This window comes from Pseudorca crassidens, chromosome 1, assembly GCF_039906515.1.
Source record: "Pseudorca crassidens isolate mPseCra1 chromosome 1, mPseCra1.hap1, whole genome shotgun sequence".
Taxonomy (NCBI): Eukaryota; Metazoa; Chordata; class Mammalia; order Artiodactyla; family Delphinidae; genus Pseudorca; species Pseudorca crassidens.
The window spans coordinates 31,121,834-32,275,266 of record NC_090296.1 but is presented as its reverse complement, the minus strand read 5'-3'; the positions used below and the strand labels follow the sequence as shown (position 1 = coordinate 32,275,266).

The window sequence follows — 1,153,433 nt, the reverse complement described above, 5'->3', positions numbered from 1 at the left end:
CTTTTTTACCTATTCACAACCAAGAGAGTCCCTAGGTGATGCCATCCAGTTCCATGGATTTAAATAGCTTCTATAACCTAACAACTTCCAAATGTACATTCTCAGTGGGAAACATCCCACTGAAGTGAAGACCTGCCCTCCTACTTCACATCTCCACTTGAAAGTTTAACAGGTATATATAAATTAACATGAAAAAATTCTTGATTTTTTACCCCAACACTCTTTCTGCCCCAATCTGCTGCTAATCAATCTTCCACATCCCAATTAAGGTCAAATACTTTCATCCAATTACTCAAGCCAGCTTCTCTGGAGTCATCTTTAGCTCCTCTAATTCCTATCTCACATCTAATCCATCACTGAGTTCTGTCAAAATATTTCTTAAATCTGACAATTTCGGACTATATCTTCTTCTAATATTCTAGTCTAGGCCCCCATCATCTCTTTTCTGCACAACTGCCATCGCAATACCCACGTGTTACATAATAAAGAATTTGTCTGGTCTTGGTCCTGGGTTCTTGGGAGGGAGCTACTCACTTGGAATTTCCTGAGTGACAGGAGCATCTTTGTTATTGGGACCACAGCTGAGTTTATGCTAATGAGATGACTCACTGTGGGTCCCTAGATAGTCACAGGATAGAGGCTGGTCATGCGGGGATGGTCAACCATGTGACTAGAGGGTTGGGACCTTGAGCCATGTGATAGCCACCTGACCTCCTGACCTCCAAGGAGGAAAGTGAGGCAGGAGATTGAGTTCAGTCACACAGCCAATGATCCAATCAACCATAGATGATGAAAATCCCAATAATAGAATCCCAATAAAAAACTCTGGATGAGCTTCCTGGTTGGTGAACACATCAATGTGCTGGGATGGTGGCATACCCTGATTCCACAGGGAGAAAACAAGGAAACTCTGCCTTTGGGACCCTCCCCAGACCTTGCTCTAAGGGCCTGTTCTTTCAGCTGTTCCCAATTCATAACCATTATGATAAAACACTAATCCTAAGTATAGTGCTTTCCTGAGTTCTGAGTCATTCTACTGAATTACTGAACCTGTTTTCGCTCAGGAACTACCTGTTTTCGCTCAGGGCTATCAGGAACCACTGAATTTGTAACCAGTTGATCAGAAGCACAGGTGGCCTAATATCGCACAGCTTTCAGCTGGTGTCTGATGAGGGGAGTTTTATGGAGAACTGTGCACTTAATCTATGAAGTCTGTACTAACGCTACATAGTTAGTGTCAACATGGCACTGTACTACCGACCACTCATTACCATGGTATCTACACTCCTAGCTAAATATCTTCATTTCTGCACTAGATCCCAACCATCTTATATACTGAAGGGCAGTGATTCATCAAAAATCTTGCTCACCACACTGCATGATTCATCATAAAAAATGCTATCATTTCTCCCATCTTATTACCAGATTTCTCTAGACCTTACTTCCCCATGTTCTTAGCCCATTTCTTTGTTCTCACCTGCAGTAAAATTTCTCAAACAAGTCGTCTGTGCTTGCTGCTCTTTCCACTTTCTCTCAGACCCATTCCAACCATCACTGACATCATGTTACTAAATGCAACGTTTAGCTCTCTGTTCTCATCTTATTTCATGAGCAAAATTGGACACCGTTGATCACATTTTCCTTCTCTTCCCTTAAACCTGGTTTTCCTTTTACCTCACTGAGAACCCTTCTCAGTCTCCTGTATTGGTCCCTCCTGTACACCCCAACCCTCTGAACTTGGAGTACCCCCAGGGCACAGTGTTTGATCTACTCTACCTACATTAACTTCTATCCACAAGCTTAATGCAAGCATGGTGACCGCTGCTAAAGTAGAAGACCTAAAGAGAATATAAAGTTTCCTAACATACTATACAGAATGTCCAAGATAAAATAAACATTCACTTGTTACAAGAATCAGGAAACAGCAACTTGAATTAGGAAAGACTATCAAGTGACATTAGCAAAGATTTTAAAGGAACCATCATAAAAGTGCCTCAAAGAGCAATAAACAAATGAAAATTTATAAAAATCTCACCAGAGCCCCCCCAAAAACAAAAAAAGTGACATCAGTGAAATGGCAGAGTAAGAATCTCCAAAACCTTCTCCATTAACGCAATGAAAACACTGGCAAAAGTTGTCAAATCTATTTTTTCAGAACTTTGGAAATTAAAAAAGGCCTGCAGTGATGTTGGGAACATTTATGTAAGGAGAATGACTGAATCTCGGTTAAAGCAGAAAGCTTGGTGGCATTTTTAGCCTACCTGTTCCCACGACTCGACCCACACTCCTTGGTAAACATGAAAACCAGCAGTCTAAAATCATGATATAAAGCAGTAACCGCTGGAAGGGGCATAATGGGGTGGAGCTCCTTGAAGTCTTATTCCCTGAGAATTTTCATTATTTGACCAGTCTGGTGGTTCCCTGGAAGACCCACTCACAAGGCTGTCTTTAGTTTTCCTGACTTGGAGTTCAACTAGTGCAAACAGACTTCTCCCTGGAAGTGTTTGCTGAAAAAATTCAGAGGCCATTGTTTAACATCATACTGCCTGAGGTGGTAGAAAACAGGGCAAGGAATAGTCTAACCAAAAAACTCAAAGGAAAATATGAGGCATAAGGTGTCCATAGCGGACTCTGAAAAGCTCAAACATATTCCTGACACCCTGGAAGGACATGCACATGAGCAGAACTGTCCACGTGCCCAGAGCAGCGCGTAAGCTCAGGAGAGATCTGAGAAGGACCTAAACACTCACCTGTGGCTAACCTTGAGGCTCTGAGCAAGCAAGAAGTAACAGCTTAAGGCGAAGTGTAACCTGCCTGCGTACTGAAGGCATACCCAATCAAGCACACAGAGCCCCTTGACAAACACTGGGAAACTTACTGCTTCCAGGTGTTTAAGAAAACCTCTGCCCAATAAAAACAAAAACAGCCCCATTTAAAAATGGGCAAAGGACTTGAATAGACATTTCCCCAAAGAAGATATACAGATAAACAATAATCCACTGTATGAACGAATGTCCTGCATCATTAGTCATTAGGGAAATGCAAATCAAAACCACAGTGAGATACCACTTCACACCCACTAGTAAGGGTTTAATTTTAAAAAAAAAGTGGACAATGAAAACTGTTGGCAAGAATGGAAAAATCAGAAGCCTCATATATTGCTGGTGGGAACGTAAAATGACGTAGTTTTTGGGAAATAGCTTGGCAGTTCCTCAAAATGTTAAACATGGAGTTACCATATGACCCAGCATTTCTACTACTAGGTATTTACTCAACAGAAATGAAAACACATCCATACAAAAATCCGTACATGAATGTTCATAGCAGCATCATTCATAATAGCCAAGAAATGAAAACAACCTAAATGTTCATCAATGAAAAATAAATATTCCAACTGATGGAATATTATTTAGCCATTAAAAGGAATGAGGTTTTGATACATGTTACATGAGTGAACCTTGAAAACATTATGCTAAGTGAACAAAGTCAGTCACAAAAGACCATAAGTTGTATTATTCTATGAAATCTATAGACAAAAGTAGATTAGTGGTTAACTAGGACGGGAGAAGGGTAGGGGACAACAGGAAGTGGCTACTAGTGAGTATGGTGTTTCTCTTAGGGTGATGAAAATGTTCTAAAATTAGACTGTGGTGATAGCTGCATAACACTGAATAAACTAAAAACAACTGAACAGAAAACATTAAATGGGCTCATTTTTTAGAATGTAGAAACCAGTAGTCACTGGTCAGATTAGAAAGGTAAATTCTGCCGACTAAATGCACAGTGTGGAAACTGAAACAACAAATATACTCTCTTTTTCAAGTGGTTTGGGAGACAACAAATATATTCTCTTTTTCAAGTGGTTTGGGAGAGCAGGGAAGGACAGTATTATTGGCCTATACCTGGTACTCTAAGTCCTCTTCTGTATGTTGCTGAATAAAGATTCTTATGAAGCAAGCATTAACATTTATCTAAGAGAGGAAATAATTTCAACTTGAAGTATAGTAGTATACTATAGTAATTACGGAATATTTGACTGATACATGATGAAGAGATGTATCTTTTGAGGTCTTTCTAGTAGTATTGGGTTTTAGAGTACTGAATTCAACATTTTCCTCTACAAAAGTAGTTATATGTCTAGGACCCATATTTTGAAACAGCACAGACCTAGGTCCAGTATAGTACAGGTCCAATATAGACACAGAGACCAGTATAGAGAAATACACTTGGGAAGAAGTCTACTGTGGTAGTCTCCACTCCATGAAATAAAACAAATGAGGGAAACCTTAGAAGGTACTTTAATACTACTGGTTTTAAGAGCTTAGCTTTGATGATTTTGAAAGATAAGAAACAAAATCAAACTGTCTTCCAGTGGGACATGCAGGTGACCTCAAGGTAGTGACTACAATCACAGTATTTTTGAATGGATCTCTATTTTGTGGCAGGGGAATCTACAGGGAGGATAGTTTTTACACATTCCCCACCAGCTACATTGTCTTATAGCTTTCTTTAAACTTTTAGAAAGATAAAAAGGAGTTTCCGAAGATGAGCAAGAAATCCGCATTCATCAAAGATGAGTAAAAAAACTCATTACTTTTCTAAGGTCACTTCCTTCCTTTAGTCCTGCTTAAATGCAAAAGCTAGTAACTTCAGCTGTACCAAATCCATACCAAAGTAATAAACTATTTAAAAGAAAGTGGACTTTGTCCACATGCTTTTTATTTAAATTGTTTCATTTACTATGACATCAAGGCTTGCTGAAGCAAAGTAACTTGCCAAGGTCAAACTGAAAAGAAACGGAGTGGTCTCGCTGGATTCCCACTCGGGTTGGTGGTGTGTTAAGCCAACAACAATCTAAATTTCAAGACGAACGCAACCTTCTGGGAACTCCGCGTAGGAACAGATGCAAAGAAACAGACACCAAAACTACTTTCAACGTGCTTTAAAAATATCAACTATAATTCAGCGACCATGTTTTGAGGGCTGCTACAACGTGCTTCGTTCAATTCACAAGGATTTATTTAACTCATCACAACCCTGGAAGAATTAAGCCAGTTCACAAACTAATAAGCTGACACCTGAAGATGCCCGAAATTATACAGTTAAATTAAGTAAATACAACTAGTTCCAATGCTGCAGAGTGTCGTCAAGCTGTAGCTGGGGGCGGGCGGGCGCGGAGCGGGGTAGGATGGAAGGTTAGTAATCACCCAGACTTGGGTTAAAATCTGGTTCTCACATCACTCCAGAAGCACATCCAGGTAACTACCAAAGAGGTAAAAGGGGGACTCGAGATCCCACTACCAGCGCGGGGAGAGACTAGGACCGCCTAAACGCCAGCCCCTTCCTAGCCCAGACTGCGGTTCCCGGTCGCACGCGCTACAGTTTCACAGAACTCTCCTTCCAGCCAGACTTGTGGTCCCACCCCTTCCGGAATCCCTCCCCCACTTTTTTCTCACGGCGCTCACCAACGTGGGAACTCCGTAGCGAAGGGTCTTATTCTTGCGCAGGGCGCGCGTCACCGCGTGGGCGAACATGACTGAACTCTCCGACCCGCTTGGATGCCCAGCCAAACAGGCCAGCTTGGCTTCGCTAATCTCAGTGGCTCTGGGTCCCTCCCGAGGAGTACGGTCCTTGACTGACCTCCTTTTCTTTGCCTTCCCAGTGCAGGGCCCTTCCAGATAGGTCTCCGCCAGGCAAAAGCAATCGATCCGTAGTAACATACTCACGCTTCCCCCCGGAAATTCGAGCGTCAGAGATTTGGTCCGGCAAGCTGGTTTGCAATCGGGACTTAGGGATTGAAGTCGTGTGTGTAGTAACCGTCAAAGGATATAGAAACCTGTACCTCCTGTGTTGTGGGTCTCTTCTTAGAACACTCCCTGGCACATAAAATCAGCTCAATAAAATCAGGTTTGAAAAAGTTACTTTGAAGCCAGTACTCTAGCCTCTATAGTTACGTGTGGGATAAGGATGAGGCAGGAGATAGATGGGCTCCAGGCTAGGCATTTACAACTGGCCTCCTGTTCACACCTCCTGGGGTAAGAAGATGAGCTCCAGGCCGGACATTCATTACCAGCCCCCTGTTTGCAATTCCTGAGGCAAAAGACAAACGGGCTCCAGACTACATATTTATGACCAGACTCCTGTCTATATTTCGAGATCTGCACTTCAATATAAGAAACAACAACAGGAATAGAGTAGATAACTGGACATTGGACACTTTTATGGCAGGGACAGAGAGAGGCTAAACCCTGTTAAACGATCAAGAAGTCATACATTTCCCATCCTTGGGGCAAGGGAGACATTGCACATGTGCAGAAAGGCTCCTTGGGGGTTAAAAAGGAGGGGACACTATCCCATAATATTGTGATGCTAAGGCCATCCCATAGGCCTCTGGGCTGTAATCCATCTCGGAAAAAAGTTGCCCACTTATGTTGGGGAGGGTCCTAGGGCAGGTCAGGTGTGAAAAAAGAAATCAGATAATTGGCCAAAGGTAAACAAAGACCTGGAAGAACCTCCCTGTATAAATGACTTAACTGCCTCTTTCCTGGGCTCCTCCTCATTAGGGAGGCTGCCCACACCCTTTCTCTCCAGGTGTGCATCTCTGCCTTGCTTCTATCTTAACTAACCAAACTTTCTCTGTGCGCTCCCACTTGTTTTTGTGCTGTGTCTCTAATAATAAACTTGTACCTATTTTTACAGGTTTTGTCTCCATGAGAAATGCATTTTTCACTGGGGGTAAGAACCAGGGGCGTGGTGGCCAGGATTCCTGGTTTTCATCCAGGCTACCCAGGTTCAGTTCCTGGGCAGGGAATTAAGATCTTGCTTCACACCACCCCTCACTGCTGCCTCCCTGAGATCAGGTAGTTCACCATCTTAATAAAAATAGGGGGGAAAAGTGCTATGAGAGTTTAGGTTGAATGGTAATTGATGTAATGTCTTGGTGTCAGTGAACCTTTAATGCTAGTGCTTTTACTGCCAGATAGCCTGTAATCTTCAGTCATTTATGAATGTCTAGTTTCCACTCAGTCACCAACCATTCAGCACACCTTTCTGTAGGTCATTAGGAACCTCGAGGAACACAGAGGTGAAAAGATGATCCCTGCCATAAAGAGGCTGGCAATCTAATGGGCAGCAAATGAACCACAGGTAGCTTGGCAAACAGCCCCCCACGTGTGCCATTTGCCAGGGTGAGTCAGAGGAAGCCTCAACTGTCAAGTGTTTGAGATCACATAATAGTATAGAGAGCAGGTGACATAAGACTCATGCTATCCCTGAAATCTTTCCATCTATCCCTGCCTCTCTGTTGCCACTGAAATATTTCTGGTTTAATCCCTTATCACCTTTCTATCTATTAAATTCGCCCCTAAGTGTCTGTAGAAAAGAAATTCCTGATCTCCTTCCTGCCTTTAGGCTGATCTAGTTAACACTCATATCTAGGCCCACCGGGTCTAAAAGAGCAACACAAACAAACAAAAAACTTAATTATAGGGGGACTTCCCCGGCAGACCAGTGGTTAAGACTCTGCACTTCCAATGCAGAGGGCGACAGTTCGATCCCTGGTGGGGAGGAACTGAGATCCCACATGCCATGGGTGCGGCCAAAAAACTTAAAAAACAAAAACAAAACCTTAATTATGAACTCAAGTCTATCTCCCACACTGCTGACAGTTATCTAAGAGACATAAATAATGATGAGATTCTCTTTTTTTTTTTCTGCCTACAGTAGTCACTCCAATTTTCTTAGCAAGTAATTGAAGGGCGTTTGTAATATTACTTTGGCCTGCCTTTACGGCAACTGTTCTTCATTCACTCCATGCTCCATCCTGGAGGAGATATTAACTCCGTGAGTATTGCATGAACTTCCACATCTTCCAGATGCAGCTTTAGGGACACCAGGTTCTTGAAGCCTCCCTTACTCCACAGGCAATGTAAATTATTTCCTCGTCAGAGCTCCACTAGTCTTTGACTAAAATATATCACAGAGCTCTATCACACTGTATTGTCGGTTTTGGTGTACAAAGTCATTGTTGTCCAAACAGTATATAAGAAAGATGAAAAAAAGGAGAGTGGAAAGAATAGTTCAGGGTTTGAATTTGAACTTTGGGGTTTTGTTTTGAGTTTTGGGGCTGAGCAAATGTATCAACACCCTCCCCCAGAGCATCACCTGAACTGAACCAGGAAGATTATAAAGTGATCAGGGTAAGGTTTATTAAAGTAAGACTGCTAATCCCTTCTCTTACCCCTATTTCTCCAATCTTCCCCAACCCCAATCTCTCCAAAAAAGAGACACCTTGCAAACCTGGGGACTGGAGCAGTAAGAAAGGTGGGAAGACTTAGCCTGAGAGGTTAAGTCACACTACATGGTTGCTGGGAGGAAATTATTTGGATTCATGGGAAAGAGTCTGGAGCAGTTGTAGAATACAGGAGAATTTAGGATTGCAGAGATGGTCTTGTGAACAGGGTTGCTAAGGTTTATGAATAGTCTCCTTCAGTGCTGTGATTCCTTTGTATTTTATTTTGAATTGTTTGGCTTACATTTTTTGTTGTATGTTTGTTTGTTTAACTTATCTGTGCAGAGACAGAAACATATAGGGCCATAGGATTTATTAGAGAATGTATTGTGAAGTGTGCAAGAATTTGTATATGGCATTGCCTCTCGCCTTAGTCACTTCTTTTGATACTTCAGAACTCATACAGCATCCAGGTTAGTCAAGTGTATTACTTCTCCAACTTTTCCTCATATCTTAAATGCCGAGGGAACTGTTCTAAAAGTCCAGACCTTTACTTACCTTTTCACTACATAAAATGTCACCTTATGGATCTGACTCCAATAAAGGCTGGCACTCAGCTAATAGTCAATAATGGATTAAATCATATACATGTATTCTAGGTAATGCCATAGCTAATAATCTGTTATCCTTATCAGATAAAGCATATATTCAATTTAAGAGAATATAGGTCTTCAGTCTCCCATTCATTCCATCATCCAAATAAGCACTTATTAAGAACCTTGAAATGATCTTGAAGGAGCAAATAAATAGTAAGAATTACAAGTATGCTGGAAGATTTTCATGAAACAAAATTTGGGGCAGTGAAAAATTTAAGCACCTAACAAATAATATATATTCTCACTTTAAGCATCACTACTGTATACCTTAGTACATCTATCTGTTAAATCAAAGTGATATTTGTCATCATTTTACAATTCTCACAAAAAACACAAAATAACTCATCAGTATGGCTTCTGTTGCTTTCCCATAAATATGACTCAAATCTCAACTGTGTGTTTCTAGTGTTAATAAACAGAAAAATAGTTAACCCAGCCATCTTAACTGTCACGCTTCCACGTGGCAGTTTATAAAAATTTACATCCAGAAAACAAGGCATCTCCACCGTCCATGCCAGTCCCTCAGCACTAGTATGTTCTTGATATCTAGCCAAGTTACATAATCCTCCAGTATCTGCTCTGCCATCACTTAACTCATGCAAGTATATGGGAGTGTTGTTATCAAAATCACCAATCCAAGGGGCTTCCCTGGTGGCACAATGGTTGAGAGTCCGCCTGCCGATGCAGTGGATGCGGGTTCGTGGCCTGGTCTGGGAAGATCCCACATGCCGTGGAGCCGCTAGGCCCATGAGCCATGGCCGCTGAGCCTGCGCGTCTGGAGCCTGTGCTCCGCAACGGGAGAGGCCACAACAGTGAGAGGCCCGCGTACCGCAAAAAAAAAAAAAAAAAAATCACCAATCTTGAGAGCTTTAATACCAAAGTTAGGTTTTAGAACTATGGCCAAATTTAATAACTATGGTAGAGAAAGATTACTTCATGAATCATCTGGTTTCATAATTGACATCTAGTATATAATTTAATTCACTAAAAATCTTAAAATTTTGGAAGAGCATGATTCCAGACTCATTTTACAGGTGCACAAATTGAGGCTCAGAAAGGTTAAGAAGCTTGCACAACAGTTCACATCTGTACTATTTGTGAACTAGTACAAATGCCCCAACTTGAACTAAACTTCCTATAACATTTGACAATACTGACTATCTCCTTCTTGAAATTCTCTCCTCGCATGGCTTCCATGAATGTTTGGCTCCCATGGATCCTCTCCAACTTTGAGACTTCCTTTTGTCTTCTGCAGCCTTATAAACCTTCAACTGGGGTCTTTAGCTCTCTTCCATTTTTTTTATTTGTCCCAGTGACTCTCAAACTGTAGTGTGCACAGGATCCCCTGGAGACTTTATCAAAACACAGATTGCTGTGTTCCATCCCCAAGGTTTCTGATTCAGTAGATCTGGAATGGGACCTGAAAAACTGGGTTTTCTAACAAGCTTCCAGATGCTGCTGCTGGTGGTGGTGGTCCAGGGACTACACTATGAGAACTATTGCTGTATCCTCTTTGCTGGGTAAACTGAACTTTCACCTTAGCTTCAAATTTTATCACAGTGTGCATGACTTCTGCTACATTTCTAGTAGCCTAAATGGTTTTCTAACACCTCAAAGTCAACATTCCACAAAGATCTCCTTTTGGAGGGGGTAAGGAGTCTTTCCCTCCATTCTAACTAATTTCTATAGCTAGAACTAGAGAGTTGGCTACTCAGTTTCCAATTCAGTCCAATTTCAAACCACTTAAAATTAGTCCTTGACATTATTCAATTAGGAAATTCACTGTTTTGCCTTTATTGCACATTTCTCCTGATAGTGATCATTAACAATCCAGTTTTAGAATTATTCATGTAGTTGTCTTATTACTTTTTATAGAGTATAGGCTACGAGATGAATGGGACTGTGTCTAATACATTTCTGTCCTCCATGACTTTTTTCATAGTCCTAAACCATAATTCATACTTTTTGGAAAAACAAATGAAATGGCAACTGGAAAGGTGGCAAGAGTTTCCCATACCATGCTATACAGTGAAGAATCCCCCATTACTGATTCCTAAACCAAACAAAAATCTGCTGCATAACACTTTGCAGAGAATCAAAGGTAACTCTTCTATACAAAAGTGCTAGAGATCTCTTCTGTACAGATTAGTGAAAGCAAAAAAATTCAAAGTTAATTGCATTGTCTTGAAGTACACTTACTACGTTGATTAAAAACAAGTTTCATGAAGTAGAGAAAATCAGGAAAATTCTAACTTTCCAATTGCCATGGGACTATAAAGCCCATTGAAAGCTTTCTGAATACTGTCAATTAAGCTAACCAGGGCTTCCTTTCTGAGCAGGTGAATGTGTGCTTTTATGATATAAGTCAATGGTGAAACAGGATTTTATCTATTGAAATTTATGTTTACAAACCTTTGCAGAAAAACATATTTAGAAACGTAAAGACAAATCTTTGAATCCAGGGCAAGTGAAGTGTATTTTAATCTAAAGATAAACTTTTTGGAAAGGAAACCATTAAAAAAAATGGCCTATCTGTGGGCTTCCCTGGTGGCGCAGTGGTGGAGAATCTGCCTGCCAATGCAGGGGACACGGGTTCGAGCCCTGGTCTGGGAAGATCCCACATGCCGCGGAGCAACTAAGCCCGTGAGTCACAACTACTGAGCCTGCACTCTAGAGCCCGTGAGCCACAACTACTAAGCCCGCACACCTAGAGCCTGTGCTCCGCAACAAGAGAAGCCACCACAATGACAAGGCTGCCACCACAATGAAAGAATAGCCCATGTCACTGCAAGTAAAGCAACGCACAGCAACAAAGACCCAATGCAGCCAAAAATTAATTAATTTTAAGAAAGTCTAGTGCAAAATTTTATTCCTCCTCTATTAAGATCTTCTTAGGGACTATTATATAGGTACTTTTACTGGTTCCTTAAAGGAATTTACCATTTCATGGATTCAAGAGCCTTTTCCCCGACACTGTATCATCACCGACCTGATATCAACTTCCTTTGCCAGTTGTTTGAAGGTTTCTGGAAGAATTTGAGTTCTTATGGCTTGTCCTTTATGTCCTCCCTAGGTGCAAAGCCCTTTACTGTCTACATATGTTGGGTATCCCTCAAACAAAAAAGTATCACTTTTTGTGGAGCCCCAGAGTGGATGCCCAGGGAAAATTTAGAAACCCAAGAGGAAGGATTGGAGTCTAGAGTGACAATGAGAAAATAAGGCAAATTTGAAAAGAAGCATAAATGAGTAAGTAGTTGGTATTAGAATGGACTGATGGGTGGAGAAGCTAGATGTTAAAGGGGAGCTGGAAACTTCTAGGGGATTTCTAAGCAGGGGAGAGATGGGAATACAAGCCACCCCACCCCCTCACTGTCCCCCAGAGCCAGGTGAACAAGGGGTGTCCCATGGGTGGCAGCTGCAAAAACCAGGCCACCAGACATAAAAAACTAAGTCACCAGCAGTGTGGTGGAGTAAAACTCCCCTCCAGGAGACACAGGTGCACTGGAGTGTAGCAGAGGGACAGCTTTAAGACAGTGCCCGCCCTCCAAGGTCTCTGAAAAGGATTAGAGTCAGCCCTTAGATGAATGTTTAGTTAGAGGCCTGCCCCTCAGATCGCAGTCATGATGGTTAGCTAATAGGCTTCCTTCACAGAAAGACCAAGCATTTGGGTCTGTTGCCTTTTGCTGTGTCCTGGGGGCGGTAGCTGTTTAAGAACTCTTTCTCTCTTGGCTACAATCCTGTGGGACCCAAGATTATAGGCCCCACTGTCCTCCAGAGCCAGGCAATGTAGAGGTGTCTCCTGGCAGCAGCCACAAATATCTGGGTGCCAGACAGAGGGGTATGAGCGCCTTTCTAGGTGACATCAGTTATTACAGTCCCACGGGACAGGAACACAAACTCCCCTGGCCTCCAGAGCCAGGCAGTTAAGATGCACGCCTTTGGCAGCAGCCGCAAAGATCTGGGCAGCAGACGCATGGAAAAGGTCCCTTCCAGGAGAAACGGGTGCTCTGGAGCATGGCAAAAGGAGAGTGCAAAGATGGCACCCACCAGTCTCTGTCGCTGGAGAGTATTCCAGCAGGCTCCCGGATGTATGTGTTAAATTAGATGCCTGCCCCTCAGGCTGATGCTTTAATATAAGCAGGTGAGCCTCCTTCACTTTATTTTTAATTTTTTTTAAGTTTTATCTATACAATTTTTATTTTATATTTTTTAATTACAATGTCTTCTTCCAATTTTATTGAGATGTAATTGAAAAACAGCTCTGTATAAGTGTACAGCATAATGATGTAACTTACATCATGAAATGATTACCACAATAAGCTTAGTAAACATCCATCTCGTAAAGATACAATATTAAGCAATTAGAAAAAATTATATTTTCCTTGTGATGAGACCTCGGGATTTACTCTCTTAATGACTTTCACATATAACACACAGCAGTGTTAATTATATTTATCCTGTGGTACACTACAATCCTGGATTTACTTATTGTAAAACTGGAAGTTTGTACTTTGTGACTACCTTCATCCCTCCCCACAACCCTGCCTGCGGTAAGCACAAATCTGATCTCGTGTTCTGTGAGTTTGTTTGTTTGTTTGTTTCGAGGTATAATTGACCAAAAACGCTATATTAGTTCCTGGTATATAGCATAGTGATTCCATATTTCTATACATTTCAAAATGATCACCATGATAAGTCTACTTACCATCTGTAACCATGCAAAGACATTACATGATTATTGACTATATACTCCACAGAGTACGTGTCATAGCCATGACTCATTAGTTCTGTAACTGGAAGTTTCTACCTCTCAATCTCTCCTCCCCTGCCTCCCCTCTGGCAACCATCTGTTCTCTGTATCTGTTCTCTGTATCTATGACTATGTTTCTATTTTGTTATGTTTGTTCATTTGTCTTGATTTTTATTTATTTTTATTTTTTTATAAATTTATTTATTGTTTTTATTTTTGGCTGCATTGGGTCTTCGTTGCTGTGCGTGGGCTTTCTCTAGTTGCGGCGGGCAGGGGTTACTCTTCGTTGCAGTGCGTGGGCTTCTTATTGTGATGGCTTCTCTTTGTTGCAGAGCATGGGCTCTAGGCACACAAGCTCCAATAGCTGTGGTGCGCGGGCTCAGTAGTTGTGGCTTGCAGGCTCTAGAGCACAGGTTCAGTAGTTGTGGTACCCAGGCTTAGTTGCTCCACGGCATGTGGGATCTTCCCAGACCAGGGATCAAATCCATGTCCCCTGCATTGAGAGGCGGATTCTTAACCACTGCACCACCAGGGAAGCCCTGTCTTGATTTTTAGATTTCACATACAAGTGAAATCATATAGTATTTGTCATTCTTTGGGTGACTTGTTTCACTAAGCATAATACCCTTTAAGCCCATTCATGTTGCCACAAATGACAAGATTTCATTCTTTTTTATGGCTAAGTAATGTTTTACTCTATAGATGTATTGTGTGTATATATATATATATATATAATGCATACCACATATATAAAAATACATATATATAAATACATATATATATATATATATCACATCTTCTTTATCTATTCAACTATGGATGGACTCTTAGGTTGCCCCCCATCTTGGCTATTGTAAATAATGCTGCAATGAACATTGGGGTACATTTATCTTTTCAAATTAGTATTTTCATTTTCTCAGGATAAGTAACCAGGAAGGGAACTGCTGGATTGTACGGTAGTTCTATTTTTCATTTTTTGAAGAACTTCCATACTCTTTTCCATAGTGGCTGCACCAATTTACATTCCCACTAACAGTGCACGAAGGTTCCCTTTTTTCCACATCTTGCCAACACTTGTTATTTGTTGTCTTTTTGATGATAGCCATTCTGACAAGTGTTTAATATCCCTAATGATTAGTGATGTACACCTAAAACTAATAGAATATTATATGTCAATTATACATCAATACAAATTATTTAAAATGTACTGGTGCAAGGGGCAACATCATCTTTAAGGTGTTCAGTTGAGTCCCTCATCTGTAGAACAGTCTGATGATACATTGTCACAGACCAGTGTTTGTTAAGAGCTCTGAGGATAATGAGTTCTCCCAAGTAACAGAGGTCAGGGGCTGCACTTAAGAGCCTGAAACTACAGGACCAGAATTAGCATCAAAATTGCCAATATTGGAGGGGCTGCTGAAGTGATTTACCTTTCACCTAAGGACTTCTGAGGTGCTAACAGACAATGTCATTCTAAGACAAACAGATGAGTACCCAGAGAGTGCTGCTTAACATCTATAATCAGAAGAAGGCAAAGTGGGAGGAGCAGGAGACTGAGAATGGTCGCACCAAAAAAAAAAAAAAAATAGTGATGCCTGCTCAGTTCATGTGGCAAAGCTAATTTTCAAATACAGAATCTGTTGACTAAAGAGATCGCTGTGCTCCTAGGAGGAAGGACATATCAACATCATGACAAATAGATTATGTAGTGATTCTCCCAGTCCTTTCCCCAAGAAACCTACAACCATTTCCTTGGGAGACAATATGATAGGGATAGAGAAACAACTAGAATTCAGAAGAAACAACTAGAATTTGTTCACCGTGGGAAGGTAGACACAAGCGTCACCATTAAAGACTAAAAGAGGCAGTAGTGGTTATACGTTTCACATCACCATTGAAATCACCAATCCAGCCTTTACAGGAAACTTATCGATCCTAATGAGTGATTATAGACAACTAACTCTCCCAAGTATAATGTCTTATTGTGGCTTCTATGTCAGATATACTATCATTGCTAGAGGATATTAAAATGGCCTCAGGTGCATAGCATGCAGCCATTGATTTGGTTAACTACTTAATTTCTATTTGGATCAGAAAAAAGCATCAAAAGAAGGTAGCATTCATGTGGCATGGATAACCATATTTGTATATTTGCCTCCAGGGCCATGTCCACCTTTCTACATCTGGCATATTATCTGAACAGATTTAGACCCTCAGAACATACAGAGGACATCGTACTGATTCATTATATCAAGAGCATCATGCTGATGGGACCAGGCGAACGTGAGTTGGTTAGTTCATTAGAGGGCTTATAAGGAGATATACATTGCAAGGTTAGGAGATAAATCTTACAAAGATTCAGGGACAATTCACATTATCAGAGTATTTAGGTTTACAGTGGTATAGGTAATATTCAGACATACCCCGAGAGTAAAGGCAAATTGCTTCATGGTGCCTTCCTTACCACAAGGAAGGTGCTGGCTGATATATATACTTCTTTGCATTACTGAAGCAAACATTTCACACCTATGAATATGATGCTGGATGATAATGAAGGTGGCCATCTTTGAGTGGGAACACAAGGCAAGAAAGGGCCTTGCTTTCTTGCTAGCCTGTGTAAGCAGAAGCCATAATTTGGGCCATAAAGTCTGACACGGCTGATGTCTTTGACCCTGTGGGAAACTGGTGGTAGGGGTGAAGATGTGGTGTGGAATCTGTGGCAGGCCCCAAAGGAGAATCACAACATAGGCTGTAGGGTTTTGTAACAAGGCCATGCCATCAGACTATGGAGAAACAGCTCTCTGTGCATTGGGGGAACCTGAGCAAAGTGAGCTTTTAGTCCATGTGGCCCCATATGAGCACGTGTCCTGAATCATTGTGTATCAGCTAGGTTTCTCTGGGCCTGGCAATCCATAAAATCAGATGGATCTGGCAGCAATTCACAGAAATCTCAAAATAGAACATCCAATACCAAGCTCATACAAGAGGAGAAGACGTGTACGTTGTATGAGCAGGTATTTGAAGTCATCATATCACTCACCATGGTTTCACCAGTCACTTCACTCAGCTTCCATATATGCCCACATGGGGGTTTTGTTCAGTCAGCTAAATGAGGAATAAAATGCCTGACTTTGGTGCATGGTTGGGTGGGCTTGGTATGTGGGTTCAAACCAAACATGGAAGATGACTGCATAATATTCCTCTTCAGAGATGACTCTAAAAAGAGAAATAACAAAAACTAATATTCTTGGGCAGTTTTATGGCTAGTACCTTGGTCGTCTACCTTATGTGGAAGGTCTCCAATTAGACTATTTCAGGTGGCTAAGAGCCTTGTGAGCTGGTCAGGGCCTGAAATAAAAAGGACTAGAGTGTCAGAGAAAAAGGTGTTCTAGGGTAGAGCTCTGTGGCTGCTCATATAGCTGCAATCAGGAAGTGTGAAGATTTTCTTTTTTAAGTATAGTTGATTTACAATATTATGTTAGTTTCAGTTTATAGCAAAATGATTCAGATATATCTCTCTATATATCTCTATGTGTATCTGTCTATCTATCACTATATGGTGCAGATTATTTTCCATTATAGGTTCTTAGAAGATATTGAATAGAGTTCCCTGTACTATATAGTAAATCCCTTTTGCTTATCTATTTTGTGTATAGTAGTTTGTATCTGTTAATCCCATACTCCTAATTTATCCCTCCACTCCCTCCCTTCCCCCTTTGGTAACCATATGTTTGTTTTCTATGTCTGTGAGTCTGTTTCTCTTTGGCATATAGATTCATTTGTATTATTTTTTAGACTCCACATGTAAGTGATATCATATAATGTTTGTCTTTTTTCTGCCTGACTTACTTCACTTAGTATAATATTATCTAGGTCCATCCATGTTGCAGCAAATGGCAATATTTCATTTTTTATGGCTGAGTACTATTCCAGGGTATACACATATCACAGGTTTTTTTAAAAAATCTTTTGGCCACGCCACACAGCATGTGGGATCTTAGTTACCCTAACAGGGGTCGAACCCGTGATCCCTGTGCTGGCAGAGCAGAGTCTTAACCCCTGGACCACCAGGGAAGTCCCACATACCATATCTTCTTAAATCAATCGTCTGTAGATGGGCATGTGGGTTGTTTCCATGTCTTGGCTATTGTAAATAGTGCTGCTATGAACATTGGGGTGTGTGTATATTTTTGAATTAGTGTTTTCATTTTATCCGGATATATACCCAGGAGTGGAATTGCTGAATCTTATGGTAGTTCTATTTTTAGCTTTTTAAGGAATCTCCATACTGCTTTCCATGGTGACTGCACCAATTTACATGCCCACCAACAGTATACAAGCGTTCCCTTTCCCCCACATCCTCTCCAGCATTTATCATTTGTAGACTTTTTAATGATGGCCATTCTGACAGTTGTGAGGCGATACGTCATTTTGATTTTGATTTGCATTTCTCTAATAATTAGCGATGTTGAGCATCTTTTCATACGCTTCTTGGCCATCTGTATGTCTTCTTTGGAGAAATGTCCATGTAGGTCTTCTGCACTTTTTTTTTTTTTTTTTTTTTTTTGCTGTACGCGGGCCTCTCACTGTTGTGGCCTCTCCCGTTGCGGAGCACAGGCTCCGGACGCGCAGGCTCAGCGGCCATGGCTCACGGGCCCAGCCGCTCCGCGGCATGTGGGATCTTCCCGGACCGGGGCACGAACCCGTGTCCCCTGCATTGGCAGGCGGACGCTCAACCACTGTGCCACCAGGGAAGCCCTTCTGCACATTTTTGATTGGATTTTTGTAGCACAGCTTCATGCCTATCAAGAAGCATCCATCCTGGAAAAGGCCCTGAGCAACCAGGCAGACAAAATGACTCAGCCAATCAACATTAGACAATCTTCACCATTAACCACCATGGAACTGGCACAATGGGCACATGAACAGAGTGGCCATGGTGGCAGACGTAGTGGCTACAGTGAGCTCAATAGCATAGACTCCCACTTGCCAAGAAAGTCAGTCCAGGTACTACCGTCTCTAAATGTCCAGCTTGCCAACAACAAAGATCATTGCTGAAGTCCTGAGAAGTCATTATTTCTCAAGAAGACCTAGCAGTTAATTGGTGGGAAGTCAACTACCGTGGGCCCCTTCCAATCTGGAAGGGCCAGCATTTGGTCCTCGCAAGAATAGATAGCAATTCTAGATGTGATAAGTAGCCTTTTGTGCCTGCAGAGCCACAGCCAGCATCAGTATTGGGGGCTTGCTTATGAAATGTGTGATCTTTAACCATGGAATCCCACGTGGCTTAGGATGTGAACAGAGACCTCAGCCTTCAGTGAATGAATGAGGTAAAGGAATGGGCCCATCCCAATGGAATCCATTGTTTGCACCACATCAAATATTCACTGGCAACCACCCGCACACTGCACTGCAATGAGCTACTGAAGGCACGGCCGAAACATCAGCTCAGAAACAATATCCTGGAAGGATAGAGTGCCATCCTTCAGGGTACAGTGTGTATGTTCAATCAAAGACTGCTACATGGTACTGTATATCCATTATGAGGAATATATGGGACCGGGAAGCAAGGAGTAGAAGTTGGGTGGCCCTACTTACCATGACTCTTAATGATCCACTGGTGGTTTTTCTGCTTGTCCTCCCAGCAACTGTGTATTCTCCAGGGCTGTAGGTAGGTCTTGGTCCACAGAGAATGCACTTTTGCCAAGGATACAGCATGAATGCCATGGAACTGCAAGGTACAGTGGCCATCAAGGCCCCTCAGTCATCGTATGTCCAAAGACTAGCTTGTGAGAGCAGGAGTCACCATTATGGATGGAGTCATTGACCCGGAGTAGCAGGGGAGTTAAGGCTGCTATTCCTCAGTAGAGGCTTGGAGGATTACCTTTGGAACCCAGGTGATACTCTTGCCAGACTCCTGGAACTTCCTTGCTTGGGCAATGGTAACTGGAATGGACTTGTGCAACAATCTTGGCCTGAGAGGTCTCAGACTCCTCGAGGATAAAGATGCAAAATTTTTTAACAAACAATATAGAGAGTCTCCTGTTTTTCCTGTATGTTGTACTCTTCCCCATCTACTTTCTCCTTTCTTATACTCATACCCCATGAGTATCTAAAACTACCACAAGGCTTGCAGAAACAGTTCTCAGCAATAGTGTTCTGTTGGTTATCGGGACTCCTTCAAGGGGCAGGATAACAGGAAAGAGCCTCAAGCACTCGTCTTGGTTAAAGGTGAAACTGCTGCTAAAGTTAAAATATAGGACAGTTCCTCCGATTCTTCCTCTTACAGAAACCCTGAGCCTGCTTCAGCTGTGAAGTCACCTGGTCTGCTGTTGTTCTCTGTTATGCCTCAACTCAGTGAAGGCTTTATCCTCTATTGGAGTCACAGAAATCTTAAAAAAAAAAAAAAAAGTTGGTGCCATTGCTTGGGAGAAGGTGGAAGAATTTCCAGCACTGCCTGGTGGGGTCAAAAACAGAACTGATCAACTGATCTTTGGTGTGGAGGTAAGTCCTCCATCTCTTCTTATTATTTTTTGTTTGTTTTTGGTTTTTTTGTTTGTTTCTTCATAGTTGGAGTTGCGGGGCCATGACCATCCCTTGAAGGTCAACCTTTTGTCAGACTGAGGTCAGTAATTTTCTTCTGCTTTCTGGAGAATTTTGGACAAGCAGAGAATTAGGCATTTTTCCTAAGGTAGGTCATGTCCCTCCTTCTACCTCAGACTTCTTTTACCCGGGCAAACTCCTCTTTTACCCAAACTGCTGGTCAGATTTACTCTAGAAATATGGTCTGCCAGAAAGATCCTTACTCTATTAATTTCTTCTCAAAGTTGCATGGTTTCATTGAGTACGATCTCAAACTGTAGTGGCCCTTTGGTTCCTTGGGCATGTCAGACTTGTGAGTGTGGCACCTTAGAAGAAAGGGCATTAGAATAGCCATCACACCATGGGCAGTCTACCTCAGTTTGAGGTAGAGATAGATGGGCCCCTGGGCTGCACAGCTGGTGTTTGTCAAGTGGAGTAAAAGTGAAGCTTTGTTCTCGCCCCAGACACTCCAAGGGCAAAGCTAGTGGCAGAAGCTGAGCTCTGCTGAAGTAAAGAGATAAGATGACCACTCCTGAGGTCAAGGAAAACTTCCCTGTCTGCACATGCGCAGGAAGGCTCCTTGGGGGTCAAAAAGGGAGGGGCGCCACCCCCTAATAATCTGTGGACATACCCCCAGGGGCCTCTGCGGTGGGATCCATCTTAGCAAAATGTTGCACGTGCATGTTGGGGAGGGCCCTAGGACAGATCAGGTGTGAAAAAAGCAACAAGATGATTGACCAAAGGTAAACAAAGACCCGGAAGAACCATCATATATAAGTGATTTAAATCACCTCTTTACTGCACTCCTCATTAGATTAGAGAGGACACCCATACTCCTTCTCTCCTTTCTCTCTGGGTGTGTATTTCTGTCTTGCTTCAGTATTAAATAAACAAACTGTTTCTCCGGTGCTCTCCCATTTATTGAGCTGTGTCTCTAATAATAAATTTGTACCTGTTTTTGCAGTTTTTGCCTCCTTGAAACATTCTTGCTTTCAAATGGGGGCAAGAGCCATGGGGACTTTTCTTCTAGCCTCTAGTCCCTGGTGGTCTAGTGGTTAGGATTCCTGGCTTTTCACCCAGGCTACCCAAGTTCAATTCCTGGGCAGGGAACTAAGATCCCTCTTCAGGACAGCTCATTGCTGTCTCTCTGAGATCAAGTTGGTACAAAGAAGCCAAGAAAGGAAAGATTTTGAACAGATTCTAATATTCTGTGACCCCTAGTATACAACTTTCACATTGCTTCTTCCTGTCCCAGAGACCTTGTCTTTCTATGTCTACCTATGTTTGTGTGTCTCACAACCCCACTCCTTTCTCACCTTCCTCCTATCCTTGCCCCTGTTTTCCTTTCTGCCCCCTTGATTCTCTTCTTCACCTTCTGGTGCTCCCACTTACCTTTGTTCTGGAACTTCACCCTTTCTTGATATGCCATAGCCCTAGCAATAGGAAAAAAAAAAAATCTTCTAAGGCTATCCCTGAGCGTGTCTGCCCTTATTTGACTGGGAATAATCCAACCACATGAACTTGGCTGTAATGATTCAGTCTCACATATCTGGCACCAATTAGAAACTGCTTTTCAGGAATACCCATGTTGGAGCTTAACACGAGACAGCCACCTTTTAAAAGTATGGCCTATACCTGGAATATCAAATGTTGTTTAGAAACATAAAATAGACTGGAGATCACACTCAGCCTCAGGGTAAAACACTTAGGTCAAGATTTTGGAGATAGCCTGGTAACCAAAGAGAAAACATACACAATTGACTGTATGGTACTACAAATTAAACACCTTGAGGGAAACAAAAGGTCCTTCACCAGTGCAAAAAGACCAATAAGGACATGAATAGATATCAGAAAAATAGAAATAGAGAAAAAAAGCTATAGGGGCCACAGTTTTCACCTTTTGGCAAATGGACTGCTAATTTGAAACAAAATCACCCCGACCACACACCCCGACCCACAGGAAGAAAGATACTTTGTTTTCATCAGGTGCCTTTGGATCAAGGAGAAGTAACCATGTTCGTAAATGGTCATCCAACTTCGATTTTAATAGATATTGGTGCAAAGAGCGAATGCAGTAACATATGTTTGACAAGGGTATAGTAAACTGGGTCTCAGACCTGTCAAGGATGAAGATCCAGATTACTCTACTAGATAAGCTCTGTGGACAAGAAATGCTGCCTAAGAGAACTCTATAAAAGTTGGACAAATTAAAATGTCACAGAGTGGCAATCCCATTGATTCTCTACTGCTGCATCCTTCCTCTTCCCTTAGGTAGCTACCCTCATCTGGACTCCATATTTAGAAAGGGATTTGATCCAACGTCTGAGACATTTTAATAGCACGAATATAACACATCTCACTTATGAGACCTGCTTCTAATACTCTCTGATGAAGCGATTGCTTCCTGTTTCCTTTTATGTAAGTTTTTGTTCCTGTACGTATTATACATCAGGCACGCAGTTTCATCCTGTACTTTATAGACTGGCTGTGCTTGGGCAATTCCTAGGATTTTAAATGTGAGATGGTATGACATTAATAACTAGGGCCCATAAGAAGTGATAAATCAGTGATCAATGGCTCCTTGTGTGATGGCTTTACAATAAAAGATATCAAATGCCGAAGTCCTTATACTTGGAATACTTCTGTTTTAGCACTACCCAAGATAATAATGAGAATGAAAGAGTCAGCATTTATTAAGTGCCTAACATATTCCAGGCCCTTCTTGGGGCCTTTCTTTGGACCATCACAAAACCCCAGAAAACTATATTTCATCTCTCAGTGTAACGTGTCACATATAACCTTGATCCTCTGAAAGCCTATGACTTTGGACAAGATCACATACTTAGCAGGTTGTTGAACTACTGTTGATATTCATGCACTTATGAGCCAAAATTTTTGATCTTCCTACTGTATCTGTCAAGGTGTCTTTTATGCTATCTTTTATGTTAGGCTTATTTAACACTAGCAAAAACATGAACGAATGACACAAATCTAGTACATAATCAAATAAGGGAAAGTCTAATAAACTATTAAACAAGTGCATACCGGTTCAAACAAGGAGTGCTACAGGCATATCTGTGAAACTTTAGTATGCACAACATAAATAAGTATAAGTCCTCTTGTTGTTGAATCTAACAGTTCCCACTATCATCTACAGGAGTAGTAAGACTATGATCAGATATAAAATATTAAATGCATTTAACCACACAGACCCTTTTTAAATTGCCAAGTCATTTTATTTCAAGATAACAACTTGGGAAGAGTTATAGAATTACGTAATTAATCCTGTAAGAGTGATTATCGATCATTTCTTCCAGTAAGTGCCAAAGTAATTTTCTCCATTTTGTGTGTTCCAGTTTGTATTTACTTGGGTTCAAGAGGTTATTTTTTCCAACAGTTTATTTTTCGTTTTCCATAGTATCTTTTACATAGAAAAAGGCACCTATCACCGCTGAAAGCAAAAGAAGGGAAAGACGAAGAAGCAGTAGAGCTGTTCCTCTGTTTATATTCTCTAGTAGCCTGGCTCGAATACCTATTTCTCTGGCAGGTGGGGGGCCACTATCTACACTGCCGCCTGGTCCTTTCTTGCTACAATTTGGTGGTTTCCAGCCTCGCTGACAGTGACAATGTCTTCGGTTGTTGCATACCCCTCTGTAATTGCACATCTTGACATCACAGTCAAAACGCATGTCTTGAAAAGAAGTACAGTTTTGGTTCTTACAGTATGATCCTGGGCCACATGATGCACCATCCACTACAAGCCCCATTTCTGGTGAGTCTGTCCCAAAGTGGGCATCGTACCCAAAGCAGCTTTCTGGTTTAGTACCTTGTACTACTATATGATGAAATGTAGTGTGCTCCCCACCACCAGGAAGTACCTTCACATTAGCACAGTGCAGCATTCCACACAGAACATCATCTTGTTCACATTTTACAGGTTTTCCTCCTCCTCGAATCACCCTCACACCACAGTTCCCAAATCGGTCACCTATGATATTCAATGTATTATAGCATGCTGGTGCAGCATCTTTTACCTTATAGCCAAAGAGGGCTTGACACTGCATATCACGGTCACTACAGTTTCCCTTCACACAAACAGCTAATGGCGAACATGGGGTTCCATCCTGGATATAAGTGTCAGCTGCACAAACATGCGTTGTCCCGTTACAGTATTCTGGTAAATCACAAATACCAAGAGTATCTCTGCAAAGAGTTCCAGGTTGAGCATATTTACACTTAACACAGCAACTTCCTTCATTGCAATCACTGCCACGGGTGAGGACACAATTGTTCTGACAACACGGATCCCTAGCACAGTCTTTTAAGGTGCCACAGTCACATTCTTCCCTCTGATTTATGATCTTGTCACCACAGCGAGGAGCTACATAAGGAAAATTACGGTATGGTACATTTGGTATACTCAAACAAGGATCCCACATAGAAACCCGCTTATACAGTTGGCTATATGTACAATTGCTCATCATATCTAGAAGACCAGGCTCAGGAGCCATGATGCAGTGATCTCTTCGAAAACAGTGACAACCTGGACCATCGTGTACACAGCCCAGAACATGACCTATTGCATGTGCTGCAACAGTTGCAGCTAAAAATATGTGATAATTTGAAACAAATACAAACGATACTCCCCAATTGGGGTTGCATATTCCTTCATGGGAGCTAAAATATGAGGACCCAGCGATTTTATGTCCTGTGAAAAGCATTGAAGTATCATGAGGAATTTGGTTAAACCATCCCCACCATTTCCATAAACCAAATTCCCTTACTGCAGCTGCAGCATTAGGCCACTCATATAAATTCATCCTATCCACGCCATCCCATATGCACATAAGACGAATCAAAACCTGAAGTTGACCCTGGTAGAAAATGGTATGCAATATGTTGTTTATAATCACTACATACTCTATTATATGTGTATGATTAGTGTCCTGAACAACTAATGAGTTAGAAACTGTGTAGTGAAGTTTTAAGTATTTCCTATGCGGCCACCACAAATACACAGGAGCTGCTCTAGGTATCTCAGCAGTCATCGCCTCCTCATATGCTTGATTTGTATCTTTCCTTTCAATCTTACATTTTGCATCCTCTGCTGGTGTTTTTTGCGACACAAGATGAGAAATCACATGCTCGAATTTGGAAGAAGCCTCCAGTGGTTTGATTTCGTAAGTGAAGTCATCCACCTGCAGCATGCCACGCAGACCCCCATAGCAGGTGTCCAGTGTGCCCATGGACCCAGGAACCCCTTCCAGGTAGCTAAAGTAGTAACAGTCTCGGGGGATAAAAGGGTAGTCCTCCTGCATGGCGCCTTGGTCGTTATCGGTGATAACAGGAAAATGCCTGGGCAGCAAGCTCTTCTTGACTCTCATGTGAAGCACGTGTCTTTGGCCACTGAAGCGAATCTTGTAGGAGAGCTGGCCTTGTGTTGCAGCTCCACGCACTCTGTGGGACACCTTCCTGGGGATCACAATTTCAGAGGAAGTGAAGCGCCAACCTGGGGGGTCATGGGAGCAGCAGGTCGGAAACAGGAGTAGCCAGAGCAGAGGCAGCCAGAGATCACCTGCCAGGTGGGCCTGGGCCCAGGCAGGCCCCATGAGTGAAGAAGCCTGTGACCAAAGAAATCCACTCCAGCGGGAGGCAGGCAAGACTATCCCTGCAACAGCAACTGCTAAACAGCAGTCTAGTCCTGAGGAGAGCAGAGAGAGGCTGGAGGCTGGGCCTCCCCAGAGAGGTGGAGGAGGGAGGGGGAAGCTCTTACATAACAATGGTGTATTCATGAGGGGGAGGGGCTGTGCTAAGTGATCCTGGGGATCCTGGCACAGGGCTCTTAGAGAGGAGGAAACATGGGAGAAATTAGGAAAAATGGAGTGTATAGCTTGGGCTGAATGGTCCCACGGTCTCTTGGAGAAGTCACAGGGGAAGAATCAGTGGTTTGGTGCAATTTTAAGACAGTGATTGACATTTTTTCCCTGAAACCAAAATGAGACAAGGCTTCAATTTGTAATCAAGAAATTACGAAATGGAGAGGAGAGTGGAAGCTTCTTTTTGTAAGAATTTTGAGGAAAGAATCAGATTCTCTCATACTTTATAAAAATGGAATGTGTTGGGGGTGATTAACGGAACAAAAGAATAAATAGTGTCACGAGTAGAAAAGGTAGGCTGGATAATAATAGTTTCTAATAAAGTTAAACTTATATTTGCCCTACGTCTCAGTGATTCCAGCCATAGGACGTTCCCCACAGCGATTCGTATGTGGATATTCATAGCAGCATTATTCACAAGTTTATTCCAGAGACTGGAAACAAACAACCAGTACTCAATAGATGAATGGCAAACAAAATGGCATATTCATTCAGTGGGATAATCCTCAATAAATCTGAACAAGTTTCCAACATGTGTAAGAACATGGATGTATCTATCTCATAGATATTATGATGATAGAAAGAAATCAGACCAAAGAAACTTCATATAGGACTTCATTTGTATGAAGTTCTGGAATAGTCCATAGTAATATAGGGGAATAGAATTTAAATCACTGTTTTCCTGATGTGAGGGAAGGGAGGGATGGAGGGAAGTTTCTGGAGTGATGGGAAACTTCTGAATCTTGATTGGGGTGTGCTCAAGATGAACGTTTGAAATCCTCACCCCCAAGGTGGTGGTATTAGCAGGTGGGGTCTTTGGAAGGTGATTAGTGCTTTTATAGAAGATGACTCAGAGAGATCCTTCACCCTTTTACCCTGTGTGGTTATGGTGAGAAGATGTCATTTATGAGCCAGGAAGTGCTTCTCACCAGACATTAAATCTGATGGTGCCTTGATCTTGGACTTACTGGCCTCCAGAACTGAGAAATAAAGTTCTCTTATGTATAAGTCACCCAATAATGGTGTTTTGCTGCCTTAACATAATATAACATAAAATCGGTTCCTGGAAGTACTGTTGTAGGTAACAGTTACCTGAAATTGTGTGAATGGCATGGAACTAGGTATTGGATAGAGATTGGAAGAGTTTTGAGCAGAAGACTAGAAAGCCTACAGTGCTGTGGACAGACTCTTGGTGACAGCCTAGAAAGAAAAGAGAAAAGTTGCATAGAAAACCCCCAACCTCCTTAGAAAATACCTTAGAAAATACCTAGGTAATCTTGAACAGATTGGTAGGATATGGACTGGAAAGGCCATATTAATGAGGCAGAAATGGGGATTATGTTATTGGACAATGGAGGAAAAGCCATTTGTTATCAAGTAGCAAAGAAATTTGGCTGGAGTGGGTTTGGCTGGAGTGGGTTTGTGTCCTAGTGTTTTGTGGAATGTACAACTTTAGAAAATAAGTTGGATATTTAACTGGGGAAATATCTCAGCAAAGTGTTGAAGGAGTGGCTGGCTTATTTCCTTTTGCTATAAGCTTCTAGTAAAATGTAGGAAGAGAAAAGTGATTTAAAGATGGAATTATTCATCAAAGAAGAGTGGAACTTTAAAGATTTGGAAAATTCCCAGGCCATCCATATAGAAAAGACTGAGAAAGCATGGTCTGAATAGAACACTAAGGATGTGGTCAAGCAAACCACTTGATAAGATTAGTAAGTCATCTCCACAAGTCAGGAGCTATGTACAAGACAATAGCAGAATCACCCCCTTGCTCCAAAGGGTGATCCAGAGATCATCAGATCAATTTCAAAGGAGGGGTCTCCAGTGCCTTCAGGACCTTTTCATGCCTTATCAGAGGCATGACAGAGTTGCCACACACTTGGGTTCCATTCCCAGCACTCCACAGCACAGGCAACAGTAGCCACTCCTCTAGAAGGCACAGACAGCAGGCTTTGGCAGTGTCCACGCTGGGCATTCTCCATTGGTGTGCAAATTCCACCCAGATTTTGAAGGATGGAGATTACTGGAGCCGAGGGCCTATGACCCTGGAGAGGCGGCCACCTTACAGAGCACACACTAGGGTAGTACCCAGCAGAGCCATGGGGGCAGGCCACTTCCAGGACCCCAGACTAGTAGAACCACTGCACATTATTTAAGCCTGGGGAGCCACAGGCATATGACTTCAGTCCATGAGAACTGCAGTGTGGGCTGTGCTCAGCAAAACCATGGGGCAGGCCTCCAGGAGTCTTGGGTGTCCAACCTAGAACTGCCAGCCCAGTGTATCTGGAAGGCAGGACCTTCACTCCAATGGATCCGGAAGTGAAACAAAATCCCCAGTGTGCCTAGAGGGAAGAACACGGAGCCAAAGAGAATTAATTATTCTCTTGCCTTAAGATTTTGGACATACTTGGGACTGGTCGCTCCTTTCTTCTTTCCTATTTCTCCCTTTTGGAATGAGAGTGTCCATCCTGTGCCTGTCCCACCATTGTATTTTAGAAACATATAATTTGTGTGACTTTAAAAAAAAATTATTCAGGGAGTTCCCTGGTGGCCTAGTGGTTAGGATTCTGGGATTTCACTGCTGTGGCCTGGGTTCAATCCCTGGTCAGGGAACTTAGATCCCACAAGCCACATAGTGTGGTGAAAAAAAAATTATTCAGAAATATCCCTATATAATTTAAAGATAAAGATTGAGGCTTTGGGGAGGACCTTCAAGGAGTAAGGAGGAGTAAGACGTGGTGATCACCTTCTTCCCCACAAATACATAAAAAATACATCTACATGTGGAGCAACTCCTACAGAACATCTACTGAACACTGGCAGAAGACCTCAGACTTCCCGAAAGGCAAGAAACTCCCCACGTACATGGTCATGTGGCTGACATGGTCTTGGTGCTCCAGCCAGGTGTCAGGCCTGAGCCTCTGAGGTGGGAGAGATGAGTTCAAGACATTGGATCACCATACACCTCCTGGCCGCACTTAATATCAATCAGTGAGAGCTATCCCAAAGATCTCCGTCTCAATGCTAAGACCCAGCTCCACTCAAGGATCAGCAAGCTACAGTGCTGGACACCCCATGTCAAACAACTAGCAAGATAGGAATACATCCCACCCATTAGCAGAGGGGCTGCCTAAAATCATAATAAGTTCACAGATACCCCAAAACACACCACTGGATGTGGTCCTGTCCACCAGAAAGACAAGATCCAGGCTCATCCACAATAACACAGGCACCAGTCCCCTCCACCAAGAAGCGTACACAAGCCACTGAACCAACCTTACCCACTGGAGGCAGACACCAAAAACAATGGGAACTAGGAACCTGCAGCCTGCAAAAAAGGAGACATCAAACACAGTAAGTTAAGCAAATGAGAAGACAGAGGAATACTCAGCAGATGAAGGTAAAAGTAAAAACCCACCAGACGAAACAAATGAAGGGAAATAGGCAGTCTACCTGAAAAAGAATTCAGAGTAATGGTAGTAAAGATGATCCAAAATCTTGGAAATAGAGTGGAGAAAATACAAGAAACGTTTAACAAGGACCTAGAAGAAAAAAACCGAACAAACTATGATGAAAAACACAATAAATGAAATTTAAAATTCTCTAGAAGGAATCAATAGCAGAATAACTGAGGCAGAAGAATGGATAAGTGACCTGGAAGATAAAATAGAGGAAATAACTACTGCAGAGCAGAATAAAGAAAAAAGAATGAAAAGAATTGAGGACAGTCTCAGACACCTCTAGGAGAATATTAAACGCACCAACATTCAATTATAGGGGTCCCAGAAGAAGAAGGGAAAAACAAAGGGATTGAGAAAATATTTGAAGAGATTATAGTTGAAAACTTCCCTAATACGGGAAAGGAAATAGTCAATCAGGTCCAGGAAGCACAGAGAGTCCCATACAGGATAAATCCAAGGAGAAACATGTCAAGACACATATTAATCAACATATCAAAAATTAAATACAAAGAAAAAATATTAAAAGCAGCAAGGGAAAAGCAAAAAATAACATAAAAGGGAATCCCTATAAGGTTAACAGCTGATCTTTAGCAGAAACTCTACAAGCCAGAAGGGAGTGGCAGGACATATTTAAAGTGATGAAAGGGAAAAACCTACAACCAAGATTGCTCTACCCAGCAAGGATCTCATTCGGATTTGACGGAGAAATTAAAATCTTTACAGACAAGCAAAAGCTAAGAGAATTCAGCACCACCAAACCAGCTTTACAACAAAGGCTAAAGGAGCTTCTCTAGGCAGGAAACACAAGAGAAGGAAAAGACCTACAATAACAAACCCCCCAAAATTAAGAAAATGCTAATAGGAACATACATATCGATAATTACCTTAAATGTAAATGGATTAAATGATCCAACCAAAAGACATAGACTGGCTGAATGGATACAAAAACAAGACCCGTATATATGCTGTCTACAAGAGACCCATTTCAGACCTAGGGACACATAGAGACTGAAAGTGAGGGGATGGAAAAATATATTCCATGCAAATGGAAATCAAAAGATAGCTGGAGTAGCAATTCTCCTATCAGACAAATACACTTTAAAATCAAGACTATTACAAGAGACAAAGAAGGACACTGCATAATGATCAAGGGACCAATCCAAGAAGAAGATATAACAACTGTAAATATTTATGCATGCAATATAGGAGCACCTCAATATATAGGGCAAATGCTAACAGCCATAAAGGGGGAAATCGACAGTAAACAAAAATAGTAGGGGACTTTAACACCCCACTTTCACCAATGGACAGATCCTCCAAAATGAAAATAAATAAGGAAACACAAGCTTTAAATATCACATTAAACAAGATGGACTTAATTGATATTTACAGGACATCCCATCAAAAACCAGCAGAATACACTTTCTTCTCAAGTGCTCATGGGACATTCTCCAGGATGGATCATATCTTTGGTCACAAATCAAGGCTTGGTAAATTTAAAAAACTGAAATCTTGTCAAGTATCTTTTCTGACCACAATGCTATGAGACTAGATATCAATTACAGGAAAAAAATCTGTAAAAAATACAAACACATGGAGGCTAAACAATACAGTACTTAATAACCAAGAGATCACTGAAGAAATCAAAGAGAAAATCAAAAAATACCTAGAAAAAAAATGACAATGAAAATACGATGACCCAAAACCCATGGGATGCAACAAAAGCAGTTCTAAGAGGGAAGTTTACAGCAATACAATCCTACCTCAAGAAGCGAGAAACTTCTCAAATAAACAACCTAAACTTACACTTAAGGTAATTAGAGAAAAAGAACAAAAAAAACCCCAAAGTTAGCAGAAGGAAAGAAATCATAAAGATCAGATCAGAAATAAATGAAAAAGAAATGAAGGACACAATAGCAAAGATCAATAAAACTAAAAGCTGGTTCTTTAAGAAGATAAACAAAGTTGATAAACCATTAGCCAGACTCATCAAGAAAAAAAGGGAGAAGACTCAAATCAATAGAATTAGAAATGAAAAAGAAGTAATAACTGACACTGCAGAAATACAAAAGATCATGAGAGATTGTTACAAGCAACACTATGCCAATAAAATGGACAACCTGGAAGAAAAGGACAAATTCTTAGAAAAGCACAAAATTCCGAGACTGAACCAGGAAGAAATAGAAAATATAAACAGACCAATTACAAACACTGAAATTGAAACTGTGATTAAAAATCTTCCACCAAACAAAAGCCCAGGACCAGATGGCTTCACAGGCGAATTCTATCAAACATTTAGAGAAGAGCTAACACCTATCCTTCTCAAAATCTTCCAAAATATAGCAGAGGGAGGAACACTCACCAACTCATTCTATGAGGCCACCATCACCCTGATACCAAAACCAGACACAGATGTCACAAAGAAAGAAAACTACAGGCCAATATCACTGATGAACATAGCTGCAAAAATCCTCAACAAAATACTAGCAAACAGAATCCAACAGCACATTAAAAGGATCATACACCACAATCAAGTGGGGTTTACCCCAGGAATGCTAGAATTCTTCAATATATGCAAATCAATCAATGTGATACACCATATTAACAAATTGAAGGAGAAAAACCATATGATCATCTCAATAGGTGCAGAAAAATCTTTTGACAAAATTCAACATCCATTTATGGTAAAAACCCTCCAGAAAGTAGGCATAAAGGGAACTTACCTCAACATAATAAAGGCCATATATGACAAACCCACAGCCAACATCATTCTCAATGGTGAAAAACTGAAATCATTTCCACAAAGATCATGAACAAGACAAGGTTGCCCACTCTCACCACTATTATACAACATAGTTTTGGAAGTTTTAGTGACAGCAATCAAAAAAGAAAAAGAAATAAAATGAATCCAAATCAGAAAAGAAGAAGTAAAACTGTCACTTGCAGATGACATGATATTTTACATAGAGAATCCTAAAGGTGTTACCAGAAAACTACTAGGGCTAATCAATGAATTTGGTAAAGTAGCAGGATACAAAATTAATGCACAGAAATCTCTTCCATTCCTATACACTAACAATGAAAGATCAGAAAGAGAAATTAAGGAAACAATCCCATTCACCACTACAACAAAAAGAATAAAATACTTAGGAATAAATCTACCTAGGGAGGTAAAAAGCCTTTACTCAGAAAACTATAGGACACTGATGAAAGAAATCAAAGATGATACAAACAGATGGAGAGATATACCATGTTCTTGGATTGGAAAAATCAATATTGTGAAAATGACTATACTACCCAAAGCAATCTACAGATTCAATGCAATCCCTATCAAACTACCAATGGCATTTTTCACCGAAAAAGAACAAAACATTTCACAATTTGTATGGAAACACAAAAGACTCCAAATAGCCAAAGCAATCTTGAGAAAGAAAAACGGAGCTGGAGGAATCAGGCTCCCTGGCTTCAGACTGTACTACAAAGCTACAGTAATCAAGACCATATGGTACTGGCACAAAAACAGAAATGTAGATCAATGGAACAGGACAGAAAGCCCAGAGCTAAACCCATGCACATATGGTCACTTTATCTTTTTTTTTTTTTTTTTTTGTGGTACATGGGCCTCTCACTGTTGTGGCCTCTCCCATTGTGGAGCACAGGCTCTGGATGCGCAGGCTCAGCGGCCATGGCTCATGGGTCTAGCCGCTCTGTGGCATGTGGGATCTTCCCGGACTGGGGCACGAACCCGTGTCCCCTGTATCGGCAGGGGGACTCTCAACCACTGCACCACCAGGGAAGCCCTGGTCACTTTATCTTTGATAGAGGAGGCAAGAATATACAATGGAGAAAAGACAGCCTCTTCAATAAGTGGTGCTGAGTAAACTGGATAGCTATATGTAAAAGAATGAAATTACAACACTCCCTAACACCATACACAAAGATAAACTCAAAATGGATTAAAGACCTAAATGTAAGGCCAGACACTATAAATCTCTTAGAGGAAAACATAGGCAGAACACCCTATGACATAAATCACAAGATACTTTTTGACCCACCTCCTAGAGAAATGGAAATAAAAACAAAAATAAACAAATGGGACCTAATGAAACTTAAAAGCTTATGCACAGCAAAGGAAACCGTAAACAAGATGAAAAGACAACCCGAATGGGAGAAAATATTTGCTAATGAAGCAACTGACAAAGGATTAATCTCCAAAATATACAAGCAGCTCATGCAGCTCTATATCAAAAAAACAAACAACGCAATCAAAAAATGGATGGAATACCTAAATAGACATTTCTCCAAAGAAGATATACAGATTGCCAACAAACACATGAAAAGATGCTCAACATCACTAATCATTAGAGAAATGCAAATCAAAACTACAATGAGGTATCACCTCACACCAGTCCGAATGGTCACCATCAAAAAATCTACAAACAACAAATGCTGGAGAGGGTGTGGAGAAAAGCAAACCCTTTTGCACTGTTGGTGGGAATGTACATTGATACAGCCACTATGGAGAACAGTATGGAGGTTCCTTAAAAAACTAAAAATAGAACTACCATATGACATAGCAATCCCACTACTGGGCATATAACCTGAGAACACTATAATTCAAAAAGAGTCATGTACCACAATGTTCATTGCAGCACTATTTACAATAGCCAGGACATGGAACCAACCTAAATGTCCCTGAACAGATGAATGGATAAAGAAGATGTGGCACATATATACAATGGAATAGTACTCAGCCATAAAAAGAAACAAAATTGAGTTATTTGTAGTGAGGTGGGTGGACCTAGATTCTGTCATACAGAGTGAAGTAAATCAGAAAGAGAAAAAAATACCATATGCTAACACATTTATATGGAATCTAAAAAAAAATGATTCTGATGAACCTAGGGGCAGGACAGGAATAAAGATGATGACATAGAGAATGGACCTGAGGACATAGGGAGTGGGAAGTGTAAGCTGGGATGAAGTGAGAGAGTGGCATGGGCATATATACACTATCAAATGTAAAATAGATAGCTAGTGGGAAGCAGCTACATTGCACAGGGTGATCAGCTCGGTGCTGTGTGACCACCTAGTGTGGTGGGATATGGAGGGTGGGAGGGAGATGCAAAAGGGAGGGGATATGGGGATATATGTATAGATATAGCTGATTCACTTCGTTATACAGCACAAAGTAACACAACATTGTAAAGCAATTATACTCCAATAAAGATGTGAAAAAAATTAAAAATAAAATAAAAACAGTAGTGGGAAAAAAAAGAGATTGAGGCTTTCACTGAAGGTGGTTTGAACTTATCTGGGCCATTATGTGACTGATGTCACCTTTCAATCATCTTTTCTTCCTGTTTCCTCAGGTCATGATCTCCCAATGTCCAGTGTAGCATCTCATTTATTTCTAGAGTGATTAAATTTCTGGAGGCTTAGAAGTCTGAGATCAGAGTGCCATCATGGTTGGGTTCTGGTGAGAGCTGTCTTTAGGGTTCCAGGCTGCTGAATTCTCCTTGTATCTTCTCATGGCTTAAAGAGACTTGTGTGTGTGTGTGTGTGTGTGTGTCCCATAAGAAGTTTATTGTGTCTTCAAGACCCTACAATGTAGACTCTTCTCCCAGAGAAGGGTCTTTCAGAGACAGGGACCCATTATCCATATGAGTTGCTCATTTGTCATTTTCATAAACAGCTGGGATCCTCCTCTTGTATTTCTTAACCTCCTGGATTCCCCATGTTACACATGATAAAACACTACAAATGGCAACGTGATGTGAAGGATGGACACCCAAGTGCAGTGCAGTGTGTTGAGGATGCGCTTGTTGAAACACTGCAGTAAGCGTGCTGCTGGAAAAGGGGAACAAGGTCATCATGTGCTGCATCCCCATCAGATTCCCAGACTTGCAGCAGACCATGATCACAGTGGTGCCTGAGTCATCTCACCCACTACGGTTGTGGGAAGCCACCTGCTTTTTTCTTTTTTTTTTTTAGTATTTTCTTTTCCACTTCCAAGGTAATCAAGGCAGAAGAAAAGAGAACTTACTGTCTTATCAGAGAGCAGAAGGTATTTTGTTGAATAATATAAAGAGTTAACAGTCTGGCACTGTGTCATCTTAAACATGAAAGGATGTTGTAGTGAGACATATTGAATATTCCAGTAAAACTATTGTGATGATAGTCCCTCTGCTAAAAGACCCCCACATTTTTTTCAAATTAAATCATAAACAGTATTTGAGTATTGATATCTTTATTCCCATTCTACCAAAAAGAAAACAAAGAACATGAACAATTTATCTACTAGTCAGAAAAAAAAAGGTTTATAACTAAAAAAGAAAAACAAAAACAAATCTTTACTCTCTAAGAGCTGTTGATTGCTGAAATCACTTAAATTAGAGATGTCACTGGAATTTTAGCAGTAAATAAAGTAATTCCTATACATGTTCATATGGAGACAAAAGGCAGCTGCTCCAATTTACTGATTCTCTTTTGAAATTGTTTTTTGTATAAAAAATTTTTAATTTTGTTACAGTCAAATGTGTCAATCTAATGTTCTTTTATATTTACTGGGTTTTATATTTTCGCTTGAGATAACTTTGAGATAATCCTTTTTATTTTCTGGGATTATGTTGACTTCAGTTTTCATGCTTAAATTTGGAATTTATTTTGCTATAAAAAATTAAATAGAAATCCAACCATATGTTTTTTTCAAATGGCTAGCCAGTTAGCCCAATACACTTTACTGAATAAGTCATTGTTCACTGCTTTAGTGGTGAATTAAGATTCTGTATTATATTTTAAAGTTAATTTGTTAGAGTCATATTATTTTCCTTGCAAATTTTTACAAGAAGCTGTAACTTTTGCAATATTTCTAATTTGAGGAAAAGCTGCATTGTTATTTTATGTTGGCTGAGTTAATTAGGGCTGAGTATGTCAATTATATCAAGATTAGTGGATAAAATTAACCTCCTTATAACAAACATAGAGTCTTACCTACTCTCTAAATTTGGGTTCCCCAAAAAGCATGTGCTGAGACCAGGGTTTAGGTGGAGTTAGTTTATTTGGGAAGCGCAAAAAAAAGTATATTATGAGCAAGTTTCCACTGTGGGCTACTGGAGCCATTCCCTGTGGACTCTCTAAGTCATGTGAAACACACCTTGGAATATTCCTCCATGGTGTAGGAGAAAGCTGTCAGGAAAAGAAGTGAGATACAGCATTTGAAATAGGAAACTGTCAGAGAATGGTAACTGTCTCCTGCAGCTGCCAGTGAACTAAGGTGGAACAGGGGGATGTAGAGTGGACCATCATATACTGTACCCAGATTCTCTAGAAAATAGATGCTGAGGCAAGGATTAAATGCATATGTATCTTCTGTAGTATGGTGACAATTCCTATACAGACTAGTGGCTTCCTACTTTACAGGAGTGTATTTGGCCCATCCATGGAGCAGGCTAGGAGCAAAAAGGAGTGAATACATCTGGAAGCAACTCTTAACCAATGAGAAATGTTTTGCGAATAAATCTCACAGTTTCCCCAGTCCTCATGGGACAATTCTGAGGTATCTGACAGTGTCTCTCAGAGAGTCCACAGTAGAATTGTGTCCTAGTTGCTCATGTGGTCACTCACCCATTAATGTATGCTTGATTTGCTTTTATCCCTTTCCTGTCTCAGTTTCCCACTCCTTTACCATGCACTCAAATCTTGGAATTTCATCCCAAATAAACTGCTCATACTCAAATTCTTGTCTCAGGATCCATTTCTAACAGTTGATACAAGAAGTGTTCCTTCAAAGAAGGATCCATAAGATGTGAGATTTTAGGGCTTCCCTGGTGGCGCAGTGGTTGGGAGTCCGCCTGCCGATGCAGGGGACACGGGTTCGTGCCCCGGTCCGGGAAGATCCCACATGCCGCGGAGCGGCTGGGCCCGTGAGCCATGGCCGCTGAGCCTGCGCGTCCGGAGCCTGTGCTCCGCAACGGGAGAGGCCACAACAGTGAAAGGCCCGCGTACCGCAAAAAAAATAAAAAAAAAAAGAAGATGTGAGATTTTAGAATTGGATCAGTTACTTAGATTGCAACTAGAACACATAGTCCAGCCAGTAGAAACTAGTGTGCAGTAACATTGTAAACTAAGACTCTCACTTGTGGTGTGCTGGGATGAGGTACAGACAGAAGTAGTGCCCTGGATTATACATTACTCCTGGTATCTGAATTAGAAATGCAAGAATTATGAGGTTAGTTAACTAGTGAAGAAGCCATGAAGAAAGAAAATTGCAGGTTCAGGTTAAAAAATGTGAGTGTGGTGTGACTGTCCCAAGACCTCTATGACAATGTTTACAGAGAATCTCATCCTACAGACTGTACTGAAAATAATACCCAAGATTTGTCATAAATGTGCAGAATTATAAAGATCACTGGGTTTAGATGTCTGGTATGTTCCCCTAAAAAATCAAAGGTCCTATTAGAGGAGAATTGTTATCCTAAGATTTTGGATGAGGACATCTGAGGGGATGCATTTGAAAACTTGAATTGTGAGGTTTTCTTGAACACTCTGGGCCAGGAGAACTCATTCCCTAACACTTGCTAGAAGAGAGCAGTCTCTCATTGCCTGGAGACCATGCTTCACCAAAGACTACGCTTACCCTCCTGAAGATCTGTCCTTAATTTCCCCTCATAGCATCTAGACCTATAACTAGGGTCAGTCCTCAAAGTGGCCCAAGTGGGGCTGTACAGTTCTTAGTATGAGAGGAACTGGATCCTTTCTCAAGAGAATGTAGGGAACTGGCTAACATATACCATTAGAAGCCAGAAGGATATATATAGGAATATATCCTGAGGATACTGGATCAGGAGAAATAGAATATAAGATTATATAGGGGAAAGCTTTTACTTGTTAAATTTTTTAATTTTTTATATTTCATTAATGTGTCATTCATTCTTCCATGAATGCTATAGATTTTAGCCTAATGAAATATCTTTTTCCAGTACTTCTAATTGTCCATGCTCTTATTTCTATTCATGTTTCATTAAAAAAAATTTTTATTGGAGTATAGTTGATTTATAATGTTGTATTAGTTTCGGATGTACAGCAAAGTGAATCAGTTATACATATACATATAACCACTCTTTTTTTAGATTCTTTTTCCTTATAGGCCATCACAGAGTATTGAGTAGAGTTCCCTGTGCTATACAGTAGGTTCTTATTAGTTATCTATTTTATATGTAATACTGTGTATATGTCAATCTCAATCTCCCAATTTATCCCTCCCCACACTTATCCCCTGGTAACCATAAGTTTGTTTTCTACATCTGTGACTCTACTTCTATCTTGTAAATAAGTTCATTTGTACCCCCTCTTTTTTATATTCCACATATAAGTGATATCATATGATATTTGTCTTTCTGTGTCTGACTTACTTCACTCAGTATGACAATCTGTAGGTCCATCCATGTTGCTGAAAATGGCATTATTTCATTCTTTTTTTATTGCTGAGTAATATTCCATTGTGTATATGTACCACATCTTCTTTATCCATTCCTCTGTTGATGGCCATTTAGGATGCTTCCATGTCCTGGTTATTGTAAATAGTGCTTCAGTGAAAATTGGGGTGCATGTATGTTTTCGAATTATGGTTTTCTCAGGGTATATGCCCAGGAGTGGGATTCCTGGGTCATATGGTAATTTTAGTTTTTTAAGAAACCTCCATACTGTTCTCCATGGCGTCTGTACCAATTTACATTCCCCCCAGCGGTGTAGGAGGTGATACCTCACTGTAGTTTCGATTTGCATTTTCTAATAATTAGTGACGTTGAGCATATTTTCACGTGCTTGTTGGCCATCTGTATGTCTTCTTTGGAGAAATGCTTATTTAGATCTTCCCCCCATTTTTTTGATTGGCTTATTTGCTTTTTTGATATTGAGCTGCATGAGCTGTTTGTATACTTTGGAGATTAATCCCTTGTCAGCTGCTTTATTTGCAAATATTTTCTCCCAGTCTGAGGGTTGTCCTTATATAGGGAAAAGCTTTTAAATAAGGAAGTTCTTAGGACTTAACATTCTTGCAAGGATGCCCAGAGCTTATCCTCATGTGCTGCTGGAATTATTGCATCTTCATGACTTGGAAATGTTGGTGGACTATAATAATTGAGGTGGAAATGCTAGAACTACTTTGGCAGTTAAGTGAATTTGGGGGTCAGAATATTCAGGGAAGAAGGCTTGTTAGGAAATGGATTTACTACAAATGACCAGAGAAATCACTGCTGACCTTGTTTATCTGGAGGTCCTAGAGGACACTATCTTCACTCAAGCTGTAAGAAATTCACTTGTCAGAGGAAAGCAGGCATCATTGGGACCTCAGTGGTAGCTGTCTTTGTAGGCCAGATATGATGGCCTACAATAATAGTAGAAAAAAGGAGACAGCCCTTAACTAAAAACAACGGTGGACATAATTACTGTAATGGGCAGTAAGACTGTAATTGCAAACATTGGGCCCTGACATAAGTGTATTTGATGCTATCTCTAATAGATTTTGGTTCTCCTAGGGATGAGATAGCTGGGCAGGTAATGAGGGCATTTATTACTTTACACAGCCAATAAAAGATCAAAAGCTGGTGATCAATAGACTAATGAAACTTCTGCAATGGGCATCTCTTGTCCAGTTTTCAGACCGAAGTCAGAATATCACCGATCTTTTATTGCCAATTAAAGGAGAGACCAGGTATTTTTTAGGAAGGACCCTGAAATGTCATCACAAATATATAAAATAAATATTCCCCTGACTTGTTCCCCCAACAGGACCTTGTTTCCCGAAGGGGCATGTTCGTCAAGTGGATACACATGTACCAGAGTAACCACTCAATGGGGAAAGAGGGAATACTCAGACTAGCAGATGCAAGGTCTGACCTGACACAGATACCACAGAAACCAAAATGCCTCATGAAGGAGACCATATAAGAAATAAAATCCTGATCCAACGGCATCTCACAATGGGTCCAATGGGCACATGAACCCATTCTGTGGTAATTTCCCTGGGTCCTGAGTGCCTAAACTCAGAAGTTGACAGTATCCTCAAAGTGGTTCTTTGGTCTATGGAGTAAAAGTTATAGTGGAAGGAAATACCGAGTAAGAGGACCTAAAAATTTTCCCCACATCCATGCACCTCCAGCCAAAATAGTAAAACAGAAGGACTAATACATCATGAGTGAAAGAGAAGATCACTAATGACTTAAAGGTTGAAGAGTGGTGATCCACATCACATTCTCATTTAATTTACTGCTTTTCTGCTGCAAAGATCAAATAAGTCTTGGTGAATTACCATAAACTTACCCAAGTAGAGGCCTCAAACATGCATAGAATGCTGGGTATATTAACTTTACTGGAAGAGATCAGCACAGTATCTGGCACATGATATATACCCATTGATCTGACAGATACATTATTTTCAGTCTCTATCAGGAAGGAAGATCAAAAGCAGTTAGCATTCTCTTGGGATAGAAAGCAGTACACATTCAAAATCTCACTTCAAGGCTATGTTAACCCTTCTCTTCTCTGCCACAATATAGCTTAAAAATAATTTGATCATCTTGACACTCCTCAGAACATCACACTTGTCCACTATATTATGGTATCAGGTTAATCAAGGGAATCCCCATAAGGTTATCAGCTGAATTTTCAGCAGAAACTCTTCAGGCCACAAGGGAGTGGCATGATATACTTAAAGTGATGAAAAAGAAAAAGCTGCAACCAAGATGATTGTACCCAGCAAGGATCTCATTCAGATTCGATGGAGAAATCAAAAGCTTTTCATACAAGCAAGAGCTAAGAGAATTCAGCACCACCAAACCAGCTTTACAACAATGCTAAAGGAACTTCTCTAGGTGCGAAACACAAGAGAAGAAAAGGCCCACAGAAACAAACCCAAAACAATTAAGAAAATGGTAATAGGAACATACATAACGATAATAACCTTGAGTGTAAATGGAGTAAATGTTCTGAACAAAAGACACAGGCTGGCTGAATAGGTACAGAAACAAGACCCATATATATGCTGTCTACAAGAGACCCACTTCAGACCTAGGGACACATACAGACTGAAAGCAAGGGGGTGGAAAAAGATATTCCATGCAAATGGAAATCAAAAGAATGCTGGAGTAGCAATACTCATATCAGATAAAATAGACTTTAAAATAAATACTGTTACAAGGAATAAGGAAGAACAATACATAATGGTCAAGGGATCAATCCAAGAAGAAGATATGACAGTTATAAATATATAGGCACCCAACATAGGAGCATCTCAATACATAAGGCAAATGCTAACAACCATAAAAGGGGAAATTGACAGTAACACAGTAATAGTGGGGGACTTTCTAACACCCCACTTACACCAATGGACAGATCATCCAAAAAGAAAATAAATAAGGAAACACAGCTTTAAATGACACAATAGACCAGATAGATTTAATTGATATTTATAGGACATTCCATCCAAAAACAGCAGATTACACTTTCTTCTCAAGTGCTCATGGAACATTCTCCAGGATAGATCACATCTTGGGTCACAAATCAAGCCTCAGAAAATTTAAGAAATTGAAATTATATCAAGCACCTTTTCTGACCAAAATGCTATGAGATTGGAAATCAATTACAGGAAAAAAACCCTGTAAAAAACACAAATACATGGAGGCTAAACAGTGCAGTACTAAATAACCAAGAGATCACTGAAGAAATCAAAGAGGAAATCAAAAATTACATAGAAGCAAGTGACAACAAAAACACAACAACCCAAAACCTATGGGATGCAGCAAAAGCAGTTCTAAGAGGGAAGTTTATAGCAATTCAATCTTACCTCAAGAAACAAGAAAAATCTCTAACCTTACACGTAAAGCAACTAGAGAAAGAAGAGCAAAGAAAGCCCAAAGTCAGTAGAAGGAAAGAAATCATAAAGATCAGAGCAGAAATAAATGAAATAGAAATGAAGAAAACAATAGCAAAGATCAAAAAAACTAAACGTTGGTTCTTTGAGAAGATAAACAAAATTGATAAGCCTATAGCCAGACTCATTAAGAAAAAAAGAGAGAGGATGCAAATCAATAAAATTAGAAATGAAAAAGGAGAAATCACAACTGACACTGCAGAAATACAAAGGATTATAATAGACTACTACAAACAACTATATGCCAGTAAAATGGACAACCATGAAGAAACGGACAAATTCTTGGAAAGGTACAATTTTCCAAGACTGAACCAGGAAGAATTAGAAAATACAAAAAGACATATCGCAAAATGAAATTTAAACTGTAATTAAAAATCTTCCAACAAACAGAGTCCAGGACCAGATGGCTTCACAGGCGAATTCTATCAAATATTTAGAGAAGAGATAGCACCTATCCTTCTCAAACTCTTCCAAAATATTGCAGAGGGAAGAACACTCCAAAATTCATTCTATGAAGCCACCATCACCCTGATACCAAAACCAGACAAAGATATAACAAAAAAAGAAAAGTACAGACCAGTATCACTGATGAAGATAGATGCAAAAATCCTCAACAAAATACTAGCAAACAGAATCCAACAGCACATTATAAGGATCATACACCATGATCAAGTGGGATTTATCCCAGGAATGCAAGGATTCTTCAATATATGCAAATCAAACAATGTAAAACACCATATTAACAAATTAAGGAATAAAAACCATATGATCATCTCAATAGATGCAAAAAAGCTTTTCACAAAATTCAACACCAATTTATGATAAAATGTCTCCAGAAAATGGGCATAGAGGGAACCTACCTCAACATAATAAAGTGTATATATGAGAAACCCACAGCAAACATCATGCTCAATGGTGAAAAACTGAAAGTATTTCCACTAAGATCAGGAACAAGACAAGGATGCCCACTCTCGCCATTCTTATTCAACATAGTTTTGGAAGTCCTAGCCATGGCAATCAGAGAAGAAAGGAAATAAAAGGAATCCAAGTTAGAAAAGAAGAAGTAAAACTGTCACTGTTTGCAAATGACATGATACTATACATAGAAAATCCTAAAGATGCAACTAGAAAACTTCTAGAACTAATCAATGAATTTGGTAAGGTTGCAGGATACAAAATCAATGCACAGAAATCTCTGGCATTCCTATACACTAATGACAAAAAATCAGAAAGAGAAATTAAGGAAATAATCCCATTTACCATCTCAACAAAAAGAATAAATACCTGGGAATAAACCTACCTAAGGAGGCAAAATACTTGTACTCAGAGAACTATAAAACACTGATGAAAGAAATCAAAGATGATATAAACAGATGGAGAAGTATACCATGTTCTTGGATTGGAAGAATCAATATTGTGAAAATGACTATACTACCCAAAGCAATCTACAGATTCAATGCAATCCCTATCAAACTACCAATGGTATTCTTCACAGAATTAGAACAAAAAATGTTACAATCTGTATGGAAAAACAAAAGACCTTGAATAGCCAAAGCAATCTTGAGAAAGAAAAATGGAACTGGAGGAATCAGGCTCCCTGACTTCAAACTATACTACAAAGCTACAGTAATGAAGACAGTATGGTGCTGATACAAAAACAGAAATATAGATCAATGGTACAGAATAGAAAGCCCAGAGATAAACCCACACACATATGGTCACCTAATTTATGACAAAGGAGGCAAGGATATACAATGGAGAAAAGACAGTCTCTTCAATAAGTGGTGCTGGGAAAACTGGACAGCTGCATGTAAAAGAATGAAATTAGAACACTCCCTAACACCATGCACAAAAATAAACTCAAAATGGATTAAAGACAGAAATGTAAGGCTGGACACTATAAAACTCTTAGAGGAAAACATAGGAAGAACACTCTTTGACATAAATCATAGCAAGATCTTTTTTGACTCACCTCCTAGAGTAATGAAAATAAAAACAAAAAACAAATGGGACCTAATGAAACTTAAAAGGCTTTGCACAGCAAAGGAACCCACAAACAAGACAAAAAGACAGCTCTCTGAATGGGAGAAAATATTTGCAAATGAAGCAATGGACAAAGGATTAATCTCCAAAATATACCAAGAGCTCATGCAGCTCAATGTCAAAAACAACAAACAACCCAATTAAAAAATGGGTGGGGGGCTTCCCTGGTGGCACAGTGGTTGAGAGTCCGCCTGCTGATGCAGGGGACACGGGTTCGTGCCCCGGTCGGGGAGGATCCCACATGCCGTGGAGAGGCTGGGCCTGTGAGCCATGGCCGCTGAGCCTGCACGTCCGGAGCCTGCGCTCCGCAACGGGAGAAGCCACAACAGTGAGAGGCCCACGTACCGCAAAAAAAAAAAAAAAAAAAAAAAATGGGTGGAAGACCTAAATAGACATTTCACCAAAGAAGATGTACAGATGACCAAGAGGCACATGAAAAGATGCTCAACATCACTAATTGTTAGAGAAATGCAAATCAAAACTACAATGATGTATCACCTCACACTGGTCAGAATGGCCACCACCAAAAAACCTACAGCAATAAATGCTAGAGAGGGTTTGGATAAAAGAGGACACCTTTGCACTGTTGTTGGGAATGTAAATTGATACAGCCACTATGGAGAACAGTATGGAGGTTCCTTAATAAACTAAAAATAGAACTACCATAGGACCCAGCAATTCCACTACTGGGTATATACTCAAAGAAAACGATAACTCAAAAGGACACATGTATCCCAATGTTCATCACAGCACTATTTACAATAGCCACGACATGGAAACAACTCTAATGTTCAACAACAGATGAATGGATAAAGAAGACGTGGTACATATATATAATGGAATATTACTCAGCCATATAAAGGAACAAAATTGGGTCATTTGTAGAGATGTGGATGGACCTAGAGTCTGTTATACAGAGTGAAGTAAGCCAGAAAGAGAAAAACAAATATCATATATTAACACCTATATGTGGAATCTAGAAAAATGGTAGAGATAAACCTACTTTTAGGGCAGGAATAGAGACATAGATATAGAGAATGGACATGTGCACACATTGGGGGAAGGGGAAGGTGGGACTAATTGGGAGATTAGGTTGCCATAAATACACTACCATATGTAAAATAGCTAGTGGGAACCTGCTGTATAGCACAGGGAGCTCAGCTTGGTGCTCTGTGATGACTTAAATGTGTGGGATGGGGGGTAGGAGGGAGGTCCAAGAGGGAGGGAATATAGGTATACATATAGCTGATTCACTTCATTGTACAGCAGAAACTAACACAACATTGTAAAGCAATTTTACTCCAATAAAAAATAATAATAAATGTTAGCTACACAAACACTAATCATAAGAAAGTACAGTTGATAAATTGACACCAGAAAAAGTTGACTTCAGGACAAAAAATTACTACCAGAGATTGAGAGGGACATTTTGCAATGATAAAAAGGTCACTTCATCAAGAAAACATAACAGTTCTAACTGTATAGGTGCATAATAATAAAAACATAATAAACATAAAGCTTAAAACTGGCAAATTAAAAGGAGAAATAAACAAGGCCATTATAAGTGATATGATGATTTCAACACTCCTTTCTCACTAATTGATAGAACAAGTAGAATATCAATAAAGATATAGAAGACTTGAACAGAAGTATCAACCAATTTGACTTATGTGATATTAGGAAACATTCTACCCAACAATAGGAGAATACACGTTCTTTTCAAGTGCACATGGAACATTCACTATGCTGGTCTATGAAATAAGTCTCTGGAAATTTAAGAGGTTTAAAATTATTCACGGAATGTTCTCTGAACAAAATGTAAATAACTTAGAAAACAATAACAAAAAATTTAGGAAACTCACCCAAATATTCCGACATTAATCAACACACCTTTAAATAACTTGTGGGTGACAGGGCAAATCATGAGGGAAATTAGACAATATTTGAACTGAATGAAAATAAACTTACTACATATCTAGATTTATATATTTAAATATTCAAATAAAATATAGAATATGTAGTATATAGAATATTGCCTATTCTAGGATTTCATATAATTTAAAGAGTATGCATTCTTTTGAGAATTGCTTCTTCCACTCAGCATATTTTTGGAGGTTCATCCATTCTACCTATTCATGAAGTCTCTGTAGTTTTGTCATAAGAAAAGACATATAGATCAATGGGACAGGATAGGGAGTCCAGAAAGAGATCCATGCATACATACTCTATTGATTTTATGGCAAATTTACCAAAGTAATTCAACGAGGAAATGAAAGTTATTGACTCTGGCACAACTGAATATCCTTTTTTGGACTTTATTATTACTACTTTAAATTAAAATATAGTTGATTTACAATGTTATTAGTTTCAGCTGTAGAACATAGTGACAATATTTTTATAGATTACACTCCATTTAGAGTTATTATAAAATAGTGGATATATTCTTTGTGCTTTACATTACATCGTTGTATGTTGCACATCCTTGTATCTTATTAATTTTATACCTAGTAGTTTGTACCTCTTAATCCCCTTCCTCTGTTTTCCCCCTCTTCTCACCCCTCCCCTCACTGGTAACCACTACTTTGTTCTCTGTATCGATGAGTCAGTTTCTGTTTTGTTATATTCATTCATTTTATTTTTTTGATTTCACATTTAAGTGAAAATATACAGTATTTGTTAGGTTGCTTCCATATCTTTGCCATTGTAAATACTTCTGCTATGAACATTGGGGTACATATATCTTTTCAAGTTAGTGTTTTAATTTTCTTTGGATATATACCCAGGAGTGAAATTTCTGATCATATGGTAGTTCTATTTTTACTTTTTTGAGGAACCTCCATACAGCTTTCCATAGTCGCTGTACCACTTTACAGTACCACCAACAGAGTACCAGGGTTCCCATTTCTCCACATCCTTGCCAACATTTGTTATTTGTGGTCTTTTTGATGAAAGCTATTCTGAGAGGTGTGAGGTCTTATTGCATGGTGATTTTGATTTGTAGTTCCCTGATCATTAGTGATGCTGGGCATCTTTTCATGTGCCTGCTGGCCATCTGTATGTCTTCTTTGGAAAAATGTCTCTTCAGGTCTTCTGCCCATTCTTTAATTGGGTTGTTTATTTGTTTGTTTTTTATATTGAGTGGTATGAGCTGTTTACATATTTTGGATATTAACCCCTTATTAAATATATCATTTGTAAATATCTTCTCCCATTCAGTAGATTGTTTGTTCACTTTGTTGATGGTTTCTTTACTGTGCAAAAGCTTTTAAGTTTAATTAGATCCCATTTGTGTGTTTTTACTTTTAGTAAAAGTTAGTTGCTTTAAAAGAAAACAACAGATTTCTTTTGTTTCTTTTGCCTGAGGAGACAGATCCAAAATAAAATTTATTTTTAAGACTTATATAAAAATGTGTACTGCCTATGTTTTCTTCAAGGAGTTTAATGGTTTCCAGTCTTACATTTAGGTCTTTAATCCATTTTGAGTTTATTTTTGTATATGTTGTGAGGAAATGTTCTCATTTCAATATTTTACATGTAGCTGTCTAGCTTTCCCAGCACCCCTTTTGAACAGACTGTCTTTTCCTCAATGTACTTTTGTGTCTTCTTTGTTGTAGACTGTGACAGTTTGCTTCTGGGCCCTCTATTCTGTTCCATTGATCTATATTTCTGTTTTTGTGCCAGTACCATACTGTTTTGATTACTGTAGCTTTGTAGTACTCTCTGAAGTCTGGGATGGTGATTCCTCCAGCTATGTTATTTTTTTTCTCAAGATTGTGTTGTCTATTCAGGCTCTTTTGTGGTCCCATATGAATTTTAGGAGTATTTGTTCTAGTTCTGTGGAAAATGTCATGAGTATTTTGAAAGGAATTGCATTAAATATGTAGATTGCTTTGGGTAATATGGCCATTTTAATATTAATTCTCCCAATCCAGGGACACAGGCTATCTTTCCATTTCTTTGTATCATCTTCAATTTCCTTCATCAGTGTTTTATGGTTTTCAGAGCACAGGTCTTACACCACCTTGGTTAAGTTTAATAGGTATTTTATTCTTTATGGTGTAATTTTAAACAAGATTGTTTTCTTGCTCTGTCTTTATGATAGTTCATTATTAGTGTGTAGAAAAGCAACAGATTTCTGTGTATTAATCTTGTATCCTATAACTTTACTGAATTTATTGATTAGTTCTAATCATTTTTTGGTGGAGACTTTAGGATTTTCTCCATATATTACCAGGTCACCTGCAAATAGTGACAGTTTACTATTTTCTTTCCAATTTGGATAAATTCTATTTCTTTTTATTGTCTGATTGCTGTGGCTAGGACTTGCAATAATATGTTAAATACAATAGAAATGGTGAGAGTGGGTATCCCTGTCTTGTTCCTGATTTTAAAGGAAAAGCTTCACCATTGAGTATGATGTTAGTGTCGGTTTGTCATAAATGGCCTTTATTATGTTGAGATATGTTCCCTCTATACCCAACTTGATGAAAGATTTGTCTTGAATGGGTGTTGAATTTTGTCAAATGTTTTTTCTGTGTCTATCGAGATGATCATGTGATATTTTATCCTTCTTTTTGTTAATGTGGCATATGACAATGATTTTTTTCAAATGTTGAATCATCCCTGCATCTCTGAAATAAATCCCACTTGATCATGGTATTTAATCCTTTTTACATATTGTTAAATTCAGTTTGCTAATATTTTGTTGAGGAGTTTTGCATCTATGTTCATCAGAGATATTGGCCTGTAATATCGCCTGTTTTTGGAGTATCTTTGGTTTTGGTGTCAGGGTAATGGTGGCCTCATAGAATAAATCTGGTAGTGTTTAGTCCTCTTTAATTTTGGGGAATAATTTGAGAAGGATAGGTATTAATTCTTTATTCATTTGGTAGAATTCCCCTGTGATGGCTTCAAGTGCTGGACTTTTGTTTGCTGGGAGTTTCTGGATTACTAAGTCAATTTCACTGCTAGTGATTAGTCTGTTCAGATTATCTTTTTCTTCCTGATTGAAACATTGTATGTTTCTAGAAATGTATTCATGTCTTCTAGATTGTCCAATTTGTTGGCATATAACTGTTCATAGTATTCTCTTATGATTGAGTTTCTGTGATATTGGTTGTAATTTCTCCACTTTTATTTCTTATTTTGTTTATTTGGGTCCTCTCTCTTCTTTTTTAATATCTTTATTGGAGTATAATTGCTTTTAGTTTCATTGATCTTTTTATTGTCGTTTCTTTCTTTCTTTTGGTCTCTATTTTATTTATTTCCTCTCTGATCTTTATTGGTTCCTTCCTTTTGCTGAATTTGGGCCTTGTTCTTTTCTAATTCCTTTAGATGGTAGACTAGGATGGTTATCTGAGATTTTTCTTGTTTCTTGTGGTAGGCCTGTATCACTATAAACTTCCCTCTTCGAATTGCTTTTACTGCATCCCATAGACTTTTGAAAGTTATGATTTCATTTTCATTTGACTTGAGGTATTTTCTGAACTTCTATTTAATTTCTTCATTGACACATTGCATTTTTAGTGGCGTGCTTTTTTTTTTAGTTTTCATGTGTTTGTGTTTTTCCCATTTTTCTTCCTGTAATTGATTTCTTGTTTCATACCATTGTAGTTGGAAAAATGCCTGATATAATTTCTATCCTCTTAAATTTGTTGAGACTGGTGGCCTAGCGTGTGATCTATCCCAGAGAACTTTCTATATGCACTTGAAAAGAATGTGTATTCTGCTGATTTTTTAAAACATCTTTATTGGAGTATAATTGCTTTACAATGGTGTGTTAGTTTCTGCTTTATAACGAAGTGAATCAGTTATACATATACCTATGTCCCCATATCTCTTCCCTCTTGCATCTCCCTCCCTCCCACCGTCCCTATCCAACCCCACTAGGTGGTCACAAAGCACTGAGCTGATCTCCCTGTGCTATGCAGCTGCTTCCCACTAGCTATCTATTTTACGTTTGGTAGTGTATATATGTCCATGCCACTCTCTCACTTTGTCCCAGCCTACCCTTGCTCCTCCCCGTATCCTCAAGTCCATTGTCTAGTAGGTTGGCACCTTTATTCCCATCTTGCCCCTAGGTTCTTCATGACCTTTTTTTTTTTTTTTTGGTTCCATATACATGTGTTAGCATACGGTATGTGTTTTTCTCTTTCTGACTTACTTCACTCTGTATGACAGGCTCTAGGTCCATCCACCTCACTACAAATAACTCAGTTTCATTCCTTTTTATGGCTGAGTGATATTCCATTGTATATATGTGCCACATCTTCTTTATCCATTCATCTGTTGATAGACACTTTGGTTGCTTCCATGTCCTTGCTATTGTAAATAGAGCTGCAATGAACATTGTGGTACATGACTCTTTTTGAATTATGGTCTTCTCAGAGTATATGCCCAGTAGTGGGATTGCTGGGTCGTACGGTAGTTCTATTTTTAGTTTTTTAAGGAATGTCCATACTGTTCTCCATAGTAGCTGTATCAATTTACATTCCCACCAACAGTGCAAGAGGGTTCCCTTTCTCCACACCCTCTCCAGCATTTATTGCTTGTAGATTTTTTGATGATGGCCATTCTGACTGGTGTGAGATGATATCTCATTGTAGTTTTGATTTGCATTTCTCTAATGATTAATGATGTTGAGCATTCTTTGATGTGTCTGTTGGCAATCTGTATATCTTCTTTGGAGAAATGTCTGTTTAGGTCTTCTGCCCATTTTGGGATTGGGTTGTTTGTTGTTTTAATGTTGAGCTGTGTAAGCTGCTTGTAAATTTTGGAGATTAATCCTTTGTCAGTTGCTTCATTTGCAAATATTTTCTCCCATTCCGAGGATTGTCTTTTCGTCTTGTTTATGGTTTCCTTTGCTGTGCAAAAGCTTTTAAGTTTCATTAGGTCCCATTTTTTTATTTTTGTTTTTCTTTCCATTTCTCTAGGAGGTGGGTCAAAAAGGATCTTGCTGTGATTTATGTCATAGTGTTCTGCCTATATTTTCCTCTAAGAGTTTGATGGTGTCTGGCCTTACATTTATGTCTTTAATCCACTTTGAGTTTATTTTTGTGTATGGCGTTAGGGAGTGTTCTAATTTCATTCTTTTACATGTAGCTGTCCAGTTTTCCCAGCACCACTTATTGAAGAGGCTGTCTTTTCTCCATCTGCTGATTTTGGATGGAATTTCCTTTAGATATGTATTAAGTGCAGCTGGTCTAATTTGTCATTTAAGAGCACTGTTTCCTTATTGATTTTCTGTCTGGATGATCTGTTCCTTGATTTAAGCAGGGTGTTAAAAGTCCCTTACTTTTTTTTTTTTTTTTTTGCTGTACGCGGGCCTCTCACTGCTGTGGCCTCTCCCATTGCGGAGCACAGGCTCCGGATGCACAGGCTCAGCGGCCATGGCTCACGGGCCCAGCTGCTCCACGGCATGTGGGATCTTCCCAGACCGGGGCACAAACCCGTGTCCCCTGCATTAGCAGGCGGACTCTCAATCACTGCACCACCAGGGAAGCCCTAAAATTTATTTATTTATTTATTTAGGCTGCGTTGGGTCTTCATTGCTGTGTGCGGGCTTTCCCTAGTTGCAGTGAGGGGTTACGGTGAGGGGGAGCTACTCTTCACTGCAGTGCATGGGCTTCTCATTGAGGTGGCTTCTCTTGTTGTGGAACATGGGCTCTAGGTGCACGGGCTTCAGTAATTGTGGCACGTTGGCTCAGTAGTTGTGGTTCATGGGTTCTAGAGTGCAGGCTCAGTAGTTGTGGCGCACCTGCTTAGTTGGTCTTCAGTGTTTGGGATCTTCCCGGGCCAGGGCTCGAACCTGTGTCCCCTGCATTAGCAAGTGGATTCTTAACCACTGCACCACCTGGGAAGTCCCCTGTATCATTATTTTAGATGCGCATTTAAGTGATATCATATGATACTTGTGTTTCCCTATCTGACTTACTTCATTTAGAATGATAATCTCAAGGTCCACCCATGTTGCTGCCAATGCCATTATTTCATTCTTTTTTATGGCTGAGCAATATTCAATTATATATATAATGGAATATTTTTTATATATGCATATATCCATTCATTCTTCTTTATCCATTCATCTGTTGATGGACACTTAGGTTGCTTACATGTCTTGGCTACTGGAAATAGTGCTGCTATGAAAATTGGGGTGCATGTATCTTTTCAAATTAGAGGTTTTGTCTTTTCTGGATATATGCCCAGGAGTGGGATTGCTGGATCATATGGTAACTCTACTTTTAGTTTTTTAAGGGACCTCCATATTGTTTTCTAAAGTGGCTGTACCAATTTGGAAACTTTGTAGACTTTTTGATGATGGCCATTCTGACTGGTGTGAGGTGATATCTCAGTGTAGTTTTGATTCACATTTCTCTAATAATTAGTGATGTTGAGCATCTTTTCATGTGCCCATTGGCCATCTGTATGTCTTCTTTGGAGAAATGTCTATTTAGGTTTTCTGTCCATTTTATTTTTATTGGGTTGTTTTTTTGTTATTGAGCTGTATAAGCTATTTGTATATTTTTTGAAAATAAGCCCTTGTCGTTCATGTTGTTTGCAAATATTTTCTCCCATTCCATAAGTTGTCTTTTCATTTTGTTTATGGTTTCCTTCACTGTGCAAGAGCTTATAAGTTTGATCAGGTGCCATTTGTTTATTTGTAGGTTTTTGATTTGTGGTTACCATGGGGTTCAATATATTATTACATCTACTTGTTTTAAACTGATAGTCATTTAAGTTCAAACACATTCTAAAGGATCTACAGTTTTTACCCCCCTCCCCAAGGTTTTGAAATTAGATGAAACAGTTAACTGTCTTGTGTTTTACATCTTTATACCTACCCCTTAATTGTTTACTGTGTTACAGTTGATTTAAAAATTTTTGTATTTTAAACTTTGCACTAGCTTATTTAAGTGGTTGATTCACAGCCTTCAGTATATGTTTGCCTTTACTAATGGAATTTTTCTTTTCTAAAAATTCTTACTTCTTGTTGTAGCCTTTCCTTTTCCACCTAAATAAGACCCGTTAACACCTCTTGTAGGGTTGGTTTAGTGCTGGTGTACTCTTTTAGTTTTGCTTGTCTGAGAAGTTCTTTATCTCCTTCAATTCTGAATGTTAACCTTGCTGGATAGAGAATCCTAGGTTGTAGATTTTCCTCTTTCAGCACTTTAAATATATCATGCCACTCCCTTCTGGCCTATGAAATTTCTGCTGAAAATTCAGCTGATAGCCTTATGGGGGCTTTCTTGCATGTTACTCTTTGTTTTTCTCTGCAGCCTTTAAAATTCTCTATCTTTAACTTTTGTCATTTAATTATTATATGCCTTGTTGTGGGTCTCTTTGCGTTCGTCTTTGTTGGGACTCTGTGCTTCTTGCGCCTGTTTCTTTCTTCAGCTTCAGGACATTTTCAGCCGTAATTTCATCAAATATATTTTTGGCCATTTTCTTTTTCTCTTCTCCTTTTGGGATCTCTGTAATGTGTATATTAATACATTTGACATTGTCTCAGAATTCCCTTAAAATTTGGGGGTTTTTTTCTGTTCTGATTAGGTGATTTCCATTATTCTACCTTCCAGATCGCTTATGTGTTCTTCTGTATCACTGTGTCTGCTGTTAATTCCTTCTAGTGTATTTTGCATTTCAGTTATTTTATTCTTCAACTCTGGTTCTTTTTTTTTTCTAGTTCCTTATTAAAATTCCATGTTCATCTATTCTTTTCCCAAGTTCAATTAGCATGCTTATTACTAAAGTTTTGAACTTTTATCTGGTAAATTATTTATCTCTTTTTCATTAGTTGGTTTTTTTCAGGTTTGTTTTTTCTTATTCTTTTATTTGAAACATATTCCTCTGTCTTCTCATTTTGTTTAATTTTCTCTATTTCTATGAAATTAGGTGAAACAGTTAACTGTCTTGGTCTTAAAGACATGTCCTGTGTGGGGGCATCCCTATGCAGTCTACATGTGCCCAGTGGCTTTGCTGGGAAACCGGGATCTGAAGTGAGCACTGGCTGTGTCATCCTCTGGGGTGTGCTGGCCACCACTGCCTTGGTGGGAGGTATGGCTGGAGTTTCAGGGGCTAGAGTCAATTCCAGGTGTAAGCCTGAGCCTCTCCCATGCTTAATGTTCAGCACTCCCTGTCAGGAGTGGAGGCAGTGTCCAAAGGGCTGGAGCAGGAGCCCTGAGGGAGTTGGGTTTCTCCAGGTTGTGATGGCAGTCCCCACTTTGGTTTGGGGTGTGGCTGGGTCCTGAGGGCTTGGGACTGTTCTTCTGTGCTCATTTCACTTTTTCCCAGGTGTGCATACCCTGGTTAGAGGCTAGGTCAGAGCTGGAGGGGTTGGCATCACATTACTGAGTTTATTTCACCCCCCACTCTCTGAGTATGCACAGGGACACACGCTCCAGTGATGGTGTTTTCCGTCATGGAGTTAGTTTTGCTCCCTCCCAAGTGTGTGCACTGATGCATGTGCTGGCAGTGGCTGCCTCTGTCCTGGTCAGAGGCAGGGCCAGCGTCTGAGCCAGCTCCATTCCCTCTAAGTGTGTACACTCTTGTTGGCAATGGCAGCCTCTACCTTAGTGGAGAGAAAGAGTGGCTGGGCAGGAGCTCAGTGCAGGCTGGGGAGGGGAGCTGGGAACAGGTGCCGGGGCAGTTCTGGCAGGCCAGCCAGAACCCCAGGCAGTTTTCAATCTGCTGCCTCCACACTGTGACTGTGAGTGAGCAAGTCTGTGCATGTGTTCTTTAAGAGCAGAGTCTCGGTTTCTTATAGTCGTCTGGTTAAGTCTCACTGGTTTTCAAACCAGCTAAGGGGGCTCATCTTCTTGGTGTTGGACCCCAGGGCTGTGGTTCCTAAGATGTGGCTCAAAGCTCTCACCCCCCAGGAAGATCCCCGAGCCTGTGATATCCCCCTCCTCTTGTGTGTCCCCTGCTAGGGATGTGGGTCCCAACCAAATCACTTCTCCTCTCTTCCTAACAGACTCTGGGTGGATCTTTATTTACATTCTTGGTTGTGGAAGAGCTTTCTTGCTAGTCCCCAGGTCTATTTCAGTGAGAGTCTCTCTATATGCACTTGTAGTTTTGATGTGTTGATGAGGGAAGGTGAGCCCAGCATCCTCCTACTCTACCATCTTGATCTCTGCCACAACTGAATATTTTTATTTAAAAAAAAAGAAGAAAACCCGCCACCACCTTCCATAGTAAACAGAAATAAACTCAAGATGCATCACAGATGCAACTGTAAAAGTTAAAACAAAAGAACTCTCCCCAAAATAGGGGGAAATCTATGTAATATTAGGGTAAGCAATAATTTTATACAGCATACAAAAAGCACTAACCATAAAATAATTGGTAAATTAGATTTAATCAAAATTAAAATTCTCTGTTCTCCCAAGACACTGGTGAGAAAATGACTGGGAGAAAATATTCAATGTACATATACATGAAAACACTTCCAAAAGAAGACATAAAAATGGTTAGTAAATACATGAAAAAAATGCTCAAGGTCATTAGTCATAAGGGAAATGCAAGTTAAACCACAAGTATATACCACTACAAATCTACCAAAATGGTACAATTAAAAGTCTGATGGCACCAGGAGTCTGGAGGGTAGAGTAACTGGAGTACTCAACCATTGTTGGTGGGAGTTTCAACTGTTATAACGACTTTGGAACACATTTTCGGCAGTTTCTCATAAGATGAAATATACACTTATTCTATGCCCAATAACTCTACTCTTGGATGTTTACCCAGCAAAAATTAAACACATGTTCTCCAAAAGACTTGTATATGCATGTCCATTGCAGCTTTACTTACAAACAGGTAAAATACTGGAAACAACCCAAAGATTCATTAACAGATGATTGAAAAAACAAGTTTTGTTAGAATCATATAATGGAATACTGCTGATACAAGCAACAACATGGATGAATCTCAGAAAGAAAAAAAAAGCCAAGTGAACAAAGCAAGACTCAGATAATACTATTTGATTGAATTTATATGAAATTCTAGAATAGGCTACATTCTATAGTGACAGAAATCATATCAGTGGCTGCATAAGGTAGAGAATAGGGGCACTGACTGCTCAGGGGCACAAGGAAATTTGGGAGGTAATGGTATTGATCCATATGTTGATACATATGTATTATGTGTCAAAACTCATCATACTGTTACACTTAGAGTGGGTGCATTCATGATATTGTATATAAATTATACATGAATAAGTCGACCAAAAAATCATGAATTCATATTAATACTTTCTTTCAAAATGAAAGATAATAAAATTTTAATTTGACTTCTTTGATTCCTTACTTGTAACTTTTTTCTGTTACATTAACTTTGCTACCTTTTGCTTTATCCTATGCTGTATATCAAATACAGTCAAAGTAATTATACCAATATTATTACTAACAATAAGACTGTTTGAAAGTCACTTGAAACAATTCTTTTGTCTGTGTGGTTATGTCATCAACATGATATGTGTTTAGGTTTATTTATTTGTTTCTAATTTTGAGTAATTGGTATTTTAGGGGTCAATTTTTCTTTATATCAGTCATTTACATGATCCCAAACTGAACCATATAACCAGTGCTGTTCAAATAAGTCTTATTTCTATTCTGAACTCTCCCCCATCTTATTTTCCCTATTCCCCTCTAAGTAACCATTTTATTAACTTTTGGTTTATTTTTCCAATCTTTCTTTTTTTTGCAAATAAAAGAAAATAAATGTGCCTATCTGAACCAATCCTCTTTCTTACAAAAAGAGCAGCTGTATATTACATGTAACGTGATGAATATAGCGTTGTATCCCTTAAGAACAGGTCCTGGAGATCATGTCATATCAGTGTATGGAAATCGTGCTTATCCATTTTAAATGTTGCCACGTATCCATTGTGTGGAAGTATCATATTTTATTCAACTAGTCCTCTGTGGGTAGGCATTGGTGTGGGTAGGCTCCCAATCTTTTGCCATTATATGCCACAAATAACCTTATACCAAAGTAATTTCAAAGTTTTTAAGTATATCTTTAGGATAAAATTCCAGAAGGATTGCTGAGTGCAAGGTTAAGTGCACATGTATTTTTGCTGAATATCAACAAATTCCACTCCATAGAGGTTCTACCAGTTGTCTTTACCACCTGCACTGTATGTGAATCTTGTTCCCCATAATCTCACCAAGAGAGTGTGATACATTTGGTAGCTTAGAGAGGGCTGCAACTTCTTTGACCCTACTCCCCTTGATATGTGGGGTCTATTTATATCCCTGTAACAGTTAATTCTATGTACCATCTTGACTGGGCTAAGGGATGCCCAGATAGCTGCTAAAACATGATTTCTGGGTGTGTCTGTATTTCTGGAAGAGATTAGCATTTGAATCAGTAGACTTAGTAAAAAAAAAAAAAAAACGTCACCCTCACCAGTGCAGCTGGGCATCATCCAATCATTGAGGGCCTGAATAAAACAAAAAGGCAGAGAGGAAGGGTGAATTTGCTTTCTCTGCTTGAGCTGAGACACCCCTTTATGCCACCCTCGGACATCAGTTCTGGTTCTCAAGCCTTCAGATTTGGACTGGGTCTTACACTTTCAGCTCCTCTGATTCTTAGGCCTTAGACTCAGAATGAATTACACCACCAGCTTTCCTCGTTCTCCAGCTTGCAGATGGCAGACTGTGGGACTTCTTGGGGTCTATAATCACGTGAGCACATATACTACCAGTTTTATTTCTCTAAAAAACCTGGACTAATATGGATTTTGATACCAGGAGTGGCTTTAGAGGAACAGAATTTTAAAGATGAGTTTTCTGAATTGGTTCTGGCGTTGCTGAAATTGGCTCTCTAATCTGATTAAAGACTCTAATAACTCTTTCCAGTAGTAAAGAGAGTACTGATAGTCTGTGGTGAACTGTTGATTAAAGATAGGTAACATATCTGCATCGGAAACTCCTAATCAACCACTCTATGAAGCAAAGAGAGAAGTGGATACTTTTGGATATTTTTTTAAAACTAAGGGATAAATGACATTGGTTGGTTGCCTAATGTTGCTGGACAAAGTGGTGAAAGAAAAGCATGAACCCGGGGATTCCAATTCCCAGCTCAGGCACTCCGTAAGTGCTCTAAGAGCTCCTACGCACGCCCTGAAGTAGAGCCTTATCTCTAGGAGTCACAGGGCTGAAACTGGTGAAAATGAAATACAGAAACTCATTTTGAGATAGGCTGAATTACAACACAAATTGAACTCCCAGCCTCACTGTTCAAGTGAAGGGACTGATTAGGAAAGAACGAGATCCTGTAAGTTGGGATGGGATGTGTGAGAAGACCCTGATGAAACTGCGGAAACTGAGCCTTCTCTAGTGAGTCTTCCTAACCAGGGGAAGAGTTCTCCCCCACACACACACCCAGTAGCAGCAGCCTCCCCACCCACAGTGGTAGCAGCTTCTCCATCTCTATCTGAGGGGATTAACCCTGCATTGCCTGAGGAAACAGTAATGGCCTCCCCTGAGATAGCTGCCACGGAAAACAATGCTGATTCTCCTCAGGACCCACCCCACTACACGCTCTGCTTCTGGACCTACAACTAGAGTCAAGACTTAGCAGACCTCTAGAGGTGAGGTACAAAGTGTGACCCATAAGGGTGTGTACTACACTTCATGAGAACTATTTGAGTTTTCTAATCTATACAAGCAGATGTCCAGGGAACATGTGTGGGAATGGACTCTGAGGGTGTAGGATAATGCTGAAGGGAATGTAAAGTTGGATCAGGCTGAATTTATTGGTATGGGCTCACTAAGCTGAGATTCTGCATTTCATGTTGCAGCTTGGGGAGTTAGAAAGGGCTCTAACTGGAAATACCCAGCCTCTCTTGGTTTAATGTAAAGGAAGGGATTCAGAGGCTTAGGGAGACTGAAATGTTAGAGTGAACTTGTCATTTAAGACTTACTCACCCACACTGAAGGGGTTCAGAGGACATACCTTTCACTAATATTTTGAGAAATAAATTTATGAGGGGAGCCTAACATCCTTGAAGGGCTCCATGATGGCTCTTCCCTGGAGGACAGATCTTAGAGTGGGAACCACGGCCACTCAATTGGGAAGCCTAAATGCAATAGGAATATACGTATCCTAGGGTGGCAGGGGCCAAGTGGTGGCACTCAAGCACCAAAGACAAGGAAGGCAAGATTACCATAATGAACAGTAGAGACAAAGCAGCAATCAGAAAAGTCAGACTCATGCAAACTTTTGGTCTTGGTGAGTTAATCACGATGCTCCTAGAAGAGAAATGGAAATTCTCTCTTGATCTAAATAAGCAGAAAAGCTCTAAGTCAAGTGAACAAAAGTCACTTAACTCAGAAAAACAGAGAGTCACAGCCATTCAATCAATTCCCAGAGTTAAGCCAGTTTACAGACCCCAAACCCCTTGAATGAATGGGAGACCAGTTCCCCTTGAGGAAGGACCCTGATACACTAATGAAAATTTGTACAGTTAACTTTTCTCCCAGCCTTCCCTAGAGGGACCTGTGGCCCTTTACCAGGGTAACTGTACATTGGGGGAAAGGAAATAATCATACCTTTCAGAGACTACCAGACAGTGGATCTGAACTGACACTGATTCCCGAAGACCCAAAACATCACTGTGGCCCTCCAGTCAGATTAGGTGCTCATGGAGGTCAGGTGGTCAATGGAGCTTTAGCTCAGGCCCATCTCACAGTAGGTCCAGTGGCTCTCTGAACCCACCCTGTGGTTATTTACCCAGTTGCAGAATACATAATTGGAAAAGACATATTAGCAGCTGGAAAAATCCTCACATTGGTTCCCTACTTATGCAGTGAGGGCTATTATGGTAGAAAAGGTTAAGTGGAAGCTATTAGTACTGTCTCTACCTAGGAAAATAATAAACCAAAAGTAATACTACATCCCTCGAAGGATCACAGATACTACTGCCACTATCGAGGACTTGGAAGGATGCAGGGGTGGTGATTCACACCACATCCTCATTCATCTCTATTTGGCCTGTGCAAAAGACAGGTGGATCTTGGAGAATGACAGTGGATTACTTTATTGTAAGCTTAACCAGGTGGTGCCTCCAATTGCAGGTGCTGTACCAGATATGGTTTCATCGCTTGAGCAAATTAACACATCCCGGGGTACCTGGTATGCAGCTATTGATATGGCAAATGTCTTTTTCTCCATACTTGTCCATAAGGTCCGCCAGCAGCAGTTTGCTTTCAACTGGCAAGGTTAGCAATGCACATACACTGTTCTCCCTCAGAGGCATATCAACCCTCCAGCCCTATTCATAATTTAGTTTGCAGGGATCTCAATCACCTTTCCCTTCCACGGGATATCATACTGGCCCATTATATTGATGATATTATGTTGATTACACCTAGTGAGTGAGTAGTAGTAACAACCCTAGGCTAATTGGTAAGATATTTGCGTGTCAGAGGGTGGGAAATAAATCTGACTAAAATTCACTTCTACCTCAGTGAAATTTATAGGGGTCCTGTGGTATGGAGCATGTCAATATATCACTTCTAAGATAAAGAGGAAGTGGAATCTGGCTTTCCTACAACCAAGAAAGAGGCTCAATACCTAGTGGTCCTCTTTGGATTTCGGAGGCAACATATTCCTTCCTCATTTGGTGTGTTACTCCAGTCCATTTACTAAGTGACCTGAAAAACTGTTAGTTTTGAGTGGGGCCCAGAAGAAGAGAAGGCTCTGCCCCAGGTCCAGGCTGCTGTGCAAACTGCTCTGCCCCTTGGGCCATATGATCCAGCACATCCAATGGCGCTTGAAGTCTCTCTGGCAGGTACGGACACCGTTTGGAGCCTTTGTCAGGCTCCTATAGGTAAATCACACTGCAGGCCTTTAAGATTTTGGAGCAATGCCGTGCCATCACCTTCGGATGACTGCTCTCCTTCTGAGAAACAGCTCTTGGCGTATTAGTGGGCCATAGTAGCTACTGAATGCTTGATGATGGGCCACCAAGTTGCCCATCATGAAATGGGTATTATCTGACCCACCACGCCATAAAGTGGGCCTGCACAGTACACTCCACCATCAAATGGAACTGATATATACAAAGTCAGGCCCAAGCAGGGGAGCCTCATGGGGAGTTCCCTGTGATCAGTTGACAGGGGAAGAGAAGATCTGGGCCTGGTTTAGAGATGGTTCTGCATGATATACATGCACCACCTGAATGTGGACAGCTGCAACACTACGGCCTTTCTCTGGGACATCCCTGAAGGATAGTGGTGAAGAGAAATTCTCTCAGTGGACAGAACTTTGGGGAGTTCACTTAGTTGTGCACATTGCTTACAAGGAGAAAAGGCCAGATCTGTGATTATATACCAATTCATGGGCTGTGACCAAAGGTTTGTCTGCATGGTTAGGGACATGGAAGAAATATGATTTGAAAATTGGTGACAAAGAAATATGGGAAAGAGGTATGTGGATAGACCTCTCTGAATGGTCAAAAAACATGAAGATATTTGTGTCCCATGTGAATGCTCACCAAAAGCTTACATCAGCAGAGGATTTTAATAACCGAGTGGACAGGATGACCCATTCTGTTGATACCAGTCAGCCTCTTTCCCCAGCCACCCGTCATCACCCAATGGGCTCATTAACAAACTGGCCATGGTGGCAGGGCAGGGTTGGCAGTTATACATGGGCTTTGCAACATGGACATCCACTCACCAAGGATGACTAAGCTACGGCCACCAATAACTGCCCAATCTTCAGTGGCAGAGACCAACACTGAGCCCCAAATATGGCAACATTTCCTGCAGTGATCAGACAGCTACCTGGTGGGTGCATGCCAGAAGAGGGTTCATTACACTGGACTGCTTCCTGTACAGAAGGGGAAGCATTTTATTCTTACTGGAGTAGACACTCTGGATGTAATTTTCCCTCCCTGCACCCAATGCTTCTGCCAAAGATACCAACCATGGACTTACAGAATGCCTTATCCACCACCATGGTATTCCACACAGCATTGCTTCTGATCAAGGAACTCACTTCATAGGAAAAAAAAAAGTGGCAATTGGTCCATGCTTATAGAATTCACTGGTCTTACCATGTTCCCCACCATCCTGAAGCAGTTGTCTTGACAGAATGGTGGAATGGCCTTTTGAAGACTCAGTTATAGTGCCAGCTAGGTGGCCATACCTTACAGGGCTGGAGCAAGGGTCTCCAGAATGCTGTATATGTCCTGAATCAACGTCCAATATATGGTGCTGTTTCTCCCAAACCCAGGATTCATGAGTCCAGGAATCAAGGTGGAAATGGAATTGACACCACTCATTATTTTTTATTTTTTAAATTTTATTTATTTATTTATTTTTGGCTGTGTTGGGTCTTCATTTCTGTGTGAGGGCTTTCTCTAGTTGCGTTGAGTGGAGGCCACTCTTCATCGCGGTGCGCGGGCCTCTCACTATCGTGGCCTCTCTTGTTGAGGAGCACAGGCTCCAGATGCCCAGGCTCAGTAGTTGTGGCTCATGGGCCTAGTTGCTCCGCAGCATGTGGGATCTTCCCAGACCAGGGCTCGAACCCGTGTCCCCTGCATTAGCAGGCAGATTCTCCACCACTGCGCCACCAGGAAAGCCCAACACCACTCATTATTAACCTTAGTGACCCACTAGCAAAGTTTTTGCTTCCTGTTTCCATGACTTTACTCTTTGCTGGCCTAGAGGTCTTAGTCCTAGAGGGAGGAATGCTTCCACCAGGAGACACAACAATGATTCTATTAACTGGAAGTTAAGACTGCCATCTGCCATCATCAAAACATCTACAAACAATAAATGCTGGAGAGGGTGTGGGAAAAGGGAACACTCTTGCACTGCTGGTGGGAATGTAAATTGATACAGCCACTATGGAGAACAGTATGGAGGTTCCTTAAAAAACTACAAATAGAACTACCATACAACCCAGCAATCCCACTACTGGGCATATACCCTGAGAAAACCATAATTAGAAAAGAGTCATGTACCACAATGTTCATTGCAGCTCTATTTACAATAGCCAGGACATGGAAGCAACCTAAGTGTCCATCATCGGATGAATGGATAAAGAAGATGTGGCACATATATACAATGGAATATTACTCAGCCATAAAAAGAAACGAAATTGAGTTACTTGTAGTGAGGTGGATGGACCTAGAGCCTGTCATACAGAGTGAAGTAAGTCAGAAAGAGAAAAACACATACCGTATGCTAACACATATATATGGAATCTAAAAAAAAAAAAAGAAGTCTCTGAAGAACCTAGGGGCAGGATAGGAATAAAGACGCAGACATAGAGAATGGACTTGAGGACATGGGGAGGGGGAAGGGTAAGCTGGAACGCAGTGAGAGAGTGGCGTGGACATATATACACTACCAAATGTAAAATAGATAGCTAGTGGGAAGCAGCCACATAGCACAGGGAGATCAGCTCGATGCTTTGTGTCTACCTAGAGGGGTGGGATAGTGAGGGTGGGAGGGACATGCAAGAGGGAGGAGATATGGATATATATGTATATGTATAACTGATTCACTTTGTTATAAATCAGAAACTAACACACCATTGTAAAGCAATTATACTCCAATAAAGATGTTTAAAAAGAAAAGAAAAGAAAAAAAGACTGCCACCTGGCCAGTTTGGGCTCCTCATGCCTCTGAATCAATAGGCAACGAATGGAACTATGGTGATGGCTGGGGTGATTGATCCTGATTACCCAGGGGAAATTGGACTACTTCTCCACAGTAAAGGTAAGGAAGAGTAGGTCTGGAACACAGGAAATAGCTTAGGGTGTCTCAGTATTACCATGCCCTGTTATTAAGGTCAATGGAAAACTATAACAACCCAATCCAGCATTGGCCCAGACCCTTCAGGAATAAAGGTTTGGATCACCCCACCAGGTAAAGAACAATGATTAGATGAAGTACTTGCTGAAGGCAAAGGGAACAGAGTGGGTGGTAAAAGAAGATGGTCATAAATACCAGCTACAACCATGTGACCAGTTATAGAAACAAGGACTGTAATACGTTGCGAGTATGTTCTTATTTTTATATGAATACATTTGCATTCATATTTCCTGTTTGTTTTCTTTCCTTTCTTTTTCCTTGTTATTTCCTCTTATTCCCTTAACATGTAGCATAAGACATATTGAATTTATATCATAGTATCTCATTATTAATTTCACATCATAGTATTTAAGTTACCGGATATCAGGAAGAACAAACATCCCTGAGGGCTTTACCTCCTCTTCTGGGGAAAGGATAAATATATAAATCACCATATCCTGTTGGTTCTGTTTCTCTGCTGAACCCTAATACAAGTACCATTCCATGATGGGTTGTACACACTAAACCAGAGGCCTCTACATGGGTGGGAACCAGGGGCTGGAAGGAGAAGTGGCACCACTTACCATCACTACCTATGACTCACTGAGGTGGTTTGTGCCTCCTGTCCCCTGCAACTCTAGGCTCTGCAGGGTCACCAAATGGGTCATACTTTCACAGTGGGACAAAGCTGGAGTCCCACCTGGGCATTTGGGGCTCCCTGTGTCCCTGCAGTAGCAAGAAGAGGTGTCACAGTCTTGACAGGCATACTGGAGCCTAATCATTGAGAGGAGGTAGGGCATATGTGTGGAACCCAGGTGATCTCCTTAGGTGCCTCTTTGTATTTTCTAGCTCTATTGCTACTATAAATGGATAGATTCAGCAATCCGAGCCTGAGAAAGACATGGTGACCAGGCACTCGGGTGCTTTAAAGATAAGGGCCTGGGTAATAACACAGGGTTAACATCCAACCCAAGTCATCAGAATGCTATCTAGAGATGAGGAAAACTAGAACAGATAGTGGAGAGACAGTATCAACTTTAGCCCCAGAACCAAACACAGTACTAGGGTCTCTGCTTCATCCCACTAACCTCCCTCTTCTATGGTTCCCCACAGGCAGAGATGCCTGCCAGAATCCTGGAGGAGCTGTTTCCAGAACATACAAAGAAAAGTTGATCAGAGCAATGCAAAGACCAGACTGTGGAATTTCCCAATGAGCCACCTTCATCCTCCTCCCAGGAAAGTCTTGCTGACCAGCTGCTGGGATTATGATCAGCACAGAGCCTCCAGATGTTAGCTCTTTGGGGTCAGTCTCAGTTGCTGGGAGGTGCACGGCCAAGCTCTTACCCTTCCCAGGGCACTCACATCCAGTGAATAAGCAAGAGGAGGGAATGAAGACCAGGCCATTTTGGACCAATTCAAGACTAGTCTGTCAGGCAATATTCATCCTAGAGCTTGCTGCCAGGTTGGCCAAGGCTGAAATGTGAAATGGCCAAGGCTATTTCTCATCTGCACAACTGACTTCATCAACCTTTCTCTCTAACCTTTAATTCAGTGTCTGCTACTGGAGAACTCAAACTATCATAATGAAGTAACTACTGAAAGCACCTAGATGTCCTAGGGCCAAGGGAACAAAGGAAAGAGGTTGGGTTCATTCAAGTACTGGTGATTTAAGGAGGCCCCCTGCAGAGCAGGCACCAAGACCTCTAAGGAGAGCAAGTGACTAGCTGATGCTGGTGCTTCAGCAACTCAGAGGAGGACCACACTGCTAACCCCAGAGCTGCAACTCTGATCTCTGAAAGTATCAGTGGTCATCTGGTGCTGGTACTTCTAATGAAGAATGAGGGTAGTTCTAACAGGGTCAACAAAACTGCAATACAAAGCCAAATGTGGCTACCAAAATGACAGAGTAACTTTTAGCACACAAGAAAGTAAACTCCCTGCTCCCTTCATCCACCATTCCAGGCTACTTCTACTGCCCCCTTTTGGCACAGCTACCTGGAAAAGAGCTGGCAAAGCAGCAACGGGGTATGTAGCGGCACATCCCGGACATTACATTTTAAGAATACAAAGGTGGGAGGAGGTTTACAACTGATGAGACATTAGCTTAAAAATGTGACTTTGCCATGCCTTTGCTCAGGAAACATAAAGAGATGACTTCCAGGAAAAAAAATGAACTTTTAATATTGCTTAACACACTGAAGAGTAAGTAAGAACATGCTAGGAATCCTTCTGTGAAATATTAATGCTTATGATTCTGACATGAGGGATCCTTAAATTTTTCTTGAAACAGTCAGACATGCCCTAATACTTCTCTACTATTAAAAGAAAAACCAGAGATTTAAAAAAAAATGAAGCAGGAGCCTTAGTCACCTTCTTCCTCCTCAGTCTCTTTTTCTTCCATCGTTTCTGCCTCTTCCTTTTTATGTTTCTCATAAAGCACAAAGATGCAACGTAAAAATAAACAAGTCAAAGGAATAAGCCACAATAATGGCTGTTTTCCCTTCTCCTTCAGTCCTGTCTCTTCTGCTTGGGGATTAAAAGGTGGGCCACTACTATTACTACCTCCATTGCCTTGCTGTTCACAGTAGGGAGGTGCCCATCCAGGATTGCAGTGGCATTGCTGTTTATTATTGCAGATCCCCTTCATATGGCAGGTCTCAGGCTGACAGGCTTGTGGTACACGAACCATACTGACACACTTGTTGCGGATACATATCTTTCCTGGACCACACATTGTGCCGTCTTTCACTTGACCGATATCAGATATGGACATCCCTATATGATAATCAGTGCCCCAACAAGTGGTGTCATTGAAGTGAAGCTGATGCACTGTGGAATGTTCTATCAGATTAGGAATTACTCCCACATTTTCACACTGAACTCTCCCACACAGGATATCAGGGGATGCACATTTTACGTACTGTGTGTCTTTGATACCACAGTGACCAAATCGATTTCCTTGGGTGTTGATTTCTTTGTAGCAACTCTGAGGTGCACTCCTTGCATCTTTGCCAAATATCTCCCTGCACTGTTCATCATGGTTATTACAGCTCTTTTGATAGCAGTAGGCACCATCACTACAGGGAATCCCATCCTGCACATATACATCTTCTGGGCACTGATGGGATGTCCCATTGCACCACTCTGGAAGGTCACATTCACTGACCTGTTTTCTGCACAAAGTCCCTGATGACATGACCTTGCAGTCTTTACAACAAAGCCCGAAAGCACAAGCAGCTCCAGGCTTCAGAGTGCAATTCAACAGACAGCAGGGATCATTTCTGCACTGCTCTATGGTTCCACAGTCACACTCCTCTCCTTCTTCAACCACTAGGTTCCCACAATACTTCAGCCTAAAGATATTCCCTGGATGTGGAGGAGAGTAAAGACATAATCCATTACTGATAAGATTGTCCCAATACTCGGCATAACTGCAGTTGCTGAATTTATTTGTCACCTCTCTGGCAGGAAACATTATGCACCACTGAAGTTCACACACACACCATTCAGTATCATGCTGCATACCTAAATTATGACCAAGTTCATGGGTCACAACAATTGCAAAAGCATACAGACTCTCGTCTTCAAAAACATTAACTCCACTATTAAAAGGACGCTGGCATATTCCACCAACATAGGCAAGTCCAAGCGTTATGCCAAACGATTTCTTTATGAAAAGATGGGCCGCATCATGTGACAGTCGGTGATCAAGGCTAAAATACTTCCAAACAGAAAAATCCTCCAAAAGCTTATCTATGTTATCGATGGGAACTGGGTTTCCTTTAGTCCAGACTTCAAGCCCAGTTAAAATTACAACAAGTTCCAAAGAGTGATACAAGCTACCTATTATATTGACAACATCAAGTATTTCACGCTGCACTACTGACACATTACTTTCCGAGTGAACGAATCGAAGATGGTCCACAACCACTACCAACTCAAGAAAACGCAAGTGGGTCCACCAGCCTGTGTAAGAACTTTGCATCAGAGTGAAATTATGCAACTCTTGCAACTCCAGTTGGCGTGCTATATCCTCTTCTGTTAACCCACATCTCATAGGTGGGAACTGTGTATCATCACTGTCTATCTTATACACCCAGTGTTCAAATGTGGCAGAAAACCTAACTGGTTCAATTTCATAAGCAAGATCATTTATCTGTAGTATTCCTCGAAAACCTCCAGAACAAGTACTGAGGGCAACCAGGGACTTGGGAACCCCCTCCACATAACCATGATAGTAGCAGTCATCAGGAACAAAAGGCTGATCCTGGCGGAGGGCACGCTGGTCTGTGTAGGTGAACACTGGGAGGTATCTGGAAACCAAGAACTTCTGGACCCTCATGTGGGCAATGTGTCTCTGGCCCCCAAACCGCAGGCTGTAGGAGAGCCAGCCCGGAGCCTTTGCATTTCCGCCCCTGCCAGTCACCTTCAAGGGGATCACCAGTTCTGGAGAGGAGAAGTGCTGGGAGGCCCTGGCCTGAGAGTGGTCAGAAATGAACAAAGACACCCCAAATGAGAGCAGCAGAAGAGTGGCTCTGATGTGCACCAGGGCCTCACCCACTGCCATTATGGAGGCATCTGTTTAGGGCTGAAGAGGGCAGGGCATCAGGCGCTACTGGTCTGGCTCCTCCCTCTGAGCTGTTCAGGGTGCCGGGCTGACCTTTATGGATCTATGTCCTGGAAGAGGTGAACCATCAGAGCTTCAGTGCTGAAAGTGAAAACAGAAAGAAGAGCTAGGATGGGGTGGTTGGGGCAGGGAGGGTGGGGGGCTGGAGAGAGAGAAGAAGGTGATTTCAATTGGGACAAGGCTTGAATCAATAAAATTCCTGAGATTGTTTCATATATAAGTAAGGGCAAGGGGTGGGGGAAGAGCAGGTTACCTGGGAAAGAGATGAAGGAAATGCATCATAGGTTGGTAATTATTGAACCTGATAAAGATTCATTATATACTGTTCTCTAAACATGTACACTGGCATGACATTTTCCCTACTAAAAAGATTGACATCTGACTCCCAATTTCTCCTCTACCCAAAAATCTACTGATACTCTGCTAGCTTCAGTAAGCATGTAGACAGCCCATCCAAAGCTCACCATTTTTTTTATCCCTTTATTCAGACAGTTTGATCTATCTTTCCTTCTCTTCTACAGACATCTTATCTAGCCCCCATTTCTGTTTGAGGTTAGCAGTCAAACTAAGCCTCACTTAATGGACTCATTAGTTTTGTGAGACTCCTCCAATCAAGACAAATTTTTATTTTATAACGCATTCTTACCTGCAGAAAATCCCTGTACATTCAAAGGAAGGCATCCATACTGACGGTGTAATAGGGAAAGGGGCTGCTATTTGGGCACAGCCCCATTGCCTCCAATCACAGCATGGAAGCAGCAGCCTTCTCTCCACCCAGCCCAGCTGCATCATGTTCTGAATCATTAGAGACTCATCTTGGCTGTGTAAATACAGATTCCATTCTATATTTTACATGGCTGGTGAGTTAGCTGAATTCTCTAGAGAAAGCTGGACTGAAGAATTTAAAACTAGAATCAGTTCACTAAAATGTTCAAAGACTACAATTTGAATGGACTTTCTTCATACCTGTTAAAAACATAAATTTTACCTCAGGTAAAAGCTAATTTCACTCATTTTCTGATTTTCAGTTAAAAGTATCAATAATTTGTGCTTCCCTGGTGATGCAGTGGTTAAGACTCCACCTGCCAATGCAGGGGACACAGGTTCGATCCCTGGTCTGGGAAGATCCCACATGCCATGGAGCAACTAAGCCCGTGTGCCACAACTACTGAGCCTGTGCTCTAGAGTCCACAAGCCACAACTACTGAGCCCGTGAACCACAACTACTGAAGCCCATGTGCCTAGAGCCTGTGCTTCGCAACAAGAGAAGCCACTGCAACGAGAAGCCCGCAAACTCGCAACAAAGAGTAGCCCCTGCTCACTGCAACTAGACAAAGCCCATGAGCAGCAACAAAGACCCAACACAGACAGATAAATAAATAAATAAAATTTAAAAGTATCAATAATTTGCTTAATATTTAAAAACAAAAGTTAAAAAAAACTGGAGACACATTTGAACACATATTGGTGGCCGAATATTCTAAATAAGGACACAAATGGGTTCAGTAGTAGAGAGCGTAAGAAATATCCTCAGCATTATGATGTCAAAAACACCTGTACACTCCTGGATACTTTTCCAGAACTAATGTATGAATACTGGAAGCCAAGAATACTAGATGAAACCTCTTAGGGAAAGCACCTCTGATATAGGTGAAATCCTAGTGACCAGATTTCCTTTCCATGTCTCTCTTCATGATATCCCTGGCTACAGATTTGGGAGTATTAAGATGGAAATGTGTGAGTTGGAAGAGGATTATTAAAGCATTATAAAGAGGAAAATAACCTATATTAAGCTTCATCAGAAATATGTGGTAATAATAGAAAATTTCATTGCCAAGAATCTTTGAGTCATACCAGTCTTTGTCACTATTGCACTATTCCAAAGACAAGTCCTGAAGGACCATCACATTACCATTAATTACGTGAACTGGTGTCACACAAAAGCCCTTCCTCTCTAGCATTACCTGTACTTCAAGCAGTGTAAGAATCTTCTTCTGTATCAGTAATTAACTCTTCTATTTCCAGCAGCTATTTCAAACTCCCCAAAACCCCTATTTTACCTTGTCTCCACACACTCTTAGTCACAGCTATTTCAGTGTTTCAAAAACTTAGGTCACAAACCATTCAGGGTCACGAAATCAATTTAGTGAGCCACAACTAAATAAAACAACAGAAAACATCAGAGAGCTTCACACAGATCAGTATCACCTGCTATTACCTGTCACCACAGAAGCTACAGCAGCATTCTGCTGACACATCTTACGCTGATTATCAATTATTTTCTGAACCCCAAAACTAAATTTTTTTTTTTTTTTTTGCGGTAGGCGGGCCTCTCACTGTTGTGGCCTCTCCCGTTGCGGAGCACAGGCTCCAGACGCGAAGGCTCAGCGGCCATGGCTCACGGGCCTAGCTACTCCGTGGCATGTGGGATCTTCCTGGACTGGGGCACGAACCCGTGTCCCCTGCATTGGCAGGCGGACTCTCAACCACTGCGCCTCCAGGGAAGCCCCCAAAACTAAAATTTATACTTTGTCTATGTAGCTGAAGATGGGAATCTGCACATTATATTACCCCATTTCTAGCTGGCTTCCTGAAGAGTTTTGTCAAGAAGGGCATGAGAGGGAGAATAAAAGGCAAAACGAAAGGACATGGGGCTCTACCTGTTTGCCTGCTGTTACTTTCAGTGACCACCACCTGCAATGGGATCTTGCTCTGGTGGCAAGAGTCAGTTACCACATTCCCAGAACCAGCTCCATCAAGCCCTATCAAAGGTACCCAGGGGACAGTGCCCCCTCCTCAGAAGTCTGAAAACCAGATGTACAGAGCCATCTTCCAGTACCCTGGGCAACCCACACCAGCCAGCCAGTGTCTCTTTCTCAGATGTTCCCTGGCTATACCACAAATCTCCTTGATACAAGCCCCATAAAAGAGCACACACCCCTTCTCTGATATCTGAGTCAGAGTTTTAGAGGACCTTTTTCCAAGTCCTTAAGGAACCAGCACCAGCTCAGCATTACCTTATAGTAGGTACAGCTATCAACTCCACAAAAGCCCTTTTCTGAGTTCCAAAATTACCAGCATCACCTGGGCTTGTAATGCCCTATCTTCAACACTCCAGGTCCAGACATATGAGGCCCATTGTGACAGCTTCTAGGTTATGATAACCCCAACCTCTTTCCTTTGTTCCCCCAATCTTACGGGTAGAACTCCTTCTGGCAACTCATACTTCTGTGTACCTCAGTGTCCCCTTTTTTCCCTTTTCAGTCCTCTATTACCTTTTCAAGAATTCCCTATAGTAATTGCTCTTGGTGGGTTTCTCTTTTCTGAACTAGATCTTGACGGATACAGGACTTGGTACCAAGAGTGCTGCCAAGAGAGACAGACAAGATGGGACTCTGGGATTGGCTTGGGTATGTTCATGGCCTTAACACAACACTGAACTCCTTTTTTTTTTTTTTTTGGGCGGTACGCGGGCCTCTCACTGTTGTGGCCTCTCCCATTGTGGAGCACAGGCTCCGGACACGCAGGCTCAGTGGCCATGGCTCACAGGCCCAGCCGCTCTGCGGCATGTGGGATCTTCCCGGACCGGGGCATGAACCCATGTCCCCTGCATCGGCAGGCGGACTCTCAACCACTGCACCACCAGGGAAGCCCTGAACTCCTTTTGAATGGGGAATGGGCACATAGTAACACCACAATTAATTAAATTACTACTCACGTTGATTGTGATGAAGTGCCCTACTGAAGCAAGTGTGTGGGGGACCAAGGGAGGGCTGTGATGATGCCTGTAAGTATCTCGAGGACTGAGGTGTGGAATAGCTATACTAAATTCTAATGGAGATTTTGCAAAATGAGGTTCAAGGCTCTAAATTCTCAGCTCAGATTTCTGATAATGGTGGACAACGCCCCCGCCCCCCCTCCCCCAAATCTCTCTTTTAGCCACATGGCCAACTTCAAAGAAAATCAAAATTTAACTGTGGAGTTACAGAATCACAGAGTAAGCTGAATACAGAGATTTGCCAAGACTGTAGTGGGAAATCTGATTGAGACGGGAAAAAACCTTGACACTTGAAAAGAGGAATTCCAGGTGGACTGGATTGGTTCTGAGTATCTAGATGCTCCCAAGTACCCCTGATTCTCCTTTACCAGGGACGGAGACTACACCTTTCCTGTCTGAGACATCTAACCACCTCTAGCTGGAGATGCTGTAATTATCTCAGCTGGGAAAATTTTCCTGCTAGGGGATGCCTAGTATCCTCAAGACATACTCCTACTGCCCCTTATTGGCTCTAAATGCAAATCAGAATCTAATTCAACATGCTCCAGAGAAAAAGGTTCAACGTCTGAATTGAGAGGAAAGAAAAGGTACTCTAAAATAATAACAATAGTTCACTAATTTATATTGGCAAAAGAAAGGAAATAAACCATATTAGTAGCAGAAAAGACGAAGTGGTTACAGAGATAAAGATATATCTAATAGGATAAAATTCAAGAAGAATTTGTATCTACTTAACAAATAGCTTTGAAATACATAAAGCGAACACTGACGAAACAAAAAGGAGAGGGCTTCCCTGGTGGCGCAGTGGTTGAGAGTCTGCCTGCCGATGCAGGGGACACGGGTTCGTGCCCCGGTCCAGGAAGATCCCACGTGCTGCGGAGTGGCTGGGCCCGTGAGCCAGGGCTGCTGAGCCTGCACGTCCAGAGCCTATGCTCCACAATGGGAGAGGCCACAACAGTGAGAGGCCCACTTACCGCAAAAAAAAAAAAAAAAAAAAAAGGAGAAAGAGAAAAATTCAAAATCTACTTGTACGTATTAGCACACTGTCAGCAATGGATAGAACAACCACCCCCCCCCAAAAAATGAATAAGGAAGTAGAAGATTTAAGCAAAGATAATCAAGTTAATCAAGTTAACCTAACTGATACATATAAAACACCCATCAAAAAAAGTGAGATGACAAAGAAATATGTTAAAGATGAAGGAGCAAGGTAAGAACCTACAAGACCAAATAAATGAAGAGGAAATAGGCAACCTACCTGAAAAAGAATTCAGAGTAATGATAGTAAAGATGATCCAGAATCTCAGAAATAGAATGGAGGCGTGGATTGAGAAAATATAAGAAAAGTTTAACAAAGATCTAGAGGAACTAAAGAACAAACAAACAGAGGTAAGTAACACAATAACTGACATGAAAAATACACCAGAAGGAATCAATAGCGGAATAACTAAGGTAGAAGAACAAATAGTGAGCTGGAAAATAGAATGCTAGAAATAACTGCCAAGGAGCAGAATAAAGAAAAAAGAATGAAAAGAATTGAAGACCGTCTCAGAGCCCTCTGGGACAACATTAAAGGCACCAATATTTGAATTATAGGGATCCCAGAAGAAGAAGAGAAAAAGAAAGGGTCTTAGAAAATATTCAAAGAGATTATAGTGAAAAACTTCCATAACATGGGAAAGGAAATAGCTACCCAAGTCCAGGTAGTGCAGAGAGTCCCATACAGGATAAACCCTAGGCGAAACACACCAAGACAAATATTAATCAAAATAATAAAAATTAAATTCAAAGAAAAAATATTAAACGCAGCAAGGGAAAAGCAAAAAATAACATAAAAGGGAATCCCCATAAGGTTATCAGCGGATTTTTCAGCAGAAACTCTGCAGGCCAGAAGGGAGTGGCAGGATATATTTAAAGTGATGAAAGAGAAAAACCTACAACCAAGATTACTACCCAGCAAGGATCTCATTCAGATTTGATGGAGAAATTAAAACTTTTACAGACAAGCAAAAGTTGAGAGAGTTCAGCACCACCAAACCAGCTTTACAACAAATGCTAAAGGAACTTCTCTAGGCAAGAAGCACAAGAGAAGGAAAAGACCTACAATAACGAACCCAAAACAATTTAGAAAATGGAAATAGGAACATACATATCGATAATTACCTTAAATGTAAATGGATTCAGTGCTCCAAACAAAAGACACAGACTGGCTGAATGGAGACAAAAACAAGACCCGTATAAATGCTGTCTACAAGAGACCCATTTCAGACCTAGGGACACATACAGACTGAAAATGAGGGAATGGAAAAAGATATTCCATTCAAATGGAAATCAAAAGAAAGCTGGAGTAGCAATACTCATATCAGATAAAATAGACTTTAAAATAAAGACTGTTACAAGAGATACGGAAGGACACTACATAATGATCAAGGGATCAATCCAAGAAGATATAACAATTATAAATATTTATGCACCCAACATAGGCGCACCTCAATACAAAAAGCAAATGCTAACAAAAATAAAAAGGGAAATCAACAGTAACACAGTAATAGTGGGGGACTTAACACCCCACTTACACCAATGGACAGATCATCCAAACAGAAAATTAATAAGGAAACACAAGCTTTAAATGACACAATAGACCAGATAGATTAATTGATATTTACAGGACATTCCACCCCAAAGTGGCAGAATACACTTTCTTCTCAAGTGCACATGGAACATTCTCCAGGATAGATCACATCTTGGGTCACAAATCAAGTCTTGGAAAATTTAAGAAAATTGAAACCATATCAAGCATATTTTCCAACCACAACACTATGGGATTAGAAATCAATTACAGAAACAAAAAAACTGTAAAAAGCACAAACACATGGAGGCTAAACAGTGTGCTACTAAATAAGAGATCACTGAAGAAATCAAAGTAAAAAATACATAGAAACAAATGACAGTGAAAACACAATGACCCAAACATATGGGATGCAGCAAAAGCAGTTCTAAGAGGGAAGTTTATAGCAATTCAATCTCACCTCAAGAAACAGCTCAAAAAAATAATTTAACTTTATACCTAAAGGAACTAGAGAAAGAAGAACAAACAAAACCCAAAGTCAGTAGAAGGAAAGAAATCATGAAGGTCAGAGCAGAAAGAATTGAAATAGAAATGAAGAAAACAATAGCAAAGATCAATAAAACTAAAAGTTGGTTCTTTGAGAAGATAAACAAAATGGATAAACCTTTAGCCAGACTCACCAAGAAAAAAAACGGAGAGGACACAAATCAATAAAATTAGAAATGAAAAAGGAGAAATTACAATGACACTACAGAAGTACAAAGGATTAAAAGAGACTACTACAAGTAACTATATGCCAATAAAATGGACGACCTCAAAGAAATGGACAAATTCTTGGAAAGGTACAATTTCCCAAGTCTGAACTAGGAAGAATTAGAAAATATAAATAGACCTATCATAAATAATGAAATGGAAACTGTAATTAAAAGTTTTCCAACAAACAAAAATCCAGGACCAGATCGCTTCACAGGCGAATTCTATCAAACATTTAGAGAAGAGCTAACACCTATCTTTCTCAATCTCTTCCAAAAAATTGCAGAGGGAGGAACACTCCAAAATTCGTTCTACGAGGCCACCATCGCCCTGATACCAAAACCAGAAAAAGATATCACAAAAAAGAGAAAATTACAAACCAATATTACTGATGAACATAGATGCAAAAATCCTCAACAAAATGCCAGCAAACAGAATTCAACAACACATTAAAAGAATCATACACCATGATCAAGTGGGGTTTATCCCAGGAATGCAAGGATTCTTCAATATATGCAAATCAATCCATGTGATACACCATATTAACAAATTAAGGAATAAAAACCATATGATCATCTCAATTGAAGCAGAAAAAGCTTTTGACAAAATTCAACACCCATTTATCACAAAAACTCTCCAAAAAACGGGCATAGAGGGAACCTACCTCAACATAATAGGCCATATACGACAAACCAACAGCAAACATTATTCTCAATGGTGAAAAACTGAAAGCATCTCTTCTAAGGTCAGGAACAAGACAAGGATGTCCACTCTTACCACTCTTATTCAACATAGTTTTGGAAATCCTAGCCATGGTAATCAGAGAAGAAAAAGAAAAAATAGGAATCAAAATTGGAAAAGAAGTAAAACTGTCGCTGTTTGCAGATGACGTGATACTATACATAGAAAATCCTAAAGATGCCACCAGAAGACTACTAGACCTAATCAGTGAATTTGGTTAGGTTGCAGGATAGAAAATTAATGCACAGAAATCTCTTGCATTCCTATACATGAACAATGAAAGATCAGAAAGAGAAATTAAGGAAACAATCCCATTCACTACAGCAACAAAAGGAATAAAATACCTAGGAATAAATCTACCTAGGGAGGCAAAAAACTTTACTCAGAAAACTATAGGACACTGATGAAAGAAGTCAACGATGACACAAACAGATGGAGAGATATACCATGTTCTTGGATTGGAAGAATCAATACTGTGAAAATGACTATACTACCCAAAGCAAACTACAGATTCAATGCAATCCCTATCAAATTACCAAAGGCATTTTATACAGAACTAGAACAAAAAATTTTAAAATTTGTATGGAGACACAAAAGACCCCAAATAGCCAAAGCAATCTGGAGGAAAAAAAACGGAGCTGGAGGAATCAGACTCCCTGACTTCAGACTATACTACAAAGCTACAGTAATCAAGACAATATAGTACTGGCACAAAAACAGAAATATAGATCAATGGAACAGGATAGAAAGCCCAGTGTTAAACCCACACACCTATATCAACTAATCTATGACAAAGGAGGCAAGGATATACAATGGAGAAAAGAAAGTCTCTTCAATAAGTGGTGCTGGGAAAACTGGACAGCTACATGTAAAAGAATGAAATTAGAACACTCCCTAACACCATAAACAAAAATAAACTCAAAATGGATTAAAGACCTAAATGTAAGGCCAGACACTATAAAAACTCTTAGAGGAAAACACTCTTTGACATAAATCACAGTAAGATCTTTTTTGACCCACCTCCTAGAGTAATGGAAATAAAAACAAAATAAACAAATGGGACCTAATGAAACTTAAAAGCTTTTGCACAGCAAAGGATACTATAAACAAGACAAAAAGACAACCCTCAGAATGGGAGAGAATATTTGCAAACCAATCAACAAAGGATTAACCTCCAAAATATATAAACGGCTCGTGCAGCTCAATATTAAAAAAACAAACAACCCAATCAAAAAATGGGCAGAGGACCTAAATAGGCATTTCTCCAAAGAAGACATACAGATGGCCAAGAGGCACATGAAAAGCTGCTCAACATCACTAATTATTAGAGAAATGCAAATCAAAACTACAATGAGGTATCACCTCACATGGTTAGAATGGGCATCATCAGAAAATCTAAAAACAACAAATGCTGGAGAGGGTGTAGAGAAAAGGGGACCCTCCTACACTGTTGGTGGGAATGTAATTTGATACAGCCACTATGGAGAACAGTATGGAGGTTCCTTAAAAAACTAAAAATAGGGCTTCCCTGGTGGCGCAGTGGATGAGAGTCTGCCTGCCGATGCAGGGGACACAGGTTTGTGCCCCGGTCCGGGAGGATTCCACATGCCACAGAGCGGCTGGGCCCGTGAGCCATGGCCACTGAGCCTGTGCGTCCGGAGCCTGTGCTCCGCAACGGGAGAGGCCACAACAGTGAGAGGCCTGTGTAACGCAAAAAACAAAAAAACAAAACAAAAATACTAAAAAATAGAATTACCATATGACCCAGCAATTCCACTACTGGGCATATACCCATAGAAGACCATAATTCAAAAAGACACATGCACCCCAATGTTCATTGCAGCACGAGTTACAATAGCCAGGACATGGAAGCAACCTAAATGCCCATAGACAGACAAATGGATAAAGAAGATGTAGTACATATATACAATGCAACATTACTCAGCCATAAAAAGGAACAAAATTGGGTCATTTGTAGAGACGTGAATGGACCTAGACTGTCATACAGAGTGAAGTAAGTCACAAAGAGAAAAACAAATATCGTATATTAACGCATATATGTGGAATCTAGAAAAACTGTACAGATGAACTAGTTCGCAAGGCAGAAATAGAAACACAGACGTAGAAAACAAATGCATGGACACCAAGCGGGGAAAGCCGGGGGAGGGTGTGACTTGGGAGATTGGGATTGACATATATACACTAATATGTATAAAATAGATAATTAATAAGAACCTGCTGTATAAAAATAAATAAATAAAAATGTTTAAAAAAGAAAGAAAAAAAAAACTTCTGATCTGTAAAGACCTTGTTAAGAAAGGAGAAGAGACACAGACTGGGTGAGAATATTTGCAAAACACATATCTGATAATGGATATTATGCAAATTACACAAAGAACTTCTAAAATTCAAAAATAAGAAAATAAACAACCCAATTTAACAATAGGCAAAAGACTTGAACAGACATCTCATCAAAGAAGATATACAGATGACAAGTAAGCATATAAAAAGACGCTCCACGTCATATGTCACCACGAAACAGTGAATTAAAACAACAAGATGCCACTACACACTTAATAGAATGGCCAAGATCCAAAACACTGACAACACAAAATGCTGGCAGGGAAGTAGAGCAAAAGGTACTCTAGTCCACTGCTAGTGGGAATGCAAAATGGTACAGCCACTTTGGAAGACAGTTTGGTAGTTATGTACAAAACTGAACATACTCTTACCACACAATCCAGCAATTGTGCTCCTTAGTGTTTGCCCAAATGAGGTGAAAACTTATGTCCATACCAAAGCCTTCACACAGATGTTTATAGCAACTTTAGTCATAACTGCCAAAAGTTGGAGGTGACCAAGGTGTCCTTCAGTAGGTGAGTGGATAAATAAACTGTGGTACATCGAAACAACAAAACACTATTCAGTGCTTAAATAAAAAAACTATCAAGATATGAAAAGACACAAGGGAACTTAAATGCATATTACTAAGTGAAGGAGCCAATCTGAAAGGCTGTATATTGTAAGACTTCAACAATATGACATTCTAGAAAAGGCAAAACTTTGGAGACAGTAAAGAACATCAGTGGCTGCACAGAGTTAGGGAGAGGGAGGGTGAACAGACAGAGCACAGAGGATTATTACAGCAGTGAAACTATTCTGCATGATAAAATGGTGAATATATGTCATTATACATTTGTCCAAACTCAAAGAATGTATAACACCAAGAGTGATCCCTAGTGTAAACTACAGACTTTGGATAAAAATGACATAGCAATGTAGGTTCATCGATTATAACAAATGTACACTCAAGTGTGGGATGTCGATGGTAGGGAGGCTGCACTTGTGTGGAGCCAAGGGAGTGGGGTATGTGAGAACTCTGTACTTTCCACTCAATTTTGCTGTGAACCTAAAACTGCTGTTAAAAAAAAATATACAATCTATTGAAAATTTCAATGACTAAACAAGGGAAATTAAATACTATTTTAAATTAAAATAAAAACAAAAATCACAATATACAGAATGCCACTAGAGCAGTATTTAGAAGGAAATTTATAGTATTAAATGCCTATATTAAGAAATAATAGGGAGAAATAGACAGCAATACAATAATAGAAGGGGACTTCAATACCCCATTTTTATCAATGGCGAGATCATCCAGACACAAGATCAACAGGGAAACATTAGACTTAAACTACACGTGATATCTGATGGACTTAACATCAGATATAATACATATACAGAACATTTCTCCAAAAACAGCAGAATACACATTCTTGTCGAGAGCACAGGGAACATTCTCCAGTATAGATCACATGTTGAGCCAAAAACAAGTCTTAATAAATTTAAGAAAACTGAAATCATATCAAGCATCTTTTCCAACCACCATGGTATGAAACTAGAAATCAATTACAAAAAGAAAACTGGAAAATTCACAAATATGTGGAGATTAAACAACATGCTATAACAACCAATGGGTCAAAGCAGAAATCAAGAGAGAAATCAAAAAATATCTTGAGAAATGAAAATGGAAATACAACATACCAAACTTTATGGGATGCAGCAAAAGCAGTTCTAAGAGGAAAGTTCATGGCAATAAATGCCTACATTAAGAAACAAGAAAAATCTCAAATAACAACCACCCTTTACACCTCAAAGAAATAGGAAAAGAAGAACAAACTAAGCCCGAAGTTCATAGAAGGAAGGAAACGACAAAGATCAGAGTAGAAATAAATGAAATAGAGACTAAACAGATAATAGAAAAGATGAATAAAACTAAGAGTTTATTTTTTGAAAAGATAAACAAAATAGAAGAAACCTTTAGCTAGATTCATAAAGAAGAGAAACAGCACCCAAATAAAACTAGAAGTGAAAGAGGAGATGTTACAACTGATACTACAGAAATACAAAGGATCATAATACAACAATATGAACAATTATATGCCAACAAACTGGACAACCTAGAAAAAAATGGATAACTTCCTAGAAACATACAATCTACCACCTACTAAGACTGAATCATGAAGAAACAGAAAAAGTAGACAGATCAATTACTAGGAAGGAGATTGAATCAGTAATCAGGAACCTCTCAACAGAGGGCGGAGTCAAGATGGAGGACTAGGAGGATGCGAAATTCATGTCTCCACACAACTAGGGCACCTACCAGGCACCAGTGGGGGACCATGGACACCTAAGGGGATGGGAGGAATCCCCAGTGACCGGGTAGGACGTGGGGCATGGGGGGAGTGAAGCGGGAGGAGAAGTGGAGATGGGACGGGACTGACGCCCCTGAGGGGTGGCTGAGGGAGGGGAAGGGATCCCACGGTCGAAGGGGGAAACTGAGGGACGGTTGGGAGGACAGATCAAAAGGCAGCATGGTCAGGTTTCCCCTGCCCACATGGGTCCCTGGGAGACTGCTGAGACCCTGGACCTTATCCTCTGCCCACCAAGGGCCCCTCCAGCCACGTGGGTCCTGAGGGAGTGGGAGGGAGGGAAGGGGGAGCAAAAGTGAAGGCCAGACCTCTGGGACTGGCACCCCTGAGGGGTGGCTGGGGGAGGGGAGGAGTTCTTACACCCAGAGGTCCCACCCAAGGTTAGGAGTCCAGTGGGGATGAGGGATACTCTGGGGGAGATGGTGGGGTGGGACGTGGAGGAACAGAAGGGAATGTGGCCAGCGCTTTCCCCATCCACTTAGGCACCGGGGAGCCTGTTGGGCTGCTGGGCCTAATCCTCTGCCCTTGGAGCCTCCCTCCTGCTGTGCAGAGCCCAAGCCCCGCCCCTACACCCCCACCCAGGGCCCCACCTCTACACTCAGAGACCCCCTCTGACACCCCCTCTAATGAGCTGGGCCTAAACCCCACCCACATACAATGACCCAGGGCTTTATCTCCAAACTCCGAAACTCCGCACTCCAGAGGCCCTCCTTTGAAAGCACTGCCTCCCCTTCTGCACAGGTCCTAAGCAGAGGCCCTGTCCCAAGCTTGAACATCGCCCTGCCTAGGCCCCGCCCCCAAGGCCTTTTCTGACTGCATGGGTCCTGAGCCTTGGCCCCACCCCACCCTAAACCCCACCCCTGCTTAAGTTCCACCCCTGTCTAAACTCTGCCCCCCATAGTCAAGGCTTTTTTTTTTTTTTTCTTTTTTCCTCTTTTAGATTGGGGTTCTGTTTTACCTTGTTGATTCACTGTTGTTGATTCATTTATATTTTTATTTTTTCTGATAAATATTTTATTTTTCTAATTTTATTTTATTCTTTATACTTTGTTACTGTTCTCTGCTTTTGGCTTGTTCCCCCCACCCACCCCACCCCACCCCCCCTTTTTCTTTTTCGTTTATCTGTTGTGGTTTTATTTTACCTTGTTGCAGTTGTTTCAATTATATTTTTATTTTTCCTAATATATTTTTTATCTTTTGAATTTTATGTTGTTTTTTATTCTTTGATATTGTACTGCTCCTTTTTTTCCTTCTCTCTCTCTTTTTTTTTCCCGCACCATGCAGCTTGCGGGATATTGGTTCCCAGGCTGGAGGTTGGGCCCAAGCTCCTGTGATGGGAGCTCTGAGTCCAAACTGCTGAACTAACAGAGAACCCCAAAACCCAGGGAATATTAATCGGAGTGAGGCCTCCCAGAGGTCCTAATCTCAGCAGCAAGACCCAGCTCTACCCAATGGCCTGAAAACTCGTGCTGGATGCCTCAGGCCAAACAACCAGTAAGACAGGAATATAGCCCAACCCATCATAAAAAAAAAGAAAAAAAGAAACAACAAAAAAATATATTACAGATGAAGGAGCAAGGTAAAAACCTACAAGACCAAATAAATGAAGATGAAATAGGCAATCTACCTGAAAAAGAATTCAGAGTAATGATAGTAAAGATGATCCAAAATCTTGGAAACAGAATGGAGAAAATACAAGAAACATTTAAGAAGGATCTAGAAGAACTAAAGAGCAAACAAACAGTGATGAAAAATACAATAACTGAAATTTAAAATACTCTAGAAGGAATCAATAGGAGAATAACTGAGGCAGAAGAATGGATAAGTGAGCTGGTAGATAAAATGGTGGAAATAACTTCCAGGAAGCAGAATAAAGAAAAAAGAAGGAAAAGAACTGAGGACAGTCTCAGAGACCTCTGGGACAACATTAAACACATCAACGTTTGAATTATACGGGTCCCAGAAGAAGAAGAGAAAAAGAAATGGTCTTAGAAAATATTCAAAGAGATTATAGTCAAAAACTTCCCTAATAAACTCATCAAGAAAAAGAGGGAGAGGACTCAAATCAATAAAATTAGAAATGAAAAAGGAGAAGTTACAACAGACTCCGCAGAAATACAAAGCATCCTAAGAGACTACTACAAGCAACTCTATGCCAATAAAATGAACAACCTGGAAGAAATGGACAAATTCTTAGAAAGGTATAAACTTCCAAGACTGAACCAGGAAGAAATACAAAATATGAACAGACCAATCACAAGCACTGAAATTGAAACTGTGATTAAAAATCTTCCAACAGGGCTTCCCTGGTGGCGCAGTGGTTGAGAGTCCGCCTGCTGATGCAGGGGACACGGGTTCATGCACTGGTCCAGGAAGATCCCACATGTGCGGAGCGGCTAGGCCCGTGAGCCATGGCTGCTGAGCCTGCAAGTCCAGAGCCGGTGCTCCGCAACGGGAGAGGCCACAACAGTGAGAGGCCCGTGTACCACACACACACAAAAAAAACCTTACAACAAACAAAAGTCCAGAACCAGAGGGCTTCACAGGTGAATTCTATCAAATATTTAGAGAAGAACTAACACCTATTCCTTTTCAAACTCTTCCAAAATATAGCAGAGGGAGGAACACTCCCAAACTCATTCTATGAGGCCGTCATCACCCTGATACCAAAACCAGTCAAAGATGTCACAAAAAAAGAACACTACAGGCCAATATCACTGATGAACATAGATGCAAAAATCTTCAACAAAATACTAGCAAACAGAATCCAACAGCACATTAAAAGGATCATACACCACGATCAAGTGGGATTTATCCCAGGGATGCAAGGATTCTTCAATATACGCAAATCAATCAATGTGATAAACCATATTAACAAATTGAAGGAGAAAAACCATATGATCATCTCAACAGATGCAGAAAAAGCTTTTGACAAAATTCAACACCCATTAATGATAAAAACTCTCCAGAAAGTAGGGATAGAGGGAACCTACCTCAACATAATAAAGATCATATATGACAAACCCACAGCCAACATCATTCTCAGTGTTTACAACCTGAAACCATTTCCTCTAAGATCAGGAAGAAGACAAGGTTGCCCACTCTCACCACTATAATTCAACATAGTTCTGGAAGTTTTGCCCACAGGAATCAGAGAAGAAAAAGAACTAAAAGGAATCCAAATTGGAAAAGAAGAAGTAAAACTGTCACTGTTTGCAGATGACATGATACTATACATAGAGAATCCTAAAGATGCTACCAGAAAACTACTAGAGCTAATCAATGAATTTTGTAGAGTAGCAGGATACAAAATAAATGCAGAGAAATCTCTTGCATTCCTATACACTAATGATCAAAAATCTGAAAGAGAAATTACAGAAACACTCCCATTTACCATTGCAACAAAAAGAATAAAATACCTAGGAATAAACCTACATAAGGAGACAAAAGACCTGTATGCAGAAAACTATAAGACACTGATGAAATAAATTAAAGATGATACAAATAGATGGAGAGATATACCATGTTCTTGGATTGGAAGAATTAACATTGTGAAAATGACTATACTACCCAAAGCAGTCTACAGATTCAGCGCAATCCCTATCAAACTACCAATGGCATTTTTCACAGAATTAGAACAAAATATTTCACAACTTGTATGGAAACACAAAAGACCCCGAATAGCCAAAGCAATCTTGAGAAAGAAAAATGTTACAGGTTCCCTGACTTCAGACTATACTACAAAGCTACAGTAATCAAGACAGTATGGTACTGGCATAAAAACAGAAATATAGATCAAAGAAACAGGATAGAAAGCCCAGAGATAACCAACACACATATGGTCACCTTACCTTTGACAAAGGAGGAAAGAATATACCATGGAGAAAAGTGGTGCTGGGGAAACTGGACAGCTACATGTAAAAGAATGAAATTAGAACACTTCCTAACACCATACACAAAAATAAACTCAAAATGGATTAAAGACCTAAATATAAGGCCAGAAACTATAAAACTCTTAGAGGAAAACATAGGCAGAACACTGTATGACATAAGTCACAGCAAGATCCTTTTTGACCCATCTCTTAGAGAAATGAAATAAAAAAAAATAAATAAATGGGACCTAATGAAAGTTAAAAGCTTTTGCACAGCAAAGGAAAACATAAACAAGATGAAAAGACAACCCTCAGGGGCTTCCCTGGTGGCGCTGTGCTTGAGAGTCCGCCTGCCAATGCAGGGGACACAGGTTTGTGCCCCAGTCTGGGAAGATCCCACATGCCACAGAGCAGCTGGGCCCGTGAGCCATGGCTGCTGAGCCTGCGCGTCCGGAGCCTGTGCTCCGCAACAGGAGAGACCACAACAGTGAGAGGCCCGCGTACAGCAAAAAAAAAAAAAAAGACAACCCTCAGAATGGGAGAAAATATTTGCAAACGAAACAACTAACAAGGGATTAATCTCCAAAATATACAAGCAGCTCATGCAGCTCAATATCAAAAAACAAACAACGCAATCCAAAAATGGGCAGAAGACTAAATAGACATTTCTCCAAAGAAGATATACAGATTGCCAACAAACACATGAAAGGATGCTCAACATCGCTAATTAGAGAAATGCAAATCAAAACTACAATGAGGTATCACCTCACACCGGTCAGGATGGCCAACATCAAAAAATCTACAAACAATAAATGCTGGAGAGGGTGTGGAGAAAAGGAAACCCTCTTGCACTGTTGGTGGGAATGTAAATTGACACAGCCACTATGGAGAACAGTATGGAGGTTCCTTAAAAAGCTAAAAGTAGAACTACCATATGACCCAGCTATCCCACTACTGGGCATATACTCTGAGAAAACCATAATTCAAAAACAGTCATTTACCACAATGTTCACTGCAGCACTATTTACAATAGCCAGGACATGGAAGCAACCTAAGTGTCCACTGACAGATGAATGGATAAAGAAGATGTGGCACATATATACAATGGAATATTATTCAGCCATAAAAAGAAATGAAATTGAGTTATTTATAGTGAGGTGGATGGACCTAGAGTCTGTCATACAGAATGAAATAAGTCAGAAAGAGAAAAACAAATACCATTTGCTAACACATATATAGGGAATCTTAAAAAAACAATGTTTCTGATGAACCTAGGGGCAGGACAGGAATAAAGACACAGATGTAAAGAATGGACTTGAGGACATGGGGAGGGGGAAGGGTAAGCTGGGATGAAGTGAGAGAGTAGCATTGACATATACACACTACCAAATGTAAAATAGATAGCTAGTGGGAAGCAGCTGCATAGCACAGGGAGATCAGCTCAGTGGTTTGTGACCACCTAGAAGGGTGGGATAGGGAGAGTGGGAGGGAGATGCAAGAGGGAGGGGATATGGGGACATATGTATGCATATAGCTGATTCAGTACGTTATACAGCAGAAACTAACACAACATTGTAAAACAATTATATGCCAATAAAGATGTTAAAAAAAAAGAACCTCTCAACAAAGAAAAGTCAATGACCAGATATTTTCAACTGTGAATTTACCAAACGTATAAAGAAGAATTAATACCAATTGTTCTCAAAGTCTTCCAAAAATAGAAGAGGAAGGAACACTTCCAAACTCATTTTATAAGGTCCTCATTACCAATACCAAAAACAGACAAGGACACTATAAGAAAAGAAAACTACAAGCCATTATCTCTAATGAACATAGATGCAAAAATACTCAATAAAATATTAGCAAACCAAATTCAACAATATATTAAAAATGTCATACACCATGATCAAGTGGGATTTATTCCAGGATAAGTCAGACAGAGAGAGACAAATATTGCAGGACCTCGTGTATATGTAGAATCTAAAACCAAACCCACTGATACAGAGATCAGATTGGTATTTGCCAGAGGCAAGGGTGGGGGCGTTGGGTAAAATGGGTCAAAAGATACAAACTTCCAATTATAAGATAAAACAGTCCTGGGGATATAACATACAGCATGGATACTATAGTTAACAACACTGTATTGTATATTTGGAAGTTGCTAAGAGAGTAGATCTCAAAAGTTCTCATCACGGGCTTCCTTGGTGGTGCAGTGGTTGAGAGTCCACCTGCCGATGCAGGGGACACGGGTTCATGCCCCAGTCCGGGAAGATCCCACATGCCGCAGAGCAGCTGGGCCCGTGAGCCATGGCCGCTGAGCCTGCGCGTCCGGAGCCTGTTCTCCGCAATGGGAGAGGCCACAACAGTGAGAGGCCCGCGTACCGCAAAAAAAAAAAAAAAAAAAAAAAAAAAAAAAAAAAAATCATGGAAAAAAATATATATATAAGGAAGAAGAGAGAACAATTCTATACAAACTCTCCAAGAAAACTGAAGAGGAGGAAATATGTCCCAACTATAGTCCTTTGCAGCCACCATTACCCTGATGTGGAAATCAGATTAAAACGTACATTAATACAAAAATTCGGATCAATGTTCCTCATGAACATAGATGGCGAAATCCTAAACAAAATGTTAGCAACTGAATTCAACAATATACAGGGCTTCCCTGGTGGCACAGTGGTTGAGAATCCTTCTGCCAAGGCAGGGGACACATGTTCAAGCCCTGGTCCAGGAAGATCCCACATGCCACGGAGCAACTAAGCCCGTGCGCCACAGCTACTGAGCCTGCACTCCAGAGCCCGCGAGCCACAACTACTGAGCCCACGTGCCACTACTACTGAAGCCCACATGCCTACAGCCCGTGCTCTGCAACAAGAGAAGCCACGACAATGAGATGCCCGCGCACCGCGACGAAGAGTAGCCCCCGCTTGCCGCAACTAGAGAAAGCCCGCACGCAATGAAGACCCAACGCAGCCAATAAATAAATAAATTTATTTTAAAAAACAATATATAAAAAGGATAATACACCATGATCAAATAAAATTTATCCTATGGATATAGGGTTGGTCTGAAAATCAATCAATGTATGTTACCATATTAACAAAGTTAAAATGAATAATCACATTGAGAAAGGAAGACAAAGAGTACACAGCCATTTTGGAAAAGGAGCAAGGGAACGGCCTGGAGCAAACAGGCCTAACAAGCCCAGTAAAACAAAGCACCTGAAGGCTTGGGTCTTTGAGACAACAACTAGAGACCCACAGAAGCAAAAGATTATCTCTGTCCCACTGATGTATGTACAATTTCCAAAGGACAAAAGCGGAACTATAAATCCACCAGAGAGCAGAATCACTGAACTCCCAGCTCCCTAAAAGCTAGAGATACAGGCCTGACACACACTCCTAAGCTGTTGTTTCAGGAAGCAGACCCCCACCCGATGAAAACTGCTGACTGCAAGCACATGGACCCCAGACCAACAGAAACCAGAACGCTGATGACATTCAAAACTTCACTTTGATGCCAACCAAACTGAGAACTGAGCACAAGCTTATCAGGCACCCTGTGGCCCTCACACTGCCTTTAAAACCCTCTCCCTGAACATCCTTGGGGAGTTGGCACTCTTTCACCATCTCCCTTGTGCACAAGCTATCCTTTCAATAAAAAGTATTGCTTGCCTAAGAATCTTTTGGGAGTGATATTCATTTCTGTACTACTGCTGTCCAAGAATCCGGAGAAAGCCCAGTAACAATCTGATCACATCAATAGATCAGAAAAATCATTTGACAAAATCCAACATCCATTCCTAATAATAACTCCCAGAAAACTGTCAATAGAAGGGAACTTTTCAACATGATAAAGGGCATCTATGGAAGAATCTACAGCTAATGGTAGATTTTAATGGTAAGACATTGAATACCTTCCCCCTGAAATCAGAAACAAGACAAGAGGTTCTGGCCAGTGCAATCAGGCAAGAAAGAGAAATAAAAGGATTCAAGATTAGAAAGGAAGGTTTAAAATTGTCTTTATTTATAGATGACATTTATAGATGTCTATGTAGAAATCCGAGGGAATCTATAAAAAAAGGTACTAGAACTAGTGAGTTTAACAAGCTCAAAGGACGCAAGATGAATATGCAGCAGTCAATTCTATTTTTATATACTAGCAATGAACTGGAAATTAAAATTTTTAAAGAATACTATTACACAGCCAAAAAAAAAAATTAAGTACTTAGCAATAATTCTGACAAAAGCTGTGAAAAACCTGTAACTTAAAACTATAAACATCAGTGAGAGAAATTAACACCAACCTAAATAAGTGGTGAGATCTTATTCACTGATCTGAATAATTAACATCATTAAGATGTCAATTTTCCCCAGAATGACCAATCAGAAGGTTTTACTTGTAGAATTTGACAAACTGATTCTAAAATTCAAACAGAAATGCGAAAGATCTAGAATAGCCTATCCACTTTGAAAAAGAAGAAAAAGTTGGAGGACTACCATTTTCTGATTTCAAGACATATGAAGTTAGTCTCAAAACAGTGGGTTATCTGTGTAACAATAGATCAATAGAACAGAATAGAAAGACTAGAAATACACCCACACAAATTTGGCAACAGATTTTTGACAAGTGTACAAAGGTAAATCACTGGAGAAAGGATAGTCTTTTTACATACAGTGCTGGACAACTGAATGGAAAACAAAAGAACTTACTTTCATACCTTGAACCACATACAAAAATCAGTCCAAAATAGACCACAGTCCAACATGTAAAACTGAAAACTATAAAACTTCTAAAAGTAAACAGAGGAGAAATGTTTTTTTCTTTTTAGGAGAAATCTTTTAAACCTAGGGCCTAGGGTTAAGCAAAGATTTCTTAGATATGGCAGAGAATGTAAAATCCATAAAAGAACAAATTGATAAGTTGAACTTCATCAAAACTACAAACTTCTCTTTAAAATATTTTATTAAGAGAATGAAGAGACAAGCCACAGATTGGGATAAAATATTTTCAAAACATATATTTGCTAAAGGACTATTCAAAATATATAAAAAGCTCAGTAAGAAAAGAAACAACTCCTCAAGAAACAGGCAAAAGATGTGAACATATACTTTATCCACTCCCAAGTTTTTACCCAAGAGAAAAGAAAGATCAGGTTCATACAAAGATTTATACATGAAGGCTCATAGCAGCTTCATTTGTAATAGTCTCAAACTAGAAACAAGCCAAATGTTCATCAACAGGAAAACAGATAAGCAAATAATGGTGAAGGTTTCAGGGGTGTACACATATGTCAAAATTTAGCTTGTTACACAATTTAAATATGTGCAGTTTATTATAGATTAAATAAACTGCAATAAAGCTGCTTTATTAAAATAAAAATTTTAAGGGGTGAAAAAATGATACTATATTAAAGTATTGGCAGTCCCTAACTCTCTCTCTCTCTCTCTCTCTCTCACAAGCACACACACACACACACACACACACACACACACTTCACTATCTACTTCAGGTGTTTAGCAAAAATGCAGCAACACCCTCTTAGTCTTCCTCACGGAAGCTCACTTACGTTGTATCGCTCTTACAAACAACCAGCTGCTGGCTTTAGCAAACTTTTATCAGCCCACAGTGGAAACAAGTTAATGAAAATTTAGTTTTGCCTTTTTGTTCAGGACCGACACCAAGAAGTGAACCAGGCTTGGGCTCTCAACTTCCATAGCCTCTGGTTCCAGAGTGCTAAGATTCCCTAAATTTCTCTCTTCTGAATTGAATTCCCATCACCCCAGTGCGCCCTTTTGCTGCTGTCTTTCCTCTACTGTACACCCTCTCACTCCTCCCCTCCAAACCGAGTGATTGCCTGCTCAGTTCCCTCTTGTTCTCACTCTGCTTTTCCCCTTAAGTCTCTCTGTGGCCACCTTCCAGACCCTGGAACCTTGGCGCCAGTTCCTTATAACGGACAAACACTGAGGAACCGCCCTTTTTCTTTGGGGCGGGGCGGGGCGGCGGCCGCCGAACCCAGGAGGCTGGGTTACCGCCTTGGAAGAGGATTTGCCTCGGAAGCAAGAGTTTCAGACTCAAGTCTCCAACACCCACCTTCCTAGCACAGCTGACAGCTGCCCCCAAGCTCTCCAAAAGGCCGCATCCTGGAAAGCGAAAGCGGTGTGGGCCGGGTGCCTGCCGCTGGGCGCCCTCCTGCGGCTCAGGCTCCAGGTACTCCTGGCCCCCGCGCGGGCTCCTCGCAAACTCAGCCCAACGGGCACTTGGTCTCCCACGCAGTGCTTCCCCGGAAGGCCTCCAACGCCCCCAGAGCACGTGGAGCCTTCGATGTGTCCCGCGGGCTGGCCGACAGCTGGCACCCACGTCATTCGTCTACAGCCTAAGAAGCTCTTGGTTTCCAGACACCTACCTACATGGAGCAGGGCGGCTTCCATGAGAATCAGCCCTTCATCCAGAATACCTGCTACTCTCATGGTTATGTGGAAGGGCTCCCAATTCCCTGGTTGTCCAGCATTTGGGGGCCTTTCGAGGGATGCCACTGATAAATGATCTCACTTATGAAACAGAGCCCTTAAGGACTCTACCACATTTGAACACCAGCTGCATAAGACAGTAACAAGGTTCAATTCCCATGCAATGCAGCTTAGAAGAGGAAATAAATATGTCAGAAGCTGGAGTTCAAGGCAGAGAATTCAAAACTGCCACAATGCCACAAAATAGCTACTCCCATGGCTGGTGGACCCACTGGCCCTTTGTGGAGTGTGCTTGTGGTGGTGGACAATTACAGTTTCAATTATTCAAATAACAATGTCTCAAAGGCAACAGAAGTTATATTAAATGTGATCAATGTAACAGATTCCATCTACCTATGGCTAGGCCTTCATGTTTCTTTAATTGGGATTGAGATTTGGAACCAGGGGAATCTTATAAATGTTGAACAACACATGAGTCAACTTCTTGACAGCTTCAGTGAATGGAAAAGTATTCATCTTTATCCCCGTCTGCCACCTGATTTGGGGGATCTGTTTGTGTGCAAGGATTTTCCTAATATATTTAAGTTGGCCTGAATCTCAGGAATGTGCTACTGTCATTTTGGGCTAGCAGTTTATAAATTCCTCAAAGATAAATCGATTGCTTTCATTTTGCAGTGGTCATTACTCACCAACTGGGTCATAATCTTGGTATGTCTCATACAGAGGAATTCTGTTCATGTAGGAAAAAACATTGCATCATGAATGCCTATAATACAAATACCAGTGCTTTTAGCAACTGCAGTTATGGAAGTTATTTTAACCTCATTAACCACAAAGGAGTCTGTCTGATGAATACACCAGCTTCTCAAAACATTATCCCATTGGAACAATGTGGCAACAAGGTAGTGGAAGGTGAAGAAGATTGCTGTGGGCTCAGAATGTCGGTGCAGAAGGGATCTGAAACCTTGGGCAGACTGTGCTTTTGGACCTTGCTATGTAAAATGTAAGTTTGCTTCTCTTGGAATGCTCTGTAGAGCACATGTCAGTGAATGTGACCTTCCTGAGTGGTACAATGGAAGTTCAAGGTGATGCCCAGACAATTTCTATGTGCAGGATGGGATGCCTTGTGGTGACAGCACCTACTGTTATCACAAAATGTACAACAGCCACAATAAACAATGTCAATATATTTTTGACCAAAAAGCAAGGAGTGTCCCCCAAGCTGCTACAAAACAATTAATGTGCAAGGAGATTGTTGTGGCCAATATGGCGTGGAAATTCAACATACAAAAGATGTCTTCCTTCAAATATTTTGTGTGAAGGAGTGCAGTGTGAATATATAGAAACAATTCCCAATCTAAAATAACACAACGCCATAATTCAGATAACACTGTTAACGGTACCAAGTGTTGGGAAACCAGCTACCACTTTGGGAGGGATACAGTTGATATTGGAGAAGTAAAAGATGGCACCTTGCATGCTCTAGGCAAGATATGTACGAGAAGGAGCTGTGTCAATTATTCAACCCTCAACTCTGCAAATTATAGAAATGTCATAAGAGAGGAGTATACAACGATGAAAAACATTGCCACTGTAGATACAAGTGTGCTCCTCCCTACTGTGACTTTACAGCCTATGGAGAAAGCTCAGACAGTGGTCCCGCTCCAAGGGGCAGTGTCCTTCCCTCACTATTAACAATTCTTTACACAGTAATTCTAGTCCAACTCATTTTCCTTGCCTCAGTATCATTATGTTTTTATCAGAGTACTACTCTGTTTTTAAGAGTCCCTACTCAAGAAGAGTAAAAGAACTTAAAACAGGAAATAGAGTATTGCAAAATATTCACTGATTTAAAGAAAATGTCTTTGGAAAGAGAAGACATTGCATGATCATTGTCCAATGACCCACAGTTCATTAATTTAGAAAGTCTGATTAAAGGCAGATATTCTTGGTTCTCTGTATTTAATCAAAAGATAAGCAGGCGCCTAACTTCCAAAATTAAATGTCTTTTACTTTTCCTTAGTATTTAGTTCTTTCTATTTAAGGCAGGGTTGCTCTCAGCAGGAAACCCTGGAAATATGTTCCAGTGTTTTCATTATACTAGCTCTGTGGCTACACCCTTTAACCAGGTATAAGGGAATAAGTGTGTGGCATAATAACTAAGACAAAGCATTAAAAGGTATAGGCTCCTTTGTAATATCTGAAGTAGAAATGGTAGAGGAAAGAATAAGGCTAATAAACAAAGAGCCAGAAATGAGATGAGAATTACAAAAAGATATTAAAAGGCAAAACTCATGGAGTCAAAGGAAAGCACAGGAAAATATGCTTTCTGTTTCTATGGTTTTCCTAAAAGCAGGTAATGGTCTGAAAAGATCTCCAGTGAATTAGTTTCGGAAAGGAATCTGGCGAGAGAGAGAGAGAGAGAGAGAGAGAGAGAGAGAGAGAGTGTGTGTGTGTGTGTGTGTGTGTGTGTGTGTGTAGTGCCAAGTACACTGTACAGAGCTGTGGAGACTCTCCTGCCCTCTAGAGTTGCTCCATGTCTAGCTGGGATGAACAGATGTGAGAATTTACAGAATTACAGTAGAGGAGGATAAGTGCTCTAAGATGGTGTACACAGGGTTCTTGGAAGCATAAGTTACTGGAGGGGAGAAGAGGCAATCAGAAAGGTTTCCTAAAAGAGGTGACAGCTAAACTGAGTCACCTCAGAAGGAAAAGTGATAATGAAAGTAGCCAACCCTTACTGAATGCTTATCAAGTATCAGGTTCTAATGTAAAATAATATTAATTAATTTAACTTTCAAAAAACAATCCTCACATGTAGGTATTGCTGTTATCCCCATTTTATAGTTGGAGAAACTGGGCACAGAAGGATTGGATAACATACTCAAGGACACGGATGGCAAAAAATGAAGTAGTATTTGAACCTAGGCTGTATTCTTCATCATTAAACTAAGAGTTAAAATTATGCATAGCAGAGAAGACAGTGCACAGACTTTAAAGTTGGAGAATCCGAGTTCTGCCACTTATTAGCAATAGTACTTCCACATTTCAATCTCTGCAAATTTTTAGTTCCTTGATTGTAACACCACTATCAGTTGCCTACAGGATTGATGTGAACATTAAAGATAGCGCACGTAAAACATCTGTCGCATAGTAACGATGGTGGTGTTGCCTTCCACACTCTCTGCTGTTCCTCATAGGCAAAAGTCAAGGGCAAGCATGGCACAGGGAGATCAGCTCGGTGATTTGTGTCCACCTAGAGGGGTGGGATAGGAAGGGTGGGAGGGAGATGCAAGAGGGAGGAGATATGGGGATATATGTATATGTATAACTGATATACTTTGTTATAAAGCAGAAACTAACACACCATTGTAAAGCAATTATACTCCAATAAAGATGTTAAAAAAAAAATTCAAGGGCAAGAACTCAGCATTTTGCTTTGCTGTTACTCAAGTTCCAAAGTATGAATCAGGCCAAGAGTGTTAGGGTGGAGTTTTCTAAGTCATCCTAAAATGTGCTAGTCATAGCATACATGGACCTGGGTGTTCATTCATTCATCCTTTCATTCAGCAAACATTTACTGCTGTTGGGCACGGTGAGAAATGCTGGGGATGTAGCAACAATCAACTCTGATATTGCTTATGGAAGTTAAAGTCTAATACAGGAGGCAGACATTAAACAAATAAGGACAATTGTGTTGAGAACTCCCAAAAGAGAATGTTAGGGCCTGTGAAAATGTATAAACTAGTGTGAGTCAGAAAAGGCTTCCCTGAGGAAGAGACACTTGATCTGAGACGTGAAAATGAAGTAAAAATAAGCAAGCTGGGAGGTAAAATGTAAAAATTTCACGAAAAAGGAACAACATCTTCAAAAACTTATCATTGGCATTTGACAAAGTTAACCACTCCCTCCTCCTTGAACTGCTTTCTTCATTTGGTTTTCAGGGGCTCACTTCTGGCTGCTGCTACTCATATTCACTGCTATTCTTTCATATCTCCACAACCCTGAATGATGGAGTGTTTTAGTGCTTAGTCCTCGGGTATTTTCCCCTCTCTCTGCACTCATCCTACAGGTGATCTCATTCCACCTCATGGTATTAAAGACCATATACATGCAGATGACTCCAAAATGTGACCTCCAGCCTGAGACTTCTTTAATATCCAGATACATGCTTCCAGCTGCCTACTTGTCATCACCACTTGAATGTCTAATTAACACCTCAAAATAAGTATGTCCAAACTGAATTATTTATCTCCCCCCTCCCATCCGCATCCCTAAATCTGCTTGTCTCAGTCTTCCCCATCCCAGTTAATGACAAATCTATCTTTTGAGATGCTCAGAACAAAAGTCTTACAGTCATCCTTGATTCTTCTTTTTGTTACTTCATATCTAATCTGTAAGCAAATCCTATTGTTGCAACCTTCAGAATATACACAGAATCTGATTACTTTTCACCACCTCCACTATTACCACATGGTCAAAGCTACCATCATCTTTCACCTTGATTACTGCCATAGCCTCCTAATTTGTCTTCTGCTTCCATTCTGATCTGCAACACTCAATTCCCACACAGGAGACAGAGTGAATTCTTCTACAAGTAATGATGCGTCATATCATCATTACTTTGCTCAGAATCCTCCAAAGATTTCCCATCTCATTCACAATAACGGTCTACAGAATATTCTATAAAGTCCTACCCAATACAACTCCTGCCACCACTACCCATCCCTTCCACCTTATCTCTCTGATTCATCTCCTACCTATTCTGTACTTTGTTCACTCCTTTTCAGCTGTTCTCCTTGCTGATCCACTAACACACCAAAGCATGACCCCACCTCAGGATCTTTTTAATCCTTGTTACTTCCTTGACCTGAGTGGATGGAAGGAAGGAGAAAGGGAGACAAAGTAAAGGGAGCACACAAAATCTCACATACTCCTGGATGCAGAACAGAAGCAGTTATTTGAAAGGAGCCTGGGTCAGACCTATCTGATGATCTTGGAGAGTCTCTGGAGAGGCAGGAGGCAACTGGAGCTCACCCTGGGGACACAGACACTGGTGGCAGCCATTTTAGGGAGGTTGTCTACCACATGGACACTGGTGCTGGCAAGCGTCATTTTGGAATCCTCCCTCTAGCTTATCAGCCTCAGGACCCAGCCTTGCCCCCACCCAACAGCCTATAGGCACCAGTACTGGGATGCCACAGGTCAAGCAACTAACTAGGCAGGGACACAGCCCCACCCACCAGCAGGCGGGTTGCCTTAAGAACCCCTGAACCCACAGCTGCCTCTGGACACGGCCCTGCCCAACACAGAGCCCAGGACCCAGCCCCACACACCAGTGCACAGGCACTAGACCTGATACCTCCAAGGTCCTGCGGCCAGAGGAACTGAGGCCAAGCTCCTCCCACCAGTGGGCAGGCACCAGCTGCAGGACAACTGCAGCCTGCAGACCCAGCCCACCCACAAGCAGGCCAACACAAGCTTTAAGACACCTCAGACACTGCAGCCAGCTGTGTCAGGAACTGGCCCCACCCACCAGCAGCCAGCAGCCTCTGCACAGGCAGGGCCTGGCAACCAAAGATACTGGAGGCCAACCAAGCCTACCAGACCACCCACAGTAGTCAGCCCACCACAACAGAACGACCCACTCAGCCCACATAGGGGGGACCCCTAGAGCATACAGCTCTGATGACGAGAGGGGACTGCACTGCTGGGACACACAGGATGTCTCCTACAAAAGGTCCCGTCTCTAAGGTTGGGAAACATAACCAATCTACCAGTAACAGAAATGAAAAAGCAAGCTAGGCAAAAATGAGGCAACAGAGGAACACATTCCAAATGAAGGAACAAGATAAAACCCCAGAAGAAGAAATAAGTGAAGTGGAGACAGGCACTCTACCTAAGAAAGAGTTCAGGGTAATGATTATAAAGATGACCAAAGAACTCGGAAGAAGAATGGATGCAGAGCAAGAAGTCAGAAGTCTTTAACAAAGACTAGGAAAATATAAAGAGCAACCAAACAGAGATGAAGAACACAATAACTGAAATGAAAAATACACTAAAAGGAATCAACAGTATAGTAAATGATACAGAGGGACAGGTCAGCAAGCTGGAAGACAGAATAGTGGAAATCACTGAAGCTGAGCAGAGAAAAGAAAAAAGAATGAAAAGAAATGAGAACAGTTTAAGAGTCTCTGGGACAACATCAAACATACTAACATTCACAATCTAGGGATTCCAGAAGGAGAAGAGAGAAAGTGGCAGAGAACATACTTGAAAACATAACAGATAAAAACTTCCCTAAGATGGGAAAGGAAACAGACATACAAGTAATACAAGTACAGGAAGCACAGAGTCCCAAACAGGATCAACCCAAAGAGAAACACACCAAGACACATTATAAGTAAAATGGCAAAAATTAAAGGTAAAGAGAGAATATTAAAAGCAACAAGGGAAAAGCAACAAGTTACATACAAGGGAATTCCCATAAGGCCATAAAGCTGACTTTACAGCAGAAAACTTTGCAGACAGGGAGAGGCAAAATATAGTTACAGTGATGAAAAAGGAAAAACCTACAACCAAGAATGCTGCACCCAGCAAGGCTCTAACTCAGATTTGATTGAGAGATCATAAGTTTTACAGACAAGCAAAAGCTGAAAGAGCTCAGCACCACCAAACCAGCTTTACAAGAAAAGTAAAAGGGACTTCTCTAAGCAAGAAAAAAAAAGGCCACAACTAGAAACACGAAAATTGCAAAAGGAAAAAGGTCATCGGCAAAGGCAAAAGTACAGTAAAGGTAACAAATCAACCACATGCAAAGTGTGTAGGAAGGTTAAAAGACAAAAGCAGTAAAATCATCTATATCTACAGTAAACAGTTAAGGGATATCAAAACAACTAGATACAAAATATGTCAAAAACAGTAATCATGACAGGAGGAAAGTACAAATGCAGGGCTATTAAAATGTTTGAAATCAAGAGATTAGCAACTTAAAACAGCATAGATAGATAGACAGATAGCTACATATAAAGCTCATGGTAAACTCAAACCAAAAATCTGTAAGAGATACATACACACAGAGAAAGGAATCCAAACATAACACTTCACCAGACCACAAAAGAACAAAAGAAGAAACAAAAAAGAACTGCAAAAGCAATAAAAATGGCAATAAGAGCATACATATCAATAATTACTTTAAATGTAAATAGTCTAAATGCTCCAATCAAAAGACATAGAGTGGGGCTTCCCTGGTGGCGCAGTGGTTGAGAGTCCACCTGCTGATGCAGGGGACACGGGTTCGTGCCCTGGTCCGGGAGGATCCCACGTGCCGCGGAGTGGCTGGGCCCGTGAGCCATGGCCGCTGGGCCTGCGCGTCCGGAGCCTGTGCTCCGCAACGGGAGAGGCTGCAACAGTGAGAGGCCCACGTACCACCAAAAAAAAAAAAAAAAAAAAAGACATAGAGTGGCTGAATGTATACAAAAACAAGACTCATAAATATGCTGCCTAAAAAAGACTCACTTCAGATCTAAAGACACACGTAAACTAAAAGTGAAGGGATGGAAAAAGATATTTCATACAAATGGAAATCAAAAGAAAGCCAAAGTAGCAATACTTATATCAGCGAAAATACACTTTAAAACAAAGACTGTTACAAGAGACAAAGAAGTACATTACATAATGATCAAAGGATCAATCCAATAAAATATAGCAATTGTAAAATATACACACCCAATGTAGGACCACCTAAATATAGAAAAAAAATATTAACAGACTAAAAGGGAGAAATTGAGAGTAACACAATAATAGTAGGGAACTTTAACACTCCACTTACATCAATGGACAGATCATCCAGACTGAAAATCAGTAGGGAAACAAAGGCACACTTAGACCAGTAGAACACATATTCTTTTGAAGTGCACATGGAACGTTCTCCAGGATAGATCACATGCTAGGCCACAAAACAAGTCTCGGTAAATTTAAGAAAGTTGAAATCATATCAAGCATCTTTTCTGACCACAACACTATGAGACTAGAAATCAACTACAAGAAAAAAACTGCAAAAGACACAGACTCGTGGAGGCTAAAAATATGTTACTAAATAACCAATGAATTGCTGCACTAAAGAGAAGTTTATAGCAATACAACCTTACCTCAGGAAATAAGAAAAAATCTCAAACAACCCAACTTACACCTAAAGGAACTAGAAAAAGAAGAACAAACAAAACTCAAAGTTAGAAGGAAAGAAATCATAAAGATCAGAGCAGAAATGCATGAAATAGAGACTAAAAAAAGAAAGAAAAGATCAATGAAACTAAGAGCTGGTTCTTTGTAAAGAGAAACAAAAATGATAAACTTTTAGCCAGACTCATCAAGAAAAAAAGAGAGAGGGCCCAAATCAGAAATGGAAAAGAAGTTATAACCACAGAAATACAAAGGATCATAAAAGATTACTGTGAACAACTATATGCCAATAATGAAGAACCTACATGAAATGAACAAATTCTTAGAAATGTACAATCTCCCAAGACTAAACCAGGAAGAAATAGAAAATATGAACAGACAAATTACCAGTAATGGAAGTGATTACTGGTGAAAAAAGTGATCAGCAATTTTTTAAAACTCCCCAAAAACAAAGAACCAGACAGCTACACAGGTGAATGCTACCAAACATTTAGAGAAGAGTTAACACCTATCCTTCTCAAACTATTCCAAAAAACTGCAGAGGAAGGAACACTTCCAAACTCATTGTTCGAAACCAACATCACCTTGATATCCAAACAAGACAAAGATTATCAGAAAAAAATAAAATTAGAGGCCAATATCACTGATGAACATAGATGTAAAAGTCTTTGACAAAACATTAGTAAACCAAACTCAACAGTACATTACAAAGATCATACACCATGATCAAGTGGGATTTATCCCAGGAATGCAAGGATGGCTCAATACCCATAAATCTATAAATGTGATACATATTAACAAATTGAAAAATAAAAATCATATAATCATTTCAATAGATGCAGTAAGACTTTGACAAAATTCAACATCCATTTATGATAAAAACTCTCCAGAAAGTGGGTGGTATAGAGGGAACAAACCTCAACATCATAAAGGCCATATATGATAAGCCCACAGCTAACACCATACTCAATGGTCAAAAGCTGAAAGCATTTCATCTAAATCAGGAACAAGAAAAGGATGCACACACTTGCCACTTTTTATTCAACATAGTATTGGAAGTCCTAGCCACAGCAATCAGACAAGACAAAGAAATAAAAGGAATCCAAATTGGAAATGAAGAAGTAAAACTGTCACTGTTTGCAGATGGCATGATACTATACTTAGAAAATCCAAAAGAAGCTACCAAAAACTACTGGAGTTCATCAATGAGTTCAGTAAAGTTGAGGGATACAAAAGTAATATACAGAAATCTGTTGCATTTCTATATACTAACAACAAACTATCAGAAAGAGAAAATAAGGAAACAACTCCATTTTCAACCACATCAAAAAGAATGAAATACCTAGGAATATACTTACCTAAGGAGGTAAAAGATCTGAACTCAGAACACTGACACTGATGAAAGAAACTGAAGATGACACAGATGGAAAGACATACTGTGTTCATAGGCCAGAAAAATTTATATTGGTAAAATGACCATACTACCCAAGGTTATCTACAGATTCAATGTACCTACTGAAATACCAATGGCATTTTTTCACAGAACTAAAACATATAATTTTAAATTTTGCATGGAAACACAAATGACCCTGAAAAGCCAAAACAATCTTGAGAAAGAAATGAGGTGGAGGTATCACACTCCCTGACTTTAGACCACATCACAAAGATACAGTAACCAAAACAGTATGGTACTAGCACAGAAAGAGACACACAGATCAAGGGAACAGAATACCGAGAAAGTCTAGAAATAAACCCATGCACTTATGGTCAATTAATTTACAACAAAGGAGGCAAGAATATACAATGAAGAAAAGACAGTCTCTTCAATAAGTGGTGCTGGGAAAACTGAACAGTTACATGTGAAAGAATGAAATTAAAACATTTTCTCAAACCATATACAAAAATAAACTTAAAATGCGTTAAAGATCTAAATGTAAGACCAGAAACCATAAAATTCTTAGAAAAAAACATAGGCAGAACACTCTTTGACATAAATCATAGATCTTTGGATCTGTCTTCTAAGAAAAACAAATAAAAGCAAAAATAAACAAATGGGACCTAATCAAACTTATAAGCTTCTGCACAGCAAAGGAAACCATTGACAAAACAAAAAGACATCCTACTGAATGGGAGAAAATATTTGCAAATGATATGGCCAATAAGGGGTTAGTGGGGAGAAAGTGGGGAGGGGCAAGATAGAAGGGTATTAAGAGGTACAAGCTACTATGTATAAAAAAAATAAGCTACAAGGATATATTGTATAGCACAGGAAATATAGCCAATATTTTATAATAACTATAAATGGAGTATAATCTTTAAAAATTGTGAACCACTATGTTGTACATCTGAAACTTACATAATATTGTAAATCAACTATACCTTAATTAAAAAATATTTTTAAATGTGCCAAAGCCTTGAATAGACATTTCTCCAAAGATATGCAAATATTCTGCTTTAATTTTATAATTAATTTTATTAAAATATTTTATGTAAAAACAAATACACAAATGACCAATGAGCACATAAAAAGATGGTCAACCTCACTAATTATTAGGTGTGATTTTGTGATTTATAATAAGAAATATATATTTGGTCTTCTTCCTGGCACAGAACTCCTAAAACCCTTGGAATTTCCTGAGGGGAGAACCATAAAGGTGTCTTTTGTGATGTTAATGAGGTGACTTTTGGAAAGCCCCTATGTCACCTAAAAATGGGAGCTGGTCACCAGAGGAACCAACCTTGTGATTAGAGGGTTTCGATCCCACCCCACCCCCACCTCTGGGGATGGAAAGGGGGTTGAAGTTGGGTTTGATCACCAATAGCCAATAATTTAATCAATCATATCCATGTAATGAAGCCTCCATAAAAACCTTAAAAGGACAAGGTTCTGAAAGCTTTCCGGTCAGTGAACATGTGGAGATTCGGAGAGTGGTGCACCCAGAAAGGGCACGGAGGCTCTGCACCCCTTCCCACATGTATTGCCAGATATTTGTACATCACTGTATGTAGCAGCATTATTTTTTAAAAAATATTTATTTATTCGTTTGGCTGTGCTGCGTCTTAGTTGTGGGAGGTGGGATCTTCATTGCTGCGTGTGAGATCTTTAGTTGCAGCACAAGGGTTCTTTAGTTGCGGCATGCAGGCTCCTTTAGTTGTGGCATGCGGGACCTAGTTCCCTGACCAGGGATCGAACACGGGCCCCCTGCGTTGGGAGCGCATAGTCTTAACCATTGGACCACCAGGGAAGTCCCTGTAGTAGCATTATTTACAATAGTGAAAAGGTGGAAGCAACTCAAATGTCCATGGACTGAGGAATGAATAAACAGAATGTGTGTGTGCATTCATATATACATACAACAAAATATTATTTAACCTCAAAAAGGAAATTCTGACACATGCTAGAATATGGATGAACCTTGAAGACCTTATGTTAAGTGAAATAAGCCAAAAAACCAAATACTGTATGATTCCAGTTATATGAGATACCTACAGCAGTCAAATTCATCAGGACATCAGTAGAATGGTGGTTGCCAGGGGCTGGAGGAAGGGGAAAAAGGGAGTGTTTAATGAACAGAGTTTCAGTGTGGAACGATGAAGAAGTTCTGGAGATGGATGGTGATGATAGCTGTGCAACAATGTGAATGTAGTTAATGTCACTGAATTGTATACTTAAAGTGCTTAAAATGGTAAATTTTATGTTTTTTATATTTTACCACAATTTTTTGAAAGGTATACAGATTGAAGATAAAACTCTTTTTTATTCCCAGATGACACTGATCATGGATGTAGAAATTCCTAAGCAATGCACAAAAAAGCTACCAGAACTAATTATTGAAGTTAGTAAAGTAACAGGATACAAGGTCTATATACTAGAGACAAACAAATGGAAATTAAAATTTTTTAAACATCTTTTACAACAGCATCAAAAAAATACGTTATGCTTAGGGGTAACTTTAACAAAACATGTATAAGACCTGTACTCTGAAAGCTCATAACTTTACTCTGAGAAATTAAAGAAAACCTAAATAAAAGGAGGAATATAACAAGTCGGTGGTTCTGAATACTCGATATTGCTAAACTGCTAAATTGTCAATTCTCCCCAAATTGATTTATAGATCAATCCCAACCAAATGGACTATACTCCTGAATGTGAAGTGTAAAATAATAAAGCTTGTAGATAATCACAGAGGAGTATATCTTCATAACCTCAATGTAGGGAAAAAACTCAGACAAGACACAAAAAAGCATTAACAATAAAGGAGAAGATTGACAAACTGAGCTACATTAAAATTAAGAACTTCTGATCATTTTTAGGTCACCATTAAAGGGTAAAAAGGCAAGCCAGAGTGGAGAGAAGATACATTTAAACACAATACATGTAACCAACAAAGGATTCTTATCCAAACATACAAAGGACTCTTCTTACTCTATAAGACAAACACAGACAAAACAGTAGAAAAATGTGCAAAAGACACACTTCACAAAAACGGATATTCAAGTAGCCAACAATCACAGGAAAAAAAGCTTAACATCATCAGATCACCAGGAAATACAAATTTCAGCCTCAACAAGATATCACTGTATACCCATCAGAATGACTAAAATTTTCTTTAGTTGACAGTATCAAGGGTCAACAAAGGTGTGGACAATAGGAACTCTCACACACTGCTGGTGGGAGTATAAACTGGAAAATAAAACAACAGAAATTTATTATCTCAAAGTTCTGAAGGCTAGAAGTCCAAAATCAAGGTATGTGCAGGGCCATGTTCCCCCTGAAACCTACAGGGGAATCCTTCCTTGCCTCCTCCTTGCTTTTGGTAATTTGGTATCAATCTTTGGTATTTTTAAGCTTGTAGATGCAACACTCCAATCTTCTATCTTCACATGGTGTCTCCCTTTGTCTCTTCATGTGGCATTCTTTTTATAAGGTCACCAGTCACATCAGATTAGGGTCTCAGCCTACTCTAGCAAGACCTCATCTTAACTAATAACATCTGAAATGACCCTATTTCCAAATAACGTCACATTCTGAGGTACTGGGAGTTAGAACTTCAACATTTTGGGGGTGAGATGACACAATTCAGCCTATAATATACACCAAAAAGAATATTCATAAAAGCAATTTTTCACAATAGCCCCAAACTACAAACAATCCAAATGTCCATCACCATTAGAATGGATTTTTTAAAATTGTAATACATGTATATAAAGGAATACTGTACAGAAATGAAAAAAAAAGAACTACAATAACATGAAACAACTATGATAAATGTCACAAACATAGTATTGAACAAAGTAAGTCATACATGAAATACACATACTAAATCTATTCATACTAAAAATAAAAAGTAGGCAATAAAAACTAAAAATTTATTTAGGGATGCAAGGTGATGTGGTAAAAATGTAAAGAAAATAAGTGATTACCATAAAACAGGATAAGTGTGACCTCTAATCGGGACAAACATTGTGATTAGGAGGGGACATAAAGGAGCTTCTGGGGCATTGGCAATGTTCAATTTCTTTACCTGCATGGTAAGTTACACAGGTACAATGAACTGTACTATTATTTTGTGTACTTTCTGTTAACTGATATTTTAAAATAATGTAAGTGAAAGAAAAAGGAGCTTTGCTGGAAATAAAAAGTTGAAAAAATACTAGAGTTAATATCTTTATGTCAAATCAAAGTTCATGCTTAAATAAGTGGAAAGTAAGCAAAGTGCAAAAGTTCATATAATATGTTGCCTTTTGTGTTAGAAGGGGAAATAAGAAAACATCTATTCATTTGTGCAGCAGAAATACAGTAAAGGTAAACTAGAGACTAATTAGGTTCATTTCTGTGAGAGGGGCAGGTAGGAATAAGGTGGAAAAGATAGAAGAAATGAGGAAGGGGTATGATACTTAGAATCTCTTTTGGACAGGTCTGACTTTAAGAACTATGCTAATAACTCACACATCCCACAGTACAACAACAAAACAAAATAATCAATAACAATGAGGGGAAAAACTAAAATGGAATTCAAAGCAGAACCAAATGAACTGGAACATCTGATAAATGAGTAGTGTAACCACACTGGGGGAAAAAAAAATTAACCCAAGTGATTTTTAAACACAGTATCTGAACTATATATCTACAAACTAAAGACAAAAAGAAGTCTAAGCAAATACTGAATTCTAATTAAGAGGTTTTTTTTGCAGAGGTATAGGTTAGCAATTCTAAAACAACTTTCTGTTATTCTAGGATTAAGCAAATAAGTACAAACATTGTGTATAACAAGAAACAGTTCTAATCAATGTGGAAGAAAGTTACAAATGTGAAAGAGAACAGCGTAAACCCTGTGATGAATAAACTGGAATTGGTGTTATCAGTGTGAATTGGTTCCTTTTAATATATATAGAATAGGGCTTCCCTGGTGGTGCAGTGGTTGAGAGTCCGCCTGCCGATGCAGGGGACACGGGTTTGTGCCCCGGGAAGATCCCACATGCCGCAGAGCGGCTGGGCCCGTGAGCCATGGCCGCTGAGCCTGCGCGTCCGGAGCCTGTGCTCCGCGACGGGAGAAACCACAACAGTGAGAGGCCCGCGTACCGCAAAAAAAAAAAAAAAAAAAAAAAAAAATATATATATATATATATATATAGAGAGAGAGAGAGAGAGAGAGAGAAGACAGATATGTGTGTGTGTGTGTGGACATATGTGTATTCACTCATGTCACACACATATGTACATATCTATTTCTTTTTCTTTTCTTTTTTTGGCCACGCAGCATGCAAGATCTTAGTTCCCCAACCAGGGATAGAATCCATGCCCCCTGCAGTGGAAGCACAGAGTCTTAACCACTGGGCCACCAGAGAAGTCCCAGTATATATCTATTTCTTAACTCTATCAGCTGACAAAGCCCAGAAGCCATGACACCCCAGTAACAAATGAACACACCTTGCACAAAGATCTTGATTTCCAAATATATTCTCCACCAAAAGGAACTAGGGGTCCTTAGAGAAATGGCTGACTCCAGGGTTGGAATGAGCCTGGGATATCTTATTGTGCCAAAACATAAAGAAAATCCTCAATGAATGACAAGGTCATGTCAAAAGGACCTAAGAATCAGCTTGAAACGGTTCCCATTGGCCCAATCTCGGACAATTTGAGCATCAATATAAATTAATGAGAGTAAAGAAATATAACTCGTTGAATAAATAAGAATCCAAGAGTCTACAATGATATAAATAAATAAGCAGGGGGGGAAAGGAAAGCTCTTCTTTATAGCAGAAAGCCAATTAATAAACACAGAAGGAATGAAGGAATTAGAAAGAAAATCACCATTCGGCAACCATAATAGTAATAAATGATTTAGGCAAGAATTATCAGTGAATGCTACTGGAGGGTAAAAGTTCTGAGCAATAACAGGGTATTTACAGACCTCGAACTACTTCCCCCCCCCAAAATACCTATAAATTAGAAAAAGAAAAATTCTAACTTTACAGTGGAGTAACCTGACAAACACTACCTTAACCAAGTGATCAAAGTTAACATCACCAGGAATGGGACAAGTTGACAGCACGTGCCTCCACGAGCATCTTTTCCATGGTATTCCTAACAAAAGTGTATTTTTGCAATTAATATGTTAATTCAGAGTAATAGATCCAATTGTTGAATCATTCTCGTAATCCTGGAATAAACAATGCTTGGAATGTGAAAAAAAATGTTTTTAAGTGCATGAGGTGAATTTAATTATGAAAATATATCAAACAAACCCAAATTAAGAGACATTCAACAAAATAACTGGCCTAAACTCTTTAAATATCAAGTCATGAAAAACATGGAAGATTAAAGAACTGTTTCAGATTAAAGGAGACTAAAGAGCTACGACAACTAAATCTAATGCACAATTCAGGATATTCTTTTGCTGTAAATGACATTCTTGGCATCACTAGCAAGATCTGAATAAGACCTACAGATTAGATAATGGTATCATACTGGTTTAATTCTGATAATTTTACCAAGGCTATGTAAAAGAATGTCCTTGATTTTAGGAAATGCACACTAAAGTTCTTAGGGAAAATGGGCATCACGATTGCAACCGACTCTCAATCCAAAATAAAAGGTGTATATATGTGTGTATTATATGTGTATGTACACACACACACACACACACACATACATAGAGAGAAGGAGAGAGAAACAGCAAATGACAACACGAGTTAGAGACAGGGAAAGAGAGACAGAGACTAAAGAATAAGACAAATATGGAAAACGTTAATATATGGGGAATTAGGGCAAAAGGTGTATATAGAGAAATTCTCTGTACTACTCTGACAACTCTTCTGTAAGCCTGAAATTATGTCAAAATAAAAAAACTAAAAAATCTTACACAATACAGAAAATCAGATACTTCATAAAAGTAAGAATCAAAGATGAGAAATTATTCAACCACTTAAAATAATGAAACACCACTTTTTTGCTACGTAATTGGCACTAAAAATGTAGGTGACAATACTCAGTTTCAGCGAGATTCTACAGAACTTGGTACTTTCATATTTTGCTGTTAGAGTAATAACAGGCCAAAAAAAAAAAAACGTACAGATTCTAATGATTCTATGGCTGGGACTCCATACTAAGGAGATAAATACTAAGTACTGAAAACTCATGATACACTACAGCCTTATTTAAATAATGTAATCACTACAGCCTTAATGCAAATTGTAAATTGGTAAAAACTTAAGTACAACACAGGGAGAGTTTAAGAAAACAGATATAATCACTCATAGGAATTATTCAGTTAACAAAGTATAGTCTATAAAAACTAAGTAAACATGGAATAGCACATACAACAGACATAATATGATAAAGTAAAATTGTATGAACAGAATAATTACAAACTATGGTTTTAAAAATATCTACACACAGGGACTTCCCTGGTGGTCCAGTGGTTAAGACTCCATGCTTCCATGCCACAACATTGTTATAGTATCTGTAGGGTGGTGATATTGCTTAATGAGGTTGTTTTCCTTTTCTTTACCTTTCAAACTGTTAGTAACCTTACTATTTTAATACTGAGGAATATGCAACTAATAATAGAAAATAAGCTTAGCTACTATTTTAACATTAATCCTTTGTGTTTACAAAATGCATCTGGAAATATTTCAGAGGGAAAATAAGGGGGAAAACGTCATGATAAACTAATTTATACAAATACCTTTATCTTATCTTTAAACATGTATCACAGTAAATATGTGAGGGAGGAAGCTGCTCAAGTCCAGTAGGGAAAAGGTTACAAAAGATACATTAAAAATATTCAGACTGAAAGCATGAGCATCCTTACATCCTTTCTCAAAGAACAAGCACATTCTATACAAATGATTGTGACAAAGAATTTTAAAGTTCAAGAGCCTGTCACAGTAATGAGGTAAAATGTGGACAAGAGGAGTCTTGCCAAGCGTCTCTCTCGTCCAATACTCACTGAAGTCTCATTCGTTTTTCAGGGGGGCCTTTAGTACCCACAGTCTGTTGAACGTTCTTTGTGGTCTCCTTCTCCTCAGATTTTACAGTTTCTGGTATAGGTTCTGCCTCTTTCTTTGTCTGATCCACTAGACATCAAAAGCAGATATTTTTTGGAGGGGGAGGAGGGTGGAGGGATAAGACCAGTTTAGACAACAGTTAATGTGAATGGTTCAGACTCTCAAATTAATTTAGAACTACTTATCTCAAGTTCTAAATTTAGCTGTTTCATCAGGCAGATGTATAAGAACCAATTTACAAACAAAAAACCTGATAATACAAGCAAATTATGATACTAGACAAAAACACATGACATTTAAATAAGACATTATGCATAAAAAAGATACATAATTATTCTATGCCAGGTCAATGGACAGTCCAATACCTATTCTCAATGATGAAACAGAAGGCCTTTTTTCAAACTTTTGACAACCTAGAATCACCTCAGCTTCTCCACACACCCTCAATACCTGTTCATCCCACTCTAATGCATCTTTCAAATACTAATATCACTACCACAAAAGCACCACCTTTTGGCAATCAGCAGATCAAAGGTTAGGAGTAACAAACTGGCATTAGAGAGTCTAAAAGGACAAAATGATCATAATTCACCTCACATGTTATGATTGTTACTGAGTTAAACAGGCTGTTTGGTCTTATTTCAAGTTTGATAAGAATTATCAGATGAACCATACCTGGGACAGGCTTTTCTCCAGACTTTTGCTGTAATTAAAAAAAAAAAAAAAAAAAAGTGGGGAAGAGGGGTGAAGGAAGAGGAAGAAGAAAACAGGGCAGGTTAGCAAAGCTTTTTGCTTCTTGACGTCATAATTTTCATTAAAATTACACCTGCATGCAAATTATATTATAAATGACTTCATCAAGAGAAACTACTATCCATGTACCATAAAAAAGTAAATTTATCATTTTCTACTTCTTATTCCTGTTCCAGAAAAGACACAAATCTAAAACTAGAACAAAAGAGTCAAACATAAAAAAACCTTTGAGCATCAACAAAGCCCTTTGCCTCTGCACCGAGGCTACAATGCTTTATAAAAAGTTGCTAAGGAGAATCCAATGAGAGGGAATAATGGAGCCTTTCAAGACTCCAGAGGCTTATTTGCACAGGCGATATGAGCTATAAGTAAGCAGAATGAAATTTGGATGTCTGACTTTTAAAGTTGGCAGGTATGGAACGTAAAGAAAAAGAGGTATTTTTCTATGAATATAAGGCTTCTGTTGAGTGTACTATTAGAAATCAAACTGCAGGAAAAAATGATGGGGGCACTAGGAGTCAGGAACAAGGTCAGATCCTTCATTCTGCACAGCAATTCTTTTACTTCAGTGGGCCCTGTCATCTCCCTGTTCTCGCTACCCAAGTTAAATGCTTTAAAACACTTTCCTCCTCCTCTCCCTCCTTCTTCCTCCTCAAGGCTCACAACCTACCCCTCACCCTCAGCCAATAAGGGTGTCAATGTTCTCTCCCATCCATCTACCTCCAAACTTATTACACCTTTATATACAGACATATATACATAAAAAATACCTCTCTATACTTCCCTGTCATCTCAGAATAAAAGTGTTCTCTTTATTTTTATAAAGTTTAATGCCTCCATTTGTTTTCTGAATTTCTTTCTGAATTTACATGCCCTCCTTAAGCTTCTTATCTATTCCTATGACTAGCGACTACACAATTTTCTGATGTCACATGATCCAGATTCATGCTACAAACTGCCTACTAGCCCACTCCAACTACAAGTTCTGGGAACCATTACATTTAATAAGACCAAAACTGAGCTTCCCATTATTACCCATTGTACACAAAAGGTTAATATAGAAGGTCTGAGCTACTATCCTTAGAAGGGCCAGGCTGCAAGGTTGGCCTTTGGCTGGTATCTGGAAATTTGGATGTCAGGAGGGTTCCCACCATTTTGTAACTGATAATGGCAATTCATTATGCCTAGACTGTTTGTATAAAAAATGTTGTTTTTGCTGAATACCTGCCTTCCTTCAAAGAATGTGGAATTTTGGTATGTGCTAGATTGAAAGTACCTACCTGAAAAACCTCCCCCAAAAACGTGGGCACCAAGTCTCTAATGGACTTCCTTAGGCAGAAATATCACTTACATGTTGCTGCATTTTCACTGTTGAGGCAAGAGTGTACTCTGTATGACTCTTCATGGGAAGAAGAGAGTGTAAGGAAGCCTGCAGATGGATTCCTCCAGACTCCACTAATGCCTTTTTTCCTTATATCTGGCTGTATAGCCCTACTATGTCACTGTAATAAATCCTGTGAGTGCTTCAAGCAAATCTCCAAACATGGGGGTGGTCATGGGAATCCCCAACACAACAACATTATTACCTGTTTTATGAACATATTAGGACTTAAACATGTCTAAAGTAATTTGAGGGAACAAATAATTTTTCCTTACTTTAAAACAGGAGAGGATATAGATGGTGTAACATTGAGGAATGAGAAATCGAGAGGGGATATTCTTATACTGCTAGCACTGAACCACTTGAACTATACTGGACACTGGACCATATCCAGACATTGAAATAATGTCATTACCTAATTAGTGCACACTGTCTAATCTTTTCTAGTGAACACTGTCACACAAACTAGTAGGATGTGGTTTAAGATGGGAAAATAGAACAGAGGCGGCCTTTCTGACAAAATTTATCAGGTAACTTTGGAATAAACCTAACTGAAGCAATATCCTATGGTGTCCTAGCAGCTTCTGAAAACAGCACTGAAAAGACATTGATAATAAAAGGCACTGAAGGCCTGAACTCCTATCACATCAGTTTTGGTGTAACTTTCAGTAGTAACAAAAGTTAAAATATGGAAAAAGGAGCTTCAAGGAAAAATGCAGGACTTCTCCAATATTCTCTTGAGCACCCCCATAAAGGGGCAACATCCCTCGGATCCAGAAGTCCTAAGCTACAAATGGTTCTGGGAGACAAAATGGGTAAATAGGGGCTCACAGAAGGCTTCAAGGAGACCAAGAATCTATTTTCTTCTCCAGATCTGAGGAGAAATGCTGTGGGTTGGAGAAACAAAGAGATTATTAAAAGTCCTAGAGAACTTTGATTATTAAAAGTTCTCCTAGCTCTGCTACATAGAGTTGACATACTCTCTCTCTTTGTGAGTTGGCTTTTGGCCCCTGGATGGTTAAAAGAAGGTGAGGTTCTGGAAAATGACAACTTAAGGGTGACTACGGCTAAACCTTTACAAGAAAAATGTAAAAACTCATGGAAGCAGGTAGTCTGCAACCTGCTTAAAATAATTGGGAGGAAATAGGGGAAGAAGAGAGACAAGATTGGCCACGCCTGATAACTGTTGAAGCAGGATAATATCAATAGGTACATGGGGGCTTCATTTTTTATTATTCCCTCTGTTTTTATATGCGTTTCTAAATTTCCATAACTTTCTACAAAGTGAAGTTTTTTTGTTTTAAGATTCAAGAGAGTCTTTGAGCTTTCTACAGTGTCCAGCCTAGCTCACCAGGATAGAACAGTACATGGAATTCAAGTCAGGACCCCTAGCCAGAGAAAAAGGAACTGTCAGTCAGCTGGAGTACCACAGAACCCAAACACAGTAGTAAGCTACTGAATGTTCTGGAGGTTGGCTAATGAAAATAGAACCCCTAACAACTATATTTACCCCAAATCTGTTTCTTTTCCTATATTCTGAATTTGGGTTCAACACCAAGTTGATTCTAATCCTAGGCCTGAAACCTCAGAATCATCCATAATGCCAATCTCTCCATATCCAACCACCAAAGTTAGGCAATGCTAAATCTGAAATATACCTTGAATCTGTTTCCTCTCTATCTATGGCCACAGAATTAATTCAGGCTTTCCATAATCTAACTTCTTTGACTCCAAACATCACATTTTTTTAAACATCTTTATTGGAGTATAATTGCTTTACAATGGTGTGTTAGTGTCTGCTTTATAACAAAGTGAATCAGTTATACACATACATATATGCCCATATCTCTTCCCTCTTGCCTCTCCCTCCCTCCCTCCCACCCTCCCTATCCCGCCCCTCTAGGTGGTCACAAAGCACCGAGCTGATCTCCCTGTGCCATGCAGCTGCTTCCCACTAGCTATCTATTTTACATTTGGTAGTGTATATATGTCCATGCCACTCTCACTTTGTGCCAGCTTACACCTTCCCTCTCCCCGTATCCTCAAGTCCATTCTCTAGTAGGTCTGCGTCTTTATTCCCGACTTGACCCTAGGTTCTTCATGACCATTTTTTTGTTTTGTTTTTTAGATTCCATATATATGTGTTAGCATACGGTATTTGTTTTTCTCTTTCTGACTTACTTCATTCTGTATGACAGACTCTAGGTCCATCCACCTCACTACAAATAACTCAGTTTCATTTCTTTTTATGGCTGAGTAATATTCCACTGTATATATGTGCCACATATTCTTTATCTGTTCATCTGTCAATGGACACTTAGGTTGTTTCCAAGTCCTGGCTATTGTAAATAGAACTGCAATGAATATTGTGGTACATGACACATTTTCCTATGCATCTTCTATACCATGAATGGTTATCTTCCTAAAACAAACAAATAACTACATTATTTCGTTGCAACTGTTTTTAAACACTTAATGGGTCCCTACTACCATCATCAATAATTCACAGCTAGTCAGTGCTGAGGGTCAAGAAGATGAGGTAGAGGATATCTAGGTTTACTTCAAGAGAGGGTGTATTTGAAAAAGAATGTACAAAAATTACCACTGCTTTCATTTGTCTTTAGTGATGATAGTTATTGTTTTAATATTTCAAATAACATTTAATGTACCTGGAAACGTATATTTACAGGAGTGGTACCAGGTTATGGGTTTAAAATAGTGAATAAACACACTGGACCACAGAACTAACCAAAACTCCTTTGTCGAGCATATACGATTCTTCTCAATATGACCTTAATAGAAACTTTAAGTCTCATATTTCAGTACTCCTCCCTTCACAAACACATAAGAGTAATAAAACTTCAGAGTATTTTCTGGTTCCTTTCTTTTTTTTTTTACAGGTACACTGAGGTATAACTGATACATGAAAAATACCTGCACATATCTGATATACACAATTTGATGAGTTTGGACATATACATACACCTGTGATACCATCACCACAATCAAGGTAATAAACATATCCATCACCTCCAAAAGATTTCTTCTGCTCCTTTAGTTTGGGGTTTGTGTGTGTGTGTGTGTGTTAAGAACACTCCATATGAGATCCACCCTCTTACCAAGTTTTTAAGTGCACAACACCATATTGTTAACTGTAAGCAGTATGTTGTACAGCAGATCTCTACAACTTATTCATCTTATATAACTGTAATTTTACAGCCTTTTTAGAACTCCCTATTTTCCCCTTCTTCCATCCTCTGGCAACCACTATAATATTTTCTGTATCTGACTATTTTAGATACCTCATGTAAGTGAAATCATATAATATTCATCCTTCTGTGACTGACTTATCTCAATTAGCACAATATCTTCCAGATTCTTCCATGACACCACAAATGGTAAAATTTCCTTCTTTTTTAAGGCTGAATAATATTAAACTGTATGTATATCCCATAGTTTCTTTATCCATTCATCTGTTGATGGACATTAGGGCTATTTCCATACCTTGGCTATTGTGGATAATGCTAAATATTCACAAAACTAATAAATGTGGGAATACAGATAGCTCGGGTTTCAAACTATATTACAAAGCTACAGTAATCAAAACAGTATGGTATTGGGATAGAAACAGACATAAATCAATGGAACAAAATAGAGAGTCCAGAAATAAACCCATGCATATATGGTCAATTAATTTACACCACACAAAAAAATTAACTAAAAATGGATTTAAGACTGGAATGTAAGATCTGAAACCATAAAACTCCCAGAAGAAAACATAGGCAGTAAGCTCCTTGACATCAGTCTTGGTGATGAGTTTTTGGGTTTGACATGAAAAGCAAATGCACCAAAAGCAAAAATAAACAAGTGAGACTACAGCAAACCAAAAAGCTTCTGCACAGCAAAGTAAATCATCAACAAAATGAAAAGGCAACCTACAAAATGGAAGGAAATATTTGCAAATCGCATATCTGATAAGAAGTTAATATCCAAAATATATAAAGAACTCATATATCTCAACAGTGAAAAAACAAACAATTCAATTAAAAAATGGGCAGAGGACCTGAATAGATATTTTTCCAAAGAAGACATACAGATGACCAACAGGTACATGAAAAGGTGCTCAACATCACTAATCATCAGGGAAATGCATATCAAAACCACAATGAGATATCACTTCACAGTTGTTATAATGGTTACCATTGAAAAGACAAGAAGTAACAAGTGTTGGTGAGGGTGTAAAAAAAAGGGAACACTTGTGTACTGTTGGTGGCAATACAAATTGGTGCAGCCAATATGGAAAACAGTACAGAGGTTCCCCCAAAAATTAAAAACAGAAATACCATATGATCCAGCAATCCCACTTTTGGGTATATATTTGAAGGGAATGAATACAAGATCTCGAATGGACACCTGCATTCCCACATTCACTGTGGCATTATCCACAATAGACAAGGTATGGAAACAACCTACATGTCTGTCAACAGAATGGGTAAAGAAGATGTGAGATATATATATGTTTGTGTGAGAGAGAGACATATGTGATACACACACACACGCGCGCGCGCGCGCACACATATACAGGAATATTGTTTAGCCGTGAGAAAGAAGGATATCCTGCCATTTGTGAGAGCATGAACCTGGAGAGCATTATACTAAGTGGAGTCAGACAGGCAAATATGATATATCACATCACTTATATATGGAATCTAAAATGTTCAAACTCCTACAGAGGGTACAGCGGTGCCTGCCAGCGGCTGAGGGGGTGGGGGAAATGGGGAGATGTTGGTGAAAGGTATAAGATGAAATAAGTTCTGGAAATCTAATACACAACATGGTGATTATAGTTAGTAACACTGTATTATATATTTGAAAGTTGCTAAGAGAGTAAAACTTAAATGAACTCACCATAAAAAAGAACAGTAATTATGTGACATGACAGAGATGTTCGCTAATGCTATGGCGGTAATCATTTTGCAGTATATAAGTGTATCAAATCAACAGGTTGTACACCTTAAACTTACACAATGTTATTACACCAATTATATCTCAATAAAGCTGATAACAAAAAGTTTATCCCTAAGTATGTTTTTGATGCTATTATAAGTGGGATTTTCTTGATATCCTTTACTGATAGTTGTTAGTATACAGAAGTGCAACTGATTTTTGTGTGTTGATTTTGTATCCTGCAATTTCACTGAATTCATGTATTAGTTATAACAGTTTTTTAATGGAGTCTTTAGGGTTTTCTATGTATAAGATCATATCATCTGCAAACAGACAATTTTACTTCTTTTCCCATTTGGATCCCTTTTACTGCCTAATTTCTCTGGCTAGGTCTCCCAGCACTATGCTGAATAAAAGTGTGGAGGGTGGATATCCTTGTCTTGTTCCTGATCTTAGAGAAAAAGCTTTGTTCTTCACCACCGAATATGAGAGCCGTTTGTTTGTTATACATGGCTTTTATGATGTTGAGGTACATTCCTTTTATACCTAGTTTGTTGTTTTTACCATAAAAAGGGTTTGTTATACGTGGCTTTTATGATGTTGAGGTACATTCCTTTCATACCTAGTTTGTTGTTTTTACCATAAAAAGATGTTGAATTTTCCCAAATGCTTTTTCTGCATCTATTGAGATGATCATGTGATTTTTATCCTTCATCCTGATAATGTAGTGTATCATACTGATTGATTTTAGTATGTCGAACCATCTCTGCACCCCAGGGATAAATCCCACTTGATCATGATATATGATCCTCTTAATGGGCTACTGCATTTGATTTGCTAGTATTTCATTGAGAATTTTTGCATCTATTTTTATTGGACTGTAGTTTTCTTGTCTTGTAGTGTCTTTTGGTCGTTGGTATCAGAGTAATGCTGGCCTCATAAAATGAATTTGGAAGTGTTCCCTCCTCTTTAATTTTTTGGAAGAGTTTGAGAAGGATTGGTGTTAATTCTCTTTAAATGTTTGGTAGAATTCATCCATGAAGTCATCTGTTCCTAGACATTTCTTTGGGAGGTTTGTGATTACTGATTCAGTCTCCTTATTCATTATTGGTCTGTTCAGATTTTCTATTTCTTCATGACTCAGTCTTGGTAGGTCATATGTTCTAGGAATTTCTTATAGGTTACCCAATTTCTTGGCATATAAACTGTTTATAGTAGTCTCTTACGGTCATTTTACTTCTGTGGCATCAGTAGTAACGTCTCTTCAATTTCTAATTTTATTTATTTGAGTCTCCTCTCTTTGTTAGTCTAGCTAAAAGTTGGTCAATTTCGTTTATCTTTTCAAAACACCAACCCTTAGTTTCCTTGCTTTTTTGTTGTTGTTTTTATTGAAGTATAGTTGATTTAAAATGTTGTGTTAGTTTCTGGTGTATCACTGATTCTTTTCTATTGTTTTTCTAGTCTCTATTTCATAATTTTTAATCTTTGTAATTTCTTTTCTTCTGCTAACTTATAAGTGGAAATTAAACAAAACACTCCTGAACAACCACTAGGCCAAAGAAGGAATCAAAAGGGAAATCAGAAATTATCTGGAGAGAAATTAAAATGAAACTACATCATACCAAAACTTATGGGATGAAGAAAAAGAAGTACTAAGAGGGAAGTTTATAGCAATAAATCCTACATTAAAAAGGAAAGATCGCAAACAACCTAACTTTACACCTCAAGAAACTAGACAAAGAACAAACTGAGGGATTTTCTTGGTTTCTGAGTATGTGTTCATTGATCATCTTTCATGTTTTTGGTTTTGCATTTTCTGTTCCCAATTTCTAGATCAGCACTGCCCAAAATATAATGTGAGCCACAAATACAAGCTATATATGTAATTTAAATTTTTCTAGTAGTCACATTTTCAGAAAGAAACAGATGAATTTTATTATTTTTAACCAAATGTATCTAAAAGAGTATCACTGACATATAATCAATATTTTTAACTATTAATGAAATATTTTATAAATTTTTTGTACTAAGTGCTTGAACCCAGTATGTATTTCACACATAACACAACTCAGTTTGGACTAGTTGTGTTTCAAATGCACAATAGTCACATGTGCCTAGGGGCTACTGTACTGTGCAGTTCTAGGTGTTCTGCCACAAATGGCCAACCACACCTAACCTCTTACACTCTGTAGTCACTACTCGTCATCTTACACAGAGCTATAATTCATTTATTTATTTATTCAACAGACATTGTTTCATCTTCACGCGCAATTCATGAGATTTCTCTAAACTGGCTTTTTGGTCCTGAGTTCCAACTGTGGCCTCTGCTCCCTTAACCACCACGTCACCATTCCAACAGTACACCTCATCCAGTAGAGTCAGGGAAGGGGGAAGGAAAGGCCTATTCTAAAGTCATCTCAGGGTGTGAAAAATCTCAGTCTAAAACAACCCTTGAAAATCTCTTAAATAGGCCCTCCACAGGAAAAACATGACCTTGTGTGTACACAGCCCTGTAAAGATAAGTAAGAGCTGAGGCAAACCATAAGAATAACATGTTCACATATTCCATCTCACACTTACTTCTCTGCAAAAGCTCATTTAGTACCACGGTACGTGGACCTGCTATTGCTGTTGGAATGCCCAAGACAACATAATGGAATTCATATAGCTCCAATGTATGTTATAAGTCTATTTATTATTACTCCTGCCTCCTCCATTTATCATGCCAAACCCTCCACATCAAATGTACTATTCTTTTTATTACAAAGTTTTTATTATTCTATCATTTAAGGACTTAAATACCCTCTACATCAGGGTGGAAGGCAGCACATACAGTAAAAACAGCATGAGTTTCAAATTCTAGTTTTGTTACCATCTACGACACTTTCAGCAACCTTCTGAATGAGAATATTATTATATTCAGTCCTCACAGTTTACGAAGATTCAATAAGGAATTAAACTTAAGCGCACGGAACAGTACTAATTCCATTCCCTTTACCACCTCCTCCATTAAGTCCTTGAAAAACCTTTCTTTGATTCAGAGATCATTTTTTTAACTAACAAGGAAAATCAGTATTTTTAGGTCACATCTGAAACAGTCCTCAATTAAAAATAAATATGCCAGGAAAAAGTGTTGAATCAAAATTAACCACACGCATTCTCATTACCTGCACAAATCTGGGTGGAAATTTTTGTCTAAGGTCTAGGAGTAAAGCATCCACACGCTGTCTCTGGAAAATAGAGCTCGGTTCTTCTTTCCTTTTGACTTTAGGTTTGACTTTATCTATTAAAATATAAGGTCCAAATCAAAACATTGTCTAAACTACTTTGGTGCCTTATTATTTCACAAATCTTTGTCTGCCATGAATATATTCAAATTTTATTATTTTTAATGGCTGCTATTCCAAAGATAATCCCCCCAAATACGTTAAATATAGCATATACAGAGAAGCATTCAAACTCTCCCTCTGAAATGAGGTTAAAATTCTAACATTTAAAAAGCTGATATATCTTTCAAAGACATTTCGGTTTTAGCATGTAAACATGGATAAACATCGTTCTTATGTTTCCATAATTACTTAATTATGGAAAACTTTAAGGCTAAATTTTCCATAATTACCTAAGTCACATTCAGATTATTGGTTTGAAATTATCTTGTGTATATTTTAAGTGTATTAAACAGACTTTTCCCGTAAAACCTAATAGGTACAAATGGAAAATGCAACTTTCATAAGCTCAAGTAACCATACTCAATTATGAAGACTATAATCCACTGAAAAAAATAGGACAAACCAAACAACAGAAGATCATAAAGACAAGAGAGAAAAGAACTTGCAAGAAAAACTATGAAGCTAATCACGTGTGGGATTTTCCCTGGGAGGGGAGTGTGCTGGTGGACTGTCTATAAAGATAGGGTTCCAGTTAAGTTTTACTCCAAACATTTCATTAGGGTAGGGGCAAAGAGCTCTTGGGAGAAGTTTATTCAACTGATGCAAACTTTCCTAAGTCAAATGTTGTCGCCGGGACCTACTATTACGAATAAATATAACTGTATCTCAAAGACCATTCATTCCACGGGTCTGAATTTTATTTAAAGGCTACCTTTTCCATAGTAATTCATTCTAAGTTTCTATTTCTCTAGAAAGAAATGCAGAATATAGGTATACTGCTATAGATACATTTCTAGAAGTACTTTTATTAGTAAAATATGGTACAGAACAAGTAGCAGATTAGCAGCTATGGCAACTAGAGGACCTGGCATCACGACAGGCGGTAACATAGAAAGATCAGAAAACAGACTGTTCATCTGGAGATAGGGCTTTAAGAGCATCTCCCCTATTTCAAAAACTTGGAAGACTTGGGTTCCAGATTTCAAGATGACTCAACAGTTTGGTAAGCAGGAAATATCATCATTACTCATTCCTCATCACTGATTTCCCCTACATGTCCTAAATATTTTAAAACCTTGTATCAACTTATCAAAGATTATCATGTACCAAAGAGATTAAAATTTGTACCTGTTCCTATGGGAATGCTATTATTACCACATCTAGTTACATGAATCATAGCTCTGACAATGTCATCATCCTATGAAACCTTCCCACAGAGAAGTAAAACACAGCTAGAAATCATCAATAGCCATCTTCCGAAAGAAAGCAGCTTCATTCTCTGAGTAACAAAAAGTGTTTTAGGAGGGTCTCGGTGTCCCACCTACCTTGCTCTTCGTGATCTTTGAAGTGCCACCAATACCCTTTGGAAGGATGATATCGACAGTATGACATAGCTTCATCAAAAGCTGACTGAATGCCATGTACCACAGTAAGCTTAGAAAAAGAAAACAAATTCTGAATTTCTCATCAATCATCCAAAATTTACAAAGTGAACACAAAATATTACATATGCAAAGACAGTAAATCTTCTGCTTTTCAGAACCTGAATCACTATGTATCTAGGGGTGGCATATACTTTGAACATGGAGTTGGCCCACAGGAACCAATGCTTAAGATATTCTAATAGTCAACACTTTATACCAACGTACACAAGGGAGAGGAGTTCCTGTTTAATTCTCGGTAGCAAGGTAGTTCGGTTAGAAGTTTTCTTTAATGTTTAAAGTATGTAAAGACACTCACCACTCTAGAGTTTATAACTGATCCCAAGTCTGGTGCCTGATAGATCACTCCGGCAATAATATAGTAATCAGCCAGTGGGATAACTAAAGCAGCGAGGAAAAAAAATGTTTATCAATATAGCTATGCACACAAACTGCTAAATATATTTCCATAAAAAGAACAACTAAAGTTTAACATTTTCCCACACTAAAGCTTAAGGTAGGGTTTGGCAATTCCTGTTTTTGTAAATAAAGTTATATAGGAAAATAACCACACTCATTCATTTGCGTTATTATCTAAGGCTGCTATGGTACTAGTTGAATAGTTGTCTCAGAGACCATGAGGCTCCAAAGCCTAAAATATTTAGTCTCTGGACCTTCACAGAAAAAGTTTGCTAAAAAAAACGTTTGCCCTAGGAGCAGTGCTTCTTAAACTTTAACGTGCTTTTGAATCACCTGAGTATCTTGTTAAAATCAGATTCTTACTCAGTAGGGACGATGCATTTCTAACAAGTTCCTAAGTGATCCGATGCTGCTGTCAGTCAACCACACTTTGGGGAATAAGACCTTAGAGCAAGAGAGATTTAGGGCCCAGGATGAAGATACCAGACACACTGAACTTGCCTCTGTGCCCCAGTCCGAGGTCCTACGGAATAAAACAGCGGCTAGTGAGGCTGGTGCCATCTTCTGTCGCTTCTGTACCTGGAACCCTTCCATCATGGAACTCTTGTCCCCAGCCTTGTCTTTGTTCTAAGTTTCTCTGGGCAGGGACTCTAGATCTTTGACTTTTTTTTTTTAATTAATTTATCTTTATTTATTTATTTTTGGCTGTGTTTGGTCTTTGTTGCAGTGTGCGGGCTTCTCATTGTGGTGGCTTCTCTTGTTGCGGAGCATGGGCTCTAGGTGCTCGGGCTTCGGTAGTCGTGCCTCACGGGCTCTAGGGCGCAGGCTCTGTAGTTGTGGCACACAGGCTTAGTTGCTCTGCGGCATGTGGGATCTTCCCGGACCAGGGCTCGAACCCATGTCCCCTGCACTGGCAGGCGGATTCTTAACCACTGCGCCACCAGGGAAGTCCTAGATCTTTGACTTTGAAAGTAAATTTGGATTCTTGACTCTGGAACCACAACTTCAGTAGCAAGTCATTCTCTGGAATCAATACTAGGGTGAAGGTTATTCTCAAAGGTCTTGATGAGAGTATCTAATTTAAGAGATGTAGCTGGTCATCTCTGGAATAGGTGACTAGCTCTTTGATTGAAAATCAAGTCTGAATTCTATACTTTTCAGTATGATTTCTAAAGCAAGTTTTTGTCTGGTAATTTTGATTGAATGTATCAATGAGGATTTTCCATTGATCTTTTATGAATTTGGTGCAACTGCATCTGCCAAGAATTAAACCTGATTTCCTTCTGAGAGACTAGAATTTGACAGGCAGAGGACGTCTACATGATCAGCCCTCAATAAAAATTCTGGACTCAGAGTCTCAAACGGTCTTCCCTGAGCTCTGAGCAGACATAGTACACACTGCATTTCACTACTAGAGGGAAGGTGCACTTGGTGTGGCCCCTCACAGAAGGGAAAGCATAGGAAGCCTACACATGGATTCCTACAAATCCCTAAAACAGAACCCAATCCACAAAAATAAGAACATATATAGCTCAGGAGTAAATAAATCATGGTACTTTAAGAAGAAAATAATGCCTAAAGTTTACATATTTTACCTTGAGTAGGGGACTGCCGCTGTTGCTTTCGAATGATAAAAAGAATGGGCTCTTGGGCATGTAAAAGGATGTATTCCACTCCAACCATCTGACTGAAAACAGGACACAGACACTCAGAGATCTATGAATGCCCTACAAACAATTCTCTAGAACATTCAAATTATCACATAAAAGTATAGCAACATTGTAAACAGGATAAAACTGCCTATGTTTGATATGAAAAATTGGCTGTTCAATAAAACTGGCTATTTTTCCCAGGTAGGTGGGGCTCAAATAAAGTAAGATTTCGTTTTTAAACAACAACAAAATTTCTCTACAAAAATTCATGATGAACTTAAATCGGAGTATTTTCAGTCATGAGAGTACAATGAACCTACATTTCAAAAAAGGCAACCAAAATACCAGGATGCTTCCTGACCAAGGAGATCTATAAATATATATAAAATATTAAAATACACATGAACACTATACCTGTCTTAATATAGATCACTACTATATATTGTACCCAACCAGAAAACATCAAAAACCTTATCCTCACCCCCAACATATTTTTTCCTGACATACTATGTTTAAAAGCAACACCAAGGTATCTCAGTAAATGTAAATATTTACCTCAAAACATAAGCTATTTAAAATACCAGAAATTTAATTTCTTAGAACCCCTGCTCTCCATGTTTAGCTGACAGATGAAAAACTTCATTACACAGTTGTTTCAGAAACTTTTATAATAGTAATGAATTATTTAGCATCCCAAGTCTGAAGAATCTTGCTAAATTTGGCTAAAATTTTATTTGTCAAACAAAGGAAAATCTACTATAAACTCGACTATGGTTTAAGACATCAAATTACATGTAGAGGAGACAACATATATAGTTACCTGGTTAAGGTAACAGTTGCATTGTGGAAATCAATGAGATTTACATCTAAACCTCATAGTTGCATTTTAACTAGACAGTAATATGTGCAGTTATAAAGAAAAGACTTCCCAGGTTACAAGTGACTACTAATAATTCCTTTGCATGTCAAATCTGCACAAACCCAAACAAAACTCCGGTTCTTCCAACACTTCTACTCTGTACTTCATGATTCACAGCTTGAAAGAACTATTCATTACAAAATCTGCAGTTGGCAAAAATGCTACCTTCTTATAATAACTTACTTTAAGTGTTCTAATGTTAGCCTCTGCATTTTGACCACTTCATTATTACATGTCCTGTCATAAAAAGGATTACTTCTTTCTGAAAAGTAATCCAGGACACTTCCACTGTTCAAAATAGGGATCCAGGAACTGTCAACCCAAGAGATTCCCAGCAGATTATCTATAGAAAAGAAACAAAATGATAAAGGATGAGAAAAGAGAAAAAAATCCAATCCAACAAACATTTATTATGCATATAACGTAGGAGGCACTATGAATATAAGGATGACGTGGATCCTAACCTACATACCCTCACAGTCCCGCAGAAGAGCTAAGTATGCAAGAAAGCAATGACAACACAAGATCCATAATAAAGGTATGAATAAATGTGTTATGAGAGCACAGTGGAGCAAGCAGAATACCTTACCTGAGGGAACAGGAATGGTTTTTCATGGGATGAGGAGGAGGTGGGTTTTAGCACTATATGTTAAAGAATAAATAGAGGCTCACCATGGAGAAAAGAGAGGCAAAGTAATTCCAAGCAGAGGTAATGCATATACAAAGGTAGGGAAATATAAAAGAATATTATATGTTTAATTGGGAGATTCTGATTGACATATATACACTAATATGTATAAAATAGATAACTAATGAGCCTGCTGTATAAAAAATAAATAAAATTCAAAGATTCAATAAATAAATAAAAGTACATTATATGTTTAAAGAATAACTCAATTAGGTGAAGAAGTTATAGGATTTGAAATCTAGAGAGGTCTTTCAAAATATCGGAAATCCTGAGTTTTTATAATGTTGGCAACTAATTCAAAAATTTTCAAACAATATGTATGCCAAAGAAAACACATCCATCGCCACTAATGGGAGATCTTCCAATTAAAGAGACAGAAATAAGTTAGGAATCTATTATTATAGATGAGATAATAATTATGTAAAAGGGGCAAATGAAAAGTAGAATCCCCTTAATTACAGCCATACAATTTCACATTTTAAAGAATTAAACTTTAAATTTTTCAAAATGGAAAAAGAAAACAAAGACATGATAAGTAGGGCTAGATAGCTTTAATTAATGAGCTTTTATTGGGTACTGGCTGCAATGTTTCATACCACTGACAGTACTAAATCCCACTAGCTGTAAGTCATGAAACATCAAATTGCCTATATAATTACTGGTTGAAGAAGGAAGAATGGAAAAGTTCAACCTCCCCATGCCTTAGTTTTCTCATCTATAAAATAGGGATTATAATAGTATCTGCATGCTAGATTATATATGTAAAATGCTTAGTACATTGTAATAACCCAATAAATGTTCATTATGATGATGGTGGTAGTGCTGGTAGTCAATTTCTTTTAAGATTAATATGAACAAACTTATTTCTGGCTTAACCAAAGGCTGTCCTAGTTTGTGCCTCTTTTTTTTTCTAGTTTATGCACTTCTAAAAAATATAGAAACGTCTTTCATTCTAAAAACGTATAGGTTTACTAGATATTCAAATGGTCAAGCTAGATTAAACTCATTTTAAATGTCACTAATCTCTGCAAAGCCTTTCTCTACTTTGCAAGGCAGAAATAATGGTTTCTTTCTCTATGTCCTCATAGCGGTTTTTATATAGTTTTATAATTGATTATTAATAAACCACAAGTACAAATGTTTTCCCATTAAATGCTGAGTTTTTTAAGGAACTGGGGCTGTGGGTTACTCATCAGAACTAGCACAGGACCTGTTTGGTAAGAATTAGAAAATGTTTATTAATTCATGATTAAGGGCTAAGGACATAAATTTACACACACTCCAGTATCCAAGTATGTTCAGTTACAAACTAGTTAACTGGGGTTAAGAGGGTGGTGTGTGGCTGTGAAATAGGATATATTAGTTCTCCTACATAGAAGCTACCTGTGATCACAGCCCAATAGACTACACTACCAAAACAAGCAGACTCCAACTATTTCTTACCATCTCCACTGTTACCACCCTAGTCTGAGCCACCCCCAAATCCCCATGCATTACAAAAATGCCTTCCTAACCGGTCTCCCTAATTCTACCTTTGCCCTCCTACGGTGTTCTCAGCAGTCAAGGTGATCCTAAAAAAAAGTAAGTCAGGTTACGTTCATCCCTTCTGGTCAAAACCCTCCAGTGGTTCTCTATTTTACTCAGAGGACAAGCCAAAGGCCTTACCACGGCCTACAATTCCTGTATGAACAAGCCACCACACCAATTCTCTCTCTGACCTCATCTACTTCCCGCCTCCTCGCTCACTGTGCTTCAGCCATACTGGCCCCCTTGCTGTTCTTCTGACATGTTCCCACCTTAGAGCCTTTGCAATGGACCTAACAAATCTAAATAAAAAGTAAAAAGTTATGAAAGCTAAACAGCCTCGTGGACTAAATGTTCCTCTTTTTTATTCAGTAGCAAGGGAGAGCATACTGACATGGCTCTAATACAGCTCTCTAACAGTCAGCAAGTAATGAAATTAGGTACTTGATATTCTCACTTATAACGAAAGACAAACATATAGTAAACATTATCCAGAACTGCTGAAGATTACTGGACATTCTGACAATATATAAATGACAATATATTTGGAATATGTGTGCTAGACTCCAATTTGGTTAATATAGAAAAAGGAACCTCAAACGTCAGGAATAAGGTAGGCCCCAGGCCAAGTGCCAAGAATGAACCAAACACTGTCGGCTCATGACCCCACCCCCTTCTCTGTCGTTCCTTCACCTGGACAGAACAGCCCCAATACTGCTGTAGAGATACGTATGTAGGACAACACCACAGGGCTCAAAGCCCAGAGCTTATTCCAACCCCTTCGTTTTGACTCTTCTAAGAGACTCCTGAAAAACTGCGAAAATCTAGGCAATTTTTCGACAGATTGGCGCTTTGGGTCGTTCACAGAAAACATTCCAAAGAGCTTGGGAGACATCACAAGGGAACCGGAATCTTGCCCCCAAGAGCTATAAATCCCTAAACCAGCTCCCAAACAATCAGGAAACAAAGGGGACAGCACAGGTTACCTCGGATATCCACCGCCGCCATAGTCCCAAAAGCGTCCTCAGGTTCTTCTTCCGGCGCAGAGTAAACGTAACAAGTCTGAGACGAAAGAGCTCGCTGCAGAGCAGAGGAATGTTAAGCAGGAACCAAAAGAGGGGAGGAGACTGCAAGGCCAGGAAGACAGGGCAGGGAAAGGGAAGAAGCGGAAAGAATAGGAGGTGGAGCGGGGCGGGGCTGAGGGGCGGGGCTGAGAGAGGGTGGGGCGGGGAAGAGGGGAGGAGCGGAGAGAAGGGGTGGGGCGGGGCTAGGAGGTGGAGCGGGGCAAGGAGGAGCGGGGAGGGATGGAGCCGGGAAGTAGAGTTGGGTTGGGGGGAGAGGGGTGGGACGAGGCAGAGAAGGGCGGGGCGGGGCTGGGAGGTGGAGCGCGGTGGGTAGGGAAGGGGTAAGAAGGGGAGGGAGAGGCTAGGAGCTGCTAGCAGGAAGGAGAGAGCAGCGCCAAAGGAGGGAGAGGTAGAGGCAGGGCATACTACCGGGGTAAAAATTTGGAGACTTTGAGGAAAAACAGAGTGAGCAGAGCCCTGCCCAACGTCCACCACTGAGGGATTCGAAAATTCGACCTTGGGCTTCCCTGGTGGCGCAGTGGTTGAGAGTCCGCCTGCCGAGGCAGGGGACGCGGGTTCGTGCCCCGGTCCGGGAAGATCCCACATGCCGCGGAACGGCTGGGCCCGTGAGCCATGGCCGCTAAGCCTGGGCCTCCGGAGCCTGTGCTCCGCAACGGGAGAGGCCACAACAGTGAAAGACCCGCGTACCGCAAAAAAAAAGAAAGAAAATTCGACCTTGATCTCCTGTGATCGTTTATAAGAACAAATTCTGATTGTGCAGAGTTGTGGGGTGGTAACATCTTTCATTTTAAAAGCTCTTTCAGGTGTATCCAATGAACTGTTCAGTTTAGGAGCTACTGGCCGTTGTTTTTCACCCTACCTCAAGTGTGGGGATGGGCAGGACTAAGCAGGAAAAATTTGACAGTCATTAGCTTTTATGTGACTAAGCCCATTAAAAGTCTAAAGCCATTGAAGAAAATATTACATGCCTCAGAGACAAAATTTTCACAAGACAGGAAATGCTTCTGAAGCAAAATATTAAAAAGATTAAAAGAAAGGGAATACCCCTGGGTCCCTAAGTAAAGACCTAATGTCTGCATTCCGGCTAATCTGGGCTAGATAGCAAGATGCCAGAGAGGGAATAATTCTGTGAAATGCAGAAGCCATAGGAAGCCTTAGAAAGATTTTCAGGCTCCATAAAAGCAAAATGATGAGGATATCTGCAAGCAAGACCCAGATGCCAAGAAGAGAACCTGCAAATCTGAAGAAGCCCTTTTCATGGTGATGAAGTGTTAGTGCCTGTATCTGTTCCAAAACTTAGGTACTATGAAGGTTCCCCCAGAATTTAACCACAAAACAGAGGTAAGGGGGTGGGGGACCATGAATTTATTGGAATTTTCTACCTCATAGACTGGGAATTCAAAAATTTTAACTCTAAGTGGCATACAAATATATTGCTTTGTTATACTCCACTTTTTGAACTGGGATTTTATACTTGAGATGGTATGTATACAGTACGTGTCCCAATAAAAGCATGCACATGCACAGAGCAGAGTTTTCAAAGGAGAAAGGCGTGGTAGGGTCCTGGTGGAGAAGGCATTCCAAAACAGGCGTTATCATGTCCAATAAACAAAAGTGTGGAACATGAAGCTTTTTGCTTTGTTTTGTTGGTTCTGTTTTCTTGTGTTTTTATTAGAAGAGGATTAGGAAGAAGTACAACAGAACACAGATCTGTAGGTAATAAAACATATGGTAAGCATGGTAGGCCAGACCTGGGAGCTCAGCCTTTATCTTGTAGACAGTGGGAGAAATATAATTGGGCTTCTATTTTAGAAAGATTGTCCAAGGAGCATGAGTTGCAGGCATTTATAAGACTGAAAACAGGGAGTCCGTTTAGGAGACTCTTGCAAACTAAATGATGTCTACACTCATACAAAGGCAGCAGTAGCTGAGGGAAGAAAAACGATGACAGATATTTAGGAGATAAAATCAAAAGGGAATTAGTGACTAGTAGATGAGCTTGAGGAAGGAAAGGCAGGAAATAAAAAATTATTCCCAGGATACTGCTCTATAAGACTAAGTGTTGTTAATCAAATTAGGAATAACAAGTAACAAGTAAGTAGGTGAAAAGGGGAGTAATGATTTTTTTTTTTTTTTTTTTGCGGTACGTGGGCCTCTCACCGTTGTGGCCTCTCCCGTTGCGGAGCACAGGCTCCAGACGCGCAGGCTCAGCGGCCATGGCTCACGGGCCCAGCCGCTCCGCAGCATGTGGGATCTTCCCGGGACCGGGGCACAAACCCGCGCCCCCTGCATCGGCAGGCAGACTCTCAACCACTGCGCCACCAGGGAAGCCCCATGATTTATCTTTGAACATGTCCATCTTATACATGAAGTGTCTGCAGGACATTCTGTATACTAGAGTTCCTTAGCCTTTGCATTATTGACTTTTGGGGCCAGATAATTCTTGGCTGTAAGTATGGGGAGCTGTCCTGTACATTGTACAATGTTTAACAGCAATCCTGGCTTCTACCCACCAGATGCCAGTAGCAGCAACCCCGTCCCAGTTATGATGACCAAAAATGTCTCCAGACATTACCAAATATCCCTGGAGGGCAAAACTGCCCCCAGTTCATAACCACTGCTTACAAAGGTATCTATAGTAGTATGAAGTCAAAGCAGAAAAGTTTCAGGAAGAGAGGAGTACTCACAGTGTGAAGCAGATATGTGAGATAAGGGCTACGAAGCAGGCATTGGATTCGGTAAATAGGAAGCCCCTAACAAGAATAGTTTTTGTGGAATGATGAGGGTCAGAGGAGAGTATGTTCAGGAGTGAAGGGAAGTGGCATTGGGTATAGTCTGTATTTTCAAGGCTGAGAGGGAAGCCTAGAGTGCTACCTGGAAGCTGTATGGACATAATAATACTGAAATGTGAATATGTGGATAGGCTAAGGTAAAAGACCCAGAGAAGATCTTCAATTACTCTTCAGCAAATTCATTCATTCATTCAGTCAGCCACCAATCATTTAATACCTACTCTGTGTTTTGCTCAGCTCTAGTTGCAGAGGATAAAGCAGTAAACAAAGCCTCTGACTTCAAGGAGTCAACAAGTCTGATGGAAAAGACAGACGATAAACAAGTACATAAATAAAGAAGAGCATTACAGACTGTGATAACAAAAATGGGGGGAGATGAGACAGCGATTAACTGGAGGAAGCCACTTTGGATACGATGGTCAGGACAGACCTCTCTGAGGAGGTGATATATCTGAGCTGATACCTGGAGGATGAGAATGAATCAGCCACATGAAGAGCTGGGGCTCAAGCTTTTCAAGCAGAGAGAAGAGCATACAGACCCTGCAGTGGAAAGTGGCTTGGTCTGGGAACCAGGAAAAGGCCAGTTTAAACTGAATCACATAAGTGAAGGAGGAATAGTGGGAAGAGACGAGGAAAGAAGGTAGGAGTCAGATGATAGATGGCCTTGTAAATAAGTTTTTTGTTTTTTGTTTTTTTGCAGTACGCGGGCCTCTCACTGTTGTGGCCTCTCCTGTGCGGAGCACAGGCTCCGGATGCGCAGGCTCAGCGGCCATGGCTCACGAGCCCAGCCGCTCCGCGGCATGTGGGATCTTCCCGGACTGGGGCACGAACCCGTGTCCCCTGCATCGGCAGGCGGGCTCTCAACCACTGCGCCACCAGGGAAGCCCAATAAGTTATTTTTTTATTCAAAGGAAATGAGAAGCTATTAAAGACTTTAAGGGGTAGAATGCCACAAAGGTATTAGTTCTAACTGGAAATTTGCACTGGATGTCAAAAATAGTTGCTGTTTATTGAGCCACTTACTATGGATCAGGCACTGTGCCAAGCCCTTTGATGAATTACCTAGTTTTCCCCTAACAATTTTATGAGGCAGATGCTATTATTACTCCCATTTTGCAGATGAGGAGACTGAATGAGGCAAATGAATTAGCTGCTCACAAATTATTATCTATGTGAGTACATCGTTGATCTACTTTTCCACTCCCCTTGTATGTAGATGTAGCTACCTAGGTAGTTCTCATCAATGGAATATGGATGGAAGTGATTAGTGTCATCCCCAGGCCAAGCTGCTTAAAAGCATGGGTGCCTTTTCCACTCTCTCTCTCTGCTTCCACTTGGTAGATATCACAGAGACCTTCAAGTCATGGATTGAACATGGGGAGAGCCAGGATCTCTGAATGGCTGACCATGGTGCTGAACCTCCCTGCTGACCTACATCGGACCTTGATAAAAATAAGAAATAAGGTTTTATTGTGTTAAACCACCCCCCAACAGACACACACAATTTGCTTTGTACTCTCTCTTCTATAAAGTCAATAATGGTGATGTAATCTACTCCCTCTTCTGTAGGATATGCTAAAAATTTGTACCTGCCTCCCCTATATACAATATGGCCCTTTGAGGCTTTGTGGTTTGGGGACTTACATCATTTGACATGCAAGTGTTAGAGTGCAAATGAAAGAGAAAAACAAAAAGCTCTTCAGTAAGAGGGTAGGAATGATTTTCTGATTGGTTAAAAGAAATTCATAGCACATTAGAAACAATTACCTGCTCGCACCTTCCTCCATATGGCTACGATCTAGATTCCTCACATAGGTGCCTTTTAAATACTTGACACACTGCTCCTCTTTACCATGTTTTACCTTCTTTAACATTCTCTCCAATAGTCTAAATTCACACACATCATATCCTCCCACTTCTTTACCTGTGTGCCCTTCTTTATAGGGATACCTCTATAATTCCAGGGCCTGAATTAAGACTCATTCCTAAAAAGAAGTTCTCTAGACTGTAAACTCCACAAGGACACGGTCAGGTATGTGTTTGCCTGATATAATTGATCTAGTCCCTGGCATGGTGTCTTCCATGTACTAGGTGCTCGACAAATATTTGTTGAATTAACAAATCATGTATAAATGAATGGATGATACAATGGCCCTCAGATCAATAACAAACTTCTGCATTTCAATAATGGATAAATGTAATGGGATTGTTAAGTGGAAATGGATTTATGGGAAGTTATAAGAAAACTTAAAATCTCTCTTGATCTTAGAACAATGTAGAACAAACAACAACAACTTCATTTATGCTAATGTTCTGGAAATCCACAGAATAAAAAGAAAAACACAAGATTGTATTTTGTGTGATATCCTACCAGAAAAATGTTCTAGGAAATATTAAAGTTGTGTGAGTTTTTTCTTTCTTATTTAATGAGCAAAAAGCCAGCTACTTCAAAATACAGAACAGGACAGAAAATCACCTCAGAATTACTTAGGAGGTATCTCTGAAAAGTTACCCTGGAACCTCTGGGAATGGACTTGATGGTCCATGGAGAGATATGTTACCAAATATTTCGTATTTTAAGGGTTGTGAGAAAATCTACACTACTCCTGCATGGCAAATACCAAAACCTGACCCTGGGCAGTACCTCTGAAGGCAGCTGTTCACCTTAGGAATTAGCTATAATTGTAGACCAAAAAACCCGATCACTAAGAGTTCAACCCTAGAATCCCAAACATAGAGTACAGATAGGCTTAGTCCAGAAGAAACAGAATCTTCTTCCCTCCAAGAACCTCTCCTTGGATTTTGTTCCCATTGCAGGACAGTGGTCAAGTATCCATGAGACTGGGCAGTACTAAACCTCCAATAAGACTCCATGCAGCATCACAAAGCAATAGCAAAGGCTGACTGGGACTTCCCTGGTGGTCCAGTGGTTAAGACTCCAAGCTCCCAATGCAGGGGGCCCAGGTTCGATCCCTGGTCAGGGAACTAGATCCCACATGCATGCCGCAACTAAGAGTTCGCATGCACAACTAAGGAGCCCGGGAGCCGCAACTAAGGAGCTTGCCTGCCACAACTAAGACCCGGCGCAACCAAATAAAAATAAATACCAAAAATGTTATTTTAAAAAAATTGCAAAAGCTGACTAAATTGATTAGACTTCACTATGACATTCAAAGATGGCTAATAAGTCTTATCCTGTTGGGCGGAGCAGGCTGCTGAGCTGTTTTGTTAATTCTGGAGTGAAGCAAAGAGAGTATCCCAAAGAAGATCGTTAGCTAACCACAGCAACTAGGGCCCCAGAAAGTGATGCTGAAAGTCAAATTGCTATATCTCAAGTGACTATGCCAGCAAACCTTGGGAAAGGAGTGGCTGAGGCAATAGCTTGCAACTCTGCTGGTAGATTTTGCTTTACTCTTAGGGACCTACAAGTAAAGGATTTGGTAGTTTCCTCAATAAGATTACAGGAAAGAAAGAAGTAATTCCTAGGCCTTATTAGTGATAAAATTGTTCATAGTATTCTCATATTGTCTTCTTAATCTAGGCTATAGCTGTACATATGTCCCCATTTTTAATCATATCTTTTCTTCTTTTTTTTGATTAATGTCACTAATGATTTACCCAATTGGATTGTATTTTTTTTATAAATTTCTTTTTTTTTTTTTTACTTATTTACTTTTGGCTGTATTGGGTCTTCGTTGCTGCGCTCAGGCTTTCTCTAGTTGTGGCGAGCAGGGCTACTCTTCGTTGTGGTGCACGGACTTCTCACTGCTTCTCTTGTTGCAGAACACAGGCTCTATGCATGCAGGCTTCAGTAGTTGTGGCTCGCGGGCTCTAGAACACAGGCTCAGTAGTCATGGCACATGGGCTTAGTAGCTCCGTGACATGTGGGATCTTCCCAGACCAGGGCTCAAACCTGTGTCCCCTGCATTGGCAGGCGGATTCTTAACCACTGCGGCACCAGGGAAGCCCTGGATTGTATTTTTTAAAGAACAACATTTAGCTTTATTAACTCACTCTGTGGTATCTTTTCCTTCTCTCTCTCTCTCTCTCTCTCTCTTTTGGTATCTTTTTCTATTTCACTTATTTCTGCTTTGATTTTTTTTTTCTTTCCTTCCTTCTACCTTCTTTGGCTTTATTCTGTTGTTCATTTCCTAATTTCTTGGGATGAACATTTAGTTCATTAATTTTCAGCCTCTACTTATTTCTTCAATAAGCATGTAAGGCTATAAATTTTCCTTGAAGAAACCTTTTCACTGTATACCTCAAGATTTGAAGTATAGTGTTTTCATTATCATTTGTTCAGTGTTCTTTAAGTTTTAATTCAGTTTATTCTTTGACACATGAGTTACTTATATGTATTTTTTTAACTTTCAAATCTATGGCATTTTAAAATTTATCTTTTTGTTGCTAGCATCTAACTTAATTGCATTGTTTTCAGAGAACATGTTCTCTATAATAATGTTATCTATAATAATGTTCTCTATAATAATATTCTTTGATATTTGTTTAGGTTTGCTTTATGCCTTATATGATCATGTATGCTTAAGAAGGAAATGCATCCTTTGAGTGTTGGTTACAGAATCTGGAAGCATTAGACACCCCCAACATCTCAAAACTATCTTTTTCTGGTCTCCATAGCATTACCTTCCTAACATTTCTGCTGCCTCTCAGACCATTCCTTTTCTACTTCTTACATTGGCTTCTCTTCCTCTATTTTACCCTCAAATTCTCTAATCCTTAGTTCCATGTCTCATTGTTTCTATCTTCCTGCTTTTCACTCTCCTCTCTAGATGATCCAGTTCACACTGTGGCTTCAATTTCCATCTATGTTATCACGGTTTACAAAGTAGCCTAATCTAGATCTCTCTCCTAAGTTCTAGGAACATATTTGCAACTGCCTTCTGGACAGCTCCAACTTGCTGTTTTGCGTCCCATACTGAAAGATTTTCACTCCTGCCTGTATTCTTTTTTTTTTTTTTTTTTTTTGGCGGTACGCGGGCCTCTCACTGCTGTGGCCTCTCCCGTTGCGGAGCACAGGCTCTGGACGCGCAGGCTCAGCGGCCATGGCTCACGGGCCCAGCCGCTCTGTGGTATGTGGGATCCTCCCGGACCGGGGCACGAACCCGTGTCCCCTGCATCGGCAGGCGGACTCTCAACCACTGCGCCACCAGGGAAGCCCCTGCCTGTATTCTTGATCTTAGCTGAGAAACCTTGCCTCCCCTCTTCGTGACTTCACCAAATCTCGTCCATTCTCCTCAGGCACCTCCCTTGTATCAGGCTCCTCCTCTGCGTCACCATTGCTGCGCTTTTCATCTCAGCCCTCGTTCTGTCTTGCCTGAGCACTGTTGCTAGGGAAACTTTTCTTTGAAAAGTGTTTTCTTGTTCTAAAATCTCTACTGACTCCCTATTTTCTGCCCACAGAATGAAATGTAAGCGGGCCTCAACTTGCTTTTCAGCTTTATCTCCAAACCACAAACCACCACTCACACTCTGAATCCCTCCTACAATACTGAGCTTATGGAAGATTCCAGAACTGCGGAGGGTGTTTATGTCTTTGAACCCTTGGAAGTGGTTCTACCTGGAAACTTCGAATGCTATTCTCTCCCTTCCTTCACTCACGCTCTCAGCTCAGTATACAGGAGAGCAAATGTGCATGGGTACACGTGCACACACACACGAACACACACATTTACCTGGAAAAATCTGCCTATGTGTAAGCAAGATTAGAATGGGGGGAAAGGTTTATATTCTGGGTTTTTTTAAGTTTATTATTTTGCAGATGCTGCCAATGAGTGATGAATGTGATTTCGTTAGAGGGGAGTAGGTACAGGGAAGAGTCAGGAAATGGTTAATAAAATCTGTGTTTGCAGATAGTTCCCTTCTCTTTATCCTCTCTCTGCTGACTTAGGACATTTTCTTTAGATTCCACGAAATGATAACACGTCCATTTTCACTCCTTCTCAGACACCTAATTGCCCAGGTATTTAGATGACTCCATCTCCTAATCCACTTTCACGTTACTTTCCCTTGGGATTGGTTGCCTGGTAACTCTGATACCAAGCTTGCTTTCCTAGTAATTATGCTCTTCGTATTCTCCAATAATTATCTCCTGCTGAGTTTTCTTACAGTTTATTTCTAAATTTCATATATGTGGACCTAAGAAAATAATTTTATTTTCATAGGGTCATGTATAAAGTGTATTTATAAAGAACATTTACCAAATGTTTATTGGTAGAAGGAAAATTTCTGGGTTCATGTTCCATTTCCTGCCAGATAAAGTGACCCTTTGCTTCACAGACTATCTGTCCTTGTGAGTATGGCTTTATGTGAACCTGACATATAATGTGAGCCAATTCTTTACCTTCCTGTGAGTGCTCAACTGTAACATTCAATGTCATTTCACAGAACTGGATTAAAACAAGATAAAAAATTCACTAACAGCCAAATAAAACTTAAAAACAGAAAAAATGTATGAGATGATAGACTTTGTAATTAGTGTCTTTTCTTGTGTCTCCAGGCCATGCCAAAAGTTATTCCCAAGTTATATGCAAGAAAAGTATCAATGCATATCCTATTTGGATATGCCATATACCCATGTAAAATGTAAAACCAAATTATACATGTGCTAGCATTCAGGGCTTTGTTTTTTAACATGCTATATACAAACATGGAAATATCTGTCTGATTTGTGGACAAATCACTCAGAGAAACAATCTGTCTTCTCAGTGATCATTCATCTAATCATTTGTATTTATCTATTGAGCTGTCAGTGGTGGGTGAGTACAAAATGGCCCCGTGACCCAATATTGTAATACAAATTGAAAAGTGATGTAATAGATGTTACTATTACAGGCTTACAGAAGACAAATCTACTGTAAAGTTCATGGGGAGCTCATGGGGAGCTGTGGAATAATGGGGAAATCCTTTTATGCTTAAGACATTTAAGTCTGTATTTTTAAAAAATATTTATTTATTTATTTATTTGGCTGTGCCAGGTCTTAGTTGACACATGCAGGATCTTTTGTTGTGTCATGCGAGCTCTTAGTTGCGACATGTGGGATCCAGTTCCCTGACCAGGGATCTAACCTGGGGCCCCTGCATTGGGAGCGTGGTTTCTTAGCCGCTGGACCACCAGGGAAGTCCCCTAAGTTTGTATTTTTAGATGATAAGACATAGTTGTACACATGTATACACTCAAAGATGAGATAAGTAATTCATAATTAATTTGTGCTGCAAATTTTATTACCCTTCTTACCAGAAACTTATATTTACATAAAAGAGTTTGTCGGATCTCAAAAGCTAGATTAAAAATCACAATGTATCTGTGGCATTTTGATATAGAATGAAAATAAATTTAATTTTGATGCGTAGTTAACATTGAAATAAGTCAAATTTTAAATTAGAGTCAGTTCAAAGTGGTATTTAAAAATCACACTTGTGTGTATAAATTCGGTAAAAATATTTTTCTCCATTAAGACATAGCAAACATAGGTAGAAAGAGTTTTACAAAGGTAGAGTGTTGAAATTATTTGGTTATGTTAATGTTGTTTATTATGAATGCAAAGCATTAAAAATACCTGACTGGACTCTAAGAATGCCCAAAATAGAAAAGTTTGATCCTGGCTTAAAAGTTCTTGGTGGAATCACACTTAAAAGTATCACTGTTACATGGCAGTTCAATATCACTTGTTCAACCATATTCCATGAGATACAGCTGTGATAAATGCTAAGGAATAAAGGAACTAGAGTTGGTAATGACTATTACCTTTCTCATTCAATTCACCCAAATTAATATTATTCTAGGCATAAAAGGCTGGTTAAGCTGAAACATAACAAAGTTAAAATACAATCAAGTTGGAGAAAATGTCAGCAAACATAGGAATAATAGTTAATATTTACATATTAAGTACTTACAATATGGCGGGTACAGTGCTAAGCACTTTTAAAAGATTGCTGCACTTAATCATCCCAACAACCTCATGTATTACTTACTATTAAATCTACAACTCATAGAACCAGACAGTAGAATCGTGGTTGCCAGGAGCTGAGGAAAACTGGGGAGATGTTGGTCAAAGGGTATAAACTTTCAGTTAAAAATGAATAACTTCTGGGACTCTCATGGTGATTATAGTTACTAGTACTGTACTGTATACTTGAAATTTGGTAATAGAGTAGATCTCGTGTTCTCACCATACACCCCCCCCCAAAAATGGTAACTATGTGAGGTGATGGATGTGTTACTTAACTTGACTGTGGTATTCATTTCACAGTGTATATGTATCACCACATTGTACAACCTAAATATATACAATTTTTATTTGTCAATCATACTTCAGTAAAGGTGGAAGGGAAAAGTTGCTACCTTACATATGAGGAAACAGAAGCTGAGGGAAGTTAAACAAGTCACTTGAGGTTACAGTGATCAGTGGTGGAGCCCAAGTCTCCAGTCCCCTTACTCTTTCCCATTTTTCTGTTCTGCTTTTTACATATTGAACACAAAAACCGAAATTTGAACTTGTATGAAAAGATGAGTATGATTTTTTTTTTCCTAGAAGACAAAAGGCAATGGGCACTTTGGCTGGGGGAATAGCTAATGCAAATTCAGATGTGGAAGGGATTTTGTTCAAAAGAGAGCAGGTATATTGTGCATTGAGCAAACAATGTGATGATGCTGGAAGGTGATGTTGAAAGATAAGACCCTTGTGCCCCATTTGTTTCAGATCTTATTTGCCTAAGAGTTTTGACTTGATCCTAAAGGCATCGGCTAGTCAATGGAGATTGTTATTTGATCATGGAAACTCAGATGTCAGTGTGGAGGCTGAATTTGATGATTACTAAGGAATAGCTCCTAACAACCCAGACAAGAACTGATGATGGACCAATCTAAGGCAGGAACTCCCAAAGTAGTGGAGATATAGACCTTGGAGAGGTAAAAGAAATTTGCTCTCCTCCTCCCAGATGCAAGCACTTCAATCAGCTGTTGAGTATGCGTAAAAATGGGAATGGTCAGCAAAAAAGTGCAGTCCTGAGTTTTTCCACACATCAATAATATTTCCTGATGTGGGTTCTTCTTTACCAGTCCAGATGGGGAATTATCACTTGCAGACTTCAGAGGAAAAGGTAATTATAAAATTCATTAGGCTTCCTGAATGAAGAAGTATAATTAAACCACCATGGGCAAAGAGCCTCGTCTGTATAATTTAAAGCTATGCAGCGGGTCATTGTTTATGTCTCCAATCTCATCTACATGTAGCTAATTCATAATCATGCTCCATCTGGCCAAAATTGGTTACATTATTCTGTAGGCCAAGCGAGAATATTTGGTTTTTTTAAAGAGGTTTCAGTATCCTATCCAGTGTAGTCTCACGTGCATCTGAATTATCCATTCTCCTTTTCTCGAAATATTTGAATCTTGCTAGAGTGAAAAGTAAAAATAGAATATATGGAATGTATAAGAAAAAACTCTTGTTTCAAGAGCCCAGCACCCTTAACAGAATGGGGTTAGGATAGGATATTCTTATACCTATTTAAAGGACAGAGAAACCAGGCAGGTCTGTGCCAAGCTGCCAGATGTTGAGGTGTTCAATTAGGATAACAAGCCAAAATGAAAGCAACAATCAAACCTCTTTATTCATTTACTGCGACAGTGCAAGCAAGAGGCAGAAGCGAAAGGCATTGGCTCCCTAGTGTTGCATTTTCCTCCATGGAATGGCCCCAGGCAAGGATCAATGGAAGCACAGATGGGAGATATCATCTCCCTGGCAAGGAGCCCTGAACAAAAAGCTCCTGCTCTTTTACAGACCTGTGTGTCTACAGGAAGGAAGAGGGGAAAGGGCTAGGTGTGAAAAGTACTGAGTCAAAGTGAGAAAAACAGCCTCATCACCTCCCTGATAATGAGGTCCTGGTGGAGGGGCTTGGAAAATGTCTCAGCCAAAGCCCCGGGTAAAAAGACTTCCAAATGGAGGTGCCCGGGCTGGAAATGAAGATATGCATATGAGCATGGCTTGCCCAAGAAGGCCTGAGTCACTGACTGCAGCTCCCTCCAGAAAACTACAATGCACAAGTACGATGTGGGGAGGGCAGCTTCCCGCATGAGGCCTGCCAGGCAATTACCAAAGTCCTGTAATTCCCTGTGGTCAAACCTGACCACACAGAGGATTTTGTCCTGGAGCCACACTACTCAATGTGAATCCAGATCTGATAATAAGTTGAAATGGGTTCACGTGTCCAGCATATGCCAATCTGCTAAAAGCCATAAACTGTGAATAGAGAGAATAAAGGAAAGTTTTTGGTCTAATGTTATGCAACTGCTAAGGGTAGTTGGCAGTCTTGATTTTATATGTTATATCTGAGAAGCCCAAGTACAAAGGTTAGGCCCGGGGCTTGGGTAGGGAAAGGAGAAACTGGGATTTTCCCTCTTGCTTCCCAACTTTGCTGATTTCTCAGCAATCTGTACATTGGAGTTTGAGAAGAGAAGGGAAGAGAGAAGGAGTGGTGCTCTGAAAATACTTGACCTTCTCAGGCCAGTGAACACTCATTGTGTCAGCCTTCACCATTTGGGAAGTAGACATCAGCGCATGCTGTGTAATTTCAGAGCAGTGGCAGGAATCTCCTCATCTGACCTGGAGGCAACTCATTTCTCCGACGGCTCTTAAATTTTTCCCCTAATTTCCATTCTCACTGCCTCTCACTTAGGTTATTATAACAGACTTTGGATTACTGTCTCTGCCTCTGGTTTATTTTTCCCACTGGACTATCTGATAAGCCTTAAAAGACATAGAACCAGAGCTTCTTCGGAAGTCAGTTATGTAGAGTTGGTAACTGAAGCCCACGGGAATGAATAAGCTCTCCTAGACAGTGATGTAATATTAAAAACAAATAACCAAACTCTTCTACTAACGAACTAGGGAAAGAGCACACACCCATCTTTCACTTATTCAATAAATAATTATTATGAATATTTATTATTATACCATTACTACATTCTAAGGATTAAGAAATTCTACCCAGGAAATAAGGGGAGCAGTGGGGTGGAGTTTTCAGCAAAGGTTTTATATGACATTTGAGCTGACATGAAAGATGAAGGGTTTTTTCCAGATGAGGTAGGGAGGGGAGGAAAGAGAGGAGTACGGAGGAAAAAGGAAGTGAAACAGAAATATTTAGACATGAAGCATCCTGGAATATTCAAAGTATTGCAAACATTTCCCTATGTCTGGATAAGGTGGATAATGAGTGAGATGAGTGAGTATAAGAAACAGTAAGAGGCAAAGTGAAGCCCAGTAATTGGAGGGCTCGTAGTCCATGATAAGTAATTCGGGCTTTATTCTGTAGGCAATTCGGGCACCATTGGAGAATTTTTTTACTTAGAGTAATAATAAGGTAAGATTTTCATTTTAGAAACCGCAATCTGGCAATTGTATGAGACAGTTTGAAGGGTATAAGTGACTGGAGAGACTATTGCCTATGGTGTAAGTGAAAAAGAATATGGGCGTGAGTAGGGAAAATAGCAATGGAATGAAGAGGAAGGAATGGATGCGATGGGCATCAAGAAAGTAGAATTTAAAGAACTTAGTAACTGAATAGATGTGGGAGTGAGAAAAGTCCAGGGTGACTCCTAGTTATTTGGCTTGGGTGAATGGTTTGATATCATTCACTGAGACAGGGAATAAAAGAGGAGAAGGGGAGTTTTGAACATATTAAGCTTGAGATGACTATAGAACATATAAAACTGTGCGATCCAGAAGGCAATTGGAATAAGAGCTAGAGGTCAAGGGAAAGCTGTGGACTAGAGTCTTATGTGCCTGGGCAATGTTTGAAGCAAAGAGAATTCATCTTTCCTCTGTAGCCCTGCCAATGACTTTGTTCATGACCTCATCATCTCTCTTTTGGACCACTAAAATATTCTTATTGATCTTCAATCTCTACCCTTGGCAGTTCATTCTTCGTATTCCCATCAGAGTGATATTTCTAAAATACAATTATATATATTCCACCATTTAAAACTTCTCATGGCTCCCTACAAGTCTGCAAAAGAAAAATCTATACTTCTTACTTTGGCTTTCTTGGCAGTGAGAGAATTGAGCAGCCTTACTAAAGACACTTATTTTTACATCATACGTTGTAAGGCTCTAACACTTTACAGTTATCCCCCAGGATATCTCGCAGAAGTGGTTCCCAAACATATGTATATTGATTACCCTCCGAAAAGACAAGGTCAGATGGCCAAGATCCTGAGCCCCCATATTCTTCACAAGTTGTCTTCAACTTTAACCGTAAGATCTCACACATACCACGAAAATAATTGCTTTTCATTACCAACCTATGACTTTGGCTCCAAACCCCAATGCATTATCCTGGAGAACTTGAATGGACAACATAAGAGCCACCTAGAACAGGCAATTCTCAAAACTCCAGGTGAAACACAGGTGGAGGGCGTTCCTTGGCCCCTTGCCCCTAGACCTACTCCCTGATCATTACCCTCAACTATTTGTCATCCTAGTGACAATAAAAAGCGACTAAATAAATGACCCAAGGGAACGGAAGGTTCTCCCTGCTCTCTAAATCACTAAAACGTGGGCCAGAGATTTTACGCCGGCAGCTGCTACAGCACACGCCACTTGCAAGCATCTTTTGTTAGCCAACACAGTGAGGCCCCACACAATATTTTTTAAAAAATCTTCATCCTTTCCTTGCCATCCAAACATGAAAAATGAACTTGCAGAAGGGGTGGCGGTGCTCTTTGCATTTTGACATTCGACAATCAACTGGAACAAAAACAGTATTCCTCCTTCGATGGGATATTTATCTTCCAGTTCATCACCTCTGACCCAGTTCTCTCATGGGCGTTAGGCCAGTGCTTTTCAATCATTAATGCGCCTGCGAATCACCTGGGGAAACTTGTTAAAATTCAGTCTCTGACTTGGTAGGTCTGGGGTGAGGTCTGAGATTTGCTTCCAGATAATGCTTCTGCTGCAGGCCCAGGAACCACACTTCGGGTGACAAGGAATTACATAGGTAGCACAGTAGTTAAGTGCTTCTCTGTGGAGCCAACAGTCTGGTTTGGGATTCTAGTTCAGCCACTTACTAGTTGAACCACCCTGGGAAAAGTTCCTACATTAACTGTGCCTCAGCTTCCTCGTTTACAAAATGGTGCTAATAACAGTTCTTAATTCAAAGGATTCTAGAAAAGAGAGTGAGTCCTACGTGACAATCCTCAAAAGAGCGCCTGGCACACTGTAAGAAACCAATGAGTGCTAACTATTATTATTCATTATTGAAGTTATAGTAGGTCCCTCCCCTGCTTAAAATTATGAACTGGTTTTCCATTGTCCTCAGGATGAAGTCCAAACTCCTCGACATGGATTACAATGCCCTTTGTGACCTGACCTCTGTTCTCCTCTCCAACCTCATCTCTCTCCTTTTGCCCCTAGCCATGCACTCTAATCTCTCTCATCTTGATCCTTCTACTCATGGAGTTCTCTCTACCTAGAATAACCTTCCCTTTCTTTACCCAGCCAACTCCTAGAAGTCCTTCAAAACTTAGTTGAGGCAACTCGAGTTAGTTGTGTTGGAATTCTTCCCAGACCCTCCCCATCACCACTGTGAGTTAGGTAGCTCTCTTAAATGTTCCCATAGCATCCTAGCACTTCTCTGTCACAATATTTATCACATTTATATTGTAATAGTCAAATTGTCTCTGTCTTCTTTGGGGCAACTCCTGTGGTCATAAGCTTTCAGTGTGTCCAGTGTGGCATTAATAAATGAATGAATGACCAAATATGTTTCTTGGTGCTGCTGTAGATCTCTGTTGGCCCAAATCCTTTGATTAGACCTCTTCTTTTATGGGTTGTGGATCACTGACCTTTAAGGATCCAGACAAGCTATAGCCCCATCTTCCCATCCCAGGGATGCACACATATTCACCACTGCCATGACCCCGCCAAGTAACTGGTATCATAGCAGCCCTGTGGGTAAACAATACACATACGCTGCTGAAGTTCTTGCATTTCCAGATTTAAGAATATGGCTCATTGCAGTATGGATGTGGGGCTCAATCATTAGCTAAATTACTACACAGCAAAGTAATTTTAAACCTAGAGTTAGTGGCTTCAGTTCCAATTCATGCTAGGTTCTTTCTGTAAGCCATATTCATTTAACCTTTTTATCTCATTTTCATGGCCTGTGAAACTGCTTATGATCTAGCTCCAGTTCACCTCTCCAACCAAGTTTCACTACACTTGCTATGCTCCCGCCACATTGGCCTGATTTTGGTTCCTGGAATACCCAGCTGACCTCTGCAGGATCTTCCCACCAGCTAGTTCCTTGGCCTGAGATGTAACTCCATCCCACCCACCACTCCCACACACTCACAGACTGTAGACCACCTCTGCCCCCTTTTCACTTCCAGAATGCAAGCTCCTTGAGGCCAGGACTTTGGGTTTTTTCCACTGCTCTATTTCTAACACCAAGAGTAGTGCCTGGCCCACAGGAAGAGCTCAATAGTTATTTGTTGAGTGTTGAGTGAATTAAAACTTCCTATCAGGTCTCTGCTTGACTGTATCCTCCATGCTTGCCCCATGTAAGGGCAGCCTCCCTCTCCCTTTAATTCATATGAGCTCTCACTGGGTTTGTCTGTTTTATTTTATGGCATCTATCACTGCTTGTAAATATCTTCGTTTGTTTGTTCACTCCCCTCCCCCCACCCCGTGTTCTCTCCAACAGATTCTAAGTTCCAGGAGGGAAGAAATGATATTAGTTTTGTTCAATGTCCAGCACCTAGTAATTAGTTGATAAATATTTTTTTTTCTTGAATTGTTCAGTGAAAATTAACTGGCCAAAGGAGAATAATGGCACTATTATTCCATTTTATTTATCTGATATAAAAAATCCTACAAAAGTTTCAAGGGCTATTTGTAGCTTTAAAACAGAAGCAATTAGTATTAACCATAGAACGTTGGAATGAGAAAAAGTCTTAGATGTCATGAGGCCCATTTTCCTCACTTTGCAAATAAGTAAGTTAGGGCACAGGAAGGAGAAGTGACTTGCACAACTAGTTAGTAGCAGGATTGGAAGTACAACCCAGGGTTTCTAATGCATGGTTCATCTACCAATGAGTAAAAAAATATATGAAGTACCTACCCAGTTGAGTAATTTTGACTTATATGCTCACCCTAGTGACATCTCCAGGTATCCATTCAAAGGCAGATGCAGGTAAAAGATGGAGTACAGATTGCTACTTCTAAGGATCAGTTTCTTCCATTTATAAAGGCATATTTGGGTTGAGTCAGAAAAAGTGTACCCACTCCTATTTAAGCTCATGAAGAGTTCACTTGTAGCCAAGTTCTGAAGGTGGTGGTAGTAATTAAAACCAATTACACAAAGACCTCATTTTGATAATCATGTATTATCAACAAATGACTCACAGTTTTGATATCTGCAACTGGTTAGGAAAATTCTGTGTAGAAACTAAGTGTCGCATAGGGTCATGCGTTCTCAATGGGGCAATGAAAACTGGTTCTTGGGGGTGTGTAAAAAAATTTCACTCTCTTTATATATAAAGCACAGATATATATGCAGTACATAAATAAATGTATAGTGTATCTGTCCTATGACCACATATTATATAATTCCTTTCATAGGAAATGTTCAGAAAGGCAGATCTATGGAAATAGAAAGTGGATTAGTGATTGTCTGGGGCTGGGGGGAATGAAGGTAGGGGCCTGGGGTGATAATTAATGGGTACAGGGTTTATTTGGGGGTTGATTAAAATGTTCTTAAATTATTGTGGTGATGACTGTAGAGCTCTGTGAATATACTAAAAGTCATTGATTTGTGCACTTTAAATTGTGAATTTTATGGTATGTGAACTTATCTCAATAAAATTGTTTTTAAAAAAACACCTTCCCTCCTTAAAAAGTCATGGGGAAGGATGGCAATTAGAGGAAAGCCTCTAAAGAGGCTCCTTAAGGGTTCAATAATGAAAAAAAAATTGAGAAACGCTGCCTTGGACCAACAAAATGAATTTCATTTTAAATCTCTGTATTCCCAGTTCAAACATCCGTGATGACAGTGCATCCTCACTTAGCCTGAACAGTTCCTGGGTTAATCCTACCCAAGCCAGTCAATGTCTTCTGGGTCTCATCTCTACCAATAGGTAGAGTCTGGAATTAGGTTTGCTGCCCAGAACCTGGTCTCTGAGAGCAGTGGGGCTGAGAAAAGCGTTTGGGGGAGGCACACCTTATAGGGATCAGAAACCATCTCCTAAAAACTAGGTTGCTTGAGACGGCCAGAGGGTCCTTGAGCACTTAACTGTCTAACTCAGTGTCACAGAGTAAGCTCTCAGGGAGACAGACTCTGAGGTGTTTAGCAAGCATGGCTTGGGAATCAACTTCCGTGGAAAAGAGGGGAGGGAAACAGGAGTCAGCCGAGGGAAAGGTTGAGCTCTGATGCAAGCCTGACAATGGGTTTAGCCAGCCTCAAGAGAAGCTCTAGCACTGGGATAGCACTTCAGAGTTGTCCCAACAGCTGAGTATAAGCTCTTCACTCCTGAAGGGGTGTCTGGGTGGTGCGTCATAGCGTTCATCCCACTCAGCATTTCACAAGGGTCTGACTTGGTGTATTAAAGAGCACCAACAGAAGCTCGTTGAGACTTCGTGGTTGCTGTAACTAAAGTTGACTGCAGAAAGTGACCTCCCAGATGAATTCATCCCTTCAGTGACAGAACCATAGGGGATGAATCTGTAGAGTGTTGTAATGAATATGCAACTAACATTAGCTAATATCACAAATGTATATGGATATTATGACAAAATAGATGAACCAGCCATTATCACAGAAGCCATGTCCATCAACATAAGAATATTTAGTAAATGTTGCCAATAATGTACATTTTAATACCATGCATCTGTGTGTTGTGTTATCTGGCATGCAATGTATCAGGTATGATACGCTATTTCTTTAAGACATATTGCCACATGATAATATAAAAAACTGTACAAATATGTTCAGTTTTTTCATATATATTTAAGAATGCTGCAGCAACATGGATGGAGTTGGAGGGCATTATGCTAAGTGAAATAAGCCAGACAGAGAAAGATAAATACTGTATGACATCACTTACATGTGGAATCCAAAAAATACAACCAACCTGTGAATCTAACAAAAAAGTAGCAGACTCACAGATATAGAGAACAAACCAGTGGTTACCAGTGGGGAGAGGGAAGGGGGAAGGGGCAATATAAGGGTAGGAGAGTAAGAGGTACAAATTATTCGGTATAAAATAAGATATAAGGATATATTGTACAACATGGGGAATATAGCCAATATTTTATAATAACTATAAATGGAGTATAACCTTTAAAAATTGTGAATCATTATATCATATACCTGTAACATATAATATTGTACAGCAACTATACTTCAGTTAAAAAAAAAAAAGAATGGGGACTTCCATGGTGGCACAGTGGTTAAGAATCTGCCTGCCAATGCAGGGGACACGGGTTCATGCCCTGGTCCAGGAAGATCCCACATGCCACGGAGCAACTAAGCCCATGCACCACAACTACTGAGCCTGCACTCTAGAGCCCACAAGCCACAACTACTGAGCCCACGTGCTGCAACTGCTGAAGCCCATGTGCCTAGATCCCGTGCTCTGCAACAAGAGAAGCCACCGCAATGAGAAGCTGGTGCACCGCAGCAAAGAGTAGCCCCCACTCGCCACAACTGGAGAAAGCCTGCATGCAGCAAAAAAAAAGTTTATATACACACACACACACACACACACACACGTCTAACAAAGTCTTTCTCACAGATGTTACATTATGATTAGTAATGAGGGGTTTAGCAGGTTTGGTTTGTCAGAGGATTAAGTAAACCACAAGAATGAAAGCTTCTCAAAGGATTTTTGTCTGATGTTTAGAATAGGATCCAGCACATAGTAGATGCTCAATGAATATCTGTTGGTTGTTCAATGCAAACATAGTGTGTCATATGTCATTTCTAAATATTTCAATAAGAAGCCAATGAGTTTATAGGTTCTTGAATCTGTAAGGGATGGAAACTTTTGACATCTCAAGCTATTACCATAGTCAGCATTTCAGCAGTCCTGCATCAAGCAATTGGCTCACTCTTTCGTTCTACAGGCTACCTGCACTGGACTGAGCATGTGATGGGATGGCAAGTCCCAGTGATGGACTTGTAGGAGATGCGGATCAAGAGAGAACTTCAGGATCTTTCAATTTCTGATTACATGTTGATATCTCTAAGTATGGCTGATTTTACCTTAAGAGAGCTGCAATAATTAAAAAAAAGAATATTTTTGTGTTATTATTCAAAAGTCATTCAAAAAACAGTTAGAATGTAAACTCCTGTGCCAGCCACTGTGCTAGATGACAGAGAAATAACAGTGAATAAGATAGACATGGTCTCAATATTTCAGTCTAGTGAGAGATATGGACAAAAAAAATCTGAGAATTAAACTACATTATAATTGGAGCTATGATGGAGGAAGCAGAGCAATCTGAGAGCATAAAAAGAGGATACAAAACACAGGAGGGGGCTTCCTTGGTGGCGCAGTGGTTGAGAGTCCGTCTGCCAATGCAGGGGACACGGGTTCGTGCCCCGGTCCGGGAAGATCCCACATGCCGTGGAGCGGCTGGGCCCGTGAGCCATGGCAGCTGAGTCTGCGTGTCCGGAGCCTGTGCTCCGCAACGGTAGAGGCCACAACAGTGAGAGGCCCGTGTACCGCAAAAAAAAAAAAAAACCACAGGAGGGAGATAGGGAAGACTTCCTGGAAGAAGGCATGTCTAAGCAGACACATGAAAGAAGAATAGGAGTTCACCAACTGAACAGGAGAGGTAAGAAAATGCAAGGCAGGGAATTCCCTGGCGGTCCAGTGGTTAGGACTCTGCGCTTTCACTGCCGAGGGCCTGGGGATCAATCCCTGGTCAGGGAACTAAGATCCCACAAGCCACGCAGTGCGGCCAGAAAAAGAAAATGAAAGAAAGAAAAATTACAAGGCAGAAGGAAGAGCATGAAGCAAAGCCAAGAGGCAAGAGAGAACAAGAAAGTGAATGTTCAGAATGACTGGAGCATAGAATATATGAAGATTGGGAGAGACAAACCTAGAGCAGAACTCAGGGGCAAGATCACTGTAAACTACATCGAGGAATTGAGAGCAGTAGGATACTAAAGAAAGGTTCTAAGGAACCGAGTGACAAGGTCAGACTTGAACTTAGAAATTGGTTACTATAATCTAAGCCTGAAAAGAAGATGACCTCCACTAAAGAAGTAACAGTAAGAAATGAACTAAAATGATAGATGTGTAAGAGGTGGAATTGATAGGAATTGATGAAGAACCCAGGGTGAGGCAAGGCAAAATTCAAGATAGCTAGCTTGGCAGTTGGGTGAATGATTTACTGAAATAGGAAAGGAGGGAAAGCAGTTTGGAGAAAGGAGTAGAATAGGTGGGTTTTGTTTTCGTTGTATTTCACGTGCCACTGAATTATCCAAGTGACTATGTCTACTGGGCAGATAAAACCAAGTAAAATCCATAAATCCCATATGTAAATGTAGGAGCTCTGGCAGCCATTGAGTATATAGTGGAATGCTGGGGCTGTGTCAAAAATATTAAAGGAAACAGGTATGATGGATACTTTTATTGTCCCATCATGAGCATGAGTTGATTTAATATTCTATTCTGGCTTCCTGCCCTTACTTGTTGAATAAAGACCTCTCAAAACCTTGTGTTTGGGACTTCCCTGGTGATCCAGTGGTTAAGACTCTGTGTTTCCACTGCAGGGGGGCGCAGGTTTGATCCCTGGTCAGGGAACTAAGATCCAGCATGAAAAACAAAAAACAAAAAAACCCTGGTATTTGTTAAGAAGCAGATCCTATCTGTTAAACTATTCTAGATCATTTTCATTCCAGGCAGTTACCTGGGCTACATCTGAGACAGGTGACTCAAAGAGGGTGGTAATGAAGTCACATGGTTTTCTAGAAACAACACAAACAACAATTGATTTTTTAAGTGTTTGGAACAGGGTAATGCCTAAACACCCTTTATAGCTGTCAGTCTCATAACTCCCTCTTCTAATCCAAATTCATCATTGCAAAAACTTAGGTGTTCTCCTAGGGAAGAGCCCAGCCTAAACTAGAATGATGATATCCCTTGCCTGAATGTAAGTTAGGTTGGCCTCTATTGTTTAAAAAACATATTAGACCTTTGAATTCAAACTTTAGGGAGCTTGTTTCAACTCCAAACTCCTCTACATCCCCCCATTTTTAGAAAGCACTGAGATGGTTTTCTAGTTTGGCACCAAACTTCTCTATATTTCAGTTCATATCTCAGTTGCTCAGATATTGAGCTAATTACAGACAACGCTTTTTTTTCATGTAAACCCCACAATGACCATAGAGAGAATACTGGGGTTTAGAGAGGTTTCCCAAGGTTATGGAGCCCACATTCTTTAGCTATGCTGGCTACCATTTTCTATCTATTATCTCAGTCTTGATGGTGACAATAACTACCACAAAAATAACTAACATGTATCAAGCATTTATTATGCCCTAGAAACTCAATGAAACACTTGACATGAATTTTGGCATTTAATCCTCTCAGCAGTTTTATAAAGTACTATTGTCTCCAATCTTAAGATGGGGACTCTGAAGCCTAGAGAAGTTGTCACTTGCCGAATGCACCCAAGTGATCAACGACAAAGCCAGGATTTGAACACAAAAGCTGCCTTCAGAGTCCTCACTGTAATCACTAGAGTTCGGTCAGGGTAGCCTCTGAGGTCCCTCTCCCACTACCTAACCCCTGCTGCCACCTATTCAATGATTCAGTGATTTGTTCCTGTACCATGGAGGCTTATCACATTTGATTTCACATAAGTTACATCAGTAAAATTATGGGGTTTGAATGGTTGTGTTGAGTTTATCTTGTTTAACAAGTTTTTGTCTAGCTTAAACACTATAAGTAGCTAAGGAAGAAGAAGCAGGTAGAGCCTGTCACAGGTTGGCCCAAGACCAAGCTGAGGCCAAGAGGTTTAATTTTCAGTCCTGAAGGTACAGGGAAAGGGCTGATTCTTGGCTTCCCACTCCACAGCTTGGGAGAGCCGAGTGCCTCCCCAGACAGCAGAAGTCACCTTTGCCAGCAGGAGTCTCTGCTTCACAAAGCAAATATTCTACTTGGCTCTTCTTTTGGCTCCAGAAACACGAGGCTGGCAGGACTACCTTCTCAGGGCTCAGGAGGAACTCCAGAGCCCAGATAAAACAACACTTCATCTTTCTCTGGCTTTTTCTTTTAACTGAAAGAGGATTGGTACAATAGGCAGCTATACTTTTATAAGACTTTTTTCAAAAAAATCCTGAGCATTGTGCTACCCAAAGTCTTCAAGCTAATGTGCAAGACTTGGAAATGAACCCTTGGCTTGCTATTTTGAACTTGCTCCCTAGCCGTCCGATAGTCCTCAACTCATATCATGATAGCCCTCATAATACCTTTGTACTGCTCTTCCAGCCCCACATTCGGGTCTATCCATTCTGATTCTTAATTCTTCACTAGACCTCGCCTCTTCTCCCACATAGCCAACTCAAAACAATAGTACCTTACCTTTTCAGCACAAAAGAGTACTTGGTGAATATAGAATAAATCTATCAGCTACAGTACAACTTGGTTGCTGGAAAATAGAAGTAAAGAAAAATTGGAAGGAGAGGAAAAGGAAAGAGGTAAAGAAAAAAAGGGGAATTGTTAATAAACTTTCTCTATGTGGTGTAATATATGCTTTCACATGTTTCTCTCTTAATATTAGCCATAAGCAGCCTCCTTAAATCCCACCAGTGAGCCTGAACTTTGATTTATCGAGAAAGTTCAGAGAGCCCTGGATTTCTGGTCTTAATAGGTCAGATATTTTACAACCCCAGTATAAGATTACCTGGTACATGTAAGAAACAGAAGTATAAATGAAGCTTCATTGTTCATCCTAATTCTTTTCCTCTGCCCTACCAACCTTTACAACCAAATACCTCCCTCGCAGGCCTACACCTCAGCTCTGAATTTACTGACAAAGCCTTTGCAGTCTGTGAGTGGGAGGGCTGAGGCACAGTGTAAGGAAAGGAAATAAATAATGATAAGCTTGGCTGGTGACAGATTGTTGCCACAGCAGCAGAATCTGCAAGAGTTTAGATGCAATTCTGCAGATCTGAAGAGATCTTGAGTACAAGAGAAGGGAAAGAAAATTTGGTCATCTTCAACAGCTCCTTACGAGCCCACACTTCACAGGTGGTGGTCACAAGGCAACAGACAGTCCCATAAAATCCAAACATTTGTGATGGCAAATAGTGTGATTTGAGTTGCATAAGAACAGTTACCTGCTCAGGAAAAGCTCTCTTCCTTGGCTTGAAATGTTCCATTCATTCATCAGACCTTGATGGTTTCCCAGTTCCAACATCACAAAACCAGGGCAACAATATTGTACCAGTCAGGTACTCAAATTTGAGTGATTTGAGTAGAAAAAATATTGATTAAAAGGCTATGGGGGGGGGGGCTTCCCTGGTGGTGCAGTGGTTGAGAGTCCGCCTGCCGATGCAGGGGACACGGGTTCGTGCCCCGGTCTGGTAAGATCCCACATGCCGCGGAGCGGCTGGGCCCATGAGCCGTGGCCGCTGAGCCTGCACGTCTGGAGCCTGTGCTCCGCAATGAGAGAGGCCACAACAGTGAGACGCCGCGTACCGCAAAAAAAAAAAAAAAAAAAAAAAGGCTATGGGGGGAGAGAGTGATGTCAGCATGATGGTGGACTAAGAATCTTCAGGCCCTCCTTCCCCACGGAGACACCAAGTTAACAATACATGGACTAGACTACCTCTGTGAGAACTTTAGAGACCAGTCAAGAAGCCACAGCAGCCAGGTCATTGTAAAACCAAGAAGACCTTCCAACAACAGGGGTAGGTAAATTTGCAGCATTTCGCAAACCCATGCCTGCCCTTCCTCTGTGCAGCATAGTGCTGAGCAACTGGGAGGAAATCTCTCAGACCAGAGCTCCCTCTTAATATGGAAACAAAAGAGTGGACCATGTGTCCAGCATTCTAGCTTGTCTGGGGGGGTGCCTGAGGGAAAGATTTCTATCTTGCCCGACTTGTACCAGAGTTTGGAAACTCTGAAAACGGAGGCAAGAAGCATGTTAGAGCTGCAGACCACAGGTAGACACCAGGGGGAGCAATAGATCAGAAAAAGTTTGAGATGTCCTAGAACTTGCAGTTGAGCTGATTGGTGAGCCCACAAAGACTGGGAGAGGTGATTATTTTTTCAAATCCCCAATCCTAGCTAAATATTATAAGGCACACAAAGAACATTGGAAACATGGGCCAATTAAGGGACCAAAATAAAACTCCAGAAACTGACTCTAAAGAAACACAGAACTATGAGCTGTGTGGTGAGGAATTTAACTGTCATAAAGATGCTCAATGAGATAAAAGAGAACACAAATAGAAAACTAAATGAAATCAGGAAAATGATGCATAAGCAATGTATAGAAACTATAAAAAAGAACCAAACAGAAATTCTGGAGCTCAAAAAAACAAACGTGTGGAAAAATTCATCAGAGGAGTTCAACATTAGACTTGATAAGGAAAAAGAAAGAATCAGGGAGCTTGAAGATAAGTCATTTGAAATCACTGAGTCAGAGGCACAAAAAGAAAAGAAAAAGAATGAAGAAAAGCAAAGAGAACGTAAGGTACTTATTGGACACTATCTAGAGGACTAATATACATACTAGGGATTCACAGAATAAGAGAGAGAAATGGCCTGAAATCTTACTTGAATAAATAATGGCAAAACTTCCCAAATCTGAGGACATAAATGGACATACAGATTCAAGGAGCTGAAAGAATTCAGCTAGGATAAATCCCAAAAAACCACACTGAGATACATTACAAGCAAATTGAAGTCAAAGATAAAGAGAGAATCTTGAAAGCAGCAACAGAAGATGATTTATAACATACAAGAGCGCTTCCTTAAGATTACTAGTGGATTTCACAGTGGACACTTTGCAGGCCAGAACAGAGTGGCATCATATACTCAAAGTACTGAAAGAAAAAAAAAATCTGGCAACCAAGAATATCATACTCATTAAAACTGCCCCTCAAAAATTAAGGAGAAATTAAGACTTTCCCAGATAAACTAAAGCTGAGGAAGTTTAACCACTAGACCTGCTCTACAAGAATTATTAAAGAGTCCTTCAGTTATTTAAATTGATAACTGTCATTATCAGTTTAAAATAGAATGCTATCACCCTAAGATGTTTTATATAATTGCAATGGTAACCACAGGAAAATATTATGTGAGGTACCTAGTCAAATTCATAAAAACTGAAAATGGAATGGTGGTTACCAGGGGCTGGGAGAAAGGGGAGGTGAATTGTTTGATGAGTATAGAGTTTCAGATTTACAAGATGAACAAGTTCTGGAGATCTGTTTCAGAACCATGTGAATATACTTAACGCATCTGAACAATACACTTAAAGAATGATTAAGATGGTAAATATTATGCTTTTTACCACAAGAGAAAAAAGACTATGAAGGTGAAGGGAAAGTTCCTGTTTAATGGGTATAGAGTTTCAGTTTTGCAAGATGAAAACAATTTGGGAATTGGATGGCCGTGGTGGTTGCATAACAATATGCATGTACCTAATGCCATGATGTTATATGTATTTTACTCCAGCACAGTTTTTTTTAAAAAGCACTGAATCCAAAATAACCAGTAAATGACCAATTCACTTCTTTCTAAATTGTGTTTTATTCTCTTTAGCATAGCGCCTTCACATCAATTACATAAATATTCAGCAAAATTTGCCAATAGAAACAAGCAAAATACGGCAAAAAAAAAAAAAAAAATGCTATGGGGTAGCTCACAGAATTACCAGGGCAAGACCCAGGGCTATGTAGGCAAGAACAATGTCTCTAAATCATGCCACTAAATAAATCTGCAGTGTGTGCATCATGCTACCAGAACCAGGTGCTGGATGCTGTAGCCTGCACCATTATCATCAGATTCTGTCACTGGCAACACTTGTCAAAGCAATCCATGACTCCTCCACGCAGAAGGTTAAGACCCAATGGACCATAAGGTAGCTAATGACAGAATAATCTTATGGAAAACAATCTCCTATCAGCAGAGTAGCTTCAAAGTGATGTTCCAGGAACCAATGATATTTTAACATCTGAAAAGTGCATTGATAATACTTTCCAGTTTTAAAATTAGGAAGTTAAATTTACAGGAAAACAAAAAACCGAAAGAGCTTTGAGTTCTAAATTCCTTTCAACATCCTGAATTTCATGTGGCTTTTGTAATAAAAATGCATGCTTTTAGAGATTGGATAAAGATGGTGGAGTAGAAGGATGTGCTCACTCCCTCTTGCAAGAGCACCAGAATCACAACTAACTGCTGAACAATCATCGACAGGAAGACACTGGAACTCACCAAAAAAGACACCCCACATCCAAAGACAAAGGAGAAGCCACAATGAGACGGTAGGAGGGGCACAATTACAATAAAATCAAATTCCGTAACTGCTGGGTGGATGACTCACAAACTGGAGAACACTTTTACCACAGAAGTCCACCCACTGGAGTGAAGGTTCTGAGCACCATGTCAGGCTTCCCAACCTGGGGGTCCGGCAACAGGAGGAAGAATTCCTAGAGAATCAGACTTTGAAGCCTAGCGGGATTTGGTTGCAGGACTTCGACAGGACTGGGGGAAACAGATACTCCACTCTTGGAGGGCACACACAAAGTAGTGTGCACATTGGGACCCAGGGGAAGGCGCAGTGACCCCATAGGAGACTGAACCAGACCTACCTGCTAGTGTTGGAGGGTCTCCTGCAGAGGCGGGTAGGGGTGGCTGTGTCTCACCGTGAGGACAAGGACACTGGCAGCAGAAGTTCTGGGAAGTACACCTTGGCATGAGCCCTCCCAGAGTCTACCATTAGCCCCACCAAAGAGCCAGGTAGTCTTCAGTGTTGGGTCGCCTCAGGCCAAACAACCAACAGGGAGGGAACCCAGCCCCACCCATCAGCAGAAAAGCGGATTAAAGTTTTACTGAGCTCGGCCCACCAGAGCAACAGCCAGCTCTACCCACCACCAATCCCTCCCATCAGGAAACTTGCACAAGCCTCTTAGATAGCCTCATCCACCAGAAGGCAGACAGCAGAAGCAAGAAGAACTACAATCCTGCAGCCTGTGGAACAAAAACCACATTTCACAGAACGATAGACAAGATGAAAAGGCAGAGGGCTATGTACCAGTTGAAGGAACAAGAAAACACCCCAGAAAAACAACTAAATGAAGTGGAGGTAGGCAAACTTCCAGAGAAAGAATTCAGAATAATGATAGTGAAGATGATCCAGGACCTCGGAAAAAGAATGAAGGCAAAGATCGAGAAGATGCAAGAAATGTTTAACAAAGATCTAGAAGAATTAAAGAACAAACAAACAGAGATGAACAATACAATAACTGAAATGAAAACTACACTAGAAGGAATCAATAGCAGAATAACTGAGGGAGAAGACCGGATAAGTGACCTGGAAGAAAGAATGGTGGAATTCACTGTGGCGGAACAGAATAAAGAAAAAAGAATGAAAAGAAATGAAGAGAACATAAGAGACCTCTGGGGCAACATTAATTGCAACAACATTTGCATTATAGGGGTCCCAGAAGGAGAAGAGAGAGAGAAAGGACCCGAGAAAATATTTGAAGAGATTATAGTGGAAAACTTCCCTAACATGGAAATGGAAATAGTCACCCAAGTGCAGGAAGCACAGAGAGTCACATAAAGGATAAACCCAAGGAGAAACACACCGAGAAACATAGAAATCAAATTGGAAAAAATTATAAAGACAAAGAAAAATTATTGAAAGCAGCAAGGGAAAAATGACAAATAACACCCAAGGGAACTCCCATAAGGTTAACAGTTGTTTTCTCAGCAGAAACTCTACAAACCAGAAGGGAGTGGCATGACATATTTAAAGTGATGAAAGGGAAGAACCTACAACCAAGATTACTCTAACCAGTAAGGATCTCATTCAGATTCGGTGGAGAAATCAAAAGCTTTACAGACAGGCAAAAGCTAAGAGGATTCAGCACCACCAAATCAGCTCTACAACAAACGCTAAACAAACTTCTCTAAGTGGGAAACATAAGAGAAGAAAAAGACCTACAAAAACAAACCCAAAACAATTAAGAAAATGATCAGAGGAACATACATATTGATAATAACTTAAACATGAATGGATTAAATGCTCCAACCAAAAGACACAGGCTCGCTGAATGGATACAAAAACAAGACCCATATATATGCTGTCTACAAGAGACCCACTTCAACCTTAGGGACACATACAGACTGAAAGTGAGGGGATGGAAAAAGATATTCCATGCAAATGGAAATCAAAAGAAAGCTGGAGTAGCAATACTCATATCAGATAAAATAGACTTTAAAATAAAGAATGTGACAAGAGACAAGGAAGGACACTACATAATGATCAAGGGATCAATCCAAGAAGAAGATATAACAATTATAAATATATATGCACCCAACATACGAGCACTTCAATACATAAGGCGACTGCTAACAGCTATAAAAGAGGAAATCGACAGGAACACAATAATAGTGGGGGACTTTAACACATCACTTACACGAATGGACAGATCATTCAAACAGAAAATTAATAAGGAAACAGAAGCTTTCAATGACACGATAGACCGGAGAGATTTAATTGATATTTATAGGACATTCCATCCAAAAACAGCAGATTACACTTGCTTCTCAAGTGCGCACAGAACTTTCTCCAGGATAGATCACATCTTGGGTCACAAACCAAGCCTCAGTAAATTTAAGAAAATTGAAATCATATCAAGCATCTTTTCTGACCACAACACTATGAGATTAGAAATGAATTACGGGGAAAAAACGTAAAATGCACAAAACACATGGAGGTTAAAAAATATGTTACTAAATAAACAAGAGATCACTGAAGAAATCAAAGAGGAAATCAAAAAATACCTAGAGACAAATGACAAATAAAACACGATGATCCAAAACCTATGGATGCAGCAAAAGCAGTTCTAAGAGGGAAGTTTAGAGTAATACAAGCCTACCTCAAGAAACAAGAAAAATCTCAAATAAACAATCTAACCTTACACCTAAAAGAACTAGAGAAAGAAGAACAAACAAAACCCAAAGTTAGCAGAAGGAAAGAAATCATAAAGATCAGAGCAGAAATAAATGAAATAGAAACAAAGAAAACAATGGGAAAGATCACTAAAACTAAAAGCTGGTTCTTTGAGAAGATAAACAAAATTGATAAGCCATTAGCCAGACTCATCAAGAAAAAGAGGGAGAGGACTCAAATCAATAAAATTAGAAATGAAAAAGGAGAAGTTACAACAGACACTGTACAAATACAAAGCATCCTAAGAGACTACTACAAACGACTCTATGCCAATAAAATGGACAACCTGGAGGAAATGGACAAATTCTTAGAAAGGTATAAACTTCCAAGACTGAACCAGGAAGAAATAGAAAATATGAACAGACAAATCACAAGTAATGAAATTAACTGTGATTAAAATTCTTCCAACAAACAGAAGTCCAGGACCAGATGGCTTCACAGTGAATTCTATGAAACATTTAGAGAAGCGCTAACACTCATCCTTCTCAAACTCTTCCAAAACATTGCAGAGGAAGGAACACTCCCAAACTCATTCTATGAGGCCACCATCACCCTGATACCAAAACCAGATAAAAATACTACAAAAAAGAAAATTACAGACCAATATCACTGATGAATATAGACGCAAAAATCCTCAACAAACTACTAGCAATCAGAATCCAACAACACATCCAATCGTACAACATCATCAAGTGGGATTTATCCCGGGGATGCAAGGTTTCTTCAATATATGCAAATCAATCAATGTGATACACCATATTATCAAATTGAAGAATAAAAACCATATGATCATCTCAATAGATGCAGAAAAAGCTTTTGACAAAATTCAACACCCATTCATGATAAAAACTCTCCAGAAAGTGGGCATAGAAGGAACCTACCTCAACATAATAAAGGTCATATACGACAAACCCACAGCAAACATCATTCTCAGCGGTGAAAAACTGAAAGCATTTCCTCTAAAATCAGGAACAAGACAAGGATGTCCACTCTCACCACTATTATTCAACATAGTTTTGGAAGTCCTAGTCATGGCAATCAGAGAAGAAAAAGAAATAAAAGGAATACAAACTGGAAAAGAAGAAGTAAAACTGTCACTGTTTGCAGATGACATGATACTATACATAGAAAATCCTAAAGAAGCCACCAGAAAACTACTAGAGCTAATCAATGAATTTGGTAAAGTTGCAAGATACAAAATTAATGCACAGAAATCTCTTGCATTCCTATACACTAATGATGAAGAATCTGAAAGAGAAATTAAGGAAACACTCCCATTTACCATTGCAACAAAAACAATAAAATACCTAGGAATAAACCTACCTAGGGAGACAAAAGACCTGTATGCAGAAAACTGTAAGACACTGATGAAAGAAATTAAAGATGATACCAACAGATGGAGAGATATACCATGTTCTTGGATTGGAAGAATCAATATTGTGAAAATGACTATACTACCCAAAGCAATCTACAGGTTCAGTGCAATCCCTATCAAATTACCAATGGCATTTTTTACAGAACTAGAACAAATAATCTTAAAATTTGTATGGAGACAAAAAAAACCCCAAATAGCCAAAGCAGTCTTGAGGGAAAAAAATGGAGCTGGAGGAATCAGACTCCCTGACTTCAGACTATACTACAAAGCTACAGTAATCAAGACAATATGGTACTGGCACAAAAACAGAAATATAGATCAGTGGAACAAGGTAGAAAGTCCAGAGATAAACCCACGCACCTATGGTCAACTAATCTATGACAAAGGAGGCAAGGATATACAATGGAGAAAAGACAGTCTCTTCAACAAGTGATGCTGGGAAAACTGGACAGCTACATGTAAAAGAATGAACTTAGAACACTCCCTAACACTATACACAAAAATAAACTCAAAATGGATTCGAGACCTAAATGTAAGGCTGGACACTATAAAACTCTTAGAGGAAAACATAGGAAGAACACTCTTTGACATAAATCACAGCAAGATCTTTTTTGATCCACCTTCTAGAGTAATGGAAATAAAAACAAAAATAAGCAAATGGGACCTAATGAAACTTAAAAGCTTTTGCAAAGCAAAGGAAACTACAAACAAGATGAAAAGACAACCCTCAGAATGGGAAAAAACATTTGCAAACCAATCAACAGACAAAGGATTAATTTCCAAAATATAAAAACAGCTCATACAGCTCAATACAACCCAATCCAAAAATGGGCAGAAGACCTAAATAGACATTTCTCCCAAGAAGACATACAGATGGCCAAGGAGCACATGGAAAGCTGCTCAACATCACTAACTATTAGAGAAAGGTAAATCTAAACTACACTGAGGTATCGCCTCATACCAGTTAGAATGGGCATCATCAGAAAATCTACAAACAACAAATGCTGGAGAGGGTGTGGAGAAAAGCCGACCCTCTTGCACTGTTGGTGGGAATGTAAATTGATACAGCCACTATGGAGAACAGTATGGAGGTTCCTTCAAAATCTGAAAATAGAATTACCATATGATCCAGCAATCCCACTACTGGGCATATACCCAGAGAAAACCATAATTCAAAAAGACACATGCACCCCAATGTTCCTTGCAGCACTATTTACAATAGCCAGGTCATGGAAGCAACCTAAATGCCCACTGACAGATGAATGGATAAAGAAGATGTGGTACATATATACAATGGAATATTACTCAGCTATAAGAAAGGAATGAAATTGCGTCATTTGTAGAGACGTGGATGAATGTAGAGACTGTGATACAGAGTGAAGTAAGTCAGAAAGAGAAAAACAAATATCGTATATTAATGCCTATATGTGGAACCTAGAAAAATGGTACAGATGAACCGGTTTGCAGGGCAGAAATTGAGACACAGATGTAGAGAACAAACGTATGGACACCAAGTGGGTGAAAGCGGCCGGTGTGCGGGAGGGGGTGGTGGTGGTGTGATGAATTGGGAGATTGGGATTGACATATATACAGTAATATGTATAAAATGGATAACTAATAAGAACCTCCTGTATAATAAATAAATAAACAAACAAACATAATGGTGCTGACATGGGAAAAAATGCATGCTTTTATACATATTATGAGCAATGGTCAGCTTATCTCATTTTATTTTTCTTTTGATAGTACTCAAATTCCCCTTTAGCGCTAGCAAATAGATAGGTACAATAAAAAAACAAATACCTATTTCTCTCTTGACGTAGCCAGGCTCCAAAGACGTTCTCCCAATATTCCCTACCCCCTAGTATTTACAACCTGTGTAGTCCCCTACCACTTTGTACCCGGATTAGTCTGTGTGACCAATAGACTATGGCAGAAAGTATGATAAGTCACTTCTGAGACTAGGTTTTAAAAGACTATGGATCTCTTACAACTCTCGCCTAGGCAGAAGCCAGGTAGCATGTCATGAGGACATTCAAGAAGCCTATGAAGAAACCTACCTAGAGAAGAACTAAGATGTCCAACCAAAGGGTAGCAATGGACGTGCACCTCCCAGCATTGATGTGAGTGAGTTCGGGACTGGAATCTCCTCCCGTAGAGCCTTCAGATAACTTCAGTGCTGGCCATCAGCTTGACTGGAACTTTCTGAGAGACTTGAGCCAGAATCACCTAACTAAGATGCTCCCACAGAAATTGTGGGACTGTTTAAGAACAGTAAATTATATTTTAAGCTGCTAAATTTTGAGATAATTTGTTACTCAGCTTTGGATAACTGATACATCTCTCCAGCAATCCTGTAGGGGGAAAAAGTTATGGGTGTGTGTTTCAGAAAAGGCTGTTAAAATGTTAAATGACTCCCGATGCACACATAAAATTATGAGGCACAGAACAAAGAGAAAAAATCCATATACGCACAACCTCACATACCAACAGCAGAGCAGGTCTCAGCGTTTGGCTGAATAGGCTGCTGCCAAGCAGATAGAATTTGAGAGTAAAAAGGTTGTGATTAGCTCCAAATAGCTTGCCCTATTAATGTGAAATTTTACCAGTAAAGACAAATTTCGTTGGGTCTTTTTAAAAACAGTTTTTTTCTATTTCTTTCTTTATTTTATTTATTTATTTATTTTTGCTGTGTTGGGTCTTCATTGCTGCATGCAGATTCTTAACCGCTGCGCCACCAGGGAAGCCCTCGTTGGGTCTTATAGTATCAGGACTACAAGTCTGGGACCCTTAAAGACGGCATCAGGTCTTTAAGGGTCTCCTGAAAGGCATAACATCTTAAAACAATATTTATAATAGGGTCATGACAGAAAACAAAATCTAACTCTAATAATGGTTCATCTGAAAAGACTTTTAATACTGAGATTACTTACAAAAGTGTGGGCACGGTTACTGGCACCAAGAAAGAATGTTGAAGCATCCAGAGACCATAGGAGAGGCAAGATATTTGGGCAAAAGGTACGAATTGTGTTATCAGAGTCCACTGACAGGTGGACCCAAGGAGGAGGGGGCACTCCATCATAACTACCACAATGTCAGGACATGGTCACCCCCAAAACCATGGTTCCCCAGGGAGAGAGAAAGTGGGAAAGAAATTTATTCATCTCTGTCTTCCCCCATCCTCCAGTCTCATGTTGGGGCTTTCCTTTGGGCAAAGCTGACCGGCAGCAAGAGGGCAAAGGAGCCCAGCTGGTGCAGGGGTCAGTCTCCCAGGGCAAAGCCAGACAGAAAAGGACAGAGAATGGATGGTGAGGCATGGCACAGTATTAGAGAATTTCTAGATTCTTAAAGAATTTTAAGGTCATCTAAGACAGTCCACCAGGCAGTCTGTGTAAATCCTATTTACTTCACCTCCAGCAGATGTACCAAAACTTCCAATGGTAGCAAAAAGCATGGCCTCTGGAGTCAGGCAGGCCTGCTCCCCACTGCCAAGTTGTGTGACCTTGGGCAAATGACCTAACCTCTGAAAACTCAGGTTTCTTCTTTGTAATGCAAGCATCCTAATAACAACCTCACTGGGTTGTGGTGAAATTAAATAATAAACACAAAGGTGAGGAGACTGGACTCTTCCCTGACAGGGAGCTGTTGACCTAGTTAAGCGTGAAAAATTTGATTACCAGATTCACAGTGCTACCCGACTTCCAAACTAGTTGAGTGGTTCATCAAACCATCTTCGTTTCTACTTAAACACCCATCAGCTGATGCCTGGTAAAAGCATTCTGATACATCCATATAAACAAATACTGTATAGGTATATTTTAAAATGTGGTAGTTCTCTATATACTGAAGTACAATGGCTTTCAAGATAATACTTATAATTTAAGATAGTTATGGAGATAGATAGATAGATAGGCAGGTAGATAGATGGATAGGTAACCTCTGGAGCGATTCACAAGAAACAAGGAACAGTGGTTCCATTAGGAAGGATTTGGGAAAACTGAGCCCAGCGGTAGAAGGACATTTTGATTTTTATTATATAATCTTGATACCTAAAGTCTTTTGAGTTATATTCTTCTGTTTATTCCATTTTTTCCACAACCATTACAAAACTACAAAAAAAAAAAATAAGACACTATCCCTACTTTCCAGTAGCTCCAGTCTAGTTGACAAAAAAGCAAGTAGATAACCATTATGCAGTGTAATAAGTGTGGCCTATCTGATTTTCCTTATTTAAAACTTGAAGACACACACACACACACACACACACCCCAATTGCCCCTTAAACTCCCTTTTTTTCATTGTAATCATCACATTCTAACATCTTATATAATTTATTTATTTATGATATTTATTGTCAGTCTCCCTCCATTCTATGAATGTGAACATTTTTGCCTGTTTTGTTCATTGATAGATCTCCAGTGCCTGAAATGGTAAATTTTTTCAATGGGTGTTTGTTGAACTAATGCTGAATGAATAAATGTTATATAATATAAAATTATGAAAAAGGAGCTATCAGAACACAGCAGAAGGAACACAAAATATGTACATGGAGGTCAGTAAGGCTTCACAGTAGAAGTGACATTTGTGCTGTCTTGAAGAAAATCTGAGTGACTTTGCCTGAAAGGCCTAATGCTCTAAGAGCAAGTAAATGAGAAATACAGAAAGATGAAACACACAGGGAACTGGAAGTCCAAAGGTATAAAGATATGAGAGAATGACATGTATGAGAAACTGAACATATGGCAACAAGTATGGGTTGCTGTTAATTGTTTATGATGGTGGGATGATGGGTTCTTGAAGATTTTTTACATTGCTATTTCTTCTATGTATGTTCAAATTTTTTCCATAACACAAAGTTAAGAATAAATGGGGGCTTCCCTGGTGGCGCAGTGGTTGAGAGTCCGCCTGCCGGTGCAGGGGACATGGGTTCACGTCCCGGTCCGGACGGATCCCACATGCCGCGGAGTGGTTGGGCCCGTGAGCCATGGCCGCTGAGCCTGCACGTCCGGAGCCTGTGCTCCGCAACGAGAGAGACCACGACAGTGAGAGGCCCGCGTACCGCAAAAAAAAAAAAAAAAAGAATAAATGAATAAGGGGCTTCCCTGGTGGTCCAGTGGTAAAGACTCCGCTCTCCCACTGGAGGAGGAACGGGTTCAATCCCTGGTCGGGGAACTAAGAGCCCTCAAAGATCCCGCATGCCGCAGGTTGCGGCTAAAATAAATAAATAAAGTTTTAAAAGAATAAACCTTTGTATAAAAAAAAGAATAAACGAATAAGTAAACCACTTCTGAAGAGTGTAAAAGAACTTTAAAAAATGTTTTCTAGGCAGGGGGACATGGCTGTGGTTACCAGCCACAAGTAACAGCAGCCAAACTAGGGTGGCAGTAGGTAGTAGGTGAAAAGGGTAAATACCAGAGAAGGAACATAAAAGTCCATAGTTTTTCAGTTGTAAATGACAACTCAAACAAGCTCAAGTGTAAAGGGGAATCATGATTGGTTCACATGCTAGGAAGTCCAAGGAAGTATCTGGGCATTAAAAACTGCAGGATCTAAGAACTTAATGGATATCACTAGAGCTTTGTCTCTCCCTCATATCCTTTTTATCTCTGTTCAACTTCGGTTTTCAGATAGGCCTTCCCTAGGTGGTAAGCAAGATGGCCATCGATAGCCCCCACCTCAAATCCTCCCAACTTAAAAAACCACTCTCTCCCAGTGTCCGTATATATCTCTCAGGGAAAATTCTGATTCTCTACTTGGGTCACGTGCTCCTCCCTGACCAAACACTACAGGGTAGAGAGATGGTACGGAATGATTGGCCAAGCCTAGAATAGGCACTAGCAGAAGAAGATGGAGGCTCAGACACTCTTTTTGGTGTTCTGAGCACCCAATTCCAGTGTAGGGGAGGGGAAGTTCCACCCGACACCAACAAGCAATACTTCAGACACCAGCTGCGCGTCCTACAATTAACCTCAATTCTGACACTGTCTACCCAAAGATAGCATCAGACTCCACAGGTCCTACAAGACTGCCACCCCCGCTCCTACTTCAGATGCCAGTCGCAAGTCCAGGTTGTTACCTGTACTTCTGACCAACAAGCTGTAAATCAGAGGTTTCCATGATTCCCCCCCACCCCGCCCCTCATGTTTGATAAATGTGCTAGAGAGGCTCACAGAACTCAGGAAATCCATTTACTCACTAGATTACTAGATTACCGACTTGTAGATTACCGAGTTGTATCCTTAGAAGGATACAACTCAGGAACATCCAAATAGTAGAGATGCATAGGGCAGGATATGTGGGAAGTGGCACGGAGCTTCCATGCTCTCTCCAGGCATCCCGTTCTCCCCAAATCTCCATGTGTTCAGCAACCTGAAAGCTCTCTGAATTGTGTCCTTTTGGTTTTCTTATGGAGGCCTCATTACATAGGCATGATTGATTAAATAATTGATCATTGGTGATTGGACTCCAGCTGCAACTCCTCCCCCTTTCCCCAGAAGTTGGATGTCCAAGGACTGAAAGTTCCAGTCCTCTAATCACATGGTTGACTCCACTAGCAACCAGCCTCCAGCCTTAGGTGAGCTCAAAAATCATCTCATCAGCGTAAAGAAAAGACACCTTCGTTGCTCTCATTATTCAGGAAATTCCAAGGGTTTTAGGAGCTCTGTGCCAGAAACAGAGATGAAGACTAATTATATATTTCTTATTATAAATCATAATATCTAGACTTCCCTGGTGGTGCAGTGGTTGAGAATCCACTTGCCAATGCAGGTGACATAGGTTCGATCTCTGGTCTGGGAAGATCCCACATGCCGTGGAGCAACTAAACCCATGCGCCAGAACTACTGAGCCTGTGTGCCACACTACTGAAGTCCACACCCTAGAGCCCGTGTGCTGCCACTACTGAGCCCACACACCGCAACTACTGAAGCTCGCTCACTCTAGGACCCGTGTGCCACAACTACTGAGCCTGTGTGCTGCAACTACTGAAGCCCACGCACCTAGAGCCCGTACTCTGCAACAAGAGAAGCCACTGCAATGAGAAGCCTGCACACCACAATGAAAAGTAGCCCCTGCTCACCGCACCTAGAGAAAGCCCGCGCACAGCAACGAAGACCCAATGCAGCCAAAAATAATAAAAAATAAAACAATAAAAAATGAATCATAATATAGACACCATGATTGACAGCTCTACCAGGACCACATGGAATAGGGGAAGGAAGAATCCCTTAAGGAAGACAGGGTAGCAGATCCAATAACTGACATCATAGCCCCCATGGAGGGCTACAACTGATATTGGGGATGGGAAGACTGGGGGGTGCAGAATGGACTGAGTAGCAGGAGAGTGTAAGGATAGAGAGAGAGGGTTTATTTTTCTAAATAAGACCAGACTGAACCAGGTTCTGGAATGATAGAGAAATTTCCTGTTGGGGTGGGGGTGGGGGTATGAAAATATGAAACTCACATTAGCCTCATATGGTTAATGTTACATCTGGGGATGAGATAGTTAAAAATCTCCCACTTGTCCATAGAGGGATTTTTGAAGGTTGAATATGGATTAAAAACTGGTGATGGAAATGCTGTAATTTTCTCAGGTAAATTGTGAAATTGAGTGTCATTAGAAAAACATCCCGAAAATAGCATTGGTTTTGTTGGCATGTGACCAAACGCTGAACAGCTTAGATTAGTATAAAAGAGATTCAAATATATGTCTTTCACATATGCTTAAGAAACTGAGCTGAAGGAAGAGAAAAAAGCAGCACATGCCATCTGTTTAGGAGGTAAGAAAGCTCCGGAGAGAGTTTGGAAAGAAAGGGAGGCTTCAGTCTTCTAAGACCTGTAGGCAGTGAGAAAGGCAGAGACGCAAAGAAACAGAAACAAGGTCAGGACCAAGGGCACATACAGAGCCTGAGGCCCGTAAAGCCAGCAGGAGCGCTGTGCCTTCTGCTGTGTACCACACCAAATTCTTCCCATCAAAATAGTCCACATACATCTCTAAGAAATCCTGCAACGTGTCTCAGCAGCAATGAGCTATTACCATTAGTGGTATGATCGATCATGCATAGGACTCATTGGCCTATGCCCCGTGCTTGCCTGTTAGGAATGAAGGAAGAGGTTTTGATGACATTGGGCCAAAGAATCAATGAAACCAACCGTGTAGTAGAAACCTACTATGGCTCAACCATTGTTCTCCCTTGTGAGGTTCATGAGCAAGCAATACATTCAAGAACCATCTATAGATGAGAAGTCAAAATATTACTTTATTTCCACCTGAATAGGTGCCCAATTTCTTAGTGCAGGGTTCTCCTGTAAAAACAAGATTGGAGAAAAAGTAAAGGCCAATAGTAAAGGCCTACATGAATGCTTCCCTCCCCATTACACATCAAAATCTCACCCTCTGTCCTGCCATACTGGGCCAGAAAGAGAAGCAATAAAAAGTATGGTTGTCTATGCATTTGAGGAAGAGAAAACAAGATGGCGAGATCCCAAGAGGAAGCTCTAGCTCAGCTTACCTATTCCTGCTGCACGAAATAGAAGAGGAAACTGCATGGAGGTTCAGAACCCTGCCCTTGTGAAATGTGGACCAATTAATTTCCTGGAATCTGCCCAATCTAATGAACAAGTCTTCTCTGGGAGAAAGCAAAGACCAGGAGAGAAGGGGAGAGATGGAATGTCCCTTTCCTTTAAATACTTTCTCCCCAAAATGTGGGCCATGGACCAGCAGTATCATCATCTACTGGTAGTTTGTTAAAAACACACATTCTTGGGCCCCACCCTAAATTAGTAGAATCAGGGAATTGCTTTTTTTTTTTTTTTTTTTTTGAGGTACGCGGGCCTCTCACTGTTGTGGCCTCTCCCGTTGCGGAGCACAGGCTCCGGAAGCGCAGGCTCAGCGGCCATGGCTCACGGGCCCAGCCGCTCCGCGGCATGTGGGATCTTCCCGGACCGGGGCACGAACCCGTGTCCCCTGCATCGGCAGGCGGACTCTTAACCACTGCGCCACCAGGGAAGCCCAGGGAATTGCTTTTTAATAAGATCTCCTGTGGAGTCACATGCATGTTAAAGTTTGAGAAGCACTGAGTTTGTGAATCCTAAATCCATGCCCAAATTGTCTGTCGTTTGGATCTTCACTCGCTGAAATAGTGCTCTGCATATAGTCAATAGTTAATGAAAAGAGGTTTGAGAAATTCCCTTTGGCACCTAATTAATTCCATTTGAAGGGAGGAGGCCATTTCTGAGAAACCAGCACACACTTACCAATGAGTGGCTTAGACAGAGAGAGAAGCATACTAGAAACAAGCAAACAAAACTGTTCTAGACATACACACACGGCTCTGCAGTGTGGGACAGATGGGCATAGTCAGTTTCCTCTCACACCATCCCCCCCGCCCATAATATTCCCTCCCTTCCTCACTCATGCTCTCCTTCATCCAAGCTAGTCTGAAGCTCTTATGTTGAGCTCTGTTTCCTACACAGGATAGTACCACGTGTGTTACGTGTCTTTTGCAGCTCTGTCCTCAAACCCAACATTGAAGAATGAGACACTGTACCATTAAGCCAGGACACAGAAGGAAAACAAAAAGCAATTGGGCACATCAGTACTTCTCACATTTAAATACTGTGACCATCACGACCCAATTCGCATCTTATCTCTGACCGTAGCCAAATTCCAGGCCTGGATGTTCATCTGATATTTGCTTTCAGTGGCTCCTCCTACCTAAGTAGGAAGGTAACAATAAAAACTCAGAGCACCCCACTCCCAGTTTCTTCTCTTTGCTCTACCTGACACAATACCCTAAAGTGAAAAGGGCCAGGGGTTGGCAAATATGGACTGAGTCTGCCGTAACATTATTATGTAATCCAATAATGATAAGATTTAATGAGTCATAATTAAAGTCATAATGTGTTGAGCACTTACAATGTACTTCACAACAACTCTATGAAGTGAGTAGTAACCCCGTTTAATGAGTGAGGAAATTTGAAGTTGTCAGAAGTTGAATAACTTGCTCAGGAAGCAGCAAAGTTAGAATTCCAACCCACACCTGTCTAAGTCCAAAGCCTCTTAACCACTGAACTAGTATGATCTCTCACTGATCAGAAACTACTCTAAACTCACTGCATGAGTAGAAAATCATTTTCCAGTTCTGAAGAACCTAGGGGCAGGACAGGAATAAAGATGCAGACATAGAGAATGGACTTGAGGACATGGGGAGGGGGCAGGGTAAGCTGGGATGAAGTGAGAGAGTGGCATGGACATATATACACTACCAAATTTAGAATAGATAGCTAGTGGGAAGCAGCCGCATGGCACAGGAAGATCAGCTCGGTGCTTTGTGTCTACCTAGAGGGGTGGGATAAGGAGGGTGGGAGGGAGACGCAAGAGGGAGGAGATATGGGGATATATGTATATGTATAGCTGATTCACCATGTTATACAGCAGAAACTAACACACCATTGTAAAGCAATTATACTCCAATAAAGATGTTAAAAAAAAACCATTTTCCTTCTCTGGGGCTATGAGGAGGATTAGATGAGAATAAAGATGTTCAAGCACTTAGAAAAGTAAGGTGCTGTAACATATAAGGTACAATTTAGTACATTAAGGCTGTGTCCAAATAAAAACCCTCACTACCATACAAATGGTAAGTACACCTGTGAAAAGTGTTCACCCTTGAAATTAGAGATATCCCAGTTTGTTCGATACACAGTTCTTATTTATCAAATTAGAAAATATTTTTAAAAATTTAATCCTCCATGGTGGCAAGGATGTTGGGAAACTAGTACGTTGCTGGTGGGAGGTCAAGTTAATACAACCTTTCTAAAAAGCAGATTGAAAGTATGTTCCAAGACATTTTTAGACATTAGCATAATTTCTTGCAAGGAAAAACAAATTAGGACAAAAATTTAAGTATAAATATAGTTAGTTAAGAGCATAGATACTGAGACCAGATTGCCTGGATTTAAATCCCAGCTCTACTTCTTATTAGCAGTGTGACCTTGGGCAAGTCTCTGTGACCTGGTGTCCAAAATAGGGATAATAATAGCACCTATTTCACTGGATTGTTATGATATAAGTGGTATCTATTATTTGTATTATCTCAGTGTTTTTTGTAATACCAAACAATTGGAATCAATCTGACCACAGAAAAATGATTAAGTACGCTATGCTGTAGACACAAAGGGAATATTATGAAGTCATTAAAAATAAGGCTTTAAAAGACTATTTAATCACATTTAATGTAAAGTAAAAAGAGCAGGAAACTGTATATATCGTCCCATACCACTCATGTTCATTAAAAGAGCACTTTGTACAGATACAGATGTATAGAAAACAACCAGTAGGAATTACATCAAAATATTAACAAAGAATATATCTGGGTGACGGTGTAGGGTTGGGGGTTTCTTTATACGTTTCTGTACTTTGCAAATCCTCCAGAGCAGTGTTTTTCACACTCTTCACAGGCATATGAATCACCTGGTAATCTTGTTAAAATGCAGATTCTGGGTCAGTAGGTCTGGGATTTTGCAGATTCTCCACCTTTAACAGGTTCCCGGGCGATGCTGGTGCTACAGGCCCAAGGTCTCCACTTTGAGTAGCAAGGTTTTGGAGCAGGGGTCCTCAAACGTGAGTGTGCATCTGAACCAAGTGGGGGTGGGTAGATCCCATGCCTAGAGTTTCTGATTTTAGTAGGTCTGGAGTGGGACCCTAGAAACTGCATTTCTGTTTTGCAGGTGATCCTGATGCTGCAGGTCTGGAAACCATGCTTCAAAAACCACTGCTGTAGACTATATATACATATACTTTTTTCTCAGCATCATAAAGGAGGGGGGAGCACTAAAAAACAGGCCAGCCTTCTCCACTGTTTACAAAATCAAATGCAAACGCTTCATCCAAATGCCTCCATAATCTAACCCGATCATTTCCAGTTACTTTTGTTTAGGCCATAAAAATCACACCACTAATGCCCTAAACACACTCAAGATTCCGAACATCATGCCCTCTGCTGTTTCCTCACTCTGGTTGAGATGTCATTTCCTTCTATCTCCTCATGCCCAGATCTTACCCATCTGTCAAGGCCTTCGAAGGCCATTTCCGGTACAAAGCTTCCCTTCCTTGGGGCTCCACGGGACTTTCTGTTCCCCCCTGATGACACTTACCAATCTCTGCCTGGCAGAGTGACTCTGCCGGTGGGTGGTGTATCTCCCCCAGTAGACTGGGAGTTAGTTAATGGTGAGCAGGGCATCCCTTCCTTGACTATCTTTGTCTGCCCCCTGACCTCAGCAAATCCCCAGTAGACAGCCGCCGCTCAGGGCAGACTGAAAGAATGAATGAACGAAGGGATGGAACCTCCCGAAGCAGGGCAGAACTGTCCTGTAAATGGAAATTCGAATGCACGCCCAGCCTTGATGACCGACAGTAACAGGTGTTTTCCATCTCTGATGTCTGATTCATTCTGCACAACTGCCTGCACACCCAGGCTTCGACACACGGCGGCTCCTGGAATCCAGCGCCCTACACGCTGAAGTGCCCACTGTGTTCTGGGCGTCTGGGCAGCCACACACGGAGACACACCTCAGCGACAACCTGCATCCACAAAAAAAAGAGGCCCTGCCACCTTAAAAATATTAACGCCTCACTGCAAAGAACACGCGCGCGCGCGCACACACACACACACACAGACCCCCTCCCCCGTGTGCCTCTTTCAGACTAGGCGCGTCTCCGAGGGCTGGATTGAATGGGAAAGAAAGGGCCAGTCTTTGTCATTAATCCTCCCCTCCTTCAGGCGAGCCAAGCTTCTTCCGGGTCAGCGACAATCACCGCCAACCCCAGCAGGCCCTCGGTCCCCCTCACCGCTAGCCCCGGAGCGCGCGAGGGCCAGGTCGCCACCGCCCGCAGGTTGAGGGAGGGGAGGAGGGCGAGGAGGAGGGCGGGCGGCGCGGGAGGAGGGGAGGGAGGGAGGGAGGGAGGAGGGAAGGAGGGGAAGGCAATCCGAGGAGGAGGAGGAGAGAGCAGCCTCCCGCAGCTGGCGAGAATGGGAGTGCGGGACGACAGACCGCCGCGGGGTGTCACGGCCGCGGCCAAGCTTGCCAGGCGTGGGGCAGGCGCCCGGCGCTTTTAAACCCGGGAGGGCGCGGCGGCGGCGGCGGCGGCGGGCGGATCGCGGCGCGCGCTGGGCGTCGGGTGGCGGCCGAATGGAGAGGAAGGGCTCGGCGGCCAAGGGGAACCCGAGCCCGCCGGCAGCCGGCGAGGCTCAACGGCCGCAGCCGCCACTGTGCGTCCCGGGCGGCGGCGGAGGGACCCCGGCGCGGGGCCAGGGTGGCGCGGCTGCGGAGCCAGCCGAGTTCATCCGGCGAGCGCACGAGTTCAAGAGCCAAGGGGCGCAGTGCTACAAGGATAAGAAATTCCGCGAAGCCATCGGCAAATACCACAGGGCGTTGCTGGAGCTGAAGGGGCTGCTGCCGGCCTCCGGGGAACGGGAGCGGGACTCGCGCGCGGCCTCCCCGGCCGGGGCCCCCAACCCCGGGAGCCTCTCGGAGGAGCAGAGCAAGACGGTGGAAGCCATCGAGATCGACTGCTACAACAGCCTGGCAGGTGAGCCGCGCCGCGCCCCCGACCCCTCCTCTCCCTGCCCTCCCGATCTCCCGCCAGGCGCCGGTCCCCGTTCCCCAGCCCCGGGCCTCCGGGTCACAGCCGACCGCCGCGGCGCGCCGCGACGCACACGCCCCCGCTGGGACCGTGCCGCTCTGGGAAGGAGAACCTGAAAGGGGGGCGCTTTGGGAAAAGTGTGACTTTTAGGATTATACCTTCCAAAACTCGTTGTCATCTCGCATTCCTCCCCCGCATCCTCGTAAATCTCGCCTATAAATAACTGGACAGAGAGATGGGGACCCAGCCGGCCTGGCGGCGACTGCTACTGCTACTACTGCTCGCCAGTGGCCCTGGGTCCAAATGCGGGCAGCAGCACCCAGGGTGGGCCACCCGCACCCACGGCATGCCCAGTGGCTGCTTGCCTCAGGGATCGTTAGCACCAGAGCTCGCCCTCACCTTCCCCGCAGCTGACCGCATCCCTCTGGGTCAAGTCCTTCCCCAAGTTTCTTTGGCCCCAGTAGCAAAGGGCAGTTTGCTACGATGCCTTCAGCATCTCAAGCAAAATGGATTCCAAAATGCACTTTCTTCTCTCTGAGCTCTGCTGGGGCCCGGGTTGCCAGGTGAAGAGAGCGATCTCAACGGAAAGCTAGTCCAAGGTTGGGCTTGAGCTGTGCTGCATTCTAGCTCTTCTCCCTGCCTCACTTCGTGTAGCGCTGGTTCTCACACCAGCTAGCTGCTAGGCTTGAGGAAAACGGAGCCCTTTTATTGGGATAAGAAGGTGAGGTATACATTCCCGAGTACACTTTGGGGGTTAAGGTCAAAGTCGGGCGTTTTAAAAATTAACTTTGGCACAGAAAATTTTAAAGTCTCTAAAACTGGAGGAGTCGGGGTCACTCCAGGGGCTTCATGTGAGAAAGTGGAAGATGTTGGCAGAGGCAATGGCCTTATATTTGAAAAACACTCTCTCTCCTCTTCTCCCACCCCATTTGGTGGGATCTGGGCATGATGCAGCTCCTCTGGCCAGATAAAGGCCATCGCTCCTAATCCTTAATCCTTGAAGTTGCCTAAACTAGCTCTGGACAGTTGTAGCAGAGTCAAGTTGGGAGAATGGGTGTGGTTGGGGACGGTGGATTTGTCTGGGGCCCAGACAGCTGGGGATGAAAACAAATGTATGGACAATTCTGCTCTGTTCCTAAGTGCCAGTCAGCTCAGTTCCCTTTGAGATCTCTGGCGCCAGCCTACCTCTGCCTTCCCATAACGCCACGTCCAGTGTCATCTCTAGTCAGGCAAAGCCCAGGCACTTTGTAGATTGTTAAGTAGTTTACAAACTTAAAGGATTAATGATAATAGTAGTAGTAGCAATTGTGGAAATGGTGGTGCTGATAGCAGTACTAGTAATAACGGCAGCAGATAAAGTAGTAGGAATACAGCATAGATGGACTATTTCAATCCATCGCAAGGTACACCATGACTCCCTTTATTTCCCGTAAGTCTCTGGCATATTCATTACTGCCTGATGAATATAAAGGGCAGAGTGGCCATGGGGGAAGGAGGGGGCGCTCTGGATCACTAATGCAGTGATTTCAGAGTGGTAATAGAGTCTTATATTCAGTGTTTTCCATGGGCATTCTAGAGTTGCCCCTCACCCCATGCTTTGGCTGCCTGCCGATGGCTAGCACTGCCTACTTTCTACCCCAGAATTGGTTACATTTCCAAGGTGAAACCTAAGCTGTGCCCTTGGTCAGGCCAGCCCACTCAGGGCAGGGCTAAGATCTGGACGGTTCCTCCACTTCCATACCCACCCCTCCACACACTTTGGAAAACTTTAGTGGCGAGAGAATGGAAAGTAGCAATGGCAGATTTCCCCCTCTGCTGCCTTCTCCGGTGCTCACCACTTATTAATATTAATAACTTGTGGATTACAAAAGTAATGCTTACCTATAAAATGTATTTTCGTTTAGAAAATACAAAATTACCTTTAATCCCACCAACCTAAAGAAATCCATTGTGATATATTTCCTTCTGTATTTTTTTCTATACCTAAACATAAACTATTTACAAAGCTAAGGACCTCCCATATCCTGTTTTTATTCCCACTTGCCATCATTGTGTCAGAGCATTTTTACGTTTCACTAAAATATTTTTGTGAAGATTATTTTAAATGGCAACCCAAAATTTGTAAATGTGTGTTTACAATGAGCATTTGATGGAAAGAGAAAGAAAGATGATCGCTGTTATTGCTGTTAGAACCAGAACAGTGCAGCGTGGCCCATAAGATAATCTACCCCCCCCACCCCACCCCCGTGCCTGATTAAAGGGAGGAGACAGCAACTGCAAGTTTGTTCCAGCAAAAAGGCAACTGGCCCTTCCACTGGGGCTGCAGTGCTGGCTGAGCAACCCAGTGGGCTTCAGGAGAGAGCAGTCTGAAGATGTTGGTTCTCTCAAGGACCTGTCCTTCCACACAGCTGTGCATAGAGGGAGAGGTTTGGGGTTTAGAAGCAACATGAACTAGCCCAGAAACACCTGGAGGATTAGGCTGTGTTGCTAAGGGCATCTCAGCACCTAACAAAAGACTATTATGAGGCTTCGGGAGGAAACCTAGGTTCAGTGGACCCTTGCACTCTTAATGGAAGACTCGAAGAGAACAGCAAGGGGGCGGTTAGAATCTGTTAAGAGATGTTAACCTAAAAATCCATTTGGATGACTTGAGGTGACCACTTGAAGGGTGTGCAGGCAACGTGCAAAGTGCCTGTGGCTGTGGTCTGTTCTGCCTCGGAGTTCCTTCTGATTAGTAGGGATCTGGCCAGGGGTGCAAGACCCCCAGATTTGATTTTGCATGTCTTATTCTCTAAGAAATTCAAGGCAGGAAATGAGAAGCATCTTCTTCCTTCAGAATTTCTAATGACTTTGATAAAATGATTAGAAAAGATATTCTGCCTGGGAAGATGTAGACATGTGATTCTTAGCAAGGCTGCAAAAGAAGCATGTACTGGCCTGTCGATCAACTCCCACTGACCTTGAGCAAGACACAGGACTCCCCTGGGGCCTTGGAATGTTCTGTGCAAAACCTCTTGAAGGACAGAACCTTTTGCTTTACAGCTGTTCCTGTGGGGCTGTAGTGGCCCCAGCTGGGTTTGATCAAAATGTTGCAATGCATGACTCTGTTGGTATTTTCAAATGATGTTCAGGACTCAAATGCCCACAGTGGAGATGGGTGCTGACAGGCCATGGCATTGGATCTGAAGGCTAGACGAGAGTCAGCTTATGTCCCTATTCCTGGCATACCTCGTGACTTTGTATTAGTACCTACCACATCATTTTACCTCCATTTTCTCATCCATTTAGAGCTGTGTTTGGGCGGGGTTTTTTTTTGTTTTGTTTTGCTTTTTACCAGAGGGGCAGATAATATCCATTGATGCCAACTGAAAGTCCCAGGACAGGGGAGTGACAAGGCCTAAAGAAGTCACGCAAGAAAAAGGCCTGGATGGGAGCCAGCTTTATCAGTGCTTGTGGACGTGTTTTGAAGCCATGGGACCGGGCCAGCTACATAATTTGTGAGGCCCAGTGCAAAATGAAAATGTGGGGCTCCTTGTTCAAAAAAGCAGGAAAAAGTTGTCATTAAAAGTTTTAAAAGATAAAGTTTTTCCCCTTTCTTTCATGGTTTCTCTCTCGACTGGAATGGTGTTTTTATCTGCTATTTAATGTCATTTCAAGAAAATTACAATTTTAAATTATTGGCATGAATTTACTATTCATCTTTATAGTGTGCAATGCCAGTTTTAAGTGGAAATATAAAAATGCTTAACTGGTATATGAAATCATGTCAGTTACACAATTCACGTTTCGTAGCTTGTACATGCATATGTAGTTTATTCTTTTTTTTTTTTTTTTTTTTTGTGGTACGCGGGCCTCTCACTGTTGTGGCCTCTTGTGTTGTGGAGCACAGGCTCCGGACGCGCAGGCTCAGCGGCCATGGCTCATGGGCCCAGCTGCTCCGCGGCATGTGGGATCTTCCCGGACCGGGGCACGAACCCGCGTCCCCTGCATCGGCAGGCAGACTCTCAGCCACTGCGCCACCAGGGAAGCCCTGTAGTTTATTCTTACTGAAACCATGGAAATGCTGACAAAATGAACTCAACTCTTTTATTTCACTTTTTATATGCATACTTTATAGGTGCCCTTTCTACCAGTCTTGGCTTTCTGATGAATAAGGAAAGGAAAAGGAGCTATTCCATACTCCTGCCCTAGTCTTTCCTCCTCTGTCATCCTTTTCAGCATAAGTGGTTGGCTAGTACAGGGCACTTAAGCAAGAAAGGATGTGATGGGGTTTTAGGTTATTTTTGTTTCTTAGAACACCATTGCTCTCTTTCTGCATTTGAAGCAATTTCTGGGTTGAATGGAAAGCCTGGCCTCTTCGGCTGTCAGCGTGTGTGCTTACTTAGTTATTGACCTAAGCCTCTTGTTTGTTGCTGAACTCCCCTGCATTGTGGGTCCACTGGAATTCTGAGCTCATGGGGCATCGTGAATGCTATATACTACATGGGCCTGCAAAGAATAGTTGTACCTCTGTCTTCTGCTCAACTTCATGCTCCATTATCCAATCAGGCTTCACTTCCAAAACACAGTTTCAAAGGTAAAATAATTAGAATTTCAAGAAGTCAACAGCAGAGCATTAAACCAAATACAAGGCCCTTCTGAGCATGGGTCTTATGTGACGGCACCCTTAAAGCCGCCCCTGCAATGGGACACCAGAAGATGACTGAGCGTATACATCTAAGGTGGACAGAATTAGATATAGACCCTGAGGCAGATTCTAAGACAAAAGGTACCCCACAGAAATTGGTGTGGGAACCAGAGAACCAAGCAGGAAGATGGATAAATTACAAATGCAAGAACTCAGTGAGAAAAAAAAAAAAAGAGGTCAAGAGCTAGAGACAAGCAGTAACCTGGTAGCCAGAAGATGAATTGTTGGGATAAGAGCTGGCAAAGGAGGGGAAAGAAGAGGGGCTTCATGCTAAGTTGCTCAGCCAAGATACTGCCATCTGGATGGGAGAGTTTGACTGGCCAAGCCATCGTTAACCTGAGGCTATTCCTCAGGCAGCCCCTTGGCCAATAAATCTTAAGCCTGTAAATGTGGCTTCAAAGATCATCTTCCAAGAAAGGATGTGAGAATTGAAACTTGTAGAATGCTTTCAAGGAGAGAAAATTCTGAATGTGGACTTTGGGCTGAGTTTCTAAAGTGGATTCTGAAGTTCCTTAGTTTACCTGCAAAAGTAATGAGTTGGGTGGCTCGTAGCCAGAAACTGTCTAAGATATCTTGAAGTAAGAGTCCCTACAGCCAAAAGGCATGGGAGTGCCCCATCCAAGGCAAGGGGACTTGGCTGCAGGATGGACAGGAGGGCCAAGGTGTGGAGCAGCCCAAAGCTTCACAGAGCTTCACAGGTTGGGAGTGACCTTCAGATGGGACATCCTCTCCTGCCAGCTCTTCTCTTTCTTCACCAGGTTGTGCCTCCTCCAAAGAGCTGGGATAAAAGCCAAATGTTTCAACCAACCAGCCAACCAGCAATTTCCTAATTCCCAGATATTTGGCTTTGGGAAATCAGAGGTCCATGCTGGGACCAGAGTTTGCCATTATCACCAATGCGATTAGTGTGGTCCATTCCTAATTACATAGCAGCAAGCACAGCTCTAGCACAGACAGTGGTACCAGACATTTGAAAAGCCAAAGATAGGGGCTTCCCTGGTGGCGCAGTGGTTGAGCGTCTGCCTGCCGATGCAAGGGGCACGGGTTCGTGCCCCGGTCCGGGAAGATCCCACATGCCGCGGAGCGGCTGGGCCCGTGAGCCATGGCCGCTGAGGCTGCGCGTCCGGAGCCTGTGCTCCGCAACATAAGAGGCCGCAACAGTGAGAGGCCTGCGTACCGCAAAAAAAAAAAAAAAAAAAAAAATTGCCAACGATAGGGGAATTCCCTGGCAGTCCAGGACTGGGCTCGGTGCTATCACTGCCGGGGCCCTGGGTTCGATCCCTGGTCAGGGGACTAAGATTCCGCAAGCCACGTGGTGCAGCAAAAACAAACTTTAAAAAAAAGCCAAAGATAATACGACAGAAGATTAAAAGAGTTTAGTCTTGGCGTGCATATGGCCTTGAAATGATCATAAGCAGTGTAAAGCTCATTATCTTCCTCTTAAACATACACACACATTTTCATATCAGCAATGAAATGATGCCATGTCTGGTAGGACTCAAAACCAACAGTTCCTAAATATTTTTTAAAAAGAAGCAGGATGTAGGAGCTATGCTCAATATTTTGTAATAACCTATAAGGGAAAAGAATCTGAAAAAGTATGAGATTATATATAATATATATATATATATTATATAAAACTGAATCACTTTGTTATACACCTGAAACTAACACAACATTTGTAAATCAACTATACTTCAATTAAAGAAAAAGAAAAAAAAAGGAAGGGGAATGTGTAAGTGCCAAGGAGAGCTGACTTGAACTAAAAGAATCCTGGGTTGAAATATATCCAAGTGGACCTTCTCTTCTCTTTCAGCCAAAAGGAGTTTAAAACAGCACTGAAATTACAGACAGGGTTTACAGAGAGGAAGCTTGTGGAGCAAAGTTTCCCTGCCACAGTGTGTCTGTGGGAAAAGAACAAAAGTGCTAAGGAAGTGCTAACTAGCTAGCTCGAGAGTTATGGAAAACCAGAATTACGATTTCAGATTTGGTTATGACTCCATACCTTACAGAGGTGTGTGAATTTCCTTGTCAACATTACCACCTTGTTATCAGCGTGAGCTTAGGCATTTCCAAAAATAGGGATACCCACCACTACCTATAGTGACTTATTTAATAACCACCACCACAAAACAACAACTATAATAATAATAGCAGTAACAATAATGGTAGTAAAGACTACCGTGAGGAGCCCAGCTCCTGGCAGCCAGTAGATGTTCCACAAATGTGTTTGAAAGGAGTGAAAATGCTTATCCCAGCATCTGTCTCATTAAGGATCCAAGAAATTCAATCATTTCATTAATATTCATTGAGCAACTAATAGGTGCTAGACGCTGGGCCTTGAGGGCTGGGAACACAGGAGTAAACATAAAGAACAAGGTCACTGCCTTTCATGAACTTACATATGTACCTGTATAACTTTGTGAGAAAGAAAACTCAAGCTGGAGCAGTTAAGTCCCTTGCCCATGGTCACACAGTAGTATGTGGCAAACTGGGATTTCTCATCTGCCAGGTCTGTAATTCCAAAGCCTATAGTCCTAACCATTCACCCCACAACCTCCATCTTTAGAAGTTTCTTCCTTAGGTACTAAAATTTGCCTCCTTGAAATTTCTATCAATTCGTCCATATTCTATCTATCTTTTGAAGCAACAAAAAATACATCTCATCACTGTAACAAGGAAAAGCCTTGACAGTTTTAGGGCAACTCGCTTGCCCATCCTCCAGTCTTGTCTTCTGTAAGTTATTCCTTTTACCGTGATTATGCCTTGTGTGATTAGGATTCCCATTCCACGACCATCCTGGGTGGTTAAGGGGAAACTGTCCTGCTCTCTGTAACCAGGTTCTGTGTCACTAGGAAGGTGACCTGAGAGGAATGAGAATCTGATGAGTCATAATTTCTAATGAGCCTGGAGGCTTACAGAAGCCCCACCCATACCTCCCCTAGTTTTTATCCCCTTTGCTCCAGAGTGTGTGAATTCCAGTTAAGAGGTCTTGAGAAATTTAAGTGGATGTGGTAAGAGTAGGAATTCATTTCAGCCATTACTTTTCAGTAACCAGTTTGTGGATACAATGACGGGAAGTGACCCATTAGAAAAATAACATCTGGACTTGTGCAGATGCATTACTCCAGACCTGGTCAGTTTTAATGTCATGAGAGTGATGATACCATCATTTAAAAATATGTTCTGGTTTAAGTGCTAAACGAGATTGGACACAGTATTATTCTGTGTGGCATGGAACATTTTCTCTCCTAACATCCTGTAAAGTAGTATTTATTTTTTAGTTTGTGTTTTTATGACTGGCTGATAAGTTCTAACTTTGTGAGCGGAAACCTCATCTCCCAAGAAACAAAAACAACCCCTCCCCCAAACCCAGCAGTAAATAGACCAGTTGGCCCTGTGTCTAGTGGGACGGGAACTAAGGGAGACTCGTGTGACAGCTGGTGGCACATTCGCTACATATGTGAACTTAATCTGGTCTTGAGTTTCCTCACATATTAAATGGGTATAATCATGCCAGCCTGACTCGCAAGATAAGGGTGAAAAGCAAGAAGATAACGTATGAATGTACTTTATAAACTACAAAGTATTAGAAGTGTAAATTATCCTTTTAAGTGGGCAGGGATATTTAGGAGAACAAAAAAAAGAATAGAAATAAGAAGTGGGAACTGAGGCTTCCCTGGTGGCGCAGTGGTTAAGAATCCGCCTGCCAGTGCAGGGGACATGGGTTCGAGCCCTGGTCTGGGAAGATCCCACATGCCGCAGAGCAGCTAAGCCCGTGCGCCACAACTACTGACCCTGCGCTCTAGAGCCCGCGTGCCACAACTACTGAGCCTGCGTGCCACAACTACTGAAGCCTGTGCGCCTAGAGCCCATGCTCTGCAATAAGAGAAGCCACCGCAATGAGAAGCCCGCGCACCGCAACGAAGAGTAGCCCCCCCTCGCCACAACTAGAGAAAGCCCGCACATAGCAATGAAGACCCAACGCAGCCAAAAATAAATACATTAAAAAAAAAAAAGTGGGAACTGCCCAATGAAGGAAATTTTCACCTTTAATTCTAACAGTTTTAAGACAAAAGAGATACTTGAGTAGTACCTACTAGGAAAACTCTCTTGATGCGTGGTTTCTGCATTAAATATCTATTGATGCTGACTCTCCCATTTTGTTTCAAACGCACACAAAAAACTGCTCCCCAAATGCACGTACTCCACCAAAAAAAGCACTTGCTAATACAGTAAAACAAAAGCGTTCCTGATGAGCAGAATGCGAGGGACGTTCTTTGAAAGTCTTCAGACGTCCCCATCAAAGACACAGCGGAAGCGTGACTTGGTAAAGAGTGACGTGGACAGCAAGTTCTGTCTCTAACTCACCAGCTGCCTTGGGTCAAGGAATTTTACCTCTTGGGCCGTAGTTTTCTGATGTCTAAAAACCGAGGGTTGGAGTCCAGGATCTCAAAGGTCCTTTCCAGCTCTGGAAAGAATAATTCTCCATTCTTTCTGAACTGGGTGGCCATTATCCAGAATGGGAGAGTTCCGTGTGGACTGATAGAGACCAGTCTCCAAAATCTTATTACGTGAAAAGGCAGAATGCAAAACAGTGTTTATTTGCTTTGTGTCTGAAAAAAGAAAAAAGGTATAAACTAGCGTCAACATATACTCTAGTACAATACTTGCTTTCAAGAAGATTATCTGAAATTATGCAAGTGAAGCTGTTCGCTTCGCTTGAATAGGGACTGGGCAGAGAAATTGGGGAGAGACTTTCACTTCTTTTTTTTTTTTTTTAAAGATTAAGACTTGATTGTTTTTAGAGCAGTTTAAGGTTTACAGCAAAATTGAGGGGAAGGGACAGAGATTTCTCATATACTCCCTGCACCCATACATGCCTAGCCTCCCCCGTTATCAGCACTCCCCACCAGAGGGGTACATTTGTTACAGTTGGGGAATCTGCACCGACACGTCATGATCACCAAAAGTCCACAGTTTACTTCGGGTTCACTCTTGTGTTGTACATTCTGTGGGTTTAGACAAATGTATGATGACAGGTACCCATCACTGTGGTACCATACTGAGTGCTTTCACTGCCCTAGAAATCCTCTGTGCTCTGCCTCTTTATCTCTTACGCCCCACCCTTGGCAACCACTGATCTTTTTACTGTCTCCATAGTTTGCCTTTTCCAGAATGTCCTATAGTTGGAATTATACAGTGTGTAGCCTTTTCAGACTGGCTTCTTTCACTTAGTCATATGCATTTAAGGTTCCTCCATGTCCTTTTTTAACTTTTTATTCTAAATCTTTCCATAGTGCATGACTTTTCTAAGTATATGCATTATTACTTTTATTTTTTACGAAAAACGATGACAGGATTATCTGTGTAGAAAGATTATGGGTAGTTTTGCTTTCTTCTTTTATATTCCCGAAGAAAACCTACCTCATACACATAATTTTTAATGCCGTTCTGGACATTATCTGTGCCTTGTCTAATCCTGTCAGACTGTAACACCAAAGATGTCAAGCAAACTTACCCCAAGCCTCAGACTTTCTCTTAGTTTCCCATAATATGACTTATCCTTTCTGCAGTGCCCACCACCCCCATGCACACATAGGGCTGGATCCTGGCAGCATGGTACCCCACAGTAGGGAGATGCCCCTTTGGACTCAGTAGCACGTGAGTGACGGTTTGCTGGTGAGGCAGGGAAGAAAGTTGGGTCAGAGCTTGTGATACAAACTGGTCCTGAGCATTAGTGATGTGCCGCTGGTGTGGAGGAAGGGACCGTATGGGTGGTCCATGTCCAAGATGCTTGTTGGCCCCTGAGCCTAGGAAGTCCTGCCCATCGATAGCTCAGACACAGCACCCAGAAGGAAGCTCACTCAATCATCAGATCTTTATTGGATACTTGCCATGGCTCTTCACAGCCCAAATCTCAAATCCACTGTGTTCGCCTCAAAACATGGCATGCGGTTGTGGGAACAGGGTTCTAATCTAGAGTCTGCCGTCAACTTGCTCCGTGACTTTGGAAAAGTCACATCACTCTGAGCCTCAGTTTCCTCATATGTAAACAATCGGTGTTGGGTCACATGCCCTCCGAGTCCCCTTTCAGAAGTGCTGAACTGTCTAGGAGTTTGAAGACCCTCTAGCTCCCCTCTCCCCCACCTTCTAGCCTCTCTCTCTGGAAGCAACCAGATTTAGGAAGGAAACAGGAAACGAGCTCTCTTTTGTTCCCGTTTACTGATATGTGCTGACAAATAGGCATAAAGATCTCAACTAAGATTTCCAAGGTAACCTTGCAAATCTGAGGGTAAACCAAAGTAAATGGCAGTCTCCCCGGACGACAGAGTCAGACAGAGGGTCTCAGAGAGGAACCAGAGTAGGAGTGGGAAGCCTCTATAAAACATTGCCTGGGCCCTGGAATCTGAATCGATGGTACCAGAGATTACATACTGCTGCTACACCTTCTCAGATTATTCCAAAATTCAGACTTTGGTTCTAAGCAGGCAGTCGTTCACCATAAGAAATCTGGCAAGACTAGCTGTATTAGGCCAGGAAGTTCTGATGGAGGGAAAGAAAAAAAAAAAAAGAAAAAGCTGTTAGGAAATGAACTGGCAGCGGCAGGGCCAAGAGTTTCAGGGAGCAGTTGCTGGCTAAGCTATAGCATCTCAGAGAGTTGCCACCATTGGCTCAAGACTGGAGAGCCCTGAGGAGTCTGGGCCAGATCTGAGGATTTGGGGGATGTGATTCTAGGCCAACTGCTCATGCTGAGTCAGAACGGAGCTCCTTTCTTGAATGGACCTGAACCTCAGGCTGTAGGTGCCACTGGGTCATTGGAACGTGTGTGGAATTCTCCCTGATACTTAGAGAGAGAGAGAAGGGCTGTGTTCCTGTGTGTGCCAGTGAAGATGGGAGGGAAGAAAGGGAGCACAGAAAACCTGTAGGGCAAGGTGGCCTGATGGAAAAGATCTTTACTTAGTGTAAGAGGATCTGGGTTTGACTCCTGACTTCCCATCGACTCCTCCGTTAACCTTGGGATGGTCCTAATCTTGACAAGCTTCTGTTTCCATTATAGCGTGGGAGTAGTAGTATGCACCAAACAGGATTGTGATGGTGATTGAAATTAAAGGATACATGCACGCATGCCTAGCACAGTGCCTGGCACGTAACAGATGCTTAATAGATGATGGCTACGGGGACTTCCCTGGTGGCGCAGTGGTTGGGAATCCGCCTGCCAATGCAGGGGACACGGGTTCGATCCCTGGTCAGGGAAGATCCCACATGCTGGAGCAACTAAGCTCGTGGGCCACAGCTACTGAGCCTACATGCCACAACTACTGAAGCCCGTGCACCTAGAGCCCGTGCTCTGCAACAAGAGAGGCCACCACATGAGAAGCCTGCACACCGCAATGAAGAGTAGCCCTGCTTGGCGCAACTAGAGAAAGCCCGTGCGCAGCAATGAAGACCCAACGCAGCCAAAAATAAATAAATTTCAAAAATAAATAAATAAAATATAAAAAAAAATAGATGATGGCTATGTGTAAATCTAACTCCTACTCCGGTAGGAACTATGGCGGGAAAGCGTGCAAGAGGGGAGGAGAAAGGACTCAGCAAAGGAGGCTATGGGGGAGCATGGGAAGCAAGTGAGCAATAGAGGGGTCACACCTTGCTCACCTCCCCTGCACTGTAGCCACTTAAGAGCAAGTTTCAGCTCTTAAGTGCAGGGGAGGCAAGCAAGGTGTGAACCAACAGTCTTTGGTATGGATGTTTCCTACCTGGGCCCACGGGGCTGGATGAACAAGTAACCCATCAGGCTTCCTCTGAAGGGCAGCTGAGCTCCAGCAGAACCAAGGACCTTTGGGCCCTGAGGTCTATGCCTGCTTCCAGCTTCTCAGGATATAAGGCGGTCCAGAAAACACTTAGAAACTGCTGAGTTGGGACTTACCTGGTGGTGCAGTGGTTAAGAAACCACCTGCCAATGTAGGGGACATGGGTTCGAGCCCTGATCCAGGAAGATCCCACATGCCACGGAGCAACTAAGCCCGTGCGCCGCAACTACTGAGCCCACGTGCCGCAACTACTGAAGCCCACACGCCTAGAGCCTGAGCTCTGCAACAAGAGAAGCCACCGCCATGAGAAGCCCGCGCACCGCAATGAAGTGTAGCCTCCGCTTGCCGCAAGTAGAGAAAGCCCGTGTGCAGCAGCGAAGACCCAACACAGCGAACAATAAATAAGTAAATCAATAAATGAGAAACTGCTGGGTTCTAGGCAGACATGTCTCTGGCCTGAGGTTGTGCAAGCGAATAAGCCTCAGTTAGACGGTGTCTGTTCTCTGCCACTTTCCATCCTCTGCCCCAGGATTCTCTGACCCGTTCTTTGAACTGAACTAGTAGGGAAAGAACTTCGGATTCTCTCACAAGTTAGACCAGTTCAGAGTCTGAGAGCAGAGAGCAAGGATGTTCCAGGAAGAGAAGATATATGCTGTGATCAGCTGGGTTCCCCGGGCAGCTTCACAAGCAAGAAAGTTGACTGGTGCTCTGGGGAAAGGAGGCTGTGGAGGAAGGCAAGGCCCCTGCAAGAGGGAGAAGCTGCTAAGCTGGCAGCCTCATGCCTGCTCTGCCTGTTCTCTTGTGTCTTATGCTGGCGCCAGTTTCCTGAGCTGCCTTCCTCATGTCGGATGAGGAAAGCGCCTGGCTTGATCAGGTGTCCTGGGAATAAAAGCACTAGCAGCCATGTCCCCTGGAGCCTCCTTTCAATCCCGCCTTACCGGCACTCCTCTGCCACAATGCCTGGAGTCCTCTCATGACCCTGGGTGTCTCCAAATTGAACAGCCAGTGCTTTCTGCTCAGTAAACCCTTCAGAAGCCTTTCCTGCATCTCTCCTCCCAGGTTCCCCCACTTCTCTCTTTGAAGACATAATGGGCAGAGGCGATTTTTTTTTTTAATAAAATCACAGTTGATGAGGGTATTCTAAAAAAAGATAATTTCTTCCCTAAGAGGAACTCTGATGCCTGTTATCACACATTCTTCACCCTGATACACACACACTCACACACACACACACACACACACACATTTATTTTTCACAAGATTCAGGTTGTACTGCACAAACGTTCACAACTTTTTCCACCAATATTTTACACTAAAAACATTTTTCCGTGTCATTATTTTTCTACAGCATGATTTAATGTACGCGTCATGTTCCATCATACCAATGCCCTGTTATTTATTTAGCCAATCTCCTACTGATGGATCTTCAAGTTATTTCCAATACTTTGCTAATACACACAGTGCTGCCACAGAGAGGCCACAAAGGTGCTCTTTCTGCTACACGTGTGCCTGTTAACTAACTTATCCCCAAACATATCTGGTTACGTGGTATTTGCCCTGTTGGCATGGAAAGATGGCAGGAGAGGCAATAGGAACAGGAGGGGTGTTGCTGGGGTCACAGAAGGATGGAGGGAGAGGTGATCAGAACAGGAGAGGTATTTTTTAAAGTCTAAAAAGAGAACAAGATGGCATTTTGGCTTCTGAGATTTTCCCCCATCCTGGCTCAGAATTCCTGCCAATGGGCATGACATGTGTCCTTGGCCAGAGCTAACAAGGTAAAGATACTATCAGGCAATGGGTTTCTTCTGAATGTTTCTGGGTATATACTCATTGTCATATTCCAGATGGCCCAACTGGCCCTTCCAAAGTCCCACTTCTAACCCAAGAAAGGGTGTTAATGAAGACAAACAGTAATCCTGTCCTACCTTCTTCCTACTACTCCACTTCTCTCTGTGTATATACCGCAATAAAGTCGATAAGAGTTGGGGGCCGTGGATGGGATAACTTGTAAGTATGCTGCTGTAGCACCCAAGACTGCTCCTTCCCTCATGAACAGGAGCATGTGACAGGCACCAAAAGGCTGAGCTGACCTCAGGCTTTGGCATTACAACTCTCTTGAGCAGATTTCGATATCCCTTAAAGGACTATCAACATAAGCTTTTAGCTTATAAGAGTTTTAGACTGGTTTTTCACTTGAGCTCTTTCAAATGCCACTTTCACAGCCAAGTAGTGGCCAACAGAGGGTGAATAAGAAGAATATAAACTCCTTGAAGATATCAATATCTTTTGAATGCTCTCCATTTCCTTACAAAGCCCCGTCACAGGCCGTGATGAATGAATCCTCATCGAATAAGTTTATGAAGAGCCTGTACCCAGGATTGTGTGGTGATGGTGAGAGGGATGCAGCAGCCCTTGAATGCTGGGGACATCCATGTGAAGAATTCGAAGGGTGGGGAACAAAGGGCAACTTGGGAATGGTGTAAAGAGACCTCCAAGAATAATGTCGCTAAAACAAAACAAAAGAAACACTTCGCAATGTTTATTTGAATCCATGTTAAGCATGTGCTAGACTGGAAAAATAGAAGGTCAGAAATTCATGTGAATGGAATCAGAGGAGATTTAGCCCATGGGATAAAGGCAGACGATCCCTGGTCATGGGAACAGCATCAGCAGTGATGGGGGAACTCTATCTAGGCGCCAGGCAGGGCAAGAATGATGTGAATGAAGATACTGCCACTTGAAGGGTGCTGGCTTCCTGAGTCAGCAGGAAGTTGTCATAGCTTCCCAGTGCCTTAGACTTGGAAAAGACTTTCAGGGATCAGTGAGTCCAGGTCTCTTTACCCACCAGCTCTGCTGGAGGGGAACCAATGTGGGCTTGGGCTTAGACAGTCCTGGCTCTTTCCCTAAAACTCAAATGGCCTTAGCAAATCACTTAACTTCTTTAAGCCTCAGCTCTTGGAAGCAGGACTAATAAGACCTATTTTCCCAGAGTCGCTGTCAAGGTCAAGTGAGTCATGAAACGCTATATAAGTGTTTGGTATTGCTACTTCCTGAGCATACGATATGTGTAAACCAGTATGATGTAGTTTTGCTGTGTGAGGGTTTACAGATGCCCTACAGATGCTTGTCTGGAAAGCAAAGAAGGTATGTGTCATAAACAGCTGCCATGATGGGCATGAGCTGAGTCTATGGCTGTGAAAAATGATTTTATTCATTGGGAAACAAAAGGGCCCACCTGATGACTGTACCTGTAGATCTGGCCTCATTAGAAAAAGACCACCCTACACGTTCTGTGAAAGTGTTACCATTAGGGAGGGTTGTACTATAATTCACAGGTATTAGAAAGATGGTAACTTCTCAGCAAGTTAGAAATAGAGGGAAATTACCTGATCTTGATAAAGAACATCTACCAAAAAAACTAAAGCTAACATCATACTAATGATGGTGAGAGACTGAATGCTGTCCACAACTCTTCATAGCAGCAGCATTCATAATAACCAAACACTGGAAATGGCCCAGATGTCCTTCAACAGATGAACGGTCAAACAAACTCTGGTACGCCCGTACCATGGAATACTACTCAGCAACGAAAAGGAATGAACTATTGATACTTGTAACAGCTTGGATGCATCTCAAGGGGATTATCTCAAGATTATGCTAAGTGAAAAAATAGCTACTTCTCAACAACTTCATACTATATGATTCCATTTATGTAACACTTTGAAATGACAAAATTTTAGTAATGGAGAACAGATTAGTGGTTGTCAGGGGTGAAAAAGGAGGTGGGGATACAGGAGAGACATGGATGTAGTTATAAAAGGGCAACGGGATCCCTCCTGTGATGGAACTGTTCTGTAACTTAACTTTGGGGGTAGACACAGGAAACCACGTATGTGATAAATGGTATAGAATTAACACACACACAAATGAGTACAAGTGAAGCTGGAAAACCTGAATAAGATCTGCAGATTGTATCAGTGTCAATATGGTAGTCAATATATTATACTATAGTTTTATAAGATGTTATCATTGGGGACACTGGATAAAGGGTGCAAGGGATCTCTGTATTATTTCTTACAACTGTATGTGAATCTAATATTATCTCAATAAAAATTTCAATTAAAAAATAATACTGTTGGTGTTAGTCTGGCCAGCAGCAGCTAAGATGGATGTTGTTTCAGGAAGAAACCAGAGATGTGTCATGTCAGCCCTATTAGGATCACAGCCGACTCTCAATGGAATTGGAGATGCAGGTGGTTTTAGGACTTAAAAAAGAGAAGCCTTGGTGGAAACTTTGCACTTGGTTTTGTTTGTTTGTTTTTGTCTTTGAATGCAGAGACATAAGAGGGGTAGGGGGTCCCGGAGAGTTATATAGGAAGCTTCCAAATGAGATGTATACAGATAAAGTATACAAATAAAATGAGAACAGTTTGGTACCAACAGAGTCCCACAGTTGCACCTGGCAAGAAGCAGAACTCAAGCCTCAAAGCTGTCTAATGAAGGAACTGAATTAAAATTCATTATAGGCAGTTGAACATTCTAAGACGGCACTGTGGGTAATGCTTAAGATCACGGTCTCAGGTGACAGATGGCTTAGAATCAAATCCCGGCCCTGATGCATATTAGCTTTGTGACCTTTGGCAAGTGACTGAACTTCCTTGGGCCTTAGTTTCCCCATCTGGAAAATGGGCAAAATACTAGAACCTACCTCATAAGCTGTTGTCCAGATTAAATGGGTTAATGCTTAGAACACTCCCTGGCCAATTCATGCTTGATCAAGGTTACCTGCTCTTCCTCTTACTACCCTTCTGGGAGGATAGATGAATACTGCCTATGGTGCAAGGCTAGATTCTCCCGAGCTCATCAGGAAGCATCTCAGCGTTCTACCCTGTTTCTTCATTTCCTTGGCCTGGGCTCCTATTCACCAGTCAGAAGTCTCTAATCACTAAGAAGGAAAGAACCCAAAATGTCACATGCTGACTGTCGGAGAACAGCTGTTTGCCTACATGTGCAGATTTCCTGGCTCTAGGGCATGGCTTTCTGGGACCTGTTTGCCCTTGTGGGTAATCCTGGGGCCTCCCATGGTTATCCTGGGCTCTTGTGGTTTAACCAATAGATGATCCTGAAGAAACATACATCGAAAATGGTAGAATGTAAAGTACTAGCTCAGGTGAGGCGGCCCACCTGCAGGTGCTCACTGGCGACTTTTTAAAAATGTGGATTACGGGGACTTCCCTGGCAGTCCGGTAGATGAGACTCCACGCTTCCAATGCAGGGAGCGCAGGTTCGATCCCTGCTCGGGGAACTGAGATCCCACATGCTGTGCAGCTCAGCCGAAAAAAACAGACTTAAGAAAAAAATGTGGATCACAGAGTTCCGGAATCTCCATGTTAGCTAATGATGATCAGTTAGCGTGGATGATTTAATGAGAAACACTGTGGGGTTCTCATCAGATGTCAGGGAAACCCTGACTTTTCTCAGCCCGCTCACAAGCCTTCAAGGTGGGGAGCAGCCATAATTACCTTCATTTTTACCCACTTCAAAACTGAAACTCTGAGAGGCGAGCTGTCTGAACCCAAGGATGCCAGGTGAATGCTAGCGCTGGGGACATTGTCTTGTATCCACCAACTCAGAGGCACTGAAACTGGCCAGCGACTTCTCCATAAAAATATTTCCGTCTTCTCTCGAAGGCTCTTTCATGCCCTATAGAGTCGGGAACAAGGCCTATTCATTTTCCTGCCACAGCTGGCTTTTAGAGCTCCTAGCTTTCCCAAATTATTAGGACTCCAGAGGAGCCCAGCAACTTTGGGTCTGTCTGCCACCCCATCCAAAAAGCTGTCAGTGGAATATCGGCGGTGGTACCCAGTCATCCACTCGTGATGAGAGAAGGGCTGAGAGCAGGCAGGAGGCAGCATTCACGTCTGCAGTTTAGGGATGGAGATGGGTGGGAGGAGGGCACAACCAACTGTTGACTCAGAGGCTGTCTAATCTATAAGTGAAAAGAAAATAGTCCCAGAACCCTACCCCATTCTTTCCCTAAGCCCCCTTTTCTGGCTGCAAAGCTGCTTTTATCATGTTCTCTGCACATACCCACCTACCCCCGATAGGAAAACACACCTTTGAGCACACTTTTGAAAGGAAAACTGGTAAGTAAAACCAAGCATCAAACCTAGGTGTGGGAAACATTTGTGGCAAGTGTGAGTTTATGTACATCCGAGACCATGAAAGGAAAAATGAGAAATCGGGGATGGGCTCTGCCCTCGCCGCACAGGTTTGGGGGCGGAGCATTTTTGCTGATCTCTGAATCGGCTCATGTCCACGGAGCATTTGCTGTGGGCCCAGCACTGCATCCAGCGTTGTGGTGCACTTTCTCACTTCATCCTCAGAACAGACCGGTGAGTTCGATAGAGTTGCTGTCTTTATTTCAGAGACGAGGAAACGAGTCTTAGAGAGGGCCAGTCACTTTCTAAGGCCGCATAACTGGCCAGGGGCAGTCAGGATTAGAACCCAGGTCTGCCTTACCCCTAAATTCTTCATCTCCCTTAGAAAGTACACATCTCTTTGTGCAAACTGGGGTTTGCCCATCTCCTTCCAGCTGTCTTCTTTGCCCTCCCCACAACCCAGTGAAATAAAAGCAAGCCAAACATAGATTATTTCTGAAATGAAGATTCCTAGGCGTTTGGGAGGGCCCAAGGCTCTAAGTAAACAGCCGCTGTCAAGGGGAAAGATCTGTGTGTTACGTGGCAAAGGCCACGCAGACAGTCACACACCCTGACCTAGTAATTGTAACCCTGGGATTATAGGTTATATTTAACATAAACAAAACCTCCATGAGTATATTTATCATAAAGTTACTTCAGTATCTAAAATGTAGAGGCAACGTAAATGTCCAGAAAGAAAAAAAAAGAGAGAAATCAAGAAAAGAAAGTTGTTTTCAGAACTCTGAGTGTAAGCATTCGTGTACAAAGAGAGGAAAATCAGTACTTTTATGGAAAGGTAAAATTGGGTGGGTCATAGCAGTCCTGGATATGAAGCCTAATAAGTAAAAATACCCATCATTTCACTGCACACACTACATTCCCATTGCTCTGCCACAGAAAGACCCTCTGTCATTTTGCAATATATACAAACATCAAATCACCATGTTGTACACCCGAAACGAACATCATGTTATGTCAACTTTACCTCAACCTTTTTTCAATTTTTTTTTTCTTTTTTTCTTTTCTTTGGCCACACCGCACAGCATGCAGGATCTTAGTTCCCCGACCAGGGATTGAACCTGCACCCCCTGCAGTGGAAGTGCAGATTCTTAACCACTGGACCGCTAGGGAAGTCCCTACCTCAATTTTTTAAAAAAAGAATCAAGATGCTAAAAAAAAGAAAGAACCTCTAAATTACCCTCCAAAATATATCTGACCTATTCTTGAAAATTGGCTTTAAATTAAGCTGTAGTTTCCTGCACTGTGTGTAGGATTCAAAATGGAAATTTCCTCTGGTTAACAGAACACGTTGCTGGGGAAACCACATTCGACCAGTGATTTCCTAAAGAACTAGCATTTATGAGAATCAGTTTTTGTGCCCAGCGCTGTGTGGGGCATATAACATATATTAATTACTTCATTTTATCATCACAAGAGTCTCTACAATGTAGGTATTATTATCTTCATTTAACACATGAGAAGAAGGAGACCGAGGGAGAGGAAGTAACCTGCCCAAGGGCCAGGGCTAGTGCGTGGCAGAGCTTGGATTCCAGCCTGGGACCGTATCTCCAGATCCAGCACTGACGCAGCCAGAACACCCCAGAACCGGCACAATCCCATGTGCCTATTCCGTGTGGTCAGGACCTATACCAGTTGTTAAATATCCTGAATGTCACCTCTATCCTGATCCAAGCTCTTTCCACTTGACTCCTATGCCAACGCCCCTTGAAATCAATTTGAAAATGGGTCAAATAATTTGGTTTGGGAAAATCTCCCCCAGGAACGTCATAGCCAATTCCTGGGCCCACTTCCCAAAGAAATGACCAGCAAGGTGTATTCGTTTCCTAAGGCCACCATCATAAAGCACCACAAACGGCATGGCTTAAAATAACAGAGAAACACTGTCTCACAGTTCTGGAGGTTAGGAGCCCAAGATGAAGGTGTTGGTAGGGTTGGCTCCTTCCGAGAGCTGTGAGGGAGAATCTGTTCCAGGCCTCTCTCCTAGCTTCTGGTAGCCTCTGGCATTCCTTGGCTGTAGGTGGCCACCTTCTCCCTGTGTCTCTTCACATCGTCTTTTCTGTGTGTGTCTGACTCTGTGTCCAAATTTCTCCTTTTTATACGGACACCAGTCGTACTGAATTAGGGTCCACCCTACTGACCTCATTTTGACTTGATCACCCCTATGAAGACTCTCTCTCCATATGGGATCACATTCTGAGGTGTTGAAGATTAGGACTCCAACATACCTTTTTGGGAGGACACGATTCACCTCCGAACAGGGAGCAGCCTCGTGAAGCAGGTTCCCCCTCCTCACTCCTGGCCCCAGATGGGTCTCTCCTTCCCTCCCATCCAGCCCATGCTTCCCTCCCGTCCAGCAGGTAAGGGCAAATGGTAGTGAATCGGCTGTCAGAAGAAAACCAATGGCTACATGAACTTGGCCTTCCTCCTCCCATCCAGTTTCCTTTCATCTCATGCCAACAAGTGGCGTTTTGCCCGGGCTGTCACCATGCCCTGCATGCACCAGGAAAAACAGAAACAAAACAGGTGGCAGAGCCAGGAGAGCCTGACGTGTTTTAGCCTGAGGTCTCAGTGAGGTTGCCTTGGGGAACATCAAACTTATGATTTCCTCTGTCTCTGTGTGTGAGTGCTTGGGGCTGTTTAAGTTTCTGATTCTCTTTCTCCTACTGAAGAGTCCTCTGCGGAGCTAAGAAAGCCTGCCAAGCTCTTTCCATAAAATCATACCCTAACCACCCAAGGTTGGCAACGGAAGAGGAATCTCCACATGGGAGGAGTGATTGAGGACTTACCGCCCCAATTTTGTCCTCCAAGTTTACCTTTCTCTTGTAAGTTGCACTGGCCACTACTGCTGCCCCCACGGTAGGCTCAGGGAAGGCAGTTTCCCTTCTAGCACTCCTTTCCAAGTATGAATGGAAGCTTGTCCTAATTCTCCACAGCTTGGTTGATTCCAGGATGCAGCATTTATTCAAACTTGTCAGAAGACCGAGAGACCAGAAAGTTCATAATATTTCTCTGAAAAGAGCTTCTAGATATGGTGGTCTGGGAGCCCGGGCCCATCGCCACATGTCTACTTTGGACATGTCTCCCCACCGGGCATCTGCTGCTTAATAACTGCATCTTGGAAGCCAAATATATACTCAGAGCCAAGACCACGGACAAGAACAAGCTCCCTTTCCATCTAGCCTGAGGCCTGCCTTCCCAAGTCCACTGTCTCCTAAGCTGGGACTGGCCAACAGCGGCGGTGCTTACGCCCTGCAGGGAAGATCCTGCCCCAGAGCCTTGGCTTGGGAAGACCACATCCAAACATAGTCCAGTCTCTGTGCCAGAACAAATCTCCACATGGCAGGACTGTCTTAGACGAGCCCTTCAATCGCTGCCCCCCCCCATTTCTGATTGTCATCTGCAGCAGAAGATGCCTTTTACCAAAAGTAATAGAACAGAAGTCCTTTTGAAGAGGAACCAGTGAAACAATTTCATCCTTCTATTAAGTGGCAAACATTGATATTCACAGGTTGTTAGGTATGGTAGAGATGACTCAGTGAAGTGTGGGCCCCTCGTTTTTACTGAGGCCCCGAAAGGGAAAGTGATTTTCCTAATGTTGGCTAGTGGCAAAGGTGGGACGAGGATCCAGCTCTTCTGATTCCCAGCCCAGTACTCTTTAGAATAGTGATCTGTGCCGTACAGTAGAGCACAGAGACTCGTATTTTAAACCTTATTTCAAACGGAGACCAGGTTGCTACAATGTGGAAGAGAACTCGTGGATCCTCAGTGGATCCAAAATGGCAAGCTAGGATCTCCCGGGATGACGGGATCCAAGCACGTGAGTGTAACAGCAGAGGGAACATGCTTCAGGGGTTCCCTAATGCTAGTCAGTTCTGACTCCTGGGTGCCGCTTGAATGAATCCCCTTCTCCTGCCTTTCTGCCTCAGCTTGAGTCAACCGAGTCACCATTATTTTATCATCCAAATCCACTCTTGCCCTAAGAATAAAGTCCCAGATCCTCAACATGAACCAGAAGGGTCTGTGTGTCCTGGTTTCATCTTGCTTCTCTAGCTTTATTCCCTTTTACCCTTCCCTTCAGTCTCTCTGCTCCAGCTGGGCTTGGCTACTCAAACCTCCTCAAATAAGCCATAATCTCTCTTTCTTTCTATCTTCCTTCCTTCCTTCCTTCCTTTCTTTTCTCTCTTTCTTTCCTTCCTTCCTTCCTCCTTTCTCTTTCTTTCTTTCTTTCCTTCTTCCTTCCTTCCTCCATCCCTCCCTCCCCCCCCCCATAGAAAGATTTTTCTCCTTTCCACCTACATCAACTGTTCTCACACAAGCGTGATTCCCCCCGCCCCCCACCAGGGGACATCTGGCGATATCTGGAGACATTGTTTTGCTTGTCACAATTGGCATCTAGTGTGTAGAACACAAGGATATTGCTAGACATCCTACAATGCACAGGACACCCCCCCCCCCAACAAACAATTACCCAGGTTAAAATATTTATGGTGCTGAGGTTGAGAAACACAACCTTTGGAACCCAGCTTAAACACCACTTCTTCCAAGAAGCCTCCCACGATACTTGATCTTGGTTTAGGGCCCTCCCCCCTCAGGAGGCTCCCACTCATCACTTCTCCTTCACAGCTCTTGGCACACGGGGGTATTTGAGATAACGCACCATCTGCCCTCCCCAGCAGTCCATCAGCTCCAGGACGGGGCAGGGCGTTTGGTTCACCACCTCATCCCAGTGCCCTGTACAGTGCTCTGTGCAGTTAGTTTTTGTTTTGTTGACCCTGGGACCCAAAGGAAGGCTGTTTACACAGGTGCCCTGTCTTTTACGAGGGGTGATGTGGTTTCTAAAGGCTTCACACGTAGACCCACAGGTACCCATGGGCAAGAGCACAGCCTTGGGAGCCAGACAGAAGTGGGAGGATATCGTAATTCCGCCACCTCCTAGTTGAGTGACCTCCAGCAGGTTACCTACTTTCTCTGGAACTGGGTTTCATCATCAGTAAAAGAAGCATAACGGAGAACCTGTTTCATAGATTTGCTGTGAAGATGAAAAGACATAGTATATGTAAGGTACTGAGGTAAGGTAAGGTATCCTCTGACACAAGGTAAGGGATTAACGACAGAGAGGAAGAAAGGGCAATGGGACAAAATGACCTAGTCTCAGGGTTTCCTGCAGCCCCCAGGCCCTGGGTAGCAGGCAGAGAAACATGGAAGAAACATCAAGAGACTGCTGGTCAACCTCTCCTTCTTAACTTCTTCAACTCTAAAATGTGCCTACAAACATCCCATTTTACTTATCCCATGGACTTGTTATATGTACCCCAGATAACTCCCCACCCAAACAAGAGAGGTACCTAAACATCACCCGCAGGTAGGGCTGAGTGCAGCCCAGACTGTCTCTTGCCTCCTCCACCCTGGGCCTTCTTAAGAGCTCTGGCCTGCCACCCCTTGTTTCTTATCTGGATTCTCCCTCTGGGTGCAGACTTTTGGGAAGGCAGCCCATCTGGACCCGAGCTAACTCCAGATTTCTCCATCTCCCTGGGCTCTGCCTCTGGTGCCAATAGGGCCTCCACACCCTGTAACCTGCCGGGCCCCACCTCCCCTGCGGTCTGAACCCAGGTCCACAACCAGGTCTCACAGTTCACACCAGATCTGCAGGGGAATTCCAGACATTTTCACTGAATGAGTCCTAGAAATCGACTGCTATCCTTCTTTTGCCCAAGGTGGGGGGATGGTGTGTTAGCGGGAGGACTTCCCCATTTCCAGGCCTTTTTGTTTCCCCCCCCACCCCAGTTTTAGACATTCAAACACTGTTTTTTTAAAACAAACAAAGATCCATTTCCTAGACTGCTCAGGTCAGCAAACAGAAGTGTCTGAGGATGGAGGGCTGGACAGGAAGAGGGCTCTCAGCTGAGAACAGTGGACACGAGATGGCCTGTGGAAGCTTGGACAGGAAACCCTTCAGTTCTGGGGGCAGCTGTTAGAGCCAAGTCCCACACAGGTAGCAGCCAGTGAGGTTCCCAGGCGGGAACCTCATGACAGAAGCCCTCCCTGTCCGCAGAGCTGTGAAAGCACCAAGGCAAACTCCAGCAGCAACGGGGTAGGGCAGGGGGGCAGGGGGGCCTCCACCCCACAGCTGAGGGAAGAGAGGGCAGGGAGCTGGTGGCATCAGCTCGGCAGGGTGGACCCCTAGTGTGCCAGCAGGTCTGCGTGTCTCTGAGACCACAGCCACCCACGCCCATGCCCACGGGGTTAGCAACCTGCTGCTTCTGTCGACTTGTTTGGCTTCCTGCCCTGTAGCGAGTGGAACGTGATGGGTCAATTTCCAGATCTGGGCTGATTCTCTGCCACTTCCTGGTTGTCATAGCGCCAACTCAGCCTGCAAAAGGATGTTTTTTGTTTGGGTTTTTTTTTGTTTTTTTGGGTCTAAAATGCCCGATGAAAGATCTGGTCTCTTAATCAGCAGTTCACATCCCTGGGAAGTTATTTAAGGAATCAAAGCAGCAGAAGTTAGACCCCTGAAGATTAAAATCAGTGACTTGACTCTATCCCGAGGATGATTCTTCCAACGTGGGAGAAACCTGGGTGCAAAGGAGCAGCGCATCAGCATCCTCCCACGTCCCACGTCCCACCAGCCAGGTCTTGGCAGGAAGCAGCAGTTTGACCTGCTAAGTCTGTTTTCATTCACTTTGAAGAAGCAGACAGGTGCCCTTCCGCCACCGCACCCCACCCCCTTTTAAAAAATTCCTCCAGTGTGTTTGACACCCCTCTTTGCCTTTAGTCAACGCCTACTGAATGCTTGAGGGGTGGAATGGAGGCCGAGGTAGCTCAGCAGGGCTGGGATTAGGGTGAGGCAAGTGAGGCCCCTAGGGCACAGTATGTAAGGAGGTGCTCACTCAAGGGTACAAGCTTCCTCACCCTCGCCCTAGCCCTGGCCCTGTGACTGATCGCTGTGAGAGAAAGCTTCAAGGGGGAGACGGTTTACTCAGAGATAACTGACTCTGGAATAGGAAGGAGCCCCACATAGGCAGCTGCCAGCCTCAGCTTCCTCTTGCCTGGGACCCCCAGGTCTCTCACGCCCAGAGGTGTGCTCTGTATAAGGCTGGTCACCAGCCGGTCAGAGGCCCCTGCTCCCAGGGACTGCAGAGACAAACGTGTGGAAGAGAACTTGAGGAAAGTAGAGGCAGTTGTCACCACGGGATTGCAGGGGCTGCAAAGAATTATAATGACATGAAGTAACAGTGTGGGTGTTTACTATGTGCCAAGCCCTGTGTCAAATACTGTGCCACCATTTCATATAATCCCTTCAACAGCTCAGTGAGGAACCTGGGCTCTGGAGCTGGACAGTTTTGATTTAAATCTCAGCCTTGCCTCTTTCATGTTGTGTGTCCTTGGGAAGTTACTTAAACCTCTCTGGGCCTCAGCTTCCTCATCTGTAAAATGGGAATACTTGGACCTTCGTTATAGTATCCCAAAGATTCTATCAGGTGAGACAAGTAAAGCAACGAAGCAAGCATCCGGCACAAGGGAAGCGTTTGACAAATATTGGCCAAGGTTAGTATTGTCATTGCCTCTTGTGGCTTGTCCCTACCGTAGCCACAACAAAAGTGTCACAGACTGATGGCTTATACAATAGATACGTTCTGTCTCATGGTTCTGGAGGCTAGGAGTCCAAGATCAAGGTGTTGGCAGGGTTGATTCCTTCTGAGAGCTGTGCCTCTCTCCTAGCTTCAGGTAGCCCCAGGCATTCCTTGGCCATCTTTTCCCTGTGTCTCTTCACATCGTCTTTCCTGTGTGTCTGTCTTGGTGTCCAAACTTCTCATTTGTCTTAGTCTCTTTGGGCTGCTGTAACAAAAGTATTGCACAGTGGGTGGCTCAAACAACAACTACTTATTTCTCATAGTTCTAGGGGCTGGGAAGTCCAAGATCAAGACATCGCAGATTCAGTGTCTGGTGAGGGCCCACTTCCTGGTTCACAGATGGCTGTTGTCTCACTGTGTCCTCACATAGCAGAAGGGGTGAGGGAGCTCTCTGGGGTCTCTTTTATAAGAGCACGAATCCCAGTCATAAGGGCCCCACCCTCAATACCTAGTCACCTCCCAAAGACCTCACCTCCAAATACCGTCACTCTGGGAATTAGTTTTCAACATGTGAATGTTTGGGGGGACACAAACATTCAGTCTATTGTACCCTTTTTATAAGGACACTGGTAAGATTGGATTAGAACCCACTCTAATGACCTCTTTTTAACTTGATTACCTTTGTAAAGACCCTATTTCCAAAGAAGGTCACATTCTAAAGCACTGGGGGTTAGGACTCAGCGAGGGGGGCGGGGGGCACAATTCAATCCATATTACAAGGTCAGGTAACTTGCTCAAGGTCACAGAGCTTGTTGAAGATGAAACTGGATCCTAGAACCCTGGATTATTTGATGACAAACTCCACGGTATAAACCCCACCGTAAAGCCCCAGCACTCGTAAACCTTCTCCGGTCAGAGAGGAAAAACCAAAGGGAGACATTCAGAGCCTGCTGCTGTTGTGGTGATGACACTATCCCTTCTTTCTCCCTTCCTCTGTAGCCTGCCTGCTCCAGGCTGAGCTGGTGAACTATGAACGAGTCAAAGAGTACTGCCTCAAAGTCCTGAAGAAAGAAGGGGAGAATTTCAAGGCCCTTTACCGGTCCGGCGTGGCCTTCTACCACCTTGGAGACTACGACAAAGCACTCTACTACCTGAAAGAAGCAAGGACCCGACAGCCAACAGGTAAGGCAGCAACTGCTCTTTCCTTACCACCAGCCCCCTGGGGCAGCTCCCAGGCCGTCTCATTGCCGTGGTCAGAGTTCCTGGCTGGCAGGGCCAGGCAGGGAGGGAAATGGCAAATGAAGGGTCAGGTGTGTGCTAGGTCCTGGAACAAGGAGAACACATAGTCCATGCCTTTGCCTGGGGTCTGAGTTCCAGGGAGCTTGGGCATCTCTTCTTTTCAAATAGAATATGGAATTCTTCATTTCTCCAACCGAGAATCCAGCCCTCTTTACTTATTCAACGGGTACATATTGTATTCTTACTATGTGCCAAGATTTGTGCTGGGTGCCAAGGATGGAGATGAGAAGACGCGGTCCCCACTTGTGAGGAGCTCACATTCTGGTTGATGAGACAGAATACAAATGGATAATCTGGGGGCTAAGCCCAACATCCTCCAGGAAGCATGCTCCAACTCCTTCAGTCAGATCCTAGTCCTTAGAGCAGGTGTCATCTGTACCATTTGCTTAAATCACATCCACTAGCCCCGCCATTCATTCATGCCACAGGTATATATTGAGCAGGTACAATGGGCCAGGAACTCTTCTAGGTGCTGGGTAAATAGCAGGAAACAAAAAAAAGTTGCTACCTTCAAGGACTTTATGTTATAATGGAAGGAGATGGACAGTAAACAGACAAATGGATAACGTAATATTTAGTAGTATTAAGTGCTATGAAGGAAGTAAAGCAGAGTCAGAGGATCAAGATTAAAGGGGGTGCTATTTCAGACCAGGTGGTCAGGAACACCCTCTCTGAGGAGGTATCATTTATTTATTTATTTTTTAATAAATTTACTTATTTATTTTTGGCTGAGTTGGGTCTTTGTTGCTGCGCAGGGGCTTTCTCTAGTTGTGGTGAGCGGGGGCTACTCTTCGTCGCGGTGTGCAGGCTTCTCATTGTGGTGCCTTCTCTTGTTGTGGAGCACGGGCTCTAGGCGCACAGGCTTCAGTAGTTGCTGCTCACAGGCTCCGTAGTTGTGGCTCGCGGGCTCTGGAGCGCAGGCTCCGTAGTTGTGGCGCATGGGCTTAGTTGCTCCGCGGCGTGTGGGATCTTCCCGGACCAGGGATCAAACCCGTGTCCCCTGCACCGGCAGGCGGATTCTCAACCACTGCGCCACGAGGGAACACTTGAGAAGGTATCATTTAAACCATGACTTTGACTTGCTGTTGCCGTGGTTGTTCATATGGATGATTTCTTTTTAATGCAATTCTCCTTCCAAGGAGTCTTGCTAGGATGAATTTGCAAATACCCAATATGCTTTTTTCTTTATTTTTTTAAAGAACACTAATATCTTTATTTTTATGTGTTGTTGATTTGTTTTCTGTATATAAATCGTGTTCCCCCAGCTCTACTATAAGCCACTTGAGGACCAAGAATGGGACTCATTCAACAGAGTTTTCTTGAGCACCTGCTATCTGCCAGTACTGTTCTGGGTGCCCTGCCAGGCATTCTGGAATATTATACAGCATTCATTTGTGCTTGTGGAAGTAAACATCTCAGGCAGCCTAATTCATATTTTGGTGTGTGCAGGGCTAAATAGTTGTTCTATGTTTAGAACACTCACTAATTTAAGGGCTGGAACTGGGGGGAAATTCCCCAGTTTGTGGTGAGGTGGTTGCCTAACCTTACTAGTGAGAACGAGATAAGACAATGAAGCAAATTTCTTCCAAACTCTCCAACTGAAAAACATTACAGGGGCTTCCCTGGTGGCGCAGTGGTTAAGAATCCACCTGCCAATGCAGGAGACATGGGTTCGAGCCCTGGTCTAGGAAGATCCCACATGCCGTGGAGCAACTAAGCCCGTGAGCCACAACTACTGACCCTGCGCTCTAGAGCCCGCGAGCCACAACTACTGAGCCCACGTGCCACAACTACTGAAGCCCGCGCGCCTACAGCCCATGCTCCCAACAAGAGAAGCCACCGCAATGAGAAGCCCGCGCACCGCAACGAAGAGTAGCCCCCGCTCGCCACAGCTACAGAAAGCCTGCGTGCAGCAACGAAGACCCAACACAGCCAAAAATAAATAAAATTATTTTTTTAAAAAAAACATTACAATCAACTAATATTTATTGATCATTTGGATTAAGCCCTTTTAGACATATCTACTTTGGTCCTCATAGCAATTTTATGAGGAAGATATTATGATCCCTGGGAGAGGCAGCCTTTGGATTCAGATGCAGCAACTATGTGTGTCTCCTTGGGCATCTGACTTAATCTCTCCGGGGCCCAGTTTTAACTTTGGTCACAGTGAGGATGATGAAACATACCTTACAGGATTATAATGAGGGTTCAGTGAGACGATGAAGGTTAAAAACATGGCATAAAGTAGGCACTCAAAAACGGAGGTTGTTTCTTGCAGACGAGACAGGAGGCTCAGAGAAACTTCTAAGTTGCCTGAGGTTAAACTCCAACTAACTGTGCTGACTCAGGACCGCTGGGGTTTGCTGCTCCATAGACATAAGGGGAGAAATTCCCCTGTCTCTCCTCTCCTTGCCATCTGTCCTCTGGGTCACAGGGACCTGTCCACGTGGAGACGCGGAGCAGTCAGAGAGAGGAACCACATCCTGGTTGCCCTTCAGCCACACTGGACCTTGGCTGGGTGCGTCTGGCTTGTCCATGGTCTGCAGATACAGCTTTGGTCTGATTCTCCACAGACCCAAGAGTTCCCCTCACCAGCTGTTCCCTAAGGTGTGTTTCTCTCCTCACAGACACCAACGTGATTCGATATATCCAGCTGACGGAGATGAAGCTCAGCAGATGCTCCCAGAGAGAGAAGGAAGCCATGTAACTGGAACACCTTTCTAGAGCCGAGCCTAAGCCGGGACATCCAGGCACCTGCTGGTGGAGAGCTCTTCCCAGAGTTCTGTTCCTTTCTCCCCACTTCCTCCTCCTATTGCCCCTCAACTCTTTGTCTACTCCCAGTGTGAAAAGAAGGAGACGTGCAGATTTGGAATCTGGTGGGTTGCCCTGACAAGGGACATCCTCTTTCCGGTAGGGCAGCCGCTGAGAGGGACCTAACTTCAGCGGGAACAGCCGGAGAGGACTGTCACAGGTTGGGAATGCCATTGCAGCTTTGACTTGGGCCAGTGCTTCCGGCAGAGGCAGAGCCTGGCAGGTGCACCATCCCAAAGGCGTCGGGCACGGAGCCCACGGGCTGGACCCCTCCACAGCTGCCTGACAGACTGCAGCATCTCAAGGCAACTGTGACAAATCCAGGGATGAGACAGACACCAGAAGCGCTGGTTAAGCCAACAGAGTCTGAGAGTCTGTGCACTGGATTCCTGCACACAGACCCGCTCCCCACCCCCAAAACCTCAGGCCCTGCCTCCCTCCCTCGCTCGTTGTCTTGGTGTGTGCTTTCTCCTCTCCCACTTGGGGATCTGAGACTCTGCCAGGATTCACATGCCATCGAAGCCCACTCTCAGTGCCCTCTGGTGACCACACATACCATTCTCCCAGACTCCCAGCCAGCAGGCAGCTGTGACAGCAGAAGGGCAGGGTAGAGTGGGCCAGGGGCTGACCACATAGGGATGGGGAGAGGGAGAGATGATATCTAGGGGAAAGAGCATTGTATAGACTGGGAGACTGAACTGCGGACGAATTAAGTGTAAATAAAAATAAATTAACAGGCAGCAGTTCCTGTCATTTCTGTTGAAAGCGGCCCACTTCCTCACTTTTACTCCCTCCCGCAACCCTCGGTCAGAGCTGCTTGCAGCCAGGTAGGATGGGACTTCCCCCAAAACAATGAGCCATTTGCGCAGTGGTGTACAATGCTGGCTGCGCCTTTGTGCTTTTAGAGTAGGCTGGCATTGTGGAGACTGCCCAGGGATTTGGCTGTGCGGGAGCCTGTAGCCTCTCTTTTGATGAAATTACCTGGACTCAATATCTAGCACATAGAATGTGTTCAACAAATATTTGTTGAATGACTAAATGATGACTGCAGACTGGCTCTCCTGCCTTAAACTAATTTTATCCCAGCCTAGTCTCCCGATACCGATGCCCTTTTTGCGATGCCATGTTGCTTCAGTCAAATCAGAGACGCTTACTGAGGGCTTCTTGTTTGCCTGTCATTGTACAGTTTGCCCTGGGACGTAGGATGTAGTCCCAGTCTTCAAGGAGTTGGAAGAGTTGAGAAATAGTCATAGGAGGTTATTACCAATGATACCTTTAATTTATATGATGCTTTAAAATTTTCGAAGCACTTTCATGTATTTTTGTGTGATCCGTGAGATAATATTGTACAAATTAAAATATATACAGATGCAATAATATTAATAGTGAGCATTTATTAAATGCACTATCCTCAGATCTTTACATGTATAATCTCATTTCTTTTGTGCAATTACCCTACTATTCCCATCTGATGGATAAGAAAACTGAAAAAGAGAAAACTAGCCCAATGTTGCATGGCCTTAAGTGGCATAGCTAGGATTTGAACCGAGTCTGTCTGACTCCAGAGCTTCAGCTGTTAACTACTCTGTAGTTAGTTGCTGCCCTAAAAAGTATAATATTGGGTAGTTACAACCATTCAAAAGCAGGACAGTATGTGTGACAAACCTTGACTACGTCAATGATGGTACGTGGGCTGCCTTTCATATTTAGCCCAAGGTGAAAAATTGTCCCTAACACTTGACTCCCTAGTGGCGGAAAAGGCAGCTGAGACCCAGCAGTTATTTCTGTGTATTGTTTATTCTCCTTGCTGACGGGCCAGCACGTATCCAAACAATCCACCCAACATTCCTCACCCCATCCCCAGCTTTGGGGAAGAGTCACAGTTCCAGGTAGAGATTGAAAGGAAACACAAAGTTAATTCTGGCTTATTTGTTTAATCAGAGGCTCCAACACTGCAGGATCCAATCACTTCTGAGGGGCCCAGAAGCCGGCAGCACAGTTTATATTCACATAGCTCCTCAAAGGCTTCCAACGGGGGCTGCAAGAAGGTGCTAGAAATATCCAGGGGCCCCCAGTTGGTTGCCTATAGCTCACCCTCTGGAGAAGGGAAAAAGGGAAAAACGCTGATACTGCTGCCACATCCTCCCCCACCCCTACCATGTCCTCCTCTCTGCCCTCTTCCCCCAAAATGATTTCACATGACCCTAACTCAAATCCACCCCGCAGCACGCATCGTACAGGCAAACGTGCAGAACTCCCCTCTTCCTGAGGCTCCAGCCCAGAAAGTTTGCGAGTTGGCAGACTGCTTGTTAGGATCTGAAGGATGAAGTTGAGGTCAGAGGTGGTGTGCAGAACCAGTTCAAATGGGCAGGGTCTTCCTTTGGTCTTCGTGCCATGAAGAAGGACTCAGAGTAACTATTTGCAGCATGGAACAGGAGAGGGGTCTTGCCTCACCGAGTGAGTTGGGGCAGAGCTGGACAGATGGAGATGATAAGATTGCTGCCATCCTTCCAAAGAAAACGGTTGAAAACCAGAACTAGGTGAGGACAACCTCATGGGACCTCATAGAACAAGCGACCAGGTCTTCTGCTTGTCTGGTAACGTAGGTACGCGTGCTGGGAACTCCATTCACTGTGACCCAAAGTTAAATGATCCCAAAGAAAAAAGCTGCCTGGGACTTGTTTGAGATGGTGGGACTGAACTTCCTGTGCGTTTGTCCAGAGACTTCAGAGAGCCGGTAGGCAACATCAGCTCTGTTCCCCTTAACAAACCATCAGCTTCCTTCTCCTCGTCCCTCCCCCAAACAGGGACTGGTATTTAATTATACGTTTTGTTTGCAGATATCACTGCTGAGCTATACTTGGAGCGCTCATCCTGGATCTGACCTGCTTTGCCATCTCCCGCTTGGACTTTTGTGATAGACTCTTTGGGGAAAAAATATTATACTTTTATTGTAATTATTATGAAAGCCTCACATGTGTATTGTAGAAATATTAGGGGAAAAAAAAGATAAATTCCGCCCCATAATCCTACTACCAGAGACAGATATTGTTATCCTTATGGATGTATCTTTTGGTTGTTTTTGGTATAAATGTACACATGCACATGCATTTTTTTAAACAAAGATTGGATCATACTGTACATACTCTTTAATAACTCACTTTTCAAAATGTGTATTTATATTGTAGAATATGTAATGCATACACAGGTACAAAATTCAAGAATTACAAAAAGATCTGGAGTCGGAAGTAACTCTCTTTCCTGCCCTGTCTGCCAGCCTCTAGTTTCTCTCCAGCTACTTGTATATCCTTTCAGAGACAGTTACGCATTTTCAAATGTATGTATCTATTTTGTCACAAATGGTAGCACATGGGACACACTTTCTGCACCTTGTGCTACTTCACCCACTATAACACGAACGTAACATTTTTTGCTGGTCTCGCAAACTGTTTCAACAGCGTCCTCATTATGTGGGTGGACCCTCATTTGGTAACCAAACTTCCAATAGTGATTATCTCATGCGTTCCCAATCTTTATTGTAAATAATATTGCAACAGACATTCTTGTAGCTAAATTTTGCACATATCTAGGACTATTTCCTGAGGATAAAATCTGAGAAGGATGTCGTTTGGCTATCTTTAAGAATTTTGATATATTTTACCAACTGCCCTCTGGAGAGTTTGTACCAAAGCACTCTTCTACTTGCAGGCTTGAGAGTGCCCTGTTCCCTGCACCCTCACTACGGGTGGGTATTATCACTTACCAAATCTTTACCAATTTGAGAGGAAAATAATAGTATATCAATGTTATATGAACTCACAATTCTTTATTAGTGAAGAGCATCTTCATATGCTTATTGACCATTTGTACCTCCTTCTTTGTGATTTTTCTATTTATTTGATATCGGTATGTTTATTATCAATATGTAATTTTATTAAGAGTATGATTTTGGGCAAGAAACACTGCCAAGTATGCTTTCCAAGTGCTTTGTTTTCAAATTTTGTTTATGGTGCTTTTTGACATACATAAATTCTTAATTCTGCAATTCATTTGTTCCTCTGTTGCCAGCTTCTTCTGCCTACGGTTCACCTTTTCATTTCTAGCAGAGTGGCCCTTCTAAAACACCATCTGATTATGTCATGCCACAGCTTAGAAATCTTTAGTGGCTGCTCATCACTTTTAGAATAAAGGCCAGACTCAGCATAACACACAAGGTCTTTCATGTGATTTCTCCCACTGACACCTCCTGGTCCTCTTCCCAAGGTTCCCTACATTCTACTGTTGCCTAGCTTCTTGTGATTCCCCGAACCCATTGTTCTGGGGTCTCTGGGCCTTTCCATGCTGTTCCCTCTGCCCAATTGGCTATGCCTCACCCCTCCAGTCCACTCTTTGCCATGCTAACTCCTATAGGACTTGTTCAAGTCATCACTGCTTGAAAGCCTTCCTTGATTCCTTAGTCTGCATTCCAAACAACATGAGTCTACCTCTGCCTGGCATCTGCTACAAATAGGAATCAGAACTTCCTATTCCTATTCGTCTGGTCCACTATCCGGATGTTCCTCAGGGCAGACACTGTGGTTCATCTTTGCAGCTAGAATGCCTAGTACAATGCCTGGCACATACTAAGTGGCCAATAAACGTTGAGCATTGAACCTGGGATGAATGATGGATCCGGTGGCAAATGTTACTTGAAGTAAGTGCAGGGCTCACTGGATCTTGGCTTCTGAGGACTGAAGAAATCCTAGGAGACTTGGGTTAGAAGAGAAGCTATGGGGCTTCCCTGGTGGCGCAGCGGTTGAGAGTCTGCTTGCTAATGCAGGGGACGCGGGTTCGAGCCCTGGTCTGGGAGGATCCCACATGCCGCGGAGCAACTGGGCCCGTGAGCCACAACTACTGAGACTGCGCGTCTGGAGCCTGTGCTCCGCAACGAGAGAGGCCGCGATAGTGAGAGGCCCGCGCACCGCGATGAAGAGTGGCCCCCGCTTGCCGCAACTAGAGAAAGCCCTTGCACAGAAACGAAGACACAACACAGCAAAAATAAATAAATAAATTACTAAACTCCTACCCCCAACATCTAAAAAAAAAAAAAAAAAAAAAATTCACTTCTGTCATATAGTCACAAGCCCAACCAGATTCAAAGAGAGGGGATATAGACCCCATCTCTCAGTTAGAGGTGTGTCAAAGAATCAGTGACCACGTTCTAAAAAAAAAACCACCTAAAAAAAAAAAAAGAGAAGAGAAGCTATGTGCTCCAGTGCTGTGCTTTTTCCAAAACATCAGAATCACTTGAAGCAGCTTTTTAAAAATACGTAATCTCAGTCTGTGCCTTAGATGCATTGAATCATGGGGATGATGCTCAAGCTACTATAGTTTTTTAACGTCCTGAAAAGTTTCCGCTGACCAGCCAGGTTAAGGAGCCACTGCTGAGGTAGCCCAGCAGGCAGTCAGAACACCCAGCTCCACTATTTCAAATCCTGTGATCTTTCGGCGTGGATAGATGGAGTTTTGTTTGAATACCAGCTTTGATGTCTACTAGCTGTGTGACCTTGGGGCAGTTGCTTGACTTTTCTGATCCTCATTTTCCTCACCTATACATGGCATAATGTCACATTTCTTAAAAGGCTGTTGGGAGGATTAAGAAGTACCTGTCTCCTAGCTCAGTACTTGGCACAGAGTAAGCATGGAATAAACATTCATTTCTTCCTCCCACCCTGCTCAGCCTCAGTTTCCTCATTTATAGTGTGGCTACTAATACCTGTATGTTTATCTTCTGTATTTCCCTACACTGCACTCTAGAAGAAAGTGAACTTCCAGCAGGCCCCTGGGTTACTCTCTGATCAAATAGAACAAGTATAGATACTTGGGGGTTAGGGGAGCAGAGGAAGCCCCATACTCCATCACATGCCTTCTGCAAGCATATATCAGACTCCACAACAATCGGTTGGAATAATTCTGATGGTTTGCAGAACCAGGTGTTTCCTAGTCACACCCAAAGATCAACACAGTTTTCTTGCTGCAGTTGCTCCCACAGGCTAGCGGCTTCTGCGCTGCAAGAAGAAGGCAATTGTCAGGGAAAAGGATAGCCATCGCCCACTCTCCTTCCAATGCCATGGTATCCACATCCTGTGCCTCAGAGCAGGAAACACAAAACTGGCTGCAAGGCCAAAACAGCTGATCTGCAGCTGCTTAGATTAAAGTGCCCCTGCTTCCCACTCCCAATGCCTGCACTTTCTCTTCCCACCAGCCCAGAGCGGGTAACACAGGCAGGGAAAATGCATTCAGTCCATCAGGCATGACAGAGTTCAAATTACCAAGTCAGCATGAAAAGTACCCCTCTAAATGGACTGAAATTGGATTCTGTAAAAAAACCACCCTCAGTGAGGCCCTTGGCTATTCATATTTGCTAAGACATGGAGAAGGGGGAGAAGGCAGAGGCCCCTGCAAAATGTTGGGAATCTCAGCTGTTCTGTTGAATTACTTGTCTGGAAGTAAGCCAACAATTGAAAGCCAGATTTGCCCTGTCTTCAGCATCTCACAGAATATTAGGGCTGGAAAGGATTTAAAACTGAATACTTCAACCTCTCAACTTACAGATGAGGGATCAAGTCCAGAGAAGATAAGTGACTTCTTCAAGGTCACACAGCTAGTAAGTAACAAAGCCAGAACTAGAACTCACATTAGTTTTCACATCAGTTTTCTAACAACAAATTTAACTTCTACCCAGTGAACCAAAATACACTTACAAAGCATCTTTCTTTTTTTAATGTGATGCTGTGACATTACTCTCTTCTAAAGAAAGAAGGAACATAATACTCACGCAATCATTCCCTCACTCAATATTTATCACTCCCATTACTTCACTGTAGGTGGTTAACAAGGTATTGTCTCTGCTTGAGAAACTCACAGTCTATAGGGAAGAAGGAAAAGTAAACAGGCAACTTCAAATCTGTGTAATAAATATTACAGAAAACACCAAGGGCACAGCAAGAAGGGGCATCTATAGCAATCCTGAAGGATCAAGGAAGATTTTCCCGAGGGAGTGCCAATGAGAGGAGCAGAAGTGGTAAGAGGGGTCAGCTTCAGACCAGGGTCAACGGCAAAGCTCTGTTACTCCCTTTCCTGGATACCATATGAAAGGATTTGAGGCCGTCAGCATGAGCTGTCTTTTCTCACCCTTTCCCTGTTTCCTCATGCCTGAGCTCAGGCAATGGCAATGTCACTTTACTACCCTTATAGGCCCAAGGGCTGAGAAGTCACAGAAAACTCTGCAGACTCTTATCTGATTAAATCCCCTCTGTGCAGAGTAGGGACAAGTACACCTGTTATCTCTGAGTGCAATCAGAAGCTCTTCAACACTTGTGATTTCCATAATAGGTGAAAATTCTACACTAGGTTTCACAAATGTAGCTCCAGAGCCATCACGGCATGCATACTTTTGATATATTCCATTGTTTTATGTTCCTTTTTTCCTCTAATCTCAGCCTCTTTATTCTAGAACAGCACTGTCCATAAGAAATATAATGTGAGCCACCTGTATAATTTTAAATTTTCTAGTAGCCAACCTTAAAAATAAACAGAGAAAATTACTTTTAGTAATATTTTCTAAACAAAAATAAGATTAAGAAAACAATCAAAAAATTAAATCATCAGGAATAAATTTAGCAAAAGCGCAAAACTGATACTCTGAAGACTACAAAACATTGTGGAATAAAATTAAAGAAGACCTGAATAAATGGAAAGACTTTCCATATTCATGAATTGAAAGTCTTAAGATTGTTAAGACAGTAATATTTTCCGGGACTTACCTGATGGTCCAGTGGTTAAGACTCCACCCTTCTACTGCAGGGGGCAGGTGTTCGAACACTGGTTGGGGAAGATCATGCATGCCTCGTGGCGTGGCCAAAAAAAAAAAAAAAAAAAATAGTAATACTTTCCAAGTTGATCTATGGATTCAACACAAACTCTATTAATATCCCAACTGATTTCTTTGCAGAAATTGACAAACTGATCCTAGACTTCATATGGAAATTCAAGAGACCCAGGATATCCAAAATAATCTTTAAAAGGAAGAGCAAAGTTGGATGACCCACACTTCTTGATTTCAAAATTGACTACAAAGCTACAGTAATTAAGACAGTGTGGTACTGGCATATAGATCAATGGAATAGAAATAATAGTCCAGAAATAAACCCTCTCACTTGTGGTAAATTCATGTTCGACAAGGGTGCTAAGACAATTCAATGGGGGAAGAAGAGTCTTTTCAACAAACATTGCTGGGACACCTGGATAACCATATGCCAAAGAATGAAGTTGGACTGCTACTTCACATCATATACAAAATATTTACTCAAAATGGATTGAAAATCTAAATCTAAGAGCTAAAACTATAGAACTCTTAAGAAAAGAACTTTGGCGTAAATCTTTATGATCTTGGATTAGGTGATGATTTCCTGGGTATGACACCAAAAGCACCAGCAACAAAAGTAAAAATAGATGAACTGGACCTTTTATCTATTAAAATTAAAAACTTCTGTGCTTCAGAGGACACCATCAGGAAAGCAAAATGACAATACACAGAATGGGAGAAATTTTTGCAATCATCTATGTGATAAGATAATTGTATCTAGAATATATAAAGAACTATTAAACCCTATAATAAAAAGACAATGGGCAAAAGCATCTGAATAGACATTTCTCCAAAGAAGGTATACAAATGGCCACTAAACACATTAACAAATGCTCAACACATCATTAGCTACTAGAGAAATGCAAATCAAAAGTACAGTGAGACACCCCTTCATACCCACTAGGATGACTATCATCAAAAGACAGATAACAAGTGTCCTGATGCAGGGAATTGGAATCCTTATACACTGCTTGTAGTAATATAATGTGGTACAGCTGCCGTGGAAAACATTTTGGCAGTTCCTCAAATGGTTAAACATAAAGTTACTGTATAACCCAGCAGTTCCACTCCTAGGTATATACCTAAGAGAACTGAATACATATGTCCACACAAAAACTTACACACTAATATTCGTAGCAGTATTATTCATAAAAGCTAAAAAGTGGGGAAAATCCGGATGTTCATCAACTGATGAATGGATAAATAATATGTGACATATCTGTACAATGGAATGAAATTAAGTAGTGATACATTGTACAACATGGGTGAACCTTGAAAACATTAAGTGAAAGCAGCTAGTCACTAAATACCACATACGTACGATTCAATTTTTATGAAATTTCCAGAATAGGCAAATACTAGAGGCAGAGAGGAGATTAGTGGCTGCCCAGAGCTGGAGGTTTGGGCGTGGTGGTGGGAGGATTGGGGGGTGATGCCTCAGTGGTGCAGGGTTTCTTGCTGAAACGTGATGAAAATGTTCTAAGATTGATCATGGTGGTGGATGCACAACCCTGTGAATATACTGAAAGCCATTGTCAAGTACATTTTTTTTTTTGCTGCACTGCCCGTTCCCCCACCTGGAGTATTAGTTCCCCCACCTGGGAATCAACCTGGACCCTCAGCAGTGAAAGCGCCAAGTCTGAACAACTGGACCCCCAGGGAATTCCCTCAAGTACATTTTAAATGCGTGAATTTTATCCCAATAAAACTGTTTAAGTAATGTATTTTATTTAGCCTAAGATATCTAAAATATTACCATTACAGCATACAATCAATATAGAAATTATTAATGATGAATTTACATTCTTTTTTCATAATCCAGTGTGTAATTTACACTGACAGCACATCTCCATTTGAACTAGTCACATGTTAATTGCTCAATAGTCATGCGTGGCTAGTGGTTACTGTATTGGACAGCAAAATTCTAGAGCTTCAAGGACCGTCCTATGTCATCAGGGGCCTTCCTGGTTATTTTAATCTTGCTCTTTCATAGAGTTTCCATGTCCCCCAACTCCATACCCTTCCGTAGCTGCTGCCACTGAACCAAGGCAGAGGGGCAAGGATTGCAACATTGTAGGAGAGAGGGCAGCAGGGGAGAAGAGAGCGCAGTCATCTGCTCCCTGGGCCTCTACTTCTGACCCCACTCTGGCTCACACACCTTTTGTAATGTGAGCCAATCAGAGTTCAACTTCAGACTTTAACACTTATTTGCTGTGTGTCTCATTTCTGAAACTAAGGATAATAACAGTACCATTCTCAAAGATTTCCTGTGAAGATTAAATGCAATAATGGGGGTAAACTGCTTTGGATGGCGTCTGGTACAAAGTAAGCATTCTTTAGCATTAGCTAATTATTTAATGATAATAATAATAGTAATAAGATGAGAAGGAGGAAGAAGAAGGAGCAGAGGAATATTTTTTAACAGAATATATAATTATATACATTATATATGCATATTATATATAAATATATAATATAATGTAGTATATTCCTTATCCATTCATCCTTGTCCGATCTTTGTCATCCGTTCATCCATTGATGGACACTTAGGTTGTTTGCATATCTTGGCTATTGTAAATAATGCTGCAATGAACGAGCAGAGGAATATTATCATTCCTAACGTCTCTAGGTTTTAGCAGAGTGCCTGGCATACAATAGATACTCAGGAAACCATAGCTCTCCACCCTGGAAGCTTATGACATCCCCAACAGTTGGTTCTCTAGTCTCTGCGTGAATGCTTCCAGGGAGTTTCATATCAAATAGAGCCCATTCCATTTTTAGGTACTTCTACTTGTTGAAATCCACCATCTTATATTGGACTGGAACTTATAAAGTGCACATATCTCACGTCTTACCAAGTATGCAAACTGATAAGTCCTAATAATGAATACTCCCCTGCAACCAACACAACAATCATGATATAGAACATTGCTGTCACCCTAGAAAGTTCTCTCATGCCCCTTTCCAGTTAATCTCCTCCCGGAAACCCTAGAAGTAACCACTATTCCCATTTCTAGCCCCGTAGATTGGTCTTGCAAAAATAAAAATTGCTTTTAAAGTTCATGTAAATGGAATAATACAGTATCGTCACATTGTATCTTTATCTCAATGCACAATTTTATTCCTATTGCATTTAATCGTATTGATTTCAGTCTTCCCTTACAGCTTGTTGTGAGCATTTTCATCTTGATCCCATCACCCATATCTGCTCATTTCTCCCACTTGGTGCCACCTACAGATTTGATAATAATTCTTTCTTGTCCTTCGCCCAGCAGGACACAAGAACAAAGATGGAGTCCAGCAGTACCTGACTAGAAATCTCCACTAATTTGAAAACGTAGGAGATGAGAAGCATTGTGGAGGTGCTGCCAAAAAGGGGGCATGAGGAGAGGCTCCATGTTGATGGAGAAGACTGAATTCTGCCTGGATTCATGGAAAGAGGGCAGTGCTGACATGGCATCCTGCTGGGGAGAGCGCAGGGCTGCAGAGGAAGGGCTGAGACTCACATGCATAGAAATGAGTGCTGAGCTGGAGGGAGGAAAAGAGCTTGGGGCGGGGCGTATGGAGAACCGAGGACCCATCACTCACCCATAGTTAGAGGGCCACGAAAGTTTCCAAGGTCATCTCAGAAGTCCTGAGCTAAGGTTATTGTTTGGTCTGGTTTTACGTTTGGTTTTATTTGTATTGATAAGTCCCAAATGGAGTCTGGCAGCTTATAAGAAAAATTATTTTCCTGGATTTAGAATCTACTGAAATTGTTAAAACCATGGAGCGCTCTTAGTCTCTCCCCAGCTTCAAATCAGTGAGGCTTTGGGTACCTGCTGAGTGCAGGCTGGAAGGTGGAGCTGCGGGAAAGGATGTTTGGGACTTGTTGGTTCTTTTCATCTTTCAGTCAGGGGATAATTCTGGTAAAGTAAAGCCCACCTTATCAAGATGTTCTTTAAACTTTCACTTTTTGATTACTTTTGATTCAGCATCATAGGGGCTTCTGTTTCTTTGACACACATGTGAACTCAGAAATGTAGATAGGTGCATGACCTATAACAAAGGAAACCTGACCCTCCACCTGCCATCATTGGCTTTGGTACCTTGAACGTGTGGCAGGCCTCATCTACCTTGTCCTCAACTATAAATGGGTGAAGGTGAGTCAGACTCCTGTCTGGGTGTCAGGAGCACCCAGCCAGCATTTAGAAAATACAGATGTGGGGTCCTGGAAACTGCATTTTTTTAGAAGCTAAAATTCTGATAGAGGGTCACAGAGTCATATTTGGGAATTGCTGAAGTATTGAGGTCTCTGGCAGTTCTAATAGTCTATAAATATGTGGTAGGAGATCCTAGCTGACACCAAACAGAATTGGTCCTTTCTGGTCCGTGTATTTATTTCGTTTATTTGCACGCATCAATATACATATTGGTCAAAGTTGAGAAAACGCTTTTTTTTTTTTTTCCCCAGAGATTTAGAGAAGATGGAGAGATAGACATAAAGACAGTAGGGATGGAGTGTCTGACCATCAGGTATGGTTATAAGTTCATGGTAGATTGACATTTGATGGAAACTTCTATGATGAGGAAATGAGGAGATTAAAAAGGTATGCCAGGGGAGTTCCCTACTGGCCTAGAGGTTAGGATTCCAGGCTTTCACTGCTGTGGGCCAGATGCAGTCTGGTCGGCGGAACATAATTCAGCATAAGCAAGGTACTGACACCTCATCCCCAGTGGACTGAACTGTGAAACCTTTGAGCATGAGGTTACTTAGGCCTCTTAGGTACCATCAGAGCCGTCATTGAACTTGTAGAAGAATTAGATTCTTTCACTTCCTCCATTCTCCTTCTGCTCCTTGTAACCACAGCTACCTTTTAAGCCACTAAGTCCCACTTTCCTAGACTGGGTCTAATCTTACACCTGCCCAGGTTTGCACCAGTTTCTAGTTAAAAGAACCCAAGGTCTTAGCCGAAGCGTGTTCTGAGATCCAGAAAAAGGAACGGTAAAACAGAAGAGGAAAGGGAGCTGAGAGAAGCTAAAACTCTTTGTCAATCATGTTGCTCACTTTGCAGTTAAGAAACTGAGGCACAGAGCACTCATGCACAGCAAGAGCGTTGCTAGCCTGGTCTTCAGTCTTTCTGGGATTCACTGTACAGAGACTTCAAAGTCTCTCTTTAGGACTGCTGGAGGTTGCTTAAATTGATTTCCTACATCCCCTGGCAGGTGGCAATAGGGGAATTTTGAATAAGACTATTAATAGAAGGTATGCATTAGGGAATGTCTAGTGAACCCACTAATAGAGGAATTATGTCTGGTGACTTAAAAAAAAAAAACTCATACTGAATATTGCTGGTGTTAAACTCTGAATATATGCCGAGGCCAAGAATGTTTGATGTGGCAAAGGCGTACTGGTGATGTGGCTCCCTCTTGCTACTGGTCTATATGCAAAGACTTTATTCAAAGATGAGCTCACTAAAGTATAAAGTTAATTTCAATATAGAATGTATTCCAGTTCTTAGCATACCTGATGGCATTATATCCTGGCTTAGAGTTTAAAAATCGTAGCAGTTCACACATTCCCTATGGAGAACCTGGGACCTAGATGGGTGAACAGCAGTGCTTCTCAAACTTTGATGTGCCCAAGAATCACCTTGGAGATCTAGTTAAAATGCAGATAAACTACTGAATGGGAGAAAAAATCTGCAAATGATATGAGTGATAAGGGGTTAATATCCAAAATTTATAAACCGCTCATACAACTCAATATTGGAAAAGGAAAACAACAAAGAACACAATTTTTAAAATGGGCAGAAGACCTGAATAGACGTTTTTTCAAAGAAGACATCCAGGTAGGCAACAGGCATATGAAAAGATGCTCAGCATCGCTAATCATCAGAGAAATGCAAAGCAAAACCACAATGAGAGATCAACTCACACTTGTCAAAATGGCCATTATCAAGAAGTCTACAAATAACAAATGTTGGTGAGGATGTAGAGAAAAGAGAACTCTAGTACACTGTTGGTGGGATTGTAAATTGGTGCAGCTGCTGTGGAAAACAGTATGGAGGTTCCTCAAAAAATTAAAAATAGAAGTACCGTATGATCCAGCAATCCTACTCCTGGGTATACATCCGAAGAAAACGAAAACACTAATTTGAAAAGATACATGCATATGTTCATAGCAGCATTATCTACAATAGCCAAGATATGGAAGCAACCTAAGTGTCCATCGACAGATGAATGGATAAAGAAGGTGTGGTATATATACACCACGGAATATTACTCAGCCACAAAGAGAATGAAATTCTGCCATTTGCAAGGACATGGATGGGCCTAAAGAGTATTATGCTTAGTGAAATAATTCAGACAAATACTCTACATTATCACTTATATGTGGAATCTAAAAAATAAAACAAATGAATGTATATAACAAAACAGAAACAGACTCACAGATATAAAAAGACAAAATAGTGATTACCAGTGGGGAAAAGGTCAGGGGAGGGGCAAGATAGGGGTATGGGATTAAGAGACACAAACTGCTGTGTATAAAATAAATAAGCAACAAGGATACACTGTACAGGACAGGGAAATATAGCCATTATTTTATAATAACTTTAAATGAAGTATTATCTATAAAAATATTGAATCACTATGTTGTATAGCTGAAATTAATGTAAAATGGTAAGTCAACTATACCTCAATAAAAAAAAATGCAGATTAGGATTCAGTAGGTCTGGAGGGAGGCCCAAGATTCTGCCTTTCTAACAAGACGTGGGAGATGCTCTGCAGCTGGTGTTTGGGCCATGCTCTGAGTAGAGAGAGAAGAGAGTAGCCTGACTCCTGAGCAGAGACAGCCAGCCTGCAGAGTCAGCTATTCCTAACCCTGCATCCAGATACTCCTCTGACCATATCTTTATCTAGCTACACGTTGTTTATAAATAAACTACTGTATGCTTAAGTCTCACTGAGACTTTTGGGTATTCCAGCTCTCCAAACATCCTGGGAATCAGGATCTGAACCCCACAAGCCACCTCTACTTCCAACCCCTTTTGCTTACCTCTAAGTTCTTCTTTGCGCAGTCACCCAAATCCAAACCCTATAATCCATACTCCCCAATTTACTTTATTTCCCTGTTTTCCTCCCTGTGAAATAATTTGCTTCTATAATAGGAAACGTCAGTTGACTTCTATGCGCCAGAACAGTGTTTTACGGTCCTATCAGGTTTGTAAACATCATTTTATGAGACAGTTATTATTAGAACAACCATTTTACTGACAAGAAACTTGAGACCCAGAAGGGTTAAATAAACTGCCCAAGGTCGTGGAATTAATAAGTGGAAATACCGAGATGTGATCCCAGACCATCTGACTCCAAAGCCCACATTCTTGGCCACTGTAATGTGGGAAGTTGTCCTGGGAGCGTGAGCAATCCATTCTCCCTGGGATGTCAAAGACTCTTACTGCCTCTTCTCAGCCAAATTGTATCTGGTCCTAACCCACTCTGGCTGCTTTCATCTCTCGTTAGCCTGGAACAAAGTTACATTAGGTCCTGAATGTCCGGGATCAAAGTCTGGGTTAACCTTTGAGCCTCTTCAACACTAGAGAAGTTGGCCAGATTGATGTCTGAGACCCCCAGCCTCCTCTTCCTGACCCTCCCTGCTGGCCCCCATGGGACCACCTTTCAGTCCGCTCGTCCCTCTCACTTCAGGAGCCTCTGCTTTCCTTTGTTCTCTACTCTCCTTTCCTTCTACATCAAAGGTGGCTTTTAGAGAAAGATCTGAAAAGAGTTCTCAGTGTCTCCACATGCATGAGTTTTTCGAGGCAGTTTGCATTTTAAGCCTTATCACTTCATCAAGGGAGAAAAGTTCTGGGGCGCTTAGGTCAGAAGGATACATGGCTGTTGATTAGGCCCAGGCTGGAAAGGGAAGTGGGCAAGGAAAGGGCATTCCAGGCAGGAGGACCTAAGCTTGCATATCGTAGTTACTCAATAAATGTTTGTTGACAAAACACTGAAGAAGAAATGGATACGTTTAGGTCCACTGGGACCAGAGAGGGATCTCCCTGCAAAAAATCTGGCCTCCCCTCCTGAGCCTTTATCCAACTCTAAGAGAGTTGGACAGAATATGCTTAATAGATAGGGTTTTCCCCCTTCTCTTGGCCACATAGGTTGATTTTTCCTTTAATTTAGTATTCTAACAGTAAAAATAATAATTCCACCAGGTACCACTTAAACAAGAGGAAATCTCTGACATTCAACCAAAGGTACTTGTTATGATGGAACGGGTTGGAATTGCCTCCTTTACCTTCCCACTAGCTCGTTTGGTTATTCGGGCCTCCACAGTTTCTCCTTCTAGAAGAGTGACAATAATCATTAGGAGTCTGGCCTCTGACCTTTGGAGCCTCGTCAGGAATAGGAACCAGAGCCTAGAACTTTGCCAGGGAGGCTACCTATCAACCCAGTGCATGAACTGGCAGCTCCACCCATTCTTTCATTTTTCTGGCCCTCGCTCTCCAACCCCTCGGCTTGTCCGTCATGAGGACCTGTGACCACTCCTCTAAGAGAGCAGCAAGCAAGGAGACAGCAGCGAAAGCAGCTTTAGGGTAAATTTCAGGCAGCAGGAGGGCTCTACCATTAGTTGATGCCTGTGTACCGATGAATAGAAGTGTATTAGACTAGACTAGAACGGAAGATAGAAGTGTGAGGAGTGGGGACCTGGGGACGCACTGGGATCATATGTACAGGCCAAGGAACAAGGGTCCAGACAAACCGTCAACTTCTTATCATCTGCTGAAACATCTCCCCATTGTCTCTTGGGTTGAGAACCAGGGACACTTGGCTGGTAAGGGTCTACTTATAAGAACAAAGAGCAAGATGAATGTGTTAGCACAGACATTTAGAAGGAAAATTCTGAGCTTTTATATTGTCAAGTGTGGCATAAGAGATGTTAACCAGTAGAACATCTTGCTAGAAAAACAAAAGAAAGGTTCTCATCCACAGAACGTTTGGGCAGCGACCTGGAAAAGAACTAGCTTATTCCAGGAACAGCCAGGTTCAATTTTTTTAAAGTTATCTCTGGCTATTCAGTGAAGGTGATCATCCAACTATAAGTCTTCATGTTTCTGTCCCCCATTAGACACAAGTTCTTCAAGGGCAGAGACCATGCGTCATGCTTGCTTTTGCATCCTTGATGACAGCCATACAATAGTGTGGGTAATCCACCGACCTTTAATAGCCAGGGAAAAGAGTTCACAATAAATATCAAGGGCAAGAAAAAGAAGTTGAATAGTTAGAACCGCTTCTGCATCACCTACTTCTGCCCAAAGCTAAAGGCAAGGGAAGACCTAGGCCCTAAATTTGCCCTAATGGAAATGCAGCCTTCCCTCAGCCTCTACTGCTCTCGTGTTGAATTTCACCCACGTCACTGTTTTTTGGTTTTTTTATTTTATTATTTTTGGCTGCACTGGGTCTTTGTTGCTGCACGCGGGCTTTCTCTAGTTGCAGAGAGCGGGGGCTACTCTTCATTGCAGTGCGCGGGCTTCTCATGGCAGTGGCTTCTCTTGTTGCGGAGCTCAGGCTCTAGGCGTGTGGGCTTCAGTAGTTGTGGCACATGGGCTCAGTAGTTGTGGCGCACGGGCTTAGTTGCTCCGCGGCATGTGGGATCTTCCTGGACCAGGGCTCGAACCCGTGTCCCCTGCATTGACAGGCGGATTCTTAACCACTGTGTCACCAGGGAAGCCCTCACCCATGTCACTGTTGCCTAAGCATTACAGCTTTTCCCCCTCAAAGCAAAAACTTCTAATTCTGACCTCTTTGGTCACTGAGTCTCAGTCGGGAAAAACCAACTATATGGCATGTGACTCCTCCTCCGATAACCCCATAAACAGTCACCGGCAAACCAGTGTCACTCGTTCAAGCGTCATTTAGGAAACACAGTCTTAAGGGTGATGGCGACCAGTTCAGAAAGATCAGAGGGAGAATTTGGGCTTTCCCATCATTGGCTTGAAGGAATAGCTCCCAGGCTGGCTCCAAGACAGCTGGCAGGCTCTGTGTTGCCACAAAAGAAAGATTCCCCCCTGTCCAAAGCTAGGAGGGCTCAAATTCTTTCTCTACAGACCCTCCTACCAGGCTGATGACCCCAAACAGAACCAGTTAGAGAAGGGTGACCTGGTGACGCCCAAGAAACGATGGGACACTTCACATCTTCATGCCTTGTCATGCCTATAGCCCTGGGGCTGACAGAAAAATTTCATTTGCTTTCTGAAAGACAACACACAAGAAACGAGAATAAAGACACCTGGCAACAAGAAAACTAAACCCTGCTGGCATCACCTTCTCTCATCCCTCCTTTATCCTGACTTATTCCTTCTTGCCTCAAAGATGAGCATCTTCCACTCAGGCTGCCAAGCGAGGCCCACTGACAGGAGGACGATGAGCTCTCCAAGCCTTAGCCTGGTGATCTAGCTTGAAGGCATCCTCTCTGTCGTCAGGCCATTTTGGAAAACTGTAATTCACCTAGCTATCCTGATTTGTAGGAGGCGAATCGTAAAAGAATGAGGACTCTGAAGGAGTCATGGCCAGAGAAGTACATATCTCAGTTAACAAAATGCTTTTATTGCATAAACTTCACAGACCTTTAGAACTTAAAAGAAGCTCATCTAATTGAACCCTTTATAAACAGATGGAGGCCCGTGGTGACAGGGCTGGGACTCAAATCCATTTCTTTTGGAGCCCGAGCTCCATACTTCTTAGTGGCCCTGGACCTTCCATGTACTTCTAGATTGGCAACTTGTTTCCTGGGTTGGGAACTCCCTCCTGGAACCCCTCAATGTGTACCTTAAAACTAAGAAGGGAAGGAAGAAATGAATTTTGGGCTTCACCGTCAGGTCCCTGAACTGAAAGAGAGCTGCCACCATAATAAAAATCCTTCATGCCTCCTGTGGGAGTCTTGGCTTCAGAGTTTCCCAAGCACAGGAGCCATGGCTGTGACCTTAGAGATCTTAGCAGTTCTCTATACCTTGGGTTGCCATGGAAAGGGGGTGACCCCTGAGCATATTTGACAGAGATGTGCATGGGAAGGATTGGCTGGCAGGAAGGACCATGTGCCAAGTTATACTTGAGGGCCTGGAATTGGAATTTACGTCACTGCTAGCAAAACACAGCAGTAGTTAAGCTGAGCAAATCCCATCACTTCTACTTTCAAAATATATCTAGAATCTGACAACCTCTTTCCACTCCTATTAGTACCACTCTGGTCTGAGACATGATCTCTAGCCCCCTTAACAACACCAGTTGGACCCAGTACTCCTGTGCTTGACTCCCTCAGTCTATTACAAAGTGATTCTGTAAAACTTGATTCCAGTCATGTAACTCCTCTGTGCAAACCCTTCCACGGCTTCCCTCTCACTCCGAGTAAAAGCTGAACTACGAACCACTTACTGTGAACGACAGGATCCTACAGGATCTGGATCTGGAGTCTCTGACTGCATCACCTACTGCTCTCCATCTTCTCCAGCAACACTGGTCTCCCTGGGACTCCTTCTTGGTGCCCACCTCAGGGCCTTTACACTGGCTGTTTCCCCTGTCCGGAATTCTCTACCCACCCCCTCACCCCAATAACATGACTAGCTCTATCACTTCTTTCAAGGTCTTTAATCAAAAGACACCTTCTTAGTGAGGCTCTCCCTGACTAGCCCCCTTTAAAATGTTAACACTCATCCCAGCCGGCTGACATTTCATACATCTCTTTCCCGTTTTATTTCTTCTCCTTCACACCTGCCAGTGACACATTACATACTTTACTTATTTATCTTATTTGTTGTCTTCCTCTCCCACTAGAATACAAACACCATGAGGGTTCACTGCTGTAACTCCAGCAACCAGAATGATATCCAGCACACAGTAGGTATTCAATTAACATCAGTTAATTGTTGAAAGGCCAGTGGATTACCCCCACTGTTGTATGCTTATCATCAAGGATGCAAAAATGAGCCTGACACATGATCTCTGCCCTTGAAGAACTTGTGTCTAATGGGGGACAGAAAAATGGAGACCGATAACTAGATGATCAACTTCACTGAATAGCTAGAGAAGACTTAAAAAAATTCAACCTGTCTGTTCCTAGAATAAACTAGTTCTTTTCCAGGTCACTGCCCAAACATTCTGTGGCTGAATGAAGGAAAGTGTGGTTTGGGTGCCCATGACATGGTAGCACTGACCTGCGCCTCAGCTGGGAATGAGGAGTCAGGCCCCCTGAAATAGCGACATTTGAGCATCCCCATCCCCAACTGTTTACAACTCTGTCTCCCTCTGTAGGTGATGAATAAAGACACGCTCCCCAGGGACTTCCCTGGTGGCGCAGTGGTTAAGAATCCGCCTGCCAATGCAGGGGACACGTGTTTGAACCCTGCTCCGGGAAGATCCCACATACTGCGGAGCAACTAAGCCCGTGCACCACAACTACTGAGCCTGCACTCTAGAGCCCGCGGGCCACAGCTACTGAAGCCCACGCGCCTAGAGCCTGTGCTCCGCAACAAGAGAAGCCACCGCAATGAGAAGCCCGTGCACGGCAACGAAGAGTAGCCCCTGCTCACCGCAACTAGAGAAAGCCTGCACATAGCAACGAAGACCCAATGCAGCCAAAAGTAAATAAATAAATCTATTAGGAAAAAAAAAAAAGACATGTTCCCCATATTCCCAAATCCCATCCCTTCAGCCTGACCCTCCTGTCCTACCCAGGCCCATCCAGCCTCAGAGATTCTCCTGCCAAGTCCAGTGAACCTCAACTTGAATAAGAGCAGTTGTTCAAGGGGCAGCGCTTACTATGTCAGCCACAATGATAAGCACTTTTCGAACAGTATTTCATTTCATCCTCATGAGGTAGGTAATATCATTCCCATTCTCATATGAGAAAACCAAAGCTTAAAGACTGCACTGAACACCCAACTGAATGATTTTCCACTTCTTTGAGGACCTGCTATCTACCCACAAAGGTGGGTCATTGCTGGCATGCTGGTACCAAGCATGCCCCACACTCCTCAGGCCACGGTGGAAACTTGACCCCAGAGCAGCAGGTTCAGTTTTTTTTCCCAGAAATGTAGATGTGGATATAGAGACATTACTGTAAGGCCCTTCATGACGGGGGGACTGGAACATCAGCCTGTGGTCATGTGTACCATGAAGGCTAAGCCAGAAAGAAGAAAGAATCAGATGCGCTGAAATTCAGGTGCACAGAGAACTTTGCAACTCCAGGGAAGAAAGAGGAGGAAGAAAGAGGCCACGCCACGGTCCATGGTGACTCTTCCACTGGCTCCCAGATTTTCTGAGACTCTTTCAATTAGGCACTCTATTCTGATTAAGACAAACCAAGTGGCTTTCAATTATTTGTAACCAAAGGGGCGTGACTCAGAGAAGTTAAGTAACTTACCAAATTCCACATAGCCCCAGAAGGATGAAGCTGGACCTTCAAAGCCCATGCATTTCCATAACTGCCAAACCACTCGGGCTGTGTCTTCTCCCAGAGGCTGGCAGGGCAGCTGGAGGGCATTCTCTGCCAGGTCACACTCTCCTTGTCCCTCCTTTCACACCCAATACATTGTCCTAAGGAAAACTGAGGTCACAGTAACCTCCAGGGCAGCCTCAAATGAGATGATAAGAATCTGTAGCAAGTAGAAAAGAGCAGAACCGTATTGTGGGTAGGGAGGAGACATCATGGGGTAATTAATGTTTTTACCAAGTCTCAGGTCTTTGGGGGGAGCAGGTGAACCGTTTCCTTCCCTCCATCAGACCCAGCTAAGCAGATGGCTAGGGTGAGGAGGGGAGAGCCCAGGAAGGAGTTTGGGGACAGTCTCTGGAGAGGGGACTTTGTCCATGGGGCCTCCAAGCCCAAATCCCCCATGAAGAGAACTGCATTCAGACTTGTCCCCAAATACGCAGTCAATCCAGGTGAAGCCCAAAGAGAAGTGGGCCAAAGGCTTCTCGGGGCAGATCCATCAGAGGTAGCCACTCCCTCGGAGCCACTTGAAGTCTGCAGCTCCTGGAGCTCTGGTTATTGACTCTCTTTATTTCTCTAATTTGTCAAGTACCGTCTGCAAGCATGTGCTTGCCTCCTAAGTGCTCAGCTTCTATCCTGCCTCCCAGGCTTCTCCAATTTGATTAGTATACTCTGCACTCCATCTTTTGAGTCATTAATGAAAACACTGATGAATATTGGCCATAAGTCAGATCCCTGGGAGGCCTCTCCTTGGCTGCCACGTCTTCTTGACTTGCTAACAACCCGGCAGGGATGACCCCTCTTTTCAGACAGGCTTTGCCTGTTGTTCAAGGGTTTTTGCCTCCTATTTTCATTTATCCATTTATTCAATCACTCATTCGTTAATTGTGCTAGGGCTAGAGACTTCCCACAATTTCTGGCAAGTGCAAATTCATGGAAAATGCTTAACAAATACTAGTTATTACTACTATGAAGTGCTGTGGGGACACAAAGATGCATGGGACAGACCCCAGCCCTCAGTAATGAGAATGAGGATAAGAATAACAGCTGCCTCCCGCCACTGCCAGGTTAAGTATCACACAGATATTATCGAGCCTGTGCTGGACATTATCCACCCTAGGGGGGCAGTTGTTGGTAAGGATTAAGAGTAAGGATTCCGGGCTTCCCTGGTGGCGCAGTGGTTGAGAGTCCGCCTGCCGATGCAGGGGACAGAGGTTCGTTCCCCAGTCTGGAAGATCCCACATGCCGCAGAGTGGCTGGGCCCGTGAGCCATGGCCACTGAGCCTGCGCATCCGGAGCCTGTGCTCCGCAACGGGAGAGGCCACAGCAGTGAGAGAAAAAAGAGTATGGATTCTAATCTTATAATAGTCTATAATGGAAAATAATCTGAAAAAGAATGTGTGTATATATATATATATATATATATATATATATATATATATATATATATAACACACATATATTTATATATCTTTGAATCACTTTTCTATATATCTGAAACTAACACAATGTTGTAAATCAACTCTACTTCAATAAAAAATAAAAGTAATAAAGAAAAGACTAAGGATTCTAAAGTCAAACTTTTTATTCTGGCTCTTCCACTTACTGGCTTAAACCTTCTTTATCTTAGATTCTTCTTCTGTAAACTTACTAAATTGGGTTGTTATAAAGGATTTAAATTATTAAGTAAGATAATACAGAAAAGGTGCTTAGAGAACAGCCGAGCGCATAATAAGCACTCAGTAAATGCTAGCTATTATTATTATTTCATGCCATACAACTACCTGATATGAACTACTATTATCTGGGTTTTACCAACAAGAAAACTGAAGATTAGAGAGACTAATTTGCCCAAAGTCCTACAGCCAATAACAGAACTAGGATCCAAGTTTGATGCCAAATCCCATTTGCTTAATTATTATAACCTAGAAAGGACAAAGACGTGCATAAATAACTATTCAACAAGATAGAAAAGCAGATGAAACTGTAAGGCACAGAATATTGTCATGACACAAATAGATTCTCAATAAATACTACCAAGTGATGATGATGATGATATAATTATAAGTGCCACACTAAAGTTTTAAAAGAAAGTGTTTTAGGGTGTCAGAGGAAAGAGAGATCATCTCCGGACAAGGAAATAGTTGGGGACTTTGAGGGAGGAGGTGCCGTTTGAGTAGGACTTAGCATATGGATAAGAGATGGACGCAATGAGAAAAGAGAAAATGATCCCCCACGTAGAGGACACTGCATGAGCAAAGGCAAGAAGATGGGGAACATGTCGGGTGTGTCTGAAAAAAAAAATAGCAAGAAGTTCCCTTTAGATAGTATGTGGTATATGCAAGGAAATAGTTGGGAATGAGCTAGAAAGGAAAACACACGCGCGCGCGCACACACACACACACACACACACACACACATACACTACCACACCAGTGGCCTCATTAAATAAATGAGGGCTTGAACAAAAAATTGGCCAAAGCAGAGAGATTCGCACATTCCAAGAGTCTCCTGGAACTCATACTGGGGAAGGAACCATAGTGGGGATTTGGGAAGGAGGAATGGGATTTCTTTGATATTCGGGCAAGAGTAACTTCCAGGACTCCTGTACAACAGGGCTTAAGTTTGAGGTGGAGGCTGGGCAGGGCTGACATGCAGCCAACACACGTGCCTAAATATGGGTCCTTAAAAGATCAATGTGCTTTGAACCTCGAGGACATGATGCCAAGTGAAATGAGCCAGTCACAAGAGGACACATGCTGTATGATCCCACTCCTGTGGAGGATCTAAAGGCATCCAAATCATAGATGTAGAAACTAGAAAGGTGCTACCAGGGGCTGGGGAGAGGCAGGAGGGGGGAATTCGTGTTTAGTGGGTAAAGAGTTTCAGTTTCACAAGATGAAAATGTTCCAGAGATGTGTTGCACAACAATGTAAAGATACTTAACACTACTGGACTGTACTTTAAAAATGGCTAAGATGGTACATTTAATATTATGTGTTTTTGACAATAAAGGAAAAAAACGTGAATACCACCTCCCTCAAAATAGTGTTTCCCTTTTAGACGGTAAGTGGCACTGCCCTGCGCCTCCTTCCCCTGGACCTCCCTGACATCCTGCTATAAAAGGATTCGTGTCTGGCACTATTTTGAAAATCACCCCTGGGGCTAGGGGACTTGGCTCAAAGACGCTTTTGCGCTGCATTTTTCTTAAGATGGAAAAACACAACCATTATATTGATGAATGGGGGAGGTGGGCAGGGCTGCTGCTGAAGGGTGTGGAAAAAGCAAACAGACCCAACCACTGTACTCTGGCCTCGGATTTTCCTGAGGCGGGATCCCTGCAAAAGCGAGTAAGCACTGCCTGGAACTCTCTTCCTGCTGAGTCACCAGGGCGGTAACCCCACCCAGCCATGCCACTGTGCTCTTTAGGCGTCTGGAGGTACAGACCCTGAGATGGTTCCTTCCTGAGCCCAGGATGATCACGAGGACCATATCAGGACATGAGGCGTCGCCACCCCGCTGGGCACACACCCTGACTGTTCACCTTGCGGGCACCTGGTTTTCCTGATGCTCCCAGTATCAGATACCCCTGACCCCTCCATTAGCTTGGAAATGCTGTGGAAGGTGTCAGAAAGCAACAGTCCAGAAGAGTTTGTTCTTGGCAGCTCTGCCGCCATCATTTCTCTCCCTAATGAACCAGTGGAAAGCCGGATCTGTCCGCGCATCACAGCTCCTTGCCCGGCTCCCGGTTCATCATCTGTCAGGCAGGACAGAAAGGGAGGGGAGGTGAAAGCTTAAGGCCCTGCTCTCACCTCTGCTCTAACTTCCTCCTCCTGTCCTGAGCAGCGGCCTCTCTCAGTCCTGCGTGTCAATCTGATTCCTCCGACTTCCCACAATCACCTCCCGCCAACCCCCAGTCCTTCACAAAAAGAGAACCAAGAACAGGGAGGAAGGGATCCTGAGCCAGAGTCCCTGACTGGCCAGGGTCCGAGGGGTGATGCCGGAGGTCAGATGTGAGTGGTGCTCCAGGATGGACGGTGCCCCCAAGCCCTGCCTTCCGGGGGCCGTGCATGCCACATGCTGCTCCTCGCTTGGGAAGCAGTAGGAAGAAGCCTAGACCTCCAACATCTGCCCTCCTGCTGGGTGACGATATTCTTTCTTTAATAAAAGTCAAGGCCTTCCAGTCCTCCCATAGAGAAAACTTAGAAGACACATAGAAGACCTTATCATTCACCCTCAGCTACGGCTGCTCTCAGGGCTTTTCCAAGGGGTCTCCCCTGGGAGGGGAAAGGAGAGCCCATGAATGGCATTGAGGACCTGAACAAGGGAGAAAGGGCACAGGAAATGGAGGGGAGGCAGTTGTGACAATTAAAATGGTCTTTATTACAGTATGGAAGCTCCTCAAAAACCTAAAAATAGAACTACCATATGACCCGGCAATTCCACTCCTGGGTATATCTTAAAAAAAAAAAAAAAACGAGAAACACTATTTGAAAAGATACATGCACTGCAATTGCATAGCAGCATTATTTACACTTGCCAAGGTATGGAAGCAACCTAAGTGTCCACCAGCAGATGAATGAATAAACAGATGTGGTGCACATACACAATGGAATACTACTCAGCCATAGAAAAGAATGAAATTTTGCCATTTGCAGCAACATGGATGGACTTAGAGAACATTATGCTAAATGAAATAATTTAAACAGAGAAAGACAAATACTGTATGATATCATTTATATGTGGAGTCTAAAAGATACAAGAAACTAGTGAATATAACAAAAAAGAAGCAGACTCACAAATATAGAGAACAAACTAGGGGTTGGCGGGGGACTGCAATATAGGGGTGGGGCTATGGGAGGTACAAACTATTAGGTGTAGGATAGGCTCAGGGATGTATTGTGCAGCACAGGGAATATAGCCAATATTTTGTAATAACTGTAAATGGAAAGTAACCTTTAAAAATTGTATAGAAATTAAAAACAAATTTTAAAGAAATAACAGGAAAAAAAGGTCTTTTTTGGCACATCAGTCCTGCTTACGCAGTGCCTCCTGCCTGCCCGTCTCCAGCAGCTTCCTAGGGAAGCATATGTGTTTTCCATTTTGGCCATCCCTCCCCCTGCAGTGGCACACACTCTCTGTTCCCCAGCCCACTGCTGGCCTGATGCTCCAGTGAGTGCTGGAATGACGTCATCCCTGCCCGTGCAGAACCCACCTTCCATTCCCTAGCTCAGCTCCCCTTCTCTACGGCAGTCCCCACGTCTCAAGACGACGGTGCTGATTAGGGGATTTGGCTCAGCCTTTCCTGGGCATCACCAATGTTGGCTTGGCCACTCTGATGGCAGCAGACACTGATCAGCCCCCCCCCCCCCGCCATAGCCTGGTCACCCCATCGTGTCTCGTGATTCAGCTCGTCATGGCTGGAAGGCGGCCTTTCCTACACACAGAAGAACTCTTGTTGAGCTATGGTACTTCGACTCATATTTATACAGATAACAACACCTAATTTTTCTAGAACTTCTCAAGTGCCAGGCACTACCCAAAGTGTTTATATGTATTATTCATTTAATCCTTCAGCTCCGCAAGTTCTATACTGTTGTAAGCCCCGATTTATGGACTAAGGAAACTGGTGTCTAAACGTTTGCTAACATACCCAGAGCGGCATGTAAGGAAGAGAGCCTGGATTCCAACCCAAGCTATTAAACTCCAGAGTGCAGGCATTTTCCGAAACATCATGCAATGAGGCCACCGAAGGTACAGAGGACTGGTACCCAATTCTTTCCTCAAAACAGGTGGCGATGCGGTGGATGGAGAAGCATACGAGGAGGCAGATACCTGAAAGAGGGAGAGGAAAGAGCGCAGAAAGGGGATTGGAGCCAAAGGCCAAAGATTTGGGATTTGCTTTCCTGTTCCCCAAGACCTGGCTCCCATGGCAGACGGCAAGCTGTGGGGTGGGAGTGAGGAGAAGAGGAAATTAAGGACCTGGAAAGAGAGTAAATGAGCAGAGGGGGCCTAGAGGCGAGGAACGCAGGCAGGCTTGCCTGAGACAAGCGGTGAGATGGATACGGCACATCCGGGAAGCATGATGGGAAGAGGGGCTGGGGAACCAGTGTTGACCCTTCTGTCGAGGTCGTTGATCCCGGGCAGAGCCAGGCAGTCGCTGACTTTAGCTGTAAGCCATGAAAGCAATCAGTTTATCACTACAGCCCTCTTATTGACCAAATGTTTCCAAACGCATGAGACACCAGTGACCTCAAAATGGGTCTTGGGGAAAGGAGGGCCAGGGATGCAGAAATGGAGACCAAACACTAACATTTCTGCCAGCAGGGCTCAGGGCCCGCCTGGCAATGCTGGTTCCCTGGCCCTGAAGCAGGCTGCAGGCTGCCAAGCCAGGCCGGGGCCTAGGAAAGGGAGGAAGGCCACCCTCCAATGCCCTTGGGAGACCTTGTCAACGGGCTAGCGTCCTTTGGAAAACAGTCCAGAAAAAACAGCAAAAGTGAGACAGAGGATTTCCTTCCTCCTCTGACCTGTCAGAAATTCCCTTAGGGCTATTCCGGGAGCCACGGGTTCTGTCTTTATAACAATCCTAGACACTGGTCAAATGTTTCAATCCACCCTGCAAACAGGAAATGGAGAAGGAAGCAAGATGGAAAAGACACGTCAGAGTCTGTCACTGTTGCTGGTTCCTGTCACGGGGGATAAAGCTGAGGAAACAGATTTTTCCGAGTTGTACTTGATGGAGGTGGAAGCTGAGACCCACAGCCTAGAACTGGGGGTCAGGGGGAAACAGAGCAGACCTTTACAGAAAAGGGTTAGCAGGAAAGAAAGAGAGTACCAGAGGCAGATGGGGGAGGGGCTGCAGGGAAAAGAGGGAAAAGGGAAGGATGGGAAAGGAAAGATGGGCAGAGGAGGAAGGGGAGGGAGGCGGGGGGGAGGGGACGGGGTGGGGCGGGGAGAGGGGAGAGGAGAGATGGAATCCTCATTGACTAGCCTGTCTTTACTTCTTGCTGCCTCTCCCATCTGCTATATGCTCTCAGTCAGCAAGTTCTTGCCATGGACACTTAAATTCTCTTCACTTTATCGGCCCCACTGCCCAACCCTCCAGGTCCTTCCTGCCTCTCACCTGGACCTTGTCAGTGGTTTCCATTAGTCTCTTAGTTTCAGTTTCTCCCATCTCCAGCTCATCTTTCCACCCCTCTAGGCTTACCTTCCTAAACTAATTTTTTCATGACTTTCTTACCCTACCATATCATTTTTTTCATAACCCCCTCTTCAACTTTCACCACCCAATTTGGTGTAATGGAAAGAACATGGGATTTTTGTAGAACAGACCTCGGGGGCTGTCAGTCTCAGCGCCATTGACGTTTGGGACCCGATTATTCTTTATTGTGGGGGGCTGTCTTGTGCACTGTTGAACATTTAGTGCATTCCTATTACCCAGTAGCACACCCCTATCTCCCCACCTCCAACTTGCTACAACCAAAAGTTTCTCCAGGCATTGCCAAGTGTCTTCTGGGGGACAGAACTGCCCCCAGTTAAGAAACACTGACCTAGATCCAAATCCTGACTCTGTTACCTACTAACTAGATTCCCTTGGTGATATGATGGATGGAGAAGCATATGAAGAGACGTAACTTATTTGAACCTTTAGTTTCCCTGACAACACAGGGCTGATAATAGCTACCTTACTGAGCCATCGTGAGAATTAAATACTTCTAACACGTAACACATACTTAAACCTAACACAATGCCTAGTACACGATAAGCACTCAGCAAATATTTGTTTCTTTCCCTAATCTCCATTCTCTCATCCAAAAGCAGTTATCATTGTATACAGTCCAAACCAGAGGTCCCACCAACATTTAGCCCCATCCTGTATGTATCAGTTAGCCATCTGTCTGTTATTATAAGGTACAAACAACAGTAGATTAAACAACATAGGAGCTTCTCTCTCCAGTTACAGTCTAAGCGAGATCCGTCCAGGCCTGACACAGCAGCCACGTGTTGTCTGCGTCCAGGCTCTGTCTATCTCGTTCCTGCCATCTTCAACATCTCATGGTTTAAGACAGCTGTTCCAGTGCCCACCAGCACATGTCCACTTCCAACCAGGGATGAGGAAAGAAGGGTGAAAGGGGAGGGTGCACTTCTTATTTTAGACAATTTTACAATTGGGAGGTTGGCCGCATCACTTCTTCCGCTCACATTTTATTGGCCAGAACCGAGTCACATGACCACACCTAACAGCAAAGGACATGTCTGGCCAGAGAGCCAGGTGCTCAGCTAAAGCTTCTATTAGCGTGGATGAGAGGAGATCTCGGGAGGACCTGTGGCTGTCAGCGTCTGTGGATAGCCCCATCCTCCACAGTTCTACCGGAGGGGCCGCATCTTCGGCCAGCCTGCACGACAGACTATCTCCCTCAACACCTCCCACTTTCTCCTCTCCACCCCTTTGCTAGCCTTGTCCCCCGAGGGGGGCTTGCCTTCCCTTTTGCCCTGCCAACCCCAATCCTGTACATGCTTCGAGGCTGAGCTCAATCGCACCTACTCCTTTATTATTTCTTTTTTTTTGGCCGTGCCGTGTGGCATGTGGGATCTTAGTTTCCCTGACCAGGGATCCATCCCATGCCCCCTGCGTTGGGAGTGTGGAGCCCTAACCACTGGACCACCAGGGAAGTCCCCCACCTCCTCCTTTAAACGTCCCCCACCCAGAGCAAGGGCTTGCTTCTCTAACCTCCAAAAGGGTTTATTGCCAGCCTGATTACCCAAATCTGAGTCATACTGGCTAGAAGGGCCAGTTGCCAATCTCTGTGCTTCTTCCCTTCCTAAAAGACTTCTAAGTTCTCTGAGAGACTTAGCCCGTGGTGTTTGCTTTTTCAAGTCCGATGTACAGCACTGTATTAATTTGCTAGAGCTGCTACAGACTGGGTGGCTTGAACAACAGAAATCTATTTTCTTACAGTTCTGGAGGTTAGATGTTGGAGGTGAAGGCGTAGGCAGGGTTGGTTTCTTCTGGAGGCCTCTCTCTTTGGCTTGTAGATGGCCATCTTCTCCTTGTCTACACATGGTCTTCTCTCTGTGCCTGTCTAAGTCTTAATCTCCTCTTCTTATAAGGAAATCAGTCCTGTTGGATTAGAACTCACATATACGACCTCGTTTTACCTTAGTTACCCCCATAAAGTCCCTATCTCCAACTACAGTCATATTCTGGTACTAGGGTTTAGGGCTCTAACATATCGTTTTGGGGGGACACAATTCAGCCCATAACAACCATACTGTAGATGCTCAGGAAACATTTCTTATCTATCTGATTAAAAGACACAGAAGGAGAAAGAATAATCATGCTGTTAACTAACTCCTGTGTCCAGGACCTCTCAGTAATGTTCAGCGTGGTTACTTCTCTTGCCTCCTCTTAGAACTCAATATTCTTTGGCTTCTATGACTGCACTCTCTCCTAGGTCTCCTTCTTCTCAGACCACTCCTTCTTCATCTCCTTTGTGAATTCTTCTACCTCTATCATCCTCTAAAACGTCAGTGTTTGCTGCTGTTCTTTTCTCCTAACCCTAAGCTCTTTCTGTGGTGATCTCATGTACTCCATTGCTGCAGTCATCTTCTGCATCCAGATGGTTCTCAGATCCATAGCTTCCACCAAGACCTCTTCTGAACAACTCATTCAAAGCACTGTTGCAGGAAAAAAATGGGGCACGAGGGGATGGTTGTGTCCCAGGTCTCGAGTGAGTCCCTGGGATGGGCTGCTAAGTGAGGGTCCTTGGCTTCCAGCAGGAAAGAATTCAAGAACGAGTCATAGTAAAGTGAAAGCAGGTTTATTTAGTGAGATACACACTCCATAGACAGGGTGTGGGCCATTGCAGAAGGTGGGAGCAGAAGGCTGGAGCCACAGCCCCAGGGAATGGGGTCATCTGGGAATGTGGGAGCAGTGGAGGTGTGGGGTGGTTAGTTTTTATGGGTTTAGTAATTTCATAGGCTAATGAGTGGGAGGGATATTCTAACTATCTTGGAGAAGGGGCGGGGATTTCCAGGAATTGGGGCACCACCCACCTTTTGGCCTTTTATGGTTGGCCCTGGAACTGTCATGGCGCTGGTGGATACGTCATTTAGCTCGCTAATGTATTATAACGTGCATATAATGAGGCTCAAGGTCTACTAGAAGTAGAGTCTTCTGCCATCTTGGGCTTAGTAGGTTCTAACCTGTTTTTGTCGTATCCTGTACTTAATGGTTGTGTCATTATTTTATTTATTTTTTTTTTTTTGCAGTACGCGGGTCTCTCACTGTTGTGGCCTCTCCCGTTGCGGAGCACAGGCTCCGGACGCGCAGGCTCAGCGGCCATGGCTCACGGGCCCAGCCGCTCTGCAGCATGAGGGATCTTCCCGGACCGGGGCACGAGCCCGTGTCCCCTGCATCGGCAGGCGGACTCTCAACCACTGTGCCACCAGGGAAGCCCTGTCATTCTTTTAATGGTTGTGCCTTGCCCCCTTCCTTCCAGTCTCAGCAGCAAGCTCTGTTTGGCCACCCTGCTGGTGCCAAAGCTGGATTATTTATTAATTCCTTCTATCTTCTCCATCATGACACACTATCTTCCCCAACACACACACACACACACACACACACACACACACATTCTTCCTTCTCTAAAGATCCTTATCTCAGTGAACTGTATCACCATCTCCCCAGGACTAAACTCTCCCTCAAGTTTTACCTTCTTAATACTCCTTTTCATTGCCTCTTTTACCAGTTGACTTTAGGCCACTGTCACCTCTCACTTAGATTACTGAAAGCAGCCTTCTTTCCAATCTCCCTGCCTTTAATCCACTCTCTCCTCTTCAACCAAAGCGATTTTTCGGAAACATAAATACAATGATATCACTCCCCTGATTAAGACCTTTTAGGAACTTACCACTGGCCTTAGACAAAATTCCAAATTTGTTAGTCTGGCAAAAGAATTCTTCATGCTGTGAGCCCTTTTCAATTCAGCTTCATCTCTCACCCATCCCCCCTGACACTATTATGTTACATTACTTTATCACATTACATTACCATATTACATTACTTACAATTTCTCAAAGAGGTCTATACTCTCCTTCAGCCTCCAGCTTTTACACACGTTTTTCACTCTGCCTGGACTCCTTTTCTGTTTTTTCTTCTCCTGGTCAATTCTTATTGATATTTCAGGTCTCAGTTCAAGATACTACTTCCTCCAAGAAGCCTGATCATCATTTGAGAAAGAGTTTGTCTGCAAACTCCTTCCCAGGAACCAACCACCTCCCCCTACCTTCACACACATTAACACCCTCCCCCGCAGATTTCATTTCCTGACCCTGAGCTCCTCCTGTCCTTTGCTCATGTCTTTGTTAAAGCATTTATCACACTGTAATTTGCACTCCTGTCTCCCATTCTGGTATGCAAGCTCCTTGAGGACGGAGGCTGTGCCTGATTTCTGAGCTAGAAATCTGTTTGTCCTTCCAGATCCCCACTCTGCTCTTCTCTACCCTGCTGTGAACCCCAAGAGGCTGACTCATACCAACTATATCAACAGAGTTCAGCCAATGGAGGGAAGTGAAGGAGGTCAAGGTTTTCACCCCACCAGCAGGATAAGTCCTTCAACCTAAGGCCACACACAGCTCCTGCCAGGTGGCCCTCTCCACGTGGCTCTCTCTTTTTGGATTCTGGGAATGTTCTCTCCTCTTACCCCTTCAGCCCAGGGTTGATAACATCATCCTTATATTACTAGCTCCAGGGTACTACACTATGCCTTGTTTTTCTACACTCTATCCACCTTTGAAAAGTCCCTTTAGTAACTCTCCTCAAATGACTAATTACCCAATTTAAGTTTGCCAGGATTTGACTAGTTTCCTCTCTGAATCCCTTGCAAATAATCTAGGACATAAAAGTTGAATGAATGAATGATGAGTAAGTGAATGACTCAGTGAGAACAACCCAAGACCTCGGCTAGCGCGGCTTGATCAACCTCCATGTCACCTCCATTTCACAAGGAGGGGAAGAAATCCCAGTTCAGAACTTGGTACTAAAGTGAGACAGTTCTAGGGTTGGCAAATAAGGGGATCCCGGGGGCTCTTTTGGCGGGACGTGTGGTGGGAAATCGGAAAGGGGCTGTTGGGCAGATGAGCTTTTACAAGCAGTGCCCAAGCCCTTCTGCAGAGCTTCCGGAGGGCTGGGCATATCTCCCCCGTGAGCCCACAAAGGAAGTCCATTTCCTGCAGTGATGCTGTCCCAGGCAGTGACTATGGGTGGGAAGGGCTCTCAAGCCTTCCTTTTATTTCTCTTGGTCTCACCCCTAGAGAAGTGCTTAGAAAATCACTAGATATGTTGCTTCCTCCATCCTCCCCCTCAAATCCAGCAGCCAGAAATTCAAGCTCTAGAGGTGTGGGAGGGGAAAGGCCAGCAACTGTCAGAACAGGATAGACTGTATTATTGAGGAGAGTGGGGTTAAGGCCACAGCCTGGGGGCAGGATCTTCCGTCATGATTCATACACCACACAACCCGGTGGTGTCCTCCACGGTCCTGAGGGCTGTTTCGAGCTGGGAGAGACCTCAGTGCTCATCAAACCAGTAGAACCTGGGGCCCAGGGAGCGGACGTGATTACCCAAGATCACACAGTAAGAACAAACCTACTGTCTCCTCTGCTACATTTACCACGATGCCTCCCGAGGACAGGCGAGGCTTCCAAGATGTCAAGTTTCAGTGGGAAGGACAGGTTCGCAACAGAAGAGCGGGCAGACGGGCCACAAGCTTCTTACGCTCTGTGACTTGGAGAAGGGAATTAGCCCTGGCCAAGCCACAGCTACACAGCAGGCCCTGTGCACGATGCTGTCAGGGTTAAGAGTGCTGGCTCTGGGCTCAAACAAATATGGACCTGCATTGTGTGTGACCCTGGATAGATGACTCAACTTCTCTAAGCCTCAGGTTCCTCTTGTGTAAAGTGAAGATAAAACGAATACCTCATAGGATTTGGGGGAGGATGAAACAAAATAATCCCCATTAAGCATTTAGCGCATTTGAAAACTGGCACTGAATAAGCAAGTACGAAATACATGTTGGCTGTTATTTTTATCTCCAGCAGTTGTCTTACTTAATTCTCACACCATCCTTTAAGAGAGGGAGGACATAGGCTCAGAAAGGTAAGTGACTTTTGCTCAAATTGATGTATCCATTTGTATTTGTTAAGTTCCTACCAATAGTCAGGCACTGTTCCAGACACTGGGGTTGGAGCCCTGAACAAAGTCGACGAAAATCCCTGTCCTCGTGGAGCTTACATTGTAGCTGGGGAAGACAGACAATAAATAAGAAATATAGGTGAATTGTACAGTATGCCAGAGGGCGATAAGTTCTGTGGAGAAACAAAGCAAGGAAGAAGATGGGGTGAGGGCGTGGCGACTGCAATTTTAGAGAGCGGCCGTGAAAGGCCCCCACCCGATCACATTGGGCAAAGGCTTGAAGGAGGCAGGGGTGTAGGCGTGTGGATCTCTGGGGGAAGAGCATTCCAGAGAAAGGAAAGCACACGTGCAAAGGCCCTGAGTCAGGCACCAAGGATTAGAGGGGTAACCTGGAGGCTAATGGGCTGAAACAGCCTTAGAAAAGGGTTGTCCATTATGATGCTGGAAGCTGGGGTTTGAACCCAGAACGGATTCCCAAACCCAGGCTCACAAACACACTCTGCCTTGCTGGGTCCCGTCCCAGGCTCCCTAGATAATTAGCTGGTGTGATTGTGAGGGCGAGGTGTTGATTCTGTTCTTTGTGTGGTTCAAAGTCAGATACCAGGAAGGGGGTGAAGAATTCCACTTCCAAATAAATGTAGTGTCTCTATCTTTAGAACCAAAAACGGGAATGTAAATTTCGGTTAAGTACATGAACTTATAAAGACAGAATATTTGAAATCAGGGCATCCAAGACATCCAGGACACGGTCACCGTAAACAAACAAAAATGCTTTTCAATCCCAAAGATCCTCAGCTATTTCTCCTTTATCCACCCCTAATAAAGAGCATATGAGAAACTCCTCCTTCACTGGCCCGGGGAAGGGGAAACTGGGTCTCGTTCAAATCCTCTATCTGCTGCGGTAGCAACAAGGTCCAAATAGGCAGCATGAAGGAGGGGTGGCTGGGAGGCTCAGAGACCCCGTCCTGACCTCTGGTCACTCTCGGGACCTTCTGTGTGCCTTCCTTTTCATCCTCTAGGAAGAGGCCCTCCACCTGCCCCCACCCACCCACCCACATTTCTGAGCGCATTGCTAGGAAGGATCGAAGAGAACCTCTTGAAAGGTTCCCACTCCAGATTATTGCCAGGTAAACACACAGTGTATTTATAATGTAATGGGCCTGTGCAGGCAGAGCTGAACAGAGGAAATTGCTCACTTTGGGTAGGGGCAGGAACTCTTCCAGGCCATTACGGTCCACTAAGTAAGTTGCCTTTGCCAAGGTGAAATGGTTCCCTCGTGACTTGAAAAGTGAACTATCGTCTACCATTTCATAAAGCATTTAAGTTACCTGGGCTGTGACCTTCCTCTTCTCTCTCCTTGAAACATCTGCAGCAGGGCTGCCATACTTCTGGTCAAAAGACTGGGAGAACAGCAGTATTTCAAGAGGGTGGGAGTTCATGTGGAAGGAGGTTGGGCAGGGAGCAGGATGGAGAAGAGACAGCCTAGAGCTATGGGAGGGGCCTCAGGGTTATACCAGAGAGGACCCTGGGCCCAGGTTCCGGTCCCGGGCATTTCCTGATACCACCCATCACCTGAGTCACCTTCAGGAAGTCCACAACTCTGGCCTCAGATTTCTCATATATAAAGTGAGAAGGTAATTGCCAAGTTCATATTCAGCTCTAAAATGCTGTGACGATAATCCAAAGAAGAAATTGCACGGGAGCATTTGTAATGACTGGGATGCCATGGTTGGGCTGAGATGATCCATCTTTGTTTCCGATCCACAAACCCCTTCAACTGAATGTTACTGACGCAGGACAGACTGAGACCTAGATGGGGCTTTCATCCGGGCGCCAAAACAAACCACATGAAGGGAGCTGGTCATTTTTACGTGGAGCTTGGAGGCCCAGAGGAAAATTGTACCAATAGGAGAGGGACACACACACGCTCAGCCCCTGAAATTTTAATATCAGAAGATCATAAGCTGTATCAACAGCCTGGTATCCCAGCTGGTGCCAACTAAGCCCGCTCGCCTAATTACATGCCGAGAGCGCTACAATTTAAAATTCTGGCAACCGTGTTCTATGCAATTAAAAACAAACCAACAGGCCTTCCTTGCGCCCCAGGATTTTGTTAGTTTGCTCCTGCTGTTCTCCCACATCCCTGGTAACACAATGCTTTTCACCAAACATCCTCACTCCCCTGTTCCCCTAATGCCTGCCCATCATTCTCTGACTTCACACAAGGGGCCCATGGTCAGCTATGATTTATTGCCGTAAACAATAGCTTTGCTTACTCCCAGCCCCAGCTGCCAGGTCACTGTGCTTCCATTCTTCCCCATTAAGGAACAAGATTCCTGGACTGAGTTGAGGATGCCGAGTGGATTTCGCATCATCACTGGCTTTGAAAGTGAGAATTGAGCATCCAGCCTCAGTTAGCCTCCATTCATTAATCAGCTCTGCTTTTTCTGCCTTTCCAGGTTTTTGAACAGAAATCTTGAGTGCCCAAGAGATGCTCTCCATCGGCCAGAATCACAGGGGACAGAGAGCCCTGAGCCCAGCACGCACACTTCCAGGGATCATCCCAACCAAATGTTAATGCCACATACATATTCTCGCGAGAGCTAGGAACCAGAAGCTATTGGGTCGGGCGTGAAGTTTAACATCTCCCCAACCTCCCACCCCTTCCTGCCCCAGCAAATACTGACACTTCACCAGGGAGCAAAGGAGGCCCCATGGGGTACGCTTAGGGATGGAATCTCTACATCAAATCCATCAGCAAGACCTGGGTGTTCTCCTTTTCTTCACCTCCGGTGCCACAGCCCCAGTCCAGGCCTTCCTGGGTGTTGGGCAGACAACTGTAACAGCCTCCGTTGACAGCTGTGACTTTCTGTTACTCTAGTTAATCCACCCTCCACTCCACAGCCTGGAGGAGCTTTTCAAAATTCAAAGTAGATGATGTCACCCATGACTAAAAACAATGATTTCTTTCTACTTAGAGTAAAATCCAAACTCTACTATGGCCTCAAAGACTCCCCAATGCAATCCTCTCTTGAGAGACTCCTTATCTTTCGGGTCTCAGCTTAAATCAGTGCTTCTCAATCAGGAAAAATTTTGGTCCCAAGGGATGTTCGGCAATGTCTGGAGTCTTTTTTTTTTTTTTTTTGGTTCTTAAAAATGGGGGTGGAGGGTCCTCCTACTGGCATCTCGTGGGCAGAGGCCAGGGATGCTGCCAAACATTCTACAATGTGCAGGATAGTCACCAAAACAAAGAAATGTCTGGCCTGAAATGTCAATGGTGCTGAAGTTGAGAAATCTTGGCTTAAATTCATTTTCTCTCAGAGGCCTTCCCCGACCATCTTTATCTCAAGCTGGTTCCCACCCCGTTGTCCTTCACATCACTAACCACAACCTGTCAGTATGTTTTTGGTGTTGTTTACCTACTTGTATTGTTGTTTACATACTTGTATGCTCCACTAGGTTAGAGACCAAGTACATCTTGTTCAGCTCTTTTGCCTCAGCACCTATCACTTAGTAGATGCTCAGTAAATATTTGTGGGTAGAAGAACAGGAAGGAAGGGAAGAAGGAAAAGAGAAAGGGCAGCCAAGATTGAACGGCATCGCTTCCTATCATTTATGAGCCTCTTGCAGTGTCACGCCCACCTTCATCTTTATGTGGGAAATCTTCCGCTCAACTTGGCCAACTGCACTGATGGTTTTACTAGAGAATAAGCTTCCTGACCTTCGAAGTGTTTAAAAAAGTCTGTACTGGGTGGTGGCATGAAGATATCTAGATTTCTTCAGTATTGACCTGGTTTCCATAAGATGTTACTGAAAACCCGAATGAACTTTTTGGCCAACCCAATATGAGTGGAAGGCACATGTAAACCCCCAGCCTAGAGGGGAGGGATGGGCGATACCACACTGCATCCATTTCTCTAGCAGCTGGTAAACCCATTCAGAGGGCCAGCCCCCAGTTCAGGCTCTAGTTCCTTTTCTTTGTGGCCCTTAAAAGAGCGTTGCCGAGATAAGCACTTCACCTTCGGAAGAGCATTCTGTCCTTTGTCAGCTATCTCAGGCTGCCCTTGAAGGAAAAATAAATTGGCTTCAAGTTTTCCCAACGCCCATTTATAATTCCTCACACAAAGCCCAGCCATTTACACTATTTTGTCCTCCAGAGGCCAGCTAACTCTCTCAAAGATGACCTTCTCTCCACCTCCACCGCAACGACTCCCAACCCAGTCACCTCTCCGCCCACTCAGGGCCACCAAGGACCTGTGGGAAGGAGCTGCCAGCTCGGAGGTTACTACAATGTGCTCCTTACTGGAATGAATCTGCCTACATTTCCCTCTTAAACCCCAGAGATTAATGTTATCTTATTAACAACACAAAATGGAAAAGACGGAGCTCTTTCAGTTTAATCTGCTTAGTTTCCAAGGCTGCACAGAGCTTCTCCGGGGAATGCACTTGGCTTTTGTTAGAGGAAGTAAAAAAAAAAAAAAAAAAAAAGAAAAGAAAAGTCTAACATATTATGAAAACCCACTGATTAAATCCTGGGCCTGTCACTTTCTTCCTACGGAGTCTACAAATATCATTGCTATTAGGACGTCTCACACCATAAAACTCCCTACTGCAAATCCCACGTTTATTCACACACACACACACACACACACACACACACACACACACAAGATCTGCTCTTTATTTTCATCAGCGCCATCTGGTGGTCTCTCAAATCCTCTAGGACTTTTAAAAATTGTTGAAGCCCCCAAAGAGTGCCAGTGTATATATGTGCTTTCTATCTATCGTATTTGAAAATGAAACCAAGAAATTTTTTAAAAATTATTGATTCATTTAAAAATAACAATAAGAAACTTGTTAAATTTTAAACATAAGGTATCTTAATGAAAAATAACTATATTTTAAAAAAATTCTATGAAAAGAGAGTCATTATTTTACATTTTTTGCACATCCCTCTAATGTCTGGCTTAATAAAAGGCAGCCGAACTCTCCTATCTGCTTCAGCATTCAGTCTGTTTCAACATCTTGTTTTGGTTGAAACATATGAAGAAAACCTGGCCTCACACAGATATGTAGTTGGAAAAGAGAGGCATATTTTAATAGCCTTTTCAGATAATTGTGGGTATTCTTCTTTGATACTATACCAAAACTCAACAAGTTGTCGTTTCTTCAAGATTAGTTGGAATGTAGAATCTGAAACCGTATCCATGATCTTTTTATACTATGCTGCATTAGAACCCATTGGTCTATCCTGGGCTTGGAGTGGATTTTTGTCTTGTTTGTTTGTTTTGCCTGCACCCTGCAGCACGTGGGATCTTCCCTGACCGGGGAAAGAACCCACGCCCCCTGCAGTGAAAGCACAGAGTCTTAACCACTGGACCACCAGGGAAGTCCCTGAGTGGATTTTTTTTTTTTTTTTGGTTTTTTTTTGCGGTACGCGGGCGTCTCACTGTTGTGGCCTCTCCCGTTGCGGAGCACAGGCTCCGGACGCGCAGGCTCAGCGGCCATGGCTCACGGGCCCAGCCGCTCCGCAGCATGTGGGATCTTCCCAGACCGGGGCACGAACCCGTGTCCCCTGGATCGCCAGGCGGACTCTCAACCACTGCGCCACCAGGGAAGCCCCTGAGTGGATTTTTGAATGCTTGATTTTGTAGCTCCATTCACTGTATTATGGAAAATATTGGTTCACTGAGTTATGCAGAACTTCTAGAAGTTGACACATTTCGTTATATGACATAAAAAAAAATCACAGTCATTAATATTGCCACCGACCTCATCAGAAAAACCTTTTAAGTATCAGCAGGCTGTCAAAGCACATGACAGACTCAAGTTTTCCAAAATCCTAATTTTTACCTGAAAGCTCAAATTTTATCATTGGGTAACAAATACTGTCAGTTGTTTTCCTTGAAGTAACAGTCTCACTTCATTCATTTTCGAGAATATATCCGCCAAATTCTCAAGCCCGAATAACCGTAGTTGGCTTGACAATCATTCTCTTGAGTAAAAATGGTGACCTATGACAAAACAAAGCAGCCAGTGCAGCCAGCAACTCAATCACACGTGCTTTCCCTCGAGACGACCTCTACAGGCAGCAGGTGTGCTTTATGGGAACTTCACATTTCATCACACAGAACCTTCAAAAGATGACCTCATGAGTCAAGATGTCATTAAATTGGTAATATTTACTGTTTTATCCAGGATGTTCTTAAGTGGAATTGGCACCTCCTCCGTTACTGTAAGCACGTGGTGGTGGAGAATACAGGGAGTTCTGTGCAGTTTGGTGTCACTGCCACGGCAGGTGCTAAGGTGCCGGGAGTTTTACCTATCATTGTTTTTGTACTCCCGGTGCAGATATCAACACAGCAAAAAGACAATTCTTTAATATTATTGGGAAAATGGTTTTGATCTCGCATACCCCGGGACGTCTGTGGGCCACACTTTGAAAACCATTGCTGTATGGGCTGTGGGACGAAGGAGGGAGGGGCCGTTATATTCTGTCATTAACATCGTTTGCTCAGAGATGGCGTCAGCAATAAGATCCCCATGCCCAGAACCCACCTCCTAAACCCCACATCCCATGTTATTCCCATTGTCCGCAGCCTTTTCAGATTCCCTATAGAAAGTCTCCTTAGAGATACATTTTTTCCTCACTCCTGGGCAGCCTAAATAGCACAGGTGGGAACCCAGGTGGAAGCATCCCCCCCCCATACCCCCACACCCCCGTTTATCACCTAACCTAACACAATGATAAAGAAAAGAGGACAAGAACAAAGTACCCTATGAGGTGAGGAATGCAAGATAAGCAGTTTGGCAGAGGCTAAAAATCCCCTTTACATGGGCTGCTCGCAATCTTGGAATCTCAGTTACCTTCACCACCCAGTGCCTATTTCAGCCTTACTCAACTTTCAGGTCTCAGTTTAGACATCACTTCCCACCTCTCCTCTCTCCCTGTCTCCCTCTCCCTCCCCCCACCCCATTTCTCCCTCCCCCGTCCCTCTCCTTCTCTCTCTATGTATATATACATACATACTTAGAGAGAGAGAAGCAGTATATTCTCATAGCGCCTCATTTGTCCGTAGCTTACCCGATTTTCCCCACTAGATGGTAAACTCCCAAAAGGGAGAAGTCATTCACTCTTGGGGCTTAAAACACAGAGGGGACGCGTTTAACACGTTTTTTATTAGTGGATGCCTTTAGATGGGGCTTTGCCTCTCATGTGCCACAGTTCCCCCAGCCCCGCCCCCGACTGCATCTTTTTGTCATAAGAATGCATCATTCGTTGACCTGCCTGACCCCCCAGCCCCCCACCTCCTGCATCCCAGACCAGAGTAGGCCCTCCATAAGCATTTATCAGAGGGATGATTTTTTTCTCTTCAGGTTGGATAAAGCACAGAACAAGATGCGAGTCAGTATTTCTTTAACGACCCCTGCCCCTCACTAGCCATGGCCCTCAAGACTGTCTTGACCTGCAGGAGTCCTGATACCAAAAGCTCAGCCTCTCTGTACACCTGTGCCAAACTGAATCTAAGAGACGGAGTTTTGGGCGAAGTAGAAAAGGATAGCTTTTCTGCTTTGCCAGGCAAAGGGGAACACAGCAGGATCCTGCCTCGAAAAACTGTGTCCCAGCCCAGGAGGATTTGATGAGAAGTTTTATAGCAACAGTTCAAGGGTGGGGTTGCTGACAAGATTAGGGTGTGTGCAGGGCCTCAGGTGGTCGTCCTAATCTTGATGAGCTTCTCTCTCCCAGTAATCTGGCCTCAGGTGGTTTCCTGATGCTCCTCCCTTGCTTAGCAAATGTTCAAATGTGCTCTTTGGAACTCAGGAAAGATCATGGAGGCTGGAGTCTTGCCTACAAGAAACAGGGGACAAAAAGGCCTCCACGCCTGGGAGCCCCACAGGGCCCCACTCGGTTTCACTCCCATTGTAAACTTCTTCAGTGCATCCTGGCATATTTGGTCTCACGAGGGGGACTATGAACTTCGAGGGGCAGAATCCAGCCTCTCTTTCTCTGGCCCAATTCTCCATTGCTTCTCCCCTCCCCAACCCAAATGTGACCACTTAATTTGTCAACCACTTAAGGTACAGTCAGCTTCGACACCTGGGTAGATAGCAGAGCGTCTGCTTGAAACAGGAGGGAAGGGGGCAGGGTACAACTTTTAAAAGAATGACATAGACATAGGACATGACAAAAACTGGCTAGAACCAACTAAGTCCAAGATGGCGGAAGATTTGACTTCCAGTAGACCTTGAGCCCTCATTATACACTCATTGTAACACATCAGCGTATGCTAAATGACACCCCCACAGGCACCACGACAGCTCCGAGGCCAACCATAAAAGGCCAAAAAGTGGGCAGTGGCCCAATTCCTGGAAATCCCCACCCCTTCTCCAAAATAGTTGGAATAATCCTCCCACTCGTTAGTCTATGAAATTACCCAGCCCATAAAAACGAACCACCCCATATTTCAGGGCCACTCGCCTTCTGGGATGGCCCACTGTCTGTGGAATGTGTTTCTCCCTTGACTGCTCTCACTTTCCAAGATGACCCCATACCTTGAGGCTGCTCTTGCCTTTTGAGACAGACCGCATTCTGTCTATGGAATGTGTCTCTCTCTAAATAAATCCACTTCTTACCTATCACTTTTTATCTCACTGAATTCTTTCTGCGGTGAGACATAAAGAACCTGAGCTTCACTGAGTCCTGAGACCAGGTGTGTGATCTCAGATGACTACGGGTTCAAGTCCCAATCTGGGTTTCAGCTGGGTTCAAGTCCCAGCGCATGGGGTCAAGTCCCATATGAGTTGTGCAGTTTCCTGCTCATGAAGAAGAGAATTCTCTTCAAGCAGGAGGCCTCTGTTCCTGGAAGATCGAGTCTTACAGAAAACAGAAAGGGGTATGGTCTTATGTGTGGGGAAGGGCTGGGGGCAGGGAAAGTGTGGTAGGAGTTGGGGAAGGTAGGTTAGGAGCAGATCGTGAAGGCCGTGCTAAAGAATGTGGCTCTTCTACAGACGTTGGGGTGTAACATGATCAGACCTGTATTCCGTGAGCGTATTCGCTAGGGCTGATCTTCTGTCCCAACCCTCCCCCTTTTCCTCTTATCACAAGGAAGTCTCCAGCGCCTGCCATTGAGACTGCACAAGAGGCCCTCCTGATTGGGTGGTTGCCGTGTGACCAGCGTCTGAGAGGAGGGGCAGGGCAGACGCCCACCCTTCACCACCACCACCCAATGCCCCTACGCCAAAACATGTTCTCCAACTCAAGCTGGTTAGACTAGATCGGGTGGGGACCCGAGGGCTCAGAGGATTAGTACATCCCAGCCTTGAATGAAGCACATTCCATAGTCAAGTAAACAGGGTGTGGTGTACCTTGGTCCAGCCCAGCTCCTTTCATGGAGGGGTGTGTCCATGTGTCACAAACCTAAGAGCGCACTGCAGGCCCGTCCAGGACCTGGCATTCCTAACCAGCTCTGCCCTCCAGGAGGCCTGCATGCGCCTTCTCTCTTAGCACTTTCTCTGTTCATGTATTCTCACCAGCTGCTGCTTGCATTGAGCAGGTGGCTCCCCTCTCTCAGTTGGGAGGAAGCGATGAGGAAGGGGGTGAGGAAGAGATTCCATTAGGACCAGGAAGCGGGTCCTGGCCCTGGCCCCAATTCTACTTTTCAAGAGCAGGGCTTCTGTAGTTACCTTGCTATATTACTTGGGGCAGGGGGCAGCCTCGAAGCAAATGACCTCTGGAACATCTGCAGAGAAACCTGAGATCATGAAGAGGTGCCCTCAAACTGCTGTATTCACCGTGGTTCTGCTGACTGTAAAAGTAACGTATATTCATTGAAAAAAAAAAGTCTTCAAAGTGCTGAAAGTAAAGAACCTTTTTAGATTATCCATGATACCCCTCCATAAAGATATCAGTAACTGACTGTTTCCATCTTTTTCTCATGCCGACCAAGTGGATATTTTTTTTAAAAGATAGAAAGGAAAGGAAATATATTTTCTGTATATAATTGGGATCAAGTTATTTTCGAAGTTTTTGGTATCCTGCCTTTTAACTTTTGAACACTTCCCTATTTCCTTAACTATTCTTGAACAATCTAATTTTAATGGCTATGTAACCTCACATACGGTTGAATAATAAAATCAGAGATAGGAATCGAGGGTGAGGTATCGCCTGGGGCCACTTTCACACAAAGAAGAGACAGGCGTGTGCTGCTTGCTCTGAGAGGAAGCCACCTCAAGCCTTTGTGCTCCCCCTTCCCTTAAGACTCAACTCAGGTGTCACCGCCTCCCTGAGGCCTGTGAAGCCCCAGCTCAGGCACTTCCCTGGTGGCGCAGTGGTTGAGAGTCCGCCTGCCAATACAGGGGACACGGGTTCGTGCCCCGGTCCGGGAAGATCCCACATGACACGAAGTGGTTGGGCCCGTGAGCCGTGGCCGCTGAGCCTGCGTATCTGGAGCCTGTGCTCTGCAACAGGAGAGGCCACAACAGTGAGAGGCCCACGTACCACAAAAAAAAAAAAAAAAAAAAAAAAAAAGGAATCAGCCTGCCAGTGCAGGGCACACGGGTTCGATCCCTAGTCCAGGAAGATCCCACATGCCGTGGAGCAACTAAGCCCATGCACCTCAATTACTGAGCCTGCACTCTAGAGCCCGCGAGCCACAACTACTGAGCCCATGTGCCACAACTACTGAAGCCTGTGTGCCTAGATCCCACATGCCATGGGGCAACTAAGCCCATGCACCTCAACTACTGAGCCTGCGCTCTAGAGCCCGCGAGCCACAACTACTGAGCCCGTGTGCCACAACTACTGAAGCCTGTGTGCCTAGAGTCCATGCTCCGCAACAAGAGAAGCCACCGCAACCAGAAGCCCCCACACTGCAACGAAGAGTAGCGCCCGCTCACCGCAACTAGAGAATGCCCAGCAACGAAGGCCCAATGCAGCCAAAAATAAATAAATAATTAAAGTTAAAAAAAAAACCATGCTCTCATGTTCTCAGAGCCCATGTTGACTGAGGAAGAGGGTAGAAGTAGACCCCCCAAATCTTGTTTGGGTCATTTAGAACCCTCCTGTAAATAAAGTTGAGACGACTTGTTAAACAAGTCTTTGCATCTGACTCATTCTTTGATATGAGTGCAGAGGCTAGAATCAGACAAATCTCGGCTTCACCGTTGGAGAGTTCTGTGGCCTTGGGCCTGTTACTTGACTCCAGTCTTCATTTTTCTCAGTATACAATGGAGAGAATAATGGGATCTGCTCTTAGGATGTTGAGATGTTGTAAATGAGATAATGCAGGTCAAGTCTTAGCACAAGGCTTGGCGCATTGTAGCTAGTTGTTATTACTAAATGAAATTTCTGAGTCCGCGTTATAGAATTAATGCCACATGGGCAAACCGCTTTGCAGAAACATGGAGCAATTTATATACATACTCCTCTCATGGCATCTTCTCAAGCAAGGAGTTGGGTCAATTTTTCATCTTTGCCCAATCAGCCTGACAAAGGTTATGTGGCCCTGGTCACACCTACTTTGAAGTCCAGCACAAGGTCACCTTTCCCCCCACAGTCTTAGCGCCCAGCACCCACCACAGTCACCGTCCGTGGGTAGCAGAGGAAGGGGCTAAGAGGGATGCAGTGAGTGAAGGTCACAGTATTAAAGCACGAACGGGTCAATATAGAAATTCAGAAGCCACTTTTCCACATGCAGCTGAATAATGAAACAGTGGACTAAAGTGCCAAAGAATGCCCCCAAACAAGATTCTTCTGTCTGTTTTCACCCTCGTCCCCACCCAAAGCACAATCACGGAAAGTGCGAGCACAAAGCCTGCTTTGTGATCAGCCTCTGCTCCAGAAGAGGCCCAGAGAGATTAAGTGGTTTGCCCAAGGTCACAGAGCTCGCAAGTGCCATTAAGAGTTATCAAGACCGCGAGGAACCCGTGACTCACAGCTGGCAAACCTTGTCCACAAGTGTACAAGTCCATTGGTGTTTGTCGTCTTAACCACATTTGCAGCTTCACCAGGAATGTCAGTGTGGACAGTGATGGGGGTGAGAGACAGCACATACTTGCTAGGAGCTCTGAAAGCCAACATTCACGACCTGGGCGAAAGGAAGTTATGTGAAGAAACTGAACTGCCCGGGCAGGCATTGGTCAGTGCTACGCTTCAGAAAGGCCCCTGGGGTCCAGCTGGGGGCTCTAGGACCTTCAGGGAGGTTCCTCAGCCACCTCCTCTTTCCTGTACCATATCTGCCCCTCTCTCCAGTTATTTCACCCCTACATATGGAAATTCTCAAGAAACAGCCAGTTACTTGGACATCTTGTATAATCACCAAGAAAAGAGGGGAAAGGACAAGTTTACAAAGCACCACAGCAAACCAGAAGTCATTATTGTAATCGTTTTATTCAAGTCTGTGTGTGCTCTGGTGGTGAGACCAGGCTGAGATCAGCATCACACTGTAATACGATAAGAGGTTTAGCCATTGATCCAAGCCTGCTTGGCATCCCTAGTTAACAATTTACAGTACCTTGAAAAAAAAAAAAAAAAGCCGAAGAAAAGAACCTGATAAGTTTCCTTCAGGACTTTTCTATTTTTAAATATTGTTGACAAATTACAATAACTTAAATCCCAAAGCAAAATGGGAATTCAAGGACACGGGGTCATCACACATGGACAAGACACTGGAGCAGAGAGGGCTTAAGATGAAAACTAGGAGCTACATACTGAGGAACAAAACTAACGAGTATGTGAACTTCCACTTTACCTAGACTTGAAGGCTCTAAGGGGGAGGAAAATCCCAAAGAAAGGTTTTCTGTGAATTAAGTAAAACCCATCTCCAACTCCTTTCCTTAACCCTCTAGAAGATACAGATAGTCTCAGACTAAATCTCCGTGTGTGTGAACATGCGTGTGTGAGATTGTGAGTGTGTGAGCGTGAGTGTGTGTGTGTGTTTATCATGGGTAGTTAGAGGAGAAAGTCGACAGGTTCACCACCTCCCTTCTTTGCTACAACTAGGTATTAAGAGCTGTGGCTCAATACAATACAAAGACAAAAGCCTGATTTCAAGTTCCCAAGAGGAGCTACAGTAAGGCTTCCAAACTCCAGAGGCCCGGGAGGGATGTGGGTTGAAGCTGTGCTAAAGGGCAGTAATGGGGCAACTGTGGGCTGGAAACAGAGGCGAGAGGCCCATGGGCCTTCAGTGGTCCTGGGAGAAGAGCTACAGGATGGACACGCTCAACCCTCGCCCCCGTGGAACAGGTCCCTGAACAATTGTGGAGAGGAAATGATGGACGAGGAAGCAGCAGGAGCAGAGAGGAGGTCGGCTGAGCTCCAGGGAGATTGCACGTCCTGCTGGGTGTCTCCAGTCACAAAGGGAGGTGATGGCTTAGCCACAGGACAACTCCTCCCCGGACAATGAGCTACCTCAGAGCCTCAGTGGACCTAAGCTAGGCTGATTTTATCCCAGAACTTCTAAACAGTGCCCTAAAATGTGTTCGGAGGAAAATAAGACATGGCTTTGGAGCCAAACAGGTCAGCAACACTGCTCCCTAGCCATGTGACCTTGGGCATGTTTCACAACCATCTGAGCCTCAGTTTCCACGTCCTTAGATGGAGGTAATATCCCCCACCCCACCCTCCCAGGATTATTGTGAGTCCAAAAAAAAAAAAAAAGAAGAAAGAAAAGAATATAAACCTTTAGGACAGCACCTCTCACCTAGAAGAAATATAATGGTTTCATATAATTTATTGTTAGTCCCCATACCCGGGCCAGGATAAACCCATGCCTCATTCAGTGATGAAGAAAAGAGCCACAGCCAGCATGGCTTCTGGAACTGGAGGGAAAGATAAATGATGAGAGTAAAATAAAGATGACAGAGAATAATAATGGTAGCGAAAAAGATCCCAAGGGAGGTGATATGACGGCTGAAGGTCACTGTAGGCCAGGCACAGTGCTAGGCAGGCACGGGAGTAAAAACACCTCTAACTTCTGTCCTTTCTGGAACTGGGAGAGAGAATGATTTATTCACTTCTCTGCAAGTCCAAAGATGGCCCAAAGAGGTTTCAAATGTACTCTGAAGAATCCTCTCCACTGTAATCCCTTCCCTTTCCCTTAAAACACATACACACCTCTAAGTGGCCTCAGGGTTTCAGAGAGGCTGAAAGGAAGCTGGGGGACATCCAGGAAGAGTCACCTCAGTCACAGGTCCAAGGCTGAAAACTGCCCTAGGTGTTTCACTGCTGTTAAGTCAACACATTCCTATTCAAACGCAAACACTTTCAGAGAGCTACCACCCGACTCAGGACTGAAGGGAAGGGCAACCAGGAAAGACCTAACCCTACCTCACAGCTCTGCCTGAGCTTGTTCAGGGGAGGAACAGGTAGGGCTGAGACTAGGATAAGGTGAGGCACTCGCCTTGTACACAGAATTTAAGGGGTCACCAAAAACAAAACAAAACAAAACTCAGTTATCCAGATGAATCATTATTTCAATGCAATACTTTCAAAAGTTAAAGTTAATGAAAAGTGCACGATGAACACAATATCAAAATTTTAAATAAAGGCGGGATCTGGCAAAGCAAGTACCTGGGTGTGAAGGATTTCAGGAACGTGGGCAACACGTCACGGTCTTGGACTACAGGGAGTGTAGAGCAAGACCACCACATCCACGGGGCCATCACTCACCAGGACCCCTCTTGATAAATCAATCTGACCTCTGGGTTCAGATTTCCTGAATGTCTAGCTCACACATCCCAATAGGAAAGGCCTATCTCTGAACCTCTGAAATTGTACTCTGGTGTCTGTCCTGAGATACCTATCTAGCTGCCAGGTTCACGCATGCCAATCAGGCTAGTAAAACTAGGTTGTGGGTGTTTGCAGGGAGGGGGGGGTCAGACCAGTCAGGAAGGAGATTGGGTCAGGGAAAAGGCAAGTCTGTTTCCAAGAGAAACAAAGAGAGGAGTAGAAAAGCTCATGCCTCAGCTAACCAGCTGGGCCCCGAGGCTCTTTGCAACTAGCTGTGGTCATGAGTGAAAGACCCAAAGGAAGGCCATGGGCAGGGGATGCAGGGAACCACACAACCGGTAAGAATCAGGAAGAACCAGTCCTACTGGCTCCAGAGCAAGGAGCAGCCCAACCTCCGGCAGGACAAATCAGGGCTCCCTGAAGTGGACAAGGGACGGGGTGAGGCCTGTCAGTAGTGTAACAGGACAAATGGAAAATAATCTAAGTGAATGAGAGGCTCACCTGGCCCGTACAGCCAACCAGAAGCCCGGGCCAGGTCAGGCTAATTAGCCACCTAAGCCCCGTTAATTAGCCTTAATCAGCTAGGACTCCAGTTTCTGCCTCCTGCCCTTCCAAAGCCAGTGCCTGGGGCGGCAGGCACCCAGGAGGCAAGGCCAGGGCAAAGCCAGGGACTGAGGGCTCCCTGGAAGTAGCACTGGGTTTCCCCTTCTGATGTGGACTTTTATTCATTTGAATTCCTGATCTAAGAAAACAATGATCTGTCTGAACAAAGAGAGACATTTGGGAATGTGTTCCTCACAACAGCTGGAGCTTGAAAGGAAGTCATCTCAGGCCTGAAGCCAAGGAGAAGAGGCAGGTGGTCTAGTTGGTCAAACCACATGAAATGGCCAATATTTGACTGTTTTTGACTTCCAACCGCACGCACACGCACGCACACGCACACACACTGTTCTCCACAAAAGGAAGCAACCCAGCAAGGGGAGGCTTACCAGTGCTAGACCAGGGTCCCCAGGACCACAGATTTTCAAGCTAGAAAGGCTTCGTGCTTCATCATCCTCAGTTCACAGCTGGGCTCAGAGGTCCAGAGAGGGGAGAGATGTTTGCGACATCACACAACATGCAGGCGGGTAGCTCCGATCACCAGATTCCTGCTGCTCGTGCCACCACGTTCACTTACAAGGCACTGTGAGCTGCTCTCCCCCCGACCCCGGTCTACAGTCTCTGGCAGAGTCCTCAGGAGAAGCCTGCCGCTACAGAAGCGGCAACACCTGCTCCTTCCCCGAAATTCTTCAGGAGACAATGGTGTTTCTGACCTGCCCGACCCACACCTGAGTCAAAGGCACAGGCTAAAAGAAACACACGCAGAAAAGGTCAAGGTCCTGCATTCACAGAGGGGCCTGCTGCACGGACATTTCAACCGTGCGGTGTACCACTCAGAGCACCCAGCCCTCGGCACCGCTGCTCTGTGCTTTGTGAAAATCGAGCTGGAAGAATTAGGAATGCTCGGGAGGGCTCCTTCCCTGTGGGGGAGGGAGCAGGGAAGAAGCCTCCAACGGGGGGCTGTGAAGCAAGACTGTTGATACCACGTTAGGCCTAGATGCCCTTGGGGTGTCTTATGGCGTCCCTGAGCAACTGTGGTCTGAGGGGAAAGGGGCCTTGTGAGGAAGCCCACACCATGACCCATGTCCCCCTTTCCCAAGGATTCCTTCTGGAACCGGGCTGCTTCCAGCCTCTAAACACATCAGAACTTGGGAATGACTCCAAGAAACAAGAGACCCCGAATCATCACCGGGATGTTGCCTCCAGCTCCCCGTCTCCCATCGCCCCCTCTGTAAGACACTAATGGTAGGACCATCAGCCTGACAAATCAGGTGGGGGAATTAGGAGGGATGCTTGTGAACACCAGGGGCGACATAATGCAGTAGAAGAGCATGTGCCTGACCACCGTCCCCATCAGTCATGCTAAGCCAACTCCAAATCATTCCTCTTCCAGAAGCCAGAGGAAGCAGGCAAGTCCCCTAGAGGCAAAGGCGGTAAGAACTGCATCGTCAACTTCAGCGTTTGTCCTATTCGCCGGCAGGGAGCCACGGGCTTCACGGACCTGCTCTGATGCACACTCTCTTGCCCTTGTGAGGGAAGCAGGTGATGGTTGCTTTTACAGGAAGGAAATTTGAGAGGGACTAAGAGACAAGCCCAAGGTCAGACAGCAAAAGCAGAACGGAGAACAGAGCCAATCTGTTCAGGTCTCAGGAGTCTGGTGCCCGACTCAGCAATCAGTCCAAGCAGCTTTTTAACCTCTCTTCACTTGAATCTTCATCTTTAAGCACTTCCCCTTCTCTACCAGTAAGCATAACAAATGTAGAAGGCAAATAATGTAATTTTGTAAAGGTCAAGAGGCAAGGTTAGCACAATTCTGAGTCAAATGCAAGGTCCCACCACCATCATCTTCACTACCAGACCTCCGGATACTAAAAGATGTGAAGATAAGAGCGTCTGTCAAAGCATCTTAGACATAACATATGAAAATAACTGGGACATCTACTCAGCCCCTGGCAGTGGCCTGGATCCCCAAGGACAGAGGACAGTCCTGTGCAAAATCAGTGGAAGGAACTGAAGGAGTCAAGGAGAAGTGGCAGAGAGCAGTATCTGTTTCCCATCACCATCTTCCACGTGGCAGCACCTGCCAAGAGGGGTGGGAAAGTGTCTGAGGAAAGGGAAAGGGGGTCAGCTACTGCTGCTGCAGGGGTTTGATCCCCCGCTCCCAGGCCTGCCCCTGCCCATGACCATGGAGACAAGGGAAGCTGAGTGGACAGAAAGCAACCCAAACCTGTTACTATTACAGGATCCTTATCCCACCTGAGCCTTGCCCCACAGAGAGAGTGTGGCAGGCAGGGGCCCCTCGGAGACCCGGTTTGGAGGAGCTGCGAGATGGTAAGTCCTCCATCTTCGTGGAAGTCCACAGAAGCACCTTCAGAATAACCTCGCTTCCGCTTCTTGCGGGTATAATCGCTCCCTTAGCAGACACCCAGCCTTCCCTTGTCTTGCCCTGGATGCATGAGGAAGAACCGGGTTCAACCTCTTACTCGGCGGCAGCGAGCCATCAGTCTACTCCTCACCAGTTACACTACACTTCCAAGACAGACAGCTGCAATCCAACAAAATGACAGAAAGCAGAAAATGAGCAAAGGAAGGCTTCCTGCCTCCTTCCACAGAGCACTGTCCAGAGCCAGCATGGTCTGGACGACACTGTATGCTGCACCCACCGGGGGGCCATTTAGTGGGGCTAAGGGTTTAGAGATGTGTTAGTGGCTTAGGGCCTGGGGCCCTGGAGAGTCCTGGGAAAGGGCACAGAACAGGCCATCTGTGTCCCTCTCCCCATCGGGAATGAAGGGGAGTCACGTGGTTGGCTGGAACTGCTGACGGGATTCACACTTCCCCCCTCCTAGCCGAGGAGTGGGGCATGGGGGCAAAAATAATCTCTTACGTACTGTCTTCGCTGAACAAAGAGACGGAGAGAGATGAGACGCAATAACAGAACCCTGGACAACAAAACCAACAGTGCCTCCCCGCCCAAGACTACACGGGGCCCTTGAACCAGAGTGTCTGCCAGTGGGCTCGTAAAACAACGAACAACTTGAAAGCCAAGGTCTTCCCCTTTTGTCCTCCCCAGGGCAGGACTTCTATTGTAGTTACAGAGCAAGCAATGACCAAATCCATCCCTCGTGCCCGGATGGCTGCTCTCCTGTCCTGGCATCCAGGCAGCAAACGCAAGGAACCTGCAGGTGGCCCTCCAACACCTGCAGAGAAATAGTCCAGGACAGAAGACAGTGATGTGTAGAGTCTTGAGGGGGGAGGAGCGTGACCTAAGGACTCTACTCCTGTCAAGCTGTTATTCCCATGCAAAGACAACTGTTCACACTTGCTGCAGGAGCCTAAGGGTAAGAGGAAATGTGGAGATACACGTCAGAAAGCTCCAGAAGAAGCTCAACATTCAAGTTAAGGAAACAAATTCCAGAAAAGCCGGGGTTGGCCTCTGTTGTCCTTCCTACCCAGCTCATGGTCCAGAGCCCAGCAGGAGGGCTATCTGTGCACAGAGACAAGAGGCCTTGGTTGGCCTCCAGTGCTCGGAATTTGAAGGTTACTGTACATCAGGGGCTCACTGAGCACCTTACAGACATCATCACTCACCACATCCATTCACACAAGGAACTAAAAAGCGCTCCGTTCTACTTCAAGGGCATCACAGAGTAATGATGGATGAGAAGGAATCCCCACAGTTCCAACTCCCAGGGTCCAGGACCCACCCCCATATGCTATTCTGGTGCAGTGCAGAGATATCTCCCCACCAAACACATAACCTGAAGTCCACTAATTCCAGGGGCTGCAAGAAAGATCAAGGGAAGGGAAGAACACATACAGATCAGATGACCAAACGGACAAACACAAGAACTTTGTCTCTGGTTTCAGAACTGTCACCAGTGAGTCTCCCTGGAAACTATTCCTGGGATGAGAGTGTGTTTGTATCAGAACCTGGTCTGACCACATCTGGAGCCCAGGTAGGAGATGGGTGCCGTCAACAGGTGCTGGTTTCTGCCCTTCTTTGAGTGTTTACAAAAGGAGTGAGGACAGACAGACTCCGTTACCCTCTTTGCTGCAACTCAACTGTATTTCCTAACTCCCTCCCCACCCCTGTCTCACAGAGGCAGGTCCCTACCACTGGGAGGCTCAGATGAATAAGTGGGGCGCCTGGAAGTGCAGTAGGCGGTACTAGCTGCATCGACTCCTGTGCCCAACACTGGGGCACTTTGCCTTTAGTCCTCTGGCCGGCACCGAAGGGCTCAGGACACAGAGAAGCTCACAGCTCACACCAAACGAGATTCTGATTCATGAGTATCAGGGAAGAATGTGGAAGAGGTGCAAAATCAATCACAGAACATCCAATACTGGTGTTTGGAAAGGCTGAACTCAGGGCTAACAGAGGGAGCCCAGGAGGGCACACCCAGGGGGCTGAGGAGAGGGGGCAGCAGACAGATTCGGCTGAGGGACTCTGCAGGGTCACCTCGAAGGCAAGGAAGACTGTGGAGGGTGGAGGACATGCACGCACCCCTCCCTGCCCTACACAGCCACGGCCCTTCCAGTGGACCTGGGGAGAAGGGCCCTGCAGGGCACGAAGCCCTCTCAAGGGGCCCTGCTTCCATCCCTTCCATCTTCAAAGTGCATTATCAGTGCAAGAAGGAGGGCGGGAGCTCAGGGGGTCCAATTCTGAGACAGGGCTGCGCCAGCCGGCTCCCCCCATCTCCTGCTTCCCCCTTGCCCGCCCCCAACCCTTTTCGCGCTAAGACCAGAACTCTTGCTGGATCTCGTAAGGGGCAGGCCTGTGTGTGTTCAGTGCGGCTCTGCACAGCGGCACGGTGCCGTCCTGACTCTGGCCCTCCGCGTCCAGGTCCAGAAGCGTCCGCTCGGCGGGCGGCAGCGGCCCCGCCTGGAAGGGGGGCAGGGCTGGCAGCCCAGGCCTCTCCTCCACGGTGCTGCTGCTGCTTGCCAAGCAGGAGTCCAGGTTGCTGGGCGTCTCCGTGCTGGAACTGTTGGCTGGGGAGGCGCTGCGGGCGTGGCTGGGAGACACGAACCACCAAGGGTCCAGTCGCTGCCGGTTGGCAGAAGGACGCGGCCGAGGCAGAAACTCCAGGGTCTTGGGTCTCTCCAAGGCAGAGTCCTGCTGTGTGTTCCAGCGCCTTGGGGTCGGGGGAAAGACCACATTGGGGTCAGGGAGACGGGGGAATTCCCCTGGGTCTCGGCTGGGGCTGGGGGTTTTCAACATTCCTGGTCAAAGAGACAAAGGGAGAGGCGTTCGATCACGGCGCCACACACGCTGCTTCCTCCCCACCTCGCCGCGTCCCTGTCCGCGCTCGGGGTAACGTGAATTGCGAGCGCCTACTATTTTTCATGCAGTGTGCTGGCAGGCACCGGGGATGTAATAGTGAACTACAAGGCCACGGTCCCTGTGATCTGATAATAATGGGACACACGGGGCTCGTATCTGTCGTGAAACTTGAGGAAATGTCTGTTCATTCGCAGTTCATCCATTTAATAAACGTGTGACAAGAACAAAGCTAGGTGTCAGAAACCTAAAGACGAGTAACCTAGGGGTCTCTTTTCCCAAAGAGGCCACCTATCTGATTGTAACCAAAAAACCTAAGCAGGGGAAGGGCAAGCTGAATGGTCCAGTACTACTGTCGTTCACACTCAAATCTCACTGAGAGGGTATTGCCATGTTCTCTTCTCCTACGGGATCCGAGGTGGTTTCTAGGTCAGACTGCGGTCTTCTAGGGCGCAAGGGACAGGGTGGGGAAGGCCCAGAGTGACAGTGCACGTCAGGGTGTGCTGGACGTCAGACGGAGAAGGCGAGCGCGTGCACCGGCACAGCGGTTCACCTGGACACATCTCCGCGTCTGAGCGATGGGATGAGTGACTAAGGGATGAGTGATGGAGGGCGTGATGCCCGGGCGGAAGCTCGCCTTCTGAGAGTGTCTGGACTCACACTGTAACGAGAGACAAGAGCCCAGCTGCGTGGCCGAAAATACCCTCCTGCGTGCAGGGCAGGATTGCTCTCGGTAACTGCAGCCTCCTCTGCAGGGAACAGAGCTGGACTCCTGCCCTTGTCCTGAAAGCACCGCGCCACACGCTCCCAGACCCAGGGCCTGAGCATCCCACTGGAGTCCTGATGGGATTCTTCCCAGAGCCTGCCTGTCTGCTCTCCCTCCTCAGGGAAGACCCCCTGAGGCACAGGACGGAGAGAAGTCGGCCACCTCCCGCGGCCCAGAGCGGCCTGTCTCGACTGGCTGAGCCAGAGGAGAAACGGAGCTGACCCCGATATCTCCACTCCTGGGGGAAGCACGAAGGCGGGCAAGAGGAAGGAGGGGGCGGGCAGGCCTCACCTGCTCCAGGGCTGGGGCTCAGCCCGTTGCTGGAGGGGCTCCTGCTGGCTCGAGGGGCCGCCGGCTTGAGGGCCCCATCGGAAGGAGTCCGCCGGTGAGCGCTGGGCTCGGCGCGGGGGGCCGTGAGGGTGACGTGGGTGGGGGTCAGGGACTGCCTCGGGTCTCGCTTGAAGCGCTCCACTCGGACATTGACCAGGGGATTGCGGGTGCAGGGGCTCAGGGGTGGGGCCTCCCCGGGGCTGACGGGCATCTCGTACACCACAATCTCATCACTGTCGGAACGCAGCAGGGAGCGCGTGGAGTTGCACTCGGAGATGGAGGAGAGCGAGAGCAGTGTGAGGGAGGCAGAGGGGTCTCCTAGCAACAGCACGGGCTCCTCCTTCTTGAAGAGCTTCCGGGATGGGGGGCTGGTGCTCCGACGGGGACGGCTGGCTCTCTGGAAAAGGCCCTCGCGCCTCTTCTTCTCCTCCCGGGCTGGCGGCTCGGGCTCCTCCGGGGGGAGCAGCTGGCACTTGCCAGCTTCCAGCAGGTCACAGCCGAGGCCCGTGGCTGCCAGGACGGCCCCACAGCCGAGCAGAGCCACCTCACAGCGGCGGTGGTGGGGGCCGCCCCGCTTGAGGCTGTTGGTTGGCGTCAGCTGGGGGGTACTGGTGGCCGAGTTGACTGGGGTGGGCTCCTCGTGGACGCCGTCGCCGGGGGGGCCGTCCCCATCCTCTCCACGAGGGAATGGGATACAGAGGTAGGACTGGTTGGGTGACGGCTGTGGACGACTCTCCCCACTCCGTGGACCTTCGCTGTCCTCGTCCTCTGCGAAGATAAGAGGAGTGGAGGGGGAACAGAAAATGGGAACGAAGCGGCAAGAGTAAGAACCTGGTCCTTCTCCCCGACCCCAGGCCCCTGGCCTAGTGCCAGGGATGCAGACGTTGAACAGTCTGAGGTGCAGGACAAAGAACCAACAGGGCTTCATGCCTCCACACTCAACTGTGACCAATGTGGGGAAATCACTCTCCACTCCACAGCCTGTTTTCCTATGTGCAGAAAAGACGATCTGCTAATTTGCTCCTTCTGTCGTGGGGACCCTCAACACAAGAAGTGCGGTATGAGTTTCCTAGAAGAGACAGATCCCTAATTATTTTACAACTTGAAACTGGAAGGGACCTTGGATTTTTAGAATAATGGCCTACAGACCTGTCTTAAGACTAGCGTCCTGCAGGACGTCCCTGGTGGCCCAGTGGTTACGACTCCGCACTCCCAAGGCAGGGGACCCAGGTTCGATCCCTAGTCAGGGAACTAGATCCCACACGCATGCTGCAACTGAGAGTTCGCATGCCCCAACTAAAGAGTCCACGAGCCACAACTAAGGAGCCCACCGGCCACAACTAAGGAGCCGGCAAGCTGCAACTAAGGAGCACGCCTGCCGCAACTAAGAGCTGGTGCAACCAAAATTTTTAAAAAAGAAAAAGACTAGTCTCCTGCAAAGGATTAGAACCCCCTGCGTGGATGAAGGCCCATCTACTCTGTGGACTGACTTATTATGATCTTGGAATTCTAGAGAGAAGAGTACTTTCTGAGAGAGCCTGGAGAAGGCCTTACCCATTCAGTAATCACAGGGCAACACTGGAAAAGCTTCCTTGGAGGAACACTGAGGTGTCTTCTATCACCATCTCCCATTCTGTGGACTCCCCACATTAAAATACACAGAAATAGACCCAGGAAAGGAAACTGCCTGATTCTAGGCCTCCCCCTTCTTCACTGCCCTAAGAAGACTATAACTGGCCCCTTGGGATAGGAGGCCAAAGGCAGGTTCCATGGCAGCAGTAGTGATTTGAGAAGACTCAATGGAATGAGAGTAGAGCAAACGGAGAAGGAACAAGCGGGGTGGAGGGTGGGGGGGACCAGGAGTTGAGGAAAAGAGGAAACACCCCCATGAAGCAGTACTAGGGGTCCTTAAAGATTCCGAGAAGCTTGGCCAAGAATTCCCTGAGGGAACAGGAGGAGAGTCAAGACAAAGGCAGTACTTACCCATCTCCATAAGGCTGGTGAACCCTGGCAGGGCTGGACTATTCCTCGGCCCCTTCCCCAGGTTGGGGGCACTGGACGACCACTGTTTGTATCCATCTACCAGGGACTTGAGGCTGAATGAGAGGAAGTGAGGAAACTGTGAGAACTGGTTACTTCCTTTACCCTCAGCTCCCTGGGCCTATGGAAATGCCTCTCCCTGTCTGCTTGATTACAGCAAAGCCCAAGAGCCTCGGGGTATAGGCAACAAGCCTTACTGAGCCCACCCGCTTCATTAGCAAAAGTGCACATGCTCTAGGGAATGAAAAGCAGAGACATAACCCACCCCTCACATGCGGCTATGGAGCTGCGGGAAGACCTGCTGGGCAGGCTGGCAAGAGGACAGCGAGAATAAGGACTGCCGGGCACTGGCCAGGGTCTTGCCGAAGCCCAACTTAAGGGAGAGGCAATCACTCCACAGGCGCTGACTATAACACACTGGTGACATTAGAAAAACTGCAGTGCTGAGATCTGCAATGCAAGGCAAGCACCGGGCAATGAGCTAGCAGAGATGGGCCAGGCCAGGCCACTCCACTCACACCCTTTCTCAATTTCTCCTTCCAAGCTTACGGCATGCTCAGGCAACTTTCAAAGCCATCCATGTTTCAAAAACAAAAATCAACCAACAGGGCTGCACCAACCCAGTGCACTTTGGGACAGACCTATGTGGGCAGTACATAAGGCTGGACTCGAACCCTCGGTTTGTCTGGGAATGGAGAGGAAAATGACAGGCGCTTGCTTTCAAAACCCTGTAATCAGCTCACAGTGGCAAGCCAGTAACTCCAAGGTCACTGACTGGGTACCCCGCCAACTCTCTTATAGGATAGGGGCATCAAAGGCCCAGAAGCACTGGTCTTTCCCCTAAAGGACAGTAAAGAAGGAAGACTGAGGAATCTGTGGGCTATGACTGCCCTGGAGATACCAGTATATAACCAGGGTGGCTCTCATTTTAGGGCTAGAGAGAGCCATTCAACTAAAACCCACTCTTCCCAGCCCATCTTGAGGGAGGGAGAAGGACCAACTTTTTCCCTGACTGCAGACCTCTGCTTCAAGTGCTATCAGAAATACCACTGAATTAAAGTACCTCCCAGCCACCAGTGGTTTCAACCAAAATACACAGCCAGAGAGAAGCGTGCTGCCCAACCCACAGCCTGAGACTTCTCACTGGAAGTCTTATAACATCACCTCCAGCTCTGGGTCCAAGGAATCCAGATCAGCAGAGTCAAAGCCAGTGCTGACGACCAAAGGATAAACAGCCATGGACTGTCTCCCTATAACTAAGGATGCTGGGAGAATCCCAACAGGAGTGGTCAGGGGAGCAAAGGAAACGTCAAGTCAGACCAACACAGGAATTTTCCCAAGGTGCACGATGGTACCGCTTCCAAAAAAAAAAAAGGAAGTCAGCATGGCCCTGGCAATAATGAGGCTTGATTCTGCGGGGTGCGCTGTGAGGAGAAGGAAATGGAGGGAGGGTTATTACCAGTACATGTGATGAGAGGGTGAAGATTAGACTCACCCCAAGTGGAAATGTGGAGATTCTGATGGGGTACTTAAACCATTAGCTTTCTCACGTCTCTGAGGGGATCTTCAATGAATAAAGAGAATCAGTAGCAGGCAACAGTGGGTACATGCAGCTCAGCCTCTCCCACGTGAGAACCCTCAAGGCTGGGCCCCAGCCATGTTGCCAGCTGCCCTCCCCTTGTCTGGTCAGCAAAGCGCCACACCATGAAGGAATCTTAACAAGATGACCAGGCCGGAACTACCACGGGCCCAGGACCTCCCAATCTGTGGGACAAACATCGCTGGGCAGCCACAGCTTAATTACAGGGGGCTTGTGAATCCTCAGATCCCCGCTGTCTACAGACAGTGCATACGTTTCCTACAGATATGTACTATTGTTTTCAAGGATGGAGATGCAAATTCACTTAACGTTACTGAATTCAATACAGCTTTTTGTCATTACATATTTTCTTTAGTCAACAGGGACTAACATTAGAAATAGTATCCTATAGAGGCTCTCAACATTCTCTGACATGGAAGAGGTCTTTTCTTGAGACTCGGTGGATTTTCCTTATTTCTTCAATAGGAACTGAGAATCATGAAAAATTAAGTCACATATTTTGAACTGCTTCAAAAGTTTTGAGGGCAGATCTATGTAAGTTAATGTAATGTAAGAAAATTCCGAAGTTAATGTTTTGTGTGATGTGAAATGCAGTTAATTTACTAGCAAGACAAAAAATACCTTTAAATGAAGCAGAACCAGAGAAACTATTGGCATCCATAGCCAGCCTGGTAAAGTCTATCTGGAAACACACTAGTGTCAGAAACACCAAGGGACTCAGGGTGACGGAGTTCCTCAGGCCCGGCTCAACCCTACTTCCAGCCAAGGCTCAAAGGACAAACTGAGGAGTGCTTGTACCTACAGAACTTAGTAGAGCAGAGCAACCTGCAATCCCCAGAGGACTCAATCACTGAATTCTTATACAGCTGAGGCAGTCTGCCCTACATATCTAAATATTCTGTTCTAAGGTAGCTAGTGATTTCCAAAGCCTGGCTTCAACTTCACGAACCAACCTGTTATTTTCACCTTCGGCACAGATCTGACATGGGGAAGTAGATTTTGGACATGAAATCGTAGTATTCAGAGAAATACCCAGGCTCGTTACAGGTTCAGGGCACCTCTAAGTCTAACAGTCAACCTTAGAAGCTCTTTGAAAAGCCACTAAAAAGGATGAAGGGGGCTACTGCTTATCCTCCCACTTGGAAAAGTCAAGAAATAGGGCTCTAGATTCTAACACAAGAATAAGAAGTATATCCCATGACATGCGTTCTTCGAGTATGAAGGAGAACTGCATGAGAAGCACGGACGAATCATGAGAGCAAGTATTTACATATGCTTACTACGAGCCACCCCATCTTCTAGGGACTTCCCAAATATGAGCTTATTCATGATCAACTCCATGAGATGGGTATGGAGAGAATCCCCATTTGATAGATGAGAAAACATAAGGTCCCACAGCTGGGCATGGAGGAGCCGGGATTCACACCCCGGCAGCCTGGGCTCAGCAGCCATGCTCTTCACGACTGCACTACAAGCAACTGGTCTGTGAAGCACTAGGACCACAGTGAGAACACAAGCACATCCAAGGCACCAGGGCGTGCCATGTGCTTTGCCTAGAGGGGCCACTCATACATGGTAGGCGTGGCTGGTGGGTGGGGTCATAAGGAAGTACCAGTGGCCCCGGAGGCACCTCCACCTGCACCTCCAGGGCTGGGTTATTCTGCCTGCCCCTGCTCTAGGATGAGCCTCCACGCAAGGGGCGTGTCACCTCTGTCCCTCCTCCTCTCTCCTCTGGGCAGAGGTTTTAAGGGGAAGAGCCAGGTGTAAACAGAACACTCAGGCTGAACTCCTCACACGCAGTGAATGCTTGGGCTACTTGCTCCTCTGAACAGGAGGCCTCCAGGGCTGGGCCAACTGTAACTCATGGGCTAAATCCTGCCCATCCCTTGTTTTTGTACAGTTTTACTGGAACACAGCCATGCTCGTTCATTTACATATTGTCCATGGTCCGTGGCTGCTTCTGTACTACCACAGTGGGGCTGAGCAGTTACTACAGAGACCACGTGGCCCACAAAGACTAAAATACTTACTATCCGGCCCTTTATGGAAAAAGTATGCCAACTCCTGTCCTAGGGGCTTCCAGGGAACAAGGAGATTGAAAAACCCTATTGTCAAGATCAAGAAGCTTGTCATTTCTCTGAACGCGGCGAAACACGCAACAGAGAAAAAGGTATTCCACATCATAGTTTTAAAGGATTTCCCATCCTCTGGCTCTTACCCTTCGTCTCCTGAGGCAAACTCCTTCTGACCAAGTGTGCCCGGCCCCCACGTCCGTCCCTTCTTCTTGGGGGCCCTCTTCTCCTCCTCTTCCCCCTCCTCCTTGGGGACGACACAGCTCCGTCCCCAGGTTTTGCTGCTTTCGCCTGGTGTCACTGTGAATAACAAAGGTCGAATGGGAGCTGGAAAGCAGAGAGGTCCCCCCAAACTAGCCTCTCCCCGACCGGACACGCACACTCACATAATTGGAGCTGCGGGGGATAGTCAGACCTTGTCAAAAACTTTGTGCCCGAGTGGAGCCTGCCAGGTAAGTAAAGGAGTTCCCAGCCAGCACTCACTCAGTGCTTTCCAAGTACCAAACGTGAGAAAACCTCCCAGATTCTCCCGAGTCCAGCATAAAGTGGGCACTCAGGCCGGCCAGTCACCAGAGCTCCAAGCAGACCTGACTTCGGGAACATGTTTTGTTGCTGGGGACTGGCTTGGGGGGGGGGGGCGAGGTGGCGGGTGAGGAAGTAGGTGAGAGATAAGGGGTAAGGAAGATGCAGAAGTGAAGACATTTTGGTAAGAAAGTGCTGGAAAGGAAGAAAGTGAGGAATTCAACACTGTGGAGAAGGAAGTCAGGGGTAGGAGAGGGGGAAGGAACAGGCCTGGAGAAATGTAACAGACAGGAGAGGAGGTGCCTTCTTCTGACCCTGATGCCTTAGAGCAAGGGTTGAAAGCCAAATGCTTCAGAGACTGGCCTTATATCATAAATGGACGGAGTGGCCCAGGTCCCAGAAAACAGGGAGTTGAGGGGACTGAGGCAAAATACAGAGCGTACGGGAAAAAGAATCCACTGGTTTGATTTGATTTTTCAAGGAAAGCCAGAAATCCAGGTCTTGGGGGGGGTTTGATGAAATCTCTCTCTCTTTAAATTAGGGCATACAACACACTTTACATATATGCATATATGTGTGTCTGTATAAGTTCTTTTTAATAAACACCGTCATAAAATAAAATTGGTTCGGATTCGGCCTATCACAAAGTAGCTGGCAAGTTTACCTTGGAACCTACACTTTGACAAAGCCCTTTCCTGGGAAGCATGGAAAAGAAAAACCACGATGCCCCAAACGTGGCAGCGAGGGCACAAGGTCCCCAGGCCAGGGTACCTTCATCGCATCCCAGATTGCTTTGTAATCCACTAAAGAGCCCGCTGGTACCCACAAACCCCTTTGCTGGTGTCTCACTAAGAGTGAAAGGGTCAAGGTCATGGAGAGACGAGGCGGGGGGTAAGGGTCTGCGTACACATGTGCGTGTATATACATATTGTGGAGGAGAGGTGGCAGAGTTATGGACGGAGACAGCCTGGACCAGCTGGTGGCTGGACAGAGCAGGGGACAGGTGCCCCTGGTGTGTTCTGGCCCCAACTAATGTGGGAAACAGCCTCACACTGGATGGCTCGCAGGCGAGGAATGATGGTGGGGCTCGCGGGAGGGCTAGAGCGGCTGTTGATGAGACTCTTCCTTTTATCCATGGTGGGCGAGGCCTGTACCGTGAACTTGTGCTGGAAATCTGCTTGGGGAAAGACAAACAGATGCGTGTACATTAGGATTTTCCCATTCTCAAATTCCTATGAGCTACAAGGATATATACTGCAACACAGGGAATACAGCCGATATTTTATAATAACTCTAAATGGAGTATAACCTTTAAAAAGTGTGAGTCACTATGTTGTACACCTGAAACTTGTGTAATATTGTACATCAACTATACCTCAGTTAAAAAAAAATTCCTATGAGAGAACTGACACTTCCTGGCAGACTTGAGGGACAGGCCCTATTTCCTGAGAAGCTCCTTTTCACCTGGGAAATGTTCTCTTTCAGAATCATTTCTTTTTCCCATAGGGACATGGCAAGATGGACGTATGAAGAGAAGGAAACTTCATTACCCAAGTGAACTTCATCATATCGTTTCCATAAAGCCGTCTATATAATGTACATATGTCTATATAATGTATATAGGTGTAGCAAGTACGTGCTTAGAATAGTTTTTAAAAATATCATGAGACCTTGTCGATTATTCTAGGAAATCTAACTTAAAATTCTCCATCTCATACAGTCTATCCGTACACGCCTCCTTTTCTCAGGGACCAAAGCAGGGAGACTGATGCTCCTCGATAAGTGCGGGGTACCAGGACTAACCCACAGAACCTGGGGAAGTGAGGGAGATGCGGTTAATGGTCCAAATTCTGATGTATTCCAAAGGCATTTACAGCGTACATGAGGAATGTAAAATGTACATTCTCTGAGTTTCTGAGCTTCGTTCTCCCCATCTATCAAAAGGCTATAAAAAAGATCTGCATGTTTGCGCCTAGGTCTCCCCTCTAGACTGTGATCTCCCTGTAGGGGAGCTCCATGGCTTTTCTATCTGCTGCCTTAGCACACAGCAAGATGCTGGCACGTGCCAGATGCTCCAGAGTGCTTAAAGACTCTGTGTTGCTTGAAAAGAAAAAAATGTGCAACGACACATTCACTGAATTTCACGAGGTGGATTCTCTTGTCTGTACCTAAGCCACCATCCCAGTGCTTAAAGTCATCCACTACTACTCCTATTATGCCATTTCCCCTTGGCTCCTTGTACTTCTAATAAGCTTGCTTCCTGGGGCCTTACAGACTCAGAATACAATGAACTTTATTTACATAACACACACTTGAGTACTTACCTCCCTCCGTGGGTACGTTACGCCCCACAGAGATTCTAATTCATAGTTTCATATTTCTTTGCATTTTCCCAAGGCTGTACCTGCTGCAAATGTACCTTTGTTCAGCTAATGTGTTTCTGAAAGGTTATGTGTAAATCAAATCCTTAAACGTTCATCCTAATCTCAACCGCACACAGAGAGCTAATTATTTACAGAAACCCTGAGATGAGTTATTTTGCAGACTCACACGCACGTACACACATACCCTGGGGTTCTTTTCCCCCCGTGACATATTCCTTCTCCAGGTTTGCCTATAGTGAGATGTGCCTGTGTGCACGGCCGTGCTACTCGCAGCCTGCAGCCAGGCCTGTCACACTCACGGCCTTCCCCTCATATTCTGTGTGTAGTCAAACTACAGAATCCCCCTGGAAGGCGGAAGCTTTCCATCAGGCCACGCTTTCCACGGAATAGAATGGACCTTCCTAAACCAGCTCCGTGATGAGCCCTGGGGTCTCACGTTTCTGAGCTCAGTCCCTGGTTCCCACAGAACCCCTGACACACCAGCCCCTCGGTCCACTCCCACCTCCCCCAGGTCCCCGGACACCAACCGGAAGGGAGGCTGATGCGGTTTCCATCCTTGAGCTTCAGTCGGTTCTTCCTGAACTTGCCCTTGCGTTTCTTGACCCGGGGCTTCTCCTGGCACAGCTGGTGGATGATGATGTGGAGCTCCCGCTGCAGGATGTCGATCTCCCGCTCGGCCAGCTCCCGCTCCCGGCGCCGGAGCAGCTCCTCCTGGTTCTTCTGCTGGAGTGCGGCCCGCGTCAGCTCCTCCTCCCAGGTGTGCAGCTCCTGCCAGGCAGGTAGAACCATGGCGGGGGTGTGTGTGGCAAGTGGTCCGTGCAGAGGGGGCTCGCCCCTGGGGCGCCAGTGCTCACAGCAGCCTGGACAGCTCTCCTCGGACACCCCACGTTTCAGTCCCCAGCGGAGGTGGGGGCTCAACAGCTGGCTGGAAAAGGAACACCTGACCACTGCAAACGGAGGCCAGGCAGGCTCCGAAGAGCCATCCTGAGGATACAGCTCGAGGAGCCACAGGCCAAGCCCTGGAGACGGGGGCTGATAGTTCCCTGTGCCCCTTGATTGACTGATTAAAATTACCTGTGACCAGGACAAACGATGGCGTTTGGGTGGAAAATATAATCATATACTCAAATTTTACAGATTTGGTTCTATTTTGATTTTTTCTTTCTGTTACATAAAGGAAAGTTTTTTAAAACCAGAGCCAACTTACTGTGATCTAGCTTAAAATGTGCGTGCTGTGAATGAATCACCCTCCAGGCATCGCCTAACATTCAAATGAAAATAAATATATTTCCAGGGTGGCTGTTCAAAAGGTTCGTGAGGCGCGTCATCTAAATCTTTGTTCACTTGGTGAGTGAATCCACTGAGCGTGTGGTTTAAACTGGCACCTTATCTAAAAGGACAACCATTTGCTCTGGAAGGATGGGGACAGCACAGCAAAGAGAAGAGGGAACATTTCCTGAAGTCTTTGCCAGGCACTTTCTCTAGAAGGTGGGCAGAACCTCTTCCCTCCCTCCCCTTTTTCCTCCTGCATGAATTCACAAAGGAACTCACCATGGAATTCCTGGAAAGAGGTGGGGGCCTATGGCATCAGGAAATAGGAGAGAGCCCAGGAAAGAGAACAAAGCATGCGTATAAAATTTAAACATGTGGACTCTAAACTGTTAACACTGGTTACCGCAGGCCTAGGATCGAAGTTGGGTGGAGGCAGAGGACTAAAACTTAAGAAGCTTTCATGTCAACAACCTGAGAGAACCATGTCTAAAAAGGGAGAAGTTTTCTTCAAAAAAGTAGCCAGAGCAACACTTCTGTGGTTGAAATTCAAAATTCTCAATGAAATGCTCCCCTATAAGAAGTCATTCTGGACTAGAACAAACTATAGAAATGGAACCCAGGGCTAGAAAATAGTATGTGAACACATATCGGGGAAGCAGAGCAGCGGGCAGAGAGCAGAAGAGAAAACAAACAAAATGGGAATAAAGTATTCTGATGAAAGGAGTTTTCCGTTCAACTTGCCTTCTATTCTCAAGAGTATATGAAAATGACCATAAAAATGATAGAAAGGAGAAAAATGAGAAGAGGATGAGCACCTTGAAAGTTGTCTGGTACGTGGTAGGTCCTCAGTAGTTGCTGATTAACTGCTGAGTCGATGAATGAATGAGAGAAAGAAGGAGGAGGAGAGAGAAGACAATTTTATAAATGCAGGTCCTTCGTTATGGGAACATGGATTCATCACAGTGCCTGAGAAATGAGCTTGAACTTTTGAACTTCTCCTTCTTTGATGAAATAAGCCCCAAATAAGCCCCAGAGATTAACTGTTGTGCATCCTCCACCTCCTTGGCTTCCCGGTCCCACTGCTTTGTTTTCACCATCAGAACAAAAACACATCGAAGATTCAGAAAAATTATTCCTGGTTGGTTATTTTGCTGCTAAATGGGAAAGCTGAAAATTAGTTCGAGCTAATCTCAGCCTTCCTAAGTTCTCTCTCCTGCATGCTTTTGTCTAAGGGATGACTTGGGTTTAAGCTCCTTCCTTTAAGGGAACTTGAACCCCAGCCCAGAGACCAATCCATCCTCACATACACAGAAGCAGCAGTAGGTTGAGACAACCTGAAGAGTGAATCATACAGGAAAACAGGACATTTATGGAGCCCTCAACTATGGTACCATATACCTGGAAACCCTCCAGCGTGGTAAATCCCCTTCTTGCGAAACACCTATTTGGGTATCAACTCCATAGTATGCCAATCACATCTTCCACATACAATGATTTAAGAGGAATCTCTCCAGAGAGAAAGCTAATGAGCTTTCTTGCCCAACTCCAAGCCTTATAATGGAGAGGTATCACAGCATGGGTGTTAAAAGCAAGGACTCTGGAACAAAGTAGCTGATTTGTGGCCTTGAGCAATTAAAATGGGCATCACATGTTATATGGAGTTAACAGCACCAATATCACAGGACTGTAATACATCAGGCAATTATTACCTTATTATGCAAGATTATGTAAGAATTCATATAAATCACTCATAACAGAGCATGGCAAATAGCACATGCTCTACAAATGTTAGCTATTACGAGAATTGGTTTGACTTTTTCTACTAACTACCTCCTGACAAAATCCAACTTTCATTTTTCTTATTGGCTGGTACCCTTATAATTCCATCAATCAAAAGAAATAACCATGGAACTATATTCAATATCCTGTGATAAACCATAATGGAAAAGAATATGAAAAAGAATGCATATATATATATATATATATAATATATAACTGAGTCACTTTGCTGTATAGCAGTAATTAACACAACATTGTAATTCAACTATACTTCAATAAAAAATAAATTTAAAAAAAGAACAAGGAATAAGCAGGAGTCAGTGATTTAGCAATCTCAAAAAAGGCCAGGAACTCTGGGGTTCTTCTAGTTGGAATAGAACTAGTAATTGGAACAGTCTCTTTTAATCATTCTGCTCAATGGTCAGTACAGATCCACCCCTCTCTCCCCCGGGTCCTTAAAGAATTGTCATAAGCTCACTGCATCCCCCTGCAGAATGCTCCTTGACTTGCCAAACAGCACAAGGATTGCTATGTTGCATCAAAAGAGTTATATCTTCAAATCAGCTCCAGAAATGATTTTTAAGTCCTTTGTTTAGGGAAACGATGATATTGGAAAGAAAATGGTTTTGGAATCAGAAGACCCCAGTTCAAGATTCTGCCTCCTCACTTACTAGCTGTGTGACTTTAGACAGACACTGACCCTCAGCTCTGAGATGAAAAAGTTAATAACACCTGCCCTACATGCTGGCAGCAGGGGCCATAAGACTCCTGGATGAAATGGGTGAAGAGGTCTCATCAGACCTTTCAAGTGAAAGAACTGGGAAGCCATAAAGATAATTTTACATTCTACTATTATTATACTGCTTCCCAAATTTCCACAGAGGGGAGTGAGAAGGGAAAGAAGAAATTAACCAAGTCTATCCATGGACATCCCTTGGGCCCCTAGCCACAGGCCCCACAGGATAAACAACATAACTACTTTGATTAGCTTCCTCTGTGTGATGCTGACTGCTAGCCAGACACTACGGGCATAGAGAGGGGCCATTTAAGGAATGGTCTCCAAAACAAAAAGGCAAATGGGCTATGGGTCTCTGAACTCCTCAGTTGGTTCAGCCTTTGAGCCCTTTTCATAAAAACATGAAAAATGCCAAACAACTTCAGACTCATGGTATTTTTAGCCCATATGGTGTTTCTGATTCTGATCCCCAAAGACACTGGCAGGATGTTCTGATAATTGCTCTCAGTATTGAAGTATCCCTACATCCAGTTAAACCCCTTCTACAAGTCCACTGCAGAACAAAGAAAGCTTTCTAGAACGCTCTCGTATTTCCAGCCGGCGGGGCGAGACACCCTGCTGGTACTTGCCCAGCCGTGCTCCTCCTCCAGTTTGGACAATAAAGTAGATACTCTGCAAGGACAGCTTTGGATTCATGACTCCCCCCACTTATTCCTGCCACATCCCAAAAAGAAAGAAAACTTCTCCATCGTTTCAGGTCACACCTGAGGCCTGGAGAACTCTCCATGTTAAAGCCAGAAAGGAAAAAGCTGCTCTGTTGCCACAAACCAAGCAGGAACGTGGTCGTGTCAGAACCGGTCCAGAGGCCCCAGTGGAGAAGATCCACTAATTCAATGCATGCCTTTTGCTTCTCTTTCTTACCTTTTCTTTGGCCCTGAGTTGGTCAAACATCTCCTGAATCTCATGTTTCCAGTCATCTTGCAGGCAGTGGAAGGAGTCCTTGGGCATTTCAAAGAAACCAGACTCCTCTATGGTAGTTAGCTGGTCCAGGATATTCGTGAAAGATGGTCGTGAATGGGGGTCAGGATTCCAGCAATCTGCATGGGGCACAGGAGTCAGCAGGAAACATCAGCGGACAGAGGCAAATGTAAGATTTAGGGTATGATGTGACCTCATTTGACAGAAAACCACTTCTCATTTCTCCTTCCAGAAATAGAGACTGGGACTTAGGGAACCCCAAACAGGGCTCAGGAAGTAAAGCAATCTGCCCAACATCACAATCACCAACAGTGAAGCTGGAAACCCAGTGCAGCAGCTCTGCACCCATTCCATTCTCACTATTGATTTCACACAGGTAAGGCAAGTCCAAAGCGTTTTCTTGCATGAACTACAGCTACCACAGTTTATCAAGTTACTACACGATTCCAGTCCTGACAATGGGTAACTACACCTTGGGCCCCAATTTCCCATAAATAAATGAGCTACCCTACCCCAACTCAATGAGCTGATGAGAAGGCAAGGATGAAAAGCATGGGAGTCAGGAAAAGTGAATTCTATCTACTCTCAGCTGAGCCACTAACCAATGGAGTGACCACCTATCCATTTAACCTCTCTCAGCTTAGGATTTCTCACTGACAAAATCACAGGGCTTGCCGAGATGAATTTTAGAATTCCTTTCTTCATAGATCTTCATTTCTATATGTAAGACACTCCGAGGTCTTGAGATAAAAGCTGCTATACCTTCTTACTTTGGATTAAATAATAGTATTCTGAAGCACTGGATAGCAGCCTTCAGTTTCTAAGCTACGTTCTGCAGTCACTAGATGGACAGAAGGGACATCGGTGACACCAGTGTAGCAGGGTGCTGACATCATCTTGTAGTAGCTCTTCCAACCATCTTCAGGATTCCTCCCTGACTGACTCATACTTCACCTCCTCTTTCAGTTACTGACCCTGCAGAACTGGCCACAATCTATCGAGTGCCGATAGAAAAATAAACGGTCTCCAGTTTTGTTCCAGCCAGGGGGCACTCACCTTCCATGAGTTTGGCAAAAGGTTCCGGGCATGTAGAAGGAATGGGAAGGGCAAGCTTGTTCATGGCCACTCCATAAGCGACTGCTAAGCCATCGATTCCTCGGAAGGGCACCTCACCGGTCAGGAGCTCCCAAAGCAGCACCCCATAGCTAAGGAGAGGAAGAAGACAGAAGCCGCACCATGAACCATAGGTGCAACTTCATGCAAATATCTCGCGAGGCTTTGACGAGCATCCCACATCCTCTCTGACATGTAGGGAGACTAACAAAACAGAAGTACTGCTATAATATAAAAGGGAGACCATAAAGCCTATCGGCTATAAGCGAACACTCTGGAGTCGAGCACACTTGGTCTTTTTCCTCAAATTCCTTATGTGTGAAGTGCAAATAACACAAGCAGTCTGACAAGGCTGTCCTGAAATGAAATGCACTGCTCTAGTGTTTTAATCAGTGCTCAAGGGCCACGTCTATTTTGTGGTTGCTATTGTGAATGTAATAAACTGGGAGAAGAGGCAGGCTTCTGGGAATACATTTTTTCCTGCTTTAAGAAAACTTCAGCTTAAGTCACAGATACATTATTTTTTATTTTTTTTAATTTTATTGAAGTATAGTTGACTTATAATGCTGTGTTTAATTTCTGCTGTATAGCAAAATGATTCACTTATACATATATATATTCTTTTTCATATTCTTTTCCATTATGGTTTATCACAGGATATTGAATATAGTTCCCTGTGCTATACAGTAGGACTTTGTTGTTTATCCATCCTGTATACAATAGTTTGCATCTGCTAATCCCAAATTCCCAATCCTTCCCTCCCTCCCCCCCTCCCCCTTGGCAACCACAAGTCTGTTCTCTATGTCTATGAGTCTGTTTTTGTTTCGTTGATATGTTCATTTATGTTGTATTTTAGTTTCTACATATAAGTGATATCATACGGTATTTGTCTTTCTCTTTCTGACTTACTTCACTTAGTATGATAATCTCTAGGTCCATCCATGTTGCTGCAAATGGCATTATTTCATTATTTTAATGGCTGAGTAACATTCCATTGCGTATATATACCACATCTTCTTAAACCAATCGTCTGTTGATGGGCACATGGGTTGTTTCCATGTCTTGGCTATTGTAAACAGTGCTGCTATGAACACAGGGGTACATGTATCTTTTCGAGTTATAATTTTGTATGGATATATGCCCAGAAGTGGGATTGCTGGATCATATAGCAACAGATACATTTTTTTTTAGCTTTATAAAAGCAGAGAGATGACCACTCAAAACAAACATATTTTGCTCCTGTGAAAGATTTCTTTCAGTGCCCACTAGGTTGAATAGATTCCTGCCCCCGTCAGCGTGAGTGCATCCTTAACGGTGACCTCTGTCTGATTCAAAGGGGGAAGTTTCACAAGGGTGGACTGCATCGGTAGAGCAGAGCAGCACATCAGCTGTGAGGGCTTCAAGTTCTTTCCCTACCTTTCAAGTCCACATGAAGAATTTCTTTTCACACGTTCTGTGAGTTAGGGAATGGGGAGCACAACGCTTACGGAATAATTATTCTATGAATTCACAAGCAGAACCAGGCAAACTCATGTAGTGTTTAATCCTTCCAGGAATAAGTCAGGACCAGAAACCATAAGGCCATGAACAGTTGGAAGAGGGCCTCTCCTTATATTTTCAACACAAAGCTCAATTTTTTGGTAATACTCATCAGTAGTTTACAACCAACAAGAAGACATATTTATTTAAAAAAAAATAATAAACCCAGCAACTATTCGATCATGGTACCTTGTATGTGCAGCATGCTAAGACATTTACAAACATGATCCTCAATCCCTACAACAAACCTGCAAGATAAGTATTATCATCATTTTGCAGATGAGGAAAGCAAGTTCTAGATAGGGTTAGCAGCATATATTAAGGGCATATGTGGAGTAAGTCACGGTGGACCTGGACCAATTCTCAATTCTTTCTCCCTAGAATGCCCTTCGACCAGTTCTCTGCTTGGTAAACTCTACTAATCATCTTTCAAGATATGATTCAAATGTACCATCATTTATTCACTCATTTTAAACATCTACTAAATATCTACTATGCATCAAACTCAATGCCAAGAACTGGGATACAGGATAAAAAAAACACAGATCTTATCCACAAAGAGACTACCAAGAGGAATAGAAAAAGCATCAATTAGAATATGGAAAGAGGAGTCACAACTGAGATACTATGACAGCACAAAGGAGGGTCACCTACACCAGATCAGGACGGAAGCAGGAGGTAGCTGAACCCTGAGTGAAACTTTGCTAATTGAGGGAGGAGCCAGGGCTCCAGAGACAGGGATCAGAGAGCACAACAGCATGGGCTTGCCCTCAAGGGATCCCATGGCATGGCCTGGCATGGCTCCAAAGGAGAGCAATGTGCCCACCAATGTGCCAGGACATCCCGGGGGTCTCTACAGAGGGACCCTCGGAGTGGACTGGTCAGTGTCCTTGGACAATGGCTTTCCCCGAGTGAGCCCCCCAAATACTGTAATTTTCTTTATGTATTTTGACAGAAAAAAAAAAAAAAAGCCTAGTAGACTGGTAGTTGCAGGTCTTGTCTTGTCCTGACAAGAAGGCGGATCTTAGTCTGAGGCTGATGGGAACAACTGGACACTTTAGGAAGCCTCCTGACACCACAGCATGTTACTCAGCCCTTGTTTGCGCTGTCAGGTATTCTAGTCGTTTGTTTACCAGCCTGTGGGCTCCTAAAGGGCAGGGACAGTAGTTCCTAATCTTTGCATTCTCAGGGTCTTGCCCAGGCTCTGGGATGCCTAGGCCCTCACATCATGAATGAAGTGGTGGGTGGGTGTAAGAGTGAGTGTGTAGTCAGATGGTCCTTCAGGCTGCCCTGGGTGCCCCAGAGTAAGCCCCAAATATCATCAAGAACTATACTAGGACACTTCCTGCCAAACCTTTCATGTGACTTATCCAGACAGCAGTCATGCTGGGCAGTGTCCACCCAGTGACCTCTACGAGCTCTCAGCGTTGCTAACTAGATTCCCGGTTACAGAGACTCCCATCTTCAGTTGCCTGCTCTCAGCATTACTGCCCACTTCCACCCTGAGGAACAAAAACTCAAGGTTCCCGAAACCCCTTTCTTCCATCCAGGCAAAAACAATCGATGTCCCAAGCCTAACCACCTGGAAAGACAGGGTGTTTTCGAAGATCCAAACACGCGTCCTGTTTGTGTCCTGGCGTTTCCTCTGTGATGGTGTTTACACTGAGCTCTACTCCGTGGAGATGTCTCAGGCCACCTGGAAGGGAAAGAAGCCAGGGACCCTCCCCTCCCAGCTTCCACAAGGGCAGCTCTGCTCTCACCTGGCTTGGTCCTTTGTTAATGGGCATTCCGTTCCATTTGAAGGGCTCTACAACTAGGAAAAGTGGGAGAAGTGCTACTCAAGAAAGACTTAGACAGACTTGAGTCGAATGCCTGCATTACCACTTAGAGCCGTGGGACCTTCAGAAAGCAAGTTCACCTCTCCAAACCTGTTTCCTCATCTGTGTAACAGAGACAGCAATCCCTACCTCATAGAAGAGCTGCAAGGTAAGAATAACAATAACTACCCCGCATCCTGAAACCGCCATCTATGGTTCGTAAACACCGTGTGCTTCCCTCTCGGAAAGGCCTGAAATGAGAAAGTGGCTGGGGAGAGCCGTGCCGAGGGGTACCAGCATTCAGGGAAGAAGGCTTTCTGGGGATGACTAAACCAGTCGAAGTGTTCCTCTGCCAGCGTTCCTCTGTATTTTTATAACAGAAGGTGGGTGATGTAAATGAAGGCTTGCTGCTCCTCTGTCAGGAACAGAGTCCAAAAAGGGGGCTGGAGAAACACACATTAGATGGATCTGAGCCTCAGGGAGAGGTGGACAGGAGAAGTCCACATGATTCACCTCAGGTTTAGCCTACTTTCTCGCCCTCCCAGGGTTCAGAGAAGGTCAAGAGGTCTGTTCAAGACTGTTTACAAGCAGCCTCGAAGTACCAGCTCAGCTAGAGCTCTTCCTCGGAGTCCCTCCGCCCCAGAGAAGTACCAGAGCCCACAGTGCTGCCAATGATTTCCCAAGAGTCAAAGCCTGAACCCAACCCTCAGAAATGCTCCCAGAGGTGCAGTCATCTTTTCCACTGTTTGATAATATCACAGGGGGGGAGGGATGTTTTATTTTTTTCAAAATGAAGAAGAGCCCTAGAGTGAATAGCAACCCTTCCCAACCGAAGGTGCAGCAATTCTGTACCTGTGCTGGGCCAGGGCTGTTTTTCTTATTAACCTGCATGGACTTTAAGACTGTCAACTCAGGGACCCGCCCTCCAAAAGGAGAGGGTGTCCCTTGAATGGGCTCCTGCACTTGGTCATCAGCTTGTGAGCCCACATCCCAGGAACCAAGCTGACTGTTTAATAATCTTTGGCAAAGACAACTGAACTACCATATGTGAAGGTACTTTGTAAACTGTTAGGTAACACACAATTTACTATTCTTGCTGTTAACCAGACCCACATTCAAAATGACAACATATTTACTAACTTATGTATAAATGTGTATGTTAATATATTTATTGACATAATAAATACTTATTAACATGGCAATATGTTCATGCTCTGTTACATTCAAAAAGCAGCTTACAAAATAGAATGATCCCATTTTAAGGGATGGGTGGGTGATCACAGGAACAGGAATAAACACACCAAAATGTCAACATAGATTATCTTTAGAAGTGCGTTGTGGGTGATTTTTTCTTTTCTTTCCTTTTCTTTTTTTGTTTATTCATATTTTCTATTTTTTTCTATAGTGAACATGTTTTCCTTCCGTAATTTAAAAAACGTAAAATGATTAATTAACAAAATGCCTCCACCTCATCCTACACACGACAGGCAGAGAGTCACCGTGGCACGATGGCCTCTGGCTGTCACCAGTGCCCTCCCTGCACAACACAACCAAAGGGCAGGCACTGCTTTTCTTGAGGGGGTCTGGGCCATTCTTAGCTTACGCTCCACCACAGCACAGAGGAGGCCTAGAGAACTATACTCGAAGAACAGTGAGACAAACTCAGCTGGCCCTGGGCACCCACCAACTGCAGAGGCCCAAGGCCCCGCATGAGCTCCAGGAGGGGAGTGGGAGGGAAGGGGGTTGAATTCAGGCTCAGCCCTGTACCTGACAATGAAGCCATACCCTTACCTTACACACTCAAGGCCCATAAGGTAGAAACAAGATAGAAATAAAATGATACGTGGAAGACACCAAGCCTGTTTTGCAGAATACCAGGGAAACCACAGATATGCAGACAACCTGCTGACAGCCCCTTCAGGCACGCTGAGGGACTAGGACAACCAATGGTGAACTTTGATAGTGAACTTTAGACATCACAGGCTGAAAATCCACCCCATGTAACATAGGAAACCCCCCTGAATTTGCACATGCAACCCATGAAGAGGCATGAAGAACAGTTGAGCCTGGGCAGAGAACTCCAGAAACGTACAAATTACTTTCCACCGACCGTTTCCCAGCACCCACCGCCCCTGCCTCTTATTCCCTACTTCCATGATAAACATCCTGCTCAACAGCTGATCAACTGGGGAGACATATCTGAGCATTGCCTCCTGCCTCCTTGCTTGGCCACCCTGCAATAAATCCTTTTTCTCTCTGCAGAAGACCGTTGCCTCGGTGTTTGGTCTTTCCATCGTACAGCGGGAAGCAAGTCCACTTGCTTGGTCATAACAGAGTAAGTATGTATTCAACAAACATTTCTTGGAGGAATAAATGCATTAGAAGTCAGTCTGGGAACCAGCTCTGCCCCGAGTTCCTAGACATGCTTTGGCCCTCTTGGGACAGGCTGCTGGGTCCCAGGCATGGTGGGCCAATCACCCTGGAAGAGGGTGCCCAAAGCGCAGGAGTAAGAGTATATAGATGGTGACGTGGCTAAAAGCACAGAGTTTCAAGAGACACATGTCTAGTTCAAATCACAGCTTTACCTCTACCACCTGGGTGAACCTAGGCAACTGATTTCAATCATCTAAGCCTTGGTTACCTCATCTGTAAAATGGAAATAATAATAGCTACTTTTGGAGTCATCTCCAAATTAAAGACAAGCTTCTTGCCATGGATAAGCTCTCTTTCCCCTTTTCTGTGGGATGTAATTATTCTGAAGTCACTTTCACTCAGATGTAACCATTCAGAAAAGAATAACACGCCGAGGGATGCTGAAAGGACCTGAGTTCCTGAATGATCTCAAGGTGCAAAGTTGCCCCACCAGCCTAGACAGGCTGGACTACTCTTGAAAAAGAAGTACATTTCTACCATCAGTAGGTCTCTTTGCGATAGCAGATTAGCTTAATTAATACATTAACTAATCTCATTAGCCTACAGTCAAGCAATGAAAGTGTAGGTTGAAGCATATGAAATTGCTGCTTTTGTGGGTGAAAAACAGTTGAATATCAGGATACAGCTCAACCTAATGAGATCTAGTCAGATATTTTAAGGAAAGGAAAACTCTTTTCTTCACAATAGGTACTTCACCCATAATTAATGTGTAGTGAAATAAGATTCAATATACAGAAGCTATAAAACATCATTGAAAGAAATTAAAGAAGGTCTAAATAAACAGGAAGATATCCCATGTTCATGGATTGAAAGACAATATTATTTAGATGGCAATACTCCCCAAAGTGATCTACAGACTTAACATAATCCCCATCAAAATTCTAGCTGCCTAATTCTCAGAAACTGACAAAATGATCCTAAAATTTGTATGGAAATTGAAGAGATTTGGAATAGCAAAAATAATCTTGAAAAAGAAGAAAGTTGGAAGACTCACACTTCCTAATTTCAAAACTTAGTACAAAGCTACAGTTCTTAAAACAGGTGGCACTGGCAAAATGGGAGACACATAGATCAATGGAGTAGAATTGAGAGTCCAAAAATAAACTCTTTCATTTGTGGTGAACTGCTTCTTGACAGGGATGCCAAGACAATTCAATGAGGAAAGAAACAGTCTTTTAAACAAATGGTGCTAGGACAACTAGATAGCCACATGTAAAAGAATGAAGCCGGGCTCCTACCTCACACCACATACAAAAATTAGGTCAAAATGGAACAAAACGGAACAAAATGGACCTATATGTAAGAGCTAAAATTACAAAACTCTTAGAAGAAAACATACGTATAAAACTTCATGACTTCGTTTCTTAGATATGACACCAAAAGCACAAGCAATCAAAGAAAAAACTGATAAACCGAACGTCGTCAAAATTAAAAATGCTTGTGTTTCAAAGGATATCATCAAGAAAGTGAAAAGAAAACCCACAGAATGGGAGAAATTATTTGCACATCATGTATCTGATAAGGGACTTGTATCTGGACTATATAAAGAACGCTTTCAACATAAAAATGGAAGGACATATAACCCAATTTTAAAATTGGCAAAGGATTTGAACAGATAGTTATTCAGAGAAGATATACAAATGGCCAATAAGCACATGGAAAGATGCTCGATGTCATTAGGGAAACACAAATCAAAACCACAGTGAGATATACCACTTCACATCCACTAGGATGGTTATAATAAAAAATAACAAGTGTTGAGAGGATGTGGAGAAATTGGAACCCTCATGCGTTGCTAATGGTAATGGCTGTGGTAAAAACTGTCTGGCAGTTCCTGAAGAAGTTAAATATAGAATTACCATATGAATCAGAAAATTTCACTCCTAGGTGTATACCATCCAAGAGAACTGAAAACATATGTTCACACAAAAGCATGTAAACAAATGTCCACAGCAGCATTATTTACATTAGACAAAAAGTGAAACAACCCAAATGTCCATCAACTAAAGAACAGACAAATTGTGGTGCACCCATACGATGGAATATGATTCAGCTATTAAAAGGATGAAGTTCTGAAAAACATATATGAACCCTGGAAACATTATGCAAATGAAAAAAGCCAGTCACAGAAGAGCACATACTGTATGATTCCATTTATATGAAATGTCCAGAAGAGACAAACCCATAGTGACAGAAAGTAAATTAGTGGTTGCCAGGGGGTAGGGGTAGGGGTAGGGTAGGGGGTATGAGGGAATGACTACTAATAGGTATTGAGGGTTTTTTTGAGTGATAAAAAATATTCTGGAAATAGTCAGTGGTTGTCATGGGTTGAATGGTAGCCCTGAAAAGATATGTCCATGTCCTAATACCCAGAATCCTTATTTGCAACAGAATCTGCCCCAGAGTCTCTGGAGAGAGTATGGCCCTGCTGATACCGATTTCAGACTTTTGGCCTCTAGACTATAAATTTGTATTGCTTTAGGCCACCAGGTTTGTGGTAATTTGTTACAGCAGCCTTAGGAAACTAATAACAATGATGATCAATGTAAAACATTGTAAATTTACTAAAAACCACCGGCTTATACATTTTAAAAAGTGCACTTTACAGTATGTGAGTAATACCTCAATAAAGCTGTTATTTAAAATATACACACACACAAGCTCACTTTACAACAAGTAAAATATACACACACAACAAGCTCACTTTACAACAAGAAGCAACAACTTCATAGATGAAATACGATGATAATCTACAGTCCTTTCTTTTGCCTACCAAGGTGATGCTACTGTCTCACAGTCATGAGGATGCTTACTCTGTAGATGCTCATCCTCCCATCAGTGGGAGAAAGATTTTTAGATCCAACATGTCCTTGAGACCTCTTGGGCTGACATTAACTAAGGGGAACGGTTGGTCTAATCTTTGACTCTGCAGTTCTGGGCGCATGCTTGAGACCTATCTCTTCCCATTTCTATATCAATGCTCGACAGGCAAGACAGAGCCTTGACTAAAAGCTTAACTGGATAACTGGAAAGGATAATTTCCAGCCCACCCAGAAAAAAGAGACAGCACAAACAATACTCATCAGCTGAAGGGCTTATAGTGAGAACAAGTCCAACAGTAACAGCCACTGTTGCTGAGCAAGCCAGGGTGACCGTGGGGAGGGTCTCCAGGACTGTCTGGGTACCCTCACCACCCTAGAGGTCAGTACGCACTGCCCCTAGAATCTCCTGGTCCTTCCTAGGGAGCAATCACCAACACAAAGGGGGCTACACAGAGGTGGTACTTGCCCCCTAGCACTGGGGGGATTTCTGGCAGATGAAGGTGTTAGAAACTGTCCTTTGGCAACGTGGGATTTAGTGTAGATTGCTCTGAAGGGGTCACCTAGACCTACCTGGGGTGCCTGGGGTTCTATGCAACCCCAATTCTCCAAGTCCCGAAGCATCTGTGCAGCCAAAATAGATCTGGGGAGCGCTGACCCTGCACCTCTGGACCTTACCTCCACACGTCGCTGCCTTTGGAAAACATGGAGGCACGAATGACTTCAGGTGCCATCCAGGCATACGTCCCTGCTGCGCTCATCTTGGTGGTTCGGTGCCATTCCCGAGCCAGGCCAAAATCGGTGATCTTCAGAACCTTTTTGCTCAGGTCTCCGTTCTCCACCTTCTGAAGGATCAGTACTGGGCAAGGAAAGGAATACAGAAGAAACCAGAGTCTGCGTGAATCACGGGGAAACCACACAACATAGAGCCCTCCCGCCATCCTCTTGTCCTCTCCTGCAGGCTCCATCATGTGGCTCCCATGGGTGGGTGGTGGGAGCCGCCATCTTTAAACACCTAGGACGCACCCATTTTGGCGCCAAGTACTTCACAGGCATTATCTTCAACCCTCGCAACAACCTCATGAGGTACATACGATTGCCGTCGCTGCTCTACAAACAGGTGAGGAAGCTGAGATACAGCACCACTAAATAAATCTTCCAAGGCCACTCAACTAATAAGCCAGGACTGAAACCCTGGCAGCCTGGCTGGAGAGCCTTCCCTGCTGCCATGCCACCATACGGCCCACTCACAGCCTACCCTTCTGAGGAGCGGCTACCCGGCCTTCCTGACCTCCAGGCCACCGCTGGGCTTTGAGCACTCTCACAGCACCAGGAGTGGAGGTTGCCTGCTGGGCTTCTAAGGTTTCCGACAGTGTCTCAACAGTTTCCATGAACCTCTCCACGTGACTTTATTTAAAGTCTTAAGAAAGCATGTCTTAGTTTCAGGTGGCCAACATTGTTAACCAACTATCCTCCAATATAAAATAAAAACTAAAGAAAAAAAAAAGCAGGTCATTTGGGCAGAGATTTTCCCTTAATCCAGGAACTCAGCAGCACCCACTGGGGAGTGGCTGACAGGCTGGAGGTCAGAGGGCACACACGCTGAGGCTCACCCAACATGACGGCTCCAGCGAGAAGCATGCCCTCGTGGGAGCCAATCTCCCCCAAAAGAGCAAAAATGCCCATCGACTAAAGTGCTGTAAGCAAAGGCCAGAAACCCTGCCTGAGTCGGCAGCGAGCGAGCTCCTGGGATACGAGGAGGCTGAACCTCCATCTCCACAGGTGGGACGGTTCCAAGGGCCCTGGGTCAGCACCACCTCTGTGGGCCAGACGCTGAGCCACCGGGAGTTCAGAGCTCTGTACACGGGATTTCAGGGAAGGAAGGAAGATTCTCTCTGCTGTTCAAGTCTAAATGGGGAGAGTGGGGTAAGGGGGCTGGATTTGGGGGCAAGAGCCGCAGGGAGTCCCTCAAGTCACACGACGGTACTTTTCTCTTCCTGCTCCCCCAAACCCCGCCCCGGCACACGTCTACTGAAGTGTTACATAATGAAAGGACGTGGGCCAAAGATCTCTACGTCCTACATGCTTCCCAGAACATCAGCAGTAAAGAGGGATTACAAGCAGCTGTAGGGCTGGAAGCATAAGAGAAGTCAGTGCCAGCCACTCCCTAGATCTAATGGACTAAGCCTCCTTCCTCCACACCCTCCCCCCTGCTCCCCTGACACACCCCACCCGCTCCAAGCTTCCAGCATCCTGATGGGTCCAAGCCTCTAAAAGCTTGGGCAGATGAAAACGAACAAACAAAAAACAACTTCCTACATCTCATCTAATCACAAAACTCTTTCCAGATTCTTCTGTGCCTCTCTCCCCTTCTCTGCGGGTAGACAGATAACGGACTGACATGCATGCAGACTGCTGGGGAAGTGGCACCACAGAAACCCACCATGCCCTCTGCAGTGGCGGCAACCAGCTGCTGAGCATTTCCGAGTCGCCCTTAAACAGAGGATTCAGAGAGAGCCTTTCCCCTTACAGATCTAATGGGGCTCAGTCCTGTCACCCGAGGCCACCAGGTGGCTGGGACAGGGTGAGGTAGGAGCTGGGTAACAGTTTCACCATGCTGTATGGGTCCAGCTGAGCTTTCTCAGAGCCTCTGCAGGAAAGGGAAGGCAGAGAGGTTTAGATTCTGCGACAGGAAATTGGTTTTTACAAATGGGATGGCATGCTGAAGATGATTTTTAAAATACATCAGTCTGTCAGATGGCTTAAGAGGGATGGCCGAAAGATGAAGACGGGGCAAGAACCAGCCCAGGGGCAGTCTGTCTAAACTGGAATGCATTTAGACAGTGCACGTCCAGCCCAGTTGCACCTAATCTCCATGACTCCCTGATGCCTTACATCCAGCTGACCTCAAACATTTATCCCAACAGGATAAATGCCCCTGAAGGCATCTGAGTTAGAAAGCCCTGGCCTAGGGATTCTGCCCCCAGCAAAGGAGAGCGGGCTATAATCCTGGCAGCTAATAATTCCAGCAATGATTCTCAAGAAAAGTGTCCTGAAATACTGATATCTACCAAGTACGCATTACTATTAACAATTAAAGCAACAAAGTTTGTGAAAGCTTTACTTTTTTTTTTTTTGGAGATTTTAGAAATTGAGATGAAATTCACATAACGTGAAATTAACCATTTTAAAGTGAACAATTCAGTAGCATTTAGTACATTCACAACGTAGTACAACCATCCCCTCTACCTAGTGCCAAAACGTTTTCATCACCCCCAAAAAGGAAATTCCACACCCATTAAGCATTGTTCCCCATTCTCCCCTCTTCCCAGCCTCTGGCAACCACCAACCTGCTTCCTATCTCTATCGATTTACCTATTCTGCATATTTCATATAAATGGAATCATACAATATGTGACACATCTGGTTATTTCACTTAGCATGTTTCCAAGGTTCATCCACATTGTTGCTCATACCAGCACTTTACTCCTTCTTCTGACTGCATAATATTCAATCATATGTATATACCACTATTTGTTTCTCCTTCTGTCCATTGACAGACATTTGGGTTGTTTCCATCTGTTGGTTACTGTGAATCTACTATGAACACGTGTACACGTATACTTGTTTGAGTACCTGTTTTCAATTCTTTAGGAGTGGAATTACTAGTTTATATGGTAATTCTATGTTGAACTTTTTGAAGAATCACCAAACTATTTTCCACAGCAGCTGAACCATTTTACGTTCCCATTAGCAATGTATGAAGGTTCCAATTTCTCCACATCCTCACCATACCTGTCATTTTCCTTTTTCTTATTATAGCCATTCTAGTGGATGTGAAGTGGTATCTCACTGTGGTTTTGATTTGCATTTCCCTAATAACTAACGACGTTGAGCATCTTTTCATGTGCTTTCTGGCCATTTGTATGTCTTCTCTGAAGAAATGTCTGTTGTTTTGTTGTTGAGTTATGAGTTCTTTATATATGCTGGATACTAGACCCTTATCAAATATGTGATTTGCAAATATTTTTCCCTCTCTGTAGGCTATCTTTATACTTACTTGATAATGTCCTTTGATGTACAAAAGTTTTTAATTTAGATGAAGTCCACTTTATCTATTTTTCCTTTTGTTGCTCATACAGTACTTTTGATGTAATACCAAAGAGCTGTCAAATTCAAGTTCATGAAGATTTGCCCCTATGTTTTCTTCTAAGAGTATTACAGTTTCAGCTCTTATATTTAGGTTGTTGATCCATTCTTCTTTAATTTTTGTATATCATATGAGAAAAGGGTCCAACGCCATCCTTTTGCATGTGGATATCCACTTTTCCCAGTACTGTTTGTTAAAGGGGAAAGCTTTACTTTTTAAAACAGAGTGGAGCATAGTTCTCTCCAAACACGTTTTCCTGGGTAGGAGAGAAAGGTTATATTCACAGCAGCTTACTTATCTGTACCACTGCTGTGAGCCCATTCCAAGCTTCTACCGCTGACAAGCAGCTGCAGCAGTAACAAACTACTGTGCTTTACTTCTTGGAAAACGTAAGGGTGTTTTATCAAAATCTGGTGAAGTCCATGAAAGTGTATTGTGTAAGCCTCCCCTTTCATGGGGGGCAGTGGAACAAATGCTGAAAACTAACAAATCCAAGTCAAGAGGGGACCAGCCAGGATAAGAGAAAGAGGGAGAAAAAGATGCATTTGAACTAAAATCCTAGTGATTAACCAGATATAGGGGCTTGATGGAGAAAGGAGACATCTCCCGCCTTTCAGACATGGGTGACAAGTAGAATGGTCGCGCCCCTGACTGAGAAGTTGAAAGACAAAGCCCATTTGAGGAAACCAAGTTCAGTCTGGGACATAATGGATTTAGGGTGACAGTAACAACAGTCATGCAGAACAGAAAAAAGAAAAAAAAAAAAAAAGAGCAGACAATCTAAATCCCAGGCTTGACATTTTCTATGTAACCCTGGGTAAGTTTCATAGACTCTACATCTCTAGTCCTGCTTCTATAAAATGGGGATAAAGGTTAAAGGCAATACAGTAATAAAGCACCTAGCAGAATGCCTGACACATAATTAGGAGCTCAGGACATTACAGCTATCATTACTACGATTACGACTAAGTGTCTCATACATAAGTGAAAACCATGGGACTCCAAGTTCAAGGTATTGAGAACCCTGGTAGGAAGCCTGGCAGGCCCTGACACATAATAACCATGTAATAAATTTTTACTGTATAAATAAATGGAATGGTTGATTAAATAATAATGATAGCTACCCATTATTGCTCATTTACTATGTACAGGCATACCTCGTTTTATTGTGTTTCACAGATATTGCATTTTTTTACAGATTGAAGGTTTGTGAGAACCCTGCACTGAGCAAGTTTATTGGCGCCATTTTTCCAACAGCATTTGCTCACTTCCTGTCTCTGTGTCACACGTGGCAATTCTCACGATATTTCAAACATTTTCATTATTATTACGTCTGTTATGGTGATCAGTGATCTTTGATCTTACCGTTGTAATTGTTTTGGGGAACCACAAACCATGCCCACATAAGATGGCAAACTTAATCGGTAAGTGCTGTGTGTGTTCTGATTGCTCCACCAACTGGCTGTTCCCCCATCTCTCTTCCTCTCCTCGGGCCTCCTTATTCCCTGAGACAAAACAATACTGAAATTAGGCCATGTAATAACCCTACTATGGTTTCTAAGTGTTCAGGTGAAACTCTCTCACTTTAAATCAAAAACTAGAAATGATTAAGCTTGGTGAGGAAGGCATGTCAAAAGCCAAAAAAGGCCAAAAGCTAGGCCTCTTGTCTCAGTGAGTCAAGTTCTGAATGTAAAGGGAAAGCTCTTGAAGGAAATTAAAAGTGCTACTCCAGTGAACACACCGATGATAAGAAAGCAAAACAGCCTTAGTGCCAATGTGGAGAAAGTTTTAGTGCTCTGGATAGAATATCAAACCAGCCACAACATTCCCTTAAGCCAAAGCCTAAACCAGAACAAGACCCTGACTCTCTATGAAGGCTGAGAGAAGTTAGGAAGCTGCAGAAGAAAAGTCTGGAGCTGGCAGAGGTTGGTTCAAGAGGTTTAAGGAAAGAAGCCGTCTCCATAACATAAAAGAGCAAGGTGGAGCAGCAAGTGCTCATGTAGAAGCTGCTGCAAGTTATCCAGAGATCTAGCTAAGATCGTTAATGAAGGGGGCTCCACTAAACAACAGATTTTCAGTGTAGATGAGACAGCATTCTATTGGAAGAAGATGCTACCTAGGACTTTCATAGCTAGAGAGGAGAAGTCAATACCTGACTTCAAAGCTTCAAAGGACAGGCTGATTCTCTTTTTAGGGGCTAATGCAGCTGGTGACTTTAAGCTGAACCCAATGCTCATTTACCATTCCAAAAATCCTAGGTCCCTTAAGAATTATGCTAAATTTACTCTGCCTGTGTTCTCTAAATGAACAAGGAAGCCTGGATGACAGCACATCTGTTTATAACATGGTTTACTGATTACTTTAAGCTCACTGTTGAGACCTACTGCTCAGAAAAAGACTCCTTTCAAAATATTACTGCTCACTGACAATACATGTGGCCACCCAAGAGCTCTGATGGAGATGTACAATGAGATTCTTGTTGTTTTCATGCCTGCTAACACAACATCCATTCTGCACCCCGTGGATCAAGGTGCAACTTCGCCTTTGAAGACTTAAAACTATTTAAGAAATACATTTCTTAAGGCTAGAGCTGCCATAGTGATTTCTCTGATGGATCTGAGCAAAGTCAACTAAAAACCTTCTGGAAAGGATTCAACATTCTAGATGCCATTAAGAACATTCATGATGTTCAAAATATCAACATTAACAGGAATTTGGAAGAAGTTGGTTCCAACCCTCATGGATGACTTTGAGGGGTTCAAGACTCGGATGGAAGAAGTAACTGCAGATGTGATGGAAACAGCAACTAGAATTAGAAGTGGAGCCTGAAGATGGGACTGAATTGCTGCAATCTCATGATAAAACTTTAACAAATGAGGAGTTGCTTCTTAATGGATGAGCAAAGAAAGTGATTTCTCGAGACGGAATCTACTCCTGGTGAAGATCATTGAAATGACAAAGGTAGAATATTACATAAAACTTAGTTGATAAAGCAGCTGCAGGGTTTGAGAGAACTGACTCCAATATCAAAAGAAGCTCTACTGTGGGTAAAAGGCTATCAAAAAAGCATTGTATGCTATAGAGAAATCATTTGTCTATAGATGAGAAATAAGAGTCAATCAATGCAGTAGACTTCACTGTCTTATTTTAAGAAATGGCCACCCTGATCAGCCAGCAGCCCTCGACACTGAGGCAGGACCCTCCACCAGCAAAAAGATATGACTCACTGAAGGTTCAGATGATGGTTAACATTTTTTTAGCAATAAAGTTTTTTTTTTTTTTTTGTGGCCTCTCCCGTCGCGGAGCACAGGCTCCGGACGCACAGGCGCAGCGGCCATGGCTCACGGGCCCAGCCGCTCCGCGGCATGTGGGATCTTCCCGGACCGGGGCACGAACCCGTGTCCCCTGCATCGGCAGGCGGACTCTCAACCACTGCGCCACCAGGGAAGCCCTTGGTTTAGTCTTCCTTTCTTTTAAAGTTTACTGTCAAAGGTATATACACATAAAAGAGTGTATTAAAAACACGATTTGGGGCTTCCCTGGTGGCGCAGTGGTTGAGAGTCCGCCTGCCGATGCAGGGGACACGGGTTCGTGCCCCGGTCCGGGAAGATCCCACATGCCGCGGAGCGGCTGGGCCCGTGAGCCATGGCCGCTGCGCCTGTGCGTCCGGAGCCTGTGCTCCGCGACGGGAGAGGCCATGACAGTGAGAGGCCCACGTACCGCAAAAAAAAAAAAAAAAAAAAAGATTTAAAGAAAATAAGATGAAAACCCATATGACTCCATCCAGTCCCTCAGAAGCTCCACACGTTCCTCTCCATCACATCCCTTCCCTCTCCCCAGACGTCTCACAATCTTGACTTCTGTTATTTATCCGTTTACCTCACTTTGTCATCTTACCACCTATGTATACATCCATAAATTAAGATATTGCTTAGTTTTGTAAAAGTGAGTGACAAGCACAAATGTAGCTGTGTATACTAGTTTCCTAGGGCTGCCTAACAAATTAACACAAATGTGGTGGCTTAAAACAACCGAAATCTACTGTCTCTCAGATCTGACGGCAAGAATTGTAGTCTAAAATCAAGGTGTCGGCCATGGCCATGCTACCTCCAAAGGCTACAGGGAGAATCCTCCCTTGCCTCTTCCAGCTCCTGGTGTCTGCCGGCAATTCTTGGTGTTCCCCAGCTTAGGGCAGCATAACTCCAACCTCTTCACTGGCCATCTGCCCTCTGCATCTATCTCTGTTCTTCACATGGCATTCCCATCGCCATGTGTCTGTATCCAAATTTCCCTCTTCTTATAAAAACATCAGGCATTGGACGAGGTCCAGTCCCTATCCAGTAGGACCTCATCTTCACTTGATTACAAAGATCCTATTTCCAAATAAGGTCACATCCACAGGTTAGAACTTCATCATGTCTTTTTCAGGGGGACACAATTCTACCCACAATACAGTAAAAATACTGCCTTTTGTTAGATGAAGGCTCTCAAGGAAATAAGCTAAATACAGCGTCTGGCCATGGTCCCAGAGAGCTGACTAGAGCCCTTTCTGGGAAAGTCAGTAAGCACGATCATATATGAGTAGTAGAAAAACTGCATAGATGACCACAGTGGGGACATGTGGCAGCAGGGAACTGCGGGGAGAGATGCAGATACTGGACATCCATCAGAAATTTGGTTGGGGAGTGGGCTCCCTGTATTTTCTGTTTCTAAATTCACTCGGGTTCTTGGGGTTGGGCAAAGAAAACACTTCCGTCTGTCCAGCCAACAGGACAAAGAGCTTCATCAGCACATGAGCAAGACAGCCAAATACAGAGAAGAATCCTGACCAGGCTCCCCAGGTAGTCATTCTTCAGGTTAAATTGACGGAACACCAGCAATAGGTGAGTTGGTGATGAGCGTCCTGAGTCACACTACCGGATCTAAACTGCCCCCCTCTATGTCCGATGCACAGCTGCTCGCCTGGGATCTCCTTTCACAGTCCTCGGGTTTCCCTTTATCTATCTCCCACGTCCTGTGCCCCACTTTCTCTTTCTGCTGCTTTCCTCTTACTTTGGTGATATACATTCTCCAACAGCTCTTTAGAAAGAACGCATGGAAGGTACATTTTTTTTTGTTAGAAAATGTCTACATTCCATCCCCATACTTGGCATAAAAATGATTGGAGATTTTCCTTCATCGTTTTGAAGGCATCGTGCATCAATTTCTTGCTTCCAACACTGCAGTTAAGGAGCCCCGAGCCATTTTGCTTTCTGATGCTCTGTATGTGACATGTCTTTTTCTTTTGGGAAATTTTTAGTCTCTTCTTAATCCCCAGTGTTCTGAAATATCAAAGGAATAGGAATACATCTTGGGTGGGGACTTCGTGAGTACTTCCAAATCTGAACTCTCATGCTCTTCAGTTACAGGGAATTTTCTTGAAGTATCTTACTGTTATTTTCCTCCCCTATATTTCTCTGTTTTCTCTCTCTCTAGAACCTCTATTATTTAGGTATTAGTCTTTCTTTACTGGTCCTCCAGTTTTCTTATCTTTTCTCCTCTATTTTTCATCTTTTTTGCTTTTTGATCTTCTTTCTGAGATGTCATCACTTTGTCTTCTAACCCTTCTATTGGGTTTCTTCTCATTTCCCCTATCATGATTGTAATTTCTAATGGACCTCTGTTTTGTTCTCTGAATTTTTTTTTCAATTGAGTGGCAAGAGCACATGTAGCCGTGTAATGCCTTGTTTCTGTAATACGGGCACAATATCCTTTCTTTTACCTGAGCATATTACTAATGGTTCTTTTTTTATTTCTTTGTTTCTCCCAGTGCAGTCTGTCTCAGCTGCTTTTTCTATTTGTGCTTTGGTCTCTAATACACTTTTGCTCAGAGTTGCTGTACTCCTTGATTGTCTGTTCATGATCAAGAACCAAATTGGGCTTATGCTTTAAAAAGGAAATCCTTATGTTTCAAAGGTACATACTGAAATATTTACCCAAAAAAACATAATGTCGCAGATGTACTTCAAAATAATCAAGGGTGGAAATGAGTGGGGTGACTGAAGAGACAAGATTACCCATGAGTTGGTCATTATGGAAACTGCCTGAGTACATGGGGGTTCATCATGCTGTTTCTCCTTCCTTGTGTGTGTGTTTTCCATAATAATAAGTTTGGGCGGGGGTTGGGGGCAAGGAGTGAGGGATCAAAAGCTAACTAGAACCTCTAAGCACACAGAAGGAATCTGTCAACTTCCAGCTTCTCTGTAGGGAGAGCCAGGGAAGCCTAGACAAGAACACCTGTGGTCATTCTGTTGAGCTGGTCAAGCACTCTTCCAACTGTGGGAAAATAAAGGTCTGGCTGCCAGTGTGCTGGGAATCAAGTTGGGGGAGGGCCAAGGTGGTCGCAGGCTTCCGTATGTAAACAGTTATCTCATCACTCCATTTTTAAATTAAAGTCTCCATACCCATACCCTGTGCCTGCGTCCCCCAGTCCAGAAACCAGTTTCCTCTTCCAAAAGGAAAGGCAGGCAGCTGGCGGCACGGAGTGGAGGAGGAATGCATTTCATATCATCGCTACCTGACCCGTTTTATTTTAGCACCCGCTTCACTCCAGTTCTGGAGGTACCAGGTGCTGCCAGTTCCTAGACTTTTAGGGATTCTGTGATATAAATTCGTTCTTTGCTTTCCTCACTGTCAGGTTAAAATTATCTTTCTCAAACCTCCTAAGTTAGTTACGGCTCATCTGTTTTCCAGCTTCTAAAACTTCGCTACTGTTGTCTACTCTGCTGTTGGTCTTGTGAGTTCCTGTAGTTCTAGCTGGGTTTTAAGAGAGAGCACAAGCTGAGGTAGTATTTGTATGTGTTCAGCCTGCCATCCCAGCCCAGATCCTGCCTTTGCTTTCGTTAGTTTGCTGGGGTAGGGAGAAGGAAACTGACGTAGTCTGTATCCAGAGGTATCCTGCAGGGGCTTCCAGCTTTCCTTGGCTTGGGTCTTCTATCTCTCCCAGTTGGAGAAATCTGTCCTCTTGCTCGCTCCTGTCAAAGCTCAGAGTTCAACCACCAGATGTACGTCACAGCATCCTCTCCCACCTTAACCAGAACTATCTCTGAGCTTCAACAAGGCAGAAAGGAAAAAGCAACAGATGAAGACCCAGAACGCCTGGGTTCTGGCTTCAGCATTGTGCGATCTTCACCAGGCCCCTGTGCCCCCATCTCTGACATTCTCAGAGTCTATAATTCCCTGAAAGCTGTGTTGGTTTCTCCTGGGGTCAGCCAAGCTCCACCACCCACCTGAGCTGAAGCACAGCTACACTCAAGGGCGAAGAGGAGTTAGGCCAAATGATTCTACCCCAGAGAAAAGCTCCACTCACCAGACACAGCCAGGCCTGAGTCAGCACTGGAGACGCTAGCTTCCTGCAGCCCATTGCCTGCAGTGGAGGTGGGAAGAAGACCTTGGGCTCCAGCCCCACCCAGCAGCCCAGGGTACCAACAGGCCAGCAGTAAGCACACAGCAGGCCCTCTGTGGTGCTGAATCAGCCAGAGCCACATAGAAGAGCCTCACTCATGGGGCACCAGCATGCAGTGAGAGCACGGCCAACATCCAAGCCCCAGCCTCTCCTGCGCCCTGGCCCTCAGCCCACTGTCCCTCCAGGCAAGACCAAGAGAGGCCAGACAGACTTGCTCGCCCAGGCAAGTGATTCACCACCTAGACTTCTTGACTCTGCGTCTCAGCAGAGGTGTGGTGCTGCCATGCCGGCAGCCGCTGAGGACCCAGCCGCGTTCAGCACTGTCAGCAGAGCCGCGCTAAGCCAGCATAGAAAACCGTGCTTCCCAACAAACATTTGGGCACAGGCAGCCAGAAATCCCTGTCGGAAGAACTACAGAAAGGTGGGGAGAACCGGGTGCTTGGGGATTTAGGTTCCACCCCCTCTTGGTAAAGAAGAGGAAACCAAAGTTAACGGATGTGTGCGATGAACTCCTGGCAAAGCCAGAGAACAGTCAGTACAGTGAGTGACCTTGTCCTATGACCCAGAGCCAGGGCAAAGCTGAACTGTAATGACCTCCCTTTCTGGGCCTGTAACCTGAAGAGGCATAATAGGCGCTCAATAAATACTTGTCCTGAATGAATGAATACAAACCACCCGCAAAGGTTTCTAATTAAGTCAGTTAAGGAGTGGCCCCCAAATACCTGTTTGAGGGTTGACTACACTGGCTTCACCAAAGAAGCTACGGCAATGATTCCTAATCTTTTAAAACATGTCCGTTCAGCTTACAAAATGTTATTATGATGGCAGATGTACTTTTAGTGTGTGTTGATTAAGAAAAAAACAATAACCAGAGCTCATGTTCGGGGGGGCCTTCGTGTGCGCTGCAGCTGAGCTAAGTTATTTAAATGCATAATCTTTTTTTTCTTTTTTTAAATAAATTTATTTATTTATTTATTTATTGGCTTCATTGGGTCTTCGTTGCTGTGCACGAGCTTTCTCTAGTTGGGGCGAGCGGGGGCTACTCTTTGTTGCGGTGCGCGGGCTTCTCATTGCGGTGGCTTCTCTTTGTTGCAGAGCACGGGCTCCAGGTGCACGGGCTTCAGTAGTTGTGGCACGCGAGCTCAGTAGTTGTGGGGCACGGGCCTAGCTGCTCCGCGGCATGTGGGATCTTCCCGGACCAGGACTTGAACCCGTGTCCCCTGTACTGGCAGGCGGATTCTTAACCACTGCGCCACCAGGGAAGTCCTACGTGCATAATCTTATTTAATTCTCTCAACCATTCGGGAAGCCACTTCAGACGTGGAGCGTGAAATTCAGAGAGGCTGGTCCACAGGTGCAAGAGGCAGGGTCAGGACACAAGCCAGGTCTGGAGGAAATCACAATGAGAGCCCAGGACCACCATGCTGTATTAAACACCCCGATGAAAAGTGCTTTTAAATGAATTTGTATTTTATCAACACAACAGCACCTACACACCTTTGAAAAACAGAAATAGGAATAGTTACACTTTCTACAATGCATTTAGATTCAAAGGCACCTAGCAGTAGCCCCCTCCCCAGGGGTCTGCAGCCCACCACTGGGAACTGCTGACCACAGTGCTGCCACTGGAAGACCGTTCTGCAAAACAACAGCCAGTAACTGTCCCTGAGGAAAGGATCCACCTGTCTGCCATCATCTCGCATCCAAGCAGGTGTCCCAAAGCCTGTGCTTCCAGAGGAGTGGATGGGAGGGCATCTCCAAGGAAGGGTTAAAAGAGAAGGACAGAGTCAGCAGCATTTGTGATAAAGAGAAAACAAAGTGAAAACACAGCAGAAACGAACTGCTACTTTAGCAATCCTGGCAACGTATCATGAAAGGACTAACAAGGGATTAATGGTAGGAAAAGAGCCTAAAATCTGTGACCTAGACTGCTAGTCGCCCTGCAGTGGTTACTCTCCCCTCCTCCCATAGTAACAGAACCCTCCATTTCAAGATGGGCACCTGGCCACGGATAACATTAACATTTCCCAGGCTCCTTGTTCCAAGGTACAGCCAAGTGACTAAAAAGTATCATGTGGCTGCTTTCTGTAACCTGTCTTGAAAGACATCAGCTCAGGGCCTTTGGCCCTTCTTTTCACCCCTTCCTACACTGTGCTGCCCAGAACATGAACGTGATAGCTGGAGCTACCATCTTGGACCAGGAGGAGTAGATCGTGCCCAAAAGTTGGCAGAGCTATGGATGGGAAGGAGTGTAGGGCTCGTGGAACAGAGATGCCATGCCAACCATGGACTGTATCCCGTCCAACTTTTACATACAAGAGAAGAACTTCTTATTTCAGCCACTGTTACTTTGGGTGTCTGTTTCTCAGAGCTCACCTAATCTAACTAATACAAAGTTCAATTCCACTACTACAAAATCTCTTTATAGCAGAACAGAAGTAGACATATTAAAATTGAAAATCTAAACCAAAAGCAATATTCCAGGCAATAAAATCTCCATAAGATATAGCCGAAGATTTGGACGGCCTCTCCAAGCTGCTATAAAATGATTCAACTTGAAACGTGTTTCAGCTGCATATTTTTTTTAAGTAGAATGTCATGTTCTATATTAAGTGTTTACTTAAATCCCTCCCCCCCAGAAGCCCACGTGTATAGAGGGCCCATATGTATTGTGTTAAGTACTGAGTGTTCAAATATAAATTAAACCAGTACCTTCCCTCAAGAAGATCACTAACCAAGAGGGAGATTCAGGGAGTAAGAAAAGCTAGAGCAGGAGGTCTTTATTTTTTATTATGAGCCTTGGGATATAATTTGGCTTGTTAAACTAGATAATGTACATGCATTACTTTAAAAATACGTGTAAAAGAGATGCAGTAGGCAATTTAATAATATATGTGACTATATTATAATAAAGTATTAGTATACCAAAATACATAATTTGATCATACTACTTTTTGTTAAGAATATGCTATCTATCACATAGAAAAACACCTGAAGGATATATACCTAAATGCTATCAGTAGTTATCTCTGGGTACTGGGATTTGGGGTAACAAGTTATTTTTTTCTTTTATGTTCATCTATATTGTTGAAATCGCTAAAATAAACATGTATTTTTTTGTTAAAATTATGTCATTTAATAATAACAATAGCTACCATTTCTTGCATGCCTGCTATGTCCCAGGTATAATACTAGGAACTTCACATACGTCACCTCATCCAGTCTTCATCGCAACTCTGCAAGGGGGGTAACATCCTCATTTTATAAATGGGAAAGCTGGGCTCAAAGGTTAAGTAACCTTTCCACATCTAGGCAGAGAGAGAGGCAGGAGGTGACTCCTGCCCGTGCTCCTTCCCCTATACCTTGCTGCCCCCTCCCCTCGGGGGTCCCAGTGTTTAATAGTTTCATCTCTACAATACCTTGCATCTCCACAGTGCTGGTCTCTCCTATGCCACGGTGTATGAACCACATCTGCATCTGATGTGTCTTGGGGTGGGCTCAGATCATAAATTAATTGGGCAGGCTGCTCACCTAATCCTATGTCCTGTATGGACAGAGCCACTGCTAAGAGTGGTTTTCTCTGTCAAGTTTATGGCTAATTCTCACTGGGAGGGACAAGGAGGGATAACTGTGTCCAGAGCTGAAGAAAACTGGCAGAGAAGCCCCGGAAGCTAGGAGTCAAACCTAATTCTACTTGAGTCCACTGTCCTTTCCACTAGAACCCTGAGGGTCTCTAAAACCAAACCATTTGAGTATTGCTCTAGATCCTTCTAAGGGAGGGAACCGGTCCCTTTACATTTAAATGGGAGTGCTTTAGAAGTAAAGGCTGTAAATACTTGAGGAGCTAGAAGACACGCAAAGTGGGACAGCTTTGGCAAGGTGCAGTGGCAAAAGCTTGCTGGGGGGCAGCCTCTCACCAGCCTTAATTCAAGGCACAGGTGTGCTAAAAGCACTACGGCTGAGACAGTACATTAGCTTGAGGGTTGGGCGAAAGGTATGGACGGCGGGCAGGACAAGTCACCCTCCTGCGCCACCATTTTAGACGTTTTGAGTTTTGCTTTGGGTGATACAGGCTGACCCTGCAAACTCAATACCACTGACCATCTTTAAGTCACAGCCCTCTAGATGGTATAGCTAGGCAAACCATCAGTAAGGTCAGTGGGAGAGCTGGGGAGAGAAGACTTAAATGTTCAAAAGTGTGAGGATAAGAACTCATAAAGCAGAGAAATCCCAGGATCCTGAAGTTCCGCTACCAACACTTCATCCTCGAGACAGGTGTGTATCTGGTGCTAAGCAGTAGCAGGTGGGCCCAACACAGTTGTTCAGTGAAGCCCAAAACAAAAGGTTCTCAATCCAGAATCTCCACTTCAATTTACAGAATCCTCTCCCATCAGCCCTTCAGCCACTAGGCTGTAACGACCATGAAACACCCAACACTGACCCATCTCTAACTTTCCACCCACCTCTAGGACCCCTGGTGCTTGGCCCAGTGCGTATCTAACTGTCCCTTTCACAGGGCAATCTTCAGTTCCTGCCCCCACCCATACCAAGCCACCATCAGCATCTCTTCTTCCTTTTCTAAAACGTGTGCCCTACCCAGTGATTCACCTCTCGAACAGCAGAAAGGCCCTCCACAGAGCGGTAAGAAAGACTGAGTCTCATATATCAGAAAGGCAAAGAATAAGCATCAGCTCTGAAACTCTGGACCTGGGTTCCACTGCCACTAACAGGCAAACGTTACTCATTGCTCATTCATCCCAGAAAGGACCATTCTTCTTATTCAAAAACAGGGGAAGAGGTTATTTCAGAGAGGAAGATTCTCCTTGCTCCATCACAGTCCAGGGGTCAGAAAGTCCCCCCTATAAGTCCAGCCTGGAGCTATTAAAAATGGCCAAGGTGCACTGGATGGAATTCTGAGGCGCAAGGAGCAGCCCCTCACCAGAGGGTCACATGCCCCAGCAAGTCAGCTCTTGAGATGCTGGGCTTTGTCCACAGACCTCAGGGCCCCACCCTGAGGAACTGGAGCGTCCACCTCCTTTCTGGGAAGGAGGCACCACCACCATGGGTGGAAAGGGATCTGAGGTTAACTAAAGCCTCTAAAATACAACCGACGTCCAGGATCACACCTAGAACTGGGAGAGTATCCAGGTTGTTACTCCTAGGGATCGACACTCATCCCCACTAACATTCCTGCGTGAGAATCCACTGACTTTGGCCAGTAGAAGATACCAACTGCTTTGGTTCCTGGAAAAAGTCAGCAGACACCCAGATAGGCAAAAGGGGGAGGAACACAGAGGGATGAAGAGATGATCTTATAGAGGAAAACAGGAAGGCACGTCCCTCATTCTCACGTCTCTACGCCCATTCATTCTGGCCACAAGGCTACATCTGTAACCACTACCATCATCATTGCTGGTATTTACGGAGCATGCCGGGCACTGTGCTAAGCATTTTACGTGCACTATCTCATTTGAAACACTCAGGAGATGGGTAGTGTTTTCATCTCTATTTACAGATGAAGAAACAAGCTGTGGCTGAAGCAAGTGAGGATCTGCCTCAAAGTCACACAGCCAGGAAGTGGCAGAGCTGAGATGACTGGCTTCAGCTGCCACGCGCTTACCGATGATCTGATTCTGCCCCATCTTATTTGAGCACCTACTGTTGAGGACTCTGGAAATGACAAAGGGACCTCCTCCGAAGATGGTCACAAAATACACATGTGCTCTTGGAGCCGTAAAGAAGGGTCAGGGCTTAGTCCAAGGGAGAGCATCAGAAGGCCACTCTCGGTAGGCGGAATAATGTGATTCCAGTCCAAAGAGAGAAAAAACCTTGACGCCTTGGAGAAATAGGAAAGAGTCCCTTGTAGCTGGAGCAGAACCTTCATGAGGGGGAAAAGGAAAAGATGGAGCTGGAGTGCACTGGGCTGGGGCAGGAGCGAAAGACGCAGGCCACACGGAGGAGCTGGGATCTACCCTGGAGTCACAGGCAGTTTTTAAGCAGGGAAGTGGTGTGATCAGATTTGTGTTTTAGCAAAACACGGTTGCAGTGAGACAAATGGAACTGAAAAAGCAAGAGGCTGGCAGCAAGGACACAATAAGTAACATATTACAACTGTCCAGGGCACGTGGTGAAGAGTGAACTAGATACTACTGGGGATGGAGATGGGGATGATGGGAGAAGAGGCAGAGTCATTAATTACACGTACGGGGAGAAGGAACGGCTGGCTAGTCACAGGAGGACCCTCTGGCTTTGCACGGCCCACGGGAAGGTATGAGCATCCAGTGAGTACAGGGGCTTTTAGGGGCCCTATTCCCCTACGTCTGCACCAACATCCTCCCACCCACCCTTCCCTTCCAACAGGGACCAAAGCTGCCCATCCCCCCCCAGCCTCTCCACAGCCACGGAGGAACACGGCTCCTTCGCTTCCAGTTGTAGCCACCGACACACACATCACTGACTGCCACCGTCTGGACCACGTGCAGCTCCACGGTCCTGGCATGCCGAGACCAGACGTTATTTGCCAGAGCGGCTCCGTCCTGCACTGATCTGGCACGATGGGCCAGCCCCCGATGCCAGGGCCCCGTGCTTCACAGCGTCGGCCAAAGGTGTGCAGCTGAGAGCTCGGGGAACGGCCCGGGCTAAGAATCAGGCCAGAGGGGATGGATTTGATAGATGAGCTTTCCAGGGCCGGCCAGGGTGTTACTCTGGAGAACCAGTCCTCAGACAGGCACATGGGCCTTAAGCACAATTCCGACCGGCTGGGTAGTTACCACGACTGCGATACGGGGGCAGTATCGCAGTACCCCAGGAGTGTCCAGGCTTCCGGGCCACGCCCGACTCTGGCTGGCTGTGTTGTGACTATGCGCCACGGGGAATAAGGGGAATCATGGGCACCTGTGCGGACCAGCGCTTGAGAAACAGCTCAGAGCACCAGCCTTCTTCAGAAGGCGCCCGCATGTGTGCTTGGCACGCAATTCAACAGCAAGACAGGTGGATTTCTGCTGCCTTTTTGAGCTGAAGGATAGAAGGGGACATGGTAGGGAACTACTCTATTTAGAGACTGACAATGGCTGGTCTCAGGCAGGCACAGCAATTCATCAGGCTGTTTCAAGCTATTTTTCAGTGACCCCTTGACCAGCCCCAGCTTTCCACAGGAACTTCCTTTTCATCTCTTCTTTGGATGCTCTACCCCCTTCCCACCTCACTCATGCCGCTGAGGAAAAGTCTTCTTACAGCCAAGCTTCCTGTGATTAAAACAGAAAAGCCGGTGCCACCTTGCTGGCCAGAGTCCCCAGCGTGTGTTTGCCGGACACCTTGCTGTTGGCAGAATCCTAAAATATGACTATTTCAAAAGACGTCCGTCCACTTGGGCACCTATAGCCATTGCCATCTTGTGCAAATTAAGCCCAGATAACACAGCTGGGACTCCAGCCCTGAGCTCGTCCAGACACGGCACCAGCAGGAGATAGAAAGCCAAAGGCAGAGCCCCCCTGCAGCCACTTTCCTTATTAAAAAAAACACCTCCAACACCCGCCTGCCCTGAACACTCCCACCATCCTGGCTCAAAGTGACTGAGGACAGATGCCAGATCTCTGTCAGGCCTCGGACGCACCCAGCTACAAACTAGATAAAAATAATCACAAAAGAGTCAGCATCTCAGACCGTTGATGATTTTGTCAATAAAGAGTCATTCTTCTTTCTTGGCATGTGGGTGTGGGGTGCTGCTCCATCACCGGCTCCCCAGAACCTTGTATCCCCAGCTCTGCCACCAGAGTTCCCGGGCAGGCACAGGAGGTTGACTTTCAAAATGGCACAACAACATCTCCCATCTTATATGCTTCCTCCAGTGGGACCCTGACACCCCTCCCACTGAAAGGTGGGTCTACTTCGCCTCTGGGTGAATCTGGGTGGGCCTGAGACTCACTTTCACTGCCAGGATGCAGAGGAAGTGACACTGTGGGACTTCCAAGCCAGGCCAGAAAAGATGATGCAGCTTGTTCACCAGATCACCTGTGCTTGAAGCCTTGAGCCCCCACATAAGTAGTCCGAGAGCCCTGAGACAGCCACGCTCAGGGAGGAGCGACACACAGGCAACCCCACCAGCCATCCTAGCCTTCAAGTCCTCCCAGCCCAGGCACCAGACATGTACACAAACAAGGCTTTCAGAGGATTCCTGTCTCCATCTGTGGCCTCACCCAGAGCCTTCACATCTTCCCAGCTGAGGCTCCAGACGCTGAGAAGCAGGAACAAGCCATTCCTACTGAACCTTTTCCAAATTCCTGACGCCAAACCCCACGAGCATAAAGAAATGGCTCTTGTTTGGGGTGGTTTGTTCCGAGGCAATAGGAATGGAAACAGTTGGTGACATACTTGTGAGTCTATTCTCATATCTGCTGCCACCAAAGAAGCAGCTGCTCTTGGAAACAGAATTTTAAGAAAAGGAAAAGCTCCCTTTTATTGAGCATTTACTTTGTGCCAGGCATTATGCTAAGGGCTTACATGCATAAGTTCACTTAACGCTCATTACAGTGCTGTGAGTTAAAGCTAGGATTATTCCCATTTGACAGAAGAAGAAATGGGCTCAGAGGCTGAGGACCTTGCCCAAAGCCAGATCTGCCTGACTCAGAGGCCCTAACACTGTACCACATTCTGCTCTCCAGCCACATAGAGACAGGAGCTGTATCCACAGGGAAGCCTCAACTACTTGGGAACCTGGCTTTCCTGTTCAGTAGCCCAGGTCTGGGAATTCCCTAAAGAACCCGGGTGACAGGGACACAGTGTCGACAAACACTTGGCCTTGTCTGAGCTGGGACAGGCCCCTTCCCTGGAAAGTCATTGCTGTGGCCCACCACCCTACTACCAGTTCCCCCTGAATCCTACTCCTTCTTCTCCCAACTCCTCCATCAAGGCCTTCCAGAGGATTCTGACTGCTTCAGACACCATCTCAGATTCCCTTGGCACACCATTCCACACTGCTTCATACTGTCCTGGTTGTTGGGTGTGTTTACACAGTATGGCTCCCGAGGGTGGGAAGAACATGGTGGCAGAGACATCTATGTAGGCCTATGATAAAGTGACCTGTCATATTGCCTACAGCATCTTTATAATGGCAGACACATCCATTTCTCACAAGGATCTACTGGGTTGAGAATCATCACCCAGGCACAAGGCAAACACTCCAGGCTCTGTGACCTGCACTTCACCCAGGGCATCAAAGGGGAGAAAGGATTTTTTTTTTTTTTTTGCGGTACGTGGGCCTCTCACTGTTGTGGCCTCTCCCGTTGCGGAGCACAGGCTCCGGACGCGCAGGCTCAGCGGCCATGGCTCACGGGCCCAGTCACTCCGCGGCACGTGGGATCTTCCCGGACCGGGGCACGAACCCACATCCCCTGCATCGGCAGGCGGACTCTCAACCACTGCGCCACCAGGGAAGCCCGGGAGAAAGGATTTGAGGGCAGAGGAGGAAGCAGCACGCCCACTGCAGACACCCATCACCATCACCTTGCAAGCAAGGAATCCCCAAGCACAAAGTCTCAACACAGTGGAAGTTGCCACTTTGAACCACCAGTCCTTAACAGTCCTGGAAAGCTAAGAAACACAGATTAAAGTTTCCTGTGAGTCATCCCTCAACCTCTCTGCCTAAGAGTAGGAGTGACCAACCTCCAGGCCTCCGCAGGTCACACTATCTTTGTTCTGACTGTCTTCCTCTCTATGCTATGGATGTCCTTCCTAGTACCTTCCTTCCTCCTCCGTGCGCACTGGGCTGGGTGAGACAAGGTATGTGCCTGCACCTCTCCAGCCTACCTCCAAAGAGTACTCTACAAATCCCACTCCCTGTGGGATGGAGTTGAGGATCTTACTATGGCTGGGAAAACTCAAGACCACACAGATTCTCAAGGTGGTACAGGTCAAGTTTCCAGGGGAAAGCCGGTCTGTTCTTTCCATCCCTGCTATGCACCTGGGAAGGTGCGCATATCGGGCACAGCCAGAAACTGCTGGGAATAAGCTCAAGTGCCTTATTTGCTGTACTTAAGGGATGTCCTTCCTTTTTCCTGAGCGGGGACATTCTTACTCTTCCTAGAAGGTCATTATGGTTGACTTTCCCATCTCAGCCGCTCCTCCTATATACTACATACCAAATCGAGCATCAGAAAGTTTATGAGGGGCCTAAAACTGACCAGATTCATGGTCCATCCAACCTAGAGCCATGCATATAAAGCCAGACTCACATGTTAGAATCACAGGGCAGAGATGTGTTCATTGCAGGGAGGATCCTAAAGGAAATCTAACTTAGGTGGATGTGACTTATTTTGTCGGGCACCAGAGGGCTCACAGCAACACTTCTTAAATCCTTCTTTTTTCTCCCACTCATGGCCCTTCCACAAAGAAGCTCGCAAATTTCCTGCTTAGAATTCCTTTTTAAAAAGTGTTTCTGTCGGGCTGAATGTGTCGGATTCTAGGCCTTGTCCCCTCTCCTTTCCTCCCATCACAAAAGCTCGAAAGTAGTAGTAGTAACAGAGTCAAAATTCTCTTTGCGAGGCAGGCAGGAAAAGGGAGCAGCTGAGAAGCTTTGCGCATAAGAGTCTGGGGGCTGTTCCCCCAGCAATCAATCCAAATCAGAGAACTAAGGAATGAATGGTGAAAAGTCAAATTTCTTTTTCATAGCGTTAATCTAAAAATATAAGTGGGCACCACAAAACATGCCTAGCGGTCTGTCCTCCTTGGGGCATGGAATTGCCACACTGGTCCAACACGGTCCATCTGGTTACAAACTCAGCTGCAAAAGCAACGCCCCAGGAAGGCCTGCTCACCTCCCAGATGACACGGAGCTAAGAGTCAGGGCACCTGAAAAACCACGAAGGGCTCTGCCATTAACAAATGTGTCCAAACCCTTTCTGAATGTTTACATTACTCTTCTGGTTAGAAATTTTTAAATTCCATAAACCAGCAACTGTGAATTTATCTGAAATCTATACATACGTCCCTTGTTTAACCAAAAACAAAACCACAACACAAACACAGGCAAAAACAAGAGTCAATGAAGCAGAAACTTCTGTTATGACCCAACTTTTGCACAGCTGTACGTAAGCATAATTTTGGTTCAGGGCCAACACTAACAAGAAGCAAAGCTGAGGCAGGCTACAGAATGACAGCTGAGGCGCATGTTGTGCTTCTGGAGGGGGAAAGGAGAAATGAGAAACTAGTTCCCAGCTCCTGTGTATTTTAGGACCTCAGGTCTACAGGTGTCAGAGGCCCCTGAGCTGGAACAGTGAAGGATCCCCTCCCTGCAATTCTAGATGCGGGGATGATCTGCCCGACAAATGCCCAGGATTCAAGTTCAGGCACCACCATTCTCTAGCTCTATTCTTGCGCAAGGCAGTAAACCTCTCTGAACCCCATTTTCCTCTACTGTAAAATGGGGGTTATCACCACCTCTGCCCGGAGTACTTTAGATACTGTTCCAAACAAAATTCTATAGCACCAAATACAAAATGGGATTATTCTTCATCCTATCTCTAAGAATACTGGGGAGTGCCATTTACTGCTTCACCATGAATAATAAGCTAGGGGGAAAAAATCAGATAATGCCACATTACACTAATAATCTTAAATCAACTGAGAGAAGTTTTATGGGAAAAATTTACGTTGATTTTCCATTACCACCCATGGGACTCGATGGGGCATCCTTCCTTGTCACTAGCTGCTATGCACATGGGACAGACAAATAATTTAATCCAAATATTAGAAAGGGTAGGTCTCCTATGGGGGGGGGGAGCAGGGAGAGAAGAACCTCCAGTCGCAGGGAGATTGTTACTGATCCACCCCCGGGACTCCTGTCCCTAAGCTCAGGTAGCCAGGAGTTGACTGCTTAAGATATAAAAATATTTTTCAATCTGATTAAAAAATGGGTAGAGGACCTGAATAGAAATTTTTCCTAAGAAGATATACAGATGGCCAACAGGCACGTGAAAAGGTGTTCAACATCACTAATACCAGGGAATTGCAAATTAACAACCACAATGAGATATGACCTCACACCTGTTAGAATGGCTATTATCAAAGACAAGAAACAAATGCTGGAGAGGACGTGGAGAAAAGGGAACCCTTGGGCACTGTTGGTGGGAATGTAAATCAGGGCAGCCACTATGGAGAACAGTATGGAGGCTCCAAAAAATTAAAAAATAGAACTACCATAGGATCCAGCAATCCCAGTTCTGGATATATATCCAAAGGAGATGAAATCACTATCTAGAAGAGATGTCTCCACTCCCATGTTCATTATAGTGTTATTCACAATAGGCAAGATACATAAAAAACTAAATGTCCATCTGCGGATGAATGCACAAAGAAGATGAGGTGTGTATGTATACATACACACACACACACACACACACACACACAATGGACTATTATTCAGCCATAAAAAAAGGAAATCCTTCCATGTGTGACACCATGGATAAACCTTGAGAGCATTACACTAAATGAAATAAATCAGAGAAAGACAAATACTGTACGATCTCACTTACATGTGGAATCTTAAAAAGCCAAAGCCATAGAAACAGAGAGTAGAAAGGTGGTTGCCAGGGGCTGAGACATGGGAGAAATGAGGAGAAGGGTACAAACTTCCAGTTACCAGATGAATAAGTTCTGGGGATGTAATGTACAGTACGGTGACTCTAGTTAATAGCACTGTACTATACACTTGAAAGTTGCTAGGAGAATAAATCTTAAACGTTCTCACCATACAAAAACATGGTAGTTATGAGAGGTGATGGATGTGTTAACTACCCCTACTGGGGTGATCATTTCACAGTATACATGTGTGACATCACATTGTGCACCTTAAACGTACACAATGTTATATGTCAATTATATCTCAGTAAAGCTGAGGGAAAAAAAGAAGCAAAATGTTTCTACTGGTTTTTTTTTCCTGAAAATTCAACTACCTAGAAGAGCAGTGAATACTGTTATCCTTCTACATAACACAGTGAAGAAAATGACCAAGTTCATGTTGGCAAGCAGGAAAGACACAGACTTCACCCCTCAGCTTTGACCTCTGGGCCCTGTAAGTCAGTCATGCCTGATTCCTCAGATGGTGTCTAGAGCCTCGTGCCACCACTGTCTACCATACTGTGGACTGGCTGGAAAGCCAGACAGAGTAACCGGCCACTGTCAGGGTCTGGGGGTGGCTGAGAGAAAGAACACAGTCACGAGACTCAGCAACCCCGAGGGCGTGGCTTTAGGCAAGCTACTCAATTTCTCCAGGTCACAACCGAAGGCTCCTTTAAGCTCTAACCTTACCAGTAAACACAAGAGAAAATTAGAATCACTGGAAACAGAAGACTATCACTATTTTCCCCAGCCATGCCGCTTTCCCCTTCCTCTGGGGTTCTGAAGGTTAACAGAATGCAGAAACAAAAACATACAGGAAGTGTCCAGACAGCAATGTGCACTACGGCTAAAATGGCAGGAGAAGATGAGGTATACTGAGCAAATCATATATGACCATTAAAAAAGCCAGATTCGCACAGCGGAATCTGGGATAACTTCTTGTCTTTTTTCAATCATCCTTCTTCCTGTTACACTGCCTTATCAGACAAATCAGGTTGCAAAAGTCTCAAGGATTTGCAGGGAGAGGTCTGAGCTACAAGACCCATCACTGCCAGGGCCCTGCAGCCCCACTGGTGGGGCGACAGGTCTCGCCCCTGCCTCACCCACAACCGTGCTCCCAGGGATGGGTAGACAGACGCAGCCTTCAGAGGTGGGCGATTCCAGAGGCAAACAGTAGGCTTCTGACCTTCCCAGCAACTCCAAGGAACCCCTTCCTTAGGGTCCCAAGATCCTGAAAAGTTTATGAAATGAATAGATAAAAGCCAGGGCTGGACAAGAGCAAAGGCAGCTCACTCAGTAAAGGAGTTTGAGTCCATCCAGAAAGGAACTAGGGACAGAAAAGGCAGGATTTCACAGCAAAATTGGAATTTCTGCCAAACATAGGGAGTGCCATATGCAAGTCCTGTATTAGGCAGGATTCGAGGGATGGGGGAGGTAGGGAGCAGGGAAAGGTGGAAGACGGAAAAACAACACCTCTGCTGTCAAGAATCCTAGTGGGGGGAGGAGGGATAAATTAGGAGGTTGGGATTAACATATATGCACTACTATATATAAAACAGATAGGGGCTTCCCTGGTGGCACAGTGATTGAGAGTCCGCCTGCCGATGCAGGGAACACGGGTAGGTGCCCCGGTCCGGGAAGATCCCACATGCCGCGCCATGGCCACTGAGCCTGCGCGTCCGGAGCCTGTGCTCCGCAATGGGAGAGGCCACAACAGTGAGAGGCCCACGTACAGGAAAAAAAAAAAAAAAAAAAACAGATAATCAACAAGGACCTACTGTATAGCACAGGGAACTATACTAAATATTTTGTAATAACCTATAAGCGAAAAGAATCTGCAAAAGAATATATATATATATGTATATTCTATATACCTGTAACTAACCACGACATTGTAAATCAACTATACTTCAATAAAATTTTTTTTAAAAAGGAAAAAAAATAAATTCTTCAAGCTCAAGGCTTAAGATATATATACTTTACTATATGTAAATGTTATGCTTTAATAAATTCAATAAATTTATTTAATAAATAAAAAATTAAAACACTAAGAAAGAAACAAACACCAAAAAAAAAAAGAATTCTATTGGGATTCTTGTTTTCACGAAAAAAAAATTGTTAAAGGAGACCAAAAAACCCCTTAATTTCCTTTGCTTCTAAAAAATAAATTTAGGGTAGGAAGGAGACTGACTTTTCTTTATATTTCAGTTGTACTATTTTGACCATGTGTATGCAATGCATTTTGTATTGTAAAAATCTATAGTGCAGGGGAATTCCCTGGCAGTCCAGTGGTCAGGACTCTGCACTTTCACTGCCGAGGAACTAAGATCCCACAAGCCGCGCAGCGTGGCCAAAAAAAAAAAAAAGCTTACTGGAAAAAAAAAATCTGTAGTGCAATTGGAGAAAATATGATTAAAATATTGAAAATGCAAGTGTAAGACAAATTATACTCAAAAGTACAAGATCACAAATGGTGGATCTAAATACTGAGGGAATAAATATAGCTGCTGGAATTACAATACTACTGATCACTAGATATATGGACAACTTACTTTGTGCCAGGCACTGCTAAGAGCTGCACCTAGGTGATTTTATTTAATCCTTACTTCTACCCTGTAAAATGAGAGAGGTGGGATTATGATTATTCCCATTTTACTTTTACAGAAACTAAGCAAGTACATCCTTTTCTGAAGGTCCCAGCTAGCAACAGAGCCAGGACTCAAACCCAGTGTCACCCAGAGCTCACGTGGGTTCATCTCCAGCAGAAAATGGGGTTTACATCTCAAGTGCGGGCTCTAAAGGAGGAGAGTTTTGGCATTGTTTGGAGCGCTGGGGGACACTGGGAGGCAAGGGGGTTCATGCATGGGAAAAGGCACAGGGCTGGAATCTGTGATGATCAAAACCGCAAACATTTCTTGAGAATCTTTTAAGGGCTGGGCAAACCCAGATTTGGAAATAAAGCTGCAATACAGAGAAGGAAAGGAGACAATCACACTCCATTCTCCTTCCAAAAAAAGACAATAATGCTCAAAATAAAATCTCTGAATATTCCAGAGTCTTAAAAGATACTGTGCCACAAGAATGCTAAGTTGATTTGGGGAACCCAGGAGGGGGATATGAGAAAGGGCATTCTCTTTGACCCTGGCAGCAGACAAGGGAGCGACAGGAATATACTGCCTTCCTCCTGGGGCAAAAGCATTTTAATTATCAGCTGAGAGGCCAGCAGAGCCATAAAACTGGCCAGCTGTCCCATGCAATCAGGCCAAAGGCCATAACAAGACGAGGCAGCATTTCTCAGGGGGCCGAGCACTGCCAGTTAAGGCTGGGTCCAGAGAGAGCAAGAGGCACAGGCCTTTCCCACAAGAGGCCCACGCACAGTAGGAAGGAGCTGCAGGGGATCGATGCCTTTCTGTGGCTTCCACTGAAACAAATCTGCCCACCCATAAAACTACCCCTGGCTGACTCAGGAGAAGGCAGCTCAGGGCTGCCTAAAATCCCCATACGACTTTAAAAAGGGAAACCCAACTGTACCCTGTGTACGCCTAAAATAACAAGGGATAGAAAGAGGGGGAAAAGGGGTGGCCCCTTCACTGAATGTGGTTCCTGGGTGATACCTGCTAGACATCATTTCATGCCATCTTAAGACAGCACTGCTCTCTTCTGTCTTCTCCACATTTTACAGATGAGAATCCTGGCGCTCCAAGAGGCGTGCCCCATGTCAGGGACTCAAGAAGTAGTTTAAATCCCAGTCTCTGACTCCCAAGCCGGTGTTCCTTCCATCAGGCCACAGTGGCTCCCGATGCCAAGCTTAAGGGGGAAATGCTTCCTTCTCAAATCAAAACCTCCAAGTTTCCCACTGAGAGCAAAAATCCCAAGGAAGTTAGAAGAGAAGGGGACGCGTGACCCACAGCTTTAATGCCTCGTTTCTGTGTCTCACGGCCACGTCTAGTGCACTGCTCAGGCACAGCCTCCCGCTATCCTGTGGGGGAGTGGGCACAGAGGCACACGATTAAAACCGTCTGAAAAAGCCTTATGTTGATTCAGAGAACTGAGTGGGAAAGCAGCAGCAGGGCTCTGAGACACCAGGACGCCCCTCGCTTAGCTCCAAGGACAGAAGTGGCATTTGACTGACTGCGCCCTGCTTCCAGGATGAAGGCTGCCCTTGGTGTACTGCGAGTCCCCGTCGTGATTCATGTGACCAGAGTATCTTGTCTCGGCAAGGCCATCTGTCACGCCCCGGGGAGCAAAGGGGGAAAGGAGCACCTGTGGGCTCCTGTCAGCTGCTTCCCTGCTGAACCGCTTGGCGAAGACTCCCCATCAGAAGCTTTGGCCCCTGCACTGAAGCCAGGAAGTGGGCAGCCTGGGTGTGCTGTAGCCTGACACACAGACTCAGATAGACCGTGTGGTCATCACGCACTCCCAAACACACACATTCACACTTCAGGTCACATCATGTCAGTCCTGGGAGGGAAGGACTTCAGGGACCATCTTGTCCAAACCTCTCATTTCATAGATGAGGAATCTGAGGCCCAGCGAGATCACCAGATGTGCCTGGGAGCGCCTAGCCGGTGCTCTGCCCCCATCCTCTTCTTACCCAGATGTCCAATTAAAAAGTTCTCCTGGGCATCCCTGGTGGCACAGTGGTTGAGAGTCCGCCTGCCGATGCAGGGGACACGGGTTCATGCCCCGGTCTGGGAAGATCCCACATGCCGTGGAGCGGCTGGGCCCGTGAGCCATGGCCGCTGAGCCTGCACGTCCGGAGCCTGTGCTCCGCAACGGGAGAGGCCACAACAGTGAGATGCCCGCGTACCGCCAAAAAAAAAAAAAGAAAGTTATCCTTTCTTCATAACCTTCTCTGAGTCTTAGATTAATAAAAACTGTAACCCTCTTCCCCCAAAATGAGCCTACACACATTTTGTACAGATCCTTGCTTAATAAGAGGAGTATGTGTGGTTCAACAGGAAGCCGATGGGGTTCCTGACAGGGACTCCAAGGTAAAGAGATGGGTGATTTGGGGAAGAAGTTACATTTTTCTCTTGCCTCAACCAGACCGCTGTCACCACTCTGTGTCCCAGTTTCCCCATCCATAAGTGACCCTGAGCTACCTCACGGGAATGAGGGAAAGCACCAAGTCAGGAATGGAAAATTTTCCAAGAGTTGTGGACAAAAGGAGACACAGGCAGGCTCTTGTCTCCTTTGAGATCCCGAAGCACAAATCTTGACCCTGAGCGATGACAGTGCCAAAGGCCACCTGCGAAAAGGGGAGATCGCTACTTAGCTGTTACCAAATTTGCTTGGGGAGGATTGTGGGGAAGGGAAGACATAATAATTTACCTGACTTTCAATCGTGGCTCAAATCAGAGGAAACAGAGGTGACGGGGAAGAGACTAAAGAATCATGTGGACATCAGAGCCCGTACACCTTGCAAAGCCCTTCTTGCCCTGAACCCAACCCCTCACTGTGGCTGTTTCGCCCAAGCTCAAGGCTCAATCACAGTCCAGAAATACCTACCAAGATCCTTCACACAACACAATCCTCTGCTCCAACTCCAACACAGGCTTTCTAGGTGTCTAAATGCTGCCCAGGGCCCCAAGCTTCTCCCTGCCCCTGAGTAAGCTGCAGAGAAGTCCCCAGAGTCACCAGAGGAAGGAAAGGTAGGCAGCTTCCCCAAGCAAGCTGGGGGGAATGAGGGCAAATGTTCCATGAAGAGGGCAGTTACCCTCATGAATCCTTAGAAGGGGTCCCTCAGCCCCACAAACTTTGGGAAAGGGCTGAGGCAAGAGAATCCAGGGGGATTGTCCAGGGCACCATCGCCTCCTGGAGAGCCACGCTCGCACTGGGCATGTGTGTGCTGGTTTTAGGTCCTCCTCTGTGACCCCACAGGGAACTCCTCGAGGGCAGGGACTGTGTCTGGTTTTGCTTCCTGTTATAGTCCCAACACCAAGCGCTCAAAATGACACACAAATGAGAACCATCTCGGCACAGGAGACAGCCACGGCCAAGCGAAAGGGGGAAAGCAAGGCTCCCAGGCAAAGTTAAAGAAGCGAGAGGTGCAATGAAGCCTGCAGGTCAGACCTCCTGGCCTCGCCAGCTTCTCCTGCTGAGTCACCTGACTGGTTATTTGCCTCACTTCAGCTTTATTCACTTATGTATTTATCTTGACGTGCAGAACGTGTCTCTGTACTCATGGAAAATGCTACCCATCAACTGAACACAATACTTTGGGACATGCCTGGTACCTGTTGGCCAACCTTAGGTATAGCCTCCTGTAACCAAAGGAGAAGTCTAATTCATTGAGTGAGTGCTTGTACACTTTTGCCAGGAAAAACTCTCAAAACATGTCTGACATCCTCCAACTCTCCGTGCAAGGGAACTTGTAGCAAAGAACCACAAAGAGCAGAAATGGGGAGAGAGACTTGGCAGTGCCTGAGCCAGGTGCTGCTGGACGTATCTCATTTGGGGATGCGTTCAGGAGGCACCTCTCGAAAAGAACTGGGAACTGGGTGCTCTGCCTGATACTCTGCTGCCTGCTAGATCTACCCTGGGAACGTCGTATAGTTTACCTCATTCTCCTATAGGAAAATAACAGCTACTCCTCATTCTTGTCTAAGTCCTTTCTGCCACATGGCTCCTTGCCGGGATGCCTGTGCCTTAGCGGCTGCATCCCTCAGGCAAGAAGGGGTTCCACCTCAGTGTACAGGAGAGAGGACGCTAGGGCGTGGATTCAGTGGGTCACAGAGCTCCACAAGCCTCACAGCAGGCAAACGCTCAGCCTGGAGAAATTCTGCACAGGAAACGCAGTCAGGGGCTGTGGCCAGTATCCGGTCAGGGGGCACTCCAGGGCTTAGAACATGATAGCCAGCCTGACGCCAAGGGCGAGATGGACGCTCTGTCCTCCTCACACTTTAAGAAAGCAGGTCTTCCGCTTCCTTACCTTGGGAACTTTGAGAGAAGGCTGGAGAAAGGCACAAAGCACATGCTGGGTGGCAGGGGGGTGCTCCCAGGCATCCAGTTGCCAGAGGATCAGCCAACTGAACAATTCAACAAAACTGGAATAGATGTGGCGAGGAGAACCGCAGGGAATTCACAGCTGGGAACAAAAGGAGAGCTGAGGCTGGAGGCGACAGACAGGCAGTGGACCCAGGTGACGGGGGGAGTGGCCTGTTCCTGCAGCACCTGGCAGCCTGCACCTGGCCACAGGGGAGACGTCGGCCAGTGAGAGTTATTCGGGCCTGGCATCCGGGAAGGGTGTGGGGAAAGAAGAGGGCAGGGGCGTTAGAGGTTGGAAACGAATGCCCTGTAAAAAATGCCACACTTGGCGCCTGAAACAGGTTGACATTAGGAAGGATCAAGGGCCTGGAGATTATGAGGAGGAAGAGCAACTTCCACGCGAGTGAGGCATGAGGGATGTCCTCCAACAAGACAAGGGGAACCTTTACCCTCCGAGATCCTGCAAGTAGACTAATTCAAGCGATACTTTCTTCACTCGTTCATTCATTCATGTGCCTGGAAGCTAAAGATACAAAATCCATTTGGAGATGTAGCAGATGCTCCTGACAGCACAGGCAACAAAGAGAGGAGGCCGGGGGATGCGACAGGGCAGCGGGCTGCAGGCCAGCATGGTGTTTCGATCTGTCCTTCAATGGCCTGTGCTGGGTAGAGCCTGCACTCACTTCACCATCATGCCCACCACGCCCTACGGCGTTACACCAGGTGCTTCCCAGACTATGGGCCCTGAATGCAAGGCATCTGAGCTTGCAGCCACTGGACTAGCGGCTCTGGTCCCTTGTCCCCCTAGTATTCTTCTGCATACTATCAGGTCATCTAGATTTAGCACCAAATGACTACTTAGCATTGACTCCAGTGACAGGCCAGTGGGAAGGAGAAGTGGCCAGGTTTGAGTTGAGCACAGGAAAGTGAGTAGGGTTTGGATAGGCAGAGAGACGAGGCGAGGGTACTCCTGAAAGCAAGGTTATTCCCATAGCAACAGTAAGTGTGATGAGGGCCCAGTGGTTGGGAAGTAGTACACAGTGTATTCCAGGGGAAGGAGGAAACCGGCTTGGCTTAAGGGGTAAATGCCTTCAGAGGAAGAAGAGGGCGATAAGGCAGCAAAGACCCAGGAGAAGTTTACGTTGACATTTGAAAAGAGGAAGGCAGGGATGGCTAGTCCCAAACCAAACACGGTTCACCGCTCACCTCTGCTCTTCCGGCTATGAAATTAAGAATGAGTTCATCACACGTCAATGAAATGTGGATGCTCCCTGTGCGCAGAGGAATATTATTCCTAATTATATAAAACTAAAGCACTACAGGGTCACACAAAATAAACAGGGGGGCAGTGAAACACCCTGGCTGCCCCACTGCAGAGTGCCGGCAGCAGTGCAGCCATGAGGAGTCAGACCTGGGCCCAACATCTGGTCTTAGGACTGGCAGTGACAGCCTAGAGAACTGGCTGCCCACTCGGACCCTCCACTTCCTCATTTGTAAAATAAAGACATTCACAGTCTTCACTCTGCAGGGCTGCTGTGAGAATCAGATGAGAAGCCACATAAAATGCTTAAGACAGTGCCTGCCCTAAAGAGAGCACTCAATAAGCATTAGTTGCTTCTTGTTGTTATTATTATACAGGGGTTTGGTGGTGGTTATTATTATTACTATTATTACTATTATTATTATTTAGGGCTTTGGTTATGACGATGATTAGACAGGGGTTTGGTTTAGTTAATATACTGTATCTAAACAGTGGAATAATGTAAAACCTATAAATATCTTGTGGCAGAAGACCATTTATTTAATAAGAAAGTGGTCACAGTACACCAAGCAGTCGGGGGCAGTGGGGAGGGGACAAAGCACACTACAAGCAATGGACTTCTTAGGGTCTCCTGGGTAAGATTTAGGGGTGAAAACAAATATGCATAAATGCCAAAAAAATGGAAAAACATACACTGTGTTTAGCTCTATGTTCTTCTGTGCTTTCTAAGGGGAGGAAAGAAGTTATTTAATAATAAAATAAAAGTAATAACACTACCCTGACTTGGAGTAAGGCTTTTCATTTTCCAAAGCTTTTTCACATATCTCAATTTTATACTAATTTTATTTTTAATGGCCCCTATTAAACTGCTATTCTGCCAAATGCCCTTAAACCAGAATCCTGAAATCCACTTATCTACCCCCAAAAGGACAATCTTTCCACGAAAAGACCATCTTTCACTTACACCTTTGCTAACAATCAAGTAGCTGGTTTTCCCCAACGTGAGGAGCAGAGACACATAAATCCACTTTTATAGCCAGGGCTTTAGTGAGTAGTTTCAGGAAGAGATGTTTAAGTTAACGATGCACTGTAATAAAGCAGTAGAAACCATCGGTTAAATCAGGGGTCTGAGCCACACGCCCCAGGGCCTGGCTAAGCCTGCTCGTTTGGCTCTAAGATGCTCCACATCTAGGATAACACATCCTCCCAATGCACGTCCCCAGATTCCGTGGTAAGACTGCCAGCTGCTTCCCCACCAGCCGTGTTCTCTCTCTTCCTTGGTAACAGACCCTGATTATTAGCTAGGCTCCACGCCATCCAGAATAAAATCCTCCATCTCCCAGCAGCCCCTGCGCTAGCCATGGCTGTGGGACTCCATTCTGGCCACTGAATACATGCAGATGCGTTGTGCTGGACTTCTGGGAAGTTAATGGGAGTCGACTCAGCCACCGGAGCAGCTTCTTCTGTGCTTCTGCTTTTCCTGTTCCTTCAGGCTTGTGACTTGGACCAAATAACTGGCATTTCACCAGCCATCTTGGACCATACGACAGCCCCAAGATGCAAACCATGGGATGATGGAGAGAAAAACAGGAGCCTGGGTCCCTGATGACATGTGGAGGTGCTCTAAAACCCCATCCCGGCCTTCTTTTCAAAGACAACTTACTACAGGTGATATATGAACGTAGGATATTATATGCTATACACATCTGGCAGACAGCACATGACTTTTTTAAGTGGGTCATCAGGATAATGAAGCATTTTAATAAATCACTTTTTTACTGAACCTTTTGTAACAGCTAGATGTTTATCACCAACTACTTTCTTTTTACACAAAGACAGCCCCCCATATACTTCACTCTTTTCTCTAGTGGTTCAAAGTCAACTAATACATATAATTCACAGAATTCTGCCGTCACGTGACTGTGATCAAAATCCAACTCTCTGGAGCCCCTAATAAAAACCAAGAGAACCTGGCCAGTATCCCCAGGTCTGCAAAACACAAAGAAGTTATGACACTCAGACTGGAGGCAAACAAGCAGCATAACATTTCTAAAATGATTTTCAAGTCATGCACACACAGCAATGGAGCAAGAGCAATGGTGTCATCAGGGCTCATGTTGGATAAATTCAATCCCAGGCAAACACCCGCCCACAGACAAATGTCAAGGAGCCACCCCAACTCACATGTGAGATTTATAGCAGGCATTAACATCAGCACCACCCATGCAGCCCAGGGCGCTATGGACATTTCAGGGCCTCAACTGTCTTGACGAGGTCCTTTAAAATACTGCCCTATGTGTAAGTCCAACTTCTACCACCATACACTATACCTGAAGGTCCCCCTCAGCAATCCTAAAACCCACATAAGGACAAAGAAGGACCAGGGTTTTGTCTCCAGGGTGACAGAACGACATTCAGGTCCCTTGTTGTCTCCTGCAAACAGCATAACCTCGGCAAGTTAGCTTTTCCTTCACAAGAGCCTAGACTTCTAAACGCAAGTCACAAAAGGTAAAACCTTGTACTTACATCTTGAAATGACACCCAGATTTAAAACTTCGCAGAGGAAATTATTAACTTTTACTATCATCCTATCTCAAGTTTTTAAATGGGCTCAATTACATAAGGTTAGTGCACTTAGCCTTATCTCCCAGATAAGGATGTAAGAAAACATTTTAAAATTCAGCTTCTATATCACATTTTCTACCAACGCATCCGCTTGTGCTTACCCCATCATCCAAAGCAATCTCTAGGTAGAAATTATTTTGAGAAGCGGGTCACCAAAAATTTTAACTTATTTAATACATTTATAGAACAGAATTTTGCAGGAGGGATGAGAATAATCATACAGTAAAGAGATAGAATATGGCAGAAGGAAAAGAGAGACCAGGTTTTATTTTATGCAACTTAAATCCTTCACATGCATTACGTCTAAAATACATATCTAATGCTCCATACTCTCAGAAGGATGAATCTTGCTTTTATTAAGGGGGAAGATGGTGCAGGCAGGAGAGGTAAGGGTAATAAATGCTATTTTAAAGTAAACCAGAAAGTATACTTGTGTATATATAGGCCATATATGCTTTTTATTTTTATTTTATTTTATTTTATCTTCTGGCCGCACCACAAGGCATATGGTACCTTATTTCCCTGACCAGGGCTCGAACCCGTGCCCCCTGCAGTGGAAGGAAGCACGGAGTCCTAACAACTAGACCGCCAGGGAAGTCTCCACATATGCTTTTTAAATGTCTGGAAAAATTTGCCAAATGTAACCACTGGGAGGAAAACATGACGGGTGATCTTTCTCTTCTTTTTGTTTATCTACACTTTCTAATTTTTGTACAACAAAAACACTTACTACCTATGTAATTTAAAACGTATTTTTTAAAGTTAACAGAGTCACGATAGCATCAACAGAAAAATAAGCCACATCTGGAACAGCTCTGGACAGAACAAAGCCTGAAGGATTTCTGGGCTCAAAGCTGAAGGATGCAGACAGTGAAGTTCCTGGGGCACCAAAGTCCTAACGCCCTCCTCTCTGGACAGGATGCTCAATGTGATTTTAAGCATATGCCATTTAGCAAACTGTATCCTCTCTACCATGCAGTTTAGGCGAGGGAAAGTCGAAATTACCACACAAAAGCGGCATCCTCCCAGCGCCTGCTGATTCACCCAAGGAAAGAGACTGAAGTTTCTACCAACTTGCCATGTAATTATGTGTAACACTCGCTTTACAGTCCAATTTATGGGTCCTAGATGTTTAATAAAGTTACCTCTCAGTTCCCTGCTATTAAACACTGGGCAGTTATGACAATTAATTAATACCACCCCAAGGCTACCAGGAGGGCTGTAGTTCTACCAGCCAGGTCGCACTCTCCAAGTTGAAATGGCCACCTGAATGGGCCTCCCAGCTTGAACAACATGCCCCTTCTGGCTTATACCCCTTCTCTGGTGGGGACCTCAGGTTGGGGAGTTAGGTAGAAACGCAAACAGGTGGTATTGGTTTGCTTTACCTGTTGCTCCACCGAAGAGGAAAACCCCCTTTGTGATCACAGGCACCCCTTCCTCAAGTGGAAAAATAAATCTATATGTTTTGTTTGCACAGTACATCAGAATTACATACTGCCAACCACGCCTGCTCATGAAAGCTCAGAATTATCCCAACCCCCTCCGGTGCCTCATTCTTCTTCTCCTAAACCAATTTTTCCTGGCATTCATCCCACCCCCTACATCTCAAGTCAAGGAGGGACTGGTTTTAAGCAAAGCGTTTCACTGCCCCCTAAGATTCCTGAGGAATCCACTCCAACCGAAGCCATGGACTGAGTCTGAAAGCGCTTGTAAGCCCTCCAGCCTCATCTCTCCGTACTCACTGTTGCTGGATTTAAGGTCGCGGTGGATGATGGGGACAATTGCCTCATCATGTAAGTAGTTCATCCCTCTGGCAATCTGCACGGCCCAGTTCACCAGGATGTCTGGGGGAATCCTTTTCCCAGATAACACTCTATTCAAAGGCCCTCCACGAGCAAACTCCATGACCAAGCAGAGGTTGGGCTCCTTCAGACACACCCCCCTAAGGGCAATGATGTTGGGATGCTTCAGCATGGCGAAGAGCTTGGCCTCCTGGCGAACATTCTCTATGGTCTGGCTGATGTCCTCGTCCGGGTCGTGGCGAGCTGCTTTCACGGCGACCTCATCCCCTATCCAGAAAGCACGGTAGACCTTCCCAAAGCCCCCGATGCCAATAATCTCTTCCAGGGTTAGCTCCGCAAAATCAATCTCTAACACTGAGAAAGAAAAGAAAAAAAGAAGCAAGTCAAAAAAATGTGAAAAACACCATTTTATCACCCATTTACCTGGGTGGGTAAACACAGCAAGTTGTCTGTGCACTTAGATTTTCTGTCTTCTCACTATAAACTCCCTAAAGACAGGAAATGTGATTCACTTTTTTTCTGTTACGTTATCCTTAGCGACTAGCACAGAGCAGGCATTCAATGCGCATTCATGAAATAAGTTCCACTTGGGAATTCACGCAGAATCCTGTACCGAGGGCAACCATTCTAACTAAAAGGAAAATTGGGGGAGATCATTTTCATGAGACTTATTCACATTTCACTGTGTACATACTGGGTAGTGAGAAGCATAAAATCCAGTGCCGCGGCAGACACACAACAACCAGACCACTTTAGTAGCGGTATGATCCAAAGATGAGGAAAATCACTGATTCCCACCGCAGGACAGGGATTAAGGGCGAGTGGGGAAGGGATTCTCAAGGAAGGAAACATTTGAAATGGGCCCTAGAGAATGAGTGGGAGGGATCTCATCAGGCAATGACGATCAGGGTGGAGAAGGACAATCCAGGTAGAGGGAAGGTCATGAGCAAGAACCGTGGGGCATGGAGAACATTCACAACAGCCAAGACGTGGAAACAACCTAAATGTCCATCGACAGATGAATGCAGAAAGAAGATGTGATACATATACACACTACTGTATATAAAATAGATAACTAATTAGGACCTACTGTATAGCACAGGGAACTCTTCTCAATACTCTGTAATGACCTACATGGGAAAAGAATCTAAAATAGAGTGGATATATGTATACGTGTAACTGATTCACTCTGCTGTACAGCAGAAACAACACAACATTGTAACTCAACCATACTCCAAAAAAATTAAAAAAAAGAACAAATAGCATTTAGTTGAAAAAAAAAAAAGATGTGATATATATATACAATGGAATACTACTCAGCCATAAAAAATGAAATAATGCCATTTACAGCAACATGGATGGACCTAGAGATTATCACCGTATGTGAAGTAAGTCAGACAGAGAAAGACAAATACCATATGATGTCACTTATATGTGGAATCTAAAATACGACAGAAATGAACTTATCTATGAAACAAAAACACAGATACAGAGAACAGACTTGTGGTTGCCAAGCAGAGGGTGGGGGAGGGAAGGATTGGGAGTTTGGGATTAGCAGATGCAAACTAGTATATATAGAATGGATAAACAACAAGGTCCTACTGTGTAGCACAGGGAACTATATTCAATATCCTGTGATAAACCATAATGGAAAAGAATATGAAAAAGAATATATATGTATATCTGAGTCACTGTGTTGTACAGCAGACATTAAACACAACATTGTAAATCAACTGTACTTCAATAAAAGGAAAAAAGAAAAAAAGAACATAGGCCATGAGAGTATATGGCCTATCAGGAACTTCAGGGAGTCCAGGGCAGCTGGATTATAAGCACTAGGGTAGATGAGGCTCAAAGCCTTGCTGGGGTCAGCCAGGTCATGAAATGTTGTTAAAGCCATTCTGAGGGGCTTAAACTTCACACTGTAAACGGTAGGAGTCATGTATCTTTAAGAAGGAGAGTGTTGTCAGTCTTGTGACTTAGAAAGGAAACCAACTCCGGCAGCCATGTGGAATATAACAGCAAACGGAGGCCACTGCAGTAACCCCGGAGCACAAGCACAAGGGTCTGAACCTCAGCAGCCATGATGACAGGAGGAAAAAGTAAGGAGGAAATTGGGAGATCTTCAAAACTTGGTTCTACCAAGACCTGGTGACTAAGATGCTTGAGGAAGGAGTCTCCTAGGCAACATCTTACCCCAGCAGTAACCTGGGCCACAGGTCCACCCCTGAGATTTCCAGTATCACACCCAACCACTCATTCCCCGTCCCAAATCCAGAGCTTGAATCTACGGTACTACGATTCTATCTTTAGCTCTGCTTAGAAAGGCTTCCGTGGATAGTTAATAATAACCACCAGTGATTATAAATCTTGGGCTAGATACGGTGCTGCTATACGAGCCAAGTGCTATTTCATGTTTCTCTCATCAAAACCCTATTCTCTGTCTTCTAAGTCTCTTTCTTTGTCTTTACCTAGCTGACTCATAGGCATCCCTCAGGTCTCAGCTTAACCATCAATCTAATAGAGGAACTTTTCCTGACCCCCCGACTAAATGAGGTCAGGCCCGAGTCAAGCACTTCCACAGCAGTCTCTATTTGGCAAGACTCAACAAGGTTATAATTACTTGTTCATCGCCTATCGTCCTGCTAGACTGTGAGATGCACAAGGGTGGATCCTGTCTGCCTTACTCACCACTGTCCTTATCGTGCCAAATATTCAGCTGGTGACCAAAAGACAGGGAAGTAAAATGAGGGAAAAAATCTATCTCAGTATGAAATAAACCAAACTCAGATCTGGGGGGAAGAAACTGAATTGGACCTCCTGAAACAAATACAGAGAATAGTCACACTTTGCTAAAAAAAATAAGAACACAAAGATATATTTCTGAACTCTTGGCAAGACCAAAAGAGGAACTGCCCACCGCTGACTGTTCTCTTCCATTCTCAGCCAGCTCCATGAAGCCTTCATTCTCCATTCAGATGCTGGTGGGGCTCAAAACTCTGTTTTTGCTTAGCTATAGCACTTCTATCCTATCTAGGGCTGATCATTTGTATTTTGTAATGCACCCAGCAGTCTGCACAAAGGAAACTCTTAGGAAAACTTAGTTGGACTGCCTTTAGGTATACAAAAGATTATCACCTCATCTAGCACTCTTTTTGAAGAATAAATGGTGTGGCAGGTCCTGCAGACTAGCAGTCAGCATCCATTCTACAATCCTCCAGCACACCTTTCAGTACTACAGAGGTCAGAAAGCTAAAACACTACATTTTCCAGACTCCTTGACAGAGTGCTGGTTAGCCAATGAGATGCACAAGATTCAGAAGGCAGAAGTGAGACGGAGACCATCTCCTTGCTGCTTCTTCTGGCAAGCATGGCTATGGAGAAGTGGGGTTTTTCCTGCAATAGCATGTCGATGTCCAATTAGCTCTGTGGATGTGGAAAGGAATGTTGCAAGGCCAAGCAGTCACCTAATCGGACAGCAACTACGACAGGGTGTTTGAGAAGTCAGCAGCTTCAATGGCAACTCCTGATTCTGTACCATCTCAGTTAGAGAAGCAGCAGCTTGCCTGGTGGGCCAGGTCTGCAATGTTCTGGGAGTTGGTCCTCTAGGTCCAGCCGACAGCCCCTTCTCCCCAGCCTTCCAAAAAAATCTATAAGCAACTAACTTCTTGTGCTAAATCATTTTCTGCTTAAAATAGCTTGAGTGTTTCTGGGTCCTAAAATGAATCCTGACTGATTACTAATTCTTGCCTTATCTCATCTATATGAATGAGAAAAATATGCCAATGTCAAAGAGAGATTAGAAACCCTCTTGGAGAAAACTGTAAGTTTTCCTAGGAGTCCCCATGGTCATAGACGGAAGAAACACTTGTTTTTTCTGCCAGATTTTTCACTGATGAAAAGTTTGTGCCTTTCTAATAAATGTGCATTTACATACCTTATGTCCTCAACTGAATATCTGAACTCTCCTTAAGGGAATTAACTGTTGTATTTTCTCTTGTACCCACCCTCTTCTTTCCTCTGGTCTGAAGCATAGCTGTGAACACACAGGACGTGTTAGATATTTATTTAAACATATGGGGATTTAAAAGATGTGATTCTGAACCAGGGTGCTGAAAGGACAGCTCCTCCAATGGTATTTCACAGAAGGTAGAAAACCTCTGTGGGGAAGGCGAAGAAGCAATGATCTCTCTCTGGGTAGAACATAAACTCTCAGGTTCTTGCTATTTCGTCGAGGAAATATTATGACCAGCCTTCAGAAAAAGTACAGAACAGAGCTTACAAGAAGAAAGACAAAACAGTGGGGGATGTGGGGAGGGTCCTTTCTTTTCCCTTCCCTGCTAAGAAGTCCCTTTGGATAGAAACTAGACCTTCACTGCAGCTGCGAGGATGTGGGACTCTCCTCCCTTTCCCTGCCCCAGTCAAGACCTGGTTGTAAGTAAGAATCAGGTCAACTCTCACACAGCACATTTTTCAGTTTCTGTGGAAGAATATTTCCAGGAATATCAGGAAAAAAACCTTATCTCTTTCAGTCTTGGAGTCAAGATGTTATTTCCTCTCAATTATATCCCTGGAAACTAAATATACAGGCACATTCTGGTGAGTTTGGGGCAAGTGAATGGTACATACCTCACTCATTTAAAAATCTTAAGTATGTCTGAAAATACATCCTTATATTGCTAGTGAAGGCAAGAAAAAGAAATGTAAATTAGTAATACCCTTAATTTATGCCCTGCTTGAAAACTGACACAACTCTCCTGTAAGAGAAGCTTTTTTGTAATACCTAGGGTTATATATCTCTGAAGATGATACATTTGGAACTTTACATGTTCCATCTTTCACTAAAATAAAGAAGATGAGCAAGCTCCTGGGTTATTTATATTTGTCAGCCCCGTGGAGAGCTAAACTCTAATACCTACATTGGAAAGGATAAAAGCGCTCTATAAACGTTAGATGATTTATAATATCACTCTTATATGCTTTCTTTGTCACAAGATTTAGTAATTTCCCCCTCTTCCGTTTTGATTAAAGTTTGAAACAGAAGTTTCACTTTGAAAAGCAGTATTTGAAAGTAAAACTGAACATTATTACTTCACTTTGTGCCTTCTATTCACAATCTAATATCAAAATTCACGTCCCAGAGAGGAAGTTGGAAAAAAGTAACTGGGGAAAAGTTGTCAGAGGCTCAATTTCATTCTAAGTCTCTGGAGACCAGGTCAACAATCACCTTTATTTTCTGAGTGACACGAAATGAACCAGTGGACACAGCATACAGACCAGAGGCCCTTTATCAGATCACCAAGATTTGCTCAAGATTTCCTTGAGCAAAGCACTGCACTGAAATTATATATTTACATCACCAATTTCCCTCACGTGTGACTTCTAAGTACCTCCTCATCTTCTCATTTCCTTATCCCCTGGTATTTAACACAGTATCTCTCTTTCACTAGGCACTCTAATTGGTTTTTGACTAGAATTAAATTTTCTGAATTATCAAAAATTAATTCCAGTCAAGATCAGAATTTAGTGTGGCTAAATAAAATAACTTACCAAGACCTTCAAATGCTGTTGTTCAAGTCAATTCTTTCAATAAGTACAAGGTACTTCCTACTTTCTCATCATCTGAGTTTTAGATATCAGAATCTACTCTCTCCAAGGTAACTTTTGTTACTGTCTGGGTGAAGTCCTGGGCACCCAATGGAGAAGAAGCTTCTAAAGTGGCACAGTGTAGACCTGCCTGGCTTTCTGTGCATGGGTTCTTCCCACCTAAGTCACATTCGCTCCTGACTGCTCTCACAGCAGCGAGCACAAGATATTAAAGAAACTCAGCTCCCGTTCATGAACCTCACAGAGCTCTTCTACTCTGATATTAGCTGTCTCTGAAAAAAAAAAAAAAAAAATCACCAAACCTCACCCACAAAGACCCTCAAAATCTGACATATTTAAAACTACATTGTCTTCTAACATGCCAGGCCAACATCTCTTCCGGTATGTGACCAAGTTCATCTTCAACACTATTTGAGACATTATCTGCTAGGACCCTTAGCCTTGATCTTTCCAGCACTAAGGCAAAAAGGTGTAACACCTAGGAACAACTTAAAGTAATTTGTCACCTGCAGGTATTATAAAGATTAACTGTAGAAGGAGGAAGTTTTAAACTGAATAAGAGGGAGAGAGAAACAAAGGAAATTAAACATTTGAACATCAATTTGATAGTCAAAGCACCAATAAAAAAAGGACAGGAGAAAAACAAGAGGTTATGATTTTGATATTAATAAATGGTATTTAATAAACATCTTAAGATATAATTGTTCAGGTGAAAATAAGTTACAGGACCAGAAAAATAACTGTTACAAATAAAATTTTAAAATTAAATGTTTAAAGTTGGCCCTTGGTAATGACTTTTTTAAATGAGCTAAGAGACAAAGTATACAAAATATGGAATAAACAATGATATAAGTGAATTAACAATACTTTTTTTAACAGGAAAGAAATTACGGAAACCCTCAAATACAAAATAGTGTAAACTGCACCGGAAGATACTTACATCTTTCTTCTAAAACCACCTAGCATCACTGATTAAAGGATTCTAATGGCAATTTAACTCCTTTGAAAAACAAAGAAAATTTCATTTCAGGGTGTGGAAAAGGGGAGCTCCTGGGAAACTGGTGAAAACAGGACCCTAGAAGAAAGGCCCTGGGAGGGACCCCTGGGCACGGTTCCCCTGAGATTTGGCAAATACCAAATATAGGCGAGGATCTAGGGTGAGAAGAAAGGAGAAGATATATTGTCTGGGTGTCAAGGCCCTGGGACTTAGCCACTATATCTTGTGCTCCTGATCTCTCATGGGGGAATGACATACTTTTCCCTTGCTAATCATTTCTCCACTCATCACCTGCCCCTACAGAGAGACAGACAGACACACACACACACACCCTTATAGCACATTATTTGCTGAGACTCCTTAAGGGACCACTTTTTAAATACAAGATTAGGATCCAAGAAGTCAACACCGTATTTCAAAGATACTTCAGCCTTGAGTTCACATAGGCTTCCGGGACTTGTGAGCCAGCCCAGCCCTGCGGGAGACACCCCCGTCTCCTTTAAAGCAAATGCCTTTCAGGGGCGGGGACAGGCGGTAGAAGAGGTCGGGAAGGTCCCTGATTTGGGAACTAATGTTATGACAGAAACCACCAGCTTGCCTAAAATCCTTCCAGACTGGAGGGGTGGGGAGGTTGGAGACAGGAAGATTCTCCTGCTGGGGCTTCAAGATGTGGGATCAGGAGCTGCTGCTGAGGCGGTCGCGTGAAGGTGAAGAAGCCCAAGCGCCCGAGGTTCCAGGCGAGGCCTGCGGCATGTCTATCTTACTGATTGCACCCGCCAAAGCCCCTGCAGCCCGAGCCCGCGCACACACACACCCCCCCAGGTCAATCATTGCCCACCCAAGCTTAACCCTCGAGGAGGGCTCCCCTCCCCCTGCGACCACCCCAAGGCATCCATCATACCCCCCACCCCGCTCCCCGCCGGGCTCCCGGGCCCCGCCTTCGCCTTACACTGAATGGGCGGGTAGCAACTGGGGTCTTCGCCTCTGGGCTGGCAGCGGCTGGAGAAGGCGCTGCGCGGGGTCACGTAGTTGCTGGGGAAGATGCCCACCCGCTGGTTCAGCTGCCCGGTCCACCAGCCCTCGTCGCCGGACACCTGCGAGTCCTTGGACAGCACCTCTACCACGTCGCCCAGCCGCAGGGTCAGCTCGTCCTCGCCCGCCGCCTCGTACTCGAACACGGCCGTCCAGTAGGGCAGCGGCGCGTCGGAGCCCAGCTCCCTGGGGACTGCCGCCGCCGCCTCCTCCTCCTCTTCCTCCTCCTCCTCGGCCCCGGCCCCCGCTCCATCCTCCCCCGGCGGGGCTGCAGCGGCGGCGCTCGCCAGGCAGCCGAGAAGCGCTCTGGAGGGCTCCATGGAGCGGCCGATCCATAGGGTGCGGGGCTGCTGCCGCCCGCAGGAGCCGCCGCCGCCTATTGTTCATGCGGCTCCGCAGAGCTGGGGGGACCCCCCTCCCCCGACGGCGGCCGCAGGTAGGGGCCGGGCTGGCGGGGCGGGGAGAGTCGGCTCGCTAGGGCTGGGGCTGGGGCTGGCTCAGCGCGGCTACAAGTGCGCGGAGCGCGTAGTGCTCACCGCAGCATGGGGGCGCGGCGGGCCGGAGCCCCCGCCTTCGCGCTCGCCCCCTGGGGCGGCCTGGCCACCTCCGCCGCGGGTACCTGCTCGCGCAGCTGGTGCCCGGTGCCGCCAGCCGGCCGCCGCTCACCGCTCGGCGCCGCGCCCCGCCCCCTGCGCCGTCCGCACGCCCGGGACCACCTGACGCGGACCTGGCTCCGCCCCAGCCCTGCGGACCCTAGGAGGCGGGGCTTCACGGCGCCCGGGCCCGCCCCCGCACCATCCTGCCTTCCCATTGGCCGCCGCTGACCGGTCCGCAGGTTCCTCCAGCCGCGGTTGGGGCTGCCCCGCCAGCCGCCCGCCCCGCCCCTCTCCACCCCCTGCGCCTACGTCACCCTCCCCCCCTCCTCCCGCCCCAACGTGCGGGCTCTCTCATTCTCAAACCCCAGGTTGACCCATTTCTCTCTCCCATTGGACCCCCGCATCTCCAACCATTGGTCCGAGGTACCTGTCCGTTTCCTGGGAGAGTTCAACACCGCCCGTCAGGAAGAGGCTGCGGCCTCATTGGGCGCCTGAGGAAGGATGGGTGGATACTCAAAGGTAAAGCCGAGCCCTCATTCAGACCAAAAAGGGTGAAGGAGACCGTTCCCTTTGTTTGCCGCTAAGAGGTAGGGATTCCACTGGGCAGCATCTGTGTTCTTCATCCTAAAGTGAGATTTTGAGAGTGAGCAGAGGAGAAGCGAGCTGGGTTGCGGGCCCCGGGAGAGCTCTTTCTTCTCCAGCGCCTTCTTACCTTTGGATTTTCCCTTCTCTCGGAGCTGCCTCTGCCCTAGTCCTACCAGGTGGATCAGCTTCCACTCCAGTCCGACTGAATTGCACCCCGACTCCTTCCGTAACCTTTCATCTAGTAAGACCTTCAGGCCCACTGGAATGTTCTTTAGAACTCTTAAAACTACAGTTCTCGCCTCTGTGAAGACTGCATACAGCTCGCCCTTTCCTAGGTTCCTGTAAGAAGATATTCCAATACCGTTGATTTTTAGAATTCAGACGAAAGACCACTTTACTGGAGCGCAAACTGAGGGTGGGAAAGCTGTCGGTGATGTGGGCTTGGTCTCTCTGAAGAGGCTCAGTTTCTCTACAAATCTTGGAATTTTTTTGCCTGGGGGGAATTGCACTTTGGATCACAGTGACCTTAACAGAAATCAGATTAAGAACCAAAGCTGAATATATATCAAAACGATACTGCAGTTCATGAGCAAGGCTGACTTTTCTGCATCCTTTCGTTGTCCTCCACTTCTCAAACATGAAAGAAAGAAAGAAAGGAAAGAAGAAAGAGATGGCCCCTAATATTTCTTCTGTGCTTTAATCCTTTCACGGCAATATAGATTTCCAGTGAGATGGTTCTCTGACATTTCAAAACAAGCCCATGCTGAGAGATCTAGCCTGATCTCTACTAAACTTTTCCCCTTCCATGGTAGGAATAGATCCGATTTATTTGGCATCCACTGAGTGTTTTTTGTCTAATTATAGCTTGGGGGTAATTGTTAGACACACTGAAGACAGTGGGACAATTTGGAAAGAAAGCCAGGGCTGGCATCTCCAGCTTTGCTGCCACCAGCTGCAAGATCTTGGGCAAGTACTCAACCGACTGCTCAACCTCAAAGTGAGGGGGTGGACTGGAAGATCTCCTATGATGTTGTAGGCCTGACATTCTGTGGTTTGTACATGAGTATGGCTACACTCATGTGTCCCACCCATTTCAGGCCTTGAAGAAGTTAGGGTAGAGTGCCATACCAAAGGTCAACTGCAGTAGGTCTTGAGAAAGAATTTCTGAGTAAATGCCCTAAAAGAGTGTTCAGATTCTTATTGTGCATAGGATCAGTGAACTGGAAAAGATATGGATGAGTCTTTGAGTAAACTCCCTAAATTTTGTTCAGAATAAAACTATGGCACTCCCAAGCAGAAGAGATCAAGTAAGGAGGGGGTAGAGGTATTTCATGTTTTACAAAAGACCATAAGAAGAAAGGTTTTCTTGATAAAAATTTAATTTGGAGGAAGAAGGAATTTTCCAGAATGATGTAGACACACGGAGAGAAACAAACAGAAAAAAAAAAAAAAAACACTAAAAAGATATAGAGAAAAATTGTCAGTGGTGATCTCTTTCAAGTGGTAGGATTATGAGTAATTGGGCAATTTTTATTGTCACTTTGCTTATTGATAATTTTGTATGTTTTACTATACAGTTTTGATCTCTACTTCTTCCCCACCCAGAAAAGAAGAAAAAAAAATCCTTGATCCCTCTCAGTAGGAAAAGTCTAATTACCCACATAAGTTAAATCTTTCATGAAGTGTCATTCATCAAACATTTCAAGAAGTCATTCAGTAAATATTTGTTGAATGGATAAGTGCTAGGAATTCAAATGAGGGAATATCCTTCAGGCTAAAGCTGTCTAGCAGAAGTTGTCTAGCCAGGTTTCATGGAAGAGGCAGAACTAAAGCCAGTCCTGGAGGTGGATGTAGGGGAACAGGGAGGAACCTGCATTCAGGATTGGAGGGTGAACATGGACCCACCACAGAGGTGGGGAAGCCTGAGTAAGCCCAGGGATTACAGTAAAAGGATGAGAAAGAACTCTGAAAAGATAGGTTGAGACCAGATTTGTCGAGGGCCTTGTAATTACTTGTTTCAGACAAGTAAATATTTAATTGACTATTTGTAATTATTTAATGTCTAGCTTGTTCACCATGAGGGCAGAAACCCTCTGGTTCTCCACAGTTATCCCAGCACCTAGAGGGCTCCTGGCACATAATTGTTTCTCAGTACATATTTGTGACTGAATGACTGACTTGAATACCAGGCTGAGAAAAAAAAGTATGTGTTTGGTTTAGCAGATAAAAGTTTAGCCCTGAAAGCTTTTGAGTAGGGCTGGGAGGTGATCAAATGTTACCATCTCTGAGGATAAGAATAGATGAGGAATGGATGAGGAGGTGCTTAAGTGGGGCATCCAAAGGTGTATACAGCTTGATTAGTGGAGAATAGGAAGCGTGGAAATGGAAATTAATGCAGTGGATAGAAATCACAGAAATATCAGCTTGAGAAGAGGTAAGAGAGCAAAAAGGGAGTGATGGAAAATAAACTTTACTAAATAAAAAAAGGGCAGATTGCAAAAGACTTTGAAAGGCAAGTAGAATTACCAAGATTTCACAACTATTAAGCAAGGGGTGACAAATGTCACCCCAAAAAGAATCATTTTCTCTACCACACTGAAAGGTATAGCATAAGGCAGGGAGAAAATAATAGCAATTGGTGATGTGGCTTGCCAATGGACTTATGTCAGAAGATCATGCTTTCTCCTGGCTCTGTCCTTTGAAATCCATGTGACTTGGGGCAGGGTACCTGTTTGAACCTCAGTTTCCTTATTTTTAAAGAGATGTAAAAATAGAACCTTATTTTTATAGAGGTTTGTAGGATTAAATGAGACAAGTCCTACAAGAGCTCTTAGCATGCTGCCTAGCACCCACTAGATATTAAACGTATTTATTTTCTTCTTTCTTCTACCCATCACACTCAGAAGCACTTAAGGGAAGTAATTAGTTAATTGCACCCTAGGAAACTGCCGAGGCTTCTTTTTTCTTTTTTCTTTTTTTTTGCGGTACGCGGGCCTCTCCGGTTGCGGAGCACAGGCTCCAGACGCACAGGCTCAGCGGCCATGGCTCACGGGCCCAGCCACTCTGCGGCATGTGGAATCTTCCGGGACCGGGGCACGAACCTGTGTCCCCTGCATCGGCAGGCGGACTCTCAACCACTGCGCCACCAGGGAAGCCCTGCAGAGGCTTCTTGACTGAGAGTTAAACCAGGATTTTTCCCTTAAAAAAAAAAAAAAGAAAGAAAGAAAAGGGAGAAAGAAGGAGGGAGAAGGAGGGAGGAAAACACCAACAGGCATCATAGACTGATGATTAAAGTTTGGGGCCTTGGCTTTTAACTGAATCGGAATCCATACTCACTGTTTGCAATTACGCAAGTTAATCCCCTGGTCCCCCTAGCTCCCTCATCTGGAAATTGGGGATAATAACTATCTCACTGGGCTCCTAGAATGATTAAATGACAGGATGTATATTATGTGCTTAGCACAGAGTCTGTCAAGTAGTAGCAGTTATTGTTATCATTTGAGCCTAAAGCATGATTTGGTAAATGAATATCACTCTCTCCTCAGGTCTTCTGGGAAGTATTTTAAATAAGTACTTTGGTGCTAAAATCCCTCAGGCAGATGTTCAGCTTTTCCAAGAGTCAGCCCACCCCTCTCACCTCTCACAGTACACCATTTCAGGAGAGGAGCCCTAGTTCCTGATTCATAAACCCCATTTGCAGTAATATGACATTCAGTAAATGTTTGGGGACAATGTGTGGTAGGGCTGATAGGACAGAAGTTGGAGCCAAACATTCGGGACCAAATCATTGTCAATGTCACTGTCATTGTCACTGTGGACAAGGCACTTCATTCCTCTGAGTCTCCATTTCATTTGTTATAGAATGAGGCTGTTTGGTTTGGTTTTTTTTTGTTGTTTTTTGGGGGGGGGTTTTTGCGGTACGCGAGCCTCTCACTGTTGTGGCCTCTCCCGTTGCGGAGCACAGGCTCCGAACGCGCAGGCTCAGCAGCCATGGCTCACAGGCCTAGCCGCTCCGCAGCATGTGGGATCTTCCCGGACCGGGGCACGAACCCGTGTGCCCTGCATCGGCAGGCGGACTCTCAACCACTGCGCCACCCGGGAAGCCCTAGAATGAGACTGTTTTGAGGATTAGATGAAGTCAGGAGGACTCCCTGCAGTACCTAATACATAATAGGTGCTCAATAAATTGTAAATGTTCTTATCACAATCGATAGTATTTTAATTCCTGTCTTCTGAGAGTTAATGGGGCTTGAAACAACAAAATGGTAAGAAATCTTCCCTCCTTTCTTCTCCCTTGCATCTCCTACAAAAACCTCAGTTCAGAAAACAACTGTACCATGGCAGCTCTTTGTTTATTTCTCTTTTTAAGATTTTTTTTTGATACGGACCATTTTTAAAGTCTTTATTGAATTTGTTACAATATTGCTTCAGTTTTGTGTTTTGGTTTTTTGGTCACGAGGCATGTGGGATCTTAGCTCCCCAACCAGGCCTCGAACCCACACCCCCTGCATTGGAAGGCGAAGTCTTAACCACCAGACCGCCAGGAAAGTCCGATGGCAACTGTTTAGAATGTCTCGTCTCTGGAGACCAAGTTGCATTTTAACAATGATCAGAGTCTTTTAATCAAGGAATAAAGATCAAATGTAATTTCTGCTTCTTTCAGCCTGGTTGCAGAGCTAGCCCCGTGGGACGGCTCTCTATGAAATTACACCTCTTACAACCATGCTGGGTCTGCAAGAATTTCATTTAAGCCTTTTAATCAGGGACCCCAAATAGGTCCAATCAAAAGAGAATTAAAGGGAAGATTATCTGTACAATTGGGGTTTTTGAAGAACATGAAATGACTGGGAAAATGATCACATAAAGTGGAAAGGAAAAAAAGATAGAAAACTATCTGTTGTAATCTTTAAAAAAATTTAAAGTAAATTGGATAAATCAAGAAAAAACTGTATATGTAATATATTTCTTATTTTATGGAATGTATATTTACATTAATATTATTGAAAGAAATATATCAAAATGTAAACTGGGCTTCCCTGGTGGTGCAGTGGTTAAGAATACACCTGCCAATGCAGGGGACACGGGTTCAAGCCCTGGTCCAGGAAGATCCCACATGCCACGGAGCAACTAAGCCCATGTACCACAACTACCGAGCCTGCGCTCTAGAGCCCGTGAGCCACAACTACTGAAGCCCGCATGCCTAGAACCCGTGCTCCACAAGAGAAGATCCCCACATACCGCATAGCCACTAAGCCTGTGCTCCACAACTACTGAGCCTGTGCTCTAGAGCCCGTGAGCCACAGCTGCTGAGCCCACACGCCACAACTACTAAACCCCACGCACCTAGAGCCCGTGCTCCACAACAAGAGAAGCCACAGCAATGAGAAGCCCGTGCACTGCAAAGAAGAGTAGCCCCCGCTTGCCGCAACTAGACAAAACCTGCGCGCAGCAACAAAGACCCAACTCAGCCAAAAATAAATAAATTAATAAATAAATTTTTTTTTTTAACAATGTGAATAATTATCTCCAGTCTAGATGATTATCTCCAGTCTAGGAGTGATATTTTTTCTTTGTCCTGTACTATTCAGTATTTTCTACCATTAAAATGTACAGATTTTCTAATCAGAAAAGTATGTTATTATTAATGATCATTATGAAAAATTTTAAGGATGTGGAAATGTGCATAGTATAACAAATGAAAAAGTAGTGAAAAAATCCTTCATACAATACGATGACAAATGTGTGTGGGTGCATGCGTGCGTCTGTGTGCATCAAGTGTAGTACCCAAAATCTCATTATTAGTTATTTCTGAGCTGAGTGGCGGAGTATGGGTAATTTGCATTGCCTTCGTTTTACTTTTATTTTCCATATAGCTAAAATAACCATGCAATACTATTAGAATAAAGAACCACAAAATCTTTTTTTTTTTTTTTTTGGTAATAATGAAATAGATTTCAAGCTGAAAGCATTATTGCGAGTTAGAGAGATGGTAGAGGAGGTAAAAAAGATAGACCCCGAGGATTACAATAATAATAATATTAATAACAATATTGATAATGACTCCTATGAATTGAGGGCACACTGCGAATGCCATCACTGTTTACAATCATTTTTATTTTTCAGAGTCTTTAATGACTCTTCCAAGCAAACAAAAATTCCTGGAATATAAACAGTCCATTGCTTGCCTATCTTTTCCACCTCCTGGAGGGAACATTCTTAGTTATATGCAGACAGACATGTGGCTAGGTACTTTTAGAACTATTCAGTAATTTAGCTTAGCTGTGGTCTTACTCACCTAACACAGGCATAGACTTCTTTTATTCTTCAGCTTTTCAAATCTCCGTCTTTAAATCATGTTGGTGACCAAGACTTAACTGAAACTTCAGCTCACTGTCTCGCTTTTGAGATTAATGCCTCCTTATCAGAAAAAATAAATCAATTTAAAGATTTTTGTTATTTCTTATTTAAATAAACCAGTAAGATCTGATGAATGAGCAACTCTCACAGTTGTTCGTGAAAAATAGATTTTATGAGAGCAGGAGCTGTGTAGTTACAGATGTGGCACAGCAATGCCCTCTTAGAGACCATGGTGGACAACCTCGCCACCGTGTGGTATTGAGGAGTATGGCGGCCATATTTCTCTCTTTTTTAATGACATTTTTTTCTAGTTTTACACTTCTTTTTTAAGTAACTTTATTTATTTTTAATTTTTGGCTGCGTTGCGTCTTTGTTGCTGCGCATGGGCTTTCTCTAGTTGCAGCGAGCCGGGGCTACTCTTCGCTGCGGTGCACAGGCTTCTCATTGTGGTGGCTTCTCTTGTTGCAGAGCATGGGCTCCAGGCACACGGGCTTCAGTAGTTGTGGCACACGGGCTCAGTAGTTGTGGCACGCGGGCTCAGTAGTTGTGGCTTGCGGGCTCTAGAGCGCAGGCTCAGTAGTTGTGGCGCTCGGGCTTAGTTGCTCCATGGTATGTGGGATCTTCCCAGACCAGGGCTTGAACCTGTGTCTCCTGCATTGGCAGGCGGATTCTTAACCACTGTGCCACCAGGGAAGTCCCTAGTTTTACACTTTAAGTGCTGAAAGTAACCTTCGTGATCACTGGGTGGAGCCTCTTCAATTGTTGTGGAAACCAAAACCTAGACCATGGATATCACTGGGGCTTGAACCCAAATCTTCAGACCCTCTTCTGGCCCTTTCTTGCCACACAATTACTTCTAGTTCTTCGAGTTCGCTCAGAGACTAGCTGCATGTCATTTGCGGAGAAACTTAGCACCATCTAATGCAATAACTCAATTTTACATCCAAGGAAGCCCAAGTCTAGAGAGGACAAATTACTTGCTAAAGGGTCCACAGCTAATTCTGTGTCCCTTGTTTTTTATTCCATTCATTCATTTACTCACCAAACATTTACGCATGTGTCTACTATGTGACAGGCACTATTCAAGGCACTAGAGATACAATAGTGAACAAAAATAGACAAAAGGCCCTTCATAAATCACATCTTCTAATAGGAGAGACAGACAAATAGAATAAGCAAGTAAAATACACAATATAATATTACAGAGGGATCAGTGTTAAGAAGGGAAAAAAGGCAGTGGAGGGAGAGAGTGGAAGATGTAATGTTAGAAGAGGTTATATTTCAGAGTGGCCAGAGAAGTCCTTAGCAAGGTGACTTTTGAAATAAAGATCTGAAGAAATTGAGGAAGCCAACCATACAGATATGGGGGAAGAGCATTTAGGCAGAGGAAACAACAGTGCAAAGGCCCTGAGGCAGGATCGTACCTGTGTATTGAAGAAAAGAGCAAGGAGACCAACCTAATGGGTATGAGAGTTCCAGGGTAGCAAGAAGTAGGAGAGGTAACGGGGTGCCAGATCATGGGGTACTTTCCAGTCAAAGGAGGACTTTGGCTTTTACTTTTGTGAACAAAGAAGAACAAAAAGCATTACTCATCACCCAGTTCTACCAGGGTGAAGTCGCAACCCACTGGGGTCTCCCACTCACAGTGTGCCCTGAGAGGAATTCAGAAGGCGAAACAAGATGAGGCACTCTGTGCTCAGGATAAATGGGCCGCTAGATAGTAGACACATGTCTCAGGAAGAATTTCAATGACCCCAGATTCTTGCATCTTCCATACATAGAAAAGCACTAAAGTCATTAACTTGAGATGTCTGTTCTTTGTGACCAGTAACACTCTTCTACCAAGATGCATGCTTGACTGCATGTGTTCCCTAGCCCCCAAAATTTGTATGTAAACTGACTCCCTAATTTGGAGCAGTTCCTCAGAGCTCAGTGGCTGTCTCCTGGGCTACAGTCCTTAGTAAGTCCCTGAATAAAACTGAAACTCAACAACTCTTACGTTGTGTGTTTTTAAGTTGACACTTTGAATGAGATGGGAGCCATTGAAGAGTGCTCAGCAGGGGAGTTGCGTGGTCCAACTTTAACAGGAACACTCAGGCCACTAGGTTCACAATAGGCTGCAGAAACAAGGGCAGGGGCATGAGATGGGGAGGCTCTTCAATAATCCTGGCAACAGATAACAGCAGGTTAGGCGATGGGGGTGACCAGGAGTGTGGTGAAGGGTGGTCAGAATTGTAAACTATATTTTGAGGGTAGAGCAGCTAGCTTTGCTGGTGGATTGGAAGAGGTGGGGAAGAAAGAGGGGTCAAGGATGACACCAAGGTTTATGGCCTGAGCAACTGAAAGCGTAGCCTTGCCATTAATGGAAAACAGAGAGCATCTCAGCAGCTCACTGCTAGGCATGCTCAGTGTGAGATCACCGCCCCACCCCCAAGTGGAGACGTCGGGTGGGCAGCTGATTATGTAGGTCTGGAGTTCAGCCAAGAGCTGTTAAGTAGTAAGAGTCCAGTCCAGAAAGCATGAACTCCATAAAGTGACTAAGGGCACCATAGAAAACATTCAAGCCCAAATGGTAAAATACTTCCTATTTTAGCATGGAGTTTTCCAGATTTCTACCCCCCAAAATTTGTTTTTTGTTTTCACTGAATGAAAGGTTCTTTAAATTCTATAGTGCTTTACACTTTTCAAAAGTTTCACACACATGATTTCATATAATCTCATAATAACCCCTTTTTCCCCCACCCCTAGATTCCCCCTCCTACCGCCACTGGTAACCACTAGTTTGTTCTCTATATCTGTGAGTCTGCTTCTTTTTTGTTTTATTCACTAGTTTGTTGTATTTTTTATTTACTCTTTGTTTTTATTTTTGTGGGGGCTGCGTTGGGTCTTCGTTGCTGCGTGAGGGCTTTCCCTGGTTGCGGCGAGTGGGGGCTACTCTTCGTTGCGGTGCACAGGCTTCTCATTGCAGTGGCTTCTCTTGCTGTGGAGCACGGGCTCTAGGCGCCCGGGCTTCAGTAGTTGCAGCACACAGTCTCATTAGCTGCGGTGAGCACGGGCTCTAGAGCGCAGGCTCAGTAGTGTGGCGCACGGGTTTAGTTGCTCCGCGGCATGTGGGATCTTCCCGGACCAGGGCTCGAACCCATGCCCCCTGCACTGGCAGGCGGATTCTTAACCACTGCACCACCAGGAAAGTCCCATTTGTTGTGTTTTTTAGATTACACATATAAGTGATATCATACAGTATGTGTCTTTCTATGTCTGACTTATCCAAAGAAACTTTTTAAACGGCTCTGCCTTGCAGAGTTGAAGGCTGTTCACCTTTTGCTCACAGACGTGACATGAGTCTCGCGACACTGGTCAGGTCTGTGGGATGACGTTTGCATGTTTTCTGGGTTACAGAATGGAGCCCCGCGTGGGCCAGTGGGAGCCCCAGAGGGCGGCCTGTCAGGCCAGTGGAACGTCAGGGAAATGATCTTGTGCTTCCTGTTGAACTAAAGGTGGCTCGATGCCGATTTGAAGACTTCCCTTCTTTGTTTCTTTGGATTGTGTTGATGCCCAGGTAAGGTGCCATTGCTTGCAGCAGTGTGATCTGTCTCTTTATTATTTTATTACTTGCCCTTAACCCACCCCCTACTCCACCCTCCCATAGCTTTATACGCGATGGAATTGACATTCTTTCTTTTGCGTCTTGTCGTCTCTTGGGGACAACAGCAAGGGATGGCAGAGTGACTGAGAGCTTATTGAGTACCAGGCAATAGGTTAGGAGTCGATTCACATGCCCTCATTTGGCGTCCAAGGACAATGCCGCTGACCTACCAACGAGGCCACCGCTTGTAACAACAACCAACATGGAAACAGCATTTTCAGTTCCCAAAACACTTTTACATATAGGTGCACTGACTAGGAGTATAGCTTCTAGAACCAGACTGTCTGTGTTTGAATCCCAGTTCTGTTATGACTGGCTGTGTGTTCTAGGACAATTTACTTAACGTGTCTGTTAAACCTGTTTCTTCATCTGCACAATGGGGAATTAAAAAATCGTACCTACCGCCTAAAGTGCTTTTCTATAGCTTTACTGCAGTATAATTGATATACAAAGAACTGCACATACTTAATCTTTTAAATTTGATAAGTTTGGCTGTATGTAAACGCCCACAATCTGAAGTGGTTTTAAGGATTGAGGTAATGCACGGGCAGCTCTAAGAACTGTGCCTGCAGTCTAGTGAACCCTCAATAAAGGCAGATGGGATTATATTACCTCTTTGGGCCCCCCCAAAAAAATTCCTATAAAGCAGGCATTCCTTTTAACCAACTTTGCTAATAAGGAAACTGAGGCTCAGGGAAGCTATTTAATGTGATAACTCAGTAATAAGTAGCAGAAGCCCTAGACCCAGTCACGGGTAACAGCCTTCGATCCCCAAACTTTTCCTAGTTGGAATCCATTTCCTCCAGAGGGTTGGTTTTTGTGTTAACTTTCTCACCAAGTCTTCTGGTGTCCGCTGGCTTTGTGAAAGAACACACTGAGATTGGAGGAGAGTAACAGCAAAAGTAACCTTTCTCGGACACCTCAGTGTGTCAGGCTGGTGTCCAGCACTTCTCATGCCTTTCACATTTCATCTTCACCAAAAAACTATGTGCTGGGTACTTTTAAATAACCCCTTTGTATATAAACTGGGGCCCAGAGCCATTAAGTTACAGCAGTGGTGTGAGTTGGGGCAGAATCCAAGATCCACCCTTTTATGCACAGGAAGACTTTCAGGTTCCGATATGGGAAGGCTTTTAGATCCAGACTGGGGGAGGCAGATTGACTCCCGCCCCCTTATGCTAACCGGTCCCCAAGCCAAGCTGTGACAGCCAAGCAGTGACACCTGGGGCAGCCCCACCCACCCTTCAAACTCAAAGGCTATGCAGGCTCTCAGCCCTCCCAGCCCAGTGCCGGGCCAAACCCCTCCCCTTGAGACGCAGAGAGTCCCTGGTCCAGAGGGTGTCTCCAGGCGTGGAGGATGGACTGAAGGTGTCTGTTTGGGGCCAAGGAGAGCGCAGAGGAAGTCTGAGATTTGGACTCCATCCCACGCCCCGTCACCATCCCCATCGCAGGCCTCACCCACCCTCCCGGGTCAGGGCTGGCAGTCTGCGCTTATTCCTTGCCTCCTGGCATTTAGATTCCCTTGCTCCTCTTCTGGGCCTCCAGCATGTCATAAGTAGAATTTCTCATGGGTAAATGGGACAATTTCCCCACTCAGACGTGAGGCTAGGTGTGGGAGAATAGAAACCTATGGGGGCTTGGCCTGAGCTTGGGTTTTAATCTGAGCAACCTGGTGTTTCTCTCTCTTGATCCTTCCTTCCCCTCCCTCCCTTCCTTCCTTCCTTTCTTCTTCCCCCCACTCTTTCCTTCTTTCCATCCTTCCTTCTTTTTACAGAGAGAGGCAGAACCACAACATACAGCTTGAGCGAGCTCCGATCTCCCTACTCCCACCAGAGGCAGCCTGCTTCCTATCCTGGGCGAGCTGGGTTCAGAACAGGCACTTTGCACACTTCAGGTGTCTTTGGTGCGGGGCGCGGATGTGGCCGGGTGTGACTGTTCTCCCCCTAAGTAAAGCCACTGATCGTAACTATATGTCCGAGTGCCTATTAATAACCGCAGGCAGCCCACTTGTCCCCTGTCACTCCAGCTGCTCCAACAGTGACCCACTCTCTGCCCTGCCCTCCTCCCTCGTGAGCTACAACTGGGTCTACAGATGCCATCTGCTCCACATTCCCCTCTCTCACGTGCCTCATCCTCCATCCCTGTGTTGCTCTCTTCTGGGGCTGTGACACCAGGTCACTAATACGGGAAGTGAGAAGGAAAGGAAAGAAGGAAATAAAATAATAACAACTGATTCTGATAAACCCTCCAACCCTTAACATTCTACACCCGGGTTCCTTCCACTCATTGACGATGAAAATAGCGCTCCTGGGTCTCAGAGTTCCCAAGGCCTGTGGTTTGGATAAGGAGCCTTTCCACTGGGTAGGCTTGCTACAGATGCTGAACCCACTAACAGCCGAGGACATTTATCTTCTTGTTGGTGAAGCCTTCAGCCCTCCCATTCTGTTTGTTTCTTCCCTGACTCAGCTTCTCTCCTTTTTTATAAACTGCTACCAAGGAAGGACTTGAAATTTGAAGTATAAATAAATAATACCTCAACTATTACCTGAAATGAAGATTTGAAACTTAAAAGGGACCCAAGAAGAGAAGCATCTCAATAGAGAACAAAAGCTCTAGGAGAGTCGGCTCTGGGTTCTACGTCCCCAGTTACTGACTGGAGCATCTCTCATGCACATTCACATAGTCCATAACACCAACCCATTCCTACCTTGGAGCAGAGGATGGCACCAGATCGCCCTCAAGATCTCTCCTAGCTCTGAAGAAATGGAGATGAACAGAGGAACGGACGCCACCAGCAAGCTGGGGAAAAGGAATCTTAAGAGCCTGTGATTTCAAAGAGCCTTCTGGTTGGGACCCCTGAAATCAGATGGCCAAGTGTGGCCTATACAGCATAAATACTATGACGCTGACAGTAGTGATATCAGCCTCAGGCCCTTTTGTAATTCCATCTCTTCAAAATCATCCTTCTCTACTTCCTGCAAACATAACTTCCTCTGCCTAGTGGACTCCTACCTACCCTTGAAGACCTAGCTCCAAAGCTCCACACTCTGGGAACACTTTCCTGACCATCCTGAAGACACACAGGAGGTTTCCTCTCTGGGTCACACAGGACTGACCCGCACTCAGAGCCCTCGCCACTTTGCATTGCCATCTCCTCCCCTCCCTTGACCATCAGATCTTTGAGGAAAGAGACTTGGCCTTCATCTTTGCCTGGCACATTCCTGGTTGTCCTACTTTGAATGGAGAGAGGTAAGAGTGGTTATATAATGATCTACCGTCATGAAGACTTTCCCTACATTTTCTCATTTAGCCTTCACACAGCCCTGGTGACATGACTTGCCCAGGTCATTTGGTAAATAGTAGAACTGGAAGATCTCACCCAGTTTGGGGACCATCAACCCCAGCTTGTAGGTGTCCCTGAAAGCCTCCTGTCATGTAGGAGTCAAATATTCTTTTTTTTTTTTTTTTTTTGCGGTATGCGGGCCTCTCACTATTGTGGCCTCTCCCGTTGCAGAGCACAGGCTCCGGACGTGCAGGCTCAGTGGCCATGGCTCATGGTCCCAGCCGCTCCGCGGCATGTGGGATCCTCCCAGACTGGGTCACGAACCCGTATCCCCTGTGTCGGCAGGCGGACTCTCAACCACTGCGCCACCAGGGAAGCCCTCAAGTATTCTTAAAGCACTGCGAATGTAAGCAAATATGTTATTTGTCTTCTGTAGGAGACACCAGATGTGTTGTGTGCTCAGATCTCTCCTTTTCTAAGAACTGCTCCTATACCCAAATCCACATCATAATGGTGACGCCCCCCCCTCCAAGCGCCACTTTGGCCATTTTGGTTGATTGAGCCAGACGCAGACCCCTGGCCCAAGCTGGGCCACATAGCCTCCCTGCTCTAAGTTTGGAGTGGGAATGAAGGTAACTCAGATTCAGTCACCCTGGCCTCTTGATTAGAGCAGATACAAATCCTGGAGGCCCAGACAGCTATTTTCTGACAAGGTGGACTGAAAAATTAAAGAATGCCAAACTGCCACATCTGAATGGAAGAGTGAAGCAGATTTAGAGAGGAGACAAGACAAGGGCAGAGTCTACCTGGCATTCAGGCCTTAGTTCAGGTCTGTCCCTGGCTGCCAGAAATGGCATCCCAGTAAGGACCAGCTTTTGCTAAACAGCTCTGATGGCCTTCAATCCCTTGCGACTAAAAGATGTGTCATTAAGCAGTTTCTAAACAAATTCAATTCAGGCTAATGTAGGACAGAAGTCCCTCCCTAGCCCATGTAAGAGCTGTGCCATTCATTCATTCAGTCAGTCAATTAGTCAATGAATATTATTGAATGCCAGCTATTTACAAGATTCATAAGAAGTAGAAGAGAAGTTGGCTGTATCTTCTATGATATAAACCAGGCACTGGGTGTCAGCCTTCAGGCCAGCCAGCTCTCAGAGCTCCTGAAATTCCCCAGTTGTGCCCTGGGAGCCCTTTGGTGGCACCTGATGGTGCCGTCACTTGCAGTTATTCCTGAGAGGCTCTGGAGCCTTGGACACCATGACATTTGTCTGCGCATCACCCCTCCCCTTCTGGTAGCAGCCACTAGACCCTACTCTTACCCCCCCCCACAACATACACACATACTTTTGGGGAGCTGCCCTACCCCATTCCATGGTCTTTTGGTGAAGCTGTTCATCACAGGACTCCTCCCCTGATCACGGTGTGGACACAGGACCTAAGTGGGCAATCAGAATCTCTTCCTGGGGAATCTGGATTTTGAGTTGAGACAAATACAGAGAGTCATCTCATAGCAGCACCCCATAAAACAGATTCCCCCGGTGCCCTGCTGAGAGCAGGGCAGCCCACTCCCTGGACTCAGTTGTTCCTTTAAAGCTGTAGCCACTCCAGTATCCGTCACTCAAAAAATAAATATCTTCTGAACTAAATCGGCCAATCAGTTACTTGTAATCTAAGAGTCCTGAACTGTCTCCTTTTCAGATCAGTGCTCATGGATGAATGAAGAAAAGAGAAGGAAAGTAGAAGAAAGAGGAAAGTTGCTTCAGGTTCCCTACCCAAGCCTACAGCCCAAGCCCCGATCCTATTTTTAAGACCCTTTACTGAGCCTATATTTATCATGAGGTTTTTTTATTATTATTGTTGGAAATCTACACAAGTAATTTGGCTGAAGGCTGAAGCTTATTTCAGGAAAGCAAGTCTTTCATTTCTCCAAAGCCCCTGTTAGCTCCTCCCGCACCTGTTCTCTCTTCTGTCAAGCCACCTATCGCTAATTTCCAGAGCAAAAAGAACCAGGATCCAGATTCCAAAGCAGGATGTAAGTGATGCTTAGAGAAACAGGTGTGTGATTTTTGTCATAAATTGTCTTAATATAATCTTTCCAGTCAACACATATGCCTCATGAAAATGCATTTCTTATCTCACAAAGGTTGCCTCCCAAAGTAAGACTCATAGAATCCCCCCAAATAAACCACAAATCCAAGCCCCTCATTTTACAAATGAGGAAACTAAGGTGCAGAGCAGGTAGCTTGCACACTCGATAACATGGAGCTAACCAACAGCAGATCCAGGACCAGAATTCATGTCCTTTCGCCACTAGGTCGGAGTTTTCCCACTATTTCATGCCTCCTCTCACACTACAACTCACTTTCTTTAAATATAAGAATTTCCTTAATCTGTATATATATAAATATTCTATTGGGCGATAAATACCTGACAGAAGTTCTGTATACAAAACCCGGAAGTATGTGCCTCCACTAGTATTCAAGACCATACTTTATGCAAGTTGTCAGTACGGATATAGAATTCAATTGCACAATTTAATGGACACTCAACTCTTAACTAAATACAATGTAAACAAAGTTACCTGGTACTCGGTTATTATTTTTTTTCACTCCCCAAAGTGAATGGTAGAATTAGAACCAATGAAAGAAAAATGACAAGGAATTTGATTTGGGCAAGACGTGTTTAAGCGGATGCTCAGAGGTGGTGAGTTCTCCATCACAAGAGGTCAAGCAGAGGTCAGACAAGCAATCATTTTTCAGGGATGTTAGAGAGCACTGGTTCTCCAACTCTTTCATAAGCACCAGAATCATCCCAAGAGCTTGTTAAACAGAGATTGCTGGGACCTACCCCCTGAGTTTCTGACTCAGGGAGTCTGGGATGGGGCTTGAAGCCGTGCATTTCTAACCAGTGCCCAGGTCATGTGATGCTACTGGCCCAGGACCACACTTTAAGAACCACTGCGGTGCTTAGGATGAGACATTTCACTCCAGCTAAGGTATACAAAGCTAGGTCACATTTCTATTCAACGTCTTATCAGACAGCTTGGATTCAGTGTTGCCACATGAAACTGGGCTTCTTTCTTGCCTGGGGCTACCTTTGGTGATAGTCGAAATCCTGCACATACCTCTGTGCTCACCTTGAAGCTGGGACAAAGAGAGCCTCCTTGAGGCTGACAGACACCTAAAGTTGCTCGTAGTGTAGGATAGGCGGCCAGAGACACAGTGTTATAGCTTGCACCAGGACATGACAATCCTCTGAAATCAGTACCATGGGCACTGGAACACACTGTTGATGGTCATGACGAAGCACCAGTCCTTACTTGTTCCGAGTGCCTCTCAGAGGGAGAGCCAGAGAATCCGCCATTGCTGCCCATGGACCCACAGTTGAAAAAAAGGACATTTTCTCAGCCCTGTGATCCTTGCCTACACCTGTGAAAGGACACAGCCAACATTTACTGATCTTTCACTCCATATGAAGTATTGCTATAAGCAAGTAACACGTAGCTCTTATTTAATCCTTTTAACAACACTGTAAGGTAGTAATTGGTAGAATTGAGATTTGCACCCAGGTACTTCAGTTCTACACACCACACTCTTTTTTTTCATTGAAGTATAGTTGATTATAATGTTGTGCTAATTTCTGCTATACAGCAAAGTGATTCAGTTATACATGTATATACATTCTTTTTTATATTCTTTTCCAGTATGGTTTATCACGAGATATTGAATATAGTTCCCCGTGCTATACAGTAGGACTTTGTTGTTTATCCATTCTATTTATACTAGTTTGCATCTGCTAATCCCAAACTCCCACTCCATCCTCCTCCAACCCCTGAAACCACAAGTCTGTTCTCTATGTCCACAAGTCTGTTTCTGTTTCATAGATAAGTTCATTTGTGTCATATTTTAGATTCCACATATAAGTGATATCATATGGTATTTGCCTTTCTCTTTCTGACTTACTTCACTTAGTATGATAATTTCTAGCTCCATCCATGTTGCTGCAAATGGCATTATTTCATTCTTTTTTTATGACTGAGTAATATATCTAGATCTATATATAGATATAGATAGATAGATAGATAGATACCACATATTCTTTATCCACTCACCTGTTGATGGCCATTTAGGTTGATTTCATGTCTTGGCTATTGTGAATAGTGCTGCTATGAACACAGGGGTGCATGTATCTTTTCAAATTATAGTTTTGTTCAAATATATGACCAGGAGTGGGGTTGCTGGATCATATAGCAACCCTATTTTTAGTTTTGTGAGGAACCGCCACACTGTTTTCCATAGTGGCTATACCAATGTACATTCCCATCAACAGTATAAGAGGATTCCCTTTTCTCCACACCCTCACCAGCATTTGTTATTCGTAGACTTGTTAATGATGACAGGGGTGATGTGGTATCTCTGTAGTTTTGATCTGCATTTCTCTAGTAATTAGCAATGTTGAGCATCTTTTCATGTGCCTGTTGGCAGTCTGTATGTCTTCTTTGGAGAAACATCTATTTAGTTCTTCTGCCTATTTTTCTATTGGGTTGTTTGGTTTTTTGTTGTTGAGTTGTATGAGCTATTTGTATATTTAGGAATTTAAGCCCTTGTTGATCTCATTGTTTGCAAATATTTTCTCCTTTTCCATAGGTTGTCTTTTCGTTTTGTTTATGGTTTGCTGTGCAAAAGCTTGTAAATTTGATTAGGTCCCATTTGTTTATTTTTGCTTTTATTTCTGTTGCCTTGGGAGACTGACCTGAGAAAACGTTGGTATGATCCATGTCAGAGAATTTTTTGCCTATGTTCTCTTCTAGGAGTTTTATGTACACCCCACACTCTTAATCAGAGATAAAATTGTTGTCAGTGTAAGGAATAGAGAAAGAACTTGTCCTTCCTCACACTGTTACACTAGGTCAGAGTTTTAGCCCCTGGTTGTTATAACGGTCTTTCCTCACCTCTAAAAACCTGGGCTCCTGAAGTTTCATCTGTGTGTTTCACACATGCACACAGTTATTGATTCCAAAGCTCACTCAAAGTACTAGGTGACTAGGTCAGGAAGGGTTTCCAGCCTTAGACACATTCTGCCCACAACAGCCTTTCTAATCTGATAATCTCAGTACTAGTGTTGAGCCCAAATGGCCATTCTAGGCTCACCCTTGCCATTGATTTAATTTACCCTTTGGGGAGCCTTGGTGTCACATCCTGCCTGCTGACCTTAGCTGGGACCATCTCAGGCATCGGAAGTGTTGAATAATATTAAACTGTAAAGAGATGTAGTCTGAGTATTAAATCCCTTTCATTCAGGTAGACTCCTTGGCCCCTGATGCATATTTCTCCAACCTCTTCCCAACAGTCAACCACACACAAGGCATCAGACCAAACCCTAGCCACAAAGCTTGCCATATTTGCTTCCTTCCTCCAGGACAATGGGCCACCACTGGCTCTATCTTTGCATAATTAAAGGGACAACTCAGACAATTCTTGCAAAATAGGATTTGCCCCAAGGTCCTTTGTAGTACCCATCCTAGACTTTAGCATGTGCCTCTTTGAATAGGCAGCTTCTCTCTCTAATGAAATAACTAAACTTTTACCTTCCTTAGGCCCTTCTATCCAAGCATTGGCAGTTTAATAGTGTCATCATTCAACATACATTGAGCACCTATTATATGTAGGGCACAGTGCTAGGAGCAAAAGATAGAAATAAGATAAAAAGCTTTCCTAAAGGTAAAGGACAAAAGCTGTACAAGGCTGCAACATCCCCAGGTCTCCTGCCCCAAAGGTGACAGGAAGGGCGTGGGGAGGGGAGCAGTGGTAAACGAGAGGGAAGAGACAGTAATCAGTAGTCTGAAGACTGTCTGCTAGTAAAACCGGAACAGGCTGACATTAAGTCTATTTAAGAACAGCCTCAACAAAGAAAACTTATTAGCCAACACTATCAAAATAGACCCACTTTCTAAATATGTAGCTAAACTTTTCACTCTCCCACAACTGCATATAGAAACATCTCACAAGAATAACTTTTTACAACACACCCTCTGCAATACACGCCGCTGTTCCCATCTGAATAGCAAAATAATTGAAGTGCAGATGGTAAGTGACTTGCCTGCTATTGTGAGGCAAGGCAGTGAAAACCCTAGAAACTGGTTCTAAGGAGCTTCCTGGGAACTGCCTTAGATTTCACAAAGGGTCCTTAGATAAGCATTGCAGTTACCCGTGACTGCACAACAAATAACCTATCACCCCCAAACTGAGCCACTTACAGCAATAACCATCTTTTGCTCATGATTCTGCATTGGGACTGGGCTTACGAGGGCAGTTCTCCCAGTCGTGCCTGGGGTCTCTCATGAGTTTGCAGTCATCTGGTGGGTTGACTAAAGCAGGATGATCTCAGATGACCTCACTTACAGGACCAGGGTCTTGATGGTAGCTGCTCCTCTCCAGTTGATGTCATTCAATTGTCTGCTGCAGGCTACATGGCTGCAGAAGCATGCCAAGAGGGCTAAGGTGGAACTGTAAGAGCCCTTAGGCCTAGGTTCTTGAACTTGTACAGTGTCACTTTTCCAACATCTCATTGGTCAAGAAGCAAGTCACAAGACCAGTCCAAATTCAAGAAGTGGGGAAATAGACTCCACCTTCTGATGACAGGAGCTGCAAAGTATTATGGCCATGCTTTTCACAATGAGAGATAGCTAGGCCTCATTTTTACCAGGCTACACGCATTGGCTGTTATTGTCACAGCTGGGACCCAACCAGCATCCACAAGGCCCTGCTACCTATGGGGATGGTTGCAAGAAACATCTTCTACGTTGGAGCTTGAGAACTTGGGGACTTAGCTTTAGCCCCTGGATGATGCCTGAACTCCTGGGATATCATCACATATATATGCTGAAACTATAAATGAAGTTGCAGACCAGCAATCATTGAGTAGACACGTTAGTGGTTATTGCTGCCATCAACACCCAGGTACACAGAGCAGACATCATACATTCATAATCACATCATCACATGATTTCTCAGGTGATAGCCTCGCATCCCCAGACATGGCCCATCACTTCTTCAAAGACAAGTTAATACAGAGCAAACTAATTGTCTTCAGATTTCACAATATGTTTTAGAAGAAAATACTTTGCTAGATCTGATTATTGTTTTTCTTCATAGGCAGGCCTCTCAATATTTGGCAGAACACAAGAAATTCCTGGCTCAGGCAAGGAGATGAAGGAGTGAGGAAGGAGCCAGAAACGGCTCTGTACAAGATACCTAAGAGAGGCCAACCTTGCTACAAATGGATTAAACTTGTCCAAGTGAGGGCTAATGAAATCTAAAAGTTTTACAGCCTTCATTGAGATATAATTGATACAGTAAACTGCATATATTTAAAGTAGACGATATGGTAATGAAACCATTACCTAGGAAACCATGGACACAATCAAGATAATGAGCATACTCACCAAGCCCATAAATTTTCTCATGCCGCTTTATCATCCCTTCCTCCTGTCCCTCTCCGCTTTACCCATCCCCAGGCCATCAGTAATCCGCTTTCTGTTGCTAATGATGACTTTGCATTTCTAAATGCAAATAGGAAGACCTAGTATACATTCTTTTTTTGCCTGGCTTCTTTCACTCTGCATGATTATTTTAAGTTTTATCCACAGTATTGAGTAAAGCAATAGTTTATTTCTTTTCATTGATGGGTAGTATACCATTATATGGCTACACCATAATTATTTGTTTATTCCCCTGTTGATGGACATTTGGGCTGTGCTGTGTACTGAAGTATGTCCCGCCAAAATTGAAGCACTAACCTCCAATGTTACTGTATTTGGAAATAGGGTCTTGAAGAGGTAATTAAGGTAAACTAAGTCATAAGGGTGGGGCTCTGATGCCATTCAATTAGTGTTCTTAGAAGAAGAAACACCAGAAAGCTCTCTCTCTCTCTCCAAGCATAATCAGAGGAAAGGACAAAGCAGCCATCTGCAAACAGGGAAGAGAGCCCTCAACAGAACCGGAACCCTGCTGGAATCTTGACTGTGGACTTTCTGGCCTCCAGAATTGTGAGAAAATGAACTTCTGTTGTTTAAGTCATGCAGTCTGTGGCATTTTGATACAGCAGCCTGAGTAGACCAATACAGATCATTTACAATTTGAGGCAATTCCAAATTAAGCTGCTATGAACACTTGTGTCCAAGTGCTTGTGTGGACACATGCTTTTGTTTCTCTTGGGTAACTAAATAGAAGTGAAATGGCTGGGTCATATAGTCCGTGTATATTGACCTTTTTAAAAAACTGTCCACACTATTTTCCAAACTGGCTGTACCATTTTGCATCCCACCAGCAGTGTATGGAATTACCAGCTGCTTTACATTCTTACCAATACTTAGTATGATCAGTCATTTTAATTAAAAAATTTTTAATTTTAAAACAATTTAATTTTGGATAGCAATTTATTATTCACCATCCTAGTGAATATATGGTGGTATCTCATTGTGGGTTTAATTTGCATCTCCCTAATGGCTAATGATGTTTATCATCTTTCCATGTACTTGTCGTTCCTGTATCTTCCTTTTTTTTTTTTTTTTTTGCGGTACGCGGGCCTCTCACTGTTGTGGCCTCTCCTGTTGCGGAGCACAGGCTCCAGACGCGCAGGCTCAGCGGCCATGGCTCACGGGCCCAGCCGCTCCACGGCATGTGGGATCTTCCTGGACCGGGGAACGAACCCGTGTCCCCTGCATCGGCAGGCGGACTCTCAACCACTGTGCCACCAGGGAAGCCCTCCTATATCTTCTTTAGTGAAGTATCTGTTCACTAAAGTATCTATTTTTGCTCTTTTATTATTGATTGAGAGCTAATTAAATGTAAATTTGAATAAGCATAGGCATAGAAAATTAGACCCAGAATCTTACTGGCTGTCCAGTTTGGGCAAGCCTGGGAATGGGGACCAGAACATGCAGGAAGAGTGTGTGGGCTTTGAAAACTTGGAGGAGGGTGGTCAGGGCTGAACGGAGAGTGGGCGGTAGGTCTGAAGGTAAGTTCTGCCAGCTTCACAATTTTGTCTAAGTTTGGTCTTGAGCCCTGCCTAACAGTTTTCTCACCATTGACACTTAATTCCAGCCCCCGGATGCTTTGAGAGCCCCAATTTCATGACACTTTCTGTAGGAATTTATTTTAGGAATGCACCATATGTCACTCCTGCCTGAAGAAGCTTGCCAAGTTTGTAGGCAAAGACAGAGACACCAACAAGAAGTATCTAGATAAGATTTGGCCCAGAGTCCTGTCTGGAAGTAGAGTTGAGAACAAAGTAGTATCTAAAACACATCCACTAAAGCGAAGACCTAGGAGAGGAGGAATGAAAAGAAAGGACCGAGGGATGATAGGAGTGAGAAAGTATCATACACTTGGTGCTGTGATCAAGGACACTGTGCTCACCATGGATAACTCCTTGCCAGAAAGAGACAAGTGGGAGAGAACCCAGGAGAGAGCAGAATAAATGATGAAGGATCGGAGAAGCTGATTTATGAAGCCAACTTAATAGAGCTCACTGAAGCTAGTTCATGTGACAGAATGCAACTGAAGCTGATTTTCCATCAGAGTCTGAAAGAAAATGGAAATGCTCTTTAAAAAGATTAGGAAAATAGCAAATGTAAGAGTCAGCTTGTCTAGCAAGCCCATTAAGTAAAGTGAAAATAACTTTTGCATTAATCAGACCAATTCTTTTTTTTTTAACATCTCTATTGGAGTACAATTGCTTTACAATGTTGTGTTAGCTTCTGCTATATAACAAAGTGAATCAGCTATGTGTATACATATATCCCCATATCCCCTCCCTCTTGCGCCTCCCTCCCACCCTCCCAATCCCACCCCTCTAGGTGGTCACAAAGCACCGAGCTGATCTCCCTGTGCTATGTGGCTGCTTCTCACTAGCTATCTATTTTACATTTGGTAGTGTATATATGTCAATGCTACTCTTTCACTTCGTCCCAGCTTACCCTTCCCCCACCCCATGTCCTCAAATCCATTCTCTACATCTGCGTCTTTATTGTCCTAAGCAGACCAATTCTTGATCTGAACATGTCCTCTCCATGTTCTGATGAGCTGCTCATTGGCATTCTCTTATTATCTTCAATCTTTCTCCTCATTCTGTCCTTCTTTATTTTTGTCTGGTGAATGTCATAATTATACAAAAATCTTCACTCTGGGAGTCCTTATTTCTTCACCTTTTAGAGGAATCTTCCTTCTTGGCCCCCATCCATAGGTCTGCCCATCTGTGGCCATATCTGTATTCCTTTGGCTCCATGTAGTTGGCACAGGCTGAGGTTTACCCCACCCCTTCCCTTATAGACCAACTCCTCTTGAATTAGGACTTTCTTCAAGCCAGGAGCTCAGGAAAAGATAATAAATGATCCTTAATTCCACCATCCTAACTAATACAATCACCCACAGCATTTTGGAACACTTCCTTCTAATTATTTTTATCCTGTATTGGAATAACTCTGGTAAAATTACATCATCTCAGATTGGAACCAAGATGGCAAAGTAGGACATGCTCTCACTCGCTTTTGCGAGAGCACCAGGATCACAACTAGCTGCTGGACAATCATTGACAAGAGGACACTGGAACTCACAAGAAAGGATACCCCACGTCCAAGGACAAAGGAGAAGCCACAGTGAGATGGTAGGAGGGGCACAATCACAGTAAAATCAAGTCCCATAACTGCTGGGTGGGTGACTCACAGACTGGAGAACACTTATGCCACAGAAGTTCACCCACGGGAGTGAAGGTTCTGAGCCCCACGTCAGGCTTCTCAACCTAGGGGACCGGCAATGGGAGGAGGAATTCCTAGAGAATTAGACTTTGAAGCCTACTGGGATTTGATTGCAAGACTTTGACAGAACTGGGGGAAACAGAGACTCCACTTTTGGAGGGCACACACAAAGTAGAGTGTGCATCGGGACCCAGGGGAAGGAACAGTGACCCCAGGAAAGACTGAACCAGACCTACCTGGTAGTGTTGGAGGGTCTCCTGCAGAGGTGGGTGGTGGCTGTGGCTCACCTTGGGGACAAGGACACTGGCAGCAGAAGTTGTGAGAAGTACTCCTTGGCATGAGCCCTCCCAGAGTCCGCCATTAGCCCCACCAAAGAGCCCAGGTAGGCCCCAGTGTTGGATTGCCTCACGCCAAACAACCAAGAGGAAGGGAACCCAGCCCCACCCATCAGCAGTCAAGCAGATGAAAGTTTTACTGAGATCTGCCCACCAGAGCAACAGTCAGCTCTACCCACCACCAGTCCCTCCCATCAGGAAACTTGCACAAGCCTCTTAGATAGCCTCATCCACCAGAGGGCAGACAGCAGAAGCAAGAAGAGCTACAATCCTGCAGCCTGTGGAACAAAAACCACATTCACAGAGAGAGAGACAAGATGAAAAGGCAGAGGGTTATGTACCAGATGAAGGAACAAGAAAAACCCCCAGAAAAACAATTAAATGAAGTGGAGATAGGCAACCTTCCAGAAAAAGAATTCAGAATAATGATAGTGAAGATGATCCAGGACCTCAGAAAAAGAATGGAGGCAAAGACCAAGAAGATGTAAGAAATGTTTAACAAAGATCTAGAAGAATTAAAGAACAAACAGAGATGAACAATAAAATAACTGAAATGAAAACTACACTAGAATGAATCAATAGCAGAATAACTGAGGCAGAAGAACGGATAAGTGACCTGGAAGACAGAATGGTGGAATTCACTGCTGCAGAACAGAATAAAGAAAAAAGGATGAAAAAAAATGAAGACAGCCTAAGAGACCTCTTGGACAACATTAAATACAACAACATTTGCATTATAGGGGTCCCAGAAGGAGGAGAGAGAGAAAGGACCAGAGAAAATACTTGAAGAGATTATAGTCAAAAACTTCCCTAACATGGGAAAGGAAATAGCCACCCAAGTCCAGGAAGTGTAGCGAGTCCCATACAGGATAAACCCAAAGAGAAACACGCCGAGACACATAGTAATCAAATTGGCAAAAATTAAAGACAAAGAAAAATTATTAAAAGCAGCAAGGGAAAAACAACAAATAACGTACAAGGGAACTCCCATAAAGTTAACAGCTGATTTCTCAGCAGAAACTCTACAAGCCTGAAGGGAGTGGCATGATATACTTAAAGAGTTGAAAGGGAAGAACCTACAACCAAGATTACTCTACCCAGCAAGGATCTCATCCAGATTCAATGGAGAAATCAAAAGCTTTACACACAAACAAAAGCTAAGAGAATTCAGCACCACCAAACCAGCTCTACAACAAATGCTAAAGGAACTTCTCTAAGTGGGAAACACAAGAGAAGAAAAGGACCTACAAAAGCAAACCCAAAACAATTAACAAAATGGTCATAGGAACACACACATCGATAATTACCCTAAACGTGAATGGATTAAATGTCCCATCCAAAAGACACAGGCTTGCTGAATGGATACAAAAATAAGACCCATCTATATGCTGTCTACAAGAGACCCACTTCAGTCTTAGGGACACATTCAGACTGAAAGCGAGGAGATGGAAAAAGATATTCCATGCAACTGGAAATCAAAAGAAAGCTGGAGTAGCAATAGTCATATCAGATAAAATAGACTTTAAAATAAAGAATGTTACAAGAGACAAGGAAGGACACTACATAATGATCAGGTGATCAATCCATGAAGAAGATATAACAATTATAAATATATATGCACCCAACATAGGAGCACCTCAATACATAAGGCAAGTGCTAACAGCTATAAAAGAGGAAATAGACAGAAAAACAATAATAGTGGAGGATTTTAACACCTCACTTACACCAATGGACAGATCATCCAAAATGAAAATAAATAAGGAAACAGAAGCTTTAAATGACATAATAGACCAGATAGATTTAATTGATATTTATAGGACATTCCATCCATAAACAGCAGATTACACTGTCTTCTCAAGTGTGCACAGAACTTTCTCCAGGATAGATCACATCTTGGGTCACAAATCAAGCCTCAGTAAATTGAAGAAAATTGAAAGCATATCAAGCATCTTTTCTGACCACAATGCTGTGAGATTAGACATGAATGCAGGGAAAAAAATGTAAAAAACACAAACAGATGGAAGCTAAACAATATGGTACTAAATAAACAAGACATCACTGAAGAAATCAAAGAGGAAATCAAAAAATACCTAGAGACAAATGACAATGAAAACACAATGATCCAAAACCTATGGGATGCAGCAAAAGCAGTTCTATGAGGGAAGTTTATAGCTATACAAGCCTATCTCAAGAAACAAGAAAAATCTCAAATAAACAACCTAACTTTGCACCTAAAGGAACTAGAGAAAGAAGGACAAACCAAACCCAAAGTTAGCAGAAGGAAAGAAATCATAAAGATCAGAGCAGAAATAAATGAAATAGAAACAAAGAAAACAATAGCAAAGATCAATAAAACTAAAAGCTGATTCTTTGAGAAGATAAACAAAATTGATAAGCCATTAGCCAGACTCATCAAGAAAAAGAGGGAGAGGACTCAAATCAATAATATTAGAAATGAAAAAGGAGAGGTTACAACAGACATCGCAGAAATACAAAGCATCCTAAGAGATTACTACAAGCAACTGTATGCCAATAAAAATGGATAACCTGGAAGAAATGGACAAATTCTTAGGAAGGTATAACCTCCCAAGACTGAACCAGGAAGAAACAGATAATATGAACAGACCCACCACAAGTAATGAAATTGATACTGTGATTAAAAATCTTCCAACAAACAGAAGTCCAGGACCAGATGGCTTCACAGGTGAATTCTATGAAACGTTTAGAGAAGAGCTAACACCCATCCTTCTCAAACTATTCCAAAAAATTGCGGCAGAAGGAACACTCCCAAACTCATTCTATGAGGTCACCATAACCCTGATACCAAAACCAGACAAAGATACTACAAAAGAAGAAAATTACAGACCAATATCACTGATGAATATAGATGCAAAAATCCTCAACAAAATACTAGCAAGCAGGATCAAACAACACATTAAAAGGATCATACACCATGATCAAGTGGGATTTATCCCAGGGATGCAAGGATTCTTCAGTATATGCAAATTAATCAATATGATACACCATATTAACAAATTGAAGAATAAAAACTATATGATCATCTCAATAGATGCAGAAAAAGCTTTTGACAAAATTCAACACCCATTTATGATAAAAACTCTCCAGAATGTGGGCACAGAGGTAACCTACCTCAACATAATAAAGGCCGTATATGACAAACCCACAGCAAACATCATTCTCAATGGTGAAAAACTGAGAGCATTTCCTCTAAGATCAGGAAAAAGACAAGGATGTCCACTCTCGCCACTATTATTCAACATAGTTTTGGAAGTCCTAGCCACAGCAATCAGAGAAGAAAAAGAAATAAAAGGAATACAAATTGGAAAAGAAGAAGTAAAACTGTTACTGTTTGCAGATGACATGATACTATACATAGAGAATCCTAAAGAAGCCACCAGAAAACTACCAGAGCTAATCAATGAATTTGGTAAAGTTGCAGGGTGCAAAATTAATGCACATAAATCTCTTCCATTCCTATACACTAATGAAGAAAAATCTGAAAGAGAAATTAAGGGAACACTCCCATTTACCATTGCAACAAAAAGAATAAAATACCTAGGAATAAACATACCTAGGGAGACAAAAGACCTGTATGGAGAAAAGTATAAGACACTGATGAAAGAAATTAAAGATGATACCAACAGATGCTGAGATATACCTACCATGTTCTTGGATTGGAGGAATCAATATTGTGAAAATGACTATACTACCCAAAGCAATCTATAGATTCAATGCAATCCCTGTCAAATTACCAATGGCAGCTTTTACAGAACTAGAACAAAAAATCTTAAAATTTGTATGGAGACACAAAAGACCCCGAATAGCCAAAGCAGTCTTGAGGGAAAAACCAGAGTTGGAGGAATCAGACTCCCTGACTTCAGACTATACTACAATAATTGAGACAATATGGTACTGTCACAAAAACAGAAACATAGATCAATGGAACAAGATAGAAAGCCCAGAGATAAACCCATGCACCTATGGTCAACTAATTTATGACAAAGGAGGCAAGGATATACAATGGAGAAAAGACAGTCTCTTCAATAAGTGGTCCTGGGAAAATTGGACTGCTACACGTAAAAGAATGAAATTAAAACACTCCCTAACACCATACACAAAAATAAAGTCAAAATGGATTAGAGAACTAAATGTAAAAGACCGGACACTATAAAACTCTTAGAGGAAGACATAGGAAGAACACTCTTTGACATAAATCACAGCAAGATCTTTTTTGATCCACCTCCTAGAGTAATGGAAATAAAAACAAAAATAAACAAATGGGACCTAATGAAACGTCAAAGCTTTTGCACAGCAAAGGAAACCATAAACAGGACGAAAAGACAACCCTCAGAATGGAAGAAAATATTTGCAAACGAATCAATGGACAAAGGATTAATCTCCAAAATATATAAACAGCTCATGCAGCTCAATATTAAAAAAACAAACAACCCAATCCAAAAATGAGCAGAAGACCTAAATAGACATTTCTCCAAAGAAGACATACAGATGGCCATGAAGCACATGAAAAGCTGCTCAACATCACTAATTATTAGAGGAATGCAAATCAAAACTACAATGAGGTATCACCTGACACCAGTTAGAATGGGCATCATCAGAAAATCTACAAACAAATTCTGGAGAGGATGTGGAGAAAAGGGAACCCTCTTGCACTGTTGTTGGGAATGTAAATTGGTACAGCCACTATGGAGAACAGTATGGAGGTTCCTTAAAAAACTAAAAATAGAATTACCATATGACCCAGCAATCCCACTACTGTGCATATACCCAGAGAAAACCATAATTCAAAAAGACACATGCACTCCAATGTTCATTGCAGCACTATTTACAATAGCCAGGTCATGGAAGCAACCTAAATGCCCATTGACAGACGAATGGATAAAGAAGATGTGGTACATATATACAATGGAATATTACTCAGCCATAAAAAGGGACAAAACTGGGTCATTTGTAGAGATGTGGATGGATCTAGAGACTGTCATACAGAGTGAAGTAAGTCAGAAAGAGAAAAACAAATATCGTATGTTAATGCATATATGTGGAACCTAGAAAAAATGGTACAGATGAACCAGTTTGCAGAACAGAAATTGAGACAGAGATGTAGAGAACAAACGTATGGACACCAAGCTGGGAAAGCGGCAGGGTGGTGGGGGTGGTGGTGTGATGAATTCGGCGATTGGGATTGACATGTATATAGTGATGTGTATAAAATTGATGACTAATAAGAACCTGCTGTATAAAATAAATAAATAAATAAATAAATAAATATAAAATTCAAGTCATCCAAAAAGAAAAATTATATCATCTAGGTGTGTAGTACTATATTAGAGATAATAGTTCCCACATCATTAAATATCGCTAGTGATGTAGCTAACATTAAAAATTCTAACAATGTGATCATAGGCTTCCTCAATGAAGAATCCAGCCTGGGATATAAATTCACTGAAACTATGATATGCTCGGGTAGGAGATTTTGCAAGCAAATGAGGCAACAGCTTTTGGAGACATCTTCAAAAGATAGTACAAAAGGCCACTGGTGAGAAAGAACACTTATATTTCAACCCTCTTTGAATCCTGTGTATTAAAATTTTTAAATTAAAATGTATCTTAATGTCAGCATAATCAACAATAAAATTGTCTTCTTTCCATTTAATCACCTCTCCCTCACAACTAAAAGATTTGCTAGCAGGTCTTTATTTTGCAAATAGAACCTGTTGCCAATTCCAAAAGGACCTAACAACTTTAGTAAAAAGGGAGTAATCCCATCATCATCAAGATGCTTTGTCAGGTGTCCTCTTACATGCGGTACTCTACAGGAATTATACAAAGACATTTTCTTAATAGTTTATAATATAAGCTATAACATAATAACAACTAGTAATTACTACTTATCAAGTGCCTATTATATACCACATGGTTTTAAATGCATTAGTCTCACAACACATCTGTTAAGTAGTGGTGTATGATGTAGAATTTGACCGGTCTTTGTCCCTGATTCCTAGAAGGAAGTCTCTAAATCCTCTGAATTTCCTGAGTGATAGAGTGTCCTTGTTATTCATAACGGGCCTTTGGAGCACACCTGAGTTTATGCTAATCAAGTGACTCAGGAAGGGGACTGTTCACAAGAGAAAGACCAACCCCGTGATGAAAGGGTTGGGGCTTTGAGCCGTGTGATATCAGCCTGACCTACTGGGAAAGGGTGGGAGGGGTCTGGAGACTGAGCTCAATCGTGTGGCCAATAATTCCATCAATTGTGCCTATGTAATCAACTTCAATAAAAAACTCTGAAGCTCAGTGAGCTTCCTGGTTGGTGATACACACCAGTGTGCCGAGAGGGTGATGCACCCTGAGGATATAGAAGCTTTTCCTTTGGGACTCTCGCAGATCCACTCTACGTGTTTCTTCACTTGGCTAATCCTGACTTTTATGCTCTATAACAAGATTGTATTCATAAGTATTGTGCTTTCCTGAGTTCTGTGAGTTGTTCTAGTGAATTATCAAATCTGAGGGAGGTAGTGGGATCTCCCAAATTTGTAGCTAGTTAGTGAGAACAGCAGGTATCCGGGGATCCCCAGAGTTTGTGGCTGATAACTGAAGTGGGAGGAGTTTTATGGAGGACTGTGACTTCAACCTATGAAATTTATCCTAATTCCAGGTAGTCAGTGTCAGAATTACACTGCAGGTACAGATCTTTCCACCATTCTAGGGTGGGATGGGATCTCTGGGTTTGTCTGATAGATTTGCTATCAGATTCTCTGTCATTTGGAATAAAAAATAGTTATTTTATCTACAATAATTTGCCTATGAATATTTGCTTGGTCATTTGAGGAGTAGTGGTAAAAAGTAGTGCTGACTCTGGCTGAAGAAGAATTCCTCTCCAATCGCTGCCAAAGTGTTGTGCTGGAATGGGACTCAGGCTTTTGATGCTCAAAAGCCCAGACTCTTAAGAATAAAATGTAGCAGCTTACCAAATTAAAAAATAGAGCAAGAGATTTGAACAGAAACTTCACCAAAGAAGGTATGTTGAGCACATAGTAAGGTGCTCAACATGATTAGTCATTGGGGAAATGCAAACTAAAACTGTAATATACACACTAGAGTGGCTTAATAATAAGCACTCAGAACTAGGAGAGAATCAAGTGTTAACAAGCACGTGGAGCAGCTAGAACTCCCATATTTTGCTGGTGGGAATGCAAATTAATACCGTCACTTTGGAAAACAGTTTTATCAGTTTCCTATAAAGTTGAACGTATATTTACCACATGACCCACAATTCTACTCCTAAGTATTTACCCTGTGGAATAAGAATCTACATTCACACATACAAAGCTGTACACAAATATTTACAGTGGCTTTATTCACGTTCACCAAATACTGAAAAAATCCAAAATGTCCCTCAGCAGGTAAATGATGCTACCCTAAAACAATAAAACAGCCAGTTATTTTACTAGCAAAACACTTTTATTTGGGAATAGCAAAGAATTGCAATTCGGGACATGCAACTATGGTGAACGAAATGCAATCCCAGAAAAACAAAAGAGAGGAAACTCTTTTATAGAGGAGAAGGGGAAGTTGGGAGGAGCTGTTTTAAACAAAAAGTTCATTGGAGGAAACTGGGAGGTTGAAGTATAGTGACTTTTCATTGGTTGAGTTGTGACAGTCTCTCATTGGCTGAGCTGTTTCCAGGCAAGGAGGAAATCTTTCTTCTTCCTGCTGGCAGCAGTAAAGCAGTGTCACTTCCTGCTGGAGATGTAAAGTACATCTCTTACTGTTGGGATGTGCACCAACCTCAAGTGGTAAGTACATGAGCACTTCCCTTTCTGGCCTCCTGACAACATTTTTGCGAGGTTTCCCTTTATTAATTTTCACAATAGATAAATAAACTGGTACATCTCTACAATGCAGTATTCCTCAGGAATAAAAAAAGGAACTGTGGTATTGTGATTTGCAATAAGAAGTATGTATTAGGCCTTGTCCAGTTCCTGACACAGAGCTCCTAAAACCCTTGGAATTTCCTATAATGAGAGTGATAAAGTTATCTTCTGTTATGTTAGTGAGGTGACTTTTGGACTCACCAAAGGTTGGGAGCTGGTTACCAGTGGAGTGAACCATGTGATTAGACAGTTGGAACTTTCAGACCTCCCCAGCCCACCCTCTCCTCCAGGGAGGAGAGAAGGGCTAGAGATTGAATTCTATCACCAATGGCCAAAAATTTAATCAATCAAGGGGAAGTCCCTTGGGGTCCAGTGGTTAAGAATTTGCCTTCCAATGCAGGGGACGCAGGTTTGAGGGACAACTAAGGCCACACACCACAACAGAGAAGACCACGTACCGCAGTGAAGTGAAAACCCAGTGCAGACCAAAAAAAAAAAAAAAAAAATTAATCAAGCACGCTTATGTAATGAAGCTTCCATAAACCCCCCAAAAAACAGGGTTCTGAGAGCTTCTGTGTTGATGAACATGTGCAGATCAGAGGAGAGTGTCTTGCTCAGAGAGCATAGAAGCTCCTTGCCCCTTCTCACATACCTTGCTCTATGCATCTCTTCCATCTGGTTGTTCCTGAATTACACCCTTTTATAACAAACTGATAATCTAGTGAGTAAAATGTTTCCCTGAGTTCTATGCGCCACTCTTGCAAACTCATTGAACCCACAGGGGGGGGTGTGAGAACCTCTGATTTTTAGCCAGTCAGTCAGAAGCATAGGTAAAAACCTGGACTTGCAACTGGTATCTGAAGTGGGGGGCAGTCTTGTGAGACTGAGCCCTTAACCTGTGGGATCTGATCGTATGCCTGGGTGGATAGTGACAGAATTGAGCTGAACTGTAGGACACCCAGCTGGTGGCAGAAAATTGCTCAGTGGTGTGTTAAAAAAAATACACACATTGGAATTGGTACCAAAATTGTAGGAACAAACTACTGATACATACAACAATGTGGGTGAAACTCAGATGCTTTATGCTAAGTGAAAGAAGAGTCAAAAGGCTACGTACAATATGATTCCATTGATATGACATTCTTGCAAAGGTACCTATAAGGACAGGTACCCGATCAGCAGTTGCCTGGGGCTGGAGTGGAGGAAACAGCTGACTATAAAGAGGTACGGAGGAATTTGGGGGGTGATGGAACTTGACTGTGATGGTGGTTACTTACATGACGATATACTTTGGTCAAAATTCACAGAACCACACAGTATAGGATACATTTTACTGTAAGTAAATTTTAAATCTTCTTAAATATACTGGGGGGAGGGAATTCCCTGGCAGTCCAGTGGTTAGGACTCCGAGCTTCCACTGCTGCGGGCACGGGTTTGATCCCTGATCGGGGAACTAAGATCCTGCATGCCATGTGGTGCAGCCAAAAGATAATAATAATAATGGGAAAGTATTGGTTTATGAAACCCTCTACTATCATTTGTCCTCTTTGGCAATAAATGCTAGTTAACATCAGGGAGGAATAAAAGGTGTAAGGACTTGCAAGACAAAAATGCCCTGATTAATGTCTCAAAGTATAAAAATTGTCACCAGAGTCATCATGACTTGTCCATCCTGATTGTCCTCTCCTGCTTTAGCTCCCACTTATTCATGTACGTTGACCTCAGAACCACTTGAAGTAGCCTTGTCTATGCCACCACGCATCATGAGAAAGCCAAATCAGTGCTGTGGATGCTATCTTGGGGTCTTCCCAATGCCTCTTATTATGATGATATCAGAGTGGATGAGAATTTCATGCAGAAGCTGGAAGAAGGGCCTCCTTCCTAACTCTGTGCCACACTTTGTTCCAGGGCTCTAAAGCCTCGGCTTCATCTGTTAGGCACAACAAGCACAGTACCTAGGGCCCTATGAAATAAGTTCTTTTAAAACCAGAAGAAAAAACTAAACTTTGGGGTCCAAAAAAATGTTTTAATATTTAATATTCATGTGTATATCAATACAGTTATAAAATATAATTTCTAATGTTTTTCATTGAGGAAGGGGCCCAGGAAAGCACAAGTACCTAACGGCCCTTGGAAGTGGTAATGCAGCCCTTCCTGGAGAAGATACGTGTGTTGCCAGAAGCTCACACAGTCTCTCTTAGGCAGCTGGGTCCACATTTTGCCCTTCTCCTCTTAACTGTAGGGATTCAAACTGGATCAGATAGTGATGAGACAGCTCTTTCCTTCTTTTCTGGCTCCCCCTTCACCAAAATTCCTCTCCATTTCTCAAGCTACAAAATCAAAACTTTCCTGCAGGCAAACAAATGCCAATATTCTCTAAGAAGTTGTTTTTTTCAGTTATTATGTTGTGAGTCCATGTCCTTTGGGCCCAAAGTCTTTTTTTTTTAATTTATTTATTTTTTAAATTAATTAATTTATTTATTTTTGGCTGTGTTGGGTCTTTGTTGCTGCGTGTGGGCTTTCTCTAGTTTCGGCGAGCAGGGGCTACTCTTCATTGCGGTGTGCGGACTTCTCATTGCAGTGGCTTCTCCTGTTGCAGAGCACCAGCTCTAGGCACACAGGCTTCAGTACTTGTGGCTCATGGGCTCAGTAGTTGTGGCTCACAGGCTCTAGAGCTCAGGCTCAGTAGTTGTGGCGCATGGACTTAGTTGCTCCGCAGCACGTGGGATCTTCCCGGACCGGGGCATGAACCCGTGTCCTCTGCATCGGCAGGCGGACTCTCAACCACTGTGCCACCAGGGAAGCCCTGGCAGGTGGATTCTTAACCACTGCACCACCAGCGAAGCCCTGGGCCCAAAGTCTTATACTTAAATTGAATATTTGAGTATGTAGGGGTTCTACACCAAATCTCTACATCTGATTCACCAAATCCAGATGATGATGGCATGAAGGGTGATACCTTTCTCTCCCAATTCCAATCCAGTTACTAACCACCTCTCTGACGTGGAGCAGATACTTGGGAGGAGTATGCAGAGAAGCCTAGGGAAGATGTGTGAGACATGGGCTGTGCTAGCATCCATAGAGCAAGAAATCAAAAGTGTTGACTCCCTCCTTGTCAGATGGGATCTTGGGACTGGCTGCTGAGAGCTCTGCATAAGGACCGAAAAGGAATCAGGTGTGGAGAGATTAGTGGACCCTCCCATCCCCCACCATCCTAGAAGGGCAGCACCAGGAAGGATGTTGGGTCCTAGGAGAAGCTGAAGAGAACTGAGCCAGGAAGGCTGAGTTCCTTCCTAATTCTGTTCCTCACCATTCACAACTTTCCCTGGCTCAGGAGCTCCAGCAACTTCACCAGAACTTTAGATTCTTATAAGAGAAGCCACCAGATGTAGGAGAAAGTGCCCTTGACCTTCCCAAGAGGTGCCCCAGGTAGTTACCTCTTTTCATGTATAAAGTGTAATTTAGATACATAACCCACTAGCAATCTTCTTCAAGTTTCTGTAGGTTTTCAAAAGATAAACCAGTGAGCATTAAGTGGACTTCATTGACATTGAGACAAATTCATTGACACTGACACAGAATAAGCATTCCAACTCCACGTTAATAATGTCAAAGTCTTGTTTCAAACTGTTAAAGTCTAGTAGCATATATATTAGAAGATGGGGACTTCCCTGGTGGCGCAGTGATTAAGAATCTGCCTGCCAATGCAGGGGACATGGGTTTGAGCCCTGGTCCAGGAAGATCCCACATGCCGTGGAGCAACTAAGCCCAGGTGCCACAACTACTGAGCCTGTGCTCTAGAGCCCACGAGCCACAACTACTGAGCCCATGCGCCACAACTACTGAAGCCCACGCACCTAGAGCCCATGCTCTACAACAAGAGAAGCCACTGCAATAAGAAGCCTGTACACCACAACGAAGAGTAGCCCCTGCTCGCTGCAATTAGAGAAAGCCCACGTGCAGCAACGAAGACCCAACACAGCCAAAAATAAAAGAAATTAAAAGAAAAAACGGAAGATAGGGATGTCATTTCTCCATCCTCTTGAGCTAACAATAGAAGCCAGTTGCTGTGATTTATCCAAATCAGACCAGTTATATCAATGGGTAGAAGGATGATCTGGGAATTTAGAGCTCTATCCCCAACTGACTTTGTGACTGTCTAAGCCATTTTACATTTTACACTTCAGTCTTCACTGAAGAAATTGAAGGACTGAACCAGAAGATTTCATCATATGTAACTGTATTAGTTTCCTGGGGCTGCCCAAACAAAGCCACAAACTGGGTGACTTAAACAACACAGATTTATTGTCTCACGGTTTTGGAGGCCACAAGTCTGAAATCAAGGCATTGGCAGGGTTGGGGCTGTGAGGGAGAATCTATTCCTTTCTTTGTCTTAGCTTCTTGTAGCCTCAGGCGTTCCTTGGCTTGTAGATGGCTGCCTTCTCCCTGCATCTCCACATTGTCTTCACTTTATGCAAGTCTGTCTCTGTGTCCAAATTTGTCCTTTTTCTAAGGACACAAGTCATATTACATTAGGGCCCGCCCTAATGACCTCATCTTAACTTGATTGTCTGCAATGATCCTATTTCCAAATAAGGTCACATTCATAGGTACCTGGGGTTAGGACTTCAATATTTATTAGGGGGACACAATTCAATGCATAGCGCTAACTTTCTGAAAAAAAAAAATCAATAAGGGGAAAATATGTGAGCCCAAAAGTAAATTGAAACATCTACCAAGAGAAGCTGGAATAGGAGTTGGATAGGTCTCCACAGCCCACCTAGCCTTATCTTTGCCAAACTGCAGAGTGTTTTACAGGCTCCTTCCATAAAGATTACAGGATCTATAGCAGGGATAGTACCAGGGAGGAAAACACAGAGCCTTCTTCAAATAGTACCAGTAACACATATATATGAGGGCAAAGGTGAAGATGGATTTATTTGTCCTACATACCTACAGAGCCAGCAACACTCAAGCAAATAAATTTAGCCTTTCATACTTGATGAGAAGCCAAAATGAGCCTCCCACATAAATATCACTTGAAAATCTTCCCCTGGACTTGTATCACTCATTCATTCATCAACTAGATCCACCTGCCTAAATTAACTCCATCTTTATTTTGCCTGCTGGGTGAAAATGGAGATCTCATTGACTCACCAGCCCTCGGGCTCTTAGAAATAGATGGTGGATCTTTCTTGAGCTACACATCTAAACCAGAGCCCAGAGAGTAAATGGTTTGTGCCCTGACCAAAGTTCAGTTATTTTTTTGCATTTGCCTCCTTTTGCTCCCATCACATGTCAAGTTCCCATGCCTTTCCCCCGACACACACTCTCTGCAGAGAGAAGCAAAATCTTTGTTGAGTATTAACGTCTCAAACAATGAGAAATTCCTCCCCAGATGACTCAGGACAGATTGGAGCCAAACCATTTCCTTCAGTCCCTGAGCACATTGTTTCCCTCTGGTGACTCCTGCAATCCAGAAACAGCTGCAATAAAACAACATTCTGATCTAATCTCTCAAGCCATCCTTACCCTTTTGTTTTTTTCTTTCTGGATGGAGGAAAGAGAAAAATCCTTGCAAAGCTGCCATGGTGCATTATTTCCAAGTGTCTGCCGATGAAGGCACAAACCAAGCAGCCCTTTTTACTGGAGGAAAGGAAAGAGCAAAAATGGAAGGAAGATATAAAAAATAATGGAGAAAAACTCTGAATGAGTGAAATAAAGTTATGCAGTGGACAGAGGATTGAGCAAACACATTGCTTATGCGATGCAATTGAAAGCTTAAGCTAAACTTGCTCCTCGCTTTGGGTGAACCAGGAAGGCAGTCTATTTCAGTATTTAATTTGAACTGTTCTTACTTGAAACTGTTGCTGAATTCGGGTTTGGTTGCTTGCAGCTCAAAAGCCAATAACTGAGGGGCAAGTGTCTGTAGAAAGGAAAGGTACTTGATTCAGAAAAGCTGGCAATCTGGGGAGAAGGTGGACTCTTGTCCAGAGACCAACTGGGAAGGTTCTGCTCAGCCATGACATTTTTAAAGGGAAAAAGGGGAAACAATCTCAGTTAATCATTAAGGTAGGAGGTCAGATTCTTCGTCATTTTTCCATTGTGTGCAGACCTGCTGACTTCTCCTGATCTCCTCTTGGATGCTGTCTCCTCTTGGATGCTACCTGCAATTGGATGTTCTCTTACCCACATGGTCTCCCTGCAAATTTGCTATCGGGGCATCTGGGGGTAGAGAGTCAGTCATTCTTTAACTGCTTAATTCTTCATTCATACTCCTTTTAATCTGGGAAAAGAATCAACAGTTTAGGCAAGGTGTTGTGTACATTCAGTAAAGCAAAAATCAGGAGTTAGGTTAAATGTTCCTTAGTAATCTCACTTTTATGACTAAGGCTTAAGGGGAACAGAAATAGACCAACAGGAAAGGGGCAAAAGAGATGCTTACAAATCCCCATTTGTCAGACATCATTCCACTTCTATGGGTTTAGGGGTGAAGGTCCATCTTCTATAATTTCTTCATGCTGATATAGGGCTCCATATTTTCAGAGTGGAAGATGTCGACATGGGTCTGTAACATCTCTTTGCTGACAATTTTAGTTGCCTGGCTTTACGGATGGAATCAATGCTGGCCCTCTAGCTTCTGGCTGGGATTAGCTAATGGGAAGCATCACCAAAAGATTGAAGAGTAGAAAGAGTGAGGTTGAGATATTTATGACTGTTGCTCCCTCCCTCATGGGTCACCACAGCTTGGCTGCTTTTCTGTACTGAAGATCACAGCTCCTGGGAGAGGCGAGTGTCCCTTCCTCCTCACACAGCTATGCTCTGCCCCTTCCCCTTGCCCCTGCATGTGTGGGGGTGGGTAACAGAATCCCACTATTGCTGGTGCCAGTTCCCTAAACTTCACCCACACTTTATAAGTAGATTAGACCCTTAAACTCTTTTTTTTATTAAAAAATTTTATTCAAGTATAGTTGATGTACAATGCTATATGTTACAGGTGTACAGTAGAGTGAGTCACTATTTTTAAAGGTTATACTCCATTTATAGTTATTGTAAAATATTGGCTATATTCCCTGTGTTATATAATATATCCTTGTACCTTATTTTATTCATAATAGTTTTACCTCTTACTCCCCTACCCCTATATTGCCCCTCCCTCCTTCCCTCTCCCCACTGGTAACCAGTAGTTTTCTCTCTATATCTGTGAGTCTGCTTCTTTTCCCTTAAACTCTTCTTAATTGTACAGTTTGAGTGTGCTCTCTGTATCCAGGAGGTACCCTGGATATTACAAGTCATAGATTTTCCCTTCAACTAGCCTGTCTCTTATAAGATGCCCTGTGTCTTCTTCAAAATATCCAGCATGGTCCCATGCACAGAGTAAACACTGGTCATCCATGCTATTGGTGATCTCAGGAAAGTCCTTCACTTAGTCTGGCCCCTCTTTCCAAGGTCACATTACCAGAACTATTAATCATGTATGATTCTGTTTGTTCATGCAAATCTTCTCATCATTGTTGCCCCAAACCTGCATTTAATGGGATTTTGCTGCTTGTGGTAAGCAGTGTGGTGTAATGGAAACTAGGGGTTTTGGAGCCTTGCTGACCTAGGTTCAACTCCCAACACTGCTACTTTCTAGGTGGGTAACATGGGAAAATCTACTTAAAGTCCCCAAGAACCACTGTCACAATCTGTAAATGTGAGATGTAGGATCACCACATCTCTGCCTCCTTCCCCAGCACCTTTTCCATCTTCACCAGTGTGGCCAAGTAGAGTTCTTTTTCCCCAGTTTGAACACAATGGCTGGTGGTAGGATGAAGCCAGGTTCCTGAAGAAAAGGGAATAGAAAAGAAAGGAAGGGAAAATGATAGAAAGCTTAGGCATATTGACAACACAGCCCATGCTTATGATCAATATTAAATATGTTTTGGGAAGATGTGGAAGAAACTGTGATGCCTAAAGGAGCTCAGGAAAAAACGTATGAGGAGATGTAAAAAATAACCAAGGTGGAATATTCCAATGCTGCTCGTCTGAAGTGATGGTGCTGTATTAGTAGTCTTTTCACTGAGAGCGGGTTGAAGCAAAGAATTTATCTAACGTAGAAAATAGGACACTAAGCAGAGAATAGGTTCAAAAGAAAAACAAAGGCAGTGAATATGATTCCTTCCACCCCTTAAATGAGTTGGTTTTTACGTAACTCATAAGTTCCCGTCAAAGTGGAATTTAAAATTTTCCAATGCTACTAATAAAGTGAGCATCATAATGCAGAACTCTTGAAACAAGTTGACCGACTCTCTCTTTTTTTTTGCAGATAATACCCAGGTACATTTGTGGAGTGGGGAAGAGATTTCCAAGCAACCCTGCAAGACAGACCTGGTGTGGACGAAAAGACAACCCAAGAGAAAAGGACAGGAATGTTTATATCATGCCCTGGGCTAGGAGTGTCTCCATCACTGGCTACAGCTAAATGTGTTCTTTCAGGCAATGGGCCAAGCCTGTGTGCCTGCCTGGCTCTTGTGAAGAATCACAACAGGGTCTCAGGGCTTGTAATACCTTCTTCAAAGAGTTACTATGAGGCAGTACAATGAGACAATATACATAAAGAACCTAGTACCCAGAACATAGCAGGCACCCCACACATGCTCTGTATTATTTTTTTGTAGGGATTTAGAGCATGTATGCAATTTAGATAGAAGGCTTTTTTTTTTAATTTGGAAAATCATTATGGTTAACATTCTCCTATTGGTTATGCCAGCTATTGTGGTGCCCCCAACGGGTTATTTTCCACCTCCTTTACCCCTGTCTTCCTGATAAACAGTGAAGAGCATCTGACAACACTGAGGACCAAATAGTACAATGGAGTTACGTACACAAGTATTTAAGTTGCTTGTAGTCAGCTACACATTCAACAAAAGAAAATAATGCAGATGAATAGATACCTATATATGCAATTTTCCCCCCCAACAATATGGCCCTTCAGTTCAAGCCAACTACTTCATCTGGTGCTCAACCAAAGAAAGAGCCATGGCCATCTGTTCCAACTCTGGGGGAAAACTGGTTGTGTTGAACTTACTGTGAGATGGCACAGAATACATAAAACCAAGTAATCTGTACTACATGGGTGATTTAAGAGATTTTTAATGGTAATTTTTTATTGATATGATTTTTGCCCTATGTGTTGACTTTTAGAACCCAAACTCCAAGCTTGGTACAACACCACTGCCACACACTGTAGTGTGTCATTTCAAGTTGTCAGATGCTAAGCGTGTATGAAAAGTGACCCCCCATCCTCACAATACCCAGTATTACTCTGATGTTAATTTGGAGACTGCTTAGGCAGCCTCACAGCTGTGAAGACATCTGCATTATCATGTTCCTGCCAGTAAATTCCTTCTCTCAACACTGGCATTATTGATATTTTAAATTATTTATTTAAAAAATACTTACTGAATGTCTACTACCTGCTAGGCCCTCACTTCAGCTCTAGGAATACAGGAGTGAATAGAACAGGCTTGCTGTGGCCTTGGGGAGTTCACATTCTAGGAGGGGAACCAGATACATTGATCAAATAATCACACAAACTCATTCAGTCAGTCATTCATTCAACAAACATGAAACTGAAGGGATAGATGGTAATTCTCCAGTGGTCTCTGGGAAGAGCTGGGGCCTTGAAGGCAAAGCACACAGGGGTAATCCTTGCTGTGGGTTGTCAACTGCTGTGGAACCTATCACTCCAAACCTATTGGTCTTTTATGAAGTCTACGATGATGTCAGTCTGTGTTCTCTTCATCTACAAACATTAGGCTAACCCACCACCGTGATAGAATGTGCTCTCAATTGTAGTTGTTGTTTCCTACTAAGATGATAAATTTGCACTGCTCTCATCAGACTCCTCCAACTAATCATCTTTTGAACAATGGATGCATTTAGAGATGGCTGGCCAGGGTCAGGAGAGCTGTCTATAGCCGTAAAAGAGATAAAGCAGGGTCACCACATTCTAGAATTAGTAAAGCCCTCCTCTTGGTCTTATCAGAAAGTGCTCTCACTAACTGAATAAACTAAGCCTAGATGAAGCTGATATTGTCATCTGGGAGATTCTTACTTGAACTAGGACTTTCTCCTGTTTGCATGTATAGTACATATGTGTTCCTCTCAACTGGTTTTGTACATTTTTATCTCTGCCTTAATTATATTCACATAGCACTCTTTAAATACTCTAATTATAATAAGGAAAAGAAAAAGAAATAAGGAAAAGAGAAGGAAATAAAATGGCTCCATTCCATTCCTCACTAGAAAGTTGATTCTGTAAGTTTAATCCTGACTCTATTTCCTAACCGTCTATCACTCTGGGATTTAACAGGGACGAATAGGCACAAAATGTGACCCAATTGAAAGAGAATTAATGAAAGAGAAAATTAAAATAGTTAACCCTTATTAATCATTTTGAATGTGCCTCATCCTAGGAGGTAGGTATAATTATTAGGTATGATTTACCCACAAAAAATAGAAGATTAGAGTAATGAAATAATTGGCTAGAAAGTCACAGCTGGGCCTCAAAGCCAGCATTCCCACCCAGGAAGTCTGACTTCAGATTCCACACTCTTAATCTCAGCTATGTTGCCTTCCTGAAATGAGCAAAGAGTAAGAGAGGAGAAAAATAGTGACAAGAAAAGGGAGAGTTGAATAACAGAAGACAAGGACAGGAGGAAGGGACTCAAGTAGTTTCCACATTCTGGAAAATAATTGAGTAGAATTAATGCTGGCCTTGAAACAGAACTATTTCCCTCAACACTCATTCTATATTAAAAAAAAAAAGTCACTGCCATTGTCTCCTTTGCCTTTTCTAATCTTTGCACAGAGCTTAGAATGATGCTATCTAAAAAGCATGTCAAAAGGAGAACCTGATGAGGCCTTAGAACAAAGACAAAACCAGAGACAAGATCTCAGAGATGAGAGAGTTCGTGGTATAGAAACTGCAGAAAACGGCACCAATCTCACTAGCAACTGTCTTATTTCTCTGGAGCCAGAACAGAGTGAACAGAGAGACAAATTCAGCGTATCTGACATCATCAGATTGGGCTCCGAATCACTCTCTCTCTTGCTGGAAATGTACCCTTCTAAACATACCTTCAGCTGCTCTAGAAGCTGAGCCTTCTGGAGATGGTAAATAGGAACTTAGGAGCCAGAGACATATAAGGCACCACAGAGCCCTACTGACTGAGCCTGGATCCAGAGTTCGGCAGATCTCGAGGACAATGAAAATGAATGTATTAATATATATATTTTAAAAAGAACAAAAAGAAAATGAAAGAGCCGTAGGAAGTTAGCAGAATGTTTGAAAAAGGAGGCAATTAGCCCATAACTACTAGAAGCTTTCTAAGAACTGGGAAACTTACTTTAGGATAAAGTCAGCACTGGGGATAAGAGAGCAAAGGAATGGGAAGAGCCACCGGATCCACCAATCCTTAACCCTACCCCTACTTCTGATTTCCTATACTTGTGCCAGTAAGTTTCTTTACCATGGGAGCTAATTCGAAGTTGAGTTGGCTTTTCTGTTACTTGTAGTTTAAGTTATCCTACTGATATAGCCTGTAAACATTAAAAAAAATGGTGACCATGCATAGTCTCATGGCCTGATTTCACTCCCAGCATGGTCCATTTGTTCAAGCTATTCTTCCTTTTCCATAATTATGAGAGCCTGCTCACCTGACAGGTGCAGCCTTTCTCTTGACAAGGAGGCCTGGCTGGAAAATTTCAGCTGGAGTCCCAGTGCCTGGAATGTCCCGCCAATCCTCCCACGCATCCATCCATCTACCATCCAGCTGATGGATCAACGATTTACTGCAAGCATTTATCAAAGCATTTTGCTAGGTATCGTTAGGCTACCAAAAGAAAAAAATCAAGTGCTCTCTGCTCTCAGAGACCTTACCGTCTGAAAGGGGCAGGAAATTATATATATAATTATCTATGGCAAAATGTATAAAACTGTGAAGTGTCACTAAAGTGCAGATAAAGTGCCACAGCCGATTAACAAAAGGAAAAGATTGTTTTCCGCTGGGGGGATTAGGGCCATTTTTGTGGAGAAGATGGATTTAAAAAATGTTTTTTAATTGAAGTATAGTTGAATTACAACATTGTGTTAATTTCTGCTGTACAGCAAAATGATTCAGTTATACATATATATTCTTTTTCATATGCTATTCCTGTATGGTTTATTACAGGATATTGAATATAGTTCCCTGTGCTATACAGGAGGACCTTGCTAAAGACGGATTTTGAGTTAGATCTTGGATGATACAGAAACAGTGCAAAGAAAAGAAGCATTCCTGGCAGAGTGGGAGCAGGAGGTAAAGGCCCAGAAGAAAATCATGGAGAGAGGATAGGGAACAGCTGGCTGAAAAATAGAGCTGGCGCTTGAAAGGGTCATTGAGGCCAAATGGTGAAGGGCTGTGACCCCAAGTCCAGGTGTTATTCCGTGAGCAGGAGGGTGGAAACTGAATCAGGTATGAGCTGGGCAATAGAGTGTGGTTTGGAAAGAAAGAAATTGAGTATTCAAGACGGGGCATAGCAGGAGCAGAGAGCAGAACCTAGGCGGAGTGGTTTCTCTGTGTAAAGGTAAACTGGAGCACATTAAAATGTTCAGAGTTTATTGGAGCATACAATGATTCGAATCAGGCAACACAAAACCAAAGGTGGTTAGGGACACTCAGCCGACAGAAGGTGGGGAGAGGTTTTTATAGAGAGGACTTGGAAGCAAAGCAAGGAGATTATTCGCTTGGCTATAGCTTAAGTAGGTACCTTCTTTGGGAAAGCCTAGGTGTCTGTGACTATTCTTAAATTTCATTTTGCAGGATATGAGTGCATTGACTCTGGCTTAAGTTTTAGTTTTCTTGCGTGGGCTGCCAAGACACTAGAGCCGCCTCAGTCTAATGCCCTCTTTGTTTAATTACTTTAACACCGGAAACATCCAGGAAATTCTCTTCTGGAGTCATGCGCCAAGCTAGTAGATATAAGAGACCCTACTTGTGAGGTGGGGTCTAGATGGAGGGATAGTTATCCAGAGTCTAGGGGTGTCACGCCAGCCCCTCATTGGTCAGGCCCAGCCAGCACACTTCGGAGCAGTGAGGTGACGAGACCCTGGATCGGAACCATGTGGACCAACAGGAAATAGGTGAGGGCTGCATGTGTCCAAGGGCCAGACAGGTGAGTATTTGAGTAGAGAAGACAAGATCCAGAAGTGGTACACACCTGGGAAGGACAGAAGAAAGGCAATTCAGAAGCGAACCGGTTGGGAGTATGAGATTAAAAAACGCACACTACCATGTATAAAATAGATAAACGACAAGGATTTACTGTATAGCACAGGGAACTATAGTCAATATCTTCTAATAAACTATAATGGAAAAAAAATCGAAAAAAGAATATAGATATGTACATATATATAGGTATAACTGAATCACTTTGCTGTACAACTGAAACTAAAACAATATTGTAAATCAACTATACTTCAGCAAAAATAGGAAAAGAAGAAGAAGAAGAAGAAGCAGCTGACCAGGCAATAGCATCAAAGGCCCAAATACTGGGTTCGGGCAGAGGGTCAAGAGCCTAGACAAGGAATCAGGACAAGAGCTATGTTGTAGAGACAAGGTGATGAGAGCAGAGGTTTCAGAGTCGAGCAGACCCAGGTTTGAATCCAATGGCGACTATTTACCTGCTGTGTAAACTTGGGCAAGCCACTTAACCTCTCTGAGCCTCCATTTCCTTGACTAAAAAGGAACATAATAATGTCTACCTCACAGAGTTGTTATAACGAGTATAAATAATTCATGGAAAGTGCCTGGCACTTGGAGCTGTCAACAAATGAGAGCTATTATTATTATCAATATCATCCTCATTATTTATATTGAACCATAGACATTTCTTCGGCTCAGAATGAGAAGATAAAGCAAATGAGCGGCGTGTTTGCCAAGAGCAGAGAAGCAAGGAGGGGGAGCCGGGCCTCTCCGGAACTGATCGCAGATGACTTCTCTGACTTAGTTATTGGCCATTTGTAATTGTCGGTGTGTTCTTGTCATTTGTTCTTATTCTCTGTGCTGCTATCACCACTGTCATCATTCCCTCCAGCAAAAATGAAAAGAACCTTTGATTTTTGTTAAAACAGCCACACGGCTTGTGCTCTGTGGCCGGCATACCTATTGATCTTTTCTGTGGGGTGAGCTGTCACTGATATCCAAGGATACCACCTGCTGGGGGGTTCTGACAACAGTCTCTATGGTTTCTGGCCAGATCTCATTAGCTAAGTGAGGTGGAGTCCCGCGAGGTTAATAGGTTAATGCTGGCAGGGGAGGTTAGAAGGAAAAGGGGGACGGGAGACACAGGTGGTTACAAGAGATGATTTTCGAGATGGAAGGACATGACTGACCCAGCCTGGTGTCAGGGGATGCTGATTGCGGTAGAAATCCAAGGTCATAACCTTTTGCAGCCTCTGAGGGGTCCGTGATGGCATATTTCATCAGAGGAGGACGTTCACTACAGTGATCCTGCATTGTTTCCAGCTAATGTCGTTTTCATCCTTTACACTGAACTCACTCAACTCTTAGTGTCCAATCCAATAACAACCAACATTTATTATACCCTTACTGCATGCCAGACACTGGGCTAACGCATTTTACGTACTGTCGCATTTAAGCCTCATCACAGCTCTATGAAGCTGGTACTATTGTTTGTTCCATTTTATAGATTAATAGAGGCTCAGAGAGGTTAATCAACTTGTCCAAGGCCACACAGCTAGTAAAACTCTGAGCCAAGTTGGGAATTCAGGTTTTGCTGATTCTGCTTCTCCAGCTCTGAATTAGAATGCTAACCAGTGTCCCTCACACTTTAGTATGCATATGAGTCACGGGGGATTTGTAAAAAATGAAGATTTTGACTCAGTAGATCTGGCTGGGGTCTGAGAGGCTGCATTTCTAACTAGCTCCCGGGCTATGTGTATGCAGTTGGTCCATGGATCGTACTTGGAGCAGCAAGGGGCTTGCCTGATAGATCTGATTCACAATGGTTGGTAGGTTTCTGTCCTGAGGAGTTTGGATTTTGGTCTTGGATAAGAAGCTTTCAAACCATTTATGGAGTGTGTATTCATTTTTCACACCGAGTAACACGTTATCACAAATTTAGCACCTTAAACAACACCCATGTATTATCTCACCGTTTTTGTGTGTCAGGCATCTGGGAAGAGCATGACTTGGCTCAGAGTCTCACAAGGCTGAATCAAGGTGTCATCCGGGCTGTGTTCTCATCTGGGGCTCAGGTTTGTCCAAGTTCATTCTGGTGGTCACAGAATTCAGTGCCTTGAAGCTGGAGGACCGAGGTCCCTGTTCCCTGGTCGGCTGTCACCAGAGGCCCGCTCATAGCCATCCTGGAAATGCTGTATTTCTTGTCACCTGGCTCTTCCATCTTCAAAGCCAGCAATGGAGAATCTCCTTTCTGTCAAATCTTTCCCATACTTCAAATCTCTTTGGCTTTTTCTGCCTCTGACCTCTAGTTGCAGATTTAAAGGGCCATGCAATTAGGTCAAGACCACCCAGACAATCTCCCTATCTTAAGGTGAAACTGATTTGGGACCTTAATTACACCTGTAAAATTCCTGCACAGCAGCACCCAGGTTAGTGTTTGAACAACTCGGAGAAGGCTTGAGGATACCAGGGGCCAGGAATCTTGGAGGACATCTTAAGAATTCTGCCTATAACCAAAGGTTTTGGTTTTTCTGGTTGAGCTGTGTGTTGATTGAGGGATGATTTTAGAGCCGTGGAAATTGAGACTATATAAACTGCCTCATTTCCGCTTCCATTTCTTCTCATTTCTTCTCTTTACTATTAAAATTTACCAACAATGGTTTCAAAATAGAAACGGACTGTCTTGGTGGAGATTCCAGCAAATTGAGCTAAGCTCTTTTTCTTGTTTGTTGTATAAACTGAAAGTGTGAAATAGCAACTGATACACAGATCATTTGGAGTTTTTCACTGACACATAACCAATGTCCAGGAATAAGTCCCCAGACAGAGTGATATTTACCCAAAGGCAAGCAGCTTCTACTCAAAAAACCCTGAGTGCTCCGTAGATGACATGAGCTGATTAAACATTAGTGCCTGCAGGGAGATCAGCTTGGTGCTTTGTGACCACCTAGAGGGGTGGGATAGAGGGGGTGGGAGGGAGATGCAAGAGGGAGAGCATATGGGGATATATGTATACGTACAGCTGATTCACTTTGTTATACAGCAGAAACTAACACAACAATGTAAAGCAATTATACTCCAATAAAGATGTTAAAAAAATAAAATAAAATAAACATTAGTGTCTGCATTTTAAAGAAGGAGGGTTTGCAATACCCTGACGTCAAAGATCTGACTGAAGTCCCAGGACTCAAACCCATCTTTTCTGAGTTCTATCTTGTTTTCCTCCCAATGGCACTGTCCTACAGTTACATGGCTCATAAAGTGTTAACGCAGGATTGTTTTCCTTACTTGGATCTCAAAGAAGACAAGTCAAAGTGAGAAGTGGGAAGTAAGCTGCTGGAAACCTGCAGGGGGAGGAAATTCCTAGGGGTTTTCTGTAGTCTGGAGAGTTCCCTCTCCAAGCAAAGCAGAGAGGGGAGGAACATGAACACCCTGTAGATCCTAGGTTTGGAAAGTGTAGCCAAAGACTGCCCCCGGTCAAGAGGTGGGGCTAAGCGGGACATAATCCTGGTGATGCTCTTTCCAACACAATTCTCCTTAGTACCTTCAAAGCTATAGCAAGAGCACCACGTGGGAAATACTGCAATTTTCTTAGCCCGCTCACAGCATAGAGCGCAGCGAGGGAATGGCTGCGGGAAAATCCCAGTGTCCATGGCAACCTCGGGTGAGGAGGGGAAATTGGTAGTAGTGTTTCTTCCTCCAGAGCTTGAAAGCCATGGCTGAGGTAACTGCCCTTAACTATATTTTTGCCAACACATAACAAGCTCTGCTTTGCATTTTTGGTCGCATGGCATCATTTTTGAAATACAAATCATAAAAGCAGTAAATTTCTGCTGTGCCTGCTGAGACTTGCTTTATCACTCTCTTATTTTAGCATCAAGAAAATGACGCTGTCATTCCAGCTGGGAGGTATTTTGATTGTTCCAGACAGAAAGCTGGCTGATCACATTAAGAGTGAGAGAGAGAGACAGAGGGAGAGAGAGAAAGGGAGGGAGAGAGAGGGAGTGTACTTTTACGGTGTGTATGTGTCTCCTTTCTGGGGCTGAGAAGGAAATGATCTCATCTCAGCAACGGATAAACACATTTTGATGGTAACTGATTCCCAAGTTGAGACCTTCTATGAAGTCTTCTAACACTGTGGCAGTTTGCTAACAGACAAGGAGAATTCCTCACTAAGGTTATCATTAGCAGAGTTCTCTGCCACTGGCTTCTAAATGGAGGCATAAATGTAGGCTAGCAAAATAGAGACTAGAAATAAAATAAGAGAGTTGGAATGAGTGATCTCTAAAGGCCCCTTTGATTTAAAGAAAATTCCAAGGTGGACATTGGCAGACTTAGAAATGATGATAATTGCCTGAAAAGGGAGAGTATAATTTTAGGAAGGTAACAGAAATCTTCTCGACTGGTAAATTAATTTGTGTGTGTGTGTGTGTGTGTGTGTGCATGCTTGTCTCCAACTTAGAGGTGATGTTTTTTTTTTTAATTTCAGAATGATGGCTTAGTTGATGGCAGAGTGGAAAGGACACACAGGTCAGCCAGAAGCCCTGGAGCACGGCAGACATTCCCAGAAGGTCTTGGCAGAAAGAGTCAGACTGAGGAGCTGGCTGGCTGGCAGTGCCAGGAAGGGGAAGAGAGGAACTATATGTGACTGGAGCATAACCCACATGGTAGAGAGGTCTGGGCAGCCTGAAGTCCAAACTAGTTGCTGTGGATAATGGGTTGCGGAACTGATTCTTGCAGAGTGTGGTTCAGAGGCAGGATTTGGGAGGACTGACAAGAACAAGAGCCCAGCACCCAATCCAGAACAAATGGGATAGAACAAGGATCCCAGAAAAGGGACCCAGATTCAGGTTGCTAGGGACCTGATCCCCAGGCATGAGACTAGGATGTGGGAAAAGGTTTGTGTAGACCCCACAGCAAGGCTGATTTGATGCTCTTCTCTAGAGAAACCAGCTTAGGTCTCCTTAAATTCTCCCAGACCGTAGAGATCTCGAGGGCCTCATCTGGACTAACTGGCAAATCACAGAATTAGGCATGCAATTTCAAGAAGTTTAAAATGTGGTTCCTGTCGTCAGGGGTTTATAATTTATTTGGGAAGAAAAGGTCAGCACACATGAAACAGAGAAAAATATGTCTGGATGTCCCTTAACTGCGTTATGTACAAGTTGCAGGTGTTACAAAAAAAGAAGCAATTAGTATGTGCCAGGGAGTGACGTCAAGGAAAGTTTCATAGAATTGGTGGGCCATTGGAGATGGTTTGAAGTTTTAAGCAAAGAGGAGCAGATTCTGGGCATTGGGAGTAGGAGATGTTCACGGGGGTGGAGAGAGGAGGGTAAAAAATATCCTGAGATATCGTCCTCATCCTGTTCTTACCCAGGTAAGAATAGTTAAGACTCTTTCCTGCAAGGGCAGCCACTGGTGGAACAGCTGATGGATGAGTACTTGGAAAGCAGAAGGTAAAGAAAGGAAGTGGAGTTTGCTTGATAAGAGAGGAACATGTTGAGGATGACAGTGCAGGTAGCTCCCAGGTTCTGTAGTTGTGGCCAAGAATCTGTTTCAGTCTCTTAGCCAATGCAGCCTTGACTTGCAACAGTGCCCATCACAAAACTGCAGGGCATTTTCCTACATGCTTCCTGCCTGGGCTCCCCAACCTTACTTATCACTCTGATTCCTGGTTCCTTTCCATTTGTTTAATGACTATGATTGAATCAAATTTTCCTGTTGATTAAAACTCTTGGGATCTTAGAGCCTGAGTCAACGTTTTCTCCCCGCTAGATGACATAATGAGACACACTGTGTTCCAAAAACTCTGGATCCCATTGCTGACAGAATAGGTCACCTGTTTAGCATGAGCGGAATGAGTCACCTGCAAGATGAAAGCTCTGTATTGAGAAGAATGAATCAACTCAGCATATTTGTCTATCTCTGTGACTTTTACTGTAAAAAAAAAATGAGTTTCAAGGGCTTCCCTGGTGGTGCAGTGGTTGAGAGTCCATCTGCCGATGATGCAGGGGACAGGGGTTCGTGCCCCGGTCCGGGAGGATCCCACATGCCGCGGAGCGGCTGGGCCCGTGAGCCATGGCCGCTGAGCCTGCGCGTCCCGAGCCTGCGCTCCACAACGGGAGAGGCCACAACAGTGAAAGGCCCGCGTACCACAAAAAAAAATGAGTTTCAACATATTTGTTTAGCACTGACAGTTGCCTTTCCCAGTCTGCTGCTGCTTAAGAAATTCCTAATTGTTAATGTCAGATCCCAGGACACTGACCTAGCCTATAACGCTGAGAAAGGAACTGGTGGTAGAGAATCTCAGCTCTCAGCTGCTGTTTGAATCCTCAGGAGCAATGAGAAATAGGAGTTGGGATAATTCCTTTCCATTAGCAGCTGCTTACGCAGACCTGACACTTGGGTTGGATTAGTATTTCAACTTACCCCAATGTAGCAACTTTTTCACCTTCAGAAGGTAACATATGTACCACGCCACTGAGGAGGCTTTTTCTGTGGGCTTGTGGCAGGAAAGAGCCAGGCACCCTACAGGGCTGGACTGGGCGACCTGTGCAAGGTGCCGGTGGTTCTGGGAGGTAATGACAGTGATTGACACGTGTTCAGCAATTTACAGCAGATTGTTTCAAACCTCCTTTCATCCTCTCAACAAGCCTGAGAAAAAGAGGTTCTTTTATTATGCATTCTACAGATGTGCAAAGGGACTCCCTTTCTTAAGCAAAAGTCAGTAAATTGCAATCCAGAAATGAACCCAGACTGTCTGAATCTCAATCCCACATCCTTCCCCGTGAACCAGAGGTTCTAGTCCACTGTGTGGCAATCAGCTGTGAGATGTCACACAATAATTTGTCATTAACAAGACAATTAGATTTGATGGTGATTGACTGATTGATTTAAACTGAGGTAAAATTGGTATGTGACATTATACTAGTTTCAGGTGTAATGGTGATATATTTTAGAATCATAAATCAGAGTAGGTGATGTCTCTCTCACTTTCTTGTATTCAAATGTGCTTTTGGAGCAAGGAGAATGGGTCAAATTGCAGCACGCTCCCTGGGGAACCACACACGTCAGTTTTATCTGTGCAATATCACTGAAGGACCATGGCTGGTCCTTCAGACAATAATAGTTGTCATGATTATAAGTTATTGCCATGCTTCACTTCCCTGCAAAACACTGGTTTTCACCAAAGTTTGAATCTGGGTTCTCCCACAAGAGTGTGCTGCTTGTGTGAATGTCATCCATCTTGAACATCTCCAGAAGACACAGGTGGGGAATCCTTGGAGCTCATCATGCAGCCTTCCCAACAGACCTGACTGGCAGCACATAGTTCGGTTCCTGGGAGCTACTACTCTGTATCAATGCTGGGTACCCATCCCAGACACATATTAAGGTAAATGGACTTTTGCTTAGAGGGAAAACTTGTATAACCAACTCTTAATTTCTATTTGTACATAACCTTAAAACTACAGTGTTCTATTAATGGCAATATTATCACTTTGTAATGTAGGCCATAGAAAACTGTAAATGCTATTATTACACAAATACAATATAAATATTCTTGAAGACCTGGGAACTTGCTGCAGCATCACCCTTGGCCACTCTGCAGATGTTCAGAAGCTGTACCACTTAGTGTGACTTAGTAGAAACACTCAAAATATGTTTGGGAGCCATTTTTGCACAAAATGCTGTGATTTCTGCCGCCCTCCCCCCGCCCGGAACACTTGGCAAGCCTGGAGACATTTTTTATTGTCATGACTGGAGGCTGGTTTGCTACTGCTACTGGCATCTAGAGATGCTGCTAAACATCTTATAAGACAGCCCCCTCTCAACAAAAAATTATTCATCCCCAAATATCAAGAGGGCCGAGGCTCCAACTCTGATCTACACTGACACGAAAAGGATAAACACGTTGATAAAAATTTTTATGTGATGCAGCTGAGCAAATGCAATCAGGTTCAATCATAGAAGGGGAGAAAATTTGTTATTAGAATTCAGCCATCTCTATGTCCTTCAGCTTTTGGGCGTCAGTTTTGCTCAAGCCTCCAGATTACGGGTGGAAAGTCACCCTCAGTATTTCCTGTGGGTTTCTGGGTGGCTTTGGTTTTAGCAGTGGGCTGTTGATGCTATTTGCTTTTTTTCACTGCTACTACCTGTTCCAAACTGTTGCTTTCAACTCCTGCATCTGCTGCCTGCCTCCCCAGGCCCATTCCTCTTTCTCGCTTTCTGCAAATCCTGACAAAACACCTCTTACATGTGCTTATTGTAGGTTGCAAACTATTGCTGATGGTTCAGGGTTATTTGTACATTTCTCAAGTCTTCCTCACCACATGAAATTTCCTCCTGGCCATGATCTTACATAGGGTTTCACTATCCCATCCAGATGTCACTCTCTCATGCCCCGCTCATCTCTTTCAGGTGCCATATGCTGTCTCTTGAGCGGTCAGCTAAAAACTCAGATTCCTATTTCTTTAGTATACAAAGTAATTTGGCCTTCTTTGTTTCACTTGCCCTGGGTCCGGTGGAAGTGGGATCAATCAAATAAGAACATCAAAGCATTTTCCTAGACAAATAACAGCAATCATAAAAAACCCATATCCCATGGGCTGAAGGCAAAATTGTAAGTACTGTTTTTTTTATTATTTAATTAATTTAGTTATTTTAGTATTGGCTGCACTGGGTCTTTGTTGCTGCACGCGGGCTTTCTCTACTTGCGGCGAGTGGGGGCTACTCTTCGTTGCGGTGCGTGGGCTTCTCATTGAGGTGCCTTCTCTTTGTTGCGGAGCACAGGTTCTAGGTGCACGGGCTTCAGTAGTTGTGGGTCACAGGCTCTAGAGCGCAGGCTCAGTAGTTGCAGTGCAAGGGCTTAGTTGCTACACAGCACGTGGGATCTTCCAGGACCAGGGCTCGAACCCATGTCCCCCTGCATTGGCAGGTGGATTCTTAACCACTGCACCGCCAGGGAAGTCAGTAAGTACTGTTTTACTAGAATTTTTTTTTTCTTCGCTTTCCAACAGACTGGGGAGAAACGATGTGATGTAGCTGTTAAGAACAGTGGGCACTGGAGTTAGACCATCAAGGATTTGAATCTTGGCACTACCATTTTTTGTCTGTGTGACCTTGGGCAAGTTACTAACCAATCTGTCCCTTAGTTTCCTCGCTATTACAATGGGGAAAATAATAGTACCAACCTCATAGAGCTGTTGTGAGAATTAAAAAGTTAGCGCATGAGAAGTACTTTAGTTCAGTGACTGACACAGGGAAGCTACTCAACAAATGGTGAGTATTGAAGAGTGGGGTATATAAGCAGACTTCTCACGTAAGAGAGAAAGCGTGCAATAAGCACATTCCTATAGAGGGCTGAGTGTACTAAGCTATAGGGGTTCAAAGAAGACAAAGGGCTTCTGCCCTTAGAGAACACCCAGTTTCCTGGGAAAGATGGAGCAGTAAACAAATAACTATAACTCAATGTGACAGTGCTAGAGCAGAAGTCTGTTTATACTCGTTAAAGGATTTTTACTTAGCAGTGACAGTGACACTGTTGCTGTGGATAGATGTTAGTTTCTATCTAACTGGAGAATCACAATTCATATTACATTCTCCGTGTAGTGAGAGAGAGTTAAGTAGAGTGTCCCTCTGTCAAAATCCACAGCTTAAGGAACCAAGATGTGTCTCTGTTCTGTCTTTACTTCTGGGCTCCTCTCTCCATGGGTAGCGTTGGAGGGGGCTTCATACCCCGAGGTGTTCTGCCTCTTGATTAAGAGTCTGGGGGCTCAGCAGCATCTTGAAATGCATACAGGAGCCAGCTATCTGTCCTGATCCTCTAGGAGATTACTCATGCCGTGTCTAAAAAGAGCCTAAATTATTAGGTAGAACATTAAATGTGCCAGTCTTAAGTGACTTAAATCACTTGTCAGACTTTATTGTTTTTAATTGTTTATATTGCGAGTACATGTCCTGAGAAAGCACATTTCCAAATAGCAATGATGATGGAAATGTAACAAGCATTATTCTTCATATGATTTTAAGACCTTTTCATCCCATGATCTCCCCAACCTCCAAAATATACCATGGCCTAGGGTGAGTTACAGAAACCCTCTGGGTCATTGTTTTGCTAATTAAAGTCAATGAAACCTTAGATTTTTAAATATTTATAGAGAATATTGGGAATACCTTGAACGTCACAAAGCAAGAAGGGATATCGTTATTAAATAGCATAAAATTAAAGTCAAATGGGAAAAAAATCAAAGTTAGATTGATTTCTCACACCTGCCCAGGATAAATTCTAAGTAGATATAATATTTAAATGTCTAAAATGAAACCATCTTCTCTTTTAGAAGAAGGTAAAAGAGAGTTATTCACCATAGAGTGGGGAAGGCCTTTCTCATTATGACACTAAATCCAGAACCATAAAAGAAAAGCTTCTATAGTCAATATCATAAAATAAAAATTTTCTGCATAGAAAAACCATAATCAAATTTGAAAGACAAATGAAAAACTAGGATGGAAATATTTGCAGCTCTATTACAGACCAAAGACTAATTTTCCTTAGCCGGTGAACTCGTACAAATCAGAAAGGAAGACCAACAGTGCAACAGGAAAATGGGCAAAGAATATGAACAGGCAGGACCTGGAAGAGAAAGCACAAATGAAAGTGATTCAGCCTCACTCACAATAGAATAAATTTTAAATTACACTGAGATATCTATTTTCAATGATCAAATTAGCGAAGACCCAAAAGCCTGATACCAATTTCTGTTGACGAGGGTGTTCTGAAACAGTCACTTTCATACCCTGCTAGTGGGAGTGTAAGCTGGTGCAACAGCTGGGTAGAGCAATTGGTATTAACTCCTCTTTTACGAGTCTATGCCTTAGATATTCCCCAAATGTGCAAAATGAAACATTGGGTTGGCCAAAAAGTTCGTTCGGGCTTTGGTATGCTGTGGAAAAAACCGAACGAACTTTTTGACCAGCCCAATATATGCAATATTAACAATTATAGCCATGTTTTAAAAACAAAACATTATTAGCTACCTAAATGCCCATCCCTAGGCATTAAATTAATTGTGGCACATTCATATAATATATAATTATATACAGTATAATACGATGCAGTGAAAAAACAATGATGAAGCTCTTTATGTGCTGATACAGTAATCTCCAATATATATCGTTAGGTGAAAAAAGCAAGGTGCAGAAGGGTGTGTACAACGTTATACTTTGTGTACAGAAAGCGAGTTTATATGACTATCTATGTATATATATTTTTTCCTTGTATATACATAAAATATCTCTGTATAGCAGTAGAAAGTATGTTTCACTGTATATCTTTTTGTTTGTTTGGTTGGTTTTTTTTGGATATTCAACTATATGAAGGTATCATCTATTAAAACTTTAAAAAATGAAATAATAATAAGCCAAAACTTGTAAATAAGTCAGTTAGTTAATTAATGCATTAAATAAAATCAATTTTATTAATAAATAATTTAATGGCCAGGTTTCTAAACACACGTATGCTTGTCTGTCTGTTCAGTCTCTAAACCTCCTCTTTGATCCTTAACATAATCCAGTTTTATTTAGGCACCTGCTCCTCCAAACATACCCCCTGTGTCTCAGTCCACATCTGGGACTGCCTGGTCTAAGTGTACTTCTATTCCCATGGCCAGTAATTGGTTCAGGAACCATGGCCAAAGTTAGTGTGTGGCATTGCCCTGAGAACAGGGATTGATTCAAGAATGCTAGAGGCTCCTGGGAAAGAAGTTTCCTTGGTCTTAGGACAACCTCGCCCAAGTTGATGGCATTTCTATATGAAACCAGTAACTGCTACAGCCATTTTGTGTCTGTGAAGGAAGTGGTCCAAGGTCAAAGCCAACACACAGAGGAGTCATCTCAGGATACTGCAGAAAAATAGATCCAGAGCCACTAATTAAACTCTCTGAAGACTGCCCTACCCCCTGGACTTGCAGTTCTATGAAGCAATACTTTTCCTTACTGTTTATGTGAGTTTGAATTGAATTTTCTGTTACTTGAAGCCATAGGCTAATAATACCCAGATTGCACAGAGGAATATGTTTCCAAGCATCGAAGGGAAACACATGGGTAAGTCAGAAGGAAAAAAATGCCTTCTGAATTTTCTCAGACTTAGCAAACTGCCAAGGTACATGGCATGTGTTGACATAAATCTTTCCAAATCAGGCTCTGAACTCCAATTAGAATATGGTACAGAAATAAGTTGGGGGGAAGGGGTGGAGACACTGAGCAGAAAGATACCAAACATCTACAGTGGTTATGACCCAGTGTGGGCTCACAAAGTTTTATCTCCCTTTTCTATATTTTCTCAGATTAAAAATGTGAATATATTATTTTTATGATGAAAAACTACATACCAGTCCAAAAGGCACCTTGGAAACAGAATGGTAGAGAGGCTGGGCCAAGCAAACCCCCAATAAGATAATGTCAGGTTTTCAAATACAAGCCTGAAGGCCAAAAAAGTAAATCAATAAATCTTTTAAAAAGCTCTTCATAGGGCTTCCCTGGTGGCGCAGTGGTTGGGAATCCGCCTGCCAATGCAGGGGACACGGGTTCGAGCCCTGGTCTGGAAAAATCCCGCATGCCGCGGAGCAACTAAGCCCGCGCATCACAGCTACTGAGCCTGCGCGTCTGGAGCCTGTGCTCTGCAACAAGAGAAGGCCGCGACAGTGAGAGGCCCGTGCACCGTGATGAAGAGTGGCCCCCGCTCACCACAACTAGAGAAAGCCCTCGCACAGAAACGAAGACCCAACACAGCCAAAAATAAATAAATAAATTCATTAAAAATATATACATATATCTTTTTTTAAAAAAAGGCTCTTCCTAAATTAGAAATTAGGAAGTTTAAGAATTCCTTGTAAACCTGAGGCTGTTAGGAGTGAGGGATTTAAAATAAACAAAATGGAGAAAGCAAATTTAGATTACAGCTGTACTATTTGAAGCAGAGTTCATTTTTCTCTTCTTGAGACAATGATTTTCACAAATACTTCTGAGATGTCATATTTCTGATCACCCCTCATATGGAGTTTGTTTTCATTTTCTGGTAATTGTCACAGGCTGAGGGTCATTACACAATTGAGACTGGGAGGCCTTAGCATCTTCTGGACCAGGGAGAATTCCGGAGGTAGATGATAAGAGGTTTTTCTCTGTATTAATCCACTGGCCACCTTTGAAGTGTAGAAGGGAGATGAGATCTCCATAAAGGACACTTGAGACTAGGGTGATCAGGGAGCTAAGAGGAGACCAGGAAGAGGAAGCAATGATCCAGAAGCAAAAAGATTACCTAAGGTAGAGACTGAAAAGTGCCTGTTGGACTCTGCAACTAGGAAATCACTGGCAATTTGGGCAAGAGCAGTGATGAGAGTTAAGTTCGAGAAAGATTAGGAGCATTGTTTCACCCTTAAGAGACTTGGCCGTGAAGGAGAGGAGAATGAGGGTGGAAGCTGGAGTAGTCAGAAGGCTTAGGGATGAGAGGACCTGCTTATAGGCTCAAGGAAAGTGCCAGTGGAAAGAGAATGCTTGCAGTGCCTAAGGGACCCAGGTTAACAGTATGGGTTAGAGAGTGCAGGAGATGGGGCGCAGAGCATGGGTGGAACCATTTCCTTATACCCAACGACACCTCTTCCACTAAGAGAAGAAAAAAAAAAGATGCACTCATGTGTAGATAAGTTTAGAAGTAGAAGGGCAGGAAATTGAGAGGTTATAGTCCTATATCCTCTGTTTTCTTTGTGCTTATGGGAGTGAGAATGATATAGATGTCTTGAGAATATTGGTGAGATTATTTTTAAGTCATTAAGAGGGATGCAACAGGTACTGAATAAGAACCAAAGAACTGCCAGGAAGAATGCAGGTAGCAGCTGAGATTAGGACTTGGAATCTAGGGGCAGTAAAGGAAGATAGGTCCAGTGTTAGGTTTTGGTTGATGGCCAGGGTGGGAGGTAAAGGAGTGAAAAGGCACTAGCCATGGAATAATTGAATTGCAAATCCACGAGACCTAAACTAGATAAGGAAGTTAGGGGAGGAGAAGTGGTTATGGGTGTGGTGGTAGAGGGGTCAGGAGAAAGAACAGAAGGAAGAAATTTTTTAAAAGGAAAGGTCAGAAACAGTGGTTCTCAATACCAGTTTGCAGAAGAATAGGGAGCTTATCAAAAATGCAGATGTCTGGGCCCCATGTCAGAGATTTCAATTTAGTAAGTCTCGAGTAGAGCCTAGGGATCTGCATTATTTTTCCAAGTTATTAATTGCTTTTCAAAAATGGTTAATATGTGAATGACATAAAATTCAGAAAGTACAGAAGACATACAATGAAAAGTAAGTGTCTCACTCCTATGGTAACTTCTGCTGTCATTTTCTCAGATGTCCTATTAGGGACATTCAATACATAATCTTATTCTTTATATATATATATATATATATAAAATATATATGTACATAATATATATATAATATATATATGTATAACATATATATGACAAACGATAACATATTATACATGCTGTTCCACACTTTTTTTTTCCTTAAATTTATTTATTTATTTATTTATTTTTGGCTGTGTTGGGTCTTCGTTGCTCGCGCGGTCTTTCTTTAGCAGCAGCGAGTCTTCGTTGCGGTGCGCAGCTTATTTCAGTGGCTTCTCTTGTTGCAGAGCACGGGCTCTAGGCACGCAGGCTTCAGTAGTTGTGGCACGCGGGCTTCAGTGGTTGGGGTGCATGGGTTCTACAGTGCAGGCTCAGTAGTTGTGGCGCACGGGCTTAGTTGCTCTGTGGCATGTGGGATCTTCCCGGACCAGGGCTCGAGCCTGTGTCCCCTGCACTGGCAGGCAGATTTTTAACCACCGCACCACCAGGGAAGCTCTGTTCCACACTTTTTAATTGCACTTAACTATGTATCTTAAAGATCAATCCATGTCGGTCCATTAAAAGCTATATAAATATTCTGGACTTCCCTGGTGGCGTGGTGGTTAAGAATCTGCCTGCCAATGCAGGGGACACGGGTTCGATCCCTGGTCCAGGAGGATCCCACATGCCGCGGAGCAACAAAGCCCATGTGCCGCAACTAACGAAGCCTGCTCTCTCTAGGGCCCATGCACCACAACTACTGAGCCTGAGCTCTAGAGCCCATGAGCCACAACTACTGAGCCCACGTGCCACAACTACTGAAGCACCTGCGCCTAGAGCCCATGCTCCGCAACAAAGAGAAGCCACCGCAAGGAGAAGCCCGCACACCGCAACAAAGAGTAGCCCCTGCTTACTGCAACTAGAGAAAACCTGTGCACAGCAATGAAGACCCAGTGCAGCCAAAAAAATAAATAAATAAAAAATTTAAAAAAAAAGCTACTTTAATATTCTATTGGCTGCTTGGAATTCTATTTTTTAATATCAAAAGATGGAAAACAATGGGTGTATATATTAATTCTCTAATTCAGGGATTCCCAACACTGGAGGAGTTTTTCAACACCCTGTGTATAGACGTGCCATAACTTGGAAGTCTACGTTTTTAATAGAACATTGTGATTTGGGTGGTTCATGGACCACACATTGAAAAACACTTGTCACAGGACTTGAGAGCATAATGAGTTTAAAAGATGGAAATACTTAGAGAAAGACAGTGAGAAAACTAGAAAAACAAGGAGGTTTCACTTTGCATAGTGATCTCTACTGATCTTTTTTTGAGAGATTTTATCCCGACTATATCACTCCCCTGGGACATAGATGCAAAATATACTCTTTGTGCATAATTAGAAAAGGCTTATGTATATCAACAGTTGCTGAATCCCAGTGACGATAAGCAAAGCAAAAGCAAAAATCAAAACCAAAACCAAAACCAAACCAAACCAAGTCAAACCACATGAACAAACAAAACTAATAAGAAATACATTCCCATGTGCTGTCAAGGTTTCCATAAAGAAAGCTGTGAAAAATCTCCAAAGGAAAGATCTTTTTATTACATCATTGGGATATTCATTTTTGCCATTAGAAAAAAGCCACAGCACTCAAAACTAAATGCAATGAGTCTACAATATTGAATTCCTCAGGATTCTTGAATTCTGCTTGGATGTTTTGACTTGGGTCTAGGACTAATTTAGGAAGTAGCAGACTCTGGACTGAAACACAAGTTTATCTGATTCCACACCTCATTATCTTTCCACTACCAAACACTACTTCCCACCAAGGCATGTTCTTGGTGCTCCCTGCCAGGGAAACCAGATATCCAGCCTCCAGAGGTGACACCTCTCTCATTTCTGCATAACTTCAGGCAGATGCTCTAGATGACACTGGTAACTACTAATGAAGTGAGCTTTTCAGGGAATCACCCAGCTTCATCAGTTGGCCCAATAGGTCCTGCTGGAATTATGTTACCCTGGCTGAATCAGAATGGTAAACACGCTTCTTAATATGGTGTAGCTAAACACATCAGACATCTGACGTAGAAGAATCCTTTAATGTCAAAAGATGGGGAATAATGCATGGGTATTTTGTTTATAATTCAGGGATTCCCAGTATTGGGGGAGTTTTTATACACTTCCCCTTTCCTTTCATTGCCCTGCCCCAGAAGTGTTGTGTGTGAGTTTAAGAAAAGTGAATTGCATTTTTAAATATACATCAGAAGATACCCTTAGGATGACGCAAAACTACAGTGAGTTACTGAACTAGTTAGTGTCAATTAAAACATGTTCTAAAGTACTCATCTTATGGAATTGACATTTTTAAAAAACAACAGAGTAGATTGAGATGAGATTTCCAAGAAGGACGAGCTGCTCTTATTTTTTTTATTAAAAAAATTTTTTTAATACCTTACTGTTCCCTTTTTATTTTATTTATTTATTTTTGGCTGTGTTGGGTCTTCGCTGCTGTGCAAGGGCTTTCTCCAGTTGCGGCGAGCAGAGCCTACTCTTCGTTGCGGTGCGCGGGCTTCTCATTGCGGTGGCTCCTCTTGTTGTGGAGCACGGGCTCTAGGCGTGGGCTTCAGTAGTTGTAGCATGCAGGCTCAGTAGTTGTGGCTCACGGGCTTAGTTGCTCCGTGGCATGTGGGATCTTCCTAGACCAGGGCTCGAACCCGTGTCCCCTGCATTGCCAGGCGGATTCTTAACCACTGCGCCACCAGGGAAGCCTGGCTGCTCTTATTTTACTTATTGATATTTAGCTCCATATCCAGATAGTGGTATTTTACAATTGTATTATGTAAGACTTGGGAAGTTCCACACTCCTCCAACCCCTGCCCCAGCCACCCTTTGACTTTCATTTTCCTGATGTGTTATAAAGTGGTATATAGCTAACGACTAAAAAGAGAATCAGGGAAGAATTCTAGGGCACCTCCCGTCTCTTCCAAAGTTCTTCACCTTTATTCCCTATTTCTTCTATGCTGGTGAAATGCTTTTGACTGTTGAAGAGTTACCAACTAAAAGCTAAAACAGATTAAAATCTTTAATTGAAAAGTCCTTGCTTTCTGTGTTGCTTTATTTATTCAACTTACATTGACTGTCAATTGATCTTAACAGCTTGCTACTGGGCATTGTGTGACAGGCTGAGAAGTGCCCTGCCCTCAAGGAATGTACAGTTTAGTTGGAGGGATATAAAGAAGTACACACTTAGGTGCCAAAAGAATGGAACATATGAGTACTCTAGGCTATTCAAACAATAGATGAATGGGTTTGAAATAGTCATAATGAATCTTAGTAGACAGATGGAGGAGTAAGGTTTTCTAGGTAAGGCACATGGCATCAGTAACAGTATAGAGGCAGAAACTGCTAAATCAATGGGCTGATAAATAAAAATAAATAAATGTGTATGCTGATATTCATGTTAAAAGGTTTTATGTTAGGAAATAACGGGAGCTAAGTTAGAGAAAACAGGGATTCAGGTTGTAGGGGACCTCGAATGCTTGGCTAACGAGTGTGTCTTTAGTACTCTAGGCACCAGAAGGGAATTGAAAGCTTCTGAGAAAAGGAGGGGCATGGGCAAAGTGGATTGGGGAGATTAATTTGTTGGTGGAATGCAAAATGGTTTTGAAGAGAGATTGGAGGCAACAGGAGGCTATGTGGTCTGAGTTTATGAGAGTTTTCACCAGATTGATTGATCTGGCCGTGTAAAGGAAGGCTTGAGCCAGAGAAAGCCTAGGAAGCTAGACATGGAGGAGGGCGTATGAGGTTCTAAGCCTGAGCGAGTGGGAAAATGTTGGTTTCACCAAGAGAAATAAATAAGAAGGGCTGGTCTGGGGGGCATGTGTGTAGAGGAAGACATGGGTACCTGCTACATTTAGGTTGCCGGCAGGACATGAGGCTATGATGTCTAAGTGGATCATTGCTACCGCATAAACTGACCAGAGCTGCAGTCTGTATGCCTCTGCTCTGAGGTGGGCTTGGGTGGGGGTTATTAGAAGGTTTTGCACACTCAGCTTTGTCCCTTTCAGGCAGGAGAGAGCATCCACTGTCAGAGCCTTCTGAGTCCTCAAGGGGCCTGGTCAGGAAGTACAATTTTAATAGAATTAGCTGAAAGATGAACACATGTCAGGTGGTGGTTTGGCAGTAAGTCATTGCTGCTAACTTTGACAGCCTAAGTGTCACATTATTGATGGCTTTATGCATGGCTAAGAGGGTTAACATTCAGCAAATTAGATTCCTCAGTTTTTGTCCTGCTCTTGTATTTTATGGGTATGATAGGGTATGTTACCTTTCTGCGCCTCGGCTTCCTGTTTTTAAAATAGGAAGCTTGTTGTGGCAACATTCATAAAATTTTGAAAGCTACAGATAAAAAGCACTGCAGCATTCTCTCGCCTCCCACCCTCACCCCAAAGACTGAGTCCGTCTCTGGGAAAGGTCATCCATTTCACTGAATTCTTTCAATGGCTACCTCCCTACGTCAGTTAATTAGCATTTTTCTAAAATGCTTTTACCAGTCCAGAGCTCAAAGATGAAGTCTATAACTGTCTTTTCTATCTCTTGGATTTGCTCATCCTACTGACCCTTTTTTACGCAGTGGCTGGTGCCATGTGACTCCCACTTCTAGGCTCTTGGATCAAACCCAGCCATACTGGAGGGGAATTAGAGTTCTATATTAATACTCTGGGACCTCAGCATGAAGTAACCATGGTCAGTGTGAAATGCAGTCTCAGTTCTAGGTATTAAGTGCCTCCTTTGTTTCTAAGTCTCCCTCTGTCTGCCAGATCTGGGCTTTGGATACTTGTCTTGTTGCCTTGAGCCCAAGTCCTTGTCCTCCATACTTGCCCAGTACCTCCTCTCAAGGACCTGAATTCTACTTGTTTTCATCAATTCCCCAAAGGGAGAGAAATCCAGACCTGGAAGACAGTACTGAGGCTGGGGCCTTGCTATAAGCAACACATTTCCTTAAAGCTTGCCATGATTCCCCAATTTCTGTCTGCTCCTGGATTTCCCAAGGCCGCGTAGCCGCTGCCCATTGGCTTACCACACTCGCATCCTCTGTGTTGAACAAGCCTATCCTGGCTGCCTTCCTGGTTGCTGCCGGTTACATACCCTCCAAATACTGTCTTCTGGCTGCACACTCGTCACGACAGATGGGTCTGCCTCCAATTCCATGGATGTATCTAGTTCTGGTCTCCACTTCTTCCAGTCTACCTCATCCCAATTACAGTTAATCCTTTTACATTAAACTACAGCAGATATTTGCTGGAGTGGAAACTGATGTGGTATTGGAATTTTATCCTTGTTTACATCTTCCTTTGTGTTGGAAAAGCTTGGGATCACTTCCAAAAGCTGCTTAGACAGCTTTCCTGTCTTCTTCAGGAGAAACAAATGAACACTTGACAATACCTTGTGTCTGTGACAAAGGCTCAAGGCCACTCTCTTAATTGTAAAATTGCATATTTAACCTTAATTTTGCTTTTAGACATACTAATATATTTTAAAGTATATTTTAGCCAGTGTTCATTCACGTTCATTCACGTCTCTCAATTTCATGTTATTGGAACTTCATGGCTTTGTGCTTATAAGGAAACGAACAAATCAAGGCTGGGGATGGTATTCTACATTGGTAGTTTCAAATTTTAAGGTATATTAAAATCTTCCAGAGGGTTCGTTAAAATAGATAGCTAGGTTTCACACCCAGAGTTTCTCTGGATGCCTGAGAATGTGCATTTCTTTTTTTAAAATAAACTATTCTTTTTTAAAAAATATTTATTTATTTGGCTGCACTGGGACTCTTACTTGCAGTATGCAGGATCTAATTCCCTGACTAGGGATTCGAACACCTGGCTGCTTGTATTGGGATCACAGAGTCTTAACCACTGGACCACCAGGGAAATCCTAAAAATTTCTGTTTCTAACAAGTTCTCAGGCAATGTTGACACAGCTGGTCCTGGGATTACACTTTGAGAACAACTGGCCATACGTTTAAACTGGCCACAGGTGACCAGAAGCTGAGCAGTTATTGACCAGTTCAAACTCTTATCTGAATGGATAAGGTGGAGAGTGCTGAGAAATAAACTTCCAAAGTTCAGTCCATGCAGTTAGGATGACTGCTGGTTCCAGAGGTCTTTCAACCACTTCTGAGAACTACTTGGGCAATCACTTAGTTTCTTTGTGCTTGGGTTTCCTAATTCATAAAGTAAGGCTAGCCTGTATGCTGCCCTTACAGGAGTATTGTGAAGGTCAAATGAAATGGGTGTGGAAATGTTTGAACTGTAAAGTGGTGTGACTCTGGGAGGTATTGCAATTGTTTTTCAATATTCTTCTTAAAACGTCACCACGGATTTCTTTTGGCTCTCTTGCTTTTCTCATTAATTATAGCAACTTTAATCCAGGAATAGAGAGTACATTTATTGCTATCATAAACTCAAACTTCAAACTCTTTTTAAAAAAATTTTATTCAATGAGATCAGACATGCCATATAAACATTACACAGAGCCAAGAATGATTCCCAGATTTTACAGCTATAAAAAGAAAAGTACGAGACCCTGTTGTGACTTGGGGTGGAGACGCCGTTAATCTTTCAACCCTGTTTAAATTGGCCCATTAATAAAAATGGCTACAAGTTACAGCACGTTAAAAAATAAAATCACCGTGTACAATGATCAACCTGTCCACCCCATACCTTTACACCTCTTGCAACTTCTGTTAATTTATCTGTCTTTGGAAGTAGTAAATCTGTCCAATCCTGGCCGTGGTTATTTTTCTCAGTCAAGGGCCTCCAGCTCACTTTATGGACCAACACAGTTCTTGCTCAAAGTGGGTGCGTTTGTGAGTTTTCAACCGTCATCAGCTGTACCTAATCCTTTCCGGCCTTCAAGGAGTATCTCAGATATGAGCCTCATTGTTCCTAGGCCTTTAATAAATATCGTAATTCGTCAGCCAGGATGCTGACAAGGTTTCGGGGGGTGGAAGACCCGGTTTCTGGACTGGTGAAGGAACTTGCCAGCTTCGGGTACCGGGAGCGCAGTGGGGTCTACCACAGCCTCGACTCGCTATCCCCGGAACCTCAGCAGCCCCGCCCCCGGGCCCGGGCCCGGGCCCGCGTTCGCGTCCGCTCGCGCTTCCCCCGGGCGCCACCAGGAGGAGCCCGCGGCTGCGAAGGCGCTGCGCGCACCCGCGGGGAGCCGGATCAAGGGGCGGAGGGAGAGGAGAGGAGAGGAGGAGCTGGAGGGGGCGCGGCTTGCTCCGGGTGCCTCCCGGGCGCCGGGCCTCCTTCTCCGCCAGGCTGTGGGCTGGCGGCTGGCGGGGGTCGCGGCGGTGGCAGCGGCGCTGGCGGGCCGCGGGCGGCGGGGGCCTGGCTCCAGCTCCGGGTGTTAGGAAACAAGATGGCGGCGGCGCTCCGAAGGCCGGTCCCCACCTCTTCTCCGCTCTCCTCCGCCCCGCCGCTCGCCTCCTCCTCCTCCTCGATCTCCTCCTCCTCCTGCAGCAACCCCAGCGACCGCAGAAGCGCCGGCCGGCTCTCCCGGAGCTCCGGAGGGGGATAGATTGGGCAGCTGCGGGCTCCGGCGACCAAGGCAGAGCTGGGGCCGGGGCGGGGACGGCGACGGCGGCGGCGGCGGCGGCGGCGCCGGGTGGGGATGGGGTCGCAGACGCTGCAGATCCTCCGGCAGGGGGTGTGGGCCGCGCTCAGCGGGGGCTGGTACTACGACCCGCACCAGGCCACCTTCGTGAACGCGCTGCACCTCTACCTGTGGCTCTTTCTGCTCGGCCTGCCCTTCACCCTCTACATGGTGAGTGTGGGGGCGGGGAGGAGGGCGGCTCCATACCCTTCTGGCGGGCCGGGTTTCCCGAGTCCGGCGGGCGGTCGCGCCTCCCTGGCTCCGGGCTGGGGGTACGCCCTCTTCCCCTTCCCGGTGCGCGCCCCCCACCATCCCGCGCCCCGGTCCCCTAGGGGCCCGCCGCCCCCCTCGCTCTGGTGCTCCCCTCCCCCACCCGTGCTCCCCACTGTCCTCTCCCTGGAGGGCTTCCCCTATTTCAGTGATGACAGGAGAAGCGAATCAGCAGCAGCCTCCGCCTCCCGCCCCCGGGCGCCCAGCCCGTTTTCTGGGAAGTGGTATCTTCCTAGGCCCCTTCTTCGGGGTTCCTGATCCTGCCCTCTCCAGCCTTTCTAGCCGGGTGGGTGAAGCCCGAGTGGGGCTCCCTGCCTCCGCGTCTGGTGGTGGGCGCCGAGCGTTCTGCTCCCAAGGGCCGCCGCATCCGTCCCTGGCGCGCGTGCTTATCTGCGCTCCGTTCCTCGGGCGCCGGACACCCCTGGGGCACTCCCTGCCCCTGAGGCAGTTCTCGCTCCTCCTCTCCGGGGAGTACTCTCCCTCCACCTCGCCTCTAATCCGGGTGCGGAGCTTTTGGAGCCGCAGGGAAGAATGTGTGCCGCTCGGTGCGGAATGTATTTTGTGGGGAGTCCGGGCTCTTACTCGCTTAGACGTAGTGGTTGAAAATCTGACTCTCGCCCTTCCTGCCTCTCAAAATCCTGTTTTTGCTTACCAGTGGTTCTTTTCTGTTCGGCTCCGTGGCCAGTGGCTTTTATTTCCAGGCCAGCTTTGGGGGTAGGGAGCGGGGGAGATACGGGGAATCTGGCTGGCATTTCAGCAGATTTGTTTGGGTTGGTTCAAGGCCTTGTACTGACTGATAGGAAGAAAGGAAAGTACTGCCTGTTGATGAATTCAGTACGATCAGTTTCTCCGAACGATCTAGGGTTTTAAGATATATTTTCACCGAAAGTTGTGAGCGCATTTTCTTTTTTAAAACACATTGGGTTAGGGTGGGGCATTAGGGAGACTAATGTGGAAGAGAGGTGATACTTAACGCTTCAGTTAAAATTTTAAAATAACCAGAAGGGAGGAAAGATTGGTAACTATTTATTTTAGGAGAATGCCTTTGAATGTATTTCTGCTAACGTTGTGGTTCTTCGTGGAGCTGTAGTAAGGGTGCTGGATTAGAAAATCTGGTGAGGATACCCATTTCTTTCCTAAGTGAAGCTCATTTACACTACTTGGCAGAAAAAGTGGAGGAAGATGTACTAAATTTCACATTCTCAACAACTTTTAATTTTTCATTGAAATCGTTTGGGAGGGACCTGCTGCTAGAGGTAAAAAAGCCATTTTAAAAAAAATACTGAGTAACTGATGGCTTATTTCTTTAGGGGACTTGTTCAGTCTTGTCACTTTCTGAGAATTTATCACAAAGTGTTATAATTTTCCATTAATTCTGGCCCAGGGAGTTAGTTCTATTTGCACTTCTCTATCTTCCAGGAATATGACATAATTAATGAACAGGTTAATTACTTTGGGTGTAAGAATCCTCAGGCTGTCACAGAGCTCTTTATAGCAGTTTTCTTTTATATCCAAGAGAATTGTAAATTTAAAACTGAAGCTGGTTCTCAGCTAAGACTCTTGGTGTTATTAAGGCATTATTAGAGCAAATGGAAAGCACTGAGTTCACTGCTTCTTTTTGGGAGTTTATTCAGTTAAATTTAATTCACAAATAAATATTTGAATGTCTGCTGTGTGCTGGGCAATTTGCTGGGTTCTGGGAAAATAAAATTGCTTCTCTGACTTTCTTGTTTATGTTAATGGCAACTCTGTTTTTCCTAAACCTTTAAAAAGCTCTCGTTGATTCTTCTCTTCCTCTCTCTTCACATCCGGTTCAGCAACAAATCTTGTGGGTTCTGTCTTCGAAACCTAACTAGAATCCAGCTAATCATCATCACCACTCCCTTGGTTCAAGCCATCATTATGTTTCTCTTGGGTTGTTGCAGTGTTCTAATGAGGGTCAGTGCTTCCATTCTTTATTCTCTATTCATAAAGATGTCTGAGTGATTCCTTAAACCGTAAGTCAGATCGTGGCACTCAGCTCAGAGCCTCCCTTCCCATGTGTTTACCCCCCCCCACTCCATTTGCCTTCTTACAATTTTTCCCACACAATAACTGTGTTCCTGCCTCAGGGCCTTTGCACTTGCTATTCTCCCTCTGGATGACTCCTCCCCTCCAGATATATGTGTGACTTAACATGCTGCACTTATTTCAGGTTTCAGTTATATGTGAGGCCTTCCTTGATAACCACTGTAAAATAGCAACTTCCCAGCTCGTACAATACTTCCTAGCCCTCCTACCCTCCTTTATTTAATAGCACTTGTTACAAATTGGTATATATTTATTACTTAATGTCTCTCTTATCCCATTAGAATATAAACTCTAAGAGGGCAGAGACTTTTTGTTTACTGCTGTGTTGTCAAGACCTAGTTCAGTGCCAAGCACATAGTGAGAACTCAAATATGAAATGAATGATTAGAAATGAACAAAACACAGCTTTTGCCTTCAAGGAAGTTCAAGTCTAGCTTGGGGATAATGAACAATTACAAGCATTAGAATTGTTGTGAAAAGCTAAGTACAGAATGACCCTGAGCTTTTAGTCAGGGGATTGATCCTAGTCTGGGGGCAGTTAGCAAAGAAGATTGGTAAATGTTTACTTGGAAGTTATCAGCATTATAGAGGACAGTCCAAGCCACAGACTAGAATATCTGGGGAGAAAGTATAATTCATTAATAAGAAAATGGCTTGGCCAGAACTCCAAAGCCTAACAGCAGTTAAAAATCAGCAAAGGAGACAAGAAAGGTAAAAGGAAAATGAAGGGAGGAACCCATAACAGAAGCCAAGGAAAAAGTTTTTGAAAAGGAGAAAATGGTAACAAGTGCCAAATTGCCCTCCTGAGAGGCAGTACTAATTTAAATTTTCATCAACAGGATTGAGAGTACTTGTCTTCCCAGCTCTTCTCAACACTTTGCAAAAAAGAGTGTCAATGGTTGTAAATTTCTTTTTCAACGGAATGTTGAATAAATGATTTCAGTAATATTCTGTTTTTGATAATAGGCAGAATTTGTCTTAAAGTACTTTTTAATCCAAACTTTTCTTAGTCCAAGCTAAGGATGTTTAACTGCACTAACATATATCACAAAACAACTTCTATTTGAGTTTTCCTATTCTCTGCACTCAGATAATTTTCACAGTTAGGTAATTGGTAAACAAGCAGAAATGTTTCTTTGAGAGAAGATTGATTGAGTCTTTCTGTTATTTTATCTGAGTTAAATCAAACGGTTTTCCTGTGTCTCTGTGCATAGCTGGGGAGGACAGAGAATTATTTTGTAGGTGGGCTAGGACATCTGGGACACCGGGGTAGTAACACTAGGATAGCATAGAGTAATGGTATGGAAAAGCACAGATTACAACAAGTATTCTGTAGATTCTACTATACTGTTGACTTCTTTAGCATTTCAGATGAATTTTACCAAACCACAGTGGAATAGTTACTGATTCTGATTCCTCTGGTTCCTCTCCGTGTCCCCTTAAAAGTTGATTAAATGCTTTCTTTGCTGGAATTGTAAAATAGTTCACACTTCCTTTCCTTCCTTTATCATGAGAACCTGAAGGGTTGCATGTTTTATAACTTGTACCGTTGGTGCTAGTCTCTGTTGCTTTGTGTTATAATAAGAAAGAAAAGAAAACCTAGGGGAAAGCAAGCCATTTCCTTTTGAGATTTTAAGGGAAAAAAAAAAAGTCCTATTTGTAGAGCTTTGTACAAACCAAATAGAAACCTGAGTGCCAGCTGCCCTGAGAATAGGCAGGAATATTAGTCACAAATTTGAGAAACTTGAATCATGTATGTGGCTGTTTTCCTAATCCTCCTCACTCCCTGAAAGTTGTCTAGACATAAACTAAACAGATCCAAGCACCATAGTTGTCAACCTAAAAACTTTGTATTTTGAAATAATTTTAGGTTTACAAGAAAGTTACAAAAATAGTATAGAGATTCTTATATACCCTTTGCCCAGCTTCCTCTAATCTTAAAATCTTACGTAACCATGGTGCATTTGTCAAAATGAAGAAATTAACATCAGTACAGTACTAGTGGAATTGTAGACGTTATTTGGGTTTCACCAGTCTTCCATTAGTGTCCCTCTTCCGTTTCAGGATCCAGCCTAGGATACTGTATTGCATTTAGTATCATCATCTTTAACATGGCGCTTGCTTTCTGTTTTCCCTTACCATGCTGGGATTCTATTCTTTGAGGAATTTTACAATTTATAACAATTAATCAAATTGTGTCTTATAAGAAAAATTAGTGAAAGGTTATATGTCTGTGATAGGTACATTTTAGATGGAGAAAAGAGGAGAGTATTCTGAATGATTTTTAAACCAAGCATTGACCGTTAACCTATGTGAGGCTGTTTTTGAATTGAGATATTTTACGTATGAAGAATTGTATGACATGAAATAATTCTAAAGAAGAAAAAGACTTTAGACCTCATTCACACAAAATGGACACCAGTGTCTTAGCTTCCTCCTATAATGCTGTTTCCCTAATTTATAAATTAGAAGCAATGAGACAAATGCACAACCATATTACAAGGTAGACTGTGACTAATCCCTTATGTGTCGTAAAGTGTTCAGGAATTGGAAGGAGGATGCAGTTATTTCCTAGAAGGCTTTATGCAGAGGATAATTCGTACATTCACAACCTTGACTGTATGCTGGGCACTGTGGTAGGCCTTATGGTGGGGGACCTTTATAAGGTTTGTTATTTGTGCTGGAACATCATTTCCCATAATCATCCCACCAGGCAAGTGAATCTTTGTTCTATGGAGAAGATCATTTAGTGAAAGAATAGGTGTTCTTGGGTGTAATGGTTTGCTCTGCTATCAAGTATTTTATTGTAATATATCCAACATGTTAAAGCTTTCTTAAACCTTGTTTAATTGTTCAAAGTTATAGTTCCTAGAATTTATAAAATTTAACATGATATCTAACATGGTTAGTGTTTTGTTCCAAATTTCCCTTTCATTGTTGGCTTTGCCTTTGATTTGGTAATCTTACACAACTGCTGACAAGTGTTTATAGCATCGTTTTTGTTCACATCATTATGCAATGTCAGTGGTACTCAAACTTTCACTGTGTATCTATCTTGGCTTTCTTCCTTATTAAAGAATATCTGTAGGTAAAACACGGAAAGTCAAAGTAACTAAAATCACAAAGTGCACCACATAGCTCTTCACGCTGTCCTAGGCATTGGCAGGTGGCTTTCAGCTAATTATAACTATATATTTTTGCTCACTAGTGGGGTGAGCAGAATTAGAATTCTCCATTGGATGGTTTCAAACTACCTGCCCTCCACTCCTCTGCTCATTCTGAGTAACCGCTTATCCCTCTTCCTTCTGTAGCAAGGTGCACATCACAACACAGGCTGGCGTGAGGCTGATGTTGAGATAATCCTGAGTCTGCTTTTTCTTTTCTTTTAAAAGGAAGTTACTCAGCAGCTTTGGAAGATTATTAGGAATTCTTTTTATATTCCTTACTAGTGTCTCTCATGATACTTCACTTGAGAATTGCTGGCCTGCCATATGACACAGGCTTCTACACAAGAGATAACATAGGACAGAGCTGCCATTACCTTTCTTCTTAAAAAAAAAAAAGCCCACCATCTAATAACTGGGAATTAATTTGCCTGCATTCCTATTTTGCTTTACTCCAATAAATCAGTATCTGGGGGAGATTCCAGGCAAGTGTATTTTGAAAAGCCACTCCCCCTGGATGTACCAACAGAAAAAGCCTGTAGGTGATTGCTGGTGAACACCTCATGCTAACAGTCACTACCTGGGAGTTTTAGTCTATTATTTGTGACTGTCTGAAAATACCTTATTGTTTCCTGCTTAGGTTGCTGGTTTAACTCATCTCCTTTTTTTCAGCAGTGAATAAATTACTGAATAACTTTGACTCTGGCTGTAATGGGGGCTTTTATGGTACTGATAATAGTAATGCTTATATAGTGCTTTTTACCCAGTATAGTATAATTCTTGAGCATTTCACCCTCCAGTTAAAAAGCCATTGTTAGGTTTTTTATCATGTGAAAATATTACTAGTTGTAGAAATTGTTCCATGTGGTAATCATAATCCAAAATAAAAGTACATATAATCCAAAGTAAGGGTCCAGAATAAAAGCAAACAACGCTGTGGCAATAGTGTGGTGCACATTTGTATATCTAAGATTTTACACCTGGAAGTTCGCAGCATAAGTTTCTAGAAAAATTGCTGGGTCAAATTATACCTCAGAAAATGTACCAGTTTTTATTCTCACTAGTGTATGAAAGGACCTGTTGCCCTTTGTTTTCACCAACATTGGTTATTATGTCTTTTTGATGTGATAGTGTAAACTGGCATCTTGTTTTAATTTTTGTTTTTTTATTAATAGGTTCTTTGAGTATCTTTTCATAGGCTTAGTAGACATATCTTTTTTCTTTTAGCTGCCTGTTGCATCCTTTATCCTTTTTTGAAAGTCATGTTCTTTCTAAGTGATTTTTGAGAGCCCCTTGTATGTTTAAAAATTAGCTCTTTGTTATGTATTAAAAATTTCCCATAATTTGTCTTTTAAGTGTATGATTGAGGTTTTTCTTTGTTGTTGTTGCGGTGCGCGGGCCTCTCACTGTTGTGGCTTCTCCCGTTGCGGAGCACAGGCTCCGGACGCGCAGGCTCAGCGGCCATGGCTCACGGGCCCAGCCGCTCCGCGGCATGTGGGATCTTCCGGGACCGGGGTACGAACCCCGTGTCCCCTGCATCGGCGGGCGGACTCTCAGCCACTGCGCCACCAGGAAAGCCCTGATTGAGTTTTTTGAGCATATAAATGTAACATTTTTAGTAGTTACATTTGCTATTTTTCTTCCTGTGGTAAAGACCTTCCCTGTTAAAAACTTGTAAAAATCATGTTTTCATCTAATAATTTTTAAATTTGGGGATAAATTTGCATGGTTAAATAAAAAAGAAACTAAAAGGTGGTGAAATCCCTCTTTCATATCTGCCACCATCTTCCCAGTTGCCACCTGCACTACCTCCCATAAAAAACCACTGTGGGGGCTTCCCTGGTGGCGCAGTGGTTGAGACACGGGTTCGAGCCCTGGTCTGGGAAGATCCCACATGCCGCCGAGCAACTAAGCCTGTGAGCCACAGCTACTGAGCCTGCACGTCTGGAGCCTGTGCTCCGCAACAAGAGAGGCCGCGACAGTGAGAGGCTCTCGCACCGCGATGAGGAGTGGCCCCCGCTCGCCGCGACTGGAGAAAGCCCACGCACAGAAACGAAGACCCAACACAGACAAAAATAAATAAATAGATAAATAAAATTAAAAAAAAAAAACCACTGTGGATAGTTTCTTGTGAATCCCACCGCAGCTTACAGGCGCAAATTCAAATGTCTGTCTCCGTCTCCCACCGCTGCATTCTTTTTTTAATAAATTTATTTATTTATTTATTTTTGTTTGCGTTGGGTCTTTGTTGCTCCGCGCGGGCTTTTATGTAGTTGCAGCGAGCGGGGACTACTCTTTGTTGCGGTGCGCGGGCTTCTCATTGCGGTGGCTTCTCTTGTTGCGGAGCACGAGCTCTAGGCGCATAGGCTTCAGTAGTTATGGCACGTGGGCTCAGTAGTTGTGGCTCGCAGGCTCTAGAGCACAGGGTCAGTAGTTGTGGCGCACGGGCTTAGTTGCTCCGTGGCATGTGGGATCTTCGCAGCCCAGAGCTCAAACCCGTGTCCCTGCATTGGCAGGTGGATTCTTAACCACTGCGCCACCAGGGAAGTCCCCCACCACTGCATTCTATATATTGTTTTCCCTCCACTTAATACATCTTTTTTTTTTTTAACATCTTTACTGGAGTATAATTGCTTTACAATGGTGTGTTAGTTTCTGCTTTATAACATGGTGAATCAGCTATACATATACATATATCCCCATATCTCCTCCCTCTTGCGTCTCCCTCCCACCCTCCCTATCCCACACTTCTAGGTGGTCACAAAGAACGCAGAGCTGATCTCCCTGTGCTATGCGCCTGATTCCCACCATTTAATATATCTTAAACACCTGTGCATCAGTACCAACTGGGCTTCCTCAGTGTTTTATTTAAATTGAGATATACTTGATATATAGCATTATATTAGTTTCAGATATACAACATAATGTTTGAATATTTGTATATGTTGTGAAATGATCACCACAATAAATCTGGTTAACATCTTTTACCATACATAGTTAGGAAGTTTTTTTCTAGTGATGAGAACTTTTAAGATTTATTCTCTTGGGAACTTTCAAATATATGATACAGTAGTATTAATTGTAATCACCTGTACATTACATCCTCATGATATATTATTTTATAACGGCAAGTTTGTACCTTTTGTCCCCATTCACCCATTTCACCCACCCCCTACCCCTAACTCTGTCAACCACCAATCTGTGCTTTATACAGTATCTATGGTCTGCGTTTTGTTTTGCTTTGTTTTTAGACCCCACATATGAGATCATACAGTATTTGTCTTTCTCTTTCTGGTTTTTTGTACTTAGCATAATGCCAGACGAGGTCTATCCATGTTGTTGCGAATGGCAAGATTTCCTTTTTTATGGCTGAGTAGTATTCCATTATATATATAATCACATTTTCTTTATCCATTCATCCATTGATGCACATTTAGTTTGCTTCCATGTCTTGGCTATTGTAAACAATGCTGCAGTGAACATGGGAATGCATATCTCTTTTTGAGTTAATATTTTCGTTTCCTTCAGATAAATATGCAGAAGTGGAATTGCTGGATCATATGGTGATTCAATTTTTAATTTTTAATTTTATTTTTCTTCCGCAGTACGCGGGCCTCTCACTGTTGTGGCCTCTCCCGTTGCGGAGCACAGGCTCTGGACGCGCAGGCTCAGCAGCCATGGCTCACGGGGCCAGCCGCTCCGCGGCATGTGGGACCTTCCCAGACCGGGGCACGAACCCGTGTCCCCTGCATCGGCAGGTGGACCCTCAACCACTGCGCCACCAGGGAAGCCCTATTTTTAATTTTTTGAGGCACCTCTGTACTGTTTTCCATAGTGGCTGTACCAGTTTATGTTCTCATCAACAGTGCACAAGGGTTCTCTTTTCTCCACATCCTTGTTAACACTTGCTCTTTATTGTCTTTTTGATATTAGCCATTTTTACAGGTGTGAGGTGATATCTCATTGTGGTTTTGATTTGTTGAGGATTTTTGCATCTATTCATCAGTGTTATTGGCCTGTAATTTTCTTTTCTTGTGGTATCTGGTTTTGGTATCAGGGTAATGCTGGCCTCATCAAGTGAGTTTGTAAGTGTTCCTTTGTTTTTTGTTTTTGGGAAGACTTTGAGAAGGATTGGTATTAGGTTTTTAAATGTTTGGTAGAATTCACCAGTGAAGCTGTCTGGTCCTGGACTTTTGTTGGGTTTATTTTTTTTATTTTTAATAGTTCCATAGTAATGCATTGCATGGATATATTATTTATCATGTTACCTGCTGATAGATATTTAATTTGTTTACAGACTTTTGCTAACACAAACCATGCTGCAGGAAATAATCATACAGATGTCATCTCACATGGGTCTAGATATAATATTAAGATAAATTCCTAGAAATGAGATTGGTTGGTCAACAGGGTAAATGCTTTTGTAGTTTTGAAAGAGAGTGCCAAATTGCCCTCCAGAGGGATTGTACCACTTAACTGGCATGCCTGCAGGCAGTGTATCAGAGCCTCTTAGTGCTCCTGTGTGCCACAGCCTCACATAGTTTTGCGATTTTCATAGGTAAGAAATAGTATCTTAGAGTGGTTTTAATTGGCATTTGTCCTACTTTGAGTGGGATTGAGCTGCTTTTCATAAGCTTCAGGGTCATTTTTTCCCTATTTTTCTGTAGTAGTTCATATGCTTTATCCATTTTCTACTAGGTTATATGTTAAGAATTAATTATATGTTAGTCCTCTGTAATCTAATTGCAAACATCTAATAGTTTTTATAGTTCATCCAATTTGGAATTTATTTTGCTGTAAGCAATATATGAGTGTCTAGTTAAAAAAAAATTTTTTTTTGATAGGCAATTGTCCCAATCAACCTAATGTATTAAACAATCCTGTCTTTCTCAGTGATTTAAATGCCACCTTTCTAATCTAAGTTTCTCTGGGGGTATTTGCATTTTGTTTTATCAATATGTCTTTTCTTACATGAATACCATACTTTTTTCTAAAATAAATTTATTTTCTTTTATTTATTTTTGGCTAAGTTGGGTCTTTGTTACTGTGTGCAGGCTTTCTCTAGTTGCGGTGGGGGGGGGGCTACTCTTCGCTGTGATGCGCCGGCTTCTCATTGCGGTGGCTTCTCTTGTTGCAGAGCACGGGCTCTATGCGTGCGGGCTTCATTAGTTGTGGCTCACGGGCTCTAGAGCGCAGGCTCAGTAGTTGTGGTGAACGGGCTTAGCTGCTCCGTGGCATGTGGGATCGTCCCGGACCAGGGATGATCCTATGTCCCCTTGAACCCGTGTACCCTGCGTTGGCAGGTGGATTCTTAACCACTGCGCCACCAGGGAAGCCCAATACCATACTTTTTTTAGTAATCTTAGTTTTATGTATTTTTCCTTCTTAGTAATAGTCTTACCTTGTTATTTCTTCTTCTTGTTATTTCTTTGGCTATTCTTGCATGTTTATTCCTCCGTTTTGTTACATTTCCCAGGGATGTTGCTGAATTTTTTACTGAAAAGTATTGAATTTTGGATTGCTTTAGGGAGGGAAGTTTGATGTCTTTATAATATTGAGTGAAGGTGAACTCTTCATTTCTTTTATGTCCCTCAGTAGATTTTTTTTAAAAGAAGTTTTCTTTATGTTAACCTTGCACATTTTCCCTTAGGATTATTATTCTTAGATTTGAGTTTCTAACACTACTGTAAGTGCAACCAATTCTTTCTAACTGATTGTTGCTTATTATGTAAGAAAAATCATGATTTTTTAAAAAACCTTATTTTAGAATAGTTCTAGATGTATAGAAAAATTGTAAACATAGTTCAGAGAGATCCTATATATCTTACACCCAGTTTCTCCTGTTGTTAACATCTTAGTTTACTGTGGCACATTTGTCACAAGAAATGAACCAATATTAGTACACCATTATTAACTTATAATCTGTACTTTGTACAGATTTCTTTCTTTTTTTAACTAATGTCCTTTTTTTCTGTTCCAGGATCCCATCCAAATCTATTGATTTCAATTTATTAAATTTGCAACCAGACACTGTAGAATTAGGTTATTCTTTCTAATAAGTTTTCTGTTTATTTTAAAAGGATTTTCAGATATGCAATTATATTTGTAAATAATAATTTTAACTTCTTCCCAATATTTATACTTTTTTCTCTTGTGTAATTGCTTGGTATGGTACTTTACATATCTATTGATGTAATAAATAATGTTGAAAATACGAACAACCTTGCCTTGTACCCTTCTTTAATGGGAATTTTAGTGTTTTACCATTGAGCATACTAAGTTTTTTTTGGAATATAGATTCTTTTTTCTTTACTATGTTATGGAAGTATTTGTCCATTTTCCAGTGACTTCTGGTGGTTCACTATCAGACTAATGTTTACCTCTGTGTATTCTGAGGTCTCACAAGTCTTACCTACGTCATCTTCTTTTTTGTAGTTAATCTTTGTTTTCTCTGAACCATTTCTACTTAGAGGTCTTTTTGTTTGCTTATCTCACATTTGTCACTACATTGCTCAAGCATTATTAGCAACGTCAGATAGTTCTTGTGCTATTATATGCCCATGCACTATCTCCTTTCAAGTTTTCTCACTAAATACTCATCGTAGCCCTGTGAAATGAAGATACTGTTTTTATCCCTATTTTTCTGATGAGGAAACAGAGGCTCCTAGAAGTTAAACCACTGGTTCAGGGTTATGTAGATTGCCTCTGCCGTTTTTCCCTCTGGCCTCCGGAGGACCATCACGGTCACCCTCCACCGTGTTCCTCCACAGTCTTGCACGGTGCTTTTCTGATTAATGTGTTTCTGAAAGCCTACTTGTGATTGATTGGGATGAACTAAGTGTCCCTGGATCTTTTTCAATATGTATTCTGAATCTAGAACTCTCAGAGCTGGCCTTGAAATCACCATCTAATTATATCTTTAATCTTGGCTCCCCTTCCCAACTAGCACATTATATGAATACAGTGGAAGCCCATTATAAACCTCCCAGGGATTTAGTTACGGTTCTCACATATAGTTAAAGTGAGGTAATTTGTCTCACTCATCATTTTGGTGGGAGAGGTTAGTTAGCCTTGTTCTATAGAATGTACAGGCATACCCCATTTTACTGTGCTTCGCTTTATTACGCTTCACAGGTACTGCATTTTTTAACATGTTGAAGGTTTGTGGCAACCCTGCATTGAGCAAGTCTTTTGGTGCCGTTTTTCCAACAGCACTGTTCTCTTTGTGTCTCTGTGTCACATTTTGGTAATTCTCACAATATTTCAAAATTTTCATTATTATCAAATTTGTTATGGTGATCAGTGATTGTTGTTTACTATTGCAAGAAAATTCTGACTTGCTGAAGGCTTAGATGATGGTTAGCATTTTTTAGCAATAAAGTATTTTTACATTAAGGTAAAAATACATAAGGTAAAAAGTACAAAAAAATAAGGTAAAAAGTACATTTTTTCTAGCCATAATGCTATTGCACAGTTAATAGACTACAGTATAGTGTAAATATATATATATACATATATATATATACACATATGTTCTTGCACTGGGAAACCAGAAAATTTGTGTGACTTGCTTTACTGTGCTCTTCACTTTAGTGCAGTGGTCTGGAAGCAAACCTGCAATATCTCCAAGGTATGCCTGTATTATAAATGGATTTTACGAAAATGTAATATCCTTTTACTAGTTGGTCTTATACAGGCCTCTTTCCTTGCTGTGTTTATATAAAATACTATTTCTTCTTGCCGCTGCTACTACTATTACATGTGCTCCTTCACTCCAGCTACAGAGATGCAACATTTGCAGTCTGTTTATATCCTGTCCATTACAGTCTTTTATGAACAAAATCTGGAACTGTAGTCCTTATGAATAGGTAAATAGCAGCAAGAGAAGCAGTTGTTTCAAGGACTGGCACTTTTCGGGAAATTCTAACCTAACTTTGGCACAGCGGTGCTCTTGGTTTCTAGTGGGTAGAGGCCAGGGAAGGTGCTAAACATCCTATATTGCATAGGGCAGCCCCCAGCAACATATAAGATTATCTGGCTCAAAATGTCAACAGTGCTGGGGCTGCGAAACTTTGCTCTAGAGCATTCCTTCTTAGTGGGTATGTTGTTGTCCTCAAGGGGGCAAAAATTAGTTCTTGGGTTGGGGGGTGGTTGTCAAATATTTTTGTGTACAAAGTACAGATGTGCACACAGTACATATAGATATACAGTGTTCCTGTGGTGGTAAACTTTCTTGAGGGGCAGTGTTTAGAAAACCTGCACTTCTGTGTGTTTCTCCTTTACTCTCACACTGCTATACTCACAGCACTTCTTACACCAGATGTGTGGGGTTTTCCCCCACACAAGCAATTCTCTGAGACACTGGCTGGGAGTCCTACAGTTTAATTCAACTCTGATGCTGTCCACCTGGAGACAGCGTCAAATCCCACAGGTTAAGTTCTCAGTCCCACGAGACTGCTCCTCTTTCCCACAATTAAGATGCCAGTCCAAAGACCAGGTTGTTACTTGTGCTTCTGACTGACTGACTGTAAATCGCTGGCTTCCGTGACCCCATCCTGAGGTTTGATTGATTTCCTAGAGAGGTTTACAGAACTCAGGAAAACAGTTTACGTACTGTTTACCAGTTTATTATAAAAGGCTATGATAAAAGATACAGGTGCACCTCCAGCTGGAAGGGATGCATAGAGCAGTATATGCGGGAAAGAGCACGAAGCTTTCATGCCCTCTGTGAGTGTGCCACCCTCCAGCACCTCCCTGTGTTCACCAACCTGGAAACTCTCAGAACGTCATACTATTGGGATTTTATGGAGGTTCCATCACATAGGCATGATCAATTATTAACTCCATTTCCAGCCCCTCTCCCCTATGGAGAATGAGAGATGAGGCTGAAAATCCCAAGCTTCCAATCATGGCTTGGTCTTTCTGGTGACCAGCCCCCATCCAGGAGTCCACCCAGAGTCACCTCATTAGAACAAAAGGCATTCCCATCACCCAGGAACTTCCAAGGGATTTAGGTGACAGGAACCAGAGCCAAAGACCAAATATTAGAACAGAAGATGCTCCTGCGCTCTTATCATTTAGGAAACCGCAAGGGTTTTAGGAGCTCTGTATCAAGAACTGGGGACAGAAGCCAATCTATGTATTTTTTATTATTTCACAGGGAGTAATTAGGGAAAAAATGCCTAAAGAGACTCCTTAGGAGAGCAATAATTAAAAAAAAAAAGTTGAGAAACACTGCCTTGGAGGGAGACTGTCTAGTGTAGTGGTTAAAAACTCAGATTCTTAACCACTAGAGTCAGACTGGGTGTAAATCCTGTTTCTGCCACTTACCGGCTTCAGGCAATGACTTCATTGTCTAAGTTTTCTTATCTGTAAGATAGAAATAATAATAGCACTTTCTTCAAAGGATTGTTGTGAGGCAATCCATTTAAAGTACCCAGCACTTGGTAAAACAATAGTCATCCTCCTTAAGATGCTCAAGGAGAGTAAGGATCCTATTTATTGCGGTGTTTACAGTCCTTAGAAGAATATCTGGGGCTTAATAGGTGTTCAGTAAATATATGTTGAATGAATGAATAAAACTCTTATTTATTGATTTAAGTGTGTCAGAGTTGCCATTATGGAAACTGAGGAAATGGTGGTAGTAAGATAAGCTATGCTCTCCATTCTTTTTTTCTGGTAGGCAGCTTTCATATTTATCTCACCTAACGTCTAGTGTGTGATGCATTCCCTATTTTAGCATTTACTTTTAAAGGAAGAAGTGGATTATATAGCATGCAATACCATCATTCTGTTTCAAGCCAATTGAGTGAGCTCAGGGCAAAAACGAAATATGGGTTTTGTTAGTACTCTCATGAGAGCTAGTATACTTTTTTTTTTTTGTGGTATGCAGGCCTCTCACTGTTGTGGCCTCTCCCGTTGCAGAGCACAGGCTCCAGATGCGCAGGCTCAGCGGGCATGGCTCACGGGCCCAGCCGCTCCGCGGCATGTGGGATCTTCCCAGACTGGGGCACGAACCCGTGTCCCCTGCATCGGCAGGCGGACTCTCAACCACTGCGCCGCCGGGGAAGCCCGAGAGCTAGTATACTTTTAATTATAAATTTTACCGACTTACATTCTTGTGTTAGGACCTCAGCTTGCAATTTATTCCGTTCTATTTGAGTGAAACATAAAAGAATACACAAGTAATAATGTTTGATAACCTAATTTTTTGTGTATATTCATATTTTATTTAAAAATATTTATTTTTGCTTGATCCTTGTAGTTTTACTTTGGCTTAATGCTTTTGTTATTGAATTAAATTCTTTTGAGTTTTAAGCCTTAAATTTGAACTGTTGTTACTTATTTTGTGCTTGTATAGTACACTACTTTTATAGGAGTATAGCTAACAAGTGCAAGAAGAGTCCCATTATTTTACATAGGTTTGCCTATAAAATAATTTCACGGAATATATCTTGAACTGTTGTTTTGTGAGGTATAGTAAAAAGGTAACCTAGCTTCCGTTCTTTAGAATTGCAAAGTCATGTTGACAGATTTCTTATTTTCACTTACTATGAATCCTGAAAAATTGTTTCAATAGAATATATCAGAAACAAATAGAATAAAGAAATAGGTCAAAAAAAAAAGAAATAGGTCAAGCAATTTACGTTGGACTTTATGAGATAGCTTCTGGTCCTCATATTTACCGTTTAGATGAATTGTTTTTATCAGTTCACTCAGGGATTTATTTAGACTGATTAAACGATTAAAAGAGTGATTCATACAGCAAAATGTCAAGTTACTAATTTATGATATGAATCAAGATAGTTCTTAGTATAGGATATCCCATTCTCTTTCCAGGATGGTTAGGTTTACTCAGAAAAACACGTAAATCAAAACATTGGTGCCTCTCCAGAAACAGACACACAGATCAATGGAACAGGATAGAGAGCCCAGAAGTAAGTCCATGCACTTATGGTCAATTAATCTACGACAAAGGGGGCAACAATATACTAGGGAGAAAAGACAGTCTCTTCCAAGTGGTGCTGGGAAAACTGGACAGCTACATGTAAAAGAATGAAATTAGAACATTCTCTAACACCATATACAAAAATAAGCTCAAAATGGATTAAAGACCTAAATGTAAGACTGGATACTATAAAACTCCTAGAGGAAAACATTGGCAGAATAGTCTTTGACATAAATCGCCGCAGTATTTTTTTGGATCTGTCTCCTCAAGTAAAGGAAATAAAACCAAAAATAAACGAATGGGACCTAATTAAACGTAATAGCTTTTGCACAGCAAAGGAAACCACCAACGAAACAAAAAGACAACCTTCTGAATGGGAGAAAGTATTTGTAAATGATATGACTGGTAAGGGATTAATATCCAACATGTATAATCAGCTTATACAACTCAACGTCAAAAAAGCAAACAAGCTAATTAAAAAATGGGCAGAAGAACTGAGTAGACGTTTTTCCAAAGAGGAAATGCAGTTGACCAACAGGCACATGAAAAGATGCTCAACATTGCTAATCATAGGGAACTGTATATCAAAACCACAATGAGATAGCACCTCATACCTGTCGGGATGGCTATCATCAAAAAGAACACAAATAAAAAGTGCTGGAGGGCTTCCCTGGTGGCACAGTGGTTGAGAGTCCGCCTGCCAATGCAGGGGACACGGGTTCGGGCCCTGGTCCGGGAAGACCCCACATGCCATGGAGCAACTAAGCCCGTGAGCCACAACTACTGAAGCCCGCAAGCCACATCTACTGAAGCCCAGGCACCTAGAGCCCGTGCTCCACAACAGGAGAGGCCACTGCAATGAGAAGCCCGCACACTGCAACAAAGAGTAGCCCCCGCTCGCTGCAACTACAGAAAGCCCGCGTGCAGCAACGAAGACCCAACACAGCCAAAAATAATAAAAAAAAAAAAAAAAAAAAAAAAAGTGCTGGAGACGGTGTGGAGAAAAGGGAACCCTCCTGCACTGTTGGTGGGAATGTAAATTGGTGCAACCACTGTGGAAAACAGTATTTTCCACAGTTTGAGGTTTCTCAGAAAACTAAAAATAGAACTACTGTGTGACTAAGCAATTCCTCTCCTGGGTATATATCCGAAAAAAAACAAGAACACTAATTGGAAAAGATATAGTCACTCCAATGTTCATAGCAACATTATTTACAATTGCCAAGATATGGAAGCAACCTAAGTGTCCAACAGATGAATGGATAAAGCAGCCGTGGTATATATATATATAATTGAATACTACCTAGCAATAAGAAAGGATGACATTTTGCCATTTGCAGCAACATGGATGGACTTAGAGGGCATTATGCTAAGTGAAATAAGCTAGACAGAGAAAGACAAGCACTGTATGATATCACTTATATGTAGGATCTAAAAAATACAACAGACTAGTGAATATAACAAAGAAGGAGACTCACAGATGCAGTGGTTACCAGTGGGGCGGGGGGGGGCCAATATAAGGGCAGGGGAGTGGGAGGTACAAACTCTTAGTGTAAGATAGGCTCAAGGATTGTTGTATTCTACAACATGGGGAATATAGCCAATATTTTGTAATAACTGTAAATGAAAAGTTACCTTTAAAAATTGTAAAAAAAAATTTTAAATTAAAAACAAAACATTGGTGCCTCTCAATGTTCTTATAATTTCATTTGGGGGGCTTTTTGGTAAAGAACAGAATCAGTCTCTAGATAATACCATCTGGATAATATTGAAAGATAAATGTGTACTGGTCTCTTTATTTTAGATGCATGAATATCTCTATATTCCAGTTTTTATTTGCTGTTCTGACATATTTTAATAACCAATTATAATTTCCAGATGTATATCAGTTATTTTTTTTACGATACTTCAGATTGGCTGTTGCTTGATGGTTTGGGAATTTAATCTCATCAGAAAACCATTTCAACATAGAGGAAAGCGTGAATTTGTTTTAGAAAGGATTTTTGTGTCATTAATTCCATCTATAGAGTTTGGATTGTTGGATATTCTATTTGAGGACCAATACCTGTTTGTTACCTTCATTTTTGAAAAATTTCTAGAATTTCAGTGTGCTATCTTTGAGAAATTGTAGACAGGAATTGTTTGAAGAATCTTTTGGAATTATGTGATGATTGTTTGTTACCCTCCTTTTGTTCTGAATAGTGATCTAAAGATGATTATGGAAACTGAGGGAAAACTCTGCTGTTAATGTACATTCCAGTTTTTTTCTTTCTCACCATCTTTTGTTTTGTAGCATTCTGTCTCTAGTCTGCCATATTACTATATATATTTTAATACAAGCAAACCTCATTTTGAACTTTGCTTTATTGTGCTTCACAGATACTGTGTTTTTTTTTCCCCACAAATTGAAGGTTTTGGCAGCTCTGTATCAAGCAGGTCTAATGGCACCATCTTTCCAACAGCATTAGCTCACTTTGTGTCTCTGTGTCCCATTTTGGTGATTCTTGCAGTATTTCAGATTTTTTCATTATTTGTTGTGATGATCAGTGATCCTCGATGTTACTGTTGTAGTTGTTTGGGGGCACCACAAACCGTGTCCACATAAGCCAGCAAACAATTGGTAAACGTGTCTTCTGACTGCTCCAGCTGTTCTCCACCTCTCTCGGTTTCCTCAGGCTTCCTTATTCTCTGAGACACAACAGTATTGAAATTAGGCCAATTAATAACCCTTCAGTGGTCTTTAAGTGTTCAACTGAAACTGTCTCACTTTAAATTTCTCATTTTAAATAAAAAGCTATAAATGATTAAGCTTAGTGAGGAAGGCATGTCAAAAGCCGAGACAGGCTGAAGGCTAGGTCTCTTGCACCAAACAGCCAAGTTGTGAATGCAAAGGAAAAGTTCTTGAAGGAAATTAAAAGTGCTACTCCAGTGAACACGCGGATGACAAGAAAGTGAAATAGCCTTATCGCTGATATGGAGAAAGCTCGAGTGGCCTGATGATCAAACCACCCACAGCAGTCCCTTTAGCCAAAGCCTCATCCAGAGCAAGGTCCTGACTCTCCAATTCTGTGAAGGCTGAGAGCGGTGAGGAAGCTGCAGAAGAAAAGTTTGGAGCTGGCAGAGGTTGGTTCATGAAGCTTGATGAAAGAAGCCATCTCCGTAACGTCAGAGTGCAAGGTAAAGCAACAGGTGCTAATGTGGAAGCTGCAAGTTATCCAGAAGATCCAGCTAAGATCATTAATTAAGGTGGATACACTAAACAACAGATTTTCAGTGTAGATGAGACAGCATTCTATTCGAAGAAGATGCCTCCTAGGACTTTCATAGCTAGAGAGAAGTCAGTGCCTGCCTTCAGAGCTTCAAAGGACAGGCTGATTCTTTCATTAGAGGCTGGTGCAGCTGGTGACTTTTTTTTTTTTTTTTTTTTTTTGCAGTATGCGGGCCTCTCACTGTTGTTGGCCAACAGGCACATGAAAAGATGCTCAAGGGCCTCTCCCGTTGCGGAGCACAGGCTCCGGATGCGCAGGCTCAGCGGCCATGGCTCACGGGCCCAGCTGCTCCGCAGCATGTGGGATCCTCCCGGACCGGGGCACGAACCCGTGTCCCCTGCGTCGGCAGGCGGACTCTCAACCACTGCGCCACCAGGGAAGCCCCGGGTGACTTTTTAAGTTGAAGCCAATGCTCATTTACCATTCCAAAAATTCTAGGGCCCTTAAGAATTATGCTAAATCTACTCTGCCTGTGCTCTATTGGAAAAGCAAAGCCTGGGTGACAGCACATCCATTTACAACATGGTTTACTGTATATTTTATGTCTCAACAGTAGATCTCACTCTTGAGACCTACTGCTGAGAAAAGAAGATTCTTTTCAAAATATTACTGCTTATTGACAATGCACCTGGCCCCTCAAGAGCTCGGATGGAGATGTACAATGAAATTCTTTTTTTTTTTTTTCATGTTTGCTAACACTATCCATTCTGCAGCCCACGGATCAAGAAGTAATTTTGGGCACTTCCTTGGTGACCCAGTGGCTAAGACTCTGCGCTCCCAATGCAGGGGGCCCGGGTTCAATCCCTGGTCATGGGACTAGATCCCACATGCTGCAATTAAGAGTTCACATGTTGCAACTAAAGATCCTGCATGCTGCAACTAAAGATCCCACATGCCGCAACTAAAGATCCCCCACACTGCAGTGAAGATCCCATGTGCCCCAACTAAGACCCGGCACAGCCAAATAAATAAATAAATATTTTTTTAAAAAAGGAGTAATTTCGACTTTCAAGTCTCATTATTTAAGAAATACATTTCTTGGGCTTCCCTGGTGGCGCAGTGGTTGAGAGTCCGCCTGCCGATGCAGGGGACACGGGTTCGTGCCCTGGTCCAGGAGGATCCCACATGCTGCGGAGCTGCTGGGCCTGTGAGCCATGGCCGCTGGGCCTGCGCGTCCGGAGCCTGTGCTCTGCAACAGGAGGGGCCACAACAGTGAGAGGCCCGCGTACCGCAAAAAAAAAGAGAAAGAAAAATACATTTCTTAAGGCCATAGTTGCCATAGATAGTGATTTCTCTGGATCTGGGCAAAGTAAATTGAAAAACTGGAAAGTATTCACCATTCTTGATGCCATTAAGAACACTCGTGATTCATGGAAGGGGGTTAAAATATTGAACATTAACAGGAATTTGGAAGAAGTTGATTCCAACCCTCATGGATGAGTTTGAGGGGTTCTGGACTTCAGTGGAGGAAGTAACTGCAGTTGTTGTGGAAATACTAAGAGAACTAGGATTAGAAGTAGAGCCTGAAGATGTGACTGAATTGCTGCCATCTCATGATAAGAAAAAAAATTTTTTTTTTGGCCACACCACGCAGCATGTGGGATCTTAGTTCCCCGACCAGGGATTGAACCCACACCCCCTGCAGTGGAAGCATGGAGTTTTAACCACTGGACTGCCAGGGAAGTCCCTCATGATAAAATTTTAACAGATGAGGAGTTGCTTCTTAATGGGTGAGGAAAGAAAGTGGTTTGTTGAGATGGAAACTACTCCTGGTGAAGATGCTGTGAACATTGTTGAAATGACAAAGGATTTAGAATATTACAAAAACCTAATTGTTAAAGCAGTGGTAGGGTTTGAGAGGATTGACTTTAATTTTGAAAGATGTTCGAGTGTGGGTAAAATGCTATCAAACAGTGTTGCATGCTACAGAGAAATCATTCATGAAAGGAAGATTCAGTCCATGTGGCAACCTTCTTTGCTGTCTTGTTTTAAGAAATGGCCACGCCCACCCCAGCCTTCGGCATCCACGACCCTGATCAGTCAGCAGCCATCAGCATGGAGGCAAAACCTCTACCAGCAAAAAGAGTATGATTCACTGAAGGCTCAGATGATGTAGCATTTTTAGCACAGTATCTTTTAATTAAGATATGTTCCTTTTTTTAGACATAATGCTTGCACACTTAATAGACCACAGTATAGTGTAAATGTAACTTATATGCACTTGGAAACCAAAAAATTCATGTGACTCGCTTTATTGCGGTGGTCTGGATCCACACCCACGATATCTCAGAGGTATGCCTGTGTACGGCTAGATTCCCCGACTCCCCAACAATTATCCCTCAGCAAAGAAAGAATTACCATATTATCAGAGTCGTTACAAAGTCTTTTATATTACCTGCTGCTTGCTCAGTTACTTTTTTCACCCAGTTGCTTTTTTGTGTTTTCAACAACATGTTTTTTTTGTTAAAGTCCTAAAAAACTTAACATATCAATAGGTATAGTAACTATTACTAGGGTTATAACTTAATAATTTGCAAGTATTGAATGTCATAATAAATTATTAAAGGTAAAACAGTGTTACTCAGTTATGGAGATAGGAATATGCATTTATGATGTGAATGGAAAAAGAACAGTTTTCCTAATGAAATGCAAATGGATATTTATTATAAGCAGAATTTCCAGTAACAGCATCATGTACTTTTAAAAAGCCTTGTAACTTAAATGACATATACCAAAATGATGATGATGTGCTATGTAAGCCTATGTTAAATAACTCATGTTGGCTTTTGTGACGAAGAAAGCTCTGTTGCTAAAGGTATATGTAAATGAATTGAACAAAATTGTTTTATGAAATAGGGTAGAAATATAGTATATCTAAATATATTTTATAGAACATTTTAACTGTAAAGACATTGACTTTCACCAGAATTTACAGGTTCAGATTGTCTAAAAGCCTTTTCTTTCCTTGTTGGGAAAATTAAAAGTATAGGAAAATTCCTATAAAGTATAGGCAATAACTTTAGTCCATCAGTATACATCCTTGCTTTTATTTCTTAGGACTCTTATTGCCTCCCTTATTTTTCACATTTGTGCCCTGACTTCTCATTTATGTTTTATATATGCCTATCCTGCCTATCTTTAGCGCCTAACACATATTATTGGTGATGAGTTGTAGGTACTGTATTACTTTGGTCTCTTTGCATCTTGTTAATATGTATTTTTGAATGTTGCTTTCCTACAAAGAACATTCTACTGTAGATAAAAATGTAAATACAAATATATGTTTTAGAGTGACGTAAATATAAAATGCAAATATAAACAGAAAAATATCTAGTATTTTTAATGATTGTATTTGTATTAAAATAGTATGTAGATAAAATTCAAACTTCTGCAGAAATATGGATAGGCTCAAGTTCCAGTAGTCACTTGTAAACCAGTGCCTTTGGGGAAAATGTATTCTGAGTTTGTTCGAGGTTCTTAGCTGGCCTGCTGAAATCAGTTTGACTCCCTATGTAGTTGGAATTCTAGGAAGTTATATTTTGGGGTTTTTTTCCTGTGGGCAAGTATGCCTGAATCCTGACATTGGGAGTAGTTTCTTTTTCTTCTGCAGCCCGTCCTATGAAAGGAGGTATTTACCTGCAGTGCTTAATCGTCAACCCCCGAAGGGGGCTGTGACAAGGGCCCAATCCCTAGAGTTAGGGTTGTGACACAAGGGCTTTCCTAAGTCCTTTGGGGGCAGCCTACATACAAAAACCCTAAGGTTTAAAAACAGTCCTTTTCTTTCTGATCCAACCTCTTTCTTTACCCCTAATTAATAGTCATTGTCTACAATTTATGGGCAATATTTGGTTACTAAGACCTTCTCTCTCCCTTTTCCCCCAACATTCTCTCTGTTGGCCAGAAACGAAAGGGGATACAGATATGGAACTGAATTCTGCACTTTGCAGGAATTAGCTTATGCATTTATCTTTTTTTGTGAATAAGCCAGAAGGGATTTTCCATCAGGATGAGGAAGTACAGGTATTCCCACAGCTTCAGGTATACCAGTAGAAAAGCTAGAACCCAAGGCCAATTGGCTATCTTGGTATAGCTTTATGAAGACTCGTTCTTAATTCTTTGCCCGGTTGGCCATTTGTGCCCAGCAGAATAGCCATAGGCCTGATGCATTTGGGGGTAGACTATGGAAGGAAGGGAGTACCCTTGTTATCGCTGTCTAGTTTTTCTTCTGAAAAAGTTTTAAGAAAAGTTATCCGGATATTATTGATGGATGGAATTTATAATTTAGGACAGGATTAGTATCTGTGGTTCCCTGTCCCATCCCCAGGGCATAAGGCATACTGCTTCAAATTCTTGTTTTCATTTACCAGATTTTTTTGGCTATAATTTTATTTTTACTTCCTTTTCTATTACATGTTGACAGAGCAGAGAGGACTTTAAAGCTAAGAGAAATTTAAGTTCAGTTTTTCTGTCTAAATATCTCAGTGATTGTTTATGTTGTAGCTTGGTAAAAGCACCAGCTACCTTGGTAGTTGGCAGCGTTCAGTGATCCCAAACCACACGAGGAGAGACGCTTGACTTAAAAGGAATAATCTGAATGAATTTAGTGTTTTGAACTTGGAAGCAAAAGTGTTACTCAGTTTTTTCTTATAGCTGGATATCGAACTATGATTTATCGTAAGGCAGCAAAGAAAGGCCTCAGGGGAATGACAGTTGTATTTATTAATTACAAATTTATGGCTAAACATTTTGAGGAAAAATATCTAATTAAAGGAGATGTGTAGAAACGTGACCTTCTTGCTATCTATTTGTTTTGAAAGGCTGACCTAAATTTGTTTTTTCACTTCTACGATTCTGTTTTGTTTTTCTTTTCTTTTGGCTGTGCCACATGGCTTGTGGGATCTTAGCTCCCCAACTAGGCATTGAACGCAGGCCCCCAGCAGTGAGAGCACGGAGTCCTAACCAGGGAAGTCCCTTCTATGATTCTCTTAACAGTTAATCTACTGTTTTAGAGACAGTGAGGTTCAGTCTTCAGTGTTTGCGTCGGAAGTTTTCCTTCATAGTACAGAGAGACCCTCTGCCCCTCGTCCCTAGTTAGTTTCTTTTCATGAAACTTTGTCAAATAGTTTCTGAAAGCCATTGTTTTTCTCATTTTTCCAGTGATTTCTGTGGAACCAGTGGAATTTTCCATGATAATCCCAAACCAATGCTTTCTGTGTAAATTGATAGACTTTCTCACTGAAAGGGAAGAGCAATTACTGTCCTATGTTTGCTAGCAGTTACTTTGCTTCATAGTTGGATGAAACTGGGGATGTTGGAGATTATAGATTTGTACTTGGCATATATGAGGGGGAAGTGCTTGATGATCTTTTGTTTGGTGACGATATCTTACTGGTGAGAGAAGAAAATAAACTTTGATTTAGAGCAGGTATCAATAAACTACGGCCCATGTAGTTTTTGTATGGCCCATGAGCTAAGTAAGGATGGTTTTTACAGTTTCTAGTGGTTGGAAAAAATCAAAAGAAGAGTAATACTTTATGCTATGTAAAAATTAAATGAATTTCAAATTTCAGTGTCTACAAAGTGTCCATAGAGTTTTATTGGAAAACACCATGTTCATGTTCACGTTCATGTATGCTGCCTATAGCTGCTTTCAGACTACAACAGCAGTGTTGAGTGGTTATGACAGATCATATGACTTGCAGACTGTGAAATATTTTTTGTTTCAAACAGAAAAAGTCTGCCAACCCCTGATTTAGAGACAACTGGGTATCATGATGAAGAGCAAGGACTCTGGAGCCAAACTGCTCCTTAACGTCTCATTCTGAGACCTTGAGCAAGTTACTTACCTCTTTGTGCTTCAGTTTCTGAATTTGTAAAATGGGAAGAATGATAGTGCTGACTTCATGAGGTGATTGTGAGGGTTAAATGAGTTAATATACATAAAGCACTTAGAAACGTGCCTAGCACATGGTGTTCGCTAAGTGTTAGATGTTAGTTGATATCTAAGTATGTTAGTCGGCACTAAGTGTTGTAACATGAACTGGAAAAGATGCAGTGAAATCAGTTCCAATTGAGAACAGCTACAAATATATTAAGGAAGGATACGCATTTGTTAACAGTATGCTTCAGATCTCGACTCAGTGGTGTAGAAAATAGAGAAAATTAAGAGTCCACCACAAAGCATAGACAGTGAACATAATGTCTTTACATTGCTGCACAACGAAATGAGCATTGTGTAAAAGATAGCTTTTCTGCCATGCAGTGTGCCTGCCATAGGGGAGAATTATTCACTTGAGTTTTGAAATGAAATGTAAGATGAATTTACTTCATGGCACTGTTAATTCCGGTATGACCATTTCTGTGATTCCAAGTGGCTTTCTCAAGAGTCCTATCAGAAATATATTTGGCGTCTTGAATAGCTTGAACCTATCACTCCTGGCTGAAATAACACAACTTTTTAACGTTCAGGATAAACTGTCAGAATTTAAGAAGTGGTGTAAATGGCTCAGTCTCCTAGCTTGTTTCTCAACATTTGACTTTCCTCACCGGAGAGAAAAGAGTGAAACATTCGTCCGTCTAACTTTTTAAATTGTAGTAAAAAACACGTAACATAAAATATACCATTTTAACACAATTTTAAGTGTTCTATTCAGTAGTGTTAAGTATATTTACATTGTTGTGGAATTCATTTCCAGGACCTTTTCATTCTGCAAAACTGAAACTCTACACCCATTAAACAACAGCTCTGCACTCTCTCTCCCACCAGCTCGTGGTAGCCATCATTCTGCTTTCTATTTCTATGAATTTGACTACTTTAGATACCTCATATAAGTGGAATCATCCAGTATTTTGCCTTTTTGTTACTGGCTTATTTCACTTAGCATACTGTTCTCAAGGTTCATCCGTGCAGCAGCATGCGACAAGAGTTCATTCCTTTAGGGCTTCCCTGGTGGCGCAGTGGTTGAGAGTCCGCCTGCCGATGCAGGGGACACGGGTTCGTGCCCTGGTCCGGGAAGATCCCACATGCCGTGGAGCGGCTGGGTCCGTGAGCCAGGCCCGCTGAGCCTGTGCTCTGCAACGGGAGAGGCCACAACAGTGAGAGGCCCGTGTACTGCAAAAAAAGAAAAAAAAAAAAAAGAGTTCATGCCTTTTAATGTTGAATAATGCATCATACATATAGACCACATTTTGTTTATCTATTCGTCCATTCATAGACACTGCTTTGCTTCCATCTCTTGGCTATTGTGCGTAATGCTGCTGTGTACATGAATGTCCAGATATCTTTTTGAGATCCTGCAGTTTATTCAAGATTCGATTTATTCTTTGGAATAAATACCCAGAAGTGGAATTGCTAGATCATATGGTAATTCTATTTTTAATATTTTTGAGGAACCACCATACTGTTTTCATAGAGGCTGCATCATTTTACTGTCCCACCAACAGCGTACAGAGGTTCCAATTTCTCCACACCGATGCCAACACTTGTTATTTTCTGTCCTTTTTTTTTTTTCTGGTTAATTGATAGTAGCCATCCTAATGGGTATGTGGTAATATTTAATTGTAGTTTTCATTTACATTTCTATTCATCCAACTTCTAAGAGGATTGATCTTATGTAAAGTATCTAACATAGTTCTTAGTAAGGAGGCTTACTACAATTTTGGGGGCTATGTTTGATCTGAATATCTAGAGCTCTCTGACAGCTGTTAACACTTCCTGCCATTCAGGGCTGTATAATTGAGAGTTAAGATTTTTTTTTAACTTCTTGCAAATAAGGTGACAAACGGCCTTGATGTGGAACTTGACCTATTGATAAGGCATCCATTAATGAGAAGAATGTAGATCATGTCTTTGTAAAAGATGAAAGCTAATATACTCTTTTCCTAATATGAAAACCTTTTTATCGCTATTAAAATTCTAGCTCTCTTTTCTAACTATAAAAGAAATACATGCTTATTACCAAAAAATCAAGAAAATACAGTAAAACGTAAGTTTACATTTGGAATACAACACATATTGTATGTGTACAGTTAATGTTGCTGCCTGTAGCTGTAGTTTTTACTGTTACATTCCATTGGTAACTAGTCTGCTGTTTTCCATTTTCCTTTTGATTTTCAATTGAGGTTCCCCCCCACCCCCAGTTTTTGGTAAAAGTCTTATGCTGCGAGTGTAAGAGTTTCTTTCATTTTTATGCTTATGAGAGAAATTGCTGGATCTTGGGTGATGTATCTATCAATTTATGTTTCTACTAGCAGTTTACAAGAGGTCTGGTTGTCCATACTTAATTTTGTCTGATTTCTTAATTTTTGTTCATTAAGATGGGTGTTAATGATACATTGTTGAGGTTTTACATTTTATTTTGCTCATTACTGATGAAGTTGAACATGTTTTCATGTTGTTTTTATTGGCTATTTATATTTTTCTGGGTAAGTTCTGTCTGTTGTCCTTTATTTTCATTGGTCTGCCTCTTTGTTATTGATTTTGAAGGAATTCTTTATATTTATTCTTTATATAATATACATATTATATATATATACACATACATATATAAATATATACATATTGCTATATACAGTGATACATGCTTTTAAAATAATTAATTTCATGGAAAGTCATTTTATTTTAAATACAGCAGTGTGTACATGTCAATCCCAAACTCCCAATCTATCCCTCCACCCCACTCTTCCCCCCTGGTAACCATAAATTCGTTTTCTAAGTCTGTGAGTTTGTTTCTGTTTTGTAAGTAAGTTCATTTGTATCTTTTTTTTTTAGATTCAGCATATAAGTGATATCATATGATATTTGTCTTTCTCTGTCTGACTTCACTTAGTATGATAATCTCCAGGTCCACCCATGTTGCTGCAAACGGTATTATTTCATTCTTTTAAACGGCTGAGTAATACTGTATATATGTACAATATTACTTGTATATATGTACCACATCTTTATCCATTCATCTGTCGATGGACATTTAGGTTGCTTCCATGTCTTGGCTGTTGTAAACAGTGATGCAGTGAACATTGAGGTGCATGTATTTTTCTGAACTATGGTTTTCTTCAGATATATGCTAAGGAGTGGGATTGCTGGATCATACAGTAGCTCTGTTTTTAGTCTGGAAATGAGGGTGTTGAACTAAATGATCTCCAAGAATTCCAGTTCTTAAGTGAACATATCATATGGAAATCAGCATCATGCAGAACTTCTATAAATATTCTAAGCAGTGTATGTGTTTGTATGTATTTATGTGCATGTTTACTTTGAAATTTTTGTCAATTTGTGTGTGTGTGTTTCTGTTTGGAAAAAGTTTTTCAGGGAACTGTTTTTTTTTGCAATGAATGTTAGATTTATTAAAGCTATAAATTAACAGAATTTTAAACTCAACTCTTTACAAATTGAACACATTTTAACAATCATTTTTAAGAGATTCAGTTTTTTCATGTAGCTTAAGATCCCTTGAATTTAAATTGCATTTATAAATTTTAAGTAAATTATGTAAATTAACAAATCTTTGGAGTACTTAACTCTTCTAAACCTGATATTTATGGATTTTGTAAGATTTTAAATACATTTTATAAGCCTAGATCTGTTATTCAATGACATTTTAAATTGAAATCACCAGTGTAATTTTTTAGATACACCAATATGAAGGGCTTCTTAATCTAAGCATTTAAAAATACCAAATAGGACTTCTCTGGTGGTGCAGTGCTTAAGCATCCGCCTGCCAATTCAGGAGGCACAGGTTCGATCCCTGGTCTGGGAAGATCCTACATGTCGCAGAGCAGCTAAGCCCGTGTGCCGCAACTACTGAGCTTGTGCTCTAGAACCCGCGAACCACAACTACTGAAGTCTGTGCGCCTAGAGCCTGTGCTCCGCAACAAGAGAAGCCACCACAGTGAGAAGCCCATGCACCGCAATGAAGAGTAGCCCCCGCTCGCCGCAACTAGAGAAAGTTGCAGCGATGAAGACCCAACGCAGCCAAAAATAAATAAAATTAAAAAATAAAAATACCAAATATTTACCTATTATGCCTGCACTCAACCCAAAAGTATTAAACTTTAGGCTTGATTTACTTTCTTTTCCCGCCTCCCAGTTCCAACCCACACTGTTTCCCTCTCTCTACCTCCCAAATAACTGTCTTATTTTTTAAACTTTTATCATATCTGTCTTTGAAACCTCCCTGGTTCATTAGAACCTTTTCAGTTTCACCTTCTCAAGCGATTTGAGGATATCTTTCCAAGTAAATTTAGAGCCATGTTCTCAGATTACTGAGGTGGAACCTTATGAAAATATGTGAAATCTAGAGCTGTAAACACCTGGGATGATTTTTTTCTCATGAAAAGGGGCATAACTTGAGCCTAGTTTTATAGGCTTTGCTAACAGTGACTCTGAGTCATGCCTTCCAAGTGGGGTGTTCTCCAGCCTGCCAGCCCTGGACTCATGTCCACATCACTGAATTCTCAGGTATGATGGGTGTGCAGTCCCCATGCCCAGGATGCTTCTGACTTATTTCAATAAATCTATTTATTGCTTGATTCTATTCTGTATTCTTTTATTCGTTTTATTTGACAGGTTACAATTTTTCAGTATTTTAAGCATTTAAGTATTTTAAAATAAAACATTTGGATTTTGAATGTCCCCCATGTCTTATCTGGTTTTATAGTCATAGTTCTAAGGTTATTCTCATAAGTTTTAACTTGGGATTTTCTAGAACACAAAGTTTATATCCTAAAAAAAAGTTACAGGGAGCACATAAACAGAGGTTATGTGTATTTGGAGCACAACCCTGTCTTATTCACATATTATATAATGTGATACCTTAACTCTCTACTTGTATTATAAGCTTTTTGGCATGGACTTTGTAACAGTGCTGTCCAGTGGACATATATTGTAAGCCACATATGTAATTTAAAACTTTTCTAGTAGCTACATTAAAAATAAAAGTAACAGATGAAATTAACTTTAATAATATATTTTATTTAACCCAGTATAATCTAAATATATTTCAACATGTAATCAGTATAAAAATTGAGATATTTTGCATTCTTTTTTTCATACTGAATTTTCAAAATCCAGTGTTATTTTATTCTTAGTGCACATCTCAATTCAGGCTAACCACATTTCAAGCACTCAATAGCCACACGTAGCAAGTGGCTACTGTATTGGGTGGTGCTGTCTTATACTTTTACAACTTAGTGCTAGGAACACAATTGTTGCTTTGTGTGAGAATGTGTGTGTTTATTATTTTAGTTACAGATTTCTCTCATTGAATAAAGTATAAGATATTTTAAAATTCCTATCTTTATTTTCTTTCTCTTTAAGGCCCTTCCTTCCTCCATGATTATAGTAGCAGTCTATTGTCCTGTGGTAGCTGCTGTTTTCATTGTTCTGAAGATGGTCAACTATCGACTCCACAGAGCACTTGATGCTGGAGAGATTGTAGATAGGAACACAAATGATTTCACAGATCAGCGAGCCAGAGCTGAGCAAGGCAACTGTTCAACAAGGAGAAAAGACAGCAATGGCCCAAGGTAAGGAAACCCATGCCACTCAGTTTGTAACGATGTACAGTGATGCATGTGTACAATGATCTGATTATTGTGTCATGCCTGTTCTGTTTACCTGGTTTTAAGGCAGTGGTAGATCTTACCACTGTTGATACAGTGACAAGTGTGATTGTCACATTAGACCACAGCAAAGCTGACTGGCTATCTGGGGATAAATCAGTATCCTTGGCCTTGTTAATAAATAACATTTTAGAACAATAGTAGTCATAATAGTGTAATAGTTATTCATACCAAAGACCAAAACCAATGGAAAACAGGTTAAAGAAGTAATAAAACATGGCTTTATAAATCTAAACATTTATTTTTATACATATAAATAAAATATGTATATATATCTTAAGCAAACTGTGATAATATTTTACTTGACATTTATAATCTACAGTTTTCATTTTATCCATTGTAAATTTTTTTCAATTTTATGTTCTTACCTTAGAAACTTAGCTGTTCCTTCCCTAGATCTTAGCATGACTGACTTCCTAGGTTTCAACTCTGTGTAGCTGTCACCCCTTCCTGGAGGCGTTCCTGGAGGCTGTCTCAGCTAAAATAGTCCCCTACTGCCCTCAGTCACATTCTATCCCATTACCTTGGCCTCACCCACTTTCTCTTTCTGATAGAGGGATTTATTTATCATAGTCAAAAGGTTATAGTGACTTTATAGAAATAATAGGTGTCCCTAATATAATTTTTAAACAGTTGCTATATGAGCACTTGACATTTTTAAGCTCATACAGTCCTCAAAAACAATTCTATGAGATGGTTGCTGTTATCATCCCTGATTTGCAGATGTGGAAAGTGAGGTGAGAAAGATCAAATAATCTAGGCTGTCAAGCTCTGGAGGCGAGGCCATGCTTTTAACCACTATGCCATGTTTCCAGTCAGTATAATATGAAATATTTCAGGTTCAAGATATAAATAATATCACTAAAAGTGGGTACTCAATATCTATTAAGACAGGTAATGTTTCTGTATATTCTCCAGTGCACTGAAAACCTTCATCCTTTTTGTTACATTTTCCTCCATCCCTAACATGATTACCCTGTTTGTTCATTGAACAGATATTTTACCTTATAATAATTTTGTTAATAGCATAAATCACTATCTGAAATTATCTTCCTTAATCATTTGTTTGCATTTATAAGCTTTCTGAAGGCAGGGCCTTGTTTTTCTTACAAACTATTATATTCCCAGGTTCCAGAACAGTGTCTTGCACTGATAGGTACTCAGGAAATACTTTGAACTACTGAAAATACTATTTCTGTGATAGTATTTTTTTGTTTGTTTCTTTGTTTTTTTATACAGCAGGTTCTTATTAGTCATCAATTTTATACACATAAGTGTATACATGTCAATTCCAATGGCCCAGTTCAGCACACCACCATCCCCACCCCCCCTGTGGTTTTCCCCCCTTGGTGTCCATATGTTTGTTCTCTACAACTGTGTCTCAACTTCTGCCCTGCAAACCGGCTCATCTGTACCATTTTTATAGGTTACACATACATGCGTTAATATACAATATTTGTTTTTCTCTTTCTGACTTACTTTATTCTGTATGACAGTCTCTAGATCCATCCACGTGTCAACAGATGACTCAATTTCGTACCTTTTTATGGCTGAGTAATATTCCATTGTATATATGTACCACAACTTCTTTATCCATTCATCTGTCGATGGGTATTTAGCTTGCTTCCATGACCTGGCTATTGTAAATAGTGCTGCAATGAACATTGGGGTGCATGTGTCTTTTTGAATTATGGTTTTCTCTGGATATATGCCCAGTAGTGGGATTGCTGGATCACATGGTACTTCTATTCTTAGTTTTTTAAGGAACCTCCATACTGTTCTCCATAGTGGCTGTATCAATTTATATTCCCACCAACAGTGTAAGAGGCTTCCTTTTTCTCCACACCCTCTCCAGCATTTGTTTGTAGATTTTCTGATGATGCCCATTCTAACTGGTGTGAGGTGATACCTCATTGTAGTTTTGATTTGCATTTCTCTAATAATTAGTGATGTTGAGCAGCTTTTCATGTGCCTCTTGGCCATCTGTATGTCTTCTTTGGAGAAGTGTCTATTTAGGTCTTCTGCCCATTTTTGGATTGGGTTGTTTGTTTCTTTAATATTGAGCTGCATGAGCTGTTTATATATTTTGGAGATTAATCCGTTGTCTGTTGATTCATTTGCAAATATTTTCTCCCATTCTGAGGGTTGTCTTTTTGTCTTGTTTATGGTTTCCTTTGCTGTGCAAAAGCTTTGCAGTTTCATTAGGTCCGATTTGTTTATTTTTGTTTTTATTTCCATTACTCTAGGAGGTGGATCAAAAAAGATCTTGCTGTGATTTATGTCAAAGAGTGTTCTTCCTGTGTTTTCCTCTAAGAGTTTTATAGTGTCCGGTCTTTTACATTTAGGTCTCTAATCCATTTTGAGTTTATTTTTGTGTATGGTGTTAGGGAGTGTTCTAATTTCATTCTTTTACATGTAGCAGTCCAGTTTTCCCAGCACCACTTTTGAAGAGACTGTCTTTTCTCCATTGTATATCTTTGCCTCCTTTGTCACAGATTAGTTGACCATAGGTGTGTGGGTTTATCTCTGGGCTTTCTATCTTGTTCCATTGATCTATGTTTCTGTTTTTGTGCCAGTACCACATTGTCTCGATTACTGTATCTTTGTAATATAGTCTGAAGTCAGGGAGTCTGATTCCTCCAGCTCCGTTTTTTTCCCTCAAGACTGCTTTGGCTATTCGGGGTCTTTTGTGTCTCCATACAAATTTTAAGATGATTTGTTCTACTTCCGAAAAAAATGCCATTGGTAATTTGATAGCAATTGCATTGAATCTGTAGATTGCTTTGGGTAGTCTAGTCATTTTCACAATATTGGTTCTTCCAATCCAAAAACATGGTATATCTCTCCATCTGTTGGTATCATCTTTAATTTCTTTCATCAGTGTCTTATTGTTTTCTGCATACAGGTCTTTTGTCTCCCTAAGTAAGGAGACAAAAGACCTACCTAGAGAGACAAAAGGTAGGTAAAATACCTACAATTCCTAGGTATTTTATTATTTTTGTTGCAATGGTAAATGAGAGCGTTTCCTGAATTTCTTTTTCAGATTTTTCATCATTAGTGTATAGGAATGCAAGAGATTTCTGTGCATTAATTTTGTATCCTGCAACTTTACCAAATTCATTGATTAGCTCTAGTAGTTTTCTGGTGACATTTTTAGAACTCTCTGTGTATAGTATCATGTCATCTGCAAGTAGTGACAGTTTTACTTCTTCTTTTCCAATTTGTATTCCTTTTATTTCTTTTTCTTCTCTGATTGCCATGACTAGGACTTCCAAAACTTTGTTGAATAATAATGGTGAGAGTGGACATCCTTGTCTTGTTCCTGATCTTAGAGGAAATGCTTTCAATTTTTCACCATTGAGAATGATGTTTGCTGTGGGTTGTTTGTATATGGCCTTTGTTATGTTGAGGTAGGTTCCCTCTGTGCCCACTTTCTGGAGAGTTTTTATCATAAATGGGTGTTGAATTTTGTCAAAAGCCTTTTCTGCATCTATTGAGATGATCATATGGTTTTTATTCTTCAATTTGTTAATATGGTGTATCACATTGATTGATTTGCGTATATTGAAGAATCCTTGCATCCCTGGGATAAATCCCACTTGATCATGGTGTATGATCCTTTTAATGTGTTGTTGGATTCTGTTCGCTAGTATTTTGTTGAGGATTTTTGCATCTATATTCATCAGTGATATTGGCCTGTAATTTTCTTTCTTTCTAGTATCTTTGTCTGGTTTTGGTATCAGGGCGATGGTGACCTCATAGAATGAGTTTGGGAGTGTTCCTTCCTCTGCAATTTTTTGGAAGAGTTTGAGAAGGATGGGTGTTAGCTCTTCTCTAAATGTTTGATAGAATTCACCTGTGAAGCCATCTGGTCCTGGACTTCTGTTTGTTGGAAGATTTTTAATCACAGTTTCAATTTCATTACTTGTGATTGGTCTGTTCATATTTTCTATTTCTTCCTGGTTCCTTCTGGGAAGGTTACACCTTTCTAAGAATTTGTCCATTTCTTCCAGGTTGTCCATTTTATTGGCATCGAGTTGCTTGTAGTAGTCTCTTAGGATGCCTTGTATTTCTGTGGTGTCTGTTGTAACTTTTCCTTTTTTATTTCTAATTTTATTGATTTGAGTTCTCTCCCTCTTTTTCTTGATGACTTTGGCTAATGGTTTATCAGTTTTGTTTCTCTTCGCGAAGAACCAGCTTTTAGTTTTATTGATCTTTGCTATTGTTTTCTTTGTTTCTATTTCATTTATTTCTGCTCTGATCTTTATGATTTCTTTCCTTCTGCTAACTTTGGGGTTGGTTTGTCCTTCTTTCTCTAGTTCCTTTAGGTGTAAGGTTAGATTGTTTAGTTGAGATTTTTCTTGTTTCTTGAGGTAGGCTTGTATAGTCATAAACTTCCCTCTTAGAACTGCTTTTGCTACATCCCATAGGTTTTGGATCGTCATGTTTTCATTGTCATTTGTCTCTAGGTATTTTTTGATTTCCTCTTTGCTTTCCTCAGTGATCTCTTCGTTATTTAGTAGCGTATTGTTTAGCTTCCATGTGTTTGTGTGTTTTACGTTTTTTTCCCTGTAATTCATTTCTAATCTCATAGCATTGTGGTCAGAAAAGATTCTTGATATGATTTCAATTTCCTTAAATTTACTGAGGCTTTATTTGTGACCTAAGATGTGATCTATCCTGGAGAATGTTCTGTGCACACTTGAGAAGAAAGTGTAATCTGCTGTTTTTGGATGGAATGTCCTATAAATATCAATTAAATCTATCTGGTGTATTGTGTCATTTAAAGCTTGTATTTCCTTATGAATTTTCTGTTTGGATGATCTGTCCATTGGTGTAAGTGAGGTGTTAAAGTCCCCCACTATTATTGTGTTACTGTCGATTTCCTCTTTTAGAGCTTTTAGCAGCTGCCTTTTGTATTGAGGTGCTCCTATGTTAGGTGCAAATATATTTATAATTGTTATATCTTCTTGGATTGATCCCTTGATCATTATGTAGTGTCCTTCCTGTCTCTTGTAACATTCTCTATTTTAAAGTCTATTTTATCTCATATGAGTATAGCTACTCCAGCTTTCTTTTGATTTTCATTTGCATGGAATATCTTTTTCCATCCCCTCACTTTCAGTCTGTATGTGTCCCTAGGTCTGTAGTGGGTCTCTTGTTTACAGCATATATATGGGTTTTGTTTTTGTATCCATTCAGCAAGCCTGTGTCTTTTGGTTGGAGCATTTAATCCTTTCATGTTTAAGGTAATTATCAATATGTATGTTCCTATGACCATTTTCTTAATTGTTTTGAGTTTGTTTTTGTAGGTCTTTTTCTTCTCTTGTGTTTCCCACTTAGAGAAGTTCCTTTAACATGTGTTGTAGAGCTGGTTTGGTGGTGCTGAATTCTCTTAGCTTTTGTTTGTGTGTAAAGCTTTTGATTTCTCCATCGAATCTGAATGGGATCCTTGCCTTGTAGAGTAATATTGGTTGTAGGTTCTTCCCTTTCATCACTTTAAGTATATCATGCCCCTCCCTTCTGGCTTGTAGAGTTTGTGCTGAGAAATCAGCTGTTAACCTTACAGGAGTTCCCTTGTATGTTATTTGTCATTTTTCCCTTGCTGCTTTTAATAATTTTTCTTTGTCTTTAATTTTTGCCAATTTGATTACTATGTGTCTGGGCGTGTTTCTCCTTGGGTTTATCTTGTATGGAACTCGCTGTGCTTCCTGGACTTGGGTGGCTATTTCCTTTCCCATGTAAGGGAAGTTTTTGAGTATAATCTCTTCAAATATTTTCTCGGGTCCTTTCTCTCTCTCATCTCCTTCTGGGATCCCTATAATGCTAATGTTGTTGTGTTTAATGTTGTCCCAGAGGTTTCTTGGGCTGTCTTAATTTCTTTTCATTCTTTTTTCTTTATTCTGTTCCGTAGCAGTGACATCCACCATTCTGTCTTCCAGGTCACTTATCCATTCTTCTCCCTCAGTTATTCTGCTATTGATTCCTTCTAGTGTAGTTTTCATTTCAGTTATGGTATTGTTCATCTCTGTTTGTTTGCTCTTTAATTCTTCTAGGTCTTTGTTAAACATTTCTTGCATCTTCCTGGTCTTTGCCTCCATTCTTTTTCTGAGGTCCTGGATCATCTTCACTATCATTCTGAATTCTTTTTCTGGAAGGTTGCCTATGTCCACTTCATTTTGTTGTTTTTCTGGGGTTTTATCTTGTTCCTTCATCTGGTACATAGCCCTCTGCCTTTTCATCTTGTCTATCTCTCTGTGAATGTGGTTTTTGTTCCACATGCTGCAGGATTGTAGTTCTTCTTGCTTCTGCTGTCTGCCCTCTGGTGGATGAGGCTATATCTAACTCTGTGATAGTATTTTTAATGACTACACTGTATTCCATTTTGTGTGTATATAGTACCTTAATTTAGCTATCTTGTTTTTAGTTATTTCAATTATTTTCTAATTTAAATTTGTGTTAGATCACTGTGATGTTCAAAGTTTAAATGACTAAATTTTTTATCATGATTTAGCAGAAGTAGAATTACTGGAAAGCTACACCCATTTTAAAGTTTCTCAATATATATTGCCAAATTCTGAAGATTTTTACCTTTTCATTACTGTGATCAGCAGTTTGAGGGCTTCTTTTTTCGTACTTTTCACTACACTATTTAGTATTTTCACAAACTGGTAAATAATTCATTGTTTACTTTTTTCAGTTTTTGGATTACTAGTGAAATGGAGCTATTTTTCTTGTGCTGTTCCATTTGTATTTGTTATTTTGTGAATTGTATATTTTTCTGTTGGTGGTTAGTTTTTTACTATTGATTTGAAGAAGATATTTATGAAGGATATCATTTTGTGTCAAATACTTTTCCTCACTTTATGGCAGTTTATTTATATGCCACAATTAAGTTTTCTGTGATGTGTTCCATTCTATGAAACTTTATTAGTTCTGTCTTTTTTTTTTTTTTTTTTTTGGTGGTACGTGGGCCTCTCACTGTTGTGGCCTCTCCTGTTGCGGAGCACAGGCTCTGGATGCGCAGGCTCAGCGGCCATGGCTCACGGGCCTAGCCGCTCCGCGGCATGTGGGATCCTCCCGGACGGGGGCACAAACCTGCGTCCCCTGCATCAGCAGGCGGACTCCCAACCACTGCGCCACCAGGGAAGCCCCACAGGGTATTTTCACGTTCAGTTTTACTAGGTAATACAAGCTGTTTGCCAAAACGATTGTACCAATTTATACTCTCACCGTTAGAATGTGAAAGTCCTTATTGTTTCATATCCTCAAGTCTTTGATTTTGGTAAGTTTTAACAGTTTGCCGTTTTAACAGTTAAGTGTTAGATGTGTCTCATTTTGACTTTAGTTAACCTTTCTGATTACTAATGAGGCTGAGCATCTTATCTCACATATATAGTCCATTTAAGTTTTCTGTTCTTTCCGGTGCCCATTCGTTTCTTTTTTATTTTTCTTTGGAGTTCTCTTTTTCTTATTGATTAAGAAAAATGAGTTTAAAAAAATATGTTCATTGTACTACTCCTTATTGGTTATGTACATTACAGACATCTTTTCCCAGTTTGTAGCTTGTCACTTTGCTTTTCTTAAGGTTTCTTATGATTATTATACATTCTTAAATTTAATACACAGTTTATCATTTTTTGGTAATTAACAATTTTGTGTTTTGTTTAAGAAATTATTCCTACACAAATATCAGAAGAATACTCTCAGAAAGATTGTCTTTTTAAAGTTTCATGTTTCTTTTGTTTTCACATTTCAGTTTTGTTGGAAATTATTATGATCTGTTGTAAGGTAGGGATTCAGGATTTGTTTTTTTTCTTTATAAATAACTGGTTTAATCAGTATTTGTTAAACAGAGTATCTTTTCCTTGGTGATTTGCAGTAGTCATTTTGTCATAAATTAAGTTTTCATACATGGTGGGTATGTTTCTGGGCTCTCTTCTGTTCTGTTGATCTAGTTTATGCCTGTGCAGTTACCACACTATCCTAAGTGCTTTATAACATGACTTTTGATACCAAGTGGGGCAAACCTTGTACCTTGTTCTTTTTCAGGAGTTAATTTGCTACTGTCAGCTCCTTGATTTTTTTTTTTTAAATAAATTTACTTTATTTATTTATTTTTGTCTGCTTTGGATCTTCATTGCTGTGCGCAGCCTTTCTCTAGTTGTTGCGAGCGGGGACTCCTCTTCGTTGTGATGTGCAGGCTTCTCATTGCGGTGGCTTCTCTTGTTGTGGAGCACGGGCTCTAGGCCCACGGGCTTCAGTAATTGTGGCACGTCGGCTCTAGAGCTCAGGCTCAGTTGTGGCACATGGGCTTAGTTGCTCCACGACATGTGGGATCTTCCCAGACGAGGGCTCGGACCCGTGTCCCCTGCATTGGCAGGCCAATTCTTAACCACTGTGCCACCAGGGAAGCCCCTCCTTGACCTTTGATGTAAACTTCAGAGTCTACTGGGCAAAATCTACAAGAACTTAGGGTTTTTATTGGAATTACACTGGCTATGTAGATTCCTCTGCTGAGAATTGGTATCTTTACAATATTAAATCTCTCCATTTATTTAGTCTTCTTTAATGTCTTTCAGTAAAGATTTATCATTTCTCCATTAAACGGCTTTCATAGGGCTTCTCTGGTGGCGCAGTGGTTGAGAGTCCGCCTGCCGATGCAGGGGACGCGGGTTCCTGCCCCGGTCCGGGAAGATCCCACGTGCCGCGAAGCGGATGGGCCCATGAGCCATGGCCGCTGAGTCTGCGCGTCCGGACCCTTTGCTCCGTGACGGGAGAGGCCACAACAGTGAGAGGCCCGCGTACCGCAAAAAAAAAAAAAGGCTTTCATAGCTTTTATTAAATTTGACAAATTATTTTATAGTTTTTCTGCTATTATATGATTTTTTCTATTTACCTTTTGATTTTCTCCCTTTAAATGTAGCAGTTTACTTTGTATCCAGCAACCTTATTAAACTCCCTTATTAATGGTAAAACTTTGTAGGTTATTTCTTGATTTTCTGTAAATGATGACAGTTTTATTTCTTCCTTTCTAGACCTTATACTTCTTGTTTAAATTTTCATTGGGTATAACTTCTCACATGTGGTTAAATTGAAATAGTATTGGTGTACATCCTTGTCTTTTTAGGAGTGCTTTTAAGTTTCACCATTAAATAAGGTCTTTGTTGTAGATTTTTGCTTTCGACATCTCCTTTCCCCCACTCTCCCACTTGTAAATCTCCGTTCTGAACAAAAATGAACAGGAAAACAGATACACTTACTTCCAGAGCCTTTCACTATGCTTGGTACACTAGAGCTGTCAATTGGTTGCATGAATGAATGAATATAGTAGGACCGACTATTTGTGCTTCTTGTTGTCATTGGCTGTGGTATAGCAGCTCAGAAATGCTTGTTCAATCTTTATCTTAGAGAAAGAGTCAAAGCCATTAATGTATGTGTTACATTTCTAACGTTTCATCAGAGGAAATTAGCACACTGAATTTTGGAATTTGAATACAATTATTTGGAGACAAACCATATTTTTTTTCCGTTTCTCATTCAGTGATGCTTACAATATTGTAAATTAAGGATCCATTTAAAATATACACAGGTGAATTTTAGGCTAAATTTTCTGAAGATTTATTCTGTTTAGGGAGTTTGCTTTTATCTATTCATAAAGGAATGTTTATGAATGTTCCTTTGAGGAACATCGTTGTGATCTAGATTAGATTTGTAAATTTAGTACTGTGCCGGTTCTGTGAAGTTCTAATTAAAGCCTGAGCAGTTTATGATACTGATAATCAACAAATTAATTTGTGAAGTCTCCTTTATAATTCAGATCAAACCTTTCTGCCTTTCCCTGTACCTGTTTTTATTTTTAAACAGATGAGGAAATTAAGGCATAAAGGTAGAGATTCCCTGAATTTGGTGTACTGCTTACTGCAGTAGGCCACTTGGCTTCTGTGAGAATTGTAAACTACTTACTTCCCAGGTATGTGCTGAAATTTCCATTCCTGAAAATCTGCAAGTCTTGCTAATAAAGAAAATTCTTACTCAGTCAATTTATATGTTAGGACACCAACAGCTGACTAAAAGTTCTGCTCCTGAATTTGTAGAGAAGAGAAAGGTACAGTAAGTTTGCAAGAGGGTATATTTTTTCTATAAAAGGAGCTGTTTGTTTTTTCCTTCATCTTTTTTTCTCCCTTAATACCTCCTTCCCACTCAATGTTGACCATTGAGCATTAGTTCTAGATTATTGTTTCTCCACTGGAGATGACCTTGCCCCCCAGGAGACATTTGGCAATATTTGGAGACATTTTTGGTTATCACAGGGAGAAATGCTACTGGCGTCTGGTGGGTAGAGGTCAGGGGTGCTGCTAACCATCCTAACAGTGCACAAGATGGTCTCCTACAGTCGAGAGTTATGTGGCCCAAAATGTCAGTAGTGCTGAGGTTAAGAAACCTTCCCTGGATAATGGTGTTTCTTTTGGTTTTGAACTGGAAAGAGAACTTTAATGCCTGCTTGTTAAAAGGCATTATTGGTGTCTTAGACTATAGCCTTTAGAGTTAGACCTGGTGTTCAAATCTTTTCTCAGTCCTTACTGGTTATGAGTACCTACATTCATGTGTGAAGGAGAAAAACCAGAAAGAGCAGATATGATAACACATTGTAGAGTGATGAGGAAGTATTATTTGTTTCCTCCCTTCCCACCTGAACTCCATATACCAATGACTTGGCTTATTTTGTTTACTCTTCTGAGACCTTAGGCAAGTTTTTACACCTTTCGGTTTTCAGTTTTTTCATCTGTAAAATGAGGATGATAGTATTTATATCATAGATTTTTAGGGGAATGTTTCATGAGAAAATGGAAATAAAGCACGCAACCCTATGACTGGAATGTATTAAGTATTTAGTAAATATTTGCTTTGTTATTAATAATAATTTTATGTTCCAATTATAATCATTTAGACTTGCTATCAGAAGTGATGTATAAAACTGGGTAAGATTGTCCATCAGCTGATGAATGAATAAACAAAATGTGTTCTATCCATACAATGGAATATTATTTGGCCATAGAAAGGTATAAAGCACTGATACATGCTACAACATTGATGAACCTTGAAAACATTGTGCTAAGTGAAAGAAGTCAGTTACAGAAGACCACATATTATGTGATTCCATTTATATGAAAAAACAAATCCAGAATAGGCAAATTTATAGAGACAGAGAGTAGATCAGTGGTTGCTTAGGGCTGGGGGAGGAGGGGTGGGAAGGGTAACAGCTAAATGGGTTTGCTTTTGAGATGATAAAAAGGTTTAAAAATCAACTGTGGTGATGGATGCACAACTTTATGAATGTACTAAAAATCATTGAATCGCACAGTTTCAGTGCATGAATTGTAAGGTATGTGAATTACATATCACTAAAGCTGATGCGTATAAACTTTATCCTTTCTGTGACATAGAACATTTTATTCCTTGGTCTTCACCTTGGCCTCCATCTTCTGATTTCTTTACAATCTTAATTAGAGAATGCATTCCAATGGAGTTAACAGTATTGCTGGTTATTACTCATCACTAGTTCAGTGGGTGACGGCTGCCTGTATATACACACTTGAGATTTTGCCAAATAAGAAAAATATTTCTCATTCTGATCTAGATAGCCGTGTGACTTAACACCAAATGGCCAGCAAATTTGGTCATACTCCACTTTTCTCACACAGGGACATTTGTATGCGGACTTGGCCATCATGTTTGTAACTGAGTTCCATTATGTTTTATTTTTATAAACGGGTAACAAGTTAGGTAATTTCCATTAGCTAACTGTAGCCAATGGCTTAGAGTTAGAAACCCAGTGAGCAAACAGGGACACGGTAGTTATGAGACCATTAATTTAAAAAACACACTAGAATTCAAACAGCTATAGTGAGAAGTACATAAATGGAAGGTGAACTTGTAAGCAGATTGTATTTTGCCTATATCTTTTGATTGCAGCTATTGGAATCCCCACCCAAACAGGCTTAAGGTAATTTATGGCTCACATTACCGAAAAGTCTATGTTTAAGGGATGTCTTCAGATGTGGCAATGTGCAGAATTTCAAGTAGCTTCATGACTCTGGTGCCCTTTACCAGGCTATGCTTTTCTTTTAGTTGGCTTCTTAGACAGGCTCTCCCCTTATGGTTGTAAAATGGCTACGGCAGCTCCAGGACTCATCTTCTCAGCATTAAGACAAGCAGATAGAAGTTTCTTCTCTCAACAGTAGAACATTTCTGGCCTGAGTTGGGTCATGTGCTTGTTCTAGAACTACTAGTTGCTGTGACCAAGAGATTGGGATATGCTGATTGACTTTGGCCAGTAGAGCTTACCCCTAAACTTGAGAGTGGGGTCAGCATTACCCACAGCCATATGAGAGATTGGGATGAGGTGATTCACCAGAAGAATTTGGAGTTGCTTTTTTTGTTGTTGTTAACCAGGAGGTTGAATTAGATGCTAGATGGTAAGATAGCTTATGTCCACAATAATGTCGAGCATATATACTAGAGCTTTTATTCTTGATAATAATAGCTAAAAAATTTATTGACTGACTTTGTATACCAGGTAGAATGAGTAAAAATCTTTGGGCAAAAATAGGATTATGATAACTTTTAGGCCTGAATTGTTCTAAAAGTTGTGTTCTTGAGGAACTTTATTATAAAATTGTCTAGGGGACTTCCCTGGTGGTCCAGTGGTTAAGACTCCCCGCCTCCACCACAGGGGGTGCGGGTTCGATCCCTGGTCATGGAACTAAGATCCCGTATGCCGAGTGGCTCCCTCACTAAAAAGGAAATTTCTTGAACTGAATAAAAATGAAAATACAACATATCAACTTAAAAAAATTTTTTTTAATTGTCTAAGTTATTTGAAATTTGGTGTGATTTTTTTTTTTCCTTATTTTAGGATCCCGTTATCTTTAAGTTCTATTTGTGGACTTCCTTAGTTCTTTGAACCTAGTACTTTTCTCTTTTGTCTTTCTAATGCCTGTTTTTACTACATAGCATCATTTCACTTTTTAAACTTGTGCCTTCTAACTCTACACATGCAAGTCTAAAATCTTAGGTTCCCAGCTCTGTGAAACAAGTTAGTATCCTAGTTAAATTCTGTTAACTTAAGAAATACAGATACAGATAGCTTGACCAGGATAATTGCTCTCATGCATGTTCGTCATTGTATCATGCAGCTCAATCAGACTGTGCTCTTGGAGAGATCGAGGAGTGTAAGATCTGATTACTTGGGACTTCCCTGGGGGTGCAGTGGCTAAGAATCCGCCTGCCATTTCAGGGGACACAGGTTCATGCCCTGGTCCAGGAAGATCCCACATGCCGTGGAGCAACTAAGCCCATGCACCACAACTACTGAGCCTGCGCTCTAGAACCCGCGAGCCACAACTACTGAGCTTACGTGCCACAACTACTGAATCCCGTGCGCCTAGAGCCCGTGCTCTGTAACAAGAGAAGCCACCGCAATGAGAAGCCTGCCTGCCACAACCAAGAGTAGCCCCTGTTCACCGCAACTAGAGGAAGCTCGTGTGCGGTGATGAAGACCCAACACAGCCAAAAATAAATAAATTTAAAAAATTAAAAATAAATAAATTGAAAAAAAAGATCTGATTACTTTCTGACCAATTTCTCTTTGCTGTTAGGAAACAAAAGGCAAATAATTTCTTTGCTAGAGTGGTTTTATGGCACATATCATAAAATATGTGCTATGTTTAGTATGGTACAATTGTAATCAAGGCCAGTTTCTAATATTGGATTGGATATAGACAGTTTGGGAGAGAGTTTTAAATGTTTTGGAGTAGTGACATGGTTATAAAATAGTTCAAATTTACCAGACTTATAAAAGAAGAATGATTTTTTTCAATTTGCTATATTAAATATCTGAACTTGTTAGTTTTACAGAAAAAAAGATAATAAAAAACAAACAAAAGGAAAACCATTGGTGTCAGAATAATGACAGTTATTCTCCTTTTCAGTGATCCTGGTGGGGGCATTGAAATGTCTGAGTTCATTCGAGAGGCCACACCCCCAGTTGGTTGCAGTTCAAGAAATTCTTATGCTGGCCTTGATCCAGGCCACCAGGTAGGAACCTGTGCTGTTGTATTTTGCTTTTTTCCCTCCTCCTGATGGTGGTCTCACGTGTTCTCTTGTCTGTAACAGTCAGTCAGTGTTTGGGTTTATCTTGCTGATTAATAATATTTTGATTGTTTACTGATTATCTTTTATTACCATTATTTTAAATAGAATTTTCACATTAATTAAGTACTTTGTTGATGAGCACATACCACATGCTAATTGCCCAGGGGCAGTTTTGATCGAGACAGTTGTGGTGAGTGCCCTTAGGCACTTTAGCTCCTAGTGTGTGCTTATTTACCTTCATGGTGTCTGTCTGTATTGGAGACATATAGGTTATCCCTTGTGCTTTTCGCAGTCTCTTTGGATAGAATGAAATGACTTAGTCCTTAAATATGGCTGCACATTTTATATTCTTAATTAAACCTGGCCTTTCTTCTTACTGACAAATATTAGCAACATCAGATTACCCTGGGGAATAAGCCTATACTTTTGCAACAAATTTTGAAGAGCCACACCTTTTTTTTTTCTTTTTCTTTTTCTGTTAGGACAGACAAAAGGACACAGCAATGGCCAGCCACCCTTGGTAACTCTACCCTTGGCATCATGTCCATTAGAACTTGCCCTACTTGTTTTAGGGAGGGTGTCCCATCTTGAATGTAATTATTGCATGTCTGCACCTAAACGCACAGCACATCTAATTTGGTTTTCCTTAAAATATTAACTCTTGAATAAAGAAGGGCAGGTGTCAGAAGCTATTGTGCTACTTAGATTTTGGTGTTTTAGTTTTATACTGTTTTATACCAAAAGGAATTATTGGCATAATTATTGTTATCCTTTAGGGAAGCTGAAGTGGGGAAGTAAAGTTGGGCTTTTTGTATATCGGTAGAGATATTACCAATATAGACACACCATGTTTCTCACACATGTTTTATTATATAGGTCTTATTACACATTATCATAGTTGTATATAAATGTCTTCTGTACTAGATAGTGAACTCCTTGAACACAGTAGCTCTGTCATAGTCATTGTGATCATTCTTTCCTTTCTGCCACTGCTACCCTTCTCCTTTCCATCTTCTACTCTCCATTCCCACCCCCGCCCCGTCCCTCTCTTCCCTTTTATCACTTATCTTCCTTAAAATATTTTAGTGCCTGATGGTATTTAAGGCATTTTGTTTGTCCGGGATGTGGAGTGGGTCTTAACTCTCAAAGAGTTTGCAGTTTCCTAGTAAATGTCTATAAGTAACTGAAGTTATAAATATATGTTACCAAGTAAGTGTAAGTACAAGATACAAAGTAATAGTTGCCATAGGAATGGTACAGAAAAGGGGCTATAGATTTCAGAGGAGAAAGTAATTGTTTCCAGCTAGAGAGAGGGGCAAGGCTTCATGGAGGAGGTGGGCCTTGCCTGATTGCTCTTTTAGTTGGAAGTAGTTTTTCTTCTCTGACATCCATAATCCTTCCTGGACTTTCCTTTGGCACTTATCAAAGAGAAGAAACACTGGACCATCTTAGTTTGTGCAAACCTATTAAGTAAAAACTTTACCTCTAAGTGTATGAAGATATCATTTTTTTCTTAATTTTTTCCTTTTCTGAATGTGTTTATTTTTAGAAAGTTAGCAAATAACAAGAAGAAAATAAAAATCATCTGTAATGTCACAATCAAAAAAACTTTTTAAACAAAGAGGGATTTTAGTGTGCTGTTCTTTGGAACTTGATTCTCTTTACTGACTCTATCATGAATGTTAATATTATTAAGTGTTTTTCTGCAGTGACATTTTGGGGACTGTATTGCATTCTTTTATTTGTACGCACTGTGGTTTATATTTTCAATTCCTTATAGTTTCATGTGTGAACAGTCACAATTCCATTATATTGGGGGGGGGATAAATTTTAAATAATACAGAAAAGCGTGAAGAATAAAATATAACCATCCATTGTATCTGTTAAGATTGCTTTTGTCACCAAATAATAGAACTCAACTAATTAGGTGACTTAAAGAAATAGTTTTATGTTTGTCACCTAAGTTTGGAGCTGGTTTAATAGCGTTTGTTCAGCAGCTCAATAATATTAGGGCTCTGGGTTGGAATTTCCCTAGTTCTTTTGGCTTTTCCTTAGAGTTGCAGGATGAGCACAGCAGCTTCAATTATGATCCTGTTGAAAAGTTAAGAAGCAGGTGACAGTGTGGGGCAGAGTTGTCCTTGCTCATCATCTTCTCAGACATGAAAAGGTCTTTCCTCAAAGCCCTCCAGCAGACTCTCCCATACATTCATTGAGCAGAACTAGAGCACACACCTAGGTCAGAGTCTGGGCCCTCTTCTCATAAGTCAGAAGATAACATGCCCAACATTTGAACAAAATGGGAAGCTTGTTAAGGAAAGAAAAAGAGAACACTTTGAGGTTGTGAGCAAATGACTACCGTACGCATATTCAAAAAACATTTTTTTTTAAGTTTAAATTCTTAGAAGGGTGGCATGAAATGGTGTTTTTTGTTTGCTAACTTGTTTTTAAACTTCTGTCTAGGAAGTTACATGTTTATTACTCTAGTAGATAAATAACATATGTTAGTTTTATAACTTGTTTAGCAGGTGTTATAAGAATGAAACTCTTGCAGTAAAATGCTTTTTGGCCTTTTTCTTTCTGTCTAGTTGCAGTGCCTTTTATGGCTAATTGAAAGCAGAAATTAGGAAAAATCAGGAGACTCAAACTTAATAAACAGTTCAAAAACTATTGCCAAGCTCTTTTTTTTTATTGGCTACATAAGAATTTATTAGCAGTTTTAACCTGTATGTGTATGCTTATTTTCACTTACTTTTTCACTGACATATAACTTCTATACAGCGTAGTATACACTTATTAAGTGTATGGCTCAGTAGATTTTTACATATGTGTACACCCATTTAATTGCCGTCCAGACAATTAGACAATTAGGCTCTGCCGTCCAGAGCCCTAATATTATTGAGCTGCTGAACAAATGCTATTAAACCAGCTCCAAACTTAGATGACAAACATAAAACTATTTCTTTAAGTCACCTAATTAGTTGAGTTCTATTATTTGGTGACAAAAGCAATCTTAACAGATACAATGCGTGGTTATGTTTTATTCTTATGCTTTTCTGTATTTATCTCCCCCAAATATAGACCAAGAAAGTCCCTCATGCCCCTTCAAAGTCAGTATTAACCTATATTTTGACCAGATTTCTCATTGTATACTTCAGTTGAATCAATGAAAGAAAAGATTTGGCAAAATATGAGTATTATATGACTGTTCTTGATTTTAGTGTAAAGTGTTAAATTTGCTTGCCTATTTTCTTCTTGAATCCCTTGAAAGCAGGTTATAAAAAGAGTTACTCAGACTTGTTGATTTAGTAACTGTCATGTAATATTTGGTTTCCTTAATGTGTTCATGGACTTTGTGGTGTTTCTATGATTTTTATGGTAGTATAATAATTGATGGTTATGAAATTTTAGGGACGTCTTATACCATCTTGAATATAAGCCCTAAAAGCTCCGCAGATTTTAGTGTTCTGTTTATAGAGTTTGTGCTAAAAATTCCTTTTTCTTAGATGGCTTAGTTTTTTTTTATTCTTTAAAAATATGTTATAGCAGCCTACAAAGAAGTACTTACTTTCTGTCTGAAACTCAGGAAAGAACATATTGATTTACTAACAATTTGAAAGTAAAATTTGGGTTGCTCTTTGTTAGTATGTTATGTCCTCCAAACTTTCCCTTTATATGCCCTGATAAGTCTAAATTTATTTCAGGTAGACTTAACACCTAGTTTTGCTTTTGTTTATAACTTGCACATGTCATGATGCAATATAAAAATGACAATGACCGTTTGGCACGATTGTTCGAGATTGGAGACTCTTGCCCTGGGGGCTCCATCAGTCCTGAGTACGCAGAGGGATTCAGTGTCTCAGCAGATCTGTACTAGATGCGCAGCATGCGCCACAGCAGACAGGGAGTGCGGCTCTGATACGTCATGGCCTTTTGGTGAAAGTGACTGATAACATGTTTTGATAATATAATTTCATGTGATAATCTTGCTAGTCTGTGCCGATGGCGTAGCTAGCATTTCGTTTACTTCATGTCATGTTTTCAGATTGGATCTGGTTCCTCTCGTCTTGGAACAGCAACAACTATTAAAGGTAGGTGTGATCTAACCCGAAAGTTACCTCTGACTTTCCATTTCTTTTTTTGTTTCTACTAAAGATAACTGTATCATATATTTACATGTAATGAAAAATCATTTTTGAAATTATTTTGTGGATAAAATTATGGATCTTTTTTTATGGTAAACTTTAAAAAAAATTTATTTAATGAATTTATTTTTGGCTGCATTGGCTCTTCATTGCTGCGTGTGAGCTTTCTCTAGTTGTGGCGAGTGGGGGCTACTCTGTGATGCGGTGCATGGGCTTCTCGTTGCGGTGGCTTCTCTTGTTGTGGAGCACGGGCTCTAGGCGTGTGGGCTTCAGTAGTTGTGGCTCATGGGCTCTAGAGCGCAGGCTCAGTAGTTGTGGTGCACGGGTTTAGTTGCTCCGCGGCATGTGGGATCTTCCCGGACCAGGGCTCGAACCTGTGCTCCCTGCAACGGCAAGCAGATTCTTAACCACTGCATCACCAGGGAAGCCCCAAATTATGTGTCTTATATTAAAGATTAATTGATTTAAATTGTGGTCTCCTTTCATCATCCAAATTTCATAAAAGTATTTGACCATTTGCATTACATTGTATGAATTATAAATTTTGATCTTTAAGAAACTTCTTTGCCTTGAGGGAAAATATTTTCATGGGTTTTGATGAGGTTCATAGAAAACTAATTTCATGTGAAACCTTTAAATTGGGCAGGAATAAGACACTAAAAAAAAGTTTCTTTTCTGTACGTCTTATATATCCCTTTTATTCAATACATCTATTTCAGATAAATTCATTATTATTTTTGCCCTATAATTTTATAACTCTCTAATTTTCCCTGGGAGGGAATTTTATGTTGTTTCAACTTGTTATTACATGATTTGCATTTCCTTTTTAAAACTTCTTTTGAAAGAAATAGTTGTATTAGCTAATATTATGAAGCTTTCCGTATTTGGTTTGTAGCACTATGAGAATAATTATGTGAGCTGACAGTCCACGATACTTCCTGTTAATTTAATGCATCTCCCAGCATTGTAACCCTTGATACAAAAACTGTTTTAGTTAATACGTATCTACTGTACTCCCTCACGTCCTTCCTTGTTATGCCACCCTGTACGGCCTTTACTTTTCATATAATGTCTTCATGGGTCTCTCTTCACTTTGTAGGAGATACAGACACCGCTAAGACTTCTGATGATATCAGTTTAAGTCTGGGCCAGAGCTCTAGTCTTTGTAAGGAAGGAAGTGAAGAACAGGGTAAGAACATTTTACTTCATGATGCCCTTATGTATTATGGTGACCAGGGTGAGTTTGTGGAATGTGCTGCTCATATTTTGGCAGAAGTTTATAATAACTTAATATGGTATTTTTTAGAAACATTAAAATAAAATGATTTGCTAGCATAACAGTAACACAGTATTATAAGTACTTACAGCTTTCTGGAATTCAGCTACACATGTTCTGCCAAGTAAACAGGGAAACTTTATGAGCATGTGCCCCAGAATGAATGTCAGATGGGAGATAAGAATCTGCTATTCCTTTAATTGGTCAGAGCATCTTGCTTAGCTTAGTGATAACCTAGTATGTAAAACTGTTCTCTTCCATTCAGTATGACGTCTAAATGCCAACTACTGTATATGTTGCCCAACTGCAGAAATGACAGTGTGTTTTCACAGAGAAATAACTTGCTGTTGGACTTACTGAGAAACTGTCTGCTTCCAGCTTGGTGTCTTCCTGTAGCAGATTTTTAATCTTTAATAGAAATTTTGGTTTTAAGTGATTTTTTTTTTTCTCCTTATACAACTCCATTATAAATGAATATTTTGGATTTTATAGAGTTCCTTTTTTTATAAGAACTGCCACATTTTCAAGTTTGGTTTTTAATTTTCAGACATAAAAGGATGGATATGTCATACCCATTTCAAGTGGAGATTATCCTAGGTTATATAATCAGTGAGCCAAAATTGGATTAGAAACCTGTCTCCCTGTTTCCCGCCTGTTGTTTTTATTAGCTTATGGGTGATGTTTGGTAGGCAGGCAAGGTGATAAATTTCCTGTACTGAATTATGAAACTTATTTCTGAAGTTACAAATAGATCACTGAATTGTGACATTTTCCCATGAATTTAATGTTTTTCCCAGGTTTAATTCTTGCAAGTATGTTTTGTTCCTGGTACTCAGCATTCTAGGTTTATCACTGTAGCTGCTTTTTTGGAATTACAGTACCTCGTCACTGTTTGCTTCTGTGGACCACCCCTCACAACCTACCCCTCTCCCCTTAAAAATACTTTTAAACATACTATATGGTATGGAAGCTATTTTCTTATAAAAAGGAAAGGCGAATTAATCTCTTTGAGAATTACAGCATTCCTTTCTATAATATGTAATCATTAGTGTCTCAGAAACTGGATAGTGATCTTAGAGGGGCTAGTGCCACTACCATTACGGGTCATAGGTCTCTTTATTTTCCTCTGGAAAGTACCTTGTGCAAGTACGTTGGGAGTTATATTCCTATAAATCTACCCTGGCAGATACATATTGACATAGATAATGGTGCTTGACAGTAACTGAGTGCATACCGTTGCCCTGTGGGGGGTCAGCACACTTCCTCTGTAAAGCTTTGTTGGCCACGTGGTCTCTCCTGCAGCCACTCAGCTCTGCCATTGTAGAGTGAAAGAGGCCGTAAACAACATATAAATGGGTGGGAATGTCTGTGTTACACTAAAACTTTACTTACAAACAGGCAGAGGGCCTCTTTAGCTCTACAGGCCTTAGTTTATCAAACCCTGGTTTAGGTCTTTTTCTGAGCACTTTATATGCATTCACCCAGTTAATCTTCACGACAAGCATTTGAAGTTAATACGGTTATTATTTTCACTTTACAGATGAGTGTATCATAGCTTAGAGCAAAGTTATAAGAAACTTGCCCAAAGTCACCCATCTGCAAAGTGGCAGTTCTGTAGTTCAAACCGAGTTCTAAATCCTAATTTTAATCACTATGCATTACTACTTTTACATAGTTTTATAACTTGCTTTCATCATGTAACATTTTCACACGTGTTTCACATTTAACAATTATTATTGAGTACTCATATGTGCCTGGTACCAGTCTAAGTACCAGAAATAACGGGTGAACAGACAAAAATTTCTACCCTTATGGCTTCCATACTACTAGTACGGAAACATACTATTATAAATCAAATATAGATGTGGTAATAGAGACAGAGGGGGCGTGCTGGGGGCCCTGGCCATCGTAAGTTTAAATAGAACGGTTGAGGGAAAACCTGGCTAAGCACAAAGACCTGAAGGAGGTGAAGGAGTGAGCTGTCGGGGTATTTGGGAGGAAGGCGGCCTCCGTGCAGAGGTAGCAGCACAGGCAAAAGTCCTAAAGCAGGAACATGCCTGTCAGGTTTGAGAAATAGTGGGGCTGGTACAGAGTAAGTGAGGCCAAATTACAGTCTTATAAAAGCCATTTTAAAGATTTTGCTTTTAATTTCCAGTGAGATGATGAACTGCTGTCTAGGGTTTTGAGCAGAGGAGTGTCATCATCTGTGTTACATTTTAACAGTTGTTCCGGCTCCTGTGTTGAGAGTATATTAAAAGGGGCAAAGGCTGTTGCAGGGAGCTCAGTTAGCAGATTATTGCAATAATCGGGGCACAGATCAGGGTAGTGAGAAGTGGTCTGACTGTGTGTGGCAGATGCTAATGAGAGATATGTGGATGGATTTGGAAATACCATGTGAGAGAAATAGCAGTCATAGATGACTCTAAGATTTTGGGGTTAAATAATGGGGAGGATGGAGTCTCCATTAACTGAAAGGGGGAAGACTGAGAAGGAGCAGATTTAGGAGTGGGGAGAGCATGGTGGAGGGCAAGAGAGGGAGTTCAGTTTGGGCATATCAGGTATGAGTTGCCGTTAGACTTCTAAGCAGCAGTAATTGGTAGATAATTAGATAGGTCTGGATTTCGGGTAAGAAATCTGGGTTGAGGTTTTAAATTTAAGAGTTTTCAGTGTATAAATATTAAAAATTCAGTTATGTCAAATGTGGGGTTGGGTTAACATGAAATTCATGAACTAACAGGGAAAGCCTCTACGGTTAGCTGGCCCGGAGTTGAGGCAGCCTGGCTCCCTGAGCCAAATCCCTGTAGATCTTGGCTACGGTTAGGCACCACCTAGTGGCTGTCGTTCATTCTGGCTTAAATATCAGCGGGGGTTCTTCTGGCTCTCTGACTGGTTTGGATTTACAGGACAGTGACCTTTAGTTAGTTGTTAGTTAGCAGTTAGTTGACTAGTTGGCACTCATTTTATCAACATGATTCAGGATGATTGGGAGAAAACTGAGGTTGTGGGGATGTGTCCTCTACGTTTTCTAAGAAGGGGTTATCTACAGTTTCCCTCCCCAGCCTCACTCATGTCTTCCCTACCCAAGATCAGAACTCTAGTCCATCCCTGTATAGTACCGGGGCTGGGTAGAAGATGCAGGAACTAGTTACACGTATTTCTGAACTTCAGTTATTATGGGGCCAGAAAATTGGATAAGACCTACAAAAGAGAAAGTATAGATAGAAGAATGAAGAGTTCCAGCTGTTGAGCTCTGAGCCACTGCAGTCTAATAAATCCAGGAGACTGAATTGGAACAACTGGTGAGGTAGAGGTGTGTATCCCCACATTTCAAGGAGAGTACAGTGATCACCTTTGTCAAATGTTGCTGATAGGCCAAGTTATATGAGACTGAGACTTGACCATTGGACTGAGCGTAGAGGTTGTTGGTGACCTTGATAAGCTTCTTAATGGGGTGGGACTAGAATACGTGGCAGAGGAGATGAATTGAAAACAGTGAATATAGACTACTTTTTGGTGAATTTTTGTAAAGGAGATCAGAGGTAGAAGGTGATAGCTTGCAGGGGAAGTGAGGACAAAGGAGGAGATTTGGAATTTCTAAGAATGTAAGAGAAATAACGGCTTGTTTTTTATAATTGATGGGGATGATCTAGAAGAGAGGAGGAAGATAATGATTTTTGTTTATAAAAGTAGTATGTTCTAGAAAATACAGTTAAGTATGAGGAAGAAGATAATTTACACTTCTGCCATCGAGATAACTGTTGTTAATATTTTTTCGTGTCACTTTTTTCCTTATTTTTTATTGTGATATAGTTTACATACCATAAAATTCACGCTGCTAAGTATACAATTCAGTGGTTTTTAGTATATTCACATATTTGGGTACCCATGACCACTATCCAACTCCAGAACATTTGCATCACACCCAAAAGAAACCCATAACCATTATACTCCCCATTTCCTCCTTCAGCCAGCCCCTGGCAACCACTAATCTACTTTCTGCTGCTATGCATTTGCCTATTTTGGACATTTCATATAAATGGAATTTTGTAATATGAGGCTTTTTGTGTCTGGCTTCTTTCACTTTGCATGCTATAGCACGTGTCAGGACTTAATTCCTTTTTATGGCTAAATATGGTATATTACTTTTAACATTCCTACAAACATACGTACATATACCCTTAGTATTCTCTTTAACTCTTACAGACTGGAGTCATATTTTTTATATAGTGCCATCTTTTTCACTCTGAGTATTTTCTCATATTACATAATCTTTGAAAACATTTGTAGTGCCTGCATGGTGTTATTACTAGACAATGTAATTTATTCAACCTCATAGGATTATTGGACATTTTTATAGTTCTGTGTTTTAAGGAGTTTCATAACAACCTGAGACGAACCACCTTTTTCTAAAACCTTATTCACATATATGATTTTTATCCTTTAGTAAAAATTTCTAGAAATAGTTAGTGATCAAAGGGTAAGTATATTTTTGAAGGCTTTTGGCAACGTCGCTAAATTGCTTTGCAGAAGGTTGGTTGCGCTAGTTTGCGCCACCATGAGCAGTATGTGAGATGCTTTTCTTATCCTGAACACTACTGGTAGCTGTCACTGGAAAAAAGTTTAATTAGATGAAAAATAGTATCTCTCTGGGTTGATTTGAGGCTGTCTTTGACGGTATTGCTACCAGTAAGAAAAGTGTCTAAGAAGACATGTTTACTTGGAAGTTTCCTAAAACCACCTAAAGTTCTTTCTGACAAAGTCAAACTTATTATGGTATATTTATTTAGCAACACTGAAAAGAACACATGTATTAAAGCAAGTTTGGCTGCATCTTTTAAAATGAAAAATTTAAATTTCTGCTTTATTAATGTCTTGGAAAGGAGTTGGTTTTGATCATTAGTATTTTTTAAAAAGTCTTTTGTTGTATTTTAGAATTAGTGATTTTCAACTACTTACTCAGTTAAGTTTTTGTTTTATGAAATTCATATCCTTGAAATGTGACTATTACACCATCCCATAATTGCTTATTAGGGATATAGAGAGTTTTTAGAAATAACATTATAAATTAATACTACAGAAAAGTAAATACAGTACTAATTTTTAAATTTGGGTTTTTAGAGAATATAAGAACCCAAGTACAGTGGCACAGTTTTGGACAAATGAAAAGAACATTGGTTTCACTTATCTTGAAGACTTTAAAACATAAGATAAAACCTAATATGTCATTTATAAATCACAATTTATATGGTACATTCTAGAGGCTACCTCTAAGTTTTTAATTACTTAGATCTAATCTACATTTAGATTTTTTAAAGTACGTAAGTATTTTTAGTAGTTCATTTTTATTTTATATTAGTCTTAAGGGAAAATGTATGCTTTTATTATTTAAGGTAACTCTACTGGGAAGAGTCTAACTTATTATAGAATCTGTTATTGTATTTTTCCTATCTAGTTATGATAAATAAGACAATAATATTTCATTTTATTGAGCTAACAGGAGATTCAACCATCCTTATCTGTCAAAAGGTATATAGAAAATCAGCTATTGTACACTTCGGTTGTCAAGCTATATTTCAAGATAAATTACTATGTAGGTAGGTGGGTAGATGGGTTTATTTATATTTATATCTATATTTATATATATAGTATATATGATAACTCAAGTCACTAATCACTGCCCTAAATGGAGAACTGAAGGAATAGTCTTACAGATACAGGAGGGGATATGTATTTTTTTCATGAAGCATTTTGTAATTGTTGCATCCGTGGTGAAAGATAAAATGTAGTATTTTGCCCTGTAATTGTTGTTTTAATTTTTTTCAACCCCTGTGAACAGTAACATATCTTATATCATTATATCATATCTTGTCTGTGCATTGGTCAGCCTCTTGATTTTTTTGTTTGTTTCTGATTACTCTAGGTTTTTGTGGATTTGTAAAGCAATTATATTAGTTTTTTTTTAAAGATTTTTAATTTTGCAAGGCAAAATAATGATAGCTACCATACATTGTGCTAAGCAACGTTATGTTATTAACTCAATATTAAGTTATTCCATGGTACTGAGATTGATATCACATTTTACAGATGAGGAAACAGAGGCTTAGAAAGGTAACCCAAGGTTACCTAGTTAGTAAGTTAGGGACAGAACTCGCACAGAAATCCAGATTCATTTTAAGTATAATCCTTCGTTGCTTCTTATTTTATTGTTAATAATCTATAGAACTTTTTCTGAAGCCAGTTGAAGATTTGGAAATTGAGTTCATTCCGTTAGTAGAATGCTTTCTTTGTACCGCAGTGAAATAAAACCAGCCCTTCGGAATAACTGGTCAACTGTTATTCAGTAAGCTACTTGAGAAATTGTTTATACTTTTATGGTACACTGTGAATTCTTTCCATTGTTAAAGAGTAGAAAAACAGATTGTAGATTTGTGTTAACATTTCCAAATATATGTTTGAAACAGATTTGGCAACTGATCGGAAGCTCTTCCGTTTGGTCTCCAATGATTCCTTCATCTCCATTCAGCCGTCCTTATCCTCATGTGGACAGGACTTACCAAGAGACTTCAGTGACAAAGTGAGCCTGCCAAGTCACAGCCACCACCACCACATCGAGCAGTCTCTATCCAGTGCCTGTGACACAGAAGTAGCATCTCTTGTCCCTTTACATTCACACTCTTACAGGAAAGATCACCGGCCGCGAGGTGTACCACGGACTTCTAGCTCTGCTGTGGCTTTTCCAGACACTTCACTGAATGACTTCCCTCTATATCAGCAAAGACGTGGGTTAGATCCTGTTAGTGAGTTAGAATCTTCCAAGCCTCATTCTGGATCCAAAGAATCCTTGGTGGAAAATTCTTGTTTATCTGGGGAATTTCAGCTTGTCGGTGAGCTGAAAAACAGTAATTCTCAGCCACCTACCAAAAGTGGGAAGAGCAAACCCTTGAAAGCAGACAAAAGCATGGACAGCTTGCGGAGTCTGAGCACGCGCAGTAGTGGCTCAACAGAGAGCTACTGCAGTGGTATGGACCGGGACACTCACAGCACCGTCAGCAGCTACAAAAGCGAGCAGACCAGCTCCACTCACATAGAGAGCATCTTGTCAGAGCACGAGGAGTCTCCCCAAGTGGGAAAGAACACTGGTCAGAAGAAAGAGTGCTGCGCTGAGCCAGAGGACAAGAGTAGCTGTGCGAGTGACAAAAGGACTAGCAGTGAAAAAACTGCCTTGGAAGTGAGTACAAATAGTGGGGTTCAAGAAGCCAAGCATTCTAATAGCTCTGATGATATGCACAATCAGAAAGGTCTCAGCACCTCTGCATCTGAAGAAGCCAATAAAAACCCCCATGCAAATGAATTCACTTCACAGGGGGACACACCACTTGGGAAAACTGCTGAAAACAAAGAGGAGGAGAGTGATAAGCCAGCTGTTTCAGTGGATTCAAAAGTTGGTAAAGATGTTGGTGGAAAGCAAAAGGAAGGGGATGTACGACCTAAATCCTCTAGCTTAATCCACCGGACAGCCTCTGGCCATAAGTCAGGCAGGAGACGGACAGGAAAAAAACGGGCTAGCAGTTTTGATTCAAGTCGGCATAGGGACTATGTGTCCTTTCGAGGTATTTCTGCTACCAAGCCACATAGTGCTATATTCTGTCACGATGAGGACTCCAGTGACCAAAGTGACTTGAGCCGAGCGTCAAGCGTTCAGTCTGCTCACCAGTTCGGCAGTGACAGCTCTTCTAGCACCACTTCTCATTCATGTCAGTCTCCCGAGGGCAGATACAGCGCCCTAAAGACCAAACACCCTAAGGAGAGGGGCACCGACCCTGAGCACGCACACAAAGCCCATCTGGGCCCCGAAGGAACTGGCAAAAAGCGGACAGCGCGGCGGACTTCCAGCACAAATAGTGCCAAGAGTCGGGCCCGAGTGTTGAGCCTGGACAGCGGCACAGTAGCGTGTTTGAATGACTCCACTAGGCTCATGGCACCCGAAAGCATAGAACCCTTAACCACTTCAAAATCAGATCTCGAGGCCAAAGAGGGAGAGGTGCTAGATGAGCTGTCTTTATTGGGACGGGCTTCCCAGTTAGAGACAGTCACTCGATCTAGGAACAGCTTGCCAAGCCAGGTTGCGTTTCCTGAAGGCGAAGAGCAAGACGCAGTCAGTGGAGGTAAGCAAATTGCAGGAAGAGATTTACCCAGGAGTCACTGTCATTTTTGGTGCTATTGATTGGAGTACCAATTTAGAGTGTATTTTGTGTTAATAGCCCCTCTTCCACTATGTTGTTAAAATAAACTTTCTTTCCATGAAGAAGGAGATGGTTATCTTAGAAAAGGTTTTGGTGTGAACACCAAGAAAATGTTTTTTCGTTGTATCATTTGAGTATGTCAGTTTGTTCTTGAGGGCATTCACCTTTTCTAAGCCATTTGCCACCTGTTAATGTTTTACCAGGAGTAACAAAGAATTGGTCCCCTTCCTCCTTTGTACAGCCATAGCAACAACAAAATGTAGAATTTTATTAGGGCGCCAAACCATTTTTAGTTCTCTCTTATACAATGTGTGCTACTGAACTTTCAGAATCAGGTCGCTCAACCTGTTATATAAGATTTGTCCAAATATTACTTTAGCTCTGACTGTGTACTTTGAAAACTTGTGGCTCTTTTTTTGTCTGTCTCTTTGGTTTTATTTCTTGCTTACTCAAGTTTTAGGCATTAAAAACATTTTATTTTTTTTCTGTAACTTCACATCAAATTTATTAATCAGCGTTTATAGTTTATATTGACATTTATTGTCCATTAGTGGATATATGGTGCTCCCTATGATAACAGTGATGCTGTTTTGATTAAAGTAATAGCTTATTTATTTCAGGTTTATGAGGAATTGTGCAAAATTTGATAGGTGATTTTATATTGTCAGTGTGTATTGGCCATTTTGTTTTTTCAGAGTTGTTTCTTGGTATTTCCTTCTGCCCAGAACAGTTTGCTTACTGTTTGCTTATTATGGAGTCTCATTCTTGACTAGAATCAGAAGAGTGAAGTCCTGTGTTGCTAGCTAGCACGTGGCTTTTTTATCCTCCACCTCATATCCTTTAATAAAGCTTATATCTTTAGTTTTAAAGTTTATAGTCTGTTGGTGTAGTAATGTTCAGTCTTTTAGGAAAAGTTAAGCTGAGTTTTTTGTTTGCACAAACATTCTGAAACAAGGAACAAGCTTTTTCTCTCAAAGAATTCTAATTTCACCCACAGTGTTTTAAAAGTCCATAATGTGGTAGACATTCTCTTCTTTTGGTATAGTTTCTAACAAAGATTAATTTCTAATGGGAATGTAAAAAAATGATCTTTAGTACCTAAGGAAGAAACTAGTCTGTCAGACCTAAATATTGAGAACTAATTATATCTGAAGTTATAATCATTTGGTGACAATATAATAATTAAATTCCCTCAAGTCTTTGATATGGGTATCATTATGTTTTTTATAAAAGGTCTGAAATGCTTTTAGTGATTTCTCACACAAATCATATCAGATATGTTCACAATATGCAAGAAACCATTGGGTTTTAAATTATAGCTTAATTTTTATTAAAGTTGTCATTAAAATAAATTTTAAGAGTGAATATGCAATGATAGAAAAATATTGCTGTTCTAAATATTGTTGAAATGTAAATACTAAAATATATGTAAGAGCTATAGTAAATCTTATGTCTTTGTCTTTAAAATGCCATTTCCTCTTCACAGGGACGTGGGGCGTTCTGTTTTTTAGGAAAAGTTATATGAAGGTCTTATTTGCTTCTCAGTGCTGATCTTTGACTAAGATGAGCCCTCATTTTTCGAGATTCCAGCTTTTGTTTGTGTTCTTATTTTTTTTTAATAAAACAAATCATTGACTGTTAATAAGAAACAAATAATGAACTAAAAATATCCAGGCACTTTAGTGGAATAAATGTAATCATCTCCGGGCTGTTAAAAAACATTTTTTGCCAAAGGAAGGCATTGTCGGGGCTATTTTTCTTTGAGCTTCAGTGTGTTTAGAATAAAAATAAGATCAAAACTAAACTGCTTAAACGTATTGGATTTATATTTAGTTGGTTTTCATGACATTTTATGAGGGTCTTGTTTGGGCTTTTTGGATGATTGGTGGTAGTGGGAGGGGATATATTTTGGTTTTCATTATTTAAAAATTATATAGACTCCCAAGTACTTTGTAAAATTTATTAGATTGTTACTTCTTTTTGATAATTAGGAGAAATTTTTCTTGGCTATCTGTTCTGCTTTACATACTCTACTCCTGAAATGTGTCAGCACAACAGAGGATACTGCTTGACCATTCACATGGCTATACATAAACCATAAGTAGATTTTATCCTAATGAATTTGGACGTGTTAATGAGCTCTCTGATGATTTCTTTTTGTCTTATCTTTAAGCTGAATGGGTGTTGGTCCTGTGGAAGGATGGAACTAAGGAAGTGTACTTTAAAATAGTAAAATAAAATATTCTAAAATAGCAGGTACCTAATACAGTGACACGGAGTCATACATCCTTGTTAGTATATGGGCTCATTGTAGTTGTGACTCCGGGAAAGCTGCTTACCTTCTTAAGCCTTGGCTTCCTCATCTTAAAATGGAGATGATAGTAGTTTCTATCCCATAGGGGTTTGTTTTTTGTTTTTAATAGATCTTTATTGGAGTATAATTGCTTCATGATACCGTGTTAGTTTCTGTTGCACAACAAAGCGAATCAGCCACATGCATACACATGTCCCCATGTCCCCTCCCTCTTGAGCCTCCCTCCCACCCTCCCTATCCCACCCATCTAGGTGGTTGCAAAGCACCGAGCCAATCTCCCTGTGCCATGCTGCTGCTTCCCACTAGCTATCTGTTTTACATTAGGTAGTGTATGTATGTCGATGCTACTCTCACTTCGCCCCAGCTTCGCCCATCCTACAGGGTTTTTATGAGGACTAACGGAGTTAATAGATGTAAAATGCTTACAACAGTGCCTGGCACGTAGTAACAGCTTAATAGTGCTGATGTTTCTATTTCACAGGCCAGTCTGTTACACTACTCATATGTATCCTGTCCTTAAAGTTGAAGAAAATGATTAGATATAGAAAAACATTAAAGATACTCTCATTGTGCCATTGTGAAACTCAATAATAGTAAAAATAAATAATCTGAATTCCTAATTTCTTACATAATACCAAAAAGAAAAATATTTTTATTAACATCTAATCTAGTAATACGGATTTTAATCTTACCTTGGCAGCAATAGGTCATATAACTTTTCTTTTGATACTGAGTCACATAGCAAATGATTGTTTTCATAGGACGTCTCACCGTTGATCTAGTACTTCGGTTAAAATTGGATTTCATCCATAATGTTCTGTGATTGCTTAGGCAGGAAAATTTTATATTCAGGCTAAGACATTTCTATTGATGATCTCTTGTTTTTGCATTTAATTTTTCTTTTATAATTATAAAGCATATCTTTAATAACTTATGACTAGTATTTTAGGAATAAAAAGTACAGACAAGTTATATACGATAGAAAATTATCCTGTTTTCTTTTGGGTAACTTAAACTTATATGTTGCCTGATTCAACAGACTGTAAAGAGCAACCAGAATAGGAAGGTTTATATTCATTCTGTTATTCTTTGTATTTTTTTCTGAATTTCTCAACCTCTGTTTTTCTGTTTGAGAAAATTATTTTAAATGTAATACTTGGGTCACTATTTTATAAGCATGAAATAGGATCCTATTATAATATTTTTGTGTTAGGAACCAAAGATAGTCTTTTTTTAAGGGAATATCACTTTATTTAAAGAAAAACCAAACCTTCTTGATAAACAGTTTATGAGGGTTTGTACCATGCATGTAAATTTGATCCCAAATATCATTGAAAAAAAAAGACAAAGACCACTGAACAGACAAGAATATGTGGATTAAAGCTGTTTTATTTTACTGAATAGAGGGACTCTAAATTCTAAGAAACTTAATTTTCTGATTTCCCAGTCAAGATAGTAAGTGAGAAGAAGAAAATTAGTAGAAAGAGAGGGGTGCTTGTAGAGGCTAAAAATAATGACAGCAGAAGAAATGCACTGCTAATTCTACGGAAGCTGGAATAACCATACACACCAGTGCCAAAAACAGAATGGTAGGGAGTCATTAAATCCAGGGCAAACTATGTTAATTTGTTCAAGGACATCATAGTATCATAACTTAATGCTGTATTACAGTATAACGCACTAATAAATGTATGTGACTAAGGAAAGATTGTATTATATTTAGTCTGTACTGAGAAGAAAGCTTAGACATATAAAACCACATAGAAGAATGCTCATTAGATGTAGTAAGCAGGTTTGTATGCTTCAGTTACTTGAAAAAATTATCTTCTTTTAAAGCAGTGTCAAGAAAAGAGGTATTTTATTGATGAGGCAAATAAGGGTTTGTGTATCAAATTCCCAAAACCAGCCCATTCTTTCTAGCAGCAGTAAAGTTCTGTATAAGGATTCAAACAGTTACATTTTAATACCACCTCTAATTACTAACTGGATAGTCCGGCAAGCCATTAAACCTGTGTCTCAATTTCCTCAATTGTGAAACAGTAATAATAACTGTTCAAGCATGTCTCACAGTTAATGATCAGACTCTAACAAGCTTCCATGTGTCAAGTGCTTTTTAGATTTATTATGAAAACTAAGACACTGATGCCATTTGTAAGGAAGTTTTCCTTTTCAAATATGTCACTTCAAATATATATTCTTCACTAATGATCCCTTATTATGTGAGTCTCCTGAAAACATATTCAAAATTGTTTCTGAGTGCAGTTTTCCAGGAGAGAGGGTCTATCAGACCATTCACAAAGGATTCAAAAAGATTAGGAACCACCTATGAAAGTAAGTAATCCTTAAACTATATATCTTTTAGGAAATGTTCCTAAATGACTCCAGAGTATCATTTAACTTTGTCTACCCAACTATATTTGTGTGACTGCCTGGGATTATGGAGAGTATCAATAAAGATATGTAAATTCTCTAACTCAAGATACAGCTAATAATTTTGCTGTTGTTTGCTACTGTTTGTTGGTTTATGTCTCAAAAAATAGAGTAGACCTTTAAAATGTTTTCATAGATGGAAATTATTTTAATTCAGAATGAATGCTTAGAAATTGTGCAGCAGATTCTTGTTCTTTGGCCTCCCAGAAAATGATGCTTGTAAGCATTTGTTTCTATATTAGAACAAAATCTTTGCATGCTGATGTTAGCATCATTCTTGACTGACATGGAAAGTAAGAAAGGGAAAAGATGTTTAGATAAAATGGATTTCATGCCTAGACTAAAATATTTCCTTTAAAATTTTTTTGCAAAATCATTTGAATGTTCATTTCTTCATATAGTAACTTAATTCTTAAGTAAAATAATTTTTACCTTGAAGAATATTTCAGTGTATTTCAGAATGTTTATATTTTAATTTTCTGAAATGTGTATATATTTGTTTCATACTTTCATCTTTTTTTCTTAAAGTGTTGGCTTAAACAGCTTGCTTCTGTGGTACCAAAACACACATTTTTATTTTCGTGATCTTCCCAAATTTACTCCTTTTTTCCTACAATAGACACTGCCCTCTGAAAACAACACCTTTCTTGAGCAGTGTCTTCTGTCTAAATTTTTATCAATTCATTTACTAGCCATTGAGCTATCACAAGAGGCCAGCCATAGCAGCATGTAACAACTAGAAAGCAGCTTATTACATATGAATCCTTTCACTAGCAGTCAGCTGTATGATTCGCATCATTTTTAAGTGGCATCTTTTTCTATATGTATTTTTGCTCATAACTTTCCAATTTTTGAGATACAGTGTGAACAATCCTCACCTCCTGCCTCACCAAATTGTGTTCTTTTGTGCCATCCCAGTCATCCTGAAAGTATATTAGTGCCTTTAATGCTTTCCCTGTTTTTTAACAGACTAAAACAAACTGGAAGTCTATTGTTTTAATACCCCCATATTAAAAAAAAAATACTGCATTAAAATAATTCACTATAGAATGTGTAGAATTTTCCTTAACTCGTTGAGATAAACGGGAAGTAACTCCTTAGGCGGGAGGTGTGTATTTTGTTTTCTCTGTGGTCTTTAGGAATAGATCAGACCACAGCTGTCTAAAATATCATTGGATATCTGTGCCTTGTGCATGAGAATGTTTAAACTTAATTGAATGATTGTATCACTACTCCAGAAATAGAGGTAAATTATCTGAAGTTATCTCTTAAACTTATGATCGTAATTCAGTCTCTTGAAGTCTTTTTAACACAAAGAAATAATTAGAAAGTCAAGACTCTTATAATTTTTTAAAAAATGTTAAAAAATTCACATTTGTCTAAATATATGTCCTTGAAAGTGCTTTATATCTGTCTTGCCATTCATGGTTTTTGAATCACTTGAATGTTTGTGGTTTTTTTCTCCTTTACCTACACATGCATAAAATTTAGTTGTACCTAGAGTGCTAAATTTTTACTGTTTGCATTTTATACTCATTATTATACTAGTTAATTTTATTCTTTGCCAGGGGATACTGAGTTTTAAGCAATATCAACTTCAAAACCAGGTTTTAAAGTGTTTTCTCTCTCCCCTCTGGTTCCCTAGTTAAAATATTTTGTTGTTGTTGTTTTCTTTCTCTTATAAAGTTAAAGGATTCAAAAAGAGTTTTTTGTAGTTGGATTGTGGAAGTGAATTTTCATCAAGTAAGGCTATAACTTATGTGACTGAGCATGCTTACAGCAAATTATTTTTAAGCTTTAGACACTTTTTCCCCCTCGGCTCTAATAGAACTGGACCCCCACTGGAACCTGTTCCAAATGGAAATGTTCTATATAAGTAGCACCTTCCCAGGGGGGGCATGGTTTAATCTTATTTGTGTGACCATAAATAATAGCACAGTGTTTTCAGCTGAATGTGTGATCCTAGCTACTGTTAAACGGGTGGCTCTAGTAAACATTGAATATTCTTTTATCATCGGTTATTTATACCCTGAATATTACAGAGGATAACATGGGCAGTAATCAGAACTCCATTTTAATATGTTGTTCTATGGACGTCTAAACTTTTGATATGTTTCTAAAACTATTTTCTTAAGAAAATAATGTTAATAGTTATTTTGCAGATAACAAAATGTAAGTGGTATGTTACTAGCAAAAAAAAAAAAAAAAAAGTGCCTTCTGGAGAAGCCAAAGAACATTTTGACTACAAATGGACACTGTAGTTTTGTTTTTTTGTCCCAATACTATGGAATAACTAGCTTTTATTTTAAATTAACCCCATTAAGTCCTCAGTAGAAGGAAGATAGTAAAGAAAGCTGTTTCCTATGTCCCTTCTTCCTCTTCTCAGTATTCAGTGATCATCTATTCCTTCTGAATAATTTTAGTACATTTTATGGATTAAATTATCCCCTATAAATTCTATCTGGGTAAATTTACTCTGTTATTTTGATTGAAACAACATATCTAAAACTAGAATGAATGTTTGATAGTTTCTTAAGAGAAGTGAATTGACCTGTGAATTGAGCAATAGTTTATTACAACAAAAGAATAGAAATCTTCAATATAATTTCAAAAATAAGTCTTGAATTGAGGTTTAAAATAGTGACTTAAAATTTCATAACCCAAATTAACCTTACTGACGTCTGAGAACCATTAATAGGTATATGAGTCACTCATCTAACTTCTCATTTCTTCTTTCAAGTGGCTTGTTTGCTTTGTTTTATCCTTCATCCAATGACTGCCATGCCAATATTATGTTTTCTTCTTAGTGACAGTGCTGGTTACTCTTTCCTTTGTTGAGGTCTTGGTTGTCAGGAATAGGGAAAGCACACAATATGCTCTGTAGGTTACAGTGACAAACAGGCATCCTTGACTCTAAATCAGCACCATACGATACAGCTTTCTGTGGTGATGGAAGTGTCTGTATCTGGCCACATGCAACTGTTGAGCGCTTGAAGTATGGGTCATGAATCTGGTAAACTGAACTTTTAATTTTCATTAATTTAAGTTTAAATAGCCATATATGGCTAGTGGTTACCATGTTGGACAGCACAGTTCTAAATAATCATATTTAATCAGCATTATTTGTTCTCACAGGTCATATATAATTTTTGTATACATGAGCTTTTACATCACAAGTAACAGCCTTTTCACATTAAAGGAATTCTCATTATATCACAATAAAACTGGTGAAAGAAAAGAAAAGAAGTATTAGCTCCGGGAGTCAAGTTTGGTTTGGATTCAAAGCCCCAAAGCCTCATTCTGATTTAGTTTTCTAACTTTAGAATGTCACTGGAGTGCGTGAGCAGAGAAAGAAAGAAGGAATGTAAATTGTTGACCCGTTATTTGTGACTTACACTTCTTACCGGCAGAAGCTTGCCAAGTGGGTGAAATAATTCTGTGCTTGTCATCCCTTTAATAAAAGAAAACATTGCCTAAAGATAGAGAAGTCCATGTCTTCTGGAGGTAATCCATATATTCCTAATTATAATGGGTTAATTACACAAAGAACGTTCACTGGGGCAGCCTGGGGAAGGGATAAAGGTGTAAACATTTAAAAGAATACTTTATTAAAATCAACATTTAAATTGATGGAAATGGCTGTTGCTAAGCAGAATAATGATGAGAATTAGTAACGCCTTCAAAATGTCAAGAACACTTGTCAGAGAACTGAAGTCAAAATACAACACTGTTGATTTTGTAATCCATTTCATACTTGCTGAAAAGAAAGAAATTTTCATTTGTTGTAAAAAAAAAATGTCATCTGGCCTAAGTTGTTTTGTCTTTATTCATATTTAGTATCAAAATACCCTTTCGCAAAATCAAAATGATTCTTAAAATATTTAGATCACTATAGGAAACAATTGTTTTAGATTCAAATGGATAAACATCATTTTGCGTTTTGTTTTAGAAACCCAAATCAGTCATGGTTTTATAAAATTTTATGTAATTCTATTAAGCCATAGTTTCGATTTTCTCATTGTTATATATTTGGTTTTAGTTTGTACTTTATTGCTTTTGGATTAAGCTATGGGTTTCTAATTTTTTTGGTGATATTTTGCTGACATTTGCTTCCTAGTGTTGAGGGGACCAGTGTGAGGGCATGGAGTTGAATAAAGTTTGACGGTAGCCAACTACTCTACAGTTAACATATACACATGCTACCTTGAATTGAGCATTTAAAAAGCTAGTTGTGCAGCATAGCAGGCAGCAGTTTCATTTAATGCTGCCAAAACTATGGCACAGGGTAGTGTGAGATAAACTTACTGCCTGACTCCTCGTCATCACAGGTACTATCATTGTTGCTTTTACTGTCTTCATGAAAGGAAGAAATTAATGCCCCTTTACCATTGGTTGGAACTGACACATACAGTACCTTTAAGGCTGACTTAAAGGGCTAGTAGAGGAATATGGGACTAAATAAGACTTCTAGAAAAAGATTTAAAACAACAGAGATCTTAAAATAGAAAATTGAGGTTGAAGAGAAGACGGTGAGGCCAGATAACATCAGAAACATTATTTTTAAAGAAACAGTTATCTTTAATAAAAAGGATTGTGTGTAGTCCCTGACTTCCCACCCTCAAAGTAGAGGGAACTTGACTAACTGAGCCAAAAGGTTTTCATAGGTTCACTGTTAATCTGCCGTATCTGGGGAGGACAGGCTCAGCTGCTGTTTACGCCTCTGACCTAGGCTCCTGTTTGACCTAAGTCTGTCTTAATGCAGCAGCACAGGCCAGCGAGGAGGCAGTGTCATTTCGCCGTGAACGCAGCACATTTAGGCGCCAGGCAGTACGGCGCCGGCACAATGCAGGGAGTAACCCTACCCCTCCTACATTGCTCATCGGATCACCCCTAAGGTATGGTATTTTAAAATTCCACCAAGCTTAGCATGCATGTAACAGACCTCTAACCTGTTCTGTCAGTCTCAAGAAAGCATTTATTAAATAGCTTTGTTTTTCTTTTTTCTTCCAGTTTCTCTCCTATACTGTACGCTTCTTTAGGCTTTCTCTGCATGTGACTGAGCTTATTGAATTATGCATGTCTTATATTGCATTATTTAAACAAAATGATCAGATTGGTTTAGCCAATTTTAAATCACAAAAATTATTTTAGGGCAGTTATAGAAATGTAAATAGAGGCCTTAAGTCAGCTTTTCATTTTTTTTCCTACACCAAACTAGTAATATTAATGCAGTATCTTTCCCGAACACCTTGAACAGTGTTCAGTATGAACAAATATGGACTGAGTGGTGAGCTTGTTGACGTCAGCCTGATAAACCAGTTTGATTATTTTATTTCACTAAAATATAATATATTTTATTTTGCATTGCTTGAAAATTAAACACCAGGACCTAGTAAATGACACGGAACTAGAATATTTAATTTTTGGTAACTTATGGTCAATTGGAGATATATATATATACAGATATATATATTTGTATGTACATTTATGGTGAATTTCTCAACCTCTATAGTATGCTGAACAAAAAAAAATTATTTTTCCAATATTCCTAATTAGGAAAGCATCTATTTATAATCTTGGGAGTAATTTTTAATTGAAATTCTTAAGCTTTTTTATTCTCAGTTATGTCAAATCTAATGAGCCTATGGCTTGAATTAGAAATATAAAAAAACCTATTCAAAAGACTTATGCTTTATTTAAAGAATACAAATATGGACGAAAATATATGTGCTTGCTTAAGCAGTGCGTATGTTATTATACTGTATGCTTTTATTAATCTCTTGTGTCCAAAAGCATCATTACCCAAATTATTTTACTACATTTTGAAATTCAAAAGGAAGAAAATTTGGTGAAATAACTGCTGTTGAATGCATGGTAGGTTTGAAGAGATAAATCCCTTCCCTTGTTAAAATCTTGTTCATGAAAGTAGCAAAATCCTTATATCTGTAAATCACTGCTTTATTTTATATTCCCCTTGGGATTTAAGACTGGATTGTTTTTCTGAGTTTTACATTACAATCAGGAACTTCATCTTTCATAGATCATGTTCCTAATTAATCCTGCAGTAATACATAATTTATAATGCAGTGTGGATTAGTTAAACCAATGTTTAAAATATAAAAATGGGAAAGCAACCATTGAAAAGAAACATTTGGTCTAGAAATCTTTTCTGAGTGCCTTTACTTTTTGTGAGCCCTCCTCTTCTATTTCCTTTGCTCCCTGAGGTAACTTTTTTTTGCTGATGGATTTGGGGTATAGTCCCAACCTGCAGAAGGTGTTCACCATTTCATTTTACTTTTCCTATTTTGTGTTTTCTAACCTCTTCTTTTCTTCCCCTTGAATTATACTTGCCATAGACATATTCTTTGCTTACCTTCTCACTCCATGTTGATATTTCTTAATCTTTTTTAACCTCTTTAGTCTTTAAAAATCCTTTCATTCTTTGGATCTCACTCACTAAACAAATGTAGACAAATTTGGTTTTTTTCTCTGCCTGGTGGAATATTAAAGAACTGTTCTAACTCCAGCCAACCACATAGGATTTCTAAGGTTTTAAATACATCACCATTCAAATGAGGATATGCTGTGAGCCCTTTATTTGTAAAGGGCTCACATTAGGATTTTTGGAAAGTAGTCTTCCAATAATCAGTCAGCATGTAGATTTTGTTAAGGTTCCATGGTATTTCCAGTACAAAGATTGCATGTATCTTAAAGAGGCTGACTTCATTATGAATGAAATAAGATAAAATTTAGCTGTGAGGAATTAGGAGAAACACCAATTGAATAAAACCATCTTTTTTAATTGCAAAAATATTCAGGTAAAGTAATAGTGGTATTCTCAATGTGAGTTACATAATAATCTCATATTTAAATAAATATAGGATAGCATGGTTATGCAAAACTTGAAAAACTTGTCAAAAAGAAATGGAATAGGTATGATAACACTTTAATTATAACTACTCTATAAATATCAGTAAAATCTATTAACTTATTTTAAAGTTTAATGAATAGTGTAAGTAATCGACAGTCTAAAAAGCAACTTGGTAGAGTATATGTCTCCAAAGATTGGGGGTGAATCATCAATTTCCTCACAAAGAGAATTTGCATGTATTTTTTTATGCTTGTTAGAATATCCTATTTCAGAATTACTTTTTAAAGTTTTTTTGTTCATTAACTTAACCTTGTAGGCCCTTATTAATTCTTCCCAGTTACTAGAGCTAAAAACAAAAATGAATATTTAAAAATTCTATAATAATATTAAGAGTTAGTTCTATATTTATCAGCCTAAATGTGATATCTTTTAGAACTCTAGTTAATGGACTGGAATGAAAATAAATCATCAGTGCATTTGGGGGAAGGGAAAGAAGCTTTACTGTATTCTTAAATTTATTTATTTATTTATTTTTATTTTTTTATTTTTTGCGGTACGCGGGCCTCTCACTGTTGTGGCCTCTCCCGTTGTGGAGCACAGGCTCCGGACACGCAGGCCCAGCGGCCATGGCTTACTGGCCCAGCCGCTCCGCGGCATGTGGGATCTTCCCGGACCGGGGCACAAACCCGTGTCCCCTGCATTGGCAGGAGGACTCTCAACCACTGCGCCACCAGGGAAGCCCTTAAATTTATTTTTTTAAATATAAGATTGAAAGACTTGTAATCAAATAAGGTCATAGTAATAACTGAGTCCATAATTGGAAATTCATATCATTTTGTGGTACACAGGAAGGAATCCACCAGATATTTGTTGCTTGTGTACTGTGTTCAAGATACTCTTCTGAGTGTTCTCTGGAGATTCATAGCAATAATGTGATCATACTCTTAGAGCTTATTGTTTAGTTGAGGAGATACATACAAAGATAACAGTGTAAGGCAGAATGTGTCAAATATTAAGTAAGTGGTACAGAGGAAGGAAAGACCAAGACCAACTATTTTTTTATCATTTAAATTAGAAGAGTTAATTAATTAGTGAGACTGCGTGTCAGTGATGCTACTGATAATTAATGGTTTAGAAACCTAAATTTCTACCTTTTGCTGTGTTGTGAAATAGTTGCTACCTTTTCTGAAACTGATAGTTTTGATATATAATTGGTATTGTAAAAAAGATTAATTTTTGTCAATTATTAGTTAGCTTAAGGTGAAGTACCACCTCCAGGAATAGTTTTCCTAGCAATTTGTGCAAAAATAATACGCTTTTTTCTTGTTGAACGATTCTTGAAAACAGGAATTCAAGGGACATAAATACTTTTTGTCTAGCTTTTGATGTTCAGAAACTGGACATTTACAACTGCATAGATTTTGGCTAATTGTCTTTGTTTCTTTATTCTGGAGTTGATTTTTGTGCACTGCCTAATATTTTGAAAACCTTTTATATATTGATATGTTGAAGATTAGCGTATTCTCAATACGTTCACATTAGAATACATCTAACTGCCGTATAGCACCTTTGTTTATGACTTTTAAGTGAAGAAATTGATGGAAAAATTTGTTGAGTATATATATACGTATATTATAAAATTTTGTCTTCTGAATCTGAAGGATCATAGTACTTGAGCTACTTAAAATTTTCTCCCTTGTGAAATTTGGTCATTTTGGTAAGGTTTATGGATAACTTTAGATGGCTTCCAAGGACAGACTTATTATTTATAGTTATGACTTAAAAAGTTAGTGCCGGTAAGCATTGTAAGTGTTTTGCAGACTTATTTGTTTTTAATATGTTGCATACATTCCTGTGCTCTATTTAGATTATGTACTTTTTTTTTTTTTTTTTTTGGCGGTACGCGGGCCTCTCACTGTTGTGGCCTCTCCCGTTGCGGAGCACAGGCTCCGGACGCTCAGGCTCAGCGGCCATGGCTCACGGGCCCAGCCGCTCCGCGGCATGTGGGATCTTCCCGGACCGGGGCACGAACCCGTGTCCCCTGCATCGGCAGGCAGACTCTCAACCACTGTGCCGCCAGTGAAGCCCTAGATTATGTACTTTTTATTGGCTCTAAAAGAAGCCTGAAAAAAAATTAATGTAACAGAACTTTCTGTGGTGGTGGAAATATTTTATAATCTGCACTGTCCCGTATAGAACACACTAACTACTAGCTTCTGCTCACTCTGGTAGCTGTGGTAGCCATGGTAGCCACTAGCTGTGTTACGTAGCTCTTGAGCACTTGAAATACGGTTAGCATGAATGAGGAACTAACATTTTAGTTACTTTAGTCATGCGTGGCTACTGTATTAGACAGTACAGTTCCAGAGTGTGTTCTGTTACCATAACCACAGCTTTAAGCAATATGTGAAGTATGTTTTACTTAGTCTTATTTCATGGTTACAGTTGACCCTTAAACAACATGGGTTTGAACTGTGTGGTTCCAATTACATGTGGGTATTTTTCGATAATAAATACTGTAGGGTGACATGATCCGTAATTGGATGAATCTTTGGACGCTGAACCGTGGATAAGGAGGGGCACTATAAGTTATACGCGGATTTTCAACTCTGGAGATTCGGCTCCCTAACCCCCGCGTTGTTCAAGGCTCAACTCTGCTTCAAATTACAGCTCTCTTCCCAGTCTGCAGCAGGATTAGTCTTGTTTTATAGACATCAGAGAAACCGCTGCGTTTAATTCAAAGGATTAGAGAGAAGTTGATACTCATGAAAATGATAAAGTTACCGAATAAGGCCATTTTAAGTAGCATACTTCTTTTAAATCCTAAACGGTCTAATAATAGTGCAGATATGCATTGAACATTATGTAGAAAATGACATATAGTAATTATACTCAGTGTTTTCATGAGTTTCATCAGTTTAAATTTGAGTGTTATACTAAGAAAGTTAAAATTCATAGTGTTTTAAAATATATATAAACAAAAAATGAGTTAAGAATATAATATAGTTTCTTAATTTTATCTAATTTTTAGATACTTTAGATAATTTTAATAACATTTATAATCACAAAATACTAAGTATTTTTAAATTTTTGTAAAATTCAGAAAAGACTATAATATCCCTTGAGAAATTACTGGTTTCCAAATTATTTTTATGGTTTTGTAAAACGATGGTTCTTGTAATGAAACTTTGATATGAATTGGAAAAGATAAGAACAAAATTCACTAAGGGAACATAATTATTTTAACTAACACTTGTATATAAAGCCTGTGGCCTTATTTCAGAACTATGTAGGCTTTTGATAGAAAAAACACTTTATATATGAATTATATTTCTTCTAGCATCTCAGCAGTCATTTTTATTTCACTTGATTGAGTCAGTGTTTTTTATTCTGGTTTTCTTCACTAGTTTGTGATTTTCTTTTGATTCAAAATTGTCATCTTGGTTGCATTTGATAAAGATTCTTTGGTTTTCAAGTGCATAGAAATGTTGTCTTATTGTGAATTTGAGATGCCAGAATATTTGAAAGAACAATTCTAGAATAATTATATCAAGGTTATTTATAAAAATGCATATTGAACTAAAAAATAGGTTTTTCCTATGAGGGACCAGCTACAGCCTACATATATTTAGTGTACTTGTGACTCTTCTTTGCTACATTTTTCCTTATACTAGGACTTTGTTGTCTTGAGGTGGAAAGGTGTCACAGATTGGTTGCTTTACGTATACATTGAAATTTTTCTGTGTTCATCACCATGAATCAGATTTCTAAAGACCAGAAATTTTAAGCCGGCAGTATGATCTGCATATTTTACAAAGTTTGTTGGCTCTTTCTTAGGTTACATTGAAATCTTTTTTTTTTTTAATTAGTTTTCTATATTGACTTCTAGCTATTGTTTTCTCTTTTCTTCCCTGTAATGTCTCCCCAATCCATGTTTTTTCCTAGCCTTCAAGATGGTCAGCAAGACCAGCAGTCCACAGCCCAGGTCAAAGTCCAGTCCCGCCCCCCTTCCCAGGCTGCAGTGCTCAGTGCTAGTGCCTCCTTGCTGGTGAGAAATGGGAGTGTCCACTTAGAAGCATCACATGACAATGCATCTGCTGTAGGCGGCAGCAGTTTGCACGATGAACTTGGTACGCAGGCCTTATATAATCTTGGTGACGTAAAACTTTGATGTGGCAGATAATGGGTAACAATGATTACACTTCTCTCCTGAGATAGCTTCATTTTGGAACTATGCATAAGAGCACTGTTTTTTAGGATTTGCCCTGTGTATAAGGAAAATTTGATATTTGCTTTTCCCTTTTCTGTTTCTTTCAACTCTTACTCTACATTTTCTTTTGAGCATGTCCGTTATTAATGGTAAAGTATTAATAAATGTTCATGCTTTACTGTCCTGTTATAACGATTTGGGCAATTTTACTATTTCTTGGCATTTGTACCATGTGGTGAAATGTTGAGTTTTAAAAAATTATTTTGATTGAACCTTAATTTCTCTGAATTCTCTGCTGCAGGAAAGGCAAAAGTACTTTCTAATGGCCTATTACTGTATAATCTTTCTTTTAAGTATTCTATATTTTACTTCAATGTCTATCATCTGAAATAGGACTTACTATAATTCTAAATGCAGTATTCTGAGGACATGATGGCTCTATACCACTATCAAATGACTTTATAAAGTTTTTTCTTTTTCCTGTTAATACATCTAAAAATAGAAATATAAGTTATTAAATAGTTAATTCTCAGAGAGGTGGTATAGTTTAAAGCCTCAGTAATGCCTTAAAAAGACAGTATTTTATACTGGTTTGTTTTCTACTTCTCTGTCCAGTTCAGCTTTCTCGTGCTCAAAATGCAGATTAATAGCAATTTAAGTAAATATAATGAAGAAGAAAATCCTGTTATTCAGAAATACATATTTCAAAGTATTATATTTGCTTATTACTGTGATTTTGTTTCTCCATATTATAACTGTCTTTCATTTATAAAGAAGATAATTTAGTTGATGCTTTTACTAGAAGGATGTATGGTATAGGGTGCCCAAAATAGGTAATAAAATTTCATATGCTATTTATTGACTCTTTACCCATTTTGTAAAAACTCTTAGTTACAGAGAGAATTAGTAAGTATTAGATATGCATATTGATGAAAATTGTCGTCTTTAGCAAATCTTATAGAAAGCTGAAAATGGTCATCTAAGATATTTACACATTAGAATGTACGGTGATTTCTAAATAAAATGAGAAGGCAATAAAACATTTTAATTTTAGAGTGCTTTTGCTTTTGAGTTTGTAATTTGAAGAGGGCAGGGAGTCTATAAAGAGGGTGTTTGAGAAGAGTAAGGTAAACTTTAGTTACTTGCTTTGACTGATAGTAGGGATGCTTCCTTAGTTGCAAATATATTGAGTAAATGGTATCTTTTTATTGACATTTCTCTTGGGTTAACCCAAAGTTCCTATGAACAGAGGACTTGTCAATTTGTATGTATAAAATTACAATCACTATCACCATTGTCCATTGATCATTTGGTAGTAGGTTAGCTAAGCTTAGTTTTAATCCATTTTGGATTTTTAAACTCTTGTCAAATGAAGAATAAATTGAACCAGTAGGTGATTTTCCTTTGTAAAAATTCTTAATTTGCTCAAAAAACTTGCTAAGCAAGATTTAGTTATAAAGTTTCATGCTTAAACCGCATGCAGATTATTGAGAATATGTACATGTCAATTTAGCATCTACTGGTAAATATTCAGGATATTCTCTTAAAATTTGGATTTTATCTTTTGTGTTAACTGCTTTCTGATAGTTCTTGGCCTGTGGTAATTGAATGTTGCCAAATTGAATGCTTAGTAATAATTAGCACAAAACACACAATCAATGGACAGTGTATACCTGTTTGTTTCATAGCACATAAGGTTGGCCAAAGAAGATTCTAAAAATGAACTGCAGCTGAACTTGAAGGAATTGGTAGACACTGATTTTTTAATATATTCCACTAGAATATTTTTGTTGCATAGTGTAATTTTCTACATGATTTTAATTAACAGTAGTAAAATAATTTTGTGTGAATGAATTTGGATACTGTATACTCAAATATGTTGAAGTTAGCCATGATATTCCCTGAAAGTATGGAGTATTTACAAAGGATTGCTTCCTTCCAAATTTAGCTTCTTCAACTGAAAATTTTAAATGTATAATTTTTACATGTGAAAATTTATAAATACACATAATACATTTATATAACACACTCATACACACTCAAACTTACATATATCCACTTATACATATATATGTTTGGATGCATATAAATTTTTTATGTGTATACATGTATATGTTGTAATTGTGCGTTTACTTTTTAAAGTGAGGAATATCAGCCTTTTTCGATTAAAGGAAACTTGCAGTCAGGCATTATTTAATTCCAAGGCTAGGTAGTTTTCCTTAACTATGTTTTTGACATTTTTACTCTGTGGTGTCATAATACATAACCACATCCATTTCCTATACTAAACCCTGAGAATCCTTATTTTTCTGTTGCATTTTATCTAGCATTTCAAGATTATCAGGTAGCATAGGACGTGGTGGAAAAGTTCATTGACGATGGCATTATAAGGTTTTATTAGTAGCTTAATCAGCAGAGAAAAATACATTTTCATCATCCATTTTCCACAGGCATAATAATTGTTCATCATAATTTTAAAAACTGAATTATAAGTGTATAATTTAGAACCTGGTTGGAAAAATTTGGATGGCTTCCTTTCTCATTTCTAGACTTCATTTCCATGGAAACTTTGTTTAAATAATTATGTAAGTGATGGGTAAGTTTTGAAGTTAAAATCTTTGAAAAGGAAATTACTATCAAAGAATTTCTCAAATCCTTCAATGTAACATGTTACTCTTTTTGTAAAAACCACATTCTAAAGGTTAATTTTCTTTTTATCAGCCTTTCGTTGAACTTATTTGCAGTTGATTTCATACTATAGTCTGAATTAAACTGCAGTTTTACTAAATAAAACAAGCTTTTGCTTATTACCCAGGTAAGTCACACAAGAGACAGTTTTTATGTTAATCCTGGCTTCCGCTTGTGAATTAAGAGTAGTAAATTGATGTAGTGATGAAACAGGTTATTATAATTGATAGTTAAACTCAATATATATCACATCTCAGAGGAAGTATTCTAGATGGGATCAAACAGGAAAATTTGTCTTTTTTTTTTTCTGTGTATGAAATTAGTGGTGGTGAGGATATGTTTTGAGAAGTATATATAAAATTATTTTCATGTGAAAAATAAAAATACTATTACAGGCAAGAAATGAGGACAATAGAGTTCTATGTTTATCAAGACATAAATGTAAAATATATAAATATCATAGGTAGTGTTCCTCTGAATTTAAGACTTTCTTAATTTCATTAATGTATTAGAGGTTTAAAGAGTAATGAATTGATTTTTCTAAGGTTTTTTAAAAATTTCATTACTATACAAGTATTTACAAAGAAGGTATTCTTTCTGATAATCCGCTTTACTACAGAACTTACTACCTTGAAAATGTGATCAGCTCTAGAAAAAGATTTAATGGAAATCTGGCAACACCCTATTGACCTTCTTAAGCAGTTTCTAGCAGCTATGCGTTATTAAGGAGAAATACAATTTGGAGGCTTTTAAATTTTTTTTTTTTAAAAAGCAGAGACTCAGATGATCTATAAAACTTTCAGTGATTTTTATGTTTGTCTTAGTGTTTAAAATAGATTATATTATTATGGACTACTCTGTAACATTTTGGGCTCTGTCATTAAGTACTTCTCATTACTATAAATACAAAGTCAAGATGGCTTTAAAGGGACCTTTGAGTCCATACTTTAGTCTCCTGTGTTATGGTAGATCTTTTTCATTCATCTAAACTAAAAGTTATATTCTTTTTTGCAACAACCTTGATCTTACCCTTTATTGTTGTTTTTGAATACAAATTCTATTTTTTGGACCTTTTTGCAGGGGAGGGCAACACAAAGTATTTATTTATTTAACGTCTTTATTTGGAGTATAATCGCTTTACAATGGTGTGTTAGTTTCTGCTTTATAACAAAGTGAATCAGCTGTACATATACATATATCCCCATATCTCCAGTATTTATAAACAAAAGTAAAATGTTTATTTTTATGGAAACAGTAAAAATGCTTCATTATCTCTGGAAGGAAGAAGTATTAAGAATTTAGGGGGATGTATTCTATTTATACTTTTTGGTGTAAGGATGGGAAAAGCATGTTCTAATACAAGTTTACAAATACTGGAAAATAAAATGAAGAAAATTAAGTCATCTGCAGTCTTACCATGCAGAGATAGTCACTATTAACATTTTATTTTTATTTCCTTTCTTTTTTAATGCATACATGTATATGCTTTTCTAACACAGAACTGGGATGATGTTGTATGACTTTTATGTCACGGTATGAGTTTTGCTTCTTGCTGTTTTCTCTTAGCACATTTGAACATTTATTCATGTTGTTTTTTAACTTGTTCTTAAGAGACTGCGTAGTATTTTATCACTGAGAGCTACATGAAAGGTAGTGTAGAATAGTGAACTCTAGAGTTAAACTTCCTGGCCTCAAATGCGAGCTCTACCACTTCCTAGCTGTGTGACCTTGGACAAGTTATTTTCTCTCCCTGTGCCTCAGTTTCCTCAGGTATCAAAGGGGGGGATAGTGATAATACTTCATAGGTTTGCGGTGAGGATTATACCTATTAAAATATTGAAAGCAATTAGAACAATGCCTGGCAATAGTAAATTACATAAATAATCATCACTATTACTGTTAACATTATTATTTATTACAATTTATTTAACCAGTTAATTAACCCCATTGTTAGTCTTCAAGATGAGTCCTGATATTTTCTATTGTAATAAACACTCTGCTGAACATCCTTTGCACAGCCCTTTCTGTACATCTGTGATTATATCCTTAGGACAAATACAGTGAAATGGAATTATCCGTCAAGGGGAAATAAACATTATTGAGACTTTGATGTATACTCTTAATTGCTTTATGGAAAGTTTGTTTACACTTTATCTGGCAGGGTTTGAGAGTGTCTGTTTTATCCCCACAAATATTAAAATTAAAAATAAACCTAGATAAATTTTATCTACTCTAACCGTCATTTCCTGGAAATGCTCAGAAGTTTATCATTGTTACTGTGGGAAGACTACCGGCACATTATCTTTAAAAGTTGGGGATGCTTGAACTACTCTAGGAATTTTACAGTAGATAACAGAGACTGGTTGAGATATCTGATTTGTCTCTTGCCAGTCTGTGTTGTAAAGAATTCATTGAAGCACTATATTAACTGCTTTCTAACATTAACATTCTTAAGATTCTAAATTAAATTTGACTAGTATGTGCATTAGTTAGAATATAGGTAGAGTCTTTAATGGAGAGACCTGCCCTCCCTCATCCCCCATCAGTGACTGAAATTAGAGAGAAGTTTACATTTCTCTCATAACAGTCTGTTGGGAGCTGTCCCTAGCAGATGGGTTGGTTCTTTTATCTTCCACATATGGCTTCCCTGCTTGGTCCACAGTGACTGCTCCAGTTGTTGACGTTTCCCCCCAGACAGGAGGGCAGTGGGGAGGGTGGTGCTAAAAAAAGGTCAAGGACAGCTAGCCTTCTTCTTTCAGACTGTGACTTGGGAACTGTGCCTGTCACTTTCTCCTGCCTTCCATGGGCTCATACATAGTCATGTGGCAACTTCTAGCTTCAGGAGAGGCTGGGAGAGGCCTCTAAGTAGATAGACATAGGCTCAGCTGAAATTCAGCGAGGGGAAGGTCCTATTTTCAGGAGGGATAAGGACAAGATGCATACTGGAGGCCAGACATCAGTCTTTGCCACAGTAAGACAATAAACGCTTCAGATCAGTAAGATTAAGATCAGTGACCTACTAGAAAAGTTGAGAGTTACAAGTAGCTTGCAATTATGGGCAAACAGCTCAACTTTGCTCATAATTTTTGAAATTGCAAATTAAAAATAGGATTATGATATTTTTCATCTACTGAATGTGTAGTGATGTCCATTGTTGGAAAGGGTCTGGTGAAATAGTCCACTACAAGATTGAACATTTTTGGAGGGAGGTTTAGAACAATAGACCAAAAATGCCGATATATTTTAATCCACAAGTTTCACAAAAATGCAAAGATATATGTACGTGGATATTCGTGGTAGCATTGCTTGTAATTTGGAAAACTGTAAACAATCTAAATGTCTGTTACTAGAGAAACCCTGATGTATTACTCATGAACATAACTGTAATGTTCAGAACTTGATATATATGTGTTATCGACATGAAAAGGTAAGCTATTTAGTAAGCAAAAGAAGTAAATTTTAGAAAGTGTGTATGAAGAGAATGATCCATTTGTTTTGGGACAAAATGTAGATAAAAATTGTTCAGAAGACACAGAAACTGCTCCTGGCAGTGGCTTTCTGTGGGGAGTGGGGAACTTTCTTCGTTTCATATACTGCTTTTGAATCTTTCGATGCGTCATATTTTTAAAATGAAACACAAAAACAAAACAACAAATGTCCCTCATTCTCCAGAACCTTGATTAGTAACTTGTGGGAATTTCACTGACTACATGCTGTCTCATGTTCATCCATCTACTTGGTCTTTTACCTGACTAGTCTTTTTTTTCCTTGTTTGTTTTTAAATCAACTTTGTTGACATATAATTTTGGCATGATAAATTGTATTCATTCAACATGTACAATTTGGTGAGTTTTAACAGATGTGCACGTCTGTGAAATCCCACAGTCAAGATACAGAACATTTTCATTATCTTCAAAAGATTGTGCCCCCGTTGCAGTCCGTGCCTCCTCTGCTCCTGGCCACAGGCATCCACTGTGTGCTTTATGTCATTATGTTTTTCCTCTCCTAGAAGTTCATATAAATGCAGTCACACAATATATCGCCTTTTGTGTTTAGTTTTGCACTTAGCATGGTGCTTCTGAGATTCATTATGTTGTTAGCAGTATGTTCCTTGTTGCTGTGTATTCATTCTATGAGCTTACTATATATTTTATATTCATTCATCTGTCAATGGACAAGTTTGTGTTGTTTCCAGGTATTGGCTCTTATGAATAAAATGTCTAAAATGTTTTCAAAAGTAATTTTATATTCCCACCAGCATGTACGAGTTCCAGTTGTTCCCATTCTCGCTGACATTTGCTATTTTTGGCCTTTTAAATGTTAGCCCTAATGGGTGTATAATGATATCTCATTGTGGCTTAAATCTACATTTCTGCTGTGAGCAGGGATGATGAGGATGCTTTGGTGTGTTTATTGACTATACATATTATATATCTTCTGTGAAGTGTGTCCACATCTTTTACTCAGTTTTAAAATCAAGCTGTTTGTCTTATTGACATTTAAGAGTTCTTTTGATATTTTAGATACAGCTAATGTGTCAGATACAAATTACAAATATCTTCTCCCATTCTGTGACTTTTTTTTGTTTATTTATCTAATCATTTGTAATGTCATCAATGTCATTGTTATGGATTATTTTACCAAGATGAGGAGGACTTGCCCTTTTGAAGGAGATGTGAGATGATGAAATTATATCAGAATGTGAACTTGTACATTCACTTCTGGAAGGTTCACCTGATCTGGGGATTCCACTTATTGAACTGACATGTTGTGTTAAGTCAGAACTAGCGAACAGTGACCATGGCAGTAAAATATATCAGTATATGAATCTCTTTCAGTGTTACCAAGCCATAGACTTTATCTGTCTTTTCTTACCAGTACTCAAAAGCTCTCTTCTAAACCAACCTCTTTCTTCTCATTTCTACCCTTTTTCTTATTCTTCTCCTGTTTTAAAAACCTAGCACAGCATTGCACGTTCTAGGAAGAAGGGCTGGTTGCCAGTGTTGAACAGGGGCAACATAGTGACTTGATTTCCATTTAGCACGAGAATTAAAGAGACTTTATAAGAGTAAGGCTTTTGGTCTAGGACAGGGATTGGCAAACTATGGCCTGATGACTATATCTAGCTTGACGCTTGTTTTGTAAATAAAGTAAATATTTATTTTATGTGTTTTCTGTGGCTGCTTTCACGCTACAACGGTAGACTCGAACTGTTGCAACAGAGACCATCTGGCCCACAAAGCCTAAAATATTTATTATCTGTCCCTTTACAGAAAAAGTTTGCTGATCCCTGGTCTAGGGAGAAACAGGTCCATAAACCTGTAAGCAGCAGTAAAATGAGTCATTTCTGTCTGGGTGAAAACTCATGTTTCCTCAGAGACTCACAGGCACCACTCATAATAAGGGGGGTGCTATCCAAGAAATTGGAACTTGTCAAGGCCTTCTCTCTTAGAAGTGTCATGTATTCATTGGAATGGCATTGTGAGCACGATACTCATCACCACCAGAAAAAGACACTTTTCGTAGAGTACTCAAGTTCGTCATAGAGATGTGTGTAGTCCCCCAGTTGTCTTCTAAAAACACTGTAAAGCTGCCTCCCTTGTCTCTATCTCTCTTTGCTCTTGTAGGCCCTCCTTGCGCTAAGAATAATGCTAGAAAAGTGAGAAGTCAAGCAGTGTATCAGGGTTAGGCTTGGAGAATGCAGAATGAATGGGGCTGTAGGGTGGGGATCTACAGAAGGAAATCGTCCAAGAAATGTAAGAGGCCTTCTTTGTCGTTGGTGCTAGGAAGATTGAAGGAACCCTACGGATGATTTGTCCTTCTGGTAACCACCTCTTTCTAAGATAAATAAGTGAAATGAGAGTGACATTAAGAATGCATTAAGGGTTTCTCACAATATTAACTGAACTTTGTGCTACGTGGTGAGGAGTTTTATTGATAGGACTAATTAGAGAATCTCATTAATTTCTGTGTCTTATCAGCGTTTTGCCAGTGTTTGTTTTGATTTTTTATTTTTTAATTTATTTATTTAATTTATTTATTTTTGGCTGCGTTGGGTCTTCGTTGCTGCGCACGGGCTTTCTGTAGTTGCGGTGAGCGGAGGCTACTCTTCGCTGTGGTGCGCGGACTTCTCATTGTGGTGGCTTCTTTGTTGCAGAGCACGGGCTCTAGGTGCGTGGGCTTCAGTAGTTGTGGCTCGCGGGCTCTAGAGCACAGGCTCAGTAGTTGTGGCGCACGGGCTTAGTTGCTCCGGGGCATATGGGATCTTCCTGGACCAGGGCTCGAATCTGTGTCCCCTGCGTTGGCAGGCAAATTCTTAACCACTGCACCACCAGGGAAGTCCCCAGTGTTTATTGTGAATTTGTGACTTCAGGGAAATGCTTCAAGTGTCCTTGTTCCTTAAGTCAGTATTCAGTTTTACTTATCTTCTTGTTCATCACTTATGTATTGACCTGTGGTTACTGGAAATTCTCCCACCTCAAGAAAAATAGGGTTTTGTGTAATTAAATTGAATTTTTGAAGACAATAGCAGTCATTATTGAATATTTGAAACAGAAATACCAGGTGCCTTAACTTTTCTTTATCTTAGAGATGCTATATCATGGCCAATGTCATTATTAAGTCTGAAATTCTAGCCTCCAATCTTGTTTGTGTTTTTCTTTTAAAATCATGACAGAGCCATACTGTTAGATATAATTAGTTATGACCTGGGAGTTGAATTATGAGGAGATAACTTAGTTTATAATCATAATGCATGTGAGGAGGACATATTTCATTGATGTTCTACTTTCTTCCCAGTTAACGTTCATTAGAAATAATATTTAAATGGAAGTATTTTTCTAAATACAGAATACTTATTAAAATAGGGTTATTAATAAGGGCACATTTACTTATTAGTTCAGAAAGGTTAACTGTGATTATGGTTTTAATCTCAAATGAGGTATATGTCAAGTTGTTAGGTTTGCTAAGAAGATTTGTACAAATTTAAGATATTATTAATTTTTATAAACCAATAGCAGTATGTACTTATTTCTGTTTTGGTTATTTTTGAAGATGTCTTTAGTAGATTATTATATTCATATATTAAAATGTTACTAAGTTTTTCTCTGAAACCTTAAGCTAAACACTTTTTAGTGTAATTTTTTTTTCTGAATTATCTTCTGAATAAAATTTGTTACTTCAGAAGTGCTGTCAGCGGCCAAGCCCAAAGATGTAAGAGGGACATAGGATCTGTTCTTTTGGTGGAGTTAAGTTGGGACTACACCGTGAAGCCTTAATACCAAGTTAGTTTGTTCTGACATATGCCATGTATGTTTTTATGAACCTGACATGTTTGTAAAGTTAGTAGGTAGACAGACACTTCTTAAGGAAAAAAAACAGCACTGTTGAAGTCATGCACGTTTGTTGAAAATTATAACTGCCCTTTTCTTAGACATGTTTTATGCCTTGTTTAAATTTTACTCCTTGTTACTCCGTGGTTTGTATGCATTCAGAGTTGTAGATTTGTAGTTGTAGGTTTATGTAGTAATAAAACTACTCAGTTTTCCCAGCTTTCTTTCTGAAAAGCTTTTGGGGGGGGTGTTTTATTTTTATTTAAAATGCACCCATTTCTATATAAGTCTCATACTAGGCATCTATACATAAAAGACAACATAGTTGCAGTAATGACTTAATCATCTTTTACTGTTTCATTTGAAAATTACAAAGAGTAATATTTTAGTTGATTTCAGTTGCATATAAATATGTATTATTTTTAATATCCCAAGAACAGGACTTATATTACTAAAAATCCCATGGAATGCTTAAATACTCAGAATATACTCCAATAATTTAAATTCTACTGAATATAGAATTAACTTATTTCAAAAATACATACAAATTATGTGATATAAACACAAATATTTATGCATTCCATTCTTACTGGATTTCACACAAGCCCGCCCAGCTCTGTTACTCTGATTTAGTCATTTAATATGGTTTTATAATTCTGCATTTATGCAATCTGTGATTTTGATCAGGTGTTTCTTTTTTTCTGCTAATCTAAGTTAATTTTAGCACAGCCCATCTCTGATTATCCATGCTAATAAGTAAGGAAAGAGCACAGCATAAAAAGTTACAATTTAAAAATAATTTTAAAATCTCAGTCAAGGCAGTTTTAAACTTTTTTCTTTACTAACAATTTCTGCAACCCACCCTGTCACTTCAAAAAACTCTATCATTTCATTTTAGTTCCCTGCTCTGGTTTCTGTTAGAGGTGCGAAGAGTGAGTAACTCATGGCTGGAAGACAGGGGTGTAAAAAGCGGAGTTTTAGGTAATCTACATGCTCAGTAATCCTTTGAAAAACAGCAAATGAGCTGAGCATTTCATAGAATGCCTTTTCCCCTAATTTATCTCAGGAGTATTTTGACCAAAAAAAATGCTACTACAGAAAACACCATAATAGGATAAAATATTATGACTCATAGAAAGTACTCAAGTAATCCTGTTTAATAAAGTACTTTTTCTGATTCTAGTCCTTTTGACGAAAGAAGTAATTGTTGAAATGTTCTGTGAACCCTTGGTTATATTAGAATATTATGGGGGCCTTTTATTGTCATTTTTCAAGGATTTCACTTAAATAAAAATTCTTATTGTATACTGTTTTCATTGTAGTCATGGAAAAGAAGTCTTTTAGCCTTGTCATCAAGTTGAAATTGCCCTTTAGATTTCTCATATTTATAACCTCGGTAGTTCTAGCTAGTAAAACAAAAACCTCATAAATACTCAAAAGGCAGTCTGGACTAGATCCAAACAGTTGCAGTTATATACCTCATCTTATTGTCCTACTAGAAATTTATATTCATTCATTTATGCTCCCTACCCACCATTGATATGGCTTACCATAGATCTTCAAAGTACAGCATGCATTTCAGACAGTATTCAGGTTTCTAAAATTCCATTATCAGAAATCATTTTACGTTATACAGTTCATTTTAAGAGAGTTTTTTTTTCAAACCTATATTTTTTGCAACCAATAAAATTTCTAAGCCTTTTATCAGTTCTGTAGATACTTGGCTACAGAAAATGGTGTTCCTAAATTCTTTCATAGAGTTCTTGTAGAATCATACAACTATTAATATTCATTGAATACTGTAGTTTGTCACCAACATTATTATGCTTCATTCATTGAACTTCCTTAGATCCATTCTGATACTTTTCATTTCTTCTTAAAAGTAAAACAAAACCAAAAAACTCTGAAGGTAATCACATAAATTTGTTGTCTTGCAGTTTGAGCTATCTTAAAACTTAAGCAGCCCTCCAAATGGCTACTCACCACTTGTAAGTAGTGGTCAGGTGACCTTTAAACAACATTCAGTTTGTTTGTATTATAATTTGAATTGAGAATGTGCTGGGAGGAGAAAAGAGAAGGAGACTGCTATTACGAAGCTGACTTAAATCACTTGTAACACCTGATTATGTATGTTGACATTTTGCCCCACTGTTTAGCATTCCTTTTCAATTCACATCATGCTGAATTACATGTAGATCATTGTTTTTTAAATATTTTGGAAAAAGAAGGTTATAGTACATTTTCTTAGATTGTAACAAGCTTAAAATTAGTGTTTCATGAAGGAAAATTTCTGAGTATTCTAATGGCTTTTTTAAAAAAATCATTTATTTGCTAGGTAAGTTCTCTTCTACGCTTTATGAGACTGGTGGCTGTGATATGTCACTTGTGAATTTTGAACCAGCAGCAAGAAGAGCATCCAATATCTGGTACGTGTGAAGTCATATTAGGAGAGTGTATGTACTTGCATATGTTTGCCGTTTTTAAAGTTTGTAAGCGTTGAGATAGAAAAGTTATTTTGAAAGCATTTGTTTATATTGGCTTAAATAAATTGTCATTATGCATTTGTCGCCAAAGAATTAAAGTAGAATTTTTTGCTGTGGAAAAAAAGAAAGCTGTTATTCTTAAAACAAAAGCTATTATGTATTAAAAAAAAATTAAGTAAAAATTTCCTGTAGATCTTACCATGGGACAGCGGTTTCCCGCAATTTCAAATTTAACTATGTATATATATTGCATGATGGAAAAAACTTACTAGAAAAATATTTACACAGCTAAGTTCAAACCCATCGATTCTCTTTCTTTGTGTAATTTCAAATTTTTATTTCTGTGTGAGGGTTTTGGTCAAGTGTCTTTTTAAATGATTATCTTTCATTTTGTTTTTAAAATGTGTTTACCAGCTGTAAGAAGGAGGAATTTCTTAAAATATGGGTCATACATTGCATTTAGTTTCTTTTCTCTCCTTCCTTCAGGAAGGAATTATGTAAGATAAGAGAGAAGTTAGGAGGAAAGCAAATAAGAAATAGAAATCTTGATCGTATAACATAATCAATTATAGTTTAGAATGTGTTAAATTTTTTCTGAAATTTTAATCTTACTCATCTATTCAAATTGCTGCATTGAAATTCATTGTTGATTGATTAGCTCACTTTTTTTCCACAAGAGTCATTTGATTCTTATTTTAGGACTTCCATTTAATAGTGGGACACACCTATTTATATGTTACATATCTATGGGCAGTTTTTTCAGTTTTGAGGGTCTCTTTAAAGCAATAGGGTCTTGTGATCACTTAGCTTAGCATGCTGAAAAGATAGAACATTTCAGAAACTGTACTCTTTAATAAAGCTCCTTCAGTCCAGTTTCAGAATTCACCCCCTCAAAAATGATTGGAGTGTTTAGATGATTTTGTAGCAGTGGAAGCAATAGGAGGATGGAGCAATGGGAACACTTTATTATGTTTAATATAGTTCAAGATAAGAACAATTCCTTACACCATAAATGTGGTAAGGTCTTAAGTTTTGAAATCTAAATTTGACTGAACTGTGGAAACTGAATTGTCACGTTCTAGACTATTATATCATAGGTTAAATTTATTATGGCTCCTGGCAATATGTTAATTGCTTTCTTAAACAATTTTCACAAGAACTTTGTGATAGAGGTACTTTTATCCTATGTTACCAATGAGGAAACTGAGGTATAAAAAGGTTAGATAACTTGTCCAAGATCTCATTCAGTTGTTGAGGAGATTTGAATATAGATACTTTGACCCAGAGGCTATGCTCCTAATCACAACTCTAGGAAAATTCGATTTTGCACTTTGAACTTTACATGGAAAAGTAGCCAGTGTAAGTATCATGTAATTGTCAATAGACTTATTTTTCTTTCTACTACTTGACAAGCTGTTTATTCCCTAAAGTCTTCTTCATTTTTCTTTAGTGACACGGATTCACATGTATCCAGTTCTACCTCAGTTCGATTTTATCCACATGATGTGGTAGGTTTTCCTTTATTTTTATAAAACGCTGTATTTTCAGATTAAGTAGCTATACAAATCAGAAAATTGATGAGGTTACAACATATCAATTTTGTTGAAAACTGGCAAAATCACCTTTGCTGTCCCATAGTGGATCTCTTCTCATAAGTCCTTTGTTAAGAAACAAACAAGCGTAAAGCACCGTGATGTTTAATTAGCTATTTATGAATCAGTAATTACACTTTTGAGGGTACATAGAGGTCTGTTTACTCACCAGTGTCATAATCTGGTTGTGCCGTTTTTAACTGTGCCATTTTAAAACTTCATTTTGAACATTATGATTTTGGTACATAGCTAACTGATTAGGTACTTATCTACTAACTGTTGGTTAACTATTAGTTATTCATATACCAGTGTGTGTGCTGAGTGATGTTATCGCTGTGTAAAAAATTGCCCTATGAGAAGCAGTGGGTATATTTTAAAAAGATAACACTGCCTTTGTGTGATGTATATCAAAATATATATATCGAGGTTAGAAAAGATAAAACAGTTGAAATTCTTATAAGCAATATTTAAGAGATATGAGGTACGTGTAGATAAATTTAGTGCCAAAGAGATTAATTATTAGCGGCTTCCTGAAGATGATGAGTTGTGAGCAGGGTTTTAAAACCATAGATGTGAATTGGCACAGAACAGTAGTTTTCAGCATTTGGCAATGTCTCGAAATATTTTTGCTTGTTACAACCACGGGGATGCTGTAGGTATCAAGTGGGTGGAAGCCAGGGATGCTGTAAAACATTCTACAGTGGAAAGCGTAGCCCCCACCCAAAGAATTATCTGGCTTGAAAGTACCCGTAGTGCCAAGATTGAGAAACCCTGGCATAGAGGATAAGGGAAAAAAAGTGTTTGGGGAGCTATTTATCAATGCTTAGAGACAGAAATGGCTGTTATATATAAGAAACATATTTTCTTGACTATACCCCACCCCTGTGTAGGAAAAATAAAGACTGTCCCTACTCTTCTGCTGCAGTGTATTCCTGGAAACTCCACAGGAAAGCAGAAATGGGGAAATGATTACGGTGATCCCTTGGTATCCGCAGGGGATTGGTTCCAGGGCCCTGTGCGGATACCAAAATCTGTGTTTGCCCAAGTCCTTTATATAAAATCGCATATTAGTATTTTCCACTGTTAAATGGTATGAGAGCCTTGAGACAGCAAAATACTGGCTAGTGCTATGCTAAATGCAGTAAACTTTGGATTCTTTCAGAGGAAGGGGAAACTGGTGAATGGATGAGTTGAAGCTGAAACAAATGTAATGTGGTAATATCCTGTATAGCCTCAGATGAGCAGCCTGCCAAAACAGAAATAAAGGAGTGTGGGAGGGATTTGAAAACAGCAGTAACAGTGATAAGAGACTGTACGAAGAATTGAGATTTGAAGGCATTGAATCCAGTGCAGAGGAGCTTAGATTTGACGCAGTAGTGAGGTTCATAGCTTAATGAGAGAAGAGAAGGGGTAGGGAGAAGGGAAGCCGCTAATGATTCCCTGTTGGTGATTTTAATGGATTCACTAGCTATACAATCATAAAATACTAAAATTTCAAATACTTCCTAGTAAAATCTTTCCAAAAGGCCTTTGTTGTAGTTCACTTCCTTTTGTCACCTTCTGTAGTTTCTAACAATCATAAAATATCCACAGGAGTGGACTAGTGTAGAGAATTAAGGAGGTTTAGATAATTTGCAAGCTGATTAAGTAGCCCTTGAAGCATGACTTGATTGAAGACACTTTAAGCCTTTCAATGCCGATTTTCTTTTAGCTCTCTCTTCCACAGATTCGACTGAACAGACTATTGACCATCGATACAGATTTGTTGGAGCAACAAGACATTGACCTGAGCCCTGATTTGGCAGCTACTTACGGTCCAACAGAAGAAGCTGCCCAAAAAGTTAAACACTATTACCGCTTTTGGATCCTGCCCCAGCTGTGGATCGGCGTTAACTTTGACAGACTCACACTTTTGGCCCTGTTTGATAGGTGAGAATATAGTGTGATATTAAAGATATATGCAGATTTTATTTTTAAATTGAAATGTATTCAATTACCCATTGAGTATTTGACTTGGTTTCCATGTTGGAAGGTGTTTTCTATTTTGGTTCTCTTGAGATAAAACTTAAGTTAGTAAGGCTCCCAAACATGGACTCTCCTGAATCTATTAAAAGCTTTTTTTGTGGCAATTTTAATATGTTTATTTAAAAAAATGCTTTTATCATTAAGAATCATGCAGCTGTACTTAAAAGCCAGAGAATTTGAGATGTTAATGACCGTAAGGTTATATGTAATATGACTAACTATAAAAGGTATAATAGTAAACAGTATTAGTCAATTATGAACTTGGTGACCAACTGCTGTTTCTAGTTGACATGGAGTAACAAAGACTGGGTTTACTCTTCTACCTGAAACAATGCAAAACATAAAATGCATGAAACAGTGGTTTTCAAGACACTGGAAATAAGACAGAAAAGGACCGTGATTCCTGAGAAATGGGAAGCAAATTATGTGAGCCCACCTTACTGCCTTAAGAGAGTCCCCAGGCTGTGGTACTTAAGTAGAGTCCAGCAGACTTCCTGAGTTGAGGAGATGGAGCTCAGAGTCCAGGGAGACTAGAGCAGCTCAAGTCTGTAGGATAGAACATCAGAGAGAGGATTGCTGCTCAGAGAGATAACCTCAGAGACTTTTCGTGGGTCTCCTCAACTGTTCAGCAGAGTATTGGTAAGAGAATGTATATGAGGAAGCCAGGGTCAGAATGATGTGAAAGAAACAGAGGGACAGTGCCTGGCACACAGGGCTGGGGATAGTGCCTGTCCCCACCCACCATAATAATTAATCCTTTATGATGCATTGTGTAGGGTACTCAGGAAAGTCTTGCCTTAGAAGTGCGGAGTAATTAGCCCTAGCATGAGCACTGCTCCAGACCCACCTAGCAAGTCATAAAAGCAAGACCTGAAAGGATCAAACTGTTCCCAAGTAGCATAACAAAGCTCAACAAGATTTGTAGAAATCCAGAAATTCTCACCACATAAAAAGTTAAGATTCACAATATCTGGCCTCCAGTCGGAGACTACCAAGCATACAGAGAAATGACAATGTGATTTATAATGAGGGAGGTAAGGAAACCAACCTGTAACTGCCACTGATATTAGAATTAGCAAAGACATTAAACAGTTATAAGTGTACTTCGCATGTTAATAAAAATTAAGTAGAGATATGGAAGATATGAAGAAAAAAGACCCAAGTCACACTTAGAGATGAAAACTAAAATGTCTGAGATGAAAAATACAATGGATGAGATTAATTGTAGATTAGACATTACAGAAGAAAATGTAAGTGAAGCTGACAGCATGGTAGTAGAAACTATTGAAAGTGAAACAAAGAAAAAAGAATCATTCTCCTACTCCCATCCGCCAATGAAAAGAATATACAAAATGAAAGTAAACCAAGGGAGACAGGAAGAGAGAAAAAAATTTGAGGAAGTAATGGTGGAAAACTTTCTAAATTTGATGAAAAGTACAAATGTACACATTGAAGAATCTCCATGAACCTCAAGTACAAGAAACATGAAAAAAACTATACCAAGGCACATAATTGCTCAAAACCAGTGATAAAATCTTAAAAACTGCAAGAGAAAAAAAGATGTAGTTTGTACAGAGGAACAAGAATAAGGAAGACATCAGACTTATTGTTGGAAAAAATACAAATGAGGAGATGATGGAGCCGCATTTTTAAAGTATTGAAAGGAGAAAAAAACTCAATCTGGAATTCTATAGCCAACAAAACTGCAAAAACCAAGATGAAATAAAGACATTTTTGGACTAGGAAAAACTGAAAGAAGTTTTTCAAGCAGACCCACACTACAAAATATATTACAGGATGTCTTTCAAGCAGAAGGATAGTAATACCAACTGGAAATATGGACCTACCCAAAGAAATAAAAGATCACTGTAAATGGTAAGTAACTACATGAATAAATATGTAAAAATTTTTCTTACTAATTAAATCTCTTTGAGACATAATTGGATATTTAAACAAAAATAATAATGGGGCTTCCCTGGTGGCGCAGTGGTTGAGAGTCCGCCTGCCGATGCAGGGGACACGGGTTCGTGCCCTGGTCCAGGAAGATCCCACATGCCGTGGAGCAGCTAGGCCCGTGAGCCATGGCCGCTGAGCCTGCGTGTCTGGAGCCTGTGCTCCGCAACGGGAGAGGCCACAACAGTGAGCTGCCCGCATACAGCAAAAAAATTTAAAAATAATAATAATAATGATGATGTATTGTGTGATTTATAAGATAAGTAAAAGTAAATTTCATGACAATAATAGCATAAATGACAGGAAGGGGCATATAAGAGTATACTACTATAAGTTTCTTATACTGTATATGAATTAAATATAAGTTGCTTATACTGTACGTATACTTATACTATGTCACTTGAAGTAGACTGTCATAAAACGTATAGTAAAGCAACTACTAAAGTAACAAAAGAAAGAGTTATAACAGGTAAGTTAAAAAAATAAAGGAGATAAAATAGATTCATAAAAATTACTCTCTTAATCTAAAATAAGGCAGAAAAAGAAAGAGATCAAGAACAGATTGACAGAAGATAAATGACAGTATGATAGTTGGAAAAGTCAGAAATTGTCAAATTGGAGAAAAAAAGCAAGACTCAATTCTTTGCTGCCTACAGGAAATGCACTTTAAATATAAAAAAAGAAAAGATATACCATGCTAACACTAATCACAGTAAAGCTAGAGTGGCTGAATTAATGTCAGACAAAGTAGATTTCAAAGCAAAGAATATTACCAAGGTAAAAGGAGGTCATTTTATAATGATAAATGGTCAATTAATGCATAGGATTTAACCATCCTAAATGTTTCTACATCTCAAACAGTGCTTTGAAGGAAAAGCTGATAGAAATAGGAGAAATGGATAAATTCACAATTATAGTTGAATTCAACACACCTCTCTCAATAATTGATAGAACAAGTATGTAGAAAATCAACAAAGATATAATTGTCAGCCAACCTAAGTTGATTGACATTTATGGAACACTCCACTCATAACCACAGAATACACATTTTTTATGTGCACACAGAACATTTACCAAGATAGACCATATTCTGGGCCATAATATAAGGATCAAATTTAGAAGGATTTGAGTCCTATATAGTGTGTTCCTTGACCACGGAGTTAATTATAAATCAGTAACAAAAGAACCTTGGAAAATCCCTAAATATTTGAAAGCTAAATACATCTAAATAATTCATAGGTCAAAGGACAAATCAAGAGGGAGATTAGAAAATATTTTGAACTAAATAAAAGTGAAACACAATCAGAATTTTTGTGATGCCACTAACACAGTACTTAGAAGAAGTTATAGCACTGAATAAGAAGAAAAGTCAATTCAATGACTTCACCTTCCCTCTTAGGAAACTAGAAAAAGAAGATCACATTAAGCCTAAGAAAGCAGAAGAAAGAAAATCATAAAGAACAAAGCAGAAATCAGTGAGGACACAGAAGACAGTAGGGAAAAATCAAGGGAACCAAAAAGCTCAATTAAAGTAATATACTTTAGCCAGGTTGATCAGGACAAAAAAAAAAAAAAGTTACAGATTACCAATATCAGGAATGTGAGCTAGGATATCAGGTAATTTTTTTCTACAGGTAATTCTACAGGTAATAAATGGATAATAAAATATTATGAGCAGCTGTATGTAAATAAATTTGACAGTGGACAAATTTCTTGAGAGATAAAAATTATCAAAGTTCTGAAAGAAATACAATATCTTAATGTTCCTATATCTATTAAATAAATGGGCATTGTAGTTAAACACCTTCCCATAAAGAAAATTCCAGGCCTAGATAGTGCCAAATAATATCCCGAATCAGTGAAGTGGAGAAAGGATAAGCTTTTCAACAAGTGGTGCTAGAAACATTGGATTTCCATATGCAAAAAAAAAAGAAGAAAAGAAAAAGAAAGAATTTGTTTTATTACCTTGCATCATATTACGAAAGTTAACTCAGAGTGGATCATAGGCCTAAATGTGAAATCTAAAACATAAACTTCAGAAAAAAGCAAAACGTAGGAGAAAAGATTTGTGACCCTGGATTAGGCAAAATTGCACAGATGTGACATCAAAAACAGATCAATGAAAAAACAAATTGATAAATTGGATTCATCAAAATTAAAAACTAACAAAAGCCGAAGGGAGAGCATGTGTTCAGTGACAAGCGACATGGACAGAATGTAGTGTAACAGGGCTGACAGGGATCATTGGATTCGGCAAATCTGGAATTCCACAACTGCCATATGAGAACAAATGAAAATACCAGTGTTTCATTTATTGATTTGAAATTACTATTGAACTTGTTTTAATCTGGGAGAACTATCAAGTGAAATAGTACAGAGATGTTTGTGAATTTTATTTTTTAGGTCAATTGATTATAAGTTGTGCATTGATGTAATATAAAGAAATAAAAATGTTTTTATGATTATGAAAACAATTCTTTATTAAATATGTAGAAAGATTTTAAGACAGAGGCCAGCCCAAATCCTTCCACCCAGAGAGAACCATTATTAGTAGTACCAATTGATATATTGTCTTTTTAAACCTTTATATGTATGTTTCTTAAGTAATAGAACTTGTATCTTCGTATACAGTTTTGTGTCCTCCTTTCTTTGTATAGCAAATGTACTGAGCATGTTCCTGTGTCAGTAAATATTCTTTAAAATCAAGAGTTTTAGCACATACTTAACATTTTGTGAATAAAATATCCCCAAGAAGTGAGATAGATTCTTATTTTTTGGCATGATTTATAAAAGTCATCTTCAGGGACTTCCTTGGCAGTCCAGTGGTTAAGACTCCACTCTTCCAATGCAGGGGGTGCAGGTTTGATCTCTGGTCGGAGAACTAAGATCCCATATGCTGTGCAGTGCAGCTAAAAAATAAAATAAATTAAAAAAAATTATCTTCATTGCTGTATGTAGTATGTTGAACATCGTACTGCTTCTTTTACAGTGTCAGTTTAGTAAAATATAGAATTGTCTGAGTAACTTCGATAGAGGCAGCATTGATGGTCTATCACTGCCTTCATTCTCAACATATGTAAGAGCCTGTGTTTAAGTAATTTTAGTAAGATTTCTGATTATTTCAGATGATTTAGATATGGGAAATGAAACCACTTGGTATCAAACTTTGGTTACAAACTTTGTCATATAAATGTTTCCAATTTAATTTTCTAGAAACTCTTTTGAGATTTTGTTTTTCGAACTTGTTTCTTTGTATATTTCCTTTATTTTCCGTTCAGGTTGTTCAGTTATTTGGCAACAAACTTGACAGAGAAGCAGATGATAAGAAGAGTAAAGTTATAACGTAGAAATTGAAACTGTATTATGTATTATAATAAGAAATTCACAGTCCACTGTAGCATGCTTTATTTGCACATAAGAATGTGTGCCAGTTTTCCATCTAAACTGAACATACCTTTTCAGTATGATTCAAAACCTTGTTCAAACCCAGTACTAAAAAAAATCTTAACAAGTATAGTATGAACTTCATATTGATGTCTTCCCTTTTTGCACTCTGATTAATTTCTTGTAATGATGATATACTTACTCATAAATTTTTCTGTCTACAGAAATCGTGAGATCCTGGAAAATGTGTTAGCTGTCATCTTGGCTATTCTTGTGGCTTTTTTGGGATCTATTCTTCTCATACAAGGCTTCTTCAGAGATATCTGGGTCTTCCAGTTCTGCCTGGTGATAGCCAGCTGTCAATATTCACTACTTAAGGTACCAGCATCTCCCTTCTCTTCAGACTTTAGCATCATAGTTATGTTAAAAAGCAGAAGGTTTTGTATCACTCATTGAATTATAGTAAGAATATAATTTTTAGATTTATTTTCCTTGGACGTTTACGTTAAGATTGGGAAAGGAACAAAAGGGACATGTAAACTTTAAAAAATAATGACATATGAATGAAGCTTCCTAAAAACTTTTTTTGTATTAAAATAAAAAAATAAGAATTCGAATTCTTTTTTTCTCTCTCTCTTTTTCTTTTCTTTTTTTGTTTTTTTTGGCCATGCCACATGGCTTTCTGGATATTAGTTCCCCAACCAGGGTTATAACCCAGACCCTGGCAATGGAAGTGTCAGGTCCTAACCACTGGACCGCTAGGGAATTCCCAAGAATTCGAGTTCTTGAAATTCATTTGATAAATTAAAAGAAAATGAAACTGTCCTACTCTCATATTTTAAGTCTTCTATTATGTAGGTGAAATTACTAAGATCCATCATTGGTAGATAGAATAATGGCAAAACTAGCATATACATTCTTTGTGGACACAGAGCAGAAGATCAGTGTCCCTTTGCTTTTGTTTAAATAATGGTTCTAAAATACCAAATGTTATCAATTTTAAGCTTTCCATAAATGGGAGAATCAAATACCAAATTTTTCACTTTCCATGCCACATCAGCGTGCCCTGGTAACATGGACTGTTTTCTTTCCTTTCTTAGCCAGTACTGGTTATTTGCCTGATACATACTCACATGCGGAACCCTCTCCCATCCTGAAGACTATTTGTTTAGTTCTGTTTATACCATCAGCTATCCTTTCTCTTTTCTCTCTCCATTTATAGACATCTGGAGTAAACCACCTTTGTCAACTGCTCCATTTCTTCAAGATCCATCCATACTCTTTTCCTCGTTACAGTATTGAAATTACAGTCTTTGTGGGCTAATAATCTCTAATTGCCAAATCTACGTTCTTAGTCTTCATTCTCTGTGAGTGCTGCATCATTTAAATACCTGTGAATACTTTCTTCCATTTTTGTGTTTTCCTCATTGCCGATCTGTTACTTTATACTACCCTCATGATTATGCTACTTTGCAAGTAACTTTATTTTCCTTTGTTGATGCCTCTTTGTTCTTTTGACTACCTCTTAATTTACAAGAACTCTCTAGGGTTTTATTTGGCCCTCTTTTCAGTTTGTAATTCCTTGCCAGTGAAGTCATCCTCTTTTATTACTTTGTTGCCCCTGCTGTATATGAATTATGTCCAGATTTATGGCACAGTCTTCACCTTTCTTGTAAGGTTTAGTCCTATATATCTGACAGGCAGCTGGGCACATTCTGAAAATGGCACATCATCATCTTCTGATATTTTCCTTTCCCAGTTCCTTTGCTTTTTCTTTTTTTTAACACCTTTTTTGGAGTATAATTCCTTTACAGTGTTGTGTTAGTTTCTGCTGTATAACAAAGTGAATCAGCTATACGCATATGTACATACCTTCCATCGTGCGTCTCCCTCCCATCCTCCTTATGCCACCCCTCTAGGTGGTCGCAAAGCACCGAGCTGATCTCCCTGTGCCATGCAGCTGCTTCCCACTAGCTATCTATTTTACATTTGGTAGTGTATATATGTCCATGCCACTCTCTGACTTCGTCCCAGCTTACCCTTCCCCCTCCTCGTGTCCTCAAGTCCATTCTCTACATCTGCGTCTTTATTCCTGTCCTGTCCCTAGGTTCCTCAGAAACTTTTTTTTTTTTTTTACATTCCATGTATATGTGTTAGCATATGATATTTGTTTTTCTCTTTCTGACTTACTTCACTCTGTATGACAGACTCTAGGTCCATCCACCTCACTACAAATAACTCAATTTTGTTTCTTTTTATGGCTGAGTAATATTCCATTGTATATATGTGCCACATCTTCTTTATCCATTCATCTCTTGATGGACACTTAGGTTGCTTCCATGTTCTGGCTATTGTAAATAGTGCTGCAATGAACATTGTGGTACATGACTCTTTTTGAATTATGGTTTTCTCAGGGTATATGCCCAGTAGTAGGATTGCTGGGTCATATGGTAGTTCTATTTTTAGTTTTATAAGGAACCTCCATACTGTTCTCCACAGTGGCTGTATCAGTTTACATTCCCACCAACAGTGCAGGAGGGTTCCCTTTTCCCCTCACCCTCTCCAGCATTTATCGTTTGTAGATTTTTTGATGATGGCCGATGCAAATGCAAAGGATTAATCTCCAAAATATACAAGCAGCTCATGCAGCTCAATATCAAAAAAACAAACAATCCAATCCAAAAATGGGCAGAAGACCTAAATAGACATTTCTCCAAAGAAGATATACAGATTGCCAACAAACACATGAAAGGATGCTCAACATCACTAATCATTAGAGAAATGCAAATCAAAACTACAATGAGGTTATCACATTGATAGGCGTATACTGAAGAATCCTTGCATTCCTGGAAAAACCCCACTTGATTATGGTGTATGGTCCTTTTAATGTGCTGTTGGATTCTGTTTGCTAGTATTTTGCTGAGGATATTTGTATCTGTGTTCATCAGAGATATTAGCCTGTAGTTTTCTTTTTTTGTGACACCTTTGTCTGGTTTTGGTATCAGGGTGATGGTGGCCTCATAAAATGAGTTTGGGAGTGTTCCTCCCTCTGCTATATTTTGGAAGAATTTGAGAAGGATAGGTGTTAGCTCTTCTCTAAATGTTTGATAGAATTCGCCTGTGAAGCCATCTGGTCCTGGGCTTCTGTTTGTTGGAAGATTTTTAATCACAGTTTCAATTTCAGTGCTTTTGATTGGTCTGCTTATATTTTCTGTTTCTTCCTGGTTCAGTCTCAGAATGTTGTGCTTTTCTAAGAATTTGTCCATTTCTTCCAGGTTGTCCATTTTATTGGCATAGAGTTGTTTGTAGTAATCTCTCATGATCCTTTGTATTTCTGCAGTGTCAGTTGTTACTTCTCCTATTTCATTTCAAATTCTATTGATTTCAGTCTTCTGCCTTTTTTTCTTGTTGAGTCTGGCTAATGGTTTACCAATTTTGTTTATCTTTTCAACAAACCACCTTTTAGTTTTATTGATCTTTGCTATTGTTTCCTTCATTTCTTTTCCATTTACTTCTCATCTGATCTTTATGATTTCTTTCCTTCTGCTAAATTTGGGGTGGTTTTGTTCTTTCTGTAATTGCTTCAGGTGTAAGGTTAGGTTGTTTATTTGAGGTGTTTCTTGTTTCTTGAGGTAGGATTGTATCGCTATAAACTTTCCTCTTAGAACTGCTTTTGCTGCATCCCATAGGTTTTGGGTCATCATGTTTTCATTGTCACTTGTTTCTAGGTATTTTTTGATTTCCTCTTTGATTTCTTCAGTGATCTCTTGGTTATTTAGTGCTGTATTGTTTAGCCTCCACCTGTTTGTGTTGTTTACAGTTTTTTTCCTGTAATTGATATCTAGTCTCATAACATTGTGGTTGGAAAAGATACTTGATATAATTTCAATTTGCTTAAATTTACCAAGGCTTGATTTGTGATCCAAGATATGGTCTATCCTGGAGAATGTTCCATGAGCACTTGAGAAGAAAGTGTATTCTGTTGTTTTTTTTGGATGGAATGTCCTATAAATATCAATTAAGTCCATCTTGTTTAATGTGTCATTTAAAGCCTGTGTTTCGTTATTTATTTTCATTTTGGATGATCTGGCCATTGGTGAAAGTGGGGTGTTAAAGTCTCCTCCAATTATTGTGTTACTGTCAATTTTTCCTTTTATAGCTGTTAGCATTTGCCTTATGTATTGCAGTGCTCCTATGTTGGGTGCCTAAATATTTACACTTGTTATATCTTCTCCTTTGATTGATCCCTTGATCATTATGTAGTGTCCTTCTTTGTCTCTTGTAATAGTCCTTATTTTAAAGTCTGTTTTGTCTGAAATGGGAATTGCTGCTCCAGCTTTGTTTTGATTTCCATTTGCATGGAATATCTTTTTCCATCCCCTCACTTTCAGTCTGTATGTGTCCCTAGGTCTGAAGTGAGTCTCTTGTAGACAGCATATGTACGGGTCTTGTTTTTGTATCCATTCAGCCAGGCTATGTCTTCGTTTGGAGCATTTAATCCATTTACATTTAAGGTAATTACCGATATGTATGTTCCTATTATCATTTTCTTAATTGTTTTGGGTTTGTTTTTGTAGGTCTTTTCCTTCTGTTGTTTTCCTGCCTAGAGAAGTTCCTTTAGCATTTGTTGTAAAGCTGGTTTGGTGGTGCTGAATTCTCTTAACTTTTGCTTACCTGTAAAGGATTTAATTTCTCAAACGAGTCTGAATGAGATCCTTCCTGGGTAGAGTAATCTTGCTTGTAGGTTTTTCCCTCTCATCACTTTAAATATGTCTTGCCACTTCCTTCTGGCTTGCAGAGTTTCTGCTGAAAAATCAGTTGTTGACCTTATGGGGATTCCCTTGTATGTTTTTTGTTGTTTTTCCCTTGCTGCTTTAATATTATTTCTTTGTATTTAATTTTTGATAGTTTGATTAATATGTGTCTCAGCGTGTTTCTCTTTGGGTTTATCTTGTATGGGACTCTCCTTGTTTGCTGGACTTGATTGACTCTTTCCTTTCCCATGTTATCGAAGTTTTCAACTATAATCTCTTCACATATTTTCTCAGACACTTTCTTTTTCTCTTCTTCTTCTGGGACCCCTATAATGTGAATGTTCGTGCGTTTAATGCTGTCCCAGAGGTCTCTGAGACTGTCCTCAATTCTTTTCCTTCTTTTTTCTTTATGCTGCTCCCTGGCAGTTATTTCCACCATTTTACCTTCCAGCTCACTTATCTGTTCTTCTGCCTCAGTTATTCTCTTATTCCTTCCAGAATATTTTTAATTTCGTTTATTGTGCTGTTCGTCGCTGTTTGTTTGCTCTTTGGTTCTTCTAATCCTGGTTAAATGTTTCTTGTGTTTTCTCCATTCTGTTGCCGAGATTTTGGATCATCTTTACTATCATTACTCTGAATTCTTTTTCACGTACGTTACCTATTTCATCTTCATGTACTTGGCCTTGTAGGTTTTTACGTTGCTCCTTCATCTGTAACATATTTTTTGTTGTTGTTGTTGTTGTTGTTGGGTGGTGCTGTATTCCTGTCTTACTGGTTGTTTGGCCTGAGACATCGAGCACTGGAGTTTGCAGGCAGTTGGCTAGAGCTGCGTCTTGATGCTGAGATGAGGACCTCTGGGAGACCTCACTCCGATTGATATTCCCTGGGGTCTGAGGTTCTCTGTTAGTGTGGTTTGGACTCAGAGCTCCCACCACAAGAGCTTGGACCCAACGTCTGGCCTGGGAGCCAAGATCCTGCAAAATTTGTGGCGTGGTGAAAAAAAGAGATAAAAAACAGGAAGAAAGAAAGAAAAAATAGGATCAGTACAATATCAAAGAATAAAAAACAAAATAAAATTAGAACGTTAAAAAATATATTAGGAAAAATAAAAGTATAATTGAAACAACTGCAACAGGGTAAAATAAAACCACAGCAGAAAAAAAGGGTGGAGGGTACAAGTGAAAAGGAGAGATCACTAACAAAGGATAAAGAATAAAATAAAATTAGGAAAATAAAAGATTTATTAGGAAAAATTAAAAAATCAACAACAATGAATCAACAAGGTAAAACAGAACCCTAATCTAAAAGAGGAAAAAAGAAAAGAAAAAAAAAAGCCTTGTCTATGGGGGTGGAGTTTAGTTGGGGGGTGGAACTTAGGCAGGGGTTGGGTTTAGGGTGGGGTGGGACATAGGCGGTTGGGGGAGATGATGTTTGAGCGTGGGGCGGGGCCTAGGCAGGGTGACGTTCAAGTGTGGGGCGGGGCCGCTGCTTAGCACCTGGCAGAAGGGGAGAGGCAGCATGTGGAAAGGACAGCTTCTGGAGAGTGGAGTTCCGGAGTTTGGAGGTAGGGCCCTGAGTGAGCGTGTGTGGGTGGGGTTTAGGCCCAGCTCGATGGAGGGGGTCTCCGAGTGTAGAGGTGGGGCACTGGGTGGGGGTGTTGGTGTGGGGCTTGGGCTCTGAATGGCAGGAGGGAGGCTCTGAGGGCAGAGGATTAGGTCCTGGAGCCCAACAGGCTTCCCAGTGCCTAAGTGGACAGGGAAAGCACTGGCCCCGTTCCCTTCTGTTCCTTCGTGTACCTCCCCCACCATCTCTCCCAGGGTCTCCCCCGTTGCTGCTGGACCCCTAACTGTGGGTGTGTCCTGCTGGGTGTAGGAACTCCTTACCTCCCCCAGACACCCCTCAGGGGTGCCAGTCCCAGAGGTCTGGCCTTTACTTTTGCTCCCCCTTCCCTCCCTCCCACTCCCTCAGGACCCACATGGCTGGAGGGGGCCTAGGTGGGCAGAGGATCAGGCCCGGCATCTCAACAGGTTTCTGGGGGTCCAAGTAGGCAGGGGAAAGCTGGCCATGCTCCCTTTTGATCCTCTGCCCTCCCAATGGTTCCCCAGTTTCCCCCTTTGGGCCTGGGATCCCTTCCCCTCCCCCAGCCACCCCTCAGGGGTGCCAGCCCCACCCTACCTCTACTTCTTCTCCCCCTTCACTCCCCCCACGTGCCACGTCCTACCCGGTCACTTGGGGTTCCTTCCGTCCCCTTAGGTGCCCTCCCCCGTGGGTGCCTGGCAGGTGCCCAGTTCTGAGGAGACGAGAATTCCGCTTCCTCCTAGTACGCCCTCTTGACTCTGCTCCAGTTCCTTTGCTTTTGATAGTTGTATACCAACCCAGATCTTAGAGCCTCTGCTCCTTCTTCTTCACCTCTAATGACAGTGACTAAGTCCTTCTGATTAAATTTGGTGATTCTGTGTTACAATTTCTGGCCTTTCTTCTTGCTTTTCATTTCAGTTCCCCTTAATCCATCCCTTTATTGCCCCAAGCCATTTAAATTCATTCCCTGGATCCAATGTCCCTTATCCTGTTAATTTTGTCCACTGCTTAATATGGTTAGATATGGAAAAGGCAAAGGATGACTGAGATTTTTAAAACTATTTCAGATTTTTAAAATCCAGTTGACTAGAAGAATAGTAATATCATAAACAGAAATAAGAAAGGCGGGAACAGAGCTTTAGGAGGATAGATGTTCGAATTGAAAGAGTTTAAAGATTGTCTGGTCTCGTATCCAGCCAGGGGCCACATGCCAAACTCAGTGAGTTTAGTCCAATGTAGACTTGTAGGATGGTGATAGACCATCCTAGTGAAACTGTTTGGTATGCTATTGAAAATGAACAGCAACTTTGGAGAAAAGTCATGATTTGGGAGGTAGCTGCACTATACATTTTGAACATTTTTATGGAAAGTTGTTAAGGTCTCTTAGAAGGATACAGCTTAACTAATTTGATGAGTTTGATGTGAAAATGTAGAGAATATATTTAACACAACTACCATTGAATTGTTTAGTAAGTTTGGAATTTGTGGGCAGAACTGGAATCCTTCTTTTAAGCTAACCCTTATTTTGTGCATTTCCTGAATGGAGTGATGTTGCCGTGAGAAAGCATTCTCCCTAAACTGTACTTAGGTGTTGGAATGAGCCAAGTAGTGGGATGGATCTGTCTGCTATATGCCACTTCAGAAACATTAAGCTAGATGCAGATTATTAATTAATCATAGTCAGTGTAAGAGTTAGGAAAGATTTGAGATGTTTTAATATCAGTGACCTCAGTATCTGGAGCTGATGTTTTGTCTTCTGTTGATGTTTCAACAGAATTAATGTAGGTCATTTCTTAGCTATGGGATATTTACTTGAAATTATTTTGGGCATTTTGGAAGTTAATGTAAAATTACCAGGTCTTCAGTAGTATAATCTGTCTGTTTCTTTTTTAGAGTGTCCAACCAGATTCTTCTTCTCCCAGACATGTAAGTCACTCTAATACACCTGTAACTTGTGTTTCCTTAACATTCCTCAAAGCCTTTTTTTGGTCATATGTCAGACTGAACTAAGATTTATGTTATTATTTTCTCACTGGCAGTAGAAAGTCCCTGATGGTGCATTTGTTCTTTTTAGCCTCCTTTAATCTAGAGCAGTTCCTCAGTATTTGTCTCACACAATATTGACATTTTTAATGGGTACAGGCCAGTAATTTTGTAGACAGACAATCTTCAATTTGACTTTGTCTGATATTTCTTCTTTATTAGATACAGGCTGTGCTTTTTTGGTAGGAATATTACAAAAATGCTGTGTTCTTCCTAACTCATCATATCCAGACGCACATAATGTCAATTTATACTTTTACTGGTGATGTTAACTTTGATTTTTTGGCTAAGGGTAGTGTATGCAGTGTTTTTGAAACACTGCAATGTTAACATTTTGGGCTGGATAATTCTTTGTTGAAAGTTGGGGGTGGGGAGGATCTGTCCTGTGCATTGTAGGCTGTTTAGCATTATCTCTGACTTCTACCCATTAGATGCCAATAGCACCCTCACCCCAACTGTGACAACCACAATGTCTTCAGACATTGCCATATGTTCCCTGGGGGGCAAGGGGTTCTCCCTTGAGAACCAATACTCTACTGAAATGTTACCATTTTTCTCTTGTAGTTAATAAGTATATCATAGGAGATACTTTGAGATTGTGTATATGTCCTGTTGCCCTGCAAACTCTGCCCAGTTGTTTTTAGTATCTATTGATGTTTCTTGCCTGAATCAGTTATCATTTGATGGTTGCCAAATAGTGATTTTTTTAGTTCCATCAGACCTTCTACATTTATAAGTTGACTTTTTACTGTAAGAACTTTCCCTTTTTGTTTGTATTGGTGTGGATTCATGGATTCTTATTTTATTAAATGGACAGTAATGTTACTATCATTATTTTGATGCTCAAATTGTTCCTGATTTGGCCATTGGGAGCCCATCAAGCTGCCTTCTGTGTCCTTTTGACATACCTTCATCATTTTAAAAGTACTTTCTTCCTTTTGGGCACAATTATTTGTTCCAAGCTCATCTTATACTTTCCCGACCCTAGCCTGAAACCAGCCTTTTCTCTGTGGATCCTTAGTTCTTTTTAGTGGATAATGTTATTTATAAACTAAGAGCTGGATGCTAGTAATCTTTATTACTAGAATGTCATTGCTTCTAGGTCCTCTCAGTGGATAAAGCTAGAAAAATACATGTATACACTTAACATACACACATACATGTATATACACACATTTATTCTTATACCTATCTATTTATATGCATATTAAAAATACTGAGTTCATACTGAGACTTAATTTCAATCAATTATCATGGGGTTTATTCTGTTCTTCCTCCTATCCTTATTTGTAATTCCCTTCTGCCACAGTCAGAAATCTGGCCTCCATATGGAAGCATTTTGAATCCTTAGAATATAAGCCATCAAAGATCTCAGTAGCTAGTTGTGACACTTCAAATTAAATAAACTGACTTCTTTTTTAATATCATTTTCAGGGTCATAATCGTATCATTGCCTACAGTAGACCAGTTTATTTCTGTTTGTGTTGTGGTCTTATTTGGCTCTTGGATTATGGTAGTAGAAACCTTACTACAACCAAGTTCAAATTATACGGAATAACTTTCACCAATCCGCTGGTGCTTGTATCAGCCAGGGATTTAGTTATAGGTGAGTCATCTTTAAAGTATCTTAGATATTAATGTTAATTTATTTGTATACAAACCATTCACTGATAAATAGATCAATTATATAGATAAAAATAGTTTTACTGGGTTTATTTTGCTGTTTATTGCCATCCTCTCAGTGAGGAACAAAACTATAGGGCTGTTAGGAATGAAAAAAGCTAATGATGAACAAATATTATGGTAATTCTTCTGTTGTTGAAGCAGATGGAATGAAAGATTTCCTTTGGATCTCAGGTTCCTATTATGTGAAAACAGTTGAATTAATTTTAAAAGCTGTTGTTTATAGTTGGAAAGATTATTTAATATTCAGGCAGTTATCTAGAGAGAAATAATTTAAAATGGTATATTTTAAGAAATTTGGTTTGTAGTTTTAAGCAACTTTAAGAAACTAGCGTAGTAATTTATATTAATTTTGGGTTTCTTTTTATCATTTATTTTATGATCTTAGATGAACAAAAGGATGGATGTGATATACTGTTTTTAACTTGCTTTTCTTTCCTTCTATAGTGTTTACACTCTGTTTCCCAATAGTATTTTTCATTGGTCTCCTGCCTCAGGTGAATACATTTGTAATGTACCTTTGTGAACAATTGGATATCCATATCTTTGGTGGTAATGGTGAGTATTTCTTTATAAAAATTACAGTTTACAGTATTACTTTTACAGATCACTAAGTAATAAACTGAACATTAAATTACTTTTCCGGTTTTTATTTTAGAATTGTAATTAGAAAGAAAAAGGCACTTATTTAATAATTACAGACAGAACAGGAATTAATTTGTAGATAGGAAAAAATAGTCAAGGCTGCTACTTTAGGGAAAGATCCAGGGATAATGGAGTTGATTTGTAAGTGGTAAAATACTGTCATCTTAAAGTAAAAGTTATAGTGAGTTTACATGGAACCTGAATAGACTTAACGAAATATTTATAGAAGATCAAATAGATTGAGCTCTGATACATGGCATTATATTTAGATTTTGAACTAGTGTATGCATTTGATAGTCTATATATTTGGTTTCAGAGCTTTATTTTATCTTTAGAATGGGAACACCAAAACCAGAATGCTTTTAGTAAAAGCATTTTACTGAATAAAATTTTTAGAAATATCTCTGTTTTTAGAGTAGGATATGTGGATATGAATTGATATTCTTAGAAATGTATTCCCTGTTACATGTACATTTTATTTTCAAAATAAGTAAGACTATACCAAAATTACCCTGGAATAATGTTTTACAGAACTTGAAAATTACACTTTGGGCAGCCACCATGGTTAAAATATACCCTTATTTATAAAGTTTAACCATCTAACATCTTATTGAAAGATGAGTGTACAACTATAGAAAAAAATATGAAAGGGAAAGAAATGACTGAACTTTATAGTTTATTTCTATCTATACTTCACATTTGCAGTCCACATCTTCCAAGTATATGCATTGAAATTATCTCTACTGATAAAATGTTGATATTATGGTTTAAATTTTAAATAGAAGCTAAGCTTCTTCTATGTCACTATGTATCTAGAGCATTTTTATTGTTTTGAAAATTTGAAGGGGTGTGAATTAAGACTGGGCTGGGCTTCAGCATAGCTTAATGGGTAGAAAACAATTTCAGTATTTAGGGGACTATTATAGGTGCTATATTAATCTAAATACTATGCAGAAGGTTTAGTGTAGGTAATTTATAATAGTGGGCTTTGTCATAATTTACAAACTTGTGCAAGGTGTTAGGTTTTTAATATCTCCTAAAGAAAAATTTTTCTTGTAGAGTTCTTTTATGGTCACCATATAAAATTACTATTAAAGTCTGTTATCTTAGCCATCCTCTATTCCTTATTATTAGTAATCCCGTTAGATCTATTTTTTTTGTTATTGTTAGCAGTTAGATCATTACTCTTTTGTGAGAATTGATTAACACATGGGAATATACATTTATTTCTGTGGGTAACACAAGTTCTGTTTACATAGACAGTCTACATAATACATTTCTAGCTTCTTTTCAGGCTCTGCAAGCTTCGTTTTCCCATACTTTTATAAATAATAAGATATATTCTTGAAGCATAATATAGGTACAGTTTTTTTCTGCTGTAGATAAATGTTTATTACTTCCAAGGGGAATATATTTTACCTTGTATCAGAAATTGTTGATAGTAAACCTTTGTCGTTTCAATTTTTTTTTATATAAATTTATTTATTTTATTTTTGGCTGCGCTGGGTCTTCGTTGCTGCGCGCGGGCTTTCTCTAGTTGTGGTGAGCGGGGGCTACTTTTCGTTGTGGTGCGCGTGCTTCTCATTGCGGTGGCTTCTCTTGTTGTGGAGCATGGGCTCTAGGCACATGGGCTTCAGTAGTTGTGGCACGCGGGCTCAGTAGTTGTGGCTCGCGGGCTCTAGAGCGCAGGCTCAGTAGTTGTGGCACATGGGCTTAGTTGCTCCGTGGCATGTGGGGTCTTCCCGAACCAAGGCTCGAACCCGTGTCTGCTGCATTGGCAGGCGGAATCTTAACCACTGTGCCACCAGGAAAGTCCTCAGAATTTTTTGAAAGGATAGGATGAAGAAACTGAAGTTTTATAAATCAAACAAGTAGATATTTAGTTATAGTTAATAGCATACCATTTTAAATACTTTTCAGTGACCTTTTAAAGTATGTTTTCTCCATAAATGTTTATAAATGTTGATTTCATTTTCCCTTTCCTGTCTAGCCACTACAAGCCTGCTTGCAGCACTTTACAGTTTCATCTGTAGCATTGTGGCAGTAGCCTTACTATACGGATTGTGTTACGGCGCCTTAAAGGTGAGCAATACATGTAGTATGTTGTGTCTTTAAGGCTACTTTTCTATATTAAGATTGTTTTAAATTAACTAATGAGTTTTTTCCTGGTATCTCTTCAGCATTAATTTTCATGGTCTTCCTATGTTGAGCATTATTCTTATTCTCATTTAGTTTGAATTTGAAAGCAATTTCATAGTTAATCATTACTAAAGGAAAATCCTTTTCCATGTAGTAATCATAGGTTAATATTAGAAACAGATTAGTAAAAACTCGGCTGGTCTGGGATAGAGGTGGGCATAGTAATAACAGAATATGAAATTAATTTTAGGTTTCTACTTAAGAATATATGTAACTACTCTTCACATCAAGATTTTTTAAAACTTAGGAGAAGTTGTTCAAGGACTGCAATTTAAAATACAGTCTAGCAAAAATTAACACACTGAAATTTAATGTCATTATTGGTTTAGAAGAATCTGGACGAGCCTTATTAGTTCCATCTTAAAACAATTGTCACCAAATTATAACTGTAAAAATTTTAGATTTCTCATAAACAGCTCTCAGCTCCTGGTATTTTATTTGTTTATGATTAATACAAGATAATCAGAGAACGATGGGGTTGAAAGGGCTATGAAAAGTGACTCATAGCATCCTTCCTTGCTTCACTTATTCAGTAGCATTTACTGTGCTTACTGTGTGCCTAGTTCTGCTTTTAATTTGCCTATATGTTAACTGTGATTAACAAGTCAGTCGATGCTCTTAATAGAGGGTGATGAAGGCTGTGAAAACAGAGTGTTACAGGTATACGAATTAAGATATTACCCTGTTCAGCCTAAAGGGATTAAAGATGATTTTCCTAGGGGGTGGTTTTTTAACCAAAATTTGAAGAACAATAGGAAATAGCTAGTTGAAACAAGGGATGAAGAGCCATGGAGTTGTAAAGAAAGTGTGTTATGTACAGGAAACAGCAAATAATTTGGAATTGCTGGAAATTTGGGTACATGAGGAAAGATGGCCTACAGTAAGGCTGGAAAGGTAAGCAACGGCTGGATTATGAAATATCTTTTATCCTGAACGTATTGGGTGGAGATGGAAGACCACCAAATATTCGAGGTAAGGCAAGGAAATGATCAGTGTTGCATTTTAGAAAGATTACTTGGTCCCCAGTGTGAAGGAGACTGAAATATAAGCAGGAAGTATCAGAAGTAGGGTGACTCTTGTGCTGCCGTCTTAATTATAAGGGACTTAATGAAAATTGGATTCAGTGAATATATTTGGGAACTCTGTGGATGAAAAGAGCCAGAGTAGGATCCAGGATGACTTCTGGGTAGGGGCTGGCTTGAACATCTGGTTAGATGGTGATATTAATGCACATGATTGGAAATCTTTGAGTTTACTGGGGAAGGTGATTGTTTACATTTGGACACTTTTATTTGTTGGCATTAATGGGGTATCCAGAGATACATAGTGGGTAGTTATTTGCAGTAATGATGAAAAGATTTAGAATTCATCAACAAAGTATAAGAAAAAGACTGCTAGCCTGGGTTGGCAGGATGCAGATAGAACACTGGGAAATGCCAATATTTAAGCAGTAGATGGAACAGAATCCAACAAAGGAAACTTCAGAAGCAATACAGTGTGAAAAAAAATTTATTGAATTTGGCAGTTAATAGGATATTGGTGACTTTAACAAAACAGCTTTTTTGGTGTTTTGGCTGAGGAAGCTAGATTAATATAAGTTTAGGTCTGTATAGATATTAAGGAAACGTATTCTACTCTCTCTAGAATATAGTCAGGAAACCTGTGCACACGATGAGGATTGTTTTCTGGGTTTTGTTTTTTAAAAAAGATCTGAGCCTTGATTGCATTTAAAATGGGAGATGGAAAATTGATCAGAGAGGGAGATACTTGATGACATTAAGCCCAGGAAGGAACTGGAGGTAATGAGATCCAAATCCAAGCTTCTCCCAGCTACACTACCTATAAACCATCCTGGTATAAAGGTTTTAGATCTATGTTTGGAGAACATGTTTTGGAAAGTGGGTCATTATTTGAAAGTTGCAGTCATAGAAGTTAACAATGCAGTAGGTTTTCTAATTTTCTAAAGGCCTATTTAACTATAATTACATAGCAGAAGAGCAGCAATTGTAAAACTGCCAGCTAGAAACTTGTGTCCTAAGACAGGCAGGGGGATATGTTTTTATTTTCCTTCCTTCTTGGCCATGGCATTTACATTAGACTATTTTAGTTTTAGGCATTCCCCATTGTAATAGAATAAATGTGCAGATGTACTTATATAAATGAGCAAAGACTATGTGCAGAGATTTCATCATAGCAGTGTTTGTAACAGCAAAAACTGTAAACGACCTAGTATTTGTTGTTTGTGACTGTTTAAATCAAATATGGTATAGCCTTACACTGGAATACTATACAGCCACGAAAAAGAATAAAAACAGACTTTAAAATTATTTATGTATCTATCTATCCTATTTATTTATTTATTTGGCTGCACTGGGTCTTAGTTGTGGCACACGGGATCTTCATTGCTGCATGTAGGATCTTCATTGTGGCATGCAGGATCTTTTAATTGCAGCATGTGAACTCCTAGTTCAGTCCTAGACTAGTCAGAGTCTTAGCCACTGGACCACCAGGAAAGTCCCAAAATAGATTTTTTATCTGCAAATGTGGAATGATTTCCAAGACATACAACTTGTTTCTTTTTTATCAAGCTGTATTGAAATGTAATTGACAAAAATGTAAGATATTTAAAGTGTACAGCATGAGGATTTGATATACGTATACATTGTGAAAGGATTCCTCCTGACAAGCTAACACATTTATCACCTCACATATTTACCTTTTTTTTTGGTGAGCACATTTAAATTCTACTCTTAGCAAATTTCAGTTCTACAATTCAGTGTTATCAACTATAGTCACTGTGTTACATATTAGCTCCTCAGAACTTATTCATCTTTTAAAAAAAATTTCTAAGTTTATTATTTTAATTTTTATTGAGGTATAATTGACATATACATTATATTAGTTTCAGCTAATGATTCAATATTTGTATATATTGCAAGACGAGCACCACAATAAATCCAGTTAACAGTTGTCACCATACATAGTTACAAATATTTTTTCTTGTGTTGAGAACTTTTAAGATGTGTTCTCTTAGCACCTTTTAAATATGCATACATTATTATTAACTGTAGTCACTGTGCTGTACGTTACCTCCCCAGAACTTATTTATCTTAAAACCGGAAGTTTGGGACTTCCCTGGTGGTCCCGTGGGTAAGACTCCACGCTCCCAATGCAGGGAACCCGGGTTCGATTCCTGGTCAGTGAACTAGATCCCACGTGCCGCAACTAAAAAAAGATCCCGCATGCTGCAACTAAGACCCGATGCAGCCAAATAAATAAATAAATAAATATTAAACAGAACTGGAAGTTTGTGCCTTTTGACCCTCTTTACCCATTTGCCCATGCCGTACCTAAACTTTATCTTATAACTGAAAGTTTGTACCCTTTTACCAACCTTTCCCTGTTTCCCCCACCTCCCAGTCCCTGACAACCACTTTTCTATTCTCTGTTTTTATGAGTTTGACGTTTCCCCCCCACATATAAGTGATAACGTGCAGTATTTGTCATTCTGTCTGGCTTATTTTACTTAGCATAATGCCCTCCAGTTTCATCCATGTTGTTGCAGGTGACAAAATTTCCTTTTTTTAAGCTTGAATAATATTCCTCTGTGTGTGTGTGTGTGTGTGTGTGTGTGTGTGTGTGTTTTAATATAAAGGAAGACAGTATGCCAAAAAATAGATGTTTCCTTTGTGCCTTTTTTAAAAAAAGCACACCTGATGGCTTGTGCATACATAGAGCATTTATGGAAGAATACACAAGAAATGGACGATAGAAGTTACTTCTGGACAGTTAGGCTCATTGGGGAACACTATTGCATGCCTTTAGGTATGGTTTAATTTTTTTATCTATTCACTAATGTAGACTTTTACATCTGTTATTTCTGCTTTATTTGTGTTTACGTTTTGTTTTTCCTTGAACTTTAAAGCTTATTAAAAGTTAACATTATTCCTCTAAGACAACTTTAGTACCTCCTGTTTTTTATGTATATACTTTCTAGATGCTTACATATTATTAAGAGATCGCCAGAATTTGGGCCATTATGTAATGAAGTGAAAACGTTCAGACCCAATACAGTGTGTAGAACAAATCCATCTTTTAATCATTGTATTGCATATTATTCTAAATTATTAATGTAAATAAAATAAGTCATTTTGAGACCAATTTAAGGATTTCTTTTTTTGTCTAAGAGCAACAAAAAGTAGTGTCAAGCATTTGTTAAATAAATGCAAGCATCTTTTGGGTTTTTTTCAGAACTTGTTTTGAGGCAAAATTTATACACAGTGAATTCCACCTATCTTAAGTACAGAATTTGATAAGTTGTGACAAATGCACATACCTGTGTAATATACACCCCTAGCAAGATACAAAATAGTGTCATCACCATCAGAAAGTTCCCTCTTGTTCCTTCCCAGTTGCTCTGCCCCAGCCGCTTTTATTTTATTATAGGTTTGCGGTGCTTGAGCTTCATAAAAATGGAATCATGCCATAGTTACTCTTTTGTAACTGATGTGTTTTGTTCATATTATGTTTTTGAGATTCATCTACATTATGTGTATCAGTAGTTTGTTCCTTTTTGTTGCAGAGAAGTATCCCATTTAGTTTTAAATCCTCCTTATTTCCATTGTATGAATATGTCACAGTTTATCTGCTGTCTTAGAGATGAACATCTGGGTTGTTTCTAATTTAGGGCTATTATGAATAAGGCTGCTATGAACGTTCTTGTGCAAGTCTTTTTTTGTGGATACATGTTTTCATGTTTCTTGGGTAGATAACTAAAACTGAATTGCCAGTTTTCCAGAGTGGTTGTACTGCACATCTTTTTTTCAGTTTTCATTTTTACCAGAGTTGGACATAGTTATCTTTTAAAGAGTCAAATATTTCTACAAGACTTAGTGCCAGGGACAGCAATCCCCTACCCCGTTATTTCTTCCTCAGAGTTAACCACTTTCAATTCTTTGAACTGATTCTTTTGGTATTTCCTTCCGTATCTCTAAGCAACTAACTTACACTTCTTGTATTTTGTCAAGGTTTAGGCATTATCCATGGACTGCACGTCATGGAATTGTAGGCTTAACTTTCTTTCACCTCTCCCCCCACATTTCTACTAGACGCAGCCTTCCTTGTCTCCCTCATACACCCGGTATGTTTACCTTACTATCACTGTGCAAATGCTATTCCTACATACATTTCGTTTTCTCCTTTACTTTGTTTTCTTATGTATTTATCTCTCTTTCATTCTCAAACTCTTCACATATCGTTTAACTTTCTTCTCAGTAAATTCAAACATATAAGGAAGTTCAGTTCCTGGCTCCACCACTTAACTGGACAAATTACTTAAACCATCTGTACATTAGTTTCCTCATCTATAAATTGGGGGGTAATAGTACATATCTCCAAGGATGATTGTAAGAATTTAGGAAGTACTTACAAGCTCTGAGAATGGGGCTCAGTACATAGTATGATACACGTAATACAATGATGATGATAAGATTTTGATGTAGCCATTAAAAAAAAAGGTCTCTGTTGTGATGTGGAGCAATTTCCAAGACTATTACTAAATGGGAAAAAAAAGCAGGCTGTATAATAAACTACTATTTGATTACCCACTCCGCCATTCTCTCCTCTTGAATCCCCAGAGAAAGACAAAGGCGCTTACCTCACAGGCCATACTTAAGTACTGTTAACTATTCCTTATAGCAGTGTTATCTACCCTATACCAAGTACTGTGCTAGTAGACTCCAGAGATACTGCAGTGAGCAAAGCAGACATGGCATATCCACATCCACATGTTTGGTTGGCCTTAGAAGCTAGCTTTGTATTATTTATTTCTGGGAATGTACAGTTTATTCACTCAAGAAACACTGATGCCTATTCAGTGCTCTGGAGGACATAATGGCATTTTATATGAGCAGAGGCATCCAGAAAGTAGCATACCAAATGTCAGCAGTTTGTTTTGCCTGAAGTGTTGTATCATGTATTACCTTTTCCTACTCCGTTATTATATATAACAGAAGTTTGCTACACCAAGTTATTTTGTTTTTCAAAAAAGAGAACGTAGTTTACTGTAAACTTAATACCACTTAAAATATGAAAGAAATTGACAGCAGCATGTATCAGAAACAAATGTATTATTCCTAGTGTATAATAGAGCTTTAGTACCAAAAGAAATCTGACAATGATCTAGCAGTTAGATTCTAGTTCATCAGAAAGTAATAAATCTAAGTTTATGTGGAATAAAATGCAATTAATAACATGTGAAAAGGTTTTGTTTAATTAAGTTATCTTTCTCCAAAATACTGACATAAAAGGATTATGTGATACGTTGTGAATTAGAAGCATATTGTTCTGTCAAACTTTTTTTCCCCAACAGGATTCTTGGGATGGGCAGCATATTCCAGTGCTTTTCTCCATATTTTGTGGTTTATTAGTGGCAGTATCCTATCATCTCAGTCGACAAAGCAGTGATCCATCTGTACTTTTGTAAGTGAGATTACTTGTTACTGAATTAAAGAAATTTAAATAAGTTGGCATTTCTTTCAAATTTAACTTCCAAAATCTGTTTTTCCAATGCCTTGTCAAAGTGCTATTGACTTATCTATATTTGATTTCAAAATATATTAACTTTGGGTCATTCTGATTACCATTGGCTGAAAGTATTTGTTAGCTTTTTCTCTCCTAAGATTTAAAACTATATTTTCATAAAAATATTCTTATTGTATGCTTATTTATGGCATCTAAAACTTTTTAGAATTTATGGCAACTTAAACTTAAGCTTAACGAGTAAATATACTTGGATCACTTCATTTTCTATCATAAACTTTATTTGCCATTTGAAGTACTGGTTTTTAGGTTATAAATATATTTTTAAATTATTTTCTCTCTTTTTTTAATGTAAAGCTCTTTGGTGCAATCCAAGATTTTTCCAAAAACAGAAGAGAAAAATCCAGAAGACCCGTTGTCTGAAGTAAAAGATCCACTGCCTGAAAAACTTAGAAATTCTGTTGTAAGTTTTAGCTTTTTAAAATCACCTGAAAGACTTCAATTTTATATAGTTCAATTGAACTATATAAAACACTGAACACTATAAACACTGAACTATATAAAACAACGAACACTTTTTGAGGTAACACAATTTTAGTAACTGGGGAAAAATACATATATAGTTGTACATGGTTGGTGGTTTTTATTTCAAATTTTAACATGTAAGAAATGCTCATTCCTCAAAGTTTGTTTCAATGTAGAACAGTATGCTAAATATTTATTTTTAGATAAGGTGAGATTAAGTGATTTCATTGTTTATAGAATTCTTAATCCTATTGAATTTAAACTAGGATTTGAAAGGTGAATATTAACATAAATTAGATTTATTTTGTTGTTATTTTTGTTGATAAAAACTTTGTCTTTATAAGTCATCTGCTGGTCTTTTAGTGTGTTTTATTTTTCAAGGGTAAGTGTGTGTGTATGTTTATTTTCCAGGTTGAAGGAGAGAACAATAACCTGTACTAATTTCATATACTCAAGCAGATGTAGTAATTTAAAAATTTTTAATGTTACCTGCATTCTTTCAGTTATTACTTAAAAAATGAATTCTACAGATTCATATCTGCCATATGGAACAAAACATAAAACATTTTTTTCCTAAGTTATTTTACATATTTCCATTTATGAAAGACTGAATTTATATAGGTCTTGAATTAGACTAATATTTACCTTCACTGAACTTAAGCTGTTCATATATTCTTCAGAAAACTTTAGGAAAATACAAAACTGCCTCAAGATATAATTTAAAGAGTTTTTTCTGACTTTAGTTTTCATGTTAGCAAAGGACATTTCATGTTAAGTATAATAGGATATTTCTGAATGTATTAGCTTAAAAGCATAAATCTGTGGGTCAGTTGATGACCAAAGATATCAAGAGGTTTCTGGTTTTCACTGCAACCACTAAAAGGACCAAAAGTCAGTAAGTAGGGACTTCTCTGGTGGCGCAGTGGTTAAGCATCCACCTGCCAATGCAGGGGACATGGGTTTGAGCCCTGGTCCAGGAAGATCCCACATGCCGCGGAGGAACTAAGCCCGTGCGTCACAACTACTGAGCCTGCGCTCTAGAGCCCGCGAGCCACAACTACTGAAGCCCACGTGCCTAGAGCCCATGCTCTGCAACAAGAGAAGCCACCGCAATGAGAAGCCCACGCACTCGCCACAAAGAGTAGTCCCCGCTCCCCCCAACTAGAGAAAGCCCGCGCGCAGCAATGAAGAGCCAACGCAGACAAAAATAAATAAATAAATAAATTTTTTTTTAAAAAAAAACAAGATTCAATAAGTAAAACAGGACATATGCATGCAGTTTCAACATTTCAGAAGGCCAATGAAAATATAACTTTGTTATCCAAAAGGATATACCCTATAAAAGAACTTAAATATCTCATTTCTTTTTCCTGTATGTAAAGCTTACAGACCAATGGGGGGAAAATCTTCATTCTAAAAGGCTTTGTTACGATATGTTTACTGTGTGTGGAACTAGTTAAGCTTAGTTTAATTTCCTTGGCATTGCAGTATCAAACCAAAATATGAGGAAACTGAGGAAGAAAATAAGACTTATTGTAGTTAATTATTATGTGTAAGAAATACCTAGAAGTGCTACAGAATAGGATCAATGAAAATTTATTTCTTAAGCTTGGCCACTTGGGAGGAAAGATTTTGTTTAAATTTTTGTGTAATGTTAGATAATTCTGTTTTGTTCCACAGAGCGAGCGTTTACAGTCTGACCTAGTAGTGTGCATTGTAATTGGTGTGCTGTATTTTGCTATTCATGTAAGCACAGTGTTCACAGTATTGCAGGTAAGGAATCATTTTATTCTTTTCACTCGGGGAAAATAACTTTGGATTCACTTCTGATTTGATTGTAGTGTTGGTCCATAATGCCGAAATATATGACTTTTTGTTTGGTTTTAACAACAAATACTTATTTTCTCATGGTTTCTCATGGGTCGTGACTCTGGGAGTGGCTTAGCCAGATGATCCCAGCTCAGCATGTGTTATGATGCTGCAGTCATATGTGGCTGCAATCAGCTGAGGCTGTTAGCAGGCCTCACTTTCTTGCTGACTGTTGGCCAGAGAGCTTAGTTCTTCTCCGTGTGGTCCTCACCAGGGGCTGCCTGAATATCCTCACAAAATGGCAGCCTGTTTCCCCCAGAGCCAGTGATCCTAGAGAGAGAAAGCCCAAGACCGAAGGCCCAGTCTTTTATAACTGATGCTGGATGTGGCATACATACCACCACTTCTTCCGTATCCATTGGTCATACAGGGCAACCCTGCTGCAATGTGGGGGGGAATACAAGCAGGCATAAACACCAGGAACCGTGCTGGACTGACACCGTATGCCCTCTGGCCTCCGTGATTCACATCCTTCTAAACCCCCCAAAGTCTCATTCCACTACAACTGGAAGTCCAGAACGTCGTCCTCTAAATCAGGCCCGGGTGTGGGCGATGCTTGGTCCTGCAGTACAGTGCCGCGCATCTGCAGGCCACGCGGTTACCTTCCTCGGGGCTCTTCATTCTCTTGTGCAGACCTGTATTTCTACATGGTGTCAATTTGATTATGATGCACCTCCATGTAGTTTTCTTCATGTTTTTGTGTCTGGGGTACATTGCATCTGTGGTCTAGTTTTCATCAGATTTAGAAAATTTTGGTCATTATTACTGTAAATGTTTTTTCCCTTTTCCTTTTGCTGTCCCTCCACCCACCCCCACTCATGGACTCCAGTTACATGTATATTTGGCCTCTTGAATTTGTCCCACAGTTCACTGATGCTTTGTTCATTTTAAATTCTTTCCCCCCCACCACCACATGTTTAATTTTGAACGTTTTCTATTGCTATTGCTTTGTTGTTAAGTTCACTAATCTTTTCTTCTGTAATATGTAATCTGCAGTTAATCCCATCCAGTGTATTTTTTGTCTCAGAACTAACAAGTTTCATCTTTAGAAGTTGGATTTTAGGTCTTTTTTTATATCTCTCATGCCTCTATTCACTTTTTTGAACAAATGGAATTCACTTCTAACTCTCTTAATGTTCTTGTCTCATAATTCTAATTTCTCTGTCACTTATGGGTTGGTTTTGATTAATTGATATTTTTCCCCGTGGGTCATAGTTTCCTGATTCTTTGCATGCATGGTAATTTTTGATTGGATGTCACGCATTATAAGGTTGGCCTTTTGTGTATTGGATGTTTTTGTATTCCTAGAAATACTCTTGAACTTTGTTTTTTGGCACTATTAAGTTACTTGTTAACAGTTTGATCCCCTCAGATCTAACTTTTAAGATTGGTTAATTGAGACTAGGGCTGTTTAGTTTAGGGCTAATATTCCCCCTACTGAGGCAACATGCTTTGGAATACTCTGACCAGTGCCCTGTGAATGTTGAGTTTTTCCAACCTGGCTTGTGAGAACAGGCACTATTCCTAGCCCTGTGTGAGTGCCGGATACTCTTCTCTCTAATCCCTTGGCGAGGTTCCTTCCCTTTGCATATGTAGTTCTCTCCCACACACATGTGCTGATTCCCTTGAATATTCGAGGGAGACTCCGCAGATCTTCTAAGTTCTCTCTCCATGCAGTTTTCTCTTTGGAGCACTGTCTGCTCTGGTGAGCTCTGGTGAACACTAGCTGCTTTGCTGTCTCCAGGCTTTTAGTTCTATCTCCTCAACTCAGGAGGTACCAGGCTTCATGTGGATTCCCCTCCCTTCACTGCAACTTGGAAAGTATCTAAGGGCAGTAAGCTGGGGCAGTCCTGACACTTACCTCATCCGTTTTCTTTCTCTCAGTGTTTACTGATTATTTCCTTATGTCTAGTATATTGCAAACCATTGGTTCATATATTTTATTCTATTTTGATTCATGTGGAATAGGGTAAATCTCTATTATTCCATTTGGCCAGAAGCAAAGGTTATATTATTTAAATTTAACATTTTTGCCTGTTTTCTTCTCTTCCAATTTGAACCATTAACTCCTGAGTACCTCACAAGCTGAGTGAGGTCCAGTGGGTCTTCAGGGGTCCGATGGAAACCTCTTTAGTTTCTAAACGTATGACTTTTAATTTGAATACTTGAAGTGATGGTACTTGGTTTTTGTGAATTTAGTCATACATAAGAACTCTCTTCCAAACCATGTGAAGCCACAAAAAAAACTTTTTCCTCATTCTATTTTGCTCTTCACGCAAACTTAACAGTTTTATTTAGCTCATGTCCTTTATCTCTACTAGCTAAAACAATTGAATACATTGCTCTGCAAGTCACATAGAACATTCTTAGGGAAGCAAGCAATATACCTCAGGCCACACTCTAATTACATTGACAGTGTGAGACACCAAGGAAAGTAGTTAACACATTTTAAAATATCTGTAATACGTGAACAGTCACTACCTTTTATGGCTGATTTAATCAGAAAATTACATAATATAGAAATGTTAACTGCAGACAGATGTTTAGTTCTTAGATTCTATAGTTGACTAAATTGAACTGACAAATTAGAAGTTCTCCTTTGGGTCTCAGAATCACTTTTCATGTCCTCAACTTTATCCTCCTTTTAGCCTGCGCTCAAGTATGTGTTGTATGCGCTTGTCGGCTTCGTGGGTTTTGTAACCCATTACGTGCTGCCTCAAGTTAGGAAGCAGCTACCGTGGCACTGCTTCTCTCACCCTCTGCTCAAGACGGTGGAGTATAATCAGTATGAAGTTCGAAGTAAGTATTTCATTAACACTTTTCCTTTCAATACTATGGATTTTTTTCTTTTACTTTGTTGACAGGTGACTGTTAAGTAACTATCATCAAGTAACACATCGGCTTGTGTTTCTTAGGTTTGACACTAATGAATCAGACCTTTTGCTTTCATTTCAGTTGAAGTATAAATGTCAGTGCTAAAATGCCAACTTACCACAGAATAAACCTTGCTCTTTCCTCCTCTAAGTTTTTCTTCACAGACCTCTCATTGATTAATCCTTCAGTGTATGTCTGTGACTTCTCTTTCCAGTCCCTACCTTTACCCTCAATCTTCCTTGCAATATGCAGGCAACTCAATCCTCTTTAAGACTTCTATTTGATATATTTTTAACTCAAAGCATAAAGGGAATAGAAAGGTCTTCGTTCCTGTTTCCACCAGTGACACTATGTCCTACCAGAGAGGGTTATAAAGAGTTGATCAAGAGAAAAGAGGTGAAAAACATTTGTAATTGTTATTATTCATTCAGATTTGGGATAAAGTATAAAATGACTAAAAAGAGGTAGAAGGCCAGTCCATTTGGCAAGCTTTTTACTTGTCGCTTTAAACCCTGACTTTTCTGTTACAAGTAATCAGTCTGGTTCATTGGTTCCATGACCTATAATATACTTGCTCATTTTAGGGATATAATAAAAGTTAATACCTGTGTCATCATTATTATATACCAGTGATTAAACAAGCCAATGTTTTTTCCTCAGACTTTCTCTTTAGTTAATGAGTTACTATGGAGAGTAAATTTCTCAACTGTTTGGAGATGAATTAACTTCTTTAGAGAACTCTGAAGCTTTTGAAAGATTTCTATACCAAACTTGACTTTGCAGTATCAAAGCGTATTTCCTGGGCCTTTTAGCAGAATTGCTTAAGTCATCATGGTACTGTAATCTTGATCACTATTTTGATCCTGGGGAGATAATTAAATATCAATGTGTAGATTGTAGTGAAATGACATAAAACTATAAAAATCTGTACTGGCCTATTCTTACCATAAGGAAAATAACTCAGAATGATATATTTTTGATAGTTAATGATTAATTGCTTTCATATATAAATGTTAGCAGGTGTATCTGGTTTGTTTTGAAGAACAGTTTTCATTAAAGTAAATCATTGATCATGTTGTTTGTTTTTTATCTTAACAAAACATTTAGTCTAAATTTTTATAAATTTTGAATCAACATAACATTTTTCACTTATTGAGAGTATTAGGCATTAGCAAAGTTGACTGTAGTAGCTAGCTATAAAGAAAAATCTGATTCATTAGAGAACTTCCTAGAGGTGGTTGACATTATTTTCAGATAGCTGGAGGACCGTATTTTAAATCTTTCAGCTTATCCTAGACACTTTCCCCAATGACATTAAATATTAAAGTATTGGGAAAATATTACTGGCAATGAAAATGACACTTATGAAGTGTGTGAATGCAAAACATATACTTTCATATCTGTTCTGAGATGTATGTCTTATAAGATGTATGTGTATGTAAGGATTTTAAAAACAGATAATTTAATAGATCATTTATTTCTTTTTGGGGAAAGGGGCAGTCTAATAATCTTCACTAATCTTTTCTCCAAAAGTTATAGGCATAAATAAGAAAAAGTTATGGTTAAAAACTGAGATTTCAAGAATAAAAGTTTAAAATGAAATTCAGTTCATCTAAATTTAACATCTAAGTTGGAAAGTTGCATGTGTCTCAGAATTCATAAAACTGACTATTGATTGACATACTGGATTACTTACATTATTTATAGTACAGCTGAATTTGAGTGGTAAGATTTTCCTTTCTTATCACATTACCAGACTATTTTATGCATTAGATGACATGGTTTTCTTGACTTAATATTGCCTTGTTAGACGCAGCTACTGTGATGTGGTTTGAGAAACTTCATGTGTGGCTTCTTTTTGTGGAGAAGAATATCATCTATCCATTGATTGTTCTCAATGAACTTAGTAGCAGTGCAGAGACAATTGCTAGTCCAAAAAAACTGGATACAGAGTAAGTACAGTACTCCTCTTATCTAAGTTTGACTGTTGGGGTCTGTCATAGCAATGTCTTAAGTTACTGATCTAGTAACAAGTAATCATTGAGTGTCTCTTTGGTGCAAAGTACTGTGTGAAAAATTCAAGTGAAATTTTGTCTTTGACTTCCCTTTTCTGAACATCTGTTTCTGCTCTTGGCATATTACTACTCCAGACATCTCATTGTAAACTAACATTTTATGAGATGACATTTATTAAATAAGGTTAATTTTAATATTAGATGGTAAGTTTTGGAGATGATTACTTTTGTGTACTGTGTGAATCAGACCATTTAGGTGCTCACTTGCCTATACAATCATCCTGTAGGCCTACCCACTACACTAGGTACATGTTGTTGGGTAAGCATTAATATGTTTTGTATGTGCTAAATGCTGTTAATGTTTAAGCAATAGAAGTACTGAGAAACTGGAGAACCAAATGTCAGAATTGCAATAGTGTTACTTATTTTTTAAACATGATTATTTATATAAAGGATAAGAATTATGATACATATGCTTAAAAAGGAATATTTAGAAGTTCAAATTTGATATATATATTCTAAGTTTAGTAAATGAAATGGTGATTTTTCTGAAGTTTGTAGATTAACGTTTTCAGTCATCAGTTGATGAATGTGCTTTCTTTATATTGTAGATTAGGTGCTTTAATGATCACCATTGCTGGTCTGAAGCTGCTACGGTCCTCTTTCAGCAGCCCTACATATCAGTATGTCACAGTCATCTTTACTGTGCTCTTTTTCAAAATTGACTATGAAGCTTTTTCAGAGACCATGCTGTTGGATCTGTTCTTCATGTCCATACTCTTCAACAAGGTAATTTATCACTGAAGGAAATATCCTTATCTGTAAAAAGTGTCTCCCTAAGTAATATGCCATTTAGTGAGGATTACGCTTGCTTTCAATTTGCTTCGTTATCTTTTAAGTAGTATCTTTCTTCAGTCAACCAGTTATTTAGGATTAGAATCCCTAAACAATGCCAGTCACTGTCATCCATAGAAGATATATTTCTTGCTGTGGCTAGGAAGGTAAGATTAAATTATATGGAAACATTAGAGGAACTCTAATAAGTATATAAATATATGGGTTCTTCCAAAAGGGGGTGTGGTTTTGAATAATTTTAGAAACAAACATGGTAATAATTGAACCAAACTGTAGGCTGCTTCATAGATGGAGGGAGGAAATAACCTGATACTGAATGAAGATGGTGGAGACTGAGGGCAGTGAGGCCATGTGGGAGCAGTGAGATGCTAGTTTATTTGCAGAATATACTGACGTTTACAGAATGCTCCTAAAATTTGTTATCACCCATGGGATAGTTGCCTGTAGTCTTTTTACAAACGAGATGGTAAAGCCTGCATCTTCTGCCTCCAAGAAGCTTCTTACTGAGCCACACTGCCTTTCTAAGTGAAATAGGTTGTGTAGTCAGATTATTTGAAATTAAATAGTTTAGATTTCATGTTAACACTGACCACATACAAAGGACTTTGACATATATTATCCCATTTGATAGGTGACAGAGAGCTGAAGCATATGAGCAGCTACAAAACACAATGAAATCCCAGTTTTAGGAAAGTTAGCCTGGTCAGCCACATTTGGGATGAATTGGGGAAGAGAGAACCTAAAGGTATGGAGAACAGCTTAAGAGATTGTGACAGTAATTTAGATGTGATAGAGGTCTGGCCTAGGATGGGGACAGTAAAAATGAAAACCGTTAATCTGAACAAGCTTTTAGAAATAGTTTCTAAATATTGTACTAAATGTTATGCTAAATAGCTTCTCAATATCACAATATTATATTTGTTCAATCACTAATTTGTATGCATTTTTATCATTTATTTCCTCTTCTAGTGAGCATGATTAATCAAAGGAGGGAGCCAGAAAGTTAATCAGAGAATTGTCTGTATAAAAAAAGCATGTGATTTCTCACAAATTTAATATTTAGATTGGAAATTGTATTGAATCTTATACCGGTTGGAAAAAAGTGAAAGTTGCAGTAAAATATAAACTAAACAGTCCTTGAAATAGTCACTACACTTAACTCGCATTAGTTTGGATTTTCTTAATACTTTCATTTGTTAAGCAAATTGTTTTTGAGAGTGTACCATGTTCCAGAACTATTCTAGATGCTTAGGCTACGTTAGTTAACAAAACAGAGAAAGCTCTGCCCGCAAGGAGTTTGCATTTTATATGGTTACTTCATAGAACTTAACAGTGATAATAAGCAAGTAATATTCAAGGGATCTCTTTAGATATATTTATTTTAAGATATCATTGTAAGGTGTACCACCAACTTAATAATATTTCAAGAAAAAATTGCTCTGAATGTATACAAAGCTATTTTCACCCACTAACTACTTAAACATGTAATTACATATCATTTTTCTTTAATATTACAATCAAAATTTGAGTACAGTCTGTTTACCATTTAGAAACAGAAGAGTGTTCTGAGTCACTGTTTTTAAGCAGTTGCGATGGTATCTGACAGTATACATGATGCTTTTACTTCCTGTCATCCTGATCCCATTAGTACCGAGGGTTGCCAGCATCATTTTGAGTCATGGCAAAGCGTGCAGGGATTCATCTGCATTTTCTGATTGGTTGAAGTTGTGATTTCTTTTTTAAATTGGAAATTAAACAAGTTCATTTGTAAATCAGCTAAATAATTTACATGTGAGGTGTTCGGTGCCTGAATCATGGCACTGAATTAGTCAGAACCTCTTGCTTTTAAGATTCTGTGATCTGTTCTGAGAGTGGGGCCTTGCACTGCCTAGCATGCAGAGGCAATTTTGGGCACAATAGTTCTGTTTCAGTGTTGAAGAAATGTTCAACAACAAAACAGATCCTAATTGAAATAAGATTAAAATGTATATTATGCTTCCATTGGCAATAACAATTCTGATTATGAACAGATGCCTAATACACACTAGTAAATTCTTAGGAAACAGACAGTGACAACTGAATTACAACTTTATCCCCTGCCTGGCTGCTTTCAAATTCCTTTTGACATTGCATTTAAAACTTACTCATTTTACAAAGCACTAAAATTTGAGGGAAATGCCAGAATAAAAAAAATATATATATATATATATATTTTTTTTTTTGGTTTTGCTTGTTAGTAGTAATAGAACCAATAGACAGCATAGAATTTTTAAACTGATAAAACACAAATCCGTATGTCAGTTAACTGTCTTTACTTAAAAACACATTCAGTGTTTTGGCAGTGATATTTCTTTTCCTTTGATGCAAATGGCAAATAATTTCCATGCTATTTCCCTATTTGGAAGAAAATCATTTTAGAAGTTTTTCATTTTCTAATTTAAAAATCTGACGGTAAGCTTTTTACTGATTGTTTTTGTTTTCCTCCTACAGCTTTGGGAACTCCTTTACAAATTGCAGTTTGTATACACTTACATTGCTCCATGGCAAATTACATGGGGTTCTGCTTTCCATGCTTTCGCTCAGCCGTTTGCAGTGCCCCGTATCCTTCTAATAAAAGTTGATAAGAAAGGGCAGTCATATCCTTGATGAGAATGTTGGTTTGTAGGCATAACCTTTCACAGGCATAGAATATAGGTTACCATGTGATAAATTATCAAAAATTCACAGTCTTTTGAGCCCACACCTATACCAATTTTGATTGTTTAATTTGTATTAACTTCTGTGGCCCACAGATCATCTGAACATGAGAAAAGTATTAAGGTTTTATAATTAAGTAATGCTGATTAAAAATTTCATGTTTATATATGTGAGTATTAAAGTCCAGGAATTTTCAATATATACAAAATGTGTTTAGAAATATTTATAAATGAATGAGCATTCAAAACATTTTCCATATTGATATGATTGTAATTAAGCTTACGTTCAAAATTTTCTATTCTCATCCTTTCTTAAAGGTACTTTCTAAGTAAACATAAAGGTTAGTGACCTTGTAGATGTTGATATGCAGACTTTTGTATCTTTAAATTTTAGTTTTTATCTTCTGGAAAATTAAAACCATCTCTACCCAAGAGTGATACATGGAATTTTACCAGACACATGTTAGCAAATATTTATTTGGGTCCCTTCAGAGCATCATGCCAGGCTGTACTTTCCTGGCTGTGTCTTTCTGCTTCTACCCCTTATACTGTCCAGTGACACCTTCTTCTGTATTCCTCTGATGAACCTCATTTTTCTAATTGCTGTAATTGCAATGTGTTTGTGAGGTGTGTGTGTGTGTGTGTGTGTGTGTGTGTGTGTGTGTGTGTGTGCCGTGCGCGCAGGTGCGTGAACGTGCGTGCACAATCAGATGAATGTTAAGGTCCTTAACCAGTTTTCCCATAGATTCAGCCATGTTGTTTGTTCAGGCTGCCGTATCAGCCTTCTTTTCTACTCCACTGAACCCCTTCCTGGGAAGTGCAATATTCATCACTTCATATGTTCGACCTGTGAAATTCTGGGAGAGAGACTATAAGTGAGTAAAGAACAACACTTGAAAGCCAGTTTTTATCTTTTTTACTAGGAAAAACTATTGACAGCATTGTTATAAATTATTCATGGTTAACATTTTTTCTATTGAAATATTTAAAATTTTATATTCTTAAAGTTTCAAAATTATATAAAATTGGAAGAGTCAGAGGATACTCTATTTTCTCTACCTTTTTTTCTATTTATAAGATTTTTAAAACATAGTCCTAGTTAAATATATTCATTTTTCTGTCTTTTTTCTTTTAATGTTATTTCTTAGAATTGTTCCACATTAATAATACTTTGAAACTTTATGCTATACACTGTTACATCATTATAACAGTCATAAGTAGTTATCTCACAGTTTTCTAAGAAGTAGCTATTTTTAGAGCTAAACTTTTTATAGGTTATTTGTAGTTTTTCATGAGGATAGGTTTTTAAATAACCATCTTTGTACATAAAGTATTTTCTTCATTTAAGCTTAATTCCTTAGGTTAGCTGTTTAATATGATGCCTAGTAACTATCCTTGTATGTAATCTCCAAATTTTTTTCTAATTTAAGAAAATATCTAAAGGGGAATTACTGAATCATGGAGCCTAAACATTTTAAAGGCTTATAAATGTATTAACATGTTGATTCAGAAAGAGCTTGTACTAATTTATAATTCTACTGGCCAGCTCCACGACTGCCTTTCTCTCTACACGTTCACACGTAGGTACATATAATAGGTGAAAATGGTAATCTTTAACAATGAACTGGCTTATGGATGTGAAACTTTTGCTCTGGTCTTTTACCTAAAATCACACATAGTATTTCTCTTTTTGGTGAATTTTAGTGTTATTTATACCCTTTTTTTCTTCTGGACCAACTTAAACTTAGTCCAGAATAACATCTTTTTTTTTTTGCGGTACGCGGGCCTCTCACTGTTGTGGCCTTTCCCGTTGCGGAGCACAGGCTCCGGACGCGCAGGCTCAGCGGCCATGCCTCACGAGCCCAGCCTCTCTGCGGCATGTTGGATCTTCTCGGACCGGGGCACGAACCCGTGTCCCCTGCATTGGCAGGTAGACTCTCAACCACTGTGCCACCAGGGAAGCCCCAGAATAACATCTTTGTCAGCAGTTCTTAAACTTTTTGATCTCAGAACCCCTTTACATACAATCTTAAAAATTATTGACGTCTCCAAAGAGATTTTGTTGATAGGGGTTTTATCTACTACATAGTTATTTACTATAATAAATACTGTACAATATTTATTGTATTATAAGTCAAAACTCATTTTATATTATAAATGAATTAATATAAAAATAACAACAATAAGCCTATTACATGTTAATATAAATAACATTTTTCTAATGAAGAATAACTGTATTTACCATTCCACCAAAAAAATCCGAAGACTGTCATTGTTTTTGTAGTTTTGTAAATCTCTTTCATGTCTGACTTAATAAAAGACAGCTGAATTCTCTTATCTGCTTCTGCATTCAGTCTCTTGTTGCATTGTGTTGTTCTGGTTGAAGTATATAAAGTAAATCTGGCCTCACACAGACATACAGTTTGAAAAGAAAGAAGTATTTTAATAGCCTTTTTAGACAATTGTGGATATTCTTGGATCCTCCGACAAATGGTAGTTTCTTAAAGGTTAGTGGCAATGTGGAATCTAAAGCCATATCAGTGAATTTTTGACTGTATTACATCAGAATTCACTGATATGTCTTATAGTTTGAATGGGTCTTTTACCCATGCATACACTTATATTGATACATCTTTATCTACTGTTTGGAAAATACCTGCTCAGTGAGTAATGTAGATCTTCCAAATTTTGACCCATTTCACGGTACAATATTAAAAAATATATGTATTCATATCACCGCCAATCTCAAAAAAGTGTTGAAGTATTGGGAAGCTATCAAGCGCATGGTGGTAGATGCAAGTTTTCTGAAATTCTAATTTTTGCTTGAAAACTTGAATTTTTATTATTGGCAACAGGTATCTTTATCAGTTATTTTTCTTGAAATGTCAGACTTACTTTCTTCACTTGAGAAGTGTCTGTCAAATACTCAAGTCTGAATAGTCATAGTTTATTCAAGTGAAAATGGTGTTCCATGGAAAAAAAAGCAGCTACTGCTACTTACATTTCAAGCAGTTGCACAAATGCTTTCCCTCCAGTTAATCGTCCTGCTTCGGAATGCAGCAGAAGGGCTTTATGTGTATTTTGCCACACACAATATTAAAAAGACCTGTACTGAGGGGCTGCATTTTAACAAAAGTATTATTTTTATTGCTTCGTTAAGGACATTTTTAAGGGAAACTTGAATTTTTATTTATTGTTTTTTCTTGTGCGTGGGTAGCAGTGAAAAATAGTACAGTTTGGTGCCACTGCCTTGATTGATGTTAAAGCACCGGCAGTCTTACCCACCGTTGCTTTTGCACCGTCAGTGCAGTTGTCAACACAGTGAAAAAAAGCGAATAACAGTTCAGTACTATTATGAAAATAGTTTTGATTTGGAAAACTCCCTGCAAGATCTGAAGTGTCTTGCTTCAGGTCCTGTGGACCACATTTTGGGAACCACTGTTCTAAAGAACACTGTACCTCTGGACATTAATAACCTTCCCCTTATAAGGAATGTTTCATGCACTGTATATTTTTAGGAACTGTATACAGTATGCATTTTTTCATCCTGATCAAAAATTTTTTTACATTAAACTCAGTGTCTTTCTATACACCGTTCGGTGAAACATCAGTTAAGAAAAAACTTGTCTTTATGTATAATGGAGGTGGAAGAGTAAAAAATAAATCCTTACCCCTAAAATTGTTCTATCAAAGAGCTTTATTAATATGTTATGCATAGATTTTTCTCATTTTTATAAAGCGATAATATTTATTTCATCTTTATTGTATAGTTTTCTCCCTTTTAATTGTTAGACTTTTTTAATATAAAAAAGCTTACTAAAGATGTTTCATTTTGCCTTTTTTAGCACAAAACGAGTGGATCATTCAAATACCAGATTGGCTTCCCAGCTTGATAGAAATCCAGGTAATAGCCCTATTTGTGAGTAAAGAAGCAAGTCTAAGGAATTCGTTATATACGTAGTTCACTCCCGACTTATTGGGAATCCTCTATGGAATCCAAAGGGCATTTCTGAAAAACTAAATATCCTTCGCTTTATTTTGTTTTACTTTAGCAAAGTATATGTGAATTAGAATATCTAAAATTTATACACCCATCTTTTATAAAATGCATTTTAAGAATGCTGATAAGAATAAAAAATTCCATTGAAAGATTGTTCTTACATAGGTTAAAAAAGTAGAGCACAGTGAAAGTAAAACTGATGAGGTGTATTGAAGAGTATGCAGTCTGAACTTATTATGTTTGCTTCCCTGCTTCGCCAAATGGTTAGATAAGTGTTAATTTCATTAAGTTTATTACATACGGAGATGTCATCTAGAGGAGCCAAATAGCCACTCAAGATAAGGCTTCAGTGGGTGACATTTTGGTGGTGTTACCATTATCTAAAGTTTGGTTCTTAGTTTTGTCCTTTGGGAAACATCTTTTTGTCGGCCCACCTATTAGTAATCTGGCACAGAGAGGGTGAATCTCACTGCCCCACCCATAAAAGATTAATGTATCAACCAGAATATCAGTGTATTAATTTACTAAAGAAATATGGCTCCCGATACACTGGAAGATTTGTATTCATTTAACTCGCAGATTACTTCAAATGCTCTGCTTGAGAAACTAAATTATAGTAATCAGATTGATTCATAATTATAAATTTGATTAAGGAGGACTAGTTATTTGATATTAATGACTGTCATTATCATGTTCTGGTAGATATAACAGCCATCTCAGCTCTGGCATGTCCTTGTAGGGGGCTTGGAATTATGCTGCTGAAGATGCCTATCACAAAGACCATGTCCTGAATTAACATGCACACTTCTGTAATGGGCAGACAGCATTAGCTACAACTGTTTTATTGAAGCTTGAGCCTAGGGTTTCCCTTTTATTTTATTGTTTAGTTAGGCTGAGTTTAAAGTAATTATTAAGTTTAGTATGTTTTGCCATTCTTCAATTCTGTGCTTTGGGCACCCATTTACAGATTATTGCTTTGGATGGGTTACTTCTAAAGATGGTTTTCTAATTTATTGGGTGATGTTTTATCCTAATTTTTTTTCTTAAAGGATGACTAAAATTTGTAGGTGGTTCTTTACTGCTGTTTCTGTGTATACAGTTTATTTCTGTTTAGCTAATATTAGGCATCTCAGTGTACAGAGTTTTTTTGACCAACTTCTCTTTGTTTTGGACTATCTCATTTGTTCAAATCTTGTATTACTTAACCCACTTCCTTTACCAGTATGTCTTTTTGTTCTAGTTTTGAATTTCTTTTATCTTTTTCATTTCTCTTGCATGGTTTTAATTATAAGGCGTAGTTAATTGAACAGTGATAGAAAATTTTGATCATGGACTGTTAAAGAGGTAGAAAAGACCTTAGATTTCACCTAATCCAATTCCCACATTTTATGGATGGGGACCAGAGACTCAGAGAGGTTACGTTACGTCTAACTCATTTGAAAATTTTTTTCCCATTATCCCATATTTCATTTTTATATAGAAATTCTAAGGGTATCTGTATTATAAGGGTACAGGGTACCCTTGTAAGGGTATATTATCTTCCTTGTCAAAGAACTATAGATACAACCCTAACTGGAAATTAGTTTTAATACTTTTAACAATCTTGTTTGTTGTTATAAAGGGTACTTAAGGTAAAGTTAACATTTTTTTAATCCCTTCTTATAGGATCAGATGACAACAATCTGAATTCCATCTTTTATGAACATTTAACCAGATCCCTACAACACAGTCTTTGTGGTGATTTGCACCTAGGACGGTGGGGAAACTACAGTACAGGGGACTGTTTCATTCTTGCCTCTGACTACCTCAATGCGTTAGTACACCTTATAGAGATAGGCAATGGGCTGGTCACCTTCCAGCTGCGGGGACTTGAATTCAGAGGTAAGACATTCACCTTTCATTTCTATAACGTACTCCTGTGACATCTAAGTTTGATGTGTCTACATCTCAAATCAAAAGTTATGAAAGTAGGTCCTTAGTATTTGGAATTCTGGAATGAGAAAAGCTGCTAAAGAGTAGTTATTAGTTTTTTTCCAAATTTCACATTCAGAGAAGAATCATTTTTGCAGTATGCTCTGTATGTAAAGGTAGTATCAATAGTGTATAACAGACTTGTTTTTTCCTGGTAAGAGTGAATTTCTGTTGTTCCCTGCTTGCCCTCTTGCTAGTCTTTTATCGTGATCAGCTGCACATGCTCGTTAGATGGCTGGCAGCATAGAATGCTGTGAGGCAGAGGTTAGCTAACCAAGTTACTTTCATATAACTGCCATGCCTTTGTCCTCAACAATTTTTTTAAATTGAGGTGAAATTCACATAACATCAAATTAACAATTTTAAAGTGAACAAATTAGTGACATTTAGTACATTCACCATCTTGTGCAACCACCACCTCTGTCTAGTTCCAAAGCGTTTTCATCACCCCAAATAAAACCTCACACCCATTAAGCAGTTACTCCCTATTCCCCCACCAGCCTTCAACAATTTTGTATACTGACAAATGAAGCTGTTTCTACACAGAAAATCATGCATTCAGAAACATACCAGCTTGATGTTATCCACTTCTGTAAGTTGAATGTCTTGTAAGCAGGAATAGAAACTTGTCTTATAGGAATTGAAGGAGTCCTATTAATGCATGTGTTTCCAATCTAGGCAACATTTGGACTTGAGAGTTTTTAGAGAAAGCATCCAAGCAGTGTTTTGGTCTATTCTAAGAAGTACCTTAGGTGTTTTTAACCTGAAATAGGAAATAAGAAAGCATTTGTCTAAATAGAGGATCAAATTAGACCTGTACCCTATAGCTTTATTTTTACCCTGGTGTTGAATCAGAAAGTTTGCACCTTTGTTACATAATATCTTTGTTAATGGAGCAAGTGCTTTTCTAAAGTTACTCCATTCATTGGAAATAAGATTTTACTTGTGTAAAACTCAAGGTAGTAAATGTTAATGTTTGTTATTTATTTGTAATTTATTTGTAACCCATTTGCTCTCTCTTCTTTACAATCTCCTATTCTTGTCTTATGGTTTGTTTCTGACTCTCTGTCAGAAGCCCAGGACCTTAATTCCATCTCTTCTAGGGTCTTAACCCAGTGCTGTTCAAATTTAATCCATCTGTCCTCATCCAAAAGCCAGCACCCCCTTACCACTACACATACCACTGCTATAACTTCACCTTCTTTTTAAATTGTTGGCACCTGAAGATTTCATCTTTGCTTTTTGATTTTAATTTAACTTTCTTTTTTAACAGGTATTTGTGGGGAGGTTATTTTATCCAGAATTTCTATGTGTGAATTGGAAGGGGGTCCTTCTTATCTGCTCATTTCACCGTATTGATCAGAAATTGTCCAAATCAAAAATGGATCCAAATTTTCACTCTCCCCACTTTACTCTCTGGTACCAAATAGATTCAAGTAAAATTTTGGATAAATCCTTTGCCATCCAAACTCTCACTCTTTGTCAAACAAAACTCAAATCAATTTGAGAACACAGTACCCCCTTACTTTCTGAACTCATGCTGAATTTCAATAGCAGGCCGTACCTGTAATTCTTCATTCAGCCATCGTGATTTTTTTTTTTAAAGGCAAATTCAGTTATGTCCTTTCCATTCCATGCTTTAAATTTTCAGTGGCTTTCCATTGCATTTAAAATAGAATTCAAATTCCTTAACACATCCTGTGGACAGCTGTGAGATCTGGCCTCTGTCAGTTTTTCCACCTTACTTTGTAGCACCCTCCTCGTCCACTGTAGCCACACTGGCCTTCCTTCAGTGTCCTAGCTGTGCTAAATTCTTTACTAAGGCCTCCTTATCGCCCTTCCCTTTGCCCAGAAAGTACCAAACGTCTCCCCTCTTCCTGCCAATCTTCCACCTCTAATTCCTTAATTATCTTTAAGAATTAGCTTAACTGTCACTTTCTCAGAGAAGCTTTAGTCTCTAACCACCTGTCCCACATGATTATCTCTCATATTACCCTGTTTTTACCTCCTTAGCACTTAGCAGAGTTCTAATTTTATATTTATTTATTTGTTTAAAGTTTATTTCTTCTCTAGCCCAGGGGTTGGCAGACATTTTCTGTGAAGAGCCAAGATAGTTAATAGTGCAGCCTTTTGGAGCCATACACATTCTCTGTTGCATGTTCTTCTTTGATTTTTCTTTTAAACAACCCTTTAAAAATATCAAAACCACTCTTAGCTTGGATTTGGCCCAGGGCTGTATTTTGTAAACCTTTGCTGTAGATTATAAACTCCTCAAGGGCAGGAGTCCTGTCTGCTTCACTTATTGTATATCCAGGACCTATCACAGCAGCTAGCATATGATAAAGATCATTTTGTAGACTGGTTAAGTAATCTAAGTAACAGTCTTTTCTCCTTCCTCTTCATTGCAGAACTTTGATGAGGAATGATTATATTCTTGCTCAAATGCTGTTGTGATCTTTGGTTAATTTCTTTCCTTCACAGTGGTAGTCCCTGTTCCATCTACCGCCTGCTCCTCAAAATATTAATTAAGAGTGTTGTCAGGCAGTATTTTGCCAGGCAGATATTTGGATCTGCTGAGCATTTTGATGTGTTTTCTGATGTATACTCCATTAAGCCAATTTAATTCCTTTGATTTTATTGTCTCTCATAGTGGATGCTAAGTTTTAAGTGACATTTAACTAAAATTTCTTGATCAGTTTTTTATAGATCTTGGTTAAATACCTTCATAGTTTTCATTTCCATTTTCATTTTACTGATATTCTCAAGATTCTTTTCCATGTAAATTTTATGTCAGATATTTGAGTTATCAATCATGTTTTTTGTCTATCAGAATTTCCTGGTTACAGCTTCTACCAAGTTTGTAAATGTTACTTCTATATATTTTTAAAGGTTACTTCTACCAAGTGTGGTGTTTCAGGTCAAACTTTATAGGTCAAACATTTTTATTCTGTTTGGATTCCTTTCAGTTTTTACTCAAATTAATTTTAACGTGTCTGGTTTTCATAATTGTTAGTTTTATTAATTTTTACCAGTTATATTCACTATGAAGTGACTGAAGGATCTAGCTAATCCAGGAAACAATTAGTAATGGTTTCTCTAGAATCCCTTTCCAAATCTCAAAATTCTTTTTTCAGTTATTAATATTCCTGTGCTTATTGTTGACTTCATTTTCTAAGCAAAATGTATTACTGGGTATGTTGGGGTAGAAAATATTCTTGGGGTTTGTATGTCAGAGTGAAAACACCCCACATTAATTCAGTTATTCTGTTTGTTCTGCTCCTGTGAACAAGGACCTCATTCTGTCTCTTGTGAGAAAATGTCAAACCTCTGAATTCACTCCTGCCTGTTCTCTTCTCTGTATACTACTACCAGAGTCATCTGCACAAAATACAGCTCTCGTTATGTTATTTCCTTTACTTTAAAAACCTTTGACAGACTTTGCAGAAGGATGACAAAATGAATAAAATAAAGTAAAAACATATAAAACCTAAGGAATAGACCCAACTTCATGCCACAGTTTAAAAAACCCAGCCTCAGATAGTTTCTTCTAGAAATTGAATAATTCTTCTGCCCTCTCTAATCTATTCTAGCAAATGGATAAGGAAGGAAAATATCTCAAGGCTCTCTTGTACAAAACCAATGTAATACTGATGTCAAAATATGACTGAACTGGCTAAAAAAGTAACTATAGTTTAATTCGTTTATGACTATAGATACAAAAATCCTCGGAGCCCAGAGTAAGGAGGAACCAGCAGTACTTTTTTTTTTTTTTTTAGTACTTTTATTTTTAAGTATCCCTCACCAATTCAGCTGTTTTTCATTCTTTAAATTAATTATTAAAAGCAAATTGGTTAAATTTCATTTTCATTATTGGTTTCAAAAGTACTTTATAAAATTACATAACATCCTTATTCTGGAAAAGGTGTATATGTGTATCTGTAGTCAGTATCCTGTGTAATGGTCAGCCACAGCATGCATTCCTGTTTATGTCAAGTTCAAGACAAAGTTTTTTCACCACTATGTAACACTATTTTGGAAGGGCTTGTCAACATAATTAAACAAGAAATGAAATAATAAAATTGTTGAAGGCTCTAGAGTTCTCGACAGTACAGCTCATTAGCTTGGCCAAGCTTACCTCTCAGTCTTATCGTTCATCATACCACCATCACCACCACCACCACCACCACCATCACCAACCGGGGCTAAATTTCATGGCATTTTTTCCTCTCAAAGTGGTGTTTTAAGTATGGATGTTGTATATATCCTCTTTAAAAGAAAAAAATTATTGTGAAGTCCCACTTACTTTTATTATAATGTAACTTTAATATGTGCCTTTATAAAATTAGCTATAGTCACTCTATAGTCCTATAAGGAATTTACAAATTAAATGGAAGCAAGACCACAGAACGAAATAAAAATTAACATGAATGTGATGGATGGTATGTTGTTGGCATAGATGGCTGTGTATCTAATTCTGTATTTAATCTGATTTTCTATTTTTATTTCAATAACACTAACGCAGAGAATGCCTATTAGATAAGTATCATCTATAAAAGAATGTAATTTCCAAGAATTGTTTGCTAGTACAGAACAATCAGACCTGGTACCTAATTGAAACTTAGCAGATAAGCCTTATCAGCAGATAAGCCTCAAGTGCCAATAATGTAACCTTATCCACTTATTGTTGGAATTGGCAACAGAGAAGAATTGTAATTATATATTTAATATTAAACTATAGTGAACCATTACAAGTTGTATAGCCAAGTGAGTAGGATGTATATATACTATTTCTGCTTGCAGCATGGACACAGTGCTGGTGAGAATACAGCCCAGATTCTTTTGAGTTCTGCATGTCTGTCTGTATCGTGTGCCCTGGGATGATTCAGTTTTCTTTCCACTCCTCCAGTTTTGAGTTAACTCAGACCTTCGTGAGACACACATTGACTCATTTGGTCTTCATTTGATATGAATGCAGTTGTAAACCCAAATTTGAAAAATTTGGGAATCAATGAATCAAAATTCAGGTTGCTTTATTGCACAAATTCTCAGAACCTTGGATGTGCTAGTGCACGTTACGATTCTGCAGACGATGAGTATATACTACGCCTCTTTCCTGGAGCATGCCGCAGTTTGTCAATGGGCAGTCTAAGGCAGATCGATCGCATCCTCTCAATTGCTATAAATAAAATGTCTTTTTTCTAAGTTTCTTATGTCTTTGAAGCATTCATTTTTCCACCTCATGTTTTTTTCACCTCATGTTTCTTTCCCCTTTGTCGTAAGTGCTTTCTCTCTCTCTCTAAGGTACTTACTGTCAACAACGGGAAGTGGAGGCCATTACTGAAGGTGTTGAGGAAGATGAAGGATTTTGCTGTTGTGAACCTGGCCATATTCCTCATGTGCTTTCATTTAATGCTGCATTTAGCCAGCGCTGGCTGGCTTGGGAAGTGATAGTCACCAAGTATATTTTGGAGGGTTATAGCATCACTGACAATAGTGCTGCTTCTATGCTTCAAGTCTTTGATCTTCGGAAAGTACTCACCACTTACTATGTCAAGGTAAGGATATGTGCCTACTTAGATCTGGTATCAGAGGCTCTTGGAAAAGACACACGTATACGCACACGTGCGCACACACATGCACGTTTGTTTTTTTAACTTGTGCTTTGCTTCTAAGTAGTGATTTAAATTCTGTAGTATCCAGTACAGTCAGTAAATTATACCTGTGAAGGTCTTGCTATTTCCTTCTTTAGTGAAACTTATTACATTTGTTCATTAATATTAATAGCTACCATCTGTAGTGCATATCTTTTAGGCACTGCGTTAAGGAATACACACACGCATGTATATATATGATATGTATATCTTACCTAATTCTCTAAAGGAATATTACGTCCCTGTTTTACATATAAACAAGTTAAGGATCAAAAGTTAACTTCGCCGAAGTCCTCTAACTAGCAAGTGGAGTTGGGGATTTAAAACACAGGCTTGTCTGATTCCTGAGTCCTTGCTATTAACCACTGCTTTGCACTGCTTTCAACAAACTGAATGAAAGTATTGCAAGCTTTGGGAGGTCTCCAAAAACACCCTCACATTTGACACCAGTTGCAATTTCAGGGTTCCCAAGACCCTGAAACCACAATCAGGTTCAATAATTTGCTAGAAGGACTCACAGAACTCAGCAAAGCCATTATACTCATGGTTAGAATTTATTACTGTGGAAGGATACAGGTTAAAATCTGCCAAGGGAAGAGGCACATAGGGCAGGGTCTAGAGACACTAAGGCCTGAACTTCCAGTTGTCCTCTCCCAATGGAGTTGCGTAGACAATGTTTATTTCTCCCAGTAACGATGTGAAAGAATACCTACAGAGTGTTGCCAGCCACGGAAGCTCGCCTGAGCCTCAGTGTACAGAGTTTGTCTTGACACACAGTCATTTAGACTTGTTTGACCATCCACATGGCCAGCCTTAGTCTCCAGATCCTCTAGAGCTCATGGTTCTAAGCCTCCAGGTAAATAAAGACTCTTACCAGGCAGGACAGTGCATGGGATTAGAGGTTACCTCCCAGAACCCAGGTGCAAAGGCCAAACCTCTCTTTGGGCAAGATTAGTTCTTTACTGCACAGGTATTCTGTTTTTGCTAAAGATTTTACAGAAGTACAGCATGGTTATGACTGGGGGTTTACAGGCTAAGCCAACATTTTCAAGAGGAAAAACGTATGCTAAATCTTAATGATTCATGTGTTATTACCTCTATGTACCACCTTATTTGTGCTGATTGGGTTGAAGCCTGAGTCCTCTGTTGAATGTTTGGTTAAACCCAACCTCAGGAAGCTAAAGAAATTGACTTTGCAACTTTTTTTTTTTTTTTTGCGGTACGGGGGCCTCTCACTGTTGTGGCCTCTCCCATTGCGGAGCACAGGCTCCGGACGCACAGGCTCAGCAGCCATGGCTCACGGGCCTAGCCGTTCCGCGGCATGTGGGATCTTCCGGGACCGGGGCACGAACCCGTGTCCCCTGCATCGGCAGGCAGACTCTCAACCACTGCGCCACCAGGGAAGCCCTACAACATTTTTTAACATGTGTGCATTTGTGTGTGGAATTTCCTCTCTCTAAAGATGTATATTTCTATTGCTTTATTTATTAGTTATATTTTTATAACTTGACCTAGGATCACAAGATGGTTTAATAGCTTTCTATGAGAATTTTCTCAAAATAAGTACACCACAATAAAGGTTTTTCATCTCCCTTAAAAGATCCTAAATTCAGTAGACAGAATTGTTTTTAGAATATCCTAAAATCAGTGGACTGGAGTTGTTTTGAAGTTGCCTTCTTGAATTTATGGTTGTGATTTTAAAAGTATTAATTTTTTTTTAGCCAGGAAGGCCTGAGATGTATTACTGTAGCATTCTCAAAATAGTATACTTACAGTATTGAGTTGGAATATACATTTTTGATTCCTACTATCGTATAAACAGTTGGAATTAATTTACTGAGGACTTGCAGTTAATTCAGATTGTGGTTTAGCCTGAGGTTTTTTTTTGTTTTTTTTTTTTATCTTTTCCTCATTAGGGTATCATTTATTATGTTACAACCTCTTCTAAACTGGAGGAGTGGCTAGCTAATGAGACGATGCAGGAAGGGCTACGTCTGTGTGCAGATCGAAATTACGTTGATGTGGACCCAACGTTTAATCCAAACATTGATGAAGACTATGACCATCGACTTGCAGGCATATCCAGGGAGAGTTTCTGTGTGATTTACCTCAACTGGATAGAGTATTGCTCTTCCCGAAGAGCAAAGGTAGAGTTTATTTCGTTTATAACTCTTTGAATCTGTTTTTCCAAAGATGGAAAGAATACCTCTGTTTGTTATCATGAGGTTGGTTTTTCTAGACTTTCCTCTTTCTAACTATCTGGGTAAGAGAACCTGTCTATTCATTATGATTGGGCCAAACCAACTGCCAAAACAGGTTAGAGTAAGCGACCTTTCTCATCCTTTCATCTGCAGTGTCATAATCTCACTGTCCAAATAGCAACCCCTCCACCCTGTGCAGGTACGTACATATACACAGATTTAGGTTGTAGATTACGTGCAGCACTTTCTTAAAGACTGCGTTTTGGCGCATCCCCAGCCCCAAGCCCCCAGACACACACAGCAGACTTAAGGATAAGTTAATATCTTTGTCCCAAATCCACAGTCTAATCCAGTGCTAATAGAATTTTCTGCAATGATTGAAACATTCTGTGTTGTTCCAATATGGTAATTACTAACCCACCACATATGGTAGATTATGAGACACTTGAAATGTAGCCAGTATGACTAAGGAAATGAATTTTTAAATTTAATTTTAATTGATTTAAATTTAAATCAATTAAATTTAGGCTAGTGGCTACCATACTGGACAATGTTCATCTAGACTACTGACTTTAAAATGTTAACATGGGTAAAAATGATACAGGAATGTGTAAAAATGCAGATTCATGGGCCTTGCCTGCGATATTCTTATTCTGTAGGTCTAGGCTGGGGACCCAAGATCTGTGTCATGCTGGGTGATTATAATGCAAGGGGTCCGTAATCCGCACTCCAGGATAACTTGTCTTATCCTAAAGGGAAGCTGAGTTGCAGACTTCAGCAACTACGGCTTTCCTCCTAGGTCCCATGGCTCTTGTGGCAGTGTTGCTCCCCTGGTTAGACCCCAGGGACCGTAACCACAGTACCAAGGCAGAGAGCGAAGTCTTGTGTAGTTGAACCACCAGCATCCTATGTACAGGATTACTCTGTACCGTGGAGCATAGTGAACCACTTTGACAACCAGTGCCTTTATCATGGTCGGGGCTGTACACACTGACTGTCTTTAGATGTAGCACCCAGTTTAGTCTTTCCTTCACAGATACTCAATTAGAGTAAGGCACCCCATCATAATCAGCCTGTTTCTCTTACTTCATCCATAAGAAAGGGAGCATCCTTGGAATTCCTCTTTGAACAGTGGCCTTTGAGCTTTTGTACTGGATGCACAGTAGATACTGAGCAGAGTAGCATATTTTTAAGGAAGGAATAAAAGATAGAATAAAATAACCTTGTAAGAGCTCAGAAAAAGGACCAGCAGACGATGTCTGGAAATGGAGGCCCTCAAAGCTAACCTTCTCTTCTTTCAAACACATAACAAGCAGTTTATTTTTTTTTCCATAAATGAAATATACTTAGAATGCTTTGCACACTGTTCTCAAATCCTTGGACTTATTTCTTGGCGGGGGAGGGGGAGGTGGGGGACGGTTGGAGTGACCATATTGTTCTAATAGCCTTTCTCCGGCTTAGACTATATTGGTTACTTTTGTTTGGTTTAACCGTCGTCGCCTAGGCTAGGAACTCAGTCTACCGACTCAGGAACAGGCTCCATCCTTCCTAACTTTAAGGAATAAATAATCTCTTAGAAATTATTGCTGAGGTCACGGATGTACCTCAAGGAAGTCATCCTCTTAATTGCTAATAAATCATATTCAAAAGGTTTACCTCCAAACTTGGGTATCCCCAGTCTCTTCAGAGAGCTTATTATCACTAGATCAGTCTGGCTTATATTCTACTCTTGTAGTCCCCTCTGGAAGAAAATTGTCAGGAAAATTAAAATAATCCCTTCATTCTCCAGCTTTTTAAATTGAACAAGATTATCCCTACCTCCTTAAAACCATGAATTCTGTTTTCTGAATCACCATTCCCAGAATAACCTCTTCCTAGGGAAGGAAGTTAATTAAACCAGAAAGACTTGCTGAATCCAAATTCTGGTACCCTCACCTGAATGTTAATAAAGTTGCCTCCAGACTTTTTTCCCCTTAATTTCCTTCCAAGATAGTTTTCTAACTTGCATATTACACAGAAATAAAAAAGTCATTCTTTCCTCCTCCTCTTATTATATGTATTGTAGGAGGAAATAATCTTTCATATAATAGCTGTACCTGTCTTCTGAAGAGCTTGAAATAATGTTTTTGTAAGTGTAGCCCTGGATTAACTGCATTAAAACTACCTGGAATGCTAAATTGGAAAGATTCGTCTCAGCTTGACTTTGCTTCCTGCTTGTTAAATGACAGTATGTTTCTTTCACCACTGTTGTTAGTATTAGCAAGAAGTCTTTGTGAGAATTTCTAATGCATTTGAGGATGTAAGACACATGTCTTCTCCAACAGTGACAAAATAGAGCTACCAGGGTTGAACCAATTATTTTTTCTCTCAGTACATTAACGATGTGGCTACGCTGCCTTCTGGCTTGCATGGTTTCTGACAAATAATAAAGGCGCACCACAGAGATATTGCAGGTTCTGTTCCAGACCACCACAGTAAAGCGAATATCACAGTAAAAGCAAGTCAACACGAATTGGGTTTTTTCCCAATTGTAAATGTTATGAAGTATACTAAGTGTGCAATAGCATTACATCTAAAACTGTAACCATGTACATTACTTAATTTCAAAATACATTATTGCTAAAAAATGCTAGCCATCATCTGAGCCTTCAGTAAATCATAATCTTTTTGCTGGTGGACGGTTTGAAATATTTTGAGAATTACCAAAATGTGACCCAGAGGCATAAAAGTGAGCAGATACCATTGGAAAAAATGGTGCCAATAGACTTGCTCAAAACAACATTGCCACAACCCTTCAAGTTGTAAAAAAACCAAAAAAAAAACCCCACAGTATATGCAAAACATAATAAAACAATGTATGCCCGTATGTACCACATAATGATGTCTTTTTTTGCTGGCTGCTTTTAAGATTTCCTCTTCTTCACTAGTTTTAAGCAATTTACTTATTTATTTGGTTATCCTGGGTCTTAGTTGCTGCACGCTGCATCTTCATTGCAGCATGCGAACTCTTAGTTGCAGCATGCGAACTCTTAGTTGCAGCGTGTGGGACTAGATCCCCTGACTAGGGATCGAACCTGGGCCGCCTGCATTGGGAGTGTGGAGTCTTAGCCATTAGACCACCAGGGAAGTCCCAAGCAGTTTAATTATGATGTACCTTGGTGCTGTCTTCTTAATGTTCCTTGTTCTTGGAGTTCATTGAGCTACTTGAATCCCTAGGTATATATCATTTTCATCAGATTTGGAAATATTTTGGTGATTATTTTTTTCAAATTTTTTTTCCTGTCTTCCTGTTTCCCTTTTCTGGGGAACTCCAGTTAACATTTATATTAGGCTGCCTTAAGTTGTCCTACAGCTCACTGATGCCCTGTACTTTTTTTTTAGTCTTTTTTTGTCTCTGTGTTTAATTTTGCATAGTTTCTGTTATATTTGTTAGATCATTTATTTTTTCTTCTGCATTGTTTAATATGCCATTAATCTCATGCAGTGTATTTTTTTTATTCTCAGACATTGCATTTTTTTGTATTTTTGAGGTTTAATTTTTGTCTTTAATTTTTTTTTTTTTTTTTTTGGCTGCTCTGTGGGGCTTTCGGGATCTTAGTTCCCCAATCAGGGATCGAACCCAGGCCCCCAGTGGTGGAAGCGTGGAGTCATAACCACTGGACCACCAGGGAACTCCTCGTGTCTTTTATACTGATATAAACCTTCCATGTCTCTACTAGCATGCTGTCATTCCTCTATCTTTTTGAACTTATGGAATGCAGTTACAACAACTCTTTTAATGTCCTTGTTGACTAATTCTAACATCTGCGTCATTTCTGGGTCAGTTTTGATTGATTAGTTGATTATTTTTCTAATTGCGGGTCCTATTTACCTGCTAGTTTGCATGCCTGACAATTTTTGATTGGATGCTAGACTTGATGAATTTTACCTTGATGAGTGCTAGATATTTTTGTATTCCCATAAATATTATTGACCTTATTATTCTGTGACACAAATTCCTTGGGGACAGTTTGATCTTTTCAGGGTTTACTTTTAAGCTTTCTTAGGAGGGACCAAAGCAGCCTTTAGTCTGGGGCTAATTTTTCCCCATTACTGAGGCAGTATTCTTTTGAGCACTCTAACCAATCATAGAATTTTCCATTGTTCCTTTCTGCTTTTTTTCTGATGGTTCTGTTCTCAGCCTTGGACCTTTGCTGTATGTGCTGATCAGTAATCTGCTGGACTCAAGAGGGATCCTCTGCAGATCTCCAGAGCTTGCTCTCTATATGTAGGTCTCTCCTTGGCACTTTGCCCTGCAAACTCTAGCCACCTTGACCTCCCCAGACTCCCAGCTATCTCCTCAACTTGGAGACCTCTAGGCTACCGGCTACCTGTGTTCCTCTTCCTTGTACTACAGCCTGGAAACCCTTGTAGGGTTTCCCATTTCTCAGAGATTAGTATCCAATGTCTCAATATATTCTTTTCTTGGTCATTTCAGTTGCAAGGGGTAAATCCGGCCTTTATTACTCTGTCTTGGCCAGTAGCAGAGGCCTGAACTAAATTTAAAATAAAAATTTTTTTGGACTGCCCTGGTGGCCCAGTGGTTAAGACTCTGCACTTCCACTGCAGGGGGCCACAGGTTCAATCTGTGGTCAGGGAACTAAGATTCCCACATGCCACGTGGTGCAGCCAAAAAAAAAATTTTTTTTTCCCATCACAAAAGCAATACATTTTCAGTATATAAAGTTGACTGGGTGGGAAAGGGAGGGAGACAGAAAAGAAAGAAATGTAGGATCTCCTACACAGTTACTATTGTTAACTGAATTACGCAATTAATGGTAATTAACTAACCAAGCTATATTAAGTTAGTATCTTAGATAACTGCCCTTTTTTGTTTATAAGTTAATGGTTTATAAAGCCAGATATATATACCATTGGCAAAGTTAGAATAATTAAGCTCATTATCAGCCTAGATCCATGATTCCTCAACTTTAGCATGCGTTAGAATCACCTGGAGTGTGATGGGTGGACACCACCTTCAGAATATGATTTCGTAGGTCTGAAGTGGCTCAAGAATTTGCATTTCTAATAAGTTCCCAGATGATTCTCATGTTGTGTCCCAAGATTACACTTTGAGAACCACTGCTTTAGATTGTTTCCAGTCATTGAGATGCTACCAAGATTTTCTGTAGTATTATATAAAGTATACCATTTTGCTTGTGCATATATATATAATTATTGTATTATATATTTTTAATATATAGTATATATGTAATAGTCAATAATCAAGGTATGCAGTTGTTGAAAAATTAAAAGGTTGAGGGGAAGCAGTATTCTACAGATATCAATTTGATTTTCTTTACTATGGTTATAGTCACTAATAGGCTATATAGATAGAATATTACATTTTTCAGGAGAGGACAGTATCAGTAATGATGTATATCAACAAGTACTTTGAGATGTTTAGTTAAGATCCTAATACTCTGTAATACAGCCACTTTTTTTTTTTAGTATGTTCTAGTATTATTATAAAGTATCAGATTTTATTTAAAGATTCCAAAGAACCTCCTCATATACATTCACACTTCATTTTATGCTGCTTTGTTAAGTTTCTTTTCATTAGAACTTTTATCTGGAGAGATAGAAAGTATGTACTAGTTGAGCTCCTGAACTTCTCTGATTTACTAAATAGATATCTTCTGACTTGTTAAATACTCATATTCCTTTCTGATAACTAACATTCTTTTGTTTTTCCTTTTTTTAATGAGGTGTAATTGACATAACATTAATTAGTTTCAGGTGTACAACGTAATTACTCCATATTTGTGTATATTGCAAAGTGATAACCACAATAAGTCTAGTTAACATCTTTCACCATACGTAGTTACAGAACTATTTTTTCCTTGTGACGAGAACTTTCAAGATCTACTCACTCAGTAATTTTCAAATATGCAATACAGTATTACTAAACTGTAGTCATTGTGCTGTACCTTACATCACCATGACTTACTCATTTTATAACTGGAAATTTGTGCCTTTTGACCCTGTCACCCCATTCTTTGTTTTTTAAAGCCACTGGATGTGGACAAAGATTCATCCCTGGTGACTCTTTGTTATGGACTCTGTGTTCTGGGACGGAGAGCTTTGGGGACTGCATCCCACCATATGTCCAGGTAAGGAAGGCATTTCTATTTTCAGAAAGAGACTGGGAAGCTCTATGACTGAAATCTGAAAAATCTGAAATAGTTTTTAATGGAAGCATTCTGTGCTAATTTATTGCAAATGCCTCTTCGGATATTGTATTGTATAGATCTTTTTGCCGAACACAGTGGAGTTCTAAGTGGTTAACAGAACTGGCTTTTAAAATTCACACGTGTGGGCAACTATAGATAATGAGAATTTAATAGACTTAAGACATTTTAAGAAATAATCAACTCATAACGTATGATTGGTCTCTTCCCATATACGTCTGTTTTTCTAACAATTCATTTCTTTGTATTTGTCCATTTCTCCTTGCAATTTTTGTTCACAGCATTTATACTGTTAATATAGTGGTACATTAGATTTGGGGACTAAATATAAACTGGATTTCTTGACATATACATCCAGTTGAATTAGAATTAAGAAATGCCACATATTTTAAGTTTCTTCTGTGATTCCTACATGTTTTCCATTAGGCCCTCCTTACTTTCTTTTAAGTTACAGTGTCTTTGCCTGTTGCTTATTTTCAGGGACTCACTATTATAGTAGTTCATAAACAAGGGTCCCAGGTCAAACAGGCCCTGTCCCTTGTGATTCTGATTCAGGGGTGCTTACATTAGTTCTTGGCATTTGTATCTTCAAAACACTCCCACATTCTTCTGATGCATAACCAAATGTTAGAATCAGTGTAATGGAAGACCTTTGTTAAAATATGTAAACTTTTATCTCTAATCTTAACAGTAATTTAGAGTCATTCCTCTATGGATTGCATGCCCTATTTAAGGGAGATTTCCGAATTTCTTCAATTCGAGACGAATGGATCTTTGCTGACATGGAATTGCTGAGAAAAGTAGTAGTCCCTGGAATTCGTATGTCCATTAAACTTCACCAGGTAAGAGTAGGGAATTTCTAGTGCATTACTGGTGTTTAATGGTGCTTCTTCACTTGACTTCCAGATTATGTTCCTTAGGATCCTTTTGAGAAAGACTCTGATTCGAAGCAAAGAAAAACACGATTCATGACATGATATTAAATCTTAGGAGCCTAAACCTGTGTTTCTAACAGTAAATTTGAACGTTAATATTAGAGAGTGACCTGGGCATGAACTTGAGGAAAAAATGCAAGCAGTGATAAACTGGAAATAAATACCTATGGCCCCTGTAATGGTTGCTTTGACTTCACGTGATTGTAATTCATTCCTGTTCTGTGGGTGGACGTAGCTGACTTCTGGTGCAGTGTAACAGCATCTCTGGAGTCTTGTAAGTGCTGCTGTTACTGAACTATGAGCTCCATTCAGCATGTTGTATAGAGTAATAGATGGTTAGGACAGATTCAGCCTTAATTAGATAATCCTAGTAAGGTAATAAAATGAAAATGAGGCTTCCAAAATGTATATCTAAAGCCCCGGATCACTTTAAGAATATATTTTGAAATTAAATACGGGCACTTGCTGCTCTAATCATTCCACTTGACAGTAATGATGAGATCTGGTGATAGAGAGCACATGACAATATTCATTAAAGCACATCTGCTGTGCTCAAATCTGGATGACTCTTTCCACCAAATAAAGGGTGAATTACTCTTCAGATGATTTTACCGTGATCTAAAGTGTTAGAATGGGAAGTTCCCTGGTGGTCCAGTGATAAAGAATCTGCCACCCAATGCAGGGGCCACGGGTTCGATCCCTGGTCAGGGAACTAAGATCCCACATGCTGCGGGACAGCTGAGCCCACGTGCCACAACTACTGAGCTCGCGTGCCACAAACTACACAGCCCACGTGTTGTGGAGTCCACGCACCACAACTAGAGAGAGAAAACCCACGCACCACAACTAGAGAGAGAAAACCCACACACCACAACTAGAGAGAAGCGCACGCACCACAACGTAAGATCCTGCATGTCTCAGTGAAGACTCTGCATGCCACAACTAAGACCCGACACAGCCAAAAAATAAAATAAAATAAGGTAAAACGTGTTGCAATGAAGTTAACACCCCACATTATTTAGGAGCATTACTGATAAGGGCTATAGTATTTGAAAATCTCTGTGAAAAGAATACTATTTTGAGGATGATGGGGAAAATGTACAATAGGGATCAAATATAATTGTCCATCTTCAGGCTAGCTTTAGAGTTTCAAGACAAAATTCAATGTATTGAAAAGAAAAAGATAATGACTTCATATTAAAATATTTTTAAAACTTCAGAATTACTCAAAAGGTATTGTGTGTCTGCTACATAAGAGATACTCTTTTATGTAGCATGACTAACTCTTAATTCTGAACATTATGACAGGTATTTTATCTCCATCTGGGAGAGAGGAGCTGAGGCACAGGCTCTCTGTATTTTCTGATCCTTCCGTGTCTGTCCCTATCTCTCCCTACGAGTGCTATTGCCTGTTGCTCCCAGTCCATTTCCTCACATGTGAGGAAATGTGAGGTGACAGTGGTTCTCCACCTTATAATCAGGCCCAACACAGTTGGGTATAGCACACTGTCATCATTAGCCATGACAGACAGCAACAGTGACAAACAGAGAGGGTAAGGAGGTGGACTCGGGAACTGGGGGCCATGGAGGGCTGGGGGAGGGGAGGAGATGAGAACGCAGATGCAACCTGGAGAAGTTCTGTGATTCACATACACCTTTGAGAAGGGCGAGATTGACCTGTAAAGTAACAAGCAACAGCCATTCACTGCACATCACTTTGACCAGACAGTGGGTTGCCAGTGAGGGACTCTCTGGCCAGGAAAAGATAGATGTGTCAGTCAGTACTGGTCATCTCCAAAGTTCATATGTACTCATGAAAATCCACAGAAGGCTTATATGTTACAGGATTAGTACACGCTTGGCATATGACGCAGCAACTCCACTCCTATGTATTTACCCAAGAGAATGAAAGTGTATGGCCATGCAAAGACTTACACACAAGTGTGCATAGCCATGCTATAGCCCCAGACGGAAACTCCAATGTTCATCAACAGAATGTTACGTAGCAATAAAAAGAAATGATCTACTGTTACATGCCACAACAAGAATGAATCTCAAACATTATGCAGAGTAAGAGAAGCCAAACATAAAAAGAGTACATAATATTTTAGGAACCAAGATGGTGAAGTAGAAGGATGTGCTCTCACTCCCTCTTGTGAGAACACTAGAATCACAACTAGCTGCTGGACAGTCATCAACAGAAAGACACTGGCTCTCACCAAAAAAGATACCCCACATCCAAAGACAAAGGAGAAGTCACAATGAGACGGTAGGAGGGGCGCAATCACAGTAAAATCAAATCCCATAACTGCTGAGTGGGTGACTCACAGACTGGAGAACACTTATACCACAGAAGTCCACCCACTGGAGTGAAGGTTCTGAGCCCCACGTCAGGATCCCAAACTGGGGGTCCAGCAACAGGAGGAGGAATTCCTAGAGAATCAGGAAGGCTAGTGGGATTTGATTACAGGACTTTGACAGGACTGGGGGAAACAGAGACTCCACTCTTGGAGGGCACACACAAAGTAGTGTGTGCATCAGGACCCAGGGGAAGGAGCAGTGACTGCAGGGGAGACCGAACCAGACTTACCTGCTAGTGTTGGAGGGTCTCCTACAGACGCAGGTGGTGGCAGTGGCTCACTGTGGGGACAAGGACACTGGCAGCAGAAGTTCTGGGAAGTACTCCTTGGCGTGAGCCCTCCCAGAGTCGGCCATTAGCCCCACCAAAGAGCCCAGGTAGGCTCCAGTGTTGGGTTCCCTCAGGCCAAACAATTAACAGGGAGAAAACCCAGCCGCATCCATCAGCAGTCAAGCAGATTAAAGTTTTACTGGGCTCTGCCCACCAGAGCAACAGCCAGCTCTACCCACCACCAGTCCCTCCCATCAGAAAGCTTGCACAAGCCTCTTAGATAGCCTCATCCACCAGAGGGCAGACAGCAGAAGCAAGAAGGACTAGAATCCTGTAGCCTGTGGAACAAAAACCACATTCACAGAAAGATAGACAAGATGAAAAGGCAGAGGGCTATGTACCAGATGAAGGAAAAAGATACAACCCCAGAAAAACAACTAAGTGAAGTGGAGATAGGCAACCTTCCAGAAAAAGAATTCAGAATAATGATAGTGAAGATGATCCAGGACCTCAGAAATAGAATGGAGGCAAAGATCGAGAAGATGCAATAAATGTTTAACAAAGACCTAGAAGAATTAAAGAACAAATACCTAGAAGAAATAAAGAACAAACAAACAGAGATAAACAATACAATAACTGAAATGAAAAATACACTAGAAGGAATCAATAGCAGAATAACTGAGGCAGAAGAATGGATAAATGACCTGGAAGACAGAATGGTGGAACTCACTGCTGTGGAACAGAATAAAGAAAAAAGAATGAAAATATGAAGAGAGCCTAAGAGACCTCTGGGACACCTTAAATGCAACAACATTCGCATTATAGTGGTCCCAGAAGGGGAAGAGAGAGAGAAAGAACGTGAGAAAATATTTGAAGAGATTATAGTCGAAAACTTCCCTAATATGGGCAAGGAAGGAGCCACCTGAGTCCAGAAAGCGCAGAGAATCCCATACAGGATAAACCCAAGGAGAAACACGCCAAGACACATAGTAATCAAACTGGCAAAAATTAAAGACAAAGAAAAATTATTAAAAGCAGCAAGGGAAAAACGACAAATAACATACAAGGGAACTCCCGTAAGGTTAACAGCTGATTTCTCAGCAGAAATCCTACAAGCCAGAAGGGAGTGGCATGATATACTTAAAGTGATGAAAGGGAAGAACCTACAACCAAGATTACTCTACCCAGCAAGGATCTCATTCAGATTCGATGGAGAAATCAAAAGCTTTACAGACAAGCAAAAGCTAAGATAATTCAGCACCACCAAACCAGCTCTAAAACAAATGCTAAAGGAACTTCTCTAAGTGGGAAACACAAGAGAAGAAAAGGACCTACAAAAACAAACCCAAAACAATTCAGAAAATGGTCATAGGAACATACATATCGATAATTACCTTAAACGTGAAGTGCTCCAACCAGGAGACACAGGCTTGCTGATGGATACAAAAACAAGACCCATCTATATGCTGTCTACAAGAGACCCAATTCAGATCTAGGGACACAGACCTAGGGACTGAAAGTGAGGGGATGGAAGAAGATATTCCATGCAAATGGAAATCAAAAGAAAGCTGGAGTAGCAATACTCACATCAAATAAAATAGACTTTAAAATAAAGAATGTTACAAGAGACAAGGAAGGACACTACATAATGATCAAGGGATCAATCCAAGAAGAAGATATAACAATTATAAATATATATGCACCCAACATAGGAGCACCTCAATACATAACGCAACTGCTAACAGCTATAAAAGAGGAAATCGACAGTAATACAATAATAGTGGGGGACTTTAACACCTCACTTACACCAATGGACAGATCATCCAAAATGAAAATAAATAAGGAAACTGAAGCTTTAAATGACACAATAGACCAGATAGATTTAATTGATATTTATAGGACATTCCATCCAAAAACAGCGGATTACACTTTCTTCTCAAGTGCACACAGAACTTTCTCCAAGATAGATCACATCTTGGGTCACAAATCAAGCCACAGTAAATTTAAGAAAATTGAAGTCATGTCAGGCATCTTCTCTGACCACAACGCTATGAGATAGAAATGGATTACATGGGGAAAAAAACATAAAAAACACAAATACATGGAGGCTAAACAATACGGTACTAAATAACCAAGAGATCACTGAGGAAAGCAAAGAGGAAATCAGAAAATACCTAGAGACAAATGACAATGAAAACACGAAGATCCAAAACCTATGGGATGCAGCAAAAGCAGTTCTAAGAGGGAAGTTTATAGCTATACAAGGCTACCTCAAGAAAAAAGAAAAATCTCAAATAAACAATCTAACCTTACGCCTAAAGGAACTAGAGAAAGAAGAACAAACAAAACCCAAAGTTAGCAGAAGGAAAGAAATCATAAAAATCAGATCAGAAATAAATGAAATAGAAACAAAAAACAATAACAAAGATCAATAAAACTAAAAGCTGGTGCTTTGAGAAGATAAAATTGATAAACCATTAGGCAGACTCATCAAGAAAAAGAGGGAGAGGACTCAAATCAATAAAATTAGAAATGAAAAAGGAGAAGTTACAGCAGACACCGCAGACATACAAAGCATCCTAAGAGACTACTACAAGCAACTCGATGCCAGTAAAATGGACAACCTGGAAGAAATGGACAAATTCTTAGAAAGGTGTAACCTTCCCAGAACGAACCAGGAAGAAATAGAAAATATGAACAGACCAGTCACAAGTAATGAAATTGAAACTGTGATTAAAAATCTTCCAACAAACAAAGGTCCAGGACCAGATGGCTTCACAGGTGAATTCTATGAAATATTTAGAGAAGAACTAACACCCATCCTTCTCAAACTCTTCCCAAAAATTGCAGAGGAAGGAACACTACCAAACTCATTCTATGAGGCCACCATCACCCTGATACCAAAACCAGAGAAAGATACTACAAAAAAAGAAAATTACAGACCAATATCACTGATGAATATAGATGCAAAAATCCTCAACAAAATACTAGCGAACAGAATCCAACAACACATTAAAAGGATCATACACCACGATCAAGTAGGATTTATCCCAGGGATGCAAGGGTTCTTCGATATACATAAATCTATCAACGTGATACACCATATTAACAAATTGAAGAAGAAAAACCATATGATCATCTCAATAGATGCAGAAAAAGCTTTTGACAAAATTCAACACCCATTTATGATAAAAACTCTCCAGAGAGTGCGCATAGAGGGAACCTACCTCAACATAATAAAGGCCATATATGACAAACCCACAGCAAGCATCATTCTTAATGGTGAAAAACTGAAACATTTCATAAGATCAGGAACAAGACAAGGATGTCCACCCTCACCACTATTATTCAACAAAGTTTTGGAAGTCCTAGCCACGGCAATCAGAGAAGAACAAGAACTAAAAGTAATCCAAATGAGAAAAGAAGAAGTAAACCTGTCACTGTTTGCAGATGACATGATACTGTACATAGAGAATCCTAAAGATGCCACCAGAAAACTACTAGGGCTAATCAATGAATTTGGTAAAGTTGCAGGATACAAAATTAATGCACAGAAATCTCTTGCATTCCTATACACGAATGATGAAAAATATGAATTAGGAAACACTCGCATTTACTATTGCAACAAAAAGAATAAAATACCTAGGAATAAACCTACCTAGGGAGACAAAAGACCTGTATGCAGAAAACTATAAGACACCGATGAAAGAAACTAAAGATGATACCAACAGATGGAGAGATACACCATGTTTTTGGATTGGAAGCATCAATATTGTGAAAATGACTATACTACCCAAAGCAATCTACAGAATCAGTGCAATCCCTATCAAATTACCAATGGCATTTTTAACAGAACTAGAACAAAAAATCTTAAAATATTTATGGAGACACAAAAGACCTCGAATAGCCAAAGCAGTCTTGAGGTAAAAAAAAACGGAGCTGGAGGAATCAGAATCCCTGACTTCAGATTGTACTACAAAGCTACAGTAATCAGGACAATACAGTACTGGCAGAAAAACAGAAACATATATCAGTGGAACAAGATAGAAAGTCCAGAGATAAACCCACGCACCTATGGTCAGCTAATCTGTGACAAAGGAGGCAAGGCTGTACAATGGAGAAAAGACAGTCTCTTCAATAAGTGGTGCTGGGAAAACTGGACTGCTACATGTAAAGGAATGAAGTTAGAACACTCCCTAACACCATACACAAAAATAAACTCCAAATGGATTAGAGACCTAAATGTAAGACTGGACACTATAAAACTCTTAGAGGAAGACATAGGAAGAACACTCTTTGACATAAATCACAGCAAGATCTTTTTTGATACACCTTCTAGAGTAATGGAAATAAAAACAAAAACAAATGGGACCTAATGAAACTTCAAAGCTTTTGCACAGCAAAGGAAACCATGAACAAGGTGAAAAGACAGCCCTCAGAATGGGAGAAAATATTTGCACACGAATCAATGGACAAAGGATTAATCTCCAATATATATAAACAGCTTATGCAACTCAATATTAAAGAAACAAACAACCCAATCCAAAAATGGGCAGAAGACCTAAATAGACATTTCTCCAACGAAGACATACCGATGGCCAAGAAGCACATGAAAAGCTGCTCAACATAATTATTAGAGAAATGCAAATCAAAACTACAATGAGGTACCACCTCACACCAGTTAGAATGGGCATCATCAGAAAATCTACAAACAACAAATGCTGGAGAGGGTGTGGAGTAAAGGGAACCCTCTTGCACTGTTGTTGGGAATGTAAATTGATACAGCCACTATGGAGAACAGTATGGAGGTTCCTTCAAAAACTAAAAATAGAATTGCCATATGATCGAGCAATCCCACTACTGTGCATATACCCAGAGAAAACCATAATTCAAAAAGACACACGCACCCCAATATTCATTGCAGCACTATTTACAATAACCAGGTCATGGAAGCGACCTAAATGCCCATCGACAGACAAATGGATAAAGAAGATGTGGTACATATATACAATGGAATATCACTTAGCCATAAAAGGAATGAAATTGGGTCATTTGTAGAGACGTGGGTGGATCTGGAGACTGTCATACAGAGTGAAGTATGTCAGAAAGAGAAAAACAAATGTCTCATATTAACGCATATATGTGGAACCTAGAAAAATGGTACAGATGAACCGGTTTGCAGGGCAGAAATTGAGACACAGATGTAGAGAGCAAACATATGGAAACCAAGGGGGAAAGCAGCCCGGGGTGGGGTGGTGGTGTGATAAATTGGGAGATTGGGATTGACATGTATACACTGATGTTTATAAAATTGATGACTAATAAGGACCTGCTGTATAAAAAAATAAAATTTAATTTAAAAATATTTTTAAGTACATATTGTATTATTTTATTTATATAAAATTTAAAACAGGCCCAACTAATCTCTAGTGACAGAAGGCAGATCAGTGCTTGTTTGGGATGTAGAGATTGAATACCAAAAGGCAGGAGGGAACTTTGGGATGATGGAAATGTTCTATATCTAGATTATAGCAGTGATTACACGAGTTTGCACATTTGTCGAAACGCATCTCACTGTACTCTTAAAATGGGTGCAGTTTGTTGTGTGTAAATTATACGTCAACCTGATTTTTTAAAAAAGATCCTGTTCCCAGAGAGCTAAAAATATGAAATTTGTAATAACTTTTGTTTCAGACACAGTCTTTGATAGGGTGCTTTTAGCGATTTCATAGATTTTTTTTAACTTTTGCCTTTTTCCTTTACAGTTCTTTTTTAATTTTTTAATTCTCCAATCTAATGTGTTATATGTTTTTTACTTTAGAAATTAAAACTGTTATCTGTGTAATATTTAATTTTACAGTGTCCTGTAGTGTATCAGTGCTCTCATACACATTATATCACCCACAACCCAGAAAATTATTTTAATCCCCGTTTTATAGATGAAGATTAATCAAAACTCAGAGAAATTATGCAAATTGCCCTTTTCATGTGTTCTCTCTTGTCCTCTATTTAATCATTTTATAAAACAGCATATTTCCTTATTTTTTTCTCTTTCGCTAGTCTCTTTAAGGATTTACCTGGTTGTTAGAAGTAAAATAAACCAATTAAAGTCTATCTTGGTTTACAAGAGATATATAATGAAAACCTTACAATCTGTGATCTCCTTGAGGACAAGGACAATATTAATCTCTATGTCTGTGTCCTCCTTGCTTAGCACAGTGTTTGGTGCCCTGTGAATGTTTGCTACATGAGTTTCATTGTTTTCGAAAAATAATATTTCGTGTGCCTCCGCTCATAACTTCTTATGAGAAGTTTCTAAAATGCTTTTGAAATCTTTTCCTAGAATTGGAAACATTATCTCTTTTTATTTATTTGAAAACTAATGAAAAACATTGAAAAGTAAACATCTCCCAAGAGTAAGCACCTTCCGTCATCCCATACCATCATACAACAGCCCCACAAAGAAGTCACTGCCAATAATTTGACACCTATCTTTTCTGACTTCCCCAAGTTCATGCAGACATTTCCAACTATATGTATAAATATCTTCCTTTTTAAAAATGTAATCATGCTATAGAAATTGATCTGGAGTGCAAGCTTTCTTCCCATTTAGTTTACCATGGACACCTTTCTAAGTTAGCACATATAGAGGCACACCACATTCTTTAATGACTCTGTAGTATTCCAGAGTATAATTTTTACTCCATTTATTAAGCTATCTCTCTATTCATGGACATTCTGATTGTTTCAATTTGTTTTTTTAATAAACTTATTTATTTATTTTTGGCTGTGTTGGGTCTTCATTGCTGTGCGTGGGCTTTCTCTGGTTGCGGTGAGCAGGGGCTACTCTTTGTTGTGGCATGCAGGCTTCTCATTGCGGCGGCTTCTCTCGTTGCGGAGCACGGGCTCTAGGCATGCGGGCTTCAGTAGTTGTGGCACCCAGGCTCAGTAGTTGCGGCTCATGGGCTTTAGAGCATAGGCTCAGTAGTTGTGGCTCACGGACTTAGTTGCTCAGCGGCATGTGAGATCTTCCCGGTCCAGGGATCGAACCCATGTCCCCTGCATTGGCAGGTGTATTCTTAACCACTGAGCCACCAGGGAAGTCCCTGTTTCAAATATTTTATCAGTAAAACAGTGCTGAATGATGTACATAGAAGTTTACATATTCATTCAACTATTTTAAGTGAGAAGAAATATTTGGACAAGACTAAGCATTCTCCACTTTTGGCATGCCTAATGATTTCCAACTTTGTTTCCGTTTTATTAAGAATGTGATTATTGCCTGTCTCTGTATGTTTATTTTCCATTCAAATAATTGTACAAATACCGCTATCCAAGGATGTCATTCCTTCCCTAATTGAACAGCTTGATGAAAGAGAGCACATCTTATGGCATCTAGCTATCTGCTGGTGTAAGAAAGTGAACTCAGTATTTAAAAGAAAGATTAGCATGGTTGCTGGTGTGTGATGGACAGAAGTCAAGAGCCATCCATCAGTATTTTAAGTAGTAAATTCTCTTAGGGCATGTTCACTAGAAGCAGAGTCAGAGTCCAGGATTCTCGTGCAAAAGACTAATTGAGGGGATGCCCTCAGGACAGTCTGTGAGGAAATGATGGAAGCAGGAAAGAGCAAGGGAAGAAGCTAAGCAGAAGTGTCTTTCAGCTGAGCTCTAGCCTCCCCTGGTCTCCAGAGGGAGCTCTGGAGTGTGAATGTCACCCAGAGTTCCGTTTTGTACCTTGCACCTCCACAGCCAAGGGGGGAATAATCCTCTCCCGGCATTTCCTACCCAGGCAGCTCCATTAGCTGAAGGCAGTTCATAGAAAACGGAACAGCTGTGAGCTGTTACGAGCCAAGCTCAAAGCAGTGGAGCGAGGAGTGCACCAGCCTTATAAAAAGTCTGGAGAGGCACTAGTAGGTCGTCTTGCCTGGAGTCCTTTCCCTTGCCTGGAGTCCTTTCCCTTGCCTGGAGTCCTTTCCCTTGCCTGGAGTCCTTTCCCTTCCCCCACGGTGCCGTCTCCATCCACTGAAAGTGTACTCATTCTTCAAGATCCAGCCCCAGACCACCTGCACTGTGTAGCTTTCCCTAATCACAGCAACTGGATTTGAAAGGTGTTGCAGTTAACTTTTATAATCGTAAATTTTTAAAAATCAGAATGAAAAAATACTCTAAAAAATGTGTTCAAGTCCTGGCATTACAATCATATATAATTTTCTAAACCTAGGAAGCAGTTAAGCCTCTTTGAGCTTCAGTTTTGATATTTGTAAAATTCTGGTATTACCTGCTCAATCTACTTCACCAGGTTGTTGTAAGAGTGAGATGAAATCTTGTATCGGAGAACTTCTTACATTATGTACCCACGTGTACAGTGAAGACTTCCCTTAGTCTCATGTAGATGAACCCCCAGACTTGGAAGTGCATTCTTGGGGACATCGGCTTCTTGCTGTCACTGTCTGTCCTCCAGATAGCACATACTCCAGTCAGTTGACTTGAGCACAAATGAGTCACTTTACCTGGATGTAAAAATTTATCAAGGCAGCCAATATAATATTTGTGTTTCCTTAATAGCACACCATTTCAGAAATTGATTTGTGTTATGATTATTTTGGATTTATATCCTGTATCCCCTGTTAATTTTTAGGATTCTGAATGGGAAACACATTTCATATACTCCTTTGTTTCATCCATGCTACCTGCCACGTAGTCTTGCATGTGGTAGATATTAAATAACGACTTGTCACATAAGGCCGAGAGGTTTTTTAGGGAAGACTTTACTAGCTTCTCTAGGGCTAGGACCCTTAATTTGTCCTCAGAGCTCACAGTTTTGAGCCTTATCTTAACTAAATGAGAGGCAGGATAAAATGGTTTATTATAATCATTCTAGAGATGTGGCTTTAAGTGAAAAGCACCTAGTTAAAAAGAAACGCAATTTAGAGACCTTTTATGTAGTTTTAGCCTCCCTTAACTGATAGCAGTGAGAGAATCCTTTAACAGAAAAAAAAAACGAATGAAGATATGAAAACCGACTTGAATAATTTATGTCTAATAATATTAACATGTGCTGAAATGAAATATATAAACTAGTTTTTTAAGACTTTTAATTTAGTAACTGATTTAGTAATTTCAGAAGCTTTCATCATCCTGGAAGTCATTCTCTTCTTTTCCTAAAATTGTAGGTGTATTTTTTATCTCTGTGTATAGGACCATTTCACTTCTCCGGATGAATACGATGACCCCACTGTGCTCTACGAAGCCATTGTGTCTCATGAGAAGAACCTCGTCATAGCCCACGAAGGGGACCCTGCGTGGCGGAGTGCAGTCCTCGCCAACTCACCCTCCCTGCTTGCTCTGCGGCACGTCATGGATGACGGCGCCAACGAGTACAAGATCATCATGCTCAACAGACGCTACCTTAGCTTCAGGGTCATTAAAGTAAGGTTTGGAGGCACACGTTTGCCTCTGAAAACAATGGAACTTAGATAACTGTGTCCAAACTTTTAAAAAGTAATTGAAACTCTTTTATAGAAAACAAAAATAATGACCATACTACATTAACGTTTATTGTTTTTGAGCTCTTAATTTATTTTGTCAGTAATTTACTCTGTCCTCTGAAATTTTCTCATGTGCCATAAAACCTTACATTTTTTGCTTATTTCTCTCTTGCCTGTTATATGTGCTCTTGGGGAAGCATCTCTTCCTAAAATGTCAGCACTGTATTGCTAATAAGATGTGATTCCTAGGTTGCAAAATAATACTACAGCTTGTACTTCACAGTAGCTAACTGTAAATGGTTCACTCTAACTTGCTTTTTTGTTTTGTTGCTTTTTTTAAGCATCTCAGGGCTTTAGGAGGCTTAATCTCTGACATTTTATTTTGATAGTTTGTAATGTTTTTTCTTCATTTAATCAGCCCCCAAAATCACAAACATCCTTTCGACTCTAAATATTTGTTACCTCTCATTTCTATCAAAAATATTTATTATCTTAGTTACAAAATTCAGTGCTTCACCAATTTAGAAAACTAAATGGACTACATTTTACTTGGTATTTTTACAAGACAGCAGAGGGAAGAGCTCTGTAGGTGTTTATTATTTAATAGCCTAATGACAGTGGAAAATAGTTAACTCCTGTTCAGATGTGACCTGCTTATATTTGTTTCCTGCTTTTCACAGTTGGTTATCGTAATGTCTTTTATGTCCCTCCCATTTCCACTCTTCTGTTTATATAAATTTTATTCTTGGCCCCTTAACCTAATTCCCATGTGTTCTGCTTTTCAGGTGAATAAGGAGTGTGTCCGAGGCCTTTGGGCAGGGCAACAGCAGGAACTTGTTTTCCTACGTAACCGTAACCCGGAGAGAGGTAGCATCCAAAATGCCAAGCAAGCTCTGAGGAACATGATAAACTCATCTTGTGACCAGCCTATTGGCTACCCGATCTTCGTCTCACCCCTGACAACTTCTTACTCTGACAGCCATGAACAGCTTAAAGAAATTCTTGGGGGACCTATCAGCTTGGGAAATATCAGAAACTTCGTAGTGTCAACCTGGCACAGGTGAGCCCTAGGACTGCCTTTTCCAGTGGTGGTGTGTCCTGACCCGCTTAGTCTAGGCAGTGTGCATTAGCACCACCTGGAAAGATTGTAGGAAAAGTACAGATGCCACGGTACAATAAAAACCTGTTACACCTGAGCTTCATGAAGTAGAATCTGAGCATTTGTATCTGCAAACTCTTATTAAGTAAATCTAATGTACAGTAGTCTGGTCAGGAACCACTGCTCTAGCGTTTAGTAGAATCTTGGATAATTCCCTCCTTGTAGTTTTTTAAACTCTCTATTGCAGCTTATTGCCACTATTAGAATGTGTGGGTCAGCAAACAGGGCAAATGAGAGAAAAATAAAAGAAACTGGTGCAAGTCGATTACATTCTTTTTGTATTCCGTTCCAGCAGTAGGGGGAGCATGCTGTCCATGTTGAAACTCCTCCTTGTGAGATGCAGAGATACTGCTGCCATTTTAACAGTTAGTCAGCACTCACATCTCAAATATTTAGTATCTTCAAGTATGCACATGAATTTTTTTCCTCTGCCTTTTGTGTGGTAAATTATGATATATGGTACAGGAACATCATAATTTGATGGATGGCAAAGAAAAATCTCAGATTAAGAGTTGTTCAGATCCTTAAATACCAAAACTTAATCCAAACAAGACTAGAGCAGCAGACTCAGAAATAGGTGTTTTAAGATTCTTCCAGGAATACCCAGCATTAAAGAGTAAAATTTCACCATTTTAACGTCTACCCCTATTCAAACAGAGGGAAGAATACAAACCAGGGTAGTGTTCAAAGAAGTTTTCTTTTCAAAAAATACGTGTTGTGCTGGAATTGCCTTGTTTGCCCAGGACTGAGTGGTTTTCTGGGATGCAGGATTTTCAGTGCCAATCTGAGACAGTTGTGGGCAAGCCAGGAGAGTTGGTCACCCTACGTTTTAAAAAAGAAAAGAGGGCTTCCCTGGTGGCGCAGTGGTTGAGAGTCCACCTGCCGATGCAGGGGACGCGGGTTCGTGCCCCGGTCCGGGAGGATCCCACATGCCACGGAGCGGCTGGGCCCGTGAGCCATGGCCGCTGAGCCTGTGCGTCCGGAGCCTGTGCTCCGCAACGGGAGAGGCCACAGCAGTGAGAGGCCCGTGTACCGCAAAAAAATTAAAAAATTAAAATAAAAAAGAGAAGAAAAATTATTACAGCAGTTCTCTTCAGGTGTGCTACAGAATAAATTAGGTTTAATTTAAATCAATTAGGTATTCGTGGGTTGTATACAGTGACGAGGATACTATTTCCAGCTGAGATCTTAATGGAACAACTTGTTATGTGCAGTTCTTTGTTATGGTGTAGCAGAGATGATAGAGTGTAGTGTAAAAGTGAAGTTGATTAGAAGAACGGAGGCAGTGAGTATGAGGGAGATACGCAAACATCATAGACTCTTTTGCTTCTTAATGTTGATTGCCCCATGAAGATTTCCAAAGGTGAACATTAGTAGCATTAAATGTTCGGAATACAGTACCTATCTTGAAGTGATCTTGGGACCATGCCTCCTACTCCGGTGTTTGTTCCTAGGTTAAGGAAAGGTTGTGGAGCTGGCTGTAACAGTGGTGGCAATATTGAAGATTCTGATGCTGGAGGTGGAGCCTTTTGCACTAGTAACAGTGCGACAACTGCCAATGATCCCCACAGCAGTACATCCCAAGGAAGCACTGGAAACGCAGGCCAGGGACCGGGAGCAGGACTCCATCCGCCTGTCACATCTTACCCTCCAGCACTAGGTAATGTGAAACAGAATTATGTGTGTAATGTTAGCCTCTCAACTGTGGGGTTCAGGTAGTATGTGTGTATAAAGAGGGTGACATATTACCTACTTGGAAATATATAAATAGAATGTTTTGTTTGATTCCCAATAGGACGTTATCCTACTTGTTTATATTAATCATTTAGTATATATAAATATACACCATTTGAAATAGTATTTCTTTGAAAGTATCATTTTTAAAGGCCAATAATAGTTAACTAATATAATTTACTTCTCTCCTGTTGAACAACGATTTGGTTTCTTCTGAGTGTTGTAATAATCTTTGTATATGAATCTTTGTAATCACTTATTATTTTCTTAGGCTGGAAACTTTAAAAATGGAATCAAGTCAAAGTTTATGAGAATATTTAAGATATGATACATAATGCCAAAAATCTTTCCAGAATTCTTTTTTATTTCTTTTACACCAATTGGTACTCTGACCAGTCGTCTAGAGGAATGCCCAGCTTTGAGTATCATTGTTTCCACCTCTGCTGCCTGCTCTCTCAGAGAGACAGGAGAAGGGGGGTGGTCTTTAGTTGCATATTTTTAATTTGCATTGCTCTAATAATACCTGAGGTTGGAAACTTCTAAATGAGTTTATCAGATCTTCTTTCTGAAGTACATGTTAAGTCTCTTGCCCATTTTTCCACTTGGTTACCTTTTTCTTATTTGTATATTCTGGATTGGAACTCTTGGTCAGTTTTCTGTACCACAGACATCTTTTTCCATTCTGTATCTTGGCTTTCCCTTCTCTTTCTGTGAAGAGTGGCTTGCCTTTTTTTGTTAAGTTCTTAATTTTTGTGTAGAGCAATTTACTGATCTTTTCCTTTATGATTAATACTTTTTGTATCCTATTTAAGAAATTTTTCCTTATCCCAAAGGAAGCTATTCTTTTACTAATTTGTCTTTTACATGAGAGCTGTAATCCACCTGGCATACAGCAGGACTCACATCTTACCTGTTCCTGGATGGCTGGTCGGTTGATCCAGCACTGTCCTTTCCCCCTCTTTTTGCATGGATCAGATGAAGTTTTAAAAACATTTACTTAAAATGATTCAAAAAAATGTAATGGCACTGGAATTGTTAAGACTCTAAATAGGTGTGTGATCGACATTTTGTTATGTTCTTTTTTAACTTCTGAGTGAAAACCTAAAACTGCCAGTGTGCTTCTTATATACACCTTTTACTTTTAACATTGATTAGCTCTTTTTATTTTCAGATTAAAAAGTACATGTAGTTATTTTTCAATATAATTGATAATAATTTTCTAATAATCTTCACATCACTCTTCACAAATCTGAAGAACCCTATCGAGCCATTAGAAGAAAGGACACAGGATAACCTACTATTTAGTATCACTGATCATTCATATTCAGTAGTGATCCCTTAATGTACATGCATATTACAGTGTGGCATCACTGTGCCTCTGTAGGTAGTATAGCTTGTCATTGGGATAGATTGAAAGGGCATTAATACTGTATTTTGAAAAATAGTAGCTACAGAGCTTGCCACATAGTAGATCCTTAATAAATATTTCTCACTGTCTCATTTCTATGAGATATTCATGTATTCTGAAATATTTCAGTGAAAGAAATTTTAGGATTTATCTCAACCTAAATACCTGCTATTTCCTATAAATTATTTAATTGTATTTTTTTATGCCCCAGAATTTGAATTTTAAAAAGCTTCAGCAAATAGAATTTATGTTACAAAAACCACATAAGAAAATAGATCTCAGATATTTATCTCTTTTTGGCAACTTTAAAATTTTTAGGTATAAATATTAAATTCACCAACTAATTTAAGGTGCGAGGCTTAAGGGAGAAAGTCTTAGAAACTACTGAAGAAGCAGTTGTGTTTGGGTCATCCCACTGAGAAGGAGCGCTGCTGTTGTTTCTCCCTCCCCAGCCGCTAGCCACAGCTCTCACTCTGTGCAGTCCAGCCTGGTCCGGCAGTCCCCTGCCCGGGCCTCTGTAGCCAGCCAGTCGTCATACTGCTATAGCAGCCGGCACTCATCTCTCCGGATGTCCACCACGGGATTTGTGCCTTGTCGGCGCTCTTCCACCAGCCAGATATCGCTTCGCAACTTACCGTCATCCATCCAGTCCCGCCTCTCTGTGGTGAACCAGATGGAACCCTCCAGTCAGAGCGGCCCGGCCTGTGTGCAGCATGGCCTGCCTTCCTCTAGCAGCTCCAGCCAAAGCATCCCAGCCTGCAAGCATCACACCCTCGTGGGCTTTCTTGGGACAGACGGTGGTCAGAGCAGTGCCGCTGATACGCAGCCCGGCAACACCTTAAGTCCTGCCAATAATTCCCATGCCAAAAAGGGGGAGGTGATTTACAGAGTCCAGGTGAGTAAGCCCACGGTTCTTCTTGCACTGTTTCTCTTACTTGTTTGTTTTTATTTCTTGTTTTTTTGAGTGAAGGACTCTTGTGAAGACACACCTTATATTGCTTAGTCTGAAGACTAGAACAGTTTTGAATGTTGAAAAAATGTTTCTGCCAGTATAAAAACTGAAAGCAAGCAGTTTTTCACTGGTGGTATTTGTTCCCTCTTCAGCCATGGTTATGTGGCCATTGCAGTTAAGGTCTCCTAGGAGGCTAAAAGGAGTTCAGGTGGCTCTTTAGGTGGTTTTTTATTCCGTTATAGTCAGTGAAAGAAATTCTGTTTGGGATTATATAATTATTTGTCATCGAGGGGAAAGTGAGTTTTTGAATTCATTCATTCATTTTTGAATGAATGATCCATATTTATTTATACTGCAGATTGTGGATCCCAGTCAGATTCTGGATGGGATCAACCTGTCAAAAAGGAAAGAGCTGCAGTGGCCTGATGAGGGTATTCGGTTAAAAGCTGGGAGAAACAGCTGGAAAGACTGGAGTCCCCAGGAGGGCATGGAAGGCCACGTAAGTTCTCCTATGAAGCTGGTGCTCTGACTTTTTTGTAGCCTGACTGGTATGCCTGGTTTTTAGCTGATTTATGTACTTATGCTTAATTACCAAACTGAATTACTACCTCTGATCTTAAGGATAGAGTCTGTGAGTGTATTCAGGGTCTCTGCCACTAACTGCTTGTTTTATTCTGAATCATTAGGTGATTCACCGTTGGGTGCCTTGCAGCAGAGATCCAGGTACTAGATCCCACATCGACAAGACAGTACTTCTGGTTCAGATTGAAGATAAATACGTGACTGTAATCGAAACTGGGGTACTAGAACTTGGGGCTGAAGTGTGAGCCAGTGTTTTATAACTTCATTTCTTTTCCCTCAAAATTCCAAGAGATTGGAAAAAAAAGAGGAGCGAGCAGAAGATGCCTGCAGGTATCCCTTTGATCCTGTAGGAGAGACTTGAACATAGAGTGGGCTTGGTTAAGCACCTCTCCTTTGCCCTTCACCCTGACTCCTGTCACTGTCTCCATCCCCAAATAAAGCTGAAATATTTTTTTAAGTTAGCTGCTGAGAAAACATCGTGCATGAAGGATAAAGTTCTGTTAAAATACATCCTTAAAAAAAGTTTTTTCCTATGCATTGCCTATGCTTTAAATCAACAAACTCTTGCTTTCTAAACTATGATCTCATATTTTTCTAATTTTTTTGCCAAAAATAATTGCCATGTTTTGTCATAAAACATGAAATCCATTTACCTTGATTTTTAAAAACAGACAAGTGTAGAAACCTTCAGTTTGACATATAGCAGTATAAAAGTTTAATGTACAGTGAAAAAGACTATGAACAGACATAGATTTATCTTATTCCTTGAGCGCTAAAAACTTTAATGAAAAAAACTGCACTAATTTTTTACAATGCACTATAAAGTCTGAGATTTCTCAGAACATTTATTTATATATATAAAAATAAAATACCATTATTTAAATTGCCTTTGGGATTAACCCCTTCCCTTTCCTTATACGTAGCAGGAACTGTGCTGCTCATTTTTCTTTAGTAGTCTGTACTTCATGCCAGTCCATTGGATGTTTCCTTTAAAATGAATACTTAATCTCAAGATACACGTAGCTTCATCACTGGCATTTCCTGGAGCCAGTTAGTCAGTGACTCAGTCCCGTGAACACTCCTGCCAGCTCCTGTGTCCACATTTCAGATGGGCTCCAACACTGTGTGCGTCCCAGCTACCCTGTTTCTCCCACTTGGGGCAAGTTCTGCTGGGGTCAGTTTTGGGAAGAAAATACTTTTGCTTTTCAAAGAAGAAGGTGAACGTCCTGGAATTTAAAGAAAGGATGGATTGCCTTTTATTTTAAGAGTTCTTAGCTCTTGAAGTTATTCACATGCAGTTCAGTTAATCAAGTAAAAGTTTTTCAAACAAAATTATCCAAATGGTGCAGTTCTTATTGTTATATCCCTCTTTAAAACTTTGCCTATTATTTTCCTCCTCTCTTCTTATTCTATTACTTGAATTTTATTTCCTGTGATTTATAGTGTGTAGCTGTAATTTGAAATATTTATAACTGTGATGAACTTGACTTAATTCATATGTTGTCTCATAACTTAAATTTTATTGGTTTTTTTTTAAATGTATGTATTCAGGGAAATATATAACTCAGATTTACAATTAGACTAGGTGGGAACTGCAGTTTAGATTTAATTTTCAACATATGGCGTTTTTTAAATCCTTCAGAAAATTTTTCTCCTTTTGTGTGAAACTCCAAAGAAGACTGTACATCTGAGCATTTAGGAGCAGCCATCTTTCTGCCCCCGTGAATGGAAAGTAAAAAGAAGCAGGTGAAGTTAATTTCAGTCATACATTTTGTTTAGTCCATTATATCCAAAGTATTGCTATTTCACCATGTGGTACTAGCCGTATTTCAGGTACTTGCTAGCCACATGTGCTTAGTGGTTACCGTATTGGGCAGCGTGGGGTTAAAGTGTCTTCTGATGAGGTGAGAGGAGATAGAAGCTGTTTTTCCTCCTAATTCTGATGTAGATCTTACAGTATCACATGACACTTCAGTGGAGGGAATGAAAGCTAAGGAAGTAAATAGCTAATATATAGCCTCTGATTGCATTTTCACTCCAAAACCGATTTACTTTTCCTTTTTCCAATTTTAAAGTTTTGTGGGTATTCAGGAGCCAATGTGCCTTGTGTTGAGGTTTCCAGACTTCACACACTTTGCAGAATTTACTGTTGAAAAACTTTTTGTCAGATGATTTACTGAACATTTACACAAAGGTACCCTTTCTAAATTGACCAGTTAAAATGTATTTTTCCTGATGCTGTCATTATGTTCTGTGTTTGCCTTATTTTGGCAAATCTACAATATGCCATTAAGGTTCAGGTTCTTCTTTTTTCTTCTGAAACTGAATATATGATCTGTTTGTCTATCTGTATTATCTAAAATCCTCTCAGAGGAATTATGCTCCCTGCTGCTTGTTCCCTTTCTGAGATGAATATGATCTCTTCATGGTCATTGCCTAGATGAGAAGATAAGTGGAGCCTTTCCAGTCTTAAATAGAAGATACTTCATTTTCCTACACAGAGAAAAAGAAAAAACCTGAACTTCAAATGTTTAAGACTAAAACATATAGTCTTTTTAAAATCATAATACTTTTCTAATAATTGCATCAGGGGAAGCACTGATAATTAAAGAAGGAGTCATGTCTTAAAAATAATTGGAACTAAAGTATAATATAGAAATATACACACTTTCATTAATGAAGTTGATTATACATGTCTTATTCAACCCTGTCCCCTGCCACCCCACACCCCCTTGGAGATTAGTGAGCTGTTCATTTAGATTCCCTGCTTAGCCTTTTTGATTAGTATATAAGACTCCAGCATACACACATTAGCATCTTTAGTTCACAGTTGCCAAAACGTTCAGGGTTCCATAATTTGAAAGTAAAAATATGTAATTAAAACGCTAGTTTTTTTCATTTGCTTTAAATAGTTTTATTGATATCTTTCGGGGTTTTTTCTTGTTTGATTTTGCTTTTTCCCCCTTTAGAGAGAGTTCTGGAATAAGTTATAAATTCCTAGCTCTTTTGCTGTTGTTGTTATTCAGTGTTAAAAATCATTTTATAACTCAAATTTTTGGTTAATCTTGCAGTTTATAACTTGGTGTAAGCCCTATTTTTACACCATTTTTCAATACTTGATAAAACTTTATATGTTCACTTTTTTCTAAAGAACTATAATTTTTCCAAAAGTCTAGATTAATACAAGATGTTGATCTTTAAGGGACTTGGGAGAGTAGGTGGTGAGGCTCTATATTTTTAAGGTAAAAGGAGATTAATTACCTTTCAGGAAATTAGCGAACAGACTTCATCAGTGTTCTGCCTTCTTTGAGTTTCCATTACTGGAAGATTAACTTCCATTAGATTTGAAGTTGTTTTTTTTTTAATATTTCAAGTAAATCTGAGATACTTCTACAGACCCTTGAAGCAGAATTAGTCAGACAAGATTTCTCTCCCGAGTGAACTATGGAAAATTACTCTGTGTACCAAATGTCAGGCAGTGAAAATACAAGTTTTTACGTAAGAAACAACAGCTCATTAAAAAGATGTATTTTTCTTCCTGGGTTAGTTTACTTTTCCATCTCATATGAAAATATAAGAAAAAACAGCCTCAAATCTAAGCAAGGGTAGCTTAGCCTTAATGAATCCCACTTTGCTTCTGAGCAGCATCCTTCTGCCTCTGCTTAGGAAATCTTCATGTGGTGGATTGCTGCACTGAGTCCCATTCATCCAGAACTGAGTCTTTTAAACTTACATTTGGCCAGAGGCTAAGGTTATTGTTTTCTTTCAAAACTCTTCCCTCCCAAATATGTGACTTGAGAAGAAGATAACAATAATTTTGCATGAGAATTCTTTGCATTTATGTTTACTAGCTACAAAACTATAAAAGGCTGCCCGCATTGTGATTGACTTTTGTGTTTGTTTTCATTACTTTTTCATGCATATGGACACAGCCCCCCCTTTTTTTTAAAGTCCTCAATATTCATTCTTGTTCTTTTTTGTAGTATATTTTAATCACGTAAAATTACTTTGCTTGGACACAGACCAAGGGTAAGATGTCATTCAAGGCTAAGATGATACTTGGAGCCTATTAATGGACTTTGAACTTTCTGTTTCAGTCATATATGGAAATTGAGTTTTATTTATCTGGAGAAAGAGGAAAATTAGCTATTACCGTGTATTTGTGCAGCATAAATTTTAATATTACGTTGGATATGTATAGTTTTTTTTTTAAATTAAGTATTAAAAAACCAGCCTCTCTTTTCTTCACTTCATTTTTTTTAAAAAATCTGGTTCATATATACCTAGTCCTTCTCATTTGTTTAGGTGATTGGAGAGAAGTTAATTATTATACAAATAGATCTGGTAGGTATGTGAGTGAAGTATTAATTTTGTTTGAAACAGATGTATATTTTCTGCTTTGAATCACCTCTCCAGAGTCATCTTGTCAAGAATTATGTGTGATAAGAATTTCTCTTTACTGCCTATCAGCCACATATTCTTTCTGAATTAGAGAAAATAAGTTCTATTTGTGAACTGAACTTCATTATCTGCCGTTTTATGGAAGCAGCATAACATTCTTTGGGGGACCAGAGCTGAGTGTCATCACAAGGTTACATGACAGCTCTCTTCTAAGGCACACCTATTATATAGGGTTATACCTTTTTTCTATGCTTCAGCTCTGCACCTGACAATTTATGATTCAGAGGATCCAAGCTAGAAGGAAGAAAGGTCATCTAAGATTGTGATAAGGATGAATTCCTGCGTGGTATCTGCACAGATGGGGCGATACCCTGGAATTCGAAGCAGAGTAGTAGTGGAGAATGAGATGGCTGCTCCAGATGACTCTTGGATTTAGCGTAATTGTGGTTAAACACGATTTTTTATATATGAAACTTGATTCTACAACCAAAATAATAGAAATGGGGGAAAAATCATGTCTGCTTATGTTTTTTTAAAGTTTATTATAGTTTAAGTAAAAATAAATTGTAAAAAATGATTACCTTAACCCTGTACAAGTCTGGCAATGAGCTCTGCATGAGGAAATGGAAGAAAGAATACTGAAAATGATTCCAGGAAGGTAGGTGGGAGGAAGGAGAATGGTTTTCCCTTTTCTGATCATGGGCTCTGAAAGTATTCATTGCCTCTACCAGCATTCAGTATAAACCAGAGATAAGAATATATGTACTCACGTGTGTCTGTGAGTGTGTGTGTGCGCGCGTGTCTGAGTGTTTGTTATTCTAAACAGCTTGTAAATACGGTAGATGTTTAAAATGGAAACTAAAAGCTGAGATTGTTTTTTCTTTGCAAATATATTGCATCAAAGATACAGTATCGACAGTGGATAAAACACGGAGGAAATAAATTTTTTCTCATTTTGCCTTCTGTCCATTTTTGTCAAATTAAGAAAAATCAGAGTTTACCATATTAAGCTCTGCCTAGCATATTTTAAAAACATGTACTTGGTTCTGAAAATAATCATTTTAAACAGAAGCTTTGGCCTATTAACATGGGATTCAGCTTATAATAGAAATGTATAAATTTCATAATAAAAGGATAGCTTTTCACACTTGGCAGAAAGGTTGTAGTTTACATCTTCTGAACTTATCTGAATGTGTCCTATTAATGATATAATATCAGATGGAACATGTAGGATGATGGATGAAAATGCGTACATGTTCACTGTATCACACTAAATTACAGTACAGAACATACAGGTTATAGTCATCAAAATCAGACAAATGCTAACTTGGTGTGTGTACTAACCCACTGATTTCATGTATAATACTTCAAGAAAATGCAAGCTGACTTACAATGATAATAGATATACTCTTGACTGAGTCACTTATTAATCCTTCAATGAGTCATTTTAACTATAAATAACAACCAAAGCCAGCAGGGTGCAGGTGACGTGCCACTGGCATCAGAGTCCCAAACAGTTTGCTGTCTTCCTGCCCAGGATCACAGTGGCACACCTAGAAATGTAATGGCATTTAGTCTTATAGGATCTTATAGGACAGTATTTTTTCTAGTGACAGGAAACATGCTGGTTAAATGAAACACATCTTCAAAGAAACGGATTTTCTGTGTATGTGATCTACATTAATCTTAGAGCCAGAGATTCAAAAGGGAGTTGACCTGAAATTTGGGTCCCCTAAAAGCTCTTCGTTGTTCGTAAAGTGCAGTTTACTTAGGATTTTTTTTTCTCCTAAAGGATCCGAAAATGTTGGCCTGTAACCGATGAATCTCACCATGTAGGTGCATTTTCCTCTGGGGAAGGTAAAACACACCTTGTGAAGTAAGGACGTGACGAAATGATGGCTTTTGGGGTATTGGGGTATTCATTCAGCACTTACTATATAAAACGTTTGTTTTATTCCCCTTTTCCCCCATTCATATGTGCTTATTAAAGAAAACTAAATATGATTGAACTTCATGCTTCGAAAAATGTAATTTGGTACAAGAGGATCCCTAGATCGCTCTGTAATTTCTCAGGATATATATTAACAGCAAGTGGTAAGAGGTGAATCCGTCTTATCTGAAAGCCTTTTAAGAAACCATTCAGTTTCAGTGCCCAGTAAACTGTGCTGAAAGGGAAAAGTCATCTTTCAGTCCAGGGTTCCTTTTTGCTCCCAAGGACATTGTATGAATCCATAATAACCGGGCCCATGTAAGGATACTCCAGGCCAGTCCCATCCTGAAGCACAAGCATCCTGACTTGTCTTTATCATATAGTCACCATCCCAGGCCAGCACTGAATTTTATCAGATACCAAGCAGCGTTTTTAATACTGTTAATGGGTTTGCTCTCAAAAACCACCCACCACTTCTCGGTTGTGTACTAGTTAATAACACAGGATGTCCCAGTGGGAACTCAACAGTGGAGTACAAATGGCTAAAGTAAGGTATATCTTTTTTTTAGACAAAATGCAGATTTATCTAGCTTATAAATTTGGGGATGACTCCTTTGGTACAATTGCATTAAGATACTATTTAAATAGTTCTAAAATATTTACTTAGAATGCTTACAGTTGCAAGGAAGAAAAACCCCAATTCAAAGTTCCTGAAACAGGAAATTGGCTCATTATAAAATGAAAGGTAAACTGGGCTTTCAGGATTGATTAATCATGTTATTCCAGCTCCGTGTATCTAATTTTCTCAACTCTGCCCTCCTGTGTATGCTGGCTTTCTTTTCAGACTGGAACTAGGTGTCTATTTCTAGACCTCACTCCATACACATTATCATTCAGAATAAAACACTTCCTGTTACCTCCCTTAAGTGGGAAAATCTCCCAGAAGCCTGAGCATATTTCTCCTTGCATCTCATTAATGTAAGAGTTGACACATGCAAGATCCTTAACCTGTCCCTGTGTCCTGATTTTCTGAACCGGTCACTGATAAGAACAGTCACCACGATTGGCTCAGACAAATCAGAGCTTAGCCCGGAACCCAGAGTTCACTCAGCAAACAGCATGGTTGCTATACGATGTGTGCAAAGGAGTTAGCCACAATGTCCGCAACTGTTCTGTACATAGCATTTTGGAACTTGAGTATTGTTTTCAAGAAACGAAGCCTCAGACTACCTACAAAATAAGGTGTTTCTTTTAGGATGCATCTGTAGCAGACCTAGAACAGAAAGTCAGCAGAAACTGAGGTGGACTAGGTCCAAGTGTTTGCTCTTTTTTTCTGAGGGGCTGCCTTACATCTCATCATGCTTCTGCTTTTCTCCATGTAAATTATTTCCTTCCTAAACTTGTTGGGGAAAAAAAGAAAAAAGTAAGCACCTAGACATAGGATGATCTTTAGGAAAAGGCTTTTAATGATGGGTTCAGTTTCTAAAGGACTACTCAGATTTCCTATTCCTTTTTTAGTTAGTTATGGTAAGTTGGATTTCTCTAGGACTGCACATCTCAAACTTTTTGGTCTCAGAATACTTTGACATTTAAAAAAATTACTGAGCCCCCCGCTACCAAAGAACTTCTTTTTATGTAAGAAATACTTATATTTACTGATATCTATTGCATTAGGAATTAAAACAACAAATACTAAAGATGTTATTTCTAAATGAATTAATAAATAATGAACTCATTACATGTTAACATAACATTTTTATTTAAAACAGTGCTTCCAAATTTTAAAAATTGCATAAGACATCTGAACTATCTGCTGCTACATACAGTGTGTTGCATTACATTATTTTGATTGAAGGATATGAAGAAAACCTGACTTCATACATATATGCAGTTGGAAAAGAGAGGAATATTTGAATAGCCTTTTCAGATAATTGTTAATATTCTTGTTTTGTTACTTCACTGAAATTTGCTAAGTGGTAGTTTCTTAAAGCTTAATCTGCCGAGCTGAGTGAGTTGAGTGTTCGGAGAAATAAAATGGTTTATTTACTGAAAACCATCCAGTCCAGAGGCTTATAATTCATTTTGTAAGACCTTAGACTTACTTTTTTTTTTTTTTTTTCCTCAAAAATATGGGGCCAGAGGACGGGAGGCAAAAAATACTTCACTTGGATAATATCTTTTCCTTTCTGGAAACGAGAGAACTCTCCAATTGCACGAGTTCTGACGTGTTCTAGTTAACATCTCTCTTTCTCAACCTGTGTTGGTTCACCCTCTGGGTATGCAGGTCAGAAAGAAAACTTACAGGTTATGTGGGCCATGGGTGAGAGGGCCAAAGAAATGACAAGTACTGAAGCAGGAAAAGCTCTGGTGTCTCCAGTGATTAGATGGTGAGGTGTCACCACCAAGGCAAGCACTGGCCCAGCTGCCCACGGCCAGCACAGCAAGCCTCATAGAACTGGGTATTGGGCCTAAAAAATACAAGCTCCTCAGCCCCTGCACTTCTAGAGAACGTGAAGAATAAGGTTAAATTTAGGATGCATTTTTTCATAATGAAGTTTTCATTAGCATCCCTTTGTAACTAAAGTTGCACAGAGTGTGTTTTAGGTAAAGGAGGAAGATGGCTTAAGAGCTAGAATTAACGTGGAGAGAGAGTTTCTGGAGAGGCAGACTGTTCAGATATGCTTGGCTTTGGCGTTGGTTAGGGTTAGTACTCAAACTTGATTTTGTCAGAACCTGAATTAACTTCAGAAGCAGTTAATGATAATGAAAGTAGTAGAAGGTCAATATGTTGATGAAAATGCCAGTTTATTGACTGGCATTTTCAGTCAATTAGGGCAGATTAGGAGATTAGGGCACTCGCAGCCTCATATCAGAAGGTAACTGTTAGGCCACTTTGGTCATCAGAAGTTAGTTTATGGACATAGAATTAAGAGCACAAGGAACATCATTTTTTATAATTCTGAACATTTTTTTTTCCTGCCTTGGGAAAAGCACGCTTTATAATTTTTCTACTTTTTTAGTGATGGAATATTTATGTCCATCAGTCTTAGTTTTTTCACTCTGCAGTAAACATTGTCAAATTTTGATCTTTGGCTTCCTTTTTCTAGACTCCAAGCAGACCACATTTCTTCTGTTGTCACATTCTTCCTTCAGGTGTGTCAATACGACTGTGTTACACTCAGCCTCTGCTTCTGCTGAGATGCTCTAATTGGATTACTCAACACCTTGCCCTTCCTGCTTTGATTGCAGAGAATTGGTCTAACCCACTGGTGTGAAGTTCACTAGTTGAAACATGGGAAAATCTCTTTATCTTACAGTTCAGAGGACACAAATTTACTACACCTCCTGCTTCATTACATTTCCAACTAAGAATAATTTAATTATTTTCTCCAAATACACCCATCAGTTTGGGCAGGGGAAAATGTCTCATAGCTTTTAAACTAAGAGCAAACGTGTTTTAAGAGATTAAAAGCAAAATCTAATTTTAAAAAGTTTAAAATTCAGGATCTGTTTAGCTTGAAAGGGATTGTTGTAAATTATCTTGAAAATATTCAGTATTCAAGGACGGAAGGTAAATGACACTGACAGACTGACTAGACACAATCTAATAGTGTAAAGACATTAAAACAAGATGCTGACATGTCTGTGGCAAAGGGCTGGCATATGATAACTCTTGCCAGATTAAAGATTCTGGAAAGTGATAAATTATATTTCCATTGCAAATCTGAGCAAAAGGACTCTATATAAAGCAGTAATGACTCTCTTTGGAAAGTGTTTATCGAAGTAAACTGTGCCAGATAAATTCACAACAAACCTGCCATATGTTTTTACTGTCTTGCATATGTGAAAATTGAGACTTAAAAGATAATTTTAAGGAAAAGGTAAAATCATGGTCCTCAGGTATAAAAATGTACTACATGTGTTCAAGGCTTTATCTGATGCATTAATCTGAAGCACTAACCACACGTTATAACACATTCAAATTTAAATTTTTTAGAAAAGGGCACAAGTGTATGTGGAGTAAAAGAATGTTAAAAATGAATTGTGAAATGGAGACAAACTGTTTTGGTTTTTTTGTCCACTGAACCTCTACTAGAGGAGACAGAATTTACATGACTTATTCAATACCTACATTTTACAAAGTTATAAAATAACTCCCTCAGAATCAGAACCTGATAAGACAGAGAAGTATGCTATAGACGATGCAGTTTTCCATTGGCATACAAGTTTTGTCTACCTTATTTTTAGTAATTGGCCTGAGATAATCCACATAATAAGTGGCATGATGGAGAAGATCTGGGGGGGGGGGTGTCCAGGACATTTGAATTGCAAGGGAAGCCCTGAGGACATCCTCGGAGGCTGTTGTGATTCAGCCTTGAGGCAGTGTTGGCTGGGACTGAGGTGTTGACCGTAGGGCGTTAGTTAGCAGACTCTGAGGCTGGGGGTTTTGCACAGTTTATTGGAGAGTGCTCTTCAGGGACAGTATAGGTGAGGGAGCAGGAGAAGCTGGATTGATGAACTGTTGATGCAGTTACAACAAAGGCTTTAGTTAAAAATCCATGGGAAGATCTGGAGCCCTTCTGAGATGTTCTGAGGACACACCTTGGGGCGGCAGTACTCCTGGCAGCTGGGATAGGGATCATTATGTCCATCCTGAAGTGGAATCTGGGCAGAGCACCACAGCGCGCAATGCAGTTCTTGCCCTGCTCACATCCACGTGTCGCCCTCCTCTGTCACCCTTTTGAGATTTCTCCTGACGAGCACCTCTGCTAGTCTAGGTGCTTACCTGCTCTTACCGCTAGGCTTACCTTCTGGGATGACCCAGACTCCCTTATCCTTGAGAGCTCTGAGCCTCTGGTCACCAGGCCCTTCTCAAGCAGTGACTGCTGTACCTGACTGACCATTTTCCATTTAAATTGGACAAGGGATTACCAAGAGACACTCCAGTGTATCACCTGCATGCCCCGCGTGTCTCTCCTCCTACCATTGCGAGACGGCAGCCCCACCTCTCCTAATTTCCTTTCCACCAAGGAAAGAACGTGGTGGTGACTTTTCGGGCCTACTGGCCTCATTGCACAAAGAACCCAAAGTGACTGGGTGATAGCCGTAGCTTACAGTTGAATGGGACTCTTGCTATATCCCCTGACAGAAGATTTCTCCCTTTGGAAACCAGGTTCTTTAGACCCGCTGAGCCTAAAGTTGTGGGACTAGGAAGCACAAGTTCCCCAAGAGGGTCATTGGTAAAGATGGTTAGCGGGACCGTTCCCATTTCTATTTGTTGGTTCCCAGTCTGGTGTATTCCGCCAGTTGGGGCCACTGAACCACTAGAATGGTCATTGATTTAGGATGTATCCTGCAATCCTGGAGCGTGGGTGGTGCCCCATCCTCACAGGATATCATCTCCAAACTGGCACCTCAGCTGCACATTTAAAATGTCACTTAATTGTTCTATCAGAGCAGCAACTTTTCCAGTACATGATAGGACCAGTAGATCCCCTGACCGTGTGCCCACTGTTTCACTCTCTTTGCTGTAAAGTCCCACGGTCCTATTCCGTGCCACATGGAATCCTGTTTCAGTGGGTCTGACACTCTGTAAACCCTCATGTGATCATAGTGCTGAAACCCTGCATGCAGGAAGGCAAGACCGATTCTCATAATGTGTGTCAATTCTAGTCAAGATAAGTGACGGCCCCACCTAGAGTGGAAGGGGTCCACTTGCCATCAGGTGGATGGTTTTTCTCCTTGAGTGGTGGGTATTGAATCAATATACCATATACAGCAGTGATCTCGAGCACTCAGGTTAAACATCTGGCAACATCAGTAGCTAGACCATCCTTGGTGAATGGAATCCCACTGTGTATCTGCCATTGCTGCCACCATGGCTACTCCTTTCATGCACACATTTTGCCAGCACAGGAGTGACTAATGAAGAAGATAGCAGGTATCAACTGCCCAAATCATTTGGACCACTTGGTTGTTTAGTGCCTCTTCCATCGTAGATGCTCTCTGGTGGCCATGAACACCATTCAAAGATGTTTATACACCACGCCCACTCCCGTAGACCAACCACGTGCTCCAACCTGTGTCCCTGACCACCTTATCTTTCTCCTCCTAGGTCTTTGACCAGTCAGCCAAGCCATTTGCTACTCCCATTTGTTCATGTTTTTTCTGGCCTTGGGCTCGTTCTGATTCCACACAAAGTGGACGACTGGATAGCCTGATTTTTGCCTTGCAGTGATTTCCCTTCACCGCTGTCTTAAAGGGCCACCCGAGTGGGGCTGCGTTGCAGCAACAGTCCATTTTTGGCTTGCATCTACCTGCCACAGGAACCCACCTGTGAACCAAACTTGGCTTTTTTCCTCTTCTGTAAGTTGGTTATAAGGGACACATGCCCTTAGCCATAGGGGTGAGCTCGTGCAACAGCAGTGAATGACATGGCGGGGAGCCTGGGCTGCCTACTCATGCAGCCTACCTGTGTCCCCTCTCCCTGCTCATGTCCAATGCCCTGTGTACCACTTCCGTTTTCAAATAGGTTGCTACTGAGCCTATGCAGGCTTACGGCTTAATGTCTGACAAGTCACGTAGCCAGGCACTCTCTACCAAGGCCAGCAGCAAACCAGGAGCTGGTATAAATGCCATGGCCTTACTTCAGAATCCTATGAGTTTGCATTGTGATTCTCCAATTAGGTTTACCATAAACCCTACACAGCATCTTTTCCCATCATAGATGCTTTAAATATCGTAAGATCTACCTGGTTGTAAGGACCAAGTGGCGAGACCACTTACACCACGTCCTGAACTGGCTGCAGAGTCATTCTCCTTTGGGCCCCACTCAAAGCTTTCCATGTGACTCGGCAAATGGGTCAGAGCAGTGTTCTCACAAATGGACTTTGCAGACTTCAGAATCCATGTTGACCTATGGGCGTTCTGAGTCCTTTTTAGTCATGGGAGAAATGAGTCCTTTACATTGAAGGGGAAGTTCCAGCAGGCTCCTGAATTTTTATAGGCTTTATGTCCTACCATCCTTGCCCCTTCTTGATCATCCAGTCTGACCGGCGTGATGTCATCAATGTAGGGGGCCAATGTGATTTTCTGCACCATGTCTACACAGCTTCCTTCATGCCTTTTGAGGGAGGGCAGAAGACCGTAAACGTACAGTGTTATCCACCCCACATGAATGCAGACTGCTTCTGACCTTCGTTCTCAGTAGAGATGGATAAGAATACATTTGCCGGAGTGACCATGTACCTGAAGCAGTGTTAATTTGCATTTGTGTTTTTTGTAGGGACCTGACTAGTGAATCAGTTGGGAATATGAGAGCCACCACCCCTCTCCTTTATATCTCTTCTCATCCCTACAGGTATTGTGATTTATTGTCTTGGGTGGAGGGATGGGGTCGGAGGGAGTTTCATATTCTTCCACTCGGCCTTCCCTAGTGTGGTTGACTAGTTGGTTTGCCTGACTACCAAGTATGCCCGCTCTGATCATACATTCAGGGATGAGGGATAAAACACTGGGCAGGTCTGTGGACCCAGTGGGCCCACTCTAAACCAGACCTTCATTAGGACTTTATTTGTATTTTATTTATATGGTTCTCATGTGCCTCCCTGACCCGCATTCTAACAGGGATCATGAAGATGCTTTGGGTGCCCAGTATCCATGACCTCAGATCCTGTTTCTGTGTCCAACCAGTGATTAGAATCTCGGATTTTCACCTTGGCCCATAGATCCCTTGGGGAAGAACAGAGGGAATCATTCTGTATATGCTGCTGTGGTATTGCAGGATCCTTCCTCCTGAAGGCCCAGCTTTTCCTTCAGTCACTGACTTCCAGGTCTGAAAGCTGGCCCAGACCCAGAAACTGGGCCACAGATTTTAAGTTCTTACTGGGGTACTTCCCTCAGCCTCCTTGTTTTTTTTTTGTTTTTTTTTTTTTTGCGGTACGCGGGCCTCTCACTGTTGTGGCCTCTCCCATTGCGGAGCACAGGCTCCGGACGTGCAGGCTCAGCGGCCATGGCTCACGGGCCCAGCGCTCCGCGGCATGTGGGATCTTCCCCGACCGGGGCATGAACCCGTGTACCCTGCATCGGCAGGCGGACTCTCAACCACTGCGCCACCAGGGAAGCCCCCTGGATTTCTTTTGATTGTATAGATTGCATGATACCCTTGTTGGTGCCTGTTTCTCTATCTTGCCCTTCTGAATGCCATGTTCTATTAACCATTTCCACGTTCCCTCTGGGTCAGTCTTTCCAGCTGTCATGCTGACTTTGCTCCTTATCACAATCATTGCACCCACCTTGCTTCTGATGCCTTGTGCTTCCTGGCCTCTTTTAATTTGAGACTCTATCATCCCACTGCTATCAAGGAATCTTGCTCTATAACAGCATCTTCTAGCATCAGCCCTGGCCCACAGACGACAGCCCCCACTAACCTTTCTCAGTCGTGCTGGTGCCCTTGTCACCAACACATTTCTTACCATTTTGCTAAACAAAGTGATAGGAGGCTGGCCCTCCTTTCCGTGGAATGTCGTTGGTGGGTTTTCTGACTTTATGCAACATACCCATTTTAGCATGCTCACTTCTCTGAGCCTTGGATTCCTTCTCTACCACTTACCATGGCAATTCTGGCATTTCTCTTCTACTTAGTATGGATTATTGCTTTTTCCAGCCTTCTGGGAACCAACCGAGCAGTATATTTGCATAATCTTTTAGGGACTTTGCCAGGATATCAATCTTCTGTCATAGGAGAGTGTCTCATATTGATAAACTCTCTCTTTTCCAACTTCGTATTCGGTTTCTCTTGATTCAGCACCCTCCAGATCCAGCCTCATATACAGCCTCCTGGCCTCTGCCCGCTCACACCGGCCGGGTCTCCTCAACCCCTAGCCCCTTCTTCTTCCCCTAGCAGCCCCAGCGCACCCCTGGCCAGGTGATGTTGTGACCTGACCAGTTATGGGCCAGGGAGCCAGGAGGGGAGGTAGGAGGGGATGAGTGGCCTTTGAGTCATCTTCAAGCAGCGGAGAGCGGGTCACATCTGCAGGCCAGTGTTTGGGGATCTGGGGCTTCAAGGTTGTCAAGAGCGTCAAGTTGACCTGCAGTGCAGTTACAACAGAGGCATCGGCCAGTCTCACAGGGAGCTCCAGACACGTCACAATCCCTCTCTCAAGTCTCCCCTGTTTCCCAGCCAGGCCCTGTCCTTGGCATGGCACACCCGCTAAGTCGAAAATCCAGTCTTCTCTGGAGCTCTGTTCCCTTCGTGTTCTGTCCTGGGCCGGGCCTCAGCTGCTCTGCCCTCTCGCTGAAGGAGAACAGGAACCTCTACATGCTACCAAGGAGGCCCCTCTAACATTGACTCTTTGCCTTAAATAGGCAAGTAATTGTCCTCAGCCTCTTGCTGTCTTTCTCTGGTGCATCGAGAGCCCTCAACCTAGGAGGGGTGAAGGGTGCGTGGTGGGCGGAGGGAGAAGGTGTGCTGCAATGCAGTCACAGCCAAGGCCTCAGCCTGTCCCACGGGAAGCTCTGGGGCTTCGATGGTCCAAGTTATCCCGGTTTGAGGTACAGAGGCTGGAACCGCCCCTGCCGGCACTGACTAGCTACTGGATATGACTGGTCTCCCGGAGGAGACTCAACCTTGGTTAAGTAGCTTCCTTTGGAAGGAGGGCAGTTCCTGGCGAGGGCCTTAGGTTTGAGCGGTCAAGGGGTGGCACATAGCACCAACTGACCCTGGGGGTAAAGAGGAGAGCTACAGACAAGAGAATGGCTTCCGGAAGATGAATTGACAGGTTATGCTGACCTGATGGCATAGAGGTCTTTCACTGAAGAAACATTTAATACCCCCCTCTGTGCTCAGCCCTGTGCTACGTACAGATTATGGACACAAAAGGTCCTTGACCTCAAGGAGCTCACAACTGAAACCACGCACCAGTGGAGGAGTCTGGACGTGCCAGGATTTCGGTCTGCAACGTGAGTGGGTGTGTGGCTAAGAAGATAAATCCTGCGATGTGCTGGAGCTTTTCCATTAGCTTCGGAGCTTGTATTTTTCCTCCCTCAAGAGGTGCCCAGATCCCTGACTGAAAAGGAGACAGCTTCCTGGAGGGCTGGGAAGGACAGAGCTATCCTGTTGCGACCTGCCCTACCAGCGGTGACACCCCTCCCCACGCCCCCTCGTGTGTCCCATCTCCCAGAACTGTGCTGTGCGCGGGGACAGGACATCTCAACGGAGCGCGGCAGTGACGTGCCGAGTGGCCTTTCCTTCTGTCTGTGAAGGAAATGCCAAGGAAGCTCCCCATCTCTGCAAACAGAATATAGGAAGGGGAAGCAGCGGCTGCCTCACTGGTGTCCTCACGTAAACTGCCACCAGATGGCAGCAGGCGCTCAGCCCAGGCTGGGGAGGCGTCGAGGGCCGGGGTGTGTTGGGTGGGCTGGAGCCCCAGAGACACACGTGCCAGAAGAGGTGTGAGGAACAAAAACTAACAAAATGACAAGGCTCTCGGAGCCTGTTAAACTACCTGGGGGTAGTTACCCTGCCTGCGCTCCCGGATTCACGTTTACTGCTTGATGCCCGTGCCTGTTTGCGAGGCCCCTCTGCATCCTTGCCTCCAGCTAAACGGGGGCTCCGCGGTCATAAACCTCACCATCAGGACTGCCCTTAGAGCATCCCAGGTCTTGCTGAGTCGTTTTTTGTCTCCATCATTTCACTGAGCCTCACAGGAGCCATCCCTTGAGGCTATGGAGCTGGACCTTCTCCCAGGACCTGCGGGGACACTGTGTGTCTCAGCCACTCAGCCTCTCGGGAGAAGGCAGATGGGGCCTCTGCCCTGCTTCCACTGTGACAGGCAGGGACAGGTGACTGCGACAAGGTCAGCAGGCTGCCTGCCGAGAGTGGCGTGCTTCCAACACCTCAGAGCGATCTTTCCCGCCTGGGCGATTTCCTGGTGACATCACAGGAGCAGCCTCTCGGCCGGGATGGGGGAGGAGCCTTGGTGGCCCTGCCACACACGCCATCAAGGACACCAGATGGAAACCACGCTCAGTGGCTGGACAGAGTGTCATGTCAGGCACTGGCTCAGAAGTGAGTGGAAGGTGCTCTGGGAGCACAGGGCTGGGGATTGGGAAGCAGCCCCTGCGCCAGGCGGGGAGACAAGGAAGAGGTGCGTGCTCAGACCTGGGGGGCCAGCCTGGAGCTGCAGCGGCCCTGCGGGGCGGTGACAACACAGCTGGTGCCGAGAAACAGCTGGAGAGGGAACCAAGAACTGGTTCAAAGTCAGGGCTGTCCTTCCCGCCCGCCCCCCCGGCTCCTACCTTCCAGTCTCCCTCTGACCCTTCTTGTCAGAGCCCAGGGAGGGGCAGCTGATGGAGGAGAAAGGTCATGTGTGGAGAGGAGAGGGAGTTTGGAGCTCAGAGATGGTCCACCAGCCACCAGCTCTGCCCCTTGTTGCCCCAGGTGGGCCTGGAGTGAATCATGCCTGGAGAGGGGGCGTCTCCCACAGCCAGAAGGGGGTAGAGGTCTGCAGCTTCCTCAGAGTAGTGAGGATGGGATGTGCAGAGGAGGAGGGGGTCTTCATGGAGGCCTGGGGAGGCTGCAACCCCAAACTTGGACTCCTGGCCACAGCCAAGATTCGAGGGCCTTCCAGGGCTCACACAGGCTGGATGGGGGCCACCGGGAGTAACCCTGGGCAGGTTGTAGCCAGAGGAGCCTCCTTGGATGTCTGGCCCCATATGAGACCCCAGATTCTCTGCTCATCTTTGGGCGGGGGGGGGGGGGATCAGAGTTTGTGGTCCAAATTAATTTGAAGGAAAATAAAGTAATATAAAACTGTTAGCAAAGCCACGTGCCCTCAGACCCGCAGACTTCACCCTCAAGGCCTTTGTTGCTGTGAGTGGTCCTCTGGGTGCTTCTGCATCAGCAACAGACTCCTGTGGAGAGGCGACGGGAACTCGGGGCATGATAAATCCTTTTCATATAAACTACATAAAAATCACAGCCACTGTTTACCAAGAGCTACCCTGTGCCGGGTGCGTTTCTCCAGGGCTCCTCAGCATTCGCCCTGTGACATTCTGGGCCCGACACACTGATTTGTGTGAAGTGGGGGGAGCAGCCTGGTAGAGAACTATTGACTTGACAGTAACTCATTTTATCCTCACAACCCTGCACTATGACCTCTCCTTATTTTTTTTAATTGCTTTTTTAAAAATTGTGGTGAAATACACATTACATAAAATTTATCATCTTCACCATTTTTTAGTGCACAGTTCAGTGGCATTAAGTACTTTCACGTTATACATCCATCACCACCCTCTATCTCTGGAACTCTTTCATCTTGCAAAACTGAAAGTCTACCCACTAAACACTATCTCCTTGTTCTCCCCGCCACGTTCCCTGTCAGCCATCACTGTGCTTTCTGTCTCTGTGAATCTGACTGCTCTAGGTACCTCACGTAAGTGGAATCATACAGTATTTGTCCTTTCACTTAGCATGATGTCCTCAAGGCTCATCCAGATTGTAGCATGTGTTAGAATTTCCTTCCTTTTTAAATCTGAATAATATTCCATTGTATGGTTATGCCACATTTTGTTTATCCATGCGTCCACCAGCGGACGCTTGGGTTGCTTCCACCTTTTGGCTATTATGAGTAATGTTGCTATTATTACCCCCTTTAAACAGCAGCGAAAATGGAGGTAGAAGGGGTGAAGTAACTTGCCAGAAGTTCCACAGCTGGTAAGTAGCAGAGCTGAGACTCCAGCCAAGCAGTCAGTTTCAGAGGCTGTGCTGTTGACCACGATGAGCCCGTCTTGATACGTACGGGCAGCCACTAGGAAAGACACCTACTTCTGTTGCCATCTGATCAGCTCGGACCCATTACTGTTTTGCTGGGAAGTGAGTCAGGCTGAAAATTTGGAGAGATGGGGAGGGGTGTTGGGAGTTTGGAAGTGATTACTTTTTTTGTTTTGCCATCAAACCTTGGGTCTTCTTTTATCCCTGGAAAGTCTAGGTCAAACCAAGAGGTAGAGAGAATTCTTCAGTGATGAGTCCTCTACAGGAAATTCCCACCATCTCTATTCTCCCACCATCAGTAACCTCAGTTGCCTGGTTGGGGTTGAGGATTAGGGCTCACATACTTCTATGTACAAGAAGAGCACCTGCTCTACGTTCCTATAAGGTCTTCCATTTGAAACTCCCTAAACAGGCTCATTAATAAATTCATCCTTGTGGTTTTCCCTGGTGCCGCAGTGGTTGAGAGTCCACCTGCCGATGCAGGGGACACGGGTTCGTGCCCCGGTCCGGGAAGATCCCACATGCCGCGGAGCGGCTGGGCCCGTGAGCCATGGCCGCTGAGCCTGCGCGTCCGGAGCCTGTGCTCCGCAACGGGAGAGGCCACGGCAGTGAGAGGCCCACGTACCAAAAACAATTATTTTTAAAATTAAAAATAAATAAATTCGTCCTTGCAAGTTGCCCACATGGCAAGGGCATATTATAAAAGATGCACGTAGTCACTGTGGGGAGGGGAAAGAAACCAATCATCCCATTGTTTCACACAGCGCTTAACAAAAATGGCTAAGTCTACAGAGTTTAGGGGTGAAGCATTTGTGGTTTGAGGCTTTGCGTAGAAGTCCACCACACTTCTTGATGAGTCAGCTCCTTGTCTGGATAGCCCCTGTGTATCAGATCTTCATAAGAAGACTGACTCTTCAGGTCTGCAGGTCAGACCTGCAGGTTCCCAAATATCAGATTTCTAAAACATAGACTGGCCCATGGTTTTACCACTTCCCTTGGTGTCAATGCATTTCATTTTGAGTGAAGACAGGAAAAGGCCCCTATGAAATCTCACTGACACCAACAGCAGGAAACGTATCACCCGTGTCCACAGTCCCCTCATTGTTTACCTCATCTTTACATCTTTTAACTGAGGAGACTTGCCTGGTAGGCTCGCTTCCTGCCTTCTTTGCTGGGTTCTGGAAGATGTTGTAAACAGCCTGAAGAGGGAAGGCAGGCTCTTATCTTCCCTCTCTCCACTCAGTATCAGCGTGGTAGTTTGCAGAGAGAAAGCAAACTCAGTTGTTCTTCCTGTCTGCAAATTGTCCAGTTGCAAGGGGAGAAAGTACAAACTGAAGCTTGCTTTGTCTTTTCTGAAACTTTTACAAAAAGCCTGGCATCTGAGAGATCTGGTAGCCTGGTCACAGCATAATGAGTTAACGGGGGGGTCCCACACCATCTAAATCCTGCGAAGTCTGAGGGCCACCGAACCACACAGGAGACTGGGAACACACAGGACACCTTGCACTGCCGGGCTCTTGTCTCCTGACTCAAAAAATCTCCTTCCCCTTCAGCCCAGGACATCTAGGGCTTGGAGTTAACCTGTTGTGGGAAAATACAAAATAAATATGTGGTCGTCCCCAGTTCCCGACAGAGAGACCCTCGGAACCCTTGGAATTGACTGTCTTATGTGCTAATGAGATGATTCATGGTGGGCGTCAGGGGTGGGGTGGGTTGATGGCTTCAGCATAGGGTGTGGTCACCAGAAGAGTCAACTCTATGATTAGAGGGTTAGAACTTTCAGCCCAACCCCCGCTCACAACCAACCCGAGAGAGGAAGCGAGCTGGAGAGTGAGCTCAATCACCAGTGGCCAATGATTTAATCGATCGGCCTGTGTAACGACACCTTCATTAAAAACACTAAATGATGGGGTTTGGAGAGCTTCCGGGTTGGTGAACACCTCAATGTTCTGGGAGGGTGGTGCGCCCAGAGCAGGCATAGGCGCTCCGCACAGCCCCCCATCTTGCCCTGTATGTCTCTCCCGTTACGTTTGGCTGTTCCTGGGTTGTATTCTTTATAATAAGCTGGTAAATGTAAGTAAAGTGCTTTCCTGAGTTCTGTGAATCCATCCAGCGGATTCTCAAAGCTGAGGAGAGAGTCGTGGGACCCCTGAACGTAGAGCTGGTGGGTTAGAAGTACAGGTGGCCCCCGGCACTTGTGACTGGCATCTGACGTGGGGACCGTCTTGTGGGGCTGAGCCCTCAACCTGCGGGGTCTGTGCTAACTCAAGGCAGTTCGTGTCAGAATGGGATTGAACTGTTGGACACCCAGCTGGTGTCAGAGGATTGCTTGTTGGTGTGGAAAGTACCCCTCAGGCACTACCTGTTTTCTCACCAAACACTTCCCTGTTAAACTATAATGTTTCTACTACCTTTTTCTCCTCTTGCAGTTCCACTTTTCCTGGAGGCCTGGGTGATTAGCCTGGATTGTTACCTACACCCACTGACAGCCAACCACATTGACACTTGAGGCGTGACAGTTCTTTGCCTTGTACCATGTTTAGCAGAATCCCTGATCTCTACCCAGTAGGTGCCAATAGCACCAACCTACAAGTCCCTGGCTTTCCGAACAAAGGGTGATAATTCCTTTGTGCAAAAGCTAGACCTTAAATTAAAAAGTGTGATCGAGTCATGAGGAGAGACCTGGGGCCTGGTCCTGGCTCTGTTCCAAACTCCCTCTGTGATTTGGGGCCAGGATACCTCGCCTCTTGGTGTCCTCAACCGTGAAAGGAGGGTCCGACCAGCTCAACCTAAGTTCCGTTCAGCAGCAAAATGTTATGCTGCTGGGCTTGTTTCCCTCCCACGGGGAAATTCAGCCCGTTAAAGGTAGTAAGTTGGGCTTTGACCTGTTTCTCGTTTCCTTAAGGCTTGAATTCCCGTCTGTACGAATGACTTGGCCCCGGCTCTTCCCTTTCACAGAGTGAGGTCTGCAGGTCCCTGATGGAGGGTCTGTGTGGGGCACAGGTGGCTGCTGACAACCTGAGGAGAAGTTACCCTGTGACTCTGGAGTTAACTGCAGTTAAGGAGTCTTGTGGGCTGAGAGAGAGCACCCTCCCCCGAGCCTTCCCTGAGAGCCCAGCCCAGAATGGTGCCTTTGCAGGCAGGGGTGTGTGTGTGTAGAGGAGGGTAATGTGGGAACCCAGAGGGACCACAGGTGGACACCCAGGCAGGGCTTGGAAGCCTGGCCTCGCTGCCTGCACATTCCCTGTAGGGTCGGTAGCCCTCATGGTCCAGCCTGCTCTGGGCTGAGCACGTTCCGGAGCCAGCAGTCACCAGCTGCTCACCCTTCTGGGGTTGTGTCCTTCGGAGAGAGGCGTCTATCCTTTGCAAAGATAGAAAACCTGTGCTCAGCAGGCAAGAATAACATTGTGAGGAAATTCCATTCTTTAAGTAACACAACACAGAAAGTAGAAGGAATTAAAGGCAATGGAAACGGTATCTTGTGCTACCTGTAATGAGGGTAATAAGGATGGTAACACTTATTAAGAACTTACTCGGTGCTCAGAACTAGGCTCAGCGCTTTAAATGAAATATTTCATTTAATTCAGGAGATAGTTGTAATTTTTACCCCCATTTTACAGATTGGGACACTGGGGTTATAGAGTTGGAACATCTTTCCCAAACGAATAAGCTTTAATGATTTCATCCTCCCAGGCCTGCCAACGCTCCCCCATAGACTCCCCCACCTCTTGGAGGGGAGCCCCTTCCTTCGGCGGCAGGCTCACTGCGGGAGCTTGAAGGTAGCTTTGTTCCCCCAAGTTGGGCCCTTGCATCCCCATTCTTAGTTCCTCCTTTATCTAGAGACTAGGCTAGACCAGGCCCAGATACGCAGATAAATCAGACACATCCCTGCCCTCGAGGAGCTCTGAGGGCTGGTGGGGTTGGGAATACCTGCCATAGAGCTGGGAGTTGAGAAGACTGGGGGGAGGGTGGCCAGGAGAGGGTGATGCTGGAGGCAGGCGGGCAGGGCAGGTGACAAGGACGTCCTCCACGGGGAGGAGCACCTGGGACAGCCACTTAAGGTGGTGATGACAAGCCTGCGGAGCCTGGAGGAGACATAGGAAGTTCCCCCAGCCTGCCGGGGTTCGAGTCCCGCCTCTGCTGCTCACCGCCTCTCGGGGTGGCTGCTCAGTAGCCCCTCTGAACTCAGACCCCCCAACTGTACAGTGGGGAGCCTATGGCTTAGGGCTGTGGTTATGAGATGAAGTCAGGGGACAGAACAGTGCTGGCCCAGAGTAAACATTATGCATGTGTTCCTAACGTTGTGAACGCTATTCCCTGGCATGCCCAAGGAGGCCAAGACTGGGCAACAAATATTAATATTTTCTGAATGAATGACTCTGTGAGGCTGGAAAATAGGATAACTATACATGCGTGTATGTCACAGGCTTGTGAGCTGCAGGGGTGTATGGGATGGGGTGGAACCCCAATAATAAAAACATGGGTGCAGTTTATGGAGTTTCTACTATACGCCAAGCGTTTTACATTTATTATTTCTCCTCTCCTCTCTTTTACACACACCTCCCCAAAGATAAGAAGCTGTAATTATTCTCAACATAAGGATGAGGTACCTCTTCTATTGGTCAGGACGCTGTTTTCTTTGCCTAGACTATAGGGTACTGATAATGATGATACAAAGTTTACTTGCAAAGACAATTTTCTCCTCCAGGGTTAGACAAAATAAACAAAACCAAAGGAAAAAAATTTTCTTTTGAAGATGCTTATGAGACGGTCAGGCGTGGGCCCTCCAGAGGGCCCAGCTGGACCTGGCTGTGGAGGCTGGTTTGCCTATCTGGGCCCCCGAGTACTTGCTCAGTAAATACGCAGGTAGTGAGTGTGGAGCTGGAAGCTTCGTCAAGGCCAAAGGTATGAGGCAGGAAAAAGTGTCTGGTTTCTTGTCTAGAGTGAGTCCAGCCTGAATTCAAGGCTGGCTCCATCACTTACCAGCTGTGCCATCCTGGACAAGTTGCTTAACATTTCAGAGGTAAACTAAATGGGGATAATGATAACAGGCCCTAGAATTCTGATAACGATTGAAGATAATGTATAAAAAGGATAATGAACATAGGCAAAACCGACTTTCCATCATCGTTAAATTAATGCAGACTTCTGAATTATGAAGTTTATAAACTCATGGGCAAATATTTTAAGTTTCATAATGGACAGTGTTGGCAAGGGTGTGATAAAGCAGGCATCTTCACATACTGTTGGTAGGAGTATAATTAGTACAATAGCTGCGGAAGGCAATTTCGCATTAAAAATCAGTTTTTTAATGCATATACTTTTTTAAACATCTTTATTGGAGTATAATTGCTTTACAATGGTGTGTTAGTTTCTGCTTTATAACAAAGTGAATCACCTATACAGATACATATATCCCCGTATCTCCTCCCTCTTATGTCTCCCTCCCACCCTCCCTATGCCACCATCAGCTCAGCGATTTTTGGTCAAAAAGCACCGAGTTGATCTCCCTGTGCTATACAGCTGCTTCCCACTAGCTATCTATTTTACATTTGGTAGTATATATAAGTCCATGCCACTCTCTCACATCGTCCGAGTTTACCCTTCCCCCGCCCCGTGTCCTCAAGTCCATTCTCGACGTCGGCGTCTTTATTCTATCCTGCCCCTAGGTTCTTCATAACCATTTTTTTTTTAGATTCCATATATATGTGTTAGCATATGGTATTTGTTTTCCTCTTTCTGACTTACTTCACTCTGTATGACAGACTCTAGGTCCACCCACCTCACTACAAATTACTCAATTTCGTTTCTTTTCATGGCTGAGTAATATTCCATTGTATATATGTGCCACATCTTCTTTATCCATTCATCTGTCGATGGACACTTAGGTTGCTTCCATGTCCTGGCTATTGTAAATACAGCTGCAATGAACACTGTGGCACATGACTCTTTTTGAATTATGGTTTTCTCAGGGTATAGGCCCAGTAGTGGGATTGCTGGGTCATATGGTAGTTCTATTTTTAGTTTTTTAAGGAACTTCCATAGTGTTCTCCATAGTGGCTGTATCAATTTACATTCCCACCAACAGTGCAAGAGGGTTCCCTTTTTTCCACACGCTCTCCAGCATTTATTGTTTGTAGATTTCTTGATGATGACCATTCTGACCGGTGTGAGGTGATACCTCATTGTAGTTTTGATTTGCATTTTGCTAATGATTAGTGATGTTGAGCATCTTTTCATGTGTTTGTTGGCAATCTGTATGTCTTCTTTGGAGAAATGTCTATTTAGGTATTCCATCCATTTTTGGATTGGGTTGTTTGTTTTTTTGATATAGAGCTGCATGAGCTGCTTGTATATTTTGGAGATTAATCCTTTGTCAGTTGCTTCATTAGCAAGTATTTTCTCCCATTCGGGTTGTCTTTTCATCTTGTTTACGGTTTCCTTTGCTGTGCATAAGCTTTTAAGTTTCATTAGGTCCCATTTGTTTATTTTTGTTTTTATTTCCATTTCTTGAGGAGGTGGGTCAAAAAGGATCTTGCTGTGATTTATGTCATAGAGTGTTCTGCCTGTGTTTTCCTCTAAGAGTTTTATAGTGTCTGGCCTTACATTTAGGTCTTTAATCCATTGTGAGTTTATTTTTGTATATGGTGTTAGGGAGTGTTCTAATTTCATTCTTTTACATGTACCTATCCACTTTTCCCAGCACCACTTATTGAAGAGGCTGTCTTTTCTCCATTGTATATTCTTTCCTCCTTTGTCAAAAATAAGGTGACCATATGTGTGTGGGTTTATCTCTGGGCTTCCTATCCTGTTCCATTGATCTATATTTCTATTTTTGTGCCAGTACCATACTGTCTTGATTACTGTAGCTTTGTAGTATAGTCTGAATTCAGGGAGCCTGATTCCTCCAGCTCCATTTTCTTTCTCAAGATTGCTTTGGCTATTCAGGGTCTTTTGTGTTTCCATACAAATTGTGAAATTTTTTGTTCTAGTTCTGTGAAAAATGCTATTGGTAGTTTGATAGGGATTGTGTTGAAGCTGTAGATTGCCTTGGGTAGTATAGTCATTTTCACAATGTTGATTCTTCCAATCCAAGAATATGGTATATCTCTCCATCTGTCTGTATCACCTTTAATTTCTTTCATCAGTGTCATAGTTTTCTACATACAGGTCTTTTGTCTCCTTTGGTAGGTTTATTCCTAGGTATTTTATTCTTTTTGTTGCAATGGTATTGGGAGTGTTTCCTTAATTTAACTTTCAGATTTTTCATCATTATTGTATAGGAATGCAAGAGGTGTCTGTGCATTAATTTTGTATCCTGCAACTTTACCAAATTCATTGATTAGCTCTAGTAGTTTTCTGGTAGCATCTTTAGGATTCTCTGTGTAGTATCATGTCATCTGCAAACAGTGACAATTTTACTTCTTTTCTGATTTTGATTCCTTTTATTTGTTTTTCTTCTCTGATTGCCGTGGCTAAAACTTCCAAAACTATGTTGAATAATAGTGGTGACAGTGGGCAAGCTTCTCTTGTTCCTGATCTTAGTGGAAATGGTTTCAGTTTTTCACTATTGAGAATGATGTTGGCTGTGGGTTTGTCATATATGGGCTTTATTATGTTGAGATAAGTTCCCTCTGTGCCTGCTTTCTGGAGGGTTTTTATCATAAATGGGTGTTGAATTTTGTCAAAAGCTTTTTCTGCATCTATTGAGATGATCATATGGTTTTTATTCTTCAATTGCTTTATATGGTGTATCATATTGATTGATTTGCATATATTGAAGAATCCTTGCATTCCTGGGGTAAACCCCACTTGATCATGGTGTATGATCCTTTTAATGTGCTGTTGGATTCTGTTTGGTAGTATTTTGTTGAGGATTTTTTTTTTTTTTTTTTTTTTTTTTTGCGGTATGCGGGCCTCTCACTGTTGTGGCCTCTCCTGCTGTGGAGCACAGGCTCCGGACACGCAGGCCCAGTGGCCATGGCCCACGGGCCCAGCCGCTCCGCGGCATGTGGGGTTCTCCCGGACCGGGGCACAAACCCGTGTCCCCTGCATCGGCAGGCAGACTCCCAACCACTGCGCCACCAGGGAAGCCCTGTTGAGGATTTTTGTATCTATGTTCATGAGAGATGTTGGCCTGTAGTTTTCTTTTCTTGTGACATCTTTGTCTGGTTTTGGTATGATGGTGATGGTGGCATCATAGAATGAGTTTGGGAGTGTTCCTCTCTCTGCTATATTTTGGAGGAGTTTGAGAAGGATAGGTGTTAGCTCTTCTCTAAATGTTTGATAGAATTCGCCTGTGAAGCCATCTGGTCCTCAGCTTTTGTTTGTTGGAAGATTTTTAGTCAGAGTTTCGATTTCAGTGCTTGTGATTGGTCTGTTTATATTTTCGATTTCTTCCTGGTTCAGTCTCAGAAAGTTGTGCTTTTCTAAGAATTTGTCCATTTCTTCCAGGTTGTCAATTTTATTGGCATATAGTTGCTTGTAGTAATCTCTCATGATCCTTTGTATTTCTTCAGTGTCAGTTGTTACTTCTCCTTTTTCATTTCTAATTCTATTGATTTGAGTCTTCTCCCTTTTTTTCTTGATGAGTCTGGCTAATGGTTGATCAATTTTATCATCTCAAAGAACCAGCTTTTAGTTTTATTGATCTTTGCCATTGTTTCCTTCATTTCTTTTTCATTTATTTCTAATCTGATTTTTATGATTTCTTTCCTTCTGCTAACTTTGGGGGGTTTTTGTTCTTCTTTCTCTGATTGCTTTAGGTGTAAGGTTAGGTTGTTTATTTAAGATGTTTCTTGTTTCCTGAGGTAGTATTGTATTGCTATAAACTTCCCTCTTAGAACTGCTTTTTCTGCATCCTATGGGTTTGGGGTCATCATGTTTTCATTGTCATTTGTTTCTAGGTATTTTTGTATTTCCTCTTTGATTTCTTCAGTGATCTCTTGGTTATTAAGTACTGTATTGTTTAGCCTCCATGTGTTTGTATTTTTTACAGATTTTTTTCCTGTAATTGATATCTAGTCTCATAGCATTGTGGTCAGAAAAGATACTTGATACAATTTCAGTTTTCTGAAATTTACCAAGACTTGATTTGTGACCCAAGATATGGTCTATTCTGGAGAATGTTCCATGAGCACTTGAGAAGAAAGTGTATTCTGTTGTTTTCGGATGGAATGTCCTATAAATATCAATTAAGTCTATCTTGTTTAATGTGTCATTTAAAGCTTGTGTTTCCTTATTTATTTTCATTTTGGATGATCTGTCCCTTGGTGAAAGTGGGGTGTTAAAGTCCCCTACTATGATTGTGTTACTGTCGATTTCCCCTTTTATGGCTGTTAGTATTTGCCTTATGTATTGAAGTGCTCCTATGCTGGGTGCATAAATATTTATAATTGTTATATCTTCTTGGATCGATCCCTTGATCATTATGTAGTGTCCTTCTTTGTCTCTTGTGATTGTCTTTATTTTAAAGTCTATTTCTTCTGATATGAGAATTGCTACTCAAGATTTCTTTTGATTTCCATTTGCATGGAATATTGTTTTCCATCCCCTCACTTTCAGTCTGTATATGTTCCTAGGTCTGAAGTGGGTCTCTTGTAGACAGCATATGTACTGGTCTTGTCTTGTATCCATTCAGCCAGTCTATGTCTTTTGGTTGGAGCATTTAATCCATTTACATTTAAGGTAATTATCAACATGTATGTTCCTATTACCATTTTCTTAATTGTTTTGGGTTTCTTATTGTTGGTCTTTTCCTTCTCTTGTGTTTCCTGCCTAGAGAAGTTCCTTTAGCATTTGTTGTAAAGCTGGTTTGGTGGTGCTGAATTCTCTTAGCTTTTGCTTGTCTGTAAAGGTTTTAATTTCTCTGTCGAATCTGCATGAGATCCTTGCTGGATAGAGTAATCTTGGTTGTAGGTTTTTTCTTTTCATCACTTTAATATGTCCTGCCACTCCCTTCTGGCTTGCAGAGTTTCTGCTGAAAGATCAGCTGTTAACCTTATGGGGATTCCCTTATATGTTATTTGTTTTTTTCCCTTGCTGCTTTTAATATTTTTTCTTTGTATTTAATTTTTGACAGTTTGATTAATATGTGTCTTGGCATGTTTCTCCTTGGATTTATCCTGTATGGGACTCTCTGAGCTTCCTGGACTTGATTGACTATTTCCTTTCTTATAGCAGGGAAGTTTTCAACTATAGCCTCTTCAACTATTTTCTCAGTCCCTTTTTCTCTTCTTCTTCTGGGACCCCTATAATTTGAATGTTGGTGTGTTTAATGTTGTCCCAGAGGTTTCTGAGACTGTCCTCAATTCTTTTCATTCTTTTTTCTTTATTCTGCTCTGCAGTAGTTATTTCCACTATTTTATATTCCAGGTCACTTATCCGTTCTTCTGCCTCAGTTATTCTGCTATTGATTCCTTCTAGAGAATTTTTAATTTCGTTTATTGTGTTGTTCATCATTTGTTTACTCTTTAGTTCTTCTAGGTCCTTGTTAAACGTTTCTTGTATTTTCTCCATTCTATTTCCAAGATTTTGGATCATCTTTACTATCAGTACTCTGAATTCTTTTTCAGGTAGACTGCCTGTTTCCTCTTCATTTGTTTGATCTGCTGCATTTGTTCTTTGCTCCTTCATCTGCTGTGTGTTTCTCTGTCTTCTCATTTTGCTTAACTTACTGTGTTTGGGGTCTCCTTTTCGCAGGCTGCAGGTTCATAGTTCCCGTTCTTTTTGATGTCTGCTCCCATTGGGTAAGGTTGGTTCAGTGAGTTGTGTAGGCTTCCTGGTGGAGGGGACTAGTGCCTGTGTTCTGGTGGATGAGGCTGGATCTTGTCTTTCTGGTGGGCAGGTCCATGTCCAATGGTGTGTTTTGGGGTGTCTGTGACCTCATTATGATTTTAGGCAGCCTCTGTGCTAATGGGTGGGGTTGTGTTCCTGTCTTGCTAGTTGTTTGGCATTGGGTGTCCAGCACTTTAGCTTGCTGGTCATTGGAGCTGTGTCTTATCATTGAGATGGAGATCTCTGGGAGAGCTTTCGCCATTTGATATTACGTGGAGCTGGGAGGTCTCTGGTGGACCAATGTCCTGAACTCGGCTCTCCCACCTCAGAGGCACAGGCCTGACACCCGGCTGGAGCACCAAGACCCTGTCAGCCACACAGCTCAGAAGAAAAGGGAGAAAAAAAGAAAGAAAGAAGGAAAAAATAGATAAAATAAAGTTACTAAAATAATAAATATTAAAAATTTTAAAAAATTTAAAAGTAATAAAAAAAAAGAGAAAGAAGAGAGCAATGAAACCAAAAAGCAAATCCATCAATGATAACAAGTGCTAAAAACTATACTAGAAAAAAAAAATAAAGACAGACAGAACCCTGGGACAAATGGTAAAAGCAAAACTATACAGACAAAATCACACACAAAAGCATACACATACACACTCACGAAAAGAGAAAAAGGAAAAAATATATATATTGTTGCTCTCTATGTCCACCTCCTCAATTTGGGATGATTCGCTGTCTATTCAGGTATTCCACAGATGCAGGGTACATCAAGTTGATCGTGGAGATTTAATCCGCTGCTCCTGAGGCTGCTGGGAGAGATTTCCCTTTCTCTTCTTTGTTTTCACAGCTCTCAGGGTTCAGCTTTGGATTTGGCCCCGCCTCTGCGTGTAGGTCGCTGGAGGGCGTCTGTTTTTCGCTCAGACAGGACGGGGTTAAAGGAGCAGCTGATTCGGGGACTCTGGCTCACTCAGGCCGGGGGGAGGGAGGGGCACGGAGTGCGGGGCGAGCCTGCGGCTGCAGAGGCCAGCGTGACGTTGCACCAGCCTGAGGTTCGCTGTGCGTTCTCCCGGGGAAGTTGTCCCTGGATCCCGGAACCCTGGCAGTGGCGGGCTGCACAGGCTCCCAGGAGGGGAGGTGTGGAGAGTGACCTGTGCTCGCACACAGGCTTCCTGGTGGCAGCAGCAGCGGCCTTATTGTCTCAAGCCCGGCTCTGGGGTCCGCGCTGATAGCCGCGGCTCGCGCCCGTCTCTGGAGCTCAAGCTCGTTTAGGCGGTGCTCTTAATCCCCTCTCCTCGCTCACCAGGAAACAAGGGTCTCTTGCTTCTTAGGCAGGTCCAGACTTTTTCCCGGACTCCCTCCCGGCCAGCCGTGGCGCACTAGCCCCCTTCAGGCTGTGTTCATGCCGCCAATCTCAGCCCTCTCCCGGCGATCCGACCTCCGAAGCCAGAGCCTCAGCTCCCAGCCCCGCCCGCCCCGACAGGTGAGCAGACAAGCCTCTCGGGCTGGTGAGTGCCGGTCGGCACCGATCCTCTGTACGGGAATCTCTCCCCTTTGCCCTCCGCATCCCTGTTGCTGCGCTCTCCTCCGTGGCTCTGAAGCTTCCCCCCGCCCCCTCACCCCACCCCACCCCACCCCACCCCACCCCCTGTCTCCGCCAGTGAAGGGGCTTCCTAGTGTATGGAAACCTTTCCTCCTTCACAGCTCCCTCGCATTGGAGCAGGTCCCGTCCCTATCCTTTTGTCTCTGTTTTTTCTTTTGCCCCACCCAGGTACATGGGGAGTTTCTTGCCTTTTGGGAGGTCTGAGGTCTTCTGCCAGCGTTCAGTAGGTGTTCTGTAGGAGTTGTTCCACATGTATATGTATTTCTGAGGTATTTGTGGGAGGAAGGTGATCTCCACGTCTTACTCTTGCACCATCTTGAAGGTCTCCTCAATGCATATACTTTTTGATGTAGCAGTTCCACTGCTCTGAATTAATCTTATGAATATATTAATTTAAATTAGGATATTGGGTTGATTGCTATAATACCCAAAATAACAGTGGCTTAAACGTAACAGGGACGTATTTCTTTCTGGAACATGACAGCTCAGCTTAATCAATCTAGGGCTGGGATGGTGTGTGTGTGTGGGGGGGGGGGTGTCATGATTCCATGGCATTGAGGGCCTAGGTTCCATATTTTTTGCTCTACTATCTTAGAGTGCTGCCCTCATCTGCATGGCAGAAGGCAACTTCCCCACCACATGGAGAAAGGGATGGGGGGCACATCCTTTCCCTTTAAGGCCACAATCCCAGAGTCGCACTCATCACTTCTGCTATATCCCATTGACTAGAACTTAATCCTATATCCATACATAACTGCTGGGACACTGTGAAATGTAGTCTTTATTCTGGGCAGCCATGTGCCCTCAAAAGTCCAGAGGCTATATGACTAAAGAAAGCAGGGGAGGTTGGTTAACAGAGACCACTGCACAATCTCCAATACAACACTTATATACATAGGCATAGATGTAGGCATAAGGATGTTCATTGCAGCATTTTTTATAATTGGAAAAACACTAGAAACAATCTAAATAACATCTACAAGTCTGAGACTGATTAAATAGAGAATGATACATTTATTCAGTGGAATATTACACAGCAGTTAAAAATGAAAGCAGCAGTTGTTTATCTGCTAATGAGGAAAGAGATCCCGATATATGAAGTGAGAAAAGGGAGTTGCAAAACTATTAAGTAAAAAATTGTGAAAATACATATATGTGAATGAGGTGCTGACAATTAATGAAAGTATAGACTTCAGAGCAGAATGAAATGGGCAGTCGGGAAATTTTACATACCATTTCTCATCCTTCTGATTAAAGTTCTTACCATGTGCACCCACTGCTTTTTTAAAGATAAAATGTTGTTTTTAAAGGCAGCATATTTATAAGTAGTGACTTGGGAAGCTTTCAAAAACATATTAATTAAAAAGCAACTTAGAAAAAACTGTAGAATGTGAACCCATTTATGTGTTTTAAAAAAAGTGTGAATGTGTGTCTGTGTGTAAACTCAGAGTAGTTTCTGGTTCCTAGTAAGGGCTTACCCACACTGTCTCATGTATCTGTGAACAGGCCTGAAAGTGCACACACCAAACTGTCAACCGTGGGAGAAACACCATCTCTAAGGAGGAACAGGAAATTCTCTAGGAGAGGAGGATGGGACATGTCAAGGGTGACTTACCTTTCGCACCACACACATTTGCACTGTTTGGATTTTTACAAGCTTGTATGCACGTATTTGTTTTAAATTTTAATGAGAAAACCCTGCGATGTATTTAAAGTTCATGATGCCTAACACATACTTGGGACTCAGTGCATAGATACAGTCCAGGTTTTCGTAGTTGCCCTGTTCCCAACCCTTAGGAGCCTTATATCCCTTAGAGAGTTAGATAAGGGTGATTCACACTGCATTCCGGGGAGCTTTCAGAAGCCCAGTGTTCTTCAGGCCCTTCTGAGGCTCCCTAGGGATTGTCTGAGTGTCTCTTGTCACCTCAGCACTGAATTGCAGGACGCAGCCTGCAACTAGGGCCCACCCCCATCTAGCCCATCCACTCTCCTCCAGGCTACTTTTTCTCCACACCCCACTGTCCTTTCCCAGGGCTCGGTGAGCACAGAACTGACCAGCTTGCTGAATGAAGACTTGGGTGTGTGCGCAAAATGGGAATAATAATAATTATTATTATATATCCAAGGCTGTGTAAGGATTAGGGAGAACTAACTGTGCAACTGTTAGTTCTTACACAACCTTGAGATATATTATGATGATGATGATGATGATGGTGATGATGTATAACTGTTATGTGTAGCTGTTATGCTCTGTGTCTCCAGTGTGGAATATACATAAGGACACATTCATTCCCTATTCAAAATAAATGGCTTAAGCACCCAGGTCACTCTCATGGCATTAGCCTTCCTCTCCAGGGGGTCCCTCCCTGATAAATCCACTACTGCCAGCGACAGAATCAGTTTAAGCCATCAGGTCTTGGTTGCAATTTCCTCGTAAAGAGGAGCTTGGCAGATCTCACCAGTCTGCTGTGGAGCAGGAATCTAGGCCACTGCGGCCACTCTGGGCCACGGCTGGCTCCCTGAGCTGTGTGGCTGTCCAGCACCATCCTCTTCTCCCACCCGCAGACTTGCTGGGAACGAGGAACACACCCCGCAGCCCTGAAGCCAGGCCTCCGCTGGCTGTTGTAAGTCCTGTCCACCCTGGTCTCAGTCCCCTCGGGGACAATGTGGGGGGGGCATGACTGCAGGGTGTGCACATCTGCCCGTCCCACTGCCCTCCATCTGCCGGAGCTTGGCTGGGGGCTCTGGTCATAGGTAACATGTAACACGTAAATGGGATTATGATCCAGCATGTTCTCTAATTGGCAATTTGATCTCTTAATCATTCCCTTCCCCTCCCCACCCGTCCCCCATCTCTCTCTCTCTCTCTCTCACACACACACACACACACACACACCACACTCCTCTTCTACAGCGCCAGTGAATAGGGTGTAAACTCGTTTCTAACCTCAGCCACATGCAGAAACCACTACCCTCCCCAGCTCCAGATCCCTGGCCAGTGACCCTATAGCCCCACATCCCCTCCATGGCAGCCACCTTGCTCTCAAGGCCCACCAGTGACCCTATAGCCCCACATCCCCTCCATGGCAGCCGCCTTGCTCCCAAGGCCCACCAGCTTCCCCGGAGGACCCACTCCTCTTCCAGGGACAGGTCCATCTCCTCCCCGTGCCGAGAGAGCCCCCCGACACTCGCCTGACACGTAATTGGGACTCACACTCAATAAACAACAGTAACTTCGGCTGAGTCCCCGACTGACTGACTGTCTGTGTCCTGAGGCCCCACATCCCCGTCCCCAGCCTCATCATTAGAATTCTTCTCATCCCCACAAGGGGGAGCGGGGGGCAGTAGAGATCTTATTGCTGATCACAGAGGCCACATGGTAGACACCAGGCCTCTGTGAGGATCCATCTGACAGGCTGAGCGTCCCTGGGATGCCAGCACAGTCATTAAACTGATTGGAAGCGCCCCTGCACAATGAGGTAGGAAGAGGACCACTTTAATGAGCTCAAGGAAACAGTTCTAGAATGATTTAAATGTTCACCAGGGTAGTCCAGAGGGAAAGGGGGGAAAAGAATGCGTGAGAAGACTGTACGTTTTGGCGTGACCCATGCCATTCAGCCTTTGGACTGACCCCCTGCTCCCCCCGGAGACTCGCTGGGCGCGCAGACCTGTGGGCTGGAGGTGGCCCAGCTCTGCTTGCCCAGCCAGAAAGAGGCAGACGCACGGGAGATGGGGGCTCCCAAGGCCATCAGCCTTTCTCTGGGGCAAATCGAATGGCCCCAATCCTTCACCTCTCCCTGCATCCAGACCCTTACCACGGCCTTATCCTAGGCAAGGCGCATACCCCTTGACCTTGACTTTGGCCAGTGATGTGGATGGAAGGAATGGTGTGTGGTTCTGAGCCTAAGAGGCCTCCTAAGCTCCCGCTTGTCCTCTTGGGAAGGTAATGGCCACCTTCCGCCTGAGCCCCGACTGAGTGCGGGGTGGAGCAGAGCAGCCCGCAGACCTTCAGTGAGGGGCAGGTCCCACCAGCTGAGCCCTTCAGTGAGGGGCAGGTCCCGCTAGCCTGACCCATGACAACAAAGGATTGTTACTTTATGCCAGGGGTGTGGGCTGCTCTGCTAGGTGCAAAGTGATACACAGTCCCATGCCAGTCTCCGTGGTCCGCCTCGTACATGGATCTGGGAGATGCTGGCGGCCATGTGTGCTCTCTGAGGCCTTCCCTTCCTGCCCCAGGATGGGGGAGCTAGCAGTTCCTTCCATGCTTTCCTACAGCTTGGAAGCAGACTTCTCTTCAGCTGTGGACTCTTATTAAAAGGCAATCGCTTACATAACCCCATGTGTGTAGAAAGTGGCGTGACCAGTTTGGGGTACAGATAACTATATGTTTTCATTTCCAGTGTGTCATTCAGGTGCCCACCTGCTGGAAGCCCAACACCTTCTTCTTGAGGCCTTGAATTGTCCTTCGGACTTAAGGGGATTCAGTCCAAAGGGCTCGCCTCCTTCCCAGTGTCAGGCAGAGACTGTGGTGGAGGTGTCCGCTCAGCCTGCAGCAGGGCCAAGGACTGGATTATTTTTGCTTCTGTTACTGCCACGTGGCATCATGATGCAAGCAGGGTCTGTACTGCCCGATGTGACCTGTCCCAGGCCCTGCTGGGCTGACAGTTGGCCTGTCCAGGTCCCCAAACATGGAGTCCCCAAGGTTCCAGCCTTTGTATGTTACACTCACGTATTTTGCTGTTGTTTCCTAAGCATGAGTGTTACATCAAGGTTTGCAAGTCTGTGGGAACTTCTAGTGCAAGACACACATGAGAGAAATGGTCCCAAACCTCACGTAGGAACATACTGATTTAGTCTATATCAGCTCTTCTTTCTGATTAACTTCCCCTTGGGATCTGTGATTTCTTTTGTCCACAGGGGACCTGGGTAATGACCATCGTAGCCCATTAGAAAGTTCTAATACTATTGAGCATTATCAATTCACATGTTTTTGTCTCTCATAATACTTAGAACCCTCAGTTTTTAGCTGGGCAAGTATAATGTTCAAAAATTAAAAGCATGACTTTCTTACAAATATGGAATGAACCCATGTCAAAAACTTTATTCAGTTCATTCATTAAGGAGGGAAACAGCAGAACGGTCAGGCTGGTTCTAAGAGCACTGGAGGCCTTGGGGTTTACATAATCGTACTAAAGAAAGAATACTGGCTACATAGGTTGGATACAAAACTCATTAATGGGGCTTCCCTGGTGGCGCAGTGGTTGAGAGTCCGCCTGCCGATGCAGGCGACATGGGTTCATGCCCCGGTCCGGGAAGATCCCACATGCCGTGGAGCAGCTGGGCCCGTGAGCCATGGCCGCTGAGCCTATGTGTCTGGAGCCTGTGCTCTGCAACAGTGAAAGGCCCGCGTACCGCAAAAAAAAAAACAAACAACAACTCATTAATGTCCTCCTGGCAACTAGCCCTCACCTTTGAGGTTATCTTTTCTACTAGACAGGAGTCATTTGCATCTATACAACTCTGCAAGACAACATTTAACTTCGGAGTCTGAGCCCTTAATTAATAGAAAATAGTGTAGTCAAACAATAGTACATTCTCCTAGAATGTTGATAATCCTTGGGTGAGCCTGTTAAACAGTACTTCAGCGTGACATTAAAAGGACACGCAGATAACCCCTTGGCCTTGTTTCCAGGTTCTGCGTAGTTTTTCTTAATACTTGTCAGGTGACCCTTACAGCCGTAGCAGCTGGTCAAGGGCACGGCCTCACCGCAGTGGGGTACTGAACACATGAGGCTTTGTCAGGCAGGCTGCGGAGAAGTTGCTGAAAGCAGAGGTAGAACGCCAGTGGAAAAGGGCCAAACTTCCCAGTTCTGTGCTTTGACCAGAAGGCCATTCCTGGTTAATCAGACAGTCTACCTGTTGGTCTGCTCTCCAGGCTCCCAAAGTTCTCCCAGCACAGGGCCCAGAGAAATGTGTCCCTTGTCTGAACCCCTACATGGCTCTGGATTTTCCTCACGGCCCTTTCTGCCAGTGACTTCTCTATATTTGGAATGCACGAATGTGCTATCATGTAAGAGCATTTGCTTTTCTGTCGTTTCCCGAGGCTCTCATAGCACGTAGTAAATGCTTAGTAGACACTATTAACCACACACCTCCGTGCCGCATCAGACTCACCAGATCCGTTCTGCAGACGTGCTCTTCCCTCCCCCTCCTGGACTGCCCATCCTCTTCTCGGCTCTTCTCCACGCACCACAACTCGACCCAGCCATTGCTACTCCATTCTGATGCTGCGTCCTGCAACGAATTTTCTTCTCCCTGCTCACAACTGTATTCCTTTCCCCACAGTTTCTCTGTATTTGGGCCTCCTTCTCCCCGTGCACTGTATCACAGGTCAGTCACACTTCACGCTGCCTGCCCCAGGGTCCTGGGCTCCTGGAAACACGGGCCAGGTCTTAATCGTCTCTGTGCTCGTCGGCAGTGCTTTGCACCTAGCGATGCTGAAGGAATGTTCCCTGAGAGAACAGCCATGTGAGTTCCACGGTGGCTGTTCCTGCCTTTGGCAGAGAATTCTTCTGTGCTCCAGGGCCCATCCATCACCTGCTGGAGTCGGGCCTCTAAGGTGCTGAGGAGGGGACACGTGGCGCCCGTCCTCTCCCGCACTAACGGGAGTCCGTGGTGAATGGCTGATCTCAGGTGGCGCAGGTCCCTTCCTGCTTAATCAGCAGCTCATCACTTTCTCTGTTGGGGGTGGGAGGAGGGTCGGGGAAAGCAGCTGCTGCCTTTGCCGTTGTCCCAGCCTGCAGCCTCTCTGGAGCCTCAACCTGGTGCAGAGGCAAGCATCCCCGGGGGTCTCCTGGAGAGCCTGGTGGCGCCCATGAGCTTCTGCTCAAAAAAGGCCTGCCTGCCCCTTCCCTTGGAGCTGGATTCTCCAGGAGAAGCAGCAGAGGCTTTGCAGCTCTGGCAGAGAAGCTCTAGATGCAAGTTGCTCAGCGTGTGGTCCGTGCACCAGTAGCATCAGCGTCGCCCAGAGCTGATGAGAGAAGCAGAATCTAGGGCAATACCGGACATCCTGAATCAGAACCTGCACTGAGGGTAACACTGGGCTTGGGTGGTATTTTGATTGTTTTATGGCAGGAGACCGGAAATGCTCAAATGCTGTCTTATTTTGTAAACACACAGAATAGGAATCAATACCCCACCTTATTAATAGCTGAGCCATAACTCAGTAACCTCTTTGCAGAACTGGGGTGAAAACTGGGTAGGAGCCCGTAGCCACCATCCCTCATCCCACTCCCGAATCCCCGTCTCAGGATGCACAGAACAAAGCTGAGGGCAGAGCTGAATGCCAGGAGGATCCGGATTCAGTGAGCCACGCCCCTCCCTCGGAGGAGTAGGGGAGGGTGTGGCAGAAACGACTGCGCTCACGGCTCTCACAGCAGTGGCCTCTGCGCCTGCTGGCAGAGTGCTGAGTCCTTGGTGCTGTCTTGTCCTTATCTGCTCAAGTGTCCATAAAAAAAAACTGTCTTTTGAGATACTTTCATTTTCTGAAACTACTTTACTGAGGTCTAATTTACACACCATAAAATTCACCCGTTTTAAGTGTACTGTTCAGTGACTGCCAGTATCTTTACAGAGTTGTGCGCCATCCCATAATCTCATTTCAGAGCATCCTCACGACTCCAAACAGGAGCCTGGCGCCCACTGCAGTCACTCCCCGTTCCCACCCCCAGCCCTGGCACCACTAATTTCCCTTCTCTGTGTCTCTGTCTCTCCCTGTCTCTCTCTGTCTCTCTCTTCCTCCTTCCCTGAATGTCCACAGCAGTCTGGGTTCAGGCACTTCTCTCACCCAGATTTCCCAGTTCCCTCCGACAGGGCTCAGCAACGGATGTTTTCTCCTGTCAGGGCGAGGAGTGATTGAAAAATGCCTGGAGTTTCGATTTCTAAAATGATTTAGAAGTGCTTGGCGCATAGTAGACATGTGACACATATTTCAGAAGTAAAACAAAAGAGCTGCCATTGAAGTGTATTTGCATTTTGTGAGAGGAGGGAGCAGTGAGCTCAAAGGGATGAGCCCTTGAATGGGGATATTTCAGACCCGGTGGCCCTCACAAACACCCACCCGGTGCGGTGCAGCTGGCGAGCTCCTTGCACACCAGGACGTGGTGGCTTCCAGAACCAGGTGCCTCCTGTCTACAAATCATCAGAACTAGAAATATTCCACCGAGCTTCCGGTCGCTGACTCTGGGCCAGGGGGATAGAAGGAGCTTCTGCCTTGTCTGTGACTCCTGCTGTCATCAGACTCTCTCTTACTCAATAGTTGCCCTGTTCCCCAGTATTTCCACAACTGAGTTCCTGTCCTACTTCCCCAGCCTCCCGGGCCCTCTGCTGTGAATGTTTATTGCTCTGATTGCCGGACATCTCCTTCAGACCTTTTTCAGAAGCCAGAAACCTCCTTCCTTTGGGGAGCATTTACCTCCCTGTGACACTAATTAAGTAATTGCCTTTCTGCTTCACACTCACCCTTTCCTATGATGCTTTGGGACTCCACACCTTCCCTGCTCAGCTCTGCAGAGTCCTTAAAGGGATTCTGAGAAGCAGGAGGCGGGTGAAGGGTTAAAACCTGCCTATGGTTTTCTGTCTACTTGCTTTTCCCCCCCAGCTTTATTGAGACATAACTGATGTATAACATTCTGTAAGTTTACGGTGTACAATGTGTTGATTTAATACACTCCTATCTTGCAAAATAATTACTACCATAGTGTTGGCTAGCAATGGGATCATCCTTGCTTATTTTTTTAAAGATTTTATAGAGGTGTAATTTACGTGCCATAAAATTCTCCTGTTTAAAGTGTGCCATTCAATAATTGCTACTATTATTGACAATTCTGCAACCATATCACAATCTTATCTTACAGCATTTCCATCAGCTCGTAAAGAAACCCGAGCCTGTGAGCAATCACTCTCCACCCGAGGCAGCCACTAGTGTCCTTTCTGTCTCTATGGATTTATCTTTTCTGGACATTCATGAAAATAGAAGCACACAACCTGTGTCCTCTTGTGTCTGGCGTCTTTCACTTAGCGTAATATTTTTGGCGTCTCTCCATGTTATCAGCAGGCATCAGGACTTTGTTCCTTTGTGCTGTCGAATAGTACGTGCTCCATCGGGTGGATAGACCACATTTGTTCATCCATCAGCAGCAACGCAGTCCTGTGCAGCAGCTGAATCCAGTTAGTAGTTTTCCCAACCCAAGTTAAACCAGTTTTATTGCATCCCCCTCAGAGATACCAACCAGCTGGTGCCCCCTCTTCAGAAGTCTGGTTCCCAGCTCCCAGGGTCCCCATCTTTCCATTTCTACATTTAAATAATTCCAACATCTTCCCTTTCTTCCCCAGTCCTAGGATTAGTAGCTGTTTCAGGCAGTTGCTAACTCTTTGATCCATTGGAATTCTCTTTTTACCTTTCCAGGTTCTCAGTTAACAACTTGACACATAATTAGAAACTCTGTCTAGAAATTCCTCTCTGTTCCAGGAACTGTCGGTTCCTGACCTGTCTAGAGGTGAGCGCGGCAGCCCAGGTGGACTAATTAGAGTCCTTCCCCATGCTTTCATTTAACTGAAGCTTGGTCAGAGGAGAGAAGTGAGTGGTCCCCTCTGTTGGTGATGTGGGGTGATGGTGGGCCTGGGAGCTGTCTGAGTCTGGACAAAGCAGGTCTGAAAGGACACAGCCGGCAACTGGGGGTGGGTTGCAGATCCGAGAAACCCACAGAAAATGCCTCCTCTCAGCCCTGGAATCCCGGTTCCAAAGGGTAATTCATGGAGCAGCCCTGATTCTGCTTCTCAAGCCTGATTGTGTGAACAAACCTCCTTCCCTCGTGCCCCTAACCTAGGTGAGTTGGGTTTCTATCACTTGCAACCCCAAGGATGCAAAATAACCCACTGGGTATTGGGTTTCTGGGTTTGTTCCTCCGTGTCCTGGATTTCTCCAATGCCATCAACTCCCCCCTGGAATCTTCACTGATCTTTCTGGTCTATGTCTGGATAGCACCCCTTGGGGGCAAGAATTGAATCAAAGCTGTGGGGTCTTAGCCCCAGAGTGACCCATGTCACCTGGTAGGTGTAGATGGTCTCACCTCATGGCAGGTAGCTGGCACAAGGATGGTGGCAGGCATGAGGTATCTCATTGTTGGCTGGTCCACGGGATCAATTACAGCACAAGATTCAGAGCTTCCGGCCAGGCTCCAACTTTAATCAGAGAGGCAGCATGCAGCCCCGCAGGGGGAGCCGGTGCCAGCACGCACTGAAAGCTCTGTAGGGGGACCTTCTTTCCCAGGGGGTGTCGACGTTCACACCTTAACTCTGATTGGCTGTGTGCAAATCAGCCATCCATCATCTGTTGTTCCTGGCTCTGATTAGTGCACCGTCAGGCACTGCTACCCCACGCCCCATCCATTGAGCTATAGGTTTTTACAGCGATGCATATTGAGCTGAGTTAAGGTGTGACAGTCCTTTCCAGGAGGCCGGCAGCTCCCTGGAGTTGTTGATGAGGTGCTGTGGCCACAGCTGGGCGTAGAGTCATAAGTTGTTTTTTTTTTTAATTATTTATTAATTTATTTTTGGCTGCTTTGGGTCTTTGTTTCTGCGAGCTGGCTTTCTCCAGTTGCAGCGAGCAGGGGCTACTCTTTGTTGCGGTGCGTGGGCTTCTCATTGCGGTGGCTTCTCTTGTTGCAGAGCACAGGCTCTAGGCGCGTGGGCTTCAGTAGATGTGGCTCGCGGGCCCTAGAGCGCAGGCTGAGTAGTTATAGCGCATGGGCTTAGTCGCTCCGCATCATGTGGGATCTTCCTGGACCAGGGCTCGAACCCTTGTCTCCTGCATTGGCAGGCAGATTCTTAACCACTGCACCACCAGGGAAGTCCGAGTCATAAGTCTTGCATTCATACGCTCTCCAGTGTGTTTCTTCCTCTGCTTTCTGTCCTCTCTGGTACCTGATCATAACCGAGTTGCCATCTGTGGAGAACTTACCATCTACCAGGCACTGTGCTAAGCACTTTTCATGCTTTATCATAATCCTCACAACACTATGAGGCAGACAATAGTTTTTAACTAAATTTTTAGTTTTAGAACAGTTTTAGATTTATAGAAAAGTGGTGAAGATTGTTCAGAGAGTTCCCATATAACCCATTCCCAGTTTCCCCTGTTATTAACATTTTACATTAGTATGGTACATTCGTCACGGCTAATGATTCAACATTGATACATTATTAGTCACTAAACTTGACTCAAATTTCGTTCTTATAGAAGGTCCTTTTTCGGTTCAAGGATCTCATCTAGGACATTACATTACTTTTTGCTTCCTCCTGGCCATGATAGTTTCTCAGACTTCCCTTGTTTTTAATGACCTTGACAATTTTGAAGAGGAGGCATTTTGTAGAATAGCCCTCAGTTGTAATTTGATGTTTTTCTTGTCATTAGATCAGACTTCATGTGTTCTGGGAAGAAGACCACAGAGGCAACGTGCCGTTTTCATCACATCCTATCAAGAGCACATGCTGCTAACATGAGGTATCACTGTTGATGTTAATCTTGGTCACCTGGCTTGAGAGAGGATTTGTCGGTTTCTCTGCTCTAGGCTTACTCGTTTTCCCTTTGCATACTGTCCTCTTTGGAAGGAAGTCACCGGGCACAACTCATGCCTCCTTGAAGGCAGAGCATCTATATAAATTATTTGGAATTCTTCTGCATGGAAGATTTGTCTCTTCCCACCCATTTATTTATGTTTCTAATCATTTCTTTTTTTTTTTTTTTTTGGTGTTACTTTGCAGTCTGTTTTTAAAACGTTATTGAAGTATAGTTGATTTACAATGTTGTATTCGTTTCTGATATACAGCAAAGTGATTCAGATACACACTTTTTTTTCAGATTCTTTTCCATTATGGTTTATCACAGGATATTGAATAGGGTTCCCTGTGTTATACAGTAGAACCTTGTTGTATAATAGTTTGCATCTGCTAGTCACAAACTCCCAATCCATCCCTCCCTGCCCCCCTTGGCAACCACAAGTCTGTTCTCTGATCATTTCTTTGTATCAGTATGGGCTCATGGAAATTTATTTTGTACCTTGGGTTATAATATAACACTATTTATCTCATTGTCAAATTGTCCCAACTTTGGTCATTGAGAGTTCTTTCAGTTCCCTGCTGTGTCCCTTTCATAGAACTTCCCATCCCCACCCTGCCCCATCATTGTGAGTTGGGTGATTTTTTGTTTTATTTGTTTTTTCAGTACTTCCTTACTTTCTGGCACTACAAGGTACTCCAGGCTTATCTTGGAAATTTCCTGCTCTAGTCCTAGAATCAGCCATTTCTCCCAGGAGCCCTGGTTCCTTTTATTGGAGACTAGTACTAGCAACCAAGATCTGGGAGCCAGGTGTGCTCAGGTAGTTAACATTATCCTTATATTACAGAGAAACAAACTGCAGCTTGGAGAGGTTAAATAATTAGCTCAAAGTCACATGGCTACCTTACACCTAATGCTGTGCTCATTTCATTAGAAAGCATCATCTGTCTGCCTCCCCTTCCTAATTATTCTTCTCAAACGAAGCCCAGTGCGTCCGGCTGGGTTGCAGAAGAGAGACGATACCCGTGCTATTCCTGCGCCTTGTAAACTGTAAAGTACTGCACTCATATGAGTTGTGGTTATTGTTATTACTACCTCATATTGTTCTTTTATGAAAGAAAGTCTGTGTGTGTGCCTCCCGGGCACATGCCGTGTGCTATGAGCAGCCAACTCAAATGGGAATGCCTCCAGCCTCCCCCGCCTTCATGCCCAACTTGACCCAAGGCGCACAGGACTGCCGAGCACGAGGTTCTCGCAGTCTCCACCAGGCGCCCAGTATCCCTGGAGTGACCGTGGGTCAGCACTGCCGCCTGCCATCTGGCCTCCCTCTTCCACCTGGGCTGCCATCAGCAACCCCCTGCTGGGGCAGAAGGTGGGGCTAACGTCTGGAAATTGCCAGAAGGCTGAGCCCCGTAATGAAGTGAGACAGGAGACTTGAGAAGCGAGAGGCAAACCAGCCGGAGGAAGTGGGAGAGCTGCAGGCCCACAGGTAGGTCTCTGCTCTCTGTCCCACCTCTGACGGCCACCCAGGGCAGGCTGCCTGTCAGGGCAGCTTGGACAAACCTAAGTGCAGCCTTGCAGTCCCTGAGCAAATCACTCCTCACTGGGGCCCCTCATGGCTGGGCAGCCCTTCAGCCCAGGCGTGACCCTCTCCCGGTAATTCACTCCCTTCCAGCCAGGGCTTTCCTTCTGATGTGTTCCATGAAAGAATGGCTGTGGCTGGGCCCTGCAGCCCTTTGAGGGGCCCCCAGACTCGGACCAGCTCTCCGCATCCACCCCAGCCATGGCCCTGCCCTTGGCTCAGAAGGTGGCCTGGGGATTGGGTTTGGCGGCGGAGAGCCTGGGGGTGGCAGCAGCGGCTCGCCTGCAGGCATTTGGAGCCCGGAGTCCTGGCCTGGCTGCCGTGAGCAATGCGAAGACCAAACACAGAGGACGGGCGGGCATTAGGATGGCAGCGCCGCAGAGGTGTCCTTTCTCTATTCCTCAAACCTTCCGTAGTGTGGCGCCATATTTCTCTTCACACTAAGGGGAAAACCCAACGAAAAGAGAGCCATGGACTCATCAGACATGGGGGAGACAGTAATTTTCAAGTGAAGTTTTGAGAAGAAAAGGGGGAGCTGGAGGCCGATGGAAGCAGCAGCTGCAGAAGCCTCTCTGCAGAGGACCACGTGGAATAGTTCACCCCCTCCCAGCAAGAGGCCCCGACCCCAGTCAGCGCACACTTGGGCTCAGCGGGGTCTGTGAGGGTGTCCCGGATGCAAGTGGGGGAGGGCCCCAGGGCTCTAGCTGGGGGCACAGCTCTCCTCCCCTCCCCCTTTGGGAGTGGAGCTGCCTCCTTGGCTGCTTTGCTGCTGTCGCTCAGGGCGGCCTGAGGAGCATCTCCCACAAGCCTGAGGTTGGGATGCAGACATGACCCTGGGATCCAGTCAGGGCACACACCTAGCCCGCCCTCCGTGTTCTCTCTCCTTCTCCAGGGAGGACCGAGCAGGACTTGTGTTCTTTCATCCGTTCGTTCCTTCATTCGCCAACCACTTGCCAAGAGCCTGCTGTGTGCCAGGCACAAAGTTAGGAGCAAAGGCTTCTTCCTTTCCCAATCACACAGGAAGGCAGTTTTCCACTAAAATCAGTGGTTCCCAGGGGTGCTTGGCATGGACTTCCCCGTCTTTGAGTTGTGGCTTCTATGGTGGTCCCTGTCCCCAGGTCCTCGTCTCACTGCATCACTCCAGGGACTGACTTCTCAGGTCACAGGATGTAAGCAGCGGTAGAGGAGAGTCCAGATCACAGAGCCTTGCAGCTCTATCCTCGCACGCTGTGTAGTGCCGGTTGCCGCCTTCCAAGTGCCCTGTATCAGCGTGCCACTTGGATGCCGCTGGGACAGGGAGATGGTGTCTTGGGGATGGAGACTGGAATGAAATCCAAGCCAGAGGAGGAGTGGGTTAGGATGGAGGGAGGGATGTCGTCGGTTCCTCAGGTGTCAGAGTGGGAGCAGCCTTCTTGGGCACTGAGCACGGCAGCCTCACGAGCCAGGCCAGCTGCCCTGTCCTCTCAGAGCTGATCAGCAGTGCAGGTGGAACGGGGACCCGGCGAGGGCCTTCCTGGTGTGGGAAAGCTCACACATTCACACACACCAGCACTGAGGAATGAACAAGCATTTGGGGAGCAGAGTAATGCGCTGTCTGGAACCCTCTACTGTCCACCCTGTTACCCCCACAAGTGTCACCGCCTCAGAGAAGGTGTCCTAAAGGTGTCATTCCCTTTGTCACACAACTTCAGAGATGGCTCTGTGTTCTTCTCCTCCATGGAACTAATCAGTTTTTAATTATAAACATTTAGTGTGATTATTTGATGGTATTTGATGGCAAGTGCCAAGAGAGCAGACTGTATCTGTGTTTGCTCATCCCTGCACGTAGCACATGGAGTTTCTCGGCAGTTAATAAAGGTCAAGCTTCAGGACCCTCCCCTGCATGGCCCCTGTGAGGGCTGGGAGTTACAGAACATTCTAGTGTGGCAGGCTGCAATGAGGGAAGCATTTCTCTTCAAGCCTGGCACATCATTGCCCAAAGAAACCTCAGAATAAAGGAGCTGAATGTCCAAGACACTAATAATATGTTGTGATTTCCCTTCTCATTCTAAATATTCATTTTTGTACTTAACTTTTTACTTGTAAGTTTTCTTACAGAGGGTTCCCAAATAAGTGTCTGGCCCTGCAAAAGCTAGATCTGCCCTTGAGAGAGAATTCAATAACATTTTATTGAGTGAATAAAAGAATGAATGAATCAATCACAAGTAATTAGAATAAAATACTGGTGTAGGAAAAAACAGTGCACATGCAAATATTCCCCGCCTATCCTCAGGGCTGCCTGGGCATTCAAGCTCAGCTGGAGGGGTCATCCACCCTGCAGGAGGTCATCCACCCTGACAGCTCAGCTGGAGGGGTCATCCGCCCTGCAGGAGGTCATCCACCCTGACAGCTCAGCTGGAGGGGTCATCCACCCTGCAGGATGCTCTGCGCTTTGGAATCTTTGGAACTTCAGTCCACGAGGTGCCCATGCATTGGAACCTGGCTCCCCCGCTTGCCCTGCCAGCCCTCTTGAAACACTGCTAATTGCATGAGGTGGCTTGGAAGAGAGAGTGGGGAGGATCTGAGTTGGCTGCTGATCCCCATGCCCTTCAGACCCTGCAGGAACAGTAACTGGCAAGTCTCAGTTTTCCTGTCTCTGAAATGGGTCAAGAACCCCACTTTTTTTTTTTTAGATGTTGGGTGTAGGAGTTTATTTATTTTTGCTGTGTTGGGTCTTCGTTTCTGTGCGAGGGCTTTCTCTAGTTGTGGCAAGTGGGGGCCACTCTTCATCGCGGTGCGCGGGCCTCTCACTATCGCGGCCTCTCTAGTTGCGGAGCACAGGCTCCAGATGCGCAGGCTCAGTAGTTGTGGCTCACAGGCCCAGTTGCTCCGTGGCATGTGGGATCCTCCCAGACCCGGGCTCGAACCCGTGTCCCCCACATTAGCAGGCAGATTCTCAACCACTGCGCCACCAGGGAAGCCCCAAGAACCCCACTTTTTTTTAAAATTTTTTTTTTTAAGGGAATTCCTTTATTTTTTATTTATTTATTTTTGGCTGTGTTGGGTCTTCGTTTCTGTGCAACGGCTTTTTCTAGTTGTGGCAAGTGGGGGCCACTCTTCATCGCGATGCGCGGGCCTCTCACTATCGCGACCTCTCGTGTTGCGGAGCACAGGCTCCGGACACGCAGGCCCAGCGGCCATGGCTCACGGGCCCAGCCGCTCCACGGCATGTGGGATCTTCCCGGACCAGGGCTCGAGCCCGTGTCCCCTGCATCGGCAGGCGGACTCCCAACCGCTGCGCCACCAGGAAAGCCGCCAAGAACCCCACTTTTTATGGGGCTACTGTGAGGGTCAGAGTCTCTCTCTGAAATCCCCTGCAGCTAACGTGTTGCAAATGCCAAGTAACATTCCCTCCTCTCCCAGTTTCCCTTGGAACCTCTCAATTACCACCTGATTAGAGGGGAAGTTTGATCCCATGGAACAAAAGAACTGGCTCAGCGTGGGGTCACTGCCCAAACTGGGTTACCACTCTGAGAAAACAGCCTTGTCTCCAGACCAGAACTCACTTGCCCACGTCCCCGAGGCGGGTCAGTCCCTCCGCCCCACTCTCTGTCTCCTGCTTGAGATTAAATGTTGGAGAAGGAGCTATGTTTCTCACCCAGGGAATTTGTAGTAATTAGTGAACGCCACAGGGTTGCAAAAGCCCCAGTTTCTTTGCTTGGCAAGTTATACCACAGAGGAATTCTGTTGGTGTTGTTCGAGGCTCATGGTGCCACTTCTGCAGTGCAAAGAACTTGGCCAGCCAGGGTCCTGAAGGGAGTGAAAAGAGAAGGCTGCAGGTCCAAGAGTTTTCTGGGCAGCAGAAGAGACCAAATGTGTTTTATGATATTCCACTGAGTAAAGGATGGATTTTCACTCTTGCAAAAGCATTTTAACATTGCTGGCTATTTAGGCTGCTTCCAAAGTTTCCTTTTTGTAAATAATGCCGCCACCAATATTCTTATATATGAATTTTGACTCTAACTATATCATTGGACTATATTTCTAGAAGTGTCTTTCTGGTTCAAAAGATATGGACCGGGCTTCCCCGGTGGCACAGTGGTTGAGAGTCCGCCTGCTGATGCAGGGGACACGGGTTCGTGCCCCGGTCCGGGAAGATCCCACATGCCGCGGAGCGGCTGGACCCGTGAGCCATGGCCACTGAGCCTGCGCGTCCGGAGCCTGTGCTCCATAACGGGAGAGGCCAAAACAGTGAGAGGCCTGCGTACCGCAAAAAAAAAAAAAAAAAATATGGACCTTTTGGTAAGTATTGTTACTTCCACATTTTGGAGGCCCATCATTAAGAGAATACCCATTACAATGGTATGCTCACCAACAGTGTAAACCATTGTTTTCTGATCACCGACAGTTTGGTGGGTCCCAAATTCTTTTTTCCAAAATACCATTTCAGTGAAAGCTTTTAGAATCAGCTTATACTTTCTGTTTTATTATTCCTAATAACATGTCCTCAGAAGGCTCACTGCTTTGATTTTCCTGACACCCTGCTCATTTTTCCTGGAAACATAGCCCCATTTGAGCTAGAATCTGGTGCTCAGAGACCACCCCAACATGTTTGTCAGGAGCTAGTTTTTCTGAGAACAGCAATTCCAACCAGCCAACACTTACTGAGTACCCTCAGCCTGAGCAAGGCATCGCTACCCAGCGTTGAGTTGGGCCATGTCCAGGAGAGACTAGGCAGCCTGGGTCTCACAGGAGGCAGGTAGGTGCCCGTGATGGGGGCTAGGCAGACGGAGACAAGCAGGGTCTGGGAGATGCTTGGTTGAATAGATGATGACAGAAACCAGGAAACTGAAGATCAAAGGCAGGAATATGGGTATGAATGAAGCCAGGAAGCTACTTCCCAGAACAATTAGTCTGTTGCAGAGAATGATGATAATAATGCAATAGCTATGATTTATTGAGTGCTTACTGTTTGCCAGGCACTTAATATGTATTTTAGGTGCATTATTTTCTTTAATTCTTGAGGCAGCTCCAGGGGAGATATACTACAGATGGCCCTGACTTAAGATGGTTCGGCTTATGATTTTTCAACTTTACAATGGTGCACAAGTGATACACATTCCGTAGAAACCACACTCTGAATTTCAGATTTTGACCTTTTTCTGGTGTTCTGCGGTACGATCCTCTCCTGATGCTGGGCAGGGCATTGAGCCGCATTTCCAGGCAGCCTTGAGATCACGAGGGAAAACAGCCCATACACTTACCACCATTCTGGACCCAGATAACCATTCTGTTTTTCACTTTCAATACTGTAGCCAGTAAATCACATGAGCTATTCAACACTTTATTTTCAAATCGGCTTTGTGTTAGATGATTTTGCCCAAGTGTAGGCTTATGTCAGTATTCTGAACATGTTTAAGTTAGGCTGGGCTAAGCTATCATGTTTAGTATTTTAGTATGTTCAACTTACAATGGGCTTATTGGATGTAACCCCATCGTTTAAGTAGAGGAAGATGTGTATTTATATCCCTATTTTACAGAAAATGAGGCCCAGAGAGGTGAGATAACTTTCCTGATGTCACCCAGTGAGTAAGGGGCCGAGGTGGGGTCTGAGCTTGTAGTGACACTCCAGCCCCTTCCGAGCAGGGGCCCTGGCCAGTGGTTGAATGAAGCTGTAGTCAGTGGCAAGCACAGAGGCCACCATTAGGGTCTCCCTGTGACAAGTGTATAGGTCAGAGCCATCCCACAACTCTTCAGGGTGGACCCTCCGGGGTTTACAAGGATCAGGTCCTGCTAATTAATGTCTGCCATGTTAAGACATAGCACACCGTGCTGGGCTGGGTGACAAACATGGGGCCTTTCACTCCAAGGAGTTTGCTGTCCAACAGAGGTGAAGAGGAGGCCGACAGACTCCCTCGGGTTCAAGGTGCGATGCATAAGTACTCTTGGAGATTTGCAAAGAAAGAGCTAAGAGGGGCTTCACGGAGAGTCAGGGAGTCCTGGAGGTGGTGACATTTGAGACCGTGGAGAAGAATGGGGGAGATTTTGACAGGCAGGAAAGGTGTCAAGGACATGGCTATCTATTCATCTGTGGCCGGGGAAGAGTGTGAGGAAAGCCAGCCGCCCTTAACTGCTCCGTGGAAAGCACCGAGGGGGCCTTTTCACCCAACTTCATCTGCAGCCTGGATCTGAACTGGTGACTAGTTAAGCTACCAGTCACGAAGCTGCTGGCACATAGCGTGGCCTGAAAGGCATTCCCAGTTGGAGCCCTTGTGAGCCCAGGGACACGGGCTTTACACAACTTCCCCTACCTGCAAGTCACCAGGCGGACTCCGCTCTCGCGCAATGCGTTCCTGGGAAAACGGTCCTTGCCAGATGGCCCTTTTATCAGGACTAATACTTCAACTGTCAGGCGGGGTTTTTTGTTTTCTTTTCTTTTTAATGTTTTTACTTTTTCGGCTGTGTCGGGTCTTAGTTGCAGCACGAGAGATCTTCCTTGTGGTGCGTGGGCTCCTTGTTGCGGCGCATGGGGTCCAGGGCGCGTGGGCTCTGTAGTTTGCGGCACATGGGCTCTCTAGCTGAGGTGCGCAAGCTCAGTAGTTGTGGGGCGCTGGCTTAGTTGCACCGCAGCACGTGGGATCTTAGTTCCCCAGCGAGGTAGTGAACCTGCCTCCCCTGCATTGGAAGGCGGATTTTTTACCACTGGACCACCAGGGAAGTCCCAGGCTGGGTTTTTGAAGTTTATTTTTATTAAAAGCTAGGTGAATCAGTCTGGGAGAGTGCTGTCCAGTAGAACTGTGGTGATGGAAATGTTCTATAGTCTGCTCTGTTCAATGTGACAGCCACCAGCCCCCTGTAGCTATGGAGTTCCTGACATGTGATCAGCGTGACTGAGAAACTGAATTTTTTATTTCACTTAATTTTTACTTATTTAGATTTCAGTGTCTAGTGGCTACCATATTGAACAAATGGGGGATCTTGGTCAAAATGAAGAGGCTCACAAATTTGCAAACACAAAAACAGGGCCTGAGTCTTTTGTCATATTTACAGAGGACTCAGGTCATAGAGAACGGTAGACTCTTATGCAGTGTTTTGAAAGGGGACAAGCAAGCTAGTATTCCCCTTTCCAATGGATAGGTGTGCTGTTCTGTAAACGTGTTAGTTATCAGATGTGGGGATGACCAGTCAGCTTGAGTGTGGAAAGTGTAGAGCAGAAAAAAATTGAATACTTCTGAGATCCAAAACTAAAAATTTCAAGATGTTTGCTTTTGATAATTTTTTGTTGTCACCACCCAAAGAACAACCGTGTTTTCCCTTTGATCACAGATCATCACGTTTCATCTTCAATTCCTTTATTTTAGGAGTGGAAATTCCTTAAGTGCCTACTATGGGCCATAGGACTTGCACATGTTATCTTTAATCCTCATATCAACACCCTGATGTGGGCATTAGTAAGGCCATTTGCATTTAAGGAAACTGAAGCTAAGAGAAGTCAAGTGACCCTATGAGTGGTAGAGTTCCAAATTACATCTTCTTTGTGTTCTGAGCCCATCTTTTAGAATATAAGTGACACCCTAGACACCCGGGGGTACAGAAAGGAGCTTGACGGGGACCCCACACCTGATGACAGGATTGTCAATCATCCAAGCTGGAAGGGCATTCAGATATCCTCTTGTGCAAAAACCTATTTTACAGCTGTTCACCTGTTGTTTGTTTTTTTTTAAAGTTAAAAGTTTATTCTTTTTTTTCTTAACATCTTTATTGGAGTATAATTGCTTTACAATGGTGTGTTAGTTTCTGCTTTATAGCCAAGTGAATCAGTTATATATATACATATGTTCCCATATTTCTTCCCTCTTGTGGCACCCTTCCTCCAACCCTCCCTATCCCACCCCTCCAGGAGGTCTCAAACCACCGAGCTGATCTCCCTGTGCTATGCGGCTGCTTCCCACTAGCTATCTATTTTACGTTTGATAGGGTATATATGTCCATGCCACTCTCTCACTTTGTCACAGCTTACCCTTCCCCCTCCCCATATCCTCAAGTCTATTCTCTAGTAGGTCTGTGTCTTTATTCGCGTCTTACCCCTAGGTTCTTCATGACATACTTTTCCTTAGATTCCATATATATGTGTTAGCATATGGTATTTATTTTTCTCTTTCTGACTTACTTCACTCTGTATGACACACTCTAGGTCCAACCACCTCACTACAAATAGCTCAATTTCGTTTCTTTTTATGGCTGGGTAATATTCCATTGTATATATGTGCCACATCTTCTTTATCCATTCATCCGATGATGGACACATAGGTTGCTCCCATCTCCTGGTTATTGTAAATAGAGCTGCAATGAACATTTTGGTACATGACTCTTTTTGAATTATGGTTTTCTCAGGGTATATGCCCAGTAGTGGGATTGCTGGGTCATATGGTAGTTCTATTTGTAGTTTTTTAAAGAACCTCCATACCGTTTTCCATAAGTGGCTGTACCAATTCACATTCCCACCAGCAGTGCAAGAGTGTTCCCTTTTCTCCACACCCTCTCTAGCATTTATTGTTTCTAGAATTTTTGATGATGGCCATTCTGACCAGTGTGAGATGATATCTCATTGTAGTTTTGATTTGCATTTCTCTAATGATTAATGATGTTGAGCATTCTTTCATGTGTTTGTTGGCAATCTGTATATCTTCTTTGGAGAAATGTCTATTTAGGTCTTCTGCCCATTTTTGGATTGGGTTGTTTGTTTTTTTGTTATTGAGCTGCATGAGCTGCTTGTAAATTTTGGAGATTAATCCTTTGTCAGTTGCTTCATTTGCAAGTATTTTCTCCCATTCTGAGGGTTGTCTTTTGGTCTTGTTTATGGTTTCCTTTGCTGTGCAAAAGCTTTGAAGTTTCATTAGGTCCCATTTATTTATTTTTGTTTTTATTTCCATTTCTCTAGGAGGTGGGTCAAAAAGAATCTTGCTGTGATTTATGTCATAGAGTGTTCTGCCTATGTTTTCCTCTAAGAGTTTGATAGTTTCTGGCCTTACATTTAGGTCTTTAATCCATTTTGAGCTTATTTTTGTGTATGGTGTTAGGGAGTGTTCTAGTCTCTTATTTTTAAATGTACCTGTCCAGTTTTCCCAGCACCACTTATTGAAGAGGCTGTCCTTTCTCCACTGTACATTCCTGCCTCCTTTATCAAAGATAAGGTGACCATATGTGCGTGGGTTTATCTCTGGGCTTTCTATCCTGTTCCATTGATCTATATTTCTGTTTTGGTGCCAGTACCATACTGTCTTGATTACTGTAGCTTTGTAGTATAGTCTGAAGTCAGGGAGCCTGATTCCTCCAGCTCCGTTTTTCATTCTCAAGATTGCTTTGGCTATTTGGGGTCTTTTGTGTTTCCATACAAATTGTGAAATTTTTTGTTCTAGTTCTGTGAAAAATGCCAGTGGTAGTTTGATACAGACTGCATTGAATCTGTAGATTGCTTTGGGTAGTAGAGTCATTTTCACAATGTTGACTCTTCCAATCCAAGAATATGGTATATCGCTCCATCTATTTGTATCATCTTTAATCTCTTTCATCAGTGTCTTATAATTTTCTGCATACAGGTCTTTTGTCTCCTTAGGTAGGTTTATTCCTAGATATTTTATTCTTTTTGTTGCAATGATAAATGGGAGTGTTTTCTTGATTTCATTTTCAGATATTTCATCATTAGTGTGTAGGAATGCCAGAGATTTCTGTGCATTAATTTTGTATCCTGCAACTTTACCAAATTCATTGATTAGCTCTAGTAGTTTTCTGGTAGCATCTTTAGGACTCTCTATTTATAGTGTCATGTCAGCTGCAGACAGGGACAGCTTTACTTCTTCTTTTCCGATTTGGATTCGTTTTATTTCCTTTTCTTCTCTGATTGCTGTGGCTAAAACTTCCAAAACTATGTTGAATAAGAGTGGTGACAGTGGGCAACCTTGTCTTGTTCCTGATCTTAGTGGAAATGCTTTCAGTTTTTCACCATTGAGGACGACGTTGGCTATGGGTTTGTCATATATGGCCTTTATTATGTTGAGGAAAGTTCCCTCTATGTCTACTTTCTGCAGGATTTTTATCATAAATGGGTGTTGAATTTTGTCAAAAGCTTTCTCTGAATCTATTGAGGTGATCATATGGTTTTTCTCCTTCAATTTGTTAATATGGTGTATCACGTTGATTGACTTGCGTATATTGAAGAATCCTTGCATTCCTGGAATAAACCCCACTTGATCATGGTGTATGATCCTTTTAATGTGCTGTTGGATTCTGTTTGCTAGTATTTTGTTGAAGATTTTTGCATCTATGTTCATCAGTGATATTGGCCTGTAGTTTTCTTTCTTTGTGACATCCTTGTCTGGTTTTGGTATCAGGGTGATGGTGGCCTCGTAGAATGAGTTTGGGAGTGTTCCTACCTCTGCTATATTTTGGAAGAGTTTGAGAAGGATAGGTGTTAGCTCTTCTCTAAATGTTTGATAGAATTTGCCTGTGAAGCCATCTGGTCCTGGGCTTTTGTTTGTTGGAAGATTTTTAATCACAGTTTCAATTTCAGTGCTTGTGATTGTTCTGTTCCTATTTTCTATTTCTTCATGATTCAGTCTTGGCAGGTTGTGCATTTCTAAGAATTTGTCCATTTCTTCCAGGTTGTCCATTTTATTGGCATAGACTTGCTTGTAGTAATCTCTCATGATCTTTTGTATTTCTGCAGTGTCAGTTTTTACTTCTCCTTTGTCATTTCTAATTCTATTGATTTGAGTCTTCTCCCTTTTTTTCTTGATGGGTCTGGCTAATGGTTTATCAATTTTGTTTATCTTATCAAAGAACAAGCTTTTATTTTTATTGATCTTTGCTATCGTTTCCTTCATTTCTTTTTCATTTGTTTCTGATCTGATCTTTATGATTTCTTTCCTACTGCTAACTTTGGGGTTTTTTGGTTCTTCTTTCTCTAATTGCTTTAGGTGCAAGGTTAGGTTGTTTATTCGAGATGTTTCCTGTTTCTTAAGGTAGGATTGTATTGCTATAAACTTCCCTCTTAGAACGGCTTTGCTGCATCCCATAGGTTTTGGGTTGTCGTGTCTCCATTGTCATTTGTTTCCAGGTATTTTTTGATTTCCTCTTTGATTTCTTCAGTGATCTCTTCGTTATTAAGTAGTGTATTGTTTAGCCTCCATGTGTTTGTATTTTTTACAGATCTTTTCCTGTAATTGATATCTAGTCTCATAGCATTGTGGTCGGAAAAGATACTTGATACAATTTCAATTTTCTTAAATTTACCAAGGCTTGATTTGTGGCCCAAGATATGATCTATCCTGGAGAATGTTCCATGAGCACTTGAGAAAAATATGTATTCTGTTGTTTTTGGATGGAATGTCCTATAAATATCAGTTAAGTCCATCTTGTTTAATGTGTCATTTAAAGCTTGTGTTTCCTTATTTATTTTCATTTTGGATGATATGTCCGTTGTTGAAAGTGGGGTGTTATAGTCCAGGTGTTAAAGTCCCCTACTATGAATGTGTTACTGTCGATTTCCCCTTTTATGGCTGTTAGTATTTGCCTTATGTATTGAGGTGCTCCTATGTTGGGTGCATAAATATTTACAATTGTTATATCTTCTTCTTGGATTGATCCCTTGATCATTATGTAGTGTCCTTCTTTGTCTCTTGTAATAGTCTTTATTTTAAAGTCTATTTCGTCTGATATGAGAATTGCTACTCCAGCTTTGATTTCCATTTGCATGGAATATCTTTTTCCATCCCCTCACTTTCAGTCTGTATGTGTCCCTAGGTGTGAAGTGGGTCTCTTGTAGACAGCATATATATGGGTCTTGCTTTTGTATCCATTCAGCCAATCTGTGTCTTTTGGTGGGAGCATTTAATCGATTTACATTTAAGGTAATTATCGATATGTATGTTCCTATTCCCATTTTCTTAATTGTTTTGGGTTTGTTATTGTAGGTCTTTTCCTTCTCTTGTGTTTCTTGCCTAGAGAAGTTCCTTTAGCATTTGTTTTAAAGCTGGTTTGGTGGTGCTGAACTCTCTCAGCTTTTGCTTATCTGTAAAGGTTTTAATTTCTCCATCAAATCTGAAATGAGATCCTTGCTGGGTAGAGTAATCTTGGTTGTAGGTTTTTCTCCTTCATCACTTTAAATATGTCATGCCACTCTCTTCTGGTTTGCAGAGTTTCTGCTGAAAGATCAGCTGTTAACCTTATGGGGATTCCCTTGTGTGTTATTTGTTGTTTTTCCCTTGCTGCTTTTAATATGTTTTCTTTGTATTTAATTTTTGATAGTTTGATTAATATGTGTCTTGGCATGTTTCTCCTTGGATTTATCCTGTATGGGACTCTCTGTGCTTCCTGGACTTGATTAACTATTTCCTTTCCCATATTAAGGAAGTTTTCAACTATAATCTCTTCAAATATTTTCTCAGCCCCTTTCTTTTTCTCTTCTTCTTCTGGGACCCCTATAATTCTAATGTTGGTGCGTTGAATGTTGGCCCAGAGGTCTCTGAGACTGTCCTCAGTTCTTTTCATCCTTTTATCTTTATTCTGCTCTGCAGTAGTTATTTCCACTATTTTATCTTGCAGGTCACTTATCCGTTCTTCTGCCTCAGCTATTCTGCTATTGATCCCTTCTAGAGTATTTTTAATTTCATTTATTGTGTTGTTCATCGTTGCTTGTTTCATCTTTAGTTCTTCTAGGTCCTTGTTAAATGTTTCTTGCATTTTGTGTATTCTATTTCCAAGATTTTGGATCATCTTTACTATCATTATTCTGAATTCTTTTTCAGGTAGACTGCCTATTTCCTCTTCATTTGTTAGGTCTGGTGGGTTTTTATCTTGCTCCTTCATCTGCGGTGTGTTTTTCTGTCTTATTTTGCTTATCTTACTGTGTTTGGGGTCTCCTTTTTGCAGGCTGCAGGTTCGTAGTTCCTGTTGTTTTTGATGTCTGTCCCCAGTGGCTAAGGTTGGTTCAGTGGGCTGTATAGGCTTCCTGGTGGAGGGGACTAGTGCCTGTGTTCTGGTGGATGAGGCTGGATCTTGTCTTTCTGGTGGGCAGGTCCACGTCTGGTGGTGTGTTTTGGGGTGTCTGTGGCCTTATAATGATTTTAGGCAGCCTCTCTGCTAATGGGTGGGGTTGTGTTCCTGTCTTGGTAGTTGTTTGGCATAGGATGTCCAGCACTGTAGCTTGCTGGTCGTTGAGTGAAGCTGGGTGTTGGTGATGAGATGGAGATCTCTCTGAGATTTTCGCCATTTGATATTACGTGGAGCTGGGAGGTCTCTTGTGGACCAGTGTCCTGAAGTTGGCTCTCCCACGTCAGAGGCACAGCACTGACTCCTGGCTGCAGCACCAAGAGCCTTTCATCCACACGGCTCTGAATAAAAGGGAGGAAAAGAAAGAAAGAAAGAAAGAAAGAAAGAAAGAGAGAGAGAGGGAGGGAGGGAGGGAGGGAGGGAGGAAGGAAGGAAGGAAGGAAGGAAGGAAGGAAGGAAGGAGGAAAGAAAGAAAGAAGATAAAATAAAACAAGGTAAGATAAAATAAAATGAAGTTATTAAAATAAAAAATAATTATTAAGAAAAAAAGGGGGCTTCCCTGGTGGCGCAGTGGTTGAGAGTCCGCCTGCCGATGCAGGAGACACGGTTTCGTGCCCCGGTCCGGGAGGATCCCACATGCCGCGGAGCGGCTGGGCCCGTGAGCCATGGCCGCTGAGCCTGCGCGTCCGGAGCCTGTGCTCCGCAACGGGAGAGGCCACAACAGTGAGAGGCCCGCGTACCGCAAAAAAAAAAAAAAGAAAAAAGAAAAAAAGGGCTTCCCTGGTGGCCCAGTGGGTGAGAGTCCGCCTGCCGATGCAGGGGACACGGGTTCGTGCCCCAGTCCGGGAGGATCCCACATGCCGCGGAGTGGCTGGGCCCGTGAGCCATGGCCGCTGAGTCTGTGTGTCCGGAGCCTGTGCTCCACAACGGGAGAGGCCACAGCGGTGAGGGGCCCGCATACCACAAAAAAAAAAAAAAAAAAAAAAAAAAATTTAAGTCAAAACAAAACAAACAAACAAAAACGGACGGACAGAACCCTAGGACAAATGGTGAAAGCAAAGCTATACAGACAAAATCTCACACAGAAGCATACACATACACACTCACAAAAAGAGGAAAAGGGGGAAAAATCATAAATCTTGCTCTCAAAGTCCACCTCCTCAATTTGGGATGATTCGCTGTCTATTCATGTATTCCACAGATGCAGGGTACATTAAGTTGATTGTGGAGATTTAATCCGCTGCTCCTGAGGCTGCTGGGAGAGGTTTCCCTTTGTCTTCTTTGTTCGCACAGCTCTGGGGGCTCAGCTTTGGATTTGGCCCCGCCTCTGCGTGTAGGTCGCCGGAGGGCGTCTGTTCTTCTCTCAGACAGGACGGGGTTAAAGGAGCAGCTGATTCGGGGGCTCTGGCTCACTCAGGCCGCGGGGGAGGGAGGGGCACGGAGTGCGGGGCGAGCCTGCGGGGGCAGAGGCCGGAGTGACGTTGCACCAGCCTGAGGCGCGCCATGCGTTTTCCCGGGGAAGTTGTCCCTGGATCCCGGGACCCTGGCAGTGGCGGGCTGCACAGGCTCCCGGGAAGGGAGGTGTGGATAGTGACCTGTGCTTGCACACGGGCTTCTTGGTGGCGGCAGCAGCAGCCTTAGCTTCTCACGCCCATATCTGGGGTCCGCACTGATAGCCGCGGCTCGGGCCCGTCTCTGGAGCTCCTTTAAGCGGCGCTCTTTATCCCCTCTCCTCGCGCACCAGGAAACAAAGAAGCAAGAAAAAGTGTCTTGCCTCTTCGGCACTTCCAGACTTTTCCCCAGACTACCTCCCAGCTAACCGTGGTGCACTAACCCCTTCAGGCTGTGTTCACGCCGCCAGTCCTGTTCACTTGTTTGAGACTCTGAAACCAGTGTTAACGATTTGCCAGGTACTGACTAGCACCTCTGACTAGCAAGTTAGCACCAGGGGGGAGGAGTGGAGTGTGGGAGTTACTTGTAATAATTACTGTTGAATCTATCATTTGGTTGAGTTCCAGAGCGGAGTCACAATCAACTGTGCAAGCAAAGTCATTCCAAAATCCTCATGACTTTACTTACATTTTTCTAACCCAATGACAAGGACTGTAGTCCCCAGCTCCTGTGCTCTCTCTTCAGAGACCTTGGGAAAACTCCTAACTCCCTTCCTAATTCTATTCTCTTTCCCCTTCCTTCTATCAGACTTTTATGAGGTATATTGACACACTTTCCCAATAAAGTCTACCTTGCTTCTCCCATCTAATTCACTCCTCTTTGCCCATTATAGAATAATTTTCTTTGCCCAAGAAAATCATTTTGTCTGCGCAGACTCTTTCTTTGGAGGGCTGGAGCCAGGAGCAGGGGAGGAAGTGAAAATTCACTGGCAGAACTAGAGTCCACTGGAGTGCACAGGGGTTTTGTGTACAGCCTGGGAACATTCACATCCCACTGCATTACAAAATGCAAACTTGCCATGTGACAGGGAAATCTGCCCAAAGTCAGCTGCTGCATGCTGTGGCAGGCAGTTGGCAGCCAATCCAATATCCATTCCTTCACCCCTTTTCCTTGCAAATGCAGCCCTGATTTGATTTAACAAAGACACCAGATTCAGATGATGAAACGTGATTCGTCTAAACCAGTCGTGATCTCCTACTCCCTTTCACAGGCTAATTGATTTACCAATCTCGTTTGCAATTGGTGGTAGCCACCGGATCTGGTTTGACCAAGGACGCTATGGTAGGCGGAATAACGACCTCAGAAAGATGCCCTCATCCTTATCCTTGGAAACTGAGACTATGTTACACAGTAAAGGGGACTTAAGGTTGTAGAGGGAATTAAGTTTACTAATCAGCTGACCTTTACATAGGGAGAATAGCCTGGATTATCCAGGTGGGCCCAATATAACCACAAGTGTCCTTTAACATGGAAGGAGGAAGCAGAAGAGTCAGTGTCAGTGTGAGGCAGCATGAGAAAGGCTCAGCCAGGCATTGCTGGATTTGGAGATGGAAGGGGGCCATGAGCCAAGGAATGTGGGCAGCTTTTAGAAGCTGGAAAATTCAAGCTTCTCCCCTAGAGCCTGCAGAAGGAATGCAGTCCTGCTGACACCTTGATTTTAGCCATTTCAAACTTCTGGTCTCCAGAACTGGAAGATAAATAAATATATGTTGTTTTAAGCCACTAAATTTGTGGTAATTTATTACAGCAGTGTTACGAAACTAATACAGACACATAAGAGAAACTCTACTGGGGGGTTACTGCAGAAACTTTTGCTTTTCTGATTAAAAAACCAAAAAACATGGCTGGTTCCACCCTTTCCTCTACTGTTTCTGCATTGAAAATAGACATGATAGCAAGGGCTGTGGCAGCCCTCTTGTGACTATTAGGTCACAGCAAGAGAATGAAAAGCCACGTGTCAATGATAGCTGAGAGATAAGAAAAAACAAACCTGGGTTGTTGATTACATTGTTGAATTACCAAAATAATCCAAGAACATAACTCCTTGTTATGTGAGAATGATATATCATTTAAGCCCTGTTAGTTGGTCTTCTATTACTTACACAGTCCATCAAAATTTTTATTGTAGCAGAAAATGGGCATGAATCAAAAAGAAAAAAGGAAGGACCATTTCCTGAGCACCTACTGTCTGTTAAGCATTATGGAAAGCACTTATTTGATCTCATGTGACTTAAGTGGAGGAGAGACAAGGGGGTGGGGGATATGGAGTCCATTCCCAGCCCCAAGGCTTTAGGAAAAGCTAATCAGGCCCCAGATCTCAGCCCCTCCTTGGACAGCCTGATCCCTACCTTTGGAGTTTGGAGAGGGCTTCCAGAAACTCTCACACCTGAGGAAGCAGCCAGACTTCCCCGGGCAGGTGCTGAAATGTGGACTCCTGCCACCTGACCTCAGCTTGAGCTGTAGACTGATTTCTGAGGGACTCCCTGAACCCCCTGAAAATTTAGAGGAGTGGAGCTAGCATGTCTCCCTGACCTTCTCCACAGCCTGGGGAGCAGGGAGGGAGAGTCTTGCTCCCTCCAGGCTGGGCAGAGAGCTGCGGTTCAGGACAGGGTTATGATGATGGTGACATAGGGCTGCAGCTCCTAAGGCTGCTTCCTCAGATGTCGAGGGGAGCCCGTTCCCACCTGTGTCGCTTCCTGGAGGGGGCAGGCAGCTGCCCGCAGTGAGACTGCCCCAGCATTAATGCCGGCCAGCAGCACCCTTGATGATAACACAGCAGTCACTCTCCCTGGAGCCCCTGGCAGCTGTGGGTCACAGCAAAGTAAGTAAATAGAGCCCCAGTGCCCCTTCCTGCCAGGCGGGGTGGGAGCGGGACAGAGATCAGACAACAAACCCGACATCCATTTATTTAATACTGTGCTGCTGTGATTTATAAGAAATGTATATTTGTTGTTCATCCCCATTTCTGGCACAAAACTCCTAAAACCCTTGGAATTTCCTGTGAAGAGAGAGATATGGGGTGACTTTGAACCCACACCTGTGGATGGCACTGGTTGCCAGAACTAATCACTTTCAGTCCTATCCCCCGACCTCGGGGGAAGGGAGAGGGGCTGGAGGCTGAATCAGTTGACCTTGGCCAATGATTTCATCAATCATGCTTATGTAATGAAGCCTCCAAAGAAACCCAAAAGGATGGGGTTTGGGGAGCTCCCTGCTTAGTGAACACGTGGAGATGCAGGGAGACCGTCCAGCTTGGAGGGCGTGGAAGCTCTGTACCCGCCCCCATACCCTGCCCTGTGCATCGCTTCCGTCTGACTGTTCCTGAGTTGTATCCTTTTATAACAAACAGGTTACATAGTGAGTAAAATCTTCTCTGAGTTCTGTGAGCTGCTCTAGCAAATTAATTGAACCCAAAGAGGGGGTCATTGAAACCTGCAATCTATAGCCAGTCAGTCAGAAACACGGGTGACAACCTGGACTTGTGAAGTGGCGTCTGAAGTGTGTTTGTGGTGAGATGGGGGGGACAGTCTTATAGGACCGAGCCCTTAACCTGTGGAATCTGACGCTATCGCTGGGTAGACGGTGTCAGAATTGAATTCGACCGTAGGACGCCCAGCTGGTGTGGGAGACTTGCTTGGATGTGTGGGGACACCCCCCTCCCCCCACCAACACACACATTGAAAATTGGTGGCTAGAATCTTTAGTTGGTGATCAGAAGTGGGATCAGAGTCAGACCACTTTAAATGCTCTTGTTGAGGGCCTGCTGTGTGCCAAGTACTGAATTACAGAGAAGGATGAAAAAAGGCCTGCCCTTGAGACCCACACAACCTTGTGGGGAAATCGTGGATGAGAACGACTCCAGCTGGGCTGAAGGTGCACAGTGCCGCGAGGGAGGCACAAAGATCATAAGATGGCTTCAACTGAGAGGCCCTGGAGGGCTTCCTGGAGGAGGTGCTATGAAGAGGAGGCCACAGGAAAGCCACTCCAGGTGGAAAGCATTGGCATAAGGAGAGGAAACATGAAGTGTGGGAACAGAAGTGCAGCCTGACTGAGGCACAAGGCCCCGGTAGGGTGGTAGCTGATTGTTAGGCTGAGGAGATGGCTTGGGGCCGGCTGAGTGCCTGGAACGCTGTGTGACAAGCCATGGAGGGCCGTTCATAGGGAAATAACCTGAGTGTGTTTGGGGGAATTGAACCTGGCTGAAGGAATTGAAGAGGGAGAGAGATCTGAGAGCCATTCCACGAGATAGGAACCCCTAGCAATATTCCAGGCAGGTAAGGAGAGTGCAAACAACAGTAGGGCAAAGGGCAGGGTGGAAGATGAGGGCCGATGCCAGCCCTAAGGTGCCCACCCTGCCCATCAGATTCTCTGGTCCCAAGTACAACCGAAAGAGCTCATTTTGCTGCACAGAAAAGCATACCTTTGTTCATCACCAAGCAGCGCTTTCTTTGATAAAGCAAACCGAAGTTTAAAGTTCTTGAAAGTTAAAGCTACATAAAATATAAACGAAAGAATTCTGTCATTTAAAAAATAGATAATTTTGTTTTAAGCAAACCTAGAATGATCTTCACTAGGATTGAGCATTGAATGCGGGGGCAGGGGAGACATAGGGTCGTGTTCCCCCACCCCTCTCTGCTTCAAGCCCGGGGGTTCCTGAGCCCTCTCTTCAGAGAGAGACACCCCACACCAAGCTGGGGAGGTGTCCTTACCCCTGCCCACGTGGGCATGGGCTCAGCTCTGACACAACCCCCCTCACAGGGCCATCAGTGGAAACACATCCTCTGATGAGGGGGCAGTGCTCTAGGGACCCTGGGCAGCACCGGGTTGGTGTCATCACCTCTGAGACGCCTCCAGCAGGTGCTGTGGTGCATTCACACAGCCTTTGTGCCCTTGGAGGGTGAAGCTGAGCTTCTGCAGGCACCTCTTGTTGAGCTAAATGTCCCAGGGTTACCCAGCCCAAGCTCACACTGCTTGCCACACAACAGGCCAATAAATCGAGAGACGAGCTGTTGGGTCCTCAGAATAGCAACTTGTTTGGAAAGCCAGCAGACTGAGAAGCTGGTGGACTAGTGTCCCAAAGAACCATCTCCCCAAGTTAGAATTCAGGCTTCTTTTATACTAAAAGGGGAAAGGGGAAAGTCCTGGTTCTGGCCAGACTCGGAGGGGATGTGTTAATTTCTTCCTTCCTGCAGCCATTCACAGGTGAGCCTGGTCAGGATGTTTCCCTGTGAGCTAAACAAAGGTATTTTAACTTAATGCTCATTACCTGGGAGGCAGGGTTCCCAGAGATGAGCCATTATGTATAATTTAAGCTTATAGGCAACATCCCTTTAGTGATGAACTTGTACTAGAGTACAAAGTTTCTTCCCTATTACACTCCCATTTAAAATGCACAACTAAATGGTTTTTAGTATATTCACAGATTTGCACAACCACTACCTCAATCAGCTTTAGAACATTTCATCACCCAGATTGAAACTCTGTACCCACTCTGTACCCATTCCTCCCTCCCTCCAACTATAGGCAACCAATCTACTTTCTGTCTCCGTAGATCTATTCTGAACATTTCATATAAATGAAATGGCACAACATCTGCACTTTTGTGACTGGCTTCTTTCAGGTAACAATGTTCTCAAGGTGCATCCACGTTGTAGCACGTGTTGGTACCCCAGGCCCCTCTATGCCTAATGATATTCCACTGTGTGGACTCATCACATCTTCTTTATCCGCTCACCTGTTGACGGACACTTGGGTTGCTTCCACTTTTCAGCAATTGCGCACAGTGCTGCTGTGAACATTTGTGTACAAGTTTTTTAAGCAAAGATGTAAAGGAGATGAAGGAATTAACCTCACACAACCGCGTAAAGGCCCTGAGTCGGGAGCCTGCGTGGTGTGTGTGAGGAAAAGCGAGGAGGCCTCTGTGAGGAAGAGACGGAGGGAGACGAGGGTGGAGAGAAATGGGTGGTGAGTCACGCGAGGCGTTGGGAGCCATTGTGAGGGCTTGAGTAACGTGAGGACCATTGGATGGGGTTGAACAGGGAAACACATGAGCTGACGTCTGACCCTCTGTTTTAGGTCAGCGTGTTCTCTGAGGTCATGCGGAGGATGAGAAGACGTGGGATAGGGCGTCCCTGGTGGCGCAGTGGTTGAGAGTCCGCCCGCCAATGCCGGGGACGCGGGTTCGTGCCCCGGTCCGGGAAGATCCCACGTGCCGCGGAGCGGCTGGGCCCGTGAGCCATGGCCGCTGAGCTTGCGCGTCCGGAGCCTGTGCTCCGCAACGGGAGAGGCCACAGCAGTGAGAGGCCCGCGTACCACAAAAAAAAAAAGAAGACGCGGGATAGGGTGGAAGAGAGAGGGGAGGAAAGTGTGGAAAGCCCCTAAGGAGCCAGGAACACCCAGTGAGCAGAGGGGACAGGCCATGACGCCCCAGGCCCAGGAGGTGCAGCCTGGTTGATGCTGGGAGGAGCTCAAGGCAAGCCTGGGCAGGACTGAGTGGGCCAGGCTTCCACACTCCTGTCGTCCCCCGATGAACGCTGATGCGTCTTTATCCAGAGAGTTCCTCTGAGAAGCACATCCTCTGACATCCTGAGGAGGGCAGGTGACGGGAGGTGGGCAGCTACTGTCACTTGATCAGGAGTCCCACACCCTGTGACATCTGCTCTCCCTCCCCCAGCTGCCACCCCCATCCTCAGCTCTCAGTAACTTGGCTTTCACCCCAGGGACTCTACGGAAGTTCTTTTGATTACCAGAGCTCTTTGAAACAGCCCAAACGCTTCCTCTTTCAGTCCACCCTGTAGAGCTTTTCTCCCAAAGGATGCAAGTACTCAGGCACCAACAGCATCGACCTCGACCAGGAGCAGGTTGGAAATGCAGAATTCCAGGCCCAGCCCCACGGAAGCAATCTGCCCCTTAGCAAGATGCCTGGGTTTGAGAAGGACAGTTTTATCTGCCCATGTTGAGGGGGACAGCTCTTTCCTCCACTTTGCCAAATTAAGGAGTGAGGGCTGCTGTCCTTTTCCAGGACTTCGTCCCCCAGGGCTCAGTGACTGTCGAGCAATGGGCACAGTTAAAGTCAAAACCCTGGGTTCTCCCTCTCTGGTCAGCTTTTGCATCCCCAAGCTGCAGAGAGTAGAGCCTGGGTCTCTCTGTGCCTAAATGATTCGGTAGAATAAGTGCTGCCGTCCAAGGGAGAGAAATTGAAGTGCTGTTGCTGGATACTCAGCGGACACTGAATCAGGGCACTGTGCCTTTAAGAAAGATGAAAGCACATCTCGGGGGTGGAGCCTGGCCCAATTATCCAGGTCCTGGGAAGTTGTTAGGGCCTGCCTTTGCTGAGACCAGGCCTTGGCGGTTCTGGTTTGCAGTTCTGGCAGCCCCGGCCCCGCGTCCCTACTTCCCTGCTGCCACACGACTGAGCTTTGGCACCGGTGAGCCTCCCTCCCACCGCCCACCCACGAGCTCGCTGTGCCGCCGTCTTTCCAAGCCTTGTGTTGACAGCTATCATTTTCAAACTCCTCTTCAGGCCTTTCTTCCTCCTTTCAAGTTCAGGCTCTTCCGTGGTTAAAATCATCTTCTCTACATTTTCCCTTTCCTTCCTCTCAGCCTGTGCTGGGGGCGGGGAGCAGGCAAAAGTAAGGAAGAAGGCTGATTTTCCAGGCTGAACTTCAGAGGGTGAAGGTGAGGCCACCCAGTCTGCTGGCTGAGCAGGTGTTTCGAATCTCGTGTGTGTGTGCGTGTGTGTGTGTGTGTGTGTGTGTGTGTGTCCTCTGAGCTGGAATCAGTGACTCTGGAGAGAGGCTCCAGGTGTCCCGTGCCTCCAGCCCTTACCTGGTATTCCAGGTACACACAGTAGGTACTCAACAATAATGGGCAAAGATTAAGAAATGCAGAGTAATGGCAGGAGAACTGGTCTGGGAAATTAAGACACTTGGATTCTATCTCCAATTCCACCTGTAGCTTTTTCAAAGCTCCTTGACCTCCCCAGGCTTGCACTTTCTATAAAAGAGGCCAATAATTCCATCCTCACCTCCTCTGGCTACTGTGAGACCAATTAGATGACTGAGGAGATATTTTCTTCCCAGGACCAGAGAACAGAACCAGGTGGGTGGAAGTCACAAGGGGGCAGATTTTAGGTCAAAATCAAGAAGAAATTTCCATTAACCAAAGTCCCTTCTATAGGCCACGTAATCAAGCAGAGAGCCTTCTGTTCTGGGAACCACGCAAGACAGACAGGTGGACCAGCTGACTGAAGTCCTGCCTGAGGGGGGCTGAACCCTGGGCTGTAAGGTCCCTTTGAAATGCGAGCGGCTACATTTTGGTGGATATCAAAGGACTTTGGGAAGCATCTACGTGAGGCTGTAAGTACGTTGGCTGTTCTGCACATTTCCCAGAAGCCAGGCCGGGTTCAGGGACGGGAGATGGGCCCCCAGAGCCAGGGGAGAGCCAACTGACCACCTGGGCTCTGGCGTCACAGAGTGACTTTGCCATTGCGGGCAGCACCTGGAGTCCAGAGCTTCTGCGTCTGGCAGGTGCACCGACAGAGAGCACAGGCACTTTCTGCTCAGGTCCCCGCAGTGGGCGGACTCTAGTGGGAACCGGCTCTCAGGACCCCTAGAGCCCAGGCTTCTCTGGCTGGGCCGCACGCTCCCAAGGGAGGAGGCCGATGGTGAGACTGGCCCCTCAAGGAGATGCGAGCGCTCAGACAGGGAGGCCAGGTGTCCTCCACCGTGAAATCAGACCCTGCAAATCTGGTACAAGCGGGGCCTCCCCGGGAGACAAGCCCACCCTTCTTTCCTGGTGGTTCTTAGCTATAAAGTCTGATCAAAGGAAAAGTTATCTTTCACATCTTTCAAAGCCTACCCCTCGGCTCCAAGACTGAGAATCAGACCCTCTCCTTCCTCTCCCTAAAGGTCCTTTTGGGAGGATTCTCTCCCATTCCACAAGAATTGACTCAAGGTGGCTGGACAGACAGCTCCTGCCATCAGTGCCCCTGCAGGAGCCTGGTGCTCTCCTCCCCAGCGTACACTTCTCCCCAGCGTACACTTCTCCCCAGCGTACGCTTCTCCCCAGCGTACACTTCTCCCCAGTGTACACTTCTCCCCACCGTACGCACCCTCCGGTCTCTGCTGCCCACCCTTCATGCAAGGGAGATTTTCTTCTGTAACTTGGGGAGGGTAAAGTATTTTTGGTAGGGGAAAGGCCAGAGGAGATAAAGGGGTTATTTGACATCCCTCCTTTTGGCTGGTCCTGTGTGAGCTGTTGTATCGCCCAATTTGGCAGTGGGGGTTAGGTAGGGAGGACAAAGTTGGAGCTGAAGGAGACCGTTGAGGAAACCTTGCACACAAGTACAGCTGCTCTGGGGCTCAAGAGAAGATGTGCAGCTGGGGGTCAGAGGGCCCTCCCCTACTCCCCTGCTTGAAGCCCAGCCCGCTCTGGCGCCCCGGGGACTAGATGTGTTGGGAACATCTGAGACAGCCCCAGGTGTTGATGTGCCCATGGTGGATGCCAGCCACTGGGGGGGACTGAGCAGGGGAGGAAGCAGAGATGCCAGGCAGCACAGAGAGAAATTTGGACCCCTTGGGTGGTAAGAGAGGAGAGAGAAAAAGTGCTGCTCTGAGAAGAAGCTTTGCAGTTAGGGAAGGAGCGTAACCAGAGTGGAACACGTGTTTGGTTAACTGTGTTTATGTAGGAGAGACAGAAACGTGATTATAGACTGAAGAGGAGAAGCTCACAGAAAAGCCGAAGTTGAATCATTAGGAAAAAGATAATTAATGGATCAAAGACACAGTGAGGGCGGGGAAGGGATCTTGGAGGCAGAAGGGATTTTCCTTAAACAGGACAAGGGAGGACGAAGGTGGGAAGGAGGTAGAGACCCAGCGGGTAGCCTTCACCCCACCCCTGAAATGGAAGGGGAAGGTCCCTCACAGCACCCTCTGCAGGCGAGGGGCTCGAGGAAATGGAAGGTCTGAAGTGGCCGCAGTGGGGCTGGGGAGGTGCTGCACAGGACCTGGGGGCCTCAGGGCTTGAAGATGTGCCGAAGCCACCACAGCCAGCTGTGAGCCTCGGCGGGGAACCCCTAGAGGGGACAACTAGCGAAATGGCCCAAGAGTCACCAGGAGGGACTGCTGAGTGTAGACATTCACCGCCCCGCCCCCCACCCATGGGGGGGGCTGGCCTGAAAACCCCAGGGGCCCACTTCTGGCTCTGTTCCCATGATGCCATAATGATGGGATATTGGGCGAACCTGGAGACTCTTGGGGTTTCCTCTGTCTGGTTGGTGGAGCCAGTGGAAACTCATCGCCTGGCTTAGGAGTTGATGAAGGAGGGGAAAGCTGGCTAAAGACTCGCTGTAGCTCTTGGGAAGAGCAGAGTACGCTATTAATGGTACCACCCGCTGCCCCGGAGAGCAGATATTGAAGGCAAAGCAAATCTCGCAAGGCCCATCGAGTTATTTCCCTGGGATGCAGTGTCTAGTGGCAAATGATGAAGGATTGGTGCTCGGGATATCGGGAGCCCAGCCTGACTGCCTCAGAAAACTGGGGGACTTCGCTTAGGTCATTGGCCTCCGTTTCCTCGTCTCCTTGGGGGTGTATTTGTGGTCACATCATCGGGTGAGGGAGCAACTTCATAGGAGTTGGGTCTTAGCAAATCTGAGAGCAGAAAGAGAGTCAAGAGTCGGTCAGGTTCGCATCTCTTCTCCCCCCCACCCCCCCGAATCAGCGCAGACATCCCACAGGTTTAGGAACAGGATCCGAGTGAACTGGTCCATCCAGGGCCCTCTGTCCCCCACCCCACCCCCACTCCCCAACCCTGCTGCCGTCATCAGACACAGGCAGCAGAGGTGGGGAGTCTGTCCACCCCTTGTCACACGCTGTAGTCGCTGCACCAGCTTCTTTGCTGCTGATCCCAACCTGGCTCTCCAACCGGCTCCGTGACCAGCACAGCTCGGGCTGTGCTCACCAGTTTGGCGTCTGAACCCAGAACACCACCAGAGCAGCCCCAGCTCCCTGGCGGCAGGTGGCTTGTTTTCTGCCCCTGCAGGGATCTGAGATTGATTTAGCCTGTTTCCGTGGCAGCGCTGGTTGCAGTTGCAGCATCTGCTTCCCCACGAGGCTGGGTGAGTCACGGCCGCCCACGCTAACCCGTGGCACAGCACAGTCCTGCCGGGAGCATGGATAAATCAGCAGGAGGTTGCCGGAGCGCTTTGCAGTGCCTGGTGGCTTCCTGCCCTGGGTCTCAGGCCCAGTACAAATAGTGTACTGGGCATAGGGCCATGGACTGGGCTTACCCACCCAGAAAACTGGCAGTCTCTGCCCACGAGAGCTGTTAGATCAGCTTTGACTGAATTCAGAGTGGTTTTATCTTGGCTCCAGTAGCTGCGAGGCCTTATGGGAGAAAAATGCAGGTTTTCAGACTCCAAATCCAGTGCTCTTTTTCACTACCCAACGATCAGCTCTCAAACTTGTCTTTCTCTGGCTACCTCAGCACCCAGGTTCCTTCTGGCTCTCATCCCAGGACCTTCCTTTGTGACACCCATCAGCCCTCCCCTCTGGACAGCAGTCCTCAAATTGGATTCTTTCCCAGGCCTTCTCCTCCCTGAAACTTATCTTTTCTTCATCCTTTCCTCTCTACTGAACTGGGTAATCTGGAAGAAAAAAAAAAAAAAAAAAAGAGTTCCTTCTGTATCATTAAGGCTAATAGCAGGTTATAGGACTAATCTCAAAGGTATTGCTTTTATCCTTGACTTTGAGAGGCAGAACATCCACCTAAGACAATGGTTTCTCAAAATATATTCCCTGGGCCAGCATCAGCATCACTGGGGAGCTGGTTAGAAATGCAGATTCCCAGGCCCCACCCTAGAGTACTGCATCACAAACTCTGGGAATGAGGGTTGACAGTCTGTGTTTGAACAAGCGCTCCAGGTGATTCGAATACACTCCAGGGTTTGAGAACCCCTGGTCTAAGGAAGTGGGTCTGTGGCCGTGGGGATGGAGCGTTTTGGTCCTTACCTCTGGCTATGGTCGCGGCACAGCTGCAAGTGTCTCTGTTTTGTGTGAGCCCCGCTGGGGGGCTTGGGTAGGCAAAGACCCCAACTGCTCCAATTCTGGGGGCCTGGAGTTTTCCTCAATTACGTCCTTCCTCCAGATGGTTTGCATCAATGGAGAGAAACTGGTGTGCTTTTTTCTATGTGGAAAAGGCAGCATTACCTTACCTACCACAGAGAGGGCCTTGGGGGTAGAAGGAAACCCACCTATTGGAAATGAACGATCCAGCCATTGTGTCCGGGGCCTAGGTCCCGCAGAGCACACTTCCTAAGAGCTGAGGAATTCCAGCAGAGGGAAAAGGCACTGATAATACTTATTAATCAATGTCCATTCCTCTTCCACCTCTCAGTTCTTTTTTTTTTTTTAACATTTACTGATCACCTCTGTGCTTGGTCTAGTAAACGACCCCATGACCCAACTCACAGGAGAGTGAGAGCATCAGTCAGAATAGATCAGTCTATGCCAGGGTATCAAACAACCCCGCTGTCTCAGTGCCTTAACATAACAGGCTTCTTTTATAAATGCTTCTTCGCCAATGAGGGACTGCTCTGCTCTGCTCCACAGAATCTCTCAGGGGCTCAGGGTGATAGAACCCATCATCTTATAGCTGCCTTGGTCACCGCAGCAGGAAAAGAAACAGCTGGAGGGGGTCAGGCACTGCCCACGCACCCCGCCTCGCCAGCCCAGAAGGTGAATCCTGGCGCTTCTGCTGGCATTACGCTGGGCAGATTCAGTCACAGGGGCCAGGACGTGTGTGCAGAAAGACAAACGGATACAGTCACACGTTAAAAGCCGTCACCACACTGGGGAAGACCCCTCATTTAATCCTCTTTTGCTCTCTAACAAACCTTTACAGCATCAGGCATCAGGCCAGACCCTGGGAATGTGGTGACACTAGGGCTGCTGCCCTGCACAGCCTGAGGGACATCACTCCCACTGTGTTCTGTATGAATCTGCCCCCTGCAGTTGTGTGATGCAGGAGCTCTGCCTCTGTTTTTCTGGGTCTGTTCTATTTTATCATGAATATCCATTTTCCCCAGCAGAAGAAACACTCTCAAAGGGCGGGGATGGTACCTGAGTAGCTCAGCACTATCATCTTAGAGTTTAGCATGGTGCCTGGTGGACTCAGTCAATGCTGGTTAAGTGGGTGCTTGAAAATGAATAATTCTTGACTGCGTTTCCCACCGATCCCAGCCTTCAGGGAGCTTATAATCGGCCGAGTCAAGAGCTATACAAACAATTAACTGAAATATCAAAAACAAAATCTCATGCCAGAGAGAGCAAAATACATGTCACATAAAAATCTGGGCTACGTGGCTTGGAGCACAGAAAAGCACGGGGTCACTTTGACCCAGGTGGGCTCAAGGAAGCTATCCTTGTTCTGTCGGTGAAGCACTCAGGTCCAAAGAGGTTGATGGCCCTGTCTGACACGGGGTGAGCTGCAAAGCAGTGGAAGGACCCTGTTGTATCCCTTGGTCTGGTGTTATTTTCTTCTCCCCACACTATTAACTAACAAATCGCTATATTTGCTGAGCAGTTCACAGTTTTCTGACAGCTTTCCTGTGCAGCTAAGACCTAAAATACCCCCAGGCGCCCAGCCTGAGAATTTGGTTAGCTTTTGGTGCTGCGTTCACTTCCCGTAGGGGATGTGGGATGTGTCTTTTGTTGTGAGGCTGGAACGTCTAGTTCTCCCTGCCTGGTTCTACCTCACAGCACTTTCCCCCCGACCTGCCCCACTCCCCAGCTGCCCAGGACAGCCTCGCAGAGCAGGTAGCATTTCCAAAAGGCATCTGCAGAAAGGATGCCTACCTTCCCCCGCAGGCAGGAACGCGACCCATTATTTTGAGCTCGCAAGGGAACACAATGACATAAGCTTCCCATCTGCCTCCCCAAACACTTTTGAAACGATTCCATCTCAAGTCCGTTAATTTTATGGGGACTCTAAAGACAGGGCAAAGTTAGCATTTATCATCTGGAATCTCCATCATTCAGGCTTTGTCACTCTGTGTCCTTTTCTCTCTCACCTGCCTTCCTTCCCCTCCTGCAAACCTCTCCCTGACTCGGGCCCAGCCAGGGCTCCATTCAGTCTAACAAACATTTCTTGAGTGCCAACTCTGTACAAGGCCCATGCTGGGTGTTGGAGATTCAAGGACGAGTAGGACAAAGTCAGAAGCTCAGGGAGCTTTGCTGTCAGTGGGTTTGGCCCAATCGCGACACCTTCCTAAGATACCTGCTTTCATCCTGTCCCCCCTTCTACCCTCTCCCTTTCACAGAACATGTGTCCTCCTTAGATTCTTCTGTGTGCCAAGCAGTGAGCTAAGGGTTTGCATGCCTTCTTTCATTTAAGTTTTCAAATCAGGCAGATTCTATTATGTCCATTTTCCAGATAAGGACATTAAAGCTTAAGAGGTTATATAAATTGTCCAAGCTCAGACAGCTAAGAAAGGGCCCAGCTGGGATCCCTCCCAGAGGGACTGCCTTCAAGACCCACCTTCTTCCTTCTTCCATTGTAGCCACCAAAACTCGGCAGTTGGCTATCTACACTCAGAACAAAAAGAACAAAGAAATATCTAGGGCTTTAGCACTCTCTCTACCACCCCTTCCTTTTGACATTTAGGGTTTTCTTGTTGTTGTTTCTAAGTCTAGTGATTCTTTCTAAGACCAGGAACTTGGAGCTCATTGTCTCAGATTCCTGGAGTTTTAAAAACTGGATGTTTTAAACATTTCTTCACCCTCTAGAGGGTAGGAGAAGCCTTTTCTGACACCACTTGAGCACTGGTTTGGCCTCTGTCTCAGAAGTCATCTCCAGGAGTCCTGGAAACAGCCTGGATGCTGGGCTGTCTTTTCACATCCTCGGAGAGGGAGTTTCAATGGTCCAAGAAGTGGTTCACACTGTCAGTCTACTGAAAAGCTTCATTCACGACCCTCTTTCATCCTTTGATCCCCTTGGAAGAGCAGGAGATGACACAGACCCCCATGGAGGTTTCTGAAAGGTCCCATCAGGAAAATGGACAGCACCGGAGGGCCGTCTGTTGGTTGTCATGTGATTTGCATGTTGCGTGTAGTTTTCAAGCATTCCCACAAACCAGCCAAATGTCTATGGCAGGATCCACAGTATGATTTTGTTATTCTTATTCTGGTGTTGGAAGCTGGCAAGTCTTGATTTTTGTTTTTAATTGGGGTATAGTTGTTTTACAATGTTGTGGTAGTTTCTACTGCACAGCAAAGTGAATCAGTCATATGTATACATATATCCCCTCTTTTTTGAATTTCCTTCCCATTTAGGTCACTACAGAGCACTAAGTAATGTTCCCTGTGCTATACAGCAGGTTCTCATTAGTTATCTATTTTATACATATTAGTGTATATATGTCGATCCCAGTCTCCCAGTTCATCCCGCCCTCCCTTTCCCCGCTTGGTGTCCATACGTTTGTTCTCTATGTCTGTGTCTCTATTTCTGCTTTGAACCACTTTTTTTTTTTTTTTTTTTTTTTTTTTTTGGCGGTACACGGGCCTCTCACTGTTGTGGCCTCTCCCGTTGCGGATCACAGGCTCCGGATGCACAGGCTCAGCGGCCATGGCTCACGGGCCCAGCCACTCTGCGGCATGTGGGATCCTCCTGGACTGGGGCACGCATCCGCGTCCCCGGCATTGGCAGGCGGACTCTCAACCACTGCGCCACCAGGGAAGCCCTCTATTTCTATTTTGGAAACAGGTTCATCTGTACCATTTTTCTAGATTCCACATATATGCATTAATATACGATATTTGTTTTTCTCTTTCCGACTTACTGCACTCTGTGTAAGAGCCTCTGGGTCCGTCCACGTCTCTACAAATGACCCAATAGCGTTCCTTTTTATGGCTGAGTAATATTCCATTGTGTATATGTACCACATTTTCTTTATCCATTCATCTGTCGATGGACATTGAGGTTGCTTCCATGACCTGGCTATTGTAAACAGTGCTACAATGAACATCAGGGTCCATGTGTCTTTTTGAATTATGGTTTTCTCAGGGTATATGCCCAGTAGTGGAATTGCTGGGTAATATGGTAGTTCTATTTGTAGTTTTTTAAGGAACCTTCATACTGTTCTCTGTAGTGGCTGTATGCATTTACATTCCCACCAACAGTACAAGAGGGTTCCCTTTTTTCCACACCCTCCCCAGCATTTATTGTTTGTAGATTTTTTTATTATTATTAATTTATTTTATTTTTGGCTGCATTGGGTCTTTGTTGCTGCGCTTGGGCTCTTCTCTAGTTGCGGAGAGCAGGGGCTACTCTTCATTGTAGTGTGTGGGCTTCTCATTGCAGTGGCTCTCTTGTTGTGGAGCACAGGCTCTAGGCTTGCAGGATTCAGTAGTTGTGGCATGCAGGATCAGTAGTTGTGGCTCACAGGCTCTAGAGTGCAGGCTCAGTAGTTGTGGCACACGGACTTAGTTGCTCTGCGGCATGTGGGATCTTCCCGGACCAGGGCTCGAATCTGTGTCCCCTGCATTGGCAGGCGGATTCTTAACCACTTTGCCACCAGGGAGGCCCTGTTTGTAGATTTTTTGATGATGGCCATTCTGACTGTTGTGAAGTGATACGTCATTTGCATTTCTCTAGCAATTAGCGATGTTGAGCATCTTTTCATGTGCCCCTTGGCCATCTGTATGTCTTCTTTGGAGAAATGTCTATTTAGGTCTTCTGCCCATTTTTTGATTGGGTTGCTTGTTTTTTTTTGATATCAAGCTACAAGAGCTGTTTGTATATTTTGGAGATTAATCCCTTGTCCATTGCTTCATTTGCAAATATTTTCTCCCATTCTGAAGGCTGTCTTTTCATCTTGTTTATGGTTTCCTTTGCTGTGCAGAAGCTTTTAAGTTTCATTAGGTCCCATTTGTTTCCATTACTCTAGGAGATGGATCAAAAAAGATTTCTTTTTTGTACTCCCCCTCACCCAGCCACTCCAGCCTATACAAATTCCCTATGCCTCTGTGTGGAGAGGCAAGGAAAGCAGGAAAAATGTAAGAACTCCCTGGATGGTCTTTCGGGGCCACCTGCCCTCCCCGACAGTTTTGGCGCCAAATGCCTCCAGGAACACTGACTCAGTCTCATATCGCATCACCCCCACCAAAGCCTGCAAAACCCTCACACTGAGCTCGGTCTTGAAAGCAGCCTTGGATAGGTAGTGATCAAGACTCAGTTAACTGCAGCGGGAAGGGGGCAGATGTGGAGCTGAAAGTATGGCCGCTGGGGATCCAGGAAAAGGCAAGAGGTCGTGTGTTGACATAAGGAAAGTCTCTCAGCAGATAGTGAAGCTGGGGACATACATCCAGGTTCAGAATAAGGACCTCTGCCCCAAGAAGTCCAGTCCTAGAAAGACTGAGTCACTGGGGCAGGTTACAAAAGTGGGGACTCACATGGTGCAGGGGGAAGAACCATAATTAGTTTCAACAATCTGGGTGGGGATTTGTTTTCTCATCCTCACTCACTCTTATAACTGGGGCTTAATATCCGAGTCACAGAAGCAACAAGAGTAACTCAGTGCTGAGTGGCAGGACGTTGAAGTTGAGCTACTGAAATCTCTCCAGCTAAAGGCAGGCATACTGAACACATGTTTTTGTCTGTCCTGCTCCTCCCCAGCCCCCCCACCCTCTGATAGCACATGATCCACATCGTTACCTTCCCTGCACGGCTACTACAGAATCATCAGCTCTTTTATGTGACATACCCCTCCCCCTATGGCCCCAGTTGACTGGTCCAAGGGCAACATCTGACCAGGGTGACTAACCAGGGCCCTTCCCAGAGATGTTTAAACTTGGGATCCAACTCATTGAGACACCTTCTCCGTGTGACTCTCGCCCACCCTGCCAGTGCTCACCATGTGTCCCCTCTTTCTTACTCTCTGGTTCTGACTTCATATGACATATCTCCTGTAACGGATTCTCTATCCATGGACCAGCGCGTTCTCCAAATGGTTAACGTGCCATTGGGAATCTGATGTTCCTGCTGCTTTTCCATGTATGCCTTGCTGTAAAGCCAGAAATCAAGAATGATTTAGTCATTTTCTTCCTTGGGTTTCACACAGCTTCTTTCAGGGCAGTCAAAAGATTCTGACTTCATTTTGAAGTCAAAGGATTCCTTTCAACACTACAGCTCTCTGTGCAACCTCCGGAATCTTTCCTGGTATTCAGAGCTTCTGAGTGGCCCTTTTTCTACCGGATACCTGAGTCGAACCTTAGCTAATTTCAGTTAAACTCCTCAAGCTGAGAGTTAGGTGAACTTAGTAAGCTGTCTTTTTAAAGAAACAGACTGATTCTGATATAGAATCATATTTAGTTATTTTTGTGCTATCCACTTATTTCATCTAGTACATTGTAAACTTTTAGAGGAGACTTAAGTGTTAAATACCTTTGTATCCCTTGGCTCACAACCATACACTTATTAAATATTCAATAAATACAAGTTTAATACCTAACTGAATCATTCAATCACATTCTTATGTTAAATATAAAATTAATGCTTTAAGTATCATTAATCAAATAGATAATCCCACTAGGATACATTTTAAGGTATACTGTTATATATTAGAATGGTTTTATTTATTTTTTATTAAAGTATAGTTGATTTACAAGTTGTGTTAGTTTCTGGTGTACAGCAAAGTCATTCAGTTATACATACATATATACATATTCTTTTTCATATTCTTTTCCATTATGGCTTATTACAGTATTGAATATAGTTCCCTGTGCTATACAACAGGACCTTGTTGTTTATCTGTTTTATATATAGTAGTTTGTATCTGCTAATCCTAAACTCCTAATTTATCCCAGTCTTACCCCCTTTCCCCTTTAGTAACCACAAGTCTGTTCTCTATGTCTGTGAGTCTTTCTATTTTGTAAATAAGATCATTTGTGTCATATTTTAGATTCAACATGTGATATATGGTATTTGTCTTTTTCTTTCTGACTTATTTCACTTAGTATGATAATCTCTAGGTCCATCCGTGTTGCTGCAAATGGCATTATTTCATATTTTTTATGGCTGAGTAATATTCCTTTGTATATGTTTACCACATCTTCTTTATCCATTTATCTGTCGATGGGCACTTAGGTTGTCTCCATGTCTTGGCTATTGTAAATGGTGCTGCTATGAACATGGAGTGCATGTATCTTTTTGAATTAGAGTTTTCTCTGGATATATTCCCAGGAGTGGGATTGCCGGATCATATGGCTAACTCAACTAAAACTATTTTTAGTTTTTTGAGGAACCTCCGTACTTTTTTCCACAGTGGGTGCACCAATCTATACTCTTACCAACAGTGTAGTAGAGTTTCCTTTTCTCCACACCCTCGCCAGCATTTGTTATTTGTAGACTTTTTAATTATGGCCATTCGGACTGGTGTGAGATAGTACCTCATTGTAGTTTTGATGTGCATTTTAGAGTGGTTTTATAATAGACCCCGATATTAATAAAATTGGGCTAAACTAACTGACACTTTCCTTTTGTGTACGGCACACCCAACTGCTAAGAGACCAGTTTCCAAATATGTGTCCTATATAAGGAAGATCTCCTGCTTTCCCCATCAAAAACTGTTTAACCCTTTGATGGAACAGGAAAATCTCACTGGCAGAGCACAAATGGAAACTGTTCAAGGGAGTTGGTGGCGGGGGGGTCACCTTGAACTGTCAGTGAGTATTTGTTCTGTCTGCCATGGGCCAGAGCTCAGTTAGAAGGAACTTATGAGAGCCTTCTCCCTGCCCCAATCCAGAAAGCAGGGGTCATGGCACCCCTGACAGACACACAAGGAGAACCCATTAGAAGTGGGCACAGAAAGGTCCTACCAGGTGGCGGGTCTGATAGGTCATGAGTGGGGACAGAGCAACCCCGTGGAGAGAAGCAGTAGCCCAAAGCCTGGGACACAGGCTTACCCCAACTTCCCGTTTTCTTACTGCACCCAGACTTCCACACATGGCAGGCCAGGTCTCTGGTGTGAAGTCCTCATGTGGCCCCAGATTTTCTGTGTATTGAGGGAAGGCAGTCCACTCTCAGAGGAGTACAGGTATAAGAGCACAGAAATTTCTACCACCTTGTAGCCAGGAGAGGAAATTCGAAGGCCCAGGGCAGAGCAGAAATGTGTTATAAATTTACACCTTGACTCTGCTCCTCAGCTGATGACCTGGGTGAAACGCACACACACATACAGATGAACATATAGGATTCCGGTGGCTCAGTGGAAGCACAGAGGTGGAGAGAGAACCCCTGCTCCCAACTGCCTCTCCAGGTCCCAGCTGTTCCCAAATATCCTGCATTAGAATAGGTCAGACGGCTGAGGACATCAGTTGTTCTGGCCTGCCCAGTGTCCATGCCACCCTGTCTGACAGTGGCATCCTGATTTTCCTTTGGACATCCACCCTTCCCCTCCCCCGCCCCAGTCCTTGTGGCCTCATAACTCCTGCTCTAGAAGTGGACACCTGCTCCCATCCTGGCCAAACAATGGGTTCCATCCCCCTGGCCATGATGATGATTTAGGAGAAGGGCATGAGACCCAAGCCCAACCAGCCAGCCCAGGGTAGATGGCTGGAATAGGAGAAAGAGGTACCCTTTTCCCATGGGGCAAGCCCAGGGATTCTGGGTGGGGTGGGGAGGAGAGGGGTGCTGTGTGGGGTGTTGGTGCCTGAGAATAGAACAAACATGGGGAGGTCAAAGGGAGCAGCACAACCCTTATTCAACAGATTCCCAAGCCCAGAAATTCCCTGTTCTTAAGCCAGATTGAGTCAGCTCTTAATGCAACCAAGAGTCCCTTTGGTGACTACAACTGCCAATGGTCCCGGCAATTAGAAAAGGGAACAAAGGGAGGGACCATCACTGTGGTGCCAACCTGGAAGGGCTCCACTTCTGGGCCTTTTCCATTTTCACCCCTGAGAGGGGTTCACACAGAACCAATACTCCTTGAGAGGCCGCCTGCAAATCCCAACAGCTGGAGGGCCCTCAGCTCCCTCCCCACTTCCCGCCCTCTGTGTCATTGTTGAGGGAGGGGTGGGTTTCTTGTGTGTGCACTTTACCTGCAGAGCCATTTTTGGACCTTGTTTTCTATAGGCCAGAAAATGGCTGAAATTAGGAAACATTTGAAGTGGCTCTTCATCAAGCCCAGAAGAGATTTCTGCAGTTGCTATATTTAAAAGCCCAGCAGCAGGTTGTTTGGGCTTATGTCGTGCTGTTATGTAATAAACATAATGTTAAGCTTTGGAAGACTTGAACACTGGTTGCGGGGGGAGGAAAACAGTAGTCTCAAAATGATGTGTGCCCTGCAGATGCTTTGTAGAGGTTGGGGAGAAGCTAATATAGTTTCTACATTAAATAGTGTTAAAATAACCATGTGTACACAGCAGATTTGAATTACTGTGTAAATTCCCAAAGGAAACAGTAGGGGAAAAAAAGAAAGAAGAAGAAAGAAAGGAGGTTGTGTATTAATATAAGGGAAAATGTAATCAACAACCAAACAGAAGCTGGTTTCAGTAAGATAAAGGGACTCAAGAGATGTGGGCTGATCTCCTGTAGAAAGGAGATTGTATTGCTTTTTTAGGCTGTGTAACAAATTGCTGTAAACTTAGTGGCTGAAAACATCATGAATTTATTATAACAGCATTCTGTAGATCAGAGGTCTAGTCATGGTGTGGCTAGGTTCTCTGCTCACGGTTTCATGACATGAAATCAAGGTGTCAGCCAGGCTGGGGCCTCATCTGAAGTATGGGGTCCTCTTCCAAGCTCACACAGCTGTAGGCAGAATTTAGTTACTTTTGGTTGTAGGACTGAGGGTCCCCTTTACTTTTGGCTGTTGCTGGGAATTGCTCTCAGCTCTTAGAAGCCTCCTACGTTTCCTTACCATGTGATCCCCTCCATAGGCCCTCTTACGACATAACTCTTAGCTCCTTCAAGGCCAGGAAAATCCCTCTCACATTTCCAATCTCTCTGACTTCTTCCATCTCTGACCGCTAGACCCTCTTTAAAGAGCTCACCTGTTTAAGTCAGGCTCACTCGCCTCAAGGAAGGAGATTACATGAGTATGCACACTAAGGGGTGAGAATTTTGGGAGCCATCTTAGAATTCTGTCTACCTCAGTGATCAAACTTTCGTACAGAAGCAGGGATCCAAAATACGTAATCTTAATACGCTACTGACATGGGCTAAAATGTTTATGTCCCACCAAAATTGATATGTTGAAGCCTTAACCCTCAATGTGATGATGTTCACAGAGAGGAAGCCTTTGGGAGGTGATTACGTTTATTTGAGGTCATGAGGGTGGGGGTCTCACAATGGGATTGGTGTCCTTATAAGAAGAGGAAGAGAGACCAAAGCCCTCTGTCTGCCATGTGAGGGTATAGTGAGAAGGCAGCTGTCTACAAGCCAGGACAAGGCCCTCACTGAGACCTGAACTAGCTGGCACCTTCATCTTGACTTCCAGCCTCCAGGACTGTGAGAAATAGACGTCAGTCTGTGGTATTTTGTTATAGCAGCCCAAGCTGACTAAGATGACTACAGCACCAAAGGTCCCATTCATCTACCTTCACACGAGCCTTCTGGAAAACAGGGTGTTCAAAGGCTGTGAAAACATTCAGTATCTAGAGTTTTCCAATAACTGTCCTTCTTCTCTACCTCATTTGTTTGTGCCTTTGTTCATTCAATGACTGAGCTCCTATTCTCCCCTTGGCACTGTGCTTGACCCCAGGGCCATGTCTAGAGTGAGATTAGTGAGACACCTGGGGACAGATAAGATGTAAGGGGTGCCCATTTGCACAACCCTGAGAATGACTGCCCCCTGAGATTTTGCACACTAGCTTCAGAAGGGCACAAAATTTCTCCTAAAAAGCATAGTTGAGTACAACTAAAAACTGACCCCTTCTGACCTTTGATGAGTCCATAAATAAAGGTGTAGAGTCATTTATAACACTATTAAGATAAAATCTGACCCTAGTATAAACTCGGTGCTCCATTTCATTGAATCATAACTCTGATGAAACCTCCGCCACCAGGTGCTCCACCAAAATGCTTGTGCAGTTTTCTCACATCCCGGGGAGAAACCCATGTGTCCCAGGAGCATCCTCATATCCTCTTCACCTCTTGCTCAAGTTTTCCCTCTTATCGGCCATTTCAGTGCCAGCTGGGTTGCCCGTTGGGAGATTTACATGAATTTCTTTCTTTCTCCTTCCATCCACAATACGGAGCTGAGCCACTCATCAAACTCTGACTTGCCATCCTGAAAGTTGCCCAGAATTTCTCTCATCTGACTGAGAAGCCCCTGGCTCTGTTCTGAGCACCCTGGGGGCGTTGCCGGTCCTCGGGTGCAAAGGCAGCAGAACCCTGTGACCTCAGCCCTGAAGCAGAGCCTGGGAAAGGAGACCACCCCCAATGCCTCTTGCTCGGGAGCTTTCAGGCTCTTTGGTGAACCGTCCTCTACTCACTGTTCTCTGCTCCCCCGTTGGGTGGGAAGATGAGCCCCACATGGTTACAGTCTCGGGGCTGAGAGCCCTGCCACCTCCTTGTTTAGGTTAAATTTCCTTAAGAAACCAAGAACAGCTCTGAGTTAGATCTCCTAGGGTATTTCTCTGTGCTGAGTGCTTCACCAGGAAGAAAGTTAAACAGAGTACTGAGCTGATAGCAAATACATGGGACTGATTCCCCAGCCTCAGCCATGGAAGGGACTTGAGGGATTGCACCTTGGGGCCTCTCGTGCTGCCACAACTCAGATCTGCATCTTCTAGAATTCTTTGCACAACAGCAAAGGACTGTTGCTGTTGTGAGGACTTTCTTTACTCCCACCCTCATGCCCTGAGCAAGGCAGATGTTTACTTCCAGCACTAGAAGAAGGAGGGGGTGAGGGCAGAGATGGGGGGAATGCTAACCATAGCTAACCTAAGTCAGATCACCAGACTGGCCGCTAGCCAGACTCTGAATCGCCCTCTGCAGATAGCATAGGCAAAAAGCTGGGTCTCTGCGCCCTGCTCTCTAGGTTAAAGTTCTGATTCAAGGCTCAGTCACTCCCCCTTTGATGCTATTATCAATCATCCCTTTGCAGAGGAGGTGACTTGTTTAGACAACAAAAGGAACTTGAGATGGATCCTTACCTAGGGGTTCTCAGAACTGAAGGAGGTTCATTAATTTCTCTCCACCTCAGTTTCTTCATTCAAAAGAGTAGGCATATTTATGCAGGATTTTTTTTTACTTAGAAATAATATATACCTGGCACAATGCTTGGAAACTGCTACCCCCTTAAGAAAGGGTTGCTACTGCTATTACTGTTATCCCTGCCTCAGGGTATGTGTTATTGATCTGAGCTGTGAGTTTGAGAGCTAAGATTGTGTGCATGGCTGACGGCAATGACAGTGCCTGACACAGGAGGTGTGCAATCAATGACTAAGTCTGGAATTTTAGCATGGGACATCAGCCCCACCAGGAAATAAGAGTCTACATGCAATTACCTGCTCTATTTCCTGGGTTGGTAGTTCTCAAATTCTTTGTGTTCTGGGCACATCTGATGGGACTGATACATTCAGACAGCTGTGAGTCAGCGGTAATTGCCACTCAATCCCTGCTATGGAAGAACGATGTCTCCCAATATCTATGAAAGCAACCACTGTGGTCCCACCATGTATTTGGATGCCCTTTGTCATTGTGGTTGGGGGGTAGAATGTTTACTGCCCTGACCTCCCCAACTAACGTACACAAGAAGAATTCTCACATATACACTTAACCACTGTATTTCTTGGCCACTGGTTTGATAAAACACACCTTCTACCTTTTCCCAGCATTTCAGGTTGTAGCCATGAGATGTTGGCCTGCAGGTCTCAGTCAGGCACTTCAATTGCCCTTGGAATTCCAGGATTTAGCTTTGCAGTCTCTATTTGTCAACAATCTCAAAGGTCCTTGACATATAGTCATTTGTAATTTTGCAAAGATGTCAATTTTTAGAAATTAGTTTATTATGGACTTCCCTGGTGGCGCAGTGGTTAAGAATCCACCTGCCAATGCAGGGGACACAGGTTCGAGCCCTGCTCTGGGCAGATCCGACATGCTGTGGAGCAACTAATTCTGTGCGCCACAACTACAGAGCCTGCGCTCTAGAGCCTGCGCGCCACAACTACTGAGCCCACGTGCCTAGAGCCCATGCTCCACCACAAGAGAAGCCACTGCAATGAGAAGCCTGCGCACCACAATGAAGAGTAGCCCCTGCTCACTACAACTAGAGAAAGCCTGGTCACAGCAACGAAAACCCAACGCAGCCAAAAATGAATAAATAAATAATGTTAAAATAATTAAACTATTAAAAAAATTAGTTTATTATACAAGTAATATATGAGTGTATATATATATTGCAAAATGCTTATATAGTTGAGAAGTACACAAAACGTGTAGAAGTTTTCCTTTATTTGTATCAGTCAGAGTAGGCCACGTAACAAACACCCCCCAAATCTCAGTGGCTTATAGCAACAAATGTTTATTTCTTGTTCACATTACATGTTTATCACGAGTTGGCTACAAGCTCTGCTTATTGCCTTTTTCACACCAGAACCAAAGCTGATGGAAAAACCTAGCCTCTATCTGGAACACTGTCAATCTGGCAGAAAGAAAAAGACAAGACAAATGAGGCCCTGACTTCTACAGCTTAGCACAAAAGTGATCAACATCTCTTTGGCCAAAGCAAGTCACATGGCCATTCCCAAGGTCAACAGTGTGGTGATATATCCTACAGAGAGGAGCGCAGCTGGGAAAGAAACTGGAAAGTTTGGTGAACAAGAAGACATCTCCCACTACCTCCTCCTAGGACAACTTCCCTCCCAGAGGTAACTGCTCTCAGCACCTCAGTCCCCTTTCTTATGTATTTGCCTAAGAGTGTGTGTGTGTGTGTGTGTGTGTGTGTGTGTGTGAATATATATGTATGCACATAAATGTAGAATATTCACATGTTGTTCTGCAGCTTGCTCTGTTCATTTAATCTACCTCAGAGACCTTTTCATATCAGTACATATAAGCCTACCCCACTCCTTCTAACAACTATATGGCATTTCATGCCATAATATATTTAAATTCTTGGTGTACTTTTGGATCTTTTCAAAATTTTTTTCTGTTACAAATAATGTGATATTTATCCTTATGCATATGTCTGTGCACATGTGTATTTCTGAATAATAGGTTTCTAGAAATTAATTGTTCAAATAGAGCATGTGTGCATTACCATTTCTAATAGATACCACCAATTTGCCTGGAAAAATGCCTCATCAGTGTACACAAACATCAGCAATATGCCTGATTTCCCAAATCCTCAACAACTCTTAATATTATTAAACTTTTTCTTTTTGTTGATCTGATACATTTTTTAAATGGTTGTTCATTGTTTTAATGCATATAGTGCATTTTCTTGTTTGTTGGTGAGGTCGAGTGTCGTTTGTATTTGTTGCCTAATTTCACAGTTTTTTCTTTTGTGAGTTGTCTGTTTCCCTTCTCCACCCATTCTCTAGTGGTTGTTTATTCTTTCACATTTGAATATGTAGAATTATAGTTTTTCTCAATATTAATCCTTTGTACTACTGCTTGTGAATATGAGTATCTTTCATTTACCATCAGGAACCTTCCTAAAAGCCAGACACAGAGTGAAAATATTAACCAGTAGCCCCTTTTTTGCTAATCCATCACTACCAACCAGTTTCCTAAAACAAAGAGAAAGTCAGTAAACGTAACAAATTACTTAGTATGTCAGATGTAGAAAACATTGCTTCCTGTTGACCACACAGTGACTCTGACTTTTAACAGACATTTGCATGTGTGCAGCCACACAGCCTCTCAGCACCGTCAACATCTGACTCACATCCCTTTGTTGACATTCCGCCCTCTTCAAAACATCTGCATATGATTCTGAAATTCCTCCAGTTATATTTGGAAAGTAACTAAAGAATTCCTGCCCCCTCCACCATAAATATATTACTTTGTTTAAAATGTTATCTTGAGTTTGGGAGATGTACAAATAAAGTTTTCTATATAAATCTAGTCCCTAAACATGTTACATTGGAGAGGTATGTATGCTTTATGAAATCTGAGTGTTGATAAAGAGGGATTCTACTGAGAAAAGATTGCTAGGGAGGCAGCTTGTGAGGTGTATCTTTATTTGCGTCCAGTTTGGCCATTTAGTTTTTAATTTTGTTTTTGGCTTTTTTTCCCCAACTTTACTGAGATATAGTTGGCATATAACATTGTGTAGGTTTATGATGTACAATGTGATGACTCAATATGTAATATATTGAAATATGTTCATCACAATACGTCACCTCATGAAAATATCTTACATGTGTATGTGTGTGGTAAGAACATTTAAGATCTACTCTCTTAGCAGCTTTCAAGTGTACAATACAGTATTGTTACCTATAGTCACCATGCTGTACGTGAGGTCCACAGAGCTTATTCATCTTGTAACTGGAGTTTGTACCCTTTGATCAACATCTCCCCACATCCACATTTGCCCCGGCCATCACCGTCCCACTGTTTCTATGAGTTTGGCTTTTTAAGATCCTACATATAAGTGAGATCATCCAGTATTTGTCTTTCTCTGTCTGACTTATTTCACTTAGCATAATGCCCTCAAGGTCCACCCATGTTTTTGCAAATGGCAGGATTTCCTTCTTGTTTTTATGGCAGAAGAATATATATATATCATATTTTCTTTATGCATTCATCCCTCAAACAAACTTAGGTTATTTCCAACTCTTAGCTCTTGTGAGTAATGCTGCAGTGACTATGGGAGTGTGGATATCTCTTGGAGATAGTAATTTCATTTCACTTAAATATATACCCAGAAGTGGAATTGGTGGATTATAGGATAGTTCTAGTTTTAATGTTTTGAGGAAACTTCATACTCTTTTCCACTGTTGCTGTGCCATTGTTTTTCATTTTGTTCATGGCATTTTTTTGATCGCACAGTTCGCCATTTTCATGTAATCAAATCTCAGTTATTTTTATTTAATATTTCTGGATTTGAAGTCTTGCTTTAAGAAGGCTTTTCCTAACTCAGGATTTCTTTTTGAAATTATCCTATATATACAGATATTTTTAAGTTGTTAGTTTTGTTTTTTGTTTAGCTCTTTAATCATAAGGAATTAATTATTGGATAAGATGTGAGGTGGGGTAGAGAAGGCTAGGCTACCTTTTCTCTGCCCTGAAGCAGGTAGCGTATCAACCCAATACCATTTATTGGGTATTTCCTTCTTTCTCCAACTGGTTTGAAATGTACCATGAATTAAATTCTCAGCATTAAAAAAAAAGTATTCTGTATCTTAAGACATCAGATTTTATGGTGGAGCTGGTATACAGGTGTGCAAATCTCAGGGAGCATGAGGTTAATTACAGCATCCATGGATCAACACAGGCATTCCCTGCACATTGTAATTATTCTCACAAACGTAAAAACTTTCTTATGTGTGACGAGCGATCCTGATAGCCAGACAACTGCTAATGAGGCACGTCAAGGTGTTACTGACTTGGGTCCTTGGACTCTTTTTTTTTTTGCGGTACGCGGGCCTCTCACTGTTGTGGCCTCTCCCGTTGCAGAGCACAGGCTCCGGACGTGCAGGCTCAGCGGCCATGGCTCACGGGCCCAGCCGCTCCATGGCATGTGGGATCTTCTCAGACCCGGGCACGAACCCGTGTCCCCTGCATCGGCAGGCGGACTCTCAACCACTGCGCCACCAGGGAACACCGGGTCCTGGGACTCTTTAATCAATAGAAATTGATAACAGGCCAGACTAGGAATTCAGGCAAGGCTTTATTGGGAGTGAAAACAAGTAACAGGTTCCCTTGCTTGCTCTCCGAGGACGGCGGGCTGGTTCCTTAAATGGGGTGAGGGTAGGGGTGGATCTGTGGGTCAAGCTGGAGGGGTGGCTTAAGTGATCTGCCCACCCCCTTGGTGCTGCTGTGTGCAGGGATCATGGGCAGTGCCCTGCTTTTGCTCCCCACACCTAAGAAATGGCATTTGGTTTGTGGCTTTTTTGTATCTTATTGCTCATCATTTGTCCCAACTGCGCATGCATGCAGTTCTTTTTAGTCCCTTATAGTTTCTTTGTATTCTGTTGCTGCAGGAGACATTAGTCCAGGTGTAAGCACTCCAGTAAAGGGTCCCAGGTGCCAGGTCCCAGCCTATCTCAAAGGGATCTAAGAAAGTGAAAGGCCATTACAAATAACTAGAGTCCTGTAGTAATAGAATTATTAAAGTTTTTAAAGGGTTGTTTTAATTTCTCAGTTATCCTTTAGTATGTTTTATGCAGGGCCTGTTTGGGTCTGACGGTGTTCAAGAATTCAAGGATTCAGTAGTTCTGGGCTGAGTCCCTGGACACATTCAGGTTCTACTGTGCCGTGAGCTTTCCTGGTTCTGGAGATTCTCCTGCAACTGGTACCACCTTGGGGGCGGGAGCGGGTGAGACTTTTCCAAGCGTTTCCATCCCACACGTTGTGTGAGAGAGAAGGCTGCCTTCTGTGAGTCCATTTCTCACCACCAGTGGCTTATCGTCCCATGGCAATCTGAGTGGCCCTTCTCCACACCTCAGAAATGCCTCATGCTGGTCTAATCAGAGGAGTTTAAAGGTGCTGGTGGGGGGAGTACAGGAGTGCAGGTAGTATTCAGAGGATGGTTGACATCATACGGCAGATGCTTTGAGCCTACTGTGTCCCAGGGGGTGGACTTAGATAATTAGCAGATGAGTTGACAATTGCCTAAAGAAAGAGAACAGAGTGCGGTAGGAAAGGGGAGTGAGTCAGAGGTCCGTCTCCTCTCTATCTCTCCTCTCCCCCCACCACGTGCCCCACTGGCTCCTTCCTGTCCCAAGACAAACAGTTTCATCTACACCCTGATGGAAGATTAGATGGTAACTTAAAACAAGAGGGGCTTCCTGGGCTGAGGAGACAACACTGAAAGCTTCGTGATGAATTTGGAGAATGCCACAGCAGGTAAAGGAGTTGCTGGCTGCCAATCTGGGCCAGGGATCTCCTGGCCCTGGGCTGCCCCCCAGCCAGCCAGAAGGTGTCTTCTCATGTCTTTAGAGGGTTTCACCCCTGGAGCCCAAGCCCACTGTGCCCCAGCCAGGGTTTCTCAAACTCTTGCTACTCAGCCACCCCTTGAGGCTGGAAGCCTCAACACAGAACTCAGGAGAGGATGAGACATAGCCAGTCCCACTCCAGGCAAATGCGATTTCTCTGCCGTCTCCACCTTTACCTCTAACACTGAAGCAAGTTTGTGTTCTACGTCATGTATCTATGCTCGTTTTGATATAAAAGTTGTGTTTGCAATTTCATGCCTAACTTCCCCTCTCCCCTTTCCATCAAGTCCCAGTATAAAATCCAGTGCTTCTCTGTATTTCATGGGGTTCATTACAGTTGTAATTATGTTTGCCCATCATGTATTTGCTGTCTTTCCCACTAGAGTGTAAGCTCCAGGAGGGTGGTGGCCATGCCTGTCTGGCTTAGTGCATTCTCAGTGGCTGGCCAGTGCCTGTCTGTGGCCTTTAGCCTTGGTAGTTAGAGCCTTCTTACAATTAGGCACCTGTAGGTCAAGTGTCTGTTCTTCCTTTCACCAGAAGAAAGGCCTGATAACTCACAAAAGGGTCATTGTTCTTAAAGGGTCCAGGTGAGAGGAGCCAGCCGTCATTGCTGGGCCCCAGCCCTATCACAATTCCTGGCCCCTCCCAATGAAAGTGAGACAGTGACATCATCTCAGAATATATACAAAGAACAGCCTTTCTGTAAATCTCTCTATGGAGAATTACTTTAAGCTCATTCCTACTGTATTAGGTGCATAATATCATAACCCAGAGTTTCCCAGATTTAGTTCAAGGGCATAGATGATTTGGTTAGGTATAAGATTTTTAGAAATTTTCTTGTCCAAGAAGAATTTGAAGCATGTCTTGCTGATGGTAGGAAATCAACTCAGTTTGGGAGAGGAGCTGATTTTTCAAATAAGTGATTATAGATCATACCAACCTCCCTCACCTATGGGTCTAGTTCTCCCATCTCTTACATGGATTTTCTGTAACAACCCTTATCATTATCATTCTTGATATCCACAGAGCACTGTTCAAAAGATTTATTGGTTAAAAAATGCAAATTCCATAAAACAGCAAAGTGCTGGCTCCAAGTTTCACGTAAAGGTGTGCTTAAACAAATGAGTCCACATTTGAAGACAATGCTAAAGAAAAGTAGTAAGAAATCTGAATTGTGGGATAGTTATTTCTACCATAATTCCATACATTTATTGAATATACATTGTGTCAGATATTAACTGAGTTCTTTGCATGAATTGGCTTGTTTAATTCTCACAGAAACCATTTGATATAGGGAGAATTTTATTCCCATTTCATAGATGAGGAAACTGTTACTTGGGAGGGAGTACGTAACTTTCCCAAGATCAGGCCTAGGGGGGAACTGGGCCAGAGCTCTGGTGCTGCTTTATACCGTTCTGTGGCCCATTCTCTCACCACTGGACGTGAATAAGTGTTACCGAATCAGGTCTGGCTGCTCGCCGCTCGAAAATCAATACCCGAGAAAGAGATGTTGGTAGAAAGGAAAGTTGCTTTTAATCAGAATGCTCGCAATCTGGGGAGATGGTGGACTCAGTGTCCTAGAAAAGCATCTCCGAAGATTCTGCTCGGCCACGAAAGTTTTTAAAGGGAAAAAGGGAAGTAATCTCCGTTCATCCGTTGAGATAGGTGATCAGAGTCGTTGCCATCCCCCACTGCCTGCAGGCTTGTCGACTTCTTGTGATTTTTCTTTCTGTGCTATCTTGTTCACACAGTTTGTTCCGCAGGATTACTGAAGGGGAAACTAGGGAAGAGATCTGGTCATCTGACAATTACTTATTCTTCATTTCTATTTCTTTGATCTACAGAAAGAACCAACAAATTAGGCAAGGTATTGGGTGATCAAAAGATTTGAAAGGGGTGCTAGGGCCGGAGATGAGTGGAGCATGGGGGTGCCTGGTTTAAGGTTAGTGACAAGACAAAAGGATGCCTCCTGCAGAGAGCTCTTTCCTGTCAAAAGCTGCTCACACAAGCAGTAGACGTCTGTGAAAAAGAAAAAGAAAGAAACTTTCACCACTTTAAGTGCTGGTTAGCTGTGTTGCTCAGTCCAGGGCCTTACAGGTTTGTTTCAGTGAACAAATTCATAATGATCCTTTGTAATGGCTCATTGGTTCATTCATTTTTTTAGGTGATGGAGAATCTGTTAAACGTTGCCTCTTCCCCCAAACCTCATTACAGTCTCACAAAAACAATGTTCATAAGTGAGTTTGGCCCATTTCTAAATTGCTTCAAGATCCAAATTTCCGTTTGACCCGCCATCAAGCAGGAAGTCTTGACTAGTGGTGCACTTTTGAACAATATGTTGACATTTAAAGTCCCTGTTTGAGTTCCTGCTCCAGGCATTATCTCATTGCATGCACTATCTCATTTTATTCTTACAGTCACCCTCTTGGTCCCATTTTTCAGACAAGGAAACTGAGGCTCAGAGTGGATGAGCCCCAGGTCACACAGCTAGTGGACTAAGGATCTAGGTTGATCGCAGGGCTGACATCACAGTCTGAGCTTTTAACCCCTATTCTTTAGTACCTTTTCAGTGAGTGCCAGGGAGTCTGGAGATAGAGGCTGTAGTAGTTCAGGAAGATTCCACGGAGGAAGTGGAAGATGAGTTGGATTTTGAGGATTGCATTGGAAATATGAGAATTGCATTGGGGAGGGAGTAAGGCAGAAAAACAAACAGAGCAGGCTCCCTTGCTTCTGTAGAGAAGGTGAGTTAGACCATTTTGTGGTTGACATTGCCAGTTAATTTTCAATTCAACACCTGCCTTGCCATTTGAACTTAATCTTATTATAGCAGATCTCTTTGCATGCCTTTTGTTTGTGCAGGTTTTACACACTGGGGGTTTTTAAGTCAATCAATGAGCATCTGTGCTGAAAGGAATTATTTTTGTGTGCATAAAAATAATTGGTCCAATTCCTCTGTGAACCAACAAGTAAAACCTATCTAATTCCTGTCTTAGAGGTAAAGAGTGATGCAGTATAGGAAGAAAAGCCTTTACCTACCTACCTCTCTTCTGTTTCTAGTCCATTCCATGATTTCCAGGAAAATGAATTTGTACTGTTTGGAGGAAAGGCTGAGGTCAGCATAACTAGCCTGAATTTAGCATACAGACAGTGTCCTTGACAGTCACGCTCAATGTGCATAAATGTGCAAGGTATTCCAATAGCAGAGAGAGAACCAGCCGAGAAAGAGATTTGAGCTTTAATTTCCCACACATGACATCCAGATATACCACTGTCCTTTCCTTAAATTCTGTTTTGTACCATCCCACCATGAGAGTGTCTCATATAAAATATTCTTTCTCAAATATCCGGACTTCATTTCCAAGTCACTTAATTTTCCCCAGGTTGTTGACTCTGTGTCCTTGTCTTTAAATCATCTACTTCTTTCACCATTTCCATCTTTCTTATCTTTTTTGCAGAAAGTAATTTTTCCAAAGACATATTTCAAGGCATAGAAGGGGGAAATTACTTCACTTTTATTTAGCATCTCCCGAAACTTTCTTTGTTTCAGGGAAAGCTGGAATCAAGTGACTTTCTCCTTTGTCTATCTGAGCAACGCAGTTTCTCCATCTCTGTATAAAGGTAAGCACCACTGGTGGCAGCCATCTAGCCATTGCTGGGTGGGACCAAACCTACTCTCAGCTCCAGAAGATAGCCCTGATTGGTCTCCGCTACTGGAAGTCCAATTGTCATGGTCACAAGGTTTGGTTCAGGGATGAGCCAGTCAGTGCAAAGCTTTGAGCTGCTGTTGGTTGATTGTGAGAGACAAACTCTCCTGTCACGTGAGAACAAGAGAGCGTGAAATTCTTCTACAATCATCAGGAAGTTAGCCCTAGGAGGCAACGAACATTGGGTATAAAAAAGAAGAGAGGTAGGGCTTCCCTGGTGGCGCAGTGTTTGAGAGTCCACGTGCCGATGCAGGGGACACGGTTTGTGCCCCGGTCCGGGAAGATCCCACGTGCCGCGGAGCGGCTGGGCCCGTGAGCCATGGCCACTGAGCCTGCGCGTCTGGAGCCTGTGCTCCGCAACGGCAGAGGCCACAGCAGTGAGAGGCCCGCGTACCGCAAAAAAAAAAAAAAAGAAGAGAGGTAGAAAGAAACTGAGTCTTCACATCATTGTAGCCGTCAGTACAGTCCATTTACCTCTGTGCTCCCAGTTAGCCGATAAATCCCTTCTTGTTTGTGAATTCCAATTAGGTTTTCTGTTACTTGCAGCCAAAACCCTTTTATCTGATACACCCGACTACTGGGCAGTGGAACTAAAACACAATATTACACCTCAAAATGCAGTTTATCCAGTCTAGCCATCTAACAATAGAGTACTGGATAATTAAATTGCATTCGATGATGATATATTAGCCAGGACAGACTAGGCTGTTATGAATAGAAATGACAGTCACATAACAATGGGAAACAAGTGTTCCTCGTCAGCAGCTGGCTTTCTTCTGCATGGTTTCATTGGTTTTTCAGGAACCTAGGTTCCTTCCATCTTTTGGCTCCCCCGTCGCTTAGGGCCTTGTCATCACCCTTATCAAGCTGGAGGAAGGGAAAGGAGGATGAGGTGGGCACCACTGCTTTTTAAAAGCCTTGGCCTAGGGCTTCCCCGGTGGCACAGTGGTTGAGAGTCCACCTGCCGATGCAGGGGACACGGGTTCGTGCCCTGGTCTGGGAGGATCCCACATGCTGCAGAGCGGCTGGGCCCGTGGGCCATGGCCACTGAGCCTGCGCGTCCGGAGCCTGTGCTCCGCAACGGGAGAGACCACAGCAGTGAGAGGCCCGTGTACCACAGACACACAAAAAAAAGCCTTGGCCTAGAAATGGGACAAACTCTTTACACCCTCCCTTGGCGTAAACTAGTCACATGGGCACATCTAACTGCAAAGGAACCCAGGAAGAAGAAGTGGATTTTTGGTAACTAGTTCCTAGTCTTGGCCTGGATAGAATACTTCAGGAGACTCTTAAATACATGGGAAAATGCCAACAGAGCATTGTGCATAGTATGAGCCCAGGTTTTCTAAGGTCCCAATCTCTAAGGTTCTAAGGTCCCACATAGCGTAAGCTATGTCTCTTTCTGTTCCAGCCCTGTGGCAAGGCTCTGCGTTTGTTCTTTTCCAGCCATGTTGGTACATTCATGATGTTCTCTATAGCAAACCCACCCCACCATCCCCTGATGAGCAATATGGATGTCACTGAAGTTCTTGGAGGAAGACAGAAATGTAATCAGATTCCTCCATGGATATCTGTTCTTTGCTCCAAAATTCTCTTCCCTTGTAGCACACTCACCTCACTTGTTCCTCTTCTCTGCCACATGCTTCCCTTTCGCCATCTCCAGCCCCTAAAAGCGTCCTCATTGAGCAGTTGGCTCTTGCCCTTTGTTATATGTCCACTCAGCAAAGCAAAAACCTGATATTAAGCCTAAAACCAAATAAGATATTTTTACCTCCAGCATACCCCTCAGGGAACTTAGCAGATCATTCCCTGAACAAAAAAGGTCTCTTCTTGGGGCAGGGCTAGGTGGGGAGTTGCTAAATAAGGAAATGAATTTTTGCCATAAAAATTCATTTACATAGAAAGAAAGACTGGAAGGATGTTAACAGTGTTTATCTCTAGGTAACTGGATTGCAAGTGGTTTTTTCCTCTTGCGTGTTCCTGTACTTTAATTTCTGTTTCCCGATCTTTCAAATTTTCTAAAGTACATGATGTAGTTCTTTAATCTGAAAGAAAAAAAGTAAAGGAAATTGTCTTTTGCTCAATTTTACTTATCAGTAGGGAAATGCCAATCAAAACCACAATGAGATACCACTTCATACCCATTAGGAGGGCAATTATGGAAAAAAAAAAGACAACAGAAAATAACAAGTGTTGGCAAGGATGCAGAGAAATTAGAACCCTTGTGCATGTTGGTGGCAATGTAAAATGGTGCTGCCACTCTGGAAAACAGTATGGTGGTTTCTCAAAAAATTAAATATAGGAATATCATATGATCCAGCAATTCCACTTCTGGGTTTATACCCCAAAGAACTGAAAGCAGGGGCTTGAAGAGATAATTGTACAGCCATGTTCATAGCAGCATTATTCACAATATCCAAGAGATGAAAGCAACCCACGTGTCCATCAACGAATGAATAAATGAAATGTGGCATATACGTATGATGAAATATTATTCAGCTTTAAAAGGAAGGAAATTCTGACACATGCACACGGATGAACCTTGAGGAATTATGCCAAGAGAAATAAGGAGTCACAAAAAGACAAATATTGTATAATTCCACTTATATGAGTACGTATAGTGGTCAAATTCACAGAGACAGAAAGTAATATGGTGGTTGCCAGGGCTAGGGGAAGCAGGGATGGGGTGTTAGTGTTTAATGGGTAGAGAGTTTTAGATGGGAAAGGTGAAAATGTTCTAGAGATCGATAGTGGTGATGGTTGCCCAACAATGTAAATGTACTTAATGCCAATGAACTGTACACTTAAAAATGGTTAACATGGTAAATTTTATGTTATGTGTATTTTTCATAATTTTTTTAAAAAAAGAATTTATCTTTCCATAGACAATTTTACAAGAATTTTTGACTTGGATAGCTTGTGATCTCTTTTGAAAACCAGATATTTCCCTAGTTTGGGCTTTCCACCTACACAGTATGCCTTTTTATATGAATTTGTAAAAAAGAAGAAATACTCGTTTTACCAGTATTACATAAGGCTCAGGGGTTTAATAAGATATGGCTTCTCTTCTCCAAGGATTTGCCATCTAATAAGTGGGAAAGACAGGTAAACAATTAACTACAATCCGCAGGGAAATGCAATAGTGGCCAAGTGTAGAGATACAAGCAGTGAATTCTGCCTGGGTAGTTAAAGAGGCTTTTCAGAGAAAGAGGTGTTTAAACTGGACTTGGAAAAACCCTTGCGAATTTACTAATGAAAAAGATGGGATGAACATGGAGGGCACACTGGAAAGTGACATAGAGACGGGGGACAGCACTGGGACAGGAGGAAATCAGTGACCCCAGGCTTAGGGCATCACGGGACCCTGAACACACCTGGCTGAATGCCAGCAGGGGGGCAAGCTCAGGCCTGGACGTGGCAGCGTTGTCTTTCCTGGGGAGATGACTCAGGATGTGCGCTGAACTCAGAAAGCAAAGTCCAAGCCAGCCATGTGTCAGGACCAGAGCTGAGACCTTGGCTGGCTCGGTGGTGTGATTCTGGAGGGACATGGAGCATGCTGGAGCTTCCTGTGTAAACAGGGGAATGGCTCCCTGCATGTTGGTGCCTGATTGCGTGCAGCTGTTGGTTTTGCAGTCTGACAAGGAATGGAGTAGAAGTGCTTTTCATTAACTGCAAAAGCTTATGTAACGTTTCTTGTCGGCATCTTGGACTTGGCCGTTCTGCAACGCGTCTCCCCCCAGTACCCACACACATGGACTTGCGTGGGGCAGTGGAGTGCAAATGGCGCACAGCTGTACAACCAGTGCCTTGGCCCCGGCAGGGGGAGAACAGAGCGTGCTGGTGTGCTGGAAATCCGTGGGTGCTGTGTCAGTCATTCTGAGTCGTGGGATTGGTGGGGGGGAATCAGCTTGCGAGGAGGAGACAGAGGGCGTGTAGAATTACACATCTTGGACCTGGAAGGTCATCAAGATCAACTCATTCACCGGTTTATTGTCAATCGGTGTGGGTCACTCTTGTCACTGCAGCTGTCTCTGCTGTTTGAATCTTCTGCCATGTGCTGGTCCCTGCCTTCTGTTGGGCACTTCTATTTCCGGCAACCACAAAGATGGCCTTTACGGCTCCTCTCTGCATCCCCAGGCTTCCCTAAGAGGAACTTTAACCCTGCTCCCAAGGCCACAGAAGTGTCCAGGATCCATGAGCGTCCACAGCCAAGTCTCGTCTGGCCATGGCAGGAGCACAAAGTATAGGGGACGGGCCATGTGGAGAATCCTACAAATGTACCCCATCTCATTTTCCAAATTCCCAGGATTCTATCACCTACTTGGGGTCAGACCTTGACTCTCTTACCCAAACAGCACCTAAACCTCTACCCTCTTCCCTTCTTGGAAGCCTCCTTAATTCCCCAGGTGGGCCTGACTCACGAAGAGCTGGAAATTCCCTGCCTGGGGTCAGGATACCCAGGTCTGGGAACACAAAGCCCTGGCTGCCTTTCCTGGAAGGGAAAGGGGGAAATTATCTTTCCATCGTGTTCGCTGATAGGTCAGAATAGCACAAAAGATAAGCTATGATTAATTTCTCAGTATCTCACCTTGTTACACATGGATGGTCTCATTCACCTGAACACCTGGAGACAGGTGAGCTGGGCTCACTCATCTGATACCATAATGTCAAGTGGAGCCGTTGGCCCTACCACCTGGTAGTCTGTTCATGGGTCTTTCTTGACTCCCCAAGATGTAACTCCTGGACACTTCCGGGTGGGCCTCTGATTGCTCCTTCATTTCCTTTAATTTACACTCACAGCTGCTCCTAGGTGACACCTCCCATCTCATCCCAGCTCTGCCTCCTGTTCACTCCTAGACATTCTCCTGCATCCTTAGGCACAAAGCCCCAGGGAACCTGATCTGATTTTAGGACAGAGCCCCACTGATATAGCAGGACCTAACCCTAGCAAAGCAGTGACTGAGGGTTGGGAATCTAAGGTATGAACCCTCCTTACTTTCATACAATTCTAAAACTACTTTTGAATTAGGAATCCTGGCACTGCTGACCCAGAGGAGTACTGCCATTTGTGACGAGCCAGCTGTCCGCAGGCCCAGGTCAAGAAGCCCTGGGATCGAATGGCCTGAACTCCGCTAAATGGACAAGGCCCTTCTTTTCCGGAATTTGAAACGATTAAGTGGCTCAATGAAGGCACTTTGTTCACTGAAGGAAGGGCCTTGTTGGTTGGCTTTCTCTAGAGTGTTCTTTAAGGACGTTTCCCACCTTCCAGATTCTATATATTTGATTTTCCATCTTGTCTGGGTTCCTCGGAAAGCTGGAGCCTTCCCTCTGATGTCCAAATGCAGGGCATCGACAAGCTCTTTACGCTGGAAGATGTGCTAACATCGGGGCCACTCCTTAGGCATCCTTTTCCAGCCCCTCCCAACAATCTCTGAGCCTGAGCTCCACTTCACGTCTGGTGTCTGGGATGTATGTCCGCATGTTTAAAGCGTCTTCTGCATGTCAGCTCCTGCCCTCCTTTCCCAGCTCTGCAAACTACGTCCTTTTACTTCCTCCTGGCTGTAGCCCCCAAAGCTGGAGGGCATGTCACCGTGGCCTGCTGCAGCAGCCTATGTGTACGAGCAGATATAGCATCCAACGATCTGATTTATGTTTTCCAGATTTACCGCATCGCTCGCATACCCAGGCCGGCTGATATTTTAGGAACGTGAATCAGAGTGTCTGGCATGGCTCCCTCTGCAGCCGAGCACCGGCTGCAGGCATAATGAAGTTGGGAGGGGGGAAGAACTCTACTTATCGGGGAGGAAATGTGTGTCAGTAACAAGTCTGCCTGGCAACAGCACTAGGAGAGATCCCAGGCCCCAAGATCAGAGCCAGCATCTCCACACTGGTGGAGAAGCGTCACGCTGCACAATTTTCCTCCTTGGAAAATTGACTACCCTCTTTTAAAAAAAAAAAAAGGCAAATAAGTGTTTTGTACGTGCATTCTCCAAAAGATATCCCCCTAACTTGCCATCAAACAGGGAGACTGCAATAAACTGAAATGTCACCGGGCTGGGTCTGTCCACGGAGATGTTATACGTGAATAATAAGAGACGAGTTTCTGCAATGCAGTAAGAGGCAGGAAGATGAAGCCGAAAGAAACAGAGCTAACTGACTCTCTGCAACTCAGTGTAGGACTCTGCTTAGGGAGTAGGGCTCAAGACTAGGGAGACAGGGAAATATTCCTCTATTTTTTCCTAAGCTTCTTGGCATGTGCTGCTAAATATAGAGTTTCCTATTTCTCAAGGAGTCTATTCAGAATGCGGGAGAAAGTGGAACAAGGACTGATCTAGACATCTGCACATGTGGGGCTACGACAAGAGCAGTGGTTATTTTTCACCTCTGGATGCCAATGCCTAGAGCAACAATAGACACCAGGTAGCAGCCTCATACAGGTGTGTTGAGCCAAACCTGGACCTGGCTCTCTTTGTACTTTGAGTGCCCCTGAGTGTATCTCTTTACCCTTCCAGGCATCCTTTTTACCATCTGGAGAATGAACCGATGATCTCTTAGGGATTGTCCCAGGTCCCACATTCTAGGGTCTCATGGTCAAAAGTGGTCTTACGGGCTTCTCTGGTGGCGCAGTGGTTGAGAGTCCGCCTGCCGATGCAGGGGACGTGGGTTCGTGCCCTGGTCCAGGAAGATCCCGCATGCCGCGGAGCGGCTGGGCCTGTGGACCGTGGCCGCTGGGCCTGCATGTCCGGAGCCTGTGCTTTGCGACAGGAGAGGCCACAGAAGTGAGACCCGCGTACCGCCAAAAAAAAAAAAAAAAAAAGTGGTCTTACAATTTTTAAAAAGCAGGGAATTAAAAATGTTCCCATAAGTGTTTATATCTCAAATGCCTGATCTTCAGGTTCTGCTTTATTATCACAGTGTGTGCACACAACTCTTCAGACTTGAATGTTCCCATGAATACATCATTCAGTGGTATCTGGGATACATTTACATTTTTAGCATCAGTGTAATTCTATTTGGTTTTATGCCACGGGAAGTTCAATCCTGATTCAATTACGGGGTTTCACAAAATGAGTTTTTAAAAAGGGAAGACAATGCATTGCACATGTTATAACATTGTACTTTGCATTGTTATCCAATCAGGCATGTTGGGGGTGGCTCGTGCTTTGGTCCAAGAATTTAGCAATCTGTAAAGTTGAATATTTTACTATCTTATTTGGAAACATGGAATTTAAGAGCTGGAACGGACCTTCGAGGTGGGCAGGCATCACCTACTAAAATAAGGGCAGGGAACTTTGTGTACACTTTTGCATACCTCTCACCTCCTAATGTAGCTTTCATATTGTTGGCTTGAAAAACTGAACAGAAAAAGCCTTGATTGCTAAACCTGGGAACGAGGAGGGCTTTGGGAGCATCAAACAGACCAGCATGCAATCTGAGAGCGCTTCCCTTTCTATCAAAAACAGCCATAGTAAGATTGCAATTCCTGTCTGTCAGAGAAGGGGCAGAGGTAACCGTGCAGAACTGCACAGAGGGAGAATTCTTCCCAGGTAACAGCTGCAGCTGACTTTTTCCATAAAGTACACACTGAAAAGAAGCAACCCTCCATGGAAATAGAGTTGAAGTCAACTCAGACTTAACAGGGGGAACATTGAGTCAGTTCAGCACGAATGAGGAGTTATAGCAGTTGGTTAAAACCTCTGGTCTGAGTAAGCAGACATGGTAACTGTAGAACCCAGAAGGGAAATTCAAACCAAAAAGGATGAGAAGCAAAAGTCCTGAGATCACCCAAGTGAGGTATGAGATGAGAGGGGAAATCACGGGGACATTTTCCTAAGTCCTACTGAGGCCATGTAGTTGCAGGGAGACTCCTAGTCTTAACCAGTGAGAAGTGTAAGCTGTAATGCAGAAGGCAGGACTCACGGTCAAGCCTGAAGACGAGGGGAAGTTGAATACTGGAGACTGAAAAAAGAAGTCAAAGGCAAGCTGGAAGAATTGAGGGAAGGGAAGGGTCAAAGCAGCAAACTCAGAGCAAAGACAGTGAGTCTTGGTGGCACAGTGGTTGAGAGTCCGCCTGCTGATGCAGGGGACACAGGTTCGTGCCCCGGTCCGGGAAGATCCCACATGCCGCGGAGCGGCTGGGCCCATGAGCTATGGCCGCTGAGCCTGCGCGTCCGGAGCCTGTGCTCCGCAACGGGAGAGGCCACAACAGTGAGAGGCCCACGTAAGGCAAAAAACAAACAAACAAAAAAAAAAGACAGTGAGTCTTAAATTTCTGGAGTTCTTTTATATGATGCTTGATCCATGGCTAGGGTGACCATTTAGAGGAACTACATAGAGGTTTGGACAAATAAGAGGACCCAAACTGGATCATGACAAAATTACTTCCTTTAGACAATGTCCTTAAATATTAGAAGTTAATACCAGAACCACAATCTATATGTATCTATCTTCATTTTATTTTGGCTAGAAGCAATGTTACCCCCAAACTGGGTTCATTTTTTGGTGGGTGTCAAGCCAAGAGATAAAACGGAGCAAAAGCTCAGGAGAAGACAGTATTTATTACTTGCAGCAAGTAAGGAAAACACTGGGGAAATTTTAAGCTAAGGGTACATGCATATTCTTGAAGGGGCTTGAGCAGAGGAGAATTCAGCATTGAATTGGGGCAGAGGTTGACAGAGTCCAAGCTTTAGCTGATTGAAGTCATAAGGGTCAGAAAAGGTCAATGTCATCATTCCTTAGGTCCTGACCAGACTGGGGTCGTATTAAACAGTTACCATCCTCCACCTAGGTAGGGACCTTAGTTCCTGCAGAACTCAAAGATGTGTATCAGATGGTGATGTATATCCCGTGAGGAGGAACTAGGATTCTGTTTCATTGCTGAACTATTGTTTCTTGACTGCTTTTCATTCCTTTGTTCCCTAAAGGTCATTAATTACTGAGACCTCCTCAAGGACAAGCATTGTGGCTAGGCTCAGATCACAAAACGGCTTCTCTTATGTCAAGAAAGCCATGACTGGTTCTCTTTCTCTGGGCACCCCCAACCCCCATCTACTAACAGTAACAGAAAACCCGGCAGAAAGGAGTTTGAACCATAAGGAACATTTATTGATTGATTGATTGATTGATTGATGTTGGGGGTAGGAGTTTTTATTAATTAATTAATTTATTTTTGCTGTGTTGGGTCTTCGTTTCTGTGCGAGGGCTTTCTCTAGTTGTGGCAAGCAGGGGTCACTCTTCATCGCGGTGTGCGGGCCTCTCACTGTTGCGGCCTCTCTTGTTGCGGAGCACAGGCTCCAGACGCGCAGGCTCAGTAGTTGTGGCTCACGGGCCTAGTTGCTCCGTGGCATGTGGGATCCTCCCAGGCCAGGGCTCGAACCCATGTCCCTTGCATTAGCAGGCAGATTCTCAACCACTGTACCACCAGGGAAGCCCAAGGAACATTTATTGTCTCATAAAACAGGAAGTTAGGTGAGATAGGGCAATTCCAGGGTTCTTCCAATCAGGGTCCCCACGCCTCCTGCAAGAAGCCAATTCTTTCCACCTTTCGCCTCCCCCATCCTCAAAGTGGTGTCCTCTTAGGATGGCTCTCCTCATGGCTTCTGCAGTTTTAGGTATCCATGTAGATAACAATGTTCAAGACAGGAAAAAAAGAAAGTCCCTCCCTTGTGTAACTTCTTAACAGCAAAGAATCACTTCCCAGAAGTGCTTCTCATAATTTTTCCTCACATCTTTTCAATCATAATTGCATTACACTCCCATGCAATTGCCGAAAGCAATCTTTTGGCAAGGGAAGCTAGATAAACAGACCAGCTGAGACTGATAAAAGTTCATTCTGTGGGGCCTTCCCCTGTTGCTACTTTGGTCAGATTCTTTTTTTTTTTTTTTTTTTGCGGTACGCGGGCCTCTCACTGTTGTGGCCTCTCCCGTCACGGAGCACAGGCTCCGGACACACAGGCTCAGAGGCCATGGCTCACGGGCCCAGCCGCTCCGCAGCATGTGGGATCCTCCCGGACCGGGGCATGAACCCGTGTCCTCTGCATCAGCAGGCGGACTCTCAACCACTGCGCCACCAGGGAAGCCCCCTGTTGCCACTTTGAATGGGATTGTTTTCTTCTCTTTCAGATATTTCACTGTTAATGTATAGAAATGCAACAGATTTTTGTATGTTGATTTTGTATCCTGTAGCTTTATTGAATTCATTTATTCTAAGAGTTTTTTGGTGGAGTCTTTGGGCTTTTCTATATACAAGATCACGTCATCTGCAGATAGAGATAACTTTATGCTATTCTTTCCAGTTTGGATGCCTTTTATTTCTTTTTCTTGTCTGATTGCTTTTGGCTAGGACTTCCAGTACTATGTTGAAAAACAATGGTGAGAGTGGTTACCCTTGTCTTGTTCCTGATTTTAGAGGAAAAGCTTTCAGCTTTTCACAGTTGAGTATGATGTTAGCTGTGGATTTTTTCATATATGACCTTTATGTTGAGGGATGTTGTTTCTATACCTCATTTGTTGAGAGCTTTTATCATGAAAGGGTGTTGAATTTTGTCAAGTGCTTTTTCTGCATCTATCGAGAGGATCATATGATTTTTATTCTATTAAAGTAGTGTATAATGTTTATTGATTTGTGTATATTGAACCATCCTTGCATCCCATGGATAAATCCCACTTGATCATGATACAGGATCCTTTTAATGTGCTGTTGAATTCAGTTTACTAAAATTTTGTTGAGAATTTTTGCGTCTATATTTATCGAGGATATTGGCCTGTAGTTTTCTTTTCTTATAGTGTCCTTATCTGGTTTTGGTATCAGGGTAATGCTGGCCTCATAAAACGAATTTAGCTGTGTTCCCTCCTCTTCAGTTTTTTGGAAGAATTTGAGAAGATTGACATTAATCCTTCTGTAAATGTTTGGTAGAATTTACCAATGATCATCTGGTACTGGGCTTTTCTTTGTTGGGAGGTTTTGATTACTGATTCAGTATCATTAGTCATTACTGGTCTATTCAGATTTTCTGTCTCTTCATGATTCCATGTTGGTAGGTTGTGTGTTTCTAGGAGTTTATCCATTTCTTCTAGTTATCCAGTTCGTTGATGTATAATTGTTCATAGTGACCTCTATGATCCATTATATTTTTATGGTCTCAGTTGCAATGCTTCCTCTTTCATTTATAATTTTATTTGAAACCTCTCTCTCTCTCTCTCTCTCTCTCTCTCTCTCTGTTAGTCTAGCTAAAGGTTTGTCAACTTTGTTTAACTTTTCAAAAAATCAACTCAGTTTCATTGATATTTTTTTAATTGTCTTTGTACTTTCTATTTTATTTGTGTCTGCTCTAATCTTTATTATTTCCTTCCTTATGTTAATTTTGGACTTAGTTTGTTCTCCTGTTTCTAATTTCTTGAGATGTAAAGCTAGGTTGTATATTTAGATCTTTCTTTTTTTTAATGTAGGCATTTATTGCTAAATACTTCCCTCTTAGAACTTCTTTTGCTGAAACCCATAAGTTTTTGTATGTTGTGTTTTCATTTTTGGTTTTTTTTCTTCTTCCATAGTCTATGATTAAAAGATTATTTTAATGTTATCGACAGATAGAGAAGTGCTGAAATCACACATGAATTATCGCAAAGTGAGCACACCAGTGTAACCAGCACCAGGTCAAGAAATAGGACTACATCAGGACCCTCAGAAGCTCCTAGTGTGCCCTCCCAATCAGACCCCCTCCCTTCTCCCCAAGATCTCCATTCATCTCATTTCTAACACCACATGTTGTTTTTGAAGCTTACATAAATGGAACCCTATAGGATGTGTTCTTTTATGTCAAGCTTCTTCGCTCAAAATTATATCTGCCAGATTTAGTCGTGCTGGTGACTGTAGCAATAGTTTGTTCATGTTCATCGGCGTATAGAGTTCATTGCAATTATTTGCCCATTCGCTGTTGATGGGCGTTTAGGGTTTTCCAATTTGGGACTGTTACAAACAATGTTGTAATATTGCTGTGTCTTTTGATACATATGCACTCATATATCTAGGAGTGGAATTGCTTGGTAATAGGATATACACACATTCAATTTTAATGGATAATACCACACTTTTCCAAAGCACGTATTTACATTTCTACCAGAAGTGTTTGAGGGCTCCAACAGTTCTTCAACAACACTGGTATGATCTGTCTTTTTTATTTTAGCTTTTCTGGTAGAGTCTATAGTGGGACCCTCTTGTTTTCATTGCATTTCTCTCATGACAAGTGAGATTCAGCATTTTCCCATGTTTATTTGGATATCCCCTTTTGTGAAATGTCTGTTGATCAATCCTGCCTACTTTTCTACTGGATTGTCTCTTGTTTGCTTATAGGAGTTCCAGATATGAGCGCTTTGTCAGTTATATGTGCTGTAATAGCTTCTCCCATCCTGTGGCTTGTGTTTTCACTCCGTCATGATGTCTTCTGATGACCATGAGGATGAATGGCAATCCAGCTCAGGCTCCTTCCTGGTTTTAGTCTTATCTTCTGTTCTGTTTCTAGTCTTCCCACTTTTGCTGGAACAAACTTCATCATAAGACAGAGAACTCACCTCTTCCAATCCTGCAAGGTATAGTTTTACCTGGCTGTCAGCTATGAAAGGCAGAAAAGATCTTTTATCAGACATATTTTTCTTCTTTTTCTACTTGTAGAGGACGAACTTTGAGAGAAGCTTATCTCTTTCTCATAAAAACTCACTGAGAGCTTTAAGAAGCAGCAGACACATTCTACAGCCTGAAAAGTTCTGCTAAATAATGATTCCGTCTCAAACGGCACGTGCTCTGAGTCCCAAGAGAGAATGGGCGACAATTTAACCAGCTGCTTTGTTAAAGCATAACAAGAACAGCTAACTTAGCCAGGGACAGACAAATCCTCACTGACCTTCAATCCTACCTTGGATGGTACCTTTTAAAGTCTATCATTTGTAACACTCCACTGCTAGTTACTGATACCTATCAGGAATCATTCACAATTCAAACTAGCTTATATGAATAAAAGGGGGGTGAAGATTTATTAGGTCATGTAACTGAATAGTCCTAGTATAAAGCTGTCATAGCTGCATACAGGGGCTCCAGCAATTTCATTTGGACCAAGTTTCTCACTATCTTTCCATTTTACTTTCCTCTGTGTTAGCATTGTGTGTCATTCTTGGGAATTTCTGGTGGTCCACTGGTTAGGACTCCATGCTTTCACTGCCAGGGGTGCTGATTTGATCCCTGGTCAGGGAACTTAAGATCCCACAAGCCACGCAGTGCAGCTGCCACTGGAAGTGAGTGAGGAGGGCAGTATAGGCATTTCCCGTGACGTGAGAGCCTGGACTCCATTAGGCAGCAGGTGGGGAATAATCAACACACCAGGGATCAGAGCGGAGCGGACCCAAGGACAGAGGCGGCAGCTGCCTCTGCTGCCCCCCCCACCACCGCCCCACCGCCGGGGCTCAGCCCAGTGACAGGCCCTGTGCCCCCACAGCCACCCCGCGGTGCCCGCCCTGTGTTTTCATTTTTGTTTGTCTCAAGATACTTTCTGATTTCCCTTTAGATTTCTTTATTGATCCATTTGTTGTTCAGGAGTGTGTTGTTTAATTTCCATGTATTTGTGAATTTTTCGGTTTTCTTCCTGTTATTGATTACTGGTTTCATACCATTGTGATTGGAAAAGATACTAGATATGATTTCAGTCTTCTTAAATTTGTTAAGACTTGCTTGGTGGCCCGACATATAATCTATTCTGCAGAATTTCCCATGTGCACTTAAGAAGGATGTGTGTTCTGTTGGATGGAATGTTCTGTATGTGTCTGTTAGTGCCATTCGTTGTACAATATTATTCAGGTCAGGGAAAACTGATGTTGCCATGAAACTGGAAGACATATCCAACATAGCAGTAATGAGATGTAGCCATTTCAGTGAAGAATCAGACAGACTTGGTTTTATTCTTGACTCCATTTTCTAGTTGACAGTCCTTGGGCAGTTACTTACTTTCTCTAGACCCATTTCCATTGCCACTCTTCCTTTGGCATATGAGTTCTTTCATGGGAGGCAATATTGTGAGGGATACCACAGCAATGAATGAGGCATTTTATAAGTCCCCAAAAAAGAGTGCTTGCCTAGAGGCTGTGGACAAGGAAGCAGGGGAAACAAATGTCCCCATTTTCCTCTCCTCTCACCTTCTGATCTCTGTTACTATCCCCCCACCTTGGCCAAACCCAACAAGAAGCCAAAGAGACAAGGGTGGAGAATGGATGGGGGAGGGGCAAAGGAGAATAGCCAGCAAAGTTGTTGTATGCACTTGATACATACTACCAGATGTATGCAGGTAAATGAATATTATTTTTATTTTCATAATCTTGAAGTCAAGTTTTGGAAAAGAGAAAAGTCAAATTTCCCATGTATAAGAAACAAGCTTGGGGCTTCCCTGGTTGCGCAGTGGTTGAGAGTCCGCCTGCCGATGCAGGGGACACGGGTTCGTGCCCGGGTCTGGGAAGATCCCACATGCCGCGGAGGGGCTGGGCCCGTGAGCCATGGCCACTGAGCCTGCGCGTCCGGAGCCTGTGCTCCGCAACGGGAGAGGCCACAACAGTGAGAGGCCCGTGTACTGCAAAAAAAAAAAAAAGAAAGAAACAAGCTTGGTGCCCTAGACTGTATGTTAGGGATATCATGGTTCCCGACCTTCCTGCTCCTGGCTTCTCTCATCCACAGATCAAGGCATGTTAAAAGAAAGTTAGTATCTACTGAGATTCAGCTCTTTGAGGAGAGTTGTGAAAAGTGTGTTTAGAATAGCTTTGTGATCTTCCTGCCCCTGTAAGTGCACTGTAGCCCCCCCTCTGCACAGATTGTCTCTTTGTGCCAAATGAGTTCCTCCCCTCTAACTAAACTGACCTGGCAGTATAGCCAGACACTCGATAAACACGTCTGACAGAAGCTGTGGTAATAACAACAAGGAAGGCCATCTGTCTTCAGCTGTGATGACAGCCTCAATAGTGCATGCATCTTGAATAGTTTTCTCTGAAGTGATGGTGATTCCAGCCAACCATTCAGTACAGCCACTCTCTCTTCTCTCTACCCTTCAGTGACCAGTGAGTGATGACAGGTCACTTTTCCATTCTAAACTCAAGAGCCAAACTTCTGCAGCCCATGCAGGTTTCTCCTAGCTCAGAGATGATTCAGTGTCAATGAGGGTCCATGAATTACAAGTGGGATCCGATGAGTATGGACATTTAAAGGTACACCCTTCTCACACCTCCCGTTCTCACCCACTTCACCTTTCTTCACTTCTCCCCACTGCCTCAGATTTTTGCTTCCTTATCTCCTCTTTACTCTGTGCCCCCCACCTATGGATTTAGGTAGGATGAACCACACAGTCAACCAGACTTCCCTGCCTTTGAGGGGTGGAGCACATTTCCCAGCCACAGGAGAAAACCAGCTTAGTTTCCAAAGTAGATCAGTTTTCCTCACTAATTTACCTTGAGACAGTAACTGATATGGCCTCCAGTTTTGATTACTTACGAACTTGGGTGCCATTCCTGGTTGTTTATTCCACAAATTACACTCTTCTGATGGCTTGACTCATCACACAAGGATGCCAGATACTCACCAGTTCTCTTCCAAGGGAACTAATGTGTGAATCCCTTCCCTGCTTACCCCTTACTCAACTGCCGAAGGAGCCAGAGAGAAAGTATTTTTAACTGGGTCCTGTTTTGATAAGATTTTAGGTGTTACCTTTAAAATAAACACATAAAAACCTTCCTCTTCTTCCGCTCTTCCAACTGTAGCAAAAGAAATAAAAGAAAAGCACACCTGGGGGAGGGAAGAAGATGTTCTCTCAACGGTAAGAAATGTGTCAGCAGCCACAAGTTAATTTAGAAATTTATAGATAGTTCCAAAGAGGGGAAGATTTAGTACAAATTACATTTCTTGTAAAAGCAACAGTTACCTTTATTTAATGGATATGTGGAAGAACTTTTTGTCATCTGTGCCTGGAGTTATTTGCTTCAATTATCTTGGTAGATGTCAATTTCACCTTTTCCTCTTCTCTTGAAAGAGAGAACATTGTTTGTTAGAAAGGAAATCCCGTTTCCTTCTAAAGTATCAGGTGCCTGTCATGTCACTAAAGAAAAATGTCTATAAGCAGCCTCCTCTGCACGGATGGGCGTAGGATCCTTGCTCAGATAAGATGATTAGATCATTTTTTTCCAAACAACAGTCATTTATTTCTCACAGTTCTGGATTCTGGGAAGTCCAAGGTCAAAACTTTGGCAGATTCAGTATCTAGTACAGGACTTCCTCCTGGTTCATAAATGGCTGTCTTCTCTCTGAGTTCTCACACAGTGGAACAGGTTAGGGGGCAAGATGATTAGATCTTCGCATAGCATCTGAAAGGGTACAAGCTTGAGCATCATACCCTGAGAGCAGTACTTCTTAACCGAATTTGCACATTAGAACCACGTGTGTGTGTGTGTGTGCATGTGTGCGCACACATACACACTGATTTCCTGGGCATCACCCTGGAGCATCTGATTCAATTGTTCTGAGGTAGGGCCAGGTACTGGCAGGTTTTTAAAGCTCCTTAATGATTCTAACATGCATCCAGGTTGAGAATCACTGGCTCATAACTTCAAGAAGAAACCTGACCATTCCCATACCTGGCTTTGTTGCCTTATGAATTAGATAACTGTCTTCTGAAATTCAAAAGGAGATTCTTAAAACTGGTTGCCTGTCTGCAGCCAATGACAACCAGCAACGAAAGAGAAAGGAAGTGTAACACCTAAAGATAATAAGGGCCAAAGTTCTGAAAAGTCAAATATTAGAATCTGAATGCTGGGCAAACTGTGATGATGCTTCCTTCCCTCCTTCCCTGCTCCTCCCCCATGTGCATGCATGCTTGCATGCATGTGCAACACACATGCGTGTGGGCACACCCACATACACACAGTGACATACTGTAGCTCTACGCACAAACTCCAGCTTTGGCCAACCTGGCACAAAGCAGTGAAGTGGCTGATGTCTCTTTGTCAAAGTGGTCTTCCTGCCCTTACTGGGCTGCAGGTGGCCTCAACTTAGTGACAAGTTGTATTCCACCTTAAGTTACTTGTTTGGAATTCCAATACATGTTCTCATAGAAATGGTGTGATCGTGGTGATAGAGTTCCTAAGTCAGCTCAGTGCAGCCTCTTAACCCGTAATACATCTGGACCTAAGCGCACAAAAAATTCTAAGGCAATCGTGGGTTTAGAGCACTAACAGCATGTGTCCACCCTGCTGGATTCCTGATATAGTGAGGTGTTCCCTGAAAGAATAATGGCAGAAGCAGGTAGACTGACATGAAATGGCAATGGTGTAGGGAAAGGGGTAGATCAAGAGCAGAACCTTGAGATCTAAGGGATAGGCTGAGGCAGCTGTGAGTGAGGTGGTATGAGATGGGGGCTGCCTGTTTAGTAGACCATTGACATTCACAAGGAGGTATTTGGAGATCTTAAAAATTCCCAAATACTTGAACAGGGAGCTGTTTATGGAGGGTCTGGCTTTCCTACAAATGACATGCCCATGGAGACTGTTCTCTGATTTTTGTGAAGATCTTGGTATACCTTGACCATGTTTTCAATTTAAACAGAAATTTTAATCCTCTCTTGATTGCCATTTTTCACAAAGGAGCAAAGTGTTGTGACCATGAATGGTGGGGACCACAGTAAACTAGAAGCAGATACTCCATCTCAACTCCAGCCAACTTTTTCCAAGATAGGCTGTTTGCCCAGTTCTCTATTTTTTTCAAGAGAGCCAGAAATATAGATATTTATATTAAATATCCTAATTTTAGACTAGAAATACTAGTTAATGCAATAAAACAGGGAAAGGGAATACAAGATATATAGATTTAGGAAAGAAGAAATAAAACCATCTGTTCACAGATGACATGATTTTCTGTGTAGAAAATCCCAAAGAATTGGAACTAATAAGCAATTATAGCAAGTTTGCAGGATACAAAATTAACATACAAAAGTCAGTTGCTTTCTTATATACTAGAAATGAACAATGGGAATTTGAAATTAGAAAAAACACCACCATTTCCATTAGCACAAAAAATTTAAATACCTAGGTACAAATATAATAAAATATGTATAAGATCTATATGAGGAAAACTGCAAAACTCTGATGAAAGAAATCGAAGTTGTAAATAAAACAGAGAGGTGGTTCATGTTTATGGCTACAAAGACTTGACATTGTTGAGATGTATGTTCTTCCCAACCTGACCTGCAGATTCAACACAATCCCAGTCAAAATTCCAGTAAGTTATTTTGTGGGCATCAATAAGCTGATTCTCAAGTTTATATGGAAAGGCAAAAGACTAGGAATAGCCAACACAATACTAAAGAAGAACAAAGTCAGAGGACTGACACAACCCAACTTCAAGACTTACTACAAAGCTACAGTAATCAAGGCAGAGTGGTATAGGTAAAAGAATAGACAAATAGTTCAATGAGACAAATTAGAGAGCACAGAAATAGACCCACATAAATATAGCCAACTGATCTCTGACAAAGGACCAAAGGCAATTCAATGGAGAAAGGATGTCTTTTCAATAAATGATGCTAGAACAACAGCACATTCACGGACAAAAAAAATTAACATAGATCCGGACCTGAGACCTTCCACAAAATTAACTCAGAATGGATCATCATAGTCCTAAGTTTAAAATATAATACTTCTAGAAGGTACCATAGGAGAAAATCCAGGTGAGCTTGGATTTGGTGATGACTTTTTTGATAAGACACCAAAAAAATACAATCCCTGAATGAAAAAGCTAATAAGTTGGGCTTCATTAAAATTTAAAACTTCTGCTCTGTGAAAGACATTGTTAGGAGAATGAAAAGACAAACCACAGACTTGGAGAAAATCTTTACAAAACACATATTTTGTGGGATTGTATCCAGAATACACAAAGAGCGCTTAAAACGCAACAATAAAGCAAACGACACAATTAAAATAGACAAAGGAACTGAACAAACACTTCACCAAAGAAGAAATGCAGATGGCAAATAACATGTGAAAAGATGCTCTACATCATGTGTCATTAGGGAACTGCAAATTAAAACAATGAGACACCACTACACGTCTATTAGAATGGCTAAAATACAAAGCACTAACAGCTCCAAATGCTGGTGAGGCGGCAGAGCCACAGAAAATCTCATTCATTACTGCTTTAGAAGACAGGTTAGCAGTTTCTTACAAAGCTAAACACAGTCTTACCATACAATCCATTAGTCGTGCTCCTTGTTATTTACACAAATTAGTTGAAAACTTGTGTCCACGCAAAAACCTGCACACAAATGTTTATAGCAGAGGAGATTGGTTCAAGATGGCTGAGTAGAAGGATGTGCTCTCACTCCCTCTTGTGAGAGCACCTGAATCACAACTAACTGCTGAACAATCATTGACAGGAAGACACTGGAACTCACCAAAAAAGATACCCCATATCCAAAGACAAAGGAAAAGCCACAATGAGATGGTAGGAGGGGCGCAATCACAATAAAATCAAATCCCGTAACTGCTGGGTGGGTGACTCACAAACTGGAGAACACTTATACCACAAGTCCACCCACTGAAGTGAAGGTTCTGAGCCCCATGTCAGGCTTCCCAACCTGGGGGTCTGGCAACGGGAGGAGGAATTCCTAGACAATGAGACTTTGAAGGCTAGCGGGATTTGATTGCAGGATTTCGACAGGACTGGGGGAAATAGAGACTCCACTCTCAGAGGGCGCACACAAAGTAGTGTGTGCATTGGGACCCAGGGGAAGGAGCATTGACCCCATAGGACAGTGAACCAGACCTACCTGCTAGTGTTGGTGGGTCTCCTGCAGAGGCTGGGGGTGGCTGTGTCTCACCATGAGGACAAGGACACTGGCAGCAGAAGTTCTGGGAAGTACTCCTTGGCATGAGCCCTCCCAGAGCCCACCATTAACCCCACCAAAGAGCTTGGGCAGGCTCCAGTGTTGGGTCGCCGCAGTCCAAACAACCAACAGGGAGGGAACCTAACCCAACCTATCATCAGACAAGCAGATTAAAGTTTTACTGAGCTCTGTCCACCAGAGCAACAGTCAGCTCTACCCACCACCAGTCCCTCCCATCAGGAAACTTGCACAAGCCTCTTAGATAGCCTCATCCACCAGAGGGTAGGCAGCAGAAGCAAGAAGAACTAGAATCCTGTAGTCTGTGGAACAAAAACCACATTCACAGAAAGAGAGACAAGATGAAAAGGCAGAGGGCTATGTACCAGATGAAGGAACAAGAAAAAACCCCAGAAAAATAACTAAATGAAGCGGAGATAGGCAACCTTCCAGAAAAAGAATTCAGAATAATGATAGTGAAGATGATCCAGGACCTCGGAAAAACAATGGAGGCAAAGATCGAGAAGATGCAAGAAATGTTTAACAAAGACCTAGAAGAATTAAAGAGCAAACAAACAGGGATAACCAATATAATAACTGAAATGAAAAATACACTAGAAGGAATCAATAGCAGAATAACTGAGATAGAAGAACGGATAAGTGACCTGGAAGACAGAATAGTGGAATTCACTGCTGCGGAACAAAATAAAGAAAAAAGAATGAAAAGAAATGAGGACAGCCTAAGAGACCTCTCGGACAATGTTAAACACACCAACATTCACATTATAGGGGTCCCAGAAGGAGAAGAAAGAGAGAAAGGACCCGAGAAAATATTTGAAGAGATTATAGTCGAAAACATCCCTAACATGGGAAAGGAAATGGCCACCCAAGTCGAGGAAGCACAGAGAGTCCCATACAGGATAAACCCATGGAGAAACATGCCAAGACACATAGTAATCCGATTGGCAAAAATTAAAGACAAAGAAAAATTATTGAAAGAAACAAGGGAAAAATGACAAATAATGTACAAGGGAATTTCCATAAGGGTAACAGCTGATTTCTCAGCAGGAACTTTACAAACCAGAAGAGAGTGGCATGACATATTTAAAGTGATGAAAGGGAAGAACCTACAACCAAGATTACTCTACCCAGCAAGGATCTCATTCAGATTCAATGGAGAAATCAAAAGCTTTACAGACAAGCAAAAGCTAAGATAATTCAGCACCACCAAACCAGCTCTTCAACAAATGCTAAAGGAACTTATCTAAGTGGGAAACACAAGAGAAGAAAAGGACCTACAAAAGCAAAACCAAAACAATTAAGAAAATGGTAATAGGAACATACATATCAATAATTACCTTAAATGTGAATGGATTAAATGCTCCAACCAAAAGACACAGGCTTGCTGAATGAATACAAAAACAAGACCCATATATATGCTGTCTACGATAGACCCACTTCAGACCTCGGGACACATACAGACTGAAAGTGAGGGGATGGAAAAACATATTCCATGCAAATGGAAATCAAAAGAAAGCTGGAGTAGCAATACTCATATCAGATAAAATAGACTTTAAAATAAAGAATGTTACAAGAGACAAGGAAGGACACTACATAATGATCAAGGGATCAATCCAAGAAGAAGATATAACAGTTATAAATATATATGCACCCAACATAGGAGCTCCTCAATACATAAGGCAACTGCTAACACTTATAAAAGAGGAAATCGTCAGTAACACAATGATAGTGGGGGACTTTAACACCTCACTTACGCCAATGGACAGACCATCCAAACAGAAAATTCATGAGGAAAACAAGCTTTAAATGACACAATAGAACAGATAGATTTAATTGATATTTATAGGATGTTCCATCCAAAAACAGCAGATTACACTTTCTTCTCAAGTGTGCATGGAACACTCTCCAGGATAGATCACATCTTGGGTCACAAATCAAGCCTCAGTAAATTTAAGAAAATTGAAATCATATCAAGCGTCTTTTCTGACCACAACACTATGAGATTAGAAATCAATTACAGGGAAAGAAACATAAAAAACACAAACACATGGAGGTTAAACAATATGTTACCTGATAACAAAGAGATCACTGAAGAAATCAAAGAGGAAATCAAAAAATACCTAGAAACAAATGACAATGAAAACACGATGATCCAAAACCTATGGGATGCAGCAAAAGCAGTTCTAAGAGGGAAGTTTATAGCAATACAATCCTACATCAAGAAACAACAAACATCGCAAATAAACAATCTAACCTTACACCTAAAGGAACTAGAGAAAGAAGAACAAACAAAACCCAAAGTTAGTACAAGGAAAGAAATCATAAAAATCTGAGCAGAAATAAATGAAATAGAAAAAAAGGAAACACTAGCAAGGATCACTAAAACTAAAAGCTGGTTCTTTGAGAAGATAAACAAAATTGATAAACCCTTAGCCAGACTTACCAAGAAAAAGAGGGAGAGGACTCAAATCAATAAAATTAGAAATGAAAAGGAGAAGTGACAACGGGCACTGCAGATATACAAAGCATCGTAAGAGACTACTACAAGCAACTCTGTACCAATAAAATGGACAACCTGGAAGAAATGGACAGATTTTTAGAAAGGTATAACCTTCTAAGACTGGACCAGGAAGAAGCAGAAAATATGAACAGACCAATCGCAAGTAATGAAATTGCAACTGTGATTAAAAATCTTCCAACAAACAAAAGCCCAGGACCAGATGGCTTCACAGGCGATTCTATCAAACATTTAGAGAAGAGCTAACACCCATGCTTCTCAAATTCTTCCAAAACATTGCAGAGGAAGGAACACTCCCACACTCATTCTATGAGGCCACCATCACCCTGATACCAAAACCAGACAAAGATACTACAAAAAAGAAAATAACAGACCAATATCACTGATGAATATAGATGTAAAAATCCTCAACAAAATACTAGCAAACAGAATCCAACAACACATTAAAAGGATCATACACCATGATCAAGTGAGATTTATCTCAGGGATGCAAGGATTCTTCAATATACCCAAATCAGTCAATGTGATACACCATATTAACAAATTGAAGAAGAAAAACCATATGATCATCTCAATAGATGCAGAGAAAGCTTTTGACAAAATTCAATACCCATTTATAATAACAACTCTCCAGAAAGTGGGCGTAGTGGGAACCTACCTCAACATAAATAGGCTACATATGACAAACCCACAGCAAACATCATTCTAAATGGTGAAAAACTGAAAGCATTTCCTCTAAGATCAGGAACAAGACAAGGATGTCCACTCTCACAACTATTATTCAACATAGTTTTGGAAGTTTTAGACACAGCAATCAGAGAAGAAAAAGAAATAAAAGGAATACAAATCGGAAAGAAGAAGTAAAACTGTCACTGTTTGCAGATGACATGATACTATACATAGAGAATCCTAAGGATGCCACCAGAAAACTACTAGAGCTAATCTATAAATTTGGTAAAGTTACAGGATACAAAATTAATGCACAGAAATCTCTTGCATTCCTATACATTAATGATGAAAAATCTGAAAGAGAAATTAAGGAAACACTCCCATTTACCATTGCAACAAAAAGAATCAAATACCTAGGAATAAACCTACCTAGGGAGACAAAAGACCTGTATGCAGAAAACTATAAGACACTGATGAAAGAAATTAAAGATGATACAAACAGATGGAGAGATATACCATGTTCTTGGATTGGAAGAATCAATATTGAGAAAATTTCTATACTACCCAAAGCAATCTACAGGTTCAATGCAATCCCTATCAAATGGCATTTTTTTACAGAACTAGAACAAAATATCTTAAAATTTGTATGGAAACACAGAAGACCCCGAATAGCCAAAGCAGTCTTGAGGGAAAAAAACGGAGCTGGAGGAATCAGACTCCCTGACTTCAGACTATAATACAAAGCTATAGTAATCAAGACTATATGGTATTGTCACAAAAACAGAAATATAGATCAATGGAAGAGGATAGAAAGCCCAGAGATAAACCCACACACTTATTGTCTACTAATCTATGCCAAAGGAGGCAAGGATATACAATGGAGAAAAGACAGTCTCTTCAATAGGTAGTGCTGGGAAGACTGGACAGCTACATGTCAAAGAATGAAATTAGAACACTCCCTAACACCATACACAAAAATAAACTCAAAATGGATTCAAGACCTAAATGTAAGGCTGGACACTATAAAACTCTTAGAGGAGGGCTTCCCTGGTGGTGCAGTGGTTGAGAGTCCACCTGCCATTGCAGGGGACACGGGTTCGTGCCCCAATCCGGGAAGATCCCACATGCCACGGAGCAGCTGGGCCTGTGAGCCATGGCCACTGAGCCTGCACATCCGGAGCCTGGCCACAACAGTGAGAGGCCCACGTACTGCAAAAAAAAAAAAAAAACTCTTCGAGGAAAACATAGGAAGAACACTCTTTGGCATAAATCACAGAAAGACCTTTTCTGATCCACCTCCTGGAGTAATGGAAATAAAAACAAAAATTATAAAACGGGACCTTATGAAACTTAAAAGCTTTTGCACAGCAAAGGAGACTATAAACAAGACGAAAAGACAACCCTCAGAATGGGAGAAAATATTTGCAAACAAATCAATGGACAAAGGATTAATCTCCAGAATATATAAACAGCTCATGCAGCTCAATATTAAAAAACAAACAACCCAATCCAAAAATGGGCAGAAGACCTAAATAGACATTTCTCCAAAGAAGACATACAGATGGCCATGTGGCACATGAAAAGCTGCTCAACATCACTAATTATTAGAGAAACGTAAATCTAAACTATAATGAGGTATCACCTCACACCAGTTAGAATGGGCATCATCAGAAAATCTACAAACAACATATGCTGGAGAGGGTGTGGAGAAAAGGGAACCCTCTTGCACTGTTGGTGGAATGTAAATGGTTAGAGACACTATGGAGAACAATATGGAGGTTCCTTACAAAACCATCATTCAAAAAAGACACATGCACCCCAGTGTTCATTGCAGCACTATTTACAATAGCCAGGACATGGAAGCAACCTAAATGCCCATCGACAGACGAATGGATAAAGAAGATGTGGTACATATATACAATGGAATATTACTCAGCCATAAAACAGAATGAAATTGAGTCATTTGTAGAGACGTGGATGGATCTAGAGACTGTCGTACAGAGTGAAGTAAGTCAGAAAGAGAAAAACAAATATCGTATATTAACGCATATATGTGGAACCTAGAAAAATGGTACAGATGAACCGGTTTGCAGGGCAAAAATTGAGACACAGATGTAGAGAACAAACGTATGGACACCAAGTGGGGAAAGCGGTGGGGGGTTGGGGATGTGGTGTGATGAATTGGGAGATTGGGATTGACATGTATACACTAATATATGTAAAATGGATAACTAGTAAGAACCTGCTGTATAAAAAAATAAATAAAATCAAAACAAAACAAAAAGAAATGTTTATAGCAGCTTTACTCATAATTTCTAAAACCTGGAATAACCAAGGTATCCTACAGCAGGTGAATGGATAAACAAATTGTGATCTGTCCAAACAGTGGAATATTATTCAGCACTAAAGAGAAGTGAGCTATTAAGCTAAGAAAAGACATGAAGGAACCTGAAATGCATATTGCTAAGTGAAAGAAGCTGGTCTGAAAACTCTGTACACACTGTATGATCTCAACCATATAACATTTTGGAAAAGACAAAGCTATAGAGACACTAAAAAGATCAGTGGTTGCCAGGGGGTTGGAAGAAGGAAGGGAGGAATGAAAAGGAGGACCATGGGGGATCTACAGGGTTATGAAACTACGCTGTATGATAGAGTGGAGGATACATGACATTATCCATTTGTCAAAACCCATAGAACTGCACAATGTAAAGAATGAACCTTAATATAAACTCAGGACTTTAATAAAAATATATCAGAATTTTAAAAAATCTTGGTAACCAATGTGTTTTTCTAAATTTGATACAAATCAACACTGAGTAGGCCGAACAAACATATCTGAGTCCAGTTACCTCTTTGAGACTCTAGGCTTTCCCCTCCTGAGTCAACAGAATTCTAAAGTGACTAGCAAACAACAAAGCTGTGTTGAAATGTGGTGGGTGGTCAGCTGGGTATGCCCATATTCAAGTGGTTTACACTTTCACACGAGGCAGCTCTTATAAATCCAAATCCCTGGAAGATCATAAATTATGACACATCGTTAACCTCCTAGGCCACTCATGAGTGGTCAAAACTATGGGTGAGAATAGCTTGCTATGTTAGTAATCCAAGTTAAATGCATGTTTGAAGATGAGCCATCAGCAGTAGGAGATGGGAGAGGAATTCTCCATGGGACCAAGCTGTCGTTCAGTCAGAAAAAAAGAAGACAGATCTGCCTGGCCAAAAAAAGAAAAAAAAATGTATATAATTTTAAACATATATATAGTTTTAAAATAGAGTGAGGGGTAATTTTTTGAGGAGGAAGTCACTCTATCTCCAGGTAAGGTCCAAATCAGTTCACTGCAAATAAATCGAAATCATTTCACTTTCCATGCCCAATAGATGCTTTCTGCATTGATCTGCACTGGGCTGTACTCTAGGAGATTGAGAGAAAAAATGGTCAATGACATTTGCGGTTGAATAAGAGAAAACAGGTACACAAACAACTGGACTTGAAGATAAAAGTCACAGAAAAGGATTCTCTGCAAGGAGGGAGACTAGGGCATCCATTGGAGAGAATAAAAGAAAGCCTTCAAGGAAGAGGGGCATTTTGGAAGAGCCTTGAAGGATTCGTAGAATTTTTATAGAAGGAAATATAACAAGGGGACAGTCCAGATCAAGAGGGCATTTTGAGAAATGACCCAGATCAACAAGGACAAATATAAGCGACGTAGTTTGGCTGAAGTGGGGCACACACACAGGGATAATGGAAAATGTGGCTGAAGGGAGAGATTTGGATGTTAAGTGGAGAATTCTGAATGTCAGGCTAAAGCATTTGCGTTTAATTCAGTGGTCACTTATCAAGCATTAAGCACTAGATGGAATGCTAAAAATTTCCTTCTCTTCTCTTTCCTTGAACCTGATGCTGATGGAAAATTTCTTTTCTTCCCATATATTTTTTTCTTTCTACTCTTGTCTTCCCCTTTGCCATCCTTATTCTTCCCTTGCTTCTCCCCTTTCTTACTCTATTCCTGATAAATTTCAGAACTCCTTTCATCCTGCTCCTCTCCTCTAGGCAAGGAGCAATGGCTGTGGCCAAATCTAATTCCATTCTCCTTGGGCCTATTTTTAAGGACTTTTTCTGGGATGTTTCTAATATTCTAACCTAACATATGCCACTAAATAAACTGCTCTCTGATCTCTGACTTTTAAAAAATCTTTCTTAAATCCCCAAGTTAACAGCTTCATCAAGAGGTGAAAGAACTTTTCCTATGTGGTTATGAAATGACAGATAGTGTTGGTGGGCCCAAGGTAGAGTGGGTCCAATTATTTGCTAGAGGGTGATAGTTAAAACAAACATTGGTAAGAAAGCAGCAGCCAGCCTTAGGTGCAGCCCTTACCAAAAGCAAACAACATCTTAGTAGGAGTGTCATTATCCCCATTTTATTCATCCTGTAAGCATTTATTGAACATCCACTCTGTACAAATTGCTGTGTAGGTCTAAGGGATAGAATTATAAAAGATGATGTTCTATGTATATTGGTCACATTCTAGCAGGAGATAAAAAGAAAACATCACAATGGTATGAGGATGTCTAGAACTGTGCTTCTCAAAATTTAATGTGTATGCAAAATTACCCAAAGATCTTGTTGAAAGTATCTTTTCATTCAGTAGGTCTGGGGTTGGGCCAGCCTGCATTTCTAACCTGAGGCAGTCAAGTGATGACCGTTCTACTGGTCCTGTACCACATTTGGAGAAGCAAAGTTGCAGAGAGTTCCCAAGCACTACAGTACCTCTGTGTTCTCTCTTGCTTACAGCTGACCACCAAAGATTTAGAAATATTAATGGTAACATCTGAATATACATGTGTGACATAGTTTTTTGTAGCCAAAACAAAAACCAAAAAAACTGTAGTCACTAAAAGAACAGAAATGCAATGATACAATGTATAGCTCCAAATCCAGAAGAAGGGAAAAAAAGAAAAGTATCTTCAATTTTGTCATATTCCACAGAAGTTATAAGAGAAGAAAGAAAGAAGCAAAGGAAAAAATAGCAAACTGAAAATATCAATATCAAATAAAATGATAGAAATCATTCCAAATATATCAAATAACAATAAATATAAGTTAGTTAACTCTGCAGTAAAAATATAGAGATTAACAAATTGCTTGTTTTATTTTTCTGTGGTAAGAACACTTAACATGAGATCTACCCTCTTAAATTTTTAAGTGTATAGAACTCTTCATTTCCATCCTACCCCCACTCCGTGGTAACCACCATTCTACTCTCTGATTCTATGAGTTTGACTATTTTAGATAGCTTATGCAAGTGGAATCATTCAGTATTTGTACTTCTGTGACTGGCTTATTTTACTTAGCATGCTATCCTCAAGATTCATCCATGTTATTGCATATTGCAGAATTTCTTTGTTTTTTTAAGTCTGAATAATATTCCATTGTATGTGTATGCCACATTTTCTTTATCCATTCATCTGCCTACAGACATTTAGGTTGTTTTCACATCTTGGATATTGTGTGCTACAATGAATATGGGAGTGCTAATATCTCTTCAAGATCCTGGTTTCAATTCTTTTGGATAAATATACAGAAGTGGGATTACTGGATTATATGGTAGCTCTAGTTGTAATTTTTAATTTTTTAAGCATCTCCATACTGTTCTCCATAGTGGCTGCACCATTTTGCATTCTCACCAACAGTGTACAAGGTTCCAGTTTCTCCACATCCTCCCCAACATTTCTGTCTTTTTTTTTTTTTTTGATAACAGCTATCCAAACAGATATGAGATGATATCTCATTGTGGTTTTGTTTTTTGTTTGTTTGTTTTTAAATGTAGTAGGAATTGGATTATTTTTTGGCTGCGTTGGGTCTTTGTTGCTGAGCGCGGGCTTTCTCTAGTTGCGGTGAGTGGGGGATACTCTGCATTGCAGTGGGTAGGCTTTTCATTGCGGTAACTTCTCTTGTTGTGGAGCATGGGCTTTAGGTGCGCAGGCTTCCGTAGTTGTGGCACGTGGGCTCAGTAGTTGTGGTGCACAGGCTCTAGAGTGCAGGCTCAGTAGTTGTGGTGCATGGGGTTAGTTGCTCCACAGCATGTGGGATCTTCCCAGACCAAGGATCAAACCCATGTCCCCTGCATTGGCAGGGGTATTCTTAACCACTGCACCACCAGGGAAGTCCCTGTGGTTTTGATTTGATTTCCCTGATGACTAATGAAACTGAGCATCTTTTCATATACCTGTTGGCCATTTGTGTGTCTTCTTTGGAGAAATATTCAAGCCTTTGGTCCATTTTTAAATTAGGTTATTAGGGTTTTTTGCTATTGAGTTATAAGAGTTCCTTGGATATTTGCAATTAACCCCTTTCCAGATGTATGGTTTGAAAATATTTTCTCCCATTATGTAGGTTGCATTTTCACTATGTTGTTTGCTTTGCTGTGCAAAAGTTTTTACTTTGATATAGTCCTACTCATCTATTTTTGCTTTTGTTGCCTATGTTTTTGGTGTCATAGCCATGAAATCATTTCCAAGACCAATGTCCTGAAGTTTTTCTCCTGTGTTTTGTTCTATGAGATTTACAGTTTCATTCTTACTTTATAAGTCTTTAATCCATTTTGAGTTGAGTTTTGCATGTGGCATAAGATAAGGGTCTAATTTCACACTTATGTATGTGTATATCCAATTTTCCCAACGTTATTTGCTAAAGAGACTATCCTTTCCTCAATGTGCATTCTTGGCACCTTCATCAAAGATCATTTGACTACATGCATGGATGTATTCCTGTCCCCTTGGTTTACATGTCTGCCTTTATGCCAGTACCATATCAGTTTAATTACTGTAGCTTTGTAATGTATTTTGAAATCAAAATATATTACAAAAGTGTGATGCCACCAGGCTTGTCCTTCTTTCTCAAGATTAATTTGGCTCTTTGCAGTCCTTCATGGTTCCAAATAAATTCTAGAATTATTGTTCTATTCTGTAAAAAGTACTATTAGGATTTTGATAGGGATTGTATTGAATCTGTAGATTGCTTTTAGTAATATGAACATTTTAACTATATTTAGTCTTCCAGTCCATAAACATGGGATGTTTCAATTTGCTTGTGTCTTCTTTCATTTCTTTTAACAATGTTCTGTAGTTTTCCATGTATAAGTCTTTCACCTCCTTAGTTAAGTTTATTCCTAAGTATTTTGTTTTTGATGCTATTGTAAATGTATTGTTTACCTAATTTCTTTCTCAGATAGTTATTGTTGGTGTAAAACCCAGGTAAACAGCTATTAGAAACATGCCTAAACAAACTACTTCCCCCTAAAAAAGGTTTGAAATAAAGAAGTGAAAATAAATTACCATGCAAATGCCAATCAAAAGAAAGCCTATATGCAGAAACTAACACACCATTGTAAAGCAATTAGACTCCAATAAAGATGTAAAAAAAAAAAAAAGAAAGCCTATGTACCAATATTAATAGCAGACAAAATAGAATTTAAGAAAAAAGTGTTTAATAGGCTTTAAGAGAGATATTACCTAACAATAAAATGTCTACCAATAAAAATAACAGTGAATATTTAGTTAGGGATGAAGAGGCATGATGTCTGCAACTTGCATTCAATGGTTCATCAAAAAAAAAAGTTAATGGAGAAAAAATGTGGCAAAATGTTAATAACTTGTAAATCTAAGTAAATAGTATAGGGGTGTTCATTTTACAATTATTTCAATTCATTGTGTAAGTATTTCAGTTTTTCTACTCTGGAAATTTTTCAAAATAAAATTTTACAGAGCAAAAAGTTGGGGAAAATTAACTTGAATAACTCATGAGCTAAAGAGGAAATCAGAAGAAACTATAAAATATTTAAGATGGAAAACAAAACCATGACATGTTAAAACCTGTGGAAAACAGCTAAAGTAATATTTAGAGGGAAAATTATAGCTTTAAAGAAATTTATTAAAACAAGAAATATTTAAAATAAATAAATAAATCCTTATGCTCAGATAGCTAAAAAATTGAATAATAAAGTAAATCCAAAGAAAGTAATATAAAGAAAAAACTTAAGATATGAAAAAATGTTGATGATATAAAAATGAACAATGGAGAGATTCAACAAAAACAAGAACTTTCACTCTGAAAAATTAAGAGATACAATACCTAGAAAGACAGAAGCAAAACCAAAAGAAGTTCAAATAAACAATATTAACAAAAAGGAGGATGTAATAACAGGCACAGTAACTATATTAAAAATCAATAGTACAATGATACAAATGAATGTGACCATTAAATTGAAAAACTTAGATAAAATATGTAGTTTTTCTAGAAAAATGTGAATTACCAAAATTACCTTAAGAAGCAATTATTAAAATTAAGAAAAAGTAGAAAATCTGTATAAACCAATACTTATTAGAGGAATTGAATCAATAATTTAAAGTACACGTAAACCCACCACCTTCAAAATACCAAATGTATTACAGGCAAGTTTTAGGAGACTTTCATGAAACCGATAATTCGTATGTTTAAAATTTTTTGCAGTGAACAGAAAAAGAAGGAAAGCTTCATTAATCTGTCACTTTGCTCCTGTGCAAATTTATTAATAAAGTCCTACCAGTAAAGTTGCTGGATCAAGGGTATATGCACTTGTAATTTTGATAATTATTACCATAAAGATCATACCAATTTATACTTCCACCAGCAGTGTATGAATGGAATGCCTGTTTTCACATATCTTTACCAACAATGTCTTCAAATTTTAAAATCTTTGCTAATCAAGTGATGAAAACGGGTATTCCATTGCAGTTTTTTTTTTTTTTTAATAATTATTTATTTATTTTTGGCTGTGTTGGGTCTTCGTTTCTGTGCGTGGGCTTTCTCTAGTTGCGGTGAGCAGGGGCCACTCTTCATCGCCGTGCGTGGGCCTCTCACTGTGGCGGCCTCTCTTGTTGCAGAGCACAAGCTCCAGACGCGCAGGCTCAGTAGTTGTGGGAGCAACAGGCCTAGTTGCTCTGCGGCATGTGGGATCTTCCCAGACCAGGGCTCGAACCCGTGTCCCCTGCATTGGCAGGCAGATTCTCAACGACTGCGCCACCAGGGAAGCCCCTCCATTGCAGTTTTAATTTGCACTTCTCTTACTATTAATATAGTTTATAATAAATTTTATCTTTTCATTTGTTTAAAAGCCACATGTAACTCTTTTATGCATACTATTTATGTTCTTTGCCCCTTTCTATGTGTTTGTTTTCCTTATTGATGTGTAGAGGCTCTATATGAGATATATTTAGAGATATACCTAAATATCTTATATTTAGATATTTTATAATGTTTTTAACATAGAGAATTCAAAAACATTTACATAATTGTATTTAATAGTCTTTCTAAGTGGGCTTCTATGTTTTATGTCATATATTCAAAGATTTTCACCACTCCAAGATTATTTTTTAATCCTCTGGGAAATTATTATGATGTATGGATTGAGGTAGGGATCAAACTTTATTTTTTTTCCCGAAGAGCTGAAAGTCCCCCCCAAGCTTATTCTATGATGCTCATAGTCATGGCCACAGATGATGAGGGTGCTCTGGCTAAGCCATAAGGGAAAATGGGGACATCTTCCTGAAAAAGACCATACCTGAGCTGAGTCTTAAGGAATATGTAGGAGTTAACGAGACAAATAATGACTGGAGAATTGAAATAATTCATTCCAGCTAAAGATTAGCATTTCAGAGAGAGAATGACTTAGAGACGAGTCTCAAGAGATAAGCAGGATGGCCTTGGATGCCACACTTAGAAATTTGAACTTTATTTTGAAAATGAAAGGATACCATTAAAGATTATTTTTTAAGAGGGAAAAGGTAACGTGCTTAGATTTGCATCTCAGAAAAATTATTGTGGCAGCAACTTTGAAAACGAATTGGAATGGGGCAAACCTGAAGCCAACAGAGCCCATTTAAGTGAAAGCTGACTTTTTGTGAAAGTCACCTGACCTACATCCCTTGGTTAATAAGTGGTTGGACCAAGCATGAAACCTAAGTATCCTACTTTTAATTATTCCTTCATAATTTAGACAAAACCAGCAGACAGTGTGCCAGGAAAGGATATAACCTGCCAATAAGTGGTTTTAAGTGTGACTATTTTAAAGCCCAAATCTAGTGTACTTGAACTCCAATAAGCTCATCTGAAGCCTGACTGTACAGTGATTTCTAAGTCAGTTCAACTATCGAATCGCATTGTTGGAGGAAGTCAAGTGGGCCCTCTCCCACCCAGGACAGGAATCTCTTCCAAAACATGCCCAACAGATGGTCTAAGAGCCCTGTGTGAACACTTTTCACCTTCAAAGAGAGCTCCCCGGCCTCCTGTTCTTCTGTTTCAGATCTAAACATAGAAAGTTCTTTCTCATGTTGAGCCAAAATTCTTCCTCCCTGTAACTTTCACCCATCAGTCAGCAAGGTCTTCTCCCTGAGTCTTTTTTCCTCAAGGAGAAACTATTAGCCTTAGGAAACACTGTCATAGAGCCATCATAAAGGCTATAATGTTTATACCAATGGTTGCACAACCATGTGAACGTATGTAATGCCACAGAACTGTGCACTTAAAAATAGTTAAGATGATAGATTTTGTGTTATACGTGTTTTACCACAATTAAATTTTTTAAATGATTTTTTAAAGATACTAGCAATACCTGACCAGTTAAAAGGCTTTGAACTTGAAATGTTGATGACTCTTCACAATGGTACTGAATTTTTATTTTGCTTCCTTTTAACTCTCTCTTATCTCCCTCTCATAACATTTTCATAGTGTACCCCATCCCTTCTGTCTTTTAGCCAGGATCTCAGTTTATCTTTGAGAGCCAAGTCTTTCTCTCTTTGGCCCTAAATCCTGATGGTTCATTTGATCATGTGAACTTGCTTTAAAAAAAAAAAATCTAAGTTAGGGTCGTTAGCTCTGTTTTTTCAGGGCAAAAATTATGATACTTTGAACTCAATAGTCCCCATGTTGCTATAACACAGCTCTAGAGGAGGAAAGATTTTTAAAAATATTTTCATTCCAAAGTGTTAAGATCTTAACAGGAGGAGCTTCATTTTTTTTTTTTTTTTTTCCGGTACGCGGGCCTCTCACTGTTGTGGCCTCTCCCGTTGCGGAGCACAGGCTCCGGACGCGCAGGCTCAGCGGCCATGGCTCACGGGCCCAGCCGCTCCGCGGCACGTGGGATCCTCCCGGACCGGGGCACGAACCCGCGTCCCCTGCAATGGCAGGCGGACTCTCAACCACTGCGCCACCAGGGAAGGCCAGGAGCTTCATTTTTAAAAGAGGAATCTGAGAGAACACTCATGACCCAAGGGAACCCGTGATAATAGTGGAGTTTTTAACTGGCCCATCTTGCTAATCCATTAACCAGTTATCTGCTTGTAAAACCAGCTTCAATCATGTGACTTAAAATATTTTGATCTGCATGAGATATTTACTATAAAATTTTCTTGCCAAAGAGTGAACCTGAGTTTTTCTGTGGGGACAAAATCTGTCATGACCTCTGCTCATCCAACAGGCCAATCCCTGATGTGCTGCTGTTCCCCACGGCAGCTGGGACCTTGAGTCTGTGGGGTCACTCTGTGCCCTACCAACGTCAGCCTCACTGGCTCTGTGGCAGCTGCTTTAGTGACAGCCTCAGGAATGCTTGTTGTTTGTCATTTATAGCTATAGGTATTTTGAGTGCGATGGGATCAACTAGAAGACATCTAACATAGCAATTGACCACAATTTGAGAGAGTACATTTAAAATTTAAGACTTAGAATGACATGCAGAATGACATCAATCTCTTCAATGTTAAACAAAGTCTTCTATGAAAAATACCAATTCTTAAGTTTGGTATAATCGTTTGACTGCTTACTCCTTTTTCAGTGTTCTTTCCCTTTTAAAAACTAATGTAAGCACCTCAGAGAGATGAATGTAATTTTCCCATAAAGACTTATATTTCCTTAATTTTTACGTTCTTAGTTCATCTTGATTCTTTCCAAAACCACATTCTCCATCATACCTATATCCCTTCCCTGTAAGATCTTTGCAAGTGGTATGCTTTTAAAAAAAGTGTTTGAAAACAAATTTTGACTTCTGATAATGGCAGAGCAGCTTGGTTGGACTAACTCTCTCATAAACAATAATTATAAAACCTGAACAAAATGTTTTAAAAAAACAATTTGAATACACTGGAGACCTATCAAAAGTAAACAAAGTAGAGAGCAGTCCACCATTAAAAGCAGAAAGTGTACCTGTGAGATTTGCAAGTTTGCAACTTTTTACCTGAGCACACCCACAATCCACTGTCTTGGATTGTCAGAGGGGAGTTCAGGCTGGCAGCTCAGCCAGAATTAAGGGGGAAATCCTAGAACAAAATGAACTGCAGGAGGTGTGAAACCCAAAATCTATCTAAAACATCCACCCAACTTCTTGACAAGGAAGGAAGGAAGGAAGAAGGGAGGGAGGGAGGGAGAAAGGGAAAAGAAAAGAATAGAAAGAAAGGACTTCCCTGGTGGTCCAGTAGTTGGGACTTCACCTTGCAATGTCGGGGGTGCAGGTTCAATCCCTGGTTGGGGAGCTAGGATCCCACACACCTCGCGGCCAAAGGACCAAAACAGAAAACAGAAGCAATATTGTAACAAATTTAATAAAGATTTTTAAAAAATGGTCCACATCAAAAGAATATCTATAAAAAAAAAAGAATAAAAAGAAAGAAGGAAGGGAAGGAAAAGGCATCAACTGGAAGCTGAAAGAACTGAGCAGAAAATTCAACTGTTGTTGAGTGCAGGAAAACATAGTTTGGAATTCGAGTCTAGCCAAGTTAATAACGATTACTCTTCAAAGGAACATAGCAGAATCTAGTCTCCACATTGTACATTCCTTTATAACCAGCGTCCAATTATAAATCATTAGATATGCAAAGTAACAGGAAAATGTGACCCATACTGAGGGAAAAAAAAAAAGGGGGACTCTGAGGTTATCTAGATGCTGTTGCAATAAATAGGACTAAGGCAACCACTATAAATATGTTCAAGGATTTAAGAAAAAAATAGTCACAGCAAATGAACATAATGGGATAATCACAGCAGAAATATAGAAACTATAAAAGCAGAACCAATGGAGTTTTAGAGCTGGAAAGTACAATAACTGAAATAAAAAATTCATTGGATGTTTTTAACAGCATTTTGGAGGCAGCTGAAGAAACAGTGAACATGAAGGTAGATCTTAGAGATTATTCAACCTACAGGACATAGACAAAAGTCCCACACATTTGGAAATTAATCAATACATTTATAAAAATCCATAACTTATTTCATAAGGGAAATTTGAAAATATTCTGAATAGAATTATAATGAAAATATAAGATATCAAAGTTCATACGATGCAGCTAAAGGAGTTCTCAGAGGGAATTTTACATCTTTAAATTCATATACTAGGAATGAAGAAAACGTTAAAATCAATCATCTATTCATACATTGATTAATAGATACATAAAATGCAGTGAATCCATACAATGAAATATTATTTGGTGGCTAAAAGGAATAAAGTGCTGACACATGCTACAACATGGATGAACCTTGAAAACACGTTTAGTGAAAGAAGCCAATCACAAAAGACCACATATTGTATGATTCCATTTATAAGAAATGTCCCAAACAGGCAAATTATAAAGACAGATATTAGGTTAGTGGTTGTTTAGAGCTGAGTGCAGAAGTTAGCAAGGGGCGGGGTGACTGATAAAGGGTATAGGATTTCTTCTGGGGGTGATAAAAATACTGTAAAATGTATTTGATTTTGGTTGCACAACTTTGTGAATACACTAAGAACCGTCGTACTGTACACTTTAAATGGGTGAATTGTATAGAATGTGAATCCTATCTCAGTAAAGCTGTTACCAAAAAGAATCTAAATATTCAACATAAGAAACTAGAAACAAAGTGAGCAAATTAAACCCAAAGTAAGTAAAAATTAGGAAATAAAAGATAAGAGCACAAGTCAATGTCTAGAAAAGAGATGAACAATAGAGAAAATAAAGCCAAAAGTTGGTTCTCTGAAATTAGTAAAAGTGGTAAACACCTAGCAAGACTGATAAAGAAGAAAAGAGAGAAATTTTAAATTACGTATGTCAGGAATGGGAGAGAGAAACACAAGTCCTGCAGACATTGGGTGGTTGCATGGCTGTACGTGTATATGCCAAAATTCAGTAAACTATATGCTTAAAATGGGTGAATTTGATTGTAAGCAAGTTAAACCTCAATAAAGCTGTAAAAGAAACAATCAGTGTAATCTACTTGATTAATAGAATAAAGAAGAAAAGCCATGTGATTATATCAGTTGATGACAATTCTCCAGACTTCAAGATAGAAGACTCTTACATTAGTTCTTTGCACACTGATCTAAGCATCTTTCTTGACCGTTGCTTGGTAATGATCCCCGTCCATCTCGATGATGTGAGACTGTACATCTTTCAAAGGCCATGTTATTTCTTCTCATCAAGGCACCCCATGATTTGTCATGACCATTCGCACCCTGCCTCTACCCTTTTTCTTTCTCACTTGAAAAGGCCCCGGTGAAACTCTGAAGATTTGCTTGTGCTAGCCACTTCTGTCTTAGCAGGATTCCAAGAACAGGTCATTGACTAACCGCTACTACAGTTTATTGACCTTGTTGTGACAAAACCACCCCATTCCATTCCATTCAGTGGTTTCTTTTTCCTCCTGTGGTGGTGATGTATTATAACAAAATGAAGTTCAGTGCCTGGTTCTGTGAGTGAACACATATCCAAGGAGGATCAAATAGGCAGAGACGGCCCTGTGGGAGCCTCACCTTAGGCCTATGACAAAGAACAGGAAAAGCCTGAGATTTTCTTTAAAAGCATAACCAGAAGTCACAGTTAGTTCCTACTGAGTAAAGGGAAGAAAAGGTGAAAATAAGTTTCCTTTATTCCTATGTTATTCACACTGCTGAAACCATAAAAGGGAGACCTCTTTATGTGTGATTCTTGAAGGTTTTCTCATCGAATAATACTGCTTTGTGGCTTTGTGGTGTCTCAGACTTACTTTGGGTAGTATTGATTTCTACCAAGTTCTAGCCTTTGCAGTGTCAGGGCTTCTGGACAGAATCCTGAGGCAAGATAGACAAGTCTTTCCATATTTTTCCATGTAGACTAAAGACCCAGTAGGAAGAAATTGTAGGGCAGTAGAGTACAGGGTTTAAGACAATGGATTTGGTGTCAAATAAGCCTAGGTTCCAGTCTCAATTTTGCCAATGATGAAGTGACTGGCCTTGGGCAGCTGTTTAATCTTTCTGAGCCTTAGTTTCTTCATCTCTAGAATGGGTATAATAACACTACCTGCCTCATAGGGTAGCTAGGAGAATCACATAAAATAATGATTTTTAAGGGCATACGATGGTATCTGACAAAGAATAAAAGAACTCATAATATTTATTTCTTCATGTTTACATATATTTTCTGCTAGGCACATTGGCACTCTAGAAGATTGCTGGAAGGAATATAAATTTGTACAGTCTTTTTGGACGGCCAGTTCTGTTAAATTTTTTAAATCTCATGGGCTTCAAGCCTGCAATTGCACTTCTAGGTGTCTATATTAGAGAACTATTCATAAGTGCATATTTAACTGAAAACTTGAATTTCGTATGCTAGTAAGCCTTATTAAACATACCTATAGATAACATTTTCCCTGGGTCCTACACTGTGCCCTTCTGAACTAATTTATTGAAGAATCATCAACAGGTTTCTCAGGCTTCCAAGAAAGTCAGCCGTAGTCTCCTGCTATTTTAGAAATAGATGTTATATAAGCCCTTAGAATTATAGATTGTACATTTTTTTTAAAGCTTAGAAATAATATGGCTTAAGCATCTCCTCTTATAGATGAGAAAAATTTAGGCCCCCAGTTACCCAACTAGCTGATGACGGAACCCAGGGCAAATTAGTGCTATTAGCAGTTTGTGTTCTCAAAATCCAACTGTGTCCTTTACATTGCCTGAGAATTCATTCTTTCTTATTGTCAGTGCAGCAGGCATAGCTAGTTGTTTACCCAATATCTCTTTTTTCCTTCCTAAAAACACTAACTACCCAGCTTCCCTTGCAGCCAGACTTAGTTCTGGCCAGTGAGATATAAATGGAAATCCGCTGGGTGAGGGCTTTCAGGAAAGCCATTGTCTTCCTGATTTAAAAAGAGCAGGCTATATAGCTGGCCTGCAATTTCTTTACCCTTCTTCATGTTTCCTCCTGAAATGAAGACACGCTATCTGGAGTGTCAACTGCCATATTGTCCCTATGGTGACAGAGAAGGACTATAGAAGGAGTCTGGGCATTGGTGACATTTTGAGCCCCAGCATGAGCCTCAGACTGGCTCTTCTTGTTGCTTCTTACTATGCTAGAAAAATAAGCCCCTTTTCGGTTAAGCGACTGCGGTCCTATTTTACATTCCTCTCAATTCCCAAGAAGAATAGAGGCTGTGGGGTATAAACTCTGCCATACATAAATTCATCTTGCCTTATTCATTCTTAGAGGAGGAAGGGACCATCTTTCTTTCCAAATGTAACCATTTCCATCTCTTTCTTTCTCCTTCCATCTCCTTCTCTTTTTTGACATACCAAAATGTTTATTTTGTATTTATGAATACTATTATTGTTACTACATCTTAGTTTGGTAAAGTACTTGGAAGAACAATATTTTATTAAAGAATTTATCATAAGTTTTGTAAGCTGTGAAACACTAAGTATAGATTACTTTATTAATTTTACTTATTATAATTTTAATATTAGTTTTATCTCTGCTGCTACTATTACTATTTTTTTGTTTTTTCTAACGTCTTTATTAGAGTATAATTGCTTTACAATGGTGTGTTAGTTCCTGCTTTATAACAAAGTGAATCAGCTGTACATATACATATTTCCCCATATCTCCTCCCTCTTGTGTCTCCCTCCCATCCTTCCTATCCCACCCCTCCAGGTGGCCACAAAGCACCGAGCTGATCTCCCTGTGCTATGCGGCTGCTTCCCACTAGCTATCTATTTTACGTTTGGTAGTGTGTATATGTCCATGCCACTCTCTCACTTCGTCCCAGCTTACCCTTCTCCCGCCCCGTGACCTCAAGTCCATTTTCTAAGTCTGTGCCTTTATTCCTGTCCTGCCCCTAGGTTCTTCAGAGCCTTTTTGTTTTCTTAGATTCCATATATATGTGTTAGCATAGAGTATTTGTTTTTCTCTTTCTGACTTACTTCACTCTGTATGACAGTTTCTAGGTCCATCCACCTCACTACAAATAACTCAATTTCGTTTCTTTTTCTGGCTGAGTAATATTCCATTGTACATATGTGCCACATCTTCCTTATCCATTCATCTGTTTATGGACACTTAGGTTGCTTCCATATCCTGGCTACTGTAAATAGAGCTGCAGTGAACATTGTGGCACATGACTCTTTTTGAATTATGTTTTTCTCAGGATATATGCCCAGTAGTGGGATTACTGGGTCATATGGTAGTTCTATTTTTAGTTTTTTAAGGAACCTCCATACTGTTCTCCATAGTGGCTGTATCAATTTACATTCCCACCAACAGTGCAGGAGGGTTCCCTTTTCATCACACCCTTTCCAGCATTTATTGTTTCTAGCTTTTTTGATAATGGCCATTCTGACCAGCATGAGGTGATACCTCATTTTAGTTTTGATTTGCATTTCACTAATAATTAGTGATGTTGAGCATCTTTTCATGTGCCTCTTGGCCATCTGTATGTCTTCCTTGGTGAAATGTCTATTTAGGTCTTCCGCCCATTTTTTAACTGGATTGTTTGTTTTTTTTGATATTGAGCTCCATGAGCTGTTTGTATATTTTGGAGATTAATCCTTTGTCAGTTGCTTCATTTGCAAATATTTTCTCCCATTCTGAGGTTTGTCTTTTTGTCTTGTTTATGGTTTCCTTTGTGGTGGAAAAACTCTTAAGTTTAATTAAGTCCCATTTGTTTATTTTTATTTCTGTTACTCTAGGAGGTGGGTCAAAAAAGATCTTGCTGTGGTTTATGTCAAAGAGTGTTTTTCCTATGTTTTCCTCTAAAAGTTTTATAGTTTCTTGTCTTACATTTAGGTCTTTAATCCACTTTGAGTTTATTTTTGTGTATGGTGTTAGGTAGTGTTCTAATTTCATTTTTTTACATGTAGCTGTCCAGTTTTCCCAGCACCACTTATTGAAGAGGCTGTCTTTTCTCCATTGTATGTTCTTGCCTCCTTTGTCGTAAATTAGGTGCCCATACGTGTTTGGGTTTATCTCTGGGCATTCTATCCTGTACCATTGATCTATATTTCTGTTTTTGTGCCAGTACCATACTGACTTGATTACTGTAGCTTTGTGGTATTGTTTGAAGTCAGGGAGCCTGATTCCTCCAGCTCTGTTTTTCTTTCTCAAGATTGCTTTGGCTATTTGGGGTCTTTTGTGTTTCCATACGAATTTTAAGAGTTTTTGTTCTAATTCTGTGAAGAATGCCATTGGTAGTTTGATAGGGGTTGCATTGAATCTGCAGATTGCTTTGGGTAGTATAGTCGTTTTCACAGTATTGATTCTTCCAATCCAAGAACATGGTATATTTCACCATCTGTCTATGTCATCTTTGATTTCTTCTATCAGTGTTTTACAGTTTTCTGAGTACAAGTCTTTCGCCTCCTTAGGCACATTTATTCCTAGGTATTTTATTCTTTTTGTTGCAATGGTAAATGGGAGTGTTTAAAAACAGCTTTTAAATTTTCCTTCAGCTTTGGCTCCCTTCCAAAATACCATTCTTTTGCTTCACTTCACATCTAAAAATCTTGGGAGAAGAGACTCCCAAAGCCTGCCCTCCTTATGGCTAAAACTGAATTACTAATGCCCTGATTCAACCAATACCTTTCACTATTCGTTCCATCTGAACTTTGTAACTTTTGACATTGTTGGCCCACCTTTCCCATCTTGGACTCTGACCTCTCTTGACTTCCTGACACCACACTCTCCCACCTCTCTGACCCCATCACTGCCCGGGCTCCTTCCCTGGCCCCTCTTTCCCTGCCTTGCTTTTGGATGCTTGTGTCCTCAGGTGTCCTGCTAGACTCTCTCTGTCCACACCTTTCTCTGGGAAGCCTCTCTCACTTACGTGGCTTCTGTTACTTGCTATTTGCTAATTGTCTACAAACTACTTACATGTCCCCTAGTTGTTTCTTTCCTGAACTTCAGATCAATATTTTTAGTCAGTTCCAACTGCTGGAACTTCAAACTCAGTATGTCCAAAGCCAAAGCTGCAATTTCCCCTGTCCCCCCACCAAACCCCCTTTCTATAAAGTGAGTAATCATACATCCAGGTATTCGAAGCAGAAACCTTAAACGTCTAGTCAATTCTATTCTAAGCCTAAAAATTTGAAATAATCCTTGAAAATTTTGTTTTACAAAATTGATCAATGAAAACCACAGGGTTCACGGGGAAAATGAGCACAACACTCAAAAACTTCATCAGTGACATTTAAAAAAAAAGAGATAGAAACCTATTAAATGGTAGCATGGTCTTACACATGTTCAGTAGTTGAGAAATACATAAATAATAGAATAAATGTGGCACTTTCAAAAGACCTGAAGTTTGCTTGGGGAAGTGGGCATCCGAAGGGCTGCAGTTTGTGGGTTATTGTGAAGTGGTGGAAATCAGGCAGAAAGTTGTAACCCCAGATGTGGATAAGTGTGACTCATAACACACATGGTGAACTGAGGAAGCTGGTAAATGTCTGAGGGGCGTGTGTGTGTGTGTGTGTGTGTGTGTGTGTGTGTGTATGCATGTGTATCATGTATTCCTAAACTAGGTGCAGTTCACCTAGTGTTTTTTGAGGGACAGGTATGCTCAAAATGTTCCCTAATAGCTCAGTAGGGGTGGAACAAATTTGAATTCTCAAAGCAAAGACTATAGTTGAACTACTGTGTCCTGAAAAACTCCATCTTTTCACCCACACAGGCCCTTGGTCGTGAATTCCCATGCATTTTGCCCCTATTCACATCCGTTCTCTTCTCTTCACTTCTTCGCCGTCCCTGCCGCTGCGGCTCCAACCGGGATGCTCATCACCTCCCATGGCAACAGCCACCCACGCTCTTTCCACTGCGAGGGCCCTGTCCCGCCCCCATCAGAGGCTTGGAAACTGCCACACCTGCAGGCGTATCCCTGAGCAAATATCCGCTGGCGAGGGCTTCTGTTACTTGATAAGGACATAGCCCCTGATCCCTGAGCCATTTGTTCATTTTAAGATGGGGCAGTGATAGCTTTCCAACAGAGTTGTCGTGAGGATTAAAGGAGGGAATCTGTGTAAAGCATCAACACGGCATCGGGCACATAGAAGGCATTCAGTAAGTGACTATTCTTCTTCCCCTTTCCTATTTCTCAATTTAAAAATAGGATTTTAAAATATTAAGAATACATGTAGTGACTCTACACTTTCCGTGGGATCTAGTGCGATCCTTTGAGAAGGGCTTAGAAGACCCTCTCAACCTGGATCTGCCACAGCTTTCAGCTTTGTATTTTTTATCCCCAGCCCAGCTCCCAAGTCACCTCCTTTCTGAAATCTTCCCAACTGCCTCCCTCATCCAGGAAAAAACTTTGTCTTTCCCCATGAACCCCACCATGCAATGTACATACACCTCTGATATAGCATCTCCCTAGTCCTCTGTAGTAGATGCAGGTTGCCACCTGCCAAACACCCAGAGCTCTCACCCCATTCTCCTTTGCTAACAGAGCTCAGTTTTATTCAGGTATCTACTCCTGCCCCCATGAGACTCGAGGATGGTGACCTCATTCTCAGCATTAGGAATAGAACCTAACTAGTCTGTGCCTGTCAGAGTTATCTCATTCCCTTTGCCAGTGATGAAGTTTGGGATGGGCACATGACCTGATTCTGGGAACTAAGACATGAAAGAACATCTGCTGGGAAATTTGTGAGAAGTGTCCTCTTTTCTTAAAAAAAAAAAAAAAAGATACAGGAAGAAATGGTTTTCTTTCTTCCTTTGGCTGTTGTGATATCTGATGTGATGGCTGGAACTGCTGCAGCCATATTATCTCTAGCCTGGTTTAGACACCAATGCACATAGAACAGGGCAAATTCAAGAGTATTACAGAGAAGAGGAACTAAAATTTATGTAATGTTCATGGCAACTGCCCTACCTCTGGACTATTTGATATTTGAGGCAATAAATGTCTTTATTGTTCAAGCCATTCTGAGTTAGGTTTTCTGTCACTTGTAGTGGAACACATCTTGATGAAAATTGGCATTAGAGTTATTTATGAGTCTCTCTCCCCAGTGATGTTGAGAACTCCAAAGAATGCCTTTGATTTTATACCCCCAGCACTAGGAAGCCCATGCCACTTACTGGATACTCAGCAAATTTTTGTTGGATGGACAGATGGATGGATAGATGGACAGATGAATCTTCTGGCATCCTGCCCATTGTGCTTTCCAGTATCTGCCTCCTTCTCAAATATCCTGCTAATCCTTTTATCCTTGACATTAGATGAAATATCAAGGGGAGGTAAGGTGTTTAGTCAGGAAGCCATAAAACAGAAAGGCAGCCAAGATTGGTATTCTAGGAGTGCCTCAAGGTTAGTCAGGGTTCTTTCCAATGTCCCACAGCTGCTTTCATTCTCAACTCTGGCAAGAGCCTAGAGAAGATAAGCTATACATAGGAAGGTACCCATGCATTAAATCCAAGAAGCAAGGTCAACATTTTGTAACAAAATTGGAGCATGATGACCTGTATTCCCAAACCACTGAAGTACCAACAAGCAGTCACTGAAGCGCCCGAAACCAGGGCCAAGTTTTCTTTGCAGACAGTAGTGTGCTGTAAACTGGCTCTTTGGAAGGAAAGCTGTAATTTGTAATGTTGTCCTCATTGTGTAAATTCTCCCCCACCCCCAGAGCTGATTTCAAGTAACCAAATGCTGAGCAGCTGGCTTGCGAGTATAACCTGGCTCCAGCACACTCTACCTACAGGGCAGTGCTAGCTCTGCTCAAGAGGCAAGAGCAACATTGGCCAAGGCTCTGGAATTCCAAACCACGTGGGACTCTGATTCCCTCTCTCAGGAAGGGCACCTCCATCTACCCAGTTGCCCAAGGGCGAAAGTCATGGAGAGCTGCTTTACGGCCCCCTCTGCCCACTTCTAAACAGTGACCCCATCTGCTCTCTTCCACCTCCGAAATATCCTTCAAACCCACCTATTTAGCTCCCTCCCCTCTGCTCCTGCCAGGTCCAGGCCTTTATCTTCTCTGGCCCAGACATGGTCTCTTAATTGGTCTCCCTTCATCCATTTTCACCCTCTGAGTAAGTGTATTCTTCATATTGTGCCTGAGTCATCCTCTGAAAATGCAAATCTGATCATGTTAGTCTTTTGAGGAAAACCTTCACTGGCTCCCTTTAGCTTTAGGATTATGCCTAGTCCTTACCACTCTAGATGCAGCCCTACGTGCGTGGCCCCTCCTTTACTAGCATTAACCCACAACCCCGGCCCTGGCTTACTATGCTTCAGCCTCTTTAATGTTGTTTTGGTCCCCCCCGCCCCCCCCCCCCATGAGTCCATGCTTTTTCATGCCTAGAGTCTTTATATGTTTCTTTTCCCTTCCCTGGAAAGCTCTTCCCCTCCCCTCTTTATCTCCTCTATTCCTACTCATCCTTCTTAAGTCTCAGCTTAAAATCAATTCCTCCAGAAAGCCTTCCCTTGGATCCTCAGACTAGGTCAGATCCTCCTTTTTTAGATTCCAAAACATCCTGCATTTCTCTTTCCAGTTACCCTTTACCTGCCTTCCCCCCTGGGCCATCAGCTTTCTCACTGCTTATGGTGAGAAATGCTAGGCTCTGGAGGTAGCATTTTCCACATAGCAGCCAGAGTGGTCCTTCTAAAAGGCAAGTCAGTTTTTATCACTCCTCTGTTCAAAATTCTGAATGGCTTTGCATCTCTCTTGGTATAAGCTTCAAGGTCTGTACGAGGGCCTCTAAAGCCCTACAGGTCTGGCATCTTCGGTCACTCTTGTCCTCTCTTACTCTGCTCTAGCCACACTGGCTTCCTTGCTTTCCCTTGACTATGGCAAACATAATCCTGCCTCAGGACCTTTGCATGTGCTGTTTCTTCTGCAAGAAAACCACAAGGCTCACTCCCTCATTTTCTTCAGATCTCTGCTCAGATGTTACCTTATCAGAGAAGCCTTCATGGTCCAACCTACCTCACTCTGATATTTGTTTTCCAAAACCACCAAGGAATTCTCTGATTCTCAGTGGACACTGATTGGGTATCCTACAAATTAAGTTAAGTTCTGACACTATCTACCTGGAGATAGTGTTATAATCCACAGGTTAAGAGCTCAGTCCCATAAGACGGCCTCCACTTCAGAGGCCAATCACAAGTCCAGGTTGTTGCCTGTGCTTCTAACTGACTAGCTGTAAACGGGAGATTCCTACAACTCCCTCCTCGGGTTTGATTAATTTGCTAGAGTGGCTCAAAGAAAGCAGAGAAACATTTACTTACATTTACCAGTTTATTATAAAGGATATTATAAAGGATAAAAATGAACACCAGATGAAGCAGTACATAGGGCAAGGTCTGGAAGGGTCCCAAGCATAGGAGCTTCTGTCCCCATGTAACTGGGGTGTGCAACCCTCTGGCATGTGAATGTATTCACCAACCCCCAAACTCATCAAACCTTTCTCTCTCTCTCTTTCTTTTTTTAAGTTGAAGTATAGTTGATTTGCAATGTTGTGTTAGTTTCAGGTGTACAGCAAAGTGATTCAGCTATATATATATATATATATCTGTATATATATGTGTGTGTGTATATATATGTGTGTATATATATATACACACACACACACACACACACATATATATATATATATATTCCTTTTCAAATTCTTTTCCCATATAGGTTATTACAAAATACTGAGTATATATATATATATATATATATATGCACACACACACAGACACACACACACACACACACATATATATATATATATTCCTTTTCAAATTCTTTTCCCATATAGGTTATTACAAAATACTGAGTATATTTCCCTGTGCTATGCAGTAGGTCCCAAATCTCATCGTTCAAGAGTTTTTATGGAGCTTAATCTGTAGCCCCCTCCTTCCCTGTCCCAGAAGTCAGTGGTGGGGCTGAAAGTTACAACCTTCTAATCTCAGGGTCTTTCTGGTGGCCACCCCCATCCTGAGAGCCTATCTAGTGGCCCCATGCTAAGTCGTCTCATTAGCATAAATTCAGGTGTGCTCAAAAGGGGCTCGTTAATGAATACAAAAGACACTCCTATCACTCAAGACATTCTGAGGGTTTTAGGAGCTTTGTGACAGGAATTGGGAACAAAGACTAAATATATTTCACGTTATACCACACCTAGCAAACCCTCATCTCATCAGTATCTCTCCCCTTTGCCTTGCTTTTTTTTTCCTTCTTAGCCCTTATCACAACATGACAGATTACATACTTATTGGCTCATTTGTTTATTGCCTGTCTCTTCCCCTCTAGAAGATGAGCTCCAGGAGAGCAAGGATTTCATCTATTTTGATCACTCTGTGCCCCTGCCATCCAAAACAGCACCTGGCCTAACAGTACTTCCCTTGTAATGATGTGTTCAATTGCTGAATCCTGGAAAGTTTTGTGGAGGAAACTCAGAATGGCTCTGGTACCCTGCTGGTTATTTTTAGTTACTTTGACCCCAGGTGATACGTTTACTTGTATTTTCTGGTAATATCCTTCCAGCATTGGTCACTCTACTTTTCCACGAATTCACCTTTGTGTGGAGAAAATAGTCTCCTGGGCCATAGTTCTAGCACTTACCATGTACAGTTAGATGCAGCTTTTGAGAAGAAGAAATAGAAGCGTTTGTGGAGACTAAAATCTCCCTGTGCTTTGGCACAGTCTGAGGAAAAAGGAAAGATACTTTAATAACAAAGGTCAGAGGCACAGTTTATTTTATCCTCTGTCCGTCAGAAGAAATTACTTTTAGTTTAAAGAACAGTCCCAGGTAATTTCTATCAGTAAACAAAGGGAATTTGAAAGTGAATGGATTAACATACCCATATTTGCTCAGTACAAACCAATCAAAAGAGTTTCTTTTGTTCCTTCTTGTCTTAAGGAAAGGATAGTATCAGAGGGTAGGGGGTTTTCTGGGATTCCTTAGAAACGACTTGAAAGTGATAGATCAGATTTGGAGTGAGGGGTGGTTCATGTCCATTAGAAAGGGTGGGGGAGAGAGAGAGAGTCAGAGACAGAGAGAGAAACAGAGATGCATCTGAATTTCTAACATTGCCATGAGAAATGCCATCTCCTGGTTGGGCTAGAACTGAACCCCTGTCCTGCCACGAGGCTGACTAGATGCTTCTTGGGCCATTTCGACTGCCCTCTATCCTTGTCTAACCTTGGTGCTGCCCTGACTTGCTGCTTTGGCTGGAGAAGTTCTTTAACATACTTCAAGCTCTGTTTGTAAAGTGCAGCCTGGACCCTGTAGAGCAGGATGCTCAAGTGCACAGGCTCTAGAACTTGATGGCTTGGCTTCTAATCCTGGCTCTGTAAGGCACCAGATTCCTAAATTGGGCAAGTTATTTAACCTCTCTCACATGTAAAATGAGGAAGGCATGTACCCACCACTTAAGGTTGTTATAAGGATTAAGTGATGGCTTAATCCAGAACGGTGTCTGGACTTCCAGACTCCCTGGGCAGACTTGGGACAGACAGTGTCAGGACAGGCAGCGTCTGGATCCTGGAAGCCCTGTGTGTGTTTTTTGTCACCAACTTGTGTGTCCCTGAATGAGTTTCTTATCCAGAATCTTTACTTTCTCTGTTTACAAAATGATGGGCAACCATTGCCAGCACACCTGCTCAGAGGCTTGTCAGTATGGGGATGCATTAGTGGGAGCGGGAAAGGACCTTCCTTGGCAGGTGTGAGGAGTGACATAGAAGCTTGGCAATGGTGTGCAAGCTCGCCCTTGGCCTGACTGTTTAGTCCTAGCGTGGGGACAACGGCAGTGTTGCCACACAATGATGTCAGGAGCTAGGCACACATGTCAGAGAGGAAGATTCACAGACTACAGCTAGGATATGTACACTCTACAGAGATGAGAAGAAAAACAGAGCAAACTCCCACACATGCTGTCCTATGGCACCAATACCTATTCTCCAGCCACCTGAAAAATTTGCCTGCAGGGATGGCAATGAAAACGTGGCCTTACTCGCTGGACAAGGTCTGGAAAATGTGAATGAGGAAAAAAAGCTTACGGTTCCATCGGAAAATGCCGTGTATCTCACGAATGCAGCAGAAGCTCTGGCTGTTGTTAAATGGGAGGGGCTGGTCACAAAGCAGAGGGGAGAGCTCAGAGTCCCTCAGAGCCAGCTGTGGTCTCAGAGGGCATTCCCAAGGGAATGAGTGATGCTGGGCTGCATTCCAGGAAGACAACATCTCCGTGGGAGGAGGAAAACGAGTGCTCTGGCCTCTGCTGCTCCTTATAGCTGGTGGATTACAATCCCCTACCATGGGCACATAGTAGCTCCCTCCTGCCCCTACTATGGGCAGAGCCTATAAAGACAACAGCTGAAGCCATCATGCTACGTACTTGGGGTAGAGACCCAGATTTTAATCATTTGGAGATGGTTTAAAGACCCATAAGTAAGTGAGAGGAAAAGGACATAGAGCAAAAGTCCAGCCAAGGGGGAGAAGAGGGAAAGGATGGGGACCAAGTCTGAAGGAGACTGCACGCAATCCACAATTGGGGACACATTGTGCTGGTCACCGAGGCGGGAGAAACTCAGCCCTCCTGGAATTAGCAACTCAGGAAAGCCAAAGACACAAGTACAAAATAATGCCAGGACAGCTATAAAGCAAAAGTCAACCAGTACAATAATGAAAAACCCCAAAGAGGGATTGCATAGAAGTAAAGAATATTCTGGGGCAGTTGGTGAAGGCTGCTTAAGAAGTGAGTTCTGAGCCAGGCTGAGTTGAGAAGAGGATGAGAGATGTACGCTGAGTCAAGGAGAGAGAAGGAAGGTTAAGGCACCATTTCAAAGGAGGCTGAGTTTTTTTTAAATTGAAATATAGTTGATTTACAATGTATTAATTTCTACTATACAGCAAAGTGATTCAGTTATACATATACATACGTCTTTTTCATATTCTTTTCCATTATGGTTTATCACAGGATATTGAATATAGTTCCCTGTGCTATACAGTAGGACCTTGTTGTTTATCTTGTTTGCATCAGCTAACCCAAAGCTCCCACTCCATCCCTCCCCCCACACCCCATGCAAAGGAGGCTGAGCTCTGCAACATGATGCACTGGAGAGACAAACTTGGATGTGAATCCCAGCAGCTTGATTTACAGCTCTGTGACTTTAGGGTTCTCTCAACTTGACTTTCCCATCATTGTAAAGTAAGCATTATAATATCTCCTTCTTGGGTAATTGTGAATAAATAAGATAATGTATATTAGAGGGCCCAGCATTGTGCTTAGCATGCAGTAGGCACTTAATATGTGGTAGTTCCCTTTCTCTTTCCAGTCTTTCATATAAACCCATTGCTCAGGCTCCAATCAGCATAAAGTCATGTTCTTTTACATCTGGTAGAGGTCATTACTTGCTCCAGAGTTATCCTGTGCTCTCAGGTTCTAAAAAGAAAGTGGCTCAAAAGAGAGTAAAAATACCAAAAATGGAATTGTGACAAAGTAATCACTGTTCTGGAACTTCCTGTTTGTCTATTTCCTCCAGCTTCTTGAGAATGGGAACCATGTGTTATATCCCCAGTGCTCAACACAGTGTCTGGCACACAGTTAAACCCTGATAAATATTTTCAAGATGAATGGAAATAGGTGAGGAAAAATGGGGAGATGGCCAAAGAATTAGATGTGATTACACAGAGAGCACTATGAGAAACTGAGTGAAAGAATAAAAAAAAAAAAAGCACACAAACAAGGAAGAGAAGAATGTCTTTAAGACTCGAAGAGGGGCTTCCCTGGTGGCGCAGTGGTTGGGAGTCCACCTGCCGATGCACGGGACACGGGTTCGTGCCCCGGTCCGGGAAGATCCCACATGCCGCAGAGCAGCTGGGCCCGTGAGCCATGGCCGCTAAGCCTGCGCGTCCGGAGCCTGTGCTCCGCAACGGGAGAGGCCACAACAGTGAGAGGCCTGCATACTGCAAAAAAAAAGAAAAACTCGAAGAGGATTAGACAGATCACCACATATACATGGTAAATAATCAAAGAAAAGAGCAAGAATAGAAATGAGAGAGACAGAGAGAGAAAAAGAGAGAAATTGACAGAGTCATTCCCAACTTGTAAAAGCCATAGGGATTCTACAACGCAGAACAGCTGGGTCCCGTGTCCTGCTAAGACAATGCAATGGGCTTTTTCAGTTATAGGAGGAAGAACAAGGAAGACACAGTCCTTTTGCTTGGGGCAAGATGTGTAATTATAACAGATGACAGAGAAAACAGAGCTACTGGGTCCGGCAGTGCTCCTGCCTCCCAGGAAGAGAAGAAGCTCTTCATCCTGGAAGGGGAGCTACAGGGAGTGGTGAGGACGAACAGAAGCCAGGGGTCCAGAGCTCCGAGCATCCCAGGTGGATGTGAGTCTCTCCGTCCAAGTAAGGTATGTCATCTCAGAAGTCAGAAGGAACTTGTTGCAGATAAACTTGCTGTCCTCGTGACCTGTGACAGGCCATAAAGACCTGGAATGTTGTTTTTAAACTCAAGGGGAGCAAAGGATAAAAAACGAGATCTCAATTTAACTCAGACCAGTTGTTTCCAAATGATGGCTCTCAGATCCCTCCTGATGCCCTTTTTTAAAAAATGCAGTCTGAGGCTACAGAACTCAAACATAGAAAACTGGTCAAAGCAGAGATGCTCTGGGTGTCACAGGGAAAGAAGGCTAGGAACACCCCCATTTTGCCTCCCCCTCTTCCCCTGGAAAGGGGGCATACTCTGAGACACTCTATTGAACCCTAGAGTGAAAACCACCTCTCTAGATCAGGAAAGTTGACATTTGCTGAATAAATCATTCGTTAGCTCCTATAAAGGGAAGCAGTGAACCCTGGAGGCCAGCAAGCTAGGGTTGCCTAGGAAAGAACAAGGCCAGACCAACTTCATTTCGTTTTTCATAGGCTGTTGGTGGAATGCTACAGCAGAGTTCATCAAGACTTGAGCAGCATGTATAACAGCATCTTTCATTATAGCATTACAAACAAAATGAAGTTTCTATAATGATGTCATTGGGTGGATGCAACACTATTAAGACCATCCCCAAAAGTTGTTGGTTAAAGGGTTAATGCAAACTTTGGGGGAATTTCTAATGGACTGCCAAGGGGCTCTTTTCAGTCGGCTCTTTTTTGACATTTTAATCAATAATTCTAGCAATAATTACCTTTCATTGGATGCTTAATATATTTGAGGCATGGTGCTAAGCACTTTATATTCAATCCTAAAGGCAGGTACCATTTTTATCTCCACTTCATAGGCTCAGAATGGACAATTAGTTTATTCAACATCATATAACTAGCAAGTGGAGGAGTGAGGACTATGCCTGATGGATTCCAAAAACTTTGCTATTACCCAGATGAAGACATTGGTGACACTCTTATGACATGAAACTATCAGGGATAAGTAATGAGTCAGATAATAAAATTATCATCCAAAAAGATCAGCATTTCAAAATGGTGGATCACATTTAAAATAATGAATGTAAACAGAAAGAATAACTGAAGGTCTAAAACAAAACAAACAAAAAACAACAGCAAAAAAACCCCAAACAAACCCACTACCTACCTCCAGGATAGGAGAGATATGGCTTAACAGCAGCACGTGTAAAAGAGTCTTAGAGGTTTTAATTAAAGACAGACTTGTCATGAGTAAATGGTGAAATATAGCTTCCAAAAATGTTAACACGAACTTGAGCCATATTAATAGGCTTACAGGGTCCCAAACAAAGGAAGGCCCAAGTCTGCTCAGACCTGCAGTGTCCTTGCAGATATGTCATTGTCATAACTGCAGTGTTCTGTGCTGGGAAGCACATTAGAAGAGGGATGGTGATAAAAAGAAATCCAGTCAAGATGGCAAAAGATGTGGAAATGATCTGGGAATACTTATCCTAGAAAAAGTAGAGACTGGGAATAGGAGAGCCATTTGCAAATATATGAAGGGCCACTTCTCAGGTTGCTACTTGTAGCAGGAGTGTACTTTGCTCTAGCAGAGAGAACCAGCCTGTAGGGACACTCTGACTGTGTGTCTTCAATATTTATGACCAATAGAGGCCCCAGGACCTGGCCACCAGATGGAGTTTCCAATGCTAATCTTCCAAACAAGTCTTTGGAGAGTTTCAGGTAAAGATGGCAAAGAAAACTGGTTCCCAGATTAATATGCAATAATATGCAAATAATAAAACCTACCTCTCCAAACAAAACAAAAACAACCAACTAACCAATAAACATACAAAGAAGCTTCACTAACAACAACCAGACAAGGAGAAAAGTACAACTTCTTCCAGAGGGCAGACAGCAGAAGCAAGAAGAATTACAATCCTGCAGCCTGTGGAACGAAAACCACATTCACAGGAAGACAGACAAAATGAAAAGGCAGAGGACCATGTACCAGATAAAGGAACAAGGTAAAACCCCATAAAAACAACTAAATGAAGTGGAGATAGGCAACCTTCCAGAAAAAGAATTCAGAATAATGATAGTGAACATGATCCAGGACCTCAGAAATAGAATGGAGGCAAAGATTGAGAAGATACAATAAATGTTTAACAAAGATCTAGAAGAATTAAAGAACAAACACCTAGAAGAAATAAAGAATAAACAGAGATAAACAATACAATAACTGAAATGAAAAATACACTAGAAGGAATCAATAGCAGAATAACTGAGGCAGAGGAACGGATAAGTGACCTGGAAGACAGAATGGTGGAAATCACTGCCATGGAACAGAATAAGGAAAATGAATGAAAAGAAATGAAGATATCCTAGAGACCTCTGGGACAACATTAAACACAACAACATTCGCATTATAGGGGTCCCAGAAGGAGAAGAGAGAGAGAAAGGACCTGAGAAAATATTGGAAGAGATTATAGTCAAAAAATTCCCTAACATGGGAAAGGAAATAGCTACCCAAGCCCAGGAAGCACAGAGAGTCACAGGCAGGAAAACCCAAAGAGAAACACACCGAGACACATAGTAATCAAACTGACAAAAATTAAAGACAAAGAAAAATTATTAAAAACAACAAGGAAAAGACGACAAATAACATACACAGGAACTCCCATAAGGGTAACAGCTGATTTCTCAGCAGAAACTCTACAAGCCAGAAGGAATTGGCATGATATTTTTAAAGTGATGGAAGGGAAGAACCTACAACCAAGATTACTCTACCCAGCAAGGATCTCATTCAGATTTGACAGAGATATCAAAAACTTTACAGACAAGCAAAAGCTAAGAGAATTCAGCACCTCCAAACCAGCTCTACAACAAATGCTAAAGGAACTTATTTAAATGGGAAGCACAAGAGAAGAAAAGGACCTACAAAAACAAACCCAAAACAATTAAGAAAATGGTAATAGGAACATACACATCAATAATTACCTCAAATGTGAATGGATTAAATGCTCCAACAAAAGACACAGGCTTGCTGAATGGATACAAAAACAAGACCCATATATAAGCTGTGTACAAGAGACCCACTTCAGACCTAGGGACACATACAGACTGAAAGTGAGGGGGTGGAAAAAGATATTCCATGCAAATGGAAATCAAAAGAAAGTTGGAGTAACATATTCACATCAGATAAAATAGATTTTAAAATAAAGAATGTTACAAGAGACAAGGAAGGGCACTACATAATGATCAAGGGATCAATCCAAGAAGAAGATATAACAATTATAAATATATATGCACCCAACATAGGAGCACCTCAATACATAAGGTAACTGCTAACAGCTATAAAAGAGGAAATCAACAGTAACACAATAATAGTGAGTAACTTTAACACGTCACACCAATGGACAGATCATCCAGACAGAAAATTAATAAGGAAAAACAAGCTTTAAATGACACAGTAGATCAGACAGATTTAATTGATATGTATAGGACATTCCAACTGAAAAGGGCAGATTACACTTTCTTCTCAAGTGCACAGGGAACATTCTCCAGGATAGATCACATCTTGGGTCACAAATCAAGCCTAAGTAAATTTAAGAAAATTGAAATCATATCAAGCATCTTTTCCAACCACAACAATATGAGATTTGAAATTAATTACAGGGAAAAAAATGTAAAAAACACAAACACATAGAGGCTAAACAATACCTTACTAAATAACCAAGAGATCACTGAAAAATCAGGAAATAAAAAAATACCTAGAGACAAATGACAATGAGAACATGACAATCCAAAACCTATGGGATGCAGCAAAAGCAGTTCTAAGAGGGAAGTTTATAGCAATACAAGCCTACCTCAAGAAACAACAAACATCTCAAATGAACAATCTAACCTTACACCTACAGGAACTAAAGAAAGAAGAAGAAACAAAACCCAAAGTTAGCAGAAGGAAAGAAATCAGAAAGATCAGAGCAGAAATAAATGAAATAGAAACAAAGAAAACAATAACAAAGATCAGTAAAACTAAAAGCTGGTTCTTTGAGAAGATAAACAAAATTGATAAACCTTTAGCTAGACTCATCAAGAAAAAGAGGGAGAGGACTCAATAAAATTAGAAACGAAAAGGAGAAGTTACAATGGATACTGCAGAAATACGAAGCATCCTAAGAGACTACTACAAGCCAAAAAAAAATTGGCAGACTACTACTCTGCCAATAAAATAGACAAGGTGGAAGAAATGGACAAATTTTTAGAAAGGTATAACCTTCCAAGACTGAACCAGGAAGAAATAGAAAATATGAACAGAGCAATCACAGGTAATGAAATTGAAACTGTGATTAAAAATCTTCCAACAAACAAAAGTCCAGGACCAGGTGGCTTCACAGGTGAATTCTATCAAACATTTAGAGAAGTACTAACACCTATCCTTCTCAAACTGTTCCAAAACATTGCAGAGGAAGGAACACTCCCAAACTCATTCTACGAAGCCACCATCACCCTAGTACCAATACCAGACAGAGATACTACAAAAAAACAATATTACAGACCAATATCACTGATGAATATAGATGCAAAAATCCTCAACAGAATACTAGCAAACAGAATCAAACAGCACATTAAAGGATCATACACCATGATCAAGTGGGATTTATCCCAGGGATGCAATGATTCTTCAATATATGCAAATCAATCAGTGTGACACACCGTATTAACAAACTGAAGAATAAAAATCATATGATCGTCTCAATAGATGATCATAAGCAGAAAAAGCTTTTGACAAAATTCAACACCCATTTATGATAAAAACTTTCCAGAAAGTGAGCATAGAGGTAACCTACCTCAAAATAGTAAAGGCCATATATGACAAATCCACAGCAAACATCATTCTCAATGGTGAAAAGCTGAAAGCATTTCCTCTAAGATCAGGAACAAGACAAGCATGTCCACTGTCGCCACTGTATTTCAACATAGTTTTGGAAGTTTTAGCCACAGCAGTCAGGGAAGAAAAAGAAATAAAAGGAGTACAAATCAGAAAAGAAGAAGTAAAACTGTCACTGTATTCAGATGACATGATACTATACTTAGAGAATCCTAAAGATGCCACCAGAAAACTACTAGAACTAATCAAAGAATTTGGTAAAGTTGCAGGATACAAAATTAATGCACAGAAATCTCTTGCATTCCTATACACAAACAATGAAAGATCAGAAAGAGAAATTAAGGAAACAATCCCATTCACCATTGCAACAAAAAGAATAAAATACCTAGGAATAAACCTACCTAGGGAGGTAAAAGGCCTGTAGTCAGAAAACTATAAGACACTGATGAAAGAAATCAAAGATGACACAAACAGATGGAGAGATATATCATGTTCTTGGATTGGAAGAATCAATATTGTGAAAATGACAATACTACCCAAAGCAATCTTCAGATTCAGTGCAATCCCTATCAAATTACCAATGGCAGTTTTTACAGAACCAGAACAAAAAATCTTAAAATTTGTGTGGAGACACAAAAGACCCCAAATAGCCAAAGCAATCTTGAGGGAAAAAAACGGAGCTGGAGGAATCAGACTCCCTGACTTCAGACTATACTACAAAGCTAGAGTAATCAAGACAGTATAGTACTGGCAGAAAAACAGAAATACAGATCAATGGAACAGGATAGAAAGCTCAGAGATAAACCCACACACCTGTGGTCAACTAATCTATGCCAAAGGAGGCAAGGATACACAATGGAGAAAAGACAGTCTCTTCACTAGGTGGTGCTGGGAAAACTGGACAGCTACATGTCAAAGAATGAAATTAGAACACTCCCTAACACCATACACAAAAATACACTCAAAATGGATTAAAGACCTAAATTTAAGACCGGACACTATAAAACTCTTAGAGGAAAACATGGGAAGAAACTCTTTGATATAAACCACAGCAACATCTTTTTTGACCCATCTCCTAGAGTAATGGAAATAAAAACAAAAATAAACAAATGGGACCTAATGAAACTTAAAAGCTTTTGCACAGCAAAGGAAACCATAAACAAGACAGCCCTCAGAATGGGAGAAAATATTTGCAAACAAATCAAAGGACAAAAGATTAATCTCCAAAATATATAAGCAGCTCATGCAGCTCAATATTAAAAAAACAAGCAACCCGGGCTTCCCTGGTGGCGCAGTGGTTGAGAGTCCACCTGCCGATGCAGAGGACGTGGGTTCGTGCCCTGGTCCGGGAGGATCCCACATGCGGCGGAGCGGCTGGGCCCGTGGGCCATGGCCACTGGGCCTGCGCGTCTGGAGCCTGTGCTCCACAACGGGAGAGACCACAGCAGTGAGAGGCCTGCATACCACAAAAAACAAAACAAAACAAAAAAAACAAGCAACCCAATAAAAAAATTGGGCAGAAGACCTAAATAGACATTTCTCCAACGAAGACATACAGATGGCCAAGAGGCACATGAAAAGCTGCTCAACATCACTAATTATTAGTGAAATGCAAATCAAAACTAAAATGAGGTATCACCTCACACCGGTTAGACTGGGCATCATCAGAAAATCTACAAACAGTAAATGCTGGAGAGGGTGTGGAGAAAAGGGAACCCTCTTGCAGTGTTGGTGGAAATGTAAATTGATACAGCCACTATGGAGAACAGTATGGAGGTTCCTTAAAAAACTAAAAGTAGAATTACCATATCACCCGGGAATCCCACTATTGGACATATGCCCAGAGAAAACCATAAATCAAAAAGGTACATGCACCCCAATGTTCATTGCAGCACTGTTTACAATAACCAGGTCATGGAAGCATCCTAAATGCCCATCGACAGACGAATGGGTAAAGAAGACGTAGTACTTATATACAATGGAATATTTACTCAGCCGTAAAAAGGGACGAAATTGGGTCATTTGTAGAGACGTGGAGGGACCTAGAGGCTGTCATATAGAGTGAAGTAAGTCAGAAAGAGAAAAACAAATATCATATATTAACACATATATGTGGAATCTACAAAAATGGTACAGATGAACCAGTTTGCAAGGCAGAAATAGAGACACAGATGTAGAGAACAAACGTATGGATACCAAGGGGAGAAAGTGTGGTGGGGGTTGGGGGGATGAATTGGGAGATTGGGATTGACATATATACACTAATATGTATAAAATAGATAACTAATAAGAACCTGCTGTATAAAAAATAAATAAATTTAAAAATTAAAAAAATGTTTTAAAAGTACAACTTCTTGCCAGACATTTTTTAAAGACTTATGAAATCCAGTTAGACAGGGGATGAATAGGTAAACTGTAGTAAACACAAACAAACAAACAAACAACCCTGCACAGGGATTTCCCTGGTGGCGCAGTGGTTAAGAATCCACCTGCCAATGCAGGGGACACGGATTCAAGCCCTGGTCTAGGAAGATCCCACATGCCGCAGAGCAGCTAAGCCCGTGCACCACGACTACTGAAGCCCAAGCACCTAGAGCCCGTGCTCTGCAACAAGAGAAGCCAATGCAATGAGAAGCCCGCACACAGCAACAAAGAGTAGCCCCGCTCACCGCAACTAGAGAAAGCCTGCGTGCAGCAACGAAGACCCAACACAACCAAATATATAAATAAAATAAATAAATAATTTTTTTTTTTTTTTTGCTGTACGCGAGCCTCTCACTGCTGTGGCCTCTCCCGTTGCGGAGCACAGGCTCCGGACGCGCAGGCTCAGCGGCCATGGCTCACGGGCCCAGCCGCTCCGCGGCATGTGGGATCTTCCCGGACTAGGGCACGAACCCGTGTCCCCTGCATTGGCAGGCGGACCCCCAACCACTGCACCACCAGGGAAGCCCAATAAATTTTTTTAAAAAACAAAAAACCCTGCCCAACACTCAATGCTAGGTGACAATAGAAGAACGTTTACCATCTGCTCAGAGAAAAGTTTTGTGACCTAACAATTTATCCAGTTTATCCTTTAAGAGTAAAGTAAATAGGCACATAGTCTCAAGCATGCAAGAGCTCGGTGTTTATTACTAGGGGTCCTTCTTGAATAAATTACTTATTGATAAAGTTGAAATGCAAGGCCCTAGGAGAGGAATCAAAATAGGGAAGTCAAAAAAGGAAAACGAATCAGAAATTAGCATTGAATCCTATGGGATTTATGCTATACATGTCGATGTAAATGTTAAAACCTTGACAAGGTAAATTTAATATAATCAAACTTCAGTTGTATTCAGAGGGGCACTGGGAACAAGCTATGAGTGTATACCAGGAAGTCAAAATATCTTGTCTAAAATTAAAACAGTTGTTTAAAGGCACTTTAACCTGTTGACTTTTGTTTTGTTTTCAATAATATTTTCATCTTAGTTGTAGGGGGCTCTTTGAGGAAGCAATATCTTGAGTGGTGAAGGTAACATGTATCTGAAGTTTGGTGCTTTCCTCTTTTCACTTCAAGTTCATTTATTTTCTTTTTTCCTTTTTTTTGAGTAATGTTAAATTTAATACTTTCCTAAAAATAGCGTGGATAGTATGGTAGATGCAATATTTAACATCTCTTCAGTTTCAGTCTACTGTGTCTTCCTGTTCTTCTGGGGCTTGGATGATACAAGTGGATCTGTATTTCCACACTCTTGCAGCTCCTGTTCCAATAGAATTTAGCAGCCACCAATCAGATGCACTTCTCTGAGATGAATTCAGCACAGAGTTCAGTGAGGGTAAGGTGGTGGCATTGGAGCTTCAGCAGTTACATCATGGCTCTGGAGCCCACAATTCCTTTGGGGCTTCTGACTCCTGTGTTGCAGCTAAGGCAACCCCGTGGTTCCTGAGCCACCACTGAGAACTAAGATGGTGACTTCCTTGTGGCCAGATCACCTTCGGGTGGTATATTAATTTCCTGTGGCTCCTGTAACAAATTACCACAAACTTGGTGGCTTAAAACAACAGAAAATTATTGTACTGTAGTTCTGGAAGCCCAGAGATCGAAGTTAGTATCACTGGGCTGAAACTGAGGTGCCAGCAGGGCCAGACTCCCTCAAGAGGCTCTAGGGAGAAATCTTCCTTGCTTCTTCCGTCTTCTGCTGGCTGCCGGCATTCCTTGGCTTGTGGCCACATCACTCTAATCTCTGCCTCTATCTTCAGTTGCCTTCTCCATTTTTGTCTGTGTTAAGTCTCCCTCTCCTCCCTCTTATAAGGATTCATTCACTTGTATCCATGCCTTTAGGGTCCACCTCGATAATCCAGGATAATCCTACCATGATAATCATCTCCTCAGTTTAATCACATCTGCAGAGACCCTGTTTCCCCATAAGGTAATATTGACAGGTTCCAGGGATTGGGACATGGATATATTTTAGGGCTTTTAGTATATACCATGAATGGCATGATCGTGGAGCCTGAATTTGGGGCAGTATCTTACTGGTTCTCCAGATTCCTGATTGTGGCAGAAGCAGACACTGCCTGACACACTAGTTCTAAAGCATTGTTCTGGAGATTATACCTAGAGGCCCAAGCCTGAAGCCTGATGCCTGGGTCCTTCCTGAATTCTGTTTGCACACAACTCCCTGTCTGCTTAAACTACAAGAGCTTTCTGTTACCTGCAACTGCGTCCTAATGGATACATACAAACATGGTCACATGTTGGTACAACTGTTTATATTTAGCTCTGTATACTTTTATCTGTGCATCTATATAGCTGAGCTGCATATTCACTATACTCCTATGTACAAAGAAAAGACACCACTTTGTGTTAAATAAATGCCCTGGTATTGGTTGGAAACTTCTTCAGCTATGTTGCGGTGGATGGAATACAAAGAAGGAGGGATTGACATTTTACTCCGATCTGGTAAACTTAATACAATGAAGTGGTTTAAGGAGTTCATTGCGGTAAATTCTCGGTCTCTCAGATTCTCCTTGCTCTTCTCCAAGGTGGAGTCTGTGGAGTTTATGGCCTCATGGAGTCATCAGCAGGGAGGGAAAGACAAAGTCCTCAAATCCACGCTCAACCCTCTGATCACCAGTGATCTCTGCTTTGCACTGGCAGTTGTAGGCTCTTTCCTGGACTGTGGCTTCTGAGGCACCCACCGCTGGCGTTTATGGCGCTGGCCTGTCGCCTCTGGTCTTGAAGTCCCACACGAGCAGGCTTCTGCCTGTCCACTGACCTTGCCAGCTCCTCTGCATTCCTGCCCTCAGTCATGCAGGAACTTCTGGGACGCTTGCAGGCCACACCAAGCCATGGGGGATAAAGAGCAAGACCTCAGGTTGAACTATCCTCCTGAGCCCCACAAAAGTTGCTGCACTATCGCCCTGTGCCCTATCGGAGGCGGGGGCATGCAGTGCCGCTCCAGAGATTGACAACCTCCTTGTAGGATGGGTGGGGAAGCCCTCCAGTTCTTTGACTTCGGTTAGCTATGTGGATGTTTTAAGATTCCCTCTGTGCATACAAGTTTAGTTCTGAGGCAGGTTGAAAACCAGAACTTTGTGTCTGACCTTCTCCATCTCTGTCTGACCCTTCTTCTCCTACAATTCCTGGAGTGAGAATTGGGCAGGTTTGGGGGTTTCTGTTTCATCTGTAGCACATCTGTCTTCTGATATGCTGTTCCTAGGGTAGCCAGCCTCATGACATGACCATCACACACCGGAGAGAGGGCCCCTGTATACCAGAGAAGAAGCTCTATGATCTAGTACTGATGTTAAAGGGGGAGATGACATAGCTTAAAAATCCTTTTCTCTCTTGATTACATCTGGCTTTCCTGAATATTTTCTTGTTTGAAATCAAGAGGTCAAGGAAGTTAGCTGTGATCCATGCTCCCTGTTCCAGGCCATACTTGTTCTTCCCCAGTAACAATAAGCCTTGTAACTCAACAACTCAACTCTGATGAGAGAAGGCTGCTGGAGAACCAATTCAGAAGGAAATTAGAATGGATCAGTTTCATATTTAAAAATATTAGCTGTTAATCTGTGCATTAAGTTATGTCTAGAATGATATCCACTAAATTTTCATCAAGGTTATTTTTGGATTCAAGCAATTGGTAATTACTTTATTCTTTGTACTTCCAGTTATTGCTTGGATTTTTAAAAATAAGCAGTAAGTCTAATAAAAATGTCCTTAAAAATTGGGTTTGAATCCTTTTTCTGCAACTCCCTTTTTTTTCCTTTATCAAGAACTAGCATCATATAGAACCTCCATAATTCAAGAGTCACTAATTCATTAATTGATTGGGCATCTACTGCGCTCCAGGTCATATGTTAGGCATTAAAAATTAAATAAATAAAAGTCATGTTGACCTTTTAGGAAACCACAATTTAGAGAAGAATACTAAGCACACAACTCTAACACGTTCTGATACGTATGATGACACCATTTCCTGACTTAACATGTCATGAAGAACTGACTCAATTTCACAACACATTCCATTAAACAACCACATATGAGCCAAGCCCTAGGCAAGTGCTGGGGACAGAAACACGTCATTTCATCTGGAGAGCTTTTCACCAAGAGGTCTCAGGGCTTTCAAGTTTCGCCCGAAAGTCTGCAGGACAGAGTTCACAGGCTGGAACTCTCTTCCCCTTCAACCTCCAGCCAGTTGGTCTACCTGCAGGAAGCAAGAGCTGTTCTAAGAAGTCAGAAGTGACAGGTTCTGTGTTACGGATCAAAGAAAACACAGGTGCCAGGATGGGCAGCTGCATATATCCTGGTCGGGTCTCGCCAGCCACCAGGGAGGCAGTGACTAAGGCTGGGAGTCAGAGTTCTGCTCTGTCCCACACAGGAGGACTCTCTTCAAACCCGGTCTCCACGTTGAGCTGACTCACTAACTTCCTTCTCCTATGGTGTCAAAGGACCGTGTCTCTCTCCCAATTGCAGTGCTGAGCTAACGGAGAGAGCGCTTGTTTCAAGGTAGATTGTGGGAAACTGGGTTCACTTCTCCTTTCTGTTTCTAGGTATGTCACCGACTTGCTGAGTCATATTTGGCAGGCTCAGAACCTCTCTTTTCTCCTGTTTTTTCCATCTAGATAATATGGTTTATAAAGAGCTCTAGGCATTTTGTTTCAAAAAAGGTATACGGGTCTTCCCTGGTGGCGCAGTGGTTGAGAGTCCGCCTGCCGATGCAGGGGACACGGGTTCGTGCCCCGGTCCAGGAAGATCCCACATGCTGCGGAGCGGCTGGGCCCGTGAGCCATGGCCGCTGAGCCTGCGCGTCCGGAGCCTGTGCTCCGCAACGGGAGAGGCCACAACAGTGAGAGGCCCGCATACCAAAAAAAAAAAAAAAAAAAAAAAAAAAGGTATACGCATGTACAAATAATAGTGGTGTTTACCAAAAGGCTTTTTTCTGTACATAGTTCAATTAAAATATGATCTTACTGCAGTAAAAATATTTGTGTCTATTTTATTCTTCACTGGCATGAAAGCTCTTTGAAAACAGAGTGAAAACATGTGTTTACATATTTCTATTCCAACACTTGGGCATAGTACAGTATAACGAAGCTGGTATTCTCTGCCTGGTCCTTGAACCCAGTGGGAAATCCATACATGCTGACAAGCAGCCTGGAAGTGTCGTGAAGTTTTGTGATGCATTTCGGCATCTTTTGAGATGTAAGTGTATAGCTTTCATCTGATTTTCGATGGTGTGAGCCAAAAAACAGAAAGAAAAACAACAACAAACAAAAACAGTTAAAAACCATAAAAGAGGCTCTTAATATCTATTTATTGAATGAATGTGCAGCTGCAACTCTTCTCTCTCAACATTATCAATTAATTCTGGTCATTCCTCAGAAGTGCCAGAGTTCTGGTGGAACCTACACCGTTTCACAATATCTGCATTGTCCATTTAATACCAAATGCAAAGGGATAAAATAGAGAGAAAAGAAAAAGGTGAACACCATGACCATCTTGCTGACACTGAAGTAGCAAGGGATAGGAAGACTGTCACTTAATACTATACTCTCACCCCAGCTCAATGGCAATGTGCTCAGGTTATCTATTTAATTCACAGCAATCAAACTACTGTAAAACCCTCAACACAGTGTCTTACAAAGTGAAAATACTGCATAAATGTTTGATGGTAGCAAGAAGGAAGCAAGATGAAATAAAAATAAGATACTGTAAAGATATCACCATAAAAGTTTTGCTAGAATTTAATTTTGTCATAAATATTTTAAGAATATTTGGGGGCTTGGGTTATAAATGTGATTTCTAAATTTGTACTCCTGTAAAGTTTTTTTTAAAACAAATGTATTGAAGAGAGCAACCAAAAGTATAGTCGATGTTTCTAATTTTATGTAGCTTTATTTGTAGCTTTAAAAAATCCGCTTTTCCCCAATAGACCAAAAGTGCCTTGAGGTTGGACCCATGTTTTTTGTTTATGTGTTCCTTTCTTGTTCCCAACATTTTATACTGAGCACAGGGTTCAGTATACTGAACTTTCATTGATGCTTTAGAAGTATTATTGATAAAGATGAATGAGAAGTATCTAGTTATGAATAAGTTATCAAATGTCTCTCATATATGAGATTGTTCCATTTTTCACTGATTTATCTAATTTCTGTAGTAGGGTACATGACAGCCTATGTTGAGTCATGAATTAGAATATAGACTATGCAATATACAAGACATATATGTCACACCTACTTTCTGGTTTTGGAACGTGAGGAAATCACTCAATTGGACTGTGAAGATTGGAAGTCTATGTTATTTGTTTAATCTTGCACAATTTTAATTTTTTAACCTTATTATTGTAAAATAAAATACAGATACAAAAAAGCCACCTGAAACAAATGTATAGCCTAAAGAATTATTATATGGCTAACATTCTTTTTCTTAAGTATTTATTTATTTGTTTGGCTGCGCCGGGTCTTAGTTGCATCATGCGGGACCTTCACTGCCACCTGTGAGATCTTCGTTGCAGCATGTGGAATATTTAGTTGCAGCATGCAGTATCTTCAGTTGTGGTATGCGTGATCTTTTAGTAGCGGCGTGTGGGCTCTTAGTTGCAGCATGCAGGATCTAGTTTGCTGACCAGAGATCAAACCCGGGCCCCCTGCATTGGGAGCGTGGAGTCTTAACCACTTGACGACTAGGGAAGTCCCTACATGGCTAACATTGTTATAACCAACACCAAAGTCAAGAAATAGAACTTGACCAGCCACCCCAGAAACCCTTCCATGTATCCTGTTGCAATTACAGTTCCCTTCATTCTTTCTCACTCTCCTATCCCAAGTAACCACTGTCCTGATTTTTATAGCAGTGGTTCTCCAAGAGTGGTCCCTGGACCAGCAGTTTCATCACTGCCTGGGAATTTGATAGAAATGCAAATGCTTGGGCTCCATCAGACCTACTAAATCAGAAACTGTGGAGGTGGAGCCCAGCAGTCTGTTTTTCTGAGAAATCTTCCAAGTGATTCTGATGTGTTTTTAAAGTTTGAATTCAGCAGGGTAGCAGGATACAAGATTAACATACAGAAATGTGTTGCATTTCTTTACAGTAACAGTGAAATATCACAAAAGAAATGTAAAAAAAAAACTCCCTTTTAAAATTGCATCAAAAAAAATACTTAGGAATAAACCTGACCAAGGAGGTGAAGACTTATATTCTGAAAACTGTAAAACATTAACAAAGGAAATTGAAGACGATTCAAAGAAATAGAAAGATATCCCATGCTCTTGGATTGGAAGAATTCATATTGTTAAAATGGCTATACTACACAAAGCAATCTACATATTTAATGTGATCCCTATCAAATAACCCATGACTTTCTTCACAGAACTAGAACAAATAATCCTAAAATTTATATGGAACCATAAAAATACCAGAATTGCCAAAGCAATCCTGAGGAAAAAGAACAATGCAGGAGGCATAACCCTCCCAGACTTCAGACAATACTACAAAGCTATAGTAATCAAAACAGCTTGGTATTGGCACAAAAAGAGACATGTGAATCAGTGGAACAGAATAGAGAGCCCAGAAATAAATCCACACCCTTACTGTCAGTTAATCTTCAACAAAGGAGGAAAGAATATACAATGGAAAAAGACAGTCTCTTCAGCAAGTGGTGTTGGGAAAGTTGGACAGCCACATGTAAATCAATAAAGTTAGAACAAACCCTCACACCATACACAAAAGTAAACTCAAAATAGCTTAAAGACTTAAATATAAGATGTGACACCATAAAACTCTTAGAAGAGAACATAGGTAAAACATTCTCTGACATAAATCGTACAAATGTTTTCTTAGGTCAGTCTCCCAAAGCAATACAAATCAAAGCAAAAATAAACAAATGGGACCTAATCAAACTTACAAGCTTCTGTACAGCAAAGGAAACCACAAGCAAAATGAAAAGACAACCTACAGAGTGGAAGAAAATATCTACAAACAATGAGACACACAAGGGCTTAATTTCCAAAATATACAAACAGCTCATACAAGTCAACAACAACAACAAAACAAATAGCCCAATCAAAAAATGGGCAGAAGACCTACATAGACATTTCTCCAGAGAAGACATCCAGATGGCTAACAAACCCATGAAAAGATGTTCATCATCATTAGAGAAATGCAAATCAAAACTACAGTGAGGTACCACCTCACACCGGTCAGAATGGCCATCAGTAAAGTCTACAAATGGGAATTCCCTGGCGGTCCAGTGGTTAGGACTCTGTGTTTCCACTGCCCAGGGCCGGGTTTGATCCCTGGTCAGGGAAGTAAGATCTCATATGCTGCGTGGCACAGGCAAATAAATAAATAAATAAAAATAAGAACTTAGTACCAAAAAAAAAATTTTTTTTTTAAAGTCTACAAATAATGAATGCTGGAGAGAGTGTGGTGAAAAGGGAACCCTCCTACATTGTTGATGGGAATGTAAACTGGTGCAGCCACTATGAAAAACAGTATGGAACTTCCTCAAAAAACTAAAAATAGAGTTGCCATATGATCCAGCAATCCCACTCCTGGGCATATATTTGGAGAAAACCATAATTCGAAAGATACATGCACCCCTATGTTCATAGCGGCACTATTCACAATAACTAAGACATGGTAGCAACCTAAATGTCCATCAACAGATGAATGGATAAAGAAGATGTGGTACATATATACAATGGACTACTACTCAGCCATAAAAAAGAATGAAATAATGCCATTTGCAGCAACATGGATGGACCTAGAGATTATCATACTAAGTGAAGTAAGTCAGAAAGAGAAAGACAAATACCATATGACATCACTTATATGTGGAATCTAAAATATGACACAAATGAACTTATGTATGAAACAGAAACAGGCTCACAGATGTAGAGAACAGACTCATGGGGGAGGGATGGATTGGGAGTTTGGGATTAGCAGATGCAAACTATTATATATAGAATGGATAAGCAACAAGGTCCTATTGTATAGCATAGGGAACTATATTCAATATCCTGTGATAAACCATAATGGAAAAGGATATGAAAAAGAACATTTACATATATATTTACATATATATATATACATATGTATATATATATATGACTGAATCATTTTGCTGTACAGCAGAAATTAACACAACATTGTAAACCAACTATACTTTAATAAAATAAAATTTTTTTAAAAGTTTGAGAACCACTGCTTTATAGTAATCTCTTCCTTGTTTCTCTTTATAGTTTTATCACCAAAACATGCATCCCTAATACTGTCCTTTATTCTTACCCATTTTTAAGATTTAATATGTTTTTTACATCTCTTTTAATCTAAGTGTTTCCCCATCAGCCCTTTCTTTTCCTTACAATTTTTGTGTTAAATAACTCAGGCTATCTGACCTGTAAATTTTCCCATGGTTTGGACTTTGCTGATGGAATACATGAATTTGAATTTGAATATATGGATTTTCTGATGAATACATGAATATTCACGGTGCAGTGCAACATATTCTTCTGTCTTCTGTATTTCCTGCAAATTGGCAGCTGGATCCAGAAGCTTAATTGGGATCAGTTTGATCTCATTGGCAAGCCTATAGGTGGTGTTCTGTTCTTTCATCAGGAGATACATAAAGTCTGGTTGTCCCTCCTTTTGTGATGTTAGAAGGTGATGATAATGTCTAGATCCATTAATTTATTATGGGCTGAAAAATGGTGATGTATGAATTCTATCATTTCATTTTTGTTATTAGCTAGAATACTTTTACAGAGATGTTTCCTTCATCTATTAATCTGATAGTACAGTTTATATAGAAAAGGCAATAAATGTTTATTTATTTATTTATTTATTGGCTGTGTTGGGTGTTGCTGCGTGTGGGCTTTCTCTAGTTGTGGTGAGCAGGGGCTACTCTTCGTTGCGGTGCACAGGCTTCTCACTGCAGTGGCTTCTCTTGTTGCAGAGCACGGGCTCTAGACACACAGGCTTCGGTAGTTGTGGAGCACGGGCTTAGTTGCTCTGCGGCATGTGGGATTTTCCTGGACCAGGGCTTGAACCCATGTCCCCTGCATTGGCAGGCAGATTCTTAACCACTGTGCCACAGGGAGGCCCCAGCAATAAATGTTTGCTTCTTTCCCATTTTTTTAAACCAGGTTTGAAGATAGTAAATTAGTTACCCATTATCCTCCAAAGGTGACCAGTTATTTTTTTACTATCATTATGACTCATGGATTTACACATATTTGATATGTTTCAATCCATCACTAGTATGATCATTTTTGAAGCTCAAACTATTCCATCTTGGGCCAGTGGGAGTCACTTTAAATTGACTCCTGAGTCCTTCTGTGAGGACTCTAATAGTCTTTTGTAGCTTCCTTGCTATCTGGAATAATAAGATGTTCCAGATCCATTTTGTGCCATTCTTACCCTGGACCTGAAATCACTTTTTAAGAAGCCCTGGCTACTTTTAGAGTAAAATGGTGTTTCACAACCACAATCTGAGCACTAGAGGAACCCACTAGGGTGAGACATTGTTTTTAGGCCTTTTCAGTAAAGGAGAATGTTATAAAATATGTGTGTGTGTTTATGTGTGTGTGAGTTAGTTATCTAGTGCTGTGTAACAAATTACCCCCAAACACAGATGCTTAAAACAATAAATATTTCTTATCTCAAATAGTTTCTGTGGGTCTGGAATCCAAGACAGGCTCATCTGGGTGACTTAGGGTCTCTTATGAGGTTACAGTCAAGATGTTGGCCAGGTCTGCAGTCACCTGAAGGCTTGACTAGACTAGAAGATCCGCTTCCAAGGTAGAGCATCCCAAACCTGGCAATTTGGTGCTGCCTATTGGCAGGAGGTCCAACTGCTCGCCACATGGTCCTCTCAAGGGGCTGCTTAAATGTTTTCAAGACATGGCAGCTGGCTTCCCCTAGAGCAAGTGATCTAAGAGAATGAAGCAGAACCCACTACGTCTTTTATGATCTAGCCTTGGAAGTCACATTCTGTCATCCCAAGTGATCTTCCTAGTTACACAGGAAGGGTCAGCAGAGGGGAGGGGATGACAGAAGGTCACGAACATCCAGAGGACAGAATCACTGGGGACCATCCTGGAGGATGGTTGATATATGAAGATAAAATAACTCACACACATTACTACTGATACTTCCATTTCACATGTAAGACTCAGGGTTTTTATTTACTTATGCTATATTATATTGCCTTTCTTTCATACTGAGAATCCTATCAACTAGAGTTATCTCATAATTACCCATTTGTTCTTAGGTTAGTTCAGGTCTTTCAAGTGGCAAACACCAAGATGGGATTAGACATGCAAAAGATTTTGGAGAGGAAAAGCCTGGAAAGGGTGAATGGGAGGAAACAAGAGTAGTAGGGACAGTCTGCAGACTACAATGCAAGTCTAAGACCTGGGAAAGTGACTGGGGGAAGAAGGAGGATGGGTAGGAAGAGCCCCAGGTTACAGCCCAATTCTAGGAAAGTTTGGGCCAGGCAGATGGGGAGCCCTTAAGCCAAAATGTGAGTTGGAGTCCTGCATCCAGCAGGAATAGGCCTGCACTAATGTACCCCGCCCCGCCCCCCTCAGTGCTCATTCATCCGTTGGGAGGAGGGGGCATGGTAATGGGAGATCCAGAGGGTGGAAGTTGGGGCTGTCAGTCAACTACCCTCCAGGAAGCTGAAGATCTGAAAAAGTGGCTCATTTTCATGGATGCTATGGTTTCATCCCACCTTGTACACAACAGACTCAGAATAACGATACCAATACTCTCACCACTAATACGATCACTGAAAAGAGTTAAAATGTTTTAGTATATGCTCATTCCAAAATCCCTCTTATAAAAATACTTCTGTGTTTATGATTCAGAATATAGTCATTGCATACTGTATTCTCTCCTTTCAACCCTCATTTAAGATGTTTATATTTTTACAAATCCTTCCACCAGGATTTGTAAAGTTACACACATCCTCTCCCTTTACAATCTCCTCTGTCCTTAACCATAATCAGCAAAACTAAACCTGACTTCAGTGTATCCTTTCGTATTTGACAAAGGATCTGAAATTCTGACTGTAGCACAGTCTGGTTACTTAGACTGCTCTAAGTAAAATGTAATAGGTCTATGACATTTGCTCACACATGTGACCTCAAAGCCCAAACTGGATAAATCCAGAGCTGATCTGATGGCTCAATAGGTAGATGCCTGACCTGCACCCATTCCCATGCTGGAGTAACTCACATCCCCAGGGCCAAAGCAGGAATGCAAAGCTACATGAATTTTTTAGCTAAAACATGTGATCTTGAGGAGGATGTGCCTTTGAACAGGCTCCTTCCAGGACCCTTAGATATCAGAAGAGTATGGGTTGAGGCAGAGTGTGGGTTCAACCCTTCTGCTGTTAGAGGTACTTCAGTTGAAAAGTTTGAGAAGCATTGTTCTATATATAACTCAGGTATTAGGGGGGATCTTTCAGCTTTGTAACATAAATAACAATAAGTGAAGAGTCATAAAGAAGCTGGTGCAGCAGAGCAATTATTCTGGGAGCACAGGTTTTAGTTTGGGTGTCATGTCTTCCCTCCCCTTTCTTATTCATGGCCCCAGAATTTTCACAATTCAAAATGGCTTTGTAAATCAGTTAAGTACACAGAGACAAATCCAGGGAAACTCACATCCGTGAGAAGGATCCCATGAGAAAACCATAATTCAAAAAGAGTCATGTACCAAAATGTTCATTGCAGCTCTATTTACAATAGCCAGGAGATGGAAGCAACCTAAGTGTCCATCATCAGATGAATGGATAAAGAAGATGTGGCACATATATACAATGGAATATTACTCAGCCATAAAAGAAACGAAATTGAGTTATTTGTAATGAGGTGGATGGACCTGGAGTCTGTCATACAGAGTGAAGTAAGTCAGAAAGAGAAAGACAAATACCATATGCTAACACATATATATGGAATTTAAGAAAAAAAAAAATGTCATGAAGAACCTAGGGGTAAGACAGGAATAAAGACACAGACCTACTAGAGAATGGACTTGAGGATATGGGGAGGGGGAAGGGTAAGCTGTGACAAAGTGAGAGAGTGGCATGGACATATATACACTACCAAACGTAAGGTAGATAGCTAGTGGGAAGCAGCCGCATAGCACAGGCAGATCAGCTCGGTGGTTTGTGACCACCTAGAGGGGTGGGATAGGGAGGGTGGGAGGGAGATGCAAGAGGGAGGAGATATGGGAACATATGTATAACTGATTCACTTTGTTATAAAGCAGAAACTAACACACCATTGTAAAGCAATTATACTCCAATAAAGATGTAAAAACAAACAAACAACAACAACAAAATAATATACAATTTTAAAATTTCCTGTGGTTTTTTTTTTTTTTTTGCAGTACACGGGCCTCTCACTGTTGTGGCCTCTCCTGTTGCGGAGCACAGGCTCCGGACGCACAGGCTCCGCAGGCATGGCTCACGGGCCCAGCCGCTCCGCGGCATGAGGGATCTTCCTGGACTGGGGCACAAACCCGCGTCCCCTGCATCGGCAGGCAGACTCTCAACCACTGCGCCACCAGGGAAGCCCTCCCCGTGTTTTTTTTGTTTTTTTTTTTAACATCTTTATTGGGGTATAATTGCTTTACAATGGTGTGTTAGTTTCTGCTTTATAACAAAGTGAATCAGTTATACATATACATATGTTCTCATATCTCCCCGTGTTTTAAGAACGAGAACTGAAGCAGAGTAAAAAGGATTCATATCTGAAAAAAAAAAAAAAAAAAAGATTCCCAAGATGAGAGCTCCCTGTGAGAAACTGCCATTGAACTTTTTGATAGTTCACCCTTGGATGAACGTGTGGAAGAGTTACAGACGATCTCTTTGGCCTTCAGTATGAGAACTACTGCTTCACGTTTTTCTCTCATTTCCTTGATCTTTACGAAAAATTGAATGAGGCTGGCCTTCCAGATGCTGGTGGTCTGGTCCAGTGTGCTCGCTAGGCTGCCGTGGAGTCCACTGTGGGGATTCTTGCTGGGTAAGGCAGCTGCCCCCTGGCATGAGGGCAGAAACTCCCCAGGCAGAGAAATTCACGTCCAGGGCAACCATGCCCACTCCTGCTACCTTTGTTTTAAGAAGAAGGATTAAAAAATAAATGGGCTGTGGCTTTGGCTCCTGATTTGTCCTCTGGGCTAAATTCTTCCCACTCAAACCAAACCCCTCCTACCTGCCAAGAAAAAAAAAAAAAAAAATTCAGACTTATAAACTGGAATATGGAGTGATTCTTGTCATTACAAGAAGATTTTTCATTTTCAAGGAGAGCATTTGCCAGTAGATTCCTTCAAATAACCAATTCCCCTGGCATGTTTAAAAGGAGATATGATTGACAATGGCATGACGTATGTGGAGCTCTTGGGCTACACATCCCATACATGTCATCATGGTGGCCTTGCCATACAAGAGCGATGGAGATCCAGGCGACTCAAGGTTGCATTAAAATAGCATTTCTAGAATCACAGTGGAGAGGAAGAATCTTTGAATACACATTGTCTGACTCAAATGTTATGAAACCGGGTTTTGTCCTTGTCCTTGCCCCTTCAGCCAACCCTTCTTTAATTCAGTTCTGCCTGCAGTTGCAGTCGACCGTAGGAGTTAAAGAGTATAAGCCTTGGAGGTTGACTGCCTGGATTTGAGTCCCAGCTGTGCCCCTAACTCTTTCTGTGACCTCGGGAAAGTTATTTAGCCTCTGTTTTCTCATCTGAAAAATGGTTCACATCAGGATTAAGTGTGATAGTATATTAAATATAATAATATATATAAAACCCGATCTGCCTGGCACATACTAAGTTATTAAGTCCTGTTAATAACTGTTAGATGAGCAGAATGCCATTTCCTCAAACTCAGCAAATAAGACAGGTGTCGTGTTCTGTTCTGATTACATGATCCATGAACCAAGAGAGGGCTGAATATGCAGATTCTCCTGACTTTGAATGAGCACTGGGAGAACAATTCTCTGTTGGTTAGACGACACTCCAAACGGCACTATCTTCAGCTAATATCTCCTTAAGTTTCAAGCGATCAGTATGAAGCAACTCATCCAGCACATCAATGTCTGCAGGGCACAAAGGGCTGTTAACCCCTCCAAGTGACTTTATGGAGGTGTATGTTAATTAAAATTAGAAAATCTTCAAGTGATATATCAAGACTCTTCTATGATTAAGACAGTTGGAAACAATTGTCGTTCTTTAGATGTCCTGGGTAAAATGATTTATGTTATAACCTATAGAAGCCATTCTCAAAGAGTGGTCCCTAGATCCGCACCATCAACATCAACTGGGAACTTGTTAGAAATGCACATTTTGGGGCCCCATCCCAGGCTTATTAAAACACAGCCGCCTGTGGTTTAACAAGCCCTCAGGTGACACTGATCTATAGCATGGATGGCACATAGATCCGTGCTTCCCACTGCACTCTACCTCCTCCCTATCTCTGACAGATACCGTTAATGAAACTGAGCATTTCTTTTTTTTTACAAGATTCTTTTTTTAATATTAATTAATTGATTGATTGATTTTTATTTATTTGGTTGTGCCGAGTCATTTGTGGCAGGCGGGCTCCTTAGTTGTGGCTCCAGGGCTCCTTAGTTGTGGCTCCAGGTCTCCTTAGTTGCGACTCGCAGTCTCCTTAGTTGTGGTAGGCAAACTTAGTTGCGGCATGCATGTGGGACCTAGTTCCCTGACCAGGGATCAAACCTGGACCCCCTGCATTGGGAGAGTGGAGTCTTATCCACTGCGCCACCAGGGAAGTCCCAACTGAGCATCTTTCCCACTGAGTCTGGATGAAATCGTAGAACCCTTTTCAATAGTGTCCACAGTCACTACAAATCAATCCAAGTTGGCATGGCTGGTCAGGGGATGGTACTCTGAGGTCTCAATTAAGCATTCTTTCTTTATTTTTTTTTCTTTTTCTCTTCTTTTATTTTTTTTTTTTTATTTAGCCATGCCATGTGGCATGTGGGATCTTAGTTCCCCTACCAGGGATCAAAATTGTGCCCCTTGTGTTGGAAGTGTGGAGTGTTAACCACTGGACCAGGGAAGTCCAAGCATTCTTTCAATTACTTGAATTTCCCTGAAGGAAAATTGTGCCTCTACCTTAAGAGGTCAGGAGACCCTCAGGACACCAAGAAAGTACTTGGTGAACTTTCATAATCAACTCTCCTCCCTGACATATGCATGCTCAGTAACCACGGCATATGAAATTTCCCCCAGTTAGCAACACAGGCACAATGTCTGTAGCACAACCTCCTCCTGATGTAATTGCCATTGAAATCGTTTCAGATGGAACTTCCCTAGTGGCTCAATAGTTAAGAATCCGCCTGCCAATGCAGAGGACACGGGTTTGAACCCTGGTCCAGGAAGATCCCACATGCTGCAGAGCAACTAAGCCTGTGTGCCACAACTACTGAGCCCGCGCACCTAGAGCCCGTGGTCCGCAACAAGAGAAGCCACCGCAATGAATAGCCCACGCACCGCAACAAAGAGTAGCCCCCGTTCACTGCAACTAGAAAAACCCCACGTGCAGGAACAAAGACCCAACACAACCAAAAATAAATAAAATTTATTAAGAAAAAAATCCTTTCAGGGCTTCCCTCGTGGTGCAGTGGTTGAGAGTCCACCTGCCAATGCAGGGGACACGGGTTCATGCCCCAGTCCGGGAAGTCTCTCCCAGTGAGAAGCCCACGTATAGCAAAAAAAAAAAAAAAAAAATCCTTTCAGACCATGTTAAATGTCCAACTGACATAGTATGAAAGTCACATGCTATCTACTTATTTATCTGTATCTAATTATTCTAATATGCTGCATTTCATGGGAAATAGATCACAACAAATTTGTATACTGTGACCTGATTAGCTTCGATCCCTTTGGATTGCCGCCATCCCACCTTAAAAAACCCTATCTTTTGAAAAAAGACTTTGAGATGGTTTTCAATAAGACATATATATGATAAACCAATTAGAGAAAAAAATAGAAAATCAAAGCTTTGCAGAATTTCAGGGCTGCACATGTACTAGGACTCTAGTATAATTGGTTATTGTGGTTAAGCTTATTCTTGGCTCTGAGCTATAGAGAAATATGGTACTTGAAATAATTCTCATTATCTGGGTAAAACAAAGTATTTCCACTCTTCAGAGGAGACACTCTCCCGGAATATAAGCATCTGGATTCATACATGATGTCACCCTATTTGCTACCCTGTTATTCTTTAAGACTTCCGACTTTCTCTTTTTACTTCTTTAAGGTAAATCTGAAAGCTTAGTCATCAACATTCAGTGTAGACTGGCCATACAGCACAAGATCAACCCATATTAAGATTTGTCCTGTTTTATCATTGTCTGTTGTTGTGGAATTATGGCATTATTCAGTGTATGAAACGTCCAGAAGTTTCCTTTTTAAAAATGGAACTTCATTTATCTTTGACCATATTGCCTAATAAATATGAAGTTAACTTGCTACAAATCTTCATTGAATGAGGTTATTTCCTTAATAGCATTTAGTAACAGCCGTTGACATCCTGAGAATTTAAATGTTCAAAGCAGTTCAACATGAAGTTTTTTAGCAATCTATTATGTGTCATAAATGGTGTGGCTCGAGCTTCAAGGCATGCTGGGGGTTCCCAGCTAGGAAGAGGATTTGAGCTAAAGTCAACCAAGACCAAAACCCAATCCAGGTCCAAGTCCGAAATCAAGAAGTCTGATTCGGAAAGGTAGAATGGGGCGTGATGCAGACCTTCATCGGTAACAAACAGCACTAGTTCTTAGAGGTCAAGTCTGAGTCCGAGACCAGAACATCTGTTCAGATCGCCGGAAGTTATAACTGGTACAAGGTTCAGAGAGATTAGCAGGAATTAGCTGAGTTCATGGCTTCTATTCATAGCTGGACCTCAGTTCTAGCAGGAAACTGAAATGGATACTAGCAAGGTAGGGAGGAAGGCTGTAGCTGGATGTATATATTGCTGCCCATAGACTAATTGCATCCCCAAGCAAATTAGACATTGGATATAGGGCCATAGATGACTTTCATGCTCTACCATGGCAGACACGGTTACATGCCTCTCTGGTATCCAGGACCTTCTTCTTCCTTCTTCTTTGTTCTGGGCAGATGTACCCAGCCCAAGGCAATGGATTATGAAAGGTCTAAGAAGCTAGTTGTAGCAGTCATGTCCCCTGGCTTCCTAGACTCCCTTGCAGCAGTAAGTGCCTCGTGACCCAGTCGTAGCCAATGAGACAGAGGGGGAATTTGTTTAAGATGCTGTTGGAAAAACTTTAGTTTTTCTTTTTAAAGGAACAGAATTGGCACAGCCCTTCTTTCTGACTTGCCTGCAACTTGTTAACCCGGAAGAGAAGGTAAAGAGAATCATAGGGAGGAGGTCAGCCCTGCCATCACTGACCAATAAACTAATGCCAGCAGCCATTCTTGTCCAGACTGCTGTGATGTAAGAATTACAAACCTCTTTGTTCAAGCTGTTGATAGATATTCTATTATTCACAGTGGGGAGCATTCCTAACGGATACCCCACTCACTATGACGATGGAAATCTTAACCACTGTCACATTCAGAGACTGGAGCTGAGCATGCATGTGGCAGAAGATGGAAACAGACATGGTACACGGTGCTTAGGCTTCAGGGCCATGGAAAGGGAAAAGGCAGTGATTCTGGTTTAAGAGCCTCACACTTTTGTTTGGGAAACCAAACTTGTGACATGGTCTGATCAGATCCCATCTGAAATATCTGCTCTAGTTCCGAAGACTGTTTCTTAAGCTGGACATTATCTAAGGTTAGCCTAGGATAGTCAAGACGTTGGAAAACATGCCATGAAAAGAAAGGTTGAAATAAGAGAATTCTAGCAACAAGGATGTTGATAAATGGAAGGTGTTGTTGCATTAGGTAGAGCATTGTATGTACTTCACCTTTGCTATACTAGGCAGCAATCTTGTGGTCTCTAGACTCAGTCATAGCTAGTCCCAACCTGGGTTCCAGCCCCTATTAGCCACATGGTCTTGACAAAGCTGTTAAAGCTCACTATCTCTCTAATGTAAAACTTGGTGACTGTAGGTGATAATGCTGTATTATATAATTGAAATTTGCTGAGAACTTAAATGCTCTCACAAAAACAAAAAAACAAACCCCCACTACCTCATACCTCAAAACCTCAATATCCTCATCCTTAAAATGGAGACAATAATGGAATCAAGCTAATGGATATGTGTGAAAAATAAATGAAATAGTCCCTGTAGTACGCTTAACTCAATGCCTGGAACACAGTAAATATTCAATAAATGTTACTGGTATTATTTTGCAAAGTAATTAAGTACATGGACTCTGGAGTCAGAATACCTGGATTTAAACCCTAAATTCATCATTTGCTGGCCATATAACCTCGAGTCCGTCTGTTTCCTCACCTGTAAAATGGGGATAATGATAGCACCACCATCAAAGGATAATTATGAGTATTAAATAGTGGAAATGAAGCTTTTGGCACAGTTAAGTGCCTGATAAATGTTGGCTTTTATTATTATTATTAGCTAGACCTTGAGCAATATAAAAACTTGATCGAATTCTTCTCAAAATGCTTATTATTTTAGTTTCTAAAAACTGAGAGATGGGGATATATGTATAGCTGATTTACTTTGTTATAAAGCAGAACCTAACACACCATTGTAAAGCAATTATACTCTAATAAAGGCGTTAAAAAAAAACTGAGAGAATTCAAAAATGATGTATGTGCAAGGGGAGATCAGGGAGGGAAATAATCAGCTGAGGCTGGAAAGGTTAGGGGGAACGTGGTGGAGGAAGTAGGATTTCAGGTGATGGGTAGAATGGATGTGGGGGGAATGGAGAGAGGACAGGGGATTACCAGTATCTTTCATTATCAGGAGGCTACTTTATGTATGTCATTTATTTTTCCTTCTCCTAGAATAAACTGAGTATTTTAATAATGTGATTTAGAAAAACACAGTGTGTGAAATAGTTTATTCCTTATTTCATAACTGCTCATCTAAGCACTTTCAGTGATATTTTTTAAGTCATTGTTCAACACACAGTTCAGATCATGTCTAAACCAAGAAACATATAAGAACAAGAAGTCAAAGAGAGCACAGGGATAGGTACCTAACCAGTAGGCATTTGATCCCGTGTGTAAATGATGTTTAACAGTGATGACAACAAAGATATATGAAGCATACAGGTGCTCTTCTTTTTTCTGTGAAGTATGGATTATACCTTTGGAAAGGAATCTATCAAGAGTTCTTTGAACCCAACAAAGAAATTTCTATTTCTAGAATAAGGAATACTGGCTGCAAAGACTTTGGCAGAGGACTCGAGTGCTTCCTGTCTTGGCCACGCGTATCTTGCTAGCCTTATCTCCCAACTTCCTTCAAACACCCATAGAAGCCAGAATGGGCTAGTGTCCTCGAGGCCTCCCGAGTGTGTCCTGGTCCCATGCTTTGCTCATTAGCAGCCAATGCCGGCCCTTGAGTAGGTGCCACCGGCTGGAACCACACCCATTTTTTCCATGTGCTGTTTTGCCAGCCTGGAATCCTTTTCTTGGACATCTCTATCTAGCTAAAGCTTATAAACCCTGTAAGAGGCCTTTTCCCTCCGTAAGAATCCTCATTGATTTCTCTCCTTTCTAAACAACAGCGTTTATCATCTATATCACGGTTGGGAACATGTGCCTTCCAAATACTGGGCTGCTAAAGCCACTCCTCTGGTCCCAAATACCTTCTCATGTTCTCCTTTCTCTTTTCCATACCAGCCAGACATATCAGGTAAGAGCAACGTGGGCAAAGCCCACAGGCCCCAAAGAACCTGGCATTAAGGTTTGTGGGTTAGTGACTTGATGGTTGTGTCCCGTAGAAACATCCCTAAAAAGCAGAAGATAAACCAGTTTCTCCGTGGTTAGAATCTTAACCATATTTTTGCTTCATGAACACAATGTCCTATTACAGTGTGACCTTCTTTTCCTGCTCTTGCTAGAAATCTCAAACCTTAACAAACTGTGACATATCAGTCTATTAAGTTAAGTGGCTTCATGCCTAACAGGTCTGCTTCAGGGCGAGGCAGCCTCCTAGCTGCAAAGCTGCTGAACTAGAAACATTATCTTCCCTCTTTCCCCTAGAAGACGATGCATGATTGCTCTGCCTTTCCTTTATGATCCTAACACGCTGTTACAAGGGGAAGCCTTCTCTGATTTGTGATTGACAGGTTTGCGCAAGGTGATAACTGGCCTAACTGCTTGCCTTACAGCTGAGAACGGAAGTTGTCTGGAATTTATCCCACTATCACCGAGCTCAGACTCCAATTTCTTCTTAGCACGCACAAGATCTGTTCCTCAGAGAAGTTGTCTCTGCCATTTATTTCCCCCTCTAACACTTCAAGCTTCAGCTCCACATCACAATTTATTTGTATGCCAGGAGTTGTTAGATAAACAGACATTTGAATTACGGGCAACTGGAGATGATTAGACAGTGGATCTTTCTCTCTTTTTCTTTTTAAATTATCTCCTTCTAAAACGGATTCCTGGTTTCACTCTCTTGGAGAGTTCCTGAAAGGCTGTGAGGAGGAGCTATACAGCACAGCTTCTTCTCCTCTAGGCTGTGGGCTTATCAATGGCAGGGAGTGTGTTAACTTTCCTCCATACATGCAGAGTCTTACACTGGGCCTGGGCCTTACTACATGCTCTACAAATGTTTGGTGCATAACCTCTGAGATGGATTAAAGATGTCACTTACTATTCCTCTCTCTTACTGAATAGGCAAATATTGTAATTTCTTGACCAATAGAATATGGCAGAAGTGATGTCATGCCAATTCCAGGCCCAGACCTTAAGGGACTGGTGGTTTCCATTTCCTGTCCCTCAACACTCGGAAAGCCCTGCCGGGTAAGTCCAACCACCCTGAGACAGCTTTGGTGAAGAAGCCAGTTGGCAGTCCCAGCGAAGTTCAGCCTTCCCCTCCTCTCCCCACCGAGATGCAGACCTGTGAGTGAAGACTCCAGACTACCTGCTGGGTACCACTTACAACAGAGAATTGCCTGGCTGGGCTCTCCCAGAATTCCCTAACCCACAAAATTGTGACATACTTAAAAAATGGTTGTTTTAAGCCTTTAAGTTTTAGGATAATTTGTTATACAATAATAACCAGAACAGAATCCTTGGGGAGGCTCCACATATATTATTCAGCACCCTAGAGATCAACTTGTATCCTTATAGCTATCATTCACCTCGCTAGAGCAGGGTGGTACACATGTGAGAAGAGTAGGGCTGATTCACTCCAGCTAGTTATGGCCCAATAAATGTTGTTTCTCATCTTGTGTGCTGCTGGGCAGTGTAGACCAGAGAACCAGACCAACCTCAGGACACAGAGATTTCAAATAGGATTATATCTGGCACTTGGAACCCAAGAGGACTGAGTCATCCTAGTTTTTTCTTGTGAGTATTGGAAGAGTTAACCACTGAATAGAAATAACGTTTCTAATAGAATGGGATAAGATGGAAATTAGACAGAAGACCCAGACTATTCATGGTGATGATGGAGTGAGAACCACTGGACTAAATGAACATAATGACACAGGGCAGATGCCTTTTCTTTCTCATCCTAATGGTAGGTCCAGAGAAATATGGTTGCAAATATCGACTGGGGGTGGGAGGAAGAATGAGAGAAATTCGAGCAGAGAACAAGAGGATCTAATCATTGTGTGTATTCTTGGAATTTCTGGTTCAAGCGACTGGAAAGCATCTTAACAACATTTAAAATTTTTCTGAAAACAACTGAAGGAAACAACTCAAGAATAAAATAATGACAAGATAATTGCTTAATAAGAAAACCCTGGGGCAGGGTATTAAGAAACTTCCATTTCAGTCCCAACACCTTGCAAATGATTTGACTTTTTTTTTTAATTAAATGTTTTTAAATTTTTATTTATTTATTTATTTTTGGCCGTGTTGGGTGTTCGTTCCTGCGTGCTTTCCCTAGTTGCGGTGAGCAGGGGCTACTCTTCATTGCGGTGCATGGGCTTCTCATTGCTGTGGCTTCTCTTGTTGCGGAGCGTGGGCTCTAGGCACGCTGGCTTCAGTAGTTGTGGCTCACGGGCTCAGTAGTTGTGGCTTACAGGCACTAGAGCGCAGGCTCAGTAGTTGTGGTGCACGGGCTTAGCTGCTCCGCGGCATGTGGGATCTTCCCGAACCAAGGCTTGAACCCATGTCTGCTGCATTGGCTGGCGGATTCTTAACCACTGCGCCACCAGGGAGGCCCTTGACTTCTTCTTAACTCTGTTTTCTTGTAAAATGATACCTTAATGGAAATTATGTGGGTTGAATGGCAGGAGAGGAGATTAAGAAGTGGCTTAGAAAGAAAAAGAAATAATGTAGGATTAAGATCTATACCTACCAACTCTTGAGAAGTTTGGAATAGAAACTCTTCAAACAAACAGCCTCTTTAAAAAAAAATTAAGATAAATCACTCTTTTACTATTATATAAAATCTGATTATTAAATTTATATAAACAATTAACTGTGGGGACTTCCCTGGTGGTCCAGCGGTTAAGATTCCGTGCCTCCACAGCAGGGGGCACAGGTTCGATTCCTGGTCAGGGAACTAAGATCCTGCATGCTACACAGCACAGCACCCCCCCAAAAAACCAAAACTGTGGTTAGATAATGAAAAGCAGTAAATGAACCAGAGAGGCATATAAACAGCAACATTGTCTAAGAAGAATTCAACAGCTAGACTCTTTCTGCTGTGTCTTGGGCTGGGTGTAATCCCCCTACAATGAGATGAAGGCCAAGCCAGCTGCCCTTCTGGGGTTTGGGGACACAAAGGAGCCCCAGGAAGTGGTCACAGTGGCACTGGCTAAAAGCAGCTCTCCTGGGCTGATAGCTGCTGTCACTGAGTGAAGATTCTTAAGTACATCCTCAACAGGAGAAGCCGTATCTTTTGCCTCGCAGGCAATGCCAGTGGAGACAGCAGTGTGTCTCAGAGTGTGCTCTGTAGCCTCTTAGGGTGCTAAGTATGTGGAATCCTGGGAGCCACCCAGACCAGCTAAATCAGAACCTCTGAGCTGGGGGCCTGGGAATCTGCATTTAGCAGGCACGCTGGGGGCTTTCCCTGTGCATCCCACAGTTTCAGGTCTGCTGCTCTGCAGTCCCTTGCACGTGACTATTCCCAGATACTCCACGTGTGCTCCAGCCTCAGTTCCTTTGTTTGCTGTTCTCCCTCCAGGAACGCCCCACCCCCTCTACTTCTTCACCACATGGGCCAAGATCCACTGGCTTCGTGGAGCCATCCCCAGCTTCTTGATCTCTTTTCCATAAACTCTAATTATGCTACTTAATCCTGCCTTATCCTATTTTGTAAGCTCTTTGATATGGATAGCAAATCCCCCTTCATGGCCTAATTCCATTAATTCCTGCCCAGGGCAGAAAGATCCCACCTCAAATGGTTCCCCTTTCTGGCAAGACCTGTCTCCCAGCCATCTTTTATTTTGAGGAAGTGTTTTAACTTCTCATCTTCCAAGACAGAAGGAAAGGTGGGCCTACAGGCCACCCCCACCATTGTATTGGGTTTCAGTGATTGGACCTCAAGAAGCACAAGACTTCTTCCACCACTATTGATTGTTTTGGGGGTTTTTTCTCCTACATTATCCTCCTCAGCTTCAAAATCAATTTAAACTGAAGACTTAATGTTTCTGTTTTCTCCCAAGTACGTACTAATTTCCTTAAGGGCTGATACCTAGACTTATACTTCTTACATAACTCTTCCATCCTACACGTTTATTGTTGCCTGCAGGACCTCTTCTATGGGAACTGCCACTTCCACAGCTATGCCATGGTTCCTTTATGCCCTTTTGTGTAACATGGCCCTGGGCTCCTGGTCACAGCTGATTGGGCTAGAGGCAGGCACCTGATCCAAAGCTGGGTTAGCCAGGGTTTGTTTTGTTTTGTTTTGTTTTGTTTTTGTGGTACGCAGGCCTTTCACCACTGCGGCCTCTCCCTCCGCAGAGCACAGGCTCCGGACGCACAGGCTCAGCGGCCATGGCTCACAGGCCCAGCCGCTCCGCGGCATGTGGGATCCTTCGGGAACGGGGCATGAACCCACGTCCCCTGCATCGGCAGGCGGACCCTCAACCACTGCGCCACCAGGGAAGCCCGGTTAGCCAGGTATTTTGTAAACTTTTCTCTTAGGGAATTTTGTAAACTTGGGAGATATTTGAATTCTGAATGAACCCAGAAGGTATTTTCCCCATGTGGACAAAAAAGTCGAGGAACCAACCTACAGAAAGAGAGAAGGATGCTATAGAGGCAGATGCAGAGGGAGAAGCATGTGAGTGATGGAGAGAACTCAGATGGTACTGTACAGTTGACTCCTGAACAAGGCGAAGGTTAAGGGTGTAGAGTAGTTGAAAATTCAAGAATAATTTATAGTCACCCCTTGGTATCTGTAGTTGCTTCTTAGCCTCAGATTCAGCCAAACACGGATTGTGTCGTACTGTAGTATTTACTACCGAAAAAAATCCAAGTGGATCCCTGCAGTTCAAACCTGTGTTGTTCAAGGGTCAAGGGCCTACCCCTGGGTATCTTGGAATCAGAATTTTCGGAATAAAGTCCCTGTTTCATTCCAGCTAGTTCTGGAGGCTACGAGGAAGTCTGGAAAGAAAAAAAGGGCAAAAGGGGTTTGTGGATGGCTTTTAGGTAGCCAAGCCACGGGGTCTAACAAAATGTGTATTATCTCATTTAATGCCCCAAACAATGACGTGGTTTTTAAAAAAATCCATTATTATTACTATTCCTGTTTTAAAGGTAAGAAAATCAAGGCTTAAAGAGGTCAAGTAACTTATCCCAAAGCCACTTGACTACTAAGGGCAGAGGTGGAGGTGGGATGGAGGCCAGGTCCTTCTGTCTCCACCACACTGAACTGCCTTCAGGTGAGGACCAGTGGGTGTGATACTTTCATTCTTTCTCCCATAGTATCAGTCTGGACTAGGGAGATTTGAATGAATTCTACAAGTCAACCCTGCGTCTTTGAGTTGTCCCCAGCTACTTGGCAGGGACTGTGATTTGTGCTGCCCTCTAGAGGAAGTATGGAGCAACGAACTCGTAACTGCGCAGCATCCCTAGGAGCCGGAGCTGATTGTCCTGAGAGGTGGAAGCAGCTGGGGGCAGCAGTCCTGAGAGCTCCACTGCCAGCCAGAGCAGCTCACATGGGCAACCCGCACCACAGGCAACGATGAAGGTCCACTCTAGCAGTGCCAACCACAGCCACCATGAGAGCACAGCAGGAGGTGCCTTTGAGAAGAGTCCATCCTACCAGCATAAGTTAGGGTTGCCCTTGATATCTGAGATGGGCTTGTGCAATGGGGGTGAGGGGAAGGGGCAGGAGAGGTGAGGGGAAGGTAGAGACCATGTTTAAAAGGGCAAAACCAGTGGGAATGGAGGGAGGTTCAGGAAACATTTTCTTTTCCACGAACAAAAGCTTCTTGACCAGGAGCATAGAGACCTCTGAAAGAGGGTAATGCCTCAACACATAAGTGTTTAGTCAAAAGGGATGGGCCCTTGGCCTTCTCCTTTTGCATTTAAAGAAACAGAAGTCCAGGAAAATTAAATAATATTAGAGTTGAGTTTGAGTCCAGAAATCCACACCAGAATCCAAGGTCTAGTAGATCTTCCTCCACTTCACAGGGTGATCATTTCTCTGTGTATCTACAGAATAAATTTAAAAATTACATGTATTGGGGCTTCCCTGGTGGCGCAGTGGTTGAGAGTCCGCCTGCCGATGCAAGGGACACGGGTTCGTGCCCCGGTCTGGGAGGATCCAACATGCCGTGGAGCGGCTGGGCCTGTGAGCCATGGCCGCTGAGCCTGCGCGTCCGGAGCCTGTTGCTCCGCAACGGGAGAGACCACAGCAGTGAGAGTCCTGCGTACCGCAAAAAAAAGAAAAAAAATTACATGTATTGTCCTCAGCCACTTCTCATACCTGAGTAAATGTACTCATCACTACCCCCCAAGTAGAAAGAATCAGTAATACGGAAAGAAACTTTTAAAAGTTTCATCTCTAAAAAACAATTTAGGATATTCAGGGTGAGTGCTGAGCTGTTTTAAGGTCCTGAATATACTTGAACCATCAGCATTATTCATTCTTACTTCTTTGCTCTTCAATAAAGGCTAGGACGGCTTTAACGATCCAGCTGTGCTCCTTGGTATGCCCACCGAAGGACACCCTCGTTACATATGTTCCCTGCCCTCAGGAACACGCCAGGTGTGATTTCTCTTGCAGAATCTTGCTGCGCTCTCCTTGGATGCCTTGAGGCAGCTGCAAACTCAAGTGCCCCTGCAGTTCCTGGGTCCTTGTGAATGTCGCCTCAGCTCTGGCTGGCAAGGGAACAAGCCAGATGGTTCTAGGAGGCCTCAGCCCACAACTTCCAAGTCACGAGCAAGTCTCTTTTCATTTCTAGGGATTTTAAAAAGACAAGGGAGTGGAGAGAGACCTTTTAATTTTCCCCACCTTCTTTCCCTGACACATCCTCGACCATAAAATCTGATGAAAGGAATAAAGAGACAAGGGTGAGTGGAAGGAAATTTCCACCTCCTCAGAGAATATTCAAGTTGTTTAAAAGGGCAAAGAGCTCCCTGAAAGGAAATACTATTGAAGGGATGAATAAAAATATTTGAAATGATCCAAAGATGATTTCTTTTAAAAATGACTGCTGGAGTAACGTGCTGATGCCTCCATAGGAAAGGATCAAAAGGATGGGTGAACCAGGACTTTCAGTCCTCCTGGAATTTTTATGGAGCCCATGTTAATAAGAAAGTCATCAGAAAGCCAGGAATAGCTTGAACAGCTCAATGGAGTATGTTTCAAAAGAAGATACCTATGAGAAGGACAAGAAAATCTGTGATGGTGCTTTCAATTAAAACGTTATTTAATGTGACGTATCAGCAGCTATAGGCTACTGCCTCTCACATTTATAACTCTAGTTCTGACCTTTTCTCTGACCCGTGGATTTCTAAATATCATGCTTTAAGTGTTGTATAACCTCTTAGGTGCAAATTTGAATATGTCTCTGCCTTCTGAAAATCCTTCAGTGGTTCCTTATTGCCTACAGAATAAAGCCGGAGCTCCCGAATGTATCACCCAAAGCCCCTTGTGACTGGTCTTCATTCTCTCTAGCTGACGTTGGTGCCTAAACCCTGGATTGTCTCCCTGCCCCAGGCCCCCATATCTTCATGGCTTCAGAAGCTCAAGGAGGCTTCCTAGTAGCAACATGCTTTCTACCCTTTCTAAGATCAGGTAAAGCCAGTTAGCGATTTGGCCACTCCATCAGGATGGAGCCCTAATTCTCCTTTGCTATTAAACTTTGTTCATTTATTCCACAAACCTTTATTGAGTGCCTTGCTTGTGTTAGGAATTATGCTAGAAAGTGGAGATCTAAGAGGAAACAAGACACATGTCATGCCTAAGAGTTTATATACTGAGAAAACTATGTGTATTAGTTTCCTATGACTGCTATACCAAATTACCACAAATGTAGTGGCTTAAAACAGCACAAATCTATTGTCTTGCTGTTATAGAGGTCAGAAGTCCAAAGTGGGTTTCACTGGGCTAAAATCAAGAAGTCAGCAGGGGGGCTTCCCTGGTGGCGCAGTGGTTAAGAATCTGCCTGCCAATGCAGGAGACATGGGTTCGAGCCCTGGTCCAGGAAGATCCTGCATGCTGCGGAACAATTAAGCAGCAACAATTACGCAGCAACTACTGAGCCTGCGATCTAGAGCCTTCGAGCCACAGCTACTGAAGCCCGCCTGCCTAGAGCCTGTGCTCCTCAACAAGAGAAGCCACTGCAGTGAGAAGCCTGTGCACCACAACAAAGAGTAGCCCCCGCTCACCACAACTAGAGAAAGCCTGCACACAGCAGCGAAGACCCAACACAGCCAAAAATAAATAAATTAATTAATAAGTCAGTAGGGCTGTAATCCTTCTGCAGGCTCTAGGGGAGAATCCATTTCCCTTGCCCTTTCTTGCTTCTGGAGGCCACCTACACTGCTTGGCTCATGGCCCCTTCCTCCAGTGTGAAGCATTTCAACTCTCTCTCTGACTCTGCTTCCAGGGTCAGTCCTCCTTCTCTAACTCTAACTCTGACACTTCTACCTCCCTTTTTTTTTTTTTTTTTTTTGCGGTACGCGGGCCTCTCACTGTTGTGGCCTCTCCTGTTGCGGAGCACAGGCTCCGGACGCGCAGGCTCAGCGGCCATGGCTCACAGGCCCAGCCGCTCTGCGACATGTGGGATCCTCCCGGACCGGGGCACGAACCCGCGTCCCCTGCATCGGCAGGTGGACTCCCAACCACTGTGCCACTAGGGAAGCCCTACCTCCCTTTTATGATTGCATTAGGCCTACTTGGATAATTTCAGGATAATCTCCCCATCGCAAGATCTTGAATTTAATCACATCTGTAAAGTAACTTTTGCCATGTAAGGTAACATAGGCACAGGTTCCAGGCATTCAGACCTGGAGAGCTAGTCTGCCTACCACACTCTGCTAGCCCTTTTACTTTGTCTTTAAAACAGCACTCTACTCATTCGGCAAGCATGCATCGAGTGTCCACTATGTGTCAGGCACTGTTCTAGGTGCTGGAAATGCAGCAGTAATAAAGCAGACACTCTAGGTGAGAGGTAGACAGTAAACCGGCCAACAGGTAAACACTATGTCTGGGGGTGATAAGGACTCCAAAGAAGAATAAAGTTGGGTGACGTGCCTGGGGAGTATGAGTTTGGGGGGGTTGCTATTTCATAAAGGGTGACTGTAATAATCAAGGTCCAGTTAGGAGAATAGAAACCAGTGTTGGTAATTCAAAAGAGGGAATTTAACACCGGGAAACTCTTACATAGGTGATGGAAGGGTTGAGAAGCTAACCAGGATGATGAAGCAACCCAGAGATTCTTAACACTAGAAAGTTGCTATCACCCTTAGCCTAAAGATATTACCAGAGCCTGGGGAAGGTTCTTACCCAATACAACCTGGGGCCAAAGAGGAGACGTATCTGCTGCTAAGACACTGCCTGAGGCACACAGAGAGGAGGAGAGAGGTCTGCCCCTTTATCTGGCCACATTCCTCTCCTGCTTCTCAGTGGCTGAACCCACCCAGCTAGAGGCACCAGACAAGGAAGCCTGGGAAACACAACCCATGGGGGGGTCCACTCCCAGTAAGATATCACAGGAGGAAAGACAGCAGGCAAGAGCAAGACAACAAATGACCAACACGGTTGCCTTGGAACAGACACCTCAAGGAAATCAGAGAGTGAGTCATGTAGACACTTGGGGAAACAGTTTTCCAGGCAGAGGGAACAGCAAAAGCAAGGCCTGGAGGCAGGAGAGTGCCTTGTGAATTCAAAGAACAGAGAGATGCAGATATGGCTGGGAAGGAGAGAGGGAGGGTGGGAGGAAGGAGATGAGGCCAGAGCTCCAGACGAAAGTCAGAGAATGAACAGCTTTCCAGGCCAGAATGGGGACTTTGGCTTTTTCTCTGAGTGTGATGAGAAGGCCTGGAAGACTTTTGAGCAGAGAAGTGACCTGATCTAAGTTGCTTATGCTCCACACTCTGGTTCTGTGTGTAGAATAAAATATTGAGGGAAAGGGCTGGAATCAGGAGACCAGATAGGGAAACTCTTGTGATAATCCAAGTGAGAAACGGCTTGAATCAGAGAGGGAGAGTCGTGGTGGGTAGAAAATGACTGCATTCTGCACGTATTTTGAAGGAAGAGCCAACAGAATTCATTGCTGGTCTGATGTGTGATCCGAGAGACACAGAAGAATCAAGGACAACTCTAAGACGTTTGCTCTAAACAAAAACCTCTGAATCTCTGGAAGGGTACCCTTAACTGAGGTAGTGAAAACTGCAGGAGGGCACTGGTTTGAGAGGATTTTCTGGAGCTTTCCAGTTTTAGACATATGAAGTTGGAGATACCAACTACACAACCAGTTGGAAATGTTGAGTCAGAGATGGATGTGTAAGTCTGGAGTTTGGGGAGGCATCTGGACTGGAGATGTACATTTGGGAGTTGTCAGTATATGGATGGCATTTAAGCTATAGGACCGGTGAGACTGCCATGGACTAATAGGAGACCACAAAGAGAAGGTGTCTAAGGACTGAGTTCTGGGGACTTCTATGTTTAGAGATTCGATACGGAGAAGGCCAGAAGGGTAGGAAAAGAATCAAGACAAAAACTCTTTTTTTTTCTTAAACTTAAATTTAGTTATTTATTTATTATGTAGAAAAGACAATTTTTAAACAATTTTATTGGCGCATAGTTGATTTACAATGTTGTGTTAATTTTTGGTGTACAGCAAAGTGATTCAGTTATACATACACATGTATTCATTCTTTTCCAGATTCTTTACCCATATAGGTTATTAAGAATACTGAGTAGAGTTCCCTGTGCTATATAGTAGGTCCTTGCTGGTTATCTAGTTTATATATAGTAGTGTGTGTATGTTAATCCCAAGCTCCTAATTTACCCTTTCCCCCACCCCACGTTATTTATTTTTTAAATTTAAGTATAGTTGATTTACAATGTTGTGTTAGTTTCAGGTGTACAGCAAAGTGATTCGGTTATATGTACATATAGTGGGTTGGCCAAAAAGTTCGTTCGGGTTTTTCTGTACGCTCTTACTCCAGTGAACTTTTTGGCCAACCAAATATAAGTATATGTATATATATATACATATTCTTTTTCAGATTCTTTTCCCATATGGGTTATTACAGAATACTGAGTAGAGCTCCCTGTGCTATACAGTAAGTCCTTGCTGTTTATCTATTTTATATATAGTAGTGGGTATAGGTTACTCAAGACAGACTCTTAATCCAGAAGCTATGTGAAGAAATTGTTTCAAGGATAAGAGTGATCAACCTCTCCCCAGTGGCTGAGAAGTTGGGTGAGGTGAGGATAGGAATTGCCTACTGGATTTAGCAATGAGGCAGTCACTAGGGACTCTGAGAAGACCTGTTTCTTCTGGAGTGGTGGGCGAGAATGGCTGCTCAGAGAGGATTCAAGACAATGGAAGGGGAGGAATTGAAGATAGCAAGTGTGGAAAAACCTTTTGAAGAATCCAGTGGCGAACTGAAACAGAGGGAGATATGGAATCTATGAAATGTTTGATTTTTTACCAAGCAGATATTAGAGCATGCTTGTAAGCACTCAGAAACAATTCCAATAGAAAGGGAAATTTTCCTGATGCAAGAGAGAGGTGACAGTTGCTGAATCAATGTCCTGGAGTCAGAGGGGATGGGACGGGTACACAGGTGGAGAGGTTAATCTTGGCTAAGAGCACTGAGAGTTTATCCTAAGTGCCAGGAGGACAGAAGAGTACATGCAGACAGATGCAGGTGGGTTAGTAGATAGAGACGTAGGGATGGAGTGTGTGCTACTTTCTCTTCTGGTTGCCTCTATTTTACCAATGAAAGATGCATGGCGGTTATCTGTGAGTAATAAGCAGGAGGTTTGATGGAGGAGGAGAAGGTATGAAATAGTCCTTTAGAAGAGTGGGAGGGTGGACAGGAAGTGTAGTAGCTTTGCTGAGGAATGTTCGTTGATTATACAGTAGTTGATGTTTTAAACATGTAATAAATAATGTAAATGGGAGAATGAGGTGTTCTAAGAAATCTAGTATTCAGGTCAATAGAATTATATCACCTAGGGCTGAAACAATAAAATCCTAAAAGTGAAACAGCACTGGATATAATTTAATCTTGGATGATTTGAGGAGCACTTTGGTCCTTCTTTATGGTTGAGTCATTTCTCTGAATATTAGTTAGTAATGCCCTATAGCTGTATAGCCAATAACAGGAAGTTCTGAACTGATGATAACAGGCTGGGTAGACCAGATTTTAACTGTAAAACATGCAAATGTGAATCGATGTTTATAATATTAATAAAAATATATATTTTCCTTGCTTGGTAGGCCTTTGTGTCAAAATTCATTCCATATTTGATATGTTAGGGTGCATTGTTGAGTAGAAGCGAATAACCAGAGGAAGGTGAAGTCAACTGAGCTTTAACAAACTGAGAAGTTAATAGGGAGGGAGCTCGTATCAGAGAAAAGGTTACATGTCCCTTGAGCGTGTCGGGGAGGGGGCTGGGCAGAAGTGGATAGACAGCCAACAGATGGAGTGGGCAGGAAGTGGCTGAGATCTAATCTGTGCTTGACAAACTCTCTAGTCTCACTTTCCCTCTTCTGCTGCTCCTTGTCTGCTATTTTGAAACCCCCGGAAGGTCAGGGAAGATGCAGACAGAGTGCCTTGACCCAGAGAACCAGGTAGTTGAAACCTCAGCTTTGGTGAATTTTGCTTTTTATTTCCTTCAGACATACTGCTGAAAGTTCTGCCACCAATGAGGGGTAAATAGTAGCCTAGGGTCTTGAAAGAGCAGTTTTAGAACCCTAGGACAGTCTTTACTCTTCCACTATGCCTGAAGGTTAGGGAAATTATCTTTGTAATTTGAGGCCAATACCCATCTCTTGAGCCTCATAAGAAACACTGAAAAAAGTTAATAGATTTGGCTAGCACTTGGGTCAGTTTTTTCAAATGTATCAAATGGCTATCTGGGAGTCATAAAACAGGTGGTTCTGAAATTGTACTGGGTTGGTGGATACAGATTGGCAGCCATCCTTTAAGGGCAAAACTATGTTAAAAGCCGAGCCAGGGCAAATGAACAAGTGATTTACAATAGTGTGCTATGTTATGAAAGGTAGCTCCTGAAAACAGATCAACAGGATTGATGGTGATGCTCCAATGTGTTTCTTTGTAAAACTTTGATACTAAAAATACCAGTCTATGAATTTAAGACTCACCCTTCTTCTCCTCCTTCCTTCCTTCCTTCCTCCCTCCCTTCCTTCCTTCGTTTCTTCCTTCTTCCCTTCCTTCCCTCCCTCCTTCCTTCTTATAGTTATTTTGGTGGGGGTGTGGATGTATTTAGTTTGGGTCTTTGAGTTAGCATATTTATTAAATAACAAGAAATCTGTTTTGAGTTAGTGTAAAAGTAAATAACAATGGATTCCCTTTGAAATTACTGTAACATGGTCAATTTTTAAAAATTAATTAATTAATTAATTTTTGGCTGCGTTGGGTCTTCATTGCTTCATGCTGGCTTTCCCTAGCTGCGGTGAGTGGGGGCTACTGTTCATGGGGTGGCTTCTCTTGTTGCAGAGCACGGGCTCTAGGCACTCAGGCTTCAGTAGTTGTGGCATGTGGGCTCAGTAGTTGTGGCTCGCGGGCTCTAGAGCACAGGCTAGTAGTTGTGGCTCACAGGCTTAGCTGCTCCGCGGCATGTGGGATCTTCCCAGACCAGGGATCGAACCCGTGTCACCTGCATTGGCAGGTGGATTCCTAACCACTGCGCCACCAGGGAAGTCCCTGTTGTTTTTACAGTTGAGACAAGAGAACTTGAAAAGCAACTTGTCAACATGTAGCTGAACTTTGTGAAACTGACCTACTGTAAAATGAAACATTTAAAAAATTCTGTTTGATGTAAAAGGAAAATATCTGTTATTTACTGGAAATTTGTATAGGTCTAAGAGCCACAGAATTTTAAAGCTATAATGACCTAACATGTGGGCTACCCCTCATTTTAGAGATGAAGAATCAGAAAGATTAAATAACTTCTCAAGGAGACTCAATTATTAGCAACACAGAAAAACTCAAGCCGTAGTTTCCTGACTTTGTCTAGTGTTTTTTATCACTGTATCACTATATCACTAGGTTTCTAACATAAAAACTTTCACCGACATGACATTTAAGCTTGCATGTAACCTAAAAGAATCTTTATGTACTTTTTGGGTTTCTAGTTCCAAGGGATTGATTTAAAAAATGGTTTCCCCGTATTTATGTAAATAGAGATGGAATTTAAAAATAATTGAGATATAATTCACTTATCATGGAATCTATTATTATTATTATTTTTTTCGGTACGCGGGCCTCTCACTGTTGTGGCCTCTCCCATTGCGGAGCACAGGCTCCGGACGCGCAGGCTCCGCGGCATGTGGGATCTTCCCGGACCGGGGCACGAACCCGTGTCCCCTGCATCGGCAGGCGGACTCTCAACCACTGCGCCACCAGGGAAGCCCCACGGAATCTATTTTTACTCATTCATTTTGACATCGAAAGTTTAAGCTTAACTTCTATTAACAGTATCCATTTTATTTAGGCAGTGAGTATATAAAACCCCCAAAGAAAAGTTTCTACAATCAAAAGAAGAAACAGGGGATGAGAAAATGTCATCTTCATTCTCAACAGCATTTTGGAGTAGGTAGGATGGTATCTGAAGAAGCTTAATGATTACCTGGTCCCCCATGGTGAATAGGGTTTTTATGACACAAAGATGGAGAAAGAGAAAGGAGGGATTGTAACTCTTGAAAAATAGGTAATTCTGTGTGAACAGAAATGGAAGGATAGTTTAGCAAAGTCAAAAGCCAAACTGTGGAGCAGAAATTCATAGTCTAAGCATAAGTACTTTCCAGGGTAGGGTGAAAGTACTGAGGACACGTACAGCTTGTGGCGTTCATTTCCCACCATAGACATTAAGTAAATACCTACTATGTACCAAGCCTGTGGAAGCGCTGAGAATACACAGATGGATAAGGCAGGTCCTCAAGGAGCTCAGTCTGGTGGTGGCGGTGGTGATGGGGGGGGGGCGGGGAGGAGAGAGGGAGCGTACGGAGTGGGTGAGGGGTGGGGGATGAAATTAGACAGGAAGGTCGAAAAACTGAATATATGGTAGGAAATTGGGGGTTCAGATATGTGCTGACTTCTATGGCAGAAATCTGTCCCAGAATCTCTTAAATAATTAGCCTCATTTGCCAGATTTAGCCAGATATCATGACGCTGGTCTTCTCCAGATGCCCTCTCAAATAGGTTCTAGCTTCTAGCCCTTGCTTTCCCCACCATTAGGGCGTCGGGCAAGGGAGGGGGCAGGTTGCAAACGACACCCACGTTTGCTGCTTGGGCTCTCTGCAGAAGACAGGAATCCAGGGCTTTGCCGTCGTCATAGCAACTAGGAGTTCCGCGGTCCCCCACCTTCCTCTAATTCCTTCCACTTCCCCCGCCGTCTGGGCTGAGCTGCCTCTTCTCTCGCGAGATTTGAGCGCAGAGCTGAGCTGCACAGCGGTGATCTCACCCGAGAGTTGGGGAGGGAGTGAAGAAGGGGAAGGAATGGGGCGGGGAGGGGAAGGGCGAGGGAGGCGCCGCCACCGCCGGCAACTTTGTGAGCGAGTTCACTGTGTGCGTGAGCGAGTGAGCAAAAAGTCAGAGCGGCGCTGAGTCTCCGGGAGGAGGGTCCCCGGGGAGGGCCAGGTCTGGGCTTCAGAGGCCGGCCCCCGCCAGCCACTCCACCCTCTCCTGCTTCCGTGGCTCCCTCCCCATTTCCTCCCCCCACCAATCCTCCCGGGCCTTCCCGCCCCCTCTGCAGTTACCTGTCCCCTCCCCCACTCGGCACGCACCTCCCCTTTCCCCTGCGTCTACTTCGGACTTTGGCCGCGGCCGCTCAGTCACTCCGCGTTCGCTTCCCGCGCCGGCCGCCCCCTCAGCTTTTTCTCTTGGAGGCAGGCGGGTGGGATGGGGAGCGCTGAGCCTCGGAGGCGGCGCGAGTGGGGACCCGAGCGCCCAGACAATAGTTGATGCCCGGGGACTGGGGCACCTCCGCCCCCACTCCACCGGGAGCGCGGCCCCAGCCGGCTGCTCTCCAGCCTGCATTCCGCGTCCCCTTCGGAGCCAGGCTCGGGAGTTGGGCTGCTTCCGCCCCCGCCTCCCCCGGGTCCCCCTCCGCTCGGCGCCCGCCCCTGCCTCGCCGCCTGCCGTTCTCCGCAGAGCAGGCGGCGAGTGAGCGCGCGCCGACCGTCTGTAAGGTTTCTTTTTTACCCCAGGGAGAGCGCGCGGCGGACGCGCCCCGGACGTGCGGCGGCACCGGGAGGCCGGGCCGAGCGGTAAGTGGCTCCCGCGCCCCGGGTCCGGGCAGGGGAGCGGGGGTGCAAGACTGTTGACAGCCCGCACCCCATTTCTGGCCGGGGCTCGGGTCCAGGGCACGGAGCAGGACGCCGAGAGGCCGGTCAAAGTTTTATTTCCGATTTGGTGGCGTGCTGATAGCGCAGCCCGGCGGGGGGCGAGTCCGAGCTGCACTGCGCCCGGCGCGCGCGGGCGCGCGCACCTCGGAATCCGAATCTGCACAACTCTCCGCCAGGCGTCTGTGAGAGAGGCCAGGAGACCCGCGACCCCTTGGGGTGGCTGCGCCCACCAGGCTGCTCTCGTCTCCACCGGGAGACTCTTCCAGTTCAGTCACCTGGGTGAGCGCTTTGCAGGCTATGCCGGAGGGACAGGCCGAGAGGTTTGATCGTGAGAAAGGGGGAAGAGCAGCTCGTTGCCCGCGGGTGGTTCGTTTCTCTCCCGGGGTCTGGGGGAAGTGAAAGCCGGAGCTGCTCAAACCTGCTTTTCTTGGAGTAAGTAAACCACAAGAGGGGTGGGAAGGCGAGAAGGTACTGCAAAAAAGAAGTTTTTCTCCTTCGCCCCATCTGTTTCCAACTCTATCCTGACCTTAAAGGGTATTTGCCAAGCTCCCTATCGCTCCACGGCATTTCTAGGTGGACAAGTAATCTTGTTGGACAGGTTGAAATTTCATTGGGTTCACCGTTTGGAAAACATAGGCAAGGGAAATGGCTCACTTTCAAGGAAGATGTTTGAGTTGTTGAAGCTTGTTTTGAAGAGAAGCTTTGGGGACTGATGGATCCTAGACTGCATTTACCTTACAGATCTTATTTATTATGACGGGTATTTTAGAGGCAGCACTTACTGAAATTCTTACTACCTGCTAAACGATTACATTTCTAAACTGGGAGCCAGTGACGCGATGCAAATTTTAGAGTAAAGGTGTTGACTTTAATCAGGTTCCAGGTCTATCTGGATGGACTGGGGTTGGCGTTTCCTCTGTAAAGCAAACCTTTCATGTTGAAACTCTGACTCAGACTCTTAAAGACATTGTTTTTATACTGGTACTCTGTGGGAGTTAAGTGTCAACTTTCTCTCGTTTTCTCATATGGAATATTCATCCAAGGCAAAGATTCTCTGACTTAATCTTTTGGAAAAGTACAAGATGAAGTCCTATACAATCATTCTCTGCACCCAGTTTAGTAACAGTATTTTCTCTAAAATCCTGATTTAATGACCTTCACCTTCCCCCTTCATTTTTTGAAAGCTGCAATTAAGCCACCTTTACCAGGATGAAAAAAAAAAAAAGCCGATGGAAATAATATAGAACAGTAGAAACAGCAGTAGTCTCAGATAAAAGGTTTTCATAAAGAAGTTTATGGTCACTGAAGTGTCTGACTACTAGATGACATACCAGTTATTAACGAGAATATTAAAACTTTTTTCCTATGGAATAAATTATACTCAGGCATTAGCAATTAACAGGGCATTCAAAATGATTTGGGTGATGATTTGCACGTAAATGGCTAGGGGCAAAATAAGAGATTTTGCCAGATGAATGGTATTATGTGGCTGACAACTTATTTTCTTATCTCTTTATGCTTAAGTAAAGGAGTCCTGAAGTTGACTGTATCATTAGATTTCTCTAGTTGACTGAGAGAACAAGTTTGGCAAGTGGCTCAAGACAGTCAGTAGGTGTTGCTGTTAGCTTCTCTGCGGTTCCTGGTACTGCTCCTTGAGTTTGAAATTGCAGTTCTGGTGCAGTGAACTTTTTAGAGCTGAAGTGTCAGTATTAGTTGTGAGTTCATCGTAGGATTCTGTGACAAGGTTGACTTGAACTCCTGGTAATAATTGCAGTAATAATTGCAAAGCAGCTCACTGAAATTTTATATGACTTTCTTACTTACATACTTTTCCTGACTTTCTTAACTTTGCTTTTGCATTGAATTAGGTGTGTAATTTTGGTGTAGGTCTCCCCACCCCCACCCGCCAGCCCATCTTGATTTTTTTAACAACTTTTAAAGTACACCTTCTAGTAATTTTATTTTTAAAATTTTTTTATTTTTTAAAATTTATTTATTTATTTATTGGCTGCATTGGGTCTCCGTTGCTGTGCGCGGGCTTTCTCTAGTTGCAGTGAGCGGGGGCTACTCTTTGTTGCGGTGCGCGGGCTTCTCATTGCAGTGGCTTCTCTTGTTGTGGAGCACGGGCTCTAGGCGCGCGGGCTTCAGTAGTTGTGGCTTGCGGGCTCTAGAGCGCAGGCTCAGTAGTTGTGGCACATGGGCTTAGTTGCTCCGCGGCATGTGGGATCTTCCCGGACCAGGGCTCAGAACCCGTGTCCCCAGCATTGGCAGGCGGATTCTTAATCACTGTGCCACCAGGGAAGTCCTTCTAGTAACTTTATTGAAGTCACGATTTTGCTTGAGATGAGCGATTCTGTAAACTTTGGAGAATCTTGGTTGACTATGAGTTGGGACGTGTGTCCGTTCTATCTTACTTTTGCAGTTTGAGTTTTTCAATACATGGCTGTTTTCTATCTCTTTGAGCTGTGAAACAGGAGCATGAGAAGAGGCAGAACAGTGTAAGAGTATGGATTCTTTGACTCTTTCCAGTTTAGGGGAAAGTATGTAGTGATTGATAACATGGTTATGTGCTTCTACTGGTCTTCACTGTCCTGCTGTCATTTCTGTTGGTCCACTTCAATGTGCATATGAAGTGTGCCTAGCCTGAAGATTTTCAGGTGACGTGGCAGATTTGAGCCTTTTGATTCACTGACCGAACTGGACTTTCTCTAAGGAAGACAAATAGACTCATCCCCCACATATAGAGCTAGTGCTCTGTTATAGAATGCTTCTTTCTTCCTTTGGACTGAGATTGCAGAAGTTCATATCTCAAATTCAGAAAAAAAATTTTCCTTCATAATGTCACCATATTCCTAATCTTTTGAGATTTGTATTAAGTCAAAAGGTAGTTATTGAGTGCCTCTGTCTGGCAGGCATGCTGTTGAGTTCTGTGGTTCTAGTGGTGGGTAAAAGTGTGTTGCTTGCCTCAAGGAACATACAGTGCAATGGGGCCATTTGCAGTGACCTTCCCTGGTTTGGTGTTCTGATACGCTGAAGCCCCCATAAAAGTTTTGCAGAGCAGGCAATTATTTGAGTTGTAACTTATTTAAATTAATTTTTTTATTTATAATAAATTTAAATAAATTTATTTTAGGCTGCATTGGGTCTTTGCTGCGTGCGGGCGTTCTCTAGTTGCGGCAAGCGGGCCACTCTTCATTGTGGTGCACGGGCTTCTCATTGGGGTGGCTCCTCTTGTTGAGGAGCACGGGTTCTAGGCATGCGAGCTTCAGTAGTTGTGGCATGTGGGCTAAGTAGTTGTGGCTCGTGGACTCTAGAGCGCAGGCTCAGTAGTTATGGCGCACGGGCTTAGTTGCTCCACGGCACGTGGGGTCTTCGTGGACTAGGACTCAAACCCGTGTCCCTTCATTGGCAGGCGGATTCTGAACCACTGCACCGCCAGGGAAGTCCTAAATTAATTTTTTAAATAATGGGGCCCAGTATTTGTCCTCAGAAGGCCTGGGTTTCAAATTTTCCAGCTATGGGATCTTAAAAAGTAATCGAACCTCTTCCTGAACTTTCTGAAACAGCGTCTTTTTTTGCAGCAGTGGGCACAATGCTTGCTTCACTGCTTTGCTGCAAAAATTATTGAGAATATATGTACGAAAGTAATTTGTAAACCATAGTCTTACTTGCAATTGCATTTTCTTGCTTCCTGATGAACAGATTCATAGATTGTTGGGTTTAGGAGGGATTTTGAGTATAAATCATTTCACCCTTCTTCCCCATTTTACAGATGAGGAAACTGAAGCCCAGAAAGTTGAAGTGATTTTTTTAAAGGGTGTAGAAGAACTAGTCAGTGATCATGCAGTGATTGGAAGGCATGTTTTCAGATTTAACTGTACTCTTTTGCTTCCTGGTTTTTTTTTCCCCCCCTACCTTAGAGTCTTAGGTTAAAATTTATTTACTGCTCTTTCCCCCCACTCAAGTGTTCAGTATTTATTACATGTCTAAAATGAGAAGAAGAAAAACTTAATGAAACAAAATGTACGTGAAGGTTGAAAAGCCATGAAAACCACACGGATGTAGTGTTTGGTAACTCAGGTTTAGAGTTACTCAAATTACAAAGTTATAGCAAAAGAAATTGAGTTAGTTAAAGTATTTACGTGGTAGAGCCTGTAGGTTGTTTTTTTTTTTAAAGGAATCTTGGTTAACTCAGAGCGTAATATACTTAGATGTTCTTTAGAGAAGCCAGACTTAATTTGTTGTAGTTGACCACCTTTTTTTTCTCTTCTTAAACTCATTTTTCATTTGTAAAAGAAAATGGTATGCCTCCCTTATTTTTGGAACAGTGGCTTCATGTATGGGTTACTGGGGGCAGGGGTAGGAGCTAGGGAGGATCTGTTAGGTGGAGGTATAATTGCACATAAAACAGGACAGTGTTGTAGGAGCTTCCTGTTGAAAACGTGAGTGATTTCTATAGCACCACCCAACTTCCGCTGGGGTAATCTGAGCCAGGAGAGAAGAAACATCCCTGCCCCTTGGGTGACTGCCCTTTAGATGAGGGACTCTCCCTTTCCCGAGGAGGGTAAAGCATTATGTTATTCCTTCAGCACTCACACAAAAAAATCTGTGTCTGTTCCACATACAGTGCTATTTAAAATAGGGGTTTTCTACTATCCCTTTAGATCGACAGTCCAACTTTATATCCATTGCGCTTTTACTGGTTTGGTGTGGGAAATAAATTGGCCTCATTGGATTTTTGTTTTTAGTTTTCTGCTGTGCTTAGCTAATAAAGAAGAAAAAAGCCAAACAAAGCCCACACACTTTGATGGCCCTTTGTTTTCCAAAGGTTTAATACAAATTAAGTTACTTATCCTCAGATGAGAGCTCATTTTTTCTTTTGGTGGGTTTCTGATGAGCTGTGGAGCGAGTCATAGAAACGTGGGAAAGAGCCCCTTTTCTTTGGATCTCTTAAAGGCAGGTGATTTGAGTGAGGGTTAGAATAGCACGAGTGTGACTGGGTTTGTGATCAAGTGGGTAAGAAAATCCACTGGGTGTATCTTTTGAGGGTAAGGACTGGTCCACATCCATTTTCTCCTTTTATTCTGGCCTGGGAGGAGTGAGGTAACCCCAGTTGCAAAGGTAACATGAAAACTTTCTTGAAAATCTAGAGAGATGACACCACAGTGACACAGAGGAATGTCAGGGGCTTCTTTCATTGGACGTTAGTCAACGGTAGTGCATTGGAGGTGTGCCACAGAGGCAGGCGAAGCTGTTTCTCTTGGCCTCAGGAGGTCTGGGATGAGAATTTTCAGCCTGTAGATTTCTAATTTGTTACTTGTCATGTTGCACTAAGTTCCCCCTCTAATTAGGATTGTAGTATGCCTAACTTTAAATTGTGGGAAGCGGGCAATTACATAATGTTAGATTTCCCTGTTTTTTCAATTATGGAGAGGCACGAGGAGAATGTATGTGTGCTGGAGAACGTTGGCCTGCAGAGGGAGGGTTACTGATGTGTACACATACAGGGGTCACTCAGAGGCAACTTGAGCCAACTGGCCATCCAACCGTGGCGGCCGCTGGATTCCTTTATTCCTCTCTCCTCCTCCAAAGCAGGTCTTAGGTTAAAAATGAATTTCGCAGACACCAGAGTGAATTTTGGTTATTCCTCTTTTCTCTTTCTGTTTTTTGCAGGAAGCCTTTTACCAAAGCTACAAGTATAGTCATTGGTAGTTTTTTTGTGGCTTAATGTCTTGCTTCCTTTTAGAATGAGTTCCAAACTTCTCGGAATAAAGCTATTTAGAAGTAAAAAGCAAAGGACCATGTGCTGAATGACCACGTTCCTATAATCGAGACTTGACTATGATCAATATCATTTACATTGGCTTTTATATTATGTTTTTCTAATTCATTTTTTTCATATTCTCAATTATTTGCCTAGATAGGGATTCTAGTTTGATATAGTCTAAGCTCCTTGCATTTCCTTTAACATCTTAGTTCTCAGAATTGATTGACTATTTGTTTTTACAAGTTTCTTTTCATTTCTTGATGCTTTCAGCAAAGCAACTGTGATAACTGAACTGTGGTATCTCATGCCTTCAAGAAGAGAGGGTACTTATAAGGAGATACCTATAGGATATATAATTATACATTAATAGAATGTTCTAAAATTTTCACCCAGTTTGACTAACTTTTATTCCTTGCTTCACTTGTACATAGTTAGGGAAAAAAATGGAAAGAAGTATTTTCCCATATTTTTGCAAGAAATATAAGTATGTGACTTTTGGGAACCATATTGCCTTTTCTTTCAAAGACTTAGAAAACAAGTGTTCTTACTCTTGAAATGAGGGTTAGTGTGTAGTTGATTTAACTCCTCCCTTTTCCCTAACCATACTTCTGGCTGCCCCAGCGAAGACCTCAGAAGCTTCTGCCAATATATTTTGTCAGAGTCTAACTTCTGAGTAGCTGGAATTTCATGTGTAAAGAGAGGGTGCTCTGTGTGTATATATGTTTGGGGTGGGGTTTGACTCCTGGCTCAGAATGTGCCCTTGGGAAACCTGTTAGGAGGCTTGAGACTGAATGTGGTTCCTGACCCTCATCTCTTTTCCAGTTTGAGAAATGCCTGTGATTCTTCCAAGAGTCTCAGTGTTACTTTTTTTTTTTTTTTAAATTGGCATCTTAGTACTGATCGTTTGTAATAGGAAATGAGGTGTAATAATTGCATGACAATAATGTTTCAGTAGATACATAATAGGTTATGGAGAACTATAGGATTCACAGAAAAGGCCTATTAAAAGTTAGAGCCTCAGCCTAATAATTGCTTTCAGTCGGATTGTTCTGAAGGTCATTTTCAAGGGAGCACTTTAAAATAGTGGTTTTCAGCGGGTTGGGCCAGGTGTGTGTTTGGGGGAGGGTGGAGGACCTCAGTGAACTCTGGGGTATTACTCTGGGTAGATGGGTTGGGTGGTTTGAAGAAACTCAATAGGTGATTCTGTTATGCTTCTCTCCCACCCAGTTGAGAACACAATGGCTTTTATGTCATTTTTGGATTTATGCTTGACAGTAAGGTAAAGGGAGGGCCTTCGATCACGTGTACAGTTCCCTTGATTAAAAAAGACAACTTGGAAGAAATTTGGAAATGACTGCCAGCAGGTAAAAGGGTCAGGCTGCTTCGACTCCGGCAGTGGAGGTAGAACGAGTAAATCCAACTTGGTGTTTGCACTTACTTTTTTTATTGGGATAAAAAACACATAGTGTAAAATTTACCATCTTAACCATTTTAAGTATACAGTTTAGTTGTGTTAAGTATATTCATATTGTTGTGAAACAGAAGTCCGGACTCTTTTCATCTTGCAAATTGGAAACTCTACCCATTAAACAACTTCTCCTTTCCCCTCTCCCCATCCCTGGGACTCACCATTCTACTTTCTGTTTGTATGAATTTGACCTCTTTAGATACAGCATATAAGTGGAATCATGTAGTATTTGTCTTTTTGTGACTGGCTTATTCCGTTTAGCATAGTGTCCTCAAGGTTCATACATGTTGGCATGTGGTAGGATTTTCTTCCCTTTTAAGACTGAATAATATTACATTGTATGTCTGTATCCCATTTTATTTATCCATTCATCCATAGATGGACATTTGGGTTGCTTCTACCTCTTGGCTATTGTGGATAGTGTGGCTATGAACATGGGTTTTCACATAGCTCTTTGAGACCCTGCTGTCAATTCCTTTGGATATATACTCAAAGGTGGGATTTCTGTATCGTATGGTAGCTCTATTTTTACGTTTTTTGAGTAACCTCCATTCTGTTTTTCATAGAGGTTATACCCCACCAGCAGTGTACCAGTGTTATTCCTCATCCTTGCTAACACTTGTTATTTTGTTTCTTTGATAGTGCCATTTAATGGGTGTGAGGTAATATCTCATTGTGGTTCTGATTTTCATTTCTCCGTTGATAAGTTATATTGAGCATCTTTCATATGCTTGTTGGCCGTTTGCATATCATCTTTGGAGAAGTGTCTTTTCAAGTCTGCTCATTTTTTGATCAGGTTATTTGATTTTTTGTTGTTGAGTTGTAGGAGTTCTTTATATATTCTGGATATTAACACCTTATCAGATGCATGATTTGCACATATTTTCTCCCATTTTGTATGTTTTCTTTTTGCTCTTTTGTGTCCTTTGATGCATGAAAGTTTTAAATTTTGATGTAATCCCATTTGTCTATTTTTGCTTTTGTTGCCTGTGCTTTTAGCGTCATATGCAAGAAATCATTGCCAAGTCCAGTGTCATGAAGCTTTCTGTGTTTTCTTCTAGAAGTTTTATAGTTTTAGTTCTTACATTTAGGTCTTTAATCCATTTTGAGCTAATTTTTGTCTGTGGTGGAAGACGAGGATCCAGCTTCATTCTTATGTGTGCGGGTATCCAGTTTTCTCAGCCCCATTCATTGAAGAGACTGTGCTTTCCCCTTTCAGTGGTCTTGGCATCCTTGTTGAAGACCAGCTGGCCATATACATGATGGTTTATTTCTGGGCTTTCTGTTCTAGTCCATTGATCTGTTTGTCTGTCTTTATGCCAGTACCACCTTTAGCTTTTTAGATTACTTTAGCTTTGTAATACATTTTGAAATCAGGAAGTTTGAGTGACACTTATTTTTAACTTATGCTATTGTAGGTGCTGAGAAATAGAGAAGTAATAGATTAACAATTGAGAAAACAATTCAAAGAATTTTTCATTTTTTGGAGGGGACTAGACCCACTTAAAGAATGAAATAAGGTGATTTATTTACTTATGTATTTTAAAAGTTATTTATTTATTTATTTTTGGCTGCGTTGTGTCTTCGTTGCTGTGCGAGGGCTTTCTCTAGTTGCGGCGAGCGGGGGCCACTCTTCATCGCGGTGCATGGGCCTCTCACTGTCGTGGCCTCTGTTGTTGCAGAGCACAAGCTCCGGATGCGCAGGCTCAGTAGTTGTGGCTCACGGGCCTAGTTGCTCTGCAGCATGTGGGATCTTCCCAGACCAGGGCTTGAACCCGTGTCCCCTGCATTAGCAGGCAGATTCTCAGCCACTGCGCCATCAGGGAAACCCCCATAAGGTGATTTAAATGGCAGAATGTATGTGAGGCTGTCAATCGGCAACTAGTATAGTAAGAGCTATAGTCTAGCACTTCATTGGATATTGAATCCAATGGCTTGCAAAAGCTTCAAAAAGGTGATGAGGGCTTCCCTGGTGGCGCAGTGGTTGAGAGTCCGCCTGCCGATGCAGGGGACACGGGTTCGTGCCCCGGTCCGGGAAGATCCCACGTGCCGCGGAGCGGCTGGGCCTGTGAGCCATGGCCGCTGAGCATACGCGTCCGGCGCCTGTGCTCCGCAACGGGAGAGGCTACAGCAGTGAGAGGCCCTTGTACCGCAAAAAAAAAAAAAAAAGGTGATAGGCCTTGAATTGGTCTTGAAGATTGGATGTGTACCTCAATGGGTATAAATACCTCAAACCATCTGTGTCAGTTCTATCACTGCACTGAAAGGGGGTCTTTAATGAAAGCCCCTGATAATAATCTCAAGATTTTAAATGGGGATCAGTTATTATAAGACCCGTCACTATTTTTTTTTCTTGACACTCTATTGTCTTCCCCATTCCAATCCAGTAGTTGCTGATTTGCCATTTCTGCTCATTGAATAGCAGTGGACCACGTACAGAGTTAGAATACTTAGACACAGTATCGTTTTATTTTCTAGGATGTGCAAAGAACACAAAATTCACCGGGCTGGGTTGTATAGGATGAGTTGAAGGATAGAGATTGAACCCAGAACAGCAAACTCAGTGGCTGCTTTAGTAAGTAATTTAGGCTACTTAAGACATACTTTCTCACCTTCTTAATGAAACTATAAGGATATTTTGGTTGGGTGTATTACTTGAGGGTACAATTGGTAGAATTTCTATGGAGGAAAAATGTAGTATGCTTGCATATAGTAGGCCTGTAGTAAAGCGTTGTTTAGTGGTGACCAAATGAATTTAAGTCTACATGGGTGGGTCCATAAGGAGTAATTTACTCATTTATTTCATAAGTATTTATTGACTCTCACTCTATGCCAGGGGCTAGTGGCTGCTTCAAGTGGAAAAGGATGCATGGCTCCTGCCCTCATGTGGCTGCCATTCTTTTAGTGGTTGATGTGGTCCTTCTCAGTGTTCCAGTCCGCACAGCTGGTTGGATTTTTCTTTTTTTTGCCAAAGGCCACCTGTTCTACTTTTGGTGCAAAACAATTGTAGTTGTTTATTATGAAAATAGTTCTACATTAAATATTCTTTGTGTGGAGGAAGAAAGAAACACTAGACAATTCTGCCTTTTGGTTTCCAAGGAGACCTGTCTTGGCTAAATTTACTTTATCAAGTGCTTTTCTAAGTAACAGAACTGAAGGAAACTGGCTTTAATGAATTTTGCTTAAGGTTTTCCTGAGGACCCAGATATGGTTTTCAAATCTTCGTTTCCTCTACTTCCAAGCCCTCTCCAAGAGCATCTAAACACCTAGTTTTGGCCGATCCTGGATTTTTCCATTAATCGTGAGATCTTAAAAGTCATACACCCCTTTCGGATTGTCATTGATTTGTTCATTCATTTAACAGGTCTTCATTGTTCACTTATTATATACCAGGTAACCTTATCATTTGTAATAGGAAGGTTGAGGGTTGAATTCAGTTTCCTTTAAGGCCAACTGTTAAAATTCTGTGAATTTATTATTATGGTTTAGTGAGATTTAGGGCTTTTTTTTGCAGATAGTAGAAGTGTTTTTGAAAGAGCTTAAAAAAAGAGAAATTCAGAGTTTTTGTTTTTAACTCAAACATTTTAGTGGGAAAATTCCTCATTGGTGGATAATTTTAGTATTAATTTCACTCTGATCTGAAAATAATCAACATTTTAACTCAGCTGAAAGTCTTTCCTTGTAATTTTGGCAGGAGACAGTTTTAAAGCTAGCCTTTCTGATGTTACTTGTAGCACGCTAGAAACTTAATTCCTGTTTCAGATGATTGGTGTAGTGCCAGCGTGTAGAGATTTAGAAATGCTTAGCACCTCTTCTCCTAGGTGCTCAGTTCTTGTCTTTTAGAGCCCTTGTCATTTATGTGTGAGGCGGTCTTGAGGTATGGTGACATCATGTCACACGGAAGATCTGCGTACCAGTGCTGTGATAATAAGCTGGCATGCTGCCAAATCCGTAATACTCAGATAACCTAGTGTGAGATTTCATGGCTTTTTTCTTTTTTTAATCTTTATTTATTTATTTGGCTGCGCCGGGTCTTCGTTGTGGCATGGGGGCTCACAGTTGCAGCATGCATGTGGGATCTGGTACCCCGACCAGGGATCAAACCCGGGCCCCTGCATTGGGAGCTTGGAGTCTTAGCCACTGGACCACCAGGGCAGTCCCTTCATGGCTTTATAAAATGATATTTTTATTTTAATTTGTTGTTAGAAATTTGACATAGTATTTATTGATTATGTGTTATAAGGTTCAGTTACGCAGAGTAAAATTTAAGAATTTTCTCTCATGTGGATTGTTGGCTGTTATAAATCTGGTCTCCTGTTACCAAAAGAACATTGGAAGATTTGTGTAGCCCTGGCTCTGTGACTGTGGCCATTTTTCCTTCACTTACTAATCAGCAATATTCAGTAAACACCTTCTAGATGGGTGGCAGATACTGTTCTCATCCTGGATATACAGCAGTGAACAACTCTGAGTGATAAGGGAAGCCACTGGAGGGTTTTGTACAAAGGGTTTTGATCTGACATATTTGAGAATAGAATGAGGGTTTGGTGTGACATATTTTTAAAGGACAGAACTCCATTGTGTGGAGAATAGAACTCCATTGTGGGGGCAGAGGTGGAGGCAGGGAGATATTAAGGGTTCTAGCAATGACCTAGGTGGGATATGATGATAGCAGTGGTGGAGGAGATGAGAAGTGCCTGGATTCTGGACTCATCTCAAGTGAGGCTAACATGACTCACAGAAGGGTGAGTGATACGCAGTGAAAGAAAGAGTAGAGTTAAGGGGAACACCAAGGTGTTTGGCCTGAGCAACTGGAATACTGGTGGTGCCAGGTATTGAAATGGGGAAGGCTGGAGGACCGGGTTTGGGTGGAGAATTGAGCTGATGGGTACATGTTGGGTATGAGGTATCCGTGGGTGAGGTCAGTTGGCAGCTAGGCAGGTCCGCTAATCCTCACGAGCTTCAGTTTTCTCATCTGTGTGAAATGGGGAAAGTGTTTGCGCTTCTCAGAATTCTTGAGATCAAATGAGAGAAAAAAAGTTCCAACTTCTAAAGTAATGTCCCGTTGTGGTGGTATTGTTTCTGGAAAGTAGACTGGTTTCCATCTTACATACTCTGTGGGACTGCTTAACTCATAGGCCAGAATGTATTGTGGAAAGTTGGCATTTTCCCTCCAAAGGCTGGTTTTCTCTCTGGATAGATGGAAAAGCTTTCTCTTTGACGCATTCTGTGATTCCTGAGCAGCTTTTGGGAGAACTTGGTATTTTGGTTCCCTCTGGGGTGTCAGAGGGCTTCACTTTGTGTGGAGCCATTGGGGCAGTACATGGTGTGTGGTACCAGACTCGCCCCTTAATAAACATGGCTTCAGGCCAGAGTGATTTTATTTACGTGGGAGGATGTTGTAGTAGGAAAAACCCTGGCTCTTTCCTTTCTCAAAGTCTCTATTATTTTATGCTTTCCATAACTTGGATCAGTTAACAAATAGGGTCTAATAGACCATATTTATTAGGGAGACCATTCTCCTTGTTTCCTAATTCAGAATGCCTATTTACATATTCCTAGGTTTTTTGTTGCTTAAAATTTTCTTCTGGGCAGGTGAAATATGCTAAATATATATTTGAATCCACTGAATTAAAATTCATTTAAGATTCAAGTAAAAGTGTTGACAGCATCAGTCATATTTCAATCAGTGATATTTTGAAGTTATTACACGTCTTTCCTTGGAGGTAGTAGCAAATGGTTGTATCTTTGAAATGCAGTATTTGCTGATAATTGATACCTTCTCAACAGTTAGATGTTTCTTTAGGAACATCTTCAGTCAAGAGATAGGATGGTGGTTCTTGGTTCTTCGGATCCATAAGGCAGTTTGAACAGAAACACTACTGCTCTTTCTTCACTGCCCTCCTGGTTTCATCCTTGGTTCACAAGATTCAGTTGGCATCGGCGGTGTGTGTTCATTGCAGGTTGTGTGATGCAGAAAGAGAAGGTAAAGCCATTTTAAAAGGGTGCCTTTGAGAGCCCGACACATGTAGCGAATGCAATGTTTGATGAATAACTGACCACCTTCTGGGTGTTCAGTGGAAAGAGCAGTAATGGCTTTAACACTGAAGCAAGGCGTCGGGGGAACAGGGACTATGTTTTTCAGTAGATATTGTGGAGGAGAAATTGCTTGGGTAGTTCTCTGGTATCTTTCAAGTAAGAGGCCATCTCTTTATGTTAGGGCTTTTCTCAGGTCCTCAGATTTATAAAATAAGTTGACCCATCTGCTCAGTAATTGTTAAGTTACATAATCTTTTTGCTTTTCATTGAATCGGCTTACTATACGTTATTTTATTTCAGCTTCTAAGAAACTGAACTATAGGTATTCAGTACAGTATCACTTGACATAATTGTCTGATAAAACCCTAAGTCTTTGTCTTTCCTTTTGAAGTATGTTTTAGAAAACTTACATCAATTGTATGAAATAATTTGAAAGGTATCTATATATTTAATTCTGTGTCTTTTCCATGCCTAATTTTTTTCCCCTAGGAGGAATACGACTTACTAGACTTCCTAAAATCTTTTAGGATTTCCAAATTGCCTAATGACTTTTGATTTGAACTCTAGTCTAATAATCATTTTTACTGGGGAGATAATCTCTAAGCTTCTGAAGTCATAGTACCCATTTATTGCACTCCTAAGGTTTTTTTTTTAATAACCTTTATTGAGTTTTAATTCACTTACTGTACAGTTTTCCCACTTGAAGTGTATAGTTCAGTAGTTCATAGAGTAGTGTAACCAGCACCATAAACAATTTTAGAATATCTTCATCACCCCAAAAGAAGCTCCAGCCCATTTACAGTCACTCCCCACTTCTCCCCAATCCCACCCCACTTCTCCCCAATCCCACCCCACTTCCCCCCAATCCCACCCCACTTCCCTGCGCCCAGCCCTAGGCCGCCACTAACCTACTGTCCATATTTATAGATTTGCCTCTTCTGGACGTTTCCTATAAATGGGAACATACGATATGTGTTCTCTTGTGCCTGGCTCATTTCACCGAGCCCTATCAAAGCACTTTAACTTTGGTGGTGATGTTACATATTTCAGAGTCAAAAGCAGACGTTCCCTGTCTGCTGACACACAAACTACAGCCTGTGCTGGGACCAGAGAAAATAGCAAAACCACCTGTTGCCGGGTGCGTTTGTAGAACCGGGAGTGAACTTTGAAGCTTTTGTAACTAAAGCCTCCCGGGCACTAATCCACCAGTGCACTCGCTACTCTCCATTGCGTGGTTGCTTGACTCTCTCTGCCTGACCACTGCCTGCTTCTTCTTTGACCATTTCAGACACCTCTGAGAAGTCATCTCTGATTCTTGCCTTTCTTTTACCTTGGGTCTGGTCCAGGAGTAAGCCTTGCCTTTTTCTCTTCCTTTTGAATTGACCGTTTTCAACTTGTCCTCTTTGTTTTATGACCACCGTCTGATACAGACCCTTGACCTTTACACCTGGGTGGCTGGAGCAGCTCCTTTCTGACCAGCTTGACTCTTGCTGCCCCAGGCTCCGGGCGTCTTGCCTGATTATTCTTTCTGATGGATCGTTTAGGTACGTGTGCCACCTGGAGGAATTTAAGTGGTTCCAGCACATCAAAACGTGCGCTTTCCTGCCTGCTTTGTGACCTTTCTCTTGGGTCTCTCCTTTCCTGTTCATCTGATGTCTTTGGCCTCCCCAGGACTGTAGGACTGTGTTTCTGCCTTCATGTGCAAGGCCTCTGTTCTCTCCTCTTCCCAACTATTTCTGACGTCCTTTGAGCCTTTGTTCATTTTCGATTTTAGTTCCATTCAATTCAAAACGTAGGTGAAATCAGTATACTTAGTTCTTTCTCTCTCTTATCCCCCTCCCTGCGTATCTTGCTCTTCACCATTATTTTGTCTCCCTTGTCCCTGCTGAGGCAATTCCAGCCCCTGAACTCTAGTTTTATCTGTAACTTTCTCAACCTTCAAGGCTCACCTCCTTCATTGCTGTCTTTCTGGTTGCTGTAACTCACCTCGATTTCTCCCTTGTTTGGAATGCTGGTGTACTGTATTGTATACTTAAAGAGCTTACAGCTTAATAATTAATGCCTAATTCATCAAGGATGTTTAACCTGGAGACGACTCAGAAGGAACGTCATCCCTTGTCACAGAAATTGAAAATCAGTCATAGGGAAGTCATCAGTCATAAATTGCATTAGGCAATTTGGAAATCCTTTGTTTTCTCAGACCCCACAGGGTAGAACAATGAGGAAATACAGGTGTTTGAATGAGCATCAGAAAGGACTTTTCTAGAGCTGCATGCAGGTGTGCCAGGCTATGTTCTGTTGCCCATCCCCATGCATTTAGGACCGGGTCATTGTAAAGGCCATTCATACATACAGTTCACGGGGGCTCAGTGAGATGCATGGTTCTCAGTCTCCCTGGAGTATCAGAATCACCTGGGCAGCATTTTAAGTACTCAGATTCTCAGTCTTTGGAAAGTTCAGATTGAGTAGTGAAGCCAGGCTTGGAAACTTTTGAGTTAGATAACACTTTTAGGCCCAAGATCCAATGAATGTCGCATTTGTTTGCCAAATTTTTATTGAATGCGTGCATCGTGTGGCAGTGTAAAATTGTGGGTTTTGCTTTCGTAGGACCTCGAGTCAAGGAGGGCATGCAGACAGACCGTGAAACGCCCTGTGATTTCTCCTCAGGCAGATGTAGATTCTTTGAGGATAGGAACCATTTCTCATTTTGTTTATTTGACCCAGAGGGATGGGCGCATTGACATTCATTCTTGTGTGGTAAACTGATTAACCTGCTGTTTACTGATTTACTCCCCGTCGGAAGGCTTGTTACTGTGTTCTTTAACCAGTCGTTTTCATGCAGCTTAACTTCTCGGTTGAAAAGGAACAACTGTATTCCCAATTGCATCATGACAGGTTCATCCTTTTGATTTCGTTGCTTTCTAGTAATAAAATTTACATTGGCTACCATTTACTGAGGACCCACTGTGCCAGGCACTTCGTGTCACATTAGTGCTAATCTTTATAATAAGCCTGCAAGATGGATATTAGGACTCTGAGTGGGAGCCAAGATGTTGAGTTCTTGTTATAGAATTTCTTCTTATACATATTTACAGACATTGCAATAGCCACTGAGCTGACGAATTGTCTAGTACAGTCTTCCGTTGGGACCAGATGGTTGAAATCATGGTTTGGCTGTATGCATAGGATGTGTTTTCTTGTTGGAATGCTAGAAAGCCTGTCTACATATAATAGGGTTGCTATGACCATCACCCTTAAACACTATACCATGCTGATGATGGAAGCTCCCCACCCATTTCTCCAGTGAAAGCCTAGTTTTGCTGGTGTAATTTTTGAGCGTGGTGGCCGTGTTGTACCACGGTGGAGAGTCAGGGACAGTTCTTTGTATCTTAAGCGATGATCTGGATTTCCCAGAGCTGGCATGTGACCCATTTGGTGGTCTCTTTCCCTGTATCTGTTGTAGGACTTTGGCCTGTCAACGTGACCTCCACCAGGGCTCCGTTAACAATGGTCATAAATACCTTCCGCTGAACTTCACCCATGCGTTGGTTTTATGGTAGGTTCTTTACTTATACCATCTCATTTTTATCCTTATGGAATTTCTGTGAGGTAGGTGTTATCAGTATTTAACAGATGATGAAGCTGGAGCTTGGAAGGGTTCAGTAACTTGTGTTGTTTTGAGACTCTATTTACACTTTTCCAGGGGACTCAGGCATGGTTTACACAGGAGTTAACTTCATTTCTTTCTATTTCTCTTACTTCCTCCTGTTGCTTCACCAAGAAAACTTGGGTGGTGCATGAGTGAACTTGTAGGAGTTGAAGAAGACTGAGTATGTCTGATCCCTATCCAAATTTTTGGATAATGTATTTTTCTCCCTTCCAGTGGAGTCAAAATAATAGTTGTCATTGAATGTTCTCTTTGGTCAGTTTTCTGAGATGTGGGAAACAACCTCACGAGGGGCTCCTACCTGCCAGAGAAGTTCCAGGCTCAGGGTTCCTACTATGTCTAGTACAAATAGCTAGAGGAAATGTAAATATTTATAATTGTGGTGAAATCAATAGAAATCTGCACAGAGTTTGGAATAACCACAGAATTTTTTTTTTCTAGTAAGAACACTTTCATTTTACTTCCCAACTGAAGGCATGACCAAAAAACATGAGAAATGTATTTTCTGGGTGAAATGCTTACTTTCTCATCTTGCAGCATGAATTCTGCTGTGAAGTTCTCATCTTGTCATTGATTTCTGCCTGTCGCCCTAAAATTATCGTGCTGTCATCATGTCAGCATCTGCATTGTTTTGAAATAAGTGTCTTTTAAGAGGTCGGAGGCATGTTAGAAATATATAGATTTTTAAAGAGAGGTTAATGGAACTGAAGTTAATTGCAAATACAAGAAACAGGTGTAAGATTAGTCCTGGCAATCAAGTGTGCTTCTAGGAAACACACATTCAATTGATCAAACAGAATTGAAGTCACTAGTAAAAGTTAATTAGTTAACTTAGGTCATGGTGAAAAGGGGGAACATTTTTACTGCCCTGATTTTTCTGTTGAGTTGTGGGCTTTGTATGTTTATTGGATCCAGCATACCGTTCTTTAAACTTTTGTTCAGGTCATTCCTCCAAACCAAATATTTGAGACTTCTCTTTCACGTTAAATCAACCCTCTAGAGTTTGCTTTAGTATTTAGGCTTATTTAACCTTAAGGACAAAGATTAATTTTAAAGTGTGTTGTTGGGATTTCCCTGGCGGTCCAGTGGTTGGGACTTTGCCTTCCACTGCACGGGGTGCGGGTTCGATCCCTGGTGGGGCAGCTGGGATCCCACATGCCTCTCGGCCAAAACACCAAAACAAAAAACAGAAGCAATATTGTAACAAATTCAATAAAGACTTTAAAAAAAATGGCCCACATCAAAAAAAAAATCTTAAAAAAAAATTAGATAAGTTCTATCTAAAAAAAAAATAATAAAGTGTGTTGTTGAATATTGGTGGCTGACCAGGGCCACGACGTGCCATCTCACTAGGGCACAGAGCCCCGAGGTTATTTAATGAGCTCAGTTTGGGGTGTCCTCATTCATAGCAAGATGCACGAGGATCTTGCATCTGTCACCATCCTGGTCTTGCTTGACCACTGCAGCAGTGAATCACCTTGAGTAGTTCACCTTGTCTGCAGGTTGCAGACTTTTCATGTTTAACTGCATTGACTGTTTGAAAGCTACCTTGTAAATAATGATACACAACTGCAATAATCCGAGTCCACTAAGGACATGCCAACATTCACACCTTGGTCTGCCCACCATCAGCCGGCAAAGTCCATTTCTAAATATTACCCGAACATTCATCATTCACTCCACAGCTATCGACTGAGCTGTTTTGTGCCAGGCACCTGCTGTGCATCAGATACTGTGCTGAGTGTTTGGGTTTTTCAAAAAAATTTATCTATTTTTGGCTGCATTGGGTCTTCGTTGCGGTGCACGGGCTTCTCATTGCGGTGGCTTCTCGTGTTGTGGAGCATGGGCTCTAGGTGCGTGGGCTTCAGTAGTTGCGGCATGTGGGCTTAGTAGTTGTAGCTTGTGGGCTCTAGAGCGCGGGCTCAGTAGTTGTGGCGCACAGGCTTAGTTACTCCCTGGCATGTGGGATCTTCCCGGACCAGGGCTCGAACCCGTGTCCCCTGCCTTGGCAGGCGGATTCTTAACCACTGCACCACCAGGGAAGTCCCCTGTGCTGAGTGTTGTGCAGATAATTTAGCAGTCCTGTTCTCAAGACGCTGCCAGCTTGTTGGGGAACTCAGGAAGAATAAAAGAAAATGACCAGCAGGAGACTAAGGAAATCATTTCAATATAGAGTCTTTCTTTTTTATTATGAAAGCATTGCATAAGGCTTTGTGGAAAATTGGGAAACTACAAGAAAGTTTGAAGAAAAAAGTCATCCACCATTCTATCACCCAGGGGTAACCACCATTGTTTTCATGTTCCCTGTCTTTTAAAAATGGCTTCTAAAAACAAGCAAAACAGAGATCTGTCCAGTAAAAGAGGGCTTTCAGGTGCAGTTTGATGGGGAGAAGGAAAAGAGGCCCTGGGAAAAGTGCAGCGTTTCTATCGCTGGGGCTGTGACGTGGAGCACAGAAGCCTTAGGGAGGGGTGTTTGGGATTCCTCAGGTAGGAGGCACTGGGAGCAAAACCAGAGCTGCTTTGACCGTAGATTTCTCTCTGAATAGTTTCCGGGTACAAGTGTGGTGGGTTCTGACGGTTTGTAGGGCGGTAGTTGGCATCCCAGATGCTTTTCTCAGGCACTGATTTCACTTTAATCTATTCTACAGGAGTAAGGCAGAGCCTGCCCTCCAGGACAGGGTGTGAGGGATGACATACAAATTACATTGTGTCCACTGCTTGCCCAGGGTTTAAGTCTGGGAGAGTTCATAGCAGGAGAAGCAAGGAAAGAAACAGTGTTATTTTTCAGGGTCATTTATGTACTAGCACTTGTTTTGATATATTGTCTCATTTAATTTCCATCGCCAATGTTTGAGGAAGGAGTTTTCCTCATTTTTTATAGTTGAGATTTAGAAAATGGAGTCAGAGGCTAAGGTGCTGGCCTGTGTTACACAGTGTTTCATAGTAAGTGGTAGGGGCGCATTACAGGCTTTGGCACTGGAGACCTGGGTTCCATCCTACCCATGTGACCTCAGGTAATTTCTCAACCTCTTTCTTACTGTTTAAAAAGGGGACAGTGCTGATGCTTAACTCACAAGGTTATTGTCAAGATGAGATGAGACAATGTATGTAACGTCCTTCTCAGAGGTGGGATTTAGTACCGATAGGTGGGAGCACTTAGGATGGCAGTGGGGTGGCAGCACGCACAGTGCCTGGCACATAATAGATGTCCAGGAGATGCCAATCACCCGTCCTTCCTTCTTAACAAGCCCTCCCAGCTTTTCAGTTTTCCTAGTATCTTTCCCTCGGATTTTTAAAGACCCTGATGGAGAGATACATTTCACTCGCGTTGTAAGGGTGGGTTCTTGGATCTATAAAATCAATTTCATCTGCATTACACAGGAAAATCCCATCTCATCAGTAGCTGTCTTTGAAAGGTCATCCTGAACATTTCCCCCTGGGTATCAGGTGAGGAGAGGTTAGGGGTAGGAAAGCTAAGAGCTCAGATGGAGGAAAGGGGAGTGGACAGAGGAAGGAATCAACTTGGGTATTTTCTCAGCTTAATTTGCTACCTGCCAGCTTCAACAAGGAGTGTACTATAGCCAGGTGTGGCTGGGATTTGTAACAGTGAGCTGAGGTTAAGAGGGCAGGACAGGAACTTGTGTGGGACACATTTGGTTCTCCTTGCATACTCATGCTTCTTCATTTACATGTTCAATCAACAAACAGTTTGTTGAAACTGTCCTGTGTTCAGGGCACTCTCAGTCCTTGGGATTCAAAGGGAGCATCTGTTTTCATGAGCGCAAGCCAGGTTGACAGATGAGTAACAGAAAATTACAAGTCAAGTTTTAAGTGCCAGGGTAGAGGGAAGCTGGGGGAGCTTTGTCAAAATATCTTAAAATTATTTTTCTGTGTTTGCTTCTTCTGTTAAACCTTGAAGGCCAGGGCTGTGTCTTTTGTGATTTTGCAATCCCAGAACCTAATCTGAAATGCATCCCTGGATAAATATGTGTAAGTTCAAAGCTGGCACAGGGATAAAATAGTTTATAAATGGTGTGTTTCAACTATCTGTATATTCGTGGAAATCTCAACCCTATAAATGGAGACATCTGGTAAGTTCTTGACTTATTGGTAGTTCTTTTCTTAGAAGGCAGAAGATAGAAATTGTGACTAACTGATTCATACCGAGAACTTTGGGTGAAAGTGGCTATTTCGTCTTGGGGTTTTGCCGTGATGGAAGAGAATCTTTTGGCCTGGATTTTTAGGAAGAGATTTCACAAAGTTCAGAGAACAGATAATGTTCCTCCACGGCCAGCAGAACTATAAAAAGGAGTGTGGTTTCATCCAGATGGGTAGGGAGCTCCAAGAAACAAAAGTTGTGATTGTAGGATTTCAAATCCCGCTGATAAGGAAAAATGAGGCCCGCTTCTGAAGAACTCATCACAGCTGTTAAAGGCCATTGCAGAAAAAAGGAGATTTTAAAAAATAACAGCTTTATTGATATATAATTCACATATCATATAATTAGCCCATTTAAAGTATACGATTCAATGGTTTTTAGTGTATTATTTACAGCTGTGTGCAACCTTCACCACAATTTTAGAACATTTTCATCACCTCAAAAAGAAACCTCATGCCCTTTAGCTCTCACCCCTCCCGTCCCCGCAGACCTAAGCAACCACTAATCTACTTTGTTTCTACAGATCTGCCTATTTTGCATATTTTATATAAATGGAATCATATATATGGTCTTTTGTGACTGACTTCTTTCACTTACCATAATGTTTTCAAGGTTCATCCACATTGTAGCATGAATCAGTACTTTATTTTTATTGCTGAGTAATATTCCATTGTATGGATATATAACACTTTATCCATCAGTTGATGGACATTTGGGTTGTTTCACTTTCTGGGTATTAAGAATAATGCTGCTATTCATGTGTAAGCTTTTGTGTGCACATGTGTTTTCATTTCTTTTGGGTCTATACCTAGGAGTGGAATTTCTGGTCATATGGTAACTGTATGTTTAACCTTTTGAGGAATTGCCTGACTGTTTTCCAAAGTAGCTGTACCCTTTTACATTCCCACCAGCAGTGTAGGAAGGTTCCAGTTTGCCCACAGCCTTGCCAACACTTGTTTCTGTACTGTTTGGCTTTTTTTTTTTTTTAAACCCCACATTTGTTTATTTATTTATGGCTGTGTTGGGTCTTCATTTCTGTGCGAGGGCTTTCTCTAGTTGTGGCGAGCGGTGGCCACTCTTCATCGCGGTGCGCGGGCCTCTCACTGTCGCGGCCTCTCGTTGCAGAGCACAGGCTCCAGATGCGCAGGCTCAGTAGTTGTGGCTCACAGGCCTAGTTGCTCCGCAGCATGTGGGATCTTCCCAGACCAGGGCTCGAACCCTTGTGCCCTGCATTAGCAGGCAGATTCTCAACCACTGTGCCACCAGGGAAGCCCTGTTTGGCTTTTTTATTTTGGTGATCCTAATGGGTGTGCAGTGGTATCTCACTGTGGATTTGACTTACATTTCTTTAATAACATGATGTTGAGAATCATTCATGTTTTTATTGGTCATTTGTATATCTTCTTTGGAGAAATGTCTATTCAGATCCTTGACGCATTTTATAATTGAGTTGTCCTTTTATTATTGAGTTGTAAGAGTTCTGTATATACTCTAGACACACATCCTCTGTCAGATATATGATTTGCAAAATTTTTCTCCTACTCTGCGGTCTGTCTTTTTACTTTCATAGGAAGCCAGGTTTTAAGCAGTGTATAAAAGAAAAAAGGGCACATAATAAGCATGAAAACAAAATAGCCTGAATGGCTACAAGTGTTTTAGAAAGGTTATAACTAAGATGATCTGTGGCTTGTAGGAAAAATTTTAAAATTACCACAATGATTTAAAAAAGCTTTTTGGAAGTAGAATACACATCAAATGCACAGATCGTAAAGATACAGGTCAATAAGTTATCAGAAAATGAATACACGTGTGTAACTACTATGCAGGGTCAAGAAAGAGCATTACCAGACCCCCAGAAGCTTTCTCATATGTCTTTGCAATCACTAGCCCTCTTTCTTCCTCAAAGGTAATTGCTCTTTTGACTTCTAACACCAGAGATTGGTTTTTACATATTTTTGAAATTTGTACAAATGACATCATACAGTATGTTTTCATACGTACTGGGTTTCTTTTGCTTAACATGTAAAATTTATCCATATGTTGCTTGTAGCTGTAGTTCATTGCTCTATAGTTTTCAATTATATGAATGTACAACTATATATTCTATTTTTTTATTGAGGTATAGTTGATTTACAAGGTTGTGTTAGTTTCAGGTGTACAGCAAAGTAATTCAGTTATACACACACACACACACACACACACACACACACATACATATTGTTTTTCAGATTCTTTTCTAACGTAGGTTATTACACGATATTGAGTATAGTTCCCTGTGCTATGCAGTAGGTCCTTGTTGTTTATCTATTTTATATTTTATGGTTTCTGTACTTCCACATACATATTGGGATTGGGATTCCAGTTCCCATAGGGTCCTGGCATTCCTGGTGCTGGGGGCACAAAGGTTAGTGTCAGGTTCCCAGTTTAGATGATCAGCTTGAAGGAAGTATTCTTAGTGCATTTCTTTGCCTATATATATATCTTTAAATTAACTTTTTATTGAAGTATAGTTCATTTATAATGTTGTGTTAGTTTCAGATGTACAGCAAAGTGATTCAGCCATATCTAGCTAGCTAATTAGATAGGTAGATAAAGATATCTACCTGTATATATGTTCTTTTTCAGATTCTTTTCCATTGTAGGTTATTACAAGGTAGTGAATATAGTTCCCTGTGCTATACAGTAGGTTCTTCTTGTTTAATCTATGTTATATACAGTAGTGTATATATGTTAATCCCAAATTTCACCCCCTTTCCCCTTTGGTAACCATAAGTTTATGTCTGTGAGTCTGTTTCTGTTTTGTAAATAAGTTCATTTGTATCATTTTTTTAGATTCCACACGTAAGTTATGGCATAAGATATTTGTCTTTCTCTGTCTGACTTACTGCATTTAGTATGATCATCTCTAGGTCCATCCATGTTGCTGCAGATTTTGCGCATATTTTTTGAATGGCTCAATTGTGGGAGAAACAGACTGATAAGCAAGTAATTGCCAGATATAGGCAGAGTGCCTGTAAAGCTGGTTGTGACATGCTTTGTGACGCTAGGTTGGAGAGTGAGGAAGAAGACTTCTTTGCGGAGGTGGTGTTGCTTCTCACATCTGCACAGACTAAGGGGAAGTGGATAGGTTGGGGAGGGCAGGTAGGTGCTGGGGCTTGGGTGTAAGAACATTTCTACTCTACACAGTAAAATGATTATGAAAAAGCTTCCTAGAAGTGGGAAGATGTTGCCACTGTTTGGCCTCATAGTGGAAAGCTTTGCATATCATGCTGAGGAGTTGGGACTTTATCTTACAGGTAGGAGGAGCTCTGGAAGGATTTTAAATATCCAGGAAGCGGAATGGTCAGATTTGCATTTAAAACATGTGCTGATACATAATGTGGAAAATAAAAAATACTAATCTGAACTTAGGGAAACAGGAAATTCTTAGAAGAGTGAAGGTAGGGATTACCTGGACCAGAAGGCCAAGAAAAGTAACAGATTTTAGAGGGATTTAGGAGAGACTAAAACAGGTCATTCTGTGCTAATCTTGTTTTCTTTTTAAAATAGATTTCAAGAAGGTTCGATAGGTATTAGTCAAGGGACTGCTGTCTTTTGATTTCAACAGAGTGTTTAGTTTAACAAAATGCTGTCCTTATGAAGAAGATGGAAAATACTGAGTGGGTATTTGGTGGGTTTGAAGCTCGTTGGATAAGTAGACTTAAAAAATGGTAGGTTTAGTGGATTTGCATCAGCTGGGAGGGAAGCTTTTCCTCCTGTGCTATTGGACTCTGTACTTGACTTCTGTTAGTTACAACTTTCATCTTTGACTGAAATGGTTTTCTTGTTGACAAATTTACTTGTGAAGTAAAATTAGAAAGGTAAGGTAATGTGGTAGTTGACAGAATCAAGGTTTTAAAGTATGCATGTTCAAAGAAGTGAAATTGCTGGGAGGAGGGTAGAAATTTTATCTTTTAATGTTTCAAGCACAATATACATAAGTATATAAACAGATATACAGTGTAAGTACATAGACATATACAGTGTATCTGTGGTATTAAAGTTTCATGGAGAATTATTAAGAAAAATGTCTAAAAAGTCTCTTTTGGGAATGATAGTGAAAAAAGGTTGAGAAACAACACTGCTTTAAAAAGCACTTGAGGTTTGGAATGGTGAGCAAAATCTTACAGTGATGGATGGGTAGATGAAAGAGCTTGCAGTTTTTAGAGAATCATTGTTTATAACTTTGATAACATCTGTGCCAAATTAATACAATGCAATCTCTTATTTTACTTTTGGTATTGGGGAGAAAGGCAGATACCAAAAAAAATCTTACAGCAAGGTAGAGATACAAGAAAATTTCTACATTTAGGATCCAAAACCAAAGACCTCGCTAGAGGATGGGAATATTTCTTGATTTATATGTTTATGTGAAGGGAGAAAAATTAGAGTTAAGTTTCTTTGTTAATTTTATTTGACCCTAAACTCAGTATAAGTTGAGTCCACAGGGTAGATATGATAAGAGAATAGTTAATGCCAGCCTTATGCTTCATTTGTAAAAAACAGATGTTATGAGTTCAGAGTGTTCTGTTATACTCCAGACTGGCCAGAACCTAATCTGGAAATGGGAAAAACTTGAGCATCCAGAGGGTGATCGGGAAGATGAGAGGTCTCGAAACCAGGTTGAGAAATGTACAACCAGAACAGCAACTGGCTTATTGCTTAAATATACCATGATGACTGCAAGAATACATGCCATGAATCCACAAACATAATTAAGTTGGGCAAGGCTGTATCATTAATAAATCAATTAAATCAGTGTTTATTGAGTGCCTGTTCTCTGCCAGGCATTGTTTTAGGCATTGGGGACCCAGCACCCAACAAAATGGACAAAATACCTGAACTTGTGGAATTTGTAGTTTAATGAGTGGAGAGAGACAGTAAATAAGATATGCTTGTAAAATAGACCTAGTATGTAAGATAGTGTGTTAGATATTGACAAGTGCTAAAGTAGAAAAGTAAGAGAGGAAGAAGGATATGACATATTGGGGAGCGGTAGAAATTTTAGATAGAGAAGTCGGGCTAGAGAAGGCCTTATTGGGAAGGTGATTAAAAAGAAAAACTTTAGGGCTTCCCTGGTGGCGCAGTGGTTGAGAGTCCGCCTGCCGATGCAGGGGACACGGGTTCGTGCCCCTGTCCGGGAGGATCCCACATGCCAGGGAGCGGCTGGGTCCGTAAACCATGGCCGCTGAGCCTGCGCGTCCGGAGCCTGTGCTCCGCAACGGGAGAGGCCACAACAGTGAGAGGCCCGCATACCGCAAAAAAAAAAAAAAAAAAAGAGTAACTTTATATATCATAGTATAACAAGCATACAGAAAAGGGCAGAAAGCACAAGTATATGGTGAGATGAATTTTTACAAAGCGAGTACACTGTGTAGTCAGTGCTCAGATTAAGAGCAGACTATTATATTATTGGTCCCTCAGAAGGCCTGGTTACCCCTTCCCAGTCAAAGCACTACCCACTGACTACTAACACCATGGCTTAGGTTTTTTTTGGCCAGTTTCTGAGCTTGATTTTACCGTGATCACGCATAATCTGTTCTTTTGTTTCTGGCTTCTTTCACTCAACATTGTGTTTGTGAGACACATCCAGAGCCTTACAGGTATTTGCAGTTCATTCATTTTGGTTGCTGTAGAGCATTCCATTGGATGATGGTACCACAGTTGTTTCCTGTCTTTGGCTAGTGAATCGTGCTGCCATGAATATTCCCGTATATGTCTTTTGTCAAGACACCTATGGGGGATATAATTAGGAGTAGAATTGTTGGGTCATGGGGTATGTGTATATTCACTTTCGTAGATACTGAGAAACAGTTTTTCCCAAGTTTATATGTCCATCAGCAGCATAGGAGAGCTCCACATTCTTGACAACACGTGGTATTTCCTGCCATTTAACTTGAGCTGTTCTGGTGGGTGTGTAGAAGTATTCTATTGTGGCTTTAATTTGCATTTCCCTGAAGACTAATGCAGTTGAGGACTTTTTCATGTGTTTATTGGCCATTTTGATATCCCTCTTGGGGGTGATGGAAACAATCTGTGTCTTCCTCTGGTGAGAAGTGGTTGAATAGGGACACATTTTAAGAGTAAGGCTGACAGGTTTTGCTCATGGTCTAGAAGTGGGGTGTGAGAGAGGAGTCGGGAATGCCGTTAGGTTTTATTTATTTATTTTTGCCTGAGCAGCTGGAAGGAGGGGAGTTGGGATGTTGGAGATGCGAAAGGCAAAGAGCTGGAGCAGTGGTACCTAGACTCTGGCATTTTACACATGTAATTATGATCTTTTTTTTTTTTTTAGCGTTTTGTAAAGAAAGGCCATTTGTATACCAAAAGAATAGGAAGGACATAATTTCAGAATATAGGGCAACCCTTTAAATGAGATAAATTTAGCTTTATGTAAGACTCATGAGCAAGTTTTTTTCCTCATTTCCCTGAGGACCTACAGATGCAGGTATTGTTTTGCAGACCAGCTTTGGGAATCACTGATCTGTGGTATTATGTACGCATCCCTTGATTTTGACACTGTTAATAAATCAGCATTAAACTTGCAGTAAGATTGACTGAAGTTAGAGTCTAAATATGAGAAACCATAAAAAACATCATAGTAGGCCATGTGTCATTTCTAGCCCAGAAAGACTTCATTTCTTAAAAAAAAAGAGAACAGATGCATCCCAAGGACACATATGGCACATGCGTAGTCATAGTAAAGCTCGGTACTCATCTTAGTAACTTCTTTGCCGATAGGCTCTATGAAATGATTGTTTCAAAGATTTTGTTTCGAAGTAGCCAAGCTCCAAGTTTCCTAGATTTTTTTTTTTTTAAAGCAAATTGATTTGCCTGTCCTTAGGGAATCGTAGAGTTATGTTTTAACTTTTCTGTATTCCCATTCTTCCCACCACCAGTGTTAAAGCTAAGTGCGCTGTAAAGTGTTTGATGAAAGCAGTTCGGGGCAGGGGGAGGGGAAGTGGTCCTGCAGCAACAGAGGTGAAGCAGGCCTCTGTGCCTGTGCCCCAGAGCTAGGTTGGCACGAACTTTAGTAGGCTGTCTCGAATCTCGTGCTTTCCTTTGAATTGAATACCCACTTTCTATCTGGCAGAGCATTGAGACGCCTCGTGAATAGTATCAGTGTCATTAATTGGCTTCAGAAGTGTGTAAGTGATCTTTTATATGAAAGTTTTGCCTTTGAGTATTACCTGAGAAAGATTTTGTGCGGCCTGATATGCAGAGTAATTTTATTATTCAAAGATATCGAATGTGCTTTGTGAGATCCTGCGGCCATCTTAAAGAACAGTATTAGTAACAGTTGATTACATTTCTCCGCTTTGCTAATTGATTTTATGGGACGTAATGTCTTTCTGCGAAGAAGAGAATTTTAACGTGCATAATCACTTCTCACCATTTCCAGTCTGCTTTTGGCGTTAGGTAATAGTGTCATATTTTAGTTAGCTGATGTGTCTGTGGTTTTAACGTGGTTATCTTGCCCTGAGGGATGGGAGAACGTAAGTGCAAAGTTCATTGCCGCCTTGTGAATTCAGTTGTGCTTTGGCACAGAGTGCCGATCCGTTTGGCATTCAAACACAGCATTAGATCACCTTGTCTGCAGTTTGGAAATGTTCTGAAAGTGCTACCTAACCCTGCAGGATTCTCCATAAACTTGAGCTGCTATAGGAAGTGATGTTTATTGTATCTCGTTCTCTACCTTGCCAAGTTACTGTCATCAGACTCTTTATTGATAGAAAATTAGTTAGGCAAAAATCATTTTCTTCTTTTTGTGTGGCAGAGGTGATGAAATTTAGGAAAAAATACATATAAGAAAATGTTGGAGGTGTTGATTGTGGATTTGAGCCCTGGCTCAAAACAAAGAACTTTTGACTTACAGTGGAATGTTCTGTGGATTACTCGTGTCTTTCAGTCTCAGCTCTGGTATGGGGAAATAACGAAAGGAATATGTGCCACATGAATTGGTCAGGGTTTTTAGTTACAGATACTAAGGTCTATTCTAGTTAATGTAAGCAGAAAGGGATTGATTAAGGCTGCTAGGTAACTCAGAAAATCATCAGGAGAGCTGAAGAAAGAGACTGGGAGTGGTTGGCTGTCAGCACTGCACTGTGGAACGTGCCCTCCCAGGAGCTGCAGCCCCTGCTTGGGTCAGGGTGCTTCAGAGGGGAAGCCAGAGCCGAGATCACTCTGCTTTTGTCGTTGAGCAAAGTGGATGCTGCACACTCTGCCACCCACCTTGCTTCTTTCCCCGTATAACTCTGAGACTCCATTCTGAAGGAGTCCCGGGTGGTGTGTCTGGTTGGTCGTACTGTTACTGACTTGAGTCCTTGGACTCTTCAGTCAGTAGAAGTTGAAAAGAGGACAGACGAGAAGTTCAGGCAAGGCTTTATTGGGACTCTTGTTGCGAGGGAGCAGAAACAAGTAACAGGTTCCCTTGGTCACTCTCCAAGGAGGGCAGGCTGGTTCCTTAAATGGGGTGAGGGTGGGGGGATGAGGGCAGGGGTGGAGCCGTGGGTGGGGCCAGAGGTGATCTGCCCACCCCTTGTGTGGTGCTGTGTGCAGGGATCATGTGCGGTGCCCTGCTTTTGCTCCCAACACCTCAGAAATGGCAGTTGGTAGCCATTTTGTATCTTATTGTTCATGATTTCCCCAACTGCAGTGTGTGTAGTCATTTTTAGTCCCCTAGTCCCCTATAGTTTCTTTGTATTTTGTTGCTGGAGGAGATGTTTGTCCAGGTGTAAGTATATCCCAGAGGAAGGCAGGAAAGGATGCTCCCAGCCTCGGTTTGTTTATTTGCTTTTTAAAATTCTACAGTGAGAAGGTGGGCTTTGCACAGCGGGGAACTCTTCATTAAACTGTGGTGAGAATGGACCAAGGATTTTCAGCCCTCCTGAATAAACAGCTGCTTGTTACAGCACCTATTTTTTTAATACATTTCTTTATTTATTTTATTTATGGCTGTGTTGGGTCTTCTTTGCTGCGCACAGGCTTTCTCTAGTTGTGGAGAGCGGGATCTACTCTTTGTTGTGGTACGTGGCTTCTTATTGCGGTGGCTTCTCTTGTTGCGGAGCACGGGCTCTAGGCTCACAGGCTTCAGTAGTTGTGGCTCACGGACTCTAGAGTGCAGGCTCAGTAGTTGTGGCTCATGGGCTTACTTGCTCCGCAGCATGTGGGATCTTCCCAGACCAGGGCTTGAACCTGTGTCTCCTGCATTGGCAGGCAGATTCTTAATCACTGCACCACCAGGGAAGCCCTACAGTGCCTATTTGAAATAATGTCATAGCAGCTACACTAATGGGTTACAGGTAACTTTTAAGGAAGCCTAGTATTTAAAAACATACTTTAAAAAATTGGGGGTAGTGGTGCATAAAGAATATTTAAAACTCTGGCAGTTTCATGCTTGTGTTACTTTAGAATTTCTATGATAGTCTGGTGTAATAAGACTATGTAGATAATAAAGTTGAGACGAGAATATCATCTTTTTGCACATTCTTTTGCCCTTGGTGAGCTAGTCAAGGCCCATTCTTGTGGATCTTTTGATCAGAGAGGGAGAGTGGTGATTTTATGCATGGGTCGATATGAATTGATACTGTTACTAGAGGAGCAAATTAGAGTGTATGGATCTGGTATATAGGGTTTCATATAGCCCTATGTCAAAAAGTATTATACTTTTTGATATAGCGTTATTTACCAAAAGTTTTTTTCTGAAGTGGACTTATCCCTAGAAGGGACTTAGAAATCATTTGGTTCAAACCCTAGTTTTATAGTTGAGAAAATCATGTGATGTGATTTGCTCAAGGTTACAGGGCTGGTTGGTGGTGAGGCCTCCTGATTTCACAGTCCAGTCTTTTCCCATTAAACCCTGTAGAAGAGCAGAGGTTTCACCACAGTGGGAAAAGCTCAGCCAGTGCCTATTGAGTTCCCGTCCTGAGATTTAAGTCCTGACTTGTAGTTGGGCCATCTCAGTGGGGTTGTTGGTTGGATAACACTGGTGCTTTTTTTATGTGTCAAATGAATACTTGGAAATTTCTTCTTGAGGTTTGAGGAGTATGAATCATAGAAGTAAGAATTTTGTTAGAACAACCCTTGTGGGTGTGGAGGGGAACACACAATGAGCATGCCTAATTGAAGATGTAAGTTTCACTTGGTAGAAAAAGCTGCAAAAATGAAGGGGGTTTACACACAGCTCTCTTTTATTTACTCTTCTGTTTGCTCATACACAGAACTTTTTCTCTTAAGGCATGTGTTATTACATGCATAATCAGTACGAGGTAAAAATTACTAGGAAAGTTAAATTTGGTTCACTTCTCACCTCCTTCAAGTCTTGGCTCAGAGCTGTCTTTGTAGTGAGTCTTACCCCGACCCATTCTGTTTAAGAGTGCAACCCATCTTCCCTCCATTCATTCCTGAATCCCCTTATTCTTCCATCCTGGCCTTTTTCTTTTTAACAGCACAGATCCCCTCTAATATTATATGTGTATATCCCATATAATTTGTCTATATATTATGTTTATCGCCTATTATATATCTTCTCCATTAGACTATAGGCTCCACAAAAGCAGACTTTTGTCAGTTTGTTTGTACATCCCCAGCAAGAAGAATAAATAGGGCCTGGTCCATAGTACGGATTCAATATATATATGTTGAATGAATGAACTTGGCAAAAGCAGCTACTGTTTAGGATTCCTACTAGTAAAATGACAGATTCTCAATACCAGTGATTATTTTATTTGTGAACTCGTTGGGGATGGCAACATCTTCAGTTGGTATATAAAGAAAATAAATTGTTTTAAGTGTGTGAGTTGTGTTACATACAGTGTTCTGGAACTTCCTTGCTTATCTGACAATAAACAAGGAGTTTGGACTCAGATGAAAAAAATCATTACATTTTCAGCTTGAATCAGTGGAACAAATTCTTTAGATATTAGAATCTAGATAACTAAATGATAAAAACGCACACAGAGCTTCTCAAATATAGACTTGGACAGTAGCTGGTTTTAAATGTAATTGACTTAAAAGGTTTTCATTTTCAACATTGAGGCCAAAAAAAAAAAAGGGGCAGGTTTCAGAGTCTTGGGGTACTGAGGCAATAGGGGAGGGAAGAGGAGGGAATTAGAAGTCTCTGCAGAGTGGAAGATGCTTCGGTAGAGTCTTCCAGATGTGAAAGTACATTTCTGAACCTTTTTGGAAAAGCTAAAACATGAGACAAGGAGATACATTTCGTGCAGATAAAGTCTAGACTGTTCTGAAATTTTCACTTCGCTATGCTGGTGGTAGCCTCCTAGGAAGTTCTAGGACATAATGTAGTTTATAAATGCTCATTTTTATTATTTAAAGAGATATTTGACTTTAGAAATTCAAGGGAAATAAAGATGATGCTTCATATATTAGGAAGATGTTAAGAGACCTAGAAAATACCTTAGAAATCAAGTATTCTGACTTTTTATATAAGCTTAAGCCCAAAGCTTAAATGATTTGCCCAATATCACACAACTAATGAATGGCAGAATTCGTACTATTTTTGTCACAAATTTTCACTGAAGTATGCTTAATAGGAGAGGAGTGTATAAACCTGTCTTTGGAGGTAACCCAGGGAGCAATTATGAATTTGTTTAGAGATTTATATTTTATCTTAAAAATTTATGCAGGTATTTTATCTTATTCAAATTATTTATGTCCTCTTTTTATGTGTGTAGGCTTTTTTTTTTTTTTTTGCAAAAAATGTGCTTATTTGAGGAATCGTCATTTGGAATTTGAGGAAATGAACAGAATGAAAGAGCACCTTATTATCGTAGAAGTGTTAAAAAAATCAGTTTTAAAGAAAACTACAACAGGGAAATAGCTCTACTTGATCTGTTCTGAAGGTAAATATATTGGGGAAACTAATTATAGTGCAGTGAAAATATTTAGAAAATATTTTAAACCTCAACTTGAGAAGATAGCATTGCTATTTTTGTCATTTCAACATTCTGTGTAAATGAAGTAAGATATGATTTGTATCTTTTTGCTAAAGATACTGGTTTGGAAGGGATCAGTTTTAAAAAAGAGAGAGAGATGGTTTGTATATATAATTTGTCCATATTTTTTCCTGACCATAAAATTAGACTATACTTATATGGAGAAAGACAATCAACCCCACCCTATCCTTCCCCAGCAGGGAATACTCTGAAGGTTCTTACTTCTTGATCTTTCATGTTAATTTTTTCTTTTGTAACACATGGTTAAATGAGATACTTATTATGCGGTCCGGTAGAGTCATAACTTGATTTTAATATGCTCCAAAATATTGTTTCCACAACTAATTAGAGAGTAGGATGTAAAAGGAAGAGCACTAGACTGGTGGTCAGGAGACTGTGATTTAATCTTATTGGTGAAGTGAGAGTTTCACAGTGATAATGGAGTATTGAGGTCTCTTCCAGCTCTAAGAGCTTATGAATCTGTATTTGCTCGTAATATGCTTAGTGCGTCCAAACACACATTTTCTAAAATTTAAATGTACAAAGAGTGTGCATATTTCATCTTGTTCATTGTCTCCACACAGAAGCTTCCTCAAGATGAATACTTTGGGAGCCAGTGCCCATTGGTTTAGTCTGGTCAGTGGGTTTTCCTATGTGACTCCAGAGGCATCATTATGCAAGCACTTGCTGAATGGTCACTGGTGGCTCACAGCAAGCTCTTCTCTGCTAGTCAGGGTGGATTCTGTGAGCCTCTTGGCAATTTTCAGACCACCTCCAAAGACATGAGGAACTTTCAAATTGGGCCTGCAATCTTAAGGAACTGGAACTTGGAGTCTATCTGAATTTTTATTGTCTGATGTTTGCAGATTTTCCTTTGATGGCAGGTGTCAAGGTCGGGAGGCCCTTGTGCTTGTCTTGCCATGCTAGTATCACCTTGAAGGTGTGCTGTTGTGTGTGGTTTCAGTTGTCTGTGTCACACCAGCTAGTTTACTAGTGCTGGGTGGAGAGGGTGTTTCTATACCCTACAGAGTTACTGGATTCATATCCCAGTCTGGCAGAGTTATATGTTTAGAAGTTCAAGAATGGTATCTGTTGGCAGGCATGACTTGACAGATAGGGAGTGGCGAAGAAGTGCAGTTATGGTGAAGATAACCAGGCCAGAGCCCCAGCTCCTCAAATAGCTACTATAGCGTAGTACCCAAGAGAGTCATTTTTCAGAAATCATAGCTCTGAAGTGAGAGATAGCTTTACGGCCCCTGAATTATTTTGTGATTTGGCTCTCATTTTTCACATCTTCTGGATTTGAAGTTTTGAAGAACTTGGCAGTGTGTTCAAATATGGTCTAGACAGAATAAGCCCAAGGTACCCCTTTTAAGACTGAGTTGAGGCTGAAGAAAGCCTTTACGCCTCTTTCATTTCACTAAGGTATGACAGTATTAGAGCAGATGGGAGGCTAGCGTTTGAGCTTAAGTTGTGTGAAAACTTCAGCAGCCAATTGGCTGACTCTTAATGGTAAGTCAGGAAGAACCACCCACGTTTTCCATTTTGGATTTGAGTCACAGAGAACAGGTTTCCTGCAGAAACCATTTGGCTTTAACAAGTGTACGGAAATTTCGTCTTTGATTAAATTGATGTTTTTATCTTCATTATACATGTGGTTCACATTAATTATTTCCCCTTTTCAATCCATAGGTTCAGTTTCAACTTTGAATCTCCTGTAGGACTGACTGTAAACTAATTTCCCAAGATTTTTGTATAAGAGATAGATGAAAAGGACTGTACTTTCAGGTAAGGATCGAGTTTTACTTTCTCTTAGTAATACACGGCTCCCTTGGCCAAGTTTGGGGTTCCCCTACCCCCTTTCACATGAATAGAAGTATAGGTGAATTTTTTAAAAGGTGGCAAATTGAATTCTCCAGACAAGTTTCCACCTGTTCGGGATGACCTAAGAGGTGTCAAAGGGCTGGCTACTTAAAACAATTAGAGAAGCAATATGTGATGATGATTGAAACACATGTACATGTTCATTCAAAATGCCTTATAAAACTGTAAGTTTTTTTTAGGGGAAGGAAATCATCTTTCTGATACCTACTACCTTCTGCCTATGATGGATTGATCATTCTGTCATCTGTTTGTCTGTTTTCTGTTTTAAAGCTTAAAGACATGGATGGTTTTAAGATTAATTTTTCTATCTCTGTGGCATCCCGAAGTACTTATAAGAGTTCTGGGCTTGAGAAGATTATAGCAAAAAGATCTGTACTCAAAATAATTTGGATAGGGCTAGTATTTAGAAATGAGTTTTCTCTAGGAAGAAAGGGAACTGTGCAGACCAAAACCAAACTCAAAAGCAAAACCAAACACCCCCCCCCGCCCCCGCCCCGCCGCCCTGCCGCCCCAACCCAAATTCGAAGAAACCACATGGCATAGGAAAAATTGTGCTGAGTTAGGATTGCTGTAGTGTTTCTGGTTACATATGAAAGTACATTTCCGAGAAGTAATAAAGTGGATTTTTTAATCAGTTGCCTAATTTTCCTAATTGATTTTGAGATATTGAACCACTTCTAAGTTAATTTTTGTACCTCTTTAGGATGGTTACTTCTCAAGTTTAAAATATGTAAAACTCAGCTTTAAGTTGTTGGCATCGTTTGAAGAGGGACAATGGCAATTGAGTGAATAATGCAAAAATCACTTAGTAATGCATTGTAGGATGGCTCTTGGTGCAGATTTAGTTTCCTAACTATATTACTAGTTAAAGGAATTATTTAGCAAAACATTAACGCACCGACAAAGAGGCAGCTCAACAGAGAGAAGCTGCCTTGGGATTTATAACTAGCTACAGATGATGTGTGGGCATAATTTCTTTCCAGTGCATCCTGGGATCAGCCTTACGCAGACCTTTGTAGTAACTTCTTAACTAATTTCCCTGCACCATTCTTTGTAAAGTTGGATCCCATTACTTTCTGCTTGAACACTTTAGGGCCTCCCTGTTACCTATGGCAGCGGTTCTCAAACTTTTGGTCTCAGACACCTTTTATGCTGTTAAACATTATCAAAGCCCCAAGGGAACTTTTGTTTTGGTTGATTATATCTATCACTATTTATTCCAAATTAAAATGGAGAACAGTTTAAAATGCAAGAATATACAAGCTTACATTCCCTCCGTGCAGAGTGATGACATCATCAAGTCATGCAGCTTCTGGAAAACACTTATGAGAGAATGAGAGTGAAAAAGGCAAACAGCAGCATGGTATTATTCTTAAAAGTTCAATTTATTGAGGTATAACTTATATACAGTGTAGTCCACCCTTTTTAACGTATAGTTCTCTGGGTTTTGACAAAGGTGCATGGCTGTGTAACCACAGTGAAGATAAAGAACATTTCCATCACCCCAAAATGTTCCCCTACCCCTAGCCTCAGCACCCTCTGACCTGTTTTCTAGCTCTGTGGTTTTGCTTTTGCTCGGATGTCATGTAAATGGAATTGTACAGTCTGTAACCTTTTGAATCTGGCTTCTTTCATTTAACACAGTGCATTTGAGATTCATCCATGCTGTTGTGTGTATCACTAATTTGTTCCTTTTAATGGCTATCTTACTCCAATGTATGAATATTTATATTCATACATAGACAAACAGATGAATATGTTTGTCTGTTTAACAGTTGGAAGACATTTGAATTTGTTTCTAGTTTTTTGGTGGTGATGTGTCTCAGTATTATTATTAAAATAGTTTTAACCTCACAGATTCCCTGAAAGGGTCTCAAGGATTCCCAGGGTCCTGAGACCTCTCTCCGAGGACCTCTGGACATCCTGAATCACTTGCCTAGGTGTGATGTGCGCCCTGTCTAGAATGTTGTCAAGATCTAGTTCAAGGGTCTCCTCTGCACTGTCCTTTCTAAGCCCTCTTCCCACCATTCCTCCTACACACCTTCATACCCCAAGGCTGGGCTGGTCACCACCACCTGCTTGGCTGTAATTTGAGGACATGGCAACTTCCCAGCTTCTTGAGGATGATGCCTTTCCTCTCCATCCCAGCACGTGCCTCGTACACAAGATGTGCTACCTGTTGGAAGGAATAAATAGCAATCTGTTACGTGTGTTAAGGCGTTTTATTGTTTACACGAGGCTTTCCCATATATGATAACTTTCATCCCTCATTTCAACTCTGGGGAAGTACGTAGCATGTGAATTTTTAATTCACTAGTTTTATTTTATTTTATTTATTTTTATTATTTATTTATTTAATTTATTTATTTTTGGCTATGTTGTGTCTTCGTTGCTGCGTGTGGGCTTTCTCTAGTTGCAGCAGGCGGGGGCTACTCTTCGTTGTGGTGAGTGGGTTTCTCATTGCAGTGGCTTCTCTTGTTGCGGAGCACGGGCTCTAGGTGCGCAGGTTCAGTAGTTGTGGCTCGCAGGCTCTAGAGCACAGGCTCAGCAGTTGTGGCGCATGGACTTAGATGCTCCACGGCATGTGGGATCCTCCTGGATCAGGGCTCGAAGCCACGTCCTCTGCATTGGCAGGCGGATTCTTCTTTTTTTTCTAAATTTTATTTATTTATTTATCTTTGGCTGTGTTGGGTCTTGGTTTCTGTGCGAGGGCTTTCTCCAGTTGCGGTGAGTGGGGGCCGCTCTTCATCGCGGTGCGCGGGCCTCTCACTGTTGCGGCCTCTCTTGTTGTGGAGCACGAGCTCCAGACGCGCAGGCTCAGTAGTTGTGGCTCTCGGGCCCAGTTGCTCCGCGGCATGTGGGATCCTCCCAGACCAGGGCTCGAACCCGTGTCCCCTGCATTGGCAGGCAGATTCTCAACCACTGCGCCACCAGGGAAGCCGCATAGCATGTGATTTTTAATATCTTTCATTTTTATCAGATAATAACATTTAAGTCTTAAGCTCTGGTCTTAACCAAGCTGCAACTTAGAATAACCAGGGGAGCTTTTAATAAAGGTACTAATGCCCTAGACCAATTAAGTCCTATCTCTGGAGGTTAGGCCTGGGTATTAGTATTTTTTAAAAGTATCACTGTTGAATCTCACCTGCGGCCACAAGAATCATGGTCGAAGGTTTGACTTACTGTGAAGTCTTAGTGGTGGTGTAGTCAAGACTGGAACCCAGGATGACTCCCCACTCTAATACCTTTACCGCCACACTGAATTTTCATGAGAAGGGAAGCACTACAGCAGTTTAGAGAGCCTCGGTATAGATGTCAGCATTTCAATTTATGGAGGGACTGTAGCACAAGAAACTCAACACTGAATTTAGAGTCAGGAGACCATGTTTCTGTTTTGGCTCTGCATTAACTAACTGTGGAGTAATAAATTCTTGAGTCTGTTCTTACTTGTAAAGGAAGGATACTACCTTAAATTCTAGAAGCTATTGTGGGGATCAAATTAGATTATGTGTTAAAGGATTTATTGAAAGGATTACAAAATCCTTTTGTAAACTATGAAGTGCTGTCTAAAACGTATTTTTACTTGATTTTAGCCTAGTGTATTTATTGGCTAGCTTTCCTGGGGGTTCATAAATTACACAAGTAATGTATAAATAGAGTCTCACTGAAATAGTCAAATAACAGGATTATGCAGAGTAAAACCAAGAGGTTACTATTGGTCACATACTTTGAATCCTTGGTGTATGCGTTTAAGTGCATAAATATGTATGTATGTAACGTAAGTTATTTTTTCGGTTGTCTTAACATAGAGTCTTTATATGTTTTTTTTAAAAAAACTTGACATGTCTTAGATCATTCCATATTAGGATATATAAGTCCCTCTTATTCTTTTTATAGCTGCATATTTTTTCATACATTTTCAAGTTGATGGACATTTAGCCTGTTTTCCACAGTTTTACTTTTATAAAAAGAATGCTAACTAACATTCTGATCTCTTATTAAAACATTAGTATATTCTTATTAAAAGATTTATTCTGTTTTCAAGATACCAGGAGGTGAAGCAGTAAATGATTTATGTATGAAATCTTAGACATCCTCTACTCAAGTCAGAATACAACTAAGAGTTTATAAAACAAAAAAAATCATGGTAAAATACACTAGACCTTGGATAACTTTTTCATATGTTCTTGTATATTTTGTTTTATTTTTGTGGTACTCTTATTTCACTATTTGGATAGACTTTTAAAGACTAGTGTGCGTATTGCTTAAGTTTAACTCTTTTGGGTGTGATTACTACATACTTTCCCTCCAGTAAAAACAACGCAACAACAATGGCCAGTACTTACTTATGTTGGTACTGTCCTGAGAGCTTATATCCATGGTCTCACTTCTTTTTCTCAGTAAATGGGTGGTGTTCTCCAGGTAAAGCATATACACATGGAGAATCAGAGGGGTCAACTCACTTGTCCAAGGTTATTTATGGATATAGGATTCAGAGGTCCTGCTTCCAGCTTTGATGTCAGGATTTCGCTGAATCAGAGATGGTACTTTGTATCTATGCCGTCGCAGTTTACTTTCTAAATTAGTTATATTTGTATATTTTATTGTTTAATACCATTAATAATTTAACATATACAGAAATGGTTCATGCTCTGGAGTATCCATTTTGTAGAAAGTATGTATAATAAAAGCAGTCTATTGATGTAACATTATGAAGGCAAATGCTTGCTTATTGAATTTGATATTGATAGTAAGAATGGTGTTTTAGAGTGAAAAAGTCTACTAAATGGGAAAGTGATCTTGAATTCTATTTATTGTCCAACAGTGACCTTGATAAAATAATGCTTTTTCCTCACTGGTAAAATAGTTCACTTTATACTTAATCAGCCATCAATCCTGAGAAACATTAGTGTGAATAAGATACACTTGCGAGAACATTTGGCAGTGGTGGTCTAGATGACTTGCGAAATGGAATTCTAGTAATACTTCACTTACCTTGAGTAATAAGGAGAACATTTCCGGAAGGGTTTGTTTATTCATGACAAATGAAAGATTAAAATGATCTCTCTCTATTGATGAAAGTACCAGAAGGCAGCCTTGGAGTTTTTTAAACACACTGAAATACACGTTCTTATAAATTTATTCTAGGCATAATTGAGCATTAATTTAAGGGGCCAGGAGTGGTTATTTCTCAATAGTGATCATTATAAATGGACTTGTAGCAGAGATACAGTTTCACATATAGTCTTTGTATACTCTTGTGTTACATCTTGCTTGAATGATAAAATGAAACTGAGGTCTACGTGCACAGTCGGAGCCCACTGATGGTGAGTGTTGGCCTTACAGCCTGAAGTCTGTATTTTGTTAGGAAATCAGAAAACATGATAAATCACAGTTAAGACATTATCATACTGTCTCATTCCTAGTTTTTCATTTATAAGCCTTTTTCTGAAGGAAGTATTTTGGGCCAACACATATTTGGTGATTGACTGAATGAGTGCATTGGCTCACCTTCCTGCAAGGACTTATTTAACTAAGAATTAGTCTGGCATCCCAAAGTGGGTTTAGATCACAGGAAGCGATTGGGTGGTAGTGACTTTTGGTTGCTATTGATAATGCAAGTGGATTCAAAGCAATAATCTAATGTAATCTACTCTGAACAATACCTTTAAAAAATGTTCTCAGATTCATTTTTTCCTTCTGTTTCTAGACTTACTAATTTGCTTGGATAGATCCAGAGGCAACATTGTCCTTTATTGCCACCTAGTTGGAGCTGCTTTCTGAGATAACATACTCCACCCTTCAGAGGAATTCATTTCTTTTTCCAAAATTAAGAATTTGTTATTTCTATCCATGTTCTGTATTTAGATTTCCAGCTTTCAGAATTTAAATACTCATGTACATTCTGCCCTAGAGACTAAGAGGCATTATATAAGGATTTCACTCTTTTTTCAATATGTGAACATCACATTCCTTGGCCTAATATTTGTTTTGCATCTGTATTGCAGTGTGATCCTAGCAAGTTCATTCAGGCAGCGGTTGAACTGAGGTTAAGTGTATTATGGTTGTTTGGCAGGATATGTCCGTAAACACATCTCTTTAAATGCAGAACGGCCTGGGATGACTGTAATGTTAAGTTGTATAATCACAGATTACAAACATAGGAATGAGCACATGGGCCGCATATATCTTTAATGAGGAACTGCCCCACAGGATGGAGTCAACTTTAGAAACTATCTGTAGAGTTCCCTTAAGTGTTTTCTTAGACAGTTATATTAATATTATGTATTTAATTAGAATGCTTCTGATTGAGTAGAACTATGAATAGTTTATCAGAGTTTCCAGAGAGTCTCCCACTTAACATCTCAAAGAATGAGTTAAAATGTTACGAGTGTTTTAGACATATATTGTACGTATTTTTCAAAATTTTATCATATTTTCTCCTGTCCGCTTTTTTCCTTCCCCTCCTGGTATTTTTGTGACTTAAAAGCTGTTTTGCAAAAGATACCCTCAGAAGTAATTCACTCTCTAGAGACTGGATGGAGAGGGGTCCTTCTCAAATATTTGTAATGTATCCATTCAGTGCATCTCTGCTATGAATGTCGCTGGTGTTTGGAGGTCTTAAGGAGTATTCAAAAATACTCCAGGTACTGTGGGCAGCTGAAGAACTGAAAGTGGGTAGCAAGGCCTTTTGGGCATATTATATATTTTTTGAGGTTGATATGAGTATATTTGAAAAAAAATTTTTTACTTCCTTAATTACCACTTGCAGTATTTATTAGGAAACTGGATATATTTGATATGGACTCAGTGTTTCTATAGTCTTAACTTTTACTAGATGTTTTTATTGAACTACTTGTTCTTCAGTTTACAAATAGTTTTAATTTTTTGCAGCTGTTTATATACGTTTCTCATCTGTTTTACTCAAACTGATTTTTGTCTGTAAACTTGTTTAGAGAAACCAAATTCAGTTAAAAATATTTCCTTGACAGTGGCCCCAAGGTTGGACACTATAGATTTTTATTTGAAGTGTTTATTTATTTTAAGTTAATTTTAACTTTTAGCAAAGCCATAATATGCCTGGTTTAAATAGTAAGTAAAATAGTTAATACTAATACAGCCTTGAAAAGAAAAAATTCTGTGCTCCAACCTTTCTACCTCTCTTCAGAGGCAATCATTTTCAAGGTTTTTTTTGTTTTGTTTTTTAAGCTAGTTCTTTTGACATTTATTGTCCTATATCTAAATAATTTATTTTTACTCCTTCAGCTTGAGTTTTCAATTCTAAACATTACGTTTTGACATCTTCCTACAGAAGGTGATGATTTAGCTCCCCAGCTACCCTTTCCCCATTCTCCCAATGACAGTTTTATCTAATTTTTGGTTAGGCCATCATTCAGTACTTACAGTATTATCATTTGAATATTGATGACCTTGGCCAGAGAGTATTCAGTGATTACTTATTCTTCAACTTTTCCCCCTCAGAGATAGTGGTTACTTTGTTTTTAATTTGCTTAGCTTTCTGTCGATTAAGTGCTTAATTTTGCTCTAAGCATTCTGATGGAACTGTAAAGACTTAAATGTTAAAACTTGTTAGGGCATCCGTCAGTTCCAGTTTTCTCTTGGCTCTGTCTCTCCCAGAGAGAGCTCTGTGTCCTGCTGGTTCTGAACTGCTTATTGTTGAGCCTCCACAGAGCTGCCATTTTGGATTTACTGCCATCTTGGGGATTCCCTTGGGTTTTCTCCTTTGAGGATCTTTTATTTTCTGGATTCTGTGTTGTCATCTTTCTTTGTTTATTCCCTGACTTTGTGGGGAGATATACATATGTTTGTGTGTGTGTGTGTGTGAATGTGTGTGTGTGTTTCTCAATATATACCACTATTTGTATGACCATGAGTAGGATTTAAAAATGAAAGTTTGTTTTCTAATTGCTGCTAGTAAGAACATACTTGATTTTTTTACATCAACTGTGTATTCTGCAATCTTGCTAAATTCATATATTAGTTCTAGTAGTTGTTTTGTGGATTCCTTGGAATTTTCTACAAGAATGATCATAGGATCTTCAAATAAGTTTTACTTTTTCCTTTTTGATCTTTATGCCTTTTATTTATTTTTCTTGCCTTATTTCAGTGGCTGAAACCTCCAGTATAGCGTTGACTAGAAAGTGGTAAATGTGAGCATTCTTGCCTTATTCTTCATCTCAGGGAAAAACAACGCAGTCTTTCACCTTTGAGTGTGATATTGGTTTTAGGTTTTTGGGGTAGTTGTCCTTCATCAGTTTGAGGAGATTCTCTTTTAGTTGCAGCATGCGGACTTCTTAGTTGTGGCATGCAAACTCTTAGTTGTGGCATGCATTCGGGATCTAGTTCCCCTACAGTGGATTGAACCTGGGCCCCCCTGAATTGGGAGCGTTGAGTCTTACTCACTGGACCACCAGCAAAGTCCCTGAGGAGGTTCTCTAATCTTCCTAGTTTGTAGAGAGTTTTTGTCATGATGGTTGTTGGATTTTGTCAGATTCCTTTTCTGCATCTATTGAACTGATCCTGAGGTTTTCTTCTTTATTTATTACATTGATTTTCAAATGTTAAAACAGTCTTGCATTCTTGGGATAAACTGTATGTGCTCATAATGTACCTTTTAAATATATTATTGAATTTAATTTGCTAAAACTTTGTTAAAAATTTTTGTGTCTATATTCAGAAGGGACATGAGTCTGTAATTTTTGTTTTTTGTTATATCTTTATCAGGTTTTAGTATTAGTGTTATGCTAGTCTTGTAAAATGAGTTGGGCAGTGATCTCTATTTTCTGAAAAAGTTAAATTTCTTTCTTGAATGTATGATAGAATTCATCAGTGAAATCATCTGGAATTGGAGTGGGGTTTTTTTGGAATATTTTTGATAACAGATTCAGTTTCTTGAAAAGAGATAGGACTAGTTAGATTTTCTGTTTCTTCTTGTGTCAATTTTGATAGGTTTTATTTTTTTAAGAAATGTGTCCATTTCATGTAAGTTGTTGAATTAGTTGGCATAAAGTTATATATCATATTATCTTATCCTCTTAAATGTCTGTAACATCTCTGGTAATATATGTTTTTTTCATTTCTGATATTGGTGATTTGTGTTTTGTCTCTTTTTTTTCTTGACTGGTATAACTAGAAGTTTGTCAGTTTTAATGATAATTTTAAAACCCAGCCTTTGACTTTATTAATTTTATCTCTTGACTGTATGTTTTCTATTTCATTATCTTGTTATTATTATAACAAGAGTTTTGAGTTTCTTTTTTAGTTTTGAGTTTAGTTTGCTCTTCTTTTTATTGTTTCTTAAGGTGGAACCTCAGGTCATTTTGGTAGATCTTTCTTATTTTCTTATATTAAGCACTTAGAGTTTTAAGTTTTCCTCTAAGTACTGTTTTAGCTGCATTCCACAAATTTTGATTTTTGTTATTGTTGTTGCCATTCAGTTCAAAATATTTTCTAGTTTGCTTTTTAATTTCATCGTTGATCCATGAACTCTTTAGAGCTGTGTTGCTCAATTTCCTTATATTTGGAATTTTCCTAGATATCTTGTTGATTTCTAATTTAATTCCATTGTAATCAGAGAATATACTCTGTGTGATTTCAATCCTTTTAAATTTATCGAGACTTATTTTATAGCACACCATGTGGCCTATGTTGGTAATGTAACATGCATTTGAAAGGAATGTGTATTCTTCAGTTGTTAGATTTTCTATGAATGTCAGTTAGGTCAAAGTAGTTGATGGTGCTTTTTAGATCTTCTGTGTCTTTCCTGATTTTTCTTCCCTGATTTTTTTTTTTTTTTTGGTTTAATTATTGTGTCAGTTACTGAGATGGGATGTGAAAATCTTCTCCTCTAATCATGCATTGTCCTTTTCTTTCCGTAATTCTATTTTTGCTTAATGTATTTTGAGGTGCACATACATTCATAATTGCCATGTCTTCATGATAAATTGTCCCTTTTGTAATTACGATGTTCCTTTTTTTGTGTGGTAATACTCTTTGTCTTACAGTTGATTAAAAGTGCTGCGTGCATGGTGGTGAAACCGCTGAAATGTGTTTTGGGGTGCTCCGAGGAGCTCCGGTTCTTTATGTCTCAGTGCAGAATGAATTCAAAGAGGCTGAGTGATAGATATAAGAAGTGACTTATTAGAATAGGACACGTGGAAGGCTTACAAGTGGGTGGGCAAGAGGGTGCCGCGCTGAGAACTTAGTGGGCTAGAGTTTTATAATCAAGGGAAAAGTAGGGAGGGAGAGAAGACCACCTTCTTCCTCATTCTTCAGTAGACGTCAAGCTTCCATCATCAATTCCTCCTCCATGTTGGGTGAGGGAGTTTTCTTGTCCCTACTGGTCAAACCAGGACTGTCACAGTGCCCTGGAAATGAGCAAAAAGGCGGTAACATATACTAAAATATGGTAAATCATCTCAGGTTTCAGTATAATGGCACCTTTTCCTTGTGCTTTTGTCTTTAGTGTGTGCAGAGGAGCATGTCCTAGGAATCATTAATGTACTGAGCTCGCTGCGTGGGATGTGGGTCTCATGGCACCATTGTTTTCTTGTTTTGGGCCTTGTCTCATGTTTCTGTTTCATGGTTTAGTTGCTGAGCAGGCCTGCTTGGTTTTCTCGTTAAGCAAACCTGCTTTCTTGAGTGTTCATTAACTTGCAGGGGTCTCCCTTTCTTTTTTCTTTATTTACAATCCCCTTGTGGGATTAACTGTTTAATCACCTACTTTGTCCTTTACTCTGTCCCTGTCATTGGGGCTGGTGTTTCTGGTGTTCTTCTCCTATGGATGGTGAGCTTGGCTTGTGACATTTCGTTGAGAGTTCTCAAATGTCAGTTTCTCTTGATCTTTACTTTCATTTGGTCAGTTTCTCCAGTAAAGAATCTTGTAGTCTGTAAGTCTGAAGGGGGCTGGCAGTCTACTAGTAACTTGATGGACCCATATTTTTAGTATAGAGATTCATTCCTATTCTCAGTTATGCCTGGTCAAATCCTCTCATTTAATAAACATCAGACTTATGCTGGTAAAATGTCCAGTTATTGGATTGGTTCAGACTTGGAAGTTTATACCTTTCTAATAATTTATCCATTTCTTCCAGGTTGTCCGTTTTATTGGCATAGAGTTGCTTGTAGTAGTCTCTTAGTATACTTTGTATTTCTGCAGTGTCTGTTGTAACTTGTGCTTTTTCATTTCTAATTTTATTGATTTGAGTCCTCTCCTTCTTTTTCTTGATGAGTCTGCCTAATGGTTTATGAATTTTGTTTATCTTCTTAAAGAACCAGCTTTTAGTTTTAGTGATATTTGCTATTGTTTTGTTTCTATTTCATTTATTTCTGCTCTGATCTTTATGATTTCTTTCCTTCTGCTAACTTTGGGTTTTGTTTGTTCTTCTTTCTCTAGTTCCTTTAGGTGTAAGGTTAGATTGTTTGAGATTTTTCTTTTTTCTTGAGGTAGGCTTGTATAGCTGTAAACTTACCTCTTAGAACTTCTTTTGCTGCATCCCATAGGTTTTGGATTGTCGTGTTTTCATTGTCATTTGTCTCTAGGTATTTTTTGATTTCCTCTTTGATTTCTTCAGTGATCTCTTGGTTGTTTAGTAACGTATTGTTTACCCTCCATGTGTTTGTGTTTTTTTCCGTTTTTTTCCCTGTAATTCATTTCTAATCTCATAGCGTTGTGGTCAGAAAAGATGCTTGATATGATTTCAATTTTCTTAAATTTACTGAGGCTTGATTTGTGACCCAAGATGTGATCTATCCTGGAGAATGTTCTGTGTGCACTTGAGAAGCAAGTGTAATCTGCTGTTTTTGGATGGAATGTCCTATAAATATCAATTAAATCTATCTGGTCTATTGTGTCATTTAAATCTTGTGTTTCCTTGTGAATTTTCTGTTTGGATGGTCTGTCCATTGGTGTAAGTGAGGTGTTAAAGTCCCCCACTATTATTGTGTTACTGTCGATTTCCTCTTTTAGAGCTGTTAGCAGTTGCCTTATGTATTGAGGTGCTCCTATGTTGGGTGCATATATATTTATAATTGCTATATCTTCTTTTTGGATTGATCCCTTGATCCTTATGTAGTGTCCTTCCCGTCTCTTGTAACATTCTTTATTTTAAAGTCTATTTTATCTGATATGAGTATAGCTACTCCAGCTTTCTTTTGATTTCCATTTGCATGGAATATGTTTTTCCATCCCCTCACTTTCGGTCTGTATGTGTCCCTAGGTCTGAAGTGGGTCTCTTGTAGACAGCATATAGATGGGTCTTGTTTTTGTATCCGTTAAGCAAGCCTGTGTCTTTTGGTTGGAGCATTTAATCCATTCACGTTTAAGGTAATTATCGATATGTAGGTTCCTGTGACCATTTTCTTAATTGTTTTGGGTTTGTGTTTGTAGGTCCTTTTCTTCTTTTGTGTTTCCCACTTAGAGAAGTTCCTTTAGCATGTGTTGTAGAGCTGGTTTGGTGGTGCTGAATTCTCTTAGCTTTTGCTTGTCTGTAAACCTTTTGATTTCTACATCAAATCTGAATGAGATCGTTGCTGGGTAGAGTAATCTTGGTTGTAGGTTCTTCCCTTTCATCACTTTAAATATGTCATGCCACTCCCTTCTGGTTTGTGGAGTTTCTGCTGAGAAATCAGCTGTTAACCTTATGGAAGTTCCCTTGTATGTTGTCTTTTTTCCCTTGCAGCTTTCAATAATTTTTCTTTGTCTTTAATTTTTGCCAATTGGATTACTAGGTGTCTCAGCGTGTTTCTCCTTGGGTTTACCCTGTATGGGACTCTCTGTGCTTCTTTGGACTTGGGTGGCCATTTCCCTTCCCATGTTAGGCAAGTTTTCGACTATAATCTCTTCAAATATTTTCTCTGGTCTTTTCTCTCTCTCTTGTCCTTTGGGACCCCTGTAATCCAAATGTTGTTGTGTTTAATGTTGTCCCAGAGGTCTCTTAGGCTGTCTTCATTTCTTTTCATTTTTTTTATGTTTATTCTGTTCCGCAGCAGTGAATTCCACCATTCTGTCTTCCAGGTCACTTATCTGTTCTTCTGCCTCAGTTAGTCTGTTATTGATTCCTTTTAGTGTAGTTTTCATTTCAGTTATTGTATTGTTCATCTCTGTTTGTTTGTTCTTTAATTCTTCTAGGTCTTTGTTAAACATTTCTTGCATCTTCTCGACCTTGACCTTTGCCTCCGTTTTTTTCCCCAGGTCCTGGATCATCTGCACTATCATTATTCTGAATTCTTTTTCTGGAAGCTTGCCTATCTCCACTCCATTTAGTTGTTTTTCTGGGGTTTTATCTTGTTCCTTCATCTGGTACATAGCCCTCTGCCTTTTTATCATGTCTATCTTTCTGTGAATGTAGTTTCTGTTCCACAGGCTGCAGGATTGTAATTCTTCTTGCTTTTGCTGTCTGCCTTCTGGTGGATGAGGCTATCTAAGAGGCTTGTGCAAGTTTCCTCAAGAGGCTTGTGCAAGTTTCCTCAAGAGGCTTGTGCAAGTTTCCTCTGATGTCTTAATCATCATCATAGTTCTGTGGTTATGGTCATACTTGAACATAAGATCTATGGCACTTGAGGACCAAAGATGTAAGTACTAGTGGCTTAGCAATACTTATATGCTGCTCATGTAAGCAAACCTCTTTGGGCATGTTTCACATGTGAGAAAAAAATGGAAGTTTTCCCAGTCTTAATTAGGAGAACTGGAAAAAAACAAGGAATGTTAATAATTGGGTATTACTATAGTGCAGTTGGCCTTTGGACAAAGTATAAAGCATCCATCCATTTAATGAGTTTGGGCCACCCCCGTGCCACCCCCACCCCCCAAGCACTCTTGTTTAGTGTATTTAGAAGCAGCTAGATTATAGAGAAAATGGTAAATTTATAGTGATTTTGACAATTTTGGGATCATGGTGATCGATACATTAGAAATAGTTTTTTTTTTTTTTGCGGTACGTGGGCCTCTTACTGTTGTGGCCTCTCCCGTCGCAGAGCACAGGCTCCGGACGCACAGGCTCAGCGGCCATGGCTTACGGGCCCAGCTGCTCTGCAGCATGTGAGATCTTCCCAGACCGGGGCACGAACCCGTGTCTCCTGCATTGGCAGGCGGACTCTCAACCGCTGCGGCTCCAGGGAAGCCCAGAAATAGTTTTTTTTTAAATAGAGAATATAGTCATATAGCTATGAACTTTTTATATTTGTTGACATAAGGTGTAAATAGCTTTACTGCTTGAAAAGTCATGTAGATACTGGTTTTAGACGCTTTCTAGTGCTTTGCCTTTGCTTATGACCTTTTTGGTCCTAGAAACATTCAGAATAACCTTTATTCTAAAGTAGCATTGCTATTGAATTAAACAGACTTACTTTGATACTTCGTTGGCCATGTGGTTTTATGGATTTCTGGTGGACTTTGTGTGTCCTGGTCAGGTTGCTCATTCTTGGTACCCTCGTCTCTGTGAATGGATTTCTGGAATGGCCACCTCACTTCTCTCCTGTGCCTAATTCCTTCTTTTTGAATCCATGGTATCCAGTGTTTTACTGTGGAAAATAATTGCACACATATTTTAAAGACCAGCCAGTACTATTTGAGTTCTGTTTTATTCTGTTTTCTCCTTTTTTGTTGTTTTGTTAATCCTAATTGTTTAAGGCTCTTCTTTTGGAAAAGTCAAAGTAAATGAAAAAAGAAAAGCATAGGGGCTTCCCTGGTGGCGCAGTGGTTGAGGGTCCGCCTGCTGATGCAGGGGACGCGGGTTCCTGCCTCGGTCCGGGAGGATCCCACGTGCCGCGGAGCAGCTGGGCCTGTGAGCCATGGCCGCTGAGCCTGCGTGTCCGGAGGCTGTGCTCCGCGACGGGAGAGGCCACACCAGTGAGAGGCCCGCATACGGCAAAAAAAAAAAAAAAGCATAGTCATTGAAGACTGTCTTTGAATTGCTTGAATGTGCTTGACTGTCAGAATGTTCTTTTTCTAAGAGGAAGCCCATCTTAGTTAACCTTTTTCTGTTAATTAAACTTTGGGATTTTAGTCAAGTAACAGTTACCAATAATTATGTTTTTGAGTTAGGTGGGTGTTGGAGGAGAGTGGTGGTTCTGTCTTCCAGGGGACTGTCACTGGAAATAAGGGACAGCAGAGATAAGAGTTGTGCATAGTATACTGATACTGTTATTGTGTAAGCCAAGGGTTCTGGGTGGTTCCAGGCTAGCCTTCCTTTGCATGGGTGGAAGCCAGCAGCAAAATCCAGACAGAATAGGCTTTAGCATCTGGATAATCAATGAACATGACATTGCTATGGAGACTTTGTCCCACCTTTTGTCAACATGTAACAGAAAAGCAATGGCTTAAACCAATTTACATTAGAACTTGCTCAGAGAATGAAGAAAGGAGAGAGATTTGTTTACACAGCAGCGGCCTAAAGGTGACTCAAGTCTGTTGTCATTCACTCTAAGAATGCCATCTTTATTGACTTTTCTTTAGGATTCACTAACAAAGGAGCTGTGTAGAATTACATCAGGTTTCTCTCTGGGTGAGGGTTTTTATTAGGAAGAATAACTTGGTAGACGTTTTAGCAGTTTCAAAAGCTTTTGTCCGTTCTTGACTTAATTAAAGGGTAGAGTATTTTAATTTGTTCGACAGCAAACATTGAGTGCCCCAGATGTGAAAAGGACTGTGTCAGTTCTCTGGGGAAGATGAAGATCAGTGAGGTGCACTATGGGTTCTTAAAGAGCTATAGCCTTGTAGGGGAATCAGGCATGGGCACCATGGTGATATAGAGTGATGAATGCCCCAAGAGAGGCTGTCAAAATACTGTGGGAGTTCAGAGGAGGAAGAGAGAGACACTCATTTCCCCAGTGAGTGAGGGGAGCAGGCTCAGTTAAACTTCATGTAGGCCATGGTATTTAAGCAGTGTCTTGCTAGGTGGGATTGGGACATATGAAGAATTCTTTAGTTTGAGGCATGGGCAAGTGTTCAGGATAGGAATTTCAGATTTGCTACAGTGTCTAGCATGGAAAAGTAAATAATAATAATAACAGAAATGGTAATAATAATATAATAATACTAGCATTTATTGAATGCCTAACTTGTGATAATTACTTGTTTTAATTCATTTCCTCTTAACAATAACATAATAACCCTAGGAGGAAGGTACTATTGTCATCCCCATTTTACAGATGGAGAAACTGAGTTATAGATAGGTTTAGAAACTTGGGTAAGGCTATGTAGTTAGTAGAATTTGACCCCATACTAGTTCTGGAAAGCCCACCCTTCCTTGCTGTGTTGTACTGTGAGAAATGTAGCAGAAGGGGACTGGGGTCTGTTTATGTACAGCCTTGAATGCCCACATGAATCATTTAATATATTGGAAGATATTTTTTTCTCAGTGGTTCTGTCATTTCTTTTAATATTCTGTGCTTTAATGCCTTTGACATGCCTTTCCCACTTTACCCAGTCAATTCCTACTCATTTTTCGATTCTTTGCTCATATAGTACCATTTCTGTGAGGCTTTTCTCGATCACCCAGGAAGAAGAGCCCTCCTGTGGCTGCCAGGGCTGTTTGCACCTTTAATACAGCGTTCATCATTTACTTTATTTTTCCTCAGCTAGGGTGAATTCCTTGAGGATTGGGACTACGTATCCTTTTTGTATCCCGGATGTTAGGCTCATCTTTGTTGTTGAATAAAGCTCAGATAAATGACTGATTGAAAGGGAGGGTGATACATTTTCAGATGTCATGCTGACTTTTTTTCATCACGCTTCTTCTGAGTTACAGGTGTTAGAAATACCTAGAAAAGAGAGAAAGGAATATATGAGACAATACTTTGGTTGATTGGGTTTCTGTGAAAATGAAAGCGAGAGATTATTTTGGATTTGAGATTACTGGGGATGATTTCTCTGAGGGCTGGGCTTTGGGCTTGGCCCTTCCGGAGGTGTAACATTTAAGTTGGCCGAGGGGTCAGGGCATGCCGGCTGAAAGAGCAGCATGAGCTGGGGTCAGATGGGAAATAACACTGTCAGCTGTGAAACGTGAGCCCCTCGGCTTCCCGCTGTACCCAGTAGAGCATTTTACAGTGTAGACAATCTCTTGAAAGCCCTGGTTTTCTTTACAGTCTGCCAGAAAGATGTATGGGCAAGCAAAACATTTGCCGTACTGTGGTTTGAATTTAAGGTAAGTTCCTAACACGTGGAATAGGAAATTCAAATGTTCAGGATACCTTTTTGGTAGGAAAAGTGCTGTTGGAGGACAGATGCATTTGGTCTAAATTAAACTTATACTCCAGAAATTCTTTAAAATCTTAAAACAAGGAACCTTACATTTAACGGGCAGGTAGTCAGCCTGACTTGAGTTTCCTTTGCCAGTCTCCTTAGACCAGTAGAGACTCTCAGGTTGCTGTCATGGGCTTGTGTTGTTGAACTGAGCTTCTTGCTCTTCATCTAGCAGCACTCTGCTTGTGATGTGGGGAACTAAAGTTACTGAGAAGAGGCAGGGTTAGCTGGACCCGTGGAGAGGAACATGCTAAAGAACTCTCATAATAAAGGAGGGCATTGGAATCCAGGGAGAGGGGCTCTTTGTTAAGAAACATCTTCCAACAATTGGAAACCTTTTACAGTACTTTTGAGGCACAACCCAGAGTACTAAAAATGATGCCTTGAAACTGCTGATGCCCAAGATCGAAAGCTTTTCTCCCTCGCTAAGTTCGGATTAAAAGCGGTCATGTTCTCAGAAGCATCTCAGAAGGGAAGGGGCAGTCTTCCCCAAGATGGTAAAGGTCATAGCTTACCATTTTACTGACTGATTATTCTGGGGACCAGAGGCCGTACCTTTGGTGGAAGGAAAGACTAAAGGGAAGGTGTGTCTTGCTCTCGTGCATGTGGCCTCCATCCCAGAGTCTTCTCTATGCAGAAGTTTTCCTTTTCTGTTGATTACAGAAGATTTTAGGGCTATAGCTGTTTAAACATAAGCTCCATGAGGTTAGGGACATGGTCTTGTTCCCTAATATATCCGCAGACTCTAGAATAGTGCTGTCAAATAGAAATATAATGTGAGTCCCCATACATTTAAATTTTCTAATTGCCACACTAAAAGAAAGAGATGGAATTAATTTTTTTTTGAATTTTGTTTTATTTATTCATTTTTTATACAGCAGGTTCTTATTAGTTATCTATTTTATACACATCAGCGTATACATGTCAATCCCAATCTCCCAATTCATCCCCCCCACCCCCACCCCCCGCCCCTGCCGCTTTCCCCCCTTGGTGTCCATACGTTTGTTCTCTACATCTGTGTCTCTATTTCTGCCTTGCAAACCGGTTCATCTGTACCATTTTCCTAGATTTCACGTATATGCGTTAATACATGTTATTTGTTTTTCTCTTTCTGACTTACTTCACTTTGTATGACAGTTTCTAGATCCATCCATGTCTCTACAAATGACCCAGTTTTGTTCCTTTTTGTGGCTAATAGAGATGGAATTAATTGTAATAATGTATTTAAGGTGAATATCCAAAATATTATCATCTTAACATGTGATCAACATAAAAAATTGAGCTATTTTACATTCTTTTGTTCACAGAGTCTTCAAAACCTAGCGTCTATTTCATGCTCACAGCACGTATTAATTTGAACTAGAACTGTTTTGAATGCTTAGTAGCCACATGTGACTGCTGCCTGCCGTATTGGACAGTGCAGGTCTGAACTACACCTGGTATATGGTAGAAGCACAGTAACTATCAGTTAAATGAAGAAAGGAAGGGAGAGAGGGAAGGGGGAAGGAAATGGTAAAACTTCAAAGATGCGTCAGCGGAGGAACACTATTTTACTTCTTTTGGGGCGTCTTAGCAGTTTCTTACTAGACCAGCAGCTGAATGATCCTTATTAGATTAAAAAAATCATTTGCAAATGTGTTGTCTCATTGATACGTACCTTCAACAGCATTGTTTAGATAGGTCAAGTTTTACTGTGTTTAATTGAAAGGTGGCCTACCTGAGGTGAGGTTGAATGAGTGTGTGGCTTCACCAAGATTCATACTCGGGTCTTTTGAGTCCTAGTTCAGTGCTTTCTCCTCGCTGCTGTGTACCTCCCCATGGGTTTGTTTTAGGTATGCTCATCCTCCTATGAACAATATGGATAGATACTAAGAGATAGACTGAATAAATGTTGTTAATACAGAGCTATTTAAAAGTAGTGATTGGGAGTTTGGGATTAGCAGATGCAAACTATTATATATTGAATGGATAAACAACAAGGTCCCACTGTATAGCACAGGGAACTATATTCAGAATCCTGGGATAAGCCATAATGGAAAAGAATATATGTATATATAACTGAATCACTTTGCTGTACAGCAGAAATTAACACAACTTTGTAGATTAACTATACTTCAATAAAATAAAAAAATTAGTTATTAAAGGCCACACTTAGAGTTTGCTTTTAATTCAGTAATCAAAGACGTGTGGGTACAAAGCTGAGAAGGTTGTGTGTGTGGCTTTTCTGGATGTCAGGACCTTCTGAGTTACAGAGGCACATAAAAATTTGGTGAGTAAAAAGAGTGTTTATGACAAGGTGTGTGTACATATGTTTGAAATGATCCCTTAGTATATAACCATTTTCCCTCTACAGACATTATTCTGTAGTAGAAATGGGTCATGATTTGCTGTTCTAGTGCATGGAGAAGTGTCTTATCTCTTACACAGAGGAAAAGAGACTTAACCAGCATAATGACCCTCCAGTGCTTAAGTTATTGGAATTAGCAGCTTTCTTGTTGCTCGAGCTGTTAAAATAGTTGTTTTTATTGTGCTTAACATTGAAATAAAACCCTAAAGCAGATACTTTTGGTATGATTCAATTTGTTATGGTTAAAATGCCGAAGAGGAATTGAAGTTAATTTCTAGAGTATCAGTATGATTTTATGGAAACTTTGCATTAACGCATCCTTTTGGAGAGAGGCCAACGCTGATCACTTTTGGACCCAAATCCTACTGTGCAGAGCAAAGTGTGTTACTGAGATAGCAGTGCACAGTACATACTTTATACAAGGTGTTCATTATTTGAATTTGTGAGAAATAATTCTAGTTTGCAGAAAATGGCATTTCTTGAGAAAAAGACAGGCCTGAAATATATAAAGCTTTTCCCAGAGTCAAAAGATATTTGCAAAATATTTTGTTCACTGTTACTCAATTTAGGATAATGTACCATGAATTTGAAAAAAGTAATGCCAAAGTTATTCAGTAAAAAAAAAATGTCTTTGCAGGTCTTTGTCACAGCAAAATCCACTGCCTCGATTTTAATTGACCCAACCTGTGAGCAAAGAAGTGAATTCTAATTTATCTTGCATATTTGGGAGATTATTCACAAGGAATTTTGTACGAAACCACATGAATATCATTATCTACCCTATACACTAAGGATTTGAGAGTAGGTAGCTCCTACACATACTTTCCCTTCTCTTTTCATAGCCTGGGGAATGCTGTGAATTCACATAAGTGGACTTTTAAAGTGACTGAAGCTTACCCTTTCTGTAGCACCATCCAGACTCCAGAGGCACTTTGGTGGCCTGCAGAGTCATAGCTGCTTTTCTTTCCTAGTAGGATGACTTAGAACCTGAATGGGTGGGGAACCTGGAAGTCCTCCGTGCAGAAGGTAGCGAGCGCCTGATGACACTCGAGTGCGTGGATGGCAGGTGACTGAGGATCTGGGACAGCGGCGCCAAGTCCTGGATGAACGTCAGAATCCCCTGGGGCGCTTTAGGACCTTACAGCTGCCCAGACCCATCTGTTTCACATCAGCGTCTCCCTGGTACTACCTACATTTCAGCCAGGATTTTAATTTCTCATTGAAGAGCTTTCTTGAATCAGTAATCATGGGGCGTCATATATATATTTTGTTACCACCTCACTTGTTTATTAGTAGTGATTTCTCATGAGTCTCCAAACTATTCAGGAAGGTTGGTTGGTTTGTTTCTGAGACAGAGATAGTCAGTAAAGGATGAAATAGAGCTAGCTCCTCTGCAAGAAGTCTTGAGGCAAACGGACCCCGAGGAGGTGGGTAGGTGGTGGCAGTTGGAAAGAACGGGGCCAAGTAGGCCAGGGCTTAGAGGCTGTCAGTGCACAGAAAGAGATGGGTTGTACAAGGGGTCTTTCTGAGTGGACTATGTATGGGTTTAAACCATCTAGAAACTGTGCACTTCTTCATAATTTATGTTTCCCTTTTGCCATTCTTTGAATAAGGAAGAGACATGATTAATGACCATTGCTCAGAGAACCTTTTACTTCTATTTGGACTGCTTTCAAGATAGTACTATTTGTGGGAGGTCTGACATCTATTTAAAGGGGTAGTTTTTTCCATCACTGTTTTATGTTTTATGTAGCCTTACATACAGAAGGGTACTTTAAAACTCCCATTTCAGAGTCTCCCATTCCAGTAGATGTCAGGGCACAAGCTAGACACCTCATGTTTCAGAATACTTAGTGTACTTTCCTTCTTTTATTTAGTAAAGAACAGTATTTTGTGGCATTCTTCTTAACTTGTTAACCATAGACGAAGGTATCTATTAATTCAAATAGGGACTTTTGTTTATGTTCTGAATGTTTAACTGAGATCTGTTATCAGAAGCCCTTCTGTCCCTCAGTTTGATGTGCAGTGTGGTGGTGTTGATGCATGTAGTTCATTGTTCGAAGGGCCCAACTGAGGTTGTGGAAGGGAATTGATGTTCTGTGGACCAGTGTGGTCACTGATGCTAGCTTCTGGTTTTTAGTATTACCTGTAAATATAAGTCCTTTGACACTAATTGTTAAGACTCAAAAAAGTAGATTAGAACAATCTGGGGGTGGTGGAGGGATTATTTCTAATATTTCTTGGGGACTGAAATTTCTTATCCAGCATTCGTTCTGCTTTACAATGTTCCCATAAAGTATGACATAGAAAAAAGCAGTCCACAAACCTTTTGCGATAAAGCCTGAAGACTTAAAATGTTTTAGCGCTTTCATCTGAATGAGTTAAAAAATCTAGATATTTCCCCCCAGATGATGAAGATCTTTATTATAGAAAATACGGCAACTACAATAAAGTGTAAAGAAGAAAATAAAGATCACCAGTAATCCCACAACCCAGCAGTAGCTACTATTAACATTTAAACTATTTCCTTTTAGGTTTGTGTGTGTGTGTGCGTGCGTGTGTGTGTGTGTATGTGAATGTGTGTGGGGGGCGCATACTGTTTTGTGTCCTGTTTATTACTTCCCATATAAATAACTGTTCTTTAAAAACATAGTTTTCATTGGTTGTTTTCTTGCCCAAATATTTTCCTTATTTTCAATATTTAGTTGAAACACCATTAAGAAATCAGCTTGGATGCCTTTTGATGCCTTTTTTTCCTCCATGAGTACTTTCATTCATAGAGGAAGTTGAAAGAATCTCCACTGGGCTTCCATGGAATGTTGATTTAACACTCCTGTCACACTGGCCATAACTTGCCTCATGTAATATTTTGTCTACATCTAATTCTTCGTCTAACATTTACTGAACCCTTCCTTTGGAATAGGTACTATGCTAAGACCTCACGATACAATGGTAATACAAAGGAAATAAAAAGCAAAAACCAGTTTTGTACCTGCATTCAGGTTCCTTAGTTCATGGGCTGGGGAAATGCAGACATTCCTAAGATAATCCCACAGATAAACGTTATCTTACAATTGTGATACGTAATTTGAAGGAGAGGTGAATGGTGCTTATGAGAACAGTTCAAATGAATAAGGACACGTATTTTTTTTGACCACAGATTTAATATGATCCAGGTCCTGTGCTTCTGTAAAGGTCAGTGCAACCAAGAGATAACTTGTTCACTCGAAAACCCTCATGTGCTTATAGTGTTCTGCTGTGGGTGGAGGGCATGCGGGCTCTTTGTGCCCAGCTCTGGCCAAGTGGGCTACATTCTAAGGGGGACCCATGCTGGAGAAGATTTTAGAAAGGATTTTAACGATGCCTGGCTAGGAGAACTGTAGCAAGTGTTCTGGGGAAATGACGACACAGGGCAGACATCGTAGCTGTTGTCCAGCGTGTAACCATTTATCAAGGTGTGTAGAAGGGATTCTGATAGTTGATGGGAAGTGAGACTGCTCTGCTGGTTTCCTTTTCATTTTAAGATTATCTGAAGTCATGCAATATCTGCTGGGTACCAAGAGGACCCTGAGGGTGGTGTACAGCTGATGTCCACTCCTCTCCCTACCCAGTGACCCCACTCCCGTCTCCAGGCAAGAGGAAGCCACAGAGGCTTGGGGACCTCAGGGAAAGCTGTGACTCCCAGTAGCCAGTATCTGCTGAGGACAGGCTCCTGCAGGCAGGCGCTTCAGGAATTCCTCAGAACCCACAGGCTGCCCATAGGTTAAGGCAACCCTGAATGCCTTAATATGGCAGAAGACCATCTTGCTTGCTCTCTGACTTCTGTCCTCACTCTCTGTCCCTGAGCCTTGTTAGTTCCAGTGATGTAGAAATTTCTTGTGTGACGTGACTTCTTGTCCTTTGCTGCCGTTTTCTTTTTCTTAACACACTTTGTCTTTTTCTTAAACGCTCCTCTCTGCTGCTGAATAAATTCTTTTTTAGGACCAGCTTAAAAGTTAGCATCTGTAGTGTTTTTCTTGCTTCCTAGAGTTAGTTACTTTATAGCATGTACCTCTCTTACAGTATCCCTGAGATTAAAAAAATATATATTTAATTTATTTATTTTTGGCTGCGTTGGGTCTTAGTTGCTGTGTGCGGGCTTTCTCTAGTTGAGGCGAGCGGGGACTACTGTTTGTTGTGGTGCATGGGCTTCTCATTGCGGTGGCTTCTCTTGTTGCGCAGCACGGGCTCTAGGCGCACGGGCTTCAGTCGTTGTGGCGTGTGGGCTCAGTAGTTGTGGCTTGCGGGCTAGAGCGCAGGCTCAGTAGTTGTGGTGCACGGGCTTAGTTGCTTCGCGGCATGTGGAATCTTCCCAGACCAGGGCTCAAACCTGTGTCCCCTGCATTGGCAGGTGGATTCTTAACCACTGCACCACCACCACCACTGAAATTTTATGTATGTATGTATGCATTTATTTATTTATTTTTGGCTGTGTTGGGTCTTTGTTGCTGCGCGCGGGCTTTGGTGATGCAGTGGTTAAGAATCTGCCTGCCAACGCAGGGGACATGGGTTCGAGCCCTGGTCTGGGAAGATTCCACATGCTGTGGAGCAACTAAGCCCATGCGCCACAACTACTGAGCCCACAAGCCACAACTACTGAAGCCCACGTGCCACAACTACTGAAGCCCGCGTGCCTAGAGCCCGTGCTCTGCAATACGAGATCTTTTATTTAGCTGTTTAGCTTGCTCTCCTAGAATGTAAAGTCCTTGAAGACTGGGACTGTGTTTTCTGTTTGACTTTTCAATGCCAAAAAGGCATTGAAATAAATGGCACATTCTGGGCATCCAGTAATTTTTGGATGGAGGAATATGATTCTCATTTGCTTTACAATAGTGATGCCTTATTGTGGCTTTGGCGCTTACTGTCCATGAGATAAATAGTTGAACTTTAGATTGGTTGATTAAAACATTGAGAAGTGCAAGAGTCTGGTTTTCTTGAATCCTTTATTAAAGATGCTAATAGAGAGGATATTATTATATGGTGAGGCATTCCTAGTTTCCACAAGACCACTTTGTGTTTTGGGTGACCTTCTTTTTAAGCTCCTTCAGAGTTATCAAATTGTTGCAATCATATTTTCAAGAAGGACCTCATCTTAATCAGGACTGAAATGATGCTAAGAGAAAATTGAAAATCACCATTTTTTTAAGGTAATCATAGTAAAAAAGTGATAGGTATTTATAGAAAGGTACTAGCATTTGGGGATGAAGGAAATCTGTAGTAAGAAATGTTCCAAATTAAATCAGGTGTACACTGTGGGCAGATAAAGCACAGATTGTGTTCTAATATGGTGTAGAGCTCAGAGTTTGCAGAAGCTAATTTTAAAATGTTATCAGACCACACTTACGCTTGCAGGACTTGCTTTAAAAAGAGCTTCGTAGTTTAACAACAGTGGTCTGGTTATCTAGGGTTGATGAGACTCTGGAAAATCTGATATGCTTAAACGGAAATTTTTGAATATTGCTGTCTACTAGAAAATCAGTCGTTAAATGCAATGAGAAATATATTTCCAAGCAGACAGGAATTTTATAGTATAATAAATGGATACTGTTCCCAGATGGCAGATTTCTAGGGCAGTGTCATTATCTTCAGAAAGCTTCCTGGTACATGTGTGGCATCAAGACTGGCAAGGGTGAAACTGATTGGATACTCCCACAGGAGAAGCTTAAGACTTGATACCCAAGTTTTCTTTGTTCCCTGCCAGCATACCATCCTAAATTTCTTCAGCGAGTTGTTCTGCTGGGCACTGATCCTTTTTTCTCATAACTTCTGGCTGATCCTAATCAAAATAGGGCGTACCTCTCCTGCTACCCTATATAGTTTCAGTTCCTCTGTTCACCAAATTACATCATATGCATTTCTAAATGTTGATTCATTAACTGGAACCCTCTGTAAGGGACTTTTATTTTGTAGATGGAGACGTTGTAAATTGGTTTAAGTTCTTAGCATATTACGTTGTTGATCTCTTGTTCCATTAATACGCTCTCTGAACTTTAAGATGGATACCCAGATTTTTGTTTATAAGGAAGAACTTTTACTTGAGAAGCTGTCTGTGGTGTGACGGTCCCTCTTTATCCAAATCTGTTCTCCAGCTATATACATCCTTTGTAAAATGCTCATCTAAAATCAGCAGTGAATAAAACGACCTTCATCCAAAAGCAAATTATTTAGCTCTGTATTTGAGTTTAATGATTTAGATTCATGTTTGAATTAGGTGATGTGGATTCGTATTGCAAAAAAACAAACATTTTAGATATTCCTGAAGCTTATAGTTGAATGAGATGCTCAAGGCACCTTCTGAAGTTAAGGTACATTCCTTGCTGGCTGATTAAGAGGAAAGGTGACCTGCCGTTGACTTCACCCGATGGATAAGCAATAACTAGAAAGTTAGTTAAGAAAATTTGTGTGATTTATTTTGCTACCGACTCAAAAGAGGAAACTTATATTAGAATTTGTTAAAATATTATTTTCACCTTTTTGGTTATGGATAAGAGGTTTGGGGGTTTTAGTCATGTTTTATAATTGGGCTGCATTGTATGATATGATGCTATAAAAGTAGGAAAGAGAAAACACATGAGGGCGTAATTATAGCCAAACGTGTAGTTGTCTTGGTTTCTTAGAGGTGGGGCCTGGATAGGACCTTTAGGAAATTTTTTTTCAGAAAGAATCCTTAATGATGCATACTTTCATCAAATTAACAAAATATACTTCAGATATTATCAATAAAGTAGCTTTGACAGTATAGCAGAGAGAAGTATGCCTGATTTGGGCAAGTGTGAAATTGTCAAGCACAGAGCATATGCTAGTTGTTTCATTTTATATTTCCTTGCACTGTCGGAGTCCTGTTCCCTTTTTGAATCCTGTGAAGGCTCATGCTATGATTGTTAATTCCTCTAACGTGATATGATGAGCTGGACCTTCGGATTGATAGTTTACAATGACTCCAGAGCTGTCCTGCTGTGCACTACACTAGGATTCCTTTTACTGAGACCCCTCCTTTGGACTTTATCCTTAAGACCAAGACTGTGTCAGCACTAGGGGGCGTTTCTCTTGTCCCAGTACATGGAGAGATTTATATTTATTAAGTAAATATAAGTAAATAAATATAAGTAAATATATATTTATTAAGTAAATACAATGTGCTAGGTACTTGCTAGGTACTCTATATATGTTATTTCATTAAAGCCTTTTTACAACTTCAAGATTAAGGAATTAGTCTGTGCATTTCCGTCACGGAGCAGTCATCTGTCCAGGGACACACTGAAGGTAAGCCTGAAACTTGGCTTCCCATCCAGGTGTGATGAGGAAGCCCATGCTTTTCCTACTCTCCTGTGGCCTCCTGTATTTGGAGAAGGGAGCGGAGCGGCTTGGAGACCATTTCTTGCTCCCTCTCTCCTAAGCTGCCAGAATCTCTTTGGGTCTCTGTGGGTAGACCAACATTGTTATTAAAAATATCTATTCATTCATCCACCAGCCATACATACATACATTCATCCATGCACCTAATAAATATTTATGGAGTACTTATTGTGTGCCAGGTGCTGATTGAGAACCTGGATATCTGCTGGTTGCCAAGCCCCGTCTACCTTCATGAAGCTTACACGAATTATCCAAAGACTCATTATATAGTGGGTTTGGGGTGGGAGTGAGTGTCTGCACTTCTTAGCCCCGTGCCAGACTTAGGGGAGGCCCTCAGTGAGTGTTCGTTTCTTTTGCCCCATCCCTTTTAACCTAATTTTTATGCCCTCGGCCAACCATTGTCCCTTGTTCATTTATGGTTGTACTTTGAATTATTGCCTTGGGTCTGTATGTTTTTTTTTTCTCAGTTCAAGATCAGTCTATTAATCTTTAGAAACTAGCATGTTCCACAAAGACATTTGGTCTAAGTGGTCAGTTACTCTGATTTTGAATATGAAAAATGTGGTAGGGGCTACAAACTTTCAGTTATAAGGTGAATAAGGTCTGAAGATATAAAGTATAATGTGGTGACTGTAGTTGATAACACTGTATGGTATCATTGACATTTCAGTTCAATAATTGAATTTTTTAAAAAGTTCTACTTTCAGGAAGAAAAGAGAGATAAATATGGGAAGTGATGGACTTACTACTTAACTCAGTGGAAAGTATCCTTTCACAGTGTATATACATATATCAGATCATCACACTTTACACTTTAAATATCTTACAATTTTATTTGTTGATTATACCTCGAAATTGGACAGAAACGAAGGTGGTGGTATGATAAAAATGGAGTAATTTTTTGCTAAAAAGTTGTCTTTTAGCTCTTGTATTAGGCATTAATCCTAATTACATTGTGTAGGTATACCTTCGTATTGTTTTGAGTAGCATTGTTAATAATTTACCATATATTAAATTATATGTTTTTTAAAAGGTTTACTGTATTTTAAAATGTGATGTAATGAGTTAATGCTAAAACTCATAAAGTAGAGCGTCAACCTTAGATTCTATTATGAAATTCATTGAGCAAATGTTTTTCATTATGGAGAATCTTGAGTTAGTCCTATTTTTGGAATGTTTCTTCTGTAGGGTATCTGGTGTCTTTTTGATAAATTTAAACTATTTCCCGACAGATTTTCAAGGTAAACTCAATTGACAAATTTCAAAATGCTATTTAGAGCTGAGTCTGTTTCTTGGACCAGTCTCTGTGTGGTTAATGGACGATTTCAGACAGTGTTGGAGAGAAATATTAATAACGTCGAAGATCACTTGTCACCTTGACAGAAATATGAATTTTGAGAGAAGTGTAGGGATTCATTTTCTGGCGATGCAGTTTCTTACTTGGGCAACAGCACCAGTGTCCTCTCTGGTCCCTCAAGACAGAGATTTCAGTTGACTTTGGTTCCATTTTTCTCAGTTACCCCATCTGATTGCTTTGCATGTGTTGTCAGTGTTCTGTCTTAAGTCTCTCTTAAATTCCTTCCTTTCTCGCTTCCCACTCTCCTAGTTCAGGTCCCAGGCATCTCTCACCTAGAAAATAGCAACAACTTTGGTAGTAGCATTTCTGTATTCAGTGTCTGTCCTCTTGCAGGCTCTCTTCCACAGCACTGTTGGAATTTTTTTGGGGGGGAAATAAAAAATATATATATGCGTGTGTGTTTGCCCACATATATACGTGCACATTTGGTTCTGGTGATGACAGTCTCCAGTAAACCTTTGGTAGTTTCTCACTGCCTCTAGGGTAATCTTAAGCTCTGTAGCATGGTGTTTAAAAACTTTGTGGAATGCTTCTAGCCTTCCATCACAAACCCCTCAGTCCTCCTGCCCTTTCCAGTTGGTTCCAGCGAATAAGCTACTTTCTTTGCAATTTGTCATCATTGGTGCTTTGTGGCATTATTTGCCAGGTGTGGTACTCAGACTTTCTTTGATCTAGGCGGCCTTTTAAATGTATAAGCCACTGTTTTGTCTTGTCTGAACATCTCATGTAAGTGAATGTTGAGTCAGTTCTGCTGTCTAAGGTAGCAAAGTTTGTTTTCTGCTTTACAAGGTGTGAAGAAGTCCCACATATTTTTTTTCTTGAAAGGATTTTGGCCTAAATGGAATTAAACAACTAAAATTTAATTGCAGTTCTTCAGACTAATTTGTTGAAGGTTATTATTTTCCAATTTAGGCAGTATTTGAAAATTCGGAACTATTTTTGTACGTAAAAGTAAGTTTTCAAATTCATCATTAGAATTGTAGCCTTCTCTTTTGCTGTGATAAGTACTCATTTATTTGTAACTATGCGAGGTGATGGTTGGTAACTAAACTTATTGTGGTAATCATTTCATAATATATAGATACATCAAATCATTATGTTGTATACCTTAAACTTATACAATATTATATGTCAACTATATTTCAATAAAACTGGAGGGGGACTCCCCCACACACACACACTCACTGTGCCAGCCTACCTCTCCCTGTACAACGAACACCATCACAAAGCTTCATAAGCCATTAACACTACCATAGGTTAAAAAAATAGTCATTTATGTTTCAGCTGCCTGATAGAATTACAAGTCCTCCAAGTTTCATCTGAATGCTTCTCTGTATTTAAAAGTAAATGTCCACAGCACAACAGTAACTCTGAATGACATACCGTGTGCTGATAACTAGCACAGTTAGAATGATGAGATTCCATGGCCATCTCTGTAATCACGTGATGATTGATCCCACACAAGTTCACGGGTGCCAGAAACGATGTTGAAGTAGGCAACATGCAGGATGAGACCAAAGCTAGAAGACAGCCACTGAGTGGATAGTAAAGCCAGTTCATCTCCTGTGGCTCTCAGGGAAAATTTCCATGCAACCTTTAGAGTTTAAGTGTTTCTTTGTGTGTTTGATATTTAAAATGTCTTTCCATGGTTTATACTTTCTGTTTACTTAAACACCACATGCATGGCAGCCTTTTCTGTCCTTATTCTGTTTTCTCCCCCTAATTGCTTTTCCTCTGCCTCTTGTTTGCCCATTGGAAACTTATTTGTTATTCTTGCCATTAAGTTGACCTTCTGACCTTTATGTTCTTTTGCCATCTTTAAAGTTGTACCTACCAACACTTCGGTCTGTGTTATTGCTGTTTTTACATATCCTCCCCCATGAGTTAGGTTGTAAACTTTTTGAAAGGAAAGTCTGTGCCGCTGTGATCTTTGGAACACTACAGCTTTTTGCAAATTGATGTGGAAGAAGCGTTTGAATTGAAGTAAATGCTTGTTTTAATAAAGGAAATAATTACATCTCAATTAAGATCTGACTTGCTTGGCTGGTGGGTGAGGTTACAGATGGACCCCCGTTTTAGCTGAGACTGTGGCAAGTGTAACGCTCGTTTTTGAGAACAAGGAAACAATTTGAAATGTTCTTTAGGTCTAACCACTCCTTGATGCTCATAACAAGTTCCTTGATGTGTGTTCAAGTCCTGCTCAGCTATGAACTGCTTTTCTAGTTTGTTTCATTATTGACTGAGTGTTTCTTAAATTCTAGTGGAGGGAAGAGGGTGGCAGTTGGTTATCTCGTTGCCTTATGCACCCCCTCTGTTTCCTGAATATGACAGCAGTTTCTACGTAGTGCCTTTGCCCATGGAGTCAGAAGCTCCATACAAATGTGGATTCTGGTTCTTTCAAGTTGAGAGGAAAGTTAAAAACTCACTTTCTAAAGATCTGTTTAGTTTTTTTCAGGTCACAAGTTTGCCCTTAATAGAGATCTTCTTGTCACTTTAATACCCAAAGTGACTTTTCTGGTGTAGGTGGCACAATTTGTAAGGTGTCTTGAGCCAGTGCTTTCCCGTGGGGGATTAGGACTGTCTGTTCTGGAAAAGTGCATTGTGAGAAGTAAACTTATTTTTTTTTCATTTTAGAAATGGATTCAGTACATACACACAGAACTTCTCAGGTGCTTTATGACTATTCTGACATCGTTACATAAAGAATTTAAAATTTTATTTACCTATTTACTTTTAATTGATTTTTTATTGAAGTATAATTGATTTACAATGCTGTGTTAGTTTCAAGTGTACAGCAAAGTGATTCAGTTATACATATATATATTCTTTTTTAGATTCTTTTCCCATATAGGTTATTACAATACACCGAGTGTAGTTCCCTGTGCTCTACAGTAGGGCCTTGTTGTAAGAATTTTTAATTTTTTAATTCTGTCACATGGCAGTTTTTCTGAACTCATGCTTTGCAAAGGAGCAAACTAAATATTGGGGAATGTTTGGTATTCATGTCAAAAATGGCTTCCACCGGGGTGTAAAATGCCACAGGTTGGGCTGGAGGGATGTAGATATGGTGTGTGTGTGTGTTTATCAATATAGGAGTGCTGAGAGGAGTGAGAGTTGTGTTGATCTACACAAACGTTATTACTTTTTTAACTTAAAAATATTTCAGATGGACTGGAAAAGGTAGGGACTTATATGTAATACCTTCCAGCTTCACCAGGTCTTAACATTTTGCCATATTTGTTTTAGGTCGTAAAACATTTTGGAAAAAGTTGAAGCTCTGCTTTTCTCCCTCCTGATCCCATGGTGTTTTTTTCTATTGGAATGCATTTTATTTGATGGCTTTGAAGACAGATTACATAGTGAGTAGTTGAATGGTGGTTTCCTGTAGGGAAATGAAGTTTATGCACCTCCCATTTTCAGGTTATGGTAACAGTGCTTCTGAAGAGGTGGTGTGAACCTGACATAGGGTCATTGAACAAGATGAGAAATGTATATATTTTGAAAAGTAAACTTGGTTGAATGTGGGCATTCACATTCCAATTAGTTGTTTGGCTTAAGCAACGTTCCAGAGCCACTAAGTAGTTTCTTCAAATTAACTGTTAATCTGTTAAAATGTCTGGACAATCACCAAAACTGACTGTTTTCCATGAAGACTTTGTACCGTGGTTTCCAAGGGTGTTTTCCTAGAATTGAATTCACTTTTGTTGGTTTTGGTAATTTTCCTCTAAGCATTTCCTTCAAGTTACGGAATTCTGACTACCTCTCTATTTTACTTACTTTTTTTTTTTCCTTTGGTTAAGTATAATACAAAAACCAAAAGGCTATTTATTTTTCCTACCAAGTTTCTCTGTGCTTTTAATGCGGTGCCATATTTTTCATTGTTGTTCACCTTTTGTTCAACTCTGAGCATCTGTTAAACTTGTATTGTGTTTTATAATCTAAATTTAGTTTTGATAGGTTCCAGAGAACAGGGGGAAGAACGTCTGTACTAAAATGTAGTTTTTTGGTGTGTGCTCTACTTTTTGTAAGTTATATATCATAATTAAGGAAAAACAGAAATTGAGAAGATTCACTAGCGATCCTATCACTCATAAATTTTTTTACCATATATTTTCCAAAAAAATTTATAAAATACATATTTTAACATAGGCTATAGTTTATAATGTGCATTTTTGTGTAATATTATGAACAATAAACTAGTAATGTATAAATAATTCCTAAATTACAATTATCTTATATACTCTAAGGTGGAGGTTGTATAATACAGTGGTAGAAACACAGGCTTTGTATCAAATAGACTTGGGTTTGGATTCTTGCTTGTCTGATTACTCAGTTTGTAGCTTGACCTTGGCCAAGGGACTTTATCTTGGGTAAGATTTAAAACTTCACTGATTCCTACGTGTACTCCTTTGTACAATGGGGATAATAATACCCAGCTCCCTGGATTGTTATATTGATTACATGAGAGAGAGAATATAATGTGCCTGGTGTATTGTAGGTACTCAGATAGTAACTATCATTATTTTTTATAAGGGAGATTACTTAATCAAAAGACAAGATTAGACACTGGCTATTTAAAGCAGTATCAAGGAAGAAGTTTCTAGATGCCTATATTGTATTTGTATTTACTATTGTAAAAGTGTGGTTAATGAGGCTTGTGTGAATAGTTTGGTAACTGCTCCTGTCCCCTTCCTCCCAGATTTGGAATAGGTAGCCATCTTTAAAATACATAATATGTATGGAGGCATTTTTTGAGAGACCTTCACATGGTAATGAAAAGCTGCTGAATATAATTGTGTGTGTGTGTGTGTGTGTGTGTGTCTGTATGTATAGACGCATGTGTCTCTATTTTAATGTTTCTCATATGTACGTTGTGGATCATCTGTCTCTATCCCTCTTAACCTGGATGTCTTTCTTAGCTCCAAAGAGCCTTCCCATGTACTTCTCTCCCCCATTTCCGTACTTTCTTCTTCTTTTTTAAAAAAATTTTATTTATTTATTTATTTTGACTGCGTTAGGTCTTTGTTGCTGCGCGCGGGCTTTCTCTAGTTGTGGTGAGCGGGGGCTACTCTTCGTTGTGGTGCGCAGGCTTCTCATTGTGGTGGCTTCTCTTGTTGCAGAGCACAGGCTCTAGGCATGCAGACTTTAGTAGTTGCAGCACGCGGGCTCAGTAGTTGTGGCATCTGGGCTCTAGAGTGCAGGCTTAGTTGCTCTGCAGCACGTGGGATCTTCCCGGACCAGGGCTCGAACCCGTGTTCCCTGCATTGGCGGGCGGATTCCTAACCACTGCACCATGAGGGAAGTCTCTCATATTTTCTTCCTGATTTTAACTTCGTGCTAACATGAATTAGCACCTATTCGTGTTATTCCTCCTGTTTACCAGCACTATGTACCTGTTGTTAGTTATTTATGTATAGGCATATTGAATTTGAAAAGTGTTATCTAAAAGGAATCTTAGTCATATGGTTCTCACATTCCACTTTACCTCTTTTCTTTTTTTTTTTTTTTTTTTTTTTTGGCGCGGTACGCGGGCCTCTCACTGTTGTGGCCTCTCCCGTTGCGGAGCACAGGCTCCGGACACGCAGGCTCAGCGGCCATGGCTCACGGGCCCAGCCGCTCCGCGGCATGTGGGATCTTCCCGGACCGGGGCACGAACCCGTGTCCCCCGCATCGGCAGGCGGACTCCCAACCACTGTGCCACCAGGGAAGCCCCAGCAATACCCTTTTTAATTAATTTCGAGTAATTTTATTGTGAGGTCATAGAAGATGAGTTTATTGGTGAACTCACGCCACCTGTGGGGTGTGTCTGCCTTGACTGTCCCTGTTTGCAGTCAAGTTGCTCGTCCTCTGCTCACACGTCAGCATTTTCTCCTGTTGGCCACCTGGTGCGATGACTCTGAAGCTGCTCTTTTTAATCTAAGATGAAGCTTACTTTCCCTTCATTTTACACACACACCCACACCCACACCCACACACACCATGTTGCAGTGAAGAGACTGTGTTTGGTTTCACATGAAGTCAGTTAAAGGAGACAAAATTAATAAATTCCTAACTTTGTCAGAAGGCTAAAACTTCCTGTTTTGGAGATTGGCATTCAGGGATGTAAATATAGTCTAAAATTTTTCTAAATTGGCATTTGAATGGCTTGCTTAAAAATCACTTAAGCTCATTGCAGCACTGTTTACAATAGCCAAGACATGGAAGCAACCTACATGTCTATCAACAGATGAATGGGTAAAGATGTACATATATACAATGGAATATTACTCAGCCATTAAAAAGAATGAAATCATGCCCATTTGCAGCAACATGGATAGAGCTAGAGATTGTCATACTGAGTGAAGTAAGTCAGACAGAGAAAGACAGATATCATATGATATCACTTATATGTGGAATCTGAAAAAAATAATACAAATGAACTTACATACAAAACAGAAATAGACCCACAGACATAGAAAGCAAACTTATGGTTACCAAAGGGGAAAGAGGGGAGGGATAAAGTTGGAGGTTGGGATTAACATATACACACTATTATATATAAAATAGATAACCAGCAAGGACCTACTGTATAGCCCAGGGAATTATACTTAATATTTTACAATAACCTATAAGGGAAAATAATCTGAAAAAGAATATATATATATATATATCACTTAAGTAACCAAAAAAACATGATATTCTGGGATCAGGGGCAGATAAAGGTGACTCACCTTTTATCTGAAAGTTTTTAAGCTATGTCCATAGGGTATTCAAAGGGGAAAAATGACTCCCCTTCAAGTTTATTAAACAAAACGTTTTCTAATTTCATTTTAAGTTATACATTTTTATTATAAATTCCCATAATACGGTCAGCCTCATAGTAGGGGCCTAGTATATTCTTGGTGAATGAATAACTATCTCATGACTGTTAACTATCAATTTGTTACTTGTTTTAAATTATATTTAGCATTGCAAGGGCTTCCAAGTAGATTCCACTATTTGATCCTCACATAATCTTGTGAGTTAGGCAGGAGAGGGATTTTCTTCATTTTACAGGGAGCTTAGTAGAGCTGCTCACGTATTACCAAAAGATGACTCCAGGGTTTGACTTTAGGACTTCAGCTTCTTATTCCATCCTTTGGTGCAGTGCTCTGCTGTTTTCCCATATTGACCTGGAAATATTTCAGTACTTCATATTGTAATAGTTGTTCATTTATTCAGCAGAATTTTATTGAGGGCATGATTTTAAGTTCTAGGCCTTTGTGGCTGAATGTAAAGACAAGGTTTCTACTCTCAAAAGGAAGACTGTCAGTAAATAAATAAACAATAATAATGATTAGCACATAGTAGGTGCTCAATAAATGGTTATTGACTGAGTGAATGAGTGATCAAAGTGATAAAAAGGAAATGAGGGCTTCCCTGGTGACGCAGTGATTAAGAATCTGTCTGCCAACGCAGGGGACATGGGTTTGAGTCCTAGTCCAGGAAGATCCCACATGCCACGGAGCAGCTAAGCCCGTGCACCACAACTACTGAGCCTGCGCTCTAGAGCCCGCGAGCCACAACTACTGAAGCCCGTATGCCACAGCTACTGAAGCCCGCCCACCTTGAGCCCGTGCTCCACAGCAAGAGAAGTCACTGCAGTGAGAAGCCCGCATACCGCAACGAAGAGTAGCACTTGCTCACCGCGTCTAGAGGAAGCCCGTGCGCAGCAGCAAAGACCCAATGCGCAACCAAAAAAAAAAAAAAAAAAAAAAGCCTTTAAAGTTATTAAAAAAAAAAAAAGTAAGTGAACAGTGAGTGTGGGGTTGTAAATGGATAGATTGATGAAGGAAGGTCTTCCTGAGGAAGTGACATCTAAGCCAGGGAAAGAGCATTTCAGATAAAAGGACCAGTACAGGCAAATGCCCTGAGGCAGCAAAGAGCTTGGCTTACTTAAGAGGACACCAAAGGTGGCCAATGGAGCTAGAGCATAGTAAGCTGGGGAGACAGGGGGTTCCACATGAAATTGAAGAGGAAGGGATCAATTTTTTAGGGCCTTGTAGACCATGTTGAGAAATTTGACTTTCATTCTAGTGTTGAAAGAGTTTTTCCACGTGTCTTAAGTTTCTGCACTGTCTACCTTTGTTCTGGACTGCCTTTTCAAGGATGATTTGTATGGTCAGCAGCCTTGGAAGATAGAGTGTCTCCCTCCAGAGCAAAGATCAGGCACACTATTGTCTAGTGTAATAAAGACAGTGTCTCCTGGGGAAAAGGTCAGACGGGCTTACTGCCCATTGTAGAAGACTTGGGTTCATTAAGCTCAGAATTCCTCTCCTGTTACACAACCCACTGCTGTGCAGGTGTCATCTGGCCTTCTTTGTGTTACCTCATGGGAATTGGGACTGAAGGGACTGGCACCAAAAGTGCTGATACTCTGGTTGTTGCTATTGCTATGAGTAATGAAGTCCTTTGTCTTTGACCCAAGAGTCTCATGTCTTCTGCCAGTATCCATACAACTGTGGCAGCTAACTTGTTAGTGTGAAATTAGGGTAAAATCGTACATCCTTCACATTCTTGGCATCTCAGTACATGGAAAGCATTGGGGGATTTTCAGCAGGGGGATAATATATACTTTAGCCTTTTAAAAAGTCAGTGTGGGGCTTCCCTGGTGGCGCAGTGGTTGAGAGTCCGCCTGCCAATGCAGGGGACGCGGGTTCGTGTCCCGGTCCGGTAGGATCCCACATGCCGCGGAGCTGCTGGGCCTGTGAGCCATGGCCGCTGAGCCTGTGCGTCCGTAGCCTGTGCTCTGCAACAGGAGAGGCCACAACAGTGAGAGGCCCGCGTATCGCAAAAAAAAAAAAAAAAGTCAGTGTGACCACTCTGAAAATTGATCAGGGGTAGAAAGATGAATGAGGAATGTGGGTCAGCTGTCTAGTTGAGAGATAACAGTGGCTGAGACCAGTGTGGTGACTGTGGAGGTGGGGAGGCGTGAGAAATTCAAGGTGGTCTTCAGGAGGTGGAAGTTATAGGTCTCAACAGGGTGGATACGGGCTGTGAAAGAAAGGAATGGAGAATGAATCCCAGGTTTTTGGTTTGAGCAAATGAATAGATAGAGATGGAGAAGCCTTACGATGATAATAAGCCTGTAAAAGGACTTTTTTCTCTTGTCATCACCACTTTAGCCTTTTTCCAGTCAGTTTATTTGCTTGACTCTCTCTCTCTGTGTAGAACTTTTATGCTTAGAATTACAGGGAAAGGGAGAATAAAAAGTAGTTTGTACAATTCGGGATCAAAGAACCACTGGTATGTACTTTTCTGGGAAGAACATTTTTCCTGTGTCTTCACGAATTGTCAAGTCCATTAATGTTGAGAAATGCAGCTCCTGCAGTCCCTTGATGAGTGGGTTGTCTCAATAACAGTAAATTAGATTAGCTTGGGAGGATTTATTTTTCAAATAGCCATATTGATTTTTACCCAAAGTTCATTATCTGGGAATTTACAATGAAACACTTTAATGTGTTTCCAGGTTTTCTCTTTTTTTGACGGTAAAGAAATACATTTTTTCTTATGTATGTTTCAGTTTTTAAATTTCCTTTAAAGCTGGGCTATTCTCCCTTAATTCTCAAGGATAATTACTGCTCATCTTGTGATCACATAAACTTAATAAAGTGGGATGAAAGAAACAAGTGCCTATGGACTAATTTATTCAGTTTGTCATCCTCACTGAGAAATTCCTCAGGATAACTTCTTGTCTCTGTAATGCCTGATGCTGATTTCAACAGCACCTGATTGCTTTTCATAAAGAAAGTAACTAAAAAGCTTAAAAAAAAAAAGACTTGGCCCTGAAGAGTTCTTTTAAATGCCTTCCCTTTTTTATCTAGTGAGATTTATTTTTTTGTGTGTGCTTTTTGTGTGCTTATTATATTTACAGGATGATTTTACGTTTCTTAACCTTTATATATTGTAGACGATTTTAGGCTACAATATAAAGCTTGAGTGCGTTTTGATTTATCTTTGCACCATCTTGCACATGTCCTTTTATTTCATTTGTTCTGTAGCATTTTCTTTAGTCTCTCACCTAGGTCTAGATTTTTCCTCTTCAGAAAGAGAAGGTTGATAGAGAGGGAAGATAGAGCTTCGTGAATTTGCGGGGGAGGGTTTGGGAGAGAGGCTAGGCTTACAATTATTTCTGATTCAGTTTATACTCTGCTCCCTGGAAATCAACAATGGAAACACTTACTCCATTTTTAAGATTAATTTAGAAAGCATGCACTGAGATTGCTAAATCATTAGTGCAGATCATGAGACTTTACCAGGTGGTGTGAGTTGTTATTAATCACTTCAGTAGACTCTGGAGATTTTTCTACCAGAAATGCAGTTAGAATGTGTTTATTTCTGAGTCTTTGAGAAGATAAATATACTATCTTTTTGCTTTTTTTTCCTTTTGTTTTCTTTTTACGGAGATCCATCTTTTGGGGTTTTAGCAGTTTTAAACCCCCTCAGGTGGTTGAGTGGTATCTAAGCTTCCCGGGATGTCCCAGTCTTTCCTTTGGAGTAGTATTGTTGTTCTGCCTTCCTATCTCATTGTATAAATTCTTCAAAAGGGCCCGACATTGTGTCACTGATTTCATGTTTCAAGCTGTTTCCTAAGTCATGAACAGATGCACCATATTTAGGCTGTGGTTGGAATTTCATGAATGGGTTGCTGGTCTTCTCTCCCTCGTCCCCTGATTTCAAAACAAAACCAAGAAACAATTAGTAGGATTTTACCAGGGCCCTCTAAAGAGAGATCTTATTAGTGACTGAATTGAACTAGAATTTGTAGCCTATGGAATGTGGTAGAAACTGTCCCTAAAGGATTGTGTCCCTGCCTTCAGAAAGATTTTTACCCCCCTGGTTTTGGCCTAGACTCTCCCATACCCTGAAAACCATTCTGGAAATGATTCAGGGGCACAGAAGGAGTCTTATCCTCAGAATCGTAACTTTACTTCTCCTTCTTTCCTCTGTTGGAGGAATAGTAGAGGGCACAGTAGAAAGAGGATTTGAGTCAGACCTGGATTTGCATCTGAGCTCTTGTTTATTAGTTGCGTGACCACAGGCAGCATACTTAACCTCTTTAAGCCTCAAATCGCAAATGTAAAATTGAGACCGTGCTAGACTTCGTGGTTTGGTGAAGCACTGTTGTGTCTGTTAAGGAACTGGTGCTCAGCACGTGTAGGTTCTCACTAAGAACCGGAACAGGGTCAGGACTTGAACTTGCTGTGTGTTCCTCCAGGATCCCACCCTCCTGCCTCCCTCTGGAGGGGAGAGCTGTCCTGAATTTTATGTTCAGCACTCCCTTGCTTTTTAAAATGAGTGTATCTGTAGACAATACGGCAGTCCCCCCTTATCCGAGGTTTCTCTTTTTGTGGTTTCAGTTACCTGTGATCAGCTGTGGGCTGAAAATATTAAATGGAAAATTCCAAAAATAACCAATTCATAAGTTTTAAATCGTGCACTGTTTTGAGTAATGTGATGAAATGTCACGCCATCCCAGGCCGTCCCTCCCCTGATGTGAACCATCCCTTTGTCCAGTGTATCCCTGCTGGTTAGTCACTTTGTAGCCGGCTCAGTTTATCAGATTGACTGTTGTGGAATCGCACTGCTTGTGTTAAAGGGATCCTTATTTTACTTAATAATGGCCCCAAAGCACAAGCATAGTGATGCTGGCAATTCACATGTGCCAAAGAGAAGCTGCAAAGTGCTTCCTTTAAGTGAAAAGGTGAAAGTTCTTGATGTAATAAGGAAAGAAAAAAAAGCATATGCTGTTGATAAGGTAAGAATGAATCTTCTACCCATGAAATTGTGAAGAAGGAAAAAGAAATTTGTGCTAGTTTGCTGCCACATATCAGGCCGCAAAAGTTATGGCCACAGTGTGTGGTAAGTGCTTAGTTAAAACAGAAAAGGCATTAAATTTGTACAATAAGTTATTTTGAAAGAGACTGCATTCACATAACTTTTATTACAGCGTATTGTTGTAATTGTTCTGTTTTATTATTACTGTTGTTAATCACTTACTGTGCCTAATTTATAAATTACACTTTATCATGTGTGCATGCATGATATGTAATGTATGCGTAGGAAAAAACACGGTATGTATAGGCATACCTCATTTTATTACACTTCGCTTTATTGTGCTTCACAGATACTGTGTTTTTTACAAAGTGAAGGTTTGTGGCAACCCCGTGTCAGGCACTTGCTCACTTCGTGTCTCTGTGTCACATTTTGGTAACCCTCAAAATATTTCAAGCCCTCCACCAGCAAAAAGATTATGATTCCCTGAAGGCTTAGATGATGATTAGCATTCTCTAGCGAGATTTTTAAATTAAGGTTTGTATCTTGTTTTTTTAGACAAAATGGTATTGCACACTTTGTAGACTACAGTATGGTGTAAACATGACTTTTATACGCAGTGGGAAACCAAAATTTGTGTGACTTGCTCTACTGCGATATTTGCTTTACTGCAGTGGTCTGGAACTGAACCTGCAGCATCTCCGAGATGTACCTGTTATAGGAGTCAACATTATCTGTGGCTTCAGGCGTCCACTGGGGGGCTCGGAACGTGTCCTTTGAGAATAGGAGGGACTACTGTGTGTTTTTAGCTTTGCCTATTTGGGCCCTGTAAAAATGACATCCTGTTATATGTAGTCTCTAATAAGAGTGCTTCATCACTGCCAGGGAGTGTAGAACTCTTGGTTCTCCACTTGGCCTTTGCTGATGGTCATGGATGTGGGGTTGCAGTTTTTTCTGTGGTGTTTGGTGTAGAGTGGTTTTTACCTAAGACGTTTTTGTCTATCTAGGCTTCCCCGTTACTGATCCTTTAGAGCAGGCTGTTTCTGATACTGGGTCAGAGGTAAGGACAGCATTGCGTGACATGGGGGTGGGGGTAAATCCAGTAAGGAAATAGAGGTTAATGGGAACTAGATATACCACTCTTATAGGAAGGGAAAGGGAAAAACTAGAATGAATCTTGCAGTATTGGGCTGGAATTCAGGCTAACTATGAACTCACAGTTTTCAGTGTACGTGGATAGATACAGAAAGAAATGAAGTAAGTGTGTGCATATATGCGTGTGCTTCTATTCACCTAGATGACCTAGGAATAGTGATAATCCAGTTGCAATACGCACACCCAGATCTTGGTTTCTAAATACCATTTTCCCCCACTAAAATGGTTGAAATTATCGGACTAAAAAATTACTTTTTAAAAAAAATATCAGTGGACATAAAGTATTGGGTGAAAGTTGGTTGAGAAATAGGATATTTATATAGTCTGAAAGTATCACTTTGCAAAATACTTATTAATTACAAAGAGGAAAAGAGTCACTTTACAGTGGGGAGATCTGGCAGATACCACCCAAATCAAGTGATACAAGTTCACACTACCAGTCAGGGAAAAAAATCAAAATAGCATACTACCTGATAGGGTGCAACGAGAGGAAGGAACTTTTCTGTGGTATTCCTGCTGAAAAGTCATAACTTGAATCTAATCAGCAATTAAGTATCAACAAACCCAAAGTAAGGAACATTCTATTCAATATAAAACTGGCCTGGGCTTCCCTGGTGGCGCAATGGTTTAGAGTCCACCTTCCGATGCAGGGGACACGGGTTCGTGCCCCGGTCCGGGAAGATCCCACATGCTGCGGAGCGGCTGGGTCTGTGAGCCATGGCCACTGAGCCTGCGCGTCCGGAGCCTGTGCTCCGCAATGGGAGAGGCCACAACGGTGAGAGGCCCGCGTACCGCAAAAACAAACAAACAAACAAAAAAACTGGTCTGAAATCTTCAAAATTGTCAAGTTCATGAAAGTCAAGGACAGTTTGAGGAGTTCTAGTTTGAAATAGACTAATGAGCTGTGAAAGGTCAGTGCCAGTGTGAGATCCTGGATTGGATCCTTTTACTAAAATGGACACTATTGGGATCATTGGAGAAAGTCAAACCTGGACACTGTTGGGACCATTAGATGACCATACTATGTCCGTGTTAATTTCTGGATGTTGATGGTCATAGTTATTGCAGTTTTGGAAGAGAATGCCCTTATTTATAGAAATGACTCACCAAACTCTGTAGGGGTGATAGGCCGTGATGTTAGCTACTTACTCTCAAGTGGTTCAGGGAAATTATTTGTTCTAGTCTTGCAGCTCTTTTTTTTGTCTTTCTTGAGATTATTAAAGAAAACAAAAAAGACCCCTCCTGTGAGTTGACTTTTTCAAAATCATTAGCTTATGAAACCAATCATTTGAAAGGTTTAAGAGGTTTGCTTTCCCGTGCTGTCTTGTCTGGCAGCTGCCCTTCCTGTGCGGCTTCCTGTTATATCTTGATTTGTCTTTTGGTATTCTGGTTTTAAAATATTCACCATCATTTCCTTACTATATTCTTTTCCCTGCTCATTATTTATTTCCCTTCAACTATATTTTGTTTTTGTGACAAACTTCTTTCGAGGGAAAATATGATTTACAGAAATCTGACACTTTACTGTATTTCAATTCAATGATAATATTGTATTTAGTTTCAACTTACTTTGTGCTATTCTTTTCTCCTCAGTTTTCTGGTGAGCTATTTAAGCTTTCTTTCTTTTTTTTTTTTTTCTTTTACCATACTGCCTCTGCGTTAGTACTGAGGGTGTTTCAGTAGGCTTTTGGTAAAAAGTATTGGGCTGGTTGATTGCTGTCTTAGAATTTAGAGTTTTCCGAAAGTATAAGCAGGGTAAGGGGAAATTGATAGAGTGGCGAATTCAATGCTATACTAATCCACAGTCTAGTCGTCTCATTACTGTGTGTATGAATGGTTAGCTCCTAAAGGTTTAGGTTAAGCGTATTAGGACCAAGCTGGCCCTAGTCTAAAAATTTGCATGGTTTGAGATGGGAGTAGGGTGTTATGGGGTTAGGGTTAATTGTCAGAGCAGCCTTCTCTTTCTGTGAACGTTAAGTGTAAGTTATCTATTTGGTAGAATCTACCCTTTCCTTTTAGTACAGAAAATCACGGGGTAAGGCCTTGAATTGCCCACCCCCCTCCTCTCTTTCATGGAACTAAAATCCATCATAGGGCTTGTTTTCCTTAGATAGGTTAGAGGACAAACTTCTCTTTAGCAGTTACATTAATTTTTATATTTCTCAGAATGATCGAGGAAAAAAAGCTTTTAAAATCCAGAGTGGTAGTTACATTTCCCTTAGAACACTCCCACACATACAGGCTTTTCTTCAGCTTTTTTTTTTTTTATTTTTCTTGCTGCTTTTACAGTGTAGGTGGCCTTCTCTGGATTGCTTTTGACAGGAAATTGAGCAAGCTTTCCTTTTTGGAACAGAATATATTTTACTGCTGAGAGAGAGAGAAAAAAAGAAGTGTTTATGTTTTGAAATTTAATTATGAATTTTTATTTGAAGGCTGATTTAAATCTAGAAAAATGGAGGTGGGGCTTAAATTTCAGATTGTGCACTAATATTTCTGAACCTTCCTATTCATTTTTGGGCTTTCTTTTCTTCCTTTATTGGAGGAAGAAAGGAAGGCCCCCAAATTACTTTGCTTCGTAAAGCCACAGCCATGGATGGATATTAAGAAGTTTGTCTTTGTCGTTGTTTTTCTGCTTTTGTCTGAGGCTGCCTTCCCCGGTTGTCTTCTTTTTGTAGTGGAGGTATGTTGGGCTCTACACTGAGTTAATGGGCATCTTGAATCTAGAATGTGTGTTAGCCCTGCCTTTGGAAAAGCGTGTCATTCAGCAAAGCTTCCTAATGATAGGGCTTGTGCACAGGTCTCCAGGGCTGGGTAGAGAGCTCTAGATTGGAACCCTGCCTCTGCCGCAGATCCTACCTGGACTCCTGAACCCCCTGGTGCTTTGAGATAGGAATACCAGTCAACCTGCCAACCACCCAGGTGCTTGCTGCCTGGGATGATTGTGGGTGAGTTTGATTTGTGTAGTTTCTTTATAGCACTGGAGATTCAGGGGAAGAAATCGGACTGTAATTAGAATATAAGCCCATATGCCACATCATGGAAATGTTATCCAGTTGGAATGGAGTAATTCTGGTGGAATCTTTCTAAGTATGTTTTTAAATCATATCCTTTCTCTTGAGTTTGACATTGGCATGTTTGTTCAGTCTCTAAGTAGACTACTAGTGCAAATCAACTGTCAGGTATGTTTTGTTTATATAATTAGCTGGTTATAACTTATTAATTAAGATGAACAAAACAAAGTATATATTTCAAGTGTTCCAGGCTTCCTTACCCATTCTGTAGGTGCAATTTGTAGGCCAATCATGTGAAAACTGCAGGTTTCATCATCTGGGGTATCTGATGCTCAGAATATTCTTTTTAGGTTTCTTTTTCCCACAGATTATGGTAGGGTAGGAAAGACCTGTTGCAGGGTCTTCTGGAACTCTGTTCTGCTGTATTATGTAAGATCATAGTGCCAGGGACATGGTAGGCCCTCAGCGAGTCTCATTTTGAATGCAGGTAATGTAAGTTTTGAAGTACCTTTATATTTGGCTGAATGAAAGATGTCCTACTATCCAAGGTGACAGACTGGGAAATTTTCCCCTTTGTCCTCACCAGGAATTGGGAATATCTGCGAGTGAAACAAAGTTCTGGTTCTTCTTACTCTTCTAAGCTTCCATTTTATATGTTTGGGAATTAACCCAGTTTGAAATAGTGTTTCATCTCAGCAAATATTAAAACTTGGTTTCTTGGAAGCCCTTTTGGACATGTATAGTCTGACTTATTTTAATATTTTTAGAAATAGGTACATGTACTGCAGATTTTAATGTTGGCCATGTATATGTATTCTTTTAACTAATAATATGCCTGCAGTCACAGGAAATGTTTTATGGTTATAGTAGAGTTTTTACATATAGCCTATCTGAAATGACCAGTGTGAGAACTGTAGAATTTCTGAGTCGTCAGAATGTTTGGTTGCTGTGGAACAGGCTTTCTCAGTCTCGCTGCTATTGACATTTTGGGCTGGAGAAGTCTTTGTACTGTTCTGTACCCCTTCCTCTGTTGTGACAACCAAAAATATCTTCAGACATTGTAAGATGTCCCCCTGGGGTACAGAATTGCCCCCTGTGGAGAACCACTGGTTGGGAACAGTGGTTCCCACAGGCAGGTGATAGACCAACTACATCAAAATCACATTATTGGGGCACTTCTTACTCATATTGGTTCCTGGGTTTCTCCCCAGACTTCCTGATCAGATCATGTGGAGAGAAACGTGATCTTCCAGACTGAACAGTCAGGTTTAGGAATTTGTTGTATAAGTGGGAGTGGCTGTCGGTTGGCTTAAATTTAAGTGTGTGTTGAACTGCACACAAAGAGATTACAAATTAAAGAGGGTTTTAGAGGTAAAGTATAACATTTCACAATTATGATTTGATTTGTAGCTGTGATTTTTCCCCTTTATTACTATTTGCAGAATTTGAAAATAATCTTATACTAAAGTTCATAATTATTTTACTCCAGGTTTTGCAAGAATACCTCAAGTTGGACTCGGAAGTAAGATTTACCACCAACTTTGAAGTGGAATCAGGTGAGTTGGTAGATAAGTCACAAAGGCTTGTCGAACTCCTGTGTTCATTCCTAGAAGACCTGCCGCTCACAGCAGACTTTTGATTTAGTAAATTTGGATTCTATCTTTCTTCCCCACTGGTGTTTCCTCCTTTGTCGTTCTACTGCTGAGAGGCAGAAATGGGGAAGAGGGGAGACTCCTGTGCAGTTTTTAGTCATTGATTTCTGAATTCAGCATTTTCACTGTTACAGTAAATACTTCAGATATTTTTCTGGCAACTTAATAATAAAAATATTTTTGTTACATACGTCTATTTTCATTCCCTAATAATTGCATTTTAGAACATCTTCTATGTGTTTCTTAAAATGTGATGGGAGGTTGGACCCCAGCCCATGTTCTGAATAAGAGCCTTGTTAACCCTGATGCATTAATATATAATTTGGAATACCAAGTGTATCCTGAAAAATTGAGAGATGGCTGGATGATCTGATTGACTGAGATTTGCTCTCGGTTACTGCTAGGTAGAGACCCAGTTCTGTCCTGTGCCTATCCCAACGTTTTAGTGGATATTTCTCAAACATTTTACTCAGTTGTCAAGTGACATTCTCATTGAACAAAATAACAGTTTAATTCGATTCAAAGAGACTTTTCTACAGGCTGAAATGCTATAATATGCTAAGCTCCTAAATTCAGATAAAAAAGCGGTTTGGGGTTATGTGAGTTTCTTTGATTTTGGTACTTTGTACTTAACCTTCTTTTCAGCCAGATGCTGAAACAAAGAGTTTGGGAATTTTTTATCGCCTGCTTTGTCAGAAGCAGAAACAGATTGCCTAAGGAGTCAGCTCTTCCGGAGAGCTGCATTCTATAAAGGACGGTCAAGGTTATCTGAGCATCTCACCTCTGTAAACCTGTGTGCAGAGCTGAGGGCTTCTTTTCAGACGCCTGCTGGGTAATTGGAGCACTGATTTCAAAGTGGCTTGCTATTTCTGACCTTCCTTGAATTTCAGTAAGAGAAATTGGGGAATGATTATCTCTGAAAATGTTTTTAAAGTACATTAGGACACTTTCCTGTTAGCATTGATTTGACCATTCCCAGAGTCATTCTTTAAAAGAGGTAGGAATCCAAGAAAGATTTTTAGATCTCTGTAATTTTTAGCCATTTGAAGAGCCTAAGTTTTTTTTATTAGCAACACAACTGAAAAACTACCTTTGAGAATGCAGTACTTTGCAACCATCAAAAAATTGCTGAGTGGTGAGGCAAACAGCCTGCAGGGCTGCTCAATGTAGGTAGCTGTAGCTCAGGTACTTTGCGAAGGACGAAAAAATCGGTGCATGTTATTGAGTGCCCTCTGGTTTTCACCTCTATCTTGGAAGTTGTTTTCCAAGATTTCCTTTTTTTTTTTTCTCCTCAGTACCTGTATACTATTGAAATGTGCAACTTCAGTGCACTCCCTGTATGTCTTAAGGTATTTTTAAACACCCTTAAATAAGGATCATCTCCTGGTTGGTACACTTGAATATGACAGTTCTTAGCAGAAGTGTTAAGTTCTAGGGTTACTATGAGGGCCAAGCCTGTTTAGCTTTTATGTTGGAGCAGCTACATCTTGTCTTTTAAATTGAGTTTAATAACCTGAATGCCTGGGCACTTAGATCACTTCTTTTAATGGTGGTAATATCTGATGATGCTGGTACAGTACATCTGTTAGGTGAGGTGGGAGAGTCTTCTCCTATGCATTCATGAACACTGGCTCCACTCGGGCAACAGAGGGGAAGGAGCCATGAATGCAAGAGTTCTCCACACCTGCTGGCGGCGTGACTCTTGGCTTTTCTAAATCAATTCTTCTTTCCTAACTTCTCTCTATTTAAGGACTATCCAAAACAATTCCCTTCCTTCAAAAGAAAACAAAAATCCAAAAAGACAAAAAAAACCCCATAAAGCCGAAACCCACAAAACCTTGTATTTTATATGTAGTCCTATGTGTAGCTTATTGAATGCATCATTCTTGTATTTTTTAATTTATTTATGTTTTGAGTAGTGTTGTTCTAGAATATAAAATTGAACTGAGAAAGTATACTTTTTTCCTTCCCTTAACAATTTTTAAAAATTGCTGTATTCTTTCTAAACACCCAACGAGAAACAGTGATAGTAATTGAAAATGATCTCTGACTAAATTATGTGCTTTAGCTTTAACTTGAAGACATTTGAATAATTTTCTCAAGTATATTTTTCTTTGGATTTTCCCATTCTTGTATAGACAATTAGGTACTCGTAGGTGAGTGAGATATTACTTAAATTTTTCCCTTGTTTCAGTTTGGTTATTGCATTCCAGGCTTCTGCTTTTAATGGGAGAGTAACTGAGGAAATTTTAAAAAGCTCTTCACTTCTTTTTTTTTCTTGAAAATAAAATAAAAAAGAATAACACTAGTCACATTTACTTAAGACTAATAGCTTGCGGGTGTAATACACAAAAATAAAGACATCCTTTTTGTTGTTTTATGGGAAGTCCCAACCATTAGTAAGTGTAAAAAGAGAGAAAAAATATGTATGTCATTGCATTCTCCTAGACTTTTCTTGGTGTTATATGGAGTGGTAGCAAGAAACCTAATAATCATAGTGCCTTACATTGGCCATCCAGATGATAGAATGTCTATAGCAGATTCACAAATCACTTAAGAAATGGAAGCTTGGAGAACATTTTCTCCCTGGCTGACCATCCTGTAGAACTCCCTCTTATCCACTGATGCACCCTACCCCTTTTCTCATTTTTCTTACAAATTATGTCTTCCTTAAAACATGAGAGAACAGCTGTTTATATCCAATAGTTTCCTTTAAACATAGCCCAGTGACAAAGACAGTAGATTAATAACAGGAGTTTGAATATATTAACTCTTAGAAGAAAAAAGCTCAAATGTTGACCTTGAGTAGACTTGTTAGATTCTGTGTGTCAACCTGAGTTAGAGTTTCACAGTGGCACTGAGGGTACAAAAGGGAGGCAACTTTTTCAGATAAATAATAGCTGAAATTTTATATTTTGTTTTTTCTAAACTTTTACTTTATATTAGAGTATAGTTGATTTACAGTGTTGTGTTAGCTTCAGGTGTACAGCAAAGTGATTCAGTTACACATATACATATATCTGTTCTTTTTCAAATTCTCTTCCCATTTAGGTTATTGCAGAATATTGAGTTCCCTGTGTTATACAGTAGGTCCTTGTTGGTTATCTATTTTAAATATGGTAGTGTGTATATGTCAATCCCAAACTCCCAAGGTATCCCTCCCCCGCACCTTTCCCCTTTGCTCACCATAAGTTTGTTTTCTAAGTCTGTGAGTCTGTTTGCATTTTGTAAATAAGTTCATTTGTATCATTTTTAAGATTCTTTCAGATAAATACAAGTGGAAATTTTATTAACTGAAAGTTGACTATAATGTAATATGAAAATATTAAAAATTCAGAGCAGCAAAGGGATGATTGCAGAGTTTTCCTTTTGTCTTTGGCCGTGACTAATTTGACTTGAATTTGGCATGCCTCGGGGTCACTTCAGCATTATTTCATCATGCTTATTTATCATTCAAAGCTTCGTCTTTGTTCTTAAAAACATTTTAACAGACTGTAGAACTGTACTGTGACCCCTGCACATTTGCTAATGCTATCATCACCTTTCTCTTTTCAGTGAGAACAACTTCTTCTCACTGAATTCTTACCTTTATCTTCTTCAGAACCTGAGAGTACAGCTGTCCCCATCAAATAGAGCGTTGCCTCTTCTAAATTCAGTCGGTGGCAAATAGAACACGTGGGAATAGGAATTAAGTTGTCTTTGGAGGAGTGTCTTGTTTCTTAGTACCTGCTCATATGTGGGGGGCCCTGGATTTGTATGGCTATGATTCTTTCTAACGATACCATGTTACCCACTTTCTTGACTGTCCCATAAATTTAAAGTTTGCTGTTAGGAGTAGATTTGAACTTCTAAAGTAAGGAATCAGAAAACAGAGAAGCAATAACATGAACCGTGTTTGAGTGGGTGGAGGGCAGGGTGGGAATTATGCATCGCTCTGCCTCCCCTCCCTGCCTTGAAAACTTGGGTGGGTGGAAGCATTTTTGAACACCTGGCTTCTGGGAGCAGGTCACAGGATGGAATGAGAGGTGAAACTTGGGGAGAGCTAGCACCTGCCAGTTCTTCATGATACACTGATGTGTCTCAAAGGCCTTGGGAAACTCTTAGTGTTGGGGGTTTTGCTTTAAAACCTGAGCTTTGTTTTAATGTTTGTCAATACCTAAGAATATTTTAGATATAAAAGGAACTTGTAAATGTCTTCACTAGTATTTGAGTGGCTTTCGTCAAAATCATGCAAGCAAAATTCGGGTCCTATGGTGGGTGAAGTCTTATGTGTAGGGACGTCCAGTATGCCGTGTTTTGGGGGTTTTGGTACTCCTTCTCCTGGGAGGAGGGCTTTATTGTATCTTTTTGGAAAAGACTTTTTTTTTTTTAGTTGACATGTTTGTTTATTTGTTTATTTTTGGCTGCATTGGGTCTTCGTGTGCACGGGCTTTCTCTAGTTGCAGTGAGTTGGGGCTAGTCTTTGTTGTGGTGCGTGGGCTTCTCATTGCAGTGGCTTCTCTTGTTGCGGAGCATGGGCTCTAGGTGCGTGGGCTTCAGTAGTTGTGGCGCTTGGGCTCAGTAGTTGTGGCTCATGGGCTCTAGGGCGCAGGCTCAGTAGTTGTGGTGCATGGGCCCCAGAGAGCGTTGGCTTCAGTAGTTGTGACGCACGGGCTTAGTTGCTCTGTGGCATGTGGGATCTTCCCGGACCAGGGATCGAACCCATGTCCCCTGCATTGGCAGGCAGATTCTTAACTACTGTGCCACCAGGGAAGTCCCCGGAAATGACTTTTAAGCAAGGCCCTAGGCTTGAGGAAAGCTACTGTTCACATCTGCACAGAACATGCCAGAGTTTCTAGTGAGTCTCTGAGAGGTGTGGGTGTACAGCCCTTCCAGATAACATCAGCCTTTTCAGAGCAGGGGATGTTTCTCAAACCATTGTTTGTTTCTGCACATGGCTAGCTCTGTGTTCTTCTTGTAATGGTTTCCTTAATGAAAATGGACTGATCAGTGCTCTGGAGGAGTCTTCAGTGCTAAATAATGAATGGTTGCTCAAGAACTAATAGACTTTGATTTTTTTTTTCAAGGAGTCATTAAAAAAAAAAGTCTAACTCAGTTCAGTAACTGACCCCTTTCTGCTACTGACGTTTTTTACCCCCAGTCAATTGGAAAATAAATGGTTTGAGAAATTGTCTAGGTAACATTTGATGGGTATAGGGACCTCTGGGCATGTTCTAACCATAAAGCTTTTGTAGTTACAAGCAGTTGGACATTCTACTGCTATTGCTGCTTGTTTCTTCCCTGGATCTATTAGTGGGAAAGTTAATTCAATTAAGTATATAACTGTTTAACTCCAGTTATTTACAGAGCTTTTTGCTTAGCGTTGACAGGGATGGAAATATAACAAAGAAATGCCCCTTATTTTTCTAAGGGGGGAAATAAGACATGATTAAAAATTGTCATACTAAGTGATCAAATGTAATTAGGCCTTTAGTGGAAGTACAAGTAAAATGTATTGAGGTGTCTGTAGAGGGGGAATTAAATCCATGGAGGTGGCATCATTGGAACTGGGCACTGAAAGACCCATCCATCCATCCATCCATCCACTAAAAGAGTAACATTTGTTTCTTCAAACAACCAAAGTAATTCATATTTATTGTGTAAAATGTGGATGTTCCTAAAGGGCATAGACGTCAAAGTAAAAATTACCAAATTCCTACAAGATCACCCAGTCTCTACCACCCAGGGATAACTACCCCTACAACCATTTTCACTTTTTATTTGTGAGGTTTTTCAAACATGCACAAAAATAGAATAGCACAGCGATCCCCCATGTTCCCATCAGTCTAGCTTCAACAGGTACAGACATCTTGCCTTTCTTGTTCCATCTATCTTCTTCCTTTTTGATTGTTTAAAAAAATTTTTTTTTGAGTTTTAAAGCACAGCCCAGATATTATACCATTTAACCAAAATACTTCAGTAAGAATTTTAAACAGATAATGACTTAAAAAATAGTCACAATGTCATTACCCTTAATGAAATTAATAATTATTTAATATCATTTACTTCTAGTTTGTCCTGGTGTCCATGTTCACTTCCTTTGTCTCAAAATTGTCGTTTTACAGTTTGTTGGAATCAGGATCCAAGCCTGATGAACGCATTGCGTTTGTCTCTTTCAAGACTTTCTTAATCTGTAACATTTTCCCTTCTCTCCTTTTTTTCATGTAATTTATTGTAGGAGAAATTGGGTCATTTGCTTTTCAGGATTGCTAATATTATAATAGTTTTCTTTCATTTTTGTCCTTCTACGTGACCATGTATATGTTTTAAAAGCAAAATTGGGATCATACTTTGCATGCTGTTTTATAAGATATTTTTAACACAATGATATAAGGAGGACAGTTTGTTATTATTTAGTCTTCTATGATTAGTTTTTCTTTTCTGTTAAATCTTATGGCATTATAGTAACTAAAGATGAGAAGGATGCGTTTGACTGTATTTAAAGTAAATCTTACATTGATTATATGTAGTATTACAACAACGAATTGGTTATTTTTCCCCTCTCTCCCTCCCTCCTTCCCTCCCCCTGCCCCATTCCTCCCTCCCTCCCTCGCTTCCTTCCTTTCTTCCTTCTTTCCTTCCTTTCTTCCTTCTTCACTCTAGGACTTCTTACAGATAGACATAGTATTGGCAATGCAGTTGCCTGAATCAAGAGCCATTTTATTTTCCCTGAAGAATGGAGATATGGATGGGTGTATAAACGAGAGCCTGGCTGATGGTTCACTCCTCGCTGAGGAGGTAAATGGTGCCCACGCAAGGCCCTGATTTTTCTGGAGAGTCCCTGCAAGAAGGGAACCCTGCTTGTTATTGTTGCTGTAAGCTGACCTTTACTAAAAAGTTAAGTTTGCATTCTCCCATACACATTGACCACTGGTGGGAAAGGATTCTTAGTGGTTAAAGGGAGCGTTCACTGTTTTAATTTAGTAATGTTAACATAATCTTGACGATTCTATATTAGGTCCTCTTTCAGTTTTTAGCCTGGAAAAAAGAATATGTGTGCAAGCTCCCGCCAATAATAATTTGTTATACCTGCTTGAAGCTTCATGTGGCCATTTAAGTCGACAGTCTTCTGTTCTTCATCAGATAAAACCCCAGCTTCATTTGTGATGTTCCGCTTGCTCCTGGTAGTTTGTCTTCTTTTACATTTGATTAGATTTGAATTCAGCAGTGGTTGCAAGGATATCTGTATTTCGCCTGATTCTGTAATCCTGTCATTTAACAACCCAGTAACATCCTTGTAAGATGTTTTTTATTAATTAATTTTTTAATAAAAGTAATAAATGAGTTTATAAGATTTACTCCCTGTCTCCTCTTGCTGGTTCCCCTGTTCTCCAGAGGCAAACACTTCGTTGATTTGGTATTTATAATATAAACGTATTGTATTTTGTGTTGAAAATTTCACGTAATTGGTGGTGTATTGAATATCACTAACTATTTTTTTGTCATTCAGGAACATGGTTTGGAGTTCTGTCCATGCTAGTTGATATAAATCTAGTTCATCCTTTTTAACTGCTGCCTAATGTCATGCAGACTAGTCATGGGAATATACCATAGTTTTCCTGCCATTTTCCTATTGGTGATCTTCTAGGTTGTTTCCGATAGCTTCCGATTACAAAGAAGGCTGCAAAGAATAACCTTGTCCTTTGTTCTGTGTACGTGGGCATATGTTTCTCTAGGCAGTTGTCAGGTCATGGGATATTGTAATAGATACTCCCAAATTGTTTTACCAGAGTGACTCCCATCAACAGAGAGACTTTAATCTTTAATTCCACATATTTATCTAGAGAAATGGGATGGAGCTGGGCTAATTTTGAAGAACTGACTTATTGACAAATAAGTAGACCTCATTAACTTCTAATATTTGGCTATGAAGTGTTTTTTTCTTTTTTAAGGCTAGTTTTATTTATTGGACTCTATTTTGCTACCAGATGTGAATTTATTTATACGTATGGAATTCTGCAATTAAATAATGACAGGTACATTGTCGTAATTGCTATTGAGCTTTTGTATAGAAATACAGCTTGTTTTAGTATCTGTGCATTGGAGGTAAAGCTGGGTGTGAGGCTGTCTTCTGTGCTTCTGAGGATGGAAGCCCCCTTCAGTTAATTGCTCACCTCTGTTCTAACGGCTAAGGAACATGCTGAATGTTCAGTGTAACACCTCCCTCATTAGGGACACTGCAGGCAGAGGGAATACATAATTAAATGAGAGCCACTGCTGTCACAGGAAGACATACCATGCTTTGTCCTTTGGGTTTCCCTTAAAGGACTTCTTAGAGGGCACTCTTCAAAGTAAAGGATGGTCTATACCCCTTTGCTTTCCTTTGTCTAGCATGACAGGGAAGACAGATACAGTTCCTTATTCCTTTGCTCTCTTAAGAAAAGAATATAACCATTATTTTATCGGTTGATTATGTTCAGGAGCTTGGATTTTTGAAGTCAGTCTTAATATTATGCCCCTTCTTTCTCCACAGTAGTTATCGTGTTTTTTTTTTTTTTTTTTAAATTTTTTGGCTGCATTGGGTCTTCGTTGCTGCGCGCAGGCTTCCTCTAGTTGCGGCGAGCGGGGGCTACTCTTCGTTGCGGTGCGCGGGCTTCTCGTTGCGGTGGCTTCTCTTGCTGCAGAGCACGGGCTCCAGGCACGCGGGCTTCAGTAGTTGCGGCACCCAGTCTCAGTAGTTGTGGCACGTGGGCCCTAGAGCACACAGGCTTCAGTGATTGCAGTGTGTGGGCTCAGTAGTTGTGGCTTGCAGGATCTAGAGTGCAGGCTCAGTAGTTGTGGCGCACGGGCTTAGCTGCTCTGCGGCAGGTGGGATCTTCCTGGACCAGGGATTGAACCTGTATCCACTGCATTGGCAGGCGGATTCTTAATTACTGTGCCACCAGGGAAATGCTCGTGCATTTTCTTTTTAATATCTAAAATCCTCTACCTGGAGGCCTCATCAGGATGCTGAGCCTTGCTGTTTTCATCTGTCAGTGGGCTCCCAAGCCACGTACCTTGCAGGGTTGTAAGGTGTTCATTGCCTGTGTGGTGCCTACCAGGAAACGAGCTGTCCAAGTCATGTGGACCACCCTTCCCCTGTAACAGATGAGGAAACCGAGGTTCAGAGGGTGAAGTGACATGTATTCTCCACTTTTGGTTTATCTTAATGACTAAAATAGATCCCTGCCACACATTACGTCCCATTGCATCTCTGCTTCTTGAGAAAGCACAGTGGTAGCTTCTGTGCGCATCTTTCTCCTTGCCTGGCATTTCCTTTTCTTCTCTCTACCTGTCAGTCACCTTTCCCTCCTTTGAAACATGTTCAAGTTCCTTTCCTCAGGGAGGCTGTTCTGGCTAATCTGGCAGATGGATGTTATTTCATATCCTCATCCCCTCAGATGTGTCATTTCACTGTGGACATTTGAACTCATTTGTATGTTTCTTGGAAAACTCTTCTCTGTCCCCATATTATTTAGAAAGGACCTATACCATAAAATGCTGGTTATTTAGGGGGAAAGAACTACTTTAGAAGAAAACCATATTTGTTAGCAACGCAATGTTATTTCTGTGTTTTGAAAGGGAAAATTTCAGTGGACAGAGCTAAGCTCTTAATGTGCACTGTACCATGCTTTGTTAGCATGTTCACTGCTACTCACCTCTGTTCTGCCTTTTACACAGTCACCTTTCAACCCAGTAGGTTCGAACTAAGGATTGTGTTAAATAAACGAGAACAAAATTCTCCACTGATCATTCATGTATCTTTGCCTGTGGATGAGTTTGCCTGTGACTTTCCCCCAGTGTTCCCCTCTTTTTTCTGTGCTGTGAAAAGTGGTAAACAAAACAAAAATATCACGTAGCAATATGCACTCCTAAAGATAGCTTGCAGAAGAAGTTATATGTGGACTAACCAGTACATAGAAGATCACATGAAAGCCAAGTTAGAGACGTTTATAATCTTAAACATGAACAAATGCACAATTCAGTGAATGTTTCACTGTACAGAGTACACATTTCAATTTCACTTCAACATGCAGTTGGATGAATCATTTTCTCATTCACTTGAGAGCTGCTTATATGTGGCACCAGTTTGTAAGCAAATATCATTTTGTGTTTGTGTTAGGCCGCTGTGGAATAGGGTAGTAATGTGGGGACCAAATGCGTGTGTTGATGTGTATGTCTGTGTAAAAAGACAGCAGGGTCTTAGTTTATATTTGGGGTGTGAAGGAAAAGAAGTCTGATAGATCTGGAAGGAGCCTTAACTGTCGTCTGTACATTTTGTAGATGAAAAATAGGTATTCACAGAGATCACTGTTTGCCCCAGGTTATATTGCTTTATGGTGTTGGTACTTGGGCTTAGAGCTCTGGGCTGGTGGAAATGGGATGGCACTATTAATGCTTTTGCGACACATTCAGTGGTATTTCTTTACCCATTCAGGGACCTCAGAATATTTCCTAAGTCATTTGTCTTTTGTACTTTGAATATGTTTTTAATTAATTTTTATTGGAGTGTAGTTGCTTTACAATGTTGTGTTAGTTTCTACTGTACAGCAAAGTGAATCAGCTGTACGTATACATATATCCCCTCTTTTGTTTGGATTTCCTTCCCATTCAGGTCACCACAGAGCACTGAGTAGAGTTCCCTGAGCTATACAGTAGGTTCCATTAGTTATCTATTTTATACATAGTATCAATAGTGTATATATGTCAACCCCAATCTCCTAATTCATCCCACCTCCCCCTTCCCCCCTTGGTGTCCATACATTGGTTCTCTACATCTGTGTCTATTTCTGCTTTGCAAATAAGTTCATCTATACTATTTTTCTAGATTCCACATATATCCGTTAATATATGATACTTGTTTTTCTCCTTCTGACTTAGCTTCACTTTGTATGACAATCTCTAGGTCCATCCACGTCTCTACAAATGACCCAATATTGTTCCTTTTTATGGCTGAGTTATATTCCGTTGTATATATCACATCTTCTTTATCCATTCATCTGTCAATGGATATTTAGGTTGTTTCTATGCCTTGGCCATTGTAAATAGTGCTGCTATGAACATAGGGGTGCATATATCTTTTCAAATTGTAGTTTTGTCTGGATATATGCCCAGGAAGGGGATTGCTGAATCATATAGCAACTCTACTTTTAGTTTTTTGAGGAACCTCCATACTGTTTTCCATAGTGGCCGTACCAACTTACATTCTTACCAGCAGTGTAAGAGGGTTCCCTTTTTTCCACACCCTCTCCACCATTTGTTGTTTGTAGACTTTTTAATGATGGCCATTCTGACTGTTGTGAGGTGGTACCTCATTGTGGTTTTGATTTGCATTTCTCTAATAGCTAGTGATGTTGAGCATCTTTTCATGTGCCTGTTAGCCATCTGTATGTCTTCTTTGGAGAAATGTCTATTTAGGTCTTCTGCTCTTTGGACATTCTTAAGCATGCTGCCCACAAGTTTTTTTTCCTGAAGAGACATCATAGAAAACCAAAACTTTGTCTAAACTGGAGTTTTAGCATTTTATTCTATTGTTAAATAAGTGATTTTTCTTTGAAAAGCATTTTAATGGCCTTTGTGGAAAAAGTTTTTGAAAACCCAAGGCAGTTGCACAATGTCACCTTTTCAAGTGTTGACGTTAAGTTAATTATGCCTAACTTCTACCATAAGGACTTCATCTTACTTGTCTTTATAGTCCCTACAGCTCTAGCACAGAGCAAAATGTTTAGGAAGTGAGGTTGGAGGGTCGTTTATCTAAAATACTTCTATGTTTCTGCCCAAATCCTCAGTGAGAAGTACTTCACCCATCTCTGCCCCTTCTCTCTTCCATGTCGTTGTGAACTAAGGATCACAGGAAACCCCTAGAAGAATTATTTGGCTATTTGAAATACAAAATTTCATGCTAATCAAAAATTGGATCACTGGACCAGAACATAATAATTTTGGCTCTCATTTGTTAAACTCTTACCATGTGGCAAATGTTCTCCATATTCTTTGAGAATAGAGCTGACTTGGCATGGCCTCTGTCTTTAAGTACCTAAAACCTAGCCTTTGAGGCAGGTGTGTGTTTAGGTGCAATAATGGAAGTATATTAGAAGTGTTGAAGCAATACACATACCCTTGGTGTTTCTCGTTAGCAGTATGTGGAAGGATATGAATACCATGAACGATGGAAGTAATTAGGTTTTTTAAAATTAAATCTTATGTTTTGAATAGCTAATATATAACCATAGAGTAAAATCCAAAAGGTTATGCAGTGAAACTAAACTGTGTAGATTTTATTCGAATCTCACAGTTTTTCTGCTGATGCCCTTTTTCTCTGCAAGGATTCAATCCAGAAATGTCAGATTACATTTAGTATATATACTTTTTAAAATTTATTTTTACACAAATTGTAGCATACTGTACTGTGCTTTTCACTCTTTCATTCCAGTTTGTGATTGTACTTTATTATACAGTCTCTTAATAGTGGACTTTATGTTGTTTCTGATCTTTTGATATTATTAACAGTGCCTCTATGGCTTGTCCTTGAACTTTTAAGTGTGCAGGTTTATATAGAGGAGTTTCTGGGTTAAAGAATATGTATCCTAAAACTGGTGTAGCCACTGTGGAAAACAGTATGGAGGTTCCTCAAAAAGTTGAAAATAGAACTGGCATATGATCCAGCAATTCCAGTTAGGGGTATCTATCCGAAGAAAGCAAAAACACTAATTTGAAAAGATATGTATGCCCCCCTGTGTTCATTGCAACATTATTTTCATTAGCTAAGATATGGAAATAACCAAAGTGTCTATCCATAGATGAATGGATAAAGAAAATATGGTATAGATATACAACGGACTATTTGCCATAAAAAAGATGAAATGCTGCCACTTTCCCTAACATGGATGGACCTGGAGGGCATTGTGCTAAGTGAAATAATTCAGACAGAGGAAGACAAGTACCCCATGATTTCATTTATATGTGGAATCTAAAAAACAAAACAAACAGAAAAACCAAAACAAAGTCCAGACTCATAGATACAGAGAACAGATTGGTAGTTGCCAGAGGGGAGGGGATTTGGGTTGGGTAAATTGGGTGAAGGGGATCAAGAGGTACAAACTTCTATGTATAAAATAAGTCAGGGGGATGTAATGTACAGCATGGGGATGCAGTCAGTAATATCGTATTAACTTTGTATAGTGACAGATGGTAACTAAACCCATTTTGGGGATCATCTCACAATATATACAAGTGTCGAACGACTATATTGTACATATGCAACTAATATAATATTGTATGTCAAATATATGCTTCAATTAAAAGAAAAAAGAGGCAAAAGCCATTCGGCTAAAAAGGGGCTCTGCCAAGAATAGAAAAAAAAAAAAAAGCATGACCATCTGCCATACATTTATGCTCTTCTGGTATGGTAGTTGTTTCTCCCACTAAAAAACCCCACACCAAAATATGTATCTTCACATCTTTGATAAGTATTGTTAAACTGTCCTCCACAGACATTGTACAGATTTACACTGCCACCAGCAATGTACGCCTTTCTCTTCCCACTTGCCAGTAGTGTGTGAATAAACCTTGTCCGTTTCATAGCTGAAGAAAGGAATCTTCTTGTGGCTTTCCTGTGCGTTTCTCTCGTAAATGAGGTTGCACATACTGTTGGGTGTTTAAGAGCGGTTTTTCTTTCTGTGAATGGACTCTTGTGATCTTTTTGCCCATTTATCTAATGAGATAAGAGGTTAGCACTTTGTGATAGGAGCTGCTGATTTCTTTTCCTGGGTTCATATTTTGTCATTTATGGTAACTTTTGCCATGTGTAATTTGTTACTTTTGGATAATCAAATTTATTCATCTTCTATTTTATGGGTTTTGGATTTTATGTCCTACTTAGAAGGGTTTTACACTCTCAAAGAGGATGAACGATATCTCCTGGTTTCTTTTAATATTGGGTGGGCCAAAAAGTGCCTTCGGGTTTTTAAGTAAAAGTAAAAGGCATGTTTTTCATTTTCACCAAGAACTTTATTGAACCATGTATTCACCCTTTGTTCCACTACCTTCTGACATTTTTCAGGCAACTTCATAATTCCATCTTCCCAAAACTTTTTATATTTCTGAGCAAAGAACTGTTCTAGGTGCCTTTTACAGTCTTCCAGGGAACTGAAATTTTTTCCATTAAGAGGATTTTGTAAAGACCTAAATAAATGGAAACCCGAAGGTGCAATGTCTGGTGAGTGTGGCGGATGAATCAGAACTTCCCAGCCAAGCTGTAATAGTTTTTGCCTGGTCATCAAAGAAACATGGCCGCCTTGCGTTATCCTGATGGAAGATTTTGCGTTTTCTGTTGACTAATTCTGGACGCTTTTCGTCGAGCGCTGCTTTCAGTGGGTGTAATTGGGAGCAGTACTTATCGGAATTAATCATATGGTTTTCCGGAAGGAGCTCATATAATAGAGGACTCCCTTCCAATCCCACCATATACACAACATCACCTTCCTTGGATGAAGACCAGCCTTTCGTGTGGTTGGTGGTGGTTCATTTCACTTGCCCCACGATCTCTTCCTTTCCATATTATTGTACAGTATCCACTTTCATCGGCCATCACAATTTGTTTTAAAAACAGAATGTTTTCATTATGTTTCAGTGGAGAATCGTATGTGGAAATACGGTCAAGAAGGTTTTTTTCGCTTAACTTATGTACAACCCAAACATCAAAGCGATTAACACAACCAAGCTGATGCAAATGATTTTCCATGCTTGATGTGGATATTTCGAGTATGTTGGCTATCTCCCGCGTGGTATAACATTGATTGTTCTCAATTAATGTCTCGATTTGATGGCTATCAACTTCAACTTGTCTACCTGACCGTGGAGCATTCCCCAGCAAGAAATCTCCAGCACGAAACTTTGCAAACCACTTTTGACATGTTCGATCAGTCATAGCACCTTCTCCATACATGCACAAATCTTTTTTTGTGTTTCGGTTGCGTTTTTACCTTTTTTGAAATAATAAAGCATAATATGCCAGAAATGTTGCTTTTTTCCTTACATCTTCAATATTAAAATGACTACACAAAAATTCACCAATTTGGTAAGTCTTTCCTTTTTTTTTTTTTTTTTGTGGTACGTGGGCCTCTCACCATTGTGGCCTCTCCCGTTGCGGAGCACAGGCTCCGGACGCGCAGGCTCAGTGGCCATGGCTCACGGGCCCAGCCGCTCTGCTGCATGTGGGATCCTCCCGGACCAGGGCACGAACCCGTGTCCCCTGCATCGGCAGGCAGACTCTCAACCACTGCGCCACCAGAGAAACCCCCTTTTTTTTTTCTTTTGGCTGCATTGGGTTTTCATTGCTGCAAGCAGGCTTTCTCGAGTTGCCGCGAGCGGGGGCTACTCTTCGTTGTGGTGCTCAGGCTTCTCATTGTGGTGGCTTCTCTTGTTGCAGAGCATGGGCTCTAGGCACCGGCTTCAGTAGTTGCAGCACGTGGTCTCAGTAGCTGTGGCACGTGGGCTCTAGGGCACGTGGGCTTCAGTAGTTGTGGCACGCGGGCTGAGTAGTTGTGGTGCATAGGCTTAGTTGCTCTGCAGCACGTGGGATCTTCCCCGACCAGGGATCGAACCCGTGTCCCCTGCATTGTCAGGCGGATTCTTAACCACTGTGTCTCTAGGGAAGTCCCAGGTCTTTTTTTTAAATGCATGCTGATAGGACAGCTGTCACATACAATCTAACAAAATTGTTTCGAATGAAGTTAAAGACAGCTAAGTGCTACTAGAGCCATCTTACGGAAAAAACCCGAACGAACCTTTTGGCCCACCTAGTACTTTTGTAGTTTCTTTTTTTTTTTTGAATGTTTAAATTGTTTGATCAGTTTGTAATTTGTTGTTGTTGTGAGTTGATATCCCATTTTCTTTTCCATATGGCTGTACAGTTGTGCCTGTACCATTTATTGAGGAATTTATCTTTTCTGCACTGATTTTGAGTGTTACGTTTTATCCTATATCAAACTCTTTGAAGTATTTTTAGAATTTTTATTTTATCCTTGCTTTGATGGTCTATTCATGGACCAGTTTCACACTTTTAAATTGTTGTATATTTATAACACATCTTACTATCTGGCAAGTATTAAAGCTAGTTTCCTTTATTACTCTTCTTTTTCATAATTACTATTCTTATTTATTTTCCCATATGAACTTTAGACTCAGATTCTGAACTTTCATTCGTGATAAATTGGCACATTCATTTAGATTTTTTTAAAAGCATTGATCCTCTAGGAATTTGTTTGGTATAGCTCAAATATTTCTCAACTCCTGCATTTTTTCAGTTGAGGTGTAACTGACCTATAACATTGTATTAATTTCAGGTGTACAACATACTGATTGGACATTTACATACATTGCACAATGATCACCACAATGTGTGTTGTTAATACCCGTCACCATACATATGGATAGTTACAAACTTCTTTTCTCTTGTGATGAGAACTTTTAAGATCTACTCTCCTAGCAACTTTCAGATGTGCAATGCAGTATTATTAACTGTAGTTGCCATGCTGTACATTACATCCCCCTGACCTATTTCTTTTATAAATGGAAGTTTTCACCTTCTGACCACCTTTACCTATATCACCCACCCCTTACCCTCTGCCTTTGGCAACCACCAATCTGTTCTCTGTCTATGAGCTTGGTTTGTTTGTTTTGTTTTTGTCTTAGATTCCACATATAAGTGAGATCATGTGTTATTTTTCTTTCTTTGTGACTTATTTCACTTAGCATAATGCCCTCGAGGTACATCCATATTGTTGCAAATGGCAATATTTTATTTTTATGGCTGCTATATATTCTGTCTCTCTCTGTATATATATGTATACACACACACACACACACACACACACACACACACACACACACATATTCTAAATCTTCTTTATCCATTCATGTACTGATGGGCAGTTTGGTTGCTTCCATATCTTGGCTATTGTAAATAATGTTGCAGTGAACATAGAGGTATATATATCTTTTTGAACTAGTGTTTTTATTTTCTTCAAGTAAATACCCAGATGTGGAATTGCTGGATCATATGGTAGTTCTATTTTCAGTTTTTTTGAGGAACCTCCATACTGTTTTTCCATAGTGACTGCACCAATTTACAGTCCCACCAACAGTGCACAATGGTTCCCTTTTCTCCACATTCTCACCAACACTTGTTATTTGTCTTTTTGTTGATAGCCATTCTAACAGGTGTGAGGTGATAACTCGTTGTGGTTTTGATTTTCATTTCTGTGATGATTAGTGATGTTTCGTATTTTTTCATGTGTCTGTTGGCCATCTGTATGTCTTCTTTGGGAAAGTGTCTATTCAGATCCTCTGCCCACTTTTTAATCATGTTGTCTGTTTTTTTCATGTTGAGTTGTATGAGTTCTTTGTATATTTTGGATATTAGCCCCTTATCGGATATATTCTTTGCAAATATCCTCTCCCATTCAGTAGGGTGCCGTTTTGTTTTGTTGATAGTTTCCTTTACTGTGCAGAAGCTTGTTAGTTTGACGTATTCCCATTCTGCCTTTTGTTAAAGCTTATTTTAAAAAGATTTATTACTGATAATATAAAGGGCACTTACCCATAATCTTACCTTCTTATCAGGACAAACTACTGTTTTCATGTATTTCCTTCCATTTCCCCTGCAGTCTTTGTGATGATGAGTCATGTTTAAAGGTCTTTCTTTTATTACTTTACATTCTGTAATTAGCACAGTGTCATGCAAACAGTAGGTAAACGTTTAAAGAACTCATCCATACTGCTGTGGGATTCTTGCCAGAGAGTAATTGTGGAGTGTCTATTAAAATTTAAAATGTGGGCTTCCCTGGTGGCGCAGTGGTTGAGAGTCCGCCTGCCTATGCAGGGGACACGGGTTCGTGCCCCGGTCCGGGAAGATCCCACATGCCGCGGAGCGGCTAGGCCCGTAAGCCATGGCCGCTGAGCCTGCGCGTCCGGAGCCTGCGCGTCCGGAGCCTGTGCTCCGCAATGGGAGAGGCCACAACAGTGAGAGGCCCGCGTAGCCCAAAAAAAAAAAAAATTTAAAATGTATGCGTGCATACGTTAGAACCCACAGCTGCATTACTCAGCATCTCCCCTAAGGAAAACAAGTGCATCTTATCAGTGAAGTATAGACTCCAGGGGCAATGACAAGTACTATTTTTTGCAGCACCTCCTGTCACCCTCATTATTTCTTTCCCTTTTAGTCATTAAATTCTGTTGACAATGTGAAATCTTTCAGGACTGGTTCATAGCCCATGCTGAGCACTTTTAATTTGATTCTCCACCTTACTTATTAATTTAAAAAATCTCTGTGACATAGTAATTCTTTAGATGAACATGTTAGAATTGATCGATGCCCCTTTCTGTGTTGAAAATCACCATCATGAGGCACTGTTGCTGACTGCGGGGCCCTTGATGTGTGTTGGGGACGGAAGTGCTCTCAGCCTTTGTGGTTCTGCTCGGTCAGCATAAGGAATCCTCTTCACAAAAACAAGGTCATCTCCATCCACTTCAGCTCCCTTTTTTCTGCTCTTCATTCCTTTTGGGAATACAGCTTCTTCACCCTATCCTGGATGTCAAATCTGTACCCCTGAATCTTTGAAATCTTTATTTCTATACCAGAGGAGTCCTTCACTAAGCAAACATTCATGCACAGCGTGGTTGGGGGGACACGATTGCTCTCGTACCAAATAGACTTGAATCAGGATCGCATCGGGACACGGAAAATGGTTTTATGCAGAGTCCTAGAAAAAAAAGGGTCCCCTGGGCTTCCCTGGTGGTGCAGTGGTTGAGAGTCCGCCTGCCGATGCAGGGGACACGGGTTCGTGCCCCGGTCCAGGAAGATCCCACATGCCGCGGAGCGGCTGGGCCTGTGAGCCATGGCCGCTGGGCCTGCGCGTCCGGAGTCTGTGCTCCGCAATGGGAGAGGCCACAACAGTGAGAGGCCCGCGTACCGCAAAAAAAAAAAAAAAAAAAAAAAAAAAGGTCCCCTTCATTATCTTAGTATCAAGTCGAAGGGAGAAAGGAGAGAACCACCTGGTAACCTGGGGATTAAGGGAAGCAGGGAGGTGGAATTGGAATGTTTAAGTCCCTCAGCAGTGATTGGATTGCGTCATGCTCTCAAGCGCTTCATGCCTCCCTTTTGGACCAGTTGGAAAGCTGTGGGCCGGTTACTGTGGGAATTGATGGGTGCTGCTGGCAGTGGGAGATGGAAAGTTCTTGGAATTGATCCAAAAATCCCAAGCGAGCAGGGTTTTTCCCCCTCTGGCTTCCCTGCTGTTCTTTCGACTCAGTTGCCTTTAGCTTGGGGAGGACATTTCCAATAGCTCGTGGTTCCTGGTGTCCCAGGGAGTGGTTGAGCGGGGCTCTCCCAGGCAGACTTCGCAGAGAAGAGGGCTACACAAAGGACTGCTGGTTTCCGATGAGTTTCTGTTTTAGCAATTAGCTCCTTGGGCTTCAGTGAACTCAGAATTAAATGGAAGCTTCTGTTTCTTCTTACACTGTCAAGGAATGTGCTCCAGACAAGGAGAGGGGAAAATCAATATTTAATTCTGGAATCACAACCTCTTCCTCTTCTCTACTGCCACCACCCCTCACTAAAAAGGGGGTGGGATGGGGAGCATTGTGTTTTTGTTAAAGGTTTGCTGATTCTGAAATGTTGGAGATAGAAAACAGATGTTTTATTGAGGTGATATCCACATTGGAAAATAGTGAGTTCAAAATGTATGTCAGCTTTCATTAATTTGATTAATCAATAACCTTAAAAAGGCTCTGAGTGTATGCTAGTTTGTTTTTATAACTACTCATGAATATGGAATGTAAAGCATGGATTTATTTTTCTAAGAAAAGTATTTGGCTTAAGGAGAGAAGAATGTTCAAGTATCGGGGCGGGGGGGCATTATAAAGTTCGAAAGGACAGAGTTGTTTCCCCTGACATTTTGGGTTTCAGTTCACTGTTTTCTGTTGTTTTTGATTCTTTTACCACCAATGAAAACCTTATTCAGGGAAGATGTTTTCTTTTGAATTTTAGGAGATTTTGTTGAATTCCTTCCCGAAAGATAAGAAAGAGGTCTAGGTCTCTTCAAACCTTGACTTCAGTGTCTTAGAGGTGAGGAATCACCTGGCAGAGCAACCACGTGATGTTGAATTACCTCGTGATTTGAATGATATATTTCTAGCGGCTTTGACACTCCCGTGTAGTTCGTTCAATTCCTGTTCTTTGGAGCGGAGGAGGGACTGGAAAGAAAGGCCAGTCACACACAAGGCTTGCCCTCCTCAGGCTTTTTTTTTTTTTTTTTTTTTAAATAAGTTTATTTATTTTAATTTTTGGCTGTGTTGGGTCTTTGTTGCTGTGCGCGGGCTTTCTGTAGTTGCGGCGAGCGGGGGCTACTCTTCGTTGCGGTGCGCGGGCTTCTCATTGCAGTGGCTTCTCTTGTTGCGGAGCACAGGCTCTAGGTACGCAGGCTCAGTAGTTGTGGCACGTGGGCTCAGTAGTTGTGGCGCACAGGCTCAGTAGTTGTGGCACACGGGCTTAGTTGCTCCGCAGCATGTGGGATCTTCCTGTACCAGGGCTCGAACCTGTGTCCCCTGCATTGGCAGGCAGATTCTTAACCACTGAGCCACCAGGGAAGCCCCCCACTCCTCAAGCTTTTGATCGGGGAGATAAGATGATGGGAAAAATTAAAGTGCAGGGAAGGGTGTGGGGAGTTGTACAAGAAGTGAATTGATGGAGTGGGTGTGCCTCCTAAGTTAAGCACCTTCCTTGGGAAAGTATAGAAGTCATCATAGAGGAGGTAGCAGTCGAGGGCCAGGGCTGTACTCCACCTCCAGGAATTCGGGAAGTCGCAGCTATTACGATTTGAACTGGAGCTTAAAGAACAAGCAGCATTTCAACAGGTGTTTTCCTTTGTTTCTCAGCCTCGGAATGTCTCAACGCCTTGATTTTTTTATTTGTGTGCTTTGATTTATACCGATGAAGCACTCACTTCATACTAAACATACTAGGCAGTCTACGCTCAGGCCATAAAGCTGCCGTGGGAAGGGAGCGTCTGTTGGAGGAGACAGGTAATACTGTGACAGGGGAGCGCAGGTGCGGTGGGAGCCTGGAGAGAGGAAGGGCCGCTAATCCTGAGGAAGGGATATGGGGGCTCAGGGGCCCAGGGCGTGGGAGGCAGGGTTGTGCAGTGACTCCTGTACATTTGTTACTCAGCTGTGAAATTCGTGTAGCTCCTCCCCATTGACCAGTGAGAAAGCTGAGGCTCGTGGTGTGTCAGTTCCTTTCCCGAGGTCAGAGCATCCCCATTTGTTAGCATTGAGATTTAAACCCATTGCAGCGGTTGTTGCTCAGAACCCCAAACCTTGTAGAGTAGTTATTATGGCCCCTTGCTGTTCAGGTTGAGGTTAGTGAGGCAGGTACCTTGCTCGAGGCCTGACTTGTACGTGCCAGAGTTGAGATTTCAATGATGTTTGGTTTCCAAAGCACATATCTGTCCACACAGAGAGCCCACCTGTGGAAATTCAGCAGAGGGGCACTAACAGAGGCTCAAAGAAGAGGCCGCCCTTCAACTAGGCATAGTAGGGTGGATGCAATTTGCAATTATAGAGAAGTATCAATGGACACTTAATGCAGATGGAATATATGAGAAAAAGCATGGTGAAGGGTAAAGTGGAGAGTGTGTTTAGTAAGAGAATAGTTCAATTTGCCTGGAGTGATGCCTGTGTGAAGAGGTATAGAGGGAAGTAAGTTGGAAAATTAGCTTGGAACCGACTTGTCTAGGACTTGGACTCCCTAGGTGAAGAATTTGGACTCTATTTACGTAGGTATTGAGAAACCATTGATGAATTTGGGGCAGGTGAAGGTGGCTGCCCCAGAGGTGAAGGATACGATTTCTTTTTCATACTGAATTTGAATTTTATCTTTAACTATATCTTTGAATGAAATAAAATTTTTTCTAAATTCTTTAAAAGATAGAGCTAAGGAAAGTTAAGATTCAGTAGGAAAAGAATGTAAGGTTAACTGTCTAGGAAAGATTGTGAAACCTAGTTGTTTGTTTTGTGGGCTCTAATTCTGATTGTATAAATTTTCAGAATCTTGTCAGCTTCGTGGGTTCATGGCTATGAGATGACCGTAAGCATGGTATTATCATAAATCTATTTGAAATAGTGGTGTTTCTGTGACTGACTTTACATACATATCCACTAAGTCTGCTGCAGGTGAAGGTTGTTTATGGGTCTGTTTCAGATCCAAAGTCTTGCATAGGGAGTCTTTCCCACGGGGTGTAAGGCTGGCCAAGCATTTAAATGGGACCCCTGTATGGCTTTCCCTTGGCTGGCTTTCCTAGTCCCAGAAAAGAGTCAGTTCCAGCCAGACCTCTGGTGGCCGCTGTGCTCGTATTATTGCCCAGAAGTTCCGAAAGGGTTCTGGTTAAACCTTTTTTTTTTTTTTCTTTAATTTATGTATTTTTGGCTGCGTTGGGTCTTCGTTGTTGCATGTGGGCATTTTCTAGTTGCGAAGAGCTGGGGCTACTCTTTGTTGCGGTGTGCGGGCTTCTCATTGCAGTGTCTTCTCTTGTTGCGGAGCACAGGCTCTAGGTGCACGGGCTTCAGTAGTTGCAGCACGCGGGCTCTGGGGAGGGTGGACTTTGGTAGTTGTGGCACACGGGCTTAGTTGCTCCGCGGCATCTGGGATCTTCCTGGACCAGGGATTGAACCCATGTCCCCGGCATTGGCAGGCGGATTCTTTTTTTTTTTTTTTTTTTTTTTTTTTGCGTTATGTGGGCCTCTCACTGTTGTGGCCTCTCCCATTGCGGAACACAGGCTCCGGACGCGCAGGCTCAGCGGCCATGGCTCACGGGCCTAGCCGCTCCGCGGCATGTGGGATCTTCCTGGACCAGGGCACGAACCCATGTCCCCTGCATCGGCAGGTGGACTCTCAACCACTGCGCCACCAGGGAAGCCCTGGCAGGCGGATTCTTAACCACTGCGCCACCAGGGAAGTCCCTGGTTAAACCTTTAGCCAGCTAGATTATTTATAAAGATAGAGCCATCATACTGCTGTTTGGAGAGGTTATACTTTTATTGTACTTCTTAGTAAACATTTTCTCATTTTTTAGTGTTAGTGTCAGGAGAAAATTTGTTCAAAGCTACCTAAGACTGATTGTGAAGCACATTTTTTCATTGAACCTAGAGGTGGTGGCACAGAAGGGTGCAGTCTGTGAGATTCCTCCAATCAGGTACTTTGTTTTGTTCATCATTGTCTCTCCATGACTGAGTAGATATGGTGTGTGAGATACAGTTAAGTCCTAAGTCAGTGCCTGTTGAATGAATGTTGGATGAATCTTGGGCAGTTGTTCCTAAGGAGTAACTATCGCAGTTGGTGGGAAAACTAGTTAACTTTTTAATTAAGACCCCTTTCTCTTGGGTTCTACAGGTTTTGCTAGTGATAAAGATTTTTCAATGCTCTTTTGATATGTTGCTTCAAAATGCAAATAACACTTCACAGTTCTTTTTTAGGTAAAATAACCAAACAGAATCGAAGTTACTAAAAATGTAAACTCTTTTAGGCTAATTTAAAAAACATAGAATATTTAGTATTGGCGTTCTCTTCCATTCTCTTTAGAAAGGGTCACTACCCTAAATTAAGATACCTCCTTTCTAGCCAAGATTTCATTGACTTGACTCAAAGCCCAGAGTATAGATGGAAATGCAAGAAGGTTTGCCAAATCCCATAGAACAGTAATGGGATTTTTTTTTGCCTCTGGCAACTTGGAATTTATTTTTGTAATTCTAGTAATTAATTATGAAAAAGTGTTAACTTTGTTAACATTTAAGAATGAGAAAGTTGAAATAAATGTGTATAAATATTAAATATGATTTGTTTTTCTGATAGCGCAATGATAGCCAGGTATGAGGGAAGTGTGGTTACTTGAGGATTCGGTCACCCTAAGAGAGCCTGTTTCTGACTTTTGACATTTTCTTCAAGATAATGTATCATCGTAATGTTGCAGTTTGCACATTGAGGGGATTATTGCAGTATTCTTTGGAAGCTTCTGGACATCATTCATCTGGGAGCCAGTTTACAGTAGCAGGTGGGGAGATAAATTTTGTACTTACAGCTCTGGAGTTCAAAAAGTCCTGAGATTTGATTTTTATACTATAAGAAATTTGGCAGTGTCATTCTGTCTCTGAAAATATGTAGCCTTTCATAATTCCATTTTACAATTCTGTGGCCCAGTATCTAGTGTGAGGGGGTTAATCGATGTATTAAATATAAGACCGTGAGGGAGTTAATTGATGTATTAAATATAAGACCTCAGTAGTATTCTCGGTCCTGTCTGTTGTTTTTAGTATTTTTCATAAGGAAATAATCTTTTAGGCTAATCAACATATTGGTTTTGAAATCTGGTCAAATTTAACCATTGATAAAGAATTTTACCTTTTAATACTTGTTGTAGTTCCTTGTAATCCTCCTGATGGGCTTTTGAAAGGGTAAAAATGAAATGGGTTTTCAAACGGAAGCTCCTTATCACATTGAAGCAGAAGGTGTTGCAGATATTAAATGTATTTGAGATGATTTATGCAACAGAACCTTTGGAAAACCAACAAATATGCTTGCAGAATTCCTTCCTGGACATTTTCTGTCATGACTAAATGATTTTTCTTGATGGTTACAATCTTGTTATGCTAAGCAGGTGAAGCAGAATAATTTCTACTAAGTAGAATTTAGACTTTTAAGACCGAAGTAAACTCAGAATCTTGAATGGTGTTTGTATATATCTGTAGCCATAGTTGCAACGACCCTTTTCTTAGAAAGAAAAGAAGGCAGTAGGAACAGTGCCCATGCAGTGATGCCACCCTCTCCCATCAGAGACCCACTGTCGTCCTCCTGATGCTGAAAAGTACTTGCACAGGGACCCCTTTCTTCATAAGCTCCATGGAGTCCTTTGGCATCTGCCTAGGTGGGAGGCGCAAGAACAGCCTAGAGTTACAGTTTTGTTTTGTTTTGTTTTGTTTTGTTTGCGGTACGCGGGCCTCTCACTGTTGTGGCCTCTCCCGTTGCGGAGCACAGGCTCCAGACGCGCAGGCTCAGCGGCCGTGGCTCACGGGCCCAGCCGCTCCGCGGCATGTGGGATCTTCCCGGACCGGGGGACGAACCCATGTCCCCTGCATCGGCAGGCAGACTCTCAACCACTGCGCCACCAGGAAAGCCCTAGAGTTACAGTTTTTATCTGTTGGACCCATAGGAGATAAGTAACATGTGAAATCCAGACAATCTTGGAAATGTTTTTCTTTGGTTAACAGTTTCTGTACAGGCAATCCTACTATGGTCATTAAAACACAACAGAACAAGACATTTTTTGAAGGTTAGATGTCAGTGGTGTTAGAACGTTTCATGTTTTTGCGTTCATGTACTCTGAACCAGGGGTCTAGTTTCTGTGTATACTTAGCCAGGTGCATTAGGGACAGAGCCAGGCAATTCATGTCCCAGAAAGTAATACCCATGGCTACCTCTTAGGTGCCCAGAGCCTTTACAAATAGTGTGGAGCTACAGCCCTTCCCATCTCGCTGTGGATACAAAGAACGACTTCATTCACTTCAAGGGGACCAGTATAAAATTCTCAATCAAATTAGCATTCATTATGAAAAAAATGAAAGTATGCCATTCAGTACTTTTCCTTGGGGTTATAGGAGAATGTCCTGAAATCAGAGCAACTTCAGAAGACAGAAGTTTAAAAAATTCCCAGACTCTCCTGATTCACGATTCTTAGGACAGGGAATGAATATGCATCAGACTTTTTCAATGCCTGATACTGTTTCCCACTCACAGTTCCCCAGTTAGTATTTCTTTTGCTCACCCTGGAAGATCAGGAGATGTGATTTATTTTTTTGAAAATAGTTCATGTACTTAGCAGAACTGTGAGAAACAAGAGTGACCTCTTTTCCTTTGGTTCCTGGAGAATGGTGTTGACATTAGGCCCCACTGAGCCAGGACCAGGAGGTGTGTGCTGCTCAGTCCTTTGTTTGCACCAAGAGAACAGGGTTGGACCCTTTAGACTTTACCCTGACATGCTGTCGAGTTGTAGTTTTTAAAGTTGATTTTTAAAAAAATTTTTTTATTTTTTTTTTGCGGTACGCGGGCCTCTTACTGTTGTGGCCTCTCCCGTTTCGGAGCACAGGCTCCGGACGCGCAGGCTCAGCGGCCATGGCTCACGGGCCCAGCTGCTCCGCGGCACGTGGGATCCTTCCGGACCGGGGCACGAACCCGCGTCCCCTGCATCGGCAGGCGGACTCTCAACCACTGCGCCACCAGGGAAGCCCTGGGAGATTTAAATTTAAATTGATGATGTGGTCCTCACCACTACAGCCTGGAATGGGGAGCTACTGGCACTTGTTCTGTGCCCATAACAGCCAGAGGTGCCCTAAACGTGGGGGCACCTCTACCCTAGCCAGGGCCTATTGGCATCCAGAGTTATAAGGCTGAGTGAAAGCTAGCAGACACCAAGTTTAACATATTTATGATATGAAAAAGGGCTTATATTCTAGTTGGGGAGAGAAAACTTGTTCATAATTGCAATTAGTGGAAGACAACGTACAATCTAATTGCTTCATTGACAGTTTTTCCTTATCCCAAGGTTAGAAAGAAAATCCACTTAGCAAGCTGAAAATACGAGTATATTGACTTCTGAAGTGTGAACAAGTGGAGAGAAGGTAAATTAGAGAAACTCTGTTCTCCGAAAAGTGTGATCTCCATGTTCCCTGATGTGTAGGCGGTTCTCTGTTGTCTGAGGGCTCAATGAGAGTCTCGGATTAGAATCAAGGTACAATTTTTTTCCCCTTTGTTGATGTCTACCCCATATTTGGGGAATATTTGACGGAGTGTCTACCCCATGTCTTAAGGAATGTAAGCAGTTTTCCTCTATCTCCTGTTGTCTTGAGATGAGAGAAGTTATTAGCCAGAGTCTCTCTCTGATTGATTGTACTGGTGGTTAACTATTTAAATGCATATGTGCTATATGGAGATACGAATTTGATATTAATATTGCTTAGCATAATTATCTCTTACTTAAATGTAAAACACTCGGATTGGTGTAAAAATCTTCAACATCTTTTGATCATTAACAGCTGGATGACAAATATTTCTTAACTGAATTGCTATTGCAAAATATTTTTTCCTTCCCTGTTATTGTAGTTGTTGTATCAAACAAAATAAGTCCTGTAGATATTAGGTAATCATAACAGAATTTTTAATTAAAATCAAATAGTTTTCCATACCTTTTAATTTATTTTAAAAAGGATTCCTTTTTGCTGAGTAGGTAGGAAATAGATGCTAATTTTAGCTCGTTTGGAAAATAAAAAGGGATAAAAAGAAAACCTCATTTATGTTTCTAATATTAATATTTTCTTAATTAAAATTATTAAAATATGCAAACCTTATTTGAAAGTACATTGCCTGTTAATGAGTTGATCCTTCAGATGAAGAGGGTTGGCGTCTATTCAGAAAACTTCGCAGGACAGGAGTTGCCTGTTTGGTGTCTGTGATCTCACAACACTGACCACAAGATGAAAATAGTGCCAGAAGCTTTTGTGTTTGTGCGTTTGAAGTTGTAGAAGCCTGAATTAGAAACTGTACCTTCTGTTAACTTTTACATTAGTATCATAGGTGAAAGGAAACTTTGTAAAACATTTATTTATAATAAAGAGTAACGCTTGAAAATTGCTTTGTTCCAATGTTCAGAGTTGAAACAAAATGCAGTTTAGATCTGCTGTACTCTGTTTGCTTGTTGTGCCCAAAACGAGCCTGTGGTTCCTTGATGCAGTCGGGTGTTTGTTGTTGTTTTTTAGCACTTCGTGGTTGCCTTTAAAATGATGTCAAGTACTTCCCTCAAAGTTCTGATTATTCTGCAGTGCAAGGCTCCAGGTGTGATATTTGTTGTCACTAGGTAGTGGACAGTTTACTGTGCTTTTTACTTTTTATCCAGCTATTGTGAGATTTTTTAAAAAAAAACATACTCTTGATTTTTTTGTTGTTAGTATTGTCATTTAATGTCCAGTTACTTGACTTACGGCTCACTGCGAAAGTTCATTGTTTTCCGAAGTTTGTGGAGGCCCTCTGGCCAATGACAACATATGATATTTAGCTTTGTGTTCTGTGGTTAAAGATGCTTTCGTGTGGCCTCCAGGACGGTCTTGTGAGGAGGAGGATGGAGCAGGTGGTGTCATCCCATTTTACAGATGAGGAAACTAAAGGAGCTTGTCTAATGCCCTTTGGCTGTTAGATGGTGGCTGCCATTCTTCCTTCTCTTAGTGCTCTTCCCTTTGCTTTATTTTTGTTTTGTTTTTCTTGGTTGTCTTTCCAGTGGTAATAACACCAACCACACCAATGATTATAAAAATAGTAAGAGCTGACCTTTATTGATCAGTTGCCATGTGGCAGGCAGTGTTCTAAGTGCTTTGCGTGAATTGGCGCTCACCTTAATCCTGTGGAGTAGGTATTACCCTCTTTTTAGAGATGAAGAAACTGAGGCACATACAGGAGACATAACTTGCCCAAGGGTTGTAACACTTACGTCATAGGGTAACTGAGGATCTTAAATGAAAATATGTACAATTCTAAGCAGGTACTAAGCTCTCAGTAAATGATAGTAGTTATGATTATACTGTGTATCCAGTTGTAACTTCTGCCTATAAGTCATCATTTATTAGTCATTGAGCTCATTGAGGGCAGTGGACATGTCTTGCTGGTTGCCATAGCCCCAGGGCCTGGTCCACAGTTGGTGCTGTGTTACTGTTACTGCTGAGTGATCTACTGAATGTATGTGTAGCTGTATTTTGGCTTTTAGGATTTGATATCAGTTATGCTTTTCAGCTTCTGGTTCAACACTTGATTAACCAGTCGTCATGCTTCATCTGTATAGGTTAGAGATATATTGAACCCTGTAAGAATGGTTGTGTTCTGAGACACACTTAAAGTGGCCTTTGTGCTACTGTAGCCACTGGAATTCTGTATTCTGAAGATCCTGACATTTAACGTCAAGTATAACATGAACTTTCAAGTTGAAATAGAGAACTTTCTGAGATTAGCTGAAGTGGAATTTGGGAAAGCTGAAAATGTTTTTGCATTAGGATGTTCCTTTTCCCTTGAACTGTAGTCAGGAGAGTCTTCATAATAGCCTGCATTTGAAATTCAGTTGTAAAAAAAATAATAATAATGACAACAGTATAAATGTAGGTGTTTACTCTCTTAGTTTTCTCTAGTCTGAAGTTAGCCTGGGAGAATACGGCCTTTACTATCAGTGGGATGTTTACTCTTTGAGTCAGCCTATTTCTTGCAAAGTGGGAGAGTTCCTGGTTGATTCAAGATTGTGAGCAACCTTCACAGAGGTTGAATTCAAAGGGACACCAGAAAGACTGCTGCTGTTTTGATCCTAGGGTTTCGATCTTCTTTGGTTTGCCAAAGCTCTGTTTTTAATTACTGTTAATAAGCAAGACATTACCTGGAAGGAAGGGATCAGGAAATTTAGATTCTAATTTTGGCTTGATTTCTATAGCCCAGTGTGGTTATGATTGGCTGGGAGAGTAAACTCCACTTGGCTTTGTTTTTTTTCTCCTAACAAATGAAGTGACATCAGTTCTCTTGGGAAAGGTGGTTGAGATAATGGGTAAAATCCACCTGGTGAGTAACTTACTCCTGTGTCCCTAGGGAGCTGAATCAACCATTACGGGTCTCTAGGACATAACTGACTTTAGACCTGAGGCTGCACTTCTGGCAGCAGGAAGTCTTTTGCTCAGATATAGGGCACTTAGAGGTTATGGTGATTTTAATAGATAGCCATGAAATGTCAATATACTTAATTCTATCTTAGGAACTAAGAACGACTTTACTAGCAGAAAATGACCACCCATGGATGTAAAGTCACAACCACTGGCTCCGGTTTGAAGGTGGGGTGGGATGCCAATTTCCTGCTACTGCTGTTTCCTTATTTCTTCTGCTATATGTGTTTTGTTGGTATGTGACAGCAGAAACCCTGTGGCAGATGCTGGAAGATTGATGAAAAATATATGGGCGATAAATCTCATCAATTTAATTTGTTCTGTGAACAGGGAAGAAAATGTCTATTATCCTGTTTTTTAACAGGAGACTCTTTCTCTCATATCTTCTAGTTAACTTTTTAATCTTAAAAAGGATATATGTTTACTGTAATACAAGCAATAACAGAAAACTTAAAAGATTAAAAATTACCCAGATCCTAAACCCAGCAATATATTTTAACTTTTTGTTTAAAATCCTTATATAATTTTTCTGTACACATATACAAATACATATACATATATAAAAAAATTTTTATTCGGTTTTATATTCCGTTATATTTCTGTTTTGAGGCTTGATGGATTTTTGATCACTCCTATACTGATGTCATAGATTTAATTTATTTCTCAGGGTGTCCTTTTCTAGCTATAGAGTATTTTCTCTAAGACTCTGTACCCATTTATATAAAATGCTCTAAAATCTTTGTAAGAAGAGGAGGCTATTACTTAAGCAAAACTTCAGAGAAATTATTTATCCTGGGTAGCTAAGTTTTCCATGTAGTTAAGTGTTCATCTAGCTGATGATTACTAAGATTTCTTAAGCGATGTTGATGGAAAAATTCCCAGAGTTTATGGCACACTTCTAGCATTGTTAAGGGTATGTTTTGGCCCTGGGAGTTTATTTCTAGGAATGTATCTTAATGAAATAGAGACATGCAGAGATTTGCCTGTACCATGGTGCTGGTTCATTGAGCATTGCTAATGAAGGCAGAAATTTGAGGATAACGTGCAGTGATTTATGGCTGTATCCAATACTGTACCCAACAGCTCAGCCATAAAAACTTTCATTCTAAAATATTTGAGAGAAAGGAAAATAGTTATAGTGTAATAAGAGAAAAGTGCCTCTTAGGAATTGTATAACGTCCCAATTATATGAAGAAAAATCACTCTATTCTTTCGAATATATTTGTGTATTTTTTTTTTTTTTTTTTTTTTTGGCGGTACGCGGGCCTCTCTCTCCTGTGGCCTCTCCCATTGCGGAGCACAGGCTCCGGACGCGCAGGCTCAGCGGCCATGGCTCACGGGCCCAGCCGCTCCGCGGCATGTGGGATCTTCCCAGACCAGGGCACGAACCCGCGTCCCCTGCATCGGCAGGTGGACTCCCAACCCCTGCGCCACCAGGGAAGCCCCTATTTGTGTATTTTTATACTTACGTAAAATATATAGGCACATGCACTCATAAGTACCTTGATGTTTTATCCTATAAATAAAAAAATAAGGTATAACATGAGTATGGAAAAGCGCACAGATCGTAAATTTTTATCTTTGATAAATTTTTGTAAACAATACACGTGTAAATATCACCTAAATTAAAAATGAGAATATTACCAACGTTCCATAAGCTCCTTCTGTTTTCTCCCATTTCCCTACCCTTCCCCACCCACCAGTACTACCAGAGGTAATCATTATCCTGACTTACATCACCATAGATTAGTTTATAGTATGTACCCCTTGGTCTGGCTTCCTTTGCTTAATATTATGTTTATGAGTATAACAGGTCCCTTCTTCACCAGGTAGTATTCCATCGTGTAACTATACCATGAGTTATTTGTTTACTCTACTACTGGACATTTGGAGGGGCTTTTTTGCAGTTTTTGGCCATTAAAACTAATGCTGCTGTGAGTATCCTTGTATTTGTGTTTTGGGCACATATGTGTACATTTCTGTTGGGTGTCTATACCTAGGAATGGGATTACTGAGGTTGGATATGTGTTTGTTCAGCTTTAGTAGATAATGCAGAACCTTTTACTGAAGTAGTTGTGCCAGTTCACTGTCACTAACAGTGTTTGAGAGTTCCAGTGGCTCCACATCTTCATCAACACTAGTTTTTAGTCTTTAGTTTTAGCCATTCTAGTGGGTATGGAGTCATATCCATTGTCATTTAGATTGTGTTTTCCTGATGACTAGTGAGAATTTGAGCTTTGACCTGAAGACCTTCCCTTCTGGGGAAATTTTATGTTATTAGACCTTGTACTAATTCAACGTTATTTCAGTATTAACAGAAACTATTATCTTCTGACATTGAGGATGTGTTGTGCTCCAAGTTCCAAGTTCTCAAGTCACCATACGGAACCCTGATTCTTCTGTCATTTAAGTGGGGCAGTCACTAATAGACCCAACTTGTCATGATCCAAATTTTCCTGCGTGATGATGTAATGTAATGTGACTTTCTGTTCTATCGTAAGTGAATGTTTGAAATTGTGTAATATTTCACATTATCTATTCATTTTACCTTGTGACCAATTAAAATGTTGGTCAGTTTAAGAAATCCAAAGGAAAAAAACTTGCTGGCTTTAGTGCAGTGATTGTCTTTTGACCAGTATATCAAGAATGACGCATCTCCTCTACGAATCTCACTCTACAATAGAAAATTCCAAGTAAATTTAATGCTGGTGGAAAGTGCACATGAGAGTTAAGTGTGAGTCTGATCACCACATGGAATATTTTATAGGAGAATTGTAATCCTGGAGTCCAGTTCCTAGCTTTTAATATGGAATTTTCTTTGACCATGAGATGAAACTAAGAGATCCTTGAGTTATCAAATTGTTAGTCTTAGAACAGGGAAGCTTTATGGTAGAATTTCCGTCTACCATCTTGAAATATGGAGACTGAGCAAGTCCTGTGCACCTGTGCTTGGGGCCAGGCATTGTCACACAGGTTTTCTCATTTAATCCTCATCAGTACTGTGAGGTAATGTCATGCCCATTTTACGTATGAGCAAATTAAGGTTAAAAAAGGCTAAAGGAGGCTACATAGTGAGTAAGGGTAGGTGGAAATGCCCTTAATTCTGATTTTATGATTATACTGATGGAAGCTTTTAGTATTTAGGACCTTTGGTTTAAACTCAGCAACCCTCTGTCAACTCTTTAGATGTCCTGGGGCACGAGTATATAAATATATATATATTTATATATAAATATTGAGTGGTAGTGGTGGAATATATAAAATATATATAAAAATATATATATATAAATATATTTTATATATATAAAAATATATATATAAATATATTTTATATATATAAAAATATATATAAAAATGGAGTGGTAGTGGTTAAGTCTCAGATGAAGGCCAAGTAGGGTATTTTATGGAGAGAATTGTTCTTCTAGCTTCATCATTTCCTCATACTATTGTGTAAAGATTTTCAAGCAAGCATCCTGATTAAAGATGAGCATATCAGGAAATGTAGATACCACTAGCAGCATGATGAAGTTAGAGAAATTTATGGCTGAACTTCAATCTTAAAAGAAAAAAAAGCATTTATTAACATTTATTTTGAGCCCTGAAGCTCCTCTCAGGTTCTGTCTTAGGTAAGTCATATATGAACCTGCTCTCAAGGGACCTGAATTGTTATGGAGATCTAAGATGTGTAGGAGGATAACCTTAATACGAGAGGGAAACTGGTGAGAGGTAGGTGCAGGCAAAGTGCTGTAAGAATTCATGGCATCAAGACACAACTTTCAGCTCAAGCCGATCAAGAAATGCTTTCTGGAGAAGGTGGTCTTGGAACTGTCCTCGAAGGATGGGTGGAATATGGATACTTAGAAATTGGTATCTGGGACTTCCCTGGTGGCACAGTGGTTAAGAATCCGCCTGCCAATGCAGGGAACACGGGTTCCAGCCCTGGTCCGGGAAGATCCCACATGCCGCGGAGCAACTAATCCAGCGAGCCACAACTACTGAGCCCTCATTCCACAGCTACTGAAGCCCGCACGCCTAGAGCCTGTGGTCCGCAACAAGAGAAGCCACTGCAGTGAGAAGCCCACGCACTGCAACGAAGAGTAGCCCCCACTCACTGCAACTAGAGAAAGCCCGCGTGCAGAAACGAAGACCCAACACAGCTATAATTAATTAATTAATCAAAAAAGAAGAAATTGGTATCTGGTTGGGGCAAAGCCACTATAGACTTTATCTTTTTATAACTGTAAATAAATATGCTGATCAAATGAATACCGTAAATAAAATTTAAACAGAAACTTACCTATCAACAATAAAGTGGTATTTATTGTAAAGCCACAATGTACTGGGTGAAGATCAGGCAAGTCCCTTTTAGCTCTGGCCTCGTCTATTTGGTGTCACTCTCTTTTACTCCCTTTATCTGCTCTTTTACTCTAGAGGTTCAGAAGCATGTGCTGTGAGAAACAGGGCACCTATGCCGCATCTCCACACTTTTCAAGGGTGCTTTTCTCCTTGCAAGATTAATCTTGTTACCATTTTGATATTTGACTGAGTTTGGTGGGGAGTAAGAGCTAGATAGATACTTGATGAGTGAATGCACAATTGAAGAACTGCATGAAATAGGATGTCGTGCCTTTTTACTAAGTTCATATTTTTGTCATGCATAGGTACTTGTTTGGTTAGTTGCAATCTGCCCCAGAAAATCATTGCAGTGTGACTACAAGTTGATTTAGAGCTGAGAGGAGCTGAGTGTGCAGATTTGTGACTTCACATGGAAATCTTTTGGTTTTATCTTTAACTGTGATTGTGATTGTATGTGTGCCATTGTTTAAGCGAATGATTGCTTGCAATGGTTGATCCTGAATGATTGTTCTTGTTTTGTTTTGTTTTTAATATTTGTTTATTTATGACCGCATTGGGTCTTCATTGCTGCACGCGGGCTTTCTCTAGTTGCGGCGAGCGGGGGCTACTCTTCGTTGTGGTGCGTGGGCTTCTTATTTCGGTGGCTTCTCTTACTGCAGAGCATGGGCTCTAGGCACGCGGGCTCAGTAGTTGTGGCTCGTGGGCTCTAGAGCACAGGCTCAGTAGTTGTGGCGCACAGGCTTAGTTGCTCCGCGGTATGTGGGATCTTCCCAGACCAGCTCTTGAACCCGTGTCCCCTGCACTGGCAGGCAGATTCTTAACCACTGCGCCGCCAGGTAAGTCCCTGTTCTTGTTTTTTATCCCCTCATTCCTTTTCTCAGATTATTTGGACCAGGAAAAAGGAAGGAGAAGGGCTTATTCCCACTGCCTATATTGCTAGTTTAAAATTTAAAGTTCTGTTGGTTTCCACAACGTTGTTGGGATCATGAGATAAAACGCCAAAACTAGAAATCTTTAATTGGTATATTTTTGTGATTAAATTTGTTTGTTTTACATTATGGTTTTTAGTAATTCCAAATCTTTATTGAAGAAATTTTAAGTTAACTATAATAATAATAATTACCATTATTGAGTGTTTAATTTGTACCCAGAACTTTGCTAAAGATTTTTGCTTCCATTATTTCTTTTAATCTTCATATTCATTCTGTGAGATGTTGACAGATATCCTCATGTTACTAACAAGACTAAATGGTTTCTGTAGGTCATGTAACTTGTAAGTGGCTGAGGTGGGATGGACCCAGATCTGTCTGTCTTTGGTGCCTGAGCCACTATTTTGAATTGTACTTCCCTGTTTTATCTAATATTTACATTTCTCCCCTCACATGTTATGGTGGTAGGATGCACTCTTGTTTTAGCTTAAAATAACATACTTTTGGTTGTCACAAAGTCCTTTATGTAGCAGTTTTTGTTGGTTTGACATCTTAGCGATCATGATCACAACTCTTTCATTTACTATTGTGTTAATGATACTAAGAAATCGTTTTTGTTGTAACAGCTAAAAGGAAAAACGTAAATTATTTTGTTTTCTGATTGGCAGTTCAGTCTAAACAGGTTCTAACAATCCTCTGAGACAAAACCCTGGCGTTTAGATATTTCTCTTGCTGATTTGTGCAGAAGAACCCTGGTGTTTAGATATCTCTCTTGCTGATTTGTGCAGAAGAGCATCTCAAGTTGTTGCATGGTGTAACTGCAAGGGCGCAGCGTATGGATAGCAACAAATCAACCTCCTTGCACGTAAGGTCAAATAGCAAAGAGAAGAGTAAATAAATGAGAAAGTATGAGTACACATTAACTGATCTGTCATTTATCTTCTGTTTAGACTTGCACCTGAAAAACTTGCAATAAATGTCAAAAAAGTCTTTTTGTTATAAGTAGTTAACATCTACATGTTAAAAACAAAACTATCAATCTTCATGTCCTGTAATACTACAGTGGATAACTTTATTATATGTTGGTCTGCCAGCACTTGTGGGGTTGGGCGGTGTGCTTTATGAGTCCAACTGAATAACATGTCTAGACGGAACCAAATGCATAATTGTATAAAATCACAGCTCAGGAATTATGGCTGAAAAACTTTAATAATTATTGGCAACTCTGTGCCATTTTAGATCACTCTGTATCCTTATTTTCTTGGTATATTGTAGAGGAATTAAAGTTTATCTTTAGACAAAACAAAAAGTCTAAAATGCGATATGATACGAATCCAAGTTTTTAACTAAAATATATTTTCAATGCAAATGTATCTTCCTTGATCTGGAGAATTGAATAAACCCAAATAAGAATAATGCTTCTAGCATTAAATTTTGGTAGAAGCTTTTTGAAAACAATAGGACAACAAAACTGCCACTTTAAATCCATATTTCTTTTATTTAAATTTTTTTAATATTTGGATTTTTAATATAATGTTTGCATTTTATTTTGTTTATTTTAAAAAATTTTTAAATTTTATATTGGAGTATAGTTGATTTACGTTGTGTTAGTTTCAGGTGTAAAGTAAAGTGATTTGGTTACACACATACACACATATATATATTCTTTTTCAGACTCTTTTCCCATATAGGTTATTATAGAATATTGAGTAGAGTTCCCTGTGCTATACGGTAGGTCCTTGTTGATTATCTCTGTTATATATAGTAGTGTGTATATGTTAATGCTAAACTCCTAATTTATCCCTCCTCCCAAATCCACATTTCTTTTAAACACAGACTTACTGGCACTGTGAAAGATATATTTTTAAATAGCTCAAACTGCCCTGGTGTCTATCTAATTTATTTGTTTTTTTCTCTCTCCTTCCTCAAGCAGTGTGTTAGGCAGTCTACTCTCCTCCAGCTACCAACCCATAATTCTTTTTAAAATTTTTTAATTAGTTAATTTATTTTTTGGCCGCGCCGCACGGCATGTGGAATCTTAGTTCCCCAACCAGGGATCGAACCCGCACCCCCTGCATTGGAAGTGCGGAGTCCTAACCACTGGACCGCCAGGGAAGTCCCCCTTAATTCTTCACAGGAGAGAGATTGCCAGCATCTCCTCTCCCTCTGTTGAGTTGTCCCCTCCAAAACAGGCGATTGTATATAAGCTGCAGTGAACATTTTATTACTGAGTTGTAGGAGTTCCTTATATAGCCTAGATATCAGTCCTCTTTGTTTTAGATTTATATTCTACATTGATTTCTCCCCAGGTTTTTTTAACAGTGTCACCTCATAATCAGGTTTTTACTATGATTAAGTCTACTTTATCAATTTTTTCTTTTATGGTTATTACTTAAGTGTCTTAGAAAGCCTTTCCCTACCCTCCAATCCTGAAAATATTGTCCTGTGTTTTCTTCTGAAAACTGTGGTCCATCTTGAATTAATTTTTCCACATGGTATATTATTGACATTCAATCTTGAAAAGATATTACCTCCATTTTGTAAATGAGGACTTTGGCACTGTGAGGATTTGGCACTCCAGATGCTATATGTAATAGTAAATGTGAGTTAGGGTTTTGGAGCATTTTGAGTATGATCACGGCGAAAATAGCTTAGGTCATATATATAGCATTTTGGTCGAAACTTTTTTTTGAGATATACCGCCATTGTTGTCACAAAAATATTGTTGACAAATGAACAGCCCACTCTAGAGCTCGCGGGCTCTAGAGCGCAGGCTCAGTAGTTGTGGCGTACGGACTTAGTTGCTCCACGGCATGTGGGATCTTCCCAGACCAGGGCTCGAACCTGTGTCCCCTGCATTGGCAGGCGGACTCTTAACCACTGCATCACCAGGGTTTATCCCCATAATGAAACCAGTGGTGTTAAATGCAGATTAAGACTGAAACCTTGGTGTGCATATATTTTATCAGCTAGAGCTGTTGTATTTATGTACAAATGTTCTATGAAGCTGGCCTGGCGGGCTTTGCCTGTTGATTCAAGATACTTAATCATATTGCAACAAGAAAGAATCAAACTGATTTAACTATTTAATCTGGTCTGATTCATTGTTTTTAGTAGACACGGTATGGGGCTCAAAATTGCTGTCAGTTCTCCAAGGGTCATCCCTTAGTCCTAGGCTGTAAAGTCTCTCCCTGACATTGCAGTAATGTCACCAGTACCAGCATCTAAGGCTAAAGGGAATTCTCAGCAATAGATGTTGTTTTGTTGGTATATATTTTGGGTGTTTACTATGTGCTAGCCGTGCTGCAAGCATTGTATTTCTCATAACAGTCTCGTTTTAAAGAGGAAGTTAAGAAAGATTTTCACAGCCACAGACTTGGAGGTGGTATATGGGGAAATATACTGAGGTGCTCTAGTAAATTTTCTGAATGGTGGCTTCTCATAAGTCCTTACAAGTGTGTTGAGTCCAAGTAGGTAACACGACAATATACTGGTAATTTAATCAGTACTGAGATGTGTGTGGAGTCCTTTGCTTTGGGGGAAGAGGAGTGGTTTCATGTATTGGATGTATGTCCAAGACAGTGTACTATAGGGGTGTTCAAAGATGAGCAGGACAGGAAGAAGCTAATGTTAGCCCTAAAGGGAGCTCCACTCTGTTACTGGGCTGCCATCCATCAGTATGCACAATTAAACTCATTTTAAATGTACTATTTATTGGGGGAGGGGAGGAAGGCTGCCCTTCATTTTTAGCTGAACAAATGAACACAGTGAGGACTATTGAGAGACACCACTTGAGGATACGAAGATTCCATCGCAAAGCTAGTGTTGCCCGTGCTGCACATTGGCTTGTGTCCATGTAAATAGCAGAGGAAACTGGCCAGGTTCATAGTACCCTTCTCACTAAGGAAACATTAGCTTCAGTTGATAACTCTCAAAGAAACTAGGACAGTTCCCAGGCTGCTCTTTATTTATATAGATAAAAAACAGGCATTAATAGAACTGTGATGAAAGCCACAGTAATAAAATTCACTGTGTTCTAATTGTATCCTCTTAGCAAGATTATATTAATTTTAAAATCCAAGCATTGTGCCTAAAGTGGAGATTTGTATGCATTATGAACTAAATTAAATGTTTTCTCTTAAAAAGTAATTGTTTTGCCTAGTGTTTACTACTATTTCTGATTAAAATGGGTGTTTATAGTCTCAAGCATGTTTACCAGTTATGATATGAACTATTTGATGAACTATTTGATGAACAATATGAACTATTTCATATTGTGCACAGGAATCCAATTTAATGGCCTTAATTGTTTGTTCTTTCAGTATATTTTGATAACTATTTTCTCTTTCATATTTATTCTCTCCATTTTAATCAGTGTAGTTATGCTATATGCATGCTTTCGATCTATAAATCCGTTATTAATATATGTAGTAGTTAATGATTTGGGATATAAGTCAAGCTGGCTTTGTCTTAACAACTCATAGGCAAGATTTCAGAACATTTCTACAGAAAAATTTTCTGTTTGGAATAGCACTTAATTAATTGTCATGTGAAATCAGCCATTCCCGTCATTGCCATCTCAGTGTCCTGATGTGTGTCAGCGTTGACTACTATCGGTGGGGGGTTCTTTGAGTCAACATTGTGTGTAGATATTTACAGATACACCATCAGGTGCTGCCTTGTCCAAGTGAGTGTTGACTGTTATTTATAGGTAAAGAACTCTCTTGTCTTTGTAGATAGCAGGTTATTTGCATCCAGTAATATTTGCTTAGCTATTTATACATTAATAGGTTTAAAAAGAAATCTAAGTAGAAGCATTAATCATTCACTGTTTGATCAGATGATGGCACTGACATTCTTATTGTGTAATCATAAAATAGCTAATTTTGTTGTGTTCGATGCCAAGAGCAGATGTACTTCCTGGAATAAAGAGCATGCAAAACCCAAATCTAAATGCATTATTTAGAAGCATATTAAAATCTTTGTATTTTTTGTGATTTTAAAAAAGTAATTGCAATTTGCATTGTGTCAAATTTTCAAAAAAATATATGTGATTACTGCCACAGCTCAAAAACTGAAGAAGCAAAACTTGACCCATGAGTTTTCAAGTATAATGTGTTATTTTGAGAGAGGTTTTTTCATATGTAGAGGTTCAGTGCATTAATTCTAGAGCCAGACTGTCTGGATTTAGATCTTGCCTCTACCACTTAGCAGCTTTGTGATGTTGGACAAGTTACTTAACCTCTCTGTGCTTCAGTTTCCTCTTTTGTAAAGTGGTAATAATAGTGATAATAGCATGTGCCTCATAGGATTGTTAGGAGGACGGTATAAGTTAATGTGCTTAGAACAGTGCCTGACTCATAGTAAGGAAAAATGAATAGGCGTATAAAGGGTGAAACAGGTAAGTGTGTGTGCTACAGGGGCTTCTCCTATAATCAGTTCTAATTCTTTTAAAATAGAATTATTAAAAGATGATTTTCTGATCAGTCAATGATATTTGTAGGGTGACTTTCATGACAAGTATTATTCTAGATTCTACAGGGCATATAAAAGGAATAAAAGGCATGGTCCCACTAGGAAAGCTTGCACTATATTTAAATAGGTTCCCAAATGCAGATATATACAAATGAAAGTGTAACATAGCAATGCATAAGTAAAAAGGTCTGAATCTTTTTCCAGTGAAAACAGAGGGAATGAAGAAGTGTAAAAGGTGAGCTTGAGTCTTGCAGAACAGGAACTCTAAAATCCCATTCGGAAAAGTCTCGGCTTTATGGCTCTGAGAGCCATGCATCTTTATGAAAAAAAACAAAAAACGAAAAACAAAACAAACTCATTGTGTTCATTGTTCTCTTGGAGAACTAGTCATTCGTTTTAGTTGAGTCCCCCTGTTTTTTCTTTTTCCAAGACTCCTTAACTTATTTATTTATAGAAACAAAAGTAAAAATAGTTGGTCTTTGAACTCTGTGTTACTCTAGCAATAACTAGTATCCATCTGTGGACACAGGAGCTAAATGGAAAAAACAAAAAAGAATACCCCTATTTTACTCATTAAATAACTCATTTCTGGAAATTTTTACTTTATTTTGTTTTGACCTGTTATATAATAAAACTAATTTTAGTGATAACTGAATCTGAAAGAATATATTAACATTTACAAGGGTTTTTTTTGGCCGCAGAAAATTCTTATTTCAGTTTATTAATATATTTTGGAGAGAACTATAAATGGTCAATTAAATATCTTTAACATAAAACTATGATACTTAAATAAAAATTACTGTGAAAAAATGAAATAGAAACACAATTTCAAGAGGAAAACAAGAATATCAAACAGTATCCCAACCTAATGTAAATTGTGTTCATGCATTTTTAATATATTCTCCCAATTTCTATTTTTCTTTAAACATCTTTATTGGAGTGTAATTGCTTTACAATGGTGTGTCAGTTTCTGCTTTATAACAGAGTGAATCAGCTATATGTATACATATATCCCCATATCTCCTCCCTCTTGTTTCTCCCTCCAACCCTCCCTATCCCACCCCTAGGTGGTCACAAAGCACCGAGCTGATCACATGCTATGCGGCTGCTTCCCACTAGCTATCTGTTGTACATTTGGTAGTATATTTAAGTCCATGCCACTCTCTCACTTCATCCCAGCTTACCCTTCCCCCTCCCCGTGTCCTCAAGTCCATTCTCTACATCTGCATCTTTATTCCTGTCCTGCCCCTAGGCTCTACAGAACCTTTTTTTTTTTTTTTAAGATGCCATATATGTGTGTTAACATACGGTATTTATTTTTCTCTTTATGACTTACTTCAATCTGTATGACAGTCTCTAGGTCCATCCACCTCACTACAAATAACTCAATTTCGTTTCTTTTTCTGGCTGAGTAATATTCCATTGTACATATGTTCCACATCTTCTTTATCCATTCATCTGTCGATGGACACTTAGGTTGCTTCCATGTCCTGGCTATTGTAAACAGAGCTGCAGTGAACATTGTGGTACATGACTCTTTTTGAATTATGGTTTTCTCAGGGTGTATGCCCAGTAGTGGGATTGCTGGGTAGTATGGTAGTTCTATTTTTAGTTTTTTCAGGAACCTCCATAGTGGCTGTATGAAATTACATTCCCATCAACAGTGCAAGAGGGTTCCCTTTTCTCCACACCCTCTCCAGCATTTATTGTTTGTAGATTTTTTGATGATGGCCATTCTGACCAGTGTGAGGTGATACCACATTGTAGTTTTGATTTGCATTTCTCTAATGATTGGTGATGTTGAGCATCCTTTCATGTGTTTGTTGGCAATCTATATATCTTCTTTGGAGAAATGTTTATTTAGGTCTTCTGCCCATTTTTGGATTGGGTTGTTTGTTTTTTTTGATATTGAGCTGCATGAGCTGCTTGTATATTTTGGAGATTAATCCTTTGTCAGTTGCTTCATTTGCAAATATTTCCCCCCATTCTGAGGGTTGTCTTTTCGTCTTGTTTATGGTTTCCTTTACTGTGCAAAAGCTTTGAAGTTTCATTAGGTCCCATTTGTTTATTTTTGTTTTTATTTCCATTTCTCTAGGAGGTGGGTCAAAAAGGATCTTGCCGTGATTTATGTCATAGAGTGTTCTGCCTGTGTTTTCCTCTAAGGGTTTTACAGTGTCTAGCCTTACATTTAAATCTTTAATCCATTTTGAGTTTATTTTTGTGTGTGGTGTCAGGGAGTGTTCTAATTTCATTCTTGTACATGTAGCTGTCCAGTTTTCCCAGCACCACTTATTGAAGAGGCTGTCTTTTCTCCACTGTATATTCTTGCCTCCTTTATCAAAAATAAGGTAACCATATGTGCTTGGGTTTATCTCTGGGCTTTCTATCCTGTTCCATTGATCTATATTTCTGCTTTTGTGCCAGTACCATACTGTCTTGATTACTGTCGCTTTGTAGTATAGTCTGAAGTCAGGGAGCCTGATTCCTCCAGCTCCGTTTTTTGTTCTCAAGATTGCTTTGGCTATTCGGGGTCTTTTGTGTTTCTATACAAATTGTGAAATTTTTTGTTCTAGTTCTCTGAAAAATGCCATTGGTAGTTTGATCGGGATTGCATTGAATCTGTAGATTGCTTTGGGTAGTATAGTCATTTTCACAATGTTAATTCTTGCAATCCAAGAACATGGTATATCTCTCCATCTGTTTGTATCATCTTTAATTTCTTTCATCAGTGTCTTATAATTTTCTGCATATAGGTCTTTCGTCTCATTAGGTAGGTTTATTCCTAGGTATTTTATTCTTTTTGTTGCAGTGGTAAGTGGGAGTGTTTCCTTAACTTCTCTTTCAGATTTTTCATCATTAGTGTATAGGAATGCAAGAGATTTCTGTGCATCAATTTTGTATCCTGCAACTTTACCAAATTCATTGATTAGCTCTAGTAGTTTTCTGGTAGCATCTTTAGGATTCGCTATGTATAGTATCATGTCATCTACAAACAGTGACAGCTTTACTTCTTCTCTTCTGATTTGTATTCCTTTTATTTCTTTTTCTTCTCTGATTGCTGTGGCTAAAACTTCCAATACTATGTTGAATAATAGTGGTGGGAGTGGACAACCTTGTCTTGTTCCTGATCTTAGAGGAAATGTTTTCAGTTTTTCACCATTGAGAACGATGTTGGCCGTGGGTTTGTCATATATGGCCTTTATTATGTTGAGGTAAGTTCCCTCTATGTCTGTTTTCTGGAGGGTTTTTATCATAAATGGGTGTTGAATTTTGTCGAAAGCTTTCTCTGCATCTACTGAGATGATCATATGGTTTTTCTCCTTCACTTTGTTAATATGGTTTATCACATTGATTGATTTGCATATATTGAAGAATCCTTGCATTCCTGGGATAAACCCCATTTGATCATGATATATGATCTGTTTAATGTGCTGTTGGATTCTGTTTGCTAGTATTTTGTTGAGGGTTTTTGCATCTGTGTTTATCAGTGATATTGGCCTGTAGTTTTCTTTCTTTGTGACATCTTTGTCTGGTTTTGGTATCAGGCTGATGGTGGCCTCATAGAAGGAGTTTGTGAGTGTTCCTCCCTCTGCTATATTTTGGAAGAGTTTGAGAAGGATAGGTGTTAGCTCTTTTCTAAATGTTTGATAGAATCGCCTGTGAAGCCATCTGGTCCTGGGCTTTTGTTTGTTGGAAGATTTTTAATCACAGTGTCAATTTTATTGCTTGTGATTGGTCTGTTTATATTTTCTGTTTCTTCCTAGTTCAGTCTCGGAAGGTTGTGCTTCTCTAAGAATTTGTCCATTTCTTCCAGGTTGTCCATTTTATTGGCGTACAGTTGCTTGTAGTAATCTCTCATGATCCTTTGTATTTCTGTAGTGTTAGTTGTTACTTTGCCTTTTTCATTTCTAATTCCATTGATTTGAGTCTTCTCCCTTTTTTTCTTGATGAGTCTGGCTAGTGGTTGATCAATTTTGTTTATCTTCTCAAAGAACCAGCTTTTAGTTTTATTGATCTTTGCTATCCTTTCCTTCATTTCTTTTTCATTTATTTCTGATCCGATCTTTATGATTTCTTTCCTTCTGCTAACTTTGGGGTTTTTTGTTCTTCTTTCTCTGATTGCTTTAGGTGTAAGGTTAGGTTGTTTATTTGAGATGCTTCTTGTTTCTTGAGGTAGGATTGTATTCCTATAAACTTCCCTCTTAGAACTGCTTTTGCTGCATCCCGTAGGTTTTGGGTCATCGTGTTTTCATTGTCATTTGTTTCTCGGTAGTTTTTGATTTCCTCTTTGATTTCTTCAGTGATCTCTTGCTTATTTAGTAGTGTATTGTTTAGTTTCATGTGTTTGTATTTTTTATAGATTTTTTCCTGTAATTGATATCTAGTTTCCTAGTGTTGTGGTCGGAAAAGATACTTGATATGATTTCGATTTTCTTAAATTTACCAAGGCTTGATTGTGACCTAAGATATGATCTATCCTGGGGAATGTTCTGTGGGCACTTGAGAAGAAAGTGTATTCTGTTGTTTTTGGATGGAATGTCCTATAAATATCATTTAAGTCCTTCTTTAATGTATCATTTTAAGCTTGTGTTTCCTTATTTATTTTCATCTTGGATGATCTGTCCATTGGTGAAAGTGCGGTGTTAAAGTCCCCTACTATGATTGCGTTACTGTCGATTTCCCCTTTTATGGCTGTTAGCATTTGCCTTATGTATTGAGGTGCTCCTATGTTGGGTGCTAAATATTTACAGCCATTTTATCATCTTCTTGGATTGATACGTTGATCATTATGTAGTGTCCTTCTTTGTGTCTTGTGATAGTCTTTACTTTAAAGTCTATTTTGTCTGATACGAGAATTGGGTATGCCAGCTTTGTTTTGGTTTCCATTTGCATGGAGTATCTTTTTCCATCCTCTTACTTTCAGTCTGTATGTGTCCCTAGGTCTGAAGTGGGTCTCTTGTAGACAGCATATGTACGGGTGTTGTTTTTGTATCCTTTCAGCCAGTCTGTGTCTTTTGGTTGGAGCATGTAATCCATTTACATTTAAGGTAATTATTGATATGTATGTTCCTATTACCATTTTCTTAATTGTTTTGGGTTTGTTATTGTAGTATTTTTCCTTCTCTTATGTTTCCTGCCTAGAGAAGTTCCTTTAGCATTTGTTGTAAAGCTGGTTTGGTGGTGCTGAATTCTCTTAGCTTTTGCTTGTCTGTAAAGGTTTTAATATCTCCATCGAATCTGAATGAGATCCTTGCTGGGTAGAGTAATCTTGGTTGTAGGTCCTTCCCTTTCATCACTTTAAATATGTCCTGCCACTCCCTTCTAGCTTGCAGAGTTTATGCTGAACGATCAGCTGGTAACCTTATGGGGATTCCCTTTTTTTGTTGTTGTTGTTTTTTCCTTGCTGCTTTTAATATTTTTTCTTTGTATTTAATTTTGATAGTTTGATTAATATGTGTCTTGGTGTGTTTCTCCTTGGATTTATCCTGTATGAGACTCTCTGTGCTTCCTGGATTTGATTGACTATTTCCTTTCCCATATTAGGGAAGTTTTCAACTATAATCTCTTCAAATATTTTCTCAGTCCCTTTCTTTTTCTCTTCTTCTGACACCTGTGTAATGCGAATGTTGGTGTGTTTAATGTTGTCCCAGAGGTCTGTGAGACTGTCCTCAATTCTTTTCATTCTTTTTTCTTTATTCTTCTCTGCAGTAGTTATTTCCACTGTTTTATCTTCCAGGTCAGTTATCCGTTCCTCTGCCTCAGTTATTCTGCTTTGGATTCCTTCTAGAAGGTTTTAAATTTCATGTATTGTGTTGTTCGTCACTGTTCGTTTGCTCTTTAGTTCTTCTAGGTCCTTTTTAAATGTTTCTTGTATTTTCTCCATTCTGTTTGCAAGATTTTGGATCGTCTTTAGTATCATTACTCTGAATTCTTTTTCAGGTAGACTGCCTGTTTCCTCTTCATTTGTTTGGTCTGGTGCGTTTGTACTTTGCTCCTTCATCTGCTGTGTGTTTCTCTGTCTTCTCATTTTGCTTAACTTACTGTGTTTGGGGTCTCCTTTTCGCAGGCTGTAGGTTCGTAGTTCCCGTTGTTTTTGGTGTCTGCCCCCAGTGGCTAAGGTTGGTTCAGTGGGCTGTGTAGGCTTCCTGGTGGAGGGGACTAGTGCTTGTGTTCTGGTGAGTGAGGCTGGATCTTGTCTTTCTGGTGGGCAGGACCGCGTCTTGTGTGTTTTGGGGTGTCTGTGACCTCATTATGATTTTAGGCAGCTTCTCTGCTAAGGGGTGGGGTTGTGTTCCTGTCTTGCTGGTTTTTTGGCATAGGGTGTCCAGCACTGTAGCTTGCTGGTTGTTGAGTCAAGCTGGGTCTTAGGGTTGAGATGGAGATTTCTGGGAGAGCTTTCGCCATTTGATATTACGTGGAGCTGGGAGGTCTCTGGTGGACCAATGTCCTGAACTCGGCTCTCCCTCCTCAGAGGCTCAGGCCTGACACCCGGCTAGAGCGCCAAGACCCTGTCAGCCACACGGCTTTTGGGAAGTCTGAGGTCTTCTGCCAGTGTTCAGTAGGTGTTCTGTAGGAGTTGTTCCACATGTAGATGTATTTCTGATGTATTTGTGAGGAGGAAGGTGATGTTCATGTCTTACTCCTCCACCATCTTGAAGGTCTCCCCTTGAGTCCCCGTGTTTTTGTTTAAACATTTGCCTGGTTTTCATCTGTAGCTCTTGTTCCTTCACGGTGAAAACCAGACACTCCAGCCTACAGTCCTGACTCTTCAGGTCTTTTTCCATTTTCAGGCTCTGGAATGCCCATCTCTCTCACCCCAACCTCCCTGAGGCCTTACCCCATCCTTTAAAGTCTCAACTCCAAGATGCCTCTTCTAGCCACCTGAACTGAGTCCCAGCTTCGCCAGCTTCAACCTTAGTGCTTATGTATTATTCTGGTAGGCACTGATTCTATGTGAAGCTCTTCGCAAACTATGAAGTGCAGTACAGATGGAGGGAGCAACATTGCTGTCTTTTTCTTACATTATTTTTTACCTGTTCTGTGTTTATTCTGTCATACACACCTCTGTACACACCCCTTGACATTAACTGAGAGCTCATAGAAGTCAAAAAAGTTTTATGTGAATCCATCTTAGCCTGCAAAACAGACAAAGAAACAACAACAACAGCCCAATCAAGGCAGTAGGGAGCTGTAGTGAGTGAGTGAGTGAACCGAAGGGTGCTCTGTCAGGGTGGGTAGCACAGACTCGGGTGCAGCTCTCTGAAGAGGCCATGTGGTTAGGGCAGGGAAAAGAGCAAGGGCTTTCGATGTGAAAGACTTCAGTGCACGTGTGGGCTTTACATTGGTTGCCTTTGTGAACCCCTTTGATCATCCACATTCTCGTGAAAAATGAGGAAGGTGATATTGCTGTATACTTTATGGGGTGGTGCTTATGAGGGGTAGATGAAGAGATACTTGTGGAAAACCTGTCATGTCATTTACTAGTTGTTATGTCCAATAAAAACAAATGTCAGGGAGAACTTGGGGCCACACACTGGATACATTCATGTGTGATGCCCAGCCCCGGATAGGAAGTTGATGTGGTTAGGTGAGTAGGCACAGGAGTTGAGGGGAGATCTGGCTGACCTTAACAGCTGCAGGGTCTGGTGGCAGCAGTGGGGGGTGCCTGGCAGCCCCCCCTTACAGCATGCCGAGGGAGCTTAATGAAGTGATACCTGGATCTTTGTAAGCACTAGGGTATTCAGATTGGGGCAGGGCAATGATAAAATCGGTGAGGTAACATTACTTCACTCATGTAGGAAGTTTACCTTGGGGAGCTTTCTGGGTGGGGCTTTCCATGAGTGCATTTTATGATAAGCCTTTGAACAGTAAATTTGAAACCAGGTGATAGTTACCAAATTACAGACACTCAGCTACTCTCTCTCTCTCTCTGTCCTGGAAATTTACAGCAGCTTCTGATAGGGAAGTGTTGGTAAAAGGAGGAAGCCACATTTGCAGCAATAACTTCCTGGAATGACTTTGGGATTTTGAATCTGGGCAACTAGACTTTGAGTTTCTGTCTGCTGGGGATTGTTCTTTCACTTCAGCAGCCTCCAAACTAGTTGTGGGCTTTTCGAGAGACTGTGCAATTGGGGACATTGCAGGAAGCCTCTTGCTGAATGTTTTCTTACATACACCAAATGAAAAAAGTGCACATCTCTGATATTAACTCAGTCGGGTTCTGCAAACACTTGCAAGAGATGCGTTGTATATAAACAAAAGGAGAAGGGATGCTGGGGGTGATTGTTTGGTGGGGCTGCTTGTACATAATTAGACATTTACCTTAGAGGTTGTGTTCTCATGGTCTTAGTTAAATTATGTAAACTTTCTGGACCTTAAGGTTCACATCTGTGAAATGAGAGCGTTGGGGTAGTGGCCTATTATCACTCCCCACCTGTGAGTATTGTATATTTTAAAAGGTGTTGGAAAATGTTCTCCTGGTCTCCTAATTATACATGGAACACTTCCTAGAGGAATACTGAAATTTTTTAGGAGCTCTTTTCACGCGTGTTTGGTAAGGACTTACATTGTACTGGGACTGCTTTGGGGGCTGGAAATACAGCCGTGAACAAAGCAGGTCCCCTCCTTTCTAGATGCTTATGTTTTTTTGGTTTTTTGGGGGTTTTTTTTGCGGTACGCGGGCCCCTCACTGCTGTGGCCTCTCCCGCTGTGGAGCACAGGCTCTGGACGCACAGGCCCAGTGGCCATGGCTCACGGGCCTAGCCGCTCCGCAGCATGTGGGATCCTCCTGGACCGGGGCACGAACCCGTGTCCCCTGCATCGGCAGGTGGACTCTCAACCACTGCGCGACCAGGGAAGCCCTAGATGCTTACGTTTTAAGAAGCGTATACCGGGACTAAATTCACATACACGTGAAGAGGTGACAGGAACTACTGTTACATTGCATGTAGAGTTACAAATGGGAAAAGTCAAGAACAGCTGAGCCTTTTGCCCTGAGCGGATGGTGGTGGTGTTACCAGTCTGGTGAATGCAGCAGGTCTGGGAGGTAGGGAATCCATATTCTGCTAAGTTTGACATGCTGGGTGGACAGGTTGTCTAGGGTTTTAAATTTGAGGGTCTTCACTACATACACTGTATTTGAAGCTTTGAGACTGGATGAGATCAACTGTTGGCTGAATTTAGATAGAAAAGGGAGCAGGAGTGGGGACCGAGCCTGGACTCCAACATTTGGACTTGGGTCGAGGAGGGGAATAGGAGAGAGACCTTGCCTGGTTGTCCTCAGCCTCCATTCAGCAAGTTTGTGTCTGTGCGCTGCCCTACCTTTAAGTTCCGGGATGGCCTGTGTCTGTCTGAGTTTATACTGCACCTACATGTATACTTAATACTCAGTCCTTGGAAGGTGCTGAGAGATGAGAGCTCTCTTTGGTGACCTCCACTTCCCTATTCCTTCTGCAGCCAAGCTCATGGGTGCCTGGAACACCAACACCTACAAGTGGCAGCCACCCTCTAGATGCCCATGTCCTTTGGGGTAGGCTGGTTGTGTTGAATGTTGATCATGAGTCAGTTTTGTTTATAACAAGAATCTGTTTTTGTCTGTGGTACTTTTTATTGTAATTGCATAATTAAAATTTTATGTACTCCGATTAAATGTGAGCATTATTTTTCTACAGAAATATGCTAAATACTGTGGAAAGCCTCCAAAGGCAAGCCTCCAAGAAGAATGCTGCTAAGTATGGTCATGCAACTATAAAGGACTGGAGGAATAATTAAACTTCTATAAATATTCTCAGCTTGCGTCTTGAGAGCCTTTTGAGTTTGTATTCCAGTCTAATAGAAAAGGGAAATCGGAAGTTGTGGGTGATATTTTCTTAGGTGTGGTTTGTGTGAGAATGAGTAGCCTAACAGTCAGTCTGGAGACTGATTGTTCATGAAAAAGACGTTGACCCTACATCAGGAAATTGATAAAAGAATATATATCGTGTTAATGTCAAATAAAATGATGAAATGGCTAAGATAGGGGAGTGTGTGTGTGTGTGTGCGTGCGCGCGCGCATGTGTGTGTGTTTATGGGCCTCTGATTAAATCAGCCTGTTTAATTTCTAAGCCAATTATCATCCTGTGTTACCTTGTAAAGTGGGGTTTTACTGCAGGAACTTTATAAACAACAGTTTTATAGTATATGCCAAAGAACTTCAAACTGGATATGTCCTACTTTACCACTTCTAGGACTTGATTCTATGAAAAAACAGTTTTTTAAAAATACATAAAAATTTCAAGCCTGTTTATCGCTTTTGTAACATGAAAATTGGGTACAGTCTACATGTCAGGTAGCGCAAAAGTGGTTAAATTGTGACACATACACGTAGAAGACTATCATACTATGACTAAGCATCCAAATGACACCAAATGACATGGAGAAACGTGCGTAGCATAATGTTAAATTACAAAGGATAGAAAGCACTTTATATAATACGATCTCAATTTTAAAAACGACTACAGTATTAGCAGTTTATCTCTGGGTGATAGGATTGTGGGTGACTTTGAGTTTATATTTTATACTTATTTTGAATTTTGTAATTTCCACTTAAAGAGGTGTTATTTTTGTAATTACATAATAACTTTATTACAGTAATGGATGACTTGAAACTACAAAGAGGTCTTTTGAATTTCTTGCTGTTGAGAGTTGGTGCTTCATAGAATGACTTACTAAGGAGGGAACATGAATGAAAACAGTGAAAACTACTTGTAGTCTTTAAAATAATTATTAACTATCTACAATTAAATATATAAAAAAGTAAAATAACCTTTATTTCTAAAATTAAGTACACACACATATATATAAAATTATCTGTATAATAAAGATAATATATTAATATTTATAGATATAGAAATAAAATTGCTTTTATCTTCATAATCACTATTAATCTTTTATAATAATTATCAATCTTCATAATAACCAAGACAGTTGAACAAAATTCCTCATTTTGGAAATAATGAAACAGTCTCAGAAATGGTTGTTTCCCCGGCCCCAAGTTACACGGTTGGTAATGGCAGATTTTGAACCCAGATTTTCTCTGAATCTCTTGGTCTTTCTGCTCCTGACACTGCTTTCTGGTCTTTTCTTCAGTCAAGTTAGGTTAGAAAGAAGGAGTAGTCGGAATCTGGCTTGAAAGTCCTTAATTGAGGACCTGCTTGTGGGTAGAAGGTTAGATAAACTGGGTGAGGTACAGGTCTGTCTTTGAAACAGGAACTTGAAAGCAGAAATGCCATCACAAGGAACCTAAAACTGTGTTTTCCCAAATGGGTGCATATGTCGGAGTGCAGGAAATAAATATTAGAGCTCTTAATAAGCTATTAAGAAATAAACTAAAATTTACTAATATTAAATATTGGAATTGAAACCGGGACCCTTGCTTGGGTCCTGGGTCAGAGGATGTGTCCCGTTTGGAACACAGCCCTCCTGGGAATTGTGGGAGGACTTCCACAGCCCAGAGCGTGGGGAGGGGCCCTCACTCCTGTTTGCTTTTCACCTATTGTGACATGCCGCGTTTACTCAGTAGACTTATAGATTCGGTTAACCAGTTTTCATTAAAGCACCAGCTACAAAATTGACACTTGGCTTACAAAGATTCCTACTAAGAATCGTGGTTTGCAGGTGATGTTGGTAATGCAGACACAAATGAGCTGCAAAGAATTGGCAGAGCGGAGACTTCTCTCTGTACACGCTGCTATTATTAACCAAGAAATTAGCTGAAAAGTGAATTTTGTCTAAGAAAATTCAGTTCTCTTTTTTGGGGACTCACTAAGCAGTTGTACAAGCCCTCCGAAGTGGAGGAGACAGTGCTCATGGCCAGCACCAGCAGTGTTCTGCGTACCTCAGGGGACCAGTGGATAGTGTCCACTGGGAGTTATGGTCATTTTCATGCAATTCAATTTCTTTTTTAATTCTATTCAGCAATTATTTATAGAGTGTCTCTTAGGTACCAGGCACCGTGCTAGTGTGATGAAGAAGATAATTCCTTTAAGGAGCTCACTGTCTAAAAAGATCTCAATCTTGTACTAAAATTATAGAATGAGAATTTTTTTAGTTGTCAGAGATTCGTGGAGTACCTCTTGCAACCCTATTTCTGTTCAAGTGAGGACTCCTCTGCCATGCACCCCACTGTCAGTACCTAGGAATCGGAATCCCTCCCCTGACTTGGTATCACCAGGCTTCACGTATGGCATCCAAGTTTTCCTTTCTTCATTTGTCTCTTTACAATTACCTTCTCAAGCCTGATTTTCTAACTTGCAGTTTTGCCAGGAGGCATTGCTGATATAGTCCAGCCTGAAAAAAAACTTTCCACTTTGGGCTTCAAATCATGTAAAATGAATGAGTTTTCTTTAAAAAAAAATTGTGAGTGTGGATGAAATTCTGTGTATTGATTTTATTTTGAATGCAGACGATCTTTGCTGGCTACTGAGACAAATAGAAATCAGAGCATCCTAGGCAACAGAAAGGAGAGCACTACTGTGATGGCGTCATGGGACATCACCTTTCACTTTTGACATCTAGCGAAGAGCAGCACTGCCTGTGCATGAGTCAGGGTTCAGTCATGTACAGTCAGGTGATTATTTTTAAGCACCTGCCTGTAAGAACCCCAAGAAGTACTACTTTTAAAGAATAATGTAGCTGTATACACTACTGAATGTAAAATAGTTGGCTAGTGGGAAGCAGCAGCATAGCACAGAGAGCTCGGCTTGGTGCTTTGTGACTACCTAGAGGGGTGGGATAGGGAGGATAGGAGGGAGGCTCAAGAGGGAGGGGATATGGGGACATGTGTATTCATATGGCTGATTCGCTTTGTTGTGCAGCAGAAACTAACACAGTATCGTGAAGCAATTATACTCCAATAAAGATCTATTAAAAAATGTAGCATATACTTTAGGCTTGAAATATTATAGTCAGAGCAGGCTTATTAAATATTCATCTGTTCCTGTGCACTGTTCTCAAGCAAGTGAAACAGATCAAGGAGGAATCTCTCCCATTTAAAAATAACCGGACTCTCCTTATGTTTGTAACTGAATTATTTTTGTAATAATTGGTGAGAGCGAAGTTATCTGAAAGTTTAGTGTATCTCAACCACTCCCCTTGCTTTTGGTGGTGATAGTGAGATATTAGATAGAGCCACTAAAAAGTAGGATTTCCGTAAGAGTATTAAAAATGAAGACATAATGGTCACAGTCATCATTTATGGCAAATTATGTTAGGAGTAGAAGAAAGGGAGTTCAACTGTTTTCATGTTTCAGTATAGGGAACCTTCAAGAAGTAAAGAAAAATAGAAAGAAAAAAATAAAAATTATCCAAAGCTTCATCCTTAAAAAAAAAATTCTGTTTTAAGAATATTTTTTAAAGTAACATATTGATAATTATTTTATGCGATCAAACGGCCAGCGCTAAGTAATATAGAGCATATTGAAAAGGAGCATCAACGCAAGTGGGGTGGGGTGACATCTGCATTACCCTTTTAGTGGTTGTTATCGTTTTTCTTTGAAATAGGCAAAAATGACTCCATAAAAAAATGCTTTGAGGAAATAGAAGACTAACACAGTTTGACAGAAATAGTGCAGAGACGTGTGTTAGAAAATGTTTTATCATAGCGTTTTGGAGTTTCTTTCGGCTTAGTAGTGCAGTGGAGAGCTGGTCTTCCCCTCCGTTCACTCCGTTGAGTAGAGTCTCAGTTCTAACATTAGGCTTATAGAAATTAGGCTCAGCTGCTGGCACGTTGTGGCGGCATCAACCACTTGTGGTCATGGTGACAGAGTCCAGATGTTCTCAACGAAACTGGTTTCCTTGACCTTTTCCTTTTGTATACATGCTCTTCGTGTTTTCAAACAAACTGTATGTGCATTGAGTGCTTCCTGTTGAGGAAATGGAGGAGGTATGGAAAGCCCTGTGGGGATAGAGATGGGACAGGATTATAATGGACAAACTTCAGATGTCTCCAGGTTCATGCATCTGTGTCCCTGTGGATTCACCTGCTTTGTAACATCAGCATCTCAAAAGCCAGATGCTTAGATGTCTAGCTCTGTTGGGCTCTACTGAATATTGGCTTTCTTTCATTAAGCAGTCATACTTTTTGTGGCTGAGCAGTTAACTTTGGAAAGAGATGATTTTGTGGTGTCTTTTAAATACTTTATAAATAAACTTGGTTTAAATAATACTTAATACTACACTGCTCCATTGTCCCATTGTCTATAAAAGCCATTTCTGTGGCAATATGCAGTACAATATTTACATAATTTAGTTATACAAGATGTTATTGTAAATTTGAGGTATTTTTATGTCGGTTAAAAAAACAACATGAAATAAAATTTAAATTGCCTTTTTTAATGTCATACAATTCTATGGGTTTTAACACATATGTAGATTTGTGTAACTATTCCCACAACCATTCCATCCCCTCAAAATATTCCCTCATTCTGTCTCCACCCCTAAATCCTGGCAACCATTGATGTGTTCTCCATCCTTGTAGTTTTGCCTATGCAAATATGTCATTTAAATGGAAGCATACAGCATGTCTTTTGATGCTGACTTCTTTCACTCAATAGAATGCCTTTGAAATTCATCCAAGTTGTTGGGGGTATTGATAGTATGTTCCTTTTAATAGCTGAGTGGGATCCCACTGTGTGGGTGTATTCCAGTTTATTTATCCATTAACCCATTGAAGAACATTAGGGTTATTCTCGTTTTTTAGGTTTTACAAATAAAGCTACTCTGAACTTTTGTGTAGCAGTCTTCGCATGTATGTATGCTTTCCTTTCTCTTTGGTAAATACCTAGCAGTAGAATGGCTGGAGAATATTGAAGCTGTACGTTTAACTTTTTAAGGAAATTTCAAACCATTTTACAGAGTTAACTGTATCAGTTTGCATTCCCACCAGTAGTGCATGAGAGAGAGTTTCAGGTGCTTGGCGTCTTTGTTAGCACTTGGTATTGTCAGTACTTTTTACTTTAGCCATTCTAGTAGATGTGTAGTGGTATCTCTGGTTTTACGTTGCATTTCCATAATGTCTAGTAATGTTGAACATTTTTTCACATGCTTACTTGAAGCTTCTTTGCAGCCATTTTGATGTGCTTACTTGTAGCCATTTATATATCCTTTTTGGTGAAGGGTCTGTTCGAGTCTTTTGCCCATTTTTAAATTGGGTTGTTTCTTTTCTTGGTTTAGTTTTTGGAGGTTTTTTTTGGTTTTTAACATATTCTGTACACATATCCTTCACTGCATATGTGATTTGCAAATATTTTTCTCAGTCTGTACCTTATTTCTTCATTCTTTATTAATAGCGTCTTTTTCAGAGCAAGAATTTTTAATTTTGAAGAAGTGCAATGTATCTTTTTAATTTTTTTAATGGATCGTGCTTTGTATGTAGTTTCCAAGAACTCTTTGCCTAGCTCCAGGTCGTAAAGATAGTTTTTTATGCTTTGTTCTAAATGTTTTATAGTTTCACATTTTATATTTAGATCTATTTTGAATTAATAGTTGTATAAGGTCTGAGGCTTCAGTCAAGGTTCCTTTTTTTACATATGGATATCTAATTGTTCTAACACCATTTGTCGAAAAGACAGTCTTTTCTCCTTTGAATTACCTTTGCATCTTGGCCAAAAATCAGTTGGCTATATTAGTAAGGGTCAGTTTCGCCGGTACTTCCTGTGCCCCTGAGATTCTCTTTTTTTAAGTCCTCCAGACACAAAGGTGGGGCTTTAGAATGCGGCAGTGTGCTTCCCATTGTTGCAGGAACGGGGACTCCTTCCAGGGCCTGAGAGTGGGCTCTTGTCTAACACTCTGAAATGAATTGTCTGAGGAGACACACGTGCTGACAAAGCAAGAGGCTTTATTGGGGAGGGACGCCCTGGGCGGAGAGCAACAGGGTAAGGGGACCCAGGAAGACTGCTCTGCAATGTGGCTTGCATTTTCCGGTTTTATGGTAATGGGGTTAGTTTCCGGGTTGTTCCTGGCCAGTCATTCTGACTCAGTACTATATGCAAATTTACATTTAGTATCATTTGATTTTTGTTGCGGAAAGGCACCTGGATGCACCTTGGAAGCCTGTAGTTATTCACTGTTCTGTTTACCTTGTAGCTCTTATATTTATTACATCAAGAATTGTCTGATTTGGGGCTTCCCTGGTGGCGCAGTGGTTGAGAGTCCGCCTGCCGATGCAGGGGACACAGGTTTGTGCCCCAGTCCGGGAAGATCCCACATGCCGCGGAGCGGCTAGGCCCATGAGCCATGGCCGCTGGGCCTGCGCGTCCGGAGCCTGTGCTCCACAACGGGAGAGGCCACAACAGTGAGAGGCCTGCGTACCGTGGGAAAAAAAAAAAAAAAGAAGAATTGTCTGATTTTAAGCCCTCAGTATCCAGCTACTGAGCTGCCTCCGAGATGTGAGTTGATTCATCTTCACTCTGAACTTCTTGCAAAAGCTTTAAGAGGAATTAGAGGATTTAGGGGAAGTCCAAAAAAGAGGGGCTAATTATTAACATATTCATTCTCTACCGCCTTTAAAAAAATGTGGACTAAATATAATTATCCAAACAGCTGGAGAAAAACAAATATAGCTCAGTAGATTCCTAGTGGAAAAGCTACATGGTCTAGAAATTAGCTAATTTATTTTAAGTAATTATCAGTAGAAATTCATTAAAAATTAGGGAGGAATCCACTGTAGGTGATCATAAATCTCTTCAAACCAACCTCAGGAGGCCATGTTAATGGGATCACAGCGGACTATAGGAATAGACGATTAGAATGGCCAAGTTGAAGGTAATTAAGGATAACTCGTGGCATTTAAATGATAGAAAGTGACAGTAGTATATGAAGATGGAAGATAGTTGAAAAATCCTATGATATCCCTTTACAGCTATATCACATTGGTTATTATAGTTGTTTTTATGCTTTTAGCATCTGTTTTCCACAAAAGGGTCAAGTCTTGAGGGCTTGGATCTTGCCTCCCTTAGTGCTTGTCCTGTTTTTACTATTTAAGGCTAGTAACAATTTGGGAGTGTTTATGGAGCTCTGTGCCAGACCCCGTGCTGAGCACCCTTATGTGGATTATCCCATGTCATCCTCACAAGAGCCCTGTGAGGTTGGTCCTGACGGACAGGGAAGGAGACAGGCACAGAGGATATAAGTGCATAGGACCGAATTCACATGGCCTGGCTCTAGAGCCTTGCTTTGCTCTTACCCTTTCAGCTGTGAGATTGCTTCATTGAATGGGGCAAAATTCTTGGAAGGAAAGGATTAAGTCGAAATTAAATACTAAAAATTAACTATACATTTTATAAATGTAAAGGGCATTTTGACTAGGTGTGTCGGAATTTAAAAATCATGGACTGAGGGCTTCCCTGATGGCGCAGTGGTTGAGAGTCCACCTGCCGATGCAGGGGACACTGGTTCGTGCCCCGGTCTGGGAAGAACCCACATGCCGCGGAGCAGCTGGGCCTGTGAGCCATGGCCGCTGAGCCTGCGCGTCCGGAGCCTGTGCTCCGCAATGGGAGAGGCCACGGCAGTGAGAGGCCCACATACTGCAAAAATAGATAAATAAATTTATGATTCATTATGTCATCAGAATATTTCTTCTGCCAGTTTCCCCCATGTCAGCTAGGTATAAGTAACCACTTTTTATCACCACCCTTTTCCTGAGTTCATGTCTTCAGTAGAATTGTGCCATTAATCCAGTGCCAGGGGACTGAATCCAAAGGAAGATTTAGACAAGTTGAGGTTCAAGGAAATAAGAATTTGGTACTCTTTTTTCATGTGGATAATTTGGGGTCCTAGTTGCTTAAGCTTTTAAACTTCTCGAATGATCTTATGGAGATGGGTCCTTATTGTGTTCAAAAGAGATGATTCCTTCTCTCTGTCCTCCCTCCCTCTCACCCAAATTAATTAAAGTGCACTTAAACCAGATGGTTGATTTTATACTTCTGAGAGAATAAGACCCTTAAGGAATGGAGGAATGGGTTAATATCCTGTCCAGATGGATACCTGTGCCTGAATGTTCATGTTTATGCACATTTTTCTTTGTGAATGTACAGGCAGCAGCCAACTCAAAGTCAGCCAGACAACTTGTGTGGTGTTCTTCCTTTTTACAAACAGTTACAGCTGATAACTAAGCACAGATAAGAACCTTTTTCAATGCCCACAGAGTTGTTTTGCTCTTTTTGATAAGTGACTTCACAGTTATAGGCCAAGGGCATGCTATAAAGTCATTGGGGGAAAAAGTCTTAAGAGTGGTCAAAATTTGGGGGCTATCAGAACTTTCTTCTTTACCTAAATCTGAACACTTATTTAGATGGTAGATTATCCACATCACATAGGCAAATGATAAATGTTTGAGATTCAGTTTTTATTTCTGTTAGTAACAGTTGATCATAAGTAGAGGCATTTGGCTGTGGAACTGAGAGAGGGGAATGTTTTCTGGTATCTTTCAGTGAAGTTGAAAATGTCCCTACATTCACCTTTCATCCACATTGTACCATGCCTAGTGAGAATTTCAAACCAGGCCCCTTGATCCAGTTCTTCTGGAGCCATTGATATTGTTGGGAGATTACATATATACACAATCTCTACAGAAACCAGAGAAGACCCAGCTTAATTGTAATTCCTTAGAAAATCTTGTAACACCTTAGCTGAGCTTAAAATGTGAATTCTAACTCTGTAGCCTTATTGTTGCTCACCTGGACTACTGGTTTACCATCCCATTCTGCCCCTGCCGCATGCAGTTCATTTTACACATTGCCACCATGATTTCTGTACAAAAAAAGCATGTGTAACCCTGTCACTTCCCTGCTTAAAACATTTCCAAGGCTCCTCACAGCCTGTGGGACAAAGTCCAGTGTTATTCTGTGGTCTTCCAGCCCTCTGATGGGAAGCTGGGCAACCACATCATCTGCTGCTCCCTGCTTTGAACCTGGTACTTCTGGTACACTGGGCTGTCTCTCACCTCAGGGTGCTGCTCCCTTTCCGCATTTCTCTTTCTACCTCCTTGTTCTTTAAGAGTTTACTCAAGGGATTCCTTCCTTCTGACACCCTAGGTTGGGTGGTGTGCCCCACCTCTGCCCTCCTGCAGAACTCTGTGCTTTTCTTCCCTCATTGCCTGTCACATACTGTATTCATGAGAGGGAGCTATGAATTCTTTGAGAGCAGGGGCCCATGTCTTAATTATCTGTTTCCTCAAGCCTGATACAGAAACTGACACATGGTAGATACCAACGTCGGTGTGTGTTAAGGCAACGTTGCATGAATGATGGAGTTGCCTTTTGAGGTGGTGAGTTCCCATCACTGGAAGTGTTCCAGGCAGGGGCTGAGAGGGCTCTGTTACTCAGAAGTTACTCCGTCTCTCATTTTGCTTTTTATTTTAGTTGATACTTTTAGTTATCTTTTTTTAATTTAATTTTTTCATCTCATTTTATCTTTGATAGTTAAATAAATAAAACCTTTCTAGTAATTAGCATTATATTAATAGCTACAAAATGCCTAATGTATACATTAGCACTAATTTTTTCAACAATGCTAGGAGAATGATAGTATTACTTTCATTTTATAGTTGCAGGAATTGATGTCAGAGTGAAGGAAATTAATCTGCCCAAGGTTAATTCTAGTAATTCTAGTAATTCTTAGAGCCAGGATTCAAATCCAGGTTTGAATCTAGACATTATATACATTTCACTATGCCATTTTGCCCATAAAGAAAATCAATGTTTTGGGACTTCCCTGGCGGTCCAGTGGTCAAGACTCCGTGCTTCCAATGCAGGGGGCGCAGGTTTGATCCCTGGTTGGGGAACTAAGATCCCACATGCTGCATGGTGTGGCAAAAAAAAAAAAGACAAAGAAAATGGATATTTGTGTAATGATCCGGCATAGAGCAGGGATTCAGTAGTTGTCTGGTGGTATTGACGTGACAGTAGGCTTGTTGTTAGTTTGTCTAAATATTTGAAATAGAAAGGAATACTCTTTTTTAAAGAAGTGAACAGAGATAAAAGGGGAAATAGATTATATTCTGTTTAGTTTCTTCATTTGGATTTTGTTTCTAGCTTCAAACCAAAGCTGTACATCGAGTTACAATGGAGGTGATCCTGGCTTTTCTACCGTCAGTAAATTTCTGATTCTGCCCAAAGACAGGAGTCCCCTCCCCTACCCCATCCCAGCCCTGTGGAATTATTCTGGGTTTTTTTTGGCATAATCCTAGCTATTTTGATGGTAGGTGATGGAGGAAGGGGTGCAATACTATTTCCACAAAAATACAAGAATGTGTCTCACTGATGTCAAGGAAGTTACTGTGAAGCAACTATACCTTTAAAACATAAAATGACTGGGGTATCAAGTAGAATAAGAATGCTATTACATTTAAATCTCAGTGTGATTCTATGGGCTTAGGCAGTGGCTGCCAGAGATTAGTTTAGATCAAAGGCCTCCAAATTGAATCTTACCTAATAATTCACCTGGCTTGCAAAACACAATGAAGCTTTTTGTAAACAGCTTGTGTTGTGCCTGTTATCGATGTGTAACTTCCCAGTCCCCCCCTGCACACTGCCCCCCACGCCTGCTCTCCAGAGATTGTTCTGCCGCCCCCCCCCCACTCTCCACATTCAGCTCCCAGAGTAGGTCAGATATTTATTTCAAGAACCAGATGTCTTGTGTCCAAAGAAAAAAATTAGAAAAGATTTATTTTGATTTAAAAAGGTTATTTAATAAGGATGTAGAATGTGAGATTTTGATGAAAAAAGACAGGGACTCATGAAATATGTTTTGATACTGTATGTAAGTCTAGTTGAAACTGCTTTTTGCCAAATCTTACCGTGTATAGTTGAAATATTCACTCGCATCTGCAGTGAAATTTGTGTTTGTCTAGTAGGAACAGGAATCTAATTAGACAGGGTTTGATTTGCTCACATAAAATGTCTGTAGGGAACGCGCTTGGGTCGGGGGGTTCTACCGCATCATTGGGAGGGGCTTGGCTCCTTTGGGCTTTCAGCATCCTGAGGATAAGGCCTCTGTCCATGTAACCACAGGGCTCTCTTGGAGCTCCAGCCAAGATCCCTGCAAGAGGAGGGGAAAGAACAGCGGCAGAGTGGCTTTCTAGAATCTTCTGCCTGACTTGTACTTGAAACTCCTTGGCCACCGCTGTCTTCCAGGAGGCTCCAGTGTGGTGTTTAAGTGGGCACATTGCCAGCCCAAATAAAACCAGATTTCTATGACTGAAACAGAAGGGGGGGGAGGGGAGATCAGGTTTGAAAGAGTTGACTCTGCTGCCAAATGCGAACTGTATTTTTAAGTCATGAATCTGCTTAACAGTCTTTTCAAAGTTGAAAGGGAAATGCATTATGTAGGGACATTTTAAAGAAATATTTCAGTTTTGGGAAAAAATTTTTTCCAGTCCATTGCTATGCTTTTGTAAAATTCTTGATGTCCTTTTATTACTCTCCAGTAAGTAATCTTTTAAAATTATAAATATTAATAACCTGGGCTTAAAAATAGAGCAGGATCGATACTATGTGCTTCAGGTTAAGGAGTCTTTCATGCCTTTCCTGAAGGCACATGATTTAGAAATATTTATGAAAAATCATCAGGCCTTTCTCTCAGAGCCTCTCCTTTGGATATAAGTCGTGAAAGCTCAGGCCCTCAGGTGTTAAAAACTGCTTTGGGTAGTTGTGTTCACTGATCCGGCAGCAAATTCTGCCACGCTGTTCTGATGAACTACAGTCTTTTCTTGCCTCTGGGTGTTTCTGCCTGGTTAATTCTCTATGTGAAACCTTCTGCATACACCTTTCAACCCGGGAAAATTCTGTTGAGTGTTCAACTTTCACTTCACCGCTCAGCCTTTCCTGTCTTCCATGCCGTCACCTCCTGACTGGTGTGGTGGCTTGGTCTCTGCTGCCCCTATCACAGAGAGGAAGTCCAGCAGTGATGGTGTGGAATAAACGAGATAGTCAGAGTAAAGCGCTCTGAACTGTGCTCAGCCTCCCCAAAGGAAGCTCACATTATGTATAGTCATCATTTTTTCACATCACATTGTCATTGCTTCTGTGCTTTTCTCTTACTTTTTGTGGATGATGGATTCCTTGAGGACGGTTCTTTCGGTCATTACAGTTATTCCTGGCATTCCTCCAGTGTGTGGTGCATGGTGGGCGCTCAGGAGACTTGTAATGGATGAGCAAGGGAGCAGACAGGGAGACCGGAGCTCTCAGTGCCCGCTTCCCCGACTCAGCCTGCGGAGACATGAGGGAGCGAGGTCTGTACACCCCGCAGGTAAAGAGCAGGGCTCCTTAGCTGGCCAGGGAGTGGCAGTTTTTCCACTGTGCTGTGCTTTGTGTCACTGAATGAGTTGGCCCTCCAGCTGATACCGGCATCATTCAGAACTATGGAATTATCTCACTGGAGGACTCTTGATTGAAGGAGCTCTGCATTCATTCACTTCAAGTTCATTTAGCATTTATTGAGTATCTCCTATATGCTGGGTTCTAGGGCTGCGAAAGTGAACAACAGTAAGTTCTTTAAGAAGTTCTTCTTTAAGTTCTTTCAGAACCTTTAAGTTCTTTTAGGAGAGTGGGGGAGACAGACACACTCACCGCATCCTCAGTATGTAGACGCTTAAGTGAAAGGTTAAAGGTATAGACAGAGAAAGGACTTGTGATTCTTATGTTTTGTTTCTTCTTTAAGAACATTAAGTTCTTGTTAAAGAAAGTAAGTGCTGTTCCTTAAGCCCTGTTTTTTCAAGAGATTTTATAAGCTTGTTTATATTTCTATATATGTGACACCAGACAGTTGGTAGCAATAATGAGGCAAAAACAGCATCAGAGATGATCCTGTAGCCTCTGCAGTTACCAGTATCTTTGACCATGACTTCCCTGAACATGACAGCACTAAAGAAATACTGCTTAGACTTTCTCTTTAAATTCTTAGCATGCATCCTTAAGGCCTAAGATGACTACTGGAAGCATCATGTTCATATTCTAAAATGTGGAAGAAGGGAAGAAAAAAGGTGAAATTCTGAACAGAATCAGCTTTACGTAACTTTTCTTTGCCTACTTTTCTCAGAACACGTGCATGTGTCTCATTGGCCCGAACTTAGTCCTGTGGACTCATCTAGCTGTAAGGAGGCTATGAGAGGTAGTCTTTCAATTAGTTGTCTTGCTTTCCCCAGATAAATCAGGGGTTCTGTTAGGAACAAGGAGAGAGTGGACACTGGGTAACAACAAGCAGCCTCAGCTATATTGCTCAGTAAAATGTTCTTTGAATGAATGAATGCAAGTGAAGGAGGCACGATGGAATCAAGGCTTTTGGTTCATATACTGTGCATTTAATTTTCATGGTCTATATTTTTTGAACCTTGATATCAGATTGATTATCCACATATCTAGAAAATCAAATACTTGGATTTGCTTTGCCCTCTAAATCGTAATGTTAGTTTATCTTCAGGTATGGTGGACTGGGCCAGAATTGTAGGCTAGTGAGAGGAGGTAGGTTTTGGGTGTGACATATATATATATGGACACGTTTGGTATTTTAATTTCATTCTTGATTAGCAATAGTTTACTGAATTCTTGTGATTGTGGTTTATAGAAATAGCTGTATAACTTATGTAGGTTTATATGTATAGTGTTTTTTTCAGAGATTTATTTGTTTTATTTTTTCACCTCTGCCCTGGCAGTGATTTTCCTAATGTGGATACTAAAATTGATAGGACATAATTTCCTAAGGGATACATGTACATATGCTAGTGTCAACCTTTACCACTGTAATACTCTTGAAATGTAAGTTTTAAAAATTGTAGAAGTTCTGTTTTCTTAAAATTGAGAATGATACCAATTTCCAAAATTATCAGTTGGTACCATAATTATTTAACTGATAACTATGATAGGATATTCATGGTTTTCTTTTATTTTCCAGTTTCTGAGCCCAGAATTTAAAAGAAAACTCTTTCTTCATTGTCAATGAGGCTATTTTGGACAGGATTGCCCTGTGAACTTTGTAAAGAGAAGTGTACTGTGAGGAACCTTAAAAATAGGTTTTTGTTGGCTTCTTTGGGACGATATTCATGTACTCTGCACACTGTTGAAAATATGCTCTATTCCTTCATTCTCTTGTGCTGAGCAATCGGAAATTGGTTTTCCGAAACCATCTCAATGCGAAGAATGGCCTGCTTTTATTAGTTATGTGAAGAAGTAAATTCCAGGGACCCTCAGCTGCAGGATGGCTCTTTCTTCACAACTGCTGCTCTTCCTTTGCGGAGGATGCCAGTTGCTAAGAGAAGGCTTTGTCTGTTGCGCATAAAATGAATTTTGTTTGGACCTCCCTCAAGCGACTTAAAGTGTGTAAGAGTCCAGCTGGACATTCCTCACCAGATGATAATTTAAATGCAGGTCAAATTTAGAACCCAACTTATATTAGTTTAAAAATAGATGTTGCCTTTAGAAAGCTGACCTCTGGTACATTTGGGGCTTGGGGAGCTGCTAGGCCATTTCTTGTGATTCACACAGCTGTTCTAGACTCTGAAAGGGAGTGCACATTTAGAGTAGATGGAGCCAGTGTCCTTGTAACTTGGGACCCCAGTCTTCTGTCACGCCAATTTCTTCAGCCCATGCACATTAGTTCCAGTGCGTTCATGGAAGACAAGAGTATGTATGGTAGAATAGAATCAGATTTCTGTACATTAATTTTACTGGAGGTTTTCCACTTTGACAATGAAAGCCTCAAGAACACAGAAGGAAAATCTAACAGGTTAATTTTAAGGTAATAAGACTATTCATTATATGATGTATTCTTCAGTTTTATTTAGATAAGTCAGAAATTTCCCTCAGCGGACAGGGTAAACGTTGTTAACCCTAAAGATGAGAAAGATATGACTACTGGCAGCTTTCACCTGGGGCTGGAAGTCAAACAAATGATGTTATGTACCATTTATAATATGCAGATGAGTTATTGGTTATCAGAATATGGAGTCATCCTTTCATGTCTTCATTTGTCACCCCCAAGTCCAAAGTTTACATGGAAGGTGTTCAGCAGAAAAGTTAATAGGGTAAGGTTGGGATTGGGGAGGCTTTTATTATTAGCTTTTTTAATTATCAGAGAAGCAAACATATTGCATGGATGTATTTGAATTATTGCCTAAAATTTTGTCCAGTATTGAAACAAAATGGTAAGCTTAAAGTTTTAAATACTTGATTATAAAAATAATGATTAAGGGCAATTTTTTTCTTTATGATTTATAAAAGTAAAATAAACATTTTTTTAATGCAGTAAGATTTATCTTTATTTCTGGACATCACTTTTCATATAGTCTTAATAGTTATCCTTTTTACTGACACTTTTGTATGTTAAAATGCCCTTTGTTTGGACCTCCCTCAAGCAGCTTAATGTAAGAGCCCAACCGGACATTGCTCACCAGGTGATAATTTAAGTGTTTCTTTGAGGCCGATACCTTTAAACAGAATTAGTTTAACATTGAGTCTTTTTGGTACATTTAGCAGCACAAAATTATATATTATTTTGTGATCCACCTGTGTTAGTAATGTTATTTTTTTTATCAAAACAAATATCTTTTAAAAAGAGGAAATATGGGTTTTTTGCTTGCTTTTTGTTTATAAAAGGTCAGAGTATATTGCCTGTACTGTGTGTGTTTGTATGTGTGTGTGTGTGTAGTCCATGTTATTGTAGTAATTAACATGTTTCTGACAGAGGTCTACTGTGAATATTTTTGCATTGCACAAGTAATGTTTGGACATCTCTAAGATTACCATGCCATACTAGCTAGTATAGAAATGTCATACAGTGACATTGTTTGACACATCTGTGGAGGCCTTTATAATTTTTTCTTTGTTGTGTACATATTTGGACAAAAGCAAAACACTTGTTTTCATTATAACTTAAAAGCTGAAACTAAAAAAAGTAGTATTTCCTTCAAATAGACAACATTAGGTATGAGTAGCCACCTAATAATACATTATAGAGAACATTTTCAAAGTTAGTGTTTTAATAGGAATCAAGATGCCTGTTCTCATACTAGGAAGTTGGTTCATTTAAATTAATAACAATAATATTTATAATGTCTTATTTTTTAAATAATGCTCTGAGTGCTTAAGTAATAAACACTCCTCTTGATCCTCGAATTCTTCCTTTTAAATAGACAGGATATCCACATTTAAAAATAAAAAGAAACCACATCCACACATTAGATACATTTCTAACTGATTGGAAAGGAAGTGTCAGCTACAAGTAGATTTTCAGCAGTCTCTTAATCAGTCTGGCTTTCATTTTCCTAGTAAAGTCTTTATTACAGCAGAAACTCAAGCAAAACAAAATGTGGCTTTTGGAACTGAGCTATCTTTGGGAGCAGTTCTCTGAAGTTTAAATTACAGTTATTCCCATTGGTGGTGATCAGAATTCATTTGCTTTTCTCCTTGAGTACCTCCTTGGTGTCAGTCATCATCCTGCTAGGCTCTGGGGACATTGTATTTCCACAGACTGACACCTTACTTGTCTTCATGGAACTTAGGGCTTAGTGGAAGAGACGTAAACAAAACAGTATGGTCATGTAAATATATACATGTAAACTAGTAAGTGCTCTGGAAGCAATATACCCATGTATTTCCAATAGTATAAAAGGAAACCTGATGTTTTATTTAAAACACGCACACACACACACACGGAGCAAGAGCTGGGGTTTGCAGGTTACATTTTCAGCTAGTTCAGGGTGTGTGTGGGGTGAAGGTGGGAGAGGAAGAGGATAGGGGCAGGGGAGAAAGTGCTTCCAACAAAGATGAGTAGGGATTATCCAAATTGGGACTTGGGAGGTAGGAAAATATTTCAGACAAAACCCCACCCCTGACAGGAGAGCTGAGTGTGTTTGACAAGTTTAAAGATTGGTGTGGCTGGAGCATAGTAATTGGGGACATGGTGCCTTCGAAGTTGGAAAGATTTGCTGGAATATCATGCAGGGGCTTTTCGACCACGTCAAGGATTTTTAGCTTTACGCCCAGTGTAATGAGAAGCCATGAAATGGCTTTAGGCAAGGGTGTATTATGTTTTGCAAAGGCCACTTGGTTGCTGTGCTGAGAGTATATTAGAAGGTGGCAAGGGTAGAGGCGGGGAAATCAGTTATGCAATTAAAAAAAAATTTATTGAAATATAGTTGATTTACAATGTTGTGTTAATTTCTACTATACAGCAAAGTGACTCATTTATACATATATATACATTCTTTTTCATATTTTTCCATTATGGTTTATCGCAGAATATTGAATATAGTTCCCTGTGCTATACAGTAGGACCTTGTTGTTTATCCATTCTATATATAATAGTTTGCATCCGATGCAGTTTTTTACTAATGTTATCCTGGGACATAAAGGAGTTGACTACTTTATTTTCTTCCCCTAACTAGAGCTGGAATTTTTGCTTTTTGCATTTTGGATGACCTTTAGTGCTCTTCCCGAGTGGAGCATGGGCTCCTTGAGGTCCTGCGGTTTGGTCTCATTCCCTGTGATGTGCCCATAACCTTGAGCAGAGCCTGACAACAGAGAAAGTGCTCGATAAATATTTCTGAACTGACTGACTGATGGCCTGAGAAGAATGAACTTCTGTATGTTGCTCATCCAAGTCTGTCAGCACCTTCTCCTCTGCCACCCGGCGGTTCAAGCTGTATTTAAATCTACTTAATGGCCGCGGGCATTGCAGCCAGGTCCACATAGACTCTTGTCCTTGACAACAGGCCTTTGTTTGGATACTTTGGGAAATACTGGCCACCACCAGGGCTGAAAGTGCACAGAAATGGTCTGTTAGCTTAATTTTTGGGGCTAGCAGCCTGATGCACAGCAACAAAAAGGACTTGGCAGCAGGGAGCACGTGTGGATTGCTGGAAGTTTCAGGGGAGGTCAGGCGCACCAGAATATAGGAACATGGTGTTGGTTTTATTAGTTCAGAAGTTTTAAATTTCAGTATAACCATGTTTTTCCAACAGTATAAAGGATGGACTTGATGTTTTATGAAGGAAGAAGCAGCAGCAGCAGCAGCAACAAGTGGGGTTGGAGGCTACATTTTAACATGTAATTGAGAGTTCCTTTTATTTAGGATAAATCTTTGAAACAGCTTGACAGATAAAGCTGTTTAATGCTGTGAACATCACTTGAGGCAGATAGAAGTTTTGTTTTCGGATGTAGATCATATATATCAGCTCTGAGTATAAAATATTTTTTGTTCTCTGGTTCAGACTTGTAGACTGTGTGACAGGGCCAGGCTCATGCATTTGCTCTTTCTTGAACTAAAAGATTGTATGTGAAAGCTTGCCTTCTAAGGGAAGCATTTGAAGGAACCAACGCGGTCTCTGCCCTAGTGGCCAGGGATTGTGGGTAAATCCTGAAGTGTGCTTTTCCTTTGCCTTTGGTTACAGAGCTTCACCAAGGTGGTTACTTCCTCCATAGATGGGTCTGGAAGTGGCTTCAATTGTACTTGTAAAGCTTGAGATAAATGTCTTCATTTTCTCTCTGATGAAAGTAAATGTCATTTTCATACATCTATCTCTGTATTTGTTGTCCCAGAAGGCAGGGTCTTCCTCCGTACTCTTCTCCAGTTTCCAACTTAATTCACTTAATTCCTGTACAAGGAGCACGTCTGTGATGCCTGCCCCACTCACCCTCCCTGCAAAAATAGTCACTGAACAACTACTGTGTGGGTGCCAGGTATTGTTCTAGGTCTGTGTTTCAAGCAATACAAAATTATATATTTTTTGTGTATGCGACTGTGGACTTGTGAAATTAAATTGATCGACCAGGGTGACTGAGGAGAACTTTATTTTATTTCATCATAAGTATCACCGTGAAAGGAACCCTCACCAGAATATAGTTCGAGTTCATATTGGAAACTTAGATTATTTCTTCCTTTCTAAAACAAACAGTGGAAAAAAAAGTTATGCATGTTATGTCAGGAGAGAAGCTGATATTATGAAGCCTATATAATTTAATTCCAAAGGATTAAGATACAGTTAAAATGTATTGACACTTGGAAAATGTGTCAGCTGTTTTAAAATGAATAAATTTTAGTTCAGCAGATATTCTTTTCTGTTAGTCTTTAAATTGATATATTCAGTTCCTTGCTTGTGTTTAATTCCAATGAAGAACTTTCATACTCCTGATTACTGATGATGTTGACAAGCTAGGCCAAGGGAAATCCATGATTTAATATTTACCACACAAAAAGCACATTGGCTCTTGTTTTTAAACATAAGTTGTCTACTTTGGTACTATGTGTGTGTGGGTACTGAAAATCTAGAAAATTGAGGCTTTGAAAGCTATCAGTTTTAATTCTTTCTAATTTGGATACCTTTACTTTTTTGTTTGTTTGTTGGGATTTTTGCCTTATTGTACTAGCTAAAACCCCCAGTAGAATGGTAAATAGAAATGGTGAGAGTGGACATCCTTATCTTGTTCTTGATGTTGGGAGGATGCTTTCAGTCTTTTAACATTAAGTATGATGTTAGCTGTAGGTTTTGTACAAATACCCTTTATAGGCTGTGGATGTTCCCTTCTGTTCTTAGTTTGCTGAGTTTTTTTTTTTAAATCATGCATGGGTGTTGTATATATTGATATGATCATGTGGCTTTTTGTTCTTTATTAATGTATTAAATTAATTTGTTTTCACATGTTGTATTATGTTGATTTTCAGATGTTAAACTTGCATTCCTGGGACGAATCCCATTTGGTGATAGTATCTAATCTGTTTTATTTGTTGCTGGATTTGATTTACTGATTGAATTTTGTATATATGTATTCATGACGGATATTGATCTGTTGTTTTCTATTTTTGTGATATCTTTGTCTGGCTTTGGTATCAGGATACTATTAAATTTATAGAAGGAGCTGGGGAGTGTTCTCTTTTTCTGTTTTCTAAAGAGTTTGTGAAGAAGTGGATTTATTCTTTAAATGTGTGATAGAATTCAGCAGTGAAGCCATCTGGGCCTGGGGTTTTCTTTGTGGGAAGATTAGTAATTCCTAGTTGAATTTCTTGTTACAGGTCTGTTCAGGTCTTCAGTTTCTTCTTGAATCAGTTTTACTACTTTTTATCTTTCTAGGATTTTGTCTATTTCACCTAAATTAGGTTGATATTCAGTTTCTCATAATATTCCCTTATAATCTTTTTCTATAGGGTCAATAGTGATGCCTCCTCTTTCATTTCTGATTTTGGTAATTGGTGTCTTTTTAATTTTTCTTGGTCAGTCTAAATAACAGTTTGTCAGTTTTATTGCCCTTTTAAAAGAATCAACTGTGGTTTTGTTGTTTTTTTCTCTACTGTTTTTCTGTTTTCAGATTTGTGCTCTAAACTTTAATATCCTTCCTTTTTCTTGCTGTGAGATTTAGTTTACTCTTTATCTAGTTTAAAGTGGAAGTGAATTGAAATTTTTATTTTCTAGCATAGGCTTAAGTTTATAGCTATAAAATTCTAATAACTGCTTTAGCTACATCCTATAAATTTCCACATACAGTATTTAACTTTCTAAGACTTGCTTACTTCACATAGCATGCCTTTGAGATTCATCTGACTTGTTGCAAATATCAGTAGTTCCTTCTTTTTTACTGCTGAGTCTTCCATTGTGCAGATGTACCAGTTATACATTCCACCCATTGCGGGACACTTGGGTTGTTTGCAGTTTGGATGATTATGAGTAGAGCTGCTATAAACAATTGTGTTCAGGTTTTTCTGTTAATGTTAAGTTTTCATTTCTCTTGGGTAGATACCTAGGGTGTGTGATTTCTGGATCATAGGGTAAGTGTATGTTTAACTTTAAAAGAAACTGTCAAACCGTTTTCAAGAGTGGTTGTATCATTTTGCATCCCCACCGGCAATGTTTGAGAGTTCTCCTTGCTTCCCATCCTCACCGCCACTTATTGCCAGTAGTTTTCATTTTAGCTATTCTAACAGGTGTGTAGTCATACCTCGTCATGGCTTTAATTTGCATTTCCCTAACGGCGAATAATTTTAAACATCTTTCGTGTGTCTGCCATCTTTATATCCTCTTTGGTGAAGTGTCCTCTCTAAGGTTTAAAGTCCCTATGTTAAGGGTTTCTGAGAAAAATTGTTTTAAGTACACTGAATATAATCTTTTCTTGATACCGGAGGTTATTGTTATGGACTATAATTCCAAGATGGGTTTGGAATTACCGGGAAGCTTTTGAGGACTACTGAGTGGTGTTGTGCTACTTACGTCTCTTTCAGGCTTTACTTTTCTGCTGTTGGTGTGCCTGATTCTGGCAGCAGTCTCATTTCCCGTCCCCTTTCTGGTTTAATGCTTTTATGAAATGATCATGAATAAGCCTGTTAGAATTGTGTTTGAAAAAGAATAGTGGAGTGCCTCTCAGTAGATGCTACAGGAGCTCTTCTCTAAGTACAGTACATAAACTCTGTAACATCTGTTTTAGTGCCTTTCAAACTGGGGCCGTGAAATTGAGATGAGGGGTCTGTGAAATGTGACTCTGTATGTGCACCAAACGTTCTTTATAAACTGAATAAACAATATAACTTGCAATATCTATTCTGCTGTTTTTCAGAAATGTGGATGCTGCTGGGCAACCCTGGATTCATTATAATCTTTTTTTTTTCCCCCAATGTAGTTTCTCTCCCAGTTCTTTCACGTCTTTCCTTTTTATTGGCCATTGTGAGGGTGAGTAGAGGTTGTCAGATGGAGCTTTCTCAGTAAGTGAGGTATTGATGTTCATGACTAGCCAGGACAGGATGAAGTATGCTTTTTAGTTTGTGCAGTTTAACCACAGGTGGGTGGTTAACCAAATATTGTTTACAAGGCTTATATCAATTTTTGATGATGCAGTATAGCATATTTTTGTTGAAAGGCTTCTTGTACAGAGTTAGAATACTGGAAAGCTCTTTGAATTCTTCAGATGAGAGGGCCTATATGAATTGTTATTAACACCAACCTAAACTAAACTAAAAAGTGGCAAGAAAAAGTGTATTCTTCGAGTGATTGTTGCATAAATGAGATGTTTATATCATGGGTTCCACGGCTGATTCTTTTCCCATCTTCGTCATGTCATTTTGATGTACTTGTTATAAATAAAACTTGATTAGTGGCATGGTGGCTCAACACAAAGATTATAAAAATAGAAAAGAAAGCTGTTCCTATGTGTGTAATTTATATAAACACGACATCTCCTTGCGTATTCTTGATCAGATTCTTACTTAAGTCTCTAAAGTGCTTTGCTGCTTTGCATGCCTCATACTGTCAAGCAAGTTCTTGTTCAAAGAATATGTAATTATGTCATAATATGATAATTTGTTATGCAGGTATTATATCTTAAATTATCAATCTTAACACCTTTATCTTCCTAAGTTATTTTTGGTTCTCATTTCAGGATACGAAGTAAGAGTAATTCCTTCTATGTTACTAGAGATTATCTAAGCAAAACTACCAAAAAAAGTTGTTGATGTACTAAGTTATCGGCACCCTCATTTTAATTATGAGATATTCAGGCATATGTAATGTTCACTTTCTTTTATAAACAGGCTAGTATGTTAATTGAAAGTAGCCTAAGTGTCTCTTTTTTGCATTTAGGGAATAGTATTTGAATTCCATTGAGATTAACCATAAAGGAAGAAATTGATAAATTGAACTACATTAAAGTTAAGAATTTCTCTTCGTCAAAAAACATTGTTAAAGGAGTGAAAAGACAGGCCACACAGTGACGGGGAGATATCTGCAGTATACTGCATATATATATATATATATATATATATATTTTTTTTTTTTTCGCGGTACGCGGGCCTCTCACTGTTGTGGCCTCTCCCGTTGCAGAGCACAGGCTCCGGACGCGCAGGCTCAGCGGCCGTGGCTCACGGGCCCAGCCGCTCCGCGGCATGTGGGATCTTCCCAGACCCGGGCATGAACCTGGGTACCTGCATCGGCAGGTGGACTCTCAACCACTGCACCACCAGGGAAGCCCAACTGCATATATATTGAACAGAGGACTCATATCCAGCATACATAAAGAACTGTAAATCAGTAACAGCCAGACCCTCCGTTCCCTCTTAACTTCCCTTTGGCCAAAGATGTAAGTTTTGAATAGGCAGCTCACAAAGGAAGATACTAAATCATTTCTTACAAGGAATTAGAATGAGGAATTAGAATTCTTTAGATATGGCATTATAGTTCTTAAAAATCTTTTTACCTTTAAGGGCTGATGCTCTTATTTGCCAATTTTGGTTTTAACTGCTCTAAGGATCTTTGTGAAATCTGAATAGTTTGAAGGGTCAGAAACAAAGTTTCTTGGTTATTAGGTTAGGAATAAACTATAGTGAGTTTATTAAATATGAAAACTTATCAGTTTTTAAAAATTTTTACAGAGAACTAAAATAAGCTGCTGATAAGGTATTTAGTCCGGAGATATCTCTGTTAGTCCAGAGAAAATATTTTTCACTTGCAATAATGCAAATCCACTTATGGTCTAATACACTTCTCAGTTAATGGTATGTTTTTTATCATCCTTGTATTCTCATAAAACTCCTCTAACGCTTACTATATTATGCCACATGTTATAGGTCTTTATATTTCTTTCTCCTGTATACTGTAATTTTCTTGAGGGCAGAAACTGTTTCTTTATTTCTTCTAACTAATGTATTGCTTATTAAATAGAAAATGTTGATTGTCTTCACATTTTATAGAAGAGTGATAAAGTACTAGAGGTTTTGAATTCTACTACATATTCCCCTTTTCTTATTTCAAATGAAATTAGTTGCAATTTCTTACATGATGATGATTTAACAGCTGTCCTGGTTGATGGTCTTGAAATTTTATAGCCATCATAACCTCTGACCTTTAATGAAAAAAAATGTGCTTGATACATATATTAACTTTGTGATGAACTTTGCCAAAGTTTAGCCACAAACAATGTAAATAATAGTATTTAAAAATTGGAAGATCGTATAACTCATTTTATCCTAAGAACAATGCTGTGTGAAAGTGCTTTGTAAGTTTACAAAGTTATTAGAACCAGCAGGTCGTGAAGGAATTTTCTGGCACGGTTCCTATTTTAGATTTGATACAGAGCCCATATTTATATTCAGAATCACTTTAAAATGTTTTATGAGTAAATCTGGCCCAACATAAGTTGATTATGCTGGAGAAACATTTTAAGATGCTGATTTCATTGATTTGGTTGTCTTGTGCATTTCCAGTAGAATAGGTAGGGGTATAATAAATCTGTTAGCTGCCGAGTTTGGTTTCCTTGTAAAATATTTAAAAATTTGTAATGCATGCCAGTTTGGAGTTGCTCATTGTTGTGATTATGGTAATTGCCAAAGAAGCTTCATACTGTAAATGTTTCATTAAGTATTTTTCTTACTTTTATCTTTTCAGATAACCTATTTGTTGAGGTTAAAACACCAATGAAACTGCCAGTAAAAATTGTTAATATGTATATCTACTTGTTTATTTTAGTAAAGTCTTTATTTTAGAATAATTTTAGATTTACAGAAACGTTGCAAAGATATGAATGTTTTAAAATGCCTGATAGTTCCTTTAATTGGCATTTCTATTAAAAGTTTTAAATCTTTAATAAAATGTTCCTGCCTCTGATTTTTTTTTATAGATTTATTTATTTATTTATTTATTTATTGGCTGTGTTGGGTCTTCACTGCTGTGCGCGGGCTTTCTCTAGTTGCGGCAAGGGAGGGCTACTCTTCGTTGCGGTGCGAGGGCTTCTCATTGCGGTGGCTTCTCTTGTTGCGGAGCACGGGCTCTAGGCGCACAGGCTTCAGTAGTTGTGGCACACGGGCTTCAGTAGTTGTGGCTCACGGGCTCTAGAGCACATTGCCTCTGATTTTCGTTCATTAGGAAATTATTTTGTTTTAATGTATGTGTAAGTGAAAGTCTGCTATTTTAGTTGTCCTTTTTCCTTAAATATCACTTTTCCTGTGCTGTAAAATGGCTATTGATTACATGGAGAGCTGTGAAACATAAATGTGTATATGTGTGATTTATGTACCACATTTATGAGCAGGAATAAACCTTATTGAATCAGGACCATGGGGATCATTTAATGATAGAAACAGAAATCTGCCTGGTAAAATATTCACAATTTTATATTTTTGTAAAAGAAAAGTAGTTTAAAATTGCATATGCCAAGTTTCTCTTCCCTTCTCCTCTTTTCTATTGTAGTTATATAATAACGTGAGAGAGTAGTTTTCTTTGTTTTGTTTTTTTTTCTTTGCGGTACACGGGCTTCTCACTGTTGTGGCCTCTCCCGTTGCGGAGCACACGCTCTGGATCTGCAGGCTCAGCAGCCATGGCTCACAGGCCTAGCCGGTCCGCGCCATGTGGGATCTTCCTGGACTGGGGCACGAACCCATGTCCCCTGCATTGGCAGGCAGACTCTCAACCACTGCGCCACCAGGGAAGCCCCGAGAGAGTAGTTTGTAAGGACAGAGAGATACCACATTTTATTGAATTTAAGATGCCTTCAATTGTAAGACGTATTATTATTCTATGTATCATTAAGGAAAAGACGATAGCTTTTTAAACTATGACACAGTGCTAAGATGCCAGTGATTATAAGATGCATCCTGATTTTAGTGATGTTAAAATGAAGAAAAATGTGAATTTTAGATCCATGCAAAACATTCATCACCCTGACACAGTTTTTATTTGGGGTTTAACTTAGGACCTCTAGCATTTTTAGAAGTCAGTGTGAGAATCATTTATTTGAATTGTGTTGCTTGCTTTTATGCTCAAATACTGTTGGTGACATGTTCTAAACAGTGTCTCTTATTTTAAGAAGATACCAAATTTTCATTGAAATATTATTTCTGTAGACAAATTTGAGTGCTTTACAGGAACAGAGAATAAAAAAAAAATTCTGTTCCATATAAGTTGAGTACTTGTACCATGTGGCCTCCAAGAGCTATTTCATCGTGTTCCTTCCTTCTCTTCTGAATTTTCAATTTTTCTCTTTACTGATTACTCACTCTCTTTCTAGTTTATAGCCTAAAAAATTGTTCTCAATCCTAATTCTTCCCCAAGCTACTATCATGTTTCTTTTTTCCTCCAGATTACTACTTGTTTCTTTTTTCCCAGCATTGCCTGGCTCGCACACTTCCTCACCTCCATTATTTAGTAAACAATTCTCTGCATAAGATTTATGTCTCTACCATTTTGTTAAAGCTATTCTCTCTGAGGTCCCCGGTAGCTTTCTCATTTTCTAAAGCTGGTTACCTCTTTTTAGTTCAGTTGTTAAAACCCATCTCTCTCTATGCTCTCTCTTTAGAACTATGGCTACAGTTTTTGTCCCTGTGCCACTTTTATAAAATCGTGATGCCAGATTTTCTTCCTGTTTCACCTATTCTATTATTAAAAGAATATTGAAACATTAAAAAAAATACTCCATGCATCTGCCATTCCAGTATATATATAAACGTATAGATTCTAGCGTGGATGCACTATAATTTTCTATATAATGTGTTTCTTGTCCGACAGTTTACTTGTTTCCAGATTCTTTATTTTGTTTAACAAACATTGTAGCAGAGAGTATTTTCATTCATATAACCTTTTGATTCTCTTGTATTATTTACATAAGATCCATTTCTAGGAGCACCACTGATGACTTAGCCATCAATTACAAGGGTTATGAACATTTTGCTGAACATTAACTACGATTTTAGGTGCCATCCCAATTTACAGGGCCACAGGGAGTTTTAATTCAGGCTTATTAGTGTCAGTGTACCAAAATTATTTTGCTCATTTAATAGTTATAAATGTATAAAATATTACCATGCTCATTTAATAGTTATAAATGTATAAAATATTACCATGCTAATTTAATAGTTATAAATGTATAAAATATTACCATGCTAATTTAATAGTTATAAATGTATAAAATATTACCATGCTCATTTAATAGCTATATGATGCCTATTTCATTTTTGTTGTTTATTTCTTGATAATTAACGAGGGTGAGCATTTTCACATCTGTTTTATATTGAATTTCCATTTCCTTATGAATTCTACCCTTACACTGTATCCTGTTTATCTATCTAGTAATCTAGTACAAAAGCTGTTACAGAGAAACTTGTCTTAGATTGCAGGATTTCTAAATTACCCTCTTTTTAAACCAAATGTACAGAAATATTCCTAATTATTCACAGTCTGATGGCTTTTGCCAATGTGATGCTTTAAATATCTTTTAATGTTAAATGGACTTTTCCCCTCTACTCATTACATAGAAATCTGGAGGAAAACCTGGTGACTTTTTCCATTTGTTAGCTGACCAGTTTTGTTATTAATGATAATAAAAATGATTCTCTGACAATTTGTTGTTGAACTGTGCCTAATGTATTTTTCTGCCTCTGCTCTTTATTTGAAAATGCTTTTAACATGTAAAATACAACTTAATTTAGGTATCATATGATAATTCTGGTGAATGGAAAAAGGCTTTCAGAGAGAACTTGGTATAACATTTATATTGACAGAAATTAAAAGATATATCTTTCCGTATTAACCTTAACTAACTGATACGTAGTACAGTTTCATGGGTAGTTTAGATTTGGTTTGTTGTTGCTGTTGCTAAATAACTCTACAGTGGACCCTCATCTCTCTCTATGGCACTGGTCTCACAACTGAATGAATTTTTGCTGTAATCTGTGCACCATCAACTTAATTCATTTTGAACTCTTGAACCTCTCACTCTTTGAACTTGCCCTTTACTTATTGTTACTGTTACCCTGTCTTTTACTGACTTGAATTATTGGCATTTCCTAAAGTTCCATCCGTAGCTGCCACCTCCTTTTATGCATTCTCTTTTGTAAGCTCAGTCTTCTTCATGTTAACCTATTTCAAACCTACCTTACGCCCCAGCTGTAGCCCTCTCCTCTCTTACCAGCCAGAGACCCACACTTTCAACTCCTTTCTTGACTCTGTTGTTCTACAGCAGATTCACAAGCTTAAGAGCCTGGCTAACAATGTAAGTGAGTAAAAAGCAGGCCTTTGGGTAAGAAAAAAATGTTTTTATACACTAAGAAAAACAACAGGGTAAGTGGGGTGATAAGTGGCTGTTGACATAGACTCAGGGTCAGGAAGACAGTCATGGGTGGGGAGAGTGCAGGCCCTATGCAGGCTGTTTTGCTCTGGCCTTTGTTGCTATTTGGGAATGTTGGCCCAAAGTTACCAGATCTCCCAGTTTCTCAAGAGAAGCTGTAAATCAGGATTTGCCTGTTAAATACCTTGAATTTTTGTAAAATACTGCATGGGCCAAAGAAAGCATGCCCATGGACCAAGTTCAGTACACAGGCTCTTAGTTTAACCTTTTTCTGTTAAAGACACTTTAAATTTTGTATGTCATCATCAAGTTCTCCCCCATTTCCCACCCTTCCCTTTAGTTTTATTGTTCATCTAGTGAGAGAACCATCTGCCCAGTTATTTAAGCCAGGAACTTCCAAATCATCACTGACATCTTCTTACCGCATTAGTTCTTTATTTTGGAGGAGTGTTTGGGTCAAGGGACAAGCTTTTTATGAATTAAAGGAGATTAGAACATGTTTCTAGGCAGAAAGGAAGAGGCCAAAGTAAGAGGATAATGGACAGAGCCCAGGATGTCCACTGGAGATGGGATCCAAGGTGTAGAATCCAACTGCAGACCTCCATGATCAGATGCTAATCACCCTTCATGCTTTTATTTCCCAGTAATCTTGTTTTAACCAAAAATAATCATTTTCTCTTTTCTTTTCTTGTGGATATCGTATTTCCTTGCATTTCTTGTGGAAATTTATTTTACTTTTAAAAACATGTTCTTTGTTTTGTCATGTTACTACTCTTTTTCCTTGGGCATTCTTGAATTGGATACTTTTTTCCACATTGCTGGTTTTCTTAGAATGATGATGGGTAGGGGAGGTGACACTTTTCCTTTTCCCTCCTAGGGTCTCTTGCTGGGCCTGTGAATTAAGTTCACATAAGACAGGTTAACAGCGAAAAAGCATATAGATATTTTTTTTTAACGTGTACATGGGAGCTTTCGCAGGAAAATGAAGACCCAAAGAACCAGTTAGGCCTAAGTATTGATATTATCAGGTTGAACAAAGAGCAGTGATTGTGAAAAAATAACTAAGATACAGGCAGAGGCTAAAGGAAAATAACAGGGTTATTTTAAAAAGGTTTGTTTATTCAGGTTCTTCTCAACCTTGACTCTCTGTTTCTGGTGATCAAAATGTTCTTTTCTTCCAGGTGCAGAGAGGGTATCTTTCACATGGGAGGTTTTTTTTTTTTTTAATCTCCTGTTTTCAGGAAGAAAAGGCGAGGTTAGAGTGCCTTTCTCACTCCTGTTGTTTTTAAGTGCCTTTAGCTCAAAATAGTTAGTATGCCAAATCAGCCTGTTTTAGAGTAGCATGTTCTAAACCCCTTCAGTTGTTTATCATAGATTTATTTGTAGTAAATGATAGGACCAAAAGGTTGAATTTAGCGTTGTGGAGACTCTGTCCACCTGTGCCCGTGGGCTCTCATTTATGGGAGCCATGGCGGGAGGGCCAGCCACATGGGGTAGGGTGCACTTCCCCAGAAGATGTGTGGGTTCTTTGCCTTCTGAGTGCGGGTAAACTGTAAGTCATCTGGAACGTTGCCCAGCTTCTCTAGTCCTCAGGATCACTGTGGGTGTTTCTCTAGTCCCAAGGATCAGTGTGCAATACATTTTAAGCCGTAGATGTTGATGTCCTCAGACATCCAATTGAATACTCCCACTTCAGGTTCTTAGCAACAATTCTGCTTTCAGTGACAGTGCAGCATGTATGGTGAGGGTGAGGTCTGTGCGTGTTTATCCAACTTGTCTGAGAAGGCTGTTCTCCCCCATTTTGAGTAGCTAAATGTGACAGTTATGATTGGAGCCTGTTTCCTTCTTGCTTATTTTGAGTGAAAAGATCTGTATATTGGCTGAATTTCAAGAATTTCATAAAGAACCTGATTATTTAGAGTTCAGGCCAAATGCACAGTTGCTGCTGTAGAGAGGAAAGCAAACATTGCCTTCTGCTATCCAGTGTGCTCTGAAGGAAAGAATGGAGAATTTGTGGAGCAAAATTATGGCTTAGTCAATTTGGTGACTGTTAGACCTATACACTTAGTACATACCCTTGAGAATGAGACGAATGGTTTCCCCTGACTTATCTCTAGTGTATTCCATTACAGTTCATGTCTTTTGCTAACCTGTATTACTGCTTCTTACATAAGTAAAGACTGTCACCTCTGCTTAAAATAGAGATCTTGGGCTTCCCTCGTGGCGCAGTGGTTGAGAATCTGCCTGCCAATGCCGGGGACACGGGTTCGAGCCCTGGTCTGGGAGGATCCCACATGCTGCGGAGCAGCTGGGCCCGTGAGCCACAATTACTGAGCCTGCGCGTCTGGAGCCTGTGCTCCGCAACAAGAGAGGCTACGATAGTGAGAGGCCCGCGCACTGCGATGAAGAGTGGCCCCCGCTTGCCACAACTAGAGAAAGCCCTTGAACAGAAACGAAGACCCAACACAGTCATAAATAATAAATAAATAAATTTTAAAAAAATAGAGATCTTTTCTATGGGCTACAGAATTGCTCTTTTTCAAATACTATCGTTAGAAAGCAAACAGTGAATTAGAGCTGAATCAGCTAGAACTGTCACTTGATGTTTCTATGGAAGTTACCATCTGTTTTAAAGATTTGTACATACACCCACCGATATAAAATAGGGACCATAATATTCTAAATTCTGAACACTATTATATAACATTTAAAATCAAGGAAAATAGATTGTATCTTTGATGCCAAATTTAAATACATAGCTTATGATTTTTCCAAATTGTTACAATTGGTTTGGTTTGAGGGTAGTTATGAGGTTCGTGGGACACACTTCACTCTAACCTCGGCTGGGTCAGCTTAGCACATGGTGTCATCAGAGCTCATTGCTACCAGAAGATTGCAGATACAGCTCAGAGCATTTTGCTCATATGAGTGTTTTATTTTGTTTTTAATCCTGTTGCATTGATTTAAAAACATGGATTTTTGGGGGGTGAGCGGTGGAAAGTTATACTGTTCTAATATATATTTTTAAATGAATTGCTGGTCTAGTTGGTATAAGTTCTTAGGAGCAATCTCACATGTCTCAGTAGCTGACTAGCAAAATAACATTTTTTTCAGTCTTTAAATACGTAAAGAAAAAAATTGGAAAATCACAATGTAGATGGTGCTTTCGCAAGTATATTCAATAGACCTTGGGAATTCAAGCACCCTCTTCTTTAAAAAACTAAATGAGACCTATGGTTTTGTTAGTTTAATCTAGTGTTTGCCATGGGCTCAATGTTGTGTTCAAAGCTATAGGAAGTTATGCTGTTATCTCTTGGAGGACTTAATTGTCTGTATCTTGGAAACATTCAACAGTTCTGAACACAAAACTGTGGAAAGCTTTTAATGACTATTAAGGGGTATTGACCCAGCTTTCAGTGAGCTTGGTATCTAGTTTCTAAAAATTTAGTTTATCACTAATCTTTTTCTGAAAAAGTATTCAGGGATATTGTTCCCTTGACTTTTTCCACACTGATGCATTTAGCATCAGAGTTGACTGATATTACTGCAAACAAAGGCATATTTTGTTTTCCTATTCATTCTACTGTTGGAATTTGGGTTTGCAGTTTTCTGTGGTTGTGAGTAATTGTATTTGTCTCTGAGTGACAGTTCTGGAGACCATAAACTCAGGAGTGAAATTGCTGGCTGGTAGGGTATCCTCATGCTGGACAGTTTTCAAAGTGGTTGTTTCAGTGTATGACTCCCACCGGAGTCTGAATGTTTCCATTGCTCCTCATCTTTGCCACACACTTGACATTGTCTGACTTCTTACATTTAGTCAACCTGATAGGTGTGTAAAGGTGCTTTTTATTTGTAATCCCCTAATTACTAAAGAAACAAAGCATCATTTCATGTATTTAAGGAGCTTTTGTATTTCCTTTTATAATTTTTGTCCACTTTTCTGTTGGATTGTCTGTCTTTCTTACAAATTTGTGAGAGATATATTCTAGATAATTATATTTTGCTGGTTATGTGTTTTCTAATTTGTGGTTTATCCTTTTTTCTTTTTTTTTTAACATCTTTATTAGAGTATAATTGCTTTACAATGGTGTGTTAGTTTCTGCTTTATAACGTGGTGAATCAGCTATACATATACATATATCCCCATATCTCCTCCCTCTTGCGTCTCCCTCCCACCCTCCCTATCCCACCTCTCTAGGTGGTCACAAAGCACCAAGGTGATCTCCCTGTGTTATGCGGCTGCTTCCCACTAGCTATCGATTTTACATTTGGTGTCTGTATATATGTCAGTGTTACTCTCTCACTTCGTCCTAGCTTACCCTTCCCCCTCCCCGTGTCCTCAAGTCCATTCTCTACATCTGCGTCTTTATTCCTGTCCTGCCCCTAGGTTCTTCAGAACGATTTTTTTTTAGATTCCATATACATGTGTTAGCATACAGTATTTGTTTTTCTCTTTCTGACTTACTTCACTCTGTATGACAGTCTCTAGGTCCATCCACCTCACTGCAGATAGCTCAATTTCATTTCTTTTTATGGCTGAGTAATATTCCATTGGATATATGTGCCACATATTCTTTATCCATTCATCTGTCATTGGCTATTTAGGTTGATTCCTGGCTTTTGTATATAGAGCTGCAGTGAACATTGTGGTACATGACTCTTAGTGAACAGAAGTTCTTTATTTTAATACAGAACAAATTTATTATTTTTCTTTATGGTTTTTCTTTCTTATGTTGTTAATGTATTCTGAGGCCATAAAATCGACTTCTTTTGTCTACTAAAAGTTTTATAATATTGCCTTTTCCATACAAGTCTTCAGTTAAATTGGAAATGAATTTAATATAAAAAGTGGAATGCGGGCTTCCCTGGTGGCGCAGTGGTTGAGAGTCCGCCTGCCGATGCAGGGGACACGGGTTCGTGCCCCGGTTCGGGAAGATCCCACATGCCACGGAGCGGCTGGGCCCGTGAGCCATGGCCGCTGGGCCTGCATGTCCAGAGCGTGTGCTCCACAACGGGAGAGGCCACAACAGTGAGAGGCCCGCGTACCACAAAAAAAAAAAAAAAGTGGAATAGGGATTCAATTTAATTTTTCTCCCACATGGATAAACATATGTGCAAGTACCACTATTAAATAATTCAACCTTTCTGTGTGAATCTACATTTACAGCTATGTTGTAATTGATCGTTGGTAGGGCAAGTCCCTCACTACTGTCTTCTTATGGAGTATCTTGGTTCTTCTTGGGCCTTTGACTTTTCATGTAAACTTTATATATAATCATTTTATTGAGTTCCTTGAAAAATCCTGTGGATATAGATGTAGATGTGTGTGTATGTATGTATGTATAAGCACATATATACATCTGTCACTCGGTATTTGTGGGGGATTTGTTCCAGGACCCCTGCAGATATAAAATCTGAGGATGTTCAAGTCCTTTATGTAAAAATGGCATAATATTTGCATATAACCTTCTCACATCCTTCCTTATATTTTAAATAATCTCTAGATTACTTATAATACCTAATGCGATATAAATGCTATTTAAATAGTTGTAAATAACATGTAAATGCTATGTAAATATTTACCAGTGGATGGCAAATTCACATTTTGCTTTTTGGAACTTTGTGGAATTCCGCGGCCCCCCCCTCCCCCCCCGCCGCCCCCGATATTTTCCATCCATGTTTGGTTGAATCTGTGGATGTGGAACCCATGGATATGGAGGGCCCACTGTATTCCCTAGCTCTTTCACTAAGAGTGCCTGAGGGTAGCCCCCAATAACAATAAACACATCTAGCACCTGGATCTTGAATTCTTTCTTTCTTTTAATTGAAGTATGATTAATATACAGTTATTATAATTGTTTCATGTGTACAACATAGTGACATTTACATACTTTATGAATGATAAAGTTCACCATGATAAGTTACCATCTGTCACCATTTAAAGTTATTACAGTATTATTGACTATATTCCCTATTCTGTACATTGCATCCCCATGACTGACTTATCTTATAAGTGGCATTTGTGCTTCTTGATCCCCTTCACTGATTTTTCCCATCTTCCCATCCCCCATCCTCTCTGGCAACCACCAGTGTGTGTCTGTATCTGTGAATCTGTGTCTATTTTGTTTCGTTTGTTCATTTATTTATTTTTTTTAGATTCTACATATAAGTGAAATAATACGGTATTTGTCTTTCTCTGGCTGACTTATTTCACTTTGCATAATACCCTCTAGGTCTATCTATGTTGTTGTAAGTGGCAAGATTTCATTCTTTATGGCTGATTAATATTCCGTTGTGTGTGTGTGTGTGTGTGTATATATACCACTTCTTCTTTATCCATTCGTCTATTGATGGACAGATGCTTTGGTTGCTTCTGTATTTTGGCTATTGTAAATAATGCTGCAGTAAACATAGGGGTGTATATATCTTTTCAAATTAGTACTTTTGTTTTCTTCAGGTAAATACCCAGAAGTGGAATTGCTGACTCATGTGATAGTTCTGTTTTTAATTTTTTGAGGACCCTCCATATTGTTTTCCATAGTGGCTGCACCAATTTACATTTCCACCAACAGTGAATGAGGGTTTCTTTTTCTCCACATTCTTGCCAACACTTGTTATTTGTTATCTTTTCAACAATAGCCATTCTGACAGGTGTGGGGTGCTATCTCATTGTAATTTCATCTTTTCATGTGTCTGTTGGCCATTTGTATGTCTTCTTTGGAAAAATGTCTGTTCAGGTCCGCTGACCATTTTTAATTGGATTGTTTGTTTTTTGATATTGGGTTATATGAATTCTCTCTATATTCTGGATATTAACCCCTTATCGGATATATGATTTGCTAATATCTTCTCTCATTCAGTTGTTGCTGATTTCATTCACTGCAAAAGCTTTTCAGTTTGATGTAGTACATTTGTTTATTTTTGCTTTTGTTGCCCTTGCCCGAGGAGACAGATCCAAAAAAAATATCGTGAACACTGATGTAAAAGGGCTGACTGCCCATGCTTTCTTATAGGAGTTTTATGGTTTCAGGTCTTACATTCAAATCTTTAATCCATTTTGAGTTTATTTTCGTATATGGTATAATAGGGTGATCCAGACTCATTCTTTTGCATGTCCAGTTTTCTCAATATCATTTATTGAAGCAAGGCTGTCTTTTCCCCATGTGTATTCTTGCCTTTTTGTCATAGATTTATTGATAATATGTGTATGGGTTTACTTCTGGGCTCTCTCTTCTGTTCCATTGATCTATGTGTCTTATTTTATGCTAATATCTTACTGTTTTGATTACTGTAGCTTTGTATTATAGTTTGAAATCAGAGAGCATGATACCTCCAGCTTTGTTCTTCTTTCTCAAGGTCACTTTGACTAATTGGGGTCTCTTATGGTTCCATACAAATTTTAGGATTATTTGTTCCAATTCCGTGAAAAATGCTATTGATATTTTGATAGGGATTGCATTGAATCTGTATGTTGCTTTTGGTAGTTTGGACATTTTTTCTAATACTGATTGTAATACATTTTTTCAGTACTAGCTCTTTCATTCTATGAGAACAGTATATCGTTCTGTTTATTTGTGACATCTTTAATTTCTTTCATCAATATCTTATAGTTTTCAGACTATAGGTCTTTCACTTCCTTGATTAAATTTATTCCAAGTTATTTTATTCTTTTTGGTGCAATTGTAAATGGGATTGTTTTCTTAATTTCTCTTTCTGATAGTTTGTTATTAGTCTATAGAAATGCAAGAGATTTCTACATATTAATTTTGTATCCTGCAATTTGCTGAATTCATTTATTCCAATAGTTTTTGGTGGAGTTTTTAGGGTTTCCTATATATAGTATCATGCCATCTGCAAATAGTGACAGTTTTACTTCTTCCTTTATGAATTGGTTGGCTTTTATTTCTTTTTCTTATCTAATTGCCGTAGCTGCGACTTCCAATACTTTGTTGAATAAAAGTGGTGAGAGTGGGCATTCTTGTCTTGTTCCTGATTTTAGAGGAAGCGTTTCAGCTTTTCACTGTTGAGTAGGATGTTAGCTGTGAGTTTGTCATATATAGCCTTTGTTATATTAAAGTGTGTTCACTCTGTACCTACTTTGTTGAGAGCTTTTATTATAAATGGGTGTTGAATTTTGTGAAAACGACTTTTTCTGCATCTACTGAGATGATCATATGATTTTTATCCTTTGTTTTGTTAATGTGGTGTATGATGTTGATTGATTTGTGGATGTTGAACCATTTTTGCATCCCTGGAATAAATACCACTTGATCATAGGGTATGATCCTTTTAATGTATTGTTGAATTTGCTTTGCTAATGTTTTGTTGAACGTTTTTACATCCTGTTCATCAAGGGTATTGTGTAATTTTTTTTTTTTTTTTTGCAGTGTCTTTGTCTGGTTTTGGTATCAGGCTAATGCTCATCTTGTAGAATGAGATTGGAAGCTTGCCTTCCTCCTCAATTTTTGGAAAAGTTTGAGAAGGACAGGTTTTAACTCTTCTTTAAATGTTTGGTAGAATTCACCTGTGAAGCCATGGGCTTCTATTTATTGGGAGTTTTTAAAATTACTGATTCAATCTCATTGCTAGTAAATTGGTCTATTCAGGTTTTCTATTTCTTCCTCGTTTTTGGAAGATTGTAGTTTTAAAAATTTTATCCATTTCCTCTCAGTTTTCTAATTTGATGGTGTATAATTGTTTATAGTAGTCTCTTATGATACTTTGTATTTTTGTGGTATTAGTTGTAACATCTTTTTCCTTTCTGATTTTATTTATTTGGGGCCTTTCTCTTTTTTTCTTGATGAGTCTGATTAAAGGCTTGGCAATTTTTTATATTTTCCAGGATTCAGCTCTTGCTTTCATTGATCTTTTCTGTTGTTTTTTGGTCTCTATTTTATTTATTTCCACTCTGATCTTTATTATTTCCTTCATTTTACAAACTTTGGGCTTTGTTATTTTTTTCCTAGGTCATTTAGGTGTAAGGTTAGATTGTTTATTTGAGACATTTTTCTTGTTTCTTTAGGTAGGCCTATATCACTGTAAACTTCCCTCTTAGAACTGCTTTTTCAGTGTCCCATAGATTTTGGAAGTTTAAACACAACCTTCCAACCTTTCATTTGTTTCAGGGTATTTTCTTATTTCTTCATTGCCCCATTGATTGTTTAGTAGCATGTTGTTTAGTCGCCATGTGTTTGTGTCTTTTCCTGTTTTTTTCTTGTAGTTTATTTCTAGTTTCCCACTGTTGTGGTTGGAAAGGATGCTTGATATGATTTCACTCTTCTTAAATTTATTGAGACTTCTTTTGTGACCTTTTTCAGATTCTTTTCCCATATAGGTTATTATAAAATGTCTTTCATATATTTTAATTTCTAGTTATGGCCTTTCTTTTCTTCTTAAATAAGTCTCTTTAACATTTCTTATAAGGCATATTAAGTGCCTTAGCTTGTGCTTATCTGAGAAACTTTTTGTCTGTCCTTGAGTTCTGAATGATAACTTTGTCAAGTAGAGTATTCTTTGTTGTACTTTCCTTTCAGGACTTTGAATATATCATGCCGCTTTGTTCTGGCTTGTAAAGTTTCTGCTGAAAAATCAGCTGATAGTCTTACAGGGATTCCCTTATATATAACTAGTTGCTTTTTTCTTGCTGCCTTTAAAATTCTCTCTTTATCTTTAACTTTTGACATTTGAATTATAATGTGTCTTGGTGTTGGTCTATTTAGGTTCATCTTTTTGAGAACTCTCTTTGCTTCTCAGACTTTGATGTCCTTTGCCAGGTTAGGGAGGTTTTCAGCCATTACTTCTTCAGATAAGTTTTTTGTACGTTTCTCTCTTTCTTCTGCTTCTGGGACCTATATAATATGAAAGTTAATATGTTTGATGTTGTCCCAGAGAGCCTTTAAACTATCCTCATTTTAAAAAATTCTTTTCTCTTCTTACTCTTCCATTTGGGTGATTTCTACTACCCTCTTTTCCAGATCACTGATTCATTGTTCTGCATCATCTAATCTGCTGTTGATTTCATCTAGTGTAGTTTCATTTCAGTTACTGTATTCTTCAGCTCTGATTGGTTCTTTTTTATATTTTCTATCTCTTTGTTGAAGTTCTTAACTGTGTTCATACATTCTTCTCCCGAGTTCAGTGAGCATTTTTATGACCACTTCCTTGAACTCTTTATCAGATAGGTATCTCCGTTTCATTTAGTTCATTTTCTGAGGTTTATTTTGTTCTTTTGATTGGAACATATTCCTCTGTCTCCTCATTTTGCCTAACTGCAGCATTTTTTTTTTTTTTTAATGTATTAGGGAAATCAGCTGTGTCTCCTCATCTTGAAGGAGTGGTCTTATGTAGAGGGTTACCTGTGGGACCCAGATGAGCAATCCCTCCTGGTCACCAGAGCCGGGTGCCCCAGAAGACTCCCTCATGTGGGGTGCACGCACCCTCCTTTTGTGGTGGTCCTCCAGTTCTTGCAGATGCGCTGTTGGCCTCCAGGCTGGCTTGTTATAGGCTTGGCTCTGACTGCTGCAATTGTGCTTGTGGGCAGGGCTGGCCTCCAGGGGTAGGAGCCACTTTGTTGGGGAGGGGTGGCGATTTGGACCAAGGCCACGCACCAGTGTAGATTGACAGGATCTGCTTTGGGGGGTTCCCATCCCGACAGAGGCCGCCTGTCGGTGTGATGGGAGAAGAGCTACTTTGGGAGGGTGCTGGCTGGAGCAGGTCCACAGGGGTAAGCTGGGGCTGGGTGAGTGGCGCTAGTAAGATACCTGGCAGATGTCACAAACAGCATCCACCAGTGCCAGGCCAGCTTGGTAGAGGGAGGATAAAATAATTTTTTTTTTTAAATGGCACCCACCAGAACTTCATTCTGGGAGGAAGTTCCAGCACATCCCTGCCCCTTTGGCACTTGCCATAACATCGGTCATTGAATCTCCTTTATGTATGGCCCAGATGCTTTTCAAACTGCTACCTCTGCACTGGGACTTAGAGTGAGTGAGTTTGTGCACAGGCCCTTTTCTCATAGCCCTCCAGCTCTCCTGGACATGACCCTGCTGGCTTTCAAACCCAGACATTGTGGGGGCTCATCTCACTGGTGCAGGGCCCCCCTGCTCTTTAGGGAGGACTTCCATATTAGTGATATCCCCTCTTGCTTGTGGGTTGTCACACTGGGGGTGTGGGTTCTGACTAGACTGTGTCTCTGCCCCTCCTGCCCATCTTCATGTGTTTTTTTCTTAATTTCCTTAGTTGTAGATGAGCTATTCTGCTAGTCTTCAGGTGGTTCTCACAGAAAGTTGTTCTGTATGTCGTTGTAGTTTTGATGTGTCCATGGGAGGAGGTGAGCTCAGGATCTTCCTACTCTGCCGTCTTGATGCCACCTTGGATCTTGATTTCTGAATACCACTCTCTAATAAAAGGAACCAGGGCTCCTTGGAGAAATGTTAAGAAAGTACAAAATGAGACTGAAACATCTAGTTTTAGAAAGTAAGGGAGTGCTCCCAAAATGATGAGGTCATGTCAAAATGACCTAGAAGCCATCTTGAAGGGGTTTCCACTGGCCCAATCTGGGCTGATTGGTAATAATGGATTATAAGAAATCATAATAATAATATATTATAACCCACTGAATACTTGGATGAATAATATAAATGTAAGAATGAATGGATTGATTAATTGAAATCTTGATGAGGAACAGTATATGTACATAGCTTCAAAGTACCTCCCTAAGAAATACTTACTAACTACCAAGAGGAAAAGTGTAAGTAGCTCTACAGTGGAGAAGACTAGCAGATACCACCTTAATCAGTTCATCAATGTGAACATCATCAGTAATAATACAAATGAAAATTGTATGCCACCTGGTGGGTTGCAATGAGAAGAACACAGAGTTTTCTTCTGTAATATTCCTGCCAGTATCTTTGCTCATCATTCATTCTGCTTTTAAATAAATTTGTGCTGAACTATGACATACATACAGAAAGGTGACAAATCATATGTGGACAGATCAATAAATTTCAAAAATTGAACTTGTCTATGTAACCAGCACTCAGATCAAGAAATTGAACAGTCTGTCACTCTAAAAGCGCCTGTTCTGACTTCAAATTATAATCATTGATGATTAATTTTGCCTGGTTTTGTACTTTATATGAAAGGAATCATATAGCATGTATTTTTGTATATGGCTTCTTTCTCTCAGCATTATATATTCATGTTGTTGCAGGTATTAAATATTTTCTTCTTTTTCTAACTGCAGCGTTCCATTATATGAATTCATCGGTTATTTTTTCTTCCGGTTATGGATACACACTGGAGTTGTTTTCAGTTTTGGGCTGTTATGAATTGCACTGCTGTGAACATCCTTGTTCATGTCTTTTGCCACACATGTGTCTGTTTATGTTGGCTCTATACCTAGGAATTGAATTGCAGAGTTATAATGTATGCATACATTCATCTTTAGTAGATACCGCCAAACGGTTTTTCAGGTGGGCAGTTAACACTCCTACCAAAGGTATAAGGGAAGTGCTGTTTGCTCCGCATCCTTGTCAACATGGCTTTTAATTTTAGCTATTCCAGTGGGTATGTAGTGGTACCACACTGGGGATTTTAACTTGTGTATCTCTGATGACTAATGAAATTGAGCATCTTTCATCTCTTCGTTGTCTTTTGTGAGGTCATCATTCATTCTTGCCTTTCAGATCTTCTATCCGGTATCATTTTACTTCTGTGCAAAGGTCATTTCCTTTATAATTTAGTGTGTCAGCTGATGGTAAACTCTCGGTTTTGTTTGGCTGAAAATGTTTATTGTTCTAGAAGGAATCGTCTTTAGTTATAGAATTCCAGGTTGATTGTTATCTCTGTTAGGTCACTGAAGATAGTAGTCCTTTTCTGGGCTCCATTGTTGCTGTTGAGAAATCAGGAGTCATCGTAATTGGTGTTCATTTGTAGGTGATTCTCTTTTCTCTTTGCTGCTCTTAAGATTGCTTTTTATTTAGTGTTCTGCAGTTTTACTCTGATGTCCCTCAGTATTGCTCTTCCCCCTGCTTGTTGTTTGTTGGCCTTTCTGGATTCAAGGAGTGGTGTCATTTACAGTATTGATTCTCTCCATTATCTTTCTCTAGTATTCCTCTTAGGTGAATGTTAGACCTATTCACTCTACCATCCGTGTCTCTTAATGTCACCTTTATGGTTGCATCTCTCTATTTGGGAAGCATTCTAGATGGTTTTTTTTAGATCTGTCTTCCAGTTCCTGTTCCATTATTCATCTGTGTCCAAATGTAATTTATTCACCTAATGAATTTTTTTTAAAAATGTAGAGATCTTTTTTTTTAATATTTATTTATTTATTTGGTTGTGCCGGGTCTTAGTTGTGGCTCGTGGGCTCCTTAGTTGTGGCATGTGAACTCTTAGTTGTGGCATGCATGTGGGATCTAGTTCCCTGACCAAGGATCGAACCTGGGCCCCCTGCTTTGGGAGCCCAGAGTCTTATCCACTGCATCACCAGGGAAGTACCATTAATTTTTTGTAAACTTCTATTATCATATTTTTAGTTCTAAAATTCTATTCAGTTCTTTTTTCAGTTCTGTTTAGTTATTTACAATATTCTATTTGTTCATTACTTGCAAGCTTCTCATTTATACATTTATGTATATATATATACATTAAAAAAGAAAAAACTATTAGCTTTAATATTTGGCACAGAGAGAAGAGGGCCTGAAGCCAGGTTTTAGATTAAGATGATTGTAACTCACAGTCTCTCATGTCTTCCTTCTTTTCTTTTATCTCTCTTTCTTTCTTTCTTTTATTTTTTACTTTTCATTTTGAAATACTTTTAGACTTAAAAAAAAAAAGTTGCAAAAATAGGTTAATTTCTACATACCCTTCACCAACCTTCCCAAAATGCTAATGTCTTATATAACTATAGTAAACTTATCAAAATCAGGAAATTCACGTTCATACGGTAATGTTAATTGAGCTACAGACCTTATTCATATTTTATCACCTATCTCACTAATATTTATGTCTGGACCATGATCCAGTCTAGGATCCAACATTGCATTTAGTTGTTTTATTTCCTTTGTCTTCTTTAATCTGTGCTGTTTGTCAAATGGTGGTTTTTCTATTTCCATCATTCTTCTCTACACTTATTAATTGAAATTCTCTTACAAGAAAGAGCTTGGCCTTCTTGCCCATTTATTTGTGTATTCAGTTACTTAATTTTTATCGATATGGACTCATGGGTATTTGTTTTATCCTATAAATTAAAATGTATTGATATAATTTTTTAATTTTTTTGCTCAGATTTGGCCCCTTCAGGTTAGTTCCAGTCCTTTCGATAAATCCTTATCTTTTTTGAGCACTCCTTACTTTGTTGTACCACAAAATGTTCTAGGTTCATCTGGTACTTTCCCTTTCCTAGCTTTGCAGCCAGACATTTCTCTAAGTAGTCCTGGTTCCCCTTATTGGAGGATGGTGTTTAGAAGCCAGTATTTGGGTGCTACATGTGCTCATTGCTACAGGGGTATCATTGCTCCTAGTCTTTGTCAGAGGACAGAGCTACACATACCTGCCTCTACCAATATCTATTATCTACTGAAATATATTAAAAACCATGATATCTCTGATTCCAGTCTGATACCATACAGTTCATTCTGGTCTTTCACATTCCTTTCTTTGTTTTTTCTCTAGTCTCAGAGTATATAGTCAAGATACTGGCTTCCAAAGCGGTTAGGTTAGTTCTTTTCTTCTGTACTCAGTTAAGTGTGGTTACTTGTACCTTTGTAATGCAGTTCCCTTATTACTGAATGTGTTTCATTTTGAGTTACCTTCACATACTGTTTGATTTTGATTGTTTACCTTTTTATTTTGTTTAACAGTACTATGGTTATAAATGTCAAAACTATGCAAGAAGATATATCTGGAGACCTATCACTCCTCCTCTATTCTTTGTATTCCATTCTCATTCCCCCAGTTCCCACGTGAATGGTTCCATAATGCCTGTAGGATAAAATTTGAACCTAGTATAATTGACAAGTCCCTCCATCATCTCAGTCTTAGCTTGTCCTTATACACCATGTTCTGGAAGCCTCAGATTTCCTCTTATTCCTCAAGCATGAGTGGCTCATTCATGCCTCCATGCCTTTGCATATTCTCTCCCTCTGCCTGGAATAATGCTCTGTTCCTTTTCTTGTCTTGCCCATCTTTAATCATTCAAAACCCATTTTAGGGCTTTCCTGGTGGCGCAGTGGTTGAGAGTCCGCCTGCCGATGCAGGGGACATGGGTTCGTGCCCCGGTCCGGGAAGATCCCACATGCCGCAGAGCGGCTGGGCCCGTGAGCCATGGCCGCTGAGCCTGTGCGTCTGGAGCCTGTGCTCCGCAACGGGAGAGGCCACAGCAGTGGGAGGCCCGCATACAGCAAAAAAAAAAAAAAAAAAAAAAAAAAAAAAAAAAAAAAACCATTTCAACTCTTACCTACTAGGTAAAGACTTCCTTTCCTCACCCATCTCTCCTCATTTGCATTTCACTCCTCCATTTAGTAATTCTCTTCTGTTAATTCATAGCTCTATAGCACTTGTAAATATCGTGTAACTTTTGTGACATTTGATTTAAATTATTGATGCATAGGCTTTTCATTTTCTTTATAACTGTGAGCTTCTTAAAGACAGGAACTTTGTCCTTGGATTTCTAGCATCTAGTTCAGTTTCTTGCACTTATCAGTTATACAGTGAATACAGTATAGTGAGTGGATGTCAGTTCTTTTCACTTTTTCTTTACTCTTTCTCTCTTTATTTCACTCATGATATAAGCCCATATTAATAGAATGTGATGCCCATGATCTTGTTTGGCATTTTTGTATTTTCTGCCTCTCCTCATATATTTGGGCACAACCTTGGTAATTTAATGGCTTCCTGTGATCCCTGGGAAGTCACAATATCTAATTAAATTTTCGGACACAGTATAGAGGGATGAGGTGAAACCAGGGTATAGAAATTGTTTAAAATATGCAGACCTAAAAAGTCAAGACTATATTATCTGTCCGATTTGCCTTTTCATTTGAAAGCTGAAGCTTGCTGCCCGTTTAACCTGTTAGATTGGAAGAAGTTGTTGTACTGGAAACAAAATCCCTTCAACGGTCTTTCAAGAGCACTAGTCAGCTTTTAAAATGTCATTATTATTGTCCAAAAGACAAGTTTAGTAACCTTCCACATTGTGTTTCTAAGCTGCTTACTTTACTTTGTATTCTGTATAGATTATTCAGCAGATTATGTTAAAATGTAGGGGCTTATTTCCACCAGTCTCTTCATGCACCATCTGTTACTTCCCTCTCTCCCTCTGTATTGCATTCTCTTCCTGCCTGTGTGTTCTATTTAATCATAGCTCATTCTCCAAGGTCCTACCTGCTACTCAGCACAGAGGTTTAGTTGTAATGTAGACGTCGCACTAAGCAAAGGGGCGGGGGTGTTGTTTCTGGACCGCGCTTAGCAGGGTACAGAGCTGCAGCTACTGCATCGAGTGTCTGATGTCCGGGGCTAGTGAGCTTTGAGAAATCATTCACTTATCTTACTGGCCCATATTCTTTATTTATAAAAATTGAAAATATATCACTTTTTTATTCAAGTGTTACACATATAGAGACAAATGTGTCATAAAGGAGCACTTTGATGAATTTTCCTAATTGAGTATAACCGGAAAACCACCATTCAAACCAGGGAACCCAGTATTACTAGCCTGCCAGAATTCTTCCTTCCCCCCAGGCTTTACTGCCCCCTCTAAAAGATAACTACTATCCTGATTTACATCGTTTTACCTCCTTTTGAACTTTATAAAATAAAATCATATGGTACATTCTGTCATGTGTCTGGCTTCTTTGTCTCGACATTAAGTTTGTGAGATTCATCTGTGTTGTTGAATCATTTATGGTTCATTTATGTTCATGACTGTGTAGTATGCAAACTGCCTGTTTTTGTAAATAAAGTTTTATTGGAGCACAGCCACACCCATTCATTTACATATTGTCTGTGGTTAGTTTTGCACTCCAGTGGCAGAGTTGAGTAGTTGTAACAGGGCACAGAGACCGTTTGGCCTGCAAACCCTAAAATATTTACTGTCTGGTCCTTTGCAGAAAAAATTGATTGACCCCCTGCTGTGTAGTGTTCATTATATGAATATTCCACAGTTTATTTGTTACTGAGTCTTGGCTATTGCAATTAATGCTTCGTTAGATATATGTGTCTTTAGGACCTGTGTATATGCATTCCTAGAAGGTATTTCCCCAGGAGTGGAATTGCTAGGCCACAGTTTATGTTCTGCTTTATTAGATATTGCCGAGCAGTTTTCCAGTTCACACTCCCACAGCAGCACATGAGAGTTGAATTGCTCCACATCCTAAGACCTGGTATTGTCAGATATTTGCATATGAGCCATTTGGATGAGCATGTAATTTGATCTCATTTGTGGTTTGTAATTTGTATTTCCATGGTAATGAATGACGTTGAGCACCTTTTCATGTGCTTGTTGGCCATTTTTCATATCCTGTTTGGGTGACCTGTCTTTTTCTTGTTTTGTCGGAGTTTGTTATATTCTAATGAGTCCTTTGCTGGATTTATATATTGCAAATATATCTTCTTTTCTGAGACTTGCACTTCTATTTTAATAGTGCTTTTGTTTTTTTTTATTTTTATGAACATGTAGGGGATCAGAATATGCCACCCCAAAATATGCCACTTTGGCATGAAAATTATTTTGGACTGAAGGAAGTCTAAAAACATCAGACACAGGAAGAGCTTTTTGCCCTCCCCCTTTCTTCCAGAAAGCTGGGCATAAATTTCCATTTGTAAATTTTCCATTTGTAAATTTCCATTTGTAAAGCAGGGCATAAATTTGGGGTGTAAGCAGGGCACCCCATCTGCCATACCAGGAAGAAGAGAATGACACTTGAGTCTGTGTAACAAATCTTACTCAATAATTCTTATCTCCCATACATTTCCTAGTCACCTTCCCACAATTTCTCATCCTTAGGAGCCTAACCCCCTTTTTTCCTTTGTTTAGTCACTTCTCCACTATTTATTGCCCTTTTGTTAGAATGGTGTATGAGCCCCTGGATCTAACTGCCACTTTAGGTTCTCATTGTTCCATGGCATCTCCATGCATGTAAAAACATTAACATCAATAAAGAAACATACGCCTCTTCTCTTATTAATTTGTCTTCGTCAGTTGAATTTGCAAGTCCCCAGGAATTGAATACAAGAGGGTAGAGGAAAAGTTTTTTCTTCTTCTGAAGACCATAACTAATGCCAACAACATGGCTGAATCTTACATACACTGAGGAAAGTGAAGTTAGACATGATATTCGTAGATTGATGGCCGGTTACTATCCTCAGCCTTGCCAAGGCACACCATCCCCAGGAAACACCAAGCAGCCATGGTTAGAGTTTTATGTTTTTAAACTCCTTCTGAATTAAGAGTGTGACTTGCCATATTGTTATTTGTCCTGAGGTCTGGATAGGGACAGACCTTTCTCTTTTGAATATTAAAAGACATTCCAGTGTCTTAGAGTCCCCAGTTCTTTGGCTGTGTTTCTTTAGCATTTCAAGGTATGCTGAATATTCAAAGGTTTTATTAAAATGCAGAGTCAAATATTTGAATCAGATACGTGCATTTTTTTCTGGGGACTGTTTCCTCAGATCTCTGAGTTTAGGAATTTAGAAATTGAAGCTGATTTATCTAGCTTTAAGTTGCGTTGAACTCAGTAGGTTGGATGTGTGTTGTAGAGGTTAGATGACATGGGTTTTGAGGTCCGTTTAATAATTGCTTTTGTTTCCGTTTTATAAATAGCAGTCCAGGGCAATTTTCCTTGCTTAAAATGTATTTTCTTTGTTTGTTTGGTGGTGGTCAGATCTACAAAAGATGCAGATAATTATAACTTGAAGATAGAAGAATTTTTATACTGCAGATATTTTTCTCATTTTTAATTTAAGTTCAGCTGCTTACTTTAAAAAGACTGGTTTATTTCTTTCAGGGAAAAAAATAAGACTTGTCAAAGTTATGCAACTGTTTTTAATGAAATGTCTTCTGTACTTAACTATTTTTATTCTTTTTTTCAGGTTATACATTGTTAATGTGGTTGCTATTATCTGAATTTCTGTAGCTATGGCACAAGAATATAGTAAGTACTGTACCATACTTCCTATGACCTACGTGCTTTATAAAGTGTTAATTTTCTGTCTTTAAATTTCTCATTGGAGCAGTGGAGGTGTAGGAACAAAGTTTTTAAAAATCTGCTTTTCTCGGGAGTTCCTGGCAGTCCAGTGGTTAGGACTCAGCATTTTCACTGCCGTGGACTTGTGTTCAATCCCTGCTTGGGAAACTAAGGTCCTGTAAGGAGCGCGGTGCAGCCAAAAAAAATCTGCTTTTCTCAAAGGAAGTAATTAATTTGGTCATCTGAGTTTTGCATCTCTAGCTTTATATATGTACAAATATATCACGATTATGATTTATTTAATCTTCTGATAAACACAGAATGGCTCAGGCCTTTCCCTGTAAATGCTAGTGAGTAGACATTAGGATTGAATCCATGTTATGCATCTCATCTACCCCACCACCACAAGCCCCCCCCCCCCCCCCCGCCATGTTATGGGGTTGAGGAGCTGACCACAGCTCCAGGGTGGGCCCTGGTGAGGGGCAGTCCCATCCCTGCTGTGTCCATGCATGATTAACTCATCGGGGAGGAGGCATCAGCCAGTGGTGGGCATTCACTGGCCAGCGGCCTGGCTTCAAGAATGGTTCTCTAATCCTGCTCTAGCCAAGGAGACTCCAAAGTAAGTTTGCCGGGAGCTTCTGGCAGAAGTCTTCTCATACTTCAAACAGAGCTACCGGAAGAGCCTGCCTCTGCCTCTCTTCTTCTGGATGTTGTTTTGCGCTGGTGTGAGGTCTGCTGTGGCTCCAGGCCAAGCAGGAAGTCACACAGAGTGGAGGACAGAGGAACCAGCCTTGAAGGCAGTTTCTCCTCCAGAAGTCCAAGCATGTGAGCCAGTAACATTTCCTTTCTGTTTAAGCCAGTTTGAGTTGGGAGCCAAAAGACCCTAGGTGATTCACTTCATCTCCATTTGTTTTTAGTACTCCATTCGTTTCTCCCTGGGGAATGTGGGAGCAGTTGCAAAGGGAGGCAAACTCATACTGTTAAACTAACCTGACAGGATGTGTTGCTGTGGAGGGCACCCTCTTCATTCTGAACAATTCACAGGCAGTGATTTCATATTCAAAGACATGAGAATGAAATACATTGCTTTCGGATTCTGTCTTTCCTTTCCCTGGAGGTTTTGCCTTTTAATCAACCCACTTGGGCTGTGACCGCTGAAAAGGGTCTTAGACTGCTGACCTGAAAACCATCCCCTTCTATAGGTATATATTTAACAGTGTGGAGCTGTCCCTTGTGTTTTCTTAGAACAGTCTATACCAGACTTCTAATTCCTTGTTTGCTTTTGTTCTTCAAAAATTACTGTGAGTACTCAAATACAGAAACTGCATAAGGGATGATATAACAGATATTTATTATGTGTCCTGCTACAACACTCTAGACAAATAGAATGTTTACCAATCCTATGGAACAGTTAAAAACCTACGGCCATCCTCCCTCATAACAGTATCCTTTCTCCGCCTCTGAGGAAACTCTTTCCTGGTTTTGATCTCTGTTCTTCTCATGCATTTGTTTGTGCTTTTACTACGTACGTGTAGGATGGTTTTTGTATGCTTTTTCACTTCAGGTAAACGTAGATACTGTGCGTGTATTTGTTGTTTAAGATCACAAAGAATTTGAGAAGAAATTCAGGATCACAGAAAGAAGCTATGAATGTGTTCTCAGATACTTGTCCGAAGATCTGTCACTAGGCATCTTGGTGATCCGTAATGAAATGGGTTAGATTTTCAGTGGCTGATGAGTTTCATCAACACGCTTATCTTCTGGAGTCTGGTGCTTGGTCTGCTGCTGAGTTCACACCCGCGCCTGCACTCCTGTGAGGGTTTGGCATGTACAGGACCTACTGTGTCATCAGTGAGCTTTTCAGAGTGTGTTGGTTACTTTTTCATATAAATAGCGCCATTCATCGTGTGGTCATAATGCATGCTTTTGGCAAACTTGGGTAAAACTGCATTCTTCTGCACTCTGACAGTTAGCCGTCATACTGACAGAGTTGCCTCATGTACTTCCTAAATTTGTTTCCGCCTTGTGGCAGCAGTGATAGAGGAGGCATCCACTCCTATGAACAGATTATGAAGCACGGTACTTTGAATTGTAGTATCTCATTATTTCCTTTTGTGCCCCAGCCTGAGTCTTGGAGACGATTTTGTAGCATCCTTGTCTGAAACATTTCTTAGGTCATTTAACTTCTGCATTCAAAACACCCATTCTTTGCCGTTTGAGGAGTCGTCTCCCCCGGTTCTTGTTTGGAATGTTGCCTCCACAGACTGAATAGTCATTTCCACTCAGAGATCATTAATCCTCTCAATTTGGGAGCGTAATTACAGATAAAATGTCAGAGAAAGATTTATGACAATCAGAAGAGGATTTCCTTTTCTTTTCAGGGTGTTATTTTTTGCTTAAATTTTTTTTTTTAATTTTATTTTTGGCTGCGCTGGGTCTTCGTTGCTGCACGCGGGCTTTCTCTAGTTGCGGCGAGTGGGGGCTACTCTTCGTTGCGGTGCGCGGGTTTCTTATTGCGGTGGCTTCTCTTGTTGCAGAGCACAGGCTCTAGGCGCATGGGCTTCAGTAGTTGTGGCGCACCGGCTTAGTTGCTCTGCGGCATGTGGGATCTTCCTGGACCAGGGCTCGAACCCGTGTCCCCTGCCTTGGCGGGCGGATTCTTAACCACTGCGCCACCAGGGAAGTCCCATCGCTTAAATGTTTAACATGTGAAAAAAACAGTAAACCCAAAAGGTTTTTTTCCCCTTAATTCATATAGATTGTATCCACACTACAGACTCAATAACATCTTTTGTAGAAATCCAGTTTTAGGTTTTGGTGCTTTGTGCATGCATTTTTCTGTTGTTAAAAAAATGAATCCTTCTTTTAATTTTATTTAAATGTAACTGTCTTTAGCTTTTTTCCTTCATTGTGGGCCCAGGATCATAAATTCAAATGTTGCCAATGCTAGAAGATTATAACCATCAAATGGAAACACCCAATCAATGAGGCCCCTATGAAAAGAGCTAGTAAATCTTTTGCATTGGGAGATGACCAGACTGCAAATGGAATGCCATTTGTACAGCAGGCCAAATATAGACAAGAAATGCAAGATATTTAAGCTATAATCCTGTAATGAATTTTATTTCCATATTCTTGTTTCAAAAACTTTAGTGTTGTTTTTTAAGGGAAAAAGACTACTGACGTTTTTCTTTGAAAGATCAATTCAGTGAACTGATATTTTTATTTCTTGTGGAAGGATGTCTTCTCATTTATTTCCTGTGTAAAGGGATCTGTAGACTTGGCTTATTTTTATGCCTCAAAATGAAATGGTGCCCTTTGGGGGATGCTCCACTGGGCTGAGGGAACTTCTAGACAGTGACCCAGATCTGTAATTACGTCTTGCTTTCCGCACCCTTGTTGACTTGAAATCACTAGCCATGGACCATTTAGTCTGGGGAAGCAATACATGAATCATCTAAATTGGTGCAAATTATCCAGAATGCTACTAAATGTTTTCCACTCTTTATTCTGATTGAAGGAACTAGAAAGGGAGACTTGTTCTTTGAGTTTGAAGATGGGTATATACCCATTTGTGAAAGCAAATTTCTTCCCTAGATAGAGTGAAAAGCAGTGGAACATTTGACATTTGTAAGCAATTTGGGTTTTGCGGGTCTGTTTTAGAACATTCCTCCGCGCTTTCTAGCCTTTCCTTTGTGAAGGGGTAGTAGTGGTTGCCTGTCTTCAGCTCCAGTTTGGTCTCCCCCAGGGGCTGTCTTGCTGCCGAGAGTCTCAGCTTAACTCCTGCAGCATGGTTGACGCAGGAGGGAATCCTGGAAGTTTATATTGTGTGCGTTTTGCATCTTCTAACTTGAACCACTCATCAGTGTCTCTCATATTTAGGACGGAATTTGATATCCTTTTCTTCTCTGACTTATTGACACCTGTCAGTTACCTGGCAATGAAGTGGGTGAAAGTCTTTTTTTGGTCTTCACTGAATCATAAGTTCGCTTTGTTCCAATTTATTTTAGTACAAAACATTAAAATAATCATATTCATTCTAAAGTGGAGGACATTTGTAAGTCATTTGGGGATAAAGATAAAATGAAGACTTTTCTTAGCTAGAAAGTAAGCCTTTTAATGAGGTTTTTTGTTTTTTGTTTTCCTATGGGTTTTCTCTGATGGTGCATTAGGGATCTTGCCCAGCACTTAACATCTTATTGTTTCTGCTCTAAAGAGAAAAAGACAAGCAGACTTAGCCAGTCAGTAGCCAAAAGACCAGATTTTCAACTTGTAATGTGAGTTGACTTTTTAATACGTGGATAAATCTTTGTTTTCACATTGGAATATCTGTGAGTGGGCCTCTCAGAGGAATGCATCTTTTGACAGGAAGTAGAAGAAAGCCATAGCTCGCTGTGTAATTTTGTGTTTTGCAGGCGTGACTACTGTTTTGCGTCTGTGGGTGTATGTGCACAAGCACGTGAGTTGGGTTGTCTTTGCTGGTCTGGGTCATTGCTATTTGTTATACACTGTCATGTTCATTTTGGAAAATCAGGTGTTCAAATTATAAAATTATGGTTAGCACATCTGCTGAATTAAGTTGAAAGATTTTAGAATGAGTTTCTAAGAAACTGATTGATAAAGTATTTCATGTCAGTGAACACCCTTGATAAAATTCCTTATTACACGGTTAGTTAAGCTCTTTTCCCTGATATAAATCTTAGAGACCTTCATATTAGCAATTTAGGCTGTGTTTAAAAAGGGTGCCTGTTTACGAAGCACTTTGGTCCTGTTTGTCGTAAGGACTTGTTTAATACCTCTCACTTAATCTCTTTTTGCAATTAGGAGCCAAGAGACCATGCTTCAGTACCAAATACAAATCACGAAAACTTATGGTCCTTAGTTTGCATATTGTGTAAATAATTGGGTCATTAGCCAACACCTAAACAGACTGGGCGTGAAAAGTTTAAGTCTAGTGGGAATTTAACATCACTTTATGGCTTCTAGATTACATTGTGTGAATTATTTCTTCCATGGCAGTCAGTATCTCTCGTCAGTGGGTGCAGTGACAGGCCAGGTCAAGAATTCCAAAGTTCTTAAGGAGTGTAGCAATATCTGGAGTTTTATGCTTGATGATATCTTATCCCCTCAGTAGCAGATGCCTTCTAACTTTGTGGAAATGAAATCTCAATTTTCTAAATGAATGCTAATCCCTGGCGAAAGCTTCCCACCCTCTTTGTTTTTTGTTATTTTTCTTAAATTTTCTTCTCAAATCAATTAAATAGAATTAGTCTGATCTGTACCAGTAGGTACCCGCTCTGTACTCTGGAAAACTGCTAAACAGTGTGTGAAGACAGACCAGCTGTCTCTACTTCTGTCTGAATATTTGGCCCCATCTTGAAAATTTGATGGTATTCTCATTTTATTACTGCATGGTGGCCTCATTTATAAAAATAATAAATTTATTTTATTTATGTATTTTTGGCTGCATTGGGTCTTCGTTGCTGTGCGTGGGCTTTCTCTAGTTGCGGCGAGTGGGGGCTACTCTTCGTTGCAGTGTGCGGGCTTCTCATTGCTGTGGCTTCTCTTGTTGCGGAGCATGGGTGTTAGGCGCATGGGCTTCAGTACCCATGGTGCACAGCCTCAGTAGTTGTGGTGTACGGGCTTAGTTGCTCCGCGGCATGTGGGATCTTCCCGGACCAGGGCTCGAACCTGTGTCCCCTGCCTTGGCAGGCGGATTCTTAACCACTGTGCCACCAGGGAAGCCCAGTGTCCTCATTTTAAAGATGGAGACATCAGTGTACATCTATTCACTCTGCAAATGCGTGGAGCTTGTTGGTTATAAAGATTCAAGCCAAGGCCCAGCATTCATTGTGGCTAAAATTCTGTTCTTTTATTGTATTTTGCTAATCATTTGGAGTAATATCCATTTGGTTGTATTTGTTTGAAGTATCCAGAAAACCTCCGGAAAACACTCCATTCCTCCCAAATTTAAAAAATAACTTTTCCAAAAACAATACATACCTACGAAACTGTGGAAAGTACAGCCAAACATAAAATGAAGATGAAAATGAAAAGCATCTGTGATTTTACCACCCAGAAGTAGCTGTGGTTAACATGAGCTAATAATGTGTTCTCACAGAACACAGAGCGCACCATTAAAAGGGTGGTGCAGGGGGACCCACACCAGTTATTAAGGAAGGACTAACCTGGGTGGTGGCACCCAGAAATTCTTAAATACCTGTATATGGAATGTGTTAAACATAATATCATCTGAACTTCAAGTATTTATATCAAGAGGTTGTTGACATTTCATCATAGGATAAAGAGGGAGCCTTTTTAAAGGGAAGCTGGGCTCTGGCCTATTCTGGTTAGCTTTTGTTTTTAACCATTTTAGGGAGAGATTTTTGGTGTAGGGTATATTTCTCTATGTAGACCCGTGGTTTTGTTTTGTTTGTTTTTAAGTGAGGGAGTCTTATAAAGTAAGCCATTATATAGGAAGAGGAATACTATATCTTTAAAAGAAATGTCTCCGTTCCCCTGATAGAAAGATAGGAGAAAAACGGCAAGTGACCGAAGGCTGCATTTGGTAATTCTCCAAGGGTAGTTGAATTCAGGGTCCCTCCTGGACTTGTTTTTGATATGGTGTATCTGTCCCCTGCCTCATTCTGTCTGATGTACCCTTCCTCTCTGCTCCCTCCCCTGTCCTGTAACTTAAACAATGCAACATTGCAAAGCACAGGGAACTCTGCTCTGACTCACATCTCCATTATCCCACTTCATGCTTCAGTTTACAGTAAGTCCGGTTATTGTCTGGTTTTCAAATCATCACACCACAAGGAAGCAACAGACATCTCCCTGGATCTGAAACTATTTGCCCTTTGTGGTGTTTTGATTGTTTCTGAGGATTTGTTTGCTGGCCTCTTTCTCTGAGGCTCAAAATAACTTGGTATGTATGCCACAGCCCTCTTAGCTTCCAGAGGGCTTCTTTTAAGTGTCTGTCCATAACAGAAACATTCTCTGTGAGCAGGGATGCACTTCAACCAGTTGGCCAGTAATCAGCCCCAGAGTTTATTGTCCTGAAGCCTTTGTGGTGTAAACAGAGCAAATGATGAGAGCTTTGTCCTTTGTCCTCTCTTCCAAGGAAAGAGTGTAAAAGTTGTTTTAAATGAAGTCTGAATTTTGTGTTATCACTCAGTTTTGGCCCTGTGTCCATTTAGATTTTAGCCTGGGATTCTTTGGCAAACTGCACCCCTGGAAGAAAATGAGGGTTTCTAAAAGAATTGTTGTTTCAGCAGCTGTTAATGTCAGTAAGAACACAGCACTGTCTTTGAAGATTCTTTAGACAGCAACAGCATGCGGGATTCCACTTTTGCGACGTTATTCTCTTCCACTGAGAGACTGATTTGAATTATATTAGTCAAATAGCGTCCAGTTTTAAATTATTTTATAATTTTGTATTGTTGGAGAACACTCAAACTTTGATTCCTGGGTGTTATAGTGTGTTTTTAGTTTTAGGCATCAAATTAAGATCTTTGCATTTAAATGGTTGAAGAAAGCAAATTTTAATTTGTTTTCAAAATATTATCATTAATAAATAGTGATCCTATCTTTTCTGCCTGTTTTACTTATGAGTGGCTTCATGGGACTTTTAGACTTTGCATGATCGTGTTTAACATTCTGAACTGTGGTCTTTGTATTCACAATGCTGGAGGTGTGTATCAGTTGATTTTCTTGCATAGCACTCATTAGATTTACTTCAGATTTATTTCAAATTTATTTATTTTATTCTCAGACCCAATGCTAAAGTTATAAATAAAGAAACCTCCTTATTTTTTAATTTGCTACTTTGACTCTTAACACGTTATAACACTGTCTCTTTATCAGTGGGTTCCTGATTCTGTTAAGTTCACTACTCCTTCACAAAGATAGCTTGATAGGGTTTTGTTTGTTTGTTTGTTTCAGATAAGATTCCAATGTAATCTCTTCTCCAAAAGGATTTGGATAAGTCATTTACAGTTGGTCTCCCAATCCTCATTCTCATTCCTTCAAAATGGGTTATCTTTTTACCTCTCCTTCCCCATTTCCTTCCTTTTTTTTTTTTTTTTTTGATATGAAAGACATGGGGGGCAGCTGGTAGGACGAGGGGGGAGGAGTTTGACTTTGTTCTAAGTGGAGGATGGGAATAAAGTCAAGTTCAGGTAAAGAATGAAGGGGTCAACCTGATGTGGGAAGAAAATTAGAGAGAAAAGAGTTCAGGTGAGGAATTTGTAGTCTTAAAAAGTAACCCACCACAGAGGAATTGCTAACTCTGCCATTGCTTCTTTTTTGACCTGAAATAACACCAGGTAGCTACCATTTTCTAAGCAAGGTCTGAGGGCATCTTTAAGCAGTAGCTAATTTGTCCATGTTTTGTTTTGCTTTTCATAGTAGATGCTCAGTTAATAGAAAGCTTGATTGACTTGCTGACGTGTTAACTGCAGGGAAAAAAATAGGCTCACTCTTTTTTCAAAACAGTCATTCTAATTTCTGACCAGATGGATTCCTCCTTCATTAATTCTGTGAGGAGGCTGTGACATCAGTTGAATACCCTTTTTTTAAAATCAAATCTTCTTCCCTAATGTTATATAGTAGGATCTCTTTTTCTCTAGGGGAGTGAGAAATGTGAGAAGTTACTTTCTCTTCATGTTTCAAAGTAAAAGGCTGTACTGTTGCCTAGTTCCCAGAGAGGTGATTTCCAACCATTCCTACACTCAGTCTTTGGGGTACATTAGTCCTCCATAAATTGGTGGGATTAAAATTATGTTCTGAAATTTTGCCATATTCTTTGAGATTTTTGGAGTCCCCTAGTGGTTGTCTGAAACCACAGTTGGGAATCACTGCGTGAGGGATAATCCTTTCACCTGTTAGGTAGGGATATCGTCCTTGGCAGGGAAGTCATCTGGCAGAATGGCATCTGGACTTGAGCGTTTCTTTTCGGCCTTCTCTTGTTGCTACTTCAGATCTCTCTGTCTTCATTACTAGGGCTCTAAATTTCATTGTCAAGTTCATTTTCTTCCAAATGTTATAAAATAGAGCCAGGGTCATGATGCTTTTTGGAGTTTTTGTCTGTTTTTGATATTTCTGGATACAAAAGGACAAAGTAGGCCCCTTCCTTTACGTTTCAGTGCTTGAAGAACAATCAAAAAATAAAGAAAAAAAAAAAGTCTGGTTTCTTAGTAAGTAGTTACTGTCTTTCTTTTCCAGACACCCCTTTTTTTGGTCGTGTTTATTGCATGTAGCTCACCACTAACTGCGGTCATGGGATGTTGCTTTCAAATTGGGTATGCAAGATAGTTTTTTAGTTACTGTTTTTCAGCACAAGAGAAGATGCAGTTATTTTGATTTTGTGAGTATTTTCCCTCTGAGGGCAGAGGGCCACATGCTCTTTGGTGCTGGGATACTTCCTACAGTTCTGAGTGGACTTGGCCTATTTTTCCAAATGAGATAATGAATACAAAAATGCTCTCTAGTAAACTGTAAAGTGTCATAAATGGGCGAGGACGTTGTTGTTACAGTTATTCTCTACTTGAGTGGCCGGCTATAAATATTCTCTGTTCAGTTCTTGACCTCCATCTGAGAACCGGCTGCTTTTGACATTCCTGTTTCCAGGGAATAGCTATTTCTTGATTAGGCCGGCTTTTACCTACTTGGACCTTTTGCAGAAGAAAAAGCTTCACACATTGAACAAATGTAGTTTATATTACATTCAAGCTAGTGGTTGGTATTTCATAATATTTACAAAGAGAGGAGTCACTGCCCTTTATATATGGCAATAAGTTTCTATTGGCAATGACCATGAAGTTCCCGGCCCCATGAAAAATAACTGGCTCTTGGAATTACTCTTTCAGGTCTCCATCTCACTTCCTGTTCAGCGAGAGGACGCTTTCTCTGACAGATGGACTTGTAGTTTTTGTTGAGCTTTTCATACAGAATACAGCTTGTGTGTGTGTGTGTGTGTGTGTGTGTGTGTGTGTGATTTAACTCTTCACCCTCAGGCTTTTCAATTTGTGTACACTGATGTTCTTGTAGAGAGCTATATGACCTGGACTACAGAAAGAGAACTTGCGAGGAGAATTAAAGGTGGAGAGAGACATTTCCTTCCCCTGTCTTCCAGAGTAGCTGGAAAGCGGAACTGTTGTGAAGTCCCCAACCCCCTGTGGGTGAAGAGATGCTGCTTCTGCCGCAGATATCATCTGAGCGGGTGCCTCATCCCTGGGGCGATGCCAGGTGGCATTTGGAAGCTGGCCTAAAACTGCTTCTTCACTGGCAGCGGCTCCTCATGAGAAATGCTTTCCTGCATCTCATAGTAAACCAGTGCTGACTCTAATGGTGAACTCTAAAAAGACCGCATCATGGAGATTTGACATTCCTTGTAGCTGGCCAGTAGTTTACCTTCACAAGCCTCTTGGAATTGTTTCTAAACACCAATTGCTCACTGCCAGCGGCTTGCTCCACTGAGGGGAAGAGATGAGCTGATTATTGCATGTATTCTAAGACCGCTTGATCGGAGGCACATTTCTCAGCTCATCCTGTCTGTTCTTTCCTTTCCAATGTATATGGAACTTAAATTCTGTGAAAGACTGTAATAAAGTTGATTCCTAGAATTTGCTTTCCAGAATTTTGGATGTTTGTAAAGTACAGTGTTAGCTAGGGAAGACAAAAAAGTTGTGTCAGTTATCTTGGAAGTATTGTTGAATAAGAAAAAGAAGGATATACTAGCAGTGGAAACACTTGATTTGCCCCGAGGAAAACATTTTAGCTCCTGTTAGGTTAGAATTCTCCTCCTTCAAAAGAGAGATGATATTAAACTTATCAGTTATTTAGACATTTTAAATTGTTTGAAATTAGGGTAAAATCATGTAGTGTTCAAAAAGGGGACTCAGTGTACAGAGAAAAGGAAGTCTAAGTTGTAGCTTCTACAGAAGCCAGAACTTGTTCATGTTACGTGTAATTTTTTATCTCCACCTCTAGTGAGAATAATTCATGCTCCATATGAGGTCAATTAGCTTCTTTTTTTTTTTTTTTTTTTTTTTGCGGTACGCGGGCCTCTCACTGTTGTGGCCTCTCCCGTTGTGGAGCACAGGCTCCGGACGCGCAGGCTCAGCAGCCCTGGCTCACGGGCCTAGCCGCTCCGCGGCATGTGGGATCTTCCCGGACCGGGGCACGAACCCATGTCCCCTGCATCGACAGGCGGACTCTCAACCACTGCGCCACCAGGGAAGCCCAGAGAGATTTATATTCTTAATGATGTCTCTTGATAAGGATAAGGTTTAATTTTAAGTCCAATTTATAATTTTTCATGGTTAGTGCTTAACTATGTGTTATCCAAGAAATCCTTGCCTATCTAATATTGGGAAGATGTTTTTCTATATTTACTTGAAGATGCTTTAGGGTTTTATCTTTTACATTTAGATTGATAACCTATCTTTAATTTTTTGTGTATGAAATAAGGTAATTGTCGAGGTGGTTTTTTTTCCCCCATCTGTATATCCATCCATTACCGTTTGTTTGCTTAAAAAGATTTTTTTCTGCTTGAACTGAGTTGGTGTCTTGGTTGAAAATCAACTGACCATACATGTGTAAGTCTATTCCTGGACTGTTTTCTACTTCTCTTTGTTTTCTGTCTCATTTCCCAAGGAGTTACTCTTTTCTTCTTTTTGGTTCTCCTGCTTCCATGAAAATAGCTTCTTCTCTTTTACTGTTTTTTCTTCTCATTCATTTATTTTTATATCGAACATTTAATGAGCAGGTACTTTGTGACTGTGCTGGTATCTGGGACTGTACAGGTTGATGAGAGCTGATCTCTGCCCCAAAAGAACTCAGTGTAAAGTGTGGAAAGTGCTTTGAAAGAATGGGATCCTTGGATTCCCTGGGAAGGATGGAAAGAGCTGATCTCTGCCCCCAAATAACTCACTGTAAAGTGTGGAAAGTGCTTTGAAAGAATGGGATCCTTGGATTCCCTGAAAAGGATGGACATCTCACCTGGTCTGGTGGTCAGAGAGAAGACCTGCTGGGGGAGATGACGGTGCTGCCTCCTGTTCCCCTTCATGGGCAAAGGCCCAGGATTAGGGATTGGTTCTCTTTTATTCCTCCTCTGCATGTGCTCACACCTGTTCTCAGTTGTTTCTGTGTCATCTCTCTGGGCACAATTTCCAAATCCAGCCAGAGGAATAGTTGTCAGAATTATACTGCGGTGCTTATTGCTTTGTTCCTTATGTGGTTTTATGTAAAGAGCTCCCCTAATAGCTCGTTAGCACTGGACAGTAGTAATTTGTCTTAATCTTTAGAGACTCTGTAGAATGTTATATGCATCAGAAACTTAAAAGATATTTTTGCAAAAAGGAGCTCACTGAAAACTTTTTTGTGAGTTCATTTGTATCTTACATTTCATTACTGGATAGGTTTTTTAAAATTAACTTAATTATGAAAATACTTTAAGAGTATGTTACTTTTCCAGCATAATTCTTTTTATTGAAATATTCCTGCAGAGGTCTCCTTTCCCTCCAGCTGCTGGGCAGTAGGATGGCTCTCTGGCTTGTGACTCTGGGCACAGCAGACTCTTTCTTTGGAGAACACGTGTCCTTGAGCGCCCTGTCTTCAAGACTCCTACCTGGAGTTTTTCATTTCATTTTTTCACTTAAACGGTGTCTGCTTTTCTCTGTTTGTCAGAATGCCTCTCAGTAAAAAGCTCTGCGTATCCTTATAAAGCCATAATGACATCACAGAACACATTTTTTAGAAGGATTAATGTATTTTCAGATCATTAAATTCTAAAGCTATAAATAGCATCTTAATGCTAATGGAATAGATATGTGAAGCATCGTTTAGTGATTTCACTGGAATGAAGGTGAAGCAATTAAGTGCATTTAAAAATATGTAAATTAAAATATGTATTTCTTGCTTCAGGCAATTATATGCAACTTAGTATCCATTAAATGTGTCTGTATAGCTTTACTGTGGGTAAGCATAATGTCAGAAGTCTGTAAACCCAATTATGTTATGAAGTTTGCTATCAGCGTTTTTTTCATTGAATTTCTATCATTTACAAAATTTAAATTACTTTGAAAGATAAAGGAATGATCTTTTATTACCAATGGATTTTAAAATGTACATCCTTACAGAGAGGAATGTGGTGATTATAGAAGGTATTTATGTAGTAGATAAAATTATTGTATATGAGTATTTTTTACATACATAAAAATATGATGATATTTTTTGAGTGCCCTGAAAATGTAGTTATCAGCAGTCAATCAACAGGAGAATCAATGTTTTAAGGGTGATTTACATTAGGATGTTTAAATTTCTAATATTGTTAGTGAAAAATAAAACAAATTTGGTATTCAGTATAAAAGTAAAATGAAAAGGCATAATGATATAATAAGATATTGCTTAAGCTGTTTGATCAGAAACCTTTGACCCTTACTCTTCTGAGGTTTTTAGTATTGTTTTTATTTTTAAACTCAAGTCTGCCTTTTCTGTTTCGTTTTCTTTACATATGATTAAAAATGCTTCACGTTTATTAAACTTAGTAAGAGTTCAGAGTGATCCAGCATGTGAGTGTTTTTAAGTGCTAGAGAAGAATTTGGGAAGTCCTTTTGAAGAGTGACTGTGCCCCTACAAGAGGGCCCCTACAGAGGGACCCACAATGGGGGTGGTCCATTTATCAGTAGAGTAGGGTTTGCTAGGTAAAATTTATTCTCATCAATTGCTTCTCCCTGAAATTCTACCGTTTCAATTATCTTATCTTTTAGACAGAGTCTTTTTTTTTTTTAATTTTTTAATGTATTTTTTTAAATGCCCAAGTCTTCTTGTTCTCTCTAGCCAGGATGCTTACCCTCATAGGGATGAAGATGTCCCACAGGGGAGCCAGGTAATTCTGCTATGGCCATTCCAAGCCCTAGACCTCTTTCGATTATTTCTCGTGTTTCTTTCTCTTTCTCTGCCCACATTGGCCAGATAGAGTTAGATTTTACAAGGTCTGCTGCAAACATTTGATATTTTCAATCACAAGTTGGCCAATTGGGAGGCTTCTATTTAGTTACTTGAACTAGGTCACCAGACACATTGTATTAATCCCATAGTTTAAATGGGCCATCTGTTGAGTCACTCTGGTAATTGTTCCTTTTTTGAATACCAGTGTACCCAAGTTAAGTTGCAGCCAAGGGTGTTAGCAGTTTTTTCAGAGACTAATGCGCTGAACTGTGGGCCTCTCTCAAGTGAAACTTGCCTTTGGAGAGCTTTTATGGTCAACTTATTTCTTTCTGTGTTCCTTTTCCTCATTGTGACTTTTTGATTGTGGTAGTTGAGGGTCATGCTTCTTTGTTTTTTTTTTTTTTTTTTTTGCGGTACACGGGCCTCTCACTGTTGTGGCCTCTCCCGTTGCGGAGCACAGGCTCCGGACGCGCAGGCTCAGCAGCCATGACTCACGGGCCCAGCCGCTCGGCAGCTTGTGGGATCTTCCCGGACCGGGGCACGAACCCGTGTCCCTTGCATCGGCAGGCGGTCTCTCAATCACTGCGCCACCAGGGAAGCCCGAAGGTCATGCTTCTTAAAGATACTTAGAAAAGGAGGGAAGTGGGATTGGAAGTAGGGAAAAGAGGCCAAATATTTGTCAGTAGTAGTCGTGGGATTTCTTTGCAGTGAAGCTTTGGGAAAGAGAAGGGAAAGGATGGACAATAAACAAACCTATTCTGTATATTTGGGCTCGTCTGTGACTGTTGGGAAGGATCTGACATGGGGCCCTCAAAGCTGAGGCTTTAAGCAAACCATCAGTAGCTTAAATAAGTCACCCAAAGCATCTGAGATGTGCATTTTACTTTGTGTTTCTATAATAATTTTCTGGCAAGATCTGGAAAGTAAGAGTCAAAAACATGGAGTCTTAAGTCTGAAAGGCTGTGTAGATGGGGAACTGTACTGATGCAGACATCTTTATATTATCTGTGAAAAAGAGAAATGCCAACTCTGTTCTAGGACCCCTTCTCTTCTCTCCCGAGGTGATGTCATCTAGTTTTGGGACTTTAAATGCCACCTGTATGCCTCTGTGATTCCCAGTTCTGTGTCTCCAGCTCAGAGTTGGTTTCACACCTGTATTTCAAACTGTGAGTCTGATAGCTCCACATAGATGTCCAACAGACACCCTCAGCAGAGAACTCTTGATTTATATCTGGGGTGATCAAGTCATCCTACTTTCCCAGGACTTCCTTGGTTTCAACACTGAAAGTCCCACATTCTAGGAAACCTCTCAGTCCAGGACAAACCAGGATAGTTGGTCATCCTGTTTATAAACCTGCTTCTCGCCCGCTCTGAATTCCCCAGGAGAATCATCCAACCAGTTGCTCAAGCTAGACATTCAAGAGTTATCCTCGATTCATCTCTTTCTAGATCCATCAGCATGTCAAGTTTCTAAACCATATGTGATCCATCAGCATGCCTTGTTGTTTCTACCTCCAAAAGTACCCAACTCTGTCCATTTCTCTCCATCTCTGCTGATCCCACCTTAGAGCAAGCCATTTGCATCTTCTGCTGGGTCATGCACAAGACAAGCCCGTGGAGCCCTGCAGCTGCTTCACATTGCTTTTACTGAGGCCTCCGAGCTTCCTTACAGTCTGAAGCTGTCTGTCTCTCTTAACCCTGTGTCATCTCCCTGCCCTCCAGCCATGCCTGCTCTCTTTACTTTGGACGTGCTAAGTTTGTTCAGGTTTTAGGGTCTTTCTACTTGCTCTTCCTTCTGCCTAGAACGTCCTTCCTTTGTGTAACCGGTTCCTTCTGGACATTTAGGTCTTCTTATCTCAAATCACTTCTTCACAGAGAGGCCTCCCTTGACTGACCAGTTGATGAGAGTATCCAATCAGCCATCTTAGCCATATTACTTTTTTTGTTTTTAAGTTTAATAATGTTTCTAAGATTCATTATTTAATGTTATTCATTATGTTATTTCTCGTTGCTTTAATTCATTTATTTTCACTGCTGCTTAATATTCTATCGTGTGAATATACAGTTTATCCATTATTTCCTCAATGCAGATTTAGGTGGGTTCCAGGTATTGCTGTTATAAACAATGTTACTATGAACATTTTTGTACCTGTTTCCTCTTATGTGTAGGATTGCCAGATAAAATAAATGAGACCAAATTAAATTTGAATTTCAGACTGTTTCTGGGGTTACTATTTACTTCCAAAGTTCAATTTAGATTTTGATACACTAATATACACAACAGCTTTTTTTTGTCTTTTCCAAAATCTTAGCTAGGAAGGAAAGTCCTTTCATCTTATTCTTCTTTAGGAGTATCTTTTTTTTTTTTTTTGGTCTTCTTTTTTTTTAACATCTTTATTGGAGTATAATTGCTTTACAATGTTGTGTTAGTTTCTGCTGTATAACAGAGTGAATCAGCTATACATATACATATATCCCCGTATCTCCTCCCTCTTGTTTCTCCCTCCCACCCTCCCTATCCCGCCCCTCTAGGTGGTCACAAAGCACCGAGCTGATCTCCCTGTGCTATGCGGCTGCTTCCCACTAGCTATCTGTTTTACATTTGGTAGTGTACATATGTCCATTCCACTCTCTCACTTCGTCCCAGCTTACCCTTACCACTCCTCGTGTCCTCAAGTCCATTTTCTACGTCTTTGTCCTTATTCCTGTCCTGCCCTCAGGTTCTTCAGAACCATTTCTTTTTTTTTTTCGATTCCATATATATGTGTTAGCATACGGTATTTGTCTTTCTCTCTCTGACTTACTTCACTCTGTATGAAAGACTCTAGGTCCATCCACCTCACTACAAATAACTCAATTTCGTTTCTTTTTATGGCTGAGTAATATTCCATTGTATATATGTGCCACATCTTCTTTATCCATTCATCTGTCAGTGGGCACTTAGGTTGCTTCCATGTCCTGTTAGCCATATCACTTTTTAATTTTATTTTTCCACAGGGCACTTTTCACTTCTGATCTTTACATTATTTATTGATTTCCTTGTTCTTGCATTCCCCTACTAGAATGTAAGCTCTTTAAGAGTGAGGGTTTTTCTGCTCTGTTCACCATCCTAGCCCCAGGGTTTAGAACAGTTCACAGAGTAGGTGTTCAGGAAATATTAATTGAAGTAAAGAATAAATTTAAGCCATGTAATTAAAGCTCTGAGGGAAGGAAGATTGTGAAAGATTTTTAGCAAGCAAGGATCAGTCAGTGGAAATGAACATTATTGACATTGTTACTACCAAAAGTATAGTGTCATTGATGTTTTCTTCATTTAATGAGTTGTCATCATTATTTTACATTGGTTAACATTTTTAAAGTACCTTTTCATGTTTATTTGTAAATGTATTTTACCGTACTCTGCATTTCTTATAAGTTCATAAGTTATTCAACAGTGAAATCTCTTCCTATAGCAGTTTTCAGCACTGTATCCCATGTGAAAGTAGAACCATTGCAAACATCAGCCTGTAGGTAGTACAGAGAGCCTGGGAGACTTCCCTACTCGCTTTGACCTAAGTTTTGGAACTGGGATGATTACAGATCTTTGCATTTCACTGTTAAAGTTACTTCTAAACCAGAATCTCAGCCTTAGAACTGTGCCATCTGAGGCCAGAGAATTCTTTGTTATGGAGCTTGTGTGATTGTAGGATGTTTAGCAGTGTCCCTGGCCTCAACTCACTAGGTGCAAGTCGCACTCTTAACCAAGTTGTGGCCCCCAGATACTGCCAAGTGTCCCCTTGGGGGGCACAGTGGAAACGCTTTTTTCTAAACAATGATTATGGTTTCTTCTATATTCTTTACATTGGGAAATTACTAATGTGAAAAAGTCAAGTAGAAGGCTGGGGTTTTTTGGGGGTGGGGAGGAACGTATCAGCTTTTTTTAAAGCTATTATAAAGACTGTTCATCTTACATCATTACTAAGTTATAAGAATCTATTTTCAACTTGAATGCCTCTGTAATTCCATGTTAAGCTTTGTGTTGCAAACCCTAAAATATTCTGAGGGAATTTGTTCTTTCAGTGTTTCTGTGTTTTTCTCTTGCTCTCATCACCATGGAGCTAAACACTTTGAGAGACATGTTAGGTTAAAAACAGTAATGACAGAAGAGGAAAAAATGTTTCTCTTCTGCTTTTTTCTTTTTTTCTCTTCAGTTCTTCTTTACCCCTCAGTCAACCAAGTGGGATGTTCAATTTGAATGTTTTTAAATTGGGTATCAGGGGAGGAAAGGCATGCTTTTCAGAACATTTTCTTTTCCCCTGGAAAATGTCAACATAATTTGACCCGTGAATTGATATTCTAAGATAATGGCAAGTATACCAGAACTGGGTAGGGAGCAAGCCTTTTTCCTTGGCCTGCACCCATTTTATAGACTTATGTACTTAGACCTCCTCTACATCATACAGAAATTTTTTCTCATATAGAAAGCAAGTATCAAAATGTGTATGTACTAGTTTTTAGTGTAGAATTAATTGATTCTATGAATAAATACAATTCTTATCAGCTTTTTAAAAAATTTTAAATTTTATTTTATTAATCTTTTTATACAGCAGGTTCTTATTAGTCATCAGTTTTATACACATCAGTGTATACATGTCAATCCCAATTGCCCAGTTCATCACACCACCATCCCCACCCCACCACGGCTTTCCCCCCTTGGTGTCCATACATTTGCTCTCTACATCTGTGTCTCAACTTCTGCCTTGCAAACCAGTTCATCTGTACCATTTTTCTAGTTTCCACATATATGCGTTAATATATGATATTTGTTTTTCTCTTTCTCACTTACTTCACTCTGTATGACAGTCTCTAGATCCATCCATGTCTCAACAAATGACTCAATTTCGTTCCTTTTTATGGCTGAGTAATATTCCATTGTATATATGTACCACAACTTCTTTATCCATTCATCTGTCAATGGGCATTTAGGTTGCTTCTATGACCTGGCTATTGTAAATAGTGCTGCAGTGAACATTGGGGTACATGTGTCTTTTTGAATTATGGTTTTCTCTGAGTATATGCCCAGTAGTGGGATTGCTGGATCATATGGTAATTCTATTTTTAGTTTTTTAAGGAACCTCCATACTGTTTTCCACAGTAGCTGTATCAATTTACATTCCCACCAACAGCGCAAGAGGGTTAACTTTTCTCCACACCCTCTCCAGCATTTGTTGTTTGTAGATTTTCCGATGATGCCCATTCTAACTGGTATGAGGTGATAGATACCTCATTGTAGTTTTGATTTGCATTTCTCTAATAATTAGTGATGTTGAGCATCTTTTCATGTGCTTCTTGGCCATCTGTATGTCTACTTTGGAAAAATGTCTATTTAGGTCTTCTGCCCATTTTTGGATTGGGTTGTTTGCTTCTTCAATATTGAGCTGCATGAGCTGTTTATATATTTTGGAGATTAATCCTTTGTCCGTTGATTTGTTTGCAAATATTTTCTCCCATTCTGAGGGTTGTCTTTTCGTTTGTTTATGGTTACCTTTGCTGTGCAAAAGCTTTGAAGTTTCATTAGGTCCCATTTGTTTATTTTTGTTTTTATTTCCATTACTCTAGGAGGTGGATCAAAAAAGATCTTGCTGTGATTTATGTCATAGAGTGTTCTTCCTATGTTTTCCTCTAAGAGTTTTATAGTGTCTGGTCTTACATTTTTAGGCCTCTAATCCATTTTGAGTTTATTTTTGTGTATGGTGTTAGGGAGTTATTCTAATTTCATTCTTTTACATGTAGCTGTCCAGTTTTCCCAGCACCACTTATTGAAGAGACTGTCTTTTTTCCTTTGTATATCCTTGCCTCCTTTGTCATAGATTAGTTGAACATAGATGCATGGGTTTATCGCTGGGATTTCTATCTTGTTCCATTGATCTATGTTTCTCTTATTCTGCCAGTACCATATTGTCTTGATTACTGTAGCTTTGTATTATAGTCTGAAGTGAGGGAGCCTGATTCCTCCAGCTCCGTTTTTTTCCCTCAAGACTGCTTTGGCTATTCGGGGTCTTCTGTGTCTCCCTACAAATTTTAAGATTTTTTGTTCTAGTTCTGTAAAAAATGCCATTGGTAATTTGATAGGGATTACATTGAATCTGTAGATTGCTTTGGGTAGTATAGTCATTTTCACAATATTGATTCTTCCGATCCAAGAACATGGTATATTACTCCATCTGTTGGTATCATCTTTAATTTCTTTCATCAGTGTCTTACAGTTTTCTGCATACAGGTCTTTTGTCTCCCTAGGTAGGTTTATTCCTAGGTATTTGATTCTTTTTGTCACAATGGTAAATGGGAGTGTTTCCTTAATTTCTCTTTCAGATTTTTCATCGTTAGTGTATAGGAATGCAAGAGATTTCTGTGCATTAATATTGTATCCTGCAACTTTACCAAATTCATTGATTAGCTCTATTAGTTTTCTGGTGGCATCTTTAGGATTCTCTATGTATAGTATCATGTCATCTGCAAAAAGTGACAGTTTTGCTTCTTCTTTTCCAATTTGTATTCATTTTATTTCTTTTTCTTCTCTGATTGCCATGGCTATGACTTCCAAAACTATGTTGAATAATAGTGGTGAGAGTGGACATCGTTGTCTTGTTCCTGATCTTAGACGAAATGCTTTCAGTTTTTCACCATTGAGAATGATGTTTGCTGTGCGTTTGTCGTATATGGCCTTTATTATGTTGAGGTAGGTTCCCTCTATAACCACTTTCTTTTTTTTTTTTTTTTTTTTTTTTGTGGTACGCGGGCCTCTCACTGTTGAGGCCTCTGCTGTTGCAGAGCACAGGCTCCAGACGCACAGGCTCAGTGGCCATGGCTCACGGGCCTAGCCGCTTCACAGCATGTGGGATCTTCCCGGACCAGGGCACAAACCCGTGTCCCCTGCATCAGCAGGCGGACTCTCAACCACTGCGCCACCAGGGAAGCCCTGTGCCCCCTTTCTTGAGAGTTTTTATCATAAATGGGTGTTGAATTTTGTCAAAAGCTTTTTCTGCATCTATTGAGATGATCATATGGTTTTTATTCTTCAGTTTGTTAATATGGTGTATCACATTGATTGATTTGCGTATATTGAAGAACGCTTGCATCCCTGGGATAAATCCCACTTGATCATGGTGCATGATCCTTTTAAAGTGTTGTTGGATTTTATTTGCTAGTATTTTGTTGAGGATTTTTGCATCTATATTCATCAGTGATATTGGTCTGTAATTTTCTTTTTTTGTAGTATCTTTGTCTGGTTTTGGTATCAGGGTGATGGTGGCCTCATAGAATGAGTTTGGGAGTGTTCCTTCCTCTGCAGTTTTTTGAAGAGTTTGAGAAGGATGGGTGTTAGCTCTTCTCTAAATGTTTGATAGAATTCATCTGTGAAGCCATCTGGTCCTGGACTTTTGTTTGTTGGAAGATTTTTAATCACAGTTTCAATTTCATTACTTGTGACTGGTCTGTTCATATTTTCTGTTTCTTCCTGGTTCAGTCTTGGAAGGTCATACCTTTCTAAGAATTTGTCCATTTCTTCCAGGTTGTCCATTTTACTGGCATAGAGTTGCTTGTAGTAGTCTCTTAGGATGCTTTGTATTTCTGCGGTGTCTGTTTTAAGTTCTCCTTTTTCATGTCTAATTTTATTGATGGGAGTCCTCTCCCTCTTTTTCTTGATGAGTCTGCCTAATGGTTGATCAATTTTGTTTATCTTCTCAAAGAACCAGCTTTTAGTTTTATTGATCTTTGCTATTGTTTTCTTTGTTTTTATTTCCTTTATTTCTGCTCTGATCTTTATGATTTCTTTCCTTCTGCTAACTTTGGGTTTTGTTTGTTCTTCTTTCTCTAGTTCCTTTATGTGTAAGGTTCGATTGTTTACATGACATTTTTCTTTTTTCTTGAGGTAGGCTTGTATAGCTATAAACTTCCCTCTTAGAACTGCTTTTGCTGCATCCCATAGATTTTGGATTGTCGTGTTTTCATTGTCATTTGTGTCTAGGTATTTTTTGACTTCCTCTTTGCTTTCTTCAGTGATCTCTTGGTTGTTTAGTAATGTATTGTTTGCCCTCCATGTGTTTGTGTTTTCTTCCGTTTTTTTCCGTGTAATTCATTTCTAATCTCATAGCATTGTGATCAGAAAAGGTGCTTGATATGATTTCAGTTTTCTTAAGTTTACTGAAGCTTGATTTGTGACCCAAGATGTGATCTGTCCTGGAGAATGTTCCATGCACACTTGAGAAGAAAGTGTAATCTGCTGTTTTTGGATTGAATGTCCTATAAATATCAATTAAATCTATCTGGTCTATTGTGTCATTTAAATCCTCTGTTTCCTTATTTATTTTCATTTTGGATGATCTGACCATTGGTGTAAGTGAGGTGTTAAAGTCCCCCACTATTATTGTGTTACTGTCGATTTCCTCTTTTATAGCTGTTAGCAGTTGCCTTATGTATTGAGGTGCTCCTATGTTGGATGCATATATATTTATAATTGTTATATCTTCTTCTTGGATTGATCCCTTGATCATTTTGTAGTGTCCTTCCTTGTCTGTTGTAACATTCTTTATTTTAAAGTCTATTTTATCTGATATGAGTATTGCTACTCCAGCTTTCTTTTGATTTCCATTTGCATGGAATATCTTTTTCAATCCCCTCACTTTCAGTCTGTATGTGTCCCTAGGTCTGAAGTGGGTCTCTTGTAGACAGCATATATATGGGTCTTATCTTTGTATCCATTCAGCAAGCCTGTGTCTTTTGGTTGGAGCATTTAATCCATTCACATTTAAGGTAATTATTGATATGTATGTTCCTATGACCATTTTCTTAATTGTTTTGGGTTTGTTTTCGTAGGTCCTTTTCTTCTCTTGTGTTTCCCACTTAGATAAGTTCCTTTAGCATGTGTTGTAGAGCTGGTTTGGTGGTGCTGAATTCTCTTAGCTTTTGCTTGTCTGTAAAGCTTTTGATTTCTCCATCGAATCTGAATGAGATCCTTGCTGGGTAGAGTAATCTTGGTTGTAGGTTCTTCCCTTTCATCACTTCAAGTATATCATGCCACTCCCTTCTGGCTTGTAGAGTTTCTGCTGAGAAATCAGCTGTTAACCTTATGGAAGTTCCCTTGTATGTTATTTGTCTTTTTTCCCTTGCAGCTTTCAATAATTTTTCTTTGTCTTTAATTTTTGCCAGTTGGATTACTAGGTGTCTCGGCGTGTTTCTCCTTGGGTTTATCCTGTATGGGACTTGCTGCGCTTCCTGGACTTGGGTGGCTGTTTCCTTTCCCATGTTAGGGAAGTTTTCGATTATAATCTCTTCAAATATTTTCTCTGGTCCTTTCTCTCTCTTTTCTCCTTCTGGGACCCCTATAATGCGAATGTTGTTGCATTTAATGTTGTCCCAGAGGTCTCTTAGGTTGTCTTCATTTCTTTTCATTCTTTTTTCTTTATTTTGTTCCGCAGCAGTGAATTCCACCATTTTGTCTTCCAGGTCACTTATCCGTTCTTCTGCCTCAGTTATTCTGCTGTTGATTCCTTCTAGTGTAGTTTTCATTTTAGTTATTGTATTGTTCATCTCTGTTTGTTTGTTCTTTAATTCTTCTAGGTCTTTGTTAAACATTTCTTGCCTCTTCCCGATCTTTGCCTCCATTCTTTTTCTGAGGTCCTGGATCATCTTCACTATCATTATTCTGAATTCTTTTTCTGAAAAGTTGCCTATCTCCACTTCATTTAGTTATTTTTCTGGGGTTGAATCTTGTTCCTTCATCTGGTACCTAGCCCTCTGCCTTTTCATCTTGTCTCTCTCTCTGTGAATGTGGTTTTTGTTCCACAGGCTGCAGGCTTGTAGTTCTTCTTGCTTCTGCTGTCTGCCCTCTGGTTGATGAGGCTATCTAAGAGGCTTGTGTACTTATCAGCTTTCTTAAAATGTGAACTTAGCACAGGATTGTGAATGAAATATTAAGTAATCAGTCTGTTAATTGAAGGATTTGAGTTTCTAATCTCCTTAGTGGAGATGTTGGAGATTGACAGATGTAGCCTGCTTGAACCAGTCATTTAATATTCATAGGAGATGCACAAGATGCCTCTGGTTGCCCTTTATATTTTTCATGTTGGGTTTTTTATTTGAAATTCATAGCCTCACCCAGTTATAGACTTTGAGCCATGGCCTGTCTCAGTGGAACATTCTATTCAGTACTTTCACACGTACCAAGGATTAATATCAAATTGGTGACAAAAGTTTTTCACCCTCATATTTATGAATGGTAGCATCTTCTGTTAGTTTGTAGCAATATGCACTACTATGTTATTTCTTTTTTTTTTTTAAGATTTTTAGAAATTTCATGTAATTAGTATGTTATTTCTGTTCAGCAAGCGTGGTTTGGAGTGTTCTTCTATTTAAAATGCTGCATTGTTCTAAACAAATTAATATCTTTTGATATTAATTATCAATCCAATTGTGGTTGCACTGTGCTGAAACCTTCAAACAATTTCAGAAAGTTTACATGCGTCATTTCTTTTTAAACAATATTACTGTTTCTTTTTGCATGAATGAGAATATGGTACTGAATTTTAAAGTGGATGACCTTAAAGTAAACTATGGAATTTAAACATCAGAGACTTAAAAATCATTGCAAAGATTAAAAACAACGTTTAAAAACACAAATGCTTTTGTGATATGGGCTAATGAGAAAAGATGGTCTTTTTCTGTTGCATTAATTCTTTAGCTCCTTGTCAGTTACCCCCAGTTTATAAGATAAGGAGACAGTCTTTGCATTCTTGAGTAAAACTCTCCACAGGTGACCTTCAGTATAAAGAGCTACAGAGTTCATTAACAAAGATAACAGTTCAAAATTATAACATCCTCTGATTTTATTCTTATAAAAACTTTTCAAGCAACTTTTTGGATGTTTTCTTTCTTGTTCCCCTTACCTGCTGTACCCAGATTACCCTGCTTTTTTTTTTTTTTTTTTTTTTTTTTTTGCGGTAAGCAGGCCTCTCTCACTGTTGTGGCCTCTCCCGTTGTGGACCACAGGCTCCGGACGCGCAGGCTCAGCGGCCATGGCTAACGGGCCCAGCCGCTCTGCGGCATGTGGGATCTTCCCGGACCGGGGCACGAACCCATGTCCCCTGCATCGGCAGGCGGACTCTCAACCACTGCGCCACCAGGGAAGCCCTACCCTGCTTTTTACAATATTAAGAATATAAACATAGATGCTGAAAAGTTACCCCCTCCCTCTCTAAGTTTTGATATTGGTACTCTGGATGTATATATATATGTGTACACATCCACGCACATACATGTATATTTACGTGTGTGTATATATGTATGTGTTTGTTAATTTTTCTATAAAATATTTATTTTTTTCCCTTTGGCTTTAAATTTAGTCAACAGATATTTCTAAGTACCTACTGTGTGAAAGGCACAATGCTGGGAGCACAGTGATGATTGGGCAGAGACCCCATCTTCTTAGAATGTGGAGAAAGCCTGGCATTTACAGTAGAGTGGAAAGAGAAAGGTAACCAACACTATCAACATTACCAACCCTAAAATACTACTTGCTGGTGGTATTCTCCCCATCTGTGTATGTGCTATTGTTATTAGCTCTTTTCCCTCTTTATGTTGTTGAGGTCACATTGCACACATAGTTTTTTAAATTTAAACTTAATATTATATTGTGTTCTCTCATAATTAAAAGCACTAATTTTTGTGAGTATATAATATTTTTGGACATTCCATAATTTATATAGTTTGGGGGCATTGAGGTAGTTTACAGTTCTTTTTTATTGTAAATAATGCCATGATGAACATCTTCTACATAAAATTTTGTCTTTTGGAATATCTCCTTAAGACATTTTCAGGAATAAAATGACTGGGTAAAAGTTTGTAAACCTTATAGAGGCTCTTGATACATATTCCTAAAAGTTCTTTTTTTAAAACTAGTTTTCACTCCTCCCAGTAGCCAGTGATCGCATTATATGAAAAACAAAAACAACCCCTCCCAAAAAAACCTCTTTTCATTTGTATTTATTTATTGAATAGAAACATTTTTCAAATGTTTAGCTAGTTATCTATTGTTTTCTTTTGTGAATTGCCTATTAATGTTTCTTTTCCCATCTTTCTTTTGGAGTCTTAATATTTTATCTTGACTTACAGTTACAGTGACTCTGTGAATTCAGCATTTTATAGAGTATTATGTATATAATTATGTATAGTCAGTACATTAAACCTATGTTGTAGTGTAGTTTTCTTACTAGTTTTTGGTTTGCCTTTTAATATATAGATGTTTTAAAGTTTCATGTAACCAAATCTATTAACTTTTTCTTTTGTAATTTCTTTCATTACTTTTACACATGGAAAAACTTCATTTATATATCATATTTTCCTCTGACATTTTATTAAATTTTTAACTAAGTCCTTTTCACTCATTAATTCCATAAGAAAGGAAGTCTGCTGTTGGCAAACCAGGAGGACTTTGCTGCTAAAGATGGCTACTACAGGTTGTGTTTTTGTACTTCTCTGCACAAAGGGGCTACTTAACGCTGTTTGTTCTTCTGACTTCGCTCTGGCACTCAGTACTGGAGTGCCTATGTAACTCATATGACTATGGTTCTGTTAAACTTGGGTCCTTGTGAAAGTACTTCATTAAATGTAAAGGATGGAAGTGAGCAAAGTAAAATTAAATTAAACCAGTCATGATTGACTCCTACTCGAGTTCATACTGTGTTTAAGAGGCCCAGAAATGAAAGTTGACTCTTTCCAGGTTGTAACTAATATAAAGAAAGCTACCTCACTTTTCCATGGTAGGAATATTATGGATTGTAATACTAGGCTAGAGTTGACTGCCAAAAAAGAATGTAAAATATTTTTAGCTTATTTTATTATGATAACTACTAATTTTCTAATTTGTACAAGTTCAATTTTTAAAACATATGCAATTCAGTTGAAATGAAAATACTTCCAACTTGCTGGAAAATGAATACTGCTAAACTGTTGTAGGTAATTCTTAAAAGTATTGGTTTGTGATATGTAAATAAGTTGTCTTTTAGGATTTTTAAACCAAAATCCCACTTTTAGAATTAATATTCTTGATGGCATTCCAGGTGGAATAGGTTAAAAAATATTTTGTTGAATTCAAAGCCTGAGTACTGTATGTTGCTCTTAAATCATGTTTATTTGTTCATTTTCTCTCCCACTAAATGTAAACATTTTTAGGGCAGTAACTTCAGCATGTAGAACAGCGCCTCAAATATTTGTTGAGTAATAGATATTTGTTGAGCGAATATCAGGGTATAGACTGAAAAATAGAGGAAAAAGTAGTGCTTTTGCTTGAGTGCCCAGAATGTACCAGGCATTATACTAGATACTGTTCTTATGACCATATAGAGAGCCTTGCTTTTCTAAAGATGAACCTTTAAAGATTTACCTTTTCTGTTAATTTTCTGGAGACATTATGGGCAACAGATTATAAGGAGACTGCAGAGAACTCCCCACCCAGACATGTGGGGAGCTCCAACATGTTTGAAGGTAGATTTCTGTTCTGAGAGAAGGTACGTCAAGAGCCTCAGTGAACCAGTCATTCCCTATGCTTTCATTTAACCAAGTAATCAGAAGTGTCGTGGATGCTGGTGAAAGCTGCGGATGAGGTCATGTAGGGATTTCCTTGTGAAGGTTTAGTTTGTGAATTCAGATGATCTAAGTCACCTCTTTGTTGAATTTTCTGAAGCATTTTGAATGCATGCAAACTAGCAGCAGCCATAAATATTTCATTTTCTATTCAATCTTAACTGCAACTTTACTTTTTGTAGAGAAAGGCATAGTAAGACAAAAAAGTTTTTATCGTTTTTTTAAATAATATACACCATTTATAGTTTATTTTTCCCCATGGCAATGGACTCCCCCATGAAAAATTTTATACCAACATTTAAAACATTATAAAAGATTCAAGGTTTTATCAGATAGGGCAGTAATGATCTTATAGAAATATCTGTGTGAAATACTGTGACCTTTTAATTTACGTGATGGGTAAACATAGAGTAATAAAGAGATTTTTTTTTTTTTAAACCAAAGGATTTGGACTTAGTTGCTGATTCATCTCTAGGACACTTTGAATCTGATTCATCTTTACAAACAGAATAAAGAGTTTTCTGCACTTTTTCCTACCAAATGTAAAAGTAATTTTGAATTTCCAAAAGCAAGTTTTCCAACTGTTGAAAAAACAAGTAGCCAACTCCCATTTAAAGTGGGAAAACTATGTAAATTTATTTTTTGTGTGAAGATTCACTTCATTTTCCTGAGCCAGATTTGATGTGGAGAACTTTTTCTTGAATAGTCATTAAAATATGAGCTGAGAGAATGAGACTTCTTCATTAAAATCCAAAATTTATACTTCATATGTACGATTTAAAAATATTTTTTAGTGGACTCGTTTCTATAGGAACTAAATTTAGAGATGCATCTTAAACATCCTCTTGTCATCTCCTATTTATTAATTTGTTTCTTCATCCCTTATTCTACTTACAACCTCTTGTTTAAATGTCTTTGATCAAAATATTGTCTACTTTTGGTAAAAATTAAATAACAAGTATTCGTGAATAAAAATCACATTTACCTATTCAGATTTATTTGCTGTATATGTTAGGAATGTGATCAGCTTCAGACATTAGAAACCCAGTCTAGTGACTTAAGCAAATGGAAAGAAGCAGCCCCAGAAGTCAACACTCCAGGGCTGGTGCATGTGCTGTTTAGGAATGCCACGAGGGACCCTGGATTTTGCCCTTCATTTCCTTGGTATCTTCCCTCAGGCTGGCCTTGGCAGTGCAAGGTACCATTGCTCTTCCAAGCTTCCTGTACTCCCAAGAGGAAGAAGGGGGAGGCAGAAGGTGGTAGGCCAAGGGCTTGCTAGCCCAGTCTGTTGCTTTTTGTCAAGAGAGCTTAAGTTACCCAGCAAGTTGCATGCTGCAGACACCTGCTTCCTTCTCATTGGTCAGAACTACATTAGGTAGTTACCCCTAGACCAGTCACTGGCCAAGGCCGAGGGGCATGAGAGTCCATGACTGCTGTGGAGAATTCCTGATTTCTCCCCTGGGGTAGGGGAAAGAGTACCTGCCAAGGTGCTCCATGACTACCCGAACAAATTGAGAATCTCCTCTTTGGGAAGAATTGGGAGGGAGAAATATGGGGTAGGTAATGGATAGTGTCTGCCTGCCACACCTGCTGGAATGAGTACAGTATGTACCACATGAGTTTAGAAGCCCTGTGCATCCTCAGTTCCCTCAGCTCCTCAGATTTCCTGGAATAAATTACAGATTTTTTTTTCAAAAATTTATTTCAATTATTCTTATTTAGTCATAGCCCATCATTTTCATGAATGACTTAGATGTTAGAACAGCAAATGCTGTGTTTTAGAGTCTTCCTTAATATTATGTTGAGAAAAATGGGAATTTAGTCATAATACTCTAAAATTGGATTTTGGAATTAATTTGAAGAATTTGTACTTTTTGAAGTTCTTCTCAGTAGCCATCTAGAAGATTAATTTTGTTTTATTTATGAGTAAAATACCTTGAAGGTGATTCATTTTTAAAATGCACGGATAGTGATCATTTATATGTATATGTGTTTTCTTCCTTTTAAGCTTAACATTGCATTATAAAATGTTTCCCATGTAGTGTATGCCGTTTAAAAAAATTGGTGTCTTAATTTACTTAACCATTTTCCAGTTACACATTTGGTTTACTTCCATTTTGTGCTGCTGTTAAAAATGCTGAAATTTATATCTTTATTTATATGGATTAATTTTTAATGTTATAGATTATTTTTTTAGAACCCTCACATTTTAATGGCTTTTAGAAGCATTTAGCTAATCGCATCCCAGTAGCGTTGTACTAGAGAATTAGTGTGACCTTTTTTTAAGGTAGTAAGGTGAAACATTTTCTTCCGTATTTCTTTCCCTTGTGAGCCAGCTCTTCCTGTTCTTTTCCAGTTACTTTTCTAAATAACAAAATATATTTTTTACATTGTAAAATGATACATTCTCACTGTACAACATTTGTTAGCCATAGTTGTCACTTCACAAAGAACAAGTTTATTGATTTGTGTAAGCTCTTTATGTAAGTAATTATATATTTTATTCCTAATATATATACTATTGATTTTTCTCAATCTATGTGCCTGATAATATACCAGACCCTGGGAATACTATTGTCAGTATAACAGCTATCATGTCCATGATATCAGAAAAAATAATTGTACTTTGTCTCATTTTTTTCTAATATTTCTGTCATTTCATTTTAGGTCATAGAAAATTATCTAATCTTTAATAATAATCGGTTGTTTTCCTTTTTGGTTGTTTGAAATATGTACCAAAAATAGAAACCATTCTTATAGAAATTTGTATAGAACTTTAAATGCCTACCTTGTATCTATTAAGTGATCTTATGCTTTTGTTCTCATTTAAGTTATTTATGCGGAATACTAATTGTATTGCCTAAAATTTCATTTGTATCTGCTGATAACATATGTAAAGTTATTATTATAGTGCTTGGCAAATAATAATCTCTCAATATGTAAAATACAATAGTTTAGTTTTCTTAAATATCTTGAGTGTTGAGACTGAAACCCTATTTAACTTAGGTTTAATTGGATTGGATAACCTGCTGGTTTTTCCTTCGTGTTTTGTTTATTATGTGTGTTTCTTCATATACATGCAGAACACACTGTAATTTCTTAGTTTAATTAAGAAATTAAAATTTCTTCAAGTTGGAAAGGATTACCAGCAATCTCTGTATCTCCTATATTTGGGATGTATTTTATTGATAATTTTTCATTTCTTCTTTAGTTTTATCGGTCTTTTCTAGTATTCTACTTAGGCTATTGTGTTTTTAATAGGAAATCATTTATGTCCTTGTTTATCTTTCATTTTCAGATTTTTAAAAATATTCTCTGGTTTATATATCTAATCTCCAATTTTTTTTCTCATTTCTAAGATAGTGTGATTTCTGGGGATATGAAGATTTTATTGTTTTTATCAAAGAATTATGTTTGAGATATATTTATTTATTCTATTAGTATGTTTATTAAATTTTACTTTTTTCTTTATTTCATTAACATTTTTCTGTACTTTTCTGATGTTTTGAGTTGAATTCTCAGTTTATAGTTTATATTAAAAGCCACATATTTACCTCAGTGTATGATTTTGGCTTAATCCACTAGGTGAGAAAGTTTGCTGTTCTATTTTTCAGGATTGTAAATGACTTCTTCTTGTGTTTCAATATGCTCATACACGTAGTTGTTTTGTTTTTATTGAACGCTCCTAAAAATTAAACTTTGATCCAAGAATATAGACTGTGTATTAAAAAAAAATAACATTTTAGGGCTTCCCTGGTGGCGCAGTGGTTGAGAGTCCACCTGCCAATGCAGGGGACGTGGGTTCGTGCCCTGGAAAGATCCCACATGCCGCGGAGCGGCTGGGCCCGTGAGCCATGGCCGCTGAGCCTGCACTTCCGGAGCCTGTGCCCCGCCACGGGAGAGGCCACAACAGTGAGAGGCCCGCGTACCGCAAAAAATATATATATATATATACATTTTAGGTTTTTAAAATACTTTATGTTTGCTCAGTTTTTATATATATACCATGGACAATTGACTAGAAAGTTGATCCCATTTTTAGGGTAGGTATAGAGGTCAGTATAACTTTTATTGGTTTCATTAATTTCATTCTTTGTTTTCATTTGTCATTACTGTGTTTGTGCACTGGGTCTGTATGACACTGTGATTGCCTTGCTCCCTTTCTTCCTTCTGCTGAGGCAGGAATGTCCACTTCTCAATTCATGTGTCCCCTGACTGTTTTTTAGAACTGAGACGCCCAGCATTTTTCCCTTTCCTGCTTTATTATCCTTTGTAGCATTTCGCAGCATGTCAAAAATAAATTTTATTTGTTTGTTTACTTATTTATTTATAGTCAGTCTTTCTCCCTAGAATGTAACTTCAAGAAAGGCAGAGAATTTTGTCACTTTTATTCAGTGCCTGGGTGCCAAGAATAATACCTGGTGTACTGTAGACACACTGTTAATAATTTGTCTCATTAATAACTAAATGTGATTGTTTTCAGCTGATTTCTCCTTCTATGTCTCAGTTTTTGCCTTGATTTCATTTGTTAGTACTTGACATAAAATGTCGTATTTTATTACAAATGTTTCTTTTCTTTTCTTTTTTTTTGGCCGTGCTGTACAGTTTGTGGAATCTTAGTTCCCTGACCAGGGAAACCTGCACCCTCAGCAGTGAAAGCTCGCAGTCCTAACCATTGGACCACCACGGAATTACCTACAAATATTTCTTTTACCATAACATCTAGCTTGACATTTTTCTTTTAATCTTTTTTTTTTTTTTTTTTTTGCTGTACGCGGCCTCTCACTGTTGTGGCCTCTCCTGTTGCGGAGCACAGGCTCCAGACACGCAGGCTCAGCGGCCATGGCTCACGGGCCCAGCCGCTCCGTAGCATGTGGGATCTTCCCGGACCGGGGCACGAACCTGTATCCCCTGCATCGGCAGGCGGACTCTCAACCACTGCGCCACAAGGGAAGCCCTCTTTTAATCTTGATACCCAATAATATTGCTTCCTCTGTTTTTTTAAAAATACAGTTTTATTACTATCTCCTTAAAATTTTTTTCTGTCTTTTGGTTTATACATCTTTAGAGTAAGATGTTGGATTTTGTTTTTTTGTTGTATTAACAACTGAGGTTCTTTCAGTAAGTTGAGGTAATTAGCTTTTGCTTTCATACGTATATTACTAAGTTTTCTTTTCTTTTCAAATCTGAGAACCTGTGTGATGGTTTTAAAGCTGTGAATCCTTAAGCATTATAATCAGTTCTTTCTGACGTGTTGATCATGATTTGTTTTCTTTTGTATCTTTATAAGGTTTGGAGTGTAATCCCTGGACAAAACTATTTCTTGTGACCTGTTTATATATTACATCCACATTCTTAATCCCATTGTTACTATTCTTTATGCTTCCATAGTGTGTTTTGATTCATTTCTCTCTGCAATAGCACATGTTCCTTTTTTACTCAACTACTCTCTCTAAGCTCTGCATCCAGTTCCATCCTATTTTACCCTCCAGATTCAGCTCAACTGTTTTCTCTGTGAAGCCTTCCCTAACTCCCCAGCAAATCTTAGGTATTTGTCTTGTATTCTCTTACTGCACTCCGTGTACATTTCTAGTCGCTCTCTTCTTGTAATTGTGATTTTCAGTGTCTTGACATAATCAGTGCTCAATAAATATTGCTATCTATATTCTTTTCTTCCCTTCTTCTTCCTTAATACTATTTTCTTTTATAACTTATAATGTAGTTGCACATTTTTCTTCTCTATACTGCAGACCCAGTTTTCTTTGGTTTCACATGAATACATGATTTAATTTTTTGAGTTTTTAAAAAAATACACAGAGGCCTGCTTTGTTTTAGCATGTAATCCACACAGAAATATCAGCAGTATTTCTTCACCTTTCTTATTGTCATCAATTCTTGTCCTTAGTTTTTCTGTCCTCTTCCTCACCCCTTTCTCCACTCAATGTAGCTGTTTACTTTAACTCTAAAATAAGTACTAGTTACTTTTACAGGTTTTTATCAGTACTTTAACATGCTTTAATTCCTCAGTTAAAGGTACCTTTTTTGTTTCCTTTCATCCCCTGAATCATGCCCTCCATTTCTCACTGTAGAAAGAGTACTTGGATTTCACATCAGCAAATTGGCAAAAATGAAAAGTTCTTGGATGGAATGTGGAGAAATGGACCCTCTCATGGAGAACATTGATTCTTTTCTACTTGTTGATAGTTTCTCTTTTGGAGTTTCTATTTGGAAATTTTCATATTTATTCTGTTGTCTTTCACTTTCACAGTAACCCTAATGTCTTTCATTTTTATTTTTCTGACAGCTTTCCTTTCATTTTATTTCTCAGTTTTAGTTTCACTTGTACCACACAACTTTCTCAGTTGGGTCAGGATGTTATTTTTGTCTGTTTTCTTATTAACTCGCTAGGCATCAGGGATCTAGTCTTACAGGAGACTTTTTGAAGTCATTTCCTATATGTGCTCTTAATTATAGAGATACTGAATTTGGTTTTGGGAAGGTGGTGGGTAGGCCTGCCTTATGGTTTTACTGAAGGTTCCATCATTCATTCATTTTGTAACCAAGTCCAAATTAACAGCATTTTTTAAAAGCTCTTGAAAGTATAATCCATCTCTTTTTCCTCCTAAAATCATGCCATAGGGAATACAAGAACACACTCCAAAGTGGACTTCTCCCCATTTGCTTTAGTGAATATGGTGGACTGCAGGGAGTAGAGCCATTTGGGTGGCTAGCTGGCAAGGCCTTTATCGTATCCCAAATAAATTCCCACATGTGGTTAAGACTTATTCCTCCTTTAAATATTCTGGCATATTTTCATGACTTTCTAACTTATCTGTCAGTTACAAAGTCATGTTTACTTTTAATAAAAATTAAAATACTGTCAGTTTACTTTTAATAAAAATTATATAGAGTGTATTTTCTTGCATAGTACTTCCAAAATCGTATGTGTGTTTTTTGAAAACTACTATGTAACAAATATTTATAAAGAAGAAAATCCTTCCTCCTAAAAAATCAACTATTTTCATTTTCTCAAAGTGCCTGTGCTTCTGCAGGTATATAAATATGTTTACAAAGTAGAATGTAGCTTTTTTTTTAACTTCACATTACATTTTAAAATTAAGCCATGCTAACTACTAGCCAACTTGATAAGGCAAAAAAAGGAAAAAGTTGTTTTGCAAATGATATGATTGTCTAACTAAAAAAATTTAAAAGAATCATCAAACTGATATTAATGCCAATAAGGGTTCAGTAAGATTACTGGATATGAAATATACCAAAAAATCAGTGATTTTTTTAGTACACTAGCAACAGTTTATTAGAAAATGTGATTACATAAATGATCCTAGTCAGAATAAGAAAATATTAAGATGTACCTCGTAATAAGTATAACAGAAGGTATGCAACAACCAAGTTCTCATTAGTTTATGAATTTGATGCAATTCAAAAATAGAACAGAGCAACAAAGGCAAGAGAGTTTGCCATGAAACATGGCAGAATACTAAAATTAATTGAAGAAGTAGAATTAATGTGGTCGGTAGGATTTATTATAATGCTGTGATATTTGAATTGGTGCTGCATTGGCATACGGATAGAGAATAGACCATTCAAACAGAAGAGAGACTATAAAAAGAGCCCTTCTTGGTGTGGGAACTTGTTTTTGACCTGTATTACAAATTCGTATGGAAAAAGCAGGCTATTCAAAAAGCAATGGTGGGACAGTGTGGTAAAAATTAAAATTATATTCCTGTAAATAAATTCTGAATGAATTAAAGACATGCATTTTAAAGAGAGATATTTAAACTCTTAAAATATAGGAAAACGTCTGTATAATATTAGAGATTGTGAGGACTTTTTTTTGAACAAGATACAAAAAGCCCAAACTATAAAGGAGAGGAGAGATAAATTTGACTATGTTAAAAATTTTAAATGCGTGTATAAGAAATTATACCTTAAACAAAGGTAAAAGACAACCTATAGAATATTCAGACACATGTCTAATGGAAGATTAATATCCATAGTATATAATGAAATCCTACAAATCAGTAACAAAGAAAACAGAGACCTAGTAGAAAAATGGACAAAACAGATGTAGATAAGACCAATAAATGAATTAAAATTCTCACTGATTATCAGGTAAATGCCAGTAGAAGCAACAAGGTAACATTTTATGCGATCCTGATAATTTAAAGTAAAAAATATGGCAGCAAATGTTTTATATGTGACTGTTGGATTGTAAAATTGTTACAACCGCTTTGGAGTGTAGTTTGATAGTATCCAATAATGTTGAAGAACGCTCCAACTCAAGGTTTCAGCACTTCCCATTATAGAGTCCTCTAGAGAGACTGACCCATGTTCACAAAGAAGGTGTGAAAGGAATGGCTATTCTGTCTTTGTAATAGCAAAGAACTGGAAATAACCTAGATTTCAAGCAACAAACCCAAGTACATACACGGAATGTAAAGCGTACAGAGGTTATCGTAAAGGATCTGTATCTTTCTGTATCACCATGAGTAAATCTAGAAGACGGTTTTGTGTGAAAAAAACAAAGTTGGGAAAGGATGTGTTCCCAATGATACTGTTTAGATTTCATAAATATACAAATACTTGTGGGAAGGGTGCCTAGCATCTTCAGGAGAGAAGTTTCTCTGGAGAGGCTGAGAGAAGAATGGGGTTAGAAGTTGATATTTTCTCTGTATTTATAACATTTTATTTCTTTGTGATCTGAAGCAAATCTGGCAGAACACTGGCATTTATTAAATCCAGATGAGGGGTACTACATATCTCTAAGTTTTTGCATGTTTCAAATATTTCATAATTGAAAGTTTTCAGTTCAGACTAATAACATTGCAGTCCCCAGTTAAACACGCCAGATTGAACACATGCTGCAGTTTTTTTCTTCCCCTCCGAAACCCTACGCCAGTGTTACTAAAGGAATCGAAAAAGATGCAAATATGCAAGGTCGAATATGAGGAAAAGAAATAGAAGCAGATTAGCATTATCAACACTGTTTTGGTCAGCAAAGAGAGATGGATGTATTGTAACTAATTTAGTGATGAGGAGAGAGCTGCATGTGAAGGCCTTTACAGAGAAATTCTAGAAAATTTTGACCCTATACAGTCCAAGAGTTGGAGGCCCCAAGTAGCTGGGAAGATCGCACTGAGAGGTTGGTCGTAGGTACATAGTCGGGTCCCTTCCCCAACCGGTGTAGTTGTAAAGGCTCTGGAAGCAGGGACGAATTATTTGAAACATTTTTGGCTGAGTTTGGTTCCCAGAATGCTGGAAGCCAGGCAGGAAATGGAACCATTCTTCTCTAGAGAAAGTGAAGTGTATTCTAAAAATGACCTCTGAGTACTAGCATTTTTGGGTCCCCAGTATAGGGGGAAAACTCTCAGTCTGATTTCAGCAGGAAAGGAATTTATGGAAATAGTGTTTAGTGACTTGCTGAATCACTGGAAAGCCTGTAGAACTAGGTTTGAAAAATAGGCAAGAACAAGGGAGGCCAGCTGGCCAAGACAGCCCTCAGATCACTCAAGAAGGCCGGCATGGTGCTGCCCCTGAGCACGGGTTGCCCAGTTTTGCATTGTCACCACCAGCACTTTTTTTTTTATAAATTTATTTTTATTTATTTTTGGCTGCGTTGGGTCTTCATTGTTGCGTGTGGGCTTTCTCTAGTTGCGGCGAGCGGGGGCTACCCTTCGTTGAGGTACATGGGCTTTTCATTGCAGTGTGGAGCACTGCTCTTGTTTCATTGCTCTTGTTGTGGAGCACGGGCTCTAGGCACGCGGGCCCAGTAGTTGTGGCTCACGGGCTTAGTTGCTCCACGGCATGTGGGATCTCCCTGGACCAGGGCTTGAACCCATGTCCCCTGCATTGGCAGGCAGAGTCTTAACCACTGTGCCACCAGGGAAGTCCCACCACCAGCATTTAAATGAGGGAGCTACTGCACCGTTGCTACTGCTGATGCCACCAGCTTCCATGTAAATGTATTTGCTTCCTCCTTGCTCTTTCCAGATGCTGCCTTTCAGTTCAGAGTCCAGGATGTGCACATCTCATTGGCTGAGGAGCAGGTAATGTCTGTGCCCTATCTGTAAGAATAGCTGGTTAATTGACAGTGTGGCACTTTTAGGCCTCTATTGTAGAAGGCAGGTTCTGTATAAGGCAAAGAATTTCCCTGGATATATGAAGAGACTACACAGATGCTAGGCAGTGAAGATTATATTTCCCCCTATGTCCAGTTTCCCCAGGTAAACCAATGGGTCCCCACCCAGTCCCCTTCAGGAAAGTCTACTTAGTAGTCACCAGGCCCTGCCCCCACCCAGGCACTAAATGTAAAAGGATGGCCAGTGATAGCAGACATATGAGAAAAAGCCTTCCATGTGAGAAGGACAGTGCACACAAGAAACGGAAGAAAAGTAAATTGAGAAATTTACTTTTTCATTTCATTTCATTCATTTTCATTGAATATGAAAATAACACTTTTAGGACTTCCCTGGTGGTCCAGAGGTTAAGACTCCATGATCCCAGTGCAGGGAGCCCAGGTTCGAACCCTGGTCAGGGAACCAGATCCTGCATGCCACAACTAAGAGCCTGCATGCTGCAGCTAAAGAGCCTACATGCCACAACTAAAGATTCTGCATGTGGCAACAAAGATCCCGCGTGCTGCAACTAAGACCCAGCACAGCCAAATAATTTTTTTTTAAAAATGAAAGTAGTATTAAAAAAAAGAACACTTTCAAATTAGTTTAATAATAGCAGGGATAAGACAAAATATCATAGTCATGAAACAAGAACAGATTTTTTTTTTTAATGGAAGAAACAATGAGAGGACACAAATTTTTTTCAAAATTGAGTTCAAGAATAAATAGGGGGCTTCCCTGGTGGCACAGTGGTTGAGAGTCCACCTGCCAATGCAGGGGACACGGGTTCGTGCCCCGGTCTGGGAGGATCCCAGATGCCACGGAGCGGCTGGGCCTGTGAGCCATGGCTGCTGAGCCTGAGTGTCCGGAGTCTGTGCTCTGCAACGGGAGAGGCTACAACAGTGAGAGGCCCGTGTACTGCAAAAAAAAAAAAAAGAATAAATAGGAAAAATTAAATAGTCTGGTTTGAAAATAAAGGTCAAAGATTTTCCCAAGTACCTAAATGAAAAAGAAATGGGGGGTGTGAGAGAAGAGATAAGAAACTATTGAGGGAGTACAGTATCCAATAAATAAAACATTTACAAAATGAAAGAAAAAAGGAAGAAAAGGAAATATCAAAACAAATAATGAAATAACATTTCACTTAACTGAAAGAGGTATGTTTTTATGTTGAAAAGGCCTATTGGGTGTCCAATACAAGGACTATAAAAAGACTCGCACAGAGGCCACTCCAGTACTGAAAAGATGATCCTAAAATATTACTGGAAAAGAACTTGTATAAAAGATCAGGAATCAGAATATCATTGGACCTTTCAATTCCAACAGTAGAAGCTAGAAGATAATGAAATAATACCTTAAAAATTCTAGTGGTAAATGTCTTACTACCTAGAATTTTATACCCAGCCAAACCATCAGTCAGATTAAGGCTAGATGTGCCAAGACTCAAAACTTTAACACTTAGGTACTTTTCTTAGGCAGTTGCTGAATGAGGATAGTGGTCCATTAAAATGAGGGAATAAACTAAGAAAGAGAAAGATAATGAGATCTGGGAAGCATGGCATTCATCCCAGGAGAGGAGGGAAGGAAATGTCAGGATGATGATGGTGATGATGTCTTTCTGGAGGTGCCTGTGCAGTAGACCTGGAGATCAGCAGGGCTGGATTGGAGCATGAAGATGGAGAGAAGTCTCCAGGAGAGAGAAATGGAATGGGCACCTGTTACTTTTGACCATGTGAGAAACAGGAATGAGAAAAGTGTTTTTGTTTGTTTGTTTGTTTGCTTCTCTTGTTGAATTTAGAAGGAATTATGGGTAGGTATATAGAAACTAAGCAATCGAAAAGAAGCAGTTATTAACTCCAGGAAAAATAAAAGTAAGCAACTGAGCAAATACAGCCGTAGTAATGTAAATCCTGATGTATATATGTGATATAACTGTGACATACACTTATACATCTATCCATGCATAGTTACATAAAATAGGGCAAGGGAAGTGGGGAGACACTTACTGGAAGCATGCTTACTTCTCATCTTCCAAAACAGAACTTCAACAGAGAATATCTAAGATTGATAAATCAAGAAATAGCGCATAAGCATGTTATTTAGGAACATGGAAATACTGGAGGAAACAGTGCTATGAATTGAAAGTGATTGCTCCTGGGAATGGAGAAGATGAAATAAAGCACTACTGTTTGGTTTTGTTTTTTCCTTAAATGCCTGAAGGTACTATTTGCTTTAACGAGTGTATGCATTACTTTGGTAAAAAAAAATAAGTGAAAAGCTAAATAAAGAGCAGAGTAATGAGTATCTTTGTACCACAGGTTTTCCTTCTCACAGATGGTAAAAATCACTTCTCAATGTTTCTTGTACCACTTGTTTTCCTGTTCAGATGTAGTTGACATTCTCTATTAAAGGCTAAGGATCATAAAGTTAAATAAGGTGCAGTCCCTGGCCTGAAACACTTGTGTCTTAGTGGGTGGTGTATCAGGAGACTTTAAAAAATCAAGATGTTCTTTATGATTGCCTTTTGGGGACTAAGAATGTGGGGGGAGTGTTGGGGACTGTAAGAGAAAGAGTGGATGCCCATAGCTCACAGGAATGGGAAATTCACAGGGCTTGCTGAAGGAACAATGATTAGAGAGGGCTGGTGGAAGTGTGAGAAGACCTGGGGCTCAGCAGAGGAAAATCCCTTCTGCTGCTGGACAGCCATCCATTTGCAAATGTTGAAAGAGAGAATACGGAGCCCAACAGTATGAATATTTTCTGGTTTACCCACCTTTTTTTAATTCCTGAAACGGTTCTACCAGTTTCCATTGCTTCTACCAACACAAGGATGTCTGTTTTAACTGTAGCACCATTAACAGTGGGAGGACTGACATCCCTAGAATTTTTCCTAATAGGTATAAAATGATGCAGTGTTGTTTTGATTTGTATGTTTTTTGTTGCTTATTACACCCACGATTGTTGTAACACTAGTTAGGCTTTTTCTTGCATTTGTGCTCTGTTGAAACTTTTTTTTTTTTACTCCAACATATCCATTCTTTTAAACCTATTTTAACAAAAGTTTCATCAAAAAATTTTCAAAATCAGTTACTTTGTCAGAAAACTTCAAACTGACCGTCCCTCGCTTTTTATTCCCAGCACAGCTGGTGTTAGAAGGTAATAATGCAAAGTGAAATCAATTTCTTGAAAGTGGAGAATCCCTCTCTTGTTTTTTAATCACCATAAATTACCTGCAGTCCTCTCAAGGGATGCTGTAAAAAGGTAACGTGTCAGGGGATGGGGCGGAGTGTGGACAAACTTCCTGGAAGAGGCAATACCCAGATGCAGTCTTGAAGGAAAAGAAAGAGTTCAGCAGTAGAAAGAGGGATGGGTAGGACTAAGCACAGAGAAGGAGGGAAGAGAATTGTGTGAGGTTTTCAGCAGAAGTTGCCACCTGGTTTCTCCTGAGGCTCCAGAGTGCATTCAAGGTGCGTTAAAGTACTCGCAGCTGGTTCCCCTTTTTTCCCTTCTACTGGAGCTTCAGGTTCAGAGAGTGCAGAGAGGCTGTGCTGTTAACCAGGGAGATGCATCATGCATTTGGGAAATTCTCTTGCCTTGAGAGCAGAGGGAAGTTATTGTGAGGTTTCGAGCAAGAGAGTGTAAGTGTTGTGCTTGCCTGCGTGCACTTTATAGAAACACCTGCATAGGCAAAGTGATCACATTTTAAAGCGAGTGATAATGCAAACAGGACTACATTTTAAGATCAAACTTACTATGTCCAGTTAGGGGATTTATTTCACTTTGCCACAAAAATGAAAAGGGTGACCAAGAAACAAAAGAAGACTTCCTGCCGCAAGGTTTTATCTTTGAACACTTGGTCAGTTTGCGTTTTACTTAACTTTTTTTCCCCTAGTTTGTAAATGAACATTTAAGTAATAATAGATTTATAAGATCTCATTTAGAAATCAGAGGTTTGTTTTTTTAAACAGAGGTCTTCTTAGAAGCCCATATGATTTAAATTAATTAATTAATTTATTTATTTATGGCTGTGTTGGGTCTTCGTTTCTGTGCAAGGGTTTTCTCTAGTTGTGGCAAGCAGGGGCCACTCTTCATCGCAGTGTGCGGTCGTCTCTTGTTGTGGAGCACAGGCTCCAGGCGCCCAGGCTCAGTAATTGTGGCTCACGGGCCCAGTTGCTCCGCGGCATGTGAGATCTTCCCAGACCAGGGCTCGAACCCGTGTCCCCTGCATTGGCAGGCAGATTCTCAACCACTGCGCCACCAGGGAAGCCCGGAATCAGAGGGTTTTAAGTTTAGAGGCATAGATAAAAATAACTTCATTTGAAGGTTATAATGTTTATGTATATTTGTATATGTACATAATTAGTAAAAGAAAACTAAAATTTTTATATAATTAGTAAAAAATTTACATAGTAAAAAAAGCCTTGGAGGGTTGTGGTGTGCATTGACTTAAAATTCTTTCATTTGCTTTTGTCTTAATTTTTGTTGACAAGTTGCCAGAAACATTTGTACAGGGCTCCTGTTTTCAGAACCAGGATAAGTATATAAAAGATTCAAAATGTGTCAGTTGTGAAGTGTTTCATCAAGTGCTTTATGTCAGGTTGGCACGGGAGGTCCCCTGCCTCTCCTGAACATAAGTAGATTGTTTCACGCTTCATCATCCACCCTCCACCTTTCTTTTCTTTTTTTTCTGGTTCTGTAAGCACTGGAGTCAAATCTCTTCAGATGTGAGCTGTTCCCTGCACTGCATCCTTTCCCTCCCTCCTTCTTATTCAGTGCCTGTCTTATTGTGTTTGTGCTCCCGACCGCCCGCAGAGTCTGGAAGAATTCATGAACCAGTGGGGGGGGCTACCATTGGGGTTGGGATATCTTGAAGGAAAGATGTATTTTTCACTTTTTTAGCACTATTTCAGTTTTGTTTTTTTTTTTTAACAAAGCGTATTCATTTTTTAAAAACAACTGAAAAGGGGGCAGCAAAGTGGAGACTTCGTATGGGAGAAAAATTATTTGATGGTAAAAGATAAAAATTATTTTGACCATTATTAATTTGATGGCAGTGATCTTTGATTTCTGTTTTCTGTTGTCTCTGCCGCCTGTGCTGTACTAACCTCCCCTCCTTCCCTTTTCCTGTGAATGTGTTTATTTATTTTGCTAGGATTCTTAACAGCAGATTCTATTGTGCATTAGTTATCTCATGTGGTGGTGCCTTATCCAGTTCTGATTCACTTCTTGTTGCTCTTTTAAGAGATTTTCTCATTATTATGGCTATTTTTCAGGTACTTTGATGATGAGTGGACTGAAGAGAGGAGGGTCAAACCGCTCTTATTTTTCACTCACGACTGTTGTGAAGACTCCTTAAGAGAGAACCATGAAGCTGAAATCTATATTAAATTTCAGTGATGGTGACTTTTTTTGACATGTCTCCCTCAACACAGTTTTTATGAGATGACCATAATTACTTTTTAGATTACAGTATAAATTCTATTAATGTATCAGTTAATTTCTAGTTCATCTCAGCTGGAACCGCATGGCTTTTGTTGCAAAGGATTCCATTTCAAGGATACTGAGCTTAGGTGCTTTGAGGGTAAGGATGGATCTCTGTCCTCCAGAACCTAAAATCTAATTGAGGAGGAAAGGCCCCAACCATGTGTAGAGTTAATTTCAGAAAGTAGGAGAAGGAGAGGCATTTTATGGAGGGTGGGTCCTCCGGTGCCAGGAACATGGCTTAGGGATCAGACCCAGCAGTGAGCCAGTCTCTTCTGAGTGGCAGGGTCTTAATACAAACTGCGGGGGATGATACCTGCCTGCAGGTTGATGTGGGGAGTAAAGGAGGTAGTTAGTGCACAGTAGGTGGTACAAGATGGATGCTCAGACTGTAGTTACAGCTGGTGACAGCAGATTTTTGAGAAAGCATGTTCTTGAAGGACAGCCTGGTGAAGCAGACAGGGTAGGAGTCAGGGAATGAGGAAGTCTGGCTTCACATGTGGGCTCAGCCCCGGCCGTTTAACCTTGGTGGACTTAACGGTGGCCCTGAGACACACTCCACGTGGAAAATGAAGGGATCAGGCAAGGTATTCATTCTGATAACTCACAGTTTTAAAGTTCTGAATGTAAGGTCAAGAGGGACACCCTCCATTCCGGTTCAGTCACTGTGGAGCCTTAGGAAAAGGTGCTGGTTTGTGGAGGGCAGACTATTCCCTGCTGTTACAGGAAGAAGGAAGGCTTTTAGGGGTGGGTGCCACTTAATTCTGAGCTCCAGGCCTGAGTCACACAATAATGGGGCTGCAATTGAGGGGCCTCTGAAGTTTCACGAAAGACAAGTGACATGACCACTGCAGCATTTTCAGGAAGTTAATTATCCATATTTTTCCCCACTGGGTGTAGAGATTCATGTCTGGATTGGACTTCAGAAGTGATACTCAGGCTACAAATGGAGGCCTTTTTTCTTTTATAATGTATTTTCAAAATAGTTCTTCTGCCGTAAATCCTCTAACTGCTACCCCAGTATTTATTGAGAGCCCTCCACACAGCGAGCGCTTTGTCAGACACAGTGTGCTCACCTCTCCAAAGGGGAGATACTCACCTCCCAGGGTGCTTGTGAGGGCTGAGAGGATGCACAGGGTCAGAGAGTGGAAAGCATGGCGGAGTCCCACGTTCTCCAGGCTCTGTGGGGAGAGAGTTTATCCTCAGAAATAAGAGTACAGTGAAACAGACAAATAACCCATCTGCAATCTGTATTTAAGGAAACACTAAGGCAATGTGGAATGATTTTATGTTTCAGTTTTTTCCTTTTAAGCTCTTGGTTCTTGGGTGGTATTTTAAAAGCTGCTATGTGAAATATGGTTACTGTTGATATCAATCGTGATTAATATCGTTTAGGATATTAGCGTGTCGTGTGGAAGGAACTTTCTGTTCACCTGTTGTTCTTATGGATGTGGCTTTCTACTCTTCCTAAGCCAACGTTAAATATGCCTCAAGGTGCCCTTTCTTAAATTCTTTTTGGAATATAAATACTCAAATGAGAAAACCATGATGTCTTTGACAAAGCCAGTTGTTCTGTCTTACTGAAGCCTCTGGTTTCCTACACTCCTCTTTTCCTCTTCCAGTTAGATTGTAGGAACCTGAGAGTGGAAATGTTCCTTCTTTGCCTCCCCCTCTGATAGTGACTAGCTCAGGGCAAAGCATTGAACAGTGCTCGAATAGCCCACGCTGGCAGCCTGAAAAGCTGTCCTTAGTGATGCAGATTCTCAGCTGTGGTTCATCATGTGTGGATCAAAGGCAATTTTTCATGGCTTGTATAGTTTAAATCTGACTTAATACAGTTCAGACCATCTCTTTCCTTCCTGCCCTCAGAGAAAGTCAATACTACTAGATTCTTCCTTTCTGGGTTAAATATACAGTTTCAGTTTCTTGAGCCATCGAAAGCTCATAGCACTGTTATAATGCTCTCCAGAGTGTTGGTCTGCAGTCCAAATGGTGACCTTCTTCCACTTTAGCCCGAATCTCTGCAGAAGGAGGGTTGTGAGGACAAAAGGTGAGAAGTACGTGTACATTGGAAAGAGATGTGTTCCAGGAAAGGGCAACGAGTGATGATGACTCAGGCTGTGCTTTGTTTAGGCAGCCTCACCTGACTGCCCACATCACTGCAACCTTGTGAAAGGGTGAAATGGAGACTCTTGGGTATGTCAGTATTAAATATTAAAAAAGCAATATTAAATACAAAGAAATGAGGAAATATAAGCCATTGTGTTAATCATCTGTATTGAGTAATTATTCAAATCCTGTAAATACTGCTAACCTTACAATCTTCAGTAATCTATACTTTATGTAGCCCTCTTTGATTCCATTTTAATCAGGGGATTTAGCATAAGGTCATCTTATTGGAAGGACCTGATATCTGTTGAATTTTGACTTGTTTGGTGATTTGAATGGTTGGAGGTTTAACATGGTGCAGTCTTTAATAATTAGTAGTCAAAATCATACTACATACCCAGATCATATTTTATTTTATTTTTTTAGTAACAGGATGATGTTTCTTTTTTTCTCCTAAGTTTTTTCTTCTGATTATAAAAGTTATAGTACTCATTTTAGAAAATAAATAATATAGACAAATACCAAAAAGAAAGAAAAAAAGAAATTATTCATAATCTAACTATGTAACAACAAGCATTATAAATCCTTTGGTGAGCTTCCTTTGGCTTGTTTATATATCTTTACATAACTTTAAAAAGCATAGCTAAATTTATAATGTATATATCATTTTGTTTGTATCCTGAATTCTTCTGAAGCTGGGCTTGTTTGTGCCCAGTTACATTCAATAGGATGCACTGTATAAAAAAATTTTTTTTAAGTTAGTCCATGGTCAAATCAGTTAAGAAATATCTTAGTTTAATAGTAAGTGTTGGGTTTTTGTTTTTCTTGTTATTTTTTTAAACTGTAGATTTCATGGAGCCTTAATATACTAACATATATATCATGTCGTAACAGAGGTGATAGTGTGTCCCTGCCTTATTTACTTATGGAACCCTTTCTTATGAATTAATAACTTGGATTTGAAGCACAATTCAGGGAAAGTTGATAAGCCTTTCCCCCTGTATAGTAGACATTTATCGGTTGTCTCCCCTGACATCCATTTCTCACATGCCCTTCCCCAGATCCTGTTTGGTAATAGGATGATCAGTACTAGATCACAGTTTGCAGGATTGATGAATAACTTTTTAATGGATTTTAAATGAATATGAATGTACAAATTAGTATTTTCAAAACACTCACTACCTTCGTGGATCTAGTCTGCTCTCTTGATATCCTGGGTGCCGGCCGTGGAAACTCCATGCCCCTGATGAGTTGGTGAGCTCTGATTTCTTTTCCATGAAAGTGTTCATTTGCTGCACCTCAAACACTATTTTTCCCCTAATAATCCTGGTTCACTGTTACCTTCTACTTATTACCTTTTACCCTGCTTTTTACCTTTTACCTCCCTACTTCAAGCTCCTCACACCTAGCTCTTTGGCATTATATTAATTGCTTATTGCGTAAATTTTGTCATATTTAAATATAAGTGTTCGAATTTATTCTATTCTCCTTTACTTTGCCAGCTATGGAGTCGTTTCCGTACCCATCAGTAATTCTACCATGTATCTTGCTCCATGCGTTTTTAATTTTATCACCCCACTTCTGCCATCAAGCTCACTGCCAAATTTTCCTATTGTTTCCTTCACCCGCAACTATGCAAAGTATCTTCAAGCCTTACTAGGCCTTTGAAATGGAACTTTCTTCGTTGAACTTTTTTAGTTTGGAGGGTGGGTGGGAGGCAAATGTTATTATCTCTTTTGGTCCTCACTCTGTCCAAACAAGCACTTGTTTAAAAAATATTTATTTATTTAATTTATTTATTTTCCTTATTTATTTATTTTTTGGCTGCGTCGGGTCTTAGTTGCGGCACATGGGATCTTCGTTGAGGCAGGCAGGATCTTTTCGTTATGGTGCGCATTCTCTTTGTTGCGGCGCTCAGGTTTCTCTACTTGTGGCGCTTGGGCTTCTCTGTAGTTGTAGTGTGCAGGTTTTCTCTCTCTGGCTGTGGCACGCAGGCTCCAGAGTGCGTGGGCTCTCTCATTGAGGTGTGCAAGCTCAGTAGTTGTGGCGAGCGGGCTTAGTTGCCCCGCGGCATATTGGATGTTAGTTCTCCCACCAGGGATCGAACCCGCATCCCCTGCGTTGGAAGGCGGATTCTTTACCGCTGGACCACCAGGGAGGTCTCCAGACAAGCACATTTTAAATTGCTTTCTTATCTCTAAACTCAAATGTAACTTTATCCTGTTATGTATATTTTGTATCCATAACTTCTTTTTTCACTTTGGTAATTCCAGGGCAAGTTATCTGCATCTACTTTGTCTCCATCAGTGCTGTCTTTTTTAGGTAGTGAACATTTGGAGAGCAGGAACTAGATTTATCAACTCCTCTCTTCTCAGTCCTTCCTGCTTTTTGTTGAAGGGATAGAACGGAAATGAAAGAAGGGGGAAAGTCCAGTCTGAAAAGTTATGTGCTGATTCATAAAGCTTAAATTATCCAGAACATTGTACGGAGTCGTTTGTATGTGTTTCAGGCTAACTTGAAAGAGTGAGGCGTCCTTCTATCTGAGATGTTACTTTTATGTAATGTGAGTGAAATTCAGGAAAGCCAAGAAGGGATGTAAAGAGAATTGTTGGCCTTCTTTGGTTATCTTAGCTAATCTAATGTTCAAGTACTGTGGTGTGATATTTCTGTTTTAAAATAAAGTTTCCTGTTACAATCCAAAGCAAAAATATTTATGGGTATTTTAAATCTGTGTATACAACTTCATAAACTATTTACATTGACATTTTCATAAATACTGATGTTGTACATCTGTGGAATCTCGGGGTATTTGTATAGTTATTCATCATCAAAATTCCTTCTATTGCCTGGAAGCATTGAGAGTTGGCCCTGTATTTGAGGCTGTACCAGTTAAGGAATCTAACAACATCCCATTTTGGAATATGGAAGTAATTGATTAGGAATGCTACATCTTTTTAGTGAATGTAACATCGTATTGCAGATTATTTCAGGGCAGGAACTGTAAGTTGTTGGTTTTTTCTTTCCTTCCCACGTCTTCTTGTGTAACCTTTAAACTATTCTTTATGCCCTTGGCATAAAGAAAGTTTCCCATGTTGTTCCTTTCGTTTGGTTCCTTCAATTATTTATTGTTCTCACTTCCTTATCACCCAGTTATTTCTTGGAAAAATTTTATTTTCCCATTTTTTCTGCTTGTTAGTTAATTCATTGTTGAAAATAGATAAAAAGGGAAGATATCAAATGAGCACGTGCATATATTTTATTTGGAGTTTAGGGGAGAGGGTCATGAGAAGAAATTTGGAGGTAACTGCATAGAGATAATAATATTTAAAGCTGTGGGTACCTATGACATCACCAGACAGTAGTGGCTACCATGCAGATATCTCCCGAAGTAATTTCATTATTCTGCTTCATTCAGTTGCACAGGCAGCTGATCCAATGAAGTCAACACCCTGCTCTCCAGAGTTAATATCTTTGCTCCAGTGTACCCAGGCCTGCGATCTCATCCTAATGCACTCGGTGCTCAAATGCATCCTAATGCTGATACCCTTTACAGCCCCTTCCAAAACTCTGAAGACTGGTAAGAGAAGTAAGCCAAGCATACCCCCCTGGAATCACTAGCTTTTGAATGGAGCCCACCAGTGATCCTGAGGAATGAGCCAAAAGAAAGAGGCACCAGAAGTTAAGGAGACCGTGTTCATCATGGAGGCCTAGAGAAGACAGAGTTTCGGGAAGGAGGGGGAGAGGTCAAGAATGTAAATGTCTCAGTGAGCCAGGATGACAGGGACTGTTTTTATACCTGTAGCTTCCCTTGGAGGGAGGGACTGTTTCCCCAAATATCCCTAGCACCAAGTGTGTGGTCTGTGTTCAGAAGAGAATACAGAAAGGCTTAGGGTGATTTAGAGGAGAGGGGGAGGTACTTCTTCTGGAAGAATGGTATTATCAGAAAAAGCTGATAGATTACCTGGTGATAGACCTTGAGTGATGGAAAGACTTTCATCTACTAGACGTTGAACACATCTTCGCCTTTTCTTATAGTTTCCAGGACCTCATGCAACTAGACTGGTATTGGTATTCTAGGTAAATGGATCTCCCATGGACTCAAATAGTACCTAGAGCTGTAAAATTAAATATATAACAAGGATATTTCTTAAATAGTTTACTCTTTCAACAGATGGAGGTGACATGCTGTAAATTTGTATTGCCCTTCTATTCTGTCGTTTTTTACCATATTTAATGATGCTTAGGCAGGTTTGCTGATAATTAGGAGAATTGCTAATAACTGTCAGCATATGTTTGCTCTTTCCATCAACCCCAAGGAGTAGGTTTTAGGTGTTATTGATGTGTCATCATATTACACACATGGATGGCATCTTTATTTTCAACTAGTACTTGAATCAATGCAAAGCATATATGTTTGTATAGATGCTACTCTGTGTCTGAAGTTTCATATTGTGCCTAAAGGGGTTTGTTGCTATAAATAAGGACGGGAAAGAGGAAGGGGAAAAGGAAAAAAGGTCCTCATGACAAGAAAAGAAAATCTGTTATTTAACTTAGTTGTCCATCTTGAACCTCCTCAGTTTTTACAGGTCATTAAACTGTGAGTACTCTCGCCCCTATGTGCCCGTCTATATTTTGAAATTAAAAGATAACATTGAATTATTGTTATAATCAAGATGTAATAGGAGTCTTGGCATTTCTTTAAAATTACAAAGAAATATAGTTATATCTGTATAAGGTTTTTTAAAACCCATTAAAAAACACAGGAAGCATATGAGATGGTTCTGAAAAGGTGTCCTGTAGTAGTGACGACGAAGAGTGGAGATTTTTCAAGTCAGTGCTATTTACTGTATTTTGGTGCTGGCCTTCAGTTTCCTCCTACAATGGATATAACTTCACATATCCTAAAAAAAAGACAGTCCTGCAGTGAACTCTATTCTAAGGGAAAGGAAATGTGGAGAGAGAGTTTTTACCCCAGTGGGATTGGTGCATTGGCCTTTTAGAGAATGTCCGTTCTGGGAATGGTAGGTGATTTATTTGCATTTCTGTGAGCTTGTGAGAAGCATTGCAAACATCTGATTTTCATAAGAATCTATTGAGAATTATTTTGTATGTCAGTGTATTCTTTCTTTGAAAGCTATTTCACTGAAATAAACAGCTTCTTTTCCCCTAGTTCATTACAAAATAGCTCATAAATTGTGGTTTGGGGTTGTCAATTTTTTTTTTTTTTTTTTGAAATGGGCTAGTGTTTATTTTGCATCTTGCTTCAGTTGCCCAGTTTCCTTCCATTTTATAAGGAACACTTCTTGAACCTTGGCTGTGGCCACATGGGCTGCCTTCAGATTCAGCAGTTAGCACATTATTCCACTTGAAGGTTTACAGTTCAAAAGGAGCCTGGACAGTTCCCAGATGTAAAGTCAAATCATAGCAATCTGACGATAGAAGTATCTAGAAAGCTCAAAAGCCAGGTTTAATGGGTAGCTGTGCAAAACCATTATCCCTTTCACAAAAGATGGTGAAGAGGAGAGAGAGGGAAAACAATTGGCGTTTCTGTGCCAGGCTGGTCTGAGCAGCCCGTGCGAGCCCGGCTGGAGTTCAGCTGGCCCTGCATTCTGCAGGCGGCCGTACGTTTTGAAACACCCCTAAATGTTCCAGCCTTTAAATAGCAGCGAGTCTTCTAAAATGATGCTGCATAGCGCAGGAGAAATTAAAGCGGCTGCCTGGGAGGCAGGAAGCCGACTAGCGCGATGCTTAATTATCGTGGAAGTAAGTGCTTGTTGCCGGGGAGCGGAGCGCAGCGAGCGCGGGTCGGCCTGGGTGTCAGCCGTGATTTGTAGACAATGCGGCCCCGGCAGCGCAGTGCTGGTTCAGCAGCATCTTTCCAAACATGCATTTGGCAGGAATTTAAAGGCCACCTCTTGTGTAATTTGTGGAACCTTGGAAAAGGGTGCGCTGCCTTTATTTTCACGACGAACGCAACCATGCAGGATTTTGTGCTCAGAATTTGTGCCTCTCTCCTCCTGATTGATGTGCTCCCGAGGAAGTTGGGTTTCTTCACCTGTCACCTGGAAGGATGTTAGCAGTTCTCTGTCGTCGGCTGGGGGATATGGAAAGGTCTGTCCACAGCAGCATTTGGTTTCTGCTGTCTTCATAAATTAGTGCCAAAGGGTGGGGTGGGTTGCAGTGTGTAAGGAAATGAAGGCATTTTGCTAATGAGCAAAATGTTTCTAGCTTTAAGGGTAGATGGATCTCAGAGCTTGGGAAGAGGTGGTGGAAAATGCTGGATGCATTCTGAAATACTCCTTTGGCATAGTAATAGAGGGAAATATAGAAGCGTGCTAATGGGTAGAATGGCTCCGGGAAAACCCTTTTTATTTTCTCTCTATTGTATTTGCTCTTGCCAACTCTGTTAAGCCTTTGTAAAGAAACAAAAAAACAAGTTTGTGGTTTGAAATACAGAAGAGGTTAAAAAGTGAGTGTTGTGACATATTCAGTAACAGATTTTTTCAATTTTTAGTCTTGTTAAAAAACTGTACGTTGCTCTAATTATCGAACTCTGTTGGTTATGCCTTGAACTTCTGGTCAGCACAGTGGTTCATGATATTCTACATTATTAGAGGTCATTGGAGTCTGTACGTGGTCTTTACTTGGGCTAGGAGCCTTGATATCCTGGAACGAGATCCCTCACCCCCCCTTCATAGTGATATGAAACAGTTCAATTAATCTGAAGTGTTAATAGTCTTTTAAAATATATATAGTTTAAATGATGGATATTATTAAATGCTTTCACTTTCTTCCTTCCCTTCAAGCCTGCTTTACTAAAAAGATGGGTTGTGAACTGTGAGTCACAATCCGTTAGAGAGTCTTTTATTTGCATGTGTCTGGTTTTGGCAATTGCATGTTTATTTTTAGATGTATTTATCAAATGCTAATTCCAATTGTCCTTGTCTCTTTTAGAGAAAGCATGGGATTATGGCAATCACAGAGTCCCAGAGATACAAGTTCCATTCAGTTTTTTTCTGAAAGAAAGCCGTCTATCAAAGTGAAGCAGAGGAACTCTTGTGGATTATAATGTTTTGAAGGGGTCTGGATTTTCAGAGGTTTGAAAATAAGGCATTGTTTAACCTTTTAATTGGAAAAGATTAAGATCTCATGCAACTGATGTATTTTCTGGGAGCCATTCTCCAAAAGGGAAGTGCACATTTAAAACTTAGGTATGATGGTCCTTTCTGCAGGGGTTTAAGTCTGATTGCTTTTACATCATGACCAGCTTGAAACGGTCTCAGACAGAAAGGCCGGTTGCCACTGAAAGGGCGTCTGTTGTGGGCACAGATGGCACCCCCAAAGTCCACACGGACGACTTCTACATGCGACGCTTCAGGTCCCAAAACGGCAGCTTAGGGTCATCAGTCATGGCTCCTGTAGGCCCCCCTCGAAGTGAAGGTTCTCATCATATAACCTCGACCCCTGGAGTCCCAAAGATGGGGGTTCGGGCAAGGATTGCGGATTGGCCCCCAAGAAAGGAAAATGTAAAAGAATCTAGCCGTTCAAGCCAGGAAATAGAAACCTCAAGTTGCCTTGAGAGCATGTCCTCCAAAAGCAGTCCTGTGAGTCAGGGAAGTTCTGTAAGCCTCAATTCCAGTGACTCAGCCATGTTAAAAAGCATACAGAACACACTGAAAAACAAGACGAGGCCGTCGGAGAGCATGGACTCCAGATTTCTCATGCCTGAAGCCTACCCCAGCTCCCCCAGGAAAGCTCTGCGCCGGATACGGCAGCGCAGCAACAGCGACATCACCATAAGTGAACTTGACGTGGATAGCTTTGATGAATGTATCTCGCCCACCTACAAGACGGGGCCGTCACTGCACAGGGAATACGGTAGCACATCTTCAATCGATAAGCAGGGAACGTCCGGAGACAGCTTCTTTGACTTGTTAAAGGGCTACAAAGACGACAAGTCTGATCGAGGTCCCACTCCGACCAAGCTCAGTGACTTTCTCATCGCCGGTGGGGGCAAGGGCTCTGGTTTCTCCTTGGATGTCATAGACGGGCCCATCTCACAGAGAGAGAACCTCAGGCTCTTTAAGGAAAGGGAAAAACCACTCAAGCGGCGTTCCAAGTCTGAAACCGGAGACTCGTCCATTTTTCGTAAATTACGCAATACCAAAGGTGAAGAACTTGGGAAATCGTCGGATCTCGAAGATAATCGATCGGAAGACTCCGTCAGGCCCTGGACGTGCCCAAAGTGCTTTGCCCACTACGACGTCCAGAGTATATTATTTGACTTGAACGAGGCGGTTATGAACAGGCACAGTGTAATTAAGAGGAGAAACACCACCACGGGGGCTTCGGCAGCTGCGGTGGCATCCTTGGTCTCGGGGCCTTTGTCCCACTCGGCCAGTTTTAGCTCCCCGATGGGCAGCACGGAAGACCTGAACTCCAAAGGAAGCCTCAGCATGGACCAGGGAGACGATAAAAGCAATGAACTTGTAATGAGCTGTCCGTATTTTCGGAATGAGATCGGTGGAGAAGGGGAAAGGAAAATCAGCCTGTCCAAATCAAATTCTGGTTCCTTTAGTGGATGTGAAAGTGCCTCCTTTGAGTCTACCCTCAGCTCCCATTGTACAAATGCAGGAGTGGCAGTACTTGAAGTGCCCAAGGAAAACTTGGTGTTGCACCTGGATCGAGTGAAAAGATACATCGTGGAACACGTGGATCTCGGCGCATACTATTACAGGAAGTTTTTCTATCAGAAGGGTGAGTAGAGATCTTTCATTCTTTTCATTTTCTTTTGCCATACTTTCTGAAAAAGAGTACTGTCTATTAGGATTTTTAAGCAGCGTGATGTAAGATTTGCATGAATGCCTTCTCCTGATGGTGAAAGAGTTAAATAGTTATTTGCTCTGGTGTATTTCCTTTTGCATTTTTGAGTTACTTCCTCCTTTTAGATACATTAAATATCTTGTATTGACTAGCTTATGAAATATTAATTTTTTTTAAAACCTTTGATTTAATGGATGAAATTGTAATCTTTGTGTAGAAGACTTGCTGTGTCACCTTTAGGGATAAATGTCATATAAAGTTAAAAATATTATAAATACAGCTTTTTTTTTAAGGGTTACTAAAGCAATCTTAATGCTCTTTTTCATTTATTTAGCACTTTTACAGTTAGTGCGGGACCATTTCTTTTCTGCCTCAATGTTCTCATCAGTGAATGGGAATTATAATACATTCCTATTCATTTCACAGGAATTTTAGTGAGAATTAATTTTGTTATTTGACACAAGTGTCAGAGCCAGGAATCAAACCTAGGTCTTCTAGATTTGAGTATAAAAGTCACTGGAGTGAGAAGTACTGTTAACATGTTGGTGACTTCCTTTTCCGTTTTGTATGGGGGAAAATATATACCTATATTGTTGGATTGTACTCTGTGTGAACTGTATTTGTATACAGTTTTATCTCATGCTTGTAAGAAAACTCTGTGATTCATTGAAAAGTAGTTTAAATGAACTCTTAAGAGCTTTCTAATAGTGTTTTTGAGCAGCATTATTAATTGAAGAATGAGTTTGTCACGCAAGCACCCAAGCTAGGAAACAGGATGCTTGCCGAGCAAGGACATACACCTGTGGTCCACTAGCTAGCTCAGTAATTTCTGCATTGAGCCCAAGTGAGAGGCCCCCTGTATGCAAGCTACTGGAGCAGTTTTTGTTTTCCCACCTGCTGTTTGGGGGTTTTGAGTCCTGCTTAAGTCCTTTTGAGATTTATTCTTCCGAATGAAGTTTCATTTCTAGTACTTCATTCTGGTACTCTAGCTTTATGACAGTGCTCCCTTTAAAATAAAATTTATTGTGAGGTTATTACATGGTCATCCCCATTCACGAGAGTTTATTGACCAAAAGAATCTTGTCTTGGTGTTCAGTATCCATGTCTCTTAAACATCTATGGCATAGGTCCTGAAACCATTGTGATAATGAAAATCCCAAATTCATTTGTAAGCCATCTTTTTTTTTTTTTTTTTTTTTTTTTTTTTTGCGGTACGCGGGCCTCTTACTGTTGTGGCCTCTCCCGTTGCGGAGCACAGGCTCCGGACGCGCAGGCTCAGCGGCCATGGCTCACGGGCCCAGCCGCTCCGCGGCATGTGGGATCTTCCTGGACCGGGGCACGAACCCATGTCCCCTGCATCGGCAGGCGGACTCTCAACCACTGCGCCACCAGGGAAGCCCTGTAAGCCATCTTTATTTTCTCAGCATAACCTTCTGGAGTTCAGATTTTAGAAATCACTTCTTTGTCATTCTGTCCCTTGGGCTACAGGGTTTCTCGACCTTGCCATCTTGGCATTTGGGGCCAGATAATTCTTTGTTTGGGGGGATGTGTCATATGCGTTGTAGGATATAAGATGTTTAGCAGCATCCCTGCCCTCTACACCCCAGATGCCAATAGGTGCCCCCAATTGTGATGACCTAAAAAGTCTCCAGTCATTGCCATATGTCCTCTAGGAAGTAAAATTGCCCCTAGCTGAAAAGCCCAGTTTTGTGGAACCTGGGGAAGTTTTCCACAGGTGTTTGTGAGCTGTCTATAGGTGAGGCCATCTTGCTAAAGAACTGACACTCCAACAGGAGAAGGAACATGTTACTTACAGTCTTTGTTTATGTAGTAGTTGCTCTTTTCCCATTAGGCAATGTGATCACATTAATGATGAACATTTTGAGTACTTACTGTGTACCAGGAACTTAGCATTTGGTATGACATGCATTTTCTCATTTCACGCTCTCCATGCCCACTGGGGTGTAGGTATCGTTATCGATGGCATTTTCCAGATGAGAAAACTGGGGTGTAAGTGGCTGGTTTTAAGCTGTTAAGCTGTCACGAAGCTAGTAATATTGGAGCCAGGATTTCACCTTTGGGGAGACTGACTAGAGTCATGTTCTTGACTGTTTTGCCTTGATCTCTATTATATTAGACTAAAGGGAAGGAGTATATTTTTATCTTTAAACCTGGTAAAATTTTGTTCAACGTATTTTATCTTTCGAAAGTAAGGAGTAAAAATTTGAACACCTATATTCCAGAGTTCATCCAGCTTAGGTCATAACACTTCATAAATTTAAGAGCAGTTCATTGAAAGTAGTTTCTAATTTAAGCCATAGAAAATACCCTCTTAGCTAACATAATTGGAACAAGTTAATGAAAGAAATCATTAAGACAGGGAATCAAAAACAAACAACCCAATCCAAAAATGGGCAGAAGACCTAAATAGACATTTCTCCAAAGAAGATATACAGACTGCCAACAAACACATGAAAGAATGCTCAACATCATTAATCATTAGAGAAATGCAAATCAAAATTACAATGAGATATCATCTCACACCGGTCAGAATGGCCATCATCAAAAAATCTAGAAACTAAATGCTGGAGAGGGTGTGGAGAAAAGGGAACACTCTTGCACTGCTGGTGGGAATGTGAATTGGTTCAGCCACTATGGAGAACAGTATGGAGGTTCCTTACAAAACTACAAATAGAACTACCATATGACCCAGCAATCCCACTACTGGGCATAAACCCTGAGAAAACCAAAATTCAAAAAGAGTCATGTACCAAAATGTTCATTGCAGCTCTATTTACAATAGCCCGGACATGGAAACAATCTAAGTGTCCATCATCGGATGAATGGATAAAGAAGATGTGGCACATATATACAATGGAATATTACTCAGCCATAAAAAGAAACGAAATTGAGCTATTTGTAATGAGGTGGATAGACCTAGAATCTGTCATACAGAGTGAAGTAAGTCAGAAAGAAAAAGACAAATACCGTATGCTAACACATATATATGGAATTTAAGAAAAAAAAATGTCATGAAGAACCTAAGGGTAAGACAGGAATAAAGACACAGACCTACTGGAGAATGGACTTGAGGTTATGGGGAGGGGGAAGGGTGAGCTGTGACAGGGCGAGAGAGAGTCATGGACATATACACACTAACAAACGTAAGGTAGATAGCTAGTGGGAAGCAGCTGCATGGCACAGGGATATCGGCTCGGTGCTTTGTGACCGCTTGGAGGGGTGGGATAGGGAGGGTGGGAGGGAGGGAGACGCAAGAGGGAAGAGATATAGGAACATATGTATATGTATAACTGATTCACTTTGTTATAAAGCAGAAACTAACACACCATTGTAAAGCAATTATACCCCAATAAAGATGTTAAAAAAAAAGACAGGGAATCTTTCAGAAGTATATGTACTCAAAGTATTTTATTTTCATTAAAATTTATAATAATAACTATATATTTGCTAAACTCTTGTGAGAGGCCGAGGGCGTTTCTTTCACAGTGATTCTACTATTTTGAATTCTACATTGTGTGAATAGTATAAACCATAAGAGCAAAAATACAGACACTAGCAAAGCAATCTGAATCTTACGGAATCTGAGGTTTCAGAATTTTTTCTCATTTTTTATAGGTCTCGCCCACATCTAATCCAACAGCTTTCCTTTAGTGATTGCTTTTATGAAGTCTTTCCAAAGCCTTCAGTTTAGTTTTTAATAGAAACAAGATTTATCTCTTGTACTCATATTCCATCAGCTTTCATAATATTTAATTAAATTTCATAATTACAATAACAAGTCAACCGGCATAAACAGGTTTGGGAAGACACAGCCGATTCTTTGGCAGCACGGAGTCCCAACTGGTGGGAGCAGAAAGTGTGTGTGGCACTAGAGATTGCCTGCTGATGCCATTGGGCATTTATCATTGTGGTTTACAGAGGGGACACAGAGCAGTAGTTAATACATGAAGCTGGTCCAGTGGAACGCAATATCAGAGAGCGCCTGCTGTGTTTTCTTAGGCTATACGACTTAGAATTTTCAAATTAGGCAGGTCATTTGTCACAATGTGATAAGATACAACAAATTATGGCTCTGAATGACATCACTTGAAGCTGAAATTAACACCCTTAAAGTATAACTGCGTATTAAACAATTTATATAGTATCTAAACCTTTCTTAAATTTTATTTTCTTGAAGGATAGTTTATTTACAATGTTGTATTTAATTTCTGCTGTACAGCAAAGTGATTCAGTTATACATATATATGCATTCTTTTTCATATTCTTTTCCATTATGGTTTATCACAGGATATTGAATATAGCTCCCTGTGCCATACAGTAGGACCCTGTTGTTTATCCATTCTACATATAGTAGTTTGTGTCTGCTAATCCCAAATTCCCACTCCATTCCTCCCCCATTCCCCTTCCCTCTTGGCAACCACAAGTCTGTTCTCTATGTCTCTGAGTCTGTTTCTGTTTCATAGATAAGTTCATTTGTGTCATATGTTAGATTCCATATATAAATGGTATCTGTACTTTTCATCACAGTATAAAATAGAGTTAGACAAGTAATTCTGTCTTATTTTTAATATACAACTTGATTCAGTGAAATTAGTGCACTAACTCATTTTTCCTAATCAGAACCTGGAAGTGAGTCATCTTGTTGAAGGAGTACGCCAACGTCAGATGTAATTTATCTTCCAGCAACATAGAGTAGCACTACTGACCTGGTTGTACTACAACCTCTTCATCACCAGATATTTTCCATTCTGCCATTTAATGAATTCCTGACTTCACTGTGGCTAAGTCTCTGGAGGGAAAATATTCACTTTACTGAAGTGTATATTGTTGACATTATATGTAAAATTTAATTGTATTAGGCTGATGAAGCTGCCATCACTTTTTAATATTAAATTGTTTTTATGAACATCATTATTTTGCAAATTTAGACTTGAGAGGATATTTGGCTCTATCACATAAGTCAAGTCCATTGCTGGAAAGATGCTGGCCCAGTAGAGGAATCCCACTGTTTGCATTTATTGAAATAAGCAACACACCATCAGTGTTCTTTCTGGTCCTTCCTCCTGCCCACTTCTCTTTGCTGTTTTGCCAATGTGTGTGGTGTTTTTATTGAGACTCACCTAGGATTAAATGACAGTAATAATGTAGCTAACATGTATTGTGTTATTACTTTGTGCTTTATGCAAACCTCCTCACATAATGCTCATAAGACCCCAAGGCAAACTTGTCATTGTGATACATCCAAGTGATACAGCAACATCCTTCTTAGGCACAAACTAGGCAGTAGGATAGCATCAAAATTAATCTGGTCATCTCCCTTTGAGTACATATATTTTGTGTTTAGTTTTTACTTAGATAGTCACCATGATTAAAGTAGCAGTACAGGGCTTTTTCGGTTTTGCACTGAGCGTACAAGTGTCTGAGGCACATCCTCGCTGAATCCCATTCAGAAAGATGCCCTAATGGAAAAGAGAGGAGCCCATGGGTTGCCTTGGCAGTGGTGTTTGTTGCTCCATTGATCAAAAGTGTTGATAGGCTTATCTGATGCCAGACAGGGTGTCACTCTCAAAGTCAAGTTATTGAAGATGCTGTGATAGGAAAGGGCCTCTTCCCCCTGCCCAGCGGCCAGGAGCAGCTGCCATTATCTGGTCTGAAGCTCATCTGCGAACATTTTCCCATTAGAAACACCAATGCTCTGCACCTGATTATTCTTCTGATAACTTTGAACCACCAGATTTGATTGTTCTTTTCTGGTTTACCTTCCTCCTCCTACACCTCCACCCCGCCCTACCCCACCATACGTGAGTGTTCGCACACCCACGCCCACACACCCACACCCACAAAAGTCAGGTTCAGCAGTCCGCTGGGCTCCAGGATTATCAGTTTGAGGACACAAACACGTTGGATTTCAGTTGGTCTCGCAATGTCCAATTTTCTGTATTTACCTCTCACCCTCTTCTTATCAGCTGTCTTTCACATTTCTTTAGAATATATGCACTGAACTTCACTTGTACTTGGAGTGACAGCTTTAGTGCTCTGATATATTCTCCAGTTGTGTTATCAGGAGCTGTTCATCTAGTTCAGTTTGTTAAATGAGCATCGTTAAGTACCTATTGTAAGTTTTAGTGGATTATCGTAGGGTACATATAGAACATCAGAGAACATCGTACAGCTAAACTTATTGTAAAGCCCTGGCTTATTTTGTTTGTTTAATTCTTCTGTAAGTATAGCAACATTAAGCTTGAGGAAAGTACTATGGGATGCCTTATAGCTCAGAGTTCTTTAAGGATAGCTATTCTGTGGTTAGTTTTTTGTGGACAGTCGTATTTCAAGGAAGTGGTAAACTCCAGAGTCAGCACGTCTGCTCTCCTGAGCCATGTTCTGCTCTTGAACTGAACAGTTTATTTCTGCCAAAACTAATAGGGAAAGATTTTATACATGTATAATAACTTATTGTCTTAATGCCCTTGTCTTTTATTTTTTTCTTGAGAGCATATCAACTGTATTTAATTTGTTCAAAGGTAGCTCTCTAGTTATTTAACCCTTTTCACAGAGATCTGGGGCACTAAATAACTTCTTGAGAAACTCACCTAGGAGTGTTTTGCTGTTGTCTCTTCACCTGTTCAGGGTTTCTGGTAGCAAGAAGGCCATTCAGTAGGAAGGTTTGCATGTCTGCTCTTTGGAAAACAAGCATCCTCTCCTTTCTTGGCCGTGATCTCTCGAGTCCCATCACTGATCATCTGGACTCTGATGTGTGAGGCGTTTGGGATTTCGTATTACCTGAGCCATCTCCGTGCAGAGGTTTGTGAAAGCTGGTTAAAAGGGCATGTGCCTCAACTGCTCCTCTCTGTTTTGTTTTTAAAATCAAGCTAGACCGGCCCCAGGCCACATTTGCTCAAACACTTGACTTTACTCAAAGTCATCTTGTAAAGATCCAATCATATAGAAACAGAATGTGCTTTTGCAATAAAACTGATGATGGAGACATTGGCCATTTGGTCACCCTTCAGCCCTTTAGGAAGTTCCACGTGAGATATTTACTTCAGAATCTGACGCCAGGAATTGTTTTCTGGTGGCTACCAAATGCCTGCCTGCCTAATGACAGGTGTGTTTCATTTGTTTGCTTATTTTATTTATTTATTTTTACTGTAGCTCCTGTTTTACCCCAACTTCCAGAAGCAAATTTGATGCTCCAGTTTTATAACCTTCATTAATAACGCATTTGTTTCCACTTTTGTCTTTTATTTTCCAATTTCTGTTTCATTAGCACAACTTACATATTTCCTTTATAGTGAATGACCTCAAAAAACTCTTTTTAGAAAAGGTAATTAGTATACATTTATATCCAAATAAAAGACCTCCGCTCCCAGGCTATGTCTGCAGTTCTAGCTACGTTTCTCACTCTCCATTACCTGCTTCCACCTGGTTGGTTATCTAGTTGGCAACTCGAACCCTGGGACACAAATTTTTTGACTTCATTTTTCTCCCTGAACAAGCGTCCCATCCCACATCCTTGCCCTCATGCTGTAAATGCCACCATTATTATCAGTCACTTGGATTTGAAACACCAAAGCCTCTTTGTTGCCTCTCTTCATTGTCCTCAACCTCCAGTCAGTTGGGAAGGCCTCTTGAGTCTGCCTTCGAATTGCTGCTAACTTCTGTTCTCTGTTTCCCAATCCCAGTTCCGTCACTTCAAGCCGGCGTTACCTCTTGCCGCAATTCTTGGCCATTGTCTTAGTCTCTCCATCTCTAGTCCGTCCTACTCAAAATGCAACTTCTTGTCTTTGCCAAATACAGTCTAATCACATAGCAGTTTACATTTTACATGATTGCATTTATGATTTAATCATGTAACAAATACATTATCGGTCAATCCTCTGAGAAGCAGGTGTTGAAACAGTATAGGCGTGCAAGTGGTTTGTTAGGGACCTGGGGGTAACACCTGTGAAAGAAGAGGGCAGAGGAAGCAGAAGTTAGCAGGGAAGGCCTTCAGTCCACAATGCAGGTCTGACACCATGAAAGTAAAAGGGAAAAGAAGCAAAAGTGGGCAGGGGGAGCCTCAGCCCACCGTGCACATCTGGCAAAGTCTCAGCCAATGCCATGGAACGAAAAAGAGCATTAGAGAAGTCATTTGTTGGGCAGTAACAGCCAGGCCCCCTCACCCCTGGCATGCTCAGTCCTGGGGCTGCCCAAGAAGAGTGTGGCTGGGCTGGAAAACTGTGGAAGATCCAGAGATGCTACAGCCAGAGACTTTCAGCTAATTGCATTTCTTGTGGCTGAATGGGTTGTGAGCCCTTTCTGGAAGGAGAGATGTTAAGTGTTGCGCCTCTGTGGCTGCCACAGGTGCATGAGCGCCTTCATCATGCTCGGCACGATTTTGGACACTTGGAGTGAGAAGTAAAACGAAGCACCTTGCTTTGTGACTGCCTGGAGGGGTGGGATAGGGAGGGTGGGAGGGAGGGAGACGCAAGAGGGAAGAGATATGGGAACATATGTATATGTATAACGGATTCACTTTGTTATAAAGCAGAAACTAACACACCATTGTAAAGCAATTATACTCCAATAAAGGTGAAAAAAAAAGAAAAGAAAAATCTAAAAAAAATAGAGCACCTTCATGAGCTTACATTCTGGTGGAGGGAAGCAGACAGTAAACAAATCAAACAAAAGTATATACATGCTTACTGTGAAAATTAATAATGCAGAGTTGGAGAAAGTAATCCCTCTCCTAATTCTAATAGTTTGATTTGTAATCTTCTCTATCTTTTCTTTTTTTTTTAGTTAAAGTACAGTTAATTTACAATGTTGTGTTAGTTTCAGGTGTACAGCAAAATGATTCAGTTATACATACATATAGAAAGATTGATACTTTTTCAGATTCTTTTCCATTATATGTTATTACAAGATATTGAGCATAGTTCCCTGTGCTCTACAGTAGGTACTTCTTGTTTACCTATTTATATATAGCAGTTTTTATACGTTTCTGAATCTTTTCTTACTCAAAAATTTATTATCCAATTTACTATTAATGAGTGCCCTTCATATTTTTAAGTAGTTTTAAGAATTAACAACTGCACATTCATACATTTATTTATTTGTTCATGACATAATGTTTATTAAGCATCTACTCCATGCCAGCTACAGTGCTCAGAGGCAGAACAAAAGCAAATAATTCTTTTTCTAGTTTCTTTCCCTTAAGTGATCTGTATCTTCTGAGTTGTATTTTCTATTTGTCTTTCATGCTGTCGGTTTTCCTTAGTTGTCCAGTAATCTTTGCCACGTTTATGAACAAAGGCCAAGGAGAATTGGTATAGGTGGCAAGCTTCCCCTGCAGCGCTGTGGGTCTCTTTCCCTAGCTGGCCTCACATTACATGGGGGAAGTGAGGGCTAGCACTGGAAAAGTAGTGAGACCTCCTAACAGGGGGGAGTGTGTAGACTGAGAGGGTAGTGAACCCGGTGCAGATAGAAACCCACATGGGCGCCGGAGTCGGGAGGGCTTTATTGCGCTCCCCTCCTGCCTTTCCTCCCGCCCGTGCATCAGAGTGGGTTGTTCTCCCTGTGTCTCCTGGGATTCTGAATAACCTGCTCCTTCTCAAAGATGCAAGTGCTTTCCCACCACTGTTCCAAGTCACCCTATGCCCTGGTCTCTGCCCAGGGCTTTTCTATGGCGCCCTGGTTCATAACCAGTCTAAGCATTCCTTGAAGGCAAGGACCACAGGTTAGGCAGGCTCAGCAAACGTTTCACAACTGATCGAATGTTTGGTCCTGATGTAAATTATAAAATTTATTGCGTTGAGGAGCCAGTGTATCTTATATTTATATATAGCATCAGGTAGAGGCAGGGAGGGCCCACTGTGTACATGACCTTGTGTTATACTCTGGACACCAAATGGTATGTTACAGTTCCTTTTCCTCTCTTTTCAGGAAATGAGACCACAGATAAGTCTGTGTGTGGTCTTGGTGGTTTTGTGGAAATTAACCACGACCACCAGTCGATCCCCATAGACCCAAAACACAATTATGGAGACTGATTTTTACTGTTGTAAACCTTCTTAGACACAAATGATGGATGCTAAAGTCAGTGGATGACAGTTTGAGGAGAAACAGGAGAAGAAGCAGGATTTACATAATCTCAAAGTATCTCCCCAAAGATACTTGTAAACCACGAGGAGAAAAATAGTAACTTTTCAGGGAAGAAACCTGTCACGTGCCACGTTAATGGAATGAATCAGGTTTCTTTCATGAACTCCATGAAATGATGCACTGAGGTTACATCATTTCTGTGGTTCTCTTGCGCAAAATGCATACGTTAGTCCAATCATGTGAAACCACCGGACAAACCCAAATTGAGTGATAAATACTGTTCAGAGGTGTCACGGTCATGAAAGACTGTTACAGACTGAGGAACTGTAACAGACTGCAGGAGACTAAGGAGAAATAATAACAGTTAAGTACAACATGGGATAATGAATGAGATTTCAGAGCGAAAAAGGACATAGTGGAAAAACTAGTGAAATTTGAGTAAGATCTTTAGTAAATGTTAATTTACTGATTCTGATTAATGACGACTGTACTATATGTAGTTACATAAGATGTTAACATTGGGGAAGACTGGGTTAAGGATATATGTATTGAAATGCTTTGTACTATATTTGCAACTTCTCTGTAAGTCCAGAAGCAGTCAAGATAAAATGTAAAAAACAAAAACCTTCAGGTACAGTCGGTAACAGCAGCTGACGTGAACCATCCACATGAAAATGGGAACGCTTCCTCAACTTTGTGTGTCAACATGCCTCAAGGCGAATGCCATGCTTACTAATTCCCATACCCAAAGAATTTCTATGCTCTTTGTTTTGCAGTTTCGAGGACATAAGGGCCCTTTAGATCTGTTATTTCAGTACAAGTTAACATACAATAAATCCTGCCACCTATTTTTCAAATGCACACCTCATTATTAACTTCAGACACCAGTGAGCCACCAAAATTAGGTGCTCAAAACATACTTGCTTTATTGTACCACTTGCTTTGCTTCTCTTCTCTTGGAGTTCCCTGCTGTGTACGGGGAGGTCATGCATCTGAACTTCAGGGCAGCAAGAGGAGAGACCTCCCTAACTGCCTTCGAGTCAAGTAGAAGCATTCAGTGATGTAGAAGCATCAGCAGAAGCAACCTCAGCAACCCCTATCGACACAAGTGTGTGGGCTGTGCCGAGTTTTTGAGACACATTGCATGGGCTTCACCCTCATGAGTGGCAGTGACTTTGGCCTTGACTGAATTTCTGACTGTTTCTGAGAGACTTCCTTTCAAACCCTTCGGAAGCATTTTACACAGACATCTTGCTGCAATATCCCTAGTAAGGAGATACAGAAGATTTTTTTAAATATAAAGACATTGAGTTAGAGACAGGTGTTTCATTATCATTTCTTTCATTTGGATGTTAATTTTTTTTTTTTCCTGAGTTGGCATTTGTAACTAACATAAGAGTTACATTAATATGCCACCTTGTAAACTATGTTTTATGTACTCTTTGACCATTTGCAAACCAAATACATTTTTTATACTTATAAAAATCTTCCTGTTGTAAAAGTCACATATATTCATTACAGAAAAATTAGCAACTATAGCCAATTAATCATGTGATTACTACTGATTTTATTTCTCATCTTTTTTTAATACATATTCATTTCTTAAGTAAAATAAGGATCATTAAATATAGTTTTATGTATTTTTTTCATGGTTCCATACTTGGCTATGCCATCATTTATTTAAAGTTTTCCAGCTGTTCTATATTCAGGCGTTCCAGTTTCTTATTATAAATCATTCTTACATTAGATCTTCCTAAGTGTCTTTTGATTGTTTGTTTGTTTGTTTTTCCCCCATTGACCCCTTTGGCAGTTTGGTGAAATCTATGGACTCTCCTTAGAATAATGTTTTTAAGTGCATAAAATAAACGTACAAAGCAAACCAAGCATATTAAAATACAATTGCAAGAGTGTTAAAAATTTTGTGACATACTATATAGATGCTTCTTATCGCATTAACAAAAAGATCTAGCATCAGATCTGATAACTACCATAATTTCAAAGTTGTGATGAGCATAACTGATATTTTGATATGTCTGCAGCAACTGTAATGTGATATGAAAATGTATGATTTCTATTGGCATCAAAGTCACATGTACAGCTAATAGTACTGTAGTTGGCTGGCTCATTTACAACTAACAGAAATGCTACGTTTCATTTAGAAGTTAGTGAAAATAAAGGTATAATTTTTTTCATTCAAGTTCATGGACCCCCTAATTTCTATCCATAGACAAGTTTAAAAACCTTGACCTTACATAAATGATCTTGTTATGTAACTTTTTTTCCACATGTCCAATTATTTACGTAAGGTAGAGCCCTAGTGTGAACTTTATAGGAACCTTGAATTTTATTGCCGAATTTTTCTTAAGAAAGCTTAAACCAGGAAGGTCCAATTGACATTTTAAGACTGTATAGTGTTTAATATTTTCTTGACTACTTTAAATATTTACAGTTTTTATTTTAGACCATTTATTATAGGTCCCAAACATTTTCATTTCTTCGATCACTCATGAGATTGAATTTTTTAAAATACAATTATTGGCTATTTGTCATAGACAATGGCCAATTAAAAATCTCCTGTTTTAACACTGATACTTTTTATTTTCCCTTTGTTTCAATTAGCACTTTCTTTGTACTGTTTTTCTTTAACCATTTGTATGCAATTTATTAATGTCGGTCTTAGTCTACTTTTTATTGGCAAGTTAGGGGGCTACTGGGGGCTGCTTAGTCACGTGAGACTTTAAGCCTAACAACTTCATGTAATTTTGGCAAACAGACCAACTTACCCTTTAAGAGTTACCTATGGAAGGATGAATTGGAACTTCAGAGTACTGTGCACTTTGTAAATGTGGCAATTACTCTTATGCAACCATAATTATAAGCTTAGTGGAGTGCTTTGGGACAGAATTCTGGCCTGTGGCCAGTCCTGTGTAAATGTCCCCATCCATTACTCTGACCTGCTTTTGATTATGATGCGAAGTCCTAGGCTATTTAGTTCTCATGGAACCTCCACCCTTATAATTAGGATGAGCCGTTTGGGGACCAGAGACAGAACCTCTGAGTAGTGCTCTTCTTGGAAAGAGCCATTCATTCATTCATTCATTTAAATTTTTAAAAACTTTTAAAATTTAATTTATTTTTGGCTGCCTTGGGTCTTTGTTGCTGCACGCGGGCTTTCTCTAGTTGTGGCCAGCGGGGGCTACTCTTCGTTGCAGTGTACGGGCTTCTCATTGCGATGGCTTCTCTTGTTGCGGAGCACGGGCTCTAGGCGCGCAGGCTTCAGTAGTTGTGGCACGCGGGCCCAGTAGCTGTGGCGCGCAGGCTCAGTAGTTGTGAAACACGGGCTTACTTGCTCCGCAGCATGTGAGATCTTCCTGGACCAGGGCTCGAACCCATGTCCCCTGCATTGGCAGGCAGATCTGTAACCCCTGCCGCCAGGGAAGTCCTCGGAAAGAGCCATTTAAACAGTTGGATCCTTATTACCTCCACTTTGGCAAACCTGTGTTTTCATTTTTAAAGCAGAATATGCTGTTGCCGCTTTTTTGTGATTTTATTTTCCTTTCCTTACAATTAAAATGCCAGGGTTTTAACTTTTTTTTGCCTTTTTGCTCACATGCTTATCCGCAGCTTGAAACTGGGTGATGTGACTGTACTTGATCTAATTACTTGGGGCTTTGAACTATTTACTATGTCCCCTCTGTAAAAATGTGAAAATTTTATTATTTATTATTGTGACTATGTCAGCCAGAAATATGGCTATTTGTGTGGAATGTTCTAGTGATAGCAGAACTAGGCATTGGTGCTCTTCGTACCATCCTTGTTAAAACTCAAGAACTAGAACTAATAAGAAAACTTCAGGCTGAAAATTTGTTTAGGTGCTAAAAATGAGAAATGAAGGCAGCGGAGAATCAGGCATGTAAGGATAAAACATGAATATTGGTCCCTTTAAACCCGGTGACAAGGGCTTCCCTGGTGGCGCAGTGGTTAAGAATCCACCTGCCAATGCAGGGGACACGGGTTCGAGCCCTGGTCCGGGGAGATCCCACATTACACTGCTGTGGAGCAGCTAAGCCCGTGCGCCACAACTACTGAGCCTGCACTCTAGAGCCCACGAGCCACAACTACTGAAGCCCATGTGCCTAGAGCCCGTGCTCCACAACAAGAGAAGCCACTGCAATGAGAAGCCTGTGCACCTCAACGAAGAGTAGCCCCCGCTCGCCGCAACTAGAGAAAGCCTGCGTGCAGCAATGAAGACCCAATGCAGCCAAAATAAATAAATAAATTTATTAAAAAACAAACAAACAGAAAAAACCCCACAGTGACCCCTTGGCAATATAGCACATCAAGGAGTAAAGCTTTATGTGTCATCTGGCTAGTTAATCCCTTTAGGCATCACATTTTATTTAACTAGTTTTTATTCACAATACAGTTTTAGAAACGTTTGGGAAGATAATGTTAGATGTAATGGCTAAGAAAATGAGCTTTGGAATTGGTACTTAAAATAATATGTTTGAGTTCTGGTGTTGCTGTTTACTAGTTGTGGCTGGGAAGTGACTTATTCTGTCTAAATCATATTTGCCACATCTGTGAAAAAGAAGGCAAAGCCTGTATTTTCATGGTTGATGTGCGTATTAGAGTGCTTGGCAGAGTTCCTCACTTTGCTGCATTATATCATTCTAATGGGGTGATTGCAATACTGGTTTTTGGCATTCCAGTAGGCTGGCACAAAAATATCATTATTTTTGGTGTTGTAATCCCTGTATTTCAGTTCATCCATCAGCAGATTTAACCACCCTGCTTGAGTCTCCAACTCCTCTTTCCTTTCCCTTTCCTCCCTCTGACTTTCATCATCAAAGCCTTCCTGGCCTTTCTTTAACACTTATCATCTGCATCTCCCCTGTCCTTGTACCCCTTCTCTCCCTTCTGTCCCGCCACCCCCAAAAAGACAAAGCGGATTGTGGGTATGGCTGGAAGAGCTCTCTGCAGTTGATGGATAGCACCGCCAGCAAAAGGCGGAGGTATATGGCTGGTAGGAAGAAATAAAACATGCTGCAGAGGGGAGCAAGTACAGAAGTGCTGCCCTAAGCCTGTGGTCCCAAGAGGAAAGTACCGCAGTCCAGTGAACTTGAAGGACAGGCAGCGGCAAGAGTGGCCAGAAGGACTGGACACAGGATATCCCTAAAAGGCTGGGTTTTAAGTTCAAAAAAAAAAAAAAGTCATGTGTCTTGAGATGAAAGTTTAAAGACTCAAAAATTCTATTTAAGGTAATTTGCTGAACCAGACTCCTCTATTGGCGAATTATACATTGCATTCGGATTTTGAACTGAAAAAGTTGTGTTCGTGTAGAAAGGATTTTTGTCTATACTTCTGTAATCCTCAGAAGCAGAAAAATGGATGGTGGACCAAAAAGCAAGGCTTTTATTGTAAGAATAATTCTTACTCAAGTTGAAAGACTTTTTGAACAAGTAGAGTCTGAACATGATATTAGGGAATTTAACACAGGAAGCCAGACCAGAATCTCCATCTCTACTGACGAAACTGAAATAAAGATCAAATGGAAATGCTTTCTTGGAAATAATAGCTAGAGCTCTTTTTCGGTAAAAAAAGATTGATGTTTCTGCACAAACACACAAATAAGTTTTTAAAAGATCTTCCTGGAGTTATCAAATCAGAGATGGGTTTGTATGAACATAGAGTCTGAAGAAGGTGTTAGAAGTTAGTTTATAATGATCTCATCAGCATTCCCCCAACTCAGAAATGTACTTCTTCAGTAGCTGGGAAAAAAATCGCACAAAAATATAGCCAGGTGTTGAGGACGACACACACAAAAAAGTTTAAATGATCTTTAATTTTTTTTTTCATTTTTAAATCAATATTCTTCATTTTTATGTAGGATTTAGTTTCTTTTTAAAATAACACTATTATTTTATCTGCCAATTTATACTCAAATGATTGTGTTTAATATTTGTATTTTTATAAATTTACATTTTTCTGTTGTAACATTTCTAAATTTTTGTAGTTGAAATATATTAAATATTTGGTTTCCCTAATCTGTATTTTTATGAATTCTTTTTTTTAAATTAATTAATTTATTTATTTATTTTTGGCTGCGTTGGGTCTTCATTGCTGTGTGCAGGCTTTCTCTAGTTACGGCGAGCAGGGGCTACTCTTCATTGCTGTGTGCGGGCTTCTCATTGTGGTGGCTTCTCTTGTTGTGGAGCACGGGCTGTAGGCACACCGGCTCAGTAGTTGTGGCTCGTGGGCTCTAGAGCTCAGGCTCAGTAGTTGTGGCACGCGGGCTCAGTAATTGTGGCTCACGGGATTAGTTGCTCCGCGGCATGTGGGATCTTCCCAGACCAGGGCTCGAACCCCTGTCCCCTGCATTGGCAGGTGGATTCTTAACCACTGCGCCACCAGGGAAGCCCATGAATTCTTAAAGTATTATTGTTACTATACAAAGTACACACTTTCATTTTGCTCCAGTGTTCAATCACTGTTTGAGAGGATGTCTAAATAATATTTCAGATGCGACCTGAAGGATGAGAGGACTTAGTCAAATAAAGAGGAGTTGTGGGAAGAATGTTCTAGGTAGGGTGTCTCAGGTAAGAAGGGGTACAGTGAGTTGAGAAGTTCAGTATGATTGGTTCTCAGAGTTCAGAAGGATGATGGAAATGTCCAAGTTGAAACTGGAGTGATAGGCTGATGACAGGCTGTGAGAGCCTTTGGGAAGCCACGAGAAGTATCCAAGGACAGGTGGGAAACCAGAGGAGGGTTTTAAACTTAATAGTGATGGTCAAGTTTGCATCTTAGAAGCCAATCAGGAAAAGCCAATCAATCAGAAGACTCACAAACATCCAGGCAAATGATGATGAGGGTAAATCAGTGGCAGTGAGACGGAGGAAAAGGGGGTGGATTTGAGAACTATTTAGGAACTAGAATTCACGAGGCATGACATTGGGTCTGGCATGAGCAACTAGAGGAATGTGGTAGCAGTTGCTGAAATTGGGGTTGCAGGGAGAGCTGTATAGGTTTGTATGGAAGGTGATGGGTTCACTTTTCCTGATGCCATGGGACAAACAAACAGTGAGTTCCGTTAGGTAGATGTAAAGATCCAGGGCTCACAGACATCTAGAGCGGGCAGGTGGACTCTTGAGAGTCATCAGCATTGAGATGGCAGTGGAAGTTCTGAGAGTGGATGGAAGATTCCAGATGGGAAGAGGAAGGGAAACTGAGTAAGAAGAGCCAGAGTGGTGGAAGGAAAATCAGGAGAGGGTGGTGTCTGAGAAGCCAGGATGAGTGTTTCTAGAAAACAAATGAAATGGCCAACTGTGCCATTGGCGAGTTGTTGTGGCGAATTTGAGCAGGATGAGGGCCAAAAGTTTCCATTTGTTTTAACTTTAAGGCTGACATTGGTGACTGTGCAGTGGCGTCAGATGATAGGAATCCTAAAGTGAAGAATTAGGCATCTCTTTCAAGAAGTTTCCAGTGGAAGGAAAGAAAAAGGAGGTAACCTGAAGGTGGATAAGGAATTGAGGGTAAGTGTTATGGTTAAAGATGAAGGAAACTCGAGCCTGATTGAATGATGATGGGAATGAGCAGGCAGAGAGGGGAAGTTGAAGATACAGGGCGGGTGACCAGGCATCAGTGTCCCTGGGAAGGTGGAATGAGTGGAGACCAGAATCTCGGGGGAGATGGGCTTTTAGATTGTAAAGGAAAGGAAGCAAAAGTCTGGACCCAGGTAAGTGTGTGTGATGGTGGAAAGTGAGGACAGTTGCTTCTGAAATGGCTCTTTATCTTCTCTGTGATGTAGACAGCATTATCTGCTAAGATTGAGAGAAGGTAAATGGGGGGAGTTTGAGGGAGAACAGAGAATATTTGAGACCTCTTCTCTGGAGAAGGAGAGCAAGAGCAGACCAGGGACAGCTTGAGGATGGATTGAGGTTATTGGCACTAATTGAGAGCGACCCCCGTCTTGGTGAATTTCTCCAGCAGCAGAGAATAGCAGTCTCACCTGCCCTTCCTGAGGTTTGTGGTGGGGGGTGTTTGAGGAGTTTCTGGAGAGTCAGGTTTCAGTAGAGTCCATGAAGTGCAAGGAACAGGATATAATGAATGAGACGCTCATCTTTGACACATTCACTGGTGTTCTCTGCTGCCGGGTTAAAATATGCTCTGACGTTACTGAAGTTTGTTAAGCTCTTCGCTCCTTCAGTGAATGGCCCCAGACTGCTGTCTTGTTTCTCTTTCAGTTCTTGTCCGCGTTTTTATACTATTTCTGTCTCTTCCCTTTCTGTTTTCTTCCTTGTTGTCAGTTGTTCTGTCCCATTGCTGTCTGCATGAAAGTCTCTATCAGCCCTACACCCTGGACTTTGTCAACACCTGGAATTATCACACCTCTGAAATCAAGCTGTGGGCTTGAAGATCAGACAACCACACTTATTAAAATTATGTGCAAAGTAAGAGTAAATAACCTCTGAGTGTGATTCTCACGTGCTATGCTTTGAGGGCGTACATAAGTGTTTGTACATGAATTTTGTGATGTTTATTGGGTTGTTTCTCAGCTGTCCATATATGAGATGTTTGTTGCTTGTATTCCCATTGTGTTTCCCTTATTTTGAATTTCCATGGATTATGAGAATATTCTTAGAGAGCCCGTGATATTAATGAGTACATCTTTTATAATTGTTCTTTAGTACTTGCAAAGCATTTTCATACGTTATTACCTAAATTTTAAAATTACATGATTAGATATTTTATGCTGTCGTTTCTTATTATTCTCATGGATTTTCAAATACATGTTTTGTATGAGAATAACATGTATTTTCAAATATTGATGCATTTTGTATGAGAATAACCTACCATGTCACAACTCAGTCATTTAACCATGTCACATGTAAATGAAATAGGACAATGTGAAGTAAGTGTTTCGGAGGTTCGAAAAGTAAGTTATCTGTTCTGGCTTTTCATATATTTGTTTTATTCGCTTTCTCATCTGTAAACGTATCATGTCTGTATCAATGATTTTTTTTAAGAAGTAGATATTTAGGTGTAGAGTAAATATCACTTTTTACGTTTTCTGTAAATTAATTTAATTTTGATCGTGACCTTCCTTCTTGTCAGGAGGAAGGTAAAGTCAACACAAGTCATTTGGACACTTTCCCCCAAACCCCAAGGTTGTGCCAAGGTTTGGAGTCTGGAGCAATGCCAGACATTGAGGAGAGAGGCCCCTGAGTCGTCATTAGTCACACGGCCACACTGGTTGCCTAGGAGAGACCCGTTATCCCAGCCCTCACTTCCCTCCAGGTTCAGTGGCTCTGTGGAATGCCTTTTGTGCTTACTGTGTGGGAACCATTGGTGAGGCCCAGAGCCCTGGGTCTGAGCTTCTGCCTCCCAGGAGCACTTTGAAGCTCTTACCTCTGAGCTAAGACTCCATCTTACTTGGGCAACATGGGAGGAAAGCTGCCCAGTAACTCACAGACCCCTCTCCAGTCCAGGGAATCTTTTTTAACCTGCAGGAAATCCCTCCGTATGCAAACTCTGTTCTCAATAGGTTTGGGGGGAGTTTGTTGTTGTTGTTGTTGTTTATATGAAAGCTAAGAAGCCCTGACACAATATATCCTGTTTATAAGGAGAAAACACAAATTTCTTTTTAAAAAAATAGCAGAGCAGTAAGTTGCTGAGTAGTAAACACCTGAACAGGCCACCTCTGTTGTCTTACCTCCTCTGAGACTAAACCTGCATAGCTAAGTCTTTACTTTTATAACTCATTGAAGAATGCTGATTTTGTTAAATGCGTTTACATTTTATTGGTATAATTTCTGAGTGATCTACATAGCAGGCAGCATATAACATTTTTAAGCATTCTATAAATATTCTAATTTTGTTTTGTCTCATTGTACCTAAGAACACTGGAACTATTTTGGGGCAGATGAGAATCTTGGTCCGGTGGCTGTGAGCATTCGAAGGGAAAAACCTGAAGAAACGAAAGAAAATGGATCTCCATACAACTACCGAATAATTTTTAGAACTAGTGAGGTAAGTCGCACATGAGAAAGACTTGAGGCTTAATTTAATTGAGGAAAAAATAGAGTAGTAGCAGTAGCAAAGCAATTAAATTTAATAGCTCATGGTTACAAATGTCTTTAGAATAAACAAAGACCCCTTTCATTCATTCCGGTGGTGATAGGGCTGGACATAATGGTTAGATCTGGACCCTTTCTTCCCATCTAGCTCTGCATAGATGCAATAAATGAATGGGAGTTTTGATTCACAGAAAGATATGTCCATTAAGTGTGACCCAAGGAAATTGGAGTCCTCAGAATCCCAAACTGGATATTACATATCCTGCTTGGGCAGCCGGAAGGCATCGAGCCAGCTTGAGGAGGCAGAGAGGGTCAGCCAAGACTTAACTCACTTTTCCAAACTATTGCTTAGGACATTTCTTGACCCAAGAAAACTCTTTTCTTCTTGCATTTTCACTTTGCCATCTTGGACCTATTCTCGGAGGCCTGAAATGCGGGCTGTTTGAACCAGAGGCTGTCTAATTGTGGGTAAGACAGGTTCTTGGAGCTCTTTAGGGACCTAAGTACACATAATATGTGAGTTTTTATTTTAAAATGAAATTCAGGTCAAAAAAAGAAAAGGAAACATAAAATAGCCAACAAAGCATTTTAAAAAAAAAAACTCGTGAAGTTTGGGACTATGAGGTTTTTTTCCTTTGTTTTCTTTCTAAACATATGTTTAGTTGTGCCAGCTATCAATTTATTGCCTCTTTGAACCGGATCACTTTAGGATTGTTGTTATGCATTAATGCCTAATGCTCCCTTGAGGTATCTAGAAAATAATGGTTTTGAAACTAGTTTAAATAGGGCATTTGGCTTCATTTCCCCCATTGAATACAAAGCAGGTTGCAGGGGTTGGCTTCACTTAGTAATTGTTCCTCAGCTTGAACTCTGGGGAAATTAAAAATAGGATTTTTAAAGGCACGGCTTTAATATCTAATGTGTTGTGTCGAGTGGCCCGAGAGAAACGAAGAACTCACATGCTGTAGGGTCCTTTTTCTCTGTGCCAAAGCCGATCGTTAAGCAGGTCAGTACTTTTGTTGCACGTGAAAAGCACAGAGAACACACTGTGTTTTTCAAGTTGGGTGTCGGTAGTCGCTCCTCAGATGCCACCGGATTTCTGAGAGCCACACTTAGCTCCTCCCACCTGTTTTTGTCCTTCCTGTCCTTACCTTTCCCCCTCCCTAAGGCCACTCTGATTTAAGTCCTCATCATACTGTTCCTTTCCTATGTTTTTTTATCCATTTCAATTTCTCTTCTTGCCACTATCCTATCATTCTTCATGCCGGACGTTGAAGCTTTCTAAATCGGTACTTTCGTTCTCAGATCCTGTCTCTGGTGTCCACGATTGTCCCTTCCAGCTTGCCTTGCAAGCACACCACGGCTGGTCACCCCTTCTCTCCAGGTCAACTCCTATCCTAGGTGAATGTGGTCCCTCTGCTTCTCCCTGCCTCAGCCTCAAGTGCTCGACCTGTACCTCCCTCCTGCAGTTACAATTAAACCACACCTAAGGATTCTCTAGTCCTGTAGTTCAGTCCTTTTCCTTTTCCGTCCAACCCATTTGACGGTCCATGGGGCCACTTCCTTACCCTTTGATTGAAACATCCAAGTCAAATGTCGTTCATGGTTCAGAAACCCATTACCACCAGTTTTCATGTTCAAATTAATGTTTAACCAGTGACAACCCCGTTGTTACAATTGCTCAAGCCAGAGACCTTGAGGCCACTTTTGACTCCTCTCTTCTTCCTCCTGCTCCCCACATCGGGTGTGTCCACAAAACTGGTTGACTTTGTCTTCAATTGTCTTCAAAATGTATCCAGAATTCTACCGCTTCTCCAATCCCACTGCCTTTGCCTGGGCCAAGCCACTATCATCTTTCTCCAAGAACCATTCTTCCTGCTTGTGCCCTTAAGCCCTGCATCCTTTCAAGCCCAGCAGGAGTCCTTTAGAAATGTAATCCATGTCTTGTCATTCCTCAATTCAAAATCCTTTCATGGTTTCCCATCTTCCAGTTAAAAGTCATTCTCCTTGCTAGCCTAGGAGTCCAGACGCATCTGCTTCCGACCTTGACCTCATCTCCGAAAACTCCCCCTCACTTAGTCTTTTCCAGCCACACTGGCCTCCTTCCCTCTGGGCAATCTCAGGACACCTCTGTCTCAGGGCTCCGATAGTCCCTATTCCTCTGTCTTCAGTGTTCTCTCCAGGCATCCTCGTGGCCGCAGCTCTCTCTTTTCCTTCTGGCCTTATACTCTTAAGTTACAGGGGCCTTCCTTGGCCACTGGATCTAAAATTTCTACTCCCTCATATCTCATTTCATGTCCAATTCCAGGCTTTCTTTTTTACATGAACACTTAACCACTATCTCATGCAACGTACTTACTTACTTGGTTCTTTTCTTTTCTTTTCTTTTCTTTTCTTTTTTGCGGTACGCGGGCCTCTCACCGTTGTGGCCTCTCCCGTTGCGGAGCACAGGCTCCAGACGCGCAGGCTCAGCGACCATGGCTCACGGGCCCAGCCGCTCCGCGGCATGTGGGATCTTCCCGGACCGGGGGCACGAACCCGCGTCCCCCACATTGGCAGGCAGACTCTCAACCACTGCGCCACCAGGGAAGCCCACTTGGTTCATTTTGTGACTCTCCCACTCAGATATAAGCTCAGGGAACATGAGGATTCTGAGTTATTCGTGACTACATTCCTAATGCCTAAAACAGCCCTACCCCTTCCTTCCTTCCTTCCTCTCTAATGTTTATTTAATGAATCACCACTAGCCTTTGTGTAAGTTTTTTCATTCCGATAGAAATAATCCTTAAGTGTGGTTTAATTGTAATATTGTTAACACAAATTCGTGTGTCCAACGCACAGTGAGGACAAACAAACTGAAACGTCAGAGTTTGGAGCAGAGAGAGGTTTACCTTAAGCCCATGCAAGGAGACAGAGCCTCGAGCTCCTTGAATGGTTTCGGCAAAGCATTTTTAAAGGCCAGGAGTGGGGGTGGGTCGCAGGGTAGGTGATCAGCTTGTGCACAATTCTCTGATTGGCTGATGGTGAGGCAGCAAGGTGGTGTCACAGGGGTTAACATTATGAGTCCTTAGGCTCCAGGAGGCCTGAGAAAAACTACTCAGGGTAGTCAAGTTGTTCTTCCATTTGGTGGGGGGTTGTCACATCTGCAAAACAACTCGGGAAATTTACATCAAATCTAGGTGCTTCAGAGAGGAGCTAAAGCAGAGGATATGGGGGAAGGCCTGTCCCGGGAAGGCTCCCATAGGGTCCTGCTCGGTTACAGTATCTTTATGAGAGTTTTCATAGAAATAAACTAGTGAAAGTCCTTTGATAGAAATATCTCTAGATGTTGGTTCTGCTCCAGAGCTGCACATTGTAGGATGGGCAGTTCACTCTTTCCCATTGAAGGCAGTTCACTGAGTATATAATAAAGTAAGAGTTAATTCTCATGCCTTTGTAGGGGCTTCTCACGCTATTGATTTCTCCTGTTAATAAATCCATTGAGAAAAAAGAAAACAGTCACCACAGTGACACTGCTGTTGCTTCAGTAAATGGCATCAAGAGAACAGAAATACAAACAAATCTCTTTCAGTAGAAATAGGCTTTGCACAACAAAGAAACAAAAAAGGAATTTACATGTATTTGGAAGCATGACGTTTGTTTATGAACAAAATCTGTGGTGTGAGTGCTTTTAAGCATGGGTGCACAGGGATTTAGGAGGATTCTCTTCCTGTTTCTGGAAGTCATTAACAAAAATATCAGTAACACTAGTGATTCAGGTATAAGAAGGAATCATTCCTTTTTGGTATTCTGCTTTGGCTTTCTTTTTTTTTTTTTGCGGTACGCGGGCCTCTCACTGTTGTGGCCTCTCCCGTTGCGGAGCACAGGCTCTGGACACACAGGCTCAGCGGCCATGGCTCACGGGCCCAGCCGCTCCGCGGCATGTGGGATCTTCCCGGACCGGGGCACGAACCCGTGTCCCCTGCATCGGCAGGCGGACTCTCAACCACTGTGCCACCAGGGAGGCCCTGCTCTGGCTTTCTTGAGGTGGGTTGCTGTCTTCCTGTGGTGCAGGATTAGCAATGATTAGCATTCCTCGTCTGGGGTTCTCAGTTGGAAATACGTCCAGCCTTTGCAGCCTCCTGTCGCCAGGAGCACGCGAGTTGCTCAGCCGTTTCCGTGATTTAAAAAACGAAACAAAAATTATTTCTGTCAAATTAGATATTAAGTCACAGGAAAAAGATATTTTTTACACAGCTGTCATTTGAAAGCAAACTATTTATAAATGAAAGAAAAGATACTAATCAAATGAGCAGACTGCAGATACCCCAAGCACCTTTTTCTTGTCTTGAGAGTCAGAGGTTGGTAACCTTGGCTTTTCCTACCCCCATCTGTCTTCTCCATCAGTTGGCACAGTTATAGATTTTACTTCCCTGGTGATTCTTCCTTTGGTTTCCATTTTCCCTGCTAATCCTCTGTCACACCCTCTGCCTGTTACTTGAAGACTGTTTACAGCTTGTTTCTGTTTTCTCTACCTGTAGTTGCTTCCTCCGGCAGTTCATCTTATTTGCCACCTGAATTTTCTTACATCATCATCCCTATGCAAACAAGTTCTGATATGGCCGGTTGGAGCCGGATGAGGTGCACGCCCGTCAGGGTACATTCGGGCCCGTCAGGGTACATTTGGCTCGGGCTCCGGCCTGCCTGTAGCTTCACCACTCACTGCCCCTTTGGGCTCGCTTAGATCCAGCTAAGCTACAGCAGTCGCTCTTTCCCACTCACACCCCGATCTTTCTCATCTCCACACCTTTGCTCTCTGACATTGTCTTTTTGTATAATTTTTCCTAGATTTCAAGGCCCCTTTTCAGTGCCACCCGTTTCCATGAGGGCCTTTCCTTATGCCCTGAGCCACGGTGATCCCTTTTCTGCCTTTGGACTCTTGTAGAACCTGACCTTGTTAAATTTTTCTTAGTAGATATGTCCTCCTGAATGGGTATTTCTTACCTCTCACCCTCTTGCATGCCACACCCAGCCCTCAACGTTTGCTCCTGTTGCAGTACAGTGCCTTGTAACCTACACACTTAACAGAAATTCGTTCGACTTAATGGGTTTTTTCTTTAGGTCACCGTACAGTGTTTAAATTATACTGACAACTTTGCCACGTGGAAATGTCTGAAAATTAAGACTAGTTTACTTCGACAGATCATCATTACTTAAGGAAAATTCTTTGCTCATGTTTTTATTTCATAATAATGGAAGGGATCTCAAGACATAAGCGTAAAGCAAAAGTCATTTTAAATGCTGTTGATGGTGCCGCTCTACTACCTATAATCACTGTCCTGTTGTAGCAGCATTTGGGGATGGGAATAGGTTAAGCTAGTCAACAGTACGTTATGAAATTTAAAACTTCCTCTCCCCCCACCCTTACTTTTATAATTCAAAAAGGTGTAACATCTAAATTCTCAGCATTTAGTCTTCAGATATTCTCAGGGATAGCTCCTTCTTAATTTCCTGGTGAGTGTGTGAGTGGCATTGTATAGCTATATGGAGACCTTGATCTTTCTGAGCTCTCTAGGGAAATATGCACTCTATTTGGTATTTAAGGAAATGTCCTCGCAAGGCTTGATTATGAGTTCCGTTGGACCTACCTGGGTCTTCTTGAAAGTGTTGGTCTCATTTTTCATATATAAAGTATCTTACATCACTTCCCTCATCCTTTCTCCCTCACTGGCTCAACCAATCAAATGTCATTTCCAGCTCCCTAAGGGGGACCTCAGACTGGGCTTTCAGTGCATTTTATATATTTGCTCATCTCACCGGAGCACATGTCTCTCTTTCAGCTCATGACACTGAGAGGGTCAGTGCTGGAGGATGCCATACCCTCAACGGCAAAGCACTCGACGGCCCGGGGACTGCCCCTGAAGGAAGTGCTGGAGCACGTGATTCCCGAGCTCAACGTCCAGTGCCTGCGGTTGGCCTTCAACACCCCCAAAGTCACAGAGCAACTCATGAAACTGGACGAACAGGGGGTAAGTGGGGCTTCCAGGGGAGAACATTCTTGCTGCTCAGGTTTCCACTAGGCATCCAGAATACAGACCTGAATAGTTCTTTTTTTTTCTTTTGCGGTACGCGGGCCTCTCACTGCTGTGGCTTCTCCCGTTGCGGAGCACAGGCTCCGGACGCGCAGACTCAGCGGCCATGGCTCACGGGCCCAGCCGCTCCGTGGCATGTGAGATCTTCCCGGACTGGGGCACGAACCCGTGTCCCCTGCATCGGCAGGCGGACTCCCAACCACTGTGCCACCAGGGAAGCCCTGAATAATTCTTTTTTGATGGGGAAAACTGATACTATTTTTTGTGAAGGATCTTCTCTTTTCAATTATTCACTTTCTTTTTTCTTAACTCTGAACTCTGAACATTTCTCATGTGTTGAAATTCTCTTTGTCAGGACTGACTGATACAGTACTTAAACAATGTTCAACTCTTTTGGTAATCTTCCATAAATGCAATGAATTTTTCAAATACTCCAGGAATAAGTAGTAGCAATAACAATAATAACAGTAGCTAACACTAATGAACATATTCACCAGGCTCTGTTTTAAGTACCTTAATATGTTTTCCCAGCTATTGTCCCAGCCCCAAGAGAATGATACCATTTTTATCCCCATTTTAGAGATGAGACAGAGAGAGGTTCAGTAGTAAGTCCAAGTTCACACAGTTAATAAGTTCAAAGCCTGTACTGGGAGCCACTACTCCACACCATTCTTAAAAGCTTTAATTTTTAGTCTATTAATACCACCAAAAATGTATTTTGGCTGAGGTGTTTAAATAAAAAATTCAAAATTTAAAAAATCTGGGTCCTAATTTGTAATAAAATGAAAGTGCTCAAGATTTTCTCTCTTCTATATTTCCTATACCTTAATGTGGAGCCATTGATCCAGATACAAATGAGTGATAGGATAATCCATATAGAGGAGGCGGAAGAGTAGAGAATGCAGAACTATAATCTGGAAAATCCACTAACCAGAGAGTGTATACACATTCTACTTGGAATCATTTGAGCATATGGGCTAGTTTTATTAGATGTTGTATCTATATACTCTTATTTTAATTCTTTCTTTGAATATTTTAGCCATATTGCGTCCTGGCAGTGAGTGGTAGTAGCTTTCCCATTGCACTTTTTAAAAATTCTTCCAAAAGTAAAATTGGTCCAGTTATTGAATTCCATTTTATAAACAGATTTTGATGGTATTTTTTTAATTAGGAAAAAATTTTGAATTTTATTAAAATGAATGGTAGTTCAAAAAAATCAGTTTCAAGGAATATTCACTCTTTTAAATCAGCTGATAGGAATATATTATTAGGAACCAATATTTGGATGTAACTTTTCTAATCACTGCTCCTTTTGTCCATTCATCTCACTTATTGTAAAGCATAGCTAATGTCTATTTCATATGTATATTTCAAATAGGCTGTGAGTATCCATGTTTATAACATGTAAATTTGAGCACTTTGAATGCTTCAGAAGACTACTGATACATAAACTTAACTATTTTGTGTGCTGTTCTTCCAATAAATATTTTGAGCATTTATTCTAACAAAGGAAGAGTAGAAAAATAATGATTAGGTTCAACTTTACTGATTCAGTCTTTTCAGTTACTACACTTTTCAAGGAAAAGAACAACATTTAGACATTGATAATATAATCATATACTGCACATTCTAAATTCAACAGATTATTTTGTGTAAAGGAGGTATTTTCTTCCTTTTTCCCTTTGTTTTACTTATATTAAATTTAAAAATGGGTGCTCCAATTGTAGACATTGTATGGGCTCTCTGTCACATTTTGTGCCCTCTCTTAGTGTTTACAAAATGTTGGAGATGGGGCTGCTCTGTGATAAACACTATATGGTCCCATCCACACAGGAAAGAGCAGTATAATGAGGTTAACTTAAAGGTACATTTGTTTAATTCACAAAACTGCCCATTATTCTGAAATGATGGGTTTCTTATTCTTGGGGATATTAAACTATCCTTTCCTTCATAAATTATTGACGATAATATGTGTTAGTCATCTTCTTTAATCCCTTCCGGCAAAATTAAAATTTGGCAGTCTAGGTGAGTCTCCCCAATTTTATTTTGGAAATTTTACTAAATTCTAGGCAGTAGAATCTAGACGTTTAAAACCTGCTATTCTGTATGAGCAGCTCTTTATCTGAACTAAGGGACACCACCACTTGGCCTCTCTTTCCGTTTATATATTCATAGCGTTTAAAGCCCAGAATTATACTGATAAAAAACAGAGGACACACGTACTTAGGTGTTTAGTCTGGGGAGTCATATTTTTGGTAGGAAATTTTATTAATGCCTTGAAATCCTTGTGAGAAACTAATTATTTCAGTGCCTTTACAAATACAGATTTTGAAAAAGAAATGCTTGTAAGTGCAGTACATTATGCATTTGAATCTTTGCAAAGCATTTTTAGTTTCCATCTGTGTCATCACTTTTTGAAATTTCATGCTTTGTACATCCTTATATTTAAAGAGATTGATAGTATGAATACCAAAAAACTGGACTCACTGAAAGGACCTTCTACATCTCCCTTTAAGTTTTATTTAAATAAAGAAAACACTGTTTGCTTGCTATATTGTGGCATTTTGCCTTTCAGATCTTTGGTGCTTTTTTCTTTCTTTCTTTCTTTCTTTTTTTTTTTTTTCATCTTACCATTTAAAAATGAAATGAACAGAAGAGCAGATGTAAGTTATATCTATATACTATAAAAGATAGTATTTCACAAAAATATAAAAATTTGTTTTTCATTTGACTAGACTGATATTTATGTGGGAACTGAAGTAGGTATTTTAATTCTCAAAGTTTTAAGAAATGATTGTATGCTTTGTGGCTTACCCCTGCTTTCACATTCACCTTCCTGATACCTTCCTGGGTTTTTCACTATTGATTGATGTCCATTTCCATTATCATCTAAAGGTCAATAAGAAGATGAAATAACCTGCCAATGATTTCACTTTGTCAAGAATTTAGAGCAGTTTGTGACCCAGCAAATTTAGATCAACTCTGGATTTAGTTTTTCCATCATGGTCCTACATCTTCACGTATTAGATAATTGAGAGCATCTCTTATGATGAAAACACATTAGATAAATATATATGTTTACTTATCACACTGTTCTAAGCTCTTTACCAACATCATCTGATTTAATCCTCACGGCACCCGTGGGCAGTAGGTTCCAGTTATTGGCCTGTTTTATGATTGAGAGGATCGAGGCTTTCAGAAGCAGTGCCACTTTCCCTTAGGAGTCCTGAACACTGGGTACGCGTTTGCACGATACTACCTTTTGTTTCTAAGATTTGCAAGTTTTCATCTCTTTTTGCACATCTCAAATTATTTTGGCCCTCTACACTACACTGTGAAATATCAGGAATTTCATTATCTATTCAGGCCAACTTTTAAATAATATGGCTAGTTCAGTTACTTTTAAATTTGCCATATTAATGCCGTTTTTCTTCATCAGTCATTAAAAAACACCTTTATCTCATCTACCCAGTGCAAGAGAAATGAAAGGTCATTATACCAGGCTCTGTTTCAAGGAGTTCACACGTGTAAAGCACTTACTGCGCATGAATAATGATAAAATAATAACTCATTAGTCCTTTATAGGTATCATTTCATCTTTATCAGCATCCTGTGAGAAAGCTGCTGTTATAGATAGTATAATATACTGTGCTTAACTTTCAGAAGTAAGCGTAACTTTTCAAATTCAGTAAATGCTAATTGAGTAACCACTCTTTGCAGATTGTTAAATACTGTAGAAAATAAATAGGCTAGTAAGACACAGTCCTTACCTTTGAAGGAGACAAAGTCATAAATTACTGTAATGAAAGGTAGGGTTAATATAACGAGTATAATAAGAGAACTGCAAACAGACAAGCCAGTGGGGCCAAGTCATGATTGGTTAGATGGGTCAGGATGAAACGGATCAGGATGAAACAGACCTTTCATCAGACTAGAGAATAAGCCGTACGGTGGTCTAGACTCAGAACAATGAGAACAAAGCGCAGCAGGACAGAAGCACAGAATGTGGTTATGGGACAGCAAGCAGTCCTGCTGAGCAGGAGTGTAAGGCAGTAATAAAAACAGATTACTAAGCCAGGAACTGAGCAGTGACTAAGCCAGGAACTGTGTGAAGCAATTTACATGAATTATTTTAATTAACCCTTAGAATCCTTTGATATAGGTGCTATTATTGTTCTTGCTTTGCCGGCAGGAGCACCGAGGCACAAAGAGGCGGAAGGACCCCCCCCAGGTCACAATTAGGATCTGGGGGAGGCAAGTCTTGCATCCAGGCATTCAGGCTCCAGAGTCCACTTTCTTACCCAATACACTGTACACCCCATCCTCCCCTCCCCTCCCCTTGAGTGGGAGAAGGAACTGGAAATATGGATCCAAGTTTTATTGCTACAGGCTACAGTGCCCAATATTAAGTATAACATGTAAAACCCAAATAGGATCAGAATAGAGCTTAAAAGTAAAGTGCAGTTGCCAGTTTGCAGAAGAGAAAATTGGAAGACCTGTTTTCATTAGGAAATGTCAAGGTTCCTGTACACAGTAGTGATTTTACCTAAATGAGTATCTCCACGGTTTTTCTAGATACTTATTAAAAATACAAAGAAATGAAAATATTTGTTGGATTCTCTATTTAAAATGTTGCCCTTCAAGTTATTGAAGTGAAAGGGGAAAAGTAATCATATCTAATTAGGTCTGTAATATACATCTCAAGAATAGATGTAAGGAAAGAAGCAGTGTTTATTTGATAATGAATAGCACTGTTCCTTTGATTAAGGGCATGGGTGAAATTCTCTGCTGACGTAGCCTGTTCATTGCCCTGGTGCATTATTCTATTGAAGATAAATGAGTTTGACTAGCCACTTTCCTCTTTGATTCAGGCAGCTGGATTTAAAGAATGAACCATAGGGAAAACAATTTTTCCAAAACCTGTTTTCTATGAATGAAGCTTTGGCAGAACAATGACCATTTCTGAAATTTCAATCTTCTTCTAGATTATGGTATCAGCTAATGAATGTTGAAAGTTCAGATGGCCACCAGATGGGTTCCATATGTGCATTATCAGGAAGACATATACACGACTGTCCTCAGGTCAGAGAAAGGAGACAGTGGCATTGGTTGCTTTGTCTCGTCTGTTCACAAGTAATGATTACACGGGCTCATCCATGCTCTTTTGCCTGGCTGAGGCTGGGGTGGGTGACTGGATGGGGTCCTTTCCAGTAGTAAGATTTATGATTAACATGACTGATAGCAGTAGCATTTGGAAGATGTTTGGCTGGGTAGGACTGCAGTTTGCAGTTGAAGGAGCTCAGCATGTCTAAGACTTGCAGTGCGGATTCTTTGGTTCACAATCCAAAAAGACAGAGGAACTGTTTGCAGATACTTCAGTCTTCTTGATTTTAAACTGTGAATTGTGCTTTAAATTCAGGACTTTAATTAGCTAATATCTTCAAATGATCCAAAAATCAAAGTGTTTACATTGAGGGATCCCATTTCCACCCTGTTCCTGTCCCTCACCTCTCTTCTCCCCTATATTACCACTTTTATTAGTTTCTTACGTATTCCTATGTTTCTTTATACAGATATACCAGATATGCATATGTAGTCTTAGTTCCCTTTTTCTTATACAAAATATAGCATGCTGTAAACGTTTGCTTTTTCACTTAGTAATATATTTTGGAGACCTTTCTATGTCAGTACACAGAAAGTTTTCCCATTGTTTTTATGGCTGCATAATATTCTGTTTTGTTGCTGTACCATAGTTTACTTCATTAGTTCCTCTATTAATGGACGTTTAGATGGATAACAGTGTTCCTATTACAGACAATGCTGCAATGAAGAGCCTTTTCCTGTGTAACTGAAATTCATCTTAATGTCAAATCAATACAAGTACATAAATCACCATTTTAATACCCAACATGAAGCTTTCTATTTTTGGGAGAACTTTTGCACAGCATGTTATTAGATAAGATTATTGTGTGTGTGTGTATAGAATATTTCCTTTACATTATGCCGAAGATAAAAATAGATTAGAATCTGTCTGTGCACATGTATATAAATAATTTTGACAGCATCTCTGTCAGATTTTTTTAAAATGATCTTTCTACCCAGTATCCATGTCTTTTTTTTTTTTTTTTTTTTTTGTGGTACGTGGGCCTCTCACTGTTGTGGCCTCTCCCGTTGCGGCCTCTCCCGTTGCGGAGCACAGGCTCCGGACACTCACGCTCGGCGGCCATGGCTCACGGGCCCAGCCGCTCCGCGGCATATGGGATCTTCCCGCACCGGGGCACGAACCTGTGTCCCCTGCATCGGCAGGCGGACGCTCAACCACTGCGCCACCAGGGAAGACCCCATATGTCATTTTTTTTAAAGCAATTTAATTTTTGTTAGTAAATTTCAGTGAAGATAAATTTTCTACCTACCATTTTTTTGCCCCCAACACTGAATTTTTCCAGTCTCTTTGTCATTCTTTTTGGAGGACAATACAGTGGTAAATCTTTAGGAAGTAGTTAAGACAGTTATCATGTTTATGAAGAACAAGCCAAAGTAAATGCTATCAATGTGAATCATGAGGATTTGAAAAAATGACCAAGGTCTTCATGTCCAGTAATGGCAGAGTAGCTTGTCTCAGACCAGCCCACCCACTGAGAATAACCAGAAACACTGGACAAAGTGTTTTTTAAAAATAAATTTGGACTTCTGCTTTTGGAAGTATGGGGTAGATGTAATTTTCCCCTATTCTTCCTGCTAAGTACGGCTAAAAACCTTGTACACTGTATATAAAGCAAACATGAATCTGAAAGGTGGAACGAAGGAAGCAGATTGGCTGGGGAACTTGGGATAAGGAACGACATAGTGGTCACTCACGATAAGAACGGAAATAGAGAGGAACTTCCTCAGCTTGATTAAAAACAGCTACAAAAACCCTACAGCTTACATCATAGTTGGTGAAAGACTTAATGGGAACAAGTCAAGGATGTACACAGTCTCTATTGCTATTCAACACAGTACTAGAAGTTCTAGTCAGTACAGTAAGGCAAGAAAAGGAAATAAAAGTCAGGTGGATAAAGGAAAGGAAAATATAAAATTGTCCCTATGTCAAATGACATGATAGTCTATGTACAAAACCCCAAGGAATCTACAAAAACTTTCTAGAATTGCAAGGTGTGTCCAGCAAGGTTGTATGATTCAACATCAACTCACAAAAATCAGTTGGATCTGTTTTAATGAACATGTGGAAACTGAAAATAAAATACAATACCGTTTACAATCCTTCAATAAAAAATGAAATAGCTGGGTATATACCTAACAAAACATGTTTAGGACTTGTATGCTGAAAACTACAAAACACTGATGAAAGAACTCACAGAAGACTTAAATAAAATAAAGAAACATACCATGTACTTGGATTGAAAGACTCAACCTATTAATGATGTCAATTCTCCCCTAATTGATATCAGTTTAACACGATCGATATCAAAATTCCAGCAAGATTTTTGAAATTATAGACAAAATTATTCTGAAGTTTATATTGAAAGGCAAAGGAACTAGGATAGCCAAAACAATTTTGAAAAAGAATAAAGTGGGAGTAATCATTCTAGGTGATTTCAAGACATTATATTATATTGGTATAACTACAGTAATCAAGACTGTGTCTTATTGGAAGGATAGATGCATGGATCAATGGAACAGAATAGAGAAACCAGAAATAGCTCCACACAAATATATCCAACTGATTTTTTTGACAAAGGTGGAGGAAGGATAGGCTTTTCAAACAAGGGCGCCAGAACAATTACATAGACAAAATAATGAACTTGACCGAAATCTCACACATTATACAGAAATTTATTCAAATGGATCATAGTTTGAAATGTAAAACTCTAAAAATTTTTGACAAAAACATAGGAGAAAATTGGGGGACCTGAAGATTGGTGAAGAGTTCTTAGATATAACACCAAAAATTATTTCTCTTCTAGAAAAGAAATAATTGAGAAACTTGGGTTCATCAAAATTAAATCATCCTGCAGCACTTTTTTCCTTGAACATTTGCTGATTTGTAAGAGGCTTGGGGCTTAAGTATAGCATAAAACTGCAGATAAGAAGTTAGGTGACAGTTCAGAGTTTTCATTAATTTCATGGGGGCTGCAAAAATAAAACATAGAGATCAAGGGTCACTGGAGAACTTGGGATTTGTTTTTAAAAAATCAAATTGAAATTCTAGAACTGAAAAAACAAAAACAAGTTAAAATCTCAGCAGATGGGTTAAAGCACTTTAGACACAGCAGAAAATTGATGAATTGAAGTTACCAGCAAATTTTTAACTGAAGAATGTATACAAGAAAACATGAGAAATACAGAAAAGTGCCTAAAAGACATGTGGGCCATAGTGAAATACATATATGTAATGGAATTCCCAGGAGGAGAAGCGAAATTAAAGCAATATTTGGGGACAGAATTGATGTCTGAAGAAATACCAGTAAAGAAGTTTCCAAAACTGATGAAACACACGAATTGAGACAGAATCAAGGAGCTCTGCCTACTGTAAGCAGGATAAATACAAAGAAAATCAGATGTAGGCCCATCATAGGAAAAAATGCTGAAATTAAAAGAAAAAATCTTAAAAATAGCCAGAGGAAAAAATACTTCAAAGAGGAACAGTAAGACAGACAATTGGATTAAAATTAACCATTTCCTGAGCTATAAAGCATAATGAAAAGGTGGAAGCCACATTTCTAGAATGCTGAAAGGGAATAGCTCTCACTAGGAATTTTACCCAGCAAAAATATTCTTTTAAAATGTAGGCAAACCTATTTACAGTGGAAAAAAAAAAGAACAGTGATTATCTGAGGCTGTTAGTTGATGCAGGGATGGACAGCAAATGGGAACCAGGAAACTTGGCGTGATAGAAATGTTCTGTGTTTTGATTGGGTTGGAGGTTTATTAGAAATCATTAAACTGTGTATGCCTCAAATGGATGCAGTGTTTACTGTTCGGAAATTATATACCAGTAGTTGACTTTAAAATGGAGTCAGATTTCTGTTTCCAGCCAAGATTAAAAGAGAGGGACTAGTTTACCTTCCCATGTGAAACAACTTTTAAAAGCTAGGCAAAACAACAAAACATTGGTTTTTATGACGTTGGAAGTCAGGCAACAAAGGACAGTGGTCTCTGGGAAGTGGGAACCAAATGAACAGTAACATTGCACCAGATTTCTGCCTGAAGAGAGTTTCCAGGCTGCGGAGCTGGGAGGGGCACCCACTTGAAGCCCAGGGGTCTTCCTGAGTAGAGATTGAGATGTGAGTCCAGAGAGAGAAAAGATTTGCAGAGCTGGGTACTGGTAAGTGCATGTATTTGAGGAAACTCTTTGCGGCCAGGGTAAGAACCACTCTCAGATTGAAGGGGGCAAATCCTCAGACCTCTGGCTGGCTGAGAATCGTTCCTGCTCCCACCAGGCAATCTGGAAAACCTCATACACAGTTCACATAGCATTGGATAAAGTCTCAAAATGACTTTGCCTCAATAATGGGGCAAAATTAACCTCAAATTAAATGCTGCTCTATTAAGACCTGTCAGAGTTTGAAAGGAAGAACTGAAAGGATCAAACTATTTCCAGTTAACTGTGTCCCAGGACAAAGCTCAGGCATCTCTCAAGGGTTCATGACCCACATTTTGAGAACTGCTGGACAATGAAATACCTCATAGTGACTGTTTTAAATCTCTGGATTAAATCAGACAATTTAGAAGATTTTGTAAGAAGGGAAGAACTGGGTTGTTCTCATGGTCTGTGCTGCCCCCAGTGGCCTTCCTCTGGCTGTGACATCAGGAAAGAAGAGGTGAAAATACGGAACTTAAGAGGTCTCTGAGAACTTGGTTATTCAAACCTGTTTCTACTGGTAGACAGCTCTGACTTTATCATCCATCTTTCCAGGAACTCAGGGCTGCGTAAGTCAGATTTTGCAGTACCTGTTTCTTTGATTCTTTGTTCAAGTGCCTATTTTATGAGATGAAGAGCAATTTTTGTACTGTTGGTTCCCAGCTGTGGGAGCCCAACATCACTTTTGGTGGGTGTTGAAAGACACTTTCTTTATTGAGATTCAAGGCTTTTATCTCAAACAGAACCTTGGTCCTGTTGGATTGACCATCATCACTTTTTACAGTGCAAACATTTGTTGAGTGTCCAAACACTTCCATCAGTGCTCCATATGAACAATAGATATGCAAGGATGGGACTGTACAGCATGACTTCACAGTCATCCAAAAGCAAAATCCTAAAGTGTGGATAAACCGAACCTGTTTCCAAGATGGCTTCTGGCGTCATCATAACTCTATTTTGAGCATTACAGGAAGGTATTACATATTCATATACATAAACCCATACAGATGTGTTTGTCTCAAAAAATATATAGTGTTTTATATAACCTCAGAGCAATTCAAAATCCCCAAACCGTATCTCTAGACTCCATTTCCATTTGCTCTTTCTCTTGAAATATCCCTTATTATTACTTACGTAACTCCTCCTTAACAACTTCTCATATTCTGGGCAGGGAACAAGGTTGCTAACTGAAGATTCTAGGAGCCTGAGTTCACAGAATACCCACCTACCTCGACTTTACTGCAGCAGAAACAAGGATACAGTCATAGTGTCACCTTCGAGGACAGAGCACTGACATTTGGCACTGTTTAGAGGAAATTTGACATTCCAACAAATTTCCTCATCCTCTTAAAGGAGCCTTCCTTTCACAACCAGCAAATACCAGTCTGTTCTCCTGTCTGCAGGTGGAGCTCACTAGAGTGTGAGAAACCCGTCAAAAGAAGGCAATACTCTGTCTCATTGTCCTTGCATTCTGCTTCCACAGTGGTTTGGGGGAAGTTCCGTTACTTATCTTCTCTCCGAACTCTTTTCTCATATATGTAAATGAATCCTCTTGAATATTGCCCAGTGAAATCTTAGGCCTTTATCTAAGAAGTTTAAAAAGCCACCCACAAATCCAATATCACTGCGATGCTTTCCACTGAACAGGGTGACTTTTGTTTTGCATTGTTGCATGAGAAGTCTGATCTGGAAGGCACAGAGCCAAAGAGCAAATAACTCCCAGCTCCAGATTGCTCCTTTTCTTTGACAGTTCTCCCTGCAGGGGGAGAGTAAGAATCTGGCTTCATTAAGGACTTCTTTTGTAACAGACATAGAGCCTACCACTACTTTTTTATTTGTTGAGACCTAATAGGATACTCAGCTGAATTCTAAAGCCAAGATGAAATCGCTACCTGTGGGAGTTCCCCTCTAAGTATTAGTAACATTCAGACCTTTGAAGGAGGCCAGCTGCCAGTGGTATGTGGTAGGTTTTACTTTCTTTTTCTTTCCTGCATGTGGCATTCAAAAAAAAGGGAACTAAATCCTAAATGTGTTTCTGTTAATAATTAAAATGAAGCAGCGATAATGCAAGGTTGGATGCTATTTTAAAAAGATTCCGACATTGGTATATCCAGTCATTTGCAAGTTTCACATTTGGAACTTTGCCTTCCACTTGTGGAAGTAGGCCGAGTAAAATCAATTCTGCACAATTCTAGAAGTCCTAAGTAGCTCTCATGCCTATGGGTCATGTAAAAGCTACTGAACCTTCCTTGTCAACTAGTTAGCACGCAGTGGAGAGGGGGGAAAGCAAGCAGGAGTTCCGTCATGACATTTTCTAGTTATCACCATTCTGAACCATTTGGTTTAGAAAGTTGAAAAAGAGTTGCTCAGGTTCACGGTCTTGTGTAAAACAATAGGAGCTGGATATGTTTCAGAATTAAGAAAGGTCCAGCTTTAGAAGGATCATAAAATGCACGCGGCATGGAGTAATAGTCCCCAGGGTCTGGAGCGGCACCCCACAATCGAACACGTTAATATTTCCAAAACATATGAATATTCACAGAAAGAGGAATCAATTGAAAAGTATTACTGTCGGCTCATATCAAGTTTTACTGCCAAATGTATTTGCTTAAATTTGGTTTTCAACTGTGGCATTGCTAATAAGGGGCTATGGACATACGTTGCAGTGACAGAGATAGAGCACGACAAGCCTGGTCGAGTCCTGGTAATATTTAATAGAACCGAATCACAGGGCTGATAATTTATGATCTCTCCCTACTGGACCAGTTACTTGCTTTTCCCTTTTCTGACCTTCTCTTTGCATATCTGTCAAACAGGGGTAGTATTTGCTTAGTAGGCTTTTATGAGGATAAGATAATGTAAGTTAAACACTAAACAGTGATTGGCAGACAGTGGCTGTTCAATAAATGTTAGCTATTAAAATTTTGCCTCTTCTCTTCCCCCTTCCCTTTTATGAGATAAAAATTTACTGATACAGTGGTTGCAGCGCCACTCTGGAAACAGGCTTAAGTGATGTGGAGTGCCCTGATTTTACTGGAGAATTAAAAGTCTAAATTTTAAGATTGAAAACTCATTTAGTGTTAAATGACTAATACAACTTTAAAATTTGTTTATAGAATGACTAAACTTTTCAGTGATGAATGAGTGTTTCTATTAATGTTATATCATATTTAAATTTCTTGAATGCTTTGTTTTAGCTGTATTTGAGGAAGGAATATTTACCACTAGCTGATTTGCCATTATGAGGCCCCTTTTAAAGTTTCTATCCAGGTACTCGTCTTCTAGAAAAATATTTGAAAAGCATAGTGTCTGATGGTAGTGCCGTCACAAAGATATAACCAAGGTTTATAATTTAATATATTGGAAAAGTGGCATTAGGAGATGAGTCTCTTCCAATTTTACCCCCCCCCCCAAATTTTATAAGAACTTTAATGGGCTTTTAGTGCAATACAGTTTAAAGTAACTTTTGTAAACACAAATAGACCCACAGACATAGAAAATAAACTTACGGTTACCAAAGGGAGAAGCAAGGGAGTGATAAATTAGGAGTGTGAGATTAACATATACACACGACTATATATAAAATAGATAACCAACAAGGACCTACTGTATGGCACAGTGAACTACACTCAGTATTTTGTAATAACCTGTAAGGGAAAGGAATCTGAAAAAGATTGCGTGTGTGTGTGTGTGTAACTGAATCACTTTGCTGTTCACTGAAACTAACACAACGCTGTAAATCAACTATACTTCAATTAAAAAATAAAGTATCTTTCGTAAAGTAGACCTTTACTTTTAAATCCTTAAGGCTCCCTTTTTAAAAGGGGAAGAACGAAAGCAGAAGGATTTCAAGAGAAGAAAGAGGTTAGCTTACTTGATGGGCATATGGCCCTCAAGACTTATTAGCATTTAAGCGGACGGAGTGGGTCTGCCTATATTTATATGCATTGTATCACCTGCCTTCACAGCTGAACTATCAGCAGAAAGTAGGCATCATGTACTGCAAAGCTGGACAGAGCACGGAAGAAGAGATGTACAACAATGAATCAGCCGGCCCAGCCTTTGAGGAATTCCTCCAGCTATTGGGAGAGCGCGTTCGACTCAAAGGATTTGAGAAGTATCGTGCGCAGCTTGACACCAAAAGTAAGAAATACTTATACCCTCCTACTAGGCATATTGTCCTCCTGCTGTGTTGACGTTCACCTGATAAGTTGCCTGTAAAACAACATGGCCACTTACTGTAGAAAACTGCTGGTGATGGGGGAGAGGAAGAAGCCAGGGAGGGAAGATGTGGCTCTAAAACAATTGAAGACCATAGTCAAAGTAGCTACGATTGGACTTTTAAAAAAATAGTGTTATCGGAAATGGGGAAGGTAGAAAGCAGTGGATGGAGATCATGCAGAATTGCCCCTGGATAGTGTTGCACAAATTTCACTATATTTAGCTGAAAAACTCCTGCAACTTAAAACCATCTGGTTGCAAGCCCTAGAATTTTTGACGTTCACTAACTCATTTCATAATCCTTGTGCATATCTGTGTAGTCAGTCATTGTATGGTTTTTTTAATTTTTATATTTTAATATCTAGAGGTATTTTTGTTTATTTATTTCCTGTTATTATTGTCCATAGTCTAACTTAATCTCTAAGCAAATAGGCTTAGCTTTGATATTAGTTTGGCTCGTAAAATGTGTTGATTCAAAGCACAATAGTGCAGCAGTCTGTTTACCTACAACTCGTGAACATAGAGGTTTGTCCCTTCCCATTCCCAGGTGGTTAATAAAAGAGTTATGTTCTCAAGTATCTAGAGTATGTTGACTTCTGCTATGCGTCTGTGTGAAGGCAATTTTAAATTTTATCTCAAAATCCATCCATAGACACCTGTGACCTGTTTTTCTTTGAGAGGGTCTTTGGATTAGCACATCTGTATTGCAGTCTATACTAATCGCTCTGATTTTCTGTACAGGAAATTAAATAAGGAGTTGAGTCATGAAAACAGAAAAGCATTCATAAACTCTACTGCAGGGAAGAATTTCCTGTTGCCATGGTTTTGCTGTTGCCAACTTGGAAACGACATGCAGGAGAACCTATGAAAAACCATAAATAGCCTAGACTCTTAAATATTATTTGAACGTTCCATACTCTGCTTGCAGCTGCATAATGTGTTAAATCTCAATATGCCCTTAAACTCTTTTTGTCAAGATATTTTGACATTTCCTTTGTAATTCCTTCACGTTGTCCGGATTTGTTGTGTTATGTAAATTATCACCACAAAGAGCTATTAAAAGGGTCTGGGAAGAAAATGTAATTAGCGCCTTGATTCTGTCAATGAATGGCCAGATTGGGAGTTGGTAAGATTATTTATTATTTGTGTATTTACACGGTCCCAGCCATCTCTTGATGATGAAGGGCAATGTGAGAAATGTATAGCAAGGGCAGACTTAAGCAGTGTGGCACTGAGTAAGGCAGTGGAATAAGCAGACTAAGCACTTTGCACATTTTGCCCCAATATGCCAGGAACTGCAAAGGCCTGGATCAGCACACTGCCTCTAATGGCACATTTTTCAGTTATGTAATACATCCATCTGGGAAGGGTTCCTTTTCACTGAACTACTCTCCTTTAAGGCTCCGTGTAACCTTCTGAGGCATAGCTCCTGAGAAAGAGGGTTCAGTTTCCTTTTTTATCCTTTCAGAGGGTCAAGTTTCCTAAGGGAATGAAAAGTAGGAAAGTGTTTCCATTCTAAAGCCTGAAGAAGACAGTATGCATGTTTATCTCTCTTACTCCAAGCTAGAAGAGACCATTAGCCTCATCACTTAAATGGGTATTAAACAATAACAGACCACAGAAATAGGGATCAACCAGCCTCTGCACTCTCCCCAGCAGCCTCCTACTGGCCAGGACACACCCAGAGGTGAGACTTGGTTCTGTGTACTGTGAGATAAGCTCACCACATCTTACCTAACTTTATGCTGTGTTAAGAAACGCTTTCAATAAGATCTTTTTTTTTTTTTTGCGGTACGTGGGCCTCTCCCTGCTGTGGCTTCTCCTGTTGCGGAGCACGGGCTCCGGACGCGCAGGCTCAGTGGTCATGGCTCACAGGCCCAGCCGCTCCGCAGCTCGTGGGATCCTCCCGGACCGGGGCACGAACCCGTGTCCCCTGCATCGGCAGGCAGACTGTCAACCACTGCGCCACCAGGGAAGCCCTCAATGTGATCTTTAAAAAGAGAAAATGCTTTCCAGAACGTGTGTTCCTAAAGGATCGCTCCGTCTCCATATGACAGTGTAGTTGTCACTTGGATCTGTGGATTTGTAGTCTTCATCAAATTAAAATATTATTTGCCAAACTCATTTTTTAATTTTTCTGCACCTCCACCTTCTGAATCTCTAATTACTCATATATTAGGTCACTTACTAGTTGTGATTCGATTTTTAAACTTTTTTTCCCCTCTGTGCTTGTGTTTGGGTAATTCCAATGAATGCATTTAAGGCACTGTATTTTTCTTTTCTTCCATAGTGTCTTAATCTGCTATTATCCAATCTAGTGAAGTTTTCATTTCAGATATTGTGATTTTCAGGTCCAGAAGTTGCATTTGGGTTTTCTTTTCTTTTTTTGGGGCGGGGAGTTCTCTTTTCTTATATTTTCCATATTATTCTCATTAGGTTCATGTCCTCCTTTAGAGCCTTGAGCGTATTTATTTAGTCTTTGTGTGCTAATTCCATCATCCCTGTCATCTGGGGTCTCCCTTTAACAGATTTTCTCCTGTTTTTGAGTTACGTTTTACTGCTTCATCTGTCTGGTTATTTTTGATTGGATAGTGGACCTTGTGAATGTTTCTTCATTGAGGACCTGGATTTTGTTGTCTTCTTTAAAGAGTGTTATTTTATTTTGGTGGGCAATTAATTTAATTATAGAACAGCTTGATCTTTATGAATCTTGTTCTTAGGCTTTTTTAAAGCATACCTATAGTAGCCTTTACTCTCTGGCTAATTTAGCCCTCCTGCTAAGGCACCTGAATACCAGCATATTCAGTGAGGTATCTCTGCTGTGGTCAGTCAGAAGTTGAATGACTTCTACCCCTGTGTGAACTTTGAGGATGGTTTGGCTGACAAATCTCTGGTAGTTGTTATTTCCCCAATAGTTTTTCTTTTCTTTTCTTTTCTTTTTTTTTTTAACTGAGATATGATTGACATATAACACTGTATTAGTTTTGGGTGTACAACATAATGATTCAGTATTTGTATATATTCCGAAATGATCACCAAAATAAGTCTAGTTAACATCTGTCACCATACCTAGTAACACAATTTTATTTTCTTACGATGAGAACCTTTAAGATCTACTCTCTCAGCAACTTTCATTTACGAAATACAGCGTTATTAACTGTAGTCACCATGAGGTACCTTACCTGAATGTTTTTTCTTTCCCTGGCTTTTGGAACCTCACTCTGTGCTTGTGCAGCTTAATATTCAGCCCAAGGCTCAAGGGAACCCCTGTGTAGATTTCCGAGCCTTTTCACCGTGTGGTTTCCTCTTCTTTGGTATTCTGCCCAGCAAGTGTCAGCCGCCTCAACCTTCCAGACCTCCAGCACGTTCTGGCTCCCCTCTTCAGATCCCTGCTCTGTGCCGTTGTTTGGAAAGTACTTCCAGGTAGAAAGCTGGGTGGGGATCACAGGGCTCACCTTCTTTGATACTTTTTTCTCAGGGAACACTATCCAATGCTGCCTATTGTAAAATGTCTGAAAAAAGGTTGTTTCAGGTATTTTGTCTATTTTTCTATTTATTTACAACGGGAGAGCAGGTCCTCTACCAAGTGCTGTTATGGCCAGAAGTAGAAGTCTTAGACACTTGTTACGTGTCATCTCATTTAATCCCCACAAACTCTGCCAGATACCAGTTATCCCCATTTTACAGAATTGGCTTCTTTAGATCAACTAACGCGCCCAAGGTTAGGCAGCTAGTAAGCATTAAGGAGGGAGAACAGGTCCTAGTGTTACGGTTAATGACGTGTTTAGAGAAAGCGTAAATGTAGAATTAGGTACAGTGAAGCCCGCAGAGCTCTGCCTTGTGGCTGTATCTTCCCCTCTCTCGAGCCCTTGAGCTAAAAGTACTCAAGCCGTCTCATGAGACATCTCCACTTGTCATGTATTATAATTATATTCAGATTTTAGTACTTCGGTAAAGGAAGAAGAGGCTCAGGAAAGGAAGGATTGATGGAACTGTCAAACCATTTCTTCTTTTTCCCAGTGTTCCATACAAAGTCCAGTTTCCATCTCAGAAATAAGGACTTCTAGCAAACAAGCTACAGGTGTGTCAGGGGTTGGAACAGTTCTGCAGTGAAGAAACTTTCAGGAGTAAATTTTTTTCTCCTTTTTTTGTTTCATTATTTGGATGGCATAACCTCTAGATAATTACCATCCCCTCACACTACAGTAAATACGAAAATAAGCTTCCCACCAAGCAGTTTATTATTTGAAAGCTGGAGACCACCCTCATTTTAAGCTGTGTGTATGGATTATTATTGGGGAAATTATTTCCCGAATGAAGCATGTTTGTCAAGTCAACACGTAAGAGACTTAGAAACCCTTTGAAAAGCATTCCTTCAAAGCTCTGCCTTCTTTGATTTGCCACAATATTAGTGAATGCTTGTTGCTTCCCCCATTTTTCAGCAGTATTATAAAGATCGTTGAGGGCTTCCCTGGTGGCGCAGTGGTTGAGAGTCCGCCTGCCGATGCAGGGGACACGGGTTCGTGCCCCGGTCTGGGAAGATCGCACATGCCGCGGAGCGGCTGGGCCCGTGAGCCATGGCCGCTGAGCCTGCGCGTCTGGAGCCTGTGCTCTGCAACGGGAGAGGCCACAACAGTAAGAGGCCCGCATATCGCAAAAAAAAAAAAAAAAAAAAAAAATCATTGAGATTCACGATCTTAGAGGAGATGGAAGACTTTTCATAAAGAAAATAAATCCTTTATTTGGAATATTTAACCTTTGATAAAGAAGGGAGTAAAACTAGCATTATTTAAATGTTTCACACATGCAAAGGACTGTTTGGAGTTCTAGAGACTGATGAATGAAGAAAAGTTTTCTTTTTTCATCTCCTAAACTTTAAACTGTGTTATAGTGTAAGGTTTTTCCTTTGAGTGTTACTGAGATGCAGTTGGCAAAGAAATTAAAATATGTAAAAGGCCCTATTTAAGGCAGCTACACTTTTTATCTCAACTGCACAAAATTCTAAGTTCTGATCAACACATTTCTTGAGCATCTTTATGGGCTAATACTTTCATGTGCATTGTTTCAATCCTCAGAACAGTGAGAAGAATATCGAGGGGCGAGGGGTGGAGAAGTGAAGTGACTTGTTTGTGGTCATTTAGTAAATGATGCTGGAGGTATTGGAATTCAGGTCTTCATACTTGCAGGTGGGAATCCAGGTAATTGCAGGTATCTTGCAAAGTGCTCAGTAGGTAGAAGATAGTAGTGACTGATTCCTAAGTACCTGTCCCACATCATCGCTTATCCTTTTCTCACCATATATTAGTGATTTTAAGAAGCCTTCAGTCCTGGGCACATACACATGCATACTTGCACGTTCCCTGAACTGACACAGTATGAATTCTCCTGTCATGGCAAAGGGTGGTATTACAGACTCTCCTTGATCCCTTCCTCAGTGAAGTAAAGTAACCTACCTCCTGACCATGGTTAAAGGTACACTGAAAAAACATGAGTAAATATGGTAGATGCCAGAGAAGGTGGGATTCTCGACTTCCCCAAATACTTTGTTACCGAGTGTGTGAAATAGTACTACAAGGAGGCGTGAACAGTACTACAGAGGTGTGCCATCCAGTGTTCCAGATGTTAATACTTGTCCCCGGCTGTGCTTCTGAGCATTGACCTCTGCATCCCCAGACCCGGAGGCAAGCTTTCATAGAAGGGAGATCTGGGGTCTTAAATGGATGGCCCTCAGCAGCCAGCTGACTGTTGTAGGATTTCAAGCTATGGATAATAATCAGATCCGCAACCTGTCTGCGATTTTGTTCTGCCTTTGATGTGTTCCGTAGTGGTGAGGACGTTCATAAGCTGAGCTTAAGCTTTCTTCATTCTATTGACTTTATTAGTCTATGTGCAATTAGGTCATTAAATTGCTTTTCTCTTTGTATTCATAAATATTTAAAACTAGGAACTTCCCCAAAATCAAATTGCTTAGGCTTGATCCTTTATCTAGCTTTTCTGAAGTCGAACGTATCTGTTAGTGACCAGGAAGTGGTTACATAAAAATCGAATTACTTTTTCCTGATTCAGATTCCTACACATCCACCTTTATCATCCAAGTTTTATTCCCCTTAAAGCAAAAGAGTTGAGCCAAGAGAAGTCAAGGATGAATATGACATTGACCGGATCTGAAACTGCTTCTACAAACTTATTAACCTCTTCATACCATCTTCAAATAGAAGTGCCTAATGTAGGGTATTATCACTTATCGACACCTTTTCAAAGCAGCTGACAAGAATATTCTCATCATTCCTCAATTATTCAGTGTCTTCTTATCATCTAGTTTGAATATTAGAAATTTTATTTTCTATGACTAGCGGAGAGGGCTGACCTTATTAGTGGATATACACCATTCGCTGGTAGTATAATTTGGAGGCAAATCACATGATTATCAAGATGACCTATAAGATGCCCAAATTTATTTTTTAATTTTAAAGCTCCATACAAATAGGAAGGCGCATTATCTTCTTTTTATCCCTCTTCTATAAACATATTTTTCCCCTTAGAAATCACTCAGTATATACTCTTTTCAACCAGAGAAAAAAAGATTTTTGTCATTTTCCCAATGGTCATCTTCCTGATTTTCATTCTGTTAAGTGTTTCATGGTCTCAAGGTCACTAAAATAATAATAATAACAACATTAAATGCCTTATTCTTCAGAGAATATAACAAACATTCAGTTTCCATTCTCTCTGGTAAAGTTTAGCAATTCTATTATGTACAGTAATTTCAGGATTTTGGAATTCCTTTCTTCTCAGAAAGGAAAATTTCATTGTTTTGGCCCTAGTTTCATGTCTGAAACTTTTGAAACTGTTTCCAGACTGTTTAAAATGATCAGCAAAGCTGAGGTTTTCAGAGGTCCCTAGAAGAAGACGGGTCATGCAGCATCCATTGTATGAAATGAGGCAAGCGTCGGAAAGAGAGAAAGGACAAGAAATAGAAAACAAATTATCTTCAGGGTTGTCTTCATTTTTCTTTCCTGGTAGTAATGCCTTTAGAATTAGAAAGACATACAAAGCAAAATGTAGTAAATGAACACTGGATGATAATTTGTTTTCTAGTTCATTAACTTTGCTTTAAATTGACTTGAAACACACGTAAGTACTCATCACAGCTGACACATTGACTTGAAAGTTGTAAAATGTGGGAATCAGTTCTAGAGGTATTTATAGCAAGGGTCCTTAACAATAGAAACCTTCTTCATACTCAAGATCTGTCTTAAGTAGGTCAATGATTTATTGCAGTTGTATTTTTTTGTGGTAATCGTCATTAACATTTAGAAGATATTTTTCTTGGGGCTTTACGTGTTGGTACGTATCTTTGCAGTTTTTCAAAAGTAGTCTTTGCTTTATTCTACATTTATCTTGTTTTTAAAACCCTTTGTGTTTTATGCCCTCTTCAAAATTAAGATCCAGGGTTGAAACTCAGGGCTCTAGAACATCTTAACAGGTCTCTGCAAACCTCCGTTATGGTCTATTCTTGGAGCAACGCCTAAGGGCAGTGCAGCTACTGCATTAGAGTCCCCTGGGGGTGTTTATTAAAATAGATTCTTCTGCCCAGCCCCACACCTACCGAGCAGTATTTCTGGGAGTGGAGGATGGGAAGCTGCCTTTTAAGCGGCTTCCCAGCGGATTCCATGCACACTCCAGTTTGAGAACTACTGCCTTTCGGTACATGCCAGAGGCTGTCTTGCAGCGTCATTCTCTAAAATGCGGTAAAGTGTTTGCTCCTTAGCAATATGGTTGGTGGAGGATTGAGTTTACCCAAAATGAATGCATTTCTGTTCATTTTGCCGCCTGTAAGTCCAGGTCCTAATCTAAAGATATTCCCCTTCAATTGGACAGTTAATAATTCTCTTTGGTTTCCAGGTATTTATGAGCACGTTGATTTGTTAATGATTAAGGGGGTCGAGGTTGTTTTTCTCCTTAAGGAAGGTGAGAACAGAACACACTCAGTCTTAAATTGTTGGACATTGCTGTAATACCTTTGTTATTCAGCGTTACAGTCTTGTTAAGTTTCCATCTATTTGTTAAGAACAAAACGGTTCTCTTGCTTGAGTCAGAAGTATTGGAAAAAAATGTTCTGAACTTGAAGTCTGTGGACGGAATTCAGGGGTCTGTGATCTTGGATGGGAAGTAATTTTACATTTATCTTCACTGACCCCTAATTGAAATTTAGCATTTCCTTCAGTTATGAATGTAGGCAACACACCACAGTAGTATAAGCTCTACCTGTGATTCTATCACCAGTAGAAAGCATAGGTATTTTCATACTATATTGTTTGTTGTTGGAAGTATGTCAAGATACTGCTTATGCACTTCACTATGTCAGAATTATAGTAGTTATTAGACCAACTGCTCAAACTTATTATATAAATCTTATGCTATTATATCATTTTAAAATTGTTTTGATAGTGGTATTTTTCAATCTGTTGATTTCTGTTGAAATCTTATGTATTTTATGTTATGCATTTACAAATATTATTCTCAGAAGGAATCCAAAGCCTTCACTAGACTGCCAAGGGGGGGATTGGGTACAAAAAATGGGTAAGAACTCCTATACTGTGTCTTCTCTTAGGATGTCTTCATCCTAAACCATTTCCCTTTTTCTTTTTTTGAGCTCCATCTCTTGAACTATTTTTCCTATTGTTACAGTTGTCTCATTTTTTTTTTTTTTTTTTAACTGTAGCTGATTCCACTGGAACCCATTCTCTGTACACAACATACAAAGACTATGAGATCATGTTCCATGTTTCTACCATGCTGCCATACACACCTAACAACAAGCAGCAGGTAAGAGATCCTTGTGTTATCTGTGGGTTTTTTTGCCCTTGTTTCATTTCCCCCAGAAGCCTAAGTGGCAAGTTTATAAAATCTTAAACCAGAATTTAATGTTGCACCTGTCACAGCAGCAGGAAGCTTTGTACTTTGTGGAAGTAAGGAATAGCAAATGAGCTGAAAACAAATGAAGAGACACAAATTCTGGGTTAACAGCCAGCTGGATGGCTTTGTGAATTAATCATTTGCTTTTCACCCACGAGAATTGAGGTTTTCCTGAAATCTGAAAAGAACAAGTTGAAATCATGGTGATTAGATGACTCTGCAGGGTTGCAAAGAACACATATGAGTGGGTGAAATTTCATCTCAAGAGGCCAGTGTACGAAGCAGGAAAGTACTGATGTTTCATTTCAAATTTCAAAGGAGATTTCCTCCACTAACTTGGAGAAAAATCAGAATGTCGATGGGGGCTCAGGAAAATGTTTTTTCTTGATGTGTTCTTCAGGGGACAACATAAGTAACAATTGCATTTGTGTACCTCTTGTGTACCTCATACACAGAGTTTCTTTTAAAAAGATCTAAAAGCACAAGGCCTAGTACTAAAATGTAGTCTGTGAGATGATGAAATGCGAAAACTAAGAAATGGCAGATGGTTACAGAGCAAGATGGAAATGGAACTGCTTTAAAGAGTATGTGGTGGTAGTTGTTTTTAAAAAATGTTTTAAAACAAATGATACCAAACTGAAACTTAAAAGAACCAGAGAACTCACAGACTCTCCTTTCAGTAGCTGTTACAAACACAGCAGTCTAGTATCACTTCTGACCTTAAAACGGACATAGATTTTGTTATTGTCAACTGTTGTACTAACAGAACACAGGGCCAGCTGCAGAATGAATCACATCCTCTTTCAGAGAATTTAACAAAATATGGATCGAATCTGAACACATCGTCACTTTAGGTTTGATTACATCACACATCTCAGTAACAAAATCTTGCCTCTTACGATTACCAAAGCAATCAAAACGTAGGAAGCAAAGCAATGAATCAGCTATAAATCTAAAATAAACCTATTTTAAGATAAATTCCCCTATCTGGAGTTTGTTGACAGTTTGTTTTATGCAAATTCCAAGTTCTAGACTTTTGAGAGGAAAATACCCTGCTAAGAAAAATATACTAAACTCACTCTGACCAGACAGTAGAGAGAATTTAAGAACATCAACAAATGATCTTTAAAGGGGAGATGAAGGCTTATTCTACCTGATTGCTCAGCAGAGAAAGGTAACATGTGGGGGAATGGGGGTAAAAAATTTGGTAACAAGACTCAATTGTATATCCAGCTAAATGAATCAAAGGGCTGAGCTGAGTGAGTTGGCATTTAGGTGGACATCCATCCAAATTATTTAATTTGGGGTCCAATCAAGGCAAAAGTATTATGGTCCTGAATCAGAGTGAAAGAATAATTTGTATTCTACATATTAAGAAATTTAAAATTCTCTAGCTAAAGAATTTATTTCTTCTACATAGATTATGTTATGCTTGGAAAACCCAGAAAGAACGTGTCTTTCAAAATCTTTTTTGCAGAAATTGGTTTATAAATACTGTCTTTTTTTTCATTATATATAATGTGAGATGGATAGGTTTATTTCTATTTGGGTCCTTTAGTAAGACAGTAACATTACATATCAGGCCATATTTTGAAGGAAGAATGACATTGTATCAAAAATGGCATCTATGCAGGCATGACATATACATAGATTGTATTTGAGCTTGATAGGTTCAAGATTCTGAGGAGATTAATAATCTTTGATGATGGGTATATTTTATATAGCAATCAATACAGAGCAGCCTTTATTTTTGTAACATCTGATAATATTGCATGTTTAGAAATGAAGTACACAGCCTCATTAGAAGATCATTTGGGATGCTTTAAAATTCCTAAGGTTAAAAGTCCATTTCCTGAACATTCTAACTCCCAATTCTCAACCCTAATCTAATAGGCTGTTGTTTCTCCCAGCTGGCAGCCAATACTCAGTCACTGATTTTACTGATACGTAATCTGTGTAAGGTAAAGTCACTGGAGAGTTTTTTTAAAGGTTTATAAATACAAGCTTATATCTAATAGATAGTTTATATAAACGTCATGTTTAGTTGTTTTCCTCCTGGTAGGAGCCTCCACGTAATAAATATGAGTAATGCAAATTTTGTTCAGTTTTTCTTCACATGATTGAGTTAAACTCCCTAATAACCCCTTTCTAGAGAGGCGCTGAGCTAGGATGATTTGGAGTGCCTGAATTTGAAAGCTACCTTTCCAAAACACCGTTTAATGTGAAACAGAAGGTGGTCTTAAGCAGCTTTCACTGTAATTAAAGAAGCTATTTAAACCTGAAATTTAACCTGCTTTAAAACTGTTAGAACGTTTTGGAATATTATTAATTTCTGTATTCCCAGCTTGTGCCATAAAAAGTATTATCAGAAAACACCTTAGCCACATTTCTTTAAATGAAGCTAATTAAATCAGAACATAAATTGCGTTGTAATTACTTTAGCCGTTCTCATCTTTAAAAAATATTCCCTATGGCAAGTTTCTTACATGAAAATGGAACAAAACTGTTGTTATGGAAACTGAAGATTTGGAGATGCTGGGACTTGGCGTAATATGCTAGAGATTAGTTAGATCTATTTGAATGGACTGTGTGTTTTATGCAAATTTCTGAATATTCATTTCCATATTCTTCCTTGGAGGGAATGATAAGACCGGCTAAAATATTGGCAATAACTGTGTAGGTTACCTCCCCTAATATGTACTGATTAATAATGAATGTTTTAAATACAGTTACATAAGGGAATCGGGGAGTTACAAGCAGAGCGTTGTCATTTATGTCTCTTGCTTATGTTTTCTTTTAGCTCCTACGGAAGCGGCACATTGGAAACGATATCGTAACAATTGTTTTCCAAGAGCCTGGAGCACAGCCATTCAGCCCAAAAAACATCCGATCCCACTTTCAGCACGTTTTCGTCATTGTCAGGGTTCACAACCCCTGCACTGACAGTGTCTGTTACAGGTACTGGCTCCAGAGGTGGCTGGATGGGCATTGGTGCGCGGTCACATCGAAGGCCCCCTCCAGCTCTGCTTTCTGAAGTTGCAGTGGGAAGTCTATTGCTATTTATTTCTGTCTTTAAACTATGCTTGCGGATGGCTGAATTCACAGGATGACGTAACCTGATGGCATTGACATTCCCCAGACGTGTTGGTTAGACACCTGCCGTTTCCATTTGCACCTCCTTCTTAGGTGGCATCCTTCATCCATGCCATCTGGACACCAGCTAATTACTCATGCTGCTAATTATATTTTGCTTTTGCCATGCCAAAAGCAGAGAAGAATGATCATAATAAGTAGGGAAGAGAAGTTTAATTTTTTTTAATTATTATTATTATTTTTTAAAAGCCCAAACCCTTGCTTAGGGCTGACTTGATTACCTCTAACATTTCTGACTGCAATCTTAGGGGTATTTCTATGCTTTGTTAAGCATTTGGTGGAATGGTTTCAGTGTCCCTCGTTGACCTAGTCTCATGAGTATCAGAATTCAAGCATCTACCTGCAGAGGCCTCTGCAAGAATCCTGGAGGGGGTTGGTGTTGAAGAGGGTACGAACCTGTGACGCTGTGTTGACATGAGTGTAGTTTCAAGAAGATGTGCGCGGATGTTCTAGCATTAGTAAGATGTCCTAATAGGAATCTGTCCTTTCAAAATATGAAAGATTATCGTATCTTTCCATCCCTAAAATTTAGAAGACAAGGCTTTGTTAATTTTGGATTTTTGTTTTTGAATTAAGAGAGCCACCTACACAGAAAGTGGCCAGTGCAGACTGATAATTGGTTTATTGTGAGAACTACAACTGTCTAATCCCTAGGTGTAATGCAGGTTAAATATAGGAGAACGAGCAAGTTCAGGGAACAAAACAAGTCAAGGTTACATTGGACTCCTGCTGACTGCCATCATCCTTGCCCATTCCACAGTAACTACGTATAATGAGCTCTAATTAGAAGCCCAGCTCTGATCTAGGCACCTTATTTGTGTTACCTCATTTAATTTTTTTTTAAATTATTTTATTTACTTATTTATTTTTGGCTGTGTTGGGTCTTTGTTGCTGCACGCGGGCTTTCTCTGGTTGCAGCGAGTGGGGGCTACTCTTCGTTGCGGTGCGCGGGCTTCTCATTGCGGTGGCTTCTCTTGTTGTGGAGCACGGGCTCTAGGCACGCGGGCTTCAGTAGCTGTGGCATGCGGGCTCAGTAGTCGTGGCTCTTGGGCTCTAGAGCGCCGGCTCAGTAGTTACAGCACAGAGGCTTAGTTGCTCCGCAGCATGTGGGATCTTCCCGGACCAGGGCTCGAACCCGTGTCCCCTGCATTGGCAGGCGGATTCTTAACCACTGTGCCACCGGGGAAGCCCTCATTTAATTTTTAAAACCTCTGAGGTAGGTGCTGTTTTAATCCCTGTTTTCAGATGAGGAAATTTAAGCACTTGGGGGTAAGGTAACTTACCCGAGGTCGGCTGGTACTGGGTGGAGTTTAGATTTGAATGTACCAAGTCTGATTTTAGAGCCCAGTCTCTTAATGGCTCTGCCATGCTGTCTTCCTCCATGCCATGTGCAATAGGGGTCTTTGCTGCCCCTGCTGCTGACGTACTAGCTATTCCTGAACTTCTCGGGTGCCAATATGAAAACCCCAGACCAGGGAGTTCTGTAGCTTCCTAGACTCAGTGGGTGGAAACTCAAACGAAGGAAACCTAGATCTGAAGCTTTTTCTCAAGAATATGGTCTCCAAAAGCTGCTTTATTTAGGTGTAGAAGGAAAGAATTAGTGCAGAACATTTGACTGTAATTGGGGTGGATAACTATTTGCATTTAGAAAATACCCCAAGCAATTGAAATGTTCTATGTACTGGATTCGGGCAAAGGATTTCCTACTACTTTGTAGATAGAAAACTAAATCCTTTTTGCAGTGGTCGCTAGGAAGTTTGGGGAGTGGAAAGCTATGTACTTTCTTTTAAAAAGAGATTCTTCTTTTAAAGGTGTTTGTCTAAATAAAGTGCTGTCCAATAGAAATATAATGCAAGTCACATATCAATTTTATATTTTCCAATAGCCATATTTTTAAAGTAACAAGAGATAGGTAAAATTAATTTTAACAATATGTTTTTGACCCAATAGTATATTTTATTTACCTGATATATCCGAATATTATTATTTCAACACGTAATTTTTAAATTTTAAAAATTACTGAGATACCTTATGTAGTTTTGGACTAAGACTTTGAAATCTGGAGTGCATTTCTGACTTACAGCTCATCTCAGGATGCTCAATTTTCATTGGAAATAATCTGTATTTAGATTTCATACAATTTGCAATTGGAGAAGTAGATTCATAATAGCTTATTGCAAACATACTTTTTAAGTATGCCTCCCTCTCCTTCAAAGACGTTTGAAGAACTGAATCGAGTGTCAGTTTTTAAAATTTAATGTGATTTAACACTCTTTGGTCGTACTAGCCACATTTCCAGTACTCAGTAGCCACTGAAGTATGGCCAGTGCGAGTCTAAATAGACTGATAGGAGCAAAGGTGTCTGAACCTTCTTAATTACTTGGCTGGATGAGTAAGTGATATCTGTTTTATTCTTTTCAAACCCTCCTTCCCAGCCTGAAACTCATGATTTTTGCTCTCTCTCTTTCTTATTTTTAATCTCTTACCTGGAGAGCCCATCTTCTTAAGCCCACCTTGTGATGCTGGGAACCTTTGCAGGGGGACACTGGACACCCCTGCTCACAAGACATGGGCTAGTCTGGAATTTCCCTAGTTGCCAAGCTTACTTGAAGACCCAGTGCACTGTGATTTTTGGAACTAAAGTAGTGATCTTTTCCTATTATAAACTTTGTGTACATGAATTTTTCTCAGTCCTTCTTAAACTCAAGTAGGTTTGTTTCCTGGGGTATGTGGTGATGCCAGGAGATGTTTAAAGGCCCAGAATAACGAGGGTACCTCTCTTGTAGTCTTTAATGCTTGGGGGAAGGAATGTTTATTTTCATGAGAAAATAAATGTATTATGAAGTAGAATGGAAAATTTGTATCAATTTTAAGATACAATGTGGGTCTTCAAAGAGTTTTCATACCTGTGGGCTTTTCTCATACATTGGCCCCTCCCCACACCATTAGAGATGTGAATTTATAGGCTTCTTTCATTAGGGATACTCTGGTGGGAAAGCTTAGAGATGCATTTAATTTGTACAAATTATATTTAAATCTCATTTATCTCTAAGAGGTGTAGTTAGAATAATTCAAAGCCTTTTCATCATTTAAAGTCTCTTGTTCCCACTTTCTCCACTGTGAACACTCACTTTTATTTACTGACGTCTACTTGGTGCCCAAAGTGTGGAAAGTTATTTCCTCAAAGGAATGTCTTGCTCTAATTGTGTAGAGAATTGTGGGGTCAATACAGGCTCAAGATATAAAGAACATTTAACTGAGAAAATGGGATTCGGTGTGTGTTTTGAAGCACAGATGGTGGAATTCAGTGGCAAAATGAGAATAATTCTGTGAGTCCAGGGGTGGAAAGTGGTATAGATGAACACGTAGACACAGGAAGGAAAGTGGACAGTACAGTAAGAAGGCTATGCTGTCAGAGAGATGAGTGGGCAGTGGAAGCCCTTGGAATGCTCGGCCAGCCAATAGCACTGTATAAATAGTTCTAGGAAAATTTACTCACCGTCACCGTGTGAGGAAATGTATATACAGAAATACAAATTTAGGCTTTATTGTCATTTATTTTTCACTAGTTCTTTACAGTCCTTATCAGAATGTACTAGGCACCATTCTAGGCTCTGGGATTCAAGGGGGGAACAAAGTGACAAAAATCCCTATAGTGAATATGGAAATGAGGCTCTGAAATAATGTGTGTTGTATCACCCTCGGAACTAGAAAGTTTATACAGGAAAAACTGACTAGTTTAAGTTAATGCCAGAGGCCAGTTAACCTTGAAGAGTAGACCTAGCCAAGAACTCAGAAATTAATCACTACGTCTGTGTACAAAAGCTTATTATGCCCATACCTGATAAGAGGACCCTGTGGTCTCTATTAGTTTACTTGTATCATTACAAAGAGCTTAATCGTCTGGTTTCAGTTGATAGAGCAGATTAGAAGCAACAAATCAAAAAGATGAGCCTTTAGTGGCAAGGATGTACTGAAAGCATCAATAAGTGATTACCAGTAAGGGAGATGTAGAAAAACGATTCACATTAAAGGTACAAATTCAATAAGCATAGCAGTCTGGGGTCACTTGGTTTGGGACCAAACAACCAAATACCCATCACTCACCCCGAGGGCCTCACTTTGTAAAAACATGGTGCAAAAACTTTGTCACCATTTTTTTTTAACAGGTAATAAATTAATGGATCTAGGCATTGATCATCAAAGGCTGCAAACATCATAAAAAGAGATAAATGCGTGTCTCATAATGGAAGAATACAACCGCATCTCGGAATTAGTCTTATCCTCTCTTCCCAAAATTGAATGTGAATCCAATCAAACCTCTAGAGAGGCCAGGAAATACAAAAGACCAAAGGACATGTTTGTATTCAGCAAAATTCAGGCTCTGGACTGTGTGACACATAGCCCAGTTTCTTCAACAAATAAATTGCAAGAAATAAAAGAGAAGTGAAGTAAGAGAAGTGGAGGGGCATTAACAGAATATAAAAATTTAAGATAAAATTAATTAATTGTAATGTATGGGCCTTATTTGGATTCATTTCAGACAGACTATTTAAAAATCTTAGGACATCTTAAACAATTGAAAGATAGAACTTTGATTCACTCTATGATGAAATTAAAGAATTATTGTTCATTTCAAAACTAGTGTAGTAGTAAGTGGTTTTTATAAAGATTGTATTCAAAAACAGATGTTAAATTGTGGTCAGTAACTATGTTTGGGAAGGTAGATATATATGTCACTCCTCTCAGAAAGATTTCTGTGTTCAGTGGTTAAGATGTAATAAATGTTGAAAGGAGTTAGTGTGAGGTAGTATAAAAAGCACCTGGAATCAGACCAGACAGTTAAACATATCAGATTTTAAATTTCCCTTTCTGTTCAATGGAAGGTGGCTTGACATCTACCTGAAATCCCATAAGTAAAGTATCTGGTCTAGGCAGGGAGTGTTGTGTATGCACATTAAATGACCATGCCTTTTTCTTCTTTTCTCCTCTTGAATAAAAATAAATAAATATGCAAGCTTCAACCAGGAAGAAAAATAACGAAGGTGGAAATTTCTTTCAGAAAGTCTATTCCAAGCCATCATTAATCAGCATCCCTATTGTCCCATGTAGCTGACTTTTCTAACACAAAACTCTGAATATGTCACTCTTTGTGCTTAAAACCATTTAGGGCAACTTTTTTTTTGCGGTACGTGGGCCTCTCACTGTTGTGGCCTCTCCCGTTGCGGAGCACAGGCTCCGGACGCGCAGGCTCAGTGGCCATGGCTCACGGGCCCAGCCGTTCCGCGGCATGTGGGATCTTCCCGGACCGGGGCACGAACCCGTGTCCCCTGCATCGGCAGGTGGACTCTCAACCACGGCACCACCAGGGAAGCCCCATTTGGGGCAACTTTGAGACTCCCCAGCGTAGCCTCCTTCATGGAGCCCTTCAGGTCTGGCCTCCCTTGTCCCTCGGCGTCCACTGGCACCTCTCCCAGTCCTCCCCCCAGCATAGAGCTACTTACAGCCCCTCCTCTCTGCACATGCCGCTCTCTGGGCAAGAATGCCTCTTCTCACGCACCCCTGCCACTTTCATCCAATGAACACCCGCTCTTCTTTTCTCTGGGAGTGCTCCCCTGACCTCCCAGGACTGGATAAAGTGCCGGCCGTTCGGAAGTGTTTCCAGTAGCGCGCTACACCTCCCTAGGAGAGCACTCACACCACGAGCGGTAGCCCCACCAGGCTTTGAGCTTCTGCAGGGCTGCGCCTGTGACGTCTCATCCTTGGTCCTGGCGTATAGTCAGTGCCCAGTGAGTGCTGGTGATTGAAGACTGTTAGAAGCGGAGAGGCCCCAAGAGGGAACAGTGAGCACACATTTGTTCTGCCACTCATCTCTCCTGTCCTTTGCCAAGGTCTGCTTTCTTGGAAAGCTCCCCAAGCTGGCAGTCTGATCTAAGCTTCAAGGGGAAACTTCCCTCTACTGTTTGGATGCTAAGTCCCCTTCCTTTTAGACTTCATTGTTGATTGCTGTTTCCATGGTGCTTCAGAAGTTCAAGTGTCTTATTCTTCTCACTCTTTTCCATTGAGACCTCTGTTCAGATGTCTCTGGAACATTCCCATGTATCACCTTGCTACTTCATCCAAGGTCTTTGATGCCAACAAACGCCCAGGCTCATTAGAAACAGCCTATAATGGTGGTCTCTTTGGCCATGTGACTCTTGTGGATGGTTCCTTTTGCAAGCACTTCAAGAGTGGAAGATTCCGCACTCAGGGAATGTGTGGTCTTGTCACACTGCTGGCCATCCAGAAGCTCAGATTCCAGTCCTGGCTTTCTCTAACAAGCTCTGGGCAAATCATTTTACTTCTCTGAGTCTGTTTCCTGGAGCAGTGAAGAATGTCTACCAGCTGTTCAAAAGGAGGTTCAGGGATGTGTCAAATGAGAGTGAAACAGAACACCTTCCTGCTCCCTCAGTTGTACTCCGAGATTTGGGGAACAGAACAGATTTTTGTGTTAAAATGAATACAGATATTCTTCAGTGGAATGCAAAATCAAGATGAGTGTTAAGATGAAACTCAAGATTGTATTGGCAGAGTTTGAGGAACCCTGACTTCTCTAAGTCCCCCACCCCACAGTGCTCTGATCTTCTGTCTGTTCTGTCATCTAGATAACCCTCTTGAGTAGAACATACTAGGCCTTGACAATGCTGAGCAAATAAGGCATGGCTGTAATTTTAAAGAATGTGTTATTTCTAAGGAGATACAATATTGCATACTAGGCGAACATAAGTGTAGACAAGAAGCCCTTTGGAATCTGCTTTTAAAAATAGCAAAAACCGGGCTTCCCTGGTGGCGCAGTGGTTGAGAGTCCGCCTGCCGATGCAGGGGGCACGGGTTCGTGCCCTGGTCTGGGAGGATCCCACATGCCACGGAGCGGCTGGGCCCGTGAGCCATGGCTGCTGAGCCTGCGCATCCGGAGCCTGTGCTCCGCAACAGGAGAGACCACAACAGTGAGAGGCCCGCGCACCTCAAAAAAAAAAAAAAAAGCAAAAACCATTTATAATTAATACACCTCAAGTATCTATATATAGCACACTGAAATTCTAGAAAGGCTTCTTAGGAAGGCAAAAATATTCTCTCAATTTAAAACAGGCCTTATTAAGAGTTCAGAATTGGTGGCATCTAAATTAATGAGCTTTTAACCTTGTAGAAAACCTTGGAAGTTAAATTTGCCCAAAACAAAACCCTTGATTTGAAAAGGACATTCTAGGGTATCATCTTCCTCATCTTCTTCTGTGAGGATTCTATTTCTAATGATGCAAAACTGATTATAGTGTCTTTATCATTTACCTCCCTACCATGATGAATCACTGATAATTATATGTTAAGGGTTCAGTCTTTGCCCTCATAGTTCATTCTAGAGGCTTCTAATTATTGGTGGGCTTTCAGTATGTGTTTGTCTAAAGTCCTATTAGTTAATAAATAGGTCTATAGATAACCAGTGAATTTAAGGGGCAAGTGGATGGATGGTCCTCATATCGACACCTTCTGCTAAGCATTTTCTTCTCCTTATTTAAAATAAAATCACAGCTGTTTCTTGAGAAAGAATAATGATGTGAAATTAGCAAGAGAAGAAATTGCCAATTTAAAAATGAAAGATATTAAATATTTCTGGATCCTTACGGGATTCCTCTTAGAAAAGCTAGCAAATCTGGATATTAGCGTCATCTGCTTGACTTGAAAAAAAATAACATAATCAAATTAAAATTATATAGCTGTCAGCATTCAAGCCAGACAGTTCACGTTAGACAAGAAAAATTGCCTTTCTAATACTGATGTAATTAGGCTATCACGCATGTGGAGGTTTCTGTGAATTCTCATCTCCAGTTAGAAAATGGGATGTTGCTTCCCACCTTTCTTTGTCGTGAAGTGAACTACGTAGTCTTCTTTTTTTTTTTTTTTTAATGAATTTCTGAAAAGCCATTTTCAGAAATAGGCCGTCTTGTGGCATTTTCTAACAAAATATATAGTTTGTCTTCTGAGGTTGCTGATTTTTATTTATTTATCCTATTTTCACAAGCAACAATCATTTTCTGAAAAGCAAAGCTGAGTATCTTCAAGCAAACCCTTGAAATAAAGAAAAAATAGTGCAGCAGAGCTCTTCAGTTTCATTTGAAAGATGCACACTCTCTGATTATGTCCTTTCCATTCTGGGAGTTCTGGAGAAACACATTTTGTGTTGCTCTGCTAATACTTAATACAGTTGCATAATTGGCTCACTTTTAAATAATTAGATAATTTGAAAAGGGGATGTTTGATCTGTTAGAATCTTCATTTGCAGCCCTCTCAAACTTTGCTGAGGTCCTGGAAGGAGATCTTGAAATATGATATAAAACATACAACCTATCTCCATTTAATTTCTGTGGTTGTTGTTATTATTGTTTTAGGAAAAACTTAGTCTTTTTCCTTTTGAGATTAAAAATAATAGGTTCTTACAGATGCTTGTATGATCCTTTTCTTAGTCCCAATTTTAGCAGTGTAGATGCAGAGGAAATGACTGGAACAGGCTTTCTGTTTTTTTTTTTTTTTTTTAAACATCTTTATTGGAGTATAATTGCTTTACAATGGTGTGTTAGTTTCTGCTTTATAACAAAGTGGATCAGTTATACATATGTCCCCGTATCTCTTCCCTCTTGCATCTCCCTCCCTCCCACCCTCCCTATCCCACCCGCTAAGTGGTCACAAAGCACCGAGCCGATCTCCCTGTGCTATGCGGCTGCTTCCCACTGGCTATCTGTTTTACGTTTGGTAGTGTATATGTGTCCATGTGGAACAGGCTTTCTTAAATCAGTCTTGCTTAAAGGAATGGGAAAAGGAGCATAGTCTCACAAATAGTCAGACTCCCATACCAAAAGTAGAGAATTGGGACCAAAGTTTAAAAATATGATTTTAAAGCACTGTTGCTCTTACCAAAAAAAATCATAATCTCTTTCTGTTACTCAGATTTCAATTTTTGTTTTAAAATTATGCTCTTTGATCTGGTTGCTTAAGGCCTGACACACAGGACAACAAATAATATTTGTTTAATTTCTTTTAAATTTAATCCATTTCTCTTATGTCATGCATCTGTGGATATTTTCATCATAAGCTGACTGCTGTGGGCATCATATCTAAAATGGGGATAACATTTATGTTCTTACATAATCTGTGCTTGTTCTGAAAGGTTATATGGTTATAGTAGCCAACCCCCTCCCCCCTTTGGAAATAATCACTAGGGATTTAAAATGTTATCTACTATGAAGAATATTACAATAAATCTTTTTTTTCATGGAGTTATGGTTGATTTAAATTTTTAGTTTAAGCTTTTTGGGTATTTTGACCTAGAAAAAATTTTGTTCTATAAATCCTAAATATGAGTGAATGCAAAGTACGCACATGTGAAGCAGAAGTGTGTGTTGCTTCTTGTGGGACGATGACAGTTATTTTCCTTCTGAAGGGCGTCTTTGTCTTTGAGAAAGTGTATTTTATTCTCATGCTGTGAGTCTGAGAAGTATTGACAAGCCTCTTTCTCATTGATCTTTGCTTTGTCTCTTAGTGTGGCCGTCACCAGGTCCAGAGATGTGCCTTCCTTTGGACCTCCCATCCCCAAAGGGGTCACTTTCCCTAAGTCAAATGTGTTCAGGGACTTCCTTTTGGCCAAAGTGATTAATGCAGAAAACGCTGCTCATAAGTCAGAGAAGTTCCGGGCCATGGCAACCCGGACACGTCAAGAATACCTGAAAGACCTGGCAGAGAAGAACGTCACCAACACCCCTATTGACCCGTCCGGCAAGTTTCCGTTCATCTCTCTGGCCTCCAAGAAGAAAGAAAAGTCTAAGCCGTACCCAGGAGCTGAGCTCAGTAGCATGGGGGCCATCGTGTGGGCTGTCCGGGCCAAAGACTACAACAAGGCTATGGAGATAGACTGCCTCCTCGGGGTCTCCAATGAGTTCATCGTCCTCATCGAACAGGAAACAAAGAGCGTGGTTTTCAACTGTTCCTGCAGAGATGTGATAGGGTGGACCTCAACCGACACCAGCCTCAAAATCTTCTACGAGCGAGGTGAATGTGTGTCAGTGGAGAGTTTCATTAACAATGAGGACATCAAAGAGATTGTCAAAAGGCTTCAGGTCAGTGTTTTCCTTCCACTTACCTACATGCATGTCCCTTTCATAAAGCTTTCAGTACAGGCTAGAGCTAAGTTACAGAAGCTTGTTCTGTTTTATTAGCTCCTCTGAAAACTCCCTTAACAATGCGAAGGAACACAGAGTTTATGTCACACTTGCTTCCCATCATTTTTTTCAGAAGGAAAAGTAGTAGAACAAAGGGGGGAAGACACACTGACTGTGCATTTTTTGTTGGAAACTCATTTGCGTGTGACCTGATCCCATTGCCTTGTGACTGATGATGTAGCCCAACCAATCTGCTTTAGTTGGTGAAAAGAATTGTTGGATCGGGTATCTGCTGCTTTGAATGTCTGTCTTAAGGGCAAAATGAGTAGCAGAATACCGTTTTTCTTTGCTGCCAGCTCCCTGTAGGTCTCTGAGAAGCCGTTGAGACAAGTGTGTTCTTTTCGGCCTAATGAATGGAGATTAGTGAAGGCAGAATAACCAGGCTGCTCTTCAGCCGGCATTAGGGTATTCAGAAATAACCCTGCTTGCCATGCGTACCACTGAAGACCCTGCTGCATTCATTAACCTGTGTATCTTTTGTTTCTTTGTCTAGTTCGTGTCAAAAGGCTGTGAATCGGTGGAGATGACTCTGCGAAGGAATGGGCTGGGACAGCTCGGCTTCCACGTCAACTACGAGGGCATCGTGGCAGATGTGGAGCCCTACGGCTATGCCTGGCAGGCAGGGCTGAGGCAGGGCAGCCGGCTGGTGGAGATCTGCAAGGTGGCGGTGGCCACTCTGAGCCACGAGCAGATGATCGATCTCCTGAGAACATCTGTCACGGTGAAAGTTGTCATTATCCCCCCACATGATGACTGCACCCCACGGAGGTAGGTCTGAGAGTCCAGGGCCATTTGTGTACCGTGGAGAACATCCCCAACTGGGTCAGAGTGTAGGAGGTTATGAAGAGCGCTAGGTTACAATGCGATGCTGAAAGTTCCCTCCATGGAAAGTCTGACTCAGGACAGAGCTCCCTTTCAGCATGTGGCAGCAGCAACTGGAAAGAATCACTAACTTGGACCATTCACAGGATTTACATCTCTGAGTATATAAAGTCACCATTACAGATAGAGATGTCTGGTAACATCCATTTTAAACATCTTGCACCAGTAGCTGAGAAACAGTGAACACTTAATGTTAAAAAGAGACTCAGCGTGACAAACTGTTAGACTTTTTTCTTTTATGTTCCATGACACTCTTATTCCCCCAAATCTCCCATTTGTAGCCAATTGCTGTCCAAAACTCAAAGTGCTGTTTTTGACCCCTACTCTCTCAGCCTGGAGGGCTGAATGTGACTTACCAAGCTTTTCCTTAACTGCATCTGCATGTGTCAGAAATTGGCTTCAAATGAGCTGGTCCTGCTTGTGATGCTTGGGCAGTTTGGTTCCCCGACTTTCCCAAAGGGAAGCCCAGGAGCTCCCCGCCCCTCCCAGCTCCTGCCAAGCCAGCAGCACTGTTGAAAATTTAATTTCTCTGTCTCTGGGGAGGTTTCCTGATGGAACAAATTTAATCAACTGTTTCTTTTCCCCTTTGGGCATGCACATGCTGTTTTTGCTGGGTTTTTTTTTTTCAAGCTGTTAATTTGCTTTGAACCCATTATTTTCTAAGAGTTTCTGTTAAGCTTCGGCAATTAATTCTTAGGCTTTCTAAAGCCAAGACAATATTCTTTATGCTATTTTTTCCCCCAAAACATGACCAGTCCTACACCTGAGCTCTCATAGATTCATGAACATCAGATGGCAGAATATGTAAACAGTTATGAGGGGTTATTTGTGCCCTTTAAAAAGTAAGCGCAATGACAGTATCAATGTACTTCAGTTCCTGAAACCAAGTGTTATAGACCAGACTGTGCTTGGGATGGTATTCAATACTGCTTACCTCCTAGACGGCCCAGAGATTATGTGCTGATGTCAGAATGTGGTGAAAATCCCTTTGTCTGATAGTTTTAAGAAATGCTCCCATTCGGATGACTGGATTTCCCTGGAAACCAGAATTTATATCCAGAACTTTTTGTTTTAGCCGTCTTGAGGGCAGGGAGGGTATATTCTGAAAGTGCTGCCTTCGTTTCCTCAACCACATCGTATTAATGTTAAGTATTTTGCTGAACCACAATTCAAGAATGACTCGAGGGTGATCAGAAAGGCAGCTGGGTCCTTACAACGCTCTCCAAGTGCTCTGTGATTCTCCTCCTCTTCCTCTCGTCTGTTTTCCATCCCGAGGTCTTTCCTACAAATTGTCTGCTTTGTAGCTTATATGTCTAAACAGGCATCTATAAACTGGAGAAGATACCAAGCTGTGTAACTTGTCAACCTTAGACAGTACAGAGTTAGAGACACTGGTCTAAGGACTAATCTACTCGAGAGGAAGCCTGTAGATCTTGCGACACCATCTTGTCTGCTCAGGGGTCTTTCCCCGTGTTTCTAAGCTCTTCAGTTCGTATGGGGGAGAGGGAAATAGGTGTGTGTGAGTGTGTGAGGAGATAGGATGGAATGGGCAACATTACTGACATTGAATTGTGAACAGTGGTGACTAGAAAGATGGGTGCAAAGGCCTGGCCCTGGATAGATGACAGGTCCGTGACAGAAGTGATTTGTCTCCAGCAAAATGCTAGGCTAGACACGTCTTCTGTGGTGTGTTGGTAAAAACAACTAATATTTGCTGAGTATTACTTTAATGCGCCAGACCCTAGGAAAAGCACTTTTATATGGATTAGCACATCTAATCCTTATAACGACCCTATGAAGTAGTAGTATTAATATTACTCCTAATTAAAGGAAACCAACACTCAGGTTAGTAACTCCCCAGCCTCATCTGGCAAATTCAGGTCTAACTTCAGAATCCAAACTCTTGGGGCTTCCCTGGTGGCACAGTGGTTGAGAGTCCGCCTGCCGATGCAGGGGACGCGGGTTCGTGCCCTGGTCCGGGAGGATCCCACATGCCACGGAGCGGCTGGGCCCGTGAGCCATGGCCGCTGAGCCTGCGTGTCCGGAGCCTGTGCTCCGCAACAGGAGAGGCCACAACAGTGAGAGGCCCGCGTACCGCAAAAAAAAAAACCAACAAAAACAGAATCCAAACTCTTAACTTTGTATGCTCGGGACCCAAATCCTTTCCTATGTACCAGCATAAGCAGAGGTATGATGGTAAACTGCCTTTCTGTTGGGGAAAAGAACCTTGATTTGTAGTATTTGCTGTATTTGTCTTCATCTCCCAGCACCAATTCTGGGGCATCATTGTCATCCTCTCATAGCCAGGGAGCTGGCAGTGACGGGACAGAAGAGGGTTAGGAACCTGCCCCCATTAGAGCGCGGGATGGGGGGCTGGGCTGAAGGAGCAGCGCACCGCACAGCCCCTCAGGCCTCGGAGACACACTCGGCCCCTTGCCCTAGAGTTTCCACCCGAAAAGCCACCATCATACCTTCTAGATGGGTCTGAAATGATGCCCTTGATACCTCTGGAGGACTAGAAGCCTGCTCTCCCCTTCCCTCCTTCAGAAAAATCTTGAAAGGAATAGTTGAAGCATTAACACCTTGGTACAACTTTCAACAAAATAAGACAATGCTCTTCTGTCACTTTTTTCCTCTCCTCCGCACTTCACACTCCCACGGCTGTTGTCCTTGCAGCTAATTACTCTGCTCTTTGACTAGTCACTCTCCTGTCTGTCAGCTGGTGCTGCCGCCAGGAAGAGCAGGCCTCCTGGAAATACGCTGCCCTCCGTCCCCAGCAGCGTGCTTCTCAGGGTCACCGGGATCCGAGGGTCCCAGGACACAGACACCGGCATGGGGATCATATGTAATCACGAACACCCACGTATGTTCATATGCAAGAGTCACTAGTTTTGAAAAGGCAGGTGGTTTTTGTTTTGTTTTTGTTTTGTTTTCTTAACATCTTTATTGGACTATAATTGCTTTACAATGGTGTGTTAGTTTCTGCTTTATAACAAAGTGAATCAGTTATACATATATATATGTCCCCATATCTCTTCCCTCTTGCATCCCCCTCCCTCCCACCCTCCCTATCCCACCCCTCTAGGTGGTCACAAAGCACCGAGCTGATCTCCCTGTGCTATGCGGCTGCTTCCCACTAGCTGTCTGTTTTACATTTGGTGGTGTATATATGTCCATGCCACTCTCTCACTTCGTCCCAGCTTACCCTTCCCCCGCCCCGTGTCCTCAAGTCCATTCTGTACGTCTGTGTCTTTATTCCTGTCCTGCCCCTAGGTTCTTCATAGCCATTTTTTTTTTTTAAGATTCCATATATAAGTGTTAGCGTACAGTTTTTTGTTTTTCTCTTTCTGACTTACTTCACTCTTTATGACAGACTCTGGGTCCATCCACCTCACTACGAATAACTCAATTTCGTTTCTTTTTATGGCTGAGTAATATTCCATTGTATATATGTGCCATATCTTCTTTATCCATTCATCTGTCGATGGACACTTAGGTTGCTTCCATGTCCTGGCTATTGTAAATAGAGCTGCAATGAACATTGTGGTACATGACTCCTTGAATTATGGTTTTCTCAGGGTATGTGCCCAGTAGTGGGATTTCTGGGTCGTATGGTAGTTCTATTTTTAGGTTTTTAAGGAACCTCCATACTGTTCTCCTTAGTGGCTATATCCATTTACATTCCCACCAACAGTGCAAGAGGGTTCCCTTTTCTCCACACCCTCTCCAGCATTTATTGTTTGTAGATTTTTTGATGATGGCCATTCTGACAGGTGTGAGGTGATACCTCACTGTAGTTTTGATTTGCATTTCTCTAATGATTAGTGATGTTGAGCATTCTTTCATGTGCCTCGTTGGGCATCTGTATATCTTCTTTGGAGAAATGTCTGTTTAGGTCTTCTGCCCATTTTGGGGTTGGGTTGTTTGTTTTTTTGATATTGAGCTGCATGAGCTGCTTGTAAGTGAAAAAGCCAGTTTAACAGCAACAAATGGGGCTTTAGTAACACCTGTTAAATCAAGCTCTTTTCCCTATTTGCAGGACATAAGCAGACCCTCTATGAATTGTTTCCAGAGGCAACTGTTTTAAAGAGAAGAGAGGACCGGGAAAGAAAAGCAAAATTCCTGAGACCCTACTGTGTACTGGGCTTTAAAAACAATCTTCATGGCAGCCTCCTTTCCATTGAAACAATGAGGAGAATGAGGGTTAGAGAGGTTTAGTAGCTGCCCAGAGAGTGAATAGGGCCAACTAGGATGACAGCATGATGGAAGCAGTCTTGGCAGAAACAGGTTTGGGATTTGGCTGCAGACGTCATCAGAAGGCTCCCCCCAGAGAATAAGATGTTGCACTGCAGGAGGGACCCCCACCCCCTCCATCGCCAATCAGAGTGTATGACCAGCTGTATGTCTTGGTGTCTGTGACCTCTGACTCTTGAGCAGTCCTTCTCTAGGCAAAATTACAAGTACCCAGATAGCAGATTCAGCTGTGATCTCTGAATGGTATCGCGTGGGAGTGGTAGGCCATCATTCTGTTGAGGGCCACCAGCCTATGGGTTTGTTTCTTTAATTGGAGTATAGTTGATTTACATTGTTGTGTTAATTTCAGGTGTACAGCACAGTGATCCGGTTATGTATTTACATATATGTGTATATATTCTTTTTCATATTCTTTTCCCTTATATTGAATGTAGTTCCCTAAAGAAAGCAGTCAAGGGCCATTCAAGAGGAAGCGCTAAAAACACATTACCTAAAAGGACCAGATCACCTTTTAAGTAAGAATGGGTTGCAGAGATTTTTCTTCATTCTAAAAAACCATTATTTCAAACTGCAAAAGCGTCCTGCTTTAGAGCTAGAAGGGCTGTGAGAAATCATTTGGTTCAAGTCTCTCATATTTTTTAGATAAGGAACTTTGGTTCAAAGAGGTTACTTTTTTTTTCCCAAGCCAAAGTCACATGAATGATTAGGGACACAGCTGTCCCCAGACATCCAACTTTTCTGATTCAGGAGTCCAGGTGTTGTGATGTTCTGGTCAATATACCGCTCGGCTGATTTTTCTATCTGTATTTCTTAGTGTCTTAGGAATAAAGGAGAGAGTAGTGGGTAATAAGAAATTAGAGGAAAAAGTTAGAATGAAAAGACTGAAAAAGGGAAAGAAGATGGAGTGACTTTTCAATTAACTTATGGTTTCAGCTTGTCACCATGTGTCACTTTTAGCACCGAAATTGTAATTCCTTTTGACCATAGCTCTTTAAGAATTGTTGACATTTTGTCATAGCCCATGCCCGAATGAAATGCAATAGTCAGTATAAGATGAAGTTTGGGAACCTGGAGTAGAAATGTCCTTTAGTTAGTGACTAAAATAAGACTAATCTACAAGTAGACTTATTCTGTGGGTTCAAATCCTGGCTCTGCCACTTCTTCTTGACTGTGTAGTCTTTGCAAATTAATCTCTCTAGGCCTCTATTTCCCCGTCTGATAAACGGGGATAATGATACTCGTACTTCAGAGAGTTGGTGTAGGGCAGCCGGATTAGTGCTGGCCCGTCGTGAGCTCTAGGTGCCCGAGTTTTTATTGTTCAACACCAGATTTTACTTGGAGTAATACAATATAAATCCTTTTATGAACTTTCATGCATGTCATTAACAGCCAGCTTTTATCTTTGTCCTTCAGTGTACTGCCCACTTCTGGGTTCCATGCCTCATTCTCATAGGGGTAAGTAAGGGAGCAGAAGCTAGTGGTGTCCCGCCCCCCCACCACCCCGTAGAAGGCAGTCAGAAGCGGCGGGGTGGCAAAGGTTCAGCGCTATGGAATCTTTGCTTTTCGTTCTCTGTAAATGAATCTTCTCTCCCTGCTTTGGCCTTATCGTACTTCATTCTGTGATTATGGAATATGCAGAAGGTCTCTAATAGTATGCTAAGGGTGGTGGGGATGAAATATAGAGAGGAGACAAAATCTTTGGCTAATGGGATCTTTTAACCAGTTTTAGTATTAAACATTCTGCAGCTTGAAAGACTCTTTCAAAGAGTGCTTGAACCAGAAGAAAGTTTAGTAATTATCAATTACAAGTCTTTCATTTTACAAAGAAACTAAGGCCCCAAAGCTGATATTGTCTATTTGATATTAAATTATGATTGTTTCTATTTTAATTATTTACTTATTCTCTACCCTGATGCAATATGGGCCTGAATCAGCCTATGGAGGTACAGAATTAAAATTCAGTGAGGGAATCTCTGTGTATGTGTGGTGGGGAAATGGGGAATGGGGGGAGGTAGATGGAAAACGTGGCCAAGGGAGAAATTTTTGAAAAGTTAATGCCCTGGAATACATGATAAAGGTCTGTACGTGTTCTGTACATGTGGTTGGTTCCTGGCAGCCAACAGAAAGGGACATGGGGCTTCCCTGGTGGCGCAGTGGTTGAGAGTCCGCCTGCCGACGCAGGGGACACGGGTTCGTGCCCCGGTCCGGGAAGATCCCACATGCCGCGGAGCGGCTGGGCCCGTGAGCCATGGCCGCTGAGCCTGCGCGTCCAGAGCCTGTGCTTCGCAACGGGAGAGGCCACAACAGTGAGAGGCCCGCGTACCGCAAAAAAAACAAAAAAGAAAGGGACATGGATGATATGATCCACTGAATTTACAAGTTAAACAGACCAGTGCTGAGGAGAAGCAAAGCTAGTGCTGATTTTGAGGTAGAAAGAAATTTTTCCATGCATTATTATAAATTTTTATTAATATTTCTTTGGCAAGCTACAACATTCTTGCATTTTGCATTCTTGCAACATTCTTGTATTTCCAGATCCAGAGCTCTAGATACTGCATGATCAGAAATGAAAGACTTCAGATATACTGCAGTAACACCTGTGTTAACAACCAAAAAAGTATGGTAATGGCATATTTTTGTCAGAAATATTGATTCAAAGCTAGAAATTATATCAAGGCCTAAGGTGATAATCCTTCATTTCAGAGAAAAGCATTTATTATATAAGAAGTCAAAACTGCTGAAACTAATGTCAAGTAGGCCATACGGTGTTTTGCGAACTGTAGATCGTTATTCTTAAGTAGATCATGAAATGAGTTTAGGAGGTTGTACCCAATGTATTTTTTTAATGAAATGGATTAACCCAGAATATAGCAGAATGGAAGCTGACAGAGGAAGGGTGTATGTGTGTGTGTATTTGTGGTTGTGCTGTATCACAGTGTAAAATGTACTTGTCACCAGGATTGTGGTCCAAAACCTTTGAAAGCCATTGTCATCAAACCATTAAAAGAGGCATAGCAGCATCTTGGGCATAGGGTCAGATTAAGGTTGACCTAGGCTTTTGAGGAGTCGGAGGGAGAGGTTAAGGAAACTCCAAGCAAAGGTGCCCATTGGAGACTTGGGCTAAGACCGAGGAGGGCAAGGACCCCAGCAAATGCACATGCTCCAAAAGCAGCACTTTTCAAAACCTGTGGCTGTCATGGAGACGTGGGAGAGGACGCATGGTGGGGTACATTTAAAACGTCATGAGTCATACCCTGAGATACATGGACAAGGTCACAGCGGGGGGCCCGTTCCATTGTGTTCATTCTCCCACCAACATAAGCACCTTCCCCAAATCAAGACCAGGCCTTCGGCTGGATGCCCTTTGGACCTACACTGTCCAGTACAGGAGCCATGAGTCACCTGTGACTACAGAGCCATTGTAACGTGGCTGGTCCCAAGTGAGACGTGCTCTAAGTATAAGATACACTCCAAATGTACAAGAATGTAAAATGTCTCGTAAATTTTGTAATACTGATTTATTGATTACATGTTGAAATGATGGCATTTTGGATATATTGAGTTAAATAAAATGTATTATTAGTTTCACCTGTTTCGTTTTATTTTTGTCGTATGGCTGCTAGACATTTAAAACTTACATACACGGCTCCTGTGTGTGGCTTATATTGTATTTCTGTTGGGCAGCACTGATCTGGACTCCCCTTATGCTATCTCTAAAGTACCTCTTAAAGGACTATTTCGTAATTACTCTTAATCTTTTCTTTCCAGATCTTCCCACCTGCTTCTCAATCTTTGAAATGTCTTTAAGAAAGAAAGTCATTTTTTCTTAGTGATGAAATTCAAATGCACAATTTGAGTTAATGTTTTCGTGGGGGTAGGTTTTTTCAGTAATTTTTCTATCAATCAAGTCAATAATTGGTCGAACCTTCCTTGATTGTTTGGGTAAAGGTCATGGAAAGTGGGTTCCTCGTTTCCTAAGTTTTGGGGGATGGAATGATGGCACAAAAAGAGGGTAAAGTGATGGAAGACATTTGTGCCTGCCATTAATTTCACTCAGACTGCTGCCTGGGGACAGCTCTGCTATGGGAGATTTGTGGCTTTCAAGGGGAAAAAAAAGGCCTGATTTCAGATTGTGCTTTGTTCCCTGGTGATTTGATAATTGCTGATTTCAATAACAGGCTTTTTTTCCCCTTCTCCTGAGCTAAATTTGGCTCTCAGTTTGGATTTCAAGAATTCTCCCCACTTATTTTTGACTATCGGGATCCCAACGAATTCAAAACTATATACCCTTTTAGATCCTTAATCGTAAGGGAAGGATCTAAAGCTTCCCTTACGATTAAGGATATAAAGCTGACTCTTTCCTCCGAGGCCCCATCTTAGGGGTCTGTTCCCACCATGCTGTCTGGGCACCTTCCCTCCCCAGGTCTCAGTGCTGACTCTGCCCCCTACTCCACCCCCATCCCCACCAGGGTGACCATAGGTCTCACTGAATTTTCAAGACTCCATATCTCAGACTCAGCATTTAGGATTGATCAAAAGAAAATACTAGTATAATACTTCCTGGGATTCTGGTTTTTGAAAGGAAAATAATTCAGGCCTAATGATTGAAAGATGGTTTGAAACTTGAGAATGAAGTGTTTGATCCATTTTAACTGTTAATGAGAATCAGTGTGGTTCCACCAACAAGAAAAATCAATATTGATTTTTCTTCTCTCTGTGCCCTCCCCTTAGGAGTTGCTCTGAGACCTACCGCATGCCAGTGATGGAGTACAAAATGAACGAAGGGGTTTCCTACGAATTCAAGTTTCCCTTTCGAAATAATAACAAGTGGCAGAGGAATGCCAACAAGGGGCCTCATTCACCTCAAGTTCCATCCCAGGTGCAGAGTCCCATGACCTCGAGGCTGAATGCCGGGAAAGGAGACGGGAAGATGCCTCCTCCAGAACGAGCCGCCAACATTCCCCGAAGCATCTCCAGTGACGGGCGCCCACTGGAGAGGCGGTGAGTGTGCCTCCCAAGCTTTTCTCTGAATCTCTGCCCCAAATTTAAATAGCACCAGGCCCATAAGCACTAGCTTTAGGTCTTCCCATATTTTACTAGAAATCAAAACTTAAAACTGAGATGCATGCACTAGTGGTTTTCAAAGCATGGCAGCATTCCAAAGCCATCAGGATAAGTGAAGATGTATTCCAGCAAAGCATGCAGCTCTGTACAATGGTATTTGGGCTTTGCTCTTTCATTTTCATGTGATATCAACAGAAATCATCACTGCACGCTCAGTAGCCATACGAGCTAGAACTTGGCAGACTCTTTGAGGTGACATTGACCATATCATCATCTTTGACAGTCTGTGTCTTTTGGAGATGAGTGATACAACAGTGGCAAGAGAATGCAGGCTTTTGGTTGAGTGTCTGTGTTTGTGTCACTTTGTTAATAAAGAATTGTGAGAAGGGAAATCCACTAGTATAGCACAAACATATTTTTCCACTGCTCTGAATGTAAAAGAAAATAGTGGATATGTTAAAACACTCAGTCCTGAGTAAAGTAAGCAAAAGGAGAGGGATTGAGGGATCCCAGAAAGTAACAAAATGAGGTTTGCTGTTAAGTTGAAAGTCACAGTGGATTCCCTCACAGGTGATAACTGGTGAACTCTTCCTTAACCAGCATGCCCTAGCACTTTTGTCTCGAATTCACTGTAAAATGCAGCACTGTGAACTAAGAACCTTGGCCAAAAATTGAACTCGATAAAGTACTCTTAAAATGTGAATACAAATGGACTACATAATTTTAAATCATTGCACTATAAATTCAGTTACCCCAAATTACCTAGGCTAATGAAGGAGACGGTTTAACTCCGTAACCTGGTAGTGCCCTCCTAGAAGAAGCCAACTTCTTTCTGTCCATGCACCGTCCTTTCCCCATCACTGTGCTTGTCTTGATCACATCTCTGAGTGTTTTTGTGGCCCCCGCACTGCAGAAGGATCAGGAACCCTCAGAGCTGGTGGGGAGAAGTCTCTGTTCCAGGAGCTGCTATGGGTAGAAGGAAGGTCTCTGGAGCAAAAATGTGAGCCTGACTCATCTGAGCCTCAGGAACCAGGTCCAGCAAGAACAGGGCGCCAAGGAAAAGAGATCCCAGCTATGCTTCAGGAGTCGTTGGTTCAAGTTGAGAGCAGAAAGTTGGAGATTTTAAAAACGACACAATGATGTGTTTTATCTTAAAAGACATAAAACGTTGTCACTTAACTATTTCAGAAATACTGGAATACCATGTAGAAATAGTTTAATCACAACAGACAACCAAAAAAAAGCCTAGCTGTCTTTCTAAAATTCCTCATGTAATACTGGGGATTTATTTACAGAGCCTTGCTATTTATCTCAACAAAGGATTCCTCTCCCAAAGTGGCTGCATTCCCATCTGGACTCCTCTTGCTTTCATTATTTTCGAGAAGGAAAAACATCCAAGTGGTCGCTGAATAAATTCTTTGTTCTGCACATTCCAAACTTGGCTCCCTCTGAGGTGTGTGTTAACTGGAATTCATGATTTGGCCCACATTTGGAAGGATGAACCTAGGAAACCATTGTTTAGAGAAGGACCTTTTGTTCCTCTCAATGGTATTTTCTTTCTCTCCAGGACAGTCATCAGGCTTTTATGAGTGAAATTGGATTTGTGTTATTTTCTTTATACAATAGTCCCTATAATAAAATAGCAGAATATATTTTGCTTCCACGTTGAATTTAATTTCTGCAACAGAAACTAAAGCTTATTGCTGAACATACTGACCTCTGAAAGTGCAAATATTTTTTGTAGCTAATTATCCTCTTAGCATGCAAGCAACTTTTAGTGCTAAAGAAGGCATCAACTCCATTTTTTCCAGTTGGAGATCTTTGAGTTCTGGAGGTTCTTTTTGTGGGTACTTGTGTCTGCCTTTCATCATAACTCCACCCAGAGGAAAGGGAATCCGCGTGCTCTCCCTATAAGACTAATAATAATAGCCCTGGGGCTCTCCAAGCTATAAGATGCAAGTGACAGAAGTGAGGCTGCCAATGGTTTTTTAACCTCTACTCACTTTCCCTCTGAGGCTTCTTAGTTTCAGATATCCTTGAGGACATTGGACTAGGATTTAAGATCTTATGACGGAGGGCTTGTAAAATCTGAGCTTTACATTTTCAGGTTATTTGTCTCCTCTTCATTTTGAAAGGTGTGGTAATTAGACGGCTATTCTTTCATGAAAATTTAAGAGTTCGCTGTCCTATCCCATCATTCTTAACTTTTAGTAAAGCAGTATTAGTTAAGTTTCAACTTTGAGTCATAAAAAGAAGGTACTGTTTGAGAAACTTTGTATTGCTACTGTTTGCAGAATATTTGAGTATAGAATAGACTCGTGACCTTCATCAGGAATACGTCCAGATTCCTGAGATTCATACAGTGTACCTGGGAATATAATTTCCTCCACGAAACGTAGTAAAATATAACTAAAAAATTTAAGCATTCCCTTCATAGTCTTACTGAGAACAAACCACCTTACTGTGATGTGGAAGTGAGGCCCCTGGCTGGGCGCACCTCCTCCATCTGACTCTCCCCTTCATACCAGCCCTGCCCTGGGTGCCATTTGCATCTGTACCTGGGCCATCTAGAGAGTGTGATATGGACCGTTCAGATGAATCACAAATAGTCAAAACGAATGCCCACGTCTGCCATTCCCTGAATCTTGCCTTACCAATAGTGGCATGAGCCTGATACTCAGACAAGGATAGTCCCTCGGTATCCGCAAAGATTGGTTCCAGAGCGCTCCATGGATACCAAAATCTGCACCTGCTCAAGTCCCGTAGTTGACCCTCACGTCCTCGGATTCAACCAATTGCAGATCGTAAACATAGTAGTGTATGTATTGAAAAAATCCCCGTAGAAGTGAACCCACGCAGTTCAAACCCGTGTTGTTCAAGGGTCAGCTGTATTGCCTTTACACAGTTGGTTTGTTCCGTTTATCTTTCTCCTCCAGGTTAGGCAAGTTGTGTTTGACTGTAGAGAAAGCAGCTGTATTTAAGCTTAAGTTAGCAGCCGCCTCAAGCCACTCTGCACGTGCTACACAAATCTGCCTACTTCATTCACCACGGTTGGACCCAGCACGGTTCATTTTAGATGAAAACTGAATATACTGCTTGTAGAAACTTAATCTACTGCTTAATCTTCTAGAAACTAGAAGCATAGTTTTTCTTAAATTGTGTGCAAGATCCCAGAGTTAAAGGCCATTCGAAAGAATTTTTTTAAAAAATACTTGTGGAACAGATTATCCTTTTTCCTTTAGTACCAAGGTCAGGATTTTTGACATACTAAAAGGTATGAGTATTTGGAGTTTCTAACAAGAATTATTTCACTGACTTGTGCTCTCTATACATTGTTAAGAGAAACTGATGCAGTAAGAACAGATGACGCATTTGCCATCTAAGTAGAAAAAAGTCTGATTTGATTGGGTTTAAATACAGGAGATTTATGCTCTCTAGGTGGCCTTTCAAGTACAGAATTTTATGGTATTTGTGGGAGTAGTTCTTATTGACAGAATTAATATTTAACAAAAATAGGTAATATGATGCAGTTGGTCTTCCGGCCTCAAATTTATCTAGAGTGTAAGGGTAGGACTGAAATAAAAATAGCTGGCTAGGGCTTCCCTGGTGGCGCAGTGGTTAAGAATCTGCCTGACAATGCAGGGAACACGGGTTTGAGCCCTGGTCCAGGAAGATCCCACATGCCGTGGAGCAACCAAGCCCATGTGCCACAGCTACTGAGCCTGCGCTCTAGAGCCCGCGAGCCACAACTACTGAACTACTGAGCCCGCATACCATAGCCCATGCTCCGCAACAAAAAAAGCCACTGCAATGAGAAGTCTGCACGTCGCAACAAAGAATAGCCCCCACTTGCCACAACTAGAGAAAGCCTGTGCACAGCAACGAAGACCCTACACATGAATAAATAAATAAGTAGCTGGCTATAGTACATTGAACTTAACACATTACTGTGTTTAAATATAATGTGGGATCAGTAATAAAACCCTGATCTGGGTTAACATGTTCAGAAAAGCTTAACTATTTCAGAGGCTTTGCATAAACAACAGGCACGTTGGCACACAAAAGAATTTTCCTTTCTCTTTTTTGTAGATGAAGTATTTCCAGGCTTTATATAAATATTTAATGTCGGATCTTACTGAACCATTGATACTTCTGCATTTTACCTGGATACTATACTATTCCCCTTTCCCTACTGTATTTGGCGCTCAGCAGCTGGATGGAGTGTTGGTTCCTTTATGGAGTTACAGCTGGCTACACGTGCAGCCTCCCTAACTCCACCCTCCTCTGCAGACACAGCTGCGCCATACAGAGCATGAAGATTGTGCTGGAGGATACTGTTGAAACAAATGAAAAGAGTTCTCCTCTTTTTCTGGGGGGGGGGGGGGGGTGGGGCGTGCCGTGTTGCATGCAGGATCTTTTAACCACTGAACTTCCAGGGAAGTCCCTCAATCTTTATTTTCAAGGAAATGTTTTCTAGGTTTATTTCGAACAGGTTCTGTGTTAATGATCCTCTCGCTGTCACTTTCTGTTTTCAGACAAAGCCAGCACGCATTCATTCTTTACTCTTCCTTTGATTGGAATATTAGCTGTGGCTAGAAGTTTCATGACTTGTTCTTTCAAATACGGCCCTCCTGGATCATAGTTGTTTGAGTTGACATGAGGACCTTGACTCTTGGAATTCTTGAGTTTCATTGGGGGTGCTCAGGCTGCATCCCCATTGACTGCTGTATTCCCAGAGCCACTGGATGCTGTGGGCTTCGGCGTATCCGATACCATTTGCCACTCCCTCCTCCTTCAAACTCCTCTTCCTTGTCTTCCAGAACTTTCCTCCTGATTTTTTTTTTTTTTTTTGGTCAGCTCTTTGCATTTGTCTTATCCCCCTCAAATGCTGTGTCCCCCATGACTCCTTCCTCATTTTTCTTTTAATCCCCTACTGTGCAATATCTCTGAATAGTTTATTTGTTTTAGTAACCTCAGCCATCATCTGTATGTGGGCAGTTCCTGGATAGTACACGTTTGGTCTTGACCTCTTCTTTACTTTTCATATTCATATGCCCGTCTCCCTACTGAATATCTGCACTTGAATGTCACACCAGTGTCCCAGACTCACGAGCCCAAACTGACTTCAGCCATACTCCTGCCCGCCCTCCACCTCTTCCTTCTCACGTGTTGCCCATCTTGCTGAAGGGCTTTGCATTCTGCCCAAGTCGCCAGAGCAGAACTAGAATTCATAATTAGCCTCCTGCACCCTCATCCCCGTCTCCATACCCATTTAGTTATCAAGTTCTGCCCTTCGGTTGAGTCCCTCCTGTAAGCATCCTCCTTGTCATTGCCTTAGGGGCTCTCGTTTCACACTAAGATTTTTCTGGGCAGAACAGCCTCCCACTTTCTCCCTGTCCGCACTGCATACTGCAGGGATGGCCTAATACAAAGGGAATTGCTCCTCAGGCCCTGCCTTTCACCTTAGCCTTCCGCACAGCTTTCAGTATCAAGTCCACCTCCCGCTGTGGATTTACTGACGTGGCTTTGTCTTTCCCAGGCTCTAGGCTTGTGACTCTCTGCTGCCAGGTGTTCTCTTGATAACCTTTATACCTGCAGCTTGGCTTGACCTGCCTTCTACCCCATCCTTCAGCAGCTTAACAACTGCTGGTATTGTAACACCAAGCCCAAGGCTCACCTTCTCCGACACGTCTCCTCCCATCTCTGCCTTCATCTGCCCATCCTGGGAATTTTCACATTGCTGCCTGTCTGCTTCCTTCACAGAATTTATTATACCTCATTTTAATCTTATTGGTCCATTTTTCCAACTTAAGGTAGCCTGTCTTATTTATCATTGTATCCCAAGGACCAACCACTGATTCTGGCATTTTAATAGGTTTGCAGTGAATTTTTTAAAAACTTCATTAGTTAAACCAGTAAGCAAAAAAACTTAAAGAAGTAGGAACAGAAGTAAATCAATTTGGGAGAAAATAAATCAGTTGGTGTTTTTTTTTTCTTTTTTTTAACTTTTTTTTACTGTTGTATAATATACATAACATAAAACTTACCATTAGGACCACAGTTCTGTGGCATTATGTATGTTTCCATCCTTGTGCAACCACCGCCAACGTCCATTTCCAGAACTGAAACTCTGTGTCCATTAAACAATAACTCCCCCTCTCCCCAGCTCCTGGCTGTTACCATGCTACTTTCTGTCTCTGTGAATTTGACTATTCTTGGTACCTCACATAAGTAGAAACTTTATGTAAGTGGAATCATACAATATTTGTCCTTTTGTGACTAGTTTATTTCTTGTCAGTGTAATGTATTCAAGGTTCATTCATGTTGTAGCATATGTCCAGTTTTCCTTCTTGCTTATTAGCTCAAGCTGCTATAACAAAATACCATAGATTCAGTGACTTAAACAATGGACGTTTACTTCTTACAGTTCTGGAGTCTGGGAATTCCAAGATCAAGGTTCCAGGACGTTTGGTTCTTGGTGAGGACCCTCTTCCTGACTTGTAGAAAGGGCCTTCTTGCTGTGTGCTCACAAGGCAGAGAGCTCTGGTTTCTTCCTCCTCTTATAAGGGTGCTAATCCCATCATGGGGGCTCCACCCTTATGACCTTATCTTAACCTAATTACTTCCCAAAGACCCCACCTCCTAATGTCATTACGTTGGGGGTTAGGACTTCAAGGTATGAATTTGGGAGTGGGGGGAGTCATTAAGTCCATAACCTTTACCTTTTTTTTTTTTTTTTTTTTTTTTTTTTTTGCGGTACACGGGCCTCTCACTGTTTTGGCCTCTCCCGTTGCAGAGCACAGGCTCCGGACGCGCAGGCTCAGCGGCCATGGCTCACGGGCCTAGTTGCTCCGCGGCATGTGGGATCTTCCCAGACCGGGCCACAAACCCGTGTCCCCTGCATCAGCAGGCGGACTCTCAACCACTGCACTAACAGGGAAGCCCCCTTTCCCTTTTTTTAAGACTGAATAGTATTCCATTGTATGTATGTACCACATTTTGTTATCCATTCATCCATCAATGGACAGTCAGGTAAATCAGTTTATTTTTATAAAATTAAATGACACATAAAAGTGAAACACGCTATAATCCGATAAAGCTATAGAATTGAAGCTTAGATTTACATAGAATTCTTTGCTTTTTGTTGACTAAGTTTAGAATACTCCTATTTTAAAAGTATATTGTGGGTAAAGCTGTCTAAAATTCAAAGTGAAAAGTGAGTTTTTCTTGATTGAATTTCCTCTCTTTGGTTTCCGTTAGGTTGGGACTGAATTACGGCATTTTATTTGTCAGCCAAGTTAAGGTAGAAAAGCAGAGGGCTGTACTTAACTTAAACTCACCGAGCTCTTAAGCTTCTTTTTCCCCAACTCTTCAAAGGAGTGAGTGTACTCTGGCATCTACATTGGGGTCAGAGTTTAGATAATTTGCAAGTTCACACTTTTAGATTAGAGAACAAAGGTGTTTCCTTTTCAGGCATTCAGGAAATGGGCACAGCGGCCTGAGCCTGGCACACCTCCCAGTTTCCTTTCTTTTATAAACCCTAGAGTGAGCCAGGGCATGAGACCAGGGTGCTCCCATGTGGTCCCCAGCTTAGGCTCTTGAATTGCTTCATCGTTCCTTGGGCCTTGAAAGTAGCTGCTTTGCACTCCACCCAGGGAAGTGTTCCAGGGGGCTCCTCCTTGCAGAGCCACCAGTGTTTTACTGTAACCCGCCCAGAAACTCCCAAATGTGCCAGGAGTGCAGGCTCGGCCGTCCAGGGGCCTTGACTTGCATCCCGGCCCCACCCCTTGGGAGTGATGTGATGGTGGGAAGTTCCTGATCCCGTCTACACTTCATCATCGCCAGGAACCAAACGGGCCACTAGCCCCACCTCTCAGAGTCAGCATGATGATTAACTAAGGTAATATAGTTACTCTGTGTTCAACCCGAGCTCTTAGGACAGGCCTGGCACACAGTGAGGCTTAGTCCCTGTTTGTCTTTGGTGTCGTTTTGTAGATGCTCTTCTACACACAGCTACGTGGAAGTCAAAGAGAGCTAGTTGCAGTTGGGTACTTAGGGCTATGGGTAGAGCTGGCCAGACTGGACTGATGAGTCAGTTTGCAGCCTAGTGCAGGTCACGCATGTGGTGAGTCAGTGTGTTTCCCAGGAGCAAGTTGTGCTGTCTTCAGCGCCAGCATCCTGGTTACCCTCGGTGAGACGGAGAGGCTGAGTTCAGGAGGGCTGCTGTGCTGGGAACAGTCATGGTGAGCAGGTGTAGGAAATACTGCAAAAACCATCCATTGAATTAGAATAGACTGAGAGGTGATCTTGTAGAAAGCGGTGGTGTTATGGGAAGAGAATGAGGTGGCAGCTGGGCACATCGTTCTGCATGTCAGTAAGGAACTGTTCTCCTACGTGCATCCAGCCGCAGGGTCTTGCCCTCTTAGCCCTTTTTTTAAGGGAGTGCTGCATTAGGACCACCCAGGGAGGCCTGGCCTGGTCCCACCTTATGGGAAGGGTCTAAAGGCCCACAGTGGCCCTGGGGCTTCCTCCAAAAGCACCCCCTTGTCCACTCCCAGACACCTGACACGGGGAAGACCTTCCCAGAAGCCAGATCTACTATGGGTCGTGCTGTAGCCCTCCCCTCATGGAGGAGGCAACAGGAGTCTTAGGCCCTTTGCCTGACGAGGGCACGTCAGCCATACGGACACGTTTATCATTAGGAATTTAAATAATTCTCAGGGGTAGAAAGGGATATCCCGCTGCCTTATATTTGAAACCACTGACATTTTTCTTTAAGATTTGTTGATTGCACAACACATGTGTAAACGTGTGAGAATGAGACAGATGAGCTGCCTAGACCCACCCCCACAGTCAGCAGTGTGAAGTCTCCCCATAAGCCTCTTGTTCAGAGCCCGGGACAGTGACTGGTCTGACCAAGGTCTACTTCCACCCATGGAACTCTCTCAGTATGGTGACAGAGTGGCAGTCTGGGATCCACCTATCATTGAAGTGCTTGCCGGGAAAAGTGGGTTTAGTCTCCTTTTTACCTGCAGGAACGATTGTTGTGAAATAATGAGATTGGCAGAGTGTCCTTGGGCGTGGTCAGCAGAGTTGAATTGATCTCTTCACCCGAGTGTGTATGTGTGTCTCTGGCCACTGGGCTCTCGGCTGGTGACTTGTACCACCAGAGGGCTTGCTGGACACTGCTTCAGGCCACACGAAGATGGCCCTGGACCATTTTCTCTGGACCCACCTCTTTAGGATCTGCAGGCTCCTTTTAAGGAGCAAGCACCAGTACACAAGGAGGGATGGCAGGGGAGGTGTTTGACTCCTACACTGCGGCCCTGCTAGCAAGTTCACTGCTGTCTCCCCACCAGTCCCCACTCCTGGGGAGAATCGGAATCCAGCCTGATTAAATAGCCTAGAGTCTCCCAATCTCTGGCTTTTTGTTTGACTCTTCTAGTTTCCCATTATATTTAGAAAATGACAAATGACGATGGCAGCTCAATGGCACATACACCAGGCTCTGTTCAGAGTCCCTTATGTGAGTTTTTCTCAGTTAATCCACCCAACAGGCCCAGTAAGTTGGTGGCTCTTTCCCCCTTTTACAGATAAGGATGCCCGGGGATTGAGAGATGAAATCGTTTGTGCAGAGTCCTGGCTGGTTAGTGGTGGAGCTGAAATTAGCACCAAGGCCACCAGACTGCGGAGCCCCTACCTTAGCCACCATGCTGCAGGGATGAAGCCTACCACCATCTATAGATGGTGCTCAAGAAATACTTGCCAGATGAACGCATGCGTGTTTGTGTGCTAAGGGGGCCCAGCCACGTGTGCTGCAATCAGGGCCAGCTTCAGGGGTGTAGCTGAACAGGGCCACACGCTCAGCAGGGTTCAGTGTTCTGCTTGAAATTTGTAATACGTTTGAACAAGGAGACCCAGAGTTTCATGTTGCACTGAGTCCCTCAAATGATGTATCTGGTCCTGTCTGCAGTCCATTTTTATGTTCTGTCCTGTAGAGTCACCTTTAGATATAAAATTGACTCTTCTCAAGAGGCACCCGTGATGGGTGCCAGGCTGTGACGCTCCAACAGCTTGCCAGCAGCTGGGAGATGATGATCGGTTATCTCGGTGTGATGAGTTGCTGTATTTCCCTAACTATGCAAGAGTTATTCTTTGTTGTAAATTGATCTTGTCACAAGAGGTTCATCAGAATAGGACTTCCATGGTCCAGTCGGAACAGGACTTCCATGGTCCAGTCGGAACAGGACTTCCATGGTCCAGTTGGAATAGGACTTCCATGGTCCAGTCGGAATAGCTGATAGGGATCGTATGGTCAGAAAGCCAGGAATGGCTCTGGTTCACAAAGTTAGGAAGAGATGAAACAACAGGGGGGTGGGGTGATTGAATTTGAATACAACTTGTTCAAACTCTAGTCTGGATACAGCACCCGAATGACATTACCTTGAGTAATTTTAGAGAAGTTTTTTAAAACAATTCTGGAAGAATCCTGGTTGATAGGCATTGCTAAAAACAGACTTTGACTGGATCCTGTTCCCTGGGTGAATAGTGTTTTAATTGCTAAGTTGTGGTAAAATGCTGTGCTTAATTAAGGACTCGGATATCTCATTCGTCAGTCATTGCTGCTATCTGAAATCCTCTCGGTTGTTCTTGCCGTCATTCCGCTGTCTGCACTTGAGTTTACAGAGGGCCTTATCTCCTTGGACACATCCAAGCAGTGCTGTCACTTTGGAATAAAAAGCAGGAAACAGAGGCATAATTAAACCCGTACATAAATACTCAGGAAAGAAAAATTAAGCATCAATTACTCAGATGCTGAGAGTTCCTTATCCATAAATGGATGTCACAGTCTCAAGAGATCAATTTAATAAGAGTCTATCAATGTTAGTTCTGTGAGTTGAGTCATGGGAAGGGTATGGTGGGGGGCAGGGGTTATTCTATCAGAAATCTGGGGGGTTTTTTTGGCGCTTCTCTTCTGTCTTTTATCCTGACGTGAGGAGGCTTCTGGAAAAAAGAACTGATATTGATCTTGGACCATCTCTTCCTAATCCATCCCATTCAACTCTTTGTTTTCATTGCAGTGAAATGTGCTGCATATAAATGGAAAGCTGACTTGAGTGCAGTCCTGCAGACTATGGGAGTATTGTCTGTCGAGCTAATGATCATGACTTTTTCAATTGCTGCATTCTTTGTACAGTCCAAAAGCCCTGGTGTTTTATTTCTGCAGAGGGAAGTCATAGCCCTAGAGAACGTTTAAGATTGGTTACTTTAAAAACATTTAGTTATTTCTCAGCTAAATCGATAGAAATGGAGGGAAGAGAATCTACTGAAATTAAGGCTAAAAGATTTTTAGAACGTTTCCTTTCTGACAGTGACCATAGCATTCTTGAAGAAGATTATTTCTTATATTCCACAGAATCGAAAGATCTCACGGCGAGTGAAAGATGTATTCATCTTAGTCCTATAAACCTATTTGGGCATTAACATCCAGTTGCCCGGGCTCATTAAGGCTGAGAGAACGTAGAAGGATCTGAGTTTATCTCAAAAGAGAAGAGAAGATTTGTGATCCATTAAGGTAGAGTAGGGGGGAGGTCAGAGATTCAAGAGGTTAGCATGCTGGCTTCCCATGTGAGCCAATGCGGGGGTTATTCTTTTTCAAAGTGGCAAGACAGCAACGAGCCCAACTTGCAGAAATGATGAGCCGCAGCCTCTGGCAGAAGCAGCCAGCCAGTGCCAGGCAGGTGGGTACCGCCCACTCCCTGACCTAGATCTGTGCTCAAATAATATTTGTGAGATGGGATCAAATTCAGAGTATTTGGAAAGAATAGTAAGTCATCAGAATAAGGGCTAATTCTGAATTTTTTTTTGCCTACCATACATACATCTAGAGTCATAAAAACATTTGGGTGGCATTTCCATCAGTTGCTGTATGTGTGTTCTGTGTGTGTGGACAGCCTGAAAACAAAGCCACTATTGAGTTATATAAATTCAGAAAAGGCATTGGAATGAAGGCTGGCCTTCTGGAAATGCTATTTTTTTCACTTTGGGATTACTCCAGCAACCAAATAGAATTTTCTGATACATTTGCCAAATAAAAGAGCTGAGGCTGAGAACTAGCATGAGATATTTTAGCTTAATGTACGTTTTGGAGAGCAGGGTAAGAAAAGCAAGCTCTAAATATAAATACAAAAGTTACATCTTGACTTTGGCTATGGAATCACGTTGTCACTTCTTCGTAGATGCAAAAGCATTTTAACGTTCACCGTGAATATAATTCGCTGGCTGTCACTTGTTTACCCCAGAGAGAGCTAAAAAGTCATCAGGCCCCCAGACGTGGCATTGGCCCCAACCCCGCTCACATTTCTGCTGCCGTCTCCTTTCTTTCCATCTTTCTGTAACACCTCCTCCTCTTCGCAGTAAGAAAATCAAAGCAGCTGCAAAATGAACTGTTTTTTGAAGTTTCTCCGTATTAGGTGCATCTAAAAGCCAAACTCTTAAAGCAGAAAGGAGTGGTTCATGCCATTCCTTGATCCTTACCTCGTTTTCTTTGTAACCTACTCCTCCCATTCTTCCCCCACTCCAGTCCCCTTCCAAGTACTTCAGAATAAGCAGTGAGAAGTTTGGGAGATGTTTTAATAGAAAAGAAGGGATAACAGAATCACAGCTGATAACAGGTTTGTCGCTGAGGGAAGAACCAGGGCTCCCAAGTCAGATCTGCCACGTGGGCATAGACGGATTTGCGGGGGCGGGGGGCGGTCATATTTTTCGGTGCCTGGCCTTATTCTTTTTCTGATAGAAAAGCTTCTCGGCGTGATTTTATTATGCCTTCTGTCAGTTTCTGTACCTGAAGCCCCATCCTGCCCTGCTTCAGAAGGTACGCAGGTTCGCTGTAAAAGCTGCCATGTTTCAGTGAATCAGGTTCAGTCCCAAGGCTTCAAAACTTTGGCTTCAGTGTAAGACTTCATGTGCAAAATCGTCTGACCCTGCAGACCCCTTGCAAACTGTCTTATTAAGCACAGAAAACCCAGCCTTCTGTAGGGGGCAGAGGACAGTGGACTCAGAATCAAGAAGCCTGGCTTATTGAAAGAGTGACCTTGATTCCCCTCCCTCAGCTATAAAATGGAAATGACCTGCCCTGCTACAAGAGCCAGTGATCTGTACCAGCGTTCACTTCGGAAATAAAATATCACTGTTATCGAGATTTAGCTGATGTCTCGTCACAGTCTGCAGGCTCACTTGTTAATATCCCAGCAGTTGCCCCAATGCCTATTTGAGTGGAGAAGGTAGAGGCCAGAAAATCACGTCTCTCCGAACTCCAAAGCTCTGGTTTCTGTGTCGAGCCAGTCCACAGGGTGAGGGATCCCTAATTTTAGAAAGAGGTGTATTGTGGACTACGTGGAGCACATCTCTGCTGTGTTATTGTATAAACTCGGTCATTTCAGTGAAATTCAACAACTGCAGTTCTAGGCACGTTTCCATGGAAGTTTTTATGTGGTGATGCTACTATCAACCAAATGTATACACACTAAATAGCAATCTCTGAATATTCATTCCAGACTTTGAGTAATAAAATTGGAAAACAAAGAAGCATACAAAGAATGTACTGGTCTCACTGTGGTCATATACTCTGAGAGAGCCAGTGGGGAAATCGGAATTAATTGCTATGTTAATGTCACTGGGGCTCATTTATACTTCGCCCTGCCATACTACGAAATTGCATAAGCAATTCAGCCCTTGAATTCTGGCAGCTTTTGGAAACATACATGTTTTCCTTTTCTCCCCTATTATTTTTTCACGCCCCCACCCCCTTCAAGGCAGTTTTCCCGCTGTCCCCTTAGGGAGTAGTCTTATGGGGAAATTTCTTTTGTGGGCTTCCAGCTGGCTTTATTTTTATTATCTCCACAAAGTGGCTGCGTTTGTCCCATTTATATGTTATCCATCATGCATTGCCTTGGGATTTTCCCTTTGAATTGTTGACTTCACGTTTTTGGTTTGCACACACAGGCTGTCTCCTGGTTCAGACATCTATGTGACGGTCTCATCCATGGCTTTAGCAAGATCCCAGCCATGTCGCAACTCCCCGAGCAATCTGTCTTCATCCAGCGAGACTGGCTCTGGCGGGGGCACTTACAGGCAAAAGTCCATGCCCGAAGGGTAGGTGTGCCGGAGTTGGCATCGCTGTCTCTCATATGTAATTGAGACGTGTAAAAGAACTTCCATTCAGCCAGACTGGATCAGTTCACAAAAGAGCAAAAGGGAAAATATGGTTAATACTCCAGATTAAACAATGTTTTCGTGGCTGGTTCAAACCACTTCTTAGGAAGTGTATCATTCTTTAGTCTCTAAGGACTCAATGGCAAAGAAATCAAATTACATCAGTTCCTCCGTTATATGTATTGTCTAGTTTCATAGTACAGATTTTGCCCCTTCTTAAAATTTCCTCCAAAGGGAACTCAGTAGTGTACTGCTTGCACTGGGTGGAGTTTGTATTGATGTTAAAGTAGGGGAAATGTTTATCATATCCAAAGCTAAAAGTGATTTTTCTCACGCTTTAGAAATCTGTTTGCTTCTGACCAGACTCACAAAGTAAAAAGCTAAGTGTACATGATTAAAGAGGCTACTAAAAGGTAAAAAAAAAATTGGAATGTCTGAAGCTGGGAAGTAATTAGCAGCAAAACATCACATGACACACATAAGCTGGCTTTGCTCATCACCAGCTTCCTGCTGGGATACCTCTGGCGAACTTGATAAAGAACTTGAAACCACTGGAAAATCAGAAATGGGGTGTTTAATGGGGTTTTTAAAAAAAGGATGTTTCTATGCCAAGTTTTCCCCGAATTACCTTTAACAAACGCACATGATTTGTGTACTTTCTTGAGATTTTACCATATTACAAAATAATTATGCTTATGAGAATATTTCATAATGGATATTTTTTATCCTATAGTATTGTGTTGGTTTTTATAGCTAAGTATAATTTTATTCATGTTTTTGCTAAATGTTTATGTTAGCAGAAAGTAAATAACAAAAACCACTATAAAATGTACGGCCCTCCCCACCCTACCACCAAGGATTCCCTTGGTAGCGTATCTAAAATGCACATTTCTTATTTTAATTACTTCAGTGACAATTAGTAAAAAAAAATTCTAGCTCTTATTTATGAGCCCCTGCAAGAAGTTTTATGAATTAAGTATTATTATTAGCCCACACCACAAGCCCAACTAATTATTTCTTTTTTTTTGAAACATCTTTATTGGAGTATAATTGCTTTACAATGGTGTGTTAGTTTCTGCTTTAGAACAAAGTGAATCAGCTATACATATATATATGTCCCCATATCTCTTCCCTCTTGCTATTTCTTGTTTTAATTAGTAGATTTTAAATGGCCTGGTTTGACTTCAAAAGTAAGAATTCACTGCAACTTCAGTGTTAATACAGCAATAAAATATAAATGAGCTAACAACCACGACAAAAATCATTGTTTGCTTCTTCTGTCCATTTTGGTATACACTCTCAAGGCATGCCAAAATGTAATTTGAAACATTAATTTTTGGTGAATATTAATGTTAGAAACATGGTTCCCAGTGTTTGTGCTACATACACTATTTTTTTTTTTAATGCAGTGGTAATTATTTGACTTGATATTTAATACTAAACCTGCCATAGGTGGTATTGAGGGTTTTCGCCATTGCTTTTGAGGTTACCTGGGGATTATTTGCTATACGGTATAACATCAGTTTTACCTGGGGTGAAACTTTACAAGAAGATACTGATACAGTGTTTGCCTTTAGATCCCAAGCAATTGTTGTCTGTATCAGTGATGCAAGAGACATTGGTGTTCACTGTCTGATTCACATGCCTTACTCATGGGCCAGGTTTGATCCTAAAGTTCACACTTACCAAGGGAACAATCGTTACATCTACTCCTTAACTTAGCCCAGTAAAAATCAATAGGTACAGGGTGACAGTGAAGCAGGAGTGTGTGGAGTCTGCTGCAAACTCATTAATGTTAAACTTGGAAAAGCTCCAAAGTGTGAGGTAATAACAACAGGTCCGGACACACTGATCGTCCATAAATGTAATCCGCCCCTTTGTTGCCCTCCCTGTGCTTCAGCGGGCTCAGTGCCTTGCTTGTACGTGGTGTATGCTGCCTGCTCCCTGGTGTAAGGATGTTGAGACCATCCAAATCAGTTGAGAGGCACAGTTTCACAGGCTGGTTAATAAAACCTGCTCTACTTGAGTGAAGGCGGAAGAGGCACCTGCACCAGTTTAGCATGGGAATGAGAGAGAGTTAAAAAGCAACACTGATGAAAAGACATAGGGTCTGTTCTACCATCCTTGAGATGTGTTTTGGGGCCACATACTCTGAGGAATGTTGACGAGGCAGGGCACGTGCAGGGGGAAGGATGGACCGGGCAGATGCGGAGTTGGAGGTCGTGGTGTAAGAATCGTAACCGTGGATGTGCAGCCCACAGTTGGGCATTGTGGAGGCAAGGAGGCCGCCATGGCTTTCTCCTAGCACTCTTAGCCGAGGGATTAAACTTGTCTCTGAGGGCAACTGAGCTCAATAAGTGAAAGTTATAGAGAAGGAGTTTCTAGCCCATTATGAGGAAGGTATTTCGAAGCTGTCAGCCTGCCCTGGAGAGCAATGGACTGTCTCACGAGGTAGAAGTTCTTGGTCAGTGAACGCGTTTCATGTATCAGCCAAATGATTACTTAAAAACTCCTTCAAGTCTGAACCGTGACTCTTAAAGTATTAAGTGCTCCTCCAAGCAAAGGGACAATGAATCTCTTCAGAAAGAGGCACAGTGTCAAATTAGAACAGGTTTTGTCTGAGCTCCTCAAGGATGGGACCTTAATAGCCCTGATGCCCTGGCACGTAGTAAACTAGGAGTGTGTGTGAGAACTGAAATTAAAAATTCATCGGATGAAAATGTTTTTCAAGGCAAAGTTGAAAGGCAGCCTTACTTTATCATTTCTTTAAAAACAGACAGCCAAAAAAGCATTTGACTTTAAATTCAGAAGTTTAAAAAGTTGTCTTTGGTTTCCACTGCTACCAAAAAGTAAAAGCAAGATTCCGATCCACTTCTTACTTTGATCTCTGTGGCTTTTTTTTTTTTTTTGCGTCACGCGGTGCCTCTCACTGTTGTGGCCTCTCCCGTTGTAGAGCACAGGCTCCAGACGCGCAGGCTTAGCGGCCATGGCTCACGGGCCCAGCCGCTCCGCAGCATGTGGGATCTTCCCGGACCAGGGCACGAACCCGTGTCCCCTGCATCGGCAGGCGGACTCTCAACCACTGTGGCTTTTTGAAAAGTCTTAATTTAGTTAGTGCATATAACTAAATAACTAAATAGGATATTTAATAAATAGATTTAATAAATCTATTAAATTATTAAATTTAATTAATCTATTTAATAAATAGATATTTAACTAAATAGGATAACTAAATAGAATAGGATCATAGGACCAGTTTGAGGATATTCATTCTCCTAACCTAAACAAGGACCCCACCTAGGGAGGAAGGGGCAGAGATCATAATTAGTGAATCCTTTGTTTTCAATGAGCCCTTTCACTGAAGTTTTCATAAATCAAGGTTTTTGTTTGTTTTTAATAATGGAGGTAACTTTGTTTAGTGAGGCGTAGGAGTCAAGTTTGTAAATGACAGTCATTTGTGCAAAAAGTAATGAGGGAGATGTTGTAGTAGGAGTTTTACTAAAATATTTTATAGTTTCCCTGCTTTCCAAATGCTTTTATGTAGATGTTTCTCCCTGGATCCATATAAGAGTTGCCGCGATTCTGGGTGTAGAAGCTGAACTTGGCTCCCAGCCTTCCTCCTCCTAATCTCCTGCTCTTTCCAATGCACCGCTTGGTGGTTCTGCCCACACATTTATCAATTTGTAGCAAAGAAGACACCTGTCACATGCATCAGTTAATTCAGGCCCTTTTGTGTTTTATTGTGTAGATTACTCATACATTCATTAGTAACCACACTCAGATTTGTAAATTTCCACATGAATCTTTGAATTTTATACTCTGGCCCTTTTTCCTGGGCTCAGTCAGTATTTGCTTTGCTGATGTTACTAATCAAGGCATATGCTTCAATTAAGCCTATGTTATATTATTAGTCTACACAGGGAAAATTAAAATGGGCTCATTAAATAGCTAAACATTCTTTCCAGGAATAGACATTTGCCTTTATATATGCCAGTTTACCTGTTTCCAAATTGCCTTCCTAAAGGCGATTTAAAATGTATACATTTTGGGGCTTCCCTGGTGGCGCAGTGGTTGAGAGTCCGCCTGCCGAGGCAGGGGACACGGGTTCGTGCCCTGGTCCGGGAAGATCCCACATGCTGCGGAGCGGCTGGGCCCGTGAGCCAGGGCCGCTGAGCCTGCACGTCCGGAGCCTATGCTCCGCAGTGGGAGAGGCCATAGCAGTGAGAGGCCCGCGTAGCACCAGAAAAACAAAACAAAACAAACAAACAAAAAAATTTATACATTTTGGAAGTGGTCCCTATGTAATGTAAATGATAGCGATCTTTGTTTTTCAGACCTTAGAGTAAGTGCTCAGAAAATACTTGTTCCAAGAATGAGTGCCTTAGTGATTTAGCAGATAACCGAGTTAAGAGAAACCCCTGGAATGTGCCAATTGGACGACACAAACGGAACACTAGGATGGTGACATTTTTCTTTTGGGTGCGAATGACAGTCTGAGCTTAACTACTCAAGGGCCAGAAGATTTTTGGTTTCTTACTGCATATCTCTTAGGTTGGCTCGGTCCTAATGGCCCCTGCCCTTGTTCACAGTTTACATACTTAGCATACATACCTTTCTGAACAGAGGGGTGTATACTGACCATAACATCCACAGTTCCAGCATCCATGTACACATGCACGAGGATGAGGACGCAAGTACAGAAATGTAAGCAAAACTAGTAGTACCTGTCGTTAGAGTTTAGTTCATTACTCCCAGGACTACCTTCCCTTATGGGTAAGGTCCCTGATGTTATCTTTGCCTTTGGGGAAATCACCACAGGTTTGGAATAAGCCGCAGATCCCCAGCCTCCATCGACAGGCAGAACACCCAGTCAGACATTGGTGGCAGCGGGAAATCCACACCCAGCTGGCAAAGAAGTGAGGATAGCATTGCTGACCAGATGGGTAAGTAACCAGTTCCTACAAAAAGCAAGTTGCTTTTATACTAAGGTGACATTGGTTACCTTTGGATGATGTCATCAAGGCATTCTGTTCTATAATACAGCCCTGGGTCATAAATGGGAATGAGCATTAAGTCTCAGTTAGCTTATGTATAAGTGAAAGCAGCAATTAAGACCCGAGAGAAAAGTCAAGGAATTCTGAGTAACCCCGACTTTAAAGACAGAAAGGACATAGGAATTATTTTCAGCACCAAGGTTAAAATGCCAGAGTACCAGGCCACATGTGTCCTAAGTATCTCCCTCCCCCCTTGTTTGTTTGTTTATTTGTTTGTTTTTGCCCAGTATAAGTGGGAGATTAGTTGGTATTCTTAATGTTGAGTTAAAAAAAATTTTTTTAACTATGTGCAGAGAAGGAAAGAAATATAATTGTTCTTTAGTCACTTCTGTAGCTTGGTGAGAATGTCTTTCCTCCCTTTATATGCTTTTTCCCCTGGCTCTGCTATTAAGCTGTCAGCTAAGGAAATGTCTTAGGATAAAACAGCTGGAAGGGAAAGATTTGCATGAGTGAGCCTTCCTTTGGGTTTCTGGCACATCGCCCTTCCCTCTCTCTCTAAGCAGTTCTACAAGATACCAAAACACTAGTTGATACAATAAAATTTTGCCATGAGAAAGATTAAGTTTCAACACAGTAGCACCAGGGATTAAGTATCAACACAATTGATACATCAGGGACTTGAATCTGGACTGTTAGGGTTTTTTCCCTTTATCTTATCTCTAGTAGCTTTCCCATCAGAGTACCATAAAAAGAAGTAAATTTCAGGGCTGAAAAAAGATCTGCGTGTAAGGCAAAGACTGCATCATTTTATCTTCTCTGCAAATGCATCGTTTTGTTCTGTTTTAACGACTGTGCCCATGTTCCATGCCTGGGAAGGGCATCCTCAGTGCAGAGGTTGGAGCCAGGTTGGGGCTCCCAGCTGCTCAATGGGGGATCAACAGAAAAAACAACCCAAGAACATGGAAGGGAGTGGAGATGCATTCAGCTAAGACAGGAATTGAGGAAGAGAAACGAAATTCTTAGGTTCTGAAGATAGGCTTTGTTCCATCACTTCAGTGAGATGGGCCTCGTTACTGAAGCCGTCTGTCATTCCCTACTCTCATCCCAACTCCCACCCCGCCACCGAAAACCTGAGCATATTCTGATCCACCGTTCTGCTCTTGACAGAATGTTTCAAATCCCGTGTGTTTTGATACTGTTGAGAGGGTAGCACCATGTGAACAGGATCCCTTCTTCCATATGACTTCGGCAGCTTTTTCGGGCTCCTAGTTGCAGCCTTTGAACAAAGCTGCCCTCGAGCCCTTGTGCACTGTTCAGGGTCCCTCTTCCCACTCATGTGAAGTCATGCGGGGAATGAAGCAGTATCTTGGGACTTGAAAGGGTCATTACAAGGTTTGTCCTAGACCCGTCTTCATTCTTTCACATAAGCCCTTCTCTAGTCTTTTTTTCCTTGCATCCACTTTATAGTTTAGTGGCATCCACGTTGCACAGATGAATCTGAAATGAATATCGGTGAACCTTTTTAACACATTCATTCATCCTTTTGGTGAGGTATACCTTTTTTTAAAAAATAAGATACCCCTAGAGCCTGCCAGAGAAGCCTTTTTTTTTTTTTTTAACGAAGGCCTTTCTCCATCCAGAATCTAAGCCTTCAAAGAAAATGTTCAAATAAATTTTTATAACTTTTGATATTCCAGCATTCCAGAAGGATAACCCAGCCCTTTCTGCCTGGCATTTCAGAAGGAATCTGGGGCTTTGCTGGTATAAGCCATGCTAGGAAGGAATGAAGACAAGTAATTGTTATGTTCTCATTCCTCAATACACTGTATTGAGTGTATAAAGGGCTGACCTTCCTACACTCAATTTGTAAGAACACAATTTTCTAATGACCTTCAGGTCACTGGTTGAAAATGTCAAGCAGATTCTTACTTGTTAGCCAGACCCCACCTGTCTCTGTCCATCAGTGTGTGATAAACTGATGCCCAGGGGAGATGTGGAGATGTGGAGCTTAGCTTGCTTAATTGGCAAGTTTGTTTTTCTGCCTCTCCGCTTTTGGATACGGTTGAGAGTCAAAGAGTACACCGCCCAGTCCTGTACGTGTTAGGAATGGTGTTGCAGAAATGCAGAATTGTTGCCGTGAGCTCTTAGGTGTGTTACCTTTCACCTTTTGAACCCCATCCTGAATGCCAGTGGAGTCCAAAAGGAAGCAATTGTTTTAAGTAAACTAGTTGCTGTGTGTCTTTTCTGTTGTGCTTAGCTTACAGTTATAGAGGACCTCAGGATTTCAATTCTTTTGTCCTCGAGCAGCATGAATATACAGGTAAAATATTTCCAAAGTGTCATGGTAAGTAACACGTGATTGCATCCATGCCTGTCTAGGTAATGTAGACCAAGCGAGGTTAGCCACACTTTGCAATGAATGAATTTCATAAATTTAATCCATATATTTGAGACTTTCCCCCCAAACCGAAAGCTGATTCCTAACTTTGCCGCATTGTTCATGGCCTCTGGTTTGGTGGTACTTGGCTATGCTAATGTGTATGATGTGACACACTGTCACCAGCTGCAAGCTTTATCCATCAGCCACTTAGTTTTTGACATGCTGTCTATTGTGTAAACTTTCAACAAGCTTATTGCTGAAATTCCGAGTTTGCTGGCCAGTGAACTGAGAGGTGCAATGGCAAGCCGTCTTCGTTTGTCAACCTGTGCCAGTATCTGTTTAGTGCCTGCACCAGAATGTCCTGTTCTGTATTCCAGAGCCAACGTGCCACCTCCCAGCAGTATCAAAGGTACTGCCAGCTTTCCGAGAGAGCCCTGGTGGGAGATTAATGCGTCAGGATCCGGTGGTTCATTTGTCTCCAAACAAACAAGGGCACGTAAGTTCACTGTAAAATAATAAAAATGATAGATCCCTAGCCATGTACCTTTCTTGCAAGGTGAAAATGGTACCGGTCTGCTCTCTCTTTCTTCCCCAATGTCAGAGAGGAAGTCGTCCTAGTAGAAGGTGGACGTTGGCTGCCACAGCCCTGGAATTTCTACTGCCAATGGCCTTAAGCTTGCTTTGAGATAAATTGAAATTCCTCATTGGTATGCACCTGAAGATTTGGATAGAAGGCCATGTGATCCAATCACAAACAGTCCTAATGTCTGGAATAGAATGTGCTAGATATAGATTTTATTTGCTTACACAGTTGCCAGCATGAGGTATGTATGGCTGGAGCACCAGTCAAGGAGACAGACAGCTTCCTGACAAGCCCCCCTACTGCTTCTCTTATCTTCCAGGGCTACATACATTTTTGTCCCATTACCATAGTTATAAACAGTTCCTTATCACTTACAGGTGGAATTGGGAAGAAGAGGCTATCGTTTCCTCCCTCTTTAAATTCAGTTGACTTCCTTGGTCTGTCTCTTCACTGGAATGTGTACTTATATTTATGTCATTCTATAGGATGAGGAGATACTGTATTTCATATTCACTAATTTATAAGATACTCAGAACTTTAATGAGAGGGCTCAGTTTTGCTTCAGTGAAATGAATATTGAAGCTTAAAGAGAGCACAACACGTTCATGAGCGTGCTAGGCTGTGGGAGAGAGAGTTACTGATGAAATGTGACGCTGTCACAGTTCCACTTGTAAGTGCTAGATTACCCTAGGCCACCTGTCAATTTCCCCTCCTTAACAATTTTTATATGGAATACATGGTCAAATAATACTTTGGAAAGATTGGGTTAGATAAAATACATTGTTAAAGTTAATTTCACCTGTTTCTTCTTTTTAAAATTTGGCCAGAACACTTCAAATTCCAGATGTGGTTCGAGTTTTATCTCCATATACATCTGTCCTGTACGTTACACACTCAGCATATCCGAATGCAGACCAGTCACGATGAAAATGCCCAGTAGCCACGCGTGGCCGGGACTAGCAAATTCTACAGCCCAGGTCCAGCGCTAAAGAGGAAATAGGAAAAATAAATGATGGCCTTATAATGCAGAAGTTGTTATTGAGAAAAACTAGAGTAGCACCAGTAAAATAACTGGGATTGATCCTTTTTCAAGGGGAGGAGGTCTTTCACTTTGAAGTGAGACAAGATGGTCCTCCTGTGGCCCTCTCCCCACAGCTGGTAAAGACACACACACAAGTCTTTTCTCTCCTTTTCTCTCCATCTCCACCAAGTTTCTGAACTTCTGACCGCCCTCTCACTTAAATATTATTTTACTCAGGTATCTTTTGAAATTGTATTTCTTTGCTTAGCCATAAAATGTTCTTTCTAAGCAACTGAGCCACTGTGCAACAGGGGTTCTGCCCACATTTTTTAAATTGAGAGATGACTCATATACCACATATTCACATATCATAACGTTCCCGCATTTAAAGTGTACCGTTTAGTGGCGTTTAGTACGGTCACAGCGTTTCGCAACCAGCACCACGATCTGACTCCAGAACATTTTCATCACCCCAGGAAGAAACCTGTATCCTTAGGGAGTCACCCCACCTCTCCCATCCCCTCCAAGCCCTCGACAACTGCGAATCTACTTTCTATCTCTATAGATGTGCCTATTTGACATTTCATCACATATGAATGGAATCATACAACATGTGGCCTTTTGTGTCTGACTTTTTTCACATAGCCTGTTTTCAAGGTTCATCCATGTTGTAGCATGTATTAGTACTTCATGTCTTTTTATGGCTGAATAATTGTGTGGATGTACCACATTGTTTTAATCCATTGATCAGCTGATGGACATGTGGATTGTTTCTACTTTTTGGCTATTATGAATAATGCTGCTATAAAATTCATGTAGAAGTTTTTGTGTAAACATGGGTTTTCATTTCTCTTGAGTAGGATTGCAACGGTTTTTCCACAGCAACTGCCGCATTTTACATTCATACCAACAATGCCCACCATCTTTATTGTCTGCTTTTCTTATTAGAGCCATCCTAGTGCGTGTGAAGTGTTATTTCATTGTGGTTTTGATTTGCATTTCCCTAATGACTAATGGTATTGAGCATCCTTTCATGTGCTTGTTGGCCATTTGTATATCTTCTTTGGAGAAATGACTATTCAAATCCCTTGCCCATTTTTTTATTGGGTTATGTGAAACACAGAGGTTTTTAATTTTGATGAAGTCCAGTTTATCTTTTTTTCTTATCATTTTTGTGCTTTTGGTGTCATATCTAAGAAACCATTGCATAATCCAAGGTCATGAAGATGTATACCTATGTTTTCCTCTAAGAGTTTTATAGTTTTAGCCCTTACACTTAGGTCTTTGACTTTTTGAGTTTTCTTTTCTATGTGGTAAGGACCCGGCTTCATTCTGTTTTGCATGTGGGTATCTAGTTCCCCTAACACTGTTTGTTAAAAAGATTACTTTACCCCATTGAATTCTCTTGGCACCTCTGTGTAAGTTTACCTCTAAGCACTCCTTAGAAAGCTGTCTCCTAAATAGATACTATATGGGGAAAGAAAGGATGTCTTTAAGAGAAAGTCTTATATTCTGCCTTCTATTTACTATGATCAATAGGGTCTTTCTAATTATAAGCCCTTTGGAAGTATCACTTTCTATTTTAAGATTAAGATATTAAAGACTTTAATGACAGTTTAGGTGGGTTTTTTTTCCTGGCTAAAATTCTCTCAATACTTTAGCATAAGCCAAATAATGAAAAATGGATTCTAAAAACTAAGTTTCCAGCACTGTCCGCCATGGAATCTTCTGAGTAGGTTTTTCCAGATACCTCCTTCCTTATTTTTGTGTTCACGGGAGTTTTTGTGTCTTGAGAACCCCCTATTTAGACACATTTCACAGGGTCATTCCCCCGTTATTTTCTCCCTGCTGTTCAAGAAGCCAAGCCTGTAGTTAAGGAAAGCCTGCTTCCCTTGCAGTCTGAGAGCCACTACTCAAGCCACTCCAGCAGCAATACCCTCTCCAGCAACGCATCAAGCGCCCCCAGCGACGAGAAGTGGTATGACGGGGACCGCACCGAGTCCGAGCTGAACAGCTACAACTACTTGCAAGGCACCTCCGCAGACAGCGGCATTGACACCACTTCCTACGGCCCTAGCCACGGCAGCACGGCCTCCCTGGGGGCGGCCACGTCGTCACCACGCTCGGGGCCGGGCAAGGAGAAAGTGGCCCCCCTGTGGCACAGTTCCAGTGAAGTCATCTCCATGGCAGATCGGACTTTAGATTCAGAGAGCCACGGCATGGACCGGAAAACCGAGTCCTCCCTGAGCTTGGACATCCATGCCAAGAGCCAGGCCGGCTCAAACCCTCTGACCAGGGAGAACAGCACGTTCAGTATCAATGACGCTGCTTCCCATACCAGGTAACTGCCCCTCCCTGCTGCCCCTCCCGCTCCTGGCCTCCCTGCGGCCAGTTTCCGGCCTCATCCCACTTCCCTTTGCTCAAGAGTGTATAAAGAAAGGGTTTTTTTTTATTTTGGTTTGTTTTTTTTGCACAGTGACAGTTATTTTTATATATTTAATGCCTTTTATTTACCACCCAAATCCTTTATTCCTGCCATCCTAGTGTATTATTTTAAACTGTGGGAAAGGTTTGCAGATTTGTTCTTCATAGCTGTATTTGATTTTATACAAACGTTCCTAGCTGCATACCAGCATGAGAGAAGAATTTTGTCATGTGGCTTCCAGCTAGTGATAGAGAATATAGAATGGGACAGTCTTTGGAAGACATTAAAAGAAAATCTTGACCATATTTTTAAAAGGAAGGCGTCTTTTCCAAGACTATCATGGCATCATTTATGATGCTGAACGCATCTTTCACACTGCCTCTCTATCAGAGAACATCGCTTACCCAGTGTTCGCAGTTTGTTTTCAGTAATTGGCTCCTGGCAGTCACGTGTTGGGGGGACGTGTCCAACAGGAAAGTGTAGATAAAATTAGACACAGCCCGTCTACCTTTCAGAAGAGAAAAGTACACATTCCCCCGTATCCTTGGAGATCGCGGTGATAGGCAAAGTAAATACTATTTTTCATTTCCTCTTTTGGATTTGAGCCTACAATCCAAAGTATAAGATCCTTTCTTTTAGGGAGGAAACATTCCATCACTCTCTTTTGGGGCCTGTTGATCTCTGTGGTGGTTTCTCCTTTTACCTTTTATTGTTGTCAGTTGTTGATCAACTTGTATGATAGCATCCAACCTTGCTGTCTTCTAGGCTTCTTTTACTATCATGCCCTCAAGAAAAGTAGCAGAGAAGTTGAGTTTCGTTTTACTTTCCAAACGGGAATCCAGGCACATAATCTGTCAGTAAACCCCAGATAATCTTAATGAGAGAGGACATCCTTGACTTAATTTGGATTTAACTTGATAAGTTAAATATTCACTTCTCCCATTGTCTGTATTGTTACTGATAAGATTCGCAAGCTTCCCATTGTGTTTCCGGAGTTTTATCTCTGTTTACCACCACCACATTGCAGTAATACACTACCAAACATAAAATAGTTAGCTAGTGGGAAGCAGCCGCATAGCACAGGGAGATCAGCTCAGTGCTTTGTGACCACCTAGAGGGGTGGGATAGGGAGGGTGGGAGGGAGGGAGACGCAAGAGGGAAGAGATATGAAAACGTATGTATATGTATAACTGATTCACTTTGTTATAAAACAGAAACTAACACACCATTGTAAAGCAATTATACTCCAATAAAGATGTTAAAAAAAAAAAAAAGTGATGGCCACAGGTCTGGAAACCGCATGGCCTCCAAGCTGAAAGGCAACTGGGAAAGTCATCTCAGGATTCTTGGGTACCATGCATCCAGTTACCTTTCCATAATTCAGAAAATAGATTGTTTGGTTCAAGTGGAATAAGGAAGTGTTTGGAAGACAGAAAGCCAGGCGTCAAATACCGTAATAATATAATATAGACGTAGAATCACTTGACGCAGAGTTGTGCCACTGGCTTGCTGTTTCTGGCACACCCACCATCTCATTAAGTATGGCCTGTGCATTGACCCAGAACAGTAGTTCCTCTGTGGTTTTCAGGTTTACCTTGACTCCTAGATTTGGTTTTCCGTTCTTCATTTTGAAAGGAGAATGTCTTTTTCGAAATGATACTCCATCTGGGGATGTATCTCTGGTTTCATTTGATGGCAGAAGAAAGTCAGTCATAGAAGTCTTGTCTCAAATGGCATCACCACGGAGTAAAGTTGAAAAGAGCCGGGCCTCTGAAACCAAAGCACAAAACGTGGGCTGTGCCATCCCACAAATCTACCAAATCCCAGGGGATGTACAAAGTACCCTCTGAAAAGTCGGCACCTGGGCTTGCATTATCTGAATGTGCTGACTGAGGCTGCCTGAAGGTCTTAAAGGATTATCCACATTTTCTGCTTCCAACTGACCATGCAGAAATCATTTAAATCATCATTTAGAAATAACTCTTCTGTTGAAAATCAAAGTTGCTAAGGAAGAATGTGGCCTTTCAGGGAGGATGGCCAGGCTTCCCACCCACTGATAGGTTTTGTCACATTCATTCGTGACTCTGGTAACGGGGATGCTTTGTGACTTCAATCTGTTGATCTTGGCAGAGTGAGCTGGATAATCAGAGCTTTAGCAGACTTCCTTTTCTGGAGGAAAGGGGGACTTAGCCACCAAATGCACATTGCTAGAGAAACTAAAATCACTGCAAATTAGAGCGTTTGTGTCCTCGGAAGACAGGAACAGCAGTTAATGTGGAGATCTCTTGACAGTGCATAAAAGAGCTTGTACCTGGGACTTGGTGACAAAGTCTAAATTACAGTGATTAAGTTCCACTGCGTATTTCTGCCTGGGCTGTGTTCCTCCTCCCTCTGTCCTCCAGTCTCCCTGTTGATGATTGTGCAGGTTTTTTTGTGGCCCCCCATGAGAATTGCTTAATGTAGGTTGGTAGTTATATAGGGTTGTTATATTCGGATGTCATTAAGAGGAACCATACACATTGAAAGCTTTCTACAATTAAAAAGTCTATTAATTGCTCTAAAGTGTTATTTCCTAGAATGTATTTTCTATGAAGCTTGGGAATTTAGGGAGAGATTTTTAAAAAAAATTTTTTTTTTTGGTAATGGCTGTTTCACTTTCAGGTGTTAAACCACTCAAAAAAATGATCTGTGGTGAACATAGGAGAGGTGAAGATAGTTCCAATTTTAGTATACTGTTACCAGCTGGGTTCATTTTCGTCTTAGAGTTCTGGCCTCGGACGTAGGCTGTGTGTCCGTTTGTGTGGTGACCAAAGACTTCCTTAGCTTACAGAACTCTAGTCCTGCTGACCAGGGGCCATTGCTAATGACAGAACTAGATTCACGATCACCTATATAAAGCTAAAGGGAATTCCCTGGTGGTCCAGTGGTTAAGACTCCACACTTCCACTGCATGGGGCATGGGTTGCACCCCTGGTTGGGGAACTAAGGTCCCGCATGCCACGCAGTGCTGCCAAAACATAAAAAAATGAAAAGCAAACAGCCCACCTCAGGCTTGCACGTATACGTCTTGTCTGTAACATCCTGACCTGACCTGTTCAAATGTCCAGACTCATGCACCCACTCGTTGCCAGCCGTTCTGCTGCTGCGTCTTGCTTCCTGTAGGCCCCCTCAGAGCTCTGGTGCCAATTAGTACCCACTTACGCGATCACATACACATTTTTACTACCCTCCAGTACAAGAGAACTTCTCATCCAATGTGTTCATCCGAAGCACCTGTGCAGAGTGTGCACCGCTGTGAGCATAACAGAGAGGCGCTCAATACACCAGCAGTGTAGGTGTTCAGTACATTTTGATGAACAAATAGGAGTCATTTCTTCCTTTCTGTTCCTACTTTGTGCCTGATGACTCAAGGTCCCTACTAATAAACCAGTTTGAAAATAGCATAAATCCTTAACTCCTGACTGCTCTGGAAAACTACCGCTACATTTCAAAGCTCGCTGTATAGACCTGTCCATATTTGCACAGGGCTCTAGTGCTTTTATATACAAGTGTATGTGTAAGCGTGTACCTGAAGCCCTTGTGTGGCATGAGCTTTTAGTTGTCACTTCTATATAAGATTTCTTAATCTGCAGAATATAACAGGGAGAGACTTTATAACAGCTTATCTACAAATATCAATATCTGGGTATAAGTTGGTCAGTGTCTGACATTCACTAGAGGGCATGATTAAAGGCCAGGAAAAATGCCTGCCCACAGATGTTAGTACAGTTCAGTTTCATGAATGTGCTTTTTCTGGTTGACCTAATAGTTAACTATTCATGCCAGAAAAGCTGTACGTTTCTTGAGAGTAGGGGTGAAGAAGGACGTCTTATATTCAGTTTACATGGAACAGTAAGGAATGCCTCAGGCTACTCCAGTGTACTGACTGTGTATGAGTGCCTCTGTGTGTGTGTGTGTGTGTGTGTTAGAGCTTGTGAGTTTAAATTTTGTTCTCTACCCTCTTCGGCACCCTGGGTGAAAAATAGGCCTTGCTTCTTTGTTTAGAAATTATTCTGTTGTCTTTATCTGTAATGTTTCCCTCTTAAATCTCTTCTGCCTGGGGTCTTTTAAAATTGCTAATGATTAATTACCGCTCTTCTACATTTTTTTCTTAGGGTGAGACTGTTATTTTTCTATGTTTTATGGACTAAGACTTTAAAGTGAAGCCTCTACAGTCCCCCAGGACTTCTCTCCAACATGTGGTTGGCTCCACTTGTCATATGTTTATGAATTGTTTTCATTGGTACTTTTGCTTTGTGGTCGCGGACAGCGTGAACATTCAGGGTTCTCTTTTATTTTGCTTTTACACATCAGGACTCCAGGGGATCTGGCCTAAGCTCTCTTGCCCCATTTCCATTTCTTCCAGCTTATGAAAGTGGGTGATGATTTTAGCCAGAACTTCGGTGATGTTCAACTTACCTCAAAGAATGAATAAATACAACGACTATGGTTGAAATTTCAACATTGAGAAAATGAGAGCTCTGTCAAGCCCCAGAGGTCAGATTTCTTGATGCAGAGGTCACTGACAAAAAGTTTCTCATTACTTGGTTCTGTGAAGCAACTAAAGCATTCATCCAGTCCATATAGAAAGCCCAAATTCTCCAAATGCCATTAAAATCGAAGACCAGCAGGAATTCTGCAAGGACAGAGTCTCTATTCTTTGCCATATTTAAACCATCCTACTATACTACTAGGGTGAGAATTTATGCAGTTGCTAAAAGAAAAGAAAGAATAATCTCAAGAAGAGAGAGATTCCATAATCTTTCTGAGTAATCTCAGTACTTAAGTCCCCTCCCTCTTCAAAATTTTGTCCTGTATCTACCTATCTGGAATTCCTCTAGCTGCAGCTTAAATCTGTGATTAAGAGAGAGAATAGTTTTTCTGAGCTGAGTCTTTTCTAAAGACTGAAGAAGATTTTTGAAGTCTAAGATTATGAAATTTGTAGATACCAACAAGTGGTGATGTTAAAATAATTTAACTATATATACATATATATTATATATATATATATATAGTGACAGCCCTTCACCTCCAGGCAAGTTGAGAGAGAAATGTAGGGAGAATAGATTTGGATCCTGAAATCCAGATTCAAGTCTCAGTTCTGTTGTGGACCAGCCATGTGGCCTCTGGCCAGTCCCGCCATCTCACCGAGCTTGTTCCTTATCTGTAACTTAATAATACCTAGTCCCCTTACTAAATGGTTGTTTTTATATGTTTGTTGAGAATAAAAAAAAATGTTATCAAAGGTATTGCAAACTGTAACTGTCCTTTTTCTGTCATTTCCTTTTATAAGCACTCCATCACTCAGTGTAGTTATCTAGCTACTTTTCCTTCAACAAACATGTATCTCCCAAGAAACTTTGCTTCTCGAGTTTCCTGCTTTGTTTTCTTTATCCTTTTTAGATGCCACATCTGGACGTGACACTTTTCTCAGCTATGCCTAATAGAATGATAATATTCGTAGTTATCCTGTTAGCTCCCTGTTAACTCACTCAGCATTGCAGACTTGTTCAGCTTGAGGTCTGCCGTGACCCCTGAGGTCTCTTCTGCTGGCTAGGCCTAGCCACTCATTCCCCTATGCTTTATGCATTCGTGTGCCCTTGTACTTATTAAATATCTCCCTCTTATAGATGAAGAGTCTTCTTTACTGCAGTCACTTGGATATCCCCTTTGCCAGCTTCATCATTCCTGCCTCACTTCTTTTTCCCCCAGTCCTTTAGAATTAGTATCTTCTGAAGCTCTCCTAAATTGTAGAGCCAGTATTGGACATAACTGGCTAGTGCTGAACACAGTGGGAGGAGTCGTCCTTAATCATTATCCTCCGCATTATCTGTCACCCGAAGGCTTATTTGTTATCTGTGCACCTAATCACAGGAAACCCATCAGTTCCCCTCCCCTTGGTATCAGGCCAGCATTCAGCCTTTGGGCAGATTTTGCCACAGTCATTTGACAAGTGACTAATTGCTGCTCTCCCCCTCCTGAAAATACCATCCCAGCCAGTCTAAAATCCGTCCCTCTGTGTCGTGCCTGAATAGTGGTGACTCCAGGTGTTTCCTTCAGCAGCTCTCGGTGACACGGAGAGTGGCCGGCAGATGTCTTCGGTAGGGGGCGGTAGCCTCATTGGTGATGAAGAAATTGCAGAACTGTTTCCCAGGCCCTTATAGCTTCACCACTTGGGGCTTTGACTCTTAACATGCAGACTGCCCTCCTGTCCTGCGGGGTTCATCCCTTTGCGAGGTCGGCAAGCAGGTGTAGCTCCTCCTCTGCAAAGTGGCCCCCGCCGTGATTGGCGTCCCTTTTGGAAACTAGTCATCTAGTATCGTCTCCTATAAAGTTTTAGCACAGCTGGGAATGTAAGTAACCAGGTTGCAGCACATTTGGTTCATGGTTTCATTTGAGCAACAGGTCAGGATGAGAAGTTTGGATAGATTCAGACTGTCCCAAATTCTCAGATGCCCCGTTGCCTCTTCTCCTCTGTTTATATGACGAATCATGCATATGTGTGTGCCCTCTCTTCCTTTTCAAAATTCATGTCCTGTAAACCCTAGTGTTCAGAGCAGCACTGTTTACCATAGCCAAGACGTGAAGCAACCTAAGTGTCCATTGACAGAGGAATGGATAGAGAAGATGTATATTACACAATTGGATATTACTCAGCCATAAAAAAGAATGCAGCAACATGGATGGACCTAGAGATTATCATACTAAGTGAAGTAGGTCAGACAAAGACAAATACCATATGATATCACTTATATGTGGAATCTTATAAAATGATACAAGTGAACTTATTTACAAAACAGGAAGAGACTCACAGACAAAGAAAACAATTTTACGGTTACCAAAGGGGAAAGGGTAGGGAGGGATAAATTAGGAGTTTGGGATTAACAGATACACACTACTATATATAAACTAGATAAACAAGAAGGACCTACTGTATAGCACAGGGAACTATATTCAATATCTTGTAATAACCTGTAATGGAAAAGAATCTGAAAAGGGATATATATATATATATATATATATATATATATATATATATATATATAACTGAATCACTTTGCTGTACACTTGAAACTAACACAACATTGTAAATCAACTCTACTTCGATGAAAAAAAAATTTTTTTTAATTCATGTCCTGGAATGACCAAAGGAATCAAAGTTTGGTCCATTTTTAGGAAAGGGGAAATGCCCTATACTTCATGTAAGAAAGAAAGCTAGTGTCTCTTCGTGTGGAATCCGGGAACACCCTGATTAAATTCTTAGTGCTTCCAGTTTAGCCATACTCACAGCTAAACTCACTTTTTTCTACAGATAGAAAAGTAGCAGATACTGCACTTGTCATTTCCTAACATATCTATTGCTCGTCTCTTTTTGTTCTGTATTATTGGCTTCTTACACAGTTCCTGGGGAGAGATTTAATTTGCCATGTGTACAACTAAATTGCAGCCTATTGAATTAACATGAAATCTCCAGGATAATGAAACAGCTCAGCCACACAGTTCCCCTTTGAAAGTAGGAAGCTGACAACTTCATTTCAGTCGTTTTGTAATTAAAGCCACTCAGAGATTCTTTGGGGAAGTGTGTATGTGCAGGTCCCTCCAAGTAGTTCAAGGCCAGCAGATGGGTCAGCCTCAAGGAGCCCCACCCTCCTGCACCCCCAGCGTGGGCGCGTGCGCGCGCGCACACACGCACGCGCGCACAAACACACACACACAGAGACACACACACACACACACACACACACACCCCTGGGCCGGGGGAGGGGGCCACAGAGGAAGGAGGAGACAACCCATTGTGGGGTGAGAAGAGTTGAGGGGTTAATGCAGTAGTTCTTAAGCTCTAGGGAATGTGAGAGTCCTTTGGGGGTTTGTTAAAATACATTACATTTCTGGGGCTCTAGGAGATGGGACGTGAGCCAAGGAATCATTATTTACATCAACACCTGCAGGTGACCAAAGTTCATGGCTGCAGAAACACTGCTCTGATGCCGTCCCCTTCTTTTTTTTTTTTTTTGCTGTACGCGGGCCTCTCACTGTTGCGGCCTCTCCCGTTGCGGAGCACAGTCTGCAGACGCGCAGGCTCAGCGACCATGGCTCACGGGCCCAGCCGCCCCGCGGCATGTAGGATCTTCCCAGACCGGGGCACGAACCCGCGTCCCCTGCATCGGCAGGCGGACTCTCAACCACTGCGCCACCAGGGAAGCCCTCCTTCTTGATCTTGACTGTGTGAAGCTGGATTTTGATGAAGTCATAACAATACGATAATTCACCTAGATTCGAGCAGTTCTCAATGGATGTGCACACTTGGGGGAGATTTTTGCCAACATACACAGCTCAGGCACCACCCCAACTCTGTCAAATTAAAATCTCTGGAATTAGGGCCTAGGGATGTGTATTTTTAAAGCTCCCAGGTGATCCTCCTGTGACAATCGAATTAGGGGACAGGTTAACAAACTAAAGTGCTCACCTTCGTGCTGTGAATTGTACACAGTAAAGAAGGAAGAACCACCAATGGATTAGTCATTTGTTTTTGCTTTTACCATGGTTCCCAAATCTAATCAGTTGTTAAGTAGGGCTGTCCTTGATTATAACCATTAGTGAACAAAAGTGTGCTGGCATTTCACACCCGGGAGCTAGTGTCAGCTGCCCTGTTCACAGATAAAACCAATAATCAGGGTCTGTGGTCACAGATAAAACCAATAATTGGGGTCATGGATAATTAAGCATTTATCCTTTTAAGAATACACTTGTAAACAGAAGCATACTCTGTAGATGTAATTATTTCTTGCAGTAAAAAGAAAGCAACATCCAGTCTTAAATAGAGTATGAGTAAAATACACTATCTTTGTGCACAACTCTCCCTTGCATTTAAAACAGATGGCTAATTTGTCATTTATTTGACAGTTTCCTTCATCAAATATTGCATGCCTACAATGTCCAGGGACTATTCTAAGCAGGGAGAATATAGTAGTGAACAAAACAGTCAAAAATTTCAGCCCTCATGGAGCTTACATTTAAACTGGGGGAGAAGATGATAAACAAGATAAAGAAATTAAATATATAGTGTGCTTTGTAAATACTAAAGAGAATCCCTCTGTGCAATAAATATCTTACTGAGAATCTACTGTATTCTGGCATTGTTAAATATACAAAGATATCCCTGCCTTCAAAGAGTATTGTCATCGAGTACAAAACCTATTAAGTGCCTCTCAGGGAAATAATGGTAGTAATTGAATTTACATAGGAAGGAAAGAGCTCCAGAAACTGTATATGCTGTATACTTTACTCTTGCCTTTGATGTTTCTAAGCCTTTTCCATAACGCTCCCTTTTATGCAGTACATACATTATGACTAAAAGCAGCATAGCTGTTTCCTAAAACATGGAGGAAAGATTTGTAAATTAACAGACTGTGCAATTTACTGTGTTATCACATCAAGATACTTATTGATGAGAAATGTAAACTATAAGTGGTCAAATGTGCCTCTGGTACAGTGGCTTTTAGGGTCTGAGTCAGGGCCACAGCATCACCTGGGAACAAGTTAGAAGTGCAAACTCTCCTGTACCCCATCCCACCCAAGCTCCCGAATCAATCTCTGGGTTGAAGCACCACAATCTGTATCTTAACGTGCTGATGAGGAAGAATGACTTGAGTCAGTCAAACACACGTTACTCACTTGTGGATACCAGTCAAGGCAGGTGAAGCAAGCACGTGATTATCCAAGAGGAGAGGTGAGTCCATTAGACCCTAATTCGCTGTTTTTCACTTAATTGGCATCTGCTTCAGACACTAACCAGGGTTGAGGCTTGAGACATCTCCACATCTGGGCTACAAATGTGTATGAGGTAGGTATAGCTGGGTGAAAAAAATCTGCAAACTAAAGATTAGGTCTTGTCGCTAAGTAACAAATAGCTGCACACCTGTCATATGCTTTTAAAGTATCCCGAAGGCTGCACTCTTAGTATTTCAGAAGCTTCTCTGGGTTGATGCCCCCTGTGCTGATAACGCATTTGCTGTTAACCTGGGTCTCTGGTGTTACCGTCTGTGGGCTTGTCTGCCTCTATCTTTATGTGTCTCTCCCTGCTTTTTTCTTTTTGGTTCACCTTTCCACTTTTAGTCTCTTTTCCGTAACAGAGACCTACTATTATTTTGTTCTTATTGATTTATCAATAATTTACTACACTAATGGAAGAGTTTTGCATTCCCTTAATTTTATTTATTGATTTTGTTGGCGTCGCCCCGCGGCAGGTGGGATCCTAGTTCCCCAACCAGGGATTGCCCCCGCGTACCCTGTAGTGGAAGTGGGGAGTCTTAACTACTGGACCGCCAGGGAAGTCCCATTCCCTTAATTTTCAAAGCAAACAAATGGGATATCTGTTATCAAGGGGTAAAAACTAAATGAGATCGCATTGCCTTTAAAGTGATGTTGCCCTTTGAGGTTTTGTGAGGGGGTCTTTTCTTTCCCCTTTTCCCTAGATAGAAAAATCTTTGGGGGAAAATTGTTACAGGGATTATTAGGGTATGGCTAGTCATTTTTTAAGTTATATTTTCTATGAAGTTTGAACCTGGTTCCTCCTTCTTAGTTACAGAAATAAAGGAAATGGTTATATTTCATCGGAAGTGTTAAGACCCAGTTAGTGTGGAAAACCCTCGAGATCACCTTTGCCCTGTGTCCTGTTCCTCCCCCAACACTCTGTCCCCGTCTCTCCAGTCTTTGCAAAGCCTCAGGGACTGACATGGCCTTCTTTCAGGTCATCTATTTTTGCTTTGTTTTTGTGGGTGTGTTTTCATTAAAGTATAACATGCGTACAAAAAAAGGCACAGGTCATAAATATACATTGGGTTGGGTTTTCTCAAAGTGAACTTCCCATGTCATCGCTACCCAGATCAAGAACTGGAACTTGACCAGCATCCAGACACCATTCCTCCTACATGCCCGCCCACCCAGTCACCTCCCCCTCCTCCCCAGGTGAACACAATCCTGAATCCTAAGCCATACACTCATTTTGCCTGTTTGGGGGCTTTGTGTAAGTGGAATCATCCCATATGTATTACTCTGTGTCTGGTGTCCTTAAGTCCACGTTATGTTGGGGAGATTCATCTGTGTGTTGCAAGTAAGTAGCATTCGTTTATTTCATTGCTGTATTATATTTCCATGGTGAGAACACACCACAATTTGTTTATCCACTCTACTGTTGATGAGCATTGGAGTATTTCCAGTTTGGAGATAATACAAGTTCTTGTACATGTCCTTTGGTACATGTATATATGCACTTCTTTTCAGTATATACCTAGGAGTGAAATTGCTTGCATAGGATTTACACATATTCAACTTTAGCAGAGACTGTGAACCAGTTTACCAAAGTGGTTGTAACAAGTACCCACCTGCAGTGGATGAGTTGCTTCCCATCCTTTCTAGCACTTGATATTGTCTTTTTAATTTTAGCTGTTCTGGTAGGCGTATAGTGGTCCCTCTTTGTGGCTTTAATTTGCATTTTCTTGATAACTGATAATGTCGAGCACCAATGTTTAATGGTTTTTAGATATCCTCTTTTGTGAACTTCCTTTCCAGATCTTTGCCCATTTTTCTGTTGGGTTGTCTGTCTTGTTAATTTGTAGAAGTTAGTTATGTATGGAGAGGAGCCCCTTGTTGCATATATGTTTTACATGTATTCTCTTTGTCTTTTGATGAATGGTTCTTAATTTTAATGGGGTTCAATCATTTCCTTTACGATCCTATTAAAGAAACCTCTGCCTCTATCATAAAGATGTTCTTCCATGTTACACTCCAGAATCTTTAGATCTACATTTAAATATACAGCCCATCTGGAATTGATTTTTATGTAAGGTTTGAGGTGGAGTTCAAGATTCATTTTCAGATGTGTGTATATGTGTGTGTGTATGTATGTATGTACGTGTGTGTGTATATATATTGTACATGTATGTATGCATACACTCATATATAATCTCTAGACCATTAGGGTTTTATTTTTTGTTGTATTTTGTTTTGGTTTTTTGCTTATTTTTTTATAATGAACTTTTCTATTAGAATAGTTTTTGATTTCCAGAAAAGTTGCAAAGATAGTACAGAGAGTTCCCATGTACGCTTTACCCATTTTTCCTGTTCTCATCATCTTATGTCACTATAATACTTTTGTCATAGCTAAGGAATCAATGTTGATACATTCTTACGAACTAAAATCCATACTTTATTCAGAGCAGGACCATTAGATTTTGACCAGTGGAAGTGCTAGTGAGGCATGCTTTAAGACCACATCCTGTTAACTTAACCTTCAGTAACAAAGTCCCCTGGAGTGACCTGTCTTTGGTCTCAGCCTAAGCTGGAAAACTCAGCAGGGCTCAAGTGGTGTGACCGTAGGTCCCATGAGATCACTGGGAAGGAAGAATGGAAATCCTGCAGTTAAAGGCCCTCTAGGTTTGTTGTTAGCTTAAACTCTCATCTCTAGTTTATTTAAAATTCTGTCTGAGTTTTAAAGGTACAATGAGTAGTCTTCTCCTTGAGTCCTACAGGACTTTAGTTTTGTAATTTCTAACCAAAGTTTAAAATACATTGGTGATGAACAGTTTTTTATTTTTAATCACCATGCCTAATATTACATCCCCAGGACTTACTTATCTTATAACTAGAAGTTTGTACCTTTTGAACCCTCTTTAGCCATTTCACCCACCCTCCAGCCTCCACCTTTGACCAACTACTCTGTATCTAGGAGTTTGGTTTTCTAATTTTTTGAGGAACCTCCATACTGTTTCCCATAGTGGCTGCACCAATTTACATTCCTACCAACAGTGCACGAGGGTTCCCTGTTTTCCACATCTTTGCTCACACTTGTTATTTCTTATCTTTTTGATAATAGCTATTCTAACAGGTGTGAGGTCTCATTATAGTTTAGATTTGCATTTCCTTGATGTTGAGTGATGTTGAGCATCTTTTCATATACCTGTTGGCCATCTGTATGTCTTCTTTGGGAAAATGTCTATTCAAATTTTCTCCCCAATTTTTTTATTCGGATTGTTTGCTTTTTTTGTTACTAAGTTGTATGAGCTCTTTATATATTTTGGATATTAACCCCTTATCAGATACATGATTTGCACATATTTTCTCCTGTTCAGTAAGTTGCCTTTTTTTTTTTTTTAATATAAATTTATTTATTTATTTATTTGTGGCTGTGTTGGGTCTTCGTTTCTGTGCAAGGGCTTTCTCTAGTTGTGGCAAGCGGGGGCCACTCTTCATCGCAGTGCGCGGGCCTCTCACTGTCGTGGCCTCTCTTGCTGCGGAGCACAGGCTCCAGACGCGCAGGCTCCGTAGTTGTGGCTCACGGGCCCAGTCGCTCCGCGGTACGTGGGATCTTCCTGGACCAGGGCTCGAACCCGTGTCCGCTGCAAGTAAGTTGCCTTTTTATTTTATTGATGGTTTCCTTTGCTACACAGAAGCTTTTTGGTTTGATGTAGTCCCTCTTGTTTATTTTTGCTTTTGTTGCCTTTGCTTTTGGTGTCAAATCCAAAAAATCACTGTCAAGGAGCTTACTTGCCTATGTTTTCTTCTAGCTAGGAGTTTTACGGTTTCAGGTCTTACATTCAAGTCTTTAATCCATCATGAGTTAACTTTTGTGTATGTTGTAAGGTAATGGTCCAGGTTAATCTGATAAACAGCTTTGTAGAGAGTCAATGTTACTGATAGATGCCATGGGGAAGGAGACCCCAAGGTGCCCCTTTGGCCTTGGACGTGAGTGTGTAGAGAGCTCTATGGCTGATCTAGTCTTGTCTCCCCTCTTCAGCTCGGACCTGGGGAATGTCACCGTGACCCTTAGTTCTGAGGAAGGGAGGACAGAGAGCCCTTGATACCTCCAGACCTTTTACTGCCGGCTCCCCTCTACGACCTGCCTCTTCTAGACTTCACCGTCACAAACTTCAGCGGTGCTAGCATACTTCAAAGTGTCCCTGACTGTCTTAACTGTTTTTACTTTTCCACTTAAAGTGCAGAATAAGCCCCAGTCACCATCTTTCACTTTGACAGCAGACATTTAAATTAAAGCGAGAAAGCAAGGAAGGCCAGCCAGCCCCATTAATATTTTATGAAATATTCATTGTTCTTTAACCTGGCCATAACCCCTGTCCTGGACGACGCTTTTATAGCTGACATACTGACCCCAGGATGCACACACGCACACGCGCCGTTTTGTCTCTGTCCTGCTTCTCTTCAGTACCCTGAGCTCCCGACACTCTGCCAGCCCAGTTGTCTTCACCAGTGCCAGAAGTTCACCAAAAGAAGAACTGCATCCTGCCACCTCCTCGCAGCTCGTTCCTTCCTTCTCATCTTCCTCCTCCTCCGGTCCTAGGACTTTCTACCCTCGCCAGGGCGCTACTAGCAAGTACCTAATTGGATGGAAGAAACCCGAAGGAACCATAAACTCTGTGGGATTTATGGACACAAGAAAGTAAGGATTCTTTTGCTTCTCTTGCTGGTTTTTTTTTGTTTGTTTTGTTTTTTGTTTTGTTTTTTGCGGTACGCAGGCCTCTCACTGTTGTGGCCCCTCCCATTGCGGAGCACAGGCTCCGGAAGCGCAGGCTCAGCGGCCATGGCTCACGGGCCCAGCCGCTCCGCGGCATGTGGGATCCTCCCGGACCGGGGCACGAACCCGTGTCCCCTGCATCGGCAGGCGGACTCTCACCCACTGTGCCACCAGGGAAGCCCTCTTGCTGGGTATTTTGCTTTTAACATGACAGAGAACAGAAAAGCTTGGGGCAATTTCCTACAAGAGAGGAGGCCGGGCTAGGGGCTAGGAAGAGGGTGGTTTGGTAGGGAGATTTTTTTTTTTTTCCCCTAAGTGAAACTTGTCTTAAATTGTTTCTCTGACACATTCCTTAAATAAGATAGATTGCAAAACATTCAGATTTGAGAATCTTAAGTCTCCTAGGAAAGAGTATGTCTGAAGAACAAACTTCAGAATAATCGTCCCTCTGGTGCTAAGACCACACTTGTCCCTTTGATGCTATTAATCACAGCCTTCCCATGCAATTCCTAAATGGGCCAGGAGGCACCAGAGGGACTGTTAGAAAGTAAGTGACCACCTCTGAACATAAAGAACTTTTTGACAAAAAAAATAAACGATTCAGTCAATGACTTTGTTTTTGTTTGTACCAGGATTGCATTTGGGCTTCATACCCTGTGGGCTTTTATTAATAAGTCTGTCGCTAATTTTGACTTAATGTAGTTAATAGTTTCCTATGAAAGAGTGATTTATTCTTCAGGCTTTTTATTTTGTATTTCAAATTGGTCTTGTTTCTCTAACAAGCATTTATCTGAGTAGATTCTAATGTAATTGAACAGAAGTGATTCTCCTTTTCTCTCCTTTAATAGCTGTCCATTGACTTACCTCTTTCAGAGCCCATTGTGCCCTTGAGTCAACCTTGTCGACTTAACTTCTACCCTCTCTTCCTCTTCTTTCAAGGCGTCATCAGAGTGATGGCAATGAAATAGCCCACACCAGGCTGCGTGCCTCAACCAGGGACCTCCGGGCATCCCCAAAGCCAACCTCCAAGTCCACCATTGAGGAGGATCTCAAGAAACTCATCAATCTGGAAAGCCCAACTCCTGAATCCCAGAAGAACTTTAAGGTACAGGGTAGAACTTGGGGTAAATAGCAGTTAGAGAGAGACCAAACGGGGCAGTTGTACCCTCCAGGAAGTGGTGGTTCCAGGCTCCTCTTCATCAGACCCCACTTCCCGCCATCAGCTGACCGTCCCAGTAATTGGTTCACATGTTTTCCAGATGCTCTGTCCCTGCAGCCACGTCTCTTGAGTCGTGTTTATATTAACCTGTCCCTACCCCCATGGCTTTTTTCTTCCAGTGTATCCTACTTACAGTGCACAGGCTACACTTTCTTGACATTATTACTCAGATGACATTGCTTCTCAGAACTCTGCAGAGACACCCATGGCTCCCTTGTCAGACAGAAAGTTTTCTGAAAGGGCTTTAGCGCTTTCTGTCCGAAGGGTCCTCGTCCTCCTTCCACAGTAGCCCCCAGTGTGTTTCCTGCCCTGGAAGTGTCCACGGCACCCTGCACTCTGGCCTTGCCTCTGCCCCCTGCCCCTGGCCAGGCAGACCTACCAGCCACACACTGCATGCTGTTTAGTCCAGCAAACATAAGTCTGCACGTTTACCTTCAGAACTTCCCAGATTCTCTTCACTTCGTAAAGCCTTCTCTCCACTCTCAGAATTCCAGACTAGAAATGCCTTCTCTGGAACCCAGCCACCCTCCCCGTCAAGTCCCGAGAACTTGCTCAGAGTTGGTGGGTATGTTGGTGGCCAGACCCCTGCATGACCACGAGGAAGGGTTTGTTCTGCTCCCCTCAGCTTGGGGACCCTTGAAGCCCACCTAAGGCTCTCTGCTTTCTTGTCCTCTAAAATGTGCAGTCTCACGCTCCCAGGCTCAGAGCTAGTGTTGGCTTAGCTGGGCCCAAAGATATTTCACGCCAAGCGTTTGGTATTCCTGTCTGCAGTGTACCGGGTGGCCCCAAGAGAAGGGAGTCCACCCCCCAGAAGGTCATGGCTACAAACTTTAATGTTTTCTGTTCTCTGTGTTCTTAGTTAAATGATTTGTAGTCTCTTGGAAGTGACTAGAAAGCTTAATTTAAGAAGACCTTTGAGAACTGATTGAAAATGGAAGCTGACCTATTCCCTTAACCACTCACCATCCTCAGACTGTGATCAGAGGGTGAGAGACACGCTCAGCTGGATGAGCTGTGTGGCCTTGTCTCATCCAGGCTTTCTCGTCACCATTCTAGTTTATGTGCACACGTACATGCCTCTGTGTATGCGTGTGCCACACGTGTGTGTGCATCTTCCTTCAGACAGGTCAGATGTACCTCCTAAACTTACAAATCAACATTTACAGAGATGAAATGTGCTCCAGAGACCATTCTGGAGTTTTGCTGAGAAATCAATGAGTTATAAACATTAACATCATAAATCATTTTAAAGACTTGCCATTCTGGACTTCTGTAATTTCTATTTTATAAGCCAGCGCTTGACAGTTCTGACTCATCACCCAGGGCACAAATGGTTTCCTTAGCAACCTTGCAAAAGATAGTACTTGAAACTTCTTTCTTTATCCATCAAAAACCAAAGAGGTATATTAAAATTTTTAACTACCAGTTTCAAAACAAAAATTATTTCAGATTTTTCCTTTGAGGTTAGAGGAAAATAAAACCTGCCCTGAAAGGAATCTTTCCACCAATTCTTAGTTTAACATTTTTGGAAAGGAGCAAGCTCAGAGCTTTCATCCTTTTGATTTACTCATGCAGTGGAAATAATTGAAAGCAAATGTCTGTCTTGCCCTTATTCAGGCCTTGGCTTTTATTTCCAAAGTGAATTACTTTAACATTCCTTTTTGAAATAGGAATGCACATTCTTTATGTTGTGACTATATTACCGTGAGACCCTCTGCAAAGAAAATGCTTCTGCTGGCTAAACTATTATGGTGAAAAGGCTGGAAGCAGGAGCTGGAAATACGCTCTGTTTTCTCTCTCGTTTCATCCTTTTTGGTTTGGTTTCAGATGAGTTCAGCTAAGTAGCTCTGTGTGTCTTGTGAGACTCATCATCTGAATGGCCGTGCCTCTGCTGTGTCAGTAAGACTAACATGCCCTTGCGAGGTCTTCCAGGCCATGCCTGGCTCAAGGCTCCGAGCCACTGCATCAGGCTTCAGGGTACAAGGAGTAGCTTGCTTTGGGCTGTGATACTTGGAAACCACTCACGCCACATTGGCTTTCTCACATAGCAAGTGCTACCAGTGAGCCATCATGAATAGCAAATGACGGGGTTATTCCCCGGCTCGTTTGCCAGCAGAGTGAGATATCTGCTGCAGGACGTGGCAGGGCTCTGCTGGGCAGGCTGGAGCTGAGAGGTGGGTGGCTGCAGGGCCCCGCGCAGCTGCTGTGGAACTCGTATCTCAAGGAAAAGGGCAGAGCTATTAACGTTGTATGAACCCTCATTGGCAGGCAGAGCTGGGATCACTGTATTCTCCCCGAGGGCTGCATGAGTCTGGCAAGTGAACAGACAGTAAGTAGTGCAAACTGAGAGCCTTGCTCTCCAGCCAGTACTCTCAGATACAGACCAAAGGAAGAGGCTTCATGCGGCTCTAGTGTTTAGGAAGAGCCGATACTCGCTTATTGCAAGTGCGGGTAACCCGTTTCACTGAGAGCCAGGAGGAGTGAAAAGAGTGAGGAGGGGAAGGAGACGGACCTGAAGCAAGACGCCCCCTCTCTAGGCCTTGCTTCTCAGCTTTGAAACAAAAGACCAGACTAGATCAATGGTGCCCAAATGATTTTAAAGTTCAGGAACCCTTTTCTTCCTAATACAGTTAGTTACACATGGCAGCCCAACATGTAGAACTAAGAAAGCAGAACTTCTCCAAGGGGAGGGGTGGGGTGCCTTGGGCTCTTGGGTCCCACCTGAACATCTCCTCTCCCCAGGCAGTGATGCTGGGAGGAACCCTTAGGGCTCCTTGGAACACAGTTGAGATCCCCCTTCCTGGTGCTCTCTAAAATCCCTTCCAAGTCTGCCACCCATTGTATTGTGGTTCTTTCCCAGGGTGTGGCAGCACAGGGCAGCACCACTCAGCGATCTCAGGTATGACCTGCAAGGAAGACAGAGGGTGCCCTAGGGGACTGAATAGGTGCACATACCTTTAAGACTGGAGTTGAAGAGGGCTGGGGTCAGGAGCCGTCCCAACGTGCTTGGCCCAGGCTAGGTCCTACTATTTTTTAACGGATAGAAAGCATCTAGGTAGATTGCTTCCTTCCATCTCCTCCCCTGCCTCCCTTTAGTGCAGGATGTTATAACTTTGAATAAATCTCACTGCTCAAAGGATCTCTTCAAGGTAGCTGTTTACTACCTTGAAGTATATTAACATTTCCCAAAGAGGCTGAAACTAGAACTGGTGGAAAATCTCTCTCCTGTAAAACCATCAGGGTGGGGATAGTCACTGGAAAAGGAAGTCCCTTTGCCAAACCCAGATGTGCTAAAAATGATTGAGAGCAGTTTTTGAATAGAGAGATCTGAAATCTGGTCTAGTAGGCAGGAGCCTTATGTGACAGTCCTAGAACCTTGCAGGTGGAGGGAGGTGACTTTTTTTGTGGTACGCGGGCCTCTCACTGTTGTGGCCTCTCCCGTTGCGGAGCACAGGCTCCAGACACACAGGCTCAGCGGCCATGGCTCACGGGCCCAGCCGCTCCGCGGCACGTGGGATCCTCCCGGACCGGGGCACGAACCCGCGTCCCCTGCATCGGCAGGCGGACTCTCAACGACTGCGCCACCAGGGAAGCCCTTTTTTTTTTTTTTTTAATTTACAATTAGCAAGCCATTTAACCTCTCTAATGCCCACTCTTCTGTGTGAAGTGAGAAGGGAAATCATTTCCATACCAAGTCGCCTCCCACTTAAAGACTCACAAAGCATTTATCACAACAGCTTAGTTTTCAAGGTAAGCACGTATGTACTTTGGGCTTAACTCATTGTGAATTTTAAAAAGTGAACACAGTTGGCTACACCTGGGGCTCATTTACAATGCATTTGATTAGTAATTTTTTCATATTTATGCTGCAGCTGTGCATACCACACTGTGGGTAGCTTTGACTTGATCAACCCTTGGCTTGTTGGACCGGAAGCATGTTAGACCTCAGAACCCATGAATGAGTCTGAGCATCAGATCTGTTCTCAGCCTCCTAGATGGAGGCATTGCCATATCATTCTCTCTCTATCCCTTCAAAGTGTCATGGAAAGTTTCACAGTGGCTTCCTGCCAGCAGTGACACAGCCCTCCTACTCACATCCTCACCTGTTCTCCAAATTGTTCTCCCTGCCAAGGTGAACCGTTAACTAAGAAGAACTAAATAAGGATAACTCTGTTTTTTGTTGTTGTTGTTTTTGTTTTGTTTTTTTGCGGTACGCGGGCCTCTCACTGTTGTGGCCTCTCCCGTTGCGGAGCACAGGCTCCGGACACGCAGGCTCAGTGGCCATGGCTCACGGACCCAGCCGCTCCGCAGTATGTGGGATCTTCCCGGACCGGGGCACGAACCCGCATCCCCTGCATCGGCAGGCGGTCTCTCAACCACTGCGCCACCAGGGAAGCCCCAGGATAACTCTGTTAATGGACCGCATACTCTGTTGGCTTGCAGGATGCTGGATATTTCAATATCGTTAACGTGTCTGTTTTTTCTCCATGAATGGAATTCTCAAAAGCTTGCTATTTGTAGAAAAATCTCAAATAAAAATCAAATCTGGTCACAAAGGCAAAAGACATTAACAAGAGATACAGCTATTAGAGCTTTTGTCATTTATATATAACTGTATAAATACTTATCACTTATAAAGATGACTTCCCTATTTTTATTTCACGAATAGAAATCCATCTAAAAAAATAAATTATCTCCCAAGCTCATTAAATATAATATTAGTAGTTAATGCTTTCAAAAGCCACCTATTATTTGGGTGAATATATTGTGATGATCAAAGGCTCTTGTTGCCTGGCAAACATGCAATCGCTTGACAAGCTTCTGAGGATACCTTCCCGGCACCATGGCTGTTTCGCTGGGGACCGTAACAATATTTCGTAACACCACTGATAACGTACTGTTGTGCTCAGTCCAGTGTTTCATGGAATCCTCATAATAATCCTGAGAGGTGAACCCCATTTCATAGACGAGGAACTGGGCTCAGAGCAATAACATGATTTGGTCAAAGACACGGGATTCAAATAAAACCCATATTTGTCTGATCCTAAAGTCTTGTTAACCATGACACGATAGTGATGAATCTGCTTAATGCCACATCTGGATTTTGTACTGAGCACTGATCAGCTGCAGCCAGCATGCTGGGCTGTGAGGATGCGGCGCCCGGAACTCCTGTTTTAGCCCTTAAGGATGTAGACAATGATGGTGGACCTTGAGGCTTCCCTGTTGGGCTCCAGGATCTGAAAGGTTGTGTCTACCAGAGTGATTTTGTTAACGCACCCATCCTCCGCCCCCGGTCTTGGGTGTGTGACCCAGAAGATTGACTTTCTGTTGTCTTGACTCTGTTTTTCAGTTCCACGCGCTCTCCTCTCCTCAGTCTCCCTTTCCCACCACTCCCACCTCAAGGCGGGCCTTGCACAGAACGCTGTCCGATGAGAGTATTTACAGCGGCCAGAGGGAGCACTTTTTCACCTCAAGGGCTTCGCTTCTGGACCAAGCCCTGCCCAACGATGTCCTCTTCAGTAGCACCTACCCTTCTCTCCCCAAGTCTCTTCCATTGCGGAGGCCTTCTTACACCTTGGGAATGAAGTCGTTGCACGGTAAGTGTGTCTTCAGCTGCAGCTGAACAGCCCTGCTGATGATGGCCAGTGTCCGCAGACGCTTGCCACTCGGTTTGCTCAAGAATGAGAATTACAGGAAGTCCTGCTTGCTTGCTCCGATTATCTGGGCTCACCACCCCTCCCTCATTCAGCCTCTCACCTGGAACCCCAGACCACAGGCATTGAGCCTCACCAGACCGCAAGAGTCATCTAGGATGCTTGGTTTATTTTTTTCCAGTTGAGGTGTAATTGACATATAACATTATATTAGTTTCAGATTAAGATTTACTTTTGTAGCAGCTTTCAAATATGCAGTACAGTATTAACAATCGTCGCCATGCTGTATATCCCCATGACTCATTTATTTTATAACTGGAAATTTGTACCTTTGACTCCCTCCAGCATCTTTCACTACCCCCACCCTACTTCTGGCAACCACCAGTCTGTTATCTGTATCTATGAGCTCCAATTTTTTTTTTTTTAGATTTCACATATAAGTGAGATGGATCATACAGTATTTGTCTTTCTCTGACATTTTTCAATTAGCACAGTGCCCTCAAGGTCCAGCCGTGTTGTTGCAAATGGCAACATTTCATTCTTTTTTAAATTAATTTATATTGGAGCATAGTTAATTTACAATGTTGGGTTAGTTTCTGCTGTACAGCAAAGTGAATCACTTCTACATATACATATATCCACTCTTTTTTAGATTATTTTCCCATATAGGTCATTACAGAGTATTGGATAGAGTTCCCCGTGCTATACAATAGGTTCTTAGTAGTTATCTATTTTATATATAGTAGTATGTATATGTCAATCCCAATCTCCCAATTTATCCCTCTTCCTCCTTTTCCCCCTGGTAATCATAAGTTTGTTTTCTACATCTATGACTCTAAATTTTCATTCCTTTTTTATGGCAGAATAATATTCCATTGTGTGTGTGTCCACATTTTCTTTATCCATTCATCCATCAGTGGACACTAAGGTGGCTTCCATGTCTTGGCTATTGTAAATATGCTGCAGTGAACGTGGGGGTGCACATATCTTTTTGAGTTAGTGTTTTCTATTTCCTTGGTTAAATACCCAGAAGTAGAATTGGTGGATCATATGGTAATTCTATTTTTAATTTTTTGAGGACCCTCCATACTGTTTTCCATAGTGGTTGCACCAATTTACATTCCCATGAACAGTGCACAAGGGCTCCCTTTTCTCTACATTCTTACCAACAATTGTTATTTGTTGTCTTTTTGATAATAGCCATTCAACAGTTATGAGATAACATCTCAATAGGTTTCGATTTGCATTTCCTGGATGATGAGTGATGTTGACCATCTTTTCATATACCTGTTGGCCATCTGTACGTCTTCTTTGGGAACACGTCTATTCAAATCTTCTACCCATTTTTTACTCGGATTGTTTGCTTTTTTGCTATTGAGTTGTATGAGTTCTTTACATATTTCGGATATTAACCCCTTATCAGATATGTGATTTGCAAATATCTTCTCCCATTTGGTAGGTAGCCTTTTCATTTTTTTGATGGTTTCCTTTGCTGCATAGAAGCTTTCTAGTTTGATGTAGTACCACTTGTTTATTTTTCCTTTTGTTGCTTTTGGTGTCAGAACCAAAAAATCATCACCGAGACTTATGTCAAGGAGCTTACCATGTATGTTTTCTTCTAGGATTTTTATGGTTTCAGGTGTTACACTCAAGTCTTTAATACATTATGAGTTAACTTTTGCATATGGTGTAAAATAGTGGTCCACATTCATTCTTTTGCATGTAGCTGTCCAGTTTTCCCAACACCATTTATTAAAAAGATTGTCCTTTCCCCATTGTATATTCTTTCCTCCTTTGTCATAAATTTATTGATCATATATGTGTGGGTTTATTTCTGGGCTCTCTATTCTGTTTCATTGATGTGTGTGTCTATTTTTATGCCAATACCATACTGTTTTATTGTACCTCTGTAATAAAATTTGAAATCAGGAAGCATGATGCCTCCAGTTTTTTGGTTCTTCTCAACACTGATTTGGCTATTCAGGGTCTCTTGTGGTTCCGTACAAATGTTAAGATTGTTTATTCTATTTCTGTAAAATATGCCATGGGAATTTTGATAGGGATTGCTTTGAATATGTTGATGGCTTCGGTGGTATGGACATTTTAACAGTATTCTTCTAATCCGTGAGCACTGAATGTCTTCATTTATTTGTGTCTTCGTCAGTTTTTTCATTAATGTCTTGTATTTTTCAGTGTACAGGTCTTTTACCTCCTTGGTTAAATTTATTCCTAGGTGTTTTATTCTTTTTTGTATATGGGATTTTCTTAATATATCCTTTTGATAGCTTGTTGTTAGTGAATAGAAACAACAGGTTTTTTTGTATTGATGGTGTGTCTTACAACTTTCCTGAATTCTTTGATTAGTTCTAATAGTTTTTTGGTGGAGTCTTTAAGGTTTTCTGTATATGACATGTTATCTGCAAATAGTGACAGTTTTACTCCTTTTCTGATTTGGATGCCTTTTATTTATTTTTCTTGCCTAACTGCTCTGGGTAGGACTTCCAATACTTTGTTGAACAAAAGTGGTGAGAGTGGGCATCCTGTCTTGTTCCTGACCTTAGAGCTTTCAGCTTTTCAAAGTTGAGTATGGCATCACCTGTGGGCTTGTGATATATGGTTTTTATTATGATGAGGTATGTTCCCTCAATACTCACTTTGTTCAGAGTTTTTATCATAAATGGATGTTGAAAATGTAAAATGCTTTTTCTGCGTTTATTGAGATGATTATATGATTTTTATATTTCATTTTGTTAATGTGGTTTTTCACATTGATGAACCATCCTTACATCCCTGGAATGAAACCCACTTGAACATGGTATATGATCCTCTTAACATATTGTTGAATTAGGTTTGCTAATATTTTGTTGAGGGGTTTTGCATCCATGTTTTTAGGGATATTGGCCTATAATTTTCTTTTCTTGTGGCATCCTTGTCTGGTTTCCATATCAGGGTTATGCTGGCCTTGTAAAATGTGTTTGGAAGGGTTCCCTCCTCTTCTATTTTTCTGGAAGAGTTTGAGAAGGAATGGTATTAAATCTCCTTTGAATGTTTGGTAGAATTCATCAGTAAAGCTGTCTGAGTCCTGACTTCCATTGTTGGGAGATTTATGATTACTGATTCCATCTCCTTACTAGTAATTTGTCTGTTCAGATCTTCTATTTCTTCATGATTCAGTCTTGGTAGTTGTGTGTTCCATTTCTTTGAAGTTGTCCAGTTTGTTGGCATATGACTGTTTATAGTATCTTATGATCCCTTGTATTTCTGTGGTATCAGATGTAACATCTCCTCTTTGATTTCTGATTTTGAGTCCTCTCTTTTTTTCCTGAGTGTAGCGAAAGGTTTATCAATTTCGTTTATTTTTTTTTTTCAAAGAACCAGCTCTTAGTTTCATTGACCTTTTCTGTTCTCTTTTTAGTCTTTCATTTATTTTGCTCTGATCTTTGTTATTTCCTTCCTTCTGCTAATTGTGGGCTTCAATTCTTCTTTTCCTAGTTTCTTGAGAAGTAAAATTTGGTTTTTTGAGACCATTCTCATTCCTTGATGTAGGCATTTATTGTTATGAACTTCCCTCTTAGAATTGCTTTTGCTGCATCCCATAGTTTGGTATGTTGTATTTCCATTTTCAATTGTCTCAAAGTATTTTTTAAGTTTCTCTTGCTTTCTTCTTAGATCCATCGGTTGTTCAGTAGCATGTTGTTTGTTTAATCTCTACCTATTTGTGAATTTTCCAGTTTTCTCCTGTAATCAATTTCTGGTACATACCACTGTGGTCAGAAGAGATGTTTGATATGGTTTTAATCTTTTTAAATTTAGTTAAGACTTGCTGTGGCCTAACATATGGTCTATCCTGGAGAATATCCCATATGCACCTGAGAAGAATGTGCATTCTTTTGCTTTTGAATGGAATGTTCTGTATTTCTGTTAAGACCATCAGTCTAACATGTCATTTAAGGCCAATGTTTCTTTATTGTTTTTTTGTCTGGGTGAGCTATCATTTGTTGAAAGTGATGTATTAAAGTCCCCTGTTGTTGTTGTATTCCTGTCTGTTCTCCCTTGAGGTCTATTAATATTTGCTTTATATAATTAGGTGCTCCTAGGTTATGTGCACAAATATTTACAAATGTTATATTCTGTTGTTGAATAACCACTTTAGTATTATGTCATGATCTTTGTCTCTTACTACAGTCTTTGTCTTAAAGTCTATTTCATCTGATGTAAGTATAGCTACCCCAGCTTTCTTCTGGTTTCCTTCTGCATGGATTATCTTTTTCCATCCCTTTGTGTGTGTCCTTACATGTGAAGTGAATCTCTTGAAGCAACAATTAGATATATATTTTTTATCCAATCACTCTGTATCTTTTAATTGAAGAATTTAGTTTGTTTACATTTAAAGTAATTATCGGTAACTATGTACTTGTACCATTTTGTTGTTTTCTGGATGCCTGTAGTTCCTCTGATCCTTTCTTCTTCTTTACTGTCTTCCTTTGTGGTTTGATGACTTTCTTTAGTGGCATGCTTTGGTTTCTTTATCTTTTTTGTATATACTATAGAGTTTTGGTTTGTGGTTACCATGAGGCTTACTTAAAACAACTTATAACAGTCTGTTTTAAGTTGAGAACAACTTAAATTTGAACACATTCTAAAGCTCTAACTTTTACTCCCCACTCCATTTCATGTTTTTATGTAAAATTTACATCTTTTTATCTTGCATATCCCTTAATTTATTACAGTTATAGTTATTTTTACTACTTTTGTCTTTTAACCTTCATACTAGCTTTACAAGTGGTCAGTTGACCACCTTTAGTATATATTTACCTTTTCCAGTGAGATACATACTTGAATATGTTTTCTTATTACTAATTAGCACTCTTTCTCTAAAGAAGTCCCTTTAACTATTCTTGTAAGACCAGTGTAATAATGAACTTCCTTAGCTTTTGCTTATCTGAAAAACTCTTATTTCTCCTTCAATTCTGAATTGACAGCTTTGCCAGGTAGAGTATTCTTTGTTGGCAGTTTTTTCCTTTCAGCACTTTGAATATATCATGCGGCTCCCCTCTGGCTTGCAAAGTTCCTCCTGAAAAATGTGCTGATAGTCTAACGGGGGGTTCCCTTCTGTGTAACAAGTTGTTCTTTTCTTCCTGCTTTTAAGATTCTCTCCTTCTCTTTTTTTTTTATTAATTTATTTATTTATTTTTGGTTAGGTTGGGTTTTTGTTGCTGCGTGCGGGCTTTCTCTAGTTGCGGTGCACAGGCTTCTCATTGTGGTGGCTTCTCTTGCTGCAGAGCACGGCCTCTAGGCACACGGGCTTCAGTGGTTGTGGCTCGCAGGCTCAGTAGTTGTGGCACACGGGCTTAGTTGCTCCGCGACATGTGGGATCTTCCCAGACCAGGGCTCGAACCCGTGTCCCCTGCATTGGCAGGCAGATTCTTAACCACTGCACCACCAGGGAAGTCCCTCTCCTTCTCTTTAACTGTTGGCATTTTAATTATGTGTTTTGGTGTGGTTTTTTTCGGGTTCATCTTTTTTGGAACTCTCTGGACTTCATGGATCTAGATAACTGTTTCCTTCCCTTGGTTAAGGAAGTTTTCAGCCATTATTTCTTCAAATAAGTTTTCTGCCCTTTCTCTCTTCTCCTCCTGGGACCCCTATAATGTGAATGTTGGTACGCTTGATGTTGCCCCATGTGTCCCTTAAGCTTTCTTCCCTGTTTTTCATTCTTTTTTCTTTTTGCCTCTCTGATTGACTGAATTCCTCTACCCTATGTTAGACTTCACCAATCCTTTCTTCTGCTTCATCTAGTCTGCTGTTGAGCCCCTCTAGTGTATTTTTCAGTTCAGTTACTGTATTCTTCAGCTCTGTGACTTCTGTTTGGTACTCTCTTTTACGTTCTGTGTCTTTGTGGAAGTTCTCACCGTGTTCATCCTTTCTTGTCTCAAGCTTCGTGAACATCTTTATGGCCATCATTTTTAACTCTTTATCTGGTAAGTTACTTATCTTCATTTCATTGAGAATTTTTCCTGAGATTTTTCTTGTGTTTTTCATTTGGAACATTTTCCTTTGTTTCTTCATCTTCCTTGATGCTGTGTTTGTTTCTACGTATTAGGTAAAACAGCCACCTCTCCCAGCTTTGATCGAGTGGCCTCACGTAGAGGATGAATCGTGTCTTCCTACCCTGCCCTAGCTCTTGGTTGTCTCTCAAACTTTTGTGATTGTCCAAGCAGCCTAGTTTATTTTTAAGAGCCTCCGGTAGCTGAGGGTGTGACAAGACCTGTCAGTGTCTCCAAGGGATGGATCTCAGTCATCACTTAGATTCAGTCATCACTTAGGTCTCAGTCATCACTTAGATTGGAAACCGGAATCTCAGGCAGCAGCTTTTAAAGTATGCACATATGTACAGTCCTATGGGACCACAAGTATAAGCACCACCCCCCACCACCACCACCAGTGACCTGGAGGTGTCTGCCGGGTGGCAGTCATAAGTACTGGGACACCACATGTATGTATAAGCGCCTTTCTGGAGATGCCTATGAGCTGGAGTGAGGCAGATGGAGAACACAAAGATTGCGTCCACAGGCCTCTGTTCCCTGAGAGCATCTTGTAGGCCTCTAAATGTGCCAGAACAGAAGGCTATGCCTGTGGCCAAAGCTCCAGGACAAGCGAATAGGACTCTTTCACAGAAAGACTGGGGTGTGTTTCAGTCTGCTGCCTGGCAGTGCCCTGGGGGGGTGGTAGCCTGCCAAGAGCTGCCTCTTCAGGTGTTAGAGTCCCATGGGACCCAGAAACATGAGCTCCTCTTGGGCTCCAGAGCCCAAGGGGCAGCCACTGTGCAGCAGCCACAAAACTGGGGCTCCTGATGTGGTAAGAGCTCTCCCTTGGGCTGCTTGTTCAAAATAGAGATTTGCAGACCTCACCCAAGACCTGCTGAATTTGAATACAAAAGTCTGGTTTGTATTGTATTTTTTACCAAACATCCCAGCTGCTGTTAGGATTGGGCACATTTGGCTGACACCAGATTAGTTACTTCTTAGAGAATGTTATCCACTGGCTTCCCTGAGCCACAGCATTGTTCTGTCTTTCCCAGCTATGAGAATATTAGCTGTGGTGTCGGCCAGTCACTTGTTGACTCATTCGTTCATTGAGTGAGTGAGTATTATTTAGGAAAAGGCTTATTGATGCCGGGCACCTCCGTATTCTTCCCTTTGATTCATAAATGCCTTGTTCCTCCATCACCTTACTTGATCCCAGTTTTATTAAGGGCCATATTCAGGGACCAAAAAAAATTGCTTTTTTTCTTTCTCCTCTGTCCAGCTCCATTCCAGGGTTCTGCAGCTACCCTCCCACTATTGCCCAGCACAGCAGATACCTATTATGGAAGCTGTGTGCCTGCTTATCATACAGGTGGCTGTAACCCCACCTCCCTTCTGCCCTTTTTCCTTCAGGGAACTCTGCAGCTTTATCTCTCTCTATGTCCATTTATACCCAATTTCTTTTCCTTCTGCTTCTTCTCTGAAGCAGTGTTTTCTTTAAATCTCCTGCCTTCCTACTTTGCTTTCTCCCTGCATCTTTTCTGAGCTTTCAACCCACTCCCATGACTGTTGCTCCATCATCTCCATCCTGCTTCCTACACAGTTCCCTTCTCCCCTTCTCCCCTGTGGCAGACATCACTCAAGAATCACATCAGCTTCCCCCTCCTCCCTCTTTATAAGAGGTCCAACTATGGCTTGAACCTGATTTCTCTTTGCCCTGAAAGGTCACTGTCTATGAACCAAGGCTGACACATGAAATGACCACTTTTTACCATCTGGACTCTAGAAACCACCTCCTAGTTGTGCCCTAAATAGTAGCCTTTTTTCCTCCCCTTCTCTCCCTGCATTGGGACCACTCTCCCTGCACTCCATTCCTCTTACAAGTACTTCCTGCCTACCTTGAATGTTTCTTTCACGTCCCCATTTTTTTTAACCTTTATAGGGATAAAAATAAACCCTCTGTGAAAGCCTGTCTGCATGTGTCATGTCACAGTAGGCCCTGCCTTCTGGAAGCTCACATACTAAGAGAACAGCCTGGAAATCTGCCCCCCTCACACCTTCCCTGTGAAGCCTGTGGCTGAAGGCCTAGCACCGAGGGAGGGGAGGAGCGGGCCACCCTCTCCCAGCTCCTTCCATCACCTCTTCTTGCTTTCCTAAAAGTCAGGCAAGCAGCCACAGTGATCCCACGCCCTAAACTGAGCAGTTCTTGGGGGGCTGATCCCTACGCCTTGGCCTCGTTGGTGTGACCACCACTGAGATACTGAGATGTGTTTGGGGAATGGGCGGCTTCTTTTTTTCCAAGTGGAAATTTGGGCCCCAGAGATAAAAGGGCAGAAGGGTGGTTGTGTGTAACACGCAAAATCGTCTGTTCCAAAGAATCTGAAAACGAAAAAAAAATATATATGTACTGAATCATTTTGCTGTACATCAGAAACTAACCCAACATTGTAAATCATTCCAACTACTTACCCTTGGTGGGAGCAAGTTTAAATACAACTGAGCCTTTAATATCAGGCAACATTTGTTGATGTCCATTTACTCATAATTTTGCTAATGTTAAGCACATTAATAACTAGTAACTGCACTTCAGACCAGTTCTTTACGTAATTTGAAAGGGAAAGCAAGCACTGAATGTTCTCTGGTTTATAGGCTATGATAATTGACAAAACTTTTTAATTCACAGTTATTTCCAGGGTCGCTTAGAGATTTTAACTGAGAAGTTCACTTTCAGTTTTGTGTTTGCATGAGTTTTAGTGTTACAGTCACATTGTGCGGGTGACCCTTCTCATGGAGACACATGCTCTGCTCTCGTTTCTGCCCCATCGAGAGCATCTTCGTTTCCTGAGCTACGTTTCCCTCTCTCCTCCACGTATATGAACCTGAGCGGTAGCAGCACGCCCTCCACTGCACAGAGGGGCTCATTTCACCCATTCCTCCCGTCCCCAGGATAAGCAGAGATGAGCTGTTACTGTAGTTTAATATTTGTATTTTAAAAAATTGTCACCTTAGAAGGGGCTTGGGATGTTGGGCTGCTGTAAATCGAAAACTGTACAGGTTTCTGGTAATTGACTATATTGCTGAACTGAATGAATAAGCATTTTCAGAACTCTAATGGAAAACTGATGAATTCATAAGAGTGCTAACAAAAGATCAAGATGAAAAAAAAATTAATCACATGGGACTGAGTGAACTGATGAGGATGATTATAATTTCTGTGACTTTCTGTTTGAATTAAAAAAAAAAACAAAATGATCTTCCCAATGAACAAAGTTTACTACATCACTTCCCAGCTGAGTATCTCTCAGTGTCTTTTTGTCCTCACTGGAAGTATGATTCTTGTTGTGCTGGTAAACGTTTAACAATCAGCTCCTGGAAGGAGGCACAGGCCCTGACTTGCAGCACTTGTCAGTTATTGTGGGGTAGATATACTCCTACCTCAGCTGATTTCAGGTTACCAAAGTGATGTCACTGAAAGCAAACTGGGAAGAGATGTATACAGATACACTTCTGTATAGAGTTTCCACCATATAGATACCTCCACAACATAGAAAATAGCAAAAAAAATGTAATCAACCAGTGATGAGTCTTGAGTACCATCTTTTTAAAATATGATTTATTTTATTTTATTTATTTTATTTATTTATTAAGTTTACATAATTGAATTTTTTTTAAGTTTTTTTGATGTGGACCATTTCTTTTTGTCTTTCTACATTTTTACACTTAAGATTATAACCCTATAAACTCATTTATCAACTATCTTCCTTTTCTATATTATTCTTGGCACTCAACTAAGACTGCCGAAGTCTATCGTACCTTGTATTTTTACGTTCTCAAATAAGAACTTAAGATTATAAGATGTGCGTTAAAAAAACAAAGAAAACTGATGCCAAGAGTTGCTTAGCGTGTCCTTGGGAAGGAGGAGGAGCCAACACCAGTTAACCTGTGTTAACTCTGCTGGGTGACCCAGCACTCACTGTCACGTGCTCTGATTTCGTTCTCACACCACCCTGGATACACCCAAGTGCAGAAACCAGTGGGCCGTTCCTGGGATACAGAACAGACGTGGGCCAGGGATGCAGGGAGTCCACATGGAGGGCAGTCAGGTCCCAGGTTCCAGTGCAGTTAAAAATAAGCTTTACTATCCCCTCAAACAAGCATCACCAAGCCTCCCTGGCCTGGCTGCAAAACCCACCTCTCTTGAAGTAGGTCCCTTCACCCCAGCCTGAATCTCTCGACTCTGCGAGGAAACACGAGGAGCTGCCCTGGGTCCCACTGTAGACAAGCAGCTCCTGCCAAAGCAGACACATTGCCTCAGTGCAGGACTGACTTTTCCAAGACTCACCGCACTAGAAATGGGACAGTGGGAGGTTATACAAAAGTGAATTAAGGTTGGAGGAAGTCAGTTCCCAGTTCGACTCAGCTTTAGAATGACCATTAACGGCCTGTTAGACTAGAAACTGATTCCAGGTAACAAATGACTGACAAATATATTGTAACAGAAAATGGGTAAAACTTCGAGTGGTTCTCCTGTGGGCATGAGAAGCAGCTTATCCCTTGTCCCTTCCTGCAGGAGAGTTCTCGGCCTCGGACAGCTCCCTCAATGACATCCAGGAGACCCAAAGGCCGCCCATTCCCGACCCCGGCCTCATGCCCCTGCCCGACGCTGCTGCGGATTTGGATTGGTCCAACCTGGTGGACGCCGCCAAGGCATATGAGGGTGAGTCTGCTGATGGTCCGGGCTGGGCCACACTGAGGTCCTGGGCAGTGTGAGTGCTCTGGACACACATCTTACCATCACAGCCAGAAACCAGTTGAGCTAACAGTTCTTGAGCACTTGGTAGGGGCCCCCACTGTCAGATTTAATCAGGTGGAACCCAGTGTTTCCTCTACATAGGAATTTGTCACACGGATGCCTCGCCTCCCTGTACCTGAGAAGAGCAGAGTGCAGGGGGATCCCAACTGTCACTTGAATGAAAACAGCACGTGTCCGGAAGAGTTTTTTATCACGTCGTGAAGACGTCACTGCTCAACGCACAGTTGGATCTGTTAGGATGCTTGTCCTGCTTGGCCCGGCCCCAGGCTCCTTCCTCTGCTCTTCTCACTCATCTCTCGGGTGTGTGGTCGCAGATGTGCTTTCTGCCTGCTTCGTTCCTACGTCAACCTACTTGCTGTGTGCTTGCGTTAAGCCAGTGGTTCTTCAGTGCAGGCCCTTAGACTAGTGCTGACCTGCTCTGCTGAAATAGAAAAAAACTAAAAGTATTGCTGTGTGTGTTGACATGAGGTTGTCAGAGGTCTTTTTTTGATAGGCTGACTCTGAGGTTGCCCTTCCCGATTTTTTGATGCTAAAATGGTCTTTGTAAAATGATGGTGCTAGCAGATGATTGGTTGTGAGGTTTGGTTTTATTGCCCTTACTTGGAAGGATTGAAAGTTGCTCTTCAGTCAAGCTCCAGTTTGGGGGAGCCAATTGCCTAGGCCATGGAATTCAGAAGTCAGACAACCACAGAGCAGTGAACAGTGAATCCCCATATTAGCTGATGGCAATTCCCCAGGACTAACTTGATTGTCAATTTCAATGTGTTGGTCACTCTCCTTCATATAAAATCACAGTTCTGTTTTTTGTTTTAATTTTTATTGGAGTACAGTTGATTTACAATGTTGTGTTACTTTCAGGTGTACAGCAAAATGAATCAGTTCTACATATACATATACCCATTCTTTTTTTGATTCTTTTCCCATATAGGACATTACAGAGTATTGTGTTCCCTGTGCTATACACTAGGTCCTTATTAGTTATCTGTTTTATATATAGTAGTGTGTACATGTCAATCGCAATCTCCCAATTTATCCCTCCCCCCCTTACCCCCTGGTAACCATAAGTTTGTTTTCTTTTTTCTTTTCTTTAACATCTTTATTGGGGTATAATTGCTTCACAGTGGTGTGTTAGTTTCTGCTTTATAACAAAGTGAATCAGTTATACATATACATATGTTCCCATATCTCTTCCCTCTTGCGTCTCCCTCCTTCCCACCCTCCCTATCCCACCCCTCCAGGCGGTCACAAAGCACCGAGCTGATCTCCCTGTGCTATGCGGCTGCTTCCCACTAGCTATCTGCCTTACGTTTGGTAGTGTATATATGTCCATGCCTCTCTCTCGCTTTGTCACAGCTTACCCTTCCCCCTCCCCATATCCTCATGTCCGTTCTCTAGTAGGTCTGTGTCTTTATTCCTGTCTTACCCCTAGGTTCTTCATGACATTTTTTTTTCTTAAGTTCCATACATATGTGTTAGCATACGGTATTTGTCTTTCTCTTTCTGACGTACTTCACTCTGTATGACAGACTCTAGGTCTATCCACCTCATTACAAATAGCTCAATTTCATTTCATTTTATGGCAGAGTAATATTCCATTGTATATATGCACCACATCTTCTTTATCCATTCATCCGATGATGGACACTTAGATTGTTTCCATCTCCGGGCTATTGTAAATAGAGCTGCAATGAACATTTTGGTACATGACTCTTTTTGAATTTTGGTTTTCTCAGGGTATATGCCCAGTAGTGGGATTGCTGGGTCATATGGTAGTTCTATTTGTAGTTTTTTAAGGAACCTCCATGCTGTTCTCCATAGTGGCTGTACCAATTCACATTCCTACCAGCAGTGCAGGAGTGTTCCCTTTTCTCCACACCCTCTCCAGCATTTATTGTTTCTAGATTTTTTGATGATGGCCATTCTGATTGGTGTGAGATGATATCTCATTGTAGTTTTGATTTGCATTTCTCTAATGATTAATGATGTTGAGCATTCCTTCATGTGTTTGTTGGCAGTCTGTATATCTTCTTTGGAGAAATGTCTATTTAGGTCTTCTGCCCATTTTTGGATTGGGTTGTTTGTTTTTTTGTTATTCAGCTGCATGAGCTGCTTGTAAATTTTGGAAATTAATCCTTTGTCAGTTACTTCATTTGCAAATATTTTCTCCCAACTGAGGGTTGTCTTTGGTCTTGTTTATGGTTTCCTTTGCTGTGCAAAAGCTCTGAGGTTTCATTAGGTCCCATTTCTTTATTTTTGTTTTTATTTCCATTTCTCTAGGAGGTGGGTCAAAAAGGATCTTGCTGTGATTTATGTCATAGAGTGTTCTGCCTATGTTTTCCTCTAAGAGTTTGATAGTTTCTGGCCTACATTTAGGTCTTTTATCCATTTTGAGCTTATTTTTGTGTATGGTGTTAGGGAGTGATCTAATCTCATACTTTTACATGTAGCTGTCCAGTTTTCCTAGCACCAATATTGAAGAGGCTGTCCTTTCTCCACTGTACATTCCTGCCTCCTTTATCAAAGATAAGGTGACCATATGTGCGTGGGTTTATCTCTGGGCTTTCTATCCTGTTCCATTGATCTATGTTTCTGTTTTTGTGCCAGTACCATAGTGTCCTGATTACTGTACCTTTGTAGTATACTCTGAAGTCAGGGATCCTGATTCCTCCAGTTCCGTTTTTCTTTCTCAAGATTGCTTTGGCCATTCAGGGTCTTTTGTGTTTCCATACAAATTGTGGAAGTCTTTGTTCTAGTTCTGAAAAGAATGCCAGTGGTAGTTTGATAGGGATTGTATTGAATCGGTAGATTGCTATGGGTAGTAGAGTCATTTTCACAATGTTGATTCTTCCGATCCAAGAACGTGGTATATCTCTCCGTCTATTTGTATCATCTTTAATTTCTTTCATCAGTGTCTTATAATTTTCTGCATACAGGTCTTTTGTCTCCTTAGGTAGGTTTATTCCTAGATATTTTATTCTTTCTGTTGCAATGGTAAATGGGAGTGTTTTCTTGATTTCACTTTCAGATTTTTCATCATTAGTGTATAGGAATGCAAGAGATTTCTGTGAATTAATTTTGTATCCTGCAACTTTACCAAATTCATTGATGAGCTCTAGTAGTTTTCTGGTAGCATCTTTAAGATTCTCTTTGTATAGTACCATGTCATCTGCAAACAGTGACAGTTTGACTTCTTCTTTTCTGATTTGGATTCCTTTTATTTCCTTTTCTTCTCTGATTGCTGTGGCTAAAACTTCCAAAACTATGTTGAATATGAGTGGGGAGAGTGGGCAACTTTGTCTTGTTCCTGATCTTAGTGGAAATGCTTTCAGTTTTTCACCATTGAGGATGATGTTGGCTGTGGGTTTGTCATATATGGCCTTTATTATGTTGAGGAAAGTTCCCTCTATGCCTACTTTCTGCAGGGTTTTTATCATAAATGGGTGTTGAATTTTGTCGAAAGCTTTCTCTGCATCTATTGAGATGATCATATGGTTTTTATCCTTCAGTTTGTTAATATGGTGTATCACGTTTATTGATTTGTCTATTTTGAAGAATCCTTGCATTCCTGGAATAAACCCCACTTGATCATGGTGTATGATCCTTTTAATGTGCTGTTGGATTCTGTTTGCTAGTATTTTGTTGAGGGTTTTTGCATCTATGTTCATCAGTGATATTGGCCTGTAGTTTTCTTTCTTTGTGACGTCCTTGTCTGGTTTTGGTATCAAGGTGATGGTGGCCTCGTAGAATGAATTTGGGAGTGTTCCTCCCTCTGCTATATTTTGGAAGAGTTTGAGAAGGATAGGTGTTAGCTCTTCTCCTAATGTTTGATATAATTCACCTGTGAAGCCATCTGGTCCTGGGCTTTTGTTTGTTGGAAGATTTTTAATCACAGTTTCAATTTCAGTGCTTGTGATTGGTCTGTTCATATTTTCTATTTCTTCCTGATTCAGTCTTGGCAGGTTGTGCATTTCTAAGAATTTGTCCATTTCTTCCAGGTTGTCCATTTTATTGGCATAGAGTTGCTTGTAGTAATCTCTCACGATCTTTTGTATTTCTGCAGTGTCAGTTGTTACTTCTCCTTTTTCATTTCTAATTCTATTGATTTGAGTCTTCTCCCTTTTTTTCTTCATGCATCTGGCTAATGGTTGATCAATTTTGTTTATGTTCTCAGAGAACCAGCTTTTAGTTTTATTGATCTTTGCTATCATTTCCTTCATTTCTTTTTCATTTATTCCTATCTGATTTTTATGATTTCTTTCCTTCTGCTAACTTTGGGGTTTTTTTGTTCTACTTTCTCTAATTGCTTTAGGTGCAGGGTTAGGTTGTTTATTTGAGATGTTTCCTGTTTCTTAAGGTGGGCTTGTATTGCTATTAACTTCCCTCTTACAACTGCTTTGGCTGCATCCCATAGGTTTTGGGTCGTCGTGTCTCCACTGTCATTTGTTTCTAGGTATTTTTTTATTTCCTCTTTGATTTCTTCAGTGATCACTTCGTTATTAAGTAGTGTCTTGTTTAGCCTCCATGTGTTTGTATTTTTTATAGATCTTTTCCTGTAATTTATATCTAGTCTCATAGCTTTGTGGTTGGAAAAGATACTTGATACAATTTCAATTTTTTAAAATTTACCAAGACTTGATTTGTGACTTAAGATATGATCTGTCCTGGAGAATGTTCCATGAGCACTTGAGAAAAATGTGTATTCTGTTGTTTTTGGATGGAATGTCCTATAAATATCAATTAAGTCCATCTTGTTTAATGTATCATTTAAAGCTTGTGTTTCCTTATTTATTTTCATTTTGGATGATCTGTCCATTGGTGAAAGTGGGGTGTTAAAGTCCCCTACTATGAATGTGTTACTGTCGATTTCCCCTTTTATGGCTGTTAGTATTTGCCTTATATATTGAGGTGCTCCTATGTTGCGTGCATAAATATTTACAATTGTTATATCTTCTTCTTGGATAGATCCCTTGATCATTATGTAGTGGCCTTCTTTGTCTCTTGTAATAGTCTTTATTTTAAAGTCTATTTTGTCTGATATGAGAATTGCTACTCCAGCTTTCTTTTGGTTTCCATTTGCTTGGAATATCTTTTTCCATCCCTTTACTTTCAGTCTGTATGTGTCTCTAGCTCTGAAGTGGGTCTCTTGTAGACAGCATATATATGGGTCTTATTTTTGTATCCATTCAGCCAATCTGTGTCTTTTGGTTGGAGCATTTAATCCATTTACATTTAAGGTAATTATCGATATGTATGTTCCTATTTCCATTTTCTAGATTGTTTGGGGTTCGTTATTGTAGGTCTCTTCCTTCTCTTGTGCTTCTTGCCTAGAGAAGTTCCTTTAGCATTTGTTGTAAAGCTGGTTTGGTGGTGCTGAACTCTCTCAACTTTTGCTTGTCTGTAAAGGTTTTAATTTCTCCATCAAATCTGAATGAGATCCTTGCTGGGTAGCGTAATCTTGGTTGCAGGTTTTTCTCCTTCATCACTTTAAATATGTCCTGCCAGTCCCTTCTGGCTTGCAGAGTTTCTGCTGAAAGATCAGCTGTTAACCTTATGGGGATTCCCTTGTGTGTTATTTGTTGTTTTCCCCTTGCTGCTTTTAATATGTTTTCTTTGTATTTAATTTTTGACAGTTTGATTAATATGTGTCTTGGCATATTTCTCCTTGGATTTATCCTGTGTGGGACTCTCTGTGCTTCCTGGACTTGATTAACTATTTCCTTTCCCATTTTAGGGAAGTTTTCAACTATAATCTCTTCAAATATTTTCTCAGTTCCTTTCTTTTTCTCTTCTTCTTCTGGAACCCCTATTATTCGAATGTTGGTGCGTTTAATGTTGTCCCAGAGGTCTCTGAGACTGTCCTCAGTTCTTTTCATTCTCTTTTCTTTATTCTGCTCTGCAGTGGTTATTTCCACTATTTTATCTTCCAGGTCACTTATCCGTTCTTCTGTCTCAGTTATTCTGCTATTGATCCCATCTAGAGTATTTTTCATTTCATTTATTGTGTTGTTCATCGTTGCTTGTTTCATCTTTAGTTCTTCTAGGTCCTTGTTAACTGATTCTTGCATTTTGTCTATTCTATTGTCCATTCTATTTCCAAGATTTTGGATCATCTTTACTATCATTATTCTGAATTCTTTTTCAGGTAGACTGCCTATTACCTCCTCATTTGTTAGGTCTGGTGGGTTTTTATCTTGCTCCTTCATCTGCGGTGTGTTTTTCTGTCTTATTTTGCTTATCTTACTGTGTTTGGGGTCTCCTTTTTGCAGGCTGCAGGTTCGTAGTTCCCGTTGTTTTTGGTGTCTGTCCCCAGTGGCTAAGGTTGGTTCAGGGGGTTGTGTAGGCTTCCTGGTGGAGGGGACTAGTGCTTGTGTTCTGGTGAGTGAGGCTGGATCTTGTCTTTCTGGTGGGCAGGTCCATGTCTGGTGGTGTGTTTTGGGGTGTCTGTGGACTTATTATGATTTTAGTTAGCCTCTCTGCTAATGGCTGGGGTTGTGTTCCTGTCTTGCTAGTTGTTTGGCATAGGGTGTCCAGCACTGTCGCTTGCTGGTCGTTGAGTGAAGTTGGGTGCTGGCGTTGAGATGGAGATCTCTGGGAGATATTTGCTGTTTGATATCATGTGGAGCTGGGAGGTCGCTTGTGGACCAGTGTCCTGAAGTTGGCTCTCCCACCTCAGAGCCACAGCACTGACTCCTGGCTGCAGCACCAAGAGCCTTTCCTCCACACGGCTCAGAATAAAAGGGAGAAAAAGTAGAGAGAATTAGTAGAAGTAGGAAGAAAGAAAGGAAGGAAGGAGGGAGGGACGGTGGGAGGAAGGACGAAAGGAGGGAAGGAAGGAAAAAAGAAAGAAAGAAGGAAGATAAAGTAAAATAAAATAGAGTAAAATATAATAAAGTTATTAAATTAAAAAAATATTAAAAAATATTTTTAAGAAAAGGACGAATAGAACCTTAGGACAAATGGTCGAAGCAAAGCTATACAGACAAAATCTCACACAGAAGCATACACATACACACAAAAAGAGGAAAAGGGGAAAAAATCATAAATCTTGCTCTCAAAGTCCACCTCCTCAATTTGGGATGATTCGTTGTCTATTCATGTATTCCACAGATGCAGGGTACGTCAAGTTGATTGTGGAGGTTTAATCCGCTGCTTCTGAGGCTGCTGGGAGAGATTTCCCTTTCTCTTCTTTGCTCTCACAGCTCCCGGGGGCTCAGCTTTGAATTTGGCCCCACCTCTGCGTGTAGGTCGCTGGAGGGCGTCTGTTTTTCCGCTCAGACAGGATGGGGTTAAAGGAGCCGCTGATTCGGGGGCTCTGGCTCACTCAGGCCAGGGGGGGAGGGAGGGGCACGGAGTGCGGGGCGGGCCTGCGGCGGCAGAGGCTGGCATGACGTTGCACCAGCCTGAGGTTCGCCTTGTGTTCTCCCGGGGAAGTTGTCTCTGGATCCCGGGAACCCGGCAGTGGCGGGCTGCACAGGCTCTCAGGAAGGGGGGTGTGGATAGTGACCCGTGCTCGCACACAAGCTTCCTGGTGGCGGCAGCAGCAGCCTTAGCGTCTCATGCCCGGCTCTGGGGTCCGCGCTGATAGCCGCGGCTCGCGCCCGTCTCTGGAGCTCCTTTAAGCAGCGCTCTTAATCCCCTCTCCTCGCGCACCAGGAAACAAAGAGGGAAGAAAAAGTCTCTTGCCTCTTCGGCAGCTCCAGACCTTTTCCCGGACTCCCTCCCGGCTAGCCGTGGTGCACTATCCCCTTCAGGCTGTGTTCACGCCGCCAACCCCAGTCCTCTCCCTGCGCTCCTCCGACCAAAGCCCGAGCCTCAGCTCGCAGCCCCACCCGCCCCGGTGGGTGAGCAGACAAGCCTCTCGGGCTGGTGAGTGCTGGTCGGCACCGATCCTCTGTGCGGGAGTTTCTGCGCTTTGCCCTCCTCACCTGTTGCTGCGCTCTCCTCCGGGGCTCCGAAGCTCCCCCTCCCGCCGCAACCCGCAGTCTCCGCCCGCAAAGGGGCTTCTAGTATGTGGAAACCTTTCCTCCTTCACAGCTCCCTCCCACTGGTGCAGGTCCCGTCCCTATTCTTTTGTCTCTGTTTTTTCTTTTTTTCTTTTACCCTACCCAGGTACGTGGGGAGTTTCTTGCCTTTTGGGAGGTCTGAGGTCTTCTGCCACCATTCAGTAGGTGTTCTGTAGTTGTTCCACATGGAGATGTATTTCTGGTGTATCTGTGGGGAGGAAGGTGGTCTCCGCGTCTTACTCTTCCACCATCTTCCCCTCGTTCTCCCTCCATAAGTTTGTTTTCTACATCTGTAACTCTACTTCTGTTTTGTAGATAAGTTTATTAGTACCCTTTTTTTAGATTCCACATATAAGTGATATCACATGATATTTGTCTTTCTCTGACTTACTTCACTCAGTATGACAATATCTAGGTCCATCCATGTTGCTGCAAAGAAGTTTTGGTTTTTCAGTGGGAGATTTTTTTTTTTTAATTTGATTTTGTTTCTTGGCTCAAGCCTGAAGTCTGTGTATTTTGAAACAGAGGTGGTGTGGGCCTAGGCTAAAGCCCACCAAGGTGGCCAGGAGTCTTAGGGAAAACATACTTGAGGAAGCCTCAGGAAGCTTAGCACTAGCTCTTTAATGCGCTTTATGTTGTCACTGAGTGGAAAGCATCGGTCTGGAAATTTGGCATGAGGCCTGTTTCCAGGGAAACAATAGAATGGTACTTTTATGAGCAAGGGAAAAGCTGGAATAGAAGCTGAGTCACAACAACTGTTTTTAAAAGAGAAATTACAATGTTACTATCCTCTTCCAGCTAAAACAGTAAAATAATTTTCCTATAAGGGTTGGGAGATAAGGTTTCCGATGCATTCCTGCCCCTTGATTAGATCTGACTGTGCGTGTAGGCCATTTCTTTTAGAAATGGAGGGCCCCCATAGAGAGGGCCCAGGATCCAGTTCCAAACTACTAAATGGTTTCTTCTCTCCGTTTCAGTCCAGAGAGCCTCGTTCTTTGCTGCTAGTGATGAAAACCATCGCCCTCTGAGTGCTGCATCCAACAATGACCAGCTTGAAGAGCAGGCTCTGGCCCAGATGAAGTCTTACAGCAGGTTAGTCATCCAGTGGCGAGGGTACCACTCCACACCACACATCACCTCCATTAGTGACAGACCGCAGGTGTGGGGAAGAGGCGATGGAGGCCACACGTATCAGCTGAATGAAGGTCATCACTCCGGTGCCAGACACGTCACTTTTTGTTCGAATGCTTTGTAACCAAATACTCTGAACACCATGAAACTGTTCCTCATGGCTTAAAAGTCGTCATTATGAATATTCGTTATTATTTAATGCCGTCGTACATTTCTATCCTCAGGGTTTGTTAGGTAAGGTAAGGAAAAGCATGTGTGCTGAACATCCTCGGACTCCTGTGCGTTTAGTCCTTGAGTCTGGGTTTTGAGTCTGCCCGTTTTGAAGCTGGCAGTTGGTCATGCTTGTAAACGTGCCTGCATCTTAGCAGCCCCCAGCGTTCTGCTTCAGACCTACATTAGAACTGGGTCACCGGGATAGGTAAGATTTATGTAAACTAAGACGTTAAAAGCAGTAGCTGAGTGAAGGGCATGGACTCTGACTTCTACTTAGCTATGTAGAGGCTGACTCTTCCATTTCCCCCTCAGTGTCAAATGGTGAGGTTGTTGGATAAATGTGTGACGTTCCTATATATTAAAGAATCCCAGCAGTCAGCCGTGGACACATAGTGAGCCCTCCCTAATGGAGAATAATTTCATCAACTTGAAATCTCTTAAAACCTTTTGATGATGGATAAGAATCCAGGTATCTAGAAAACTTGGTCAGAAACAGCCAGTAACGGGAAGAGTGAGGTTGGCATAGGTTTGCACAGATATACCGGCGACTTGTGCTTGAAGACTTCTGAAGCAAGTCTGTAAGGAAACCCTCTTCAAGAGGAAGTAGAAGAGCAATGGGTTGTTTGTTGTGAGTGTAACAACAGATGCTGCATTTATCCTACTGTTGGGACAGTTGGGGAAGGAAAGAGGCAGTGAGTTTGGCTGTTGAGAACTTTTTTAAAAATTGCAGAGTCGAGGGGAGAGCCCCAAATGTCCCTTTTTAGGATGAAGAGAAGTCTGAGTGAGCAAAGACAGACAGTTCTCCTGAGAAAGGATTATTAAGCGGCTCCTAAATCTTTGTAGAACCTGTAGAAGCTTAAGATGAGGATGATGATTGGGTCTTTGTTCGGTGTGGATGAGCAAATGCAAATGCGGTTAAATATGTTCTTAAAGATTATCGGTGCACTCACAGTCACAGAATTCATTTTGCAGACCTTCAGAAGTCAAGATACGCCACAGAGAATTACTAACAGCCTGCAGTGGCTGCGTCAGCCCTGCCAGGAGCGGGGACTGTGGACTCAACGGCTTGTGAAGGACAGCCCTGCCCCCATCCCCAGCCTCAGTGTTTTCTGTTCAACACCACTCTTATTCTGTCACATCCTTGGCCTTCAACCCATCCAAACCTGACCTACTTGTGAGGTGCGGTGGATTGCAGCTGACCACTTCCCTTTTAAAATCCATTCACTGTCAGCTTTTAATTGGTCGTCCTGTCTTTCTTAGAAGTGAGGAGGTCATTATCATTCCATTTTATTTACAGCCTTGGGACACTCCATGCCACTGTGGGCTTGCTGTGGACCTAGAATTAGCAGAAGACGTTGACACAGCTTATTTTAGGTCAGGAATTCCAACTTGAACTTTGATTTTTAAAGTAAAGAATACCTTTTATTTCATGACGCCAAGAGTTCAGAGTCACCGCCTCTTCCCCTTGACCTCTGGAAAGAGGCAGCTGCCAGTTGGTTCCATGGAAGCCTTCAGATTTTTGGTTGTGTGAGGCTGAGGTTGTGTTTCTGGCTAGAACTCACCTGGAAACTTTTTGGAGCTTGAATTCAAGTCGAGGAGAGTCTGGGAGGGAGAGTTGACAGGTCTTCAGCCCCCGCCAAGCTGTGTCATCTGTCCAGCTGGTTACATGGCCTTCTCGTCCTCTAACTCCCCTTCCTTCTGATGCTCCACTGGCATGGCATTTTTAGCACTTAAATGAAATGGGAGAAAATAAGAAAATTGTGGGCCGTAGAGTTTGCTGATCATAATAGCGAAGAGCTTAAGACATTAAGGTTGGACTGAGAAGCTTCTGAAAGAGGTAGCCTTATTTTTTTTAATATTTGAAGATATTTAAACTAGTCTAAGTTAAGACGTGGGCCCGATGACTTAGTCGCCACCGGGTGAGTGGCCCCAGGCTTTACTTACTTGGGTTGCCCCAACGTAGAGCCTGCCCCAACCCTCCCCCAGCCAACATGCACACACAGAGGAGTAACTCTCCTCTTCTTAGAGCCTCTAAAGAGATACTCATTTCACTGTTTGACAGTTGTGTCTGCCAGAAAGTTGTTCTTGTGCTGCCAAAGAGACCATTTTCACTTATTGTCCTATATTGTCACAAAGATGCAGCATCTTAAACAAAGGAAGCCATTGATTGGCTGTAGTTCACACTTGCATTACCTTTTGTTAAGACTGCCATTTTCTTTTTTAAAATGAGAATGCACGGTTGTGTCACCATACTGAGTAATTTGACATTGAAAACCATTTTGTAAATTCAGACGCCTCCTTAAAAAAAAAAAATGCCAAACAAAGCCGGCCATGGAGGGTCCTGCCAGCAAGGTCTTTTGTTTCTTGTTCCCAGCAGTAAAAATTCCTCTCCCACTCTGGCTTCTAAAGTGGACCAGCTGGAAGGTATGCTGAAGTTGCTTCGAGAAGATCTGAAGAAGGTAAACCATATTCTCCAAGCAGGTCACCCAGTCCATGCAAGCTGCCCTTGAACCGTGAGAGCCCTTTGTCAGCAGTGTTTGTTAGTGGAATAAGATGTGGTTGTTTTCCCTACTTTCTCCGTACACATGTTTAGGGAGCTGCTTAGAGCTTGGTTCCCACTGACACACATAGTGCAAGAAAGCTTTCATTGTCACACGCACAGAAAAAGCGTTCCCTTTTTTGTGAACGCCTTTAGACCTCAGCCAGCCCTCTCCCAGCCTCCGCACCCCTGGTCCATAGCCCAGACCCACGTGTCCTCACTGCTATTCAGGCTCTTGCACCAAAAGAATTAGATGCTGTTTGTTTCTTGAGTGGCTTTATATTAACACAGGAGCCCCCAGAACAATCATCTAAAATGTAAGACAGCCCTTATTCCTTACAACTTAACAAAGACATTAAACTACTCAGTCATGTATTTACATTCCAAAATCAGCCTGTAGCGGATGCCTCTGGGAGTCCCGTTCCCTGGGTGAGAGCATCTTAAGGCCCAGCACCAGGCCACATAGACAGCTCTTCAGTGGAATGAAGGAGGGAAGTGGGTGAAGGGCGCACGCAGATCCACAGCCACTCCTCACGGCTGGGCAGGGGGAGGCCACCCTCTTAGTTCTTTCCTGCTCTGCTCGCCCTCCCAGGAAAAAGAAGACAAAGCTCACCTTCAGGCGGAGGTTCAGCACTTGCGAGAGGACAACCTGAGGCTGCAGGAGGAATCCCAGAACGCCTCCGACAAGCTGAAGAAGTTCACAGAGTGGGTCTTCAACACCATCGACATGAGCTAGGCTGGGAGCGGGGGCCGCAGGGGCGCGCGCCCCTTAGTGCCGCCAGGAAGGCATCCTCCGAGCTCCCGCCCCAGCTCCCAACTTTGCCCCCTTTAGGGGAGCGCACAACACAACAATTGCAGATCAACAATCATTATCTGCCTTTTGTAGAAAAGAAAAAGAAAAAGGTAAATAAAAATTTTAAAAAGTAAAATAAAAGTTTAACTGCTAAAATGTGAATGTCTTTATTTTTTTGCACAATATCTTTATCTGTTGTTATGTATTTAAAAAGAAACTGGGGCTAGGACCAGGGTTCCCCCCACTGGCCCATCTGCCTCTATTTCCATCAGCTCTTTCTTATCTATTTCAGGTAACCCAAGCTTTCCCTCAGTATCCTGACAAATGTCATTATTCCTAGGAAGAAAATAAAGTTTTTAAAAACTGTTTATTTGGGGAGGGGGATTTTCTTACCTTCGTTCCTAAAATGCCTGCGGAGGGAGGTGCTTTGAGAAAATGCCTACCTCCCTCGAATGGCTTGTGCATGAGCTAGTGATGTCTGTCCCTATCTCACAGAGATGAGCAGGAACGGGGTTACTTGTCAATAACAAATCAGTGAACCAGAGAGAGGCAGAGACGGAGGCTGTGGGCCACACCCCTTTCCCATCCTGCATTATGACATCACTACTTCTTCCTTTCCCTGGGAAAATGGTCCCAGGTTCTGTGTGCTCCTCTGAGCTGGAGCCCTTTTTGTTTGGCTTAAGTCAGTCCCTCTAAAGTGGGATCAGCCTTTCTGTAGCCTCCTGGCTCCAAACAGTAATTGGTTTCAGAATTCCTCCAAACTAAAAATCATATGATTTATATGCATTTTGGTCAAAAGTAGAGTTTTTGTTTGAGATTTTTAAAGATAACAATGTGGCAAAATTGTATTTTTAGCTTGCTCAAAATGATCTGATTAATAAATTAGTAAATCCTTCTCTCCAAAGCAAGACTTCACCAGTATTTGTAACTAGGAAAAGTGAATGTTAAATTGTGAACTTTAATACTTACTTGTTAGGAGCAATGACTGTGATCATGGAATGGCCTTTTGAGACCTGCATGTCCCAGTGTACAATTTTAGCCCAGCATTTTCTGCATCCTTGTGTGCCATCCAAAGGATTCTGCTGCAGAAATGATTGATGTGCTATTATTTTTCCTGTCTAGTGATGCAGCTGCTTTGGGCCCCTGGCCATTGTTCCAAGGCTCTCAGTCCTGCACAGAACAGAGAAACTGGGTCACTAGTGCTGAGAGGCGCCAGGGGAGCTCCTGGTGGCCTTGTTTCTTGCCTTCACAGTTGTCACTAAATTACCACCTGTGCCCCTTCAGTGGTAACTCTGGTCTAAGGGAACGTTCAGCTATCCAGTGGCACCTGCTCAGAAGTTCCCTGCCCCAAGTAATCTCAGCCCATTCCTCTCTCCATCCCTGAAAGAAACGGGATGGATTTTCCTCTCTTCTCCCCCGCACCCCCATCACTAGACTTTTATGCTACAGTTTCGTTCACGATTGTGATTTCTCCATGGGATTTTTTTTTTTTTTTTTTCTGGTGACATTTCTGTCATGGAAATAGGAAGATTTCGGAGTGCTCTGTAAAGATCTCAATTGTCTGTCTCTTTCTCTCTTTGACTTGTATGAAGGAGATTGTACATTGCCTGATATCTCTTTGTAAATGAGAAATACTGCTAACATCCAAGCATTCTGAAGTCTTGCTTATCCTTCTGAGTTTAGTTTTTATTTTGTTTTACATTTTGTTTGGGGATTTGGGGCAAGCTATTTATTAGAGTTTTGCAACAGAGTTCTTGTTTGAAGCCTTTAAAGACTACTTGTAAAATTCAAATAAAATTCATTTTAAACACTCTTTTAAAACACTTTGGTATTATTGCTTGAGGTTTTCTTATTTATTTTTTTTTTTCTTTTCCTTTCTTCTCTTTTCTTAACATCTTTACTGGAGCACAACCGCTCCACAGTGGTCTCTTAGCCTCCGCTACACAACAAAGCGAATCAGCTATACACACACATACACCCCCATATCTCCTCCCTCCCGTGCCCCGCACCCCCCACCCTTCCCATCCCACCCCTCTGGGTGGTCACAGAGCACCAAGCTGATCTCCCTGTGCTATGCGGCTGCTTCCCACTAGCTAGCTATTTTACATTTTGTAGTGTATCTATGTCCATTGCCACTCTCACTTCATCCCAGTTTACCCTTCCCCCTCCCCATGTCCTCAAGTCCATTCTCTTTCTTATTTGAAAGACCACCCAGTAACTCATTGACCCTCCTTGTATCCTTATTTTTCCATCAGACTCCATTAACACCCAAGGTGATCCTTGAAACTCTGTCCCTTTTAGAATTTTAATAAGCTTTTATACTGTCTGTTCACGTCCATAGAGAATTCCTAATTTGCCCTCTCTGCTTACGATTTAATATTTGCAGAGCACTTTATAATTAGCACCCTCTTCATTACCCGTGTGTCGATTGTCCGTAACAACGCTCATTCCCTGAGACCAGCACATTTTGGACTCCTCTACAGCATCTCCCCAACTCTCAATGTTAGATGTCGTATGTTGAGGGAATACAAATGCCTGTTAATATTAGGCTGTGCAAAATGTAATTAGGAAAGTTAATCTACTGAAAAAAATCACAATGCATTCCAGAGCCAAATGGAACCAAATTTTTTAAATCTACCATGTCACTGTTCCTCTCCAGTGGTGCAGCTAATTGAGAGCTGACAGTATAGTCTCTTCCTTTCATTTGGTTCAGCAATTCTACAAATTCTAGAATTACAAGACGGGCTAAGACCGGATGCCACAAGATACTCTGATTAGCAAGCTAAGGAGTCTGTTTAGACCATGATTTTTACCTGGTTTAGAGGGTTTCCGAAGGGCTTGGACGTGGGTTGTGAGTTCCTGGGAGAAGGCACCACCTACATTGAGGGAGGATCTTCATCCATGAGCTGACTGGAGGAGCCAATTGGTTGCACTACAAGTCTGCTGCAGGTGATAAACAGATTGGGTTGTGTTGGATTACTAACTCTGTAGATGGGGATAAAAATGGTAGTACAAGGGCAAAGGAAATAGGCCCAGCAAGCTTAAGCCATTTGCCTCCAGTTAAATGCAGAGCAATGACCTGAGCAGATTACAACCTCACAGTAGATATAGGTAGCCACCTGGTGCTGTTTCCCCAGAACGAACAAAATCGAGATTAAAGTGCAAGGTGGCACACCTTGGTCAGAAATGCACTTAAAACAGTAAAGATGTGGGCATTGTTAAAGATGAACTGTGTTGTTTTAAAAGAATGAGAGCACAGTAATACCTTTTCCCTGTATGAATTATGCCACTACGGACCTGTCCATAAGGAATCAACATACTCTAATAAAAAAGGCATTTGACTTGGACTCAAATCCCATCCAATTGTGTAGCGGCTGTGTCTTTAGGTACATTACCTAGTGCATTTGGTTTCCTATCTGGTGAAACAGCAACAGGCTCATACTGTTTTAAGAATTAAGTGGGATCATATGTGTAAAGCCGGTAACTGGCAAATTCAAGGCACTCAATAATTATGTGTCTTTCCTTGTCTTCCACCTCCAATATGTTAGGGCTTTGATGTTGTTTTTCTAGGAGTCCTGACATATTAATAGGAGAGGGGGATGGAAGAGCCAGAATGAGCTCGTCCACTCTGCCTAATATCCGCCCGGGGCTTTTCACCCTTTGCCGTGTATTTTAGAACAGTGCCTCAAACTTGAGCTTGCATCACAATCACCTGGAGGGTTGGTTAAACCCCTGGGTCACTGGGTTGCATCCCCAGGATCTGTAATTGGGCAGGCCTGGGGTGGGAACTCGTGTTTTCTCCAACTTCGCAGATGATGATTTAGAAGCAGGACTTTGAAGAATAGAGATAACAAGAGGATAGCCATGCCCATTAGTAATTGAAAGAAATAGATGTTACGATGCGAGGCTCTTAACCATGTCCAGAAACCTGAGTATTATTTTGACAGGTTGGCTAACCACAGAGCACCTTGCCGGAGGAAACAGGCTTAAATTATAGCTAAAGAGAGCTTAGGCAAAATAACTTTTTTTTTCTTTTTTACTAAAAAGGTAATTTAGAGACCCCTTTGCATGAAATTTTCTGCCACTTGACTTTTAAATTCTTGTGTTACCTGGATGTGACTGGAGTGTCCTTAACTACCACTAATGGTATGACACTAGTTACCAGGTCAGCAAGGAATGACCCTGGTGACCTTGAGGGGCTAACAGTTTGGGAGCCAGTGAAGAGCCCTCAGCCAGGCCCACAGTGCACGGCTTCACAGGAGTGCAAACCCCGGGAGACTAGGTCCCAGGCTGGGAGCATTGAATTCCAGTCACTAATTTCCAAATTCAGCCCGTCCTGTTTACCCTACTCTCCAAGAACCTATCAACCCTCAAAGTTACTAGACAAGCAGATTTCCCGACTGCCCTCATACCTGCTCCAAATTTAAGAAATCTATCCTCATGCTGCATCACAGCCCATTTTCTGTGCCACTGTCCAGAGAGAAGGAAAGCATTGCTGATCCTCTATATCCTTTAGATAAGCCGCAGCTCAGGCTTGAAGACACTGGCTATCTTTTTGGAGATCATTATAACCATGGTTTTATTTGCTGCTGCTTTGTCCCCTTCCTGCTCTCCTTTCCTCGGGTCTCCCACCTCTCCCCAGAAGAGTCGGCCAGTGTCGTGCTCCTCTGTTTCCTTGTCAGCTGAGCCCCTCCGGTCCTCCATCCTTAAATATCCAAGCATCTCCCCCTCTCATGCCTTAGCGCATCCGAGTCATCATACCTGAGACCCAAGAGAGCTTTCACCTTCCCTGTCTCTCATTACACCTCTCATTATACACCTTCACCGCACTTGCCTTTGGTCATGCCTGTTTCACATGTCCTCCCATTACTTCTAAATGAGCACACGTCACTATACCCCTTAAAGGGCTCCTCTGCCAGGACAGCCCCACCTGCAAATACATGCAGCGCATGTTATCCTGCAAGTTGTATCCCTCGTGACCCATTTTCAACCTGAATGATCTCCCAGGCAAAATCCCCTAAGCTTTGGGCATTTTACTCTATTTTTAAATACTTTCCTTAAGGGATCTCATCACATGTTCTAGGGATGCACCCATCACTCCCTGTCCTTAACCAGAATGCTCTGTTCTCTTAAAGGGACCCATCTCTGTACACATTGTTTTAGATATGAGAACACTCCCTGAATCTCTAATGAGCGCACCCAGCCGTACCTCTCCTACACACTTCTGTAATTCAGCATGTAAGAACAGAATCACTAAATGGCTATCCACCAGTCAAATCCATTTCCCTTGGCAAAAGTATAAATGACTGGGAGGGTGTGGGTTCTCCCACTCAGCACTGACACTTCCACTCCCTATTGCCCTACCTACCCCCAACTCGCTGCACACATTTATGTAACTAGACTGGTAGGAAGACATTTGAGCGGGTGTCCAGATCCCCAGGCCAAACCCAGGGAGGCACTTCCGCCAACCCACCCCGCCCCGTTAGGCACAGACATTCCCACCCCACCCCAACTCCACCTGCTCTGTGTTCCTGGGAGTGAAAGCTCTGAGAAAATACATTTAAGAAAGGAGTTTTATTCAAGTTCAAGTAGCAAGCTAGAAGTAACTAATAAAATTGCCTGGAGGCGGTCCTTCTGTCCCTTGTCTTAGTGAAGAGCTGGGAATGGATTTGTAAGTGACCTAGTAATTTTTCTAAAGAGCTTAGGGGTATTTGAACACAGTTACTTCTCTTAAGAAGCTTAAACACTGCTCTACAATCTTAAGGCAAAGAATACGTTTAGCAAACTCTTTTGCAGGAGTTGTTACAAAGATACGTTCAGCCCAGTGTAGGCACATATCAAATTAATGAGGCTATGCCTATTAAAACATGTGCTGTCAATACAATCTAGCTTAATATTAAAGATTCCAGCTGGAGTAAAAACTTGAATTTCACTTACAGGCACTGGGAACGAGCAATTCTACCCCCAAAGAGAAAAGACTCAGTAGAGGGTAGGAGTGGTTCAGGGATATGGAGCTACTGATCACTATCTTTAAGTATTTGACACACCATGGTGTGAAGGAGAAAGCAGCCTTGATCTCTGTGGTTCTAGAGACAAAACTGGAACCAGTGGATACAAGTTACAGGAAACATGTCTGATTGGGTGGTTTCCTGGACTTGAAGCCAAGAATTAAGTTAGGTCAGGAACCACTTTGCAAAGATGCTACTCATCACCTTTTCTTGTGGACTCTGCCCTGTTTAAATAAACTTGGAGTCATGAGTTACAGACTCAGGATGGAAAGGAACCTTCAACATTACGGTTCTACCTCCCTTCCCACGAGTCAGTCTCCCTTCATCACCCAGCCACAAGTTCAGGCACCTGGGGTTTGAATACATCCAGTGATGGGGAGCTCACTACTTCCTGAGACAGCACATTTTATCTTTATATTTACTCCTCTTTTTAAAAAGTGCATCCTTTTATTCAGAGAAAATCCATTTTCCTTTAATTTTTGTAACTACTCCCAGTCCTACCATTTTAAATTACACAAACAAATATAAATTTCCCTTCCCAGGTAATAACCATCAATATGTTGGGAAATATCAAGTCTTCCCAATATTATTTCTTCCCCAGGATAAGAATTCTCTATTCTCTCAACTTGTCCTCGTGTGTCATGGTTTCCAATCCCTTCCCCTGCATAATCTAATCACACATAATATGAATTAAAGACACAATTGCTTTATATGCATTTGCTCTTTGAATACTTATAACAGCCCTGTGAGGAGGGTGCTTGTTTTGTCCCCACTTTACAAAAACAAGAAACTGAGACCTGGAAAGGTCGAGTAATTTGTCTGCAGTAAAACTGCTGGTGAATGGTAAAGCTGGGATTCAAACCCAGCCCTCTGATTTCAGAGCCAATACTTAATCTGTACTTTCTCAATTGTATTGGTTTCAACTTATGGGCCCCCTTCACAGCCTGGTTGCATGGATCCTTACCAAAGGGATCTAGACAGCATCACAGACACTGGGCCATAAATGGGGTGGGGCTGAGAGCCAGGGAAGACAACAAAGTGTCCCTAAAGGCTGGAGGACTAAGAGGAAACCATCTCTTCTGGGGACCCTTTAGCAGAGAGGAAACTTTAAAGTGCTTCAACATTTTCTCTGATACAATATAGATATTCTCCCTACAAATATCAATTCAAGAAAACATCTCTGTCCGATCGCAGGCCAACTCTGGAAGTAAAGAGGCTTTGAGAAGCTCAAGCCAATGGTTCCTAGACTTAAGAATGCATCATGTCCTGGCTATTGTAAATAGAGCTGCAGTGAACACTGTAGTACATGACTCTTTTTGAATTATGGGTTTTTCAGGGTATATGCCCAGTAGTGGGATTGCTGGGTCGTGTAGTAGTTCTATTTGTAGTTTTTTAAGGAACCTCCATACTGTTCTCCATAGTGGCTGTACCAATTCACATTCCCACCAGCAGCGCAAGATGTGGCACATATGTACAATGGAATATTACTCAGCCATAAAAAGAAACAAAATTGAGTTATTTGTAGTGAGGTAGATGGACCTAGAGTCTGTCATACAGAGTAAAGTAAGTCAGAAAGAGAAAAACAAATACCGTATGCTAACACATATATATGGAATCTAAGAAAAAAAAAAAAAGGTCATGAAGAACCTAGGGGTAAGGCGGGAATAAAGACACAGACCTACTAGAGCATGGACTTGAGGATGTGGGGAGGGGGAAGGGTAAGATGTGACAGAGTGAGAGAGTGTCATGGACATATATACACTACCAAACGTAAAATAGATAGCTAGTGGGAAGCAGCTGCATAGCACAGGAAGATCAGCTTGGTGCTTTGTGACCAACTAGAGGGGTGGGATAGGGAGGGTGGGAGGGAGGGAGATGCAAGAGGGAAGAGATATGGGAACATATGTATATGTATAACTGATTCACTTTGTTATAAAGCAGAAACTAACACACCATTGTAAAGCAATTATACTCCAATAAAGATGTTACAAAAGGGCTTCCCTGGTGGCGCAGTGGTTGAGAGTCTGCCTGCCGATGCAGGGGACGCGGGTTCGTAACCCGGTCCGGGAAGATCCCACATGCCGCGGAGCGGCTGGGCCCGTGAGCCATGGCCGCTGAGCCTGCGCGTCCGGAGCCTGCGCTCCGCAACGGGAGAGGCCACAGCAGTGAGAGGCCTGCGTACTGCAAAAAAAAAAAAAAAAAAAAAAAAAAAACAAAGATGTTAAAAAAAAGTTATAGTCTTTGCGTTCAAAAAAAAAAAAAATGCATCAGTACCACCTGGAGAGCTATTATTAGGTCTGGGTGGAGCTGTGGAAGCTTCACTTTAATAAGCATCCCAAATATTTATGGCATGGATGGCTCCTGAACCACTCTCTGAGAAACTCTGCCCTAAGCTTTCAAAAACTCTTGGCCAGCTCTTCTGAATAAGGGAATGGTGTGTTAAGGTGAGGTGTTGTAGGCCAAGTGGTCATCTGGCTTGAGATACCTGGATGCCTTGCTGCTCCCCCAGTAGGTGGAGAATGGCAGCCTGGGCCCTGCTGGCCAGCCAGGGTTCTTGGTGACAGAAGGGTAGAATTACCCTCTGAGCAGCCATTTATACAGTGGCTGAGAATTCTCAGCTTCACCTCACCCTACTCCCAGGTTTTCCTTTTTTTATTATTTTTTAAATTTTTTATTTTATTTTTTATTTTTGCAGTACACGGGCATCTCACTGTTGTGGCCTCTCCCATTGCAGAGCACAGGCTCCGGATGCACAGGCTCAGCGGCCATGGCTCACGGGCCCAGCCGCTCCGCGGCCTGTGGGATCTTCCTGGACCGGGGCATGAACCCATGTCCCCTGAATCGGCAGGCGGACTCTCAACCACTGCGCCACCAGGGAAGCTCGGTTTTCCTTTTTTTAAAACAAGAAGTAGTTGCTTAAGTGGAAGCCAATTAAAATTGTTATTTTAAAACCAACTTCTAAATATTGTATCTAACACTCTTCCCTCCTTAGGATAAACTGCAACAATGTTAATTTTACACCCTGATCTAATCAGATCTCATTACTGATGTTGCTGTAATAACCTGCTACCAGCTCTGTATCCTTACTAGTGAGCAGATAGAAGTCATAGATTTCAAAGCTGGTCCCTGTTTTTAGCAAATAGAAAGACAAAGAGACTTCCAGCTTATACTTCGAAACCCATCTGTTGGAAAACCATGCCCAAGGTGCTTGCAGTCTGCCTGCTAAAGCAACAGGCTGAGAGGAGCAAAACAAGCCCAGCTCCCAAGTATAAACCCAGGCAAAAGTCCAAATGCCTCCCGACTGCCTGCCAAGGCTACAGCAGGACAGCTGGAGCCAGTGTTCCTGGCCAGGACCTCTTCCTTCAGCCAGTGTTCTGGTTATCGACGGCCACTTAAACTACTTCATACTTGGTTGTTTAAACCACCACCATTGCATTATGCACAATCTCACATGTCAGGAATTTGGGCAGGACTCAGCTGTGTGATTCTTCGATTCCATGTGACATTAACGGGTGACTCAGTGGTATTCAGCTGGACTGGTTTGGAAAGTCCAAGATGACTTCACTCATGTTGCTGCCCCTCAGTAGGAACAGTGGAAGGTTGAGCCCAGCAGGGCCCATTCCCCTCTCTCTACAGTCTCAGAGCTTCTACCTGCATTCTTCCTAGCACAGTGGCTGGGCTGTGCTAACATGGTACTCAGGGCTCCAAGAGACCAAGGTGGACATGGCCAGTCTTCTTAAAAGGTAGGCCCCAAAATGGCTTAGTGTCACTTCTCGTGTTTCGTCAGGCCCAGAGTCATGGGGAGGGGAAATACCTTTTAAACAGAGGCTTGTCAAAGAATATGCACTGTCTTTATCTCCCAGAGCCAGCCTCTTCTCTGGTTCCCATGGGTTCAGAGCCATTCTCCCTTCACAGACCACTAAATCCTTAAGAGCGGAATACAAGGCTCCAGTTCCAGATGGCGATGTAGGAGAATCCTGAACTCACTTCTTCCCATGAACACCCCAAGTCCCAAACCCCAAAACTAGATGAGTGACTCCTACACATCAGGCAAAGGAGAAAATCCCACATCAAAGTGGGAAGGAGAGGCTGGGGCACAATCTCACTATAAACCCAGCCGCCAGCACAGGATCAGGGGAAACTCACAAAGCTGAGCTTCTCCCTGAACAGCAAAGGGTTTGGACCCCACTTTTGCACCCCAACTTTTAAGACCACCTGAGAGATGAATCCCCCAAACGTCTAACATTGAAAGCCAGTGAGGCTTGTGTCCATGAGACCCACAAGGCTATAGTGAACTAAGAAGCAGTCCTTAAAGGGCTCATGTGCAGACTCACCAATCCAGAGGCTGCCAAATGAAAAGGCCCCAGACTTGCTGTGAAAGAGGCTTTTAGCTTATCTTAAGGCAATGGCCAGAGGAGCAGGCATCTAATTTAACACACATCTAGGGCTCTACTGGAGTACTCTCCAAAGATGCAGTCAGAAGTTGCTGTGTTTGAGTTCTCCCTCTGCCTTGCCCCAGCTTGTTAGTATCTCCCAGAAAGGAGTTTACACCCTTGTCTGGTACCCCAAGTTTTGTGGCTGCTGCCTAGGGGACACCTCTAGATCTCCTGGCTTGGGTGGCCAGTGGAGTTTATGTTCACAGGTACCACAATCTTAACTGGCTATCATTTGCAGGACACGGCAGAGGGGCAACAGATGGAAGTGCCCAGTCTTTCTGCAAAAGAAACCTATTAGCTTGTCTTCCTAGTTGTAGCCTGAGGGGTGGCTTCTAATTAAACACACATTTAACGGCCAACTGTAATCCTCTCCAGAGACCTGGAGGACAGGCATTATCTTCACACTCTCCCTCTGCTGTTCTCCAGAACACCATTATCTCCTGGAATGGAGCCTGTATCTGGTGCCCCAGTTTTTATGTCTGGTACCCTGTTTTTATGGCTGCCACCCAGGGGATGCCCCTTGATCACCTGGCTCTAATGGCTAGTGGGACTTGTGTTCATGAGTTCAATGGGTTAGTAGCAAAGAAAAACACAGTTCATAACTAGCTGTCAAGTCTCAGCACAGGGAGAAATGCTCATCTCCCAGTCTTCCTCTGAGAGAGGTATATTTGCATCATTTAAAAGGTACTGCCTGAAGGTCTGGCTTCCAATTAGCCAGAGTCTAGGTGTTGACTGAAATCCTCCCCTTTAGGATACTGACAGGTCTTTTCACATCTTCAACTACTAGGGACTATTAAAAATAAAATAAGCAGCTTGAACGATCACTAAGGTTTGTTCTGAAAACTAGGGCAGGGTAGAATGATAAGTTTCATCTCCTAGTCGAGGCCACTGCTTAAAGACTGGAAGAGGTGGCTGCTTTATCTCCAGCACAGTCAAGGAAGATGAAGAAACAAAGGAAAATGTTCAAAATGAAAAAGAAGATAAAACCTCAGAAAAAGACCTTAATGAAATGGAGGTAGGTGATCTGCCTGATACAGACTTCAAATACATAGTGATAAAGATGCTCATTAAGCTTGAGAAAAGAATGCATGAACAGAGTGAGAATTTCAATGATGAGACGGAACATATAAGAAATACCAAGCATACTGGCACAAAAACAGAAATATAGATCAATGGAACAGGATAGGAAGCCCAGAGATAAACCCACGCACATATGGTCACCTTATCTTTGATAAAGGAGGCAGGAATGTACAGTGGAGAAAGGACAGCCTCTGCAATAAGTTGTGCTGGGAAGACTGGACCGGTACATGTCAAAGTATGAGATTAGATCATTTCCTAATACCATACACAAAAATAAACTCAAAATGGATAAAAGACCTAAATGTAAGGCCAGACACTATCAAACTCTTAGAGGAAAACATAGGCAGAACACTCTATGACATAAATCACAGCAAGATCCTTTTCGACCCACCTCCTAGAGAAATGGAAATAAAAACAAAAATAAACAAATGAGACCTAATGAAACCTCAAAGCTTTTGCACAGCAAAGGAAACCATAAACAAGACCAAAAGACAACGCTCAGAATGGGAGAAAATATTTGCAAATGAAGCAACTGACAAAGGATTAATCTCCAAAATTTATAAGCAACTCATGCAGCTCAATAACAAAAAAACAAACAACCCAATCCAAAAATGGGCAAAAGACCTAAATAGACATTTCTCCAAAGAAGATATACAGATTGCCAACAAACACATGAAAGAATGCTCAACATCATTAATCATTAGAGAAATGCCAATCAAAACTACAATGAGATATCATCTGACACCAGTCAGAATGGCCATCATCAAAAAATCTAGAAACAATAAATGCTGGAGAACGTGTGGAGAAAAGCGAACACTCTTGCACTGCTGGTGGGAATGTGAATTGGTACAGCCACTATGGAGAACAGTATGGCGCTTCCTTAAAAAACTACAAATAAAACTACCATATGACCCATCAATCCCACTACTGGGCATATACCCTGAGAAAACCATAATTCAAAAAGAGTCATGTACCAAAATATTCATTGCAGCTCTATTTACAATAGCCAGGAGATGGAAACAACCTAAGTGTCCATCATCGAATGAATGGATAAAGAAGATGGGGCACATATATACAATGGAATATTACTCAGCCATAAAAAGAAACGAAATTGAGCTATTTGTAATAAGGTGGATAGACCTAGAGTCTGTCATACAGAGTGAAGTAAGTCAGAAAGAGAAAGACAAATACCATATGCTAACATGTATATATGGAATTTAAGAAAAAAAATGTCATGAAGAACCTAGTGGTAAGACAGGAATAAAGACACAGACCTACTAGAGAATGGACTTGAGGATATGCAGAGGGGGAAGGGTAAGCTGTGACAAAGCGAGAGAGAGGCATGGACAGATATACACTACCAAACGAATGGTAGATAGCGAGTGGGAAGCAGCAGCACAGCACAGGGAGATCAGCTCGGTGCTTTGTGACTGCCTGGAGGGGTGGGATAGGGAGGGTGGGAGGGAGGGAGATGCAAGAGGGAAGAGATATGGGAACATATGTATATGTATAACTGATTCACTTTGTTATAAAGCAGAAACTAACACACCATTGTAAAGCAATTATACCCCAATAAAGATGTTAAAAAAAAAAAAAAGAAAGAAAGAAATACCAAGCAGAAGTCACAGAGCCAAAGAATACAGTAACTGAACTGAGAGATACAGTAGAGGGATTCAACACACCTGAAGATGCAGAGGAAAGTATCACTGAACTCGGAGACAGAGCAGTAGAACTCACCCAATCAGAGCAGCAAAAAATACAAATAGCTTAAGGGATTGACGTATGGGTCAACATCAAATGGACCAACATTTGCATTATAAGAGCCCCAGAAGGCGAAGAGGGAGAGAGGCAGAAAACTTATTTGAAGAAATAATGGCAGAGAATTTCCCTAACCTGGGGAAGGAAACACACATCCAGATCCAGAAAGCTCAGAGAGTCTCAAATAAGATGAACCCAAAGAAACCCACACCAAGACACATTATAAAGTGTCAAAAGTTAAGAAAAAAGAGGGAGGGAGATCAAGATGGCAGAGCTTACTGCCCGCCCCCTACCATGAACACATCAAAAATACGTCTACATGTGGAGTAATTCTCACTGAAAACAAACTGGAGACTGGCAGAGAGACACATACAACCAAGGCTGTAAGAAAGAACCACAAGGAAACAGGAAGGGAAGAGAAGCAATCATGCCAGCTCCTGCACTCCTAGAAGGGGAAGCATGACCTTTAGCTCCTCCCTGGGGAGTGAGCCGTTTGATCCACATATTGGGCACCCCAACCCTGCAGTCTGTCACCAGGGAGGAAAAGTCCCCACGCTGGTTTGAAAAGCAGAGGGACTGATAGAAGGGCTGTAAGAAACCTAGACTCTGCTTGTGAAAAGCATGCACATACTTGCTTACTGCCAAAAGAAGGCAGAGGAAGAAGACAAACTGCCCAGGACTCTGCCAGTTTCCTGTGGGTTTCCTGTGACTACCCCAGCACACAGCCCCGCTTGAGCTGATCACCCATTACAGCTCCCTCTTGCTCTGTGCTGCAGCTCCACGCTGGGGCAAGGCCTGCTGCAGCTGAGGGGAGTGCCCATTTGTGAGAGAAGAAACCAGCTCAGACCTGGCACAGCATCTGAACAGAGTGAGGATGGCCATTGCTGGTGCTCACAGAGGCAGAGGATTGGGAGTAGTCCAGAACTCTTATTGGTACTGGGACTGCCAGAGCCTGCACCCACACCCATGTCAAGCACCCACTCTGATTCCTCTTGCTCCATCAGTGCTTCCCTCTGAGGTGAGGGTGCCAGTGCTAGGATGTAGGAGAGCACACACTTAGAGGGAATAAAGCCAACTTGAACCTGGCCCTCAGTGCTTCTGCTCCAGCGACTTGACACCTGACCCCACAACCAATAGGGTGATGCTGGCCACTGAGCAGAGGAGAAGACACAGCTCACATCTGGCTCTGGCCATAGCCCTTCCATCTCCAGCTCCATCTCCTACCAAGGTGATAGCTGCCAGAACACCCTGAGGAAGATGTGACTCATGTTCATGCCAGATCCAGCTCACCAAAGCCACTGGCCACATACGGATTGTACAAGGATGCTCCCACACAAGGATACCCCTTCAAGACTGGGATGGGTAAATGTTTCACCCAATTTCATAGAGACAGAGAAAGTTAAGCAAAATGAGAAGACAGAGGAATTTGTTTCAATTGAAAGAACAAGAGAAAACCCCTCACAAAACAACTAGCAAAACAGAAATAAATAATTTATCAGATAAAGAATTCAAGGCATTAGTAATAAGAATACTAACTGAATTAGGGAAAAGAATAGATGAACAAGGGCTTCCCTGGTGGCGCAGTGGTTGAGAGTCTGCCTGCTGATGCAGGGGACATGGGTTCGTGCCCCAGGCTGGGAAGATCCCACATGCCGCGGAGCGGCTGGGCCCGTGAGCCATGGCCGCTGAGCCTGCGCGTCCAGAGCCTGTGCTCTGCAATGGGAGAGGCCACAACAGTGAGAGGCCCACATACCACAAAAAAAAAAAAAAAAAAAGAAAAGAAAAAAGAACCAGTCAGAACTGAAGAATACAATACCTGAAATGAAAAATACGCTAGAAGGAATTAAGAGCAGACTAGGTGATGCAGAAGAATGCACAAGTGATCTGGAAGACAGAATAATGAAAATCACCCAATCAGAACAACAAAAAGAAAAATAAATTTTAAAAAATGAGAACAGTTTAAAGGATCTCTGAGACAACATCAAGCATACCACCATTCACATTATAGGGGTCCCAGAAGGAGAAGAGAGAGAAAAATGGGTCAAAAATGGATTTCATGAAATTACAGCTAAAAACTTCCTAAACCTGAAGAAGGAAACAGATATCAAGGTACAGAAAGCACAGAGAGTCCCAAACAAGATGAACCCAAACAGCCATAAAAAAGAATAAAATTCTGCTATTTGTACCCACACGAGTAGACCTGGAGGGTATCATGCTTAGTGAAATAAGTCAGACAGAAAAAGACAAATACTGTATGTTATCACTTATATGTGGAATCTAATAAGCCTCATGGCTTTTTTTTTTTTAACCACAAATCAAAAAACCTAGAGAGTATACACAAATGATACAAAGAAATGAATCTAAGCATACCACTACAGAAAATCATCAAATTACAAAGGAAGAGAGCAACAGAAAAAGGAAGAAAAAGAGGAATTACAGGCGCTCGCCGTAATGAGACAGGTCAGTGCCTAGTTGGCTAGGCCAGGTCTGTGAGTGCGAGCACACCTGTAGGAAATCCGGTGGAATGCTGAGGGCTGCTGTAACTACCTGCTGACATCCCTCTATAAAGAGATAATCTCCTTGTCAACTACCAATTTCCCCAAGGAACAGCAGATACAAGAAAAGTAAGATGAGAAAATGGAGTGAGTTGTCTGTCCAAGGTGACACAAACTACAATTGGCTGAGTCAGGATGTGATCCCAGAGCCTGTGTTCTTTTTCATTGTGCTGAATTTCTTCCAATAAGGCTCTTCTTAACACAGACTATGTGGGATAAATACAGGAGCACATTGCTGGCAATGAACACGGAGCTGCTGGACTGTCAGATAAAACAGCCGTGTGGATGAAAGGCTCTTGGTGCTACAGCCAGGAGTCAGTGCTGTGCCTCTGACGTGGGAGAGCCAACTTAAGGACACTGGTCCACAAGAGACCTCCCAGCTCCACATAATACCAAACGGCGAAAATCACCAAGAGATCTCCATCTCAACACCAGCACCCAGCTTCACTCAACGACTAGCAAGCTACAGTGCTGGACAACCTATGCCAAAAAAATAGCAAGACAGGAACACAACCCCACCCATTAGCAGAGAGGCTAACTAAAATCATAATAAGTCCACAGACACCCCAAAATACACCACCAGAAAGACAAGATCCAGCCTCATCCACCAAAACACAGGCACTAGTCCCCTCCACCAGGAAGCCTACACAACCCACTGAAACAACCTTAGCCACTGGGGACAGACACCAAAAACAACGGGAACTACGAACCTGCAGCCTGCAAAAAGGAGACCCCAAACACAGTAAGATAAGCAAAATGAGAAGACAGAAAAACACACAGCAGATGAAGGAGCAAGATAAAAACCCACCAGACCTAACAAATGAAGAGGAAATAGGCAATCTACCTGAAAAAGAATTCAGAATAATGATAGTAAAGATGATCCAAAATCTTGGAAATAGAATAGACAAAATGCAAGAAACATTTAACAAGGACCTAGAAGAACTAAAGATGAAACAAGCAACGATGAACAACACAATAAATGAAATGAAAAATACTCTAGATGGGATCAATAGCAGAATAACTGAGAATGAAGAACGGATAAGTGACCTGGAAGATAAAATAGTGGAAATAACTACTGCAGAGCAGAATAAAGAGAAAAGAATGAAAAGAACTGAGGACAGTCTCAGAGACCTCTGGGACAACATTAAAAGCACCAACAGTCAAATTATAGGGGTTCCAGAAGAAGAAGAGAAAAAGAAAGGGACTGAGAAAATATTTGAAGAGATTATAGTTGAAAAGTTCCCTAATGTGGGAAAGGAAATAGTTAATCAAGTCCAGGAAGCACAGAGTCCCATACAGGATAAATCCAAGGAGAAATACACCAAGACACATATTAATCAAACTGTCAAAAATTAAATACAAAGAAAACATATTAAAAGCAGCAAGGGAAAAACAACAATAACACACAGGGAATCCCCATAAAGTTAACAGTTGATCTTTCAGCAGAAACTCTGCAAGCCAGAAGGGACTGGCAGGACATATTTAAAGTGATGAAGGAGAAAAACCTGCAACCAAGATTACTCTACCCAGCAAGGATCTCATTCAGATTTGATGGAGAAATTAAAACCTTTACAGACAAGCAAACCTGAGACAGTTCAGCACCACCAAACCAGCTTTACAACAAATGCTAAAGGAACTTTTCTAGGCAAGAAACACAAGAGAAGGAAAAAACCTACAATAACAAACCCAAAAATATTAAGAAAATGGGAAAAGGAACATACATATCGATAATTACCTTAAATGTAAATGGACTAAATGCTCCCATTAAAAGACACAGATTGGCTGAATGGATACAAAAACAAGACCCATATATATGCTGTTTACAAGAGACCCACTTCAGACCTAGAGGCACATACAGACTGAAAGTAAGGGGATGGAATAAGATATTCCATGCAAATGGAAACCAAAAGAAAGCTGGAGTAGCAATTCTCATATCAGACACAATAGACTTTAAAATAAAGACTATTAGAAGAGAAAAAGAAGGACACTACATAATGATCAAGGAATCGATACAAGAAGAAGATATAACAATTGTAAATATTTATGCACCCAACATAGGAGCACCATAGTACATAAGGCAAATAGTAACAGCCAAAAAAGGGGAAATCAACAGTAACACATTCATATTAGGGGACTTTAACACCCCACTTTCACCAATGGACAGATCATCCAAAATGAAAATAAATAAGGAAACACAAGCTTTAAATGATACATTAAACAAGATGGACTTAATTGATATTTATAGGACATTCCATCCAAAAACAACAGAATACACATTTTTCTCAAGTGCTCATGGAACATTCTCCAGGATAGATCATATCTTGGGTCACAAATCAAGCCTTGGTAAATTTAAGAAAATTGAAATTGTATCAAGTATCTTTTCCAACCACAACGCTATGAGACTAGATATCAATTATAGGAAAAGATCTGTAAAAAAAATACAAACACATGGAGGCTAAACAATACACTACTTAATAATGAAGTGATCACTGAAGAAATCAAAGAGGAAATAAAGAAATACGTAGAAACAAATGACAATGGAGACACGACGACCCAAAACCTATGGGATGCAGCAAAAGCAGTTCTAAGAGGGAAGTTAATAGCAACACAATCCTATCTTAAGAAACAGGAAACATCTCGAATAAACAACCTAACCTTGCACCTAAAGCAATTAGAGAAAGAAGAACCAAAAAACCCCAAAGTTAGCAGAAGGAAAGAACACATAAAAATCAGATCAGAAATAAATGAAAAAGAAATGAAGGAAACGATAAGAAAGATCAATAAAACTAAAAGCTGGCTCTTTGAGAAGATAAACAAAATTGATCAAACATTAGCCAGATGCATGAAGAAAAAAAGGGAGAAGACTCAAATCAATAGAATTAGAAATGAAAAAGGAGAAGTAACAACTGACACTGCAGAGAGATTACTACAAGCAAGTCTATGCCAATAAAATGGACAACCTGGAAGAAATGGACAAATTCTTAGAAATGCACAACCTGCCAAGACTGAATCAAGAAGAAATAGAAAATATGAACAGACCAATCACAAGCACTGAAATTGAAACTGTGATTAAAAATCTTCCAACAAACAAAAGCCCAGGACCAGATGGCTTCACAGGCGAATTCTTCCAAATATTTAGAGAAGAGCTAACACCTATCCTTCTCAAACTCTTCCAAAATATAGCAGAGGGAGGAACACTCCCAAACTCATTCTACAAGGCCACCATCATCTTGATAACAAAAACAGACAAAGATGTCACAAAGAAAGAAAACTACAGGCCAATATCACTGATGAACATAGATGCAAAAATCCTCAATAAAATACTAGCAAACAGAATCCAACAGCACATTAAACGGATCATACACCATGATCAAGTGGGGTTTATTCCAGGAATGCAAGGATTCTTCAATATACGCAAATCAATCAATGTGATAAACCATATTAACAAATTGAAGGAGAAAAACCATATGATCATCTCAATAGATGCAGAGAAAGCTTTCGACAAAATTCAACACCCATTTATGATAAAAACCCTGCAGAAAGTAGGCATAGAGGGAACTTTCCTCAACATAATAAAGGCCATATAGGACAAACCCACAGGCAACATCATCCTCAATGGTGAAAAACTGAAAGCATTTCCACGAAGATCAGGAAAAAGACAATGTTGCCCACTCTCACCACTCTTATTCAACATAGTTTTGGAAGTTTTAGCCACAGCAATCAAAGAAGAAAAGGAAATAAAAGGAATCCAAATCGGATAAGGTGCTGTCACTGTTTGCAGATGACATGATACTATACATAGAGAATCCTAAAGATGCTACCAGAAAACTACTAGAGCTAATCAATGAATTTGGTAAAGTTGCAGGATACAAAATTAATGCACAGAAATCTCTGGCATTCCTATACACTAATGATGAAAAATCTGAAAGTGAAATAAAGAAAACACTCCCATTTACCACTGCAACAAAAAGAATAAAATATCTAGGAATAAACCTACCTAAGGAGACAAAAGACCTGTATGCAGAAAATTATAAGACACTGATGAAAGAAATTAAAGATGATACAAATAGATGGAGAGATATACCATGTTCTTGGACTGGAAGAATCAACATTGTGAAAACGACTCTACTACCCAAAGCAATCTACAGATTCAATGCAATCCCTATCAAACTTCCACTCGTATTTTTCACAGAACTAGAACAAAAAATTTCACAATTTGTATGGAAACACAAAAGACCCCGAATAGCCAAAGCAATCTTGAGAACGAAAAACGGAGCTGGAGGGATCAGGCTCCCTGACTTCAGACTATACTACAAAGCTACAGTAATCAAGACAGTATGGTACTGGCACAAAAACAGAAAGATCAATGGGACAGGACAGAAAGCCCAGAGCTAAACCCACGCACATATGGTCACCTTATCTTTGATAAAGGAGGCAGGAATGTACAGTGGAGAAAGGACAGTCTCTTCAATAAGTGGTGCTGGGAAAACTGGACAGGTACATATCAAAGTATGAGATTAGATCACTTCCTAACACCATACAAAAAAATAAGCTCAAAATGGATTAAAGAACTAAATGTAAGGCCAGAAACTATCAAACTCTTAGAGGAAAACATAGGCAGAACACTCTATGACATAAATCACAGCAAGATCCTTTTCGACCCACCTCCTAGAGAAATGGAAATAAAAACAAAAATAAACAAATGGGACCTAATGAAACTTCAAAGCAGTTGCACAGCAAAGGAAACCATAAGCAAGATGAAAAGACAACCCTCAGAATGGGAGAAAATATTTGCAAGTGAAGCAACTGACAAAAGATGAATCTCCAAAATATACAAGCAGCTCATGCAGTTCAATATGAAAAAAACAAACACCCCAATCCAAAAATGGGCAGAAGACCTAAATAGACATTTCTGCAAAGAAAATATACAGACTGCCAACAAACACATGAAAGAATGCTCAGCATCATTAATCATTAGGGAAATGCAAATCAAAACTACAATGAGATATCATCTCACACCGGTCAGAATGGCCATCATCAAAAAATCTAGAAACAATAAATGCTGGAGAGGGTGTGGAGAAAAGGGAACACTCCTGCACTGTTGGTGGGAATGTGAATTGGTACAGCCACTATGGAGAACAGTTTGGAGGTTCCTTAGAAAACTACAAATAGAACTACCATATGACCCAGCAATCCCACTACTGGGCATATACCCTGAGAAAACAATTCAAAAAGAGTCATGTACCAAAATGTTCATTGAAGCTCTATTTACAATAGCCTGGAGATGGAAACAACCTATGTATCCATCATCGGATGAATGAATAAAGATGATGTGGCACATATATACAATGGAATATTACTCAGCCATAAAAAGAAACGAAATTGAGCTATTTGTAATGAGGTGGATAGACCTAGAGTCTGTCATACAGAGTGAAGTAAGTCAGAAAGAGAAAGACAAATACCGTATGCTAACAAGTATACATGGAATTTAAGGGAAAAAATGTCATGAAGAACCTAGTGGTAAGACAGGAATAAAGACACAGACCTACTAGAGAATGGACTTGAGGATATGGGGAGGGGGAAGGGTAAGCTGTGACAAAGCGAGAGAGAGGCATGGACATATATACACTACCAAACGTAAGGTAGATAGCTAGTGGGAAGCAGCCACGTAGCACAGGGAGATCAGCTTGGTGCTTTGTGCCCGCCTGGAGGGGTGGGATAGGGAGGGTGGGAGGAGGGAGATGCAGGAGGGAAGAGATATGGGAACATATGTATATGTATAACTGATTGACTTTGTTATAAAGCAGAAACTAACACACCATTGTAAAACATTTATACTCTAATAAAGATGTAAATAAAAAAGATGAAAGTGACGTAAATGTAGAAAGATGTAAACTTTTATGGAAAAATCTTCATTTTCTAACAAGTAAAGTTAATTTTACATTCCATTTCAGTAAAAAAAAAAAAGGAATTACAAAACAGCTAGAAAACAATTAACAAAATGATAATAAGTACATATACATCAATGATTACTTTAAATGTTAATGGAATAAATTCTCCAAGCAAAAGACATTGAGTGGCTGAATGGATAAAAAGACAAGACCAATCTCTATGCTGCCTCTAAGAGTCTCACTTCAGATGTAAGGAAACAGACTAATGGGAAGGGATGGGAAAAAATACTCCATGCAAATGGAAACCAAAAGAAAGTTGGGTGTGGTAGCAATACTTAAATCAGACAAATTAGATTTTAAGACAAACTGTAATAACAGACAAAAAAGATCATGACATAATTCTAAAGGTGTCAATTCTACAATATGATATAACATTTGTTAATATTTATGCACCCAATACAGCAACACCTAAATATATAAAGCAAATATTAACAGACTTAAAAAGAGAAATAGATAGCAGTACAATAATAGTAGAAATTTTAAAACCCCACTTACATCATTGAATAGATCATCTAGACAGAAAATTAATAAGAAAACATCAAGGGCTTCCCTGGTGGAGCAGTGGTTGGGAGTCCACCTGCTGATGCAGGGGACGTGGGTTCGTGCCCCAGTCTGGGAGGATCCCACATGCCTCGGAGCGGCTGGGCCCGTGAGCCATGGCCGCTGGGCCTATGCGTCTGGGGCCTGTGCTCCGCGGCGAGAGAGGCCACAACAGTGAGAGGCCTGCGTACCAGAAAAAAAAAAAGAGAGAAAAAATGAAAACATCAACCTTAAATGATACCTTAGTCCAGATGGACTTAACAGATACATAAGAATTCATTCAAAAGCAAAAGAATGCACATTCTCTCAAGTGAACATGGAACATTCTCCAGGATAGATCATACGTTGGGCCACAAAAGAAGTCTTAATAAATTTAAGAATACTGAAATCGGGCTTCCCTGGTGGCACAGTGGTTGAGAGTCCGCCTGCCGTTGCAGGGGACACAGGTTCGTGCTCCGGTCTGGGAAGATCCCACATGCCGCGGAGCGGCTGGAACCGTGAGCCATGGCCACTGGGCCTGCGTGTCCAGAGCCTGTTCTCCACAATGGGAGAGGCCACAACAGTGAGAAGCCCGCGTACCGCAAAAAAAAAAAAAAAGAATACTGAAATCATATCATGCATCTTTTCCAACTACAATGGTATGAAACTAGAAATCAATTATAAGAAGAAAACCAGAAAATTCAAATAGGTGGAGAGTAAACAACATGCTAATGAACAACCAAAGGGTCTAAGATGAAATCAAAGGAGAAATTAAAAAATACCTTGAGACAAGTGAAAATGGAAACACAACATACCAAAATTTGTAAGATGCAACAAAAGCAATTCTAAGAGGGAAGTTCATAGCAATAAGGACTACATCAAGAAACAAGAAAGATCTCAAATAAACAACCTCATTTTACGCTGCCAGAAACTAGAAAAAGAAGAACAAATAAAGAGCAAAGTTAGTAGAAGGAAGGAAACAAAATCAGAGAAGAAATAAATGAAATAGAGACTAAAAAGACAATAGAAAAAAATCAACAAAAGTAAGAGCTGCTTCTTTGAAAAGATAAACATAATTGACAAACCTTCAGCTAGACACACCAAGAAAAAGAGAGGACTCAAAATCAGAAATGAAAGAGGAAATATTATAACTGATACCACAGAAATAAAAAAGGCTCATAAAAGACTACTGTGAACAGTTATAAACCCAAAAAATTGGACACCTAGAAGAAATGGATAAATTCATAAAAACATACAACCTACCAAGACTGAATCAAGAAGAAATAGAAAACTGAACAGATGAATTACTAGGGAGGAGATTGAATCAGCAACTACCAACATCCCAACATACAAAAGTCCAGGACCAGACAGCTTCCTTCTCAATATCCCAAAAAATAGAAGAGGAGGGAACTCTTCCAAATTATTCTTTGAGGCTAGCATTACCTTAATACCAAAAGGTACTAAGACAGAAAGAAAAGGACACCATAAGAAAAGAATACTACAGGCCAATGTCCCAGGTAAACATAGATGCAAAAAATTCAACAAAATATTTGAAAACCAAATTCAACAACACATTAAAAGGATAATACATCTGATCAAGTGGGAGTTATTCCAGGAATGAAAGTATGGTTCAACAATGTGATACAGCGGGGAGGAGTCAAGATGGTGGAGTAGGAAGATGTGGAGTTCGAGTTTCCTCAAAATTAGGGCACCTACCAGGTGTTGTTTGGGGGCCTCGGGCACCTAAAGGGATGGGAGGAATCCCCAAGCAACTGGGTAGGATGTGGCAGGGGGAAGGAGGAGAGGAGACAGGATGGGACTGGCACCCCAAGGGATGGCTGGGGGAGGGGAGGGGTTCCCACGATCTGAGGGGCCCACCCACAGAGCAGGGATCAGTGGGGATAGGGAGAGACCTTCAGGGTATTGGGGGATCAGAGGGGAAGGAGGCTAGCATCTCCCCCGCCTGCTCAGTCCCCAGCAAGCCTACTTAGGTCCCGGGCCTAAACCTCAGCCCTCAGGGGCCCCCTCCATCCGTGTTGCGCCTAAGCCCCGCCCCCCACACCCCCAGGGCCTTTTCCGGCCATGGAGGTCCTGAGCATAGGCCTTGCCCCCCAGCTAAACCCTGGCCCCCTACCAAGGCCTTTTCCAGCCGTTTTCTTTTCTTTTCTTTCCTTTTGCTGTTGTAGTTCTGTTTTGCCTTGTTGTTGTGGTTTCATTTATATATATATATATATATATATATATATATATATATATATATATATATATATATATATATATATATATATATTTGCCTGCATTGGGTCTTCGTTGCTGCACATGGGCTTTCTCTAGTTGCAGCAAACGGGGGCTACCCATTGTTGAGGTATGCGGGCTTCTCACTGCGGTGGCTTCTCTTGTTATGGAGCATGGGCTCTAGTCGTGCGGGCTTCAGTAGTTGTGGCACATGGCCTTCAGTAGTTGTGGCTCGTGGGCTCTAGAGCACAGGCTCAGTAGTTGTGGCGCACAGGCTTGGTTGCTCGGCAGCATGTGGGATCTTCCCAGACAAGGGCTCAAACTTGGGTCCCCTGCATTGGAAGGTGGATTCTTTACCACTGGACCACCAGGAAAGTCCCAGGAAACACAAGCTTTAAATGACACAATAGACCGGATAGATTTAATTGATATTTATAGGACATTCCACCTGAAAGTGGCAGAATACACTTTCTTCTCAGGTGCACATGGAATATTCTCCAGGATAGATCACATACTGGGTCTCAAATCAAGCCTCGGAAAATTTAAGAAAACTGAAATTGTATCAAGCATTTTTCCGACCACAACGCTATGAAATTAGAAATCAATTACAGGGAAAGAAAACTGTGAAAAACACAAACAAATGGAGGCTAAACAATATTCTACTAAATAACCAAGAGATCACTGAAGAAATCAAAGAGGAAATGAAAAAATATGTAGAAACAAATGACAACAAAAACATGACAACACAAAACCTATGGGATGCAGCAAAGCAGTTCTAAGAGGGAAGTTTATAGCAATTCAACCTCATCTCAGGAAACAAGAAAAATCTCAAATAATCTAACCTAACACTTAAAGCAACTAGAGAAAGAAGAAGAAGAAGAACGACAACAACAAAAACCCCAATGTTAGTAGAAGGAAAGAAATCATAAATATCAGAGCAGAAATAAATGAAAAAGAAATGAAGAAAACAATAGCAAAGGTCAATGAAACTAAAAGTTGGTTCTTTGAGAAGATAAACAAAACTGATAAACATTTAGCCAGACTCAACAAGAAAAAAAGGGACAGGATTCAAATCAATAAAATTAGAAGTGAAAAAGGAGAAATTACAACTGACACGCAGAAATACAAAGGTTCATTAAGAGACTGCTACAAGCAACTATATGCCAGTAAAATGGACAATCTGAAAGAAATAGATAAATTCTTGGAAAGATACAACTTCCAGGACTCAAACAGGAATAATTAGAAAATATAAACAGACCAATCACAAGTAATGAAATTGAAACTGCAATTAAAAATCTTCCAGCAAATAAAAATCCAGGACCAGATGGCTTCACAGGCGAATTCTATCAAACACTTGAGAAGAGTTCACCTATCCTTCTCAAACTCTTCCAAAAAACTGCAGAGGGAGGAACACTCCCAAACTCGTTCTATGAGGCCACCATCACCCTGATACCAAAACCA

The 1,153,433-nt window shown here is 41.3% G+C and overlaps 7 protein-coding genes and 1 non-coding gene across 49 annotated transcripts; 4 read left to right on the top strand and 4 right to left on the bottom strand.

Moving 5' to 3' along the window:
- Window positions 1–23,432: 23,432 nt before the first annotated feature.
- On the bottom strand, window positions 23,433–31,679 carry LOC137221738 (disintegrin and metalloproteinase domain-containing protein 20-like). The gene has a single exon (XM_067731912.1). It carries the CDS (start codon window positions 26,008–26,010, stop codon window positions 23,617–23,619), a length of 2,394 nt encoding a protein of 797 aa, XP_067588013.1. The 5' UTR covers window positions 26,011–31,679; the 3' UTR covers window positions 23,433–23,616.
- A 23,977-nt stretch (window positions 31,680–55,656) lies between these two features.
- Window positions 55,657–68,904, bottom strand: LOC137221720 (disintegrin and metalloproteinase domain-containing protein 20-like). The gene has a single exon (XM_067731882.1). It carries the CDS (start codon window positions 68,902–68,904, stop codon window positions 66,700–66,702), a length of 2,205 nt encoding a protein of 734 aa, XP_067587983.1. The 3' UTR covers window positions 55,657–66,699.
- Window positions 68,905–68,925: 21 nt separating this feature from the next.
- Window positions 68,926–127,795, bottom strand: MED6 (mediator complex subunit 6). Of its 2 annotated transcripts, none has more exons than XM_067731888.1 (9): window positions 127,634–127,795; window positions 124,619–124,778; window positions 123,460–123,551; window positions 121,764–121,846; window positions 121,349–121,457; window positions 119,802–119,917; window positions 110,229–110,256; window positions 109,496–109,622; window positions 68,926–69,045 (listed from the first exon to the last, which is right to left on the bottom strand). In XM_067731888.1, exons 1-9 carry the CDS (start codon window positions 127,653–127,655, stop codon window positions 69,000–69,002), a joined length of 783 nt encoding a protein of 260 aa, XP_067587989.1. In that variant the 5' UTR covers window positions 127,656–127,795; the 3' UTR covers window positions 68,926–68,999. The 2 variants fall into 2 exon arrangements, with proteins under 2 accessions (XP_067587989.1, XP_067587999.1); XM_067731898.1 differs by lacking the exon at window positions 68,926–69,045 and adding an exon at window positions 102,494–103,577 and having other exon boundaries at window positions 127,634–127,794.
- Window positions 127,796–133,436: 5,641 nt separating this feature from the next.
- Window positions 133,437–133,509, top strand: TRNAW-CCA (transfer RNA tryptophan (anticodon CCA)). The gene has a single exon. It is a non-coding gene; the product is annotated as a tRNA-Trp (tRNA).
- Window positions 133,510–173,093: 39,584 nt separating this feature from the next.
- TTC9 (tetratricopeptide repeat domain 9) lies at window positions 173,094–216,516 on the top strand. 2 transcript variants are annotated; one of them, XM_067731869.1, is made up of 3 exons: window positions 173,094–173,710; window positions 201,057–201,239; window positions 203,984–208,216. In XM_067731869.1, exons 1-3 carry the CDS (start codon window positions 173,311–173,313, stop codon window positions 204,061–204,063), a joined length of 663 nt encoding a protein of 220 aa, XP_067587970.1. In that variant the 5' UTR covers window positions 173,094–173,310; the 3' UTR covers window positions 204,064–208,216. The 2 variants fall into 2 exon arrangements, with proteins under 2 accessions (XP_067587970.1, XP_067587961.1); XM_067731860.1 differs by lacking the exon at window positions 203,984–208,216 and adding an exon at window positions 215,349–216,516 and having other exon boundaries at window positions 173,159–173,710.
- Window positions 216,517–251,253: 34,737 nt separating this feature from the next.
- On the bottom strand, window positions 251,254–328,715 carry MAP3K9 (mitogen-activated protein kinase kinase kinase 9). The gene is made up of 12 exons (XM_067731848.1): window positions 327,980–328,715; window positions 320,367–320,780; window positions 284,221–284,401; window positions 274,878–275,026; window positions 273,765–273,940; window positions 269,584–269,824; window positions 267,724–267,846; window positions 266,297–266,450; window positions 263,974–264,042; window positions 262,422–262,534; window positions 260,400–261,206; window positions 251,254–259,284 (listed from the first exon to the last, which is right to left on the bottom strand). Exons 1-12 carry the CDS (start codon window positions 328,380–328,382, stop codon window positions 258,800–258,802), a joined length of 3,315 nt encoding a protein of 1,104 aa, XP_067587949.1. The 5' UTR covers window positions 328,383–328,715; the 3' UTR covers window positions 251,254–258,799.
- A 68,011-nt stretch (window positions 328,716–396,726) lies between these two features.
- On the top strand, window positions 396,727–567,813 carry PCNX1 (pecanex 1). 6 transcript variants are annotated; one of them, XR_010942113.1, is made up of 37 exons: window positions 396,727–396,966; window positions 427,834–428,042; window positions 442,133–442,238; window positions 446,338–446,383; window positions 447,537–447,626; window positions 454,175–455,878; window positions 465,463–465,595; window positions 471,517–471,701; window positions 484,136–484,226; window positions 485,734–485,791; window positions 487,587–487,804; window positions 493,462–493,615; window positions 501,463–501,495; window positions 503,047–503,218; window positions 503,743–503,853; window positions 505,931–506,022; window positions 512,510–512,619; window positions 513,037–513,142; window positions 514,885–514,977; window positions 517,722–517,872; window positions 519,758–519,899; window positions 520,574–520,751; window positions 523,308–523,416; window positions 524,259–524,388; window positions 527,359–527,417; window positions 529,179–529,394; window positions 534,786–535,039; window positions 537,052–537,282; window positions 543,388–543,488; window positions 544,258–544,408; window positions 556,329–556,559; window positions 557,404–557,678; window positions 559,232–559,437; window positions 561,372–561,814; window positions 562,230–562,370; window positions 562,558–562,783; window positions 567,452–567,813. XR_010942113.1 is itself a non-coding variant. In XM_067731811.1 (36 exons), the coding sequence occupies exons 1-36, from the start codon at window positions 396,814–396,816 to the stop codon at window positions 562,696–562,698; spliced, it is 7,020 nt and encodes a 2,339-aa protein (XP_067587912.1). In that variant the 5' UTR covers window positions 396,727–396,813; the 3' UTR covers window positions 562,699–567,813. The 6 variants fall into 6 exon arrangements, 5 of the variants coding, with proteins under 5 accessions (XP_067587912.1, XP_067587920.1, XP_067587898.1 ...); XM_067731811.1 differs by having other exon boundaries at window positions 465,466–465,595; window positions 562,558–567,813; XM_067731819.1 differs by having other exon boundaries at window positions 487,602–487,804; window positions 562,558–567,813.
- Window positions 567,814–628,882: 61,069 nt separating this feature from the next.
- Window positions 628,883–1,129,251, top strand: SIPA1L1 (signal induced proliferation associated 1 like 1). 35 transcript variants are annotated; one of them, XM_067731552.1, is made up of 30 exons: window positions 628,883–629,036; window positions 629,788–629,966; window positions 647,204–647,477; window positions 655,261–655,331; window positions 786,397–786,492; window positions 832,399–832,465; window positions 839,204–839,338; window positions 930,285–930,346; window positions 967,961–968,016; window positions 982,630–984,432; window positions 1,004,501–1,004,631; window positions 1,010,498–1,010,686; window positions 1,024,082–1,024,256; window positions 1,033,060–1,033,163; window positions 1,036,054–1,036,211; window positions 1,045,978–1,046,551; window positions 1,047,147–1,047,421; window positions 1,056,521–1,056,790; window positions 1,070,858–1,071,007; window positions 1,075,886–1,076,010; window positions 1,078,319–1,078,381; window positions 1,078,819–1,078,937; window positions 1,081,944–1,082,386; window positions 1,096,731–1,096,964; window positions 1,097,979–1,098,144; window positions 1,103,609–1,103,855; window positions 1,114,509–1,114,655; window positions 1,123,732–1,123,846; window positions 1,126,473–1,126,557; window positions 1,127,230–1,129,251. In XM_067731552.1, exons 10-30 carry the CDS (start codon window positions 982,935–982,937, stop codon window positions 1,127,371–1,127,373), a joined length of 5,412 nt encoding a protein of 1,803 aa, XP_067587653.1. In that variant the 5' UTR covers window positions 628,883–629,036; window positions 629,788–629,966; window positions 647,204–647,477; window positions 655,261–655,331; window positions 786,397–786,492; window positions 832,399–832,465; window positions 839,204–839,338; window positions 930,285–930,346; window positions 967,961–968,016; window positions 982,630–982,934; the 3' UTR covers window positions 1,127,374–1,129,251. The 35 variants fall into 35 exon arrangements, with proteins under 35 accessions (XP_067587653.1, XP_067587601.1, XP_067587632.1 ...); XM_067731500.1 differs by lacking the exon at window positions 839,204–839,338; XM_067731531.1 differs by lacking the exon at window positions 967,961–968,016.
- The last annotated feature ends 24,182 nt before the right edge of the window (window positions 1,129,252–1,153,433 follow it).

What these genes read in the sequence shown, in the direction of transcription:
- LOC137221738 (XM_067731912.1), bottom strand. Translation starts at nt 26,010, where the DNA reads ATGAATACACCATTGTTATGTAAGAGCTTCCCCCTCCCTCCTCCACCT.
- LOC137221720 (XM_067731882.1), bottom strand. Translation starts at nt 68,904, where the DNA reads ATGGCAGTGGGTGAGGCCCTGGTGCACATCAGAGCCACTCTTCTGCTG.
- MED6 (XM_067731888.1), bottom strand. Translation starts at nt 127,655, where the DNA reads ATGGCGGCGGTGGATATCCGAG. An exon ending in CTAACATTAGAACACTTAAA is followed by an intron (nt 123,552 to 124,618) that starts GTAAGTTATTAT and finishes TCCTGTTTTCAG; the next exon opens with TCAGATGGTTGGAGTGGAAT. An exon ending in CAGTTATAAACTCTAGAGTG is followed by an intron (nt 121,458 to 121,763) that starts GTGAGTGTCTTT and finishes TCTTTTTCTAAG; the next exon opens with CTTACTGTGGTACATGGCAT.
- TTC9 (XM_067731869.1), top strand. Translation starts at nt 173,311, where the DNA reads ATGGAGAGGAAGGGCTCGGCGGCCAAGGGGAACCCGAGCCCGCCGGCA. An exon ending in CTGCTACAACAGCCTGGCAG is followed by an intron (nt 173,711 to 201,056) that starts GTGAGCCGCGCC and finishes CTTCCTCTGTAG; the next exon opens with CCTGCCTGCTCCAGGCTGAG. An exon ending in AAGGACCCGACAGCCAACAG is followed by an intron (nt 201,240 to 203,983) that starts GTAAGGCAGCAA and finishes CTCTCCTCACAG; the next exon opens with ACACCAACGTGATTCGATAT.
- MAP3K9 (XM_067731848.1), bottom strand. Translation starts at nt 328,382, where the DNA reads ATGGAGCCCTCCAGAGCGCTTCTCGGCTGCCTGGCGAGCGCCGCCGCT. An exon ending in AAAGGCAGCGACGTGTGGAG is followed by an intron (nt 275,027 to 284,220) that starts GTAAGGTCCAGA and finishes TCCTCTCCTTAG; the next exon opens with CTATGGGGTGCTGCTTTGGG. An exon ending in CCGCATCAGCCTCCCTTCCG is followed by an intron (nt 267,847 to 269,583) that starts GTTGGTGTCCGG and finishes TTCCCCAAGCAG; the next exon opens with ATTTCCAGCACAAGTTCACG.
- PCNX1 (XM_067731797.1), top strand. Translation starts at nt 396,814, where the DNA reads ATGGGGTCGCAGACGCTGCAGATCCTCCGGCAGGGGGTGTGGGCCGCG. An exon ending in GGAAGGAAGTGAAGAACAGG is followed by an intron (nt 447,627 to 454,174) that starts GTAAGAACATTT and finishes TGTTTGAAACAG; the next exon opens with ATTTGGCAACTGATCGGAAG. An exon ending in AAAAACTTAGAAATTCTGTT is followed by an intron (nt 513,143 to 514,884) that starts GTAAGTTTTAGC and finishes TTTGTTCCACAG; the next exon opens with AGCGAGCGTTTACAGTCTGA.
- SIPA1L1 (XM_067731629.1), top strand. Translation starts at nt 982,935, where the DNA reads ATGACCAGCTTGAAACGGTCTCAGACAGAAAGGCCGGTTGCCACTGAA. An exon ending in GAAGTTTTTCTATCAGAAGG is followed by an intron (nt 984,433 to 1,004,500) that starts GTGAGTAGAGAT and finishes ATTGTACCTAAG; the next exon opens with AACACTGGAACTATTTTGGG. An exon ending in TGCGCAGCTTGACACCAAAA is followed by an intron (nt 1,024,257 to 1,033,059) that starts GTAAGAAATACT and finishes TTTTAACTGTAG; the next exon opens with CTGATTCCACTGGAACCCAT.